The 1,051,073-nt window shown below is 42.6% G+C and overlaps 10 protein-coding genes across 63 annotated transcripts; 2 read left to right on the top strand and 8 right to left on the bottom strand.

Annotated features, from left to right (window-relative positions):
- Positions 1 to 5,078: 5,078 nt before the first annotated feature.
- HACD2 (3-hydroxyacyl-CoA dehydratase 2) lies at positions 5,079 to 25,741 on the bottom strand. Of its 2 annotated transcripts, XM_059852711.1 has the most exons (7): positions 25,578 to 25,741; positions 19,549 to 19,666; positions 19,248 to 19,266; positions 16,671 to 16,759; positions 10,631 to 10,752; positions 9,791 to 9,969; positions 5,079 to 9,101 (listed from the first exon to the last, which is right to left on the bottom strand). In XM_059852711.1, exons 1-7 carry the CDS (start codon positions 25,706 to 25,708, stop codon positions 9,019 to 9,021), a joined length of 741 nt encoding a protein of 246 aa, XP_059708694.1. In that variant the 5' UTR covers positions 25,709 to 25,741; the 3' UTR covers positions 5,079 to 9,018. The 2 variants fall into 2 exon arrangements, with proteins under 2 accessions (XP_059708694.1, XP_059708695.1); XM_059852712.1 differs by lacking the exons at positions 19,248 to 19,266; positions 25,578 to 25,741.
- Positions 25,742 to 28,505: 2,764 nt separating this feature from the next.
- On the bottom strand, positions 28,506 to 220,709 carry MYLK (myosin light chain kinase). Its single transcript, XM_059852710.1, has 32 exons — positions 220,491 to 220,709; positions 164,993 to 165,150; positions 143,852 to 144,059; positions 142,148 to 142,196; positions 139,481 to 139,646; positions 138,288 to 138,453; positions 135,417 to 135,453; positions 133,023 to 133,585; positions 131,191 to 131,394; positions 129,971 to 130,105; positions 123,925 to 124,077; positions 110,386 to 110,523; positions 109,548 to 109,745; positions 108,115 to 108,361; positions 100,412 to 100,492; positions 99,163 to 100,052; positions 89,560 to 89,676; positions 86,140 to 86,220; positions 75,098 to 75,148; positions 73,387 to 73,514; positions 69,857 to 70,010; positions 58,365 to 58,667; positions 54,739 to 54,774; positions 54,546 to 54,639; positions 53,372 to 53,575; positions 48,954 to 49,171; positions 43,464 to 43,587; positions 35,878 to 36,030; positions 34,762 to 34,885; positions 33,446 to 33,575; positions 32,464 to 32,583; positions 28,506 to 30,626 (listed from the first exon to the last, which is right to left on the bottom strand). The coding sequence occupies exons 1-32, from the start codon at positions 220,651 to 220,653 to the stop codon at positions 30,370 to 30,372; spliced, it is 5,850 nt and encodes a 1,949-aa protein (XP_059708693.1). The 5' UTR covers positions 220,654 to 220,709; the 3' UTR covers positions 28,506 to 30,369.
- Positions 220,710 to 243,045: 22,336 nt separating this feature from the next.
- On the bottom strand, positions 243,046 to 253,160 carry CCDC14 (coiled-coil domain containing 14). Of its 2 annotated transcripts, none has more exons than XM_059852709.1 (13): positions 253,106 to 253,160; positions 252,037 to 252,092; positions 251,504 to 251,567; positions 250,753 to 250,825; positions 250,519 to 250,659; positions 249,282 to 249,521; positions 249,098 to 249,192; positions 247,589 to 248,153; positions 246,916 to 247,057; positions 246,251 to 246,330; positions 245,596 to 245,814; positions 245,378 to 245,510; positions 243,046 to 244,242 (listed from the first exon to the last, which is right to left on the bottom strand). In XM_059852709.1, exons 1-13 carry the CDS (start codon positions 253,136 to 253,138, stop codon positions 243,267 to 243,269), a joined length of 2,817 nt encoding a protein of 938 aa, XP_059708692.1. In that variant the 5' UTR covers positions 253,139 to 253,160; the 3' UTR covers positions 243,046 to 243,266. The 2 variants fall into 2 exon arrangements, with proteins under 2 accessions (XP_059708692.1, XP_059708691.1); XM_059852708.1 differs by lacking the exon at positions 253,106 to 253,160 and adding an exon at positions 252,402 to 253,003.
- Positions 253,161 to 285,467: 32,307 nt separating this feature from the next.
- On the top strand, positions 285,468 to 766,711 carry KALRN (kalirin RhoGEF kinase). 12 transcript variants are annotated; one of them, XM_059852696.1, is made up of 60 exons: positions 285,468 to 285,681; positions 442,593 to 442,667; positions 452,422 to 452,536; positions 477,197 to 477,389; positions 480,896 to 481,408; positions 501,379 to 501,501; positions 508,293 to 508,484; positions 514,974 to 515,105; positions 519,244 to 519,474; positions 538,103 to 538,225; positions 557,903 to 558,094; positions 570,252 to 570,421; positions 575,356 to 575,530; positions 601,442 to 601,637; positions 607,207 to 607,373; positions 613,247 to 613,366; positions 616,004 to 616,222; positions 619,065 to 619,214; positions 620,088 to 620,202; positions 620,566 to 620,681; positions 621,253 to 621,375; positions 623,711 to 623,893; positions 624,951 to 625,069; positions 626,236 to 626,302; positions 626,908 to 627,017; positions 628,692 to 628,761; positions 630,427 to 630,516; positions 634,496 to 634,588; positions 634,907 to 635,018; positions 636,097 to 636,287; positions 636,695 to 636,796; positions 637,488 to 637,630; positions 638,773 to 638,875; positions 670,960 to 670,989; positions 672,560 to 672,806; positions 710,965 to 711,248; positions 712,031 to 712,132; positions 717,221 to 717,351; positions 720,939 to 721,005; positions 722,244 to 722,347; positions 723,993 to 724,062; positions 724,625 to 724,711; positions 725,497 to 725,589; positions 726,656 to 726,706; positions 727,021 to 727,098; positions 727,973 to 728,158; positions 731,165 to 731,336; positions 735,274 to 735,512; positions 736,376 to 736,623; positions 739,855 to 739,978; positions 741,332 to 741,391; positions 750,130 to 750,157; positions 750,598 to 750,769; positions 752,887 to 753,008; positions 754,115 to 754,246; positions 755,939 to 756,103; positions 756,971 to 757,049; positions 758,191 to 758,391; positions 759,274 to 759,412; positions 761,555 to 766,711. In XM_059852696.1, the coding sequence occupies exons 1-60, from the start codon at positions 285,609 to 285,611 to the stop codon at positions 762,098 to 762,100; spliced, it is 8,853 nt and encodes a 2,950-aa protein (XP_059708679.1). In that variant the 5' UTR covers positions 285,468 to 285,608; the 3' UTR covers positions 762,101 to 766,711. The 12 variants fall into 12 exon arrangements, with proteins under 12 accessions (XP_059708679.1, XP_059708680.1, XP_059708678.1 ...); XM_059852697.1 differs by having other exon boundaries at positions 285,472 to 285,681; positions 616,031 to 616,222; positions 712,028 to 712,132; XM_059852695.1 differs by having other exon boundaries at positions 285,472 to 285,681; positions 712,028 to 712,132.
- A 461-nt stretch (positions 766,712 to 767,172) lies between these two features.
- UMPS (uridine monophosphate synthetase) lies at positions 767,173 to 772,705 on the top strand. Its single transcript, XM_059852694.1, has 6 exons — positions 767,173 to 767,343; positions 767,566 to 767,719; positions 769,018 to 769,686; positions 770,366 to 770,541; positions 771,056 to 771,170; positions 771,943 to 772,705. Exons 1-6 carry the CDS (start codon positions 767,194 to 767,196, stop codon positions 772,122 to 772,124), a joined length of 1,446 nt encoding a protein of 481 aa, XP_059708677.1. The 5' UTR covers positions 767,173 to 767,193; the 3' UTR covers positions 772,125 to 772,705.
- Positions 772,706 to 788,482: 15,777 nt separating this feature from the next.
- Positions 788,483 to 845,515, bottom strand: ITGB5 (integrin subunit beta 5). Its single transcript, XM_059852693.1, has 15 exons — positions 845,374 to 845,515; positions 841,286 to 841,371; positions 834,166 to 834,370; positions 829,359 to 829,608; positions 825,812 to 825,980; positions 819,793 to 819,954; positions 818,264 to 818,359; positions 817,118 to 817,207; positions 813,415 to 813,549; positions 810,759 to 811,188; positions 795,321 to 795,543; positions 794,453 to 794,556; positions 790,874 to 790,990; positions 789,597 to 789,763; positions 788,483 to 789,068 (listed from the first exon to the last, which is right to left on the bottom strand). The coding sequence occupies exons 1-15, from the start codon at positions 845,477 to 845,479 to the stop codon at positions 788,973 to 788,975; spliced, it is 2,436 nt and encodes an 811-aa protein (XP_059708676.1). The 5' UTR covers positions 845,480 to 845,515; the 3' UTR covers positions 788,483 to 788,972.
- Positions 845,516 to 857,165: 11,650 nt separating this feature from the next.
- On the bottom strand, positions 857,166 to 888,943 carry MUC13 (mucin 13, cell surface associated). 33 transcript variants are annotated; one of them, XM_059852657.1, is made up of 28 exons: positions 888,786 to 888,943; positions 886,177 to 886,233; positions 885,475 to 885,537; positions 884,318 to 884,380; positions 883,233 to 883,295; positions 882,010 to 882,072; positions 880,838 to 880,900; positions 879,615 to 879,677; positions 878,345 to 878,407; positions 877,174 to 877,236; positions 875,998 to 876,060; positions 874,794 to 874,856; positions 873,617 to 873,679; positions 872,411 to 872,473; positions 871,235 to 871,297; positions 870,011 to 870,073; positions 869,544 to 869,606; positions 868,995 to 869,057; positions 868,358 to 868,477; positions 867,350 to 867,456; positions 865,702 to 865,760; positions 864,158 to 864,309; positions 862,734 to 862,859; positions 861,485 to 861,596; positions 860,381 to 860,418; positions 859,552 to 859,639; positions 859,118 to 859,322; positions 857,166 to 858,256 (listed from the first exon to the last, which is right to left on the bottom strand). In XM_059852657.1, the coding sequence occupies exons 1-28, from the start codon at positions 888,841 to 888,843 to the stop codon at positions 858,206 to 858,208; spliced, it is 2,181 nt and encodes a 726-aa protein (XP_059708640.1). In that variant the 5' UTR covers positions 888,844 to 888,943; the 3' UTR covers positions 857,166 to 858,205. The 33 variants fall into 33 exon arrangements, with proteins under 33 accessions (XP_059708640.1, XP_059708649.1, XP_059708646.1 ...); XM_059852666.1 differs by lacking the exon at positions 870,011 to 870,073; XM_059852663.1 differs by lacking the exon at positions 871,235 to 871,297.
- A 4,411-nt stretch (positions 888,944 to 893,354) lies between these two features.
- On the bottom strand, positions 893,355 to 946,645 carry HEG1 (heart development protein with EGF like domains 1). Of its 4 annotated transcripts, none has more exons than XM_059852652.1 (21): positions 946,431 to 946,645; positions 925,476 to 925,742; positions 924,238 to 924,465; positions 923,593 to 923,847; positions 922,143 to 922,451; positions 921,425 to 921,742; positions 920,581 to 920,898; positions 919,379 to 919,687; positions 918,135 to 918,689; positions 917,467 to 917,799; positions 915,130 to 916,488; positions 914,120 to 914,239; positions 912,409 to 912,503; positions 911,541 to 911,599; positions 910,940 to 911,100; positions 909,114 to 909,248; positions 904,369 to 904,411; positions 904,229 to 904,266; positions 903,656 to 903,743; positions 902,033 to 902,207; positions 893,355 to 900,489 (listed from the first exon to the last, which is right to left on the bottom strand). In XM_059852652.1, the coding sequence occupies exons 1-21, from the start codon at positions 946,459 to 946,461 to the stop codon at positions 900,340 to 900,342; spliced, it is 5,346 nt and encodes a 1,781-aa protein (XP_059708635.1). In that variant the 5' UTR covers positions 946,462 to 946,645; the 3' UTR covers positions 893,355 to 900,339. The 4 variants fall into 4 exon arrangements, with proteins under 4 accessions (XP_059708635.1, XP_059708633.1, XP_059708634.1 ...); XM_059852650.1 differs by lacking the exon at positions 946,431 to 946,645 and adding an exon at positions 943,337 to 943,746; XM_059852651.1 differs by lacking the exon at positions 946,431 to 946,645 and adding an exon at positions 943,337 to 943,745 and having other exon boundaries at positions 918,135 to 918,686.
- A 5,120-nt stretch (positions 946,646 to 951,765) lies between these two features.
- SLC12A8 (solute carrier family 12 member 8) lies at positions 951,766 to 1,002,252 on the bottom strand. 3 transcript variants are annotated; one of them, XM_059852654.1, is made up of 14 exons: positions 1,002,157 to 1,002,252; positions 998,527 to 998,737; positions 997,612 to 997,758; positions 994,579 to 994,770; positions 992,020 to 992,251; positions 976,079 to 976,192; positions 969,172 to 969,259; positions 967,645 to 967,732; positions 964,337 to 964,483; positions 960,860 to 961,532; positions 959,919 to 960,016; positions 958,261 to 958,378; positions 955,839 to 955,899; positions 951,766 to 952,902 (listed from the first exon to the last, which is right to left on the bottom strand). In XM_059852654.1, the coding sequence occupies exons 2-14, from the start codon at positions 998,593 to 998,595 to the stop codon at positions 952,737 to 952,739; spliced, it is 2,193 nt and encodes a 730-aa protein (XP_059708637.1). In that variant the 5' UTR covers positions 998,596 to 998,737; positions 1,002,157 to 1,002,252; the 3' UTR covers positions 951,766 to 952,736. The 3 variants fall into 3 exon arrangements, with proteins under 3 accessions (XP_059708637.1, XP_059708638.1, XP_059708639.1); XM_059852655.1 differs by lacking the exons at positions 964,337 to 964,483; positions 1,002,157 to 1,002,252; XM_059852656.1 differs by lacking the exons at positions 997,612 to 997,758; positions 1,002,157 to 1,002,252.
- Positions 1,002,253 to 1,012,093: 9,841 nt separating this feature from the next.
- Positions 1,012,094 to 1,050,028, bottom strand: ZNF148 (zinc finger protein 148). 4 transcript variants are annotated; one of them, XM_059852647.1, is made up of 7 exons: positions 1,049,943 to 1,050,028; positions 1,029,051 to 1,029,396; positions 1,027,731 to 1,027,856; positions 1,024,562 to 1,024,685; positions 1,023,815 to 1,023,898; positions 1,017,834 to 1,017,952; positions 1,012,094 to 1,017,482 (listed from the first exon to the last, which is right to left on the bottom strand). In XM_059852647.1, the coding sequence occupies exons 2-7, from the start codon at positions 1,029,378 to 1,029,380 to the stop codon at positions 1,015,893 to 1,015,895; spliced, it is 2,373 nt and encodes a 790-aa protein (XP_059708630.1). In that variant the 5' UTR covers positions 1,029,381 to 1,029,396; positions 1,049,943 to 1,050,028; the 3' UTR covers positions 1,012,094 to 1,015,892. The 4 variants fall into 4 exon arrangements, with proteins under 4 accessions (XP_059708630.1, XP_059708628.1, XP_059708631.1 ...); XM_059852645.1 differs by lacking the exon at positions 1,049,943 to 1,050,028 and adding an exon at positions 1,049,251 to 1,049,473; XM_059852648.1 differs by lacking the exons at positions 1,023,815 to 1,023,898; positions 1,049,943 to 1,050,028 and adding an exon at positions 1,049,251 to 1,049,474.
- Positions 1,050,029 to 1,051,073: the final 1,045 nt, after the last annotated feature.

The raw sequence follows: 1,051,073 nt of genomic DNA, 5'->3' as shown, positions 1-1,051,073 counted from the left end.
TTGATGCCTAATCAATTTTAGGGTGTTTAAAAAAAAAAATTCAGCCAGAGGGGAAAAAAGTTTTGCCCTTGCAACTGGGGAAAACAAGTCTTCAACCAAAAGTTTGTAACTTTAGAAACAGGTAGATAAATACAAGGTGCTGAGTTTAAAGAGGGGTAAAGAAGCATTTGGAAGAGATTGTGCAGAAAATCTGTAACTTGTGAAAACAACAAGGATGTTAAGCTAAAAAGTGTCTCAGAAGCTAAGAGTAGCACCAACTAAAGGGGTACCTCACACAATGAGGACATAAAGATGTAAGATTCCACATGGATAGTAAAAATCTTTAATGCCCACTTCTAGCTGAAGATATTACTGGATGACATGGAACAGTAGTAGAACAAAGGCAACAAGCAGGATATTTTAATATTAAGGATACAGACCATAATACAGACAGCTTATCTACAGCTTTCCTTCTAACACGCAGTTTCTTCAAGCCCTGGCTCTCGTTTCTAATTCAGGAACCTCATGACAAATGGCAGTAAGATACAATGTTTGTCTCACCCAAAAAAGTTATGCATGAAAGCAAAACACTGCATATTCTGGGTGGCTGTGAAGTCATTTAAAAATGTCTAGCACTTAGTACAAGAACATTCAGGCAATCATACTTTGTTAATGAATTATACATAGAGAGGAGTTGCCTTTTTCTTTCACAACTAAGCCCAGCCATTTTCTGAAGGATGAGTGTAAAACTGAGGAGCTTCTGTATCTCAGTCCCAACATGGCTATGTACAAATTATGACCTTAATCAATACAAGTGTGCTTTGCATAGAAGTCCATATAAAATGAGAATATTTACTTTGTTCAGAGATCAACAAATACAAATATCACAATACTGTGTAGAAAAACAGATAAACTTCCTGTTCCTTATCCTGAAGGCTAATGTCGCACCTTCCAGTCCAGCCTAGCCTTCACAAATTTTACCTGTCCCATCATAAAAGCCTTTTTTTTTTTTTTTTTAATTCTTTATGGGTGGGGTATTTGGGCAAAAATCAATTCAGTACCTTTAATAATATCTTAATAAAATTCTGGATTAAAATTGAACCATGCCTCTTTTACATAAAAGTATTTATCTGGTTAAAATAATACCTAAATGGAAGTAAACACATGGAAGATTTAGGGAACACTTGCACAAAATCACTCAAATGATTTCACCTCCTCAAGAACCTTCAGGAAGCCATGAGGGAGTCAACAGAGATCTACTGTGGCAGATCTAAACTTCTTCAACATACAAGTTCACATAAACTCTGGTTTCACATGTAGTCTCATAATTTGTATAAAAACATTTTTTACTTTATTATCATTACAACAGGTGCAGTAGACAAACATTAGCATTCTTTCTTTCCATTATTTACTTTACATGGGGAATACCAACTAGATAGTGACTTCAGAACATCTGTGTCACATTTCACTCTTTGTGGTCTTCATGCACTCCAAGATTCATGGAAGCATTAAATCCAGAACGTTAGAATATCCAAAGCAGCCCTCTGAAACCAAGAGATAATCACACAGTCCAGCTTGAAGCCATGAAATACTCAAACTGAACAAGCTGCTGTTACAAATTCTCTTGCTCCACACCGCCCATCGCCCAATAATCTGATGATTCAAAATGAATAGAACCAGAAGTGAGAAAATAGTGAAAAAACAAAACCACAGTGACTTAAAAAATAAACAAAAAGCCCAACCCAAAACAATCTGACTCATTACTGACTTTTGGGTTTTTTAGGGATACACAAGAAGCCTAGCAAGACAAGGTGCTTATTCAATCACATTGATCAGTGTTTTCACAGCAGCACCCATATTTTACCCCAAATGTAGAATAAAATTTCCTGCATGCCCATGCTGTTTAGTCCAAGCAAATCTGGGGTACAGATCTCCATGCACACATTTGCAATACAAGAGGATTGCATCATGAAATTCACCATCATGCATGTAATTCATGTGGTCATTCCAGGGATTTCACACAATCCTGACTTTAAGAAGAAAACAGCCAAGGATTCCAGTTCTCGTTGCAGAATGTGAACACTGCAGCTCATTTGTTAACTGTAGCAGATTTACCTGCTCACCTTTGGATAGCAGCAAAGCAATGAACAGGACTGAAATGTCTGTACTGAGTGATGTGTCCTGGAGGCTGCATGAAGCTCAGAGCTCAACAGTAGGAGTTCTACATCTTTCTATAGGAGTTTTACATCTTTATGTCAGCAGTTTATTTCTTCAAAATTGGGTGTGCTGAGGCCTCATCTGCAGTTATGCATCAGCAGGAACCTGGAGCCCAGCAGGCCATGAATGCTTACATCTGTCCCTTGTCTGAACATACCTGTAAGCCTAAAGCAGGTTTCCACGCATTTTCTGACTTTTGAAGAACTCAGAATTTTCAGACTGCAGGGTTTGCTTCTGCTAAAGGGCTGTAACAGTATCAACTGTCTTACTTAGCAACTAGTTATTAAGTAACAGTATCCAGTCTTACCACCAAAACTAACCAGCAATGTCTGATTTTAAACTGCACATCCATTTTCTTGCTGATGCAAGACAGCTTTTTCCACTGTTTCAGTTTGCTAACAAAGTGCTTTGTTTACTTCATTTAAATTGCACCAAAAAGCTGGGTAAGGAAAATCATTTGATACTCTCAGACCAGCAACTTTCCCAGCAAAGGTTTATACATAGGAATGGAGGACAAAAACAAAGCACCTAACTCAGCGCATCCAGTTCCTTATAGTCTTGTAATAAACACCTGGAGGAAAATAAAACAAACTTCATGTCATCAGCACACTAGACTAAACATTGCAGCATCTCCATTAAGTGCTGCTGTTCTGTCTTAATAAACAAACAAAAAATCCCTCCCAAAACCCAAAACCAAACACCACCACCATCGCCCCAAAGAACAACAACTACTGCATTCCAAAGGGAACACAAAGAAAGTTTCATGTTTTGTCAATGCCCAAATATTCTTTGGGAAACACAGTGGTACAGCTCTGTAACCTCCAGTACCTCTCCTCTTCCATCTCATCATTTTATTGATGGTCATTAAGTAGAGACCAGTATCATTATCTTTTCTTATCCAGTAAGCGAAGAGGATGTATTTTACTCAAAGAAACCTTTAAATGGCAAACTAATTTCATAAAAGCCATCTATTGCCAGGCTGATTGGAGGGTCCTCCACTTCCTATATACTCTCCACAAGTGATGGTTTTTGTGGGCATGCTATGTACAGAAATGAGCAAAGTGCTGATATTTACATTGCCATCAACTTAAAACTGATGAAAAGGTACCTGAAATGCCTGTATCCCTTTATATGTATTCTTCAGATTATCTCATCCACTGTCCTGCCCAAGAGGCTGAATGTAATTACACAGGAGCTAAGATTCTGCAACTTCTGGTGTTCAAACTAGAAAATGCCAATGCTGAAGCTTTTCATGTACACTTGCTGCAAGTGGTTACAGCTCACAGAAGACTGTGCAGACTGACTGTAGCAGGAGAGTCAAAAACACAGGACAAAATGCAGTTCACTGCTCACAATTCAGCTGAATAAGCCTCTGCAAAAACTTCCACCAAAGAATTTCCCAATAATAAGATCCTCATGTAGTAACAGGTAATGTAAAATTTCTATGGGCAAACTGCACAGCATAAATTGAATCTAGAGAGAGGCAGCTGTGCCACATCAAAGAGAAAAACAAAACTCTGACAACACTAATGCCCAAGCTAACTTGTGAGGCCATAAAAAGGGCTTTAGGATCTTGCACATCTGTAAAGGAAAATATTATTCTGGAAATTAGTGATAAAGATTATTAAAAGAGTTACAAATTTTTAATCCACATTTGAAATTGCAACTACTTCAAAGGCAGCCTTCAGAAACCAACTAAGAAGCTTTATTAATTATCTTACTTCTGTAAATCTTCTGACAAATGTGGAAGAGTATTTGTTTAGGAGACAGGAAGCAGAATTTAAAAGGCACTTGATACTGAATGGAAGTTCCAGGCAGTTGGGTGGCTTGAATCAATCACTCCCAACTGTAGGAACACTCAGTTCACATCACATGAAACTGAATCACACATATTCACACCTTTTTATTTTATATTCAGCAGCCCAGCACAGATCCCTCCTCTCGTCCTATATCAAGAACTGCCAATGCTTTAAGATGAGCCTTACATATTATTGTGACATTAACTTGCTGACAACCACAGAATCCTTGTGCTTTTCAGATTCTTTACTGTTACCCTAGGGAACTAAAATTGTTTCCACACACACTGTTTTCAAAATGCAGAGAGGAAACACAAATAGCCAGTGATAGTTCCTGCAAGGCACAAACAGAGCTCAGCACCTCTCCACCACAGCATTTCTGAGTTTTTAATTACACAGCAGTGCTAAGTCACAGCCATCATGCGTAGGACATGTGCTGATGCTGGGCATGACAGCACCATTTCATCCCATCTCAGTCAACAAAAAAATCACTGTAGTTGTGCAATCTTATGACAAGCATATGCCTAGAATAATAGCACTCACTCTGCAGCTACCACTCAGTTCCTTTTAGAGGATTATAACTTGTTATTTATGGGCATTAATGTCATCTAGACAGTTTTTAAATCTCTCTCAGGAAGTGTTAAAAATGCTAAAAACGTTGCCGTGGTAGCAGACATATTATATTTAGTAAATGAACTCTGAAGTATTCTGTTGCATTAGTTAAGCATTCCACTATATTTATAAAACTCAATTTTGTTTTTGAAGGAAACCATCAGCATCCAGAGTACAGATAACAGCAGGAGAACAAAGAGCTCACACTCAATTGAGGATCCTTCAGGGAGTTCTGAGTGTTGACATAGTCAGTTCAAGGTGTTGTCATGAGCACTTCTTTTGGATGTGGAAAGCAGAGCACTAATAACAGTATGAAGTTTCTTATTTCTTTTGTCTGAACTCCACAGTTACCTATGCTAAAAAAACCTTGTAAATTAAAAGGTACACATTGTATACAGATGAATAAAAATACAGCTCTGACTCACACTTGCAAAGTATCTGCTTTTGTTCCTTAAACAGTAACAATACAACATATTTTGTTCAGAATTATTTTATTTGGATTATAGCAATTAGTATCACTGTTCAGTAGGCCAAATCCAGGCAGAGAGCACAGAATCAACTGCACAAGGCAACAACACGGACTAGTATTTTAGCATACAAACCATTTCACTGCTTTATCAAGTTGAAATATCTTTCAACCATGCATAAAAAATCTATGCTTAAGTCTTTCAGAGCTCCAGGTAATACCAGATTCCTAAATATACAAAAAATACATTTAACTTATAATAATCTTAGTGAATCAGACTTATAAAATTACAATTTTATTCTTCACAACATAGAAAAAAATACAAAAATGACTGTATATAGTTTTCACCCAAGTTTCACTGACATATACATCAAAATATATTAATTGATGTATACTCATGAAAATTTTGAGCTGAAAGATAAGTTTTAAAATGACACTGCAGATTGGTCCACACAAATGCCAACCTTCATAATGATAAGGAAAAAACCCTCTGATAAAAACATCACATTGTGAAAAATTACAATTAACCTGCACTGTAACCTGCATTCTTACTGTAATTTACAAATATGAACATTTCTACAATTCCAGTTGTAAACTACACTCTGGTGAAAACCTTGGTCTTTTGGAGGGTAGTGACTAACTCAGAGCTGGCATGGTAGAACAAAAAGTGCTGTCAACTGAACCAGTGCACACAACAGAGAGCACCAAAGCAGGGGGGGCCTGCTGGTTTGGAGAGGCTGAGAGAGAACATGCAAGCCAAGTAAACAGTCTGTGGGGAAAATAAACCCCTCTGCATTTGTGACACATACCAATCAAAGCTTCTGTTACAGAGCTCACAGAAACCAAATTTCAGTGACAGATGAGGGGAAACGTCTTCTTTTATGAGGAGCAGAAACCCCACATCTGTTAGCAAAATCAGTTTTAGGGAGCAACCCAAACAGGGCATCACACTATAGTTCTCTCTCAAGATCACCTTCCAGTGATTTCCATGGAAGATAAACTTGAAAAAGCACTGCAACATAAAGCACTGAATTTTTGTACGTAGGAACTGCACATTCAGATTTCAGAATATAATTTATAAATCAGCTTAGCTGGTAAGAATTCTTACTGATAAAGCAACTACTTTTTCTTTTGAAAGGAAAAGTAACTCCATTTTCTTTTAAAAGGCCACAGTTTATTTGCTTTTTCGTCATAAATTGATACTTTCAATTAAAGTAAATATTCCATATTAAAGCCTATTCAGCAAAGGTGCTGGTTGTAGAAGCTTTCTCCCTACTGGCAGCTTGCTCTGCTTTTCCATGGTGCCAGTGCTATCTGTTGTAGATCTGTACTGTATCTTTCTCATCAACAGAGCCAGGAGTTTGTTTCATGCAGGAATATTACACAGTCATTTTTTATCTCCAAACTGGACCAACAAATTTGAAACCAAATCTTTTACTTGGGTACAGAAATCAAATTAAGAAAAGTTCAGAGCTGAGCATTGACAATATCCAGTAACCTAAGTACATCAGGAAATCAGATCTTTTAGAGGACATCCTTCAGAAATATTGACATTAACTTCTTTAATAGCAAGTATGAGCAAAAGGAGATTTTTGTTCAGAGGTGGAAGTTCACACTGTCAAACAACAACTTCAGAATAATGTAACATTTCTCAGATCACTACAACAAAGCACATAACCTAATACAGAAATTAATGGAATTGTTGCATCTTTGAATCCAAAACCATTCTGAGGTTGCATATGGCCATAGTAACAGAATCACAGAATTGTTTGGGTTGGAAAAGACCTCTGAGTCCAGCCATCATCCTAACACTGCAAAACCCCAGTAAACCATGTCTATGCACCAATCTTCAGGTATTTTAAATACCTTCAAGGATGGTGACTCTAAGCTCCCTGGGGAGCTTGTTCCAATGCTAGACAATCCTTTCCATGAAGAAATTCTCGCTAATATCCCATCTAGACCTTCCTTGGCACAACAAGAGACAGTATGCTCTAGTCCTATTGCTGGTAACTTGGGAGAAAAGACCAACACCCAACTTGCTAAAACCTCCTGTGTTTTATAATCCAGTCAATAATTGGCTCCAAGATGTTGAAAATAGAATCAAAGATTTTTATTTTCTCTTGTCCTTCCTCTGCTTATAATAATCCTGTTTGTGTTGAAGAGGAAAGGCTCTATACAGTGAGAGCTAGGAAAATTCAGTCCTTTTGACGGAGCCAAAGAAAATTACTGAAAAATAACAAGTTTTTTTTTTTAATATTGCTCTGACAAGCATAAATCTGAATAACTGTATATAATAACTGTATATGATAACTGTAAATCCAGCTCTTCCCAACTGCTAGGACACAGAACCTGTGTCCCCAGTGCTTCCCAGCTGTGTCAAGGAAGAGCTGGGATGTGTCAAACACAACCAGGCCATGTCCAGGGGAGGTGCTGGCAGGCACAGCACGAGGCAGCACTGCAGGCAGCATGGGAGTGGTCACACCTCATCTCTGCACTGAATCATGACCAGAGGGAAGTCAGAGAGGCCCACATGGTCTTGTCTAGTGACTGACTGGATGCAGACAGGACTATTTGGCCATCAATTCCTAACAGAGCAAAGCCATAACCTACATTTCCTTTTGTCTCTGCTTAATTTCCCTTCCCCTTTTGTTCCCTTCATTCCCCACCCAGTTACTCCCAATCTGAAGTTTTTTCTAGGCTTGGGGCACCCTTCACACAGCACTAATGCTTTCTGCCTCACCACAAGCCTTTCTCAGCTCTTTCATTTTCCTTTTACCTTCCCAAGGAAAGGTAAAGCCCAGAGAAAGCAGGTAGGGAAATATAACTTCTTGTGATCTTCCACTCTTTCCAAAGAACAGATAAGGGTGGCTTGTCCTACATGCAAAGGCAGCATGTTACACAGGAGAATTTGCTCTGCAAGGAGCAGATTATGACTTTGCAACACTTCCAAGCTGAGTGCCTGGAACTGCCTTCTTGGATGTGCCAGAGTGATGACCTCAGTCACCTGAGAAAAGTCAGGCTAAAGAACAAGGCCCCCAAACACAGTAGACCAAGCAGACCTCAGCACTGAAAGATGAGTATCACAATGACTGGTGGTAATGAGAGAGATGGTAATTTATGGTAAAAAAGGGAGAACTGCACCTGTTTCTGGGTGAATTACCTCCTTATATTGTTTAGATTCATTACTGACACCACCACAGTATTACAGTTAGTATTATTTTTTTTTAATATGTAAAAAATATTCAGGGATGCAGTACTTGGGGTAGTTTTCATGTTTTGGATAAGAATTACAGCCTCTGAATTAATATTGGCATTTGAGTGATCAGCTTAAACAAGATCTTCTGAGAGCACACTCTGGTCAGACACTGTACTGGTTAAATTCCTAAAGAACCACATTCCCCTCATTTTCCGTAATTGGTTTCTTGTTCTTGTTCCCATCACCTTTAAATACACAACCTACCTTTCTAAATTCAAATACTTTGCTCAGATTACATTCTCTACTGAAGTCTCTGACATTATCCTGAAGTATTCCAGAGCATATTGTTTGCTTTCACAGCAATACATACAGTTTCTGGCATGCAGTCAAGCACTTAAAAAAAGGAGGTATCAGTAATATAATGCCAATTCAGGCATTTAGTGGGTACAACTTCATCACTCATACTGCAACCTTCAGGCATTTAGTAATAAATGAAAACCATTTAGCACATCATTTAAGGAAAAGGTTAACTGCCAAGCCATATAAAGTTTAAGTTTTCTGAAGCACTGCAAGCTGAAATTATTTCAATGTTTGACATCCTGGAATTTCACTGAAATCAGATTTATTAGTTATTCTTGCTAAATTACTGATCTTTTACCTCTGACTTATCTTGGTATACTCTTTACAAATGTGCTGGGTATTGAAAAACTGCAGCATTTTGATGTTTGAAAAGTTCTGAAAAAGAGTTGGAATTACTCTGCCTTCTTATGTTCTTCAGTGTGGGAGAGTACCTTTCGCCTCTGATGCAGCATGTGGAAATAGAGCTGAGGGAAGACTGAGGAGAAAACACACTCAAGTCAATAAAGTGTCAAGAGAGGCCTGCAAGATGCACAGTCAGTCACATGGTCACTGTCACCAATTCTCTATTAGAGGATGTGCTTATCCACTTTTTGCTTATCTATTGCCTTTTACACTCTGAAGAGATGAACTGATATTGTTCTTAGGCTTCAGGTACTATTAATTTTTCTGCTAGCAAAATCACACTTTTAATAAAATGAGAAATGCCTTATTTAACTCCAAACGTGGAAGCAGATGACAAAAGCTGCCATAACTGCATGCACACAATACAAAGAAAACAGACTGCAGGGCAGAAAAAGTCCTTCAAGAGAAATTTCCAGATCTGTTTGATTTTTTTGTAATTCTAGTGTCACTTTTTAAGACTCTAAGGCATTTTATACACATCAGTGCCTCTTTGATCTCTCTCTGTCCAGAGCTTTTTCTCCTTTTATTTCTAAAACTATGATAAACAGTATGTTTGCAAAACAACGAAGAAGGGGGTGGAAAACATACATATACAAACAGCAAAAGCTGAAATTTCCATGAGAAACCTTTGTGAGCTATGCAAAAATTAAACAAGGTCATCAGCAGGCTAAATTGGTTAGTTCTGTGTCTGCTAATCCCACAATGGTTTGCTTTTCCCAGTACAGCTGTTAATACTAAGAAACCAAAAAAACTCATACTTACTTGGAATGTAAGAGATCATGACCAGGATCAGGAATGTATAGTAGTCAAATGAAAAATTGTACTTGTTAGGTAAACTAATGGAATACAAGCCAGACTGCCTGACGAAGGGTAATGCAGCATATATTGTGAGTAATTCACCTGAGACTCCCATTGGATACAATACTATAAACAAAGTGTACCTAGAATGAAACACAGAAAGAATTACAAGTTATGACAAACTGACAAAATATTTGTTAAATGATATTACAGATATTCAAATTTTGAATTCTCCACTCAGTATTTATTTTTCTTAGATCTTATTTGATTAGAGCATGGCAAGGTATGAACATTATTGCAAGGTAAGTATTCCAATCAGCGATCATGTGGAAATATTTTAAGATTTTATCTGCCAATCTACAAATTATCTTTAAAACTATTCTCCACACATACACACCTTATTAATTTGATTTCTGAACTCTTTGGTAGAAGTCATTTTACTACTTATAATGGGGCCAAATATAGTTGATGTTAATCAATGAGCTTAAATATTATTTCAATAACAACCACTGCATTCAAGAATTACTGCTAAATGTCAGTTTACTTACTGTCCTCCCCTACTGTTACATATCAGTTTCTGACAATTATTTTGAGAATGAGTTCAGACAAATGACTCTTTCAGCTTGCAATGCAATAGACTTTTGTAACCTGAAAATCTGCTGGAAAGAAGCTCGGCAGTCACGTTCACAAACAGGGCAATTACCTGAATGCAGAATCTAATTTTTTGCACTGCAGCTACTTTACAAGATAAATATCCCTGTCAGATCAGTGCTGTAAGGCTGTAACTTTTATGATGCTACCGACCTGGCCCATTTGATGAGATAAGGGAGATGGTTTAACAAGCTAAAGGTGTAAAAAGAGTAACGGATTATCTCGGTGATTGTCCAGGCCACTACAAACAAGAGGACACTGTCTTCACTTTGTACCTGTGAGGATGGAAAAAAGGCTTCGTATGAGCTTGAGCATTGCCAGTTACTCACCAGACCCAAGAAAACCTCACAGAAATCAATTCCTGTGGGTTACTTTACTGCATCATTTTAGAGAACAGACTCCAAGAATGAGCTTAAAAGCAACATTAGTAACAGTAAAAAACCCTTCTTACCATGTTCTGTATTTTTCTAGTTGCTTAAGAATAGCTCTGCTTCATGATTGGGTAACTTCAGATCTCATATTCTGTGCAAAGTAAATTGGTACAAGAAATCCCTGAAATGCTGAGTATAGTTCTTAACTCTTCCCATTCCTATAGAGTACCAGCTTCTATTTCAGTCCTGTGACTGTCTCCTAGTGCAGAAAGAATGATCTAACACCTGATACTTGGTTTACACTTAATATTCTGATACTAGTTCATGGTGCCTCTGAGCAGAAGGACTGTTTTTCTTTTTCTGGTCAGAAACTGGGCCCTACTTTTGAGCAGCAGCAGCAGAACAGCTAACACCAGATCTCAGGCTGGGAGGAGAGAAGAACCATGGTCAGATTGTCTCACCTCAGGTAAGCTTGACAGGTACCTGATTCACTGTTCCTTGCTCCATTTTGTGCTTACTGTAACTAGCACAGTTCCTCTAATGTTACACTCAAGGCAGCATCACATTTCACTGCTTTACATCTCTTGGAGCTTTCATGTCACTCACACATCAGTGAAGCAGCTGTAACTCCCTCCACATTTCAACCCTGAGATCAGCTCAGCTGGTCTGAGCATGGTGCTAATAATGCCAAGGTTGTGGGCTTGATCCCTGGATGGGATCATTTAGGAGCTGGACTCAGTGATCCTTGTGGGTCCCTTTAAGCTCAAAACATTCTATAATAAACTGCCTTTTATCTGTGACATTTATAAGGTCAATCCTCAAAAGCATGTACTTTAAAATGAAGAGTTATATTTATTAGATTATGGAGCATCATTATGAGGTTCAAGTTCCTGATAGATCTCAAGTATATGTGGGGTCACATACCCACAGTACAAACTCCTGAGGGAGCAGACAGGATTTTAATTCAGCCTTCTCCCTCTCCCCTTGAACAGAATTCCCAGCTGTATGAGCACCCTAAGCCCAAATTCAGTGGACAGTGGGAATGAAAAGAGCTCAACCACATGGGCCCATATTTTCTCTTTTCCTCCAACTCTTGAAAAAAGGGAAGAGGAAATCAGGAGATGTGGGTGGTGCACTCTATTCATCTTGGACAAAGTACAAACCAACAGATAAAAAAAAAGGGTCAAGAATACATATATATATCTCTCTATATGGACAATCAGAATTTTCTTAATAGGAGGGGACTGATCATATACTTTTAGGTAAAAAAAAGGGATTTTTTTTTTTCCAAGGGAATTACCCAGAAAAAACTTTGTTACAGACTGCAAAACCCAGAAAAATGTGTACAGAAAACTTGAGCTATCCTGGAATGCAGAGCTGTTGGTAATCTGTATTGTGCTGTAAATCTGTATTTTGCAGTGTGTAACATTTCAGGTCACTTTCACTGCATTTTGCAGCAAAAAACCCTTATTCTTTTCCCACATTCTGATAATTTGTTTATATATTAATCTCCCTTACATCATCATAAAAGAGCAAAATTCAAAAATTATTTGAAGATTTTCAGAGAAGAGACCAAATCTATTTTTAGACATTGCTGCAGGATCCTAATCCTGTTTGAGGTCTGCTTTATAAGTTCTTAGTTCTCAACAGGGAAAAGTGAACAGATGCTGTTGCTCCAGAGGAACATGCTTGACAAGCACTCCAGAGCTGCATCTTCTGGCCAAATCAGGAGTAGCAGCTTTGTGATGAGTTCACCTAAACCTGTGAGTCCCAGGCTTCAACCTGTGCTTTAAATCCCACTTCTTTCCCTAGCTATGGAAACGGGAAAAATCAAAACCCAAGAGTTGGCAGCTTGAAGTAGCATCCAGGATATGAGCAAGGACAAGAAACTGGGACACCAACAGTGAATCATACACATGGAAGTAGAAAATTACAGCAGTTACAGTCCAGTTCTAACACATGACATCTCTAACACTGCCTCCAAGGTCTGGTCTCCCCCTCTCCTTTGTATTATAAGTTATTAAAAGTTCACACCATTATGAAACACATAATCCTGTTAGGTCAGTTAAGGAATCACTGATTGTGCCTTCATAGCTTGTGTTCCTATCTATGGGAAAAAAAAAAATTTCAGGAGTCTTACTCTTTTAGCCACTGCTAATGCTGCATTTGCATCATTGCTCCTCCAAGCTGAAGACAGAGCAAATACACAGCAGACCATTAATGAACCACTAAGGCCAATGCTCCCTGAGAATTCAATTCTTCTTCCACTACTTTTTTTCATGCCAGCCTTTCAAGGAAGTCTTAGACACAAGTCAAAACTTTATTTACACCTTATTTATCCAACTCTCTTAATAGGGGTCAATCAAACAACAGGCATAATTTTTTGGCAAGTGCTTCAAGCCAACATATCATCAAGGAGGGTCCTGAATTTATTTCAGCTTCTCTTAAATACTGTGAATAGCAAACAATGTTTGCTAAAATATAAAAGAAACCACTGTCTTTTAAGATGCAAAGATGAGAACTGGGAGTTGACAAACTAAAGCCTGAGAGGTTTTTAATGTTCTCCTTAAGATTGGAAAGGGAAATTTCTCTACATTAAGAGTAACAGTTTGACAAATTTGCAGAAATTTCAGCTAAACACATAATTAAGCAATCCAATGCAGAAGAGCAAAACCAGCAGCACTATGCAAGTGTAATGATGGAAAATATTGGAACAGCATGTTTATCTCCAAAGAGCTGGTTCTCTGGTGCAGTAATTAAAAAATAAAACATAAAATTCTGGGGAAAAAAAAGGAAACTTCACAGTAGGCACAAGGGGCCTGACAGACTATTGTGTTGTATGGTATTGCTTTAATTTTACATAGATGTAAAGCAATGATGAGTCAGGTTTTTCAACTGTACTCAGCCATTCAGACTTCTGACCCTTCCATCATGGACTTTTTACTACAACTTAGTCCTAAATATCATAAGTTAAGATGTTCTTCCCTCTTTTAAGTAAGTATGCTTTACTACTGATTGAAGATATCAATTCCCAACTGCAGATACTAGAGTCCCAATTACCAATTCTACATGCTTTAAACGTTTTCACAGCATCTCTTGCCTGCATGTTCTACCAAAGTTCCTCTAAATATATATTACACTAATTTGCAACCCATCAGTAACTGAGCCCAATGGGATAAGCAATAAATGCCTGCTGACACCATTTTTAAATTACCCATCAGAACTGGGTGCAGAATTATCTATCAGAATGGAACTCCATGAAGGCCTGCCATGATGTCACCAGATGATCTCACTGCTCACACAAATTCCAAAAGACATCTTTTGAGCTGAAGGGCACTTTCTGTTCTCCTATACCTGCATTCTCCCAGCTCTTTACACCAGGCTGTTTGTTCTCTGCCCTCCTTTGCAGGGGAAACAGTAAAATTCACTGAACTGGCTCCTTTCTGACATAATGGCCAGCACTGATGACGTGCCAGGCCCTCCTCCACAACACCAACAACTGCCCCTACAGTGCAGGTGAGGAGAATCTCAGTGTGCAGTGCTTTAACATTTGCCATGCTTTAACATTTATTGTGAATAACTTCAGATTGAGTTTAATAACACACCAGCACTGAAGTCCACAAAAAGCACAAACATGTTAGTCGCTAGAAGCATGCTTCAAATCACATCACATTTCTAGAAGTGTATCCTGACAGAAGGAGGGATGCAATACATATTTCTTCTTTTAGCTGTATTATATATGAAAACAGTCTGGAAAAGCAAGATACTGAACAAGTCTCATTCAAAAAGTTAAAGAGGAAAACTGCAGTTTACTTTGCAAGAACCTCATCATGCAACTGCATCGCTTACAAGTTCCATAAAGCTGTGAGAATTTAATCCTGGCCTTCACCATGGAGCTCACTTGTGCAGACAGCCCTTTAGAGAAAGTAGAACACTTGTGACACTTGCAAAAATCTCCCCAGGTGAGCCTGCAGGCTCCCTGGTTGGGGCAAGGGGAGGGGTCAGAACACAGCCTCTTATTTGATTTATTTCTCTAAGTCAGAGGTCAGAAACTCATCACAGGGTTCCTCATCCAAGCCATTCTTATACCCACTTCCTAAGACATTAAAAAAGTAACACATAATGCAGTCTCTTGCAAGAGTTTAACCAGAAGACCACACAAGTGTGGGGGAAAAAAATCTGCATGGAATATTGTTGAAGGAATCTTTGCTAAAAGTCAAATATTTGGCTACACTCATTGCTCCCATTTGATCAATTTTCTCTGGTGAGAATGTGGGCATAAGCATCAAAAAAAACCTAACCCACAATCACATTACACATTTTTCTTTGATGTCTAACAGACAACACATGGAATAATTCTAATCCTTCCAATCTAACCTTTAATATTTGGGTTACTTCAAAATCAGGAGACTATTCATAAAAACAGATTATCATTGTTTTTTAGGAAGCACCAGATATCCCAAAATCATACAGATAACAAGCAAAACTCCAAGAGTATTTATTTTAAAGTATTTTATATTTATATATAAAATCTAACATCTTGAGATTATGGCGCTTTTTTTTTGTTTGGTTGGGTTTTTTCTGTTTGTTTTTGGGTTTTTTGGGGTTTTTTGTTTTTGTTTTTTTGTTTGTTTGTTTTGAGTTTTTTTGTTTTGTTTTGTTCAAAACCTAGTACTTATTTCTGGTGAATTAACAGAGACCAGAGTACATTAATTTGCACCAACAGGGAACTCCATTAGAAAATAGGTTTTACTTTTATTGAGAAAAATAACATTCCTACACTTTAAGTAGCATGAAACTAAAGCTTCACATGAACGAGCATCACAATACCAGAAAGGACTGATCACTGCTAGGAACTACAGTGACTTTTGTTACTCTACATGTGCATGGATGCTCTGACAGCAGGTTTGGAGGAAGGAAGAGAAAGCAGCTTCCCTCAAGACTTTGTAATAAGACAAGTTCCATAAGGCATTTTCCATTCAAGTCACAAATAATCTTGTGCAAAAATTGACTGTCACTTGTTTCAGGCACCCATGCTGACACTGGTATCAAGACTAATTTCTTTTTTTCATGAGAAGAAAACCAGTAAGATTAGTTGGCTGAAGTTACAGCAGAGATGCAGCACATTTGGGCTACTACAAGGATTCAGATGACAGGAGTCAGTCACCATAACCTGTACCAATTAAAGCATGTCTAGATTTTAAAACAGCTGTCAGGAATAATCTTCAAAAAACACAGCTTCCAAAAGATTCTAAAGAGATCTGTATAAAGTACAGCACTATTGGGTGTGGTGAGCAGTGAGAAAAACCACTCAGCCCCCAAAATTTACCTATACTTGAAAATAAGAGAATTGAATGAAGGACAGAGAATTATCCTGGCAAGTGACAATGGAGAGCATGGAGGCAGTGCTGTGCACAAACAATTGAGAGGGAGTTTCAGATGCCACAGGAAGTGAACTACATATGCAGGAGGGCACTTAGATTTTGTTTTTAATGATGGCACTAGTGAGATGAACACTAGAAGGCTGCACCAAATGCTGTGCTCTGTTTTACACACTGGAAGCTGTTTAACTGTCAGCAAGGACTGCAGAATCTATCCAGGAGCTAGATGTCTTACAGGGACAGAATCAGACCTCACTCTGTTTGACTGTCAACAAAAGATGACATCAGATCTATTTTTATTTCTTTTGATCCACAGAAATTCATATGAACAATTTCCCAGGGTGGGATATAAACAGAAGACATTTTAAGGACAATCAGACAGCAATCAACACTTTTCAGCATGGATCAATAATTTTTCTATCAATCTGTAGCTTGACTTACCTCTTTTACACTATGTGTTACTGCCCATGTCAGGAAAACCCTCGACATCACTTGAAAAGCAGTCAGAACAACAGAAGAGGGAACAATGCCTGGAAGATATTTTGCAATTAGCAAATGTGCCTGATTAACAAGGTAGGAGGTAGAGGTGGAGAAATAAAATACAGCTAAACCAAAGTCCAGTCATTTTAAATTTCTGGAAGGAAAGCATTTAATTTTTTTTAAATTTGAAAATCTGAAGTCAGTCCTTCAGTGTGTTTATACAGTATAATGCAGTGCAATCCCCTGACAAGGCTTTCTGCATCAAAATGCAAACAAATGTAATTGATCTTGTTGCAATCACAGCACATTCCTCAATAAACAGAACAGCTCAATCAGATAATTTCAATCAAACACCTTCTGGTGTTAGTCTTTCAAATAATCCTGTTTGATTAAAATATCCAAGATACTCTTCATTACTGTGATTTAAAAAGTAAAGACAATAAATATGTTTTGCACTGCATATCCCAAAAAAACCCAGCCATCAAAAATCTTAAGAATTTTTCTGAAACACTGATCTAGCCCATATTTTGATAGATGAAAAGTTTGTAGTTTCTTCCTTGAAATACAACACAGAAGAAACCCCAAACCAGCCAAGCAACCAAAACAACCAACCCCACAACAAACAAACCCCAGGCAACAGCTGATGCACTGGCAGGTACAAAAGCAACTTGAAGATTTTCTCAAGGAAGCAGATATCACTGGTTCTTGCAGCAAGTTCTGAGGTGCCAACTGACCTGCCAGTAAAAGGACCCTACACAGCCAGGTCTGTCAGAGCAGGAATAGTTTTAGACTGGAGGATTACACAAAATTTCTAAACTTTGCATCCCAAAGTTTTATTTTCTTCTAACAGCAAAATGATAAAAGAGCAGGTGTAGCTCCTAAGATACAGTAAAAAGTGCTCATAAAGCTAATGCAAACCACAAGCAACACAACAGCCTCAGAAATATGTAGGGACCAAAGAGAAAAATGAAATAGGAAGAGAGAGTAAGAAAAGTCAAAAGCAAGTTTCAGTTGAATTATTTTAATTTCTTTGCTTGGCTTCTTTGAGAGGGAAAAGGATAAGCCTATAGACAGAGTTCTCTTCAGTTTTATAACATTGTCTTGGTCTCTGGGCTACATGTTACCTCCTTTCCAGGTACAGCTCTGCATTTTTTAAATCTCTACCATGTGTCAAAGTCCTGTTCTCAACCATGCTTCACTCAGACACTCCCCTATCAATCCTTGTATTTTGAAGGACTTGCCTCACAGATGCTAACATTTCAGATTCTACTGAAAAGATGTGGAGAGAAAAGTTATGCTGATACACACAGCCATCTGTCACACATAAGCTTTTCTACTGACAGAGAATTACAGCTCTAGTTAGAGCAATTAGTTCAGCAGGGGCAAAGGAATCTGCAAATTTCCTTTTTCTCCTTGCATAGGAACTTCTGCTACAGTCAGTAGGACTACAGCAGACAGCAGCAGTGCATCCAGCTGTGCAAACCCCCCTCACTTTATTTAGCTGACAAACACTTCCATTAACAGAAAAAAAATGTAATCCACAGCCATTTATAAGAAAACCAGTCTTTTGCAAAACAGTTTTGTTAGGGAAAGCAAAAAGAATAAAAACAGCATAAAATGTTGCCACTTTCTCCTAATGGCTCTCTCTAATATTAAATTGTGCAACATGGGCTAAATGGATCCACACCTCAAACCAACTGAGAAAACAGCAAAGCATTATGGATTTAGGATGGTAAAACCAGCATTTTATCTGCCAGGTCTTCTCTCCAGTGTACCAAGATTCAACTTTTCCTTCTTGCCACTTGGTAAATAAGACCTTAAATGGCACATTTTAATATTAATTTTTGACAAGTTTTTTTTTTTTTTTTAAGTATGGTTTATTCTTGTAAAAAACAGTAATTGAGATTTAGTAAAATTAAACAGCATTGGAAGGACTGCCTTGGCAGCACAGGCAAATAGATGATACAGTTTACTCTGAGAAGCCTTTACAATTATTTGAGGTGTATATGATCATTCATTTCTTGGGGTGATCTGTGCACAGTTTATGAACTGCCTTCTTAAGACATTTTCAGAGCAGCTGGATGATTCAGGAGGGTCAGAACCACTTCAGCAGTGACAGAACCAGACTGCCCTCTGCTGACACATTCCTAGCACCAGTTCTCCCAACACCTCACTTGGTTATTAAAACATCCCCCAGAACTCACTATGAACCTACAATCCAATAACCTCTCCATTATGTGGCTGTCTGGACAATGATGAAAAACAGCAAATTTGTAGTTGCAGCTTTAGGAACCTCAACACCATCTCACTCTTTAAGTAGTGACTAGTGAACATTCAGATAGGAGCTGAAGCACTGTTTAATTGTTTTGTGACTTTTCAAATTAGGGAGTAAAAAACTGGAATGTATTTCAAACAAAAATTAGGAAGTTTGCAAGAATTAAATTCAGCAATTCACAGACTGTAACATTTTTCTTGCTAATATATTGCTAAAAGTTCAGTCTTCTATAAAAATAGTAAACAGAAAATTTGCAAGCTTACCAAGTGCACAGTGCAGAATCTAGAACAAAAAGGAAAAATTCAAATCACTAACATCTCAGATTAAGCAATTCACACACATTTAGTTCTGTTACAAGTGCTTAAGATTCAGTATTTGCATTTCAATTATTAAGATTAATATTTAGCTCTGCTGTCCAAGCTAAAAGCAGACAGTAAAACTCCTTCTTGCTAAAAGGAAAAACTCAGCTTTTGTGTGAGCTGTGCAGCAGAATTAAAGTAAATGTAAGAAATACAACCCATTCATGCAAATATTAGTAAGGCCAGGGAATAGGACTGCACCCACCTCAAGCAAAGCTCCAGTTTGGAAGAATTTCAGGGGCTTTTCTATTGAATAGTAAAGGCTGTGGTAGCTGCCTTTAGCCAGATATGCCCGAACTAGACCAACTGCAATAACGAGCCACCTGAAAGACAGAAAATGGGAGACATTAAGCAAAGCATAAATAAAAAGAAATCTTTAATCCCTCTTTCAATACTTGAGAAAGCAACAGGCAGAACTGTCCTGAAATACACTAACTCTGCAACACTGGATATGTCAAATACTTACATCTTCTACAAAGATGTGAAAGTGAAAGATGATGCATTTTAAAAGCATTTTTCAGCACCAACACGGTACCAATATCTCTAATGTCTCCATTTATTTTTCAGGGAGCTCTAATTAATTAGTAATGGAATGTATTCATGGCAGATTGGCATCACATTTTTTCAGTTTAGGCAGAAAACCCCTGACAGCTAGTCAGAGACCTAGTACCAACTTACAGCAGTATGACATAAACAAGATTCAGAAGGTATTTATTTTAACATTTCAGTTCAGTTCAAAGTAAACCCCTAGACTCTATGAGAGGTCATCCAGCTTAGGTGGGAGCATATATATATGAGAAATAGTTATAGATAAATAACTTCAAGGAAACTGAGCCTGCTAAAGCCTTGAAGACAGCATGCCCATTCCCATCCCAGTTTTCCTTTTTAACCAACAAATATATCTGAGCCTATGTAAGTAGTGCCCATGTAACTGCAACTGTATGTGGACAATGTGACCTGTTAACCCTGCTGATTTTCCCTTCAGTTTACCTAAAAATTTTTCATCCTGGCTGATGAAGCTTCCACTAACTACCACAGCTGTGCAGAGCTGGTGCTTGCCCCCAACATGAGAAATTCTTCAGTCAGGTCCATGCCAAGCCACAAACCCAAGGTGAGTGGTCAACCCCGGTCAAACACTTTCTATTTGAAAACAGCGTCTAGAGTGAACTTCAGTTTCCAATTGCTTTTGGCAACAGGGGGAGAAGGGGTTGGTTGGTCAAGAAGAATCCTTAACAGGGGCTCCCAAACTTTTCACTGACAGGCTCAGCCTGGCTGTCTTACACCGAACTACTCTGAATGCCACCCAATTTTACCTCCATCTTCCTCCAAACCCCTTGTGCAAATCACTAAGTGTCTCTGCTAATTCACCTCAATGTGAGACATGTAGCTAGCCCACTGACTACACAATAGTTTTCACCCTTCAGAAAAAAGTGTAGAGCTGTGGTTTTGTAACAGGGATGATGAAGAAATTCCCTTTATTTGCAGCAGATTAGAATCTTACAAGTACCACATTAGCTTGGATATTGCAGAGTATGTGCACATATTATCCCAAATGTAATAACTGTTTGAAACACACAGCAAAGTTCAGATTTTTCAACAATAAATAACTCTGGCATCCAAGTCTGTGTTTGTAACAAAATCTGTTAGCAGAATTGAAAGAAAGCTAATTAATTTCTGCCTTAACTTCTGGAAGACATGCACCAAAGAAAAGCAGGGGGAGTGGGGAAGATAAATGGGAGAGAGAAACAAGCCCTCCCTTTTTACCAAGTGACAAGTTATTTCAGTTAAAGTCATCTTGTGAAATCAAAAGACAAACATTTGCCAAGTAATTGCTGTTTACAAAGAATAAATGATATTCATTTTGTGTTTGGACTTCAGTGTACAATACACCAGTAAGCACTACAGTATTGCTGATTCTCCCCTGTAACACCAACTGCTTCTTCTTCAGAACAGGAAATCAGAGCAGGTTGACACTGTACTCTTCTTACCTGTCAAGTTTCTCTGTTTTTCCTGATCTTCCATGTTTGTTGAGAAACTGCTGAATTGAGCAATTTCTCCAGTTGCACAAGATGCCAGTTCTTGGCTGTGCCTGCAAACCATTCTCACCTGAACAGAGTCAGGTGAATCCCACAGCTCCCAGAGGAGCTCCAGCCTTTTGCTCTGCTCCACCCTTGTGCTAGATATCACTGACTCCAGCAAGACTGTGCTTTCCATTCCATTTAGTATCCTTCAAAAAGCATTTGATACAGATCAGAGCATGAATCCATACGAAGTTAAAAGCTGAGCCTAGTTTGTGCTGAAGCTTTTAGTATCTCTGTCCTGCTTCTGTGATTCTTAAATAGTTCTCCATCCACTAGGACTAGACAAAATGGAACAGGAGAAGGTGAAACCAAGGAATATCAGCTGAAAATGGAACTTGACAAGAAGTTTAGAAGGGCAGCAAAAGGCACCACTGTCTCATGACAGCTCATTTCTCTGACCTATACACTGAACTCCATCTGGAGTTACACTTCATTAAATTACTGTTACCCTGTCTGTAAACTCCAAACTGGACATTTACCATTCTTTGATTAACCCAGAATAAGAAAAAATGGATATTGCATACACAGGGTTTTTTTAACTTTAATTTGGCCAGACTTGATAGACAAGCTTTGTGCTCAGGTCCTTAGGTAAACTCCTTTGGCTCTCTCACAGGTCATAAAAGGCATTCTCTTATGCAAAGTTTACTGAGGTTCTGTAACATTTATGCAAGAGAATACAGCAGAGCTCTGCAGTGAGTGCACCTGAACAGGAGAAGTGTACTTTGACTCTCAACCACCACTCATTGAAGACATGGACAATGAAACTCATAACCCAGAACACTCTCTGAGGCACACTGATTAATGCAAACCCTTGCAAATTCAAAAGCTATTACATTACCATCGACCCTGTTGAGTGAAATCCTTTTTAAATTCATTGTTTATACCACCACCAGCTACTTATACCCAGAAGTACTAGTCAGATACAGCACTTGACTAAAAATAAGAAACATAATCACCTTTTAAAGCAGCTTATCTAACATTTACACTCAGCTCTAACAGCATGCCCCATCTCCCCAACCAGCACTATTCAGTGATTTTGGTCAAGCACAGCTTTTAGGAAAAATAATTTCTATGCTGCATCTCTGCCTCCAGAAATGAGCTCCCCTTGTCAGGTCAGGCATGACTACACAGCTTCACACTGGGATGGGGAAAGAGTCTGCCTGAACACGAGAGAAGCAAGATGCAGAGATTTCTGCAGCTTAATGCTTTGAACCATAGGCAATAAAACCTGAGCAAGTACAGCTGAGAACCAACTGCAGTCCTGGTTATCCCCTGTTGTACCATGATTGTCCCATTTCTAAAAAAAAAAAAAAACCACCCAAAACATGAATCAAACAGTAAGTGCATGCACCTCCAGTCAGATCCACAGGCACACATGCTTTTTGTACTGTTTTCCTCTTGCAAAAACCACTGTATGGTTTTTTATGTGGGAATCCATACACTACATGCACTAACAGCATAAAACTAGAAATAAGATCTATTATTTTTGGAGTAAGTTGTGTTTTCTTTAGCTAAGCCAAGATAAATGCAAAGTAAATGCAGTAGCTATGCTGACATTTTTCAACTGTCACTTGATCTATTTTAAACAAAGTTAATAGTTAAGGCAACTATGGTTTTAAAACACTTACTTTTAGTACCTATTTACTGCACAACAATGTTGCTATGCGCTTCAGTTTATAAGCCTTTTGTAAACCAAACCAAATAAACCACTTCCAAAAAATCCCATGTGCTGTTAGAGCATCAGTTCAACACCTGGGCACCTTGAACTTTTTGTTTTTCTCTTTTCACAATTCTCTTTCTAAGGCAGTGCGGTTGGAGAAACTAAGTCCGAGCACTCTGACTGGCATGGGGTCAGTAAATAATCAGTGCCACCAGCTGTGTATCAATATTCCATCTTTTCATCTGAACAACTGAGCTTCTGTCAACCAACCCCAGAAAAACTACCTTTAAAAATGCTTCACAACAATAAGAAACAAACAGAGCTTTTTTCCTAAACTCAATCCTGTAGATTGTGGAATTTCAGCAGCGTCCAGGGGATGTGCAAACTCCTCACCCATTTGAAGAGGAATTAGCAGTGGGAGCCCTCGGTGACCTACCCCGAAATAAAAGTGAGAGACAATACAGAGATATGACCATGATCACAGAACTCATATGGTAACTCCCTTAACTTCAGAAATCATTTAATCACAATCCTCTCCAGAAAAAACCAGCTCATGTTAAAGCACCATAAATCACATCCCACCCAAGAGCGGAATTTTTTAAGAGATTTGATGTAAATCAAGAAAATGGGCAAAACTGTGATCAAGATTTATATGACAACAGAAAGCTAAATAGAGGTTTATTTTATTTATTTCTGAGCTTCCAGAGCTCGATTTTTTTTTATTTGTTCTTCTGAAGAACTAGAAATTTCCCATGCTCAGGAGCTTGCATGCCATGACAGAAAGTTCATGACCATAAAGAAAACTTTCCATTTTATACCACAGCTTCTCTCTCAGGTTTTTTATATCTTTTATAAACACAAGTGAAATGCATATGAGCAGCAAAATTAGCAGGGAAATGCTTTTATTTCTTAGAAATAAAAACAACAAAACTAAAAAGCTCTCCTGACTGCCTGCAATGTGTTGTGTTACTCATGTAATTATTTCTGAAACATCAGATTACTTAAATCAAACTGGTGGGTAATTATCCTTGCCCTCTGAGTGAAATACCCTGCAAATACCCTATGGAGCCATAAACCAGCTCAGTAACATTTCACAGCAACACAGCTGTTGGGTAATGGGTGTACCAAGCACCTCACAAGAAATGAGCTCTGCCAACTTCCCTACCTCTGATCCACACAAGTGTAAATATCTTGTAAGCTGAAACAGGATCAGCTGCCACTAGCAATGACTAGAGTCTTCATGTCCAATTGCCTTACTGAAGTGAATTGTATCTATATTAATTCTACAGTAACCTTCCTCCCAAACATGACACTACTGTGTTTGCTCAACTCCTCACCCACCTGGGTTTATCTAGTGGCATACACCATCAATTGGGATCCATTTTAAAGGCTCTTTTCTTCTCCCAACCAAATATCCTCAATCTTTCAAAAGACAGTTTTATTTTTATCTGGATTGTAATGAGATGTGACAACCACAATTAAAAAAAAAAAAGAAAAAAAAAGTCTCCTTTCTCTTGAGAGTCCCCAGTCGTCACTATTTTTAGTTTTGTACCTAAGGACACACCTGAGCAAGCACCAATAGGCCCCAGTCTGCATTACACCATGCAGGGCAAGGGCAGAGCACAAGCTGGTCCAGGAGCTCACATATCCCAAAAGCAGCTTCCAACCTCAAATTACAGAGCAGCTGAAGGGTTTATGGAGAAGTCTTGCAGGGCTCAAGATCTCTGCCTTAACTACTGCTGTGGACAAATTCCCTGTATTTAGGGTCACCTCTCTAGTGAAATCTGCTGGAATATACACCACAGACATGGTGATACAAGGAACCTACAGAAAGCTGGATGTGAGAACGGCTGCGGAGCAATGAACGTGTCAATGATAAAGCCCGGCAGCTCCCAGGGAACCCACACCCACAGCGCGCGGCTGTGCAGAGCCCGCTCCGGAGGGGCAGCCAGACAGGCCGAGCCGCGGGGCGGGCAGCGCTGAGGGCTCACCCGGGCCAGGAGCTCTGGGGCCCGGCAGGGGCCGCCAGGGACAGGCTCGGGGCACCCCCGGGCACTCAGCATGGGTTACGGTCAGAGCACGGCGAGGCCGGGACAGCGGGCAGGCAGCTGAGCCAGGACGCGCAGGAGCCGCTCTCCAGCACGAGGAGCGGCGAGCGAGGGCTCGGCTGTGCGCTTGAGCGTTACCCAAAGTGCGAGGCAGGGCCGCCGACAGCACGGGGGGCACGGGGCACAGCCCCGCGCCCGGCCCCGGGCGGTGCAGCCGCATGGGCTCGGGACGGACGGGAGCGCGGGCACGGCGGCGGGACAGGCCGCTGCTCTCGGCCCGGCGCCGCTCCCTGCGGCGCGGGGCAGCCGCCCTGCCCTGCCCTGCCCTCGCTGCCCTCGCTGCCCCGCCGGACCCCGCCGCGGCCGCAGCCCGGCCGAGCGCAGCCCCGCGCCCCGACGGCGGCCCCGGCCAGGGAGCCCCGGGAGCGGCCCTGCCCATCCTTACCCCGCCGTCATCACCACGTTGTAGATAACAAGGTAGCCCGTGGCCAGCGCGCCCGGGCCCTTCCTGCGCCGCGCCTGCTGCCCGCCGTAGCCGTTGTCCGCCCGGCTCCCGCCGCTCCCGGCCGCCGCCATCTCGCGGCTCCCGCGCCCCGCCCGCTGCCGGCGCTCGGCGGGCGCGGGGCGGGACTTCCCGCGCGCCGGGCGGGGACGGCTCCGCGCAGCCGCGGCAGCGCCCGCGCCCCCCGCACCGCGGGCGGGGCTGGCCCGGCCCGGCTTCGCCCGGCCCGGGAGCGGCGGCGGTACCGGCGGTCAGGGAGGTGCACCCGGCCGGGGATCAGCGGCCTGATCACTCGGTTTTCAGGGCTGGTTCAAAAGGCCCCTCTGCAGGGAGCAATAGGTGTGCCGTGTCCCTAGAGACGTTAACGGCGTTAGTTGGTACGGTTATTTCTGGAATATCTCGTAGGTTTTCATCACTTTTGTAATGGAGTTCAGAGGAGAGAAGACTGAGAGGCGATCTCCATTAATACACATAAATATCTTAAAGGCGGGTGCCAAGAGGATGCTGCTAGGCTTTTCGGTGGTGCTTAGCCACAGGACAGGGAGCAATGGCCATAAACTAACACAGGAAGTTTCACCTCCACATGAGGAAAAGTGTCTTTACAGTGAGGGTGGCAGAGCACTTGAATGGGCTGCCCAGCGCAGTCGTGGAGTTTCCCTCTCTAGAGACATTCCAAAGCCACCTAGACGCGTCCCTGTGTCACCTGCTCTGGTGACCCTGCCTGGGCAGGGGACTGGGCTGGACTGGGGGTGATCTCCAGAGTCTCTTCCCACCCTAACAATTCTGTGATGCTGTGTGAGTGAGAAGTTGTAACTTATTTCCTGCTGAAGCTCCCTACAAGAGCAAAAGCCTGGAAAGCATTACTTTCCCAGCAACAAACATTCTCACCAGGGCACACAGAACTGCCTTTCTGAACAGCCACAACAGAAGAATTTTTATGTCTTCTCCCCTGCAGAAATTGTAAACACATCGTGGAGTTACTTCTCCACTCCAATAAACATCTCTCGGTTTATTTCCCATGCATGTCGTGGTGCAGTCCCTTTATGAGCAAGTGCAGAATAACAGCCGAAGCCTCACTCCCCATCTCAGAAAATTCTGCTTCCGTGTGACTATTTTTGTGGCTTATAAATTCATGTGCGTGTCTCTTGCAGACAATAGGGCTCAGAAGGCAAAGATGACTTATGAGAATTCCATTTTCAAACAGCTATGTTTTAGTGCAATATTTCAATAAATGTAACAAATTTTAGAAAAACAAATCATTCATTATTCATGTATGCAAGTAAAAAAAAAAAAAAAAGGTCTCTGTTTGCAAAGTCTGACAGTCACTGCAGAGGAGAGGGGTGTGCAGTCCAGTGCTGTTTTCCTTGTCAGCAAAGGGAAGCAGGGACCCAGCGACTGCATGCCACACATGCAATTAGCAAAGGTCTCCTCATCAAGCAGAAATGTGCACACGATGCTTGGGAGGTTGGACAGGACGATCATTAAGTAAATTCCATTTCTGCAAATCCAGAAACATAAGTAGTGAAAAACAGCAGCCAGCCCCAAATTCTCCATTGTCTCTTGAGAAGACTGAATGTTACACAAAAGAAATTCAAGGAGAATTAAGTGGTCCACCTCAGGCAGTTCCTGTGTCTTGCACAACCTCTGCTATTGGGGTTTCAGCCCTATGACACCCCAAGACTGGACTTTTGCAAACATTATACAAGCAAGGGAAGGTTTATAGAAAGAGGTAATGCCTTTTATTAAACCACAGCTGGCAAAATGAGACAGGGTTTCAAGAAAATAAAATATCTTCCTTCAGTCGAAATAGAATTATATTCATCAAACAAAGCAAAAAATTCAAGGTCAAATACAGCTTGCAGCCAATTGCTCAGAGCTGAATCAGATGCATGTCACATAATTTTGAAAGTAGAGGTCATTGTTTCCTGCAGACTACAATGGATGTTAATAGGAAGCTAGAGGGAGATGGTAAATTCCTTGGGGCAAAATATATCCTTGGGGCAAAAGAAAAATAGGCAGTTTATAGCCTGTGGAACACAAAAGGACTAGTGAGAGAGGAGAGGGAAGGGAAGATCTGTGCAGGAACAGCAATTCTGACTGTGTGGGCTTTGATACCCAGTGCATCCACAGACCTTGCTGTGCCTGCAGAGCAGCCCAGCAGAGCCAGACCTTTTCCTGCTTCAGGCGTGTGCCTCCCTGCAGTAGGAAACCAGCAGTCACTGAACAAAGCCAGGTACATTCACAAGACAGTGGGGCACCCCTGCAAAGATGGCTGTTGGAAGGGCTGAGGATTTGCTCAAGAAGTATGTTGCTACAAGCAGGGTGTTTGCACAGTCTTTGCTTTAAGGAGACTCCGTGTGGTCCTGCATGGCCTGTGGTGATGTGCGCTGCATGTTAGCAGAAGTCTGAATAAAGGCAGCACAAGCAGATTTGTCCTCATCTCTTTTACAGTTTTTAGAAACATTGGTGTAAGTCACTATCTACATTGAGTCTTCCCTGATTTTTTTCTCTCTTCCTCCCAGTCTTTCAGAACTCTATGTTTCTCTACCATATGGGAGTTCCCAACTGTGAAACAAGCCCAGAGCCACCCTGGTGCCCCATCCACGTTCCCACTGGGGCCTGTGGTGACACTGGGGACGTGGCAGAGCACGAGGCCAGGAGTGCCAGCCCCAGGCTGTAGCTGGTGGCACTGGGGCAGAGCAGCCTCCACACAGCACCAGCCAGGGCAGGAGAAGGGCAGCAGCACCACAGACATCAGGGAGGCTCCAGTGTTGCCACCTCAGGGGTTTGTGTGGCCAGCAGCTCTGAAGGGCAGGAGGAGAGGCTTGGCCAAGGTGGGCGCGGTGACGCTGCGACAGAGCATACGAGGAGTGTGCTTTGTGGTAGTATTTATTTAGGATCCGTGAGTAACTACAGCCGTAGCAGTCTCATCTCTGCAATTCTGATGGTTTAACAAACAGGGAGAACAATAGCATATTTTTATTAAGGTACAAAATACACCCCGTTGTTGCCTAAAACATTTAAAAAAAAAGTGAGGAAAGCTCTGTATGCTCTAAATCAGATTCAAACCCTTTCTGTATAAGGAATTGTGGCAATACTGTGTTTAGTATAACAAGAGGTTTTTATCAATCGAAAAGAAAAGACATGCTGGCAATCTGAACTTAGCAACAAAGAGTAAAGCAGTTACAAACTGTCGTGTCACCCACATTAGTTGAGCTTTGAATGCAGAAGAGCAAATCATATGAAACACATACACAACTAGGTAATATCAAACAACCTAAGGTTGGTAATGTACACACCTGTATTAAAATACACTGACTACTTAATGGTGAGGATTTAAGGTAATGTCTTTTTTTTTAAAAGAGGTAACCTTTGAAATGCAAATGGTTGCACTTGCACACAAAAAGTGGAAAGGAAAAGAATCACTTTTGGAATGATACATAGATATAAGACACACTGGTTTTGGATTATGCATAATCACCTTGCAGCCTCTGATATTACCTCTGAACAACAACAAAAAAAAATCAAAAAGTGCCAATACTGTGAAAGGAAAGCAAAGTTACTAAGTCTGAGTGCGTTAACCATTTCTGAGAAAAAAATGGGGTTTGGATTTTTTTGTTTTGTTTTTCTGCGTTTTTAAAAAACGCAACAGCCTTACTGGTGCAGGTTCAAGACAAAAACAAGACAGTCAAGCTCATAAGGTAGAAATAGGTCCTATATAGGTTAAGATTCTTTGGAAATTGCTAAGAATAGAGGAGTTTGTAATCCAGGCTACTATCTTTTTGGCTACTCAAAAAATCTGTGGGAGTTTCCAGCTTATCATCAGTTGAAATCTGTTTTGCAATTGCCAAATAAATGCAAGTAAAACTTTAACTAACCTGGGATTCCATTCACAGATATGCACAGAGTAATCACTGATTGTGCAATAACCTGTTTTTTCACAGCAGCACATATATGAATCGTAAGTCTTCATCAGAGTGACCAGAAACACAGAAAATATTCTCAGTCTTTGTGTTTTCGTCTGTTTCTTAAGTAGGCAGCTGCAACTGCACTGAAGTGACAGGCTCCATAAGGGAAAGATGACAAAGTGGGATCAGCTAGCTAAAAGCAAGATCAGGAGTATCTCAGGAAACCACCTGGATGTTTAATGCTTGCCAGAAATACAAGGGCACTAACAGCTCACTGTCAGAGGCAGTGAAAATGTTTGAAGTTTGGTCTGTGAGACTCTGCTTATAGGAAACAAGAAATGAACCATGCCAATATACAAATTGCAATGCTGGCTGTGTCAAACCTTCCCTTAGAGAAGATGCAGCTCAGCCTATTCCTCAGGACTGGAGAGATTGACTGCATGTCTGGCCAACAATTCCTTTAAAGTAGATCTCGGGGAGCCAACTTAGCTGCGGTTTTGGCTGAGAAAAGTGATGGCAAAGAGCAATGAGCTCAGTAAATAGACTATTTTTCTTTAAGATGTTCAGAATACAACTTAGTTTGTGATTTTAAAAGTAGTCTGGGCAACTTAGTTGATGGCTTGCCTAAAGTCAATCCAATCATGCTAGCAACTTAAAAAGCCTGCTGGTTGGAAGTAATGCCCATACATAAAGCTAACAGGTATCAACTGATCATGCTGAAATAACAACCCCCCAAAGACCTACGTTTCACACAAGGTGCTTTTGATAACTTGGTTTTCTGAGCCTTATAAGGAGAGTCTTTAAATATATATTTTTTTAGCCTTGTTTCATTCTTCCTCCTCTTCGTCTTCTTCTCCTTCTCCCTCTCCTTCTTTTGCCATTGTTTCCACAAGGAGCTCTGCGGTGCACGTGGCTTCCCCAAGGCTGTTAACAGCTTTGCAGGTGTATTTGGCATCATCGTCCCCACACACTTCAGAAATAGTCAAAGAACAGTTCCCTTCCTCGTCGTAATCTATCTGGAAGTGACGGGACTCCTTGACAGGCTGATCATCCTTGAACCACATCACCTCAGGGTCAGGATAGCCTGCAAGAGCAGAGAGAGAACAGCGACTGCAATAAACGAGCATTAACTCAGCACTAATTACCTTGTGCTCTGATTCCTGTATGGGGACACGCCTTTGTGTATGTCGACAAGTATTTCATTGACTTCTATGGAAAATAAATGTAGATGATGTGAGGCTTTTTTACTTCACATTTACCTGAAACTATTTTTTCTGAATAGCAAAATTTTACAGAATAGCAAAAACTGCACGTGAGCACTGCAGTACTCGCTGGATTCCTCCTTCCAGTCCCTGAGCAGTGTCTGCAGACAGTTTGTTGTGTGCTGTAGCCATCAGCCAGCGGCGAACTCCTGACAGTGCATCTGAGGCTCACATTACATTGCAACTTCTCCGGAGACAACAGTTCCCAACACCGAGATTTAGAATTTCAAGGGTAAACTGTTTGGGGTTTACAATTTAATACCTTTCTCAGGTTGCTTTGCTGTGCTTATTCTGAATCTTCCTCCTCCTAATCTGCTCCTTAAAAGCCAGCCAGTCCCGTTGCACTCTCTTTTTCTTTATTTGTTAGGGTAAGTGAGGAAGTCTAAGAAAAGCATTTTGATTGTGCATCTCAACAGGAGTTTCAGAGCCTTTTGTGAAGCAAATGGCTCTGCTAAGCCTCGGAGCAGAGCAGCGCTGTACAACGCCTGCTGCAGAACAATCCCTTATACAGTACTCTTGGCTGCTGTAACAAATTGAAGGTTTGTGGTCTCAGCCAAGTTCTGGACTGGGAGGGGAGGATAACTCCCAGGGGAGGATGGCTCCCCACTGAGCAGAAATAAAGTGCAGGATTCCCTAACACACAGTGAACATTGCAGCAGTACACTGCAAATTTTGGAGCATCAGCCGTGGTACGTCCATTTGTTTTATTCCATGCAGTACTTGTGCGTGTACCCCCCACTCTGAGCATCCATCAGCAATAATAATCCATCCTCAAATCTCCACTGTGAGATAGGAAACCCAGGCAGGGAAGGATTGGGAGCAGAGAAACAAGCAGAGGGTCAACGAGGCAGTCTCTGATTTCCTCATTTTAAGATTATAAATTAACTTGTACACAGGCAGGATGGTACTGGCCCTACCTATTTTGTTTTCACAGCTCCTCTTTCCGAATTTCTAGTTTCCATTCTTAGCTGAGATACACAAGGTTCAGTCTCACTGCAGGAGAAGTGCCAGTGCTCTTGGCCTAACCATGCCCATGCCCCTTACATGTCTTCTCATTATACTTATACTTTGCATATTCCAGTCTGAGGTTTCTTTCCTGAACTCTTAAGTTAAAAAACCCCAAACAACAGAACAGTATTTTCTAGATATGACTTAAGTGACCAGCACAAGAATATTATCTTTCCTTCTTATGCATATACAGTTAGGGACTTGTTTGCCTTTAATGAAATGTATGCATGGCTTAAAGTTTTCTTGAGGTGACCTGAAACTGATCTGTCCTTTCAGACAACGGACCTCCTACTAATTCTTGGTGTCTGGCTGGCACTCTCTAAGAGTATACTATTGGAATTTATGCTTCTACTTTGCATCTTGCTCTTACTGCTCCCTCAAAAATCAAATTACAGTTCTCACTTGCTATTCTTAATTAGTGATTCATACATGGACTCCGGGAGACTTCTGTTCCATGGCAAGTACGGAACAAGCTCCAAATAATTTCTGTTATTGCAACACATTTGTGCTATTTGTGCAGATACTGGTAAAGCAAAATGGCACCAACTCAACAGTAATACAGAAGTAAAAATTGAAAAAGTAAAACAATTACCCAGTGCAGAAAGTTGATAAGGAAGGAGAGAAAAAAATAGATATGCTTATTCCAAGTACCTTCAATTTTGCAGTCAAATCTAGCAGCACTTCCTTCCACAACTTCCATGTCAAGGATTTTTTTAGTAAAATATGGCTTTACGTGGGGCCTTTCTTCAGCCACTTCTTCGAGGAAAGCATCTGGAGGAGAGCAAAGAGGTAGTGAGCAATTTTACAGGGCATGTTCACAAAAGATGTATTTTAGTTTTTAATTACCAGATGGTAATGAGAGCACCCTTTATTTCACTTAATTCTGTCAAACTAATGGGACAGCGAGGACGTTGCCTGCTTAGCTTTGTGCCAGTCTTTTGCAGCTGGAAAAGTATTCAGGCCATAAATAGAAAGAAATGGATGTGCAAGGCCACCATACTACAAATCCTCAGTATTTTTCCCTTGAATTTGTTTCTAACCAAAGCTGGACTTTTGCTAGTCAGAGGGATAAACAAGCTCCACTTTTATCAGGCCCACAGTCTATGGATTTGTCAAAATTGCTTGATTTTCAGCAGGGTCAAACATTTGTACCTCTGACTGTTACACACCACTAATTCACATTTCATCTGGGGACCTATGGGAGTAACGCAGACATTTCCTTAAATGCCCTGGCTGAGGAGCATGGTTAATGCAGGGTGTGTGCCATGGTAACAGCAAGTGTTAATACTTCATTGCTTGCTTGCTTGCATGAGAAGGCAATACATCACTGTCATCTTTGTCTAAACATGCATTCCCAAACCCAGAGAAAGTGCAGCTGTCAAATCTGCCTTAATTCTTTGGCTTTAAAAAGAAAAGAGTTTACTGCCTGTGCTTGTACTGTGACATTTTGAGTAGCAGGACAATATAAGGACAGTGAATTTTTGACAGATTTCTTTAAAAAATAGGAAGATAAAAAGAGAGAGAGAGACAGCACAGTAATATCCAACTCAATTGGTCTCTAGCAATTTGCTTAAAGTTTTAGTAGGACTGATTCAGAGACAGGTGAAAATATGGGACAGAAAAAATTCCTTACCTTCATTCTCTGCTTTGTCTGCATTTATAGGGCTTGTAGGTGAGCTCCCAGAGGCCTTCCTCCCACTCATACCAGAAATCATTGCCATGGATGACAGTCTTCCTATTGCTCGGACAGCATGGCCTGTTTTCTAAGACATAACAGAAAAGGCTTCTGATCAATCCAGTCCAACAGGCATGTGATTTTCTGCAACAATCGTGCTTCAGACAAATTATCTGGGATCTCTGCAAACCTCACTGGAATTGGTGGACAAGCTGCTTATATATAGCTCAGTTGTTCTAGGAGAGACAGAGCAGGCTGGACTGAATTACCAAATTTAGTTGCAGATATAAACTTCCCCTGATGAACTCATACCTAAATGAATGTCTCTGTTAGCTGCGGATAAAAAGCACTGTACGAGAGGAGGGCCAGCAGAGAAAGCCCTGTCCTGTGTAACTGGAACTGAACTCTGGTGGGGAACGCCTCTCCACAGCCTGCTGGGCTGGGCTGGGCTGAATTTCATCCAACATGGATAACGAGCTGATATGAAATGAATGAGAAAGCACCATCTGCATGATGGGAGCAGACCTCTGACAGGACCCAGGATCAACCATCAGGCTACTAAAATATGCTCAAACTATGAGGGCAGTAGTACAGACACTTGTATTGCATAAGCTTCTTCTTGAAGGAGCAGAATGCAAGAGGGAATATAAGGTAGACCTACACAAATTAGTATTTCGTAGGCTACTCAAAAGGACCTAGGATTTCACACAGCAACTCGTGTAGCTATCAGCGTGGCACAGATGGACCTGCTACTCCAGTTCCAGCATTAGGAAAAAAGAAGAGAGGGAGACTGAATATGTTACAGAAAACCAGTCTGATTGAATGCATGGGAAGCTGGGGAAGTTCCAACAAGACTGAACTCTTGGCTTAGTAGAATTTAACTGCCATAAATTAAGGTACCTTTAGGGACGCCGGGCAAGTTTTACCTGTACTGTTCAGGTTCGTTAAGAATTACACAATCCTCCAGCTCTCAGTGGCATGGAGAGGGCAGGGAAGGGAGAGAACCCCAGAAGAACAGAAAAAACCTATACTTGAGCTCATGCCTTTCAGTAGCCTGAAATGGATCATCCTGTGTAATCTATGTGCAGCTGTGCACCCTCCTTCTGCCCAGCTGTAGGAACCAGACCTGCTGCCCTGCATGCCCACCCTGGCCACGCTACAGCTTTCACCAGCAGCAGAAACCCCCTGATGTGATGTGTTCCCCAGAATCATAAACATTAAAAATAAAGAGGCTTGTTAGGCTATCCAGCCCAGTTCCACGTCTTCTTCATTACCTGCCATTTTCTTCTGGCCATATATTTCTTCATCCTATCTTTGGAAAGTTTTTTGGCTTCCATGTTTTTGGTATCTTTTTGCAGCCAGGGATGCTGAAGACATTGAGTACAATTTAAACGACTCCTGTTTTTGTATAAAAAGACCAGTCAGTGTTGCCAATAAAAAGAGAGGAACCTACCTGCTGTAACATTTTTTTTGTGCTCTCTTTGCTGGGAGCTGATTTTTCTGTTTCCTAAATTTAGCAACAAAGATCACATGGTTTTGCTTTCCCAGCCATTCTAACTTCTTAAACTCAATTTCACAATTTCTGTAGATCTTTTTGAGACAAAACGGTGCATTTTTAAGTGTTAATAAAACATTACAAAACAAAGCAGGAAAAGCTGTATGTTTTAGGCAAGGAACACATAGAGCAGAGCCACAATGGCAGTGATTCAGCTGCTTCATGCTGACAGAACCCTGTCCCAGATCTCCTTTCCTTCACTTACAGAGATTCCCCCATCCCACCACTTAATAGCCTCCTGAACATCTCACAGAACAGAAATGTCCAAATCTCTCGCCACCTATTCTTCACTTTGCTCAGGATGCACATGTAAATAACCCTCTGTCCTCCATCCATCCACTTGCAAACTCATTGGAAGAAGTATGTTTCCTTTCATTGGCTCGTTCAGGCACTTCTGCAAACAGAGCTTCCAACTCTGATTTTTTTTTTTTTCTTGCCCAATTACTACATTTATAGGGAAGCTGCCTACTCTTAAAAGTAGGCGACACAAGGCAGAACTGCAGCCCGTTCAGACAAGCCAAAACGTGTCACGCAGGAATGTGTGTCACGCAAGAGAGGGGGTCAGAGTGGCCACACAAAAGCCCCGGGGGCACCTCGCCCGAGGGGAGGGAAGAGCACAAAGAGCCGGCGATTGAAGCCAAAGCTCCATTCAGCCCCTGCACCCTGCGAGTGAAATCCAGAGCTGCAGACGCGGAGCCGGGCGGGCACGCACAGCTCCTTATAAAGTATGGCCAGAGGTGCTGCGGCCCTGGGGAGATGCACAGCGGGGGAACACGAATGGCAACTCCGGCTCACTGCAAACACACAAAGTGCAGAGAGTAAATCCAGCCTTTACTTCATGTCTTTCTTCAGTAGATTGCTGATAAAGTCCTTGGCATCGTCAGAGATTTCATCGAAAGCCTCATCATCGAAGTCCCACGTTGCCGAGGTGACATTGGCAAGGGTTTCGTTGTCGTTGTCTCCCATGAAAGGAGAGAGTCCGCTGACCCTGGGGACAGAGCAGACACAGACACAGAACAAACCATGTCAATTTGCAAATTACCAGAGGAGCGAGTTAAAATCCCGTGTGACATCTCCCATGCTCTGCACTTCTTTACAAATAAAAGCTTGCTTTAAAAATGAAATGAAATTTAAAAGGACTCAAAACTAAATACAGATAGTCTTACGGGAAGGAAACTGGAATTTTGCCAGCAAAACTGAAAGGCACTTTTTTCTAGTTTCCTTCTCTTTTCCCAAGACATTTTTGAGGAGAATTAGAATTAAGTGAAATTGGAGCAAAGTCGTTTATTAAATGACTTGTCTAGTTCTGCAAAACTAATACTTGATTCTTCACACCAAATTTGGTGGAATATCTTGTTTTCTCCCCTGACAATTCCTCAGAATCACAGAATTGTTAGGGTTGGAAGGGACTTCTGGAGATTATCTAGTTTCAGGGTGATTTTGCTGCCTTTACTGTCAAACCAAGGGGGGCTTTGTAAATTTTATTTCATTTACTCCTGCAGAGAGACCCCGAGAAGAAAGATGCATCATGAAATAATGAAATCTACAGGGCTATTTTGTAAACAAACCCACCCTGACTTATACAGACAGATAAAGCAATGCTTCATCACTGCAGGCTGTGGAGTTATGCAGATGCATGCACAAGTAATTTGGTCTTTATGTTCTCCATCAGTCACGATGATTCGTGAAATGGAAATAATGCTCTCCTATAACCTAAGTTGAGCTTCCAAGGCTTTTTATACAATATAACTGATAAATTGCCAGTGAAAGGCAATTACAGACCATCATGGTGTCATTTTTGCAGTCTCTTTCTCCAGTCGAGCATTATCCTTTATTACACTGTGCATCTGGATATTTTTGATGCCTGTATATATCAAACTTTCAGTAAAAACTTAGAGGTGAAAGGTTGCTTATTCCCTAGAACTACAAGTTATTCACTTTTCCAGGTCCTCCTGGCATGCAATTTACAGAATAACCTATTCTTCATGAATTTTTACAGACTTTATATTTCTCTGCACAATTGTGTTAACCAGTACTACTCCATTCTTTTAAATATAGAAAAATAACTCTAACTTAATAGGGTTTTGAAAACACTACATGGAAATAATACTATATGAATATCGTGGTGCCAGTGAATATCACAGAACAGACTGGTTAAAAAATGATTGGGGTCAAATAAAGTGAGCTATTAGATTAATGATAGAATGATTTCCTTCAAAGTTATTTTGCTTCTTTTTAGGCTCTTATTACATTCAAAATCTGATTTGTTCTCAAGCATTTTATTTTATAAGCAAAGCAGAAACGCACACTCTTTGAAGTCTCACACAGAGCAGACACTAAATCTTTTACCATTTCTGGAAGTTGTGTGCAGTACAGCAGACTCTAGAATCTTACGTGTGTACTTCAGAAGCTTCTTAGTAATAATACATGAGCTGAAGATGAAAGGTTTGTTTATTCTCAGGCAGAACAAGGTAAATCAGAACAGAATGTATTTGCTGTCTTACTTTCCATTATTTGTGGTGCGCTCAAATGCAGCATTGAATCCTGACTTTGTAAATGGGTGAGGTGGCATAAACTCATTTATGAAGATCTAACAGGACAAGTTACCAAAAGCTGAAAGATGAACGTACCAGAAATGCCCCCAACGAAGCCTTTTTACACCACTGCTCCCTGTGCTTGATGCTTGCTTTACTGGAGGAGAGAAGGTTTGTGCCTGGCAGGACAGCCCTGCAGAGCTGGCACAGCTGCAGCGCGGGCTCTGCTCTGCCCGCACCCCCTGCAGCCCTCACGGCCAGGAGGCATGGGAATCTCTGTCCTGGAATCACAGAGCATTCCTGCAGGGCCTTAAACCTACCTCCTCTCCAACATCTGAACATGTGCTCAGTTATGACAGTGTTCTGCATCATGTTGTAGCAAGTGAAAAAGTCTTGTGCAGACCACAGTTCTGATTTGGGGCTCCACATACTGACTGCTGGTTTGTCTCGGTTTTACCTTGTGTAAGAACAACAGTCTCAGCCAAGCCAGCAGCTCATACAATGACAGGTCTGTGAAGAAATTCCTTTAGCTCAGAAGAGAGGATGTACATTTTCTCTTCATCCAGTTAAGCTCCGTGCCCACACTCGGGCAGCTGGAGCAATAAAAATCGCATTTCCCTTCAATACTTGATCGAAGTATGCCAGGGGTGACCTCTGCACAGTATTACCACAAATAGTGCTGTGCAGCTCTTGCACCACATTGGATAAGATTTTGGCCTATTTCCAGAGGTTAAAGCTGCAGTAGTGAGAGATCATATGCAGACTAAAAATCCTGCTTTAGGTACGGGGACATTGCTTCGTGTGGAAACACCACTGTTCCGTGGTGCTGTAAGAGGCTGCACTTGTGCTGCATATCCCACGTAGCTTTTGAAGGGTGAGGAAAAATTAAAGCAGGTTAGAGAAGAAGGTTAGAGAAGGAAAAAAATTCTTTGGTTGTTGTTTTTGTTTTTGTGTGTGTGTATTGGGTTTTTTTAAAATTTAGAATTGTACAATTATCAGAATTATCTGATAAAATTTTAAATGCTATAGTAGGATTGTTCTATCCCATGCATTTGTTAAACTACCAGGTGGATCTCAGTTAAGCCTCTACTCACTTTGTCATTTCACTGTTCCACAGTGAAACAGTGCCCATTCAAACATTTCAATGAACCTATTTTCGTATTTCTGAATGTGCTGTTGCAGATTTACAAAGCTGAAATAATTTTCTCTCTCTACTGCAGTTTTACACTGTGAATCAGTTGCCTTGTTGTGGAAATACTTCTAAGGAGAACTGGATCCTTGTCTACAGTCAGAAAAAAACCAGCAACTAGTGCAGATTATAGCCAGCAATTTTTATCTCTAGCACAGATTTCACTGACTGAAGTCTTGGTTGTTCATTTCTTAATAGCCATTTAAAGTAATAATGGTCCAGCAACTCTTTTGACAGATAATGGAAACAATTTCTTTTTGGAATGCTGAAGTGATAAAGATGAGCTACTGCTCCAGAAAATTAACTCTGAGCTTACACTGTGAAATTACTCTTAGACAAGCAGCAGGCTGTTTACTGAAAACTTTTTCCAGTTACTTTACCAGGCATCTTCCTGGCATGTTAAGAACCATTTGTTTAGAAAGTCTTTTACTATTAGAAGTTTCCACTTCTAAATAAAGAAGAAATATATTTTATCCTCTAGGAGTTCCTTTACATTTATTGGTCTGTTCTAACAAACTCTGAGTGCAGACTTGGAAATGTTACAATGAAAAGGGCCCAATGTGGATGCAAATTTCATTGCATATGTAACAAACACCACGGCATTTGAACTGGAAATCTTTGCATTAAGACTCCCACTAATCCAGGGAAGATGGCTTTGCTGCTTGTCTAAAGGGTTAGGCTGTGAGCACTCCTCTGCAAGCAGCACTTGTAGCACCAGCTCCCTGGAACTGCTGGCACTTCTGATAAACCTGTGCAGGGCATCTCAAATAAGCATGTGAGGATGACACCTGCACCCTGGAGATCATGTAGAGAATTAATTCTTTCCCAAGTGAACTGCAGCAAATAAATAGTCTGAGGATACTTTGTCAGGGACACACATCCGTGGGACACAGCGCACACTGGTCCTCCCTGGAAGAAGCAGACCACTGAACCCATGTAAAGGAAGACAGCTCATTGCTGAAGTAAGGGTGTTATTGCTGTTCTCTTCTTATTTCACATGTCCAGTGGAAATGAGGAACCACAGTTTGCCAGTGCCACTGAACAAATAGAAGATTTTCTTTTGAGCGGTACAGTCTGACATTAAAGCCTTCCTAACTTGGTTTAAGGAAAGAACAAGGAGTGCTCTCCCATCTTTAATATAAAGAGGTATAGATTTTTAACATGACATAGAGCCTAGTGTAAGCCTTGCTTTATCCAGTTTCCAAGCCAGCACACCCAAAAGATGAATGATGCTCAAAGATCTTTCAACCAACCCGAACTGCCAAACAAGGGAGGGGGAACAGCAGTGATGAACGACACAATGGATAAAAAGGAAAGGGAATGTTTGAAGAATCAGGGTGTGTACTGTTAGGAAGGTGCTGAAGGGAAAGAGTATGCAGCAAGATCAAATATGATATTAAAACACAACCTAAGATAAAGTATATTAAAAAATATTAATTGACAGAAATCCACTATGCTGAAAAGATAAACTCAGCCTGGCACTGATAAAAGCAAGGAGACACATTGGAATGCAAGCAGGGGTTTGAATCAGCCACAGACAATTCCTCCCTGAAATTACTTGGATCCTTTGCTGCCAGAAGGAAAAGGGCAACCCACATTAAATGCCCATGCAGTGCTGAAACCTTAGACTGAAAATTGGTTTGAAACAAAAACTAGAAATTGTGTCAGATTACTAAATATTCAAAACAATGAATATCCAAATTGATCAACAGAAAAGAACTAGAAATAGAAAAAAAACCATGCAAATTCAGCAATGCCCAGAAGAATAAATGGAACAGAAAGAGCTGGAAAGAATTCAGGAGGTTTAATCTTCATTAGATACAGATTATTGTAAATGCAGAAAGAAACATTGAAATAGACATAAATGGAGATGATATACACAAGCTATAATATTTGTGGCCTGTTATTTCAAAGGCAATAGATCAACTTAAGTATGTGGAACAGTACTGTGATGCAGAACAGGACGGAGTACAAGATAAAAGTGGAAGATAAAAAACATGAGGTGGAGAATACAAACGGAAATTTAAGAAAGAACAAAGACAGATGAAGAGACAGGACTGAATAAGTTATCCGGGAAGATAAAAAGGATTTAATATGTAGTTTAGAAATGTGGAAAGGGAACCCATGAACTGTAGGATGGAATTAAATCAGTCTTGCCATAAGGAAGACAGATGCAGTATCCCAGCAGGGAGTGCAGTATCTGTACTTACATCTGCATAGCAGAGGGCTGGGGAGAGGTTTTGCTGCAGGGTTTTGGAGGAGTGCTGTCACTCTGCTTCCTACTTAAGATTACATCCCAACCGTTTATTCCTCTGCAGGGAAGACCCTTCACTCACAGAGATCACTTTAGCAGCTCTCTGCTAAAGCCAGTTTGTATTCATTGTTGTGCAGCACATCATGCACTTTCCATGGCAGTCACTTTCCAGGCAGGTGTTATGTCAAGTGAAGCTGTTGTGTGCTCCCTGCTGATTCCCTTGGGACAGAGGGTGGGCACAGCAGCTCTGGGCCATCAGCTGCCTCTAGCAGAGCTGCCCTTACGTCCAGTGCTCTCCTCTGCCTGCATGGCCCCACTCCCACGGCAGAGGAGAGGGGATGCACATGCCCAGGTGATGGATACAGTGATGGTGTATGAGACAGACACCAGGTGAGTGTGTCTTGCACTTCAGGCGCGAGATTTGGTAGTTCTGAGCTTACAATCAAAACGGGAAAGCAGAGCTGCAACTAAAGAGAGTTGCAGTTCTCACTGACTTTCATCTGCATTCTGTAATGATGATGTTCTTTTTGGATAATGGCTCATAGTTGTGAGTCTGTGAAAATAGCTGGGCTGTAAGAAAGTTAGGAGATTTGGAACAGTCTGGGGTGGAAACGTAAAGTCCAAGTGATGCCTCATGGGTCTTCCCTAACTTCTATTAACCTTATTCTTACGGCAAGAAAGACAAAAGCTGATTATCACCGCTAATCATTATTGTGGCAACAGCAATGCATCAAAATAAATATTTTTCACTGTGTTTGGGTAATGTAGATTTTCCCTCATGACAGGTTAAATGATTTTAAATATACCTTAGCAAACAAGTAATTTCACAACATATTTCTCAGGGCATATCCCATCAGCTGAATGAGTGTAACACGACCCAATCCCATCAGCTGAATGGTGCAGCATCCAAATACCCTTCTTGGCACAGAGAAACTGGGAAGAAGCAGACTGGTCTTTGGCAGGACAGCTCGCCTTTTCCCCACTGTTCCCTTCGCTTTGTCTCAGCCGAGGCCGCTGCTCCCCAGCAGCGCCGCCCTGCAGCGGCAGCCCTGGCTGCGTTCCCCGAACGCTCGGTGTAACCCCGAGCGGCCCCGAAGGGGAGCAGCTCCCCGAGATGCGCCGGGGGCCGGGCGGGCTGCAGGCGGCGCTGCAGCACCGAGCCATTCCCGGCGCCGCCCGCCCGCTCCCGTCCCGGAGCACGGGCGTTTGTCATCGCGCTGCTGCCTGGGTGGGCTGCCGGACTGCAGCTACGGAACCTTCCCAAGGAGCTTTCCAGATCTAGAAAGAAGTGCTTGGGAGTGAATGGAAAATTCAGAAGTCCTGTAAATAAACTGGCAGAGCGAAGCGACCCTGAAGCGTGGAGTACACTTCACATCTGAAACTGAAGATAACAGAAATATTCCGAGGCTTTGCTGGGAGCAAGAGGGAGTTGATGTGGTCGCTTTTGCATAGGCCAAGTAAGGAAATTGTGTTGCTTGGTTTGGGAATGAGAAGAGCATGAACAAGTGCAGGCTCATGAGAAAAGCAGGAGTAGAGAACAACTGAGTAAAAGTGAGGCAAACAACTGTGCTTTGCCAAGTCAAGGAGCAGGATAGCCGCTCTTTAACAAAGGCAGAAAGGCATTGAGAGGAGTCTTTTAAAAGAACCAATGCAAAGCAGATCGGCTACTGACTTACTGCTGAAGCTGGAACAAGGGAGAAGGACCATGCTCCAAACAAAGCCTCTCTTTTCACTTGTTTATATGGCATTGAATGTGTAAAATCACTGCTGGAAGAAAACCATTTGCTGGTCTAGGCATGGAGATACTATTTCCATATACATTTCTCTAGATTCACTGATGTTTATAAACATGCTGCATCAAATAATATATAAAAATCAAATCTAATACTGAAATATGTAACCAAGAGCTGCAGCCAACCATCTGCTAAAGTGTTTCCACGAGCTTAATCCATGTGCTTATAAAATGTATTTATACGGTGGCTTGTGCTTGATAATAAATAAAAATGCACTGTGAACAGATATGGCAATGCTGGGGTACTTCAGTGTGTCCCACGAGACCCCAACATTTCGCAAAAGTTTTCTCTCATGGAATAAAATAATGGGTATTACTGGTTATTAATGCATGCTCAAATATTTCTCCTAACATCTGGAAAGGAAAAGCAGTTCAAAGTTAATAATAAAACAGTCACGCTGTCTTTTTAAATGAGATGAAGCATTGCTCGTTTGTGATGTAAGAGATACAACACCAAATAGTTGAATTTCCAGAACTGCCAGTTCTGCAGTTTACCAGTTGCACCCTTAAAAGAACAGCAAAGTTTTATTAAACATGTTGGAGCTGCAATTTGCAACAAAAAAAAACTTCTGAAAACTTCAGAAGTTGATGAAAATTTTGTATGTTCAGCAACTGTCAGGATTTGTGAATTTAAGAATAGAAAAGTACTCACAAAATGTAGCAGATAACTCCTATACTCCACATATCTGTTTCATATCCAATAGGTTCATAGTTTATAACTTCTGGAGCCACAAACTCAGGTGTCCCAAAGAGAACTTTCAGAGAGCCTGCATTTTCTGTGAAGAATGAAAGAGAAAACCATTAACTGCTGCATGGAGATTTTAAAAAACCAGTTATTTCTCAGTAACTGGAAAACCAGATTTGTCCTAATATTTGAGGTTTTGTTAAAGATTTGTATCAGAAGAAATAAAAAATAAATGATGCCTGGATTGCTGTTTTCTTAGCTGATATATGTCTAGCAATAAAGAATTATTTATTAAGCATGCTCAAGCACACACAGCATTGTATAAGGCACATAAGAAGTTTCTGTTGCAAGGAGCTTCCACAAGACCAAATCTATGAAAAAGGAGAGCCATCAGTACTTAATTCGGATTTGTACGTCCTGAAGTAAAAAAGTGATTGAGCCTCCATCCCTTTAGCAGTTGCACAAGAGAACTGTAGCACTCCAGTGTAAAAAAACCCTACAGTTTTCATAAATTATTGAACATTTATCAAAACTTGGGGCTCTGCATGTTGTGGTAAAAAGAACCAGTCATGATAAAATTTTAACAGTAGAAAGAAACTATTTCAATACAATACATTTTCTTCTAGTGTAAACAGGAAAGAAAATCAATAGTGGTTTGCATGCCTCTTAAATTTGAAGTGAGGCCAACAGTAAAACAAAAGAAGGAGCAGATGATGTGCACCAGTCAGATCATTATCTCACAGGTAAAACTGGACTTGGGCATGCTCTCAAAACCAGGCTGCCTACAAGCACCCCTGTGGGCAAGGGGAAGCACAAATCACCAGCTGCTCCAAACTCCTGTTCAGCTGGTCTGTAGCACAGGTATTCTAGATTTGCTCTGCTTAAACATTCTGTGGATGCTTTTAACTTGATCTATAGTGAAGCTACTGCTTCCAATATGAACTGAAAGAATGAGGTCATGAGACATGTGAACTGGCTTGACATTCTTCTTGTGCTGACCCACCAGTATTGCCCTGCTGGAAAATACAGTGATGGAGGTAAGAGAAAAACCTGTTCATAACCAAGTGCTGCCAGATTATGCTGCCAGTGTGCAAGTGAGTGATGTGTCTACCCTCTAGCATAGTGTGAAACACAGAGTCATTAAGCTAAAAATTCTTAGGCAAGTCTCAGTGGGCTCATTTTTATCAATGCTTGTTCTAAACCTGATGGGAAGAAGAAAAGAATAAGCAAGGTCAGGAAAAAAGAAAACTAAGGAATAGTTTAGGTGTTGGAGGGAAAAAAAACCCACATCCCAGCAATAGAATTGTATTGTAAAAATATAAAAATGTCAGAATATAAGTTGTGTCTGGCTTGAAACAGACTTGTATTTAGGTTGAGAAACTCATGTCCAGTCTGCATGTCTGCCTGAACCATCAGTGTATGCCTTCAGTGAGATTCATTGCATTAGGTTTATCTTTTGTGCAAGAGCAGCAGCCAGATTAGGCACAGTAGAATGTCCTAGTGAGGAACCATTGCTCTCCCAAAGAGATTACCATCTAAACAAAACAGATATGGATGGGAAGGCTAACAGATGTAACACATTCCAGTCCTGCTCCTGTTAAGGTTACCAGGAGTACAGGGATTTGCAGCTCTGCAATCAAGAGAAAAGCTAGAAAATCCTCAAACAACAGCAAGTCAAAGTTTTGAAAAGTCTACAAAAGAAGCAACCTGTTCACAACATTGAATCTGAACAGAATATTTTTATTTACCAGAACTTAATTTATGAAGTTTTGCAACATAAATACTGATCCCAGTACAGACTCCACTCCCAAACTTAGCTCCATTAAAAGCTCTTAAGGCATTTCATGAAATGCAAACACTTGAGCTAGTGCTCTTTTGAGACCCCCAAATCCCCAACTTAGCAAATGAAATCTGAAACATCGATGGCTTTAATAACTTGCCTAATGATTGAACACCATGCTTGAGGCAACTTTGGAGCACAACCACAACAATTCACTTGAGCTTCGTCAGTTTCTCATTTCAAATGCTGTGACACCCTTTTTTGCTATGGTCAGGTATGGTTATAGTAAATTATTTGCAGAAACCTCATTTTCACACATTTTCTCTGTTCCCACCAATTTTAGAGACAGAAGCAGAGAGAAGGATGCCTGGGAGCAGCTGCAGGAAATTACCCAGATCCATGCAAATGCACCACCATCAAGACCCTTCTTATCTCTGACTGTCCTTTAAAAAGCACATTCAAAAAGTATTGCACAATATCCCTATAGTCACATAACCACATAACCAGAGTTTTCTTACTCCAAAACATATGATACGTTTTCTAACATGGCATCTAAAATAACTTAGCCTGAAAGCAGGGCAATGTGTTCTCCCCAGTGGCAATGAGGAGTCAGAGATCACCTTCCCTTCTGAAGTGCCAACAGGAAGCCTAAGATCCCATTTTCCCATCTGCCTTCACTTTAAAGTCAACACGAACATTTTTTTTTTCAAACTGTCCTTAAAAGAAATTACTGAAATTTATCACATTGAATCTATTTTCCAAAAGCTTCACTGTGATCATCTAAATCTCAGGCTCAGATTTTCACATCCAAGTTTGGAGGCTTTTCTGTGCACTGTGTAAACTACCATGAGCAACTGTGTATGCAAAAGGCTGGTGTATAAAATGTGCTGCCCACAGGTCAGAGAAATGTGGGGTTTTTTTGAAAACATGGCATTTGAGTGCAAGCATACAGTGTGAAACAACTGACACAGCATTTTCTGTGTATAAAAGAAAAAAGAAAGGAAAAGAGTAAGACCCTTTCTATGCAGAAATATGTCAAGTCTTTGCCCAGATGTTTACAAACGTAGTACACAAGTAAGATCTGTGTTTGGATATCCCTTAGTTCAGATAGAAAGCTGACAAGCTAGCTGGAAACTGTTGCTGACACTGTATATAATCAACTGATTAAAAAATATATCTTTACAGTACTCAAAAACCATTCTATTTCTCCTCAAGAAGTTTATCTTAAACAATTTTCTACATGTGTTCCTCAGCACACCAAAAAAGGTCAGGAAAATATCCCACTGCAGCTTTGGTATTTCCTGACAGTGCAAGGGAACTAATTAGCTGCAGGAGATGACTGCAGAAGGAGCTGATCCTAATATCTTTAACGCTGATCCAAAACCTGAATATTTAGAGGCACTAGTTTGCATTAGTTACAAAAAGTTAAATCTCAGAAGTTGAAGTGCAAAATCAGGCACTTCTCCCTTCAGCAATCCCTTGGCTGAGCAGTTTCTGCTCAGTCAGGTTCAGGTCTGTAGGATGAGGGCTCCAATCCCACATCTATCAATGTCAAAGTGAATTTGACAAGCAATTTCAAAGTCACAAAGCTTGAAGGAACACAAGGAGGAGGAATGTGCCCTCAGTGCACCACATAAGACAACTGGCCAGAAGCAGGCAGCAGTGAAGTGTTTCTAGCTAGTTTTGTTAGTAAATGAAACAGTAGAAGTTGCTTTCTGCTCTTGGAACTGAAATGTTACAACTGTTTTTTGCGATTAAAACAGTGCTTATGCTTGCTGAGCATTGAATGGAAAGGACCTTTCTCTTCCTAGGGAATGCCACCCACGATGGAGTTACCCAGAATGGCAGGCTGATGAATAGCAAATACCTACAATGGAACCTGGCAAGAATTAGCAGCATATTAAGCCAAATGAATGTACAGTACTGTAAAATCAGAATCAGCCTTAGTGCCCACAGCTGTCATCTTTCTACACTGAAAGAAGTTATCTGGAATTTAGAGATTTCCTACCTATGGCATGACTGGAGCAGCTCACAAGCTGCTGTCAGCCATGCCTGCACTGTGATGCCACAAGATTACCAGAAATTTGAGAAAGTGGTGGATGTGAACAGGATCTTCTGTTTGCTAAATGTGGGTTCAACTGTGGTCTGAAGTTAAAAAGGTAGCTGAAGAAGTTTCTATAAAAAGGCCATTCCATGTTTACTTTATATCTCTTGTTGATGAAATCTACTCAGTGCAGCAGTAAATGTACAGTTTTCAGGCTGACAGCTGGAACATCATGGGCTGAAATCTCTCCCACACCTCTCACACAAAAATACCAGCACTGGAACTTAGTTACAGTTCATCTGGTTCCTGAACAAGAACTAAATCAGTTCATGTTCCCAGAACAATACTGGCTCTGTATTGCTGAAGGAACAGAAATGGCAGTGATCTTGACCAAGATTCATTTAATACACTTTTGGAGCAGATCATCATCTAAAATTCTTCAAAGCAGACTTCTTTTCCCTTATTCATTCAACAAACCATTCCTAGTTTGTTTTAGTAAAACTATATTCTTGGGAATGCAGTAGTCTGTTACTTAAGTGTTAAAAGAAGTAGGATGAGCTGCATTTAGGCAGATAACAAAAGGTAGGTGGTAGTATTTCACTTGTACTCTCTCAAAAATCATTATTTACTTTTAAATAAGTATTTAAAATTTTTAAATTAATATGTTTTCAATGAGGGAAGGCAGCTGGATTTTTGCAATTCAAGCAAGAATCCAGCTGTGGACTCTGTTACATAGAGAGTAGGAATTCATATAAGTGGTCCCAATCAATTAATATCAGGAAAACCAGAAATCTCAGCTCTCCCAATGTAACAGGTTCAAAAACTATTTTTCTTCCTTCTAATTCCTGCAATGATTTTTATTTCTTTTGAGAAAATACAAGATAAAAAAAGATCAGTGTGGGGTGTTGGTATTGTTTAACACTGAAAATACAACTGAAGGGCTGCTTTTTAGAGCTGAACAATATGAAGACAAGAACCTCTGAAGGTCTTTGGCTTTCAAGCTGCAGATCATGTTGGAAGCTTAGACCAACATGAATGATAGAAAGCAGCTAAACAGCAGCGTAGGAAGAGGAAGGGCTTGTCAAATGCAATTTCCCCTTGATGCATTATTTTTAAGTGCTGCTATTACACAGCTCTTTACAGAATTCCTCTTATGTTTAACATGTATGACAATATCCTGCTGTTTAAGATAAGAAATGATAAAAATGACAGGAAAATGTAAAATTACTGTAATTATCTGCAAGGCTTCTAGACCATCGCCTTAATTTCTGCTGTTAAAAAAGTTTCAAGGATTTTTAGTATTCATGAAGTATTTAGCTAGAGAGTTAGTGCTTTATGGTACCAAATGTTAATATTTTTTAATATTAGTATTACTGTGTATTTTAGGTGGAACCAACAGGGATATCCTGCTGTGGAAACAGATAGATTCTGTACACCCCACTGCAAACTCCTCTTGAAGATGAGGTGCCCTACTCTCATTCTTGAATGTCTTCTTTGTCCCTTTTCTATTTTTTCCTAAACCCAGAAATATTTATAGGAAACATGCATGTACTCTCTATATAATAGGTAGCATGAATTACTGCTTGTCCTGCTCTTTTCCCCATGATACTGAAATAGGCAGAGAATTCATTACCTAATCTTCTTGCGAGACCAAAGTCAATGAGTTTGATGCTGGTACCAGTCTTGTTGACACACATAATATTTTCCGGCTTCAGATCCAAGTGGACAATACCCTGCTTATGAATGTATTGAACTCCTTCTGAAATCTGCTTCATGTATTTAATGCACTCTCTCTCTGTCAGTTCAAAGTCTTCATCAATGATCCGTTCAAACAGTTCTCCTCCAGAAACCCTATGAAAGACAGAATAAAAAGACTTCTGTAATGTTCATTTGGGGAATAATCAGGCTTTCTTTTCACAGCAATACAGAGAGCTCCAGCTCGCAGCAGTCACTTCAGGATGCAATCTGTGTTTTATAATGGCATTTGCCATAGACACAAGGGTCACGTGGGAAGAATCCCATCTTTGTGTGGTATAAATCAATAGATGTTTTCTGTTCTGAATCTGTGTTGCAGGTGAGGACTGTGAAACACCAATGTTGTTATTCCAGGCAGGAGGGGTTTACATCCTGCCTCTAGGACTGTGTCACCTGCAGCTGACAGTGGAGTGTGTGCTCTGTGACTGCCACCCTGCAGACACATGCTCATAGCACTGCTCCCAACTCTGAGCACACACTTCTCACTTTTCCCTTCCATCCTATGATCCAGCAGTGCACAAGTGCAGATAACATAATTTAGAAATTAAACTAAAATACATGGAATGGGTCCCAGGGAAAGAGGACAAAATTGCAAGCAGATGAGCAAAAATTCAGGAAGAAGAGAGATTGAGAGTGACTAAGGCTGAAGGAGGAAGAATTCTGATGGTATGGTTAACTGGAATGCAAAGCTCAAAGGGTAAATTACTGACCCAAGTGAGCTCAGAGGGAATTTCCTCCTCAGCCATGACAGGAGAAGGATATAACCCACAACACTTTCTGTGCTGGTATTTTTAGCTGAGCCCTGATCACACTCCTTGTAGGTCAATTCCATTTTAATGCTAATTTAGGATGTGAAATAATTGTCCTTTCCAGGGTACCTTCTCCTGGATTGAACTGCTCGTGCAACTGAAGTGGGACATTTTTAACCTAGATTTAATAAAGCATAATTTAAGTTGTGGCTTACTGGGTTTGGTAGGTTTTTTCGTTCTCTTTTTGTTTGAGTTTGTGTTTTGTTTTGTTCCTTTGGAATTTTTTTGTTGATTTTATTTTGTTTTTTAAATTTTGATTAATCACTCAATGGTTTATCTGCTTGCATCCAAAGATGGGAAATACTTTTTTCTTTCTGTGGGTGAATGACGCATAGAGAAAGGAGCACATAGTGAAGAGCAGCTTTGCTTTTAGAAATTAAACACACCATGGTCTTTATATGGTTTTATATTTTGCAGCGTTCGTGGTTATTGCCAAATGCAATTGCACATTGCAGTTACAGAAGGAAAACACGCAACTGAAAGGCAGCCTTGCCATGTTTGCAGGTTACCAGACCCATGATTATATCCCCCATGAACCAAACTGAATTTGAAACATCTGAAGTTCTGGATGCATTTCTTGCTTTGGCTATAAAATTTCAGAAAATATGTAATTAGAAAGGCTATTGCGGTTTCCTGTGAGTATGAAAATAGTAAGAAGAGCATCTGCTTGACAAACTGAGAGGTTATGTTGGATTAGAGCACATTTGTAACATAAAGCAATAGTATTGCCAAACCTGTTGAATAAACATGCAGAGGATCTAGTGTGTTGTTGCTTTGCTAAGACATTAACCAGTATGGGTGTTTATGAAAACATCTGCCGGCAAAATGTTTGTATGTGGAGTACTCTGCAACTCCAAATAATAATCATCCTCATACTAAAATGCACCAGTTGTTTCTGACTGTTCAACGCAGATAGTGACGACTTATTTGTACTATAAAAGTGCCACCCTTCTCAGATCCCTAAAGGGAACACTTTTCAGAAATTGTACCATTGTCTCAAGCCCCACTTTATAGTATATTTTTGTAAATAAACCACTGTTAATACACCTGCCCGCTGTTTTTACCATGGGAGCTCTCAACACCCTGGTAGCAATGGTACATTAACTGCAGTGCATTTATGGGATGAATACTCTTGCATTTATATCAGGAGCCAAATCCAGTTTGATTTTTGCCAGGTTAAGAAGGAGAATAAAATCAATGTGAACGAGGTTCTACACATACACAGGAGGAGAAGTTGGCTTTCTTCAGTCACAACTAGTTCAGAATCCAAATCCCTATTTGTTCTGGATTCTCCTCTTTTCAGTCTTCTCTACATGAGTCACATAGGAAAATATTCTTATCTATGGAATCACAGAATACTCATCTAAGGTTTTGGTCCAGTAGGAACAGTGAGAAGAATCTACCTTGGAGTTGCCCAGGCAAATACTCAACTGCATTTTTAAAAATCTACCTTAGAAAAAAATAAAAAACCCAATTAACTTGTACTAGATTAAATCACATCAAATGATAGACCCTAGTGCTGAAATTTTGCTCCAATAATCTTAATTTGCAATACAATAATCTCCCTCTGTTCTATGTCAAAATAAACTATCTGAAGTATATAAAACTTCAAGATACTTAGCCCCCAGTGCAGAATTAAAGTGACAACATGCTACTATTTTCAGATTTACTTATTCCACTGAGATTTTTACAGTGCAACCAATATGTTCCTATATTTGAAAAGGAAACGCCTGAGATTTGCATCTGACTTCCAGTAAATGTTAGATGGAATGGTTTCCAGGCAAGAGCATATCATTATAGTGTTTAATTTAAAAGTAATAATAAAAAAAACCTGATTTTATTTTGAATATGAAATCAAACCATATAAAATAGTGTAATAAGAAATATTAAAAGCAGAGAGTATGAAGTTTAAAAGGTTCCAGGAAAGGTATGGGAATAAAATTAAAATGAACAATTTAGAATAAATAACAGGAAGAAAAATCACAGGGTGCTTCTCATCAATTTGAGTAGAAAGGGAGTTCCTAAATGCCAGTCACTGCTAAAATCTGATTTAAAGCAGAGTGATTGCAAGTGAGCTTGATTTATTTGAAATCCATGCATTTAAACTCTGATGGAAATTAAACAAACAACTTGGATTGTAATAACTTTTAAAGCTATTTCCCACAATTTCTTTGATATGCAAAGAAATATTATTATAATTATAATTAATTATGAATTATTATTATAATTAATTGCTACAGCAGAAATGATCCCTTGGAGGATCTTTATCAATACAGGTGCAGCTGCTGGGCTGGGATTGTGTCAGCTGGGTAACATGACAGCAGAGAGGCTACCAAGTCACCTGACACGAGGTGCCACATGAGCTCCTCGCTGCCCAGACCTGCTCTGCTGCTGCTCCGCGCAGTGGAAATGTTGGGGGGGCTCAAAAACCAGGGAAGGTGTTCACCCCAAACTAAAACCACATCCTACTGAGGCTGGGTGACAAAACGACTTCAAATTTGATTGCAGTTTTCTACATTTTTAAAGAGTAAACCCCCTTTGCTGTCAGGGGGAACTAATGGAATGTAAAGCCATATGCTATTCCAGACTCTTTCTACATCTCCCTGTTTTCCATGAGGTCTGCCAGCTCTCAGTTCCAAGCTAAGTAGGGTTCCCTTCCCTCACCACCGGCAGTTTGCTCAACTGCTCAATTTAAAAATAAAAACACCTTCCTGCACATAAGTTCCAGGGCTGTAAAATCCCATCTCTGAAATATGCCAGTGCAGTAGTAGTTTGCACATAATCTAAGCAAGTGCCAAGGAAGCAAAATAGACATATAGTCTCTTTTTGACTCAAACAATTTATGTCTTACTTAGAACTTCCAGCCAGCAAAAAAAACCTGCTTGTCCTTGCATCAGAGAGCACATGAAGTCGATGTGGCAGCAGAACTGAAGTAACTTTTTGGGAAAAACTTCAGCACAGATCAGGATTTAATTTTCTTTTCAGCTGGTACTGCCACAAGTATGGGATTCACATTAAGCAGGTGCATTATGGATGATATAAATATTGCTCATGTTGGCTGTTATTGTTTGTGAAGACTGTTCACCACGTGTTTAGAACTGCCTAAAGTAAAAGAAGTTCTCATCTTAAACACATTTTAGGTTCTAAATGAAAGTCCAAAATGCAGCTAACTTTGTTCTCACCTCTCCCAAGTGGGCAATAAGAGTAAAGCTGCAAAACCCCACCACATGTACTTTAAGAAACAAGCAAACTAGACAGTAACAACTGTAGCAGATTTTGACTGATTTTAAAAATATGAACACAGATTCACTTACACAGTTTAAACAAATTGGATAAATAATTGGAAAAACTTGCAAGATCGGAAAACCATCCGGGCTCTGCAAATCCTGAAGGGTTTGACAGTCTTGTGTCTGTAAGTTGCTACTTTTGTACACACAATTATTTTCAACATTATTAACTTTGTCAGTGTGCTCTGCTTTATACTTACATTTCCAAAACCATAACGATGTTGGCTTTTTCTTCAAAGGCATCTACACATTGGACAAGTTTTGGATGATGTAGACAGTTCATGATGCTGATTTCTTCCCTTATATTTTCTTTTTCCTTAGCAGAATATGCTTTGAAAAATTTTCCTGCCCAAACTTTTCCATTCTTCTTTTCAACAAGCCTGAAGACTTGTCCAAATTTTCCCCTGAAAATATATAACTATTTCCATAAAATGTTTTTGCAATATATGGGCCACCACAAATAGCAACAATTTACTAAATATTCCAGCACAACCATTCCATTCTGAAATTAAAATGTTTTAGTATCAAGCATTATTCTATACTGATCTGCAAAAACTTTTGAATGAATACCATGTTTAGAGATACTCTGCCATTCCAGTTAACAAGTCTTATATAGGAGGGTTCAAAAATTGGGACTCCTACCAGGCTTTAATTCAGGTCTTTCTGCACACAGTTTTCTGTAGGTCATACACCTCTGAAGATGGGACACATCTCAGGTGCAGGATTTAGGTGAAATCAGAATCTGAATGCCCAAGGCTTCAGTACTATTGTTTCCCTTTGCTGTAATGTACAATTTTACCTCTGTGTTACACTTCCCAGGATTTGTTCATGGCAGCACAGAGGATTCCCTGGCCTTCAGCACCGATCACTGAAGGATTATCATGGCCTGCAGTTCACACCACCACGAGCTGGGGCCCTGAGAAACACAGCCAGGCTAATCACTGACCTTCTCTCAGCAATAGTATTAATGCTCTTGGGATTATGGCCGCTGTCAACCAAGATTCCAGCCCGTGGGCAGGATAATCCTATTACCACTAATGGATATAATGGAAATGCAAGTACACAACGTGTACCTCTTTTTTTCAGATAGCTTTTAGGACACTGAAAAATGAATGAATCCTCTAGTTTTGTTCATATGTGGGCTCCATTTGCCAGAAATACATGTAGTGCCTATTTAAAAATATCAGTTAATAGAAGCAAAGGATCTTTATGGAGTGGAAGCCAAAATACGTTGAAAACTATTTTTACTGCAATAAAGGAGCCCAAGTGGGAGTTGAAAGTGCAAGACAGTCAAAGAATAAATGCACATGATCTTCATAACTGGCTGGTAGCCTTGAAAATTGTGTGTCTTCAAAAGCACAGCCCAGTACTTACGATCCCAGTCTTTCTTCGATGTTGTAGACATCTGACACCTTCTGTTCAGTGTTGATCGTAACCGTCCGATATTCCACCTCTGTTTCTTTCTCCTCTACAAATAAGCATTAAGGACCATGATTATAAACCTCCAGAAAACATGAATGAAGGACACAAATTTGTATTTGTCCCGTTTAAAACATGCACTTCTTACCATCGTCAGATAGCTCTGCTTCATCCTCTTTAGGTTCTGTGATGAAAATAAAAAGATATTAATAGCTTTTTATATGGGATATGGCACTTATATAAGATATTCAAAGTGACATGGATTATTCAAAGTGACATGGACAACTGATAGACCCTATGGCAAAACAGCAAAAAGCAGTCAGGGAGTTTGTGATTAACTTCACAATTAAAATCTCTTCACCACTTCTTCATCACTATTCACTATCCAGTCACAATCTAGTCACCATTTCTGAATAAATCACATTCCTGTAGTTTGCAGTACTTTTCAATTATACCTGCCCATCAGCATACTGCATCAGTTCAAAGTAATCTAAGAAATACCTTTAGAATGCCTCAGGGAAATAGAAAACAAATTAAAAATATCAAAATCAATAACACTTCTTGTTTCATGACATTTTTTTCTTGGCTTTGATGTGCCTTTTTTGAATCGTGAATCCAAAAGTTAGGCAAGTATGTACATGAAAAGATTCCCTGCAAAGCATCCAGACAAACTTTTCAGACTCAAAATACTGAGAAAATCTGAACAGCATGCATTCCCCTAAGCATGGCTGAATTCTGTAATCATTGAGGTTCAAAAGGAGCCTCAGTTCTGCAGGCAGACTCAAAGACAGGGGAACCCAGTGACCTAAGTCAGAGTAAAAGCTGGCCTGAGTGTCCTGGTTTTAGTTTCTGATTTTCATGTACATTAACTGCCTGCAGCACTGCTTTTTGCCTGCAGGTATGACGGGAAAGGGGCTATAGCTGGGATGTTGTTATACATTACTAACACCACTTGGGCTTGCTCCTAAGACCTGTGGCTGTGACCACAGGTAATTTGAGAAACTGCAAAGTCTATTTGTTACATAATGACCTGTTAATTCTCCTGTAGCTGCTGAAGCTGCACTTTGCCATCATGGGATACAAGCCTAACCAAGGGATTTATACCCCCTGTGTCAGCAGATCTGTGTTATTAAATAATGCAGTACTCTGGGTGCTGTCAGGTGCTTCAGAGCACAGAGTTAGATGCAGAGGATGAGCAGAAAACAACAGAAATAAAGGGTGCAAGGGGAGCAGATATCTGGTCTGAGGCATCAGCCTTTCACGTCCTACACAAATGCTGCATCTGTGTGATGGTAGCAAAGCAAATCAAGTGGATAGAGTCTGTTGCTAAAGTCTTCCTCTCTTTTTTGTCTTGAATATGCAAGGGAGCTGCAACCCTTGCATACTCCACCACAGAAGAGTTGGTTTGCAGAGATCTACCAGAAGAGCAGGGAGGGAAGGGAGCCTTCCCCACCCAGGGTAGCTGCTCTCAGACCTTCCTCAGCTACAAACCAGTCCTACACAGAGCACATAACATTTTCCTCCCCTTTTAAGGGCTGTGTAAGGGAGCTGCTCTCAGCCAGGCTGCCAGTAGGTAATGTCTGCCAAATACTGCTTAGACAAGGAGTCAGTGCCCGGTTCTGCAGCACTGCATTGAAGCCACAGAACAGGAACAGTTTGGTCCACCAGTGGAAGCCTAAATTATCTAAGTGGTACATATCTGATCTTGGTAAGTGCTGAGCAGCTGTGCTAAAACCTTTCTCGGAAGTGAGTCAACAGTACCAAATTCTCCTCAAACATGGCAATGGCAATGCACGCTTTAATCTGTTGAGACTTACAACCTTATTTTAGTTTTCTTCAAATGCACTGTGAAAATTTAGCCATGCCTTTCTTCACTAAGATCATACTAACATTGCTAATATGTGCTGGCCACATCAGTATGAAAATCAGTAATCAGACTTCCTGGCAGCCTAGAAAATCCCTAGTTACTCATCTAAGTGTTCACAAAAGTGGCAGCTTAAAGTCCTGACTTTGACAGGTGCTGAACACATGCATTTTCCACTGCCTTTAATTAAAGCACCAGTTATATTCTTACACTTGAAAAATCACACTTTAAATGATTTGTTCTTTTTCCACACTATCTGCAATATCAAGAATTGAAATCAATAAGCCCTAGAATTGAGAACACAAAGACAACCTCCCCTCTCCTGCAAACAGAACATATTTTCTTTTTGCTCAAAACAACATTTTTGTTGCTTTTTTTTTTAATGTGTATTGCAAAGACTCATACACTTTCTAGCCTTTTGTACTAAATCTATGTAAGAAAATGCTCAGACTTAAAATGGAAAAATAACTTGTTTGCTTTGGTCCAGTATAGGTAGTGGTTGCTCTAGGAAAAACATAGAGAAGATTCAGGTCTCTAGCCCTAGAAGGTGTTTGTCCTGCAACTAAAGAAAGAGGGCATTAAAACACAGGGAATTTTATTATGAAGAGCCAATACCATCTAGCTTCCTTTCAATTTTATTGCTACTCCTAATGTTATTTTCCCCTCTTTGAAGAGAAGGTGCATCTTGATTTAGATTGGTTTTAAATCCTGCAAATAGAGGGAAGTGATTCCTCAGCATGCATCCAATTTAGCACTTGAAGAGAAATATGATTTACTTTTGTTTGAGAGGCTTACACAGTTGTGTGATGCTGCATCACTTTGCTATCATTTTGTCATCCTTTACCAATAAAAGATAACTTCACAAGGGTTATGTGGAATACTTCAAGCTCCAAAGCCCTGCACACATAAATGAAGAGGGAGAGATACAACACACAGTGCACTCCTCAAAGACAGGAAAAATGGTACAATTTGTTATTCCTGGTCTGGGCTTTTTGGTAAGGTGACTATCAAAGTAATCCTTGCACAGTAGGTAGATGGAGGTGTGCACAAAAATATGTAATCCCGTCCTGGTTTTGAAAAATAATGCTGAGATTTGTATGTTTCAAATTTTGTACCAGTTCCTGAATAATTTCTACAATGATCAAACTCTCCCTATTAGCCCTTTAAGAAGATCTTAAACAAAAATTAAGAAGTAAAAAATACAGAGAAATATTTTTAAAATTTCATGCAACTCTAACCAAAAACCCTAAAAAATATTTTGGCACCCATAATGCTGCAAAACCAACACGCTAAGTAGGACATGGGCTGGAATGTACTAGGGGACACAGGAGTGAGGTACACTATCATGCTGGGATTGAAAGCATGGGAAATACAGCTAGCTGCAAGGTGCCAGTTTATTTTCTGCTGCATATTCTGTGCTTGGCTAGCAGCAAGCACATTCATTATTTCCAAGAGCAAATTTGGAATAGTGTTTATGGTTGGTTTTTCCATGGTGTGTCCAGTATAAACTATAATGAATCCACTGGCATATTTCAGGTAAGCTACCAACCATCATTTTCCAACTGGGCATGGACTGAATGTGTAACATCTGTGAAAGGTTTAATTTCCCATTACCTGTGCACTGAACTGCAGAATTTGTTCAGCCAGCACTCATCCAGCAAGCCAGAATGAGAATTAGTGCTTGCTTTCACAAGGCAGGGATTTGGGATCCCTGAAGCCAAGTTTCCACACTGCAAGTATGCAAAATTGATGTGCTCAGACCCCCAAATGAAGTTTGTGAAGGACCTGATCACAGTTACAGCCACAGAGACACGTGGGAAGGAGGGTGGGCAGCTCTCTGGCCTTGCTAAGGAACTCTTGAGGAAGAGTTCAGTTGAATTGAGATGTTTTTTTATCTTGTAAGAACTTACCTTCTTGTTTCTCTCCAACCTTTACCAGCTCAGACTCTTGGCTGGGCTCGCTGATGCCGTAGACATTCGCAGCTCGCACGCGGAATTTGTACTCGCGGTCAGGCTGCAGGTCCTGCACGTTGAAGGAGGTGCTGCGGCAGGTGGTGAGGTCTGTCCATTTGTTGTCCACCGAGTTCCAGATCTCCACGGTGTAGGACTGCACGGCGCTGCCGCCGTCGTAGGAGGAGCCGTACCACGAGAGCGTGAGGGAGGAGCTCCGGATGTCCGACGCACAAGGAGTTCCGGCAGGTGGGTCTGGTTTATCTGCAAAAATGCACACAACGCACACCGTGAGGAGCAGACAGAACTTCAGCAGGGTATTCCCGGCCCTTCTCTTTCCATTCCATTGCTCTGCTTCACAGCTATCATTATAGAAACTGTGGAGACTAAAACCAGTCCTAGCTATGCCTGCAATCTCCCACAATGGTGCAAACCCCTTCTTGGTGATCTTCCTGGAGGATCACCCCTGTAACATTGCTGTGATGTGCTTTCTTCAGCTCCCTTCATCTGCTTCCACACTTCAGGGCCACTGCTCACCTTTCACAGCCTCAGAAAGTGCCACTCATCCAAGTACACCTGGGTAACAGAAATAGAGGAACCATTTTGCTGGCATGGAAACAAGGCCTTGAAGGGTGACAGGTTTATCTGCCAACAATTTAGTGAACAAATTCATCTATGTGCAGTTTTTGGAAATCTAGCGCACTTTTCGGGAAGAAGGAGTTCAATTTAGAATATATAATTTAAATAGTGAGATTTTTAAAATCTCATATGCATTTTGGAAATTGTTCAGGAAGTGGGAGATAGAAACTTCTGTATTTCCTCAGTAAGAGGATTGCTACTGAAGTCCTTATTTAGATGAGTAGAACCAGTATCAACAGAACCTGGTGTGCAGATGTGCAGCCAACTATGCAAACACCTGAGAAAATACAACAGCCTTGTAGTTAAATGACTTTTTCAAGATTTAGTCAAATTATTAATTATTGAAATTAATGTTCTTCTAAGACAGAAAAATTATGACTTTTAAAATAAATTGCTAGAAAATAACTGTGGAATTTAAGCACTTCAAAAGACTTTTAAAAGAAGAATAGCTTCTCTGGAAATAATCCTCTCAGAAATAATCTAGCAAAACCTACAAACTAATGATGATGTTGATGTGGATGAACTAGTCACCAAAGGTTGAAAGAGAAATCAAAGGATGGAATAAATGAGAGAAGAGGAAAACAAAAAAGATAGAAAGTGTGAGATGCTACAAACAGTGGTTACACGGAACATGGACTGATAAAATCCTGTCCCAATTTGCTTGTTCAAGCTGCTAACAGACATAATCACTTTCTCTGTAGGAAAGGCAGAGCTGACAAAGCAGCCAAAAAATACTGCCACTTTCTCGGCAATAAAAACATCCAAATGCTGGGGGAAGCTGTTGTAGACTTTGATCAAAGCCTCACTGTGACAGACTGTATCCCTCTATATTCAAATTATCATTCCTAGGAAAATTACTGAGCTGACAGAAATAGCCACAATTTGTCAGAAACATGCCTTTGGTTCTTGGACAGAGGAACCTCTCCTCTGACTCCTGTGGTTTAACTCATAGAGAAGGAAATTAGGACAGTCTAATCTGATCAAGATAGTTAAGTATCAGTTCACTGTTTTGAAGAGTGCAAATTTCATTGCCTAGTGACTTCCCTGAAAAAAAATTTTAGTTCAGTTGCGATGAAAAATCTATCTCCCTCCACAACTTAAACATATTAGAAGCTATATAAATAGAAATTTTCAAGTATGAGGGAAAACACTGAGAGGGAGGAAGGGAGGTGGACACTGAGTATGCCACTGCATTCAGTATGAGAACCCCCAGGTGGAAGAAAAACTGACTGCCAGAATCAAGATTATCTTTGTTCATTTTGGCAACACTTAAAACACCGTTCCACTAGGAGTCATCATTATACAGCACATGTTTTGTTAAACACATGTCAGAGACCACATGTCCTTAACCTCTGGAACAGCTTATTGTCCTGCTTAGTGGTCACATTTTACTCACCTCATTTTCTGGCAGAATGGAAGGGGCTACTAGCAAGCATGAATTTAAAGAGTAGATATATAATGAACTGAATCACAGAGGACTTACATGATTTGTCTAAGCTTAGAAAGAGAGATTGTAGCAAAGATGAGAACTGAGTCTTGATCTCCTGGTGCCCAAACAGCAGCACCCCTCTTCCCTGTACTGGTCCTGTCCCAGCCTCCCTGGAGTTGCAAGAAGTGAGGATTCAGTGCCCACATCATTTGCATATCAGCATGTTTGTACCATACCCATAGCAGCCATCAGAGAGCTGCTGGCATGGCACACATGGATTGGATGATTTTAGTCAGACAGTGGCAGCAGCATCTTCTTTTCACTGCAACTTGTTATCCATGCAGACCTTGCTGGGAATGATTCTCTGTCCTTCTCAAAATCTTTACAGGAGTGGAATATTCAGCCCTCTGTCTTGTTTTCCTCCTATGTAACCATCACTGCATCATTTCAAAATGCAGATAGACCTGGAGTAAGTAACAGCCAATTTATCCTACGTCCAAACAGAACAGAGCAGTTGCAGATAGCAGGAGGAAAATACTTTGAAGAAAAAGCCAAGCCAGTAGTCCATCACCTTACAGTGGCATCTGCTGAAGTTTTTCAAAGCACTGCAGATTCTCTGACATCTGCTATGCACACAGCCAGACCTGGATGTATGTGTTGCTTTAAAAATCAAGTGTTAGGTTGCTTTACTGCTGTGCACTGAATCGATATGGAGAAAGTGTTCAATGTTCCAGCATTTGCAGAGCACAGTAGCCTGCTTCCTGTGCAGGACATGAAAATACACTCTCATTGCTGACTTCCAACACACTTCTGTTTCCAAATGAAACTCTGGGCATGATTTATCAGTTTCCTAGGCCCCAGTTCCCTCAGTAAGCTCTCTTTCCATGACCCACCTAGAAAACTGGAGTCCCTCCGGCCTGCATGGTTTACAGAAGCAAGGCTTAGGTATGTGAGCACTGCAGAGAAAACATGCACGGCCAAGGGGATAGCAATGGCAAAGGAAATGCCACATGGCCTTAGACTAGTATCTGCTAGCCTTGGGAACATTTCTATATTCCTAAGACATTTTTCTCAATAGGCAGAGATGAAAACCTGCCACCTTGGCTGGACTCTACTGAGCCAGAAAGATGCATGTTTCTGTTTGAAGTCTATCATGTGCTGCTGCTTGCAGATCTGTTCAGTGTATAAATACTGTAGAAGCTGCTATGGGAGATCCTAAACAGGAATGAAAGCCTAATCTTTGCTCTTTTTTAATATGACAGATGTATATGTACCATTTTAACATGCTTAAAAATGACTTGATATCAGACTGGATGGTATTCTACAGCTCTGCACATTCAGAGAACCTGCAGATGGTCTCTCCATGTGTCTGTTTTCTTTCTCAATAGTTTATTCTATGGGGATTTTAAAGGTTACCCTGTATTCATCTGTCTGTATTGAAAGCTAGAATATTTTGCCAAACTACATTCCCTTCTGGAATATGAAATCTCTATCAGCACAATAAACTTCCAATAAAAACATCCCATGAGTTGAGAAGGAGTGGGGAAGACAAGCACAGTTTTCTCTTTTCTCCTTCTGTTTTAGTGTTTACTATACCATTCATGTCTCTGAGCTGCCTGTCTCCAATATTCCACTGCATGTCATGTGCAGTTTTTGACATGCACAATCATGTTTCATACTTAGGCTTGTATTATGAGGGCTTTACTTTGGCTTTAATGGACCACAATGTTCTTCCTCTTCTGGAACAATTCATAGCTAAATCCAATATGTGAACTAGAACAAAGGCAGGGCATCCAAAAATGCACTTGTGTACATTTCTATAGGAGAAGGAACTAATTTAAAATATTGAGCTCTAACTTCAATTTCACTGTTACACGCAACAAAAGAAAGCCACCATTAAGGTACCTTAACCATATGAAACTATGGGTACTCCAGCCTTGGCTACCTTACAGCACCCACATAACCCCTAAACAAGTCTTATGATATTCTAGATGATTCTGGTCAGACTGGCTGTATCCATACAGTCCTGCTGAACCTGGTCAGAATGCTACAAACTCCAATGCCTTTGCATGTAAATCTCTCTAGGAATATGAGTTGGGTTGCCCCAAGCTGGCTTCCAAGGCCTTGTGGCAGGCAAAGGAGCAGCTAATTTGGCCTCAAACCTGACTCAGGGACTGTTTGCACAGCAGCACAGAGGCTGCATTGAGTTGCTGACACCAGCAGCACAGAGGAAGCAGCAGGAGTGACTCCTGTGTGCTGTGAGACATAAGCCAAGCAGAGAGGAGTAAGAGGAGACTGGACGTGATGTGAAGGAGCTTTTTAGCCCTTTGTGCTCCAGCAAACCAGGCACAAATTAAAACCCCCTGCTTCTCAACAAAGGAAGGTGTAAATTACCACTACCCCAAAAGAAATGAGGTCAGATTCCAGTTTATTCTTTGTGGTACATATTCCTTAGGGCAAATGATAGTGTGATGAGTTGGCCCCACATGAAATGTTTAAGCCACTTTTAAGACCATACCAGCACTAAAACACACACTTGTTATTTACTCTCAAATTGAATTCAGCTGCACTCCTTCCTCAGATAAGTTCTCACAAATATTTTGGTAAACAGGCTTTGATATACAGCCTGAAGTAAACTTTAATTAATTTGTATTTGGGCACTCTGAGAAGCATAAAACATAAGCATGCTTGGCCTTTAAATCATTGCTGTTTATCAGACAAACTTGACTTGATGTGATTGCTTTTTTTCCAGTGCTGTATTGGTTAGAGCACGTTGCTAATAACACCATGTTTGTGGGTTCAATCCCTGTACAGGCCATTCACTTAAGGGTTGGACTTGATGATCCTTGTGGGTCCCTTCCAACTCAGAATATTCCGTGTTTCTGTGAAAATTCCTTTGCATAAGCAAAGGGACTTTCTCTCTTTCTGCAGTGGAGGCAAACCCACAGCTCATGCAGGACACCCACGTGACATGAGGCTATGCTATCTAGACCTCACTGCTTTCTCCACATGGCTCAGTTTACAGAGCCCTCAGAACACAAGAACCATTCCAAGAGACCAAAAAAGGCAGCAATCTCCCTTATCTAACTGAGTGCGGGGAAATGGAAATTGTTCTGCTACTTGCTGTGAGGGTCAGGCTGAGCCAAGGCGAGGCAATGGAGTTTGCTGTGCATTACAGCTCGCACGGCCCTGGCTCTTAAGCAGAGATATTGTTCCAGCAGAAAGCCTCTGAAAACTGAGAGGAGTATAAGCACACCCTCTGAAAAGTTCTTTTTCCCTTTCTTTTATGAACAGAGACAGCACTGAAGCAATGTCTCTGAAGTAGTTTTCTTTATCTGTTCTCAAAATTGGTTTGTTTTCTTTCTAAATCCAGTTATCATATTACTGTATAACACTATTATTAGCTATTGTGATATTTGTCTGCCAGATAAAGAACAGACAGAAAGAAACAATTTAATTCCATTCCACAAGCTGTTTAGCCAGGGAAGGTATTTAATATGCTGCAAAAGCCAGTTGAACACTGTCCATGCCGACAGCGCTGGCAAAGCTTTCATTTGAAATCCATCAGCAGGAGAAAAGCGAAACCATAAAAGGTCATAACTGAACTCGGCACTATTGCTGACAGGGCTCGGGGTCATGGCAGACCTCGCTGCTCTGCTTGGAAAACTATGCCCTGCAGCTCTTTTTCCAAGGGAGAGGAGAGCTACAAGTAGAGATATTGCCCCTTAACTCCTGCAACTAACGTACATCCTGTATGCTAGTGTACTACAGGTTTAGGATAAAGTTAAATTAAAAAATGCCTGCCTTTTCCTGCAAAACAACTCAAGAGAAACTGAAATGAACGTGAGTTTTCTCCTAACAAACAGCAGAGACAAGGACCCCATGGTAAAGATTTGTTAGTCCAGACTTTGTAATTTACACCTCCCCTGTAAAATACACTGCAGAATATTCTCACCAGATTGCTCCTCCTGACAACTCTGACAGAAAATGAAGTTATTTAAAAACTGCCCTTTTGACACCTGTGGATAAAGTAGCTCACCAAATACTGGTAGCCCAGAGCATCACTTTGTGCTCTTGGGGTAACTGAGGCATGGAAGTGTAAAATGACCTTGCCCAAGGACACACAGGAGAATGGAGCTGGGAACGAAACCAGAGCTCACCACTCCCACGCAAATGCCCTCAGCACAAGAACATCTCCTTCTGCCACAGGCCTAATGGAACAAACAAACATATAATGCATTCTCAGGAGCCTTTTTCTAAACCATCTGCTCCTGAGCCTAAATCAACAAGCTGTTCAGATTACTCATGTGCTGCATGTTAGGTATCTGCTTTGATAACTGATTGAATTAGAGCTCCCAAACCTGCCCACTGAAAGGCACAATAAATTTTAGGAGTCTCCCTAGTAGGAGTTTCAGTGGATTAGTCTTCACTGGAGTGAGTTTGGGTCTTAGGATGCATGCAGGAGTTGTGATTAATCATTTCTGAGTAACTAGGTGAAATATAGGAATTTTGTTGCAATTGTCAAGATATTTATTTTCTTCCTCAAAAACAAACTGAAGGTAAGCATCAGGAAAAAGCAACGATGCATGGAGTTCTACTGAAATTTCTCCTAACAGAAATGACATTGAAACTACATGGCCATTCAAGGGATAAACCAGGATTAGTGTGCCAGCGCTGATGCACAGAGCACAGTAAGCTGGTTTTCCTCTACACATTTTTGTCTTTCTCTGAAAATTTTGTTTTGGTATAGCTGGAGAGCCACTATGCATTAGTGGTAAGCTGACAGTGGAGGTAACTATAGTCTTGAACTACAACAGCAGCAACATAAAACATCTCTTTCTTAACCACCAGTGTAGTTGCCCTTTAAATATAAAACCAGTGACAAAAATACTCCAGCAATCCAGAGGAATTTGAAAGGTTGAAGGTTACAGAGTGAGTCCACCCACATATTCTTAAGAAATTCACTGCATTCTTGACCTGACTGTAAACAGGGAATCACATGGATACTGCAAGATATTATCTGATTCTTTTCAAAAAAAGAACTTCAGAATCATTCATATTTGCACTTCTGAGCTGCAATATTCAGTGTCAAAATGTCTATGGATGTCTCGCTTCACTGTCTGCTTCCCAGATGTCTGCACTTAACTTTTCCAGAGAGGGAGCACAGAACATTGACCACTGTGTCCTCTCTGTCTGAGTGGTGAGCACTGAGCCAGATGTCTCAGGATCTCCCACAATGCATTCACCGTGCTGAAAGTGTCACTGTGCACTGCTGGTTTGGCTACCATGTTTCCTTGTAACAGAGTTTCGAGGGAGAAAACAAATTCTAAGCTTGCATATATGTGACTTGTAGAAGCAGAACCAAGCCCTTCATAGCAGCAATTAATAATCCTACCATTACATTCAATGACTGTTATAGTTAGTGGTGATCAGACCTTGTTCTCAAGTAAAGTTGTATTTTCTCATTTGGGCTTGGAAAGACTGTGCTCACACATTCTGCTACAGGCACAGAAGTAACACCTTCCTCACAGCAAGTAACTTCCCCATCCCAAGACAAGTACGGAATGGAGCAGAGGAGGAGGTATTAGTGAATTCATGGTATACTACTTGCATGCCTCTGTGTGTATATATATATGTGTGTGTGTCCTTGAGTACTTCATTTATCACTTTCCAACAGCAGTGAAGGCTGCAAATCACAGTACATGCACCAGTGCTGAGAGTAATAAAAACACCCTAACTTTTGACTTTAGGCCTCTCTGGGTCTAATGACATTGCTCTTATTCTTTTGCATATATCTACCATAGAGCTTATTACCATGAAACTTACATACATGTGCATGTTTATGTACAATATATATACATAAATAGATATATGTATATAAACACAAAATACCACATCAGGAACAGTAAAGATCCCAAAGGATTTATAAAAGACAAACAAGATTGCTCAAAATTAGGCCCCAGTTAGGTAGTATGTGTGTTTCTAGTTCTGTCTTTAAAAAAACTAAAAGACAGCAATGATATACAAAGTATTCACTAACAACTGATCATCATAAAGCTCCTGAATAGTAGGTATGGAAATGTGAAGCAATAAGCCCAAAAGCATGTGGCAAATTTGTGGCATAGCTGCAGAACAGATTATTTCTCGAGTGCCAGACACCCTTGTTGAATTCTGTGTTATCCTTTGGACACTGTCATAGAACCCAGCTTTAGCCAGTAGGAAAACCAAGTTTCTTTTTCAAAGGTGGTTACAGACCTGGGGCTATCACACAGCTAAAATGTTCGGAATCATAATTTTGATAAATATATCAAATACATCCAATAAATGGCATAAAAGGAATGCATATTCCTTGTTGTCACTGTAAACTGAGGGCTCTACCTTGCCTAAATCAGTCATATTTTACACTAAGTTCATAACTGGCTCATTTAACAGCTTTGGCAACACACATCCACTTCCATCTGAGACACTGCCTGCTATAAATCAAGAGCTCAATCTCACATCAGGCTGTTTTGATTTTAGAGCAGAAACACGTTACAAAATCTCTCTAGAGAGATCAGTCAGCTAAGGAAATTGCTTATTTAAGAGAGCTGATCATAACAATAGAGAAGACCTCAACATGGACATTTTGGGACCAGTCAACCCTTTAAAAGAAGATATTGCTTAACTTGGATGTCTCACAGACTTGCAGGTCTCCCAGTTATTAGTGTTGTACAAAGTTACACAATGAATCACAAGGCTCAGTCCTTGTGGCTGAGGGCTCTGTGCTCAGGACCACGCCATAATTTAAAAAGTCTCCTCTAACTTGTTTATGTATCAGTGCATTTGCTGTGAGGACTGCACACAGCTCACACTGGAGGCTGAATGTAATGGACATTTTTGTTCATTGATATTCATTAAAGGAAATAAAAACCCATAGGATGAAGCTGGGCTTCTTTCAAGAACATCCTTTCCCATGACTCAAACAGCATCAAATCATAAATCATTTAAATGCTTTAGGAGTCAGTACCCTTGCACAGTTCAAGGAAGACTGTAGTTGAGGCCTGAGTCTGACAGTTAAATTTAAGACTTTGGGAGCTAAATTCAAAGGAATGCAGGGTATCTTTGTTTCCCTAAATGTCATTATTAAAAATAATTTCTACAAATTGTACTCAGATAGAGTTTGCAATCTAGGACTCAGAGTTCAAATCATAGCAGGATCATTTCTGATTTCAGTCCTGGCAGTTAAGCTCAATCCTTTGTCCTCTGATTGGAGGTTAAATCAATAATGTTATTTTTTTGTGAAGAATGGTCTTTGACAACTGCAAGTATAAAACCAAGATCCAGGATGATCTTAAATATCCTCAGGAAGGTCTTTAGAGCTACTGTTCAAAGCAGGATCAGGTATAAAGTCAGACCAGATTGTTCAGATGCTTATCCAGTCTGAACTTGATACCTCCAGGGATGTATCAAGCTTTGCTGGGCAACCTGCTCCTTGACATGTGTTACAGTCCAAATTTAATTTGAGAAATGTTTATTGGAGTCTTTCACATCAGAAACTTGCCCATCAGCATGAAGACTTTGAAACCTACATGGTTTAAAGAGGTAATAATAAATTAAAAGAGGTAGTAATTATTAATATTAAAGAAGTAATAATAATGAAATAAATACATATTTATTTCCATATTAATAATGAAATTAATATGGATTATATTTTAACAAATGTCTTTGATTTGCTAAAATTCAGAAGAGCCAAGCCTGTTAGCTAGTCCTTTGAGAAATGCAGCTCTGGGTCTGCTCAGACACGCTCCTCCAGAAAGCAAATGTTCTGTATTTGTAGTTTCAACACATTCAAGGCTCAGTTGTGCAGTGTGGTCAGGCACAGCGTTTTGAGCACACAACTCACACACATGGATGTGCCCTTTCTCAGTAGACTTACAGGGAGGCAGCTCACACAGAATTTAGAGACTAATTATAAAGGGCTGAGACAAACAGAGCTGATCTCTAGCACCAGGACTTTCTCCACCAATGCTTGTTATGAAAGTGGGGTCAGGGCAGGGACGGCAAGTTTCTTCCCAGTACTTGGGATGGAGCAGAGACAATGGACAGGCGGGAATTTAGGACTAAGGATGAGCTTTGGTAGGCTCAGAAATGCCAGGTTTTGCATATTCAGAGAAACACAGCTTCCCTATTTTGACTGACAGGCTTTAGAGAAAAGTACCTTCCAACTTCAGTGAACATTTGACACCTTTAAAGGTGCAAAGAGTGTGAAGGATTTTATCTCATAGTGAGATTCTAACCCCCTTCCTATAAGGAAGACATTTTTGCTCTCTTTTCCCACATTTTTGAGTGCCCAGATGGAAGAATCTGGCCTTAAAATGCATGTGCAGCAAGCTAGGAGGCCTTGTCACGCCTTTGGCAGTGCTGACATCAGCGAGATGTCTCACTGAAGAGCTTGGCAATTTTACAAGATGGAATTTATTCTTTTTAGTTGGAAACAGAGAGCTTGTCATCAGCCAAAACACATGGCAAATTCCTGCACATTGTAAGGATTCTTCACCCAACTCTCCCAAAAGCATCTCTGGGAATCCCACGGTTCTCTGGCACATTTCTTAGTGAAGAGCAAAGCAGGAGGCTGAGATGTAGCTTTATAAGGTTATAGAATTCAAAGACTTTCAAACCAATTAACTCCAAAGGATATAAACCAGTGACTTATATAATAATGAGTCAAGGCTCACACAGTAACAAGATAATAGGAAATGCTGGCCTTGTGCAGCTAAAAAAAAATCCATCTTGCCCAATAACCTGCTACAATTAGCTGCCTGCAGCAGTTGCCTAGGAAAGAGTGAAAAGGAGGGAAATAAAAAGTTTTATCTGCAAATAAACTGCAACTGTCTGCAGTCTGCATGTCTGTGCAGCTGTCCAGAGTCTGCTGCAACAAACCTGATGGCCTGGGAGTGTCACCTGACAAGGCTGCTTGAAGCTTTAAGATACCTGTGTAAAAGCCCACAGATGAAGGGCTCCAAAATATTGAAAACAGACTGTCTTTATTCACTGCTTTCTGTCCCTGTGAAACAATAGACCATGGTAGGAATTTAAAATGGAGAAATGAACTGTTTTTATCTAGTGGGGGGATTTCTTTTTAAGCAGGAGCTATTTTATCTATTTTATACCTTCATCACCATGGAATTAGGAATTTTTCCAAATAAACACAGTATAACCCTACAGATCTTACTTACAGTCCTTATTACAATGTCACTAGCCATTTTTTTAAATACTAGCTCTTATTTCAGTCTTCTTAATGTAACTGATTATTTTATTTAACCTGTTGCATATCATTATATAAAATGCAAATCTAGACTGATGTCTGAAAAATAAGTATATAAATAAAATATTAATTTGGACTTACCAACAACTGTGAGGTTGACTTGTGCTTGTCTGCTGCCAAGTTTGTTCTCTACAACTAGGGTGTAACATCCACAGTGCTCCTGCTTTGTTGATGATATTGTTAGCTTGCTGCTGTTTTCAGCATTCTCAATTTTAATATATTCATTTTCTTGAATCTGCCAAATTAAAAGAAAAATTATGTGATAGATTTCTTTGTATCTGAAAGAGCTCAAAGCACAATCCAATGTTATCATATGAGTGTTAGTTGCAGATAACTCTATTACAGAAGTATGTCCAGCTGATAAACTGTGTAATCCACACACATCATCTAGAAATGCAGTGGAACATTATAAGGGCTCCAGTCCTGCAAAGGCCACAGGGAGCACTGGTGTTCTGGAACCCCACTAAGGAACAGGAGTGTCACTTTTTAAGTTCTCTTTGACAGGCTGAAAGTGCAAACTGTGCAATTGCCAGAAGAGCAAAGTTTGGTCTCCCATATCTTAGAGAAGCCACAGTGGCACAAGGGCTTAGCCTCACTTCATTTGCCATCCCCCTCAGAAGCCCAATGTGCAGACCATCCACAGCTGGGACTGCTGCCCTCTTGTTTTAACCAGGTTCATTCTGTACTTCCACACAAACCAGGGTAGCAGTTTTTTGGGTTTGAACAACTGAGGACAATGTTGGATGAAATGGAGATACAACAGTACAGCTGTACAGAGAGACATTCAAAGAGCACATTGAGCTTTCCCATAGCATTTTAATTTTCTGGAGAAGCAAAAATCCAGATCTCTGCTGAATACCATAGGCATATTATAAGCTAGTTTTTAATTGAAATGGAGCTATCATAGCATAAATGGCCAAGGTGAATTAGATTTTAATCAGCATTAGCTTGAGACATGACAGTTCTTTAAAAACCTCATAATGCTACACTGCAATTACAGAAGCTGTACACTGTGTTCTTATGAAACAGACAACATAATGTCAATGCCCTTCTTCCTCCCACCACTTCCTTCTTAGATAAGTGACTCTTCCAAGCCATTCTCAGAATTTAATTAAAAATGAAGGCTATTTAGTTTGCCTTATCTTGTCCCATATATTCAGAGAAGAAGAAATCAAAAGTTGAAGAACAGGACTTTCCCTGCTCTTTCCTCAACTGAGACAAAACACATGCACTGCTATCTGTCCAAAAGTAACTTTAAAAAGATTTTTTTACAATAACTCAAATAGAAAGTTAGCAAATGGGATTACGTAGGGTTAAACTCTACTTAAAGTTGTTCCATACTTCTGAGATTCTAAACTGTTCCTTTATGCTTCACTAAAATTAGTCAAGGGGTGATACTAGAACTAGATCTGCATTATTCAGAGAAAGCCCAGAAAGGATACAGAGAAAGCCCTGAAGGGATGCAGAGAAATCCTTGAAAGGATGCAGAGACAGCCCTGAAAGGATGCTCAGTGGTTTGCAGTGGTTGTGGGGAACATGAGGTTGGATCTTTGGGATCCTGAAAGAAAGTCACTGGTTATAGTTGAGAAGCTTCAACAGCTGACAGTGTTCAGTGATGGAGTCAGCTGATGAAGCAGCTTTCCAAGGCTTTCCAAGGGTCTCTCCTCTTTAGCTCAGCACAGTTCCAGAATCCCTCTACTGCACTGCCATGGCATACAACAGTATGGGTCACAGATTCATGACATTCCCCTTCTACAAGCAAAAGATACTGTTTTGGAATACCCAAAAGAGAGAGAGAGGCCACTGAGACTCTCCTGCACCTGTGGGAATGTGAGGAAGAACCACGGAGAGGAAGCTGCAGCAAACAGCAGCAGGGCTGAAATCACAGCTCACCAATTGCTGGGTCAGCTCAAATAACAACTACAAATAACTCCCAGTAAACTGTCAAAACACTTGGCTGGTTTTCACTTTTAGGACTGGGAATGGAACAGAGTTGAAATCAACCAGAGTTATAGAAAAGGAAGAAATCCAAGTGTAAAACAATCTGTGATGAAGTGTAAGTGAAAAATAAAGCAAAATTATGGTGCAGCACAGGACACAGTAAGTGGCTCCCCTTTTAAATTAATAAATGAGAGACTGCTGCCCTCATTTGTTGTCCTACAGTGTTTGGTATCCTTCCTGAAGCTTTTTTTTTCTTTCGTACCTCATGCACCAGAATGAATAATTTAAAAAAATTTGTCATTTTAATTTATGATTTTGCAATACTTCACTCTGTCTCACAGTGGATAACTAAAGAAGAAAGTATAAAGATGGTAAAAATAGAATTTTACAAAGGAGAAAGTATCTTGAATCACAGGTTATGGATCTGATATGGCCAAAAGGAGCTGCTAGTCCCTGTTATCACACAGACCTTGCATATAAAAAAGGCCTTAAAATCTAGGTAAATAGGATTGTTGTATTCAACAATGAACTCAGAATTCTGCACAAACCAGAAACTCAGTTTTGAGGGGCACATTTTACCTAAATGCTAAGACAGAGCTTATCAAAATCCGAGCTCAGCTTCAGTGAATGTCACTGAAGCTTCTGAGACCTATTTTTTGTGGAAAACAGTGGTTAACGCCAGTCCTGAAGCTAAAGAAATTTAAGGAAATATAAGAGTTCAGGAAAAAACCTACCCTTTCCCCTAAAGTAAGAGGTCATTTGGAGTTAGCAAGGATGGACTCTGGAATACCCTTTGCACAAACAAACTGTTTTGAATTCTTTCAATTAAATGCTGACATGTCTGGATTTAGAGTCTAAACTTCCTTCTAGGAGGAGATGTTTTTATTTGTGTTCTATAGAGTGCATGACAAGTTCAGAACAAAATAAACAGAACAGCAGTTACAGCAGATATTTATATTTGCTCTGTCCTAGCGTGACACTTCATCTTCCAATCTGAACTTGCATATTGTGTTATTTGATTTAAACTGATTTTAAATAGTTTTGTTAAAGCAACTCTCTTTAGACACTGCCCTTATGGACATGTGATACAGTTTAAAGATATTATTCAAGTAAAAAGAACTTTAAAACTAGGGAGTGGGGGCACTCATGGCATGGATTTTTGTTGTGCCCTGTATGGTGACATTTGTGTTGCAAGACAATTCACTCAAGTTTTTTGTATGGTATTTTGCCCCTCTGACATAACTTTAGACCCAGCATCAACAAAGAAGAGGTCATTTTCAAAGGAGAGAAATGTCCCCTGCGACAGATACTTTTCAGATACCTGTATCTTTCCCATCACTTATCCTTTAATTCATGGTCTGACTTTTCACAAAGAAACTATCATTTGTTACAGGAGGAGACAGGCAGCAAAGGGTCTAAACTGTATCAAGAAAGATTTAGGTTTGGATTAGGAAAAAAATTCTAACGCTGTAGCTATATAAACACTGCAATAATTTGCCAATGGAGCTTGTGAAATCTTCATCAGTGAAATGTTTTCAGTGGAGGTGAGGAGAACATCTGCAGGAACCAGATGGACTTTGCCAGTTCCTCAGGAAGGGAGATAGTCATTGGTGTTCCTTTCCAGATCTGCTTTTTCAGTGGTTGTCAAAAGAGACCAGAAAACAATTTACCTGCTTACGGAATTTCATCCAGGTGCAAGTTATGGGTGCTGTTCCCACCACCTTGGCAAACAATTCCACTGATTCACCTGCACGGACTTTTCTGTCTTCTGGGAACTGAGTAATCTGAGGAGGAGCAGCTGAAGGGGGAAAAACATAAATTAAATAACCCTTTAAATGACCCTCAGTTTTCTTAAAATTCAAAACACATACACTTCTCAGCTCAACTGTTTCACAGCAGCATTTGAATTTCAGATTAGCAGTTACCTGTTGCTTGCAATGAAAAAAATTCCATGGATTTGGTAATTCTAGGGGAGTGAAGCAATAACAATTTACCCATCCAAAGTTTGCTTGTGCAAGACCAAGGTACAGACATCCAAAAGACAGAAACACTGGCACCTACCACCAATTCCAAATCTACAGTTTATGAAATTTTATGTGGATTTTTCAGAAAATCTTCTTTTTCTTTTGAACTATGCATATTTGAAGAATGGCTCCAGATACCTTCTTATCAATTTGCATGTGCTGAGGGGGTCTGCAAAGCTGCTCCCTGATGTCATCAACAGAATTCAGAAAATTTAAGACTCAAGATCTGCCTACAGTTATCTCAGCAGCCAGATAAACATTATGTGGCACAGAAACATCATGAGAGACAAGGAAGGAAATTGATGTCTTTCTCCATCACAATAAATTTTGCCATGAACAATGATGGGTCTTTTTTGTATCACAGTGCTTCTTTTAAACCTTGCAGTCCCATTCATTTCCCTCTGTTCATGAACCAGGCATTCCTCTTTCTGTTCCCTCTAACTGCCTGAGTATCAATAGATGGCAGAACATCTCCTGCTAGCAGTGCTCCTGCCTGGCTCTCAGCTGTGCTGCTGAGTGTCAGACCCCTGGTAGCTGCTAAGCAGAGGCCAGAAATATCATAGGCTGGACAACTCCAGGGTGAAACCTATACTGTTGCTTATAAAAGCAGCATGATAAAAAAATTATTCTTGTGTGTGTGTATTGAAGGGGGCAGAGTTGAGGACATATTGACAGAAATGGTAAGAGGCATTCCCTAAAATTACAATGACCTCGCAGCCAAATGAAACATTCTTTACAAAGCACAGGGCTACTGGGTATGAAAAAAGTGCTTTCTTTTCCTTTTCAAAGTAATTAAAACAAAGTGGGTTCCCCCCACTCTAGACTTGACCTTTTAAAAGTGTTTTTGTTTTGAAAATATCTGAAGGAAGCTAGGCTGAGGTGTATATCTGGCATAGAAAGCAGCTTGAACAGTTTAAAAGTCTGGTAAGTTTTAAGACACTGAAAAGAGGTTCCTATAGGGGAAATTTCCTTGTAATTTTAAATATGGATAGCTTTGCCTCAGAGACTGCAAACACACAAGCAGGTTACCATAATGCCAGTGATGAGGAAAAGCAGAATCTATCACCTTCTCTGTGGTAGCTACTCATACGGAGGATTCTGTGATACACAGAAAAAATTCTTTCACAGGAAGCCAAGGTTTGTTGTGGATATGCAAAAGGGCATCAGTTACACACTACTGACACTTTGTAGGATCTTGCTATAGTCCACCTGAGAGTAACTTCTTTGGATGCTCATAATTTAATTCTTAGCATAGTGTTAACAAGTTGGACTTACCTACCATTTAATCACACATGCAAACAAACTTAGTAGGCAACAGCTGCCCTGGTAAATGTGGGTGACACATGCAACAAATTACCTGCTTTTGGAGGAGTCTTCGGAGCTGGTTTCTTCTTCACTGTTGCTTCACCTAGTTAAAAACAAACAAACAAAACACCATGTGAATTCAAAGGTGAGCTCTGCAAGGAACCAGACTAACCACAAACATCCATAGCAATGCTTTGTTGGCACTTGAAAATATAATATGTTCTTCCAGCATATTAAACTAAAGAATTAAAAATACCTTTAAAAACCACCTTTATTATCCTGGATGATCCTCAGATTATTCAGAGTTGAAGATGAAACTTTTAATAGAATCAAAGAAATCTTCTACACTTCTCCCACAATCTGTCATCATCCATTCCTTACAGCAGTTTAACAGAGGAAAATACTGGGCCAAGACCCATGTCATAGTGAATTTCTGCTCAGATATCCAGCATAATCAATGCTGAATGATCTCAGTTAAAAGTAGAGTAGTTAACACCATATGCTGCTCCTCATACCACTTGTGAGCTCACAAAGAAACAGCTATACATCAAAAGTAAGTATTAGTACTACCCCTTTGCCTCACCCTCTTCCTTAAGCAGGGACAACTTTTTGCTATATTCTCAAAAGAAAATGTCATAGCTACAAAAATATGGCTTAGAACTTGAAATCTGGATCCATAAATTTTTGGAAGACACTGTTCTACAAATTGTGTAGGGTAAGTAGAAGAACTGTAGAGAAAATGGCTATTAACTATTTTTCACAAAACAAGAACTAGAGGCTACCCAATTAAATTACCAGACAGCAGGCATAAGAGAAACACCAAGTTAAATATAACATCCATAATCTACCCTCACAAACAAGTAATGTTTTACAATACAGAAACACAAACAGGTTCAAAAAGACAAATTCATAGGAGTTATGTATAGTGGTGGCCATTAAATGCACCAGTCTGGATGCCTTCAAACCACTGAATTCCAAAAGTGAAGGAGTTCATTCCTTTTACAGCACTCTCTTTTTGCCTGCTATTCTAAGCATCCTGGTCAGAGAATGGCCTCTGCTGTGAAAGAACATTTCTTATTTTCTTGTGCTCAACTAGGCAGCATGATTGAAGTAGTCTGGCTTCTAAGATGTTATTGTCTCCAACGGAAGCAGCATGTGCTAAGTGCTTTTGTGTATCTGGCAGACTATACAGACGTGCCTAGTGACAGTCATAACAGATGAAAAAGTTTTGAATTTTTTGGTCCATTATTTTATTTATTTATTTCAAATTAGAAAGACACTGAGCAGCAAAATATCCCCCGATTTCAGCAGACCAATAAAACCAGTTTTTTGATTTTAAGTCTTTTGGTTGCAGCAAACTACAAGCTGTGCATGATACCCTGGAACACATCATGTGATGCTCCATGAAACCCAGGAGCCATGAGCTGCAAAACCACTGTGGGAATCTAATGCTATGGAGCTCAAACAACAGACAGATTGATTTTCAGAGTAACTGGAGACAGTAGGTGGTGTGGTATAGGATGTGAAAAGACCAAACTACTTAAAAAATATCTAATGGTTTAGCTGTCAACAGCAGTGTTTATTCAGTTCATTCTGAAGAACTTCATGCAGGGAATACAGAAAAGTTTTTTCCACCTTCTTTCCATTTTTTAGTAATTTTCCCTAAAAGTATGCTTGGCTCTTGTATGTTCTGAATGGATTGATTTTGTAGCAACCAGAAACACAAAAATGGAGAGGTAGGATATTCTCACAGTACTTAGGGCTGAGACAAAAAAGAATAGCTGGATATTTCCCAAAGAAGCCTTTTTTTGACAAGTGCCAGCCCAACAGAGCCAGTTAAAGGTTTAGATAAGTACTTGTGACGTGTTTATCCTTGTATTACTGGACTACCAGGCTGTAAGCAAGGTATCTGTCCTTCCACATCTTCCATGGGGCCTTAACCCTCTTTAAACTGATGCCTTCAAAGAGCACAACTACTCATGAAAGGGACACATTACTTTTTGGGCCACTAACAGAGTGACATGTACCCTGGCTGCTGTGGTAAGTGACAGCAAATGTATTTCTACAGCCTCTTTCCTGCCTGAGTTGTACAAGCCAAGGCAGCAAGTGGTGTTTTCAGAGCAGCTTTCCTCTTTGTCGTGGTGTGGTCACACTCTGAGCTGAAACTCTTATTTCAGGTTGGAGCTATATTATGTGGATGAAACTATGTATATGATCAGGTGCCAGCTGGAAGGTCCATAGAGTCTGGCCTCTCATCTGCCCTTAAACATCCCTATTAATGGAAAGAACCCATTAGTTATTAATTAGATGCATAACCCCATGTAAACTCCCTCAGTTGCATGGTTTAGAAACACGTAAACATTTTTGTTTGTGTGCATGCTGTATTCAACATCAGACTCTCTGCTTTTCTCTAAACTGAGCAGAGCTGCAGTGGCTTTTAATAAAAGCTACAGTGACAGGAATTTGATTGCTTCCACACTCCATTAAGCCTGATATGAACAAAGAGCACCAAGGATGAAGAAAAAGCAGCATTTGTCAAGTGCCATCTTGGGCTGCAGACACTGTTGCTATTTTTCAGAAAAAAAGAGCAAATTCCTGAATCCAGCATGATTTTCACTCAAAGATCACTTCTTGGCCAACACTGTGTATTAACTGCAGTACCTTAGTTAATAGGCAAGGTGCATGCATACTGGAACAACTATGCTTAAGCCAGTTTAAAAGATTCTCACCTTAGTAAAGATTTCCATAGCAGCAAAGCAGAGAACATTAACTCATCACTTCTTTCAGCTAGGGCACTGCTTTTTATATGTAGGCACAATTTTTTTGGTTTAAATTATAGTTTTCACCCACCAAGACATTATATTCACTGAACTGAGGATATACAGACTGTCACTGGACTTCATCAAACCATGCAGATTGCCAAGGGTTGCTGGAAGGTCTGGCTGAATATCCTGTTTTGCAGACACAACTATCCCTGAGCAGAAATTAAAGGCTGGGGCAGGGTGGAAGGGGATGAGTACAAGGACAGGTCTCTGGCTCTATGTAGCTGGCTTCTTTGCCCAGTAGTGTACACCCCACTGTTCTTAGGTCTTCGTTAAAAATACCAGCTCATCTTATGCATCTCTTTGAAATGCAACTTTTCTTTTTTTCAAAGGCTGCAGGAAACAGTGGAAAAAAAATCCAGTAAGATTACTCAAAGTTGACAAGGTCAAATGATTGTTTTCATTAAAATATTTGAGCCTCTTGGAAATATTAGTTCAAGTCTGCTTCTGATGCATTTTTTTTTCCTTAAAGATGGTTTGTCTTTCTTTTGGTATTTACATTGAAATGGGCCAGTGCTGAAAATCAGCCTGGAAGTAAAAGGACTAATGAATCTGCCTTCTAGAAACAACATAAACATTACAAGGCAGGTTTGCCTCTTACAGAGCTTGTTTTTGAGTGGGGGGACATAAAGCAAAAAGAGGAAAGTCCCCACCCAGGCTGGTAGTTGCCAGACATTTGGTTGTGCTCTTCCCTTCCCTGATGGTGCAGTCGTGAGAGCAGATATGCTCAGAAGCCTCTGTCTTTCTTTTTTGCTTCCCTTTTTTGGAATTTTACTAAAAATAGGAATAGCCCTCCCCTGAAATGGCTCTCTGCACAACTTGCTTTCATAAAGCATGAAGGAAAACGCTTAGGATCTGAAAAAAACATCAGTACTCAAGATACTATTTCCAACCAATCCATAATTCCTGCTGTCTTCCTTAAGTCACATGCTTAAAATTATGTTCATGTCTTCTGTAGTGATGGATTTCAGCACCTGGTAAACAAGTACAGTTAATACCTAACTCCATTAGCATAAGGAACAAGACCTATCCCTGCCTCTGTCTGCTTGTGGAACAGCCTCATTTTAGCTCAGGAGAGAAGAAGGGTTAATGATATACCCTTACACTACAAGCACATAAAAAACCATTTTCTCCTCATGCAAAACATGTCAAGATTTCATCTTGAACTAAACTGGGTCTTCTTCAGGATTTTTAGAGTTCAAGAGAAACTGAAAAAAGAAGTCATGTCTGTAATGTGTCAGACACCGTGGTAAGAAGAATATTTACGGAAAATTTATGGAAAGCCCAGATTCAAGTATCTGCTCCTTCTTCCCCATCTCACTTGGATCCTTCAGGCTTGTGGAATGTGAGATCATGAGGTCTTTCTCTCCCCCATGTAAATGAATCCCAGTGTAACCTCCTTCAGACCCTTCGGGGTGTAGATATCCAGGTCTGAATCAAAAGTGACTGCTCTCTGCCAATCTTCACTCCTGCCTGCTTTGCCAGAAAGTGTGGAATGACTGAGAGCTAAAAGTAGAGAAAAAAATGAAACATTTGGCCTTGTGTTCAAAGTAGTCAATTATTCTGTTCTGTCCTTGCTACTGTCACAGACCTAGTTGATAGTACAAAAACTCATTACATATTTTAGCACAAACAAGATGAAACAGGAGACAAATGATTGCTACAGGTGTAGCAGAAAGTTTATTCATACATTAATGAACCTGTGCTAATTGCTAGAGAGGAAAATGACAAACACAATGCACTGAACACACAGTTTTCAGTAGCTTGAAAACTTCATCAAGGTTTGGAAGTTTAAACAGTTTCATTTCATTGCATGGCAGAGAGCAAATTTCCTATAGTGTTTCCAAATAACTGTTTAGTATCTAAATACAATAAACCAGAAAGCAACTCTGGTTTAAATTTGATGACAAGCAAAAATTAGAAAACTTAACTCCATGCAAGTCAGTTACTTGAGTTTGTGTGCTGCATAACGGTTTTTTAAAGCTTTTTTTTTAATTATAAACAACTGTCATTTTGTTGCAACATCCCATATTCAGTTTCTAAATCATGCAGAGATAGTCCTTTAATTGAGAAATATACAGCCTCTGCCTTCTGAAAACAAAAATAAAACCCAGGAAATACTCACTTTTGCAGTCACGAGAGAGCTAGGATATACCACCACACTCAGAGCTTTAATATGATCTGGTACACTGAAAATAACTCAGTATTTGAAAACAGCTCAGCTGAAGGAATAAACAATTCCATAGCAGTTTAGCAGCACCATTCTTGAGCAACTTCTACAATTAAAGCAAATCTGAGCAGCACAGAAGAGATCCAGTATCAGAGCTCACAAACAACCCAGGCCATGTAAAATGCTCCAAGAGCTCTGGTAGGAACAAGACAACAAGGTTAGTTTCTTAAGTTCAATTTTAACCTTTTTTATATCCTGGGAGAACATCTACAATTAGACACTAAAAGGCTGTGCCCAGGTGTGTAAAGGCAGGAGTCTAAGGTAGGTTACTACCCTGCTACCCACTCTGTTCCATAGGAAAACACTGCCAGGTCATCTGGACATTCAGGAGCTCCAAATGGTTTCAGTGGGAAAAGCTAGGTGCTATATGCTTTTGGACATTAATTAAGCCAATGGATTTAGTTCCCTGTTTTATAGAGAAGAAATCTAATGCTTCTATTTTATGCCTCAGATGTGCAATTTCTAGCCAATGACTTAACTGTAAATTAATGAAGCATGACACCTCTTCAGTTCTAGGCCACATTGCAAAAACTATTCCTTTTTCTCTCTGTAAGACAGTCAATAAACATTTCTGTCGTCTTCTGTCAACATACAGATATGTAGGATGGACTCCATGAAATACACGTGGAAAATACTGTTCCGTGCCAAGATTAACTCAGAAAATGTCAGTACAATGAGAACTGTAGAGTAACTTGGCAGGGGTTCAAAATACATGCCCAGCATTAGAGAAACAGTGCTGAACAGGGCACTAAGAAGAAGGGATTTGGACAACAAATTAGTGTTTCTCCATTGCTCATTTTATACTAAGTAACAGATTTATTTTTCATCTGTGGAAGCAACCAACCTTCAGAGTCATCAGGTTAAATCCTGCATTGCCTGTTTACCTCAGCCCAACTTGGCTGTCAGGCCTTGTGGCACAGCTATGCACCTTTGGACCCTCGAGCCTCAGGAATGAAGGCAGCACCTCTTATAATTTAGAGATTCAGAGAAATCCTATTTAGGTCTTAAAAACAGCTAATGGCAGTTTGATTTACATGGACTAAGAGCGGAATTTTCAGCTTAGGAAAAAAGATTAATTTTTCCTTGAAAAGTTTGGTTAGAGGCTTCTCTGACAATGTAATTCATATTGTTCCAACACACTAAGTACTTGCACTCACTGTGCAGAAAATGTCTTGGATCTCACAACAGCCAGGAGTAGAGCAGCATGAGCCTTCTGGGAAATGAATGGGACTGAGGGAACTGGCTTGGACAGCCTCATTGACCCTCAAGAGCATCTCAGACTATCCCAGCCACCAAAGAGGTCAGCAGCAGCCACAGAGCACAGCTGCTACCCACTGCCCACACTTCTGCAATTAAAAGAACATCTCTGACCAGAACAGTAACTTCCTTAGTAATTGAGTTCTTCCCTTAGAAAGTGGCACATTTTACACTTAGGGCAAAACAATCTGTCATGAAATGAAGATTTTGAAACATTTCATATTCATCTAAGCTGTGTTTCATATTATTTTCATAGAACAGAAATCAGTAGAAAACCTGAAGTGTTTACTGATTTAATTATATACTAACTAAATAGGACACATCAAGCTTAATGCTTTAATAACATTTTCTTAAAATGGTGCTTGCAGACTTGGATTCTCTGACAAGACTGTTTATTGAAGAGTAAATAACAGACCTGCATGCCAATCACTATGCCACTGACTCATAACTTTTTCATGGTGATTAACATTTAGAATTCTCCCTACTTTGGACAAGAATATAGTAACATAATAAGGGATCCTGTTTAGCATATTTACTTTAATGGTGCATTGTTCCAAAGATGTCACTGCTCAGCCTTGCATTCAAGTACCAATAATGTTAAAAATTCAGATCTGAGAAGGTGACAGTGAAACCTTCTGGAGGATTTGATCTGGATAGTGCCAGTGATGACATTTATTAGTAACCATCAGCAAGAGAATACAGCTACCTGTATTACAGCTGTATTATTATACAGCTACCTAGCCAAAAATGTGTTTGACATGAAATCAAATGTTCTATACAGTAGAACATTTGATTTAAATATAGAAAAGATTTCTATCAGAAGCTACCAAATACTGCTAAATAACTTGCAGGTGTGTAGAAAAAGTTGTTTTCTTTGATGCAATTTAATTTTAAATGAGTAGAAGAACTTACATTTGTGCAATCAAACTCTATGCTGGGTCAGCCCTTCAATGTATGTGGTCTAAATATGAAAACAGTGGGTTTAAGAAGTATTACTCAGATAAGGGAATCCGGGATATCCTGTCAGGTTTTCATAACAATAATTGCAACAGGTGATAATTGCAATTTCTAATATTTACTGGAAGTAGTGCTGTGAATTAGCCCTACAAAAACATTGGGAATTTCTTTCTGAACACTTCAATCCAATGCTTAGATTTATGAGCATTATTTTCGAAAGCATTAAAGTATTTTTTTTCTCTCAGTAGCCATAAGTGGGATACAGTTTCTTCCTACTAGAGTAAAGTTATGTTGCATGTTTCAGCCATAGTGAAGTTAAAAAAACAGAATATAACTGCTGTAATACTCCTTCATTAGCAAATCTTGAAAAAAGCCTTTGAAAAAAGTCCTTTTGGAAAGCTCATGTTTTATGTAAACTATTGTGATGCCACTTAAAAAAATCTGTACTATCCTCAATGCTGCATGCAAATTAATCCCGAGACTGAGGATCAAGAAATCTGGGTTCTAGACTTGCAAGCAAATCTGCCTTGTCTTGGGCTAATTCCTTCTATTTTGGTCCTTTGCTTAAGGACAACAAAATATTTGCAAGCGTGGAGTAGCAATATATTTTTTTTTAAAAAGGAATATTTATTTGTAAACATTCAAATCTTTATTTACTCCTAAAAATCTCAAGCAGAACTTTGATTTTTCCACAGTCTGTTGCGACAAAAACATTTATTTAATAAGCACTGAAGATTTTGCAAGTGGTTTTGGTAATTGAAATAAGCAATTCCCTTTAAGCTTAATTTGAAATAAGTTTTAATTTCAAAGGGAACTGGGTGCCTAAGTCCCTTCACAGCAGTTTCAAAGCTTTCTAGAGAAATGTTCAAGTGGTGAAATTTTTGGCTTAGTGCTTCTGCTACAGGGCTGTGTCAAGCCAGGAGGACCCTTACATTACCCACTGATTGTTCTGGCATGGCACACAGTGTGCAGAATGATAAATAATGAAAGGATCCAACTTTCCACTGCTTCTTTTAGAAGAAACACAACACTCTATTACTCTAACTCAGTAACATTTGACATCCACTGAGCAAAGATCCAAGTGACAAAGCCCAAGTCAGCGCAGTCAGTAAAGAATGAACCAGTTCCAGAGGTGCCCTTCCTCTCTTCTCCCTTTTATTTCACCCAGATTCAAAGGTGAATCTGTTTCTTACTCTCAGGAACAGTATTATTTATTCTATTTATCCTTAGAGGGTTGCATAATTATTACTAAATTCTGGTGACACAATATTAATTCTAAGCAAAATGAAATGCATTGTAAGTTTTGTAATTTGCCAGCATGGGAGCAATCTTTCTGCAGTAAACACTGCAAGCACCCATTCAGAGATGTTGTTCATCACGGAGTGACACACAGCTTCCTTCAAGATGTTCTTTTTCTACACCAGAATCCAGTATGCATTGCATATCAAAGGAAGCAATGGCACAAATTCTGCTTACTACTGGTTTTCTGTAGCTTACAAAGCCCAAGCTTCCAGAAATTAAATAATATTGTCAGAATGAGCAGCCAAATGACCTGAGTCAGCAGCTCACAGTGAGACAAATTCTACAGGTTAACATACTGACAACATTCACTCTTTTCCCCAGAAAGAAATGTATTGATCTTTGCTTTCAGGACCCTAAAGTTAATTACTTTCCTGAAAGTTTCTACTAAGGCAAAAAACCCAAGGATCACTTGTAATTTTTCTGAAGAGAGAAAAGGATGACATAGCTACTAACCATGAAATTTGACTTGCACTGCTTTACAGAATGTGGAAAATAGGGATCTTTTCCTTGAAAAGTATTTCTAAAAAGTACAGAGAATATATAGTCTGTCCTATAGAGTACATACTGCTGTGACTGAATTCACAACTCAAAATTCAGAATTTATTAATTAATAATGCTAATCACATTATGAGGAATTTTTATTCTCTCCTTCTTAACAACAATCTGTACACTCTACTTGCCTTTAGGGCTGTTGGTAACTTGATGTGGCAAACAAAGAAAAGATAAGAGTAGAAATATATCTCTTTATTAGACTGAGACACTTAATTCACAGTTATTCTCTACTACCGTTCTTTTCAATAAATATGCAGTAAAGACAGACAAACATCTGACTTATAAAGCCTATTCTCTCTCAGGTAAGGAACTTTACAGTCTCTGTATCTGATAAGAATTTATCAGTGTAGATTGGAACTGTGTAGTCCACTGGATCTGTTTTGTACATTTTGCCCCTGACAAACATACAAATAAAAACTTATTTCAGAACAAATATTCACATTCCTCAGAGACTCAGATGTTAAAAAACCACCTGTAAAATCTCTGCAGCCAAATCCTTTTAAAATTAAATATGTATTTTTCAAAACTTGTCCAAAAACTCTTTCAAAGCCCAGCTTCCTAACATTCTCTCTAGTCACCTTGATGTTTACTGTGCAGCAGGAAAGACGAGTTAAAGGTATTTTGGGAAAAAAGAGCTTATGAGAAGTTCAAGAACTTGAAATACTGAAATAATATGCCATGTAGAAAAACCATTTCCCATTATTTCAACTTATTTTCCCAATTATTTTGGCAGCCAGAGTTGGTAGCTTCTGTTTTGCTATCTATTTTAATTTCCACTAAAAGCTGTAATTGATAACACTGCTGGGAGGATCAGAGGAAATGTGTGTGTTTTGTGCATAGAAAACACAATTCAAAACACTGTTCTGTGGAGATTTAAACGGCTTAAAAATTTTCTTTTCTATCGATGTTCAATAACAAAATGATTGTTGTTAATTGTTATTATTTATGGCACTTGAAGCTCAGGTGCAGAGGTGGAGCATGTCAGTGTGACTCTTCCCACATCCCCAAAGAGAAGCTGGAGGGAGAGCTATAATGCTCAGCCAGCAACTCAGAAATAGCTGTAGCCCAGGGCATAGTTTTATGTAAGTCACATTTCCAGAAGCACAATTATTACCTGTAATCATCAATCACTATAAAACTGCTCTGAGTCCTGCTGAAAGCAGCTAAAAGTGTTCTTGCTGAAGACCAGATTAGAGATTATTTGTTTTTTATTTTTTGAGGGAGCTGGATAAAATGTTCCATATTTCCATTAAACCACGTCATTACATCTTTTTAGGAACTCACATGGTGGACCATTTTAGATAAACAATTTTCAAAGTCCAGTTTTGATTTAAGAGATATTTGTATCCCTTAATTTCATAAGTTGTACTGGTGTTAGGAATTCCTAAACTGACATTATTGTGCTTCCTTTACCATTTAAACTTTCTTCTCAACCAAATGCAGGTATGCTGAGTAGCAAACATGGGAATTTATAGCTAATTTATTATTTCTGAAAGGATTAGAAGCAAGTTAAGCATTTAGGCTTAAAACAAAGAATGCAAAATTTGCAAAACTGCTCTCCATGGTCATGCCAAAAAAGGACAGATAATTCTACAGGGCATTTCAGTCAAGATGCTTCGCTTACCAGTAGTAAAACTTCATATTGTCTACACAGGACACAGCACAAATTGAAGCAAGCTACTCGAGTATTTCTGTGCTCTTTGAGAGGCAGCCAAAAATAAATCTGTGTCACAAGTTTATTGCACCATTATGAAAAACAGAGAGCAGAGGGGCGAGGTCTGAACTCGCAGTTTGGGCTCTTACTTCTAATCCCCACATGGCAAAAACTCATTTCACATGACTTAAGTGCAAGGGCTAAAGAAACAGCACAGGCTTCTGATCCTATGTCTGCAAACAGAAGGGAATGACCACAGAATCCCAAAGCACTCTTTTGTTTCCACTGGAAACAAAGCAAACCAAATCACAGTCACTTACTCTCTGTTGGCAGCACTGGGGGAAGAGTGGTCTTAGGCTTCTTGGTCTTCTTCTCGGTAGGCTTTGAGGTCTTTGAGGCATCTGCAATCAAAACAAATAATAAAATAGAAATCCTATTTGAAAATCAATAATGAAAAAGCTGTCTAATAAAAGGTTTATTTTGGATCCTTCTGCAAAGTTAGAGGAAATTGCTGTCCTTTAGGGTTTTAAGAAGTATTTTCTGCAGAGATTTGCTGGAAATTTGCTGTCACATTCTGAAAGGAAGAGGGAGTAGAGAGGGAAAAACCCTCTACAAAAGCAGCTGCACTAAGAATCCAAGCCAAGTAAGCAGCTAGACAAGAGGTCCCATCTAAGCTGACAGGTATTTTAGCTGAACAGACCAAATATAATGGGCACAAAGCTGTGTCAGGCAGTGCAGAGAAAAGGGAAACAAAGCCATATCAAAACACAGTTTCATTCAAAAGAAATGATGTAAAGTAATTCTTCTGTTCATTTGTCTATGCAATCAATTCAGATTAACTCATTTTGAAGAGTAACATTTCTTCCATCTGTTTAAATCTTTACAAGAAGATATTCTTGGCCATTTGTTTATTCCTAAATAGAAAGAGAAAAAGGGACACCACAGGACTGAAATTGGTTGGATTCTACTATTTTCACAATTGCACAGCTCTTATCCAAAAACTGCTCATCACTGCAGGCTACACCAACAGCTAGGAGTCAATAAAGCTCCTTTCCATGTGTATCCCACATGAGATATAAATAAAAGGTGCAACTTTTTTTTAAGGTTATTCCAAGCTGAGCATGATCACAGGGCTGGAGCACCTCTCCTGTAACACAGGCTGAGAGAGCTGGGGCAGTTCAGCCTGAAGAGAAAAGGGCTTTGGGGAGACCTTAGAGCCCCTTCCAGTACCTAAACCAGCTCCAAGAGAGCTGGGAGGGACTTTTCACAAGGATCTGTAGGGCCACATCAAGCAGGAATGGCTTTAAGCTGAAGGAGGCAAATTTAGATTAGATATTGGGAAGAAATTCTTCTCTGTGAGAGTCATGAGGCTCTGGCACAGGTTGCCCAAAGAAGTTGTGGACTTCCCATCCATGGGGGTGTTAAAGGCCAGGCTGGATGGGGCTTTGAGCAACCTGATCTGTGGGAAGTAGTCCCTGGCCATGGTAGGGGTTGGAACAAAATGATCTTTAAGGTCCCTTCCAACACAAACTGTTCTAGGATTCTATGACCTAAAATGCAAATCCTAACAAGCTCTGCTTGCTACATTGTTTGATACTGACATTTATCTGTGGAAGAAAGAGTATGATTATAGATTATGATGTCAGCAATGGCTGTATCACATTACAGGCTTCAAATATCCAGCTTTCAGAATATTTGTGAGGGAGAGAGCTGTTAGCTACCATAGAAAAAGATGACATAAATGTTATGGAAACAGCTATTTTAGTCACCTTCTTCTAGATGCCAGTGTGTGAAAATTCATCCAAGTTTCCTTCCTAACAGAGGAAGCAAGAATCTCCTAGTAAATAATTCAGAGCAGAAAGCTGTGTGAGAGTTCAGACACTCAGATTCTACAGATCTGCCAACTGAAGTCAAGCATTTCTCCAATCCCAAGTCCCTGATGTCAAAAGAAATATAATGATTATGGTTACTTAGTCTAAAAATCAGCATTTGGGATCCTGACAGTGGACTGAAGAAGGGAGAAATCTGAACTCTTGTTTTAGATCACAATTCTAATTTAAAAATAACAGTCATCCCCTCTGCCAGTCTCAGACATGGGATATCAGATGGCATCTTTCCTAAATAGCTGGAGTCTGCTATGGTGCAAAAACCTCTTCTCAGTAGCATGCCAGTGGAGGATGAAAAAGGCAGAGGAGACAGCCAGCATGGAGGTAAGGAATGTGGTCACCCTGGTGCCCAACATGATGTGAGCAGTGAGCTCCTACAGCCGTGGCTGCCACCACCACAGAAAGCCAGGCAGCTGAGGTAATGTCATTCACATCACCAGGCCAGCAGCTCACAGCCTCCCAGGAACAAGACTTGGCAAGCCAAACTCTACCTGCAACCTCCTAGAGTATGCATTGTCCTGCAGGAAACTTGATGTGGGAAATAGGCCAAAGGAAGATTGAGGAAGAAAAGCAACTACTTGAAGGAGATCAGAAGACAGAGGAAAAACTCACAAATGACTGAGACATTTAAAAGTTGCTAGGGCAGCTCTAGAGAAATACTGTAGGCTAAGCTTTTGATGATCTCATCCTTCAACACTCGATCTGTGGTGGCTAAGGTGTTTCAGGGACTAGATTTTGCTTAAAGCCTATTATTTGAACTTCAGCACTGACAAAATGTATTACTTTAAATTACAGAACCATAAAAAATAGCTTATCAGATATCTAAGACAGATTACACTGTGACCATAGTATCACAGAAGGTACAGGTATATTAATTGTAATCAGTATTTAATCAATTTCTTTTCCAGTTACATGAAGACTGACCTTTAGTGAAAAGTTACAGAATCACAGTCTTACCTTGTGTCATGTAACATTAGGAAAAAAATAATAGTTCTCTTTTCTAGACCTCCTGCCACAAATACCACATCTGCAACACAGCAGTGAAGGTTCAGTACCCAAGTTCTGTTATTAGGCTTGTTGTCTAGTTTTGTGTTCATTTTAGATCACAATGAAAAGTATCACAGTATTCAGAAATAGGTTCACCAGAAGGTGAGTTGGTAAGAAGGACATTTGGTTACTTAAAGTCCCTTAAATAATTTAAACTTCATGGCAGCTTTATAAGTCTGTGTCACACAGCCTCATCTAGGCCCTGCCCAAGACCAAGACTAATGAACAAGAGTACAGTGTCATCAGCATGACCATGGCTGAAAACAAGTACCTCAGCCTGTAAATTGTCCATGGTCTAAGACTACGGAACACAAGGGTGGCTGAGTTGCTAATTTATTTTTTCTCACTTACACTAGATAATCAAACAACCAAACATCTGTGAATGCAAAGAACTGGGGAGCTGTAGAGTGAGAAATGTGCCACATGCAGTCCTGAGGCAGACTGACACCCAGACTCACTCAGGCCATTCTCACTGGCTCTCAAAGGATGCACACAGCTCAGAAACAAATCTTACAAGTTCAGCTAACTGCTCTAAAAACCTTCTAGAAATACAGTGGGTGGCAGAATACAGATTATTCCACTAAGAATCCAGAGCCCTTGGTTTTGTACTGCCTCTCTGCTCATGCTCCTTTATAGTAGACACTGAATAACCTATTGACCAAAAAGTGCAGAAGGGAAGGGAGTAGAGTTCTTTGTGTGTGTGTGTGTGTGTGTGTGTAAGTAGCCCCTAAAGGTCATTCTTGGGAAATAAGCTGGAAAGGAGGAAGTTCTAAGGAAGGGCTTTCATGTACCCAGCACAGTACTTACCTTCTACGACCACCTTGCAAGCACATTCAGCTTTCCCTGCTGGGTTCTCAGCTATGCACTTGTACTCGCCCCCATCTTCAGGCATGGCCTTCTCAATGGTCAGTGAGCAGAGTGTTCCTGTACAGAGGAGGGAGAGATCAAATGCAGGTTAGGCTGCAGCTCACAAAAACCTTAGTGCTAGTAAGGAGCAGAAGGTGTCAAATGAGCCAGTCCTTCATTACAGGTGATATTTTCTGCTAGAAAAAGCTGTCCCTAAAAATTCAACCTTACTGGAGTTTTATTAATGGTAAGTAAATCAAAAATTGAATCTTATTGCTTTTCCTAGGATACTCCAAGTAGTCCTTGCAGCCCTGAACTGGTCGCTAAAGGCAGAGAAGACCCAGAGCAGCATCGCTGCTGCTTTCTTGTCTTACAGCAGAGATCAGAAGTCCTCACTTGGGTGACTTTTTTCCAAAAGTGCTCATAGTATAGGACTGTAAATAAGAGGGTTACGGTCCAGTGCCCATCATCAATGTTTTGAGTCAGCCTTGTCTCTAGCACTCCTGTCATGTGTGTAGGAGCAGAACTTCAGCTCAGTGCCTAAGTGAAAAATGGAACTGAAAGACATTTTCTTTTTGCTTGAAGTGCCTAATGAATACTGCCTGTAAAACATCCATTAGAAAGTCCAATATATTAGTGGCAATCAAATTTATCACTGCAACAAATTAATTTCTTTCCAAACAAAACCATAAAATTTGACTTAATTGGGTTTGCAGACACAGGATGCGACATAAGCTTGTTATTTACCAAGGGAAGCTTGGTATGACCCAAGGGAAATACATTTCCTCTTAAAAATGAAAACTCTGTGAACCAAAATAGAAGTTGTTCCCAGTAGATGAAGGATGAGGAAGAAGAACATTGTCCCTTACTTTCACTTGCATTGACTGGAACAATGAAGTACTTTCCTCCCCAGGGTGAACCCCAATTAAAATGTTCCACACTTTCCCCTTCCAAATATCTCTCATTACGTGAAGGTGAAGTGTGGGCTTGCTTTCTCCTTCTTCATTGGAAAGCTGGGTCTGTTCCCTAAACACAGCCTGAGACCTTGTGTACTTCTGCCCATTGCTGTTGGCCTGTCCAGAACATCTCCACCCTCCACTTACCTCAGCTGCAGTAAAACCTTCCCCTTCCCTCTGTTTACCTTTTTCACAGTCATTCCTAATTCAAGAATTGAAGAGATGGATTTTTTTTTCAGATGCTTACCCTGTTTCCTGAGATGTAAGGAAATTTTCCAGCACCTTTCTCTCTGTGGTAACTGGAAGATTCCCAGAGTGCTCGACCCCAGGCTCCCCATCAAATGTAACCCCCGTGATGTGGGAGATGACACAGACACAGGTGATACAAGTCCATGAAAAGGACCTGCAAAAGAACTCCCCTCCATCTGAAGAAGTTTGGGAGTTTACTGGTTCTCTTTGGAGATGAAATCCATTTGGACATGGCAATTATGCTCTTGGCATTCAGATTTTTCTCTCATTTTAAACATGGATGTCATTATTCAAGAAAAATCTTATAAAAAACATTCAAATGGTTTCCAACAAATTTGGTTTGCCAAAAACACACATCCGTTAGAAGAAAATTATTTTTCCCATCTTTATAATCCTCCACAAAATCAAGAAGCTCTAAATAATGACTATTTTCCCCTGAGAAATGATGTGAAAACTGTCTCAGAAGAGGAGCACTGACCCCTCACTCACATGGGTTGTGCACAGCCAACCACAGGGTGAAAAGGAAATCCACATGCCCTCCCTGAGGCAATGCTTTTCCATGAGTCAGGCTGAAGCCAAAAATGTCACGAGCTGCAGTTCCATTCCAAATGGAGGAGAGACAGTAGAAAAATATTCTTGCAGGCATCTAGCAAATATAAATTCACATGTCTCTGCTGTTTAAAGAGACATTTGGAGAGCAGGCCAAAGATAACTTCCAGTCTAAGAATTTATATAAATCTATGCAACATGATTAGAAAAGACTGCACATTGAAACCTAAAGATGCTATTACAAAACTCATAAACTATGGAACAAATTCACATACATGTGAAGGAGACCACGGGCCACTTTACTGCAGGAAAGGAACCTCTAAGAATAACTGGGTCATTAAAGAACTGGAACAACGCAGAATTTACTTTAGCTTCTGCAGGAGTTTTCTACCTGCCCAAAAGCCCTTCCTCAGCTCACTGAAGACTAATGTGACACAGGGTCACTTCTCAGCACTCATTTAATGAAGTTATTTTGTGACAAAGAGGGTGAAGGAAAGCTGCTTTTTTTCAAGGGCCATTTTCTTTTTTCTCCTAACTCCCACCTCCCAGAAGAAATAATCTGCATCCTATTTTCCTCCACTTCTTCTTTCTCCCCAGGAACTCCACAGGAACAGCACATGCAAAACACATGGGGAATGCTGGGCTTCTTGCTGCCACCAGATACAATGGTAGCAACCCTCAATGGAGGAGTGAAGGGAAAATGAGATAATTTGGGTACTTTTCTTTATATAGCCATGAGTATTCATGAAACTGTGGACTACTAGGACTTGGTATTAAATTGGCCAATAGATCAGAAAGATAGAAATATTTGGCCAGGTTGGATCAGGAGTATAAGGGGAGGCTGAAGGAGCATGGCTGTCGAAACCTCATTCTCACAGAAAACCAGGAAAAAACCCCAAACCATTGAAACCCAGGCAAAACTTGATGAGATTTCATAAAGACAGGAAACTTCCCAACCAGGCCTATGTTCTGTGATCTAGAGCTACAGTCAATTCCCGGGGCTAGAAGGCCAAATGTCTTTCAATGAAGTATTTGGTATTTCCTCTGCAAACCCCATCATGACCTGAAACAAGCTTATTTTCTCAGAACTGCTAGAAAGCCCAGACTGGTTACTCCAGTTGGGTAGTCTGAAGTCCTGGCACTTCACAAATCCCAGTCAGCTAAAAATGCTTGCTATATATTTTGTCACCCCAACCCTCTCTTGTTTTTAGGCAGCAGGCCATGGATGATCCTTAAACACTGGCACAAAATGCAGGATTGGAATAAACATGAATAGTGGAATCTACCACTTAGACATTGGGATTGGTGCGGCTCTAGAAAAGACCTTAACAGCCACAGAAGCTGATACTTTACTGGAGACTCTCGTTTAGATGCACAGAGCCTTTCCCTTGAATTTTGAGCTATTAAAGGGTTCTCTGACTTACTCAAAAATAGTGCAAGACAGTTTAAAATATCTCTAGGCTTCTGCATTCTTTCCATGAAACTCCACAGAAAGTCAACCTCAGATATAAAACAAATACACAAACCAACAAAAAACAGCTCCTTAGTCCCATTCCCCACACTGGCACCCAGCTGGCCAACCTCCTGATTCCTGCCCATGATGCAGACTCAAGTTTATGGCTTTCTCATTTGTATCCCATGGTTTAAGAAAGTACTGTGGGATATTTAGGCAATATTAAACATTAAAAATTAAACATTATTCTGTGAGAAATTGTGCCTAGGAGATATAATAATTGTTTAAGGAACTCATTGGCTTATAGAGCTAATTTTCTAATAAATCTCAAATTGTCTGGGCAAGTTCAAACGTGTGCTAGGGTCACAGTCATGTTTAAAAATGAGAAGTGGATCGACCAGGAAAATACTGACTACAGTTACAATGACAACAGAAAAAAGAGTGAAAAAACCCACATGAATTTCAGAGTAGAAAAAATGTCAAATGTAATTACTGATAATTGATAGAGTTTTAAGGAAAACAATATAAGAAACCTGCTTTCATGATTCACAACATTCGACAAGCTGACAATAGGAAATCAACACTCAGTCTGTTTCTAGTGGATTTACTCTATGATCAGACTAGGACCCAAGTTATTAAATATTCTATGAGATGGAAGTACTAATAAATTAACTTTTATAAATTTACAGATGCTAGAAAGAATCTTGGAAAGGGAAAAGATAGCAGGGTAGTCGTCCTAAACAATCTCATTTACTTGCTAAGCTGAGTCCCATTCACTCAAAGAAAATGGAGCTTGAGATAGTGAAAAGAAAAGCTCTGATGGCAGCAAGGGATGCTGTATATTCAGGAGGTTTAAAGGTTTAATATAGAAATAACAAACATGAGTTCCAACACTGTGAAGCAGAAAGAGGACCAATAACCTCCAGTAAGGGCAGCAACAGGAAGGAAGGTGATCTTCTCACTGATGCTGATACCCACACATGATTCTGCTTCCTCTTTTCTGAATAGGATAACAAACTAACAGCAACTGGAGAGAAGGTACTGGAAAGAGAGCCAAACCAAAACAATCCCATGCTTCCAAGGGCTGGATGAAGTGCATCATAGAGAGAAAGTTAGTAAGAGCTTGACTTGTCAAGTTTCAAAAAAAAAAAGGAGAAAACTATCTTGGTTACAGAGTGAAAGCCTTTCTGTCAAGTTAGAAATAAGGCATTGTTTTGGTTCTTGATTTAATAACAAAACTCTTACTAGAATAGCTAGACTTTGCAATAAATTGCCAGTGGTTATAGGAAATAGCTCTCTTTTGCTGTATTTAAATCCACACTTCATGCACTTCCTGGAAGAGGATAGATTCAGACATAAATGACAATGCAGAGGGAAATGTGGCCTGTGACAAACATGGTATTGTGTCAGAACTGATGCTCAGATCATCTCCCCAACCTTAAACTTTCTGAAGAAGCTCTTGTAGGGTGCAAAATGCATCTACTTTCAGCAGTGCATAGAGTTGTGTTATACAGCAAATTCTTGCTCAAATTTAATTAAAAAGAAAACAAAAAACTCACAGCAGATCCTAGCTAGACTGCCAGAGGTAGACTTGCATGACTGGTAGGAAGATTTAGGAGTTAAGTCACAAGAAAGTTGTTAAGGCATTAGTGCTAATAAGATTACCAAATCTCTATGCTGCCAAGAAACTTGGGAAGAAAAAAATGCTGGCTTAGACAAAGCAAAACAAACTTTGGGCATTTTCTAAGCTACAGCATCACTGCTACCTGAGTCTATATTAGAAATTCCTCTTCCAGCTATATAGTCAGAGAGTACTAAATCTATCCAAAAAAAGCAGAGCAAGCTGACTTTAAAAATAGCAAATGTGTGAATTTAGACTTGTATTCACTTGTACACCTCAGTTTGCTAAGGATGCTGTGCACAACTGCCATCTCTGCCATCTCATAGAATGACTTTTGGAACCATGCAAGAACTTTCTCAGTGGATTTTCTGTCCAAGAGCAAGTCATACAGCAGGACAGTAGCACAGGGCACTGCTGGGCCAGTGCTATACAAATGTAAAACAAAATGGGTCCTGCTCTAAAGGGTTCACCCGTTGAGGAAAATTGTTCTACTCTGTCCTTATATGTCTAACTTCACTGCGATGTCTGCTAGAACCTTCTTAAAAACTTTTTTCCAAACAAAAAGCCCCCCATGACTTCAAGCAAAGAAGCCTCTCAATAAAGTGCCTCTTAACCATGCATCATCTACCCCATACTGGATGAATGTATAATGCTCCAATTTATGAGGGCCCTCTTTTTATTGTTAGCAACCACTTATTTTGATCTTTAATGGGCAAAAAGCACATTAATATCTTTCTCAGGAATGTAGATAATTGCACTCTGACAAGTTTAAAAGAAGAAAAATATAAAATCAAACCATTAATAAAGTTGTTCCACATCAGAAAAATAGTGCAAGAGCTCACTTCATCATAAAAATGATACATTAAGCAAAAAATCCTGCCAATCAACCAACACAGTACTATTTGGGGAAGTGTAAAAAGGAATGGAAGAAAAAGTGTACTGATGTTCATGATTTCAAAGGGAAAACAGTTGAAATGTAAAATGGAGGGAACATGACATGTTCTTAGCTATTGTTAGGATTGTGACATTCAAAATAATGCTGCCCAGATTCTGATTTCTAACTTAACCCTGGAATAATGAAATACACTACAAGCCCCAGATTAACTACCAGAAATCAGCCCAAATGCTGCATAAATATGCCTGAAGATGAAGGTCATTTTTGGAGCAGGGTTTAGCTTTTCTTTTGGCAAAGGCCTTACCAGTCAGAGACTATTCTGATGCTGGTGTTTGTACCCAGGCTTCTCCAATGGTACAGAAGCAGGGATAGCACTCTCCCTTCTCCTGCCCTCCAATGGCTAAACTGCATTGGGTGGGCAGATTAGTGTCAGTAAGGCTCTGCAAGCACAGAGGAGACCTGTGAACAGCATTGTTTCTAACTGGTAAAGGGCCTCAAGATCAGCTAGGACAAATATGCCAAGGAAAGTTATTTTCAGTGACAGACTACACATAGTTTTTACATAGTTTGCCTGTCCTGTGAACATGTTACAAACAAGTAAATTTCTAAGTTTAACCTTCCTGGCCAAATATGCCACTGATTAACCACATGTTCCTGAAACTGAATTTTATGTATTTATCTTCACAACATATTTGGCAACAGAAGATGAGCAAACTTCTGTCTCTTTTTGCCTTTTTTTTTCCTCTCTTCTGGGAATGACAGAGAGAAATAATTCAATTTCCAAAACAATTACATAGCATTCTGGAGGTTCATACATTACATACACTGACCAGTTTGTGGACAGTATTCCATACTAAGATGAGTTAGTAGTGCGGCTAAGAAGCAGATGGACATGCTTTACTCTAGATAAGGAATTTTCCAGTATCCAGCTCATTAAGAACATGTAAGCTATTGTGAAATACCTCTGGTGAATCTGGAAAAAAACCCCATGGTCACCACCAAACATCACAACAGCACTAAAGCAGTTGGTGAAATGGCTAAGAACAGATCTAGACTATTCTCTGCCATAGGGGATTTTGTAGCTGAACACGAGGAGGGGCAAGGTCATAGCAAAGTAATAAAAAAATGGCTTTGCAAGATATAAATTAAGTATGTCTGTTTGCTCTGAATTTCTCTTCTTCCCCATAGACTCAACCTTCTTCCAGGTGAGGATGACTCTAGGGCATTACCTCCAGGGCCCACTAAATGCTGCTCCAAGCTTTGACAAAGGCACTGCTGCTGAGGTACACCTGTGGGTGGGATGCTGCTGCATTTTCAGTGTTTGGGGCAGAGGATGGAAACTGGGACTTTGCCTTTGGCCTGCTGTGTGCTGCATCCAGTGTTATTGTTGCTCTCTGTGTTTAAAGCTGCTCCAAACACTATCTGTGAGACTAATCCATGCAGTTTCCCCATTGAACAGTATTTCCTGATACTGAATGAATTTTCTATTTCTCAGTTGTAGTCTGTTATTCCAGTCATTGCTTCTCCTCTCTTGGTTCCCTCAAGTAAGTATGTGTTCCTAATTAGGGAAACAGAGAAAACTGAATCTTTATGAAATCTTGAACTTAAAGTATCATGCATACCTAGTTAATTACTTAATAGTTGGCATGAAAGAATCTTATAGTGAGAGAACAGCAACACATTCTGCTCCAAGAGCCAAAGCTAGCAGGTACTGTCAGGAAAAAAACAAAACTGACCATCATGCAATGCACCCTCTCAGTGTACCAGAGGGTATGTAATAAGGTTTAAAAAAATAGTTCTAATCCTCATTCCCTGTCTTTCCATTAAAGGACAAAACTTAGAGCCCTGTGTAATATTTTTTTCCAAGAGCCTCTGCAAATACGTGCAGGAGAAAGCCTAACTTTGAGATACTGCTAACACTGACTCCTAAGAATGGCTCAAGTGCAACAGTGCAGGTACAAGTGGAACACAAGGACAGTGTCTTCACCCCCTGCAAGAAACTGTCCTGGAACAGTGGAGGACTGAGCTTTGATCCTGACCTCAGTGGAAAGCACTGTTAATGCCTGACACCCTGGAGTGCTGTGACAAGGAATGTTACCCAGCCCAGACAAGCTGGATGGGAGAAGCCTCCTGCCCTGCTCTGGCAGGTGGATGAGCATTTCTGGTCATCAGGATCACTTCACTGTAAACAGCTACCCTCGATTTGCAGCTCCACAGTACCATTTTATAGAGTGAATAAGAGTTGGGGGATTAAAATAGTCAATTACTCAGATTACTTCAGTGAAGAAAAAAACTTTCTGCAGCACCATAACACTAAAGCTTTGGGACATTAGGAGGCTCCACCATAGCTCAGAAGCTTTGGTACAGAGGTGCTGTCTACCTGATGTACTTTGAAAGGAGCCATGGAACTTTGGGATGCATAATTTCTTTTTCATTCTGAGTGACTCCAGGAAAAGCCTTGAAATCTTGCTTCCAGCATAAGGCTGGCTAAACTGACTGATTCTGTCAGTCCTTTATGTAAGAATGGCATTTCCACGGGTCAGTGTTTTCTCATGCACATGACACTTACTCTGTACAGTCCCCTTACGTGAAAATCAACATGTACTCACAAAAAAAACCCCAAAAACACATTATGCTACTTCAGACACAGGCCAGACACAATGCACCTGCTACCATTTGCCTTTCTCCATCTGCTTACTTTGGTATCTCCTTAATGCACTACTCAAGCACCCCAAGCCTCTTTGAAGACAATGCAATTTCTGACTGCATCCACTTCAGAAGAATGCCTGTGTTACTCTGCTTTGAACACTGCACAAGGATTCACTGGTTGTGCTGAACTGTTCTGCATAATAATTTGGTTCTCATTTGGTAACACTAAAAATAACCTGGATTAAATGAAGGAAGATTGAAAAGTAAGAGTGCAGACCCCTGTTTCAAGCTATAATTCTCACTGTGAACATGAACTTTTTTGCTACAATGTGCCAGAGGATATAATTCTCCAGATAATTTCCCCAGTGTTTCATGGAACACACATGAAGTAAAAAAGGGTTTTTTTGTGCTACCAATTTCCTTCCTTCCTATTTTTGTCCCAAGGAAAATATATTTTGTCTAGATACAACATTAACTTTCATGTAAAAGACAGTCTAGTGGGTTTGATCATCCAAAATGTGAAATATAAGGGAATCACTCAACTTGAAAATAGTAAGTATTCCCTCTAAGGACTTCTACCAAATTCTATACAGTTTTGAAGTTAGTTAAAAGTCACCAAACCAGTGGAGTTCAAATATTTCAGTGCTTGTAATGGCAACAGAAGCATCTGTGGTGGGGCTTTAAATACACTGGAATTCTATTCTCAACTCTGATCTTAACTTGTAGTTGTAGTGATTTCTTTCTATGACACAGCCCCTGTTTGCTTCTGTGTTTCTTATTGCAATAAAAAGCCTGAAATATTAAACACACAGAAGAATTCAATTAGAATTTGTAAACCAGCAATAATATTATTATGCTTTCAATGTTCTAAATCCTTAAAGATTAGTTTAAATAGGCATCATGTACCAGCTCCTTAAACAGCGTTAGCAATGTAAACAGCATTTAAAAATGCAAGAAGTTCAACTTTATAAAATTTACATCTGCAGGCTGTTAAAGGAGAATCTGCAAGAAATGTCAAACAATACTGTTCCTTGTGTACTCCACTGAAATAACAAGAAAGCTGCATCTGGAAACAGTTACTGGCACAGGACTTAAATAAATATTGTATTACCTTTAATGAACTAAATATTATTAATCAAGAGCCAGATATAATAGTGTGCCATCCAGCTGGCTTGTAATGCAATTAATTTACCTTCTTGGGAGATGACAATAGACTTTGATGATTTGATGGCTTTGCTGTCTAGAGTCCAGGTGACAGCTGCAGGGGGATCAGAGGAAATCCGACATTGTAAGACCAATTTTTCACCATCAGCCACTTGAGCATCCTGAAGCTTCTCTGTAAAGGAGGGTGCTGTTCCTTTGCTTGCTGGTGGTTTGCTTGCTGGTGCTTTGTTTTCAGCTTTTTTCCCAATTATTCCACCATCCACCACTGCACACCCACGTTCACAGTTTCTGTCATTCTTCTCCTCTTTCTTCACTGCTGGTTTGGCAACAGGGGCTTGAGAATTGGGGGTCGCATTCTGGGCTTCAGAGTTGGCACGAGCGTTTGGTGCAGGGGTGCCAGCGCTGCCATTCTCCGCAGGTGGCTTTTTCTTGGAGCCCAGCACAGACCTGAAATCTGTAACTGCAGGTTTAGGAGGTGGTGCCTTCTCTGGCAATGGGGTTTTTGGGGTGCCCTTCTTGGCCAGCACAGAGCGGAAGTCCACCTGCTGGGGAGCATGGACTTTCCTCTCCTCCTCTGACAAGGTCTTGGGTTTGACCTGCCGCTGCAGGTTTGCTCGGAAGTCCATTTGCTCGGCCGGGATTTCTTTCAGTTCCTCCTCAGAAAAACTTTTGGTGCTGACTTTCTTGCCTAAAATATCACGGAAATCGAGTTGTTCAGCTTCCTGCTGCCTCAGGCTCTCCTCTGTGTGCTCCCGAGTTTCCACTCGCCTCTTCAGCACGCCTCGGACGTCCTCCTGCTCTTCCTCAGCTACTCTGGTTACACTGCTGTTCTTTTTGAAGCCACTTGTTCTACCAAATGTTAGTTTACCATGATCTCCACCATCTCTTTGCTCTCCAGAGCTGGCTGATTCCCTCCCACTATGATCCGAAAAAGAAAAGAAAGAGAGAGCCAGGAAAGGGGCTGGTTTAAAAATGTCAGGGAACAATCTCAGAGCAGGAACAAAATGTGTTTATAGAAGGGGAGGTTGATTAGAGGAGCATACTCCATTAGTTTATTGCATCAATGATGACTTCAGGAGCCATATAAGGGCACAAACAAAAAAGATCTTCTCTACTCTGGCTTGGTACAATGTGCTTAGCTTGTATGATGAAAACAATTTGTTAGGTCACATTTGGGGATTAGGTTGAACAGCAGCCAGCCTGGGTCTGTAAGGGCAGGGAATTAACGGAGCAAAAAATAGAACCCACCCATGCAAGTCCCTGGGAAAAATACTCACTCTCTGAGCATTTCTGCTGTGGAAGCTGAACTCTCCCGCAGCATCAGAGACACCTGGCAGCTGCATTCTCCAACTTGGTTCCTGAAATATTTAAGTGAAATCAGAAAAACAGGGGTTTCTTCCTCTGTAACTGAGCTAAGTGATCGTGTGTTGCACTAAAGCAGCTCAAACCCAGTGTGGCATGCCCCTTTTCTATGCCCAGCATTGTGGGGACTGACTGAGTGGATTTGGTCCCCTTATATTTGGAGCCAAGCTATCTAAAATAGCTTTTACTGATCTGTTGCTATCTGCACTGGGAACAACATACTCCCTGAACAAAAATCAAAGCAATTTACAGAACGAAGCAGCTGCAAACAAACAAGTTAAAGGAAAATAAATACAAAAGCTGGAAAATCAAGACAGAGGAAAGGGATATTTTACAAAGCTGAAAATCTTTCCAACTCTGCCTACTGTTTATTTATTCAAACCCAAGCTCTTAAGTTTTCTAATGTTAAGATATTAAAAACAGGGTCTCATTTCCTTCCCTCTCCTCTGGCCCAACCAATCAGCAAAACCCATCTACATGGATTGCTCCAGCCTGTACATGTTTATATTAAAAAACATAAAAGTGTCACCATATATGGTGCTGAGTACTTATTCTTCCTTTTGCAGAGGAATACCACGGATGCCTTCTGGAAAGGGCTCCCATTAAAGAATTCATTTAAAGTGCTCCCCGCTCCCCTGCAGCTCCCCCCCTCCCACAGATATATATCATTCTTCCAGCCCCAAACAGCTCTTCTCTGCTTAACACTGGAGATGCCAAAAGCAAAATTTAACTCCCCCAGGGCAGCAGTTGTGTAACTATTGCCACCACTCCCCTGACTGCTATTAAAAAACCAGACTTGAACTGATTAAGGATTAGAAATACCTTTTATTAGTGAAAACACTTCTGTCCTTCCCAGTTTAGGTATAAGCTTGTAAATTATCTAGAAAGTCCTGGATTATTTATCTTTTTTGAGCAAAAATAATTTTTGCTACTGAAAACATTTCCTGGACATGAGCAAAACACATGTCTTGGAAGGGAGGAAGGCAAGAGAGGCAGGTTTTCCCAGCTGTGTTCTGCTTTGAACTTGCTAGATAAGAGAACCTTCAAGTCCACTTAGCCCTGAGGTTTAAAACATGGACTCAGGACTGCTAGCTTGCCATAAATATATTGTCTGGCCTGGTTTTTAAATAGAGCATGGAAATACTTTCCTAGATATGGTACTGTTTGGGTGAAAAACCCCCTATAATTTCACCCATTTTTAACTTGCAGCGAAGGCAAGATAATTATCACAGATAACAGAATCACAGATTCAGCATAAAACTTTGTCTTTATAAGAGCAATTAGTGCCATCACCTTCTCAGACAGATTTCCCTTGATTTCTATTGCTTTAGAAAAAGAAACAGTGGATCAGCATAACATGAAAACTACAAAGAAATTGGTCGGTTTGATCAAAGTATCTGGATTGTAAAGTAAAGGCCCTGCTGATAGAAACATATCTTAAGATCACTAACAACAAGAAACCAGAGGAATGTTTTAAACACTTTGACATCTATTAAGTCAGAATATGTACACTACGAACTGCTATTGAAGGACATGCACTGAAAGCCAATGGAAGGCAAGCCATGAGGACAGCACTGAAAGCCTCGTTTCCTTCAATGCAGAAAACTAGATAACATCTGAGTACCAAACAGAAACTGTCCAAAGAGCAGGAGAGGATCTGAGTCAATGCAGATCATGTTGAACTCAGCCCTGCACTGGAGACCTGCCATTCTTACTCACTCATATGTGTGGCCTCCATTTGGAAGCAAGAGAAATAGAAAGAAGCTAAGACAAATGGAAAGATGAATAAAAAGAATAGCACGTCACCTCCTCCCAACACACTGATTGGCATAAAATTATGGCAGGGTAGCAACATTGCTGAAAACCTGTTGTTTTCCTATAATGCATTTCAAACTTGCCCGTTTTGCTGCTATTGGAACTCCTGAGCTTTTTTCTCTGCTTCTCCAAAGTTTTTAAGGAAAGCAGACACACTCTGGAGCTGCTCATTCACCAGTTTTGCAGGGCTTTACAGGCTGCTGGTTTACCTGAAGAGCCCTCCTGTTCAGACTTAAAACCAATCCAAAGCTGACAAAGGACAAGCTATCCATGCTGAAGTATAGACAATTTGCTGAGTACATTAATGTTGAGGCAGCCCTGCTCAGCTTCTTTCATGACTGTTTGGTAAAAATATTTGTCCACAAGAATTGTGTCACCAGTGGGAGAGGTTGAAGTAACAGAGACAGCAGTGTCCCAGGAGAGGAGTCCAGGGCATACTGCATGTGGTCCTGACCACTGTGAAGAATGGTAGCATTTCTGCAGAACCCATTTCTGCAAGGCATCTTTCCCTCTGCAAATTCTTTGCATATGAGAAGAAGCAAATAAGGCAGGCAAAGTAAATCCTTCTAAAGTAAGCTATTTTTCACAGGGTTTGGAAAATAAAGGAGGGGGTAAGAAAGTAGGAGAGCATTTTGTTCTTTCTATTTTTAAAACCTTGGGAAGCACTTACAAATTATGGCAATAGTGGGACAGACAAGTACCTAGATGGAAAAATGATTCACAAGGTAGTTTTTTGATCTTAATGATGATTTCTGATTCATGTGAATGGCTGAAAAGCAGACTACTGGATAAAAACCTGTGTCTGTTCAAAAGTGTAGCCTGAAATCAAACTGATGATTTTAGGAGCAGGGAGAACAAACTCTTGTCTGAATCCAGTGACAGAGTCTAAAAAGGTGAAGTTAAAAACACCGACCCAGCTTGGAGATCACAGGATGGAAAAAGAGAAACAAGCCAAGAAAAATGAAGAAGGATTGGGTGATTTAGATACCAATTTCAATCAAGAATAATTCCAGAACCTTGGTAAATATTTTTTACATTTATACAATTTCAGAATCCAGGCAAGGCAAAGATGCATAGGGGCAGTCAGAAAAAAGAGAGCCTTGCAGTACATGGGCACATCTACAACATCTCTGCTGTTTTGAATCTTGGTAATAACAACATTACTTGTGCAGCTTCAGGTTCTCTGTGTTGGCATTTTGTCAACAAAACCCAGACAGATCTTAGTGGCTCTGTTATTGTGGAATAATGATAGACATGGATAAAACCTGTGCTTAGTAGCTTTGCTGTGAAGAAGTGCCTGGAAGTGTTGACTTTTGCAGGACTATTCTGTAGAATGCTCATGCACAGGACTTATCTTTAAAATGTCAAGGAATATTAATTAAAAAGCCCACCAAAAACAAATAAAACCCCAGCTGCAAAGCCTGAGGCAATTTTAAAAATAGCTCTGTGTCCTATTGTGGGATCAGTTTTCCCTGGAATGGCTTTTATGTTCAAAATATCTTGAAATACTAGTTTCTTGGCAGAACCTACTCAAATATTTTCACTGAACCTTAGATGAGACTTATTGTCTGCATGTCCCTAGGAAGCACTCCCTGGAGGAACAGGAAAAAAAGCAGTTGTAATTATACTGGGAGGATATACTGAAATTTCCTACCAGCCTACCAAGTGTGAAATAAATATTGCAGAGTGAATGACATTTTTTCAAGAATGAACTGAAAGGGGCGAAGAAGCTGATCCCTACTTATAGCTGGTGCTTCAGAGCAGGTAACTGCAAATCCTCAGAAAGAGGTTTTGAAACTTTTCTGTGAATAAAATGGAGAGATAGTCCAGACTCCATGAAGCTTTAGCCCAAAGAAAGCAACTAATCTACTGGATCGTGACTCTAGCTGGTATAAAGCAGAACAGCTCTAGTGGCTTCAAAGAGGATGCACTGATTTACCTCACTTGAGTGTTTTGCCAAAAGCTTTTTATACCTGAAAGAACAATATTTTTATTTGCATTTTACAGCACTAAGTGGGAGGATGGAACAAGAAGGAGTAATGGCTTTCTTCACTAAAAATAGACTATGTTTTAATAGGAGAAAACAAGGTTTGCAAACTGAATTTTACAGAAAGACAGTTCTATATTTACGGTTTAGACTAATGAAATGTAATCTTAGGAGTGCTTTTACATAACCTGAATTGCAGAGTATTCAAAGTACCACTGATTTATAAAATGAATGTTTTCCCCTGATTTTAAACAGATTATCAAAATATCTAAATCAATACTAATCAACACTAATCAAGCTTGTATGGAAGATGGAGTGTGGGAGAACACTTAATGTCTGAGAAGACAAAGGATAACAAAGCAGATGATTTGTTTAAGGAACTGCAGCACGATTTCTGAGGTGTCTCATGTTGATTGTATTGCTATAAAGATAAATGTTTTGCTCAAAAATCACAGTCTCTGTCCAGTTCTCACATTTATGATGCACACACTGAAAGAACACGGAAAACTCATATTGGGATAAGAGGATACCAGTGCCAGCATCACTGGAAGGATGCAAAGGGTAGCAGAGGAAATAGGTATCTTTGTTTCTATGAGTAAGGAAAAGGATTTTTATTTTCCATTTTAAGCATTTTAAAGGCTGAAAAATGTCCAAATTTCAATAGATGAACTGCAGAAGTGGGTGAATCTCTTTTAATTTTTATGCAGCACTATTCCTCAGAGTCTGAGACATAACAGGCTCAACGGAACATTATTAAGAAAGTTAAAATGAAAAATGTAAATGTAGAGGAATCATAGGCCTGTGTAAGTTTAAACACCCCCCCCCAGGAGGGGCTACACTGACTACTCTTCTAAAATCCAGACTTAGCAGTCTGCTAAATAGTAAAAGGCAAAGCAAAGATGTATTCTAAATAATGCTGAGGAATGGTAAGACAGAAAGCCAACGAGCAATCATGGATGGATCACACCGGGCTCCACATCCTTATCAGCTCACTCTAACTAAAGGAGAAAGAAGCAGCAAGAGTCAAACAGATCTTTTGTTAAACCCACATTTTTAAGACCAAAGTTTTAATTTGTGAGCAGCCAACACAACATTTGAATTGTGGAGGAATCAGGACAGAATTTAGAGCTTAAGAATAATGGAGAACAAAATGAGAAAATAATTAACACTAGTAGGAAACTGTGCCTGGACTAAATTAAGAGAGTTGGAGAAGAAGTGACTCCGTAAGAGCAGCTATGCAACCTGCTTCTAAAATTAATATGTGAAAAGGAGCTGCACATTTTAATTGAAATGAAAATGATTATGTTTAAAAATAGCCTACTGTCAACTTGGTAAACTCTTTAGTGAATTGACTTATGTTTTCCCAGTTATTCCATATTTGTTAATGGAGTTTATAGGAGTTTTTGAGAGAAAGACACAAAACACAGCTTGTTTCCTCTCAGATACTGTTAAAACAGTTTCTGAATATATAAACACTTCTTAATCAAGTATTCAAGACAAATGCAGCCAGTTCAACAGCTATTTAGCCAAGACTATTTAGTGCTGAAGATTACTGCAACTCTATTGCAAACCTGAAGTTACACAGCTGACTTTTGGCTCCTTGGATATGCCCAAGGCTGTTACCTCTTTGTTACTCATAGTACACCAGTGCCTAAAAACATATGACTTTCTGTTCTCTGAACATTAACTGGAATTTTACAAGTGAGAGCAGGGTAGAATGAGGCATCAGCATTCCCTCTGCTCTAACTGCAGCACAGCATTACTCATTATTGATTAGGAAAAGCCAGCATGTCTGCACTGATCTTTATGGGATCCTCAGTTATTTCGGCAGTGAAAAGATTAGGGAATAGCTGCAACTACCATGTAATCTGCTTTCTTGTTTTACAGCTACAACTTTACTTTTTCTCCTTCCCCCCAAAAATTCCTCTCATCTACTAATTGTCTGATATAATTTATTTTCTAAGTGTACATTCTAAAGTTATGATAATATCAGATTTCCACTTTGAAAAAAGGGTTCTAGTGATGAATTTGGCCTGAGTGATCACCGACTACACCTGATCAATACAGTCAACTTCCTACATCAGTCCCAACAAAACTCTCCACAAAGCTCTCTTGGCTCTCCTTTGTCCTCTTTCTTTCTTCCACCCCTGAAGTTTTGCTAAAATATCTCATTCTCTTTTCAGATCAAATGAAACAACCAGCACATCATAAGAGAAGATGCCCATGCCCAGGGCACACACACTGAGGTGTGGAAATGTACCAGCAGCAAGTAGCAATTCACACAGTTTCTGCTCTCTCCTGTCGAGGTTGGTGACCTGAATGAAATTGAGCTGGCATTTCTAATCCTGCCAGAGATACTGAATGGTAGAAACACCCCTGATCCCCGAAGAAAAAAAAAATTCAAGGATTTATGTAGACATGAGCTGCTCAAATGAGCATTATGAATGTCCCAGATGACCTGGGCCAATTGCAAAAAAGGCAACTCTGAAATGAGTCAGTTCACAGCTTATTGCAGACTACAAAGGGCCTAAATCTACTGAAGAGCTGATTTGCAAGAAGGTCATAGCACATGTGGCTCTACCTACATAAATGTTATTAATAAGACTCAAAATTAAGCATAAAAAACTTCCTTATAGGAAATCTTGATATTCAACAGCTATAATTTTCTAAAACGCCCTTTTCTGGTGAAAAATTAGTGCTTCATTTGACTTTAAATTCTAAAATATGCTAAAGCTAGTTTGTATCTGCCTGTGAAAGTCCATGAAAACTTAACTTCGAGCTAGGAAACATCTACATAGTGACATATGCATCATTTGGGCCACACTGGTTGGAAAAAAACCTATATCTATAAAAAATTAAACTCATTGTTTACAAGCCAAATAGGTTGAATTTATTAAGAAATCCCCTCCTTTCTTGCCTTAAGAAGATATGGGTAATTCATTTGCAAGTAGGCAAAGGACAATTTAGACTAGTACACCTGGACTAAAAAGTGAGTGTGTGGAGAAAACCAAATAATTTTCTTCCAGTGTAATGGACTCAAATGCCCATGATGATGAAGTAATTTTAATAAAGAAAGGCCCAAACACTAGTCAAATAAAGCAACTACATCTATGCACAGTAAATAGCACAGAATGATTTCCATTGCAGGTGTAAAGTGCTGTGGCATTTTCTACCAGGCAAGGATCCAGCAAATCTAACTCTTCATATAAAGCACAATTATTCTACCAGAATAAAATAAAATTAAATTAAAAACAACTCTTCCAGATTTTGTAGGAATGACAAGATGTTCAAAGCATCAAGGTGCCTTATTTCAAAGACAGATCAGCAAAAGGAGACTACAACTTACAAGATTCAGACATTTCAAACATGTCCAGGAAACACTTTTTCCCTTAAAGGTATGGATCTTGTGCAACTGCCATCCCTAGACAGCTTGTTCCCATGGTGAGAAGCATCCTTACAAATACCTAGAGAGATGCCAAATGCGATAAACAATAGCTCCAAAACTTAGGACATTGAGTGTGGTTTTCCTTTCTAGAAATTGCTTACCACATTGCTGCCACAAAGCTTTGTTTTACAGGATCACAAAAAGAAGCCATACTGCTTTGTCCTTTTTTTCTGACTCTTCTTGCGTTTCCTCTCTTCTCTTGGAGTTTTATTAGTTCTTTTTTATCCCTCAGAAATATTCTGTTCCTTTAGTACCCTAATATTCCACTTGAATAGGATGGGACTCCACTTCTTCGAGTGGGAATTTTAACTTGAGGGTAAATATAACTAATTGGTCAAAGGGAACAAACTTCTTTTTCACAGCCAACATACCTGAGCTGAATTTCATACTGCCCTGCATGACGAGACTGCACATTCCTCAAGACCAGTGTGAAGATATCTTCATTTTGCAGGATTTCACACGCTGTTCCTGGCATTATTTCCTTCCCATCTTTAAACCAGTGAACAGTGGGGAAAGGATCTCCAGCAATGGCACAGGATATCAGGACATTTTGCCCAGGAGCTGCTGTCACTGATCTTGGTTTGCTAATGAACCAGGGCTGAATACCATCCTGAGGTTCTGTAGTTTACAAACACAGTTTACAAGTCAGAAGAAAATGCCAAGCTTGAATGTCACCACTAAGCTAACTAATTTCAGGGAAGGCAATCACAGGCAAGGAAAGTTATTTTGAACATGCATGGTACAAGTTTTTAATCTGAAAAGAAGTCAGACTTTAATTTTGGAAGTAACTTGTGTTCGTACTAAAATTAATCATTTACTTGGCACTTTACTGGCTTGATCCACGTTTATATTAAGAGCACAACAAAGGGACTTTAAAGCTGCCCTAAAAGGAATCTTGGAGATTTGTCCTTAGAGAATGTGGGTAGGAATAGCTTTAAGGGCAAGTAACAGTACTAGGACTGCTGTGCAATTGAGAGCTCATGCAATAAATCATCATTAACAGTTGCATAAAATTGGATTTAATACAGAAGACTGACCCCAAGGCCAGATCTCAGGGGGGACTGAAGGAGAGAGGAAGGTCTGAATTCAGAGCAGACAGTGACAACAGACTTAACAGCTCTCTCAAACACTGCAGATAAGATATTCTACATTAAAAATAATAAAAGTCTCACAGTGATTTCCACTAATTCTCAGTAGTAGCTATGAGGAAATGTCAATATTCAGTAATACTAGAAGAAGTCTCTGTCAGAAAGGTAGCGTGTGTCCAGCCACAGGAAGTTTGTAGGTACTTGAGTGTTTGCTGTGGGGTTAACATCAAGTCAGAAGATTCAAAGCCAGATTTTTTGCAGGTCGTTCTCAGATTGCAGAAATCATGTCTTCCTCACCTGCAACCACTACAATGCTAACATTAAAGCCAGGATACCTAGCTCCTAGAAAGCTTTTTCAAAGACTAAGGGCTTCAATTAGAAACAAAAACATATAAAAAGGTTTTCTTTAATCCACAGTTAAGTAAGCCTGATAGTTGTAATCTAAAGCTGCATTTAGCAGAAGTTTTGCACTGTCCCTAGAAATAGGACTCAGGAATGCATTTTTGAAATAGTAACATAATGTTCCAGAGTGAAAAGATTTTTTTAAAGCTGCTTCTGCTCAATATCCTTTTTAATTCAGATGCAGAGACTGAGAATTTGAGCGTCCCTCACAACAAACCTTACAAACACTCATGTATTTTAAACATACATTCCTCCAGCACATTAGAATTATAATTTTCTTTCACCATTTTATAAGGTGAAGCGGAACTTTCTACCTTGAACTGTCAATGTAGCCTGTGTTTGACTTTCTCCTACTTCATTCCAGGCTTCACAGGTGTATTTGCCTGTGTCTTCAGGAAACACCTCCTGGATGTACAGACTGTACTCATTGCCTTTCTTCTCAAAGTGGAAATCTTCTGTCTCCTGGATTTCTTTCCCATTATGCAGCCAGATAATTTCAGGAGGTGGGTTAGCTAAAAATAAGCAAGCAAGAAAAATCTGAGACAGACACAAAACTCCACCATATCTCAATTAAAAAAAGGAACAAGTTTGGGGGTTTTTGCCACCTGATTCTGCAATTTCATCTTCAAAACATTCAGGAATTTCTATTATTAACTCTGTCAATGCCGTGAAATGTGAAACAGTCTGTATTATTACCATTAAAGTACAAATGAATTAGGGAAGTGTGCATAAAACATGAGCGGGAGAATGAGTTTTAGACACCACAGAGATGGTTATTAAGAGTTTCTGATACCAAAGTTCATACCAGGACTGCTCTTTCTGCAGCACTAATCTTACCCCAGCTGACAGGAACTCAATCTTTTTTGGTTCACAATAAAAGCTATTACAAGTCCACTTCAACAAGAGGACCCACATTAAACTTATATCATTATATCATTCCAGTTAAGAAACACTTCTACAGGTCTGAATATGTTAAAAATGGACAATGTTCAGCCACACTGAAGATCACATTCAACCAACCTAGCTTTTAAAAACTGGTTCCTAGAAGTATTATTTCTAAATGCAAAGACACCTGCTAAAAATATGAAAAAAACCACACACTTTGCAGCAGCATTTAAATTTTTCATGTAATACTGCTCTATAGCTACACACCTGATACCTCCACAGTCATTATCACTTGACTTCCATCCATTACTTTGAGGTCAGTCAGGCCCTGAAGGAAGATGGGTGCAAAAGTCTTGTTTAACTTTGCAGCCTGTGCACTCTCTGCCTTCTTGCTGCTCTTCTTTTCTGTGAAGTCAAAAAAAGAACAAAAGGGGTCTCTTACTGGAATTTTCATGACAAACTTTAAGTGACCTTAGGCTCAACATGATTTCAAGACAGTGGTTTTGCTTCAGCTCTCAGAAGGCAAAAATAACTGAAACCACCTAATATAGCTATTTTGCCTTGCCAGTATTCCAAGCAGAAAGACAAGAAATAGGTATGGAACTGTCTTCCTTCCAAGAATCCTTTTAAATCATTGTTAACAGGTATCAGAGAGTATCACTGAGAAATCACACTCATTTTTCCCCAAGAACACATGCTCAGGTGAAAAAAAAAAAAAGGCAAAGCAACCCAAAAACTTGTAACCAAAAATTCAGTGCCTGTAATCACTGCTAAATTAATCTGAAAACTCTAGGGGATGTTACAAGTTGCCATTGTTGTGATTGATGAGTTAGAAAGGCAAGCTCACTGCAGCACAGGATTTGTAACTCTGTAAGTAATTACAAACCATTTAGATTGTTATATGGGCAATATCCAATAGGTTTGAGGTCACCACAATCCTCTCCTGTACTTCACTTCAGCAATTGATTGATGATTGGAAAGACTGAAACCTGAGGTTATCAATATATATCAGAAAACTGTTGGATTAGGGCTTTTAAAATTTTTCTTTTGAGGCTGTACAATCAAATACTGAGGGAATTTAGAATTAAATAATCCACTCTTAAGTCTATCTGTGATATGCTGTTTCCACTAGCCACAGCCATTCAGAGCTATGAAACAAGACCATTTAACTGTGATCTATATGGCACACTGGACCAGGAGTCTACTCCTGCTCTAAAAACCTGAGCAAAGATACTTCTGAAGCCCAAACAGTGATCATGACCAAATATAAAAAGTCATAAATATTTATCAGTCCCTTGGATACACTTTTTGTTTGGTTTAGCTTGTTTTCAGACCTCTTACGTCTTGCCTTTAAAATTCCAGCCCTACGTTCTATCCACATATGAAAATGTTTTTATTTTGCTTATCCCTACCTTCAAAATTTTCAAAGGAATATCAATCACATCCAAAATAGTATTACAGAAAGTGCCAGGCTGGAGGAAAACCACAATTCATAAAATTAGTGATTAGAAAAAAAAAGACAGCAACTCACTGAGAAAGCCCACTGAACCTCCTGGAGGTAAAAAGTTAAGTTTGTACTGGGGTAATTTGAGCTCAACATAAATTTGGAAGCAGCCTGGAGGAAAAGTTTTCCCTCTTCGCTAGCAAAGCTTTTTCTAGCCAAAATCTTGTCTCACTGGCTCATGCTGCAGGTCTTTTCTTGGCACTGAGCAGGGAGACATTGATGCATGTGAGAATGGAAATACGGGACCTGAGTGAGACCCATTTGGATTGGAGCTATGGAAGCACAACTCTTAAGTGCCTGATTCTCCATCAGACTACACTGATCAGCCTTAGGGCTTCCCACAGCACCTGCTTGGAAGTGACTAATGCTGTACAGAAAATAGCCAAGAAGTTGGGGAAACTCATCTAGAGAAATAAACTCCTGTGGTTCACCATAGCCCTCTGTTTTGTAAAGGTTACTCAGAGAAACTGCTGTACTAAGCAATATCAGCATGTGCACCTTCAGTGCTCTTGCAGGAAATCCCTTTGTCCCTCAAAGGGAAACTCTGTGTCACAAAAGGCGGGGGAAAGGAATCGACATAATGAAAAAAAGGAGGAAAAGAAAGGAAGAAAAGGAAAAAAAAACCCAATAAAATAGTAAGACAGGCAAAAGGCATAGGAAAAAAAAAAAAGAATGAAAAGTATGGTTAAAAAAAGGTTCTTGTTATCCTTTTTACTGAAATAACTTATAACACTGCAAACCTAGAAGGCAGATATACAAGAAGAGGAAAGCAGGGAAAGAAAAACAAAAGCAGAGTTGTGGCTCTAGACCAACAAAGAAATCATGGCTAAAACAGCCAGTATTCTTACCCAAACATGTGTCATCAAGGATACAGCAAATATATGGCTAATAAGTCTGATTTCATGGCAACTTGAACAGGGTTTCTTCAAAACACAAGCTTTCCCCCCTACTCTAAAAATATAGAGTTTTAAAGGGGATCTCTAATCTTATGCTACTGTTGTTCAGAAGTGTATGTTAATCAGTAGCATTCTGTACCAACAATTTAATCAGAATATCACACAAATCATCAAGTATTTCTTGATTCAGCAGCAACAATTAAAAAGACTTTAGTTCTAACCCATAAATGCTATTTCATTAAGAAACCATGGAGTCTGATTTTTTTCCTTTACTTAAAATTTGATGTTATGGACTTCTAGGCTTAGAAATAATGAAAGTTATCTACTAACAATTTTAGTTTCTCACAGATGTTTTACACAAGACAATGCAGTCCATTTTAATTCTGTTATTTAGTCTAAAATCATTGCATTTTCCCAGAAGGGACTGGTACAATCATGCAGATGCCAAATTACAAAGCCTGAATGTTAACTATTTTCAAATTCTTCCAAAGCTTGTAAATGCTTTTAGTTGTTTATTTATGATAGCACTATGCAGTGACTCAGTGTTTGTCTGATGAATGCTTTAACATTTCACAATTTATTAAGTAATAGCAGTACTCTACATATAATATACCTAAGGGCTCCTTCAATTTTAGCCTTACAGGTCTTCTTTGGAAAAACAACAATAAAATCTATTTTGGAGTCAAAAGATGGGATGCTGATCATTTGAGATTAAGCAAATAACTCCTATTCCTATTTATGTTGAAAATATACTTCTTTTTGAAAACACCTGGCCTTATTTTGACACTAAAATATTGAAAGGAAAACCATACACAAAAAGCTAGAAACTGTTTGCATAAGGGTGGCTTCAAGTGCAACAATCATAGAAGTTCACATTCCCTGGCCACTGCTAGGTACTTGCTAGCTTCATACAAAAACAAAATCCATGACCTGGACCAGGAAAATAGTAGGGAAGCAGAAATGAAAACAGGACACAAATAAGAAAACTGCACAGAAAGTCCTGGCCAGGATTAGTGCTTGCTTTCCCTCATTCCTCCAAAGTCCCTTTAACCACATAAACTCTGCTGGGGTTCAAAATCCATATGCTCTCAGGGAGTGCTGGCTTCAAAGCCCAAAGCAGGAGGACAGGAGGAAAGGAAGAAGGCAGAGGCAAAGCTCCCAGCTGAGATACTGCAAGTCACTGTGCTTCTAGCTGCAACATCCTCCTTCGTAACACTGCAGGGTATTTCTGCTGCCAAAACTATGGACAATAAAAATACATCACATCTGGCACCAGAAAGGAAATCTGGAACCCAAGGAAAATTTTGTTTGACATTAACATAAAGGCATGACTTCATTATGTATCTATGCATCCTCAAGCTTATTCAGCTGGATGTGAAAAAAGAGGAGATCTGATCTCTGTCTATTATGTTAATGCTCTCTAATCACCTATAGCCATTTAATAGCTCCCTCATTACTCTTAATTCTTATTTCTCTCACATAGGAGTAGCTTCATCTCTAAGAATGAAAACAAAGAATATAAGAGTCAACACACAGTTACTAAAAATGTCTCTGTCAGTTAATTTTCTCTGTCCCTTTCCCTCCCTCAATCAGCCTCTACTGGCGCACTCAATTCCCTCCCCCCCATCATGCCAAGGCAGTTCATGGGGGACATCAGAGAGCTCTACCTACTGCTCCTACAGATGGGCTTGATAAAACACAGGTACATTTCAATGACTTCTTTTCAGATTTGTGTCTAGTTTACTTTATTGTAGCTTACAAAAGCTGCCTCCATTTTAGAACCACAGCTGCTGGTTTCACGCAGGTCAAATGCTGTAAGATAATACGGAAGAGAGCCATGGTTTTCTGAGAGGCATCTCACCGAGAACAATTTTTGCACAGAGCCTGGCACAATGTGTAAGCCCAGCTGGAGCCTTTCGAGTGGACAGAGATCTCTCTGTCATTTCAACGGGTTTTTGATAAGGTGTTACACAGGGTGATAGATTTAAAATCCATTGCAATGATCCCACTTACGTTTCCTGGTTTTTGCCTTTCCTCAGGCTTTAATAGGCATGAATGTTGGGAAACAGCAAGTAATAAGATGCACAACTCAGTGGGAAACACAGCCTGGGAGACCAGAAATAGTAAGCAAAGTATGTAAATGGTACTTTTTATACCCACATATATTTCCAACAAAGCAAAAGGAATACAGGCTTTTCCCACCACATTCCCTTACCCCTGAGGGTTCATTTTTTATTAGAAAGGCACTCTAATAAGCACTCAAATCTATGTTTAAAAAAGTCACTTACCGCATTAAATCCATAAAGATTAAGGAAAAATTAAATTCTTTCAATTTCTTAGGAAACACAAATTCTCAGCATATTCGGATGGCAATGGGAAAGGATATATTATCTTTGATGTAAAACTATTTCTACTAATCTCTTATTCTGTGCTCCATGATTTGTGTAATCAATAGTAAGATAATCTATCTACAGTGACTACATACAAATATGGATTATTTATTAACCTGTATTATTAGAAACTTAGAACAATAAAAATGTTCTTTTATTTGAATTTTCTCAATCCAGGTTTTAAAGAGTCCTCACATAAATTTAACCTCTGCATATCTGCAGACTGGAAGTTATTGCAAAAGGAGTCTTAATGTTAGCTGTGGGTCTAAACCAAAATAAACTTGAATTTTGTAAAGCCTTGACCTGGATCAGGACTTAGGACTTCAGAATATTTGTGAACAAATCTATATTGATAAGCAATGGTGAATTCTTGTGTTGAAGGTGCATATCTAATAGAAAAGGGGAAAATTCATGCTGCACTGAACAGTTAGCCTAGTACAAGTCAATTGCACAATACACCTGTACCAGTTAAAGGGCAATTAAGATAAATCTATATCCTTGAGAGAAGGAAAAAAAGAATCAATAATTGCACTGTGCCATTCCCATTCCCAAATTTGCTGCTGAAACCGAGGAATATCCATATGAGGATGCAAACTTTAAGGTTTCCAAAGACCAGACCTGGGTTTTACCTGGGCTGTAGTCAAACCAGTTAACATTTTATGGACATTTCATCTAGTCTAGGAAATTTTCTTGTTTATTTGCCTACCCTGATGTACTGAGGGCATTTTCATGTGTGCTGCAGAATGCTGACATCTCCTGTTGAAATATCAGGACTTCAGCATGCTGGGCACCGCACAGAATCACAGATAATTGAGTTTGGAAGGAGCTTCTGGAGATTGGCCTTTCCAGCCCCCAGCTCAAGCTGGGTCAGCTACAGCACAGCATTCACACACAGCTCCAGTGCAGCAACTCAGTGGCCAAGGCCAGGGTTACAACTGGTCACAAGTCAAGGACACGCAAAGAGTAGAGAGTTTGCTGCCTTATGTTCAGAGCACTGCAAAACCTCGCAGTGTTTAGTCTTACAAGAGGTTTAATTATACTGGAGGAATCTGTTTGCCAGCATTGTGAGGTTGACTGCCAAGCAATGCCTGCTCTGGGCCGTGCGGAAGGGCTGCCTCAGCAACATTTACCATTTATGGTGGTTAAATATCATTCTGGCTCAGAGGCCAATAACTCAACTGAGCTGAGGAGAATGCTTAACTCAAAAAGCTCTGTGTGAGCAGGCTCAGAGGGAGAAGCACCAGATTCCACTAAAACCACTCAAAACAAGACTTGGGTTTACACACAGATCTCAAGCTTGAAAAGAGTTTCACATCCTCAAATGTTTTTGGTGTAAACAAATCCAGCCATTACTAAATCTTAAGCTAACAATGCTATCTGTAAAGTTAAGAGATTTTATAAGGCAAAAAATTGATATGAAGACACACGTTTGTCTTTATGTGTCCTTGCCTCAGGCCTGAGGCATAAAATTTTCTACGAGCTTTTCAAAAATTCAAAACTTGATTTATAATAGCATAAAAATGTATCAGACCTTTGTGTTCCTGAGACATCTAGGAACATTTCTGCTTTATTAAAGATCTCAGGTTAGTGTGCCATTTTGCAAACTTAGGTCATGAGGACCAGGTGCTCAATGACCTAGCAGTGTTATTTACAAATTTACATCCCATTTTTTTTTTTTAAAGTTATAATCTGTTTTTTTTGTAAATGGAAGGTAAGATTTAAGAGCTGGAACAAGTTATAGGCTGCATGCTGCTCTTGCATGACACAGAAAAACTGTTAACCTAAGACTGATAATGCCCTAAGCCTGTACCAGTCAGGGTGATTGGGGATGTACAAAGGAGACCAAGTTCCACTTTATCTTGTCTGGAAATCTTTATTTTACTCTGGGCTAGGCTTCAAGCCCTATCCTGCAGCTCCATGTATGCTCCTTCTTTCCAGAGTCTTTCCTTTGTATGGGATACCACCAGGTCAGCATTTTAACCTCTTTTGCCAACTCAATTTGTTCTGAGTTGTTCTAGTGGAGCAGTGGAACAGACTCCCCAGGGAGGTGGTCACAGCACCAAGCCTCCCTGGGTTAAAAAGCCATGTGAACAAGGCTCTCAGGCACAAGGTGGGATTCCTGGGGTGTTTTGTGCAGGGCCAGGAGCTGGGTGTGATGATCCTGATGGGTTCCTTCCAGTTGCATCAGCACATTCTGTGATTCTGTGCAACTGAGATGCACCCCAGAAATTCCCCTATCAAAAGACTGCACCAGTAAGAATCATGATGTGGGTGAACAGTCAGAATAGAATAAACTGTCTCAGGTGAATGGGGTCTACAAGGATTATCTAGTCCAGCTGCCTGACCAGTTCAGACCAAAAGTTAAAGCCTGTTGTTTGGGACATTGTCCAAATATCTCTTAAACCCTGACAGGCTTGGGGCATTGATCAACTCTCTAGGAAGCCTGTTCCAGTGTTTGACCACCCTCTCAACAGATGATTCCTGATGTCCAGCCAGAACTTCTCCAGGCACAGCTTTCAACCATCCCTTGAGTCCAATTGTTGGATTTTAGAGAGAAGAGAACTGCATCCCCCTACCTCCCTCTCTGCTTCCCCTCCTCAGAAGAAAGCTCCAGAAGAGCACAGGGGTCAGATACAAAATGGATGTCTGGGTTCATAGCAGACCACTTTGCAGTCAGCAGACCAAATTCCTCCCTGACAGTCTCACTGGAAGCTTCTGCAGCCAAAGTGGTGTTTGCTTTTGCCTTCAGAACTGTCTGCCTTATTAATGACTTACCCTGTTTGCAAGTTATTTACATCAAGTAATTGCTCTTTTGTCACTGTCACAGACAGCAACTCCATGGAAGGCCTGAGAGCCTGTATACCTACCAAATACATTTATATGGCTGCTCTGCTGTCCACTGTAACAAATTCCCCAGCATCAGAGACCAGTCTAACAAGCAGAACTTCAGGAAAGGTGCCTCATGTACACTAGATCAAGCCAGGTCAGCTCCACAGTGAAAATAGGCATTCTACTGAGGTAGTTCTATTTCACCTTCACATGTATAGGCTCAATTTTTTTGTGACTGCCCAGGTAGATTTTAATTTAATTGCAGGGAGTCATGATGCATAGATATACCAGTTCCATTAGAGAAAAACCTGGGCTGTGCATGAGCTGAAATGCAATGGAAGCACAGTAACAACAGGCAGTCACATAAAGCATATGTGTCCCTGAAGATGCCACCAATCTAAAGAGTTACAGCCCCTTCAGCCTTTCCCTTCTCTGGCAAATCCACACTGGAAACAAAGTTAGTTATCCTGTGGTAATATTAAAACAGCTCAGCTCCTCTCTTGGGTGAGTAAAAGGATACTGTACTAAGAATGCTGTTAGGGAATCCCTCAAAGACAAATAAGACTCAGACTGAGAGCTAAGAAACCAAATCTGAAGCTAGACTAATATAAGTGGAAAAAAAAAAGAGAAAAAACACAACCACATTGTATTTCTGGGTCTAGTTGATGTCAAAAAGGTATTCTAAAGCAAGACCTGTTTGGCATTTAAGTCCATAAAAGATAAGGTAGCTGTAGTATGGATTTGCTTGTGGTTAGCTTTCTCTTCTTGATTAATTTGTACTAAAAATATTTTGAACCAAGACACTACCCTGGGGAAAAAAAAAAAAGAAAAAAGAAGACAGAGTCTGTGGTGTACGTGGCCCAACAGTCAAGCCTTCTTTAAAATGGAGCTGCAGAGAAGCACTTCCAGTAGCACACAGCTGTACAAGGTTCCTGCCCTCTTTTCTATTCCTCTGCTGCAAAGGAATGATAGATGCTTCCCTTAGGCAACTTCTGGAGAGTTTTAAAAATTAAGCTGATCCTGTGAGGTAGTTAGATGGCTGTTGGAGTTCCCATTAGCTAATCCTCATCAGCTGCTCTTGAAAACATTCTTTGGGATAACATCTCACCCCTGCTTTCAAAATTATGCAGGCATATATTCAGTAAACAGGTTTTATATGTATTTTGATGACTCCCAGTTTTCAGCTGAAACTTTGAGCACTATAGAATCTGGCAATTCAAGGTGGGACAGTTTGCCCTTTGACCAATGCAGGGCTGTTCCCTACTGTTATAATAATCATCTGTTTTCTGTTATTCTAGTACATAATAATTTAATGCTCACAGTATTTGATCCTGTGTCACAGTTGATTCAAGGGTTTTTTCATTTCTTTCTTGTCTTTTTATTATTTTTTTTCTGTCAGCATCTCACATTTTAATTTCATTTATAAGAAATGTAAATGCAATTTCTAACATTTAAATTTTTCCTATTCTGCATGCACTCATCCCTCATTTTTATCCAAATTTGGTTACCCTTTTTCTGAAAATGATTTATCATAAGAAACTGTCTTTGGAGTGCATTTTTTACATTGATGTCACATCTTCTATCATTAAGAGCTTTCACACATATTTTGCTTTTGCCTTTCAGTTTTTCTTTCTAGCTGGCATTCTGTTCCGCATTTGGTCTTGAGGTCCTGCAAGAAGGCAATTAGAAAAAAAATAACCCCAAACTAACTTAGAAGGGTTATAGCTATTGATGAACCATACAGAATGCTGGACTGAGATCTTTGGGGCACTCTTGAAAGCTTTGCAACAGAGTTTTTTTTGATGCTCATGACAGTTTACCTCTGACTTTTCAATACAGTAACAAAACCCCTCTCCCTTTCACTTAGTGCTCTGAAACCAATTCTTAAAAGACAAGTGGTCCCACCCAGCTACTGCTCTGGAATACCTTTTGGACATTTAATAGGACTAGACTGGCATATTTCGTGAAGTCATCTCTGGTCACTTATGCTTGAAATAAAGCAAAATGCTTTCAAATAAGCAGTGACTTGGATAAGCTGTCACAAACATTTCATCAGTGTTGGCAAGTAAGAGTTGTTCTTTGCTTACCTTTGGCAGAACTATGGATATCAGAGAAACAGAGCTGTGGCCTCCCAAAGAGAGGCTGCTTATTGCAGTGATAACCTTCTTTAAACGATTAATGTCTAAGAAGGCTCATTCTGAGTCAGAAAGAAAAACAACCCACGACCTGAAGAGAGCATTTCTCATGACTGAAGGAAAAGATTCCTACCTGAAAGGTTTTCTTCCACCTGGTTATATTTTATGGTCCCACTCACACCAGATGGAAGAGTGACAGGAACAAAACAAACTGTTTTTTCAGACAGCATCTCCCTTTGCTGCTCTGATAAACTGGTTGCAGCAGGGACTGTGGCAGGCTTTCAGGTGGCTCTAATCTGCTCGTGCAGTGACCAATGAATGACTACAGTAATCGGCTTGGAAGGGCTACAGGCTGCCCAACATAGACACTTATGCTGGGGAGGCTGCACTGGGAAAAAAAAAGCATGAACAGAAAGTGGTGGGGGAGAAAGGGGAACAGATGTGAGTCCAGGCAAATGCACTGCTGGCAGAGAAAGAGAAATGAGGTCAAGAGCTAATAAGCAGGAGCAGCTCTATCTGCTGAATAGTGTTTGCTTACAAAGAGTATTAGGCCTGTATTAAAAAAGAAAGAAAGAAACAAAAACCCAGAAGTGCAGAAAACAAGCATCAGCAGAATATGTGTCTGCAGAGCATTAGAGCCCACAGGAGCACTGTGGCTGCCAGCCTGCCCTGCTGCTCTCACTGCCCACACCTCATGTGCTCCATTTTAGAAACATCCAATGGTGCAGCTGCCTGGGGCAGGGGGGCTGCAGAAATCTCAAGGAGTGTGCAGTGGGTCAGGTATTTTGCTTGTCATTTACTGCAGAGTTGCAAGGCAGAGGACATTCTCCTAGGAGTCCCAGCAGGTGCTCTAGCTTGATACCATACCTAGAGAAAGCTGGACCAGGCAATCACCTACCCTTCTGACATGAAGAGTCTGTTTGCAAAATAAGAGAAGCTTCCCACATGCGGTATTGATGTGGTTTAGCACAACAGAGCCTACACTATTCCCACTCTCCCTGCAGTCCATAATCATGTGTAGCACACCCAGGTACTGGTGTGAGTGTCAGGTAATTAAATATCCCTTTGACACATTTTTTTCTACAGGTGGACCTGACCTGTAACTCCTTGTCAGTGATCAGTTAACTGTCAACCACATATCAGAGGGCTTATCTCAGGAATGAGGCAGACCTGAAGAACTGTCACCATTCCTGGGAGTTGGCCTTACCTTCCAACTATACCAGTTATTTCCTCCATCTGCCTTGCTTTTATACTCTGATTGTCACAGCCTCAGCAAAACAGTAACACCAACTCACTACACATGTGCATCCACAGTCAATTAACTTTTCCTCACCTCAGTCTCCTATTCATAAAAAACTGATTAAACTATTCAACCATCCTGATTAAAATTATTAATAAATTCACAATAAATAACTTTATAATTTATTCATAGCCTGATTAATAAACTCATAAATAAAACTGAGTATCTGCAACCCCCATCAGTGTATAATCACCATATATTTCAGGTGACCTGAATGTACTCTGGATATCCCTGTTAAGAGCTGGTTGGTTTGCTTGTTTTTTTAAGTAGGATGCCTGATGTATTTTAAAATGGCTTGTATACCTATTTTCATATCACAGAACAATAAGAAAATTGTAATATGAAATGTGAAAATATGAACATCAAATACAATAGCATGCATGTGCAATAACAAGAACAAATCAGTTAAGCACTTGTTGTTTAAAAAACTTTAAAAATAAAATCTGCATCAGCCCCAAAGCCTCCCAGATTTTGATTTTCCTGTGTGTAGAAAACAATGCATAATAAAAAAAAAAATCCTACAATTAGTAGCAAATGGTACCAGTTCAGGAATTTCTATAACTGAGTGTTTGAATAACACTGAACCATATTTCTCACCTCTCAGGCTTACATGCATTAGGCCAACTGATCTAGCATTTAGCCAGTGCTCCCCACTCACTGCGAGGTTCAGGTAGAAATAATTCTCATGGTGAAGACATTTGTTAAGGTGTTTTTTCCAGGGAGCCCTGCTGAGTCTCTGTAGTTCCTCTCTACCTGTGTGTCAGCTTTGAGAAACTGCTGACAGAGGGAGGACAGCTGTCAGGGCTCACCTCATCTACTTAGTCCTTTACAAGGCCAAAATCAGCTTCACCTCGATTAACTTAGTTTCTCCACAGACTACCTGATGGATCTACCCCAACTTGCTCAGCCTTCAGATCACTTACCTAAGTAGAGAGATCTGAAGTGATCTGAATATGGTAATTTCTCACTTTAAATAAGCAGAAGACTGATGAATTTGAATTTTTTTATGACTATTACATTTCTATATGCATCCCATCCATATGAAATGTGGGACTTTTTTTGATACAGTGCCAAAAGCCTCTTACAAACAACTGAGTACCTTCACCCTTTTCCATACAAAACTAAGGAGCAACACTGAGGTTGCCCAGTGCTAAACAGAATTTATCCTGCTCAAAAATAAGGAAGAAAAAGACAACCATAAATGAATCTGAGACTGATGACTTAGAAGGAAAGTTATGCAGGGCCCAATGCAAATCATGCTGAAACTACTGGAAAAAAATCCCATTCTTGTATTTAACTGGACTCGGAACAGTAACCCTTTATTGGGAAAAGGACCTTTAAAATGTTTCCTACAATAACTTCCTTTCAGCTGTTTTTCTTTCTGTCCCTCAGCAGTCTGTTGGACAGGCAGTGACAAACTGCTATAACTTTGGGGAAAAATCATTTTCAGGTGAAAAATACCAAATACAGGCTTGAGTGTAGAGGGAGGGAGAGTCTGAGGGAAGGGGATTGAAGAGAGAGGCAGGAGGCAATAATGTCCAGGCCGTTAAACAAAACACCTGAATAGACTGATGCCAGGTGAGATTGAAAGAATAAAGACCATGATATTGATGGATACTACCTAAACATTGAATTTATCCATGGAATTCTGTCACCTCTTGTCTTCATTTTGAATTCTTTTAGGATGTGTTTGTTGAAAGTCTAGTACAGAATTATGGCTTTCATGAACAAATCAATTCTGTCAAATCAGCACTTTGTCAGATTTCTGAGACAACAAGTCACCTCAATTGCTTACTACAATGTTCTTCTGGTACTTTCACTACCAAAACTCCACTTACTTAGACTTATCTATCAGTTAGCTGATAGATGCCTGTTCAGAATTCTATCTGATTAATCCTGGCAACAGAACAAGAATATTGGCATTTGCTATCACAGCTGCAGTCCCTGGCATTGGTTTCTGCTCTGTCTTTCACAAGAAAGGAGAAGCATCTGCCTCCTCCCTTTAACATTCTCTGATGGGTGATATTGGTTATACTGCAGTTATTTTTTTTCTTTCAGCTGTCCAGGTCCTTTCTTACACTGGTAAACCTTTTCCAGAACAGCCTCAATGCTCTCTACACTAAGCCCTTGGGAAGGTCAAAGCACCTATACCTTTTTCTGAAATGTGCTTATTACTTTACACTACACTTAAGTGTGGTGGTGTTCACAGGGGTCCCAGGACAAGGGAAGAGATGAGAATCTTGACTCCATGTTTCAGAAGGCTGATTTATTATTTTATGATATATATTATATTAAAAGGAAATGATATATTAAAACTATTCTAAATGGACAGAAGAAAGGATTTCATCAGAAGGCTAGCAAGGAATAGAAAGGAATGATAATAAAATCTTGTGACTGACCAGAGAGTCTGAGACAGCTGGACTGGCATCGGCCATTAATTAAAAACAACCACATGAGACCAATCACAGATGCACCTGTTGCATTCCACAGCAGCAGATAATTACTGTTTACATTTTGTTTCTGAGGTTTCACAGGAGAAAAAAACCCAGCAAAAGGATTTTTCAGAAAATATCATGGCAACACTTAAGCACTTAATTGCACACACCACCAAGTAGGAGAAGAGGTACCCAGCTGAAAAAAGCTTGGAAAAACATGGAATCCACTCACAACCACCTCTGTTAAGGATCCAAAGTAATTTTTTGTTAAAAAAGATTATATTATTGTAGTAATTACAATAGTCAGAGATATTCACCTTTGACTGTGACCTGAGCACTGCAAGATGCCTGTCCTGTGTTGTTTTCAGCCAGACAGGTATAAATGCCATCATCTTCTGGTAGGGCATCTTGGACAGTCAGTTTTGCAACTCCATCTTCAAAAGTGGAATGGGCATATTGAATTGGCTGGTCTGCAGATAGAAAGGAAAAGAACTGACTTAATACATCAGCCACAAATTTCAAAAGCACTTTAGTTTTCAGTGAAATCTGGATGCCTAAGACCAGCCAGCCCATGAAAGTGCAGAGCCAAATCCCACTCTGTGCACAGCCATGGCTCGCTAGTGACTACATCCAGCAGCATCCCAAGCACAAAGCACAGCATGGTTGTCAGACAAAGCTCACCACCAGATTCACTGTGTGCTACTTTGAGTAGCAGCAAAAGGATAAAAGTTCATTTTGGATTCTCTTTCAGGTGGATAAGATCAGAACCGTGTGTTTGCTTCAGACACGGTCTCCATCTAGTAATTTGCCTCAAACTAGATAAAATGCAGAGAAAGCTAGATGTGCAGAATCTCTTGGGCATAGAGAAGCACTTGAAGTCCTCCAAGGGGTATTATGTAGTGGAAAACATTCCAAGAGAGACAGTAAAAGCTGCAATGGAACAGAAAAGCTGATTTACAGAAGCAATCTACGCCACAGTATGCCCAGTAACAGAAGGGTGCAGTCTCATCTATGATGATGTGATTATTAAAGAAGTTCATTTTAAGAAACTGCTTCCTTGCATTGGTTTGACATGCTTAAATATTAGTATGGATGGCTTAAAGTTGTCTTGCTATTGTTTCAGGAACTGTCATGAGTGTCAGCCTTAACTTTCTGAAATGCTTCTGCAATCTGTTTTCCCAATATTAAATAGTTTCCACTACTGACTCATCTTTGGTTGCTTTCCCAGTATATGCAATACTTAAGCCAGCCTTATACCTGTGCATAAACATCATGCTGGAAATAGAAATCATGGTCATCTAAGAGAAGAGGATGAAACAGCAGAGAAATTGTGCAGGACTGATCAGAAGATGTCTGTTGCTCGGGAGTTTGTGGTCAAAAAAGATCAAAATTCATTTCATTGCCAAAATAATTTTAAAGGACACAGCTCTGGGGTTTTTATGAACAGTTCTGCACTATGAGCAGGATAAATTAAATGATGGGACAGATTTTTCTCTCATCTCTGATGTTCCAAGGAAGCCAACTCAGAAGGCAGTTGTTATCTGTGCACTATCTATATGCATATAGTTTCATTCTGAAATACAAACATATGCCAAAATCAGCATCATCCAATACCTGCACATGTTATAAAATGCAGTAGATAATATTCATCCTTTGCTTATAACCATCTGTTAAGTTAGTAAATTTTCAATTGCATGAAAAATTGGGGTAAATATTTAATCAACTACTCAGAAGAATTTTAGAATAAAATCTTTCCAACCTTTGTCACAGGTCACACATTCTTATTTTTGGCTCCTCTGAGCTCATTTTCACTCAGTCACACACAGACTGTTGGAACTATTACACTAAACCACAGCGTTTCTGCATGTGGGAATAGCACTACATTCAAATACGTACAGGCTGAGCTAAAGCCCAAGCAGACAAAGCTTTCTGTTAGAGGACAAGGGACACTGGACTGTCTTCCTAGTCCACCTATAGAATGTCTCACCTGACAGGGTCCTTGCCTGGCATTCTGACATTGAAGCTGTTAGTGGTGACAAATGATGCCATGATGCTGTACCAGAAACACACCCAGGATAAAAGCTGCACCATGAAAAGCAGAACAATGCATTTATATTTCTTTTGTAGGTAATCAGATGAATAGGGAAAGTGTTCTGCATGGAAAAGCAAAATGTGGACTCCTTTACCATGTCCTCAAATTTTGCCAGGGGTCTTTTTTACTTCAGCTCCCAACAAAACTGGCTATTTTTCAGCATTATTCAAAAAATAGTGAATTCACTAACAGAACAGACTTTTCATTAGACCCTAGAAAAAGAACACAAGCATATCAGCCCTTAGGAATAACCTGCAGCAAGACTCTAAGTTACATCCACAGTACTTATAGTTTGATGTAATAAAAACAACTCTCCCAGTAGTGAAATGTTCCCTTCTCCAGAGGCAGAACAGTCAAATCTCGAGGACAGCTTGGCAGCAGGAACAATAACAAAAAATACCTTCCTGCTGGCATGTTATGCCTGAAGAAAGGAAATTTTCCCCTGGCCCATTTGTTAAGAGCTTTCTGGACAAATCACAAAGCTATCCTCAAACCAAACACTACTGAGAATTGTTATGCTAAAGTCACAGTCATATTGTTCTTAAATTCAGCAGAAAGAGGTTCAATTAAACTTAAGGAGAAAGAAAACCCACAAAGAAAGCAAAATGCATAAAAAGTTACTTAAAACAGTCATACACTCCTTAGTCCTGCAATTGAAAAGGAAGTTAACTAGAAAGTATTTTAAAAAGATAAAGTAAATTGGAGTTACACACTGACGTATTGTCACAGAACTAAAACACAGGAATTTTACTTTCAGGGAAGTTGTCAGTAAATCTGAAAATTCAGAAAGAAACTTAAATAAAATGTAGAAGGAGAACAAAAAAACACCAGAAGGAGAAAAGAACCACCTTGAAAAAGTTGGGAAAAAAGGTTTAATGGCAGAGAAGAGTAAGAGCTCGGATGAAACTCTTAGTTCAGTGAGGTAGTTCTTATTTGTGGACTCTCTATGAATATGGAAAACTACTTATCCTTACAGATGGTAAGAAGTAATTACAGACAATGCAGAGTATACATCATCTATTTTTTGTCTCACTTGACCTGAAGGAGAGGTCAATCTGTCTAATGCTTGGAAAATATTTTGAATTGGTATGTAGTCACAGCTGGTAAATAGTCTTGGTATCTAAAGTAGTACTTGGATGTAACATTGTACAAGTTGTTGCAAGGCTTTCAGTTCTCAGGTGGTGTAGATTCCTTGGAAATTGGGGCAGGCAGACTGTTCAGTGTCCAGGGATGGCCATCCTGGGAGGGAGCAGGTTCTGCTGCCTTCCTTTTTTTTTTTTTCTTTTTTCTTTTTTGTTTCTCAAAGTAGCCTTTTGTTTCTGCTTTTTATGATTGATAACTTGGCCTTTGCATTCATTATTTCACCAAGATATACATTCTTTCTCTACTATTCTGCTCAAATTAATTCTGGTTTGTTATTATTGTCATGCTTGGAAGACAACTTGAATTTGATATTTTCTAGTGAACTTTACACATCCTGTTCCATGTGATTTTTATTTCTATGGAGTTCTGCAAAAGTGCTGTATTTTGAACAGTAGTGGGATTGCTCACAGCATATTGCTTTATCCTCTGTCCTAATAGAGTTCAGTTGTGAATATAAAAAGCTTTATATTGCAGACAGGGAAAGCAGATGCTAACAAACCTTTTTTTAAAACAGAATTGGTCTGCCTGCCTCCAGTTATATACTGTGAATATACTGTTTTCTTCATGGGGCCAGTTGATGAAAGGCTCCACCATGTCATTTTGCCAAAAACACTGTTATGTCTGCTTGGAGTAATATTTCACAACTTTCTCCTTTATTTGATCAGGGATATAAATATGAGGAGTTTGTAGTATCTAGCTAGGTGGTAGACAGGAAGGAAATGTTTGCATTCACGTGGATATCACAACAGCCTATTTGATCCTGAAGTAAAATAATAACCCTAGGAGCATACATGGAATTATCAACATTAAACAACTGTTTATAATCCTTTCACATTTGTATCAAAATGGTATATAAACAGTTATGTCTCACAATCCTATGCAAGACAGAAAAGCATTAAACTATAGTGATATATTTCAGCAGCCTGGAATGAAAGTCGTGTGCTTGGGTCCTCAGAGTAATATATGATGTGTCTAATTTTTATTATTATTAGAGTTTCTTGTGCTTCTGTTACACAGACTTGTCACTGTCTTTTGATTTAGGAGCAGAGTTAATGCATTGACTCTCACTTACAGAACCTTAATGGGCTGAAATCCAGCTAACTAAAAAACCCCCACCTACATTGTGATATTGAGCCAACTGCAGTTAGAAGCTTGGATGCAATGTAAACATGATTATACCTGAACAGGGCAGACATATGGATTCAGCGAGAAGAAAGGTCAGTGTAAAACAAACGACCTGAAAAAAGGCAGGAGGACACAGTGCATCACAGGAACATGTGGGTTATTTATGTCTAGGCTTTGTTTCTCAGGAGACAACAGTGTTCTGATTAGAACATGGCTAGATAAATGGAGACCATATATCTGTATCTGATGAGCTGTAAGTCATTTGAAAATCAACCCAAAGTCAGTCATCTGAGACAGGAAGAAGCTCTGTATGTGAGGATAACTGAATTTAACTACATCAGTCAATGTCTAAGGAAACACTAGGAGCAAGGGTACCTTGGAATATGAACATGAAATGACTGACTCAGAGCTGCTCCTGAGCTGCAAGACAATTCTTGAACTGCAACACAGAGATTCTACTCACATCTGCAAAGGAGGAACTTCAGCATAGCCTTCAGACAGAGAAACAAATGATGTCCAATGGGAGAGTGTCAGAACCTTTACTCACATGTTTTGTGTTATTAATAAAGCACTGGCCTTTGTATCCTGGACATGGAGTTTTTGGGAAGGGGAACAGCCCAGGCTGTGAGAACATGCCAATCTCAAGGTCACGGTTCATTTGCCCTGCCACCTTTTTCAGTTAGTCCATTTACTCTGAATAGCTAAAGGAAAACAGTGATCATGTGCAAATAATTAATTTTAAAATAATCCTGGAGCAAACATCTTTATGGCAAAGTATGCTACTCTTTGTTTATAACCACACACACACATACACACACACACACACACACACACAAACACACACACGATAGCCTGGGAGAGTCTGAAAAAAAAAAAATCAATTGCACTTCTGGAGTAAAAGAGGTGATCACGAGTTAAACTGAATACATTTTTCTAGTGTTTTACAGATATGGCTTTTAATAGAAAGAGTCCTTAGCCAAAACACGTAGTGCCTGGCTCACTGAAATAATTTGGAATAGAAGCAAAACACTGATTTTTGGGTCTAGCTCTGATATTAGGAGGCAGTTAAGGAAACTTGACTATTCAGCTGTGAAATCAGTGTAGGGTAGGAGATTATACAGTCTGATAAAAGTAAAAAATATTTTACTGGGTTTTTCAGTCAGCTTTAGGCAAAGGTTAGAATGTCAAGGAAGATATTCTAGTTGAGAAGAAACCAGAAGAGCTTTGATTTCAAGATCTTGGGAACAGAGCTGCTAACACCTATTAGGACCTACCCAGTTGATAGAAGGGTGGAATCAGGCATTGGTCTCCTCCCTACCTCTGAGTGAAATACTCAGACTGAAAAGCATAAACACATGTATTGAAAAATTAATGATGTTTAAATGATCACTTGCTTTCCTATCTCCACCTTAAGGTTGTTTGCATTGTACAGCTGGAATTGTTTACAGCTGGTCTGTGTGCTAATAATGCCAAGGTGGCAAGTTTGATCCCACGGGCCATTCACGTAAGAGTTGGACTTGATAATCCTTGTGGGTCCCATCCGTCTCAGAATATTCTGTGATTCTGTGATACTTTGCTTAGAACTGCAGGATTCTGTGGGATCATGATGCCAACCTTTTATGCTTCGAGCAGAAGCTCCTGCCAAAGGCAGGGGAAAAACACAGTATTTAGCACAGGGCAGCAGCACAGCCATGTGGCACAGCCCAGGTAACTCACCTGGCACAGGGATGTCCCCAGCAGCAGCCAAACCGTGTGACACAGCCCAGGTAACTCACCTGGCACAGGGATGTCCCCAGCAGCAGCAGCACAGCCGTGTGACACAGCCCAGGTAACGCACCTGGCACAGCCGTGTCACCAGCGCACCCTGCTGGACACTTCGCAGAACTGCGGCAGCACAGCCCCTGCTCACCTCAGGTGTCCCAGCGGGCTGTATTAGGGTGATTGAGCGCGCTTTGGGGTGTCAGGGCGTTCATGCAGGTGTTGCAGAGCAGGGGATTCCTTACCATTCAGAAGCCATGTGATGTGGGGCACAGGGACCCCTCCCACACAGCACTGCAGCACAAAGTCTTGCCCTTCACTCACAGTGCATCCTTTCAAGACACTGGAAAAGCACGGAGCAACCTCTTCAGCTTTAGGCCCTTGAAAAACAAAATTAAAACAATTCTTTTAACTTAAATTGATGAAATTAGTTTTACTAATTTACATAGAGCCATTTTCTAAATATGCTTAGATGACACAGCTGGACTAACCATGGTGAAATGTTTTATTGGGGGATAGAAATCATTTTGAGCAGTGGACTGGTATAGAGAAGTCATTCTTCTCTCATCTCCTAGGCAGGCATTGCCAGGCCTCAAGCTCTGTTTTAGGTGGTGATTTCCTATGCCATAATTCATCATTTGCAGCCCATCTCTAGAAATGTATGCAGCATATTAGCAGAAAGCTCAGCACAAAGAAGAAGATGGCTAATTCTCTGCTCTTGTTTGTCTTCTCACAGTGAGAAACAGTGTGACTTAAGGATGCAGTTTAGAGGTCTCTCATGAGACAGAAAGAAATTATCTTGGGTATCCTGGTTGAACTTCAGGCACAGTAAATGGAGAAAAATTTCATTAACATGAACATGGATCCAGAACGTAACTTAAAACCAGGTGAAAACATTACAACTGAGGACAGGATTTGCTAGAATCAACAAAAATTTCAAGCAGACCAGCAGGACACTGCCTGCAAGCTTAAAATAATTTGTGACTGGGACATGTTCTTGAATGTAGCAAATCATAATTCTCATTCATTCCCTTTTCTTCTTATTCACTCTACTGCACAGAATTGGCTTGTACTCAAAAAACATTTCAAATCTGGAGTGTAGAAATGCCAAGCAACTTCAAAAAAACTAAATTCAGAACAACAATAATAAACCCACTGACAGCCTGCATTAAATACAAGCATTAACAGGAAACCTGAGTAGAGAGAAGGCCTCCCTGTGTACAAACCATGTATTGAGATGGTTTTAGCTATACAAACAACAAAACCCACAATATGTCAGAAGGGAAACTGATGCACAAAGTGGCTTGCCAGCTATCACACACCACTTTACTCACAGAGGTAGGGCTCAGAATTAACCTAAACTGAGAAGTCAAACAAAAGTTATGTAGTAACCACCCTCTGACAGCTTAAAAAAAGCCCAGCCACAGTTTCCAAAGTGCAGATGAGCTCACAAGAACTTACTTACTTCTGACAGTTAACGACCAGCTGGTGGAACTCTGGCCTTTGGGGTTGGCAGCTGTACAGCTGTAAGATCCACTGTCTCTCAAGTTGGCTTTCTTTATCCATAGGCAATGAATTCCATCTTCCTCATATATTTGGACATCTTCTCCAGCTTTAATAGGTCGACCTTCTTTGAACCACTCCACATCTGGTTTTGGCTTCCCTGAAACTGGACAATCAGGCATTTGGACTTTTATCAACAGGTACTTGTAATTAGTGTTACTTAGTATATATTTAATTAGTATTATTTACCTTAGTATAAATTAGGTACACTTTACACATACATAATTATATAAACCTTAATGGGCAATACACAAAACTGTTGTCAGAAATGTTGATATTTCTGATACTCTGAAACTTCTCAGCCAGTCCATCTCTTAAAATAACAAATACTTGGTAACATGTAAAACCATATCTGGAAAAAAGCTTCTGGCTAAAAACTGTTACAAGTCACAGACAAAATGGATATGAAACTGAAACAGAGAAGGTTCTTTCCAAACACAAACTCTTCTTTACTCAGCACTGGCACAGGTTGCCCACAGACACTGTGGACTTTCCCTGCCCTGGAGATATTCAAAGGGCACCTTGATACAGTCCTGGACCTGCCTGAGGTGAGGCTGCATGAGCAGGGAGAAGGGCCAGTGAAAGCAATCCTGGCCACCATCTGCAGAGAAGATTCTCAGGAGACTTTCTCAGATTACTTATCAAAGGGATTAGGGATGTCCCACTGTGATTTCCCTGCAGACACCTTGCCTTGAATGTAAGAGTTTGTGCTTTGGGTCCAAAGCCAAACAAAAAGACATTTACTGGCTGCAATAAAAACTGGATGAACTCCTTGTTTCTCTATGATAGGGGTTGTATTTCCCTACCAATCAGGGTCATGAATTAGTTAAACCTTGCAAAGTGTGTGAGATACTCTAACAGAAAACAATTCATGTTTTTAGTAATATACCTGAAAAATAAACTGTTAAAAATGTGGCAGGATCTTTGGAATCTTTTCTCCACTCCAAACACTCTAGACTTGTGATAGAAACTATATTCTATACTCAAGGGGCAAGACTCATCAAGAAATTAAATACATTACCATGGTGTTGTGTGATTTTTTTTTTTTTTTTGCCTCTAGAGAAACAAAAAAACAATTTCTTTCTCATTTAAGTAAACACTTCGAAGTGTAAATGTTATTTAAAAAAAAAAAAGGAAAATGCTTCCAGATTATTTTCTAAAATTGCAATTAAATAAAAAAAGAGAAGTGCTCCAAATCTACTACCCAGATTCAGCAAAATGCAACTCTCATTACTCTTCTAAGAGGTTAAAACCCATTCATATTCTGTGGAGAAAACTATAAACCTCCCTTTTAATTCTTACTTTATCATTTCAGCTTTTAGGAAGCTCTGAGATCATGCTGACCAAATATGAGACATAGAAATAGATGCCACTAGGGAGAGAAAGTGACTGATTGCATTTTCTCCTCTGATTTTTTTGGCTCAAGGGCAGTGTCACTAATTACACTTCTGGAAAGTGTACCATCCATTTTCTCTCTTGCACACGCATATAAGAGGGTCTAAACTACCTCCTAGAAGGAGCAGCATTGGAAACCCCATGGACATCATGGCATAGGTTGGTTTGAAAATTTCACTAAGTGTTGTTGAAACAGCACTGAATTTTGCATCTGTTTCCAAAAGGCTTTAGGAGGAGAGCAACTTTCAAAGAACCAGGAATTGCTTTCCACTTCTACACATAGAAAGGGAACACCTTTCTGACTAAACCCAGGGGTTCCAATAATTTTCATCTCTTTACCTTTGCTCTTGAATTTAATTTCCTGGCCTTCTGATGCTTCCAGGCTCTGTGGATGGATCTCAAACTGAGGGGGAATTCCCAGGGGCTCCCTCTTCTCCTCCATGACAGCCCCCTGAGCTCCAGACCTGTTTTCTGCTTCTCTAGTCCTGGGACTGACGTGCCCTGTAGGAGGTGGAGTTTGTTGAGCTGACATCAGGAGCTGCACACCCCTTTTCCTGTTTTCACCCTGTCTGATAGAAGCGGCCTGGGATTCTGCCCTTGGTTCTGGTTGCAGTTTGACAGATTGTAGTGTGATGGTGCTTGAAGTTTTCTGCAAGACCTGAGGTCCCTTTTTTCCTTCTTTATGTTCTGTGTTGGTTTCTTGGTGCTGTCCTTGCTTACTTTCTTTGGCTTCTCTGGTGATGTAAAAGGACTCTTTCTTTGCTGGCACCCTGTCTTTGGTTTCAGCCATGAGTTCTGTGCTGCTGGATTTCAGCTCTTTAGCAATCCCATTGCTGGTTGCCTGTTTGAATTCTGAATTTTCAACAGCTTTAACAGCAAGTGTGGTTGGTTTTGATGGCATGCTGAAGGAAAATGAGAAGTTTGGAGATACATGACACTCTATAAAGACTCATTATTATCAGTAATGAAATAAATATATAAGCCCTCAGCAAGAAGATGAACTGATTAACCTTTAGATTCTTTCACACAGATCAAGAAGATGGGTCAAAGAGGTGAAGTGAAAAGCTTCATAAGATGAAATCAGGGCTCAGACACTATGTCAACTCAGAAATTTCTGGATATAACTCCACTGCTCAAGTTCTAACATGTTTTGTGAGTGAGACATTAACCTTGCATGCACTGCTTTAGATGGGAAGCAATTACATGAGATCTGAATGACCATGATGTAATACTACTTGATGCTTTAATAAATTGAGGTCATGTATAATATAGCTCAAAATGTCACATGAAATAATTCCCTAAAAGGAAATGAAAATGTAAATTGTGAAGTAATTTTACTATTTCTAATTATGGTGCCTTGTAATTCAGGTAATTTCAAAACAGGACTGATAGGAAACCAGACCAAAGGCTGGGGAGGAAGAAGGGGTGTTGGCACCTTAAAAACTTGACAGGATGTAACAATATCAGCAATGCAATTAGTAGGAAGAGTTTCTCAGAATTATGATTGATCTGCTGCTCAGTACTTTGGGGAACAAGAGTAGCTGACCAACTGGGGACTTAAATCTAAGTCTCCTTCATTGAAGGTGACTGCCTTGATCCCTAAGCTGTTGCTTGTAGAGCACAGTCTGTGTCTCACACATCCACAGAATTACTCCAAGGCAGAATTGGAACACATCTGAAATAAAGGCAGTAATTTCCAGCCCAGCTGTTTTGCTACACTTGGTGCCATTAATTTATTCTCTCAAGGAGACTTGGGATATTTACTGGGGTACTTTTTTCAGCTGGAGTTGGATGTACTGTTTGAGATTTGCAGTTACTTTTCAGGAAGTAAGACTTTTTCATTTTACAAAATATCTTTTTTTTGTGTGTGTGAATAAATGATGGAGGATGCAGAACTACTCTGGAGAACCACATGCATGGGGAGTTCTGCTTCTAGTGCTGCACAGTTTCATTTACACTAAACTTACTTTCAAGTATGTTCCTAAAAATCACACAGATCTGAAAAACAGAATAGCACAGCATTTTCAATTCCACTTTGCAGTTAGGACAGTATGAGCATGCCATTTAGAAATCTCATCCAGGGCATGTGAGAACAGATTAAACATCTCAACGACTATAGAGCAACTGGCCTTCATCAAAGTGTCTTACACAGACAGCCTTGAACTTTTCACTCCTGCATTTCCCATTAATGAAGAAAAGTAATTCTGTAAAATAATTTTAAAAATTATAGTAATTTAATTTTTGAAATCCCGATAAAAGCCTAAATACTAATTTTTTCTTTCTTGTTACTTCACCCCTACTTTTGTATGTATTTTCAGACAACAGCAAAGACCATGGCCATAGCATGTTTAGTGTATGACAGGAAAGAACAACTAGCTCAGTACTAGGTGCACTCAATGTTAACTCCAGAAATGACATTTGACCCTCAGGTACAATGTAGAATTTCTGCTCACATAGCTTGATTTTTTTAAAATTTTGCTTTCCTGAACCACACCAGAACTCTGTACTTCATAATGTTGCCACCAGTTCCACCAGCTATTTCCTATGAGTCTACCAGGACAGCTTAATCAGGCACAAGAGAGAATCTTATTCCAAGAAAACATTTTCTGACTTCCTAATATAGACTGACCCCCCAAAAAATTTATCAGTTTGTGAAGAAAGCACATGCATTAAATGTCAAAATCAGTGCACTGCAATTAAATAGTCAGAGAAAGTACTCCAGTAAAAACATACCAAGGTGGCTGAGTGTATATGTCGGTCTTATCCAGACCTGAAATATAAAAGAAGAAACAGGCAAATTATACACACAATACTATGCACAATTCCAAAAATCTGGAAGATTTTAGGCAAAAAATACACTTAAGAACCTTCACTCTTCAAATTTTCAATGCATTGAAGTCAAGATTGACTATCACCACACCTGGAATTGATATGGACAACAGGAAGCTGCTCAGCTGAAACACAAAGAGGTCTGGGTCCATTTTGTGTCATTGCTGCATCATGTTCTCACAACTCTGCAGAACTAAAGGTTCAGGGACCCCCCAAAAGCTCTGTGTTGGGGGAGAGATATATGGAAGAGTTTCCAACTGGGAAGCAGCTTATCAAATCTTATGGTAATTCCACAGAGTTTTTAGAGGTAGAGGAAGACAAGCTATCAGTCAGTCCTACACCTGAGCATGCTCACAGTGAAACATCAGCAGTCCTCTGGCTAAAACACAGAACCAAGCCAACAGGACTAAATCCTCACAAAACCTGGACCCACCTGTAAACATTTGCCAACCCATTTGCTGTGTAGCAATAATTATTATGATTCACATGAATAACTCAAAAGCTAATGCATCGCATTTCTTCTCTTTGCAACACCACCAGGAAAGCTGGGAACGTGGCTGAGCTATGGGGATATGCCAAGGTGCCTCATCAGCTGCATTGATAAATCTGAGCACATATTGACTCACAATCAGTCTCCTGGTTTGTAATCCTCCATAAATTCTCAAAAACCTTGACAGTGTTTGTTTCTCTTGGGGGCAGGATGAGATAAATAGTTGAGAGGAGAGAAATGCCATTCTAGGCCAAATACCAACCACATCACTGCATTACCCCCTAATTAAGATTTCAGCATGGAATTTGTTTTCTCCTGGTCAGATCAAAGCTGCACCTATGCTGTTGTCAGCTGTGAGACTAGAAACTACAGTAGGAAGACATGTAATTAATTTGCAAGATAACAAATTTTTTAAGTCATCAACAAGCACTTTATAAAAATCCTTTCAGAGTCTCTGCCTCAGGGAAAAGACAAAATCATGTGATGGATGATATCCTCGTTTCCACAGTGTTTTGTAAGCAAAAATTCACATCTAAATGCTTGCACTTGCTATGCCATTCAGAGTGACCAAAAGAATCTATTTACACACAAACAGAAGTTGAGGTGAGAGAGGGAAAAAACCTCATTGACCTAGTTTCAATACACCTGTCAAATAGTTACAGAAATATAGACACTAATATAAAACTGAAAAGACTGGATAAATGCAGAAAAGAAAGCTTTGTAACTACTGGCTGCAGACAAGACAATACCATGCAATCTTGTGTATTAAAAGAATATTTCCTCTTCCCTCTTCATCTTCCACTCAGGGAAAAAGTATAGCTATTGGATGAAAATATCTATATATGAGATTATATATCTTTGAAAGAACATGTAGTACTTCTGAGCCACTTGATTGTCTGCTAATATCTTGCAGCAACTCTGGCAACCTGATCTAATTGATAACGAAAGAAATAGGTATTATATATTGAGGTTTGGTAAGTGGAACCATCCAATTAATCAAGAGCATTGCAAAAGAGTGCCCTTTTTACTGACCTGCACTAATCCAAGAAAGAATGGATTATTCTGAGATGTGGTCAGCATCTGAAGCAAACATATACCACAAATGACTTTGTGACCCCAGTTCTGCATCATCTCTCAAGGCAGATGCAGCCATTACAGAACAGAAAGCTCACCACTCCAGGGAAAGCAATTAGGAATCGAGTTTTATGTTTGGATAAAAGGCTTATTGAAAGAAACAGGACTTTCTGTACAACCTCTGTTGAAGAGGCAAACTGTAGAGGCTTCTTCTACAATGGCTTCATCAGATTGGAACTTAAAAAGTACAGCTTTAATTTGCAGAAAGGTTAGCTGTGGTTGTGAGCATCCCAAATGTACATCCACTTGTTATTTATATTCTTGATACCTTATAGAATGACAGCATGGATGTGAAACTGAAAGTCTTGCAACAAAAAAGTCACTGCTGGGTGCACATTTAACCCATTGAGCTCATGACTGCAGCTGAAGCCAGCAGCTGTGGATTTAATTATTTAATTGGGCCCAGTGATTGCTTACCCACTGACTGATGAACTTCCTCTTTAGTGTGCTTGCTGAAGGCTGTATGATTTTGAGGATGATGCAACAGGTACCCTAAGAAGCATCAAACTGCAAAATGAGCTGTACATGATAATGCATGTATGAAATAGAACATTCTACTTATGCAAATGTATTTGTTTCCTTAACAAGCAGTGAAATAGGCTGGGTTGGGAGTAGAGAAGACTGAATTTTAATCTTAATAAGATGGGGTTTTTCCCTCTCTTATAATTAATTATAAGAAATAATTACGCTCTTTTACTTTACTTTCATAGTTCTACAAATATAAATAGAATTTTGCCTCCCATAAGGAAGTTGGTATAAATGTGCATCTGGTGCTAGTACTCAACAAATACAGAATTAATTACTGATTATAATGACAAGTGCCAGGTTCCATTTGCTGAAAATCAAATCAATGTTCAAAACATAGAAGTCAAAGTCACAGTAAAAGTGTTTTTAGTCACAGAAAAAGTGTTTTTAAAGAAATCTGTTACAAAACACTTGGATTGCCTTTTTTTCCCATTGAACCAACACAATTTTTACAGCTGTAGCATGTTCCAAGCTATCACAGCATCATTTAATGAACAGAGGGAGAAAGAGAGAAGAAGAAAATGGGAAGAAGTGAATGTTTCTTGTAAATATCAAGAACACAACGGAGACATTTTATCAGAATGTCTATGGCCCCTCTTCTCTCTCCTGCAAACTCTCTGCTGTACCTTGAACAGTGAGCTCTGCAGACACAGACGCCTTCCCAGCGCTGTTCACCACCGTGCAGGTGTAAATTCCCGAATCAGCAAGCTGAACATTTTGGACCTCCAAGAACTGGATGCCTGTTCTCTCATACATGTTGAAGCGCTCATTTTGCTGTAACTGAATATCACCCTGCAAATACCACAAGGCACCATGAGACAGTAGCTACTGTCAAGAGAAGGGGAGCAAGAATTTTTTAGTAAAACATTAGGTCAAACTGCCTTTTTCCTATCCTTTAGCCAAATTCCTTCTATGAATAATATTCATATGGTATAAACAAAACAATAAACTGTGCCCAAAATGCTGTAATTCATGTCTTCAGGAGACTTCCTTTTCCCTCTATTTTGCCATGTACTCATCTCAGTTGGGTTTCGGCCTTTCCCTGTTTATTATACACAGATTCCTAGAAATTGACATAGTAATTTCTGATTTATGAATCAGCACCTTGGTTTTGCAACATTTCTGACATGTCCTGGTAAATGTTTTTAGTCTGGGGAAGACTTTTATTTCTAACTTCATTTGCTACAATGTTTTCAAAGCAAATGTGAAGAGGGCAGAAAACCAAAGTACTTCCACAAACAAAAAACCCCCAAAAAACCCAAAACAAAACAAAATAAAAAACCTCTAACAAACAAACCAGAACACTGCAAGAGGCTGTGTTTGGAGATGTACCCTGACCTTCTTATATTACAGACAAGGGTAAGTCTGGAATAAAGCAGACAATGACTTGGAAGCATTTCCCTGTTCTCTGATGATTTTTTTGTTTTGTTTCTTTCCCCCCAAACCTGGAGCTATCAAGAGAAAATAGAAGCATTGATAAGAGTTCTGGTTTTTTCTGTTCACTATATATAAGGCATTACTCTGTTGAAGGGTGGAGGGGAGCAGGATGCCACGAGAGCAGTCATATATTTGCCCTTCCAAATCAAAGAAAGTAACTGTAATTCTCTAAAATACTGACAGTTTCAGTAAAAATGGCCCAATCAGTGTAATACCTAATTTCACCTGAAAGCTCTCTCCTTACAAAGAAAAAAATGTATTTGGAAATCTTCTTTATGCCCAAAGGGGACATCGGGACTTAAGACTTCAATGTGCATTTCATCCTTTCAAGTCACAAAATTTCGAAAGAGAAGGAAAACATAAACTTTTGGGGAAATCATACCTTAAACCATGTTACTTGAGGCTGAGGTCGTCCTGTTATTTTACACGAGAATTTGCCTGTTTGGCCTTCACGCACAACAACGCGGTTGGGTTTTGTAGCAAACTTGGGTGGACTTTCTCCCCAGATGCTTGGCCTCTGCTCCACAGATGGAACAGCAAGTCTTGCCCTGCAAATTCAATTGACATTCTGGTTTTACAGAAGAGCTGGAAGCTGTTATGGTTAGAGCACATGTCAGGAAGCATTTTAGACCTGTGGTCTGCCAGCAAGGGTATATCATTGGTGGTAACCTAGACCATAGTTGCAAGATATTTTTCTTGGCCATGGAAGAAATGGAAATGCTGGTGATGACTGCTCTTGACTACTCATGCAACTGTGTTATGTTATGCACCCTCATCTGGCATACACAGAACAGATCTTGAGGACCATTTTAGTTGTTCATAAGCAGAGCTGGGAAAACCAAAAGATAGGAAACACTGTATGCATTTAGTTTCCCCCATTTTCTGTTTTTTAGTTGCCTCCTAAGAGTTTATTTGTGCACACTTGTTTACTGTTTACAGGTTTTTATCATACAATTTGTTTCATTCTTGAGTGCAATTGACACAGTAATTTCTGATTTATGAATCAGCACCTTGGTTTTGCAACATTTCCGACATGTCCTGGTAAATATTTTTAGTCTGGGGAAGACTTTTATTTCTAACCTCATTTGCTACAATGTTTTCAAAGCAAATGTGAGGAGGGCAGAAAACCAAAGTACACCTGTCCCAGGTGAATTACTGTTAAGTGTAAATGCCAAGCTCTACTTACATGGCTGATACAGCTGGGAAATGACATGTGGGATGAAACTAAAATGGCATCAGGGACTGTAGTCCAAAACTGTAAACAGTTACATAACCATAAAACATAAAACATAAACAGCACTATAGCATGAAAAAACCCAAGAATGTGCAACTTCAGATCTGTTAATGTCAAAGGAAACACACTAACTCTTTGCTCTGAAGACTTGGTACAACAAAGACACATTAGCAGATGGCAGATGGTGAATTCTTTTCTTTTTAACGTTTAATTTCAAGCAAATGGAACCATTTTTAAGGCCTTCTTTTCCAGAAGGCCTTTTACCACATGCAAGTAAGATGTGTCAATACCTCACCACTTCTACCAGGTGTCAGATACTAACAGAGACCTCATCGCCTCAGTCCAAGCTGCTGCCAAGACATGGTGGTTGCCATATGGGCAGCTCCAGGTTTCTAAGCAAGAGATGACACCATAATGAAAGGATTTACATGGGCAGGAGGACCAGAAGAAGTATTGAGAGAAGGGTGATTGTAACATGCTACAATGAAAATCACTTCATCATATAATTAAATATCTGATAACTTTTAATATCATCTCCCTCATACTACCACTAAAGAGGAACATAAATGTGTACTAAAGTCTTTTAGTAACCATCTTTAGGTGGTGAGTCTATATTTATACATTTATACAGATAACAAATTAAAAGAAAATCAACTAGTAGCTGGCCTGCAGCTTTATGGCTGCTTCCTAGACACGAACAAATGCAAATTTGTAAGTTTTTTATTCTTCTCTCTTCTCTTACCATAGAATTATTAATACTGAAGAGGAGGAAAACACAGGAGCATGAAAAGTGAGGACAATCACTCTAGCTCTATGCAATACAATGGATTAGGATAGTGCTTTGTGAAGTCTGAGTATACAACAGCAACCTGAACTGTCCTTTCTTGTATTTATCCTGTGTGTATGTCTCTAGGTAATTTGCAATACAGAGTTTATCATGTAAAATCATGCATCCTGACTACTCAGTTTTACTTACCATTTTCAGTGTTGTAATCTGTTAATTTTAAAATTTAAAAAATAAACAATTTTCATATTAATGGTGAAATTAAATACTCCACTTTTAACCATCTGTATTTTAATCACTAACATAATCAGAACATGTGCTTTTGCCTACATCCAGAGTGACTCAGTGCCAGAGATAAAAGTCAGAGAAAATTCTGCTTAAATTCAAACTATTTATAAAGAAATTAATTCAGCTGTTGGAAGAATTAGGCCTGAGGCTTTCAAAACAGTGACATTCACATAATTGTAAATGCTTACTGAAGTGCAGAAAGTACAAGTAGGCTTTTATGTGCCAGCTTACATCACCCCATCAACTATTCTTGGTAAAGTTACTCAAACCAGAACAATTATTTCTTCTGGACTACAGTTTACCCACTGTGCTGCTTGGAAATATTTAAATTCTGTGTGCAAGAGTGCTGGTTTCTGTTGCTTTTATTTCTTACTGATGGCTCCTTAAGCAGTATTTGCCCTGGCTTTAAAAAGAGACTGTTGGCTCATGGAAGTTGTGGAGAAGGATTCTTGAATATCAGAGAACAGAGAAGAGGGTGCAAAATTACAGCAGAGGAGGGTGCAATATTTAGGCATCAGCAGGATGTTCTGTTTTCAGCCACACTAATTCTTCAGTCAGTATGCTGGTGCAGTAGCTGTGCATCTTCCTGATTGCCTCAACCACTCTGCTTAGCCAGCAGCTCTCACAGTAGCTACTCTGCTTGGGGTAAGTGGAGACTTTTAGAAAGAGTAATTTTACTTGTTTTCCTACCAAAATACACTTAAGTATCTGTTAAACAATATCCAAGCCAGTAGACTGCTTACCCAGAGGTTTTGGCACTGGATGGCAGGCTGTATTTCATCAAGGAGTTTCCTGTAAGCATAGGACAGAAAGACAGTTTTGTCAATTAGCTTATCACTAATTATCAATTAGTTTATCACTAATTATCAATTTTTATCACTAATTACCAAACTTTTGTCAATTATCACTAATTAGGGAACTAGTGATAAAAAGAGACTATGTAAATTTGCATTTCTCCAGGTTAGAAACATAAAGGAGGAATGCAATACCTGCAGTATAAGGTTATATCATCTGTAATTCAAAGTTAGGCTCTCCAGCTTCAAAACTGAGCATTAGCACAGTTGCTGTCTAATCCCCAGTCTCAGTTAACAATGCTGAAGATTATTCATGAAAAAATACTTTTTTGAACGAAACACTGTCTAACTTCTACAGTGCACCAGTAATTCAAATTAAGAAAGCAGGAGGTTTTCAGACTGTGAAAGAGTCTTTACTTGGCTGGGTTTTCAATCCTGCGCCAGCCCGAAGCACCTTGGCTGCGGATGCCACAGGAGCTGGTCCCTCGCTGCCGCAGGAGCCCAGCGCCATCTGCTGCACACAGAGCCCGGCCCGGGGACACCCGGAGCTGCAGCAGCTTGCACACAGCTCTGGGCTGGTAAAAACACCTGTTCTAGAGCCTAACAGAGCCCACATCACTGTCAGACAGGACAGCCATGCAGATGGAAACAATAGATCATGTTTCAGTCACTTGTTTTTCACAGCAGGCAGCCCCACGTGGTTATCTTTGCTAAGAACAGGAAAAAAAAAGCCCAAAAAACTTCTGTGCTTTGCTATCTTGATGGATATAGGGATTTTAGAACAAAGACCATATAATTCTTAAACTCTGAGAAATTCAGTCTATGGGTACTGCCCCGAAGTTGTTTTGAACTGCAGCAAAACCCAGGTCAGAAAAACTCATATGAAAATGACTTTTAAAAAATCCTCCACCTCCATGTAAATTGTCATTCATAAAATTGTCACAACTTAAAACAAGGGGAAAAATAAATACTTCACATAATTTTTACAACAATAATTGCAGTAGCAGTCATGTCAGATGTATGCATATTTCAGTATGTACTCTGAGTATAACAGAGTTTTTGACTCTGAATAAACCCAAATACTGATAGTTTCTGGACTGCTGCAGATTTTTTCTTTTCTTCAATACTACAAGACAAAGTTGTGACCTGAGAGGTTTTTATATTCAACAGGTCTCTGATATGACCAAATTGCAAGAGGAGAAGCAGTACAATTGATTTCAATCCTTCCCTGGCTTTGTGTCACTCTTTAAATTTTAAACTTGGCAGTTTGCAACTATCTAATATGCAGATGTGCTCTTAAAAATTCCTGGGTTTGATCCTGGCTGTTTCCTGTCTGACATTAAGCATGCAATTACAACCAGGCATGCAGCTTCGCAGTTTTTGTCCTGAGTGGTAATTTTCCATGAAAATTACAAAGTTTAGAACAAAGTCTTTAAAGCTAGGACTTTCGTTACCTGCACGTCATCACCCACACCTGAAACAGAACTCACACTTTAATTGTAGACATGTAGCTCCCTGCACTATGCAGTAAACGAACCTTACTCTTGCATCAATGAGAAGGCATGTCTTGTGATTTTAACCAGACTGTTTAGCACATCTTGCTCTTGTACTTAAATTATAATCACCAAAACAACAGTATAAGAGTCTTCTGACCTTCCACTGTCAGTTCCACGGTCACTTGACGAACCCCACCATCATTTGCAGCCTCACAGGTGTATTTGCCACCATCACCTTCCTGCACACCTTTGATGACCAAGCTGAACACACCCCGGATGCTGCGGTCCATGACAAAATGGTCTCCCTCTGGGACAGGATGCCCATTTCTGTACCATGTGATCTGTGGCTCAGGATAGCCTCTGACCTGGCAAGATGTGAGAGAGAGTGGAGAAAGAAGGTAAACTTAACAGATGATGATATCAGGAAGAAATGTTGGGCATTTAGCAATGCAGTGGAAAGTTCTTGACACATACTCTTTAATATGTCTGTTAAAGACATACTCTTTGCAAGCCAAATGGCAGAAGATAATGAAATGAAAAAAACTCTTGGCTAAGCCAAACTTAAAATCATGAGGCTAGTCAGGCAGATAGATACTCATGCAGAAAAATTTCCCTCTAGAATGGTTCCTCTGCAAAAACACAGTGAGAGTGCCAATGAAAAAAGGGCAGTAATGCTACTACACCTCTTTATAAGCAAGAGTGCAAGGCTGTTGGACCAAATACTTCTAGCATGGTTGCCAAGGATTGGGCTTATAATGTAAATCTGTACTCAGCCATCTAGTTTTCAAGTGTGCTGAGACATAAAGGCTCCTGACAATACACAGGCAAAAAAGGCAGACACATACCAAATTCTGTCTTGATCTTTAGAAGTAGAAGATAAGGAGCTGCAATTTGAGAAAGCATCAGTAAGGGCCATTCTCATGTTATTGCAGGAAAGGATTATGAGCACCTATATACAGTCACACAAACATACACCTAAACTTAAAGAGACTCCTGGTCTACCCAAAGAAAGAACTTACAGCAAAATGAACCAGTCCTGTTCTCATTAAATAACAACCATACTGGTATATCCCTGCCTCCTATGGCATTATGATACCTTCAGATTTACAGGCAAATCCTTGGCTGGTGTAACTGAGAACTGAGTTATTGATTTGAAATTGAGCTCTTGAAACTTGATGAGGATCTGTGACTTTCTTTTGAAAAAAAAAAAAAAATGGGAAAAGCAGACATACACCAGTTTCCACCAAATAAAAAAAAAACTACTCAGGCAAAGGTTCTTCCTCTGCTTAGTGAGAAATGCCATCCTCTTTGAGGGTCACTTTAGAATGTGTTAATTGTTAGCACGCTTGCCAAGTCATCATAACAACTGCTGATTGCAGTACTCCTTTCCTATCCCCCCTCAGGTATGTCAGCTCTCCATCTCCTGACTACTTTGATCCTTTGCCTACAAGCTATGAAGTAACTGAGTGAATCAAGATGAGCTGGAATGAGTAATAGTCATGGCTCTGTTTGCTCACTGGGAAAGAAGCAATTTTGCCTTCTGAACTACAAATCAAAATTTGGCATCCAAGCAGGAAGTCCCTTCAACCTCCAGGTGGGCAAAATACTGATGATCTGTGTTGAAGTGAAGAAGGCTTGGTTGTGGTTTGGGCAAATTCCTCCCAGCATTCTCCTCTCAGTTTCCAATTCTCATTTCAGCTCTGCTTTCTCTGACTGCGCAGCACTTCCTTTGCAAATTACAATATTTAGCCAACCACCCTTACCCATTCTTAGGCTCTCTTCTTTAAAAACCTTTCATTTTTAATCCAGCCCCACCTCACTCCAGCTGGGTTTCTCATCTGCTGCAGCTTAACCTACAGCTGTCAGAATTTTTCTCTTTCCTTTAAATCTTGGGATATCAGCTCAGACAAATTAATTTTGCCAACGATGTGGTGACGTCTTCTCCCTGGCATTACTTACTCAATATTTAGGGACATTAACATTTGCCATGAGCTGACTATGCTGAATAAACTGGAGAAACTTTCCACTTCTGGTATAACTTCTCAAATTCTTTTTGAGTCTATCTTTAACTAAACAGAAGCCATCTTCCATGAAGTACAAATTGTGGGATCCTGCACAATGGGGAGCTGATTTCTGTTTAAAAATGTCAAAGCATTTTTCTAAAGCTCTTCGTGGTCGTATCTTTTTCCAGTGCTTTCTGATAAACAACAGCTCCTTCTTGTCCCAGACTCCTCACCCTACTCCAGCATATTGATTTAGTGCTTACTCAGAGCACAAGCTCCAGGGCATATCTTTCTCAGCACATTTCAATTTCAGAAAAACGGAGTTGTGTAGCAGCAATATGAGATTGTTACAATACTCTAACTCTAGGTAGTTGATAATGTGCTCACTGTCACAGAAAGTGACTTGCACCAAAGAACTGTTTCTTACTATTAACTTGTCAATGCCGTCATATCTGTATTTTCATTCTGGATTAAGAAACCAGCAGAGAGAATAAGTGATTTACCCAAAGCCAGAGAGTATATTAGAATGGAGTTTCTAGTTCTCATTTTGGTTCACCTGGATATTAAAATTTACTTAAAATATTTGAGGCAAAATTGTTTTCACACCGATGTATCAAGTATCTACAGTACAGTAAAATGGAAGAGTAGCACTTCAATTGACGTGAAGACAGAAGCACCTTTTCAGTGGTTCTGTCTTCACATCACAGCCTCTTTACTAGCATTAGTCTAGCCACATCTGTTTACAGCTGCTGAGATTCTGGCCTGCAAAAGAAAGTCATCAATTACACATCACCTAATATATTTACTCTTTTTTTCCAGCTCATAATAATTTCTTCTGGTGATTTCATGGAATTCTTCAGTCCAGCTCCAAAGGCCTCAAGCATTAACCTTCCATCACTTGTAACAGGGAACAATTGGGGTCAAAACAATGGGAAATACTTGTCTTCCTTTTCAATTTTGTTTTACAATATTCTTAAGTCCCTCTTGGACCACACAAGGCCATTTTTAGCTGATCCTTCAAGCTCTGGTAGACCATTATGTATGTAATTCCAGTATCACATGGCTGAGGCTACATTAAGTATTTTCCCATTTCTCCTCTGTCTTTGTTTTTTACTTACTCTGTCTGCATTAACGCGTTCATCCACATCTCTATACTGAGGAAATGCCACACCAAAAGCTACAAACACAGACTATCAGCAGTCCATTTCCTTTCAAAAGGTTGAGTCATTCCCTTCCCAAACTATGACTCTTTTTTCTTGAATTTTTCGTCAAAAATGAAATAATGGGAAAGCAGAAGTTTACAGAATTGCTCTGTTGCAAGGATTTATTTCAGGTTTGGGTTTGGAATGTGTTTCAAACTGAGCCAGCCCTCTCTGAAACACATGACTATGCCATAAAAGTGTCAAGGATCCTTAAACAAATCACTGGTTACCAGATTTTGATCCTCATGGATCAATTCCAGAACTGCAGCAGGTTTTATATTCCTCCAAACCTTTCCAGAGCTCACTAAAAACATCTGCCTTGAATAAATCCACAGCAAAGAGAAATTTATCTGCTTATTTAATGCCCAGCAGCAGCATGCTATAACCCTTATCTACAACTTGGCCTGTGTGAGTATTGCCAGTCCCAGCAAGGCTGCAGCTTCTCTTTACCTGCCTAGAACAATAACAAGTGGAAAATTGACAGCAAGCAGCAAATAACCATTGTATTAGCACAAACACGAGTTTTGAGTTTTTGTCTGGACCCTTCAAGTACTTAGAGCCTTCCTGGAAAGGTTTGGTAAAGCAAAACAGTGCATCAAGAGCAAGAGGAAAGAGCTGTTTATGTACCAATTTAAAAAAAAACATAGGTTTGCCTACTTAAACATAGTTGCAGTAGCAGTTTAAGGCAATGGGATGTACCCTTTTGGCTTATGGTTTTAACTTCAAATTTCAAACTGCTGCTGGCTCCAGTGAGGTCAACAATGAACACAAACCCACAGCACCCAAAAAGAAGCAGCCATGAGTTACAATAAACCGAAGTGCAGGTGTGAGACATCCATGGGGTGTGTACTGTTACTGAATATTTTTCAGTTTGACAATAACATCTAAAGATGATTAGAAATGATGGCAAACATTACATGACATATTCCAGCACTACATCCATTGTACTGGCTGAGGTGTTCAGTGCTTGATGTTAAGGACTAGATAAATGTCCCATTTTGCAGTTTAAAGTCATACAAGCACAGAGATCAGGAAGAGGACAGCTATCAACAGGATTTACTGGCTTGCAAAATCTCCCTGGGCTACATCATATATAGACAGGCATATCAAAAGTCATACTTAGACTGGCAATGTACAACTCTTAAGTTGTATTCAAAATAACTCCCTTCATAGAGATGATTTCATATACTGAAGTATTAATTCACTAATGACTAAAATTCCTCTCAAGAGACAACCCTGCTCCCATGAAATCAGAATTTTAAAACATCCAGATTCTGTCAGCACACAGTGTTCAGTTGTGCTGCTATTTCTGTAGACTACCTTTGCCTTAATTCCCCAAAGTCCAGAATTAAGACCTATGTGTGTATAGTTCTCAACCACTGAATGAAAGAATCAGTTTTATTTGGGTGATTCAATACATCTAAAGAAAATAGATTTTGAATATACATTTGAAAGACAGATATGTTATCTATTCACATGCAGGTAGCATAGTTAGGACATTCACAGTTAGACTGTAATGCCTGGAAGCAGTAAAACAACACAAAGTGTGGATGACCTGGGTAACAATTCATAAATGAAGAATGGCAGTAATGAGAAATGCTAAATATTTTCTAATACATATATAGGTACCTGTAATGCAGAAGAGAATAAATTATTTCCCACATCCACAGTGGACTGGGCAAGCAATAAACTTTCAAAATAAATTAGTCAGTGGGTTGGTAGATGATTGCCAGCAGTCACCTCCTTTAAAGAAACAGCAGGTGTTTTGCTTATTTGGCTGCCTGCCTATCTTAACATTAAGGAACTGCAGAAATTGAGGAAAGCTTGAGAAAGTTTTGTAGCCTATTCTCTGTTCCATGCCCATCTTCAGCAGGAAACCAGTAATTTCTGGGATCTACATCTCAGAAAAGGCCTTAGAGATCAGAAGCTGCAAAGGAATAAAATGAGGATAGCCTCAGTCAAAGTTGACAGATGTTAGCACTGAGCTCCCAAACATGTGCTTGTAGCAGATCCTTAGAAGTCGCCACAAGGCGAAGTCAAGGGAGATGTGGAAAACTACTCAGAATGTCTGACAAAGTCTGACCTTTATTCTGCTGCCTGCAAACCTGGCAGAGCAAATACTCATTTCTAGCAGGGACTAAACTGCTTGCACTTTTTGCAAAAATTAGAGTAATAGGCCACTAGATAGTATCAAGAAAGCAGCAGAAGAAACACCATTAAATAGCATGACACATTTTGCAAGTGTAATTATAATCCAAAAAGTAAAGATACAGGAAAAAAATAACACACTTGAAATGTGGTAGACTGGATAGTGTTCCTCTTCTTCTACCTTTGTCTAGGTATCAGCAAAAATAAAATATTATTGCCTCTATTGCATATTAGATCTAGATCGGCTCATCTGAAGCTTATATGGTTGAAGGCTCTCATGTAGCCTCAAGAGATTAAATACTAAAGGTAGCAGCTGTTCTGTGGATATGGCTCATCCTAGGTCCTCCAAATAAAGAGGTGTTTCCCACAGTCATCAGAGGGCCAGAGCCCTCTCATTTGCTTGAATCAAGAGCCAATGGATTTTGACCCTGCACCTTGATCAAAAGACTTGTGAAGGGACCTTAGTAGAGGATGCTACATCACAGCACACTCTGTCCATGTAGACAGAGCTGTGTTTCTCTCAAACTAGAGAAAAAAGCTGCTTCTTGTTTTAGTATTTCATGCTGCTGTGAACTCTTAATTTCAGTCTTAGGAAAGAAGTACTATAAAACTGTTGAAACTACAACATGAATGTTGTAACTGTAGCCCACCTAATAGGTGCTATATTTTGATTTAGATTTAATTTTTACTGTTAGTGCAGGTGGGAAACATGGTTCTGGCCAATGCAGCTCTTTTTAAGTCTTATAACAAAGCTTCTGTTAGGCTCAAGCTGCAGTTTGCTTTAACAAATGAACAGCAGATGTTCTTGATAAAGGAAAGTGGACATGATACATTGTTAAGCTCCTTCTGAGACTTTAAACACACACAAACCATATCTCAAGAATAGTTTATCCATTTTAAAAGCTTGCTTCTAAAACAGAGAACTTGCCTGGCAAGGTTAAACATGAAAATGTTAAATATTTGGAGATTTAGCTATGACTTTGCAAACAAAGCGAAAAACCTCCCTCTTCTGCAGAACAGTCTAGAATCCACAGTTGTGTCATTAAAGCAAAAATGGAATACAGAGCAGGAGCAAACATGCTCACTTCAAAGCATTATCTCCTGTACACACAAGAAAAACCAATGGTCTTTCTGTAAACCTAGGACATGTTTTATTTTTCTACTTTGCCCTCACCAGTGCCAAATGGCATTTGATACTTTATAGTCCAAGCACCAAACACAAGATCCTCGTGCAGATGGCATCCCAAAAATTTTAGTTTTGACACTTGAAAAGTAGTTCTGCATAGTCTGTTTATTCAGTATCACACTATTCAGACCCTTTTTGCAGATTGCAAAGGTGCTGAATACTACACACACTACCACAGGTCTTTAGGGGAATCAGTTTTTATGGTGCTCAGCAGGGAAGAATTTATGACCCATCCATGGAAGACATGGTCTGCTAACTGAAAAGCAGACAGCAGCTGCACATAATTTCTTCTTCAATCTTCTACATTTGATCTTTTTTCTTTTTTTTTTTTTTTTTTAATTCAGCATCAAGAACTCCCAGAGGTGCACAGAGTATTTGCCTTATGCTCAATCACCAGATTATAACTGTTTGAAAAAAGCACTGCTATCCCAGGTACCATAACCTCAACAAGTCCATTTGTGTAATATTTTTTCTGAAGGACTCAAGTGGAATTTCAGAGTAGCACTGGGTGTCAAGCTACCTTGAGTTTATCCAAGTTCCAATTTATGCAGCTCTTAAGAGTATATTTAAGCCCTATTTATGTCTTTTGGAATTAATCACATGTACTGGTGCTTTTCCCAAATTAAATTTTATTTAATTTAAGGAATAAGTTTAACTGTACTGCTTTAAGGTAATGTTGTTACAGGAATCATCATACAACCACAAAATAACCTGAAACATCAGTCAGCTGAAATACAGAACTCTGCCATGATGGATTCTGCCCTTTCCTGTACAGAGAACATAAGGGAACACACTGTATAGTGGAACACGTCTGAGGAGCTGGGATGTCAATCAGCAACTGAATCAGGGGCTGTAAACCTCTGCTACACTAGTGGGGGCATTTTCAGACAGCTGTTGCTGTCTCAGACTGGCAGAGCTTTTCTGATGCAGCTTTCATAAATCATTCTGCCAGCAGCACCATCTGCCTTTTTACTCTTCCCACATTGTAGCCAGCTGACCTGCAGCAATTAGGTGTGTGATGAGAGTTTTACGCAAACCACCCATACAGTTCACGTGGACTTTTTTTTCTGTAAGTACAAGTTTTCTGAATTTAATGTGGGATTATAGGTAGACTGAATATCTATCCATCTTTAGATCTGTTTAATATTTGTATTTAGTCATTGTCTGATTTTTCCCACTTTTAAAAAGCCTTCCTCTGGCTGCTAAGTCAAAAGCAGATGCCATAAACCTTGGATAAAGTCTAGGAGAAAGCTTAGGCTATTTCCTCCAATGCCATCCAGATGCTGTCCTGGCACACAAAGATGACAAGGTCTCCATAAAGTGGTAAAATTCTGGCATTTTTCAAAGTAGGAGTGCACAGGAAATTGAGTTCTGTAGAAACTGAAGATAATTCCAGTCCAAAATAGGTGGCAGTAGCTGTCACTTGGGAAAGTGTAACTTTGACTTCATGGCTGAGGATCTGAGACATGGAGATTTTGCTAAACTCACACTTAAAGGAACTTAGATTTCAATAGTTAGTACCATTAGATGAAATAATCTGACCATATTTCTTCCTTGCCAACAAATTTGCTATTGGAGGAATCAATGCAAAGTTTGCAGATGCAGAACAGAGGGGCCACTGCTCTTCTTAGATGAACAATGACTGAATGTGTTTGTATTCAGAAACCAAAGTGTACAGCATTGAGTGAACAGTGAAGAGATCCAGACAGAATAAGTCCAGAGCCTTGGCAATGAAATAAATACCACACAAAACAGAGTTACAAGAGAAATAAAGCCACCACCACAGGAAAATGTGAGCAACATGATAAGAAATGACTCTGTCAGCTCTCAATAACTTCAGCACTGCCATACAGAATGGGCCAAGAAGATTCCAAAGGCAAGGGCCAGTACAAGAGCTCTCAACATAAGAGTGAAGATAAACTTTGCAGCCCTCTCTAGAGTGAAACTCTCATCAATTTTAGTGAAAGTTTTCCCTGGTTCTAAGTCTCTCTTTAGAGAAGAAAAGGCAAACTGAAAAGACAAAGCTTTCTTCCCATGCTCCAAATTTTAAGAAGTGTTAGATATTATGAGGTGCTGAATAGCTTAAAATCCTAAAAAATTGCTAAGAAATAGCTGACCTCTGTGCATGGTTAAGAGTCATTTAGGATTATGCGGTACAAATATAAGAGAGTTCAAAGGGAAAGAACTGTGGCTGTGGAATGGAAATAAGGCTCTTGCTAATTTTTCCACATAGTCCAGTGAGTCCATAAAATTGTCTCTCTTTCCCCATCCTTCTCTGAGTTTCCCTCTTTGGTGATTCTGAGTCAAGATGTCTATCAAACATTATTAGATAAAGCAGCTGCTTTATGTCAGTAACAGTGAATTTAGGAGCATGTCAGAAGTTTCCTGATAGGACTGGTGTTCATTTCACAGCAGCAGCAATCTTTGCTACAGGAAACAAGATTTTGAGGAATCAGACCAGAGTTTTGAAAAGCTGTCAGAACAGAAGTGGTTCATTGATTTCCAGTTCAGCAGGACAGCCTGATTTATGGTGTTTGCCACTAATTTTGTTCAAAAATGTTATGTGGCAGCACTAGAAGAAAGACTGAAATATAAAACAGTTTAACACAATAAAAATAAATTGTTGGGAAATTTTTCTCCCCTCTTCTCATCAAAAAAAGCTGAACTTTTAAGACTTGAATTTTTTACTTTAAATTTTCAATCCTTCATTCATCCTTTATCCAGAAATAATTTAGAAAGGTGGATAATGATTGTTTAGACAAAGTAGAAGCAGGAGGAAGCTCCCTGAGCAAGTACAAGATGAAATGAGCACCAACATTTTGCTCTGTCATTAGCAAAATGTGTGTGAGTCCCCACTTAGAAGAAGAACTGTAAACATTTAGCTGTTTTATCTCACAGAACTGATCACAGAATCCAGATGCTTTAAGCCACAGCCTGAGACTGCTGATACCACAGGAAAGCAGCACAATCAAACACCGTCAATTATTTTCATAACAACAATCCCTTCACAACTGCAACTTCCAACTGGGCTTGGAACTGGCAGACACTTTTTAAAGGTGGCAATTCACCTTGTTTCTTTTCTTTAACAAGCGAATGTTCACCATTTATTGCAATAAAACTTGCAAAAAAATGATTTCTCCTTTGCATATTATTTCTGGAAGACTGAAAGGGGGTTTTTTTGTTTTTTGTTTGCATTTTTACTTACTGATATAAAGTTTCTGTCTTAACAGGGCAAGAATTTATCTCATATGTCTCTGAATACTATGTAGGAGCTATGTCACTGACCAAACAATCTTCATACTTTCCTCGTTTGGGGATGCTGTTCTTAGCATGCTATCAACAGATGAGGAATCTCTACAAATTTACATAAGTGCACAACGTATGCATGACCTATTGTGAAAAATTATTGAGAAAAAATTGCTTTCTTTCTGTGCCCAAAACACACAGCCACTGGAAAATACGTTTGGAATTAAAAAATTTACAATTAAGCACAGCAATCCACTTCTGAAGCGTAAGGTGGTAACAAACACTATGTGCTTTAAATGAACATGCCCATACTTGATCAGTTTTCAAGCAGACAAGATTTTATTTCCTGCAATTTAGGAGTCTGGCCATGGCCACAGAAAACACTGAAACTGGATTTTGTTGCTGGGCTGCCTGCACAGTTAATGACTGTCTGCTGATGGTGACAAAGACTGCTGGAAAAGGCTGTGCTCTGGAGAAGCTATAGTAATTCTCCTCAGTTATGTGTTCTGCTTAGTTAGTGCTTCTTGGCAGGGCTGAGAAAGCACTGGGCATGAAGTGTCATTTGTTACAAACTTGACTAAAAGGTGATGTGCTTATGAAGAGATATAAAATGCAATGTTGGATCATGAAGATGTGAACACATCCTAAACAACTGGCATTTCCCATTGCACCATTTACTCCACCAAGTGCAACTTATTGCTAGGCCATAAATAATTAGGACCTCTGTACAAAATCCTCTGGAAAAACATAAACTGCTCATTAGCAACTGTCTGTGATTCTTTTACCCTGTAATAATCTGTGAAATTGATAAGCTTTCCTAACTTCACACATAATCTTTTAGTAACATCTTGGCAGAGGTAACTCAGATAGTACAAGGCACAAATGGCTGTGTTTAGAATAAAAATATAAACCAAGGGCTGAGCAACAACAGTTTAAAAGAAAAAAACCTCAAACTACTAACTGAAATACTAAGTATAAATTGCTGTGACCATAAATTTCTAGTTCAATAATTCAGGATAAATATTTATAGACATGCTGAGTTTAAGAGAATGTCTGTGGGCTCACCTCTCCTTTCTAATGCTTTCTCTCAAAACTAAAATTGCTGTGATCTTGGTAAGAGAAACACACATGAATTCAAAAGTAGCTGTTTAGGTTGTAGAAAAAGAGCTTACTCTGCATATGCTTTCAATAGAGTTCCACTTAACTGCAGTTGCTCCATTCGTACTGAGAGGTCTGAACAAGCCCAGCATCGTGTTTTCCATTAAACCTGTGGGTATGCAATAGTCTCCCAAGCAGACAAACCTTCTGTTCATTTGCACAGCCCAACAAACCAGCTTTGAGTCAAGGCTCTGAAGACCCAGTTCTGGCATTGTGATGCTCTGCATCCAACAGGAGGCACTAAGGTAGCTGAGATGTTTGCACCCATTGCACATCTTCATTTTCTCTTCCAAAATCAGAAGTTAGTTATCCCCCAAACATCTAGGATACTGGATGGGAATTCAACCTCTGGAAGACAGACATTCTGATCTGAATCCAGGTATGCATCTCTGTGTTTCTCTGTGTCATCTCGCACTAGACAATAAATCTCACCATGCCTTGGTGCCCCACAAAAATGTCAAGGGGATAACAATGATTATTTCCTCTGTTGTTCTGGCTAGAAAGACCATCAGAGAAGGATCCAACTCTACTCTGGCCTTTGTATGTGTTAAATACTAGGATTCCAGTTGAATGAGGCTGTTTAAGTGGTACCATGAAATGAGAAGAAATCAATACCATTTGCAATAGTTCTTTAATCTGTACTTCCAAGATTCTATCATAATTTTTCTTCCAGTGCTTTGGCTTTTAGAATAACTTTGTTTTGAAATATTTATATTTGCCTCCCTGCAGAGACAAACTGCTGAGTTATTCTTTTATAAAAGAACACCAGAATTTACATAGACAAAAAAAAAAAAAATCAACCTTAAGTATATTGAACTCTTGTTCCAGAGAGCTCACAGAACAGAAAAAAAATCTTTATTCACTGTTTGCCAGTATGGGAGTGTGATATAAATGAGTTAGATTTGAGATACAAGTTAGATTTCATACTGCCATGTGTGTGCAGGTGCTTTTACAAATCTTTTAGAAAACAAGTGTGCATTGCATTAATATTCTAAGCTTTGCAAAAGCAATTTAAATAATACATGCACCATAAATAAAGGCTTGCTTGTGTATTATGGGACATACTGAAGGAATGGTAAACTCTCAAGCCACACAGTTTTGATTTGACTCTATCATGCAGCTGGAGGAAAATTACCATTCTCATTCAATATGAGTTGAGAGAGCACAGAGCTGGATGAAGTAAGTTCAATATGCCATTGCCAACAGGCAAATAACCATGAGCAGAATTATTTAATTTGTCAGTCTTTGCCTCTCCCTTTTCTCTGGGCTCCATGTGCAGCTTTTTGTCATCTTTAAATGAAAAGTTGCAGTTGGAATGCAGTAAGACTTTTAATTAGTGTTTTGGTAAGCTCAGCTGTTGCATTTATAATAAATAGTATATTCCATAGAATAACATTTACCATAGAATTTTTTAAAATATGCAGACAAGCAGGGAAAACTCAGAAAAGATAAAATAACTTATTTTTCCATTTTGCCTCATTCTTCAAATGAATTACAAAGGTTTCCATCTAAGCAATAAAAAAATTGCAAAGCTGACTTTGAATTTGTACCAGTTTTGGCCACGGCATTTTCAGAAGACAAAGATTGCTTTGTTCTGTTTGACTACAGGTTTACAACAATGTACTTAGTTACAGAGAATAAAACTATCTCCACCATCAGAAAGCCTAGAATCTTAATTTTTTAAAAGAAAAATTTACAGGTTTTCACACTGTCTATTCCTAAAACTCTGAAAAAGAAAGGTGTAAGATCTATAGAATCTCATTGCAACATATTCTTAATGTGGGATGGCTAGCCTAGAGGCCAGGTTACTAACTTGTGAGTCAGACCTGATTTAGCTCCTACAGCCTACAGCCTGCCTGTTTGGTTCCCTAGAAGAATAAAGTCAACATATTTAGGTAGGTCACTCAAAGCCCTTATACTGGACTAGTCACCCCAGGGACAACCAGTCAGTGGAATGCCTTGATTTTCTGGCTCCAACCAGTGCAGAGCTTTGACATGTAACCTCTGACCCCAACAGGAGCAGCAGTGGCTCCCTCAGGACTAGCCCAACACTTCAACATCGCTCCCATTCCAAAGCTTATTTCCCCAACATAAGAGAAGAACACAAGAGATGTGCATTCATGTGGGATGCTGAATTATGGACTGGGATGACTTTTGGCTTAAGAATCATCATCAAGGCACATTTGTCCTCAGACACAAAACAATGAACTCTGAAAGCTTAGCTAGAAAAATGGATGCTCTTTCAGGCCCCTGCTGGAGATCCAGTAACCTCTAGTGACAAGATAATGTCTTACAGACTGAAGGTTAAAAACTGAACTGGAAACCTACAGAGGAACAATCTTGCCTCGCCTACTTTTGCTCCTGACTGTATCCTCCTTTGGGATCTTGACCCTGGTTCATACTTTGTCATGTCTGGGCACAGCAGTGCCCTGCTGGAGCAGAGCCTGAAGGACTGTGGCCAGTGCAGGGCTGTGGCCAGCTGGTGATGGCACTGGCCATGCATGGCTCCCCTCGGCTCCTGGCTCACACTCCTCTGGGGAACAGCCAGCCCTTGCTGCTCCCTGTCAGACAGACAGGTTTCTCCCCCTCATGAATGGGCTGAATTCACAGCAATGTAATTTTCTGTTCAGCATGCATTTAGATACTGGGGAGTCCAAATTTTACATGGTAAAATGTTATTTTGTCTGGTTTTGCCCAGTAGGTTTCCAAACTTCATACTATATCCATAAGTGAACACAGCCAAGAAACATGTCAAAAGCAGAAATTTTTAGCTTCGGAGTCGAGGTGCTAGAGTGAGCATGGACTGAGCAAAACCACAATGAGTAATGATGTGTTTTGATTATAAACCTTCTCCACATGTGGCCTTCTGCAGATTCTGAATGCATAATGCTTGCTGTCTATTAATGACTACTCTCTTTTCCCACAGGGACAAAGCAGAATTATATCAAAAAGTGTGACCTGGAGTCATTTGGTGCAAATTCTCAAGGACCCATTTACAGACAGTCAAAAGCACACTTTGCTATTTTATGTGAGGTTCTCATTGCTACATATGGCACTGAACCCTTCCCTGACCTTTCTGGTTTCATCAGCCAGATGCAGGCAAGGAGCTTGATGTTCAAACCTTGTTTATGATGGCAGAAAGCAAATATATTACTAGTTAGCCAAATGCACATCTGATGAAAACACTCTGTCCTACCTTTAGGGTGAGCTAGAAAAATAAAATTTAAAGCTTTCCAGCTAGAGATATATTTCTGGAAGAAAAAAAAAGAATCAACCAAAATATTTTTCCCCCCTTTTCATACCTCTCACATCAATATAGGCTATTGCAGCACAAGGAAAAGAAAATCAGCTACTCTCAGTTCTGTTACAGTTACTAGATCTTTTTTTAACTTTCAAACTTAATATGAGTGTGATAAGAGTCAAAGGCACAATTCCCTAAAAAATCAAGTTTAAAACATCATAATGCTAAGTTGTAGTCATGTTTCATGTACTGGTAAGAACGTTTATTTAAGTAAGAAAGCACAATGCTACATGATGAGTTTTATTGCCAGTGGAATCAACCACAACAAAGCCTTCTGCACTGACCCAGAGGAGCAAGGGAGACTAGTCTGGAAAAGATGATGATATTTTTCAAATTAAAAGCAGAACTGAAGAACTTAATGAGACATTGTTGAAATCTGAGACATTCACGATTAACCATCATGGGACAGAAAACCCAAGAAGAATTATAATGACTGGTTCTACTCTGACCTACATGGATTCAGTCTCTGGGCATCTCTTTGTTCAGCTGTTTAGGATATGCTGATCCTCTGTTTTTCTATTTGGAAATAGGTAGATTTGAGCTATTTCTTATTCAGATACATGTATATTATCAACTCTAAACAGTGGACTTTATGATTAGCCACGGCATTTAGTCCATCCTTATTTTTCTAAGAGACTGAACCTCTTTTACACCACCATATGTCTCCTTTTCCTCAGCAAATTTGTCAATACATCATTTAGAATTTGGGTTGTTTTTTTTTTTTAATTTCTGCTAAATGACTATAGAAAAAAAGCAAGTCCAGAAATCCCTGCTAATGAAGTAAATTTTCTCCATAGGGACATCCCTATGGATAAATTCTTATATGGACACTCTTTTCCTCTTTAGCTGACACAAAGCCATGCTTTCAAACAATACACTACAGTAGTGGGCGGTCACAAAAAGAAAAAGATACCTAAAATGTACTTGTCAGAGTCAACAGTTTATTTGTTCTATCAAAGCAAACCTGGGGCAGGTAGATGCAATGAAATCACACAGACTTTTACCGTCAGCTTTGTCATGTGATTTTAAATGCTTCCACCTAAAAATACAAAATATTTAGAACCACATTAAAGAAAAAGTAAAGAAGTAAAGAAAGTGGTGATCAAAAGCAGCACAAATATGTAGTTTGACTTCACCTAAAACAACACTGGTTTGAGTAGATACTACAGAAAATAATACCAGATTATTTTTAATTCCATATGTACATAAGTTATAGAGTTTTAAAAAACTTCTATTATTATTACCATCACAGTTAATATAATTTTTTTTTTATATTCCTTGAATTACAGCAATTCCTACCAAAACAATCAAAAACAGGGAGGCAATCTTTCTGGCACTGCATGGAGCAGAACTCCTGTCACCAGCTAGTGGTAGATAAGCAATTTAAGTGGGAAAGGAGAAAGAAAGCAAATAGAAAAATAAATGTGATTGGATCAAACAGCATATTTCTTCCACAGTTTGGAGGTGGTGGGTTACTGAACATATGCTCAATTATACAAAATAATAAAACCAGCCCTGAGAAAAGACAACTCAGAACAGGGATATATATGTATGTTCAGTGTTCCCCAGACATGGCCTCTTTCCTGTGTAGAAATTTTGTCTGGGTGGAATTTGAGGATATTCAGCATTGTCTAGGATTTCTGAACATCTGGCAGATTGAAAAAAAAAAAAACAAAAAACCTCTGCAAAAGGTCTGACCAAACTTTGCTGCCAAGTATCCAGAAATATGGGCTGTGGCCTCAGCACATGCACAGATCAGTTGCAGGGGACAGTGTTTTAAGTCCAGCACTACTGAGCATCATCACATGCTCTGCACACAGACTACACAAGGAATGCTAAAATATTTCTACCACGGAAACCCTGAGTATAGCTGTGATGGCCACAGGTGACAGGAAGACAGATGTGGAGAGACAGAAGTGGAGCTCATGGGTCACCACTCCTGCCTAAAACCTAGAAATTTCTTGAGCAGTAACTTGAACACCTACAATTTTTCTAAAGGATGTATCATTCACAAGGCAAGGAAAATGGGCATCAACACATGGGTGCTTGTGTCAGTTGATGAAAGGAAGTGTGTTTGAATAATTCTGGGTGTAGGTGACACTGTGTGGGGAAGTCCTTTTGACTGAATCCCACCTTAACCACTTCCCAGCAGAGCAACCACTTTCACTTTGGCCTCATGTAAAGCTGAGACTGTTTCCATATGCCAATACAGGGTTATAGAGTAAAATAGACCCAAATAAAACCATGCATGCATTACTCAGGAGAACATGTATGTGGTGAGTGAATATGATGGGAGGTCAACTACACCAAGGAAGAAGACACACCAGTAGAAGATACAAACAGAAAACAGCACACCATAAGCTGTTCGCAGTCATCCTTTGTGTTTATTTTTGTGTTTGTGGGGTTTTTTTTCTTCTATTTCAGCTGTCTATACCTCAATGTCTGCCTAACACAAAATGTCTAAGTAACTTCTCAGTGCACCACATTTTTCCCAAGAATGCTCCAGTGGTACATGGAAAGGAAGATCAAATAAAATCCACAGTCAAGTTGAGAACTTTTTCAATTCTTTCCCCTTCAAAACATGCCTCAGTGTTTCATATCAAGTTTCTGGGAATATCACAGTATCACAGATCAGCACAAGTCCTCTCACAGCACTCATTTCCATCAGACAACTGTCTCCCACGAAAACATGGGTCTCTCCTGAATTTCTTCCCTTATATGGCTCAGAACAGGCATCCCTCCAGAAAGCACAGATCCAAAGCCACTGGCAGCTTCATGCATTGAGCTGCCCAGTACATTTTGTAACAGCAAAGAGCTCAGGCCAACAGCAAGGGATGTTGTGCCATGTCATCATTCTCTGTCATTACATGGGCTCCTCTCAGATCCTGCCATCTGAAATCCAGGCATGTGGTGTAATTAAGGCATTTTTCTGGAGAGCCTGCTGACTTGAGGGTTGGAAATGACACACACAATGCTACCTTGAGACCAAATCTAAGGGAAGATACCAAAGGTTTTGCCATGCAAATTTTGTGCTATGCGTGTAAAACATGCCACAGTAAAAAAAAAAAAAAAAGGCTAAATTTAGTTTTAACGTTAGTGGGTAGTTGAAAGAATTTATAAATGCTGTGGGAGTGTTTAACAGTCTTCATTCTTGTAGAGCTTCCCTATTCTTCACCTCTTAACACACTGTAGAAATGGGTCTCCTCTCTATCCCAGAACAGATGGCAGAATCACTGCTGATCTTCCCACTGCCTTTTGTTTCTTACTGCCTGATCCCAATTAATTTCCTCAGGTGTGTTTCTCTAAACAGTACCTGTGCAACCACCAGCAGCAAAAGCAACTGTAAGTCATTGGATTTAACTGATTCAAACCGATTCAACAGCAGGGTGCTAGAAGAACAACCACAAGGGGTAGAATTTGACATTGACCTGGCTTGCCTTAAAATTTACCATGCAGCTCTCTTACCTGGAGGGTGATGGAAGGGGAAGGGCAGAACAGTATTCAATGGGCAGCAAAATGAATTTAATACCCCAACAGCTACTCAAACCATATGCTACACTGATAGCTCCCTGGGATTAGAATACCAGACTAGATTTAGTAGTTTGATATCTTGGTTCTGGCAATGGACCATATATGATGGCCCACATGAAGCAGAAAAACCACCCATACTGCACTGTTGCCAACTGTACAACGCTTTGTCCAAGGAGGAAAACTCTTTCCTGACCTCTAGGCAATGGGTTTGTGGTCTGTAGAACATTTGGCTGTTCCTTCCAAGCAGAGTTATAGCACAAGTATTTTTTCAGGCTCATAAAATTAATGACCATCGATACATGTGCAAATAAGGCAGGTTAAGTGCTTGCTGCAATCAAATGCACAAGTTAACATCCAGTGTTCAATACAATCGAGAAAGAAGTAGCTTAAAACCAAGCCTGGTAACATTTTGGCTTGCTCTTCTTTTCCAGGAGTGTCTTAAAGGTTCTGACAGATGAGCTAAAATGCCTTAACACAGGGCACGAGATTACTGCCTTGAGCTGCTCACCTCACACATGATGTGGCATTGAAGAACAGTTTATCAACCCAGTCCTAAAAAGTGGGGAACATACAACACAATGTCACAACTCTCTGGAGCGGTTTGCCTAAAAATCACCTCAGCAATTTATTGATGAACAACTGAGATGTTCCATCCAGCAGATCTTTGGGGAGTATCTAGTGAAAGTAACCTTGGCTTTGCCTTACTGTTTCCACTCTGTGGTCCAAGACAAAGTCATGCTCATACTCTTGAAAGATGATGATTTAAACTTCTATGCTGAGATGCCACTAGAAATATCTGCAGTCAGATATAAATAAAATTCCTGAAATTTTAGTAAGAAAATCAGGGTGGTAGTTGAAGGAACAGGAAAATGGTAAAAAAAAATCCTGTTAAAGGAAGACCCAGTTTCTTTCTACCTCAAATTTCCTACATTTATGGGCTATTTCTCAATTTCTGCAGTCTCTTTGATCTTGAATTGCCATTTCACACAACATATCTAATAATGCTGCTAGAAATAAAACCAACAACAAGTTTAATTCTGGGGCCCTCTCTTCCTTGCTCGCTTAATGAGAATACAGGGTCATCACAATATCAGATTTATATCCTGTCTTGGATTCTAAAAATATTTGTTCTTTCTGATAAGATCAATTCCACTGCAAAGAAACTCTTTGAAGAAAAGCTCCTGTCTAGCCATTTAAAAAACTTTTATTTTTCTTTAGCCTGAGTCTGGTTTAATATTTATACTGCAACAACATATCATAACATCTGTAGCCTAGATAGGTTTTCCAGGATAGAAAAACCTAAGTATGTTGAGTAGCTTCTATTACTAAATCTTAATAAATTGTTTTTGTTAAGATTGTCCTTCTGAACCTGTTTTTCCAAACAGGTCAACTGTCCTTCTGAACCTCTGAAATATTGAAGTGGCAGAAGAAGCAACATTGTATTACCCAGCTGAAGATGGAGCCAGATGTTAACAGCTCTGCAGGCTCCTGCAGCTGCTCAGCCACAGCACCTTTCAAAAGAGGCTTCTGTGTTTCCCCTCACTTTCCCCCTCTTACTACAGTAAGAGCACAAACAAAATACTAATGCTGTCACCCCTGTTTTAAGGATGGAAAATTAAAGGTTTTGGCCACACTCATATAGTGAATTGCCAGAAAAGATATTTAGATTTTTCATCAAGTAAGTCCAAGCCAGGACTTCAATCAAAGTTTTGTTCCTTCAAGGAAATTAAACTTGACAGTTTAATTAGTATTGAATTTGTGTATTTTTTTCCAAGCTACTAAAAAAATCCCTCAGACTTCACCCTTCCAGTTTTCAAAGGGGCTTTAAAAAGGGAATATGTATCCATGGAAAATTAACACTTTAAAACCAGATATAAAATAAATGCAAAGCAGTGATGGCACTCTAGCTTGTAGGTCATTACACTTTACAATTGTTTCCATTTGACTTAAATAATAAAAATTCTGCAGAGTGCAATAAAAACTGGAAATATCCCACTTGAGCTTTTAATTAGGAAACATGAGAACTATAAAACCAAATGTTAGCACATGCTTCAACTTTGATTTCACTGAATTGTTATTGCAGCATAGCCTGGAAGAACCAGTTGGAATTAGAATAGCATTGTACACAGGTGGCACATGGAGAAAGTAGAAACACACTGCCATTTTCCTACTGCATTTGCAACAAGGTGAAACAACGAGGGGAAGAAAAAAATAAGACATAAAGAGTAAGAACAGAAGTGCTCATGGGGACTGGCCAATGTCATACACACACAGCATTTCTGACTGCTGCCTTAAAATCACCTAAAAGTAAGTAAATTTGAAAAAAAAAATCTTGAAGGTTTGGTATAAAACTGTTCTTTGTTTTAAGCACTTTATTGAAATTTGCTTTGTATGAAAAATACCAACTTTTCTTCAGAAAGTCAAATCTAACAACAACTTCTGAGTTTTGCTTCAGCACTTCAATTTAATATACTCCAAAACCTGTTTTCCTACACAGTTCCTGTTGAAAAAAATCCCAGTTCCTGGCCTGGTCTTACATAAACAAATAAGATAAATATCAGATGCCCTCTACCGGCCCTGTGTTTAAGTTAGAGTTTCAGAAGTTAAGAATTTCCCAAATTCCTTCTAGCCCTTGCTTTTGTTACAGTAGGGTTGCAGTTTCCTGCCTGTGTCAGACGAGTCCCACCACTTCAAAGACTAAAAGTGCGGTCGGTTTGATGGTGCAGCTGTCAGCGTGCAATCAGAGTGTGACACGAACCAAAGGAAGCTGAAAGGACTGGGAGGGAAAGCTCATAGCTCCAGGAAAAAGAACTGGGTTAAGGGAGGAGAAAGGAAGGTAGCTAGAACAAAGGTGAGTATGTACCAGGATTGATACATGAAAAAATATGGATGCCAGGATGCACAATTCAATATCCCAAACTTGAGGGGAATGGGGGATACACACCCCACTACACAGCCTTTTAAAACCCTTTGAGTTAACAAGTTTTCCTGAACAAATCAATCTTTCCTCTGAAAATGCTCTTTTTTTCTTTTAAGTTAAGAACACGTATGGCAGGCAGTGCAGACACAGAACTACCACAACACTCATTGCAGATTCCTGCCTTCACTGCTAGGAAGGACATGCTGCAGCAGGGTTAGATTTGTGTCACACATGAAGCTTCATGAACGGGCAGATATTTGGGATTCAGGGATGTGAATGTGCAGTAGGAGAAAATATAGAATTGTAATAGGGGAACATGCTGACCAGAAACAGCCCTTGAAGCAGTTTCTCACTGATAATAACCTCAGTTCCCTGCATGCTCAACAAGGTTACACTTTGCAATGCTCAGGTTCTACAAATCTCTCCTCTACACAGAAACAGACCTGTAATGCTCCTCCCTCCCCAGAAGGGTAAATACTGGTGTATTCTTCTTGAGTAAAGGTCCCACACTGCAGAGGCAACTTCACTACTTTTGCAGCCCCCTGGTCAGCTTCAGGAGAGGGCAAAACCCAGTGCAGAAGCTCTCCATAGTCTGTTTCTTACCTTTCCCTCAAACCTGGCAGTGGCTCCCAGCTGCACCCGGATATTGCGAGGAGGAAGAGTAAATGCTGGTGCTTCAGCAGGGACAGGGGGGCTGAGTGTCAGGGAGGTTTTGGAGACTCGAGTAGATGTCACCAGTTTCACATCCCCCATGATGTGGACTGCAAAAGAGAAACAAGTGGTAATATGGAAATTATGATGTTTAATTACTTTTACGACAGAACCAGCTAGGAATCAGACCAGGAACAGGGGCTCTGTATGTGTGCTGTATTTGTGTACATGGCAGGATCTTAAGTCTAAGGTGGCAGGTACTATTTTCTGGGAGGGGAACTGAGACCCAGGAATGGTGCCTGTGCCCACAGTGCCTGTGGTCAGGGTCACAGTTTTGAGGTGAACTCAGCTTGAACTTTCAAGTCCCAGGCCAGAGCCTTAACCAAGAAGTCATCCTTTACAACTGCACTAAAAGGTAATAACTTATTTCAGGAGGATATTTTCATATCATGACTTTGATTTTCCTGGCCTGGAATACAACAAACTCAGTAAGTCTCAAAAGTGAGCCAGTGTTAAACAAGTACTTATGAAATAAAGAGAACTCTGTTTGCACTGGATTTAAGTTGCAAGCGGGAATGTGGAAAATCTGATTTTTCATACCAAGCTTTCAAGATCTTAAGAAATATCTGGATATCTCCCCGCAAAGTACTGCTAGTACAGAACAAATGCTTTTGCAGAAATTCAAAGTCTTTACTGCAAATCCTTCTTACAGCACATAGACTAGTAAAATAGCATGGAAACCAAAATTCATAATGCTACAAGAATGGCATTTTAGAGAACTATTTACAGTTATCTGCTTCAGAAGAAATTCTTCTGCTGAACAGTTCATATTTCCCAAAAAAAAAGCAAAAATTATTGTATTTTTTAAAAGTAAAATTTCATGGTTTTCAGGAAAAAATGTAGTAGCTGACCCTAGTACCTTGAATTCCTTGAATTTTCTATGTAAATTAGAAGACCAACTGTAAAATGCCTATTTAATAGACAAGTTTAACAAAGAAAAAACCTGAGAAATTACTCAGCCCACTAATAAGTCATGTTAAGCCAATGAAAATACTGGACTTCTGGTCTTAATCCTCTGCCATACACACCAATCTGTGATGGACTATGTATTTATTCATCTGATTCTGACAAAAGTTGCAATTAACAATATTTGACTAAACAGCGAAACTTCAATTTGAAAAGAGAAAAATCAATTAAACTAACGTCACATTATTCTTGACTGTATGAAGTATACTTTTTCTAGAACAGGCTGCAGTTATCTAGGGAGCAGGGGAACAGAAAACTCATTCATTTCCAACAGGACTTACACTCCAATGCCACATGTATACACCTGGAAACCCAGTCTGAGAATTTAGTTTTCCATAGAACATATCTGATATGTTCCATCAACAAACAAAAACACCTTCTCTAAGTTTATTCAAAACAGTTTAAGAGGGCAGCTTTTCTCATATTTCATCTGAGTTTTTTCCTCCCTCACAGTCAACTAAGAGAAAGAGGCACCTCCGGAAGGTGTTTTGGTCTAAGGTATGGGAGCCACAGAGCTTTGGGCTTCACAGTATGCACTTGTCAGGAACTACAGCTTAGAAGGCAAATCCTTCAAGATATTGGATAAATTATGCACACAGGTTTTCAAATAAAGCTTGGAATCTCCTTCCTCATTCATAAGAACACAGATGGTGTGGACTTAAGATTTCTTCTGGCATAGTGCTCTGTTAGCATTTCTGTATATCGACATCAAAACCCCCAGAAAATCCTCTAGTGTTTCCAGCATTTGAATTGCAGAGGTCAACACAGAAATGGGATAAAGATGATTTCCTAACCATGATGTACAGCTTCAAACTGAGAAATCGTGCCTTCATTTCCACAAGACAAACTTGCAGTGAATGTCTGTATTGACACACAGTCACTCGAGAGCACAGCATAACTCTCCTTTCCAGTATAAGCACCTCTTTAAAACACACACAGGAAAAAAAAAAAATCTTTGTACTTTAAAGAATTTTGTGAAATCACAATATCATCTAAATAAGAAAGAAAGTGATTGCACTTCCGAAGACACAAGATGAAATCAAAGCCTTGCTTCTCTTCTAACAAATGTACTTAGTACCTGAAGGGACAAACAATGAAAGTCTCTCACAGCTATAGTCACTGCAATAAACAACAATTTCCCTGAAAAAGAGGAAGAATTATTTGTTCAGCTAATTGTTCTTTCATTAATGACAAGGTTTCAAATTCAGTTCTCTGCTCAGCTAAAACCACAATTTACCCCAGTGGACTTTCGATCAACTACACAGCTGTAAACTGCTGCATACTGAGTCCATATCTGCCAGCACACTTCTAAAATTTATTTTTCCTTACAGACGAAGACCAAACTTTTTAAGTAATCAATCTTCAGTACTTCTTCACAAGTTCTTCTCCCCTCCCAATATGCACCTTTCCACAGCCTATAAATGCCAGTATTTGCAATATCTCCCTAGCTTTGAACTCTTAACTAACAAATCAGTCCACTACTAAAAACCTGCAATAAAATTTTCAGTAGTGACAATAATGTGCCAGGTATAATGTAGATGGTATGGAAATCTTTTCTTGTCAGGAGTTACTATAATGCAACACAATTTAAATCACAGTGAAGCTGCAATACAAACCATAAGAGGCCAGTAACAAAACATCTATCCCACACATCTGTACTGACTTTGCAGAATGTTTACATGACAAAACAACATCAGAGAAAGCATATGCCACATAAATGTTGTTTCAAAAATAATGTTGTAAGGGAAGTAAAACTGAAAACAAAGCTAAATCCAACAGCCAACACCCAGAATCCAATCCAAATGATGTTTACCCATGCAAAGAGCACTCCACTTTGGTCAGTGCCATTGCAACGCCTGAAAAGAGCAAGAGGGAAAATTACAGGTACTACAGCTGCTCACAGGACTTCTGTAGGGACAAAATGCTCAAGTGTCTGTACTTTGGTACAATGCACTGCTGTCACTGTCACAGGGTGACTGTGACATGGAAATTCACAGAAGTCAGGATCCAGGCACCAAGTACCTGAAACAGCTGGCACATGGCTGGAAAATACACAACACTCACCATCCACTCATCCTCCAAGCATCACTGGGCTCAGGTATGCACTGGACAAACAATACTGTGGATAAAGTCCAACTCCAACCTCTACACAAAATGAAATGGAAGAAAAAAAGAAAGAAAGAAAAAAAGAAACAGTGTAGAAGGAAGTAAAAAGAAAGAAAAAAAGAAACCCTGAACAATTAAGCTACCGTTGCTGGTCAAGTTACACTTGTATTGCATGTAGGTAAGGACAAAAACTATGGACAAATTGTTGTGTAGTATAGTGAGACTGTAAAGAATAAAGACATAGCTAGTCTTTTTCATAAGAACATCTTGCAAAGATTTAAGCTTTTTCTAAATAAAGTGTCTAAAAAGGATTGAATTTACAAATTAAATACTAGCTCAAATCAGCACAAGCAGTTTTCTAGCAACATAAGCCTCTAATTATCTACATTTATCAGTCTGACTTTAATTAACTATGGATGCTTTTAGTAAATAATTAGGAAGTATCCTTTTACAGCTTAGAGGATGTTTAACAATTCTGTTCCTAAACAAATAACTAATTCCATGTTGTGCAGCCTGGTGTTACTAGGGAACTACCATGTCCAAACATTTTAAAGAAATAATGTTCCAGAGAACAAATCTTGTTCAAGCTCTCAATTTGACAGACAGGAAGAAAGCACACACTTTAAAGGTATGAAATGTGCCTGATTTTTTTTTTTATTTTATTTAAGCAACTCCATAGAATAAGAATATACCTAAAATATTTTTCTTAGGTATTTCTTGCTTGCTCAAGCTTGCTCCTGAATAAGATTTCAAGGACACTACATCAACTCTCAACATGTCATCTCACATTCTGTGCACACCTACACTATATTCTTTAAACAAAACCAACTGTAACTGAAGTTGCAATGAAAACGTGGTATTAAAACACAGAAGAAAACCACCATGCAAATGTTGGTCTGTAGAGCAGTGATGTGGTTAGACAGCATTTCTAATCTGGATTTTTTTTTTTTTTTAATTCTTAATCCTCTCTAAAAAGCACATAAATCCATACAAATTCTCACAGTGTGCCCTCTAATCTTTCTAATACCAAAGCAGACTAATGCATTTCAAGCATTTTCTGCTGGGAACAAATCACTGTCACTCAATACTCTGCTCCCGAAAATAAACCCAAAAAAGCAAACACTAAGAAATCCATCTCATAGGTTTTTTCCTCCTCCACTTATTTTATAAAAGTAAATACTTACCATCAGCTTCCTACATAACCATTTAATTATACCAATTTCCTTTCACCAAGTCCTTCTTCCGAGGCAGGAGAAAAAAGAGTTGCAGAGAGTGCCTCTGTGTGTGTGTATGAGAGAGCAAGCTCAGGCAAGTGAGAGGAAACCAGAGCTGCCAGCGGAAAAACCTTTATTTGACTTACTGATATTGCAACTCTACACTAAGCAGCACATTTTCACTTGGTCCAGCTATTCTGCTCTTTTAGGCAGACTGGATTCAATAACCCCTGAACCATCTCTGAAATCTGGATACGAGCTAAAGGACAGACAGCCCTGGGGTTGGAGCATTTGTCTGCTGTTTGGGAGTCCTGGTTGAATTCCCTGCTCCATAATGGGCTGCCTGCATGACCTCAGGCGAGTCAGTAAGCCTCTCTTTTGCCATGGCTCCCATTTGTGAAGTAGGGATTATTGTACTTCCTTACCACAAAGAAGTGCTGTGAGGATAACTATATTAGAGGGTGGGAGCCAGGCTACAGTAAAGGACCACATAAATAGAACAACTAGCAAAAGGCACAAAATTACCATAAACTTACAGGAAGCTGGATCTCATTATACCTTTCTTTTTTTAAAATCAGTTGGGGGTCTTTTTTTAAAGCATATATTTTAAAACACTGGGTACAGTTTATTCCCTTACACAGATCACTGAACTCAGACTTTTGCCAGGGACTAAATGCTACCTATTATACTTCAAAATCTTCAGTATTTAAATTAAGGTTTTTTTTCTATTCTAAACCTGCTTAGTTTTCCCCTTCTCACACAGTTTATTTCCTTTCTTGCAGCTTCTTTTTTACCAAAGGACTAACATGCACAAGGACTGACATATGGTTGCCATATTTCTGCATAAATCTATAACTTAACACGTTCTCCCCTGAACTGCAGACATGAATTTTTGCATCCATATGACTTGTGCCTATCTTTTCAGTCTTGCCCTACAAGACCACACAAGGAAGCATCCTGCCTTCTGTCAGCTACTGATACTCAAGAACCAGCATGTAGGAAGAACAATAAACCATAAAGGATCAGCAAAGGTGATAAATTTATGTGTCATTTTAGTGGACAGGTAGAGGCTGGAAGCTGGAATAAGAAGCAGGGGACTTGGAATGCCAGCAGTCATAGCCATGCTGTTCTGAGCAGCTTCTCCTTCAGACACAGGAACTGTAACAGAAATTGGTCTCTATAGGAAAAGGATTATGATGCTACAAGTAGGACTAGTTTGAACAGGAAACAATATTAATACGAGTGAAATCAGTATTTTTCTTTCTTGAGGGGATAATAGGATACTGCCCACAAATCATTCTTTTTGTGATGTTCAGATCTTGGGCCTGTGCTCAGCTATTTGTAGGTCTTTCTAAGTGCTGTGGTTAAGCAGAACCTGAATATGTCCTCACACTATAGGAGTAAGAGAGATTTCCTATCAGTACGGACTTGACTAGGGTTCCTTCCTCTGTTGCCTCATCAATATGTTTCTTGTTCTCTACAAACCTGTCTCTAGAAAAGCCAGTTTGTCAAAAAAATGAAAAAAAATCAGGAATTTTCAACCCGGACTCTTAAATGTCCTATCTTTTTCCCAGTAAAATTTGATACTACTATTAGACATCACAGTAGGAACACAATGAGATGCCAAATCTTCATGCACAACTCCATGATCCAAGAGTTTTGCAAACTGAAATTCTGGCAAATGTGTGTAAAATCCTTGAGTATGTTCCCACAATATTTTGCATAACTGACCCACACAAAATGGGAATTACAGATCAAGTGGCAATTTGTGCTAAAGCTTAGACTCCGTAAAGTGACAGCAAAAATATTCCAAACTAAGTCACAATTTGATTTGTGACAATCATGTCACAGATTTTCCCAGAAGCAGGTTCTTCAAATCCTATAATTTCAGTGCCTTGAATTTCCCATTCAGCACATCAGCCATGAGGCTTTGCATTAGCACAAATCTTGCTCATGCACAGAAAAAGGAAAGAACAGGTTCAAACAGTTCCAGGTCTCATTTTAACAAAATACTATTGCAACCCCTATGTTCCATCCTGAAACAATAAAGTTTTCCAGGATGCTTCAAATACTGAAATACTGTCAAGCTCTCATTTAGCTGCATGTGAGATTCTGATAGGGTTTGAGCTATGAAATATAGAAGGAGCTTTCTGAAATGAAGTGAGGCCATTTTTTTAATGTAGCAATGTATGATATCTTCTAGGAGTTTGGCCTACAGTGTTAGAGATAAGAGATGTTCTGTGGCAGATTTCCTTTATTTTATGTCTTGTGTATCCTTCCAAGAAGTACAGCTATTCCTATGTACTTTTCCAAGTGATGTTCAACTGATTAGTTTTTGTTGAATATGCAAATCTCAACAGTGGCTACTGTAGAAGAATCTGTAGGTAGAAGTGGCTAATCTGGTGTGACTCAGAACAAACTTCATTACTAATATTCAGATGATAAGTGTCCAAAAGAGACTAAAATAAAGACTAAAATATTTTTGGTGGAGAGAGATGCAAGAAGCTGATCTACCTAATCAATAAACTTTTTGCTCTTACTATCCTTGCATAACTATTGCAGCATGAACTTTAAACTGAAATGGTTTCCATGGTACAATGGCATAGAAGGGTGAGGAGTTTCATCCTGATCTTGTATATCTTGAGATGATGCTAAGTGACATACATTTATTTAAAGCCAGGTTTATTAAAGGACAGCGATGGGAGTAAAAATCTTTGTTTATAAAACCCTATAAGAAAACAAACAAATGAAAATTCACCCATGTTCTTTTTAAGGAAAATCATGCCCTCCATACAAGTCTGTGCTGCTGAGGAAATATTCATGAGCAATGATGACTTTCTTCCAATTACAAACAGTTGTAAATGTCCTCTAATTTTTCTCAATTTATCAGTGCTATTTAGGATACTAAATAAAGATACCAGGCCCACTGGATCTGTACAAATATCTAACTTCACTTACTCTCAGTAGTTCATGTGGCTGCAATGGAATGTCCAACATGAGCCCTGATGTTTGCCCTTGAACAATTACACCTTAAAGATTTCTTGATAAATTAAAGCAGCTGCAAAGGGTATTTCAGGTACAAGGAAGGCTGCAGAAGTATAAAGAAAAGTGAGAAATAAGTGTGTACTGTTGATAACATAGAATCATCCTGATAAAAAACAGATATACTACATTATTCAATCATTCCATAACCACTGAGCATTAAACTTTAGGAAAGAGCACACCCATTACAAAGCAGCTGAACATGTCTTAAAAGAATGCAATGACATTTGAAGACTCAGGTTTAATTTGAAACATCAGATTAAGAAGCAGTAAATCAAGAGAGACCACAAGAAACAGCTTCTTTGCAGTCATTATCTTGGAAGAAATATGAGTAGCTAAATGTGACATGCATTGGGCAGGTTCAGTACAGCATCCATACCTAAGAACTGTTTTATAGCAGCAAATTGAAGCCAGAGGGAAACCCAGATGGCAAACGGGATGCAAGTTGGGCTTGTTCCTGATGATTCCAAAGGAGCTTCCTAAAGAAACACACTGGAAAGAGTAATTCAATCTCACTTCAAAACCTCCTACAATTCTAGCTAATAAGCAACAGTTAAAAAGGGAGGGGGAAGAAAAAGGCCAGATCTCCTGAAATGTTTTCAGTGTACTAAGCAGCAGGTCACTGCCACTAAAATTCTACTGGTTTTCCTTAAAGGATCATTTCTAGTACTCAATATATACCAAAACCCAAATACTTTGTCTAGAGAAGGTTTTGACTAAAAATCTCAATCTGAATTTCACCACTGACAGCGGGTCTCATAAAGGATCAAACTTCTAGTAACACCATTCATAGTCCTTAAAGAAGGATTTTCAGGATATGCAGAACATGCACTTAGAGTATCTGAAGGGAAATTGCACCAGGCCTCATCTTACCAATAAACCTTTGTGTTTAATTTGTGTCATGTATCTTGTGCTTGACAAGTACAGAATAACTGGTACAAGTTGGTGTTTATGATAGAAACACATATGTGACAAAAACCATCCAAAATTCAGGGACACTTCGGGGTGGGGGTATGACCTTGATCATTGAACAGCAGGACGCAGATTAGTAACCTGTTTTTTGCAGGAAGGAAAACAATTTTCCCAGTATTGTGCTGCCTTTCAGGACATATAGTGATGCAAGCAGCAGGGAAACCACTAGGAAGATACTCGTTCCAGGTCACCTTCTCACAGCAGGTGGAATTTGCACTGCTTCTCCACAACCTCTACGTGCCACCAAAGACTGAACACCACAGAACACCTGAGCATCATCTGGAAACCCAGATGAGAATGTATTTAAGAGGACTTGCATGAAACACTTGGAAAAGGGTCTCTTTAAACCATCCTGAAATGGAACTTGCAATGATAGAATAATTTTCAGTGCCAGAGGATGTGAAGCTTGTCAATACAAGCTAATAGCAGCATAAAGTTTCAAGTACAGAAGATAAATTTGCAACTACAGCTCTGGCTTCAGACCTTTATACTCAATATACACAAGTCCAACAATATTGCTTTGCTAGCATTTAAACAACACCTTCCATTCAAGACCCTAAGATGTAATTTTTTATATATTGACACTCATTATTCAGGAAGAAGAAAGATTCAGTGCTTCAATAATTTAGTCTAGGATTACAGAGCTGGGAGACTATAAAACAAAATGTAAAAACAAGATCCCAAAGAACCAAGGGCAGGTGAAAAAGAATTTGACTTCTTAAAAGAAAGAAAAGTCTTATTTTCTGTTTATTTGGTATGGTACTTCCTTCTAGCTGAGTGCAGGTTTCAGCAAGACTTCTAGCAGAGCTAACAAGTTTTATTCTGGTGCATATTAGCATGGGGCAAGTTTTGAGAGGTCTGCCTATCCTTTTATTTAAATAAAAAGTTTTTATGTAAAAGTCCTATTGTTGCGATGTCTTAGAGGTGGTGGAAGGTTTTGCTAAATCAGCATATTACAGTGAAATTTCTGTTGATTTCAGTTTTTTTTCAGGTTCCACATTTCAAACAGTTACCACATTAACTTTCCTTGATGCTGATGCTGCAGGTGGTCAACTGCTGTTGCCTATTTCCAAGCCAGCAGGGCCATAAAACTGCATGAAAGGTGAGTCATGGAAGATTAGTGGTTCATAAACCACAGAATATTTAGCCTCTAAATTTTGCTTTATCCTTTAGTTTCAAATATGTCCAGAACTCAAAAAAACAAAGACAGACCCAAGTTTGCCAAGTTCTAAACCATTAGGGAAAATGAACACATGTACTTTACTGGCTGAGGTGTGTGAACCCTGGGGTAACACTGGAAAGAAACCTGTTGACTTCAGCCAGAGATAGACAGGGCCATGGATAAACACCACTAAGTTTCAAATTATACTGCAAATACTTAATACTAAAGGAATTAGTTCTTCATTTGAAAGAGCCACCGGTCCTCCACGCTGAGATACTCTGCACGAGGCCAAATTCTGAGCTGCCTTCTACTCTATGAAGTCCCATTAACTGTCAGCAGAAATCCCAGAGCCTAAGCCCTCCTGCGGGTTTATTTTGTCTGGAAAGAGAAGTTTTTTTCATGCATGCAAACTAGCATACTCCAACAATCACTGGGTATACATCAATCCCTAACAATGTATATGTCACTGTAAAATAAAGAGAAAAAAGTTAGAACTTTGCACAAAAAGTTAGAAACTTGGTGTGACATGGGGCTATACAATGATAGTTCCTAAATTTTTCTACAGGGAAAACTTCAGGATAATACAATGTCTATCAGAGAGAACGGTTGGTTCACAACACCCACATTTCTCATCTGACACAGAACATCTTCCTGTGATCTTCTTCCCATTTGTATTCATAGGCAGATGGAAGTGAAACCTTTAAGAGTGTCATTCTAAGAGAGCTGTAACAGAGGTCAAGAAGATTAAGCACTCTTCTGGTGATGAAATGTGAACCCCTACATACATCCTTCAGGCTGGGGATTTCTTTTCCCCCTTACCTCTACCGTCCAGATTTCAGCAATGATGTAACCAAACAAGAGGAACTCCTAACACTGAAGCCATCTGTCTCTCTTCTCACAGGTAGTAAGGTTTCACATCCAGTGCTACCTGCTGCATTTCAAGCCTAAACCACCTCAGACTTCAGAAAAAACTGAACAAAAATGGCAGCATTTTTACAAATTCTTAAAGATAATAATTCTCCGTAAGGGCCCCACTAGGTGAAGTTAAGGTAGCAATTATTTTCAAACAATTAAAAGCTTGCTTCAAAGAAAATGAATACAAATTTAATCTCAATGTACATGGGAAATATGTGTGAAGTCATAAGCTTTTAATTGTACCATGGACAATTCAGACACGGGAAAAAGTTTAAATGATCAAGAATTTAAGAACTCCTGGAAGAGATTGCTCCAGGAGTCTGTGGAGTCTTCAGTGCTGGCAGTCATACAAATGTCTGTCAGGACTGACACATACACTTGATTAAGCCTTGGATATGGGAGAAGCTGGATGGCCTTCTCAAGCCCCTTCCAAGCCCATGACTCTGTGATTCATCTAACAGTTGATGTTAAATTTGAACTACAATATAGAACTTTCACATGCTGGATATGGGCCAGTAAAAGAACTCTTACTCTGTAGAGAACACTATAAATCTGAAAAAAAACAACTGCTATAAGGTGAAAAAAATCAGCCCATGAAAATGTCAACAATATCAATATATAAATCATTAACATTGCAGAGCTTAGTGAGAAGCAGTGAGACAGAAGGAATCTGGTTTAATCTTACTTAAGCATCAGTTTTCAAATCTCAACCAAATGTCCATTTCTCATAACAAGTGGAAACAGCTTTCATTTGAGACTGACGAGAGTGGGACATGCAGGCAGAGATATTAATGCCTTTAATGACGTTTCCACTTTCAAACATAAACTGCCCTGTTACTTTCAAACACCACACTGCATATAAAAGCCCTTTTAAATACTTTTTACTGGATTTGTAGAGAATTACAGTAAGTTACTTAGATCACATCACATTTCTTCAGCTGTGTTCTACAAAATCACACAACAGGAGTTCTTGAAGGTAAGAGTTTTAAAGTGCATAATAAAAGAAGATTAAAATGTGAATGAGTGGTTTGGAGTCTCTTCCCCCCATGTTTCCATGGGGCTTGTATGGACAGAAGAACGGTTGGATTGTCTGAAATCCAGGTTTGTCCTAACTGTCCTGCTTCCAGCTGGGAAACAAGGGCCTGTTTGCCTTCTTCTGCTTGAGGATTCATTAGAATGGCTCTTCTCATGAAATTTGGACCCCATCCAGTCCTTAGACCCTCTTTCCACACTGTATCTGTTCAATGAGCATATCAACATTTACTCTATCAGCAGGGAAAACCTGGTAGGAATAATGAAATCTTTCCATCAAGTCCTCCATGTTTTCCTAACCCTTTCTGAAAGGCCCCAATTCACCCAGACACAGCACTATGATGCTTTTGTGAAGATCTACAGAGACTTGATCTCATAAGTCACATCAACTTGTCTAACTAGTAACTGGCTCAGCTACCCTCAAAGGTAGGAGGTGATTACACTGCCAGACAGAGATGATCCCTAGCAACGATGGAACAGAGAAGAAAAGGGATAATTGAGATTAAAAACAAAAAAAATAAGAGACTAAGAAATAAAAATAAATCAACAGGAGATGAAAGAGAACTCGGAGGACACAAAAAGTTTCTAAGGAAGGGGAGGATTATGGTCACACAGGCAGAGAGAAAATAAGAAAAAAATACGACAGAGGCTGCCACAGACTAACCAATATTCAGATACACTGTCAGTATGGCTCAGAGTCATGATGGCTCAGTGTTTTAATACCACAGTTTTAACTAAAGAAAATTCAGGACATTTTTTCCCCTCCTCTTCCCCACATAAGAACAAACAGATGATCCAAGAATGAGTGAGGTTCATACAAACCCCTTTAGACAGAATTTTATCCACAAAGTTGGTTGTTGAGGAGTCATTCTCCACAACTCCCTCCTCCCCATTTCTCAGGCTTGTTGTTGGTAAAATGTTTTATATTTCTCCCTACCCAAGAGCCTTACTCAATCTGTCTACTTGCCAGTTTAGGGCAATTCTCCTTTTTATGACATCCCAAAAACTGCTCTGCATGCCAATACTGAAAGTGAGCAGGTCAGAAAGACATCAATTATCCAAGTGTTTACACAGATGTGAATAAAAATGCGCAACGTTGATATTAGAAACAGAGAAATTTATTCTTCACTTTTTTTTCTTTTTAAGATATAGCATTAAAGAAGATTCAAAAAAAGAACATATGGAAAAAGCTAGTTTTTCAAATAATGCTGATGCTTCACATCCCGTTACCTCTGTTGTACACTTCTTGCTTATACAAAAATTGATTGTGTTCACTCCATCCTTATTTTCCAGTTCGTTTTTCATGTAGTTTCCCACAGAGATTTTTTTCTTTAAAGACAAATTAGGAAAATCATCAGTTTACTCCCCCTTAAATTAGGTCCCACTTCAATACTGAGATATTTACACTTAGCAGATGAGCATATTAAAGCCTTGAGATTAAAATTTGACCTCTCTCTGTTAAATCTATTCTGGCAGCCAATTTCAGCCATGAGGATAAAGGGCAGAACCTGGCTGGATTCTGTGTTTTGTCCTTGGCCATGCATTTTATTCCATGAGAAGTACAGCAGAGGTGAGCAACAGGCAGAGTAATGTTGTCTCACTTCTGAAGTCAGTAGAAAGACTGCCAATGCCTCCAATGAGACCTGAAAATGGAACCAGGCAAGCTCTTCATTTACAAGCACTTGCCAGGAGAATTCTGTGAGCTCTTTAGAGAGCTCTACAGGCTCTGAAAACCAGTTTAGAACGGGGTACACTTTTAAACTCTGCAAAGAAGCTCCAAACCAGATGTGCCTGAGGGATTCAATTCATCAATTTAAAATGCAGAAGAAAGCCTCAGTTCCAGGTGTCCATGAACAAGAGGTCCTTAACCAATTTGGAAAGAAAGGAAATGGGAAAAATTATCCTTGATTAGTATTGATGAGATCAATAATATCAAAGTATTTTATAAATATTGGAGAGGAGGATTGAGAAAATATCAATAAAACCTATATCATTTTATACCAGGAACAACCAGAAGGTAACCCTATGAAATTGTCACAGAAAGTGTCAAAATAAAATGAAAGCTCTGAACCCACACAAGATCCTCCTTTACACAAAAAATATCTCAATGAACAAAGAAGGTAAGAGAGAAAGATAGAAAATCACTTTTCAGTGTTGCCTCAGATACAGCATGGAGACAATTCTAGCAAAAGGTGGTTTGGCCTATCACAGAAGGAAATTTTGTTCTCTCATGGAGATAATGAAAACAGTTTTTGTCCAATAACAGACAATTATATAGACAATTTATATCCAGAGCCTGTAAATAGGGAGGAGGAATTATTTCACTGAAAACTGCAAAGGTACACAAACAGAAAATTCATTGGTCTCACTGAGGAAATTCCTAGAATATTTGCATCTCGTGATACATATCCAAATCTGCTGATCCCAGAAAGTACTGGCTTCAGATTTAAAAGATGCCCCCAAAACTGTGTGCAAAATAACTTCTTGTTGAAAAACCTTTGAGTAAAAGCACTAATTAAGAGAAATAAAATACTTAAACACTCAGTTGTTTCAAAGCAAAAAAAAAAAAAAAAAAGGACTAAACTACATTACTACATTTAAAGGCATCAGAATGAGATGGGGTTTTTTAAAAACATCAGGCACAGTTTCTGAGGAATCTAGCTGTGATGTCAGAGGAATAAATATAAGACAATTAATAAAAAAAAAAGACTGTATGAATATATAGACTAGTTACATGCAACATGAAACAACTCCAAACCACCACAGCACTATTTTGACAAGTATCAGCAAATTCCAAACCCTCAGGAAGTATCTCTAAGATCCAAAGCACAGGAAGCTAAGGTGGCAGGAAAAGCACAGAGACCTGTCTGCATAGCAGGTTAGAGGTCTGCAGGGGAATCCCTGCTATGTAACATGACAGATCACAAGAAAAGAAGATTTCCCCTATTCCTCAAATACTGTTCCTACTTTTCCTGTAAGCACAACCACTTGGCTACTTTTTCCAGTGCCCATGAATCCCTCCTCCAACAACACAGAATCATTAAGGTTTGCAAAGACCTCCAAGATCATGTAGTCCAGCCTTTAAGCAAATATAATGCTTTTAAGATTACTTTTATGTTTTCATAAGGGAAAGGAATGTTTTAAGGTATGGCCTAGGATTTAAGTTAGTTTAAATCAGCTATTTTCAGAGGGCCACAGAAGTGAGCCAGCTTACACCAGCCAGGGATCTGGTAGCACATCTTTCTGTAAAAGTTTTGGCAGCTCAGTGTAAACCCATTAATCTTGAACTAAAGAACTACAGTTCTGTGAGATCTGCAATCACCATGACCCTGCAGTATTTATTCTGTTTCTTATCTGACAGGAAAAAGCAGCCTCCAGGAATCTGCCTGGTGAGGTATAGGGGACAATGCACAATTTCTGCCTCTGAGGCAGCACCCTTATATTTGGAATGACTCAGTTATCTGAGACCAGAGGGAGAGCAGAGAGTGTTTTCTACTTTAGATCAAATAGATGCTCCTGCTTTCAAATAGTGGAGATATTTCAAAGCATCTCTGTATTGCTTTAATAGATAACTTTTAAACAAAGAAACCCCAGCAAATCCTAGACAAAATCTAGTAATTTGAAGTGAGGATTGGAAACCCAAACTTCCAGATTTGTGAACTTGATTCCCAGTATTGTTGCTTATGTGTGGTTCTACAGCAAACATCTGAAAGATTCACCCCACAGATGACAAAGAGAACAGGTTTTCTAGGATTCTAAAGATGATATTACAAAGTATGCCCAGCAAGCATCAGTATTTTTAACATACACAAATTCATGAACACATAAGGAAAAGAATTCTCTTTTGAGAAGTCAGAGGGGAAAAAAATGGACAATTCCACTCAGGACAGCTACCAAAAAGACTTGCTACTGCCCTATTTTCTATTTTTAAGTTTCTGATGGGGAATGTCAGCAAGAACAAATAACAGGATGCAGCAGAATTCCAATTAAGAATTGGTTTGTTGGTTTAACAGACAAGAACAATTTTTCCAAGCACAATTATCTAAGATACCTGAAGCAATTATTAACCATTTATTACAAGGAGATAGTTGCTTCTGTGCTAGAAAAGACAGACACTGTCTGGATTTATTTGTGCTATGCCAGAAGAGACATCCAGAAGAAAATAAGAAGTTAACCAACCTTTACAGGTTTTTGATATCACAATTGGAAGTCCTTGGAACAAAGCTCAAATAAAGAACACAACTGCCTAATTTGAAGTAGTTTCTTGTAAGTCTAAAACTTTGGCGAGTTTCCTGAAGCTGGCAAACATTTCAGTTACCATTGCCATCCCTAATCACAACAAGTTTTTCCTTCCAGTATTGGCTTTTCTCTGAATTTGAAACCCAACCTTAATGCAAAACCACATCAAGCAGAACCAGGATAAAACAGATCCATGCTAAGCCTGAATGGGTAAAGCTGCAGAGATTCTTGCTGCTCTAGTCATAATAATAGCTTCAGCTTAAAACCTACTGGTCCATTTCAGCAAGTGGCTGCTTTTCTGCTTTGCCACACAAAGCCACATACAAGTGAAGCTAGCCTTCTCCTAGATTTTTTTTTAGTGTATGTTATCTGGGACACAGCAGCAGAGAATCTTAGAAGCTTGTAAAATGAATTAAGCAGACAAATGCACTGTGTTTGTTTTCAGTTCAATAGGAGGCTTTAATATTGAATACATATGAAGGATGAGGCACGCAAAATTGAACGAGCCTGGAGGCTTAAAGTGATATTAATTCCACTTGCAATCAACCATGTGGATCCAATGATCAAAGAGACTTGGAAGCAAGAAGGGAATAATGGAAGTATCAACACTCAGCAATATTCTATTGCCTTGGGGCAGTACAGGACCCAAACAGATGCCAGGAGAACAGCAGGGCTATCTCATATCAAGGGGAGACAGGAACTAAAGCCACACTGGATTTTCATGCACTAACAATCTTCAAGATGCTACTAGGAAAAGGTGCCAATTGTACTTCTACTCTTTTTGCTGTATAAGCTTAGGTAGTGCCCTGGTTTTGACTGGGATAGACTTAATTTTCTCTTAAACCATGTCACACCAAACCATGACAGAAACTTTCTATAACAAGCACTGCAAGTGTGACAAAACACAACTTTGAAGAGGTGGGAAACAAGCACCAAAACACAACTGTAGTTATTGAAAATTATCAGATAGGTCTTTAAGGAGACCAGAGATAGGCCTATGGACTAAACAAGTGTTAATTTTAGCAACAGCACTTGCCACAGGAGAGAAAATCTTGGTTTAAGCTATTTTAAAAAGTCTTCCCAGATCTAGCACATATATTTTGCATTATACAGAAGAAATAGTGAACTAAGCTAGAAATTAGCTGTTAAAAAATGGAAAAAAAACACCAAGATTAACATGGTTGCACTTTTGAATCAAAGTAATCATGAAAGCAAGGCCTCATATTATGAGGGCCTGAATTGTTCTCTACATTCTTGTAGCAAGACAGCTGAAGACCAATATATTAATTTTTCTTATTATATGCCAGGCCTTAGCTCTGTGAAAGAACAGACCCAATATTGGCAAGGGCTTCAAGTTTAAAACAAGTGGCCAAAACTTGACATGTAAGCAACAAGTTCATACTTAGATTCACTATTCAACCCGCCTCAAACTAAACTACGGTTGGGATTTCCCATTCAAGTCCTGTTGCAATGAATGGGAACGTTCCCCTGATTTAGAAGAATATGGATCATGCTTTTTGGCAAACTCCATCAGTTACAGTATTTCATTCCTCTGTGCAACACATCCATCCAGGAAAGTGGGAAGTATTCTCATAGGAACTAGACATTGTTGGAAGAGAATTTGATTAAATGCTCCTCCCCAAGTGTGCTTGTTTTGTTTTTTAAAATACCAATTGTTTTCAAGGACCAGAGGATTTGGACTTTGTTGTTCTTAAATATTTAATTTCTCTATCTTCCTGACATAAGCTTAAAAAACTGTTAGCAATAGCTTTCCTGATATCTTGCTACATTTTTAAAATAGTTTAAATTTACTTTGGGAAGATCCTATGGTACCTTATAAATCTCCCAGAGAGCAGAAAACGATTTTTGTGGGCTTTCTTTTTGCCAGATTTCCCCATGCTATGTGTATTTTAACTACTACTTTCTTTAGACTGAAGTGCTGCCTATGTTTTAACCCCTCTTATGCAGAGCTGCTGTGACTTCTGCATGAAGGACCCAAATTGCCAGAGCCTTAAATCATCTGTTACAGACAAAAAACCTTACACACCACTTAACTAATGTATGTCTGTTACTGTTCCAAAAATGTAGGACTTCCAGTGTTCAGAATAAGCTAAAAACAAGCTCCTCACAAAGTCATGTAGCATCAGGTAAAAAAAAAGGTGAATGATGAAAAAGAGATAAATGTCTATTACAGTTTTCTATCTGTGCTGTTACAAAGTTATTTCTTTCCCCATTCTTTGGAGATGGCTAAGTTGACTTTTAGCTATAAACTGCTGAAGGGTTTTTAAAAAAAATTTTACATCTTGGAAGAAAAAAAAAAATTGTATTGTTAATGATAAATACACCAAACAGATACATGCAAACCATATAGAATGTAGCAGTTTGAAAATACCAGCCATTTGTCCCTAATTCCAAGTCCTAGTTTGTGTCAGCTCCTTTCCTTAAGGAATTTGTTGCAAGATTTGTAGCCTTGCATATACATAAAACTCCTTGTTAATTTAGTGGGTCTGCTTACCAAAGTAATAGAAAGTTTGCAGACCTAGGTCAAAATGGAAATGAAGCAATAATCATGGAATAAGGGTAAAAAAATCTTAGTACAACTTTCAGTCAGAAGAAGCATGGTCCCGTGAAGCTTTTGGATATAATATTATTGGCATCTGACTAGAAGTGCTGTACTTTTCATTTGAGTTAAGCAAATATTGAGGAAAGTAAATGTTTTAATGGCAGTGATTGGTTCTAAACCTACAGGGCATGAGAAACATCACTGCAACACAGAATGGGGCACTGCTGACAGGTTTAGGGCTCAGGATCAGACATCCACTGAAATCTAGGCACATAAACATGGCTAAGTGAGACATCTGCTTCAAGTTACTCAGTTCATCCACAGGGTGACACTGGTTTGCATTGTTTACAAATAAATATAATAAATAATCAGGCAAATCTGTTGTTAGTTAAACCATTAGGAAAAATACACCCTTCAAAATGCCTCTTGCAGAAAGACATCTGTTAACTTGAACTCTCCAACCCAAATTGTTTACAGAATCCTTTATTTGGGTTTACCTTTTGTCTCTTTCCATTTCATTTTCTACTCTCACTGGTCACTTTATGAGTTATGTTTAAGAAGGAAACATGATTTCTAGCAACAAAGGACATCATAATTTTAGCCATATGCTCACCATTACACCAGAGACTCAACAATCAAAAATCATTTGAGCAGAAGAAGATTCGTTTTCAAAATACTTTGGAGACAAACTTACTCATCTATAAAGAAAACAGACAACTTGCTTGTACTACTACATATGTAGTACCAGAGAGTAATTTGCCTAAAAACCCAAACCTTTCTTTAAGGGAATCTGTGTAAGAAATCCAAAACGAGGGGTAGATTTGTGCTTCTCACGACAAGCAGTTTTCCCACTAGTGCATCTTCTACTATCATCTGCTTTCTGTAGTGTGCTTTTTCATTCTGATCCCATTGAGAAGAGAATTATCCATGGCACAGTGGAGCTTCTCTTGAGCTGAGCCAAGTGCAGAGCATTCAAGTCATGAGTATTACAGCCAAGAATATATATATATATATATTTATGTATCATAATTTATTTCACAGACTTTACTAGCACAAATCAATAAGGAAATGCAGCACACAAGAATGTCTTCCACTGTTTTAAAGGAAAACAATCAAAATCAGCCTCATAATATAAATTTTCCATCCAAACAAACTGTTTAACTTCCAAGTTCAAGTCAACTTTCTAAACTGGATTGATTCCTCTAGACACCCTAGTTAGGGCTGCATATCACCTGCTACAGTGTAAATATATGAAAAATCTCATTCACTGGGAAAGGATACCAAAGGAAAAAATAATATTTAACAACACCCTAAAAACAGCCAGGTGAACTTTATTCTAATAAGGGTACTGAATTAACAGTCTGGAAACTGGAGTATTTTCTTGATTGAAGACTCAAAGTCTTCTGGCAACGAGCAGTGCTGGCACCTTCCTGTGGTTAAGCTGGAGGTGTCAGCACCAGACTACACCTTTAACCTTCCTCTCCTAATGAGGGACTGTGCACATGAAGCAACATGTGATTAACACTTCTGTATCCCTCTAAACCCCCACATGTCAGGAATAAAGATGAAAATAAGAGGGGAAAAACACATACATCAAAAAAAAAAGACACAATTAAGCCAGTGTTGACAGCCCAGCACCAAAGCACCTCCTTTGCCGGTCAGATATTGCCAGTTCTTGGCACATCCTATGTTTTCACTCAGTAGGGACAGAGAAGGAGATATGTAACTTGAACTACTGAGTTCCTTCAGAATTCCAGGAGCTATCTTGACTTGCTTTTACTCAGTACAATTGCTATTTTGTTTCTTGTTGAAAATGCATATTTATCACTGCAATGCAAACCAGACACGTGAAACTACAAAGAAATCAGGATTTTACAGCTGATGGAGGATCACAATATCTGCATTTTATCGTATGTGGATCAAGAGACTGGCTCTGCAGTGAAATTATTGCAGCATGAGCAAGAAGAGAAAAAGGATTAAGCAATACCTGCCTATGACCAGTTTTTGTTTTGTTTGGTGCTCCTGACCTCTCGCTAGTGTCAAAACTTGGGGAAAAAAAAACCTTAAATAAACACCTAAAATCTTTAAATGCTGGAAAAATTTACCTACTTCTTTGAAATGAACATCTAATCAAAGAAAAAACAATTAACATCTTCTGCTCTTGTGAATTTTGGCTGCTCCATCTCTATTCATCACCCAATAATAGCAAAAATGGAAACTCATCACAAGCTTAATTAACAGCCCTTTAAAGGATTCAAGATCCAAATTGTACAGAATTTAAAAATTTACAAGAATGGAGCTACTGCCTTCAAGAGTTTTATACAGATGTTATTTAGAGGTCCAGGCACCCATGAACAGTGGAAAATACAATAACGAAAAATGTAATCACTGACATATCTTTAACCAGAAGAAGACTACACCAGATTCCATTTTTAATCATAAAAGGAAGGAAAAGAACATCAGACATTCCAGTAGTTTTAAAGCTGATGACTCTAATTTCCAAAAACCTTTTCATCTAGAATTTTCATGTTTTTTGTATTTAATGCTTGTAATGGTTCATTGCTTCACCTTTCATTGAGTATGTGCTCATATACATAATATAATCCTGTTTATCTGAAATTCTTTGGGGTTTTCTAAATCCACTTGAGAAGCAGACATTCATGAGAGGGAAATGGAAGGATTACTATGACTTACATCAGTTTTCTGAAAGTTATAGTTCTCTCAATGTAGTCTCTCAAAGGGAGTCTGTGTTCTTTTTTTATTGCATTGAAGGGGTATTTGGAGGGGGACCAGGCTGGGAAGGAAAGTCCAATCACATAAAATACAGTGAATTTCCCTTTAATCAGGATGTCAATTAATCAAAGATGTTAATTAATCTGGCAAAAATTTGTGCCACTGCTAGTACAGAAAGAATCTTGAACCCCTCCTGGTCTCCATGAGATTTTGAATACTTTTACTCTGAGAGGTATCTAGCAAAAAAACCAACCTAATTTGAAAACATGCAGTACTACTCCTTGCCTCTGGATATTTCCAAGAAACATACAAAAAGTCCACAAGAAGATTGAGGAAAAGAAACTGACAGCATCCATAGAAGAGAATTTGCCACCTTTCTTAAGATGATCTCTTCCCTAGACTACCCAAGAACTCCAATGCATCCTTCTTCCACATATACTCCCCACGGCAATCTATGAGCCTAAATGCTTCTCCACTGTGCCAATCACCAAACTATTCAATTTCTATGGGTCTGAGTGAAACCAATGCTTTTTCCAACCAAAACAAGTAAGACAATGTTTACAGCTTTCACCCAGGGTGATTTGTTGACTTTGGCATAAACAGTCTCATTAATCTTTTACTTGGAAAAAAGAATGTGTTCACATGAAAAGCACTAGCACAGGACAATTTTTCACTCAATGGTGGAAATACAGGGCTTTTACTCTTGGTAATTTTGCTTACTAAAACCTCATTGCTTTTCAGCTTTTTATCTCAAACTCAGATCTACACATTAATAATTAGATGTTATTTAGGCTTACCTGTAACTCATACAGTGGCAACCCTCTTTAAAAGATTTCAAATTAATACTAAATAAGTAATTCTCCTTGTGCAATACCATACACATTTTCATTATCAGTAGCTGACAACACAGCCAGTCTAAGGATAAAGACAGTTTATTCCTCTTTTGTGTTTCAGTTTGAGTCTGAGCTGAGAAGTGAGGCATTTTAAAAGATTGCCAGTTTTCCCCTAGCTCTGACAGAAGGAGACAGCCATCCTTCCTGTGGCTTGACACACCTACAGTAATACTACCCAGCTGCTCTTTGTGGCTCTCTTCAGTCAAATTACTATGATTGTTTCTAAAGGTCACCATTACAGTGGACAAAATAACCAAAATCACCCTTTGAAACTTGAGTTTTCCTTAAGTTTCTTTGGCATAGCAAACTAACACTTCCCCAAGCTTTCTTTGCTGCTTCTACACCAATCTCACACTTGGGCATGTCCTGGACAGACACACACACTTGTTCTCACTTAAAACATTTTTGACCAAAGTACATTCTCAAAAATTGCAGAAGTGGGATTAAAGCTTGAAAGATATGTCCTTGTCCTGTGTTCTGGCTGGCTGGCTACTCCAATTTTTCCGTGACATACCTAGTCATATATTCCAGTCATCCTAAGATGTCTCTAAAGGCATATTACTTTTTAAGGTTGTTGAACATTTTGGTATCTCAGCTCTACTGAAAATTAAAATCTCCTTTGCATTCCAGCCTCTGGGTCTAATTCTACCATCAGTAACTGTCTGTCCAGGTAGGTACAATTATAATCACAGTCATGTTCTTAAATTTTTTAAACATTAAAAGGACTGAGCTTTAGTCTCTGTCTTCACAGCATCATTCCAGACAAGGCATCATCCTTTTCTCTCTTTCCTGAATCATTTCCAAGTCCAGCCTCTGTGAATTGTAGCTACCAGAAGTGGATATGCTAAGTGTACCATTATCTCCCCTGTGTTGCAAAACTGTAACATCACCACCTCTGTTCTTCACCTTTCCTTCACTTCACTACATGTCCATTTGGGCTTAATCAGATCTCTTACATACAGCATCACAAAACCAAACCATATTTTCTTATTTTTCCAAAACTATTTTCCCAAATCATTGCCAAAGCTGCTTTCTCAAATGTAACATCCTGTTTAACGTCACCCACATTCCACTCCCCTATACATGATCTAACAAGTGACTATTATCAAACATAGGTCTGTCTTGCAATAAGATCCAGAACTGCACATATGCACTCCTTACCTTACTGGTTAGAAATCAAATATAAAAACAAAGAAAGAAGGAAAAGAAATCCCCAATTCCCTGCCCCACTGAGGCTCATATTCTGTCAACAAGTCCTTGGAATTCGGCACTCACCTAGAATCAGAACATGGCGTGCTGCAGTCAGGGTTCTGAAAGGAGGGAATTTCCCATAAGATTTCAGGAGACACAAAGGTCAGGAGGCAGTAAAGGGTTTGTATGTGTTGTATTGAAATGCTGATTCCAAACACAGTGTGGATAAAAGTATTGAATTTGATCCATTTCCAGTGACTCCTGGAAACAAACACTGGGTTTTTTAGTGATGTATTAACAGATGAACATCACCTCTGATGCAACTGATGCCAGTGATGGATTTATTTGGAGCCTTTAGCCTGCTAATCCCATTAGTGAAGGCACAGTTGATAGAAAAACCATCCCTAGAGATGTCGCTATTTTCTCTTCCAGAAATACTGAGAACAGGCAAGTAAATGAGTTAGGGATTTTCCACACATCATTCATACAAATCTTCCATTGCTTCATCTGCTGACAATCAGACAGGTAGCAAATATCACAAAATGGGAAAGACTACTGCATTGGGAAAAAGGAGAAGGGATTTTGCTAAAGCTGTTTTCTACTGCAAGACTCTTAAATGGAAACTTATTTGGCATCTCTGTTGGAGCTGAATTGGCAGAGTAAGATGGAAAGCAGCCCTGTATCTCATTACTGCCTCTGCTATCACGAGCTAGAAACCTTGGAAAAACAGGACCCTCTCTGTTTAGATACAGCTGTGCTGCTGCTGTACAGACTGTCTGGCTTTCTCCCTCCTCCTCAGTATGGATGACACCTGCAAAGAAAGGCTCTTTGTCTTTTCAAAGCTTTACCTACTACTGCTTATTTTGTACTTGTATCTATTGGTGATATCACATGTATTTCCTAAGAAACAATTACAGTGCCAGCAAGGTGGATAAAAAGCCACCACACATATATAATTAAGTGTTTTCAACCTAATTTCAGTTTAACTTGCTGTAGTAAGGATTTTCATTAATTACTTAAATGCCAACAGGTAATAGCTTTCTTAGACAACTGAAAATTGGTGCATAGGAAGAGCAATATTAAGAGCTACCCAATCTTCAGTGGAGACCAAACAAGACCTGGATTTAAGATGACCAGTAATTGGCAGGAAGAAGCAAGATATGTAGGAAAAGCTCTGCTTTCATGTCAGGCTTCCCCAGAAATAAAGGATGGTGGAAAAGGAGATCAAAAGCTGTGACCCACACTTGACTGAGTGAATTATTTCCAAATAGCTGCACTGATAAAAGAGACATGCCAGGCACTTTACCAGCACAGGAAAGGTGTTCTTACACCTCACATAAGCCTCATCAGGGCAGTACAGTATTCTACAGACATATCCAGGCCAGTTCAAAGCTAAAATAGCAACAAGAACACGTTAATCCACTGGACTAATTATCACTCTTGAGACCTAAGCTAATTTTTCCAGGTGTTTCTTTGCATAAGATGTATCAGCACAGAAAACAAAACTGTGGGCTCCCAATATTCTACCTTGCTCTTCTAGTTTACAGAACACATTTTCCATGCAAGAGCAGCAGAAATCTGAATTCCGTCATTACACTGTTTAAAGTCTGACAATGAAAAAACAACTTGGTTTAGCAGGCAGAACAATCAGCTACTAAGAAATGGAATAGCTGACCCTATTTCTAGATAAATCTATATAATTTCTTACTTTTTCTTCTTTTTATTTGTAGTTTATTCAGTGCAAAGGATCTGGGTGCTTTTACAGAGCTGAGCACAATGGCATCATAAGTGGTCTTTTTTCAGTGCAACAAAAATGCTACATTTTTTGTTTCTAGGCTCTCACAGTAGGTTAGGGCTGTGTCTCATACTTAAAGATGTCTGGAAAATGGAATACTAATATCCAGATTAACACAGAAGAATACAAAAATCATTCATTTAACACAAAGAATCACAGTGCCTTTGCACACTGTCTTTAAGTACTTATTTTACAGCTAACACTGGAAATTAGACCCCCACCATCCTCTTCTCTCACTAATAAACTGCGTGCTTTCTCTTAAAGTCACAGACACTCAAAGGGCACATTTGTTACAATTGTGCTGTATGTGCTCAGACAAAACTATCTCCAGTCAGATTGGCCTCTTTAGACACAGTGAGATCAAACAGCTCACAAAATCCTTTGATGGAAATTTAATTCTTTAAAAATATGCACAAGGTAATTGAAAACACATTTTATGATATTTCAGATTATAAACAGTAGATCTCTGGCTGGGTTGAACAAATAGCATTAAGCCTTTTTCTTCCTTCTGAAAAACCACAGTCCTTGGCAGCATAAGGCACTGATGTGTTTTCTGTACCAGCACAGGGAAGCCAGTGATTATAATGAAGAGCTTGTGTTAGAATGCAAATTGTACTCCAACAGAAGAAACTATCTGTAAACATCAGTTATTGTTCATTCAAAGCCATTTTGTGATATTAGCATGTTTTTCTAAGATCTAAGCATGAGGCCTGGGTTTATTAGATACCCCACCCCCTTTGCTTCCTTGCACAAATCTTCAGGAAAAAGCAAAAATAAATACCCTTTGCTCACAACCTCCAGTCTTATCACCAATTTTACACATCCTAGAACAGAGTAAAAATTCCAAGTCCACCTTTACTCACTTGCTATTTAAACCCCCTTGAATTCACAAGTACTGTGAAATTATGATGAAACAGATTTTTATGCACGCTTTATAAAAACAACAGTTACAAGGGGAGACACTGCTTTATCCATAAGTACAACTTCCACACACATGGAGGCCTGTTTGGCTCCACCACTAGTATTTTGTGCATTTGCTATATGAACAAGGAAGCCCTGAGTAGTAAATGCCACGGGGCTGGCTGTTCAAAACTTCAGCACTTCATGCTTGTCAGACCACTTCAACTTTGATTCTATTTTCTTCTGTCTTCTGGCAGCAAGGCAGAGCTGTTACATGTCTGTGTTAGGTGCCACAGAAATGTGTAAGAACATGACAACCAAGGTCTCTTTATTTCCTCTGAAGAAGACAGGATGTTAATGGGCTGGAGTGAGTAAGAACTTCTCTGGTAAAACTGTTTTAGAAAACAGTACCTCTGTCAGAGCTAAAGTATTTCATTCAGGATAGTGTGAAGGAAGTAATTTCTAATCAAAGAACAGAAGTGCAAAACCAATCTTACCCTAAAGGAATTGGAATCTAGGAGTGCACAGGCGTTCAGCGTCTGTGGAAGACTGCTTCAGACTCTACTGGAATTATTCACAGGCCACCTGTGTACCTCAGTCTTCATATGACTTCATGAATGGGAAGCATCTCAATGCATTTAAAAGGTCTTTTAGTAGTAAGAGTCTGTGTCTCCCCTTTCTCCTGTCCTCAAGGGAAAAGAGGTGGGGAGAATTCAGAACTGTCTGGGGTTCCTTCTTTGGAACAGAAGGAAAATCCTCGTGCTCAACACAACTCAGGCTCAATTTCAAAAGAGCATGTTGCTCTTCATTACCTGTTACATTTTTGATAGACTGCATAACCCAGCCCCTATACCTTCTCCTCAAACTACAAATTATACTCAGTCCTAAAAAGGAAACAGCTATGATTTCTATTTCCACAGATTTTATGTTTCATCTCAACTTCTTCCAAGTCAGTGGACCTTGACAAATACAGAAGTTTTTCTCCTGAGCTGGAACAACACAGATCAAGGAAGGTTCAAAAAGCAGACCAAGACTGTTGTAGCCTTTCACTCGGGTAAAATGTACCTTGCTTCAGCTTTCTCACTGCTGAAGTCACAAATTAGAAAGCAAAGGCAAACATTTGGTGAAACAATAGTACTCATCCTCTTCCTCTCTGCTCCCCCTTCTGTCTCTTTATATTGACAGAAGCCTCTTCATTGTGTGAGGGTTAAAGAGAAGCCCTTAAGGAAAACACCTCCCCCACCTCAGAAGTAGTTGATGTTTAAATATAGCTTCCTGGTTTGTTAGATTCACAAGAACACACACAATGTCAGAAAAATCTATGAATTTGAAATGTTAGGATATCATCCATGCTTTAAACCCTTGCTCTTGTTTTCCTTGGGTCACTGAAAGAATGTGCTGCCCTTTATACAAAAGAAATAAGAAGTTAATGGGTGAAGTCTATAGGGCCGCCCTCTTCCATAAATTCCTTTTAAGGGATTCTTCATCATAATTCATGTTTTGAAAAGTGCAACAATCCAAAGAGGACAGTGCAATCTAATAATAAATCAATCTTTAAAGTGAGAAGACACTCAAATTGTGCAGGAGGAATTGCAGTGCCATGTAAAGGGAGGCATCTGTGCCTAGGTAAAGCCCAGCACACAGTGGTGAGGCAAAGCTGAATGGGCTGCTTATTGTACTGCACCACACTCCCCGGGTGAAGTGAAAGTAGAGGAAAATGAAGTCTTTCCCTCTCACAACTAAAGCTAGAACAATGAAAATCACAGGGCAGCATTGACTTGTTAAACAGTTTCTACTGGCTCTATTTTAAAACTCTAAAGGCTTTGAAGTGGAGTTGTAAACTCAATTGATTTCAAACAAAAGGCTAATGTAATCCACTTTCAGCACCAGTACCATGCTGGCAGTGAATACACCCTTCTCAGTAATAGAAATTACTTATTAGTGTTTAAAGCAATTTATTTCAATGTTTTCAAGCCACTTAAGAAGCTGGATAGGAATGCTCTTGGCCGAATTCAGCCACACAGAAACAAAGCCAATATCTGGACCTGTTTTACTGGGGGACAGTGAGGCCTCCAGGAACACTAGCATTAATATCTGACACATGCATGTGTCCTTTCTGTCCCAAACTGCTTTCCAGGTATTGTAGTTTAACGTATGACTTGTTACACCCAGCCCTGGAGTGCAGCCATCTCTGAGGTGGGATGCAAAGATTTAGCTCTGCAAGATCAGCAGGATCTGATAGAGCAGTAGCAGACACTGCATCAGCTTATGGGGCTGGGCAGCTCTCAGATTCAGACACTGGAATATGGAAAGTTTGGAAATACTGGCCACCCTTTAAAAAATTTATAACACAAGCCATGAAAATGTGGCAACAAGATCAGAAGTCTGCAAGAACAGCCAAATGGAAAAAGATCTAGGCAGGAACTGATTAGAAGAACATGGGACAGACTGAAGGGAATTATCAGCTGTAGAAAGTCTAAGAAAAACAGGAACAAGTGGAACATAGAACAGGTCAAAAATTTTAAACGCTCCCAGTAAGTTTCACAGCATTTGGCCCCTTTATTTGGAAAGTATATGTGATACCCTGGGGAAAAGAATTACTCAAGTCAGAGTGAAACTAGGCAGATTTTAAAGTGATCTTGAGATAGTTTTAAATGTGCACAAGAAAGCTGCACTGCCTGGTTTCACTGAGGGTTTGAGGTTCTAACCAAAAGGTAGAATTTGTGTTAACAGATCCCCTGGGTTGGAAAAACCTCTAGAACAGTCCAGAAGGCCAGTGCTTGGCAGTGGGCACCCAGGATGATGAACCCAGGAGTGATTCAAACTTCCTGGGGTAACTGGAGTCTTGTTGAAGGCCCATTGACTAGAATTCTTGTTGTCCAGCAGATGTGTTCTGGCATAAATCTGCTCTTTGATCTTCCAGGACTCTTGGAAAAAATCTACCACATCATTAATGTCCATATAGATTTGGACAAGGAGAATCTGCCTTCAAGAAGTTTTTGTAAAAGGAGGGAGGGAGGACACAGCCTAAGAGGATTTTGCTATAACCAGTTATAAATATTTGAATTAACATTCCCACATTGTTGACAGTTTCCAATGTCTGTCTATCCTTGCTTCTGCAGAACTGACCTGCATGTTAATCCAAGAGCTCTTCTTCATGGACAAAGTAACTATGCTGAATGCCTTGCAAAGCTTTACTACTTTCCTCTTCTCCTTTCATATTATTTGACCTCATTCCAGACTTAAGAACTTTGAGACTATCAGTCTCTTCCTCAAATTAGGACACTGAAATCCTTTAACATAACAGCAATTCAAAAAATATCAATATCAATCTGTAATTAGAGGAATTCAGCCATGTTTGATACAGAGAAAGAGAAAGGAGATTTTTTAGATGCATCTCAACCTCTCAGAATAGTTTAGTTAAATAAACTTTATTTTATTAACTAGTTAATAATTTTAAAATAATTTTATTATTTCATTACTTCATTAATGGTTTATTTTAATAAACTTAATGTAAATATCCTCCATGTTTTCTATCTCAGACGAGCACAAAGCCATTTCTAATGTGAACGCCAACTACTCCTGAGTCAGGTTACACAGCAACAGCACTGTCCCTCTCAAATTAAACTTTTACTCCAAATGAGGTACAGAAATTATTCTTTACTTTTGTTACTAACAAAATATCACAGGCACATCCCTATCTCAAACTTCTCTTTACCAGGTGGGAAAAGTATGCCATCTCTCCAGCAGACCAGACAGCTAACAACCCCAAATCCAGCAAGCAGACAAAGCCTTTGTGCTGGCCAAGGACAAAAAATAATTTGGTGAGCATGAGACTTCCCACAGGCAAAAATGAAGTGTTATGACAAAGGTCTCTTTTTCCTATTTTTTACTCACTTCATATTTCCCATTGTTTGCTGCTGCTCATCACTAGCTAATGTTTGATTGAGCAGATGTTTGGGGCTGCACCTATACTCAAGAGCCAATGTTTAGCTCACCCTGAGCTGTTACTAGAGTGCCCAACACAGCACTACTCACCCTCATAACACACTCTTCTGTTTTTCTAGTTGCTGTGATGCACAGTGAAACAGTTAATGCTCACCTTTAAAGCTGTATCAGTGTCACTGGAATTAGCCATCCATTGAATGAATGAGAGGAATTCAGCACCTCAAGGCTTCTTTTTTCAGGCTACCTGCCAACTCAGGTGGCTGCAGCAGCAGCTGCTCTCTTTCAAACATCTCTCCACAACTCCCAAAACTAGAAATTTACTCATAGAAAATAGAGTATAACTGTGGTATCTGTCCAGTCCCCAAATTTTACCCAGTTTTTTTGTAGGGGTAGTCTGTCTCACTAGTTTAAAAGTCCTGTGTTTACCTACAGTTTTCATCAGGATAGCATTTTACAGCAAGGCAGCCTTCTTAGGAGGGCACAATCATTTTCTCTGCTCCCTAATGGCTAGCTTAGGGTTGCATACATTTACACCATATGTGAGCTGTATTTTAATGTGCATGGCCAGCGAGGAAAGCTGTCACCTCTCCACCCCCAGAGGAGTGTGAAAGCTGGACTACGACACAAACCACAAAAACAGGCAGTGGGCCAGATCCCAGAAAGCAACGCAATTCTCATTCCTAAGTACTTGCTGGTTTCCTATTGACTGCAGTGGGAAACTTCCAAGTTCCCGCTCCCAGTCTCTGGGACAGTAGCAAAAAAATACAGACTTTCTGAGCACAGCACTGCAGAGGTTAACAAACCTGCATGGCCCTGCAGCTTCACTGCTTCACACACCACTAATGGGACACTAGCATTGATCTGGAATTCCCTCCTGGCAGTTACAGATTTAAACAAGCAAACTTCAGAACAACCACATCTCAAAGGCATTTTGCTCATGTGAAATACAATTGTCTGTCACTAGTCAAGGGAGCTTTACAGAACTAACAGCTTACAGTATCACTTCCTTCAAATTCACAAACATGAACCAGAGCACCACACTTCCATCCCTTCCATGACAAAAGCAGGAAATTCCCCCCACCCATTATTTCAGGGGAGGAGTATTTAGAACCCAAAGTGGACAATCACAAATGTTAGCTGGAAAGAAGCATGGGTCCCAATTAGGCAAGCAACAGCTAAAGTACATGGATAACACCAGTAAATAACTTCAATAAACAGAAATGGAAAAGGCTTCCAAGATGATTAAAGCAACAGCAAGTGAAACAGAAGTGAATGTATAGATGCTACAGAAGAGATAAAACAGAATTGAGATCAGCATCTCACGAAGAAATCATTCTGATTAAATTGATAAGCCACACCGAATGGGTAACTGAGAAATTCCTGGATGAAGTTCTGGCAGACAGGGCTACTGAAAGCATTAATGTATGAAGAAAGGAGTAGAGAATAAATGATAGGATGTAGTTTGATCATTAAGTGCAACGTTACCAAAGTATCGTTGTCTGTAAATGAAGTCAGACAGCCAGAGATGCTGGACAGCAAGCCACAAAAATGCCCCAATGTCTCATTCTTATGCATATCATATCTCTAGTGACCATCAGTAGCACTTGCCTTGGGAAAGAACACAAAGCCAGAGTAAGCTTACAGCAATTCTTTCCCAAATACACCCTCCTGGATTTTGGCAGTCAGCAGTTTATGGACTTAAGAAGTCAGACCATCACGTTTCATAGTCCCTGAGTTTAACCTCTATTAATTTAACCTCTTCCTGAACCCAGTTTTTGACCTTCTTGACATTTTATTGTAGTGAGTTCCACAATCGATTTCACATGCCTTGTATTTAAAGAAAAAAAAAAAAATTAAATATTTATATAAGAAGATTTGTTTGAAGCTTGTTGTCTGAGTTTTACTGACTTCTCCCTTTATTCAAATGAAGCTATGTCTGATTATTCCTTGTTTACCCTCTCCACGTAATTTCTAGTTTTATTACATCCTTGGACTCCAACCAAGATTTTTTTCTCAAACTGGAGAGTCCTAGTTTACCCTGTGGTCCTATGGCTGTCATTCCATACCTGGGGAGTTTCTGCACATCTTTGAATCCACAGTTCTATCAAGCCTTTCTGAACCATAGTCAGAGCTGTGGATACAAGTTATGAAAATACCAGAATAATTGTTTCTGATTTATTCTGAACTTTGTTATTTGGCCATCCCTGGAACTGACAGTTTGATAGAGCTATTCTCAGCAATACCAAAGCCCCTTGCTCTACATAAGAATTTAAATTACATTGTTCATTACCATTTTGCATGCAGGTTCTCAAATCCCTAGTTGTATTTATTACTACAATACTTTCTGATAATCTGTCTAGAATTAACCCAGACACAAATCTCAGCACCACATCTCAGCAATGCTGTACATGTAGGCGAACATTCATTCCCATTCCATAAAGTTTTTCAAGAAGAAAGTTGGTTTGGGAATAAAACATACCATGAACTAGTCTCATATCATCCCTAACACTCAGAGGTATTTGACATATAGAGCAACAAAAAGCTTTTCTTGAGGCTTCTCAAGAAAAGGTGTGTGTTTGATTCCCACTCTTAGCACTCATGTTTCCCCCCCTTCTCCAAGAGCATGATATATGGATATAAACCAGTAGCCTCAATGCTTCACACACACACACCTCCCAAGTTAACAGAAAAGACGAAAACCAGCTGTATTCTAATTTGCCTGTGTTCTAAGCGATTCCCACATTTATCAATATTTCATCTAGCTTTTATTTGGCACCAACATTTTCCATATTACTTAAAGGGGAGACTACAGACAGGAGGGGAGAACATAAATAAAAATCCTGCACAAAGGAAAAGAAACCCTACTGCTGCCAGGTTTTACATTGGGACACTTGCTCTGCAAGATCATTCACTGCCTTTTATGATTTTTCTCTCTTGCAATAGGACTTCCAATAATTTTCTCATTTTGAATAATCAGAACAAGCAAATTAATATAGGTTCCTTTGAAAGTAGAAGAAAGCTTCTAATTCCCTAGTTTTTCAGGGTTAACTCAGAGAAATTGACCAGTTTTAAACTACTCCTAAAAACTAAATATATTTCAAAGGGTGCTTGGAAAAGATTGCTTTTTGCTCACCCACTGAGAGCTTCCGGGTTCTGCACATGCAGCAGCAGGTTCCAAAACAGCAGCTGGCTCAGGAAACTTCTAAGGTACCAAATCCACAGGTGGAGTGCTGCTTTCCTAGACAGCAAGCGAGAGAAAAATACTCCAGAGGCTCTTGGAGGGCAGCAGTATGGTTTTATCCTATGCAGCAAATCCACACACGCACTCACTCCATCGCAGAGGCACGGGCTCTGCCGGCTCCCTGGTAACCAGCTCTCTGTTTTGTTGACCAGACTGTTGGAAATCATTAGGGAAAGAAAAGCATGACTTGGCAGTAATGCCTTGGACTCAGAATACATGAGTTGTGCCACTATCAGTTTCTGCGAAAAGGGGTAACTAAGTGACCTTTGTTAAGGTACTTCATCTTTCCAGGACAGAGTTTCTGATTTTTTACTTCTAAAAGGATGAGACCTTTGCGTTTCTAAGTGCAAACTCCTCAGCCCAGGAGCTGTGTCTGCTGTTAGTGCTTAAAAAACAACACAAACTGAAGGACCTTGGATCTACACTTTAAGTATCAGCAGTTATCAATGACAACATTAACCTTCTCCTTCCTGTCCCCCTATCTCCTGTTTGCAATATTCTTACCCTTCCCTTTTTAATAACTCTAGCATTAACCCAAGCACAGAGAGATCTGGATCAGGACTGAAAATAAAATCACATTACATTCAAAAGGAACAGAATCCGGAGTTTGAATATCTTCCTGTCTTCCAAGATGCAACTTTTCAAAGGTCCCTCTCTACATGGTGTCTTAATAATAAATTTTAGGTTGAATTCCTGAAATTCTTTATTGAGGAGAATAAGAGAGGTAAGACAATATTATTTCCACGAACAGAAAGATTGTCACATCAGAAAAAACCCCACATATAAAAATATTATAAAAATGTACCATTCCTTGCTGAGATCCAGAACAGTGCAGAACTGGAATGGTAGAGACTGCTTCAGAAACTTTCCAGTAAATGAGCTGTCCACATTTATAAACTGATAACTGGAGTTTTGAGCAACCTGGTCCTGTAGAAGGTGTCCCTGGCCCTGGCAGGGGGTTTGGAATGAGATGATTTTTAAGGGCCCATCTAACCAAAACCAATCTATGACTCAATGAACTGGTGAACAGAGTTTACCAGTTTTGTGAGATGCTGTAAAAGGCCTTTCCCTTACTCAGGGATGAGGACGAAAGAAGGAAAACCAATAAGCAGGGAACATAATGGCTGAGTCCCAGGAAATGTTAGCTGGAAAGGATCTCTACACATCCCTAACCCAAAATCTTGCTTGAAACAGAACTTCCATTTCTGCCATTTCTGGGCAACAAATTTCACAGCTGCACTAAACTCAGAAGCTTCAATAGCAACGACTCAAACTGCAACCTGTGGACACTGCCCCTCATTCTTGCATCTGCCACTACCGAGAAAAGCTTGGGTGTTCCATAGTTGTAGTTCCTCTTCAAGTAATTGCAGGCTGTGAATTGACTGACAGCTCAGTAGCAAGACTAAATATGAAATCTTTGTAAATCCATCACTAGAGTAGGATACACTTAGCAATGAAATCTCTTAGAACAGGAAATAGTGAAACTGAAGAGTTAAATTTTCAGTTTCCTGGTAATTTACAGAATTCTAAATTAAATACAATAGCACAGAATAAAAGAATATCTTTCATTAAAAGCAGAGTTTAGTTAAAAGTGACATTTTCTTCCATGCTTTCTGAAGACAGATAACTTTTGCCCTGGTGGCTGTGATTTGCAGCTCTCAATTCCTCCCAGGAAATAAAACAAGAAATTTCAGTGTAAACTTTTTTCTCCCCTTTAATGTAGGAGTGGAAAAGGGAAAGAATTTAATGAGCATTATCCGCTCTGTTGGCATTCAGAGGGGCCATGATTGAGAGAAAAAACACCCTACGGAATATGTAAAAATGGATTTCATTACAAAACATAATTAGTTCCTGCAAAAATATCCATTTTTAATGAATTCTTTTCCAAGTTTAATGTCATCATCACAGTGTAAGTTACACATTCAAATCTATGCCATTACAGGACGTTTGTACTAGCCTGTTTCCTTAACCAAAACAAACACACAGTCTAACTAGAATAGTATGTGTAAAGTTAGTGTGTTCATGCCAAGACACTGCACTTTCACTGTTATTTGCTTTTCTTCCCTCTGCTTCTGAGTACCTTTGGGATGTGCCTTCATAAAGGAGCTATTGAATCAACATACAGAAAGTTAGTATTTTGCAATATGCATTCAAGTTACCTTAAAAGGTAAAATTTTGGGTCAACTAAAGGTAAAATTTTGGGTCAACAACTGATTTTGGGGGAAAATTTAATACATTTACCTCACTAAAGCCAAAACTCCTCCCTAGGTAATTCTCCCTAACTCTTAATGTCAAGAGTGCACAACATTCCCAATTCAATCTATTTGTGTTCTTGGATGAAAACAGGTTAATGACCAGATCCAGACTAGATGCAACTCCAATGACTCCATATGGTCTCAAACACTTTAAGAGTTGTCATGGTAATGATAAGCATGAGCTGATCCTTCCAAAGTACAAAGCTGCTCATGTCTGACTGAGATTTGTCTTAACCTGGCCATTCTCATAAAAATCAGCACTTCCATACTGCCACAGTCTTCTATGCAATGAAGTCAAGCTGCTGAAGACCCACAAAAAGTTTTTTCTACCATTTTTCTCCATAAATTTCTTTTACTAGGTTGTTTATCCAGCCCATACTAAAAAAGTTCAAGTCCATGAACTGCTGCAGTTTTAGTCAAAGATGGTGGGGTTTTTCAAGAAAATCATGGTTTAGACAGACATGACTGGTATGCTTTTAATCTTAAAATCTGCTATATACAGCTATAGCTTAAGGTGTTTGTGCTTATTTGCAGAGCCTGCTTAACTAAGAAAAATACACAGAATAGCAATTTTCAAAAGAAAAATGGAAGGAAGAACTCAAACACCACAATATTTGTTACATTAAACAGTTCTTTTCTAACCAGAGCTTTGCCTTCCATTTCAAAGGGAAAAACATCAATTAGGAAAACAAGGTGATGCTGATGCTGGGTGAATTTCCCAGTACAGGATGATCAGGACAATGGGCAACACAAAACATGAAATGTACCATGTTACTCTCACAAGGAGCTCACTTAGATTAGTGCACCTATTTATCAAAGGAGAATAAACAAAGACATAAAGGAACATGCATACTTTAATCCCACACTGGTGTAAACTCGTGTTTGCTACAGTAGGCAAGTAGGGGTGGAGGTGTCTATTTCTTTTCTCTAAACACTTGAACGCAATTTTTAACAATTATGACAGTCAATTTACAAAAGTAAAAATATCTGGAGAGGACATGCGAAATTCAGCAATCAGGAGATGGAAGGAAGCAGTAGTCTTTTAAGCCAACAGTTTGTCTGAGCCTTGCTTTCCCCTCACCACCTTTACCCCAAATCTAACTAACAGGGAAAAGCCTCAGACAATCAACAGGAGTATCCCACTGGCAGACAGATGTCTTCTATGGAGTTCATCTGCAATGGTATTCATGTCCCTCTAGGCCCCTGTTTGAACATTGTCACTATGGAAACAGATCTCTGATGCCCCGCACCTTATCAGGCCTTCTCTATTTAAATTCTTTTCTTGTGTTTTTAACAAAGCCATTCACTGAACCTCAACTAATCCAAGATTCTGTTAGTGGTGAGGTTTTTGCTTGGTGGGGCTTTTTTTTGCCTTCACTATCGTATCTCTTCCAAAAGGTTCTCTCTCCCACTAATGCCATCTGACAGGCTTTATTTGACTCACACCTCTTCAGTTACTGGCTCAAAAATATTATGGCTGCATTTATTGCCAAACAGATTCTGCAGTTTTTATTCCCCCATCCTGCCCCCCAGGGTACATAGTTTTCAATGAAAATTCCACTCATTCAACAGCAACTTTTTCATTTTGGTTTTAGCTGTTTAGAATCTGCCTGCATCTACATCAGATGCGCCTGTGAGTTCTCTCTAGAGCATTCCTAGGTTACAGGTATAAAGGGTTACATCTCTGTAATACCAACAGTTTATCAATTCCAGATGCATATGGAATCCAAAATCCTGTGTTTACAAATTCCAAATATTAGAATACTTTTGGGGAACAGAGACCAGGAGGGGAGCTGGGAAGCGTCAGTGTTACATTATGCAAATGAAAGAAGGCAAATCCGGGTTTGACCTCACTGCATCCAAATCTGGTGCACAGGCAAGAATCAGAGCAGTTCTTCTGCAAACCAGCAAATGTTAATCCTGCAAGTGCCCCTGCAGTAGTAACTGAAATTCATGCTATAGTTTTCCACCTAAATAGACAGGACACAAGCATTATTTACCTTTTGAGTTTTTAATATAGCCCATAACTGTAAATTAAAACAAGGCTCCAAGAGACATTTTAAGGGGATCTTCTGATACTTTCTAGTGTGAGGAGAGATGGAGTTTTATCAGTTTGCACAGAACTTCAGGGCAGAGATGAATGGGAGTCATAAAACAATTTTATTTTATTCATTTACTACCTTAGGTATTCTGGGCTGGCTGAGGAAGCAGAAGATATAGCCACACAGTAGCCTAACACATGCTGTGGCTCTCACAGTTCCCAAGGGGACTGGTATAAACACAGAGACAATTGCCACTAATTGTGGAAATGAGCTTCAAAGCCTCCTTATGGCTTCCACTGGGACAAAGCACCTGTGTCTGTGATAAGGCTTTACTAGAAGGTGAAACTGGAAGAAAGGACACACTTCAAACACTCCCCTTTATACATTTAACTGCATTATTTCTAAGCTTTAATTGAGCAAGCTTTCTGGTGGAAGCAGGGCAGCACAATTCACAGGCCATATTTACTGGAGCCAAGTTTCCATTTCAAATGGAAATAACTTTTAGGAACCTCATAGAAAACCGTAGTTGCTTTCATGTGTTGATTCTGCAGATGAGTATTTATTTTCTTTATTCTCTTCATAATATACCACCTAACAGCTTTTGAGAGGTGTAAAACATGAAAAATCACAGTAATGTACTTTAAGTAATATTTTGTACAGCTAATTTTGGTTTACTGAGGAACAAGTTTGAGGTACAGCCAAGGAGAGGACTAAACACACTGCTGATTTTCGGGAACTTAAAAGTTGAGATATAAAGTGAGGAATTAGGAAGAATTATGCTAATTTAACTTTTTGGCACAGCTCACTTTTCACTGGGTATAATCAGGGCATTTCCAGGGACCATGGGCATAATATCATCAGTGCTCCCACCTCCTCTTGCATAGACAGCAGAGAAGCATAGTGAGAAGTCAGTGATGCTTCTGGAGAGCAACAGCTCCACACCAAAATCTGCATCTTTCCAACCTAATTGGTTTAACTTCCATGTGTATATAACCTCCAGGTTCATTCTGTTTTTCATGGTAAACATTCCTCTTTTGAGTTTGAGCCCCACTCTTGCTAGCCACTGTTAACTGATATCACACCACCAAAACCAGACAGAAAAATGCTAAAATAATTCTGAGTACTGAGAGGATAGGATAACCAGAGGCATAACAGTCATAGGTGCAAAATGAACATACTCAGGTGAGAAACCAGAAGAACACTTCAAATATGGCAGAGAGCAGAATCCCTCTAAACAAAGAACCCTAACTTCACCTAATTGTCAGACTACGAAAGAGGTTGTAAGGCACAGCCATTGTAAATAAGTCTGGACAGGCCCACATGGGTCTCATTCACTGCAAGGATAGCGTTGGAATTGGAGAGGATACCGCATTATCCTCTCATTATTTTGTGCAGTTCTCTCTGAAACTACTGAAAGTTGTGCTTACATTTCTGAGGGCAGATCTGGGCAATTTGCCTTTAGCCTCATGCCACTGAATACACTTCCTTTTCTCCCTCCCTGCCCGCAACTTTAAGAATTACACTGGGAACATAAATCTCCATTTCAGATTTCCTTGGTTTAGATGGACCAAGCCATTTCCTGCCTCTCGCAAACATCTATAGCAATGAACCCAATTTATTTTCCTATGGAAGAAACTAGCCAATGACACTGATATCTATTTTCTGTCCACATTAATTCCATTTTTTAATCCAAACGAGTACAATAGTTGGGCTGCTTCTGTATTTTTCAGGCTACTGTGGGTCTTTGAAAGACAATTTAAGTGGTGAAATGAACACTGATTTTCCTCAAAAGCTTTCCCAAAAAAGCTTTACTGATCCTTCCACTACAAACTGATCACCAGGCAGTTGCCATTGATTATGGCATGGAAACATTTGGCTAGATACACACAAGACAAAAATCATACGTTAGGGATTTAGCCGGTTTAGAGCTATGGCAGAAAGAGCTGGCTTTCTCATGTTGTGTCTTGTACCCATCATTTCAAACTCCTATGGCGTTTTTGCTGATCTGACTGTAAAAAGAAGCAATGTAGAACTCAGGAGTGAAGCTGATGAAGGACAGGTCACAAACTGAATTTAAATGAAGTAGAAAAATGGAACTTAGCTAAAATCATGAGCCTCTACTAGCTACTCTGCACCATACCAGCCTAGAGGTAGGGTGCAGAAGCCCATGCTTAAAAAGAAACCACTGCTCCACAGTCTAGGAGAAAAAAATATATGCTGATTAAGAGAAAGAATAGGATTTGCAGCATTGTTATGTCAGCAGTAGTAGAATCAGCTACAAGTCCTCTTAGAAATGAGGAGGCATACTGCAATAGGAACCACATTGTCTCTAAAAAAATCTCAGAGAACATTATGAGCAAGTTGTCTCCAACATCTCAGATTTATAGCATGGCCTGGCTCAGAATCACTGCAATTTCAGAGCTTCCTCACAGAAAAAACTGTTATTAAGGCCTGAAACTCTGGCCAAGGCCTTTATTCTTATAGCAGTTTATTATCTTCCTCTCTTCTAGCCCAGGAAGTTCAACAGCACAACATCCTCCCTAAGCTGAATGTCAAAGTGTGTGCAATAACAGTTTAGAGCTACAGCATCCACCTCCATAAGCACTTTCTGTGCAAACCACTGGGGGCATGTGTGATCTCGAAGTCATCAAGACACATCTCATTCCACCTTAATCTCTTCTGACATTAAAAGAGATCACAGGTAAGAAGGAAGAAAATTGTGCCCTGGCAAGTCCCTAGGCAGTATCTGGCATTTATGTGTGTGAAACAGGAAAGCAACGAAGGTGCAGAAAGTAAAAAGTTCAGGGAAATTTCTATGTAAGCTCTGATGCACAACACAAATGGACAATACTGCCGGAGCAGGCAACAGCTTTTCCAGACAGTTGAACTGGTTAGAAGTGGTGAAACAGCACAGCTTGCAAATCCCACCAAAAAAAAGCAAATTTTCAGTTTATTGAATCTGTCTCTTTTCCCTTCAGGGAACTGAAACATTTTTCTAGGACTGAGAAGACTCAAATCCAAAGGCAGATTCACTGTGACACTCCAAGTCTCCCAGCTGATTCTTCTGCCCAACAAGTCTGCACTTTATATATTGATGTATGGAAGAAATCCTCATGTAAGAAAAAGGAGATTAGAGGTTAATCTTTGCTTTAACAATAAAAATAAGAGGCTACTTCACATTTCAGTCTCATGGGTTAAATGGAACCAGCTGTACATGTGGCCATCATGCACACAAAACACTGCCACTAAAAAAAAGCATTTCTTTGTGGGTCAGAAAAGTGGGTAGGACACTACAGTGCTGTCACAAAGGGGCAGCTCATTCAGTCTGACCCACTGGATACTGTCAGTAATTCAATTTAACCCTTTCTCATCTATATTGAGCCTGATCAGTGCTGCCTGATTGAAGCACAAAATACAGGAAGAAAATTCTAAGCAGTGGTGTTTCAGGAATTTTTAACAGCTGCTGCCTGCTTTATTGCTTGAACTCAATTCTCTGAATTAAATCCTGTGAAATCCAGTATTTTCCCCAAGAAACACGGCTGGGATTATCCCAGAGATTTCACATGCACAGGATACATGTAGCTTCAAAAGACAGCTTCCTGCTGACTGAAAGAGGAGCAGGTATTACAGGGCTCTTAAGTCTCTGCAAGCAATATAGACATCATACCCTTTTCCTGTATTAGTCTATAGACTCCAATAAATCTACAGAATTCAGCTTACCACAAGGCTACTGTTTTTCAGACCAACTGACCCAATGACTGGTATTTATTTGCTGAGACAAGCTCCATTAAAATAAAAAGTAAAATATCCACACTCTTCCTCCTCATCACCACAAAGATGACATCTTGTTGCCAATCTGCCTGCCAGGAAGCCATCTGGAAATAATATCAATACCACAATCTATAGGCATCCCTCCAATGCATTAATCAGGTCATTAGAGTTCAATACTGACAGCATCTTTAGGAACTGGAAAGGATAAAGCTGTGGTAATAAGGCACAGTGAAGATGGATCCCCAGGGCCTAGTTAGATCTTCTCCTCCTTTTTTCTTTAAAAAGCACACAGCATTAGCATTTTGTTCCCCAGTGTTTGGTTTAAATTTACCATTCTGGAGAACTTCTAAGCTCAAGCAAGGCCTCTCAGTTTGACGCACAAGCACATAATGGAAAATGTCTTCCACCTCACTCCTGTCCTTAAAAGGACATTGAAAAAGTCTGGAGAGAATTAAATGGGGCATGACAATGATTTGGAGACTCGGGAAAATAGATTTAAAAAACATAAATACATTCATATATGCATATTATAGCCAAAACCCCTACAAAGTTCAGTTTGAGAGGGTTACTAGCTTTCTTATCACACAGAGCAGTACCTTCAGAGGAAACCCAGAAGTACCAGATGCTAAAGTTATCTCAAACACATACCAAAACCCAGGGGCTGGAAACTGAAGCTGCAGACATCTAAAGCTGAAAATGCTTTGCTTCTACAGTATGAGGAAAGGAAACAACTCGGGAGGAAAAAATAGTAATAAAAAAAAAAAAAGGTATTACATGAGATTATGGTTGCCTATCTTTCCTCAAATAAGAAAAAACTCCACATGACTTTCTGAGGTATCTGTTTTAACAACGCCATTGAATATGGTATAAGATGAATGAAATGAAACACAATTTTGAAAAGCAGCAGAGTAAAAGCAGAAGTACAGTAAATCCTGAGATTAAAGAAACAAACATATCACAAATATTCAGTTTAATCCGTTCAGTACTGCTCCCTATTAGAAAAATTATATACATATCTATCTATCTGTAGATATATCACTGCACTAGAAGCAAGCAGCTGTTCATCATCTTGGACAAAACTCTTTAGAGGCAGTGACAAGGCTTTCCTCAGCGTTTGCACATCAAGCTGGCATAACAACTCCCAGTTAATTGCTGTACTGTGTAGCTCCAGCATACAAAAGGGAGCAGTCAATCCTTGTTCTGAGTTTAAGTTAAACAGAGCTATTCAAAATAACAGTATCAAATTCTGATACTGGACCTCAACTCAGGTTTTGTTTACACAAGTTGAGATTCAGTATTTGTGAGACAGTTCAAAACTTTTCATTTATCTAGTATGTTTTTTGGGTTTTTTTGTGGGTTTTTTGTTGTTTGTTGGGTGTTTTGGGGTTTTTTGTTTGTTTGTTTGTTCTGCTTCCAGAAGTATTTCTTTCTCATAAAAGGAACTTTGCAGGGCAGTTTTTCTACAAACCACATTCGAATGGCCTGATTTGAAGAAGTAAGTGAACTGTCATCTAGAAGGGGCAAGGTACAGGGAATCCATGTAAAAAGTTTAAAGTGTTAATTTTTCTGGCTACAAACTCCCAAAAGTTGCTTGTAGTAGCTTCATGTCTACTTTATAAGGACCTCAAAGCCTTCTTGATCAGCAGACAGAGTAGACCAGGTATGGATGATAAGTCATCAGAGTAAATGTGAAAACAGTTTCAGAAGTTGAATCTCTCATTTTGGAAGAAATTATTATTTTGGCTTGCCATTTAGCTAAGCACATATTTTTGAGCTAATTAATCCAGCTGAACCAATAGAACTAATATTAAATTTCAAGTAGGGGGGGAAAAGAATCGCACATTGGAGACTCACAGTGAATTAGGCTAAAGAATTCACCCCCAAAAGATTCTCCAGTGAGCTCCAGAAATTCTGCATGCAGTTTAAAGATAAGAGTTTAAATATTTGATAATACCTAAACACTCTCATGGGTCCATTTGCATTGCTAAGTAACTTTTCTAAGCTAAATCTAGGCTAAGTCTGCATTAAAGGTAATGCAAATATCTTCACTCACAAATTTTATTCAGTAACTTCCTAAACTGATTTTAGTTAGAATAAGACAACTTTGCATTCAGACATAAAAGCAGAAGATTCATCTTTCTTACCTTTTTTCAGGCTTTAGAGAAGTCCTTTCAAACTCCTTTCTCTCTGATACTTCTTTGTAAAGTGTTTTGAAATCTAGTGATGAAAGTATTAAGGACTATGAATTTGACCATACCATTCATGAAACAATCTAGTAGAGATCCTGCAAATAATCCAAATTAAGGAATGTATTGTACATTTAAAAATCAATTGAAAGCAATGAATTATTATCCTGTTGAAATGATTGATACCTAAATATCAGACAAGTGAAGTCTGGCTGCAGTAGCTATATAAAGCTACCAATCCAACTGCAAAGTAGATGGTCTCTAGATAACAATGAAAATCCTTCTGAAGCCTGGCAGTGAGAACAATGCCACAGCTAAAGCCTTCCAGAGAAGTCAAGGACCACAAAAGGTCCTGACAGCCACAGAAATTTCACTTGATAAGAAATCACTCAAGAGAATGGGCTAGTCATATACAGGACTGTAAGAAGTCTTCTGTATCATGAAGATCAGTTCGTCTCACGACAAGCCACTGTTTCACTTCACTTCCCTTGCATGTGTCACAATGAAGTGATGAGGCACAGGTTTTCACCACAGATGTTATTTTGGTCAGCTTTGATGAAGAAATTGCTCTGGACAATTTCACTTTTTTTTTTTTTTTTTTTCCCCAGTAACTATAGAAATATAGAACTCTGCTTCATTATTTAGCTCATCATAGGATGGGGAACTCCTGCAATTTATCAGTAAAGTCCTCGCCCAGAGAAAGCATATATATTTCCAACAGCTTTCTGGTCCTGGAAGAAATGTAGCAGGCTTGAATCCAAGAGTTTCAACAACAAAGCACAGACACATAGCTAGATTTGAAGCAAGATTGGTCCAGAACTTGCAGGTTAAGTAAAAGCTCAAACAGATGAACTCTGCAAATTTAGGTGTTTCCATTTACAGAATGTGAGACATTCTGCAATTAGCAGGGGACAGGGTGTGACACAGTGGTAAAAAAAAAAATAAATTAAAAAACCACAAAGACTTTAATCCTGTGGTCAGGGCAAAAAGAAGACAGTACCTATATTTATTCACCTACCTAGATATTGTTGATTAATATTAGCTTCAACTAGTCAAGCACTATTATTCAGCAATAATTTGTTTGCATATTCTGTTTCAGTGCTGGATTGCATCTGTACAAGCAGTCCTTCAAAGTGCATCTGTAGAGAGTAAACACCTGTACTCCTCCTTCAAATGCATACACATGTTTTATGGAATAAGGACAATCCTCCAGTAATTGCACAGGAATGAATATAAACACACTTGAGCTCTTGTAAACATGTCCACAGAGACTTCTCATATAACCACAGAGTTCTCCTTCAGGTTTTCTTTCATGTCTGCAAAACTGGAAAAGCAGGGCTCTCTTCCTGTTGGATGTTTCAAGTGCATGGGTTTTGAATTTTATATATAATTTAGTTCAGGATTTCAGAAGTGCAAAGTTTTCATCACCACTGCACATACTGTATGCATACAAAATGTAATAACATACCCAGCTTCATTAGCGCCAGACAGTTTCATACAAAGCTTGTGCCCTTCAGTTTTGATAGATGGCTTCCACAGAGTATTACAATATTAATAGGTGCTGTGCACACATAAGGATGTTTAGAAATACTCAGTACCAGCAAAAGAAAGGGATGATATAATATCATTTTTCTAGATCCAGCTCTCCAGTGGAAAAGAAACTTCCAAGTACAGGGACCATCCAAACCAGAGAAAGCTATAAAGGCTACTTATTAAGTAACACAAAGAACAGAGATGTAAGAGTCAAACAAAACCTATGTACAGTTATTTAATTTTAAAAAGGGGAATCATGTAAGGATGTGAAAAAAGAAGAAAGAAAAAAAAAGAGGACCCTCAAAAGGGAAAAGCAGTTCAAAAAGCAGGAAACTCAGGGAGAGTTAGGAGAGTATTGCAGGGCATAGGTCAGCTCATAGAAAATGGATTGCTTAAGCAAAGACAGGGGAGCCCATAAAACATGGCAAGTAAAATGTAAGCAGGAAATTAAAAGGGCTAAAAGACAATCCAAAAACTGCCTGCAAACAAAGATGACCGTGCTAGTAAACAGCTCTTGAAATACATCAAGGACAGGAAACTAGCTAGGAAAAGCAGTCCAGCTGCTGGATGACAAAGGTGTACAAAGCACAGATAGGGATGATACAGTTGTAGCAGAGAAGCTCAGGGAATTCTTTACATCAGCCTTTACTGATGAAATCTTTGGGGAGATTTCCACATCCAATGCACTCTATGTTGCAAATCTGGTAAAGGAACCAGACCAATCTGAAATAAAATCAGGAAATACCAGACCGAACAAGGAAGCTAGATGTTAATAAAGCACTGAGACAAAACAATTTTCACACACGTTCTGAAGAAACTCAAATATGAATTTACAGACCACTAGCCAAGGTATGTAAGCCAGAGCTACAGTGTCTCTGTGCTTGAGAATCATAAATCTTGCCTGCACAACTTCCAGCTGCAGGAAGGGCTGTGTAGGGAACCTGGAAACTGCAATCTGGCAAGTCTGAATTCATTGAAGTAGGAGAGTGAACATTAGAAAGAGCAGTGCTTCACAGGCTTTTTAAGATGGAGAAGATTCAGCAATGCAATTCCTGGGATCATTGCTAGGACTGGTGTTACTCAGCATGTTTATCAATAACAAAATTAAATGATTGAGGAAAATGTTGGCAGATAGGCTTTAGTGGATTTTAATTCCTCAAGGCAATATCAATTCTAAATATTCCTACTTGGAAGCCAGAGCCATCCTTGACAGTTCTCTGAAGCCCTCAGTTCAGTGTTCAATAGCAGTCAAAAAAAGCCAGCAACATCACTGGAATCCTCTGAAAAAGAGGAAGGCAGGACATTTCTCCTCACAGCCTGAGCAGTCCCACAACTTCAGTGCTGTGATCTGCTCTCCACAGACTAAGGAGGACATTACCAAGCTGTCAAAAAGGGCAGCCAGAGGAGATACTGAAAAGGCTGGGGATCCTCAGTTCAGAAAGAAGGCATATGTAGTGGATATGAGAAGGGATAACAAAAAACCCACAAGCTACTAAATGCACAACAGTTGTTTGCCCAACCCTACAAAAGAAGAACAAGGCAGTACTCATTTAAAGGCAACCAACTCATTTAAATAGAAAGGACATTTTATCCAGCAGGTTACAAGCTTCTGGAACTTTCTGTCACGCAAGACTCTGAAGGCAAAGGATGTTCATGGGTTCAAAAAGGGATTAAACAAACTCTAGTCAACAGGTCCATAAATAGACACTTAAACGAGTAAACAGGTACATATCCTCTAATATCCTTAACAGAAGAGCTGTGGAAACTGGAGATGTTTGGAGAGAAATGGATCTCAAGAAACTGCTGTTGGAAGTTCTCCTGTTAACTTGTCAGACACAACAGTGGGCTAACTGGAGCACTGAGGCAGTTCTAAAGTTATTCATTTTTAGAGTTCCCACAACTCACAACTTAGAGTTCCCACACATCACACTACTTCTTGAGGATAAGCAATGATCCCAACAAAACAGCAAGGTGATAGAAAGCAAACATATTCATTCCTCCTCATGACAGGGGTGAGAATGAGACAGGGACAGATATAACCAGCAAAGAAAAGGAAATTAGGCAATTTGGACCAGTTACAGATGCCAGAACTTCTCATGTAACACCCTTTCCCTAAAAACACCTTTAACATCTGTACACACAGTACAGTAAATAATTATTTTACCCACCCAATTTAATTGTTAATTCATCAAAGTTTCACTTTAGAAGCATTTTTTAAGTTAACACCATCTTTGAAGACAGTAAATAATTTATAGCTCTAAAAATGCAATCAGCAAGGCTGTATTTCCAGTCTTGTAAGTGAAATATAAGTTTGGACAATAAAAAAAAAAAAACCCTCACAAGAAATGCAATTACCGGAAGTTTGTTTTCAAGACAGTAAATCCTTTTTTTTGATGTTCAATTTATTTCATTATCTTGTTACTCATACAGTTTTAAAAAATATTTTTGTTTGTCCCTTCAGAGAAAAAAATTCTATGCTACACAGATAAACTAACCAAGTCTGACAAAGTCTCTTGTTCCTGTCTGTGACATAATCTGTCTCAAAACCTTACACTTGTAAGAAAACCAGCTAGAAAGGAACTAGCACAGGAAAGCTCACCACAGAAATCATGACAGGCATGAACAGACATGAAACATCACACATTTTTCTTCTCTGAAATTTAGTGAGTAGGCTTGTTACTACAGCCCCCTACCCCGATATCAATAGCCACACATTACTAATACAATATACCTGTATTATAGGTGTATGTGCATATAAAAAACCCACAGGACCCTGCAGTGCTGATCAGCAAGTTCAAAGGTTACCTCAGTTGTCCAGCAAAGTACAGTATAATATAAAATCAATGTTACAAGTACTAAAACTTATTTACACATATATGTTTGCTTTCACCCTCTGAGACAAAGCAAAAAGTAAAAAGTGGTACAGCATTTGCTGCTAGAGGATCCAACATTAAGTTTAAGGTCAATAGCACACAAGGAGAATGGAACAAGGCCCACACTATTTTACCTGAAGAATTATCTGACCATGTCTGACTGTCCTTGCTGGTGAGGTGTCTGCAAGTCCTTATTTTTGTAACCTCATTTTTTGGCTGTCACTGTGCTCCAGTCAGGAAGTGAGCCCCCACTTCTGCTCAGGCTAACCAGGGCCACATCAACATCCACAGCTATAGCTTGGAAATGCCTTGGAAAAGGAATATAACTGAGCTCTGTATCAGGGAAGAACTAAATAAATTGAATGGGAACTCAACACTTTATTGTAATCTGAGGTGAACTTGATAAAGGCACAATTTCAGGTAAAGTGAAGAGGCAATGCTTCTGCTGAGTTTAGAAGCATTTCAAGAAAACACACATGAAACTGACTTCTGCTCTGTACAGGATGGGATTATTTGATCAATAAGTATCCCAGTGCCCGTGTTCAGGCTGACTTCAGCACAAAACTTGAGCAAAATTCCCCATCAGTTGCAGCAAACCTTGGTCCCACAGGCCGGGGCTGAGGGAAAATGGTGGGAAGTGCTTTGAAGGCTGCATGGCGGGAGGTGAGGCCTGCACAGCACCGCTCCTGCCCCTCGCCGTGAGGGGACTCCCTCCTGGATACCCACTGCCATCCCACAGACACACCTTTAGGCACATCCCTGAGCAGGGCTGAGGGAGGGAATGCAAATCCTGCCCCTCCCTTGGGAATGCTGCAGCTCAAGACTTCCCAAACCCGCGGCCTCTTCCATTCAAATGTGCTCACTCTACTCACAACCACAGTCACTTTCACAGCATCATGAAAAACCGCTGTGCTGCAAAGGAACAGGAAAATGAGTAGGAAGAAGAAAGGGAAATGTAGGAGAAAATAAAACAAACCTTCTTTCACCACTCCCCTGTCTGTGAGAAAGAGGCAGCCAGAATGCACAGACTCACAGGCCAAGATCTCTTCTTAAAAAACCTGCAGGATACATGCTCAGATATTTGCCTGCCTCTTTATATAGAGTTCAGTTAGCACTAAATGCCTCCAGCTGGTTTCAAGTTACAGCCAGGGGAAGTAGTACCATAAAATTCCTCATAGCCACCCAAACCATTACTCTTGTATTTTTTTCCATGTGGGGTCATCACACCCCCCTCTGGAAAGCTTAGAGGTATGATATCTCTGCAGGCCTCTTCAGAGAGAGCCTGACAATGGTGTATTATGAGGCTTGTTGTAACATCCTTTCAAAATTCTTAAGGTCCAGTGGTTTAGAGAAGAGGGTCTTTTGTGTCTGCTGTCAGTTCCAGGAAGCTCCTGTCACTGGCATGGAGACTGCATATGGAAAAGAGCTGCTAAATAGACCAGTTAAAAGAATATAGGCCCAGTCTTGCTCCCACGTCACTGAAAACCATGAATGCTGCAACTCTGTTGAGGTCAGAGGAACTGCACTGCTGTGATGCTGGGGGTGAGACACCAGCTGTTGTTTCCAAGCCAGGGCTCCCTCTGTGATGTTCTCTCAGGCTCTGCCCATGATACACCCCCGAGGCCACCAGGACCACAATGTCAGCTCTGAAACAGCAGCAGCAGCCTGTGCTACACAGCCTAACCCACAACAGCTCTGCTGTAAACTTGCACAGAACAGAAGAGGTTTCTCACCTCCAAAACCAGGCTGGACTTGAACTAGCAATGAGTCACTAACGCTTTCAGACATGGAGCACTGACTTAATATCTTCTTCACCAAAGAAAATGAAAGCTTATGATCCTAAAAGGTCTGAGGTAAATAACCTAAATAATGCAGCACATTCTTGACAAATTTCTCTTTCCTGTGTATTTTAAACGCAGCTTGCTTATTGCTTTTGGTTTGTAACTTTCCTTTTGATACAATCAACAGTGTAAGAACATACAGTGTATGTCTGACCTGGACTTTGTGAGTGCTTCTTACAGAACATGCCCACATACTTTACTCTTTTCACCCAGTCAGACTTAATCTTTGTCCAGGAGAGATGGTCAGTATTTTGGTCCTGAGGGTTTTTTAAATTTTTTTTTAATGCCATTGATTCCAATTACATGACATAAAACATGTGAATGAAAAAACCCCTTTACTTCAGTATTTAACAAACTGCTTATACCATTATAGAGAATTAAAGGAATTATATATGTCTTCCATTTGGAGACAAACAACTTCTTAATAGTCAACACTGCCAAAAATATTAGGCAACCACATGCATTTTATAATGGGTTATTAAAGCAGACATCCTGGTTACTATTTGCACTGCACATTCACATAGTAAATTAAATTGTGACTGTCATTTAGAAGATACGGAAAATCTCACACCCCTGTCTCACCTTGTTTGCCTATTGTTTTGCACCGGAAATGTTCATCAGTTTATAGAATTTAGAGAAAGCAACATCACCTTGAAATCAAGTGCAACAATGCCCTGCTCGGAATACAGAGCTGGGAGCTCTAGTTCCTCTGGCCCATGCTGCCTGCAAAGCACAGCTCTCAGAGGCCTCTGCAGCAAACAGGAAACTTGCAGTATTTCCAGGCAGATAAGAAAAGCTAAAACTGGGATCCTTTCGTTATTTGGAATATCTCAGAGGGCCTGTGCCATACCGTGTCTCCCAAATCCTCTTTGTAAGAGTATTTGCAACTTGGTCCTTGGTCTCCCCATTACTCACTCATCCTTTAACATTTTGCTGAGGTTAACAATCAGGATAGTGATTTTTGCTGCTTAGCAGTGGCTCCCACTGAAAGCTGGATTACACTGGTTTAAACAGTATATAAAAGGCCTCTGGGTGAAACTACAGGCTTGGTGATCAGATTATTCTTCACTACACAGTTCCAGTATCCTTTTTGGGTACACTTCTTTTGTTCAGATATTATCCTGCCACTCTGCAAATACCTCCAATCACAGGATTGCTGAAGAATAACAGAAAAAAAGCAGTAAAACAACAACTCAGAATAATGACTTTAACCTGCAGTGCAATAATTAGAAATAAACTGCAGTGAGTGTGTGAAACAGCACACGCCATCACTCACTTTCCTAAGCCAGGATGTCTGTGGGCTCTCAGCAGTTTATCACATTTCACAAGAAGCAGCAGCAAGTGATGCATGGGACTGGCAAATAGAGCAAGTAATTTCTTCTCCCACAGGTTAGATCTTCTACTTTCACAGAGAATGTGTGGTCTGTTTGAACCCTTTTCTGATGAAGAAAATAACTGAAAACATCCCTCTGTGACAATTCTGTAGCCTGTGACACACTGGCTGCATCACAAGCCCTAACAATGTCTTTGGTACCATGGAACCTATGCATACAAAACAGCACTTCAGTCTGAAGAATTAATATGCTGTCAGCTGGTCGTGTTTTTGGCAAGTGAGTGAATTTAATCCAATTACAGCAAAGGTGATGAGGTCAAGCTGACTCCCAGTAAAGAATCACCAGAAAGACTATCCTCAAAACAGAAGACACTGCAGCTTGCTACTCATGCTGTAGTGAAGTTTAGCAATGCTCAGACTTGTTACAACAAAGGTAAGTGCCAAGAAACTGCTTAGTGCCAGCAAACAGAAGAGGAAAGGGATTCAGCAAGAATACACTTTGTAAAGCACACTGTAATCCTAAGCACTTAATTGCCTTTGGCAAGAGCTGCATCCCATTGCTCTCTCAGAAGTCGTTTTATCTGCAACTTGATGCTCACAGCTACAGGGATGAATGGAGTGGGGGAGGAGAAGGAACTGGGGGAGCTAGTGAGAGAACTACAGTTACCAGTCTGTTTTTGATGAACTTCCAAAGCAAAATATAAAAATTACTGGTATGTGCAAAGCCTGATCTGCATATCCGATGACTCTCAGAGAAGTAAATTAAACCAACTCTCCTCCAGGCCCTTTAAATCACCTACAGAGGCTGACAAATTTGTTGTAGAGCTACACACCTGTGTTTATACTTTAGCATTTGCATATGTCTAGCCTCACTTTCAGTCATTCTCACTGAACCCATATAGATCAGTGTGAATTTGAAGGTGTACCCAGTTTCTTTCTTTTCCCTGATTATAATGCAGCATTCACAAATATTTTACAATATGTTAACCCAAACTTATTTTTCCCACATAAATGGAAGACTTAAGAGTAAATAATGCACCAAGCCTCTTTAATTAAATAAGGAGTTTGGGGGAGGAGTTTCTGCAGACCCTTTTAAATCTTAAAGCCTGCCAACTGGATGAACAAAAGGTAGATTAGGCTCACATGATAAATCCCAGCAAACCTGAAAAGCCTTTGTTAATAAGTCACTAAGGGAATTTTTCTTTTTCCCCTAGAATTTCTGCTCACCAGAAGTGAGAGTTAAGATTATTCAAGCAGGTTTGGTTTCCAGCAGCATTAAATGGGTATATGCCTCATGGAGCTCTAATCTCCTCATTTCTATAGAGCTCAATTCTCCTTTCATTCCTACTAAAGCAGAACCAGTTATTCCTAGCTTTTATAGAAGGAGCAGCTGCTGAAAGTTCAGAGGCAAAAAAAGTTTGTGAAATTAGTTAAGATTCCCATGAAAACTAAACTGGAATTCTATACCAGCTTTAATAGCAACAACAACAACAGGAATATAAATGTATTTTCATTTCTCTTTGGCATTTCTTTCATATAGCAGGTTGTTAATGAGCCTTTTAAGTTTCCATTCATAAGTTAGTGTTCAGTAGCTTGTTCACAGAGCCAAATGACATGTCAGTCTGGCAATTAGTTTACTCTTCTGTCTGTAGAGAGGCTTAATGAAAACATTATTAGAGACAGACCTTGCTCTAGCACACTCCATAGACCCTGTACAATTGCTCAGAAAAGACAGATTTCAGCAAAACCCATCCTGTAAAAGACACAGATTTTAGTAACACCCAGACAATATGGATGGCATTTAAAGCTGTGCTAAATTTTAAAAAACCTCCAGAGTCCATCCTACCTGGAACCATCTGGCTTCACTGATGAATCCTTTTCAGCACTATAGATTAATCATATCTTCCCTGCATCCAGTGCTGAAATCCAAACAACATATGTAGCCCTAATGTACATAATGGAAGCGTTCCCATCAGTGGGATGAAGGCAGCTGTACAAAGCTTGCTAAGATCCTGTTTGGTGTAGTGGATGCCACAGGAAACGTTTAGAAAGTCTTCTGAAACAGGTGCAGCAAGGTGTTTCTAGAGCCTTGAGAGAAAGGATCCCCTAACCTTCCACAGGAGGTCATAAAAAAACCAGACTAATTTAGCATCAAAGAGAGAAGAGTGTGTAATCAGCAAAGGGAAGAAAAAAATTACCTTCCTTACTCCTAACTCATACCTGTGGAATAAAGTTTGGAAAAGCTATTGAGTACAGCTCTAAACACAGCTAAGGCAAACAACCACAGCATGTTTTATTATGTACTTGACAACTTTATGAATGAAAGGAGATGAGTCTGTCTGTAAAACCAGGATCACTTCCAGCCCATGCTCAGACCTGAATTCAAACGACCCAGAAGAGTCCAACAACCACAGGCTGTGGCTACCAATTCTCCGGAGCCTAACCAGAAACTTCAGCCATCTCCTTACATGGCTCTCAAACAGAGCTTCTGAGCACATTTTTGGATTTAGACATCCACAGCTTTAAGGCACAGCATTTGGAGCAGTTCTGAACATTATTTACATCTGCATTTTGTTTTAGGAGGGCTCTGAAAGCAATTTGTAGCTGTTGGTTTATAGTGTTTCTAAGTACAGTGAATTTGGCCTGCGTAAGGATATTGGTATGGCTTTTGATTGACTGTAAAAATCGGATCATCGCCCAGAGGAAGTCCTAATGAACTTAAAGGAGGAGCCAGGGAGAACAGAGAACACTAAACAGACCAAAAACTGGTGACAAATTATGCGCCTCTTACATTTAACCTAAGCCAATGGCAATACGTAATCTCAGCTCATTTCAGACTTTATAAATTCCCTTTCACATTATACAAGCAAAGCAACAGAACTTCACTGAATTATTTCCTTCATTCTCCTTTGCACCATGCAGCAGGGCAACTAAAGCTATGGAAACATGCTTGCAACAGAAGAGTATCTGATTTATAACTTTCTTTGCAGCAGACCTTTTAAGACTTCCCTACAAGACCAATAAAAATGGGGTCAGTGCCATTAACTGGTGTGAGCCTCCCACATTTATATAAAATTCTAGTTGTGATGTTTATTAAACCAGGCATTTCCTTTCTGCTCATGTCCATCTAAAAAGGTTAAATGCCAGTAATAGGTCACACACCAGCACAGGACATCCTGCCTATCATTCTAGTGGCCGGTCCTCTGGTAGCAAACATTCTTCTGCTACAACCAACAAAATCACTCCAGTAACTTCTGGAGTTAAAACATTTGTCCTGAATACAAATGAATAGCATTCATTTGTAAAAGGCTAAGATGGGTGTAATATTAGTGGACTATGAAAATGTGTTATCATGAGCACTTTGTTACAAACTGCAGAGCACACAGTAGCCAGCTACAGAAGAACAGTATCACTTAAGGAAACAGAAAATACTGGATATGTGCCTGATGAAAATTAAATGTCCAGTTATTAGTAAATATAATTTTGGTATAGAAACAGAAGGCTCCTAAAATGCTATCCTAGAACCCAGTTCCAGAAACATCTCATCAAACATATTGTTGCACAGGAAGACACATATCATATTCTGCAAATAGCAATACAAGTCATTAGTAAATAAAATAAAGATGTGTGCAGGAAGTAGCAAGCAGGAGAAAGATAATTATCTCGTAGGGATTTAAAATGAGAGAGAAATTACTATTTCTCTTACAGCTCCACTGACAGAAATGGCATTTCCTGCACTCCACAGAGAGGTAGCATAATTTTGTAGAGTCTTAGTGGGGAGCACACCTTCTGTATGTCATGTAACTCCACACTCACACCGCCCACCCCCCCCCCCCCCCCCAAAGGCTTGGAAACTCCTTAGAAGAAGGGTGTGGAATCAGGTATTTGCAATTATCCTCACAGCCATTCCCTTTGTAGGGAAAATAATGCAGCCTTCAAAACACTTTTGATTCCACTTCCTGACTCTAGGGGTATTCCTGTGGATTTACTTTGCAGAAGACAAGACTAGGGCAAAAAGTATCTTTAAAGTGTAAGAGGAAGGAAGGATCCCCTGTCTATTCATCCCTGGTCTCCAGCCCCTGCTAGTCTGCCATGCCACTCCCTTCCAGCCTGAGTGCAGGGAGCAGTGCCAGGCCAGAGTCCAGATGTGCACATACAGAAAAGAGGATTAAAAGGCAAAGAATCCCCAAAAATATATTTCTCCATAGCGTGAAGGCAGCCTGCAGAGAAGCGATTTCACCGCCTCTGCCAAGTTAATGATTTTAAACACTCATCTCCATCCCCCATCCTCATGCAGGACCTTTAAGTGGTGTCACCAGGATTTATCCTTCTCTGAGACTAAGCATGTTGTGCAACATGATACAAATTACTTTGAGAACAGCAGAAGTTAAAAAAAAATAAATCCCAGTACATGCATTTTGTCTGAAACCTTAAAGATGTAGATGTGTAGTGAAGGAATGTTGCTCCATGTGCCTCCACATATGCATCTCTATATTTGAAAGGTTCAGGACGCCAAGAGAGAGCCAGAGAGATTATCCTTACAGCCGAGCCTATAAATGCTTCATCTTAGAAATCCTTTGCTACCTGCCAGTAGAGAACAATAAAACTGTAAAAAATCATTCAAAAAAGATGACAAGTACTTACTACCAGGTTTGCTTGCTCTAGGATTAACGCACTCCGGGAGGGGAGTCGTAGGTGAGCCCTCCTCCCTGCCGGAGCCCAGCTGACGGTCTCGCCGGGGAAGGGACGGGAGCTGGGCTGAGACACCCGCAGGAATCCCGCGGCTCCGGTGCTCCAAGCCCGGCATGTGCGCGCAGCCCGCGCCGCTGGGCTGGCTCGCTGCAGCGCCGCTACCTCGTCTCTCCGGAGAAGCAGGTTTCCCTCTTTTCCTCCTCCTCCTCCTTCTCCGCCTACTTCACCTCCCCCTGCGGAGGATGCCGCGGTACCCCCCACCCGTGCCCGCCCACGGGCTTCTCTCCGCGTCCCGGGGCGCAGCCGGCAGGGAGAGTCCCACGGCTCTGGGGAGCGCTGCCGGAGCCGCCTGGCCCCGAGCTGCCCAGCCCTGGATCTGCGGCTCCGGCCGCAGCCCACCTGCTGCTCGGCTCGGCCGGGCCGGGCCGGGATGGGCTGGGCTGGGCTGCGCTGCGCTGCCCCGCTCACGACGGCAGCGGGGGAAGCGCGGAGCCCGCAGGGGAAGCGGTGCCCAGCGGCGATACCGCCTGCGGTGGGCGCGGCTGCCCTTCACTCCTTCCCGGTGGCGGCTCCCAAGGCAGCAGCCGGGGGTCCAGGGGCAACCCCTGGCGCACCAGGGCCAACGAAGGGAGGGGCCCGGTCGGCCCAGCCCAGCTCAGCTCCTGTGGAGGGCGGCTCGCCCAGGTGGGGCGGCTGCGGATGGGCAATGTCCAGACCTGGGTGCGAGGTGTATGAGGAGTGTGCAGGGATGCACATGGGTGCCATAAGAGCTGTGCGCTGCAGAGCCTGTGGGAATGTGAGAGTTATAGACCTTGTATCTATGGGATGCATGTATGGGAAGTGTAGAGGAATGTGCTTATGGGCTCTCATGGGATGGGAATGAAATACATATGGGAGATCTGTGTGTGTGTTCTGGAGGAATTGCATAGCTTGCATATAGGGGAGAGCACAGAGGATGTATGTCAAGGTTTGCATGGGACTGGGATAGGATGCCCCAGGGGTGTGTATGGGGAGTGTAGGGGTGCATGTGGAGCTGCAGCCCTGCCATGCAGTGCCCTGATGCCAGCCACAGGGCATTCTCTCAGGCATACAGGGGCCTCAGGGCTGTCCCTGCCTCGTCCACCCCCATGGGCCTGCCTAGGGCCCAAGCTCTGGCACATCTGCCTAGGGACATCCAAATCTGGGGCAAGGGATTTATTTTAATAAACCGTTTACAGTTAATTGTGTTAAGTGCTAAAGTAGTATAGAAAGAAGAGCAAATGGGAGATGGGGACAAATTGAATCCTATTCAACAATAAGACCTTAGAACTGCTGTTTTATAATGTGAAAACCCTGAATAGGACAGGTAGTATAATCACATACATTGAGAACTTAAAGCCTTTCTACGCTGATATTTTAACTTTGTTTTCATTTGCACATTTAAAAAACCCAATCAACTGCCTATTTGAAATGGACTTACAGCCATATCATAACACACATGGGGATAGACATACAAAAAGCCGAGGTTCTATGGATTAAGCTTTCCTTTTCTGTCCTCTGACGTTCTTCTGTGCTGCAGATTGCTGCTAGGTGTCTTAATACATGGTTCTGAACTGCTACAGGAAAAGTACAAGCTGTAGAAAACCTGCCTCATCTCCAGTCACTAAGATACATTTTAGGGTGATGGAGCAAACCACAGCCCAAGGTACAATTCTTTCTCTTTCCTCACTGTTTCATCCTAACAGCCATCAACTCAGAAAAATGAGGCCAAGATAAGCAAGTCATAGCAAAGCTGTTCTTGGCTGCAGTGATGCCAAGAGTTTTATATTTGCAGAGACCTCAATATCTTCCGTTTTGATTCTGAGGTGAATTTTTCTGCCATTGATAGAGCATGTGTCCTGCAGCCCGAGTAGGCTGTGCATGGAGGCAGTGCGGGCTGCTGCTTTTTCCTGGTGCATCATTCCTGGTACTGAGCTTCTGTGAAGGATAAGAGCAGTTTCCAGCATGAGTCCATGAAAAGTCATAGCCATCGCTTTTGGCTTTTTCAGGTGCAGTACAAAGGGAGTGCACTGAGGGAAATTGCTGCTAACTCATCAGGAGGAGGCAGTGTTAGTTTTCTTTTTCTTAATTCCTTTAGAGGAACAAGATGCTTTTGCTGTTTTAAAGGCTCTGAGACTTTGAAAATAGGTTAATAGAGACCTACTTATTTATTTGTTTATTTTTATTTTGACCAGAATCACTGAGAAGGGAATCCTAAAGAAAAGTTATTTTATTTTAAACCTCTCTTCCTCTTGGTTACATCCAGCCAGACTGATACTCCTGGGCTTTTCCCTTCTCACTGTATGGTTGTGGCAAATTCTGGATTGGCAAATGTTTTTTGCTTTATCCCAAATCAATCCCTGATCTTTGCTGACGTTCATGACTGTCTGTCTATAGTGGATTTCAGATGGCAGTGCATGAACACAGAGTTCCACAGCTACACACCCATCAGCACATGAGCTGTTAAAAGCAAGGTGTTTGTTGTATGAACCCTTGTTTTCTGCAGATAAATTATTATTGGGCATTAGAATACTGAAAATACATGAAAACCAAAGAGGCACACAGAGCCAGGGACAAGCTTGCTTCAGCCTTCTCCATGGTCTGACTGAAGACTGTACTGCCAACACCCTCTTAGAAGGAGTTTTCTTCTCAACATATTTTAACTATTAAGAAGATGCTGCTCTGCATCATGCTTATGCTTTTCTGTGCTGATTTCTAGCCTACACTTCATGAAACCTTTTTCTTGCAAATATTCTCATGTCTTACCAGTTGGGAATTGCTGCTCTAGACAATCTTGTAATAGAATCACCGTCTCTGCTTTCAATTTAAAATGATTGCTCAGGCCTTAAACACTCACAAAGAACAAGGCCCAGTGTTGCCAGTGAACCCACATCTGCCTTCAGCTGAGAGGGAGGAGTAGGAGACACTTGAATCTTGATGAAAGCCACTGAGCTCCATAAGGAGAGCAGACGGTGCCCCTGCTGGGTTTCAAGGGATTGACTCATTTTCAGCAGAGCTCATCTTTTTTCCTGTTTTGTTTTGCTGGGTTTTTTGTTGGGTTTTCTTTGTTGTTTTTTTTAATTGCACAAGTCAGATCAAGAAGGAAAAGAAAAAAACAAGTGAGGGATCTCCCCTCCTAGTAGAAACCAGAATGACATAACACTTAAGGTCCAATGACAGTTCATCCCCAGAGTCCTTTTGGGACCATTTGTCTTCTAGTTGGGCCTTTGTCCTCAGAGCCCTCTAGGATGCTGGAAGTCAATAGTTCCACTTCTTTAGATGCTGATCTTAAATCTGATCAAGCTCAAGATAATGAAAGTTAAGATATGACATTTAATGAATGCTGCTGGTTACAGTAATCCTGTGCATTCTGAACTGGCTGCTTGAGGGTTGTTTTTTAATTGTAAACATCCTCCATGCAGCTGCTCCAGGGACGTGTTTAGGAAACAGCGGCTGGCTGTGTTTAAAAGATTTCAACTCATCTTGACCTACATTTAGATTTTGTAGCTTACAAGCCACGGACTGTAACCAACAAAACCCTCAGAGAGCTTATATAGCTTCTGTAGGGCAGGGCACAGGAAATGAGTGAAGGATGAAGTTACCCAGCTGAAGCGTTAGGAAAAGTGAGTTACTGAAGCTGAACTACGGGGTTCAGATGATTATCAGGTGATTAGGAGAACAAGGAGCAGTACTGCATAGAGGGAGTAAATATAACCTCTCCTTTTGCCTTGTGCTTTCTTCCCCATTCATTCTTTCAGTGGAAATCTTTCTGTAAAATCCTTTAGGCTCCTTTCAAGATAAAGTTTGGGAGGTACCTAAACACCATTGAATTTTGATATGTGCTGCCTTCTCACTTACTCTTCTGCTCCAGGAATTGCTCAAGTTTAGGGCTTGCTCCTGATATGACCCCTAATTAATCAGGGAAACTGCTAGAATAAGATACTTAGGAATTAACTTTATTGGAAAGGAACACATTTGTCCATTTCCCAGAGCCCATTCTTTCTTTTCTTTCTGATACAAGAGCTTGTTTTGGTTTTTTTCAGAATGTAAGCACACATTTTAAAAGCAATGCAGTTTCTAGCCTCTTGAGATTAGAAGATAATCTTCTAAAAGTGAGCCTCTATAATATCTTCCCAAATCTGCAGGCAGACTAAATTATCATCCTCATCCTGCTTATGTCTTTGCTGATTGTGAACATAGAAAGCTTTAAAAGCCTGTGAGTTTCATGCTGCAAATAGAGATTGAGTATGTAAGGAGGGAGGAAGCCAAGTGAGACACAATAGTAGTAGTACTAACATTGACATACAACATTTAGGCCAGCATCAGTTTATTTGGTTCAGGAGAAAGAAAACTTGGTTAGATGTGCGAGCAAAAGACCACACAGGTAGTTCATGCCTGTCTGGTGACTTGTGCAGGTATCTGAGCCTTTATACTTCTATGTTTGATGGAAAGAGGCAACAGGGCTGTAAGCATTTGGCTGCTGGGGAAATTTCAGATTTGGAAACTCAGCAGCTGTTTTATCATCTTGTATTTAGAGGCTGGAACAAGATAAGCTAGTGAATAAACAAGGAAGATCTAGCAATTTGAGTGATTTTAATAGCACAACTAAATTGCACAACTTGTGTTTCAAGCTAACAGACTGTTCAGACTAGCAGACCAAATATTTGGTTGAACTACAAATATCCTGCATTTCTAAAGCCACAGGTGGTGGCAGAGAACCTCAGCTTTCATAAATTACAGCATCAAAACCAGTAACTACTTGTGACTGTTGCTGAATGAAGTCCCTCAGCAGGGTGCTATTGGTTATCATGTGGTAGATAAAGGGAGTGGTTCCTCAGTGTTGTGCAAATGGACGCAGAGAAACAGATTGACCCTCCAAATCAATTAGAATCACAGAACATCCTGAGCTGAAAGAGACCTACAGGTCTTCAAAGTCCAGCTCCTGGCCCTGCCCTGGACACCTCAAGAGTCACACCATGAGCCTAAGAGCACTTTCCAAACACTTCATTGGCTGGTGGTGTGACCACTGCTTTGGGGAGCTGTTCCAGTGCCCAGCCACCCTCTGGGTGAAGAGCCTTTTCCTAATATCCAACACAAACCTTCTTACGGTTTACTGTAAAGACAATGAACAGAAGGAAAATCTTCCCACTCTGCTCTGTGCACTTAGCTGTGTCCTTTCTCATGAAATGGGAACAGTGCCTGGGAATGGGGAAGATACAGCTTTTTGTCCTAAAGCTCTCACTTCAGCAGAGCTAAGTTCAAATTGACAGGGGGAATTTGAGATGCATCAGAGGCTGGGAAAATTTAGCAAATATGCCTATTACTGTTTCTACCAAAGCACAGTTATATTCTTCTCAATAATCTACAGTGGAGAGCTTCCATTACATCTGGAGTTAGTACCCATTGCTACGCATACAGAGACCAGCCAAGCCAGCTACAGAGTATAATTTACTTTTATTACAACCTTCAGTCTCTAATCTCATTTTCTAGCCTAAAGAAAGAAGCACTGGTCATGGCTACATGGCTACAGCATAATTACAGAGATGCACAGTATTCTTATTTTATTGTTCTTTTTTTTCCCCTTTTTAATGCAAAGCTAAAGAATGCAAATACCCCAACTCTTAGGAATGAAAGTGAAGAACAGTGTGATAGAAACAATGTCTTGCAAGTGTTATATAACACATATTTGTTGCTTCAAGAAGTAAACATGATAAATTGGGAGATATATTTGAAGTTTGCCTAATTCGTGGCAATAAAATTGTTGTTAGTTGACAAAGCTCAGATTAGGCAACTTCAACAGTTATGGGAGAGTAATGTAGCATTTGTAATTAAAAGCTTTTGCCAGGAAATCCTGTTCAGTTATCAACCAATACACAAACAGTAAAAATGCAAGAAGATATAGTTACCTGTGAATGCAGCACATACTTGACCATGCTCCAGTGCACATTTGGCATTTCCAACCTCCCACAGCAGGAGTTTCACACAAGTAGTTCACTATCTATATTTTGGGAGCCAACCCCAGTTATGCAGCAGATATACTCAGGCTTCTGAATTTATAGCCAGATGTCTATTTTCTATTTTCTTTTTTCACCTGCGGAGCAGGTGAAAATATGCAATTTATTGAGGGGAATGCTCCCCTCCAGGAGGAGAATGCAGGATTTCCCAGGCACTACCAAAACAACTGGATTTGCACATCATTCATCTATGGCACATGTACCTGCAGATACCACGTAGATGTAGCTAGTACAGTTTACAGATCTAGGAAGAGAGAAAATTAATACTTGTCCCCTTCCTTTTTTTTTTTCCCTGAAAGAGGAAAACATTCATTTTTACCAAATTTAATGAGAGAAACCAATCTGTCTTTATTTGTGCCCTAGCTGAAAGTATTGTCAGCAAATTCCATCTGGACTAAAAGCTTTAAGTCCCTGTGGTGGTGTCAGATTTCTCAGACTTTTAAGTTAAAAATGACTTTGAGCAGATTAACTAGCTGAGACTTGAAGATAAATCTGGCTTCTCTTAAAGAAATGTGTTTTACACACTGCTAAGTGTGCTTGGTTCCTCTTTTATTCAAAGGAAGTAAAGGAGTTTTGTGAAAAGAGCCTTCAATAGGGTCTTTTCCTTTTAAAACTGTGGAAGAGTTCCAGCCAGTCTGTAGCACTGGCTTGAACTTTGTTTTTCTCCAAAGCAAGAACCCTTTAGTTTTCAGTGGCTTCTACATTTTTTCCTCCTCCTTTTGTAAAATGTGCCAGTGAAGTCAAGTGGGTTGTATTAACATTTTTTCAAACATTCACACTTAGGACCAAAAAAGGAAATACTTAATAAATATAACCAGGAATATGTTGGAATGTTGATCTTCTGATGACCATAGGAATTTTCAGTCATAAGGTCTAATTAAGTATCCCAAGTTGGAAATGCTTCCAGTGACTGTTACATCTCCTTGTTATCTGGTCAAACATTTTAAAGTCAGCCCCAGTGGCTTCTATGCCAAAGTGATATTTTTAATGTGAATAAAACACATGCACAAGAAACTGCATTAAAATTCACCTAGGATAGTAATATTTTGGCCTCTCAAATCTTCTCTGAAAACTTCAATTTAACTTTATGCACGGGAGGATAACTGGCAATGAAGCAGCTCTGCAGTGGTATTTGTATGTGTTTATTTAGAACAAAAATTTTTAATCTAAGAAAAATTTGTCTGTGTGGCTTAGTACGGCAGTTTGGACCACCATTGCTGACATTCTTAAATTGTGATGGAGTGGGAAAAAAGGGAAATAAAGACATCACGTGAGACGGTTTTCCAAAACCAAATGTAACACTGTTACTCAAGAAAAAAACCATTTTTGCAAATATTAGATAAAGAAAACAAAAATTAAACACAGAGATAGAAAATGATTAATTAACCATTTCTGATTAGGAGCAGGAAAATTCCAGTAGTACTCAGATAGTCAGAGCTGCTTTGTATTAACTGCTAAAACCAAAAAGCATTTAAAGAGACAATCAGTGCCCCAAGGAGCATCTCCTCTACCCCGACAAGTCAGACAAAGGAAGCTCATTGTTTTAGAATTAGGGAACTGAGGCACAGAATAATTGTCTTGTCTGCAGCCAGTCTGTGGTAGGAGGGTAATTGAATGCAGATCTCCTCACCACATGCACATTCTCTATCTATATTCCAACTGGTCAGCTGAAACATCCTTTCATTAACTGCTCTGTCAACATACCAAGAATTACAGAAGACCAAGAACATTTCATATGCTTCAAATCCACTTCTGCCACCATGGCATTTAAAAGCATGTAGGGCAAACACTTACCACAGACACACTGAGTTCTCCAACCCAGAGAGCAGGTTGGAAAGTTACTGACTCCTCCCCCTGTGATATTCCCATTTTCATTCTATTTTTAACTCCAATTTCTTGATGCAGGATCAAGTTTTTATTTTAAAAAATTTGAAAAAAATGTCCAGCTTTCCTTTAGCTGGAAGGTGAAGCTTTATTTACTTTAAGCTAGGATCTGCCTTCTTACCATACCTTTCCTCACACAGTGAATGACATTTACCTGTCCAAACATGGTAAAACATGGTGCATCATCCACATGAAGATTGAGGCTGTCATAGCACTCCTAAAGGCAGTAAATGCAGTTCTCAGCTCTACCAACAACCAGCAGAAGCCAGGAATTAATCTTGTTTGTGTCAATGTAGTTTTTGGAGAAATCAAGTAAGAAAATAACTATAGGAAGGTTTTGGCACACCAAAGAAAGTTAGATCTGCCACTTAGCTGAGCTCATTGACTCCAGATAAAAGGGGCAATTCACAGTCCAACTCCACTTCTAGGCTGTGACGCAAGGGGGACAGAAGGTGATCCCCAAAGCAAAGTATTTTCTTTTACAGACCTGTGAAAATACCTCACCCAGTGGGGCTCCACAGGCCTCCTGCAGTACAAATAACCAACTGCCAAGTCAGGCCATTTGTTTTGCTAAACACAACCTTCTCCAAAGCATTTTTATGTTACACATTTGTGTATTTTTTTCATACACATCTTAACCTACTGGGAACCAGAAAGCACTTGGAGAACAAAGTGTGAAGGCCTCCATTTGCTCACAGGACAACTGAGCAACTATTTAAGAACTTTAGCACATGGGCCATGGTAGAAACAGCATTTCAAGTGTTTAAATGTAGAATAGTAATAAGATGTAAAAGCAATCGAGGACATTTTGGTCCTTCTCTTTGGTGGCTTCTCTTTCTTTGAAATATAGAAATTGTTTGATCTTTGCAAGACAAGGAGTTTTGTCAGCACAAGGGAAATTTTAACAAGTAGGAAAAAAATCTGTGATTCCTTAGAAGCCTGGGAATGCCAAATCAGTATTTGTTAGCCTCACAGCTATCACCTCAGCAGTGCCAAAGTTACTCTGTCAGTCAGGCTGCCCAACTCTTTCTTCATAGTGCAACATAGCTGAACCCTATTTCCTAAAATATTCCCCTGTTAAAGCTTGTGCCTGGAGCACTAGCTTAATGCCTGTTCCTTTTGAAGACTCAGCATTTGCTGGTGTCCAGGAACACATTCAGATTCTTTCAGGTCATGCTAGGACTCTGACTCCAATGTGTCCTGTGGCAGGGAGTTCCATAATCTACCCCTGTGCTGAGAAAATATATTTTCAATCAGTACTGGCTACTGCCTATCTGGTACCACTTATAAGAAAAAACAAAACAAAACAAAACAAAACAAAACAACCCAAACCCCAGAGGAATAATTTGTGCAAGGTTAAATTTTGTTTCTTAGAAAAATACCTTTTACCTTCCTTCATCTCCTCACCAAGGAAAGCTAAAAGATGCCTAGAATCTGGATGCAGGATGAGAACTAAATGAGTCAAGTTCTTGTTCCTATTTTGTGATTGCACAATAGTAAGTAAATTATAGTGGTTGTGTCCTTTATTAGTTTACTTACACAATGAATACATCCCCTGCTGCTGGCATCTTAGTGCACCAGAGGAGACCTGTCTCTAAAGTGCAACTTTAAAAAGTTTAATTGTTTGCCACAGCTCCCAGGCATGGAGTTATGATATTCCTTCAGGCAACCTGTCATGTAGAAGAGAGGAGACCCCATTTAACAGTGCCCTCTTGCGCCTGATGGAATAAACCAGGTCTGTAACTGGGGGCTTGGCTCCATGGGGGGTGTTGCATCCACAGGGTGCTTTGGAGAAAAGAACGTAGGGCAGCATTCAAGTGAGCAGTTCCATTTTGGAGAGAAAATGAATTTACTATACTCTAAATAAAATCGTTCCCTCTCTAGACAACTTCCAAAGCAGCAGCTACTGCTGGTGAGGCTCAACACCATCACCCTATACACAGCCAAATTCCCATTCCTAGAGTTAGACCTTCTCCTCCATCTCCAAAGCAAGGGCTGCCTTCTCTGCTAGGGAGGAACAGGACTCCCCAAGGAGAAGGAAAATAGATGGAAAGCAGCTGACTCTGTCTCATGTTCACCCTTGAACTAAGCACAGGATAACTTCAGAGTGTCCCTGAACTTTCAGGTTTAAAATGACAGGGTACAAAAGTGAGTACCAGTCCAGAGACACACATAGTACTGAAAAGAAATGCAACTCTTTTTTTCCCCCCTCCGATCTTTCTCTGCTCTTCTTCCTGGTCTCATTCCACAGGATCAGTGTAAAATACATTGTATCTGCTTGTACTCACAACACAGCTCTTCTAGCCCGGTGTCACTACAAATTACAGTTCCAGGGGCAGTCTCTTAATGCCAGTTATGCTCTTCCTTACACCTGTGCTAGGAAAAGAGTAATTTAAAAATAGATTGCCTTCCTTGCAGCAGAGACTCTGCAGACATCACAGTTGGCATCTCTTTTCTCTGCAGCCCTGCAGTGAGACATTGGGAATTCAAGTTATTTCTGATCAAAAGAACTTCTTTTTATGGGCTGCTTTATGCCCCTGAAGTCCCTAAATATTTTGGCAGCCAAATCCAGACAAGAACACTTGTAGAAAACTCTGTTTTAGCACAGCTTTGATGCAACTTGCTGTCTGCTCCAAGCAGTGCCAGCTCCACAGGCTGCCAGCCCCAGCCCCTGTGACTGATCCCCAGCCCAGCACCAGGAAACTCTGATCCCTTTCTCACTCTAGTGACAGTTCCTCCTGTGCACCACAAGGTGTGGTGCTGCTTTTTGACAGATGAGCAGACTAATTCCTTGGGCACCAGCCTAACTCAGGCTTCAGTTGCTGTTTGTATTTCTTGATCAACTACAATTTCAGATTCTAGGTGTTTGGGTTTTCATTTTTTTCCTGCAGAGGGGAAATTTGTAAGAGATCTTTACTGTATGAATAATCTCAGCCTACATGAGCATTCTTGCAGCAGGCCTTCAGGGCATTTACAACTTGTTCTCTTCTGTAGAACTTCTAATTTTCTTGAAACTTGTAGCAGGTCAATTATCTTATTCCCCTCCTTCTGTCACATTAGCTCAAAATCAGGCAATGACTTCAAAAGCTATTAAAGGGACACAGACAGATACCAGGATCATATAAGTCTCATTTCCTTAATAAAGTAAATTAACATTTCAGATGGTGTCTGGTTCTCATTGCTCACAGTCTAGACAAAACAGGCATACACAGGACAGACAGGACATTAGAGCTGAAATTTATTTTTATCTTTATTACATTTTCACAGAAAAGAAATTGCAAGTTGACAATAAGAATAATTTTACGTGGTTTCAGGGACAGCTCAAGAGAGTGACTACAGAAGTAGCAGCTGTTAATTTCTATGTTTCTAGATTTATTCCAGAAGAGGAAAATACTAATCAAAAGTCAGGAGTGTCTAAATGGAGCTCTCATTAGACGGGTACCCACTGCAGACTGGTTGTCAAAGCCATTTTGATTTTTGGAAGCAATCTCTAAACTGTTTTTTATGGATATCCATTCTTCCCACTGGTTCCAGATGAAGAGGAAGAAATTCATACAAAACCATTAAAAAGTAACTTACATATAAAAGTTGGAAATAGACATTAGGTGTATGTGTGGTGGCAGGACATGAACAGTAACCTACAAATTAATGCTGAATTTGAAATGGAAAAAGAAAGAGGAGAAAAGCAGACAAAAGGGTAGCTTTGAAGTACACTCCAATGTCACAGCTGAAGGACTCCATCATCAGAAATCAAAAGAGAATGTGGATGGATATTGCTTTATAAGTGCCTATAAAAACTGGATGTGCAGTAAGACAGCTGTAACAAGCTGAATGCTGTGAGTTAATCCATACTTTTCTCACAAGAGCACTGAAGCTAATCCATACTGGCATTAGACTCAGTAATTACTCAGTGCAGGTGCATACATTTGCTACGCCTGCAGCCAGCTTTGATGCTGCTCCAGCACAAGCTGTTAGCTGGGAAGGAGGGCAGCTGTGGGTCTGAATTTTGTACCTGGCATTCATTAAGACATCCAGTGGAAAGATCCCTGCCAGGACTCCACTCTGCTGAAAGCGTGCACTTGGTGGATTTTGTTTCTGGAAGTGCTTTGGACACAGAAAACTGTGACTAATTCTCTGTTATTCCACCGTAAGGATTAACAAAATATTAGAGTCTTTTAAAAATTATGTTGTGGCTGTAGGACTTTTTTGCCTCTATATGAGTACATGTATAACTATATGCAGGTATATGTGTGCCACTGTCTTTAGCATGAAGACAATATTTAGTCATTAAGCAGAGAACTATCTTTCCAAGCCTTGATCTGGGAAAAGGTGCCTCTGATCTCCAAAACAGACTAAGATGTCATTGCAATGCAGATGTCAACTCTGATTATTATTTTCAAAAACAGTTCCTTTGAATGAGCTTGAAATATTTTAAGATTGATGGCTGTGACAGCTCAAAAAGCTACATATGTTTCTGGTGAACTGCAGAATAAAGGAGTGGAGCAAAGCAGAACAGAAGTATAGCCCGCAGATTCTTCCAGCAAACTTTTCTAGCTTTTCTGCCATTGAAACACGTACAAACCACAGCTTGCTTACATCCCCAGATCTTTGGTGTCATTTCATCAGAATGGATGTTTCTGTTGGAGTATTGCAAAATGTCTACATTAAAGAAGAAGAAAACCAAGCCCTGAAAAGTGAGATCCAGGTGAACTATGGTAATATCTGGCTGTTTATCAGTATGCTTGCTGCAAGAGTTGAGAGTCAATGCTCCTTCCACACTCATTAACTCCTACAAAAGAAGTGTCTCTCAAACATTCCAATTCCCAATGCTTTCATATACATTACAAATAGTCAGTTGCAATTTTACCCCTTAAGGGAGAGGCTTCCTACCAGCTGTCTTTCTCTGCATACATGTAAGGTGGGAACCATGCTCACTTCAGTTGGAACACTGCATCCATTACTTCCTAAACAGCCAAGAGGCTGGGGTTACAAAGAACCAAAAAATAACTCCAAAACCCACCCCTAAAATAAACTTCAGAAAACCCCTCAGCCTATGTGTTTTCCAACCAGAGTTTTATTTTTGACTGGAGCTCTCTGACGTGTTTGCAGGTTGCATACATTGCTTTTATCCCAGAGTGTGGGTTCATTAGGAACAGAAACATGTCTCTCATGTGAGCTGGAGATGGGAAATTAGAGGCAGCCTTGTCACATCAAAGGGAAATGTTTTCACCACAGCTACGGTGCTCAAGAAACATTTTAATTTCTTTACCACAGTCTTACAATGTAATCTGATTTGGGCAGCTTTCTGTACCTCAACCTCCCTGCTTTTAAATAGAGGTTCTAATAATAATTAATTACACATATTCTTTGCCTGTTTGTACTAGACTTTCAGGACTTTTTCTCTATATATATCCCTCATCTTCTAAAACAGAATCTAGTTTGTAGTTTTTTAGCCTTTTAACAATAGAAATAATTATGTTGATTTCACATAAAAATGGCCATAATTAATTAACAGAATGAGCTAGAGTCTGAGACTCAGATCAGACTTCTATTCATCAGTAGAGGCATTCAAGTGCTAAATGATTTGCAATAAAACTTGTAATTAAAGCTCTAACAGCTTTTCTAGTGCAAAAGACTTTTTTCTCTGAGAACATTTCAAATAATTTGCTATTTCTAAAGAAAAGAGCACACAAATGAACTAGTTATTCATGGAACTATGGCTATAAGGTAATCTCATTAACGCAAATGTAATGATAATGAATTAATCAAAGAGATCTAAAAGCAGATCCTTAGCAAAAAAATGATATGCTTTCATTATAGTTTGAAAACAGCCTAAATAGGAACAGATTGTTGCAGACACACCTCTACCTGAGGCTTTTCTCTGGACAATGGCTGTAGGAAAGCCCCTTTCCTCTGTACACATAATCTTTGTCCGAGGTATCAGCTTTGTCCAGAATTAATTTGGCTTCAATACAGCCAAATGTTAGCAAATATTAGCATTTTAATGCATGTAACATAATCTGTTTTTAATGTGACTATGCATGTGTGCAGTCTAGAGAGAGGGTAATGAGGAAGGGACAGTAGGACTGTGAAGTTGTGCATTGTATCAAAGGTTGTCAAGGGCTTGACTGCCAGTACTGAACTATGGAATATCAACTGAAACTTCAAGGAAATTTATTTACAGCTGAGCAAACTGGAGGTGATGCCACTAGTCCCCAGAATGACTTTTACACTTTGATGAGAAATTATCCCATCTCCCATTATCCCAAATATGCCTTGGATTGAAGACACCCAAGGGCATTGTATCTGTACTGCTGTTTTAATTAAAGTTGATGTTTCCAAAGAAACGACATACCTTGTGCCTGCTAGAGCTAACTGGAATCCTTTGTAGGTTCAGGCATGCTTAAACTGAAAACAAAGGCATTTTAGCAAAAGATTTTTGGAAATAAAAGTGTAGAGGAAAAGCCTGAAAGTGATAGAATATAAATTGTGAAGATATCTAACTGGGAAGGTGGCCTTCAGGTGTTCCAGTGAATCAACCATCCTGGAAGTGGAAAGATGGACAATGACACCAGCCTGATGTCTGCTGCTGTCCATTGTGCAGAAGGTTTTTTCCTCTTTTATCTACAAAAGAGATTTTTTCCCTATTTCCTTTGATTGTCTCCATATCTCTCCCTCCTTTTCTCTCTTTCTTTATCTCTCACATCTGTTTTAGTCCCAGTCTGACTTTCACTGCCATTCATCGTCACTGTAATAAGTTGGGCCCTTTCCTTGAGAAATGAGGGAAGCAATGCTATTCCCAGATGTGTCTGTCTAATAGGATGGGCAGCACTATTTTACCTTGCACCTTTAGAGAACTCTTTGTGCTTCAATGACTCCAGATGGCCAGAGTTAACCAGGAGAGCTACAAAGCTCCAAAAGTCATATAACAAAGCAAGTTTTTGCTGTATGTATGTCTCACAAAACTTACAGACTTCACTGTGCCCTGAGCTCTTCAGGAGAACTGCACATCCAATGCAATGGTGCCAGCAGCAGGTCCAGCATTAGAGCTCAGTGGGGATAGAGAAATGCCTCAGTGGTGAAGGAGAAAGGCTGATAGCTTCAGCTGAATTTCCATGGAAATTTTTCCTCAGAGGTCCGGGCTGTCACAGTCACTGCTTCCACCTTCTACAGATATCTAGGGATTCTTTTAAGCTTTCACTGAAACATAGAAATTATTTTCAAGGAAAATAAATAGGACAAAACATGATTTCCTCCAAATGTGTTTGGTACATTCAAGGCTCAGGTAGGAGATTGCTGACAGAGTTCCACTGCCACACAAACAATATAATCACATATGGGAAAAGTGCTCATGAAAAATCCTGCTGAAAACTGCAGTGTTGCAAGAAGTTCAACAGAAATTCCTTGCCCAGCCTAATTAGAAAATGGGAAAATGGGAGCACAATGGGGGCAAAGAATATTGCAATTTATATGAGACTATAGCAATTTATTATCAATTATGGATGGAGTAGGAGGACCAGAATCAGCAAGCTTAACTAACACATCCTGTCAGCTACTTGCTTCTCTGTTAAATAGTTATAGATCTGACTCATCTAACAAATACAGGTCCTGATCCTAAAACTGAGATGCAGAGCTCCTTCACAGGCTTGGAGCTGAGGTACTTAGGCTGATTACAAGTACACAGACTTTTACAAGCATTCTTTGGGGAGCTTGGCTTGGAGGGACCCTGGAAGTTAGAGCTATGATTTATAATGAACTACCCACAGACATTCAGACTCCATTATGGTAAGAGTGTGTTTTCTCCAGTGGATAACTGAGGAAGAGTCTTATCCTGGTAAGGCTTGCACTGGAAGGAAGATGGGAGCAGACTCATATACAATGTGGTATTTGCAAGGAGAGATGTATGGCAGGAAGGAAATGGAAAGGCTTTAATATATAAGCATAAAACCACAAAGATTAGACCAAGAAATGCAAAACTGCTCCAGAGGAAAAGAGCACAGTCTGTCAGTGTTATTCAGTGTTATTCACAGAAGGAACACATTAATTGTAACCTTGACTCAATTGTCAATACTCACAAGAGGTGGATGAGAACAACAAGACTAGTTAATGTCCCCTAAAACTGCCAGAATAACTTCTTTAAAACCCTGAAAACCCACAAATATTAAATCCCTGGTGACTTGGCATACTGCACCGCCAGGCTGTCTGAGCACAGGCTGAGAATGATCAATTACAAGCCTTGTGACTCAAGTAATGAATCTTGTCGCGAGCCTGTTAAGTAAACTTCAAAAGGAGAAGGGCTCTTTTGCTAATTTTTGGAGCCCTGAACGATTTTTCAACAAAACCCAGGCACTTTAGAATGATTTTCATTTGCAGTCCTCCCAGGTGCTGGTAAAGGGGAAACCAGACTTTGGGTGCATTTTGTGTATTCCTGTTTAAAAGGTGAAAAAGCTGCTGCTCAGTTACTTCAGCAGAGGGGATCCAGCTGAAGAAGCCAACTGAGGGGAAATTTCTAGGCTTTTAGAAGTTGTTTCTGGAATTTAGGAGCAAAATGTTTCTAATTGTGGCTTCTGTGGGATGAAATGACTGATGAAACAGTGTATTTGGAAGATGTGGCCAAATCCAAAGCAACCACTTTCTGCAGCACGGCTGGATGACAACAGCTTTTGTTGTAGCCGAGTAAAGCAGTGGTTTAAAAATGCCCAGAGCTGTTTACAAAGGAGGAAAATCAGCTTCAGATAACTTTTAGAAATGGCCCCTTTTATAGTGTCACAGGCATGAAATGTAGATATCACCCAAGACCATGCCTGAAGACCCTTAAGCAAGAAGGGACCGAGTACCGCAGGCACAGGACTACACCCTGTCACTTTTGGAACCTTTGGTGGAAGTTTCCAAGAAGGCCATCAGAATAGATTTAGCAAACATTTCAGTAATTTAAAATATTAATGGTGAACATGTGTTGTAACTGCAGTTAATTAAGCGTTGATAAAAGACTCTGAGCATAAACAATTACACACTCCCTGGAATATTTCCTAAGCAGCACCAACAATAGCAGCTCTGCCGTGCACAGACTGAGGCAGCCTGCAGGAACGAGCAGTGCCTGAGTCTTCTCCGTGGCTTTGGGATGATGATTCCTGCTCTTGTTTCCAGAGCCAGCTGCTGGGAGAGAGCTCTGCTGCACTGACTGTGCTCTGAGCCCAGATCTTGGAGCAGGGGATGTTCTTAACCCTTTTGTAAGGATTAGGGCTGGATTATGACAGCAAAAGTGGAGTAAAGACAGCGATGGCACATGAGGAAGTGTTTGATGTGTGCTCACCCCACCCAGGGTATGAATGGGCAGGGCTGTGACTCCACACTCTGTACCCACACTGCTCACTGTTGTCTCACATGACATTGTGGTTGCAGGTGTGATTACCACTTGCAGAGGGAAGGGTGTTAGTGACTCTCAGAGGCTTCCCAACAGCACAGCAGTGTTTGCAGGACCCTGTTCAGGGTAGGAAGCTTAAACAGGCAGATGCCTATATTTGCTCAGCATATGTTACCCTGAGCAAACTGGATTGATGATGGATAGTTTTTTTAAAATAAAAATAGTGAGTGCTCTTGAAAAAGCTCACTTCAAAGTCTGATCTGAGCCTGTTGTTCCTCAGTCAATGACTGCTATTAAAGGAGTCACCTAAAATCTTGCTTCAGTACTCACAGGGTGGCTCCACTGCTCTCTCACACAGAGGGTCATGGTTTAAAAGATGGGCAAGGTGCCAACATTCCCAAGTGTTTGGGTGTCACAGAGGAAAGGTGAAAATCAGTAGTCCTTGAATGTCATGTTGTTGCCCAGGGGCCTGTGTGGAACATAAAAATGCCATGCTGAAAATTCTTTGAGTGGAAATGAAACTTTGGTTGGAGACAAGACTTGTGCTGGAGAGAGCTCAGTGTCATGGCGAACTGCTCTCTGCAGATTGGGAGGGAAGGGGGATGAAGGTTCAGGGACTATACAGGAACATCTTCCCAGTGTTGTCTGTCTGAAGCCTTGGGGAGTGGAGGAAAGTACTTGGCCCTGGTTTGCTTGTGTTTCTTGGAAAGGGGATGCTGGAGCAAGGCTGATGTTGGGATGATCTTACTACTGAGACTAACTATGGAAGAGAACTGGCATTCCCCAGGGAATAAAGAGAACCAGAAACTGATGATAAAGCTATTTATATTCTAGATTATGCCAAGAAAAATATTTTACACTTAGCTTAATATCATAATTGCAAGTCCAAAAACACTGCTTGCTTCTAAATACAGAATAGAATCTGGGAGGAGGCAGTAAGAAAATATATGTTTTGGCTTTATGATTGCAGCAGAGAAATAGCCAGAATTCATCATAGGCTTGGACTAAACCAGGAGTCTTTAAAGAAATAATACTTCTAAGTGGTCTTTAGACATTCAAATGCCTAAAGAGCCTATAAACCACATAATGTTAGCTGTAAGACAGATGGCCACTACATGTTGAGCTGTTTAAACTTCTCTTTTTGCTGTCAGTAAAGCACTGATTTTACACTGTCTTTGGAACACAGTGTAAAAACTTCAGTAATGGATATTCCCATGAATGCAAAAAGCAGATTTTCAGCATGTCCCCCTGCCTCTGAACTTGCAATACTACTGGTGTCACTTCATGACTGGGGATTGTTCCATGCCTGTGCACTGTGACTCCAGTCTTGTGTGGGACCAGGAGTACAATGAGAACTTTTGGATAACATTCTCTCCATTCAGTGCCCTGATAAACAGAAGATGTCTATGAAAGCATTGGGCTCTCAGTTCACCCTGGTGTTTGGTCTTCAAATAGTGAAACATTCACTGATGATGAATTTAGGTACGACCACAGGATCTGAATTTCATGGTTGAGGCATTTTGCTCACACAAAATTTCACCCCTGAAAAAGATCTCCATGTAACTGTGGCATTTCCACCAAGCCTTGAGAGGGAAAGCAGTGTGGACTGCCTACAGAGAGGCACATTTCCCTTACCTCACTGCAGTAAAAGGCAAAGAGATACAGTGAATATACTTCCTAAGACTGTTAACACAGAAGCAGTCCATTTTCAATCCATTTTCACAGATTAAGAGAAATCTGGAGACTAAAGAATCTATTTTCTTCTCTATCAAAAAGATTTCTCAGTAAAAACAAACCCAGCCTATGCTTATGCTGAAGAGAGACCTGAGCAACTTGAATACGAATCAAAGGCTGGGGGACAGTTCTCTTCAGGCTTCTGTCTGGTTACAGCTCAAATTGCAAGAACAGTCATGAAAGTGACAGTGACTCTTGATTTCACCTTAAGGCAGAGGTTAAAGTGAGCTCAGCAATAAGACCTCATCTCCTACTTGACCCCTCTGTAACCAAGGCTCTGCAGGCAAAAGCCCTGACTCGTGTAACTGAACACTCAGAATATCCCTACAGCTGGCTGGAGAACCACTTGAGATGGCCTGCCTGAGCTTAATAGGAAACAGGTAATTCGTGTGGGTAGTCTGATCTACCTAGGATCAGATTTAGCTTTAGAGCTAAATCTCTGTTTGGACTGAATTGTCTGTCATACCCACTTTAATATCTCAAATCAAACTTGACATTTTCATCTCTTCTGGTAAATTCTGGTGCTGTGGCAGGTGTGCAGACCTGTCCTGGCTGCCCAAACTTGAATAATCATCTACACTATTTGGGGACCACTGACATGACTAACCTATGACTTTATTTTTTTAACTTTTTTTTTTTTGGCCTTAGCCAGTTTCTCTGATCTAACAAAGGAAGTGTTTCTTTCCCTTCTAAGGAAAAAAAATTACCCTTGTTAGGAATGCCTGCATTAAGTCAGAGACTTAAGAAAGGTATTTGAGGTAACAGCAGCAATGCCTGGTTTGTTTGGGTTTTTTTGTTACACATTTTGTGAAATATTGAGGTCTAAAAACTCCCTTCGATAAGTAAGTGAATGATGTTGCCACTTGACCTCAACTGGTGTCCCAGGTAACTTATTAGCACACACAGATGCAGGCTTTACTTCAGCAAATAAGGCAGCTTTTGTTCCTTATGAAGTTTTTGATGGAATTGGACACAGTAGTAAGACAGCAATCCTTTGTGTTTGCAGGGAGCCATTACCATTCCCCAGTTCTTGGAATGGGACACTGGATTATAGGCACTCATTGCTCAAGACAGCAGAGCAGGGAATAATACGTGGGTTAAACTCAGGTACTCTGGAGTACTGCCCCATCTTTTCCATGTTCCACAAGAAAAAGGGTTCATAAAGGGAAAAGAGCTTGATGACATCTTTTTAGAGTTCCTTTTCTTTCCACATCACTGGAAAGCACAGATGTCAACTTCACAGAATATGATTTGTTAAAATGAAACGCTTGTAACTTCAGTGTTTACAAGAAAAACCGAGATGATGCTACATATCATAGAATGGTTTGGGCTGGAAGGGATGGAAAACACCCTCTAGTTCAACCCCCTGCCCTAGGCAGGGATGTGGTCCCTTACAGCAGGTTGTTCAAAGCCGAGAACAGCCTGTTCAGCCTGGCCTCAAACACTTCCAGGGATGGGGCAGTCACCACTTTTGGGGGGAACCTCCTCCATTGCCTCACCAGCCTCACAGTGAGAATTGTTTTAGAATATTAAATCATGATCACTGATGTTGCAGTTTGAGCTGTTCAAGTTAATCCATAGAACAGAAGAGGTGTTTCACAGCAGCTATTACTGAACACCTAACAGTGCACATTTATAATGCCCATATATGGGAAATTTTATATTTCATTAAGGTGCCATAACTCTGATTGACATACTGGAGTACAAAACAAAGGACCATTAAAAAAAAAAAGTCTCCTCCTTCCTGTCACTTCTTCTAAGCTTCTTCTCCTTGGAAGTTGGGGACATATTTCCAACCTGCTCCTATATCATTATGCCCAGGAGTGTTTTCCAGTAGTCACCTCCTGCTTTCATAGAACTGACTTTATAAGGCAAACAGGAAACAAATAAGATGGTGAAACATCTTCCCTCACTGTAAAAGTGAATGTAAATGCTGTCAATACAAAAGCAACATGCTTGGGCATCCTGACACCACAGCTGCCTTTAACATGCTGCAATTAGCTTTGGCCAGGAATACCCTCCTTCAAGTCTTGGGTGCAAGGAGAAAATTGAATGAGTTGTCTACTAGTGAATGTTCTTCCCATCTTTTTTCAGGTTTCTTGTGAGTTCTAAAGATTAGAATTTATTGTAGCTTGTCCTTAACCCACTCCATAATAATTGTTTAAATGTTGCTTAGCTTCTACACTGAAACTACTTGTAAATACTTAAATAAAACCTTTTCACTTTCATACCAACCTTATTTTGAATCTGAGCACGATGAGTGTGGAGAATACTGAGAAATCCAGGCCAAGCCTTAAAAGCATTCTAAATGACTGAAGTCACTATTTAGTCTAACTTTCCTTTTTCAAAGCAGGAGTGCCAGTTGGCATCTTCTGTAGTGTGCTCTCTTCATACCTTTGTATGACTCAGTTACCAGTAACAAAAATAATCAGAGCTGCTCCCCAGCACAATGCATGGACAGCATCCTAACTTCACACAAGCAGATGACCATGAGGGACTTTTCTCCTACATGGAAACATACAAGAAAAGAATGCCAGGAAGGACAACAATGTTCTCTAGGAAAAAAATAATAGGCAATTCTGCAGAAAAAGCAGTCTTAAATTCAGTTCTGTATACTGCTGTTCCTTTTCCAAAGATATTTTCCCTGAAAACAGCTCTGAAGCATTGCTGAGGGTATAAGAGGCACAGAATGGTAGCAATGGTATCTTCCTCCACCTGTAATTTAAACACTTGCATTATGCACATTCTTGAGACTGAGATGTGGTAAAGCCTGTCAGGGAGACCCACAGACTGGAATCATTCCCTGCTCCACTCCCATTCCTGTGAGAGCCAATTCAGGTGATTCAGTCAGACTCTCTGTATTAATGTACAAGAGATGTTTGACCCCTCAACAACTGTAGAATTTTCATGCCTTCCTCAGGCTGTATATTCTGGTGCTTTCCTAACTGTACTGGCTTGCCAACTTTCAGCCAAAGCCTCATTTGTCTCCTTTGTGTCAGCTCTGCTGCTCCTGTTCCTCAGCATCTTTCTGTTCTGTGTTTATCCACTGGTACTACATCCCCTTTTACTTTAGATAAAAGCAAACATTTGTAAAAGCATGCCCTTTAACAGGACTGTAGAAAGCAATGGAAGTTTGATGATCATTTTCTTGCCCTTGTCTGGATTCTCCACTTCATCAGCTTCCTTCAAGTACAGTGCAAAGAGAAAATAGTTTTAGTAGTGGTGTGTGAAAAGGGATTCCTTCATGTATTTCATAGGATATATCACACACTAAAAATCCCATAGTGATGGCTGTCTTTATTTTTGGAATAGCATAATCCTGACTTAGCAACTGTAACTCTCAGCACTGCTCTGTAACTTGCTCCTCCCTGGTCTCTACCTGTGGAACCTCTTGCTCATGTGCAGCACCTTACAACAGTTCTTGGGGAAGGGAAAAAAACCACAAGTAAACGAGTACATTTAATTTTGCAAGTAAAGCGTATAAAAGAAATAATTTAAAAAGCCATTTCTATTTAATATAAAAAGCCAGTTATTTCAAGTTGTACACATCAAGGGGAACAGCACCACAGCCTAATGAGGAACAAATTCTATCCATAATTGAGACAGCTAGGAATAAGCTGTTACATACAAATATACATCTCAATACCATATTTAATATGCTTCAGAAAAACTTAATTTATCCAAATAGCTGCAGCCCATTTTGCTTTCTCATACTCATTGTTTCCTAATGTTACTTTGCAGAGTCCTTTGTAACCTGGCTATGTTGGCATCCAGGGCTGCTAAGCTATTTTTAAAGTCCTCTTCATCTCGAGAAGTAAATGTTGAGAAAGAAGATGCACTCCAGTCAGACCTCCCTGAGAAATCATCAAATGAAATGCAGCTAAAATCAGCTGCTTTACTGCTTGTTTTCTGAGAAACCCCTGCTGGAAATGCCATCGATGCACAAGGGTATGGACTAGGCTGAGGCTGGTCTGGTTTATCCATGAAATCTTTTGCAGCCCCACTTGGAATGCCTCTTGGTCTCACTGGGACATTGTCTCCTTCTGGCTTTCCTTTACCCCCTGTGATTTCAAGAGTGTTTTCCACAGTCTTTTTCACACTGTGCCCACCATTTAATTTATCCAGTAGAGTTGGATCCTCACATGCATACTGCTGCACAGAGCTTGGGAGCTCACAGTGGTAATCCAGCCTCTGACAAGCCCCTCTGCTCTGGGGTGGCACACCACTTCTCCCAGAGACTGGCTGCTGTTTTTTAGAGGCACTACTAGTCAGTGGAATGTAAATTGTCTCATCTAACTTGGTTTGGTCATCTAGTAAAGTTCCAGAATCACTCCCTGTTTCTGCATCTTGCTTCAATGGAGCTGGTGGTCCTCTGTGAGCTAATGTTTGTTCTTCTGTGAATGTACTGTTAATTTTACTTCCTTCAGCAGCAAACTTGTCATAGGACAGACTTTGCATTTCTACTTCTCCAATTTTATTTGGGAATTGAAGATCCGGATCTATCAAAATATGATCCACTTCTAATGTTTTAAGGTAAGTCATTACTGAAGTACTCCCAGGAAACAGCTCAGGTTGCATCTGCTTTTCATGGTCTTCCAAACGAGACTTTGAGAGAGATTTCTCAGATTTGGGTCTAACACTGTCCCCTGTGAGGTCAGACAGAAGCTTGGCCATGCTGCCCTGCAAGGTTCTGTTAGGGTAAAATCAACCAAAAAGATTCAAAATCAGTCACCAAAAATAAATAGTTTAAAAATTTTCTATAGAAACAAACCAGTAGATTTATCAAGCTGTGGCAAAGTTGCAATGCACTTTCTAGATATTGTTATAAAATGCAGTACAAATGTGAACCAATTCCAAGTGTTTTTGAATTCTTCTTCAGCTCACTGTGGCTAAAAAGTAACAAAAATACCACAACCCAGTGAAGTTCTCCAGATTATTCCTGGTGTACCTGCTTTGAGCAGCACACAATGAAATAAATTGGTGCCAAGAAACTGCTACAAAGCAGATAGAAGCAGTCACCAAAATTACTAAGAAGGGTTTTCTGAATTATTCTTCCCATTGCATCTAAATTAAAAAAAAAAAATTCTTCTAACTTACTGCTCTGTCCATCAAAAGAGATGAACATTTAGATATTTATATTTGTCTCTAGCATACACACACACACACACACACACACACACACACACACACACACACACACACACACACACACGTGTAATGTGACATCATTCTACCACCACCTGGTGGTCAGCACAGCAGTCACAGAACTGTCTAAACTTCAACTGAAGCATTTGAAACGACTATTCAAAATATTCTGCTGTTCCAATCAGTCCCAACTAAAAATATAGCAGACAACAGTTTTGTTTCCTCAGCACAACATATCCAAAGCAATTGTAGATACACACCACTATCAGCTGCAAAAGCTATTTATATCTCCCAGCTTGCCACTATTTTCAGCATAAAAGAGCAAGATAAAATAAATTCACAGCAATAGCTCTTTTTGGCTAATAGATCCTTACAGACCTAATAGATCTGCTATTAGGAGTTAAGACTTCACATAAGTTATGGCAGATAGTATTTTACTTTACCACAGAATTCAAGTCACAGAGTATGACAAACTCTGTTTTAAAACAAAATTATAGCAGCATTGTAACAAAACAAACTGCAAAGAGAAGGTTTAGCTTATGTGATCTCTCACCACCAATATACTAAGACTACAATAATCCACAGGATGGAAAAAAACCCAAAAACCCCAAGGAATAAGAAAGATTTTTAAAAAAGAAAAATAATGTCAGGAAGTAAAAAAACCCCTTAGTCAATAATACCTGGTTAATTCCCTCAGTCTCTTAACTTCTGCATCACGCTGACATAATGTTATGCCCAAAATCTTATTTTCTTTCTCTGCGGCTTCCAGCTTAAACTGAAGGCTCTTCACAGTTCCTAACGCCTCTTCCACTTCTGAAATGCCAACAAGAACTTACACAATTACTTCTTTTGACTTTTAATATGCTAAACAAAGAATAACCAAATTGAAAACACGCACCAATCTTGAGCTTGGTGGAATGAATGTCATAATGCTGTTTGTTTTCTAGCAATTCTTCTTCTTTTTCTTGAATACCTTTTGCAAGATGTTTATTTTCTTCTTTCTGACTTTCTATTATTTTCAGTAGTTCTTCATTTTTAGCCTGCAGTGAATCAAGGCCTTTCTGCGACTCTTTCAATTGACTCTGGAGCATCACATTCAAGGACTGCAAAGAAACCACTACCAAAAGTAAAACATAAAATGTTTAAGTGTTTTGCGTGGTAGCTTGAATTTCTAAACCAAACTAAGTTTTTAAATTATCTTGGTAATATGAATTTTGGTAACAGATAGAAGGGTTGTGGTTTTTTTGCAACAAGCTAAAGCTCAAGCTTTCTTCTTAATGATTTAATCAGTCATCTTCATTTTCAGAGGCACATAAGCAAAAATAACCTGCTTGGCAGCTGAAGAGCCAAATCCTAGTCTGTGGCATCTAAAAAGGCCCAACAGTCCATGCAAATGCAGTTCCAGCATTAGACCCACTTAGTTCAGCTACCACTAAAGGCCACAACACATACAGACATATGAAACTATAGAGATATAAATTAAAAATTACATATCTATGGTAATAAAGCTTTTAAAAATATACCCCTATCAAGCAACATTATTGGTACTTTACATTCATAGTTGCAGCTCTGTCCAGATGTCTTCTCACTGCTTTCCTGTTCTCTAAGTTGCTGGTTTAATATTCTTAGTCTCCTAAATGTGAATTGTGAAAAAGCACAAATTCAGAAATATTAGAATAAACTCAAAAGGACTGCACTTTAAATTAGTTTCATGAGAAGTTGCTTTTGAGAATTAAATGTCAGGGAATATTTCAGAAACATAAAGAAGTCTTAATAACACATTTTTCTTACATTCTGGTACTTCTTCAACACAAAAGACTCTTTCCAAGTATCTGCAAAATACCCCTCTTTTGAAGTAAATGCTACCCAGTTAAGTGAAAACCCTCTAAATGAGAGACACTTTTGCTTTTGAGAACAAACTACAAAAAGAACATGAGCAGGCTAACTATCTTGTTAGTGCAGTTTTCAGAGTGATGCATTCACCCCACCCAGTCAAAGGCCCCATCATGAGGTAACTGATACTACTAAAATATCAAAGCTATGCTGTGTGTTAATTATGGCTTTTTAGAGTGTATGGCCTTACCAGCACACTTTCTAATTCACAAATATTGCACAGATAAGAAGGGAAGAGCCTTAACAAAGGCAACTTAAGCCAGAGCAGTTAGAGATGCTTTAGGTGCACGAGCAGTGAGGCCAGGCTCACTGAGGAGCTCCCCACCTGCGCAGCTGGGCATTCTCACTGCGCAGAGGCTGCAAAGCCAGAGCTATTTCAGCTTGGATATTTGTACTTCCCACCACAGCTGGGAGCAAGGATACCGAGTCTTCTACTTCACTCATCAACCTCAGCATTTCTGAGTCACCTGCAAGAAGTGAGGGAAGAAAGAGACTCCATAAACCTATGAATCTGTACTATAACTAATGTTTTACATGTGATTAAGCAATCTGCAAAGTGATTTAATAGTATCTGGAGGTTTTGCCCCCAAGAAAACTTCATCTGTAACTATATTTATATTTATGTAAAATTGTTGAGCTTGAATATGAAAACAATGCTTTACATCCTCAATAAAACACAACCCACCATCTTTCCAACCAGCCTAGGTTGCTGCTATTGCAATCTGTCTACACCAGGACCCTTCTCAGGGGAAAGCTCAGTACATGGAATAGCAACAATCTTTATCTTGCTGTCATGGTAAGATTAAAATATTATAAAAATAATGTAATACTTATCCAGAGTGAATCCTGAAGGTTTTACAGTTGTGAAAACCCACAGTAAGACGTCACATATCATCTGACACATACAACTTCCAGAAACTGAAGTTGCTCACTCCTTTAATCAAGCTCTTGTGTTATTTGTATGTAATAACTCTACTGCACAATGAAAATGTCCTCACCTTGATCTGTAACCAGTGCTCTGAGCTCACCCATAAGATACTTTACAGTCCTAACTTTATGGGCTGTTTCTTCCGGACTTTCTTTTCTAGATTTTAGAACCTTCTTCACACAACTTGTCTTACAGCTTGTATCTTTCACTGGAGACACATCAAGTACATCCAATTCATCTTCTTCACTGACCATGTCCTCACTGTGTTCCTCAGGAGTATCCTCCTCTGTGTCACATGAGCCATCATGTTTTGCAGGACAGTGATGATGGCCCCTCTGTTCAGTCCTGCCATTCAGCATTTCATGGGATTGTAACAGGGCTTGTATGCACCGCATCAAATCTGCTTCTTTTACCTGCTGCTCCTTGCTTGGGGCCATCTCTCTGGCACAAGATGTTGGGACCAATGCAGGCATTGAAGGGGTTGATGCTCCCAGTGTTGTACAGGGGAACACACCAGGAACAGCAGTTCCAGACTGTGTTTGTGCAGCAGCAACAGGAGCAGCAGAAAGCACTGGGCAAACCACAGGTCCTCCCATCTCTGGCACACATTCATTGGCACTGCCTACAGGAACTCCCTGCATAAAAGATATTCTAATTAAACAAAAAATTAACATGATTTTTAAATCTTTAGGAGAAAAATCCCAAACAGCACTATCCTTGTCTGACTCAATGAAATCTTGCTCATTCTTTGCGAATTATAAGAACAACTACAAATTAATAATTAAATAATTTTCCTGTATAATAAGAAGGACTTAAAATGTAAATCTGATTTAGATTACCTTTAATGTTATTGGCAACATTAAAGCACAGTTCTTTTACAGCAGTTCTGTAATGAAAACCCTCAGCAGTTTCTTGAATCCAAGCAGAACAGGAAAGAAAACAAATATAAAGAATAACACTGTAACCTTTCAATATTTTAAGTAGATGAATTTTTTAAAAGTCAAGGTCATCACTAGGTATACATGGACTGCCTGCAGATGGAAGGTAAATCTACAGTCTTACAGATTCAAGGTAGATTTAAGCCCTTTGCCATATTTCCTGAGGTGGCTGCTGGTATTCTCCATCATCTCTATTCTATACCCTGAAATACACAGGCATTTTAACCCATGTGACTCTAAGATAATACAGCATGTCTGAAGAAATAATTGCCTTGATCACTGGCAGGGAAAGCTCCATATGATATATGAGTTCTTCTGTCAGGAGTTGCTTAATGATCCTAGTGTACATTACTGAGAATGCAATTAACAGTAATCAATAATTTCCGCACTTTCAATGTTTGCTGTCCTTTACAGAATTCCCCAGGCAGAAGCAAGCAGCCAGCTGAAATGCCTCTAATTTCATTTTTTGGTGTCTACATAAAATGAGTTTTGAATATCAGTGTTTTGTCTGTGCATCACTACAGTTTGAAATACGCAAATTTTTTTAAGGGAAATTATTAGGAAAACTGACACAAGGACATGTATAAATAAGCAGGCAGTGCTAATTCAATGTTTATTGATAGAATCAAACTTTTACTTACTGACTGAGTGGATAAGGGATTAGCTGAATGCTGCAGGGACAGTGCTGATGTGGAGGTAGGTAACTGACAATTCAAAGCTGTAACATTTTGACGTCCTAAAAGAAAACAACACTTATAGATCAAGGCAACGTGGGCAAAACTCATGCAGTTAAATAGTCAACTCTACATTAGCAGTTCCACTAACCCTGGTTTGAGGTAGGAGAAGGAGTTACAGTAGGAATTTCACTGCTCTTCTGTGGGGGTTGGCCAGTTATCAGAGACATCTGAGTTTGCACACGCTCATACATTTTCTGATACGCCCCAGGAGAGTGTTCACTGCAAGGCACATGAACTGATTGAACCACCTCATTCTGTGCTGCACTTGAAAGTTCCTTCTCAGCAGAAAGTGTGGTAGATGAGGCAACTTTTCTATTTGATATTGGCACTGCAGAAAAAGAAAGAACAAAATAATCCAGCTGAAGTTGCCTGTCTTCTTGATCTACACAAACCCATTGTATTGTCTGGCAGATTCTGGAAGGCTCCCTTGAGAACAGAAACAAAGATCCTATGGCCCAGGATATGTCAGATTTCGATTCACCAGCAAATGAATCCATCAATTTTTTCTACCAGATAGAGCAACTTAAACCAGTTGGAAAGGGCAGCTGTCCTTGAAGGAAGCACAGAGACTTAATCCTACAGAAGGCCAGTTCCAAAACAATTCTTGAAATCTCTGCTTGGGTATAATTAAAACTGTAATTTTACAGTGCTGGTCAGATATCAGCTACATGCTCACTTCCTACAGTTCCCAGTGGACATTCTGCTACACACCTGTCTATAGGCCCCACTCACCTACTGGATTAGACACTGCACAGGAGAAACAGAGTGCAGAGAGGCAGAAATGATAATGAATGAAATATTTCCCCTGGGAGCAAGTCAGCTGACAGCACTCCATCCACCTTTCTATTCAGTGCTTTGGCCACTAAACCATTTGAGGTCTTGTCATTCCTAGCTACATTTCCCTGTTTCCACAAATCCTTCTTTGAGAAAAGCCTGGCTGGACACTGAACTTCAGACCAGTTTCTAGGTGTGGATCCTAAACTGAGTCCAAGGACTGCAATGATTCCCTGTCCAAGAGAAACAGGGAAAGGGTATTACCATTATCCTCCACACTTCCTACCAGATAAACCTGATGATGTTGATACTTGTAAACACATTCAGCTTTCATGTACCTGAAGTTCAAACACCTGTGAATTTCAGTAATTGTTTAGTAAACATTTAAGGTTTCTAAAAGGAAATAATACATCCTTTTGTGGAACCAACCCAGGATCAACCTGTAACAAATGGCAACAATTATGTGAAGCCTTGCTGAATCTCACTAAGCTGAGGAGTCTTTCAAGGTTGCTTGAACAAAAAAAAAAAGAAGCCTAAGAAAGCCCACTTACCAATTTCTTTTTGGACAGGGGCAGGAGTAATGATTCTTTTTAACCCTTTCTTCTTGGAAGTATTTCCTTTGGTCAGCAAAGGCTTGGAAGTAAATTTAATAGTATTTGTTTTCCCAGGTTGTTTATGGACAGTCTCCCTTCCTAGTATTAATTGAAAGAAAAAATGGTCAACAAAACAAATCAGGAGAGTATTACAAAACTAAAAACGTAACTTGTGTTTTCTATAGGTACAACCTGTAGCTTCCTTTTGTAAGATATTCTTCAGTAAAGCTGCACAATGGTCAAGTCCATTATGAATAGTATCAACCTGCACAAAGAGCACTGCAGTCAGTAAATGAGTAGCACTGTTTCTTTCAGTAAACCAAGATGCTCTTCTAGAGGTGAGTGTACCCCAATCTGCCACCTGATAAAGAACAACTCATAACCAAAACAGATATATAACTTCCCATGTACTACTTTGCAATTACATGGAAGTCTGCAAACACATACAATCTGCAAAATAACTAAATTGTGCTGTTGCACTCCTGTCCATTTGCTCAATTTGAGGTTAATTACATGCATGTTTTTTATTCTTATTTCCATGAACATTTAAACAATGAAGCCTTCTTGTATTTTGGAGACAACTGGCTCTAGACTACACAAAACCAGTAATGCAGCACTGACTGTGCTACTCTCTTTCCAGCACAAAAAACTAACAAGAGCAGCTGCTCTTCTGTGAGGGCCAGCCCTTGTCCATAAGCAGCTTATTTGTGTTTGCAAAATGTATCCTGTGCCTTGAGGAGATCTGTCAGAGCCAAACTCACTGCACACAATGTCCATTTGCTCCTATCTGCAAGATGCAGTACTCTTGCTCGCCTTGCAGGAGCAATTTCAGGTTCAGATGAAAATTAATTAGGATCTAAATTAATCTGGCTTTCTTCTGTTACTCAAGGTATTCCAATTTCCCTTCTCTTTAGATAACAGTGCTAAAAAGCCATTTAATTACCTGATTGGCAGATACATTGGAACAAAATTCTACATCAGAGTGACATCCTTTCTTTAAGCCAAACCTGAAAAAGTGAAATTCACTGTTTATACCACCTCCTTAATGGGAAACAAAGTAAAAAACCACTTACTTTCATTCAATAATAGCAAGAAAAAGAAAATTATTTCTTCATGAAACAAAATAACTTCCTATTTCTGAAAACTTTGCATCCGCAAAATTGTAAAGCAGATAATAACAATTTATGTCAAAGAAGAATTCAGTCTCTACTCAACAGTCTTCTCTACAGCTAGTAATTATATAAATTCAGTCTTTTTATAAATAAAATATGAAGAGTGAAATCTGTATTTTTATATGCAAAAATTTCTATTCAGTTTGTGCCTGTCTGTTCAAGGGCTACTTAGAACCTTTCAGTTCAAAATGTTTTATATATACACACAAGGATTTCTTGTTCAATTGAGGTATGACAATTGTAAGGCTCCCAAATGCTGATATATACACTCAATTTAAAACAGTATTAGTGAATAAGTTCTTACTGATTTCTTCCATTTGTTAGTTTAGTTGCTCCTGACAGCCTTCCAGAAGACAGAGCCTGTTGATTACAGAAATACACCTTGATTTTCATAAAGTATTTTCACAACACTTGAAGACTACTATTGCCCACCAATTCCAAGAACTTTTTGAAAGGTGGATCAGTCCAAGGGACGTTACAGCTCTCAAGGCAAGGGTGCAACTGCTGCCAGTAGAGCCTGAGACTTGTGGGCTTCATTTCACAAAATATGCCTTGACAGCAAGATGCTTAATTAATTTCCACAGCATTCTACAGACACAACCACTCAAAGACTCCCCAAACGTGCTACAAACGTGTTTCAAATGGAAACCATGCTTGATAAATGCAGACCTGAACTGTGGGGACTTGAAGAATCATCTCTGGCCAAAGCACACAGCAGAGAAACACAATCACAGTCACAGAACCACAGCATGGGTGAGGCTGGAAGGGACACAGTGGCTCAAGCAGGGCCATCCCAGAGCACACTGCCACAGCTCTACATCCTGACCTGTTCCTGAGCATCTCCAGGAAGGGAGACTCCACATCCTCTCTGGATAAACTATTCTTCCTCGTGTTCGGGTGGAACTCCCTGTGCATCGGTTTCTGCCCACTGCCTCGTGTCCTACTGCTCGGCCCCACCGAGCAGAGCCGGGCTCCACCCTCCCACACCCCCTTCAGCCATTCATACACTTTGGTGAGGTCCGCTCCCAGCCATCTCTTCTCGAGGCTGAACACACAGCCCCTTCAGCCTTTCTTCTTCAGGGAGATGCCCCAGACCTCACTGATCCTCGCTGCCTTCCGCTGGAGCCACCCAAGGAGCTCTCGGGCAGAGAGACAGGCCCAGAACCGCCCGCAGCGCCGCAGGACCTCTGTCAGGTGGCTGCGGTACAAGCCGGGCTCGGCCTCGGAAGGCCCGACCTCGCGCAGCAGTCGTTATGCGCACGGCGGGGGGGATCCCCCGACGCCCCCCCATCCCCCCCGAGCACCCCCGGGCTCTGGCGAGGAGGCCCCGAACGAGAACCGCGCCCCGCCAGCTCCCCCCGGCCCTCACGCACCTTGCGGGGCCGCGCAGTCCCTCGCGCAGCCATGGCCCGGCCCGGCCCCGCCCACTCATGCACCGCCCCCAGCAACGCCGGCCAATCACCACCCGGTCCGTCCGCGAGGGGGCGGGGCTAAGGACCCCGCCTCGCGGCGCGCCGGCGGGCTCGGGCGCGGGAAGGGGAAGGAGATGAGCTAGGCAGCGCGGCCGGGGATTGGCGGAGAGCGGGAGCGGAGTGAAAGGGCGGGGCTAAGCGGGCCGTGAGGGGCGGTGCGCGCCCGGCCCCGCCCCGCCGCTCCCTGAGGGAACGCCCCTGCGGAGCCGGCAGCTGTCGGCAGGGCAATGCTCCCTAGGCGCAGAGGCGCCGTACGCTCATGAAACAAGCGGAAAACCGAGCCCTGCAGGTGAGTGGTCACAGAGTCACAGAATTAGTCGGGTTGGAAAAGACCTCCCTGCTCATCACGTCCAGCCTGTGAGCGAACACCACCATGTCAGCCAGGCCCTGGCACTCAATGCCGCCTCCAGCCTTTCCTTAAACACTTCTAGGGTCCGCTGCTCCACTCCTCCACTACATCCCTGGGTAGCCCGTTGCGATGTCTAATCACCCTTTCAGTGAAGAAATACCTCCTCATGTCCCACCTGAATCACCACTGACGCAGCTCTGCTCTATGTGCTGTGAAAAACACGTTCAGTCTCCTGTGAAAATTTAAAAAGTTTGAAAAAGGACAATAGGTGAAAAAGATAAAGCAAAGATTATTACTGCCGGGTGCATCTTGGCACTCAGCCAAGAGCACACTGTTATATTCGGAGATGCCCCTTAAATATTTTTCCCTTACATCAACCTGTTGCATATTCATAGAGCCTTATGCATAGTAAACTTTCCCCCAAACTAGTTTACATGTTCCAAGAATTGCTTAGCATATCTCCTCCTTGGATCCACCTTTCTAGAGCACGTGTATTCCTTGGTTTTGGTTTTAATCCTTTTTAAACATCACCTTCAGTTTTGGCCCCAGGCAACACCGTCTTCTGATGGTGTGTGCTGATAGTTGGCATATTTGTAGCTGGTGTCCTAATCCTATGTTCATTGGACGTTATCCATCCAAGCAGGCATTTTAACACAAGCATACTTATATCAGCTATTTCACTACTATGTCTAAGCTTAATTAACAACAGAAATAAAAACAATATCCTTATAACAAAGTTACTTTAACACCATACATGTAGAATCCATTTAAATATTTGTGAAAAGCCAATATTATAATATGTATCTATAGCAGTCCTCTTGTCCTACCTGGCCCCCCTGGGCCTGCCTGTGCTGCAGGGGCACAAGGTAAAGCAGGCTGACTGGGAAAGGAGCTGCTGGGTCATGGTGTGCAGGCTGTATCCATCTGTTCTTGGTCCTGCACGCTTGTTAAACCTTCTGTGGCATTCCCAGAGAACACCTGTGTGCGTGGATCATCAGGGTGGTGCCTCAAGCTCCACACTCACAAACACACACGATGTTTATCACTGGCATATCAGTATTCTGCATGTCCTTGCTTTTATTAGCTGAAGAAATAGACCTTGTGAACACACAGAATTGGAAGCAATTACATTTACTCAGGCTGAAAATGTGGTTGCATTACTATGCTATTAAGGCTACTATAGCAGAAGTGTGTATAAATATTCAACATCTCTGCTCTCCCAATGTGTAAATTGTGTTGTTATTACCATGTTAACATTTATGCTGAAACTATGACAAACTTGAATTAAAAATATGTTGTGAATATATTTATCATCCTGTCAAGAAAAACCCCAAACAAAAAGTAAAAGAGAAAGGTTTTCTGGCAGGAATTTGGAGACTTCTTCAATTCTTCTCATTGAAAATTAAAAATTATAGGATCACTGTAATAGAACAACTGAAGGAAAGAATATAAACTAGAAAGATAAAAGAGAAAGATGAAAAAAGCTCAAAAAGATGTATGGCAACTACCAAATTAGAGCCAGAGCCATTGGCATACTTTCTTTTTAAGGTAGTTGCTGGAAGTTTATGGATCAATTCTTACTCAACTGATAGGCATGGGTACAGTATTTAAATAAGGAAGAATTAGTCCAAGGTGTTTAGCAACAGGTAATGTATAAAAACCAATCCGCCCTCAATCCCATCCTTTGGTTTGAAGACACACAGATCAGCCAGCACTTCATTTTTTTCATGTGAAGGAAAATGAATACAGAAAGCAATCAGGGCCCATTCTTGCCAACTGAACCGTTGTGAAACTACAGGCAAGATTGCCTCATAAATAATTTTTAAAAATGCAACCACAAGGATTAAAAATTGCATAAATAATTAAAATTCTCATGGTCGCAGAGCTCCAGGTTGTCACTCTTTAAAGACAAGAACAAGCTGTTATGAGACTCATGGTAGAACTGCAAGGGTTTGCAGCAGTGTGTGCTGAGCTCAGACTCACCCAGCAGAAGATGGATACTTCTTCTGACTGACACTGGCTTTCTTTATTGAAACAGTGTGGGGAACCAGTGAATATCTCTGGACCTCTCTGGTTGTTATGGTAAAACTGAATTAATAAAAAGAGATTATTTTTTGTCTAACATACTGAAATGCTTCAAAGCCGTGAGCTGCATTCATATATAATATTTTATTGTTACTTTTATTTATAATCAAGATATCTTTCAGAAAGAAAAGTTAATTCCATTTAGTGAAACCATTTTTATCTTTTCCTCCTGTTTGACAGATAACTAACATTCCTCAAACAATTCCAGGACATGGTTTTGGATATGGCTGAGGCCTTTGTGAAAAAACTGACAATCTTCCAGGTTTCACCCCTGTTTGGTGTAGAAATAATGCTAATGTCAATCAGAAAAGAAGAAAAAAAGCTGGCAAATGTGAGATAAATAAAAGCATAGTATATGTGGAAGAAAAGACTCAAATGATTAGCCAAGGAAGAGCTGCCTGAATTATGAATAATTAAAACATACATGTGGTTGTATTTGCAATCTTAATGCTTGAGGTGCTGTCCATATTGCATGAAGCATCACTGAAAATAACAAAAAGCTTGTTCTTACCCTAAATTATTTACAGAGTGAGTTGAAACACCAGGGTCTTACAGAAAACTCAGTACAAGACTGATGTGTTTAATAATGATGAAGAAATACACACAGAACACAAAGTTTTGAGGAGCAGAGATCTTTGAGGGAACAATTCTCAAATAAAGTAAATCAATGCTTCTTTGTTGCAGGAAGGAGAGAAAGGGAAGAAAATGAAGCTAATAAATGTGAGAGAAGACACTCATCAATCAATCAATCAATCAATCAGTCAATCAGGTAGGTCTTTTCCAATACTTACCGAGGAAAACCAAGGAAAGTTCACACTCAGTGTAAGTCTGAAGTCTCTTGCTACCACTACTAACAAGTTCTAGTGAAGTAATTAAATACTAACCTAAGCATGATTGAGCCCTAGAACAACTAATGTTAAACTTTTCTCTGAGCTTTCAAAAGAGTTGGGTGGTCTTAACAAGGGAGCATTTCACAAAATAAGGAACTTTTTATAAGACAAGTAGGCCAAGACTACCAGTCATTATTGTTTGAGATTATTTTGGTAGTTCTCCAAGTCCCTCTAAGTGTAGAATTAGGGAATTAAGCTACAACTTGGCTAACAGAAAGCAAATTAACAGATTTTTGTTTATCCACCTGTTCTTCCAGCTACAGAGAGCCAACAGAAAAGAGCCGGTGGATAGCAATGAATATGTAGCTAAGAAAGCAACCTATAGAAAACAGATTTTTTCTTTGTCAAATTCAGGCTTAAGGGATGCCGTGACTACAGTAAAATATGATTAGAGGAAGCAGAAGTTTAATAGAGAATTGTTTCAGTTGGACAGGTAGAGATATAATGAGGAGGTAAAGATTGATATTTTATGGACCCTAGAACTGAGGTGCAATTGTAAAAGAGGCTTCAAAATTATCTACACTAGATTTTCAATGTCTCACTCTAATTTCAACCATGCATAGTGACAGCTACAGCAGGATTTGCTCCAATAGAGACATGTGATCTCAGTGGTTCACAAAGCCTGCCACCACATTTTTATTTTCTGATGTCTTTGGAATGATTGTGTCTATAAATTATTGATTTCTTCTTCATAGCATGTAAATATAGAGGGGAAAAAGTCTTGGCTTTGGACTGTCTGCCCTCATTTAAGTGAAGGATTTTATGTAAAACTCATTAAATGCTCTTCATCCTGAGAAGTTCTCACCAGGATGAGATCAGAAGGGTGTTGAGTTATGACTTGCAGGAGACGTCAGTAAGAGTCGAGCTGTTATGGCCTTTCTGAGCTGATGACGGTGTCACACGCAGAATGCTCCAACAGCCGGTGACACTGTGCTGACACAGAACTGGTGCAGGAGGCTTGACTTCCACGAGATGGCGGCACAGGCCCATGAAAATTCGCTCTGCGCTGAACCTAGAAGGGACTTGGAATTTCCATGCGAAATTTCCAGGCACATCTTGGGTTAGGCAATACTAGGAGAATCCCACTGGTATTTCGTAGAATTTTTGTCACAACTTGTCTTTTCAGGCAATCTTACTGACAATAGTAATGTTTTATTAGTGGAGGTGTGTGAAAATAGTAATTTTTACCTAAAGCACTTTATTTATTGCTCTACTAAATATAAAATCTACTCTGACATCAAACTGATCTTTAAAACCGCACAGACAACTTTCACAGTATGCAAGTTTAATAGGAGATCTAGAATCTGATGGGTTTAGGGGAAAAACAAACTAACAACAGATTAATATCTCAGATATTAATTTCATTCTAAGTTATGAAAAGAAATGAAGCAATAGAGGAACAATAAATAAAATATCTGAACAGAATTGTCTCTAATTAGAGCATTTCTTCAAATTTCCCATGAGGCAAGTTTTGGAACTAGCAGTGAGAGTATTGAGGTCAAAGGTCAATGAAGTTTGTCCCCCCAAGGTTAAACCCTGTAACTTTTATTGTTTTACGAGAAAATTCATAGATAAAGAAGTTATAATATCTGAGAGACTTAAAAATAATATACTTGTTTTGCAAACAGCCAGCAGAGCTTTAACCACCAATTTCTGCTTGAAGATTTAAGTTCCATTTGAGCTGTACCAGACCATTCGGATGATCTCAAGGGCTCCTTCCAAGCTGAATGGTTCTGTGATTCTGATTCAAAACTTTTTTCTTCTAATTTTTTTTTTCCTTGACATCCACTTTTGATTATCTCAGTGTAATCTATTGCCTTGCTCACATCCATGGCCTAACCTCATCTGAATTAAAGTTTTTTGTCTGAGAAATAAAGCTGGCTATACAGATATTAAAGCAGTGCTATGACCAGTGCTCTGTTAATCCTCCTCGTGATCACACATAGAAATTATGGGACTTTATATGTAAATGTGTACTCAGCTGGGCTAAATTGGATGAGTGAGAAGTCCTTTCTTAAGATCAGCAGTGAAGCAATCACACCAATACCTCTACCTAGTCACATCAGCACTGTAACCTAGTTGTTTTCCACTGATAACAGAAATTCACAAATCCATTTTCCTCTCTCTGTTGAATAGTTTAAAGGATTGAAAAAGTCACACATTTAAGTGCTCTGAGAAGTATGTAGGTACTTTTCTGAATCCATACTGAAACCCATGACTGTACTTCCTGTGTTGTCAGCATTAAGTGATAAGCTTTTAAATTCTGGTTTCTTGAGGAAATGTGAGAAGACTGCAATTTGCTTTCCATATGTATTGACTATCAATTGCCATTAGATCCAAACCCAGTATCTGCCCTTTGGTTTTCTTAGTAACTGAAAACACATGTTGTGGTACTGACTTCCCCTCATGTTCTTGGGTTTCTTTGACAGAGACTGCCTGAATATGAGGTAGTGTGGAAAGATGCTGATGTTTCCTTTGACACAAGAAGTTTGTTCCACTCTTCTTCATTAGCCATACAAAATCAGAGTGAGTGAGGAATAGCAAGACAGAACCAGGATATTGGTTCAGCAATCAGTCCTGGCTGCTGAGTGATGCTGGAAACAAGGGAAATGTTATGTGATCACGCTTACAGCCCTGCAGGAACAGCTGTAGAAAACTGTTACATGAAGCCTACAGCTTTGTCCCTGTCTCTCCAGCTGTCTTCCCTAATGCTTAATTTGTTGTCAATTGTCTGGAAAGAAAAAAGCTATTACAAATATTCTTGCCTCATTGATCCTTGAAAGAAGATAGTCAAAGTAATTCCCTCATTCCTAAAAAAAGATTTCCTCCTGACTTTTAGTGGTTACCTGGTTAAAACCTTGATCTCCTTTTTCAATATAAACATCAACACAAAATCACAATATACAGCATATTCATTCAGGACAACATGGAAGTATGAATAAATTTTCAACTCTGAGCAGGTTATACACCAGGCTTAAAAACTTCAGCCACTCAGTTCTTTCAGTAGTGTCCGATATTCCTTGCACTCTCAGATAAGTCTTCTGGGAGATTAAGTGCCTCCTACTTGTGAGCCAGTTCAGCTACAGGCAATACATCTCTCCCTTCCATCTGGGGATAAACACAAATTAAAAATGCATCGCAGGAAAAATGCATCCTATTTGCCTCCATTTAGAGGAGGAAAAGATTTCTGTAATCCAATACCATCCCCCAAAATAATTGTATTTGGCTTGACCTAGGCTTTTCTTTTCAAGATGTGTTGTGATATGTGGGGAGCATCAGTGACATCAGAGACTAATTTGGTGCCCAAAGTACATATTTGTTGGGTACATTTAAAAATATTATAGCAAAAATACTCCATAAATAAAGTAGGATGATAAAGTGGAAGCACATAAATGATTATAAGTCATAAAAATACAGGTAAAATTAACAGTGTGAGTGCAGAAAATAGCTAGTTCTGTAACATCTGGAAGGATGTTAATTTTGCAGGAGTGTGGCCTGGCTATAATTTTATATTTGTTACTGGACATTTAGTCATGCATATTCTTTCTTTGGCAATGGGGATATGACTTGGAGGAGCAAGTGATCTGAGTATGAAAACCAGAAATCTTCAGGGCCAGAGGAAGCACAGCTGAAGAAATAATCTACCTTCCACTGTATAGAAACAGCTAATAGATCAGTATTCACCATCTCTATATTATCCATGTAGAATATTTATGGACATACAGGTGGAAGCAAATCATCCAAACTAAAAATGTAGTCAGTGTTAACACTATTACTGTAGAATAAGAAGCTTATGGATGTAAATTGTCAATGTGAAACATATTTGCCCCAGCAGTGGGGAAGATATGTCTTGCTTTTTGATTTGAGACCTTTAGAGCTCTGGTGTGATGTCTTTTCATTCCGTCCAAAGCATCCTTCCTGATGTCTGGGGAGCATCACTGTGGGCCACAGCAGTTGTACAATACAGAGATTCAGATCTCTGGCATCAAAGTTGAGATGTCAAAACAAAAAGGCAAGCCTAGAGGTCACCAGGTCTCTTCTTCTGCCACAAGGCTGGATCAGAGATGTCTCTGCCCATCCTGCCAGGAGCCTGCTCTTGAAGACCTCCAGCCTTTCCATGTGGCATTCCATGTCCTGCAGCCCTGAGGGCATCAGTGGCCCTAATGGTTCTGCCCAGCCATCCTTGGAAGAGCCCTCATGCCTGCCCTTGGGCCAGGGACTTTTACTTCAGCCCAGCCCAGGGTAGTCAGTCCCTGCCCCAGCAATGCCGTAGGGTGCCAGGCTCAAGCCACAGCCAGGCCTTGCTTGGCCATGTGCATTCCTGATCCCAGTCTGCTGGCTGGCTCTTGGCTTGGCCTTGCATCTGCTGCATCACCAGAATAATGCTGTCTTGAGCTGTCTTGAGCTGCCTCCCCTGGCCTGCCCTGATTCCTTGCTCAGGGCAGTGGGATGGGCCCTGGGTGGGAGTCTCTGCCCTGCCAGTTGTGGAACTGGAGGTGGCTCCTGGCATCCACCACTGAGGGAGCAGCTGGCCCTTGTGCACTTGGAGCTACCATCCTCCTGAGCAATCTGTTGCAATGCTTCACTGTGAAAAAGTTTATCCTGTGCCTGTCTTAAATCTTCCCTGATGGATTCAAACTTACTGTTTTATTTTATATTCTTCCTGAACTTGGAGGGCATAAATTCCCTTTCTTCTTTGCAGCAGTGTTTTGAAGATTTGAGGGTAATTGCTATGTTGTCGTTGTAGTCCATTTTCTGTGCTAAACATCCTGAAATTGCTCAATACTGCTTATGTGTTGTGTTTCATAAACTTTAGTTACTCTCATCTGAAAACTTCAGTTGATACGCATCTTTCTTGAAATATAATGCCCAAAATGGGACAAAAACACTTCAGCTGAGACTTACCAATGCTAAGAATAACAGGAGGATTACATCATCTGTCTATAAATGTTACCCCTGTTTATATTTCTTAGTACAATGTTTTTCTCTTTTGCAACAGCAGAGTGTTGTCAACTAATGCTGAACTTGAATTTCATGATAGTCCTCAAAACTTTCTGCAATAGCATAAGAAATCCAGTTATTCTTTATGTTGTCTATATTGCTGCTGAATTCTGAATCACTGTAGAATGCTGTACATTCCTGTATTAAACAGCTACCTTTTTTCCACAAGGCTTTTCTGATTTGTTAAAATATGTTAAGGGAAGTTTTAATCTGGGTTTCATTCTCTAGGTCCTCAGGATTTGAAACTGCTTCCTTTAATCTACTGACATGTAGCAGCCAAAACACAATTCATATATCAAATATTTTCCCTTCCTATCAGAAGAGTATTAATAATACAAACATTTCAATTACCATTTTGGTTCAATGTTAGCATCACAGTACGATGAATCAGTTTTGTCAGAAGATGCTAATGAGAAAAATTCAGTGTATTACACTTTCTACACTGCTTGGTTATTCCAGGTTAGGCTTGCTGCTGCAGTGGATTGGCTTCAGAACATGGCAGTGGGGTGATGAGGAAACAGATTCACTGCAAACCTGGTCATTAAATGTACACACCTTGGTTATGTAATTTACATACACATGTAAATTCAATAGTATTTTTGTAGGTTTGATAAATTCCCTGATGTATTGGAAAAAAAGAAAGGTACCAGACTTCTCTGCCTGTGAAAATTATGACCTTTGATTATCTTTCTAGGAAATTAGATAAGACCTAGGCCAGATACCACTGTCCATTTAAAATGGAGTCTCAGCTGGGCCCTATACAATTGATGTAAATCCATACAAGTCCCTATTAATCAATACATTTACCTGAGCTGGGAAGCTGACCTGTATTCTTGGTTTAGTCACTGGGAGCCTTCTGAATCTGAGCTTATCAGAGCTCCAAATATTTTTTACTCCTTTTGGACCTTAGCCTCAAACATTTGAAATTATTAGGGAATTTGCTATTTATTTAATAGGAGGCATGTGATTATTTCCTTTATAAACCACATAATAGTGCTGAAAATGTATCATTATCTGCTCCTTGAAACAATAAGGAAATTACTAAAAATAAGCATGTGTTAGATGTTAGTCTAGTTAGCACTGGGACTCCATCAAAGGATGCAAGTAATGGCTTGAAGGCAAAGTGTTGTCTTCACCTTAAATTATTCAGTAGAATTAAATAGCATTAAATCATCAATATCATCATCATCTTCACCTTAATTATCTTCTCTGAGAAAAGCAATTATTGAAGTAAAATAGACTTTAGTCACAGGAAAGCATTTATTCTCTAAGCACAGGTTCTCCTAAGCTGTTTTATGGGATGGGAATTATCCTTCAGTTTTTCTCATCCAGCTCCATCACAGTCTTTACCTGGAAACTCTGGTTTTGATCTTCAATATCTCAGTATATTTCAGCTCAATCTCTCAAGCAATCATTTTTACTCCCACTTGTGGAACAGCCATACAAATCCTTCAGTGATCTCCTGCCCATCATACTTTCTGAAATATTTGGGCAAATAATTAAAAAAATATTTCTCAGGATCTGTGTAGTATCTCTTTTATGTAAAAAAAACAAAATTAAAAAGTAAAAATCTCTGCCTACTATTTTGCCCAGCCTGGTAATGAAAGTGACTGGAGATCTTTTACTATTTGATGACTCTTTGTTGTCTTATGAGAAATTAATTCAGTGGTCTCACTCTGCTTGCTAGTGAATATGTTAGCATAATTTGTGACTCCCACAGCAGAAAAGGCTGAAAATATAAAGACTTGAGAACAGTTTTTTCCTTTTCTAATAGAAATTATTGTGGATTACCCCTGAGGGATTATCCCTGGCTATCCTTAAGAAGGGAGGCAAGAAATGAATGTTTATAATTTCCCTATATGTAGCCATAGCCAAGGGAAACAATAGCCTTGCACACCAGCCCTACATATATTGTGTGCTCTTGGACCTCAGCAGGGCGCAGTACGTATGCAGGTGAAGGGTTTGAATGCTGAATACATTCTGAAATTCACATATTCGTGTTCTCATGTCAAGGATGCATCTTTCATCAAGCCTGGGAGGTCAAAATCTATTATTTACTGTAAGTTCTTTGTTTGATCTTGGTTTTTCGACATCCAATCTGACAATCCAAGGACAGCAAAATTAAGTAGGGTATGTCTTTCAGGCAGCAAATTTTTCATTCCCTAATTCTCTGGCACAGGTGGGATGACACAGGAATGGCATGTGGCCATGGCTGAAGCAAAGTGTGCTGTCACTCATCCTAAATGACCCCTGAGCCTTTCCAGCCACCTGCTGCTCTGACACTTGGCAGGAAAACAAAACCATATGACCTGGTTGCTGAATTTCCTTACTTCATGGCCCCTAGGCTTACATGAGTGGCAGGAGGAAGCCTGTTCATCACCGTGTATTTGGATCCCATCAGTCATTCCTCCACTCTGGTTCTCCTGTAAACTCCATGCTTCAAAGAGAAACAGAAAATAAAGCAGTCAGGGCAGTTTTCTCTCTTCTCTCTTCATGATCCAGCCAGCATCCAGCAGAGAAGCTGCTGTACAGCTGCAGCAACAGGGAAGGAACACTGGATTGTCCAGCCTTGGATGTATCATGCAGCTTCTTCCATGCTTACTGGAGAAGAGGAAGAAGAGGTATTATGGGACGGGTTGCCAGCTGCAGCAGTAGCAACTGATCGCATCAAAAGCCTCAATATTTTCAACTCTTCAGCAAATACAAATTTTCTAAAGTCAAATTGGCACCATAGGAACTACAGGCCATCAGCAGGTAAAGGCACAGTCCCTAACATGCTGGTGTATAAACATGTTTGCTTTCTGGCCTTGGCTTTGAAAGTTTGGAATCAAAGAATGAAGGGTCGCTGGCATATGGAAGAAGGAGATTCATTGAACAAGCTGTGAGTAAAAGATGACATTCACACCAGTTCTGTGAATCCAACTCACACTTGCAACCTCTCCCTGCCCTTCAGTCTCTCCTTTCTTCTGCTGTCTATGGATTTCTCACTCCCCACATCTGTATCCCTCTGCATCAGGAAGGAGACTGCAGCATACTATTGCATCTGTCCAGATGTTTCCAGGAACAGAAAAGACCCATGTTCAGGCTATGTGACAAAGGCCACTGGCAAATGTTACATTCCTGACTCCTTTTCTCTTATTGTGCATCCTGGTCAATCCCCTGCCCACCACCAAAACCTGCCATTTTGGATAAACATCTCCTGTTTTGGTCTATTTTAACCAGTCTATTTTGGCATTGCTAATGTAAAGAGACCAGAGAGTTGCAAAGAGCAGTACCTAATGAAAGATGGAGGTGCTGTGTACATCTGTACATAATTTTACCAAATACCAAAATTAGCAAAATATTTAAAGCATCTGAATTTTGCTTTGACTTTTAATTCCTTTGGTTCTTTACCCTATAACTGGAACTCTCCTAATACTGCATCAGTATACGCTGAAGTGGAAAGTCCAAATCCATTTTATAGAATCCATACTGAAAATAAGAAAATAAGATTAAAGATGAAGTTTTTGACTTCTGGGCTTTATCAGTCTCTAGGAAAAAAAATTACATTTTCAGCTGCAGAGGAACTGGGCAGCCAGAGCACATAAATGAAGTAAGATGAAAGCAATTGAGAAAGGAGGGGGTGAATGAGGCAAAAAAGCATGGAGGAGGTATGAAAGGGTCAGATGGCTTACTTCGAAAGTAAAAAAAAAGGATCAAAGGGTAGAAAGCCAAGTAGCAGAAGAAAGAATTATAATTTTAAACAAACTAGAATAGAAGAGTCTTCATGGTGGATGGTTGGAAAAGGAAACTGAAAGGTACTAAACCAAAAAATTATAGTAAGATAGAACTTGTGGGGGAAACAACAGAGAAGAGCAAATAAAAGTGTCTGCTAAATGGAGAAGCATTCTGTCATTTGCATCAAGGGATGGTGGCATAAGAACAGTAATAGCTTCAGCTGTTCAGGGAGAGGTGTTGGAAATCCTTTTGCAGTGGTGCAAAGAGAAATGTATTTTCCATATTACATTCAGCCGAGGCACTTCAGCAAGCTGGTGGAAGCAATTAGCACAGCTGATTGGTGCAGCATTCTTTGGATACTGGTCTGCTAGGCCCCATTTTTGCCAACACATGATACTTACAAACATTCCTTTTAAAGCATTAAGTAACAAATCAAGAAACTAATGAGACACTTATAAATATGATCCTGCTTTTAAGGACAGGTCTGGTAGCAGAGGCTGAATAATGATCTTCATGTGGGAATGGAGTGACCTTCAGGAAGGTTATCAGGTGGGAATCGGAGAAAATAAGAATGACTTTTCTCATTTTCTGGCTCTAGTTTTTTTCTGTGTCAGCTTTTGTTGCAGTCTGTGTAGGTGGTAGAGAGATTTGAGCTCTTTATCATTGGAGCCTGCAGTGGAATCCATAATTTCCTTAGATTCTCTGTGGATTTATGCTGAAAATGAGGCAGCAAAATAACTTGCTATGCATATGTTTTCTTTTGCTTACGCCTTTTTTTGCCTACTGTATTTTTTAGAGTTATTTCTCTGTTTCCTACTATGTGGCAATCTTTTGTGAGGGTTTTATCCTCACATTGTGAGGATAAGAAATGATCAAGATTTTTAGCACCTCTTCTAGATTTGGCTTGAGCCAAAAACACAGTAAAGCAACATAGGGTTGTCCTCCCTCAAATTTCTATGATGGAAAAAAGATAGACAGAAAAGTCAGGAATAGACACAGTGTTTTCCTTGGAGATGGAGAAAAGAAAGATGGTGTCAAGAGAGAAAATGTATTGTTTTAAAAACCTCTTTTCACTAAATCATAATTACTGGTGAGATTCTAGCCTGGTTTCAATAAACAGAATAACAATATTAACATTTGCAGTTTTAGTGACATTAATGAAAAATGGCAGAACACCTCCAGCTCACCCTTTCTCCTTACATTTTTGTCCACTAACAAGGGAAATATGTGAAATGTGATACATCAGCAGCAAATATACTGAAATCAAATAGCATTAAAATGGAAGGAATTGGTGTGCATATGCAGGAGGTGTTATCCCCTTCCAGTGATAATTCTAATGATTTTTACCTGATGGGCATCTCAACAGATTGTCTTCTGATCTATGGAAGACTTGTACATGCATGTGTGTGTGTAGCACAAAGGAAGTCAAAGAACAATATCACAAACCCCAAAAAGTGAATTGAAAAAAAAACCTGAATCAATCTCACAAAAATAATAAGCAGACAAAATATTTAATGGACATACATTAGCAGACTTAAAAAAAAAAGGTCCATTGCCTTGCAAAGAACCTCTAAACTTTCTCCTTTTGACCCCTTTTTGTGCTCACCTCCATTTGTCATGGACCTGTCTCAAATCATGAGGTCACCTATTGCAGATGCATTAATGAACAAGAGTTCTGAAATGGGTCCTGCTTAAACAGCATTAGGGGTAAAAAAAGGTACATGGAAACTTGTCTCATTTTGTAGTGAGCTATTGCTGCTGTAGCAACTTTCTCTAGCATGTTGATGTAGGTGGGTGGTAAGTGAGGCTGAGCATGGAAAAGCAAAGGCTTCTCATCACCTTCTGCGTGAGAGGGAGCAGTAGCTGGTGAGTTTTAGCCCAACTGGAAGTGCTCTGCAGGAGTAATCTGTGGTTTACCCTTGCTGCATCAATGACACCTTTGGTGCTGGCATCTTGCAATCAGGGCTTAAGCCTGAGACCTTACCCCACAGGTTTTGTGTACTGGGCATGACAGTTTGCAAATAGGATATGGTGTTTTCAACTCCCTGCTTTACAGTGGATTTTTCTGAAGCTCAGTGTCTCTACTGCCCCACATTTTGCCCAGTATGATTCTTTCTTGCTCAGTTTCAAAACTCTACAGTTCTGCAGCCAAGACAGAATTTTCTTGCCCTTCCATGCTGAGGGAGGAAAGAATTTCTGGGACAATGGAGAGGACAAGTGGGGTTAAATTGCCATTTTGTCAGTTTTCCAAATTAGCCACAGGGCCCAATTTAGTAAATGTCATTGTAAATGAACAAATTAGACTGACATCGTTCAGACTGATTCAGACAAATTAGACTGACATCATGTTGTTTTAATGTAAATAAGGTTCAGAAAGACTCTGGAGCTTTTCTTTGATAAATAAGAAGAAATGCAATATGACTGCAAACTTTTCAGTGAAAATAAAACAAAACCTTGCCTTTTGTGTTCTTGAGGAGTATTGTAATGAAAGTGCTGATTTGGGCACCTGTCCTAAATCCTTTAAGTTCAGAAAGCCTATCTCCTTCTTTTGCCTAAACAAGATGAAATCAAATACCTAAATTACAATTCCCTGGAAAAAAAGAGTAGGGCTTGGAATGAGGCACAAAAGAAGAGGTAGACCAAGATGGTGCTTGGGATGCCACAAGTTGCGGTAGGGCCAGTGGGAGATGGAGGCAGTGCTGGGAAAGGAGCCCTGGGGTGCCCTGGAACAGAGCTGGTGTAGCAGCAGAGAGAAAAACCACCTCAGTGGCCTTCAGTACCAGCAAGGGAAGAGGCTGGAGTCTAATAGTGACTTAATTATCCGACAGCTCTTGCTGTATAGCAGCAGTTGGCTAATCAGGAAGGCTGCTAAATCACAGCTTTACTGTAGAGAAAGAGCTGATGTATTTGAACACACAGTGAAACTAGAGAATCGTGTAATTATGTTGTTACAAAGCAGTACTTCTTTTGTTTGCCCTGTGTTATGTATCACTTTTTTATTTTGGATCATTGGAAAATGAGAGCCTGATTTCTCTTCTGGTCCTGGAAACATTCCTGCCCAAAGACCCTTTGTGTGAGTCCATCCCCAAGGGTCTGAGATGGGCTCCTCCCATCACCTACTGACCCTGGCAAAAGAAGCAGCCTCTTCTACTTCTTCTGTGAAGCAGCTTTTGCTGTACAAATAACAACATAATGACCATGGGAGGAAATGAGTTGGCAGTGAAAGTTGGAAGGAAACTACTGTTGATTAGTTTAGCAGCCAGAGCCTGTTTTTTCACCTTTTGCTTTGATAAAAGTGTTTGGATTCCTTATACCAAATAGAAGCATTATAAAGACAAGTTGTCAGTAGCATAACTCTGCCCACACCATGCAAGCACCATTTATTACATATATGGGGGAAAGCTGTGAAAACATAGGTAATCTGCATATCCACCAGTTATGTACTGTGAGTTGAGTCTTCATCAAGCCTTTAAAGGAGCATCTCCTAAGGGAAAAGCAAGGGAAGCAAGTATATGATGTCAATGAGGGATAAATTCTATATTGATTGAATTGGATTAGTTACTTTAGTTTTACCTAGAGTCTATGAAAAGCTAGTAAAAATGTAAGCTTTGGATCAGGTTAACTGAAGGGTAACAAAACCATTAAAAGACACAGCCTTGATACACCATAACATATATTAATTAAACCGGTCATAATCACCAAATCAGAGTCCTGAGCTTTACTCACACAACTGACCTGGAGATTTCTTTTCTTGTCACCAGAAGCTTCTTTGTGCCTGGAAATGCATTAAAATTACTGTTAGAGAATTATTTCTGGGTGATGAAAGGCTGTTGGTACCTCCCTAGCTGGCTGCAAACCAAACAGCAAATGTAGGATTCTGTCTTGCCACAGCATTGCAGTTTTGCAGCTGGGATAATCAAACCTTAAAGTATAAGTACAGCAAATAATAGAGCAAAACATTCTACATTTTAAATGAGATGGAATTACTGGTAAAAAACAGATATATTTCAGGGAATATATACCTCTTTTTAGGGAAAAGTATTTCAAACGTCTAAAGGAAAAATTCTGCACCCAAAATCATATTTGCTACTTCCCACTTACACCTGGTAAACTAATAAAAGCTATTCCTTGCCTTTGCACACCATATCTCTTTTTGTGATAGCAGTGTGATTTAAGATGCAGGATCTTTGTAATTTATCCTTTTTAGTTCCGCTCATCTTCGGTGATGTGGAGCAGCTGGAGTGGCCTGTTGCTGCTCGCCTCTAATCTACCATAGAATAAATGCCAGGTGAGTTAATAAATTACAGTTGGAGTGAAGTTTTAGTAAAAGCTCATTGTTTTCTATCTGTTCTGTCCTTTGTGCCCCAACACAAAGCAAGGAACAGCTGTAGAGTTTTGGTAAAAGCTTGAAGTGGGAGGTGCATTAAGGTAGTGAAAAGCCACTTTGGCATTATATCTCACTTTTATTTTTTCTTGTCTTTAGATAAGGAATAATCAAAGTGGAAAGAGGGTACATGTAAAGAAGGAATTTCCTTCTTGTATTTTATTGTGTGTTTTCTCTTTACTTGAAATAAATGGCTTTTGTTAATTCAGTTGGTGGTTAAACACCTAGAACTTTCAAGTTTAATTTAAGACAATAATCCTTGTGTCTGAAAACAAACACACCTGAATATCAAATCTTTCTAGTCAGGTTATGAAAAGAGTTTAGAAGTAAAAGTTTTGTAAGTAGTTCCAGACTTGGCCAAGTCTTTCTTTCATACCAAAACTCCCTTTATTCTCTGTGAATGCTTTTTACTTTAGCATATTCTGAAATGCACAACTTTTATTTTGTGACTTATTTCTTTCCTCCTCTAAAATGAAAAGGCTTGGTGGAAGGGGAAAAAAAACCCCATCACAATTGTACATGCTCATTAATCCCTGTGATTCCAATTATACTCAGGCCAGGATAATTGTAGCTTGATCTCAAGGTTGGCTATACAGGTCTCATTGAATTTTAAAATATGTTTCTGACAAATGGTTTAAATTAGATTCAAGTGATGGTGCTGCTATTTTGGGTATTTGTCCATGAAGATTCAAAAGAAAAAAAGGTCCTTTTGAACTTGAAAAGAAGTTTTTCTCACTAGAAAAAGCTGTCCTAAGAGTGGTCAGTGACACGATAATGTCAAATTCAGCAATTCTTAGAAGTGATGTTGACTTTGTGTTCTCTTTTATTAGCCCTGAAATCATAGGCTAATGACTCATATTCATAGATTTGAAACTAATGCAGGTTTATAGGGCTTCGAGCACAAAGAGCCATATGCTTCCCCAAGCAGGGAGCCCAGAGTGAACAAGACACTTGGAAGACACTCCCCAAAGTGCCTGACACTGCCTTCTGGCACAAAAGAAAAAAAATCTCTTATGTTTAAATAGTCACGATTTCAGATCCTTGTGGGCTGCAGAGCACAGGGAGCTGATCCATCACTCAGTGAAATCAGTGAGGACTTTACTATTGATTTTAATCAGTGGTAAGTCAAGAGGAGGTGCTTTGTCCAAGCTGAAGAGTGGAGATTGTGTTAAAACTAATCAGTTGAGGAACTTTATCCTACAGAATTCAGATCAGCAGAAAATGGAAGTTATCTCATTCCTTCCTGTAAAGTATTTTAGAGAAAGAATAGAAGGGAAATATTTAGATGGGAAGTTTGGAGGTGCATGAATCTTTTCTGTCCTGGTCTTAGAAGTCTTTATTGAAGATTCTGCTGCCTATGTACACACCAACCAAGTCCAGGAATTATGTTCTGGTATTTGCCTGCCATCAGCCCCTCCTTGGCTGGGCTCCCTTTGCTGCTGATTGCTTCGAGCTGTAACAGAGACTGAGAAAGAGAGAAGGCAATTTCATATTTCCTCCAAGCAGGAATCTTGCACTAAAAATCTAGTGGTTATACTCTCATTCTCCGTTACTGTAATATTGCAGAAAAGATAGAAGAAGCAAGAAGCTTTTTTTAAAAATTACGAATCTCTGGTTGCAAAGGAATAAAGCCTCTGAAAGAGCAATTTGGTGCTAAGACAACTCCTCTCTGTCCTCTGCTCAATAGCAATCTAATTTTAGATGGTTTGGATAAAATTATGTTTGGCCTCTTTGGCCTTTGACAGAGAATCAGAGTTTGTTTGAAGACTTTTTGGGTGAGACCAGCACCTCGGCACTGATCCCGTTCCGATGCTGAGCTGAGAAATGAGGCAGTTCTGGTAACGGAAGGCTTGTGTGATTCAATAATCTGCTTTCCCATACTTGTATAATTCAGCCCGGTAAATCTCCTCATGAATCACCTTCTTGTTTATTTTCCACTCTCCCTGATTAATTTGCTGATTTCCTCAGTGCTGATGTTTATAATGGGAGGCTGTTCAGAAGGTCAAAATGCCTCTCACTGGGCACTTATTTCTTTTTTTCATTTGCCGCTAGGAAGCAAAAGTGTGATCAGTGGCAGAAAGGTTTCCTCATGTGTTTAGTTTTTAAGTTAAAACCTACAGATACCTTGCTGGTTTCTTGTATAGTGAAAAAACAAACAAAAAGAATCATATTCCTTTGAATATGATTTCTATTGCATTGCTTGGAAACGTAATAATTTGGCTAAGTCATCCTGAAAGCATGTTTTTTGTTGATTTTTTTTTTATTAGTTGAAGTATTTTTAATGACATGGACTGTATTGTATCACCTGTAATAAGAAATCATGAATATTTACAGTAGAGGGAGCAATAGCCCCATTACTGCACTATTTCTCGTTGGCTGTAGGTTGTGTTATAGCTTTATATAGCAGATGTATAGAAAAACAACAATTATGGAGATGTAATGATGTGTTCTTTTCTGTAGTAAAGTTTCCCTCATGATTCGTATTAACTATTGAACTAGTACTTTCCTTTTAAAAAGCAGAAAATTATGCTTATGGAATTGTCTCACCATAAGCTGGATGAGTGCAGCAGCGATACTATTTCAACCTGAAAGAGATTTCCTTTTTCAATTGCTACCTTAAAATTATGCTCTTATCAGAAAAATTTAAATTCTAATCAGCATATTTAGCACTTGGTTTTTTGGTTTGCTTTTTTTTTTTTTTTTTTTTTTTTTTTTTGAAACTTGCTGAATGCTTTAAAACCTCTGAGTGTTTTGTGCTACCTGTGGTTAACAAGAACCTTCTGGTGTTGCTATGGAAATTGTGAGGTTACAGAATGCACATGCTGGATCCTCTCCACGCTCAAATGGGAGTGGAAGAGGTGATGGTGGTTCAGTCTCTTTGATCAACTGCACTTCCCTGAAGTAGGAGACAGTCAGAAAAATGAGAAAATTATTTGGGTAAAGTCATCTTAATGCAGGACGTGTCTTTAAGACCTCTCTCTATTCAATGCCATGAGCCATACAGGCTATTTCCAGTATCAGCCTTCCCAGATCGGACTTTTAACTGCAGGTCAAATAAAAATCAATGCCATTACTGGGCAGCCCATTTTCACTAATCCTTTGGGTGGTCACTTGAGAAAGATTTCTCCATTGTACAATGTATTTCCTTCAACTGAAGAGACTCTTGAAAAGGAGGAGGATGATGAGCTTGGCACTGATGTGTCAGCTGAAGCTTTTGTGTGAGGCTGCAGTGGCTGCACATCAGTGTGGGGTTTGTGTTAGTGCCTCTCCAGATGCGCAAGTCTGGATGATGTAGCCAAGAACTGAAATGTGCCTAAATGCTGGTCTGGATTCCAGCTTCTGCCCCATCTTTACTTCTGCGCAATTACAAGAAGGATATTTATCTTATATGGTTGGGATTTTTTTGAGAGATTGGCTCCTGCAACATGTGGTGTCTTATGAAGGACAGAGATGTGACTTATCATGGGAAGTGGTTCAGGCTGGAGCATTAATATTAGGTGACAATGGAAAAGTAAGGAATTTGAGCTGAAAGAAAAAGAAAACTTGATTTTTTTGACATAAAATGGAAGAAAATAAAGTCAGCAAATCAGGAATATTCTTATAGGGAAATTCTGAAATTTGGAAGACTGTTTTTCTTAAAATGTAGTACTTTGGTTGAGACTTCCTAGTGAGTTCTGGTGTTCAGTCTACAAACTCTTCCAAACAAGGCACTGTCTGCAAGTACAGTCTAAATAGTATGAGGAAAGATAAGATCTGGTCTTAGCATGTTCTCCAGACATTATAGTAAAAATGAGACTTTTTAGGGAAAAAAATGAGGAATAGAGCTTTCTTCTTGTGGTCACTGACAATGAGTAAACAAAGATATCAAGAGTGTTGTCTTTATGAAACCATTCCTCTTACCAGAAATATACTTACAGTCTCTTTGGAAGGTGATCAGTGGAAGGGTGGAAAAAGAAGGCTTGTGGCTCAGATGATGCTCTTGCCATTCAAGATCAACTGTCAAAACATTGTCATTTATTGTCACTGACTCATTTAAAAAGCTGAATCACTAATGCATAAATGGCTCTTGTTCATAACATGATTTAAATGGAATGCCTCTGATTTAGTTCAGTTTAATTTGGACATCATGCCATCTTTGCAGAATTGTGTTAGTGTCACTTCCATTTTCCTCTTGAAGGTTGCTCATCAACAATTCACAGCGTCACCCTTTCAGTTCACTTTGGCAGCCCAGTGTTTCCTCCATGTGTGCGCACTGAGAGTTTCATTCTAATAGACACACAGAATGGTTTGGGTATCGTGACAGAACCATGGAAACATTGTTTTGTCTCTGTAACAGTGTTATAATACATCACAATGTCTTGAAGCAATTAGTATTATAATAGTATGTTACAAAGTGTATCCGATGTGTGCCTAGCAGACTGTGCTGTAGCTTTTGTTTGGTTTGTACTGAAGTTTGTTTTGGAGGCCTCCAAAGAGTGGTAGTTTGTTATAAATGTTTACACAATAATTAGCATTTGGGTACATTTCAGCAAAAAAACCCCAATCTTCCTACCTTGACATAAGTAATTGCCTTTTTCTGTGTTAACTCAGAAAGAATTGACATATTAAAGCTATTTTTAACCACAAGGTTGACAATTTATGAACCAATTAACTCTCCACTTTTCAATAGCACTCCTTGAGCATGTCAGAACACTGTAAACTAGAACAAGGGTTCCTTGCCACTCTTGTGAAGAAAATAGTATCACTATACCCATTTTACAGATGTCTAAAAGAGAGGCACAGAAATGTGAATTGCTTGAGGTTGCTTTGCAGACCCATAGTAGAATTGTTAGAAGATCCAGAGATTCCTGTGTATACTGAGAATGTGTGTGCATGCACACACACACACACACACACACACACACACACACACACTCGTGTGTGCAAACCACCCAGAGCCATCAAGTCCTTCTACTTACTGCAGACAACTCTGTCACACAATTCTTGAGTTTTAGTGATCAAGTTCCAACTCTGTTTTTTATTCAGATACTTTAATTAAGGTTATATAGCAAAAGTTGGGAAAATGAGATTTCTAAAACCATGGGTAGAAAATTGCCAATTGCAAGGAAATAGAAAGCACTGCCCTAAAGAATCAGAAACTACAAATAAGAGTCAAACTCTGCTGTTGTTCCCTGTTTGAAATAAGGCTAATGACAATTTTTCTTCATCTGAGAGTATTCCCAAAATGAGTAAGGAAGTGACAGCCCTGGAACTTGAACTGACTTCTATGACAATTATACTGGACTCTAAAGAAGTGTCTTTGCTTGTGGGGTGAACTAAAAGCAACATCTGTTGGGTAGGCTCAGAGGGAGGTTTCTGTGACCTTTTCATGGATTGGTTTCTTCAAGACTGACAAAGTTTTGCAGAGGGAGATTCCTGTTAGGTTGAAAGTTCAGAGCAGATTCTGAGTCAGTAGCTCCTCTGCCTGATGTTAGTGTCTAAAAATGTCCACCTACACTATTATGGACAAAACCATAGCACAGCAGGGAGACAGCTCCATGCCTTGGAAAAGTGTGGCAGATGTAGTCATTTCTTTAGGGATTTTTGAAATTATTTTCATTATAATTTCTTTGGCACTAAACATCTACAGAACTGTAGTGAGAATGGAGTGCCTAAGTCTACCAGGCTCTTGTCATAATCCCAGCATGGTGATGCTTTCCTTCTCTCCTCTTTTCTATTTCACTAATCTCCCTCTCCCCACCTGGGTTTGCAGGAGATGGAAGAGCTCCTAGAAGGAAGGTGAATGTGTCAGCAAGCAGTTTATGGTGCTCTTCCTGGGAAATGACAAATTCAGCTATTGCTGGTGTAGTGGGGATGTTCAGCTCCCTTGCACTAGAGGGGTTGAAAGCTTTAGACTCTGTTTTAAGTGGCTGCTGTTTTGTTAGCATATCATAAACCACAGAAACTGTTATTGGGCCTGGAACAATAAAGTATTGTGTCCTTAGTGGACATGGGAAGCCCATCAAGCTTTTGTTTTCTTTGAGGACGTATGTTGGAGTATTTTTCTTTGTCTGATGCTTTCATGGTTGTGTTTCTTGCACCACTGAATGTATCACAGCAAAATCCAATTCAATCTTAAGAACAATCACTTTGTAGTTTGGAGAGTATACCTTTCAATACACACCAAAAAGATCTAGAAGATTAATTGAATAATGAGGTGGTGAAACCAAGCAAGAAAGTATGGAGGACTGGGAGAATGTCTCGAAGGATTTAATAAATTGGATGATTGGGCAATATGATGGCAAATGAAATTCACAGAAGATAAACACAAAACAATGCATTGGGGGAAATAATTGAAGCTGCTCCTGTGCACTCATGTATTCAGAATTAACTGCGACTTCTCAAGTGTAAGAACTTGATGTTATTGAGGGTAGTGCAAGGTCCAAGAACTGATGCAGAAGGAATACTAAAGGACATTCTGGGCCACATTAATACAAGGCAGAAGAATAATTTTCTGAACAACCCACTTTACTGAAAGCATGTAGAATGCAAGCATGTTGATTTTTAATTCAAGTAAGAAATTGCTCCCAATTAAACTTCCTAGGATTCGTTTTGGTTACGTAATCTAAATGTATGATGAGTTGTTCTGATAGTAGTATTTGAACCTGAGATTTTCAGCAATAAAAATATCTTACAGTGATTCAACTGAAAGGCATTTGGATGAAACATGGTCTTTTTGATGCTTGGCTTTTAATTTCACCAGACCAGGGACATTACTTGAGTCCCACAATTAGTCAATAATAGGCATAGGACACTCATGTACCCTACTGATGAAAACTAAATTCTGCTATTGGGCCAGATACAAGGCATAGAAAAAGTATTCAGTCCAATAAGTTAGATGAGAGACAAGATGATAGTCATTGGTCAATAAAGAAAAGTATTTAGTAGAGAACATTAATCTTCATTGCCAAAACTAGTTTTGTTTTCCCATATTTTAGAAAAATACATATATTAAAAAAAGAAGTGTGTGTATGACTTTTCATTGACTGTGGGAGAATCAGCACAAGTACGCTTGTGTACCCACACATATATGAAAGGAACGGGAAGGATGGCCTTGGCAAGAGATTAAAATAAAAGGATTGAAATGTCATTACAGATAAACAAATATGAATTCATGAATTCCAAATTATATTTGATTGTGTAAATGATAATAATGACTATATTGTTTTTTTCTGTTGCCTAGGAAAACTGCATATGTTTGCAATATTGACATTTGAATCTTAAATTCATGTTGTGCTGCTCGATTTTATAACTGATGAAGAGATGCATCTTTGAAATAAAAGCTCCTGGCAGAGCTTAAAATCAGTTATTCTTTTGCACTTGCAGAACATCAGACATTGAGCAGGGGTGGCTGGGTTTTGAGTGTCACTCCTATGAGCAAAGGGAGCAATGTGGCTGTTGCTCAGAGTGTGCTGGAATAGAGGAGAAGACAGAAGCTGTGAGGGGAATATGTGTTCTTGGGCACTGAAGTGTCCTGCTAAAGCTCTCTACCATCTGCCATAAATGGGAATATGGAAATCACCTCTATGTATAAGATCCACTAGGGCTTCTTGTAGGAGTAAAATTCACCCCAAAGTTGTGTGTTGTTCAGCTGTAGATCTAAGAGTATTTCACTGAACCATAATGAATTTAGCCTTTACCTGAAGGCAGGAGTATACTACAGCCCTGTTGCAGATAGGTTAATAATTATTTAGAAGGGTAATTATTCTCTGGAATGTCACAGTTCACAGCATAAAGAAACCTTGTATTTGAATCTAAGAATCCTTACTCCTAATCTTTGTTTCTAATATGTATTTTTTGTTGGCTCTTGGTAGCCAGATGGCCTGTGGCCTATAGCTCAGACTTCTGGCAGCTCTGGAGCATGAGCTGTCTCATGCTGGCTATGAAATAAGGCAGGCTAGAATAGCATAGCATAGAATTGGTCTCTTCCAGATGTTCACCAGAGCACAGGGAAGAGCTGACATGACACAATCAAGGAAAGGAAGATGGTTGGTTCTTGTGTACAATTTCTAGATTCATTATATCAGTCAGTGATACAGAGCACTTCTTTTTAGCAGATATCAGTGTTTCTAAACAGATCCAGATGACCACAGAGGGTTTACCCTTTGAAGGAAGGCAGTACTTCAGCTCCAGCAGCTGTGAGGCATTATGTTTTCAAAGATACTCAGAATCATGTGTGGTCCTAAAGAATTTATAGCACAGCTTTCGTGGAGGTCAATTTTGATACCAGCTTCTATCAGATTGACAGATGGGGCTGTAGAAACACCTACCTTGAAGGCAGCTCTTCTGCTGAAAGTATGTCAGTCTTACCTGCTGTTATATAAATGACCTCCCTCTCAGAGCAAGTGTCACAGTGGTTTGGAACATATTGTTTTGAAAATAGTATCTGCAGACACTGTCTAGCCCCTTCTGCAGAACAGTATCATCTGTGACTTCCCATCTGGTTCCTAATTTTGTCTCCTTCTAAGCTGTCAGCACACCAGATCCTCACACTTCTGTATGAGTCTTGGCCCCATCAGCACTGGAACTAAAAATACAGATATCAAAGTGGCAATATGTATCGAAAACTCGAATTATACAGAGGTTCTTTCTTGAATGTTCTGCCACTGAAGCATCTCTTCTAGGGTGAAAAACATTAATTCTGGCAATTGTTGGAATGGGCACAAACCTCATCAGGAATCTTCAGTATACCATATGTACATTATCATCCCTGACTCTCTAGGTCTCCTTGGGAGCCATAGGAATCCATCCCTGACTTTTTAATGCATGAGAAATATAAGATACTCTGAGCTAGATATGGTGGCAGTAGAGGCCTACTTTTAAAGTTCAGAGCTAAGCTGGGGTTTGAACTGAGATCTGAAGTACCACTGCAGGTAGGTGAGTACCAGGTCCGGAGTCACTGTGGAGAGGGAAGGAAGGCTAGTCCTCAGCCCCTCACCCCCCAGGAGTTCTGGGAAGCACAAGGATGGGGCTGTGTGGGCACATCTTCCTCCTTATCTACTTACAAGTTTTTGGTTGCAGTCACATGTGGTTTTCCTGTATGCCCAGTATCCCAACACCTCCCCTCCATCACACTTGCCTGATGCAAGCAATACTGGGAGAAAGCTGGAGCTACTCTCCATCCTTGTGAATCTCTGTTTATAGGCAGCAGGGAAAGAAGACTTGCTATTAGTAGAAAAGAAAAAGAAAAAAGATAATAAATGAAGGAGAACATCTAGAACCTTTCCAGCTGAAGCTGCAAATGAGGCTGAAAATATATCTGGGGAAAATGGCAGAAGTAGAAGTGTGCTCAGCAAGGTTCTTAAAGCCCTCTGCAGAGAAGTGAAGACTTGAGAGCAGGGGGACACTGAGTAACTGAGCCCTACTCCTGGTGTCAGGAGGAGTGATGGCTGCCTCTGAGATGTGGCTGCAAGAACTGCTGTGTGTCTGTGAGGAGTGTGAGGGAAAACTCAAAGTCACTGAATGACTCCAGTGCATCAGATTTGATCTCAGAAATCATTGCTTATTATTGCTTATTACTTATTGCTGCCTTCAAAAACACAATTCTTTTTAAACCCCTCCCTCCCCCCTAAAAACAAAACAAAAAACCCACCAAAGCAACAAACCAAATCTAAACTGCCTCAAAAAATACCACTGAGGGGAATCTTCTGACAGTTCCTTGGGTAAGGATTTGTAGATAAGACTTGTTACATGAGCAATACTGGGATGTTTGCTTAATAGCAAAATAAAGTTTATTTTATTAAATTTAATAATTTGAATAATTAATGGAAAAAACATTCCCCTTAGTGGGTGGAGTCTGGTATGAACATCACAATATACATTTTCAGTGTTACAGCTCTTGCAAAGCACTAGATAAACAGCTGCCAGTTACAGGGGTTGCTGGCAGGATTTTCAAGGACTGTACTTTGTAGTATGGAGTTCTAGGGGATTTTGAAACGTTGTCACCTGATTCAATAGGAATGCATGACTCATTTGATGTGTTAGCTGATTAATTTTAAGTTTATTCGGGCTTTTGAGGAGAATCCAAAGATTAAACATTATGGCACATTTACAGAGCCAAACTTTAGTTTTCTAATTTTGTGGGGAAAAAAACCCAAACCAGGCTCACATTGTTTTTGTTTTTGCATACACCACTACTAGTTTTATCACAGCAAGAAACTTCTTTCTCACACTAATTTATACTGGTGAAATGGAAAACAGGTTAGTATTTATGTCCAACCATGTGTGAAATTAGTATCCTACAAGTGCATTGAAATGAATGCTTGTGGTAATAAAGTAGTAGTCACTGTTTAATTTTAATGCATGCTTCACTTTAAAATTGGTTTTCTGAATAGCTACTATGTACATTTACATTCTTCCCCAAAACACTTCAATTTTTAATACCTCCTTTTTCTGGTCTGGTTCTGTAACTCTTTCTGCACTGGTCAAAACTTGCCTGGGAGATTACTTGGAATTTAGGAGCTACTGGTAAATAAGTACTACTCAGTATCACTAAGAATCTGGCAGAACTTCAGAATCAGGATTAAAAGTTTGCAGGAAACTCAGAATAAAATGTTCCAGCTTAACAGTGCTTAAGACTGATATTCTTTATGTACATAAAAATACAGGGTACACTTGGCCAGCACAAGATTTACTTTTCAAGCCTGATGTAGCAAATGGAGCCTGGCTGAGGAATACCACTTTTGTGTTTAGATTTATTTATTTCATTAGTTAACAGAATCTGTGATCCACTAGCACTTATTAGCAACTTTTTTAAGAAATTAATCCAGATAAGTTACCAAGGAGAAAAGAATTTTCAGTCACTGTTGGCTCTTCTAGATTCATGTCTGTAAGCTTAGCTAAGACTTGTGTCTTCTTCTTGGATGCATCAGCTGTTCTGCTTGTTGCTAATTCAGTCTAAACTTCTGTGGCCAGAGAGGCAAATGGGGTTCTGGAACTTATGGAGGAGACACATTTGTCTGACTGATGATACTAGTAAACCTTTGCACTGCCACCATGATAAAAATACTCTATATTCTGTAAATTGTTTTGCTAATTGCTATTGCTTTCTTCTGAGTGATGTTTCTGTAGAGAAGTGATTATTGCTCAGCTTTCTGTCCAAGTTTGGGTAAATTGGAATTTGTTCCAGCTCTGAAAGCAGGAGACTAGATGGTAACAGAGCAGCCATTCCCCCTTCAGCTGTTATCCAGAGGGGGAATATAAAAAGAGTAGGGATGATACTGGGACAGGGACTTTGGCATGGTATTAGAACTTGCTCTATGCCTGCCCATACAGCTGTTCCACATCTGAGCAAACAGATGTGAGCTAAGCCACATGTGTGAGTATGAATGTGGGTGCTGCAAAGCCAACCTTGATGTGTGCATGCTGTCTGTTGAGCCAGAAATAATCTTTGGCGTATATATGGGCGTTTGAGTTTAAGCACATGAAGCTTGTCTTCAGCCTCCTCCATCCAGCCCTGGAGGCTTCTCTGAACACCCTGTTTCCAGGAACTTGCAGATTTTCCCTTGCAGGATCCCTGATAGTCTAGAATACAGATGGAAATTTCCACCCCACTGTGCCTGGTACCATATAAGAGCGTAGTAATTTTAAGTCTAATACCTAGACATAGGCCTAAACAGGTGTGAGAAATTCTTCTCACATACCCAGAATGTAGCTGTAAATAACTTATTAACAAGGCAGCCTTAGGTGCTTTTAAGACTTAGATTTTCCTGCTCTGCTATTTAGGTTTCCTCTTGATTCAACTCCTAAAACCCTCTTTATTTAGACTTTGCTGTGTCACTGAATGGGAGGGACTTCTGCACAAGCAACAGTCTCTGCAGCACTTTACAGACTGCAGCTCATCTGCTGAGTCTGGCAGATTGGTTTTTCTCCCTGTCCCTTTTGAATGACAGCTCTTGACCCATGTACTGTCTCTTGTAGCACTGGACTCTTGAGCCTCTGTGCAGGACCCACCTTTGCACATGGCTTCTCAGAGTTCTCCTCTGATTCCAGCAGTGCAGCTGTCCTGGAGCCATCAAATATATGTCTGCTGTCTTGGAAAGATGAATTTTACTTATTTCTTGTTCACATTGTTCTCCCTCCTCCCATCCTGGAGCATGCAAACTCATGAGATTTAGGTAAAAAATGTTTCATCTCAGATACCACCTATTGCCATCCCATTGGAAAACTTGACTGTAGCAAAGGCCTTAAATCAAAAGCCTGTGTGACACTTTCTGATCTTTGAGCAACTTTAGGGGCTGTCAAAAAGAAAAACAGTCATACCTAGTTAAATGAAGTTGTTTGGTAAGGATTGAGGTATTTGTCAAGTAGAGCCATGCAAAAGATTAAAGCAATGTCTGTCAGTGAAACTACTGTATTTTGGCTTATGTAATTCTACAGGGTTTTTTTCCATGTTTTGCTTTTCAAGGAAACTGTAGGTGCCTTCAGCATTATATCTAAAAAGGGAATTATACATTGCAGATAGTATTTCATTTTATATTTAACAGCTCTTCTTTGAACAACAAAATCTGTAAACTCATTGCTGGGACTTGAACTGAAGTCATGGTGGTTCCTAGTTGTTAATGATATTTTACAGTGACAGCCCTGTTCTGCTTGCAGTGTTAAGAAAAACAGTAGTGTCTGGGTTTCCATTAAATTTTACTGATATTGGACGCAGTACTGCCTGTCCTGCATTGCCATAGTGTGGGCATATGAGAGGTGTGTGCAAAATGTGACAGCAGGACTGCTGCTTCAATGATAAAGCCATGAAAACAGTGAATAAATTGGGGTGGGCTTACCTGGCCAGTGGAGCTGCAAGCAGAGAAGAACAAACTTGCTGTGTCTTACAGAGCAGAGATGAGCAAGAAAAAGGTGTGGCTAAGTCTTAATAGACTTTAATATAAAATGCCTCCAAACACTTTTATTCTTTAAAAAGTGGAAATTCCCTTTTGTTTTAAATTATGAGAGATTTGGGACCATACATATTGCAATGAAGGTTTTCTATGAACAATTTTTTTTTTTAGAAGATACTGGTATTTTATATGGATAAATGTGAGTATTTTCCCTGGTTTAATCATTAACCAGGAATCTGTGTAGGTATTGGGATGGCAGGTAAGCTAAATTACCTGCTCTGCCTGCCCTCTGCATTTTCTAACACCTTTGATTGGAGGTTATACAGACAAATGTACTTTCTGTAGTCTATATAACTCCTACAACTGATGCTGTAGAACACATCTGCAGGGCCTAAGGAAAGCGGAATATAACTTTCTCTGCTATTGACAAAAATAATTCCCTTTGGATGATGCTAAACCTTCCTTGCTTATGCATAACTCCTGTCTAGCTTCTAAGGATGTTCCAGAATGCTTTAACTCTAAAATCAAACAGGTTGTACTAAATCCTGAGTTCATTCGAAGCTTCATGAGGAAACCACAATCTTCCCAGCTGCCAAGCTCACACTCCTGAAAGTATCTGTATGTAAGATTCCTGGAGAGCAAATTTGCTTTGTGTTTGTGAATATTCAGAAATGAGATCTTGAGATGGGATCCAAAATGGTGCAGCTTGTTTAAGCCTGTAAGAGGAAAAGCTTTTCTACACTGTGCTGTGATGTGGAAGGGGTAAATTGTCACTGAAGAAAGTCTGGTGCTTGAAAGACTGATTTTCCTCATGACCTTCTACTGTGGTAGTGCCCTACTGCTGGCACACCTGATATGGAGGTGCTTCTGGCATCCTGGTAGTCCTAAGGAGAGGAGTCAGGGGCTGCACAGGGGTCTGTAATGAGCTTTGGCAGCCTGGATGTAGACTTTTAGAAATTACCTTTTTTAATCCATAAACATAAAAAGATAAATGGCTTCAGTTAAAACCAGACGGAGGAAGCCACGGGAAATGGCACTACATGAGATATCATGAGGGAAGAAATGAAGAAATGAAATACTAGGTGGATCTCTGTAGGATGTTTGCTCTTATTTCTGAGTCCCTGGGCACGACATATTCTGTTTCAATTGGAGTAGTAAACAGTAAGGTCAGAGGAGATGTGACTGGGATCTCTGTTCTCATCCTACCTGATCAATGTGACTGGGATCTCTGTACTCATCTTGCCTGGTCAATACCATTTTGACAGTTAAATTTGTGCAGGAAAATTTTTCCCTTATGTTCTCTTGAGATCAGGTGGAGGAAATCCATGCTCCTCTGGCATCTAAAATAATCTGGGCTGAAACAGAAAATGTTCTGCTAACCCCAATTGCTAAACTACCTGCAGATTGAGAACTGATCCAAACAATGTCACTTACAACCAGTTGGCTCTGACACTTCTGCTAGACAAGGTATTTTTTTCCTTAAATGCACTAGACTGATACCTCTTTTGAAGTGCTCCAGTGCATACCTTCATGCTGGAGGTTTGGAGAGGTTTTGTCCTTAAGTCCCTTAAACATCAGAGATTTTCAGTGGCAAATGAGTGATGATTATGCATTACCCCTAAAGGATAAAGGCAGTGAGGCCACGGGAATGTTCTGGCTAAAAGACTGCTGTTCTTGAGAGTGATGGATGGGATTTTGCAGCAAGAATGGGTTATCCAAGGGTAATACAGCCAGAGGGGTCATCACACCAACAGTTGCTTTTTCTTTCTAATGGTAGAGGAAGCAAAGATGAACAACTGTGAGATGTGAGAGTAGCATTCCTGTTTTACAGTGGTGGTTAGGTGAAAAAGCAACATTTTTCCTTAAGCTCATTTAGAGCTGTTATGCGATCATAGAAGAATGAGGAGCTGGGGAAACTTCAAATAGGTGAACAGGAAAAGAAAGTGCCCAAATGGCAAACATCTGTCTTCGTCTATATCTGCCTGTCTGTGCTTGAAATCTTGATAGCTGGGCTCAGGGAAGTATATCTAACTCGGTGGCTAACAAACAAGTATTCCTCACAGTACTCCTTTTGAGACAATTATTGTCCCAAATCACAAATATTGGAGCTACAGTAGAGAATTCAAAATCATTTAGCGAGCAGAATCAATGTCTGAGCTGGGACCAGGATCTTGACTTTGGATCTTTCCAAACTCCTTTCTGGCTCTCTAGTCACAGAGGACTGTAAAGAATAAAATATGAAGGCATACCTGCAACAACGTGCAGTTTCGCTGATCGTTTCCAAAGCAATCATGCCCAACAGCTCCTGAACATAAAAAAAAACCCTAACCCCTCCACCCAACCCCAAAACAAAGAACAATTTTTTGTGTCCGTATAACCACATCAGCGTTCACTTTCGGCCCCCGAGTACCTGCCCGTCCAACAGCCGAGCGCCGCGCCGTGCCCCCGCGGCTGTTCATCAGAGGGGCGGCATGGCAGCGGTGCAGCCCGGGGATGCACAGCGATACGCCTGCGAAGCGTACAGGGGTAGGGAATAAAACAAAAATTCCCTGCGGACTCCCGCTGGGCGTCCGTGCCCGCACCTGTGCCCGGCGCGCCCCGCCCGGAGCGGCCGCGCCCCGCAGAGGGGCTGCCCCGGCGGCGGGGGGCGCCGCAGCCTCCCCGGCCGGCGCCCGGCCTGGCTCAGGAAGTGCCGGCAGGGAAGCGGCGGGGGCGGCCGCCGGGGGCCGGGCCGGGCTGTCACCGCGGCGAGGGGCAGCGGCGGCGGCGGGGGGAGCGGAGAGGAGCGGAGCAGAGCAGGTCGGAACAATAGCGGGTGGAGGGGAGGGGGCCGGCGGCGGCGGGGCTCGGCACCGGCACCCCGCCCCGGCCGCACCGCCCAGCGCAGCCCGGGGGCAGCGCAGCCCAGCCCCGGGGCAGCCGCCCCGCAGGCACCGCGGAAGGGATGATCCGAAAGGAGCTCAGCTAGGCTCGCAGCTGAACGCGCCTCCATCCCTCCCTCCCTCCTCTTCTCCCTCCCTCTTTTTTTCTCTCTCTCTCTCGGCTCTCCTCCTCCCTAACTCACTGGATATTACCAGCCGCCGGGCTCGCCGCCGCCTCTCCCCCAGCCATGAATCCCGCCGAAGGGGCGGCGGAGGAAGGCGCTGTCCCTGACTCCGAGGTGGATGCTTTCTTCCGAACAGGTAGGGGAGCCGCGGGGAAGGGGCCAGGGCAGCGCCGGGCCCTGCCTCCGCCGCGGGATGCGGGGCTGGCGGCTGCGGCGCGGGCACCGCCAGTAGCGGAGCCGCGGGGAGGGGAGAAGAGGGGATGGAGGGGGTCCCCGCCTGCCTCCTCGCTTTGTCCGCCGCAGCCGTTCGGTGCGCCCGTGGCCCCGTCGCCCTTCCCACCCCTGGGAGGATGCTACCGCAGGGCTGCGCTCCCACCGCCTCGGGAGAGGACCGGCCAGGCCCCCGCCCCAAGCAGGCACAAAAGCCCCGCGGGGATGGCCGGGGAGAACTGTCGCGTTGTCACCCCCGCGGTAAGCAGCGCCGGCTGGGCGCCGGCTGGGCCCCGCCGGGCCCCCGCCCCGGGCGGCGGCGGCCACTCGGGTACCGGCTGGTATTTGGAAGAGGAGCTGGCTGCCTGCCCCGCTCCAGCCGGGCGAAGCGCTGGGCGCTACCCCTGCCGCCCTCGGGTGGGCAGTGAGTGAGCGCAGAGGCGCCCTGGGCAGCGCTCGCCCGCAGCCCCGCTGCCGGCCGGGGATGCTGACCGCGCGGAGACGGCTCGCTAAGTAGCTCAGGGCTGGGTGAGAGCCCTGTCTTTCACTCTCCCGATTCAGAGGATGCTGAAGTCCAGCCAAAGTGTAGCTGGACTACAACAGAGCTTAGGGAGCCTTCGCTAATGAAACAGTGGTTAAGTAAATTTTGTGGGCAATAGCTATGTGCTGTGGTCCCAGCTGCAGCACTCCTTTGTGAGGTGGTGTTTGTGTGGGAGCCCCCAGCTCTGAAACATGGCTTTACACAGGATGATCATCTCCGCTGAAGCAACTTGTGGTCTGCATGACACACCCCCCTCTTCTCCCTTGCTCCCTCCCCCATCAAAATCTTAAGAAAGTTTATTATAGTCTTGCTAGATTTTTAATTAAAAATTCTAAAGGATTAAGTACTTGTTTCATAAGGGGATTGACCCTTTTGGGCTAGGACTGACACTGCCACAGCTGTTTGTCAAGACTGCTTTTCAGCTGTTTTCCTTCTTCTACCTGCTCATTAGCTACACACAATGCTTTGAGCTCCAGTTACAAAAAAGCGATTATGTAATCACCAAAACTTTAAAGAAGTAAAATCCTGATGGCCTGCAGCAGCTCCCTGCTATGGTAGACTACACCCCATTTATGTGAAAACCCTTTGATCTAGAGGATAAGTATAATAAGGTCTGGCTGTGTGTATCTTATGATCCACAGGTCATTAAGCCATAGGATATTTGCCTGTTGATAGCCTACCTGGTTACAAGATAATTTCCTAAGTCTCAACAATGACAGATTTGTTAGAAAAAAGAAAAGAAAAACAACCCACCAATTTTCCTTTTAAAAGGAATGTGTTAATTAAGGTTCCTCCCTACCTTTTCACTCTCTCCCCTCCTTCACCCAAAGCTGAATCATTTCTCTGTGACACTGCCTTCTCAACGTAAGCACGTTACCAGAATTTAATTTGGAGAAGTCAAATCTGTCTAGCTTATATAAAAAAGTATTCCTAAATAAGGGGAAAACACAGGGAGCCATGTGGCTAGACATTTCTCCCAAGCTGCCTCCTTCACCTTAAATTTCACCTGTAGATCTGTGAACACACTTGTAACCTGCATTATACATTTAGCCCAGAGATTTCAGAGTCTCCTAACACTTCTTCTTGAGGAAACAAAACAACAGGAACCTGGGCTTAGGAGAGGTGCCTAGGTCCTATCCTTGCACTAAAACATGTATGCATAGGCCATCCTTGATGGTTGTCTGCTTCACCTTAAGCTTCAACAAGGAAGATCTTGTTTCTGCATCATTACATAGCATCTTGTGTCCAAAATGATGATGTAGAAAAAATAAAAACAACAACCCAGACTATTAGTAATCAATTTTGTCTCTCTGCTGGCAAGATCCCTGAGAAATGGGAAAAGCACCAGCACAGATATGACTTGTGTGAAATGAGAGTGTTCGTTCTCTGAGTTGTGGCCCTTTTACTTGTGGGTTTGTGCCCTGCTGTTGTGCTATGTAAAGTTGGCTTCAGTGGATGGTGGAGAGAGAACAGCTGATGAGGGGCTTGGGAGAACTATCATAGCCAGGATAGAGCTGACTCCCACACCTCTCAGGCTGACAATAGTGATCCTGTCTGAATAACGACTATGAGATGGGGTCTGATGTGTAATAGCTACAGAGACCTGCACTGACTTAGCATTCTTTTTCCCTTGATACTAGATTTTTTTGTTTCTATACCTTGTCCTGATTTGTGGTCTGGATTTGTAAAGCATAACCATTGTCTAACATGCTCACATCAAATAAAAAACGAGTGTATATGGTTTAGAGATTAGCTGCTCTGATAACCCAAGCTTATATGGAACAGCCTAAACTCTTCCCAAATTCACAGTTACCACATGGAAAAGCATGAACTCATCATTTGTTAAAAAAACAGAGTCGAAACAACTAAACCTCTCTCCGAGGCTTTTAGCAACCAGCTGGGCTCTGCACTGAGCCGGGAAGATCGATAGGCTGCTCCCTGGTACCAGCAGAGGAGGCTGACGCTGGGAGTGGCGCCGCTCACAGAGCAGCTCCCGAAGCAACACCCAAACACTCGAGGTACCCGTCCTTTATCAGCGGGGACACCTGAGACAGCAGGTTTCTGAGCTGTACCTGGAAAGGCGAAATGAAGAAATTAACATGAAGTAATAAAGGAACGTCTGTTCTGGTGCTTACACTGATGAGAACTAGGAATAACTTGTAAGAAAAGGGTGGATATAACAACTGTGTCGTTGATGCTGGCAATCAGTTAAAACCTCCCTGGAGTCAGGCAGGAAAGGGACTATTCCAATTTTCATCATCTGATATATGCAGTAAGAAATTCAGGAATACTCTTTTAGAGAATCAATCCCATGTAATTGGGATAAAAATTAGCAGGCAGAGGGACATGAAGGGCAGAAATTACTATTGCTGTCTCCATCTCTGATTTCTAGGATAACACCATCTGCTGAATTGTAGCCGCAATTTCTGCATGATGTCTATCTCTTCTGTTTGAGTAAAAACCCCAATCTATGCCTAGGTATGCCTTACCAAGTTTCTTAAGTCTGGTTTGTTTTTGGTTTTTTTTGACAGGTAAAATATGACCAGGTTCTCTGGAATTCTTAATAGTCTGTATTAAATGTGTACTGAAACTTTTTTATTGTGTGGAACAGAATCCAAATACTTACAGTTTCAAACATATACTAAGTCACTTTTAAAGTGTACAAATAGATATCCCTTGAATACAGACACACAGAGAAAGCTTTAGCTTCCTGCTTAAGCTGCAGTAATTTCTGCAGTGTGTTTTGGATACAGGGGTGACCAAATTTTAAATATTTATAGAGGTCAGTGACAGAACAATTTAGCAAACTACTAATTACTAGCAGAAATAGTCATCAATATTTCTCATGCACTAGCAGGTACTGTTTTATTTTCTAATTTATTTTTTTGGCACTTAAGCATAACATTGATTATGTCTGATATGAAGATGCCAACTTTGTCATTGATACTTGCTGTGAGTTGAAAATTGACGTTATTCCATCTCCTTTGGATGAGATGAATTATTCTGTTTGCTCTTTTCAGCCAGCTATACTTCTAGAGTTGTTCATTTGTGCACAAGTGACTGGCAGTTCTGCTGTTAAATAACTTTAAAATGATTGGCATTGATCAGGCTGTTTGATCAAAAGATGTGCTTGAAATGATGTCAGCAGAGAAGTGCTCCTTGAGGTTGATGGACTCAAGTGTCTCCTTGTAGAGCAGGAAAATTGATTCAATTGAGTTGTCACTGGGGTGAGGTGTTTGTGTGATGCCTGGCTTCCTTACCTTGAGTCTTTATAATTCATAAGGCCTGGTCTGGTAATATGTGCTGTTAAAGAAGGCTCCATTGCAGAAAAGACTGTCAGGTCTGTCCTACCATTTGGAAAGCTCTTGTGTTCTTTGAGGTGTTGCTTTTAATCAAAATCTGTACCATGCTCTGGAGGCTTTGACCTCTGACCCTGTCAGGAATAAGAATTTTGTTGTTTTCTTTCTTTATTGTCTAACGTAGGTGGTTTTTATTTTTTCATGTGATTGACATGGGGGTGGAGTTGCTGTTTTACTACAGGTGGGAACCCAGGTCCCCCCAAACCTCCCCAGTGCATGGGGAAGGCTGTGTGGTTCTGCCCTGTGGTTGTCCCATCTCCTCCACCTCAGACTCAGGCAGATCTGCTACTTCAGGAATTTTCAGGTAGACATGGAAGAGGACACATAGGTGACTCAAGAGGTCTTAGTGGGAATGACTGTCCTCTTCCCTCTCTTGCCATGCAGATGCTGCCAAGAAATGGGGCAGAAACTGCTGGATTGTGGGGTCTTGTGTTTAAAAAGAAGACCCATTTTTGTCTGATGCTGGAAGGGAGCAATTTAAATGAATGATTTATGTTCAGAAGAGCATTTCTTTCCCATACTGCTTCCTTCCTTCTCACGCAGAAGTATGTACAGGGCAACAGGAATAATATCTGATAGTTATTTACAATGTGTTTATTCTGGATGAGATTGCATTGTGGTACAGGCCAGTAGGAAGATACTTATTCTATTTGATATTAATTCAATTAATGTTGAACATCATTACTTCCAGAGTTGCCTACACTGTGTTTTTGGGTTGAAACTCTGAAAGAAGAAAAGTGTAATCCTGTAGTCATCACAAAAGAGGAACCCTCCTGGTGCTTGTGGAGACCCTTTTACATGTGGACTTAGATGGTTGTGTGAGTCTTGGAATGATGAGTGGCTTGGATACAAGGGAGCATCTAAGCTGGCCAGGCAAATATAACTATCACTCTTTCCTACCACCTGCCTCCCATACTGTATTTTATCAAGTCTCTTAATAATAATCTGCTGGGGAAACATGGGGTTTGAAAAATGGGAGCGGCTTTGATGGGTTTGGTAGGTTTTCTTTGCTGTAATTTCCAGGCACACCCCCACGTTAAGAGCCTTTTAGGGAGTCCTCTGGCTGCACAGGTGCTCTGGGCCTCTTGAAGGTTGGGAATGAAGTATTCTGTTGTTTCAGCTGCTGTGACCTTATGGTCTCTGGAAAGGCTGATTATGGATGTAGAGCAGCTTTATTGCTCCATGGTGACATGTACCATACAGTACCCAGTGGTATTTTAAGTACTTCATAGTTACATCAAAGAAAATACTTAGGGAGTATTAGGCCTTATAAACCCATAGTGCTGTGCCTTTTACAGCTGGAACTTAAAGTCATGAAACGACTTAGAGGTATTTGTGCTTTTGTTTGATTTGGACTGGTGTCCTGCTTTTAATATTTCTTTGGATAAACAACTCCCGTTTTACAGCCTTGCATGGCTCACACACCCTGTGTTTAACTGAAGGGACTCTGCCACTTGGGGAATTTTGCCTAGAGAATCTGGCAAGAATAACAGGGAATATTCCAATACATGTTTTACAAAAGAGAGCTGAATATGAAAAGAGAAGTCAAATATGATTGTCTGAATGGAGAGCCTTAAAGTGTAAAGGACTGTAAAAAAAAGAAGTCATAATATTTTGAATTATTTCTTTCCCACTTGCTTCTAGGATGGATTGTGTTACTGCTGTACAGATCCAGAGAACTTCAGAGGAATTGCTTGGGAGTTTGCATAGATGTAACTGAAAACAGAACTTGGCCCAGGCATTGCAATGGCAATCATAAATCTAGGTTTAAGTCAGTCACCTGTGTGATATGTGGCCTGCAGTGTGTTGAAGTGGGATTTAGAGCATTTCGTGCTAGGAATGGAGTAACATTTCAGCAAAGTATCTAAGTTTTCATGTCGTATTTCATGTTTGATTCAGAATGATCCTGGTGTTTGAATCCAGGGCAAAGACTTTCCTCTGTTTATAAGTCATTGTGAAAGTCATTAACCTGTGTGATTACTGTGGATTCACATTAGTTTCAGCTGTTTTTCATTTATTTGAATTTGAACTATTTAGAGAACATTCTAAGTGATATTTTGAAACTATGTATGTTCACTGCTGAAGTGGTAAATATCATTTAAAACATTTGTTGAAGTTTAAGTAATTTGTGTTGCGTAATCTAGGGCTTAGATGATAATTCTGTTTCTGCTTTTAAATATAAATATTCATTTTGTTTGCTCATTTTCATTAACGAATGCCTGGAATAAGTTGTGGTTTATTGGGGTTCTTTGTCTCTTATCAATGTATGGCTCTCTTACTAAAATCTAGGAGCGTTTTTTGTTTCTTTCAAGCTGCACAAAATGAAAACATTCAGGTACATAGGTCTAATTTGTTACATTTCAACTTCAAGGCAACAAATTACCTTTAAAACTAAAAATGAAATTCCTTTTTTAATAACCCTAATTATATGAACCAGCATTTCAGTTTCACTGATGGAACAAAACTACCATAATTAGGCAGACTGTAGTTTTTGGTGTAAGGTCACATCATGCTTTGCTGAGAATAATAAGAGGAAATGATCTTCAATTTAACATCTTGGTGACTGGCAGACCAGCTGCTCTGGTCATTTCTTTTAGTGAAGGGGCCTTGAGAAAAAGGGTGAATGTATGTTGTTTGTGAGAGAAATTGAATTAACCTTGTTATGTAATTAGTACCCATGTAGACACGGTGGAGTTTTCAAGTTTTTAAAATACTTTTTTTGGGTGGCAGTGGGGGAGAGTAGTTTGAGTGTGTGGAATTGGCTGTGCTGAAGTGGTAGAAGACACGCCTTATCTTTAAAATGATAATAATAATAAAAACATAAGGAAAGATTTGACTCTAAGATGTTGCTCTCTTCTGGGGATTGTGACCCTTTCTTTGCCAGGTGACTCCTTGGTGAAGCAGTAAAGGCAGCAGGTCAGGCATACTCCAGTGCAACAAAAGGGCAGTAGTTGGTTTGTTACCTGAAATCAGAAAATATCTATCTCTCTCTATATGTATATATCTCAAAAAGTGCTTTGTATAGGCTCCCCGGTAATATCGGTGCTGCTGGCATCGTTCCTGGCTCCTGGAGCGGACCCTGGTGCTCCCGCTGTTTTAGTGGCAACTGGCAGCCTACTTTGGGAGCAGCACCGTCAGCAGGAAACAATAGTGTCTGATTCTTGTTTGTCAGCAGGGACAATAGCCCCGCTGATGGGCTGCGGCGCAGGAGAGGGGGCTTCCTTTGTGTGGCAGTGCGGGCATGGCAGATGGCTAATTGGACATGATAAACCACGGGGGCAATGGGGGAGAAAAAGGAGATCTGCAGAGATTAGCGGCTTGTATCCCCCACACTACGGAAAAAAAATGTATTTTAAAGATGTCATCAACTTTAGTGCTTTGCCATGAATATGTAATTCAGTAATGAAGGAGGAGGACATCCTAACTAAAGTATTACCTCGGTTGATATGAAGCCTGCTTTATTAGCTGGGAGCAAATCCTGTTACTGTGTGGGAAGGTAGGTGAATGCATGGTCCCCAAAGGTGCTGGCATGGCACTTAAGAAAATTAGCAGTGCATATTTTTCATTGGTCTTGTAAGTCAATGTCAGACTGTTGTGCCAAACAGCATCCAAGCTGAACACAAAGAGCTTTACCAGCTGTGTATGTTGGGAGTGGAAAGTTATGATCTACCATAGCTTGACTTAATAAGAAGAGATGTTCCTCAGTGTTGGAGCACTGAAAAGCCAAGCTGGTTATCAAAGATGGAATTTATTTATTTAAATATATTTTCTTGGTTTTATTAGATTATGTGCTACGAAGGCAAAGCCTGAGACCCTTGCGCAAACGAACTTTTGCTTATTTAAAAGAGTTTAGTGAAAATCAGAGCTAAAGCCTTGGTTCCGATTTGATTCCTAGAAGTTGGACACCTGTCCTATAAGGAAAGGCTGAGAGAGCTGGAGAAGGCTCAGAAAAGGACCAGTTGCAATAAGTACAGGAAGCATAATTTTTAAAGTAAAAGAGACTAAGTTCAGAATAGAGATAAGGAAGATTTTTTTCATGATGAGGATGATAAAACTCTCAAATTGTTTGCCCAGAGAAGTAGTGGATGCTCCCTCCCTGGAAGCCTAGATGGGACTCTGAGTAACTTGTCCCATCAGTGGAAGATGTCCCTGCTTGTGGCAGGGGTGTTGAACTAGATGACCTTTAAAGGGCCCTTTCAATCCAAACTGTTCTCTTATTCTAAAGTTTCCCAGGTAGTTTTTGGTATGAGATGTGTAGGCGTAGCTGATGGTTTCAGCGGTTTCAGGCTGTGGATTGTGAGCCTAAAGCTATGTCCACAGCCTGGCAGCAGAAATCAGAAGTTCCCCCTAATAATTAGATTAGTCCTTTTTTTCCTCTTGCTGCCCCCTCCCTCTCCCCAGCCAGTTAAACAACTTTGGTAGTAACTCCACAGATGAGCTATAGGAAGTAAGGCTGGAAGGGGGGGGTCACAAGTGTTTGGTGGCTGCTGCAGTGAGCAGCAGTCAAGTCATTGCTGGCTGTAATCCCCTGTTCTGTAAAACGGTATCAAGTGTCTAGAATACTTTGCTATTTTAGTGTCTCCCATAATAATAATGTTATGGCATATAACAGATACATTTAAATTGTAGTAAAAATAAATCTGCGAGAGGTTAAAAATAATAGCTAGCAAGAAATATGCACTTCTCTGTGGAAGCAGATTTACTTTCTGTGGAAATATCTGGACTGTGTTTCTTTTCAACTGTTTACTACTGTCTTTTCCCATGGGACAAGTTTAGTGGAGACTCCAGATGAAAACTTTCAGCGAATTGCCTTTCGTTTTCAGCAGGCCATTCAAGTGCTGTACCTGTCAGTCTGCACAGCTTTTGAAGCTGTAGGTGCTTTAGAATATTCAAAAGATTGTGAGTGAATGCAATAAAACTTCCAGTTGGGTTGTCCTCCTGTAGGACCTACGATATTGTCATAGTGCTATGATGGTTCTCCACCAGGGTTTATTATTTGTATTGCTGACTCAGCCACTGATTAGCTCCTTCTGAAGCAGATCCTGCATGAACACTGAACAAAAAGATGATCCTTGCCATTGAGTGCTTATGACAAAAGCTGTCAAGTAAACTGCGATTTCATTTAACCAAAGAGTCATGTTTTGCTTTTGTTTTTAAACATGTCTGAAGGACAAGTCTGAGGAGTTACAGAGTCAAGCACTGGGTGCAGAGCCGAAGAAAAGGATGAGAATAAGATACAAGCAGAAAGATAGGGAAGAAATGAGAAAACTGTTGGGAAAGCATGGAAGAATGTCATTAAGTTACCTAACAGAGCACTTCAGAACTGGAGGGCACTTGGCTGAGAAAGGGATCACAGCCTGCATCCTCCATGGAAGGGAAGCAGATGTTGTCAGTATGGGAAAGGTCAGAAGCCAGAGGAAATCACAGGAATGAGACAATAAGAGGTTTGATTGGAGTTGTAGCTTTTGGGATATAGAAAGCCAAAGGTAGGTTTTCTGGCACACTAGAGAAAAAACAGCAAGATTGCCTGGGTACATAGTGAAAGGAAGAAACAGGCAAATCCTGTGTATGTTCCATGCTCAGACTGGGTAAGGCAGCCATAAGAGCTATGACAAAGCACAGGAAAAGTAGCAAGGTTTTCTCTTCTAGATGTCCCTCACCATTGAAGACTGCTATTATCACACTGCAGTCTTTTAATAGTGGTGCACCAGATGCCTGCCTTGCTTTGATGCTGTGAAGAGAAGGCATTTCCATATGAAGTGAAGACACAGAGCCAAAATCCTTGTGTGTTCTGCTTCATGTTTAATGCCTCTTGTTCACAGAAACATGTCATGGAGAGCCAGACTCCTAGGATCTGACTGCCACTCTGTTTGCAGCAATTTAACTTTCCTGCTCTGCTTTTTTGTGCCGAGGCAGAGAGTTCAGGAGTGATGCTAATTGAGTCAGTCTGAAGCATTCAGATAAATTTAGTCTGAAGGAGAAACTCAGGCCTACCGGGTAAATAGTAATGATCTTGTGAGCTTGAAGGACTTAGATCTAAGGTGTGTGAATCTCCTGTTAACAGCTTGCTCCTATTCAACTCAGTCCTGCTCCAAAGTGTGCTGGACTGTTAAATAGGCCAGCTATCTCATACATATTTCTGCTAGTCTGTAATCTGTCTGCTGCTTCAGGTTATTTGTCAAATCCCTAATGAGACTGTCTTGAACTATTTGAGCCAGGAGAAAGTTTTTTAGAGTGTCTTGGTTTAGAACACCTCTGATGCTAAAACTGGAGGGGAAACCCTGTTGATTGGAAGAGCTTAAATCAATTGAAACTGATCCATGTGGTAATGGGAGTTTGTAAAAATAACACTTCCCAGCATGTAAGTCCTTATAATAGGAAAAGATTTTTTTTTTTTAAAGCTGATTGTCTTCATCATTGAGCTGTGCAGTAAGGTGTTACTGGAAGCTTAGATGTGGTTTTTGTAATTTGGATTGATTTCAGTGTTTGTTCCAGCTTCAGCTCCATGATGTTTCAGCCTGGGGGCCTTATGAAGCTCATTTGCAATAGTTCAAACCCAATGACTGGTAGGTTCTTTCTCAAGCAGACAAAGGGCAAGTTTCTACAACATCCACCTTCAAAATCAAGAAGTGTTTGACATACAGCAGGGTGAACAGTAATTTCTTTGCTTGGCTCAGCCATCCTCAGCTCCTCTTGGTGTGCAGTGATAATGGAGATAACAGTAAATAGAAATAATACACAGAATTAGTACGGCATTTCAGAACATTGTTTTGAGTTTTGCAGTCTTTGTGTAAAATAGGGAGGTTTCATCTACCGAAAGGGGAAAATCAGCCACAAAGCTGCAGTAAGTGGTTCTTGAGATTGTATGGGATTGGTACCTATGTTCTTGAGAAACTCATGTCTTGGTCGTGGAGCAAACCCTTACAAAGCACCCTGAAGGCTTCACCTTCTCTTGGCAGGGCATAGGCCAGGAAAAGCACACCAATTCCTTTTTACTGCAGGATTTTCAAAAGCTCATGCTGAAGTGACAGGTGAAATCAGAGAGACATGCAAACTCTCATCTCTTCTTGAACCATTTGGTATGGGGTCCTGTATAAGGATGCAGGTGACCTACTTCAGGCAGGTTGTACTTCTTGCCTTAGTCCTGGAAATGAGATTAACACACCTTAACTATGTCCACGCCAAGAAGACAAATGGTCTTAAGATTTTTATGACACTTGGCCCTATTTTTAAATATACCTAGGTCAGAGCCACAGCCGGTATAAGAAATGGCCCAATGCCAGTGACAGCAGAGGAGCTACAGTAACTGACACAGGCAGAAATTTTGACCTGTGTTCAGCCAACAGACTTGTGTGGGGATAGGCCAAAGAAGACTGGTAGCGGAGTAAGGATATTTCCAGTTTAATGTGTTAAAATATCCGCAGGATTTTGCTCATCTCTGTGGTACACAAATGCTGACAGAAGAAGGCACTTGGGCTCTGGGTTCATTCTGCTCACTGTTTGGTGAGGTCCCTGTGCCTTTTGATAATGAGTGTGCTGCTGTGAAAGTTACATCTGTTAAATACTAAATGTAAGAGAAGTGTAATGACATATTATTAAAAAGTTCCACCTGCCTAGGAATGCTGTGCTTTTTAGCCCAGGCTTGCTAATACATTCTATATTTCCCAGAGATCTCTCCATGAAGAGAGTGCTGTCAGGAGCCATTTACAGCTCTCATCCTCCTTTGTGATTGTTTAGAAGTACCAGGTTCCTTTTTGCTGCAGAGTTACCCACTCTACAATAGAGTTTGCCACTAGGAAAGTGTCCCATGAGCATGTTTGTTAGCTGGGGCACAGGAAGGTACCTCCTGACTGCTTCCACACAGCCAAATTTAATGGAGCTATCAAAGTATATGATTTCCTTTTCTTGGTCTCATTTTTCCTTGTACGTTTTCCTCTTGGACTATATCTAGCAAATGTAGAACATCTGTGTTACTATTCCAAATGTTTGCTTAACATGGCACTGTCCAGGGCAGAAAAAATACCTGTGGCCTTCTGAAGAGCACTGATTGATTGCACATCCCACCTATGTTTGCCCAGTAATGTTCTCTGTGTAACATATGAATGAGACAACTGCAGAGGCTTCTAATCAGGTGCTACTCTAAAGAGTAATTTTCACACTGACCAACAAAAAGTCACATTTTCCTTTGGGAATATATAGACAAAGGAAAGTTTTCTCTGTGGAAGTTATCTTTAGGGACAGAAGCTGAGGGAGGTATAGCACAGGCAGTGATCACCAGTCTGAGGCCTGTAGAGATTTGTGTAGGAGCTCTATTCCCCCCTGTAAATATCTCTAGTGGGTTGATCTTGGCTGGTGTCCATCAAGCCACTCTGTCACTCTCCTCTTCAGGCTAGGGGGAAGAATATAAGATGGGAAAAAAGCCTCATGGATCAAGATAAAGGCAGCTTGATAAAGAAAAAGCAAAGTTTGTATGCGGAAGCAAAGGGAAACCAAACGTTTTAATGTCTACTTCCCTTGAGCAGGCAACATACAGCCAGTTCCTGGGAAGCAGGCCTTCAGTGTGCATAAGGGTTGCTTGAGAAGATAAGAGTCTTAAATAACAAATGACCCCCTCCCCTCCTTTCTCTTAGCTTTTATTGCTGAGCAGACATGATACACTATAGAATATCCCCTTGATTTGTTTGGGTCTGCTGTCCTGGGTATGTCCCTTCTCAAGCCTGCTGGTGAGGGAGGGAATGTGAGAGAGACAGTGTTGGTCCTGTGAGCACTGCTCAGCAGTAGCAAAAACACCGATGTGTTATCAGCACCTTTCTAGCTACCAGTGCAAAGCACAGCACTTTGAGGGCTGCCATGAGCTGGCAGTGTGCCAGGTAGCCAAGGAGATCGGTGGCATCCTGGCTTGTATCAGAAATAGCATGGCCAGCTGTAGGTGCACATTTTGTGGTCATTGGGAGTGGGGCTGTGGTGAGACTCATCCCCAGTGGGTACAGCTGTGAAGAGCAGGTGAACAGCACTGAAGGTAATGAGCCAAGGAGTGCCCAGGTGCGCTGACCAACCACCAAAGGGAACAGAGGGCACACGGGTGCAATGCATGAACATGAGGGGTATAAAAGGTTGGGCTAAAGAACAAGAAGGGCAGACACTTGAAGTCTTCTGAAGTGGTCTGGTGTTACTCTGTATGGGTTGAAGCCTTCTGAAATTGTGTGATGATACTTTGTGTATCATGGCCATCTCAATTGTTACATATGCTGTGGCAGCCAGGAGGACCAGGGACCTGATTAATGTCCTGTACTTCATATTGGTGAGGCGCCTTGAATCCTGTGTTGTTTTGTGCTCCTCAAGACAAGAAGTAGCAAACCCATGCTTCGGCTTTGTTTTCTAGATGTCTCCAATCCAAATGGGCCTCCAGTTACTTCCACTGAATGAGAGAGTGCTGTGGGGGAAGTCTATCACTCCTTTTCTGTTGTTCTGCTCCAGGGAAGTGCAGTGACCTCTGTTTGCACATGAAGTGGGTGAAGGTCAAATGATTAAGACAGAGACTTTATACAGGTTAAACTGAAAATCTTGAAACTAATAGGGCAGCATGGAGGGCAGACTAAAAGTGCAAACAGGACTAAAGTTGTGGTGGTTTCTAATTTTTTTTTTTTGGGGGGGGGGGATGTTTAGATCTAACATGCAGCTATGTTAGCAGCTGCAGGTAATGACTTCTGGAGACATCTCCTCTCTTGGCTGCCTTTTTACTCTTCCACTCTCTGTCCATATTTTCCCTGAGAAGTGTTCCAAGAACTGCATTTAAACCTCCCTAGACATTACTTTTCCTTTTGGTGTGAGGACACCTTGCAAACAGTGGCTCAGGCAGGAGCCTGAAGCAGTTAGATTACTGAGGAAACCAACTGTAGCAATCTATTTTTAAAAGGTTATTTTGATGAATTGGATTTTATGACCTGATCTGAACTGGTGTTGAGCACCCACGTATTATGTTGTTGCAGCCTGCACCCACAGGAGTGTCCATGTGTGCTATCCTGCCACTGCAATCCTATTTGCTTGATGCATCAGGCAGTGCCAAATTATTCTCTCCGTTCTCAGTCCTACTTTTCCTGTGTGCCAGTAGTGGAAAGTTGCAGATCTTTTGCTGAGGAAAATAAAACTTGTTACATTGCAGTTCCTTGGCCGTCCTGTTTCCCTTCAAGCACTGGCAGTCGGGGGTTGGGTCTGTCATCTTCTATGAAACATTATTATGCCTATTTTGACTAGTTTGAAAAAAGTATTTTAAAATCCTCTATGACCAAAGATTTTATGCAAGAATTTACATAAGATTCATCCTTAATTTTGTTATAGAGTTACAGGTACTATATTAAGACCTTAAAACACCAAACATCCAGATCTCTCAACTACAGTGAATGATATTTGAAGAACCTTGATCCAGAAAGCCAGGGACTCTTGCAGCATCAGTACCTGATGCCTTGTCTGGAACAGGTCCTTGCAAAGCTGCTTTAAACATCAGTGGCACAGGAGCTTTACAGTGGGATTTTGGCGGGTACCAGCTTGTACTTCCTTGTAGGAGGCATTCAGCATGTAGGAGTGAATATAAACCTTGTATTCAGTCTCTTGAAACTGTCTCAGTATTTCTGTTGTATAATTCTACGCAATATTGCAATTGTGCCGAAGTAACTTGAGTTGATTCTCAATCCAGGAACAAATGGAAAGCTGTAATGGATGGCCTTGGATTAGGTATTGATGCTCAAGAAAGCTAAGTGACACACTTTTACACATGGATAAGTAAATGAATATGTTAATTTGTAAGTTTAGAACTTGTCATGGAGGTTTTTATCATACCAAAGTCCTGCTGAGACTCTGCTGACAAACGGGATTTTTAGATAGAAAGCCTCCATGGATGAGTAGGTGCTAATGGCTCTGTTGTTGGCACCCATCCATTTGAGCCCCTAAGTGGCACTTAGCTATAAGAAGTGCACTCCTTCTGAAGTTAAGGCTCGAGGTTCACCGTTTTGAAGCTGTTGGTGCAAATAAGGCATTCCCTGAGCAATTTCTGGAAAGGAAGACTGCATTTCTTTGTCTTGCCCAAATTCCTCTTGGGGTAGCTATATTCTACTCTTTCCCACATTTCTACTCTGATTGTGCTTTGCAGTGTTGGTGTGCATGAGTAGTTGCTGAATTTGACGGCAAGCATTGCTGCGTTTTCGAGAGGTGATTTGTAGGTGTGACTCTTTCATAGGGCTTCAGTGTGAAGATCATATTTTTAGCACCTCTGCTTCTCTTTGCTCAATGTCCCTTGCTTGAGTCAAGGTAAAATAAACACAGTCTCTGGCAGCTGTGTCAGGAACAGCACATGCAGACACCGTGTCCAGGCACCCCATCCTTCCCGGCTGCTACCAGAGCTGTCCGGGAACACACGGGCTTCCCCTGCGTCACGCCCCAGCCTCTGTGCCTAAAGGAAACCTCCTTGGATCTTCAGCTCTTCCTGTCCAGCTGCACGTGGGTCCAGCACGTCACAGCTCATTGTTTCACATCTCAAAGTGTGCTGCGCTCTGCAGCACGAGAGGAGCTGGAAAATGTTATTTTACTCTGATGTTATTGTTGTTGAAGAACTCAATAAATGGTTAAACGCCATGTGTTGGTCAGACAGAGCTTTCCTACTTATGCTGATTGATAAGAGGCTTGTGAGAGAAAACCTGCTATGAAAAGAAGGGGAAAGGTAGGCACTAATTTTCTCCAGCATCCCAAATCAACGACAGCTTTTTCTGGTGCTGACTGGAATTGAATTTCCAATATCTCAGCTCTCTCCTGCTGTTTTGTGTGTCATGTTCTTATAGGGTTAAATTAGGATGCAGCAGCCAAGTTGCAAGCTCTTCTGACAAGAGCTCTTGAGCTTCGGCATCTGTAACTTCCCTGAGGCTCCCCAAGGAAAAGTCTGGTATGCTTTATCTGACAGACAGCTCGATTGATACTTCTAAAGATTTACTTACCTGGCGTCAGGTGCAGCCAGAAATGTTCACCCTAAAGTTGTGGGTATCCCCAAGTTCCATTTACAAGAATTCTGTTACATTTGCAATAGAAATGCCTCAGCAGTAAGGCAGTAAGTGGGCATAAAGTGCGAAGGAGTGCAGCATCCCTGTAAGGTGAAACAGTTGTACCTTTGTGGATGGGAGCCATCATTTGCAGAGGGGAATCCAGGCTTCTAATTTTATTAATCTCATTTCTGATCTATGCCAGACCAGAAGGTTCCTCAGTTATTCATGTTCATCTTAAATATCAGTTATCCCCTTGCTGTGAAAGCAGATCCATTGCAGAACAAGGATTTTTTTTTTTTGCCTTAGAGTAATCCTAAGAGAAAAGATTGCTGCTGTGAAAAGTAAAGCTCTTGGTGCTCTTGTTCTGTGTTCCTCTTGTCATCATTAAAGCTTCTTGTGTTAGACCGTGAGCAGCCCACATCATCACCGGCTTTCCCTGCTGCTGGAGCCTGCAGTGAGACAGTAATCCTGAATTTACCATCACAGTGTCTTCACATACAGTGTGATTTTACAAATCTAATATTTTGTTTCTCTGCAGGAACAAGAGCAACAACAAGCCAGCTAAACAGCAGTGTTAGCAGAAGTAAGCAAGTATTGTGCCATCTGACAGTGCTGGACAAACAGCAAGCCAATTTTTGCTGTGTAATGCCAAGGTTGTAGATAGGTTTAGAGGATAATGTAAAATTCTGTACATGAAGACCCTAATTCTTCTCTGGCCTGCTGGATGACACTAGGCAATTAGTGTTGCTTTGTGCCTCAGTTTCCCTCTGAGAGTTGGGTAATTGGCTGTGAACAAAAAGCTCTGTAAAATAATAGCACTTAAAGCAGTGCATATAACAGTTACAAACACAGAACCCTGTCATCATCTCCACTCCATAAATGTGAGGAACTGAGGCAGAAAATGGTTTGCCAAAAGCTATTGATGTAGCTGGGGCAAGAGTCCTCATTAGACCTCTGGAGCTGGGGGCTGCCTGCCCAGCCTGCAGGATTTGTGCTGCTCGTGGCCCTCCTGCCCCTGCCACCGAGCACTGCAGCCTTGGGGGAATGCACAGGACTTCAGTGTGGGCAACAAATTTAGGCCCATTCCTTTCACTCTTTCTGCTGAGTGAATTGGAAAAGTAATGAAATGGTTTTTATCTAGGAAAAAGGTTTGAGAGCCCTCTGATTTTAACAGTCATCTGCTAAATAGTACAAAGTATATGGGACAGCATTGTCCTAATTAGTTTTCTGTCAAAAATTAACAGCCCTTGAGTTCAGTAGGAATAGATTTAGGCCAATATAGTGTCTTTGAAAAATTCACAGGACTTTTTGAATGTGAGTTTGAAGCTTCAACATCATGGAAGCTCCTCTGAGCAGAGCTTTACTCTTCATATAAAACATCCTCCCACTTTAAAAGCCTGCGTCTTAGTGTAATTTGAATCCATCTTACTTTAGGGTATATATTTAGTATCCAGCTGATTTTTTCCCTCTAAAGTTCTTGGATAGCAAGTCCACTAGGAAATCTCAGCATTGCCAAACCATTTCAAGACATTTGGAACTTCAATTACCTGCTGAACTCTTAAAAAGTAATTTGGTAATGAAAGTAGTGAATGCATTCTGCAGTGTTTAAGGATTGCTTACAGAGATAAAATGGTTTTGGCTGTAGGTCAGATAAATACTTTTATGATGAAGCATATGTGCAAACAGTTTTTCTGCTTTTTTTTAGAATGATTCTGAAGAGTCTAATCCTTCAGAATATCCCCCCAAAAAATTTGGATTACTTGAACTTGTGTTCTTAAATGAAGAGAAACATTTAGTGTTTTGCACCTAAGGAACATCTTTCATCTTCATGTATTTTACAAAGCCAAATATTTTCAGTTTAACCAAACTTGTGTGAAACAAGAAAATGTAATTTCCCATTTTCAAGCTATGTTAGCCAGCAGCAGGACATGATCTGACTCTCAAGTCAGGCTGGTAGCAGAGATTGCTGGAAGATGATATGGTATTGCATGCCAAGGTGAGAAACTTGGGTAACAGATTTTTGGAGTCTTGCTATGTTTGACATTGGCTCAAATGTGATCGTGGTCACAAATCTGCTTCCTCTTGTGGGCGAACAAAAGAAGGGTGCAAAACTGTTTGTCTCCCACTCTGGGTTGCAGATTATGTTTGCATATGAATCCTTTATGCATTCTGTCCGTGCCTAGGAAGCTGGACAAGGGCTCTGGTGTGTGTAACCACAGCCAGCAGAGAGGAAGAGAAAGATCTGAACTACCTTGTTACCATCCAGGTAACACAGAGTTTTTCTTGTGGGAGAGGAACTTCTCAGCTCTTCTAGTGTGCTTCCATTTTAAAATTCACATTTCTGGAGTTGGGTGGCTGAAATAAATACCCACATAGCTCTAGTCTGAGAGGTGATTGAATTACTGTGGGATGCCTGTCTTGGTGTGTGGCTCTGTAGTATTAACAAGTTTATCCAAAAATGAACAATTTAGTTGAAAGATGAAGACCATTAGTACCAGAATTGGGGGGGGGGGGGGGTGGGGGGGGGGGGGGTGGTGGGGGGGAGGGTGGTGGGCAAAGGAGAGGGAGGTTAAATTGTGATAATGGAATCTGAAGCTGAATTTCTGAGTTTCCTGTGAATCATATCCTAACTTTTTACACTCCATAGTTTATCTGGGACACTGATGTAGCCTCATTTGCCATTTTTTTCCTGAACCACAGCATCTACAGCTGTGGCCAGATGTGCTACTTGGCTTGCAGCTGAGCTGGGTTCAAAGGCTTTGAACCCAAGCCAGGTTTAAAGTGCCTGGGCACTGTCCCCACTTCTGGGGGTTGGTGTCTGCAAGCGTAGCTGAAAATGTAGTCCTTCTCTAACCTAAATCAGTCAAAATGATCTGGGTTAAAGAAAACCCTCCATGCTTTTAAATAGAAAGCCAACCTGGATAATTTTGACACAACCGGGTTAGGGAGAGACTGCGTGCAGATATAGTGACAGATTGGAGGGGCAGAACCCAGCTCTGCTGCAGCTGAACCCTGACTGGGACCACAGACCAAGTAACACTGCTCTGTGAGAGCTCAGCTGCCCTGACTTTTGTCTTCTGCAATAGTCTTGTTTGTAGGAAATCATGGAATAGGTTAATTGAGAGAAATGCAGCTGGTGTTTCACAGTTTTAGCCTCTGATGGCCAGTTTGCTGCCTGATGCCATCTATTGTAGATGTATGTCCCTGCCTAAGGGCCTGCTAATGGCTAGGTTTTCCCTATAGGCAGTTTAGAGCAACTTTCAGGTTCTGCTAAACTTGCTTTCCCAGGTGCTTGCTTTCCTGGGCTGTAAGGAAGCTACTACCCAGGCAGTATTTTCTGTATAACATCAGTAATTTTCAGATATTTATGTACATGAGTGACACGCATGTAATCTTGACACAAGAGATACTCTGTGGGTTTTCTCAGCATTCTAAGCATGCTGATAAAAGGCAGATACAGCAAGACTTTCTATAGAAACTGAATGAAAACATTTGAGATTTTAGTTCACAAAGGATAGTATGAAAATCTCTTGGGCAAGTTTGTAAGTGTGTGTGTGTTTGACATTGGACTTGACAGTGATCCCATTGATTTCTCCTGGGCTCAGACTCAATTACTTTGGCTTAACATCAGTGCATTTGAGAGTAGAGTTAGGCCTGCTGAAAGTATGGATGCTCTTTCTTTCCTCTTGGGGAATCTTTTGGCAGTGGTTATGCAGGTCATGTCCACATGCTATGACCTGTCTGCACAACCAGCCACCACTCTGTCACTTGGCTTTAGATATTTCAGATACCTTCAGCTATGAAAAATCATTTTCTCACCCTGTCTTCTCTCCCCAGGAAATAGAATCCCCTTGTTCCCATAGCACACACACTGGATGCTGTGGTCCAGCTCCTCACCAGGGCATTGTGGTTTTGCCACCATGTGACTTGTTTTCTTTCAGTTTCTGGTGGAGACAACAATAGGAGACTCCTGGTTTTATGTGTAGACTCATTCAGGAGAGTTGAGCATCCATATAAACAAATAGAGGGAGCCCTGGTGCAGTGAGGTGTGTGGTGCATGGCGGTGAAGAGAGATGGCTGGGCCACTGGATGGGTGCTCCCCAAACACCAAGGCCCACATGAGTGACTACTTCAGTAGTCCCATCTGGTGCATGTTGCAGGTGTGTTGATGATGACTTCTGACAGCTTTATGTCCTGTAGCCCTCAAGCTTGGGACAACCAGAAAGAAAAGACTTTCCCTTGTCGGCGATTATTTCCGAATGCATTCACAGCGCAACGCGGTGCTTCCTCCAGCTGTCTGAGGCGAAGGCTTGACCTCTCCTTTTTTCACCTCCTTTGACATTTACTCATAATAAACAGGTCTAGAGTTTTAGAATGTTTTTCTGGGTCATTGAAAGCATTGTATGCTTGTCCTTCAAAGAACAAACACAACATCTTTCATCTCAGCCCATTAGCTTGTTTTAGTCTTTTAAACGCTGTCATTTTGGGGCCTCAAGGGGAAGCTGTATGAGGTGTTTGGACAATACTCTCAGGCACATGGTGTGACTCTTGGGGATGGTGCTGTGCAGGGCTGGGGGATGGCCTTGATGATCCTTATGGGTCTGTCCCATCTCAGCTTATTCTGTGGTTCTGTCAATAGGCATTATTCATATGGGAGAAATGAATTGATTCATACTGGAAGCACACTTCCTCATGGACACACTCCCACAGGGCTCTAGCATAAGGCAAAGGCCATGAGTCCATCCCAGAGGGTCAGCTCCTGTGCTGTGCAATCTCTCAAGGGCGTGAGGTACAAAATCCAACAGCAGTACTTGCATACCTGTGGGGCTGAGCTGTCCCAAAACAGTCTGACCTCAGGTGGTTGCATCTGGCAAATCTACAATTTCTCTTGTGTTATGAGCATGTGCTCCCAGCTCTCCGGTCTCCTGTTTGCAGTGCTATGTGCAGAAACAAGTCTACATGCAGCCTACAGGCTGTCTCCAGCATTTTGGAAACCTCTTTGCATGAATGGTTTATCTGCACATCTGGAAATGAGCTTGATTGACACAAAAACACGGGAAAAGCTGCATCCCAGATGCTTTTGCTATGCTTTGGTAGTGTTTTCTGTGAATACTTGGCATTTATAGCATTGTCTGGTCTCCTTCAAATCATATACCTGCCTGGAGGCTAGGACCCTGTGAGCTCATGGCTTGAGCTGGAATTGGCTACCTTCAGCCTTAAACACTACTCTTCTGCAACAACTGTCTTTTATTTGTAGAATTTCAGTCCAATTTCATGGTATGCAGGCTGTTTCACTTACCATTTCTCATGCTTTTTCCATGCCATCTCTGCCTCTCAGTGCAATGGTCTCCACATAATAATGTCCTGAAAATTTTGGTGGTAACAATTAAAATGTCCATGTATGATGATGATTTGAGGAGAAATCTCTTCAGCTTTTCTTGGAAAAAAAAAAAAAAAAAAGAAAATCAGATAATTTGACCTGTTTGGACAAAAACACTAGTAACTGAAAAATTTTGTTTGAAAATTACATAGAATATTAGAATACAAATTATTAGCTAGTAAGTACTGTACATTTTCCAACAAAAACATTGCATTATCTCTAAGAGCATGGGGCACTTTGGTTATTTTTCTGAGTCAAAGACATATTTCATAGTGAAAAGAAAGTTTTGCTGAAAACTTGTTCAGCCCTGCTCCTCTGACTATTTCCTTAAGCACCTCCTAAAAAGCCATTGTTTGCCTCCCCAGTAAACTACCATGTTTTAATTCTTGTTCAAAATGATGTCCAATAACATATTAACAAACAAACAAGCAGGCAAGCCTGTGACTTGCATGTGCCAGAGATAATGGAGCTGTCAGCTGTGTTCGTGCCATGGTGATTGATGGGTGCTCTGATGGAGTGGCCTCTTCCTTCTCTTTCTGTCTTGTCTGCATGTTAATGTCTCTACTCACTGAATAATGATTCACTTTAATACAGATTTGTCTTATTTTTGTTTCTGAACACTGGCAGGGCCAGGATTATGTCTATGTTTCTCTGAAGCACCTTTCATGCTTCTGGCCAGGAGGAATTTTACCTGGAGATTAGAATGTCCTTGTTTTATGGGAGCACCAACCAGTAAAACAGTGCCATGTGATATTTCAGTGAATCTGCAGATTTGGCACCAGGGGTAGATGAGGTCATTGTCTTGGATTGCAGGGCTATGCCTGGTATAGGTGGTTTCACTGTGACAGAGATGTTTGTTTGAGGGCAGGAGGGGCATACAACGGGATGTTGGGGAGCTTCTTGTGGGGACACTCCTGAAAGCAGAGTGCAGAGAGAGAGATCTGTGCCTATCTTGCTCTTTTGTCTCCTGAGCCAACTCATGATGACCAGTGTGGACACAACCAGTGCAGCTGTATGTGGTTTCCTTGGGGATGTGCTGCTGAGTTATACCTTACATGATGGATTCAGTTGACTTTACACTTTCTGTATGAGTATCTGAAGCTCATGTTAACCATCAGAAGCAATGTTTCACTGTATGGACATGATTCATTGTGGAAAGTTATCCATAAGAGTGGTTTATTTTTACCCATGAACCACATATCTCAAATATACAGATTGCCAGTATTTTGTAGAAATTTTAAATACAATAGGTCTCAATGAATTTTAAATCTTTGAGTGTTTCTGTTAATAGTTTGGAAAACAGTTAAGAAAGCTTAAACATCAATCCCCTTCCACCCCTCCCCACCTTTCCCCCAGACCAACCCTAATTCTTTACAGCTTCCTAGAAGAAGGTTGCAACATGGGGATCAGTCTCTTCTCCTAAGTAACATGTGATAGTACAAGAAGGAATGGCCTCAAGTTGTATTGGGGACATTTAGATTGGATATTAGGGAAAATTTTGTCAATGAAAGGGTTGTCAAGCATTGGAACAGGCCACCCAGGAAAGTTGTGGAGTTATCCTTAGAAGTGTTTAAGATGTGTGGATTTGGCACTTAGGGACGTGGTTTTGTCGTGGCCTTGGCAGTGCTGGGTTAATGGTTGGGCTCGATCTTTGGGCTCTTTCTCAACTTAAATAACTCTATGATTTTAGGATTTCAAGAGCTCTTTCTTGTCACAAACATGGTCCAGATCACTCTTTATTCACTTCTCGGTGGAATGAGGCAGACAGGCTCCCTGCTGCAATGCATCTCCTGTTTGTCCTACTTGATATTCCTGTCTCTAATATAGCCATTTACAGTAGGGCCAGCTCAGCACATTATTAAATTTACAAGCCCTTGGTTACATTGTTAGTAAGAATAAATATTTTAAAAGACAAGGGCAATTTAGAGATCCTGGGTTAGGTGTAGCAATTTAAGCAGGAAAAGTCAATTGATACTGTGAATAGCATGGGCCAAGACTAGAGATCTAATAGTACGGAAGGAAGGGGGCTCCAGGGACATCTGCCACCCATGTGTATGGAACACTGCAAAAGACCTTAAGATATTTGCATCAGCTACTGCTGTGTGATTCCAGTGTGTGAGGAGGGCACATGAGAAGTAGGAAAGGCAAGATTCTCACTACCACAACGTAGTACACCCCAAAATTTTTTTAATTCTAAAAAAAAAATTTTTTTGGGAGTATGGTGGGTCAAGGTGGTCCCAGGGCTGCTGTCTTGTGTAGGATGCTTGGAAATCATTAGACCTTTAGGGTAAGTAATTCTTTCAAGATTGCAAATACCCTCTCCCTCCCATTTACTTCAAAGATAAGTCTTGGAATAAAAGAAAATTCCCTGTTTCTGTTGACAAATATTGCAGAATACAGTGTGAATATATAGTGTATGTGTGGGAAAGCAGCAATTTGCATTGTAGCGGCAGTCAATTTTCATGCTATTTGGAAGTCAAAAAGTATCACAGTTCCAGAAGGACAGCAGAGGCTGCAGTTTGCAAGCTCTGCTTCCTCCTGCTCTCATGTGGTATTTATCCACCAAACTGTGCAGAGGGCTGTTAGCCACCAAGGCTCTTGGGGATTTATCTCCCAGGCTGGCTTTGTTTCACTAAGGGGGTATGGAGCTTTCATCCCTTCATCAAGCTACTCTGGAGAGGTTTAGTGTTGTGAATATGCCAGTGCATGGTACAGCTGTCATAGTCCTGCTGCTCAAGCAGAAATTTATGGCAAGGAAAGACAGATACATGTGGTGTTGGGTTAAGAGACTGACAGATTTGCTGTCATGTCTCATAGCAGTTTAGGTGAGATAAAGCTGTTTTTTATTTATTTTATTTTGTCATAGAGTGCAAAGCTTGAGCAGAAATAAGGGATATTGACAGTAAAGGGAGCCTATTTTTCCTATTGGTGTAAATGTGGAATTTCTCTACTGATTAGAGATGATTTAAAAAATCATCTCAGCTAAGTGATTCAGAGGAAAAGGATGAGGTACAAGGCAGGGACAAGCACAAGCTCCAGCATTCTGGGGATAGAGTCCCAATTCTCACTTGTGGCAATGTGAGTGGTGCTCACCTGCAATGGGTTATCACAATTTTATTGAAATTGTTTTCATGTGTGAATTGTTGTCTTCCCTCCAGCAGCTGTCGAAACCCTCCCTTGGGTAACTTCTCAGAGCAGTTTGATCCTCATGCAGGAGGCCACACGAGCCTGGGCCCCCTGAGAGGTTGTTGCACACGGCTGCTCACATGGGAAGATGTGCTACACCACATGAAAATGAAGCAATTAGGGAAAAACCTGGAAACTAGGTTTTAAGCCAAGATTTTGAATAGTTATTACCAACTTCTTAAATTTTCTGGCTCCTGTTGGTAGTTCTTGAAAAGGAGTTTAGGAACTGGGGCTAGTCCATGTGCTTTTTGTAGCATTTGATTTTGTTGGTTTTTTTTGCTGTTAGTATTTATGTTTTGAGACCATATATGTGCCTGCTTGTGTCAGAAGCTGTTGCCTTAAGCAAGCTAAGTAATGAAATAAAGGTCAGGGGGTTTCCTTCTCTGTGCCTTCACAGTAGGTCTGCATGCCCATAACCTGTCCACTGAATGTGATTTAGGATGTCTAAGAGGAAAAGGATATTTTCCTGTATATATGAGTGTATTTCTGTCTCTGAAGTAAAATGTGAAGAATTAAAAGGAAAAAATTCATTCATTATGTAATTTCCTCCCCCACTTACTCTATTTCCTTTGAAAAAATGTAATCCCTGTGACACTTGGATGTTCCAGTTGATTTGTTTTAAAAATTTTGCAGGTGATTCCAAATACTTTCTACTTCCTTAGTGGAAAATCAGTTTCTAGAGACTTCTTGGCTAATGTCTTTTTTTTTTTTTCTTCCTACATCATGGTCACACTCTTGTCTAATTTATTGTCCAGCTCTTTAGAAAAACAAATGAATCTAGGAAAACTGGGTTTATTTGCTCTGTGCCTGGTTTTGACTTGTCACATGGCCATGACCAGAACCATAGAGAGAACATTGACCTGGTTGTGACTTAAAGTACCAGAAAATGTGTATGTATCCTTCAGGCTGGGGTGACTCCTCTGGGATTGCTTAGAAGAGCTGGCAATAGATACAGCCAGGTCGACTATGGGCATGACTTACAGGGGCACATTGGAACACCTTGGCTTTAGTGCAGGTCCTGCATTTACCAGGTTGCCAGGTTGGCACCATGTATTGCTGTGAGATGTCTTTTGAAACATTTAACTTCATTCTGGAGAATTGCTGCCAGATGTTTGGGGTTTTTTTTCCCTTACATATCTCTTGATATCCCAACAACTAAGCTGCTCTGTGTACAGATATAAAATAATACTGCTTTTCTGATAGTCATCTAAAAAAGAAACTCATTGTCTTGGTCCAAGATAGATGTCCTAAAAAGGAAAAAATATAACCTTCATGATTGCTTCGAAAATCTTGACATTTGCTCCATTTTTTATTGAATGGATTTCTTAATTGCTTTGCCCACAGAGAAACCAGAAATTGAATGACTGCAATGCTTGCTTCTTTTTATTATTGGTATAGTTTTGGTACTCACAAAGAAATATTGTTATTGGGAAAATAAGCTTGAGTTGTTTTTTTTTCCTTTTCACCTCTGTATTTATCAAGCTCTTTTGTTTAAAACCTAATACGAAAATGTGTTCAGTATCTTCTGGTGCCTTTGGTTCAATCCAGCATCAGCATATATTGTGCCTTGGGTAAAGTATTTTGTTCTTAGTTTTCTGAAAGTTAACATGTGCTTTACCTGGAGTATGTAATTTATGGTTATCTATTATCCTTTAGACCAGCTGGAGTTGGTAACAACTGAACACCTTTAAGTAAAATATGAAACCTTGTTTGCTCATTCACTAAGCTGCTGAAATGTACAGATGCTGAAAAAAAAAATCACAGTATTGCTGAGCCTGTAGTAACTAATATTCCAAGTATCACTAGTTCATTAAACAAAACTACAAACAAGCAAGCAAAAGTCCCCACTAGCCCTATTGGCTACCCAAAGCAGCTCAGTTGTTACATGTATCAAATGTGCAATTTGTAAGCAACACAAAAGGCTCTTGTCTTCTCCATCATTGTGCAAATGAGTTTTGATAGGAGAGCTTTAGGGGATGCTAATGCTAAAAGTTCCAACTGCAGCTCCTAATATGAGACATATAAGTACATTTTGGACTTGGATATCAATTGAGACTGCATTTTGGAAAAGAGCCATAACACAGCTATTTTGAGCACTTGCTCAAGACTGTATCCAAGGTGTTGGCTGTAGCTTTGAGTCTCTGAGTTGCAGCTCAGCTCATACTGGTGTTTACCTGGAGCATCCTTACACCCATGCTGGGGGCTGGACCTATGAAAAGCAGTCTGTGGTGGTGCTCATGCAGCACAAACAACGAGGTAGTTTTGTCTGTTCTGAACAAGCCAAAAGATAGAAATACTTCTGTTCTGATTCATTAAAAATGGCTTGTTGGAGCTTCCACACCAAATAAGGCTGTGGCAACAACAAAAGGTCAATTTTTCTGTGACTTGCTGTCCATGGTTGCTTTTAGTGTTTATTTTGGTGATCAGGTGCTGTGATAGAGCAGTTCACTTAATGTCTCAGACATGCAGCCTAGAGCCGAGAAAATCTGAGAAGGAAAAATATGTTTTCCCTAAACAGTGTAATTAGGAACTTAGAATGATACTGCTCTGGCAGTGATGTGTCTCAGACCCTTTTTTGTTCCCCCCACTTTGCTCTTCTTGGGGTGAATTCACAAATAGTAAATTGTCAATGGTGTAGGAAGTTTTCACACTTTAAAGAAGCAAGAAGCAATACCTTTGTAGGTTTTTATAATGCTAGTTAGAATTCAGGTTCCTGACACCTCTAGTTAGCTATTTTCAGTAATCCTCCTTTTAGTAAAGTCAGTGAGAGCTTTGCCACTGCCTTTGGTAAGCTTAGGTGATTCTGCAGCAGACAGAAACAGAGATTCAGTGATTCACTGAAAAAGCAGGTCTGTTCCAACCACCAAAAATTCCCCTTTTCTCTAGTCCCTGATCCTTTCTTTCATTACTTTTCTAGCAGACATTAAAAGCAGTAGTATAGCAGCAGTATTGAGGCTTGCTTAAATTCACATCTGTCTGCTGACGTAGCAAAGCTCTGTGCCCTGCTATCTGCAAGTTTTCCCCAAATTATAAAGTGTGCACACACAGAGAGGCTTCCCTCTGCCTCTCCCCGGTGCCATCTGGGTTTTGTGTATCTGTGTGTGAAGTGGGGGGTTTTATGTGGCCTCCCTGTTGCTGCCTGCTCCTGGTGCATGTGGCCTGAGCTCAGTCACACATGGCATGGGTTGGGTGCTGTGAGCCACAGCCCCTCAGCTCTGCGGCTTTTGCCAGGAAAGGGAAAGCTCAGTGTGGCTCTGCTCCATCCAGGATCAACACAGCCTTAGCTGGTGCTGGACTGCCCTCCAGACCTGGATCCTCCCAAACAGTGTGGCTGCTGTTGGGAAGGCAGCTGAAATGTTTGAACTCTTCATGTTTTGTGCTCCTACATCTACTCTGCCCTTTATACCATTCCATCCACTGCACTTTATTCACAGTTGTGCCCCTACAAAACAGCCTATGACAGTTTACTTGGGCTGACTAATTGCTCCTGTCTCTAATTTTGTCTTCATACCGAGTCACACAGTGCTTTTTAAATGAATTGAGGACCAAAAAATAAAGCAGAATGTTACAAGAGGCCATTCTCTGTGTATGAAACAAGGGACTGCTGGTCTGTTCCTCTCATCAGATCTGCAGTGTTGCTCATCCTCCAGAGTGCCAGGGCTGAAAAAGTCTGTTCTTGCTCTGCAATGCTTTCTCTCTTTGCTGATCCGTGCTGGACTAGGAGGCTATGGAAGGGAAGCTAGAATTTAAATTTTAAATCACATTCCTACAAAGTGATGATATGGAAATATGGAAATGATATTTATTTGGTGGTTGTTCTTTGTTGACTATAGCCTTTTAATGTTTTTTTGTGGATTGTTTCTCTTGGGTTTGGTTGGGGGTTTTTTGGTTGTTGTTTTTGTTTATTCTTCTTACCAATAAAACCCAGTCCTGTTTTTTTTCAAATTCTTTAATCTCCAGTCATGCTTTCTTTGAAGCAGAGTGTGACCCAAACTGGACTGCAAAGGCTACTCTTGCACAAGCTGCAAGGAGACCACATGTGGTCCCAAACCTCATCTTAATTGAGATCATGAGATCTCACTTTACCCCATACCATCCTGAACTGCAAGATTTACATTAAAGCTGATAAGAGAAATTTATTTCACTGGATTTCCTGCTTTGAAAGGAACTGCTGATTTTACTTACACGGTTTGCCATTGCTGAAATTGTGAGAGAAGCTGGACCTTTCCCAGGGTCCCAGTTGTGCAGCCTGCCAGCTCTGCCTGCCACCGTGAGGTTGGCAGTGCCCTCTTGGGAGGGATGTAGTGCCAGGGCATGCAAACCGCTGTGGGGCCGAGGATCCTGGCATCACAGGATCTGTGGCTCAGGAGCAGGCTGCCAAGCCACTAGGGCCCCATTTTTCTTTTGGAAGAAAACCAGGTTTTTAAATACTAAAATGCTGCATTAGGCAATAGTCTTTTTCTTCCCAGCTCTTGTTGTTCCTGACCCAGAAGGAAGAGAACCATCACAAATCCCCCTCTCTCAACAGTTAACTATTCCTTGGATGTTTCCTATTTAAGTGTTTTTAAATGTGGTCCTCAGATCCTGACAGAAGGACATACAGCCCAGACAGCATGAGAGAAGTTCGTTTAGTCTGAAATAAACTCAATGAAAACTTCCTTGGTTATTCCCAGAAAAATTTCTGCAAAAGTTACCAAGACTGCTTTTTCAGTTTTTAGGATCTGCTATGGTTATTAAACTGCTGCTGTCTCCCATTTAGGAAACTGAGTGGAATATGTAATACAAACATTCACTTTATGTGTGCAGGCTTATCAGGTACAGCTGAAAGAGGAAGGCTTTGGGCTGGCATTGCCTTCCATTGCAGAAGTGTTTACTACCAGCCCAACAGGAGCCAGAACTGCAATCAGCCGTAGGTACAGATACAGGAACACTCATTAAAACAGGGTGAAAATTATATATTGATTAAAAGTTTTGTCATACCCAGGAATGTGACAGATGGTTGATTTGTAGTCAGGGAAAGGTTATTGGCTCTCAATTGTTTATTTATTTCAGCAATTCAAAGATACTCAGTTACAAGACCTGGGGAATACTGCAGTGATTAATAAGTTGACAAAGAAAAGAGGTGATGCTGTGCATGTCCTGTGACGGAGACACCACGGAGCCCTGGCGAGTTAATTCACAGAACAGCTGTGAGATGTGGGGGATTATTAGCATCTCTGTTTTACAGATGGCACCAAAGTATGGAGAGTTGGATGCAATGGTAGGATTTGACAGTGGTTGAGAGAACAGAAATGGATCCAATTTTCTCCTCCATTTGGAGGGTATGACTGAGGTTCTGAAATTCCATTTAAAGCCATTGTTTTCATCCTTCCCTCAGTTTTCTGGGATAATTGATTATTGTGATCCCTCAATCTCCACAGGACTCCCCTAACTTTTCTTTATTTTTATTTGTTGTCGTGTAGTGAGTTTCTCTGAATCCTGGGTATCCTTTCTAACACTGACAGTTTCAGAGGGTGATTTTTTTAACAGCTGAAGATTACCTACATGTCTAAGCAGCTTGTGAATTAAGAACTCTTCAAAATTTTTTGAAAGGGCTGAAATTCTCCAGGTTGTAGTTCGAGATTTCTCTTTTAGGCATTGCTGGATTTCTCATTCACCATTGCACTGGTGCATAATTTGAAAAGCAAGGCAAGAGGGGTACGCAGTTTGTTGTTTTTCTATGTGTGTGATAAACTTAATACCCCTGTTTGTCAGCTCCCAGCTTCAATTTTATAATTTGGAATTAGTCAAAGTACGGTTTGTTCAGCATCCTCATTAGGTTTTTATGTTTATAACTGCTGATTTAAACAGATTCAGCTTACAAAGGGCATCAGAAATCTTCAAAGAGATTTTACCGGAGGTCCAAGACAACATGGTTCTTCTAATTGTATCATAAATTCAGTAGGGACATTGCACTGCTGGTTTCATGCTAAAAATATTATTTGTATGCAACAAAAGAGACACTTCTATTTGCACATCTGTCTGTTTATGTAGAGTACAGTTGTTTTCTCAGGATATTTCCTACCTGCAAACTAATAATAAAACAAACAAACAACTTGCAAAATAGGCTGAGAAATTGAATTTCTCTAAAAATGTAGGGAATGCCAGGCCAGCTTGTGTGTGTACTAGATGGTGATACTAGGTGATGTAGAGGTCTAGATGGCAGTGTATAAGATCATAAAAACGACATAAAACAAAGCCACTCTTCTGATCATAATTTTGGAGAGATTGTTTTGCCCAGAGAATAGGTTTCATAGCACTTTCTTGGTGCTTGGAAGCTGGTAGCTAAAAGCAAGAGATGAAGACTGGAAGTGAAATTCCAGTATTTTGGTCTAATTTTAGTTGTGGAGGCACATTTTGATGAATTTAGAAAATGGAGATTTCTTGCTGAGTAAACCCAGGCTCTTCAGCGCTGTGTTTTATTCTGTTTCAGCATTGCTCATCTACAGTGAACCCTCTTTTATCAGTAAAGTAGTGACTGATAAATTAGAGCCACATTTACTGCTCTGGGGATTAAAATCCCACAACAGCACAAAGCTGAAAGGAGTGTGCTTTCAATGGATATGTGTATCTAAGTAGGCAAAAGAAGCTTTCTGTCATCCTAGAATTGATACAAACCAGCTTAGTCACATTGAGGCATCACTACAAGAAGTACAAACCCCATTTTGAATGCACATCTTTGCTATGTTGGGAGGTACAAAGGTCAAGTTAACTGAAGGAGGTCATGAGGTGATACAGAAAAGATACAGTAGGAGAAAAATAATTGAAAACAGGTAACTTTTCCCCATACACTTCATAAGTGGGGAGAGAAGGATGGAGTAATGTCAGTAATACACAGTCGAAGTTGCTGTGCCTGAGGTCTGTCCATACAGTGTTCTGTTGAAGCACATGGGTTAAAAACCAAACTAAAACAACACAACCCCTTCTCTCACCAACTTTTTAACCAGTTCAATCAGATTAATTTGTATTGTGTTTGGAAATTACAGGGTTTAGCAACAAAAAGTCCTTTTTGTGCTGACTTTTCCTTATTTTGGTGTTATAATTGAAAACAGAGATGTAGCCCAAGAAGGATGTGACAGAGTTCTCTGGCTGATTTGTGAATGTGGAGCTGTTTATCAGGTCTTGCATCTTCTGAGTAGGAAAGTCTTTGTCATGTGCCTGTGAACATCCCAAAGATGTGGTGTTCACCCAGGCATTATTTAAACCAGACAGTGGATCCTAGGAGGAATTCTCTAAACCTGACAATTTCCCTGTTTTCTGGGAAAGCTCAACAAACTCTTTTTGAGTCTTAGTGACATTTGAAGGCAACCCTCAGAGTGCTACCTGCACTGGAAGAAAGCAAGGGATGTTACAGGTGCTGGCATCTCAGGGAAGGCAGAGCAGCATCTGAAGTGCATTGCTTGATGATGACTTTGACACACTGCATAATTGACAGGCCCCAGTAGGCATCTTTTGAAAATTGGTTCTTTCAGTAGTTATTTTGTATAAAGGTATAAACAGGGTTTGCTTGTCTGGATTTTACATGTGTTTCTCATAAACTCCATGTGCAGGTATCTAAGGAACAGTTTACAACTTAGCAATATGTGAGAATGGAAAATATTATTTTTTGTTGTAAGCATTATTGGCTGGATGACTGAAGTTTCTCATAAAACATCCAGTGCTTCTGAGGTGCCTCTTTCCCTGAGGAGCTTCCATGCTTGGAAGGGGATATATCTTATGGTTCAGGACTGACTGCATCCCACACTCTGTAGGAATTTCAAATTTCCACAGAAACTTGAATGCAGTATGTCATTCAAGCTAGACAACTTTTGGCCTTCTGAAAGTTTTCAGCATACACAGCCTGGGTCTGATCCTGCTCTTACTAAGGCTAATGGGAGCTTTGCCAACTCCTTTTTACCAACTAAATAGGAGTAGGAAAGAATCTGTCACAAGCTGTGCCTATCTGAGCTGATTATTTTGCACAAATCAAGGTCTTTGTTTTTTTGTTTTGTTGTGGTTTTGAATTTCTTTTCTCGTTGCCATGGTTTTCATTATTATTTTTATAATATATTTTCATTATTATTTGACTGAGCTTAAGTATGCTGTGCACTGTACTAGCAGGTACCTGGAGAGGAAGCTTGCCCCAAAGAGCTTGTAATGTAAATAGGAAGATAAGGGAAAGCTGGCAGGCAAAGAAAGAGATCTGTGCAGAAGGGACACAGCTTCTTGGAGTGGCAGGCAAGGATGAGGAGTGCAGCCAAGCCTCTTTGGTCCAGGTTCAGTGCTCCCAAGCACACTATTCTGTTCTGTGCTGGACTAATTTTGGATCAATTCTGATGGGATTGAAGGAATTTTCAAATTGATTTCAGCTGGAGCACTATCTGCCCCTTGCAATTGAAGGGCAGAAGGAGAAGGGATAGACTTTTGTGTATTGGGGAATTACAGTGCCTGTTATCATGGGGAATAGCAGCCACACACAGCATTTCTCTTTGGCTTATCTGCTCCCATGAATAACCATTTACCTTCTCAGGAAAGTTGTCCTGATACTGAGTGATTAAGTGTGCTGCATGGTGGAGTGCTAATAAGGGAAACACAGTTAATTGTTGTTTTTCCTATTGGTGTTTCAGAAATGCCCAAGATCCTTGTTAAAAGAGGAGTGAAGTAGGTTTTGTGGAATTAAAATGCACCCTCTGGACAGTCAAACACCTTATAGGTGTTTTCATTTTCATTTCTTTATTCATCAGCTTCTGTTGGAGAGAAGGAAATGTGTATTTTTATTTGGTTCATTGTTAGTGAGAGTTCCTTAATTTTATCAACTGCTGTGATTTTATTAATTTCATTCCTGTACTTGGATTTATTCTCTCTACAGCTCTATGGTTTCCGTGTCACAGAATCATAGGATGGTTTGGGTTGGAAGGGACCTTAAAGACCATCTCATTCCAACCCCCTGCCGTGGGCAGAGACACCTTCCACTATCCCAGGTTGCTCAAAGCCCCATCCATCCCTGCCTTGAACACTTTCAGGGATGGAGCATCCACAACTTCCCTGGGCAACCTGTTTCCATGCCTCACCACCCTTACAGTGAAGAATTTCTTCCTACTATCTAATCTAAACCTACTCTCCCTTTAAAGCCATTCATCTTCAGAAAAGGAGATTTCTGTTGTTTCACAGGAGCTGGTTTATTCCTTGGAACAGTCCTTCATAAGTTCTGGATTTATCCCAACTAATTCATCTAGTCTCTTCTGGGCAATATGCCATTTTTTTTTTTTTGACTACAGGATAAACATGGTATCTGTTTAGCACAGAAGAACATTAATTTACCTGTGAAAAAAGACAACTTTGCCCACACAGGTATTTATTTAAAATATATTTGAATCAAAGTTTATGCCAGGATAAAAATTGTCTTCTGTGTTCCAAGGTACATTTTTTGTGCTAAATTTTGAGTGAAATTAATTCACTTTTGCAATAAGAAATACTACAACCAAATCTGCTCCTTCCCTGTAGGAAAAGCCACCAACATGTACAACATGACAAATTGGCATTTGCTGTTATGAGCTTTCTTTGTATGTGATACTATTTGAGAAATGGAATGCTATGGTGCATTGAAGGGCTGTGTTGTAAAAATGCATATGCACGGGGGGTAAAAATTAAGGTTGCCTGGGCAACCTTAATTCTGGAATTTCCTGATTTTTGAATGCTATTTTGTGCAACCTTCTCATTGCCTCGGAGTGGTGTTTGCACTGAGTTCTATTTATATGCACATGGTATAAACAAAAATAAATGTTTTGTAATGTTAGTCATGGATTTCATCTGGTTATTTGTTCTTGATTTCATGCAGGAGTTATTTTGTCTTTTGAGTTTTAACAGTTAATATTCAAAGCAAAAGGTTATGGAATTTGTCTTTACTGTACTGAAGTCAGCTCTTTCCAGCTGAGTCTGGCCATGTAGGGGTGAATCAGAAAAGAATTTTGCTCAAGTGATTTCTATTTTGCTTTGGTACTTTGCTCCCTGTTTTGCAGTAGTTCTGGATGCAGCTTTTCAGTGAGCAATATGTTTCTCCTACAGTTTCATTTTACTAGAGAGATCAGGATGGAAAACATAACATCCAATCAAAGTAATGTAATCTCCGAGGGAAAAGTTTCTTCAGCTTGCTATGAGTAGAAATTATGTTTCTTTTTAGCAGGTCTCCTGGATCAAGCTGTTTAGGGCTTCTAGAAGGGAGTGACTGCATCCAAATGGATTCTCTCCAAAGTAAAATGTTCTTTTTTTCTTTTTTTTTTGGCTGTGCTTTTAATAGCAAAAGTCGTTTTAGCTCTCATCAATTTCTAAAAAGATAGAAGAATGAAGTTCACTAAATCATCTGAAAATATAGCTGATAACTAATCATAAATATCAAACCAAGGAAACAAGGACTGGAATGTAACCTATGATGTATGGGGACCTCGAGGAAACAATGATGAATGAAGTGTTTTATTGAAGCTAGGAGCAGGAAGGAAGCAGGTGGGTAGAGCTAGCTCTAAATCAGATAGCAGTAAATATGGTCCTGGTTATTTTTAATATTTTATCTCTGATTCTTCTAATGTTAGGGAAAGTATTTTGGTTTCCTGAGGTTTGGTAATTGAACAGTGAGACAAATGTTCATGTTTGCAGTCAAGACTGATGCTGAGATCAGAGTTGCAAGATAATTAAGGGAAGAACCTGGTCATTAATTAATTCCTCTTGACCATTAAACTCAGTAAATTTCATTGCCCTTTGGAACATGAGGAATGAGAGCAGGTTAACGCCTTACAAAGGGGTGCTGGGGTGCAGTGCTGGGGTAACACCTCCATCACTGAGTTAATGGCTTTCAGCAGCCCTGTGTCCAACCCACTAAAACTGATCTATTTCTAAAAATGTTTGCTTGTACTGTGATTTAAAATTCACATTCCTTCCCAGCACATCATATGATTTTCTAGCAGGGGTAGAGTGAGTAAAAGTGCTCAGGACACTCCCAATATCAGCTGTTTTAATCTAAGTACAAGTAAGGAGTGGTTCGATGTCCTTCAGACCTGCTTTCCAGGCTGGAACATGCTGTTCCTTTTTCCCATCCTGAGCTTTACTATATGCTTTGGGCCAAATTGCTGAAGTAAACACCCAGAGTTCCATTTGAGTTTATAGAATCCCAGACAGGTCTTCCTCCCAGTGGGGGCTGGGGGAAGGCAGGGAGTCTTTTATCATAACTTCCCCAAATCTGAGCACTGTAATCACAGTGAGTTTGAAGTTTAAGAGACACTTAAAATAAATCACTATGATAGAATATGAAATGCACAATTAATCAATCTTCATACTAATGTCCTGCAATAATGTTAAATGTGTGGTTAAGGAATTTTAGTGGTTGTGATCCTAGAGTGCAAGCAAATGATTATGAGGCACATTTGAGTTATTTCTTCTTCTGGTATCTTGTAAGGCAAGGACAATTCCTGCAAGACAGAGTAATTGAATCCTTGATTCAATTTTCAAAATGAAATTCAACCTAAATATTGATTTGTTCAGAGTACTGTAACAGTGAGATCATGCAATGACTTGCAGCATTTTGTGCCAGCTTCTGTTTCCATCAAGATCACTGGGAACTTTGTCACTGACTTCCTTGGAAGCAGCTCTGAGCTGTTCACGTGTACTTGTCATGCAAGCACTCCCACTTAGCAAGGCCTGAAGATAAACTGGTCTTGGAGGTGATGGTTCATCACTCAGAAAGCCATTGGGGAGAAATGTGAATTTTTTGATGTGAGGTTTTCAGTCACTTCCTGGACTATTTAGAGCCTCAATGCCATGTGGCTGTCATTGCTGAGCTCCTGTATCCATCACAGCTCTTCTGACCAAAGGCCCTTGCACAGATGCACCTCTACCAGAGCAGCTGTGCTCACCCTGCCCTGGAAAAGACTAGCAAAAATCTGTCAAGCAGTTTTACCTTTCTTACTTAAAAACGTTGCATCCACAGCCTGATCAGCACAGTTGTCCTGTTTAATTGTATTGATGTGAAACCCTTGCAACTGCACAGCTCTGTGAGCTGGATGAAAGACCTTAGCACATCCCTGGCAGACACAGTGGCAAAATTATGTGGGTATTTTGACACTTCCTTTGTGCTGCTCTAAGCCTTCCTTGTTTCCTTTCCTTCAGGCCATGACTTTCCCAGTGATCAAGATATAATTCTTTGTAAAGAAGTGACATCGACTGGTCTTGCCCTGGAGATCTGCTCACTGCACATAGTGAAAGTCAGGTTTTGGGAGTTTGTTACTTTGCTCTACAAGTCCAGCCAAAAATCCTGAAAGTTTCCCTTGTTTCTGCACTATTGGAACTACTGGTACCTGCATTTATCTTGCAAAGCCACCTGTATAAACTTATTGTCTTCAAATTATGCTCCCAGTGACACATGTACAACCCCAGAAAGGAAATGGTGTTGGCCAGATGACACGGGAGACATGAGTAATGGATTTACACAGCACTGGACCTGAAAGGATTTGTATTGTTACTGATGATTCATGAGCCAGAAAACAAAAAGAATTTGACTTTCAACTTGAGGTGAAGTTTGCAGTGGTGCTGCTTTGCTTTCAACCTCAGTGTCATTTGGTAGTGGTTTCAGCAGCTGTACAAGCTGGGTAGTCCTGTTGTACAGAGTCACAGTGCAAGGCTGACTGACACTGCACAGAGAAGATTGCAATCCTGAACAACAGCAAAGCTCTCTCTAAAAACCCAACAGTCCTCTGATGAGGAGAACAAAACTTATTTCTTTTTCACCCCACCATGAAAATATGTGATGGAATCTGAAAGCCAGGAATTATTTCCATCTCCTAATTCACAACTTTTAGATCAACATCATAGTATGTCATGTTGGAAAATTAATAGCTTCAAGCTGAGTTTTGTCACAACTTCCACAAGTTGGCCTTTACAGCCCAGGAAAAGCACAGACAGTGCTGGTTAAATTGTTCTCCTAGGCAAGTCTTCTGGTTTATTTACTTCAGCAGTGTTTAGTTACTAAATATAATTTTAGGGCCTAAATTTTCACTGTTAACACTTGGATTTACTCTGTTGTAGTTCATTTGAAGCCAGCAATGCCACATTGTCATAAGAATGAAGTAAAAGGGAAATCTCTCACTTCAATCTAAAGAGTTATCGGGTGCTAACAGTTACAAGGAGAAAGGGCCAATATTTTCAGCACAGCATTTTAAAAAACATAGACATTTAAATCCATATATGGACATGTCTTTAGCACATGCCTACTTTCAGACATGCTGAATCTCTGCAGTCCTTGTTGGCATAAACAGAAATCGAGATGTTTGTTACTAATGCTTGTGGAAGGCTTTGGGTCTGCTTTGCACATGTGCATGCCCAGCACTGGAGCATCCAGGACTTAGAGCCAGATGTTGAGCTCCCAGCTCTCTGGGATGGGTGGGCTTGCCATTCTCTCTCTTTTTGATGGACTTCCTGTACCAGCTTTCAAAATTTGTGAGCAAATGAACTAGTTTGAAAGCACAGAAGACTATGACAAGACTTTCTTCAAGTCTCAGCAGTGCTTTCCCTTGTCATCTAGGTTCTATCTAACAGACCCCAAGATCAGAGCCAGCGTGAGCTAATGCTGAACAGGATGAGATGCACCTTTTTCTGAAATAAGTAGCTTCTCTTGCCTCTTGAGTGTCCTCAGCCTCAGGAACAGCAGACAAGAACCATTATTCAAACATGGCTTGCCACAGAGATGCAGTCACTAAGCTTCCAGACTGGCTACAAGTTGGTTCAGTTGAGCAATTTCATAGAAGGCTGATGCAATTATTTCTTTTTTTTTTTCTTGTAAGGGAAGAAAAAATTCATATTCTTTGGATTTGGAAGGTAAATGATCCTCACTACAGTATTTCCCAAACTACCATGTAATCCAAATAAGTCTGGATTTGACTGAACTCCTGTAAGAGGCTTAGTGATATCTGAGCTATTGTTTTAACTTAATGCTGTCTGCTGGGTTGATTACACCTCGTGTTGTAATGCTCAGAGGTTTGTTTTGCGTGTTAAATTGTGGATGAAGAAGGTGAGATTCCTTTCATCTCTTCTAGAAATTAACAAGTCCAGCAATTGCTCATTTAACAATTAACAGTTTGTGGTGTGTCTCACTGCAAAGGCTTTCCAGGTTGTATTCCCAATTTGCACTTCTGATCAAGGATCTGTATGATTTTGGTGGAGCTGTGCATAAGGCATGATGACATTTTGGATGTTTCACTTCTTTTTTTTAAGAGCCTCTCTCAATGGGGGTCAAATTCCTCACTTTCACTGCTGCAAATTTACTGCAAAAACTATGCAGTATAACACATCCATGCTTTCTCTTGTAATGGATGAGATTTACTGGCATAATGTTCCTTGTTTTTTCTTGGCTAGCAGTATGATTTGCTGAATGATTACCTGTAGCTGCCAGACCTGAATTACATGACTGCTTGCACCTTGTGAAGATAAAAACATGACAAAGGATCAGTCAAAATGTCGACTGTGAAGCTATTGTCAGTAAACCATAACTGTCAAAGGGTGTAATATTAATGGCAAAAGAATAACTCTGTCATGTAGTAATGAAACTTTTTCCCAAGACTTTACCATCAACTAGCAGCATCAGGAGAATGTTACAGATTGGCATCATTATAACTGCAGTGCTCAAGTCTTGCTCCCACTCAGATGTAAACTTCCAAATTCACAGCATAACGATGGAGTTATTAAACACTGAGCCAGATTGTGTCCTAGTTGTTACCTTTGTGAATGTGTTCTGATGAAGAGGCGATTTTGGGGGAGCCAAGCACCCCTCTAGTCACAGGGCAGCAAATGCACATGCCTAGTGCCTGTGCAGGGCTTCCAGCATCAGCTGTGTGTCCTGCTCTATGCCAGTTCTGTCACTGAGATGCTGGATGGAAAGGAGAGACAGTTGGGCATCATGAGGGCTTGAGGATTACAGTGTTTAATTATAACATCATCTGGCCAGGAGAGGGTTGAAAGCAGTTTGGCAATTTAAACTGAAAACCAAAGACACTCTGGGGAAAGAGGTGAAATTGATTCCCTCTTGTCATACATGTGTCTTGTCTGATATTTTAGTGACATTTACAGTGATTAAATAGAGAGGATCTGTAAATCTATGATTTAAGGTTTTTTAAAAATTTTATTTAAAAAAAAGCTGTTAGGGATTGGGAAGAAAGCTTTTATCATCTCTTTAATCAGCTGGGGAAGACTTGGTACTACACCAGCTCATGAGAGTCTGGCCTCATGGCATCTCTTTTCCTGAAGTAATAACTGTTACCTATATCATGTATAATTTGAACTAACAGAAAAAGTATTGCACACTGGGGAATTGCTCTCTCCAGCCTCACTTCTTTTTGTCATTTGTATGAATAATGCTGTGTCACGTGTTAGCATAATATACTTCCCAGGTCCTTGCCTTATTTTGAAGCATCAGCTTGAGCTTTCTTTTCCCCTTCCTTTATAATTTCAGTGCTGTTGCATTCCTAGTGTTTCAGACCAATCCTAGGTAAGCTAATGAACCCAGGCTAAGTAATAATTCTGGTAATTTTATTTACTCATCATTTGGTGACACCAAAAGCCTTAGAGAGGGTCTGAGATATTTCCCAGGTCCTATAAAGGTGCCTGGCATCCAGATTTGAGAATGTATTTAAGTGCCAAAATTTTTTTTTTTTTTAATGCTCTTAGCTCCCTACAGAAATGAGTAAGAATTAAGGGTCTAGATGCATCAGAAAATTAGAATTTTATTTTCCACTTATTTCAGTAGCCAGAACCTGATAAATAAAGGCTTACTAAGCCAGGCAGTGAACATGAAGTAGATTGTCTGGATGCAGGTTGTGGAGTGAGTGCTGTAGCTTTGTAAGTATTTTGATAGCTGTCCATGAGTAAACCCTTAAATTAATGAGTCACGTGTCAAAATGCCATCTGAAATCTGTGCTCTGCTGCATTAACTGCTGCAGCTGAGGTGTGCAGTGGCCTGGTATCAGAGGGACAGCACACCAAGTTGTGCTTATGTTTATCAGGTACTTCCAGAAGTTTTAGGGCTTTTCTTGCCAAATCATAACCCCTACACCTGGACACTAGTGCTGTTATAGCTCCAATAAACACATATGGAGCTATTTCCCAATTGGCAACAGCAGCCTATTTTTATTTGATGGCACTTGAGTCCTAAGTGGGGAACATGCTATTAATAATAATTTACTAAAAATATTTTGTAGTGAATTTATCATTAATGCAAAATGTATTTTTCTATTTTTAGAGTGTCTTCTCTGATTGCTCATTAAATACTGGTGGATATGGGGGCAATGGCCTATGTAGAAACTTGGAACCCGTGATAACAATTTTTTCTGTGATGACTTTGAAGCTGTTACATTAGAAACTTAATGCTGGTTTACCTTCCCCTGGCTTTCATGGAAATTTCAGCCTGCATCCCTCCTGAGCTGGGAGTGGAGATGTGGTCTGCACACAAAACTGATGTTTAATATTGACAAGCAGGCCTGAGCTGCAAATGAAATTAAGAAACCTTACCAAATCTCTATTGATGTTTTTCAGTCCTAATAAACATTTGAATACAATTTTTCAGAGTGCTGATGGGAGGCACTGAGATGGAGCCAGCCTACAGCCTGACACCTTTGAAGGGAAATAATTACCAAGTGCACTCAGTGAAGTAGGCTGGTACCCAAATGCAGTCAGTTCAGTGGTTAAGGAGGCCAGTGCAGTTAGATACTGAATCTCTTCTGTGTCTGAAGTGTAAATTAACCCACAGTAACTCTCAGATAGGTTCCTGTGCTGCCATCAGGTGCCTCTCAAAGCCTGGTGATAGTTCTGGTGCCATCAGAGCAGGGCAGTGGTAGCCACACCAGTCAAGGATACCTGGGGCAGCCTCTTCAAGCACAGCCTCAAACGTGCAGCCTGGTCATGTTGGCAGGAGAAGCAGACTTGTAAGGTCCTGCATCACTGCTGTGTGCACTAAATTTAGAGGGTCCCTGTGTCATTATGAATAGTTTCGTTATTTGTAGGCAAAGGAGAATCATTCTGGAGACCTCTCCTTTCTACAGATATTGTTTTTCATTAGTATCTAAAAGATTATTTGTACTTCTCAACCTGAACATGGGGCTAAAGTGATAACTGCTCTTACGCTTGCAAAATACTTCAACCAGAAAGAGGAAATGTCTGAATTTGTATAGTCCAGTTTTGAAAAAACATTGGCTTTCCCTTTATAAGAAGAAATATTTTGTGTTGAAGGAGAAATGAAAAACATTCCCAGACATGGGTAAGTCTCTTACATAAGCCATCCTTTCTTTTCAGATGCCCAGCAGTAAATGATGCAAATGAAAAAGATACAGTGCGGGGAGTACTATTTCAGTGTAATCTTCCACCTCATGACTGATGCCTGAATGATTTTATTATAAGAACAACATGGTTTGGGGCACAGTGTCAGAAAGTCAGTTCTTGCCTGGAGCACACATTAGAACCTCAGTAACCCCTCCATTGCCAATTGTCCAGAGAAATCCCTCTCCCATATACTGTAAAACTTTTTCTGTGCTGAATACTACCACTGAATTTCAAACACAAACCCACTAAAGAGGCAAAGGCTGTCATGTGGACTGGCTTTTCAGTGGCATTACTAAACAAGCTGTAACATGTGGATTTCTTCCTGTTAGTGTAAATCAGTGTTAGGATGCAGTGTTTATAGTGTGACTAGATGTTACCAGCTTGTCACCAAAAGACTTTGCCACTGTCACTTGCTTCAGGAAAAGATGCTCCTTGGGAGGGTGCTGTGATAAGGAAGAGCATGCAGGGTGGGCTGTAGCAGTGGTTTATAGAACTGCTTGTGTGAGGAGGTAGAAGGGTACTGCCCAGGTGACTTGGGTTTCAGCTTTCCCCAGGAAGAGATTTTACTTTGTAGAAGAGTGAGCTGTGTTGGTACTGTAGGAACAATTTGCCTGCATCAGGAAGAAAATACAATCCCAGAGAGCATGTGGAGAGATAAATGAGCATCAGTGAGATTTGCCTTTTGTAGACACACCCCAGGCAAACTGTCATTCCTTAGTATGTGCTTTCCTGCAGGGTCTGCACCAAGCCTGTTTTGGGAGAAGAACTTCCCATCTTGACCCATGAGTGCCAGTCATATTTAGTAATAAAATTAATGTTTGTTGTGTGGGCTGTCCATAACATATCTTACTTCCAGGCCAGTGCAGAAGTGCTGTGCTGAATTACAGACTCCTCCAGAGTGCCAAATGGGTGTAACTTGAGGAATTAACAACCTTCCTAGGACAACAGTCACCTGCAGCAGCTTGGGCAGCCTGTACTGCTGCCTGCTTGGGACATGGAGATGTTGGCCTGAATTCTCTCAGCCGTTGCTCATCATTTTATTTCTGATGTTCAGCTGTCTGGAGTGGATGTTGTATTTACTTTGTGTATGGTGGTGGCCAACTCAAGTTTGGTTGAAAGCTCCTGCTGCTGCAAACAATGTTACAAACAATAGTAAAAAGCAAAAGAGATTCTGCTGGGAGAAGTGCAGCCTGTGCCACTGGCCTGGAGCAGCAGGGATGGGGAACCTGCTCTTCCATCTGTTTGGGTTGTGTGGACCCTCAAGAGGAGAGCAGCCTTCTGCACTCAACACCATTGCACTGGTCCTTGTTTTCTGAGAATCAAATAGGCCCCAGGGTGCCTGGGATGAGAGAAGCAGCAGGAGCATGACCAGGAGCAGGAAGGGTTTAGTTGGAATATGAGGAAAGGAGAAGGGTTTACCTTGCCTCACCAGCTTGTGAGTTCAGCTGCAGTGGAGCAGCTGCTGCAAAGCCGAGGGCTTTGGGTGCTGAGGAGCTGGGGAGTTCAATGATTATTTAGTGGCTGTTTTCTGATTTGTATCCCTGCTTACCTGGCTGTGCTAGCTAACAAAAAACATGATGTTTTCTTGTGTGTAAGCATGTTTCCTCCAAAATCATGTTTTCTTTCCCTTTCCACCCTCCACCTCTCTCTAGTGCACAGCCCCAGGCAGCAATTGATTCCCTGAGCCTCGGAGATGAATCTCCCAGCACTTTTCAGATTCTGCACTTTTGGACCTCACATTAAAATCTTTGCTCTTGGCTGACTATGTAGGGTGCAGCACATTTCCCAAGTCTGAGGGCATGTTGCATGACAAGGAAGCATTGAAGTGAAGGAAATAGTTTTCCTGCCCAACACATAATTAAACAAGAGAATTCATTGTCACAGGAGGTTTTAGGGCTCAAAATTATAAATGCATTCACAGGGGAATTAAAAGAACTCCAGCAAAAAAAAAAAAAAAAATTTGCAAAACAATTTAATTAGAGTTTTTCTCAGAGAAGACTGAAAACTGTTTGCTGGAAGAGCATCCTGGGGAGTTATCACTTGTCAGGTGTCTGGGTTTTATACCCCCTTCTGTGAGGTTCCTCTGGTTATATCAGTCTTTCCTATGGTCAGCCTTGGGCTGAACAAGTGCAGGGCTCCAGCACGGATGTTCACAGGATGATGAATCCTTCATGCTTTAATTATTTATTTTCTTGTGGTAGGTATGAGGCTAAAAATCAAAGAGTTAGTAGGATAAAAAAAGGTGAGATGTGCATGTAGATTCTCACTGGTCTCTAGAGATCAGCACAGTTACTTGCTTTCTCAAAAAGCAAGTAACTTCTGGGACCCATGAGCACAAATGCTGGGGATGTGGATGCTGTGTTCCTGCTCATGGCTCCTGGTGTGTCTGGTGCAAACTGAGCTTTGAAGATGGTATAGAAGCAATTTTTTTCTGCCTTGACTCACTGTATGAGTATTTCTTGGCAAATTAATCTAAGCAGCAACACATTTGAGAAAATCTGTTTGAGTTATCTGTGAAGAAAATTAGACACTTTGGCAGGTGAATTTGTTACTCTGAAACTTTTGCTCTCATTTTGGGCTAGATAGGTTTATTTTTATAGTTGATATTGTTTATGTACCTATTTAAGTGTCATTGTGCCTTATTGAACTCTAAATGTGGCACCTATAGTAATGTGTACAGAGTCAATGTGTTTTATTTTTTTTATCAAACATGGGAAAATACTGACGCATAAACATAGTGCAATCTTGATTTCTTTTACAACTTCTTTAAGTACTTAACAACTGCAAAACCCCAACTTCAAACACTTCCTGCAACTACTTAGGGATTCATTTGAATGAAGATAATTCAAATGTTGGCATGTAACTATGAGTTGGGTTTAAAAAAAAAAAATCTTTGCAAAATGAAAGGATTTAATTTTTTTTCCTAATAAAAACAAACAGCTGGGTCTCCCATATGGTATTCTCTTGTAAAATATTTACATTTGAAAGGCGCCTAGACTCTTTGCAGTAGAATATAATTTAAACAATGAGCCCCAAAAACTTCTATTGTTGTTGGTTCTGATTGCAAAGGTTTTTAGTGTGTACCTTCTTCCTTCTGAACCTTCTGTGCTCAGCATTAGGCTGAGTCTTAGTGTTGGAAGATTTGCCATGTTGAGTAACTCAGTGTTTCCTTTTCTGAAGAAATAATAATAACGTTTATCAAAACTCAACCTGATACATGTCAAAGGGTGTGGGAGAAGCAAGATGTTGTGGAGGTATTGGGGGGAAAATGATAGAAGGAATGAACTATTAGTACATGAAGTTCTTAACAGTTCACTACTCTGAACTGCAGGAAAGTTGGCAGTAGGAGAGTGTCCCTGGAAGCACCATCTCTCTCTGGTTAGTGGAAGCAGTTTCCTTGGCTGTATGGCTGCCAGAGTCTGTCTTTTTTACCCTACTGCAAGTATAAATGTTAACTTTCCAGCTGGAATTGCTCTGTTTGCTTTCACAGTGAAAACAGAACTAACTATTCTGGTAATGTTATTAAAAAATATTTGTCATGTCTTGCTGCCTGTAATTATGTTTAAACATCCCAAACTGAATAGCAACATTCAAACTCAGCTGAAGTATTTGATTAGACTCAGTTAATAGTTACTAATGCCTGTGCATCTTGTATGTAGGACTCCAGGGAGAGAATAGGGGAATTAATGGCAAGCTTATTTGGAAAGCAGTGAATGACTGAAGAGCTGTGAAGTCTTGAACCTTGTCCTGTCAATGGAACAGGGCAGGGAGGCTTGTGCCAGGCCTGTTTCAGGAAGCAAGAGACCTGATTTTACCCGATTAAGGCTAGATCTTGATAGAAAACCTGTTTTTATGTCTGATGAACGCAAGGTTGATGGGAGTTGTGTTTTTCTTGCCCTTTTTTTTTTATTTTTAAAAAAGTTTCTGTTTTGTCTCAAGCCCACAGCAATCTTTGCTGGCTGTGTTTGTTGCTGATGTTATGCCCTGCAGAGCAGCAGTAACCTCAGTCTGGATGTTTCAGCAGCCATCTCTGATTACAGCTGGTTCCTGCTGCAGGACACATCACCTGAGTTCGTTAGACACCCAAGGTAGCTTTCTAAGGCCTTCTCTCTTGGGGAGCTGTATCACTTGTAACACCAGCAGTGCTACTAAAGCAATCCATCACTCCCTAAGGTAGCTGCAGATTGGATAGTTAAAGGTGCTTTTCCCTGAAAAGGTTGCTGCTCAGGGGAAATTCTGTCTGCATGGACAGGGGTGAGCACTGTAATCATCCTGTGATGCCATAGCAGAGCTTACTCTGTGAGGCTGCCTTTATAGCTGTATTGGTATAAAATCCCACCCCTGACCAGCAGTTGCTCCTGGAGGAACACTGGGTTCAGACCTGGCTTTGGTAATTAGAGAAATCCATGCAGTTTTCCTTTTCATTTTATGTCACTCCAGTTTACCAAAGCCCCTTGGTGTAAGCTTCCCTGCAGTCCATGAGGATGTAGAATTGTATTATGAAGGAAGGTGTTTTACCTTGTCATGACATCCTGAAAAATCAGTTTTCAGCAAAAATTTGTCCTTTCTCCTGGTTTTTTTTTTTTCCCTGTACTTCCCATTCTGAGTGCATACTCTCCTAGTTGTAGGAAAAGAGTATTTTCCTATTGAATTATTTATCAGCTCAGTCCAGTGCATGTTGTTTCTCAGGAATAAATATGAACTCCTAACAGGAAGATAGATTTTACTTTTTTGGCAGTAGCCACAAGATGGTCAAAAAAAAGCTGCATCTTTTTATTATATGCAATACTTGGACTTCAGGAATATATTATATTCAGAAATAAAGTGTTACCAGCACTTTGAGAAAAGCCATGAGACTAAAGAATGCTTGTTCTTGTTTCTTAAAAAAAAAAGATTTTAAAGGTAATGTCGATGATACATCTGATGTTTGAGATAAACTTGTTATTGGGGTGTGAAGCAGCATGCTGGTCTGTTGTTTGCTGTTTTGAATGGAGGAATTCAAAGTTTTGGATTTATAAATGCATTTTTTTTCTTTATTTGAAGAAGAGAATCTGAGTAAATCAGATTACAAGAGCAGATAATCTCATTGCGAAACTGATAGTTTCCTTGAGTAAATCTGGGTGATTCATTTCTGACACAAGTGCTAGAAACTAGTGACCATTTTAAAAGCAACACAGGAAAGGAAATTCTATTTTATACTGGAAAGGAAAGCACCTGGCATGGTTACATTGAATTCAGAGACCTACATCATCCGTCCATGTTTTTGGACAGGTCTGGAGGAGCTGGCAGGAAGATAATAGCAAGTGCAAAGGGTGCTGCTTACAGCAAAAAAACCCAAAGCAAGGTTTTAACCCCTTGCTGGCTGCTGCTTTCTCCTTGGCCATGTGTAGCCCTGGAACAGCTGTCAGCAGCTCTGAGCGCAGCAGGCTCAGCGCGCACAAAGGCTCAGCGACACGGAGGTTATGACCTAATGTTAATGGTGCTGCCATTTATTGTGTGCCTGCCATGGGACTTCCCCTGCTTTGTCTAGGGTCCTGCCTCATATTCTCTTTAAAAGGCTTCCTTGCAAAAGGAAGAATTATGAAATCAAACTTTCTCTTTTATTGTAGCAGCTTGTGTTTACTCTTGACGTGCTTGCTCAGAAAAGCTATTTTTGTCACCGCTGGGGAGAGGACAGTAGGTTCTTGCATGTCCCGTTTAATCAGAGTTTCAAATGGTTGTTTTCTAAGGGACAAAAAAAAATCAGGTCAACAGTCAAGGGATCTTTTTATGTTGATGGTGACAGTTTTTATTCTGCAGGAGTTATAATCTAGATGAGAGAGGCAAAAATACTCGAGGACAGATATCTGGCTCTGTAGAGTAAAAATGTTAAGTGTTGCTGCAAGGCTGAATGTAAGCCTTTTTCACTCGAGTGCTTTACTGTAGCAGTGCAATTTTGCACCATAGATTTTCCCTTGTGAAGTCTGTGCACATCTACTTTAAAACTCAGTGTAGTTTGTTGCTCCCTACCAATTGGATGGTGGGAGGCATTAATTTATTACATGCTTGGGGGATGTCTGTGGTATTTTCCCAAAATATTGTGAATGAATACAGCAGATCAACGACGATTAGTGATGGTAATAGTAACAATTAAAAAAATTAGTCCTTAGATATCTATCGTTCTATCTTTCTATCTTTGTATTTGTCTAAATAGAAGATCTCTTATCTGCAATAAGAGATAAGTCAAATTCCAAAAGGGCAGCAAGGATGAAGCATTGATCTCCAGTTCCAAGAGCACAAGCCCTCTGCTTGCAGCATCTGTTCACATTTGTCTGGGGTTATTAGCTTATAGTTGACCCGTAGTACATGTTTGGGCAGCCCTTTTTGGGACAGTGAAGGGCAGCAGTGCTCACACATGCTGGCCAATTCATTATAATTAATTTTGCAGACTGGGAAATCTAGAAGAGCAAAGGTTGATAAAGCACAGGATAATCAGAGCTCCAAAATTCAGTAAAATACTATTTAGTTATAACTGTGCCCAGGGGATACCTAGGGGAAAAGCAGATTATAGATACATCATGGCAGAGACAGTGCTGTACAGTCCTGTCCAGAATTATTCCCAATGTTTTCATTCAAGTATGCAGTTAAACTTGCCCTTTGGTTAGTCAGATTTAATTTGAGATTCGAGTGCCAGAATGAGTAATGTATATTTCAGGTTCTTGTATCTTTTGTTTCTAGCTGGTGCCTAAATCTGAGATACCTGAAATAACTATGTGCTTGTTAAAATCTTTGATAGGTTTTCATTGAGAAAAATGATAAATGGATGGGCAGGAACAGGAAGCATTTAAATTCTTTGAACATAAATGCCTCATGTGGCAGTAGAAACAGAATAGAGGCTCTTTGCCAAATGCCTGGGACAGACACAGGGCCCTGAGCACCCCCACGTACTTGTGATGCCAGCGCTCAGCCACATGGTGAAATTCTAGCTCACCAACTTTGTTTCATTACTTGGAGAATCTGTTTCAAATTTACTTACATAAAAATCCCACAAGCTATTAAACATGGCTCATTATCAAGTTTAGAGGATATCTGTAATAGATATTTCTCAAACTTGCAGGTAATGGAGGGTACACTTTGGAGAGTTACCTAAAATGACCCTTTGCATGTTTAAATCATTTTCTCCCACCACTGCAAAATGAATTATAACAATATTTTAAAGGAAATTTAAAGGAAACACATATTGATGAAGAGACTCCTGGGATCCTTTAGTTGTGGTTCAGAATTGTCACAAGGATGATGCTCTCAAGTGTCTGATATTTCACAGCTGGATGCTGCATAGAAAGACCCCTGTGTTTTATCTCACCAGAGGCACATGAGAGCCCAGTGCTTCAGACAGGTGACACTGGTGTGGCTCATTGTTCATCATCAACAGATCACCTTTGGAAATGCAGCTTGCCAAAGTTGGGAGCATGTCGTGTGCAAAACAAATCATGGAAAATATGGACCTCGAGAGGTTGCCCTTGCCCAGTTTATCCCCTACTTCATGATGGAAACAGTGACTCTTGCATTTTACCTGGCAGCTTGGCACTCTTGCAGTGGCATCTGTTCCAGCACTTCATTAATGCACTGTTTGTAAATGTTTTTTCCTAAAACTTTATCTCATTTGCAGAAATTTAAAAAGGAATCTGAAGTTTGAAGCTACCTTTTTATGATTTTTTTTTTTAAAAACCGTTTGTGTGTCTTTCCATAGTCCTCACTGATGAAATAACTCCAGCTCTTTCAGTCTTTCCCAGGAGTTTTTGTGCTCTGGACCCCTGCACATGTGTATCTCGGGGCGGGGGCTGGGGGGGTGGTTTTTTGTGTTTTTTTTTTTTTTTTTTTTTTTTTTTGGCCAGTGTCAAAGTTAGAGTGTGTTTTCAAACAGTTAATTGAGTAAAATAGAAGGCAAAACTAAGAATTAACATTTCATTGTTCAACTAATTCAGCTTGTTCCAGGTGGCCCAATGCCAATTTAAGGACTTTCTTGTAACTCTGATGCAAGTGATTGAGATGGTTTAATTTCCCAAATGCATTTTCTCTTTATTCTCTTCTGCTTCATTCTATAGTATCTACTTGCTGCTAGTTTTCAGGTGGAATTTTTGGGTAACTGAGAACAAAACGAAGAGATCCAGCACAAGGCAGTGGAAATTTACTGACTGCTCTGCTCCATCCCAGCTACACACTGATTTATCTCTTTCTTCATCTGCAAGCCAGCTACCCTCTCTACTTTCTAACTCTGATTCAGGCCTCTTTGCTGTTGTTGCAGTAGTCTGGGTCATAAGAAAACTTCTCTTGAGTTTCCTTGCTATTCTAAGATTGTTGAAATTGTATCTTAGCTTTTTCTATGTGTTGAAAATCAAAAAATTCTGCCACAGAAATAACCTGGACTTAATTTTTTTGTGTTTTGTGAATGTAAATCTTGACTGGCTGTTTGCTGACCCTAGCCAGCCTCATGGCTGTAAATGAGAACAGAATATGGTCCTGCTTCTTTATAGAAAAAAAAAAAAGAAAACCCACATAGTTTAGACTTTCAGTGATATAATCTTTTGGTTGCTGATCTGTCCAATGGTTTTCAAATTCAAATTATGATTTCCAAAAAGTTACTCATAAGGCATCTGCTGAAGGATTTTTGGCCTAAGCAGTTTGGCAAAGTGCTGGTTTTATGGGATCTGTATCAGGGTTCTTGACTGTTAGTGCCTCTACTGACTTACCATTCCTATGCTGATTTGCAGCTCTGAGTTGTGGTTACCTGCAGTAATAACCTTTCCACTGAACAAATGGCCCAGATTCAGCACTGGAGTTGCAGGGAGGTTGCAAATCAGGGCCACATGTATAGACTTAATATTTGCAGGAATATGGATTGAAGGCTCTTTTCTGTCAGGGGAAGCAGCCAAACAGGATGGAGTCCTGTGGAAGCCAAAAGTTGGGGTTGTGCAGTGAAAATGCTCGAGTTGCAGTCATGCTGAGATGGCTGGAAGGAACAGCTCTTACCTAAGCTGGCAACAAGATTATGAACAAAACCATCTCACAAAGCACAGCCCTTGAGGAGGGAGGCAGCAACCATAGCAGTTGTTCAAGCCTCTGAGTGAAATAACCTCCTGTGAAAGCTGCATGTTTTTTTCAAGTATTCTTGTTTTGTAGCAAAATGTGAGAGAAATTTTCATTAACCTAATACTATAAAATAAATTTCTTTCATATTTGTGTGCAGGGAAAAAAAAAAGAATAAAAAGCACTGAACTTTCCCAAACTCAGAGCAGTGTGTCTTGGGATGATGAAATGGATGATGGAGACCATCATGACTGTCCTCTCTTTTGCAAGTCTAGTAGCCACATGGTGCAGTGTGGTGACAACAGGCATTTCCTGGCTGGGCCTATAATTCTTAGAACAAAATATTTTTGCATGCTTTAAATACGTTGAGATATGAATGTCCTCTTTTTATAGCTGAAGGAAACCATCTCTCTGACCAATCTATTTTGTTCACTTACTAGCTGTGCTCAGCACTTTCCAATCCACAGTCATGTAAGGGACAGAGAATAGTTAGCTTGGACTTTCAGTCTTGAAAAATACATCTTGTGGAGTGGATTGAATGTTGTTCCTGCATTTGGAGCTCAGGACACTTAGAAATGCTGCAGAATCCTCAGCTGGTACATGCTGCTACATATACAGTAGTAAATAATATGTAAGAGGGAATAAATCTGCACCTTAGAGATAGTTGGTGTGAAGGACCTGATGGCTGCCAGTGTATTTCAACTGTTGCACTTTGGACCGGCCCCAAGGATGCCCAGAGCATCCAGCTGTGGGGTGTGTGTGTCAGTCATTTGAGCATCATCCAAAGAGATGCTCTTTGGCTCTCCAGAAGCCCCCTTGGCAGCACAAATCAAAGCTGCTGGGAGATTGCTTCAGAAGTGTGTTCTGGACCTGTGCTGTGGTGCTGAGGTAGCTGTACCTGCTCTCACCCTTGTGAGGTGAGGGGCCAGCTTTTCACTCCTTTTCCTCTAATCAGTGATAATTACTACTGTGGCTCTGAAGGATGAATGCACATCCAAAAATCTCCTTCTTTGCATTTCTTCCTCCATGTGACACATTTGTCTCTGGCAGCATGTGTAAAGCTCCTGTAAAGCAGGGGCAGTAAAGCCCCTCCTGCTGTCCCTGGGGGCTTGGCTGTGCCTCTCAGCCAGGCAAAGAGCAGGCACCCAGCTTTCCTGCCTGGCTTCCTCCACCTCCCTCTCTCCCAATGAGTTGTGTGCACACATCAGCACTGCTCCCACTCAAGTGGTTGCTATTTTGGAAAAGAGCAGAGAGGATATCAGCCCCTGTATGGAGCACTTACTGGAAGTGCCTCACTGACTCACAGCAATTACTGGGGTATCTGAGGTTAAGGGAGTGATGAGTAATTGAGGTCTTTTTCACTTCAGGGATGCCAGATCCTGTCTTCTTGTGCACCCAATGGAGAGAAGTAATTTGCAAGCCTTCAGTAAAAATATATAATAGATGGAGTATTTTTTTTTTACCTCAACAATACTAGCAGTGTCTCTAAAACATCCCTTTGCATTGATTGGAGGTGTCAGCAAGGGCAGAGAGTGTTGCACACTGCATCCTCTATGAGAAGAGTGAAGGGCTTTGCTCTCTACCAGACCTGCAGAAATTGTTTAGAGACCTGACCTTTTCCTGCATAGCCCCTCTGAAATTTGTTGTATCACATAGAACACAGAGTTGTGCCTAAATAAGATTCTTGCTGATAATTTTCCAAGAGTGCTCTGTGCCTCTTCTTTATCAACTGGTGAGCCACATTCCTGGCAGACTAATGATTGATGCCTGATAGCAGACATTCCTGGGAATACAAATCCCCACACTGCTGTGTTATGCATTCATAAGGCAATTATAAAAATGGAGGTGATCTTGCTGAGCATATAATTTGGATGCTGAATAATCTGTACTCAAAGTAGTATCAGTGCTGAGTGAGGGAAGTGTTTTCCATACCTGAACATGTAGATCTTTGAGCAGACAATACAGCCCAGCAACTCTGGTAGCTAAAGCTTGTCAGGACTGTGCACCCACAGTCCAAGTCCACTTAGTGCAGTTGCAGAAATGCTTAACAATTATCTGCCACTATATATTCCTATGGATTATTGCAATTCCATCAGATGCACCAGATGGTTGCTCCTTCTTTTCTTTTTAGACTCAGTGTAGTTTTCCATGGGCTTTTCCATGTGTCTGTAAAATTCAGAGGAGTTTGGCTGTCATTAGTCTCTTGCCTGCCTTCCATCACCAACTTTGCTCTCCTTTGTCATGATGCCTGCTGTGCCATCTCCTCCTGGAGATGCCTGCCACAAGGGACTGGAGCTGCAGCCCATACACATTTGATTCTTGAACTAAAAATACAGAGATGTCATTCCAGTCATTTCTACCCCGAGGCCAGACAGGCTTGTGGGGTTTTTTATCATGTAATGAAATGCTTCCAGTGACACCGTATAAATGAAGAATAATAACTTATGCATCATGTGGAAGTGAATTCAAAACTGAAATATAATTAAAATTGCTTTTAAAGAAGAAAAAATCATACTGCATTAAAAATAAGGAAAATTCCTTTTTAAATACTCACTTTTCTGAACAATGTTGGGTTTTAGCCTGATTCATTGAAGTAATGAGAGCTTCCAAAGATCAGTGTTTTGTCTAAAAAATATTGTCTTCCAGTTATATAGACCATATGCAACCAGAATGGATGAGACCTTTCAGGGGAGAACAAGTTTTGGTATCACTATTTAAAAGCTAGACAAAAAAAGAAAGCTTTGTATGAAAAAATCCCTTCATCCTAGGCTCTGGACAGAGGAGATGTGGGACTGAAGAATGGCTTGTAGGGTCACAGCTTCATTCTCTCTTCTCCTTGGGATCAAGGCAAAGTGACTCATGGCAGCTCCTGGTTTTTGTTGCTTTACAGGGCTCTGTAAAGTGGGGGTCACAAGGCAAACTTCCTTGGCATCACACTTCCCAAATCTTCCAGAACCTGGAGAGTGTCTTCTGTCACAGTCATAAGGCTTCAGATCTTAACCCAGAAATGAGCCAAATCAAAGTATCTTTTATTTGGTGGTTCCTGGCTATGCAGGATGGATTTCTGACCCTGTGTTTTTGGGATTAAACCAGGAACTCATCATGGCCCTTGGGTTTTCCTCAACCCAAGCAGGGCACCAGGGCACTGACCCTGGGCAGACCCAGTTTTCTGCACCAGTGCCTATTCAGTCAAAGCCTGGTAATTGTGCAGCCAATTAGTCTTTGTTGTGAGCATCTGTGACAAAATACACTTTGTTTTAATAACAATCATTATTTGAAAAGCCACTAAAAATTAAAACAGATGCAGCCATTATGTAGCTGCTTACATTTGTGTGGCTCTACCGGCTTTCTTCAGTCATGAGTGAAATTGTAGCTTGTTCAGGGAATATGACAGACCCCTAAATATGGAGATCAGGCAAAATATTTTCACCCGGCTGCCTTCACACAGAGGAGCTCACACACGCCTGAGCTCCCAGTGGCTCAGGGTGAGACAACGAGCTGACAGATTTCTGAATTCAAAATAAATTCAAGTCAGCCTCAAAAGGCAGGGATGGGAGGGAAGCCTGTCTCACTCTCTCTGTCCCTCTTCAATAGTGTAAGTGTTAGCTTTTGGTAAAGCTCCAAATTAAAACATAATTTTCAGGTTGTAGTTTTTTAAGAATTTTGTGCTTTTGAAAAATATTATCCCAGGAACTCAAGAAAATATCTTGCCTCCACCCTAAGTAGTGGGAATGCATTTTCTGGTAATTATAGTACCAGCAATTACTGTTCTTACACTCTTCAGAAACTCTGAAATATTTCTCAAGGTAAAATCCATAAGAAAAAAAAATGCATCAGCTGAATGGTATAGAAAATACTGTTTGAAAAATGTCTAAGTCATGGCTAAGAAGACAACATTGTCTTGTCACAAAGCCTGGGATGATATTCTTCCATTTTCTTAACATGCTTATTACCAGGTAACAGTGCAGTGGTTAGGTATCATTATATCTGCTGTGAGAATGAATGGGGACTTGCTGAAAGTTTTCACTGTACCATTGCCTGAAGAATATGAGACCAGGAAAGGAGTTAAGTAAGAAAGGTAGTTTAGTACATACCACACTTGCTTTTTCCCTATTGGCCCCTGTTTTCCCAAAGTCCCCTTCCTTTTGCTGCACAATCCATGCCATGAGCTCATATGAACAGCAAAATCTCTGCTCTTCATTTGCTAAAGGGAAAAACAACGGGATTCTCTTGTTTTTCTAAACTTCATCCCTCACATCAGAGCCTTCTTCAGAAACTGCTCTTCCTCCTCTGTTCCCACTAACTCCCCTTTTCTGACAGTTCTATGAAGTTACAGCTGTCAGTAACAGCTTCACGGGGAGCACCAGGATAGGTGAAACCAGAGAAACCCCCATTGTGATCTTTAGCTTCCCTCATTTTCCTTTCTTGGTATTTCCTGCTGTGCCATGAATCCAGTAGTGGCCAGTTAAGTAATTAACTGAGAATTTCCATTAAAATCAGAGGGATGAGCAGTGCCAGCAAGACCTACTCACTTGAGGAAGAACTAAGGCATGACACTGGAATTGCAAGTCAGATCTCCTTAGGCGCCTATAGGCTTTATTTCCACTTTGTTATTTTTGTAAGGCTTAATGAAAGTTGGTGATATCAGGGAGATTGAGAAGGTGACACTGCCAGGCAAATGTGAGTACTGAATTTGTGGTGTCTAGCAGCAGAACAAGGAGCTGATGTGATGGGATTGGTTCCAGGGTGTGCCAAGGTCTGCCTGAAAGGGCTCCTGGCTGGGCTGCCCAGTTCAGGGACTCATCAGCCTTTTGTGCGGGATTTTTGCAGTGGAAAAGCAGCTTTTCAGTTGCTGTTCCAGTGGATGTCAGTGCCTAAATCATGACATTTAGTAATTAAAACCCCCAAAATCCAATAGATAAAGAGATGCAGAGGGTGCGTAACTTTGGAAAGTTGATTAGAGACAGTAGAAAATGTGTTGTATTAGAAGACCTTAAAAGTGAATCATGCTGACCTTTAAATAAATAATTGATCCTCACGATAATTTTTTAGAGGAAGTTGCTGAGTAGAAACTTTATTCCCCATTTTTCAAGTGGTAGTCCGGGATGTAGTCATGTTAGTGCACTCCTCCAAAAGGCAGATGGTTTCAGAAGGAGATTAAGAGAACAGGAATTCCTGGCTCTTGGCCCTGTGTTCAGACCATTTGTCCTAGCAGAGAAGAGAAAACCACAACACACCAGGCACTTGGTTGGAGTACACTCCATTAAAGAGAATGCGAGACTTTTAAATTCAGCTCTGTTTCAACAAGGTGCTTTCAGCTTGCACCTTATGTTGTGTGATTTATGCAATGACTTCACATGTTTTCCATGGGGTTACTCACACTTAATGTTATTTGTTTGCTGAATCAGGGCCTAAATCAGATCTTCTTTTAAAACTTCCTAGTTAATTAGTGATCTCATATTATCTTGTGCCCAGAGCAGTTTCCAAACTGGCATTTTAGAACCTGTGGGTACAGTTAGCTTAAAATAATCAAAATAAATGTTAGATTTGGAATGCTAGTCCTATCCAAATTGCATATTAACTAAAAATACTGTTTGCATAAGCAGTACTGAATGCAGATAATATTAAAGAACTGAAGCAGCCCAAGTGTGCAACTTAGGAAATGTTGGAAATCCGGAAGAAGAGGGAGTGAACAAGAAAGCTATTGGCATATTAAAGAACAAGTCACTGATATCTGTCAGATGTGGGACACAAGACTTTGTAGTAACTGGGGACCAGTATATCTGTCCAGCTGTTGTAACTTGGCTTAAACTTACAGTCAATTTTTCAGCTGAAGTAGAGGCATAAGATAATGGAGGAAGAGTGGTAATGAGTTTGTAGTACGTGACAGAAAGTCTGTGTTCAGTTCTTGTCCTTGCTATAAAAGTCCTGTTGGACCGTGGGCAAATCTCTATAAAGTTTTGTGGGCCTCAGGTCTCTGTTTTCTGCTTCATGTTTCATTTACCCATTGGTTGCATATCCAGAGTTTGGGCTGTCCAGAACAGAGTCCAATGTCAAAAAGCTGAAAAAGTTTTAATACTGCCGCTGGTATTTCCATATCCCAAGATCTAAACACATAATTTCCATCTAAACAAGCTTATTTTAGATATAAAGAACCATGGCAATGGATAACCATGAGACCTACAAACAAATCTTCCCTGAGGGCAGAACTTTTAGAAACGTAAAGATGTTGTCCAATGCATACACAAAAGAAAAATCATCTGTTTTACAACTCCACACATGATACGAATTACTTTTACCATGTAATATTCACTTCAATAATAATGACATTTCATGCTTAAAAACATTTTGAACAAGACCAAAGGGCGTATTGATCACACTTAAATCCTGTGAAGGAGCATACACAGTTTGAGTGGTGGTCTCGATGAGGCCCTCGGTGAGATAAAGCCATGGAGCACTGTGTCCAGCCCTGCAGCCCTGAGCAGTGCAGGTCATCAGCAAGTGCTCCCAGCTCCTGCTGGTTCCACTTCAGCATCTCTTAGGGAAACAGCATCGCTTCTTGTGGGACAACATTAATACAAAAGGAATGAAGCCAGCAGAGTAATCGATTTTTTTTTCCCAAATGAATAAAAATGACAGAACATTGTAGTTCATATAATTTTATGACTTGATTATTGTAAATTGCAGGATGATTTTTTTTGTGTTAGAAGCACCTACATTATTAACCAGATGCCCAGTGTGCTAAAACTGTATAGTTCTGTAGGACATCTGACTTGCATATCTTCTTCCCTGGTCCCTGTGTAGCAAGATTGAACCAATGTACTGTTGTTTGGGCTTACCTCAAAATGTAAAGAAAAATGGGCCCTTGTCATTTGTGAGATTTCCCATCTCAACTTTATTTAATTTTTTTTGAAGAAGACCTAGCCTATGAAAGTAAATAATCCCAAACAAACCTTAGAAGCACCACAGAGTAAGTTCAAAGGAAATGGTTAAAGAATGAAAGCCATCTTGTAATAATTGTAATATTTTTTTATATAACTATAAAATTATATTTGTTTGCTTGATGTTGGTGCTGTCATAATACTGTTGTGCATTAACACAGAAAGCATGAGGTTGTGTTTAAAATACATCTTTATCACTCAGCATTTCAGCTTCAGTGCGATGTAGCTTCCAAATCAATCAGGAAGTATGGAAAAATTTACTCACTGGGTAGAATTAATCAATTATTTGAACTGCAGTAGAAGTCTGTGTTTTAATCTTTATACTATCAGTAGTTCTTTGTGTTGGAGTAAGATGACATTTTATGATCTGTTAAAGTTGTTTGCATTTTTGACACAGACACATGGCATTACTAAGGTTAAATGAAAAGAACCAGAAGGAATTAAATATAAGATTATTTAAGGTGGAGAAAAAATGTTCTTAATATATGCAAAATGACAGCCACCCATCACTCATAGTCAGAAGCTGAAAGAGATGGACTTTTTTGTTTAAGTCCTTGCAGATTATCCTGGAGCTGTCCCAGAAGTCTCTTTATCAAAAGAAACAAAATGTGTTGTAAATCTTGCACCACTTTTCAGCTTTAAACATTGCAAAGGTATAGAGAAGGAATTTCCTTATAGTCAGCCTACCTCAGCCTTTTTGGTTGTTGAAGCTTTACAAGTGATTTCTGAAGGAAAGCCTGACCAACAAAGAACTCTGAATGGTTCCTTTTCTTCTTATCCAGCCAACCTGTAGATGATCCCAGTGCTACCAGGTCATGAATATACATTCAGCCCTGGGAATAAACACCAAAAAACCATTGCATAATGCATAAGGCACCACTAAAACTCTTGAATGCCAGTGAATCACAAGATTTTTTTTTTTACTAGTACATGAATAGCTGTTTCTGGGGGTTGCAATACTGGGGCTGTAGTTTTGTGGTAAGCAGTTCTCACTGATGCAGAATCTAAAATGTGATTTGCAGCTAGAACTGGAAAAATTAGTCTTTGGCATTTATACCTGTATATTAATCTGGACATGCAGATACCTAATTTGTAAATTCATTCAAATACAAAACCAGCTAAATGATATCTCCAGAAGAAACTGGTGATGTAAAAAGGTGCATAATAATATTCCCAAAAAAATATAGGAATAAACTACATGCCTGGTAAATACAGCTTGAAATTGTAGGTCTTCAGGCTTTGCCTGAAAGTCTGTTGAAGTTGATGGAATGATTCTCCTTGCATTACCTAGGGCACGCTTTTGACTGCAAGTATATGCCAACATTTCAGAAGCATATGAATAATTGTCAAAGCAGCACATGAAAATACAGCCAACAGTCTGAAAAGGTGTTGAACAGGTTAATTAAGGGGAATCCTTTACAGATTCTCTATGTTATGTTACAGTGCTGGGAGTTTGGAGATAATAGTAGGTGAGGTGTAATTAAAGGACTTTCCAATTTAGTGCACCAGAGTTTGAGGTCTGCGTGGTACATTATCAATCACTTAGCCTGGATTTTATTACATGCCCTGTACAGCTCAACAGCTTCTGAAGAATGCTAATGTAAATGCTGTGCAAATGAAGACTACAGTATTGATTTGATGTATATCCTATTCAATTTGAAAACAGAGAGCAACATTAGCCTTTGGTCTTTCTCCTGGATTCCTGTAGCCAATACATGGCCCCAACTATGAAGCAGTCATTGAAATCAACAGTGTCATGGACAGAACAAGTATGGGGTCCATGGTGCTGCATCCCAAAGGTCTTCCTGACTTTCAGGAGATCAGTACTCCATTCTGCTGGCATTAACGTGGGGGAAAAAATCCTATTTCCGGTTAAACACATGTAAACCAATTGACATCAGTCAGGCTAAAGGGAATTTAACTACATGGGGGGGAATTAAGCAGGCAGAGCTTGGCAAAAAAGTGAAAATTATATAAGAAATAACAAGTTTTGATCTTGGGAATAACTGATCAAGCCTTGTCGGCATTTGATGGATAATTTGCTGATAAATATCAGTCCTCTTTTTCTCCTGTATAAAGATTGGTATGGTGACTTGAGAATTTTTTTTTTTTTTTGTTGGTCACAAAAGAATTCTTCCCTCAACTGGATTGGACAGTACTTTGCTGAACTGTTTGTACCAGGGAAGCTCCCTCACACAGGTAATGTTCAGATGCCAGTGCATTTGAACAGTGAAAAATATATCTATGTTATAGGAGTGGCTCCAACCAGATAATCATAACTCATGTACAGATCCTTCTCTTGCATTTAAGTGCTCTCAGGTATCACTAAGGAAATGAAGAAGGTTGTTGCCTGTAGTTACAGAAGGTCTTCTTCTGTTCCATCATGAGCTGTTCTGACCAAAAGAGGGAGATTTTCAGCATTTCCATTAATGAATAAGGGGTTTGGAAACCTGTAAGTCTTTCCGGGCAATGTTTGCTGCTGCCTTGTAGTGTGCATAGGAGCACTTGAAGAGGATTGTACCAAGTAAAAAAAGGCTTAGTGTGGAATTCTAAGTGATTTACATGCAATAAGATACAGGAGGTCTTGAGCAAGGAGTCAGTGTTGAATAACTTAATAGTCTGTGGGAAATGCAGCCAAACAGCTTTAAGGTGCTTTAGGGGAGCTAGGGAGGTTGTGGGCAATTGAAAGGGTTGGGAGGTTTTAATCATTGAGAGATGTGGGTGGGAATGTCTTCACCAGTCACTGCTGACCATGAAAGCTCCTTCCTGCAGCCCTTAGGCAAGGCTTTGCTTGCCTGAAGTAGCTGTATAATCACACCCAAAACATCCCATCCGTGTTAATGTCTGGCAGATCATTTCACAAAACAGCTGTTGATTATAAATGTGTAAGCATATTTGCCCTCCCAAAAACTCAGCGTTGTTATTGGCTGGTGGTTAGGAGCTTATATCTTGTGTTGCCCAGAAGAGACAAAATGTATTTACATTTCAGCACAGAGAAAAATTATATGGGGATGGTTTGGTAAGCATTTATAGACAGGCTAACAGCTCCCATCAAGAGCCACATAAAAAGCCTGTTTCTTGGCATGGCCCACACAGTTATGTTTGATGAACCTGAAAATGTTTTGTACAGAGAGACCTTGCAATGTTTTGTCTAATTGTCACAAAACACTAATGATATATCCAAGTTGCTGTTGTTTTCCAGAATATAGTTGTAATAATGAACAAGAAATAAAATCTTCCCAGCAGAATGATGTAATATGTTTAAATATGTAAACTTTATAAGTGGCTCTCCAAATGACTTGAAGGAAGCCTATAAAAAGCAACCGAACATTACCTTTGCTTTCCATGTAGAAAAGTGTGCTCGGGGTGGTCACCAGTGCCCGTGGGACAGCCCTGGCTGGTGCCTAGGTGCAGAGTTGGTGCATAATCTCCATTTCTCTAAGGTAGGGACTGTGGCAGCTGATGGCTCTGGGGTGTCTGTCCAGTCACAGCCTGGCTGAGCGGGTGATGGATGTTCCTGAACAGCAGTTCAGTGCTGGAGAGAGCCCCAAGGCTGAAATCATTTATTTATGCACGCAGTGTCCTGCACACAGCAGCGCAGCCCGGCCCTGCATGGGGAAGCACCCAAGGCTGCCTGCATGGGAGCAGCTGTCCTGGGCATCCCAGCAACTTCTGACATGGATGTGTGCCTGGAGAAATTGTCCAAAGGCCACTAAAGCTCCTTCCACACACCTGTGGTGCCTGGGTCAAACTGGGAGGACTCTTGCTGGGGGTCCCTCTGATGGGTGACTGAGCCACAGCCGTGCTTCCAGCTGCCCAAGCACCTGAAAGGGTGGCTTCCAAAATGCAGGAGATTTCCATATCAGTAATGGCTGCAGTGGGCATGTAAGTGAATGGCATGGGAGGTGTCTCCAAAGGAGAACAAAAAGTAAGTAAGACTTGGGAAGCATGTCTAGAAGTCTAGGAAGCATGGATGCTATAGTACAACCTTATGGCAGCACAGGGATTTTGCTTCCAGGAGACATTGGATAGACTTGAACTGGTGACATGGAAGTGATGGAGCATGGGTTCCTAAGCCTGGATTTGTCCACTCCACCTCAAGAACTGCTGTAATATATATTACGTTTGTGGTAACTGTTCCAGTTTCCTCAGCAAAGAATTTCCTAAGGCAGGGACAGAATGACAGAACAGTTAATTTATGGATTGCTTTTTTCCTTTGTCCAGTCCATATTCTGGTTTTCTGGAAAGAAAGATTGGGCTGGATTATCAAACTGCCACTGATGCTATCAGGGGTGATGATTTAGGATTTAATTATATTCACCCAATAGGAAGTGATGGACAATGCTGTTTCTGGCAATCCTCACCCACCAGCTCTTAAAGGAGCCAGTCACAATTTCACATGATCAGGATTTCTTGTTGTTGTCTCAGAAAGCAATTAAAAGTTTAATTAAAATCAGCACTTTCTTTATTGGCTACAACTGCATATATCCTAAAATGATCAGACATGAGTCTGCAGCCCTTGGAATTGTGAATAGTGAACAGTTGCCAAAGGTTGAAATGAAGGAAAGTGTTGGCATGCATTTAAAACCCATATAAATGCTAAATTAAATCTTTTAGATTGGATAATAATCTCCATATTTATTTAAAACTATTTTAAGTATATCTGTCTCAAAATAAAGCAGAGAGGCAAAGGGAACGACATATACTTTAGACAGAACAACATTACTCATCAGACTTAACTTCAATGATTGCAAGACTTTTAAAACACTCTCTGTGCAGTACTGTAATGTAGAACATATTTTCAGATGAATATTTAGGACAAATAGAGTCATTTGCTACAAGTCCAGGATTAAGCCTCCAAGAATGAGCTTTTTGGAGGCGCTGGGATGACACCATGATGGGGAAAAGCTGATGACTTTTTGTATAGCTCTCTTCTCCTCCCCATTACTGGAGTCCTGACTTAAAGTTCAGTAGATGACAAAGTTTGTTCAGTTTTTAAGACTGTAATAGATTTTTTTTGAATTCATATTTCTTCTATTTTAATTTAGCTCCTTAATTTAAGAATGTTTTGGCATATATTATGGGCAAAGAGACTTGTTCAGGAGAAACATTGGTGTGAGGAGGGAGGGAACTATACCAGCATGGCGTGGATCTAGGTGAGTGCAGTTGTACAGATTTAAATGAATGTGAATATGTCAGAAAGCTTCCCCTATTTTGCTCATTAAAGGTTAAAACACAGGCTCATTAGCTAACTTCTTGAAGGTGTAGAGTCAAGGGATGTTTGCATTCAAGAAGTGTCAGGCTGTCATCAAAATGGGGGAAAGAATCATGGATAATATAAAAAAGGGAATTTTATTTTAGTGTCCCTTCTGTTTCACATCCTTGAGTCTGACAGTCTCACCATGCCTGCAGGAGAGGAGTGTCCTTCACTTTCTAACAGAATCTGAGTGTTACACAATGGATCTCACCCAGGATGTTGTAAGAGCCCTTACAGTCCTGGTATTTCAAGCTGCAGGATCCTAAGTGTTTGCCTTGTTTGTTATGGGTTGTTTTTTTTAATGCAGAAAGGAAACCTCAGAAATTTGCATAATTAATAATACTAAACAGCCAGTGTGCAGTAAAAATAACATTAGATCTTGGTGTAAGTGTAGCCACAGAGCTGCTCTTGCTGGTAACAGCTTCATGTGTGGCTGCTCCACCAGGTTATGTCTGCCAAGAGCCCAACTGACTGTTCTGCAGTCTGTATGTACATAGAGACTGTTGCTGTGGACAGAGGTGTTATTAAAAAGGCACAGAAATTATGTTTTCTGGTTTTTCCGTCCCAGCTGGAAAATGCCCTCCCAATGCCCATTGCAGAAGTTGGGTGAGAAGTCAGAGGTGAGGTGAGGAAAGAGTTTCCATTTTCTTTTCTATACATGAGTGCCCTGCTTGGGGCTAGTGATTGATTACAGCACAAGAGTTCTGTTTTCTCCATGTTAGAAGGTAATTTTTTGCATTAAATAAGTGCCTTGATAACACGGGACTAAGACCAGATCTCCTGTCACTGAGAAATGCATTCTTTAAGTGTAGCCATCCTTCTGGCCTGCTTTTGTTAATTATTGTTATAAACAGTCCTAAACAGGCCAAAAACCTAATCTCTCAGAAATGGGAAAATAGCAACGGTTCCTTTGGTCAGTGATATGTAGGAAAAAGCAATGCATCAGGAAGTTTACTCCCAGAGAAGTCTTGCAAGTGAGCTTCAGGCAAAGAGTTTGGTTAAGCATAAACTTGATAAGCATCAATAGTGTCCTGGTAAAAACAGTAGTTGTAACAGAATAAGATGCCCAGTAATGGAAAGCTTCAAAACAATCTGAAGTGCTCTTTGCTAATAGTTGTGAATGTACCTTCTCATCTTCCTGTCAGCAAAAGGTATCACCAGGCACAAGGTTGCTTAAGGGTGCAAGGTTTCTTCTTCCTTTCTGGCATATGATAGGGATCATTTGATCAACTTAGTCAGCTGGGAGCCTTAGACAATGTTGTGAACCTCAGGCTTTCAAAAACTGTGGATTGAGTTTACCAATGCCTTCAAAATTAGATTTGCAAGATGTCTTTCCTAACTTTTTGTATATGTATCCTGGACTTTAGGTTCTGAGGATCTTTTCTTTTTAAAGTTTACATTGATAACCAAGTTTCAAGGGAAGTGTCAGGAGGCTTGTGGTAAAATCAGGAGCAATCCAATCTCTGGTTTACAGTATGTTAAGTCTGTTAGGAATAGTTGTGGAGAACTGAAGTTTTAGATCATATTCTCATATGTGTAATATATGTACTTCCAGATGTGACACAAATGGGACTTGTTGATATTCATCCAACACAATGCACTGATCATATGCAGTAACATTTCACAGATTTTACAGAGATAAAATTTTGGAGTTTGGAAACAAATTAGTCTGGCTTATTTGAAGACATTTAAATAGACACTCTGGGAACCTGCAGATCTGTGGGTGTTTTCCATTTCTTGTAAGATCTCCAAAGCTAAATTAGAGCAAAAGGCATCATTAAAAGGCCACACAACTGCCACAATTCTATCTCATCAACCTGTAATTAGAAATAGTTCCCACCGATTTGCCTCACTGACCTCCAATGGAGGCAAATGAGCGATTATTTGGCACTGTGTTGCAAATTGTCCTGTGTGTATCTGGATGTATATTGACTTTTTTATTCTTTCCGCTTTGTGTCTTTGTTTTTGGGGAATCACCAGTTGGTAGTATTTTCCTAAAAGTTATAAAAATAGGAGAGACAAAACTTTGAAAGTGAAGAGGGAATGTGTTGGCAGAAAAAATCCATTTGAAGCCACTGGAGAATTCCGACTGTCACTTGAAATGACTGTTGTGGGGGGAGATAATATAAAGGCCTGGATTTTTAAATGTGATTAAGATAAACAAGCAGTGTTTCTTATCCTTGAGCTGGTTACAATCTAATCCAAGCAGCTCAGTGTAAAAGTGCATTTTTGGCCTTAATTGATATTTTTAATAATGTCAGTGCACAGTCTGGAACGATCACATTTTGCTTTGACAGCATAAAGCATTGTGTAAGTTTTCATCCGTACCACTGAACTATAAACATTGCCTGAGCCAGCCCAGCAGAGCTTGAACGTTTGAACTGGAGCCGGCCTGCCTCGAGCACGGGAAGGAGCCACTTTTCTTGCCGAGAGCAGTTGTCAATGGTGGTTTGGGGGGACACCAGCAGGGGCCACTTGCAAGAATTTTAGATTTTATGGGTCTGATTCCATAAACTGCCTAGCCCTGAACTCTCATGGAGCAGAAGAAGTTGTGTGTGTGTGTGAGAGAGCCCGGTAGGACTTGACCCCAAGATAGTTTTAGGTTAACTGCCTGTTTGTGGTACAATTTCAGTATTAACAGGGAAGAGAGAAATTCCTTAAGCACCCTTGGATGCTAAAGCCCCTGCACAATGGCCATCATGATATATCTTTCCTGGTTATTTGCTTTAAGGGTGTTAAATCCATCTTAGTTCTTTGTAATCCTGAGACTGAAGTTGTTGTTGGAATTCCTATCTGTGAGCAATGTATCTCTATAGTGTTGGGTTATCCCTTCTGGCCCTGGAGAGTGCTTACCTCCAGCCAAACAGGACTTTTGCCAGAAGACTTCTCCCTTACTCAGTGCCATGTTTCCCTGTGCTTGGAGGGGCAGCAACAAGAGAAAGTATCTTTCAGAAAACATTAATCCTTATTTATTATATCCATGGTGCAAATCAAGGCTTTGTCTGCCTGTTGCTGGCCCCAGGATGTGGGTAGCAGATGTGGCTGGGGAAGCTGTTTTGGGTGCTAAGAACCATCCAGACTCTTTTACCCAAAAGCTTTGGGTAGCAGAGCATTGCCTCCAAAGAGTGAGCCTCTCTGCTCTGGACCTGGCTAAAATGATGCTGCTATAGGTTATAATATAGCATATTACAGAGAGATTTTTAGGCCTTCTGCAACAATTTCCATTACTTGAATTCAACACTTCCATTAGTAATCTCAGCTTCTGCTCTGTCCCCAAACCCAGGAGCAGAGATGGTGAAAACTACACCTTTTACAAGCAGCAGTTATGGTTTGATTTAGGGATGAGTGGAAAAAAACTCACTATAAAGCAATAACAAAAGCAACAAACAAAACAGGAAGGGAAGATAAAGTAATTTTCTATTTGCTTTTGAATTTAGAAAAAAAACCCAATTCATAATGCTATAACCCCATATCAGTTTTATCTTACTCAACTCATTTTGTTTATTTGGAGCAGGAAAAGTTTGCCTTTGTATTCACTCAAACTAACTCTTTTTTTATTTCAATGTACACAGTGTTGAAGGGGTATGGGATAATGTTGGTGAGAGCCAAACACCACATGGAAACACTGCAGGGTCCCTACACCAGCATTCAGTGAGGGCCAGGCTCTGAGCCACATAGGACATTCATAGCTTCCACAAAAGTCATTTAAAGTTCTGCCGTCCAGTACCTTCCACCTCTCTTGCTTTGCCTTTTGAATCTGTTTGCAGCCTATCTGTCTTCATCCTTGTAAAATAAATGTCTCAAAACTCCTCTTTGTTTTCAGAAGCATGAGATCATTGTTTTTGATGGTTAAGGGTTTCAAAAGAGAAAGAACACACTCATTTGCTTCATGCTTTAGTTTGTTTACAGAAATAAGCAATGACATTCTTTTTGTTATTTCTACTTCATCTGAAAGCTGTATCTCTTCTTTACTGTCTTTAGCGGCCTAAAATTATAAATAGAATTTTAAAGTTTGTTTGCCTGTGGGAAGATAAAACTTGGGAGAAGTTGGCTGTGCAATCTTCAGACCAAACCTGCAGCACTGAATGACAGAGCTGAGAGAAAGTGTTGGTGAGCAGAGGGAATGCAAGTAAGGCACTGTAGAGGATGGAAAACCAAAATGGGTTAAGTGTCAAAGCTGCTGCTCATGAGAGTAAATGGAAAATAAGATGTGGAAATGGTGAACCTCTGTTTTCATCTTGACCCAAAGAGCTGACACTGATACAACAGAACACATCCATTTGTGTCCAAGGCTGGTCTGTACAGGAGAGAGCATTTGGCTGTTACCAGCTTGTCTCCTTGCAACCTTTTCTGACTCTGTGAGAGGAGAAGATCTGAGTCATGATTGGCTCATCATGAGAAGACTTGTAGGTCTGAGTCCTGAGTGAGCTGGGATTTTAAGAAAATGAAGAGTTTATATGTGTTTGCATCCAGGGACTGCTACTGTTGATGACCTCTTTTTACCTCTTTCCAATGCTGTAAAGCAAAGGGATGCTCTGAGTTTTGTCTTGTTTCATCGCTCTCGGTGTTCAAGTGCTTCACTGAATTTAAAATGTAAAGTCAGGAATCTCTCTGGACCAATTCCTCCTTGCTCAGCTGTGTACAGAGTAAGACAAAGAAAAATTGGTACTATCATGTGAAACATGGTGTCTGTGCTGACTGTGCATCACCAGCCAGCTGGCTCTTCAGAAAGGATTTCAGTCCCCTCTGAAACCTGTGAAACACTTCACAAGTTCACACAACCTCAGTAGCCAGATCTTGCCAAGGTTGGCTGGAATCCACACCACCCTGTATGTGGGTAGTTCAACATGCCAGACTACTGAACAGTGTATTTGGAGCTGGTTGATGATTTTGTATTTATCAACTCAGTCTTGTCTGATGGTAGTTATTCACATCCTCTTTATGTATCACTGTCAAATAACAGATTTACCTCTCCTTAGTGTCCATGACACACATCTGCTCTGGGATGAGAAGCACAGACACCTGAACACAAACATACAGTGTGTTGTCCAGCTAAAACCTGTCTCTTCATGTGATATTCCTGTGTCCATCTTGTTATCTTCCATGCTAATGAAAAACTCATTAGGGTAAAGTTGGTGCTGATGCAGAGATGAGTGGCAACATGACTAAGATGTAGGCTGCACAAGACTTAATCCATTGCACCAGATGCTGGTTATTTCTTGCATTTTCCCTCCATCCATTTCTTGCAATTTCTCTCCATCCTTTTATGCACTCTCTGTCTCACCAAATACATGTGGAGTGGCTGTTTTGGAAGAAGGAGCTCACATAAATATTCAAGGCATTCTCACCAGCAGCAGAAAGGGCTCAGTTGTGAGCACTTACCTGGCAAGGTAGGAAAGGATTTCAGTTTGGCTCATTGACATCTTCTGTCTCTGTCCAAAGCACAGAGCCAAGGTGTTTTGAGCCTGCCAGTAGAGAAGTCAGGCCTCCCAACAAGATCACCAGAAGTTCTGTTTTAGAAATGATCTGGTTTTGCTTCCTGCAAAGATAAGAGTTTAAAATATTCAATAAAGAAATGTGCGTCTTCCAGGGCCCATAACTCAATTTTGATGGGACTTCTGAGACAAATTTCACAACTGTCGTCATTCTTTCCATTCCTCTCAGAGGTGAATAGAAGAGCTACAAAGCTTAAACAGCAGGGCTCCATTCCAGTCTTTTGTGTGCATATATCACACAGAGACCTCACAGATCTCTATCAAAAGTGATCTCAGAATTCTATCCAAATTGGCCAATATATCCATCAATATTCTTTTGAGAACTTAATGGAAAAGCTGAATTTACAGGACATTTGAGTACAGTGGATTTTATACAGACATGCATTTTATATCCACTCCTTGGCTTTTGCCACCTGCTGCAACAATAATAATTAAAAAAAGCATATCTATGTCAGCATAAGGTATCTTAGCCCAGCTCAAGTTGCATTTTGGAGACATTCTTTTCACCAGACAGCTTGTGGCACACGTAGAGCTCTGCACGGGCTGTTCAGAGGAGCAGCACCTCCCAGGATGAGTGCCTGGCACTTCCAGGGTGCTCTTAACTGCAAAGTCCGTGGTCTGTCTGGAGTGGGTTTTTCATTCCTCATTGTCCTCTTTTGGTGACAGCTGCAAAGAAATGATGACAAGAACTGTTAAAAGTTAAAATATGTCTTTGTGATGTATCAAATTAACACTTGGTTATGAATTTTGGGGGTTGGGGTGTTCTGTTTTTTCTTTTTATTCCCCTCAAGAGATCTATCAGAGGAGTATGCTTGTTTAATACCTTTCAACTATAATGTGTGATAAAAATGAAGATCGTGTTCTTGGCTCAGAACCAGCTATGGTAAACTTCAACCATGTGTATGTGCATGAGGAAAAAAAAAAGAAATTGTAAGAGAATGTCTTACAGGAGATAACTAGAAGCTGTTTTGGTCACAGCACAGTAACCCTTTTGCTTCAGACAGAACTGTTGGAGGCTGGTAAAGGATAGTTGATTGTAGACAGTGACACTGAAGATACTGAAAACAACCAGCCAGTGGATAACTTCTTTGTTCATGGTGATGCACTTCCCTACATCAGTTGCTTAGAGTGAGTTGTCTGATAAGAGCTCTGTTCACTGTTTGAATGAGAAGTGGGTGTATTTAATTTGTGTCATCAGAGGTTAGATAATGCTAAGTCAAGGCAACTGTGCCGACAGATGGGAATGCTTAGTCACAACCAGCTCCTGGAGCCTGTAAAATCTAAGATTTATAAGGACCAGTACATTTGTTTTCTTATAAATGATAAAGGAGAAAGAGACCCTCTACAGAAACATTGATTAAATCTTATTTTCTCTCCTAATGCCCTAAAGTTATCTGATCCTTTATGAGAACTTGTGTTTACTTATCCTATTTAATTTATTGAAATACTTTAAGCCTTTCAAGTTATCCACAGGTAGTACAGAAAAACTGATAGAAGTGTATGCTTCAGCAGCAAAACTTTCTTATTTTACTGAGGTTTGGAGGAGAAATAGATGCTGACACCAAAAGAAAACCCCACTGGTATGGCAGACGCATTCATGGCAATTAGTCAAGGAGCTATCAGTGGGAATCCTTACATTTCTGTTATCTGTGACATCTTGAGATTATCCTTTCTCAAAGTACAATAAACTTCAGGAGGCAAAGAATGCTACAAAGAAATTCCAGCTATGAAACAGTGTTTCTTCAGTTTTATTGTAAGGAGAACATAGGGACTTCTAAGAGCATGGAGACTAATAAAGATCAGACCAATAATCTCTAGATGAGCAAATTTCTGTACTAAAAAAAAAAAAATTAATATTCTTTTGCTTTTTTAGGTGTCTTTTTATTTATTTTGTCTCTGCTTATTGAGATGGAAGTGCATGTGAAACATGTTACAAAAGCAGTGGTGCTATTTTACTTCAGGATGTTACATTTGTCCCCTTGTTTTCAGTCTGTTGGGTGGAACAGTTTCATAGCATGCCTTGTTTGCAGCAGATATTGGGAAATGGACGTTTCTATTAGCTTTTATATCTACTTCTTTTCCTTAATGATTGCAATGCTCTCCATTGAAATTCACTGTAAAATGAACTTGTTCTTAGTGGAAATAGAATTTCACCTAATGTGTTGCAGAAAGGTCTAATCATGTAGCCTGGTAAGACACACCATGAATACATTGACGCAAGGAGGGGGTTCATAAGGACAGCCTCATAGAGCCATTGTCAATTTGGGTCAGAATTTGAACAATTTGAACAATTTTGAACTTATATCTTCCCTCCCAAAAGCCACAGGAAAGTTTCAAGGCCAAATGATTTGTCATGAAAAACTGCGTCTGGCTCAGGGACTGGAGTCTGGGCTTCACTGAGTCAGGGTTGTTTAGGGGTCATGAGAGCAAAGTGAAAATATCGTCCATTGGTGGACATTTTCAGGGGAGCAGGAGTGGAAGGGAATTTGTCTATGGGGAGGGGGAATTTGCTGGAGAAGAGAGAAGGGAAGCAAGTGACAGAATTGCAGGTGGAAAAAAAGAGTTTATCTATGGGCTTTGTGGGCTCCTTTGAAGATGCATTTAGGAGTTAGCATTGTAAAAGCTGTAAGGGTTGGTGGTTACCTGCGTGTCACTTGGCATATGCACAGGCTGGGGTGGAGCACTGTATCCAGAGGGTCTGTGAGCAAAGAACTTGTTCTTTGTTGCTGTTCTCTGAACACTCTGCTGCCAACCAGAATGGTATTTGTGTTCATTCCTCAGCTTACTCTTTTGCAATCTCAATGAAGAAAAAGTTCAAGCAAGAGCTGTGTATTCAACTCCATGCAAAAGCCACTGTGGCCTTGGATCTTTCCTCCCTCTTCAGATGTTGCTGGGGATGCATTCTTTCAAATGCTGATATTGTGTTGCTTCCAGACTGAGCCATTTTAGGATTGTGGTTAAATATCATATTGTTGAAATTACTGCTGTTGATATTAAATTGGCTGAATGGTGACTCTTGCTTGGGGTTACCACAAGAATAAATTCTTTCTTTAATGACTGCTTTCAGGTTCAGTGCCACTAACATTGTGCAGCAAATCTATTCTGAATGTGCTTAACTAAACTTCTTGGCAATAACAGATGTGTGGCTTCCACTGGTGTACACAAAACAGAACTTGCAGAATTTCTTTGTTTCGGGAAATCTGGATTCTTGAAATCAAAGGGGTGAACTGAAAGTTTATAATTGATTTATATATGTTTTAATTCTTGCTCTGTGAAAATATTGTACTGTCTCTTAGGTGAGATATCTTTAGATTTATATCCAGTACTATTGACAAGATGTCTCTTAGAACATGACATCTGAGTATGGTGTCACATGCTATTTCAATACTCAATGGAGTATTTTTCCTGCATTTTATATTAATTTAAAACCTGCTAGCACCAGCAAAGAACCCCTAAAAAGTAGTAATTCTCTGCCAAAGTAAGCTTGGAGACACACAGTGGATAGAGCATGAGAAATGCAATGCTCTGAATGCTCTGCTGTACTATATCTCATTTCCTAGCTAGAAGCAACATTTCCATCTTGGTTCTTCTGGTTGTGCTCCCTCGTGTGTGTGAATGTGCTGTTTATTTGTTAAGCACTCATAATATTCTCAAGGCTGTATGAGATGCAAATATTACAGCAGTCCTTTCCTCAGATATTTCACAACTTAGAAAATACAAAAATAAAATGTGCACCTGAGTCGGGACACTGAGAAGTCACTCAGCCTAACCTAAGGGGAGAGAGCAGCCCTATAAAAAAATGCGTACATGAAATGTGTGTTCTGATTTTGAAAAAAATAAGGTTTTTGGAGATGCCAGTGTAAATGAGGAACAGTGTCTGGGTGATGGGAGAAGTGTTGGATTTTTCTTTGATAGCAGCTGCAGAGCGTGAGGCAGGGAGGCAGACTGGGACAGGAGAGGTGGCACCTGTAAATGCAGTTTCTCATGCACATGAACTGAAAGCCAAAGTGGTAGGTGGGCAGCTCACAGTGGGCTGGTGGGAAACCCTCTGGAGATGCCCAAGCTTGAGTGTCCTTGATATGGTGGGTGGGGGGGAGACCATGGCTGAGCCCCAGGACAGGGTGGCCATGGCCAGGACTGGGTGTCTGCCTTGGGCAGTTCTTTGAGTGTAACTCAGGGTCCTCTGAGGGGATTTGCAGCCTGGCACCTTCCAGTGAGAGGCCCTCTCTTATAAACAGAGAAAGGTTGGGTTGGAGAGATTACAAAGCTGAAAGTGGTTTATTTTTATGATAACTTTGTGACTGTTGTTTACATGGCTGATACATAAACTCTCTCCTATCTCTCTCCTCACTTTCGTGCCATCTCCTGCAGTCTGCAGTGTCTAAGTAGCACTAGTTATGTTTATTTAAAGAAACTTTTATGTTCTGTCCCTCATACAGCTTACTTCAAATTTCTCCTTTCTTACTTGAACCATTACTTCTGGGTCCTATAGGGACAATGTGGGAGTCACTGTCTTAATAGATCCTTCTGCAGGCTAACAAAGAGCGGTTGCCTAACCAGGAGGGACTCAACATACTCTGTGCATGTAGAGCAATTTCAGGGTGTTCTCTTAGTAGAGGAGATTTCTTCACAACAAAGGCACTTCCAGAAGAGTTCACTGTGCATTAAAAAGTGTCAGATTTTTATTTATAATGTGAAACTGAGTAATTTTCTGCCTTTGTTAACCTGTAAATGTGCAATTGCCAGAGGTCTAACGAAATCAAAAAAGCTGAGGCCTCTCTGATAATGACAATCAGTTCCTAGCTTTAACTTAAGAAAAAGAAACATGATAGTATTATGAGCAAAGCCATTATTAACTGTGTAAGTCTTTGTAACTAATTTTATGCCTTCTCTAAACATTCTTTTTGCCTTGGTCATTTTCACTATAAATCTCTTCTGCAACGCCATGGGTTTAAATTTTTAAAATCGAATGTAATTAATGTATAAATAAGTTCATTTGTCTTGCAAACAATGCTTGGAATTCTGACTAGGCAACTAAACAGATCTTTTAATTCTTTTGTTATTACTAGACGACCAAGCACTGTCAAGAACCATCATCCCTAGTGATGGATCTGGTATCAATTGCTAGACAGAGATCTTCTGAAAGTTTAAGTTTTCAGTTGTTTATATAGGTCTTAGTTAGCTAATCACAAAGCATAATCAGCTCAGCTGAACCTCTGGCATGTTTAGAAATACCTGGGATGAGATGTGCAAACTGTGATATCTATACAGAACAGAAGATGTAGAAAAGGCTTTGCAAAACATTTTGATAAGCAGCTGAACAAATTTACTTTGTTCCCTAGCCCAGTTTCTGAAAAACCACCACATTGTGGTGATTGAGATATACTGACAGTTCTCTGAGTAATTTTTGAGCCCAGTGGGAAAAAACTGAGTATGAATTGAGTTATATCATTATTAGACTGTAGAGAAGTCCTATTGTAAAGGGTGATTCTGAAAGCTGTGCTGTAGAGAAGGCTTTGGATCAAAATACATCTTACACTCTAGGGAACTCCTCCACAAGACAGAAACCCGTAAGAAATGGGCATTGTTAATGCCAGTGTTGATTGTGTTTCATTAGAGCATGAGGCTGGGAAGCAGTAAATCTTTCAGTTGGTTGGGGTTTTTTTTTCCTGACTCTGACCTTGACTTGCTTTTACTGTTTGGGTAATTTTTTTTTTTACCATCTTAGGTAATCTTTAAAAGGATTAAAATGCTTTGCTCTCTGTTCTGCTCTGAGTGGTAACACTGTGCTTTACCTAGAGAAATGGCATTTAGCCCTTGTGTCATCCAGATCTACTTTTCCCTACACTGATATATTCTCATTAATGGGGACATTTCTGGAAACTCTTATTCAGCCACAGGAGCAGGGCACTGTTACAGAACTTGCATACCTACACATGATTTCACCCTTCAAGAAGCTTGATCTAGCATCAGCATAAGGCTGTTTCAGAGATTGGAGGGGCAAAAAAATGCTCTTCTGTGACACCATATTATTTCTAGGGAAGCACAAACAGTGTTAAGGTGAGGATGAAATCATTCCAAGTCAAATCAGTGAAAGCTTTGCCAATTGCTTTGGAAAAACCAAGCCTTTAACAAAATGATTAATTAATGAGAAAAAATCCTCTCCAGGAAACTCCAGAAGCACACTTTCTACCTTGAAAGTTCAAACTCAGTTTATGCTTTGATGAAAACAAGAAAATGTTGAAGAGTTCAGAGTCAACTGGAAATCAACAAAGTATAAGCCTCTCCCTGGCTATGCTTCTCATCCCCATTTCAGGCTGTTAACCTGATAGGAACTCATTGATAAGAGCATTAAAAACTTATTGATAAATTGTTGAGAGAAGCTGTGCAAACAGATGGGTCTGGGAAGACTTCTTTCCCAGCTGCAAATCAGTTTGCAGATACTTTCCAGCTTTCTGAGCAACCAATCTGAAAAGCTATTTACTTTCAGACATATCAGGTTGGAGTTCTAGCAGCTGGAGCTGAGTGAATAATTACTTCAATTAAAATACATTCAGCAAGAGGTCAGTGAATATTTTGTGTAACAACATACCTAGTACTTAGCAGCTTAAATGTGTGCAGATTTTTCAGCTGTGCATATATACACAGTGTCACTTTGGGCCAGTTGTAAGAAGCTCAGGAGAGCAGCCCAGAGGTCTGGTTTTTACTGCCCTGCTGTCTGGTGGTTGTGCTGGGCTGTGGGGCTGGAGGTGGAATGGGGGAGCAGCAGCCACAGGGGACGTGCTGCCCTGCCTGGGTCAGGACTCAGAGAAAACCTCTGCTGGTCTTGGGCTTGGAGTGCAGCCTGGCTGACACTCGAGACATGGTGTATGAGCACTGAACATGCAGATGGGCTCTTCTCTGTTGTTATTATTGTGCAATAACTGCACAAAAATGCTATTAAGCTAAACATGAAATTAATTGAACATAATATGGAACAGACCCATGAACTGACTCCATGGTCTGTCTGAGATGCCGTGGTCTGGTATCCACAAATACTGATTTATTTCTAGGTCTTGTAACCCATTTTAGTTGTGACAGGTAGTTAAGGCACCTGGCAGGGTGTTCAGAGAATAGAATGTCCTAACTCCTTGATGACCTTCTTGTCCTATTTGTGAAGTGGAGATATTAATTCTACCCATCAAAAGACCGTGGAAAATATTCTTAATTTAGAAGCATTTTCCTTTCCTCTTTTTTTAGCCTTTCCATATGTACATCTGTATCTGAAAAATCTTCACTCCTTTCCCCCTTTTTGTCTTTCATTTAAATGGTTCAAATACATTGACCCTTCACCAACTGAAGGGCAGGTGAGTGCTGCCCAGGTAAGGGATCCAAGCCTGAACTGCAGAAGTGCATCAAGTTCTCAATAGGACATCAGGGCATTGGCTGTGTGACCAAGAGTGGATCACACCACCGAGCTTTGCTGCTGTGTGCTGGGTTAAGTAGGGAACTGCGGGTCAGGGTTGACTGTTATAATGAGTGCACAACTTTTTAAAGGAAAACATTTTACTCAGCCATCTGAGGCTTAGCAATTGAGTTTATTTGGCCTTTTCCCCCCTGTTTCTTTCTTCTTCTTCTTTTTTTTTTTTCTATTCTGGAACAAAATCCTCTTTGATACAAAGATAGTGACACATGGAGAACTGACATAGGTCTTCCTAGAATCAAACATATGGTTGGTCATGCTCTTTATATAGGCTTTCTCATCTGAATATTTTTTCTAAAACTGGCAGTAGTTAGACCCTGTGATGCAGTCAGATGCCTGGTAAACTATGTAAATTAAGTTTTTTAAAATCTCATTTTAGATTTTGTTTTCTATACTTGGATTTTTTTTATGGCAGTTTCTGCATCACTTTCACAATTTCAATTTCACTGTAGCAATAGTGATTATAATTTACAGTAGTTTTCTAGTTCTTCTCCTTTAGCAGTCTTCTGTTTGCAGATCCCTTTTGTAACATCACTGAATGAAGAACTTGGGGTCAGCTGCTGTAGCTCATTAACCTAAATTCCTTCAGACTTGCTGCCTTCCAGAGACAAGTCCCACTTTCCTGTGCCCTTTGTTTCTTGTATCATTTTTCACCTTGCTTTACAAAAATACACAGTTTTGGCAGGGATTCCCAAGCAACCCAGATTGCTGCTGTCCTGCACTCTGCTGCTTTACCAGGCCTTGTATCAATCAGCCGTTACAGTAGTAGCAAAGTTTCTTTTACCCCCTGAACACTGGTGAAAATATTCAGTGGCAGCAATAATAATAATAATAATAATAATAATAATAATAATAATAATAATAATAATAATAATAATAATATTTCCTGAAAAAAAAACCTCTGCACACATCCATCCTTCATGTGCGGTTTGAGATCTCAGGCAGGTCTGAGTTAATTTAATACATACTTCATTGGTAAGCTATCACACTAATTTTTAATATCGGTGTTGCACCATACTAATTTTAAAATTTTATCAATAGATAAGTGCACTGTGCCAATAAAACCAGACTTAAGCAGCCACATTTTGCTGGCTCATTAAAGTATCAAGTCAGGTCTATTTGACAGGATTTTTCAGTGATTGAAGTATGCACTGAGGTATTGACTATATTCATCTTTATGAATTGCATTTTGTATTAACTTTTATATTCATCTCCCTGTGGTTGATTTCAGACTCTATAGTTTATAGTTGTCCTAAGTCTGTGCTTGTACTTTTTCAATGCTGGCACAGCATTATTCTGCTAAAGATTTTTCCCTGGCTTAATTTGCAGGCCAAACTTCTTAGCTGGATTTAGGACCTTTGAGGTTTGTTGCTTTTTGGTTCTGCTTTTCTTTTCCATAGATTCTGCCGGAAAATGTGTTCAGGTTTTGATTACCTGGAGAGGAGTTAATCATCTTTGCATGATGAGAATTCATTGCCCCATTTCTCTCAGGGCACGGTGCTTTTTTTCCCTGGTAACAATTCAACTTCTGGCATCTAGCAAAAAGGGTTCACATAATTGCTAAGATTATAATTGCTGTGATTTCTTTTTCTATAGAAGTTTATATAAAAGTCTAAAGTGTTCAGAAATATAGCTGAGGAAGAATAATTTACTGTAGGAAGTAGATGAGCACTCTGCTCTTACAGAATGCTCAGATCTAAAATGAAAGTTCAACTTGGCTTCTGGACAGCATGCTGTGTAGTTTTCCCTTTAAAGACTTTTTCTCCTTTTTGCTGTGAAACCCTTTCATATAGGGCTTTTCTTCCTTGTGAAGATCTCCTGCTGGTTAATGTCAGCAGATACACCCACGGCTGCTCAGGAGGGAGATGTCAGAAAGGCGTCCTGCCGGCTTTGGATTCCCGAGGCAAGCTGGGCGCCCTGCTCAGGGAAGGGAAAGAAGCTGAATGCTGCCTCATGCAGCAGTCAGTAATTTTCCCTGGTTAAAATGAAGCTTTAAATACAAAGCCCTGTACTCCCTCCCCCACAAGCCTAATCAAAATACTTATTTCTTTTGTTTAAAAAGCATAAACCACTATCATTTCATGTACTTGTGCATGGCATAAACTGAAGCGACCTACTTTTTCTTTATAAAGGCCTCTGTTATTGTGACCTGTATTATATTTTCTTTTTGCTATTTGAACTTTTAGTCTTTGATGTTATTGTGATCTGTAGCAGCATGGCCAGTAACTTGTGTTTCCTCCTGTCCTGCTGTATCCTGTCCTATCTGACATATGTGTACTGTGCTCACCATATCCAGAGCTGACTGTCCTCCAGTGGTGCATTAGGCAAACTGAAGAGCTGAAACACATGACAGCACTACCACAGCTGAAATAATTACTGTGCTTTAGTGGCTAACTGACAAGTACTAACACACAGTACTTCTAAGCTCAGTGTAAGATGATATAATGAAATAAGTACAGAAGCCTGGATGTCTCTGTTAAACAAAGGCGCTCATAAGGGCTACTGGGATGATAAAAAAAATAGAAAAGCTATATATATAAGTACCCGTTGAAAAAAAATACTCAATATGTGGTTGTTTATTTCTATGAAATAACAAAGACTGAGGGGAGATAAGGGTTTTATTCCTGTAGATAAAGGGTGAGATAATTTATTATACCACCACTAAAAGAGACTGAACTTCATGTTATGGTCAAATGCAGAATTTCAAGTCCAGTTAGTAGATGGAAATTTTCTAAGAGTTTTCTAGGAAACAGAAGTTTAAACTTCATCATAATTTGTGAGATTATTGTGAGCTTCTTCTAAGGTCCAGATAGATCCTTTCAAGTCATGACCATTGTCTGGTGGACTGGATCAGATGTCTTGGGATAATTTAGTTTCCTGTGACTTGTGAGGATCATGTGAATACTTTCACGGATAGCCAAAAGGAGAAGATGCAGGGTCCTGTGAGGCTACGTATGCACCAGGTATGGCACTGTGTGGCTGGAATGGTGTCACAACATTGTTGCTATCAACCTGTACAAAAAAGTGGGAGACTGTGGAAACCTGTTGGCTAGCTGTTACCTCAGGGAAAGGCAAATTCTGGATTTTGTCCAGTCCTCATGGGACTGGTCCTCCCATTCCTATGCTGCTGGACCCTGCATCCAGAAACTTGAACTTCAGTGAGTGTGACTGGTGTGGCTCAGCAAAGGCTGTGGTTGTGGCAGGTCCTCTTGTACCGCTTCAATCCCTACAGCTCCTACACCAAATAAATACATACCTACTTTACAAGTTTACGAGTTGCAGAGTCTTTCTGCATATCACTATCGCCACTGGGAAGACAGAAAAAACAGGCATGAAATTTCCAGTGAGAGCAGCTTTACAGTGAATTTAATTGTCATACAGTTGATCATCTCCATTCCCCCCAGTGTTTTCTGACTGATCAGTAATTTGATAGATTCAGGATGATCCTGAAAATATGTGTGGAAGACTTTTTGTCTTTTATTTTGTTTTGTTCAAAGAGAAAGAATTAATACCCTTCCCGCTGAACTCAATTCTGTTGCAACTTAGTTTTTATGCCGCATCTTACCACTTGACAGGCAAAATATGTTTGTGTAAGAACTGGCTTATTAAAGCAGGATAGCCCAATAAACCCATTAAATCCCAGTAATATCCTTGCCTAACAAAAAACCAAATCCCATGCAAGTGTCCTTGTTTATTGTTCCAGAATACATAAAAGTTGTGCCAGCCAGTGATGGGAAACAAATTCTTATTTTTCTTTTTATATTTAACTTTTTAGTTTGTGGGTAAAACAAAAGCGGAAAAATTCAGCTCTGTGGAAAGAAATGCCATCCAGCCTCAGCCCATGTGGAGGTACAGGCCAGATGTCTGAATGCTGTCTGTACCTATCCTGGATGTCTGTGGGTGGGTAATTTCAGGCCAGAGCTGATCCAAATTGTTGGGTGCCTAATAGTTGGATACTGACCACAAACATTCAGTCACATTTGGATGGCTGTTGTTTGTGTTATTCTGAGTGTAGGTGTTTCTTTTTGTTTTGTCCTACTGCCAGGACTTTGCCTTTTTATGAACATCTCAGGTGAGGGGGAGGAAGGGTTGTTGAGTGCGGCAGGCCAGCAGCAATTCCATTGCTTGGAGTAGTCTCAAGCTGTTCAGAGAGAATAACCTTCCTTTGTCCTTATTAAATGCTAATAGCACATTGGCTTTTGAAAACCTTTCTTTGCTCAGGTACTTGGCTGATATCTGTGAATCGTGGTATTTTATGGAGGTGGGCTGAATATTTTAGTAGCTGCAGACTACTGTGTTCCCATAGCAATGGAGAAACCTTAGTGCCTTGTACAGGCACTTGCATGATTCACAGCTAGGAAAGGCAATCAAGGGAGAATGGTGGTAAAACCTACACAGGCCTAGTTCTTTGGGACAGTTTGTTGTGTCTGCTCCTTGCTGAGGAAGAAATGCTGATGTAGCAGTACTGGATGAGTTGATCAAATGATGCTGAAAAGGAAGACATCTGATATGATTTCACATATTGGGATGACAGTGTTCACCTGGATATGTGTTCAGTGCTGTGGTTGTCCTGTCCACAGTTGACAACAGGCAGGGTTGTAATGGGGTTGTCCTATTTGTCTACCTACCACACCTTTCTTGAGGAGAAGGAATTTGAGATCAGCATTCTCCTGGTAGTGCCATTCTTCACTCAACCTTCCTTTTATTCAATGCAGAGTAAAGAATCTGTGCACTGTGAATACCCAGGCACTGAGCTTTGAGCAAACAACTGCATGATGGTTTTGCCAGCTTTCAGGAGCAGCCAAATTTGGGAGAGGGCTTGACAGACTTAATTGAGAGAGAAGTATCTGAATATATTTTCTGTCTAATAATCTTCTATTATTTTTAGTTTTTTTGCTTGATCAAACACAGAACTAGAGAAATAAGAAAAAAGAGAATCTGGATTGTATAGCCAGATTGTCTTCTCAAACACTGATCTTTACAGACACTCCTGTGCAGGCTGGAGAGCCACTCAAACTTCTCCCATAACAGGCTCTGTCTCTTAGGGATTAGAGGTTGCAGCATATCAGCTGGGTTTGGTGGTGAAAGGGTTTGCTTGGACAAGGACATTGGGGACTGGATGCCATCCAGTGCTTGGGTGCAGGTTAGGGAGATTGTGCCCAATCAGTAATACAGTGGGGCTGTGCCAGGATACATTCCTTGAGCCAGCCAGGCAAAAGCAACCATGGGTTTGCCTTTACAAATGTGCAAGGAGGAGCTTCAACTGCTTGTAGACAGCACATCCTTGAGAGTGCTGTTTTAGTGACCCTCCAGACCTGATGTGAAAACAAGGCTCAGAAATGCCCCTTGGATAGTCAAACAAAGGAAGGCACAGCATATTAAACAGTTGTTTAATTAGTAGGGAGGGACATTCTGACATCCTCTCTGGAAGCTGTAGTCAGCTAAATTGAAAGAGGAAAGATTGGTGAAGCTTCAGCCATCAGGGTTATGGCATCTGCAGCTGCTTACCAGTGGATCTTGGAAGTTCTTAATTACCTGCAATATTTCAATAAAGATTTAATAGCTTTCTGAAGTAAATGATCTAAGGTGACCACAGCATGTAGCTCTATTTCCAAGAACTGTTAAGGAATTATCTGCAGCGGGTGTGAGTGGTGGATCTAAATCCCTGTGCTTGTGATTAGTCTCTTCTTGCTTCAGAACACAGGTACTCATGCTTTGATTATTTCTGCATGTACCTAAGCAGGGAAATTAAAGGGGTTGACAAGGCAGTGGAATAACACCAATTTTTTACTTTGTATTTTCAGGCTTAAAGAATCCTCAGGATGAGTTTCAAAACACTTTTTGTCTCAGGCTTATTTATTTCATATGTCTCAACTAATGAATAAAAAGCATGCTGAAGTAAAGTTCCTTGATTAAGGACATACAGGAGGCCAGTGACATTACTGAGACTGGAAACATACCATGATTTTTTATTATAATTTTTTCTAGGACTGAGGCAAGCCCATAGCATCTGTACTGGTATATTCTGTTCAGTTAAATTAGCTCAGTTATACTGATACTTGGTCTGGTGATCTGGAGAATTAGAGTTCTCTGTCCATTGCTAAAAAATAATGGGGGGGGGGGAAAGCAAGACAAGCCTCATTCATTTTTCATCCCATTCCTAGGCTGAAAGAAGGGTTTAGCTCATGAATTTAAATAACTGTTAGCAGATACTCTTATGTGGCTGGCCGAAAGAACCTTGAGAGAAGTTATAGTAAAAGCAGATGAGACACATTGAATATTTTTCACTACATATAACTTTTGACCATCTATGCAGGTCTGCTGATAGATTCTGGCAAAGACAGTCCAACAGAATAATAATGTGCTTGCCATTTTTGTACTTAATGATGTGATATTCCCTCTATCAAATTAGCTGAGGTGAAATTTGAAGCACTTTCACAGGCTGCCCATTATGTTTCTAAACAAAGAAAAATGAACAATTGTGCCTTTTTACTACCTTAATTAATAAACTGCAACACAATGGTAATATAGTGCCTTTCATGTCTGGGCTTTAGAACACATAACCTTTTCAGTTATTCCAGAGGAAGAGTATTAAAGGCGAGTACCATGTAACTCAGTGAATCAAACAGTGCTAGAGTTGACAACAAAGTTCCTCAAGTTCAGCTCCATGTACAAGCAGCTGTCAGCTACCAATAATCAACACTTCCAATCATGACTTGTGGCTTCTGTTTGATGATATGAGTAATGACAGTGACATGCATAACTGGAGCTCATTTTTAGAGTTTGAGCCATAAACAGTTTTAAGAGCAAGTCTTATTAAATGTCTCTCAATATCACCTGCTAGTTTTAAACATTCAGATCTGTTTTCATATAAATGTTGCTGATCTCTTTGTCTTCTCAAGAAAATAACATGTACTTTTAGGCTGATTGCTGAGAGAAGCCAACCTGTCATAATCATTCCCTCTAGCAGAAAGAATATGTTGTTATCTGAAATATCAGGGGGAAGAAGTTTAGCTTTTTGAAGAATTTGATCTAAATTTTGAAATATATCAAAGATCACAGTAATTTAGCAGAGCTTACCTGAACTTTATGAAAGTTCTCCTTTAATGTTCCCTCTACCAAACTTCTGCTTCTGAAGGTATTTGAGATGTCTGAGAACTTGAATTCTCTTGTAGCAGAAACCTCTCTTGATTTAGCCCATGAGCAACAGCTGTGAAGATCAACAGCTCACTGGTAAAAGGAATACATTATATTGGCGGGATTTTTTATCAAGAAAGGAAAAAAATGGTTTTAGAATTAAACTAGGAGGTTAATAATGCATTTCTGCTGTATTTGTAAAATTTCCTATGAGCTTATGCATAGCTTTGTATAGAGAGATTGGTGTAATTCTTAACCCAAGTGAATATTAGAATAAATATTTAATCAAACCACTTAAAATGTGAATCATAGAGTGAAACATAAATCTCATGTAAAAACTAAATTATTTCTTATTATTATTATTATTTCTTACTCTGAATTTTGATGCAATATTTATTGACTAGGTCAAGTTGAATAATTTAGACTAGCATGGTTGGATTTCCTAGAGTTGTATGTACTTTGCCTGCTGTTTACCCAGCAATCCTCTCACAGACATACCTTGTTTGCCATCTTTCCTCCAGGAACAAGAGAAATTATAAATCTCCCAGTATATTTGATTTCTGTATCATGAACTTACAAGGAGTAAAACTAAAAGCAGAGGCATTGTCAATAGGCTGCTCAGTAACAAAAGGGGAGGGAAGAAACCCAGCTGTAATCCATTGAAATATTTTTTGTCTCAAGTATCTCTTCAGCAGGTTGGTTCTGTTTTTATAGGCTGGCTGTGCAATGAGCAGCATCAGTGGTATAAACCAATGCACACTCGCATTGTTAATAGACCAGACTTTCAGAATAAGCATTTCAGGAGACTGAGTTGTCCCCAAGCCACCTGTAAGAGAAACAGTTTGAGTGTCTGATGTGTGCTGGAGCAGAGGTTCCTCTGCAGCCCATGATGTGGACTGTGGTGAGGCAGTTGTGCCCCTGGGACACACTGCAGCAGGGGGATGTCCAAAGGAGGCTGAGACCCCATGGGAAGCTGGTTCTGGAGCAGAATCCTGGCAGGACTTGTAGACCTGCAGGTGACCTGCACCGAAGCAGTCAGTTCCTGAAGGACTGCATCCCATGGAAGAGACTCATACTGGGGCAGTTCACAGGAGACTGCCATGGGAGAGAGCCCACATTGGTGCAGGGGAGGAGTGTGAGGAGTCTTCCCACTGGGGAGGAAGGAGCAGCAGAGACACGTGATGATGTGACCACAGCCCCCATTCCCCATGCCCCTGCACTGCTGAGGGGAGGAAGGAAAGAAATTAGGAGTGAAGTTGAACCCTGGAAGAAGGAAGGGATGAGGGAAAAGTGTTTTAAGATTTAAAGTTATTTCTCATTATCCTGTTCTAATCTGATTGATAATAAAGATTGCACTCATTTCCCCAAGTCAAATATTTTTTGCCTGTGGTGGTAATTTGAGTGATCTGTCCCTGGCCTTGTCTTGACCCATGAGTTGTTCATGATCTTTTCTGTTCCCTGTGTATTTGAGGAGAGGAGCAATAGAGTGGCTTTGTTGGGCACATGGTGTCCAGTCAGGGTCCGTCCACCACAGGACCTCAGAACATCAGCTTTTGATTGGCAAAGTAAATCTGTGCTTTATGTAGCACAAACATATAGAGCAGCAGTGACCACAGAACAATGAAATCTGTCTCTTGTCATTGAATTATAAATAATACCTAACATATGTATGCAATTATGACCAGGATTACATACACACACACAGAGAACCAAGTGAGAGCTGTAACATGCTTAAAGAACCAGCAAGATCTTTCCAATCTTGTAGGAATTATGTGACAGCATGTTCATTTTACAAATATGTTCCTAATGCACCAATTTCTGCTCCTGGTAAGTTACTGTTGTCTTACCTCTTATCTTGGCAGCTGTTTAACCTGGAGATCTTTAGTTACATTTCCTTGGGAAGACTTAGGATGGAGGCCCAAGCTTCAAGGCCAGGCTGTCATCAGATGCCCTGCTCTACATATCCCACTGAACAAAATGCTGACTGTGGCAAGGGTGGGCAAGTGAAAAAGTGGAAGAGGAAAAAAACTTGTTGAGAATGTAACAGAAATGGTAGCAGATCTGTGGTTTTACAAGTGGTTTCTTCACTTATGACCAATTACTGTGTAGTTTACTGGTCCTAAATTTGCAACACCTGTACCAATCTCACATCTCTGTTGCTGCAGTAAGTGTCAGATGCACTGGAGAAAATCCAATGGCCCAACAGAGAGACAAGGAATTTGTCTCATTTGATATCAGTTGAGCTGCTTATTACAGCTATTATTGCTGGTACTTATCCCTTACACCATGAATATCTCTCTTGTTTAAGCAAAAGAGAAAGTACATTAGTTTTCTCTTCTACCTTTTGGAATAGAATTCAGTTGGTATTTAGTTGTTTTGAGAGAGAATAACTTGTAATTCTTCTGTTTAGAAAGGTCTCTCCCTACTTCATGAGTCCAGACACATCCTGCTGAGAAGTATCTTGTTCTCTCTGACATCCTGCTTGTCTTGCCGATGCCCCTGGTGTGAGCTGCTGGTCAAGGAACAACAGCTGCACAAGGAACATGAGAAAGAATGGAGTCTCCTACTCCTGTTGATTTGGAAAACTGATCAGGTCCTTGCATGCTTTAACTCTGAGTACTTCTGCACCAAACCCACTAATGTTTGCAGTTGTTAATTATAGAAAATCAATTATTTGTTTGCATTTTTGGTCGTGATCATGCAAAACAGAACAAAAGAATGATTACCTTAGATTTCCTACCAGGATAAGGCAGACAATTTTCCTCTGCAGCTTAGCTGGAGCTCATTAGGGATTAATGAAAATTATAATACAGTATCTTGTTTAAATCATTAAGTAACTTTATCCAGTTTTGTAGAAGAAAATATTGTCAGATTATCTGCCTACTTTGATGTAGAAACTTTTCCTTGGGTAAAGCTTTTTCCATTGAAGTCTATTCATGTCGTTTTTATTATTTTATTGTTTTCACACGTGGACCCTATTATCAGCTTAGGAATGAAATGGTTCTTCTATATTCCTTTCAATAGAGAGTTCAATGAAAATATTATTAATCTTTCTGGAGTATTTATTCAGCATTACAAGTAGCATATCTGTGGCGTCAGTGTTAATGATTTTGTGCAGAAGGAATGACATCTCTCTGTTGACCCTAAAGCACTGTGGGTTTGCCAAGTATTATTTTTTAGCACAGACGTCTACTACTGGTTGCTGTGGTTCCATGGAAGAGTATATTAGCTGCAACATTGATTTTTCTTATGCTCTTACATAGACAGAAAAAAAATGTGTTTGCTACAATTCATTTGAAGGGGAATTAAGCAAGGTTTGTGCATTCTTCTAGCCCCTGCTCACAGGGAAATTTGGGTCCTGCCTTTGTAGGTGATACTAAGGTGGTAGCACAAAAAAGGGTAGATTTTTAAAAAGCCATGGGGTAATGAGCTACAAGTGAAACTTATTAAGCCTGTGCTCAGTATGTGCCTTATTCTACTGGAAACTGGGGTGGAAAAGATAAAAAAGTTGACCTTTCCTAGAAAAAGTAAAAGTTGCACTCCAAAGTGTAGGGTGGTAGCTGATGCAGTACCCTGGTTAGGACCTGACCCCTGCCCATAGTGGAGGATGCCAGAGAAATAATTGTATTTGTGTTCTCTGAGTGGATCAATTCTGTAGCTGTATGAGGCATGACAGGTCCCCAGTGCTGCACTTTAACTCTTGTCACACCGTTAGGCCTGGATCTGTCTCCCTAGTTTATTTTTAGAAGTGATTTGGCAGAGAGAGAAGTGCCGAGACTTGCCCTTTCCCTGTGGAGGCATTTCCCTTTCCCTCTGATTAATCCTTTAGCTGCCACATTCTTGTTTGTCTGTCTCTAATCTATTCTACCTCTGGAGGCATTTCTACTGCTCTCATTACTGTGGTATGTGAGCACTTTGTGCAGTGAGCTGAAGAGCAGAGTCACATACAAAACCCCCCAGCAGGGTCCTGCACCATATTCTGCTTCTCTTTTTTCAGGGAGGTGCTGGGGGTGGGGAAACTGTTGAGTTTGCCATTCCCTTTCTGTACCTTCTGTATCTGGCCCTGGGTGGTTATTGCTTCCTGTGGTTCCTGTCCCACCACCATGTGCTGGAGGACTTCCAGTATGGGGGCTTCCACTGGGACCTCTGGGTCCAACACACTGAAATGAGATCAACTGTAGTGGGGCTACTGCAGTTCTGCCCAGATAATACCCTTGAGTTACAAACCAGGATATCCCCCACCAGCAATAGCATGTGTTCTGCTTTGGACTGTTTCAGAGTGGTGTGATTTTTAAAGTCTTATTTCTTTTAGAGTAATTTGTGCTCTGGACTACTCCCTTTCCAGCTTGGATAGCAACCTGTGAGCTGTAACACTTCTTCTACAAGCAGATCTTTATCTTTTCCCTCTCATGAGCTGATATGATCCTTTAATTGCAGTGCCATCTGCCCATGCCAGGGTTTAGTCACAAGGCCTGAGTGTGTGTTTTGTGTCATACAAATACCTGGAGGAAGGTGGGTTTTGTCCTGTTCCTTGGTGCAGAGGTGAATTGCTGCCAGATACACAGAAGGGCAAAGAGCTGTGCACAGAAAAGTAGAAGCACAACCAGCCCACACACTTGGTGGCAACTTGGCATGTCAGGGACACTGTTTTCTGTATCATATCCATAGTGTTAGGGGAAAAAAAGACAGGCTGAAAAGTGCCTGGATCTCTAGAAGATGCAATGCCCTATGCTGACAACCCATTGTTTGTGGTGCTGCTGAGGTGCCTGTCTTATTCCCAGCTCCATTCCCTGCACAGAATTGCAAAGAAATATACCTGTCTGTGGTGGTTCAAACACTCTGGTAACTGCTGAGTGTAACTCCCTCCTTCTGGCAAGGGAACCCTGCGAGGTGGAAAACTTCTGTTTTCAGCAGTGATGGAGAGAATAAGAGGTACTCGTTCTCCATCTGCTGAGCACTTAAATTGTTATTCCTTCATGCTTTCCCCACCTTTCAAACATAAAATTGGCAGAAACAAATGAAGCTGTAAAATAACAGCTCTGAATTAAAGCTTAATTGTGCCAAGTGCTGTTAAAAAGAGCATTGCCCTCAGTACGCTCTTAACACTTCAGCTGTTACGGCTGCTGGGAGGAGAGGAAAGTTGTTCATTTTTACCTGCCTGGATACTGTGGGGTTAACAGACCCCACGCTAGGACAGTCAGTGTTAAAATCATTGTCTGGAACAAGTGGAAATCCGACAACAAATGCAGCTGAGCAGCATCAGTTAATAGCTTGGCTCTTAATAGCTAGATGTAGGGGATTGCCAGTGAAAATACCCAGAAATGGGCAGGGCACTGCTTAGAAAGAAAACCTAGTAGGAGCAAGCACAGTGCTGCCGGGAAGGGGGTGGGATTTTTACAAGAGTCATCATAGACTGATGTGGGTGTCACGTCTCTTGGACTAGACTAAGTGAGCAGTGTAATGCTGACCTATCATAAACATTTGTTTAAAGTCTTCCAGGAGACTCACCCAGCCCAGGCAGGGGGCCCGGTGCATTAGCTGACTGTCAAGAAAGCTACTTGGTATTCACAGGCAGGTAGCAGCCTGTCTGAAAATCTGCCAGATTTTCTCTTTAATTATCTATGAGGGACGTGTCACCATTAGGACTGTTTCCTATTTTGCATTCTTTGAGGAAACACAAGAACAGGCTCCCTCTGCCAATGACAGGGAAATTCAAGGATGCCTGGGAAGAGTGGCTTTGCTGGGGCTGCAGCTCTGTTAGGGTTGGTCAGAAAAATTTGGCAGAGACCACACTTTGTGTATTGAAGCTGAAATACTTTGTGTAACTGGTCTCAGGGATGATTTCTAAAGGAATTATTTGGGAACCAATGTAGACTGTAATTACTTCTGAAAAGAAGGACAAATGTCTCCATTAGACCTCTCACATTTTCTATCTTGAAACAGATATTTTGACTATACTGGTTTTCCTGTAAAATTTGAAAAAGATTTTTAGTTGAATGATGAACTCTACCAAAAGAAAATAAATTGTCCTTTGTTCAGGCCTAGGTTGTGTCAGGGCAAGGAGATTCATAGGCCAGCACATCTGAGAACTTAAAAAGCCATCTTACATTTTTAGTCAGTAACAGGATGCACACCCTGTGTTCTGCAGGCTGAAAAATGTCTTTGAAGAGCCACGCAATTTTCTCTAAGATCGAGCTTGTATTTTACCTTTCCTTTCATTATTTATTCTTGGTTTTCTCTGTGGTGAGGAAAACTGGTTGCTCAGAGCAATAATCTCAAGCCTGTGCATGTCAGATGTGTGATTAATTGGCTGGAGTGGGAAGGGTGGCTCATTTAGATGATTAGTTTGGTGATGGTGGTGTGGTGAGCCAGCTGACCAGCTAAATGCAGCCACCTGATGATCCCAGAGCAAGACTGGATTATAGTAACAGCAGGTTATAGGTTTATTTGGAACTTGATGGAAATATTAGACAACAGAATAATATGAACATATCTAGTAATCAACATTCTGAATTATTTAGAAATTCAAATTAAAGGACTTAGACTGTATGCTGTCAAGAAGCAGTAACATCCAGGGGATTCAATCTAGAAGAGCAGAGCTCAAATTGCAGCTCCACTGCTTACACAGTGGACAATGCTAGGAAAACAGTTTTTCTTACCTTTTTTCAAAGGTGTCTGTGTTCTTTGGGTGCAGAAGCCAATGTGCTGTCCCAGAGCCAGGGACTGGCTGGTGCAAATGCTTAGGGCTTGCCACTGCTGGGAATTTGTCATGGTCATCGTCATATTTGACCAGAGGACATTAAAGAACTCAGAGTCATGGATGTCTTTTGGAGTCTGTGGCAATGGACATATGTAGAGCTGGAATGGCAGTCAAGGCTTCAGCATCTTTGAATATCTCATAAAAGTACTGAGGAAAATGGAAAATTAAATGGAGAAAATGGCCTCAAGGATTTTGGGGCACTAAAGCAAGTAGAAGCATGAAATCTCCAGAATTTACAGTGGTCCAGCCTCAAATGCCTCTGGAAATGAATGGGAAATAGAATATTTAGTTAGCTATTAGGGCAATCAAGGCTCCTGGTGTACCCTTTCCTTCAGAAAGAAGTGTTAGGAAGCAGTCCTTGGCTCAAGAAATGTATCTTTAGAATGAATTTTTTAAGTCAGAAAGGAAAAAATAAAGAAGCTTTATGGACATTTAGAGAAACTTAGGCTGAGAGCTGGTCGAGATACAAAGCAACCACTACTCTATCCTTTCTCTGCAACTTCATATTGATATTATTGGAAAAATACATTAGCAGATGTGCACTTTTCTGCGGAGAGTGCAAGTTGCAATAATTAAGAGAGAGATGATGTATTATTTAAGAGTAATTTGCAATTAGTGTTCCTAAGTGCTCTGCTCTATCATTGGTTTCTTCTCTCTGTCTTGATCAAATGCAGCTGGATAACCTGTAAATTAAAAATGATGGAAAAATCACTGTGAGTACAGCTCTGGCTCTCTGGACTGAAAAGAGCTGGAAGAGAAATTGCTAGTTGCTACTCTGGTAGCAGAGGACAGGTGGCAGAGGGGTGGTGGTGGTGGGACCCTGGGGCACTCTGGGCATGGGAGATTTGGGAGTAAGCTGAGGTCTGGGACTTTTCAGCCAGTCCAAGGCGGAGATGGGAGGGAGAGGATTTGCATCTTCCCACGGGACCACATTTATGCAAATACTTCTTTCCTTGGGGTGGGATCTCTGCACAGTAGGAAAAGCAGAACTTTGCTGTCAAACCTCCTGGTTGTTTGCTGGAGGAGAAATCCAAGTCTCAGTCCTGCCTTTGGAAAATATGCCTGCTCCAGACTTTATGGATGCACTGGAAAAGTAATTATGCTTCACATGCCCCGTGACGATTGGGCAAATGTTGATAGTTTAATTATTTCTCAGAAAGTGTTGAAAAATTAATGTCTCATTCAGTGTCCATGCTTCTCCATGGACACTGGATGAGAAGTTTAAATGCTTTGAGGCCAAGGAAAAGTTCTTTACTCTCTTAGAAGTTCTTTCTCTACATAGGCATGAGGCAGCACATTGCCACTGTCACATAATGCCAAATGAACAAGTTTCTCAAGTTCTTTGTCACCTTCTTGTGTTGACACATTTAACTTTCCCTTGGCAGATTTATCCATGCAGTGGCTACGGCAGAGAATGATCAAATATAATTTATTATTTCAGACATTTCCTCACTGCTCATGGCTTTAGTAATGTGGTTGGAATATAAAAGTGTTCAACCTGTAATGTCAGTGCAAAGAATTAAATATTTATCATATGCCAGGGTGTGACTTGGGACTGATTAACATGTACATTTGCATACAGGAGCATTAGGAAACCCCACAAAGTGGATCATTCCTTTCTAAAAATACATGCAGAAACATGTTTTGTTTTCAAATTTTCAGATATATGTGTTTAAAAGAAGCCTAAAGAACTGTGATTGACATGATCCATGTAATTCTGCTGGCTTCAATGTCTGATTATGCTACGTATCCCGTAGGGCAGCTGTCTCAAAGGCTTTCTGTCTATCTATGACTGTCAATCTCTAGGGTTTCTGAATCAGCAGCAGTTTTAATTTGAGCTGGTGTCACTGGGAGCACCCAGTCTTTCAGCCACCAGAGTAATGGTTAATTTGCATGGTTGGAAGCAGTCACATAGCAGCAGCTTCACAAATTCTAGTTTATCAGCCAAAACATGCTAATCTGCTGTTTGTGTGCTCTTAGATTGGTGGTTAATACCTCTGTGAAACAGCTGCAGATATCCCCCATGCACGTTTTCAGCCAGTGTATTTTATTTCAGTACTAAAATGGGCTTCAGGTGCTCACATACTTACTGCAACTCAGAGGATGGGCAGTCAGCTGCTGAGCTGTAATAGCTCAATCATTTTTGGTTATGGGAATATGCCTGTGCTTTCTGGTTTTATTAAGAGTTTGATTTTTTTGTTACAGGCCAAACCTGACTTGGCAGTGGCAAGCTGGAAATGCTTTTAAGTGGTTTTCAAAACCCAGCAGATCAATTTCAGTATTTTAAAGTGGTTTCTATTTGTTGTCACCAGTGCTACCTGGCCATTTAAGCTGAGCTTTCTAGGAGCTCATTTCTTCCATCTGGGCAAATGAAATTGCTTACCTAATCTAGAAAACCAGGAGGATTTTAAACTTTTATTCACTAAGAGGGCATTTCAATCTCTCCTGTGTTTAGGCTGGCAGTTTGTGAGATACCCACATAGGAGTTGGAGGCCTGTTTGTTTAGGTTTTTTTTAAGCTGAGTCTATTCAGGTGTTTGACGTTGGTCTGCCTTGTAGAGCTTATGCTGAATCCTCCTGTGAACCTGGCAGTTCTCTTGCAGAGATCCCACCTTCCTGCTGGAGGTTATAGCTCATGGAAGACATGTTTGTTCTATAGCTCTCAAACATCTTTCCCTCTCCAAAAAGATAGGAAAAGCTGTCTTTGATTCCACAGAGCTCTACTGATGTTGAGGGAAATACAGAGTGGAACTGAGCTAACTTATGGATATTGCAGTATCTACCTTGCCATCAAGTTTAACAGAAAACTTTGGCTTTCAAAAGCCTCTTGCATTTAATGGAAGAATTTCAATTGGAGTCCCTCCATCATAGCTGTGCTCCTGATAATAACAGTTTCCAATATATTTGAAGCAGTCAGCATGGCTCCAGATATTTAAAAATCCTAACTAGTCAGATTGCCGAAGTATTTTTTAATATTCTTAATATTCTCTTTCAGTTTCTTGTCTCCTGGGAGAGGAATGGGTACCAGAGTGGGTACTCAGAAGAGTGAGTAATCCTAGGCCCATTGAAGCACCTTATATGATCTTATTTTCTGTTTTACCAACAATATTGGTTCTAGGTGGTGACCTTTTTCTTTTTAAAAACTCATTTCAACCAGAGTTGTGAGGTTTATTTTTGCAAGTGTAAATGTCTGATACATAAATATTTCTGGTTTCTTTTGTCTTTTAAGTGTTCAGACCACCGATGTGATAGGATGCTGGGAATTTAGTTATTAACAATAGATATAATGATGATATTCTGAGGATTAGATTAGATTCAAGGTACAGCCCACAATGCTTATTCTGTTTCTGACTTAGAAAATTCAGACATGAATTTTCTTAGAAAATTCAGAATGAAAATGAGAGACAAACCTGAAAGAAAATTATCATTTGTATGAGCTATCCCGATGCACGATAGGGTAGGACATTGTTGAATCAGCTGGTTTTAGATGCCAGGTACCAATCCTGTGGTGTTGATGAAATTCCATAAAAAGGAAAAATTGAAAGAAATGGAAAAGAATAAAACATGAACCAAGAGTTGAAGTATTTTATGAAACACATGCTAAATCTCCCTACTTTAGGACGGGTGGCCTACAATGGAACAGAGCACTGGGCCAAAAAGAATAAATCTTACTCTAAATCAGTGAGACAATTTTATGCACAGCATGAATTTAGAAAGGGGAGGAAAGGAGGAGGCCATAAGACAAAGGAACAAAAAGAGGTAGAATATGTCTGCAAGAGAATGCAGTTGTAAAAGGAAAGGAAAATTGACACAATATGAACAAAATATGATGAACTCTCTTTTTTGTTCTATGGCACTTTGTCTTCTCTGTCAAAGCTTATTCTGCCATTACCTCACTCATTTGCTGAGTACTAACCTGTGCTTCCCTGGGTCATTTGCTGTTCCCAAGAACTTTATACCCATTCAGATCACCTGGAGGCTTGATTTTGCCTTACTTCGGTGACAGGGGGTTTAGTCCTGATTTATATTGTTCTAATCATATAAAAATCACACACTTCATTGGTAACACTCAGCATTTCTTCAGGGTTTATCATTCATTGAGCACTCTGTGACAATAAATAATGATCACGTCCAGCACATGGCAGATGATTAAAACAACCAAGGAAAGCAGAGAGCACTTGCATGTTTTGCCAGTGATCACATAGTATGGTGGGGAACACAACCCAGATCTCCTGATGCCTTGCCTATGAGATCATGCTGCCTCCCTAAATAAAATTAAAATGGAGTTCTGTCGTAAAAAAGGAATGACTTTGCTCTGATACCAGTCTTAGTGAGATCAGCAGTGGGCCTCCACAGTGTTACTGCTGGGTTCACTGGGAGCACTATTAGACTCCCTTAATAACTGGAGAAGAAAATGTCCAAGCTTTGGTTTCAATCTATACGCAAAATGCTATAGAACATGCAGCAGGAGTGCTCCTATAGGTGAAAAAAACAATCATTCACCTCACAGTTTACAGAGCAAATCAAGTATGTGCTATATCCATCCAATCTGTAACTGAAAAAACCCACTGTTCTTTTCCCTAAGGTGGCAATGTCTCCAGTTAATCTGTGATTTTCTGAGACTCATGTGTCTTCCATGGAATGCATGTGTATCCCACTACCCTTCTCCCTCTTTTTCTACTCCATTCTGGTTGGGAAATGTGTTTTTAATATTGTGAATCAGAGACTGTGTTTCCACACTACCAGCACCACAGGAAATTCAGCTCTTTCTAATAATAAAAAAAGACTTAGGGATTTCAATTGGAAGGGAGTTCAGGACAAGTGCAGTGTGCAGTGTTCCACCACAGGGATGTGAAGATGTGGGAGCTGGGCAGCAGTGGGAAGTCTTCCCATTGGGAAGAGCTGTGGCTGGTGGAAAACACAGTGCAGCAGGGAAAATACAAAGCAGTCCCAGGGTATGAAGCAGTTGGGATGGCTGCTCAGGCCAGTTTGCTCTATGGCAGAGATTCACGGAGACATGAAGATGCCAGCACCACACTGTTGAAGGACACTGAGTTTAAAGCTTCCCAGTGAAAATTATAAATTTGGGGCTGTGTATTCCAAGGTGAATGATATATCCTGTGCCCAAAACCATTTATGCCTTTGTTTCCCCATATGAAAAAAGGCAGAGAAAAAAAAAGATGTTAGTGTTTCACTATTTGCAGGTGTACCATTTATCTGGTTTTCCCTGAAAGTATACACTTTTTCCTCTTGGATATTTTCTCCCCCTCTTAAGAAGTGTTTTGTTTCAAAAGGTCTGGATAAGTGGTCATAATGGTCATAGCAGATGTTTAGGCCACCTTGGTGCACATTTGTTTATTTGTGGTGGTTCAGTTGAGCCCTGTGTGGCCCACAGATCCTGAACACCTGAGGCAGAAAAGTTCTCCTTACAGAGAACAGGGAGTCTCTGCTCCATGGTGCAGACAGGACCCCAGTTCTGCTCCTGTTCTGCTCATCTTGTCCTTGTGTGTAGCCTTGGCTAATTGTAGAGGCATGAGGGGGATTGAGGGTTTGTCAGGCAACCTGACCCAAGCTATCTGCTGATGACTTCTGCAGTAAAGCTCTCTGATGTCAATGCAAATGTGTGGGTGCCCTGAATTAAGATGCAATTTGCTGGGAAATAGTAAAGTTAGGGGCAGTGGAGCCTAAGTACATGAAGATAAAGTAGTCTGTGATAAATGACAGGGCAAAGGTGTAATGCTACTACAGTGAAATAGAGCCTGGGTTTACACCTTTCAAAAATATGGCTGTGATTCATCTTCATGGGTCAAGGCTTGTTTGTGATCCAGTAGAGGAATGTGTAGGAATCTGACCATAATGTATCTTAATATTGTACAATTTCCTTGTAATACTGAATTCCTGTGGTGGTGTGAAGTGATTATTGTACTTTCATGTGCTTTTCCACAGCTGTGCAAGGTCAGGCATCCCTTGAAATACTTCTGTCACAATAACATGTTGAATGTGTGGCAAGTCATATCTGTAGTGGTGCTCTGCAATGACTGACCATTTTCTTGTAAAAGGTTTTAAAGGACATATTCAATTTGTATGCTTTATGGCATTAAAATATCTTGATTGCTTTAAAACAACACAATAGAAGCAAAAAGCAACTTGAAGTTGGTATGGAGTTCTGCCCTTCCTTTGCTTCGGTACTTCAAGTTTATACACAAAAGAAATACTGGGTTGCCATGGTAACTACTTTTTCACAGGTTCCCCCTGTGTAACATGCTGTAAATCTTTCTTATGTGCTGATGGCCAGAGATAAGGAGGTAAAATCTAGGCTCAGAGTTTGATGTATGGAAAGGAAAGTATAAAGTGTGCTCATGTGGAAGTAATTCAAGCAGTGCAAAGCACACAAATGTGCCAGTCTATCAGTGCATCTCTCTCTATTTTAATTAGTATTCCTCTCTTGGGGAATACCTGCTTCATCAAGTTCTCTGTATTTACAGGCCATCCAGTAGAACTGAAATTGTAATGTTATAGCTCTGTCATGTGGCTCATGGTTTTCTTAATAAACATTGCAGCCACCTATTTCTTAATGGGATTTGCTCAAAGCAGACTGACAAACAGAATTTGTGATGACCTCTGTGGAAAATCATTATTGCCTTGCAAGGCAGTTAGTGTCCCATAAATCAGTAAGATTATAACTCTTGCACTCTTCACAAAACACAGCTCCTGGCTCCTCTGTTGCCCTGCCAGGCTCACACATTTGTGCTGAGGAAAATGCCTGCACTGGGCTAATCTTCCATTGCACCAGCATATTTTCTAAGTGTTTCAGTCCTGTTGAACATGTAGTTTGTAGTCAGTATCTAAATCTTACTAAGGAAAAGCTTTAAATTGCAGAGAAATGAGTGTCAAAACTGCAAACATGTCTTGGTCATTTTTGGTAGTGAGAGTGCAGCACAATTCTGGCATAAGCAGTTTCTGCCTTTTTAACAACTTTCAGACCAAAGAGAGGCAGCAAACATAAATTTTAAGATAGAAATAGAGGGGTGTCAGAACTTCCCAAAAAGCATACAGAGGTGCAGCAATGTAGTGGGGAGCAGAGGGGAGCTGAGCACTGGGTCTGTCTGGCTGCAAGGTATTGCCAGGTTTGTCCTCAGTGCAGGATTTTGTACATGTTAATGATTTTGAATGAGACAAAAAACTGAACTTCCCAAATGTCTCCTGGTGATTATAACCTTGTTATGTGCTGCAGGGTAAAAACTCTGGAGTGAGGGTAAAGCAGGGTAGAAACTCTGGAGTGAGAATCTTTTGAGTGCAAAATATGAAATGATTTGTACCAGATTTCAATGATATCCTGGGTGCATACAGAGAAATACGCAAAAAACCCAGTCCTTGGTCACACAGTGTTGTGGTGCTACTCTTACAGGTATTTGAGAACTTTATATTCTTGAGTTTCTCAAGCTCACCTCATCTTTTCACCCTTTTTCCTTTGTGGAGAATGTGTTCCTGGTGAAACACAGGAACACATGGGATACAGTACATTAAAACATGAATAACTCTGCTTCTCTGCAACAGGTAGATCAAAACAACCCAGAATTTCCAACAAAAACCTGGCTTGCAGCCCCGTTTCTTTTTTTACTGGTGGAATGAAAGCCCAAGGAGAACTGTGATAGCAAATGCATGTAGATGTTTATCTTAATCTCTCTCTTAACAGATACTAAAAGGCAGTTTTGCTAGAACTCTGAATCTTGATCTGTGCTTCACTGGGTTGGCAAAAATTGAGATCTGACACCTGAAATACTGGTTTCAAGGGCTGTCCCATGCTCCTCTGATGATCTGCAGCACTACAGCACTACACTGGTTTTCACCAGTGAAATTCTTTTTGCTAGACAGTAAACTTAGTTGAGGAAATTACCCCTATCATAATTATGTTAAAAGTGTTGTGGCTAATTGTAAATATCCATATTGTGTTTAGTTATCCTGGAACTCAGGAGCAGCTCAGACAAAAGCCCAAGATTCAGATTCTACTTACTTAAGGAAAAACGTTGGACAGTGTCTGATTTTGTTTGCATTGATTGCTTTATCCATTAAGCTTACATCTAGGGAAGCTTTTGGGAACGGTATCAGCCTGTAGGTAGTCAGCATAAAGAGCTGCTGGCAGGATGCTGTGCTTATTACCAGCCATGCTATGGATGGGGGCATCAATTGCCAGGAAAGTATTGAATGGTGAGACAAAAGGCTGACCTTGTAATGGGCAGCGTTAGGGGCTTGTTATGGACCATTTCCTGGATGAACCAGGCACTTTGGCACCGGCCTGCCCACACGAGAAACTAAAGTGCCTGAGAATCAGAGCCTGCCTTGGCTCTTGGGCTATTCTGGCACAGGGCAGAGCCACTTGCTGAGATCTCCTGTGAGCTTCTGTGTGTAAAAGGACGGAGCTGCAGCCCTCACTAGACACCAGAAGTTTGATCCTTAAATAAGGGTCAGAGGTAAACAACAACAACAACAACAACAATAATAATAATAATAATAATGTGTCTTTTAGGGGATAAGGTTGCAAAATGGCAGAGCAAAGGCAGTTTGGCTATTAAAGACCTTTATAAGTTTCTTGGGTGCTGAGTGTTTTAAACTTTCCATGAATCAGGAGTCCCAAATGATTTAATTGGTTCCAAAGCACAGAAAGCTGTGCTAAGTCCCAGTCATTCAATGTGTTAAAGCATAACGTGGGTTTCCTGAATTACCTCGTTTTCTTCCATTGAACGCAGGACCTGGAGAGGAGACAGTGGGACTTAGCACTTTCCCTGATGTTAAGTTGGGACTTGGCCAGAGTATACATCCAGAGGAGTGGGAAAAATTTCCCAGACATGATGGTTTAGATGTGCCCATGTAAACACTGTCTGCTTTTCCTGATTTATTTGACAATGTCACCTGGATAAACTTTTATAATGCTAAGCAGTACCTTTGAAACTCCATCTCCTGCAGGGAATACTCACATCCCACTTTTATGCATTTGATCCGAGTACTTCAATCACCAGCTTAGGTGATCTGTATGAACTCACTGGAGTCTCCAGTGGCAATTCAGAGCCTCTAAGTATCAAATTAGAAACAACTTCTAAAGGGAGGATTTTTTTACATGTCTTTTTCTAAAACTGAAACAATCCAATAATGCTCCTTAAGTGCATTGTAGGAGTCTTATAAGAACTCATTCAGTGACTGTTTTGAGAGACCTTAAACAAAAAAGATAAAAAACATCTTCAGTCTTACTGTGGCTGACTCTATTGCATCCAGATAGAGGATAATTCTGGTTAACTATCTCTCAGCAAGAAGACTGGTGGTTAGATGTTAGAGGGAGCAAAGCACGAGGTAAAATTAATATCAGAGATGATGAGAATATTTATTTAAACATGTGCAACAGAGTAGAGATGATACTAATTTTGTAATGGTTGCATTAAGGTGTGTGGAAGCAAGGCTTTTTTCTGCTTGAGGTCACTCTGTTTCTGTACTGAGAGTTGAAATCTCACACAACTTCAGGCCAGCTTGAAAAGTTTTTTGAAGCACTGAATATCTTTTCAGCCTGGTTTTCATACAGCGCATGGCACAGTGAAACTCTTCTGTGGAAAGGGATTATGTGTTGTTACTGGGCACGTTATACGTGTGCTTCTTGGCTAAAATGTTTCCTCTTGATTGAACTACTTGAAGAAGTTTCAAATGCATCCATGTTTTTATTAGCAAGATAACTAAATCCTGTTTGCAAGCAGAAGGCAGCCTCTCCTGTTGTTGTGTTCTTTTAATGCATCAATAAAAAAATAGATTTTTTTTTTCTAGAGTACTTGTTTTTCTTGCACTGAAGTTCTCTCATACTGTCATTTCTTCAAAATGGAAAAAACAAGTTTGTTTGGTGGTTTTCCGTGGTGCTATCATCAAATCGTAAACATAAAAAAGGATACCACAGAAATGGAATGGAAATAATGTAATGAATAATATTTAAGGATTTATCATATATCTGCCTTATTACTGTGTGTCTGCCTTTTTCTTTTCTGACTGAAATTTATGGCAGATTACAAAAACTAGAAAGTTTTTCTTCTTTCTCCACATTCTAGAAAGCTCTATGTCAGGCAAAACATATAGGCACATGGACAAAACTGTTAGTGAATTAGCATCGTAAATGATTTTAAAGACCCCATCAGGAGACAAAGATGAAATAGTAAATTAGGAAATTGTTTCTTTATATGTAAATTACCTACCAGATTCCATCAAAAAAAGGCTTTATCCCAAAAAATTATATGCCCATATCCTTGTATAACCAAAGCATGTAACATAACCTTTCCTTTCAACTCTTGTGATTAAGTGTAAGCTCATTGTATTTTTTGATGTATCCATAATTGATCGAGATTACAACAGTGTGACAGTAATTCGTCTTTAGGAAAGTTGCTTTGCATTAATCATACTTGGTTGTGGGGAGAAGTGTGGGTGTGACTTTTCAATTTAAGCAGCCACAGAGAAAAACACTTAATGATTTTCTTCAAGTAAGTTAATGTTTTGAAAATTATTTTCATTTGAAAGCAAACAATCTTGAGATCTGGGTTTGAAAAGGAGGAGCGATCCTTTATTTTTACTCTGATTTAATGTTCCACTCTCTTCCTTGGCATTTTTCTTGTGCTAAAAAAATTAATTAACTTAATTGAGTTCATTTGGAAGTAGTAACAGAAGGATGACAGATGCGTTTGTTGACCCTTTCCCTAATGAGGGAGCATTGTGTCATTCAGTAGCTGCCCAGTGCTGTGCATGCATGGAAGGAGTACAGCAGTGGTCCCACTCCCTCTGCCACTTAATGAGCAGAAAACGTCCCCCCACTTCATTACCAGTCTGCAGTAAAACTGCAAAGATGCTCCTGCTGGTTCCCCGCTGGGGGTAGCAAGGCCACCTCTCTGGTGCCCATTTGGGGCCTTCCTTGGCCGTGTCCAGACTGAAGAACTTTTAGTAGGACAAAACTCCTTGGAAGAAACAACCAAGATGAAAAATGAAGATGTTTCCATCTGGAGGCAGGAGGAGGATGCTCGTCCCTCTGTGCCCCTGCCATCTCTGAGCAGCCAGCATTGGCTTTGTGCTGTAGGCCCTCCAGTCCTGTCCTTCTCTGACTGTGGGTATTTACAGCTGCCAGCTCTTCCTCAGGCTTTTCTGTGTATTTGCATGCCAGTGTCTGTGCTGGCTCCTGATTTTTGTTTGAACTTCCATGTGCAACTGCTCTGGGAAAAGTAGTGCATCTGAGTAACAAACATCATCTGGGACAGGAGGCTCCCTCAGAAGGATCAGCCAGTGTGAAGTTTTTACTTTATGCTGGGATCCTGAAGGGAAGCTGCACACAGAAGCCTTAAATAATCTCTCAGGAATTTACTCTTTTTGCTTACATGGATCATCCTTTTAAAAAAAAAAACATTTCACTTATTTTTAAAGCTGAACTGAGATCACTGTTGTGGTTTTCTTTTTTGTTTTTTTGGGGTTTTTTTGGTTTTATTTTTTTGGGTTTGGTCTTTTTTGTGGGTTTTTTGGTGGGTTTTTTTTTGTTTGTTTGTTTTGTTTTTTTCTTTCCCTATCTAATCAGACATCTAAGGAGACATCCCAGAAGTCAAGAATGGGTGCAGGGGAGTTGGGGGCTTATCCTTTGTGGCATCCCCCCTTTCCCCCTCGGGTTCAGGCTTCCTCTCCCCCAGCTGCAGATGAGGGTTGGGGCAGCAGTACAGGCTCGGGTGAAGACAAATCCGCTCCCACATCAAGCCTCCCACGAAGCTCCAGAGGTCCAAATTTGTCTCATCATTTACGATTTCAGCCTGGATGTTGAAAACATCTGCTAACCTGTCCACAGACATGAAAAAAAAGGGATTTATGTATCGTAGTCAACTTGATTTAGAGGGGTAAGAGTTATTGCAAGACAAGGAGGTATCGGCTGTTCCTCGCACAGCCAGAACCACCACATGGCCGCCGTGACTGTTTCTGGCAAGCGCGGCTGAAGCTCACTAATGTGCGTGTTTCCTGTGAAACACGAGGGATGAGCCATGAAACAGGCCAAGCAGCTCTCCAGGAGCAAGGCACGCTTGGCTTTCCTCACTGCTGAGCCCTGTTCCCCTGGGGTTCTTTGGCTCCTGAGGCTCTGGTTTACCACATCTCCCCTGTGCAGCAAAACACAGACACACATGCTCAAAGTTAAACCTACTCCTAAGACTTATATAACTCATTAAACACAAGCATATGCTTTTAAATGCTCTCCTGGGTGACACCTTCAGAGCACATGCCAGCAAACACATATTTAATTTCATGCCTTTGGTGAAATGTTGATTTTGTTTTATTTATTTTTGTGCCTAGTGAGAAGGAAAACTTCTTTTCATTTTTCGGCAACTTTCTTTATTGAGAGTGTTGAAAACCTGGACTCCACACCATCAGTGAGAAGCTTTGCTACCTACTAAATCTAATTACCTCCCCCTGTGGTTTTAAAAAAAATCAATGGTCATTTCTAAATGAGTGTGCTATATAATAAATTAAATTATTTTAACAACAGCTTGTATCTTTAATATATGGCTGCAAGATAAGATGTTTTAGCGATTGGGCATGATGTGTAGAAGAAGAAGCAACATTCCCCGTGCCCAGAGTATAACTTTGACAAAAACAAGCAGTAGCATTTATTCATTAAGAGAAGAACTGTGTATTCCTGCAAATGAGATGCCACCATACAGCCCCAGCTCAGCAGAAAACATCCTGGCTTTGCTCAGCTGTTGCATAAGCATGGCTTTGCTGGAGCAAGGCAGGATTTTGGGGAGATGTCTTGTACATTTTTCCTCCTAGTGAACACCACTGTCCCCCTTGTTGAGGTGTGCAGTTTCCCTATTTAGATTGGGCTGATCATTACAGACTTAGTTCAGCAAAGCTTTTGAGCATTTTCTCACCTTCAGCAGGAAGTTCATGAGCATGCTTTAATGCTTGTGGGTATAGGAGGATACAGCATGGCTAAATGAAGGTGGTATAGAAGGTAATCTTATCCCCCAATGAGTTGCAGCTGGACCAATTACTAAAGATTAGAAACAGGCCTGCTCTTAATAGGCCACACCTGTAGCCAATAAGGACAATGGTATAAAAGAGTGGCTTGGTGGGATCTGGAGTCACATGACTGCTGCAAGGACCAGGAACAGTTAGTGCTTGGAGGAGCTGCCTGCGAGAAACATCTGAACATCGAGGAGGTATGGAGCTCTGGCTATATGAAATCCTTGCACTATAATGATGTTAGAACTTATGGTATATAAGACAGCATGTGGGGCCATTGCTGCCCTTCTGATTTGGAGCAAAGTCAAAATAACACTGAAGCAGGACTAGAACTACTGCATTTCAGATGAGTCCAGGTTTTCCTGTTGCTTAGGTAAAGCTCTTAAATTTTTACAGGTGACAAGTTTGTACCAGTAGAGCTTTTAGTTTGGCATCTCCATAGGGAAAGATGAAATGCTTCTACTTTTCTAAAAGTTCTCCTACCCTAGTGAGATTTTTACCTTTATCTTTTTAAATAATGCCTTCCAGGTGTGGAAGGGAAACCCCCTTTCATTGTTTGACCTGAATGTGCAAATGGTTGGTGAACCATAAATGGACCTGTTTCAAAGTATTGTCCCCAGAAGGTTTTTTGAGAAAAGTGAAGGACCAGACAACATACTTCTATTATTTTTTAAATGGTTAAGAGTGAACCATGAAGCTGTAAGCAGGTTTACTTTAGAGCAGGAAACTTCTTGGAAGCTTTCTCCAATGGTGTGATAAGAAAACCCTTGGAAAAGTGTTGCTTCACTGTGGACAAGCAGGGTGAAGGCTGGCTGGGGGGGTGGCAGGATATTAGAGGAAGAGCATTTTTTAGAACTGTACATAGGCCTAATAGAGGGAGACAGCTTTTGGAAAATGTGTGCTGCTGGAAACTGGGCTCATGCCAACAGCTGATCACTGCAGATGCAAAATCCAGAACTGAAAGGGTTTGATGGTGTGGAACCCTGTGGCACAGCTCTGCTCAGCCTCACCAGCTGGTGAGGCAGCAGGGCAGATGTGCTGGGAGGCTGGAGACTCCCAGGCCTCCAGCAGCTGGGGCCTGTCTGCACATGGGACAGCTCCCCCCAGGGCTGTCTGCTTGGGACTGACTACTGCAGCCTGTGGTAGAAGGGGAAGATCTCTCAAGGTCTCATTGCATTTATTAAAACAGTGTAAATCATGAAGGTTCTGGTGGGTTTGTTTTGCAGGTGTGCTGGTAGGGGGCTGTTCAGGTGCAAAGCTTCAAACTGAAGCAGTGTTACAACTCTCCTACTTGTTTTTTGCCATGCCAAAATGAGAACTATATGGTGGCCACAATGTCTTAAAATCTATACTGAGACAAATGCATGCAGTTGCATATATTAATCTCTTTTGGAAACAGGAGGGAATTCTTCTTGCTCATCTTTAAAGGTCATTGTCCGTAATCTGTCTAATAACAAAATATTAATTAGAGTAACTGGTATAATCCTCGTTTATCCCTGACAGTCTGCTAAAGCCTGCATAACCCTGCAGGCTTGCTGCCAAATTTTAGCGAGTGCAAAAGATGCCTCGGATTTGTGGTCATGGTCGTTTCTTGTGCTGTAAGTAAATGAAATGATCAAAATGCACAAGCAGCATCTGACATTAATTGCATGAAATACAGTTCTGCTGAGAGTTAAACAAAAGAGAAATTCACTGCTGGAGACTCCTTGTCTTTAAGATTGATGCTATGTGGGACAACAGCCTTAAAATTCATTATTTAAAGTTCATTGGAGGCTGCTGACAGGGGAGGCCGCCTTGGTGAAAAGAACTCTTCATCTGGGATTTCCTAGTTTCCTAAATAGGGCTGGGCTTTAGAGAAGAAGTGTTAATAATGGTTAGACCTTTTGGGTTTTCCTTATGTTCTCTGTAATGCCCCGGAAATCTGTGCTGCTGCCCCATGTTCTCAGATTCAGAAATATGGTGGTGCAGGTATAGGCAGGTGCTTAGTGCACTCTGTTTAAAAAATGACATTTCCATTCCTGTTTGGAAGCAAAAGCACCGTGAGGCTTATTAGAGCTCAATTAACATAATATATTGCAGTTACTACTCTCAGAATGATACCAGACATCCCCCTCGGAGGGGGTAAATTGAATCCTGATAACTGGCATTTAAACAAAACTGGAAACCAGCACTTAATAATAGACAGAAAAATACAGAATGTAATTGTTCTTCTTCTGAGTTCAGCTGAGTCTGGTTGCAGGTGAAGAATTAACCATAGACTTCCATCCTTTCTTAAGAAAAATAAAAGAAAACCCTAGTCTGAAATAATCCTTGCACTTGATGGATGACATGGTTTGCTGTCAGTATAGAACTTAGAGAGGAGGAAGGTTTTACAGTTCTCAGCTTAGCACTTGATAGACATTTATGGACTTTATCAGACATTTCTTCCCAGGCCCTGCTCTCATTTTCCTAAAGGACAAAGATAATAATTTTTTCAGTCTGCTGCAATCTCCCAGACCTCTTAATATGGTCCTTTACTCTTAACACAGGGGATAAAAAAGTGAGTTCCAGCTAAAGCCTTACACAGAATTGTCTGTGTCCTCTGTAACATGATGGGAGAAAAATCAGTGTTGAATTGGTGCCTCAGAAACAAAAATCCAATGGCTTTTATGTTGCCCACAAATCAATATGATTTTCAGGTTTCTGAACAAAGCTTTGAGTTATTTTGGTGTTGTAACAAACAGTTTATGTGAAAATCTTTTCCTCTAAATATCTGTTTTTATCATGATCCCCAAACGGTGATCTTTTAAAGAAAATCATTATTAAAGATACAGGGAGTTTGAGGACATTAAAGTGAATTGCATTTAGTCAGCTCCTCCTCATGCCTAAAAGAGAGGCTGCCATGGCAAGCTGCCAAAACTGTGTCCATACATTGGTGTGCTTCATGGATTTAGCTCAGTGGAGCAAAAACTTAAATTGGGAAAGATCTATCACAGAGTGGTTGGATGGGACATTCTCCCCTTGCTTCACCCAACTCTGTCTATCCATGACACAGAGTGCTGCTAAGAACATTCAAGGCATTTCTGGAGAACAATCCTTGATTTAAAATGTAGTCCCTGCTAGAAAGTGTCAGCTGGAAAATTTGTCAGTTGGAAAAGAAAGCTGAGTTTCAAGACCTGTTAAAGATGTGGGGATCTATGAAAAAAATGGTTATGGGTCTGAGGGTATTTATTTATTTTCATTACATGTAAAACACAGCTAAAATAATTTGCTGGGATTATTCATGTGTAACCTGAAGTAATTATGACAAAGAGCTGGCAGGCAGGAGCTGCCTTCATGAGCCACTGGTGTTCACACTCTGCACCACACATTTTTCCACTCTTTCTGCCCACACTCACATCCAGCAGGTTGCTTGAGGCCATTTTTACATCCTTTAAAGCTCTCTTAAACATATGATTAAGTACTTTAGTCAATAGAAATCTTTGCTGTTTTGGGGCAGTCAGTGCCATGTCAGGCTTCCTTGTGGAGCTGCTGCCTTTGCCCCATGCTCAGGGCTGGATGCCCTCAGCAGAGCCCATCCCCTTGGCTGTGCAGCAGCACAGGGTGTGAAGGCTTGATTGCTGTTTGTTAAGTGATCTGAAATCCGTGGAAGGAAGTTGTCACGGGAAGGCAACATATTGCAAAATATGTCTGTTCTGATGTACCTGTTAATCAGTTCTGGGATCCCTTGGAGATGGGAAGTGTTGCATAAATGTGAAATTTCAATTATTTCATGTAGCATTACTCATGCAAAGGTACTGCAGACTCCCTTCTATCTGATTAACATCTCTGCTGGTTAATTTCAGGTATGTTTAAATATTTTTATTGGACAAATTGAAACTACAAACAAAACCTAATTTGTAGTTTTATATTGATGGTAAGACTCCATTATTATTTTTTATGTAACTTAATGCAGATTATGTGCATGTATTAATTATGAATAAAACTGTACAATGGAATGGGTCATGAGTGGCCAGTATTTCAGTGATTAAAATAACAAAGCACAGTGGAAAGAAACATAAATAAATCGAGACCCGTTTTTAATTAATATCAGCCTCCTTTGAAACATCTCATGCAGGTCTGAGAGTGGTGCTGCCTATGTCCATTGCAGTTTAATAGCCTCCTTTGTGTGGTTCCAATTTGCATGAGATTTACTTGGGAATTGATTCTTCTCCAGCCCTGCTAGCTGCTATTTTGGGAAGACAAAAGGGACCAAGTATGGTGCTGTAGCTCAAGCACAGGGCAGGATTTCAAGAGCTGCACCCCAACAGGCTTTTTGTGTGGCTGTCAGGATGCTTTGTTTTCCTGAGCTGCTCCAGTTCAACTGCTGAGTTTGTGAGCTTTCTGTCTTACAGAGTAGAAGTAATAATAATAGTTCAATTATTATTTCTAAAAATAGAAATAATAGAAATTCTGATTTTTGTTGGACCTCAGGCATTTAATAATCTCTTAATGATTTATGCAAGTTCTGAAGATGGGGAATTGAAGCTTCTTTGTAGCAGGTGAAGCCCAGGTGTCTGTATGAGCTGCTCAGTCCTGGTCTGGCTCTCTTCTGCTACAAGGAGCAGGGCAGTGCCTCAGCCCAGCTGGGGCAGATCTTTCCCTATCTGGAACCCAGCTGCTTCCCCAGGGTCCTGCAGGAAGGGTTTGAAGTGTGCCGGGCAGGAGGCAAGGGCGTATAAGGGACCTGGAGTTTCAAGGAGGGTGTGATTGTGTATTTCTCTTATTGCAGTGCAACCACACCTCCTTATTGGGCAGGCTCAAGGAAAGGCTGTGACACAGAGAAATCATCACTGAATGATGCCCATGGCCTTTCCAGTGCCAAGGTGTTGGGATTTGGAGTGAGCAAAGAGGGCTTTGAGCCACCCACGGCCGCTCTGCCCCATTGGCTGTTTGCTATAGCATGGGCATAGCATGGTTTTGCATCAGGTGACCTTATTCAAGTGGCTCCTCATGGGCAGCTCATTGCTTTTATTTCCACAGGGACTGTAGTCTTGTAGGTTGTGCCTGTATAACACTGGCTGAAACTCATTCCTTGTGTAGGTGTGACCATGGCTGGGTGTGCAACAACCTGACAAACCTGTGAAGTTGTACTGATACAGTAATGTCAAGGGCAGCATTCAACAGATCAAAAGTGGGAAATACAGGTTTCACCATAGCTCTTGGCATCTCTGGTGAGTTTGCAGATAAGGGTTCCAAGCAGTGTTGTCACTAAAGTGATTTTTGGGATATAGGGACCTATTTAGTAGCATCAGCACAAAAAAGAAGCTACAAGTTTGAAGCTACTGAAAAGGTAAAATCTAAATAAACAGAAAGAAAGAAAAACTGAGGGTGTTGTGACAGGGTTTTTATGCAGTCTTCAACGTAGAAACATATAACTGTAGCACCATCTGAGTCTCTAAGAGAGGCCAATCCTGCATGGTCCAGATTCTTGTAGGAAGCAGAACGTCGGTGGGAGCTGACATGACAGAGCTCCTGGCAGGATGAGACCAGGAGCTGGCATGCTTCACAAGTGGCTCTTTTTGCTGTTAGCAACCAGCTCTTCTTTGACGAGTCGCAAAATGAAATGAGTGATGTGCTTTTTTGGTTCAAGGAGTTTTAAAATGTGATGGAGAACTGCCAGGATAGGAGCAGCACTCCTCCCTTATCTTTGCTTTTGATGTGCAGCAAAGATGAAGGCATTGCCTTGAAATAGTCTCCTGCACTGGGCAAACAGGAGAAGAGGAAAGGGAAGAAAAATCCTGGCAAAAGGACCGTGGCAAAAACTGTGTGCAGAATAGGCTCTGTAAAATGTGTCACGATAGGAAATCAATTTTGAATTACGCTATGTGACGCATACTGTATTTTCCATCCTTCATTGTAATGAGCAAGCACATCCTTACGTAATTATGACTTTTTAAGAGATTGCCTTTGGCTGAATTTATTGCCAGACCGATCTATCCCATGGCATTTAAACTTCACGATGCTACGAAATGTGCAAGCTGGCTGAAACGGCAGGAGGATGCTTGTAAAACTTCATGCCAGTGAGGGCCATCTTTCTTCTGCTCTTGTGCCTCATTGATTTCTTGCAGTGGGTGAAAACCAACAGAAATTTGTGCCACAGATCCCTTGCAGGAGCTGAGTTTTGCTCCCCTCTTGTTCTGCTACAACAGCAGCAACACTGGTGCAACAGGATTTTCCTTAGCACTGAGATCCTCTGTCCATGTATCAAGTCCTGCAAGGAAGGCTGAATAGCTGGCATGGCTGAACATGCAAAGGTGATGACAATCATTGGAATAACTCTGCACAGATTAGTAAGTGAGGCTTATGCTATCTCTGTGGAAATCCCCAGACAGTTTAGATGTGACTGGTTGCAAGCTGTTGGCATGCAATATCTGCAGTTTCACATTCTTCCACAAGACATTTGGGCACATTTTCCAGTGTTGCCTCTGGGTTGAGACACAACAGAGGCCCTGACTGAACCTATTGTGATCAAAGGGGAAGGGAGACACTCAACTTCCGTGCACGTTTGCTTCCTCAGCCTTGCGGGAGAGGATGCAGGCACAGATGTAGGTTATGATGGTGGCTTTTGGCATGTGGGCAGCCTTCCATTCCAAAAGCCAATGGATGGATGGATTTAAGTTCATGGAAGCCAGATGTTGCATGCAGATACTTTTCTGAGGCTGGATTTGAACTAGACCACTGTGGAAGAAGCACTGTGCTGGCTGATTGCTGCTTCCCAGCAGGCAAACAAATGTACTTCCAGTGGCAGTTATACTGAACTGTCCTCTTCATCCTAGAGTGTATTCATAATTGACAAGACAAGATGAGATTTTCACATTTTCTGTATTTTTCTTGCTAAGTTTCTTTCTACAAGTGGTGTGGTGAAATCCCCCTTTCCTTTTCACAAACTGGATTACTATTTAATGAATATGGACTACCTCTCAGCTTGGAAGACATTTTCAGCAATGCTCAAAGTGAAACTCAGTGATTTATTTACTCCTAGAAATCACTAACTATCCAAAATTCACCCAGGAATGTCAGAATTCTTGTCACAGAGTTATGTTGTAGCCCTGCTCAGCTGCATGAAATGCCATTTCACTAAAAACCAGAAGAACTGAGGACCCAGTTCCTGTTTTTAATTCACCGTTTAAAAAAAAAAAAAAGATAACTTAAACTAGAAAAGAACTGGGTTTGGTTTTCCATTTTGAAATCTAAACTGAACTTGGTTGGATTGTTCACTGTGTTTGCAAATTCTATGAAAAATGTTGATATTTGTTCTGCCTTGTCCATTGAAATGAGGAGGTATCTCCTGGATCTGAGATGGATGAGAGATCCCCAGCACAGAGCCTTGTCCTGACAGGCCTACAGAAGCCTTTCAACATAAATATTCTCTGCAGCCCTGCTTCACTGGCTCTTTAAGGGTTACTTCCTTCATGTTGAGAAGGTCAAAACACCATAAGGAAATTGAACATAACTTCTTGACATTTGAGATTGTGAATTTTCCTTTCGAATTAGAGCAGTAAATTTGCAAGTTAGTAAGAATAAAACTGAATCCTTCAGATGGTTTGGTGGGGGGGGGGCAACTCTAATTAAATCCTCCAGGTTGAGCAGTCCTCGCTCATCTGGTTTGATTTTGATGAGCTGTCTGAGCTGGTGTGTACAGAAGTGTGCTGCTGTTTGTTTTGTTTCCCAAAGCACAACTGCTCGAATCCCCCAGTGACAGCAGCAGACCTGGATGCTCTCAGCTGTGGCAGATTGATTGTGTTGCTGCTACCCCCAGAGTCACTGGCTGTTTGCACAGCACGGAGGGATGGATATATGTCACCCTAGAAATGCACTGAGCTGAAGCTCCCCAGCAGTGGAGCCTGGGGCTTAAGTGCAGATCTGGTTTGCACCTGAACTCTTCCTGTTCTCATCATTCTACCTGTCTCTTCCTCTCCTTTGCCTTGTCTCAGCTGTCCCAGAGGGCTGTAGGGTTTGTGTTTGCAAGGTGATGGGGGCAGGACTTTGGTTTATTTGCACACAGAGGCTGTGCAGGGCTGCTCTTTCCACCCTGCATGCTGTGATCTCTGGATGGGGAAGGAGAGCCATGACCAAAAGCCAGCATCTCTGTGTGTGTTCACAAGATATAGCAAGAAGTAATTCCCATACTGCAGCATAGGGCTAATTAAGCACCATCTTACTGAGAAAGCCACTGAACTTGGACTTGGGAGTGCATCTGGGCCAACAAGTTGAACGTGGTTCAGACCATTTTCTAGCAGTGAGGACATCTGGCATGGGGCTGATACCATGGTTTAGCTTCCAGAGCAGGGTGGCTACATGAAAATTGCTCATTGATAATAGTACATAGCCTGTGCTACCCTGCTAGGAAATCGTTTAGGAACAGACCAAGCTAAAATCCTGCCAGGCACCATTTATACAACAGGAGAGAGCATGGCCTTCCCACCTACATTCAGTTTACTCATCAAATGCAACCTGTGTTGTCACAGTTTGAAGAAGTGGCCATCTATTCCAGCTCTGGAGGAGGGAAGAGCTGCTCCTCAACTCATACAGACTTCAGGAAGCCAAGCTTTCCCAGAAGATCCTGCAAGATGGGCAGGGAGAGCACATTGTCTAAAGAGTATCTGGGAGTTGTGGTTAGACCAGTCTGACTGGGATGGAAAGAGCTGCACCAATGCAGAGTAGCACAGTTATTTTATTAGAATTTTCCCAGGGAAGCATGGAATGGTCAGTGAGAGTGTCTGGAAGCAGAAATAGGCTGTTTGATCTGCTAGTGTAAACAAGCAGTAAATCTAAAGCCAAATTCAGATCTGGTTTGCAACATATAATCTGCCTTGGCTTAACGAGGGTTAATGAGGTCTAACCCTGGGCTGGTAATGGGCCCTGAGAGGTTCCTTCCCATCTGTGTAACAGACCATGGATTCTGCCTCGCTCACTCATAATTATTTCGACAACAGCTCTGGGTCCAGAGCCAGGAGATCTATTTGTTCTACATAACAGAACAACTGTCCAATTTATGTGTGCTTTACAGTGCTATTTTTGTTAACCCTGGACTTATCCAATCAGTCTCTTCTAATTCCAGTTTCTGTAGGTATTTTCAGTACAATTGCATTGCATATACAAATATGGAAGCATTTCTCATATCACTACTGTTTCCTTTATGGGATTCCCCCAGATTTTGGGTGGGTTTGTTATCCATTCCTACATGGTAATCTAGCTCAGAGTCACTTCATCCACTAGCCCTTACCAGGTCTTTGGTGTGTGTTTGAGCAAAGCAGAGTGTCTTCCTGGCTCCTGGTCTAATGTAGGAACCTATGGAACAAGTATTGAATTATATATTTTCCAAGAATTACTTCTGTCTACTTTCTTGTGTGGTGTCACATCTTCCAAGATTTTAATGACTTTTTGTTTCCTTTTTAAAGACAAATATTTCCTTTCCTTTTACATGCTTCATGCAGCTTTTCAGAAACACGCAGGGGAGTTTGAAACACCAGCTGTTTCCTTTCAAGATCTCTTTGAAGATCCCTGGGCCATGTACTCCTTATTCAGCTCCCAGGTAGCTGCAGGGTCCATGCTTCATGTAGACAGCAAGGGAACAATTTCCAGCCTCTCAGTCTCACCCAAGAGTACCTGGGGCTGACTTGTCTCTCACTTGTGGCAACTTGGACATCCCGGTCCTACCATGGTGAAAGCACGTGACATCTGTGTGACTGTCAGTGATAAAAATCCCTGTTTCTCAGTCCCTGTGAGGTGTGCCTCCATGTTAAAGAGCAGCAAGGCAAGATATGAGCAAAGTGAGAAAATGCATTCATATGCAATTTGCAGGCAGAATTTGGACAAAAATTACACAGGAGAGGTGGAAATTATCACAGCTGGTCTTTTTAAGAATAATGGGCTACAGCAGATAAAATGTGCTCAGCCTCCAAGGAGTTTAAAAACACCTGCTGAGAGCAGCCACTGAAGAAATGTAGGAGTGGTAATGCTGGACTTGATCCTGGAAACATTCCACTGTAGTCAGGGGAAAACTCTTAAGTGGTTGCTAGGATAAAGTCCTGACTGGCCCCTGGTGCATTTCTGGGCATGGTAATAACCCCTGCACTTGGGGTTATTACCAGGCTGCTGAAGCTTTCCCCATAAGCACTACTCCCATCTCCATGGCAAAAACATGTCTGGTGTTCCCACTACATTGATGCTGCCCTTGCCTGGTCTCAGCCCACCATCCTGAGATGACTGATCCCACAGAGGTGGCCATCCTTCCTTAGCAGCTCAGTGCCAAAATCTTCATACAGCCGAGAGTGTGGAGATGTGTTTGAAGCTGAGAAGTGGTAATTTTGTTGGCCCATGAAGGGACTGGTTCTGTCTATTTCTCTGTGAGTCTCAGAGAAAGGATTTAAGGTGCTCTGCCTAGCTCTGCAGCTCAGCCACCAATGCCATCCTGGCATCAGAACTCTGTGAACTTCTGGGCATCACAGAGGCTGGTGCTGTCTGTGTCCATGCTTATTATCCATCCCCACACAGTGCAGGAACTTTCCCCCCTGAATGCTACTCCATCATGAAGATTATTAGCACCAGGTGTAAAAGTAAATCCGAGTTAAGAGATATTTGTTCTAATGATGCATTCATAGCATTGCTTTTGTTGCTCTCAACAATGGTAATCACATGGGTTTCTGGAAGACCCTGCAGCTAAGAGATAACCATGGCCTTTCTGTTGCAAATATGCCTGTGGGTAACTTTTTATGTATATGCAGCCTCATTAAGCCATCTGTAGAGAATTAGACTGCTCACTGCATAATTGTTTGCAGGAACAGGAACTGGGTTCATCGCCTTTCTAACAAAAATTGTATATCTGTCTAGAGAATGATGACTTCATCTTAATTTGCATCAAGGCAGTGGTAATGAAGTAGGCTTGATGAAAATGAAAAGCAGACTATGAGAACCTGGCATCAGAAGTGAACTACTGATAGCATAGTCTCATTTTCAGTTCATTTTGAGACTGTGCTGTGCTAGTGCTGGGAAAGTGTCAGCTCCTTACTTATATCCTGAGAACATCCATCTTTTAAATATCTATATACCAATATTGATGCTGTGTTCTCTCTGCTTACAATCTTATATACATGCACTCTCTTTAAAAAAACCCAAAGAAATATTTATTAGAATTTTCATATTTTTCTTTTATTTTGAAAAAGGACAGCCTTTTACTTGAACTTTTGACTATGCTAGATTGAGATGGTTTCATCCCAGCTTTTCCTCTCTGATGCTGCAGTTTGTTCATGGCATAAATAGGATTCTGCACCTTCCCTTCTCCTACTCTGTGTGTATTTAGAGATTGTCTTGTCCTTGGGAAGCTTTACCTCCTCAGGTTCCAAGTTAATGCAAGCAGAGGTTGCGAAAGGACGGGATAGCATGTCCCTCATCCCTGGTTTTGTTCTGCTACAGACAAACCTCTAGCTGTGAGCCTGCTGGAAAGCAAAGCTTCTTGCTGTGCTGGTGCCAGATGGCCAGGCAATGCACAGTGCACTTGGGTGTCTGCTGAGTGTCATGCACCCAAAGTTTGGGATCTTGTGTTAGTCAGCACAGGGGTTTGAAATGTGTTCATGGTGGTTACACCATCAGCTTTTGCCTAAACTGTTGAAAATCTTTCTTCATGCTTTTTTCCCAAAGCGTTCCCCCTCTAAAGAAGAGCGTATGGTGCTATTTAGCCAAAATATGTTGGTTTGCTACGAATGGCAAAACTCTGCACTGAGGAAACTCAAAGGCAACCAGGGATCTCAGCTCTCTGAAGGTGTTGTGGGTGGGATTGATAGATCCTATTTCAGAAGTTTACAACATTTACACCTTCATTTGGGCTAATAATGAACCTCTTTGTTGTTAATTTTGAGACGTAGACACTTTTAGAGAGTGATGCATTCCATTTCTTTTTAGATGTCTTTCAAATGAGATTAATTCTCCCCTATATTGTGCAATTTCTCTGTTATCTCTTTTGATTCTGTTTTAAGCCATTTGCAGCCCATGGAGCAAAACCACCAAATGTTGGCCTCTCCAGCTGTCTTCCAGCACTGTGCTGCAAAGGGAGAGTTTGCACCCGGCCCAACCCATGCAAAGTGAAGGATCAGCAGGAACCAGGGAGTTAGAAATGCTCCAAAGTGTTCTTTCCTGAAAAAACAGAGATTGAAACACACAACTGAAGGTATTCCTGAGCCCACACAGCACTCTAGGGATTTACTTCTTTCTGTGCAGGATGTCTTTGCAACCTGTTCTATTTCTCTTACTTTTCTTCTGCTTTTTTTGACTGGGAAACATCATTGACTTGGAAGGGAGCAGTGAGAGATGCAGCAATCCTCACTCCACCACTCTCCGTGCTGTTGGCAGCTGAAAGCTACTTGAGGTGGAAACTTCCTCACTTGCATTTTGCCCCCCCCCCAAAAGCCATATCTTACAGACGGGGAAGCAGATACTGCAGATATGGTTTATTTCATACCATGCTCTTGTGAGGCAGACATGGACTGAAGTGGAAGCACACAAATCAGCCAGTGCCATTAGGGGTCCTTAATAAATATTAAGTGTGTGCTTTCTGCTAAGAAGGTGTCTGGTGAGCAGAGTGCACACTGGCAGCTGTGCACAAATTAAGCTTTTCCATTTGCTGAGCTCATGCATGGCCACAAAATTACATGGGGAGAGGAGATGCACCAAAGTGGGCAGATAAAGTCATCACGTAATGGAGTCCATCCAGTCTCTGTAATTAACATCAGAAGTGTCTTTTTTTTTTTTTTTTTATCTTTTTACAAGTGAGACTTGGTCTGGTTTAGTAAACTTTAGGATATGATGATTTGCCAAAGTATATAGTTTATACCAAATCTGGCAGTTTTGCCAGCAAGAGAATACCTTATACTGAAACAGAAGCAATTATATAGCTTCAAATTTCTTTCTCCTATTTGCAACTTTTAGGCTTTAATCACTTAGAAAATAGTGAACAATTTTATTCTTATTTACTAAGTTACTTTTCCTTCATAGTATATACCAAACTTGCTAAGAATGGAAATTGGATTTCAGTTAAAATGCAGAGAACCTGCACTGTGAAATTGCCTTAGTATTAGTTAAGTAAATCTACTTTTGCTGGATGAAGATGTTTGGGGTTTTTTAGTAATCCAAATATACTTGTACTTTTAAAGGTTTAAAATACTACTTTTATGTAATAAAGTAGACTGACTATTTTTGGTCAGCCTTCCAAATTATTAGATACCGGTTTTCCACTCTCACTTCTTTTTGATGTAACAGCAAGGGAAAACAAATGTTTCTGTTGTGGATTTTTTTTTTTTCCCCCCTAATACTCAGTCCTTCTCTTGTTGCTGGGTGAACTGATTGCACTGCTTGTACTCAACTAAAATTAAATATAAACCTAAGTTAAATGGATTGTTTCATTGAGACAGTAAATGTTTGCAAGGGTGGCCCAACCAGGCCTCTGTGATACATAAAGCAGTATCAAAAGGAAATAGAAATACAAGATTTTATTTTCCAGACCTTGAAATGTTGAAGTTTTCTGTAAAACTGTAGTTAACCAAATGCATAACTCAGTCAATCCTAGATTGAGCTATTGATTGTTATTGATTCCCAGTCCTATTCTTGATCTAAAATGGACAATCATTGATTTTAGAATGCTACATAACAAATTAAACAAGGTGAATTTCTGTTTTGTGTTCAGAAATATTCACTGAGATCTAGATAAACGAATAATCATGTGATTTTGGAGTTGGATATAAGTAGAAACTTAGAGATTTTATTGTTGCCAAACATAGCTGATGATATTTTAATACAGAATTCTTATTATTTATCTTCATGGTTTGTAAAGCTAAGCATTGTTTATACATTGGAAGTCAAACAAAAAATAAGTATTTTATAAGCAGAAGAAAAAAGACATGTAAATATATTGGGTTGGATTTAGTTGAGCGAGGTTATTAAATTATTCAGTTCTTCATGTGATATTTAGATAAATAAAGTCTCATTTTCCACTATGCAGCTGATCTCATTAAAGGGAAAAAACCCTTTAATGTTTAAACCATCTTCTAATTCTGAGCAAATCCCTAAGAATGTTCTAAGGAGAGAGAATTCTTAAATCGCTGGATTTTGTATCCTAATTAAATCTCTTGACAGCTCTCTGCATTATGTGCAGCAGTGGCTCAGTGCAATATAGGAGGTGGAGTTCAGCTTTTCATCATTCTCCCTTTTTGCAAAATAAGGCTGATATTTCCTTTTTTGTTCTGTGTACTGAGGAGGCCCATTTCCGGGTGATCCAAGTTCAGCTGCTCCTTGGAGCTGTCTGTTTTCTGGGTTTTCTCCTTGGCTGGGAAAGGGGGACTGTCCAGAGGAGGGGTAGATGTTTCTTGTAGTGCAACAAATTAGGAGGAGGAGTGGATCTCTTTCTGAAATTGTCTTAAGAATGAAGTATGGGATTTGACTGATAGATTTTAAACCATAAATGGATTAATTAGAGTGTGACTGAGATCATGTATTAAAAAGGAGCAAGCTAATTAAGTCTGAGCAGTACTCCAAATGCCTTTTGTACTGATGACTGGAGATCAAAGGCTAGAGCAAATTTTTTAAGATTGTATTTCTTTAAGTGAATAAATGAGCCTTACTAAGGGTGGGCATCCTTTCAGTCAATCCAGGCATATTTTCTACCTGGTTGATATGCTTAGAAGTGCCTGATTTTTAATTGATGCTTGGCTATTCAGATATATTGTGCTCCCATGCATTATGGCAGAATAGATTTCTACTTTTGCATTTTGATGCCTTATTTAAGAGGAAAAATTTTTCTTTTATGCTTTGGGCTCAATTGTCAGAGATTCTGGAAATTTTATTAAGGATGGGCTGTAGCTGCACCAATCCAGGAATTGCACATGCCCTGGTGAGTCCAGCCAGGTATTCTCTTATACTCTGTCCTGTGTTGCTGCTGCCTGCTCCTCTTGCTTTCTGTGGCTACAGATACACAGCCAGATTTGGGGTTTGTGAATATTTTTGGAGCCAGGTTATCGTCGTCTTGTTATGGATTCAAGGCAACAGTAATAAACAACAAAAAGCATCTCCTGTGATGTGCTGAATGCCAACTCTGAGCCTGGAAATCGGGAAAATAAGGGAAGTCAGCTCAATACGGAGGAGTCCTGAATGTCAGTGAGGATTAGTGGTCTAAGTGGTACCATAATTTTTCTTTAACATTCCATTGCTGTAGTTTAAATAGAAATTACAATTTCCCTGAGCAGAACAAGCCAAACCCAGATAAATCCTGTAAATCCTTGTGGAAGTCAAGAGATAGTTGGAAGGCAGAAGGGCAGGTGTACACCTCACTGAAAACTTTGGCATTTCCACATACATGTGATTTTGATGTAAATTTTCTGTGTTAAAGTTGAGGGAATTTTTTTCTTCTAGACAAGGAAAAGGCAAGGGTGGGGGGGGGCTACTAATTTTCAACTGCTCCCTTCTAAACTGAAAGCTATGTCCATGTGAATTTTTAAAAAAAAAGAGTAGGTTTTTGCCACTTGTAGGGGTGGCATTGACCAAATCAGGTCTTGAGGTCCCTGGTTCTGCTTTTCACAAGGTTTTCTTAGAAGTGACCCAACCATTCAGAGGTACACCATTGAATTCATGAGGCTTATCCCTTTTCCTGTCCTGTGGTTCAGCTCCAAAATTTAAAGGATTTTTTGGGACAGCGAGAGTCACTGATTGATGCCCAGGTGAATGTGCAGAGTCTCCTGCTGAGGGTGTTGAGAAGCTGGGCAGTAGATCAGGTTTGTAAGATATTACTCCTGACAATCTTATCAGTCAGATTCAGCCTGATGTGCCAAGACTTGTGAATGGGATTGGAGGAGGATTTATTGTCCTCCTGCCCCAGATGGCCTGAGGTGGAGGGCGCTCTGTAGTCTGTAGATTGTTTGCAACATCAGTGATGCTTCCCATGCATCACAGCACAAACTGCTTCAGTCTGTAATGCTGTTAGAGAAATAGCACCTTTTCATGACAGTAAACGTCACTTGATGGATACTCCAAAGCAGGTTTTATTGACCTTTGTGTCTTTTTATATTTTCTGATTTGTTTTTTTTTTTTTTTTGTGTAATCCATTGTAGAATGGTACAATTTCAGAAATGAGAGTAGCTGCTACCTGAAGGCTTGAAAGCATCTCCTGTTGCCAGGTTTGACCAAAAACATAGGAAAACAGGAAATAGCTAGTTCCTCTGCATTTTCCTTCTGTGTGAAAAATGAGTTGATGTTTGTTACCTTTCAGTCCTCTGCACTGGTTTAAGCCAAGGAGGATCTGTCTTTGCAGATGGGTGCTCTGCAAGCACCTCTTTCTTTCTGCAGTTTAAATTGGAGCACCCAGCAACTGCTTGCAGATCATGACAGTGGTATTTCGACACTGTAGAGCCTGTGGCACAGTGGCTTTTGATCCTACTCAAGAGCAGAGGGGACCTTTGAGTCTCCAAATCAATAACAGAACTCTTGGACTTGGGAAAAAAATCCCTAAATACATCAAGGACAGATCTCTGTACAAAGAAGTGTAAATATTACCTTGTGTCTTGCCAAATCCACTTAAAGAGCTTTCCTAGATCTGCAAGCACTTACTATTTGGAAGACAGATGACTATCAGCCAGTGTTCAAGCCATATCTGCTGTTTGCAGGGCCTAACTAAATAAGATGATGCCTCTCAAACAGTTTCATTTGCAAATAAAAACTCTTCAAAAGCATATTATGGACAAAAGAAGAATTCTGTGGACAGGGAGATGGGATATATTATGTCTTTTCATAGAAATTTAAACTGGGTTATTTGGCAGGGCACAGCATGCATACAACTGGCTGTTTTATGGAGCCCTAATACTGTATGTAACAGAAACAAATCAAGTGCTATTAGATAAAAATGTTATCATCTTCATTATTGTCACAGCAGCAGCCAGTTCAGATTCTGTGAAACAACACTGGAGTCATTCTCCAAGCACACAAAGGCAGGTAGGTGGCAAAAAGCTGCTTGCTCCTCAGCTGCTTGTCACATCCTGAGGAATAAGTGTACAGGAAAGCCTTGTATTCAGGTACAAAGTACAAACAAATCCATTGCGAAATTGGGATGGTAGCTCCACTGCAGAGACATTAAGTGAAAGTGCACTGGGGACTTTGAAGTTTTCAGGAGTTACAGTGGAAAACACATTTCATCTGCTGTGTAAGAGCACAGCATTACTTACCCCCTGGAATCAGCCATATCCCTCACAACACCTTAACCAGGTGACAGCCCAACAGGGCCATGCCATGCATGCACTGTGACCTGGACAAACAAACAACATATGGCATCCAGGAAGCCAGAGCAACACACAGTGAGGCCACATCTTGCCGAAAGTTGTGTATCTCACAGATCTGGATGGCAAAGCAAAAAGTGTTTCCAAGAAGTGTCTATTTCAGCTCTTGTACTGCTTTTGTATAGGCTGCTAATCTGACAGGTTTATATCATCCACATCTATAGATGTGTATCACTCTGTTTGTCTAGGTATGGATGGTATAAACACTTACATACACATACATGCTCAGTTCTCTCTCTCTGCCTTTCACAACTCTTTGACTTTTGCAAGTGGGCTGAGCAATGCATATATAACACCAGTTATGTTTTTTTGTATTTTTTACTTGTTATCTGGATGAGTTTCTAAGCAGTGCTCTCACTGCTGTCTTGGAGCAGTGCTGGTGACTGAGAGATTGTTTTAACAAGATAGGAGCAAAAATCTGAGTCTGATCTGTGTACCAAGTAGTCAAAGTCATTTGAGATTATCGAATGGAAGATGTGGTGCTTAATGCAGAGCATTCAGGTATGGCTTCTGAAGCCCTGAGCCTTTATTGAGGTTTTCAGCCTACTAACTGAATTTAGGGTGCAGAATATTTCTTGGTCTTTGATATGCAGCCACACACAGGCAGAAGGAAACAAACAGATTTAGCCTGTCTCTCTTCTCAAGGCTGCCACACAAATTAGGGTGCCCTAATTATGCAAAAATTACACCTGCAAAAGACATTCCTCATTTGAAATCTAGCCCTGTCTGAAATGCAAGACAGAAAGGAAATCTGTTTTTTCAGTGAATTGGGAAAATGTGGAACTTAAGTTAGAAGAACTGCTTGTATGTGTGCTACTGCTGTTCATCTCTCACAGGAATAAAATTTAATATGAATGTTTATTATTACCTCATAAAGACAAGCAGCATTTTAGAGCAGAAAATATCTTTGATTGATTGTTTCTCCACATTGGAATGAAATCCCAGTGAAAACAATAACATGTTTAAGGAGTCCTTTGGGAAGCAGAGGATGATGAGGCTGGAAAGCCTTGTGCAGTTTCACACTGGACTGTAAATAAGCTCACACCTCTCTTCTGTCTCTTCCTGTCTCTATCCACCTGGGATGTTTATTTTTAGGACACTACCTGTATTTATATTACTGTCTCTGGAACTAGAAGCTGTTCTTGTATTAACAGGATTTACTTTTGAAACTTTTTGAAGCTATGGACATTAAAAATATTGTCCTGTTCCTTTCTAGAGTTAATTGGATGTTAAACCCCCAATGTATTTCACATCTTCAACTGCTTATAGAACAGGTATAGGGTATTATGAGTGATGTATGTGTGCTGGGGAAGTTTTGCAGCTGAGAGGGAAGCACAGGTAAGTGGATCCTGCTCCAGAGGCATGTAGGCTGCAGGGCCTGTGTCCACTTCTCCTTATGTATGCATTGCTCACAGTGAGGTTCTTGTGGGGTATTTGTGATGGCAAACCCCACAGTGGCTGTACTTCTCTGTCCCTCTGCTTGTAAGACTTGAACATGGATCACTTTGAAGATTAAAGGGTAACTTAGTTGATTCTAATGGACACTCTCTTCCCCATCCTTCATCTCTTCAAATCACTTTGAGGTCTCCAAATGAAAAGTGCTAAAAAGGTGAACAGTATTTTCCCTTCTGAATATAAAATAATGTCCTTATTTTTCTTCGTGATTTGAAGGGTTTCTGTACAGTGGTTTCTGTACCACTTGACAGAACAGCATCATAATCTCTCCCTGTTTATACAGAAATATAGGCAATTTGATTAAAAACCCCTCAACAAACACAAATAACTTTTACCATTAGTCATCAAAGGTGTTAATAAATAGAGCACATAGATATTACATTGATTATCTGCTTCAAGTAATACAGCTTCAGCAAGATAAGCTTCATTCTAAGGATTGACCTGTCTCTCTGTTGAAATTTTTATGGAATTACAGCATGCCAATCATTACATGGGGGAAGCAGCTTAAATTACCTGGAGGTGTAAGGTTTAGGGGGGGAAAAAAGCAACCTCATTGCTGCAAGATTCGATGCTCAAAAGAAAGAAATCTCTCTCTCCCCTGCCAAACACAAAACCACTTATAAAAGGAGAAAATTTAATTAAAAGATTGAACTTGGAGGCAGCAGCTGAATCAGATTTATAGTCTGAAGATCTAGGACATTCCTGCATCTCTTCCATCTGGATCACTTATTTTTTTAGGAAAGGAATTTTTCTGCTGTAGATGGTTTACTATTATACAACTCACATTTATGAAATGACTGAAATGGAAGTGGTAAAGAAACCCAACTTAAAAACCCCAAATAAGGAAATACCCCAGAAACAGTTTAGAGCAGGGAGGTGTCTTGTCCCAGCCAGTGCTGAAGGTCAACTTTGGTTTTGATGTTTTCCCTTGTGTCTTGCTACATTCTCATGTGAGGTCACTTTTCTGTTCAGCCCCTCAGAGATGTCTATCTGTCAGCAAATCCCTGTGGTGTAGAAGCTGGAGATGAAAATCTAGGAAGTCCTGTCCTTTGCAGAATGTTGTTCTTTGGTATAGTTATAATTTGCTACTTGATTTATGTTTGAACTTTATGTTTATGTGTAAGTGGCCTTAGTGCTGAAGATGAAAGTAATTTGAAAGTGCTGTCTTTCAAGGTGTTAAGCATCCTTGTGTCTATTACAAAGTCAGTGGGAGTTGATAGCACTAATCACCTCACAGGAAGTGGTTACCATCCCTGAGGGTTGGAGCTGTAGATTACAAAGTCCCTCGGGGAAGGAGTCTGTCATGATTTATTTGTCTTTGAATCTCTGGAGTCCCCTGTGGTGCTGTATAAATAACAACACCCTTCTGGAAATGCCATTTGTGCAGCCTTGCTAACTGACCCACTTATCTTAAACATCTCAAACATCTTAGACTTCTTTCCTACTGTTATTCTTGAGGGTGCAATGTTTGTACTCTCAGGAAGCTGAGCAGGGAGTGCTGGTGGAGATTTGGGACCCCCAGCCCAGCAGCCTCCCCTCCAGCACCTCACTGTGAAGTGCCACAAGCCCAGAGGCTTCCCCTGCCCTGGGAGCACTGACAAGTGCCTTAATGACAAATGCCTCACTTGTCATTAAAAGTTTAGTGGAAACTAGTTTATCAAAGATGTGACCTGCAAACATTGACAAGAACAAAGAATTTTAGGACAGTCTTTCAAATGTCTCAGACTGAGATGGTGGGGGAGATTTGTGGCTTGTTTTCTCCCTGTCCTCATTAATAGGATAGCAGTGGCTGGTTGGGGTGCCTCGTGCAGGATGCACTCCCATGCCTGTGTTATGGCATTGAGGTGATCACTTGCCCTCCACCACTCAACACTGCTGTGTGCTGCCTCTGGATTTGTCAGCTTGGTTTGAAAGGCAGAGCAGATCAGCTCACCCTCCCCTGGACACCCTGCCTGCAGCCTGTGCTGCAGTGTCACTGTCACCCCTCGATGATGTAGGTGTTGGATCTCTCAGAGAAGATTCTCTGTGTGATGCACATGAGGTGCATCACTGCTCGTTTCCAGGAGCCTGATCAAGCAGATGTGTCCCCAAGTGGGAGCATGTGAGACCCACTGTCTAGACTAAGCAGAGAGGAGAAAAAAAAGGATAAAATCTGACATCTGTTTGGTGTCAGATGCCCCCCTTATCCTACAGCTCTGCACGCTGACTGAATTACAGATTTACTGCAGAGATTGAAGGCTCTCCCTTTTAACACAGCCCAATTGATGCAGGTTTAGAGGGCTAATTTGCTAGTTCCTCTGGAGAGAAAGGTCATATACTCCTTTGCTTGTAACAAGTGATTCCAGTGATTACAAAAGCTCTCAGAGCAGTGTTGTTGGGCCTTCAGCACTGGGAGTGTGCAGGCTGGTGAGGCAGGACACCAGCTCTTGTAGCAACTCAGGTGTGTGTCTGTGAAATTACATATGATGATGTGTCTTTGGAGTCTGAATTCCTGTACTGACTCTAGTGGGGCAGGGGAGGAATTCAGGCTCAGCTCTCTGCAGCTGGAGATGACCACGTGCCCACAGTAAAGGGGGGAATGTCACCACACAGCCCAGGCACCCAGAGCGCTGTCATCAGAGCAAACCTGCGTGCTGCTCGCCGCCCTCAGCTCAGGACAGGGCTGGCTTGTGCCTTGTGGCACTGAGTGCAGCTACTCAGGAAGCAGCTTTTCACTCCATTGCAGACATTCTGAATTCCCCAGTTAGAGCTTTCCCAGACTTGGCTAATTCAAAGTTTTGATTTTACACTCTGCTGTCATTTCTTGCATGGGAATGGGGAGGCTGAGCCTAAGTCCTCTTTCCTTCTAGACATACTAGCCCCACCATTTCAGCAATGGTGAGAGCTCTACAAAAGCTTTTATACATGGATTGCAAGGGGATTTCTCCACACTAAAATGCTTTCTGATCAATAATTATCAAGGTCAGCTATTACTCTGTAGAAGTTTCAAACCTACTTGTAAATTAGGAATTTTTTAGGGATGCAGTCCTGAAAGTACTGCAAATCAGGTGTGTACAATCCTCTGGCAGAAAAAGCTTCCTGTCTAATTCAGAAATACTTACATCTGTTTTTCTGTTGTTTTGCAGTTCTTTTTTTTCACCTCCTTATTACATGCTCATCACCAATGAAGAGAAGGAGAATCTGAAATCCAAAGTTCACTTCTGTGGTCAAATAATTTGTTGTCTCATGTGAAGGAGTTTTGCTGCTGAATGTATTATCTGCTGTGGGAGACAGAGCTGACAGGCCCTGGGCTGGGAATTTGACTGTTAAATCCCACCGACAAGGCTGTTGATGACTTTGACAGATAGCACAGCTTTTGTTTTGTGGCTCTGCTTCACATTCAGATTTTCTTAACCTCATAATATTGAGGTCTTCTCATGAGGAGATGCTCTGACAAGTTGAAATATTATTTCAGTGGTTGCCCGCCAAATACACCTCTTATCCAAATTAAATTCTTTTGAACTTCTCTGTAATTATGCAATGAGGCAAGGAGGCCTGTGAGCTGCACAGTGAGGGTTGGAGCTGTCTTGGGGACATGTCTGTTGATGGACCAGCCTCTTGCTGGGGTTTTTCAGAGCCTTTTCTCTAATGTTAATCAGCAAGGATGTCAGGACCACACAGAAGCTGTGGGACACCCCAAGGTCAGGGTGCATCAAAAGGTGATGTGATATCTAAGGTGTAAATGCAGAAAAAGGGCTCAGGGATAAACTGTTGTGGGTTGTACACATTCTTTTACTTGCTGAAGAGCCCTGAATAGCAGGGCTGCATTTGTGGGTGGGTTCATCCCTGGATTTTGGAGACACTTCTTCCCCAGGAGCCTGGCAGCCAGACCCAGCACAAAGCTTCCTCTCCCCACATGGCCATTTCATTGAGGTTCATCTCTCCCTGTGACATTACTTCCCAAGTAGCTCACAGCCTCCTCAGGTCATTATTTTGTGTTGGGTTTTGGAGGAAAGCAAAAAAGGCTTCTTTTTAATTTCACTCTGTGTATGTGTGTGTGTATGTGTAATTCAAATGTGATAAGTGCTGAGTTTTATTTAGGAGTCACTTGTGCCAGTGAATGAATTAGAGTTGTGGTGATGCAGCTGATTTATGTGCAGAAAAATTCATAGCAATATCCAGGGCAAAGATTGGTGCTTCCAGGTAGAAAAGGATCCCATGCAGGGATTTACATCCCCAGCCAACTTTGGTGCAGGGCTGCACATCCAGACAGGGGCTCAGTGGAATCTTTCCTTCCTCTCCTTCTGGTAAAGTGTCAGCCCCTTGTGCTGCAAAGCCAGATGGCAGACTTGATGGCTCCTTGGCGAAGCTGCTTCCCTTATGATGTGATCTCTCTCCTTCTGTGGGCCAGATCCTCAGCTGGGACAAATCACAACAGCTCCCCTGGGTTTCACTGCAGCAATGTGAAATTACAGCTGCTGACTCCAGCTGCTGAGGATCCAGCCGGTACCAAACAAAGAGCCCAATGAAAACCTTAGCCCATTGAGATGGCTGCCAAAAATTCAGATGAGCAGCTGTAGACCCAAAAGCAAATCTAGGCTGTGATGTCATTGCTCATCATTGTGCCACTGAACCAGTGCTTTAAACCTGATGCTGCAATAAATACCGTGAAAGTGCTGGCTACACCTGCACATATCCACGTCCAAACCCAGGGACTCAAAAGGCTGCACAGACATACCTGAGGTCAAAATCTGGCACTTCCCTTTCCACCTCGTGCTTTTTCTGCCTACGGTTGGCTTCCTTTGACAAGTGCCAGGTGGCTCTTTGCCTTTTGTCTGGCTTGGGTTTGGTGAGAATCACTTTACCCCCACACTGCTGGTGGACAGCCATTACAATGTGTTTATTCTTGTTGAACTGGTGAAACACTCAGCTGGGAGAAAAGCCTGCCAGTCAGTTTGGTAGGAATGGGGATGTTTCTCATGTTGTGCCATTTCTGATGTAAAATTTGTGAGTTTCCTCACACCTGCAGGAGAGGCCCTGGGGTACAGCTTTGTGCAGGGTTTTGGAAGATGCCCACCAAGCTGTGAATGAAGGACTGCAGTGGATTTCAGCACGGCTTCAGTCCCAAAGCATGCAGGGTTTCTGGCAGCAAGTTTCTTCCAGCATCACACTTTATATATATACATAAATGTATATATATTGGATCTCACTTATTCATGAGTGTTTTTCTTTTACAGGAAGGAGGAGATGCATAGAAAGGAAATGTAATGGCTGCATGTAGGAAAAATGTTACTTTCTTTGGCTTTAAAAGTTGAGTTCATACAAACCACAGGAATATTCGTCCTCCCAGTGGGAGAATCAGGTTTTGTCTGGGTATCATGTCATCTGTCCACATTAGTTTTGGATCCAGGAGAAATTATTAAAAGTGATTGAAAAATCAGGCTTTGAAACAGTTGGTATGGAAGTGTGAAACCTGTCTATCACCTTCCATCAAAGAAGTCTTGGCACCTTTCTCACCATCTGACAATTCTCCTCACTCTGCTTCTGTAAAACAGAAATTCTGGCTGCTTGTGGTAGGGGAATGCAGCCTAGTGGATACCAGCAGATATTCTGTGTTCACCATGTGACCTGTTGGTAAGCAGCCTTGATAAATTAATCCTTTTAAAAGATAATTAAGGAGACGGGAGGCACTGTGCCTGGCAAAACATGTTGGTATTCTGGGATATGGACTATAAGAAGGCTTTTTCTGCTTTTTGTAAAGCAGGTACTTTCTGCTCTCCATCAGTGACCTGTTTGATTTTTTTTTTCTGCTGTCACTGGCGATTCTTTCTTGATCAATATCCTGCATCATCATCTAGTCAGATTTCCTTTCAACTATTTGCTTTCCAGCATTATGCCCTTTCTCTTCTGTTCTCAGAAGTAAGTGATTGACCTATTTTCTAATTTCTTTGTGGTTTTGCATCAGTCTTTTTATCAGCAGGCTGAGGTGTCACTCACTAATCTAGGAGAACAGCCCTGTCCCAAAGTAGCATAGCTGTATTCCTAAGTGCCTTTTGAGTTTAAAACTAAATCTATAGCCTTCTCCTGCTTCTCCCACCAAGAGAGGGCAGTTTCCAAGCTGGGACTGCAGTCACAAATGCAGGGCCACTGCAGGATCAGTGTACACAGCCAGTTTGACTATGGGAATGGGTTAGAGGCTGGGACTCGGAGCTTTCGATTGCTCAGCTCACAGGCAGCTGAGTGATTGCAAGATGGGAGCAGCAAATTTGGGCTTGGTGCTGACACAGCCTTTCAATAACTGGGTCATGGGTGCAGAACACCTCATATGCAATAATATGTGCACAGCTTTATGTACAGTAAGGAAAATTAGCCCACATATTACTTTTCCTCCTTCCTGCTAAGTTACTGCATATCTGCACTGTCTTCTGCACTTTCTTATTGACTCTATAGAAGGTACCTGAGTGCTGAAAACTAATTCAGCATGATTGGCTTATTCATTCTGGACCTGTCCTCATTGTCACCTCTCTACAGGAAAAAAAAAATAGGTCTGTTCACCTTGACACCCCTCCTGTGAATGTGTATCACTTTTTATTCAAGTTACTGCCAATAACTTTTCCCAGTGCTTAGGCCAGGCTCAGGGAGCCTAATGTTCCTCACTCTCTGTCCTGAACATGAGCTTGCCTGGTCTCTCATCTGCTCCTCATGGGGAGTTAAAGGGTTTCCTCCATAGAGGTTCTTCAGGCTCTTGCTCCTGACTTGCTGATCCTCCCAACCTCTCCAGAGCATTGTTTGATTTTAATTGTTCTTATTCCTTTTTTTTCGGTCATTTGACATACTTGCATGTTGCTTAGCATTTCATTAATTTTTCATTTTCTGCCCCCGGGAAATTTCTCTCCAATTTTGGCATGTTTCCCTCATTCTCCCTGCAGAACACTTTAGTCAAAGAAATCATTTAGTTTCCTAGTAATATCCGCCTCATCTGTCATCAAGAGATAAAATTACTAAAACAATGAAGAAAAGGTTAAAAAAAAGCTGGACGTGTCCAACTGCCAGATTACAGATCCTTGCAGTGAAATACTGGTTGTGTGTGTATTTTCCCTGTATGCCTTCCGTTTGCCTCCTGCCTACTCCCTCCCATGTGCTGAAACTACTTGGTTTGATCTGAGCCATCTTTCTTGCTTAAAAAACAGGGTGGAAACCTCTCCTGAAAGCATCATTTACTGATGGGACAGCTGAAAGGTTTTTGGAGATGTGTCTTTGTTGACTGTCGTTAAAGGAATTGTAGAGGGGTTTGTAGCACCAGAAGTTTTATTGGGATGCTTGTGAGTGGAATGGTCAGCTTTTGCCTTCTCAAAGCATGCAGGAAATGCTCAAAACATTGGGTAGACAGAGCCAAAAGTGAGCAGAAGTGGGTTCTGCTTAGCAGAGAAGAGGAAGTTCTTGGCTTATTATTATTCATATTGTAAATGAAAGTGGTTTTCCTGGCCAGCAGATTGTGCACAGCACAATTATTATTATTAGTGCTGAGGAGAAGGATCTGCAAGTGCATTATATCCAATTTATAGCCAATTTCTGCGAGTACAGAAACTCCTTTGGACAGCAGTGGCTCACACAGGTGTGACAGATGTAGTGAATGACCAATGTCTTCTTCCAGTTGGCCTTCTGGATCCTGAGGCTGCAGATGTTAACAGGATGTGATCCCTCATGGAGCTGGGCATGAGAGGAGAGTGCCAGAGCCAGGCTCTGTCCTCTGCTGGGTGGTGAAAACCCAGAGCTCTTGGGGCAGTTAAACCAGACTGACAGTCACATTGCTCAGATGTGGTCTCTCCTAACTGCAGATTAGTTGAAGGTCTTTTAATCTCCACAGACCTTCAGGCCTCTGCAAATTACCTTGCTGGTTTTTAACAACAAAGTGTTAAATCCCACATTAGTAAAATTGAATAAAATGTTGTCTGAGTCATCTAAAATTTGTACTGGGGAGCTCTTGTTCAACAGGATGAGACTATCTGTATGTTTCAAACAGCTGTCAGGCTGAAGCTTGCTTTTATCCCAGATGTGTGAATTTCCAGCAATGTTATTAACTGGATTGTTCATCCTCAATGCTGTATGGAATTCCTTCCTGCTATTGCCATTGAAGGGAACAAAAGAAGAAAGAAAAGGCTGGGTGGCGTGGGGTGGGTGTTGCAAGGTGTCTTCTGCTTTCCTAGAGTGATTATAGCATAAATCTTCTGACAAAGCCACACTCTGCAAATCAGTGGGTGCATTTCATGTGATAAAGGGAAAAATGTAAAAGGCCTCAAATTATGTGTCAGTTTGGAGAATTATGCTTTGGGCTTCTGGTAATTTTGGTGGTTATTTTAAAGGTGGAATCCTAAAAGTATAGAAATGTGTGATGGCTTCATGACATGTTAGTACCAGCCAAAGCCACCGAGTCATCACTAGCCAATAGGGAAAATGCATTTTTCAAGCCTTGACAGAAAATATCTGTGTGTTTTACATTTGGGCTGCAGTTCACTTTGAACTCTTCGAAGACCTCAACTGTGCTCCTCTGGGTTTGGATTTTTGCTTTTAAAATGTGACAAGGAACTCTTCCTGCTGAAAAAAGGCCATGGCCCTGCCCTTATGGTGCATTGATGTTCATATTGTTTAAGCATATGCAGAGCAGAGAAATATCCCCAAATCATGACCTTTATTTACAGAGTAAGTAAATAATTGGCAACCATTGAGTTTATATCATGAAGTCAGAAATAAGACTTTTGTCCAGTCATTGGTTGTCCAGAAAATGGAAAATGTGTGTGGTCTGTCCTTTACGGCCCATGGCCATACTCTGTTATGATTTTGCCAGAAGAATCAGTCTTTTTAAAATGTGTGTTTTTTCCAAACTTCTATGGGAGCAGTCCTAGACCACTTGCTATTCCATAATTTAGGTTAGTAAAACACTGTAAGTTTGCTTTTTTCATTTTAACTTGATGACCTGTGATGAACAAAAATTGAGTGAGCTATTCCAGTTTATTTCCCATGTGCATTTTAATTCTGCATCCAATGCAGGTTGCTCCATCAATTTATATTTTTCTTAGATCAAGAGTTGATATTTAATTTTTCCAGATATCTCAGCTGTTTTAAATTTGCTCTGCTAAATGTCCACTAAAGCATCAGGATGGCAGTTAGTGAGCACTTGAAAGTCTGTTTTATGAAAAATTTTGGCATTACAAAATTTGTTTTCTTTCAAAACATGAATAAAACCAACCTTGTTTGAATTTCCCATTAGAAAAGAATTTGCAAAGTTAGAGGTGAAATACATCTTTCCATCATCATTAAAAAGTGTGAGAGAGCTCAAAAAGACTACAGTAATCAAACCTCATCATTGGCAGCACATAGGGAACTCTACTACTTTCTGAAAGATGAGACAAGTAAAGGGATTGAACAGAATTTTAAATCCATCTCCATGGCCTGTTATTGCTGTTGATTCATTGCATTTATCTTCAGAGCTCATCAAGACCTGCTCATTGTCCCTACAAATGATAAGGACAGGGACCTCTGTCTCTCTCTTTTTCTTGTGTTTAAATGTACAACTCCAGTGATCTTTAGTATACATCACTAGCAGAAAACATGTGTCTCCTTTTACATTTTTATTCAGACGAGTGGGGATTCTAAGGTGACATTTCTGGTAGTCTCTAATGAGCAGCTTTATAACATGTGCTTGCATATGTATCCTCTAGTATAAAATCTCAACATCATGCTGGGGTGCCACATGACTTCACACTGTAAAATGTCATTAGTGTCTTGTATGTTAACGGCCCTAATTGTTTTCAGTGATCTGTCCTGGATTGTTAGCTGCGGACACCAGCTTCTAACAGGAGATGTTGCACTAATTGCCCAGTTTTCACAGATTGGCTAAACCTTTGGCCTTTTGAAGTTTGTGTGTGTGTAATCTTTGTTAAAGGCATGCAGATGATGAATGGAGCATTCAGCTGTGCTGGCATCCTCCAACAGTGACTATGGACCTCAGTGGTTCCTACCACTGAGTTCCTGGGAAGAGACAGCCAGCTGTTAATGACCCTGGCTGCACACTCTTTTATGTTCAGAAGCTCCCTGAATAAAAAGACACTACAGAACCTCACAGTTTATAATTTGTGTGAGAGCTTGTTTAGCTTTGAATTATTTGGAACTTTGCTTCTTGGAATCTGGGATCACATTATACAAACACACTTCAGCCATAAATTCTGCAGACTTGCAAAAGTGGTTACAAAAACCAATGCTCTGAAGTGGTGAAAGCCCTTCTTTGGTGCTTTGAATGGTGTCTCACTTATTTGCAACTAGTGAAATTCAACTATAAAAATTCTTTCCTTAATGAAAGGAACTTCTGTAGCAAATAATCCTGACATCTGTAAAGCAATCCAGAATAACAGCCATCTTGAAAGTAACGTGACTTACAAATTTAATGGCAAAAGGAGATTTTGTCCAGAAGACCAGGAAAAACAATTTAGGGGACAGTAAACATTCCTCTTGCTGAGCAGCTACCAAATCTCTCTGCTGCCTGGTTCAGCAGTTCCCTGTCCCATGATAATTTTGTCCTGCTATATGAACCTGATTTGAGGTCCCCTGAGCCAGGTGTGTAGTGGTGATTTCCTCGTGCACACTGTCACTCTATGCTGCTCTGTGCTGACAGATAGCAAAGCTGACAGGAGATGCTGGGACCTTGGGAGAACCCTCCTCAAATTGCTGTCTTGGGGTCAAGGAATGCTAGAAGCTGGGACTGTGGAGGGAAGGAGCCCAACAGGTAAGCACATTGTACTGGACAGCATCTGCAAACACAAGCCGGATGAGCCAAGGTTCAGGGAACTCTTTTGTTTTTAAAGTAATAGGCAAAAAATGTTTGGTTTTGGCAGAAATTTGGATTAAATTCCATTTCCATAAGCCTGTGTTAAAAGAGAAATTGTAACTCCCTCATACTTGTCACATAGATTTTTACTTTCCAAAGAAACAAAATATTAATAGATTCAGAAAGTGTAAGACCTTGAAGTGCTTGTGTTTTGATTTATGGCTTCTAAGAGCAAAGGAAGCAATACTGTGTGAACAAATTATTCGGAAACCAGAAAAGGCTAGGAGGCAGGGGAGAGGGGGAAACAGGAGGCCACTAAAGAAATTTGCCTGAAGAGGCACCTAAAGCGATTCCTGTTTCCCAGTGGAGAGCTGGGGTAAATTGTGCAGCGCTGAAATGTGACTGATCCCATCCCAGATGTATATTCAACAATGCAGAAATGGAGAGCAGAAAGGTTGTTAAATGTGGGGGAAGGGAGAATGTTTGGGTTTTTTGTGGGGAGAGGAATTTTTTGTGTGCTGTGCTGCTCTTGCAGCAGTGGGAATTAGGAGGCTGCCTGGTACCACAGCAGCTCTATTGAGGACTCCCTTCTGAAGCAGTGCTTTAGCATTCATGATACATAGACTGAACTGCTGACAGTCCATTCAGCAGGGCAAGTGAAAAGGACAAAACTGCCCTGTGTTCTGCTCATCTGCACTGCTTTCTGGTTTAAACTAGTAGAAAATCTCTGCTCCAACAGCAAAGGAAACTGATCTCTTACTAGCAGTAGATTAGGCAAGCCTTGGTTGTATCTGATATTCTGGCTGCTGAAGTGTGGGGTGGGATGCCAGAATATTCTGCTTTCAGAATTGCAGGTTGAAAGAGTTTGTCATTTGATAATCCAATCTATACAATTCTCTTTAATCTCTTTTCCTAGTGGAGTCATTAAATACACAGGAGTGTTTGGCAGAGGAGTGATGGAGTGTGATATATCTTATTTTGGGAACTTTCTTTTTTAATAACAATGAGCTTTTTTTCCACCCATCACTTTTATGACTGACACAGGAGATGTAGTAAAACTCCTGTTCAGAAGAAGTGTTAGGTCAGCCTGCAGCATTTCCTACATACACAAACAGCTAACAGCATTGTCTGGGTAAACCTCTCAGATTTACAGCCAAGTGCTTGTTTGAACTTCCTAAGCATGTTGAAAGATTGATCTTAATGTAAACAGGACCTGCTTCCCGAACTGACAATAGCACCTTACTTTAGTGGGAGCAGAAGGAGGATGCACAGGGGATCCAGCGGGCTGTTTCTGATACAACACTGAGATGAAATTCTTTCAGTGGAAGCAGATGTTTTGAGGGTTTGTATTTTCAAATTTCCCTTCTGAAACCTCCTAAGAAAAAGCAAGGTTTAGAGCATGCTCATTGCTTCTCTTCTTGAAATCTCTACTCCTTAAGGGGTGTCTTGCAGTTGCTAAGAAACTAGGTTCCCCAAATGGACATCTCTTTGAAAATCCTGGTTTATTGTCAGAAGTATTTGGGATATTTCAAAGAAGGCAAAAAATACTGTATACTTCTATCTTTTGTTTTGGTGGTTTTTGTTTTTGGTTTTTTTTTTTTTTTTTGGGGGGGGGGATAGGGTTTTTGTGTTTTGGTTTGGTTTTTTTGGTGGGGGGTGCTTGGAATGTGTGTGTAGGGTTTTTTATTTGTTTGGGGGTTTTGTTATTTTTTGTCATTTTTGGCTTGCTGCTGTGGGCAAGAACAAAAAGAACCATCTTTTCTCATAGAGACACCTGACTTGAGAAATTTGGCAGATGAAAGGATGTTCATCATCCCTGGGCTTAGGAGGATGCTGCTTTTATAATACGAGAAAATTGGTCCATGTACACAGAGCCAGCATAACACAATCCCACCTCACTCAGGTCCCTTTTCCAAGCCTTCATGGCTAATACAGGTGAGGGAGGACCATGGGGACAGAATAAGGAGCACATTTATCCTGAAGCCATGTCCAGCTTTAGCTGTTCAGGCTCTGATTTTTCACTGCCCTATGTATCTTCATGTCAGATCCAAACTCTTGCAGAGAATAGGCTCCAGGAAGAATTTCCAGATGGTGAAGTTGTTGTTGTGGTTACTGTGGCAAGGTGACAAAGAGGCTGACTCAAATGGGGCCAGCTTGGGCATCAGTGAATGCTTGAGCAGGCTGGGGCACACATTTCTCTTTCCTAGAAGATAGGTAATGGCTCTGCCAAGCTCTTTAATGTGGTAGCTTATCAAGTGCATTTATAACTGCTTGATGATCTGTACATTCCACTGCTCTTTGACATGAAGACATCCTCTTGTGAGCTGCCTTCAAAATCCTTCTCTGCCTCTCCAGCAAAGTGAAAAGCCATCGTCATCCTTTACAGTAACATGGTTTTGTGTTCTTCCCTGGGAAAACAGCCATCATTTGAGCCTACACCAGTCTCTAGCTTGCTCCATTTTTTTGTTTAAAGACGTATTATCTTCAAAAATAGAAATCAAGGTTCAACTTTTCTGACTAATACACTCCACTCTACCACCTGGTCCTGAATCCACAGTGATTCTGTGTAAAGATTTCCCATCTCTTACAGTGGGCGTTTCATGCATGGATAGTATGAACTGGCTTGGCCTTGTAATGATACGTTTGCTGGCAGTGTGTTATTTAGCTGCTAGTTATCTTTGTGTACTGTGGAGAAATTCAGGCAAGATTTGCTACTTGGTAAACAGGAAAGCAGGGTGGGAACCAAAGTCTTTATGCGTGTCAATTCCTTTAGGTTTTTTCTACAACAGATATCTTCTGTTGAAGAAAACAGTGTCTGACAGGAGAAAAATGGGAACAAAATGATCTTGGATTTTCAGCTTGGAAAGAAATTGCATAATGCTTTTATTTCAGATTCTGAATTTGAATATTATCTTGTCTGGAAAGGTTTGATGAGGTTTTACTGCCAAATATCAGGATTGTCTTATCAACCCCACACCTTGTCTTCTGATCACCATGGAAAAATGGATCATTCAGGGCTGTTTTATGTTCAAAAAGACAGTTTATAACTTGAGCAAGTTGGCCTGAAGTAAAGAATTATGGCTTGGATGTCTGTCTTCCTCATCTGCATAAATTTACAATATCTATTTGAACTGGCACTGATTAATAGTCTTTCAAATAGCACAGAGCATTTAATTGAAGAGGACTGACAATATGCAAGGAATAATAGGCTGTGAAAGGAATGAGGTTACATAGCTAGATGTTTTCTTTTTGTTTTTAATTTGCCTTTGAGCCTAAGTTAAATTTCTTTTTCTGTGTATAACTACTGCTTACAGATAAGTAGTAGTTATTGATCTTGTTTGAAATGATTTCTTTTTTTCATAAAGGGTCCAAATCATTCTGGAAAAAGAGGCTCAGGCCCAGTGCAGAAGTCACACTGTGCCTGGACTGTTGGTCTGTAACAATGTGTCTGCTTCAGACTCATGGACTCCTTCTATCTGCCTCAAACTCAGGGATTCCTCCCCTGGTTTCCAGATCTCCTGGCTATTCTGGTTTCTTCTCTTTATTTTTCCTTTCTGTTTATAAAAACACCTTCCACAGTTGTATCATCTGAGGATGCCCACTGGCTGTTGGGTGTCTCTCATACCAATATGGACATAGGTCCTGCCCATGCATCCAGAGAAAGTGTGCTGTGAATTTTCTGTTTCCTGTGAGTTGGGTATTGAGGCACAGCTGTAAATGACAGCCCAGGAAACCAAGCGGTAAGTTACTAGGCTGTTTCTAAGCAGGTAGAAGGGGGAAAGAAAAGAAAGGACACTCTTGTTTAACAAATTATTCTGAAGCTTTTCCTCATCATCTTAATTATTAGTTCCTCACTATTTCCTTCCATAAGTAATTATGAAGTAGAACAGTCATAAATTATAACTTAATTTGCCCCAATTAATGTTGAACAATCAGTACAGTTTGCAGAATTGAGTGATTCAACTGCACTAATGGATTGTGGTGAAAATTGGTTTCTGTCATGTTATATAATGCGCTGTTATTGTCTTTAGCTCAGCCCATGAGATGCTAAAAAATCTCTTGTTTGCTTGGAAGCTGGAGTCTGTCTCAGATTGCCAAGCAAATTACGTGGGTTTTCTCCTCAATGCTGTTACCAGGAACCCTGACAAAGTCCAAACCAGGAAATGGCTGGATTTCTTATTCAAGGGTTATCTTTATGGCAAAAAACCAGTATGAACTCATTACAGATAAGTGTATTTGCTATATCCATTTTTAAGATCACGGTCTTGCGTATTAATTTTTAAGACTACCAATTTCCCAATGGTTTGACTGAGATCTGCAAAGGCCATTGATAAGAGTTTATTTCCTGTCATGGGACTAGACTCTGGTTCCAAATACCATCCTACAGCTTTATGTGCATCGGATCATTGTCTATTTAGAAGACAGGATAAAAAAAATCCGTATAAAATGTACTTCTTTTAACTTGTGCCGCATTGAAACTTTCTTCTCTGGACTTTTAATAATGCAAATTAGCAGGATAATATTTTCATTTAAAAATGAGTCTTCCTGTCTCCCTTTCTCTTTTTCTTTAAAATTCATTGTCCTCATTTTCACTTATTATCTGTCTGTTCTTACCCCATTTCACTTTCATCTGGAAAGGCCTGGCAGTTCTGAGCTATCATACAATCTTTTTCTTTTAGAAAAGTCCTAGATATTGCTTGAAGTTCTTAGAAATTCCAGCTGGGCTAAAGGAAGATTATAGGATATTTAGCTTTCCCTGTTTTCAAGAAATAATTTGTATCTGTGACTTGAATAAATATGTATTCAGCCTGAAGAAATTATAAGCATTGTCTCCCAGATGACACCAGTTCTCTAACAGGAAGCTTCTAGAAAGACATTTGGCTCCAGCCTTAAGAGATTGGAGATGAGCACATCTCTTTATGACTTCTTGAATGCCTTTCAGCACAAGTCCCCTCATAACAAGATCCAGCTCTTGGCCTAAAAAGGCCTTGGAAAGGTCTTGGAACTAGGCCTTCTATGCCAGAAGAGCACGTGGCTGGGACCCACTGTAATGGAGATGCATATGAGACCTTGGATGTATCTCCTGTCTGGAGGAACAGATTTGAGTCACAGCTACCACTCCTGCTTTCCCTCACAGGACAGCAGGCTGAAGGACAAAGACTGTGGGTGAGCGTCCATAGTGAGGCAGAGTCCCCAGTGCAAAGGACAGCTGCTTTATTGCAAAAACAGGGCCTTTTTAGGCAGTTAGCCCATTAACAGTTTTTAGGCAGTTAGCCCATTAACAGTTACCTAGTTTTAAAACAGAACAAATGTAATTCAACCAACCACCATACTCCACGATGTGAACACGCAATCATTGCATAACTTGTTTTTCTACCTCTAATTCAGCAGAGTCACTTTCCCATAGTCCTTTTCTACTTTGCTGAAGTAACAGGCCTGAGCCATGATTTTACAAGGCCTTCCTTTTGTAAGGTTTTTTTCTATATGCAGCAAAAGATAACCTAGTCATTCATAGCATCAGCTAACAGTTCTGCCCATTGCTATTTTTTCCTCATTTTTGTTATGCATTTCTTTTTCATTTCTTTAGCCACATTATTGGTTAGTTTACCCAATGTACAGTCACAGACTCCATAAACCAGATATTCCAGAGCAGGAAGCTATGGTGCCTCTGAGTCTTCTCTTCAGCTTTTGGTCCAGATGTGATTCTCTGGCTCAAAGACTGGGAGCAGGGGGAGTCTTTCTGAAGCTCTCTGGTTTTTAGCCACACATGAAACATTTCTGACTGCCAGCTCTCTCTTCTCGTCCTGCTTAGCACCTCACATGTAACCATGTGGGACAAGCGTTTTAAGTGAGAGATAATTTGGCATCAGTTCTGGTTCACCTGACAAACAACCGATTACTCCAGATTTCAGTGTGTAGGTTTTCCTACTGAGGACCAAATTTTCATCCTCATTTCACTGTATATGCCACACTGAGTTGGGACATATATCTTAAAAGCTGAAGGTGATGGGTTTGGTGACCAAGTGTTCCTGCTTTGCAAAAACCGTTTTACAAAAGACTTGTGCTTGTTGCCCCACACTGCAGTTCTTCTCTGCAACTGTATTGGCAGCCTTCAAGCTTGTAGATGGAGGAGTTATGTGCTCCGGTATCCAGGCAATTGGATGTGTGGCTTCATGCTTTATTTTCAAATCTGCAAACTTTGGTACTCAGAAATTTTGTGCAGAATTTGTCAGATACAAGGAAGACATGAGGAGGAATAGATTTGAGCTAACACCCACTCTGTGCTTAAATGCCTCTTTTACCAGTGAGACTCTGTACTTTCTGAGGATTACCACTTGCTGTGGTGGGAATTTCAGATCTAATGAAATGTTTGAAAGCTCAGAAGATTGAGAATGTGTAAACACGCTTCTGAGACAGCCACCTTTTTGAAGTGTTTAGTAGAAACACCCATAAACATCTGCAGCATGGAGGATAAGCAAGTGCCTGGTTGAGTCCTGGTCTGTGTCAGGGGAGGCCAGGCAGTGCATGGCAGAGCGCTCTGTGCAAGGGACAAGGGTTTATCCCTGCCTGTGATAACCCCCTGCGTGACCCCAGAGAGTGACTTGGCTTTCCCATGCCTCTCTCCCTTCACCCACTCAGTAGATTTGCCTTACTGTTCTCCATGGTGGCTGCTCCAGAATAGGAGCAACCCTACTCAGATGTGTGTGTTGAAAGTTCAGGGATGACTCAGACAAGCTGGTTTTCTTTCTGAATTTCTGAATGCAGTATTTGCCACTCTGATTTCTTGCTTCCTTCACTAAATATTTGCACTGAGTGCTGGGTTGCAACTGAAGGTCTTCACTGGGTCGGAACAGGGCAGTGGGGCAGCTGGGAGTAGCTCTCTCTGACCACCATGTGCTGGAAATATACTTGGCTTGCACTGATGGTAAATTAGATTACACCCAGTGAAGTTCAAGCCATCAGCAGACTAATTGCTCAAGACTTCACTTGGCAGCAGTGCTAATGTGTGGCACTTTAATATTTTCTCACTTTTTTAGAATGGACATTTTCTTTCGAGAACAGCTTTATATCTTTGCTTTCTGCCTTTTGACTTCCCTCTGAGCAAACCATACAGAAAAAACACCTACTTAGTACTGATGGTAAGAAATTTTCTTGGCCAGTGGAAAGACAAGATGCTGCTTCCAGGCTCTGTGGCTGCTCTTGGGAGGCAAGGAAACACACTGTCCCCAGCATATGGGTGAACCAAGATGCTGCAAGACTGAACTATTTGCTTGTGATCGCAAGTTATGTCAGTGGCCAGGATTAAAAACCAAATGTCTCTGGCTTACCCTGAGAATCATTATCCTTCCTCATCTTGGGACCACCAAGAAAAATGTCAGAGCTTCCTGGAGACGAGAGCTGGCACAGCAAGACCCCAGGCAGAGCTGCATGGCACTGGGGGAAGATTTCACATATTGGGCCACCTGCAGCTTTTTTCTGCCTCACTGTGACATGGGTTATGTTCTTCACAGGCTTTCGGAGAGGGTACACTGAGGAAGGGAAGGCTGTTTCCTTCCAAGGAGTAAAATGCAAGTGCAGATTCAGTGTTAATTTCTCAAGAGTGTTCTGAAACGAGCCCCAAAAATGGACTTGCACTGATGTCTGGGTATTTTCATCATCTGCTACTTTTTTGCAGGATAACAGTTAAATGAATGGTTAGAAACATCCCATGTTTATAAGGCAGTAACTGTTTCTTTGGCTAAATTAATTTATAAGCAACTTTGAGTAAGATCTACATCCTGAGGCTTTTATCCAATGGATTGTCCATGATGGCTTTATTGCCAGATTAATATAGCGTACCTCTGTGTTACTCTTAGCAGACAGATATATGGTCTTTTTTTTCCTCATCCTAAAATAATTTAATAAGGGAAAGATAAAAAATGAAATAGGCTTTCAGTATCAATTTAATCTGGAAAGGGCTTTCAATATCAATTTAGTCTGCAGCTATCAGAAGTACTGTGCCCTAGCCGTAGCTGTGTACTCCTTCCTTATATCCCTGGAGGCTCTGCATTGTTGCTAGTGTGCCTAAATACTGCTTTCATACTTCAGTCATAGTGGTTTGCTTTTACATTTAACTCAGTTCTGAATTTTCTGGATTTTTTGGTGTTTTTTTTTTTTTTTTTTTTTTGGTGTCTGGAATAATTGCAACTTCTCACCAAATGCTGCTTTTGCTTTCATATATCTGAATTTACTCAACTTAGATTCCAATTAAATGTTATTTTTTCATGAAAATTCAAGTAACTATTCAACACTCTGTACTGTAAATGACAAGGCAAATCCATTTCTTCCTATAAAGAATTAAAATAATTTGCCTAGAGACCATGATGAAAGTTGCATAGAAGTGTCAAAGGGTGGTTTCAGTGAGGTAAATCCATAATTCTCTGAATGTTGTCAAGTGCTGCTCCTGTCTGCATCAACATAACAAAGGACAGGGTTTAATCTGAAGTCTAAAGCCACTGGTATTGTGAGGGCTCAATTTTCCCTCCAGCCCCAAGCATTTCATTGTCTGCCCTCCTTCCATGCCATCTGTACAAGGTCCTTTTCCTGACATGGAGCAGCCTGTATCTCTTCAGGGCTGGGTTCAGCTTGGAGCACTGGGGGAGAAGCTGAGCTCTCAGCCTGCAAGCAGAAACGCTGTGCTACCGGTGGGGAACTATTTGCATTCTCAGATGAGGATGACTCAAATAGCACATGCTGTGACTGCTGCTGGGAAGATATCATCTGGAGGACGGAGTGAGCCACAAGTACACCCATTCCTTCTCACTGTGCTTGTTTCAGAGTCCCTTTGGCAGTTTATGAAAGCAAGTCAGCAGTGGCTTGTTGCAGGAGCAGCAGCCTTGCCTCGTGTGACTGTGAGCTTCTAAAATCTGCAGGCAGATTTCATCATCATGGACAAGACCTTGGCTGGGGCTGTCTGGGAAAGGACTGGCAATTGCCTGGCACTAAAATGTTGGGTGATTGATGGGACTCCTTGGCAGTGAGTATGTCCTAAGCAGCCCAGTTAGCATTTGATGCTGCACTTGCTTAGCTTACACCTGAATACATAAAGAGATCCGGAGAACAGAATTACATCTCTCAGCACCATAACAGCCATAATTGGCCTGATGTTACATTGATCACAGCGCTCCTTAATGATGAAAGCCAGGCGCGCTGCTTTCCAAATCAACAATTTTACACTTAGCTAAAAATGTTAGCATTTGGATTTAATTAAACACCCTTGCTCCTCCTTGTTGGAGGGAGATAGCAAAGGGAGGAAATGGCCTGGCAGGACTGCCCTTGCAAGCGGGCACCTCTGGCTTATGAAACCAGCACGGAAAGGCTGGGTGTGTTACACTGGCTAATGTTTTGGAACGTTCCTCAGAACTCACTAACTCGGTACATCTGCAAATGCTGGCCATGTTCCCAGCCTTTATTTTCAGCCCACTTCTCCTGTAAGCTCTTATGCATTTTCTCTTTGGTTGCTATCAGACATTGTCCTTAACTCCCTAAGGCACAAGGATGGAGGAGGCGAAGCGCAGATCCGGATGGGGTGGTCAGCGTTCATGCACCTGTACATGAAGGAAAGCTTTGTGACAACTGGGTAACAGAGCCAATGTTCCCTCAGTTTGCCCTCCATGAATCTGTGTTTCACAAATGTCTCAAAGCTAATTCTTCTGCAAACCCTTTGCAAGGCTCGAGGTAACACTGGGATCCACAGAGCAGCCCTATGGGTATAATATATGTTTGACTGGTGGCATCCAAAACCGTTTGGCACAGGAGCCCAGAGAAAAGAGCTGAATATATTGGGGGATGAAATGAGGAGAAGTCAAGGCATGGCTGAAATTTTTTGCTGTAGGGAACTCTTGGAGGATGTGACAAAGAGTTAGAGCATATGTATGTCAGCATGGTAGAAAGCTAATCTGCTTCTCAGTCCCTAGAACATCTTGTTTCTTTCAGGTGCAACCTGTCAGAGTTGCCATGAGGGAAACCTGCTAACCCCTACAACACTGGGGTTTACGACAGACAGCTGAGCAATGGTTAAGTTACGTGTGAGCACATGGGTCTCTGTAAGCAAATTGGCCATGTCTGTAATGCAGTAATTTGTAGCTGTCAAATAGTTAATGTCGACTCAGCCTGTGGACTCATAAATCTTAGTTTAACATGCGATTCTTCTCCGACGCGTGTCTATATAAAAATAACACCTTCCTACAGAAATGATCTTCTATCTATGTGTAATCACATGCAAATCTGATTAATTTGCTGACTAAATTAAGGGGAACAGTTTTGAAAAATGTGTGTCTAAAGTTAGGTACATACTATTTATGTACCTAAATATGCAGTAAAATTTTAAGTGGTACTTAAGTCTTGTCACTTTGAATTGCCCTTGGAGTAGCTTTTAAAATCAGGTTACCTTTCTAGAGCCCTGGAGTGCAGAATTAGATAAGTGGGTTTGAAAATATTGTCTTCATTTTTATTCCTTATTATCTCTGTTGAAGCTGGAAGTACACAGCTGCTCCAGGAGCAGGCGAGCAGATTTCTTTTTCATTCCTCTTGCAACTGTACAAGCCAAAAAAATGACAACTTAACTTCAAGATCCCAGCATGAGTTTGTAGACCTGGTAGTTGGAAAAACAAACTAAACATGTTTTTTACTTGCAAACTGACTGCATTTGATCTGGAAATCATTGAGATGCAATAAACATGAACTCCATGATTCTGTTTTTATGGAGTCAGTTTTCCGAGTTAGAACCACACGTAACAAAACAATCATTACAGTTGAATGGCAAGGCTTATGAAAAGGACTGGATTGAAAACAGTGATGACAGAAGCCTTCTGTTTATCCCTGGAACAGCAGTGACAGTGGTAGTGTAAGCTACATCACACTGTTCCCCAAATGGTTGACACCCAAGGGACTGACTTGTGTAATGGCATCAAGTGCATTATTTTGCTGGATTTCTATCTGTGGTGGGTGCTCCTGAGCTAGTGGTGCTGTAAAGTGGTTGCAGAGCCACTGACAGGTACTGGTGACTTAGGGCACTTCACCTTACTGACATTTTAATAGCTGTGCTATTGCGAAATACTTTTTGGAAGCAAAGGGGTGAGGAGATAGCTCAGCTGCTATTGCTTGCTTGGTCTCCACAGACAAGCTCACTGCTGTTCTCTTGATTGTTGCTGGTTGTGCAGAGCTTGGACTTTTTTCCCTCCCTATCTTTTTATGCTGACATCTGTCTGTTGGACATCAAAGGGCAATCTTTCAAAGCCAGAAAGTTGTATGACTTAGGGAACACTTAAGTGATGATCTGCAGAAATGCGGGTGAGCTCGCTCTTGGAAGAGGCATTCTGCTGTCATGATGCATTAAAACAGCTCTTTGTATTTGGGCAATAACAAAGATTCATTTGAAAGTACTAGCTATCATCAGGGCTTGACCTCTTCAGAAAGTATTCTTTAGTCAGGGTTTTAAAGTGGATTTGGAGAGATAATTGTTCTTGTCCCCGGGTAGAACCTGGGCAATTTATGTGCTCAGCTGACTTGCCACTTTGGCTTCAATGGATATTTATTCCATGAAGTGCGTGGTTGTGCTGTTTGGCAGAGGGGATGATGGTAATGGGCAGATCAGATACGTGCAGACAGAGATACTGCTCAGGGTGATACATCCTTAATTGTCAGAAGTCTTATAGCAGGCAGTGTACTCAGTACTGTCGCACTTCAGTGCAGGGGATGATGACATTGTTTATTTATCTTTGTTTTTTTCTCTGTGTGTGAGTTCACAAAAAATTTGCCAAAAGCTTCATTTGATGGCCATGAAAAGATTTTTTTGTATCATTTAAGCCAGTATAGCACTCAGAAAATTGAATTTTGTACATCTCCTGCCTGGTAACTTTCTTTCTCTAATATTTCAATATGCATTTTTTGTTCCCAAGATGTCATTATTGCTTTATCCTCCAGCTTTCATTAGTAGCCAGTGTCATGTATGTCAGCTTTCTGGAGTTGCTATAAATGGATATCACAACATTTGATAGGGCTTCCTAGGAAAAGTGAGAGGGGAGTAGATGTATTTCCAGAGGCTGAATTCCCATCAGATCACAAGATGCAAGTAGGCATTATCAAGAAAATATTTTTCTGGACCTCTCAGTCCCAAGTAATATCTGACAACTCTGATATTGGGCCAAATCCTGCAGTGGGATTCACTGAGTAAGAGATAAACCAGAGATCTGTGGAATCATGAAGATTTTCATGCTATGTTGCTCAGGAGAAAAAGCTCTGGATGGAATGTCATAGCTACTTTTCCAGTGCAGTTTTATAAATATCAGGTTTATAAAAGGCTAATATAAATGCCCTGTATCAAATGCATGGCCATGACACCTGCACTCTGCCATCAGTCAGCTCCCATGAAATATGGGAAACGACATTATGCGTCTGGTTGTGTCCCACCATAGCTGGCTCTAGTCACTTGAAGCTCTTTGGGGTAAAACTGCTCTCTGTGATGTGTTTGTGCATCCCTACCAGTGCTGCTGACTGCAGCCAAGACAAAGCTGCAGGATGCAGACGTAAGAGATGGTGAGGGCATCAGCACAACCACTCATGACTGACACATGCATGTTGCACCAGCTGGTGGTGGCAGAGGGGTGGAAACAAATCTTCTTAACGTGCACCTGCTAATATAAATTAATTATTATAGTAATGAAGCCAAAGCATGATGAGCCTGTTCTCTCCAGTCCATCTTTCACTCTGCTTTTCTTTGTAAGCAGGCAGAAAAACATCACTGCATTTCTTTCTTTTCCTTTGTGCAGTTAGTTTGCTATTTCTGATTTGTCATTGCTCCTAATGTTTCACTGACTTCTGATTGTGACTTGTTTATTCAAAGCAGTATAAAGTGCCTAAGAGTTATTGAAGAACTAACATAATGAACAAGTCATTCCAGCAGCAGAGCTGGAGCTTGCAGGAAAAGGTCATGGAAACCCTGGCCTGAGTTGTAGGTTGGAAATGCATACATGGTCTGTACTTCTATCAGCAAAGCTGGAAGCTAAATATAGGAAGGTGTGTGGTTGCATGTTTGTGAGGGAGAGCAAGGATGCCTGGTGTGAGATGTTTATGCAGGATGAATTCCTGGCTGGGGAAAAATATAAAAATTGGTTATTAAAATTGCAGCCAAAGGAGTGAAAACTCACCTGAAGTAGCAAATGTGGGGGAAACTTTTTTCTCCTCATATCTTATTTACTGAAGGTATTAAATGTCCTTTGGTTGACTTTGCTTGGTTTAGATTGGGGTCTGCTCCACAATGTTATACTCGAGGGAGACTCAACAGCCACCTGCAGCAAGGCTGCAATAGGTCATCTTAGATCAAAATATAATTTCCTTATCTTTAAAAACCTATCTAATAAACTTGGTGGACTGTTACTGACATGTTGAATGTGACAATTTCCTCCTACCTAGAAATGCTGTTTTTTGCAGGGCATGCTGCTCAGTGAAACCACCAACCAGTAAAATCCGTTCAGAAGGGAAAATGTGTGTGGGAAAAGGATTTTATAATTCAATCTGTGAAATTAAAATATCACTGCCAATATATTGCACTTCTGTCACCTCCATTGAAAGAAAAAAATGCAACCTGGCAGTGGGCTGGAAAGGGGCCCCAGACTATTTCCCTGTGTTTCAGGGAGGAGTTAGATGGTCATCTGGCTCCAGCTGTCCGGGATCTATAGAACAGCAGCTTGTACCCTCTGGAGATCAGTCAGATCTTATTAACCTGTAGCCAGTTATTTGTGTAGCTCTGAGCTCCCCCTTAGTAAAAAGAAGGCAATTTGCTGAATTTAGGTGCTAATCTTTTTGCCTGTTCCATAAAGAAAGGTATGTTTGGGATGGAGAAAATATTCCTGGTAACTCTGGTATCCAAAATCCCAGTCCAATGGGTTTAATGGTGGGTTTGGGAGTACTGGGTTAACAGTTGGACTTGATGATTTTAAAGGCCTTTTCCAACTTCAGTGGTTCTATGATTCTGTGATAGATAAGATAAACTTGAATGCATACCACCTGTGTTTAAAACCTGCCCAGTGGCTTTTTGTAACTCTTCCTTCTGGTGAGTTACATCATTTCAGCAAATTTAAGGGCTGCTTGTCCAGAAAGAGATCCAGACGGCTCACGAGACTTTAATCCCAGTCATCTCTTTATAGGTATCCTTAGCTGGAACAAATTAAAGGAAAGTTGCATTTTCAGCCTATTGGTGATCCTTTTCAATTCATCATTACAATAACATCACAGGTTTTTTAGCACACAAATGTCAAGGCTCTTACAGCACTAAGTCTTAGGGCTATAAAAATTTATACTAGCATGCTAAATAGATTTGGGCATAAGGGGCCATACTGGCATCAGGGAGCAGCTGAAAATATGAGTAGGCTAACATTAGATTAAACAGAGGCAGGCAGTAATTTAATTGGCATTTATACATTGAGAGAAGGAAAAAGGAGTAAGTTAAAAAAAGAAATGCGGCTAGGAAGCTTTTGGAAATCAGGGAGGTAATTTGCTTTCCAAAATGATTCACAGCATCTCATGTTAGCTAATTAACAAAACAGCAGGTTTGTGAATTTAACTGCAGTGGGGTTAGGGCTCCGTGGGCTCAGTTCTCATCCAGGCATTCCCTGGGGTCTGTTCAGCCCCCTCAGTGCTTTTGCTCTGCTCTTTGGCATCTGGGGGAGCCTGGCCTCTTTCAGAGGGCAGAGTTACAAGTGGCTGCATTCTGAGATAGGAGCCAGATGAGGGTGAAAGGGGCAGGTGGAGAGGCAGGAGATTATCCATTGACTGGCATGACTCAGCCATCCATAAAATGATTTTCATTAATGTTTAATGTGTGTCAAAAATGTCAGCATCCGTAAGAGGCAGATAAATTATTTAGTCCTGCGAGTGTCTTGCCTTCCCCTCCCACTGATGTATGTAAAATGTTTGCCCTGGTTTTGTTTGGATGTGGGATGCTGGTGGGGGAGTTAAGGGATTGCTCTTACACCCAGAATGTTTCCTGGCCAGAGCCTCGGAGGAGCTGCTGCTGCTGCTGCTTCGCAGTTCAGCTTGGTCAGAGAGGTGTGGGCAATCTGAAGCCAGCTGTCAGTGGGTTGTGCACAGGCCCTGTTGATGGGCTGGCATTGGTTGTGGATTGGTTTGCAGAGGAGCAGACCCTGTAATAAAGACAGAAGAGTGGGGTGTGACAGGAGGTCCTGCTCCCCAGAAGGAGGCAGCTCTTGGAGTAGCCCAGCATGACAGTGCACCTGTGAGCCTTTCCCTGGCTCCTGATGGAGCTGCCTGATGTGCCCCCAAGCTCTGCCTGTTGTCAGCTGGAGTGCTTTCTGCTGCTCTTCTTGCAGCTTTGGTTTTGCTGGGATAGTCCGGAGATGCATTACCCAGAGACCTGCAACTGCCCTGTTTGGATGAACTGTGTCCTGCTCAGGGGTGGGAGCAGCCTCTGTGATCCCACCAGGGCTTTGGCTACTCTCCCTGTACCCCTCTGCAGGGACGGTTCCTACTTTTGCCTGCCCAGCGTCAAGAGCTTAGGGCTTGGATCTTGCTTTATCCCTAGCCAGGGAATTCATGCACAAGAAGGGAAAACTCCCCTTTGAATTGCAGATTTAGGTTTTCTTTTATTCCCTTTTTTTTTTCTTTTTTTTTTTTTTTTTTTTTTTTAATCAGCTTCCTAGGATGACACAATAGCTGCGAGCTGAAATCGTAAGCCCTGGCAGAAAGAAAGAGGGTCCAAAGGAGATGAGCAAAGGCAGAAATGTATCCGGTCAGAAGGGGTTTGAGGCGACGTGAGACAGGGGAAATGTAAGCCTAATTAATTGTGAGGTGCTGGTTTGTGAATGTTGAATGAACCACAGTCAAATATGACTGATTTCAAACCCACTGTGACATTCATATTTGACACAACCATCCTTCCTGGACAGGGATTTTTCTGAAGGCAGTGACAACTTTGTGAGTCTGTTTGGATAGGGGATGTTGAACTCTGTCAGAAAAATTAAAAAGAGAAAATGTGGAGTGTTTTTAAACATGGCGGGGGGAAATGCAATTGCCTTGTTTTTTTAGGATGTATTTTTCTTTTTTAGGGCAGTCAAGGCTTTGGGACAAGGATTTCAATTGGCCTCTAATTGAAGTTGCTTTCTTAGTGTCTGGCATGAAATCCCCCTGAGAGGCAGATGTTTGCAAAGCACACTTGGGGCACTGGCATATGGTTCCTTTGTATGGCTGGTGTTTCAGCAAAGTGCCTCCTCAATGTTGTACATAATTAGATATTTTATTTTATTTTTTTGTCCTGGAGAACTTACTGATGGCTGGGGACCTCCAGGATGTGAGTAGGAGGCTTTCTGGGATATGGGTGGAAAACCCTAAGCACGTCACTGCTGTGTCACAGGTGCTGGCAGATGCCCTTTTGCAGCTTTTTTGGAAAAGCCTGCTGACTAAACCAGTGCCAGTTAAAGAATATTATTCTAATTTACAGAATTTAATAGAGGATGGGACCTAGGGTACCCAGCCTCTACAGCTTCAAAGAGGGCCTGCATCCTTCATGCAGGAATCCATCAGCAGTTCTAAACTTTTTATGGGATTATAAAATTCTGAGGAATGTTTCCATAAGAAACCCAATTGTAATTGAGAGGGGAGTGAAATGAAAAGAAAATATTCATGCACACTTGGCCTAGGTAGGAACCATGGCCGTGTTTAAAATGTGACTTCAGATTACAAATGGCCCATAGCTGTTTCTTAACACCATAAAAAACTGTTGCATCTGGGTGGTCACTGATGTGCAGAGCAATCTGTAGATGGCAAGAAATTTAACCACTAAAATCTCAAGGTGCTAAATATACTTATTTCCCTCTAGGGCAGCACATCTATCCCTTGTACACTTAAGAAATAAAACACAGGATTTTGTGTCAGATGATCTAATTTTTCCAGTTCTCTTAACGTCTCCCATTCCTTCCCAGAAAGTTGTTTCTGTGATCACTGGAGTCTGTCTTTCCTACTGTCGATGCCTCATTTTTGCCTGTCTATAAAAGTGCACTGCAACAGTTCCTTGCCTCAGAGAACTCTGAGAGGTTTTTTCAGGCAAAATTAATTCATGTTTGAAAGGTGCTTTTGAGGTCTGTGAACCTGACTGTGCTTTACTAATGTGGGCAGTCATTATTTCCGTTCTGTAGAGAGGGAAACCAAGATCTGGCACAGTTAAAACGTCTTGTTCAAAATCATAAAGCAATTTAGGAGCAGAACCACAAATAAAGCCAAGTCTTTTGACTAGCAGTCAGATGTGCTGTCCACAGGGCTACCTGTAATGTCTAATTATTTTTCTAAGTGTAAGAACTGAAAGATCTCAGCCTGATTCCAAAGTCCTGATGCAAATGAAAAGGAAATGTGCAAAAGATTGACTCAAGGCCATTGCGTTCTCTTGGCATCTCTACTAGTGTATGTTTAAAATGAAATGAGTAAAATCCCCCATGGATGAAGTTGAAGCAGAACCTCCACTGCAGATTGTGCATAAATTCAGTGTCCTTGTGATGCTTTGAATGGTTTTATGCCACATGAAAAGGCAAAGCCTGGCTGATGGCTTAGGTGGGATGCACAGGGCAGGATGTTTTGGGCTTCAGATGCTGAACATGGCTTATTAGAGGCACACGTGCACGCAGGCTAATGAATTTGCATGCTTGCTGCAAGCCGCGCTATCTTCCTTGAGGCCTTGCCTACTCTTTGGCTTGGTTTCAAGCTGAGGCTACTGTTTAAATGTGTGGACATTCAAAGGCTGTGCTGGGAGGCTCAGTGCTGCCAAGTACCCCGTGGAAGGAATAACAATCTCAGCAATTAGCAAGGGCCCCCGAACCCCAGTCCTGCCTCTCTCGGTGTTGGGGGCAGGGGAAGGAAGGGGCTGTGCTGGCAGGGGCTGTCCCTGTGAAGGGATTTGAGCAGTGAGAAATCAGAGGGACCCTCCTGTTGGTGTAGAGGGGGGGAAAAACAGCCAGACCTCTGACATACACTGGCAAAACTTGGAAAGGGAAGTATCCTTTAGTACTGCCACCCCATAGATGGATATTTCAGCAAGCAGGAGTGGTGTATAATTAATAAAAAGAAGGACAGTAAGAAGAAACATGGATAAAATAATATTAGTTTTGGACTGAGCCTAACTATTACATATAAGCCCAACATTCATCTTTTAATTTTAGAATAAATGCAGCAATGTAATGCATGTGACTTTGGTCTCAGCTGGGATGGCATGTGGTGCAGTGGGGTTAATCTTTTGTGCAGACTATCTGTTTGGTGTCCAAGGTTCTTGCAGCTTTTGAAGCTATGGCAGGGATCTGTATGTCAGTGTGCACACTGGATCTGGTGGCTGGAGAAAGCAAACATAGGAGCATGGAGGGGCACAGCCACTGTCCTTACCCCCGGGCTGCAGTGCTAACCCAACCTGCCTTTCACCCTGTCCCTGCCACACTCCAGTCTGCAGTCCTAAATGCTTCCTGTGAGACCAGGTATTACCTTTGATTGGTTATTAAGGAGAAGTATATAGTTCTGGGTTAGTCTTCAGTAATAATTGGTAATAATATTTACAGCTTAATTTTGTGGTTTTTTTCTCTGGTGCTGTCTTTAGATTCAATTGAATTTAATCCTTCCTTCCTTCCTCTGTGAAATCAAAGCCTGCTCTTCTGCTGCCTGCAGTGGGGAAGGATGGCAGGAGAGCCTTGCAGGCTCCTGGGGAGTTCAGGGCACCAAAATGCTCTTTCTTTCCATCAGGGATCAGGCTGTTGTCCACAGAGGAGCGATTGGCAGATGCAGAGTGTCCAGCCTCATTTATCTCTGACAGATGGTGCTAAAATACTAGTCCAGAGCACATGTTGCTTCTATTCAACCAAATGCTTGTGCCATGCTGTGGCCTCTCTGCCTTTGAACCAATGAGCCTCAGCCAGCAAAATCCCAGAGGCAAAGGCCCCAGCAGCCTTTGACTAAGCCCCTCTGTGTGGCTTGTGAAAAAGCAGAGAAATCAAACTGGGAAGGCTCACAGCCGTGCAGGGACAGACAATAGCCTGCAGGAAGGGGAGGAAGGGGTTAAAGGGAGTTTAACACACACACAAAGTAAATATTTGAGGCATAAATGCAGAAAGAAAGAATAACGGAGAGAGAAGGGCAGGAGGAGGAAACCAGAAGTGTAAAGAGAAGAAAAAGGAGGATTATATTCTGCTGGAAAACAAAGGGATGTTTGTATGAGAAAAGCATTTGGGAAATGAGGGTTCAGCTCTGCACAAACTTTCTGTCTGACACTGGACAAGTCAATCTCTCTGTGTCTCAATTTGCAAAGGCTACAGTGGGAATACTAAAGTCTCCTTTGTTCTGCCTCTCTCTGCTCACATCAGACGTCCCTTCTGTTTGTGTGCTGTAGAAAGCCAAGATGCTACAGTACTGCAAAGACAAATAAATTCCACTGAGACTTGGAGGGGGGTGGGGAAATAAAAAGGTAGGAAGGCAATAGACTATGATAAACCTGGGAGATAAATGCCCCAAAAACTGTGATGTGGGGGTATAGAAATACAAGAGAGGCCTTTGCTGGGGGAAGAAGAAATATGGACCAGATTAATCCTACTGTTGCATCCTGGACTCCAGTGGAGTTCCTCGAGGGATGGGTTTAGCCCAAGAAGTTCAGTTTTGTTTGGTTAAAGAAACTTTATGCCAAAGTTTTTAAATAGTCAAATCTGTTCTGAGAACTATGAGAATGTGGGCTGCCTTTCCTGAAACATTGCATGGGACTTGGGATGAACAACTCTCACTGAAGGCATCAGGAGCCAAGTGATTAAGCCCCATGCAGTGCTCTGACAGGAGGCCTTCTTCTTGCCTACGCATACTTTTTTTAAGTATAGAAAGTATTTCCATATTTCCAGCAGCTGATCTTTATTTGAAGCCAAGAGCTGCATTTTTCAGATTAGAACTGAAGCTTTTCTAGGAAAAGCCACTCCGGAGCAGACCATTGATCCATCTAGCCCATGACGGTGTCTCCAGCAGAGACCCTGCACTCTGCTTTGAGAAAGAAATGCTAAAGCTCACAGGGTTCTCTCTGGGGACAATTTATTTTTCACTCCAAGAGTTAGATCTTGGCTTTCACTTCAAAGTCTGCAGACTTACATTCTTTCCAAAACTCTTGCTTATTTTATTAATCTTTACAGTTCTCTGGAGATGTTTGTTGTTTGCTGATCTCCAACCTGTTCAGGAAGCTCCTTGAGCTGCTGACCTCTCTGTCCTTCGGCAGGGAGCTCTCCAGGCCAGTTGGGGCATTTGTGCAAGGGAAAAACAAATTTTCTCAATTTCAAGATTTCTGCATTTACTGTGGAAGCATGCTTTAAGCTTCTCAGCTCATCCATCTGGCTGCTCATTACAGCATCTCATCTAAAACTGTGAGCTGCTTCTGCCACCCAGGGAATCCCTGCTAGGAGATGTTCTGTGCACGTGTGATGCTGCTCTGCCCTGAAATGTGAATCAGCCATGCTGAGGATCCACTCTGAATTCTTCAGTGCTTCCAAGAACATGTAATGCTGTCAGCTGCTCAGGCTGGCATGGTGTGCTTTCTTCTTGGGTCACTCTTGGGAGTAATAAAAGTTTGTGGCCAATCATAGTGTCCCTTAGCACACTAAGCCAGGATGTGATGAAGGTGTGAGGGGCTGCAGGGTGACCAGGTCACAGCACCATGCTCTCTGTGCCTCTCTTTTGGTAAAGAGGTGATTGCAGTGCTCGAATGTCTTGGCAGACCATGCAGGTAGAAAGCAAGAGGGGCTCTGTTGTGTAGTGCCACGTTTATGAGGATGGGGAACCAGCAAAACAATGCATGGACAATGGCAGGATGGCTCAGCCTGCCCTTCCTTCATCCCTCTGTCAGTCTGTGTCCATCTGCTGCAGAAGAGCTGTCTGAGAGGAGCAGCAGAGAGGTGGAGGGCAGGCTACAAAGCCTTTGTGTGCATGGGGCTCTGCAGCAAATTGAGATGGTGCTCTGCAGACATGGCCTTGGATCCAGCACGCAAACAAACAAAACAAATATATTAGAAACAGCTGGGGAAGAGGATGAAAATGAGCATCATTAGGGATATGCTTATAATAACTTATGAACTGGGGAATGCATCATTGCTATGCTGGCCCCTCCTGGAGACAGATTGGCTGTTGCTTTTGGAGTTTTTATTAGAGCCATTGGTTTTCCCATTTATGCATTCCTTGCCCCAGAACTTGCTGGAAACCTGACAGCATGCTCTGCGATGTAGCCTCCAATGCAGGAATTTTGTCAGGAACTGGAGCAGCCTCTGGAAGCACTGGCCGTGGCTGCATCTGTGGGTCACGAGGTGCACTTTAAGTACTGTGCATTGCTTTAGGCACTGATCTGCCTTTCGGAGCTTCCTTCTTCATCCCGAGGGAAGTTTGGCAGCTCTCGGGACTTTTTGTTTATTCTGGTTGTAGGACAGGCTCACAGTTTTTTAATTCATTCATCATTTACCTTGGAGTGTGTCTGATCTGTCCTGGGCGATACTGAGAAAGGGGAAGGTACCTGCTGCAGCACTGTCCCCACTCAAATCTTTCCTGGCCTCTCCTGTGCCCAGTCCGGTCATTAGGGCTGTTACCAGAGAGCCCCTTGCCTGCCCTGCTATAGCTCAGGAGATGACCATCTTTTAAAGTCATACCTTTTTCTCCTGGTCTCCATGTATTTCCCCTGTGAAATGCAGTCCTTCCTTGCAGGAGAGTGTCTGAAACTGACCTTCAGCCCTCAGTATGGTGGCTACTTGCTAAGTCCTTATGGTGTGCTTTACATACACCCACTGGCTTTTTTTACCAGTGCTCACAAAGATTTCAGTTGTACACTGTCTGCTGCACAGTTGGGTGCCCAAGAACTGACTTTGCCATTTTCCTGACAAATTTAACAAATACTGGGGAAAACTCAACTTGCACTGACACTGCAGATCTTGCAGCTGGATAAATTTGGTCCTGTACTCCACTTGAGTGTCTTCAAACCCTTGTGATGTCTCACACATTGGCTGTTCCCATTTGCTTCATGGTTGGATGAGATGCTTATATACAAAGCTTCTTAAATTCCAAATGATGCCTGTGGCTGAGCATTTCCTACCTTTGATGTGAGAACTAGCCACAGCCTGTGATCTGAGGGGTTATTCTTGTTAAGAGGATAAGTTAACAGCAAAGTCTCCTGTATTTAACACAGAGTGCACAAAGTCCTGTTTACTTGAACACAGAAAGAATTCAGCAATCAGGGCTTGTTTCCCTGGTCCCAAAACACTTTATTGACACAATGCACACTTTAGGCATCCTCTGGGACTCTGCTGCAGTGCCTGTTCAAAATGTAGTTGCGCTGGTCTTGGCCTTGCATTGAATTACCTCACTACTTTGAGTGCTAGTTTTCACTAGCTTAAGGCTTAGCTGGGGAGCTTACACATCTCCTGGGGCTGAGTGTCACAGAGGTGACACCTGAGAGCAAGTGGGGACACAGAGAGGTACCTGTAGCCTTTGGTCACCAGGGAGGGACATATTTACATGTACAAGACAGCCTTGTTGCACAATCTGACTGTGACTGGCAAAAATCAGTAACTTAACCATAATAATGCTTAACACTTGTAGATCAGCTGCAGGTGAAAATAGATGTTTTGGTCTTCTTCCTGTCTGTTCCAAATGTCTGCATGGATTGAACCACTTTGCCTTTGCAGGCTGGTACGTTGGCAGCAAAAGATGACAATGTAAAGGGGGAGCTTTTATCCCCAGTCCCACTTTCACACCCAACTGGTCAGGTACCATCTGCTGTGTTCAGCAAGGGGGGTGTGATGGCTGCAGCAATGTTACCCAGATTCTAGAAAACTGCTTAGTGAGAAGACTTTCTTACCCTGGCACCATCTCAGAAGAGTGGTGGTTACTGCCTGCCTGTGAAAGGCAGAAAGTGAGAATACAGGGTTTCAGATGTGTTATATTCTTTGGTGAGCTGGAACAAATCTAAGGCCATATGGAAGATCACTTGTCATGGTGGCTTTTATTTACTACCCAGTGATGGATGAGTTATTTTTCAGGGGAACTGCAGAGGTGTCCTTCAAACCCACCTTTTCTGGGAATGGCGGTGTCTGGCTTGCTTTGGGACGATCCCTTACTGCTGGCCTTTTGCAGAGCAGAGGGATGGAGCCTGAAACTGGGCAGTTCTGTTCCCAAGAGAGTAAAAGAATGTGATTTCTTGGGTGAATATTTAGGATACATGAAGTAATTTGGCACTTCAGGGAAAGCAAATGGCCTGTGCAGATATGCTTCATGTGTAATCATACAGCATGAATTCCCTGAGAATGTGCTGGGGCTTCAAACCACTTGTGAGGAGTGTGTCCTCCCTCTGAGTGTGATCCTACCTCGAACCATTGCATTCCAGCTGTGCTATGCACAGCAGAAAGGGGTAAAGGGGAAAAGCTCTTTTTAGGCCAGCCCCTGTGCAAATCTGTCTCAAAGGCTGATGCTAAATGGATGTGTATGTGCTATAATGTTCCCTGCAATTTTGCCTGGCTATGTTCAGAACAGTGAAGGAAGAAGGCTCCTGGCTTGCTCTACAAGATGGGGATCTCCCAGGTGATAGTACTGTGGAAAAGGCAGCAGGGATTAATCTGGTTACTTGGTGGGAAATTGTAGGTACACATTTGTGGTCATTGGGAGTGGGGCTGTGGTGAGCCTCATCCCCAGTGGGTACAGCTGTGAGAAGCAGGTGAGCAGCACTGAAGGTAATGAGCCATGGAGTGCCCAGGTGCACTGACCAACCACCAAAGGAAACAGAGGGCACACGGGTGCAATGCATGAACATGAGGGGTATAAAAGGTTGGGCTAAAGAACAAGAAGGGCCTATTCTTGAAGTCTTCTGAAATGGTCTGATGTTACTCTAAATGGGTTGACGCCTTCTGAAATTGTGTGATGATATTCTGTGTATTGTGGCTGTCTCAACCGTGATGTATGCTATGACTGAAAATTTGTTAACCTTTCAGAACTTCTGAATGATAGAGCAGTGAGCTGATTCTCTGTATTTAATTTTTTAAACAAATATATCTCTATTGATGTTAATGTTTATTCAGCAGTCATTTGGACCTCTTTCTTGGTGCTTTTATGTAATTTATAGCCTTTCTCCAGTCTGGTTTTGAGAAGCATGGCATGTCCATGAAACTGGGAGCAAGAACATGCTCTCTTTTAATGTGACTTTCCTGTTTTTCTGTTTTGCAGGTTCTTTTCGAAATGACGGTTTAAAAGCTGCTGATGTCCTTCCTATACTGAAGGAGAAAGTGGCCTTTGTGTCAGGTGAGCACATCTTTACTTGATCCCTCCAGCTCATCCTGACCACTGTCTACCACATCCTGGAACTTATGATGCTGCAGAATCTCAAGGGACTGGTTTCATGTTTGAACTTGGTAGTACCTAAATTAGCTCTTCTGCTAAGAAAAGGGCTGTATGTTCACCAGGACTATCCAGTAATACTCAGAGCATGAGAAACTGGTCCATGTTCATTTTCTTCATATCTTGAGGCAAGGGTAAATGAGCAGCACAGGTAGGATGTAAGACAGCTGCTTAGGTCCAGTCCAGACGTGGGTTGTCTCAGCATGAAGGACAATTCAGGGATCCTGCCTTTGGTTCAAGGTCAGTGAATAGCATTCAATTCCTGTATGTAGGAAGCACTCAGGCCTATAAATCACTGGTGTTCCATTTACAGTCCCAATCAGCTTGCAGTTAAAAGTACCATTGATGCTGCATTTACATAATAACTCAGATGCTCAAACTTCTCCTACCATTCTGTACAAAGATTTACAGCCTTCATTCAGAAGACAATCTCAAGGATCTGGGGGTGGATGAGGACTAGACAATATGGAAGAGGCTTTGAGAATAGCTTGGATGATATTGCTTCTGGTGTGAATTACAACTTGTCAGTGAGAGGGGGAAGAGAAAGTCTGAAGCAATCAGAATCTTGCATGAAATCACTCAAATTGGCAGCATAAACCCAGGGTATTTCCAGTAGCAGCATTTCTGATGATTACAAACCATTCAGGCTGCTTGCAATGAAAAAACCTCCATCAAGAACAGCCAGCTCCTCTTGTTTGCAGTCTTTGCTTATATGCTTCGTCTCCACAGTAATGCTGGCTGCAGAAGGGAGGAGGTTGCACCAAGGCTGTTTGGTGCCTGGACTCTTCCTCCCTGGCTCTCTCTGCAGGAGTTGAGCCCCCAGTCCCATAAGGATGGGGTTCATCACTGTGCTGAGCCATGGATGTGTCATCCAGGCAAGAAAAACTTTCCCCTCTACTCATACCTGCTGTGAGATGCCTTCCCATATTTTAACAGTTACTCTGCAGATCACAAGTCCAGCTGTGACTTGGGGAAACAATTTGAGGATCTATAAGTACTGACTAAACTTTTAGAAATTACATGAAAATACAAGAGTTTGAGGGAAGCTTCTGAAACACTAGAAGTCTTTTGTGAAAACCCAAGACTATTCCCACAGTACTAACATGCAGGAGCACTTTATCTTGCACTGCAAGAATGCTGGATGCTGCTGAATGTCCTGAAATGTTTTACATGGTTGGCTTTCACTGCTCCAAAGAGGGGAGCATAGTAATAAAACCACAGCATACCTGCACACTTGTTTGAGACACGAAAGCTGGACCGGGTGCTCTGGGGAAGTGAAGGGGAGGAATTTGTGCAGGGACTGTACTGCAATTTAGTTCTTGGCTCCTGCTGATGCTTTGCATGGAAATGATTGTGGGATCATTTGGTAATTCATGGAATATTTATTAATGACAACCTGTCTGAATTGTTTATGTAGCCCCTTCCACTGATGGTGCCTGTGTTCAGCTCTGAGCCAGAGGGTCTCACATCAAATCATCAGCTTGTTAGACACTGTCCTGTGCCAAGCCTGCCTTGTGGAGGGGGGTGTTAAATAAGCAGTGCCAGCACAATCCCCCAGGCTTTCACACCATGATCCGCTGCAGGCAGGGTACAGCTTGCTCCATATAGACTCACCAGCCTCCAGACTTAGATCTGCTCAAAATGTGCTGTTCCTGACACAGCTAGAGGTCCTAGGATTTACACCTCCTCTTCATGGTCTCCAAATGCAATGACTACGGGCAGCAGGTTCCTTTGCAGGCAGAGCACTTTGAGTTGCCGGTGTTCACTGCAGTAGCCCCAGCATCCCCTTCCAGCCCACAATGTAAGTACTGCCCAATGTTCCCCAGGACTCTTGTAATAAAGCAGATTAAGAAATTGATTTCAACATTTCAGCTGATGACTAGGTTCTTTTTAATTAAAAAATGGAATAATTTCTTAGAGTAGTCTTTAAGCACAGAAGAAAATTTTTGGCAAAAAAGAAAAATCAAATACCTGGATTTTTCCAAGATCAACAAAAAAAAAAAGTTCTGTAGTTAGCACAGAGTCTGGGAGCACATTGTGTTTTAACCACGCTTCCTTGAGGAACAGGAGAGTTTTATTGAATCTTCTTCAGAGTTTAATACTACAGTTAATTTTAACGATAACAGTACAGTAAAGTTGTCAAGGAGATTCTCCTTACAGCAGCAGAATTTATCAGCACACACAAAAACTCTCAGCTGAACATGTCAGTTACAGAGGTTATTGCTTTTCTCGTCATCTGTGGCTTACCAGCTTGTTTTTCTGTGATTCAATAGGAAAATTGCAGAGAACACACAAGGCCCTTCAGGCAGGGGCTACACTTTGCTTTGTGTTCCAGTGTGGTGGATGCTCCACACCCGGACCCTGCAAAGCAAAAGGGCAGAACAGGCAGACAAGACAGAGCAGCTGCTGCCTGCTCCAGAGCAGGCACAACAGGACCTGTCTGCACAGCCGTGTCATCTCAGAGGAGCACTCAGGCCCTCACAAGTGCACTTAATTTCAGAGTTGACATACAGATCTGTCTGGGCATGGATTCATCCAGCCTAACTGCTGTCTGAGGCTCTGTGCCTGGCACTTCCCCTCAGCTGAGCCAGCAGCAGGCACTGGGCTCTGCATCTGCCTCCCTGCACTGCAGGAAAGTTGAGGGGTGGTGGATAATAGCAGGACTTTTTCCTGGAACTGGTTCTTGGTTTCTTCCAGTGATCTCATCTATGAGCTAGACTGAACCTGAACAAAGTTCACATGTGTGTCTAAAGAATACCTGAAAATCCCATTCCATAGCTCCTATGCAGAGCAATGGACTGGGCAGTTGTGGGTGAGGCGCATCCCAGCCATGGCTGATTGCTTCTGTTGCTGACCTCCTGGAAGCAGATTAAGCAGGGGGAGGTTTTGGTCACCTGCTTGTTGTCTAAATTCTAATAAAATCTTGGCTTTGCCTGGGTGGTTCAGTGTGTTGCTTCCAGCAATGGAATGGCTTTGGGAGCCATTAGGGAATGAGTTGCAAGCCAGAAACTGATTTTTGTATTCTAAGAGGGAGATGAATGCTGAGGAGAAGAAATAAAACAGGTTTTAGATTATTTTAGGTGCTTTTTTCAGTGAGAGGTGGTGAAATATTTTGGAAACTGGGCTTATAGTCTTTCTTGGGAAACAGACACTGTTTTAGAAGAGTGGTGTAAATTGGGGCGTTGTTCAGCTGCTTGATTATATTTATGGTAGATTTTCTATTGATCAAGGCAGTATGGAACGAAGTATATGAACTTTCAGGAAGGGGAAGGCAATTTGTTACCATGTTACCTTCCCATGCATGGAAATTTTCATGCAGTTAGGCTATAAAAAGCTTGGTAGTTAACTGATGTCATGGGTCTTGCTGAAAGCATTTCCCCACATCCCACCCAGAAGAGTTTCTCAGGATCCTTCCCGGTATTTCCGCTCCCTGGAGGGCTCGGAAGAGCGGTGGCGCGTGGGCTCCTGCTGTCACCCAGGTACTGTCTGCTCATCTGCCGAGGCAGGAGTACAAAGGAGGAGGCTGGCCAGGTTTCTGAGAGCGTGGTTGAGCACAGAGGAATCAGCAGCAGAAGGGTGTAATAAACTGGTGAGCTGCTGCAGCTGTGACAAGCAGAGCTCCCAGCTTGTGTCTGCAAAGCCAGGAGGGTTTCCTGTGGGCTTTGGGCACCAAAAGGGCACAGAGCAGGGAGAAGTGGCTGCACTAACAGCTCAGCCACCTCCATCCTTTGATAGTCCACAGCCCCCAACCCCACATCTCGGGTGGAGCCTTATGTTCTGGGTCACAGCAACATCTGAACATGACTGAGAGCCTTAAGGAAAAGTGGAGATTTCCTGAAAGGTCTTTCAGAGAAGCAATTTCACTGTAAATAGATCTAAAGAAAGGACAGCTTTACAATTAGGTTCTACCAAATTGAGGCCAGCAGCATTAATGAAAGAGGAAAGCTCAGAGAATAAGACTCTGACCTTCCCAAGGACACCACAGGTCACTTAGTGCCAGAGATCCCACATGTGGAGGTGCATGTTTTTTCTTTTTCTGCAGTAGATGCACTTCACTCTGAGAAAGGGTTAAAATGAGACTCCCAGTGCTTCTGGGAACTGAAAGAGTTCACATCCTGGTTTCAGGAGTTCACAAATGCTGATTTGTGGATGCTGGAATTTGTATTGGGTTGGGAATAAAATTAACCAAAATATTGAATTTTTAGGCGATGTAAACATTTTGTATTTGCACAAAAAGTTTTGATTTAAAATAAAAGTTTAAATTCTCCTTTTCCTCTGGAATGGAAGTTTCAAATGAAATATCAACAATTCTTCTATATTTTGTTGCAGAAAAATATCTTCCTTTTCATACCATTCCCTGGTGTAGTTTGAAATCAACAGAGTTCAAAAAAGGGAAATCTGCTGTTAGAAAAACATGGCATTCCTTGACTATTTCTCCACGCTTGTCTCAAATGAGGAAGAGAGAGTGTGTTATCAGGGTGAATCTGTCCTCTCTTTGTTTCTCCTTATTCTGTACAGCTTCCAGCCCTGTGCCCTGGGGTGTGGGTTTGGAGTCTGTCTGTACCACTATAAACAGTGACTGCCATTGCCATGTGCTGTGGCTTATTGGCCAGTATACATTTAAAATTAAAGAATTATCCCAAAATACTTGCATAAAGCAGTGAAAATTAATTACAAGACACAATAGCTTGTCTCTTCAAATCCATGCAGTGGCTTTGGGTGATTGCAGAACAAATCTAGTTGATAGGAGAAGGGATCACTGAGTGGCTGCTCTGGGCATCCCATCTAGAGTGTTTGACTTGCTCTGCCAGGAGATCCTCTGGTGAGAACAATTAGCCTTGCTTTCAGAGTCATTAACTCTAAGTGTAATGTCATGAAAGTTTGCCATTAGAATTTGATTTGGGGAATTGACTCTGAGACATAGATGCTACAACGAGCAGCACTGTGGATGATCAGGCCCTGATGATTGCACTAGAACTGTGTTAATTGCCTTGTTGTGGGAGCTTAAATTTCCATCACTTGTACTAGAATCACCTGATTGGAACCAGTGGAACTGGAGGGTGGTCACACAGCTAATCCTGTGTATGACCCTTGCAACAAATTAGTCTGTCTTGAAGTTGCAGGAGTTTTAGTACAGAAGTCTGCTCACAGTAAGTCCAGTAGCAAGCAGACTCCCAGAGCTCAGCTGTGACAGAGAAAGGAATGTTATTTTAAGACTCTGGATACCAATTCCTTGATACTTTCCTTTCCTAGGAAGTCTGTCAATTAGATTTAGAAATCCAGTGTGTATTGTTTATCACTGTATTGAAGCGCCTGACATCAGCTGAGCTCCGTCTGTCTCCGGGCTCTCTTCGTTATAATTCATTTTTTCACCATATTTTGGACTGAAATACCTGATGAGGATTATTTCAGCTCCTCTGGAAACTCACTTATGGTCTCAGCAGAGTTTCAGCATCAAGATAGATCAGCTTATGATCTGCAAGGTCAGATGAAGTGGTGCGTTCACTTGAACTGCAGTAGACATCTGAACAGGGGCCAGAGACACCGTGTGCTGCTCCTGTTTCCGCTGCTGCTGTGCTGCAGGATGTTAGACAAGGTTCTTGGGAACCTTTACATGTGTGGACATTTGCCTGTGTCTCTGGCTAGTCCTGGTGAATTAATGCTTATGGAGAGAGGGCAAAAGGAAGCAGAGGGTTTGAAACCTTTAACTGTGGATCTCTGCAAGCAGGTAGGGATCGAAGTGGAAGGGCTGATAGAACTGGAGAGATGCAGCTTAAAAACAGAGCTTGATAAAATCATTATCTGCTGTATACAAGTCTGCATTACCGGAAACTAATGATTTCCTGTCCTCAACAGGACTACACATAGCTGGAATTTCAGTTTATTGTGTATTAATAGGGATGGCTTTGCCTCAGGACACAGATTTTGAAATTGGTAAAGCCTGTATGCAGAGTTCACATCACTAACACTTTGGGATGGCCAGCTTGGCTTAGCTGTGGGCACTTGGGACCACTGTAGGCAGAAATATTTGGGCTCACCACTAAGAGATGTTCAGACAGCTGCCAGAACAGGGATCCTGTCACTGGAGTCTCTTTCCTCTTGGTTGTAGGCTTGACTGGAAAAGTGGTCATCAGAAGGCCACTATCTGTGTTGCCTATCTGCATGCCGGTTTCTGAACTTTCTTTAAAGTTTCCTTTTAGTGTGGTGTGCATCACAATGCCTTGTGCCATCACTGCAATGTCCCCTGGATGATTTGTGGAGGAAGAATTATGTGATCTTACTTCTGGGAATAAACCCTGAATTTACCCATGGGTTCTTATTGGATAGAAGAAAGGGAGATGGGAAGAACTGGCAAAGAGGCCACTGACAGGAAAGGCTATCAACAAAGGATTTTGTAGGAGAAATGCAAGGCATACATGGCTAAATATTTGTTCTCAGTGTACTCTTGTGCCCTGAAGAGCATGTGTTTTTCTAACTCTTTTTTTCCAGAGCACTAATAACCAGACCATCTGTTTGCCTCTCTAAATCAGAGCAAAGCTCATGAAAACCCAACTTGAAAAACAGTAAGAAATTATCAGCTGTTTGTTTTAGCATTTAATAACTGTAATTAGCAAACCTAATGACATGTTTGATTATTTCATCACTGTTCTTTGAGTCCAGGGGGAGGCAGGAGATGGGACTTATTGATTAGAGCAATTGAGACTCCTGGCTTCCTTCTAGTTTTTATTGTCTTTTTAAACAATGTGCTGAGCAGCTATCTGAAGACTGTGCATGTACAATTGGTGTAGAGATCATGGCTGACTTGGGGCAGGATTTGGCTCCCTGAGTGGATTAGTAACAAGCAGAGTCTCAAGCACTGTGAAGCTCCAACACAGTGGATCAAGTCAGAAAACCTCATTTCTTCTCCTGGTTCTTCAAGTGACTCACTGTGGTATCTGGGCTGAACTTCTTCCCCTCTTAGTACTTTAATATTCCCTTCAGTAAAAAGATAATAATAACGAAAAGGAATGGTATAGACAGACTCCCTGCACAGCCAGTGCCAGGAGGTTTTTTTCTCTTTTATTGTGTGTTGCTACTTCTTAGCAAGCTCCATTAGAGGAGATGAGCATCCTTATGTAGGCATGTTCGATGGTGGCAATATCCCCTTCAGTATTCCTAGAAAAGCAGAGATTTTGAGTTACAAAATGTAACAAAACCTCTGCATATTATCAGTATTTAAGAGAGTAAACCACAGTTACTGAACTCTGCAAGTCTGATGGTGAACTAAACATACAGTGTTTAATAGTTTGGTTTAGAAGAAATCTGATGTTTCTTTATACAGGCTCCTGATAAAATTGTAAATTATGTAGGCATTCATAAAAATTAGTGATTTCTCAGTAACTAGGATTGCATGGACTTGAAGGAAGCAATTGCAGGATTCTAATACATATGATGTATTTGTAATAACTTCACTCTATTGCTCAAAGCCTAGAGCTGCACTTTTATCACAAATGAGAAACATTTGTTTCTAAACTTAGCATGTCTTGGTATTTTACCCAAGTCTCCTTGTTTCTGTGCACTGTAAGACTAGAAGGAATCAGTCTGGGTGCTTATTTATCCTTCCATCATCCAGAAATGTCCAACTGGGTCAGCATGTAACCTTCCTCCTCCAATGAGAATTAACCCATTTTCTCTGGTCTGTCCTGGTAACTTCTGACCCTGTGCCTGAGCCTTATTTATCCTGCTCCCCTGAGGACAGTTTAGATGAACTGTTGAGGGATAGTTTTTATCCTGAAGCAAAGACAGGACAGGAATGTTCTGGATCCTATTTTCTTTTCTGTAGCTGAAATCTTTGGGTTGCTGTTACTGAAAGGATCAAGAATTTTCTGACTTAATGTTTTCAGCCTACCAGAATTTGCACAGGTTTCTATTTATTTATTTTGTAGAGCTCACTTTGGTGGAATGGTAGGTGTTAAAGGAGTCCCTCCCCAGAAACAATTTTTGGTTTACGAAGCCAAGGTGAATGGGCAGCGTCGGAGTGATTAGTGCTGCTGGGCTGTGGGAAGCTCATGGCCCTTTCCAGGTGTTTCATATCCTCAGAGAGGATTATAAATTCGGGCTTGGACGTCTTCTGATCTCAAATCTTAGTGCTTTTCCACGTTGTACAAATATTTAAATTATTGTGAATGAAGGAGAGGGAGCCTGAATGAGTAGCGGGTAGCGTGTTCTTCTGGGATGCAGTTCAAGTTGAGGTCTCTGCTTCAGCAAATATCTGGAAGCTTTTGAAAACCTTGGTTACATCTAGATATGATGGGAAATGTTTCAAAACCTTGAAAAGCCTCTTGTGTTGAAAAAGTATTTCCCTCCAGCTTTAGTTACTTGTATTGATTTGCCATTCTATAGGCTGGCTTGCTTTTCTTTCTTTTCTTGTTGGACACATATCATGCATGATATAATGGTTTGGCATTGATGTGAGGTTTGAAATAATCTCAACAAAGGGAAAATGTACTTAAAATGAGGAATCTTTTTTTCATAAAAAGGTCTGAAGATGAGTTATTTCCTTGTAAATGGAATCCTTTTTTACACTATGTCCCCACTTTCATGCTATGTAACAGAGGCATGGATCTGCCAAGGTGGCACTGAATTCCAGTGGCCCTTCCTCACCTTCATGGTGAAAAGCCAAAGGCAATTAGAAAGCACAGAGATTTTGGTGGAGATTAGGCAGGACAGTTTTTGTACTCCATATGTACTCCTGTCTGCATGAGGGCTCAAAATAAAGATGACATCTGTTGTTTGCCTCTCCATTTGTATCCCTGGACAAATCAGACACAACCTGGCTCCAATGGAGACTTGCACAATGTCACCCCTCAGGTGCATTGCATCCGCTGAAAACCATGGGTGCCAGTGGCATTTCTATTTGTATAGATGAAGTTTGTGTAAGAAACTGTCTTGTACAGGCAGCAGTGCTGTATAAAACTCTTCAGACAGACCTTAGCAATTAAAAATTATCTGTATTTTAAGTAAAAGTATATATAGTAACAAGAATGTGGCATTAGCAGAGACTGCAGGTGTCCCAAGTTCTTAATGAGAGATCACAGCATGCATCAGTGCCAAAGAGGTTCATGTCCTTGTGCAGCTTTTTCTTGTTGGCCAAGTAAATTAGCTCAGAAAGCACATGGGTTTCCTTTCTCAGAAGTGATATTTCTGTTAAAGGGATTATACTTTCCATTGAGAAGTGCAAACTCATGTGCATTTTTGCAGCTTGTTTGCAAGGTCCTTGCAGTTCTGTACTAGCTTTTTGAGCTCTAGTTTAGCTGTAACTTTTCCCTAGAAAAAAAGTGCAAACATGTATCTAACAACACAATTCCTGGAAGAAATCCTGAGATAATATGTAAAGAAAGAACTAAACATTGAATGAGGTACTAGATTTCAGTTTCACTCTTCTTAAACTTCATTTACAGGAGAGAATAAAATAAGATGTTGCAAAATAGATTATATTTGCCCCTGTATTTGTGGTTGTACAGTTCAGGGTAGAGTTATCAATTAGGCAAGTCTGAAAGCTACAACGGGTGTGCAGACTCTTAAATGTGCTGTAATTTATATTTATCAATTCAGTGCACGTAGTTTTTTTGATGTGTGCTTCCTGTCTGATTTTCTAACAATCCTTTATTTTCCACAGGTGGCCGTGATAAACGAGGTGGTCCGGTCTTGACCTTCCCAGCCCGCAGCAATCATGACAGAATAAGGCAGGAAGACCTTCGTAAACTTGTGACTTATTTGGCCAGCGTGCCAAGGTAAAGCTAGAAAGAAAACACTCAAAGCTTAGGGTGGATGGGTGGGTGGGGAGCTTGTTCTTGGCAGTTGCTGATTTCCAAGTATTAACATTTAGTACCTTGAGTTCTTGGGGCGGAGGAACAAAAGTGTTCCCTTCCTCCTCCTGTGTGCGCTCCGGTGGTTTTTATGGCACACGAGGCAATGCAGGAGCCCCAGCGTGGAGGCAGCGGGAGCAAACCTGAGCTTCAGGCTCCTCCCAGCCTCGAGGAGCAGCTCTCATTCTCCATGTTTCTGTGCAACTCTTTTAAAGGAGTGCAAAGGCAGGAATGCTTAGAGGTCTGCAGTTAAATATAGCAAGCTGGAGAGAGCCTGCTGTCTGTTGTTGCTTTTTAATACCTTGTGGGAGGTTTGGGAGAACTGGGGTAGGGGGGTATAGTTGCTGTGGAGGAGAGAGTGCCTGTACAAGAAGGCAGGTCTTCCTGCTCCAGTTCTTTCTAGAAATTTCTCCAGGCTGGGGAAGGAACATGGGTGGACCAAAGAGGGAGCTTTCAAAGAAAGGCATTTCAAATTGTTCTGAATGTAAACCACCACCTTTCCCCGCATTAGTCTCTGTGGCTCTCTTCCAACAAGCAAGTCTCCATCCTTTTCCCAGGGATGCTGTAAGAAAAGGTGTGTTGCCAGAGCATATTTATTTTTTCAAGCCTTGGGAGATCGTTATAGGGCTCAGTGCCCAGGGAGGTATTTCTGATCCAGCCTCAGAGAGTGAGCCTACATATGCCCTCATCCAGCTTCCTTTTCCTATTTTTAAGCTTGTCAAATATCCTTGCCCAAAACCCTCAGCTTTTGAGGTGAGTGTTATCCCAGGGTAGGTCAGGGACTGAGAAGGGATGTTCAGGGCTGCAGGAACACATCCTGAGCAACCAGGAGCTCCTTCTCTTTTAAACCCCTGGAACATGAGCTGTTAAACAATGCTAATGTTTTGGCAAAGAGCGTTAAGTTAAGACATGAAGGGCAGAGGGGTTGGCTGCATCTGGAGGTCAGGAGGTAAGGGTCTTGGAAATGCACTCTGTTCCTTAAACATGCAATGTGCAGAGGACAAAGGTTGTGTTTGGTATGGAAGAGAGCTAAGGGCTCTTTGGAGACTTAATCATTTGGCTGCAGAGTGAGTAGCAGATGCAGCCATGTGCACCAGATCTGCCAGTGCTTCTTTCCTGGACATCATAAGTCCTCTGGTGGTGCACTTTTTGCTCTGTTGAACTTCTGGTCATCAAGGTTTTGCTAATAAGTGAGTCTGTTTGTTTTTCCCCACCCCTCTCTCATTTCGTCCTCTAGCCAGCTCCATTTTCAACCATGTTGTGAGAGACATCACAGACATGCTGTAGAGCTGGGGGAACAGTAGGTCACTCCCTGGGAGTGTGTGTCCCAGAGCTTCGCAATTCCCCCTCAGCTGCTGCAGTAATTAATCTGGTCCCCTACGTTTTATCATTTTTTGCATGGTGAAGATATGGAGATTCAAATATGAAGATTTGGCATTGCTCTGGGTTCCAAGAAAAATGACCTTCTAACTTGTCAACCTTTTCTGTTAATTGCTCTTCCCTCATGGAGGTGGCAGTAATAGAAAGATGCATCCTTTCTGTTCCCCACTGTCACACAACTGAATCAATTAGCTCAGTCTTTGATGCTGCTTTTAGTTGACTCACTCTGGATCAGTGCAGCAGTGATTTTTCTGTGATGATGCAGAACCTGGGGTCAGAGCTATGTGAAGGAACCAATACAAGACCTGGCTGCCTGTGTCCCTAGAAACACTAAAAACCATTCTCCTCCTGGTGGTCACTACAAAGCCTTCTTCTGTCCTGGTGTGTAAAGCCTTTGGAGGGTGTCTCTCTAGTTATACCAGAGAACATCCTTTCCTCTGTGCAATCTCCTGTCATGAAAATGTATCCAGCAGTGAGGGACTGGCTACGCATGGAGCACTTTCACTGGCTTCCCAAGGGTCCTTGCAGATTGGACCTCTGGAGGTATTAACTGGAGTACTGTCTCCTTCTTGGGATGATTGCACATTGAGAAGTGTGGAACAGAAAGCAGCAAGAGTGATCAGAGGTCTTGAAAATGTGGCCTGTCAAGGAAGGATTAAAAGGGTAGAGGTTGTTCAGTCTAGAGAGTGAAAAGCACATGAAAGCATGTTGTGATGCTGCAAAAGGAAAGGGTTTGTAGAGCAAAGACAAATGTGTTACACCAAAGCAAGTAAAGATTATGCTAGATATGAGGAAAAGTTTTCTAATGGATTCCCATTAGCACTATAAGACATCCATTTTTTTTCTTAAATCCTTCTGTTGCTGTATAGACAAGCCTCTGGCATTGATATAAATGTTACGGAGAGGGTATGGTAAATCAGGAGGTTATGTCTCCCAGTTCTTCCTGGTCCTGTTTTGTCTGGTGCAACAGCTGTGAACTTGCTGCTTTAGGAGGGAAATGTGACCACAAACTTCATGGGTTTGGCACATGGGATTGTATAACCTGTGTGGTGTAAAGAAACACTGAAAACTCATTTTCCCTAAACATTTTGTTCACTTTAACAAGGGCAAGCAGCAGATCTTTCAAACTTATTTATGTTTTGGAAACAAATATATGGAAGGAACAGTTGGAATTCCTATCACTAGCTCTCAGTTCATGTTTATTCCAAGATGAGTGCTGTAGTTACTAACTACATCAGCCATCCACCAAAATAAACAATTTTATTAGCAGAAACTCTGAACAGGATGTCAGAAGAAACTGCTTGAATGTTGAGTGCTAAAAGGAGAAGAGTTTTCTGTGCTAGCTGAAAAAGTAGAAATTCTTTAGGAAAAAACGACTGTAATTTATCATATTGACACCAGGATAATAATTCTTTCTTTATTCCTGGTGCATTGGTTTCTGAGTGAGACAGATTGCTCTCCACATTGATACTATCTGTCACTTAACCCTTGTTTTATATCTTAATGGAGGGGGCAGAGGTGGTGCAGTGCTGGGAGCTTGGAGCAGGTATGAGATTGGTGATGAAATGTGATGATAGATTAGGGTAAGTGAAACCAGGGTCTTGCTAGCAGTTTTCAAAATTTCTGATTCAGCTTTCTGCAGTTCCTTCTTCAAAACCAGAATAATAATGTGGGCTTTCTGAAAGCAGCTATGTGTGCTTGAGTTAGAGCAGAATAGTGAGGGCTTTCATGCAGCTGGGAGGCACAGTCAGGCAGGTGCCTGCAGGCAGTGGGGTTTCCTGTGTGGTTGAGGATTACTGCCTGGGGGTGAAGATCTAGGAACACAGCTTGTTTCTATCCCGAAATGGTAACCTTTCAGTCCACAGTGCCTGGGGTAATTTAAGGCTCCTGGAAGGTTCAAAAGTCTGATCCTGCAGTTTTGAGTAGGAGGAGGAGGTTGTGAGTGGGTATCTGACACTGTGAACTAATGCAGCCCTGGTTCGGTGTCCTACGTTGGCTCTTTCAGGCACATCACAAGGTCCTTTTCTCTAAGCAGTTCCACTGTAATTAGTTACTAAGGAACGAAGACACTATTCATTGCATGTAAAGATAATTCCATGGATGCCAAGTTGCTACCACTCTGCCATTTTCTGCTTGGTTTACATTTGCACTAATGCTTTCTGGGTAGGCGAAGCTGTATTTCTTGTGACTCAGGATAGCTTCTATTTACATGCAAATTTAAATGGATGCAGTGTTTAGAAATTTGGAGGGCGTGACTGAATCTAGGATAAAATGGTGTTTATGATCAGGGGAGCTGAGGGAGAATTTTCTGGCCTTGCTGAAGATTTTATATTTTAACACCAGCGCAGTGCCATCTATTCCAGTAAACTGAGCTTTGATTTATGTGTGTGTAAATGAAACTAGCAGCAGGCCAATCTCCTCTGCGAGCCCTTTGGAATTACGAATTAAGTTATGCGTAGGCTATAGGAGGATAAAAAGGAGACAGAATATTATTAGGCTGAGTTATCTCCTCGCATGGTGAAGCAATACGATGAAGGAAATGTTCTCTGTCAGCTAGAGTGAACCTTCCGGCTGAACACATCAATCTGTTCTGGAGCCAAGATAAGCAATCTTCTGTGCTCTCTGCAGAGGGGAAACCCGAGATGCCTCAGGGGCCCGTGTTTTTAAAGACATCTACTTTTTATTTGTGCTCTGTTCAAAAAGCTGCTCAAATGTTTCCCTGTTCTGGGGGACATCCAGGGCGTGACAGCAGCAAAGTGTTTCCAAGGGCCAGCCCTGTGTGTTTGAACAGCTCCTCAGAGCTGCCCAAGCTGGAGGAGAGATGCTAGGAGCAGTAAAACAACTGAAGTGCCCCTAATAATTAGTTGAATGACAGGGGCTTTGTAAAATTAGAAGAACAATACAGGGGATGGCAGAATGTAGCAATACTCACCCACACTTGGATTTATTTTAAGCTCTTCTCTGGTGACCTGTGCTACTGTGTATATTAGCTCCTCTGGCCGGGAGTAGTGTGAAACTCATTTTGTTGATTGATAGGAATTAAACCCTAGAGCTCTGCTTTCTGTTATGTGATCTTAGCATAGAAGGAGCTTTTGAAGACTTTTTCTTTTTTTTTCTCCTGGAGGCTATTGTAGATCTACGAAAATAGGCATCTATTTCAAAAATAACACCAGGGACATCATACCAATTTTAGTAACTAAATATCTGGTGCCATCGATAAGATAGTTATTCCACCATACACTTGTTTCAAAATACAGCAGTAAAAACTGCAGTGAAGCTAATGAGCCTAAAGGAGATGTAATATTTTCTTCAGATATAATTTAACAAATAATGGTAAGGTATTTTGGAGAAATAGAAGTAGAGGTAGATTAGAAGTAGATAACTGACCTGAGTGCTGGTGAATTTGAGAGTGTTTTGCTGCTCTGTGGCTAGTTCAAATCCAGCCTCTACCATACGTAGTATTTGTGTTTTATGTTTTTATCACTTTGTTAGGAATTGAGGGATTTCTGTTGAAATATTGGTGCTCTTACTTTGTCCTACTGAAAGGCTTCAGAGCTTACTGCTGTGTGTTGCTTCCTGTGTCCCATTACTGACCACCTCTGGGCCAAGTTACACGTTCACTGCTTGTTGGAAATCAGCACTTCAGAAGAGGATCTCTGATCTCCATCCAGCTGTGTTAATAACCTGTTGAGGCATTTTATTCCTGGGTGAGTGGACAGTGGCTATAATTGATGTTGAAACTCTGCAGCAAGTGTCTACAGCTGCAACCTTGGAAACTCCCATTTACCAGAAGCTGCTAGAAAATGTGGACTTCTTAGAAGTGCAGAGAGAGTGGCAAGAGCTGTCAGAGCCTGGAGAGCAGGAGTTATGAGAAAAGACTGAAGGTGTTGGGGATGCTTAAGTTAGAGAAGGAAAGTAAAGTGATCTGTTAAAATACACTCTGCAAGCCCGAGCTAAAGTAAACAATTTAGTCTCAGTGTACATGGAAAATGGGACAAAAAGAAGGTGATTAAAATCACAGATTGAAGAACTGGAACAGGTTTCTGTATCCTCCCCATCTTGGAGACCCTGTTAGGAGGCATGTCAGGAGAGACCCAGGTCTTGCCACTTCTGTCTTGCCACAGAGGCATGAAAACAACAGTCACTCCAGCTTTTGTGATACTGTTTTGTATAAAGATGTGGGTTTTTAAAATAGATACACAATTTCCTATGCTTGTTTTTAAAGCAGCCCAAACCTAAGGAAAATGGGAGGGCTGTGGTATCTGGTTCCAAATTATTTCCTGCTTTCGTTGCCTGTTGCTGTTTTTCTGGCTAGCATAAGGTCCCATCTTGCACAGCTCTGGACCTGAAGCAGATGTCCTCCTTTTCTCTGCCCTCTGTGGGAGCTGAGAGTGCTCTCTGAGTAGTTCCAGCCTGGTTACCTGCTGAGCCCTGTTCTGCTGTCCAGCTCCATAACAGTGCAAGTGTTTTCAGACTGGTTTGGTGATGAGCAGCACAAAGAGCATGATACACAGCTTTGCAGTTGATGTACTGTGAATTGCACAGCTCGTGTATCCCTTTCCCTCTAAAGACTAATAAAAGGCAGAGTAAGCTGGGCTCTGCATCTCACTTTTACCACTAATCATTGATATGGGTCTAACAGAAGTCTCTGTTTATTGTGAAATAGAAGAAATGAGATTAACTTAATATTGAAATAATCTTATGAAGTTTTCATTATCTTGTTTCCGAATTGAAATAAATAATGTAAAGGTTGATGTTCTTACAAGAGTGAATTCCTTATTTAAAGTAAATTCCTTAAAGTACTTCCAAAGAGATTTGCAAAGTATTTTGTAAGTTGTTTATCTTGTATCCAAACATTTTGTACTGTTTTGGAAGACCTGAAAATCTCTTACTGTTTTTTTCCCCACGAAGTTCTACAATATTTCTTTATTCTTAAGTATAGCTTGCTCCATTTAATTATATTTTAATTGTATTCCAATAAATAATTGAAGTTACTGATTGCCACATGCAGAGAAACTGGGATTTCAACTTGTCATTGTGTTCTTAAGCATTGTATTCAACACTCAACATCTGCTTAATTTTAGGCTATAAATCTGCAATTGAAAACAGTTAATATGAATGAATCCCTCATTTATTATGTCTGAATTATTTCCAAGGCAATTGTTCTGTTTTACAGTGTAGGGGAGGGAGTTCAGTTTTCTCTTACTGCCAATCTCATGCTGAGATTTCAAAGTCATGTTGGGTTCTTTCTGGTTCATCTAACATCTCCAACACAAATTCAATGGGTTAATAATTTGAAGATTTGGGATTGCAGAGGATTACAGGCAAAGTTTAGCATAGAAGGGAAAGCCCAGGTCTGGAAGAGAATTTGCCTTTGCTGGCCCTGGCTGTTTCCTTGGCTGTTTTCCAGCCAAGTGGGAGCTCACTTGTACCTTCTTCAGTGGAGTCACTGGCTAGGGCTTGTGGAGGGCACATGTCCAATGGAATTAAAGGTCACTGTTTTACTTTTGTGTTCCCCCCAGGCAGCAAAGTAAGCATCTCTACCCAGTTCAGGTCCAATGCCTTTTGGTTTTACTGGTCCGGCCTTTTTTGGTTCAGCCCTGTCCTCTCAGCTGCAGAGTGCTTCTCCTCCCCACAGGCAGTGCATTCAGGCTGCAAGCTCAGAGCAGCCAGAAGGATGGCAGTGAGTGGGTTCCTTCTCACAGCCCCCATCTGCCCGTGTCCTCTGTACTGAAAATAGCCAAAAGGTGCTGCTGCCCAGCCACAGCTCTGCAGTGCCACCACACCTGGCTTCTCTCTTTCTTACTGGGAGAAGAGCCACTGGAGGGCTGTTAAAACCCTCTGAGCAAAGTCAGAGCTGCCTCCTAGATGGGTGGTGATTCCATGCTGTTGGTATCACCTCAGTCCTCTCAAAGTTTGGTGGCCTTTGCCAAGGGTCTGAGCTTTGCTAAGGCCCTGAGAAAACCTCAGCTATCTCCTCAGGTGCTGCTCAGCTGCCCTGCAGGGGCTGTGGGGTGCTGATTGTGGCTCTCTCACACAAGATGGTGCCCATCCTGTGCAGCCACTCCCTGTGTTGCTGTATTTCTGTTAGCAATGTTGTGCATCTTACCTCACTGCATTTCCAACAGAGGATTCTGGCTGGGAAGGATTCTGCTTGGATTTCTCCAAATCTGGATCAAAGAGCAAAACAACCCCTGCTATGCAACCACTGCTGGTTGTCCACCATGGCCTAGTGCCACCCAGCGGTGCTGGCAGGGTCTGGGGCCTGATCCCATCCCCTGAGTTGTCTCACGTAGAGCTGTGCTGCACACTCTGCTTTTGAGCTCTGTCCAGGCCCTCAGTCTGGGGATTAGATCAGCATTGTTCCTCCTCCTAAATGGCTTTTGCATGTTGGTTGTACCAACATCTGCTGCCTGGAAGAAGGAGCTGAGGTGATGGAGAAAAGGCAGTAACTTGTAAACTAGGTTATATTCTGCACCCATTCACTGGTGAGGGAGCTGGCGGGCACCACAGCCTGCTGTAAATTTTATGCAGAGCATCATTTTCTCCATCCTCTTCCTCAGTGGCTCTCTGAGAAGTGTTTTGTGAGTCTCTGCAGCACACCTCCCCATGCTGCCATCCCTGGCCTTGGCCACATTAGTCCTGGTGTAAAGCTCTTGCATGTTCCTCATGGGCCTTTTAACCATCAGACCTGTGGCTCCACAATGCTCCAAGAGATCCAGGCAGCAGTGACTAGCAGAATTCCTTGGAGAAGGCAGGCGTGTGCTAATGTGAGCAGTAATTCAGAGAAGCTAAAATTAGCAGACAGAGAGGTTTTGTGGGAGCGTCTCGCTGGCAGCAGGGCTGGCACAGGCTGTGCGCAGTTCCCTCCTGAAGCTGTCAGCAGCCGTCAGTGGAACATGCAGCAGTTCAGCCACTCCTGAATTTTCTTTTAGGTGATCTCTTTCCTACAGTTTTTGCAGAGACTGTAAAATAGTTTTTGTCTCATTCCACTCTGGATGCTTGTGTTCCTCATCAGTAACTCCAGTATGTGCTATATCCTTTTCACTATTAGAAATTATGATTTGGAAGTGGCTTATGCCATCTCTTCATGGATGTCATTAGAAGCAGAAAAAACAACTGCTGTGTTTTGCAGTCTGCTTTGTAATGGGCATATTGTTCAAGGTATTTCAATGTCAGTGGAAAGACTCCCTTGGAGGATGGATGAGACCTTTACTGTGTGCCAAAGTGAAGCAAGTAATGGGAGACACAGGAGTGAAGTTGTCTCAGCCTAGACAGGCTGATCCGTATCCTCACTGGATGCATGGAGATGTTGGGGATGCTGCTCCAAAGTCTGGGTTCCCCAGTGCACAGCTGGGGTAGGACTGAGAATATGTTTTCAGGAATATAATTTTAGCCATATCTCCAAATGAATAACAAAAAGCTGATGCTATCATGCTGTCTGTCAGTCACTGTTAAACCAAGTCTGTCAGAGAAAATGCTCAAGAACATTACATTTCTACAAATTTAATGAGAATAGACAGCTGCATCAAGGAAAGAGACCTAATTAGTGTCCACAGAGAGGAGAAGGTGGTTTGAACTCAGCCCTTCTCAGAGACTAGAGGTGTGTCTAGGTATTCCTAGATTATGTAAGAGGCACATTTGTTTTTAACCATTAGAGGGTCAATGTGCAAACCACTACCAAGGGTTTGGCAGTTCCCATGCTCATAAAAGCACATGTTAGTTTATGGTATGAGAAAATTTGATCATATTGAAATAGATCAATGACCAGTTAATGGTAACATGTGGGATTGAGCATGCTGATGTTCTTATAGCATGGAAAGTATGGCTTGAGACTGGCAAGACTTGTCTCAGAGGTTAGGTTGCTCAGTTCCCTGCTATTTGCAAAGGGAATTGGTATCCAAGTTGGGTAGACAGTTGTAAATCTCATCAATGGTTTCTTCTCATTTTCCACAAGGTGTTCCTAACCAAGTCTGCGGTGGTTTATGCCTTCCTTGTGGATCCTGGCACTGCCTCAGAGTTCCCTGTGGATCCTGCAGTACTGCATGCAGCAGAACATAATTGTAACTCTATGGTGTGCGACTCCTGGGCTACTTAGATTAAGAGAAAAAAAATAAGAGAAAAAATTCTTTAATGCAAAGTAAAATCATAAATAAGAGAAATAATTCCAGACTCTCTCCTTTCCCCCTAGGAAAAGGCAGCAAAGTGTAATTCAGACATGCTTTTGGCTTGGCAAACGTTGTCTGGTCAGCAACGTGTGCCACAGTGTATTTTTCTGCTATTAACAGGGGAGGATTGGTTTCCCTGACTGTGTACACAGGGCTTTATTTTATGTCTAACTTTAAAGAGAAACCTTAGTCTCTAGAGAATTTTCCAGTGATGTAATATTTTAGAAAGATCCTTTGTGGTACTTCACCAACAAGGCAGAGCACCAAAACAGCTTTCCCTTGTCCTGCAACTGTTTTCAGGGAAATCTTCCACCTCTTAAACATGCCCACACTACTGTGCAAACAAGAGAAAGTAGGAACCTGCTGTAAGCTTAATGCCATATTTACAAGGGACATCTTTGCTGAATGGTCCTTTTGGTTAGATTTAGTGAATAGACATTGTAGTAGAGCATGGGCTTTGTAGAATAATTGCATCTCTCTCCAAAAATCATAGCAGCAATTCATCTCCAGCCAGATCAGTCTGCTTTCATATGCCTTTCCTGTCCCTTTCCCGTTTCACATGGGAATACAAGAAGAATTGATAGTCTCTAATATTAATGCTGTATTATTAGAAAACTTTCACTAGAAGGATAAGTTAAGTTTTATAGTTTGTTTATTTATTTGAGGGTCTGCCAAGCCAGATGCTTGTGCTATGGATGTTGTCATTGAGGATTAAATAAATACTACTTTTTGAAGTTTAGTTCGAAAGAATTACTAATTAAAAGTTATTTTTGCATGGTAAGCCTTATTAAACTGATATTAAACCGTATTAACTGATATTTTACATCTTGAAGATAGAAAACCCTAAGTGGGTTTTTTATAGATATGCTGCCTGAGGCAGAAGTAGACATCCCTGATTAGACCCCTGATTTCTGGGAAGCAGGGTCTTAAAGCTGCCTTTCCCAATCCTGAATTGGGAGTACTCTGTAGGAAATTGGCCATGTACTATGTTGCCTGATCTTAGAACGTGCACTTGGAAAAACCTGTCTCATTATGAAATGTACCATTTCACCATGCAGCAGTTCAAGGGAGTGGAAGAAGAATTTAAGGGAGAACAGTAATTGCAAAGGTATCTGATTAACTAATGGGTGATCTTGCACATAGGAAGCATGGCTTGTTAATAAACTATTAGTCTAAGAATGATTCAAATAGGCAATTGTTCTTTTTCCTAAACACCTCTTTTTTTCTTTTGTTCTTAAGACAGAACTAAACTCTTACAACACTGATTAATGACATCCAATTTTGCGGTTATGTCCCCTTATTTCTCCATTTGTCTCTTTCTACAACATTTGTAATTTAGTTCAGAAACTGCATCTGGAGAAGCAAACATTTCTGGGATCACAGATTAGTTAAGATTTTGCTCCCCACTGGAGATTTGTGGGCAGGAACTGCAATTCCATTCCAAAATCTAATTAAAAATCAGGTACATAGGAAAGTAGTGACAAATCTTACCCATAAGAAGAATGTCTGGGAGCTCTGCTTTTTAATGAACTGTTAGACTAGGAATCAAATACACAAGCAGTATGTGCAGGTTTTTTAGGGTTTTATTCTTCTCTCTTCACAAGTCAAACCTCAACTGTTACATCATTCCACACTTACCAGGCTTACTGGAAATCTCAGTTTCTCTTCACTTTCCATAACAGCCACCCTAATGATTTTGCAGTGTCGGATCATAAACTGTAGATGACATGGAAATAGGGTCAGCTAAAAGGATTTCCTGGGATTTTCATTTGGGAATGAATTCTGTAGGACACTTCACCACAGTAGTTTTAGGGACTGTTAAATTGTATCTGTGTGCATTAGCATCAGCAGCACTTACCTGATGACTTATTGGGCACTACTAATAATGAAAAGAAGACATAAATTTTTGTTAGGTAAAATCCACTCAATACCTTTGAGAAAGAGGCCATTTGAGAATCCACCTACTCTAACTTGGACACTAGATTTAGAAATGTTCATCTTAGCAAATAAGATGCTAGTTGTCCTCATTATATATTTTTTACATTCCCAGGGGCACTTGGAAAAGTAAACCAGAAATGTTTGAATAATGTACAGAACTTTGAGCAACATAAATCAAATTAATGTATTGGTTACAATACCTATGCAAGTCTGTCTTGGTGTCCCTTTCTGGGCTTTTGAAATTAGTGACAAGTCAGTATTTTCAGAAGCTGAAGTCCATTTTGTGCTCACATTGCTCTTTTAGAGGCAACTGACTTTTTAATTGTTTCTACAATGAAAGCATATTTTTCCTTTTTTTTTGTGGGAAGATACAGATGCACAAGGAATTTTTAACTGTGTCCATGCTGCCTTGAAAAGATGCCAGAAGTCAAATGTATATTTAGGGATTCTGTTAAAAGTCTAATTCCTATACCTGTGAACATTTTTTTGGCAGATAGCTTTTTGTGTCTTTGCTTTCTTTTTTGTATTTCTTGTTCTCTTGGCCAAGGACTGAGGTCCTTTTCAGAGGAAATTGTCATAGACCTTCTGGGGCATTATTTGTTCTTTGTCAAAGTCCAGTTTTGTTTTTGAGTGAAATACTCTAAAGCATAATATTAGACCCTGTTTTATTTAACACCTGATGACTCATGGAAAATTTCTTTAAAATCCTTCACAAGATGTTACATTTTAAGATGATACAACAGGTTATGTTAGCATTTTTATAATGTAGGTTTGTTTTTTTAGTGTTAAAATTGAATGTTTCCAATGCTGGGACACTTTCTGTTCTACATCACATAGGTTCAAATATTGGTCAAGTTCTAAAAGCTAATGATAAACTTTTTTAGGTGGATAGGGCAGGGAGAAGATCAAAGAAATCATTATCACCAGATGATGTAACAGGATTTTTGGGGTGGATTTTAAGGTAGTTGGAAGCAAATTAATATATGAGGTAATTTTATGAGTTAGCCTCAATTGATTTATCAAACCATTAGCTCTTCCTACCTTTGATGTGTGCCTCCTGTGAAAATTACAGGATTCCCCTGTTGGTTCTTCCAGGCTACAGCTGACTTCAACAGAATCTGAATGAACTTGAAATATATATCTGCTCTGCAAACACAATCAGGCAACAAATGAATGTCAAGACAACAGACTAGAGAGGATTTCTAGGCAGCCATTACCAAGCTTTCAGACTTTTCCATAAGTCTTATACACCCTAAGACAGAATAAAGATTTTTATTCATTGTGTAAGTAGCCAGGGGCATAAGAAGGAAATCATCAAGGTGGAAACATGCATTCACCATGTCTGCTCTTAGTCCCAAATGAAAGAAAGCTATCAATACTTTTTCAGGCTAACACATTAATTTAGTACAATAGTTTGGAAACTGATGCAAGAGGTCAACCAAAGCAGTAAAAGGCCTGCCTAGCCTGGAGGCTTCTACTTTCTGTGTCCTTTTGCTAATTCTTGTTTAAATCCTGTGATCTTCCTCCAGAAAAGCAGTCAAGTGTGATCATGTGTCCATCCACATCCAGCAAGTGCTTCATGCACCATCTTAATTGCTTAATCAGGCTCCTTCTATTGTGAGGCAACCATACAAACAGAAACCAGATGGAAGATATTTTTATCAGGCGGGCCATAGGACTAAAGAAACATGGTCACTGAACATTGCTGTCCTTAAAAACCCCAGGATTGGGATACAACTGCATCCATGCATCCTCCCCACCATGTGGTAATTCAGGCAGCAGCCACTGTCATAAACTCAGACTCAATCTTACCTCCCCTTTCAGATACCAACATCCTGAGCTTGCTTAAGGGTCATAAGCACACACTGACTATTATTTTAGAAGAGTGTATATAAAAGAAGGTTCAGACAGTTATTTACATTTGGAATCAGGATTTTGGTTGGTTTTTTTTTCCTTTGAATCATTAATTTTGTGGATGATTTTAGCAGTTTGCATAGCATAACCCCCATAAGAGACAAGTGCAGTATTCTTTTTGTTTTCAAGTGGTAGGAAAAAAAAGTCTGAGTGTATTTGAGCTGTTTTCTCTGCTGTTTGTCAAGCCTGTTTTAGCAAAAGAGGTTTTAACTTGTTCTCCTTATTTTTATGTTATAAAGCACTTAAAATTATGCATTAAGCTAATGCTCTGGTGGGTTCTACATCAAATCCCCAGTAATTTTGCTTTTGCAGTCTTTTCCACTAGAGGCTTTGAGTTTGATTATGCTGTGATCACTGTTTTTACTCCACACAATACAAGAGGAGCAAAATCCTTGATTCTAATTGCAGGCATGTTTATTTAGCCAGGCACTTGCCCAGTCTTAATTGACAACCTGAATTGTGCAGCATGGTCATCAAAATGGGCAAGAGCTTTTGTGAATACCTCATGGCTTTGACAAACATCTGCAGGTTTGGTGGCAAAATTAGCAGTAGTGAAATAGTTAAGAATTCTTGTATTTAGGCTGCCAGAACTGGGTTTTCAGTTAGCACTCCAATAAGATGGAAAATGCAACTTCCTGTTCTAGTCTCATTGTTTCTTCCACTGGCTGCAGACTCAGCAAGACAAATGTACATTAGTTTATGTTGTCAGGGCTATCTTTGCAAGCAGATGGGCTAGAAATCTAATTTAAAAACCCAAAAGCTTTGATTCTGGCAAAAAATTAGAAAAGTCTGTAGGACAACTCTAAATCCTCTGAATTAAATGGATGTTCTATGTCAATGCCATTCTCTTGTCACACTTATAAATAAAATATGAAGGGGTCTACTTTCACATAGACCCATAAATGGGCTCATTTGTGAGTTTAATAAAGCATGTGTATTCAGTGCAATTAGATAAGCATATGTATAGAGCAATAAATGATTCCTATATAAAATCAGCACATGTGTAACAGAGAATATATCCCAGCCTGGATAAATAAGCACATGGTTAGATTATTAACTGATCTCTTTTAAGCTTTTCAAAATTAACTCTGAAGTGGCCACAACTATTTGTAATTTTTCTGCAATTGTGGATCTTCCCTGTGTCTGAAGATATGGTAGATACAATATATTCAATGGAAGAATGCAGTGGCTTCAACAAAGAGAAGTGTGGTATCATGCACAAGAAGGGGGTGCAGTGAGGTTCACCTGACTCAGTCTCATCCCTTGGGCTACAGTGCTCCAGCCAGGTGTAAAAAAAATGCATAACTTGTGAAGCTATAATTGCAAGGAAAATAGCTACATATATTTGTGTTATCTCAGTATCAGGGACTTGCATTCCATAGGCTTTTCTTAAATTGGGGGATGTGTCCAATGGGAGGCTAGGGGTTTGCAGAGCAGCTGTGAAATGGGTTCTGTTGGTCCTCATTAGTTGTTTCTGGCAGAGAGGGGAAGGGGTAGCTATGGTTGTTCAACTTGTTACAGAAACCCACCACATTGAGCCCATTTCTGCACTGGATGTTATACTGGCATTAGTTTAACTCACAGGTAGGAAACCCATTAGTCTGGTGGAATAGATGTGGCCTGTTGTGTGTTTGATGTGCCTGTTCCAGGCCAAATGAGTGGCTCAGTATTGGGCCAATATCCTTAGGTGCAGTATTTCAAGAATCTGCTCTCTCTGATTTTCATTACTGTGGGCTTGCTGACATCTACAATAAATTGTAAGTTCTCTGACTAACAGATTCCTATCATTACTAACCTGGCATATGTTAATTTGTCAATATAATTTTCAGGTCTGTCAGCAGGAAAAGCACCACCTAGGGTATGTAGTTCCTGAGATTAATAGGTTGATGATCATTCACATGTGGCACTTGTAGATGGATTTGCCAGTGAAGTTTCATTGTGCTTTTGATAGAGAACCAATATAGCTAATAAGGAAAAGGGAGCAGGCAGTTGAAACTGGGCAATTACTTTTCAGAGCACTTATCTGAACCTGCTTTAGCTGATAAAAGAGTTCCTCTCATTTTTCCAGTTATCAGTGACTGATAGGCAGAGGTACTGATGGAGAACTGAAATTATTTGCAATCGTGCTGAAAGTTCAGGATTGTAAGGGAAGCAACATTAAAACTGCACTGCTGTGACAGTAAAGTGTGAGTTCCCATAAGTGTGGGACAGTGCCTGGCATGATGGATGGTAAACCTGAGGAGACCACACATGGCACCTGAGGAGCTCAGTCTCCTGCAAAGATGAGAGTATCTGAGGCTGGAGAAATACCTCAAGTGATCTTGGGAAGACACTCAGAGAATGTAGTTTGCATATTTATTGCCAGGGTTTTGACTGTTGGATTCATTTTTGCTTTCCAGAAGCTTTTTAGATTCAGCTTTCTCACTCAGGGTGTCAGTGGTGTCTTTTGGGTCTTCTACTACCTTTGAAATACTGAGTTATCAACCTCTTTGTGCTCAGCCAGCTCCAGAGATTTTGATCTCCCCCACATTTATGTCTCCACATGTAAAAAGGGATGATACATCCAATAGCTTCATTGGCATGGCTTTGCCCCTCTTGCTAGACACAGTGAGAGAGCCTGCCTTTTCTAGGAGGCAGATTCAGAATAAGTTGGATGTGAGCTAGAGGTTTTGGAGCTGGGTTGGGAATAACTCATCAGTTTTCCCTGTCTCCTGAGGACTCTGTAAAAAGGACTTTTTCCACTCTCAATGCCATCATGGTTTTTTGAAAGAATGAGTGAAGTTTGCTGTATGAATGAATACACAAAAATTGATTTTGAAGTGTATTTTACAACATAGATTGATTTTGTAGCTTCAGAGCAAGTCCTTCTGGATGTATTACAACAGGCAGTCTTCACCCAGCCTGGCATGGCAGGAAGCATCTATCTGATATGTGGACTATTTTAGGTAAATCATTGTGCCTACAAAGACCTGCTTTGTTTGTGTACGGGTGGAGCTCAAAAAGAAAAAAAAAGAGTACCACTCATTTATTAATCATGGTCAGTCCTCAGTGTCCAGCCCAGGGAAAAAAGAGGCATCAGCTTTTTAATTGTGCAATTCTAAAGAGAACCGAAATTCTTGTAGAGTATCTGAGCAGACCCATGGACCATGGAGATTTTCTGCGTTTCAACCATGCCTCCTGCCAGATGCACTAGAATCCAGTGTTTGCTCTTATGTCTGTGGATTCTGGCAAAAATCCTGTAAGTCTTAAGGAATAGTTATGCCATTTTTGCTTGGAAGACAAAGTGCAAAGCGAATCTCATGCTGAACTCTGCACTGCAAATGGGCAGAAGCTAAGATAGTTGTGGAAGAATCTGCTATTTTGAAGTGCAGGTTTTTAAGTGAGGAAAAATCCAAAAGATTTAGAAATTTCCTACAAACATACCTCTAAAATGTTACATCAGTCAAAATATTTTGATAAAATTCAAAGTTTTTGTCCTTTTTTTTTTTGAGTAGACTGATCAAAAAAAAGGAAAAAAAATCATCTGAAAAGGTAAACCAGAATATTTTGCTCTTATAAAAGCCTTTTTTCAGTTTAAAATTCAGTAATACTTTCATGAGAACCTGCACTCATCATGAAATATCTTACTTTGAATTGATGTGTAGCATCTCATCTTTTCTCCCTAGTTCCTTATTTTAATTACAATTCCTCAGTAAATGGGTGTGCATTGCTCTCCTTCACTGCCAGGAGCAGGGTAAGGGAACTGACGAGTGCTTACTGCAAGAGATGTCAGTACTATGCAGAAAAAGTGATTTTACCATCTTTGAAGAGGTTTTTTTTCCTCTTGTCATCTCTGAGCTCAGTCGAGCTCTGGATCAAATGTGCAAGTCCCAGAGTGGTTATACCTGCCTGCATCAGGAAGGAATTTGGCATGGTGTCTGCCTGTGGACATTACTGGATTTTACCAGGTGCTGCTGTTAACTGTCTAGACCTACATTAATCATTCTTTGCATGAGCTGAACATGTTTGCAGGCTTCTTTATGCTGTAAAGGTCTTTCCCCAATGGGTTTCTCTGCCTCCCACAACGTGTTTCAAGGAAATGTATGTATTTGCAATCTGGAGCCTTTCCACTCTGGGGTGACTGTTTTATGGCACTGACTGGAATTCCTGGAGCTGTTCACCCTGCACCATTCTCTCCCTTGTTAAGTCACTGATGTTGAGAACTGATAGATGAGGATGCCATGTCTGAGAGCCCAAGCACTCATTGCCCAGATGAAGTATCCCTTTCCTCATGTGAAAATCTGGCAGTGCTGACCACAGACTAAACTTCACAGTGGTGGCATGTGAAACAACCTTTAGGGTCTCCTTGCTTGAACTGTGAAAAAAACTCATAGTACAGGCAGAAAGATCCATTTATTTTCTGAATCTTAATAGTTTGGCTGTGCTTAGCACAGCTTTATATATTTATTTTTCCTCTGGAATCCAGTGGATTTGAGTCTTCAAACTTACTTCCAATAGCCTCTGCTCCTCCAAACCTTTTCAGGAATGGCGTGCTTCTATTTCAAAACAACCCTAATATTTATTTTTTCCAGCAAATGTCAATAACATATAATTTTCATTTGGTAAAGCATTTTTGTTTTGTTTCTGCTAAATCATCTCAAATGCAAGACTTTAAATGCTCAAGAGAGAGTTGAATGGTACTTACTGTTCAAATATTTCTTTGTTGTAGTAACAAATCTTTAAATGTAGCCCTGCTTTAACAAAAACAAAGCCCTGATTAATTTCATATTTATCTCAGCAGCTGTTTCAAGGAAGACCTGCCAGATATTGATCCAAATATAGCAGACATGCAGCAACAAGAGGGGAACAGGGTAAATGGGTTTAGATGAAGGCATCATTTACCAGCAGAAACTTAACAGGAATGTGAAAAATTATAGCATTTGTCCTCCAGATTTGGCTTTAACAGCTGCGATCATGCATTTTTTTGGACACAGCTGTGTTTTATATCTTTGCTATTTGAAGGAAGACAGGAAGCTTCTCAAATAGTGTTTATTTGCTCAATTAAATAGGAGGCCAAATGCCTGCAGAGCTTTGGGTCCCAATTCTGCTCTGGATTGTAACAATGCAGATCAGGATTTTTACCTGGGTCTAAGAGAGCTCAATGCAGCCCTGCTAAACCCTGACAGAGATGCCAGTGGGACCTGCTCCTCTCAGAATGATCCCCAGGCTCTCATGGAATCATGGTTACATATTGGAAAAGCTTTTCTTATACCTAGGTGGTGTTTGTTCTTCCTGTTCTTACATCATTTTACAACAGAATTGCTTGGAGTTCAGAGCCATTTTTCTTAGATGTAAAAACTGAATACCAAAATGAGTTACTTGCTTGAGAATATCAGGAGAACCCATCTGGCACCAGTTAGCTCCTGCTGCAGTATATGGGATTTTTCTTCCTTTCTGTTCCCTTCCTGTTGTCTTGGGGCCAGAGGCAGGGGTTGAATGTGGATGTTGTGCAGCCCACACATCTGCATTCTTTTGCCATGCACAGACACACCTCATGTCCCCTAAGAACAGTGGCTGGAAACCAGAGACAGGAGGTTTGTCTTTGCCTGGACCTCACTGGCTCCAAGTCTTTTTACAACATGTCACTGAAATTTCTCTAGATCACTGCTTTATGTCCAGCTCCAGCCACTGTGAAACTGGCTTTGATTTCTTTCTTTCTCTCTCTTTTTAAAAAAGAAAAGTGACAATGATCCAGTGCTGAAAGAGAATAAACAAATTTAGGTCACAGTAAGGAAGAATGGATTAATTGGAAGTGGACTCTGGGTGGCTGTTTCTTTTCTAATTGTAAAAAAGCATTGTGAAACCAAGTTCAAAAATGTAAGAAGGAAAATCTAGGATGATGATTGTCCACCTACAGTCTTTTAGGTAGCTGAAGTTCTCTGGTGGGAGCTTGCATCCAGAGTGATGGTGCTCTTGGGTTGTGCATCACTAAGTTCCTCCCCTGGTGTCTAATATAGCAGCACAGAAGGGAGATGTGAGGATTAGGAGTCACGAGTGTCCCAGGATCTTCGAAAAGACAGTCTGTCTCATGCTGCTGAGCAGCCACTGTCACTGGGGATGTGGGTGACAGCTCAGACTGACAGCACAGGAGCACATTTCTTAACTGGGATAATTAGCAAGGTACCATTTGCTGAGAAGTATTAAATAGAGCAAAGGATTTTAATAAATAATTCTGGTTCAGGAGTGCTTGGCAAACAGGTCTACTAAAAATTGCTTTATCTAGTCCTTTAAATGTACTAGAAAGTTATATATTACATTATAAATTATAAATACAGGTACTGACTGTTTCTGTTGTCAAGGTGAACTTCAGGCTCAACGTGGTGATATGAAATCAATGAATGAAAGTCTGTAAGTGATGCTGATTATAAACCTCTCTGTCTAGTTTTATTTCCAAGCTGAGTAAATAAACCACACACAAAATGAACAAAAATTTCCAACTAATCAAAAATATTAACACATAAATCACGAAGTGATCCTTGGTGCATTTTGATATGGAAGCTAGGCAGCAGGGTTAGTAAGTTCTCATATGAAATGTCCCTCCCCCTTTTCCACCCTCAGCTTGTGAACCAATTGGCTGACTACAGCCACATTTATCAAAGGAAGGGTGATCTCAAAAATAATTAATTTCCTGCAGATTTTGCTCTTATGTATTGATGCCTGAAGAGCTACTTGTTATTCTGACAGTGTCTCCTGACAAGGTTATGCTGACCTGCCTTAAAAGAGACCTTGCTCTCCCTGTTAACAAATCATATTTAGAACGAGATGCTGGACATGTCAGATCTGGGCTTTTAGTGGTCCAACAGGAATGCTAAATGTGCTGCTTCATCATTAACTCATGACTGCAAAATGGGAATGGAGATATTATGTTATTTCAGCTAATAAGTGCTGAAGCTTCCAAATGCCAGAAGCTTGGGCCAAACCATAAGGGTGAAAAATACACATAATCAATAGGTATCCGAAAGATTAATCAGAAAGCATGAAGTCCTTAAATTCATTTGGTACCCAGTGACCCAGCTCTTGCCAAAGAAAATACAATTTAGAGCGCGCCTGAATTAAAGAGGAAATTTGAGAAAATAACTGTATGAAAGTACCCTAGAAACCAAAATAGAGGCATTTGTTTTTACAAAATTATCACATCTGCTTCTGAGTTTCAGTTGTATGCTCTTTTTTTTTAAATTGAGATCATAAGTATTATTTTCACAAATACTCTTGGGTATTTTTATTAGACTTAGATGATGTTCTTTGCTTAAAAGCACTGGAGCAACTGAAATGACTTATCAACTATCAAATAATTTCTGCTCACCATTGCAAATCTAGTCCAGATGAGCACAGCCAAAAGGCTGATGGATTGTCCAAATGCCTTGATTTGAGTGTTTTTTCCAGTTTCTGGTCAAATATCAATACCGGAAAAAATTAAGCAGCACAATCAACATTAATTGCCATACTAAAGTGGTTACTTGTGGGTAATAGATATGTGTATTGATGTATCATCTTGGGAGCCAGGAATAAGGCATGTCTTGCTTGGGAAATGTGGAGGAAGCTTGATTGCTACTGATGCTTCTCCCGATCAATTGCTAAATTGGGAAGGGTTTGAGCTGTTGCTTTTAAGCAATAAAGTTAATAAGCATGGCTGGTCCATTCAAAAGGAACCTTGCATCATTTCCTCAATCCATGCTGAGCTAACTGAAGAAAAATGACTGACTGTCAGAGATGACAGATTATCCCAGATTGCCTCACCAGAGTTTATCAGAGCTTCATTATGTCTAGGCCAACTTTTTTAGGATGCTGTCAATAGCTGGAAATATTTGGATATTACAACTTTTTTTTTTTTTTTAAATAAATTGCCCCACAGGTATGTTAGTCTTTTGTGCTTTCACATCCGTGTTCTGTTTTGGTTTTGCAGACCATTATTACTCATTATTTTTAATTCCCTGGATTTGCATTTATGGTTTCCTGAAAAGTAATTTATTGGAATTTATTCCAGGCAGCTGAAGACTGTAGTATGAATATAGGTAGCTGAAGACCTCCAGCAAGGCAGGCTCCTTAAACAAACACAGCATGGCAGATGGTCCCTGTCCTGAAGAGGTTACACTCTAGATAGTTTTCTTATCTCACAAGCCTTTCTTTGAGATATTAGTACCTTATTAGAATCTGGCTACCTGTTTGTGCAGGGTAAGTGCTCTCTAAGGCATCCTCTCTGCAGCAAGCTCTGCAAGTGAAAGTAGAAATTATGAGCAGGCAGCTTTCTGTCTTGCAACAGTTTAAACACCATTAAATAATAGCTTTTGACAAGCAGGTTTAGAAATCAAGTGCTAATTTTCTGCAAAAAGTCAGAGCAATGTGGAGTTATCCCTGTTCTGGGGGAATCAAATTATGTAGATGAGACTTAAGACCCACAGATCTTGTTACAGGTTAGTACCATTCATCACATTAAAGAAAAAATTTGCAAGCAGAATTACTTCTGCAAGAATGTCACCAACACTCTTGAAATAGAGTTGGATTTTCTCAAAATGATAAATACTATCCATTTGTATGTTTCCTCCACTACAATTGAAAAGGGGCATCCACTTTAGCACTTTATATTTCATACAGGACTTTACATGCCCATGTGATGAATGAAGTAGGGAAATTGTCTTTAAATTAAAGAGCATTGTTTAGAGTTCTGTGTAAGAGTGCTTACATGTTGATGTGTTTTGAGCATAAAAATTCTGTGATTATTCTTCTTCCTTTCCTCCCTTTCCACCCCTCTTTCCCATCAGTTTCATACTTGAAAAAACTACTAAGCTTGTTGGAAATTTGTTCTAGTTACAAGGATTGTGGATAGTGCTGGTAGTGAATAACTGCTTGTTCCAGGGAAAGAATCAGAAAGCATTCCCAGCCTGGGAATGGTCCTCAGGATCAGTGACCATTCTCCTGTGTCCACCAGAAAAATCTGGGGAATCATTGCTATTTCTTCTTCTACTGAAAACCTTCTGTGAAGTCTCCAGAGGCAGGACAGTAGGAGTTTGGGCGGTTTTGGAGCATTTTTGTACACGCACACGCTTAGGCATCATGTGCTGATGGGAGTGGGTGGCAGTACTGCCTGCTCCCTGCACTGCTTCTCTGCACCACACAGGCCTGGAGAGGCTGCAAGCCTTCAGCAGACAGACTCCAGCCTGTATTGACATTTCTTGGTTCCCTGTCTGGAATATCTGTTTTCATGCAGGCTCAACTTCTAGTCCTGGTGGTATATAATCAAGGGTGCCAAAAGTATCACACTGCCTTGCTCTACAGCTAGAGTTTGCTTTTGCATCTGTTTGTGTCTAAGACTTCAGGTTCATAAACAAAAAACTTCAGTCTTCTAGGACCTTCCTGTTCTGCTTACTGAAACAGGTTGTATCCTTAAGTATTAACTTATTGTTTTACATCAGATTAGGTAAGTTGTCAGGTTGGCAGTGGGGAGGGGAGTTGGAATGAAGCTGATACTCTTTATGCCTTGCTGTGGTTGCCATGAATGGTGGTGATGTATTTATTTATTTATCTCAGAAAAGACAGATTGCATTTACCTGTTACTTGTTCTCTCTTGGGGCTCTCCATGTGTCTGTATGGCTCCTGCATCTCTTTGTCAAGTGTTTGAAGAAATCCTTGGGAAAGTGTATTCAGGATAACAGGGATCAGTGATTTGGCAGAAGTTCCTGAAGGATCCTTTAAAGCTTTGCAAGAAAAAAAGAGGAAAAATAACACAAAACACAAACCCCTTTCTATTCATTGCTTTCTGATTTGCTTCCTTCTCTCAACTCTTGTTCCAAAAGGCAAGAGGTGGTAGCACCCCCAACAAAGCTTCTTTTACAGCCTTTTTTTGGCATTAGTTATGAAAGGATCAGATGTCTGACCTTTCAGCAGTAGGTAAAAGGAGAATAAAAATATCTGTATTCCTGGCAGTGTTTTTCTTTGCACTGGCTGTTGTATGCAGTGTGCTCTGGATGTGCCAGTAATGTTAAGGCAGAGGACCAAGCTTGTTGTCTCTGAGTGCTCCTGCCTGGCACTATGTTGAGACTGTTCACATTAGCAAACTCTCAAAATGCATCCATCCAGTGTGCCTCCTCTGAAGTATATTCCTGTCCTTGTTCCAGCCCAGAAACTTAGTTATAAGCTTTATAGAGCTGTTTTCCATTGAATATGTAGGAGATGGATCTTATTATCAGAAAGAGTGTTTTAAGATGTTAAAGAGGTAGAGCGCAGTGAAAATCCTCCTGTGTGTTTGCATTGGGAATATTTCTTTGGAGTCTTAACAGTTTTACAATTTCTACATTATACCCATACCTCTTTTTCTGAGGATTAATACTACTATGTCCCTTGAAAAGTTATGCTGAAAGCTGTACAGACTTGACTTGACATGTCTTTTTGTTCTTTCTCCTCTCTCCTTGTGAAGAAAAAGAAGAGATGTGATTGCAAGGGAATGCTGTGCTGTTGTTGGGCCCCATGCATTGCCAGTGACCAGGCCAGGTAGCTGCCTTAGACTTCTGAGAAGGGAGGAGCATGGGCTGGGGGAAAAGTCTGACTGCAGATTGAAAAAGGTCCTTCAGCATTTGTAAGATCAGTCATGAGGGAAAAGGGCCCCAATGATAACAGTGTACATGCTGAGTCACAAGGGCCTTCCTGACAGGGAGTAATTGCAAGGCATTTTTCTGGACATGACACTTTTCTGGAAGCTAAACTTTTTAAAGGGGCCTCTAAAAATGAAGGCACCCAAATTTAAAAGTGGCTGGTAATGCTAAGGCACAGGACCCTGCTTGTTGACTTTGGTTGGGTTCAATATGTTGAAAGCAGAATCCATTGTATGTACACATAAAGAGCTTCTATACAGATGCATTTGATTCTGTTTCCAATTGTGTGAAAGTATTTATGCTTTTTAGTGAATATTTGAATTAGATGTGTTTGTAAAATTAGAGATTAAACTGTAATCTAGAGACTTGCATTTCATGTAAATTACATTATCATCAATTCAATATGGCCTTTCTTATAGCCTTTAAACTGTACTATCTCTTGTCTTTTATGTTAATCATTCCTTGCTTTGCTCTGAAGCACCAAACACCAGCAACAGAAGCCAAGTCTCACTGTGGCTGCCCACAATATTAATTATCATGATGTGCTTTTATTCCTGCAGTGAAGATGTTTGCAAACGAGGATTCACTGTTATTATCGATATGCGGGGATCCAAATGGGATTTGATCAAGCCTCTCCTAAAAACCCTTCAAGAAGCCTTTCCTGCTGAGATTCATGTTGCCCTGATTATAAAACCTGATAATTTTTGGCAGAAGCAGAAAACAAACTTCGGCAGTTCCAAGTTCATCTTTGAGGTGAGAGCCATGTAGAAATGAATTGTGAAGCATCATTTCTGATAAGAGCTTTTCTTCAGGTAAAAAACCCCTGTGATTGAGAACAAGAAATATATCTGAGGGCAGAAGTGGGCTGATGCCCTGGCATCAGGTTGTTTTCTGAGCACACTGTTGAAATGAGTTGCATGTTTCATCCCAGAGGTTCACACAGTCCATTTTGCTGAGGGTTTTTTTTCCTTTGGTATTTATTTTTGTGATGTTGCATTAAGTCTTTCCTTTGTTTCTCATAGAAAAAAACCCCAAAAAACCTACAACACCAAATCCGTCAAAATGCTAAAGATACAGTTTTCTAGATGCAAATATATGAGTTTGTTAGTTTACCTCTACCCAACTTCCACTAGTGGCTGTTTTTCTATAAAAGATATTTGCAAAATTTTCACCTCTTTCATTTCATTGAAATTACAGTTCAGGGATAGCATTAGCAACTTGTGTGAAGGATAAGGTGCCTCAGGCATGTCCTTTGAGGAGTAACCAGTATATAACTACTGCATAATTAAGGGGAATTTTGTTGTCGATGAAGACGAACCAGCTGTCTTCTCTGTAGCACTTCAGTTTTCTGTGAATTTCAACTTCTTGCCCAAAAAGAAGCTGAAATTCGGGTGCATGAAGTGCTCATACGTTAATCATGCCATGCCATGACTTAGTCATTGTGTTGTTTTTTCATCATTCACTGAGAAACACTTATATTGTTGGCTGTTTTACCAATCCATTAATTCAGAGAGACACGGAGATTTTGCATCTCTGGAATGCAGAAGAGAATTTGGCTATAGCTCTCAATGTTTGCTGAAATGGAAGACTGTATCTAAGTATATATTTAAGTTTTGTTGAAGTCAGTGTGATATAAATGTGTCCTTATTTTCCACCTGTTCTTGGAAGGATCCTTGAATTGGTGTAGGGAATTAGATTGGTGTTACTCATTAACACAATTTTTCATTGTTATTTTAAGTGCTTGTAAATTTTCACCCCTGTTTCACAAAATCCAGTCAACTCATAAATTTTGCTTTGATTAAATAAGTCTTTACACTCCTTGGTACCTTTGAAGACAGATAAAGTCACAGAGTTCAAGTATGTATTTTTGCAAGGTTTGTTTGGTTTTAAAATTAATAAATACCTTCTGGAGGCTTGACATATATTTTTATTATATGGAGTTGTTGTGATGATAGCAAAGAGTAAACTGTGACCAAGTTATGCTTCATGTTTACAGCTCTGAGTCTGTATTGTTTAAAAAGCTCTGGATTTGTTTGCTGTGCATGCTGGAACTCATTAAGGGGATTTTCATTTTGTGTGTGTTATCAGTGCCTTTGAATCTTAGTCTGTCTGCAGGGCTGTTCACATGGGTGTCCAGTTCACAAAGTTTTGGGCTGGAGGAGGAGAGTCAGTGCTTTCACTGTGTATTGGACCACCTGCAGACACTCAGAATCATAGAATGGTTTGAGTCCTTCAATTCCATGATTCAAACAAAGCTGTGGTCCACCCTGCAATACACACACCACAGTCAAGGAACTTCTATTGAAAGGATTCTTTTAAGGCCAGATTTCTCTTTTGAGCTAAAGGAAGCATTATGTGTGTGCCAGGGCACTGTGGGACCCTTAGTGGATGCTGATGAGCTGGAATTTGGGGAGTGAGATTTTGGCACAGTGTTTTTGTGTCACAGTCCAGAGTGAAGCATGTACATAGATCTTCACCCAAAGAGAGAGAGAAAAGTGCTTGTTTGATGTATGTGGATTCCAAAGTTTTCTGTCACTTTGAGGAATGGACCAGGCACCTTATTTAGCATTAAGTCAGAGGTGCCTTCAAGATTATTTTCCTTCTCCTGCTGAAAGAGGCTAAACAGTGGACAGCACTTCTAAAATTGATTTCAAAAAGAAGGATGAGCAATGCCTAGGAAACAGTAAGCACCTATCTGCCTCTCTAAAACTGTTTTCATTAGAGTTTGAAGAACTACATAAAAAATCAAACCTGAATAAAGAAAATTTCTGTTGAATTTGAGAAATGAAAGCCTTTCTACTGTCTCATAATGTCAAATTCTCTGCATGATTAATGTTTCCATTAGCCTGACAGACTGCAGGGGAATGCCCAAGTGCTAGCCACGAAGAGAAGTATTTCCCTTACAGGCAGTTAAACTCTAAGCTGAATTAGCTCCAAGGTTTCAGTGTCCAGGTCAGGAGATATTAAAGTTTCAAAATGCTCTGAAGTGACATACTTCCCTTCCCAATGCTTGTTTGCTCCTCCCACTGTCCTCCCTTTTCTTCAAAGCAAGGAATATTGCAAGAACATTTTAAAATATTTTTTCTCCTGAACTTAAGTTCAATACAGTCTCAATTTCAATACATTGCAGAATGCCTGATATTTTTGGATGGATACAAACTGGAAGAAAAAGCCTATTATTAACCTTTAACTAGTGGCTAGCCTACTATTTTGGACATAATTTAGGATTATGGTCAGGATTTTTGGTGTTTTTCTTTGTAGATGACTTCTACGAGAGTGCTGTGATTATTGGGTGCCTCCATTTCTGAAGAGCACAAGCTCTGACATTCTTTAGAGGCCTGATCTTTAGGGGATAGATGTGCAGTCACTGATGAAGAGAAAAGCCTTTAAGGGCTGCCAGCTTGGGTGTTAACATGAGAGCACTGAAAATCTCTAGTTACATATGAAACCCTATGCTCCTAATTTCAGAAAGAAGTATTTTGTCTAAAACAAATGGGAAATCTATCAGTTGCTTTGTCCTTAAACTGTAATCTGCTTTCCAGACACCCAGTGCTTTTCTCTATCACCAGTTACTGAGTCTGAATGAATTAAAACCATTTCTCATTGATTGTGTATGATTCGTGAGCAGTACTTTCTATTGGCAATAAATTCTAGTTGTTAATACTTCAGTGACATTTCACTTTCACATTGATTTTAGCTTAATTACATTAGAAAGTGCTAATATGAAAGAGTGGCAAAAAGCCAACTGGAATCATTTGGAATAAGAAACTCGACTGTTAAGGCAGTTTGCAATACCTGCTTCAGTTCATACACCTGAAACTTTTGCTTCTGTGTAACTGCTAGTGTGGTGTAACACAAGTAGCAGAATGCCTGCAATGCCAGGTACCCATTTAGTGAACAACCATGTCCAGATATCCAAAAGCTGCAGTAAGAAGTCTTCAGTGTCCAACTGGGCTGAGGAAATCTCTGGCAGAAACATTTTCACTACATGTTTTTGATAGTCAGGCCAGATGAAAAAGATAGGCATTATTCCAGTGTATATCGCATCTTTTAATAACTAACTGACTAAATACCATTAGAAGAAATTTTTTCTGTCCAATTAATGTATTAAAATTAAGCACAGTCCTTGACATCCTTTACAATGTTCCTTCAGTTATGGATTGATGAGGAAAATACTCGCTCCATGCTGTTTATGGGTTGTGCTGTTAATTCTGATTGGATGGTCCCTGATTTAAATGCTGTCCTTTTCCCTTCCTTAGACAAGTATGGTGTCTGTGGAAGGCCTGGCAAAGCTTGTGGATCCTTCTCAACTGACAGATGAGTTTGAAGGGTCCTTGGATTACAACCACGATGAATGGATAGAGCTGCGTGTCTCCTTGGAAGAGTTTTTCAACAGTGCCATCCATTTGTTATCGAGGCTGGAGGATCTCCAGGAAATGTTGGCTAGGAAGGAGTTTCCAGTTGATGTTGAGGGCTCAAGAAGGCTGATTGATGAGCACACACAGCTTAAGAAAAAAGTGATTAAAGCTCCTGTGGAAGAACTGGATCGTGAGGGCCAGAGGTTATTACAATGCATAAGATCCAGTGATGGTTTTTCTGGTAGGAACTGCATTCCTGGAAGTGCAGATTTTCAAAGTCTTGTGCCAAAGATCACCAGCCTTTTAGACAAGCTGCATTCTACCCGGCAACACTTGCATCAGATGTGGCATGTCCGCAAGTTGAAACTGGACCAGTGCTTTCAGCTCCGGCTTTTTGAGCAAGATGCGGAGAAGGTAGGGAGTAATCTGTTCCTTTTCTCATGCTTTAAACAAGACTCTATTGCAAGGGTGACCATTTTTTCTATAAGTGCTAACATGAGGTGTTCATCACCAGTGTACATTTCGTGTTGCCAGCAGATACACTTCATGTGACTCGTAAACCAAATTCACCCAAACTGTTGGATGTAGCAGGCATGGTAATATCCAAGAGTAATTTTTCTGTGTTGCTTTTGGTGAAAGTTAATCTGCTTTTCTGTCATATAATGAGTATATTTGGTAGACATTAGCACAAGAATCTGGCTTTTTTTTTCAAGCTTCTTTTACTAAGCTTATGAATATATTTATCTACTTGTCACAGCACTGAAATAAGAATGTCTTTGTAGTTCGATTCACTGTGATTATTGTTTGCACTTCTTGGAGTCTGTGGGAAATTTCAAGTATGGGTTTCAGGGAATTTACTTTAGAAAACTGTGTAGCACTAAAGCCTTGGCTTTCTTAATGCAGTGCTTGGCACCTTGTTAGGTGATTTTGTGATAAGTCTTTGTGGCACATTTAAAATTCCAGGCCACAGAGGTGGGTTATTCTCAGTGGAAGGTACTGAGCTCTCAGACTTGTGTCTATCTAGTCTGTATATCTGTCAAAAGCACCAATCTCTGAATCTTCTCAACTTAATGTATTACCCAGTTGTTTCACTAATGTGTCTGCCTGGATGGACCCAGGAGGAGTTGCAGAAGAAAAGCAGACTCATGAGCAGGGGGATCTCATGAGGATGGTTTTTTTAATCAGCTACTAGTTTGTGCTCCTCTGTGATGTTTTAAAATAGCACTTTGTCGAAACAAACTTAATCATCAGTAGTGCAGAACAAGATACTTGACATTGGTTTTCAATGCATTTGCTAAATATTTCTAAGACTTGCTAGGCCTGAAAAAGCTCCATCATTGTATAATCAATCCTCCTGTTGGGAAAACCTTGAATTCAGATGAGTCCCTCTAAAATAAGAGTTACTGCAGAACCGCTCAAGGATGCCTAAGAGCAAAGTTCTTATTCCAAATGCTACAACAGTAGCATTCTCCCTGTTCCTTCTGTGTCATATGCTATAAGGAGGACACTCACTTCTGTCCTTCCCAGCAGTGGCTGTACTTTGGTCAGTGCATCACTTTGGATTTTCAGTTTCTTTGGGATTATTCAGATGACCACTGCTTATTAATATAATTTTATAAATTATTATTATTTTTCAATAATATTACTAGTTGTTTATTATTATTGTTATTATTATTATTATGGAAGTATTTATTATAATTAATAATTTTAAACGCTGAAAGGCTCTCAGTTAAAGTTCAAGTTTGAGAAGGCCTTGTTGTCAAGCACTGTTCTGTGGCATTGAAGAAAATCTCCAGGGAGTTTCCTTTCTACCTCCTGCACAGGCATGAAAGAATAGTGTGATATAAGTCTAGGCAATGTGACAGCAAAGCTCTTTGCATGTGTTGTTCTGTGATTGGTATGTGTAAGGTCTAGGCAAGTCAGAAAATACATGAAACTTTTGAGATGAAGGAAGAAGCAGTGAGAATGTGGTTTCAGCCTTTGTCACACTGGCTGCTTTGAGCAATTCCAGTTTGACAAAACCAGGATTCTGCTCTTCTCTTCTTTGTCTGCCTCACATTAACTAAACAAATAATCAGCTTCTCCCTGCTCAGGCTTTACTTGCCTTTTCTTGACTTCTACATTTTCTTAAAGAATATAAAGTATTTTCTTGTTTTATATTCCCAAATCTGTGCTTTTAATCTTCTTAGTTTGTGAGTCCCTAAAATTCTTCCCAGAAGGGTTTCAGACCCTTTAACATCACATTTCTCACGTGTAGACTGATGTAAAACATTGATGTGCTTTTCTCTTCTGTAGCTGCCTTTCACAGGTCTCTTTGAAGCAGTCTCACCACCTCAGACTGGAAAGTACTTGTTTGATAAAATGTCCAGAGCTAAATCCAGCCTGAGTGCTGCCTCCACTGTAGAAATAGCCACCAATGTGTATTGAATTTTAGAGTTTCCTGGTACCTCATTTTTTCAGTTGCATTCTGCTCAGGTATGGTAGCAGAGCCCAGTGACTCCTCATCTCCTGGAGAGAGACATAGCTCTTTTTGTGTAACCTGGACATGTAATTTAGTTCTATTCAAATGATAACTCTAATAACCTGTGAAAGCTCAAACTCCAAGATAAAATTCTGAACATAAACAAGGTTTCAGCACCTTTTAAAATATCTCTCTATATTCATTGGATGATATTTTAGGAAAAATGTTCTAATAAGAAGAAAATGGACAAGGACTTTCATTTTTTGGACATCTCTGATTTCAAAAATTTCAGGTGTCCTCATTGCCTGAAAAGTTCTTAAAAATGGGATGGGGGGAAAAAAAAGGGACACAAGGACTAAAACACACAGTATTTTAAGGAAGGTTAATTTTTGAACCCTTTGGTAATAAAGTACCCCAGATTTTAAAAGCAAATCAATTTACTTTTCTTCCTCCTAGAGATCCCCTGCATTGGAACATTTAGAAATGGCAGTCACTGCCTGGACACACAAAATATTTAAATTACAGGCATTACAACTTACAGAAGTCTGTATAGTTGTGTGCTGAAAAACTCATATTATTGCCAAAATAAACAGAGGGGGTGGCAGTCAGAGCCTGGGCTTCTCCCAGTTGAATCGGTGAGAGAGAGCAGGGCTTTCTGTAGAGAAACTCTGTCCCCATTCAGGCCTTTAGGGTTTTACTTTCCTGTGCTGGGACCAAAAGAAAGGAAAAGTGGGGCTATCACATAGGCACAAGCAGTGCACTGAGATTGAATCTCCAGATGGAGACTGGAAGCTCCTTGAAGCTCAAGTCAGAAGGCAGGTCAGCCATGTGGGGAGCTTTGGCAGAGGGGTGTGAGGAAGTTCACATGCTGTGCAGTGCTGACTGTAATGATCTGCTGATAAATAACACATTTCAGCTGCTGGCAAAGCCCTGACCCTCACTGTTCAACAAATTTATTCCTCACCAGCTAATGGAGAAATACATATGTACAGGTATATATAATTTTGAAACTAGAACTGAGGCTTTAATGTGTTTTACTGGGTAACAGGGAAAATATTTTTAGTCACCAGTAACATTTAAAAATGTGTTCCAGTCTAAATTGAATATTGTTTGAAACAAAAACCCCACAATCAACGTAGATCCAAGTATTAGAACTATCTGAGAAATGATAATTGGTTGGTGGAAATCTGGACAAGGAGAAGAATTCAGTCAGGAGTCCACATGTTTTACACTTGAATAAATACCAAAAAAAGACAAAAAATTATACTTACACTCTGTACTTTCCAGCTTTTCTGGAAATCATTTGTAACTGGCACCCAATTTGACTTTTGTAAGAATTTCCACATCATTCTGTATTGGTTCCACACCAGTTTGACTACCCCAACATGGATGTGAATGAAAACCATCTATCATGATGTAATCAGCGTTGTCCATGTTAAGTATAAACAATACAGTCACCAGCTGGACTGAGCTGAGGGTCTGCACTGTAAGCTGCTCACAGCAGAGTGAGGAGCTGCTCTAACACTGGGGGGGTCAGCCCCAACGGGAGGCAGAGGGGGCTTGGCGTGTTCTCTCTGTCCTCACCTCCCCTTCTGCTTCCTGACTTCCCACGCAGTCCACTACACAAAGGAGAACTCCCAAAGATGGAGTTAGAAATGCCACAAGTGAATTTCATTGGAAGCTTGCGGTGCAGAAACATTTTATTTGGATCAGGCCGGCTTTGTAGAAAGTCTAGTGGCAAACCACAGGCCACATCTAGTCTTCAAGGAGCAGTGAAGTAGCAGGCTTACAGTTAAAACCATCAGCCCCGTGTAAACCAAGGCTTTCCTTTGAAAAAACACAGCTCTGCCAGTGATTTTCCCTGTGGAGCAGGCGATTGGAAGCTGTGCAGGCTGCTGGGGCTGCCCTGGTGCTGCTGCTCTGCGGGTGTCTGCAGGGGGAGGGAGCAGAAAGCATGGATAACTTGCAGCTCCTACTCCACAGCAGCTGTAGCTCCCATTTCCCAGGTGATGTGACCAGCCTGGAACAACAGAAAGAGTTTACTGAGTGGAAGAGTGATGGGAATGTGATTAACAATGCAAAGTTCATGGATAGGAGTCAGGTTTGGAGGGGGGTATAAGCAAATGGTTAAGAGGAATAGGGTGCAGTAACCGTTACAGCAGTTCTCCTGCATCCCTGTGCAAGTGTGAGCAGTGAAACCATGGCACTGAGCAGGCACTGCCTTCCTCCCTTCTCACACCCACCTCTGGCCCCTTCCTCAGGCAGGTCCATTTGAATAAGGGAACTGGTGTGTTATTCTACTGAGTAGGTGCTATTAAACTCAGACCCTACAGAGTGAAATAAATAATGTGACATTGGGTTTCTCAAGGAAGAAAGTCACAGATATATCAGCTGTACTTGACTCTTGTCCTGTGTACAGTTGCAATTCCTAATGAAAGTATTGGGAAGACTCCTGTTAATTGTCAGCAGAAGTGTGCACATTATACCCATTAGCTACAGGTGTACCCATTCTGAAGTGCCAGATGGAATTTAGGAGTTCCTAGTTTAGAACGTCAGTTAACACCAGGCAGAGTTAGTCTAGAAAAATACAGAGAAGCTCTAGCTCAACAGCAAAGTCAGTGGGAGACAGGAATATCCAATAATGTATAGTCCAAGTATTTGAACCATGCTCATACTGATTTTGGAGTCTTACACCTGCCAAGGGTTCATGTTCCTCAGCAGGGAGGAATGTTCTGCAAGCTACTCTTTGTCTAAAAAAATATAAGGTGGCTTTGGTGGATAATAGAATACAAAAATGTGGAAATTCATGATGTGGTTCAGGTGGGAAAAGATGGCATTAAAGAGGAAACACTGATATCTTGATGTTTGAGAGAAAGGAAACCATCAGTACATTTGTGATTATATGCCATCCACTTCAACTGTTTTGTACATTACTTCCCCACATTGCATTTGAAAATTTTGATGCTGTATGTTCTGTAATAAAATGCATTACAAAACTGATGATATGATCCTTCTTGCTAATAGGAGGCAGTTTGTTTTATTACAGGCCATTAAGTAGAGCCATTGTAGCTGCCCTTTTAGTCAAGGGAAGCATTTCCTAGAAACGGGTCCTAGCTGACTTTCTGGAAAAGCAGTATAAGAAAGATTAAAAACCAACTTTGCTTCCTTTTACATTCCACATCACCTCTAAGTTTTCTTCTTTTAGCAGTGTCAAAAGACCCTTGAAGTGATGCATAAAGCAAATGTACAGAGTTTTCCTTTTTGCAACATGTCATATTAACCCTTAAGGACTTGCATAATTCCACCAGGCACAGCACCTGGGAAAGGCTTCTCTGACAGATAAAATCCACTTAGTGAAGGACCATTTCCTCTCTCTTATTTCACTGCTGGAAGCACTTGGTTTCTTTGATCTGTGCTATGTGCCATATATACAATCACCTCAAAGATTTCATGTGAATTATTGGCTTACAATTACTGTGAGGGGGATGTGTCCCAGGGAGTGAGAATGGGAAGCCAATGAGGAGAGCTCTGAGAAGGTGGCAGAGGAACCTTTCATATGTGAAATGAATAAAAAATGAAGGAGTTCTGGGGAGGTGGTTAATTAGGACTGGGGAAGAGGCAGGAAGTACATTAAGAGGGGACAGAACCACAGTCAAGATTAATAATGAGAGCACATCTGAAGTACGTATGCCCCGTGTGCTGTTTGACTATGAAGGGATTTGTTACTGAGTGAATAGTATTTAGCAGTTAACAGTAATAATCATACAGGCATAATAATAATGGATTAGACATGGATTTTTGTATAGGATTTAGATTTCATTTAAGTTATGTGAACACTGAATTGGTGTGCAGAACTCAGCATGCTCTGGATTTTCCATCTAAGTACTTACACCATGAATATCAGAACAGCACAGTGAGTGAGCATTGCAATAAGGAGCTTTCCTGGAGATTCTGAGCATGGGAGATGTTGTTAGACCTGAGGTAAGCTCCGTAAGACTTCTGCCATAAAAGGATTCAATAAGCTTAGTATTAGGTATTTGACTGAGGGTCTAAGTGAGACTCATTTAAGCATGTTTCTGTCATCCTTAGACTATTTCAAATGTCTTTGCAGAGAAAGGTTAGGGCCTTGGGGTACAGATTCTGCCTGGGAATACTGGCTGTCATGTTTTTGAACATCCACGTCTTTGCAGAGAGCTTTATAAGAAGAGTGACCAAGAATTTACTGCTAAGCAAAAAGGAAATCTCTTACCCATAATTCCAGAAAAAGAGTTCTCAGAGGACCAAACTGCAAGTAGTACCTATCCCTCTCAGCCCAAAGCAGCTGCTTCTCCCTTCAGGTGAAACAACTCAGTTTCAGATTAGTTTTAGCTGTAGCCCTGATCTAGTTGCATTTTGATGCTCGAGGTCTCCCTGAGTTGTCTGCTAAAAAGACAGAAGCCAGGTCTTGTAAAGCAGAAAGAGTTTCAGCTGCTATTGAAATCTGTGAGAGACTCAAGGTCTCTATCAGAGCTCCCAGTGACAGCACTGAGTGATCTGGGGCAGTGTGGCATTCCCTGGAACCAGCTACTGGCTGTGGCTCCAGCCCTGCTGGTGGCAGGGCCAGCCATGGCCACCACTTATGGTAAGGAGACCACATCTCCACCTGTCCATGCTGGTGTCCCCATCCCAGGATTCCAGTTATGTTAGTTCACATTTTCAACATTTGCTGCGGCTTGCAATACTTATATATTACTTATATATACTTATATATAAATAATGAGCTTTGAAACCAATTCCTGACACAAATGGTTCTTATTTTTATTAGATAGAATAAATATACAGATCTCTACATTTATGGATCTGGAATAGACCTTGCTCAAGAGTCTTTGAATTTAGTCAAAATACTTTAAGTTGCCTTGACATCTTTGTCTTTTTTCATGCAATGTACTCTTGAACAGAGCACGTAGTGTCTGTTCTCTCCTGAAACCTTGTTTCCAAATCTGGCATCTTCTCTCCCATGCTGCCAATGACAAATGCTTTATTTTATCATCTGAAGTTTCCCTTAGCATATGGTGCCTTTTTTTGCTATAGAGATTCTCACTAGACAACTGTTCATAAAATCAGGCTTGGGATGGCAGTGTTGGGAAGGAAAGTCAGCTATCAGCTGAAATAAGCTGCCATGTGAATAGAAGGTTATCATGTCATCCCATGCTTTGTACTTAAGCCCACTCTGAAACCAAAACAGCAGAGGGCAGGGCCCATGTTCAACTTGAAGTGTTTGCTCTGACACACGATTTCTAATGCAGGCAGAATACAGAAAATAAGTGCAGATAGGTCCCTAAATTGTTGGAGTGGCAGACACCATTTTACAGTATCAGATCATAAAATGTTGAAAAGATGATTACATAGGTGATATGGAAAGGAGGCTTGAATTGAGACTGAGCTGGTGCATAAACAATAAATACTTGAGTGTATGTTTGTATGACATCTAGCACAGTGAGGTCATGAATCTGACTGGGATATTGGTTGTTTCCAACAAAGAAATGCAGATTTTCAGTTGAGAATGGCCCTTGGACATGTAAGGGTATAAAAACATTCCTATGGAACACCTATGGATATCCACAGAGGATTTGGGTTGCTTTGGCATATACTGGGAATATTCTGCTTCACTTAAGCTGTTTTGAGCAATAACTCTTCTGATAGCATCAAGGACAGACAAAAGACCAACACAGGAAGTTCATATCAAAGGGGGAAACTGTACATCTATTCTTAGAAATCTGTGTATTTCCCCAGATGAACCTATGCCAGTTCTAATCACTTGTATTTAATTACTTCACACTTCTTAGAACAAAGGAGGCTCTAATAAACAGGTGAGAATGGAAAGCATGTAGCAATAACTCTATTGTAGAAGGTTTTAATTAACTTTCAGCATTTATTCAAATGTGTTCTTTATCATGTTTTTTTGCTGAAGCATTTTAAAATAATTGAATTTTTGCTACTGCGTACTGCTGTTTTTTCTTGAAGCACCTCAGTACTCGCTCTCATAGGTAAGCCACTATGAGGTGTTCTAATTCAGCTGTACAGTTCTGTTCTGTTCTAATGCAACAGTACAACGTTCTGAATGTATCTTTACTGATATTTTTTGGAACCACAGTGGTGGCAAAACAGGTTCATAGATTTCCCCTATTACTTGGGTTTACCTGGTCTCAGATTTATTTTTTTTTAAACAAACCAAATAAAAGAACAAAGTTTGCCTAGAAGCAGAAAAAACATTATAACAAAGGGTGGTTGTGCACGGAGCCTGTGTTGACAGTTCGTTGTAATGCTGTGAGCTTAGATGTCATGTGCTAAAGAGATTTCATAGTGGAATCTGCACCTTCCCTTTTGGAAGGCTCTGAGAGTGGCAGCTAAACTGTGTCAAATCTGCCATTTCCATCACCTAGTCATGGGCACCAAAGAATCCTTGGGGAACTCTGGGGGCAAATCTGCAGCATCTTTAACAATAAATTACTTGCAAACCCCTTCATCTTTAAGAGAAGGATGAATCCTGCCTAGCCTGCATCTCTCAGTTCAGCACCTGCATGCTGGCACTTGCTGTCTTTGCAGGCTGCAGTTCTGAATGAAAGATGCAGCAAGCTGACATCTGCTCTCTTTAATCGGAAGTCACTTTCTGACAGGTTGCTAACGCCATCCGCAATTTGTTGCTCCCAATCTAAAGTGAAGAGTTGTCGGAGCGGGAAGTGATCCTGGTGGGCTCTGTGGGAAGCATTCATTACTTTGACCACTTCTGGTCACATTTAATAAGATCCTGTTCTTGGTACCTGTAGGGGGAAAAAAAAATACTAGATTTTTGCAAGATCAGGAGATCATTATAGATGTTTTTAACTTTCCTCAAAGCACAAAGAGAGCTTATTTCTGCTAATTGGACTGCAAAAGAAAAAAGTTCTCCTTATTAATGATGCTCCAAAGGAGCTTGCAGCTTCTCCACCGTGTCAAGCTTGTATCCTGCTACTTTCCTATTTATCAGTCAAGACCGGGGGGGTCTTCCCTTGTGTGCCAATAGCATTGTGAACATTGCTTTTCCGCCTTTCCATCCATCAGTAGAAAGCTTGGGGACAAAGCTAATAACCACAGGACAAATTCACAAGTACACACCAAATGCTTTGTGCTGCTCCTACAACTTCAAGCCCCATTTTGCCATCTGGTTTGAGGAAGTGTGGGATTGCCTTGCCTGCTGAGCAGTGCAATACAGGGATCAGGGTAAATGTATATATATCAGAAATTCTTTTCATTGTGGCTGTGATTCTAGTGGTGAATGTCACCTTCCATTGCTTTAACCATCATTTCTTTCTCTGTGACAAAGGGGCAGGATGCTTTTGTAGCCTCCTGTTGACATTTCTGTTTCTCCTGCAACAAGTCTGCTGCTGGTTCAACAGCTCTGAGAGTACAAACTTTCTTCCTTAACACTTCCATGACCTGAGTTCAGGCTCCAGAAGCAAAGAACACAAGAATCTTCTGAAGGGATTTTTACTAATTTTTCAGATGTGGACACCTGTCTATCAGGAAGGGCAGTCATCTGCTGGACACTGATTTCTGTAGAGATGGATTGGCACTGGAGCAGCAAAATTTAAGTGCAAAGGATGTATAGTTCAAAGCTAGAAATTGGGAATTAAAAACCACGGGGGTTAACTGCCTTGCCTCCTGTCGCACAGGAAGCCTGTCCTGCAGTGGGAGTCCCGATCTGATGTGTAAAATAAACATCTCAGTGCTTCCCTTCTTTCTCCATTGATTCATTCTGCCTTGTGCTGCCAATTCCGGTGGGTTTTTTTTCTTTTATTGGCAGATAAACACGTTGCCTCCACAGCACTTGGAACTGAACCTGATCTTTTCGATGGGAATGTAAAAACACTAACAATGCCTCACTCCGCTGCTGCAGCTCGGGGTGAGGAAGAGTTGCGCGTTTCCTTCATGCTGAGCGTGCCCTGTAGCACAGTTACAGCATCTGGGGCCGCGCTGTCCCACTGGCACTGGAGCATCCAGCACAACTCGTGACCTCTCAGTGCAAGGGCACTGCCCGAGCCATGGCATAGTTCCTGCTCTGTCTCCAGGCTCCGGCAGCAGCCGCCTCGCTGCCCGTCCGCCCCTGCCCGTGAGGAAGCGGCTCCGCAGCGGCTGCGGCTGGAGCTGGAACATGGTGTGCTCTGCTATTTGTAGTTTCCTGCTGCCGACACGGGATACGCAGTTACTATTCCTCCTGCTTCCTCCTTCAACATTAGAATGGGTCCAAAAATAATTGAAGGCAGTATGTTCTGATGGAATATTTTTGCATTTGCAGAAATTTCCTCCTTCTTTTGCTTGCCAATTTTGATAGGGAGCATTTTGAGACTGTTTCAGCATCTCTGACTTGGCACCACTGGGAGGCACAGGAATGCTCCCCTAATCAGTATGGCACAAAATTGAGTTTGGGCACCTGAATACAGACTTAAAACTCATTTTTAAGGATTATTATAGCATCTTTTAACCGCAAAGTTCTTTAGCTTTCGCCAATAAAGATGAGAAGACCCAAATGCTCTAGAGGGTAACAAAGCCCACACATCTAGAAAAAGATGAGAAAGCTGGGTTATTTTAAATTTATTGCTTTGATCCTCAAAAAGGTTAGGTGGCAAGAGACCACCTGTCAGGAAATAATGTAATTAAGCTTTACATGAGGTTCACAGACTTATTGTGCAGCATCTTTCAGATGTAGTGATGTGATTATTTCTAAATTAATGTCTTCCTGGCCTGGCTGAAATGCTTTCAATGGCCCACACTTGGCAGGGCTTGGGGTCTGAAAAGTGTGTCTTAAATTCCCCTTCATATCTATTTATAGAGAGCAGATAAAGGTGGGTGTACAGCAGAGAGGTTGTCTTCTGTGGAGCTGGTGAGGATTGAAGAGGAAAAACCAGGAGCATGGTCTGTGGATAATTCCAGAAGTATCAGTGTAATTTTAAACCAGGTGGCTCTGACTTTTCTTCTTACAAATCATGCACATTGCAGAGAAAGTAATTCAGAAATATTTTCTTGAGCCCTCATGTCTTGCAAGACTCCTCTGTATTATTTGGCACCAGAGTCCTGGATGCCTCATGTCCTGCACAGGTGCTGAGGAGGTGTCACAGACAAAACAGTCTTGAATTCGGGAATTTTGCTCAGTTTAAAGCTTATGAACACAAACTTCTGATCTTGATCTGGGTGTTGAAAGGAAAAAGCAGGACACACTGCCATAAACACCTACTTTTCACAGGCTTAAATTTCCCTCATTTGTGTCTTGGTTTATACCCAGTCCATCAAAAGTCTTTTTTGGTGGGCTGGTGGCCAGCGGAGCATGTCAGGGATAATATTCACATAAGTTTCTTTTTGCTGCTATTACAGGTATTCTCTGATTCTTATTTTTTTTTCTGCTATTGTTCTTTAGAGTTCCTGCTCTGACATGGGCCACTTGTCCCTGAGGTGTGTCCCCATAGTGTGTCTCCAGCACAGTGTCCCTCAGCACCCATAATGTCCCTCAGCAACCCTCATTTTCTTTTCCTGACACTTTGTGTCCAGGTGTTATCTGTCTGATGGATGCTCTGGCAGCATGGTCAGGTGCTGGCATGTGGTGGTTCTCCCTGATGGGGCCTCCCCTGGTGCCAAAGTTGGTAGGAAATGGGTGGTGGCAGCTCAGGACCCTCTGAAGGCCACCTTGTGAGATCCAGGGGCACTGCTGAGGGGGCAGTCAGGTGTTTAAAGCTGTGGTTGCACCCAGCTGCATCTCTGGACCTCAGACACATGTGGGTTTGGTAGAGGAAATGCCACAATTCTGGTACAAACCAGCAAACATCATCTGTCTGGCTGGTTTGTTCTTAGTGGCAGCTATTTGGAGTGGCTGTGATGTTACACATTCAGCCAGGAATAGAGCCAGGGTCTATAACAAAGTCACCAAACTCCTACAGCATTTTCAACTGAATGAAAATTTCTTCTGAAAACTGGAAGGAAGATCCACATCCCGGGGGGAAATTTTCGTAATTTACACTGTGTTTTCCATTCATGTGGCTGTTTTCTGTTTATATCTTTTAGTATTACATTTCCTATCCAACCAATGAATTAATTTCCACCTAGACATCAAGCAGTTCTCTGTAGATGATCTGTGCCCAGAAAAGGCCATTTCCATTTTAAGGAACAGAGATCCTTTCCAGGAATGCCTTAGTGTTTGATGTTACTAAGTGTGGTGGAAAGGTGCAGCATCTCAAAAAGCAAGCAAACAATTCAGATGTATAAAACATGCCCAGACGTCATTAGTTGTATTTATATGTTCAGGATCTGTAATTTTCTCCCACCTTCAACAATAAAACTCCTACTTCTCTGTAGGAATCACATGCATTACTTTGTGCATGGCTGTGGCTTGATATGTGTCAGGAAAAAATACACAGATCTCTTACTCTGGCATTTAGTGGGAACATTCAGTGTGAGTATGTTGGAAGTGGTGCTCTGCTATAAATACAAAGCTATTTGTCACGTCACACATCTCACTAATTTTCTAGTGGGTTGACAGTTGGGCCCATTGTCTGGAATAATTTAATGTGCTGTAGCCTTACTTACTGTACTCTGTGAATCATATACACAGATATTCATAATGGAAAAACTGTGTTCATACAGCATTGAGGTTTACACAAATACAGCTGTGGGTCTGAATCTTCAGCTGGTGTAAATTGGCCTCATTGGAATGACACCAATTTATCCTGGCCGTGGACTGCACAGAACACATGTGAAAGGGAAAGATCTGGCAGAAGTATTGGCTTGTCCGTCACCATCTGTAAACACGAGACAAACACAAAAACAAACACAATGTTGCATTTAGGCCCTGGCTTAGCAAAGCATTTAGATGTATGCAGAGTTCTATTTTAAGGCTACAAGTGCTTTGATTTAATTAAGGCTGTATTTATAAAGTGGCAACAGGAATTACAGCAGATTGGAGGGTTTTCTTATTGAAATAATTTTCATAAAATTTGTTGATTCATGAAAAAAAAATTAGATGTGCTATCAAAGTTTTCTTTAAGTCCAAAATTTATTCTGGAGCCAGTACCATCTTACCTCAGCACAGCCCTTTTCCTGGTGACTGTGGAGTTATTCAGCCCACTGTAAGGGCCCTGTGGGCACTGGTGGACATTAATGACCAACCTCACTGCCAGCTTTGCCACAGCCCTGCTCTGCCTGGCCACAGCCCCTGCTGAGCCAGACACTGATCCATCCACTCATTTTGTGGCATGACCTGGTACCTCCCTCATTGCTGTGGACCTGGGGCTGCATCTGAGCCTGGTTACCCTCACTGGGCCTGATCCTGGCCTGCTGGTTGACTTCATAGTTTAAGCTTGGACTTGTCGTGTCACCAGAACTTGTGCAATGTCCTCTTGCTTAAGTCTCGTTGCTGTCAGTTGTAAAAATCAGGGGCTGTGTGACAGGCTCTGGTTAATGACCCCCCTGTTCTACCTACTGAGTCTTTATTTCTGACTCCTTATCCCTTTGGGACCAGCTTGCCTGGACAGCCAGCATCAGTCCTCTGTTCTGCTGAATTTAGGTCAGAGGCTTGACTGGAGGGATTTTTCTGTATTCCAAGTAGAAGTCCTGATTCTTCAGACTGCTGGCATTTCCCATGTGCTCCTTCAGAGAGGTGTTGCACTTCTGTTGGCCTTTCCCAGACATTTAGGTGACCTAGACATATGGCTGGTTCCAATTTAGCTGTAGTTTTGATTCTAGTCTGGAGACACTGGGGGAGTTTCTTGATTGTCTCCTATAAAGTTAGCTCACATGCAAATTTTTCCTGGATCATGCCCTTGCATGTCAGTAGACTGTGTGTGTACCACAAATCTGTTGCTCAGTGTTCTTTTTGTTCAAATGCTGGCTAAATTCAATTGCAAAAGATGTGAGAAATATGCCTTGATTTTTGTTTAATTGAGTTGTTGAGAATACTTGAACTCCCTTAATGAGATGGGAATAGACCTTGTAGCTGGAAACTTTGTAAACCTCAAGAGAGGGACTCTGGCAGTTACTGTTGTGTGTGTGTTATTGTTTATATTGTGGAAATACGTGAAAATGAACTTGCTTAGCTGTAGATGCTCTCAGAGTGGAACTTTCCACTTTCTGCTGTAGATTATTCAGTTTAACACTGGCTGGACAGTTTTGAAAATACAAAATGCACATGGACTCTTTAGTGGACCTCTCTTTAATAAGCCATGTATGCTTACTCTAGCATTTCCCAGCCTGTGAATCATGGATATTAAGTTCCTTAGCGGTTGATACAGGTATTTGATAAAACAGATTTATTCTTTGAAGACCTTAAGTGGCTACAGTGCTTGCCTTGAAAAAAATTATGGGGTCCACAGATTGGAAGAGATCTAACGGGGATTTCATCTGGCATATAATTACTGATCTTCCCTCTACACAACTACAGGCAAGACATTCTTTTAGATTAACATTTTTTGTCTCTTTGTTAGCAGCATATGGAGGCATATTGTGAGAATGCATTTATGGCTACCTGGATTTCAAAACCCTATCTTGTATTTTCCCTAAGTGCTCTTGAACTTGCTTTTATTCAGAACATCACCCGAGTTGTGCTTGTCAGAGCAAATCACATAAACACTACTGGTCTTTGTCAGTATTTGTGCAGGGAACTACCAAGAGAAAAGATAGTGAGGCAAAGCAGAAGGTACTGACGTTGATCCAGCAGCTGTTGCCCTCCCATTTTTGTATCTCCTTTTCTAGAACTGATGCCAGAAGCACTGCACAAGTTATCCTGAATGATGTCAGCTGGAGTATTTCCAAAAAAGAAATAAAATCAACATTTCACAAAGTCCTTAGGGTTAGTCCTTAGAATCTCAGTTGGGATTGAAAGATATCCGTGAACTAAAACAAGCGCAGAGAAAGACTGTGTATCTTAAGAAGCTTCAAAAGAGCTAGGCTGTAGTAAAACAAACAGCACAAGAGACAGTGATCCCACCTGGTCCACAGTGGAAAAGGTTTAACACCTGGGAGAACTTTTTTAACTTGTATGGAAATGCAGACCTAAGAGAAAATGTGTATAAACTGGACATGAGCCTTGTGTAGATCAGAGAGAATGTGAAGAGCTCAGTAACAGGAGCAGAAAGTTTTTGGAATTGCTCGTCATAGGAGGAGCTGGGCTGTAGCACTTCACTAGCTTTCAGGTGGAGCTTCATCCCTTTATGAAAGGAAATTTTATCCTGTGGTTGGCTGCCAAAAGCAGGGATTGGACTTGACCCGAACGTCCCTTTGGAACCGTTTTCTTTATATGTACCCTATATTGTTCCTCAAGATTACATGGCTATAATGGTTATCATTCTGCCCTTAATTAACCATATGAGCTTGATATTTATGGCTCAGAACTTAGAGAGAAGATGATCTGCTACAAGCCAGTTCATAATTAATTCCAGCCCTAGTATAGTGTTCAATAGATTTGGGATTTTTTGTTTGCAGCATTTATAAACATTTTCATTAATAAATATGTTCAGTTTACTGGCTGCCAAGGCCATGAGGACTGTAATCCTCCCATCAATACCACTGGCATGGTGTGTGCTGCCAGCCATGTGCTGGGCACGTCAACCTGTGGTGCTCTGCACCACTGTGTTCAGAATCCAGTGCTAATGCTCCTCAGCAAGCACTGACAAAATCCAGAGAGCAGAGGTTTTTATCTGAAATTATGTTATAAATCTCATTTTAGCTGATGTAGAGCTGGACTGTGCACAGCCTGCATACATGCTGTTCCATATCCGGGTGTTTCTTGTCTGTTCTCAAACAGCTGTTCTCACCCTGTACTCACTGGCCTGCCAGATGTTACAAATCCAGGGAAAATATGGAGTCACATTCTCCCTCTGTAGGACTTACTCATGACCAGCTTGAGACCTGCTGTTTGGTCTAACACTTAACCTGGATTTTCTAGTAACTCATCAACTATGATGACAAAACATGAGGTTAAGAACTTGTTGTTGCCAGCAGGACTGATGCTGGAGATGTGATCTGATACCCTAATCTAGAGTGAAGTTGCCTCACAGACCACATCTATAATAATTACTGGTGCATATATGACCACTAGTGACAGTGAGGCTAGATTCTTAAAAATGCATAAGAGACTCTTTGGATCATTCTTAGTTCTTCTGACTCTCATAAAAGACTAATTTCTTTAATTAAACGTAGCACTTCACATTCTTCAGCACATGCATTCAATTTTCTTTATGTATTCTTAGAAACAGGACTACAAGAGATAATCACACTGAAAGTTTATCTTTTTTTTTTTTAAGTGTGCTTAACCCCTCCCCCTGCTTCTCAGTCACTGGAAAACTCCTAAGTACTTAACTGGTCTGCAGATTATCTACAGCAATGTGGAGAAGTGCCAGTCTGGGAGACACTGAGGACAGTTGGTTCATGTATTTTTAGTGATGTAATGTCCAATCTTAGTTATTCTGTGCTGCTGTTTAGTGTGAATTCATGACTGCAGGAGTGATTAGAAGGCTTGAGAGCAGAATTATTTCACTGGCAGTCAGTGTGGCTCCAACTAAGAAGTAAGTCACAGGAATAATTAAAGATCCATTCATTTCGTGATAATCACTAGACTAGGTTTGTTAAGAGAGTCTTTTTCATGGATGGGATGAGATCAATTGATACAGTGCTGCATGGCAATGTTAGAGTGACACAGAAAATCTGTTTGCTGAGACACTGTCTGGCTTAAACTGATCTCACGGGGCACATTCTCCACTCTTTCATATTTATTGTATTAAAAACTCATTCCTTTGTCAGGGAAACTGACTTGTCAAAGTATCTTGAACATTTTTCCAGGAGCCCACATTAGCCCCTTGAAACTGGGGCAGTCCTTGCAGGGTTGAGAGGAACAGCAATTGTTGGGTCATTGCCATGTTCACATCCGTAATGGTGCATTTTAATTAAACAAACGAGGCAGCACACTCGCTTCAGGAACACAGGAAGCATCAGAGTTTCTCATGTGGAAAACAGGTTTCACTTGAAAGCTTTCAGGAAACATTGCTGGTAATAGGGGCCAGGCCAGACAATGCTGACAAACCTTCATATCAAAACCTCCTGGCCGCGCGTTGCAAACTCTCACGGCACCATCACAACTCACATTTCATCTGGCACTTTCAGAGTCTCAACTTGGAGGCACATTATTATGAGAAAATTGTTTAAGACCATTTAAGAGTTTTTGGTCAAAGAAAAAAGTTTGAAAACACAATCCATTGTATCTCAAAAGTAAATAAGATCCCATTTTTAGGTGTTTATTTGATTCATTGTTAAGGAAATCTGACCTGGGGTACTGTGTAATAATTACATATCTCATCATTGAGTTCTATTGCTCAGTGTTGCTCAAAATTCTTGAAGGACATCCTTTAAACTGTTGTTGTTGTATTTCAGCTGATTTAACAAGACAAAAAAAAAGGCAAATAATCTCTTAAACTTCCTTTCTTTTTCTTAATAGTTTATTATTTTACATTAAAAGGGAGAAGCATGATTTAACTTAAGCTAGGTTCTCATCCTGCAATAACTGTATAGATTAGATAAAGGAAATGCTCCCTATCCACAGAACAATAGATTACTTGTTTAAATTACTTGTCTTTAAAAGATCCTGATTTGGCTTTGCTGAGCGTAAAATATTAAATTTACTGTTTATTTTTAGTGGATTGCTGCCAATTTTCTTTTCCCTGTCTTTAGATTGTTTAAAACATAAAAATGTTCTCATCAAACATATATCTACTTACAAGAAATCTCTGTTGGTCTATCCACAGAGACATAAAATCTTGCTGTTAGGACTTGAACTTGGCTGTTATGGAATTTTCCTTTCCTTTTTTACCTTTATGTTTTTCCTGTCCTTTTTTTTTTTCCTTTAAGCCCACAAGTATGGCAAATTATGTTATGCTAATGTTGCTTATTACATCTTCATAAAGTGAGAAAAAGGAATCAGATGAGAAAGCTTTAATGTCTCTTCAGGTGTTGTAGGTAGTTTCATTCTGTTTAATTGGCAGTAAAGTTTGAAAACTCTGACCTCATCCTTGTGAAAAATTTGTTACTTATATTTCCTGAAAAAATGGTGATAGGCCTGATCAGCTCCATTGGTAGAAAGCATCCGTGTCATTGATATTACTTTAGACTTGCATCTTTGTAACTTGAACCAAATTTGTCTTTTAGGACTATTTATCAACAGAAAATACAAGGCTGATGTAGACTCTCTAACTGCAAGTGTATTTTCATAAATAAAAGATTAAGAACTCAGGCATATGTGACAGTTTCTTGGGGACTAGGTCAGTGTGGTGTGTCTGGTGACACTTGGAATGTTTATTTTTCTTTTGTTGAAAGGGATAGGCAGTGTTATTTTTGCAAATCCCCTCTGTACAGCAGAGCCCTCCCAACTGGATTGAGTGCTCAGCATGAAATGCAGTTTTTCCTGCAGGAATTTTAGGTGACCCGTGCAGGGCCTTTGCTCTCCTCCCAGGAGCCCCAACTCCACAGGGAATGGGGAACTGACCCTGAGCAACTACAGCAACAGAGCAGTGGGCTCTGAGTGTTCTTCAGCTGTCACAGGTCAAAAGTTGCTATGCAGGGCTAAAGAACAAACCAGCTTTTTATTGGAGGATATGTAAATGATATAACAAAGATCTGGACTGATATTTGACCCTAAGGTGGTTACTTAGAAGCTGCATCACTGCCTTTTTACCTTAAAACTCTTAAACTTTTTACACTTAAAACACTTTCTCCAAGACTGTCTAAGACCAGGGACTGCACTGACCTGACTGCGCAGCCTCCATAATTAGTTTTTCTTTTTTATAATGAATTGTTGAGTTAATTAGGTTTTGTGATGATGATGATGATGATGATGATGATGATGATGAAAGAGTCCTTATTAATGGACAGTTCCCCAGGTTACTGTGATGGAGATAAGAAAACATGGTTTTAAAGGGATTCTGCAAAAAAAAATATTTGCAGAAAAGATCTGAGATTGCAATTGCCTGCAGAGCTGCAGTCAGGAGTAAAGAATGAAAAGTTCTCACTTTGAATGCATTTAGTCTCTAGCACAACACAGAACAAGCTAAAACATAAATGCACTATCTCTTAGCTGACTTGTGACAGCTTATAATGAATGAATGGGCTGCAGATTGAAATGTCACACTGATGTGCTTCTGAATAAGAAATGAGTTTCATCAGCTTTATTCAATATATTTCTATCTGTGTCTGAAGTACTGAACAATCCATTTTGCTTGGGAATACATTTGGAAGTGGAAAAGTTGAAATGTGTGCTCTCTATAGATATTAATAAAATTCTTTTTTTCTTTTTTTCTCTTCATTCCCAAAAATAGTAAATGCCAGACAGGCTGGATTCTGACTTTGAACTTGGAAAGATCTAGGAAATAAAAGTGTAGGAAATCAGCTGGCTATTTGAATGTAATATCTGGAAACTTTATATATAGATAAAAAAGAAAGGGGTTTGAGAAAATTGCACCACTAATATTTATTGAATTTTTGGTCCATTTGTGAATCAAAAGTACTTTATCAACTGCTAGATCTTTAGTCAATGAAGCAATCCCTGATTACAGTTCCCTCTGCTGACATTTTTCTATATATGAAATTCCCATTACTTATAGGACAAGACTGTGGGATCAAGCTTATTGAATAAGATGTTTAATAAATTATTTTTCCTGACCTATCATTCTGTTAATAGTGAAATTTGGTGATAACTTCAACGCTTCCATTGCTCAGCAACAGTTAATTTTATTAAGGATCATAGGTGAGATGATTTTGGCTGTGTTGCATACACATCTATCTCAGAAGAGGATTTTTATATTTTGTACTCTCTTATTGTTTCCCTCCTTGTCTAACTCTGTCTTTTTTCCCCTCTTTCTTGTGTGAACCCTTACAGATGTTTGACTGGATCAGCCACAACAAAGAGTTGTTCCTGCAGAGTCACACAGAGATCGGTGTGAGCTACCAGCACGCCCTGGACCTGCAGACACAGCACAACCACTTTGCCATGAATTCCATGGTGAGTTGAGGGCACTGTGAGCAGCACAGGAGGGAGGAGAGGGCCAGCACAGGAGGCCTCCTCCAGTGCTCAGGGAGTGAGGGACCTGTGAGAGGCGATGTAAGGAAGGTCAGGATGGCTGTGGCAGCAGAGTGTTGCTGCCACAACATCATACATCAGCCAGACACTGATGTATGGTAACTTCCTTGACTTAAGAGCAGCTCAGTCCTGTGGAGTTTGTTTGCATTTTGGAGAGCAAATACAATATTTTTTAACTTTTCGACATTTCTTTGACTGGGAATTAATGAGAGCTGTAGGATGCACTTTAATAATTTATACTTCTTCGTCCACAGAGGGTGGAGGTATACACCTTAAATATAAGGTACTTTTCAAAACCTCGAAAAGGAGACACTAATCAAGCTGTCACTTGTGGCCACAGTGGGATTTTGCCTTTTTCAGTTAATTGGTCAGAACTTTTGAATCCAACTCAATTTACCTTTCTTTTTCAAAAAAAGAAAACCATCATTATACTTTTATTAGTACTTTGATAATTTTCTTATTCTTTCCAGACATAAGGTTATTTGTCCTGGAAACTGCCCTGCTTTCAGCGCAGAAATGAGGACAGGATGTATTGATGTTTTGATCATTGCAGTGGGATGGCAAAATACATGTATACCCCCTGCTGCAACTGTGCAGTGCAGAGATGAGCCCTCTCTGAACACTGCCAACTACAGCAAAGCTTGCTCAGAGTGAAGCACTCCAGCAGGTGAAGCCTCCTCCTGCTGTGCAGGGTCAGGCTGCAGCTGCAAGGGGCTGACACCTCAGAGGTGGTAAGTTGGTGCTGTGAGGCACTGGAGAGCCCCACCTGCTCTGCTGCCCAGGGCAAGGCACTGGAGAGCAGCTGTCTGAAATGGGAAAAAGAGATCCCAACTACCCAAGGAACTGAAAGACCCCACACTGCTTTCATCAGGTTACAGGCATTAACCCTGGGGTTCTGGCCAAATTCCAGGCCAGGTAATTAACTTCTCTGACCTGAATTCCACAGGCCACTTCCAGCTAGCTAGCTATTCCCCACTTCCAGCACTGTGCCTCACTAGGGCATTGCATAACAGTGGGAGATGAGAAATGTTTGTAATGCCTATTAATGTGTTTATTGTGGTTCTATCAGAGCAGAGCACTGAAAACCAGGCTCTAGGCACCTGATAGTTAAACTTGCCCTCACAGTGCCATCTAGCAAAGTCCAGGATAACACTGCTTCCATATAACACTGCTGCTCTCAGAGTCCCAATAAGTAAATGTGTCCTGAAGGTGAGTGCATTAGAATTCATTTGACATGAAAAATATGCAAATTCAGTCATGATTCTTCAGAAATTCCATTAGAAGAGTCAGGCTTGAGGATCTCCCTTTATCCTTTTTTGTGCTAATAATATAACAAAATATGGTAATGTAAAATAATGTTGTCTAGTATTATTTTCTTAAAATAACTGGGAGTTAGGCTTGGAAAGAGATCATTGCTGTTAACAGAAAATTAATGATTTTGGTAGAAATTTGATATGTAATTTAGCTGGATCGTTTTACATGCAATACATCAGCAACTGTTGGATTGAGAATAGCTTAGCTGTTTATTACTCAGAAGTGTGAGTAATAAAATAATGAAATCTTGAGGCACTTTTTTTGGTTGTGGGGCTTGGGCTTTTTTATTGTATTGAATTTTGGTTTTTTTTTTTAATACATTAAAATCAGTATCTGTTGGAGATCTGGAGGAGGACAAAGTAGCTAAAGATGGCTGCATGTTTAGCAGGGGAAAAGCCTACAAACTTCAGTGAAAGCTGGATCAGATCTTGGGTCTCTAAGGTGTTTTGTTTTGGTTGTGTTTGTTTTTCATGTTTTTTGTCTTTACACTGTGCCTACTGTCCTTTAAGCCTGGCATAACTAATTATAATTAAAATACAGTCTTCGGTTCCTCTAGAAAATGCACATCCTAATGTTTGCTGGGTCATGCCTTTTGTTGCATGATCTTCCTGCGCATCTCCATAGGCATGCTGTGACCAAAGCTCCCTTTTGGAAAAACAATTTGCTACTCTGTTTGTTACAATAATTCTTCCTTCTAAATGATCAATGTGGGATGTGGGAAATCATATATTTGAGGTAATAAACAGTGGTGTGCTATTTTTCTTTCAAATAAGGAGCATAGATTATTTTTTTTCCCCGTGATTCAAGGCGGTGCTTGTTTTCAGTTTCAAAATAAATTGTTACTCTTTATCACAGCTGTATAATGTTGATACTGAAGCAATAATACTATTCACAAAGATGAATATTTAACTCAGACCTTTTTCAAGCAATATCAGTAATCCAATAAATTCACTGGAAAACCAATCCTCAGTGTTCCAGTATGGCACAAAGCATACTGGGTGTAGCTCTGACTTGGATAGCTGGTGTACATGCCAATTGTTCTGACTAAAGTTATTTGTGTTTCCCTTGCCTGGACTTTTTTATACCTGGATCTGATAACTTCCCTAAATTATGAGTTCTTGCTTTCTGCACACAAAAATGAGAGTATTCAGTGCTGCTGCCTGTCCTGTTGTCAGGGCCTTACCTGACACCACACAGAGATCCATGCTGTCCTAAATCACAATATATTTCTAACACGTTACAATTATCATGTAAAGGCTAATAATATCTGTTGAAAATTCCCAATATCTTACTTCAATGAATGGTATTTTTCTGTATGTAGGCTGAGCTAAAATGCCATCCAATATTACACAGGCTACATGTAATTGGTCTTGTTATAGAAACTTAAAGGTCTTAAAGATGTCTCATGAGGGTTTTTTTGTCACTGAAATATTTTGCTTTGGATTTATGCATTAGGCTCATTTCACATATAGTTTCTAAAGTCTTGGTAGCACAGTGTAAAGTATATTTTTGTAATTTTATTTGAAAGAAAAACCCTTCAGCAATCAAATTTCACTTTCAGTTAATCTGCAGAACCCTTCTCTTGTAGCCTACCTTTGCTGCTTGCCATCACAGTATCTCAACTAGTCCACTAGGAAATGAGATGAACACTCCAAATTCCTTGTGGATTTAGTGCTTTCCACTACTCATTTTTCTTTTGTGAGTGTCAGGCATTCTTTTTACAAGTGAGTCACAAGAAAGTGTTGTCCCAGCCAGGCTTGGAGGGTTTAATTAAGAGGGGAGGTCTCCCAGCATGCCCACGAGGTGATCAGGGATGAATGACTGTATTTCCCTGAGGGAGATCATTCCACAGTTGCAGCTCCACCTCTGTCAGTGCTCATTGCTGGCACTGAGGGCTCTGATCTGGGGAGGGACCTGGACATGCACAGTGTTTGCTGTGGGACAGCTGTGTCACCCACCAGGGACCAGAATCAGGGTCTTGGCTGGGCCACAGAAATGGGCTGAGTTGGTGGACAAACAGGGGAATGGGAGCTTACAAGGCACTGCTCAAGCCTTTTGACAACTGTAACAGAAACTCTTGCCCATCATGATATCCATGTACATGTGGGGAAATTTTTGTTTTGTTTTCCAGCCCAGCGATTTTTAGAAGGCAAAAATCCCCCTTTTTGGACTAAAGTTTCAAAGTTAAAATAATGAACTATGTCAAAGTTATGGAACGTTGCTGTGTTTGAATAAGATGTTACAGAAGAAGTTTAGATTTCCTGTAGAAAAAGGTTTTTTTCATCCTGATTTTGATGAAATATTGCAAATAAAAAATTAACATGAGAAGTGCCTTTGAAAAGTGTGCAAGTACATGTGAAATAAATTTTGTTCAATGCTGAAAGGTATTTATTAGCTAAAATTTCAGTGCATCCTAGTGTCATGACTACAGAATGTCAACTGAAGTGTTTTTACTTCTAGACATTAATATATTGTTTCCTCATTTTTTGACCTATTGTGCTCTTATATTGCTATAAATGAGTGATCCCTGAGTGGTCCTCTTCGGGGACCCCTCTCAGGTTTGAAAGAAAGATGAGGGTAGGTTAAATTTAAAGTGAAACTTTCCATGCACCTACTATTGTGAATTTTCCAAGTCTAAAGGAAAAATAAAGTCACAGACATTAGTTGCTGTATTGAATTTATTTCCTGTTAAGATTGAAAGATCTATATAATAGTGACACAGAAGAAATCTCAATTCACTCAGTTTATAGAAGTGAACACACCAGAGGGAAAGGAAAATTTAACTTTGTGAAATGTCAACAGATGAATTTCGTCAGCACAGATTTTCCATTTTACTTCAGGACGTTACACATTGGCAGATGAAGATGAAAGAAAAAAACCTGGCTTACAATGTTTGTTCTTCTTCAAGGTGGAAAAGAAATGTCTTGCATTTTGTGGATTGTGGTCAGTTAAATGTTGGGGTTTTCCCTGAAATTAAATTATGGATTGCCTTGAGGCCAAACTGCATTTTACTTCAATCTGTAACAGCAATACAGAAGAGCCCATCACAGGTGATACTGCACTTGGGTGCATTTTTTGCTCAGATATGAGCAGGAGAAGCTCAGGAGTCTCTGTTTTCTGAGCCTTCTCCACTTGGTGCACGAGGAATGGAGGTTTGAGCTGGTGATTCCCAAACTGCTTCTTGCTTCCTGCTGAAAAAGCTATGGAGTTAGTGGGTTGGTGCCCTTCCATGAAAAATTCTCATATAGGAAAGAGACATTTTCATCCTTATCCCTGTATAAAAATACAACAGACATAACAATATATAAATCTATCTGACTTAAGAACTAGACTCTCAGAACATCTGCTGCAGTTCAACTAAACTTTCCCTTGCCCTCCTGCTGGTTAACACAGCTGTGCACTGGAGCCATTGGGAACCACAGAATTCACAGTTGTTCCCTCCATGCCCATAGCCTTGCAGTGGCTGAGATAAATACAAAATAAAAATAAATAAACAACATCAGGATGAGAACAACCATTTTCTATAGGATATCGAAACTTCTTCAGGAACTTTTTCTTCAAACACAGCAATGTTCCATGACTTTGGCACAACTCATCTAAGTTTTAGCACCTGTAGTGATGCTGCACTACTTTCCACCAAAAGGATTGACCTGAAATGTTGCAAAATTATCTTGGCTGAGGTTTTACTCCTGAAGGATTTCTGGGAAAAAGGCTTAAACATTTAGTAGGATTTCCAGTTTCTAACCTAGAGGGACACAGAGAAATGTTGGACTGTGGCTGGTGGTCAAAATTTCAAATCATACTGTCTTTTTTTAGTATACTTTAAGCTCCAGAACAGTTTTGATTGGTTTCTCTAGTTGTAGTGAAAAAAGATGGCTATTTCTTAAAAATCAATCTAATAATTTTGAGCCAAATCCAATTTTTAAGAAAAGGCTTTGTGATAAGAGGAAAAAACAAGGTTGAAGGTTGGATATTGCTGTAGATCTATGTTATTTATGTGACAGTTGTCACAGTCATGGTACTGCCAGGGAGAATTGAGTGGCTCAAAGGGCTGGAGCCCAATCTTTTTCCCCTTTAGCACCTAGAGTTATGATGAATGCACTTCATAGTTATCCCACACACTTTGCAGACATACTTTGCCCTGCTTTACAACTTAGTTTGGACCTGTGCCTACCTTGGCAGTGCTCTGTTGCATTTCATGTTTGGATTGGCAGATACCTTTCCACGTTTTGCTCCCACTCACTCTGATGGAGATCCTGCTCCAACAAACACTTCCATCTCTGATTTATTATTTGTCCATGAGTAATGCTGCTAAAATCATCAGGGCTGTGTCTGTCCTTGTGCCTGAGGGTCTTACAGATTCTACTCCCAGAAAGTTCGAAAGCCCTTTGGAAATATTTTAGAAAGACAAGAAAGCAGCAGTAAGTCAACATTAGCAAAACATCTCAAATTTTGAGATGTTCCTTTCCTCTGGTGAGGAGGAAAGAGAAAGGAAAAGTGCTTACATCAAGTGACTTTCCAGGAATCTGCAGGACAGCTGTCATTTGTCTTGTGATGGTGCATCAGTGTGGGACACTGTCATGATGGCTGTTTATTTTCAGCTTACATTCCTATGCAGAATGGGGGTATTGTAATGCAATTACATTGCTGTCTGAGGTTCAGTTTGAGAAAAAACTCTTCTTCCACTTCTTCAAGGCTGAATAAAAACAATAATGGAAAATTCTTATGAAAGAACAGAAAATATAACCCTTTTAGAGGCTTTTGAATCCTTCTAAATGCAGAATAGAATTGAATAATATCTCTGCTGGAGAACAGCTTAAAATAGCCTGCAGAAAAGATAACATTTTAACTGAACACCATAATGTAATAGACATTTCTATGGAAACACTTCTATTTCTATAGGATAGCCTTATGAGCTCTTTTAAATTCTGTAAGACTTTTCCATTTGTTGACACTACATGTCTATAAAGGATTATCAGACAGTTCTCAAAGGGCACAAAGCAAACCTTTTACTTATGAATATGTGGATATAGCATCCAGAAATATGAATTAATGCAACAAAAATATCAGGAATAATATAGAAGCAATGAGTACACCCTAACAGGTGAGTGAGTAGCTGAAGTATGGCAAATTAGTTTTACATAAATAAAATCAAGGAGAGAGGGGGAGATAAAAGTGTTAGATAATAGCATAGATGTACAGAAAGAATCCAGAGGGATGTGTTTTTAGAGTAGAAGGTATTCTGCCTACTATTCACACATATTGAAGCAGGTGGTTGATTGCTCTCATTGAACTGCTTGGCTTTACTCCAACTGGTGGTGCTTGGAATGTGTAATGAATGCAGAGGGTGGTCACAGTTCTTCCTTCTCTTTATTGATGTGTGCTTTTTTAATTTTCAGAACGCCTATGTCAACATCAATCGAATCATGTCTGTGGCGTCGAGGCTCTCCGAGGCAGGCCACTATGCTTCCCAGCAAATCAAACAAATATCCAGCCAGCTGGATCAGGAGTGGAAGAGTTTTGCTGCAGCTCTGGATGAGCGCAGCACCATCTTAGCCATGTCTGCTGTCTTCCACCAGAAAGCTGAGCAGGTGAGTGGCTTTGGGGAGAGGCAGAATGGTTCTCTGCTGCCTCAATAAAATGATGCTGCAGTTACTGCTTGATGGGTTCTGGATTATGTGTAGTGAGGCTGAGAGCTTTGTTCTTGAGGGCTCAGTGTCCCAAAAACAAACAGTAATATTTTCACCCTAAAAACGTCCCATGTCCTCTGGTGGGTAAGACATCTTTTCACTTTATTAATGAGGAAGAATCTGATCATAACTGAAGTACACTGGTGCATTAACAAACTGTTTTATTTCTAATATTTCATTAGTGCTAGGAATAATTTCAGGATTATTATGGTCAGGAAAACAGTATCTGCACTCATGTATATGTGCTATGTGCAGAGGAACATTACACACATGACATAGGTGTAGACCAGCATGCAATTTCTAGGAGCCAAAGAAGATTATTGTTTAATGAATATTATGGAATTAATTCCAACACTTAGAGTGCTCTCCATAGCCCCAGACTTTGTTAGAGCTCACTGAGCAGAGATTTCAGAGACAGCTGTGAACATCAAAGAAAATTTTCCATACCCCTGAACTCTATTTTGTGTCTTTAACAACTACTAGAACGGTTCCATAGCTCATAGCTAGAATAAAGATTTAAAATGTCTCTGAATAAACCTTGTGCTTTTTTTTTCATCTAAGCCAGGTTCACCTAATGATGATCCTTCAACATCGATGATATGTTGATTACATTCATTTTCCAGTGACAAACACTGCTTTGGGGCTCTCTTCAGTGTTGTTGTATGCTTGTTTTTCCAAGTAGTTAATACCAAAGCTACTAAGTGGGTGTGCTTGATATTTATAAAATAACCCATACTTGAAGCATCTGAAGAAGAAATTGTAAGAGCAAAGAAGGAAACAGTGTCTGTTAAGCCAAAATATATGTGTAGAAAAGGTTATCTTAAAGAGTAAAGATTTTACCCATTGTTTGTTTCTGACTGTAAAATTACAATGGATTTTTCTTTATTCTGTGCTTCTTATTGACAACAGGCAATAGCATAGAGCAATTACTCACCCTACTGGGCACTTACTCGTGTAAGCACACTCAGTGCTTTTGATGGGACTGATAATCTAAGAAGATGCCCAGTACAAAACCTTTCATCTCCTTACAATGGGCACTGTAGTGATTAGGTGTAATCTTCATGTTAATAATTGGTCAATCATCATATATTTATAAAGGAAAATCAAAGAATGAATAAATATGCAGTCTGTAGTCACAGTGAAAATGTTAGTGTTTATTAATGAATTAGATAGTTTTTGTTTGCTTGGTATGTTTGGGGTAGTTTTTACCACTTTGTTCTTTTTTTCCTTTTTTTTTTTTTTTTTTATAAATGAGTGACTCCCAGTTTTTCTGAAGTGTCAGTCTTGTTTTCTGTCTCTGAGGTGCTGTTGAGGTGTTGTGCAGCATGAAAGGTAATAAACCAGAAAACTATACTGACCTGCCTGGCACCTCTTCCCAATAAACTGAAGTTTGTGCTGTCTGACAGGAGCCAATCTCTCTTTATTAGCAGATGGGAAAATCTGCTAGTTGTGCCAGCAGTTGCTCCTCGCTTGCAGTAAGAGAAAACTCAGTGGAAGAGAAATGCTGAAGTGAAACCTGTGAACTCAGCCACAAAAATGAAATGTGGGTGTCACTGTGTCCATGAGCCAGGACTAAAATTTCATCCCTGCCTTAGTAACTCTGGCATAAAACAATGCCTTGAGCTAATAATTTGGTCATTTAACCTCTGTATAGTATAAATAGTGAGGTGTTTGAGATTTGGTCTGTAACTAAGTCTGTTGTCTATCAAATATTCATTCCAAATGTGACTCTTTATTAGTTGGCATCAGCCAGGGTTTTTTTTTAAACTCAAATCAGGGCTTCATTATTTTACAATAAATAGGGCTTACTGTCAAATAGGGCTTTATTGTGAAGCAAAGATACAGATAAACCCACTGTTTCCTCTGTTGCAGATCAAATCTATTTTTGCTCCCTTTGTTCTCTCAGTAAGGGTAATCTTGTTGCAGATGCAGCCGTTTCTCCCAGAGTGTATCCCTGCTTCCCTCTCATGGATCTCTGGTGCAGATTGTCATTCCTTCTCTGGTGCAATAAGCTGCTGCAGTCTCTTTGTTCATCCCTTCTTGATTGTGATGCCAACAGGAAGCCAGTCTTCTAGGACCATAATCTTTCAGCCTCTGGCCCACCCCAGCCTGCAAGGGAGTTGTTGGCTGGGGACACAGATTTATAAAATATCTATAATATGCAACCTGAGCAGGAAGAACCTTGTTTTTTCAAGGTCTCTTCCTAAAGACCCCACACAGAAAACTGCACAGAATGCAATTTGTCTGGTTTGAAAGGATGAAAGGCTAAGTCAACCCTGCTGGGAATTGAACCTCACATCTGTCTTCATGTGCCTCAGAATCACAGTGCTTTCCTGGCTTTTATTGCAGATACATGTGGCATGTATGAATGGGACTCAGCTGAATTAATTCCTGGATGCTTTATTTAATTCTTTTCCTATTTTTTTTTTTAAGTGGATGCGCACATACTTGTCCTTCTTAAATTTTAAAGCACAACTAGTACGTACTAAACCATCATCAAGAAAACAGAAAAAAAAAAGAAAAAATAGAAGAAAAGAAAGAAAACAGACAAACCTTGCCAACTACTTAGCCTCTAGCTAGGCAGTCTTCAACACAAGTGTCTGATCAAAAGCCAGTAGACTGCACTCAAAACAACCATTTTGTCCAGGTCAAGGTACAACTCAACAGATTCAGTGGAGGTGTTTCCCAAATGTCCTTCATTCCACCTACTACAAATCTCTAAACTCTGTGGTGTTTTTTCCTTCTTTCCTATTTTTTTTTTTTTATTTCACCTCCTTTTCTCATGCTAACATGGAGGTGTTCTACAGCAAAAGAGAATCTGCTTCTCTGGGTTTATGTATACTGAAGCTCTTCAAAGTGTCAGGAGGATGTAAACAACATGTCTTATCTCACTGAGATTTCAAGAGAACTTGCTGATTTACTCCAGATGAGCTTCCAGCTCGCCAACCGCCACATGGGGGAAGCACCCACACAGGTGTCCTCCCCATTTTGGATGTAATCTCTAAATGGGCTAAAGTGTTCATAAGATGTTCACTCTACAGGTCCTGTCAGAATGAACAAATTAATGTTTTGAATGAGCCAGGAGATCTCAACCTATTAATTCTGGCTCAGAGTCTACCCTCAGAAGTGTGTGAGCAGAATTACTGTTTAAGGTAGTAGGTGTTAAGTGCACACACTAGATATTTATGCTGATTCTCAGAAAAGGGACCCTTGACCGTTTCATGTTACTTTACTCCCCAACTAGGAAGATTCCTGTTCTCATCTCTCAGCTCTGCCTGCATCTCTCTAAGCACATCTTCAACTCCCTTGTATGAGGCAAGGAAATGAAAAAAGAGAAAAAGAAAAGAAAAAAGAAAGCCAGTTAATATTGATAAGATTCAGGGTTAAGACCAAGATATACAGGGAAATTCCAGAAACAGCATCAGGAAAAATACAAGTAATTTCATATAAAAAATTGAAAAATTCAGGGTAGCAAGAGGTATTAAAGAGTCACTGAGGAAAGTGGCTTCATGGCTGTCTTCCCATCCTTCCCCATAGCCATTCTGGCATGAAAGCACACTAGAATTTTGTTTTAGATTTTCTGGGTTCTGGTGAACCACCCTGGTTATCCTGCAGCTTCTACACAGAAGCAAACAGTGAGCAAGGACTGGGCAAAAAATCTAGAGTACAAAATGTCGGAGCTGTGTTTTGGAGCAACCACCTGGTACAGCAGAGCAGTCCCTGAGGAAAATTTGTAAGAAGTCTGAAAATCCTTTATTACCTGTTAGAATTTGCATACAGAATTTGCAACTCAGGTTGAGAATTAGGAGTAAGTGTAGGTCATCATTTTAAAGATGTTTTTGGACTGGATCAGAGATACAAAGGTACTGTAGGGACTTCTTTCATTTTTGAGAGACATTCTTCCTAATCTTTCCTAAATCCTTGTAAAGCATGGACAATTATTTTAGTCTGTCATTTCAAATCATATTTAAGGTGTTTTTATGTTCCCAATAGGGGATATTCTAGTCAATAGACTAATTACAAATGTAAGCATTTCATTTAAATGGTATTGAGTTCTAGTAGACAGTAATGACTCCTGTTCCAAACTAGCAGTTAGTAATTAACAATTTTAAATGTAGGTTTTTGCAGCTCAGTTAAATGGTGATTTTGTGTTGTGATAAGAATTTGCTTGTAGCATGAAGGATTACATATAATTTTTTTTTTGTCTGCCACAGTGTGTGACAAATAATAAAAATTAACAAAGCTGCTCTTTTGAAAATATCAAATCAATAGTGCTATGGCCTGAACTAACACTTTGCAACAATCCCTGAAAAAACCCTATTTGCACTTTTTTGCATGACTCTGCACACACAGCACAGACCGCTCTGCACTCTTTCAGAATATCAAACTCTGACAAGCTGCATCTCTTTAAACTTTTTAAAACAGATGATGTCAACTGCTCTTGCTAGTGGCAGAAGCAAAATTAACAAATTGTGACATTGTCTATAGACAAAAGATAGATGCAGAGCAGCAAGGTGGACATGTGCAGTGGATCTTCCTGAGACTTCTTCCATGTACTGTGCAAATCACAGTCTGGAGATGTGACAAGAGATGAGTAACGTGACTGTAAGAGCTTTTACTGAAATGGGTAGAATTCAGCAGTTTTGATAAGAACCATAACAGTGTGATTCCAGCTGCAGGAGCACTCGTCTGTGGGGTGTAAAGGTCTTTTGTTCACTGTTTTGACCAAGAGGTTCATGGAACAGCTCCAAAAGGGATTGATCCCAGTCCTGTGCTCTTAAACGGCATCAGAAATCATGTGAATTCCATTGCTTTGGCACAAAATGTGATGACTTCAGCTTTATGCAGGGACGTTTGGGGATTTCATCTGAACAGACTCAACAGATCATAAGTCAAACCAGTGCAGGAGAGCTTGCCATCCTTGCCTCTAGTTTTCTAGAAAGCACAGTCGTCACTGGTAGATTTGTACTTTGTAGACATGAACTCTTAGGAATTCAGCTTTTGTCACAAATTTTTGTGCACAGAAGTGTTCACAGTGCAAACACTTTGGAGCCTTTATTACACAGCAGCATGGTGAATAGCTTTACACTACCTATAAAAAAGGGTGCTGATGCCAGAGTTGAATTGGAATTCTTTGCTTTGAATCTCACAGCCCTTCACACTGTGAGTGCTTAACTAACAAGCCACAGGTGAACACTTCAGGAGGTGACAAAGCTGTGATCCTGGGCTGGTTTTGTGGCATTACACATTTGTCCTGCAGGGCACTACATCTGTTATATAATTAGCTATTCTTTTTTATAAATAGCCCAAGGTGTGGCAGGCTGGTTTAACAGAAAGATGGAGGAAGAGAAAGCATTAATGAGAAATAATGAGGTGGCATTAGGCAGCTCATATGGACAAAATATGAACATGTCAGCTGTGTCATTGAACCAAGCTCTGCTTAAAAGAAAAACAGGGTGGGAGTCTTAGAGACTAAATTCCTCTTTTCTTTTACAGAGCAGGCAGCACCCAGGAGAGCTTCCTCCAGTTTGTTCTGCCAAAGTGCATCAGCACTGCTCTGGAGGCCTTTAGAGTAGAAAAATATTTTTTCCACCCAAAGTGTTCAGTTTCTGGCTGGCTGTTAAGGCTTCCAACCAAGGTGCTAAACCATATCAATTGCAATGGCAATGCTTTTTTTTTTTCCCTCCCTCTTAATGGACATCTGCCCACCAGGAACTGGACTGAGACCAGCAGCTCATTTTGTGCTGGCTGCTTAGCAGCCATCAGATGGCAATGACATCTGATCACTGCTGACCTGGGCCAGAAGCACATGTGACACAGGGGCTTAAAGCCTTGGCATCTTAATAGTAACCCCACCAAGCTGGACCTGGGATGGAGCTCCTTGAATGCAGACTGTTTGCCTTTCACTGAAAGGAATGTCAGCAGTGATTTTCAATGGGAGTTTTCTCATGTGAGTAGTTTTAAGGACAGGTAAATGAGGGAAGACAGACAGATGAGACAATGCCAAATGCAGCTGGAGCTGTCACTGTGCCCTTTTGTGCTTCACACTGGTGTTTTTTCTCTAAACATGTTGCAGCCTCCCTTTTGCAGTGTTGTAGCCTCCCTGATGGTGTGCAAAGGCTTTTAGAATGGGTGTTTGCTGAACCTGCTTAAATAAGCATTTATTTTTAATCCAGAAGAAACAGAAAACATTCATTTAGATCTAGGCATCCTTTGAGTACTGAGGAGGTGACAGGAATGTGCCTTTCCAAGGTGCCCAAAAGAACTCCTTTGTAACTTCTGTGTTCTCCTCAGTCATTGCTGCAGTTGTGTGTGGCACCCTGCAAAGTTTTCTAGTGTTGATGAGGTGTTTTGTGTCACTGTTGCTCATTGTTCCTGGAATTGTTTCAGTTCCTTTCAGGTGTGGATGCCTGGTGCAAAATGTGCAGTGATGGAGGCCTCCCCTCAGAAATGCAAGACCTGGAACTGGCCATCCACCATCACCAGACCCTCTATGAGCAAGTGACCCAGGCCTACACAGAGGTATGTGCTTCCCACAGCAAATGTGAGTGTCTGCTAAGTGATAACAGACACATGGCTGCATTTAAGAGCTTAGCTTTTCTAAATGAGGTAGGATTTCCTTTCCATTCCTGCAACTCTTTGGAAGATAGAGTCAGACCCAATCCCAGGCTGTAGTACATGACTTCCCAGCAATTTGCTTTATGGGAAGAACCAAAGGACAAATCTGAAATCATACAGAAATGAAGTCTAGAACCAGTGTTGGCACCCCAAAGAAGATGCATTTCTCTGTCTCTGCTGAACTGGGAACCCCTTTTTGCCACCAGCACTTTTACTCCTTTTGCTTTCCTTCTGTGGATGAGTCCTGGCTCTAGCACAGGTATGCTAATGGCTCAAGGGATGCCAAAGGCTTTTTCCTTCAATGTACAAAGAGATGCAAAGTCCAAATTGCAACAAATGCTTAAATGCTGCTTTACTTAGAATCTAGAATCATTTAGGCTGAAAAAGACCCTTAAAATCCTGAGTCCAGCTACTGAGCTAAAACTATCATCTACCACTAAATCCTGTCCCTAAGCACCATCTCAGATGTATTTGTATATACTGTTGTAAAATATCTCCGACCTAAATAGGGTATGTGCTTTTTTCCTTTAAAAGAGGATGCCAAGAATGCTGAGACAAATTCTCTGGAATTTTGTCAAAAAAACCCACATGAAGTTCTTGCATTTTTCCCCATTCAGGCTACAGCATAAAGTAAAAGCTACTGACAAAAAGACAGTTTCCCTGTGCTGTGCTGGAGTGTCTCTCTGGCTGTGAAGGGATTTTGCTTCTTGCAGGGTTTTCCAAGCTGGACTGGAGGACTGTGGTAGTGTTTGCTGTACTTAGAAAGTTACCATATGCATATGTATGTATATATGTATATATATATGTATCTCACACTTGCTCATACCTTGCTCTCATCATCATAGAGGAATGATATATTTCCTCTAAACCCCATTTTTTTTCCCTAGTGCAAACTGTACATGTTTCACAGATGGCACCATTAGTCTTGTCACTTCCAAGGCTCTGGAGGTCTTCCTGGGGATATATATATCCTCAGGATATAACGGATATCTGCAGATTTTCACTTTTTCCCTATCCTTGTATAGACCAGCCATGGGATGATTCCACTAGCCCAACAAAATCTACCCTTTGGTTCACCCAAGGTTACATAACTTCTATCAGAAGCATTTGCATTCTGCCCATCCTTTCCTTGCCACAAAGCCAGGAATATCAACAAGTGCTAGGAGTGTGTGTGCGTTTTGTGCCAGGGGGTGAGCTAAACTTTCCCAGAGTCCAGCAGCAGTTTGCTTTGACAAATGCAACACTGGATCTTACACCTTACTGGGATTGCAAGTCATGGGGTGTGGGTCTATTCAGCTTAGGACTTTTGCAATACTTTAAAATATGTTGTAAATAAGGTGTAAGTGAAGTGATGTGACTAACCTGGGTTGTTTTGCTTGTCTCCTTGCACAATCCCTGAAAAATTCAAAAAGATTCACATGAAAAAAGTTTTGTTGATTTATTTTTGCAGTTATGAGGAGAAGATGGAAATGAATGAAAGAGCACAGTAGGTGGCTTCTCCAATTGTGAGGCTGTTCCTTTCTGAAATCTGCTCATTGGGGAACTCTGAGAGCACAGAACTTCTGAGCTATTGATTGGGAATGCAATAATAGTCACAGTTTTGGAAAACAGACTTTTTAAGCTGAAGAATTTCAGAGCTGCAGATGATATGAAACCCTGGAGTATCTATGTTATCCTTGAGAATACTGAGTACCACTGGTTGCCTGATGGTCACCATGCTCCTTTTCATTTGTTTAGTCCAGTATGATGGGACAGGGATGTTAATTGGAGAGCAGAATACTTCTTATAGCCTCTGATTTGTATTAATGATTATTAACAGGACAACACAGTGACTTCAGATCTGGTGGTTTATCTCTGTCTGTCCAGAGAATAACCAGGAGGTTATCCCCATTAGGGAAAAATCCTAACTTGTGACCTCTGAGGCTTTTTAGACAGACAACAGAATCAAATTGCCATGTAACAGATGAAAACCTACATCCCATAGAAGAGAAAGGAGTAAGAAACAATGCAGAAATGTAGCTATTAATAGGTCTGTATTACAGCACAAACTTTGCAAGAAAGTTTTCCTGAGTAAAACATGTGTGTTATATTTTCTGTGCAATCACATCTCTTGCTGCTAAACTTTTGAACCTTTATTTTTAATCCCAGTTCTGCTGTGATTGTAGCAGTGTAAATCAGCAGGGGCTCTATTAAAACCACTGGAACACCACCCAGGGAGTGATTCAAACCACCTCTAAGCCCAAATCCCAGTAACAGAAACAGTGAATTACACAGTGGATTTAGCCAGTGCAAAGAGTGAGTTTCTGGTCTAATAATCTGCACCCACATGTGTCCATGGCCTTGGTTTCCTGTTCCCAGCAATTAAGTAGTTGCTGCTTGTCTTCCCACAGATAAAATAGGATGTAGTGTGCCTTATCTTCTTCCTCTGGAAGCTGCTTCTTCCTGACTAGCAGCTAATGCCATCTCCATAATCTTGCCAAGGTAACACCTGTGCCTCAATGTTTCCTCCCAAAATCTCCATCATATCACCACAACAACTAGGGTGTTGTTCCCTCTGTGACCCTAAAAGGCTCCAGCATGTGCAAACTATTCCAGCTGATCTTCAGCAGCAACTGAAATTGAGTTTGGGAAGCCACTCCCTTTGTACTCTCCAGTTATTTCCCGATCTAGTTCCAAATTACCTTGAATACTTAAAAAAAACCCCAAACATTTTCCTAAGGCCACCAAATAATCATAAATATGATGAGATTTGACTCCAGTTTTTGCCAGTATGCATCTCAAAAGGTCTCTTGGCTTCTCTGAAAATGCACTGGACACACAGTGCTACCCCAGACCAGGATGTGGCATGGCTTGCCAAAAGACACAGGTTTGGGCATTAAAAGGGTATTTGCTACATTTGAATAAGCAACTTATAATACAGGAATAAATGAGACATGGAAATCCTGGAGATGTGTTTTAGCTTTGACTGATAATATTCAAAATTTGAACTGGATGAAAACCATTCATTACCCTATTTTCTGTCAGGATCGGTGATTGTGATTGCTTACAAATGCACTTCTCAGGAAAACTTGTCATTTTCACTGCAGTTTGTTTCAGAGGGAAAAGCAAAAAGTAGGCTGGCAAAGGAGAGGGATTCTAATAGTCTCCTCATTTACCATTTCTGTTGAACAAAATGTTTTAATTTTGCAATCTGGAACTGAAAAGTTGTTTTAAAAAGCCATTTTTCGAGAATCAGTGCATGCACACATTTTTTAGCAGAAATCTGGTTTTTATGGTTAAATTTGTCATTTTGCCCCTGCAATATGAAAATGGTCCAGGAAGGTTCCAGAAAAAAAAAATCTGACATTAAAAACCCAGGCATTCTGATTTTTTTTTTTTTTAATGCCCAAATGCCTTTGCATCTGTAAATATCTTTTAATATGCTTGAAAAAGGTTACATGTGTGCAGAGGGCTTTGTATTTCCCAGCAAACTTTGTAGTCTATTGAAAACTGAGACCATAGGTCCCTCTGAGCTGTTCCTGGGGAAGAAAAGAAACAGTCATATACCAATTTATTTTTCACTGGCACTGAATGAAATACAGAATGGAATGTCACACTTCTCAATGTATAGACATACTTAGTAATCCTACAAAGAAAGGACTCTCCCTTATTATACAGAATATGAATGACTCTGCCATCTGCGGTTTTCTTAAAATGCCACCTCCTCACAAAGATAGGCCTGCTCTTGCAAATGCCACCTGTCACTAAGCAGTGTGTGTCAGGAATTTTCAGTGCCCGAGTGTCACAATGGAATAAAACCCTGGGATCTCTGTGTGCAGCCCCAGCAGTGCTCCTGCTGAGTGACACAGCAGGGCCACTAGGAAGCAAAGGCAAGTGCTGCATGTGTAAGTACGAGTCAAAAAGAGATGTTATGAGCTCTTTCTTCCTTTTTGACTGAAATAAGAAAAACACACAGCAGAAAAAGAATGAGCTAGGCTGTTCTCTGTCAGCTGGCAGATATTTAAGTACCAGTGCAGTGAAGCAGACCTATTTCTTCATTCAGGTGAGCCAGGATGGAAAAGCCTTGCTGGATGTCCTACAGCGTCCCTTGAGTCCTGGGAATTCTGAATCCCTCACTGCTACTGCAAACTACTCCAAGGCTGTTCACCAGGTGCTGGATGTGGTACATGAGGTCCTGCATCACCAGCGGCGCCTAGAAAGCATCTGGCAACACAGAAAGGTCCGGCTACATCAAAGGCTGCAGCTCTGTGTTTTCCAGCAGGATGTTCAACAGGTAATAGCCCTACTAAAGAGATAAAAAATGACCCTTTATTTGCAGCCATAAAGGTTAGTGACTCATCCAGAGGCTGGTGCCATAAGCAAGATTTCACACACAGCTCTAGAATTCTGCTAAAATCCTAATGCATCTTTTGGTATCTCTTGGTTTCATGTTGGAAGTCATCAATCAGTCCATTGAATATTGATCAGTCCATTCCCTGGAAGAATGTGACACTGTTTTCATATTAATTTGTCACAAGTGAGCAATTAGCTATAGGCACTCTACTGTTCCTGAAAAAGTGATGCTTAATAGAAACAATAATTTCTAGTGTAAAAAGCAATTGAACTGTGGTGTGTTTCACCTTTCAGTGTGGAAACAACATAAACTGACAGTTTAGTGTTTACATGGTCTTTGCACTATTACCACTAATGGAATCCACATAGCCATTCTATGAGTTTGCTGGCTCCAGTGAAGTGCACACCCCAATGCTCAGAGCCCTCCTCACAGAAATACAGTTTATACAGCACAGGCTTGTCTCAGAGAACCTCAGCTCCAGGTGGATAACTTTTCTCTCCCAGAGGAGTCCATGTGAGTGCTAGCACAGGGGTGTGAGTGACAGTAAGTATGAGATGCCATGTTTGTAGCTGCCAACTATGCAGGCACAATCCACAGATGTTCCAGGGCTCTGCTCATTCAGGGTGGTGTGGTTTGCTTAAGGGCCCTGTTATAGTCCAAAGCAGATGTTGGGAGCAATATGGTACTTGCTTTAAATGAAGAGGCTGAATGCTCTAATCATGTTTATGGAGCATTCTAATGTCCCTGGGGTTCTTTATGCCACTGCCTTCCTCCAAGTGAAAAATGAGGCAGAGATGGAGCAACAAAGCTGTCCACATGCAAAACAGACATGAACCAACAAGGAGAGGAGACAGGCAACTTATTCAATGTGCAAATCTGTGGTGCTGTTAGTGCCATAACTGGAGTGCACCAGCAAAGACAGAACTGTAGCTGTAAATGTTCTTTGCAAATATTTGTGACTATTTCTTTGGCAGTCTTCAAAAGTTTGCCAGTATTTCTACCTACTTAGGTTTTCTTCTAAAACCACAAAAATATTCATGAGATATATATAATTAAAACTAGGACTGAATGTAACAGATGCTTAATTTAAGCAACTTTTCTTTCATTATGTGTCAGCAAACATATACTGCATGGTAATGAAATTTATAAGCTATATATTAAACAGAGCATGTATTTGGTATTCAGTTAGAATATTTTCAGCAAATGATATGAAGTTAATACAGGTTTTGGGCTAAAATCTGAAAAATCAAGTGTTTTTTAAATTCTGATGGTTTTCTACTTTTTCTACTTGTGGTATTAAACATCAATAAGAATCTTAGGTATTCTTCATTCCCTAGGGTGATTTCCACTTTTATTCATTCTTTCTAAACTGAAACTTTCTTTCTACATCTTCTGAATTCAGTAGAGGTGTTTATGAGGTTCATTCATGAAATCAATTCAGACTTTTACTTCCCACACATGCAAGGCAATGAAGCTGTGCCACTGGTTTTCAAAAGGAGCAGGTCTTTGTATGTACTGTGGCTTTTGGTGAGAGAAAAAGAAACAGGCAGTAAGAGTCTCTGGAGCACAATCACTTGAGAGAGCATTACTCTGTGTGAGTTCTGTTGGCAGCAGTCTTTCCAAATTTTTCTCTTAATGGGTAGTTATTATCTGGGAAGCAACAACTTAATGACAGACATGCTTCCATCCTAGCACACACTGGAGGCATCTCTTTGTCCTGCTTAGAAAGTAGAGAGGAAGAGATGAATCATTCTGTTCACTAAACATCTGTACTATTCAAGATAAATGCTTTGTAACTCATAAATGAAATTATCAGCTAAACAGAAATATGAATTGTAGATTCTGTGAGGAGGAGGAAGATATCTGGGTATGTTGATGGGGGCTTTTTTTGAAACTAATCACCTCCTGTATATCTGTCATGCAATTCCTATTATGGTTACTTTGTTCAATACCCATCAGTTGGTAGATGAAGCTGTCTACCTGTATATTGTCACTGATCATAAGCAACAGTTATCTCTAATAATTTCTTGCCTTGTCAAAATTTAATAACCTCAAACTGAGTTCCTCCTAGTTCAAGTCTAAATTGAAAAGATGTGGGAGAGGAAATCCTGACAAGAGAGCCCTGAGTTTATTGTACTTCTCTGTCTTCTAAACGCATAATGATACAGCATAGTTTCTCTGAGGAAGATATTCCTCTCCCACAGCTCAGAATTAAACAGTTTCTCACAGGTGCAGTTTTCCTGTCAGGATATGCTGTGGCTCACCCTCTCCAGCTGTTGCCCAGTGCAGTAAAAGTTCTGGTGGAAGATGACCTCTGTGGCAGAGCTTGCACTCCTTCCCTTGTTCATCCATGCCTTTCTTGTTGTGTCACCTGTTGTGCATCAATCTTGTCTCACACGTGGATGCTCATAGGTACAGGTTTTGTTGTGTTGCATGTTTTAATGAAGAGTGCAAGATTATTTTGCATCTTCTCAGTCTGCTACCAACAACATTAATAGATTTTGGTAAAGACATCTCCCAGAAGAGACTCTTATGGACCCTGAGAGACCAGTAATTGCTTTTCTAACTATTCTGGTTAGTCTTGTCAGAGGGATTGAATATTTGGACATGGAATATCAAGAGATAATAGAGAAGTCTTGCAGAACTGATTAGCTGGATGCAGGCTTTGTGTAAGCCAAGTGTGTGCCATTTGAACTGCATTTGAGAGTTAAACTGTGTTCAACAGGGCTTGTTCATATAATTTCTGGTTATCTAGAAATTCATTTGGAAGGCAAGACTGCCTGCTGTATGCACTAATGGCATGTCAGGGCTGTGTTCTCAGAGGTTCACACTGTCAAGGAAATACCTCTGATTCTAGCTGGGTTTCAGCATGAACTGCAAAAAATCCCTACAGTTACAGCATAATTGAAATACACATTGTGCTGTATAAAAATACAGCATAAACACTGTGGATTGTCAAGTTACAATATTAATGTAAGAAATGTTAAGCTATAAAATATCAGTAGAAATAATCACTAGCTCACACCATCAGACATTTTACAAGACTATTTGCTACTACATCTATGTATTAATACAATTACATCCATTTGCACATGTGAACCAAGATAAATAATGGTGTGCTGAGGATGCTGAGTTATGAATATATAGTGTTTTAAAGAAGGAAAGAAAATAAATGGTGTGAAACTGCATTTGCAGCCTTCCCAGGAAATAGAGCACCATTCACACAACAGCAACAGCAGTTAAGAAAATTTGTGAGCTGCCATGAGGTTCAACACAGGCAGGAACTGACAAGAAACTCTTTTAACACCAAAAGTATTTAGGATCATTATAAAAATGTTGGGTTGCTGAGTGTGTAAAATACTTCATTGCTTCAGTTGTTTTTTAGAAGTTCTCTGGTTTCAGATAGGGAAGAACTGCACTGTTTGATCCTTTTACAACATAGCTGTGGGAGGAGGTGCTGAGATTTCTGTCATGCAAGGGAGAAGAAAAATCCCTTTGACTTTCATGCCATTATTTTGTAGTGGCTGCAGATGCATTGGCCCATTTTTGGTACCTTTTCCCTTTTGCTCCTCTTTGCTCTGGGTCTTCCCCTTCTGCAGACCCCTTCTGGGTCTTCCCCTTATTTACCATCCCATTAACACCATTTCTATTTCTGTTGAGATTCGAAACTGTTCTCATATTTTCTCACATTCCCACTGCTTTGCACTGTGAGGTCCCGATTTATCCTCCCAGCCTCTTTGTGCATCTCTCTACTCTAACGTGTTCCCTTTGCCTCATGAACAGTAACACCATGAAACAGCAAGGGCAGCAAAAATCTTGTAGCATGTAATATTATCAAACAGCCTTAGAAAGAGCTGAAGTAAGTTTATAAGGCTGTTCTTCACCCCATTGCCTCCCCATCGTCTTTGTTTCACATGGGCAAGACTTTCATCTGAATTCTCCACTCTAAACTCATTCATGTGACGCACACCTGTTAAAGTAGAAGAAAGGAGACCCATTTGATGCATTATTGAAATGGTCTGGACAAACCTTGAACTTGGTACTTTAGCACACTTTCATGTCAGAATAGTCACTGATACTCTCATTCTGCAGCCTTCATTGCTTCTCATGGAAATGCTCGGTCTTTCCATCATTTCCACCTACATGCCAACACGGCCTGGCAGAGGCAGCCTGTTTCTCCACAGACTCATGATTAGCTGAAGAACTCTGCTGGTGCTACTTTCCTCTTGATTCACTTTGGTTGGGATGTCTGCCTGTAAATGAAGAGTGGAAGAATAGGTGGATGTAGAGGTACTGTGTGCTGGTGGTTTCTTGGCTCTGAACACTGTTGAGTTAGCTGTGGTAGCTCTGCATGGCAGAATGGAGCAGATGAAGACCTTATGGCAGATGAAGACCAGTGGTGAACAGCAAGATGACACTGAAAAACATTTACTGGTGAGAGGGTAGGCGGTGCTAAGAAAGCTGGAGCTGTTGCCTTTCCCGCTGCAGTGATGTCTCAAATCCTCTTGGTTACTGAGAAGGTCAAGCTAGACTAGTGTCAGGTTCATCTGATTTCTTTAAATTTGGGATTTGCCTTCTGTTGGCTTCATGCCCAGATACATTAAGGGACATAGTTTTGGTTTCCTTACGTTGTTATCTGCCTTCTGGTGATGGATAAAAAGGCCATGTGGCCATTCTGATATCATTACATTTAACAGCTGCCATTGCTGTTGGAGACTGCAGAGTATTGAAGAGAAAAGGCTGTCTCTCTTCATAACCAAGCACTTTAACTTGTAATGTGTCTGGCTTTTACTGGCAGAGAAAACAGATCAGGGCATGATCCTGACATCATTTGTATGGAAAAATGTCCTGCCAACATCTGTCTGTCTCCATGCACTATCTGAGAATGCTGAGCACTCCATGTGATCCATGTGATCTATGTAGTCCATTTGCAGAAGAATGCTTGCATGTTTGAGTTTATGTTTCGTTTAGCACTCACATAAGATTTTAGAGGATTAAGTCTGTGTATTACTCCCCCATTTGCCTATGTACACTTGGTTGTTTTGGTCCCTTCAAGGTAGTGAAGAGTTGTCCATCATTCTGTAGTTTTCCAACTTGTCATAGTTTGTTTCAAAGACAAAGGAAATGAAAGGAAATAAAAGAATATATCTGCTTTTATGCTTTGTTTACAAGAATACCTTCACTGGGTCTTGTAAAACTAGAGATTGATTCATAAACAATTGCTAAGGAAGAGAAAATAACATTATATTTAAGTCAAGATTATAATTACTACCAGATGATTTCAGCCACATCATCCTGCAAGAATACATCACATGCTCCGTGTGCCATCTGAACAGATTTAGCCTGTAAATAGCTCCCACTGTCAGTCATTAATTAAAACATTACAATTCAAAGCATCCTAGAGAATTTTCACAGCTCCTTTGGTAAATTGATGTGGTCATGAGATGCATTTAATGTTTGTCACTTAGATGTTTACATTTTCAGAGTATTACTGCTGTACTTTCTCTGAGCTTAGAAGGTGTGTGTGGCCTTACTGACCATAAGTGATAGTAGAGTTTCTAATTATGGTTGTATTGCTCCCCAAAAATAATGAAAAAGGAATCACTACTGGTAAAACTTCTTGGCAACCTTCTTCCAATGGGATACAATAGGAGAGAAAACAACCTTTTGTTATCCATGGCTAAGAGATAAATACCTTTGTTCTCACAAACCTGTCCTTCCAGCACTGGTGATGCCCTTGGTTTATTATCTGAATGAATATCTCACCAGACAATTCTGATAGAACACCATACAACTTTTACCTACACAGCTGTAAAGGACCAACTTAATACTACGTGCACGTGTTTCCAGACCCACATCTCTAACACCTCTGATGTAGCAGTTCTCTGCTTTATTATTTATGCAATAAAGGATGTACAATTGTAGTAAAAGGGTTTTTTGTTTACTTCCATCCACATAACAGACCGTGCAATTAAACATTTTGTCAATTGCTTTTTCACAGCAATTTTCATTCCATTCCTCTTGTTCCTGCCAAAGGAATGGGAACATTTTCAGACAATGTGAGTGTGAGCCCAGGCATTGAAGGGATCTGTGGCCCCACTCATCTTCTGAAGAGGTCTTATAAGTAGCCAGTGCTGGAAGTAAAGTGGTGGTTTATTTGTGCTGATTAGTATCCTGCAAATCTAGTGAAAATGGCCACTTAAATAACAAGCATTGCTGAGTGATTTAGTTGCTTGTTTTGATCTGTTAAAAAAGGACTGTCATTCCTTAATTTGAACCCACAGTGGCATGGGATTATGCAGGAGTTTCATCCATAACTGTGGATGTGTCTGTAAGCTCTAGTGGAGACAGAGTATAGAGTAGGAGCACCCTGCGCAGCTACACAGCCCCTGGTACTCCTTGACCAGATTGTGTTGGATTTGCTGCACAAGGAACCACATGAGGAAGAAGAATATTGCAGACATATTTCTTCAGTTTCTGGTGATTTCATAGGGATGTTTCTCTAGCTCCTTTAGCTTGCAAAGACTTGGAGCATTTATTGGCAGTGTGGTCAGGGTTGTGCAACACTAACAGGACAGGGTTCTTGAAAAAAGAGCACAACTTAAAGAAGTAATGAGCACTTTTCCTCTTTATCAATAACTCTGTCTTAGAAATCCTCCCTTTGAAGGACCACAGCAGAGTTTCCTGAGGGAAGGTGCATCATGTGGCATGTTGCTATTTGGGCAAGTTCAAACAGTGGCTGATGGTATAGAGGCAGGCTCTGTCTTTCTGTCCAGGCAGAATCCGGGACATTTGCACCCTCTAACCTCTCATCACTTATGGTAAAAGAACACTTCAGATGTCTGAAGCTATCAGCCTAAAAAGTAAATTGCTTTACTTACTTCAAACTCACATAAGAGAAAGGGAGCTCTGTTCTTAATGTCTGACAATGCTCTTAAGTTTAGACCAGTATTATCTTGTATTATTTTTGTGCCAAAATTCTTCACAAAGAACTATAGGTTTAAATTCTTATTTAAAGATGTTTATTCTGGAAGTCCTTTAGAGGTTGCTGATTAACAATACACTATCCTCTTCATAATTTGACTTAAAATGTAACTTGAAATTATCTGGAAACAACCATTGTCTCATTCTTCCTTTACACAGTTATTAAGACAAGCAGACCATTGTTCTTTGTGCTCCTCAAGAGTCACTGATGAAAATATAATAATGATCACTTTTTAATTTATACCCAGAGCAGTAGTGCAAGGGATATCCAACTCCAGGGACCAGATTCAGTTACCAACTGAAGTTTACTTAGCACTGATGTATGAGCAGTGCAAGAACACTTTGATGAGCTTCACAGCTGTCTTGGGAGATAAGATCTGAGGAAATCTGAACGAGCCAGCTTGATCTCTGAACCTATTGAAGTGAGAAGAGGAACAGAAAAAAATTCCTTTGTCTGTCAAAAAGTGTTTTTCTTGTTTAGAGCACTGTCTGTCCTTCAAGACCTAGTTCCTCTTAGGTGGTCTGTTTTGCTCCTTCTTAAATGGCAAATGTTTGGGTTGTTAGGCTAAGAAGCTCTCATGGGAACCCTCAGAAATCATACTGACTCATTGAGGATTTGGGTCTGTCTTTCAGTGGATGAAGAGGAAGCAAGTCATAGCATAGAGAGATGGAGAAGGCAATATAAAGATGCAGTTCCTTCTCTGTAGGCAGGTGTAATGATCCATGGTCTGTATTTATCCTGCCTGTCTTTAGAAGCATAACTGAATCATCCAAGTCAGGAGCCTAAGGCAGAGTTTCCTTTTACAGTCAATGGAGAGACACTGGCATCACCTGAGAATGACTCTCATTGTACCCTGGATACTTCCCTCTCTTACTCCAGACTGTCAGGGAAATAATGATAATGTTGGCTCTTCAGACAAGACCTTCATTTCACTACCTAATGTTGGGTGGGATTTGTTAGGATGCAGGAGCCCAAATCCTGTGTGATGCCATTCTGCTGGGCATTCAGTGCTTTCCTGATCCCAGATTTGCTTTGCAGCATTCTGCAGGGAAGTCAGTCCTCAGCAAACTGCTAAAATTTGATGTAACATTTAAACAGAATTTGTAGTCATTATGTATCCTGTCCTCATTATCTATTTCTGTCCCAGGATTGTTTGCATGTCAGGATTCCTGAAGATATCATGTGTAGTTTATTGTTTCTGAAAGGCATTGTTGGCTCCTAGTGTCATGGCAAAGGAGGAGAGAGAATTAGGCTTGTCTGTTACTGATTAGCCCTACAAAAATAGAAGGGTTGCAGTGGTAAAGAAAGAGAAATAAAATAGAGTTTTCTCCAGCTATATGTATATTTTTTGAAAGCAATTGCTAGAATGAGTAATTGTCATAAGGACGTGGAGAAAAAATAAGGTCTTTGAGTAGATGTACACTGAAATGCCAGAAAACTTTCTGCCCTGTAACTTTAAGAAGTAACAAAAATAGTAGTGTTTCTTGCTTATTAAGGTTTATTTAATTTCAGGATTATGGGTTTTCTAAAAGGTTGATGTTGAGCAACCTGCCAAAGGTCACTTCAAGCTTCATGACTAGAACTTTTCATGTCAGGATGTCTGAACCCTGCTCTAAACCAACAAAGTCACTGTTACTCCAGTTTTACCCCTTATGGAAAGATCTTATAGGATTTATTGGGACTATCTAAAAATTAAATAAAGGTATGTTATGCTAAGAAATAAATATGCTATTTTAGGCCCTGGTTTAGGAGTCCAAAATAGTCATTCTTTTCTACTCCATTTGTTTCCCTTGATCTTTCCTTTCAATTATCTCCACATTGGCCTCACAGCTTTTTCATGGTCCTGTCACTCAGAGTGATCAATCCTCTTTCATATTGCTTTTGACTGATGGCCAACAAAAGGTATTTTCATTGATGTGAGAAAAAAACCTTGCCAGACAACAAAGAGCATAATGAAAGCTAGTTGCTAATGTACAACTCTAACACTTTTCCCTGTGTTTTCCTCCATGGAGCAGCTGCTCAGCCAGCTGGTTACATTCCCCTCTGTAATGAATTACACTCATGGTTTGAGATTATTTGTCTTGCTGGGTAGCAAGAGCCAACTAAGGCTGAACTGCTCTGGCACCATGACCTGTCTCTGCCCAGGGCTCCTCTCCATTCCAGTCATTCCAGTTAGTTCTGCTCATCCTCACAGCTCTGCCTTGCTCCATGCCACAGACTGCCTTCCCTGGCTGTGCTGGGCAGCAGCTCTTTGCTCTGGTAGCATCTCCTGTGGGCTGGGCCTGGTTCTGCTTGCTGCCTTACCAAACCAGCTTGACTGAAGAGTTCTGGTATTTCTTTCCATGGAAGAGAGGTTGTGCACTATTTTGAACTAAATGCAGAGTTTTATCTCACAGGAAACTTTTAGGCAACTTCTTTTGTTTCATATTCCTCACAGGGAACTCTTAGACAAAGCTTCTTGCTTGTTTTTAGAAGCTGTAACCTGGATTGTAGTTCTGGAAGCTATTGCCTAGGCTGGGGTAACCCTTCAGGCACATTTAGACAGAGCTGCTTGGCTCCAACTCCTGTATACTTTTACAGCTATAAACTTCTTTTATGTTACACTGTGGTTCCCTTTAACAAAAATGTCTTTCAAATGTGAGAATATGCAAACCAAACACATTTCAGGTCTATCCATTGGTCTTTCACCTTTCCACTCCCTTTGTTTTGAAAGCTCTTGACTTGGTTTTTTCCCCTGCCTTTTGTATTTTTTTAGATGGAACGTGTATTGAGGGATGGAGAAAATTACTTTTATTTTTGGCTTCAGCAACATATAAAACATTCTGACCTTCAGATGGTTCCCTTCCCAAATAAGGAAGAAAAGTTGTGGGGGGGAGGGAAACCACAAAATGAAACTTTTTTATTATTATTATTTTCCCTGTTTCTCCAACAAAAGTAACTTTAAACAATCAAAATGTATTTTGGATATGGTTCCTGCTTGCTTATCTCCTCAGGTTTTCGAAGTCCATGGGGTGTTAGGAAACAAAAAGAGAAGGAGGTTCAGGATGAGGGGATGCTGTAGCCATCAAACTGGAAGAAAAATAAGAAAGGAAGTTTTTCACAGAAAATTTCGGTTTGGGGAAAATTGAGTTTTCCTTTAAAAAGGTGCTCAAGGAAAGTCCCCAAATACTTCTGCCCTTCATTCTTCTCATGAGTATCACTCCTGGAATAATTTAAGTGTCTCCTCTTTTCTCTGAACAGCTCAAGGTTGTTTCTTGCTGAAAAGGGCTTTCATAAGTCTGAGTAATAATAATTATTTGGGGAATTAATAAACCTTCAAGTGCATGTGGTCACAGCAGAGTCTGAGCATTGTTAAAGATATTTCTAATAATTAAGATATTGTTTTATCTGTTGGTTCTAAAGAGCTGTAGAAATCCCCTATGTAAGGGCACATGAGGAAGAAACTGGGCCAGACATTGGGCATCCTCAGGTGTTTCTCTTCTGGGGAACTTTGAAGCTTAAGCTAAAGTGGTGGAAACAGAAGAAAATGAAATGGAGATTTGCTTGAGAAGAAAATCAAGAGCTTTTCAGGTCGCCTTGCTTCAATGCTTACTCTGTCAGGACAATGTTCTTCCCATCCTCTTGAGCTGTGAGAGACCTGTGACATTCTTTCAGGAAACTCTGATTATGTCCAAGCAAACTGCCCAGATGGGGGGAGCCAGAGCAAAGCAGAGCTGGCCACAGCCATGTCTGACCCAGCAGCTGATTCTGGAAAAATGATGTGAAAGGAGAAATATGGGACAAGAAAGTGAGACCTGGGAAAAAATGTCTTGGTCTCAGAAGGAGCAAAATCACTGTTCTAACTAGAGCTATGGACAGCAACAACTAAAAGTGTCTATATGCTCTAAGAAGGAAGATGTTTCTGAATTTTACCATTGGTCATAGTCTGACAGACTTGATTAATTGTATTGCTAATGCATTACCCTGCAGCCAAGTGCCAGGTATGATTCCTGAGAGCTGCAGAAAAGACTCACAAATAGCAACCCAGCAGCATAACTGCAAAAGAAATAATTTACCTGTCAGCCTGGAGGAGCTTCATGCAGAGCACAGCAGCATCTTTCTATGCTGATGCAGAGCACATTTTCTGTGTCTTGTGCAGAAGGAACATGCACAAATGTGGTTATTTATAGCTTCTCCACCTACACTCAGCTTTGAAATTTTGTCTAAATGAAGTTTAACATTTAAAGAATACAACAAGGTTTTTAACATGAAGATATGTTTTTCCTTTTCTTGAGTTCCTTAAAAAACAATAATCTGGGAACATTGTAACAATCCAGACAGTCTTCTTAAGGAAGAAACATTAGTTCTTCATTTGTCCGTCTATTGTTCTCTTACTTGGAATGTTTTTAGAGAGGCAGTTGCCAAATTTTATGAAGTAAAATATTTAATCAAGAAATGAAAGATAATGGGTACATTTGATGAATGTGAACTTTACCAAAGCAAAGCAATGTTAAAGTTGAAAGAAGTTCCTTCTCAGGGTAAGAGAGGCATGTGGTGTATGTTCCCATTCCCTTTTAGGGAGCTCACATCCCAAATGATGGCATTTAGTGAAGGAGCAGGCTGGGGCTGCATGCCCTCAGGCAATGCCCAGAGGAAAGGGACGAGCCTTGCTCTCAAAATGCCCAGCCTACACCCAGCCAGCCCTGCCAGAGCCCAGAACTGAACGTGCTGTTTCCAAGAGAGACGTAACTAAATCCCACATTTTGCTAATTACTAGAGCTGGGGCCAATTCTTTCCTTTACAAGAAGGTGGATGGGACCAGAACACATTGTATTCTCACTCTTCTCCAAACTCCTATCCGTTTCAAACCATCATGATACTTTTATAGATGTGAAGAACTGTGCAAGTACATAGGAGCCATCTGCAGAAAGCAGACACAAGGTTATTTTTGCCATACAAGCCAGTGGAGAGGTAAGGAGTTCAGCTGGAGCAGCTCTGTGGGAGCAGTGTGTCCCTCACCATCTCATCAGAGGAGCAGCCGTGCTGCCCATGGCGGGTGGCATATCTGGGTGAATCAGGGATACTCAGATGAGTAACTGGGACTATTGCCTAGGTCTGTAGTCTACAATAACATGAAAATTCTTGGAGATGGGTGGGGAATGGCAAGGAAATGCTGCAGCAAGTCCCCATGAACTTCTGAGCCTCTGCTAGGGAAGTTGTGAACAGTCTCGTTGATGTGCAGTCCATTGCTTGGGGAGATATTTAAGATGTCTTTACTTAGTCATCCTGTTAGTCTGCAGCCCTTTCATAACCAGTTTCCATATTTTTGCAACAGAAACTTCTAAGAAGGGGGTTGCTGGGGGAGTTGTTATTCTGTAGTGTTTTCCACTGCAGAAGCTGTTGATGATCAAGCATCCTGCTGCAGGGACTGTCTTCTCTGGATAAACTCCTACAAACCTGTTTCCAGATGGGCTTGTAGGATATCTGTGGGTGCTAGAAGCAGTGAGAAGTGTGAATAAAACTATATGCATGTATTTTTGCACATCTAGGACGTGCTGACAGTCCTCTGGACTCACATGTCTCAGTAGCTGTATGGTTTACTCAGATGTGTCCAGCAGTGTCAGCTGTGCTTTGTGAGGCTGCCCCCACTGCAAAGAACAGATCATGGATGTTCTGTTTTGACAAACTAGTGGGGCTTTAAACTACAAAGGTTAGATTTTTATTGTTCCAATGAAAAATTGTGCAGACGTGAAACTTTCACAGAATGTCCAGGAAGCTCATAAAAACACCTACAATCTGACTTCATTGGGACTTCTTTTTTTGGTTGAATTTAGACAAGGGAATAAAGGAAATTTAAAAAAAAAATGTTTTAATTGGCTCTGCATTTAATTCCCCTCGTTAATTTAGTTGCAATATGCAGCAAAATACTGATAGGTCTGTAAGGTTGTTTTTCCCTCCAAGGGTAAATGGGACTGTATGTTTTTTCTTTTCAAAAGACCTCTTTAATTATGTCGTGGTATTTGGAATAGCTACAATTAGAGAGCAAAAGCAGGGAATGATTAAAAACTCCTACTTAATAGCAGCTGTATTAGTTCTCTGGATTTTCAAAGAGACCCAGGCACAGTTGAGTCTACACAGACAACATGGAGCAGTTGTGCTGAAAAGGAAAGGCAAAATGGTGATAAAATTTTTTAACTGACTTTAGGGAATGTTGTCTGTTGTAGTATTTTAAGAGAACTCTTTCTTGAGAAAGGATTGAAGTATCTAAGTTCATCCTTCTTGTCCAGTCTTCAGACTATGTTAATGATTGTATCTCTGTTCACTCAATTCCACTTTAAAACAAACAAAAAACCCAAAAAACCCCTCTGAAACCTCAGATTGCTTGTCTGTTGATAGTGGACAACACCATGTCTTAAGACAGTTTGAAATTAGTGACTCTTATTACTTAGAGTCTGAGCTGAATTAAATACAGAAGAACTTGGTAGGCTGGCTATATTATTTTCTGAAGATGAATTAGTCATTGCTGCATGGGCAGATCAAGCTATGGTATTTCAGGATTTATAGGTATACATTCAGCAATTAGGCATTTGTACCTGAGTGGTTTTGGAGCAGCTTGCACCTGATTTTAAAGCTCTGCCTTTCAATGGATTGCCTCTTCCCTTTTATACAGCTGCCACCACATTGCTTATTATTTATAATATTTCAGTATGTTCCTAGAATCCCCAACCAAATTTGGAACCACATAGAGGCTGCAAAAACTTGAAGTGGAAGGCAGCTTTCCACTTTCTCTGTCAGTCTTCCTTTTTTCAATTGCAAATGTGATTAATGTCATTTTAGAAAAGTGAATGGAGGCAGGGATGTTGAGTCATTTGCTCAACTGCCATGCTGGGCATTGAACCAAATCACTCCAATTCCAGTCTACTTTTGATATGAAATCCTTGTTGCTTTCTACCTTTTTCTTGAAACTCTTTCATGATTTGACATATTTGACCAAAGGCAGTGAGCAGAGAAAAGCCCTGTTCCCTCCCAGAGCTGCATCAGCAGGGCTGTACCTGGCCATGGGGACTGCTCCAACCTGTGCACTGCAACCTGTGAAATACACATGTTCACACATTGCTACATGGAAAATAGAACATGGTGATGACATGTGTGTCCAGAGGCTGAGATCCTGCTGGATGCACAGTTAGTTCCTGCCTCTTAACTTGACACATGTGGGGTCTTTGATCCATGTTTGCTGAAGGCAATTGAAATTTCACTGTGGCTTTTGGTGGGAACAAGATCTGAGTTTTAGAGTCAGATATAGATGCCTCTGGAAATAAAAATAATTTTGTGGAAGCCAAAGTTGATATTTCTGGTTTAAACATGAGGTGTGATCCCCTTCTTTAAAAGGTTTTGTAACAATATTTTATTGTGCCACCAACATAAATTAATAATGAAGAAGCGAAAAAGGGAGTTTTTATTAGGAAACAGAAACCACAGATGAGAATGGCTGAGTTTTGTTTTGGGTTCTATTATAAACCATTAATAATAGCAGGAAAAGCCAGAGGATAAGTTCCTTTGTATTTCAGTGTATTTTCTCAGCTAGACCTTTACTTGACATTACCCTGCTGTGACAGGGCCAGGGATAATAGGGAAAAGGAATCTATTTTCAGCAATGATTTGAAACACAAAAAGAAACTGATTTAAATCAGACTATGTGTGCATTTTATTCATTACAGAGGATTAGTATTTCTTAAGTCTCCTTGAGTTGTTGTGAGCTAGGGGGGATTTTTCATTCTGTTTTTCTTCTGATTCTCTGTGTTTGTTCTGCCTTCCCTGGTGCTGTTGCTGACACCAAGTTCTCCTCTAGGGCCTGGTAGCAGGCCAGAGGTTGGGCTGGCCATGCCGTCCTGCACAGAACAGCATTATCCACTAGATGGAATTCCAATGGATAGAAGCTGTCAATCCCACACTGGCTGCTGCCTCTCCTCACAGTCAGTGGTCTCCCTGGCAAATGTGCCAAGTATCTCTTAAGGGCACTTTTGCCTCCCAATAAAGGAGTGGTTTGTGGGTGACCTGAGAGCACATCTTTTTTGAACTTTGTCACTCATAAATGCATATATGATGTGTAGCTTCTAGTTCTGCTAGAAGAAAATGAAGTATCAAGAGATTCTGTCTTGTATTTGCAAAATCTGGTACATCCACTAAATATTACTAACTAGGCTTGTACAGTTTTGAAGGGCTTTCACAGAAAAGATTGGATTTTGTTGCTGCGCAGTGGAACAAAGCATTTGTAATAAGCTTTGGATGTAAAGTATGATCTGAAACATGAACCTTTGAAATGCATTTCTTGGTTACAAAAAGCAGGCTTGGCAAAGGCAGAGCTTCTGGAATAGGAGTTTCAGACATGCAGGGCCTTCGATCTACTGAGTATTCATAACAGAAGCTACAGGAAAGTAAAGATATTATTCTTGTGAATTTTGAAGTGCCTTATGAATTTCTAATATCTCACCAGAATTTAGTTAGCCCATAGTGCCTCAGGAGCAAGCAAGAAAGCGCTCATAGTGGCACCTTGATACTGCCTGGCTTCCTTTCACCACACAATTTTAGGGGCTTTGTCCATGTGTTTAAGGTTAGGCAATGCTTCTGCACCTATTTGAAATGGGGCCTCATTTAAAGCTGAATAAATTAGGTGGAATTGCTCTGGAATTTATTACAACTCTGTTACCAAAGAGTTAAACTAACCTCTTTGAGTTATACCAGGTTTGTACTGTTTTGAGATCAAGATCTGACTCTTAAATGCTGGAAGTGTAAAATGGTATAATTTATTTTCAGTTTTCAGAATACCCTCATTTTAAGAGTCACTATGGCAGCAACAGGGTAACAAAGATTAATGATTCCCTTGGCCAAGGCACTTCAGTGGGTCACTGAGTCAGGAGCAGTGGAGCTGTTGGACATGGCCTGGGTCAAATGCAGAAGTCAGGGTGCTGTGTCACCCCTGGTACCACGCGCTGCGTCCCAGTCACCAGCTCACCCTTCTCATCTCTTCCTGTTGCACGAGGGCAGGGGTCAGTGACTGCTGAGTTTGGGCACCCCTCAGTGTTCAGGCTGCCTGGGAAAGTGTGGAGTCACCATCCCTGGAAGTATTCAAAAGACATGCAGAATCTTAGGGACCTGGTTTAATGGTGGGCTTGGCAGTGCTGGGTTGGAGTTAATGATCTTCCAAGTTCTTTTCCAACTTTAATGAAACTTTGATTCTTCCAAAGTCATTCTTATTTCATCTTCATTCATTTCTGCTAAAAGAAATACAGTTTAAAAGCTGTGAAAATACAGAAGTTTTTCAACTAACTTCAAGGGCAGATATAGTTCCTTAAAGTAATGGATTTACTATTCCTTTGACATTTTGTGTTCATGTAAAATGGGTGCAGATCAAGAGGATTTGCTGGGAAAGAATTGGTTCCCAAGGAGATTTTGATTTAAATTGGATAAAGTTATGAAATGTTTCTTAATTTTCACATTTTCTGATTAGGAAAGATACCTACAGAAAGAGAGACTTCATTTTCAAAGTGCTGCTTGAAATGTCTGTTTTCCCTTTTAAAATGGAGTCCTGTTGCTTTTATTTTATTATTTAAAAATTAAATTAACTTTTTAAAAGTTTTTAAAAGGCTTGACCTTAACTGCACTAATGTGATCATCTTGCCATATTCCCATCATACAAATTAGCCGAGAGGAAGAGCAATTGTCATCCCAGAACTTTGCTAAATTATTGCCTGATTGCTTCTTCAACCTTTTCTCTCTCAAACTATTCTTCCATCTCTTTGTTCCCATGTTTTCCTATGGTATCCCATACAAACTATCAGCATCCCCTGCCAGTGGACTCCCAAGTGTGTTTTTCCCTGGCCCTTCCTGGCCAGGATTTGTTTTGCCAGTTTAATTGTGCTGTAGGCAGGAGTTTGATCCTCAGCAAAAAGGAGTGTGGAAAGGGCTCTGGAAGTGGCTCTCTTCAAATACCTCCTTCCCAATGCGCTGCTCAGATGAAACCTGTCTGAATTGCCATTGCTATTATTTTAACAGTTACATTATTTTAACAGTACAGATCATTCTACAGGGACAGTTAGGGCTATTCTTCCTCCAGGTAACATTTTGAATCTTGTGGTTACCCAGCCATATAATGACAGTAATAGCTGGCACTGTCAGCGTGTTGCAGCTGTACTGAGTTTTATTTCATTTTCTCCATGACCTGGGTTTGCTGCTTATTTTGTTGGGTGTGTAATTGTGCCCTTAAGGAGATAAGGAGACAGGACATGCACATCGTAATAGAAAATAATGTTTCCATCAATGTTGATCTTAAACTAGTGAAATAAAAATAATTTTAAAAAAGGAGATATTAACATATTATAGCTACCTCAGTGAACAGAAACAGCTTTTAACAGAGCAGAATAGTTCTTTTCATTCCAAAGGACTCATGAGTTACAGTCCTTTCCTAGCTAGAATAAAATACAGCTTGGCAATAAAGGACAATTAGGAAATCTGAAGATTTAATTTAGAAAACACTCTTAACTGCAGTTGTAATGGCATCTTCAAGCTTCTTAAGTTTTTAAGGGGTAATTAAATTATTTCAACTAAGTCACTGTAACTTTAATGTCTACCTGTATCTCAGGATGTTAATTTTTTGCAGTAGAGTAAATTACACAGTCCATGCTCTCAATTAAAATGTTAAATGTTTATCTTGAATTATTACACAGTTATTCTAGTTCTAAAGACTTTTCCTTTCTTCAGGGTAAGGGAGAGTTTCTCCAAATATGCTGACACATAGATGTTTACAAGTGCTGGTTATTTCAGCTTTGACTGGGACCTTTCAGAGTTCTTCTTCCATTTGCCACAGACTGCTAAATATTTCTCATTGTTTGCATGGCAGATTAAGTGCTTTTTGTCCACACAGATTTATATTTATTCTGTTACTTTATTCACTCTGTTATTCCATAGCTCAGCTTTTTAAAGTGCCAACTTTCTTGTCTTTTATGATGGAAACAAAAATGTGTTATTTCTCTATGCTTGCAGATTATTGTGAGCTTATTATATCCAAGTGCATTATATACAGAAAAATATATTATCTTTATTAGCATCTTAGTAAATGCTGAGGATTCTTTTGTTAATTAGGCCTATCAGGTTATCAGAGCCTCATAACAAGATCTGGTCTTTTGTCAATTTCCTGGGACAACTCAGAATGAGTTTCACACTGAGATGTGAAATCAGCTGTTGCTGTCTTGCAGTTTACACAAGCTCATCAGAGGAGGGTACTTCTGGTAAAAGATTTCAGATTTCTGATTCCCTTTCCCCAAAAGTCATCTATGTGAAAGTAAATATTTAATATCTGCCAGGCTCCAATAACTAAGCTAGACTTCAAAATAAATTGAATAACAAAAATTCAATAAATCTAATTTAGCAGTAGCATCCGTGAGCATTTATCTTCTCTCCAGTTAGAATGGATTTTGACAGAGCTGCTTGTGTTCACCCATAGCCAGCCCAAGGCATTCCTCTGCAGCTGTTCCATCCTCACCCTCACAGGGTTTCTCTGTGCTTCTGAGGTAGGAGAGGTAACTGGATGTTCTTCTTTTCTGACAGGTCCTGGACTGGATTGAAAATCACGGGGAAGCTTTTCTGAGCAAACACACGGGAGTGGGGAAGTCTCTGCACAGAGCACGTGCACTGCAGAAAAGACACGATGATTTTGAAGAGGTAGCACAGGTAAGAGTCTGAACCAGACACATCTGCTGGCTTGATTTTTGTTGCTCCTTTTGCATATTCAGAAAAAGCTATTACTTTTTTGGTGACACACACTTTAGCTGCTCTATTCAATGATTTGGAGCTGCCCCAGATCCTGTCTCCAAGGTCTGGAGGTCAGCATGCACACTGCAGGATTTACAGTCAGAAAATCACCACACTGGGTTGATGAAAGGTCTCAAAGCCCATGAGAAATCAGAAGCAGCTTACAGGAAAGTAGCACTTTCTGTTGGGACATAGAAGAGAATGGTTATGAGTGAGAGTGAACGAAAAATCAATCCTAACTCCTAGGTGGAGACTGAGGGCCTTGAGCATAAGGTGGGGAGCAGCTGTCAATTAGCAGGGGAAACATCAGAGTTTGAAGTAAGGACGAGTACGCTTCCCATCCTTCAGTGCATTGTGTGGAAGGGATTTTTTGGTTTGGACTAAGAGGCAGTAACTACAGGTAGAAATTATTATTGTTATTATTATTAATTTAACTCTTAGAACACTGTAAGCAAGATTTTTCCAGGGATTTCTAGAAAACTGAAATATTCCAACTATTCCTCAAAGTGGAGTCATAGTAGATGTTCAAGCATACATGCTGTCCTTATTTATAGAATTTTAAATAAAGAGGACCTTTTGTAAGTTCTTCCATGGATTGAATAGATTTTTTTTCCCCTAAGTATCCATGGTCAGATATTACAGTCTCAGCTCTGACTGTCAGATCATGCTACACCATTTTGGGGTAACTGATAATCCACCACTTAGGATCTACTGTCTGTAACTGATAATCTGTAAAGGTACTTCTCCTTTGGGAGTTTTGGATAAATTCCTGATTGATCCATGTAAAGCAGAATGTATCAGATGCTTTGTCCCCCTGATACACACAGGGCAGATTATTGCTCAAATGTTTCAATGTGGCATAATATAAAAAATTTACTAGACTTTAGTTTTGGTTTTCTGCAAAACATTTCCCATGTGCTGGCCTAGTTTAGTTTAAGATATTTCCAGTAACAGGGACATGCCTCTTTCACTGTTTCCTCAGGGAAAATATTTCACTACCTGATGGCAGCTACTGATGAGATTTTTTTTTCTCTTCTCTCTCATATTGCATTTATATTTTTCTCAATCTCTTTCTTTATTATTATTATTCCCTTGTTTATATCCCTGTAGTCTTATTTATCTCCCTTAAGGGGATAAATACCAGGAAATGGGATGAATTAACAATCCTGAAATATCTATAGAATGTTGTCATATTTTCTCATATGTGCTTCTTAACCATGTCCAACATATTTAATTCTACTAATATTATTCTTATTCTCCAATCCCTTGAAAATCTTTTCCTATCTATGTTGTTGGAAATTTAAATTACCAACATCCTTCTTTTCATTAGATGTTCAGCTCTTGATGGAACATCCCATTGCTTGGCTTGCTAATGAATTTCAGTGTTACCATTCATCTGTGATGGGAAATCCCTACATACCTTTCAAAAATCTCACAGCCTGAAAACAACAGTTCTGCATTGGTGGGTTTCTAAAATTTCATGGAACCACCTGTGGAATTCAGCTTTCTGGTAATAGGCTTGAATTTCTAAAAACTTAAATTTCTGCAAATTTATTAAAATGGATTTTAGGCTGGAGGTTGCAAAGCATGGTTCTACCAGGCCTCATCCAGAAGCACAAATTAGTGTTAGTTTTAATACTAAAATCAATATTAGGGTCCTTTCCAGAGTGAGTGCTAGAGTCTGCTGTTATTGGATGCTATACTGGGCTAGCAAATGAAAATTAGGATCATGTAATATACAGGAGCTGAAACGAGGTTATTTCATGTCTTTTGTGTCACTAATATTTTCTCTCCTCTGATACATTATCTTCATAATTCTCATTACATCTCACATTTTCTGGATCATAGTTAGCATTTTTTTCTACCTCCTCTCTGAGTACTTTTTAACTAGAGATGTAGGAAACAAATTAAGAACAGGTGAGAAGAGACAGAAAAATTACTGAGTCCTGACAATAGAGATGAGAGCAGGCCATGTAACTGTCTGCACATGGAAATAACAGCTTATTAAGGCTTGCTCTGTGGGATGATGGAATTGGGAGATCCATCCCCTCATCAGGGTTGAGGAACATTACAGTGTGCAGTTGGCACCTGTAGGTACTAGGGTAAGTCAGAATATAATTACTTTGCTGAAAAGTTTTCTAACCTCCCTGTTAGGCCTCCTGCTCTACCACTTCAGCACATCTCTCTGAGCATAATTTCAGACACATTTCCTTTCACTTCCCAAGGCCAAATTCAGAGCAAATGAATCTTGTTCACTAGGTGACCACATGTGTTCAAGTGAAGGTGGGTGTTTCAAAGGGGGATGCAGAGGAAAGAAAAAAGTGGTTATAGAACCTTTTGGGTTCCGCTAAATCTGGCTCCTTTACAGCTGATGGGTAGAATCACTGAGCAGCTCATTGCTCTGCCTGGACTGTTGTGAACATGAAATTTATGGTGCATGCTAATTACAAATAATTGACACAAATTGAACCTGGTCCCTTCCCAACAGCTTTGACAGGAACACTTTGCTCTGGTGCAGCTACATGAGAATATCTTTGCTAATTTATGAGGCCTGTGCAGTGGGACACAGGAATGTGGTGCTGGCAAATGGACATGGGGACACACAGTGAGGGGAAGTGAAAGGAATCTCAGGCTTTATCTGAGCTCAAGGACTTGAAAATACAACAGTCTTTGCTTTGGACAGAGTAATAAATAGTGAGGGTAAGAGGAGAGCCCATAAATTTATCACACCTGGAATTCTCTTCCAGAAGCTTCTAGTGGGGTTGATTTTACAGCTGGGAATAAATCTTCTCTCTACTTTGAATATGACCAATTTTTATTCTTCCGAACTCCCTTCTTGATGCTTAACACTTTACAGTTGGTTGGAAATTAACTTTAAGTTTAAATATTTGTTATTTTTTTCAAGCTAGCAAACACCTTTGCAATGGCTAGGGTGGATAACTGGCACGACTTTTTCCCAGTATAACCATTAAATAAAGCAGATATGCCACCATCCTAAAAAAGCTGTTGAGTTTGCCCATTCCCCTCATCAGGATGTTAATTACTAGCTTTAATAGTAATACAAATGGTTATGATTGTTTTTCTTAAAAAAACCAAATTTTATATATATATATATAAAGTGTTTTTCTGACACACTTGGTGAGCTTGACAATATAAGCAGTAGTATTTCCTATTGGCAGTTCTCTGATAAAAGTGCTTAGCCTGCCATACAGTATAAATTTATTCTCAAAAATCCACTTTCTTTGGCTCTGACATATTTGTTCTTATCTCTTGCTGTTTCAGGAGGGCATATGCAAAGGTCAGGCTAGAAGCAATTTTCCGGAGTCTTCCTGACATTTTTAACAGGGGGCAAACATTCGTAGTTTTGCCTTACTGTGTGTAAACTGGAGTCTTGTGTCTGGCATTGCTGTGCTGAGAAATGCTCTGATTGACTGACCTGCCATGGCACTAGACTGAGAGGTGGAACATTCTCCCTCTATGTCTGATTAGAAACTGCAGATTGATAAATCTGGGTGTGATGATTCAATCAGGCATGGCCCAAATAGATCACATTCCTGCATACAGCTGTGCTCAGAAAATGTCAGTGATTTTACAGCACTGTGTTGTGGGCAATACGAAATGTAATTTGGGATCTCTTTCTCTCATAACTGCTGTTTAGACAAAGCTCTGGCAATTTTTCTGACTGTATTTATGCTACATGGAACGCACAGATGGCAAATGTTTGAATTTGGATTAAAAAGCCTGAGCTCCTGGGAGGGAGGTTGTTACCTTGTGCGTACCTGCAACTGTTTCCCAGTCAGTGCCGGTACCGTTCGCAGGCTGCCTCTATGGAAGTGCCAACCTCGCACAGCACTGTGCCTGCCCTGATGTTTTGTAGCCAGGCATTATCAAGACATGGCCAAAGGAATTGCTCTGGATGTAGCTACAGTGTTCCAATGATGGCCTCTTTGCTTGACTGGAATGATTTTTTGCAAATCAGATGACTGTAGTCCAGCCAGTTACGGTTGCAAAACAAAAGATAATTTCCTTTTAGGCTCTGTAACTTTTCCTTATTCAGTCCTTTTATCCTGAGAACAGCATGCCTTCCAGCTGGAAAAGTCTCCCAACATTTCAGCACTATCTAGCTGAACTGCACATGTTGGAAGTGCTTCTCCTGTTCCCAGTACCCTTTTCCTCTCTTCCAGCAGTCCCAGCAATCAGAGGTTAAGGTGGCCTTCTCAGCATCCTCCCCTGCTCACAGAGAGCCTTGCTGCTCAGAATTAGGAAATGTCATAGGAAGCTGCTCTGATAATCCCTGGCATTCTGCTGCCACAGGTCTGAGTGGTTTTGTGAATAGTCTGAAAGGAGCATTTCTGTAGCCTCTTTGCCTTTTACGAGCTTTTCCCTCGGACGTGCAGTTAGGATTTCCAGTGGTTCACGTTTCTCCCCGTTTCGGCCGGGAACCAGTGCGTATTTCCACCTGCAGATGGCACTCGCAATGCGCTGGAGAGCCTGGAGCCCTAATGGCAAACAGAGCCGGTGTTTCTCATCCAAGCTGACCAAACATTGTCTCGCAGTGAAATGAAACAGAAGTGGAAGCTGGCTCACTCCCTGTCCCATGGTGTTCTCCCACCCCTGCCAAAACCCACGTTGTTCAAGGTCACCCAGAAAAACAAACCCCTAATATTTTATTTTTTTAAATGCGAAGCTGGGCGGTCCATGGTTTAAGTCAAGGTGATGCTTGTCATCTGTGTTTATGGGATAAGCTGCTCTCAGATCTTTGGAGCTGTTCTCAAGGCTCTTGGGCCACATTAAGCTCACAGCTACAACTGGGTTTGCTTTTAGTACCTCTGTGTGTTTGTGTGCATGCAATACTTGGTGTGTTTTTCATGGTAATCCGAAGGCACTGATGTTTACGAGGTCAAATATCACAACAAAGTTCATGTTCTGAACAGCCTTGGCTCAAAATGTGTGGGGCTGTCCCTTCTTATCAAACACAGTAAGAAGGTTGACTGGAGGCTGAGTGTGGCCATCAGAGTTCATGGGGTTTGTCCAGTGCAGCAGCTCTTGGTTCAGGCCTTGTGTTCAGAACAGATTTGATGTAGGTACAAGACTGGATCCTCTATTCCCAACTTTGAAAGCTTTATGGGATCCATTTTGCCAAGGCATAAATGCAGTGCAGGGGACTCTTCTTGAATTATTGCAAAGAAGAAGAGCCAGACAAAATGTGAGAAAAATGCTGGACTTTGCACTCTGGCATTTGGGAAGCCATTCAAAAGTTCTTGGGTGTCTGTGTTTGCCTTCCTCCAAGCCAGCTTTGGAAGATGATGATTAAACACCTGATCACTGGCTTTGTACCATCAAAGTTAACCTTTGTGTACATGCACAGTTCCTTTAAGATTCAGTTCTTCCTTTTATTCATCTAAGGGAGGTAAATGGATTTTCTGCAAGTGAAGGCTTTTGGCAGAGACCTTGAAAGCCAAAGGCCTGAATCAGCTATTAGAAATCAAAGCTCTGATGATGTTCTTCATCTAAGAAGCAATTTGTTCTCCAATATTCCTTTCTAGAGTACTCCCTTCCTCCACCGTGCTGTTCCTAAAATACTGACAATTCAGAGTTTTTGAAAAGCCCTTGCAGATGAAAAGAACTTTAGGTGTGAATATGTTGAAAAAATACAGTTACATTGTTTGTCATGTGAAATATCCAGAGGATCCAGTAAGAAATTTTGCAGGTAAAAATAGTATTCTGTGACCTCTCAGTCCCACATAGTTTTACTTGAACTGCTTTAAAACTGTGTGTGGTAATGGAATAGTCAGGCCAAAGCTGAATTGCAAACAGCTACTTGTTTGGCCTTCAGGATAAAAACCTAGAGCTTTCCCATACAAATTCCAGCTCTGTTGGATGTCGTTGTTCTAAAGTTTGGCATGAAGTTCACTACTGATGTAAACCAGCTAGGAATAAATTAAGAGTCCATGTTGATAATGAGCACTTAGGAAGCATTGTCCTAGGGTGGTTTTTAAATTTTATTTTGTTTCACTTTTTACAATTTTACAACCTATCTGGCTGTTGAAAGGAGTATCCTGCTGGGCACACTGGGGTTTTTTCCCTTTGGGTTGAGTGACTAAAATCCTATGAAGGGTGAAATATTAAGCCAAAACAGGGAGAAGCAGACAATTAAACCTGGTGAGAAATCTGCTCAAAGTTAGCAATAATAACTGTACTTTCAGTAATAACAAATCTTTTTTAAAATAACAAAAGCATGAGACAGGCAACAAAAAATCAGTCCTACTCTTATTTTAATCATCCTTTACATGGCCATTAGCAAGTTCTGAAGCTATAACCTGCATTTTCCTGTTCACTTAATTTATGTAAATGTATTCACTTCTAGACAAAGAGAAAAAAATGCCCACTGGCAGCAGATTACTCAGGCCTTTGTACCGTGGTGCAGGAGCTCCAGAACTCTTGGTTTCTCCTCCTGGCTGGCATCAGGCTGCATCTGGCAGTGACAGACAGCAGAGAGCAGTGGAACTGCCAAAACATGGGCTCTGTGGAGGTTACCTAGGGCCTGCTGGATCCAGAAGCTTCTAACAGCATAACCAGGGCCCAGGTAGTTTATCAGGGGAGCCATGGTACAGCTGGGCATGAAGCCTCTGCGTGACTCAGGACCGATCTGCAGTGCCAGAGCAGAACTGAAATGGGTCTGCACAGCCTGGGCCAGCAGCCAGAAAGGCTGGGAGGGTTGGACAGATTGCCTGGGTCAGATGTGAGGCTGTGGGGACTTGTCTGCCAGAGCTAAGTCAGAAGCAGGGCATGTGAGACATGTTTTTCCTGAGGAGGTGTGAAGGGAGGACTGTTCAGAGCACGTGGTGGATCTCAGTCCCGTGGAGACTCTGGCAGCAGCAGCCTGGCAAATCTTGTGGAAGCAATGGAATTGAATTGGTGGCCAGTGGTACCCCATGATCCATTGGTAGTGGGAAACCTCTTTTTACAAAAGCTCTATAATGGCAGAGAGGACTTCCTGGCAGTTGTGTGATGGGCTCTATCTATTATGCCATGTCTTTGAGTCTGCATTTCAGTGTATTTCTCATCCAGCTCAAGGTGATTTTCTTTCCTATTTCTTCTCTGCCAAAATCACTTGACAGCTGGATCTTTTCATTAAGCCTCCTGCAGCATGATTCACAATCTAAATGCTCCCTGTAAAATCATAAGTCTTGGCAACACAGTGCATTTTTTTACAATTGCCAGGAGCTAGCTTCCTATCACCAGTTTATTTGGGTAGGTTTATTTTTTGTCTTTAAAATATCATCCCTTAATTCCCTGTAAATGCATAATGCTGTTTCCCGTGGCAGAAAAGGAGACAATGAAGCTATTTAAGAAATATATATTTTTAATTCTGGAGGTTCTGGAAAAGAGAATTTCTATTGTGTGGTGAATTCTGAGATTTTGAACTAACTTATTTTTGAATCAGAAGAAAGCCACAGTTTCCTAAAGAAGATAAATCCTGGAATTTGTTTTTTTAAAGCTCAAAAGTTCTTAAAGAGAACACCAGAAAATTATAGCACTGATATGCTATACTTATATAAAACAAGTACTATAAATATATTCAATATGGTACTGATTTATCAACTGAATAAACTTAGAGCTGAAACAAAAGGTATTTCCCTCTGACAATTTTGGTGAAATATACCCACTTAAAAAAACCACTGCTGTTCTGACTGACCTGTCTGTGTTGATGAAAATCATCATCATCTAAAGGCTTTTAAAACTTTCTGGTAATTTTTCTTTGTGCTCTTCTTATTGGCAGGTCAGTGGGTTATCAAACTGTACCTTATTGATTCCAGAAGATTAATTGCAGCAATGTCCAAGTCTCATTTGTAATGATGGTGGACTGGTACTCTTCAATTTCTTGTAGCTATTGATAATGGGAAGGCTCAAGGGGACAGGAGTGACACTGTGAATTGTATCAGCATTTTTACTTTGTGATTCTGTTCTAGTGCAGTAGAAGGAGCTGCCCCAGGCTGTGCTGCTGCCTCTGGGCCAGCCAGTGATGGCTTTAGGAGAATGGCACAAGTGGTTATGACACTGCTGCCAATCACAAATGTGCTGCTTTGCAGGCACTGGTAAAGAGGAAATTTAATGTAGATTACTCCAATATTGGGGATTTGTATGCAGTAACAGAACAAAACAATTTTCAAGGACAGATTTTAAGTATTTGTTATCATTGTGCAAATTTTCTGGAAATAGACAGAGTTCCATTGATCACTCTGCTGCACCAGATTTAGAACACAATCACACTTCCAATTTCAGATACATTGCTTATAATTAACTTGTTCTGAAGAGTGGAGTATCCAGAGAAGCTGCTTGGCAGTGAGATTGTGCCTCTCTTACTTCATTATCATGGATCCCTGATTATCCAGATGAAGGATATTCTCTTAGTCCCTCATCAGGTGTTTGAATTGTCTAAAAACTACACTTGCATTATGAGGCTATTGCAGAGGTTTTATACTGATTATATATAAATTGAAAGTATTCAACCATATTTTTATTGCATATAAACCTATTTTTAAAATTTACTTTCCTGGGATAGTGTTCAGGTCTCAATTTCCCCTGTATAAAGATAGGGCAACCTCAGTGGATTTACAGAGTACTTTTGGAATTACATGTGTGAATAGGGACAAAAATCCTAATGTGCATATAAATAATTCACTTGTTGATTCAGTGCTTGTAAGCCAGCCATTAATATTGCCCTCCATAGCTGTGGTCTGTGAGGTCTGGTTTAGCATAACCAAATCCCAAAGAAGCCCTGCTTTGTGTCACTGTGGAAATGGCTTCTGGTTTGAGGCATTCAGGCACCTTTGTTTAGTGTCTGGTTCAGAGCACCACCACATGCAGAAACACAGAGCTCTCTCCTCCTTTGCTGAGCTGGGGAGAGAAATTCTAAGGTTTACATGAGAAAAGCAGGCAGAATCAGCCTTCTCCTGCCTCTACATTTGAAATGAAGTTTATTTGGAGAGAAAGAAATTGCAGAATTTGCAAGAAGTCAGGAACTGAGACAAGAGGTGTCTCTGAACTGTCAGTGAGTGTGTGCACACGTGTTAGTTTGGCATGACTGCCTGTTTTAGTATGCAGCTGATAGAATGGAAACCACTGCAGAACAATAGCACTGGCTCCTATGAACACACAGCTCTCATTTTTATCAGGGTGTTTTGTCCAATACATGAGATTTTGTCAGTGCTGTTTTTTTCTGTGCAGCATAGGTGAGTCTTTGTCACATTGGTGAGATCCACAGCTTTGCAGCAAGCAGAGAGCTGAGCCTGCTGTTGCCTCCTCTGGAATAATGTCAAGGCTCAGTTCAGAAGTGCACAGTGTAAAAGGGTGGCTGTGACCCCTTAGGATCAGGGAATGGGATGTGCAGCCCTGATGTTAAATGTGTCTGCTGAGTGGGTGCACTGTGGGGTGGAATGAAGGGTATTCCTGCTTGGGGAGGAGAGATAGCTGAGAGCACTGGGGTTTGGCTTCTGGCTCCTGGGTATTTTGCCAGTGGCCAAGATTGACAACCAGAGCTTGGATTTGTCAATGGCCACATACCAAAGTTGAGTGCAGGAAGGACTGGAAACCTGCAGTGCTCCACGGTGGGGAAGGGTCTGGTACTATCTGAGTCTTTTTTTCTGTTGTCTTCTTGGGTTTGTTTTAGGCTTAAAACAGACCTAATTAAAATCTCTTAAAAATCAAAGGTGTCTTTTGGGGTTTGTTTTAGGCTTAAAATAGACCTAATTGAAACCTCTTAAAAATCAAAGGTAGGTGTTTGCTCCCACCAAAAGAGGTGGCTCAGATAAATACTACCTATCAGGAATGCATTCAGATCATTTGTCCTTTGGAAAAAAATAACCTTTTCTGACTCAAAGTGGAGAGCTGCTCCTCCCAGTTCCAGGCCCCTTCCCAAAGGATTCAGTTTTATCTGTGCCACAGCACAGCCCCTCAGTGCACACTGAGTGCTGGGCACTGCTCAGGCTCCACTGCTCTGTCATGCACTGGAAACCAGACCGGAGGGAAGCAGCCCCACAGCATGGCCAGGGCTGTGCAGCCATGCTGAAATGCCAGTCATCTCTCCTGAGTGTGCTTCCCTTGGGGTGGGGAATTGGGTCACTAGGTCATTTAACCATTCGAATTTAGGTTTTTTGTAGGCACATGTAAATGTGGGACAGGGGAAGCAGAATCTGATTTGTGTGCTAACATCGGGATGTGAAAAAAGGAGATTATTTTGGAATGAGAATGCTGGGAGGAATGGGACTTGCTGTTTGGACCTGCTGGACATGACTCCAGGGTGGGGTTTGGCAAAGGTACAGCAGGTAGAGAGAGATCAAAAGACAACTCAAAGAGAATTTCTCTGATCTTTGCTTTTGTCCCATGTCATGGCCAGTCTTATCCTTTGGGGGATGATTTGGGATTTTTGAAGGGAATTGGATAGGGAGAAGGAAGGACTCAGCAACACTAAATAAAGAATAGACTAGAAAGCTGTTGGGATTTTTTTAATAGTAAAAAATATGGCAGATGTTGACTATAGAGGCAGGATCTCATATGCCTGCAATATTCATGGAGATCTACTACTTGCCAGAAACCAGTATGTTTTATAGCATGAAAATTTCTGGTGGGAATGCCTCTGTACCAGATCTCTCACTGTAAGTCGTTATTAAGATATATTTATCTCAGATCATGTGTGGCCCCCTAATAAGAGCCAGAAATAAAAGCATGATATCTTTCTAAATCTTTATTTTGCTTATGGATAAGCTGAACTGAATTTCATTCACACAGTAGAACACATTTTTATAGTGCACCCCAGATGAGTGCTTTCTGGCCAGCATGAAAAATGTTAGTTCCTGTCTGGAACTTTTCTAAAGTCTAGGAATAAGTCTAGCATAAAATAAATAAAATGGTCTGTTATTTCTAGGTTAGTGAAACCTCCTTCCACTTTTCCTCAATATAAGTATGCAGTACTCCCTAGATGTTGCAGGAGATTTTAATCTTTTGAAGTTTGAGGGAAGACAAAGCCTTTAGTCCATCCTGCTTTGGTGGCACCTCCGAAGAACTAATTTGATGGGCAAGCCATACAGACAGTTCACATGTCAGGGAAGTAACGGTGGTGAAAAATTGGTTTATAAATCTAGTAGGATTCAGATAATGGTTTCTACTCATTTGAAACAAATTCCAATGTGTAAGCCATGACAAAGAGATGAATTAATGTTGACAGTGAAGAGATTCTGAATCCAAAGGGACTGTCTTGCTGACCTGCTCCTAAAGATGCTCAGCTAGAACAAGGAGGTGAAGTAAAAAGTTACTTCAATTTTAATTGAAGCTGGGGGAGGCTGTTTTATTGTTGTAGATAGCAGAGGGGCATTCTCCATGCAATTATCTGAGGTCCGGAGAGCAGGGAGATGGGGACGAATGTTATCTGAGTGGTGGGCAGGTGATGTGTTTCTTGTTGGCAGAGTATGTTGAGAAAACTCCTTTTGCCAAATGGAAATACCCAAATTGTGAACAGAAGTGTTGGTGTTTTATTCTAATTGTATGTTTGTTTCTGGCAGGCAGTGTATTGAATTGTGAGGTTTATTCTGGAAATAAATTGATTTTTTTTTTTTAAAGTGATGAATTTTTAAGTGATTCTTTGCTAGAAGTTAAATTTAACAGGGCAAATTGGAGGGACCCAGGAGAACCAAGGGGTTCCCTCTGAATCTCAAGGGAGTATAGACAGTGCTAGGAGATGGCACCACAAGATGTGATGTTCTCACTGAGAGCATTTTATTATTCCTGCACCACTCCCACTTGGGCTGGTACACGGGAGCTGATGCACTGCAGCCTGTCAGGGAGGAAACCTGTATTACAAAGGAGCAGCAGCAAAAATTTAATTAAATCTTTGCATCTTTCCTCAGGTAGCAGCAGTGCACTGACCGTGCTAAAATGATGTGGCGTATCTTCCTCTGTATTTTTTCTGCCAGCAATCAGTTTCCTTGTCAGAGGTGGCCTTTCACTTATGGCAAAAAAAAAAAAAATTGCTGCAAATCTGGAGGTCCTGTGATGCATTAGTGGTACACTTAATTTTTTGCAGCAGCCTGTGTTGCGTTTTTGTCATCTATTACCAGACAAAAAGAATGATTGTTATGTGATTTATATGCAGCACTGCATCGTGTTCAATGTTCAGCTGTGTATGAATTCTTAAGCTGAAAGATCAGGTGAATGTGGGTTAAAGATTTGCCAAGTTTTCTTCTTTTAAACATTATCTCATTCTGTGAACAGTTCCATGCCACTCCAAATGAGCTTCAGGAAAGGTGTTATAGCCTAACTTCATATTAATGGAAATAAGAGCATAGCTGAGTCAGAGTAGTGGTTGTGGAAGAAATGGAGAGGAAATGCTTTGCTGTCTTATTTAAAGTAGGTTTTATAAAAATATAGGCACAGAATTCACATTCTCACAAGTTTATTTCTGCTTTTGTTTTCAAGGCAACCATGATGCCAATTGTATTTGGTGCTGGCTTTTACCAGTGCTGCTGTCAGTCCAGAGTCTTTTATTACTATTGTTGCAGTGTCTTTGAAATCTCCAAACCATGACCATGATATTAAACCCAGAATGCCTGGAGTTATTTCAATTCCAGAGACCAACCAGACTTGATAAAGCTGTCATGATTGCACTCATGTCTGTAGGGCTCAGGAAAGATGTGATCTGAGCTTTTGGGACAGAAAACAATACCATGCCCTCCTGGATTGCTGCTCACCTTGGAGCTGCTCCATGTTTATTTCTCCACCTGCCTTCCCTTTTGCCCCCATCATAAAGAAGTTGTGAAGCTTTGCTGTGAACCACCTGGGTTTTCTGATGATATTAATCATTTAAGAAGCTTTCAAAAGGAGCTGCATTTCACTCCTGTCAGTCTGCCTTCTTGTGCTCCCTTGTCATTTCCACAAAAGAAAATGCTTTCCTCATTTTTGCTGAATTTCAAAGGCTCACTTACCATACAGTCACTTGAGCAGCTCTCAGTTGTACACTCTGCAAGTTACTCAGTTATGAAATTGGGCAGTGATAATTCTGTTTTAGTGGTACACTCACTGTGCTGGATAACACCAAGCAGTATGACTTTGGTTTCATGTTTGGCACCACAACTACTGTTTTGTTGTCTTCATTGTCCTTCTTTCCTTTCTTCTGCTCACTTTCACATTCCTGTTCCTGTACAAGGGTGTTCCCAAGTTAAAGGACCAAGCTATCTTCATGTATATTACCAAGGATACAATACTAGAATAAAATCTAGCCAATAATCATCAATTTAAAATATCTTTCCTAATTCTTATAGATCCTTGTAAAGACCATAAAATATTGGAACAGCAGTATTTCATAATTGCATTTTCATATTCTGTTTGGATATGCTTTTACCAGAAGATCAGTAAGGTGGCAGAAAATAAAAACTGAAATATCCTTATAAACACAAAATGGGCCTACATGTAATTTGCTTTCCCAGCTGTCCACCTCTCTTGGTCTCAGGATGACACTGAAGATGGTTGAGAAGTGGAGATCTTTGCCAAATAAGCTTTTGTTCTTTGTGTACTTGTACTATGTACACCTATGTGTCCTTATATACTTATTAATATTGGATGAGATGTGTGATTTTAAATGTAATTTGAACCATTGTTTCACTATATATTTCACTGGCATTTCATTGAATAATGGTTGTGATCACACTGGAGTTAATTAGCATGATTGTGGTAATGGGAGTGTTTTCTACTTGATGTATGAGTGCACTACTGATTGAGATGAACAATTGGTGGGATGAATTACACCATAGCCAACATTTTTTTTTAAATCTAAAGTAAGCACTCAGTATGAAATACCACAAAGCAGAATTCTTTTAGCTAATGTATTCCCAGCTATTAATTCTAATCTTGCTTATTTATTAGTTTGAAGGTATGAGGTAGCTTTTAATCAATTTGTCTGGCATTTCAGCAGTTCATGTAATGTGTAAGTGTCACCCTTTTAAATTCAAATAATAAATTCACCTTGGTTTGTGTGTGAAGCCTGAGGGAAAATCATAAATAAAAGTAACAATACACAGAAAAATATCTGGTCCTTCATCCTTCACAATGGTCAGTGAGGATTCTGGGCCGTATCCACCTTGTAATTCCTGGGAATATTTCATATCTAATAAATACTGAAAAATGCCATATGTTTGTATTTAAAACATATATATTAAACCATAATATATTATATATAATATTTTATACAATTCACTGAAATAATAGAATTACTGGAGGTGTAAAGAAGTCATTAATATCAGCATAATATCAGTGCAAGGAGAACTGGGGTCAAATTGTGACAAGGAAAACTAAAGATGAATTGCCATGTTTAAGGAAGAACAGTCTGAGGAAGAAGGTGCTGATGGAAATTTCATTAGCTTGGATATTTTTTTAAAAGATCTGAAGAAGTTTCCATTCTAGTTTATAGTGGGAAACAATCCTGTACTGACAGAGTGAGGGGCTGCATTACCTCAGAGAGATACTCTGCCTGTAACTTCTGTAACTGTAATTCCTGGTAAGTCTGTTCTGAATTACAACCACAGAGTACAAGTAAGAATATAAGTCTTGATTTGATTAGGTACAATTCAAATGGAATAAAATCACAACTTATATTAGATCATCATATGCACTTAGCCTTTGCCCTTCTTAAGGGAGGAGGAATTTTGACAAAGATGGATGCTTTGTTAAAACCCAGATTTATTTATCAAAGAAATGTTTCAGTGTGGTCACTTATTTTAGCTTTAGAATATCAAGTTACTAAAGATGTAATTCTTCACAAAGGCCTGACTGTGAGATCACTTAACCTCAACAAATACTGGAGCTAATTTTAATGAAGTAGCTTGAGCAAAGAATCTGATAGCAGTAACTGAGCTTTATAATTAAGGATAACAACAGTTTATAGGGCTTGACAAGAACTGCAGAATCAGCTCTGTAATCACAGTTTTGCCAAAGTGAATCATGCTGTAGTTTCATTGGTCACGAGTTCTACTTGCTGTCTATGCACAGAACAGGTACCAATCATCCAGAGTTCTATTTTTAGCCCTTTGCCATTTTTTTCTCTCCTGTGATCTTGGGAAGATGGTTAGAAGGCTGACCCAGTTCTCCCTGAAGTCAGTAAAATCCTTTTTACTGTTTTCAGTAAGAGATGGATCAGGCTTTGAACTTTGTCTCGACATCCCACGTTCCCAGCAGGAGTGCTGATACAGACATTTCATCTTTGGTACTGGAGAGTCCCAACTCTCAAGAACACAAGGGAGATATCATATCAGAGAAAGCCTAATAAGTCTCCTAAACTTCAGCCTGCAGGCATAATGAGGGATTCACATCACTAGTCTTTAGTCAAGAATATCAGGTCTAAGCTAGTCCTCCTTCTCTCTCTAGCTGGTACTTCCTGGCCTCCAGAGATGCCTTCTCTTCCATGCCTTTTTCATGGTAAAACCCAGGTGACAAAGCTCTCTGAATCAATACAGATTGAATCAATACAAGGAACCTTTGCCTGGAACTGCCTTGCACAGCCCCAGAACTTGGTCAATAGAGACTACCTCATCCCCCTTATCTCAACATCTACTTGGGAAGTGAGCTCTGGGGTATGTAGTTTGTGTTTAATGGGATCATGTACCTCATCACCTGCCCAGTTCCCTCCTCCATGTTTCTCCTGATGTTTACAACAAACATCTTTCTCTGGCTGGTGGGAATGGCTCACTACACTTGGGAGAACTTGGAGACAGTTACCATGAAAATCCCTCAAATAAAATAAACAGCTGTAAAAGAGTGTGCAGGGGCAGATTGTTCTGGAAAAAAATTGTCCAGATTAAGGGCATGAACTTTGTCCTAGACTATCACTAGACACAGCTCTTTTCAATGTAATCAGCCTTAAAACATGCAGCAACAAACTACTTACATGTGCAATTCCTAGAAGTAGATAAAAATTACATGGAATAATTTTCTGTAAATGCACGTGGGCTAAAACCAAAATGCTGTGCTAAACTGATTGATACCTTAAAAATGTGAGGAAGTTCACAAAGATACATATAGATAGATATATATATTTCTTTGTGTTTGCAGGTTTCATGATTGAAATAGGTCATTATGCAAAGATTGGTCTACAAATATTATTAAGAGATATAAAGTGGAAGTTGGTTTTGTGCATGAAATGGTGCAGAAGTGTGGAATGCCAGTCAGCATTCACCAAGAATTTCAAGGGTTTGCACATGACAGTTCTCTCATGGGTTAAGACAACATTAAGAAAAAATGCCACACAATCCTAAAACTTCAGAAAGTGCATTATTTTATAACTCATGGATTTTTTTTTTTCTTGTCAGATCTCAGAAGGGCTGGGAATCTGAGCTAACCTCTTTTGGATGGGATGGTGGGACAAGGAGGCATTTCATGCTTTTCTTCATTGCAGAACTTAATTCTCTCTTGGGTTCTCACCTTGCCTGACCCAGGGTTATGTCACACCAAAAAAGTAGAAAGTGCTTCAAACAAATTAATAAAATAAGGATCTGTACTCCAAAGAGCTTATTAACAAGAGAGCAAGCTTAGGATGAAAATGTAGGGAGCAGGGAAGCAGTGCAGCATTATAGCACCAATGAGAATGAAGCTCTCAGCTTCAACAGCACTTTGGTTCAATGCTTGTACAGCAATAGATGTACATGAAAATACTTGATATTAGTAACAACATCTGGTATGATTTATGTGCATTTTAAGCAAACAAACAGAAGAGAAGTAGAGCAAGCCCTCAGCAAATGAGTAACCTCTGGCTTATTTGGCCTGTGCTGTGTGTACATCTCGGCAGCTGACGAGGGAGGACAGTCCTTTCGTGAGCACATCAGCCTCAGGAGTTCAAGGAGAGGGTGGATAGCTCCAAATGTGGCTGCTTATCTGAAATGTATCTAAATCTCTTAAATCTGCAACAGTGAGCTGGAAATCTCTCAGCACCAGGCCTTCCTTCTAGAATGGCAGGAATATAACCATTAGTTGTTTCTCCTGTCATAAACTGCACCTGTTTTAAAATCCAGACACTTTCCTGTGACCTCAGTGGACAAAGATAGAAAAAGAGGTGAAGAAAAATGTCTCCATACTCAAAATGCACTGTGTTCAAGCCTTTTGTGCATGACACATTTATGCAAACACATCCAAAATAAGGAATGCATTCTTCAGGGAAGCATCCCTGTATGCTGACAGTGCCTGTCATAGCCCAGGGAAAAGACAGAGTGTGGCTCCTTCCACACCCCATCAGCTTTCCTGAAGAAAATCTCCTTTGCCTTTGGAAAACCTTCTGCAATGCAGAGGGGCTGCTACATCCTTTTTTGTCTGTGCAGTGAGGCCAGAGGCTCTGTTGAGGCCAGTCTGCATTCTTTCTCCCCCAGAGTCTAGGATCCAGCCTACCTGCTTTTCACCAGTGTATTTACATCTGCTCATTGTATCTGTGAACTCATCTCATCTGCAGGTAACTCGACAGCACATGTTGGAGTCAGTAAACTGTGTGGCTTTCAGCAGAGCTGGACCTAAATGTCTCAGGGACAAATGCAGCAAATCTGGGTCCATACTGTATTTCAACAAAACTGTTTTGGGCCCCAAATCTGTGCCACAGGGAGAGAGAGAAGGCACTTACAGATACACAAAATAATACATATAAAAGCAGGAACAGTCTTGTGCTCAGGGAGCTGGCCTCGTGTGTGAGTTGTAGTGGTAATGTGTGAAAAACACTGGTGTGGACTAGACTTTGAAAAAATTGTGCTAGCTTTGGCATCTACTCCAAATGCAATTGGAAGGGGATCATTCAGAAAGGATACTGTTAAGTGAAACTGGACCCTAATTCAGATGACATTAAATGGAACATTTTTTACAAACTCTCAGCTAAAGAGGTTTCCAAAAAATTATTATTAAAACATAACATTTTGCTGCTGTTAACAGCCTAACCATTATAGCAGTAGCCTGAAAGTGAGGGAATAAAAATTTACTATTGGTAACAAAACTGTCTCAAGTATTTTCTTCACAGTCCAAAAGGAGAAATCAAATACTGAATATTTATAGTCAGCCCTCAGAAACTGGGAAAATGAACAGTGAATGAGATGTTTTCTTTTTGCTTTTTTTATAACTGGAAATATTTTACTCCATTAAACACTCAGAGGTCAGTGCTCCATCTCTGTACTGAACATTTTCTCAAACAATAACTGTTGACTGCAGCAGGACATTATCTAAGCAGGAACAAAATGGCTTGATCCATGGCTTTTATTTTTGACAGTGTTCATGTAATGCTCAGAAATATGGGTGTGTCCACACTGTTAGAGGTATTTTGTTTATGTGCATCAAGTTAATGCATTTTAAACTGAGGAGGATTTTGACAAGGAAGGTGCTACAATTATACTATTGAAGCAGAGGTTAAAATTCCCAGTGAGAGTAGTCTCAAGCCAATGCCAAGCAGTTCCAAAGATCTAGCCCAGTAATGGAAACACCCTGAAGCTGATATCTTTGTCTCTCCTTATTTTTGTTAAGTGTGGAATACCAAAGAGCTATTGGCCTCATCTTGAGTGAAGAAAGCTTTTATATGACAGCAAGGGCTGGCTCTGTTTAGTTTGCCTACGCTGACTAAGGCATAGCTCTATGGTTCTGGAGAAGATGGCTGCACTCACTTTCCATTTTTCCTGTTATTCATGAGACTCTCTGCTGAATTAGTTGAGTGGTGTTTTCCAGAGATGTGAAAAAAAGAGAGAAAGGATGGGCAGGTAGCTTGAAACCTGAGGCAAGTTGGATGGATTTCCCCTCTCTTACTTGACAGTCTGGCATGTCTTGGGTACATTAATTTGCTTCTGGGTTCTTCTGTTCCCTCTCTGTGAAGTAGGAGTCCTACTCCTCATATTATAAAGACTTGGCTGTGGGGTAAATGTATTCAGGATAGTGCAGTGTTCAAATTCTTGTGTAATGCAGGGTAGGTACCTGCCCTGGGCAAACTGGAACTGAGCATTACATACTGGCAGCTGCAAGCAAATCACATGGACTCAGTCCATCTAGAAATGGGATGCAGAACAGTAGACAAGAGAAAAAAAAATAGAAGGAGCTTGAAGACATGGTCTGTCTCACAAAAGCCAGTGAAAGGAAAATATTTCTTGGGGCTGGGACATCTCTGGCTACCATGAATACACACTGTAATGTGAGAGCAGCTGGGAGGCCAGTGCAGTGAGCTGGTGGCTGAGTGTCACGTGAGGCACTGGAGCTTTCTGAGCTGGTGAGACCCACTTGCTTCATGCCATTATCTTTGAGAAATTGCAGGGAACTTGGAAATAAACAAATGGGAAGTCCTGTTGCTGTGCCTGGCAGGATTGGGTTGAGGTGGAGTGTTTGAAATAAGAAATAATTTCATGTGTACTCAGGCATTAGTCTGTGTGGCTTTATATAGTCTCCTTTCACAAATGGCAATGCCACTAAGAAATATTGTGATTGTTTTAAAACTCTGGTAATCACTTGCTTTCATGCCTTAAGGATAAACAGCCTCTTTCAGGGGTTTACTTGCCACAGTTGTATTACTCATACTGTGTTTCTTGCTTTGTTTGCTGGTAGAATACATACACCAATGCAGACAAGCTCTTGGAGGCTGCAGAGCAGTTGGCTCAGACTGGGGAATGTGACCCTGAAGAGATCTATAAAGCAGCCCGGCATCTGGAAGTTCGGATTCAGGACTTTGTCCGGAGGGTGGAACAGAGGAAACTTCTCTTGGACATGTCAGTCTCCTTCCATACCCACACCAAAGAGGTAAGAGGTGCACGAGGGAATTTTGCTGTGTATTGTTGAGTGCTGCAAGAGGCTGTCTCTGAAAACTCAAATCACAGAGAAAAGGCATTTTCACCACACAGGGCTGATATTATCCAGTTCATTTCATGCGTATGAGTAACTGTTGTAAAAAGGAAATAAAATGTGAATGAAACATATGAATGTTTCAGGTACACTGAAATATAGCAACACCATCTCTAGTGGTGCTTAATCACAACTAGAATGTATTGTTAGAAAGCAAGAATTCTCTTGTAAGAACGTGAGTTGGTATTAACACTTTAACTGCAAATATGCCAGCAGCATGATCCTCTGAGGATTCCATTTAAATGTACTTTTAATTAATGCATCCAATATCATTATGTGTTACTAGAAATCTTACATTGTTTAATGAGGCAGGCTTGACTTTTCAAGACAACTGTTAAAGAAAAAAACAGCCACATATTGATGCAGTGAATCAGTGAGGACCTGAATAAATGCTGTTTAGTGTAATTGAAAAATATCCAGAGATAAGACTGACTTGCCAGAGGAGATACAGTGGACAGGACATCAAATGGGAGGCCACTGGGGATGTAATTAAAGCATACTTCACATTTTCTGCAGTCCAAAGGCCATTCAGTGGTGAGTGACTTTTAAAGATAGGGTTTCTGCTGAGAGAGGTGGAATTTGTCAGTATGGTTGTTTTCATGCTCTGCAGCATCTGTTTGTGAAAACACACTTGATCAGTAAGATACTCTGAGAATGTGAAAGCTTTGCCTCTGCTTGTTGATTTCCATGTTACAAACAAGTTGCATGTATCAGGCTTCAGGATGTTGGGGAGCCCCTGAAGCATGCATACATTTATTCATATGTGTATGGAAGATGGAGTTTACAGTTATAGCTGTTGGTACATTAAGGTTTTTCTTTTACATCCTGCTTCTGCAATATACCAAAATAGAGTAAACTCTCAGCTTGTGGATAATGCTGTTCTTCCCAGAGTTGCTCAAACACTTGCAGCTATGCTGGTTTGCCACTGGGAAAACTTAATTGGTTATTTCCTCTGTAAAAATTATTTCATAACAGTTTCCTGCTGTGATTAACCTTGATTCACCTATGCAGGTGATGATTAGTAAAAAAAAGACAGTTAGTGGTATTGTGTAGCCTAATTTGGATTTGGGAAATAAAGCCTCCCTGTATGAAGGAATTGGGATTGCAGTGCATTACACTCCTGTTCTTCTTCGACAAGAAGGGACTTTGCCTGCTCTACACACCTGGTTTTAATGAGCTCTGTTTTGGTGAATAAAAATGCAGATGTATTAAAATTAACATTTTTAAAAGAGTATTTTAAAAACTAGTCTTCTATGCTAGCATCAATGCTGTTCTCTAGATGTTAAAGGTAAATGCTAAGTATTTGCCTCATTAATGTTTTCCTGTGAGACAGATTGGTTCTGTGATGTGTTTTTGGAAAGTTCAGTAATTAATTCCCGTCATTTTTAAGGAGATCCAGAGTGGACAGACTCTGGGTGCCTCTCTTCTATAAAAGTCCCTTCCAACCCAAACTATTCTATGATTCATGTTGTATTAATCTATTGAGACACAACTGGTGAAAGGATAAATTAAGTAGAAAGAATTGGTCTTACTGACACTTTTTTTTTTTTGGAAATATTCCAAAGATCTTCCTGCAATGAACATGTTTCTACTGACAGTCTTCCTAGCACGGATTGTGTGAGTTATGAATTTCTGATGTGGATGAGTTCATTGACAGTGTGGATGAGTTCATTGATGGTGAACTTCTCACTCCTTCACCTGTACTCTGCCCACCTCTTCATCTCCACATGCAACTGCTCAAATTCTCACAACCTGAGAAACTTTTAACTGCTCCTACCTTTTTTCTCTTGTCAAACAAATGTTTCCTTTTGCAGTCAGTCTTCCTGTATTTTCTTCAGGACAATAGGTAGTGTTGAATTAGGGAGTCATTTAAATGTAGACATCCCTATGGGTAATGTAAGTTCAGAGTGGCTTTTTTATACTACAGTAGACTTGAATCACTGCTTATTTCATGTGAAAGCATTAAAGAGTGTCCCTTCTGCTAAACACTGACTCATACAGCTGAAGGAATATCAAAAATGCAGTCAATTAAGCATAAGAATAATTTTGATGGGTTTTTAAAGTGACCTTATTGAACAATACATACAATAGGCTGAAATGAGGACTTTTTGGTGTGGTAATAACACTTTAGAGGCATAAATTGGAAGCATTGCTTTAACTAATTGTTCACTCTTGAATAATGTAGGTGTCCTATTGCCATGCCTATAAACAAGATTTTGTGTGTCCCACTGTTCTATAGCATTCCTTATGCTTTTCTAGTTTACAGTCAATATTTTTGTACCCTTTTGCACCAAGGCATTTCTGATGGTGTGAATAAATACCAGTTGATGAAGGTTAGTTGTGCTGGAAAGTTTTATTGTTCCCCCCTGGTACCATGGGAATCGAATCCAATTATCTGTATGGCAGGGTAAAGTTATAAATTATTATCACTGGCATAAATGCATTCAACAGACTCATACCTGAATAATTTCTCTCAGGACTAAGAGTAATTGAATTTAGGTTCTTTCTTCAAATCTGAACCAATTATTGTCAGGATTGTCGGATCTTGCACTTTTATCACAAATCTCATGATAGTTGATGTTTTCTGTGAACTTTTGGCTTTAGGATCAAATGATGATAGAGGATTCTTGGCTGGCATTTGATTTTGTTTAAAAGAGAATATTTTTTTGAGCTTCCTGAAGAAGAGGTTGCAGATGTCATAAAATCACACCCTGAAGACTCAAAACCCTCAAGGACAAAAGAAAATCATCATGCAATTCATTGTCTGCATCTTAATATTTTAGTGTCTCACAGTTTTATACTTAAGGTTCTGCAGTGTACTTTATATTTCCAAGTATTAAAATGTAGACAGGAAAGAGCACTGTGACCACTTCTATATCATTAAAAATTTTTAAATCCTCTTGCATAGTTAAGGTTGTGTTACTTGTGTTACTACCTAAGTTAGATTGTGTTACTGGTATTGGCTGGTGATGCAAGTGCTAACTGAAGAATGAGAAGGAACTTCACTGAATTTAGATCCATTTATAGCATATGGTCCTTAACTAAACTGCAAAACAGTTCTGCAATTTTTTCATAGTTCTTTGGGGTGGAAAAGCATGTCTTACCACCTCTAGGTTTCTCACTTCTGAATGGGCCTGAGATTACCAGTTCTGTGTTGAATCCAGCATGAAAAAAACAGAGAGGCAGAGAATTGTGTTTTCAGATCATGTGTCCTGTGCTTTGTTGTTGTTTAGTGGGTCAGAAGAGCAGGAGGACGAGGTGCTCAGGGCAGGCACTTCCATGTGGAACCTGCCATGCCTACCTGGCCCACAGAATGGGGGATGAGTATGCTCAGAAAATATTTAATGTTGAGAAAAAGGAACTGCCAGATTCCTAACAGGTTACTATGAACATGTGCAAGCTGGAACTTGGCAGAGGTCTTCTGAGTGACCAAATTTGGGAAGATGTTCACATGAATGACATAATGTGTATTCTTGACATCAAGGCTAAGCCCTGCAAAATTTCAAACCCTTGCTTAAAATCATGGAGGGTCTGGAGCATCTCATTTGAACAGAAATAAAACTAACACAGGCAAATTACCTTTCCTATCCCTTTCTCTCATTCTGGCCCTTTCACCTCAAAATTCATCAGGTTCAGCCTTAGGCAGACACCTGGTATGGAAAGTTTCACTCTGAAAATCTTGTCTGATAAGGCCATGAGAAAGTGAGAGCTAAGTCCTGGACCATTAAGTGTCAGATAGCTTCCTGTATTATAACCTGTCTTATTTGTGGTCAGCAGGTCACCTTGGTCACCCCACAGACATCAGTGGGGTTACTCAGCTGGGTAATGGAGTGGGGCTGCCCTGTCAGGAATGGTAACAGTGTGGTATTGCAGGCACTGCTAACTTAATTTTGCTTGATAACCAAGACCTGTGAAATTAAATTTTCTCTGCTTGAGTTGAATATTGTGATTAGAGGATTATTTCAGTGTAGATCACTAATTCTGACAGGGCTTGTTCTTCACTCTGAGGCAGAGCTGCTGGGACACAGGGAGCAGAAAGCTCAGGGGACTGAGGTCAGCTGCTATTGACTCCCATCAGAAGAGTTGACAGAATGTATCAAAGTTAATCATGGAGCAAACATGACAGTTGTTCTGGGATATATCCTGTAATCCTGTCACTCACTGTGAATTGACACAGGAATCAAAGTTAATGTTACTGAACTTAAACATTTGTTTTTTGACTTTTACTGCTAATATTGACTTTCCAGAGCAATCGCCCTCTAGATAATAAAGATTTGTGATGCAGGGGATGTTCAGTTTAGCAACTCCACTTGCTGGCAACTTCTGGAAGTTCTGAAAAGGTCTTGTTCTCTGAACATGTGTTTGTCTTACACGCTGCTCCTGTCCTGAACAACACTTCTGTTCCTTTTTCCATATTGTGTCCAGATTAAAAAAAAAAAAAAGAAAAGGAAAGCATAAAACATTAAAATGACCCAAACTGGCTCACTGCACATAAAATATTCACTGAGTGGCCCATTCACACCCCAGAATTTTCTATGTTAGAATGAAGCACGATGTGTCTTGTTCAAAAGCTAGAAATTTTGTCCTTCACTAGGATTATATGAACAGCTGAAATAGATGCACAACAGCATGCAAAATCCAACTTTGAAAATAGCTGCCCCTCTTCTCACAGCAGGGCTGTGAAACATCAAACCTTAGACCTATGCCTCCTATTAGTATGAACATGATTTTTGCTGGGAGCTGAATCTGTGTGCTGGTGGTGCTAAATGGATGGTTGGACTCAGTGATCTTAAAGGTCTTTTTCAACTTTAATGATTCTGTGATTCTGTGATTCTAAGTAAAAGCTGTTTTGTTGTGTTTGCTTGGTATTTTTAAGAAGTACTCAGTTTCTAAATATTCTCCTACTCCCATCAGAGGTGAATTTGCAGGCAGAAATTATAGGATGTGGTAGAAGTGACCTGCCAGAGGTGCCCATACAGTAACACATGTCCTGTCCCTTGCCTGGGTGGCAGATTCCTTGGAGAAGGCAGATCACCTGTCAGCTTAGCATTCTGATAATTATAGCTGTGGAAAGGGCTCTTCTGGTGTAAAATGTGTTATTTTTGTGTGAGCTATATCAAAGTACACTCTGGGTTATCAGCAATCAATTACCATGAAGCAATAAAATAAAAGCAAATCCCCCTACAGCTCCAGAGGGTAGGCTGTGGCCTGGACCAAAATGCCAGGTCATTAACTTTGGTGGTGTTTTTTGCAGAGCTAAATCTTGTCTGTAAAGCTACCAAAGATCTGGGACTGAGGATTTAGGACAGCTGGGGTGGTACAGTGTGCCCTTCTTTCCTGTCCATTTGTTGCCCACAAGCAAGTTCTTTTCATGAAGGATTAAGTAGCTAGGAAAGAAAAGAGCTGTGGTATTCTGGCAGCACATCCTGCTCTTGAGCAGGGGAGTTTGGAGCACAGCCAGGCCACTACTGAATAAAATTCTGCCATCTGTGATGGCAAAAGATTGGTAAAAGAGACAGAATCAAAGTAATGAGAATTAAATGCTTGTAAATTGAGCCACATAAACCAAATGTCAGGAAGTCAAACCTGTGCATGGAAGAGAAGTTCTTTCCATCCTTCCACTATGTGCTAGCCAAAGGATTCCTGTAGACTTCATTTAAGTTCATACTTTGTTATTCACGTTTTTCAGGCCATTCACCAGCATTCTTACAGACCAATGGCTCCCCTCAAATATTTTCCTTGGCTTTTGAGGCCCTTGCATGTGTTGTGCATGTTGTGGAAATGTGAGCCTGTATGCCTCACTCTCCAGATAACAGCAGTTTGTGCTAAAAGGAAGTTTTATGAGCATCTTTAAATAAGATGTGCCAACTTTCATAAAGCATTCTTTTATTAGCCACATTTCTGAACATTCTGATTTCCTGAAGCTGAGGAAGATGAGCTTCTCCCAGTTCCAGTGTGTGGGTTTCAGAGCTATGTACAAGGGCAAGAGAGTGGGCAGCCAGCAATAATCTGTGTACTGAGTAAATCTTTATCAAAGCCATACAGGTACACTCCTGTAATTCACTCATCACTCAAAAGACACATTATTTCTTTCACCTGAAGTACATCTATGCACTGGAGTCTATTTAACTACTTGAAAACGGTGTCAGTGGAGTGGCTCAAGTCAGTGGATCCAGCCAGACAGACTGATTAAAGAAAAGTCATGTAGTTTTTTCAGTCCTTAGCAAGTGTCAGAATGATTCAGAATTGTCAGGAATTATTTCTTTCTGTGATTCTCAGGGCACAGTGCACAAAGTTACACCAAAGGCTCAAAGCAGCAGATCTGGGTAGGACTGCAAGTGACAGATACAGCCAGTCACTGGATGGAAAAAGCACAGAGGGAAGAGGTGCTGCAGCTTCCATTTGAGAAGTGATGTTTAGAACCAATGAGCAATATACAGGAAAATGTGAGGGTACCTGTGTTTATTTTAGTAGATTGCTGCATTTGTACTGTGGGAAGCTTGCCCTGCACCAAATTATCCTGTGTCACACTGCTGTAAAACTGAGTAAATCTTCCAATGTGGGAAGAACTTTTCTAAGCTGGTGTGATCAAGTGCAGAATTTGATTATTACAGTTACTGCAGTTAATTACAACAAGATTCCTAATCACAAATAACATACTAAAATTATATTAGAAGAGGAATGTGTTTTTACAATTCATGATGGTGGCAGAAGAAGCATAGACCATGTACATTTTATTCTTCATTTTTAAATTAATTTTCTCTTCTAGATCAAAAAGTCCCTGAATTACATTTACATGACCTTGGACTGAGGATCTACACACTCCCTGATGTAAGCCTAGCTACCCAAATCATGTTTGCCTTGAGAGGAGATTATTTTGTGCTATATCAATCTGGTCCATGCAGGACTTGGAAAAAGCATCAGATGTTTAGGCAGTGCAAATCCTTTTGCCATAGGCAAGGTTACTAATTAAAAAGCATGATCATACAGAAGCACCAGATGCAACCCAACCAAGGATAAATGTCAAGAAATTGGCAAGGAAAAGGAAAAAAGCAAGAAAGAGGTTAGGGAGAGATCAGTTTTCTCACAAAATGTTCCCTTCCCACTTGTCATTTCTTCCCAATCAGTTTGGTGGTATCTGACAACATTAGGTCTTGCAGCAGGGAGTCTCATGAGTTGTGTCTTATTGTGGAGGTGGTGGAATTTCCTACATAGTGTCTGGGCACATCCAATCCTGTCACCTTTTATTAGGTGTGCTGCCATTATGTGCCACTTTGCTGGTGGCATGAGGTCACTTTGCAGCTCATCATTACAGACCTTGTTTTCTGTGTTTCTGTTGACGTTTTCTTGAGAGCTTGAATGTGACTTTGGACAATGTTGCTGAAATATTCTTCCAGTTTACAGCAACTCTCAGTTCTTTTAACAGAAACAGAACTGGATGCATTCTAACTGTGACTAAATACCAGTTGATGAAGGTTAATTGTGCTGGAAAGTTTTATTTTCAACACCATGTTGGTGTGGAGACAATTTCCTAAAGACTGTACAGTCAAGCTGGATGCACAACAGCATTTGAACAGATGCCTTAACACAAGTGCAGACTGAAGTTCTGCCATAAATTAACTTAACTTGGGACCTGTGTGACTTCCTAGTGCATATCATGACAAAGCTAAATATTATTACAAGCCACAGAATTGGCTTGTAAAAGCCTGGCATAGTAGCAGAGGGAAATAAGGTTGATGGACATCTCTCTCTGGAGCAGTTCTGCTTCGGAGGGTTTTGGGGGGTCGTTTTCAGCCTGCCCTTGGTTTTCTGAACATTACAATTCATGGAGTGGCAGCAGGGTCCCTGCATGTCACTGAATTCTTCTGCATTCTGCTCTAGTCTCCATTGCTGTGATGAATGTTCTCTTCCTGAGTTGTCATGAGCATCCTTTTGGGGCCTGCCCTGCAATACACGATGCTTCTCTGACATAGTAAAGGGGCAGAACATACACCCTGGGAAGTTGCTTGTTTCCATTAACATCCTTGTTTTGAAGACTACCAAAAATGCTGTACAACAGTAAATCTCCTGGATTGAACTGGTTCTTTGCACTGCTCCCATAACTCAGTGCTTTTAAACTGCCTTTGAGGGGATTATAACTCATCTCTGTCATTTACAAATAGCAGCATAAAAGCATTGGATGTTTAATAGTTATTCCAATCCTGCAGGCAAGATTTTCTTAGCAATCTCTTTAGGTTTTAGATTTTGTTTAAAGTGGTTCCTTTTTCTAAGTAAAAAGCATTAATTTTAGGTAACAAGCACAGGTGTCCTTCAGACCTCAAGTTAAGTGGTCTCACTAATTGAGTAAAATGAAGGCTATTACATCAGATGAAGTAGCTGGGAATAAAGAGCTGTATTGTCTCTTGGATGGAGGAAAACTACCTGTGTTTCATATACAAGAAAGATGCAAAAGTTGTTGTCAAAACACATGAGGGCACCAGATGCTCTTCCAAAAGAAAGGAGAGGTGTCATTCTTCTTTCCCACTGTTCTAGTAATCAGAGGAGAATTAGTTGTCTTGTGTAAAGCCTTGATAAAATAAAGCTTCAGTTGTGGAGCTACTATGAACCTTTGGCATTAATGGCTTAGGGATAGGTGGTATTTACCCGAGACTTCTCGTGGCTAACAACTGTGACATTTTTACATGTAGTTTGCATGAGTCAGATGTGAGTCAGATCTCTCATAGACTGAATTCAGGTGTTGCCACTAATGCATCAGGTTCTCCATACCAAATTAATCACCCCAAAGCATAGATCAGTTAAAGGAAGAACAAAACTTACTTCTGTGATACTTCTGTATTGCTTCCTAGGATTCTGTATTTTTTTTTTAGTACCTGTTAAGTAACATAATGCAGAGGTTATCTCCTTTTCTGGACACATGCATGACTGGCAAACTTAGTGAAAGTCCCAACAGGTGGATGTGGAAATTCTGCCTCTGTATTTGGAATATTTGCATATATCTACATACATCCCCTGTATGGGATCACATGGTGCCTTAGTAATACTTTGAAGTATGTATGGGAATGGGACAAGTACTCACAAATTTTGTTCAGGCTAGGAATAAAAGTCAATTTCTGCAAATATGAAATAAAAGTTGTGCTGTGCAATATGTCAGATTTTAATGGGAACAGTTTATTTGGTCTAAGCTACCTAGCTTAGAGTAGGTCACAGCATGGACTGCAAATGCACAAGGTATCCAGTGATTTGAGGCTTTTAGAGTCAGGATTTTTTTAATCGGTCAAATACTTGCATTGGGATGAAACATCAGGCCCTAAGAGGGACTGATTTTCCTGAGCAGTGACAATCAGGATGTGATTTCTGTTTTATGATTACCAGCTGTTCTGACTGTAGTGTTGCAGTGACATGGAATTGGTCTTTTCATTCCTGTGGCATTCACAAGTGGGCATGGTAGCAATTTATTTCATGTGCTAATAATTGTAGCACATAACCTAGGAGGTTTTGGAATCAGATTCCTATTGTGAATTTTTCCTGAAAGATCTTCCTAATCTTATTAATATTGACTGATTCTTTGTATTAGGGTTTTTCAGGGATCTAAAGGATTAAAGGCCTCTGAGTCAAGGATGACCTAGATTCTGATAGATTTTATGTGCAAATCCTTATAGACAGAGGTCATTAATGGAAACATCTGAAGCTAATATGAGTTAATATGTTTGAGTGCTCTCTGAAATTAGTGAGTGTTTTGGTTCCAGGTGAGTACAATACAGTTTATGTTTTAGGTATTTTGAAACTGATTTAAAAGCCTACTCAAAAAGTGGAGTAAGATCTTAAATGTCCAATGCTCCTTCTGAAAAGTTGGGTTCTGGAGACACTTTAGAGCACAGGATTTTCCTCTGAAGGTTGGAAACTTTCTCCTCTGCCCTAACAAAATAATTTGAAGAAAACAGCAGATTCCTAACAATGAAAAAAAGTCCTGATTTCACTTTCATTTTTATAAAGAAATTTACTGAGCTTTTTTAAGTTGAAAAAGGAACTAAGAATTACAAGAAGTTTAAAAACTACTGGCTTTCCCACCTCATAAAAGAAGGATGATTTATATACATAGCTATATTTCTGTATTTACAAAGTGCTCTATTATTTGAAGATCTGAGAAGCAGAAGTAATATTCCTAAACAACCTGTTCCTTGTCTATTTTGGTCCAGCTGCCCTTACTTTTTGAGTGGGTGTAGGGATTGGATCAAAACCAGGAAAATTCTCAATATAATTAACATATAAAGGCACTAATGGCACTTTATGGTAGCTTCCCAAAGTTCAGCACATGGACCTCGGACTACAACTGAAATGAGCCCTCTATTTGGCTCATTAAATATGTTTTCATTTTTTCACTTATTTCTCATGCCTATTCACTTACATTTGTTTCTTTGATTAATAGTTCCTGTATTATACTACACCTTTTTCCTAAGAATGTGAAAATATGTAAATATCCCAAGCAAAGACATTCTGTTTCAGGCGAGTAGTTAGGCAGGCCATTTTCATTATAATATTTATAATTAAACAGAGTCATTTACCCAAAATATTCAAAGCTGACTCTGAGAAACCTACAAGTAAGGCATATGTTGTAATGCTTGTTTTTGTAAGTCTCTCAAGCAAGGACTCAGTAGCAGAGGTGGGGCCAGAGCAAAAGACAGTGGGCTCTCCCTTTTCTGGTATCATGAGTGTGCTGGGACAGCCTCTAGTTTTGGTCATTTTGATTTGGGCCAGGGTAATATCCTTGAAGTCTGTAGCATGTGTATAGTGTAGCACTTAGTGACTGGCCTTAGGTGTGGGTCCTGGCTGTGAGAAACTTTGGCAGATGGAGCTTTAGACATCCCCCTCCTCCTCTCGTTTAATGTGGACGTGCAGAATTCACAGTCTCAGAGGAAATGCTGCAGGATGGGGATCCAGCGCAGCTCGTTTTGAACACAGACATTTTCACCAGCTCTTTGCCACCCACACACAATGTCCTCTGCTTCATGTTCACCCCGAGGTCCCTGCCGGACAAAGCTCTGCAGACCCTGGGACAGCGGGAGGAGCCGCTCCACATCCTTTGGCATTTCCCAGTTTGCTGGTGTTTCCCACTCTGGGACTTCGCTGCCACCTCCAGCGCATACCAGCAAAATGTGGGTTAATGGGGCAGGCGTGGCACAGCGAAGTCTCTGGTGGAGTCATTAGGGTGTGCTGGCTGGCTGCCAGCTCGGTGGGTGCAATTTTACACTCACTTTTCAGCACAAGCTTAAAGGGGAATCCTCTGGTCGCTTTAAGCCTTACATCCAGCGAGAGGCTGCTGGGGCATTCCTGCCCCTGTCCAGACCTCGGATGAACAGCTGGCTGGAAATTCTCATCTGAGCACTGGCAGTGATTTGTTGCTGTGATTGTGGCTTTCAAACTGGTAGTCAGAACTATTCAAAACTAATGGATCTTCGTGGGGTCGATTAGTGATATTGCTGTCTCCTATGTTTGGATTTTCCCAGAGTTAAAGTGCAGACTCTGAGTGCATTTTGAGGAGGGGTTTAAGTGCTGGAAACAAAAAAGGAACCCCAAAACCTCAATCCCTGGGAAGGCATAGCTGAGCAGGCACAGTTAGACTTCAATCACTACTGTACACACACACCAAAGATTGTAGGTCTGTTTTGCAACAGGCTTCAGCTGCGTGTGAAATTAATAGCAGCTGATAGTGCTCAGTTCCTGAAAGGGTTAGGTTATCACAGCTGTAGGAGATTTTAGTTTGTTACTAGTATAAAGAGTTAATCAGAATAAAATAATTAGTTATTGCTGTATAATAAACAGAAATTGAATTGTGGGGTTTTTTTTTTAACTACCTGATATTTTAGTTATCTTATTTTCTTGCTTCTTGCTTTAAATGGAATTAATAACAAATGCATCTTTTTGGGTTTGCAAATTTTGGGTCAGTTTTCCTGTGAAACATGAAGCCTGAGTTGATGCCTATTGATCTGGAATTAGAGAGCAAAAGGGTTAAATCTCAATCCTTCTCTGATTTATATTTCCCTCCCCTTCTTCCCAGCTGTGGACATGGATGGAAGATCTGCAGAAGGAGCTCTTAGAGGATGTCTGTGCTGATTCTGTGGATGCAGTTCAGGAGCTTATCAAGCAGTTTCAGCAGCAGCAAACAGCCACCCTGGATGCTACCCTCAATGTTATTAAAGAAGGGGAAGATCTAATCCAGCAGCTCAGGTAAGCATCCACCTGGGGCACAGGTGTTGAGAAATCTGATGCATGCTGTGCTTTAGGGGTGCCTAAATAGGGAATTGTAAGCTAGGATCAGTTGGGAGAGTTTGTAATTCTTTGCTTATTTATAATTCTTCAGATCCTTTGAGTGTTTTATTGAAATTACAGGGAGTGATTTGTGTGGACTGATTAGAGTAGTCTGTGGATCAGCATTGGTTTCCTGTTTGACTGAGAGATTATTTATAGGCACTGGGAAGTGAATGAAACCAAATGTGTTTGAAGTGAATATTTTTAGCTGGTATTTATAGAAGATTTTTAAATGGTTGTGAACTGAGGCCTCGTGATTTATATGGTTATTCCCGATGTAGGGTAAGTGTGTTCCTCTTAATAAAATACACACGTGTCTAACGGTCTTCACTGTTTCATTTTGCATGCAGCACCCTTCTATTTATCTTTGTCTATGTGGGGTTTATTCATAGTGTCAAAGAGGCTCTTTCACTGCTGGTTCTTCTACTAGCACTATGAATTAAACCAGCTCATTTTTGCCTAATTTAAAATACATGAAGAGGCTAGTCCCAAGAATTTGGGGGGGTGGGGGAAGGGGAAGGTTGGGGTTTTTGTTTGCTGTTTGATGGTTTGGTTTTTTTCTTTCTTAATCTGCAAGTATTCTGCAAGTATTGTCAAATGAATTTTTGCAGAGTAAGCTTATATAGAATTTGTAATTGTGAAATCTCTCTCATTTGTTGTTAATGTGGTTTTTCTGTGCCTTTAGCTTTGTTGACAGAAGTGAAGTTTTCCTGCCTTTTAGGACTATTGCTGGGCACTGAACCAAGTCCAATACATCACTTATTATTTAGATCTTTGTATTGTTACAGGTTGCCCTTACCCACATGTACATAGTGTGCATGTTCTGTATACATTACAATATGCAGATATCCCAGGTTTTATGCATCTCACCAGACAGTCCAAGAGTGACATCATCTTCCTCACCCTGAGCTTTCCTAATCCGATGCCTTTACTTCTCATCTGAGATGTGCAGAAAACCATGAGCCATGATAGGAACCTGAGGAGAAAAGCCCAAGAAGCTCTGGAGTACAGTAGACAGTGAGGGCTCTGGTGGAGTTCTGCCCTTAAGAGCCCTCCTGGAGTCCTTACGCATTTTCCTACTGCCATATGCTGAGCTTTCCTCTCAGCTTTTCCCTGTCATCCTGGATGCAGAGTTTTCTCTGCTGGGTCAGAAAAAAAAAAAAATAATGAGGGATTTGAAAGGATTGCTCTAGATTGTCATTCAGCCCTGGGCCAGAGAGCTCATGGAGATTCCTACCCTTGCTGTGTGTGACTTGCCAACACCACAGGGGAGGGAGAGGGACTGGAGTTGTGGTATTGCTTGCCAGTTTTAGAGTTGGAGAGGAAGGATCAGGAGTAGATATTCTATCCTTCTATTCATCTTTGCTGATGAGATCAGTAGGATAAAAACATGCTGGGTTTGATAAGTGAGCTGCCAGAGGGGAAGGGGTTTTAGCTGAGAATGTGTGTATGGCCAGCTGCAGCAGGGCAGTCAAAGGTCTGCATGGTAACTTACTTTTGTGTAAAGAAATTGTTTGCAAAGTTTAGGGAATTTCTGTGAGATCAAAAAAATGGCAGTAAAATTGGGGGCTAAAATTTTTTTTATTATTCTTCCTACCTCTTGGAATGGCATCACTTCAGTGTGAACAATCATGAAGTAGAGCCTGAAAGGGACCCTGTACAAGGCCATCAGGAGGAGTTGGAGTGTTTTTGGGGGTTGCAGAAAGTCTCAGCATTGAAAGAGTCCTGGTTCTGGGCTTGGCCTAAAGGATTTTTGCCTGTACCTGAATCAGAAGGGAAGTGTGGAGAGTGGCCAGGGTAATACCTGGAGCCGAGAAGTCAGTGGAGCATGGGAAAGAGGTGAACTGCAAGGTGGTGTGTGGGACTTCAGCTTTTTCTTAATGTGAACATAGTCAATTCTTAGCTTCACTCTTGGAAAAGTGACAGTGGCCTCAGCTTTGAGAGTTTTTTTAATCGCTGTCATGCACCAATGTTTGCAAAGTATCAAGGCAGGTTTTGTGGCAGCTGTGTTTAACAAAGAAAAGTTGGGTTTGGGGTCTGGTTTGTTCTCTGAGCAGTGAGCAAGTGGAACAAGGTGAACATATTTGTGCAAAGGGATCCCCTGGTCCTGATGGAGTTAATACCAAACATTTGAACACACAAAAGTTTGCAGTGCTGAGCTGTCAAGATGAGCTGGTTCAAGTCTTGGATTTGAGCACTCTGACTAACTGCAAAGCTTGTAATGTGATCCTGGACTCTTTCAAAGCAGAACAGTGTGGAAAAAAATCCCAATGAAGCTGCCTCTGTGTGTGCCCACTCTTACCAGCTTTCATTGCTGCTGGCAGTGGTAAAGAACACACAGATAAAGGAAAAACTAGAATTGCTACAGTCTTTCCTTAACACAGGATTGCATTTCAGTGTGGATCACCTTGTCCCTGCCATGAGGAATAGATGAAGACTGCAAATGCTACAACAATGAAAAGCATGAAATACACTGCTCTTATCAAACATGTCATAACACAGGTTAAAAGCAATAAAATTACTGGAGCTTTGGAAAGTTTTACATTTCTTGTTCTTATCTTTGAGAGAACAGATTTTGGTTGAGAGAAGATCATATGTGTAATAGCACTCTGTTTCCTCCAGATAGGCAATGAAAAGCTCAGCTGCCTGAACTAAATACCATGCCTGGGACTGCACTTCACACAAGGTCTTCAGGACCTCAGTGACTCCATCAGGAGGCCAAACCTATCAGGAATAAAACAGGCCTGCCTAGAAACTCTGTGCATGTCATGGTTCACATAGGAAACACTTTTCTCTCTTCCTTATCAGTGCTTTATTGAGTTGGTTGTTGTTCTCAGTAGTCAACACAAAGCAAACCTTTTGAACTGCAGTTCCAATGGTGCTGCTGGGGGCAACATTTCTGGTCATCTGTGAAAGACAAAACAATGACTTGCTCCAGTGAGATGTGAAAAGCAGGAATGTAAAAAAAAAAAGCCATTGAAGAGCTAGGTGTCCTGCCTTTTTTGCAGCAGTTCAGCATATAAGCCTTAGATAACAGATATTTCTCATTGAGTTTTCTCCCAGTGAAAGCACTGAGAGTGGTTTTAGGAGCACAGTGTTCATTTTAAACAAAGTCAGCAGCAATGTACTGAGTCCGATTTTATGTTACCCAGAGATTATTTAGGGTTTTTTTCCAATAATTTCTTTGAATTTTAAAGCTCTAATCCATAGGCTTTCAAAGATTAGTAAGGATCTTATATTTATGCTTTCCCAGAGTTTCTCATCACCACACAGAACAAGAAATATTGTGACAGACGCATGCAACCTCAGAAATGTTTTTTTCTGTAGGGAGATCTTTCTCAGACCAGACTAGCTAGAGGTTGTCAATGCCTTATCCAAGGAGACTTAAAAAACCCATCAGAGTACTACTCTTAAACTTTTGTATTGCATCAGTCACTGAAATCCAAGTGTGGCTTGATTTGAAGAGCGAAATGTTTAATGAAAAAGAATTTCTAAAACTAAATGTGCCTCTAGATCCCGTGAGAGATTATTCAACACCGGTCTTGAATAATTCATTGAGTAATTTAGATAATATATGAATAGTAATAATCCTGCATCTGAGTGAAGACTTATTTCGTGTCCTTTTATAGAAGACAGGTGCTGACTGAGGGAAGCAGAACTTGATTGGATGCAGCCTCAGATTAAGCTGTAGTTTGAAAATCTCTAGTTATTTTAATTCCTCCTTCCTCTGTGCAGCTCTAATGTGGAGGCAGAGACCCTGTGATCACCATGAATGTGAAAACAGACAGACAGAGTGGGGCAGAAACCATAATATCTAGAGAGAGAAATTTCAGTGTAATATTCCCATATAAGCAAGGGAAATCAGTAGAACTTACATCTAAATCTTGTTTTAGCCAAAGTTTTAAAGCCAAGATTAAATTTTGGCTTCAGAGTTTCCTTTCTGGCCCTTCTGAATGTTGAGGGGCCTTGTGTGGGGCGTTTGATGATAAATTTCAGTTCTTTATGTCTGCAAATGGTATTTATCTGTAAAACAGTCACTGAAAAAAAAGAAAATTGCTGAAGACATAGCAGACTATAGGTGAGCCTATTAATATACATGAGAGCACAAACAGGAAAGGAACCATCAGGGCTTTCCTCTGCCCATGCTAAGCTTTCAGGTACAGCAATTCTCCCTTGGTCCTGGCCCGCAAGTAAAGGGTTTGCTCCCTTCTGCTGCCTGTAAATGGAGCAGTATCTGGCCTGTCACGTTCACATCTCCTTTCACTTCCCCCAGTGAAAAGACAAGTCAGGATTTCTCTTGCAGTTTCAGAAAGGTATGCTGGGGACTTTTTGCACTGTATTCTGTATCCATTGCTGTACTGTGTTATCCAGAGGATACCAGGTCATCACTAGCCATTGGTCTAAAACACTCATAATTCTGATTCAATTAGTCTGTAAGTAATAGGGCAAATGCAGGAAATTAACTTGTAAAGGTCCAGGAGGCTGAATAGCATCTCAGTTGATGTAAGTATAGTCAGGAGCCAGTGACCCTGTAGCATTAAAGGTGATTGCCAGCCAGTCTCCTCAAGAGAGCCCTTGAGACTAATGTACATCTCCTCCCCCGCCCCTCCCAAGTGTGTAAGGTCACAGTGTCCACCACACAAGAAAGGATGATCTCCCTGCTCAAACTTTGTGCCTAGCTCAGGAGCTGCCGGATTTCAGGGAGTAGAGGAGATGAGTGTTGCACACACCTTCCCTCAGCCCTCTGTGCTTGGCTTTGCTCCTCAGCAGCACACAGAATCACAGATGTGTAGTTCTTGCTCTTTTGCCTGCCTCAAAGCTCAGCTCCAACCCTGTCCTCTGTCTTGCCACAGGGACTCTGCTGTTTCCAACAACAAGACCCCCCACAACAGCTCCATCAGCCACATTGAATCTGTCCTTCAGCAGCTCGACGAGGCCCAGGTACAGATGGAAGAGCTCTTCCATGAGAGGAAGATTAAGCTAGACATTTTCCTTCAGCTCCGGATTTTTGAGCAGTACACCATTGAGGTAAGAGCTGGATGCATGACCTGGCTGGGGGGAGTTGTGGGGGAGAGAGAGAGTGAGAACATGTGAACATACCCTGTGAGGGTACATCTTGGGTTCTGCTCAGGTGTCCAGTGAGGGGAGAGAGAGTTACAGCTGTGCTTTAATTCAGACTGTTGGACCTAAAGCAGGCTTTAGGGTAAAGTGCCAGAATGCACTGGAAGAGGTGCATGGTGCTTCCCTGACTATGCTGGGAATCTGCCTGCTTTGCAGAGAAGCTTTATGAGATGCCTGTTATAACTCTCTGTTGACAGGAGTCACTCAGGGATTTGAAGTTCTGTAAAACTTATTAGTGAGGTTTGTCTCTTCAGATACAAACAGATACACGCCTGTCTCTAAGCCACAGAGTGAAAAAAACATGTTATGCATTAAAGGAAAGGGTATTTAAAAGGTGGGCTTTTTAGACACTGCAGTGGATTTATTTAAAAAGGAAAAAAGTGTCCCTTAAAAAATTAAAGGGATGTTTTTATGTCCTTTTGAAAAAAAAAAGGCTCTTTCAGTTCTGTTTTGTACTTTTGTTTTGGAGTCAGAAGCACTGGATGGAAAATATTGGGGTATACTTGGAGTGAGAAATTTTGAAGATATTCCAGCCAATCTCAGTAATTAGTTTCTGTAGTTCTGATAGGAGATGAAAAAAGAACAAAATGTGTATTAACTTGTACACAGAGTCTGTGAGACTGATGTCAGTGCTTGTGTCCTTTATGGGGTGTGTTCCTCCTGCTGTATCCCCCTGGTGCTTGTTCAGTTCAGAGAGCACCTGTAAGTGTTTGAGGATGATACATTCCTGGAGGTATTGTTTGTAAATTTGTAGGTTTATTTATTATTTATTTATTACTTGTAAATCTGTATGTAGTCTGGAGGTGGGTGCTGGTAACTGGGAGGTTTAGAATGCTGTGTTACATTTTGTGTTTAAGACATGACATGATGAATTACAGTGGAATAGAAGGCAGGAAGCAGGTGTCCAGTTTCCTAAAAGGTGTCCTGTTCTATTGCTGAATGCCAGACATAGGAATCCGTGAGGAGTATCTGAGCTTCTCTGCTGTGACTGCACAGTGAGGTATTCCACTGCAGTCTGTCCTACAGTGCTTGTTAATTATGGAAATTAGAATAGTTTCATTTCCTTACCAGTTATGTGCAGCCTCCTTGCTGTTGAGAGGCAGTATTCTTTGTATTTGGGTATAAATATATAAATGTATCTATTTCATGTCAGATACTGCTCTTTCAGCAGAGTATGTTATCTCCTATATTTAAATAGAAGATACTTTTTATACATGTTGGTGGGGCAGATGCTGAATAATTGAGAGTTTTACTTTAAAGATGTAAATGGGTGTGAATGCTGTACTTGAACAGCATAATACCCATAAATGTCGTCTGTGGTTTCAAAAAAGAAGGAGACAACCTATATGTGCCTCTAGAGCACCCAAATGTGTTGTAGACAGTATGTGCTGAACCCATGTGAGTTACTCATTAAGGTCTCAGCCTATTTCACTGCAGATTCATGTCTGAACCTATAATTGTTCTGATTTAAGTAAAAGTATTTTTTAAAAATTAAAACAAATCACTGTTCTCAATTTTTTTTTTCTTTTGTAAATAGTCTTTCAATCAAAGAGTGTCACTACCAGGCATTACTTTACTGATGGGGCAACCAAGGCATCAGGAGGGAATGTGACTTACATTATTCCCCTCACATGGGATACCAATATGGAGATATTTTGTGGTTACCTTTGATTTGTTTCTGCATGGATCTTCCTTCTGTATATTCACAGAATGGAGTGGCTGTGATGCATTAAGATACTTAAAATTGGAAATGTGCTTCAGAGTCTTCTAAAATCAGATTAGCAAGAAAGGATTTTAAAGAAAATCACCATTACTTGTCACTGTAGATTTGCTATTTTTTGTTATCATATGAACATCTGAATTCTCTCTGCAAGATTAGTATTACAGGGAAATCTGAGAGCATGCTTCATAGAGTCTATGGGCAGATGATTTTATTTAGAAAGCTCCCTCTCTTGGAAAAATATTTTTTATTTTAGAATAAGTATGGCAATTCCTACTGAAAACACAGTGAAAAACTTACCCAGGTCAGTATCTTAAATTCTCTAAGTACAGTTTAGTGCTTAAACAAGAAAGGCAGTTTGATGGATAGTAAAACAAAGGCAGTTTGATATAAAATGTTCAATAACACATGTATGCTATGCATTTCAAACAGCTGAATTGGCTCAAATTGACACAGTAATGGTGCTTAGAAAGTAGATTGCAGTCAGTTGCCTCAGCTGTATAATGAAGATTCCAATTCAGTAGGAAACTGTTACAAGAATGAACAGAATTATCTCATGCCATTGTTGAGAAACAAAAAGATTTTTTCATCACCATAATTTAAAAGCATGTAGTAGTTCTGATGGTTGACTATTCCAAGCTATTGAGGAAAAAAGATGTTGATGTTTAAAACAGGAAATTAAGTATTTTTTTCTACTAAAGACAAGTAGCTTGAGCTATGAGATGTATTTAGGTTTTAATTTTCCATAATAGCCTAGATCCTCCATAGATTAGGAATTGTGAAATAATGTGTACCAGTATGATTGATTGTCAAATTAATTTTTCCTTTTCTAGTCTAGATAAGCCCCCTTCCATCTGTCCAAAGAGCAGTGCCATATTGAACACATCCTTAATGAAAGACCTGTACCTGCTGCAGCTGTGTTAATCCTTCCTGCACTCACACAAACTGCCTGCAAAACCTGGGTCCTCCTCCCAAACTGGAACACCTTTTTCCTCATTGCCACTTCTGCCTTGTCAAGCACCCAGTTTCCCATTTTCCCCCATCAGTTGTGTGTTCTTGGGTCTTCTGGTTCTTGTGCTCCGGGGAATCCCTTGACATGAGGACCCTTCCCTGGCATCTCTCTAGTGGAAGCTGGAGGGATGCAGCTGTGGGAGCCCATCTGCTTCCAATAGCTTTAGGGAAGGCTGCACTTTAGAGTTCAGCCTCAGAAAACATCTCATGTTTTCTCTTTCCATACAGTTTTGGTACTGAACATTTCCAATTCTGTTAATTTTCCCTTCGTCTCTCTCCCCTTTCTAATTAATAGGGTAAACAAAGTAGTTGGATTTTTAAAAATTAACAAATGGCAAATGAGTGATTTGCCTTTTTGTTTTGCTTAGGAAGTGTCTATCTTTTGTTCTCTGGAACCTACCCTGCTTTGACTGTTCTCCACAAATACTGAAATTTGTGCCATTGATCACATAACCCATTCCTCTGGCACTCCTTCCTAAACTGCCCATCTGTTTTGTAGCCCTCCTGGTTTTTGAGCTTTTCTATAATCTTTGCATCCTGACAGAGGTTTGGAGTTCAGACAAACTTTAAGATTAATGATTACTGTGCAATCAAAGCTTATTTCGATCTATTTAGGCATTAATGATCTTGTACTTCAGTGAAATCTGTCAACTGTTGTTGCATTTTGTCTTCAGGAAAAATACTTTCCTTTTAAGAGAAGCCACCTGCCTCTTTCTTTGGCAGGGTAGACCAGCTGTGTTCATTTAGGACTTTTAAGCCTCACAGGGAGCTTTTGTGTTGCACTGGACTCATGGCAGGCTTGGCAGATATGAATTTGGGTACAAACACACAGGATCATAGCACGTCCTGCCTGCTCTTTCTTTCCTTAATCTCATTATATTGACTGATATTTGCACTCTGGGTTCTTGGGGTAAGTTATGAAATCCAAGCTATGGCAACACCTGAACACAGACATAACAAAAACATGAGAGACTCTGGCTGTCCCTATGGAAGCTGTTCTGCCCTAAGTTTTACCACACAAGGTGATGGAAGCTGTTCTGCCCTAAGTTTTAACACACAAGGTGACAGCCCATCATTTATTTATGAAATGTGTCCAACTCTGATGCCTGATAGGTTTGATTCTTTTACCAAGTCCCTGCACATTTCAAAACAACATGGGATCCCATGGGATTATACGGTTGCTCTTTCTCTATGCTAGAGACTCAACTTAGTTTGTGCAGCCAGCCAGGTAACTTGGGAAGTTTCATGGAATCTGAATGTGGGAGCTGATCTGCTGCCACAGAATCGGGAAGAGGGCTGGAGGGGTGAGGGATGGCAGACATCAGCAGCTGTGCTGACGTCACACATTTTACATACAAACCACAGGCATGCTCCAGACTGATATCCTCAAGAGGACCTGTCAAGTATGCTTTGTCCCTTGCTTCAGGAATGCCACAAGATGGCGGCCTCATGGGCTTGTTCCTCCGAGGCAGCCCTAGGCCAGGGCTGCTTTTCATGCCTGGTGCTAGGGTTAGGGTTATGCCTAGGGTTAGCGTCTCGGAAACCACAAAGCCCAGAGCTCCAGGCACACTGCAGCCATGAAAGGCATGCCAAGTATTGAGCAAAACTGCCCCAAGATGCCCGCCTCGAGGGCTTTTTCCTTGAAGGCAGCCCTAGGTCAGGGCTGCTTTTCCTGCCTGGGGCTAGGGTTAGGGTTACGCCTAGGGTTAGCGTCTCAGAAACCACAAAGCCCAGAGCTCCAGGCACACTGCAGCCATGAAAGGCATCCCAAGGGAAGCACAAAACTGCCCCAAGATGCCCGCCTCCACTGCTTTTTCCTTGGAGGCAGCCCTAGGTCAGGGCTACTTTTCCTGCCTGGGGCTAGGGTTAGGGTTACGCCTAGGGTTAGCGTCTCAGAAACCACAAAGCCCAGAGCTCCAGGCACACTGCAGCCGCGAAAGGCATCCCAAGGACTGCGCAAAACTGCCCCAAGATGCCCGCCTCCACGGCTTTTTCCTTGGAGGCAGCCCTAGGCCAGGGCTGCTTTTCATGCCTGGGGCTAGGGTTAGGGTTACGCCTAGGGTTAGCATCTCGGAAACCACAAAGCCCAGAGCTCCAGGCACACAGCAGCCGAGAAAGGCATGCCAAGGGGAGTGCAAAACTGCCCCAAGATGCCCACCTCCACGGCTTTTTCCTTGAAGGAAGCCATGGGTCAGGGCTGGTTTTCCTGCCTGGGGCTAGGGTTAGGGTTACGCCTAGGGTTAGCGTCTCAGAAACCACAAAGCCCAGAGCTCCAGGCACACTGCAGCCATGAAAGGCATGCCAAGTACTGAGCAAAACTGCCCCAAGATGCCCGCCTCCACGGCTTTTTCCTGGGAGGCAGCCCTAGGCCAGGGCTGCTTTTCCTGCCTGGGGCTAGGGTTAGGGTTACGCCTAGGGTTAGCATCTGGGAAACCACAAAGCCCAGAGCTCCAGGCACACTGCAGCCGCGAAAGGCATGCCAAGGGGAGCGCAAAACTGCCCCAAGATGCCCGCCTCCACGGCTTTTTCCTGGGAGGCAGCCCTAGGCCAGGGCTGCTTTTCCTGCCTGGTGCTAGGGTTAGGGTTACGCCTAGGGTTAGCATCTCGGAAACCACAAATCCCAGAGCTCCAGGCACACTGCAGCCGCGAAAGGCATCCCAAGCACTGCGCAAAACTTCCCCAAGATGCCCGCCTCGAGGACTTTTTCCTTGGAGGCAGCCCTAGGTCAGGGCTGCTTTTCCTGCCTGGGGCTAGGGTTAGGGTTACACCTAGGGTTAGCGTCTCAGAAACCACAAAGCGCAGAGCTCCAGGCACACTGCAGCCGCGAAAGGCATCCCAAGGACTGCGCAAAACTGCCCCAAGATGCCCGCCTCCACGGCTTTTTCCTGGGAGGCAGCCCTAGGCCAGGGCTACTTTTCCTGCCTGGTGCTAGGGTTAGGGTTACGCCTAGGGTTAGCGTCTCAGAAACCACAAAGCCCAGAGCTCCAGGCACACTGCAGCTGCGAAAGGCATGCCAAGGGAAGTGCAAAACTGCCCCAAGATGACCGCCTCCACGGCTTTTTCCTGGGAGGCAGCCCTAGGCGAGGGCTGCTTTTCCTGCCTGGTGCTAGGGTTAGGGTTACGCCTAGGGTTAGCGTCTCAGAAACCACAAAGCGCAGAGCTCCAGGCACACTGCAGCCGCGAAAGGCATCCCAAGGACTGCGCAAAACTGCGCCAAGGTGCCCGCCTCCACGGCTTTTTCCTTGGAGGCAGCCCTAGGCCAGGGCTGCTTTTCCTGCCTGGTGCTAGGGTTAGGGTTACGCCTAGGGTTAGCGTCTCAGAAACCACAAAGCCCAGAGCTCCAGGCACACTGCAGCCGGGAAAGGCATCCCAAGGGAAGCGCAAAACTGCCCCAAGATGCCCGCCTCGAGGATTTTTTCCTTGGAGGCAGCCCTAGGTCAGGGCTACTTTTCCTGCCTGGTGCTAGGGTTAGGGTTACGCCTAGGGTTAGCGTCTCAGAAACCACAAAGCCCAGAGCTCCAGGCACACTGCAGCCGGGAAAGGCATCCCAAGGACTGCGCAAAACTGCCATAAGATGCCCGCCTCCACGGCTTTTTCCTGGGAGGCAGCCCTAGGCCAGGGCTGCTTTTCCTGCCTGGTGCTAGGGTTAGGGTTACGCCTAGGGTTAGCATCTCGGAAACCACAAAGCCCAGAGCTCCAGGAACACCGCAGCCGCGAAAGGCATCCCAAGCACTGCGCAAAACTGCCCCAAGATGCCCGCCTCGAGGACTTTTTCCTTGGAGGCAGCCCTAGGCCAGGGCTGCTTTTCCTGCCTGGGGCTAGGGTTAGGGTTACACCTAGGGTTAGCGTCTCAGAAACCACAAAGCGCAGAGCTCCAGGCACACTGCAGCCGCGAAAGGCATCCCAAGGACTGCGCAAAACTGCCCCAAGATGCCCGCCTCCACTGCTTTTTCCTGGGAGGCAGCCCTAGGCCAGGGCTGCTTTTCCTGCCTGGTGCTAGGGTTAGGGTTATGCCTAGGGTTAGCATCTCGGAAACCACAAAGCCCAGACCTCTAGGCACACTGCAGCCGCGAAAGGCATCCCAAGGGGAGCGCAAAACTGCCCCAAGATGCCTGCCTCGAGGACTTTTTCCTGGGAGGCAGCCCTAGGTCAGGGCTACTTTTCCTGCCTGGGGCTAGGGTTAGGGTTACGCCTAGGGTTAGCGTCTCAGAAACCACAAAGCCCAGAGCTCCAGGCACACTGCAGCCGCGAAAGGCATCCCAAGGACTGCGCAAAACTGCCCCAAGTTGCGCGCCTCCACGGCTTTTTCCTTGGAGGCAGCCCTAGGCCAGGGCTGCTTTTCCTGCCTGGTGCTAGGGTTAGGGTTATGCCTAGGCTTAGCGTCTCAGAAACCACAAAGCCCAGAGCTCTAGGCACACTGCAGCCGCGAAAGGCATGCCAAGGGGAGTGCAAAACTGCCCCAAGATGCCCACCTCCACGGCTTTTTCCTTGGAGGCAGCCCTAGGTCAGGGCTACTTTTCCTGCCTGGTGCTAGGGTTAGGGTTACGCCTAGGGTTAGCGTCTCAGAAACCACAAAGCCCAGAGCTCCAGGCACACTGCAGCCGCGAAAGGCATCCCAAGGGGAGCGCAAAACTGCCCCAAGATGCCCGCCTCCACGACTTTTTCCTTGGAGGCAGCCCTAGGCCCGGGCTGCTTTTCCTGCCTGGTGCTAGGGTTAGGGTTACGCCTAGGGTTAGCGTCTCAGAAACCACAAAGCGCAGAGCTCCAGGCACACTGCAGCCGCGAAAGGCATCCCAAGGACTGCGCAAAACTGCGCCAAGGTGCCCGCCTCCACGGCTTTTTCCTTGGAGGCAGCCCTAGGCCAGGGCTGCTTTTCCTGCCTGGTGCTAGGGTTAGGGTTACGCCTAGGGTTAGCGTCTCAGAAACCACAAAGCCCAGAGCTCCAGGCACACTGCAGCCGCGAAAGGCATCCCAAGGGAAGCGCAAAACTGCCCCAAGATGCCCGCCTCGAGGATTTTTTCCTTGGAGGCAGCCCTAGGTCAGGGCTGCTTTTCCTGCCTGAGGCTAGGGTTAGGGTTACGCCTAGGGTTAGCGTCTCAGAAACCACAAAGCCCAGAGCTCCAGGCACACTGCAGCCGGGAAAGGCATCCCAAGGACTGCGCAAAACTGCCATAAGATGCCCGCCTCCACGGCTTTTTCCTGGGAGGCAGCCCTAGGCCAGGGCTGCTTTTCCTGCCTGGTGCTAGGGTTAGGGTTACGCCTAGGGTTAGCATCTCGGAAACCACAAAGCCCAGAGCTCCAGGAACACCGCAGCCGCGAAAGGCATCCCAAGCACTGCGCAAAACTGCCCCAAGATGCCCGCCTCGAGGACTTTTTCCTTGGAGGCAGCCCTAGGCCAGGGCTGCTTTTCCTGCCTGGGGCTAGGGTTAGGGTTACACCTAGGGTTAGCGTCTCAGAAACCACAAAGCGCAGAGCTCCAGGCACACTGCAGCCGCGAAAGGCATCCCAAGGACTGCGCAAAACTGCCCCAAGATGCCCGCCTCCACTGCTTTTTCCTGGGAGGCAGCCCTAGGCCAGGGCTGCTTTTCCTGCCTGGTGCTAGGGTTAGGGTTATGCCTAGGGTTAGCATCTCGGAAACCACAAAGCCCAGACCTCTAGGCACACTGCAGCCGCGAAAGGCATCCCAAGGGGAGCGCAAAACTGCCCCAAGATGCCTGCCTCGAGGACTTTTTCCTGGGAGGCAGCCCTAGGTCAGGGCTACTTTTCCTGCCTGGGGCTAGGGTTAGGGTTACGCCTAGGGTTAGCGTCTCAGAAACCACAAAGCCCAGAGCTCCAGGCACACTGCAGCCGCGAAAGGCATCCCAAGGACTGCGCAAAACTGCCCCAAGTTGCGCGCCTCCACGGCTTTTTCCTTGGAGGCAGCCCTAGGCCAGGGCTGCTTTTCCTGCCTGGTGCTAGGGTTAGGGTTATGCCTAGGCTTAGCGTCTCAGAAACCACAAAGCCCAGAGCTCTAGGCACACTGCAGCCGCGAAAGGCATGCCAAGGGGAGTGCAAAACTGCCCCAAGATGCCCACCTCCACGGCTTTTTCCTTGGAGGCAGCCCTAGGTCAGGGCTACTTTTCCTGCCTGGTGCTAGGGTTAGGGTTACGCCTAGGGTTAGCGTCTCAGAAACCACAAAGCCCAGAGCTCCAGGCACACTGCAGCCGCGAAAGGCATCCCAAGGGGAGCGCAAAACTGCCCCAAGATGCCCGCCTCCACGACTTTTTCCTTGGAGGCAGCCCTAGGCCCGGGCTGCTTTTCCTGCCTGGGGCTAGGGTTAGGGTTACGCCTAGGGTTAGCATCTCGGAAACCACAAAGCCCAGAGCTCCAGGCACACTGCAGCCGCGAAAGGCATGCCAAGGGGAGCGCAAAACTGCCCCAAGATGCCCGCCTCCATGGCTTTTTCCTGGGAGGCAGCCCTAGGTCAGGGCTACTTTTCCTGCCTGGTGCTAGGGTTAGGGTTACGCCTAGGGTTAGCATCTCGGAAACCACAAAGCCCAGAGCTCCAGGCACACTGCAGCCGGGAAAGGCATCCCAAGGACTGCGCAAAACTGCCCCAAGATGCCCGCCTCCACGGCTTTTTCCTGGGAGGCAGCCCTAGGCCAGGGCTGCTTTTCCTGCCTGGTGCTAGGGTTAGGGTTATGCCTAGGGTTAGCGTCTCGGAAACCTCAAAGCCCAGAGCTGTAGGCACACTGCAGCCGCGAAAGGCATGCCAAGGGGAGCGCAAAACTGCCCCAAGATGCCCGCCTCCACGACTTTTTCCTTGGAGGCAGCCCTAGGCCAGGGCTGCTTTTCCTGCCTGGGGCTAGGGTTAGGGTTACGCCTAGGGTTAGCGTCTCGGAAAACACAAAGCCCAGAGCTCCAGGCACACTGCAGCCGCGAAAGGCATCCCAAGGACTGCGCAAAACTGCCCCAAGATGCCTGCCTCCACGGCTTTTTCCTGGGAGGCAGCCCTAGGCCAGGGCTACTTTTCCTGCCTGGTGCTAGGGTTAGGGTTACGCCTAGGGTTAGCATCTCGGAAACCACAAAGCCCAGAGCTCCAGGCACACTGCAGCCGCGAAAGGCATCCCAAGGACTGCGCAAAACTGCCCCAAGATGCCCGCCTCCACGGCTTTTTCCTTGGAGGCAGCCCTAGGCCAGGGCTGCTTTTCCTGCCTGGTGCTAGGGTTAGGGTTACGCCTAGGGTTAGCGTCTCAGAAACCACAAAGCGCAGAGCTCCAGGCACACTGCAGCCGCGAAAGGCATCCCAAGGACTGCGCAAAACTGCCCCAAGATGTCCGCCTCCATGGCTTTTTCCTGGGAGGCAGCCCTAGGCCAGGGCTGCTTTTCCTGCCTGGTGCTAGGGTTAGGGTTACGCCTAGGGTTAGCATCTCGGAAACCACAAAGCCCAGAGCTCCAGGCACACCGCAGCCGCGAAAGGCATCCCAAACACTGCGCAAAACTGCCCCAAGATGCCCGCCTCGAGGACTTTTTCCTTGGAGGCAGCCCTAGGCCAGGGCTGCTTTTCCTGCCTGGGGCTAGGGTTAGGGTTACACCTAGGGTTAGCGTCTCAGAAACCACAAAGCGCAGAGCTCCAGGCACACTGCAGCCGCGAAAGGCATCCCAAGGACTGCGCAAAACTGCCCCAAGATGCCCGCCTCCACTGCTTTTTCCTTGGAGGCAGCCCTAGGCCAGGGCTGCTTTTCCTGCCTGGTGCTAGGGTTAGGGTTATGCCTAGGGTTAGCGTCTCAGATACCACAAAGCCCAGACCTCTAGGCACACTGCAGCCGCGAAAGGCATGCCAAGGGGAGCGCAAAACTGCCCCAAGATGCCCGCCTCCACGACTTTTTCCTGGGAGGCAGCCCTAGGTCAGGGCTGCTTTTCCTGCCTGGGGCTAGGGTTAGGGTTACGCCTAGGGTTAGCGTCTCAGAAACCACAAAGCCCAGAGCTCCAGGCACACTGCAGCCGCGAAAGGCATGCCAAGGGAAGCGCAAAACTGCCCCAAGATGCCTGCCTCGAGGACTTTTTCCTTGGAGGCAGCCCTAGGTCAGGGCTACTTTTCCTGCCTGGGGCTAGGGTTAGGGTTACGCCTAGGGTTAGCGTCTCAGAAACCACAAAGCGCAGAGCTCCAGGCACACTGCAGCCGCGAAAGGCATCCCAAGGACTGCGCAAAACTGCCCCAAGTTGCGCGCCTCCACGGCTTTTTCCTTGGAGGCAGCCCTAGGCCAGGGCTGCTTTTCCTGCCTGGTGCTAGGGTTAGGGTTATGCCTAGGGTTAGCGTCTCGGAAACCACAAAGCCCAGAGCTCTAGGCACACTGCAGCCGCGAAAGGCATGCCAAGGGGAGCGCAAAACTGCCCCAAGATGCCCGCCTCCACGACTTTTTCCTTGGAGGCAGCCCTAGGCCAGGGCTGCTTTTCCTGCCTGGTGCTAGGGTTAGGGTTACGCCTAGGGTTAGCGTCTCAGAAACCACAAAGCCCAGAGCTCCAGGCACACTGCAGCCGCGAAAGGCATCCCAAGGACTGCGCAAAACTGCCCCAAGATGCGCGCCTCCACGGCTTTTTCCTTGGAGGCAGCCCTAGGCCAGGGCTGCTTTTCCTGCCTGGTGCTAGGGTTAGGGTTACGCCTAGGGTTAGCGTCTCAGAAACCACAAAGCCCAGAGCTCTAGTCACACTGCAGCCGCGAAAGGCATGCCAAGGGGAGTGCAAAACTGCCCCAAGATGCCCACCTCCACGGCTTTTTCCTTGGAGGCACCCCTAGGGCAGGGCTACTTTTCCTGCCTGGTGCTAGGGTTAGGGTTATGCCTAGGGTTAGCGTCTCAGAAACCACAAAGCCCAGAGCTCCAGGCACACTGCAGCCGCGAAAGGCATCCCAAGGACTGCGCAAAACTGCCCCAAGATGCCCGCCTCTACAGCTTTTTCCTGGGAGGCAGCCATAGGCCAGGGCTACTTTTCCTGCCTGGGGCTAGGGTTAGGGTTACGCCTAGGGTTAGCATCTCGGAAACCACAAAGCCCAGAGCTCCAGGCACACTGCAGCCGCGAAAGGCATCCCAAGGGGAGCGCAAAACTGCCCCAAGATGCCCGCCTCCATGGCTTTTTCCTGGGAGGCAGCCCTAGGTCAGGGCTACTTTTCCTGCCTGGTGCTAGGGTTAGGGTTACGCCTAGGGTTAGCATCTCGGAAACCACAAAGCCCAGAGCTCCAGGCACACTGCAGCCGCGAAAGGCATCCCAAGGACTGCGCAAAACTGCCCCAAGATGCGCGCCTCCACGGCTTTTTCCTTGGAGGCAGCCCTAGGCCAGGGCTGCTTTTCCTGCCTGGGGCTAGGGTTACGGTTACGCCTAGGGTTAGCGTCTCAGAAACCACAAAGCGCAGAGCTCCAGGCACACTGCAGCCGCGAAAGGCATGCCAAGGACTGCGCAAAACTGCCCCAAGATGCCCGCCTCCATGGCTTTTTCCTGGGAGGCAGCCCTAGGCCAGGGCTGCTTTTCCTGCCTGGTGCTAGGTTTAGGGTTACGCCTAGGGTTAGCGTCTCAGAAACCACAAAGCCCAGAGCTCTAGGCACACTGCAGCCGCGAAAGCCATGCCAAGGGAAGCGCAAAACTGCCCCAAGATGCCCGCCTCCACGACTTTTTCCTTGGAGGCAGCCCTAGGCCAGGGCTGCTTTTCCTGCCTGGGGCTAGGGTTAGGGTTACGCCTAGGGTTAGCGTCTCAGAAACCACAAAGCCCAGAGCTCCAGGCACACTGCAGCCGCGAAAGGCATGCCAAGGGGAGCGCAAAACTGCCCCAAGATGCCTGCCTCGAGGACTTTTTCCTTGGAGGCAGCCCGAGGTCAGGGCTACTTTTCCTGCCTGGGGCTAGGGTTAGGGTTACGCCTAGGGTTAGCGTCTCAGAAACCACAAAGCCCAGAGCTCCAGGCACACTGCAGCCGCGAAAGGCATCCCAAGGACTGCGCAAAACTGCCCCAAGATGCCCGCCTCCACGGCTTTTTCCTTGGAGGCAGCCCTAGGCCAGGGCTGCTTTTCCTGCCTGGTGCTAGGGTTAGGGTTACGCCTAGGGTTAGTGTCTCAGAAACCACAAAGCGCAGAGCTCCAGGCACACTGCAGCCGCGAAAGGCATCCCAAGCACTGCGCAAAACTGCCCCAAGATGCCCGCCTCCATGGCTTTTTCCTTGGAGGCAGCCCTAGGTCAGGGCTACTTTTCCTGCCTGGTGCTAGGGTTAGGGTTACGCCTAGGGTTAGCATCTCAGAAACCACAAAGCCCAGAGCTCCAGGCACACTGCAGCCGCGAAAGGCATGCCAAGGGGAGCGCAAAACTGCCCCAAGATGCCCGCCTCGAGGATTTTTTCCTTGGAGGCAGCCCTAGGCCAGGACTACTTTTCCTGCCTGGGGCTAGGGTTAGGGTTACGCCTAGGGTTAGCATCTCGGAAACGACAAAGCCCAGAGCTCCAGGCACACTGCAGCCGCGAAAGGCATCCCAAGGACAGCGCAAAACTGCCCCAAGATGCCCGCCTCGAGGACTTTTTCCGTGGAGGCAGCCCTAGGCCAGGGCTGCTTTTCCTGCCTGGGGCTAGGGTTAGGGTTACACCTAGGGTTAGCGTCTCAGAAACCACAAAGCGCAGAGCTCCAGGCACACTGCAGCCGCGAAAGGCATGCCAAGGGAAGCGCAAAACTGCCCCAAGATGCCCGCCTCCACGACTTTTTCCTGGGAGGCAGCCCTAGGTCAGGGCTGCTTTTCCTGCCTGGGGCTAGGGTTAGGGTTACGCCTAGGGTTAGCGTCTCAGAAACCACAAAGCCCAGAGCTCCAGGCACACTGCAGCCGCGAAAGGCATGCCAAGGACTGCGCAAAACTGCCCCAAGATGCCTGCCTCGAGGACTTTTTCCTGGGAGGCAGCCCTAGGTCAGGGCTACTTTTCCTGCCTGGGGCTAGGGTTAGGGTTACGCCTAGGGTTAGCGTCTCAGAAACCACAAAGCCCAGAGCTCCAGGCACACTGCAGCCGCGAAAGGCATCCCAAGGACTGCGCAAAACTGCCCCAAGATGCGCGCCTCCACGGCTTTTTCCTTGGAGGCAGCCCTAGGCCAGGGCTGCTTTTCCTGCCTGGTGCTAGGGTTAGGGTTATGCCTAGGGTTAGCGTCTCGGAAACCACAAAGCCCAGAGCTCCAGGCACACTGCAGCCGCGAAAGGCATGCCAAGGGGAGCGCAAAACTGCCCCAAGATGCCCGCCTCCACGACTTTTTCCTTGGAGGCAGCCCTAGGCCAGGGCTGCTTTTCCTGCCTGGGGCTAGGGTTAGGGTTACGCCTAGGGTTAGCGTCTCAGAAACCACAATGCCCAGAGCTCCAGGCACACTGCAGCCGCGAAAGGCATCCCAAGGACTGCGCAAAACTGCCCCAAGATGCCCGCCTCCACGGCTTTTTCCTGGGAGGCAGCCCTAGGCCAGGGCTGCTTTTCCTGCCTGGTGCTAGGGTTAGGGTTATGCCTAGGGTTAGCGTCTCAGAAACCACAAAGCCCAGAGCTCTAGGTACACTGCAGCCGCGAAAGGCATGCCAAGGGGAGCGCAAAACTGCCCCAAGATGCCTGCCTCCATGGCTTTTTCCTGGGAGGCAGCCCTAGGTCAGGGCTACTTTTCCTGCCTGGTGCTAGGGTTAGGGTTACGCCTAGGGTTAGCATCTCGGAAACCACAAAGCCCAGAGCTCCAGGCACACTGCAGCCGCGAAAGGCATGCCAAGGGGAGCGCAAAACTGCCCCAAGATGCCCGCCTCGAGGATTTTTTCCTTGGAGGCAGCCCTAGGCCAGGGCTGCTTTTCCTGCCTGGGGCTAGGGTTAGGGTTACGCCTAGGGTTAGCGTCTCAGAAACCACAAAGCCCAGAGCTCCAGGCACACTGCAGCCGGGAAAGGCATCCCAAGGACTGCGCAAAACAGCCCCAAGATGCCCGCCTCCACGGCTTTTTCCTGGGAGGCAGCCCTAGGCCAGGGCTGCTTTTCCTGCCTGTAGCTAGGGTTAGGGTTACGCCTAGGGTTAGTGTCTCAGAAACCACAAAGCCCAGAGCTCCAGGCACACTGCAGCCGCGAAAGGCATGCCAAGGGGAGTGCAAAACTGCCCCAAGATGCCCGCCTCCATGGCTTTTTCCTGGGAGGCAGCCCTAAGCCAGGGCTGCTTTTCCTGCCTGGGGCTAGGGTTAGGGTTACGCCTAGGGTTAGCGTCTCAGAAACCACAAAGCCCAGAGCTCCAGGCACACTGCAGCCGCGAAAGGCATGCCAAGGAGAGCGCAAAACTGCCCCAAGATGCCTGCCTCGAGGACTTTTTCCTTGGAGGCAGCCCGAGGTCAGGGCTACTTTTCCTGCCTGGGGCTAGGGTTAGGGTTACGCCTAGGGTTAGCGTCTCAGAAACCACAAAGCCCAGAGCTCCAGGCCCACTGCAGCCGCGAAAGGCATCCCAAGGACTGCGCAAAACTGCCCCAAGATGCCCGCCTCCACGGCTTTTTCCTGGGAGGCAGCCATAGGCCAGGGCTACTTTTCCTGCCTGGGGCAAGGGTTAGGGTTACGCCTAGGGTTAGCATCTCGGAAACCACAAAGCCCAGAGCTCCAGGCACACTGCAGCCGCGAAAGGCATCCCAAGGGGAGCGCAAAACTGCCCCAAGATGCCCGCCTCCATGGCTTTTTCCTGGGAGGCAGCCCTAGGTCAGGGCTACTTTTCCTGCCTGGTGCTAGGGTTAGGGTTACGCCTAGGGTTAGCATCTCGGAAACCACAAAGCCCAGAGCTCCAGGCACACTGCAGCCGCGAAAGGCATCCCAAGGACTGCGCAAAACTGCCCCAAGATGCGCGCCTCCACGGCTTTTTCCTTGGAGGCAGCCCTAGGCCAGGGCTGCTTTTCCTGCCTGGGGCTAGGGTTACGGTTACGCCTAGGGTTAGCGTCTCAGAAACCACAAAGCCCAGAGCTCCAGGCACACTGCAGCCGCGAAAGGCATGCCAAGCACTGCGCAAAACTGCCCCAAGATGCCCGCCTCCATGGCTTTTTCCTGGGAGGCAGCCCTAGGCCAGGGCTGCTTTTCCTGCCTGGGGCTAGGGTTAGGGTTACGCCTAGGGTTAGCGTCTCAGAAACCACAAAGCCCAGAGCTCCAGGCACACTGCAGCCGCGAAAGGCATGCCAAGGGGAGCGCAAAACTGCCCCAAGATGCCTGCCTCGAGGACTTTTTCCTTGGAGGCAGCCCGAGGTCAGGGCTACTTTTCCTGCCTGGGGCTAGGGTTAGGGTTACGCCTAGGGTTAGCGTCTCAGAAACCACAAAGCCCAGAGCTCCAGGCACACTGCAGCCGCGAAAGGCATCCCAAGCACTGCGCAAAACTGCCCCAAGATGCCCGCCTCCATGGCTTTTTCCTTGGAGGCAGCCCTAGGTCAGGGCTACTTTTCCTGCCTGGTGCTAGGGTTAGGGTTACGCCTAGGGTTAGCATCTCAGAAACCACAAAGCCCAGAGCTCCAGGCACACTGCAGCCGCGAAAGGCATGCCAAGGGGAGCGCAAAACTGCCCCAAGATGCCCGCCTCGAGGATTTTTTCCTTGGAGGCAGCCCTAGGCCAGGGCTACTTTTTCTGCCTGGGGCTAGGGTTAGGGTTACGCCTAGGGTTAGCATCTCGGAAACGACAAAGCCCAGAGCTCCAGGCACACTGCAGCCGCGAAAGGCATCCCAAGGACTGCGCAAAACTGCCCCAAGATGCCCGCCTCCATGGCATTTTCCTTGGAGGCAGCCCTAGGCCAGGGCTGCTTTTCCTGCCTGGGGCTAGGGTTAGGGTTACGCCTAGGGTTAGCATCTCAGAAACCACAAAGCCCAGAGCTCCAGGCACACTGCAGCCGCTAAAGGCATCCCAAGGGGAGCGCAAAACTGCCCCAAGATGCCCGCCTCCATGGCTTTTTCCTTGGAGGCAGCCCTAGGTCAGGGCTACTTTTCCTGCCTGGTGCTAGGGTTAGGGTTACGCCTAGGGTTAGCATCTCGGAAACCACAAAGCCCAGAGCTCCAGGCACACTGCAGCCGCGAAAGGCATGCCAAGGGGAGCGCAAAACTGCCCCAAGATGCCCGCCTCGAGGATTTTTTCCTTGGAGGCAGCCCTAGGTCAGGGCTGCTTTTCCTGCCTGGTGCTAGGGTTAGGGTTACGCCTAGGGTTAGCGTCTCAGAAACCACAAAGCCCAGAGCTCCAGGCACACTGCAGCCGGGAAAGGCATCCCAAGGACTGCGCAAAACTGCCCCAAGATGCCCGCCTCCACGGCTTTTTCCTGGGAGGCAGCCCTAGGCCAGGGCTGCTTTTCCTGCCTCGTGCTAGGGTTAGGGTTACGCCTAGGGTTAGCATCTCGGAAACCACAAAGCCCAGAGCTCCAGGCACACTGCAGCCGCGAAAGGCATCCCAAGCACTGCGCAAAACTGCCCCAAGATGCCCGCCTCGAGGATTTTTTCCTTGGAGGCAGCCCTAGGTCAGGGCTGCTTTTCCTGCCTGGGGCTAGGGTTAGGGTTACGCCTAGGGTTAGCGTCTCAGAAACCACAAAGCGCAGAGCTCCAGGCACACTGCAGCCGGGCAAGGCATGCCAAGCACTGCCCAAAACTGCCCCAAGATGCCCGCCTCCACGGCTTTTTCCTGGGAGGCAGCCCTAGGCCAGGGCTGCTTTTCCTGCCTGGGGCTAGGGTTAGGGTTACGCCTAGGGTTAGCGTCTCAGAAACCACAAAGCCCAGAGCTCCAGGCACACTGCAGCCGCAAAAGGCATGCCAAGGGGAGTGCAAAACTGCCCCAAGATGCCCGCCTCCACGGCTTTTTCCTGGGAGGCAGCCCTAGGCCATGGCTACTTTTCCTGCCTGGTGCTAGGGTTAGGGTTACGCCTAGGGTTAGCGTCTCAGAAACCACAAAGCCCAGAGCTCCAGGCACACTGCAGCCGCGAAAGGCATCCCAAGGACTGCGCAAAACTGCCCCAAGATGCCCGCCTCCACGGCATTTTCCTTGGAGGCAGCCCTAGGCCAGGGCTGCTTTTCCTGCCTGGGGCTAGGGTTAGGGTTACACCTAGGGTTAGTGTCTCAGAAACCACAAAGCCCAGAGCTCCAGGCACACTGCAGCCGCGAAAGGCATGCCAAGGGGAGCGCAAAACTGCCCCAAGATGCCTGCCTCCACGGCATTTTCCTTGGAGGCAGCCCTAGGCCAGGGCTGCTTTTCCTGCCTGTGGCTAGGGTTAGGGTTACGCCTAGGGTTAGCATCTCGGAAACCACAAAGCCCAGAGCTCCAGGCACACTGCAGCCGCGAAAGGCATGCCAAGGGAAGCGCAAAACTGCCCCAAGATGCCCGCCTCGAGGATTTTTTCCTTGGAGGCAGCCCTAGGTCAGGGCTGCTTTTCCTGCCTGGGGCTAGGGTTAGGGTTACGCCTAGGGTTAGCGTCTCAGAAACCACAAAGCCCAGAGCTCCAGGCACACTGCAGCCGGGAAAGGCATCCCAAGCACTGCGCAAAACTGCCCCATGATGCCCGCCTCCACGGCTTTTTCCTGGGAGGCAGCCCTAGGCCAGGGCTGCTTTTCCTGCCTGGTGCTAGGGTTAGGGTTACGCCTAGGGTTAGCATCTCGGAAACCACAAATCCCAGAGCTCCAGGCACACTGCAGCCGCGAAAGGCATCCCAAGCACTGCGCAAAACTGCCCCAAGATGCCCGCCTCGAGGACTTTTTCCTTGGAGGCAGCCCTAGGTCAGGGCTGCTTTTCCTGCCTGGGGCTAGGGTTAGGGTTACGCCTAGGGTTAGCGTCTCAGAAGCCACAAAGCCCAGAGCTCCAGGCACACTGCAGCCGCGAAAGGCATGCCAAGGGGAGCGCAAAACTGCCCCAAGATGCCCGCCTCCACGGCTTTTTCCTGGGAGGCAGCCCTAGGTCAGGGCTACTTTTCCTACCTGGGGCTAGGGTTAGGGTTACGCCTAGGGTTAGCGTCTCAGAAACCACAATGCCCAGAGCTCCAGGCACACTGCAGCCGCGAAAGGCATCCCAAGGACTGCGCAAAACTGCCCCAAGATGCGCGCCTCCACGGCTTTTTCCTTGGAGGCAGCCCTAGGCCAGGGCTGCTTTTCCTGCCTGGTGCTAGGGTTAGGGTTATGCCTAGGGTTAGCGTCTCAGAAGCCACAAAGCCCAGAGCTCCAGGCACACTGCAGCCGCGAAAGGCATGCCAAGGGGAGCGCAAAACTGCCCCAAGATGCCCGCCTCCACGGCTTTTTCCTGGGAGGCAGCCCTAGGTCAGGGCTACTTTTCCTACCTGGGGCTAGGGTTAGGGTTACGCCTAGGGTTAGCGTCTCAGAAACCACAATGCCCAGAGCTCCAGGCACACTGCAGCCGCGAAAGGCATCCCAAGGACTGCGCAAAACTGCCCCAAGATGCGCACCTCCACGGCTTTTTCCTTGGAGGCAGCCCTAGGCCAGGGCTGCTTTTCCTGCCTGGTGCTAGGGTTAGGGTTATGCCTAGGGTTAGCGTCTCAGAAACCACAAAGCCCAGAGCTCCAGGCACACTGCAGCCGCGAAAGGCATGCCAAGAGGAGCGCAAAACTGCCCCAAGATGCCCGCCTCCATGGCTTTTTCCTGGGAGGCAGCCCTAAGCCAGGGCTACTTTTCCTGCCTGGTGCTAGGGTTAGGGTTACGCCTAGGGTTAGCATCTCGGAAACCACAAAGCCCAGAGCTCCAGGCACACTGCAGCCGTGAAAGGCATCCCAAGGACTGCGCAAAACTGCCCCAAGATGCCCGCCTCCACGGCTTTTTCCTGGGAGGCAGCCCTAGGCCTCGTCTTCTTTTCCTGCCTGATGTTACTGGTCGGTTTCATCTTTTTGGTTAATTTACCATTATTTGAGTGAATTCAAATTTACTGCAAAATGGTGTGTAAATATGTAGGAACTAAATGTTAAAGTGTACTGAATGCCAACCCCTAAAAAAATACTTTCATGCCTCGTCTTTCTGTATATTTTTCCCTTTAACCTTTTGTAGAGGGAATATCAAATTTTCCTGTAGACCTCTGCAGAATGCTATTACTGAGAACAGGAATGATCTCAGCCAGTACATGTCCTGCAATATTTATTGGTTGCCTCCAAGAAAACCTTCCAGACCTTTAGGTATACCGTCTGTGGTCATTCGGAGTGGGGCTGCAGCGCAGCCTCATCCCCAGTTGGTGCAGCTGTGAGAAGCAGGTGAGCAGCACTGAAAGCAAGGAGCCATGGAGTTCCCAGGTGCACTGACCAACCACCAAAGGGAACAGAGGGCACACAGGTGCAATGCATGAACATGAGGGGATAAAAGGCTATGCTAAAGTACCAGAAGGGCAGATGCTTGCAGCTTTCTGAAGTGATGTGTGGTTACTCTGTGTGGGCAAGTGCCTAAAGCTTCTGAAGTTGTGTGGTGATACTCTGTGTATTGAGGCTGTCTCAACTCTGACATGTGCTGTGACACTTCTCTCATTCCTGTAAGTATCCAATTCATTCTCTTGTGTGTATTTTTTCTTTTCCTACATTGTGAAATGCTCAACAGTACCTGTTATCTGTAGTCTTAGAGTGATGTGATTCCTACACCAGGACACTCCTGAGAGGAATTAAGGGACTTCCCACTGCACAGTATAAATTGGGCCTTGTAGGCTGTTTGTTATATTTCAAAAAAACCCATGATCACTAAAATCTTCCCCTGGTGGATATGTAGTTTTCCCCCTTTCAATTTCTTTGGCTCCATTTCACCTGCTAATTAAATTTTTCAGTCTTGATTTCTCTTGCTGCCTCTTCTGGCTGTTCACAGCAATCCCTGAGCATGATTTTAGGAGGAAACAGGAGCCAGCTTTCACAGCAGCTCATTTCACTGTTATTTACCACTCATTTGAGCAGCTCATTCCAGGTTTGTAACACTAGCTGTACCTTTCAAGAGTATTAGCTGCTTGCATGAAGGTACAAGATGCTTTGTAGCCCCCTCACTGACTAAGAGCTAGCTCTCAGATGTGAAAATAATTGTTGCAGAGCTTTTGTGATAGATTTGAAAGAAATTTCCACCTTTTCTGTTCATAAGATGGGATCCTATACTGTTTCATGCTTAGTGAGTTTTTGTTTCTCTTTTGCATCTATACTGAGTTTTCCAACTGCATATCACTTCATTTTAAGGAAAAGAATGCTCTAAGCTGTTCTGGGCACCCTGTGTTGTGGAGCTGAATCCCATTGTTGCTCCAGATATTTTTGGGATTCAAAGGACTCAAAAGCACTGGAGCAGAATCATCACTGTGACAGTCCTTTCACACTTCAGTGGCTTGGGTCCCCACTAAGCCAGTGTGGCATCTCTGTCTGTTGTCAAAAAAATGGGGTGACAGTGTTGTCATTTTGCACAGCATCAGCCAAAACCAAGGCCTGAGAAAGAGGAACAGCAAACTTTCTGCTCATATGATCTGTAGAAATGACAGCTCCACTTACCCTTTCCCATCTCAGTCTGCTCCTAGACCCACTTACACTGTCACATCCAGTCCTCTGCTCCTTCAGCCTGCTCTGAATGCTCTTACCCTTGGCATTCCTGTTGCCCAATCTCTGGTGAGTGCCTTAGAGATCTGGTCTTACCAATTCTATTATATCTCCTCACTTTCTGCACTCACAGACATTCCTTCTGCATCCAGGATGTGGAATTTTTTTTTATTCCTTCCTGGATCAAATCTTACCTCTCATCTCATCCATCCCCTGTGTTAATCCCAGCTGTATGGCTGTCACCTTTTTTCTCTTGAATTGAGGTAGATCTCATCTTCAGTGCAGATCTGCTCTGTGCCTGTGTGACTGTTCTTCTGGTCCTGGCTCATCCCCATGCTCTACCCACTCTTCTCACCTTTGCTTCTCTTCCTACTTGCACCACCATTTTTGTTCCAGCCTGCCTCCTACATTTGCTTACTCTTCCCAGGCATCTTTACTCTTTTTCAGATCCCTCTCAAGCCCACTCGCTTTGTGTTGATGGCTTGTGCTCCCAGGATAGAATTTTCTTCCCTCCTCCTCATATGCCCTTCCTCAGCCCATACTTCAGAATATCAGCTTCTCTGTGATTCATTCTCCATATAGCATTCATCTTCTTTCACTTGATTCCTCACTTCCCTCTCCACCTCCTTCAACTGGCAAACAAAATTTTCTGGTTGCCATTAAACATGACTTTGGATGTTGAACACTGAATTAAGGCCAAACAAGCAGCTTTCAAGCATCCTTTTGTAGAAAATCTCATTATCAGCACCATAAAAAATATATATACTTAAGGATTTAGACAAGAAATTATTGGAGATGTACAATTGCCTGCACAGCAGCTGCTGCAGCTCTGGCAGGCTCTTTGGCCTAATTCACAAGCAAGCTGCAATGTAGGCATGAGATGCCTGGGCTGCTCCTGTTGTCATCATTACTGCTGCTGCTGCCTTTCACCTGTGTACTCCTCTCTACAGCTGTCATTATTCTCCAGGACTGAAGAACATGTCCCTCTGCATTTGCTCATGTTTCCTGCTGATGTTGCAACATGGCAAATCCAGGAGGCAGCCAATGCAGCAGTATTGCAGGAGTGGGAATTTGGATATATTAAGTCGCTGCTTTAGGAGGATTCCTGCCTAAAAGCTTTGTGGTCTAGACTGTGGTCACTGTGTCTGCACGAACACAGACCTGGCTGCCATGGTCTATTATAGAGCCCACACAAACCCAGCATTTACTCACATGCTTCCTCCCTTTCTCTGATAAGGATATCTCAGATATCTCACTTTGTAGAGTGGGTTCACTGCCAGCATTGCTGCTCCTCCCATTCTCATGGCAGCAGGAGCATCTGTTTCAGGTGAAGAATGACAACATGGGCTTCCTAGGCTCATTGGAATCAACAGCTTTGTCATGGCTTTCTCCCATCAGTACTCCTGGGTTGTTTGATCTTCCTTTAATAATAGAGATCTGTTTCTTGGCCACTGACCTCATATGACCCATAGAAAAGGAGGGTGGCTCCTTCCAAGGAGCTGAAATGTGGCTGACAATGAGTCACATGCAACTTTCCTTGAAACAGTGTGGGAACCAGGGGTTAAGGCTGTTCCTCTGCTAGTGTAGACCTTGCACTCCTGCTCTTGCTGCTCTCAGGACCTTTCTGCTTTGGTAAAATTGCTTTCTCAAGCACAGCAGAACAGAGCAGAACTCCAGTCTTCTATTACAGCAGGGCTTCCCTTCTCTCACTGCATGTGGGGGGTGCTGAGGTCTATTTAGAATCACTAACACTGGTAAATAAAGTGAATAAAATAAGAAGTACTATCAGTTTTTCCCACCAAAACACATGAACAGGATAAATTAATCAGCAATTCTTCTTTGTCAAAAGGGAATAAAACACGTTCATGGCCAAGTGACCCTCATTTACGAGAGAATTCCTGACAGAGGCCCAGTGCAATTGGATCTTGCCACAGCTTAGGGGATAGGACACTTCTGTTTAATGCAGCCCAAGTTTTATCAGAGATATCAAGGCCTGACTCATCTGTGAAAGCATCTGTTTTTTAGACTTCAAAAGTATTTGGCTGTAGTTATTAGAGCTCCCTAATTCCATCTCCCTCAAGAAAAAGAAATCAGTTTCCCTATACCTAAATCAAACCAGTACATTCAGACTCTGGCACTATTTCCAAATGGTTCTGTTTGAAGTACAGAAAATGCTGGGATTTTGAGACATTGTCTGTACAGAGAGAAAAGGAAATGTCCTAATGAGATATGCAAAGCAGCATGGTCTCTGGAACAGGGTGCTAGATTGGGATTCAGAAAACCTGGGTTGTTATCACAGCCCTGCTATTGCTTCTTGCCTTAGTGTGCTTTAGATTCCCTGCTAGCCATCTGTTTGTTACTCAGAGCAATGTACCCAGCCTTCCTGTACCCACTTAGCCTGAGAAATTTGGTGGTGTTCCACCTCTTGCTGTGCCTGATTTCTTCTTCTCTTCCCCTGACCCAGCACAGGGGATGAGTGTCACTCCTTTACCAGCCCTCACTCAAAGGCTACTTCCCTGTGCTGGTGGCTGTGCTCTTGGCCTGGCAGAGCTGGCACTCACTCTGACAGCTTTGTTACTGCTGGACATGTCCTGCTGTCCAGAGCTGCTCAGGTGCAGGCTTAGCCTCTGTTCCTGGCCCTGACAATGTGACATGGAGCACCGTGGGCTGCTGGCCTTGCACCCTGCATTGTTTATCAGCTTGCATCCCCACTGCCTGTACCATCCTTTTCTCCTTAGCTCGATCTGGGGAGTGTGGATAATGGGGCAAAACCCATTTTAGCTCCATTGTCCACAAGCAATAAAAGCAATAGTGGTCAGTGTACCTTCTGCAGCCAAGTGGAGAAGTTACCAATAGAGTTCTGATTCACTTATGTCATGTGCTTTGCCATAGAAAGAGCAGAAAGGAACTGAACATTAACACTGAACATTTGCATTTAACAACTGAACATTTCCATTGAACTTTGTGTTACTGTCATGGCTGTAGGAACCTGTGCTCACTCTGAATGAAATCTGTTGTTTGTAGTTTTAAATGAGGTCAAGATCACCTCAGTTCTAATTACTGTTAGCTGAGCATCTGCCCCTAAATGTAAATGTATCTGGTAAAATTCTTTTCCACCATCAACTTTGGACATTTTCCCCTAACTGTTAAATCTGCCAATAAGTCTCCTCAGTCCATGGACTCCTGCTGGGATATGTGAATGAATCAGAGGCTGCTGGAACCAGGAATGGGGGCAAAGACAGTGGAGAGATAGCTATTATTTAAAGGTAATTGAGTGGAATGGGCAAAGGAACAAGTTGAAGAAAAATAGAAACCCCTCAGGATATCCACGCTCTGCCTTCTCTTCTGCAGATGCGTCCCAGGTTCTTCACTGAGTAAGTCTGCTTTTCTGCTTCTCTCAAAAAAGAGCCTAAAACATGCACTTTTTCCTTCTAGTGCAAAACTCTGTGCTTTTGTCCATTCTACTGTGAGAAGGGCTGAGAACTGGTCCATTTGGGTCCTCTTCCTAAGTCTGTGCTGCATATAATGTATGTTTTCTGGAAAGGAAAGCTGAATGGAAAATTCTGAATCTTGGTTCCCTAGGAGGTTAAACATCTCACTGCACAGAGGTCCTGAAGAGCATTTTTAGTGAGAAGCAGAGAACTTTTCACTGCATCATAGTATGTACAAGTGGGAATGTAGATATCTACTTTTAGCTCTCCTGAATTTAGCTATGAGGAATTGACCTATTAATCAGAATTAAGGCATTTATTTAATAATTTTCAATCCTTCTAAGACTTGTATTCTGCGCTGTACAACTTAATTCCCATTTCCCTTGTCGTCCCCCCCCCCTTCATTGTCACTAGCACAATTCCCTCTTTTTTGCCTGCAGCAGCAGAACCTAGGTTGAGGTGAGACTGGGCTGCTTAGCTGGAGACTAGATCTTGCTTTAATTGCACAGGCAAAACTGGAGGACTGTGATACCAGCTGGCTTCTGTGGAGAAAGATGTAAAATGCAGAAGATTAAATAAATGGACTGCCAAAATTATCAGCCTGTGTGTCTCAATTAGGAAGCAGAGAAAGCAAAGAAGATTTTGCATGTTCCCAGGAGTTACTGGCAGGTCTTTGGTTACAGCCGGGTTTTATTTGTGACTCTGCAGATGATTAACCTAAACCTTGAGTGTGATGTTTCTGTGTTGTGCATTACATCTGTGATATGTAACATATAATGTGTTGCAAAATGAATGTTTTAGAAATGTTCAGGCCATTTTGGGATTGTGTGGTTGCAGCGTGTTTTGTAATTCTGGAAGCATTATTTTTTAATTTAATTTGAATATATTCAGAAACATTTGTTCTACCATCAAGGAGAATATAGTGTGTATTCTCTTCCAGTGTCATTTGGAATATGTAAAGGAAAAGGAAGGTGACAGTATTTGTTGGACTGATAATCTTTTCATGGATCCTCACCTAAGAAAAATGTGAAGTACCACCATTAAGTGGACAGGATCTAGAGTTTGAAGGTTTCTGGATCAGAATCAAAATGCAAAGTATTTTCTGATCCAAACATTGTTTGAGAGTAAGATATTTCATTGATCCTGTGTCTGTCTTTGTCCATGAAGGTTACAGCAGAGCTAGATGCTTGGAATGAAGATCTGCTGAGACAAATGAATGATTTCAACACTGAGGATCTGACTCTGGCTGAGCAGCGATTGCAGCGTCACACTGAGCGGAAACTGGCCATGAACAACATGACCTTTGAAGTCATCCAGCAAGGGCAAGACTTGCACCAATACATCATGGAGGTCCAGGCTTCAGGTGAGAAGAACAATTTGATCTCTATTTTACATGAAAAAAAACCCAAAACAAAAACAAGAAAAAGCCCAAACCCCCAAAATGTATAGCAAGCCAAAATACCACATTACATATCAAATAAGCTTTTAACATAAGTGTAGGCAATACCTGTCTCTTCACTCCCAAAACTGTTCCACAAGTTTTGAGAATTCTGATTCAGGATTTTATGTAAAAACCTGCTGTTTCTTTAAGACTGAAACTCATTGAGGAAATGAAGCCGAATTTCAAGTTTCATTCAGAAAGTTTCACAGCTGCAGGATGGAGTGTGTGATTGACTCCAAATTGGATGGAGAGGGGAGGGCATGACAAGCTCCTTGTCCTTGCTCCAGCTCAGAAACAAGCACTGAAGTCAAGAGCTACAGATCCTTGAGCTGGGCAATCAAACCTCGGGTCTAGATGCATTCTAGTGGTTCCAGATTCCTAAGCTTGTCAATCTTACTGCAGACTGACTCTAGTGAGAGTCAAACTGACCAGATGGGCTGGCTTCATTCTCTGCAGACTCAAGTACCTTTTCCCTGTTCCCCATTTCAGGGTGCAGACATGCCCAAGGGAGTAAGGGGAGAAAGAATCTAGTTATCTTAGAGTCCTCTGGGAAAGAATCCAAATACGAGAGCCTTCAAACCAGTAATGAAATGGAACTCTTGTTTCCAGCCAGTTCTACTTGGAATTGTTTTGTGAAAAAAGGGAATATGATAAACCATACTGGAATTCTCCTTTTCAGAGTGCACTTAAGGGTAGCAACTTAGGTGTAAAAAAGCCCTTTGAGATGTGCTCTTTAATTAAAGTCTTGATTCATTTTGGTAGGGATGCTGTCTGATTTTACTCTGCTTCTCAGCATAAGAGAATTTCTAATGCATCCTAGGAGTCAAAATTTTTGTTTCCTTGGATTTTGCATCTGGAAAAGGAATAACATAATTCAGATTAATCACTGCATAAAGCCCAGAAGTGAATGCTACTTGTGTAGTGCTTTAACCTTCTAAAACGTTTGGAAAAATTGCAAAGCAAGAGCAGTTCCTCTTCTTTCCCTCGTTTGAAATAGAAAGGATTTTATGGTATTATTCTTTGGCAAACATTTTACCTCTAGGCACCTACCTTCAGAACAATCTGGCAGTATCCAGCCTGATTTGGCAGGCTGCACTCAACAGAGGCTTGAGGACTGCTTCAAGAGGATGTTGTGAACTAGATAATCTGGTGCATTCTGTGAGCCTCCCTGAGATCTGCCCACACGATGCCTGGCCCTGTGCTTCAGCCTCCCTGCTTTCTGAGTTAGGAAACTCCTCCTAAGACATTGGTTAAGATGTTTGTGCTTTGTCTGTTTGTTTTTTCATCCTGAAGGAATCCACGGGAGGTAAAGAATATGATCCAGAACAGAGCACAGTTAGGAGCCTCAGTGACTGAGTTTTAGAAAATAAAAAATAAATTCTGTGTTTGTCAAGAAGTTACAAACAACTTCTTTTGGATTGCTGACAAAAGGTTAGCAACTCAATGAATTGACTTGTAAAATGTTTTTGTAAGATTCTCTGAGGCCACTTTCTATGAAGCATATCTAATAAAAATCCACTGCTCTCAAAAGCAGGGAAGCAGAAGTCTTGTGGGGATGTAGAGTAACTATAGTAAATCAAAGGTAATGGCCATGTCTAGTATGCATGGAATGCTAAATCCTGGGAGAATGGAAAAATAAGGGAGAAAGGTAGTACTTGGAAGCCTACTGCTTCTTACTTCAGTAAAGAACAGTTCTACTTCATAAAATGTGATTGAATTTTACTCCCTTTTCTGGAATCCTTTATCATTACCATTCAGGGTATAGGGTAGGGAGGATTGTTTTTTAACTGCCAGAGCTGAAAACTTGCAGAAGTTCTGGGAAATCAGCTGCTATTGCTGCTTTCTATTGTACACTGTCACCACTGCTACAATCAAAACTCAGCTGTAGCCACAGAAGATAGAACCAGAAAAAGTGTGATTTTCCAGAGTCATTCTACCTAACCAGCCACACTTAATTACCAAGTTCCTTCCCTTCCCTGTAAGTCTCTTTGAGCTTTATTCTTTTCAACATGCCACTCAGGAGACTGACTTGATTTTGATCACTCTCTCATTTGTCTTGGAGGTCTTTAAGCCATCAAGTCTGTCAGATAAAATTACATCCACATACTGCCATTTATGATGTCTTTTTCACTTGGAAGTCTTGAGGAAGTAGAAAAAGAAGGTTTTAGATATTCAGCCATGATTTTTGGAGCACTGACCCTTAGCAGGCTGTGGAGTGTCTGGCAATCCCTGTGAACATTCTTATGTTGGTACAATAAATCCAGTGGTTCTGTGATGCACCAGGTCAGACTCTGTGGATATTGAGGCCATCAGCACAATCAGGCTTCTCTGCAAGCCCAGTATTTCCAAAGTTCCATCCAGCTCAGGGTTATGTTCCTGTGATTCCTTCCAATGCTCCAGCGTGTGGGAGTGAGCCTGGATTAGACTGTTTTCTCCATCAGATTAATTATTTTTAAAAGAAATATTTAGTTTTCTTAGGGAGTAGGTAAGATCAGGAAGTCAGGTTGCATTTCCTGAAATTTTGCAGTATTTGCAAATCGTTGCTAAAATCTGAGTCAATCAGGAAACATATTTGTATCTAGAGAATATTATAGTAATATTTGCAACAAGACTGAAGTTTCTAATGAGCCAGCCCTTTTTTTTTTTCAAGGAACCTATCTGCTATTTTCCTGTTTGATTTTACCTCTACTGCTGATAGCAAAGCTAAATATGTAGGTAAATACTCTCAGAAATGGTTATTGATTTTTCTGGATGCCTAACTCAATACATTGAAGGAGCCTGGTGTTTCCAAAAGTGATAACTTGGACACTTCTGAGAAATCCATTTCCCACAGAAAGTTTAGGATAATTCTTCAGGAGTAATTCAGCACCTGGGCCCAAGCTGTGATGATGACATGCTCAGGTAATTTATTAGCATATGCACCTTAGTTAGTCTGATTCTAGGCATTAGAAGCAGTTACACTCTAATAGCTGGTTAATTGATTGTGCAAATTTATTTGATTAATAAAGTCCATTTGCACTGTCAATATCATTGTGATAATGAGCCCCCAGTTGGGGGTCTCTAATGGTTTACAGAGCTCCTTTTAATATCTTAGACAAATTGCTTCTAAGTCAAACCTGAAATACACTGTAGAGCTGAAGCTGGGGATATTTATTCAGTACCTGCCTCATATGTGTGAGATTCAAAGTCCTTTTGCTTCCTGGTCATCAGGCTAATATTGTTCACCTCTTTTCCAAGTGTTGCATTGCTTAAAAGGAAGCAGAAATCTATTTCATTTGCTTTGTGATGTCCTTTATAGTTAATTATAACTGTAGTTTATATTGCAAAGAAGAGAATATAAACTCTGCTATCACAGGCTCTTAATATTTCAGCATAAAGCAGATTTGAAGCAGTTTCAGAACAGTTTTGTACAGGTTAAAAAGCACTACCCCTTCCCTAGGCTGAGTTGTATCTCACACTGCAAGCAGTTCAGGTGTCACTAATGTATGTTTTGTAGAATGCCAGTTTGTGTGGCTCAGTACTCTTTCCTGTAAGATTTTAAAAATATATTTTCAATTCAATATCACTCACTTGACATCTGCTGCAGTGTTTGAGGCAGTAGATGAAAATGGCAACCAAGTTCATTTTATCAGAAAGTCAGCTGTGCTTTTCTAGCTGTCAAAACACAATGTAAAGATAATATGTATGAAATTATTCAGGAAACAAGGCTTTCTATTTTGCCAGCCAATACCTGAGAAGAAAAAGCGCTCTCACCGCATGTGCTGGCACCGCAGAATAAATCTGCGTGACATGTGACAAGCAGGAAAGGGCAGATCATTCATCATGGGGAGCACACACTGCCCTTGGATGGCATCCCAGGCAGTTCCCTGGTTGCTGCTGATGAGTTAGCACGATCAGAGCTGCACCAGCTGAGTGTGCGGGAGGGAAAGCTGTGCATTTAATATCCAAGAGGTGTGGTGAAGTCAAGCATACAAAAAGCCATCATGTCCTCGGGATACTGAACCATATGCAGGCTAATTGCAGCAACAATGCCTGGTGTCTGGCAGTTGAAAAGAACTTCACTCCCAAGAATAGAAACATATATTAAATTTCCAGTTTTAAATGGGAAGCCAGGGGCCATTCCACTTTATTTGGTAATGAAGGAACTGTTTTGTTTTGGCTGGGAAAGGGAATAAGCCAATCATTTGCATTCCCATGTGCTTTTTCTGATAAAACCAGAAACCAGGAAAAGGGATAGGGTTAGTAATAAGGTCGTATTTATTTTGTGTGCTGTACTGTGTAGATACCGCTGAATGAAAGTCATGAGTCTCTGAGGAGGATAAAGAGGGAGGTAAAGACAACTTTCTAAATGGTTTTCAAAATATGTCCAAGACTTTTTTCAGCAACTTCTAATTAACACATTTCTTTATTAATGCTGTATTATTTTGTTAAATCAAATAGCTTTGGTGGAAAGTGCAGTGTTTTCTCAGCATTATTGCAATCATATTATTCCTATGTTAGGATCCTTATCCTTCCTGCTTTGAGGCCAATGGCAAAATTCCAGTAGACCTTCATAAGGGAAGGGTCTTTATTAGTTTGCAATCCCAGGGACTGCAGTAACATGGGATGACATCATATTTCCTCCAGGCCAAACCCTCCAGTTGCACTGGTGGGCAAACCCAGCATCGCAATCTCATCAGTGGCACCCAGAAGGAAGGTGTGAAGCTCTGCATTATATTTCATGTAAACACTGCACACAAGGCTCACAGTGTCAGAAAAACATTCGGGAGGTAGGAAGGGCCTCAGGAAGTCTCTGTTTCAATCTCCAGATCGAGTCAGGGCCATGAAATCAGACCAGGCTTTTGAGGGGTTAGCAAGTTCATGTAGGATGCAAGGGAGGGGGATGTGCTACTAAGACACTCTTTCTGTCTGCTGTGTGAGGATTGGACAAAAGTCAGTCTGTGGAATAATTCTGAATGAACTAAAGTCTGATTTAAACTAAATCATTGTTGATGTTCCTCCACAAGCATCCAGATAGAAAAAGGTTTTCTCTGTGGAGCTCCCTGCACTACTGTAGATCTATTAGACTTTTCTATTTTCTTCCTTCTCTCTTTTTTCTTCTAGTTTTTTCTTTTTTTTTTTTAACATGCATTTCTAAAGCATAAGTTATTTAATTACCCTAAAAAACGGAGGATTTTTCTGTCTTTTTTAAAATTTGATGTTCATGCAAGTTTTTGAGCAAGACTGTGCTTAAGTCAGTCCGACTGGCCAGATGCTGATGAGTCAGATGAGCAATGACCACCAGAGAAACACCACTTTGTAGAAAAATGTAGTGATGAAGATTAGGGAGCTGTGAAAGCCAAATATTACACTTGAGAAAGTTAAGTGAGAAAGAATTACTCAGACAGTTGCAAATCAATGTGTTAAATGGCAAAGAATTTTAAAGCTTCCAGTTAGGCAAAATTGAAATTTCGAGTAAGTGCAACAATCTCTCTCTCTCTGCATGTTACAGGCATTGAGCTGATCTGTGAAAAAGACATTGATCTTGCAACCCAGGTTCAAGAACTGCTGGAATTCCTTCACGAGAAACAGCATGAGCTGGAGATGAATGCTGACCAAACTCACAAGAGGTTAGAGCAGTGCCTACAGCTCAGGCACCTCCAGGCTGAGGTCAAGCAGGTGAGAGGTTTTAACCACACATGAGGGTCTTGAGGGGGTTTTCAGCCATTACAAGCTAAGCCAGTGTCTGCCAAGGGACAAACCTTTAGGTGGGCAGTCTAAATCCCCCTTTCCTCAGGAGCAGTTGATTTGCTGGCAGGGTACAGAATGGCCCTTTGCCAATAAGAAGGGGCTCTGCTCTCCCAGGTGTGCCTGGTTTTGGCTTCATGAGTAGTTATGGGAATTCTGTGCAGAACTGACCACGTCGCTTCTCAACTGGAGAAACGGCCTCAGACTCCAAGTGTTCTGGGAGTCACAAATCAAATCTATTTGATTTGTGACCTAGATTTAAGCTGAGGTGGAAAACAGGCCCAAAGCAAAGAAAACTGAGCTGGGAGGCCTAAGTATGACATTATGGCAGTTTCACCTTTTCATTTCTTGCTATACATCTGTTGTCTTGCAGGAATCTTTAACGTCTTCTAGTGATTTAAAAAATTCTGTCAGTGGCCTCTAGATCCCAGGACTTGTTCAGACCTCTTAGTATTATTACACTGTTTTCTTTCAGATTTCATCCTAGCATAGGCAGTCATGTTCTGCCTCCCTTGGTTTTCCCTAATATTTAATTTGTACGCCTTGTGTTTCTTTGTTTTCCTTTGCTGCACAGGATAACATTACACTTCCTGCTTCCTAGCCCATAGGAGGCTTCACACTCTAGTGTATGTCTGTCTTTTTATTGAATGTTCTTGATTTCATCAGGAAAATCAGGAATGTTTTTCCAGCCATCTGGAATATTCAGTTTTCAGTTTTACTGTACAAATAGGTGGGTTGGGGGGTGGTGTTGGGACAAGTGTCCAAATACTACAAGGTGTTCATGAGAGATATCTGCTCATTTGTTTGCTTAAACACATACACACACTCTCTGAATTCTCAGTACATATGATCATAAATATTCACTTCTGAAAACAGAATAACTGAGTGATGCTTTATCTGAATTGCTTTATCATTGCCAGCAAAAAAAAATCCTTTACTCTCAGTAAACTGGCAGCACTAACAGCAGTGTATACATTTTCTTTCAAAGTCCACTTTGATGTGAATATTTTTCAACTCTACCTAAAAGTAGCATAGAACTCTCCTAATTTTTATTTTTAAAATATGGTCATTTTGCATTTTTTATTATTGAAGACCAGCTCCTCATGAAATTCTGGAGCTCTGTAGACTGCTTGGCTGTACTCTGGAAAAAAAAAGAAAACAAACTAAGCAAAACCCAGAAACACTTTGTGATATTTATAACAACCATCTTAACATGATTATGAACCTTATACTTTGTTTTTTTAATAGGTTCCTGAAGTTTCTTAGCTTAGCTAAGCCTGGAGGTGTATGTGATAGATATGTGGTAAAGCAGGGCCATTTTAACTAAGGACAGAAAGCAGAGAGGAGTTACATGTGTAGCAGAAAGGCTAAAGGTGCAGGTTGCCCACTTGTCTGGGAAGAAGTGCAGTCAGCCCTGTGGCTGCTCCTGCAGCCATTCAGTGGCAGTGCAGCACTTTCTGCAGTTACCTGATGTTATTTGCCTTATTATCAAATATCTGCTGGTCCTTAACTATTTTACAACTGAAATCTACCCAAAGGAAGTGGTTATAGGCCAGAGCTAATACTGTGAGAGAACAGCTGCCTTCAATTAGTATTTCCTTAACAGAGCTGGGACCATCAGAGCCTTTGTTATTGTGTGACCTCCCAGCAAACCAGTAGTGAAAAAACATTTTATTTGTTCAGCTGAATACTAAGAGCCCCTTTGCTTGTTAACCTATAAATTACCAGAGCTACAATCTCCCTTAGAAAGAGGCAAGGTAAAATATTTCTGTCTTATCTATTAGGTTTCCTGTAGATGAGTCATATTCCCAATCATTTAGTGAAATTGGGAAATGTATTGATTTTGGCTTGTAGTTCATCTCCAGTCTGGTCCAGGTTTCCTTCACTTTCAGTTTAGTGCTTCTGAGATGATGGATGATCTCATTACCAAACTGCTCTTTCTCTTGTGAATGAGTTGAGATGTGGTTGTTGCAAGACACCTCCTGTAGCTGTGTTAAGTTCTGCTGACAGAGTAAAATTGGTCAAAGCTGCTACATGTACATGTGTTTGCATTTTGATATAATGGCTCATGGAAATAAAAAGTCTTTAAACTGTCTCTATCTATTTAAGTTTCATTTACCAGAGATTTCTGCTTTATATCATATGCACCAAGGGTTTGAATGCCAAGACAATGAATTGAAGTTTGGGGCCATTAAAGTGGAACAATTCCAAATGAGATGTTTTGTGAACTGCTTTAGAGTGGAACTAGTAAAGATCAGTAATTCACGAGGTCTTTGTTATTAATAAAAATTCTGCCCAAGCCTGATTTTCCCTCATTTGGATCCTACTCATTTCTGACAGAAATGATAGAGCTTGGACTGCTAACATAAAAGTAATAGCAGAATAGATCTGTGGAGATCAGTTTAAAAAAACAATCTCTAATTCTGTGCCTGCAGCTGTTTGGCTCCCCTATTCCCTTAATTTATCTTTGTATGGTTTAGACTTTTTTTAAAAATAAGTTTTGAACTTGACCTAATTTACTCCAAGATATCCTCAAGGTGTCCCACTGCACTTGCTTTGCTGGTTGTTTTGAAGTATATTTAATCCTTTTGATGTGCTTGTTATCCATCTAATTTTGCTGTTTGGCATTAGATTTGCTTCAAAATATATATATATATATATGCCCAAAAGATGATGGGAAGTAGTCATTTGAGAGACACTGAATATATTTGTTTTTTCCTAATCTAATGTCAAATAGCTCCTGGAAAACAGATGAAGTTTTAAACATGGTTAAAATTACCAGAAGCTGTCCTTGATGGTTGGGTCTGTTAGTAAAAGTTTCTGAAGGAAGCTGCAAAGGGTCTGGAGGTGATTGTTTTCTCCTCTAAACTTAAAAATCTTTTCTTATCTGACTGAACAAGTATCCATAGCAAGGCCCTAAGTCTTTTTTAGAAACATGAAGAAACAGCTTTAGAAACATTCTGACTAAACTGAGCAGTAGACAAAAGCACTGCGTGGCACAGAGCTCTCATTTCTTAAGGATGGCTGCACAAAGGGTGCCTCAATCTTTATTTTTCCTGTAGAGTCTGACTCCTTGCTCAGTGAAGATGGCAGAGTTCCAGGGAAGAAATTAGGGGTTTTAGAAGAATTTGGTACTATTATTTAATTACAGAGAATCCCTGTACAGGAGCATAGCCTCTCTAAAGCAAATTGGAGTCAAAGGTGGGAGTTGTTTCAGAGTTCTGGTGGTTGCCCTGTTAAACAACCCATGCCTTGAAGTAAAACTGTTCTCCAGTGACAAGTGGCTTTTATATAAGATCCCATAAAATTGTTTCTGCTTCTCTGTTATAAAAAAATTCTTAGGATGTATAAGAAAGTCTTTGAAGATTTATTTCACTCCAGAATTATTTAGGCATTGCTTCTACAAAGCTGATAAAATCTGTAATTTGTAGAAAATATCTTTTTAAAGATGTCTTTTAGGGTTGGCCTGTCTGCAAGTTGCAAAATAATGGTGGAACTATTAGTGCAGGAAATAATCATAGAAGTGCTTTGTTCCTGTATTAGGAACTTTTCTATATATTTTAATGAAAAGGTATTGAGCACTGTATGAGTGGAAGTCACTTTGTGAGCAGGTCTTGTAAACCAGACACAAATGTATAAATGCCCCCTTCCAGCCAGTTCTAAACCAGGGACACAAGGAATGTCTCTGCAGGGGTTTTGAATTTTGACTTCAGAAGCTTTGGTTGTGCAACTGAATTTTTTTTTTCTTTACTGTATGTAAACACAAGTAAGAGAGAAACATTACTATGAAAATAGCTGATGCAAATCCCAGATGGGCCTCCAACACTGAAGTGCCAGACTTGTCAAAGTGGACAGGAGTCACTGTGCAAATGCTTCCAAGCAAAATTTGCTAGTGCTTGGGTGCTCCTTGGGCCTGGAAAAGGGGATGTAGGAACCAGAATGGGTGTCCAGCCCCACACTCTGGGGGAATGAGAGCTGCTCAGGGGTGGCAGCAGCCTTGGTCAGGAGTGGTGCTGGCAGCATTGCTGGCACATGGAGTCCACCAGTCCACCTGAACTGCTTTCCCCTGGATAATTTGAGCCTGCAAGACTCTTGAACAGAGGGATGAATATGTATTGTTAACACAAGAGGAAACCTGGCAGACTGGTTGTGTGGTCCTGCTTCATAATCAGATTGCTTTGTTGTAAGGCTGAGTTTATATATATTTTCTCTATTTAGAGGCTCAAATATTCATGTGAAATCTGTGTCAAACTGTCTGTGGCAGTTTTTGAAAACCTCAGCTGAAATGAAAGATGTTCCACAGAGGAAAAAACATGCTGCATTTTTAGCATACACACTCAATATTTTCTACATTCCAAATAGTCCAGTGCTGGGTGCATTGCAGTATGTAAAACATGAAAGCATGTCTTGCCTCATGTCCTCAATTCAGGCCTTTCCCAGGTACAGTGATCCTTTGGTTAACTTCTGAGTTTGGTACCATGGAGTTGGTAATAATGCAGGGTTCAAGTCTGATGGGTTGTAAAAAATGCCAGACAATACAATTTCCACATCTTAACTCAGCTGCTTTTCCTTTAAATGTGTGATGCATTTACCACAGGAACAATTACACCTGCTGATGAAAGAGAAACAAATGAAATTAAATCTTCCACACTGTTGTACTGAGCAGAATGTAATTTTCTACAAATTAGGGTCAGCTACATGTATAGATGTCTCCCTTTTTTCTCTTAGGGAAAACTAATTTTTTACCCTACAGGGAACTGAATGGGACTAACTAGGGTGATGCTTGATGTAGGGATGAAAAACAAAGCAATAAAAAAATCCCTGTTTCTCCCAGGCAATTAATGGATCCCTTGTAGAAAATGATAGTACAGAAGGGAAATTGCTATGTAGACTATTGCAGCAAAGTCAATTTTGGAAATCATGAGCCAAATTCAGGGTAGTGATTGAGCAGTCAGGATTTCCTGGGGATCTGTGAATTGGACTCAGCAACTTTCTGGCTTTACTGGACTAATATGACACCTTCACAGGTAGAAAAAAAGGCTTTGAGACAGCACAGGAAAGAACTTGCATGTGTGTTCTGGGTGCTAATTTCCTAAACACGTGTCCTAAAATAGCAGAAAATGTTGCTGCTTAAATGAGTGAGTACAAGCTTGATGGATTAATTATGTACATTTAGGATGTGATTCTGCAGTCATTACAGCATGGATTGCATGTCTACAAATAATTTTAACATGTCTGAAGTAAAGCCTCTTGATTAAACACAAAATGCAAGATTTGACATTTTTTCCTAGCTGTGTGCAGGTGGAAACTCTTACTGCATCTTAACTCCATGCCAAATGAATCCAACTGTGTCCTCTCCCTCCTCCCCCCTAAGCTCAGACTTTTGTGTGAAAGACACACAGGCAAGTGAAACAGAAAGGTGTTGCAACATCTATGATTCCTGTCAGAAATTTGAAAATATGTTTAAATTCAAATCTCCCTCATTATGCTTTGTGTTTTTGCCTTGGGGTGTTTGCATAAGGGCACATTCATGTTTGTGATCAAACCTTGAAAATGAGTGTTCTTTGCTATCCAAATATCCATGTAAAGGGAGTTGAATTCTTCAAGCAATAACTTTTTCAATAAGATCTTTGCCTCTCAAAACTGTGTGCCATTAAGACCTTATGCCAGGATTTCTTTCTGTTCACAGAAAAGCTTTCTTTCTGCTCACACTTGTTCAGGCAGGCTGAAGCATTTTCTGACAGGTGACTGCATAAACCCTGGCACTGCAGGCACCTTTTGGTGAGCACATCCTTTGTTTGCAGGTGCTTGGCTGGATCAGGAACGGAGAGTCGATGCTCAACGCCAGCCTGGTCAATGCCAGCTCCCTCTCAGAGGCTGAGCAGCTCCAGCGGGAGCACGAGCAGTTTCAGCTGGCAATAGAGGTAACAACTTCTCTTTGTTTCTCCCTCCCAGGTGAACAGCACACAAAAGGTTATCTCATGGGCATCAATCATTGCTTTCTTGAAGGAAGGGGAGGAGTAGAGGCTTTAGAGAATCAACTTATCATTAATCTCGTAATGTAGCCAGCAGCTAATAGTGAAACAAATTATTTATCACCTGCAGCTAATTCTTCTGCTGCCAGATATCAGCTTTGCCATTCATGAAAATGACACTCAGGCATCTCCTGATAATTTCCTTGATAAAAAAATTAAGATTAAAATTCATAAAGTGATCTGAAATGGGAAAAGTTTGTCAAGTCAGTTTCTTTCCACATCCACAGTCTGGAGGTCATTCCATTCATTTGTGAATATTTTTTTACCGGATAATGGTCTCACGCTAAATAATCTTTCATTCAGCTTTCCTTTCATGAACCCCAGAAAAGAAACTCATTCCAACTCTCATCCTCAAACAATTTTGATAAAGAAGCAAGAGGGGCAATTTTTAAGAATTGACTCCTAAACTGCTTTTTCCCCTTCTTGCTGTGGAGTAACAACATATCTTTGACCTGGCCCTTGGGAACTGACTGTGAGCCAGCCCATTTGCCTCACTCATGGGGCCAGGAGGAAGAGCCCCTGCTCTGAGCAACTTTTCTTTGAATGAGAAGGTAGTGAAGGGCTAAGATCTGCCCTGAGCAGGGCAGTAAAAGATTGGGCTCAGTGCTTCATATTAGGCTCAGTGCTTCATATATCTCTATTATTGTGAGCAAACTCTCACAGGTTGTGCTCATGTCAGTTGCTAGAAAGAGGTTGCTTTCTAGCATTATTTTTTCCTGTTCCAGCTTAAAAGGTGTGTGTGCTTCCCAGATTATATTCATTGTTAGGTTTTTACAGAGAAAATAACAGCTGAAAAATACCCTTATACTTGAAAACTAAACCAAACTTTGAATTCTGCAAGTATGGAGATTTGAAGAGATGCTTGACTGGGGATGGGAGGTGGGGGGAAGAGGAAGGGATGTCTCCTGGTAAACTAGAAGTTAGTCAATATACATTACAGTGATGGTAATAATTCTAGAGTTTAAATCTCAGCTAATGACTTATTTTGATCCAGCTCTGCTCAGAGTAATGAAGGAGCAGCTGTTGCAGCTCCTAAAGGAAAAGGAAGAAGTTTTTTATCAATTCTGTATGAGCTGGCTGGTACCAAGCTGTGCTGACCACATCTTGGCTGCCGCAGCCACCACCAGACAGCAGTGGGGAACAAGACACCCACTGGCTGAGTTATCACAGCTTCTGACACTGGGGAAGTGCTTGCATTTGGTGGTGAATGCAAATTGCAGAGGGAGAAGAGGGTTACACCATACTAAGGGGAAAATAAGTTTTCAAAAAGAAAAAACAGATTAAATATTTAAAGTATTTCAAGCTCAGTATGGGGAAGAGATCAGCAAAGCACACAAGGCAGACTGTTCTCTAAAAGCATTCTAGATGTGGAATTGATTTTCAGTTGAAATCATTCAAAGTCTATTTCAAACAAGTATTACAATTCTAACATCAGTAAAACAGCTGGATATTAAATTTAACCAGTTGTTCTTAAACATCTTCCTAAGTTTCTGCCAAGCATTAATCCTTTTTTTCCTCCTAATAGCTTTCTCTACATTACATTATTCATCAGTGTATTGCCAGATGATTTGAAGCTTTTTTCCAGGTTCATGGCTTAGATCATAAAACTATCACATGAGAATTTGTCAGCAGCAGTTACAAATGGGACATAGCACAGAGGAGTCTGAGAGATTTTAGGGCTTCTGTTCAGAAGATTAAAATCAAATACCTGACTTAACCATGTCTGAGCAGTTACTCAGGAGGCTGGGAAGGGACGGGGGCTGTTTTAGCAGCCCAAAAAGGAAGACATAGCCACCACTTGGTAACTGAGAGGAGCTGGTGTAGGCTGAGGAATGGGGCAGATGACTCAGTCCTGCCTGTAAAGTGGCTACTGAGTAAACTGGGATGGTGGAGAGAATGGTTTGACTCTCCCCAGCTCTGACCTTAAAGGTAGGAGCAGAAGTCTAATCTCCAGTATGAGTGAACTGACTTTCAGAAATGCATCTTGTAGGGGCTGCTACTTGTTATAAAGTTCATGCCCTTTAGTAAGACATCCTATTTTCTGGGATTGATGTTTTGAACAACTGCACAAGTAAAGCTGCTGATGCCAGGTAAACTGCCTGGCAAGAGCTGAGTTGGGGTGATTAGGCCCATAGTTTGCCAGCTGTTTAGGGTTGGCTTTTGGGCTGCAGATTGTGTGGGATGCAGTCAGCACTGAGGCTGGGTGAGAGCTCAGTGAGAGCTGCCTGCACCAGGCAGTCAGAATGGACCCCTGGGAGCCCCACCCCATGTTACTGCTCAAGGGGGAGTAGCTGACCAGTGGAGCCAACCCATCTTAGCAGTGCTTACATGTTCCAAGCTTTATTAACATGTTGCAAGTGTGTGTGAATAACTGAAACTAAAATGCTTTGCAGAAAGTGACTGTTAACTGAAGATAACTCTGAAAATATTTCACTCTCTCACATCCCCATGCTCACGCCTCGTTTCACCTTTCTACCATACATCTGGCACATCTGTACAACCTCTCTTTCCTCCCCTCATATACAGTCCCTCTTTCATGCCACTTCCTTACAGAAGACACACCAGAGTGCCCTGCAGGTCCAGCAGAAGGCTGAAGTGTTGCTGCAGGCTGGACATTATGATGCTGATGCCATCAGAGAATGTGCTGAGAAGGTGGCCCTGCACTGGCAGCAGCTGATGCTGAAGATGGAGGACAGGCTCAAACTCGTCAATGCCTCCGTGGCCTTTTATAAAACCTCTGAGCAGGTGAGCTGGACGGGGCCATTTCTGAGCCATAGTAAACCAAGTCTGAACAGTAAAAATTCTTTCTTTGACAAGTATTGCAGCACAAAAAAATGTAACCCACTCACCCCTCAAAAAAAGACAAAAAGGAGCAGCAAGCAGCTTGTAATAACTTTCATCTCAGTTTTCAGTGTAGAAAAGTAATTCTTGAAGGTGCTGTTTTTGTTGGGTTTTCTTCAATTTTCCCCTTTCAAACAGGAATAGTTTTTGAAATCCCACCACTTTTGTTTCAAGTTCTCATGATAGCTAATTTTGAGGAATATAAATCTGTTTTTCCTTGAGAACTGCTTGCAATTAATTAATAATTACTTTGTGAGCCAATATTTTCACTAGTACTTAAATATCACTATGCCAAAAAAGATGCCAAGATTTGAAGGGATTTCTCTCAAATCCACCTGCAACACACATAATTACAGCAGGAGCCCATTATATGCTATCCCAACTCTACTTCATTCCAGGTGTTCATGAATTGCAAAACACATTCCAGTTGGCTGCTGGCACGGTGGGATTATTCATCCCTTGCACAAGCAGGTGCCCTTTATACTGTAGTCAGTGGGAGTTAGTGTCACAGTGTGGCTACTCGAGCAGCCTTGCCTGATGTCATTTACTGCAGCCAGGCAGTTGCTGTTAGCAGGGACACTGCAGGAACCTGTGGTTTTACACAAAAGGCAGCAGTGATTGCCAGGACATTTTCTATTGTTGTTGCCACACAGTTGATCCTCAATTAGAGAACCAGACATAGGAAGATTTTTAACACAACTAGATATGTCATTAGGGAAAGAGTGTACTTTTCCTTAACTTGGAGGCTGGAGATGATCCTTGGGCTGCTTTTTGGTGTCATTTGTTCAATGTATTTTTAAGACTGTTTAAGAGGAATGCATTCCTTATAACTAATGTATTTCACTGTGAAGAGTTTCAAACAGATTTACAGTCCCTGATTCATTCAAGATCAAAATGAATTACTGCTGATGGAGGAGTGTGAGAAATGAAAACTGTTAGGGGATTCATTAGAGCTTTAGACAGTTAAATGTACTGGCCAAAATATGCATTGGCAGTAATTTATCAGTTCAGTCTCTCTTCCTGTTTCCAAGTCTCAGACAAGCCCACTGCAGTGCCCACCAGTTCATTCATTGGTTGTGTCTATTCAGCAAACGTGCAGGGCAAAGATCACTCAGTCTTTGAATGCTCATGAACTCATGCTGCAAGCCTGTCATCTTCTCTTGGGCTGCACAGCTGATCTGCAGTCCTTAAGGGTCTGCTCTGTGACTGCCTGACAGTGGAGTGAATCATTTACTGGGTCCTGAATTCTCTGAGAATCCAGAAAAAGGAGCTAAAAGAACAGAGAGTATCACATGCAGCCAAACTTTTTCATGCCTGTCTTCCCCAAGTATATTATGTTCTTGAAGTTAGTGGTGAAGCCCTGGATTTCAAATAGCCCAGTTTTCCTCTGACTTCATTGACAGCCCATGTTATACTCACTTCTCTCATCACCTTAACAGAAAGGCAATCTTTGCATGTGCAGGGACAGTTCTTCCTGGAAATATGTGAATCCCAGGTAGTCCATTTATTTTCATTTTTTAAATCACTCAAGTTCAATAGAATGTCAAGGTTTTCAAGAAGTGAAATGGAAATGCTTTTCAGTGCTTACATGACACATGAAGCATTTGCTCTCCACTAAATGTTTGAGGGTGAATGCTGGTTTGCATCCAAGCAAGAAGATAATTTTAGATTGCCAAGTGCATAAGATCCTTGCATAATGCATAGTGCATAAGCCTGGCAGCAGGATCAGTTATCAGCTCACCTTAACTCCCCAGTTTTAAAGTGGACTTCAAAGTGCTTTTAATCAGATTTACATGAAAATGGCCTGTGATAGCGAGGATGATGGGGGAGTAATTCTGGAGTTTCCTCCAGACTGAGCTCTTAACAATGTGGGCTCTCCTGATTTATAACTGTGCTCATATTAAAGCTGCAAGAGTGAGCAAGAAAAGGATGGACATTGCTACCTGGATCCCAGCAGTAAGTGACTGGGTCATCTCAGCAGTGGAGTCTGTAGGAAGAGTCCTTTGGGAAAGAAGAAGGAAGTTCCAAATGTCCTGGAAAACTTTTGCTGTGTCTGCATAGGCCACTGAGAATATTCTCAGGATCTGCAATATAAAAACTCAGCCTGAGGCAACTGCCTAATTTCCAGGCTCTCTTGATTTATTTACCTCAAGTCCACTGTTCCACTATTCTACCAAGATAGAACATGTGTGTGTGAGCCCTGTGCAGTGGAGCACCTGCATCCACCTAGATTGTGACTCTGGTTTAAAGTCTATTGGTTTCCATCAGCCTTTAAAAAAGCTGTATAGGGAGCAACTAAAATATAGCTGAAGAGAATTAATTCCAGCTTCAGACTTTGTTTCAGGAAGGTATTTAAGCATGTGCTTTTCCTTAACTATGTGTTAAGTCCCTTGACTTCAGTAGGATTTAAACACATTCTAGAATAGGGATTGTTTCCTGAATGATCAGCTGGGGCTGGACTGACTCCTGCCTTGACTCAACCTTTTGTGCTTCCTCCCATTATTCATTAGAAGAGAAGAATGATTTATCAGCCTTGAACCAGATAAATTGTATCCCAAACAGTAAAGATCCCTAGGGGTAAGAAAAACACCTTGATCACTCTGTCTAGGGCCTGTTTTATAACCAGTTACCCCCATGCTGTGCCCCATGGTACATAAATGAAGTGCCATTGGTCACAGACTTTTACTGAATTTTTCCTCCTGGTAATGATTGTGGACAACTGAGTTGTGCTGTGGGCATGTTTCAGGTGTGCAGCGTGTTAGAGAGTCTGGAGCAGGAATACAGACGGGATGAAGACTGGTGTGGAGGCCGAGATAAACTTGGGCCAGCAGCTGAGATAGACCATGTCATCCCTCTCATCAGCAAACATCTGGAACAGAAGGAGGCTTTTCTCAAGGTCTAATTTTAGTTCTCTAATAAATTAGGAAAACTTTCCATTAAGTAGACAATTTGGAGCAGTGTTGGTAAGATTGAGAGGATGCTCTGATGTGTAATTCCAGTTCGGCTACTGGCTGGCTTTATAAACCCTAGGCCAGTATTACTTTATTGTAGCAGGGGTAATGAGCATTATTATCAATACATATCTCAGAGAGATGTCATCAAGACCAATTAGGTGGTGTTTGCACTTGGGGGATGTTAGTTGTTGTGCTGGTTCAAAGTTCAGTTCTTAAAATTGCACTATAAATGACAGGCATTACATATCATTTTGGTGTTGGCTTGTAAAAACCATCCAACATTTCAGATTTTGTCCTCCAAGCCAATAACTGAAGAACTAATAATAACTGAAGCAATTTTGTCTCTGCAAGGCAGCACCAAGATGGAGACAGAAATTTCTTCCTGCCTTCCAGGTGTTGCTTTGGAAGAAACAGGGCTGACAAGTGAACTGTCAGCCAGCCTCCTACCTGCCACTAAAACTGATACACAACATGAAACTACACTTGCAGTTAAGGCTTAAGAAATTATGCCTCTAGATTTGGACAGGTTTTGAAACAATGACTACTTTTCTTGAGAGATGGGTTGGATTTGGTTAGACAGAAAATGTGTGAGGTACCAGTTCTCAACAAGCAGTTGTTTAATTACTGTCATTAATCTGGCTTCATATATAAAATGAGCCACTATATTAAATATCACTCATAGGTCTGTGAGACCGTTAGTTTATTAGCTGAGTTTATTGACTCTTAGCTGAAGTTCTCATCTTCCCAGAAGGAGAACTTCTTGCTTTCTTTGCTCATCTTTACTGACTCTCTTTGGTGGGGGCTGTTCTTCCTAGGCCTGTACCCTGGCACGGAGGAACGCCGAGGTGTTCCTCAAGTACATCCACAGGAACAACGTCAGCATGCCCGGCGTGGCCAGCCACACCAGAGGGCCCGAGCAGCAGGTCAAAGGTTGGTGCAGAGACAGCACTGAAGGTCTGCTTTGCCTCCCCCTCTGCAGGGGGATCCTCCTGAAGTCTGTGAATGTGCTCAGAAGGCAAAGTCTGTTCTAGCATCGTTTCCTTTACCACATCACTCTGCAACTGTGCTCGCTTTGTGGTGGTTTCTTGTGTATGCGGTTTGGGGGTTTGGCTTTGGGGTTTTTTTTTTAGCGGCGACTTTGAATCAATGCCTGTTTTTAGGAAGTGCGATTTTGGGCTCTCTGCTTTTGGGAACAAGGTCCAGGCAAAGTGATGAAATTCATCATTTTATAGCTTATTTCTGTATGCTCTCAAGGAATCCCTACTCATGGAGATGTTTTCCTTTGCCCTGCAGCCATTCTGAGCGAGCTGTTGCAGAGGGAGAACCGGGTCCTTCACTTCTGGACCCTGAAGAAGAGAAGATTAGATCAGTGCCAGCAATATGTTGTCTTTGAGCGCAGTGCCAAGCAGGTAATGTGAAAACCCCACCTCGTCCTTCTCTCATGGCACTGTGTAAAATCTCCTGTATCCATATAATGCCTCTGTGTGGGGCTCCTGTTGCAATCTCAAGTTGTGTTTAAACACTGTAACTTCTGAAAACATGGCAAATACAGATTTTAAAACAACTTAAGACAATTCCAAAACCCAACAACGAGATTCACTATTTTTGTCATCTCAGATTAATTTCTGTATTTCTTCATTTGTTTGAAAATAAATATAAGAGCAAACTTGTTTTATTGAGCTATTTCTGAATGAGAAAACTGCTTTCCCTGCAGATCTATCTGTATGTAGGTGGAATTCCCTACACTCCTTTTTGCCCTAGGAAACACAGAGTACCATTCTGTATCCTTTCCCACCTGCTTTCATTATTTTATTCTTTTTATGTGTTCCTAGAAAGTGTTTTAGTATACAGGGTATAAAGTCCAAATGTATTTGATATTCTTTGTTTGGCAGGGATTTTTTTTTTTTTTTACAGAGGATTAATTCTTGAAATAAAAAACTGTTTGTTTTGTTTTTCCTTTGGTGTTTTTGACTTTCACAGGCCTTAGACTGGATCCAAGAAACAGGAGAATATTATCTCTCCACTCACAACTCCACAGGGGAATCAGCAGAAGAAACTCAGGAACTCCTGAAGGAATATGGGGAATTCAGAGTACCTGCCAAAGTAAACAGTGACTTTAATCTAATTATGCTATCTGCTTTAGTCTGTATTTATAGTCTTGTGTCAATGCCTCAAATCTCTGTAATAATATTCCCTTGATTTTATAGTTGCCCTCTAAAAGCCCTAGCCCTGAAGATAAATGATTTTTGAGAAGTTTTAGCAAGACATAGCAATGAAAAGGAGGTTTTCTCCACCTTGGTTATAGAAAGTTTCTGTTCTGATCAGAAGGAAGAGAAAGTCCATTTGCATACAAAGTTCACAGCAATTTAATAAGACATTCCATCCTCAAGCAATCATTCCAGAATGGCATAGAGTGACTAATTGATCTGAACACATCCAAGGTCACCATGGACTCCTGGTCTCTTTCTCCTGTCTTTAAAACCACCATTTGTGTCACGAATTCCAGCTGGGTTGATCACAGATGATCATTTAGCTCATTAGAAATAATCTGCTGATCCCAACAAAGTACTTTAAATAGATGAGTCTTTAAACTCTGGGGTGAACATTTTTGAATACAAAACTGCATTACCAAGAATATATTAATTTATATGGAGCAGTTCTGGGAAGTCTAGTAGGGTTCACACAGGAATGGTGATTGGATCTGCTTCAGACAAATTAATTCAAACCATAGGTAGTTCATAGACAGTGAATCCACAGGGGTATTAAGAGTCTCTGATAAGGATGTAAATTGCCAAGTTGGACTGCAGGAAGACCATGGCTTTGGTATTATGTAGCTGCATTTCACTGTGTCCTGAAATTGATCTTCTGTAATCCTTAAATTCCCCCTTAGGCTGTCTATGCTTGTATGGGTTTGATTCACAGGCTTTGTGGTGTTCTTGTCCCCTTCTTTTAGCTTAGCTTGCATGTTTCTGAAAATGTGAGATAGCTAGCAGTGGATGGAAGGTAATTTCTTCAGACAGGACACATATGAAATTCTTTTAACTACTTCTGAATTCTAACCACCCATAATTAGTCCACCTGAAATTACATTCTGGTTCATAACTTAATTTTTATCAGAATAATCCAAATTCATAATGAAGTTTCCAAACCATTTTGACTCTTGATTTAGCCTAGGATTGAATTTTAGACCTTGTTTGTTATCAACCATTACTGCCTGTTTCTTTCACTGACACATCTAAGTCTTGCTCCCTCGGGCTGTCCTACTGCTCCTGCTGCTAATGCAGAATATTTTCTCTGCCATGTGCAATCTGGTAAATGCATGTCATTCCCAGACTGATGTTATTCTCAAATTAAGCTGTAGCTGAAAGCTTTCCTGATCCCAGTAACTTTCTGGCCAAACCAACCTAGTTTGAAATGCAAAATCAGCAGTAGCTTTTGGGAATTAATCATCCTTTAAATATGACAGAAGTTAGATTTTTACATCTTCATACCTAGCCTTGCTTAGGTACTCATTTAATTTGTTAGGGTGATGTCTAATTCAGCTGTTAATCTATTGTAGTGGTGGAATTTCTTGAATTTAGTTTTGTGTTTGAAATCTGCTGGATGTTTTCTGTCTGACATGCATTTGTCCATTTGTGGTCAGATCACTGATAATGCCAAGTGCCTGACAGTGTGTCTTGCTTCAGGCATGGGGGAACATCCTCTCTGTCTTTGACCACAGGCTTGCCAGTGCCTCATTTCCTGGGATAGGTTTGGAATCAGAGCTAGAGTTTATAACCAGTTCCTTTGTGCCAGTTTTGACTAAGGGGCAGTTAGAGCCTAAGTGGAATAGAAAAGACCTCTGGAAGATTTGGGGGCTCAGTGTCTGCTTTGGAGTTCAGGCCTCTTTTAGCTGGTAATGTTCTAACTGGACCTAAAATACCAATGGAGGATTTTATAGTAGGCCATGAATTTGAATTAAAATTCTGTTTGTTTTTGAAACAGACAAGTAATGACTCAAAATCACTTCCTGGGCTGATATATGGTGTATTAATGACCTTCCTACACAGGTCTAGATCCACCAGATATAGAGTCAGAGTAACTTGTTGTATTGTATGAGGTGTGATTTTAAAATCTTGTCTGCTACTCCAGGGCTCACCAAAAATAAGCTCTTGCTTATGGGAAGGAGGCATGTGTAACTTCCAACATGTTTTATGTGTTTGTGTCTGCAGGGTTTCAAAAACTTGACTTTCTATCTTCTTCAGCTTCATAAGTGTCCTTATAAAAATGTCATTTCTTTCATGTTTTACTGAAAGTTTGAAGTGTCTGATTCTGTATAAGATGAAATGCAGACACTCTTAAATGATGTATAAAAATTGTGAACTTCTTTTGACTGCTTTGTGAGTTAAAAGCAAAGGAAATAATAATAAAACATAACCAAGGACCATATTTTGGGCAGCAAACAAAGGAGAAAGTGAAGCTCCTCATCCAGCTGGCTGACAGCTTTGTAGAAAAAGGACACATACACGCCACAGAAATTAGGAAGTGGGTCACCACCGTAGACAAGCGCTACCGGGACTTCTCTCTCAGGATGGGGAAATACCGTTACTCCCTGGAAAAAGCCCTTGGAATCAACCCAGAGGTACTGTAAGACCCTGTCCTGTTGGGGGTTTATACCAGGGTCACAGAGGAAGGGAAGCCTGCAGAATGAATGCTGTTGGTTTTTGTGTGCCCATTAGAAACACTGAAAACTCAGCCAGCCTACCTGGCCATGGCCAGAACTGCTTCTGGAGAAAAAGGGTTCAAGGGTTTTGCTGTGGTTGGTCAGTGATGTGAGGCAGATGAAGATCAGAAAGATTTTCTAAACAAATGTTTGCACCATTTTTCTGGAGACCATCCAGCTTTCAGGAGGAAAGGGGGAGAAAACACGTCTAAATTGAATTGAGTCTGTGTTAATTTTGGCATAAACCGTAAATCCTGTTCCCACACCATTATTTTGCATCCAATTCAAACTTTGACTCTCAAGTTTTTATTCTCTTATCCTTTAACTAATGTGAACAATTGAACCCCAACCTCATCTCTGAATTCTTTTAGGTGAAGTAGATCATAAGAAGCAAAAACTAGGATTTCCTGCTATTCCCTGGCCAAAGTATTAAGGGAGTGTGCCAGAAGGAGAAACACTTAAAAACCTTTCAGTCAATGACTCTTTGGAATTAAGTATCAGGAAAAAGGAATAAATTCCTTCACACTTTCATGATACTTTAAGTGCACTGTTCCTTGTAGGGTCTCTGGTTTACACAGAGTTCTAACCACAGCCTGGAAAGGTATCCCATGGTAAATGGCCACTCAAAATTGTCTCTGCATGGTGCTCTACTTTATCAGACTGTTTTTTATGAAGTTCCATACTAGACAACTAATTTAGATATGAAGGTGTAAGGTAATTTAGACCTTTTTATCAGTATTGGTTCCTAGTTAGGAGAAACACTGAAGATTACAATGAATATAATTTCTGGGTTTTTAAGATTTCTCTCTCAGCTTTTTATCTCTTCTCAAAGTACTTCTACTTCTCTCTAAGTTTCCTTCTTTTTGATATTATCTTATTTTGTCCCTTTTTACCTCTTTGATCTCATGAACATGCTGCACTTTGCACAACTGTAGGATTACAATGAAGTGAAACTCTGTACTTTTTTTTTCCCTAGGATAACAAAGACCTAGAACTAGATATCATCCCAGCAAGTCTTTCAGACCGAGAGGTAAAGCTGAGAGATGCAAATCATGAAGTCAATGAAGAAAAAAGGAAGTCAGCCAGAAAGAAAGAGTATGTTCCCAAACACTCTGTCTGCATGGCACATTATCTGCTAAAGAATAATTCTGTGATATTTGCATCACCAGAACTGACTGACAGTCCTGTAACTCATTCCAGCTGCAGAGCTATTGAGATAAGTCTGCAGGTGTAGGGCAGAAGTTATTTCTTGTAGGCTGGAGAATTTCATAACATAAAGGCTGAATTTCTTTTGGTTTTAATCAGAAGTTAGAAAGGAAAAGCAGTGAGTCAAGCATTTGGATTAACCCTGGTGTTGTGGAGTTGCTAATTTCTTTCTGCTTGTATGTAAAAATTGAGCAGGAAAAAATACAGAGCATCTTTAGGTGTCTAAATATTATCTAAACATCAGTGACCCAAGAGTTCACTTGAAGTTTAGGTTCAAATTTCAGCGAGTGTAAGACTGAGAGAACTGGAAATAGTTCATATTAGAGGAAATAGCTGAGAAGTGCTTGTTGCACTTAGATCCATGAACAGTCCATTTTCACAGTATTCTGTTGTAATTTTTTGTGTAAGAATAATTTCTCAGCCCTCTGAAATTGTCACAGGTCATGATTGATAAGAAACCACTTCCGTATACTTTAGGAAATATTACACTTGGTCTGCCTGTGACAAATTTCGGGAATTTCAACTTTGAGGGGCCCAGCCTCAGGCTCTACAGAAGCCACTATTGCATTTCACAGCATTTGGATTTTTTCTGCTCAGATACCAAGCTGCTGAAGTCTCTTCAAAGTAGTGGTGTCTCCCAAATCCATCTGTGTTGCCTCTGAAGGTAGAGTTTTAGGGTGACTTCCTACTGACTGTCAGCAAAGGGGCAAATGATGGTGAATCACAGTTCCTTAATCCTGGGGGAAAAAAAATTCTGAGAACCAGCTGATAGTTAAGGATGGGCATGTAGGTGGTAAATCCCATGGACTCAGGGTTGCAGGAATACAACTTAATAGGATTTTGTGCAGAACAGATATTTGGAATATAACTCTACAAGGGACTGGAATATGAAGTGCTGTTTTGGTCATGGACCTGAAAGGTGCAAAGTAAGGCAGCTGAATGTCTAGGGTGGAAATACCCTTATTCTTTAAGACAACAGGAGGATGTTTTGTTTTCTGTTCATTGTAGAAATGCTTATAATGTCCAAACCACCTAAAATACTCCTTTTATTCCAGATTCATTATGGCTGAGCTGCTGCAGACAGAAAAAGCTTATGTCAGGGATTTACATGAATGTTTGGAGGTAAGTTATGGCCCAGGAGCTCTCCAGTATTTCCTGGAAGCACATGTTGTCCTCTGCAGGCTGTGCACCTTGATTCATGGAGCTTTTCCTAAAGATTCAAATCTGTTCCTTTGAATCATCTCATCCTAGAGAAACTTCTGGATTTGCACAGTCAAATACCTTACCTTGCTGTACAGCAGGGTGTTCTTAAAGTGGATGGTGATATCCAAGGCAAAAACTAGAGTGTAATTCAGTGAAATCTGTCAGCTTTCACATCCCTGCCTCCTGACAGAGATTTTCGTGTATCTAATGCTACTGAAGTGGCAAATCTGGTTTATCTTTCAGCTGTTTCTGCCTGCAGTTTTTGGACACCATCAGGTGGACAGCAAAGACAGGTGTTGTTGGCACGTTTCTGCTTTTTCCTCAGACAACTTCAAAGCATCAGCACTTTGAATTTCTCTAGAGAGCTTTCTGTAACACTGGAAATGTTTTTTTTTTTTAGCTTGTTTGTTTAATCTCAAAATACAAAGTTCCTGTTCAGCCTGTGCCTTTGGCAATAAAACAGGGAGATCTATTCTTTTCCACTGCATTTATTCACAAAATTAAGAGTTTCTGGTGTTTTCCAGACTTACCTTTGGGAAATGACAAGTGGAGTAGAAGAAATACCAGCTGGGATCCTTAATAAAGAACACATCATCTTTGGCAATATTCAGGAGATATATGACTTCCATAACAAGTAGGTTTTCTTAGCAGTTCTGTTAATGTTTAGGCACTTGTGCATCTCTGTGGTGCCTGCAGAGAGCCCCTACAGCACAGTGCACATCTGAGTGTAAAGTAATTGATTTTGCAAAATAGTTTTTGATTTCTGTTTTGTTTCTTTTACAAAAATTAATTGGAACTTAGTTCAAAACTTCACCTTCAGCTGATTAACAATGTTAAAGTCATATTATACCAATGTTTTGCAGGCTGATACATGCTTTCCATTTTATAGCACAAGATCTAGTCTGGACACTTGCCTGTCAAAAATATGATCTTGGAAAACACAAAGGGGAAAAAAAGTGAAATTCTTGGCATAAGCTGGGTTAATAAGTAGCTTTCTGCCACTTCTTGGAGACTTTCTGTATTTAATCTGTAACTAGCAGTACTCCATCTTGTTATGATAAGACTGTGTACCAGATCAGCTTAGAGGGCATTGTTTCCATGGTATAATATCAATGAAACAACAGTTATAAACTTTACATTTAGGGGTGCTGGATCCAACAAGTTCGGTCTGAATTCCAAATCTGTCTTCAGGTCAGAAGACAGATTTGGAATTCAAAGCAAATCAGAGAATCCTTCTCTGTTCGAGTTCTGGGACACTTCAAGTGCTTCAGTCAGATAAATATGCCATCCCATAAATACAGCCCAGCAGACCATGCCATATGCAGGCTTTTGTGCAAGCAGCTTCAAAGCATCTCAGGATAGTAGCCTGATTGGCTTCCCACTTGCCCTTTCTCTGTGGTGCTATATTTTTGTTCTGGTGACCCTGACTGATGCCATCTGATTGCCCTCCTCTTTCAGTTTGCACTGTTCCCAGCTGCCATCCCTCCAGCCCTCAGTCATGTCCTACACCTTCCCACTGCTGTCATTTCTCTTTTCTCTGACCCCTCCTCCTGCAGCCTGCTGTTTCTATGTAATCTTTTTTCCTCTACTTTCAAGCAATGCTAAAATAAATTTCCCCTGTCGCCTCCACCAGTGTCCTCCCCAGCCTCCTCCTTTGGTGGGTGATCTTAAGGCATCCTCCAGCCTGATTCAGAACCCATGTCCAAGGAAGGGCAGCAAAGCTGGTGAATGGTCCAGAAAACATGTTCTAGGAGAACATAGACCATGTTCTAGCTGAAGAAACTGTTTCACGTTCTTCTTTCCACCCGGGCATTGTGCAGGGCTCTATCTGCAAACAGGCTTCTCTTGCAGTACAAGCTGTTCAGAGAGAGTTGATTAAAAAAAATCTGTATTTTGAAAGTTTACTACTTACCTATGAAATGCTGAGCTTGTTTAAGTTGTTGTCCTTTGCCCAGAGTGCTGAGCTGGGTGTTGGGAACCTGACAGCTTTGGGCTTCCCTTGTTGTTCTTTGTGTGAACCACTACACAAGAACTCTCTGAAGATCTGTGTTCAGGTAGAACAGTCCTGAGCACACTGACTCCCTGCTAGGGATTGCTTCTTTTTTCCTTTCTGCTGGAGTTAGGCATGACTGTACTCACAAAACAAAGCACACCTTGGCAAGGGACACTCTTCCTGCTAGCTGGACACTTGGGTAGTCCCATAATCAAGATACAAGTATTGATCCTTAGCTCTGATTGACTCATTGGTTATCCTGCATCTCCTGCGTATTTGACTGGAACTAATTACATTGGTGTCTTCTTTTTTCAGCATTTTTCTAAAGGAGCTGGAGAAATATGAACAACTGCCTGAGGATGTGGGCCACTGCTTTGTCACCTGGGTAATGAGGCCGCTGCTTCTCATAATTTATTCAAATTAATTCCTCCAGCACAGAGGGGAACAAGCTGGGAATAGGTGCAAGGGCTATGTCCCCAGTGATAAATGAGATTAGGAGCTAGTCTGGAACTACAACTGCTTTGTCCTTCACAGGCCCAGGGGGAAAGTTTCTTCCCTTCTCCTCAGCAATTGTGTGAAGGCTTTCCAGAGCCTCTCTCCTTGTCCTGTACCAACCACACAGCTTTTATTACCTCTGCTGGTTTCTGTTTAGCACAACTTCATCAAACCAAACCTGGTTTTATGTGACATTCACTTCTCTGTGAAAGGCCCTGGGAGGACAGACATTTAAAATCTTAATATACCTTCCTTAAAGAATTTTAGTCATGCCATGAGAACTCCACAAAGGCATGAAGAATATTTTATTGACTTTTTTCCTCCAGAAATTAGTGTCAAATTTCTGAGCCACTGTGCTCATTCATTCCATTATGCAATGCCAGCATAATTTCCAACAGGACTTTGAATTCTTGGTGCAGAGAGTCTTTGTGAGCGTAGGAGGCTCTGGGAATTGGCTACAGTAATTTATCTGTATGAAATCTGTTCTCTTTTCAAAATATTTACCAGTCAAGTCAGCCATCTTTGTGTTTTGTCTGATTGTTTTATTCATATATCAAAGCTAGGAATTAGTATTTTAAGAGTAAAGATGGAATATTATCACTTACGCAGAAAATGACGTGTTTAGATGATTTCAGATGGGTTTTCAATTTAAAAACATGTCACAAGTCTTGATGAAATGGATTCAGAAATATTGTTTACAAAGAACAGGTTACCTGTTCAGGAAAGATGAATGCATTTATGCATCATTCTCTGCGAAATCTTCATGATACTTTAAGATACTGCTGCATCATCTCAACAAAGGTACATGTCCAGAGCTGGGTGTGTGGTCACAGATGTACATACAAAGCTGCCTGCACAATTGCAGGATCCTGTTGTTTAGATACCTGGGAAAAAAAAAAAAAAAATACAATAGCAATAAAAGGAAAACATCCTCCTCTTTTATTTACCTCCCTCTTCTTGAGACCAGAGTACATTAATAAGAGGTGAGAGTGCACAGATGCTTTTAATTTCTGCTTAAAAGTAAACAAATTAGGAAATAAAATGTAAAACAACATAAAATTTGAGCCATTGAAGTTTGAACCAAAGTAGGAAAGGCAAGTCTGGGCCAAGTGTCACAAATTTCAAATAAAAAATGTTGGCTTGTGCCAGTTTAGACTAGGTGAGTCACTTGCCCAGTTTCTAGACTGGCTTTATCTTCAAGTAGGTGGTAGAGTCAACAACTCATGACTGAGTTTTGAGACCCTCAAATGCTTGTGTAACATTCATAGAGCTGTTAGGAATTATTTTACAGCTGGATTAAAATTTTAGGCCTTCCCTCTGTGATATTTGTTAAAGAAAGCCTCCCACAGCCCTCAGAACTGCTCAAGTAAGGTATGAAGCTTAAAGTCTTCTGCTCTAATTTACAGTTCTTGTGCTGCTTGGTGGCAGGGTGGGGGTGGTGGTGGGTGTGTGGGAGAGAGTTGTCACCTGTATTTATCCTGGTGTGCCTTAATAAAAACCTGTGGGAGCAGAGAAATAGCTTATCTTGCTTTTCCCTTGATGTTTGTTTTCACAGGCAGATAAATTTCAGATGTATGTCACCTACTGCAAAAACAAGCCTGACTCCAGCCAGCTCATCCTGGAACATGCAGGGACTTTCTTTGATGTAAGCAGCATTGCTGTTTTCCTTCCACACACCTGGTGCAGCTCTGGGCTTTTTTACACTCGAGCTATGGGTTCCTTTCTGTGCCTGGGCATTTGGGTTTTTCATTCCACTGCAAATATCACGTGCTGTGGGAACTGATGGGCTGTGGTGTGGTGTGTGCTGAGGTGTGGAGACACATTCTTATGGGAACCTTTGGGCATTTTTCAGATCTAATCCTTTCTAAAGATCTGGTTTACATGTAATCTCTGTTTCTGAGTTAGTGGTAAAATGAAAATCTCAGGTTCCACTATATATCATGACCTGAAATCCCTAAATCTAAAATGAGCTCCTAGCCTCCTGTTCTGCAAATTCCACCTAGCCTATTCCAGATTTACTTCATTGTGCTAATAAAGAACTCCACAGACTCCAATTTAGATTATTCCCCATACAAGTGCTACAGCCAGTGATAAATGTTTTTAGGCTCCAATTCCAATTTTTTAAGCTGAGAAAAAATCAAGTACCTTTTTGAGTACCTTTAAACCAAGTTCTTCCTCTTATTTAACCATTGAAAGTTGCAAATGTAACAGATCAGCAGGATCCAAGCTGTGCTGGAGTTGGCAGCTGACAGAAACCAGCTCCTCTGGAGTTTGCACATGCCAATGGTTACAGCATTTCAGTCTCACTCGACAGTGAATGGTCTCTCAAGAGCCCCAGGGAAAGTGATGAGGGCCTTTTCCTTTTGCCTCGTTACCGAATGGTCCGAAAGTCCAGTGGAGCTGGAAGGGGTTTTCCAGGAGGTGGCGCTTGAGCCTGTGGAATGGCTTATACAATGGTTTATACTGGTTTATAGGCTGTTTGCACAGGTTAAAAGCTTTTCCACTGCAGCTCTCTGCAGGGGCTGGAAAGCTGCCTGATATTGCTCAGTAGTGAATATTCGTGTGTCAGCAGCTGCAGTTTTGCCAGGGGGAGGTGTTTGCCTCCCATGGGTGCTGGGCCATCACCCAGTGATGAAAAAGAGAAAGCTAAGTCTCCCCCCAAAAAATCCTCAAGGAGGCACTCAGTGTGAGTGACTAAGGTAATGCAAAGTACCTGTGGATCCTTCTTACCTTGATCTTGGAGTGGCAGTAGTTCAGGGGCAGGACAGCCTGGCACAAGGAATACAGAGAGAATAGTTGGTTCTTTTTTTCCAGGCAGAACCTGGAATTTCCCAAAACCCTGATGATGAGAGTGAATTATCTAGAATAACACCCCTTAGTAAGAACCCTGCTTGAAAATCAGAAGTGTTCCTCAAATTTCATAAGCTTTCATAGAAAACCACCTCTGAGATAAAAACAAGCAGTCCCAGTAATCTGTTTGAACCCTTCAAGCCCATGGGAAACTTGCAGCTACAGGGCTCACTGTAAGGGTTAAGTGATTAGGAGAAGGAGCAAAGACAGGTGACCTATTTCATTTGAAACCATGAAGAGAATTCTGAGCAGTGCTGAGAGCTGGGCTGTTCTCAGGCTGTAAGTGAAGCCATGTATGTAGAGAAAAGCAATATATTTTATTGAACCAGTTGAGACAGGTGGAAAACAATGCACAAACTCTGAGCTGTGAAACGTGCCTAGTTTATCCTACAGCATTGGTCTAATAAAGCATAAAGATTAACATCTTCCCTCCCTACAAATGGTGCTTTGCTTATAAAATTCAGAAGTTGTTGGTATGGTTGTATTAGCTGGAAATTGCACAGGGAATGAGAATAGTGTGTTTATTCTGACTTCATTGCAGTAGACTTATTAATTTCACTCTTTCAGTTTTTGTGTCTGTCTTGTTCATCATTACTTAAAACTGTGTTCTTTATTCAGTAGTTTGAATGATAAATGATGCTTGTCATGTTTAGCAAACTTTAATATTTGTAATACCATATACTTTAGGCTAGTAAGGTATATTTTTGATTACCAACATATGTTAGGTATCAACTTCAATTGATAGAACCAGCGTGCTACTGAAGTAATCAAGTTGATTTTAGTGTCTTTAGTCAAGCAAGTTTTGACCTTTGGACAGAGTTTGGTTGAGACATGTACATGCTTCTGCTGTTTGGAATACTTTTTTTGATTTGAATCCTGGAAAAGATGTGGTTTTATATTCAAGAAGCCACAGGGCACTTTTGATTTGCATGACCAGCATGGAACAAGGTAAAGCTCAGAGACTTTGGGAGCATTGCAGAGCATAGTGTTTCTGAATGGAGAAGGGTTCTTGGACAGTTTCTCTGCTGAGGCAGAATGTCCCTTAGGAAATGAGCAGAGGCACAAACAGGATCTTACTCCAACACTTCAGGGACCAGAGGGAGGAGCTGCAGGGAGAATGTCCCTTCCCAGTGCTGGTCAAATGTCACTCCCCCAGCCAGCTGTGTCTCTGCACAGTCTGACCAGGGAGTGTCCTGGCTGAGCAAGGAGTGCCCAAAGGGGAGCATCTTGCTGAGAGCATGCCCTGCTGTTCAGAGCTGGGGGGAAGGAGCAGGGCTAATTTTGTTACTTGGATCCTACAAAAACAAGTGTGCTTTGCAGCTCCAGGAAGTTCACAGACGTGGCCGAGGTCTTGCTGGCTCCTGCAGTTGTGAATTGAGTCTCAGCCATGTGCTCTGCAGACACAGTTCCTCTGTGAAGTCAGCTATGACTCAGCTTCATGCAAACTCCATTAACCCCCAAAGAGAGCCCCTTCCCTTTGGGGTGTTCTTCATAGCACCAGAGCTCTTTAAAAAAAAACAAACAAAAAAAAAAAAGAAAAAAAAAAAACAAAAACCAAAAGCAGAAAAAAATCAACCAAACAAAAAAAACCCCACCAAAAGCAAACAAAAAAACCCAAAAACCCCTCACTTTCCCACTTTTCTAGTGAAAGAAACCAACACACAAACGAAAAATCTGTTGGCACATTGCATGAAAAGTGGATGCTTTTGCATCCCAGCATTAAGACAAACACTGGAGCTAAAAAGAAGAAGTAACCTCCCTAGTATTCAGCAGAAAATCAGATTGTATACAAAAGGAAAATCTCTGTTCTTGACAGCTCTTCTCCCTTAACCTTCCATAACTTCTTCACTGTACAGTGTCAAATTTACAATCCAGTAGCTGGAGAAAAGTCCCATTCCACTCTTCCATTTGCTTCTTTGGGAATCAAGGATTTCCAGGTGGCCAGGAACAAGGCAAGGCATGTCCAGGGCCTGGCAGAGACAGAGGGTTTCCAATCTCTTCTATGTCAGCAGAGAACCTGCCCCTTTAGGGCATGAGTTTGGAGTCTTTTAGATTGCTAAATATGTTCATTAGGGTCCTATAGGATTTTCAGGAGCTCCCAACTCCCCCTGGGACAGTTGTGGGGAGGCAGCTGGGCCCTTGGCAGCCCTCAGCAGGTCTGTGATGTCTCCAGCAATTCGTGAGCACATCACAGTGATCAGCCAAGACATTTTGCTTGAGGTTCAGCTGATGAAACAGTGCTGTTAGAGGTATCATGAGGGGATATCTCTCCTGGCCCCCAGGTGCCACCTCAGAGCAGAGCAGGTCTGTCAGCACTGTGTCAGACCTGTTGTTCCCATGTGGATATTTCAGCTACCCCAGGGCTCTCAAATGGGACTCAATGCCTATGTTTAGACAGCTAAATTACACCTTACTCATGCAATTTAATTTAATGTCACTTCATTTTAATTGAATGTTAAGACTCTGCTTTCAGCCTTTATAGCTAGGGGAAACCAGATGACATGACAGGTAAGTCATACTTAAGCCAAGGCCTGTTTACTCAGCAGAGCTTTAGCTTGACTTGCAGAGGGACTGTGCAGTTTAAGTGGCCTTGGGGGGACTCTGCTGTTTATTGCCAGCCTCACTGAAACCACATTCATGTAATGTGAGCCTAAAGAGGTTTAAAAATCTAAACATAGAATGCAGGGATGCGGCACTAAATTTAGTTAAGGGTGGTTCTGTCTGGCAAGGGTTAACAGTTTTCCATGGCTGACTGCTGTTTTTATCCCTTCTAGGAAATCCAGCAAAGACACGGGCTGGCCAACTCCATCTCTTCTTATTTAATCAAGCCTGTCCAGAGGATCACAAAATACCAACTCCTGCTGAAGGTACCTCAGTGAGCTGCACAGATCAGCTCATGCAGAGCAAGTTCACAGGTTCATGAGTTACCTTCTGCTTAAGGGAGCTGCTTCATGACCTATAAGCATAAGTTCCCAGAAATCTTCCAAGGGCACAGTCTCCCTTGAGAGCACCCTGTTTTATCTTTATAGCTGTTCCTATTTGACCCCCACTATTTGTGAGTGGGGTTTGCTGCAGCTCAGCTTTCTCCTGTCTCTGAAGCAGCTTGCAGGGAGCAGGTGGCACAGCTGGGTGTGAAGGCAGCACGTGGATCAGAGTTTGTTTATGGTGTCTGCATTGCTCCGTAGGAACTGCTGACCTGCTGTGAGGAGGGCAAAGGGGAGCTGAAGGATGGTCTGGAAGTGATGCTCAGTGTCCCAAAGAAGGCCAACGATGCAATGCACGTCAGCATGCTGGAAGGTGGGCAGGGACCTGCTGGGAAATGGTTTAGTGTTGTTAGTAACTTGGGGTGGAAGTTAGTAGTGGTTGACTGTAGCAATACTGTTTTTCCATCATTTAGGTACCTCCTGGCTCCTTTCTGATATTTCTCCAAAAGTCTTGAAAGAATAAAGCTGGCTAGGAAGTTTGGGGGAGGGGATGTATTGATCTGTATCTTTTGTGTGTGTGTGTATATATATATATATATATATATGTACATATGTGTATGTATGCATATATATATGCAATGTATGTGTACATATATATATTTAGCTAAAACATTCCTTCTCCATTAAACAAAAAAATCCCCTCCTGAAACAGTATCAGTTTAGCTGCTGACAGCTGTAAAAATTATTGGATGAAAACATTTCATAATAATGTTTCAACATTTCAAAAGTTCTGGTTTTCTGAGACAAAACAGCTTGTGTTTAAAAATGTTAGCATAGTTATGCCAACGATTTTTAAAAAAAGCACTAAAATAATATTTTAAAACTACAGGAAAAAAAGTTTGATTGGCACAAAGCGAAGTCTTTTATTGGCTTATTATTGTGTGGAGTATTTCTGAAATGTACAAATTTTATTCTGGACTGAGATGCTTTATTGTGTCTCACACATTTTCTTGGCCTGGGAAAATAATTTCCAGCCTGGCTTGAGGAAAACCAAGAAGCAAGCAGAATACTAAAACAAGTGAAAAAAGGAACTAGTGCCTGTAGTTGGGCAGTACAATCAGCTCAGGTGATTAAAATTGCAGGAGGGCAAACTGAATTTGTAATGAAGTGCATAGGATTTCTTGCAATGCAGTTCTGTGTACAGTAACCAGCACTGAAACCTTCACAATATTATTTTTGAGTAATTATTACAAGACTTCAGCAGCAGCCTCATTTAGCACATATGATGTATTTGACCTCTGATGAAGTAATTACATTGCTGCAGTAGAAAAACAAAATGAAAAATATGATCACTGGGGCAAAGACCCTTTTATTTCATGTCTTGACTTTGGTGTTTCTATGAATTGCTTGTCTCAATAATAAATACAAGTGATTGTGTTTTGTGGTTTTAGGGTTTGATGAGAACCTTGATGTCCAGGGAGAGCTGATTCTTCAGGATTCCTTCCAAGTGTGGGATCCCAAGTCTCTCATTCGGAAAGGCCGTGAGAGGCATTTGTTTCTCTTTGAAATCTCTTTGGTGTTTAGCAAAGAGATCAAAGATTCTTCAGGACACACAAAATATGTTTACAAGAACAAGTTACTGGTAGGTGTGGCTGCAAAGAAAATATTCTGGGTGTTGTGTTTCTTGTAGGTAGAAGTGGTGTTTGGAGGCTCACGTGTCCCCTGCTGGGGTGGGGATACTTTTGCCCCTGGAAGGGCTGGCCCTGAGTCCTGCAGGACTCACCTGGAAGTCAGCCTGCAGTGAGTCTGGAGAGGTTCAAGGTAGTGAGATGTGAAGGGTGGGGGGAAATGCAAACAGGATCACTCCAGCCATTCGCTTCCCTGCCACCCCAGAGCTTTTCTGTTCCTTTCTGTTCCTTTTATCAATGGGATAAAATCCCGTTCCCCTACCCATCCCAGCCTCCTCACTTCTTCCTACAAGTCCAAAGTTTTCTGGACTCATGAAGCTTCATATATATGAAATCTTTCATCATCTCTCCTCCACACTAGACCTCAGAACTGGGAGTGACTGAACATGTTGAAGGAGATCCCTGCAAATTTGCTTTGTGGTCTGGACGAACACCATCCTCAGACAATAAAACAGTGCTGAAAGTAAGTCTTTTCTGTTTGTTTTCTGTGTCTTTAGCACTTCTAGTTCAGGCCTTGGGAGCCCTGAATGAAAGGTCAGTTTCTTCCCTCCTCATATTCACATGGCTTCCCTCTCTGCCTGTGGGGTCATACCTGCAGCAGGAGCAGCTGAGCTCTAAGGCCTCAGCAGCAACTGGGGCAGTTGTGCAGCCTTGCTGGAGTTGCATCTCCTGTTGCAGCCTGGGTTGAAGCAGCTGCTCACTGACACAGGGCAGGTCTCAGGGTGTTTGGCTGGGAGGTGTAATTCTCTTAGTCCTTTGCCACTGGGCTTATCAACAACCAACCTCTTCCACAGACCTCCAGAGCTAACAGCCTGTTCTGTCAAGGGAGTCTCTGCTGAAGAATCCATGTTATAGTGTTTTGTCTAAGGAATCCCCAGCTGTGCACTGATAACCTGTTTCCCCTCTGCAGAGCATGCTGTATTGCTAGCATTAAATGTATTTATCCAGAGCTTAGCTGCTTTATTGTTGCTTGCCAAGTAGGTCTGGTCAGAAAACTCTCAGTTCCCTGGGGTTACCAGGGACTCCAGCAGCTGCTGCAGTGCAGCAGAGAGGACAAACAGCTAATCATGACATTCATCAGCTGGCCATGTCTCCTCTACACAGGAGGTGAGAACATGATAAAACCTCTATCTTTCTGCCTTGTGAAACTTTAGGCATCCAGCATTGAAACGAAACAGGAATGGATCAAAAATATCCGGGAAGTTATTCAAGAAAGGATCATTCATCTGAAAGGAGCTCTGAAAGAGCCCATTCAGCTCCCCAAGACACCAGCAAAGCAGAGAAACAACAGCAGAAGGTAACTTCAGTCATTCCCCACAACATGAAATCACTAGTGTGTTCTCAACCCACAGCAATGTGGTGTCTGTGGACTTTTTACTGGTTTTTACTGTAGTCAAAGCTGTTTTCATTGTCTTTGCTTTTTTTATGTTGTCTTGGCAAAAGTAGCTAGAAATCTTTTTTATGATATACATACAAAGAGTTTTCATTTTATGCTCCAAGTATAGAGAGAAACAGTAAAAATTCTTCAGAGTCCAAGGTTATAGTTCTTTCCTAAAGTACTTTTTACTTCTTCACATTTGAGCGAAACCAGATTTTTTTCCTTGTTTGGCATGTTTAATTGTTTGGCAATCAAAATCATAGTTGATCCTAACAATATATTGAAGAGTATATAGTGAATAATCTGTATTTCATCATCTAATACAAACTTGTTTCAGCCTGTCAAGTAATATTAAATATTTTTGTCAACTTGTTCGATCCTGGATTAAATAGAAATCATAGAAAATGAATTGTTCTTTTTCTGTTGTGGTGTTCCCAAAAGCCACCTGTAATTTGAGCATCTTCATTTCCTCATCAATTCTTATCCCTCTTTTACTTCAGGCTGTGTCATAGAGATGTCCAAAGCATAAATAACCAAGTTACCCAGGAGACCTGTAGCATAGCAGAGATCCAGACATTTCCTCTAAGAACATGCTCCAACACAAAAGTTTTCTAGTACAGAATAGAGAGATATTTTTTCTTTGTCCTTAAGTATATATTTTGTATTATTTAATTATTTACTTTGAAAGACCAATAAACATTCATGATACTTTTATCTGTACAGTCAAAGGGAAGAAAATGTGCTAGCAGCCTCAGTGAGGTAAATAGGTAGAGCTCTATACTGTCTTTATATTTGAATAGCATCTTTATGGCTTAGTATTAAATTCCCCAAGAAATTTAAACAAATGTAGTGATTATGTGCAAATCCAAATCCTGTGGCTGAGGGTGACATCATTCCAAATTGCAAGAGCTCTATAGCATCATGGGCTGCCTCAGAAGGGTAATTTTAGCACAATCCAGCTCTGTCCTGCTGGCTCGGCACTTCTCAGTTCCACCTCTCACGCTGTGCTCACTGGTGGTGTGTTAAGGAATGTCATTGTTTGCCAATCACCTCTCTTGCAGAGATGGAATAGATGATGCAGACAGCCAAGGGGATGGCAGCAGTCAACCTGACACCATTTCCATTGCCTCCAGGACATCACAGAACACAGTGGACAGTGATAAGGTAGGACTGAAATGTGAAAATGCTTGGCAGGTAATTGCCCCCAGAAGAATGTAAGTGAAAAGCAGAATAGAAGGCAAAAGAAGGCAACCGGTCTTCTACTGAGTGAGCTGAAACTTGTATTCCCCTTTGCTAGGTTATTAAAACCCAGTCTGTTTCTGTGTGCTTGTCAGTACTGCTCTTCTACACAGTAACATTTCTGTTACTGCTGCTTGTTTGTGGTTAATACACAGAGGTTCAATTGGCTCTGAAGGAAGAGCCCAGAGCAACCTTTTCTTGCCTAGTAAATCTGTCCTGGGAGATCCAGCTTTGGAACGAGCTAACAGCTGCTTATGTCACATATTTCCCTCTGAGCTGCAATCAGTTGTTTGTTGGAGGGAATGCAGGTACTTAGACAACAATTAATGCAGCAACACTGGGATCCTGGCTGGTATCTTGAGAGCCTGGGAGACTTCCCATTTCCAGAGACTGTGATTCTGGACCCTCTCCTCAGAGGCATATGCTGGAGCATATGGATGGCCCTGAGACACTCTAGGGTCTGTTGGAAAGCTGCACACTGTCAGCACTTACATACTTGTCATTTTACTTGTCAGACAATCTGAGTCCAGATCCCCAGCTCCACTAGGATGCCTCACTTGAATTTGTCACCCTGATACCTTCAGCTGTGCTCTTCCACTGAATTAGCAGGTGATTGTAGGAGAAAATGGGCAGTTAATAATTCCCTTCACTACACTGATGGGGTTTGTCATATCCCCTGAGAGAATGCCCATATTCTCTTCATGTATTGTTTTGGAATCACATGTAACTTGAAAAAAGCTGAATTCTCCCACGCCTTTATGGATTTACATATTTGTCAGGGCTTTAATTATGCTGCCACTCAGACAAGGTAGAAGGGTGTCTTCACAAAATCAAAGTCCAAGCTATGGTTGTAAAGTTCACAGGTAAGGTTCAGTGCAGACACTGTTTTGAAAGCTGGACTCAGAAATATAAGTTAATTGCAAAAAAATTACCTTTGTAAGACCGTCTGTTGTATTTATCTCGAATGCATGTCCCCGTGATTTAACTTTTTTGTCCAATAATGTGCATTGGAAAAGTACTAAGCCTCACAATCTAAAGGCCACTGTAATATATGCAAATACTTTGCCCGATGTCTGAGAAGTCTTCAATCCACATGGACTTGTCTTACTTTCTGTGTTTTTCACATTTATCATCCCTGCTAAAAGGCCCTGACTTAGTGCAGTACCTGAGCTCATGCTTAATTTTAAGCACTCGCCTAAGCTTTGCTCGTTCCCCCAGCCCGTTGTGTTGGTTGCATGAATTCTGGCCATGTCTAGGTAAGATGCTCCATGTTGCATGCTGCAGCTGCATACAAGGGCTATGGTGCCAACACAGGCTGTGTACCCTGAAAGACAGCCCAGCGTGGCAGGAGTTGGTTTAAGGATGAAAGACTGGAAACATTTATAGGAATTTCTATCCAGAACCTTGTCTGAACTGAACAGCAAATGAGTATGAGATAAACTGAGTAAAGATTGTACAGGGAAAGGGATGTGTCATGGTTTTAACTTTTTTTGACTTGCTGACTTAAGGCTGTGTGGTTTTGTGTCCTGTTATACATTGAATGAATAGAAACAAATTTGAGTGTACCTTAGCTAAGGCTAAAGGTTGCTTGTATGTGTTTTGTTGAACCTGAGGTAGCAGTGTATCATCCTTAACTAGAGAGGCAGCTCGTGCTGAACTGTTTCCTTGTTGTCTCTGATGCTAATGCCAGAGTACTGTGTAGAATTCAGCTCCTAGATTGCTGCATTATCATGTCTTTGCTTCAAGGAGAATGAACTCCCTGCATCTCTTTATAGTTCTTTTTTTCTGCACAGTGTTACCCAGATTAGTGGTAGATGAAGCTGAGCTGCCTTGCCTGCTGCTGAATTGGCAGAGTCACACCCGTGCTCAGTGTCCGCTCAGACATTGGGCTGACCTGCTGTGCAGGGACTGCCCTCTCAGCAGATCCAAAGCTCTGAAAGGACTCCTAATGGTGACATTTTACCACATGGGATTTTTTCCTTCAGTGTGTAGTTGAGTTTTTCTTCTAGGAGGGTCGGAATGAAATGTGATTGGCCTGGGAGGTTTTATATTCTCACATGAACAGGTGCTAGTTATCAGCACTGGAAGGCAGGGCCATATCATGCTCTCCACGCATGTTTTCTTGGCAGAGCTGACAGTTCATGGCACACATGCTATAGTTCACATAGCATACATGCTATAGTTAACTCCTGTGGGGCTGATGGCAGCTCCAGTGGGTACAGGGTTCAGCAATCAGGGGTTTCCTGCCTATTTAACTCCAGCATAGTCAGCAGACTTATTCCCATGAATTCAGATTCGAGACTAGAAGCTTTTTGCATCTGCAGCCTCCATGGGTGGCTTATCTTTGTGCTCCAGTGAGCTCTCCATCCAGAGAAGTCAATGGAAAGAGCTCCTGCCTTTAGAACTGGCTGTTCAGAGCAGCTTCATCTGCAAACCCATGTCAAGAGCTTTGCACTGCCAGCAGCATGCCAGGATGGCAGCAGATTCATCCTGCCTTGGGACCATCTACGTATTAACTCCATGCCAGAGGCAATTCTCAAGTAACATGTAAGAGTTGATATTACTATGTGAAGCCAAAAAATTCAAAGATTTATCTGACACACTTTGTCCTTTCCCTAAACCTTGCTATTATGCCTGAGGATTGCCTAACACATTAGTCGTATGTTCAGACAAGAATGTCAAACAACATTTTAGACAAAGAAAATCACAGCTCCTCAAAGATTCTCAATTTCAAGTAGCACTTCTGCTTAACAACACTCCTCATGCCTCAAGTCATATGTGTTTCTTTCAACTTATTTGTGAGTCAACTCCTCCTGAGTTATAAGTAGCAATTTCTGTTTTCTCTCACCATGGCACAGCCCTGGAGCTAAGCTTTACTTTTGCATTTCAAACTCCTAAAAAGACAAAAAGGTTTTTTGTTGTTAAGTGGGAATGAAATAGCCTTACTGTAAATTCAGCAGGGATTTGTCTTCTCTCAAGACATGTGAAAGTGGCATTTATCAGGGGGATCCTTTGGCACAGAGGATAGAGCACTTTGACTGGGGGCTGAGTCCTGGTTCTGCTCTGTCACTCACATGTTGGATGCCATCACAAAGTACATTTGATGGCACATGACCCTTTCCTTTTTTCCCTTGCTTGGATGAGAAATTTACAGGGGGAGACACAAATTCATGTAAACATTACATTAGTACATTAATTACAGCATTGTCCTCTGTTGTCCCAGCGCACAATGCAGGGCTGAATTCAGACCTGGTTTTGTAGCCTTTATGGTGGCAAACTCTGCTTTGAAAATACTCAGTAATGTGCCTGAGTCCAGAAGTGTTATTAAGCCTTTAAGTATTCAGACTTTCCTGACTGCAGGCAGTGGTCAGGTGATTATATATAAAGACTCTCCTGATTTTAAAAAAATTAAATAAAATAATGTCCTGGTCTGTTTAAATATCTGATTAAGTAGCTTCTTACATCTAGATATGAGTATTTGATATCTTTACTTTCTTTGGGCTTTTCTCTGTCAAAAATATGAAAATCAATTATCTGCAGGCTCAAACATTTCATTTTCATGAAATACTGTGTAGTAAAAACACAGACTTCAACTAAGTTCTGCACCTTTGTGAAATGAAAGAAGGAGAGAACATATAAAATGTTTCTTTTCCCATTTGCAATCTATGACTCCTTTATATGCAATCTATAATCTAAAATACTTTATACACAGGAAAATAATTACTTGAATTGTCATTTGGATTGTGTAAGTTTTATATAGAAGGGGGAAAATGGGTTGATGACCCAGACTCAGTGCTAAAGAATCAATAGATAATGAATACTATTACAGTAATTGCAATTCCCATTGAGCATCCAGGTCAGGTCCTAGGTAACCCACTACACAAAACTTCTTCATCCTTTTCCAAAAGGCAAAGGAGACAGCTTTTGTTCTGTACAGTAAGCCCTCTTCAGCTTGCTATCTAAAATCCTCTCCTTAGAGAGAAATCCTTGCCCTATTCACAGCAGACAGGATTTCAGTCTTTATATTTGGATTCAAAGCAGTGGGGAATTGCATAAAGGAAATGTTACATGCAGGGCATTCTCATTTGTTAAGCCCACTGAGCTGCTGGCTTGTGAAACAGCCGTTTCTGGTGATACTGGTCCAGCTTCCAATGGCCTCCTTTTTGTTGGCTTTTGCAGAATACTGAGGAGAGCAGTTCTCATTTCCTTCTGTTGTTTTTGGATGTGGAAAAAGGCTCTGAAATGTGAAATGAAAACGTTTTACTCTCTAAAAATAAATCTACATTACACACTTTTATCTTTTCCATTAGATGCTATACTCAGCTCATCTTTCAGCATCCATGAGACTGAGATCTTGACCTCTTCCACATTGGTGGCATTATATAAAATCTGGGAATAATCACTCTTCTAATTGAAGGTAATTTGTACAAGAGGGGAGATTTTAGAATTCAGGCTTATTGGAACAAGCCACTTGGGGCAAATTCTCTTTTCTTGAGAAGCTTCTAATCAAGGTAAAACAGCTTTGATGTTGTTGCTGAAGCAGGAATCGCTCACTCACTGCCCGAGAGCTCTGTGTCACGTGCAGGAGACACATCTCTACTGCAGTGCTGGGGGAATATCAAGGGACAGGGGGTGTTGGCCCCCAGCAGTGCTTGTGTATGGCCAAAACATGTGTCACCATGGCCTGGAGTCTGTGCAGCACCTGAGCAGTGGGACTGACCTGAACAGCAAACACCTGTCAGTGGGAAAATCTCCCTGCCAGTGGTTAGTGGGTGCTGTGTGTGGCAGCTGATGGGAAGGAAGCTGAAAGGTGCAATGCAAACTCTGTGGCAGAGCCAAGGGAGAGCAGGATCAGGGGAATATGGAGTGGGTGGTGAAGCAGGAAGTCACTTAAATACAGAATCAGGAGTATTTAGAAGTCCTCCTGTTTTCTGGAGCACTGTGGTAGGTGCCATCAACTTATCTGCCAGGCATTGACCTGAAGAGGTTTCTTCCTCCAAGCAAGAGATTTTACTCTCAGTAAATTGGATTAGATTAAACAACTGTGAGTTTCTAAAGAGGAAAGGAAGGGATTGATTTGGTCTCATTTTTGTAAGTACTGTTGTGGTTATTCTGCCACTGTCCCAGCAGAATATGCCAGAATTCACTGTACTGTCTGGAGTGCTGCTTCCCTGCAGTGATTTATGGGACCACAAGTGATTTATGGGACCACAAGTAAAATTAAATTTATGTAACAGAAAATGACTGCTGACTGTTAAGTGAATTTTTCCTCTGAAGGTATGATAAAGAGCAGTGAATTATGGCCCCAGAGGATGAATTTCTATTGCTTGGATGCTGCCTAGCATGAGAGCAGTTCTCACACTGAGTTCCTACTGCCCTCACCTGTGGAAAAGAGAAAACATGATAGTGATCAAAGGAAAAACTGACATAAACCATTTTGGCATTTTAATTACCCTGCTTGAGAGCTCACTAGCTATAGGTGGTTAACTCTTTTGAAGATACTGTCATGTAGTAGCAAAATGTTTATCTTACCAGGAAATAAATTGTTCAGCCAGGAGCTGACATCTCTCTGTTTCTCTAATGATAATTTCTTAACATTTCCTTGGGCTTTGGGAGGCTGCCTCTCAGTTCTGGCTCTGAATCTTGGTTAGGACCCCTGTAAATTCAGCTCTTCTATGAGAAAAATATACAAATATATGTATCTTTTTTCACTGTGAATGGTTCCCTGAAACTGAAGTCATTGAAGTGACATTTGGCGTTGATAAAATGAGACTGGTTTATCTCTGCTGGCAATGCCTGATTTGGCATGAACTTGCCTTTCTAATCTTTGATGTTCAATAATATTACTGTGGCACTTTTATTTTTTTTCTCTCTTTCCTAAGTATAAGTAAGGACTTTGCCTTTTCTTCCTGTATTTCTTATCAGGAATGCAGCAGTGCCAACATCATGAAATGTTCCAGCTTTTGATTTGCAGAGCTCTGCTTGTCTCTCTAAATTTGATGCTTTTCAGTCTTTTGGAAAATTAACTTGAGGCTCTTGGAGTGAAATATAACACACTCAAACAGGCAGGGTACAAACTACATTTTTAGAGTTCCAAATGAAGGAAATCTGGACTGAAGTGCCACACCTAATTTGAATTGTGCAAACTTTCATGGGCACTCCCAGAAAACTCTGAAGCTCAGAGGGATACAAACAATTACAACCATTCTTTGCTCAGTGTTGGGCCCATGCTCTACCTTGGTGTAACAATCTCTGCCCTGGGGACTTGGCTGGTAGGTCTCACAATGCCTTTACTTGTCTGTACACGGGGCACTGTGGCTTGGAGCTGTACAGGAATTTACCCACCTGCCATCTGCAGGCAGTGCAGCTCTTTTGTTAGTGATGTATAATGCATGTAGCAAAGAATCTCCAGCTCAGGTTTTAATACTGGTTCTGCCTACAGCACAGATCTCCTAGGACAATTCTGGGGCCTTTGGCACTTTTTTCCCTGTGAATTTTGACAAAATGGACTTTGGTCTTCACTGGACTGGTATCAGATCTCTGATGCGCTGATGGACACATTCCCCAGAGAGGTGCAAGGCACACAGTTGAAGTTTGTATAATAATATAATCTTAGTTCATGAGTATCCTAAATCCACTGCAAATATGACATCTCTCAGTCACAAGGCACTTCTGAAGCACATGTGAATCTGCTTAGGCAGGATGGCTGTAATTTTAAAATGTACAGAATATGGTGGAGAGTGCTGCCCTTTAAAAGATGGCTGGAAAACTCAGCTGTGGACAACACTGTGGTCTTACATGACAGGAAATAAGCTCCATATCAATCAATCTATATTACTATTCAAACAACAAAAAAAGATTTTGATGCCTTCTGTGAAGAAAGAGGATGTTTAAGTTAGGGGGATGTTTAAGTGAATGAGTTTGATGCAATCAAAACAGACTATGAAGGAAGGAAGTACAGTAAAATCTCTGTCTTTATTTCAAAGACATGACCAGCCCCAGTGATTTTAAAATAGAAGGATTAAGATAAATTATTGATTTGCACAGATGAGTTAAAGGATATTCTGTTTTTCAGCTCTGCAGAGAGACCAGCTGTTGTTTGACTTTTATAAATGTGCTGCGATTTTCAAAGAATCAGATGTCAAAGCTTTGTTGCCAATTATCTTGCATTAGAAATTGAGTTGCATTTCAGGTGGGGGAGGAGTTTCTGTCTCTGAACTGGTCTTTGATTGGGGAAAAGTTCAAATTGATTCATGTTAGTCAAAATTAGTATTTTTTCCAGCAAAAATGGTTAGACAAAAGCATATGTATTTGAAGAGATCAAGTGATTGAGTGCCTTCCTCCTCTATATCTGCTAATGTAAGTCATTAAAGGCCATTTCCTATTATTGCTTATCAAAACTAACACTGTGTTCCTTCCCCTTCTCCTCGTGAGCAATTCCTTTTCACCTTTGACCTTGCACCTCATGCACAGCAGAGGATGCCAGTCCTGGAGTGACACTGCTGAGGTGATTCCTCACCTTGGGCTGCCACAGACTGACCTGCACTATCACCTCTAACAGGGGTGCAAGCACCTCTCCAGACCCCCTTCCCAAAAATCTGACACCACTCTGGAAACCAGCCTGCTCAGGACATAAAAGGGACACTCCTGCCTCAGCCTTGTGCTGGTGTTCCAAATTAGTCTGTTGATTAAAGGGGCAAAATATTAATTAAAAGTGGATAGATTATGAGGTCCTGTCCAAATGAGGACAGAAATAGAATAGGAATAGTCCATCAGTATTCTGGGGTTGTCTCTGTATCCATTCTTGGGCCACTAGATCATCTAAAGTACTTGGCATAGAAAGAAAGGAGCAAACAGTATTCAGAACTTGTTTTTAAAAAGGGTATTTTTATTTTTTTTAATTTCATCTCAAGTTTGACTTTCTATGTTGTCATTAAGCAAGAAGTTGTTCCTCATCTCAATCTGATTGTTCTCCTCCTGTTCTTCAAAGAGCTTGAGTTCATGTTTATTTTTCCTGTGCTGTTTTGAGTTGTTTCTGGGGTTTCATTCTGGTGATTACAGTGTGTTTGTTTAATTTGGATGTACAATATAAAATATATCCCTCTGGAGGAACAATATGTTTTCTTTTTGGCATAGGTTTTTTTTTCATTTTAGAACTCATCATTCGTGTGTGGTTAATGCTTACTAGAGATGCCAGGTTTGTTCAAGAAACTTAGAAAACCTTGGAACAAGATGGTTCCAGCTATAAAGGGCACATGGGGATAACACAGAGTAACTGTCTAGAAATGAAGAAAATTTAAGTGAGATCAGAACTTAGTGTTAGGAGCTGACCTTTGAACAACACTAAACTTCATTGATTAAGGACATTAGAGGACACTGGAGATCATTCAAGTTTGAAGTTAATATTAGCAAGAGGTTTGATATTGGAAAAAAAAAAAACTGTGTATGAAGGTGGGTGACTAAAGGAAACAGTTCCAAATTCCTTTTTTCTTCATATCAAGGCAATCAAGTCAGGAAAATACAGTTCACAAACAATACTTATAAGAACACCTTTAATTCAGTCATGTAGCAGCTTTTAGGTGGGTGTTCAGAAATTCTGCTGAAGGGTCTCTGCTTTTATTAAGTGTTCATCTGCAGCAGCAGCCATTGCCACCTTGCATCACTTCTGAGTGATGTGAGTGTGTGCTGGTGGCTTTATCCAGATTTGGCTGACTCTTGGGATGGTGAATTCATCCTTTCCTGGGGAGTCATCAAGACTGTGTGTCTCCAGAGCTCATCAGTTCTTGAGAAAATTTCACAGCCCACCATCTCAGCTCATACTTCTCCTCTGTTCACCTTGCTGTCTGCTGGTAAATGTTTCTCCATCCAAACATGTAGATAAAACTTTATAAAACTCATTGATGCATTCTCCTGTGGCATGGCCCTCATATAAGGTGGAATGCCTGATTATGGGCAGCCAGATCGCGAGATAATTGATTTTAACTCTTTAGCTTTAGTCTTTGTGTGTTGCCTGGTTGAGCACAGCTGTGACCATGAAGTATCAGAAGCACAGAGATACTGGACTGGGAGGCAATAGAAGGAGGCATGGGACATGGAGGGCAAGCCACAGGGAAGCACAGAGCTGGCAAAGTAGCTGAGGGAGGTGAAAGCTGGAACTGGAAACGGTCCATGTGAGGGGACTGGAGGAAGTAATCACACCACTGGATTTATCATGATTTTGTCTTCTCCTTCCCCTTAAATCCCAGTAAAGGATTCTTTCTTCTTAACACCCCTAGGTCAAGTAGGTAGGAAAAGGCTTTGAGTTACGGGAAGGGCTATTCTGGTTTCTTCTGCTTGTCCACAAACTCATGGCCTTTTCAGTGATCTGAGGCAGTATTTATTCTGGAGCCAAGTATTTTTGCTGCAGGCTGCCCCAGAAGGCACCTCCCTGCCTTGGATTCAGCATTCTCCCCACCTTGTAAACCACATGCATGCCTTGCTACTGGCAGCTAACAGAAGGGAGAGAGGCATCCAAAGCTCCCCCCCAAGCCTCTGTGTCCAGAATCCAAGTGCTGTGGTTATCCAGATCAGCTTTATTTTTCTGTTTGTGTCTTGCATTAATTTAAAACCTACTAACAATCCAAATCAAACTCTCCTTTCTCAAATGTGTGCAGGCAAGAAACAGAGGAGTGTGAAACACGGCACAACTCCACAAGCCCTTTTCTGCCTGGGTTAATTTTTCCTGACACTACAGCGTCCCTTCCTGACCATGGTTGCAAACAAACAATTATTGAAAGCACAAGGCTGGACCACACATGCATGTTTTCCACTGGCATGGAGAAAAGCTGTGGGTTGATTGCTGATTTATTTTCACAAGAGTCAGCTGGGTTTGTTCTTATGTCTTTAGAGCACCATCTCTCAAGGTGCTGATCCTTCTCAGCTTGCAGGAAGAATTGAGGGTGGGAGCCAGCTGTGCCCCACAGGTCCTGGGCCTCAGTTGGCATTATTACTAGAAGTTCTCCAGTGTTGATATTTACTGCATGATCCTGAGCAGTCAATAGGAAAGGACAGCAGGAGTCTACCCAGCAGAAGAAGCACTTAGCCAAGCCATGGGATTTTCCTTTAAAACTCAAGTCATTAAACCATCAGTTAGAAGTGTGACATTTATACAGAGAAAAGAAGGGAAATTGAAATGCACACAGAGAAACTTCAGCTTTCTGGCTTGCTGCAGATAATGCAGTGAGAGCTGATTTTTGTATGAATTTAAGTGATTGTACTTAGAAATGTCAGGGCCGTGTTCTCTACCCATCACTACCTCTCAAATGGGCAGAATGGCATTTGGCTGACTGGTCTTTGCCTTCACATCCTGGACACATCCTGGACAGTGCCCTACTGTGCAGGCTTCCAGTGCCAGCCGGGGCAGTTTAAAGGCTGATGGCCCCCTGAACCTCCCCAGCAGCAGATCCAGCCTTGCCCAGCTCTGTACTGGATTAAACAGCTGTGACTGCAGGAACAGGCTGGGGACTGAGGTTCTTGAACAAGCTGGCTTTTGTTGCAATGGCTGAGAAGACTATGGCAGCATCCCCATCCCTCTGCCTCTCAGATATAACAGAGGTGTAAACCAGGCCTCCAGGGGTTGTTTTTGTGGGTTGCCTTTTGAAATCTCTGAGGATTCACATTCTTTCCTAGGTCCTGGCCTCAGTGCAGTTATTTTGCAGAAACTCCTTCCAGCTCTGAAGTTCTGCTGCCCTCCCTGGGAACTGAACCTTTGGTACCTTTTTACCTTTATGAAACCTCTCTCCTTCAGACTTCTGGGAGAGAAATTTGAGGACTGAGAAGGGACTTTAAAAATCAACCCTTTCTCAGGCTTATTGAGTTCCTGCCTTATGACCTTCTCTTTGTGTGATGCCTATGTGTTATTTATGAGCACTTGCCTGCTCATTTCCACAAAAAAAAAAAATTGTTGAGGCTGAAGTGCAATTAGTTATGTGGCACTGCAAAGGGCGAAAAAGGGGATGGTGAGTGTGCACTTGTACTGGGTTAGGCAGATGCTAAGGTCAGTTATGGTCACAAAAGGTAAGTCTTTTGAAGAATGCAAAGTAAACAGGGTGATATGTAAATCAGTTTTATTTCAAGTCAAGGAAAGCACCTCACTGTCCACCAGGTATGTGGCTCTGGGCCTCTCACAGATCCACATCACATCCAGCCTTTCAGGATCAGCTGCTCAGGGTTTTGCTTCACTAGGAGCAGGATTTGCCTCCAGCCTTGGAACAAATCACTTTGCCTGTGAGGGGGGAGATAAAAGAATAAGATAGTTAAGTAAGAGCTGGGCTGAAGCGGATGTCTCTTAAACAAATATACAACTTATTTTCCATCTGCTGGTTCCCAAGTCCTTGCCCTCTGTGAGAGACAAAGAGCAGCACTGCTGCATTTCAGGAGAACCAGGATGTGCTCCCCAGGTACAGATCTGAAAGGTGACCACTTGCATCCACAAACCTGGCATTTTTGCTGATAAGGGCAATACAGTAACTGCTGAAATTAATCCTAATGAATGAGACTATTCCTCTGCTTTTCTTAATGTTATAACTGATTAATTCCCCAAAGAACTCTTCTGGGCATCCCATCCCTATGTAAAGACTATGGCTAAGTGGCTTAATAGGATAAGTGCTTTATAAAACAGCTCTGTAATATTTTAGATGTCTCTTTTCATTTCAGTAACAAGCATAAGGGAGGCTAATGTCCCAGTATACAGGGATTTGCAATCACCATTATTGGGGATAATTCCCCTCATGGGAAACAATAAAAAAATACCATTAAAGAGCTAGAACACTTTTCTAACTTTGCATTTTTGTCACAACAGATTGTGTCTCTCCTGCTAAATTTCTTAGTGCTCTAGAGGAGAAAATAAATCTGGCAAAGAGAAACAACTTTAATTGTAAAGATAAACTCATGATGGGGCACAGTAAGGGTTTCCGAGTTTCCCAATACAGCATCTGTATGATTGAGGGAAATGAAATAAAATCATGGTAGCTATTAGCAGTTCAGTGAGTTTTAAATGAGCCTTGAATGATGGCAGAATTAAGAAGAGTTTTTGCCATTTTCACATTATCATCACTAACAGAAGGGGTCTCACTTGCTGTTGTATTTTGATGGTAAATCCTGTCCTAACAACCATGCTGACAAGCTGCAAGAGAGCAACTGACTTGAATTGCATGAGAGGTCTGTCTCATATTCTGTATCCATCTTAGATCTGGTTTTCATGTCTTTAAAATATGCAGCAATGGAGATTAATACATTGGTTTGATTTTTAATGAGTGAACCTTGGATCTGAAGTTTTGCTGCGAACTCTTTTATTTAAATGCTTTCATATTTATGGCGCCATGCTTAGAATGTTATGCATAGCATTATCTGGCTATTAACTCTTGTGACAAGATGGGTTTTAGGATTAAATAAATTGTGAGCATTCCTTTTAAATTGCTGGAGCTAAAGGGGTTAGGAGTGTAGGAGTGTTAGATTACCCAGCTGCAGTCATTCCCCCGGCACAGCCTTCTGATATGTTACAGGGGTTCTGGGGGCTGAGTAGGAGGAAAGAAGTCACTGGAAGCAGCTTGGATTGCACAGCCTTGACTCACCACACAGGGTAGGTGACCAAGCTCTTTCATGAGCAGCAGGCAGAGAGAGGGAATGGCAGCCTCAATTTAGCACAATATAAGCTCCATGCTGGGCATTTAGTTACTGTCCTTAGAAATCAGTCAGATTTGAACCTTTTGTGCTTGGTTGTGATTGCTATGCTGCATTTTTTTTCTTTGCCTACCATTATGAGCTGATGCAATGTGCTAAAGCAAGTGATTATTCCAGGAACTGTTTGAGGGTCAGCATGTTTCCATTGTGTGACTGGTCCCAGTGATTTTTTTGGTGCAGAAAAAAGACAGTTTCTCTTTTCTTCAACTGCAATATAACAAATACAGAATTCTCTCCTGTTAGAAGTGTTGTGTTGGAATGCACATATGAGCTGTCTGCATTCAGCTGCCTATCCCACCTGTGCATTCCCACCTCCACTTTTGGAAACCAATTCCAGGCCAAACCCTGTCTCTTTTAAGCACATGAGAACTGACTTTAGTGGGGCCTGTATCTGTGTCCTTCTCAAGCAGGTTATTGCTTTGAAACAAGAGAATGTTATGAGCCTCCTATTGGCTTTGAGCCCACACTAGTCTTTTAGTCAAGCAAGGAAGAGTCATGTTTTTAGACCCAAAGATTAAACATTTCCATCCTGCTGTCACACCTGTTTCCTTTGAGGAGTGCTGGCTGCATGAAGAGCTGCTACCATGTACAGTCAGCTGTGCCTTGGAACAAGCCATCCTCTGTACACCTTCCCAGCTTCCGCTAAAGTGCGTTCTTGGCTGATTCACTCTTTGCAAACAAACTCTTGACTAGGTGATCATTTCCTTACCTGTTACTCATATTCATGTGTTATTCCCCTGCCTGCTGCATAGTGTGCAGTGGTTTATTCCATCTTCAGTTTTTTAAAGAAAAAATGAAGTTTCCTATCTTTCATTTTAATGTACATCTAGATCCAACCCCAGTGTTACCAGGAACTTTGTTCACTGATGCTGGTTAGTTGAGGAATTGTTTTTGTCCCACCATCTAATTTTAATTCCAGCCAGTGTTCTGGCTGGATAACTGGCCCAGTTATTCAGGTTAGCATGTCTCAGTTGTATCAGACAAAGGTTTTATAGGTTGCATAGGTTTTATCTTATTACATTGACTTCAAATACAGCAGAAATTAATGTCAACTTGAATGTCACTGTTGGGTGAGGCTTTCATGTTAATGGAATGGGAAAGGAACAGGAAAAGGGAAGACAATAAAGAATGAGTTGCTCTGTTCCAAAGAAATGAAATCAGGAGGTATGACCTTTAGTAGGAAAGAACTAGCAGGAGAAGGAATCACATGAACCTGTCTCTTATGTCAGTGGACAAATTGGGCATGTTTCAGCACCAGGGGTAATGGGAACAAATGATACTGTGATTGTCTTGGCTTGAGCAGTAGTGTCATTGGTCTGATCTTGCCTGTGAAATGGAGAGCACGGGGTGCTTGTGAAAGCCCTTTGGTCTGATTGCTGAGGTTGTTATTTTGCAAAAATCAGAAACACTGTCAGGCAGTGTGCCTGGATAGCAGGAGGTGGGAATGAGGCATGCTGCCTCAAGTGGGAGAATGGGAACAGCAATAAAGGGGCTGGGATGGGGAATAAACAGGAAGTGAGGCATGTGTTACAGCCCCAAGCCATGGCTGGGTGTTCCAGACTTCGGACCTGATGGGATCAGATCCATGCCCCATTGGGACTGGTTGTGTCCAGGTGGCATATTGGGTCTTGCTTTTCTGAGAGGAGACTGGTGAGGGCAGCCCATGGCAAAGGGCCTGGTGGGACCCAGTTGTTGGCTGCATCTGAGGAGGAATCTGACACTCTCCAAAGATACCAAGGAGTCTGTTGGCTGAGATTCCTTCTCTAGGAATGAGACAGCATCGATTAAAGGTGTTCTTGGTGCTGGTGTGCTAATGTCTTTCACAGATGAGTAGGAGAAATGGCTGGAAATACTGCCTTTTGGAGTAGGCTCCTTGCAAGCAAATTACAGACTGTGAGTAACGAATGCATTTGACAGCAGAGTTTTTGATTTTACAACATATTCATAACACCTTGGAGCACTTAGTACCTTGTTAACCCAATTAGTATACTCTGAAACTGCCAAGGCAATCTGAACAGCTGTTAATCACACGCCAAACTATCCAAGATCACACTTTGTTCTTACTGCAGAGGCAGCCAGGAGTGGATTGGGAAAGAAACAGCTTTAAACGTTGAAATGCACAGACAACTGGTTACAGTAAAACCAAATAATACTGAATCAGAAATTAATACAATAAAACAAGCCATCACACCATAGACTGGCCTGCCCCATTGGCATTTTAGGAACTATAGTAATGTGTGAGTGGAAGTTGCTTATCCTGGAGCTATGAAAAGAGCTCTACATGGTTTGTGTTGAGCAATACTGATGGTACCACTCCAGCCTGGAGGCTCTGCAGGTGTTTTCTAGCATGGCCCAGAAAAAGGAGCACAACTGCAGCCTGCAAGCAATCAGACATGCACCTACACCTGATTTAATGTCCTGGCATTGAGCAACTGCAGATTATACCCACCCTGAGTCATTTCCAGTCTCTGGGGTTCAGGGCTGACATTAAAGTGCAGTTCAGCTCTCAGGAACAGGTGATCCTTGATCTCTGTTGCAAGACAGCTTTTAAAGCTGTAAATGTAATGGGACAGTTTGGTCCTGTCCAGGAGGAACAGGACAAGGGAATGTCTATTAGGGAGCTGCTTTCCAAATCTGTTCAAGTTTCCATAGCAGGGTCTCTTATGCTACAAGAATATCTAAGCTACAGCAGCAAAGCTGGTATGGTTTCTACTGACATAGTAATGGCTGTGTTCCTGCATGAGATATAAATAATACAAAAGATCCTGAGAAACTTTCAGAAATTGTATTTAACCTAAAATAAAAACCATAAGAGGATTCTTGTCAGATATTCCACCTCACCTGTCAGCTGATAAAAACATTACAGTTTTCAAAATCTGCTGTCTCATTTGTAGTTAATAGCACTGAATTGCAAACCTGGTATATTTTCTCTAGGAATAACAGTGAAATGACAAATAAAGAGCATGAGTTAATGATGTATTAAACCCTGTTCATGTAAGTAATCCAAGTTAGCACCTTTTTATAGAAAATAAAATTAAGCTAGTTTGATATTTTTATGAGTTTATAATTCAGGTAATAGAGGAAATAGTGATAGACTTTTGTAGGCATTTGATTTGGGCCATGTGATATTTTTATTAACTGAGAAGAACAATAGAAAATAAACATGTGATGTATTAAATGATGGAAACCTGGCTAGTTGACAGCTACAGATAAAATAGAATTATTATAGGGCAGGCAATTTTGTAGAGAAATCCTGGAGAGACTTATCCTTACCTTTATGATAGGAGAAATTTTTTAACCTGGTTTTATAAGAAAGCAACATTTTCTTTCATGTTTTCCACATCTGTTTGTGCTCTGTCCTCTGACAACTTTTATACCCATTGAACAAATTTTAAGCAACTTGGCAGAAACTTCTAAACTCAAAAATCATTTCTGTGAAAATCCACATAAGGCTAGGGAGAGCAAGCATCAATTTGCTCTAATTAGAAGAAATGCAGTAGTATGAACACATGTATTTATGGACACACACATTACAAGACACTACACATGGCTGAGAGACCTCATAGATGCTTGACCCTCAGGAGAGGCTTCCACTGTAGCTGGAGACTGTCCACACAGCCCAGCTCTGTGGGAAGCTGGCCTGTGCTGGGTCTGCTCCTTAGGGACTGCTAGTTATGCATGAGAAGCCAAAAAAATTAAAAGTATGTCACTAATGCCTGCAGCTGGATGAGCAGTCAGGAGCAAAAAGAACAGGCTGCTGATACAAATAGCTTGGCTGGCTTTCCATAGGTAAACAGGAGCAGTCCTCAAAACTGCAGATCTCACTGTCATGGAGGGAAGGACAGCAGTCCTCTTTTAGGCTCAGGGGCCAGTAGTGGTGTTCAGGAGCCCAGCACTGAGGTGGCCTTTCTCTTGCTAGAAATGTGCTAATCCAAAAAGCATGTTTCTTGCAAAAAATAACCATTAGTTAAATGCAAGCTTGTACTCAGTCTCATGAAAATATGACTGGCACTATCCCTGTTTCTGTGACTCAGAAGATATAGGAGAGTGGAGTCATCCAAGTTAAACATTGGACAAGAAAGAGAGATGGAGTTAGAACAAAGATCATCTATGTCCCAGGCCTTCTGCTAGGTTTTTTTAACTTCCATATCTGTATGTTCCTATTTTTAAGTGGCAAGCCAATCCATGTGAACATAAAGGCAGCACCTTTCTTAGATGCAGGTTTGTAACAGCTTGGGGCACTCAGCACTCCTGAGACACAATTATGCTCTGCTCCGTCACTAAGGCTTTTGGATTTTTAATTATTTTGAAAACACATTTGTAGCAGCATATACAAGAGCAACAGGGTAATAATAACAATAAAGCTATGTTGTGTTTTTGGTATAAACTCTTTGGTTTGGAGTTTACGATTTATGTGTTCTGGAACTGGATTCTTGCCTTATAAAATAATGCAGCAGCCTTTTCTCATTTAGTTAGCCATCCATTTTTATTAGTGTGCTCTATACAATGCCTGCAATAATATTATAAAGGTGCACAAGGTTCATTATTTCACAACAATTGACTAGCCAAGACCATTATTATTTTTATAACAGCCAGGCTTTCTATTGAAATACAGTTTGGATTATAACCTTTTTTTCCTCTTCCCTCTTTCTCTTTTCTCTACCCAAAGCTGAGATGTGCAATTGTTCCTTTTCAGATTGCTTTTCCACTCCCCTACAAAACATGTCGTTTTCTGTGAAATGGATGGATTATAATGGGAACAGATCAGTGATAATGCATTGCTGGAATACAGCTATCCCCAAGAGAGCTTATAATAATATCCAGTCTTCCTAAGCTTCAAAATCTGCAGTTTGGACAGCCTATAGTTCTAATATAGAATCTACCTCTGAATTTTCCCTGCAGTTAAAATTCTTTGATGCTCAAATATTGTTTGGGTTCTGCCCTTTCTGTCACATTGCCATGGCAACAGCCTTGCATAAAATCCTATGCTCAGACAATACAGCCCCTGCTTTATAGAGGGGCTTCAGGCTCAGAAAAGTTGAAATTGTTCAGAGAGATTACTGAAGATTAATGACTGTGCTTTGAGCACTGCAGAGCATATTTCTGAAAATCATGGTAATTAAATAAAAACTACATGCAGGTGGTGTGTTCTCCAAGTCAGGAGTGTTGACACCTGCTGGGAGTGGTGGAGTTACAGTAAATCTGCAGTAAAAACACCTGGGGGTCATCTTCCAGCACGTAGTTTCTTCATGCTAATTAGCTATGGTGTGTAATTAGCTGTGGTGATTTTCCTTCACCCATTCTCAGGCTGTAAATGGAACACCCTGACCAGGGTTCCCCACTGGGGCTGGCACAGGTTGGTGTGTCCCAGGCTGGTGCTGTGTGCTGGGCTCCCTCAGCCCAGTGGGCCCCTTGAGGAGGCCAAAGCTCTGGTTCCTGCCACTGGCCTGTCATAATTCTGTGGGCACATTAGTGTTGTAAGGAAGATGAAAACAGCTGCAAATTGCTTGTGCTGAGCCATAAACCCAGACGTGCTTCACGAGCCCATTAAGCACATGCCCTTGATGTTAAGCATATGCTGAGCTCTGCTCAACAGAAACAGAGTTTGGTTAAGTATATGTTTTTAAGTCTGGTTTGAAGGTCTTTTAGAGTTGTGAACCACAGTGGGACAATGAATTAAATATGTTGATTAGATTTGCAAAGGTGTTAGCTATTTTCATGTTCAGCAGTAACATCTTTAATAATACATGCCATGTTAGTTGTAAGCAGCCGTCATGCAGCAGGATTTAAAATAATCTTAATGGGAATCAAGGTATTTTGTCTTCCCCAAAAACAATAGAACAGTCTTGGTTTATACTTTGCCTCCCCCCAAAGGTGAGCAGTTCTCCTTGGGATAGCCTCCAGAAGCACATCTGTTTGATGTGCAGTATATTACAACCTCATGTTACTAAAACACGTGTACTAGGAAAAGCCTAGCTTAGAAAAAATCTTGTGTATTCTAAGGGGATACAAATATTAACTCAAACCAGATGCATAAAAGCTAGGGACATCTTTGTTCACTACAGCAGGTCTTTCAAAACCTGTTTCAGATCTTATGTTTGCCATATAAGATCTCTGTTTGCAAACATTGAGAAACCTGCAAGTATGGGAATTAATGAAAAATCTTTAAGTCTCAAGCAAAGAAGAAATGCATGCAGTCTGAAAGGGAACAATAATTCATTTTGAGATCTAAACTTGTTTTTAAATTAGCTGTTTGTATGTTAACTTCCTCCATTCAGAAGCTTAGCCATCTGTGTCAGTGAACTAGTTAGCCTTTGGCTGAAGTCTGATCATGGTAGGAACAAGAGGCAGGGGAATCAGTAGCCCTAGGGGATCCACAGGGACTGTTTCCACAGGGTTGAGTTTAGCATCAATCTCACTACTTAAACAAAGGGTGCCTTTGCATTGCTGCACAGGGTAGGAACCCTGCTGGGACCAGCATGGCAGAAAGGCTGGGGGGGTTGCACAGCTGTTGGGAAGTGTATTTTATTGCTCCCTGGAGATTGTTTGGGTTCATTTCCATATCCAGGACATGATCCTCTGTGAGGACTGCTGGGTTGTCCCTTGATGCTTTGAGAATAGTAATGATGATAATAAATAAAATTGTATCACCAAATTTGCTAACCTGATGTTCATGGCCACAATAGTCCATTGTTCTCCTGTTTGTGCTGAGCTGCAGATTTTGTAGCAAAAACCTAAGAAGCATTCAGGCAGCTGGGCCAGCCTTTCCACTGGGGTTATTTCATGTCAACTGCTGCAAATTAGACACCTATAAAATTTATAATGTGTGGGTGTCTTGTGCACAGAAATTTAGCTTCCTCAGTATTTACAGAACATAAAACAGTCCTCCTTGTTTAAGGCTAGGATGAACATTTCTGTCACATTAAGAAAGGCAACCTTATTTCATTCTGCAGCTGCTATTTAAATTCTAGAAGATCTTTTTTAATCCTAGGCAAAGTTCAAAAGAAGATTGTTCAAACATCTGCTAAATATTATGGGTCATGCCTGCTAGTAGAGGCAATAAATTATAGCCAAGAAGAGAATCAAATGTCTTAATAATGTTTTTAGTTCGTTACTTGAAGTTTGTCCTCTTTCTGTGTTATCTGTTCTCTTTTTGAGCATGGTAGTCAGCATGCCTACAAAGAAGGTTGTGCTGTGGGTGAGGTGGTTGGGATTGCAATGGGATGAGGGTGACACCCTCTAGTTTAAGTTAGGGGAAAAACAACAAACAAGTTGGTTTCTCTATTTCAGAGCAGAGGGAAATCTAAATCAATCACAGAAGCCCACACTCTGTGCTGTGTGCCAAAAACAAGATGGGTGGGTCTAGCAGAATATGGGAGAGAGGGCATTTCAATTTCCTCCAAAGAGGAGATAACAGATCAGCTTTCTAGTTTGTCATGGAAACCTTTTGTCAACCCAGTAACAATGACGTCAGGGTGGCAGTGGCACAGAGACTGGGTTAGTTAATGTAGCACACACCTGTTGAACTGCCAGAGGGAAAGGTATGTTGGCTTTTACATTTTCTGTCCCTGATTCTAAACAACTTTGGTGAAGGTTTAAAAAGTGTTATTTTCAAGTCCCAAGGTAATTTTTGTGGGCTGTAGCAAATTTTGACCATGAGCAGGTGGTGCTGGAGCTTTCACTCACTGAGAAATCCTGCTAAAAGGCATTTGCTCAAGCAGTGCCATTCATTCCCTCCTGGTTTGGGGATCCTTTTTGAGGGTGAGGAGAGCAGACTTGTACTTCAAAAGAACAGCACCAGATTCCTTCAGTGTTTTTGCTTTGCTTGGGAGTAAAGGCTCTGCTGGTGTTTACCAAAGGAGCTGTTTAGAAACATTTCTATAAAAAGAGAACCCCAAATTTACTATGCCAGATCTATAGCTTTAGATGTATAGCATTACACTGTAGCCCATTTTTGGAATGACCATTCTCCTGCCTGTTTCTCTGGTGGGTGCTGTGCTTTTATGTTTAGTGTGGTTGATTGGCTACTTTTTCTTTTGTAAAGAGAGATTAGGTCACTTTTTTGCTTCCTTCAGCATTGCCTGTGTGACTACCTTCCCAGTTTTAGTAATCAAAAAATGCTTTACCAATTCCTTAGAAATAAGCTTACTTCTTCTAATGAAAGAAGTATTTAAACAGGGAGAGCAGACCATCTTTTCTCCACTATTCACATTTACCAGCAAAATCATAGAAATTGTGTTTGCAGGAGACTTTGAATCAGTTAAAGTGTTGCCCTGTGTCAACAGCTGATGCAGGTTTTGTTACTATGGCTAGAACATGAATTTACATTAGTTGCATTTCTTATCTATGGTAACACATGATAATTCTCCTAAAGTGTGCCCTTGTTATTGCTAACAAGTATGCATGATACAGAATATTTCCTATTATATAGCTTGAGAGAGGAGAAGCAGACCTGTTATAGGGATGATGAGTCAAATTATATCGGGTTGCAAAGCAGAATTAGGGCTGAGAAAAAGAATGGCATAAAATGACATAAAGTGATCAGAAAAGGAAATGCAGTCAACCAGTTGTACAATTAGAACCCAGCTGTATGTAATGGTGCCAGTGAGTGGTGGCAAGGAACTGTCTGGGATTATAATTGTCCAAATAGGCAATATTGATGACCCATGGTATCTTAATGGAGATGGATGATGTCAAATGGCTGTCAAATTTCAAGGAGGTAGAAAAACTAAAACTGGGCAATAAACAGTGTTTTCTGTAGAAGATGAAATTGTCCTTCATATGAAAGAAATAAGGTTTAGCTACATTAGTATTGTTGCCATTGTGGTGCGTGTAAATTCTCTGGAGATATCTGTGAAGAACTATAATTCTCTTTGGCTTCAGTTTGGAAAATGTTGTACATTCATCTATATTTTTTCTTTACACTCATTACTGGTGATTTCAGCCTAACAGAAAGGTATTTCATGTGATCTAAAGTCTCTGTAGTATCATTCAATTTTATTTGTGACTTTCTCACTGGAAGGCTAGAAAAAGGTATTACAGACATTTTGAAATAAGAATCTTCCTATGTTCTCACTCCTTCTGATGGATTGCCTGACCCCCAGGGAAGGGGCCAGTCTCAGACACTGGCATGTCTTCTGGTGCCACCTCTCAGCCTCTTGCAGGAGGAGCAGCAGGAGCAGGGCAGTGGGAAAGGCTGTCCTTGGGGAGCCCAGGACCCTCTCAGCTCGGGAAGGGAGGAAGGAGATTGTTGCTGCTGCAGCTGGGCAGGGCAGTGCTGTGCCAGTGACCAAACCCCTCTGTCTGCCTGCCAAGAGTGTGCCTGCCTCTGAATCCTGGGTCCCCTGAGTTTTCTCCCTGTTTTCTGCAGGGCCTTTTCAGACTCTTTTCAAACTCTCTTTGTTTTTTCTTTTCCCATGCCTCAATGGTGCATATTACTGACAAAAATACCTTTGATACAGGAGAGAGGCAAATTCATTTATCTGCACCTTGGATCAATCCAGGCATTAGTTATGATACAGTGCAGAGCAGTGTGATAAAGGGTCCCTTTTTTGCTGGAGGGACAGAAAAGGACCCAGAAAGAAGAGGAGGAAGCAGTGCAGGCTAAGTACATGCCCTTAACAGGGTCACTGCTTACTAAGGCCTTGTGAATTCTGAGAAGGAAAGATGATTTACATTGGGTTTTCATGGTTTTCTTGCAGAAATTTGTCATTGGAAGAGCCGCCACCTCATAACCATATTGTTAGGTGTGGTGATGCAACAATAAATTCCTATTTCATGCAGTAAAGGCTAATTCATTCTCTTCTACTTCAAGCCTCTATTCCCTCCACTTAGGACTCATTCTGGCAAACAGAGCATTTCAGCAGTTTCTTCTTTGGAATGGGTGGGGATTCATGAGGTTTGAACACACAGCTCTGCTACTGTATTGCCTGCAATAGAGGAAATTGCTTACTTATTATTTATCTTTCTTATTTTATGAAAGGAAACAGATGTTTATGACAAAAGTCTTCCAGCAGAGATGAAGTAATACTGAATTCATAGAACAGAATTTGTTAAGGGAGTGTAATTCTGTGACTGAAAAAGGAAATATTCAGCTGAGGAAGTGCTCTATTGGCTATTCAGGTTAAGTAGGTGGGGTAATACCATGTTAATGGCTACAGGCACAAGCATGGCAGGCAGGCTGTCAATGTAAGAGTGATAAGAAGTGGAGTTAAAGCAAGAGCAACAAAGGTTAAGAGGTTTTTTTCCTTAATTTTAAGATTCCCCAGTATGCAGCTTGAGAACCTGATCTCAAAGTGATTTAAAGTTGTGTAAGGGAATTGCTCAGTTTCATTACAAGGTTGTTTATCAGCCTGGCTGATTATCACTATGGCTATTCACCACTTTCCTTTGCCTAGCCCCAGGTCCCTGTGTTGCTGTCCACCCTCCATCACTGCAGTCCAGTGCTCCCACAGCCCTGGTCCTTGCCAGTGCCTCTGTCCCTCCATGCATGGGCTCCTCTTGGCCATCCCTCCTGAACCTAGGATGCCACAAAATCCCTTACTATTCAATCTGAAATAAACTAATTCAGAGCCACTGTCAAATGCAATGGATTCACTGTCTTTCTGAGAGAGAATTTCTAATAGTTTATCTTTTTTCCCAGTTACTAGCAAATAATTAAATGTGGTTCCCCCAAGTACATATCTTTATATCTGCCAATTAAGGATAAGATGGAGATTTAGTCGAGGATTTGCAAAATAAACCCAAAGGAAGCAGTGTCCAATTTACACTGAATTTCACTGACTTCAGGCTCTGTCCCTTCCCAGCAGCAGCTCTGTGACTGAGCTGCCCTGGATGTGTCCTCCCCATGGTTTGGCACACACTGGATATGCTATTGACAGACATTAGGTGTACTTGGATCTCAGGCTGAAGATGTTACACTCACCTACCAAAATCTTTTGTTTCTCCTGGACACTCTTGCATTACACACTGTCAAATACCCTGAGGATGTTTTAAGCTCGGGTCATATCACCTTCCTCTGCATGCACTGAGCACAAAAAGAGAAATGGGGTTTTAGGGAAGAAAAGAGCACATGTATAAGTGTTGTGGATTAACACAGATCTCTCTCTATGAAAATTGAGGTTTCCATATTGGCTGAATTGAGTGTAGGAAGAACAGAAATGAATGTATTCATCCGGGAACAATTTACAAGTAACAGTGATTGCACAAGCCAGAGCATTTTATTGGAAGTGTCTTCAGGGAAAGAAATTAAGCAGGGGCTGGGAATTTGCTTATCAATAGACCTTATTATTCTGCTCAACCTTTGATAAATGAACCTAGCAAGTTCTTTCAGATTCCTCTCAATATTATACTTGTTTGTGCTGAATTTCATTGATTCATATTTAGCTCTCCCTGATAATATGACATGACAGAGAATGTAAACGACAGAGTCAATGAGCATTTCTATTCAGTTGAAACAAAGCAAGTGAGATCAACTATCAAACTCTTTGGATTTACATTCTTTGAAATAGAATTTATTACCTTGTTAGAAACTAAAACAAAACACGTACTTTAAAAAAAAAAAAAGTATTCAACCATTTATTGTTATTGGAGTTAAAAAAGAAAATTTCATGGAAGGAGTGTCCTTTGAGCATGCTTCAGTCAACTCTGTCAAACAGACTGGCCAAAAATTACAAAATTCAAAACCTGCAGCTGCTGGTTCCTTTGGGAGTCACATTACAGTAGTACAAGCAACAGTCTCTCATTTTAGGAGGGAAGCATATGACTGCAGCCAAAGGCCTTTCAATGCTATTTTAGGTAAGCTGATCTTTATAAAGGCCATTGTAATCTCTGGTGCTGCTCAGGTTTTAGGCAATATTTTCATTTCATAATACTGTTTCTGTGTCCACTGAAACATCTGCTTTGACGTGCCAGGCTCGATCGTGCACGCTGTTACATCACTTGGCAAATGAGGTCACCTCAAGTAAATGGCAGTATTATGGAAAAGGGAGTGAAAACCCCAGGGTTTAACTGTTGGGACCCATCATTGGCTGAAGATCCTGCAGCAATGCTGGAAAGGCTCAGGGGGTGCAGTGGACAAGGCAAGCAGTAGGGAGGACTCAAACTCAAGTGATCATCTCTCCCAAGTTCTTTTTTCCTCAGTGCCAAACAGCATCTGAGGGTATTGCTATGCAGCAGTTTTGCAAACTCTCCCACTCACAGTTGTCTTTGCTTCAAGCAGAGTTCACCCCTGCAGTCTATCTGCAGCAGCAGTGGCCTGGTTTTATGTGATGATGAATGGGAAGATTGAGCTGAAGCAGATCATCAGAATGCCCTCAGCCATCACACATTCTTTCAGCCTGAAGCCTGTCTGGCACCCAGCGCCTTCTATCAGTCATTTGGTAACATCCATGGTTTTTCTAGTGTGTACTACATCCCTCTGAAAATTCACTGTCTTCAGTGTGACACTTGCAAGGGGAAAAGGGGCAGGAAAATATGCCAGCCAGAGCCAGGTCTTTAGTGGCCTGGAGATGAACACCACTCACTGTCACCATTCCCCACAATGTGTTTTCTGTATTCACATCTACATTCCCCTTTATGTTCTAGTAAACCAACCTAGTACTGAAAATCATGCAAAGCAGCTTGTCCAAATCCACCTTTGAATCAATTTTGGGCCTAAGGCCCTGATTTATAGTAATGGGACCTAGGGACCAATAATAAGAAAAAAAAATAGCAGCTATTAAATCTGTAAAGAGGAAATGACTTGGAAACAGAGAGGGATGCCAAGCTGGTCTCTCCAGCAATGGCAGAGGGGAGTCAGGCTTACAGGACCATATGGCTTAGACATAGTTTAAATAATCTCCTCCAATTAAAAACAAAACCCGTTTTATGTCAAACATCTGTTCTGTGAATGCATCAATTTAGGCAAAAAGAACATCAGAGGATATTGTAAATACTTTGTCATGGTTATGGTTTCTCTATGCAGATCCCCACCCATTTTGAGGGGGTTAATATCCCTGAAGGAGGGGTGCTGTGGTTTCCTGTGATGCTACCAGGCATGAGGGCAGGCTTTTGTGTTTCTGTGTGCTGGGCTCCCCATCCCTGCTGCCTTCAGATATCCAGCATTCATTGCAGGGGAGGGGGGATGTTTTAGGAGAGTCCAGAGCACCTGGGACAGCTCAGTGAAGGTCAGCAGAGGGTCTGCTGGACATGGCTGTCCCTGGAGAGGATATCTGTCAAATGTAATCAGTCTTATTTGTGTCTAAACCACAGTGGTACTTGGTTACTAAATCCTGATTCCTGCATGCTGGCAGAGGTGAGGAAGGGAATATAAGATTATCCATTTTCTACCTTCAAGCCCTCACTTCTTATAGCAGGACCAGGAAAACATAGCTTTGAAGCAATCCACAACTTCTTGTCTTGGAAGTGTCTACTTTTTACTTGACAGGGGGAGGGAGATCTCTTGGGTATGATTGAAATGATATCACTTTTCATAAGACCATTAGAAGTATAACTGTGCAGACAGAAATGTACCCATTTAAAAATAATTATCCAGATTATAAAGGAAATATAATCTGGGGATATACACATTAAGCAAATCTGGTCTAGTGTACAAAGTGAGATTTACTTTGTTCTAAAGCATTCTTCGGTGGCCTTATTGTGCTTTTTTTTTTTTTTTTTTCTGTTGTATCATTTGTTTCCTTCCCAAGAGAGCCATCTGAGATTTTTTCCTCTGGTTATTGTGAACCCTTGTTCACAGTTCTTCAGGTAACTGTTTCCTTTTGGTGTAATTGAAAAGCTGAGGTGGTTAATTAAGGACCTAATTATTTCCTGATGTTGATATCGGGGAATCTGTAGGTTCCTTGCAGAGACACAAATAGTGGGGATCATACTTAGCTGGGAGCACTGTGGAAGAAAGAAGGTTTCTGGAAGATTTTTTTGGTCTTCCTTCTCAAAATTCTGCTCAGGGCAGAATGCCCCACTCAGATAAAGACAGATGTTCATGTAACCCACCTTTTGCACGGGCTCATTTTCTAATCCCTTTTGTTTCTAAAGCTTCCATCAGACTCAAATCCTCCTTTTCCCCCAGTACCACGTCTGTGATGCCAGCAGCTGGGTTTCTATTTTAAACTCATCAGCTGTGAAAGAAGACTTTTTACTGTGCACACTTGTCTCTGCTGCTTAAACCTGGAGGTGTTTCCCAAAGTTCCTGACCAGAATACATGATCAGGTTTTGTGTACTTGCTAGGAGTGTCCCAGAAGTTGGTGTCTGATGAATCATCTGTGACTGGAACTCTTGATCCCTTGTTCAAAATGGTGCCAAACATGAAAGAAAGCAGCTAGTCAGTTCCCTGATTTCAGTCTACTCTTGCATTTTTCTTAACCCTGCGTTGCTTTAGAACATCTTGTGGCTGCAAAAGACAGCAGGTAGGGCTTACCTTGGAGGGTTTCAGCCATCTGCCTTGCTCAGCCTCCAAAACCAAAGGGTTTTGGAGCCAGATGTGCTGGCTGTGTGTCACTGAGGAACACAAATGATATCTGCTCCATTTTGTGCTTCTCAAGGGAAGGGAAAAGAATGGAATTTGGGTACCAGCTCTCTGAGCCAAATGCCATGAGGAAACCCTCAGATCAAACACAGGCATGCTCTGGTTCAATTTGTTGCGTGAAACAAAGTGGATCTGGTTGTCTTTATCTTCAAAAGCATTTTTTATAGCTAGAAACGCTGTTTCATTTGGATCAACTTTAGTCTTACTTTCTGGAAAAAAGGCTCCAGAAATAATTCAGACAGCTCCATTCAAGCTGTTCTGCAGATGTCAGCATGTGCCAGAGTCCAAAATCCAGCAGAGTCAGGATATGGCCGTCTAGTAGGAACTCCAGCAAGAGATGCTGGAAAGGTATGTGCTATTTGAGACCATAACACCAGATTTCCTTTCCTTTAGCATATTTATATGTCCCACATGCCACTTGTCTATTCTTCCTGCTGTGGAACAACTTGCTGTGCTTATATTTATAATGCTGCACACCCAGATGCCTCTGTTATCTCCTTGTTGAGAGGAGCAAAGATGGTACATTTGGCCCATTGGACACCACCATTATCCCAGCCATGTGTTTGATTAATTGCCTAAATATAAACAGACCTTCCCTTGAAGCTCTGATCCTCTCTGTTCAGTCAGACAAAGCAGAAAGAGTGGGAAGCACCAACTCCATCTTCATGAAAGATGGGTAGAGGGGACTGAGGACTGAGAAGGACCCAGATGAGTCAGGCATTTTCCACTGAATTTTCAACTCAGAGCTGTTCAGTCCAGAGCAATGCTACTGACTGTAGCAGGTCATTCCTGGTTAGCCCATAGCTCCTGAAATACAGGCTGTCTCCACAGAAACAGCCCTGAACTACCTGGCATCAGGCTGGATGCAACAAAGCATCCACCAGCATTGCCAGAGCTCAGCATCCTTTAGAGCTGAGAGGCTTCAGAGTGAGAAACATGGGTGACTCAGAGTTCACACTCCAAACAGAGCCTGTTAAAGAGTAAAAAAACTAAAGCAATTCTCTAGCCCTGAGATTCCTCAAAGGCTTTTTCTGAATTTGATCTCTCACTCTCTAACCAGTAAAAAGAAAAAGAAAAGAAAATCTCTATGAAATTACAGAAATTTTCACAATGAACTCCGTGGGGGATAAGATTTCTCATGTCCATCCCCCAGCTAAATTGACAGCTCCTGGATTTATTTTAGTGCAGACAGAACCAACATCTAAGTGGTTTTATTCACTTTTTTTAATCTCTTGATAAGAATGCAAATCCCATTCTTGCTCCTACTGCCTCTCTCACCCTCTTGAAATAGGCTGTTTATGGTGACTAGATGCTTCTATTCAAAACTGGCTTTCATCCAGAACCAGACAGGCAGAAAGCCTAAAAGCAACAGAAAACAGCAATTTATATTAGGCCATAGTGCTGCAGCACACAAAATGCTTTGTTTAAAGTAGCCGAGCTCTGTGTCCTCTTGAACAGATGTAAATAACCAGCTCGTGTGGGTTTCCACAGCAGAGTTGGCATATTTCAAAACAATTACACAGACTTCAGACACCCACCTCCAAATACCTGCTCCCCCTGTTGGAAAGCAAACCATGCCTACTTCACTTTCACCTGGAGTGGATTTAGTACTACTTAAGATCTATTTTAGGGATTTATTTGAGGGCAGGAAGGACAGCCTGTGACCTGGTAGGTGTTTTCCATCTGCACTTTGATGATGAATTTGCCTCTGGTGCTCAGCCTTGCTTCCTCTGGCTGCTGCTTTGTGGCTGAAAATGAAGCAGGTGCACAGTGACCATGCACACACACTGTGACTCAGGATGGACAATCCCATGGTCACCCTGCCTGCTGGTCACTGGAGCTGGGCTGGCTCCTGCTCTTGGAGCAGCCTGGACAGCCCCACAGCAGGAGGTGACCGTGCCTGGGATCATTTTGGTTGTTTGTATTTCACTCTCCTGCAGCCGACAGCACTGGGGTGGGTGCTCCCAGGAGCAGGAAGGCTCTGTGGGTGACAGAGCTCATTCCCCAGAGTCAGTGTCTGCCATAAACTGCTCCCATCAATGCTCTGAGGTTTGTGAGCAGCATCCTGCAGCAGAGAGGGGAGTTCCTGAGGGCTGTGCCTGGGTCCATGCCCACACTGGTGAATGGGCAGGGCTCCCCTCTAGCTCAGATTTGATCACTAGATTAAAATAATCTGATGAAAGTATTTACACACTGGATGCACAGTGATGTTTTTAGCCCAGGAACTCGTGGAGGCAGAGGATGGGAAATGGTTTGCTGATGGCAGGCACTGTGGAGACAGGCTGGGGCTCCTGCCAGCTTCTCTCAGGACATACAGCCACTCCAGACAGCTTGGGGCCCTCTTGCTTCCTCATTACATTTTGCTATTTGCTTCTACCATTTCCTTTTCTTCCTGATTTTAAGGCTGTTGCTTGCTGTGTAATTTGTTAGATCCGTCCCTGTGTCAGATCTTTCAGTTATGCCTTGTGCTCTGCAAAGGCATGTTGCATTGTTATTTTTACTTTAATGTGTCTCATTGTGCCATATACAGATTAGATGCTGTCTGGGCTCTAAATGTATCCAGTCAGTGGCTTTAATGGTGGTTTTAATCACAGGAATAAGAAAAGTGAACATTTTATGTTAAAATGTGAAGCCATTTACCTGTGAATTTCAACCCCAAGGGCATTCTCTATTTTCTTTCCAAAACAAATGCAATATGTGTGAGAAACCAGCAGTCCATCTGTATTCCTATTTCCACGCTCCAGCATAGAGGGAAGCATGATATACTTCTCTGAAGTTGGAAAATTGTTCTCTAAAAACAAATTAAGTAACTAACTAACAGCTTGAGTGATCACTTTGCAGGTGAAATAATTTCTGTCATTGGGAATCAGATGTATTTGCATTATTCCTCAGTGGCTTACAAGTTGTATGTATAATAGTATAACATTAGTTTTCCAGAGAGATTACTTTGCTGTGGGTTAATTTAGTAAGAAAATGTTCTTTGTGGTGTGGTGATATGTAAGACATGGAACAGGCCTGGGAAATACTTGGAAGCCCTTGGGCAACAGGAAGGGTTCTGTTCTTTAGAGCTGGCACCTAAAAATGATCTGTTCCTTTTCTGTTCTTTGGAAATGGCACCTAAAAATGATCTATGGGCCCTCCCTGATCTAACTGCTTATACCTACCACCTGCACCTACCTGTAAAAGGGAAACTGCTTAATTCCACCTGCCAAAGGGGAGCTCTTTCCCTGGAAATGTGTTAATTTAGCACTGGCTCCAGCCAGTCAGTTGGAGCATGTGGAAGCCCTGGTCCACATTTCCATGCAGTGGATCCTGGAGCAGCAGTTGATATCAATTCATTTGCCTTCAGGGATATTCAGGCCTCCAGGGAGCTGAGGGAAGCAAGCTCCCTCCCTCACACACCAAGGGTATGGTCTGAAGTTGGGAGGGCAAGAATCTTGTCTGCTGAGGCAGAACTTGATCACACCAGGTGCCCAGGAGCTCCTCCAGGGGATGATCACTTCCTGTTCTCATTATATTAAATTGCTGTTATAATGAACCAAAGAAAACAGGCACACAGAGCTGGAAGGTACCTGAGGCTCATGGAGCACACCTGCCTCCTCTGGGACATTTACAGGTGTTGCCCAAATTGAAGCACCTGTTTGTGTCCCAGCTGTTTAGTTCTTTTGGAAAGGGTGACAAGGCCTGCCATAAACTGATGTTTGGTCAGCTGCCCCTCAGCCCCCAGAGAGGAGGGCAGGCAGCTGCTTAGGGCAGCACTTCCCAGGCTGATGCTCCCTGGGAAGTGCCTTGTTTGTCCCAGACTTTCCCAGGTGTCCTCTTGACCAGGCCCTTTTCCCTGGAATATTCCCAGCCTGTTTCACCTTTCCTGCTTAAGCAATAAAAATGACTTCTTTTTCAAAATTCAATCTGAACCATTTAAAGGCAATTTTTTTAATATTCTGGAACATCCTCTGCCCATATCATTGAGAGCAATGAGTCTGGGGATGCTGTCTGAACCAGCTCCTTCATGCCCAGGCACTGCACCTCACCTCGTTCTTAGATAAGCACCTCGGAGATAAGCAAGAGTTAATTCTTTAAAGCAAATTCAGTTGCTGTGTGGTGGTGAACACGGACACCTAGTGGTGCTCAGGGACAGGGCATGAATGCTCTAAACAGCTCTGGGGGAGAGAAGCTGATAGAGCAGAGTATTTGTTCACATTTTCCCCTAAAAGAAGGAGAGATTTTATTATTTTCAGAAAAGATATTGTAGATAGCATAATTTCTGGGACAGAAAGTTTGCTTAGCATGGAATAGTGGAAGAATTAGGAGAAATCCATCACCTTTGGTAAGATATGTCTGTATATTTAGCAAGAAGTAATCAGTTTTTTTCTTCCTGTCTTAAATATCCCACACCATTCCCAAACATGTACTATATTGTGTCAGGAAGAGTTTCTACTCTTCAAATTAGTCCATAGCAAAGAAACCTCAGCAAATATTATAGCAGTATCTCTTTCTTACCATCCCTGTGGATGTCTGTTCTCCAGTTATGGGGAGATTGTCAGCATGATGAGTGGTGGGTTTGCTGATAAGCTGTCCAAGTAGGTGCTACACTGACCTCCTGTGCACTTCCATCAGTGCACTGAGCTCTGTCTGCCAGGATTAATGCCAGCACTTTGTCTGAAAGGCCTCAAACAGCTGCCATGGTTTGTTTTGTCTGTTTGTTTCTATTTACTTACAAATAATCTTTCAGAGAAATATTTCCTTCTTCTTCCCCAAATCTAGCATTTCGTCTACGGCAGAGACACAGGACAGGTGAGAACCAGTCCTTGTCCACTGACCCCTTTCTGTAACTGTGAATATCACCCTGTGAGTGGGATTTCTTTCACATCTGCATTGGACACAAAAACCTCTGTGCCACTGAGTGGGGAGACAGGCTGTTCCCAGGGGAGTGTGTTTGGGGGCTCTTTGGGCTGAGAGAAGGGATTCTGAGATTGTACCAGCTCAAGGGTGAACTCTCTAGAGAGGCATGTGCTCTCCTCAAGGGCTCCCCCATTCAAGCTGAGAAGGAGCCCCCAGTTTTTACTGATTCCACAGTTACTGCGCATCTGTCAAGGTTTCTTCCAATTCAGTTGGGTTTACAAGTAATTTATTTAAAATTATTGTATAATATCCTTGGTTTTAGCTTCATATCCTAAGAAAATAAACTTTATAGTATTATACTTGTTTACTACCCTCATCTTAACAACTTTTGAATCAAATCAGTGAACTAATTTCTGTCGAAATTTCTATCAAATTTGACACTGGAAAAAGGACCCCAAAGATGCCTGCATACCTCAGGGAAGCATGCAGCACACAGGACAAAGAAAGAGGGTCCCTAACAATAGGCAGGCAGCAAGAAATCCACATTGCAGAGCATTAAGAAAGATTCCTCAGGCCAGAAAAACTTAGATTCATTCTCACACCTTTTTAGACATGCAGGGATCCAACCCTGAGATCTGATTCCATTAAAGAAACCCCAAGCTTTGTTAAGAACAAAACTGTACAATCACTTATTTATGTGCACACAAGTGCTCATATTCCCAGTCCCTGGCTATACAGAGACTGTGATTACACAGACCACTGTTGTCCTTCAAGAGTCACAGCCCAGGGTGTGAGGCTGAAGGAAAGCAGCAGTTCCAGCACTCAGTACGGAAGTAAAATGTTACATTTATTCCTAGGTACAAATCCTGAAAGTCAGCATATAATCAATCACTCTGTGTTTATATATTTACACCTCTGGGTTCCATCAGAGAGCATGGGAGGAGCTTTTCTGGACTGCCCCATCAGGATTTTACTCTCCCAAGAGGTCCCTAGAGCAGCTTTGGGAAGATGAGGGTACGTTTCTTGTCTTCCAAGAAAAGAGAAGCTGTTTCCTCACTGCACTGGTGGCCAGTGGGAATGTGCCTCACTTATGCTGTAGAGGGATGAGCTGGAATTTGTCACACCATGAAGCACAGCACTGAGACATCCTGGGCTATTGCCAAGCTGGAAAGTGACCCCTGAAAATTAAAGCAACAAAAAAAACCCCCAGGGTTTCTTATGGACACTCACAGCTAGAAGATTCACAGCTCAAAAACTCCCCCACAGCTAGCATTCAAAAGGTTACTGGGTGGGTAGCTTTGGTGTCTCACTTCAGCTCAGCAAAATCAATAAGAAGTAAAGGAAACCAGGGGCACAACGTGTTGAACTTTGACAAAACAAATTATTAACTTGGCTTCTAACAACACAAATCCTGTCTTTGCCAGTGTAAATATGATGCACAGATGATTGCTTTCATCCTACCCTCGCTAACGTCTATTCCTTTTCTTTTTTTTTTTTTCTTTTCCCTGTTGAACCTGGGCAGTTGTCTGGAGGGTGTGAACTAACTGTGGTGCTCCAGGACTTTACAGCGGGCCACAGCAGCGAGCTGAGCATTCAGGTGGGGCAGACAGTGGAGCTGCTGGAGAGGCCCAGCGAGAGGCCAGGCTGGTGTCTGGTGCGGACCACGGAGCGGAGCCCGCCGCAGGAGGGTCTGGTCCCCAGCAGCGCTCTCTGCATCTCCCATTCCCGCAGCAGTGTGGAGATGGATTGCTTCTTCCCCTCAGGAAAAGGTAGGCAACAGCCCGGCTGGTTTGAGATTGTTTTTGGGTTTTCCCTTTTGTATCATGTAAGTGCAAAGCTGCTTGGGCTGCTCCTGCAGTCAGTGGGTAAAAGGCTGTTCAGTCCTTGGTGAGTTTTGTTCCCAGGTCCCTGTGAACAGGCACAGCACCAGCCTGACTCCATGTCCATGAATCAGTGTTTGTACATGTGCGTCTTCTGCTATGTGGTAATCATTGTCTTGAGATTCTGGATAAAAATAAGACTTTTAAACAACAGAGGGACTGTTTTCAGTGCCTAAAGGCCTAGAATGAGGGAAAGCCATGCTGTCTGTACACCCAGGATGCCCCAAATTGTGGATATGTTATTTTATGATTGCCATAGTGCACACTAGTTCATGTTCTTTAGTATATCCTTGTCTGTAAATGCAAAGAGGCCACCAGTGAGTACTGGTACACTCTGCTACCTCGTGAACTGGAGACATTGTGTGTAATGGCACAGTACAATGGGGAAAGAATCCTTAACAATCAATGTGGAACAAAACACATCTCTGGTATTATCCTGAGAGCTTGGGCTTCACTCACAACAAATGGTGAATACTGTTTGTCTCTGTGGTGTCTGTGGCCTCTTTGGTTGATGTTCTGTTCTGAGCAACGTGTGTCCCACATACAGCATCCATGCAACCAGGCTTAGGAGATGCTCCAGTCTGATAGACCAGGATTGGTTCAGGTCAGTGTGGCCAGAGCAGGTCTTCTTTTGGCTATGGCCCCACTTCTGGCCAGGCACAACACAAGTAATGTCCAGGGAGGAAAGGTTCCTATCATCCCACTCCCAACTGGAAGCCAGCAACCTGAACTGTCTTTTAAATTCTTTTTCCACTCAGCATTAAGAGAAATAAAATATGATCCATTGTTGCTTGAGCAAGTTAGGCTTGGTGGTTTTGTTTGTTTGGAGAAAAAGCACTGAAATTGAGCTGTAGTTTGTCCTCACTCCCTGCCTGCACTCCCGCTGCGGAGGCTGGGAGTGGGACACACGCCCAGGACAGAGCACTGCTGTAGGGCCAGAGTCTGCTCTCAGACTTTTCCTGCAAGAGGATCTGATCCAAACCCAGGGCACAAGAGCTCAAATCCTTCAGATTTGATCCCCTCTGCTGTCAGCTCTGTCTGCAGTGTGAGCTCCAAACTCCTCATGCACTTCTCAGACCCTGTGGCCCTCAGCTGAGAAGTGCTGCAGTTGCCTGCATGCAAATTATCTGTGACAACAGAAAGGTAAAGCTGAAAACCAGCCTGGTCTGCATAAGAGCAGTCACTGGCTGGCATGACTCACAGGAAGCTGGGGACGTGTCTGCTGTGTGCATGGTCCAGCAGCTGGGCTGGTGTCTCTGCTCAAGGGCACTGTGAAACACCAGCCAAACCTCATTTGAGACTGTCAGGTTGTAGAGCTTTTCCTTAAATGAAATAAAACTTCAACATTGCAAGAGTAGGCTGTGAAAAGGGAAGCAGGGATGAAGACAGGGTGGTGCAGAGGCTGAAGGCTGCCAGGGGACATGGAGACTCTGCTTTTGGCATGATTGTGAGCTTCAGGGCACAACTGCACCATGGGCAGGGCAGGATGGGCACGGTGCTGGGCTGTGCCTGGTGGAGCAGCGCCCACTGATAGCTGGAAGCCACCAGGCTGTGCCAGCAGAGAACCAAGGCTTTGCTGGCACACTCTGCCTTGCCTGCCTGTGGGCAGGTTTTCTCACCTAACTCTCTGCCACTGCTCCCGGGCTGGAGCTGCCTCTTGGCCCAGCATCTCTGAGCAAGTGAGTCTGGGGCAGGCTGGCTCCAGCCATGTGTTCATGGCCTTTATTTCCTTTACATCTCTGTCCCCCTTGGCCTCAGTTTTCTTCCTGCACATACCAAAGCTGTATCAGGGAGCCTCAGAATTAATGGGATCTCCAGAAGTGCAGCTAGAAATAATAAAAATAACCACTCAGTCCACAATTTTGGCCAGTGTACAGCAAATAGGCTCTGTGTCTAATCAGTTCTCCCTCTATTAGGAAAACAGGAAATTGTTTAAACTGAAAGAACAGATGCTGGGAATAAAGAAAGAGGGGTAAGCTTACAGAGGAAAATGCAGTAGCTGCTGAAAGAGCCTGCTGGTCTCATGAGGTGCTGTAAAGATTAGCATGACAAATGGTTTCTAACTATTCAGCGTTGTGCCCTTCTCTACTTCCAGTAGCTTTAGGCACTGGTTGCATGCAGAATCCCTTGGTCCAGGCTTCCGCAATTTCTTGCCTTTCTCTACAACCCAGAATAAAACCTAGCACATCTTAGATCAACATTAATGATGCTCCTGGTCTGCTTCAAGTATGTAAACATACACAGTTGCAGAAAAGCAGGTTAATAGCTGAATTTTGCTTGCAATTACCAAGGCACATAATTCTTTGCTTTTACAAGCACAAGTAATTTTAAGAACAGAAAGTACCTGTACTCAAAACTTAACATTTCTAATAATAGTATTTACCATCTATTTTAGAAATATACAGAGTTTTGCCAAGTATCAAAACATAGTTACATCTTCATTGGCAGAAATGGCAAATAACTCTGTTTAGTCCTATTATAAGTAATGGTGGAGGATAAATGTAAATCATGGCTCATAGAAGCTACCTATTGCCCTTAAAATGAAAGATTAAAGAAAGTAATATGTCAGCCAACATCTGAATAAATGAAGGCTTGAATGATTTGGTGATGATGATCCTCATCAAGCCTTTCTGAACAGTCTAACTGAAAGCCACTAGAAATGCAAAACCAAACTTCACAACTGAACACGTGCTCTGTCTGGCTCCCATTCTTTTACACTATTCCTTTGAAAATCAGTGGTGAATTAACATAAAATATTGCAAAACAAAAGACTTGGTGTGAATATAACAGAACACACCCAGAAGAGAACACTTCCTACCTTTTTCTTTTGTAATGAAATATCTGTACAGATCTCTCTTGTTGATGATTAAGAGTGCAGAGACTTTAAGGACTGGTCTCCCAGCCTTCCGTCTGACTCCTGGCTGTGTTCCTTTGGAGGATACACATTTGATTTTTTCATGACCTGACTGCAGCTCAGAGCACAAGTATCCTCCTGCCTGTCCTTCCTTTTTGATGATCTGACAGTGTTTGCAATTACCCCCTCTAAAAAGGCAAGCAGGTTTCTGGGATTAACCTTTTGCAAGTGATATACAGATGATTGAGTAAAAGGAATTTGTCTGCAGTCTCTGTTACTGGACTCCAGAATTTGCAGGATGGGGTTTTTTTCTGACTAGTATTCCTAGGAAGGAAAAAGAAAGATCTCTGGTACTAGAAATGAAGCTCTCTTTGAACTATCCCACATTAATATATACAGGAAAGCTGTGACTTTTATTTCTGTCTCTTTTATCCTATAATTGAGCTCTAAGGTATTAAGCTATAAATTTCAAATTGAGAGAGAAATCCAATTTAATGACCTACATTAAGCCCACTGAGTCAAGCATATTCCTGGTGGCAACCTGTTAACTTTGAGTGATTTCAAATTTGAATTTGGCCCATGAAAGAATTGGATGAAATCTTGGTCTTAAAAGTCATTGTCTGATGACCCTTTACACAGGCTTTTTTCTTGTAACATCAAGCACATGGGGTAACAAAGAGTAACAGAGGTTAGTTCTTGCAGTAATTTTAAGCAACCTCCATCACAAAAAGAAAAAGAGGATATTAAAAAAGAGATAAGGTTTCATGGCATTTGTTTTGGGTTGATGATACATGAGAGGAAGGTCCTGTTCAGGCCCCAAAGCAGATCCTGCCCACAGGACACTTGTGTCTGGTGCATATCTCTGGAGGAGATGAGGAATATATCTTTTAAGATGCTGTGCAAACATCTTGCTGTGCAGGCTGAAGTCCACTTAACAGTAGGGTGGCAGTGGTTGGTCCTTGTACCAGACCAAACTGAGAAATAGTTGGATTTTTTCCAGAGGAAGAGGAAACAAAGACCTTGCAAGGTGCATGTTAGCACGGTGACCATCTTGCCTGTCTTTCCCAGATGGGTCACTTTGCCCAGGAGTCACTGGCAGAGCACCAGGCTTTGGGCAGGAGGGATGAGAGTTTTGGTGCTGCACCAGTCACTGCTGTTCACGTGCTTGGGGGTCACCTACAGCCTGAGAGAGCCTGGTAGGTGCCTTGGAAGGCTGGGCTGGCACAGCAGGAAGCAGAATAAGGATATAACCAGGCTGGTGAGAAGAGTGGTATCAATCAAAGAGATCACATTTTGGTAATTTCTTCATGAGGGAAAGAGCAGGTCATTTAATGCATTGGTGTGCAAAGCTGGTGATGCTGATCCAGCTCTTGCTGTGTTTGAAAGACTCTTTCCTCCAGCTCCTGATCTCAGAAGAATCATCTGTGTAGGGAAAAGCATAATTGTTTCTTCCCACATCTCTGTTTTTTAAGAACATCCTGGGTTTTAGTGCAGGAAAGGAGTCTAGGCTGCTTTTGTTATATCCCTGTTCCTGTTGAGCTTTAAATTGTGATCTGCATTAGCTCAAGCATTCTCTCAGTTGTGTTTTAAACAATCTCTGCTGCGAACATATTCCATGGTAATGGCTGCTGATGTCCCAGGGGAGCTGTGTGAGGACAATTCAGAAGTTTTAGTGCGCTGCATCAAACCTTTATTTGTCCTTGTGGAGGCTGAGAAACTGGTTTTGGTTTTGAGAGTCTCAATGAAGAGGGGTCGATTAAAATGTTTGTAAGGCTCTGAACTAAAGGAAACATTTCATTAACAGTTGATTTAACTGGTACATAAGCTGGTCATGGGGTTCCTATTAAACAAACAATGTTCAGGCTCCCATTGTCAATATTAATATGCAATATTTAAATTTAAAAAAACCCAAACCCTCACTTCTGCTCCTGATACAGATCCAACAAGGGTGTTCAGAGTCAAAATTTTATAGTATAGGCTGTCTTTCAAGTGAGCTCACATGAACCCCTTCTGCTGGCATTAAGTGCCTCATGGCATCCTTGTTAAAAGTTCAAGACATGGCTTACATAGAAAAATCACTTCAGAAAATGTTCATTTTCATTCCTTTTCAGTTGCAATAGTCACTGTAACAAGTCAGTCACGAGTGTGGTGGCACATGGCAGCTCTCTGGGCTGGCACCAAGGTCTGCCACAGCCCAGCTCAGGGCTGCTGCTCTGCCTCAGTATCCAAGTATGGCTCCATGCAGCTGTGAAAGGAGCAGGAAAATAAAGATGAAAGAATTCAAAACCACTTTGCTATTTCAGTCACGTCACCCTTCGCCTTATTTTTTCTCTGCTGGCTTTCCCTCCTCTCATCAAACAAAGTCTGTCTGCCTTCACTTTGATGGCCCTTCACAGTTCTCCCCATCATCTTGCTCCTTTCTACCTCAGTGGGCAGTGTCTGCCACAGTGCTGGAGAGCTGCTGCTGCCTGACTCCCCTCCCTACTGCTGTACTTTGATCCCACACTTCTGTGCTTTCTCCTGCTTCACAATCACCCTGCAGAAGAACTCAGGCACCCGTAAAGTGTCCATCCTTGGAGTTATCCATGCTCGTACCTTCTCCTGGGCACAGTTATCTTGAAAGTCATAAAAAATGAACAAATATGTAGCAAGATGGGTGATGAGATGTGATTTTTGTTGTGTCTAAGGGGTAAGCCAAGCCAAGGCTGAGAGGATGAGCCATATCTGTGTATGGGTATTCCTGTCACTATGCCTGTAGCCCTACCAGGGCTTTTACCTGTCAGGTACATCAAGAAAACAAAACTAAACTGACAAATCCTTGGGATATACGTGTCCTCCCCTACAAGTCACAGACACAGCTCATATGCAGGCTGTGGGAGCCCTGCTTTCAAGGTGCAGATAGTGTGCAGGCTGTTCCATGGTTTGTGAATAGCCCTGTTTCACTGATGTGGTATTTCTGTTTCATTATTTTTTTATTTTCAGTATGGCATCACTAAATAGTAACACTTACATTCAGCCATGGGGACACACCAGGTACCAGTAGAGTCACTTATATTTATTGCTTCAACTTCTTTCAGCTACAGTTATCTAGTCAAAACAAAAGGCCTCCAGTACTCTACCTGGAACTTTATTTTTATGGAAAAGGACAATTTTGATGAATGCTTTGATAAAACAGGAAAGGCTATTTTGGGGGAAGTCGCTTTGCTTTTGTACAGTGGATTTTTATTATTTTAAACACAAGATTCTTTGTTTAAAAGAGAGAAGGCCTGCAAATTTTCTTGTTTACTTTGCTTTTGCTTCCCCTTCTGACAGGGGCTGGGTAAAATTTATCCACATAGTCGCTGTCAGCTTAACCCCAAATTTCACAGTACAGTGTCTATGCTGTTTTTATCACTGAAAAAAAGAGAAATAGAGGGAATTTAAAATGCTGTGGACCACTGAGACTCACCAAGAGCACCAAAGGGTTCAGTATTTGGTCTGCTAAGGAAACTGCAAGGAAACTCAGTCGTGGTATCCCTCTCTGTGTCAGGCTCAGGAGTGCAGTTCCTTGCACAGCCCCTGAGGAGGATCAGGGTCATAAATTCTCCTGGTTCTCCTGCCTGGTTTCCTAGTCTGCTTTCCTGGGGCCAGCCCATGTTTTTCAGGGCCAGGTTCAGCCAACCAAGATATATCCCTTTTGCTATCCTGCAGAGAAGTGAGAACTTCCCTCCCCAGCTGCAGCTCATGAAGGGGAGGTCCCAGCTGGCCCCTGGCTGCTCAGGTGATGGGTGAGTGGGTGGCCACAGCCCTCTCCTGGCCCCACAAGCCATCTGAGAGAGGATGGTCTGAGAGGACTTCAGCTGAGCATACATGCTGACAAACAAGACTGCATCAATCCTTTTTTTTCCCAGCTTGTTTTCAAACACATCCTGGAAAAGGAAACTTTAATTTTTATTGCTCACTTATTGATATCCCAGCTGCTGGGAAACCACAAAGACCAAAGACTGTTCTACTAAGTAAATATTAGACTTGTAATTAATTGAGATAGTTTTCTAGAGCAATGTGGGCTATGCAGCATCCCATTCAGCCTGGGGAAGAGCAGAGGCATCTTCCTGACTCTAAACCAGTCCCCAGCTCTTCAGCGATCCCAGCATGTGTCTGTTCATAGAATGGCAGAGCTCAGCCTTCCCTTGTGTTAGCAGGATCAGAGCAGAGAGAGGGGCCTTTGAAGCACCACAAGTGGTGCTCACAGGGGCTGAGCAGTGCTTGTTGTAGTGAGAAAAGACTCAGCTCTCCTGCTGTGGTACTCAGGGTCTAGAGATCATGTGATGGATTATCCAAAAAAAAGCAGGCAGTTCTGTTTGTACCATGAGGTTTTACACAGCTCTGACCCAAAGGGAGCAGCCAGAGCATCCCCACACCTCTGCCCCACCAGTGAAAAATGAGCACCCAGAAGGTATAAAAACAGCTCCTTGGGTAAAGTCTATTTCCTCTGTATTTTGTCAAGTGTCTTAAAATACAGTAGGGTGGGGGGGGAGGTGGCTGTGCAGCACTTGGCCCATGGAGCTGACAGGAAGGTCATCCTCAAAGATCAGCAGGAGCATGTGCATGACTTGTGTCTTGTGTTTCCTCTGAGCACAAACTAAATTTAGCATTTTCACAGATGGACATTGAACCATAATCCATCTAGGACTGCAGGGTGAAAAGTGGGATGGGAGCTGTTTGCCTGGGATTTTTGCTGTGTAACCAGCTTCAGTGAACCACCACTTATTGAGTTCCTCAGGGTTTTCTGCTTTGCTCAATATTGTGTAACTTACTGCCTGATCCTTTTCCCTGAAATTTTAAAAGTTTAAGCACGAAGGAAAAGTAAACTGCTAGTTCTGGGTTCAGACATCCCTACTAACTTAATGCCAAACTGTGGATGTACTTTCCAACAGCACCATCACAAAGATTGAACCTAGAATTACTGGTTCTTGCAAGAGTTGCAGTAAGACAAATACTAATGACTGATGATTTTGGGTTCCCCAAAAAGTTGCCTCCCCACTCTTTCAGCTTCCAGACAGTTAAAGGCATTAATCCTAAATGTGGTATTTGTACCCTGCAAGGTCTGTATACTGCTGGGCTGATCCTTCTGTTGCTAATCTTAAACAACTATTTTATGAGCATGTTTTGAAGTTAACTAGTTCTGCTAAAAATCCCGTTTCCCTGACTGGTCTGAGCTGGAAATAGGCAAACCGTGATGTAAAGCACATGTGTATTAAATAATGTATTTCCAATAACAGAAATTATGTTTCTGTGTATCTGCTTCAGCACACTGCACAGATTTGATATATTGATCCTGACACAAGAAGCCGGATTTTCCTGTCATATATGCAAGCATTTTGCCATAGCACTTTTTCCCAGGTTACACATTTTGCAAAAGAGCCTGAAACAATGTCAAATTTGCTTAGTTCAGATTAATCCCAAATTTCATAAAGTAGAGTTAATGTTATTGCAACTATGATGGTCTAAAAGTCTAGAACAGGAGGTCATTTACATAAATGCCAGTGTATCTTTTCCCATTCATATTAGCTGGTCTCATAAAGAATATTATTTCTTTATAAAAATGTCATCTTTAAGTCCAGAACTGTACTTTACTTTTCTTGAAGGCAGAGTCCATATTTGACTGCATTTTCCTTAAATCTGTTTAAATAAGTCTCTCACAATCTAGAACAGGAAAACAGATGTTAAACGATTCTTGTCCTTGAATGTCCTAAGTATTTATTAGAAGGTGCTACTTTACATTTGTATCATATATTCTTCATATGCATTGAACATTCATTGATTCTGCAGAACTGCAATGCAGTTGAATAAGTTGGGTTTTTTCTTCGCAGAGTTTGCAAAATGCAAATTAAATTTTCCACAGCATAGAGATAATTGCTTGCATATTGCAGGAAAGATTGGGATGGCCTCCAGCCTCACTATATGTGTGCCTTCCAAGAAAAACAGTAGTCATACACTATCCAACACTTCACAGATAAAGCAGCCCTGACTTCTCCTCAGCAAGACAATTTGCAGCTCATGAGTATTGGTGACTCCCGTTTTCATTAAGTGAACCTCAAGTTCCATTTTTCTCACTGATAACATTTGCCTGATGCCAAGTGACAGGTTTTTTAATTGCCCTTTGCTTTTTCAAGCCAAAAAGATTACAAGTTCAACAGTAGCAACCAGTGATCATATTTCAAGGGCATTTTTCTCTTTCCTAGACTAGGGAGGAATACCAAAATATTTGAAGTCAAGATACACTTCTAAAAGGTATTTTTAGGTCTTTGTACAGTTCAGTTTTACTTCTTTATTTTCTAGAGAAAATAAAGAGCTGGGTACAGTCTCAAAGAAGACTATTTTCTTTAGATTTCATGTATCTTCAGGATTTTAAGTTAATAGCTGCATTTTGCCAAGGAACATACATCCAGTTTCTTTGGAAATCTGTGGGAATTGCATTTAGCTACCAGAGAGCAGATTCTGGCTTTAAGAACCAAATAGCATTCTTCAGAAAAGCACCAAAGAACTTATTAACTCTGCAGGACTCCTACTCAGTGAAATAAGAACATTCTTCCTTTCACTGACTAGAAAAGTCAAATTAGGTTTCATGCAGAGTGAAGAATTGGGGTGCTCTTGGTGCCAATCTGACCTGTGAGAAACCTTAATGAAAAAAGCTTTGTGCATGGATGGCTGGTGAAGGTAGTTCAGGCTTTACACCCTGTAACTCTCATGGCCATTGCACATCTGTCCAGACAGATCTGCTGTGGTTGTGCTGTGCACACACAGTGCAGCTCCACAGGACAACTGCTGGGACACAGCCTTCACCTGGCAGCTCAACACATTCTGCAATGTTCAATCTGCTGCAGCTTTTCATTATTCCAAAGATGTGCCTTTCTGCACATAAAAATGCAAAAATGCTCATTCCTCTCCCATCAGCTTCTGATTGCCATCATAAAATGGGACATGCAGGCACAACAGAGACAGGGCTCAGCTCAGCAGCACCAGGGGCTGGTGCTTCTCTCAGCTAAGCAGAAGGTTGTCAGCCAGCTGGAAGTACCCATTTTGTCTCACACCAGGAGGCTGAACCTCCCTGAGCATGAGGAATGTGTCCTGTGCCTACCTGAGCAGCCAGGATCTAGCAGAGCAGTGGGATCCCCCAGACCAGCAGACAGCACAGCAGTGCAGGTGATACCACAGCCATACAGCTTGAGGCTTTTGCAGTGAAATCTGAGCAATGCTGACAGGAGAACGAAGGCAGATCAAGGAACCAATCTGGGCTAAAACAAAGCTTTTTTTCCGCACTAGGTTAATTTTAACCTGGATCCACTTGCAGGTCAGATTCACTGTGAGGCTGCACAAACATTTCTGTTGGCACAGGGGAAGCAGCAGGAAGGAGCAGGCACCTGGGAGAGACAGTAAAGGCACCAAAGGGATTTGGCAGGACTATTGGCTCTTGACAACTCAAAGTGCTCATGGAACTATCATGTAATGTGGAACTGTTACATGCCAAGAGACTGCCTGAACATAGGAATTAAAAAGTACTCCATGGCATCATGTACTGGTCCCTCTTGCAGAAAGACCTAGAGGATTTTCTGTCTTGTGGTGACTGGAAATTCCAGTGTGTAGAAATCCAGCTTTTGGCAATGTCTGATGGTACCAAGCAGAAGGGGAATTTCCAGAGTTTTCAGTGCTAGACTGGCATTCCCAGGAGCAGCATTTCAGAACTGAACATCAGCAGAAATCCTGTCTGTCAGAGAGCTAACATCCTCAAAATATCCTAACTGCTGGTACATGGACACCAAAGAACATGTGGAGCAGAGGTGCTCCACACTGAAAAAAGAAGGGTTGTTTTCTAGCCAGTCATTCCACCAGCTGATAAAAATAGCTTTAAAACTACTTTTTTTTTTCAATTCTCTGCACAGCAGGCTGCTTGTTATGTGTGCCCTTGTTATTTATACCCACCATAAGTTTCAATAGCAGCTTTACAGATTCTTTTATGCTTGTCTTAGATCTGGTGTTGTAAATCAGAAAGCTTTGCCATCTTAAACATTGCCTGGTAAGAACTCCTCTGCGTTCTTTTTACTTTAGAATAAAAGGGAAGTGGAAAATACACTTAATGCAGTAATTTGGCCCAAATAAATATAAGCTTTTACAATACTGACATTGAATTTTATTTTAATTTGAATGCAATTCCTCCAGATGGGAAAAAAAGAGAAAATTTCCCGCCCTAAGCAGCAAACTGTCTGTGCCAGTTTTTAAATTTTTCTTTTAGCTTGCCTTAAACCCCATTTGTGTTGGGTACTGGGTGGGGAAAGGAGATGAACAGAACTTGCAATTTTCTGCAGAACACGCCTCGCCCAGATTATCCCAGGAAAACAGTCTGAATGGTCTTCCGTTAAACAAACAAACCAAAACAGGTAACAACCTCCTCTAAAGAAAGAGAAATAGCATTTAAAGGAAAATCAGCTGTGGCTTCTACCATCCAAACAGAACAACCTCAGGCAAGTTGGGACAAGCAGGCTAGGAATATTTTTGTTACAGTTAGTTTGTAGTTGCTAGAACAACTCACCTTTGTCATGCCCCGGCGGGCGAGGCTCCTGTTTGTCTTGGGAAGCAGACTATGATGGGCTGAGAGAGGCTCCTGATTTCCCCACCGAGGGCCAACACAGTAAAACAGGAGCCAAACCATGTCCAAAAGGCAGCACTTTAATGCCTCTTGACTTCGGTCATTGGGTATTGCCGTAACTCCCAAAGATAGGTCTCTGTTCTAATGGAGATAAGTGCTTCAGGAAACCAACACAAACCTGCTTTAAATTTTTATTTCACTCTTTTCTGCTGAAGGGCTGGGGTTTATTCTGACCAGTAGCTCGTTCAGGATGTGCTCACCATCCAGCACAGCTCCCCAGCAGCCAATGGATACTGTACCAACACAGAGTGGTCTGTGGTTTCGCTTACGGGGCCTCCCAGGTCAGACTGGTTTGTGAGGAGAGGCTCTTTGCTGCAGCCTCATCTGAGCAAAACTCATCTGGTGGTTCTGCTGGCAGGTCAGAGAAGTCTTCTCTGCTCACACAAGACCTCGTTGAAGTGGTAGAGCCAATCAAGGGGCAGGTGAGCCTACAGCCAGATCAGGGAGGACGGTCGGGGGGCTGTACTTTACACCAGCTTGTAACTGTTTTCTCACTGTCAGCAAAGGGTCACTGCTTAGGAAGGAGCTGTATATATAGGAGAATTGGTCCTGTGCCCAGGAAACCAGAGGATCTGGACAGTGTAGAAATCTGTTCTGAGATCTCTGAGATGCAAAGTTAGGCTGGAGGTTGAAGGGGCAAATGTGTTCTGCAGGTGTGTTCTGCTCCAAAAGCAGGTGAAACTATCCTGGGCTGTACCTGCCTTGAGTATTTGGGTGGCAAATCTAAATTCTCTTGAAACAGACTGAATCATATGAAAGCAAATATGTGTACCTTATTCTGTAGTCTACTCTACAGTCATCCACCTTTACTTGATGCTCTTTATAGGACACTTTCAGGAGTAAGTCTCCAAGCAACTTCTCTCCTTCTGTAGATCTTCCTTCTTCCTAGAATGCAGAGAAAGAGAAAAGATGGGTTGTAAATAAGGAAAGAAAGGCTGGTGTCAGTGGGGGGCTTGGATGTTTGGGAGAGGTGGATGAGCAGTGTGTAAAGGTGAGGTCCATCACAGCAGAGCACATGGGTCTGGCTGTGGCCTTTGGCTTTACAGTAGAGCTGGTGTGCCAGGATGCTGTTAGGTCATGGCAACTCTTCTAAGCTGCCATAAATCCACCTCATGCTGACATCCACAGCAGAGAGATAAGGATGATATATCCTAACATTTGCTGAACATATGCCTACATTGCAGTTCAGCATGGAGGTTGTGCTGGACTGTCTATATTTCTTCTTAATTTGTTTGGTTTAGCTGGTTGAGAATGTTCCCCTTTTTTGCCTACCACTGTGCTGAACTGAGGAGCCAAAAACCTCTCCTTGGAGTTGGGCTCTCTTGCACCAGGATGGAATATGACTCCATTTATTTATTTATTTTTAATTTATTTTATCTGTTTTAGTACCCAATAAACTTGTTGTTTTTTCCAACTGGCACGACAAGGCTCTGGCTATTTTTAAAGAATGTGGTTCATTTGATTTAATCTAATGAATGTTTAGTGCTGTTGAAAATAGCTGGAGTCAGAGCCAAGAATAATGTACTGAAATGTGCTGGTTGAGCAAGGACTGCTTCACTCTGCCAATCTGTTTCCCTCCAGTTGTTCAGATTTACCTGATTTTGCAAGTAGCATTTGCAGGCAAGATGTATTGATCAAGGTGCTTTTTAATACTGATTACAAAGACCAATAGTGCCAGAGACATATTTTGTCACACTCATTTCAAGACACAGCTAACAGTGACAGCTCTTCTTGTTGATCAGTGTAGGATGTCTAATCTCTGTTTCAGACCACTTTAAAGGGAATGTGAAATGCTGATATCCTTTTATTTCACATAGGAAAATTGAGGCATGAAATGGTAATTTTTTTTCCCCTAAAGTCACCCAGAAAGCAAGTTACAGAATGAGTAATGAAACCAGCATCTACTGGGCTCCTGAAGCTGCAGTATGAGTCCTGATTTCTCCATGAACTGAAGCAAGACCATAATCCGAAAACAAGCTCTGCTAAGTCCTGGTGGTTTGCACTGGTTTTCAGAACATCCATGTTTACTGTCCTGCCTGCACCCTCTGAATTGCTCTGTAGAGGTACCTAAATGTCCCTAATAACAAAACTTAAATTTCATGCCTGTCTTTGCACTATCTGAATTTGACACTTCAAGGCACCAAATATTTAAATTATGTTTTTAAAACTGTACAAATCCATCTTCCTTTTGCCGTCCATCAGTTATTTCTGTTAGAGAGCTGGTTTGCAATTCCTCCCTAAGAAAGGAGTAGCTAATACTTAAGCTTCATTGGATTAAAAAAATAAATCAACCATGGTACATCTTATTCCGTGATAGTGATGTCCATAGGGATGGATTTTCTGCAGAGATCACTTTACACCCTAAAGCACAATGTAGGATTGACTTGCATAAGTAATGAACAGATGCTCCTGACAGCTATTACATTATTCATCTCCCTGTGCATGTGATGGGGAGAAGGAAACAGCACCTGTTACTATGGGAGGAGTATTGTCCCTGCTGTTCTGCATTACAGACCTCCAGGGCAATCTGGGCAGGCGTGTTTCACTGCATTCGTGTTGACCCAAAATGAAGCCATGCCAGTTTACATCCCCTTGTCATTTTGTCCTTTGTCTCCCTCAGATAGGTCCCTCAGTGCATAAATTAAGAAAATAAAGTTGCTGCTGAAGGTGTGAGGGAGCACTGAAAGCAGTGAAAAAATTTGTTTTCCATCTTCCACCCCAAATTTTTCTCAGGAAGGCTGGGTAAAACTATTAGAACTTATTTCCCCTCTACAACAACAGTACTTTTTACAGACTATCTCAGATTTCATATGAAAGTAATTCATATGCCTGGGGAATTTCTAAAGGAGTATTTAAGAGCAGGCAGAAGTATTTTCCTTGTCATCCTGACACTGGATTGAGATGACTTCCTGTTCATCATCAGTGTTGGGCAGGGCAGCACACATGGTCCATGGAGCAGGCACACTGCTAATAGACTTAGCTTCAGATGCAGCCAGCCAGGGCCATAAAATTTTCTTGTTCACTCTACTGCAGGTAATGATTGGAGCATTTGGAGTGTGTTTCCAGGAGATGTTTCCTTAAAGAACTCCTGTGACTCAGTCTTCCAGTAAAAAGGGAGTTTATAGCAAAGAGGGAGCGTGCCTTTTTACGCAGGCAGATAGTGATAAGACAAGGGGGAATGGTTTAAAGTAAAAAAGGAGATATTTAAGTTAGATGTTGGGAAGAAATTCTTTGCTGTGATGGTGGTGAGGCATGGGAACAGATTGCCTGGACATATTGTGGCTGCCAAGTGTTCAAGCCCAGGTTGGATGGGACTTTGAGCAACCTGATCAAGTGTAAGGTGCCCCTCCCCAAGGCAGCAGGGCTGGAATAAGATGACCTTTAAGGTCCCTTCCAACCCAAACCATTCTATGACTCTATTCTTTGACTCAGGCATAGGTTAGAGCAGGGGCAGGGATCTTTTCTTTCTCAGGTGACATACTGATAATTCAGGGACCACAGTAACACATAAATTCATCCTGCCCAATAATCTTCTAGTCCCAGACAAGCAGCTCCTTGCCCTTCACCTCGGGCAAGTGGGCTGTACAGATTTCCATCCCCCACACAATGTCTGCAATATTTCTACATCCCAAAGGCTAAATTCCCTTCTTGAAGCTAAAGAATCAGTGCAGTTGGCAGCATATTGCCAATTTGCTGCTGCTGACAGATGTTTTTCCCAGCTAGGGCTAGAGCTCAACTAGACTGCCCACAGTATGTCTCTTCCTCTTCTTTATAGGAGCTAATTGATATGGTGTGGTTATTAAGGATATGGCTTTCAGCCTTGTTTTGTGAAATATTTATTCTATGTATCATTCATCAGTGAGTATGTGTGGATGTTCATGTTTCTAAAGAGCAGCTTTATAGAGATCATCTTCACAACACTGCTGGAGCTGTAGACTGGGGAGGGGCAGAGCTTGCTTCCTCCCACAATAATTACTTCAATTCTGTTTTAATTAGGGAAGGAGGTTTTTTAAAGACCTGAAATTGCACCTTAATTATGTTTTAAAGTTTGGCTGCAATTTCAAGAGCTGCAACCTTGCTTCCCAACCCACCTCACTGTCTCAGACTCCACGTCCATGTGCTGGTTTAGTGAACTTCATTCCCTGGCAGGGTTATTGTGGTGCCTTTGCTGGCACACTCTCCATGTTTTTCCATCACTCTGACTCTCAGCTGAGGGCTCCAATCAGCTCTGTTCCTCCCTGCCTCCCCAAGCTCCCCCCAGGATGCCAGGCTTACACAGAATCACAGAACATGCTGAGCTGGAAGAGACCCACAAGGCTCCTCAGGGTGGACAACTCTTCCAGGAGTCGTGGGAATTTAGAGGTGGAATGCTAGAGGTGAACAGCTTAGGCTGTTTCCTGGTTTCTTAAATGAGGAGTGTTAAAAGTTTTTTTAAGATGATTTTTAAACCAACCAAGAGCTGGGATCTGGCAAACCAGGCTCTGTGTATGGCCTGCTTCTGCCTCAGGTCCTGTATTGCACATCTGGGCAGATGCCACATGAGCAGGGAAATGCCAGTGAAGACCTTACCCCTTTTCTGCTTGCACAAAGTAGACTGAGATCAGGTGGCGGCAGCCAGCCCGTGGGGTAAGAGGTGGGCATGCTGGTCAAGGGGGGGTTAGAAAAGAGAGATGTAGTTCAAAGTAGAAAGCAGAGAAGGGAGGAGCTGCCTCCTCAGAAGAGCCCTGCTGCAAGTTTCCTGAATCACTCAGAGGACCTGAGTTGAGCTGCTGCCTGGAGAGCCATGGCAGGGACAAACACAGAAAGAAGAGGTGCAGAAAATGAGGGTGTCCCAGCTGGTCCCCAGCCCACCTTTTCCTTCTCTGGCTGCAGCTGTGGTTTCTGCTTCACGTGTGACATATTATCTCCCTACTACAGGCACAAGAGCCCCGAGTGCACCCTGGAGACATTCCCTTGCAGCTCTCAGATAGGCAAAGACCCAAGTCAAAGAAAGACACAACACACAGCAAATGGGAAACGGTTACAGACCCTTTGTTCTCATGTACTAAAAACACCTTGGTGCTCAAGGGCATTGGCAAGAAAATGTGCATGCTTCAGGCCTTTTACAAGTGTGACAAGGTTGGTGGTGCTTCCAGCGAGGCTGTAGTCAAAGAACAGTTTCTGCAGAGCAGCCAGAAGTGAAGCAGGAAGGTTTCATATTTGCCAGTGTGGTGGAGGGAGTTTCTCCTTGGTCGCTCTCCTGGCACCAGGTACTGGGGTCTTCCTGCCAGGAGTCCTTCAGGGTCTTCACGATCCCACCCAAAGGTTACATGGAATCACTCAGTCCAGGCCTGCCCCTGGACAAGAGCACCCTGAGGTGGGTTTGTGAGCACTCTGCCACAGCCCCAACCCTCCCCTCCTGTCCAGAAATGTCCTTTGTCCCCCTGGGAGTGGCACTTACCCCAAAGCCATTGCCAAAAACCATAGTCCAGATCAGCAGCACAGTAGAGCTGTGCCTGCTTGGGCAGAAGCCCTGGCACACAGTGGCACCAAGCATGGCACATCTCCCCTCTGCTCTTCCCTCTCATACCTATGTCGGCCTGGGGGAAGTAGCTTGTTGAGTTTGTTCAGCTTTTGATGCAAGAGTGCAAAACTATGATGCTGTTGCTCTGGAATCCTGCCCAACCTCTCCTACCAGCTGCCTCCAGCAAGGTTTGGGATGTTTATGGCACCTCCAATTTTCTGTGCTTTAGGTGGGAAATCCTAACACAACAGGCTGGCACCTTCCACAGCAAGCTGTGCCTCTGGATCTCGAGTGTCTCGGTCCGTGTGTCAGAAGGGTAGGCATTCCCTCTGCAGTGCTTCAGGCAGCTCTGCTGCTGCAGGAAGCAGAGAGAACCCCTGGGAGCACCGCCGGCTGGGCAGTATTTTCAGCCAGTTGTAAAGAGTTTTAGCTGTCAGATGCTTAAGTTAAGGAATGGCACTGGGGGCGGGGAGGGAAGCCAAGAACACTGAGAAGTTTAAAAAAACCCCACGGCAATACAAGTTTTGCCTTTTAAAGGCTTTGGTGGAACCCCCCATCCGCAACGTATCAGAGCTTTAGCAAACTTCCTCCCGGGCACTTTTTATTTCTCGCTCCCGACCTCGGATACCGCAGTTCTGCATTTCTCCCTCCCGAAAACTCTTTTTTTGTTTCCTTCCAGGCGGCGGCGGAGCCCGGTGTGGCCGCAGCCCCCCCCGCCCCGGCCGGGCCGGGCGCGCTCCGCCCCCGCCGCCCCCGCCGCAGGCGCCGCCCCCGGAGGAGCGCGCCCGGCTCGGGGGGACAGCGGCTGCCGGCTCTGCCGCGGCCAGCGGCTCTGCCGCGCTGCTCGCCTGCCGACAGCTAGCTTTCTTACTTCTTTTTCTGTAGGGCCTTTTCTGTTATTATTATTATTTCTTTGGTTGTTTCTCTCAAGCGGGCCGGTGGCTCCTTGCCATGAGCAGCCCGAAGGCAGCATGAAAGCGGGCAGGCGCGGCTATCCCGCCCGCTCCGGTGCAGGATGGCTCCTGGCGAAGTGCTGCTGCTGCTCCTGCACAGGTCGGTGGGGCCCGCGTGTGGGGAGCCTGGCCCGGGGGGCTGCGGGGGATCGGGGGCTCCGCGGTGTCCTGCAGGGCAGCGTCCCTCCGCCGGCTGCCTCGGGGACAGCGGGGGGCAGCGGGGGACAGCGGTGTCCCCTGCCCCGGGGCCAGCGAGGGACAGCGGTGTCCCCGGCCTCGGGGCCAGCGAGGGACAGCGATGTCCCCGGCCTCGGGGACTGCGAGGGACAGCGGTGTCCCCGGCCTCTGGGACTGCGAGGGACAGCGGTGCCCTCGGGCCCGGGGACAGCGGGGAACAGCGGCGGGTGAGCCGGTAACGGGCACCGAGAGCGAGAGGGCAGGAGCTGATACAGTTTTACAGTGTGTATACATATATATATATACAGTTTTACAGTATAGTTTTACATTTTAGCGTTGCTCGTAGAAAACTGTCTGCGACTGTAGGGTCAATAGGGCAGGGAGAAATATTTGCTTGAATGATTTTTTTTTTTCCCCCCCTCTTTCCTTTCTGGTCTTTCTTGGGCTCCAGTACGAGCAAAAAGCTTTGAGAACATCTGTTTCTCACAGTTCACAAATCTCTGAATGGTGATGGGGGAAGGTCTGGGGAAGCTGGCTGAGCTGAAATGCTGAGAGAGATGTGGGAAAGCCAGGGCAGCTGGAGTGCCTTGTAAAAATAAAATCAAAATCTGGTTTTTATGTGGAGCAGCACAGCTCAGATGCATTGACTGAAGGTTTCTCAGCCTATAGGCTTTATGCTGTGATATGGCTCTTGGACTTGTTCTGGATAATGTGAGGTTTTTCAAAGATCTGCTTGTGGTATCTCAATGTTTCCTGTTCTCTGAATGGCCAAGGAAAATGTCTTGAACAAAACTTGGCTTTTGTTTTGTGCCTTTTTTTTTTTTTTCCTCAATAACTAAAACTTTCACATGCAGTCTTTTGGTAACTCTGGAACCCAAGTAAAGAGCAGATAAAGATGCCATTGAGGATGGGTGGGCCTGCTGGTTTCTTGAGGCACACGTTTGCAGTGCAGGAGCCCTCTTTCCCCAGTTACTGAATTAGTCACACGTGGTGACAGCAGCAAACTAGTTGGTGATGGAGTTTGCCACTGCTTCTAAGATGTGATCTGCTTTAGCCTGGGGAGAACTCAAGACTCACAACCTCATGCCGAGGAAGTGATTCTTGAGGTCAATGCACAGCACCCCGCTGTTTTGCAGCCTTTAAGAAGGAACATGCAATCTCGTTGTAGGGGTAGGGCTGCCTGCAGAAAGCTTGTGGTACTAAACCACTGGGAAAGCCAAGTCTCTTGGACAGCCCATGCTTTAATGTGTTGGCCCATGCAGCAGGCTGGAGCAGTATTCAAGCTCTCTGACAGACCTCTGGTCTTGAAAATGTTGATTCTAAGGGATTAAAATCTCCCTGCTGCCTGTCCTGCCTACAGAGGTCTCTAGAAGGGGGAAGGGGAAACAGCTGGCTCTTCTCTCTCCAGTTGAAATGTTAACTGTGTTTGCAGTTCTAGTTTGCTGGGTTGGTAACAAAAGGTGTTTTGTGAAACAGATTGATTTACTTCTTTCTTATCCTTGGATGTAAACTTTGGGCAAAAAGTTCTAAAAGGCTGTCTGTCATGCTGTGTTTATTATAGAAAACCAGAGATGGTGGAAATACTCCCTGATTTAAGCAAGTACCAAACCTGGCATTGGAGAAGGGATTCAGGTGCCCCAGATGTGCCTTTGTTGGCAACTTCCCCCACTGAGCTTGGAGATGTTTTCATGTGGAACCAGAGCTCTGAAGCTCTAACTTCATGTATTCTGTGTTGTCAGTGATCACCTGGGGGGCACACTGTTCATCCGAGGGCTCCTCACTGATCCCAGTCTTGCAGTGCAAATAGGTGAATGTAGTTTGTATTAAAGATGGGTGTGAAGCATCTCAGAGCTGTTCTCAGTGCTGTCCCATAGGTGACCTTACCTTTTTCTTTGGAAATTTGACTCTCCTTTTTCCTGGTGCCAGTGCCTGATGTGTCTTGATCTTTTGCAACAGCTCATTAGGTTTTGGTGTGTGAACAAGAATTGTCCAGTGAGAGAAATAGGGAAAATGAGCCTGCATTCTGTGTCAGACACAGGTTTTGTGCTCAAATAGTTGGTACGAGCTGCAGCATTGCTTTCCATGGAGCTTGGAAGTGATGGAGATGCTTGATCTCCTAAATAGCAGCAATAACGCAGAGCTGAAAAAAACCCAAACCCAAGGTCCCCTGTGTATCATGAAATACGTAAGTTTTGTGTAACTGGGCATTTCTCTGAAGGATTTTGACAGATGACTCAAACTCTTTTGCATTAGTATTCCACTGTCTATTGCAGCAGTAGAGATGCTGCTTTTTGCTTGTTTCTCCTGGTGAGTTTCTGATCTTGTTGGCTTTGCCCATGTACAGAGCAGTTGGGATCCATCCAGGGAAAGCCAGTGACAATAGCATTTGCAATTTTGCTCTTACCCTGATAGTTGCTTGCAGGAACTAAATAAGGACTACTTCTCTGTTCTGCAGTATAGAGATATGAATCCTAATATAGGAGTGCCTCAGAGCAAGAGTCTGTCACTTGCTTTCAGCCATAAAAAGGGGTAAGTGAGGAGCAGCACACTTGCAGAGCCTTTAGGACAGAGGCCTTACTAAGCCAAGCGTGTGCAAGCAAGGCTTTTTGCTGCATCTCCTAAATGCAGAAGTGCAAAGTGACCTAGTGTAACAGAATGCTTCTTAATGCTGCAAAACTGTCCCTGGTAAGAGGGTTCAAATTCTGATGGTCTTCTCATAGCTAGAAAGTCATTGAACTCTCCTTAGAAATCAGCCCCACATTTGCAATTGAATATACAGTTTGGTTTTTTTACATGAAGTCTATCTCTTCAGTGATCTGTGTGGCTCAGATTAGAAATTATTTTTAAAGGGAAAAGAGGGAAAATAAAGAGATGGGAGGGATTCCCTCTTTGTGAAATGTCTTTTCTAAAGCAAATGGGCAGCTGCATGCCTTGGGTGTGAGAAGATCCAAACATTGCTGCCTTTAAGCACAGAGCCAAATCCAGTGTGTGAGTGCCATTCCTCTGCCCTACCTTCTGCACAGGGCTCTGAGGCTGGTCAGAGAGTGGGAACATGGACATTGGGTGAGACTAAATTCCAGGCTCTGATGCACAGGGAGCTGTGAAGATTGCCAGTGCCTCAGATTTAACCTGGAAATTAAATTCTGTGTGCTGCCTTAAACCCAGGGCCTTATTTAAAGGACATTTTTTGCAGTAGTTCAGCTCATTCAATTCTAGCCCAAACTGGAGCATGCTGGGATCTCACTGCCCTAAGGGACACCAGGAGGGTGGAAAGCACAAACAAGGTGTAGGAGATGCTTTTCTTTGAGCACAAGGAGACAGATGTTCCCATCTGCTGGACTTGAGCTGGCTGTGAGTGTACCAGGTACAGACAAAGAAAAGTGTCTGTGGTTGAAGGTAATCAATTGCCAGAAAAACTTTAGAGTTCAGATGGGTAACACTTTGCTGCAGTGTGGCTTCAAGTGAGAAAATAGTATGCTTTCTATGTGAGGGTAGCCAGAAACCAGGAGGAGGATTTAAAAGGATGCACTGTGTTTGCTTTGATAAAAAAGACATCCTCTGCCTCCTTGAGCAGTTGTTCTTCTGAGTAGGCTGTTGGTTGTATGCAAACTTCTGATTTCAGAACAAAAGAAACTTAATCTGAATGTCAGACCTTAAAAACCTTAAATCTCAGTGTGTCAAAGTTGAAAGGTTGAGTGGGTTTCTGTTTGTGCTAAGCTCCTATTAAAGCTCTTATTTTAAGTTCTCTGTCCCTCCAGCTGGTCTTATCTCCTACATTTTGGTCTTCTTTCTGCAATTTTCTGGTTTACTGTCTTCTTTTTCTTTCTCTCCTTCCTTCCTTCCTTTCCCTCTTCTTGCCTAAATCTTCGATTTGTTACTGGATTTTTGCTGTAAAATGAACAAAGAAAGCTTGGCTTGACAGAGTGGTGGTGACTTCTGTGCAGTGTAGGGGGCTCAGCCAACCACCCTGCACATCTTTGCTAGCTGGGCAGAAACAGAGCCTTAACTGGAAGTTAAGAAAACCAGCATCATCACAAGGGCTGTCAACAGCACATTAATAAAAGTTATTTCTTCATTAGGTAAAAAGTGAGATCTGATGGTGCTTTTTATAGAAGGTGCTGACACTGTTACAGGGAGCTGCAGAGCTTTGCTAAGAGAACTGGTACCTTTGTGCTGAGTGGTAGCAAGGGAGTGATCTGCAGCAATATATTCAAGCCCATAACATTTCCTAATTTGAACATATTTTATTTAGTGCTTCGGGCTGAGCCCTCGTTGCACTGTGTAAAGCATAATGGAATGCATGGCCAAAGCAGCTCTGTCAAAATTGAGGCAGAGGAGAAAACAATAGCAAAATAAAGGGTGTCAACCAAAACTTGCTTAGCTTCCTGGTCCTTCTTGAATGAGAAATATGAGGAAACTCTTAGGTTTCCCAAATAAACTCCTTGGGTGATGTCCATCTGTTGCTCATTAGTTGTATCTCAGCAAAGTTAAGAGGATCAAGTGTACTGGTCCTCTGTAGGCAGTCTCCTTCCCTCTCATGCCAGAGTTGAGCTCTGCTCTTTGTCCTGGCAAATTCATGAGCAAATGGCTGTGGAGAGGTTTGCAAGAGTTGTTGTTATTTCCTTCCAGTTCTATTAAGAGAAAACTGGTTAGCCCATGACAGGAACATCTCTTCCAAGTCCTGTGTTTTCCCACCTCTGCAGGCTGAGTCAGGAGTCAGAATAGGTCATAGCAGAGAGTTATTGGAAGGGACAAAAGAGTTGATGAAAATGCTGCTCAGTTGAGCAAGCAGGATTAACGTGACAAGGTGAATACTGTTAGAAAAAAAAAAAAAAAAAAAAAAAAAACACCAACACTCTTTTTGTTGGTGTGAAACTGCTTTCTCACACCTGCTCTACACCTTCCTGACACATAGTCCTCAGTTAAGCATGTCCCAAAAGCATGACTGACAGTCCCCATGCCAGTCTTTTGTGGTAAATATTCTGAACCTCACTAATCTGAACATCGTAGCATTTGTGTGGCAATGACACATAGGAGGAGTTCAGGAGAAATCCTGGGGCTGATGAGTAACCTCTGAGTATGGACAGTCAAAGGAGAAGCATGGCCACTGCTCTGCTGGCAGGCTGGGGGAACAGTGAGTTCCTTGTAGGATTACTTTGTGTTGTAAAATCTTACCTGTTTGCAGGAGGGCTTCTTGAGGGTAGGAACCTTGTTCACAGATACAGCAGGCCACATTTTCAGTGGGTCTGTATTACTGTCAAAAAGAAACTGTCCAAGAGCACGGAATGTTTGAGCTTTTCAGAAGTGCTGGTTGCTGCACATGTGCTTGCTGCTCTCATCCACCACCAGCCCTTTCTGTAAATCGAGTGTTTATCATGTCAGTGCCAGTGTTGGGATGCTTTAGGAACTTTCTCTCAGTTTCCAAGATCCAGGCAATAACAGGGTTATTATTTTCTCTCTTGAAAGTTACATGCACTGCTAGGCTGCTATAACTCTCCTGATAAAAGCTGGCTCCTCAACCTCTGGCTTCATGTCTCCCTGTTGTGACTGATCTTGCAGCCTCTTTACATGTGGTTATATACAAGATGCAACAGAAGTGATAGAGAAAATAAACTTTCAGATATTAATTCATATGTGAAAAAGAGGTAGCAAGAGCTTCTGTAAACATCACCTTTCAGTTACTGGTCTGGGTGTGCATACGTGGTGGGGACCCTTATTATTCTGATTGCTATGTTGTTTTCAACTTTTATAAATTTGTCCAGCTGTAAGGAAACATGGGATTTGCTTTTATGCAGGCAAAGCTCCAAAACTTCCCCTTTACTCAGAGGAGCATATAAGAACCCACAAGGCTTTATTCATCTTGTCAAAAACCTGAAGAAAGGAGACTTTATTCTTAGGAAAAGAGAACAGATAATTGTGAAAAATATAGCTTGGGTAACTCTCCCTGCTCAGTGTGAAGACGTGGGGTAATTAAGCATGCTGTTTTCCTATAAAATAAGTGCCAGATAGATGTATTGTTCAGGAATTCAATGCACGGATGCTGAAATAAAATCTCTTCATTTTGAAGTGAAACAAAAAGGGCAGTTATTTCACATGACCCCAGAAGGATTCTGTTTGGGTTTTTTTCCCAAACTGTTATGTTTCAGCACACACCTTGTTAAAACTTTTGTGTGTGTTAGGAAAACTAATCTATCATTTCAAACTTAAAGCCTTCCAAACTTCCAAAGTTTTCATTCTAAAAATAGCATCAAGATACTTCTCAAGCACACCAGAACACTGTTACATTTCAGTCTAATTTTTGTCTGTTAACAGGCTTTATGAAAGCATTTTCATATTTGGCAAAAGCTGCAATTTCTTTTCAAAAGAGAGGAATTGGTTGGGCAGTTAGTGATTACAGCAGGGATCTACAGATCCTGTGGTTTTCAGTTCAGTAAGGAAATCCAGTTTTCTGCCAGTTTAGCCACTGCATCAGTTGCTATTGCAGAAGAGTTCAATTGCTAATATTGTGTCACACAATTCTGTGTCATGTGAAGTTACTTTTTAATATAACTATAGAAGCACATCTGGATGTTTTCTTAAAAAAGTGCATATATCACAAGTAGGACTTCAAGAATCATTAGAAAACAATGAGATTATCTCTAATGAGATAAGCTTGAAATCATCTCCCTTGACCATTCTTTGCCACTGGAAAACCACAAAACAAAAATTAATGCATTTGCCCTTAGTTCCTGTTATTTGTTGTGGCTGTTTGTGCTGAAACACAAACCAGTCCTTGGGTTAAAGGTAGTTAAAGCATCCCATTCGGTCCCCTGTTGAGTTTGACCTGCCTTGCATTCCTTCAGTCCTGGACCAGCCCCACAGTGCTCACCCCAGCAGGCTGAGAACTTGAGAATCACACACATCACCTGGACTCCCTTCATATAATTAGGGCAAAATATGAAAATGTCTCCATTGAAGTTCTAATGAGATGAAAAATAGAACCTGCAAGCTGAATTACAGCAGATAATAATAGAACAGCCATAGGGGTTCTTCTCTTTGATGGGGAGAAGTCCATTATATACACTTCAGTTTATGTGTTTGTCATTTATTTTTTTTATAATGTAGCACACAAAAAATTGTGTTGCAGGAGTTCTTGACTGGATTTTGCTCCCTGACCTCCCAGTACTTCCCAGTGGTTGTGGGTTCTTCTTTACTGTACAGAAACCGTGGCTGCTTTTGGGAAATGGAAAAAGTGTGTCTCAGGTTTTGTGTGTTGCCACATGATGAATCAGTAATTGCTATCCTGTTGCACTTATTGCACCCCAGTGCACTTGGCTGTCCCATGTGGTACAGCCATTGCTAGTCCTGGGACAGCTCAACAGCTTTGAAATCTTGGATCCCCTGCACAATGATATTCCAGGCTGTGAAGTTCCTTAAGGGAGTGAAGCCTGGGAGCCAGACCTGCTGGGAACCCATTAGCAAACATCATCCTGAGGAACCAGTAGGTGGTTTCTTATGGAGAATATCTTTTGTATTGGAAGCAAGTCAAACATGGAAATTGAAAGTTGCTGTGTACAGGAAAGCACAAGTACAGTCTATGTGTGAGTTTTGAGCAAAGATCTCATGTTCACTTTCATAAAAAAAGATTGAAGTAAACATTTGGGAAAGTGATGGACTGTGATAATAAGAGCCTGAATTTAGTGACTGTGGAGGTGTCTGCCATTTTCTGAGAATTTTTCCATGTTCATTTTTCACATGGAGCAGGCACAAAAGAAAGCTGGGAGTGGCACATCCCCAGCTACAGGTAAATCTTCTGAGGACACTTTTTCATGCAGTTGAGGCTTGCTGACAATTACAGCTACAGACTGTAGCAGCCAACGACCTCTTAGACTCTCTTGGGTTTTTTCCTCATCCCATCATAAGGAGCATGCAGCTTTGGTGTGCAGAGGTTTCTCACATCCTCGAGACATGTGGTACAGCCATAGCCTCTCTGAAAACACTTTACAGCTCAGTCAGCACTTAGAACCTTCCTTGAGGTCATGTAGGAAACCAGTGACCAACTGAGCATCAGATCATCAGCAGTTGGAGCTTCCAGATTCATACTGACCAGTTGATACCAGCCTCTCTGTGGGCCTGCGTGTCCTGGGGAGCACATCATGCATGTACCCCAGATCACCTCATTCCAGGCTGATTGTGGCCAGAGCAGCAGTTCCTGCTCCCGCAGTGTGTGTCCCTGCTCGTGGACTGCAGTCCTGAATGAATGCAGTCTGTCCATGCTGAGCACCCCCGATGAACAAGGCTCCAGCTCTCTGCTGCCTCAGGAGCGTGAGCCAAGGCAGGCCCTGGGAAGTGTTGCACAACCCGTATAATGTCACCGCCTGCTGAATAAATACACTTTTGAGGACTCTTTTGAAGAGATGTTGCTTAATTAATCCTGCAGGGGGTATAATATGTATATTTTTGAAATCCAGTTTTAGCATCGTGCAATTAGCTTTTATGGCCTAGGGATTCTGATTTAAGACATTCTTTAGTTACTAATGGTAATCTGTTTTAATTAGAAATGCAAATGTATTTTAGATCCAAATGTGTCTGAGTGGTACAATGTAAAATGATGATTCACAGTGAATACCATTGAAGTGCCTCGAGTCTGGTATTCTTTGTACCTTCTACAGTTTGAACTCTGAGGATCAACACAATGTTCAAGCATCACTCTCAGCTGAAGCATGTGGAGGCTGAATAGATTTCTTTAGGAAATGAAATAAATATTAATCAACAGGGATTCTTTCTGGGATGGCAGCAGGAAAATTGTAGCTTTAGGCAAGGAGGAGTGAAATGCTTTGAATGTTAGCAGTAACTTCAGCTCCTCATTAGCAGAGCACAGCTCCTGCCAGGGTGCAGGTGCTGAGCAGAGGGCAGCATCTTAGTTGACTTTGTCTTAGTATCAGAGAAATTACCCAGGCTTGAGCGTTCCAGGCTGCTCATGGCAGGGCAGTAGCTGCTCAGAGCTGTGTTGCTGTAAAATTTAATCTGGCAGTGCGGCTAAGACAAGCCTACAGCAAGGCAAGATCCAGATAAACATTGAAAGGCTAATGTTTGCTGAATATTCCCTGTAGTCACTTGTCCTGGAGATACTAAACTGTCAGGCAGGTGATGTCTGTGATCAGACATCTTAAGATGCAGTAACAAGTCACCTGTATTCAACAAAGCCTTTGTAGAATCAAAGAGCCTCTGCTACTAATCCTTGCTGTTGTGTTCAAGTGTTTCTTTTTCCTGCTTCCTTTGAAAGATGGAGCCAAAAGAAAGTAACCACCCAGCAATAGAGAAGATGGCTTTTGTAATGAAAGTTTATTAGACATGTTGCTTGGTAGACCATTTTTCCAGCTGTTTGTGATGAGACTCGGTGATGCAGAAGGGAATGAAGCACTTTATGCAGGGCACCCCTCCACATCTCTGCAAAGCTGGATGTAGGGAGGCTGCTGGTAAGGAGCAATGATGTAGGCACCATAAAAGCTGAGGGTGGCTCTGTGTGGCCCTTCAGAAGTCACAATCATTCAGTTCCTTAGGACTAGCCTGAGTGGAAAGGCTGGTGTCTGGGTCAAGGCACTGGCACAGCTTCAGAGGGCTGAGACCTCGGCAGGGTGCTGCAGAGAGCCAGCTCTCCTGTTCCCATGTAGCAGATGCTCTCTGAGACTTCAAGTTCCTGTCCATCTTTCTTGCTGACGCAGATAGAGTGTAGTAGTGACTTTGTCACCTGAAATTTGATAAACTTGTTGACTGGCATCACGGGGAAGCTTCCTCACAGAGCTGCTCCCTGCCGAGCTGTCAAACGGAAAACCAAGACACAGATTGTGTGAGCCTGTTATATGGGACAGCAAGTGGTGTTCTGGTTTTGCTGCTTAAGCTGAATGAATTAAAGCTACCCACAAGCCTAACTGATAGTCTTGAGTGTGCAGTTAAAAGTCTCCGAGCTGCTTAGCCATCTCCCTGTGCTGTGTTCAAAGAGCAAAGTGTCCCAAGCACCAGCAGTTCTTATCTGTGTGTTTTATTTCCAAACCGCTGTTCGCATTGACTTCATTCATTCCTTCTCTTAACTCATCCCAATCAGTACCTTTGCTGTGAGCTTGTATTTCCTGCTGGCATTTCTGGAGGACGAGGGTGTGGAGGAAGCTGCTTTGGGCACCAGCCCTGGAGGCTGCAGCTGCAGTGTGTCTGTTGTCAAACACCCCAACCCCGTTGTTCTTGGTGGTTTCGTGGTGTCCGCTCCTGCCCTGCGCCACTGGCAACTTATTCTTATTCCGTTCTTTTCTTTTCAGGGGCTGTCAGAGCCTGAATAATTTAAGAGTGAACAAATGAGAGACGTTCATGGAGGACTCTGTTCTTACCTAGGCACAAATTGACAAGCATGTAGATTGCCTTGGGTTTCCACTGCACCTACCACAACTTTGCTAAGAGAAAAGTCCCCTTTCCTAGACATCTGTGTCACTCTTGCTTAGTAAAGTTATTCAAGATCAGCGCCTTTGGAATTGGTTGGTAAATGGACAAAGACTTTCTCTTTGCCCGGAGCTCCTCACAGCCTCCAAGTACCAAAGAGAACTCCACAGCACTAGAAAGCAAGAGGCAGCTGCTGAATGTTGGAAGCTACTGCATTTGGCAAAAGAAGCTGATGCAAAGATGCACACAGTTGTGTTTGTTTGTTCTGCTTGTTTTCTGTGCTTTCCGAGCCTTCTGTGTGCCTGGAAAGTTTAATAACCAATCCCTTCTTTCTCAACGTGCAGTTTTTCTTCCTATCCCAAAAAGCTTTGGGTTCTGTTCTTGCTTTTTTTTTTATTTTTCCAATTCCAAGTTTGTCACTGATACTCTTCTGTTGTTTCCGTGGAGAATTGTTTGGGTACATAGCCACAGCTTCCTTTGAGATAGGGAGACCTAAATATGATACCCAAACATCATTGTCTTCCCTCCTCTCCCCCCATTTAGCAGAGTCGTCCACCTTGTCACAGAGGTTGCTGACTTCAAGTATAAGGCAGAGTTGACCTTAGCAATGATGTCATTTAACTGAGAAATTACTTCAAAATTCTTACAGTAGCTCAATTTGGAAGCTGCTGAATGAAGCTGACCTTTGACACTTGACAAAAGAATAAGGCTTGTGTTTTACTAACAGCTGCTTGGAAACCATGTGTAATAAAGTTTGTTTTTGTGCCCAACATCCAGGATAAAAGATGGCATTTGCTGACTCTGGTACCCTTACGCTCCCAGAAGAGCAGAACTGCTTTGATCCAAGTTAAAAAGTCTGCTTCTATGTGGGTGTCTAAGCATTTCACAGTTCCTTATGCTAAAAGTAACAGTGTGCTTGCAAAGGCCAGCAAATGCTGCTCTTGTTCAGCTTCAAACACATTACATTTTCCTCCTTGTCATCCCATATAGCTTTTCATAAAGTTTCAGGGTTAAAACTTTTTTTATGGAACATGCAAAAATCTCCCATCAAAATATATCAAGGGGGATTTTTGCTTTGTGTTTGAGGCTTTGTTATTTTTGCTGCTAGCGACACTTATTCCGGAAACTTCAGGGTTGGAGATTATTTTATTTTTGTCACAGAATGAGGACAGTGTAAATACAAAATGTAAAGTAGAACTGAGAGAAGTGCTTCAACAAGTTGTTTCACTACATTGAAATAAATGTTGATTTGTTCAAAAAAAAAAAAAAAAGCATGCCCTTTCTGGATCTTGTTAGTCTTGACTTTTTATTTCCTTTCTTTGCTGAAGAAATGCGTGCCTCTTGACTTCAGCAATGTGCTCAGCCAGCTGTCAGGCATTACGGGAGGGCTGCTCCAACGTGCACTCCCAGCAGATGTGTTGGACTTGCTGTCACTGTGCTCAGGGCTGGCCTGGGACCTGTGCTGGGCACAAACTCGAGTCAAGGGAATGGGTGAATGAAATTGAGTGCGCACAGATACTGCATCTGGCCTCCAACTCTGCTGTGTGGAGCAACTGCTTTATTTCTGAGCTTTTCCACGCCTTTTTATGCAGTAAAAGCCTGTTCTAAAAAGATGTTGCTTCGAGGTTCCCCTGAAGGTCTGTTACTGCCCTGCCTTGCCTCATGTCTCACAGTGGTTTAGGATAGGAGCTGGCTAGGAGTATCTCACCAACAGGTTGGCGGATTCTCTCTGAATATTTGTCCTTTTATTCTTACTGTGAATTCACAGTAGCTTATGTGAGGGCTTAGAGGGGACTCTGAAGCAGGATGAATTAGGCTGGTACATGGAGACAAAAAGGCTCAAACCTCCAGCCAGAGAAGTTGTAGCTACCCATAACAGTTTTAAGCTGTCCTATGGAAACCCATTGCAGAGCAGGACACTCAGAGGGAAGGACCTCAGGTGTTCCAGCTGCTCTTCAAGCCCTTGGTGCCATGAGGCTGAGTTTGCTGAGGGTCTCTTCGGAGGCACAAGCACATGTTCTGCCTTCATGTTTAGCCTTTTGCTTCAGCAGCAGCTCCTGAGTTAAACTGGGTTTCCTTTCTAGAGGGAACGAGACCCTGCCCTATATTCACCTGAGGACTCATCTTGTTCTCCCTGTGGTCACCTCTGATAAAAGCCTAGATCCACATGGAGCAGCAGATACAATAGAGAACTTGTGCATTTGTTCCTCTCACTAGGCACTCTTGGACAGTACTGAAGTCATGTTTTATTTCAGCAGGCTCTCTCTCTCTGTGCCTTCCCCTTGTGCTGTTTCTGTCCCTGGAGACCCAGCTCACTCATTCAGCACGCTCTCAGGATTTCAGTAACTTTTCTTGCAAGGTCTCTGGGGACCATGCGCCTCTGTGCTATTTCTCCAGGCTTTTGGTTTTATCTCACTCTTTGAAACTTTCCCAGAACTGCAGTGACTTTTCTCTGACCTCCAGGAACTGCAGCTCTTGAGCCCTGACACTCCGACTGGCACAACGAAGACCTGGAGACTACTTTGGGATGTCAGCTTTTCCAGCACATGTTGGATGGAAGCTGCATCTGAGCAACACCAGCTAAAAATAAAAGCTATTCAACTGAAGCTAATGGCAGGTTGCCACAAGTTATTGCTCATTAAAGTGAATTGACAGATGCTTAACTTCAGCTAATCATTCCCTGCTGCGAGATCGGCCTGGTATGAAACGTACTCAGATGTGGGAAGGGGATTCACAATAACTAAATTTAGCTGAGGGTATAATTTCCTTGGACTCCCTCTGTAGTTAATGGAAAGAGCGAGGCTCCTACGGGGTGTGTCCCACTCTGCAGCGCCCTGGGGCAGAGCGTGCACAGCTCCTTGACTGCCGAGAGCAGGAGATGAAGCTGCTGCCTGCCACAGAAATGAGTGGCTCCAAGTGACAGTGTTTACTCACCCCAGCTGGGTGAGTGCTTGTTTTCCCCACATTAGGTTTCAACCCGAAGTAATGATCAGAAAGCTGAATATTGAAGCCAACAGGTTGGTGACTGTTTCCCAAAGACAAAACTGATATGCAAAATCCCCCTGGAGCATCCCCTGCTTTGCCATGTGGTTAAAGGGAATTCTGCAGGTCATTCTCTATCTCAAAGCAGCTCTTCTTACATATTTCCGAGAAATGCCAGCTATTCAATAGCAAATGTTGTGTGATTAATTTAGATTCTAGTCCTTTTTTTTCCCCTGTTCCTTGGAAGTTAGTCATGTTTGCATGCTTGGCAATGAAACAGAAAGTCAGATTTTGAGGTTTTACATTACAGTAATCAGAAAGTTTGTCCAATATGTCTGCTGCTTCCTCTATTGGACTAGAAACTTTTTATAAAATATTTAACTCCATACCATTATTCTTGAGTTTGGACCAAAGTAATTTCATCCATGTAAGTGGAGTTGTGAGAGTCCTGCCAGATTGATTTGTACCTTTTGATGCTACTTCCAGCTTGAAGCTTCAAATGATAAACAGAAAATTCAATTAAACCTTTTCAATTTGTTCATTTCCAGGAGATTATGAATTTAGGGAGAGCATTTGAATCTCTGAACAAAATCTGCATTTAGATTTCAGTGGTGTAGTTTGAACATGTTTGTAGCCTCTGGTGTGAAGTTCTTTCCTACATGGTCCCATCTCTTTTTTAGCTCGGGCTGGAGCACAGGGCAGGTCTGTGGCTGGACACGTGTGGAGTTGCTGAGCAGAGCTGGGAGCGGATGGAAGTCTCCAGGGCACGTTTTGCAATTCCATTGCGAAATTTTAATGTATTTCTAATCTAAAGGGCTTTTCAAGCCTGTTGTCCTCTGTCTTTGTCTGACATGGCCACTGAAAATTTGCACTAGAGCCTTTTTCAGAGGATGTATCTGAGGGTACATCCTCTGAAAAAGGATGCATCCTGAGGAGACAACTTACCTGTTTACATTGGAAGTTGTAAGATACATTATTTACACTGTTAACACCTAGTGTTTTTACTAAAGGAGTAGCTGTAAAGTGACTTTATATTATCCGAATGCTGTTGCCTCCCAAACTTTTGCTAATCCATACCAGGTTTTACAGGCAGAATGGGCTCTAACAGTAAAACCAGGACTAGTACTGTCATCTGCCTAAGCCACAAAGTTTTGTAAGCCTGACTCGTGCCAATAAAAATGTTTCACTGAGCATGTTTTGGACATTTAATACAAAAGCACAGAAGAGACCAAAGGAGCAGTGTTCATACCTCATTCTTCCACCTTTGCATCCATCAGGTAAAGCTTTAGTCCCAAATCCCTTGAGCAAATCCAAGGGGACTCTCAAAGCAGCATTTCCCAAGGGAGAGTATAAAGCTTCAAGGGGCTGAGAACTGTGAACTGGAACCTGTGCAGCCTGGATAATCATGGAGGTGCTCTTGGAAAGGGCAGGAGAAGGTGCATTTTGATGGTTTAGATGGTTCTTTAGTGTTTGGTGTGAAATACTAACATAGAGGCTTTGTTTGTGCCCAGGATGAGTCTAGACGATTCCTGCTTTCTAAGATTTTTTGGGATGGAGATTTCCGTTCTTTAGGAAATTTACTTTAGTATAGACTGAGTTAGTCTTTTACCCACACCTGATTAAATTCTGTCTTTGTCACAAGTGGTGACAGGAACCACTGAATGTGGAAAATGGGCTCTGTTTAGCACAGCAGAGCTGATTTACGTGTTCATCAGTCAGATTGTCATTATTGGCTTTCATTCACAACTGGCATTATCTCTATGAAGTAAAAATTGTTGATTTAAATGCACATGCTAGTAGGACTTCAGAGTTCCCATTCTGGTTCATTTTCTTTGACTTTTGTGGAAAAATCCTTTTCTCTCAGGCTGTGTTTTTCTGGGATGTAAATGGAACCATAGGTAAATCAGAAAAGGATTCACCTCACTTAAAGCAAGATGTGCCCTACTCTAGCGGCCTGTTTTTATAGCTATATTCTGTAGTATCTTCTGTTTATGGGCACATACTTCTTTCCTATCCTTTATGATCTGTCATTATTACGTATCAAATAGACTTCACTGACGTTTTCTTCTGAGTTGCTCTGAGAAGCCTTTTCCTTTCCCTGTTAGAGATGTGAGGTCCTACAAAGGAGTCTGGTGCTGCCTGAGCCTGATCAGACAAACCTCCCCTCCCATGTGTGCTCTGGGGAACAGGGAGGTAAAAATAAAATGCCTTGTATTTATGTTCCAACAGGAATTCCTACTGGCTCAAGTGAGATTACTGTGCCTCTAAAACCAGGTCTATGAGATTTTCATTTTTCTTTTCACCCAAGGTTGCACAGAACTGGAACTTTCTATTTTTCAAGTACAAGAGCTGTGCTTTTACAGATGTTTGTTCATTTGACCAACAATAACAAACATTTCATGGCTGCAGTGGTGCAGAAGCTCTGAATGTTAAAGCCCTTTGGTCTGGCTGAGTATCTCTCACAGTCCTCTTGCCAGAAGTTTCTTGGAGGTTTGCTTAGGAGTGTTTTGGAAACCATCATTTCTTCTGTCTGAATGAATGGTTTGGCCAGGAAATCAATCTAGCCACACGAGTCTGCTGACCTCCCTACACCCTTTTTGCTTCACCAAATACCTTTTTTTAGACGTGTGTCCCGGGACATTGGTGGGAGGACAGCTCCTCAGCAGACCTGCTGCAGTGTGGGACAGCCGCCGCTCCACTGGTGCTCGCGGGCGGCAGCAGCTGCCTCGCTTATCACACAGTGAGCTGCTGCATCTTTCCCAAAAGCTCGCTGGCTTTTCTTAAACAAACAGTGTCTAAAGAGCTCTGATAATGCAGTTTGCAAAGCACATATGTGCTAGTGCTTTGCAAGAAGAGCGCGGTAATGTGTCCTCCTCTTCCGCTCGATCCACCTGGTGTCTGGGTCTCGGGCCAGTATCGGGTGTCATGATTAATGTGTTTGTGGCCATTTGTGCCGCAGAACAGAGCTCACGTGGCTGAGGAGGTTGTCTGCAAGGTCTTTCCTGGCAGATTTTTTTTTCTGTTTCTTTCTTTCATTTTGTGAGCTCTGCTCTTCCTTGAGCTCCAGTTGTGCCTCTGCAACCATGTTGATGTGACCTGCTTTATGTGCAAAGGAGATCGTTCTCAGCAGGGCTGGCAAACTGCTAATGTGACTTGCTCACAAATGTATCCAAATTTGCAGTTCCTTTAAAAAAGAAAAAAAAAGGTTATGAATATAACCTCGGTGTGGCTTTTGGATAAGGCATGTTTTTGGTAGCAGTGGGAATTGGGATGGTGAGATGGAAGTGCTTTGTACCAGTGTAGGGTATGGGCAGAGATAAGTCACCCACCGTCGAATGGCTCTCATGGTGGCTGGGGAGAAGGGAAATTCATGCCAGCCTTTCTCTCCCATCTCTCTTCCTGTTTAGCCAGCAGAGACTGCCTTACCAGGCAAAATAAAGCCATGTTTCCAGTCTTGGGTTGCATGGGCCAGGCAAAGCATGGGCTCTGTCCCAGATGCCTTACCGTGCTCAGCCAGGGCAGTTCAGCTAACAAGGGGAAAGAAGGGAACTTCACATCTGACAGGATTGTATGGCATGACCAGCATGCAGTAACCCTTTGGTTAACAGCCTTTTTCGTCACCAAAGGCATGACCTTGAGCAGGAAAATCCAGACCCTTTTTCAGGTGGGATCATTGGACAGTGTTAACAACCTTCCTCTGGAAACCTGTGGGTTGGCTTCTGTTATGGCTGGAGACTCTGAAACTCTGATGTTCAGTCTGCAGAGGGTTCCTGGCTCTGGGTATCAAAATTGTTACAAGCAGGCAGGGTGGGCTGTGGGCCAGCTTGGGACTGGGAATGGTTCTGCCCACATGCTGCCTTCCTGGGAGTGACAGGATTACTGACCATCACTTCCCCAGGACAGCTGAGCAGAGTGCCATGGCAGGAGATGTGCTGTATGTCTGTCTGTGCCCCAGCTGTGGCTGTGCTGCTGGGCCAAGGAGAGGGAGGCAGCAAGGCTGGGGCCTGACCCTGCCTGGGGGGTAAAACCTGGGGTGTTTCCTGCTGGGAAGAGAGGTCCCTGCCCCTTCACAGGCATCAGGGTTCCTGGACTTGGCCCTGCCTTGAGCCCGCTGGGCTGAGATAGGATTGGCATCGCAGTAACAAACTCTTGGGGTTGTCTCAGTTAAATTAGAAATTTAACTTTTGATAAGGGAAGGGAGGCTAACTTTAGGTCCAGTTGCTGTGGACTGGAGGTGGAGGTTGGATTGTGTTACTTACAAGGTGTAGTAAAAACCTCTCTGAACATCAGCTGAGATGGGGCGAGATCAGCTCATCCTTGGCTCTCCTCTACCTCCCACTGAGCCCAGTTCCCAGCAAAGGCAGCAACTCTGTGATACAGCTGCTCCCCCCAAATCATCCCTCAAGTGGCAGCCCCACAGATCAATCACTTACAGCGTTTCTCCTTCTGACTGCAGCCCAGCTCCCTTTGCAGCAGGAATTCCCGTAGTTCATCCTCCTGCAGCAGCAGCAGTAGGAGCACGGGCACCTCAGGGGACCAAGCAAAGTCCCTTGGCCAAGAACCCTCCAGCTTTCCCCACTGCCTGTGGGGCTTTCAGTGCTGCCAGGGCCACGAGGGCACTTGGAAAATCAAGCCCACCATGGTGAAACCCTGCATTTGCTGACGCAAGGCCACTGATAAACTCTCAGAGCATCACGTGGAGCCTGCAGGGAGAGCTATCCAAAGCCTATTGAGTGGAAGATAAGCTGGCCCCTGACAAACATTATCTGTCACTCGTTGATTTAGCGCTACCTCATGTACATGAAATAACATCAGCAGGAGCTGGCTAAACCCCAGGCCTTTTGGAGATAAGACTGCTACTTTGCCCTTACAGAGGAATGCCAGAAAATCTCTAGCAGCTCCACCTGGGATCAGCTGCACCTGGAACCTGTCCTCCTCTCAGTTCCTCTTGCACTCAGTCTTTTTGTCAAAAAACAGATGATTGAGATTTTCTTCTTGTCTGGGAAGTGAACTTTGACTTTCTCTAGCTTGTTAAAATTATTTCTGTCTCTTCCAAAATTTAACCTTTGACCTCAGGTATGTAATGACTCACCAGTTTAAATTCTGACTGATGCTGTGTATGGCTATAAAAGATTCTGACTCTCATGGTCTGCATTGTGCAAGCTACAGACAAGGCAGGATGCAATCTCTGCTCTGTCCACAGACAGCTGCAAGCAGCAGCTCTGCCCAGAGGGGATATGATCACTTCATGCAGGTAGCAGGAACTGGCTTCTAAAACAATAGAGGTGGTGGTTCTCTGCAAGAGTAGCTCTCCCTCAGCATGTGTGCAGCCCAGCATCTCTAGTGGTATTTATTGCTGAACTGAGAATATCTGGGTGCAGCAGTCTATTTTCATGTGTTGTAACTTGGGTTTTTGGTTTCTGCTGGGACAGATAAAAGATTCAGAGATAACAATGTAAGAATGTTTAATCACATCAGTTGGCTCTTTCTGATGTATAGCCTGAGATGTTTCTTATAGGAGTATGACAGTGTCTGAATTTTGTAAAAAAACCTTCATCTTGAACTGTGTGGGATTAAACATCTCAGACTCTGATAGGAAGGGGAGGGAGTTGCCTTAACATGGTTTCAGAAAGTTGAAAGTAGGGCACTTATTCCTGAAGGGCAATTGGGAAATCTTTGAGCAACTTGTTTGTTTTGGTTTTAAAGCCTTACTGACATTGGCACGTCATTGGTCTGTTGCATTTGGGGGGAGAAAGGAAGGTTGCAGCCCTTTCTAAGGTGCCAGTCTGAACATGTGTATCGGTAACTGAGGTTGGATGCAGTTCAGCAGAACCTCCTGCTTCCATATAATGAAACTATTTTTTAATTTTAAACCTTATTGAGTTTCCTTTGGTTTGAACAGTTTGTCATCTTTTGTAATTGCTCATTCCAGTTTCTTAGTTCTAGTGAATTTGTGAACTCTTCTGACAGATTGCTTTCAGAGGCAGAGGAGATAATTTTAAGGTGCTTCAAAGTTAATAAGTAGTCTAACTAAATCATGTCATTGGGGTCGGGAAACAGCTGAGAAACAATTACGGAACCTGACAATGTGTTGGTGGCTGTCAGGTCTCCTGTAGTAGATCTCCTTTTTGTGCTTATTTTCTTTCTAGCAATTCACAATGAAATTGTGGGAAGAAGCTGAGAAATTCAGCACTTAGCATGAAAATCAGGCTTCCATAAAAAAACCTGAATAAAACCCTGCATATAAAAAACTCGGCTGTCTGCGATCTTTCATAAGGACAGATAGTGTGGTAGGAAATGAGAGAGGCGTGTGAGATTGTGGGAAATGCCCATTGCAGGGCATATTCCTCTCTCTGGTGTGCAATAAAGTTTGCATAAAGTCCATAGGTCACGAAGCCCTTCCCCAAGGCAGGCAGTGCTCTCGGTGCCGCGGGAGCAGAGGGCTGCTGGGATGAGGTCTCACCTGCGCCGTTTCCTTGCAGACGCGTATTCGGTCTCTGCCAACGACAACGGGGGCAAGTCTGACTCGGTGGCCAACTTACAGCCTCAGCCATCCCTCAACTCCATCCAGAGCTCCCCGGGCCCCAAGCGCTCGACCAACACCCTGAAGAAATGGTTGACCAGTCCCGTGCGCCGCCTGAACAGCGGCAAGACCGAGAGCCACATCAAGAAACAGAAGAAGGTGCGAGATGGCAGGAAGAGCTTTGACCTTGGCTCACCAAAGACTGGAGATGAAACCACTCCTCAGGGAGACAGTGCAGATGAGGTGTGTGTTGGTGTTTGTTATGGGAAATACCATCTCCTCCGTGGGGTGTGAGTCATGCTGGAGTAAATGCAGTTCCCTTAGGGTCTGGAGGGAACAGCGAATCATGCATGAAGCTGCATTGTTGCAAACAGCTTTATGATCCAAAGAGCAATGGAATATATAAGGAATAGTGCTTCACAGTTTGCATATATTATTGTCCTTTGATGAGCCTTTTTAACAGCCTATTAGAAAGCTGCCATGAACAGAAATTAAGTTATTCTTGAGCAGCTGTTATCGCTTTTTGCTGAGGTTCATATCACCTTTATGCTACTGTGGCAGTGTAATTCCTTAATGAAAGAAAATGCTCTGAGAAATAGCCAGAGAATAGTTTCTGTTAAATCTGCTATTTCGCTGTACCTGCAGCTTTTCTGCAGGCATGTTCTCCACCAGAATGGCTCTTTTCTGATAAAGTGAATGAGGAATTAAAAGCCAAAAATGCAGAAGGTACTAACTGAACACAAATAAGAGGAGCACATTTTAAAAACTGTACATCAAACAGTTTTTATGTAAATGAAAAAACTACTGTCAGCACACAGGCAGATGTAGTTGCCTTAGCTGTATGAATGACCTATAAACTGTATTTCTGTAAGCCTTAGAATTCACCAGGATTAACCAGCAAAACCTTATGTCTTTACTGCTTCTCTTCCATTACCTGCAATTCCCTCTATCCAACACAATATTGAACTGAAAAGATAAAAGAATCCTGTCCCTGTTTCTAATTGTATTTAACTTTTCTTCAGAAGAGCAAGAAGGGCTGGGGAGAAGATGAAGCAGATGAAGAGTCTCACACACCTCTTCCTCCTCCTATGAAGATTTTTGACAATGATCCAACCCAAGATGATATGGTAAGGCCTCCCTTACTCTACAATTTTTCTGTTGGAGTGCATTTCTTGCATAGCTGTATCACAGTGGTTTCATAGTGGTCCTCTGGTATCAAGGGCCTAGACTTGGGGTTATAAGAGTCTCCTGTGTACAAATCATAATCTAATACCTTTTTCCAAGTGAATTTACAAACAGTGCTAGATAACCAATTTAGCCCTGGCATCCCATTTCATGGCAGGTCGATGGTGTGCCTGTGCTGTGTGTGGGCAGAAACTCCCTCCAGATCGATAATTTGTGTTTGCTACATCTGTTTGAAAAGTGCTGCTGGTGTCTGGCTGTAGCAGTGGAAGTGGTGTTTGGTGGCACCATGCTGGTGGTGATAGTTCTCTGACATTAAGTCAGGATTTGCTGTGGTAACTGGCCCCGTGGCTTGCAGAGTTCTGTGTTGGACTCGGGGTGAGAACCTGTGAATATGGCTGAGACAGTGATTTGCATTCACAGCCAGTTCTGTCTGTACATGTCCCCCCACCCTTTCCTGGTGCTGTCATCTCCTTTGTAGAAAACCATCCTCCTGTTTTTCAGTTTCCTGCTTTCCTGCTGGCATCTGTTTTTAGCACTGCCACTTCTGTATTGCTGTCCTCTGATTGTAATTGCTGCAGGCAAAGAGGCAAGGATAGGAGAGATTAATAAATTGTCACGAAAGAAAAACCAAAACAACCCAGAATGTTCTTGGGGAAGGTTCAAGCAGAAGTTTGGAAGTACAGAGAGAGGAGGATGTAAATATTTCTGGGACTCAAGGAGCAGAGTGATGGAGTAAAGGATTTGGGGGCTTGCTGCTAATCTGTCAGGAAATGTTATGACATTGTGGTGGCAGCAGGAGCAGAAGGAAGCAGCTGGAGCTGTGGACTCCTGCCCTTGGAGTGCTCTGTGTGCTCATGGCTCTCTGGCGAGGGGCAGAGGCGAAAGGTCGGCAGAGCAGAGCCCTGGTGGATCCATGCCCAGCACAACTGCTCCTGGCTTGCTCCCCATGGTGTTCAGCTAAATGTTTGGGGCTTAGTTTGCTTTTTGGTTTTGGGGAGATGATTTTATTTTGGTGGGTTTTTTTTTTTTTTTTAAGAAAAACAGAAGTGCTGCATCTCAGGTCACTGTTTTTGGTGTCCAACATGCCATGTGGTTTCAGTATTTCTTAAATATGCTTCTGACAGCATAAATGTCAAGGAACTGAGCTGTTTTCTGCTTCAGATGTCTGAGCTTTACAGAGTGTTTTGGCATCCTTTTTCTTCACCCACTCCTAAAACAGAAAATTAGATAGAGCAAGATGCATCTGAAACCCCTTTTTTTGCCTCTTGTTTTTCTTGCCCTATTCAACCTTTTCTCAAAGGGGTAAAAAAATTAAGCCCATAGGGTCCTGCATTTTCTGTCACAGGAGCACCATATTAGCAATGTTTGAGCCATGCTGGAGCTGAAAGCTCTTTAATGGTGTTAATTTGAGCACAGTTGCCTGCTCATGTCCTCCCTCTGTGCTTGCAGGCATGGCCTTAGGCTGGACCAGCAGCAGCAGTGAGGGGCAGTAGCTGTGGGAGGTAGGAGATGTCTGCATGGATGGGAGGTGACACTTTTCCCTGAGTCCATCTGCCAGACAGCAGCCATTGTGCCTCATTGCTCCTGGACGCTCTCATGAAGACACATTGTGAGATCTTTTCATATTAGAAATTCATAATTTGTTTCCTGAAGAATAGAAATACTGTATTTCTATTTTCCCCACTCAGAGCAGACTCTTGTTGATCACAGAAGTTTTATTTAACCCTGGAAATCTTGTAGACAGCAAATGTTTTCATGCTTCCTTCAGAATCCTGCAGTTATTTACTTTTCAGAGATGTTGAGCAATTTCAGTTAAAATAAGTGACAGCAACAGCTGTTTAGTGCCTCCAAAAATTGGACTCCTCCTGCTAGAATGGCTATGTTCAGCACTTATCATCAAAGTATTTGTCCAGCATCTCTTCAAAGTCCTTATTTTCAGTCTTTTTTTTTTCCTAGACAATCCATCTGCATTGCAGGTGAAACAGGCAGGCTGAGTTTTTACATTAGTATGAGATTCCTTCATTACCGGCCTAATTCCTCAATTACAGCCTGATTACCTGTAGTTTTTGTTGTTGTTGCAATTAGAACTGTTGATTAGATGTATCATTTGTGAAAGACAACTTGATGAGTAGCAGTATGTTCATGTTTCTGTTCTGCTACAAGGCTTCTGGTTAGGATTAATCTCCTTTGCTTTTTTTTTTTTTTTTTCCTTGTACTGGGCATGTGTCACTCAACAGGAGCAGCTCCCCAAAGGGCTGCTGAAAAAGGGTGGCCAGCTGCCTAATTCCTGCCATCCCCTTTCCCCATCTCCCTCCCCAGCACTGCTGAATCTCAGATGCGTGTTCGCTGGCACCTGCACTGTGACTTCACTGAAATAGCTGCCCTCCACAATGCTTTCATTAAGCAGCTGAGGGATGAATAAGCTTCTTCATAATTTATAAAAATTGAGCCATGCTTTAGTCTGTGTCAGCCTGACGACAAAAGGAGGTTGTCCAAGGGCTTGTAGTTTTAGTCAGTGCTTGTGTTGCCATCAGAAGAAATGTACATGCAGGTGAGCTAATAAATCCCAATTCCCATAGCTATCAAGTGGGTTTGGATGTTCAGACTGAGGTTTCTTAGGACAGCAGTCAAGGGGTGATTTTGCCCTTGTGCAGCAAAAATCTTAAACTAAAACAGAGTTTTTCTGCCCTCCTGTGCCAGGTACCCAGGAGAGGTGGGGCGTGTAGGGGTGTTTTGTCTCCAGTGATTGCAGAGAGGGTACAGAAGAGTTTTAGATGACTGAAGTTGCATGAGTGAGAGATGTCATCTTAAGTTCGTTTGGAGTTGCAATTGATCTGTGAGGAAAGGATGGGGGATGATTTGTTCCCCCCTGCCTCCCTCCCCTACTGCCTGAAATGCTGTGTGTACCTTGTGCTTAACTGCTTTTATCAAATATGCATGTATGGGGGAGGGCGTAATTTCTTACATTTGCAGTAAGAAAATCAATTTTCTGGAGCCTGTAAGACTGTAGATGGCCTTAGAAGGAGGAACCAACTTTTAAGAGAATTGTTACCTGTTTGTACATGAACTTCAGTTCTTTGATGCTGTTCCCTGGTTCCAGTCTTGGAGCTGCTGCAGGGAGATTTTCAGCCAGAAGTGGATGGCAATCCCATGCTTGTCTGGCACAGCAGCACTTGCTCACCTGACCTGCATGTGCCCCTCTCACCCTCCAGCTCCCCTTCCACGTTCCTTCTCCTGTCTCAGAAGCTTCTTCACTGACCGCCTGGTTTCCTTCTCCCTTCTCATCCTGCTAACTTGCTTTTCCTTTGCCACCTGGTGTCTTGCAGTCCTCTTCTTTGCTAGCTGCTCGACAGAGCTCCTCCGATGTCCCAACTGCCGCGGATCTTGTCAGTGCAATAGAAAAGTTGGTCAAAACTAAGCTGGTAAGTTTAGTGTTGTGAAAACTGTGTACACAACAGGCCCAATGTGACTCCAAGGAAGGGCTTTAAAGGCTACCTCTCGTTCTGGTTTCCTTGCTTTCTACCTTCATCTGCTCTGCTTTTATTAACCCTTTGTGCTCTGCTTCTCAGTAGTATCCAATATTCTGCTCCCCTATGAGATGAAGCCTACATCTCACATAGGCTCTGCGCTGCATAGTCAAAAGTCACTTCTGGAGTGGGCTTTGCAGAGCATGAGCTACTGTACTCTACAATTTCTGGGGTCTTGTTAGTATTCAAATATTTTACACAGTGGGATGTTTTGTTTGTTTTAAAGCGTGTTCTGAGGCACAGGGGTTTTACTACCCATCGTGAATTTGTTTGGTGTTCTGGTTTCGATGAAAAGACTCTAAAGAGTAGAACTGCTTGAAGTATCACAGCTGTGCTTTAATTTTACAAAGATTCATGTGTCACTTTTAATCTACCTTGTCAACTCTTTCTTGCAGGGAGTGGAATAAGCAATAAAAATGCTCTGGGATTAATTTGTTCAAAAATTTCATATCGTGTGTTCTCACTGTCTGATCCCCGTGTCTGGTGGACAAGGAGTAAATCCTGTGTCATGTCTTGGCTCCTTTTAAGTTTTCCCAGTGCAGTTCAAAACTGTTAATATCAAAGCTACACCTTTTTCTACATATCCTAGGACCTCTAAAATTAGCTAAATGCTTTCTCTGAACAAGTTCAACATAATTAACAAGCAGGGATATGATGAGTCTACAAAGGTTCATTTTCTTACATCTACTGGAATGATGAAGAGAGTAAAAAAAAAATCTAAAAATCCCCACAGTGATCATTAAATTAGTGCAACTCTGAGCAAGCATCTTTACCTAGTGAATCATTTCTGAAGACTTTGGTATTTTCTCAGTTTGAGATGTTGGTACATGAAAGAGTCAGTGTTTACAACGTATTTGATAAGGCATGAGTGGTAAAGGAGCTCCTTGTGGCATGGGAAACCAAGAAGGCTATTCCCAGAAAATTCACTTAAAATAGTTTTATTCCATTGAGGGACAAACAAACTGAAAAGTATTTCATTAATCCAGTCATACATATTTTTTTGATGATATTTTATTTTCTCTCCCCCACATGCAGTCTATTAGACTATTACAACTACTTTCAAGGGATTTGGGGCAAACATTAATTATTGTAGAACCTTACTAGGTGCCCATCTATTTCTATTTCATGTTTTATTTTACTACAAGAATCCCCCATTCAGCTTTTGGCAGAGGAGCTTTTAACCACATGTAGCCTAACAGTGGTGCTGATTGAGACATCAGGATTTTTCCAGGTGGATTTGAAATAACTTGGAAGAAGTTTTTTTTTTTTTTTCAGATCTACTGGAACATCTTTTTCCACCTTATAACAAGAGGATGACAACTCCACTTTAAGGCTTTTTTTGTGGGGTCCTACATCAACCTAAAACTAGTTTGGTTGTGTTTTATGAAATTCTGCAGGAGAGTATTTCTGAATACTTTGTAGTGTTGGCTGCTGAACTGACTTGAATACTGATGCTGAAGTTCAAGGAGAATGTTTATTCTGTTGTTCTTTGGGGTTTTTTAGACCCTTGAAGGAGGATCTTACCGAGGAGGCTTAAAAGATGCCACTGGCTGCTTAAATGAAGGAATGACGCCTTCAACTCCCCCACGAAACCTTGAAGAGGAACAAAAAGCCAAAGCAATGAGAGGCAGGATGTAAGTTGTGTTACTGGTTCTTTCCAGAATATGTACCCCAGGAGGACACACAGCAGCACTCCAGGAGTACTTTGTAGTCAGTGAATGACCATGGAACTGAGAGTAAAACTGTGTTCTGCTTGATTCCTGGTTTTCTTAACCTGTAAAAACACCTCATAAAAGCACTTCCACACACAGTAAATTCATCATCATTCTAAAATGTACAGCTTTTACACCAGATAGCAAATATCTATTGCTGTAAAAGCCTCTGAAGTGCTCAATGGGTATTACTGAGATGTTTGCATTGGTAATTACAGCATTGCCAGAGGTGAAGTCAGCTCTCAGAGGGGGGATATGTGGTTGACCTTATTAGCTACCTTTGAGAAACAGAAAAATCCCTCTAGGATTTTTTGAAAGATATATTTTTTGCCCTCATTATTAGCAAAGGAAGGGACAGGATTCAGATGCATCTGGCGTGGAAACACACCACTGCAAAGAAAGTTCCATTTGGGAAACCCTCATGCTCATGGTAATGGGAGAAAAAAGAAGTGGTGACAGCTCATGAAAGTTATTTTTTAAAATTAGCTATGCACCCCTTTAAATGTAAGAAAAATAATGCTTCTTCCTTCAAGGCCTATAATGATTAAAGCTTTTCTTAAATGTGTGTTCAGCTGAAGAACACAGAGAAGTTGAGCAATAGGATCAAGAATTATATGAAAGAAAGCTGAGGTGGCTGTTTTCTTTGTATCACCTCTTACACTAACAACAGTAACTGCAATGATCTAATGAAATGGTAGATTGAGGGGAAAAGTAATGTTCCATACAGCTCTCATGGGAGTCTAGGAAGGTGAGAGGAGGAAGAAGAGCACCCCATTTGGGAGAGGTGCCAAGTCAGGGAGAACGAGGAGGTGGTTAAGAGTAGAAGATGAAGTAGGAGCAAAGTGTCACAGGTCTGTGAAAGCCATCATTTGCTCCTGCAGTTTGTTGCAGGAAGCCAGAGAAGGGATATAGTGAGAAGCTGGAGCAACTCCCAGCAGCAAAGACATGACAGTCCTAGATGTGTTTCTCAATGGCAGAAGTTTTCTACAAGGCAGCTGTCAGCCTTCCTGCAGGGAACCTCTGCCCATGGCTGTCTCCTAGAGGCTCCTCAGTATAGCAGGATCTGGAGTTCCTCTGGTAGCAATTCATTAATTAGGTGGCTGGCAGCTAACTGCAGGTTGCAGTTTTAGTGCCGAGACCTCTGCCACTGTGAGCTCAGCTACAGGAACACTTCTGGCAGGGGGCTGGCAGCCTATTATGTGCAATTAGTAGCTGCCAGAATTCCTGAACACCAGGATGTTTAGGAGCACCAGCTAGTGGCTTTCAGCACAAGACATCTGTCTCCCCTCCAGCTCCTTTGTGTCTGTGTTCTGTGTCCCTGCAGCTTGCTGGGTTTAATTCCACAGTCATGTGAAGCAGCTGATCTCCCAGCTCGATCTATGACCCTCCAATCCCCACAAAACAGCAGCTGAACCCTTGTACAGGCATGGGCAGCAATGTCCTCTGTTCCTGGCAGCACATCCATGCCAGCAGTTAGCCCTGCTGTGAGGAAGCTCCTTATTCCATTGATTGCTGCATTTCTGTGAAGAGTAGGACAATAGTCTTTTTCAGTGTCATTGTTCAGTATAGGTCTAATACAGAGTTTCCAAGATATCCAGCTATTCAGACTCAGTCAGAAATCCTGTTCATGTCAGTTTAAATGCAGCTGTGTAGTCAATACCTGCTGGTGACCAGGGCACTTTGCAAATAGCTCCCTGCCCTTGCTCCCTGTTATCAGAGCAGGAGACGAGTGAACTTGAATTTTTGCCTACATGCAACTTAGAAACCTTATATTTGGGAGTACCTCTAAGGTGCTGTGTCAGGTAGGCTTCAGAGAAGGAGTAGAGATGGTCAAGGCTGATTTTCCTGCTTGGTAGGAAGAAAGGAGCAGAGGGAACCCTGGTGCTGAATTTAAAGTAAGCAGTGGAGGTGCAGACCCTGAATCATAGTAGTGGTGTGAATTGGCAGGTTTTGTCTGTTCACCAGAAACGTGGTTGCTGCATTGATTTTTAATAAACACACACCTGCCTGCATGTCCTGCAGTGTTATGTTCTACAAGTACCTGCTGCTTCATTTTTAGAACAGAGCTTGGCAGGGTGGATCCTTGCAGTAACCTTGTAGGTGGGAGAGGTTCTCCCATTCCCTGTGCAGCTCTCTGTGCCTGTTGGGAGCAATGCAAACAGAGGTGGTGCCAGCTGCAAGGCCCCTCCTGGCCTTCCTCTCTGAGCAGAGGGGACTGTGGAGCCTGTCCCAAGGGCACGGTGGGTCAGGCAGCCCCAGGGGCTGTGCAGCACACGCCTGCTCGGGCCATGTGCTCTGGGAAAGAGCAGCCTCCTGCCTTTTGGCTCACACGTGTTTGCTGCCCGGGCACAACTTGGCACAGTGCTCTGGAGAGCACAAGGGTCTGGTGTGGCTGCTGCCAGCCCTGCCTGCTGCCAAGGGGGCTGGATTTCACTCTCAAACCAACAAGAAGCTGTTTGACTTTTTTCTGCCACATGGAAAAATTATTGCCTCTGCTTTGTCTGAGCAAGGGACACGTTGCAAGCGAGCAGGAACAGGGTTTATTTCCTCAGTAGCCTCTCCTGAGTAAGTCTCTCCTGCAATGCCAGTTGTCTTTTTCCTCTCCAGGCTTTATCTTAGCACTGTTAGCCCTCAGCCCTGTCCCTTCAAGTGGGTCAGTCTGGTGTTTGATGTGGACAGAGCAATATCAGACATGAAAGCACTCCTCTATCTTGTTAGCCTTGTTACTGCCATAGCAAACTTGAGGACAGATGGAGTCTATTTGTCATATGCCAAATCTATGTATTGGCATAATTGAGAGTCAAACTGTCTGCAGCAAGCTGCAACTTTTTAAAATTATCCTCAAAAGAACATTATGTGATTAGTCAGTTTGAGTTACAAAGGCGAGGCTTTTTTTTAGCTTGCTGTTGTTTGCATGCACCAGGCCTTCATCAGATGACTCCCCTACCTGGGGTTATTAGCTCTGAAGTCAGAGTTAAAACATTTGACACCCACACATAGATTACCTGCTCCAAAAGATTAAGCTCTTAGCTGTGACAGGAGAGGGGATTCCTTTTCCAAGTGTTTAAAACTTCCAAACTGATACTTAATTGATGAATCTTGGGTGAAGCCAGATGGACTGGGACAATGAAGCCACTCCTGCTTGCTGAAAAATGGGTCAGGACACGTGTCCATCATTCTCAGGGGAGCTGTGTAGGGGATGGGGAGAGGAGATCAGGGAGGGGTAGTGTAAGGTACAGGCAGCTGTTTGTGCTGCTGCTCTTGCACCATCCTGGGACATGGGGGGGAAGAGGGATAGCAGGAAAGAATGGTTAAGAGATTTGAAACTACTCTGACCTGACATGTGATGTTTTTGTCTGTTACATTCCACTGAGCTCTGAGTGAAGGGTGAATTGTGTTATGTGATCTGGATGATGATGGGGTTTTATGGTGAGCTCGTATGTGGTAAAGGAGCAAATGGTAACATCAAGAATTATGGTCAAATACTTGTGTGTTCTGTTTTAATTTAGGTTTGTCTTAAATGAGCTGGTGCAGACTGAAAAAGACTACGTCAAAGACTTGGGAATTGTTGTGGAGGTGAGCTGAAGCAAACCCTGCTATGCAAAATGTTTTCCCACTAAAAAGCACCATGCTGACAAGTGACAACAAAAAATACAGCAGGAGAAACAAACTGCTTTATTTTGCAGTCTGCTTCCATGGTCCCCTTCTCATGTTGACAGAAACAAGAAGAAATGCCTTTGGAAACTATTTTTGTTTCCATCTAGCAAATGTTGTATTTTAGGTTCAATTCCAGTGTGCAGAGGTTTTTCTTGGCTACCCTACTTGTGACAAACTCTTTTTGCTGTAATGCAGCTTTGGAGGCATGGGTGGAAAATTAACTTATGACCCTACCACTTATTTCATGTTTTTGTTCCCATCATATTGGGTAATGGTAACACATGCTTTCCTTGAATTTGCACCTGGACTTATGTCCTCTGAGTACCTTTCCAGAAGCTGGGCCTGGAACTGTGTTGAGGTACGTGTGTGTCCTGTAGATTATTGTTTTGCAAAAAAAGCCTGAAATAAAAGAGAGTTTGAGGGTTTTTTGCATTAAAAACAGTCTTTTTTAAGTTTCAACTTGCAAAGATTTGGCTGATCCCTAGGGATCACCTGTCACATCTAACTCAGTGCAGGGTTCAGTTTTTTTCCCAGCAAGAACTCAGAACTGGAGACATGTGATTCACTAGTGGCATTCACTAGTCCAGAGAGAATTTCAACAGCTTCCAAACTTGAAAACATTTGTGTTATGTATGCACCACTGGCAAACCTGACAGGGCTGTCATGCTCCAAAGACTTACAAAGAAACTCCCAGGAGGTGTGAGAAATCCTGGTCTTGTGACTCTAAACTTACTGCTTGGTTTTGTGCTCCCACAAGATACTCATGGTGATGAATGGAAGAACTTTATAGTCTATAGACTGTATAGACTCTACAAAGTCTGATTTCCTCCTCTTACCAGAGAAGCCAAGAGCTCAAAAAACTACTTTAACTTTTATCTTACAATTGCACTTGTCACTTCAATTACATTTAATAATGTTTTGTGTAAGTGTTGCAGATAGTCTAAACAGATCCTTTAAAGTTTTCTTTTAAGCAAACTGTGTAATTTAAAGTATCTACTTAGGTTTCTGGCTTGAAATTATTTGAAAGCTATTTTAAGCATTTTCAGTGTAAAAAATCCTGGCGTTAAACTTTTGCATCTTCAAAAAAGAAAAAGAGTGTAATTGTGCTCCCCCTTCAAATGAATCCTTTGCTGAATCAGTGATCCTTAATCCTAAAGGGCTTCATGAAGAGGATGGAAGAAAAAGGAGTTTCTGAAGATATGAAAGGGAAAGACAAGATTGTATTTGGCAATATTCACCAAATCTATGACTGGCACAAAGAGTAAGTTTTTGGTTTAGTTCCTCTTTAAGATGTGTCTCAGCAATATCTTCACATGCAGCTGATGGGATCACGAAGGCTGACCATGCCAGTGGTGTTTGGCTAGGAGGATGATAAAAAGCAAATTGTTTCAAGGTCCTTCTCACCTGAAAGCCCTAGCATGCTTTGGCCGAGTTGATGCTTTTAGCTCCGAGTTGGGAACTGCATTCCTTAGAAGCAGATTTTGAAAAGCTGCTGGAAACACAAACCCTGGGCCATTTCCCATGTAACTTTGTGAAAAATATCTTTCTTATGGACAATATGGTCATCATTTCAATTCTGCCACTCATAAATTCTCTGCAGCTCCAACCAACTAAACTTTCAGCATGAATATACAGACTTGAACAATGGGCATTGGGCTGGATCTTCCTTCAGCTTTGGACATTTCCCTCACCTAGGAAGCACAGTATCCTTGCTGTCATGTGTCCCCCCATAGGTGTTTATCCCATGGTCTGTGCCTGTCCTTATGTTCTGACAGATGACCTTGTGGGCACAAGCTAAAAAATGTCAGAGAAAGCTTCATTTTATGTGAAGTTGAAACCAGAAAATGGAATGTGTTTATTAGTGCCATTCCTTGAGTAAATGTGAGGATAGGAGTTTTCTGTAACACAAATGGAAAGATTCCCTATTTTTAGCTCTGTATATCTGGGTCAAGAAGTCTATTTAAATGCAGATGAATGTAGCATTTATAGAGGATTGGGTTATGGAAGCAGCTGTATCTAATGGTAGCAATGGAGATTTTTAATTGGGACATCTGTCCAATTTGCATCATTTTTTGAAGTTCTGGGATTTCTTGGGATCAAAAAGCATGTCCTCTCACAAAATCTGGCTACTGTTGTAAATCAGTGGAGTCATTTGAGACTGAAATCCTGAAATGAAAAAGAGGAAGATCATGGACAGGATGATTGTCTGGATTTGCCTACCAGACAGAAAAATCTAGCAATGTTTCTGAAGTTTTCAGCTCACTTTGAGGCATCCCAGAATATTCTTGATAAGGGCATTTGAGCTAGAATGAATGACCTCCCTGAAGCTGCAAGTCAAGATGGAGATGGTGTTTATTAATTACTGTGACTATTGTGAATTAGATACTGCAATTTATTATGAAATTAAAACCAGTGGGAAATAGAGCATACCATAACTCCACCAGAAAATCATGTTAATTCATTTATTCAGGTGGAAACATAGAGCAGTCTCTTTCATGTTGACCAGTACTCCAAATCTGCTCATGCAACTGAGAACTCCTGGTAAAACGGGAGTTTTCGTAAGTTGAGTTTTCACAAGCATTTTGGTATATGGGAGGGTTTTACTTTGGGAGTTCTCAGTGAAGGAGAGCAACTCTTGCAATTAGATAGTGATCAGCACTTTCTGAAAGTTGAAACCACTCTCATGGGAAAGAAGAGCAGACAGTTTGCAAGACAAGACCTCCACATTTCACAGCTCTCATCTAACGATTTAGAAATCCCACCATTAAGGGGTAAAGCCAAGCTTACCTTTTAATTTATTACTGAATTCTGGAGTTAAAATGCCACTGTTACATCAGAAGGATGACTGGTTTGCTGCTGGGATGACCTAAAGAAGTCTTCTGAAGTGTTCCTCTCCTTTCTTTTAGCTTTTTCCTGGGTGAACTGGAAAAATGTCTTCAAGAACCTGAGCGTTTAGCACAGCTCTTTATTAAGCATGTAAGTTTTACTTTGTTTCCTATATCTACTACAATTGTCTTTTAGGGTGTAATGGCTCCTTTTCAAAAACATCTGTTTGTGCCGACTCCATTCTTTTACTGAATTTAAACACAAAGTTTCCCTATAGTTACACATTTTCATTGGGCAGCTGGATTGCACTAAGGCATTAATCGTTGTCTTCTTGCAGACAACTTACTTGGGGGGCAAAATTGATATGGTCAAGGACATCTGCCAAAATACAATTACAGCAGGTACTTGCCAACTGCTACAATTTACATGTTCCTGTGATGTTAGCCAAAGCATAACTCTAGAGGAGCTTTGAGACCTGTCAGTGTGGGTGTAACATCTCTCACTGGCCACAACCCTGAAAGCTCCCCTTGCCTAGGTGCAGATGTGAACAGAAGCAGTTACTGATTTTCTTTCGTGCTTTAGCAAACTAAATCTTTGATTAAACCACAAATAAGGAAGACCAAGGAGAATATCACAGCAACTTTCTGCCGGCTTTTAATGCCAGAAGGGTAGCCAGTATCTCACAAGGCTGCTGTGCCTCTTGCCTTCACAGGAGCGGCGATTGCACATGTATGTGGTGTATTGCCAAAACAAGCCCCGCTCTGAGTATATAGTAGCTGAGTATGAAACGTACTTTGAGGTAAGCACAGCTCAGTGTACATTGTTACTGCTTACAGCTCTGAGTCCAGGTCAAGGAGACTGTTCTGTAACCTTTGGGGTTTGTCTAAAACAAACTCCTGAGGATTTTCATATTGCACGTGGTGCTGAGGTCTCTGCCATACAGAGAAAGTGTTATTATTTACTGCTTTCAAATTCTCATATTGTGAATTTCTAATAAATATTTAATTCAGTACTAACTGTGTGTGGCCCTCAGAGTACCACAAATGCACTAATTTCTGTTCCAAGTAAAACAAGGCTTTTAAACCAGTAGTGTGCAAACAACAGGGGAGGTAAAAGCTGTTGGAGTTGGGTGGTGCCTCTCATAAATCCCCAGTAACTCTGTCTGTTTCGAGAAGTCTTTGGGACTAGACACATTTCGATAGTAATGTGAAAGAAGCTTGTTTAACAAGGGAAAGATGTTTCCTTTCACCCCAGAGCGGGAGGTTGTTCTGCAGGGCTCGCTGGAGAGCTAATCCCCACGGCAGTGGGAAGGGTGACCCTCAGTCCTTGCTGGGCTGCTGGCTCAGCTCAGAGCAGGAGGGATCCTGAGCTTCCCAGCGCCTCCCAGCTCGGTCACAGCTTCTACCCAGGCCTTGCCTAAATAGGGTATGCCAGATTTTTAAATCCTCAGAAATTCCCTCTTGCAAACAAAAGATTAAGAACAGACCAACTTTCAGTGGAAATAAGTCTCTGCTGAGACATTTTATCATGTTGTCTGTCTTACTCTGTGATTGTTTGCAATTGTTCTTAATCCTCTTTTTTTAGGAGGTTCAGCAGGAAATAAGCCAACGGCTGACCATCAGTGACTTTTTGATTAAACCCATTCAAAGAATAACTAAATATCAGCTTCTTCTCAAGGTGAGTGAAAAAATAGAGTTTGGATTTAACTCTGTCTGCATGTTGCACTAGATGCAGTTATTTTAAATCAGCCTTAGACTTAACTGAGGAATAAATATATCAAATTAGAAGAAAAGAGGTCTGCTCTCTGGGCATGCAGTGACAGAGACCTGTGGAAAGTGTCCAGAGAGCAGGAGGCCACATCTGTGTGAGCGGTTTGTAATTTAGGATCAGATTTTTTTTTTTTAATTTTCTTTTGAATTTTTTTTATGGAAGAGTACGCTTCAAATAGGACTTTTCTTCCTCTGAAGTTTCAGAGCAAACTTTCAATTTTTTTTTAAATTGGAACAAAGATTCACAAGTGTACTGCTAAAGTCTGTCTTAGGTGCTGAATGGCATGCTTCTAGGAAATGCTATAGCCTCCACTTCTGAATATCTGCCTTCAAATTAGCTGAAGAAACGTATTTTCAGAATATTCTGTTGTGTTAAAATTTGGGGAGCTCACCACAATTTTTTTCCCAAGGAGCCTGACCACTCTGGTTTATGCTGACTTATCCATAATGATGGTTACTCAGCACTTTGGAAAATTCATCCCAAGAGGTCTGAAGCCAATATCTAAAATGAGGCATGTCTGAACCCACCCTGAATTCTCCAGCAGCACTGGGGCTCTGAGCTGGTTTCTCCTCTTTATGAACTAGACCCCAGCAGGCTGCCATCAGCCCAGGTTTGGGAACTGCACACTAGCAAAGGCACAGCAGTGTGTTCCCCAAAATGCCAAAAGGAAAAGAAAAATCTTCATGTGTGTGTTTGTGTGGTCTTGTGGCTTAAGACAGGGACCAAATAAGCAATCCCAAGGTCTAACCCCAGCTTTGCTTTTTTTTCTGTGATCTTCTCAACAGCCATCCACACCCCTGTTCCATATTTCTAAAGTGGTTATGATGTTCAGCAATCTCTGAAGATGAATTTATTAATATTAGCAAATTATTTCTCAAGTCACATGCTGAATATGCTTTTTCCTTTTCAAACTGGTGCCTTTTGTTCTGTCTTTCCTGAAGTGCCTTAATGCAAACCTTTCTGCTTTCTCCAGGACTTCCTGAGGTACAGTGAAAAAGCTGGTCTGGAGTGCTCCGAGATAGAGGTACATTTTCATGCCCTGGACAATAGGACTAATGGGACTCTGTGTGGAGAAATGAAAACCCCAGTATTCCTTTGACAATAGCTGAAGATCCTGCTGTTATTCTAAATGTGGTATTTCTCTTAGCTTAAATCAGAGCTAAAAGATGATGGTGCAGTCCTGCATTTTCATCCTGTACCAATGACTTTTAGATATCTATTCATCAGGGCCTTGCCATAAGCACAGCAATCCTGCTATTGAACTTCATTATTTGACACTGTGCTTTCAGGAGCCCTCTGGTTCTCTTGTAATAATGCAACATCCCTTTTCCTCAACAGAAAGCAGTTGAATTAATGTGCCTTGTACCAAAACGTTGCAATGACATGATGAACCTGGGTCGGCTCCAAGGCTTTGAGGTATGCATTTGCATTCTTCTTAGAATAATAACTAGGCAAGGAAAATTACTTTCTCTTTCTATGAGTGTCTCTACAATCTACCCAAGCTACTTATCTAGGGCTTGTTCTTCTGCAGTGCTGAGCTCTGTGCTTTGGTGAGGTTTCAAAGGTGGGGGAGTGACACACTCTAAACTTGTGACAATTCATATTGTTTCTTCAAAATGTGAGGTCTGTAAAAGCTTCTGGAAGCTTTAATGAGACTTATTATATCTATTACCAGAGCAAAAGAAGTGATGAACCAACCTGCCCTGCTTATTAGTAAGGTCACCTGGCATTATTAACACTTTAACAGCTCCTGCCGAATTCAGCAACATCCAAGAGGAGACTTGGGAGTTACAACCCCACAGGGTACAGCTTGTGGCTTGTAAATAAGCCAGGGTAGGCTTTGGGGAGAGGTCCTATCTCCAAAATGAACTAAGATTTGTCTTAATGTCTTATGCACTGCAAACAGTTAGGTCCTGGCCTTTGCACATTCAGAGGTTTGTGTCAGTGACTGCTGGCTTAGGACATAATGGAGAGCTCTTGGCTGGAGCCCTGCAGGAACATAATGGGAACAGGATTTGGAATGAAGTGTACAAAACTGTCTGCTTGAGACCTCTTGCTTTTGGTTTTATGTATTCGGTGGCAATGAGAGCAAGGAAAACCTCTGTTGTTTGTCTTCAGCTGAGGTCATGATTTACAGGATTGCTGCTTTGGCAACTCAGAGGGGATGTGATATGTCTCACATGAATGCAGGACTGCCTGGAAAATTTGGGCTGCATGAAATAGAGCATATCACCTTGTGGGATCACAGTGGGTGAGAGTTTGTAATGTTGGTGCCTTGTCTGCTTCCCAGGGCAAACTGACAGCTCAAGGCAAGCTGCTGCAGCAGGACACCTTCTACGTGACGGAGCAGGATTCCGGGGTGCAGTCTCGACCCAAGGAGCGCAGGGTGTTTCTCTTTGAGCAAATAGTTATCTTCAGTGAACTCCTTAGAAAAGGATCTCTGACACCAGGCTACATGTTCAAGAAGAGCATAAAGGTAAGAAATGCAGAGGGAAAAGCATACTCCTCTGATGATCATGTAAGGTTCAGTCTGTCATAGGGGACAGCAACGTGCAGAAAACATTTGCATTTACCTTTCAGTGGATCAGAAGCTATTTAAGACCATCTCTAAGTAAACCATGGGTGTCTAAATTTATTGGGTAATTTTTACAAGGAACACAGCCAGGGCAGATCCTCTGTCATTCATAGCTCTGAATTAGCAAATATTGCTACAAAACCTGCAGTAGTCAAAGGACATTTACAATAGTTGCTTTTTATGCATGATTATAAAAGGTAAATGAAGGTACAGTATCCAAAACAGTCATTCTAGGCCAAACTATAAGTCAATACTAAGCCTTTAATACAATATTTCTGGAAATACTCTCCCTAATTTGGGTGAGGGCTCTTAGTACAGATTTGGATGTTGCAAGAATGTTTCAAAGACAAATAAAACCACACATAATTCCAAAAATACAGCTGTGAGGAATTACAAAACCAGATAAACTATAAAGAGAGTTTTGAGAAATTAATTTTGGTTTTAAATAATCTGTCCAGAATATAGGGCTGGCGCTAAAAGTAAAAGCTGAAAGTAACCAGTGGAAATACTTCTTTGTTTAACAAATGCAAAGTTGACCTGTTAAATGGTCAGTGAAAGTGAATGAGTGCTGCACATCTCCTGGTAGAACAGCCTTTGCTGTGCCTGCAGAAAAAGCAAAATCATTGATTCATTTGAATTTCTGGCTCGTTCAAAGCTAAGAAACCAGTCTAGCATTGATTTCTTTTCAAAGACACAGGGTAAGAGACATGGGGGAATGCATTGTGTTTGCTCTAAGTTTTAAATGGTGGATTAATATGAAATAGAAGAGAACACTACCAGCTGAAACAATGCATATTAACATATATAACTAAACAAATTTACAGTAAACAGCATATTTACTGAAATGAGGTTTTCTTCTTGGCTGATGGAAACAGCAGCATTTACTGAAAAGCCTATATCCATTTGCAAGTCAGTGTATTTTATAGTTTTCAACCAAATAATAGGCTATAAAGGGAAAACCCAAAGTGTACAAATAAACAATCATCTTCATTTAGATGATCAGCTTTGATTTTATTTTTGCTGATTTAAATCACATTAAAATTGGAGATGGAAATAGTATGAATCATTTTTACTTCAGTTTATTGTATATATAACAATGAGGCTTTTATCTGCAGGAAACAATTCCTGAATTGTATATTGTAGATAAAGAGAGAAAAATAAATCTCTCCTAATGTCAATAAAATTAGCTTGCCTCAAGGGTATGAGTTGCTTTTCTAGTTAGACAGCCTACGAAAGGAATTCTGTTCCCACTGCCTGAGTTTTAAATTTTTGTATGATAATTTTCCAGCCCCTTTTCTTCTGCTTGGCAAACAGCCCATTCTCCTGTTGAGTGTCTAGTGCAAGTGTGGGATCCCCTGTGGTCCATGCATGTCTTCCCCACCTCAGCATGGAGTCTGTGGGCCAGCAGCTCTCACACCCTCTCTCCCTGCCCCCACCAGAGCTTCTCAGTAGTTTTGCATTTGTCTGTTTCCCAGAGGGAAGAGCTGTGGCTCTCAGTGGAGCAGGCTCTTCCCCTGCCTCCCTGGGCCCTGAGCATCCCCACCTCGCAGCGGGGCCTCCACCTGAGCCAGCACCACAGATCCCATTTCTTTCCTCTGTCACAGCCACAGAGCAAAGAGTGCATATGACTTCAATTGCAGCTGTTCTGGTCTGTCAGCAAGATGGGACTCCCAGATACTGTTCTCCAAGGTCTGTCACATTTAAACTGTGACAGAAGCTTCAGCATCTTGTCCTGCATTAGCGAAGAATCCTTTTTTACACAATCAGGTCCTCAGTGTTGAGAAACGGCACATCTCCTCTCAGATACTGCTCAGTTGGATACCTTTCAGGCTCTCTCCCTGAGACACAAATAGGAGGTTAGGGGACTCTACACATCTTTTACCTGGAGTCATACCAGGATTGGTTTGGCTGTCAACCAGAGGAAAATGAGCTCAGATCAGGAGCAAGAGCACTGTCCAGGCTCACCTGTTTGCCCTCGTCCTTTCCATGTCCTCATGTCAGGGAAGTTCCTGCTTATCACTGAACTTCACAGGGACCCTCAGGAGCAAAGGAAGATGCTAATTCCATCTTGAAGTTTGAATGCTGGACAATATTTCAATGTGGAGTGGATGTCCATACCTTGACAGATACTCAGAGCAATTAGAGATGGATTTCTTCTAGGAGACATTACTGCCTTAGTCTTCAGAGCTGTCTGCTTTTGAAGACACTCCCTCTCTTGTTTTTTTGGGAGGCTGTGCCAACTTATTCTTGTTTACTACTCTAAGTATCTCAGGAAAAGCTAAAGTTTTGAGTACACTTAAAACAGAAGCCTCCGAAGGGCAGGACAGCAGCCAAAATTCCCATCCATATATTTCCAGAAAGAGTATCTGTGACTACAGTCAAGTGAAATGATTACACACAGATGACTCTAATCTGCTAGAAATAAGATCTGTTGGAGCATCACGGGAGAATTGCTCTTTTTTTCATTATATCTCTGTGCACAGTCTATTCCATTTTTAAAATGCTCTAATGACTGAGACTTTCTTATCAGAGGACAAGAAATATAAACAGTTATTTAAATTGGAGGAATGACAGACTTTATTAACATATTAATAGGAGCATTTTTGTTCTATTTATGGGTTTCAGTAAATTTAAAGCACATCAGTCAGGTTCTGTGTTACTTAAAATAGAAGTTGTAATTCAAGACAAGGTGGGTGGATGTCTGGTACATCTGTCAGAGCTTTATTAAGCACCATATTTAAGATTTAGATTTATCTGGGTATATCTAGATGAGACAAATTCTTCTTATTACGATCTAACAGTTTATTATGGCACTTAATTATTTTCAGGAACATTTCACAATAGTTTTGATTCTTGTATAACGTTAGCTTGTGCTCCCTGTAAAATGCTTACCTTGGCTTGTTTCAGATGAACTACCTTATCATTGAAGAAAATGTGGACAATGATCCCTGCAAGTTTGCTCTAATGAGCCGGGAAACATCAGAGAGAGTCATTTTGCAGGCAGCTAATCCAGAAATTAAACAAGCTTGGGTACAGGACATCAACCAGGTCCTGGAAACACAACGGGATTTCCTAAATGGTACGTACATGGTCTTTGTTCTGTTTCCCAAACTGCAATGCTGAATGGGATTTAGAATCTTCATGTCCTTGTTTCCTCTGTGAGAAAATTACTGAGCCACTTCTGCATGTGTCACTTGGGCTCATGTTCCTCAGGTCCCTCCGTGGGTGGTGCTTTTGTTGGTGGTACTTTTATACTGGGGCTTGCAGGGCTCTGTCACCTGTTGCTTTCCATTGTACAGCAAGATTTTAAATCTGAAGCCATCTCTAGATCATGATGAAGCCAGGTTACCACTGTGTCTACACAGCATCTCTCATTTACTCAGAGCAAGGTTTATCCCCAGGAGCCTCCTGTTTGACATCACTGTGTGCTACCAGCTGAGGATGTGAGGTGGGACGAAGGCTGCCCCACCATGCACCCCCTACAGGTCCCAGCTCTGCAGGGCTGCAGCAGCTTTCAATTAAAAAAAAATCAAAACAAAGGAAAGAGCAAGGAAACAAGGGCAAGGGCATGTTTCTCCTAGGAGCCATGGGAGCTGTGCATGAAAAGGGGCCTTTCCAAAGTATCAGCTTTGCTGTAGAAATAAATCTGAGGTGGTCTGAAATAATATTTCAAAGATAAGTTTCAAAAAAAAATCTGTCAAAAACCAGGCACACACACACACACAATCAACAAAAGTGTGTAATTTGAAAATACAGAGGAATCAAATTCAGTTAACAATTTTAGCTTATTCCTGCTCCTGAGTGGATGAGGGTAAGAGAAGGGAACAGGACTAGACAAAGAATCTAAAAATAGTATCTCTTTTGTTTGTTTGGAAGCAACAAAGTACCTTGGATGCCTCCAAGATTGCTTTGCACTATTCATTTCAAAACAGCTTATTTTATAGAGCTTATATTCAAGTTCTATATTTAATAGCTTAATACATGTTCAATAATAAAGACATATTTGCTTGAATCAAGATGTTTGGACTTGGCACAATATGTTAGGTTTTGTGGTTTTTTGGGGGCAGGGTTTGTTATTTGGTTTTGTGGATTTTTTTGCCACAAAATGGGAAGAGGCTCTTTCAGTTCACATCAAAGCAAAGGTCCCCTTCTCTTCAATGTGGAGGTTTTAAAATTTTTAATTCAGCCTAATTTTACTTTTCAGAAGTTAACTAGGAAGGGGTTATATGCAAAAGTTGTTTGTGACAGTTCAGAATCTATGGCCAGGCTGAGAAGGGAAATATATTTCACCCATGATGCCATAACTTGATACTGGGTTTTTGTGACCTGGAATAGAAACGGCCTCATACACCCACGACAAAATGATTCCTTAAATACACTGGTGAGATGAAGAGTCTAAGTGCTCCAGTTTGACCAGCTGGTACCAAAACTTCATGGGTTTATGACAGTGCAGTTTGCTTTGGAATTACTGGAATAAAAATAAGTTCCACTAACAGTTAGCTGCAGACTTTTTTTTTTTAAAGCCTTGGGAGAGCTCTGCAGGCACTAATGCAGGGCTTTCCTGTCCCTTCCATATCTTTCTTGCTTGTTCTTTTTATTTTTTAAATATTCCATCTTATCTTCACAGGACTTACTGCCCTGTGAGCCTCTCTTTCTACTGAGACATCTCCATAGCCCCTATTCAGCCTATCTTCTGTGAGGCCAGCAAGCAATTTGATGGGCTAGGAACATAATCATCACTATCTCTAAAGCAAAAGTAAAAATAGATTTCTGTTAAAACACAAGCTTAAGGATTTACCTTAAAACTGTAAATATGATCCAAGAAAATGATACTGTATCTAGTAGAGCCTGTCCAGTCCAGAATATTTTAAGTGGCTTTTAGAATGTAATCTTATTGAGGCTGACTGATCTTTAGCTTTGTGTTTCATTAAAGCAGATGTTTTATGTCCTTAAAGTCATATTAAATCCACACTGAGCCAATGCTGTGTAAACTTAATAACAAAATATTCCCCTTGAGTTCTTGCCCAAGCTGTCTCTGATTTTTCTCTCTTCACCAGGGGAGTCCTAAAGAGTAGGGGCTATGTACAAAGCAAGGGATTTGCATCCAAAATTCATTAATGTAAAAGTGTTAAATTCAAGTTTTTAATATTTTTCCACAGAAAAGTAAAAGCTGCTAAACTTGATAAGCGGGCTGTGCATCAAATGATGGGCTGTTGTGACTGTTCTTTAGGAAGCAAGTGTAACAAAAGTCTGTCACTGCTGGACATGTTTCATAAGGAGAATTCCATCCATCTCTACCTTCTTTTAATCATGTTTTGTGGGGGGAATTTGAGAGAGAAAGAGAGAACATGCAAGCAGATGGACACTGACTTTTGCCAGAAGCTTCTAAGAATACTGACAGATGTTTAACAGGAGGCTGGAAGCCAGGCATCACTGTGATAGTTCGTGGTGGAATGAGCAGTCAGACATGGACACTCAGCTAAATACCCTTTAAAAGTACTGAGTACAGTAGGTTGTTTCAGGATAGATTGAGAAGTATCCATTCTGATCTTACTGCTAACTACCTTGCAGCCTTATTTACTGTATACAGGAGAAAAATGTCACTGTTAAAATCATTGTCAAAGTTCTCCCCAGCCTTCCTTGCCCTCTGTGGCTGGTCTGCAGCAGGACCAAACCATTTTCAGCTGCAGCTGAGGTAAGCAAGTGAAACTGGCAGTCACCGTGGCATAAATACAGCCTGCTTTTGTGACAAGGGTCAGGTTTTAGGGACAAGTAATCTTCCAGATTGCTACAGATCTGTGTCTGTGTCCTTTTGAAGATAATGGTGATCTGGCATCCTCCTTGATTGATTTTTTTCCACTCATTTGTTCTTTAGTGATTTCTTGAGTTGGTCCTGCCTTTCTCTGGAAGGGGAATGCTAGAGAGTGTGCTGTATGGTGCTGAGCTTTTCTGTTTTTCTTTCCTTTTTATTTTGTTGGGAAAGACATTCCTTCTGTTGTGGTTCCCTGGTGGGGCTGATGCTGTGACATTATGTCCTCTGTCTGCCTCTTGCTAGACTAGTCTCTCTGCATTCCAGTAGGTTTAGTCTGATGCATGTACACAGTATTAACTGACTATAAATCATCTGTTAAAGCCCCATGACATGCAAAAAACCAAGCCCAAAGGTCTGGGGCTGGTAGCCTGAGCCCAGCAAATCTTCTCACTGTGAATCCCAGCCCTGATCCCTCCTCCTCCAAACATAACAGATTATTTATTTCTTTGTGGTTGGGAATTTTTGTCCTTCCATTTCCCAGTGCCAGCTCTCTCCATGACTATAAAATCTACTCTCATAAGCAGACTTTATTTTTTATGGCTTATGAAGCTGTTTAGTGTTGCCTGTTGGGTGTTTTCTGGAGAGGTTTGGACTGCTGAGATGAATATCTTGGTGCCATCTATACTTCCTGACTTGCTGGCCAGTTCCAGCAGTTTCCTTGAACCAAAGCAGTTCATGTAGAAAGCTCATTGAGAGCCAAGTTGCAGTGATTCACGTCTGAAGAGTATTTAATAGTCACACTTTATTGGCAAGATGCAAATGAGACTTAGAGGTCCTGACCTGTGTTTTCTGATGTTAGCAAAAATCTCTGCAAATGTGCTGTGCACCTCTTAGTCAGGCTTTCATTTATTTTGACTACAGGATGTGATTAATTTGTGCTGTTTCAAAGAAAATGAATGCAATTATGTATGCTATAAATGGCAAACATTTTAGCCTACTCACTGTGTAGGTTAGAGAAGCTGTTCTTCACATCAGCATGGAGTGCTGTGTTCAGTACGTGCACAGCACGAAGTGAAGTGTGAAGTGCTTGTGTCCTGTCTGGCCGTCAACACGCCATGTGCTTCCATGGGCGGCATCTCCTGTTCCTGTTTGGTTTGCAGCGTTTGAGTCTGTGGTGTTTGAACCATCCCACCTGTTGGAACACCTCTGCAGCCCCTGGCCAGGCTGTTGGGAGCAGGTGGCTGACTCCTGTTCTCTCTTGCAGCGCTGCAGTCGCCCATCGAGTACCAACGCAAGGAGAACAGCTCGGCGGTGCTGCGGCCCCAGGCCGGCCGGGTCCCCCAGCCCAACACCAGGCCCCATTCTTCTATTCCAGTAGGGTCTGAGAAGCCTCTGAAGGCTACAAGCCGTAACCCATCTCTCCCACCCCTGAAGATACCTACCTCCAATGGCAGCACAGGGTATGAGCACTCACAACCCGGAGACAAGTATGAACAAAGCAAGGTACTGAGCTCATCTAATAAAACATGATCTCACAGCCCATTTCTTGTGCCACAGGTGATCCATGATGTTATCTTTAATTAGCAGCTAACCGGGTCAACAGGAATCGACATACTGAAGCAATGGGGTAACATGTGATTTGGGATTCAACAGCTCATGCAAAAGCCCTGGCATCCACATGGATGACACTTCATCTGGGAAACAGAGACAGAGCCTGACCCTTAAGCACTGATCTCGATGTCTTTCAGGGCACTGTGCTTGCAGATCTGGTGACTTAGATATCCATTTCCAGTTCTGGCAGAAGTAATATTCAGGCTTCTCTGATAGCCATTAACCATCTATTCCTGAAAAAGTCTGTGGTAGGGAAGAGCTTAGACCTTTTCCCACGTAACAGCTCGCAGGGTGCCAGCTAAAGGTAAAATTGGGGTACCGGTGTGCTGCACACAACCCACCAAAGAGTCAGTGGCCACCAACCGTGTTTGGACCCTGCTGCTGTCTGAGGTTGACCAAAGCCACTTTCCATCTGACCTATATTTAACTGTGAGTATTCACTCAGCTTCATTTGTCTTTCTCCCCGTTTGGCTCAGCACAGACCATTCATCTGTGACACCCCCACAGATAAGAACACCTCGGGACACAGTCATTAGCAGCTTTGAAGTCTGATGTGAAATAGGAGACTGGTTTGTATTAGGTTACTGCCACCTTTCAGATCTTTAAAATCTTTTTCTGCCAATGTGAACTTCCAAGTGTTTTGTGTCCTTTTCCCTGGTCTGGTTAGGCTGGACATGAAGTAGTGGGACTGCTGCCAGAAAGGGCAGGTTCCTCCGTGCCAGCCGCTCACCGGTTTGTGTTGTGTCCGTTTGCAGACTGATTTGGGAGGGTGCAATGGGACCTCTTCCATGGTGGTGATTAAAGATTACTATGCACTGAAGGAGGATGAGATCTGTGTGAATCAAGGAGAGGTGGTTCAGATCCTTGCTATCAACCAGCAGAACATGTTCCTGGTGTACCAGCCTGCAAATGACCACTCTCCAGCTGCTGAAGGATGGATCCCTGGCAGTATCTTGGCTCCCCTCCCTAAATCCACTACAGATAATAGCGATGGAAGCATCAAGTAAGTGCCCTATTGGCTTCGCTGGGAGCACTATTTGGATTTTTTGAGGAAAATAAAATAAATGAATAAAAATAAACAAACCCAAATGGTAGGGAAATCCTGCTGATTTTTATCTACAGTGCCATTGGAACAAGCTGAGTGGTCAATCCGCAGCGTCGGGCAGCCATGGTGGATAGCTCGGGTTTTGCTTATTTTCATTTTGTGGGATTTTGTTTATACTTTGGAGAGAAATAAAACCATAGGCGGTTAAAGATATGCTTTACGTGACACCATTTTACACCAACATGGACCTGCTTGGACTGGACTTCTATTTATGTTGTATTAAGTTACTAATCTATATATTGGTCATAACAGCATCTAGATTAAAAAAAAAAACAAACACAAAAATCCAGGCTCTGTGTTGAACTGAGGTTTGCTTCTCAAGGAGGAGAGATTTTGTTGTCTATGGCAATTTCCTTGTACAGCTTGTATCTTCTTTTTTTTTTCATTTGTTTTGGGTTTTTTTTCTGTTTGCAGTAACTTTTGTAATATATTTTTTTGTTTGCAAGACCCCCATCCAAGTACATTCCTGTAAAAAGTATTTTGCACTATTTAAAAAAAAAAAAGAAACAAACTCACATTGATGAAGTCAGGTTGTGCAATATAATGAATAGTCGCAATGTTCATCATTGTACCTGTAATGTAACTAATTTTAAATGTACTATTTTAAATATGTAAAATAAATTTTCACTATGAGCATGTTTTAATGAGGTAAAAGAATTAGTTTGACCCTTTTTTTTTGTTTGATTTTGTTTTGTTTTAATTTTAATTTTGTTTATAATATTTTGTTGCTTATTTAACAAATGTGTGGATATATATTTTTCTTTTCTGATTTTTAGAAATTTGTCAGTCTGAAATGACTAATGCAAGGAAGTGGTTTTTTGGTATTAAATACAGAAGGTACAACCCTCTTTTCAGTAATACCTGTTGATTTCTTTTAACATCTAAAATGACTAGATGGTAATGCATGATGTATGCTACAAATTGTGTTACCTTACACAAATACCTCGAGGCACAGAATTGAACACAAGGAAAGATTTTGTGACAGATTCACTAAAAATAATAACTTGATCTCTGCTGCTGTTTCAGTTAAGAGAAATGATGACTTTACCTGTCAGTCAGTAATGAATGCTACCTGGAATTGCATGTTAAGCCAGAGGAATTGCTTGGCACATCTCTTTCACATCTGCCACGGCCATTCCCAGGTTCCTCTCTAGCCACAATTTGCAACCACGTGCCCTTAGAATCATCCACGGTACCAGACTCCTGGTGAAGAGTGATTTCATGGCAGCTGTACAGTAAAATTCTGCATCAGATTCTGTAGGCAGATGAATTGTGGCCAGGAAGGTGTAACAAAATTGAAAGACACATGAATTGTACTTCTTTCTTCCTCACTGCAGTGAAATTTAAAGTCCTAAATGATGTTTTTGAGAATCAAACAGCTAAAACAACCCTGAAGACAAAAAGATGCTTGAATAATAGGAGTCCTATGAGTAAAAAACAACCTGGAGCTGTGCTATCTTCAACTCTATCTGGCCTGGCAGATCACAGTGACTATTTAGTTTAAGTAATAAAGCTGTTTCTTCTGTGACAAATACTGTACACAAAATATACTGTCGATCCAGCAGTGTTGGCACCATGAATTGTTCAACTATAGTCATTATATAGCTCAGGGAGCCCCATCTGCCACGTTCTTGCTTCTTATATATCCTAAAGGAAAACAACAGTCCTGAAGTGTTGGATAACTTCCCCTGCCGTGCAGTTCACATTTGGACCTTGTCCAGAAACACCCAAATACCAGTCAGCACTGAGTGCCTGTCTGAGCCATGCAGGGTGCTCTGGTGCTCCCTGTGCTCAGACACAACTGCCCTTACAGGCTGAGTTAGTGCAGACTCTTATCCTGGTTGCGAAAACAGTTGTCATGACCCAGTTCAGTCTTGTGGCTGTGGCAGGGTTTGCTTGTTCTTTAACAGAGCTGTTGTACAGCCCCCATCAGGTGCTGAGGGAAAAGCAGGAGGCGCGTAGGAGGCAGCCGCAGTGTTCATGGGGGAGCGTCGGCTGTGTGGGGCATCCTTGGGGTCCTGCCTTGCTAACATACTGCGTTTTATTGGCATCACAGGTGATCCCTGGATTTCATACAACTTCCTTTGTAAAATGTATCAAGGTACTGTAGACGTGACATGTGCCAAACATTGGGCTTAAACATGCAAATCAAATTTGCATGACTTAAAGGTGGGCAGATGCTTTGAACCTGGATCCCAGCTCATCACACTGCTGTTTTGAGAGCTTTATGCTTTGGACAACATACCCTTCCCTAAATTCCCCCCCAACCTGTCCACTATTTTAACCAAATGAAACCCATATCAAGAACTGTTTTGATTTTTTCTTATGTCTGCTTTGATATGCAATTCTCTTGTCAACACAGCATTGCTCTTACAAAGGTTGATATTGGTCTTTTTTTATTTTTTTCTAAGAATGAGTTTGTAGGAACAGTACTGAAGGGTAAAAAACTTACTGGAAATGGTGCCTGCTGTAATGCTACCCAAAACCCATGTCTGACCGATGTTCTCTTTAACTGAATTGGCAAAGTCAAATGGGAAATTCTTGGTCTTGAGAGACACAGCAGAGCTTGTCATTCTAGGAAATTACTTATCTCTTGAAAAATTAATAACCAGTTCCTATTTATTGAGCTGTCTGTGTTCTGAGCAGCACGTAGTGAGCAAAAACTTGAATTTCTTAATTTTTTAAAGTTTATTATACTGAGTAATCTATTAGGACCATCCTTACATATTTATATTTGTTACACTACTTTCAACCAATGAGACTAAGGACCAAGTTCGTCTTTTAAATGTAGCAAAATTAAAATAAATTTCTATTTGTGGCAATGCAAGACAAAGTCCCTGAAACCAGATGACCAAGTTTGAGTTGCCTGTGCTTTCATCATGGACATTTTTTTCCTGCTCCATGCATTTAAACAGCAAGTGTGGCACAACATCTGCTTTGCAGAACTCTTTGGTTTGGTTTTTAACTTCAGCTCTCATTGCTGAGATTGAGACAGGCATATTGCCTGCCAGTGGCTTTCACCTTCTAGGGAATTGCAGTATTTGCAAATGTGGATGCTGGTTCCCCTTTCCAAAACCTTTCTTCCTGCTATGATTTGCCATTTGATTGCTGCGTTTTTTGGTACAACAGGAAGTCATGTTCATGGCATACCCTGCGCATGAGAAAGCGGGCGGAAAAGGAGAGCAGTGGCAAAAATGAAGCCAATGGGCCTCGTAAATCCAAGGATATTCTGGGGAGCAAAGTCTCTGTTAAAGTGAGTAAGGCCAACTGAAAGCTCTGTGCTGCTCTCCTGCTTCCCATCCTTTCCACCCCCTGTAGCATCCTCTCCTGAGAGATGGAGGGGGTGGCAATTTTGAGTTTGGGTTTTGGTTTTTTTTGTTGTTTTGGTTTGGTTTTTTTTTTCAACTTCAGTTATCTTTTTTTTTGGTCCTATTTTGTAGTATCCATTTTAGCAGGATTTTTGCATGCAAGATAAAATGCAGTCTTTGTTTTTTGTTTTCTTTTTCCTGGCATCCCACATGCAAGTAAGTAATCCTCATTAAGAAACCCAACTATATACATGGTTAAATAACTTAAAACTGGGACACTAGTGATTTACTGACCTCTGATCTGCTTCATCAGAGCAGCTGCAGCAGTGAGAAAGCCACTGGGTGAACCAGTGGCCTTGCTGATGAGTGTTTTCTAGGTCAGTATTTCACTAGATGTTAAGATAAGGGGTTCCCAGTCTGGGGATTCTTAAGGCTTTTGGTCGAGGGAGATGGTCTCAATGACCTTTTTCTTTCCATGTTATCAGACAGGGCAGAGATGCTGACTCTGTCTTGCCAGGAGAAGGTCTCGTGTGTGTGTGTGTGTGTGTGTGTGTGTGTGTGTGTGTGTGTCTCTGTGTGTCTGTTTGTCTGCGTCTCTCTCTCTTTCTCTGAGATCTCCCAGTATGGAAAAGTTTGAGAACTGTGGGGTTAAGCTCCATCTTCTGCTCTGGGTGCCTGACTACTGTGCTCCAACTCAGAGGATCCTCCCCTATAAACCGACCATGAGGCCTGCTCAGGACTAATCTGGGGCTTTCCCTCCCAACAGAGGCAAGCAAACACTTGTTGTGATTTTGACACAACCAAAGCCCAGCCTTGATGCAGGAAAGCACTTGAGCATGTCCTTTGGATCCACCCCTCTCCAGGAGAGTCCATGATGAAGTGTTTTCCTTTGCAGAGGCTTTCTGCCTTAGAAGCCTGGTGCAATAGCCCTGGCATGTGCAAAGGGAGGAGCCCTGACACTGCATCCCGGGCACCCTCGCACCCTCCGGATGAGGAAGGACTGGGTCCGAGGGAAGCGCTGCTCCAGCATGGTGGCACAGTTCTTCCTCCTCTTGCTTCCTCCTTGTTTTCACTACCTGAATGAATTGCAGAATCACTGCTGCTTCTCTGGCAAAAGCATGTCTTTACCTTTGCTTCCCTTTTTTTGTTGTCAGTTTGTTTTCTGTTTGTGTTTCAGGAGCATTTTCCCTACCGTTACCCATTTCCGCGCTGCTCACAACTGTGCTGCTCTGCCCTGACTAACCAATCTCTTTTCTAATCTCTTGTTCTCTTTCTTCCTCTTCATGCTGCCAAACAAGGAGACAAACAGCTCAGAGGAATCAGAGTGTGATGACCTTGACCCCAATACTAGTATGGAGGTAGAGACAATCATCCTTGTAATTATTTTTTCCCAAAAACATGTGTCTGTTTTAAAATGCCTTTGCTGCAAGGGGAGTTGGTGGGTCTGTATTGCTTGCAGACGTGTGTGCCAATTTAGTGTGTCACAAAAAGTGTCAATTCCAGTTTTGCCAAGCCTTGAACTGGAGTTTGGCCTTCTTTTCTAGTGGGAGCAGTGGAGGGAGCTCAGTAACAAGCTCCTACTGAGCTGGAGGCTCACAGTCTCTGCTTCCCACCTGAAACCTCATTCCAACAATAATGCAAGTGTGTCAGCTGCTGATAATTGTAGCATCTTTCTATATTAAAAACACCTTTTGCCCTGGCAATATACACTTGAGCTGCCAGTCAGGGCAAATGTTGTTGTACCACAACCAGCATTGTGTCTAGAAAATCAGAAAAGACAACATTTCCCTTTTCTCTTAGCAGAGTGGGAATTGCATTTCTGTCAAGGTACTGAAGGAGAGTGGTAAAACCAGGTGTGTGAATGTACCTGTATCTCAGGGAAGGCTGATGCAGATTGGTGGACCCAAATTATGCTACATTATGCCACTGTTTTTCCATTGTGAAACCACCAGTTCTAGTGAAGTGCCGTGCTGAGAGCCTGAGAGAGCTTAAAATCATTAAGAGTTACGTGTCTGATTCTCCTCAGTTAAAATCTAGCAGGATCCTTTTTTTTTTTTTTTCCTCCTGTTTATAGTGACCACACAAAGCATTTCTATACATTTTTCCAAGGCTGGAAAAGATTACTGTTGAAACAGGCAAGGACATGGTTCAGAGAGATGGTGATTTTGTGGTGATGACAGGACAGGTCACTGGAGAACAGAGATATCTGTGTCCTAGCAGATCTCCCGGATGCTGTCAGCCAGGCTGCACTATAAACATCCTGCAAAAGAAAGCTGATCTTTCTCCTGAAGGGAAAATAAAAAGAGAGAGAAGTGTATTGAGGTGCACCACCTAGGCAGTTAACCTGCTTTTATTTAAGAAAGCTTGCTTTTATTTTAATTGTGTTGGGATGTATACAAAAGGAAAGCTTTTGACCCAGCTGACATCCTGGAGATTGAATGGTCCTCACCTCTAAAGCTGCATTATTCTCAGGAGTGTGTTTACATTTTCAAAGAGTGTGTGTATTTGTTATAAGGCAGTGCCCATTATTACACAGAAGTCTGTGTAATTTAAATTCAAAATTGTCCTGTGGACCAACAGGTGGCTGAAACAAGGGTGATTGTGCAGAGCTGGATGAAAATCACTGTTCTTTTGCAGAGGATTTCTGTGTTTTGACTTTGTTCAACAGGAGGAAAACCAGATGGTTTAGAATTTCCAGTGGGAGGTGTCTGAATCCTTGCCTTGTCAGCATTTCTAATCTTTCTGATGGTTTGATTTGGGTTTTTACCATGGTACAGTCTACTGTTCTGAAGTTCAGGAGAAAAAAAGCCTTTCTACATAAATCAGAAGACACCAATGTGAAGTCTCAGCTATGGTATCAGTCTGCTATTGGGGGAGTAACTGTGTGCCTTCTGTGTGACTGCTTACACTCAGAAAGCCCCATCCTGCATCTCCCAGGTCACTTACTGGAGGTGACGGTGCCACTGCACTGCAGTCCCCACCAGAAGCCACAGTCTTCCTCATGGCTTGGAAAGCTCAAGTTTGCTTCTGGCAAAGCTCTCTGGGGCCAAGCAAATATTTAAAACAGCAGAGAAAGAGAAAATAAGAGAACAATTGTGGGGTGACTTACTAAGGTCACACTGCCCTGCAAGGAGCAGCACAGCTCTTGCTTTGTGCTGGTTTTAGTACATCTGCAGGATTGAGTGTGGTCATCTTGTTGGTCTGGCTAAGAAGTACTGGGGGGAATGGATTGCTGATACCCAGTATAAACTAAATAAAGTCATCTGGAGGGAGCAGTGCAAGGGCAGGCTCATAAAATGCTGGTGAAACCCTGGAAGAGGCCATGGGGAAGCCTGGTCGGTAAAGGTCTGAGGTATTCACTACTCTCCCTTTCCCTTCATTATGAGTGTTTTGATTCTCCTTTCCAAACATGTTACAATAAATGGGCTACATTACAGCCTGGGAGACCAAAGCCTTTGCTCATTAAATGAGAGGCCAAACAAGCTAATTCCAACACCAGAGCCTGATTCAGGGCTTCATTGACCTTCTAGGCCTTGTATGCTGGGCTTAGATAACTTAGACAGCTGTGCTACCCCTCCAGCCCAACCTGTGTGTGCAGTGAACATCTGCATCTCACCTGGTTTGCTTTCCCTGCTCTGTGTGGAATGTCCACTGATGAGTTCCCAGGGCAGCTGGGGACAACGTGACAGCCCAAGGAGAGGGAACACCTTGTCCTCACAGCTGGCCAGGCTTGTGAGGGGTTTTACAGATGCTGGGAGTGGTGACAGCAGAGCTGTGTCGTGGCCAGCAACACCCAGAGGTGCCTTTCCTGTGTCATTAAGGTGGAGTCATCACTACAGCCTGGTAATAACAGGGCCAGTCACCTGGCTTCTCATGTGGGACTGTCACCCCTGGCGTCCCTCCTCTTCCCATCGTGCATGAGAACGTGCACCCAGTGCTAGAACAGAGAGAGCAGTCTCTACATGCAAAGCAGACATATTAATTACCTGGAAATGTGGGTGCAATTTATCTCCACCCTACTTCCTGCACAAGAGATCAGAAAGCTGGTCACAGTGCCCATGGAGTCTCACAGCTACTGTGGTCTTTCAGATCTGGCTTTGCTTGCTATTTACCACAGTGGATTCCATTCAGTAGATTCCAGGTTTCTGGAAGCACTTTGCCTTTGTTTCAAGGGAACACAAAGACAGAAAGAAATATGGAAAACATATATTGTGAGAGCAGGAAACAAATTCTGGGTGACTGTTTAAAAGAGCTAAAATTCCACTCCTGGGTTTTTGTTCACACAGGCCTTGGAGAATTTCCTATTCATTGTAGCTTTGACTAGAAATAGCATCTCTTGGTGACTGTTTTTTTCCCTCTTTGTTTATTAATATATAATGAAAGTGCATAAAGATGGAAATGAAGTTTGATTTCTTTTCCCCCTAGTTTTCTGCTTTGTGCTGTAGTTTCATAAAACAGAGGGCACAAACTCACTCATTAAGTATGTGAGTGTAGGAGCAGCACTTAAGGGCCACATGTAGCCACGTGAGTAACAGGAGTAACCTGCACTTAAGGATCATCAGAGACTCTTTCCACATGTCTGTAGTAACTGCACAGGCACAGGCAACTCCACTTCTGGGAAGATGTATGCCCTTGTGAATCAGTATCCACACCCAAGTCTGGGGTCCTGGACAATGACACAACCAATTGTCCTACAGTTCTGTGTTGTAACATCTCATGGGGTTGCAGAATTGCTGAAGGGGTCACAAGGCAGCTGTGCAGATGCCATCAGGGTGCCTCTCTTGTCAAAGGGAATGTTCTTCCAGCAGTCAGAAGAGCTAAACCTCGCTAAATCCAGCAGCAGCCCCTCCCAGCTTTGGGGTGGACCTCAGGCGCAGGGTTCTGACATGGCTCCAGACGTTTTGCACAACTCCAGCTGCAGTGTTAAAAGTGCTGTTGGTGACACAAGTCTGTCACTGAGCTCTGGTGTTTGTTCCAATGTTTCTGCTGTGCAAAGCAGAGAGGAAGCCCAAGTCACTGGAAGTGCCATCGTTAGATTAGTGAGCCGAGCTGTTGCCAAGGTACGTACGCTGGGTTTCTTAATCTGTTTTTTTCAGTTGTGACATTTTAGCACGTCAAGAACTACTCAGAGACACTTAGACCAAGATAAGCACTAGGAAATATGCACTGTGGAAGAAATATATTGTGTTAGCACTCCCATAGTCCACGTGGTTGAGTAAGTAATGTTTTGGTGAATACAGCACTCGCTCCATTTAGCTCAGGCCAAGAATTCCCAAGTGCTTTATGCCTTCACCCCCTTCCTGAGGTTGTCCACCTCTCTCTTGGCAAAATCTTCTTACAAGAAAGCCTTTCCTGGCCTGTTACCACAGTGTGGATTCCCACAATCCTGGGAATTTCCCTGGGTTTCCCTGGAGTAGCCCCCATGGGCAAACCTGCTGTCCTGCTGCCCGGAGTGGCCAGGGCTTGCTGAGGCAGACCAGGAAGGTGGCTCATCTGGTGTGACATAGCCTGAGCCAGCAGCACAGACATGGGGGATTAGCTTTTGGAAAAGCAAGTAATGACCTACTTCATCTTCAGGAAGGTGTAGGGTGCTACAACAAAGTCCCACAGGTTCAGCCATGGAAGCTACCAGCCATTAGGGCCAAGCAGCAAGAACATGAGGCAAGAGGGCTTCTGCTCTGCACAGATGCAGTACAGCATCCTTTGTGCCTTCCCCATTAGTCCCAAAGGCAGCTGAGCCCATCCAGGCTGGTGCCAGAGGGCATTCCCCATCCCTGACAAAAGGCTGATGTCATGGGATGCTTCATCAATGCTGTTTTAAATTTTCTCTTTGGTAGCCTTTGTCCATCTGTGGTGGAATCCTATCTGCTCATTTTAGCAAGAAATGTCTCTAGTTAATTTGTTTATTTTTTGATGGAGGGGAGGCTGGTGACACTGTGAGTCTGTCACCCTGAAGGTCTCAAATTGACCTAGCCAGAGATGGGTGGTAGTTATTTTCCTAAAAATTAGAGTTCACCTAGTTTCTCTCTAATTAATTTAATTTTTTTCAGAAAATCTTAAGTTTTGGTTTTGAGTGCGGTAGCAAGGAACATGCTACTGACTCTGCTACCAGTATGAGCAAATGTGTCAGTATTGTGTTTTAACTCAGTGACCAAGAGGTGCCATGAAAATGGTTTACAAAATGCTCAGCTGCTTGTCTTGGAGTAAACATGCCCTCTGCTGTTTAGGTGAAGCACCGACTTTGTTACGGTGGGTTTGGTTTGCAGACTATTCTTATGCTTTGGGGAAAAAGTAATATCCTCACTCCTGGTTTTGATATATTCCCTTATAATGGGATTGAAACATGGCACTGGAAAAATCTGGGCATCTGCTGGGCTCTTCTGTGCACTGGTGTGTTTGGGCTGGGTGTAATCCCTGCAAGGAAGTGGGGTAGGCATGGCAAGGACACCCCTGCACTGGAGAAGCAAACCCTGGCCAAGGTGAGAACCCTCTCAGGCGGCTGAGCTGTGTTTGCAGAGCATTTTGGGACTGGCCACTGGCGTGGCAGGATGGCTTCTCCCTCCCCACCAGATAAAGCATGTGTGCACAAGTGAAAGATAAGATTGTGCCAAGAATTAGGGCAGCTAGAGTCACTTTGCAAATGGGCTTTGCAGCTACTGATGCAGATGCCTTTCTATCTTTATAACAGAAGCTTAACAGAGAGTTTCTGGAGAGGCCCCCATGCTACTTTTCTAAAGCTTGACTGTTAAGTTACACTTAATTGACCTAGATGTAAGTCACTTAGATCCCTGCAGGTCCCCAAAGGCATTCAAGTGTGTGCCTTATGTGCCTTTCTTGCTCTGAGCCCTGAAACAGCACAGGCTGGAAGGGGGAGAAGCAAGATCTATTTCTGGCTTTTTATTGAATAGCTCTGACCTGCTGTCCCATTCCTTTATCTCACCCCCCTCCCTCCAGCTGCCTGGCTTTGCCTGGTAAGTGTTAGACCCCACATTACTTGAGCAGAGGCCATTTCATGTTCTGCCTTTTGTTACCTTGCATAGGATTTCCATTTTCAGCTATCAGCATATGGGAAACAAACTCTCCTGGTCACAGAGGGGAGAAAATTTAACCTGCTCTGGGCCATGCAACAGGTATTTCATCCATTTAACAAAAAAAAAAATGTACCTCATCTCAATTAAAATTGTTTCAAGGCAAAAGAGCACATCTGTGTTTCTTACACGCAGTGCAAACTGAGTTTGATCCCCTTAGGGTTTGTGTTTGCATGGTGTGGACTGACTCTGAAGATGGAGTGAGAAGTTCTTCTGTTGGGTGGTTCCATCCCCATGAGTTTGTCCTCTCACAGCCAGACTGGCAGCCACACTGGTGCAGAGGTTTGTGCTGGGATTTCTTCAGGTTGCCCTTGTCAGCATGAGACCCTGGGCCACCTTCCCTGCTCATGGCTACTGTGGCCACAGGTGCTCAGCTGAGGGCTGGGCTGTGAGATCCTCATTCAGAGATCCTGCTGCAGAAGGAGTGGGCAAGTGTATCCATGAGGGGATCCAACCCTGGCACTAGCAGGAGGCTGTGTGGAGAAGCAGCACATGAGCTCCCATCCTCTGAGGGCGGTGAGGACACACTCTGGAGCTCCCCTTCTGCACCCCCAGGGATTACAAACCTATTTGGAAAATGAGGACATTTTCTCCAAAGGTCTTGCACTTTATCTAGAAGGACTCTATGGAGGCTGCCACCTCCTGCCATCCAGCCATAGCCCAGGAACCTGGCCAGCCTGCAGGCAGAGGCAGCAGAACCCCAAGGCCTGGAAGCAGATGGGTGAACCACCGAGCCAGCCCCTGGATGCAGATCTGGCTGTGAACCTTTGCTTTCCCATTTCTGCCCTTCTCACCCCATCATCTGACACCCTCCTTCAAAGCAGAAGAAATCCCATTCTCTAATAAGGTGCTGTATTAAATCACTTAAATGTTCTCATGCAGACAGACTTTTATTTTTGTCTAAGCTTGCAGCAGGCTAAAGCTGTGCTGTGGCTGTGGGGGTGTTGTTAGGTACCATTTGATTAATTAACAAATGACGTTTTGAGAAAGAAAATGTAAATTTTACCCACAGACTCTTCCAATAGTATGTTGCAGTGATAATTTTCTTTCTGCTATTCCCATGGTGAGGCAATGAAAAAAAAAAATTGCTAAGGCAATTATTATAAATTACTGTACCTTGGAAGTCACTAGAAATGTAAAATCATTTATTTATAGGGATATCTATTACATTCATCATTGTAGTTGCATCTTCTAATGAATCCTTTAGGGTAATAAAATTAATATAAAGTGTTAACTAGTGTTTCTTTCTCCTGATCTCTAATCCTACAGGGAGGGAGATCAGTGAATAATAAGGGAATTTAGTGCATGCTGCAGGGAAGGAAGGGGAGAACTTTGGAGAAAGGATATTGCAGTTAAGGCAAACACCACAAAAATGAAGATGTATGTGCAAATGAGCCAATGCCTGGGGTTACTCAGCTGAAAAGTAGATGGTGTCTGTGAGTGAAAGTGGCAAGCAATGGTTATCCACAAAACAACTTTTTCTTCCTTTGCTGTGTTGTGTGAGAGATACAACTTAATGGCAATGATCCATCTCTTTTTTTTTCACCTGCACAGACAGGACAGAGGATGTTTTCTATCCAGTACTCCATTGTGCCACAATTTCTTCCTGTCTGCAGGGTCCAGGGGCTGTGTGTGGGTCCTGGAGCTGCTCCCCACACGCCTGGGCTGGCAGGTCCATGTGCTGTGGCAGTGCCCAGCTGCACCCTTCAGAGGGACTTTGTGCATTCATGTTATGTGTGATTCATTTGGGCTTCGTGGTGGTGGTAGGGGAAAGCAGACCCTGAGGTCTCAGTGCTGGTACCAGAGCTTTGCCTGGAGCTGCAAAGAAAGGCTGTGAAAGCAAAATGAACCTGAATGTGCCCAAATGCCTCCTTGAATGGCACCCTGAGCCATTGACCTTGGAAAACTATATATAAAGGCAAAATGTAAATATAAATCTTGAAGATGTATCTACTTTATTTTGAAGGGTTATTGTTTCTGTTTTGTGGCCTGGTTTCTGAGCTTCTGCAAAAACCTCCTATCAGCTTTGGCAGGACATGAATTAGGTCACTGCTTCATTGGCATCTTCCAAAATAACTCTGAAATAAATAGCAACAGAAATATTTAAGGTGAGATAAACCACATTGGTGTTTATGGTTGAACATGAAACTGCTTGAACATGAAATTATTAGATTGAATAACAAGGCCTTATGAGATTATTAAAACAATTAATGAGGCTAAAACCTCTATACCATTGTACAGCACAATGTAGTTAGGATCGATTCTGTAAGAACTCAGGGGCATTGTCTTTGCTTTTTCCACCTTTGCTTCCAGAGTTACATTGGCACATAGAGACCACAGAGTAACAGTAGCTTTTCAAGTCTTTGCTAACTTGGACAATTAACTAGTGAGATAAAATAATTCCTAGCTGTCCAAACCTAGTTTCAAGCTGGAAGTTTCCACAGTCCAATGAAATGAGTGAATTTTCACTCATAGTAATAGACCAAGAATTGTTGCAGGACTGATGCTTGACAGTGGGCAAAATGCAGTATTTATGGTCTGCACTTTACCTTTTTTCTCCTGAAGCTCAGCACAAGTTAAAAGACATTTCTTCAGACCTGGTTAGTGGCCAGAGTGCTAGTGACATGCCCCAGGTGTGTGCTGACTGTAGGTGCTGTGTGACACAGGTCTGGGGCCAGGCACAGGGGGTGCACAAACCACCTCTGGAAGAGTCAATTACTTCATCATTATCAAATAGACAAAGAGGAAGCATGTCCACCCTCCTCAGCCATGGTGCTGTGCCTGTTACCTTTGATTTTTCAGGGTTCAAGAAGCCATAGCTTTCTTTTACTTTCCCATGCGTGTTGCCACTAGAGCTTGCTGCACCTGCAGGTTGTTAGAAGGTGCCACTTGTTACCACTGCAGGACTTCTGCAGTTCTGGTCAGAGTCACCATGGTACCTTGTGAAAACAGATGCCTCTTTGTCACTGTCTAGGAAATAAATGCTTGTATCTCTTTGTATTTTTCAGATAATCAACCCCAATTTCATCCAAGAAGGTGAGTTGAGGACAGCTGTGCTGCAGTTGTGATTTACTTGGTGCCACAGCATGCTCTTCACCTAGCAGCATTTGCAGCAAAGGCAGCTCTCTGCTGTTCAGTCCCCAGACAAAGCAGGCTTCCTGCTGGCTGCTGGGCTCAGACAGCCTGGGGCCACAGGCCAGGCTGAAGCCCCCAAACCTGCCCTCTCACAATCTCATCCACCTGCCAGAGCACAGGGCTGGGGGATGGATGCTCCACTCCACCTCCTTCTCTGAGCTACAGACAGCTGGATTTTACTGGAGGGTAGTTTCAAGGACACAATCCAAGGACTCCCAGCTGCTTGGGACCCAGATCCCCTAGTTCATCCTGGAATGTATTCTCTAGCCTTCTATGACTCTAGACATCCTCACTTGAAGATTAACAGAGGTGTTTGTGTGTCCCCATGGTTTTTGTTACAGTGGCTCCAGAGTTTCTTGTGCCATTAGTGGACATCACCTGCCTGCTTGGGGACACAGTGATGCTGCAGTGCAAAGTCTGTGGGCGACCCAAACCAACTATAACCTGGAAAGGACCAGACCAAAACATTCTTGACAATGACAACAGCACGGCCACTTACACTGTGTCATCCTGGTAAGGTCCTGCCTGTGGATCCCAGCATAGCTGGTTCTGATGGTTGTGTTACCCTCAAATATGGCACCAGCCTGCCTACAAAACTCATTAGGATTAAGTTAATTAAGTGTGGCATGGCACGTCAGCACATCATTGTGGCAAACATTGGCTGGAAAGGGTCAGGCTTTAGGGCTGGGGTAGCTGCATGTGTTTCCCATGCTGGTGTAGGGTATATCCACAAAGTGCTGCTGGCAGACTTGGGCTTGCTCCCATTGACTTCCCGAGCCAGCTGCAAGCCAGAAGCCAGAATGTTTACAACCCATTAGTCTGGCTAGCGTTGCCTCTGCTGGGGCTTCTCTGCTTGAGTTTGATGCCTTGATCTCCCTTGGGAGTCAAGCAGAGCAAGCCCTCACCAGCTTGCAATACCCCTGTCACTGGGCATTTTCTCATCTTATTGGCAGTGGTGGGGTTGCAGTTTTCCTGAGCCTTTCCTCAGCTATTCCTAAAAAAGCCCAGATGTGCTCTGGGAAGGCTACATCTGGCTTGGACAGAAAGATTCTTGTCATAATGTTCCTGGCTTGGCTAGCAGAGAGGAAAACTGTCTTTACAACTGGGAAGATTCAGAAAGATCTGGAGTTGAATTCAGGTCAGGTAACAGCCCGCTGCTGGATGCTCATCTGCAGCTTATATAAGAAATTTGGGCCAAACTGCAGTGGAAATCTCCAGGAGGCAATCTTTCATTTCAACTTTTCAGCATTTCTGGCACAGGCTGAAATGAATCCAGGGAGTACAAAGTCACTGAAAGTGAAAAAAGAACAGTAAGAGAGAAGGGATTTTACATGTCCAATAAAAAAAAAAAAAACCTTACATCTGATCAAGAGCTTCCTTCAGAGACCATTGGCTTGTGCAGCTGCCCCAGAGCATCCAAAATTGTCTTTAGCTATTGCTCAGTAGATCTCCTAGTGCCTTATCTTCAGCCTCTGTCTGGGCTTGGAATGGGGGGATATTTCCATACAGGGTTCTGGTTTTCATCACAGTCCTCTTCCTGTTGTCTCCCTGTGCACTATGAGCACTTGTATTGTCTTGTTACTCAAATAATCTTTCCAGTGAAGACACTGCCTGCCAAGCAGAGGCCCAGCAGATGAGTGGCTCTTACAAATCTTGCTGGCACTAGTGTGTGGGTTTCAGGGAGAGGGGATATTTCTGTCCTGTTTTAAACCAGCACTGTCAGACCAGCAGAAGCTGCAGAGTCCAGACAGTTATCCCAGGAACCATGTCCATCTGCAGTACCTGACAGATCAAGCATTCAAGAACTAGCCTAGTTTTGCCATCAAGGGAACTTATTGTTGGCCCTAAGCTGGGTCTCCAGTTACACAAGCAAAATCCTATAATTCAGGCCAGCTCCCTCAAATTGCATATTGGAGACTGAAGTGTGCAAACAGCAGTGACTGTGAACAGACCTGCTATAAATTCATGAGACTGCACAGAGCTGTTTATTTTCTCAGATTGGCCCAAAGACTGAGTGTGTCTCACAAAGCCAGTGCTGTGCTCTTTATCCCTGGCTGCTATGACATATTCAGTCTTCCAGCTGGGGCCCTGACAGCAGTGTCAGATCAATGGCACATGCTCCAGGGGCCTGAAGCTCCCTGGAAATGTCACCCTGTGCTGTGACTGCTTCCTGCATCTGTGGGAAGCCCAGTTTGTCTGGTGTGTGTTGGACTTCACTGCAGAGGCACAGCAGCTTACCATATCCCATGATAGGAAAGATCTTCATGGGTAAATCTTTCCAGATATATCAAGTCTAAGCATCCAGCTCTGGACAGGCACGGGCAATGTTTAACTCCTGGACTGCCTGCTGCTTGAGTGATCCTTCACATCTCTTCATTGACCACAACAGACATGAGGATTTGCCTGGCAGGCACTTTGGACCCAAGGTTTGCTCAAAGGTTTCATTAACAGACAGACCCTGACATTTGAAGGGGTTGTACTTGGGCATCAAATTGACAGAGGGATGTTCCTTCAAATGAGTTAACAGGATTTGTGTGCACGTCAGTTTGCAGTGAGGCAGGACAGGAGCTGTATAAAAACCATTAGCAGGTGAAGCAGTGTTTTATAACTTGGGCTTCCTGTATCCACAGTGACTCAGGAGAGCTCACCTTGAAGATCTGCAACCTGATGCCTCAGGACAGCGGCATCTACACCTGTGTGGCAACCAATGAACACGGAACCGCATCAACCTCTGCAACCATCAAAGTCCAAGGTAGCACATCTGACCTTAACACACGCGATTTTCCCTCTGTGTGGTCCCTTGGGGGCTGGCAGCACACAGGAACAGCTCATGCAGAAGCAGCCAGATGTCGAGCTGAGCCAGGTGAATTGAGATGTTTAAGTCATACCACCATTCCTCAGCCACAATTCCCACTGATGGCTGAAGGCTTTGCATACTCCTTGTGCTTGATTAAGTCATCTGACCATAAACATCACATTTGGGAAATGAAAATGCACTGGCACGGGTTCAGCTCCTGCATCCTGCTCCTAGTGCTGCTTCCAGGAGCTCAGGAAGGTCAGCCAGGGGAAGCTCAGCTCCCTTGGGCAGCCAAGTCCCTGGGGGAATGATGCCCCAACTAACTGCAGGAAGGTCTGGGCTTCAGATTCTGCCTGGAATGGGAGGAACTGGGATCCAGTCACACTGATGTTCTGCCTCCCCTTCTCTTCAGGGGACAAAGGAGATGAGAGTAAGGTTTAGCCTGGGTGAAACTGTTCTTCAGGGATTCCACTTGCAGACATATCTCCAAGCGTGAACTCTCAGCACTGTAATTAGTGACCCATCTAACTGGAATGAATATGAAATGATGAGTTGATGCTCATTGCCTCCAGCTCTGAGAAGGGATTTGTTAGCACTAGAGATGAGGTGCCAGCTGTGTTGAAGGGGATGGTCCAGAGATGAATGTCTAACTGGAGAGTTACAGATGCAGCAATGTCACAAGCATTTAAAAGTTGATTTATTTGGTCTCACAAACCACTCTGGAGATCCAATTTCCCCAATTTATTCAAGCAAGTCAGTGGCTGCACTAACTACTCCTGTGCTGAAGGGAGCCCTAAGCAAAGCACAGAAGGATTACTGGTCATTTGTCAGTCTGGTCCCAAGCACACAAAGCACCCTACACACAGAAGAATCCTGAATACCTTGCTTGTGTCATCTCTGGGCATTCAATGGTAGCTGACTCCTCACCTGCTGCTTAGTTAAGACCCTCTACAAGGTGCAGCTGTCCTCTGGTGATCTGAAACACCTGAATACATCTTCAGACTAAAGCACTAGCACTTATTGATGTGATGCTGGATTTGGTATTGTTTCCTCTTCCCAAGGTGTGCCAGCTGCCCCAAACCGCCCCATTGCTCAGGAGAGAAGCTGCACCTCTGTGATCCTGCGCTGGCTACCCCCAACCAGTACAGGCAATTGCACCATTTCAGGCTACACAGTGGAGTACAGAGAAGAAGGTAAGTGTGTGAGCTGTGCTTGCTGGCTGTGAGACTGAGAACAAGGTAGGTTTCCTTTATGACACAACAGGTCCCAAAAGCATTCTTGTCACCACTGGTGTGCCACTAATTGTAGCTTACAGATCTCAAAGTCTAAGGCAGAAAGAAGCCCTTCTATCATCCAGTCCAGCCTCTCATATATTACAGACCTGTTTCTTCTGGTCCCTTACAACAAGTAGAGTGTGCTAAGCTAAAACATATCCATCACTAAGGCATCTTTTTATCATTTGCATTTTACCACCATTCTTTCTGGTGGGTGCTTCCCAGAAATGCAAAACCAAATCAAACTCATTATTTTTTTGATCTGGATAAAGTTGCAGATCCCTGCATACTTTTCAAGCTCAGCTCTGAAAACCATTTTTTCTTAAATCCAACCATCCATTTCACCTGAAGAATTAGCTAGATATTAAATGCACTGTTTTCCCAATATGCACAGGCATATCCTCTTAAAAAGGACATTTGAAATGATTCACAACCCTTTTTGCATTCTTCCTGAAAAGGTGTGAGGGTCCCTGGGCAGTAAACCTTGCCTTAGGCATATGGCCTCTGTTTTTCTCCCTTCATCCTTCAAAAAATCCTACCCCATTTTAGTAAGTGTGCAAACCTAATCACTCATCATATTAATGCCTTCTCCTAGTGAGTATTTTATCTTGACCCTCACTGTGCCATCAGTGACTGGAATTTTTGTAAAAGAATAAAAGCTCCTTTATTAAGAACAACCACCAAAATAAACATTAAAAAAACCCTACCCTCCCACTTCAAAGGTAAAACTGACTCTTATAAAACTAATCATGGCCTTGTGAAACCGGGAAATCAGAATCTGTCCACAGGACACATAAAACAATTGTGTCTTGTTAAATAACGTAGGGGTAAAATGCCCTGAACTTATTAAATAAGATAAAATTTTATGTATTCCTGAAGAAATCTTCATCTGGGACAGGGCTCTATGTTCCAGGGGTCCTTTTCTGTTCCCTAATCCTGTACAGATGAGTAAGTACTGATCCTTTGGTTGTCACAGGTTAGGCAGTGGTTGGGTTTGATAGGAGATGAAACACCTGACAGAGTCACACATTTCTTTACTGCAGTTCTGCTCACCTGCAAGCTGCCTGTGTTAAGTGTCAGAAAGCTGGTTCTCCTCCTGCAGCTGCAGCTTTCACTGTAGCCACCACATCTTCATCTGCAAAAGCATTGGGATTGCACTGACACCCTGTCTCAGTTTTATCTCCCCTGCCCCTGGTTTTGGGGTTTTTTGCAGTATTTCTGCTACTGCTTCTTTCATAACAGAATTGTCATCAAACCAGCCCTCCCTTTCTATCTCATCATACTGCCCTGAGACATCACTTGTAGATCACAGCCACAGCTACAGTGCTGGAGAGATCAGCTTGTCCCTGGGCTGAGCTTTTTCTGTCATTATCCTGAGTCAACTGAGGGGCATTTCCTTCTTTTCTCATTTGGCCAGATGGGAAGGTGGCTGCAACACAAAATAGCTTCTTGTGATCCATTTCTGGTTTAACAGTCTGCTGTAACACTCTTCAAAACCCTGTAGATTTTACCCTCCCAGGGTACTGCGTAAGCTGGGCAGAGAAAGCCTCAGCCCTGAGCTCACACAGCAAGTGCTTCCCTCAGCTCCCCTTCTCTCCCTCTGTCCAACAGGCTCGCAGGTCTGGGAGCAGTCAGTAGCCTCAACTTTGGACACGTACCTGGTCATTGAGGACCTGTCCCCAGGCTGCCAGTACCAGTTCCGAGTGAGTGCCAGCAACCCCTGGGGGATCAGCTTGCCCAGCGAGCCATCCGAGTTCGTGCGGCTCCCGGAGTACGGTGAGTGCGCGCTGCAGGGAGGGGCTGAGGCACAGAGGAACCCACCTGTGCTCTGGGTGGTTTGTTTTGATGGGTCCTGATAAAAGCAGGGATCCTGGACCAACTAGGGATGTAAGAAAAAGCCTGGGAAATGCTCAGAGCTAGCTGCTGGCCCCAGAAAGGATTTTCTTGTCTTCACCTCCATCCAGGCTCAGAGCCTGCCTCTGCCACAGAGGCTATTGAAGATTCTGAGCAGGTCCCTGCTTTCTATCCCAAACTATTTCTTGTCTTTATCTCTGCCCAGTGGGCTCCATGTCCTGGCTGGTGTCTGTCCTGCCTTTTCAGCAATGTTAGCAACAGCTGCAGCTTCTGCTGGGCAGCCCAGCTGGGGGCTGCAATTCCACTTGCTAAATCTCCCTCCTTGAGCAATGCAGCTGGAATGGGAATGCTGTGATGGAGGCAAGTCCCAACACTCAGTGTTGCAGGAATTTGGGGCACAGCTCACTCTAAGTGCTGTGAGTAGAGCCCACTTTTCCCCCTGTTTTAGCAGCCCTGGTGTGCAGCTAGATTTGTGACTGGCTTGGACAGCTGGTGCTGGAAAGGAGCAAGAGCTCACACAACATCACTCCACCCCCATCTCTGTGGGCCTTTTCAGCCCAAAACTGCAAGGACAGATTTGTGTCCCCCTTATCCACACCCTCCCCTAGGGAGCTCTGGCATTTAGTGGTCCAACTCACTGGAGCTGTGCCTGAGCAGGATGAAACTGGACTCCTAGTGGTAATGTTTCCTGTCTTAGTAATAAAGTCTCACACAACTTTCAAATATGCTGTTTATAGTCCACAGCAAACTGTCTTTATACCTTCTTGAGTGTTCTTTGTTCTCTCAAAGACTCTGCTGCCGATGGTGCCACTATTTCATGGAAGGAAAACTTTGACCTTGCCTATGCAGAGCTGCATGAGATTGGGAGGTAATACTAACCCTGCTTATCACTGCAATAAAACACTCAAACAAAGGCTTGAAGCTTTTTCCTTGGTGAAGAGTTTAGGTTACATTTGTAGTTAGCTTGAAAACTGCTGCTCTTGTCAAAGAGCATTGCATATCAGATACTGGTGAAAATACTGAATAAATTATGTTTTTCAAGGTAAGTTCTGATTTGAGAATTGCAGACTGGCAAACTGGTGAGCAATTAGGCAGCCAGCTCTCTGGCAGTTGGTATCTTCTCTGTCATCTCTGATTTGAGGTCCTTTTTTGAAGTCATGATGATTTACTGGTTCTGGGTAAGCTTAACCTCAAAGACTGAGTTTGCCAAAACACTTGGGCATGTGTTATGACTGACTTATCTTTGCTGATTGGGAGGGTGAGTTGAACAGAGCCTAAATAGGAGCTGCACATGTGGTCAGGCCTTTGTGCTCTCCACAGATAACAGATAAGGGGCATGCAAATAATTCTGGCTAATGCAATTATTTCTTCAGCTCAGATGTCAGAGACAATTCTGGGGCTGAAAGGACAGGAGTCCCTTCAGTTCTGTAGAAAACTGGGATGTATTACTAAGAGCTCAAGTTCAGCACATGGTTTCACTGGGTAGTTTTACTTTCAGGAATTGTACTATGGTCTGTAGGAGTTTCCTAAATGCTGACAGCTTTTTTCCTGATTTCTTACTGTGTGTCTGAAAAAATAAGACAAAATGTTAGGTCAGTGATTATTCAACATGGGTTTCCTTTTAGTTGTTTGAGAAGGTTTGGTCTCTTAATAAAGCAGCTGGAGAGGGAAACCCACAGCTAAAATAAAAGGAGATAGAACCTGTAAAAGTGGCAGCAAATTGAACCCAGGGGAGGTTGTTAGAGGATATCAGTGTGGCTGCACAAAGCAAAGTGACACCGTTTGCTCTCAGTGTTTGCGAATCCCCAAAGAATCTCTACACCCAGGGTAAGAGATGGAGGGCCTTTGCTGGAAAAGGTTATGAACAACTTGTTAAATCTGATGCCTTGTGAAATATTAATGTGATGAATCAAAAAAAACACTTCGAAAATCACTCTGTTATTGTGCTAAAAACTAGGCATGATTTATTCATTAAGCACCTCATTATTTTGTTTTCTTTATAATTTCAGAGGTCGATTCTCCATAGTAAAGAAATGTGTCCACAAAGCCACCCGGAAAGATGTTGCTGTGAAATTCATTAGTAAAAAAATGAAAAAGAAAGAGCAGGCAGCACATGAAGCAGCTTTGTTACAACACTTACAGCATCCTCAGTACATCACTATCCACGATACCTACGAGTCTCCGACTTCTTACATCTTAGTTTTGGAACTGTAAGTACACGGAGCTTGGATTTAAGTGTCTGGGTAGGAATCACAGCCCTATTAAAGCCAAGCATAAAGATCACCCTGAGTTCAGCAGGATCAAGATTTTATGGATTGAGATGTCAAATGAAATAGCCATTTTCTGCAGAGTTTCCACTGCCTTTTCTTTATAGGAAGTAAGATTGAGAGGGACAAATAAAACTGCTGTCTGCTTGGATGAAGCTTGGGTAATTTGTGCCACTGAAAAGCATCAAACTGCCTACTCGGGCAGTTTTGTCCACTTTTTACATTTGAGTAAAGGTGTTTCAAAAATCAAAGCCTTCATCATTCCAATGCTTTTTGGTGAAAAGACCTGTGTAGCAGCCATGCCTGTCCCATAAGAAGAAACAGCAACCAAACTCCAAAATGCTTTGCTACGGTATATCCAAAAAAGTATATTTGGGCTATTTCATTGTTTGTTTGTACAGAAAAATAAACTAGGTGGAAAACTTTTATTGGGTTAGTTTTCCCACAGAAAATATTACCAGCTGAAAATGTCAATGATTTTTTTTCTGCAATTATGTAACCAGCTCTATAAATAAATAGATGGATCCAAATAATTAAGAAGCTCTGTTTCTGTTTCTGTCTATTGAATCTATCCTTAAGCAAATGAGTTTACTTTAATATTGTTGCTAAATTTGTCAAGGACTGGAGATAACAATTGAGGATTAATCATTCTACCACTTCCATGGCCTGCAGTATCTTGAGATATCATTAAATACTCAGATCTTGCATTTTATTTTCCTCCCTTTTTTAGGTCACAAAGTTTCTGTTGCAATTTTGTTTTCAGATATTAACTGTTCCTAGAGATGCCATGTGATGTTTCATGCACAGGGTTTGGTTTGTTTGCAGGATGGATGATGGTCGTCTCCTAGATTATCTGATGAACCACGATGAACTTATGGAGGAGAAGGTGGCCTTCTATATAAGAGACACAATGGAAGCCTTGCAGTATCTCCACAACTGCAGAGTGGCTCACTTGGATATAAAGGTAGGAACAAATGAGAATGATGCTGTTCTTCTGTGCCCTGGAACAGAGAGTTCCCAGCTGTACACACAGGGAGGAGGTGCAGCCCGTACCCCACGGAGATGATCACTAAATGGTTGATCAGAGAAAGGAGTTACTGACCTGCAGCACCAGATCTCTGCCTTCAGACAAGAAATGCACCTTTTTCCTTAATTCCCTGGTTTGTTCTCAAGGGCTTTCTGGATTTAATGATGGGGAAGGAGGATGTCAGGGAGGATGTCAGAGAGTGAGATGTCACTAGCACCTGTCTGAAGGGAAACTATGAATAATTCTATGGAGTTTGGTTTGGGCTCACACTGTATCTCCTCAGCCACCAACTTTCCAGAGCAGAGCTGGCTTGTGCCAGGCTGGCAGGGGCAAAGGAAAAGGAAAGCAGAACACTACATTGTGCTGGACAGCCTGAGAGGGGAACTGGGTGGGAAATACTCTCAGGGAAGGGTTCAGAGGAAGAGCAAAGGACAAGTTGCACTATGGAGAAGAAATTGGGGTATTCTCTAACGTCACACTCAGACTAGTACAGCTTGTACCTGCTTTTGTGAGCACACATGGCAGGAGGCACTGTACTGTCCTGAATTTGGCATTGTACTCCTCTCCTCCCCAGCATCCCAGTTACCTTGGATGACAGAGAATTTGCCATTGAAATTGTGATCAAGTGTTTCAAGTTTTGTGATCTGCAACATTGATTCTGGTTGCCAGGGATATCAGATAATCTATAACACTTTGTAGGCTTAAATGACAATTAAAAATGGGGAATGATGAATGGATTTAATTTTCTTATATAGTGGACAATCCAGCTTCAGGGAGATTTAGTCTCATCTCTCTAAGTCCCAGGCATGTCAGATGAAGTGATACTTTCATTCTTCTGCTGCCTCTACCCCTACAATTCCATTTGTACAGGACCTTATATAAGAATTAGACACAAAAGGCTAAATCATCTTGGTCTCTTTCTATGCAATTGTTTGTATTTTTTGCTCTATTTATATGACCTGTCAAAAAGTAAGCATTACTGAGGTAAGAAACTGCAATGAATTCTCTGTTTGATCATAAACAAAGCAACAAGGTGGGAAGCTAATTTTCTGTGACCTATCTGCAGTTCCCCTGAATGAGGGATGCTAAATAAAGCATGTTCTGTTGCTAAGTGGGAAGCAGGAGATGCACTGGTAGTGACAGTAGACCTGTCCATGGACTGTGTTGTCCCAGGATCCTGCTCAGTTGATTTTGTCAATAGAGAAGAGCAAGTGGAGAGACTGGAACAGCCATGTAGTTAACTTTGCTTTATATATATATATATATTTTTTTTTTTATATATATATATATATGCAATGAGGCAGCAGTAAAATATGCAATATGCATGAAGATAAGGGAGAGAAAAAAAGATCTAGAAGGGTGCAAGAAGTAAATTCAGAAATCATCTCAGAGCAAACAAAGGAAGGATAATCCATGTTAAGTCCCCAGAAGAGTGTGTATAGGCAATGCTCAGTATCTCTGACTGAGAGAGAGACCTTAAATACTGAGAGCTGCTAAAACAGAGAGAAAACCAGTTGGGATTAAATGGAATTTTACTCTGTCTTAGAAAGCATGACTGTGTCCTGGTGTATGTAGGGGAGCTCCATGTCAATTGACAGCAACAGTAATGGCACACATCAGTCCCTCCCAGGGTAGTGGGTGCAAAATTAAACATTTACTTCATGAGGAACATTTCTGCTGCAAGTTATGCATACTTAGCCAGCTGTCATCTGAACAAATGGAATCTAAATAAACTGATCAGATATATATAAGTCTTATTAAAATTTAAAAATCTGTCAGTGCTCTTAATCTGCAGAGATTCGTTTGGGAAAATAAACTGTGAGTATTTGGGACAAAATGCAAAATCCCAGTGTCCTGCCCTAGTGCGAAGGAGGATCTTGTCATTGCGACTGCAGCATTGATCTTAATTTAGAGCAAACAGCAGCTGAGCTGGTTCCTTATCATTCAGTCTCCTGATCTCTCCCTTGCACCTGTGAATAAATGCAAGTTTTGATTAGCTATTAAGCCTACATGAATCCTACACATTTTATTTGCCAAAATATACTTACAATTAAGTTTATTTCATTGTCTTTTCAACAGCCAGAAAATCTGCTCATTGATTTGAGAATCCCAGTGCCTCGTGTCAAGATCATTGATTTGGAAGATGCGGTCCAGATCACAGGTCATTACCATGTCCACCACCTCCTTGGAAACCCGGAGTTTGCAGCCCCTGAAGTTATCCAAGGCCTTCCTGTCTCCCTGAGCACGGATATCTGGAGCATTGGGGTCCTCACCTACGTCATGTTAAGTGGTGTCTCTCCATTCCTGGATGAAAGCAAAGAGGAGACTTGTATCAATGTGTGTAGAGTGGATTTCAGCTTCCCACACGAGTACTTCTCCGATGTGAGCCACGCCGCCAGGGATTTCATCAACGTTATCCTACAGGAAGATTTCAGGAGAAGGCCAACAGCAGCCACTTGTTTACAGCATCCGTGGCTGCAGCCACACAATGGCAGCTATTCCAAGATCCCACTGGATACCTCCCGCTTGGCGTCCTTCATCGAGCGCCGCAGGCACCAGTACGACGTGCACCCGGTGCCCAGCGTCAAGAGCTTCCTGTTGAGCAGGATGAGCCCGGGCACGTAGTGCCTCCATCCATGGGATCCTACGCTGCTGGTCCTGAGCCCTGTGCCGGGAGCGCTGCCGGGAGCGCACGGATCCGTCTGTACATATCCCATATCGGTGTTTGCATTTCACCAACTGCAGGGTGGGAATCACTGCAGACGTGGCAATGGGACCAAGGCGAAGGGGGTGACAGCAGCGGGGACACGCTCGCTCTCTCGGGGCACGTGAGGGACACATCCATTGCCAAAAAAGGACTGCAGGAAGCAAACACCAACTGGGAGTGAGAGCCAAAATTGCAGTTGCCTTAATCTTTGTGAGGCAGCCTTATAAGAAATCCTCTTGATCTTGCTGAACTGGATTCAAAATGTACAAAAGACTAGAAGTAGGATAGTGGGGGGAGTGAGACCAGCCTGACCTTAGCACATACTGCAGAACTGGACCGGTCAGTTTTTGCTGAAATCATTGCAAGCCTGCTCCAGGTTATCTGTCAGATCTCTCACGCCCCATATGCCCAGGTCTGCCATGATTTCAGTGGGGACTTTGCCTGCATAGGACATGCAAGATCAGGCTCCAGTCACTGCTGGATCAGCTCCCATGGTGGCGTGGCTTAGGTACACTCGTGTAGCGTGGTAGTGCTCAGACCAAAATCCTCCATTAAGCCCCTCCTTGGGCTTTCTGCTGTGTTAAGTCAACGTGCAGCACCTTTCAGAGCTACGGTTAAGGCATTTTATTCACTGGAGCATACAGCTGGTTCTGATTAAGCACAATGGGACTATGGTGGGTTTTTTAAAAGCATTTTATACACATTGTACAGAAATCTTTTGCAAAACCTGTGCATTGAGAAAAAGCAGAGTCCAATTTTTGCAGTATCTGTAAACTAGATGACGATGGTGATGAAGACAATTTTTTCTATCACAGGTTTTCAGTATACATATATTGTATCATAGATATAAATATATATAAATATAAAGGATCCTGTTCCATTTCTAGCTTCAGAATTGCTTGGCCCAAAGTCCATCTAAGCCTTTCAGAGTGCAGTAGGAGTGGTGAGTTCATTCTTGTGCTTACAGCTTGAAAATCGTTTTCAGTGTTTAAAGCATGTCATTTGTTTCTTTTCCAAACTTGTAAATATTTCTCAGCCACCATTAGCACCTCATAACCAAATCATTCATGAGGATATTTTTATGTCTAAAGCCTAGTTTGTAATTAAAAAATAATATTCACAATTAAAACATTTCTCTCTTGCAAGCCAAGTTGCAACATCATCATATTGATGTTACAGTGACGGAGCCAGCCTTAAGTGTAACCAACATAGGGAGTCTGCAGTGACAAATCAGCAGTTTGTAGGTTGGCCAAATCTTCCTTTCCAGAAATGGGACTGGAAGGGAAAACCATCTGGGCTTCCCCATCCTACTGCCACATCACAAAGCTCTACAGCCTTGTGGGGTTACAATCAAAGAGATTTTTTTTCCCCTGGCATGTGGGGACTTTGTCTTGGTGCTGAGTACCATTTGTGTGTCTGTAATGGGAAATGGCAGTTGTTACCAAAGGTTTTCCTAAGGAAAAGGGCTTGATCTGACCACGTGTGCTCATACAGACTCTCTGGTAAGGGGGAGAGTCAAATCTCATTTACCATCTGAGTAACTGCACTGTGAGCCAGCAGGAGCAAGCGCTGTCTCTGCCAGTGGGTGGTGGAGATACCCTGCAAGTACTGTTAAATTCTCAGGGCTCTGTTAGCCCTTTTTTGATCCACCTCCAAGCTCCCTTTCACAGCAGGGAGGAGACCTGGCCCTTCTCTTTGTGCTTGCTCTATCACTACACCAGAGTGGTCTGAATTTTGTTAGTGGAGAAGAGGCACAGCAAAAACCCTCAGTGCTTGACACTGAGTGTGTGCAACAAAGAACAGCCCTTGAGATAGGGAAGCCATAGGGAGAAGGGTGAGCCCAGGCACCTCAGCAGAGTCAGCAGCAGTTCTGCGAGAGATCTCATACAGGGAGGGAGTGTGGAAAGGTTTGAAAGAGACAAATGTTCACAGAAGGTTAAGCTTTTTGAAAATCATCTAGAACCTATCTCAGTTTCTCTCTAGAGCAGCAGCTGATTTTCTAAGCAATCTAGCAGCACCTCTTAGATAAAGACCAGACTCTCATCCTGAGCAACAGTGCAAAATATGCAATTTCTTAGCAACTGAATACAGGCAGCAGTCAAGGGGGGGTCTCTAATTACCACCAGCCTCAGGTACTTTCTCACTACAGGACTGTCTGTAATTCTTCCTATTTGTCAAAGCTGGCTCTTTGTGCTGTGATTGTGCTGCCCTTAAAAAAATGTTTGTGGAAGTGTGGTCTGTAAAACCCACAGTTTTTATTAGGCCCATGGGTACAGTCTGAACCACAGGCTTTCTGCTTGGCATTAATACAAACAAATTCTCATGTATCACATGAAATTTCGAGTTATTTAGCATTTTGTTTTCTTACATCCTGCATTCATATGTCAAACTACAACAGCAGCCCCTTTGAATGCACAGGGGAAAAAAGCTGGACCGTTTAAGGTAATATTTAAGCCTCTCACTGCTATCAAATAACAGAAAAGAAAACCCAAAAGGCTGAAAGAGAGATGATATATGATTAGGTACTGGTGCTCAAATTCAAAAAAGACTCCTTGTTGAGAGAGCTGGGAGTGCTGAATTCTGAAGATGTTGAATGTTCTGGAGTTACTTTCTTTTGTGGTTTTGCTTTTTCCATATTCATGTTAGAACACCTCTTCCTGTGTTACCAAGATGGCTTGAAAGTGTGGTTGTAGCTGCACCCTTTAGCTTCTCCAGCAGCTTCCAACCATCCAGGATGACCAATAGGAATACTGACCACAGTGCACCACAAGCTCTGTGTGCAGTGGCACTGTGCACACAGCCACTGCCATCAGACATCTCCACAGTGCTCTTACCCTGCTCTGACATCAAAATGTGGCTCACAGTGTCCCCAGGTGCTGGGTGACAGGAGGGCAGCAGCAAAGGTGCTGGTGACACAGAGCCCAGAGGACATGGTGACATGGGAGGCTCCTTAAGATAGCTTAATTTAATGAATGTGCAATGAGAAGTTAACTCACCTCTCTCTCTGCTCCACGTGGAGCAGCCAGGCCAGGGCAGGAATTCTGCTGGCCAGTGGAAACTGTCAGCCCCCATCAGGCGTTGCTGCCCTGGGGGAGGCCCACATACTCCCAGGCTGCCAAACCCCCTGTGCATGGTCCTGTTGGGGTGACACACAGCCAGCCCAGGGCCATAGACTTCAGTATTTTAAAGCAATCCAGGCTTTAAAATTTATAATATGTCTCTCTCTTCTCAGTGATGCCAACAAGTTTCATTTAGTCTTACTGCCTTTTCTTTTTAAAAGACTATGGATTGGGTTTTTTCAGTAACGTGTATCTTTTTACTTCTAAGTTAATGCTGAGACGAAGTCTGTGCCCTCAACTGCCTGAGGCTGTGGCTTCAGTGGAGTTCATTGGCATTTCTGACAATGCTATTAGGCCTGCACTACAAATACTGTGCATAAAGGCTGAATGCAGAACCACACTTTATAACCTGACTATATATAACCTATTTTAATGCCCTTGCCATGAGGGGACTGTGTCAAGTAACCTAGGATAATATAAACTTCAGAGACAGATGTAAAGGCTTCTCTGTGCACATAAAGGTCTAGCAGAAAGCTTACATGTACAGGGGCTCACCACCTGTTTTTGTTCTTGTTCCTTTCCCAGCAGAGGTGGATTCTCCTCTAACACAGGGCGTGGGTTTATTTTTGGGCTCATTCACTCATGTCCCATCAGAAAATGGTGCTTTCCCAAGGAAACCAAGTCAAATCCCATTTTACTAGGCTGACTGCACACTGCCATCAAGTGATGTACTCTTGTTCTGGGATCTGTATAGTGCTGAGTGTTTCCATAGCGTCAGGATGCTGAATGTTTGCTGTAACTGTAGTCTTTATTATGGAGCTAGTGAAAAACCAACATCCTCTCTACTCAAGCCATATCTCACCTTCATGTCCAACTTCTGATGCTGGTGCTTTTACTTCTCTTTCAACCAAACTGTTCAACACTGCTCTGCCACTGAGGTCAATTTGCTGATAACTTTTGAAAAGCAAATGGAATAGCAAATGCAAAAAAAAAAAAAAAAAAAAAACCAATCTCAGACTTATTCACCGAGATAAGAGCAAACAGTTGGAACATAGTGATGCTTTTCAATCCTAGCAACAATCCACCGAAGGAGGGAAAAAGAAACAGTATTGCTAACAGCTCAGCATTTTCAAGGTGCAAAGTAATTCCACAGCCTTAATTATTTCAGTGTATTGCTGGTCTGCCTTAAATGTATCTTCAGTTTTATTGCAGATTTCATTTTGTATGCACACAATGTTGGTTTGTAAAGGCAGGTTTGTAAATATTTCCTTTGTAAGTCTAATCACTCATGTGTACTGTCGTGAGGTGACTACTTGCTGTCCCATGTTGTTGTTACTATACTGCAATATATATGGTCATCTACAGATGTAGCTTCAACCTGTACATCTCCTGTCCTTGCATTCCCATAAATAGAGTATACTAAAGACTCCGTTTCTGGGCTTTTTTGATTAAATAAAATTATTCAGAGAAGACCGAGTCAGTCTTATTTCACATATGTGGCATCTTTCTGAGTGAGGCCTTGCAGACTCAGGGCTGGCTAAGGGCTTTATTCAACTCATGTTTTCGGGGGGATCTCTCAGGGACCCAGCCCGCGGGACTGTCACCCTGGCTGCATCCACCGAGCGGCCTTTGGGAATCACCCGGAGAGGCCCTCGGGTCACACCAAACCCTCTGCACCGGCGGCTTCTGCTTCCCGGGGAATGGGATGACGAGAGAACGGGGAATCGTGGAGGGGAGAGCGGGCCTCAGGGAGCACGGCCGGGATGGCGCAGAGGGGTTCCCGACGCAGGGAGGGGACGCGGGACAGGCACACGGACACCGGGACGGCGCAGTTGGGGCTCCTGCCCAGAGGGAGGGGACGCGGGACGGCCCCACCGCCTCCCGTGTGTCACACGGTGTCCCCGCCCCGCGCCCCTCCCGCTCCGCATCATCTTCGTGCGCCGGGCCCGGCCATGGCGGCGGGGCCCGCGGGGGCCGTGGCGGCGGCGCTGAGCGGGGCGGGCGCGTTGCGCTTCGGGCACTTCGTGCTGAAGAGCGGCCGCTCCTCCCCCGTGTACATCGACCTGCGTAGCCTCGTGTCCTACCCGCGCCTCCTCCGGCAGGTGCGGCCCGGGAGTCCCGGGACCCGCCCGGGCCCCGCGTGTGTCCGGGTGGCGGGTCCCTCACGGCCCGGGGCAGCGGGGGCGGCAGCGCTGCCGCTCCTCCCCAGGGCCGGGACCCCGCAGGGTCGGCTCTCGGGTCGTGTCAAGCAGAGGGGTTTTCATTGATTTAGTCACGTTCGCTCCAGCCTGGCTCTTAAAAAAGCGTTTGGTTTTCCCTTCCAGGTGGCAGGACTCCTTTTCCAGGCGGCCCAGGATGCGGGGCTGCAGTACGACTGTGTGTGCGGCGTTCCGTACACGGCGCTGCCGCTCGCCACCATCATCTGCTCGGAAAATCAGGTTCCCATGCTCATACGGAGGAAGGAGGGAAAAGACTACGGTAAAGCCTTCAAATCAAGAGTTTGCAATTTTCCGTGCTTGGGAAATGACTTTATATAATCTGTGGTTCTTTTGTAAGGCACAGCATCTCCCTTCCAGTTTAAGGTTACCATTGCAATTTAAGAAGGAGGCCCTTTCCCCCTAAAGCAAACCTCCCAGAGCATTCCAGCCTGACCAGCCTCTTCCGACTGGTTGCTGTTTAGCCTGCAGCTTTAGTCCTGCTGTAGGAGATTTGGAGACTCTTGAAGGGTGTTTTTTGATTCTTTGGTTGTATTTGTGAGAGTTTTTTTATTTTCTGTACCATTTTTTTTATCCTTGTTACCCTTGCTTTGGTACTGGGTTAGTGGCCTCATCCAGAAATGAGGATTCTCAGATTCTCCAGTATGCTGAGACCAGAGTTACGTTTTGCTCTCAAACAGAGCTTTTTGCATAGTGACACCAAAAGGAACCTTTCTAGTCTCTTCTTCTTGTATTTCTCAAACCCCTTTTTCTTTCCTTATGTTGTGGTCCTGTAATCAGTGAGCCAGGTGAGCAGCACTCCCTTTTCTACTCAGTGAACCATTTATTTGATTGTGATAAAGGATGTGGGAGAGCAGATTGAAGCATTAACCTGCCATATAACTGGATTTCTACACATCCTCTTCCAACTGTGTGTAATTAGAAAGGGCACTTGTCAAATCTAAAAGCTGCTCCTGTGTCAGGCAGTGGGACAGCCATGAAAATATTTGCTGTTCCTTCTTGTGAAGCACAAGCCAGTTGTGACAGCGATTAACTGCTCCTGGGAAAGCCAGGCATCCCTTTGTCGTTGCCCCAGGAGGCCTTTCATGGATGTGTGCCTGTTGTTAGTTAGGACAAAGGCACTTGAGGCTTTACTGCTTCTGATTGTTCTAACAGGCATATCAAGCACACAGTGCTGCCTGTGGAAAACTGGGGACATGCTGAAGAGCGCCAATAACTTGGCTGCCTTAAAGATGTTTTAAATAACAAGAGAATAATTTTGTAAGTCTGAGCTTTCAAGTCATGACAGTACTAAACTTCTGAAGTTATCTTATTCAAACATTTGAATCTGTGCTATTAACAGTGTGTCAGTTTTGTAATGGAATACACCTTCTGGAAACATGAAGTAGTATTTTATCAGCTTGGAGAAGTAACAGTCTTTATGAACTGAATTACAGATCAGTGAGTGAGCTGTGGTAAGAACTGTGATAAATAGTATCATCTAATAAAGTTTTGATTAAGGTTTTCTTGGGTTGTCCAACCTTTCTTAATTTGGTGGAGTGTTTGCTTTTTATTTTTCAGGTACTAAGCGGATGGTAGAAGGCACCATTAATCCAGGAGAGACATGCCTGATCATTGAGGATGTGGTTACAAGTGGATCCAGTGTACTGGAAACTGCAGAAGCTCTTCAGAAAGAAGGATTAAAAGTCACAGATGCCATAGTGCTGTTGGACAGGGAGCAGGGTGGGAAGGCCAGGCTAGAGGAACATGGAATTCGCCTGCACTCCGTGTGCACCTTGTCTGGGGTGCTGGAGATTCTCCAGCAGCAGGGAGAAGTGGCTGCTGAGATGGTTGAAAAGGTGAAGAAATTCATAGAGGGAAATGTGTTTGAGGCAGTGGCTCAGAATGGTGCTGCTCCTGTGAAGAGATTCTGCAAGGAGCTGAGCTTCAGCGCTCGTGCCCAGCTGCCAGGGGTGCATCCTATTGCAGCCAGGCTTCTCATGCTCATGGAAAAGAAGCAAACAAACTTGTGCCTTTCTGCTGATGTCACCAGCCCCAAGGAGCTGCTGCAGCTAGCTGCCACCCTGGGCCCCAGCATCTGTATCCTGAAGACTCATATAGACATCCTGAATGATTTCACCCAAGAGGTAGTAAAGGAGTTGAGAACACTCGCAGATCAACATGAATTCTTGATTTTTGAAGACAGGAAATTTGCAGATATTGGAAACACAGTGAAACACCAGTATGAAGGTGATTATCATCAAGCTGGATTTACTATAACTTTGCTTCTGGTGTGTGTAACTGCAGTACTGGCACAGGTTGCCAGGAGACAGCATGGAGTCTCTAGCCTTGGGAAATGCTCAAGGGGATAAGACCTTGAGCAGTCTGACCTAGCATTGAAGTTAATCCTGCTGAGAGGGCATGACCTCCTGAGGTCCCTTCCAACCTCAACTTTTTTATGAATCTGTGGCTGTGCTCAGTAAGTACTTCTGAGTTGTGTGCCATGAGAAACTGCTGCCTGCTGTTACTGTACTGCTTGTGTGCCCAGCATGGCTTTCTTTTGATACTCCATCTGCAGCTGTAGAACTGCTGTTCTCTTTTCCTGATCCTTATGTCCCATATGATCTGTGTGCTATCAGGGAAGAAAAGCACCTGTGACAGCAGATTTCTGGGCTACCATAAATGTCTCAGTAAATATTAAAGGTGAGACACTAACAAGTGTTTGTGAAAAGTAAACTGAGAGATTACGCTTGGTGGTTAGGCAGCTGTCAGAACTGTCTGATGAGACTGAACTTGTAACAGTCAAGCTTCAGCAGTAAAACTGTCTTTTAAATATGTGAGTGATAAGGTGTGCAGCTTGTCTAACTTGTGCTTCCTGTTTAAGACCTTTCTGAGGACTCTTTGCCTGTCTTCCTGCCCGTGTTCTCAGGTGGCGTGTTCAGGATTGCATCCTGGGCGGACATCGTCAATGCCCACGTGGTTCCAGGCCCTGGAGTTGTGAAGGGTCTGAAGGAAGTGGGTCTTCCTCTCCAGCGTGGCTGTCTCCTGGTTGCAGAGATGAGTTCCCAAGGGTCCCTTGCAATGGGTGAATACACAAAAGCTGCAGTAAGTGGGCAGTCTTGTGTCGGGTTAAAAGCTTGTGAAGTGTCACAGGGAGATTTTATGTGTTTCTAATATTTGCACTTCCAAAAGTCCCTCCAGCTCTAACTATTACAGGTGTTTGTTTTTTCCTTGAAGACTCAGGAATGTGACTGTGTGGTGTTTAAAGGTTACAGCTGTAGGCCAGTGATGTAAGGTGGTCAGAGTTCACACTTGGAATTCTAGTACGCATCATGTTTTCTATTAGCACTCTCCCCTTTTTTTTTTTTTTTATTTCTTTCTTTAAGCAGTGCATTTCTAATTAGTTTAGATCCATTTTCAGTATTATTTATAACATAGAAAGAAACATAATATTCACTTTTCTGCCAGAGGGAAGGAGTGACTTTACATTGGGAAAGCAAGAGGTGTTTCATACCCCTGCTTCACACAGCTTAAAGTGTCAGAGGGTGGATGAGAAACAGATTGCTAGGCCAGCTGAGTTTTAATTATATCATTTTAATTGTTCACTGATTTTTTTCAGGTACAGATGGCTGAAGACAACTCAGATTTCGTTTTTGGATTCATATGTGGATCTAGAGTTAGTAATAAACCAGAATTTCTTCACTTAACCCCAGGAGTGCAGCTGCAAACTGGAGGTAACTTTTTCTGAAATATTTTTAGTCTGTTTGTAAGTACAGAAGTGATCTAGTCTCCAGTGAAAAAGTAGCTTCTGAAGAGGGTTTGGGTGATGGTTCTCAGCTGGGAGGAGTCTGTTTCCCACTAAGGGCTGTCTCCCATATTTCTCGATATGCTGGTCCCTTTCTTGGGGGCTCTGGAAGGCAGTGAGCAGGCTTACAACCTTCTTTTCCTGTTTTGAGGTCTCTGCATACCATAAAGCATATTCTTGAAAACATGTAAAATGTCTTCAGATATGTGTTAGATGTAAAACTAGTAGTAAAAAATATATAACAAATAGAGAAGTCCAGCTGAAACACTGGGTATTGATATAGATGCAGTATCAGTGAATGGAAAGTCTTGTGACTTTGCTGACTGAAGAGGTTATCTTTAAAGCAGATAAAGGAGATACGTTTCTCTGCAATACTTAATTTTTATGAGATCTAAACTGAAATCACAAGCTTTTATATTAATATATGGGGGTTTTGCCTGCTTTAAGAAAGCTAAGGCTTATTTTGTGGTGCTTCTTCGAGTAACTGTTCTTCTATAATAATTGCTAAACCATGGGGAAGGAAGATGCTGGCTGTCACATTTGGTCTGTGTTTTTTGGTTGGCCATGCAATTTCTAGTTCTGTTTGTGGATTATTAGGATGAAAGCTGGGACAGGGGACCTGTTTTGTGTTCCAGCACGTCCCTGAAGGTTTTTAGTACATGCAGTTTTGTACAAAAAAAGAAATGGTGTCTGTATTTCAGGTGATAACCTTGGACAGAAGTACCTGAGCCCCAAGGAGGTTATTGGTGAAAAAGGCTCAGATATCATTATTGTGGGACGGGGCATCTTGGCAGCTTCAGACCGTCTCCAAGAAGCAGAGAAGTACAGGAAGGCAGCGTGGGAGAGCTACGTGAGCAGGCTTGGTGCTCCTGCAGAAGACTGAAAACCACACACTGTCCTAGCCAGTAAGCAAAGCTGATGGAGCTGCACCCTCATGAGGGGTCCAGTTAAATATGTGGACACTTCAGCCTGTAGAAAACTGCCCTTTTGGAGAAAAATCTATTACAACGTTGTTTTAATAGTACACACGGAGGTCAAATTGTACTTGGCATTGTTGTTTTTGATATTTGAATGTAAGAACCCAGAACTTTGTGCCCAATTTCTAGTCTTAGTGGGATTTCTTGTTTGAAAAACATTGCACAAAACACTCCAAGGGTATTTTTTGGCTGTTGTTGCCTTCGTCTCTTTTCCCCACCTCAAATTCTTTCTGGCTGTGGAAATGGTATTTAGTTACATTCTTAATAAACTTCACCTGCACACTTGTTGTGCTGCCCCACCTTCACAGGTTTATTCAGCTCTCCTGTTTCCAAGGAGCAAATGCAGGTTTTAATGCTACACTGCAATTGAATTATGTGCTGTTTAATAAATACCTTTTTTGCTACCATTTTCCTTTTCACTGGCTCTATATGTCTTTGTTCTGTGACAGAAGTATAATAAAAAGTCATTCTGGTGTGTCTGACTGCAGGAGTTGCTCATGATTCTGTTTACAGAATTTGTCAGAGCAGTTAGTTGTGCACTTAATTACAATGGAGCTGTTGATTAATATGAAATAAAAATATACTTTATTAGACTTCTTTTGACAATAGCTGGAATACTTGCAGGCTCTACTTTCCACTGTACATGGTACATAAGGAGAAATAGAAAAATCTTGCATGCTTGGTTTTGATTATAAAGTATGGAATAACTTTAAGTGTATCTAGCATGTATGTGGTGCCTATAGCAATGAAAATTTTCTTGAGCAAGAAGTCAAAAACATGGTGATGCAGTTCTGGACTGTTGCTGTTCCAGAGCACACAGAAAGCTGGGTCCTTTTGTTAATACACTTAGGTCTAGACTAGGAACAACTGCATTTAGTGAGGGTTTTGCCATTAGTGCTGGACTCTTCACCAAGTCTTTGGAAACAGGAGATCGGAGCAGGATTTTTTTGATTGGTTTAACTTATGCAGGATTTCTAAAACCAAGGGACACAGATTAGGATCTGAGGGCTTTGCTTTAGGCCTCCTATTTTAGTGATTAAGTGCTCTTCCATGATTCAGCTGCTTGTGGGGCTTAAGATGTTGTGGACAGAATGTTAGAACGTTGTGTGTGTTTTTTTCCTTAGGGCTACCAATTGCTTCAGTAGGATTAAGTATCATAATTCACACCTGGAGAGTTCCACCCTGTGGAAGATGGAACTGGTTGATTATGAGGTATCCTATTCAGACACCCTGCAACAGTCAGTGGGATATTTCACATCAACTTGTAAGATGTTTCAGTCCTTCAGAGTGAACACAGGAATTTTTTTGCTGTCTCTGTATCTCATGGCCTTGAGTCCTGCAGCAGAAACGAGACTTTCTCACTTAAACCTTTCTGCAGAAAATGACCTTTTCCACCAGAGGGAGCTGAGACTCCATTTTTGGGGAGCGTTGACGTTCTGCCTTTTTTACAGTGTCGAATAATTTCCAGGTCTAGATAATCCTCAGAATGAAAATCTGTCTGGTTTTTAATATGTTACACCAGTGCTGTTGGGTATTTAAAACAATTAACTGTCATTGAACATTTAAAGCAGCATTCTGAAGCTCATTTAAAACAATGGTTTATCAGAAAGCTGCCTCAGGCTGAAGCTCAGCACAGTGTGTTGTTGTGTGCTCACTGTTACAGCACAAGCAGAATTTCATGAGTTCAGTATTTTCCACTAACTGCTGAATCGTGTTTAAGCATGTGGCTGACAGCCATGGAGCTAAATCCCTGAGCAGGCTCTTTGGAGAGCGAGTTTATCAGGCCTCTTGCTTAAAAAATAGCAACTGGATTTGGCAAGATGGATGTGATCTAATATCCAGTCACTTTTAGAGGGTTCGTGCAACTTGCTTTCATCACAAAGCGAGTTCTGAGGAATGGATCAATTGGGAAACTTCATTTCACAGTCCTTCTTTGTGCCCTCCAGAAAGAGCTGTGTTCTGGCACTTCATGTGACACCACTGCTGCAAACATTTCAATTAGTAAAACAAAAACGTGTTACCTCCTATATGCATTCTTCTGTCAGAATGATTATAGTAAACAAGTGTGTGCACTTCCTTTGAGGCACCTGAAAGTGATTAAAAATCCATTTCAAATTAAGAACAAATGTTAATTTCCTTGCTTGCTCCTGCTGCTTGCATTCATCACACAGTCCCTGCTGTTGGTCCCAACTGTTCCTAACATGGGAACTAGGTCACAATTTACAAAACTCATTTGCATCATAATATATGAATCTGAAACTCTTGCAGTTCATTCTGTGATCTGATTGAGCCTGTGGTATAGGCATAAGGCTATATTTAAATTTCTTAATTTAATGTTAACTGGCTGCAGGCATTTATATGAAATTGTGATCTTTACTCATTCTGGAGTATGGTTTATAACAAAATGAAACACTCTTTTCATAATGAAATAAAATTGTGACCAAGTGCTTGCAGCAAAAAGCTGCATGGCTTGCTGCTATTTCTGAGCAGCAGTTCCTGAGAACTGTGAGACCAGCACAAGCTGGAACCACTAAGGAATTGTTACGTAGCTGTTGATATTTGTGTGCAAAGTCCACTCTGTGTCTTGGAGGTTGTGGGTATCTGTGTCAAGAGAACCCAGCCAGGGCACTTAAATCAGTATAACTGCATAAATACAGTGCATTACTCAGACTTAAAATTCTTACAAAATCTTGATAAACCCACTGCTAACTTAAAACCAGCCGAGTTAAACCAGCATCATCCTTAAAGTATTATTTGTATGTCACAGTATCAACACTGCTTGATTATTGGTTAACTGACAGGTTATATTATAGTTTCCATAGCCTAGTCTATGAAAATTTATTTGAAACTTAATCCCAGAAAAATAACTGAATCACTTCCCTTGAAGTTTATGTGGAAAGCCTGTTGCTGTGGATTTTTTTAGTAAGAGACACAAACATTGCGTTTAGAGAATAGCACCAAAGGAATGTGAAACACCCAGAGGAAGTTTGTTTTCAAATCTGACTTTTGGAGGTCACTGTCTCAGGGAATGGTCTGTTTTGGAAGACACGTGATTGGGCTGTGGGCTAGACATGCTGGATGGTTTGTTTGTTTGTTTGTTTGATTGATTGTTTGTAACCATGCTGGTGGATCTCGGTCAGTCTGTACCACAGTGACAAGTACAGCTTTGAATGCTGCAAGAGATTAAAACTGGGTTGGCTTTGTCCTCAGTCTTGGTTCTCTGTTCCTACATGACCCATGAGGCCTCTGAGCATTTTCTCATAAGCTGATGTGAGCCACAGTCCGGCTGTGAACGTGCAGGGCTGTAGGTGGAGGCTGGCCAGGACAAAGGACAGGGGGAAGCCTGAGCAAGGCTGTAACTGTGCATGAGGTGGTGGTATGTCATAGGCTGTGTAAACTGAAATACAGACTTGATGCTAGTATTGATTGCAGCCGCTGTGGAAATCCCTGTTTGCTTTCTGGTAGCAATTTGTAGTAACTTGTAGAGTAGATCTGCTTGTTTTGCCAACTGTAACTATACTTGCCTTGATAGTAGTAAACTGTAATGAATAAGAGAAAATAGGTAATAAATCCTCTGCGTCCTTGTGCATGACAGAGTCAGGCATACTACAAACAGCTGCAATCTTTGCATACTCATAAGCCAAGTAATCCTTCTGGGTTGTGACTCTGTGATAAACAGGTCGTGGATGCTTGAGAGAAGGCAGTAGAAAAGCAGTGAAAATGGCAAGATGCTTGTAGAAAACCCCTCTATGGGACAGGGGTAAGGTGTCTAAGAATTGGTTGAATTTGGAAAGGCTGCAAAGTGAGTTTCAGAGGTGACAGGACACTCAAATGCAAAGCAGGGAATAGCAAGGGGCCCTTCATCGGGCTTCTCACAGAGGTGTCAGCTGTAGGTGCTTTGTTTGGCACTGCTAGGCAGGAACTGGCAGCTTTGCAGCAAGCTAAGGAAGCAGAAGTGTGAGCAGTTCCCTTTGAATCCCATGGCTTCATTACAAACCAATTAGTTAAAAACTACCCTCAGCCATCTGGACCTATGGCACTTACAGCAAAAGCCTCTGTGCCTGGTCTAAGAGCAGATCACTGAAAATATATATACTGAAAATGGAAAATGAGGAGGAGGCTTTAATTCTGGCAGTGAGTCTTCCTCCCCTTCTTCATTGCCCAAGCTTTGTCCAAATAATGCAGCCTCCTTGTACCCTGACATTAAAACTTCCCAGGGGCTCCTCCTGGCTCCTGCTGGAGAGGAAGGTCCCCCTGCCACCCAGGGTCACAATGACTTCTAGGAATTTTCCTGCTGAGCAGCTATGGCAGTTGTCCATGCAGGACAGCCAAAAGCCTCCTGAGGACTGGGTGGGATGGGTGGTACCAGCTGGGGGCTGAAGCAGTGATTCTTCATCAGGCTGAGGCTGACAGATATTCCTGACAAAAAGAATATTTCTCCTAAACACTGATGCAGAAGCCAGAATGAAAATCTTCTCCCTATTATCATCCATAATAAATGTTTCTGGAAAAATGCTGGGAGTGTGGGGCTGTCTCCTTCCCCCTCCCTGTTGTGGTCTTGGTGGATGCTCTGCCTGGACAATGAAGCTGACTGCTCAGGATTTCCTTAAGGAACAGAGGCAACACCCTGGGACATGATGGTTGTTCCAGCAACAGCAGCAGAGAAACTAAAATTCTTGCAAAATACAGCATCCAGAGAGACCAAAAAAACCTGGCCTTAATGTTCTGGCACAAAATGTGGCACTGAAACACCACAGTGGCCTGGAAGGGCTGGAAAATTGACAGTCCTTAGGGGAGGCAACAAGGACAGGGAAGCACTCCCAAATGGAAGGTTGGGTCAGGGTCATCCAGAGGCTTAAGGGAGCTCAGAGTAGTAAGAATAAGGGACAAAATGCTTGAAATGCAATAGATCTGACACAAAGTGGTCCCCTGCAAACAGAAACAGTAGTCTGGCTAAAGGAGATGCCCATGGTCACCTTGCAGAGACTGTGGGATAGGCATGATGGGGGGGACACCAGCACACTGCAGGCAGGGAACGAGCCACCTCCCCTCCTCAGGAAGGTGCTGAGCACAATGAGGTCTTACCTCAGCCTCATTTTCTCTAAACTAGATAAACCTGGAGTCTTCTGGATCCATTCAAGGACCTTAACATCCTTCTTATGTAGTGGGGCCCAGCACTTCACACAGTATATGATTCAATTGCATTTAGTCCTCATTACTGAAATCCATTCTTACCAATGCTTGCAACTCAAACTTCACAGTTAAACCACCTTTATAACAACACAGAAATTTATGCATTCTCATTAACTACTGTCCCCTGTCCTTTAACAGACAGTTATAACTCTCAGGTCTCCACTCCTCCAGATGCCATACTGATTTGGCAAGTTGGCATGAACTGAAACAACATCGTGAGTTTTTTTATAACTTACATTATGCACACCATGCCTTGTCACTATGTTATTGCTTATTCCTTATTTCAAGGATGGAATAGTGATCACATTGTACAATTTATGAATATAATTTCTCAAACAGGCAACAAATTGGATTGTTGGCATTCCTTACACCACCCTTGATCATTAGATGCCAAATTTTGAGGCTCAGCAGAACCTGTCTGTGAAGGATCTTGGTATCAACATAATTTGGCATACTTACTCTCCAATACACCAAATTATCAAAACCAACAACCTTTAAAGCACATTCATATGTTAAGGCCCCATAGTCCATTATAATGCCCAAGGATACAGATTCAATTTGGGTGAGGAAGACAAGCAACTGTAATTACACTTCGTGTTACAATCACACCCAAGTGTGGTTTCAGTGTAAATGGGACAGAGCACAAGCTTGTATTGATTCTGGAAACCTCATGGACCTGAAATAATGAATCAGCAAATACAAACAAAAGAGGTTTTAATGGACTCTGGCATCTTACATGGAATGTTAGTAACATGAATTGTCAAAGATATGTAATCTCACCGGTCCTAATTCTACATGCTGCTGTCTACAGGGTTGGCTTAGTACTAATGGTAATTGGGACGTCTATGACCCAAGCAACACAATTGGCTGTATAGATCATAACCTCGATTGCGCACTCTGATTATAATGAAATTGATTTTTTTTTTTCTAATCCGTGTTTTTCTAATTCATTCTACAAACATGACAATGACTGTGGGTGAAGCTGGTGGCCAACTTTTTAACCCCTGGATGGTTCTGGTTTTGTGGCACTAAGAGATTACCACCACAGAGGAGAGACACTTGTACCACAGCACATCTTGCTCCTTAGGCATTCCCATCTCATCTGGCATTTAACTTTCAACACAACCATTACCCTGTAGGTAATCAAGGCAGAGTGTTTAACATTGTACTAACAGGTCCATGAGGTTTCCAGAATCAATACAAGCTTGTGTTCTGTCCCATTTACATCATCATTTATTGACTGTGCCAGATGAAAATAGAAGTCAGCAGCACCTACTGGCTGCTCCAAGTGCTGGTGTCCTATGCCTGGTTTTTTCTTTGAGGTATAAAAAGGACTTACTTTTTACCCCAAACGGAGCCTCTTTCTCTGATGCATCCCAGTGTGCACAAATCCTTGTTCCCAGTGGTATTTCCTTGGCAGAGCAGACCCTCACTGGGGATGCCAGGCTGTGATGCAGCAAGGGTTGACCTTGGCTGGGTGCCAGTGCCCACTGAGCCCTTCTATTTCTCCCCTTCCCAGCAGGACATGGGAGAGATTAAAATGGAATACAACTCATAGTTTGAGATAAGGCAGTTTACTAAAGCATAAAAACAGACAAGCAAAAATTTGCATGTGCGTAAACAAAGGGAAAAAGTCAATCTCTACTTCCCATCAGCGAGTGATGTTCAGGCACTTCCCGGGAAGGAGGGCTTCAGAACAGATAGTGGTGGTTCCAGAGGGCAAACACTGCAGAGTAACAAATGCCCCCCTGATCCTCCTCCCTCCCTGAGCTTTTATAGCTGAGCTGACATCATATGGTATGGAATATCTTTTTGGTTAATTTGGGTCAGCTGGCCTGGTTGTGTGCCCTCCCAGGATCTTGCCCACTCCCAGCCCCTTGATGGGGGGGATATTAGAAGGACGGGTCTGCTCAGAAATTGCCAAAGTACTGGTGTGTCAGCAACACCTTTCTAGCTCCCACTGCAAAGCCCAGCACTGTGAGGGCTGCTAAGGGAAAATGAACTCTATCTCAGTCCAGTCTCAGACCCCTTATTCCATGCACTCTCCTCATTCCATACCATTTGCGTCATTCTCAGATCCCACATAATTTATATATTCTCCAACTGTTCCACTGCATTTATTTTTCATTACTGGGATGCCTTCTTGCCCACACATACAACTTAAACTACATGCTTAAACCATCTCTATATCAAACATACATTTTTATTAACCACTATCCCCTGTCCTTTCAATTAAGATATTATTTTTCCATATCATGGGCTTCTTTCATCCCTCCAGATCCATGACTTGGGCTCCATTCCATCAGGATGAGTGATCAAGACAGAAGCAGCACACTTGATTGTTGGATATTGACACCAGCCTGGCTCTGGTTGTTGTTGCATTCTTCTTGCTCCTTGCAAAATTCATTCTTCATCAGTTCATGTCATTTCTGCTACTTCCTGCAACATACAACTCACACCACAGATTATTTTCCCCCCAAGGTTAAATCTCCTTGAGGTACACATCAGGTCTCCCCATCCTTCTTCATCACCCACCACATACAGCCAGGTCCTTGGGCAAAGACAATCCCACGAATGGGCTTGCCTTTTCCCATGGCAGGAGAAATCCACACTGACTTTCCCACTTCCCTGTGTGTGCAGGGACCTTATTTCCTCCCACAGTGTGTAGGGGTTTCATTTGGGCAGGACCAGGGTGGTTACCAGATCCCCTAGGTTGACTAGCCAAGTGGCCTCTGCTAAATTTGCATCCCAGGGCTTCCATGGCCCATTACCTTACACTCTTTACATAGTTTTCAGCAGTCCATTATACCTTTCTATCTTCCCAGAGGCCTGTGGGTAATAAGGGATGTGATATATCCACTCAATGTCATGTTTCTTTGCCCAAGAGTTTATGGGTTTATTTTTAAAGTGAACTCCAGTGTCTGATTCAATCCTCTCTGTAGTACCACGTTGCCACAAAATCTGTCCCTCAAGGCCTGGGATCTCAAGGTCTCTCAAGCAGTGGCAGTGTTTTACAGGGTATTTTTCAGCCAGCCGTTGTTGCCTCTACCATGGTGAGGATGAAACTCTAGCCTTGGTGTGTTCATGGCAACAGCCCAATATAGTCAATTTTCCAGGCCTCACTGGAACCCCAGCCACCGCCCTCTCTTCCAAGGAGACTCCACTTGTGTGGCTCCTTGATTGCAGCACATTTCACATTCATGTATAACCTGTGTGGCACCTCTTGGCTGCCTTTGACTGCAGCTCATATTGAATTTCCAACATGTCAGGTACAGCAGCACTCACAGGCATATCATTCAGGCCCCAGCAGTCCACTGTCAGAGTCCATTCCCCATCAGACTCACACTGGCCAAAGCAGGTCCTGCTGAGCATTCCTTGGTCTCCAAGGACTAATGGGTGGGGGCTTCATGGATGGGGGTTGCAGAGCCTTGGTTGGTGAGATATTGCTGCTGCTGCACAGTCCTGGTAGCAATTGGTACTTGCTGGTCTTCATTCAACCTGCAGCAATCCTACAATGAAGGGATCTTCTGAGAGGCCAGGCAGGGTGGTTAACTCTTTGATCTTCTCTGTATTCACTGTAGCTACACTAAAAAGCCCATGGATATCCTCTTGGATCCTTGAAGTATCTAGCTGATGCCAAGGATACAAGGGGCCTCTGAGCCAGTCACAGCCAGAGCCAGTATCCTTCCCACTTGTTCCCTGTTAAGCTCACCTTAGCCTCTAACACAGAAAACTCCTGGCATCCCTGTCACTCCAAAGATCCAGATGGATTCTGCACTCCAGTGCATTTATGGCATCAATGTACAATGTATCTACTAAAGCTTTGCATGTCTGTGGATCTGATGTGCCAGGCCATCGAACCCACACAGTCCAGTATGCCTGGTCATCCCTTTCCTCCTCCTGGCCAGAGGCAGAGACCCTCTATTCCTGTTCCTGGTCAGAGTATTCACTATCTGACCTTTGCGATGCCAGATCAGAAGTCCCCTCATCAGGGTGAAAGGAAGTGATTTTAGCTCTTTTATGTCTGGGAAATCGCTGATTGCCTTCTTGTCTCTCTGTGGCAACTACACTGGCAGTCTTCTTGGGTGACCCTTTAACAGCCTTCTTCCCTCTCAGTTCACGGACACGGGCTTCCAGCTTAAAGGTGGGCTCACCTACCCACTTCCTCATGTCCTCCCCCTGGTCACGCAGGAAGAACCAGAGCTCCCCACGGGGCCTGCGCTTGGGGCTTCCCTTCCCTCTCACTGGGGAAGGAGAGGACCGATCTCTTGGGCTGCCCCTAAAAGCTGGGCTGCTGGCTTGTAGGGACGAGGAAGTGCCCAGAGTTTCTTCTACATTTCGGAGCCAGGAGGAAGCCATCTCCACAGTTGGTGTATCCATTTGCGGGTGGTACAGTGATACCAAGCTGCTGGAATATGATGCAGGGGCGCTTTGAACCACCTTCCTCCACATGGCCATTGTGCAAGGGGCATCCTCTGGATCTTCAGGGACCCTGTCAATTTTTAGATCGCTGTAGACGATTTCCAGCACTGCTAATTCTCTCAAGTACTGGATACCTTCATCTGCAGTGGTCCATTTCCCTGGGGAGTTCACCAGATCTTCCTTAAATGGGTATCTTGCCCTCACGCTTGAGAGGAGCCGTCTCCAGAGGCTGCAAATTGCTCCTTCTTTTCCAATTCCTCTTTCAATTTCCCGATCTTTAGCAAGGGATCCCAGCTGCTGGGCTTCATGACCTTCTAACTGCTGTCTGCCAGCCCCATTGTCCCAGCACCGGAGCAGCCAGGCAGAGATCGGCTCACCGGGCTGCCGGCTGTAATCTTTGCGCAGGTCTCGGAGTTCTGATGAGGTCAGGGACCGAGTCACTTCGGTTTCCTGTTTGATTTGCTTCACTCCTTTTGATTTCTTTGTTGAAGGACCCGCCTCTTGATCCAACCCCTCCTTTCCTACTATTACTTCCCCTTCTTCCTCCTCTTCTTCTTCCTCCCTTACTAATCGATGGAAAGGAGCTGTAACTTGCCTTGTCCATTTTTTTGCTTTCACTTCTAGGGCAGTTACTGTAGCTGCTGTGGTTTGAGTCCCTGACTCAGCCATAGTGTCCTCAAATGCAGTTTGGGTTCCTGCCTCAACTACAGTCCTCTGAGAGTACTGAACAGTGGCTCGATAGGCACAGGCCAGGCCCCAGTACAGGGCACGAAGCTGCTGGTGTTCAGTGGGGTGGGCAAGGCACCCTTCTATCAGCTGATGGGTCAGTTTGTCAGGGTTGATTACCTGTTCAGGTGTAAAGTCCCAGGAAATGGGAGGTGAAAACCGCCCTAGGAACCTGCCCAAATCCTTCCATGCACCTTGCCACCCAGGAACTGGATGCCTCGGAACATCTTTCAATATCTCCTCACCTAAAGTTTGTTTTCTCCTACCCCAGGATAATGCCAGATTACATGAACTCCACAGAATGCCAACAGTATTAGCCAATATTATTAAGAGTATTAAATGGCTTACATAAGGATGAGCAAAGACCATGGGAGCCTGCATTATAAAAACATTCACATCAATTACTGTCCCCAGAACATAGCTCCCCACACACAACAAGGCCATCAGTGTAAGAGCAAAGCACAGAGCCATTGTTTTTGTTAACATGTTCCCAAACTCAGCAAAATAAAGAGATAAGCAGTGCAGCTGACAAACTCAGTGTCCTGCACAAAAGCTTGCTACTCTATAACTATGATTTACTTTTTACTACAGCATGCAATACAGATATATATATCTATGTCTATATATATATATATAAAACTGCCTTTATCTCACCCCACTATTGGGCACAAAAAAGGACTGTAGTGTGTTGACCTTGGCCAGGCATCAGGTGCCCACTGAGCCTCTCTATTGCTCCTCTTCCCAGCAGGACACAGGAGAGAATAAGATGGAAAACAACTTGTAGGTTGAGATAAGGCAGTTTACTAAAGCATAAAAATAGACAAGCAAAAGTTTCCATGTGCATAAATGAAGGGAAAAAGTCAATCTCTACTTCCCATCAGCAAGAGATGTTCAGGCACTTCCCGGGAAGCAGGGCTGCAGCACGCGTGGTGGTGGCTCCAGAGGGCAAACACTGCAGAGTAACAAATGCCTCCCTGATCCTCCTCCCTCCCTGAGCTGACATCATACAGTATGGAATATCCCTTTGGCTAATTTGGGTCAGCTGGCCTGGTTGTGTGCCCTCCCAGGATCTTGCCCACTCCAAGCCCAATGATGGGGGGGGGGAATGTTAGAGGGACAGGTCTGCTCAGCAGTAGCCAAAGCACTGGTGTTTTATCAACACCTTTTCCACTGCAAAGCCCAGCACTGCTAAGGGAAAATGAACTCCATCTCAGTCAGACCCAATACATTGTCCAAGTAAGACTTCACCCATTGTCAGCTGGCCCCATTGCTGGGATGGTTTTGACAAGCACTTGGTACCAGCAACAATGTATATAACATTTTATATATGTATGTATGTATTTATAACATTTTACATATGTACATGTACATACACACACACACACACATTTATGTATATATATGCACACACACACATATATACAGGCATGCACATAATCACAGAATCATTTAGGTTGGAAAAGATCTTCAGAATCACTGAGTATGTATTTTTAGTCTGTGCTGCCATCCAGTAACCCTAGGAGCTGAACACACAAAAGGAGGGTTGCTGCCTTTCTGAGCACACTGTCTGTTGTTCAAATATCTCCAAAGTGAACCATGAGTTCTTCACTCCAAGTAAGCAAGGGTTACATTAGAATCATAAAACAATAGAACCATTTAGGTTGGAGAAAACTCTTATGCTCCTTGAATCCCAGTGTTACCCCAGCACTGACAAGTCCACCAGTAAACCACATCCCAAAGTACTACATCTACTTGCCTTTTAAACACCTCCAGGTTTGTTGACTCCACCACTTCCCTGGGCATCCTCTTACAATGCTTGACAACCCTTTCAGTAAAAACATTTTTCCTAATATCCAATCTAAGCCTCCCCTGGTACAACTTGAAGCCATTTCCTCTTGTCCTAAATAATAATTACTGGTAAGTATTTTTGCTGCTTTACTAGTGGTAATTTTATGGTGACTTGTAAAATTTAAATATAGACTTGCAACTAATATTTATTAATGCTAATATTGATTTCTGCTACTGTTGAAATATATATTTGCTTAAATTGGTTTTGGCTAGGATAGAGTTAATTTTTTTTCAGAGCAGCTAGCACAATTCAGATTTTTGCTGGAAACAGTGTTGATACTACAGAGATGTTTTAGTTACAGCTGAGCAGAGCTTACACAGCTTCAAGGCCTTTTCTGCTCCTCCCCCCACCCCACCAGTGAGGATGCTGGGGGTGCACAAGGAGTTGGGAGGGGACACAGCCAGGACAGGTGAGCCCCACTGACCACAGGGATATCCCAGAGCATCATGCTCAGCACACAGAACTGGGGGAAGAAGAAGGAAGGGGGGCACCTTCACAGTCACAGCGCTTGTCTCCCCAAGTCACTGCCAGGCATGAAGGAGCTCAGTTTTCCTGGGACTGGCTGAACACCTGCCAGCCAGACTCTGAAGGAGTGAATTCCTTGTTTCGCTTTGCTTGCATGCAGCTGAGGCTTTACTTATGGGACTGTCTTTATCTTGACCCACGTTTTCTCACTTTTTTACTCTTCTGATTCTCTCCCCTATCCCGCTGTGGCAGAGTGGCTGTGTGGGGCTGAGTTGTCAGCTGGGGTTAAACCACGACAGCCTTACAGTAGTTACTCATAGCATAGATATACTTGTTTTGCTAATCACCAGTATGCTTGCCGTGATAGTGGTGACTTGTATTAAAATGCAATGAAGTAAATTAGGAAATAAAGCCTCCACGTCCTTGTGCACGACAGGGTCCTGCAAGCCCATGGTTGCAACCTTTGCCCCCACACAGACTGGGTGATCCTGGGTCAGGCAGCTGAGTGGACAAGTTTCTGATCTGGCTGCATCCAGTAGACACCAGCAGAAACTAGTGGGCATGCAGAAAGGGACAGGATGAAATAAACTCCTGCGTCTCTACTGTATAGTTGTGACCTTTGCAAGCTGGCAGTGGAGAGGAGAACAACAGCCAATTCCAATTCCTGTGTTCAGGTATGGAGATGGTGCTGGGATATGCTGCTGGGCTGCAGATGCAGTGAGTTACCTCACTGTGGCATTTCCTGCAGGCAGCTTAGTGATCCTTTTTTCAACACTGTAGCTCCTTGGCTTTCCACTTGGCCGGAGAAACGCAAGGTTAAATAAGCTCAAGAGTGTGGAGCATTCATCTTCCAGAGCCTGGGCTTTGCCTTCAGCTGCTGAGCACCTTCTTAGTCCACTGTAAATGGCAATGAGGATGCAGGCAGGCATGCCTCACTTGGGCTTGTGTAACAGAGAACAGTTTCACTGCACCTCCACAATTAACAAAACAAATCATGCTGCCACTGGCCTTGACCTTTCCCAAGGAATGGTGCTGTCTCCTCCCCCAGGCCAACAGCACAGGGAAAAGGCACTGGTGAGCCCCAGCTCCAGCAACCCTGCAGCAGCAGCAGCCCTCAGCTGTGGCTGGGGAAACAGGAGGAGATGATGTTGCAAGGGCATCCGGATTCCAAGTTGGCTAGACAAGCACTGACATTTTTCCATCACATCTGACCCGTTGATGCCTTCTGCTGGAGCTTGCATTCAGGAATGCTAGCTGTGGTCAGGCTGCATGTATTTACAGACACAAATAAACTGCTGCTGACTGAAATACACCGCTCCCATGACTGTGCTTGGCACTACTCTTGCAAGGGTAAAGGCGGATCTGCTTACCCAGTAACACAAAGCCTTAGCAGTGCTTCCTTACTTTTTTTAAAAATGCAACTTTGTGGAAAAGCTGAATTTGGGGGCCTGCTCTGCACTGCCAGGTGCAGCATCACAGGCAGCACTGACAGCATCAACGCCATTAATTTATTTTTGTATACTGGCTTAGTATCCTTAGTGCCACTGGCTCGTGGCACCCTTCCCTTGCTTATTTGGTGCACACTGCTCCCTGCCTACTCTGGAGACCAGTCTGCTTAACAGCTGAGCTGTCTCCCTGGGCAGGGGAAGGAGGGCACTTGCAGTCCCACCCCCAAGCCTTTTCTCTGCTTTTTCCACTCTCCCTGCCCAAACCAACCCTTAGCAATGAGTCAAATCTTGGCTCCCTGCAACTGCCTGGGTTGCCCAGTCTCTCAGCCCTAGCCCAGTGTTGTGGGAAATGCCACAGCACAAAGGTAATCTGCAAGAGTGCAAGGGAAAGGGTGGCAGGGGGGCACCCTTTCAGAGTGCAAAGGGGTGGATTTGTTTTTAAACTGCTTGGTCCCTCACAAATTAACTGAAGCAGAAGTGTATTCACAGCACTTGCTGCTTTGGGTAGCAAAGCTGGTTTAAAGCATTCCTGCCCTTCCTTTTCCTGGGCTTTCCTTCCTGCTCCCCCTTTCTGTGCCTGGGGCAGTATGACTTGTGTGAGGCAGCCATGTGAACCAAGCTAAAACTTGCTCTGTCTCCTTGTGATGATTATTTTCTGACTGCTTTTTATTTTTTGTGTCAGTGATGAAATCTGTCTTGCCATCTTGGCACATGGCAGTGGGATGATCACAAACCCCAAATTTACCCGAAGGATGCTCCTTCCCAGGTGGCAGGGTTAGAAATGCAATTTCTCAGCCTGCAAACTTTAGCCTGGACTTCATTATCGTGTAGGAGATGCAGAGCTCTGAAGAGCTGCCCCTGTGCAGTACTCAGGCCTGTCCTGCTGCTTGTGGTGCTGCAGGGAGGAGGCAGCACAGCCTCCAGCCCACCCATGGTGGCTTACACTAATGCAGCATTTAACCAGAGCCTGCCCCTGCACTTGTTTTCAGGGTGGATCTGTGCACCCTCCTCCCCTGACAGGGCAGACTTAGTGGAATGAAGTGGGAAGACAGCATAAAGTTAATTTGCTTGAGGTTTTGAGTTTTTTACCCCACCTGATCAGCACCGATGCCACCAAGGCGCCACTTGCTGCCCTCCTAAAAATGCCAGTTCTGAGATATTTTTAGTGTGGTCTGCTGCATTTCTTCAGTGCTGCTTGTAGGTGGAGGGGGGCCATAAAGTTCTTGAAGGAGAGCTGTTTTTACTGAACAAATAAGAGCTTCTGTTTATAGAGGCAAAAACACATTAAAAAAATAAATCCGGAAGGATGGGCCCATGGCCCTTTTCCAATGAGAAGAGCAAGTCAAAACAATGAACACCATTTGTTTTTGCTTTTCCCTGGCAAGCTTCCTTCAGCTGACTATTGCATGATCTGTTCAGGATGAAGAGACAAGAAAAAAAGAAATTTAAAAAAAGAAGAGAAAAAAAAATCCAGGCAGTAGCAATTGCTCCAGCTTCTCTCTCCTGCAGCGGCTGCAGCCCCATCTGTGTGGGTTTAAAGCTGCAGCTGTCAGCAGGGAAACCCAAACCCCAGCTCCAGAGGAAAACAGACAGGGCTGGGGGAATAGTTTGGGGGGAAAAAAAAAAAAAAAGGCAAAAAACCAAAGCAAAATATATGTCGTGAAGCAACAACACTGGCCTTTATCCAGCTCCCTTTCCAAAAGCTCAGGGCTCCCCTGCTTTTCCAGCTGGGCTCCACGGGACCCCACAGCAACAGCACTCTGGTAAAAAGTCAGAAGTCTGGATGAGCTGCTGTGCGCTCTCAGCTGCCCTCCTGCAGCCACCCAGGCTGGACACCTACTTGCACACCATAGGAAATGGGTGTTTATATTAGCTTCCTCAGACTGAACTCCCTTTTCCTTGGGCTCCCACCAGTTCCAATCTGTTTAACGGCACTGGCTCAGATCAGGAGCTCCCTGCCCTGGGTCAACACCAGTGTATTAAATCAACACAACTTCTGTGGCAGTCTCTACAGCTCCAGCTCCATGTTTTATGGCCATGCTTTGACTGATAAGGCTCTATTAATAAATCCATCAGGTAGCACCACTGCTGCTGGCAGGAAGAGCAAACCCCAGTTTTGGTGGGGGTCTCAGCAAAGAAACAATCCACTCTATTCACAGGATCATATATGCACAACTGTTTTATTTCGGGGTTTATATAAAAAAAATTCCTAAAGACTGCAGAGTTTTTTATCCTAATTTCTTACACATATGGTTCCAAGACCCTGTTTTCAAGCTAATTCCCCCCTAACGACTTGTGATGGAGTGGGTTCCCCTGATTTTTGACCTAGTCACCTTTTCTAACAGGATATGTCTAAAGCTGCAATATGGCACTTGGTTCACTTAGTTGGCAGGTTTAATACATCTGGAAAGCTGGGATATGGAGATGCACACGGCTCAGAGTCCATCAACACAGGCAGGGACCCTGCCCTCACATCTGTGCCTCCAGAATGAACCAGACCTTTCTCCTTACTGTGCAAATAACAGGCTTTGGTCATCGACCAGTCCCGTCGTAAGGGATTCTCGCCCCTGAAGAGAATCCCATCTTCAAGTGGGGAAGCAGCCCGGCCATTCAAGCAATTGTCCACGGCAGCGCCAGGCACTGAGACCCCTTCAGTCAACTGTACCATTGTAAGACTTGTTGAGCTTGTTGAACGTGAACTCTACGTTATGCGTGGAAATTGGCTTTCGGTAGAGAGGATTGGATGCCTTTGGAGAGAGGAGCAGACAAAATGAACAAAGATGAGGAACAAAGTCTGTGCCATGATAAAAACATACCAATTAATTTGGTGACAGTGCTATGTTTGGCTTTGAGTGAACTGAATGTTCAGATCCAAAGGCAGTGTTGTTTACCCAGAGTTGGTCCATCAGACCCACCTTCCATCCTGCCTGCAGGCAGAGGCACTGCCCTCCAATGCTGAACATCCCCCCTCAAAGCCTCCTAGAAGGGCTCCCTCACAGACTTGACCAATGCAGCTGCCACCACAGTCTCTCCTACCTCCTTCAGCCTCCAGCTCTGCTTGGAAATAGATGATGAGACCAAAGGCTGGGTATAATTTTGCAAAGCATTTATAACTTGCCTAGGAGAAGGCAGTGCAAGATGCTGGACCCTGAAGGCACCACAGGGCACAGAAACCTGCACCCCTCGTTCCTGCCACCCTTTTCCATCACTGCAGAGCTGTTTGCTGCCACTGCATCCCAAGAGCCCCTCCAGCAGTACCCCCACCAAAGGCTCACCATTTCATATCTGGCGCGAGAACGTTCGCTCTGGAATCGGTCGAACTCCCGCCTGTCGTGAATGGTGACGAGCAGCTTCCAGAGTGCCAGCAGGATGATGCCAATCAGCACCACGCTGCCAATCACTGCCAGCACGATGGTCACAGCACTGGGGGCTGAGCTGCAGGCTGGCAGAGAGGCAGAAAAGCTAATTAGCTCTGGTGTGAGTGTATCCCGGGTCAGGTAATAGCTTGGACAGCAGCCACAGAGCAAGTGACCTCAGGCAGCACTAGCAGCAGTGGCTAAATTTGAAAAAGCAACAGTCGCCTCTGAAATTGAACTGATTTTTTTTTTTCATTAAAAAAATTCTTGGCTAGAGGCAGGTCAAAGGGACATCTCTCATGGATGTCACCAGAGCTGGGACGTCATGTAGTAGGGCTGCACTGCCACTGTCCAACACTGAAACAGGGTTTTAATGCCAGCTGACCCATGTGGGACACAGAGTGTTAAGGTGCCTCTGGCAAAAGCCAGCTCAGCTTCTCCCACACAGAGACAGGTGATCACTAAGGACTTTATATAAGGACATTAACTGTCAGCTAATCAGCTGGTCTTTCAATTAAGTGCAAGCTGCAGCACAATTGAAATAGAACATGAGGAATCTCAGTCTTTCCCATATTGGCCTGTGCCTCAGAGGACCAGAGCAAATCACAGGAAGCTACTGGCTGAACACTCGCCAGCTTGTCCTGCAACACCACAAGAGGTTTTCTTTGAGCAACTGCATTGCATGTGATTAAAATAATGCTGGGAAGCACAGCTGTCTGCACAGCCTGTGGAGGGGAGTAGGGACACGCAGCCCTTACACTGCCTGGATCAGAACTCCTTGGCAATGTGGAAATCCTTAGGTGGTGTAGGGCTTTCCCAATGTCCTAACTTAACCAGCAACTGCACCAAGTGTCCTCTTCTGATGTTTTTGCTCACAGGGACTTTATCTCCAAATCAAGCATACTTCTTGCTACTTAAATAGGCTCCAGTTAATTCAGCCTCCTAAAGCTCTTCAGCAACTTGTTGGCAATGCTGATGGCTCAGGTGCAACATTTACTCTCACAGTTCTTTTTTACTAAGTTGGGAGAATTTGGGGCTGGATTTCATCACGGTAAAACAAGTCAGTCTAAATCACCCTGGTTTATTTGCTCACACATGCAGCCAGCCTTTCTGCAGCCCACCAGGCTCCCCAGCAGGTCATCACCTCTCCTGAGGCTGACAGTGCTGTCAAAAAAGAAACCCAAGGGAGGGCCAACCTGGCTCCTTGAGGACGGTGAGGTTGGATTTCCCACTGGGAAGCTCCAAGTAGGTGAACTTCATGACGCAGTTGTTCACTGGGTAGGCACAGAGGATCGCATTGGGGTCATCTGTTTCTGGAACCAGATGCAAGAATCACAGGATTTTGTAGAAGTTTTTATACATTAAAAAAAATCCTAAACATTGCAGAACTTTTGTACCATAATTTTTCAAAGAAATGCTTCCAACACCCTCTATTTTTTAATGTAATTCCCACCCAACAACCTTTAATGGTGAGGGTTCCTTGATTCTGAGCTAGTCACCCGTCTAATAGGCTATGTCTGAAGCTGCAATACAGCACTTGGTTGACTTAGCTGGCAGCTTCAGTATTAGGAATTAGCACAGCTCTCCCCTGCAAGATAAGCAGAGCTTTCCAGGGATGCCTGGGAGCAGAGGAATGGGGAGTAAGCCTGGAAAGCAGCACAGCTTGATCACAACTCGTACAAATTGTAACTGAGCAGTGTCCAGATTTACTGCTTGAGAAAATGTGGCACTCGGCAAACATTGCATAGCAAACAGACTCAACCTCACATGCACACACACTCTTCCTTCATGCAAGTCTGCTTCTGCAATAAATGCCATTTTCTTCTTAATTTGCTAAATTTCTTGGAAGAGTGAAAGGTGAAGGGAAAACAAGGGGCACTGACTCAGACAGAGCCAGCAGCAGCAGCCCATGGCCAGCTTGTGCTCCAGCTATACCGAATGGCTCCAGCTCCGGAAACGGCTGAGAAGTTTGATTTCAAAGAGTGAGAGAGAAAAAGAAAATGGGAAGGCGAAGAGGGAGGGAGAGAGGGAGGGAGGGAGGGGGAAGGGAGGAGTTGGTTGCAAGGATGATGTGTAGATATGCGAGTTGCAAGAAATGAGAGGACTTTATTCCCAGAGCCACGCGAGCGCTGTGTGTTTGTGTCTGGCGCACCATAGCACCAGACAGAGCCTGGTCACTGTCAGTGCTGCCTGAGGAAGGCTGCTTCACAGAAGCAATTTAAGACTGAGCAAAGCCATCACCTAAGGTTTGCAGATCTAGCTTAAGGGGTGATTTCAGCAGAGCCACTGCCCTGCACAGCCACAGCTTGTTCAATGCCCCCATTGCAGGGACAGTGACTGGAGGGAGCTGGGGAAGCATCTCTGGCTGTGACAGGAGCACACCTCTGCAAGCCTACAAGGGCTGAGATTTTCATGGGACAGGAATTTGGGGACCCAGGGCTGTTGGCTAGCAAAGATATGCATGACCTTCTCTTAGGCACCTCAAAATAGCTTTCCACAGCTCTTGTATCCATGCCTGTCATGCTGAAAAATGATTGCATTAATGGCCACTGCTATGCCAGCCCCTTAGCTCTCTCCTGTCTGTTTGTTTTTCCTTTCAATGACTTTGACCTGCATCCCATTAAAAGATTAATACCCTCCATTTCAACAACTGAGCTCAGATGCAGCTGCCCCTCTGGTGAGTCCTGACACGTTCCTGGTGTGGACAAACCTCAGCTGTTCCTACCCTGGGACAGGAAAACCTCCTCTATCTACACAGTGGTAGCAAAACATGATCTGGAAAAGTGCTGATTGTTACAAAGCAAAGTACTAATTAGAGTACTATAAATAATATTTCCATCTTTCTTGACTAATGCCCTTTTGAGTTAAGCAGCAAATCTTAGTTCCTGTGGTCTAGCTGCTTTCACTCCCATCCTTGCACCATCATTTCAGTACAAGATACATGGATTAAAGTCTCAACAGTAATGATTTCTGTTGATCTTCACTAGTTTTCAGAGATCACATGTCAACAGAGAGAGAGGTGTGAGGGCTCCACTGAGTTTTCAGGTGCACTGATGTGTGCTGCTGCCAGGTTCAGCTCGGAGCAGGACCTGTCATGCTCCTCTCATGCTGAAAGCTCCTCTCTGGAATTACCAGGAATGCAAAGGAATGCAGAGCCAAAGGAGATCCTGCATAATCCAAAGCAAGTCATACAAGCCTCCCATGAGGCAGCCTTCTGGCTCATAAGTCCAGTTACAGAGGCCTCTGCTCTACAAAGCTTTGAAGCCCTGACTGCATCATATCCAGAGTCAAAAGGCAGCTGGGATGCTCAAGGCTGTGTTCATTGCAATTTGATATTTAAGAAGGTCCTATCTTCCTCTGCCAGGACAATAAAGACCCGTGTATTCTGTGACAAATATCAGCATTCTGCCTTTCAGCAGGGACTTGTAATATGTGCTAAATTATACAAAGGAACTTGAAAACTAGGATTTGACCAAGTCTGCCTGTGAAGAAGTCCATAAGAACTTTCTTTAGGAATATTTTGCTTTACCTCTTTCTCTAGCAGCTCAGATCTCCAAGCTACAAAGTGCCTTGAGCTCCCAAGATCTCAGCACTATGTGCAATCTGACTGCAATAGTTCAACAGAAGCATAAGCAAAATTCCCAAAAATGTCTTAAAGCAGTAATCTGGCTGTTTTTTCTCTGAAAGCCATGCAGGGCACTGGCAAACTACAGCCCAGCCTCACCTTCCAGGGAGCATACAGAACAAAAGCTGACCTTGGCATAATACACTAACCAGGCAGGAGGAATGAGCTTTGATTCCCAATATTTGCTGGCCAGACAGGCATTAGAAAGGAGCTTTGTGTGTTTTGAACTTCCAAATCTCTCACAGGGTGCTGGTGCAGGTGCACTGCATGATGAATGGACAGAATGAGAGCAAGTGTCCCCAAGGGAAGGGTAGGAAACTCCACTGGTCATAATTTAAAAGTGGGGCACTGGATGTGAGAGGAGTCAATGGGAAAACCATCACCTGCAGACAGCTGAGGAGGAAGTGAGTGAAAAGCTGAGCAACGTGCAGGAGTCCCACCTCTATAAACTAAGGAAGAGGAAGAAATGCCAGATGCAGGCAGTAACTTATCCCTGCTTGATATCCATCCCTCCCTCCAAGAGATATTGCTAAGGCCAAGGTCAGGATTGTGATTAAATCTGTTACAAGTCTGGATCCCTCTACTGCCCTAAACAGCAACCAGGGACTCCCAGAACATATCTTGAAAAGAGGGGGGAGAAAGTCATCTGCTGAGGATGCACATGGGAGGTGACCTCTAGAAGAGGACACAAAGGGCAGGAGATTGCCAGGGGGACTTGTAGCAGTCAGTTCCACCAAAGCAGAACTCATTTTCAAAACAGCTTTGCTTTCTTTTACCAGCTCACTTCTTTCAAGAGAAAATTAGAAAATGTCTTTTCTTGGGTGACACTTTGTCTTTTTGCACTCTCTCACAACTCCTCCCATCTGTCTCTGTCAGGACCTCACCTGACTCGCTTTGCTCCCTGCACTGGCAGTAGTGGCTAGATGTTATTTGAAATCAAGGAGTTTTTTACTTCAGTATGGATTATAGCCCAGAGAGAGCATCACACATACCACACATACACATATTCATACTACCTACACACACACATTTCTAAATACCAAGTGCTCCCTGAAGCTTTCTTTACAGATATATCTTAGTCTGGTTAAGAAGAGTTCAATGCCACAGTCACCAGCTCCCACCACCTGCAGTCCTGATGCTGCCAACTTACCAAGAACATCCACAGTGGAGATGATCTCATCCTTGCAGTGCTTTTGGCAGGTTTGGTTATCAGCCAGTCTTCCTGAGTTAAACAGCTTGCATTCAATACAATCCCTGCAGGAACACACACAGAGGGGAAGATTAAGCACACGTCAGAAACTGCATGAACTCAGGGATTCAGCCCTTGGGAAGGGACTCCCTGGGTGCTGGTCTGGAGGCGGCACATCTGCACCATAAGGGAGGAGCAGCTTCAGGGCCAGGCATCTCCATCACAAGGATGGATTTATTCTAGGATTAAATGTAAGTGCAAAGCAGCTTGTAGAATTCAATGAAAGTGCAAAGGATTCCATGAAAGTGCAAAGCAGCTTGTAGGTTTGGGGTCTGTTTGCCCTTTGGATATCAGGAGCTGCATGTCAGCTACTGCAAAATCCATCCTGCCTGAGATCAAGGCAGGCAGCCCTACTGCTCTGTGCTAATTTGAGGCTGATGCCTGGGGCACCTTCACCACTGTGAGGCAGGGGCAGTGATTCTGATTCCAGTCCTCCCCTCCTCTGCAGCTCACAGCTCTCTGCACCCAGACATCTGCAGCTCAGAGTGCAGCAAAACTGGGGTTGCCAGCCCTTCCTGCAGAATGAGACAGCACTGGAAATGAGCAGGGACATGAATCTCCATGAGCACTAGGGCAACAAGACTTGTTGCTGCTTTACCTGGGATACTCTCAGGGTACTTAGTGTGGGCTCCTAGCAGCAGCAGGTTTGCTTGGGGCTGATCACACATTTAACAAAGGAGAAGTAATTGCTTAGCTGAAAAGCCTCCCAAGAACCAAAGAGCTGCCCATCCCACCAGCGAGAAATCCCTCCTGAACTGCCTGTGGGTACCTTTTAGTGCTACAGACACCTGGGCAGGTGGGACACTTCTCACAGGTCTCTCCGAAAGCCCCTGGCTCTGTGCACTGACACTTGCCGCAGACGCAGGCGCCCCGGCCGCTGCACATCTGCCCGTCGCTGGAAACGCAGCTGTCCGTCTCCGTGGAGCAGTTGCAGTTGTCCCCAATGTAGCCGGCGTGGCACTTGCACTCCCCGCAGTGACACTCCCCGTGACCTGAGGGGGAGAGCAGGGGAGAGGTATCAGCAGAATTCCAATGGCCAGCACTGGGTGCTGTGGTTGGGAGGGACCAGCAGCCCAGCAGGAAGAGCTGCCAGAGAGACCTTACTTGGCAGGGCAACAAACAGATGATGGGAAACACCTAAATATCAAATTAATATCAACATTCAGCAGCAAAAATTATCCACTCATTTCTCTTCCAGCTTCCCTCTAGAGTTGCTCAAGACAAATGGGTACTTCCCCCTTCCTATTTTTGTATGAAATAATCTCTTCTTTCTCTGTCTACATCAAGAGATATTAAGATGGGAATGGAATACTTCTCCCTTGCTGGTTTTGAGCCCAGAGCTTAGCAGCAAAAAGCCTAGCAGGTTGCCCACTTCCTAAAGTATTTCCTTCCCCTTCTTCTTAACAGTTTTACTTAAGAAGCTCTCTTGAAAGCTTGAAAAAAATTATATCAACAAGCACAATTTCCTGTGCCCAAACAAGACCTCTGTGTCCCAGCCAGAGCCACAAAGGTTGCTGGGACCAGATGAGTCCCCCCCCAGGGAGTAGGTCAGGGCAGCTCACAGCAAAAATGGATGGAGAAACCAACCCAGTAAGGGTTCTCCTGCACTGAAGCATCCCCTTGGAGCTATAGGGCTTAGTGAAGGGTGAGAAAGTCAACAGGCTCCAAGGCTGTCAGTAAGTGGATTGGCTGTCCACTGAGCAGCTGGCTTCAGGGAGGCAGGCATCCATCTGCTGGGGACTGCTCGAATTCTTCCCGGCCAGTCTCTAGGAGAAGGGATGCCTTTACAGGCATAGTTTATAGAGCTGAAGGGTTTGTACACAAAGCTCATCAGCAACCTAATTACAGTTCAGCTTTTCCACTAGAAAGAGCCTCGAGCACCCCAGACATGATAAATTATACACACGCTCCTTTCATCGACACAAACCCGTGGATCTCCCTGCCTCTCCCACTGTGCCAAGATTACCAGAGGCTGTGGATTGCCAAGCTACATTCCCTGCCAAAAGTCACAGGAGCACCTTCTGTTTTACTAGGCATCTCATATATCCCAGCACATCACAAGTTGTCCTTCTACAGCCTCCTCTGCACTCCCATCATTTGCTTTGGAGCCAGCCTGCATATTCAAACATTACTGGACAAAGGAGATTATCTTTACCAGATCTCTAGAGGTGATCTCCTTCTGTGCCTACATCTGATGGAGATTAAAATCCCTTGCTCTGCTTGCCTTCAAAACGACAGCCTTGCTCTTTCCTTTCCTCAGACAGAAAGCTCTGGGTTTGAGCCCATGGGCTCAGCTACATCCACAGCTGCTGCTGTTTGGAGGGCAGCTGCAGACTGGGAGACTCCCAGGACGATCACTTCACAAGCAAACCAAATGGGTGTCTGGCTTTTATTCACAATTAATTCAGGTGATTGGGCTCTCACACACAGCAGGTTTGGTGCCTCCATGGCAATGGAAGTGTCCAAATTAGCTATAAACTGTGGTTTTGATAAATGGCACTATTTCAAGGAATTCAAAGCAGCTGGCAATTAGTAAATGTGCTCAGGCTTGAATTTGAACTGTGAGGGCCAAGAGAAGCAAGCTGATGGTATTCATATCAGCCCTCAGTTCTCCTAGGACCCCACAGAATGCAGCACAAGATGTGAGTCCAGAGGAAATCTGCCTCTGGACCACAAAATGGTTCTGTTTTTAAAGGCATCAGTGCTAGGTCACAGGAGGCTAGAAAGACTGCACATCCCTTCCAGCCCCTGGCAGGCTGGAGGTGCAGCCTGAAATTACTGTCCTGGGGAAGGGAAATGGTCATTTGCAAATAATGCATCCTGTTAAACCACTGTGATTGAAAAACTTAAGAAACAACATCTTAAAGGATGTGGTTTTGTTTATTGACAGAGATGAAGAAAAAGCTATTCTGTATGAGGGTGACTAAGTGTGGGGTGCGAGCTTAAAATGTCAAAACACGTTGACATGTGTTTCCTGCCTTGGCCACACTGGCTTAGTGTTCAAGAAGTCACTGGCTGAAGCTCATCATGGTCAATGTGCCAAGAGCAGGAATTTCCATCTTGACCTTCAATGGCAAAGATGTCACAGTCTCCACTGCTTACATCAGACTGAAAGAGTGCAAGCACCATGAACTACACTTCTGGTGCCATCCATCCCCCACACAGCCTGAAGACTGGAGAAACTCAGTGAATGAGAAACATTTGTTTTTCATATGGCCACAATAAGAGTTGTCCCACTTCTCAACATCCACCTGGAGCACCAGAGGTGGGAATACACTCCATCCTCTCGCTTGGGACACAAACTGAGAGGAGTCCCAAGGCGATGTGGTAGCAAGGCTTTTGGTGACAGTGACCCAGAGCTGTGGTTTGCAGTGTTACCCAGTACTCACATGTTGCAGCACAGTGTGCTGCTTGTTCCCAGTCCCAGCTCTCTCTCCCACAGTCACACACAGTGCTGATGTGGCTGAGCAGTGTCTGCGTCATCGTGTCTGCAGGAAACCTTCCACCACCGTGCCCATGATGAACCCAGTTTCACTTCCCAGTTTCAATTCCACGGCAATGTGTCCTCAAGGAGGGTGTGTTTCAAGACACCTCTGCACCAGCAGCAGTCTCGTGGTGCAGGACATCACCCTGGACACTTTAACCCCCTTGAACCCTTTGAGTTTGTACATTCTCTGTTAAAGCTGGTTTGTGAAGCCAAAATACATGAATTATGTTCTCCAAACATAATAAGAGATGTTTTCTTCTGTTCCCATATTCAAAATGAGACAAGCTTAAAAGTTTAAAGATCCAGTTCTAACTAGGAAATGAAATGCTCCCCCTGAATTTGATAACATTCTTTCCAGTTAGCTCCTGACCTTCAGAGCCACGCTAACATAAAACACATGTCAGGAGGCTGCAGAAACCTGCTGGGAGGGTGTGCAGAGGAAAGCAATGCTTCTGTGGGGGGAGAGCAGTCCCCAGACTGAGCTTTACTAGTCTGGGATCCATCTGGGCAGGAGCCATGGGGTGCACTACTCCCAAGGACCCCACCAGAGTGGGCCGAGACTCACAGCCCAGCTGGTGCTTCCATCTCTCCCCATCCCAAAGCACATCCCCATCCCACTGCTGTGCTCTGGCTGGGCTGCACATCTCACTGTCACTCAGGCAGCTTTTCCCAGGACATCCATCCATCCTCATTTCACCCCAGCTGCCCCCCTGGATGGCAGCCACAGCCCAAATCCTCCCTGCTCCCAGCATGGCACCACACAAACCCAGCTTGGCACCCCCACAGCAGTGCTGTTCTCGTTGTTCCCAAGCAGGGTCATTCCCAAATCAGGACAGCCGCTTCTGGCAGAAGCTTCCTGCCTCTGACCCTGATTTCATCCCAGCCTTCCTGACAGCAGGCTGTGACCCTGCTTGGCAGGACAGCCCGTCTGCCCTCCGCGATAACTGCGCCTTTTCGGAACTGCACCAAGAGGTGTGAAACTCAGCGCACTAAAAGCTCTGTCACTGGGGCTTTGCATAGAAGGTGGTTCTCCTAAAGCCTCCTACTTCTGGGGGTGACAAAATCATGCAAAAAATACCAGCTTTCTTCTGAAAGAAAAAACATGATCCTAGTTTTTATGGAGAGGTGGAAAAGGTTTGAAAACAAGCCTCTCCAACACTCCTTTCTTCCCCATCTTCTAGAACATTAAACTCATGTGCCTAACATACAAGAAAAACAAGTCAGGATTTTTAAGCCAGTTTAGTGGTTTCTGAGCACTCAGGAGGAGAAACATCATACTGTATTTTACTCCCATTAAATCAAGCCATTTATTTTTGGGCCTCTGTGCTCACATCCAGACTTTAGGTCACAATCTCCAAAGGCCGTGCTTTTGTCATTTTTGGTTACTTGAACAACTAGTCTGAAACAGAAAAAAAAAAAACACAGGAAAAACAACTAAGATAAATAAGTTATGGCAAGCAATTTCCAAATTCTCCAGCGTCATCCCTTCAACAAGCCCTGGCTACTTCTTCACCCAGTGAGCCCCAGTGAAGAAAGGGTCCACAATCATGGATCAAAAACATCTGCTTGTGAGAGAAGTCAAACCCTACAAACACAGGGCACTGCTTGAGCACACTTTTGTACCAGACCAGCCAATCTCTCAGCAAAAGTGCTCAGTGTCTGGGGGAGAGGCTCTGTAAACAGCACATTTTGAGTGGGAGGAAGAAGGGCAGCAGAAAAGGCTTGGAACACTTAGGAAACATAGGGCTTTTCATTTGGGAAAGGACTAGGGTAAGACACAGTGCCTGCCCAGGCAAATAAATCATCAACTTCCCCAGTAATTTCATTCCATGGCTCAAAGCAGGCAGTGCTGCACATCAAGAGACCAGGCCAGACAGCCTGCCCACGGCACAGCTCAGGCCCAGGACACTGCCAGATGGTCAGCACCCATAGGGACTTGGAGAGAGCTCCAGAAATTTTAAACAGTGGGGATGGGTTTAGGATCCACCCCCTGGGTCATGCCAGTCCAGCACAAGGGTGGAAAACAAGGGTGGCAGGTTGGCAGGAGCATCCCCAACCCCGGCAGCCCACTGAGCATAACAACCTCCTTGTGCTAAGGAGGCTACTACATAAACACAGACAGACAAATGTCAAGGGCCCAAGGTTTCTGTGTAACCTGAAATTCATCCAACTGCCTCCACTCACACCAGGAGAAAGCTTGCCCACACTCATTTATCCACGACGCAACACTGAAGCAGCAAAACAAACACTAAGAGGTTAGTAAGAAGTAAATAGTGCTTTTCTGAATGTTATTTACCAGACACCATGGATCTGTGCATCTTCCCATTGCAATGGATGTTCATATCCTGAAGCATACGGGTTTAACCAAGATTTCAGTCCCAGCACCCAGCCCACCAATCACCAAAAACAGCACTGGAGGTGCAGACTACTGAAACCAAAGGTGAAGGAATAAATGCAGGCTTGAGCTGCTAATTTAGCCATGGGTACCACAAGTCCCATCACCAGCTGGACATTACTGCCAGCATCCCCCACAGTGCAGCACTGCCATTACAAAAAACCCCCTCAGCACTCCAGTTTCTCCTCACTTGGGAATTTCTGGGTTCAGTGAGAACTGGACAAGGAAGACATGGGTTTGGAAACTGCTGTTTCACGAAGGCAGCTGAAAGCTATCCGGGGCAGGCGGATTTCCTGTGGCAGCCCTGGCCAGCCTTTCCTCATTTTCCTTCCCTCTGCTAAAGAAGTGAAGCTGAAATGCAACCACGAGATACAGTTGATGATCCATCAGAAAGCCAAAATGGGCAGTGAGAAGTCATTTCCTGAAAGAGATCTAAAGCTGCATTTCTTAAAATAAAGCCTTCCTCTTTTTCTTTTTTTCCAAGTAAGCTGAGCACTGCACAAATCCTTGACTTCTACTCACATTAGCTCCTCAGCCAAGCCTGCCACATGTGGCCTTTTGGATGGAGACCCAGAGCTGGGAATTGGAGCTGGTCCTGCTGCTAACTCTGTTACTGATGCAGGGAGAGCTATGGGGCAAGAGCTGGTGCCAGATCCTCCCAGCGGCACAGAGCTTTATCCTGAGTGGGGGCAGTGGCATGGATGTGCTCTTCTCCTTTGAGCCATGGGCCCAAATACCATCCCACCACTGTGGGCTCGAGCTCATCCTTGGCTTTGTTACCCCCTTAGTACCTGACATGGAAAGCACTGTAGGAACTGCCAACAATTCATATTATTCCTTAAGCACGATCAGAAGGAGATGGTGTGCGTGAATCCTCTGCGGTTTTTGCCCCTACTATATCTCCCTCCAAACCTCCAAACCAAGAAGGGCCACTTTCCCTTCCTATCATCCTCCATCTGTCACATGCAGGTGTTCATTGGGTCTCCTATGGTGCAAGCTCACTTAAGCTCCATGGTTTTGTAACAGATTTCTCCCTTAACAAAGTACCTGGAAAAAGTCAGAATATCACTCAAAGTAAGACAAGGGAAAAAAAAAAGGAGAAAGAATGAACACACAGGGTGTGCTGCACTTCCCTTTCAGGTCAATTACGTAAGCTCAATTTTTTAAATGAAACTGAGCAAAAATCACAGGTTGTCAGTGCATGTCATCAAGAAGCACAGAGACCCAGAATTCCACTCACCTGCTGGTCTGAGGCTTTCAGCCTTTAAGCCCCAAATACAACATTCATTTCCAAATGTGCATTTCTGTCAATGACTATCACCAGAGAGACCAAATTCAGACACCAAACTCACGGAGATGCTGGCCAGTAGAGCATTTAAAGTGAGTTTGTTCTAAGACCATCTAAGCTTTATTTTCTGAGCTCATCTTGGGGTTTTTTGCGCTTTCTATGGGGTTTTTAGCCGTGGGAGAGGGCAGCTGCACAGGACACGGCATTTGGGTATGTGCATGAATCTTCAGATGACCTCTGGTTGCAACCCACACGTTGTGCCACTTTAAGAGCAGAGCCCCAAAGACAGAGCTCTGGCTCCCATAAAGATGTCAAAGACATCACTCCTGTATTCTTTAATTCTGCCCGGGCATTTAATGGCTCATTAGCATTGCATTCACACTTGCTAAAGGTCCGCTAGGGGACAAGGAGAAACTGCAGTGAAAGGAGGCAGGAACAGGAGCGCTCTGTGCAGGCTGGCCCTCAAGGAGCTGCTGCCAGATCTGGGGAGAGCTGCAAGGCTTGGACAGCAGTAAGAGCCTGGGCAGGGAGAAAAGAGGGGTAACAAAGGGCAGCATTGCCCTTTCGTGCCAGGAATAGAGACTGAGAGAGCAGTACTCCATACACTGGGGAGAGAATGTCCAACCTAGTTGCTGTTTCAGTGAAATGCCAACACAAAGCCCTGGTGTGAGCAAGGTGGGGCAGGCAGGGTATGCCTGCTGCCAGGAACACCAAGGAACAAAAGGAATAACCGCAGCACTGAGAACTAACACAAATGGAATAATCATTTGTGCTCTTGTGAAAAATCCATGCAAAGATCATCAAATATCTCAAGTTGGAAGGGACCCATTAGGACCACAGAGTCCAACTCCACAATAATCAATAATATTTACCAGGTTACAATGTAACACTAATGCCTGGTGGTGTAATAACAAATACTGCAGTTAACTGCTGTGAAAGAAATCTAGAGGAGCATATCCACAGAGCACAGAGCATTCCAGCTAAGAACCATCCACCTGCACTGACCTGCAGCCACCTCTGACCTGAAGCATAGCATGGGGGTCGTTAGCAGTGCAATTAGAGAGGGGACCAGGCATTTTTAAATTGCAGCCACAAGCACTGGCCATGCTTTCACAGGTCACAGCCAGCAGAAAAGGGTCACCCCATGCTGTTTGTCCCAGCCCAGAGGCCATTTGAACTTTGGGATGTTCAGTCTTTTGAACAGGCATGGAGCAGGATGGGGAGGCACATGCTCTCGGAGGACAGGGGCACATGACTCAATATTAAACTGAAAAGAGAAGAGAAACCAGGTTAAAGGGGGAAAAATAAATTCTGAGAGGAAAAAGAAGAAGAGAGAGATTGGGGAAGGATGGAAATAATGCCCTGGGAGGAAGCAGTTTCCGGAGCCACCCAAGGACTGGAGGAGATGTGAGTAAACACATGCACTGAGTCAGCCCCATGCTCCCCCAAAAGGCCATGGAGGATCTGTGTACCAGACTTCATGAAGATGAAATTTGGAATGTAAACACCTCCCACGTGGCTCTCAGCCCCTCTCTGCATTAAGACTAGGAGCCACAGCTCCTGGAGATGAGCACACCCAGACCACCACAGGACATCCTGCTGAGTTTGGTCCTGGCTAATGCTCAGGAGCCCTTTGACTACAGGTTAATATCAAACACTTCTACAGAGGAATGCTACTGCCAGCCAGCCACTCACACAGTCCTAGCGTGGAATCTCTCTACAGCCTTTCAAACCATCTGGGAGCTCAGGGCTGGATGTCTCTGCCCTCAAATAGCCTTCCCTGCACAGGAGGTGCCACCCAGGCACAGTGAGGACATGATGCAAGCACAGAGCACTGCAGGCTGCCCACAGCCTTAGGTGAGCATGTCCCAGCCATGTCCCTGTAGTGTCTGCTCCTCTTCACACTGTGTGAAGAGCAGACTTTCTTAATGACACTCCACACTAAAGGCTGAGAGGTTTCAAATGTTGCTCTCAGAGCCCACTGCTGTCTGGCAGAGCATGGCCAGACCCAAGGCACCACGGGAAGCAGCCCAGGTTGACCGCAGGGCTCAGACACAAGCTCTTGTTGCCAGAACAAGGCCTAAAAACCAACATCCCACATGTGTCAGCCAGCAGCAGGAGCCTCCGCATCTCCTTCCTCACCTGTGGAAATGTTTTCTAAATCACTGCTTGAGCAATAACATTCTGCTTCTCCAAAATGTTGCAACACCACGGCAGCCCCACACTCTACAGGAGGGCAAGCAGGAATACCAACAGTTCAACAGCTGACCTAAGAAAAAGTCTGGTTTATAGAAACACACATTAAAAAAAAATTAGGCATTTTTCTGGGTTTGGGACTTAGACATTGCCAAATGACACTGGTCACACAGCCAAAGAGCATTTGCAGGGAGCTTGTAAGCAGGGCAAGAGTGGCATCAGTCTGAGCAGGATGAAGGTGGATTCTGTCGACTGCTCTTCCCCACCACAGTCCTCAGCTCTGCCTGCTCCAGCTGACCTGGTCCTTGCTTTTTTTTTTTAAGCTGACCCACTGGATTGGAATAAATGGAACTGACCTAAACCTTCCATTTCTTTACAGCAATCCATGTGATGAGAGCCAGAAGAACAGCTTTGAAGTTTAACCTCAGAAAAGGAAGAGGACAGCAGAGGTGCCCCATTTGATTTGTTCCTTATTAAATGTTTGTAGTCTATTCTTACTGGAGGCAAACTGTTTCAAGTGGAGGAGGGTGTAAGTTGGAGAGGAGATGCCCACTCAGCAGTGACACCAGGAACAGGTGCTCTGGCCTCAGTTCCTCACAGCTATGGGACACAGCAAGTCAGAGGTTTATTTTTCCTTCTTATTCAGGGGGATTATTTTGTTTTATCAATTTTTTCTCTGGCTTGCAGACATGTCAGGACAGGACCCTTGGCTGATTAGTTCCTGCAGGTGATAAAAGCAAAGGCCAAATAGGAATGCACCAAGGAGAAAGGTCTTTAGGGAGCTGGAAGATAAACATGCAGTCTGAGTTTTGACCACATTGTAAATGAGAGTTGCTACAGCAGTGCCATCTCCTTCTTGTCTGTTCTGGGCATAAGGTCCCCTGGGCTCTGCAAGGGCCACTGTAGGCAAGAGACCTCAGGGTGCCTGAAATCAGGTTTGTGGGCTGCCAAGGGCACCCTGTGCCCCATAGAGTGTGACAACATACACAGACTGCTGTGTCTTCCAGCCCAGACTCCTCCTACCCTGCTCTTTTGGGGGGAAGAGGGGCATTTGCAGTGCTACAACACCCTAATGATACAGGGTTTTGTTCCAGAGGACTTTACTCGGTTCTGCTCACCCCAAACCACTCTCCCATGCCCTGCACCCGGACAGCACCCGCAGCCACTGACCCCTGTGCCCCCAACCTGCTGCTAATGACTGGGACTACTCACAAAGCAACTGGTACTGTGAGGTTACAGCACAGTGACCCAAGTTGACACTGCATCCTCTGTCACCAAAATAAGCCTCAAATATGCTGGGAGATGTGTGCTCCCCATCCTCCTCTCAACATGGGAAGCACAGAGGGATTGACCTGCAGGGCAGCTGCCCAAGAGGGAGCTGCATCTCCCTGCAGCTGCCTGGCTCAAAGCTGCACTAGCACTCAGCAACAGCCAAAGGATTATTTTTAACTTCCATATCTATATTGTCCTTTTGTCTCTCCCCTTCAGGTTCTCTTTTAGTAAGTAATGCTCAGAAAAACCTGCAGATAACAAGACTTGACGTGACTTAAAAGGAAACATTGCAGATGTAGTTTAGGCTCTGTTCCCCCTCTTCCTTCTTCCACAGGCCACCCTCTTCCCTTCTGGCAGGGGTACATTTGTCAAAAGCCACCCCACCTGCAGCACAGCCACAGACACTGGGCACAAAGGAAGCTCTCCTTCCTCCCCAAACCACACTCAAACATCACCTGCACCTCAGAGATTAACAAATCAAATACTACCCACTTCTTTCTTAACAGTGGCTTCTGGTAAAAATTTAGGCATTAGGAATGAAAATAATTAAGATCAAAAATAAAATGCTGTTGTGTGTCTGGAAGATGTAGATCACCTTTATTCTCACATCTGAGCTTTCAGATGCACACCAGCATCCTCCATCCAAGAGGCAGTTATTATTGCCACCCAGGATGGTAGCTTTATTCACCACTGGGTAGGTGAATAGTAAATACAAAAGTCCATGTGGAAGGAAGTCTATTTCTAGATGTTGTGTCCATGGGCACAGTGATTTGTATAGTAACAGATCAAATCCAAATCCCCAGGGTGGAGATACCAATGGGGGAATCAAACTCAAGTGCCACTCTCAAAGCATGGAGCTCTAATGCAGGACCAGAAACCAGGGCACTGGCACTGAGCCATCATCCCACTGGCTGTCAAATGCCTTGTGGACAGGGTACAGTGAAAACAAATTGCAAAAGCATGACTGAGGTTTCTAATTTGAGGGGTGTTAAAACAAAACAAAACAAAACAAAAAAGCCTTATCTCCCTGGGCCTTAGAACAGGCTAAAACCTCCCTGAGCTTCCCTATTTGCTAAAACCAAGAGAGGAAGCATTCAGAAGTAAATACTGAGGACTTGAATGAGCTCAGCAGTTTATGTAGTGGTTTCAGCAGGGCAGCTGGAGCAGCATCGTGCATCAGCCTGGCTACTCTCTGCAAAATAAACCCCCAATTTTCAATGAGCTGTCTCTTCCCACATCCCATCTCAGAAGTGATTCTGACACATGCATGTACTTGCAGATGTGAAACCCGATGCTCCACTGCTGATCTGAGTTTTCTGTGTCACTGGAAGCCCTGTGCTGGTAAGGGAGGCCAGACCAGCTCCTGTGCTCCAAGGCATCCCCATCATGCTATGTTTCAGCCAGCCATGACTTCTAGTCACCTTAACCAGTTCAGGTGCTCACAGCTGCTCACAAGCTAGAGAGACTAGCTTCATTTACAGATGCAAAACTGTTTATAAATCTGATTTACTGTCCAATTCTAAAAAAAATGAAAAGAAACTTGATCCCCCAAAGGTGGACCACCATCAGCAGCTGCCATGTTGCTCAGGCAGTATGGATTTTTGGGATGAGATCTTTTATGTTTTAGGGGGAGGAATGGCTGCAGCATGACAAGTGCTCTTCTGCAATTAGTGATATGCCTGTGCACAACCAGAGTCCTGAGCTAAAGAGCACACAAATGACACTCACACAGGGAGCTGGGGAACAATGGTGGTGGCAAGGGAAATTTCTTTAGAGACCCATATGATGCCATATTACTCTGTGTCCCCCCCATCCAAGAAAAAATAGGTCTGGAGCAACAGAAACTAATGAAGCTTGGCCTCCAACAAGCCAGTCTTTCTTCATTAGAGGCAAGTGTGTGATGCCCTTACTGGGGCCCCTTCTCCCTCCTGCCACCTTGTTTTATGGGACCTTCAGGAATGCAATTAGGGCAGAGATGTTTCCTCCTTTGTCAAACTGCCTGGCAGGCAGCCAAGGAGTTCAAAAGCCTGTGGGCTGTGCAGGCAGCTGCCCCTTCCCCAGCCCAGCTGCAGGCAGGAGGGATTTCTGCCCCTCTCCCACATTTCAGAGTAGAGGGGACAGAGTGTTGTGTCAAAGATCTCAATGCAAAAAGGCAACCTCTGCACCCAAAGAAAAACTGGGAGTAAAGCATTTGAGGATTTGGGAAGCCTCTGCCTGCTTTGTCAGAGCACAGTGCTGCAGATAACCCAGGTGCATTTCTTTTGTAAGAACAGAACACTTATGTAACCCATTCCCTATGGCCCCTCCAAAAGCTGGATTAATGGCTTGAAAGAGCTACTCCAGAGCTGTTACCTGGACTTGGGGAGCAGCAGAACAAATGTCACTTATTAGTGACTAAGTGACATTGATTCTGAGTTGGATGCAACTTGAATTAACATTTACTCTACATTACAAATTACTCCCTTTTCCCACTTCCCTCACAGATGCAGGAGGTATGTAAAACCTCCCACTAAGAGGAATTAAAGGAATTAAATCTTGCTGGTTCTTTAGATTCTTTCTCACCCAAAATCTGCTTCTCTACCTCATGAGGGGGACTACAGAAGGACTGGAGCCATAGGCAGCACTGTCTGCAGGCATCTCTACTCTCAAATGCTGACAAAAATGAGGCTCCAATATTTATAAATGGACCCAGGGATTAATTTTTTTTCCTAGTCAAAGGACCAAATGCCAAGAGACAAGAAACAAGTTCATTTCAGAGTATTTCAACCCCACTTGGCTTCTGCTGGGAATATAGGATGCCTGAGCATAACATGCCACCCATCCCTGTGCCATGGCAGTGACTCAGTGGGGACAGTTTTACTACAGATCACAGAAGGAAGAAATGCCTGAACAGATTGGTGATGGGCTCATGCCACAGCCATGTAAGTGCAAGCAGTTTGCCTGAGTGGATTTTTACTTCTCAGCTCAGGAAACTGTGCTCTCCTCCTGGAGCTCCCCAGAACCTCAGCTCAGGTTGGACTGCTGTTTTCTCCTTGGCTCTGTCTGGGAAGGGCACTCCAGGTTCATGGTATCAACCTTGTTCAACAGCTGGGGCAGGTGTAAGTGCATTTGATGGAGGACACCACAGCCTGTGTGCTAAACCTGAGGCTGGGCTCCACTGTTCAAAGCACAGTCAATCATCAGAAATGAACTGAGAGGCAGTGACAGCCTTCCATGCAACCAGAGGATTCAAAGAGTATAAATAAAACCCTTGACAGCAGTGATGAGTTTCCCTCATGGGTCTAAGCCAAGAAACTCCCAATCAAGGACAGACAATAATCTGCAGCAAAATGACAGCTCCATACACTCTGCTTTTTTGGTTTGTGCTTTAGCTAAAACATGCACTCCCCTTGTACTCTCCCAGAGAGTGACAGGCACAGGGATGACAGAGCCTTACAGGGACAGACACTGTGCCCAGGAAAAGACAGAGTGAGGGCAGGGTGTTATTTCACCCCGGCAGGAACAAAACCAGCAACCAGCCATCACAGCAACTGCCCTGAGAATCAACCTGCTCCCAAGGCATCACCCAAACTCTTCTGGCTTCCAAGTCTACTTGTGCTGGTGGACAGATGTTCAGGGCTGAGCTAAACACCTGGTCTTTTCTAAGAAGATCCCAGCTGTAGGGGAGAGAGTGTGGTCTGCTGGAAGCCCCCAACAATGTTTGTGTAGCAGAGGGCTGTTTGTTAGAGGCAGCTCTGGGCATAGCCCTGCCATGCAAGCTTGTGGTGGGCTGGGAAATCCCAAGCCTCTTGGCCTGACAAAACTGCCTCAAAATGTTATGTCACTGGCACAGTGCTTGCTACAATTCATTTTTAGCCATGCCAGACTCCATCCTATCCCTCAAGCAAAGAGCTTGCTTAGCCTTAGCCTACCCTTTGTTTTCTTTCATAGCTATAAAAAGGACTTTTAAATTACTTTAAAAAAATTCAGCAAATCCCAAACCAGCTATGATGTGCTTCCCAGCACCAGACATCCTCCACAGGGACAGAGGCAAGCAGGTGCAACAGAAGATACATAACTTGCTTTCCTGTGGAGAAGCAGAGCTCTAGCCCTCCTGCTGGAAAGGAAATTTGAGCAGAGGTGTGTCCTCTTGCAGCAACAGCTACACCAGTAACTTACAACCTTTCTTTATAGCATTGATGCCCTGCTTGCTTTTAAATATACTCCTTTGGGTGGGATGATGCTATCAAAGCAATGGGCTCTTCTGGGGAACTCCCAGGCAGTAGTGCTCCTAATTACTTCACAATTGAGTTTAATTTTTCCCCCTGTCCACCTTCAAACACTTTTTTTGTGCTTGCTCACCCACCTTTCCACTCATGCATCAGCAGGGAGAGCCTCACAGACCCCCCATGTCTGGGCAGTCACTGTCAGGGTGGAACTGCCCTTTCCCACTGGATTTCAGCAGGGATCTCCAGGGCAATTCCAAACCCAGAGTATTGCCTGCCTCATCTTCAGCAGTGACAAAATCCCTAGCCAGGCTACAGGAAAATTAACACAAACATCCTCCATCTGCCTAACACCACAATCACCTCAAACAGTCAGAAACTTGCAACCAAAGCTTATTGCCCCACTCTGAAATATGCAGGGCAAGATAAACAGCAGTGGAAAAAACACAACTTCCCTGGAGAAAACACAAAAGTATCTATTTTTTCCAAGCTTACACTTGTTTGGAATTTTTGTTCAAGGTTTTCAGCTCTGGAAATATTTTACTTGCTTGAAAGCAGGCAAATTTTAAAGAACAGCCCTTTGCCCTGATCCAACTGAGGGAATTATGTCTGAGGGCTAATCCAGGCAATTATGTTCAAGGTAAATTATTTGACCTTGGACTGATGAGGTTTTAAAACCATTTTAGCAAACACAGCTAAATAACTCGTCTACCTTTGTTTAAGCAAAGCTGACTGGCTACAGCTTTTCCAGTGAACGACTTCTTTTCCCAGTGGGAGAAAAATCCATACATAAAACAGCTTTAGGAATCTTTAATACAGCTTTTCTCTAATAAGTAACAGCCTGAAACACAATCTTTCCTTTCACCTGTGACGCACCAGGGGATTACACCAAATACTTCATCTTTAAAAGAAGATTGTTTCTGCCTAGGCAGGGAAGGATGGCACACAAAGGAAAAATCCAACCTATGACAACACCAAAAAAGCCTCAGGGGATTCATGCCAGTGCTGGTTTACTCTTTCCTGGGGAAATACCTCAGAGTGCAAGAGATGTACTTGGTTACATCAAAATAACAACACCAAAGCCAAGACTCTGCTCATCTCCGTGGGACACAGGCAGCAGACAAACCTGCAGGGAGACAGCCTTCGACTCCAATGCTGGAAACCCTGTTCTGATGAGGATAATGCAATTTTTGCTCATAACTGTGGATGCCTCTAAACCTCTCCCTCGTCGTTCCCACAAGGAAAAGAAAGGGAGCACAGACTCCTCCAGAAACAGGGCAGATTCCCTGCACACTCCAGCCCCGTTTCGGGGCAGCTTTCGCACCGCCACGACGCGGAGGGCCCAAGGGAGGGAAGGCTCCTACCTGAGCAGAGGACTCCCTTGTACCTGGCGCAGGAGAAGTCGTCGCACTCGCAGAAGGGCCCGTAGATGTTGCCGAACTCGCTCTCGTAGCACTGGCACTGGTTGCAGCTGCACTCGCCCCTGCCGCTGCACAGGGGCTTGCCCTCGGCCTCGCGGCACAGCGCGTGGTGCAGCTCGCCCATGGCGCCCTCCTGGCACTCGCAGCGGGCCCCCAGGTAGCCGGGCTCGCACTCGCACAGCCCGCAGGCGTAGGTGCCGTTGCCGCTGCACTTGCCGCTGGCGGGCGCGGCCCGGCCGGTGCAGCCGCACTGGCAGCTGTAGCTCACGGCCACCTCCAGCGTGTCCCGGAAGCCGGCCGGCTTGATGGTGAAGCTGTGGGACGCGTCCTCGGCGGGGCAGCTCCGCGCCTCCACAGCCACCTCGAAGGAAACCTGGGGGGAGATGGAAGGTGACGGGCACGGCCCCAAAGTAGCTGCCAGCGGTGCTCCCCGGCAGGGAAGAGCAAAAGTGCTGGGGAACGTCCATGGAGCAATTCCACACAACGGGGCCCAGCTCGGTGTGTCAGAGCTTCGCTTGCACATCCAGCAAGGGCACCTGCAGCTCAATGCACCAACATCTGCCGGTCCCGTGAGGGGCTGGGCATCCGAAGCACTTTAAAACTCTCTGCTGTCAGCCATCCACAGCAATTTTCCCCATCAGGCACCACTGGTTTCTGTGAAGTGGGAAGGAACCTGCCTATTCCCGTGAAACAAACAGGTCAAAACTCTAGCAAATAACCCAGTTTTCATGCTATTAAAAATAGAAAACTCTCTCAAAACAAGATCTAACCAGCACAGCAAAGAACCCAAGGAGCCTGCAAGATCATGGATTTCGAAGGTTTTATGGGACTCCTGATTTGCATGAGGAAATGTGTATCAGCCCCACAGTCCCAAGCTTTTGGCATGCTGCTCACAGGCCATTTTGAATGGATGCTTCTATCAAGCCTGGCTTCAGAAGGGTTCTGCACATCATTAAATGGTTATACATCACACCCCTGCTTGTTTTATGTTGCTACAATCCAGTGTCAGGGATTTTCTCCTTGAGAAAACCAAGACCATACTTTGGTTGCTTGCTTAGCCCCTGATTTAATGCTGCTCTTTGTTAGGGCTGGTCAGCACTGCCCAGAGCTGCCAGTTAGCAAGGAGGATTAACCTTATTCCAAGGAAATGAGACCCTTTCCTAGGCCTCAGGAAGGAATGCTTTCTCTCTGGGGACATCTGGGGGTCACCTCAAGCTCTCACTGACTTCATGGTCCCACAGGTCAAGGGGTGATGTGCAGATGAAGACACAGCAGCCTTCCCTGATAGGGGAGCTGCACCCCCAGGAAACCTCCCTTGACCCCTCCCATTCCCAAGGCCTGAAGCAATTAGGATAGAAGCTCAAATTACAGAGGAGGAGATCAGAAAGCAAGCTAAAGGGATCAGGGTAATCCTGCTCCCTTTCACCCGCTGACACCCACAGCCCCAGGACTAAGCCCTGGCAGATTAGGGTTCAGTGCCAGCATGATCTTCTTTGGGGAAACTTCCTTAGCAGGAGTCAAATCTCCTGAAAGCAGTGGGGCAGAAAGCAGCGGAAAAGAGGGAGTAGAGGTACATGACCCCACAGTCCTGTAGCATCTCTGCCTGTGCAGGCACCTTGACACTCAGGGTGCCCCTAAAATGGAGTAGTGCCAGCTCCCTGCTGCACTCATGGCCAGACCCTTTATGACACAAGCTGCAGCAGCTGGAGCCATCCCCCTGCTCCTGCTGAAGCGGGGAGCCCAGGATCAACCACCAAATTGACTCTGCTTCCTTGGGGGTTCAAGTTTTGCTGTAGGAACAAGGAGCTACAGGGATTGCTTTTACCTACCTATCCAAGACCCAGTAAATTCAGTTTAAAAAGCAAGGCCATTTCCCTGTTTAACATCTCACATGATCCTTATTTGGTGGGGTAAAACTCCAGCTACTGTTGACTCTTTCAAACTATTTTTATATGTCACGGCACTGAGAGCCCTGAGGCATGTTTGCAGAGTCACTCTTCTCAAATAAGGCAATGAGGCTGCTAATGAACCTACACCCCTAGCCGCAGACAGCGAAAGTCTGAAGAAAGGGAGGAGATTCCCCACCGACCTGAGCCCTCCTGCCCTAGCCCTGCAGCCCAGCAACTCATTTATCTGCATCAACACTCAATTTAAACAAGCAAAGCTTAGCTTCACTGCCTTTTAAAAAGCACAGGATGGATTATGCCATGTTAATATTTATTTCAGTCTGTGCTGCCATCCTATAACCTGGGAACTAAACACAGAGAAGGAGGGTTGCTGCCCATGGAATTTCACAGGTGAGAGTGTAATGTGAATACCTGTGAATAAGGGAAAAAGCCCATTTTTGACTATTGCATCCTGCTGCCTTTAGGCAAGGATTTTTAGTTCAGCACTGTAGACAAGATGCTTTCCCTCTTTCCTCAGAGTTCACCTTGGACTGACCTGCACCACCCAGAACTACTTCTAGCAGGGCCACACTCTGTGGTTTTCTATATCATCATGAGGAAAGCAGAGGAAAATGAGCAAAACTGTGTTTTATTGCCCAGGACTACTCAGGTGAAAGAGCCTCTCCAGGGAACAGATTAAAAGGCAGACTCACCGTATCTCCAATTTTGAGGTCCCCACACTTCCTGAGCCCAGGATAGGACAATCCATCCTGGCATGTGGCTGTGAAGGTCAGGCCAATGTCCTCAGGGCTGTCCCAGACTGTGAGCTCCACCTTGGACCGAATACTCTGGAAACACAATGGGAAAGCAAACCATCAATCGCCCAAAGACAGAAGGGTTTCTTCTGCTTTAGTCTCTTCTCTTGCAGTTTCAGAGGGTGGGTAGGACATCTCTGCACCTGTATGAAAACAAATCCCCCCTGCACACACACACATTGACATTTGAGTTTGACTCAAGCAGCCCAGAAGAGTTCTGATGTCCACAACTAGATTCACAGGGAGCTGCCTGCCACCTCTGCAGGGTGTAATGGACACTGCAGCCAGCTCTGGAAACACACGGGTGCACAAGACAAAGGCCACAAACAGAGTATCTCTGAACTGAAGGTCAGAGTTTTCTGTGCACATCTGCACCTTCTCCTCCCCATAACCCAGCTCCTGAGCAAAGTGCAAAGCCTGATTCTCCACTGGCAGCTGTCCTACAATGTCTGTTGTGCAGCACAGAGAAGATGTGAAACTGCACTAACTCTGTCCTGCTTTCTTCATTTCACCCAACTGGTCAGAAAAATGTATGTCTCCCTCTTACACGAAAAAGCTGAACAAAAACCACCCTTTCTTAAGTGTTAGCTGGAAACAGCACCATGGGAAAAAATTAATGAAAAATCTCTTTCTAGGAAAAAAACTTTTCAAAGTGAAGAGCATTTTCCATCTGTGAGGTTTTGGTGTGCTTCTACCTCTTTCTTCTTCTCAAATCTCTGCCCTGCTGCATACACAGACTTTTAAAGTCACAACAAAATGAAGATTATAAATATTAATTCGGAATGACATTGTTTTGTTTAATTCTTCCAATGGCTGGAACTGATTTTCATACCAGTGGTGTCCAAAAACGACAAAGTTTTTCAAAATGGAGCTTTTTGTACAAATATGCTTATTATCCAAAGCCAGCTTCCAGCTCCATCCCTCTTCCCCTTGTCCTCAGCCCTCACCAAAGAGGCCAGATTAAGGAAAAGGGCTAATTCAGACCTCTTGCCAGTACATGTGATGACAAAATCAGGGTTCACATGCCAGCAAAGAGCCAATGCTTCTAGAAATGGACAGGAAATAAATGAGTTTTGGCCGGATCAATCTAAACAGTCCTTGAGGAAAGAAAGGAATATTTCCCATCTCTCTACTGGAACAGAGAAGCTGTTCATGGGGTAGCAACTGGGACCACATGGAGCATCCATTTCCTGTGGGCTGAACACTGCATGTGCCAATTACCAATTAATCTAGGGATGCTGCTCTGCCCAATTCATCCTGTAGAAATTAGCTGCTACACTGATATGATCCCCTGTCTTCTTTCCCAGAGCATCCCATCAGTAGCCTGGCAGAAAACAGGACACCGGGCCAAGCCTCAGTATGCCTTGCACAGGCTCATCCTATGTTCCTACACAGATGCCAAATCCTCTTATTAGCCCTGTATAGTCCTGCTGTTACCCTAAATGCAGTGCCATTATTATCAGCCCCTTGGCACTGTACACACCGCTGCCTTCTGACAACACCACAGCCACCACAGAGGGCAACTGGTGACTGCAACAAGAAACATTCCCAGGACCTGCCTGGATTTGGTTTAGGAAAGCGCTTCTTAAACCAGCATCCCATTTTCCCTCATCAGTCCAAACCCAGCCCTGTGTCTGGGCACAGCCTCCCATGAGCTTTTCCATCTCCCAGATATCTTGAGATCTGGGGGAAGGGCAGGGAGAAAGCAGTCCCTGTTCTCTTTTGCTTCACACCTGGTGGGATGAGGGAGAGGGGACAGCATACTGGGCAGATGAAAAGGGAGATGGAAGATGAAGAGATGAGGAAAAGCTGTCTTGAGGGTAACATAAGCCCTGAGCAAGTCTGCTGTGTGCATCAGTGAGGGGAAGCAGATGAGAGAGGATCAGAGATGGAGAAAACACTGAAGGGAAGGGAGAAGGCAGTCCCTGTTTGCAGATGAAGGATTTCTCCAGGCTCAGACTTTCCTTTGCACAGGAAATGAAAAAAGGTTCACTCCCATTTGGGAAACAGAATTTTAGCCATCTCCTTCAGTGAGAATTTCCTCCATCATTTCAGGAAAAAAACAAAGCTACCAAGAGGAGACAGGCTGAGCAGGTGCCAGGTTTCCAGTGGCCCCAGGCTGACCATGGCCCAGGCGGGAGCTGCCAGCTCCTCACAGCACTCCTGGGGGTCCCAGCCACACCCATCACCAGCTGAACAGGCAAGAGCCCCAGCAATCAGCCAACCCACAGAGCTCATTCCATGGGGCACCTTGGTCAAGCATCCAAATGGTTTCCAGGCAGATGTGCTGGAAAGCTCACAAGCAAAGAGAAAAAGGGAGCAGTGGTGCAGCCACAGGGTTCCCAATGGTTTTCATCAGCTTGTATTGATCTGCAAAGGCTTGAGGGGTGGTGAAGTGGAGGCATGGATACATCTTACAGCTGCATAAATAAGGCAAAGGGAGGTTTCCACCTGATGGCACTGAGGCCACATGAAAAGTCAATGTGGAATAAATATTAATTTCTTTCTCCCCAGCCAAGCATCTCAGCCACAAGACCTCCTACCTCAAGGGGACAAACTGGGACAACTGGGCTTTTGATTAGCAGTATCTCCTGGGCCTCATTAGCAGCATTAATCATTCATTGCCTTCCTCAGAAGGTGAAGCTTTGGGAAGCACTTCCCAAGGGCATAACCAAATGCTGCTTTAACTGCAGGGAGCTGGAGGAAAGGAAGAAAGAACTTTACATAAAGCACACCACAACCCCACATAGATTCTGAATGGATAAACTCCTCCAAATAAGTTCTTATTGACTCCCTGAACTAATGAACATAGTACCAAGAAGAGCTTGCAGCCATCAAAAGCTGTGCCCACAGGTCCCATGCATGAACAACTCCACCTGAGGGCTGACCTGTTATGGGATCACATCTCCATGCCCAACATCCAGCAATATCCTTGCAGGATCATGAGCACCTGACCCATAAGAATTCAGGGTGAAGCAAACACAATGTTGACACTAACTATGCTATGAACATGCAATTTAGCTGCTTCTAATTGATCTGCTCCCCTGATCTCCATGGAGATGGACACCATCAGGTCAGCAGTACAACTCCAAGTCCCTTGCTGTCACTGTGCCAGGGCAGGCTGCACTGGCAGTGCCACAAAGGCAGGGCTCCTTTGGGAGCACGGTGATACTCATAGGGTGTTGAAAACCAGTGTGGGCTGCACGGAGAGCAGTGCAAGGATGTGACCTTATCTGGACCTGGTCCCATCCTTGAGAGGCCTCTGAACATCAGATAACAAAGAAATAATCTATTTTACCTACTGGTAAGGTGCTCTGAGAGAGATCTGTTTTAGATGGGGACTGTGTTTTGTGGGTAATTCTGCACACAAGAGACACAAGGTGAAATTTCTGCTGTTCCACAGGCTCTCTTGGGTATCCATGCTTCTCATCCTCCTCCCACACCTTGTTTCCCTCCCCAGGGTGGACATCCAAGCTCCAGCAGTGTGGAGAGGACAGGAGAGGGAGGCAGCCAAGCCGGGTGGAGCTCACTGTGGGGAGCTGAGCTGGCCAAGCTCTTATCCCCTCTCACTTCAGCAGCTGTGGTATTAAAATGCACTTACGTTGTAGGCTTTGACAATCAGCTCAATGATATTCTTGGAATCTTTGTGCAAAATCTCCACTGTTGTTCCAGGGATCAAAGTGGTAAAGTTCTTATTAAAAAAAAAAAAAAAGAGAAAAATTAAAATGTTGAGGTGCAGAGAGAAAAGCAGAGGATGAGGAGAGATTGACCCCATGCCAGGGACACAGGCCACACACACTGCCCCATCACCCAGTGGTGTACATGGTATATTTTGGCTCCAGTTAATGTGGAGCTTTCAGAAGTAAAGCATTGCTAATGAAGCATGTAAAATATTAAACAAAGCTCACGGCCACGGGTCAGGAACAAACATACCTGGCTCTGCTGCTGGGGGGGGGGGCAAGACCCAGCCACCATGCACTCGGGAAAGCTGGCACGGCAGGGAGGGAGGGGCGGCTGTCCCGACTTCCCTCCCAACCCTGAGCATCCCCAGGAGAGGGGGTGGAGAGCGAGCTCAGCCCTCCCACTCCCCATGGGCAAACAGCAGCATCCCCACCATAGCAACAGGGCTGCTTGTTCCTGCTTGAGCCTCGAGGGCCTCGGCAGAGGTTTCCAAAAGCAACCCCGCCTGAAACACCACCCCTGCATCCTGAGAGCAGCAAAACCCCACAGGGCAGCTCTAGACACGGGTTGGTCTTTGTGCCTTGGGTCAACTTTCCTTTTGAAGGGAAGAGCAGGAATGGCAGGAGAGTTCAAATTGTGTGTGGCACATTGGGGCCCTGGACTCCGTGATGGAAAAACACAGCTGGGCAGAAACGCTGCGTGCGATTAGGTAATGGGATTAAGTCACTGCAGAATGGGCTGAGCAGGTTTCTGCTCTCTGGCACGCTGCACGCTGGCAGCCGTCCGAACATCCCGATTAACATGGGCTCTATTTTAGCTCTTCACATGCTCACTAACACACATATATCTGTTTGCTCTAAGAAGCTTTAGGGCTTTCTGCTGAAAGGACCGGAAGGGCTGAGCCTTGCCTGCCTGCACTGGGCAGCCTGTGGCCACATGCATGCACCCTTATCACTGCACACACGTGTTTGCCACTGCACACACATGTTTGCAGCTGCCTCCACTCCCCAGGGCCTCAAGAGGCATTTCAGTCTCCTCCCAGCTCAGGCAACTCGGCAGCACTTACCTTGTAGAGGATGTAATGACTTTTTGTAACAGCAAAAATCAGGTGGATGTTGTTTTCAGCAAGTTTCTCCCCAAGAAGTGCCAGGGAAGGATAATCCTAGGGGGAAAAAAACAGACAGAAACAAAGACTAATTTCATTGCTCTTCACTTCCCAATAGCAAAATTCATTCCAGACACATGGCGTGTTTTGTTGTGGGATGAAGTCCCTGATGTACCAGCACAAACCCAACTGAAGTAGTAGAAATCTGTTAAATATTTCTACAGCACTGCTCACTAAAATGATGACTGACAACACCACTAGCCACAGCAATACCCAAAACACAGGGTTATTTCTTTCCACTTCCTGTTTTGCCATCAGCACATGCACATGTGCTAAATGGCTGCTACCTCAAGGGATGTGAGGTAAGGGAGATCCAGAACTATAGAAAGTGGAAATATAGCAATTTTTTTTCTACCAAAGCAGAAACATCCATTGCCTGTTCTTTCTGCATACTGGGACCATAAAGAGATTACAATAAGCTCTTTAATTCTGCAGATATCCCAGGCAGAGAGGATGGCAGGGAGACACTGCTCTAGCAACAAAATAACAAACCAGGGCTCAGTTTCTAGAGACCAGCTTGAGTTCAAAACTCCGGCTTGCTTCTGAAGTGCTGTGTTTGGAAAAAACCATCTCATTTGCTTGAAGACTGGAGGGCTGATTGAGAGCCTCTGAGATTCAAACATGGAAAAGCCAAGGCAGCATCCCCATGCCATCCCCTCAGCATTTACTCCACATAAGGGAGCTAGTTTGGGAACTGTGCTCCCTTACATATACATCCACTTGGTAGGACTGCACAGAGGGTTCCACTGTAGAGCTCAGCTTCTGACCTTAACACAGCCACCCAGATTCCCTTCCCCTCACAGGGTGACATTCAGGATCAAAAATCACAATTAGTGCATGTGATCTGCTGAATAAAGCAGAAGGATGGGATAATGAAGCGGCAGGTAAGTGCTCATTCATCCCAGAAGCTTCCTCCATTGAGTTCAACTTTTAAAAAGGGCTAGTTTGCCTGTTTATTACTAACACTTATGTTAGTGTTGTGCTCAAAGGCTATGAATAAAAGCAGCATTCTCTTGTACTTGCTAGTGTAGTCACATCAAGGTAGATACACCCTTCTCAGGAAGAGTCCTCTGGACAGTCCCCAGACTCCACGCTCCTCAGACATATTTTAGAAAAGGGATGACATATTCTGTTTCCTCTACACTTTGCAGGAAAAACGTAATGCTCTTCAGGACACCAAGTTACTTCTCCATCCCTTGCAATGAGCTTTGAAGGAACTCACTAAGTCACTAACTCATTTTTGACCATCACGGAAGCATTCACTATGGGGGAATGCCCAAAGGAAGAGCAAATTTTATTTGCAAACTGCAGAAGCTGGGTTAAACCAGGCACTGCATTTGCCAAAAGCTGCTGGAGTAGGGTTGGCTGGTCTCCAGAGAGGTCCGCCAGCCCTCGAGGTCTCTGAGGGCTGGGCCCCGTGCCCCACTCACCAGCTGGCTGGACGCGCTGTACTCGTTGGCTTCATTCAGGTGGCACTGGCCATCGTGGGGCTGCACCAGCCCCCCCAGCTTCCCATCCAGGGCTATGTGGGGCACATCATCCGTGGTGAAGACCAGCAGGTGAGATGCCTCCTTACGCCAGCCGATCTTCTCCTGGGGAAAGCAAACCCTGTGAGACAGCAGCCTGCCCCTGCCAAGCCCACGCTTCACCTCTCACCCTGCACATGGTCCCAGCCACGTGCCTGGCCAGCAGCAGACCCATTAGCATTAATTAGGAGAGTACCATGCTCCTGTCCACCCATCCCTGGAACGAAAACAAAATGTCAGGAGCCCATCCAGCATTTCCCAGCATCTCCTTCCAACACATTAATTTAAAAGGCATGAGGAGGTATGTGGACTGTCCACCAGACCTTCTCTGCCCAGATCCAAGAGTAAGAATTTCAGCTGCTTTTATAGCCAAAGGAGACCTGCCAATTTCCTCCACACACATTTAATCTGACCTTGTTTCCTCAGCTCTGTGGAGCGGCCAATGCAAGAGCTGCAATATCCCCGCTCAGCATTTTCATTGCTGCCCAGCCATAAAGGCTGTTTCTGAGCTGTGATGGACAAAGTGAGGTCCCTGCCTGAGGCGACGGGCTTTGGTGCAACCACACTCATGCCCAGGCAGTCTGCCCTGATCCCCTTCTCCTGGAAGCCATGGTGCCTCTGCTATTTCATTGTACAACTCTACACATGCCCCAGGCAGCTCTGTCCCCCTGCACAACGGCCCAGGAGAGCAGGGGTACACACACAGCCAGAGCAGAGCAAGGACCTTTGGCATTGGTGCTGGCACTAATCCCACACAACCACTCTGCACAGTGCTGCTCTGAGAAACTTCTGTCTATTTAAAAGCATGATAATGTCAGGACATGCTGTAGTGGTCCCTACGAAAGCGCTGAGGCGTCAAGCACTGCACACGAAGTGTCCTCTGACCCCTCCTTGGTCCCTCTGTGCAAGGACCAAACATTATCACTGTCTTTGCACAAAGAGAGATGCAAGGACAGAATTTTTTCAAGTAAAGGGATAAGATCTCGATGACAAACATTTCCCTCCCATGGAGCTTCCCCAGGTTTCCGCATTCTCATCAGCCCTGGAAGCAGATCTGTGGTTATAACAGCACACTGAAGCACTTTGTTGCAATGGAAGTGGAAGGAAACAGAGGTGCCCAAAGGAAATTTTTGCAAACCACTGTGCTGCAGCAAACCCCCTCAGTGGCTGCTTCTGCTGCCAGGTCACTGCCAAGCTGGGTGAGAAGGGGTCTTGCTGCTGACCATGGCAGGGAGATCCTGCCATGGCACAAACTGGAGGCAGAAAGTCCCATTGTCCAGAGCTTCCCCTTGGGCTGCCACGCTGACCATCTGCCAGCAAAGACACTGCCCACACCTTCCCTGCCCACACACTTCCAGCATCCCTCTCCCTCCAGAACCTGGCTCAGAGTACCACCACACAAATCCTTTGGGAAAGCACAAGGGAAAAGCTGGGCACTGATGGGAACATGGTGCCGGTGGAGATAACCAACTCCTTCAGAGTTACTGCTCAGTTTATTTAGCAAAACCCAAACTCTGCCCTGTTTACAGGAAGGTGCTGGCCCTTCCTATGGAAAGCAGTGGCGTGGGCAGGGCAGGAGGGCAGAGCAGGCAGAAGGGTGTAGAATCACATGTGCCAGCGCAATTTTCGCCTCCAAATGTGAGTCATAGCCCAAAGCCTGCTGATCCTTCCAATAAATATAACTCTTGCTTCAGGGACATTATTCCAGAGTAGATTCATTTTCATCCTAATTACAGAAGGTTTATTTTCTTTATTGACATTTTAAAGACCCCCATGATGCATATAAGGCCATAGGAAGAAATTTTTGGCAACACACATCCTTTACCATGCACCAGCACATTACAGTCCAGCTCAGGAAGCAATGAATACTTTTTGCTCTGGGAAGCAAGATTCATTCCTCTGAAGTTACCCCACTGGACAAAAGGCTAAAACCTCATGCCAAAATGTAACTTCTTAAGAACTCAACCCAAAAGTGATTACAGCTCTAATAATGCAAGAGGCAGTTTTCAGTCTACTCAGCCACCAGACAGAAGCCCATCCAATTCACTTTTCTTTGAGTATCCAAAGCTGATTTATTTTTAAATTATTAAGGCCAAGAAACTCCCTAAGAGATTAGAAGGATTAATCTGAGTTTCATTTCCTTAGAAGCGTGCTGCACACAAAGAACAGGAGCTGTGTTCAAGCAGCAGTTACAGAGTCACTTCAGGGGTGCTGCTGCTGGTCACCTGCCTGCTAAGCCCACCTTTAAATCATGGCTAAGAATTCCTTTGCAGACAAACTCTGCATGAGTCCAACACAATTTCCCTCATAAACAATATCAAAACTGCTGTGGCTGCTCAGCTCAGGAACTCACTCCCAAAAAGCAATGAGCACCCACAGTCTCAGAGCCAATATCCAGGCACTGAAAGTATGTGATGCCTCAGAGCATCAAACCAGGGTGCCTTGGATGGGCTGGCTGAGCCAGTGCTGATCCCACACCAACAAAAGCTGTAGACCTATGAAAAAAGCCCCTCAAGGAGGCTGGCATGCCAAGGAGCATCTCACACTGCCTCTGCCAGTGGCCTCAAGGCACTGGAAAATACAGCTCTTCAGCATGCAGTTTCCACTGAGAAACCCAGAGCAGCACTCTGCTCCGCTTAAAGCAAATAACCAAGGAGAATTTCATTTATTTTTATTGGACTGGGATTGCTGAACAAAAAAACCTGCACTAATGCCTACCCTCTCATCTGGTTTTTGATCCTTATGGGATAAGAAGGATTTTTAAAGCAGGGGTGGGACTGGACCCAAAGCAGAGTAACATGTTTCCACAGGGCTTGGGGTGCTATGGATCCTGCCCCTACTCCTACAACCAGTTGCAGTTGCCTTCTGTACCCCAAAAAAACAGCTTCTCTCTCCATACACCAATAGTGACTGGCAAAACTGCCACAGCTGCCTCAGCACAGCTCTCCAAATACCATTGAAAAAGCAGCAAAGCCTGTATTTCCGTGCCTGAAAAAATACCTGCATTTATACTTTGGGCACTGAATAAAAGCCATTCAATTGCCAAGGCTCAGTTGCCAGGAGACCCCCATGGATTCATCAATTTGTCTAAAACCTCACCAGTTTTTCAGGTGCAGACCTTCTTGGAAGCAAGAAACAGATACAGGTGCAAGGCAAGTATGCCTTAGGGATCAAAAGCCAAAACCTCCTTCACTTGGTATTGCTCTGAAAGGCAACTCAGTGTCTCCCAGATGCCTTGGCTATCTCCAACTACCAGTGTCTAGCAAACACCAATCAAAACCATTTCAAAAGATGCTTTATTTTCCAAACTAGCATTATCTCCTCACTTCATCTCAGCATATAAGATCTGAAACTTATATGCCACCAAGCCATATGAGGCTTGCACTTGGAGAATGGCAAAAAACCAAAATACTGCAAGTGGAAAATGTAATTATGGAAGGCTGATTAATATTCCTGGCATACTATTTTAGCATCAGAATAAAGGCTTATTGTCTCTGGCTCTTTCATTGCCTCGAGAATAACATTTACCATATCTTCATCTTTCAGAAAGGAGCCAAACCCTGGGCCTGCTCCTTAGTCTCTGTTAGCTGTACAAACCTTCCCCATTCCTTGGGTTGAAGACCAGGCCAAAACATTACTTGACTGCTACAGATCCCTTAGGCAGCTCATGCAGAAGAAATGCTTGCTATGCATTCCAGTGTAAAAACATCTAGTTGACACAGGAGGTATTGTTTCTGACACCTCAGAAGGGGAGGAGAAGGCCTTGTTTAGACACCATGGCTTGGAGACTGCGAGGCTCTGCTGTGCTGTGACCCCCTCTCCCCTTGATGCTGAGCACAAAGTGCTTCAAGGGGAACATGCTGCCTGTCCCCAAGGCAGGGGACTTTCTAAGGTGATAACTACCCTGGAAAAAGCTGGAGCATGCCAGTGAGATGCAATGGGGTGCCACAGCAGTGATGAGGAAACCCACCTCAGAAGTCACCAAGGTACCCTTGTGCTGCTCTCCTTGCATGGGAGGGGGAATAGGTCCTGAGTTAACAGAAATTACTGTCTGTTTCTAGGGTTTTCATCCCCATGACACTCTATTAGCCACTGCAGGATGACAAACTCCATGCCAAGAACATCCTTGTCAGCAAGCTGCACTTCTCTGCCATCCCAGATGTCTGCAACCCTCACCTATCTCAGTGGTGTTGAGTCTCACCACAGCCCACAGCCACTGACCAGTCTGGGCCTTTGCTTGGGGACCACAAGGGAAATTAAGCAATAAGTTCCCATTTTGACTATGGGACCAAACATCCTGATGTCGATCAGCTGCCTTGAAATTTTGCCTTTTTTAACTCTGGACAGACAGAATCTTTGCTGCTCATGGCTGTGATGAGAGGCAGCTGCTCTGCCAGAGCAAGGCACTGCCAATGCAGCATGAGTCATGGCACAGCCAGTTCTCCTGCCTTGCACACCAGGCCCATAGACTTCCTTTCCCACACCCAAGCTCCAGTAATTAATTAACTGCTGTGGCTGCAGAAATTTGCTGTCATGACCTGCCACATCATGCCAGTCACTCATGTATACATGCTCACCTTTGCTCACCCTTCCTTGAGGGCGCTCATTCCTGAATTTAGATGGTACCAGCATCTAAATTCATCTTCTAAATTTAGAAGGGACCAGGCTGTGCATTAAGAAGGACAGTTAAAGATTTTAGTCCTTAACAACAATCTGAGACTGCCACAAATTCAGAGGAAATATCTTGCAGGTCTCCTGCCTTTCACCAGCACTTCAGAAATGAGCCCTTGTGATACACACTGAAGTACTGTTGCACCATAGGGAAATATTTGCCTGTTTTTGCAGTAACTTCATGGAAGGGAGTGCAAAAACCCACATGGTGAATGGCACAACTGACTCACCATCCTGAGCCATCCCTGCTCTAACTTTGGGAGCCACCTCTCCAAAACTGAGAAGCACTTTATATCCAGACAGTTATTGGGAGCAGCACTGTAGCTGTGCCAACAACAATATCTGTGGGAAGATGCCCCAATGGGGCAGGTTCAGTCCTGCTAAGATCATGAAGCACAGCAAAGCCAGCCCAGGCAAGGAAAGGTCTGGCTTCCCACATGGCTGCAATCCATTGCTCCCACAGACCATTGCTATGTCCCAGCTCCCGTAATTCACACCCAGAAGAAAACATGCCCAACTAAAAGGACTAAGCTAGACTGAAGCAAATACAAAAAAAATTGCAGCAATAGGGGAAAAAGCAAATAGAACCAGTCCTGATAAGCAGGGAAGCTCAGGCTCAGAGTGGAGCAAACACTTTCATTCATGACAAAGGGATATGGAGCAACCCAACTACTTGTTCCAGAAAGATCTTCAAGCAATCTCCAAAAACCCTAGGGACATGGCTAACATGGCACCAAGCTAATGAACTCTGCTCCAGTTCTGCTGACAAAGAGAGAGAGAGAAGGCTATCAGCACCCAGAGGTGAGATCATACCTACACACACAAAGAAGGAGGGTATGAGCAGCAGGAACCAGCTCCAACCCTCAACACAGATCTACTGCTGCAAGATGTATTTGACACACCCTTGATAAACACATTGAGCTGATGTGCAGTACTGCTGCACACAAGTGTATGTGACTCTGGAAGGATTCTGTCCCAGGTGCTCAGCACCAAGAGGTCTAATTGTGTAATGAAATCTCAGCCCTAAATTTGCATTTGCAAAAGCTCCATTTTTATCCCTTAAAACTAAAACTTTTTTTCCTATGCCTGTTTATCTACAGAAGCACATAAAAACAAAAGCCTCTACTTTTAAAAGCATTTTTCAGTTTCTCCAAGAAAAATTCAGTAGTTACTTCCATGAAATGGGAATCTGAAGCTTTGCCTTGGCTCAAGAACAGAGCAGAAGAAACCTCCAGAAATCTGAGCAACTCACCTTGCACACAGCAGCCTGCAGAATGGCATCGAAGCCGCCCTCTGGAGCATCTCGGTTGCGGGAAACTTTCTGTTTCTGGACCTCTTCGTTGAAACGGTCGACTTTATCCGTCAGGGACAGGAGGTGGCGGAAGCCAAAGGATGGGACACAGCTGGGGAACAGCTTGTAACTGTGGGAAGAACAGAGGACTGGTCAGCTGGGAGGAACCACACCCGCAGCCAAGAACTGCAGAAGCTCACAGCTCTACCAGGTTGGTCTCTAAGGTTTTGTTCAGAGGGTTGGAATACTTTCGCAATGCTTTGTATTTTGGACACTTCAACTTCTGGCTACTTCTCTACAGAATCCTACAGTAGAGCCCATATTTTTTTTCCTCTCGAGGGCTTTCAGAAGCTAAAGTTTCCAGGGATCCCACCAGGACTGAACATCTCTTTCCAAGAACCATGTGAGTGGAGACTGAGCACCAGCCCACCCTGGGCCATGCAGCTCTGCAGTTTCAGCACTCAAAGTGGTTTTCACCGGGAATCTGCAGCCAAGAATGCGACCCAGTGATAGGGAGGCTGCAATCTGGCAGATCCACCCTCCCCAGCAGCCCAGGAGGGCCATGGGAGCTGTGTCCCACACCTGCAGAGCCTGTGGGCTGGCGTCAAAGGGCAGGAGCATCACTGCCAAGAACTAGCTTTCCCCTCTTCTGCAGTACAGATTTTCACTGTGTCATCCAGTTTTCTTGCCAGTATGAACCACTCTACACCTACTGCACATCACCAAGCACCTGGCAAGTGCCCAGTATGAGATGGAGTAATAACCAACACCAGCTCAAGCTTCCTCCCACTCTCCCTGCAAGCTGCTGAGCAAACACCATCTCTGCTTCCCAGGGTGCCACCTGAGCAGAAAGGTGGGAGAGGCACCCTAAGGCAGAGAAATGTCTTGGCAGGCTACCAGGAAACCTTTTTTTTCCCATATCAAAATCATGAGAAGGCAGTTTTGGTGCTCACCTGGAGAGCTGAGCAGAACAGCTCCTTTGGCATGGGAAATCAGTGAGTGTGTGCAGGAGAGAGGGATGGGAAGGGTTAAGAAGAAATGTGTTTAAAAAGGAGTTGGCCTGGCACTAATTCACTCTTATCTTTAAGCATATAACCCTGAGTACAATTAAGAGCTTCTGCTGACATATGACCCACTATGGTTAAGTTGCAAGAGGCTTTTTACACAAAGGAGTATTTAAAATTTACCATCACTGAGAACTCAAATTCCTCACAAGGAACCCCAAAGCAGGGATTTCCATACAAACACACACAACCCCCCCGTAACTGCGGGACAGGTCTCATTGCCCTGGGCTTGGCTGGCAATTAGAGCCATCCCTTTTGAGCCATGATCCACGTCCAGACTTGCATCACGCTCACACCCAGGGCAAGGCAAGGAGTCTGCCATGTCTGAAACCTCTCACTGCATGGTCCCAGCAAGCTGCCCTCGGCCCATCAGGATGCTGAGTCAGGAGCAGAGGTGATGAAGAAGACAAGGGAAACAGGCTGCACCCCACCCAGACTTGCAAGTCAGTCACCACCACAAGGAAGAGGAGAGGAGAGCCTGGACCAGGCGCAAAAAGCACCCACTGCAGCTCATGTTTACTTGATGCTTTTCTTAGATGCTGAATGGTTTGTTTTGACACCAGGAATAGCTGCAAACAAAACCACACCTGACAACCCACCTCGCTGCCCCAGGGACACATGGCAGCAGCCAGAGCCCCCATACAGAGTAGGCTGGGGAAGGAGATTCCATCAGAGAGCAGGGAGCCAGCATCCCTGGTTTGGATGAAGAGAAGACACATGGAGACACATGGCAACTGGAGGGGAGCACCTACCAGATGAGCTGCCATGGGCAATCCTTCCTAAATGTTTTCCCAAGACCAGGCTGGCTTAAAGTAACAAACAGAAAGAAAAGCAACCACCTGGGTAAAGCCAAAGGAGCACACAGATAGCCTGATCATGGGAGAAGCTGAGGTGACAGCTCTGGATGTTCTTGATAAAAGGTCATTGGAAGTTTCAGGTACACCTTTGTTGCTGAGTTGTCCAGTTCCATCCTCTCCTCCTGCTGCACTCATCTCCTCCGGCATGTTTCACTCTGTTTCACTCAGCAAAAGCCATGTCACTCCAATTAAATCACACACCAGCCAAAGTTTCCAAGATTTCTCCAGCTGGACCATGTCCCCAGCCTGAGGGCAGGTGTCAGAGACTGAGGAGGACAGAGATGACAGAGGATCCCTCAGAGGCTATGCCAAATCTCTGGGAGAGGCACTATGAAGAGTGTGGAGTGCAATGCCACCATGGCAGAGACACCTTCCTGGCTCAGTGTGGTCACTTTTGCCTCATGATTAAAGCAAGAGTTTTCAGTGTTAAAATCCATTTGACTTTCCACTTTGGACAGAACTGGTGAAAAGCAAATACAGACAGTTTTTGTCTGGTCAACAAGCAAAGTGCAGTGAGATGCCAATGCTTGGTCAGAGCCAAAAGCTGGCCTAGAAACTCACAGCTGATGCAAGCTGTCTTTATCTGCCTCACATGAGGCAGAGCATGCACAGAGCTTGGCACCCATGCATGAGGTGATCTTACAATGTAAGTATCCACAAATGGCTCAAATGAAAGGGTTCTCCTCACTGCCCTTACGTGACTAGGAAGCACCCACTGATGGATGAGGTGAAAATGGGGACTACAAAGGTGTCAGTGGTGACACTCTCCCAGGAGGCCACTTGCTGCTGTATCCATCCTTCAGTGCCAACACCCAAACCCATCTGAGCCTGAACACCCTTCCCTACACCCAATTTCGCTCTGGCATAATCCTCAATTCAATGGACTTGATCCCAACTCTGGTGGTTAAAAGGCAAACAAAAAGACACTTGCAAAGAGACAAGCAAAAAAAAAAGGAAATAAAGGCATGAAGGCTCTGATATCACCACAAAGTAAACCACATCATTTGTGTCTTTTGTAACTACCAGTTTGCTTTCCTTCCACAGCAATGAAGATGAAAAAACCCTCCTGCCACTGTAAAAACACTCTACAAAAACTCATTAATCAGCACTATAGGCCATAGCAAATCTCAGTTCCTCCAAACACTTTTGTTAAGAAGAAGTTACATTGCCTTGGTCTCCTTATCTGTAAAATGCAGACAAAAAGCTTAATTGATTTACTCAATGCCAAGCTATGACTCAGAGCTAGGATCAGAAATCAGGAATTTCTGGCTCTGGCTCCTTTTCCTTAAAGGCTGTAAAAAAGTCTGCTATGTCTGCATCCTTTTCAGGTACTTAAAAATAGCTTCAGGCTCCCTGGTACAACAGTTTCCCATGTCTAGATGCAGAGATCTCCCAACAGCAACAGCAAAATTAGAAGCTGTCCTATTTTGAATTTCTCAAGTATCACAGTGACAACCAGGCCCATCATTATTCCCAAAAGCCAGGGCTGAAGTGTGGTTCATTATTTACAGCAAAAGGCACATGAAGACTGCAGTCAGGCTCCGTGCAAACACAGACCCTGCCCCTCCAGGTGCAGCCACCACTTACCCAATGCAGGGATTGTTTTGGTATCTTGGCGCCGTGTAGGAGAAAGGAGAAATGTTTTTGTCCACGAAGGAGCCAAAGCCCAGACGGAAGTTGCTGGTGAGCTTTCTCATCTCCTCAGCCAGCTTGGTCCCCAGGTTGCGGATGTTGTCCAGGTCGTCGTTCATGGACAGGGACAGGTCCATCAGGTAGTAGAGGTCCACGGGATAGTCCTCCACCTGCCGCACCTGCACTCGGAACGAGGTCCGGTCACCTGCACACGCACAAACCGTGGGCATGGTGAGCAGCAAACTCCCAGCACACACAAAAATCCAGATCACACTTTTTTTTTTTCCTTGCAGAGCAGAGAGATCACTTTTCAAAAGAAAAGGGTGAGGGCAATAAGCTTTTCCAAATACATCCCTTAGGACTCACAGGAAAACAGGTATTGACTTTGGGTCCTCTTAAGCTATGTAGCATATTGGCTGGGCTGGCAAGAAAAAGACACGGAGTGCTTGTCTCTATTTTAGCTCTTCAGAGGTATCAGAGAGGGTCTTTCCAACTCATCTGAGAGAACATCTAAGGGAGGGACACATGAAAAACACTGTTGCCCAGTGTGCAGTCCAGGGATGTTTTCTTAGAAAACAGGAAAGAAAAGTGTGAACCTTAAACAGATATTTCAGGGACTACTGCAACAGGGACCCTGCCCACACTTACTTAAGTACATTCTCAAAGAAAACCAGGAGCAGTCCAAGAAGTCCTGCACAAAAGAGAGCAGGAGGTAGAGCAGAAGAAGGAAGAGGATCAGAAAAAAATAGCCAGTATGAAGTGAATGCAAGATGTCCTCTGAGCTGTGCAGGGAAGTCAAGGGGAAGCAGACACAGAAGAAACACCTTTGAAAAGGAGCTCCCCCCAAAAATGGAGTTGGAGAAATCAGAGCAAAAGGGAAGTGAAAAAGAAAGTTGTTAGGGTCACCCAGGGAAGCACTGAGGCAGAGGTGAAACTTCCCAAAGTGATGAGCACAAGGGAAGGAGCTGACAGGGCTGAGTCACAGGTTGTGCAGATGTGAAGAGAAGCAGAGGAAAGCCTGCCCCTGACCTTCTCCTTTGCCACACTGGTTTTCAGAGATACCCTCTGGAAGGGGGGGCCAGGGAAGGCCACCACAGGTAACACCTACCCCTCAGAAAAGCTGAGGTGGCTTCAAAGTGAACTCAGCTTCACACCAGATGGACCTTGGTGAAGCCAGACAGCAGGTGGCAAAAGTTTGCCTTTCACTTTGCTAAGTGGGGGGGAGGTGTAAATAAAACCACACACCCCAACCTCACAAGCCAGGCTTTGGAGATCCCATGTTCCCAGCTTCCAAATTAGCCCCTTTTCCAGTTCACTGGGGTCTCAGCCCTGTGAAAGGATCCAGGGAATTGGATCATTTCAAAACTAAGCTCCCAGTTCTGCCCTCTCCCAGCCCTTTGAGGGCAAGGCTGAACTTGGGGCAGTGGCAGGTTCTACAAAACACTTGTGACTTCCCCTCTTCTACCCCAGAAATGGAACTCACATTTTTTTTGTATTGTGAAAACATTTCCCTGACTGCTTTATTGTTCTCCTCCATATGCACAGCAGCACAGCTGCTCCCACTTACTTCCAGACCAACAGCAGCAACAGCATCCCAAAACTGCCGTGCTGGCAATGCACAGCACAAGGGGCTCTGCAGCCTTGGTGCCAGAGCCCTGCCTGGCACCTGGGGTCAGGCTGCACCAAGCCAGAGCTTCTCAAACCTTCAAACAACACCCTCCTTCTCCTTCAGCATTTCCCTGCAATCTGCTGCAACCCCACCTGGAAAAGGCAGGGCTGCAGGAGGCACCATGTGCAAACATGAACGTGTAGATATTGCCCAGCTGTAGGCAGCAAGAAGCTCATGCCTTAAATATTCCTCCTTCCTCCTTACTCTCCCCAGCTTTCTTGTCCAGCAGGAGCAGGACAGGGCACAAGGCTGGGATGTGGAGTGCAGCAGGTGCTCCAGGTGGGCCGCACGTTATACTTGGCATGCATTTTGGTGGGGGAGCAAAGAACAACACAACTCATGTAGCACAAAAACTTAGCACTGATTGCAGGGTAAAAGACTGTGATTGCAAGCTTGACTTTATTCAGTGCTGCAAAAATGTGTTTAAATCTGGGAAAATTCTTTCCCATGCCCATATTTTTAATTCCTACATATTTTTCCCACTCAAAAAGGGGATGTGTCCTCCGTATTTTGCAATGTTTTCATTTCCAAAAACACTGCTCTTCCTGCCAGAAAGGGTATTTGGGATGCTGTGATCAAACGTGCTTCTCTTAATAGTTACGAATTTATTAGTCCCTGAGAAGCACCAAAACCAACAGGATCCTGTGGCTGGTTCTTCTTTCATTCCTAACTGCACAAACCAATTATGTCAGAGAAAATATCACTAATGTATGTAGATGTAAGTGCAAAAGAATTTATTATTCTCTATGGACAGTATTACTCTCACACTTCTACGGATAATCCAGCCCCCTCCTTCTTCATGTACTGTTGCCACCATCCTCTCCTTAGGGCTTTTACTGAAAAGTTTTAAACTCAGAGCTTAATTCAGAAATTTTTCTTAGATACCATCATGCAGAAGCAGTGCAAAAATTGGAAAAATTGATTTTGATCAATTTAAGAACATAAACTCAACAATCATGCTTATCCAGCTTATTCCTGCCTGGTGAGGCTTATGGCTTATGAGCAACACAGCTGCATCTATTCATTTTTTAAGTCTGTTTACACAATTGCTATTTTTTTTAACTAGGACATGCTGCTTTATAGCTGGGCTTAAGATTAAAAAGCAATATTATAAAAACTGAATGCTCCATCCAACAGCTTCAATTTAAAGACATCAATTTAAGGCCTTTGGAGTTTAGCTGAGGACACAGATTTGGGGATGTGACTTCTGCCACAGGATGATGAGATCAAACTGCCTGGATGGGAATAGCAAACAATTGACAATCCACTCCCTTCTGCTTCTGCTTAGTGGTCTAAGAATAAAAGATCACCATTGCCACAGACCGCCACCACGTGAACTCGTCTTTGAAACAGGACACCCCTCCTGCCCAAAATTAAATCAACGTTGTCTCCTTTTTGTCTTCACAGGGTGAATCCTGTTCTCCCAAGATCAAGGAATAATGGATGATTTAAACTGGCCCTGCTAATGCAAGAGTTTAAGAAGTGATCAGCTTGAAGGTGAAGTGTTGCCCAACATCAAAAAGAGAAGAAAAATGGGAGATACTATCACAAACATCTAGGTTTGTCCCTCCTCCTGCAATGACTGTGATGGCTCTGCAAGTGGAGTACAGGGAGAGGAGTTCACTGGCTCAGAGAGGGAATTGCTGCAGGGGTCCTCAGGGTGATTCCTGCAGCTCAGCCCAGACCTGGAGGGCTTCTCCATCACAAAGAACTGAGGATGGCCATGAGTGTGGTCCCCACAAGGGTGGGCAGAAGCAGCACACCAGCCCTGTGCAGCCCAAGGCTTCCAAAAGCCAGACCCCAGCAGGCCACAGGGAGATGGATCCCCACACCCTGCCACTGACTGGAGCAGTGGACACTGGATGGGCAAAACTGCTGGGGACTGGCAAAGAGAATTTGCTGAGCACTGGGCACTATGTGTGCAGGATGCACAGGAGATGAGATGTGGAAGCTGAGCCAGACCTTTCTGTCAGGAATTGCTTCAAGAAACAGCAGTAATAACAACTCCCTTTTGCTCCCTTTTTTAACACAACATTCAGTGGCAGAAGCCATGCATCCAGATGTATGAACTGCAGTGACTGCTCTCAGGTATCTGATTTTAAGGTTTGAAGCAAATTATTTTAGATTTGAGGGTCTGACCAATGACAGCTGAGGAAGTTAATTGAAAAACATGACAACTTCTAACTTACACAGCTAAAACAAATACTCTTGCAGCAACTGGTAGGCTCTGGGGGAGCACTGATAGCATAAGCACGAGCTCAAACCCCTGTTTTTCTTTAGCAAAACATCAATATTTCTTCTTTTCTGTATGCTCATGAGAGCTGTCACAAAACTGTAAGCCTTAGAAACCCACACCAATCACTTAAAATGAATCAAGCTTTTATATTTGCTTCTTATCTTTGCAATAAAGAGCTTTTTTCCTTCTTCAGAAATGTCAGCTGCCAAATTTTTTCAAGAATTCTAAACCCACATTAAAGCCTCCCCCCACCATGCAAAAACTTTTGATAACAAGCATGCTCGCATAGCTCGGATGAGCTGTTCCCTTCTAATTTTTAATTAAAAGGAAGAGATTGAAGAAAAGTGATGGCTCAGGAGAATGAAAGAGGGGCCTGGCTACAGTCCAAGGCCTGAGTCACAAGTTCAAATCTCCATCTTCTGCCTTGATCCCATAGCTCTTTTGCATACCGACAGAAAACAGATATGTGGGTTTGTTTCCAATTTATGGAAGGACTCGGTTTAGAGTCATGCCCTGTCAGCTTAGCGGAGGAACCAAAGTTATTTTAACTCCTTCTACACAGTGATTCCATTTTGAAGCCAAGCAGGTTCCTCCTAAATACATGCAGGTGTTAAAACCATTACTGGTAGAAGTTGTGGGTGGGCTTTGACTGACTTTGCCCAACAGCGGTGTCCTCTCATGGAGGACATGTGCCCCAGCTCCAAACCTGTTTGTGACTCACCACCAAAGTTCAAAGGTATGGAAGGGGCCAGCAGTCACCTGCTTTAGTGGGCTACAAGGCCACAAACCACAGCGTGCTCTTGGCACATCCTGGCCACCCCTTCCCCCCCCACCCCACGGAGCTGCTGGGGACTCACCAGGACGAAGATTCAAGGCGACCTTCTGAGGAGTGATCTGTGTGACATCCAGGTGGCTCTGGCCAGAGCCCTTGCTGCTCAGAGGGACGTTCCTCACCACGCTGATGCTGCTGCTGGGGTTCTCGATGGCTCCGGCGCAGCCGTTTGCAACCAGGTTCTGCAGGAAGTCACACCGGGATGTGATGGACTTTGTGCTGCTGAAATCCTGGGGGGTGAAGAAGGGACAAAAAGGAAGTGGAGGGGAATGCATCAATCCCACAGCAGGGGCTTTGTTTTGACATGCTGGTATCTAACAACTATGACAAGGAGAAGCTGGTGTCCTTTGTGGTGACGGTACTTGGAAGGAGCCTGCACTGAGCCTTGAGCCTTTCAAAAGGATCAACCAAAAAAGGAAGCTCTGTGTGGATTTGAACACTGAGTTTGCTCACAGAGCACTGAAACAGAAACCTAAGCCTGTGTTTTCAGCCTAGCCACAGCAGCAGCACCTGTTCCCAGCCTGACCACAAGACAGCAAAGCAAAGCACTTGGTTTGCTGCAGGCACAGTCCATTGCCATCCCTATTATTTTATGCGCATGCATGGTCTCAAAGGAGAATTGCAGAAGACAGAAGAAAGAACAAGGAAGTGGCACTGAGGGAAGCAGGACAAACCCACCAACCCAAAGAGGGCCAAGTAAAGATGTGAAGCTGAAGACAGGCTGGGTGGCTCCCTCTTCCCTGGGTGAGACACCGCATGTCCCCACACAAGCACAGTGTGGGGAATAAGGGAGGTGGGAGAAACTTCATGGGAGCTGGTGAAAACGCAGACTGTGCCCACCACAGAGAGTCAGGCACAGGCAGCAAGGTGCAGGCAGAGGCCCACTGCCAAAGGATGGCCAGGAGGCTCCCAACACCCATCCCAGAGCTCCAGCCCTTGCTGTGAGCCCCGTGCGTGGCGCACAAAGCAGCCTTGTGCAGGGCAGCGCTCAGGAACAGCCGGGAACACAATGCACCCTTTTGCAAGAGCCTGTTTGTTAGAATGCCTTTTTTTTTCTCCCCAAAAGTGCCAAAGGGAGCAAGTCACATGCCCAAAACTTACTGGATTTTCAACAGTCGATTCCTACTTACTTCTGCACTACAACAATAGAGACAACCCTCTTCAGCTCCAGGGCTGAGGGACTAATGTGACATGAAATAATTCAGAGAAGATGCTTGCAGCCATGCCAGCCCCTCCTTCAGCAGCTCAGCCAAAACCAGTGTGGGGCTGAATAAACCTCACTTACTGCTGAAACTCCAGCATGGCAAAGGACAGGAGAGACATCAAGGAGGGAGAGGCTCCTGACAGATCCACATGGGGTGATCTCCAGGGGTCCCTCAAGGACAAGCTTGGATACAGGGCCCTGGGACACAGGCAGAGGCTTCCAGCTGCATTTTTCTCACTACAAGGTCCCAATGCTATTTGAAAAATGAGAGATTTGCATTCCAGCATCCAGCAGCAGGGTCCAGCCAAGAAACCGACGACGGCACATCAGATGGATACGAACACAAATTTCTTGGAACGCGTCGTGTAAACAGATGAACTTCCAAAAAAGGAGGACTGGGACTATTTAAATCATCTCCAGCATGACAAAATAAAAATCAGAGTCCCTCACAAAACTGGAAACAACGCCCAGCCTTTCAGAGCTGCACATTTCAGGCAGCCTTGGAGAAAAGTTTCTCTCAGATATGGTTTTACCTGAAACCAGCAAAAAGCTGGTGGGGTCCAGGTGCTCCCCTGGGCCTACCCACCCAGCAGCAGGGGGAGATGCTCTCCTACTGTCACAGTACCCAGACCACAGCTGCAGGTGAACACCTCTGCCAGCTCATTTCTGCTACCACCTGTTAGAAAGGAGACTCAAAAAGTGCTGCAAAAAGCAATAAAAACAGTCCAGGAGCACAGCTATGAACTTGTAGTTACTCTTGAGTAACTAACATTGGAGAGAAGCATCCAAATGGGGCAATATTTAGGGCTGCTCACATAACTGCAGCTTCTCTCAGGTGTTTCCAAGCCTTCCCAGGGTCTGCTCCAAAGATTCCAAGGGAAGTCTGGGAGGTCAGGGGGAAGCCCCTACACAGCTCTTAGGTCAGCAGTACCTTTGCACTCCTCCAGGTTCCCCTTGCTTGATCCAGCTATTTTCTCTAAACTTTCTTCTAAAATGGGTCCAGAGGACTTGCCAAAGGGCAGCAATTGCTAACCTGCAGCTCCAGTCAAATCCAGCTATTTTCTTGTCCTGTGAAAAGCCATATTACCTGAGGTGGAAGAAAATATCCACCCTCAGGGTTGCAAATGCCTGAGGGGAGGGTGGTGCAGCTCAGCACCTAGGGGTGCAGGACTGACCCCTACTTCATCTTGATTTCTTACCCAGGCAGAGTAACACTGAGCAGGAGGGTGACAGTGGCCTTGGGAAAGTCCCAGCAATCACCACTGAACCCTGCAAACAAACACCCAAGCTGCACCCAAAGGTCAAAACCCAAAGCCAAAACTGGGGATACCAGGTACCATCCAACTCTAGTGCAAAGTTTTCTGTGACAGAGAAAATCAAGGCTCATTGGGGTTCAGTAAAGGGAAAAAGGGTGAGCAGACCTGGGGAATAAAGGACATTGGACAGGTCCAGACAGCTCCTGAGAAACCACAGCAAAAGGCAGCCCCACAGCAGCTCAGACACAACATGATGGCTCAAACCCCAATCTTCCCCAGGCAGAGAACACCCTGGGGTCAGTGAAGCAATTCAGTGTGCCCTCACATCTGCCAATTGTCTGCCTGCAGGCCTGCTTGGGCAAGAAATGCAGCAGATGCCCCTCACAAGGGGGAACCACCCCAACCTTTGCTTTGTGCCACAGAGGAGCACTCTGGAAGATCCCTAGCCCCTGTCAGTCACTCTGGCTGCTCCAGCTCCCCCAGTCGGTGCTCAGAAGCTCACAAAGGCAAATGCACACAGGCAGGCAGGATGAATGGAGACAACAGTGTGACAATTACATGCTCATCAGTTTGACAGTTTTAAGACAAATTGCTCGGTTCATGCTATAAAAATGGAGAATAGCACTCACTGTATCTAATATCTAATTCCTGACTAGGCATGTCCCTACCATTCAGCCCATCCTGTTCTCTTTTGATGAATCTCAATCATTTTTTGCTTTAATCAATCCAGTTCTGCCTTAATTCAGTGTGAAACATGTCTGCTTTCTCCATTAAAAACAAAACAAAACAACAAAACCTTGACATGCTCCCTTTAGGAACAACCTCGATTTTCTTTCCTCATTCTCTAGGCATACATTTCTGAGATGGAAGAGAATGGGGTAAAAGCACCTGCTGGAAAACAGAGAGTGCCACTGTGGAAATTTCAGTTCACTTATTCAAAAAGGACATTTCAGTTTAAGTAATGTGTATCTCTGGTTTCCATGTACACACATAAATGCATCCACATAGGTAATGGACAGATGAACACAGTTCATCCACCTAACAAACACATCCAACAAACAAGAGGAGCCTCTGCACACTGTACACTGCTCCCCAAAGCAGAAAAAAAGAAAACATAATGGTGACATTTCCCCCCCATACTGGTACTCCCAAATGCTCTTTTGAAGAGCTTCACCTCCTGCAATCACCCCAGGAAGGTTTATCACAATTAAAACCCCCACCTTTCTATGATACCTGCCCTGGCAGCTCAGAGGACAGCACTGAAGCCACTTCCTGAGCTCCCTGTTCTCCCCAGCAAACCCAAGAAGTCCTGCTCAGCCTGGGCAACCAGGTGTCACTGCAAAAAATTCCACAAGCATCCTCTGGTCCCACACAGGGGAACCAGGCTGCCACAGAGATACAGCAACCCCACAGGCCAGTGTGCAGCTTCCAGTCAGAATATTTTACCAGCACCATGCCAGCAGTTTCTCATCATTCCCAGCTTCTCCTAGACCCTGCAGATTCCTCAGTTCCAGCGTGGATGGACAGGCTGCAGCAGTCTCCATCACACCAAGAGTCATTCTCCCTCAGAGAGCCCTGTTTCAAGGCATGCTCAGGTGATGGTTAAGGCCACATATTCACACCTCCTCTTCTAAGTGCCACTGAAATCACCACCTTTGAGGCTTGCCTTTCAAGGTATTCTTCCACAAGCCAACAGAGTCGATGCCTGCTCCCAAATTTCCGAGAGCCCAAAGACCTGTGGTTAGCTCAGCAGCATCTGGAGGCTCTAGGGGCGCTGCACATCAGAAGCTGCTATCATCAGCTCATCCATCAGCATCCCTTTGGATGGGAACAGAGATGCTGAGCACAAGCAGAAGTGAAAAGAAGTCCAACCAAGGCAGGGGACGTGATGCACCCTGTACCAACAGGTTAGGAGGTGGCAGTCATAAAATGAGAGCACCTTGTCTGCTCTGCTGTAAGATCTATCTGTACACATCCCCTTACCCTCACAATTCAGGGCAATGTAAATTCAGGAAACCTTATCCCTCCTGGGAAACTACTGGGTTAGAGCTCACAAAGAAACTGGTATGATGGTACCACCAAGTGATATACAGGAAGATCAATTATACATATAACTTACATATAACTATAGAATGCAATTTTATATATATATAGCTATACAATGTGTGTGTATATATATATATATATATATATATATATATTTATAAAAACCATATAACAGACATCTCTAAACATACTGTATACATTATATATAGAATTATACTACATGTACTGATAGACTTCTACTCTATATATATATATATATATATATATATATATATATATACTTCCTGACAAAATTATTAATTTCTGCTTGCAAAGCCGATAAAAGCTGACCCAATTTGCTCACAAACCTGTAAAGTAAATGCAAAGGGAGCACAAAATACACACAAATCAGCTGACTGAGGTTCTACCATAACACAGCTGCCATCTGTGGAACACACTCCAATATCCACCCCTTATATTTAAAGAGCAGCAGAGCTATAAAATTTGACTGGCATATATGCAACCAGGAAACATAGACAGCAAACTGCAGCTAATGGAAAATGCTAAGGAAAACACATTAAGAGCTATTTAATAAATTTAATAAACCTGACTAGGCTGCAGCAGAAGGGAAGGGGAATAAGGTGGTGAAATGACTATGAAAAGAAGGCGGATATTATAGAGTTTATAATATTACTTTAAAACTTTCTGAAGTTGAAAAACTCCAGGTATCGTTGAAATCCCATTACCTCACCTGATGATCTCAGCTAAAGAGAAATAATTAGTTTCAAACAGTACATTCTAAAAAAAAAAAAAAAAGAAATACAGAATTAGGATAAGAACTTGCTAAGTTTTAGCATGTAGCATGTAATAGGAACAGCAGCTTTTGAACACATGGCTCTTGGCACAAAACACCTTGAACTGTACATTTTTAAATAGCTTCTGCAGGCTAAAGGTCAGGAAGTATTACAGGACTTCCCTGTAAACACCCATCTTCCTCCTTGGCCCTTCCATTCCAGTCAGGAATTTTCTTTTTTTTTCAGTAACTACCCTGTTTGCATGATAAGAGTCAGGCTGCCAGTCCCATTAGTACAATTAGTGGTCACAGTGACCACCAGATAAACATTTCCACTAGCAGCATTCTGCAGAAAGTTGTCTTTTGATGCCAAGTAAGGGAAAAAAAAAAAAAAGAAAAGCACAAACTATTGGGTACCCATAGCTTACTAGCCAGCGTTCCTGGATCCAATCTCACCACCACAGATTAGCTGGCTGGAAGAGGAGCTCTTACAGCTGTTTACAAGATGTCTCAGAAGCAAGATCTATTGCTTTACCCTTTCCCTTCTGCTCACGAATTGCCTGGCTGGAAAAAACAACCCAGGAAAGCTGTGACACTGTCAGGCAGTGTGGTGTTTGCAGCATTACAGGGTTTTCACTGCAGAGCTGCAGCTGTGCTTTACCAGTGAAAAATCCACTGAAACAGACACAGTGGCTGGGGCACCTCCCCAGGACCCAGCCAAACCAGAGGGACTGGAAGCCACCTTCATCCCACATCCATCTCCAACCCCAACCCCATCCTCTGCCCTGGAGCTGGCAGTTGCCCCAGGCAGGCCTGGCAGCAGGAGGGAGGGGAATAGCAGAGGGGACAGAGCCTGCAGCCTCAGCTCAGCAACACCAGCTGCAGCTGGAAGGTGAAGTGAGTGCTCAGAAGGGGACAGGGACAGCCACACTAGAGGAATAATGGTCAGCAGGGAACAGAAGATCACCACCACAGGCCATGCCCATTGAGAGGTTCAAGATCATCTACTGCTCTGGGGTTCTCCCATCCCAAAACTGGCTCCTGACACAGCAGCTGTGCCAGTCTATTTTTCAGATTTTCCCATGCATCTGAAAATATACATACTTCTCTCCTGAACACCTAGGACAGGCACTAAGCAGACAATTGCCTTCTGTGCATCAAACATTATTAGGGCTTTCACACCCCTTGTCCTTCAGAAATTGTAAGTCTGCTTGATAAGACATATATTGGATTATATATATAGACCTAAACTCATGAGCAGCCCTAGGGAGCAGGGGGAGGTACCTGCAATTGCTCACAAACAAAGAGGTGCAGTTGAATTATGGGTGAGCACCTTCAGCACCAGCACAAGGATGTATTTTCCCTCTGAAGTGCTCAGTTACTCTGTGAAACTCATGGCACTGATGCCAGAAGCATGGGTCACACCCCCAAAATGACACAATAGATTCAGAAAGGAGAATTATCTTTGTTACAAAGAGCCCATGCCAGGCCACATGACAAGGGACTCGTAGCAGGACACTAGCCAGGGCTTGGGGTTCTTTGGGGAGAGAGCTTTGGAGCAAGGCTCCCTGCAACACAGAGCCCATGCAGGGACCCAGCACCCACCAAAAACAAGAAGTTAATTGAAGGGACAGAAGGACTGAAGGAACAGTGCTGCTCTGTGAGGGAGTCAAAGTGGGGTCAGAGACTTATTTCCTATGATGTCAAGGAGCTGAGGAGTCCCATATACCCGAAATACACTCAGCACGGAACATCCTCTGCCCTCACTCACCTCTTGTGGCACCAGTCAGGAACAGGCAAGGTGAGAAAAGAGCTCCCTTCCAGCACTACAAAAAGCATGAAAGTCAAATGAGGTGTGCCCACCTACCTCCTTGGAGCACCAGGCACACTTGGGATGGATGAGGAGACACTCTTCACAGGACGTGGCGCTTCCACTGGTGCACAGATTGAGACCTTCAGCAAGAGAGAACAGTGTGGGCTGAATGGTCATTCCACTCTAAAATAGCACTTAGGGGGTTTCTGAGACATTCTTAATGCTAAACACACTGTAAATTCAAACAAGACTAAATAATCTCCCAGGAGCCTAAAAGGCAGAAGAAGCTGTAAATCTCTCTTCACCTGTAAGGAGGTCTTGTTTTCTTTTCCCTCCCTAACGTAAATGAAAAGGACAGAAACTTGCTTTGAACCTCTTGAAACTTGCTGAGAACCTCTAAAAAATTACTGAATCTGGTGATTTTTCTTTACTCCATTTCAATGGTGTCTGGTTAATCATAGAGTCTAGCTACTCATATGCCTAATCAAAGACTCCCATTGCTCTGGGCAGAAGGCAATAACTGTTTGACCACTCTGAAACACAGAGCTGGCTGTCCAAAAGCCCTGAGATGCTGACTTTTAAAGACACATCTTTAGGCATATCTTCTTATTTTTTCTAGCTGAATACATGGGGAGGGCCTCTCCCCATAATTTTCATATTAAAGCACTCTTGAAACATACTTATCTCCCCTTCCCACACAGGTGATTCTCACAGTGGACTCACGTTGTAGTACATTATTTTTATTTTACTGCAAGAGACATTTCCACAGGATATCCAGGTTAAGCCTTGCAGTGTGTTTGCACAGGGACATGTCCAAGGCAGCAGGGGTGGAAGGGCACCAAGGGCTCTCCCTGCCTCTGATCCCAGCAGGGGCAGCAGCCAGGCTGATGCTCTTTGCTCCTGGGTTGTTGGTGTCCGGCAGCACAAGGGGTCCCAAGCAGGTTTCACTTAAAAAATCCACAATTTGCACTTTGGGCTTTAAAATGAAGTGGAACCACACAAATAAAGCCAAAGTAGACTGGTATGGGCTCTGAATGCAGCAGCTTGTTCAAGCATGCCTGTGGCTATGAATGTGCCCTTCCATGCCATTGATGGCCCAGCTCCCCCGGGTGCAGCTATTAACTTCCACTGTCAATAAATGATTAAAGAAATCTTCAACCAAGGTTTCAGCACAGAGGCTGCACACTCCAAATGAAATGCCTCAGGCTTGAACTCCCAATCTTTTTTTTTTTTCCGACCCAAATGTCAATAAAGGCATTGTCAGGCCTCTATTTTCAGCCAGTTGAATCTGCAGATACCAGGGCACCACGCTGCTGCTGGGTGTAACCTGCAGATTCCACAGAGTTGCCAATAGCTGCTGAAGAGTCCCATGAAGTTTTCTCCTGACCTAAGAACTTTCTGCCACGAGAGCTTTGGAAGAAGGATTTTTGCTGTATCCCATATGAATATTGTACCAAGAAATGGAAAGCAGTGGCTGCTTGGGTCGCTCCCATAAGGGGCTGAGCTGTGAGCACAGGAAGCAGTGAATCAAGCTGGACAGCTGGAGGAAAACCTGGCATGCCCTGGACTAAAAACAAAAAGAGGATAAGTAGGTCCTGTCAGTCATTACAGAGGCCTGGCCGTGCCAGAGCCCTGCACTGACGGGTCTCTGCTGCCCGCAAGGTGGTTAACTCTAACCCCAGAGAGCCAAGCCCTGCACTCTCTCTATGGCTCTCATTCAAACAGGCTCCTTGGGCCCATTCATACCAAACAACAGCCTTCTTAAGAGTGTGGGCTTTTTTTTCCTCTGGCTGTTACCACATCCCCAGGCGTTTCATTCCTTTTTTGCATTCCGAAGTTATATTCCAGCTCCTGGACACTACAAGAGCTCAAAACATAAATTAGTAGTATAAAGCAAAATGTAACTTGTTCAACTGAGTTAAAATTTAGACAGTAACTAACACTTGCATTTGCAAACCCTACAACATGGCCCAAAGCCTCTCCTTGGGAGCTGCTGCTGCTCTGGCAGCTGTGCACAGGGTAACCCAGCAAAAATAATGGGCTTTATATAGCAAATACTTGCATTCATACCCTGGCTACGCAGGCCTGGCTCTCCCACAGCTTCACTCGCCCATCCGCATGGAAATAGTTACCTCCATTCCTGACTGCTGGGTTTTTGAGAGTTTACTTAGTCACAGTAATAGCTGAATGAAAACCAAGGTCTCCTCCTTCCACTGCGTGCCGTGACCAAAGCAGCCCACGCTCCTGTGGCCAGCCATGGGGTGACATTCCTCCTGGTGGCAGCTTTTGAAGTTTCCAAGTATGCTTTTCTTTCCACTGTGCAGCAACACTAAACCATTTCCAGCATTGTTGTGAAAACAGAGCTTTGTGAAGCCCTCCAATTTTAGACTGAAACCTGAGCTTTTTGAGTTGGAGTAGAAACACGCAGGATTTTCCAGATGCAAGTCTTTGCTGTGCTTGGTTGAGTGCAGTCTTTCCCAAATCCAGCAGAGGAAGGACCTGATGATGCTCATGCCAGTCCAGATCCTTGCAGATGCTGGGGCAAGTCACCCACTGAGACTGGAAGGAACTCAGTCTGCTCTTTGGACTGTGATACAGGTAATGAAACCCCTCCTGAAAAATCAACTGAAGTTCTTATAATGGGGAAAATTCCATCCAGGGTTTAGCTGGGATTACTCTGGAGGTAAATAATCCACTCCCTGGGTTGCTGAGCTGCACTGCCCACATACAGCCCTTCATACTGATGCCACTGAGTCCTAAGCCCTGCACCCTACTTATTTTGCACAGTAGTGTCCAGCAAGCACAAAGAACATCTCCAAATTACATCTTTCCCTTGGATTGTGCTGCAGGAGAGCCCAAAAAAGTGGAAGATGACAGTGTATCCCACTAGACAGCGGAGATTTTAATACATCAAACTACAGATGCAGAGCAAGATAGGAAACTCTGATGAAAGGTACTCATCAAATTTACTCATAAAGATGCTCCAGGCAATCAGACCTCATTTTAAACCTGTTCTGCAAGAAATCCTAGTTTGGGCAGCTCCTCAAACGGAGGTGAATGTACTGGCTTGCTTAGGGAAGACAGAGAAAAAAAAAAGTGATGCACTTTATACAGCTAAGCATGAAAAGGGAGCATTTTATCTGAGTTTGCAATAGGCATTCCAAGAGACCTGAGATGGTCTGCTGCAATACTGAACCATCAATTTCATGGATTAGGCACATACACACAAAAAAAAAAAAAAAAAAAAAGAAAACTTCTGAGCTTTTGCAATTATGTGCCACAGCACTCGGCAAGATGAGTCTCTTCCTAAGATTACTCATTAAAATATCAAGCACTTAGATTAAGTACTGGAATGGTGGATTTAGGCATTTTTTGGGGTTCCTTCTTGTAAAAACGTTTCCCCAAATGCTCAGAAAGAAGGGAAACCCTATTTCCACTACTGCTAGAGCAGAGTTACTAACTGCAATGCAGTTCACGTGTGCATGGGGAAACTGGGAGCATCCCCAGGGGGGATAAGGACCTCTCTCTGGGTGCCACGGTTCAAGGTGCAAGTGAGGAACGATACAAGGTGAGAGGCGTGGAGACCGGTGACCGACAGGGCGACAGCTTGAGTGCGGCTTTCTGCTGCTACTCCTCATCCCATCGATTATCACACCGCGCTCAGACAAACGTCCCGGGAAGTGCTTACCCTGAACAGAAGTGGCTACAGCCGCTCCCATTAGGAATATACATAGAGCGAGGGGTATAAACAGCAGTCCCGTGCTTTTTAAGGCGAAAGTGCAACACCCGGCGGATGCGGTCCGTGCCCCGCAGCGCTGCCGGAGCGCGGGTCCCCGCCATCCGCAACCGGGGGCACGGCGGGAGGGGGCCGGGGCCAGCGCCGTGCCGGTGCCGCGGGGATGCGCGGAGAGCCCCGGCAGTGGCCACCCCGGGCACGGGGACAGCGGGGACAGCGGGGACCCGCGTCCCGCCGGCTGCGGACGCACGGCAAAGCGGGCGCCGGGGGAGGCACCGGGAAGAGGGGCGAGAGGAGCGGAGAACACAGCCGGTAACACAGAGCACCGAGGCGGGTCTGGGGGACAAGCCGCCTTCCGGAGCGGCGCTCGCAGGGCCCGGGGCGGCGGGAGCGGAGCGGCCCTTACCTCTGCCGGGCTGCAGCGGGGCGGCCAGGAGGAGGAGGCGGAGGAGGAGGAGCGGGGGGGGCCGGCGGGCGGCGGCGGGGGCCGGCAGCCCCCCTCGGCGGGGCATGGTGCGGCGGCCGGGGCGGCCGGGCTGCCCTTCCCGGCCGGGCCCTCCCCGCCGCCTTTTGTGCGGCCGCGGCGGCGGCGGCGGGAGGAGGAGGCGGGGGCGGCGCCGCGGAGCTGCCCGGGGACGGCGGGACGGGACGGGACGGGACGGCGTGCGGGTGCCCCTGTCCGTGCGCCTCTCCGTCTGTCCGTGGGTCTGTGCGTGTGTCTGTCCCGCTCCCCAGGGTGCGCTGCCGCCTCCCCGCCCCGCCGCCCCACGCAGGGAGGCGTAGCCCCGTCCGGAGCGGGACCAGCGGGCACGGCCGGGCCCACGGACACGGGACACGGGACACGGGACACGGGACACAGACACGGACAGGCTGCCTCTGCGGATGCACATGTAGCCTCCCGGACAGGCGCAGGCAGACACGCACGGCGTGCGCAGACACACGGACACGGGCACGCACACAGATGCACCCGCAGGCACACGAGGAATGCGCGCCCTCCTCTCCGCTCGCAGCAGGGCTTGCACTCATTCCCCACGGGTCAGTGCCTGCACTTACGTGGCGTTTTTCCCGCTTCAGGGATTTTCTCTGTGCAAACAGACTGTGTCCATTTACTGAAGGGCTCTTTGAGCCATGGCACCCGGGCAGCGCTGCACTCACGGTCTGACGGCTTCTTGGCACGGTCCACGCCCCCACCGCCTGGGACATCAACACTTCGGATCGAAAGGAAGCATCGGATTTATGATCGTGTTTGAGTTGCTGGAGAGCTTTCTGTATTCTGCTTTAAAAGTAAATCATAAATCATCCCTAGAGCTGATCATTGGTTTCAAAAGCAGTTTATAGTAACAGGTAACTTACTCGTGACCTGCAGACCTTCATGACACCTTCATGTCTGCTAGATCTCACCATCAGATTTTGTTTAAAACACGTGTTGTGTTGTTGTTCTCAGACAGAAGTGATTAACTGTAATGCCACCTTCCAAAATTCTCCCTTACTTGCATTGATTTCCAACTCTGCTTTCACAAAACCTTGTTGATTTCTTCAACCTCTTCATACCCCTGGGAGAAACCAGATTTGGATTTAAAGTGATTATTTGTTGTTTTAGGAAATTCACACCTACAAAAGTTGTAACATTTTAACTGTCCCAGGGCTGCTAAATCAAAACAAGTCCTGGGGTGGCTGTGGGAGCATCGCAACCCTACTGCTCGCAACCAGTGCAAAAATATGATTAAATGCCTCACCAAAACCTCTGCCATGGTAGGAACGTGGTTTGTGGGACAGGCAGTAACCTACAAGCTGCCCTGAAGCTGTTGGCTGTGTGAGGGGAAAGGAGCAGCATCAGAACTCCTTGTAATCCCAAAAACATGGGGTGCATGCTGTCACCCTTTATTAAAAATAAAATTAATACTGGCCATGTTGGGACTGACCTGGACATGCAGGTTGTGGTGCGTGGGGACTTCAAAGCAGGTTGTTCCTCTGTGGAATATTTTTAATATTCCTGTGGGGAAAAAAAAAAAAAAAAAAAAAAAAGAAAAAAAAAAAAAAAAAAGGAAGTGAAATGCAGATCTGCAGATCCTGCACTAGCAGGAGATAAAGTACCCAATAAGAGCATTACTGCCCAGAGAAGCCTTGTGTAGACCTCGAAGTCCCTTCTTGGATCTTCTGTCCATGCCCAAGTACCCTAAGACGCAACTGCAACTACAATTATCCATGGATAGACTCATGTTTGAGAGCTTTAAACTATTCCTGGCTGCAGGAGCAGGGAGACATCTCTCATCCCTGTGTCCTGCCATGCTGCCCCGGGAGCACTGGGTGGAGGAGCAGATGCCCAGGGGCAAGTGGCAAATGAGCAAGAGGGAAATATGAAAAGCAGGGCCATGGGGTAAAGAAACTACGTGGAGGGAAGGGAACCACGTTCTGAGACTCAACTGTGGCATCTTGAGGGGCAGAGAAGAGGCCTTGAGGAGGCAAGCAGTACTTTCAGAAGGAATGTGTTGCAGCAGGACCAGAGCCAGGCGAGGCGTAGGAGCTCCCAGTCCCTGGTTATATTTAGCTGGGCTCAGCTGAGGCCGAGCTCGCTCTTTCTGCAGGCGCCTGTGGCACTGGCACAGGCACCTGGTGCTCGCTGTGCCCAGGCTGTCCTCATCCCACAGCCCCCTTGAGAAACCCCTGAAAGGAGGGGGAAGGTCAGGAGCTGCTGTTGTGCACTTTTTGAGCAGTAAGATTTTGTTGATGCTCAACATCTGCTATCAGTCATCATGTTTTTCAAGCCAGATCCTTTGAAGGTCCTGCAGAGTCACAGGTGGTTTATCCTATCCCAGTATAGCACCACTGACCAACAGACCACTGTGTGGTGTGTACAGGAAAAGACCCCAGGAGCCACAAGGGAGGAAGTGCTGTGGCTTCCCTAATGAGAAGAATGTTCACACCCTTCTCTGAAGCTGGTGCTGTGCTCCCACCCCACATGCAGCAGCAAAAGAGGATGTAACTGCACAAATGGCCAAACAAGCATCTGTAACACCAAGAGGGGGGGCTCATGGTGAGCATGAGATGGGCAGCTCAGTTCCAGAGAAAGCAGGCAGCCTTGTTTCCCTGAGCTTGGCCACAACCAAGAAGTGTGGTATGAGCAGGGGTAATGTGTGGCCCGAAATGAGATCCACAGAGAAGCTGTTGGTATAAAACCTTCCTGCCTGCAGGTGACAATGGGCCCTGGTTGTTTTTCTGGAGTCAAGGATGGGGTAGCAGTAGATGCCTTAAAAAAAGATTTCCTTCATTAAAATGTAACACCACACAAAACCAGATAGCCCCTTCCTCTTCCTCCTAGGATTCCCTTGTTCTGAATAAGGGATTAAGAAAAAAGGCTTTCAATGCCCATGTCTTAACAAGATTATTACTCAGTAGAAGATGAGTTTGAGGCAGCACCAAGGTTTTGGGAAGAGAATTGAAAAAAGGGCTCTGTCTCCTGGGATTGTGAAAGGATGACCTACAACAAAGTCTCCCTTGATCTCCAGGAGCAGCCACCACCACAGCCTGGGTCTTTTCTCTCTTGACCATCATATCTCCTGTCTACAAAATGCCATTCTTGAGGATCACATAGTCCATGAGGCTCAGGCTGCTTCAAGTATTTACCTGCCACAGCCCATAAATACTTGCCAAGGCCCTTGAACTTGGGTTTTCAGTATCATTGCAGTTTTTCTGTAACAGAGAGAGGAAAATCCCTATTTGGAAAGGCCTGATCTTTATGTTCATTTTCTTATCACTTACACTTTAACCTGTGGTTAAAGCAGGACATAGACCCAGGGTATCTGACCTGGGTATGGATTTGAAAGTGATGTAATTATAAGTTGATTCTCTGTCTCTTTTATGATCAGTTAAAACAAATAAAATCCTTTATCTAAGATACTTCAGGTGTTCTACAGATAGGTTTTCATTGTCCTATTTTCCTTGGGGCAGGAAGGGTGGATAAAAGCATCTGAGTCACATCTAGATGTCTGCCAGGCACTAAAGAGGTTCTGGATTTTCAGTGGTGATTCCTTCTCTCTGCACCAGCCTGAGCCACTCCCAGGCCCTTGCACAAAGCCACAGCCTGTTGCAGGGTGAAACTCCACTTCTGCCCTAGTGTTTCACAAAATATAACCACTCTCCAGGAGCAAAATCCTGGGCCATCCCTGACCTTCTCCCATTTCCAGACTCTGTGGCATAAGTCTAGGTTTGCTGCCTCCTAGCAGCTCCAACTGGGAGAAACATCATCTGTCTGGATGTAACTCATTACAGCCACATTATTGGGCATACCTCATTCAACCACATATTTGCAGTAAGTTCAGGATCCCAGGCACAGCTCTCTAGTGTGCAAGAAAGACCAGCTAAGACATCTAAGATTGCCTGCTTCCAGAAGTCAAATGGCTGGATGGGGAACCCAGGTGCAGCCTGGTTTCAGGCACCACGGGTGCACAGCAGGTCCAGAACATCCCTCAGTCCTTTGGTCCAAGCAACTCTCCATGCAACAAAGGATGGCCAAATTGGAAGGCCATCTTTGTTTTTGTCTCCATGCAACAAAGGATGGCCAGGTGGTGAAAAGAGTGGACTGATTTATGGTTTTAATGAAAAGGAGTTTTAGGTGAGCTAGGGCCAAACTGGGGTGTAGGATCAGGGATGTGAAATAAAAGACAAACTCACTTGAACCTTGGAAACCTCCACCATGTTAAAACAGTCCTTGTATTAGGAAAACACTTCATTTTCCTTTCCAGGTCCTCACCATGCTGTTTGCTGTTCCTCCTGGCTGTGCCATGATGGGAAATAGGGGATAGGGGAGCAGAGGCACAAGCTGTGGGCACTCTGCAGCTTTGCCATCCCCATGCTGCCTCCTCCCACAAGTGAGCCCACAGACCAGGCTGCTGGGGCTTTCGCTTCCATGGAAAAAGTTTGTCTCCTTCTTTTTCCAAGGAAGCTGTAAAAAAAATACAATTCACACAAAATGCTTGCTAGTAATAAGGCAGCTACCACATGCCAAAAATTACAATAATAAATTTAATCCTATTTCTATTCTCTGGCTAAAGATGCAGCACATGTTGCTGCTGCCTGCTATAAAAATAGCTATTTTTACCATCTAAGGATGATAAAAATACCTCTGTTCTCAGATACTCAAGAGCAACACCACTCCCAAACAACCCCTGATCTGCTGAAGAGCAGCATTGCAACACTTCTGGGAAGCAGAGAATGGCATCCAAAGTGGTTTTGCCAAGTTTTGACCCTCTAATAGATGAAAAAAGGCAGAGCTCAGAATAAATCTCTGTGCTAGTCCATGCCTGAAGCTGCTGGGCTGGAAAGTGAGGGAGGTACAAGGGGGAGACTTTCCTCTGTGGTACATGAAATTGAGACAGGGATGATGAAGCCAAACTTGAAGCCAACTTGGCCAAACCTGGCTAAGTTTTGGTGTGCCTACAGCCCCTGGAGCAGGCTGGGAGGCCCTTGGCTGCCTGAGAGGCTGTCTACAGGAGAGGCTCACTGGTGTGCTGAACTGAAAAGGGTGATGGATATCTCCAGGCATGAACCATCCCAAAAAATATGCCCCAATCCCCAGAGTTAAGTAATGCGCCATCAGAGGGACAGGAGTGCACTAGGCAGGGACACAGGAGAGGGTTAAAAATTCGCAGCTCCATGGAAAGCTGTCTGTGTATCTATTAATGGTTAGCCCCAAGGAAAGCGAGCTCGGGAAAAGGTTTTGCCTCTGGTGCGCCTTACCCTGCAACTGCAAAGAGCCAGCCCCACCTTGTGGCCAGGGGTTCTGCTCGGTGGCGGAGAGGAGCGAGAGGGAGGAGGGTGTGACAGCCCCCAAGTCCGTCCTCACCACCCTGCACGGCGAGTTGGAAAACATTCTGTCTTCCTGCACATCTCGCCCCACATAAACCGGCCCCACTTTGGTTAGCACGCCGGGAGAGCCGCAAAAGCCAGGAGAAAATGCTGGATGCATCTGGCAGGGGGGTTCAGAGAAATGGAGAGCCCAGAGAGATTTCTCTGTATGCCTGCATATAGGAGGGAGCATCGTTAAACACAATCGAAAATGTCAGCGGGCAGAGCCAGCTAGGCTTGGCTCCACTCAAATCTCTGGCAAAATTCCCACTGAATGGACTAAAAGTTCCTGTCTTAAGCACCTTGACGAGCACAGTACTCTGGAGGTACTAGAGGGTTTCCAAGGAATTCACCTGGATCTGTGCAGTGTGGACCTCACAATGCTCCATGCAGCTCTTCAAATCACAGCTGACACCTGGCTATTTAATCACCACCTGAAATAAATCACTGCACTCCGGTTTTTTGCTTATTTTTCTGGCAAGTGGGTTTTGCCCAGCATGAGCTTGCTGCAGAATCTGTTCACACCAATCTTGGAAGGACAAAACAGTTGAGAAATGCTAAAGAGCCTACAAGGAAAGACCTTGCTTTGAAAAAAAAATAATAATGTGCACATGTTGTAACACAAGTGCAGCACAAGCCCTGTTTCAGTTATAGGAATGATATACAGGCCCAGGTCCACAATTCCTCCCCAGAGACCCCCATTCCCATTAATGTCAGTACAAGTTAGGCACTGAAATACCTGCCTGGACTTGACCCCTGTTTCTCACCAATTTAAACATTCCTCTGCTTGAGAGGGGATTAAGAACCTTAGCACTATAATGACCTCTTGAATTCATTGACTGTTCCAGATATGAAACATTTCTTCTTTTAACTTTTGGCTGGTTTACCCTATAAAAGATCTCCATGGATAAAAAAACTTGAGAAAAAGCCTTTTTTTTTTCCCCCCAAAGTCTCATTTATGCAGCAGAATTTCTTTCCCCAGCTACATACAGACATCTCTGACTAAAGGAGGGACAAGATTCCCTAATCTTAACCAGGCTCATGTCTTTTAGCATGGAACAGGCAGCAGTGCCACCGGTGAGGGTCAAGGGGAGCTCTCTCAGCAGGGCTGGGGGCTTTCCTTGCCCTCCCACCCACCAAGACGTGATGGATGTTACTGTGGGAAGATGTTAATATCACATTTGAAAACTGGCTGCCAAAAAATGACCAAACAGGGAAACCAACCAAAAAACACAAACCAAAAAAAAACCACAACCACCAAAAAAACCCCCACAAACAAACAAAAAAAAACCACCCCAAACAAACTAAAACAAAAAAAGAAAATGCTTGTCTGCCATAGATGCCCACCTAAAGCAATGTTGGGTCCGTCCACAGATCTTGCTGGAGTCCTGAGCAATATTTTTTTCATTTCTTATTTTTCTCAGTACCCAATTTTCCTTTTCCTTTATCTGACCCTGCAAGTCTCCAAGTTCCCCTGGGGAAATCTCTGCCATCTTTGGGCCACCAGCTGGACAGATGTTTTCTCTCTGCTCTCCTTGGTGTCACCCACTGTAGTGGGTGCTCTCAGGGACACTGCCTAGGGCTTGGAGACAGTGTCCAGGGGATTGGGAACAGTGGGAAGCAGGTGAGGCATAGCTCCTTTATAAGATGTTTTACTTCCACCAGGAGAGGGAGAGTGGGAGCTGTTGGTCTCAGTTTGCTTCTCCTGGAGAGGAATAGACTTTGCTCTCCAGAGGTGGCTCATTGGAGCCTGTGTGTGAAAGACAGCACTTTCCAGACTCCAAAGCAAGAAGTATTTGCATTTTTTCAGTTATCTGCTTGTGAAACTTTCCTTTTGCTTCTTTTATGAGGCTGTTTCTACCTAACCAGCAGAGCCCCATGCACAGCACCTTACCCTGCCTCTCTTTTGTGAACAGCCTGGCCATAATTGGGGTATATAAAATCCACTATGTTCATATGCCACAGGCATCACCTTTCTGCCCATGCTGCTGTTGAATGAAGCAGGTCAGTGCATTCAGAAGCTGAGAATTGTCCCTCTGGTCCAGGATGTCCATCCCATCCCAGACTGGTCCAGCAAGTGCAACAGGACAGACTGTCTGGGACCCCAGCTTTTTTTACAGCCCCTTTCTCCAGCACCTCCACTTTCTCATCCTTTTGTTAGGGGGTACATCTCTCAAGAATGCATTTGCATCCCTGAATTTCCCTAATCTCCTTTTGAACCTGCAGATACAGCATCCACAGCATCCTGTGACACCAAGTTCACCAACTGTGCCTGTAGTTCTTTTTCTGTTTGCTTTACACTGACCTTCTCTAGCATTGTGCACCCCCAGATTCTGGTGGGTGTTTGGCTGCCACTCTGAGTCAGAGGCTTTGGAAACCCTTTAATGATGGCTCTGCACCTCAGTGAGTCTGCAGGGTGTGCCTGGGAATGCAGCTGGGTACCACAGCCCCCACACCTGCACCACTGGGATGTGCTGCTCCTTTGGGTCCCCAGGACCAGTGCCTGGTCCCAGTCACTTTAACAACCACTTTTTGTTTGACCTCATCCCTCCTCTTACCTCAGAGAAAGTGATTTCCCTTACTCTTCCTTTACTCTGTTATCTCTTGACTCTGTGTTGCCCTTCTCCTTCCAATTGCTCCAGCTCTTCCAGCACTGCAGACTGGCAGACATGGGGAACTCCCAACAGCTTCAGCTGTGAAAGCAGCCACAAAGTTATCACTGACTTTCTCTGCTTCATCATCATCCCCATCTGCCCTTCTATACCCTTGTAGTCAGCATTCCCACTGATTTCCTTGCTGCCTTTGTGGCTTTGGTATATTTAAAGAGCCTTTTATCAGCAGCTAGAGCATCCTTGGAAAGGCAATTTGCAGATCTTATTTTTAGCCCTGTTTCTTTCCTGTTTAATTGTGACCTGACATGTTTTATGGGTTTCTTTGTTCTTAGACCACTTTGAGCTTTTAGTGTTGGGTTTGGGGATTTTTTTTTTTGGCAAGTTGCTATTAGAATCAATGTTTTCAGCCCACACCCCAAAACCTGGAGAGGTCAATTTAATGCTGCTGGGAACCCTTAGTAAGCAAAGCTGCTCCATCTCCCCCCACCAACACAAGACACATGGAATTGAAACAGAGAGCATTACTGGGCTAAAACTAAAAGGCTGAAGGATGGGAAATTTGGATAAAATAGCAACTGATGACTTTGCAGTTGCCAAACTTGACAAATGACAGCCCTCCTCTCACAGGAGTGACAGAAGAGGCAGGGCTAGGCTGGCCTGGGTATAGATTGTGGTTTATTGAACCACAAATTACCATCAGGATCCTCTGTCTCTGGGTTGTACCAAGGTCCAGTCACCTTCCTGAGCCTGGGCTGAAGTTAAGGTGGTCTCTCCTAAACCAGGAACAGTCATGTTCACCAGGACACCTGCCTGAATCCCTTCAACCCTCACCTGAGTTTCCCCACTGTCCACACCAGGAGTTTCTGTTGGGAAGCCATTAGCCATTCCTACCAAGGAGGTGAAAACCTCTTGCCAGAGGAGAGGCTCATTTTCCCTTAGGCCTGTCCCTCCTGTTGGAGAAGTGCTGTCATTCACCTTGAAAACAGCCAGCCATCAAACTCAAGGTGCACAAGAAGTGACAGTCAAGCCCCTTGGTCTGCAGTGGCATCTTACCCTCTTTGTTCACTTTTGCTTGTTTATGCCTCCAGCTTGGCACATCACATGCAGGACCTGCATAGAAACAGTCTCCTAGAGGAAACAAGGGCTGACTTCCTCCAACAGGCAACCAGAAAAAAGGCCAAGTGCTTCCTGCTTTCAGGCCTGAAAGGTGCTGCTTTCACCTGCAAGTCTGGATGCTGGGCTTTGCTGGGGAATGTGTGGATGCAGAGGTTTAGCTCTCAGTTTTGAGGCTGGTTTCACGTGTGAGCAGTGCTAACAGCAGCAGGCCTGATCAGCCCACCCATTCCTACCCTGCCATCCCATTACATTCCTGAGCTGCAGTTCCTCCAAGGCAGCTGCCCAGGCCCAGGTTCTTACCCCACTGCCACCCACTGCACCTACCATGCTTCTTCCCTCCCATCCCACCTTGCTGGAATATGCTTGGGTATATCTAAATAATATGACTGAAGCTATCCCAAAATTCCCAAGCAAGTATATGTTGTAACCAGGCAAACCTCTGTCCCAGCTTCTTTAGCACACTCTGTGCAGATGTGCCAAGCAATTACACTCTCCAGAGTGACTTTTGGTCTAGGATGAAAGTTGGTGGCAGATTTGAGTGGCAGCCTCTTCCCACCTCTTCTGTGGGTTATGGGCCAGCAGGACACACTGCACCTCAAGGGAGAAAATGGATAGGAGAACCCAGGATGAAAAATGAGTTGTGGCAGATCCCTGGAGCCTCTGAGCCTGCCTGCAGGCATGTCCACACTCACACTGACAGTGAGGACCCAACTCAGCTCCTTTCCTATGCCTACTTGGGTTTTGAAGGATGTGCAGCTGAAACAAAGCATGAGTCAAGAGGCAGCACTCATAAAACTCAATAAAGAGCTATTTTCCATGATGACATTTTCCAGAATAGTCACACATTGCTAATAGACAAACAGAAGTGAAATATCTGGGAGTTTGCCCTTTCGGTACAGAATTCCAGTCCAGATAAAAGGACTGTAACAGCCTTTGAAATGCTAAAAAGGAGCAGGCTCACAGTGGTATCTGATTGCCCCTCCCCAGCACAGGCTAAATGAGAACTGGTAGCGGTTGCAGAAATTAGCTTTGAATTAGAGCAATGAAAATTCCTCTGCAGTTAAATGATGCACACACCTGACTGGTTTTGCTGGTTTTATTACCAGTGATAGCACATGTCGGGATATCACACCCTCAATAAAGTTTTACAGCATTAAAGTCTCATTCAGCATTCAGCTGCATTTCCAACCTCTGTTGCTTTGCAAAAGAATAGGAGATAACACTTAAAGGCCTTTCCACATGCCTCCATAGCAGGTTACTATTAGATGTATTTTATGCATGGAGCCAGGCAATTTACCTCAGTGGAAGACCATGATGACCAAAGATTGAGAGGAGGAGGTAGCCAAGCCAAAGTAGCCAGCTGAATAAAGCTGAGCTTCATGACTTTGGGCCAGTTTCTGCCTTTATCCCATCCATTTTCCAGCATCTCACCACATGCAAAGTTCCCCTGAGTGGAGTCTGCGTGGGGTTCACATGGTGCTGCAGACACCAGAACCTTTCCTGCTGCTGAAAAGTTAGAGAAAAGGAGGAAAGAAAATGTCTGAGCTGAAGGATTAGAAGCTGGGAGCATCTCCTTCACCCAGGTTATTGTGGAGACACACAGGGCTCAAAGAAAAAGAAGGGGGCAGCAGCAAGTTGGGGGGGGGGGGGAGGGAGGCACACATTAAATTATTGGGGGAGGGATCTGGTCCAGCTTTTCTAGCTGGAGGAAAAATGAGTCTCTGCCTCTTGTGATAAGTGTAGCCACCATGCCTTGCTTTGCTCCTCGCAGGACAGTACTCTCAGAAGAAAAGTCAAGAAAATAAGAGCAAATCCCTCCCCATCCTCTGAGCAAGGTATGATGAGCAGTTAAATGCAGCTAGCCCTGCTCCCATGGAGTCGTGCTGGGCGTGCAGAGATGCACACAGATGGTGGGCTTGGCTGAGGCCACCAGAACCTGGTCTCCTACAGCCCCTGCCAATGGCAGACACTGTGCAGGCAGGTGACAGCAGCAAAGGGAATAGGAGTGAACTGGAAGAAACAATGAAACCTCAGGAAAAGAACAGAGAGAAAATGGCACATTTTCTCACCAGTCTGAGAAACCAGGGCCTACCTCCTTTTGCTACAGAAGCCACACGAGAAAGATCAGGACTATTTAGGTCCCAGCTTTCAATCCCTTAACTGGCTAGTGGGAGCTGGTTTTGATCATGGAGAGACTGGAAACAAAGATCTGCATGGACACCCTGGTAATCTCAGCAGCCACATACAGTGTTCTCTACCACTGACCCCCAAACTTGTCCTTTAAGCTGAAAGACACCTCTTTTCATCTGGGCCAGGAACAGCTCCCATCACACAGAGCAGCTTGTCCAGCATTTTCAAAGGAGATCCAGCTGCACTGACTACACAGTTCCCACCAAAATCAACCACTGAATATTGGTGCCAGTCTCACAACAACAAACATTTTAACTTCATTAATACTTAATAACATTTCTGAACATTTCACTTCTGAGTGAAACCCGGGTGCTGAAACTAAGTCTGTGCACACTTGTGTCTAAATCCTGCATAGATTCTAACATAAAAAAGTCTCTGGAGTTTAAAAAAAAATAAAAACACTTAAATCACTGGGAGGAACATAAGAAAACCTTGGTACTGAGAAAAAATAATGTTTAATAGGAAAAGTTAATCTGCATATATAAAAACCAAAACACAAAATACAACAGAATTAAATGATTATTTAAATGATTGTAATCTATAAATATATGTACATATGTGTGCATATAAGTATTTCGTATAAATATAATGTTAATGCCAGTCAACAGATAATGCACACTCAGTAAAATACAGTAAAATATAAATTCTTTTACAGACAGATTTATTGACTGTATGTAAGAAATTTTTTAAAAACCCAAACACCAAGCTTATTATCATTCAAACATAAAGACTGCAGAAGAAAGAAAAATGCTAACACTTTCCACAAGAGCTAAAAATGTAAAATCAATGCAGTTTTGCAAGATGAAGAAGAATAGTGTTTGTTTGGAGATACTGTATCTTGCCATTGTATTGGGAAAGAAGGCTGTGGAAAAGGTCAGACAAGTGCCATTGTCTCTCACAACCCATGTCAGCAGGGATCTGAACAGAATGCTTCAGATGGGAAATACTGAGGGGTTGAGGAGGGTGAAAAAACCTGTATCTAATACAGTAAATTGAAACAGGTCAGATTCTCAAGAAAAACAGTTTTCACCTGCCCAAAGCCGTAGTTCAAATGAAGTGAGCACAAATCCAAGTGAAGCTCTGGGTTACTGATGTTTTTCAGCATCACACACATTGCCTGGACCATCTTCCAGAAGAACTGAAAACCAGCAGGGTTAAAATCCTGGTATCTTGTGTACACTCACGCTCTTGCCAATGTGCTGGCCTCTTTGAAGAAGTCTAATGTTTATTGGAGCACACCAGTTCTTTTAAAGAAGTCCTCTTCTTCTCCCTACTCCCTAACATTTTCCCCTTATTTCAAAGTTGTCCATGATCTCTTTCAAGCAGGAATCTTCCTCTAGACAATCTTGAGAGAATCTGGGGTTAAGGTCCTTGTTGTCTCTTCTGCTGAAGTAACTGCATTGGTGAGAGGCTGTGAAACTCTTTGCTCTGACCCAGGGCTGTGGTGCTCATCCATCCTTCTACTGCTCTGGTCACTCAATATCTGCTCTGTGTCCTAAAGCCCGTGGGCTCCCGTGATACTTCATACTAAATAGAATTTTCAGACAAGAAAAGAAGAGAAATAAGGACTCAAAAAGGTCATCAAGTCTAACATATGAATGGCCCATACAGGGTTTGATCCCACAACCTTGGTGTTATTAACCCAAACTGAGCTAATCTCAAGCCTCTGCTTCCTCTGTGGCTCCCTTGCCAGAATTCAAGGATGAATCAGGCTTTTTGTTTTTGGAACATACCTTCCACATAATGACACACCTCTGCTGACCAGGCTCTCCTGGGCCTGTTCTGTACTATTCATGGCACTTCACACCTTTCCCCTCTGCAATGCTGCAGCAGCTGCAGGTGCTCTTGCTGTGAACCAAGCAGCAGCAGCCAGGCAGGAGGACACAACCCCCTGGGCATCAGTCCCAGCTTAAACTGACTGTGAATCTTGCATGAGGCTGCAGCTGGGAGGTGCCACTGCAGCACCTGTTGACTCTACAGCAGCATAAACAAAGCTCAGGTGGTAGCAGCCTGTGATGTTTGCAGGCACACCTGTGCTGAGGGATGAGTTTGGCTGGTGCAGACGAATATCCTATGACACAGCAGACCACTGGGCAGCCAAGCTCTTCTTTGGCCCTTGCCTTTCACACATCCCTCCTGTGGCTCAAGGATGACTGCTAGAGCTTTAGAAAGGTCTTCATGAGTGCTGATCTCTGCCTTGAGGAAAATGTCTGTATTAAGAATTTTTTTTTCAGCTGCAGCTACAGTTGTTTGGGTGCCTTTATATCATTTTGGCCTTTGAGACCAAGGGAGGAGGTACAGAGGGGGGCTGAGGTTCCAACAATGTCTGTAGCCCACAGTGCTACTGTTCAGGAATTGCATTCCCACAGGGCTATGTGAAACACTTACCAAATCATCATAATCCCTCTCTGGAAAACGATCTCTGTTTGTGGAACGCATCTCATAGGGGTTGTTGGGCTGATATCCTGGGTTTCCATGGCCAGAGGTGGTCTGGACCCTGGGGAATATGCTTGGTCTGTCATCAGAGGTGTTCATGTCAGAATACCCTGACTTGATCAGGCTCCTCTTCTCTGGATTTTGTTTGTGCTTTGCTCTTCAGAGGAGATGAAAGAACAAAGGAGATTTTAAAGGACTGTTTCATGTGCCTTACTTATTAAGTCCAACTTTGAGATTTGTCCACTCCAACCTTGTTTTGAATGCTCAGCCCCATTCTAAAGCATGCAACAGATTTTTATAGCGTGGAGGTTTTTTAGCTAGTGCAAAACCTTTATTTTGACCACACAGCAAAGCAGTTTCTATTTAACTGTAAGAAATATTCTTACCTGACTGAAATAACAGAGACTGCTATCAATAAACTCAGGATAATGGCTCCGAGCACTGTGCCCACTATTATAAGGATGAGTTCACTGTCTGGGGGGAAAAACAGCAAAAAAGAAATGTGTCAACTGATAACTCAGAGTGAATACTGAAAAATTGGAAGGGAAGGGAAGGGAAGGGAAGGGAAGGGAAGGGAAGGGAAGGGAAGGGAAGGGAAGGGAAGGGAAGGGAAGGGAAGGGAAGGGAAGGGAAGGGAAGGGAAGGGAAGGGAAGGGAAGGGAAGGGAAGGGAAGGGAAGGGAAGGGAAGGGAAGGGAAGGGAAGGGAAGGGAAGGGAAGGGAAGGGAAGGGAAGGGAAGGGAAGGGAAGGGAAGGGAAGGGAAGGGAAGGGAAGGGAAGGGAAGGGAAGGGAAGGGATTTATTTTCAGACTCCTGCTGCTTACAACATTTTGTGGACACAGAAAGATGTAAATTAAGGATCTGCATTAAAGACCATCTCTAATGGGTGGCTGTTTTGACTCCAGCTCTGGGTCCTAATGCTATGCACTGAATGAGTTATAGGTGAGGGACAGGAACAACTGGGAGGATGTAGGGGTTGTTTAAGCTAGTATTGATGCTAAACTATGTAGTTAGGTGTCAAAAAGGCTCTTCCCATGCCTTAGGCACATAAGACAACAGAGAAATCTCACTTTTTTTTCCCCTAACACAGTCCTTCTATAAATGAAGAATAGTAACCTAATCTGTCTGAAATAACTTTTTTGTTATTTCAGACAGATTAAGCATTATTAGGTATTTTTCAAGACCATAATTAAAAATCAGAAATTCTTATACTTACTGTCAGTGCATTCCTCCCCAGAGTAGCCCACTGAACAACTAGAAGAGAGAAAAAAAAAAAAGGGGAAAGAAAGAAAGAAAATATGATCTTTAGGGTCCCATTTAATCCAAACCATTCTATGGTCACAAAACAATAGAATATTTCCCCCTTTTGTCAGCAATTTCTCCACAAAGTGTGCTCATTGCAGGTTTCCTCTTTAACCCTATCTTACTGTTTCTTTCATTGAAGTGAAACAATCTGAGATTTTCAGAGTGATTGGTGATCTTGGCACTTAAAGTTTCGGTTTCTCAGTCTGAAAAATGTTAAAAAGACCTAATTTTGCTAAAGAACTAAACCCTGCACCTCTGAGCCACTTAGAATTGCCATGCAATGTCATTAACAAAAGCCTCAGTTTAAGGTCTATAAGGACAGGCAACTCTAACTTCCTCTCATAGTAGTTTCTTATATTTAAAAGATATCGACTTTATGGTAAGAAATGTTCAATTTGCAGCACTAATAACTACAAAAAGAGCTGAATTAATGGATATGGAGAGTGAGCCTCTCTGGTTATCCACAAGGGCAGAGCACAACCAGTCACTCACTTGGCCTCACCAGCAAACACCCTTGTTCTGTTCTGATCCTGAGCTGACGGAAATATTTTCAGAGAGAAAACCAAGCAGGAATTGAGATCTGAAAGTTATTGGGAAACAGTCCCCACTGATAGCAGTGCAAACATTGCAGGGACTGGAGGCACGTCTTGCTCCAATGTCTGTTGCTTACTAAACACTTCAGCAGAGCAGCTCCCATGGCTCAGCCACGCTGTCAGAGCAGTTTGTGTTGATGTGGTGAAGTACTTTGTCCTCTTCACTGACTCAGGGGTGACCTTGGGTCTCCTGCCTCTCCTCCAAGGTGTTATGAGTGCACACAAAAGATTAATGCCAAGGAGTGAAAACGCCACAGCTTGTGACACCACAGCTTGTGACACCCCTTGCTCCCCCCTTGGGCAGCTCTCTGATTCACACAGCTGCAGCCTGTTCTTCTGGGCTCAGCTGGCCCTGTGACAGATGTTCTTCTCCCCTACCTTCACCTACAGCAAAGGAGGGCAATAAAAAGCTGAGTACTCACGCCACGCATTCCCCAGCCTCAGTTTTAAAGTTAATCATACATTTGCATGTTGGACCCTCTTCTTCTTGTACACAGTACTTGTGGTTTTCTGCAGAGCAGTTTTTGCTGCAAACTGTATTTTCAGGGAGAAAAACATAAGTGAATTGCAGATAGGAGATTGTTTTATTGCTCTGGAAACACACACCCACCCCTCTACTGTGCTTTAAAGCATCAGAATGGCTTTTTTAGGACTGTAACCATGTAAAGCAAAAACTGAAATATAAAATCACAAAATTAGAAGTAAACAGGCTGTGCTCAAAACCACCCAACTTCATCAACAAGCAAATCTGGCTAGGCTGCATCGTCCATAGGCAAGCAATGGCCTGAGGTTTGATCTCACAGCAGATTTGTATGGCAAACTGTATCAGTTTTAGTCAGGCATGGGACCACAAAGGCCTACACTGGATCACATCTCACTGGGATTTATTGTAGCCAGCTTTCATAACTTTATCTTGGATTTTTGAATTATTTTTTGTTTTTCTTAAAATCTTATATTAGACTTTTTTTTTTACTTTTGTAGTGTGAAAAGTAGTTTTTTTTTTTTTTTTTTTTACTTCTGTAGTTTTAGTTTCCATAAGAAGAAAAGAAGATATTTCTAAGAAAATTAGGTACATCACAGGGCTTTGGAGGGTAGCTAAAATATAAACAGAGCACTCACTAAAAGACTCAAAACAAGAAACTAAACAAAACCCTAACAACTAACAGTTCCCAAAAATGACAGAAATCATTCTTCTCACAGAAGCCTGTCTAAATCCAGGTAATGCAAACCTGGAATTATGAACAAGAGAGAGAGCCTTAACAGGTTAATGTAGTGCATCATGAGACTTCCAGTTCTGTCAGCTCCCTTCAAGTAAATGTAGAATTTATTCCCAAAATATGTCCAAGCAGAGAAGTCTGTGAGTTTAGGATTTCATTTGTTCCATCCTTTACCTGTTTAGGTTTCAGTTCTTACCAGGAGTCTAACAGTGCATTTAAGGATTTGCCTACTTACTGGTTTCAGTGATGATTTTATCAAGTTTTAATTATTTATTCTGCTGGAATACAATTATAGATGTGTTTAAAGTGAAACATGAGGATATGTTTCTATGGCTTTCTTAACAGGATGTATATTTCCTGATTTTTAGAGGCCAGCACATTTCTCAAAAAGGGATGGAGACAGGGAATGAGCAGATCAGTCTTTCAGGGACAGATAAAGCAGCAAGGTTCTTACCTGAACAAGAACGATCATCCCATTGTGTCTTTTCTAAACCAGGTTTGCAATTGCATTCTGGAAACTCTTGCCCTTCACACACTGTGGTTTTAAGATCACATTCATAAACATCACAATGGCTTGCCACTTTAAAAGAGAAACAGGGAGCAAAGTTGAATACCCTTTCATAGAAAGCAGTGCACTTGCCCAGTAAATAATAAACCAATTATTTCATAATTCTAAATAGAAAAAAATTATGACTCCTCTTCTTGGGAAAACAATATTGCAGACTTTCACACCAGCCCTTTTTTCCTCCTTGCTCTTTAACAGTTGAGGTCCTGTTTCCATCACATCTTCTGACCTTCTGTTTCTCAGCCTCCTTTAACTATCTCCAAACCTTCCTGGCTCCAGCCCATGAAAAGAAACATTCTTCCTGTAAGTTCATTTTCTGAAAACTAACTTTTTGACTCACCTTAAAAAAAAAAAAACCAAACCAAAAAACAAAACAAAACAAAACAAAAAAAACCTACAGAGAAAAATCATAACTATTCTCCTAGTTTTTTCCACAACTGAGCTGTGAGACCCAGATCCCATGCAGTTCTGGAGAGATATAAATGTTTATGGGCATGCAGCTCATTTCACGAGCAGCATCAGTATCCTGTTTGCCCAGTGTGTTGCTCTTTAGATCCAAGTCCTTGTGGTGGGAATGGTTCAAAGACCTCAGGGCATGGCATGCTCTAGAGGGCCGTGTCTGCAGTGGTGCCTTGGGAGCTCTCAGTGGTTTTCTATTTCCTTCTCACAGCTGAGGAGACAGTCACCTTCAGACAACAAACTCAGGCTTTAAGCCATGAAACTGACTTTTCATTATTAGCTATGCCTTTTAAAACAGCTGATTTCAAAATAGGAACTTTTATTTAAAAAAAAAAAAATCCTGATTTTAATTAGGAACTCTTTCTCCCAGTATTACACCTTTAATAATGCAAGACTACTGCTTTAGATCAACAAATCCCTTAGCTCAGTAGCTAATCAGTGAGGCCTCATTTCAATTACCATGGCTTATCATGGGAGAGGTCTAAAGAGAGTTTCACCCTATTTTGCCAGTCAAAAACTGGCTTATTCTCAGAAGCATAATATATATCTGTATATATTTTATCCTGATTTTTCCCACTTCTTAACACTCAGCAGGTTAAAACCCCCATGCCATTGCTTACCAGGGAAAAATATTTTCCTTTTCTTCTTTACACAGGGAGTAGGAAGCCTTAATAAGACAAAACAGACTAGCACTGAATTGTTGACTTGTCAAAATTACCCAAGATTGAACATTCAGCTCCTTAAAATCAACAAAGCTAATGATTTGATGGGCTCCTATGCCCACAGAAATCTTCCAACCAGGTTTTAAAAATCTCTGTTTCTGCTGATTGCTTCCCTAGCAAGGAGTTACATACCCTCATAAGAATTGACAAAGGACTGGTCACTCTTGATTGCATTTTGTACTGCAGTGTTAACTGTAGCTGTAGTTTCATTGGAGTTCTCTTTGAACAGGTTTGTCACTGTTACATTCAGTCCTGGAGCAGAATTTCTGTTTTGAGTCGGACGTCTGAAAAGGAAAGATGGGACCATTTTAAAGTTTCACATATTCCATATGGATAGCTAGCCAGCAAAGCTAGCTAGATGCAAGCTAGATGCAAAAAGGAGAGAAAATTTCTGCCAAATCTCCCTCTCTCCCCCAGAACTACCTTCTTTCTTCCCATAAAGTAGGTAGTTGTCAAGAGACCTGAAAATGAGTGTAAGTCTTGCTCAGGAATACATTAACAGCCATCTTTCCAGTAGGTCCAGGTGCAAATAGGTAGCTGCTAGATTTAATGATAACAGCACTGCTCCTTTGTGTGCTTTTGATAGACAACTGGCATTTTCTAGCTGGCTTAACCTCAAACCAGCTGCAGTGTGGAGAACCTCATCTCTTCGACCCTAACTTTCACATTCTTCCATCAGCCTGTGGTGTTATCCAGGCATAATGTGGGGAACCCACCCTGAAGGGTGGTGAAGATAATTCAGGTGTGACCACCATGAATGCAGAAGGGGCTGTTTGCCATGTAGAGGTATCTGTGCAGGCTACACACCATAAGGGTTGGGTTCAGCTCACAGCAACCTCCCTGGTGTGAGGTGGAGAGAAAGAAGCAGACTTCCCTGTTCTTCAGCTAAACCTCCTGCTCCCAGGATATGCACACAAATATCCTTTGGTGGCAGACTGCTGCAGTTCCTTGAGGTGTTACTGTGCCCCACACCACAGCTGCTCTGCTGGAAGTTACTGCCCCCACAACTCTGTTAGAACAACATTCTGCCTACCTGCTTAATCCCTGGAGTGCCCTGAAAGGGTTTGACACTGTGTGCTAGCATGCCAGGTTTTGCTTGATAGGGGTTAGAAAACACAGAGAAGCTGGCAGAGCTCTGGGGTCAGTAAGTTGTAACAGATGGGGATGGGAAAAAAGAGACATCTCACAGGGTCTACCTAGACCAGCAAGGGACCCATGCCCAGAGCTACACCACAACCCATTCAGTAGCATCTTTGCTCAACCTGCCATCCAGAGACACCAACAAATGCACAATGAAATACATTTTATTGCTATGCCTTCTGTAACAAGGGTTTTCAAATTAAACTGGGACTCCAAGATGGGTAGCACTGCCAATGGTCACAGGAACTCAGAGTTAACTGTTAGAATTTCAGACATATCACAGGGACTGCTAGCTACAGCACAGTGTTGTATCCTACATGGTTCTAGAAGCAGGACATACGGTGTGGAGCTGCCTCAGCCTGCCCATTTCACAGAAACACTGGGGTAAAAATGGGGCCAGCATCCCTGCTTTATGGGGAAGCATTCTGAGCTGAACTCATCCCATATCTTTTATTGAACTGAGAACTTCACAGGAAACAGACTAAAATGAGTTTTGTGGAAGTGTGTACTGTGCAAAAAACAACCGGCAAACTTACTGAATTTTCATGATGACAGTTTCTACATAGCCTGGTAGATCTTTGAAGGCCTTCCTAAACTGCAAAAAAGAAAGAAATTGCAGTTCAAGGCAAGTAGAAACATAGACCAAAATCACATGAACCACTGAGGCTTCAGCAGTAAACTTTTTATACAGAGTATGCTACTATAGGCACAAATAAAGGAAAATCCACCAGGCAAGGTTTTGCAGAAGAGGAACAGTGGGGTAGTGCTGTAGAATATGGATGGGAGGGCAGTGGAGGGATGGAGAATGAATGTCAGGCTGGATTAACTGGCTGATAGCTACAGATCACCCTTTGCAAACTCTTTGCTTAGGAGGGTGTCTCCACAGCACCAATCTGAGTACAAGTTGGGGGAAGAGGCAGAAGTTGACCTCCTCACAGATGGCACATGTCCCTGAGAGGCAGTGAAGTGGGATCATCAGGGTCAATCTTGTGGGAGGAAGCACTGACGAAAGCATTGGGAGCTGAACAGGATCAGAAGAAACGTCACTGCTCTCCCTCATCCCATGTGAAGCAGGGAACAACCAGGGGAGGCAACTGCCTTCAACTGCCACCAAAGCAGGAGGCACCATGAGAAGAGGATAAGATGTCTAATTCAACTGGAATGAAAGATTAACTCTCTCTCTTTCTTTATAATAAAATTCAAATTATTTTCTATGCTATTTTCACGTTTGCATTCTATTTAGTATTTTAGTCTACATAGGATGCTTTTCTGTAGCCATATCATGAAAAAAATGCTGGACAAAAAAAAAATTGAGAAAATTTTTTAACATTCTGGAGGAACAACTTTTGGCCACTTTCTGAGACAATATTCATAGTAAGCAATATAATAATATGCAGAAAATGATAACCATTTTTGATCATTCCTGATAAATATTGTGAATATTTTTTAATCAGATATCTGGTAGAGTTGCATATATATTTTTCCTTACTGCCAGAAAGAGAAGTAAGCAAATCCACTTGTTTCAACATGGCTGTATGAATTAAACTGATCATCTTATTTCTCCAGGAAATCTATTACCAGATTTCATGTATAATCATAGAATTATAAATAATGTGCAGTATCCATTTCACTAAAAACACTAAAATACTAATACTGGCAGACTTATGGAAGAGGGTTATTATTCAGTATTTAGACACAGCTGGACTGCAATTTGGAAAAGTTTGTGCTGTGTGGAACCAATAATTTTCTTTAAAAAAAATTAAGGCTGTTCATTTTTACTCATACCACTGAGTATTATTGAGCCTTCAGCAAACAGCAGAAATCAGAAACTCTGTAGGCTGGAAAACTTCACTCAGCCCCATTGTTTCTGGAGAGGGAATGGTCAAAGATGCAGAGAAATTTATGTGAGAACTCCCCAGACCAGAACAGAAGTGGTACTAAAAATGCAGATATTACTTCAGGGATTCCCTTCACTTCAGCAAGAGCCATGCATGCGTTCATCTGAGGGCAAAGTTCAAGTCTTTTATAAATAGGCCTAAACTAATGTGAAGCATTCTTTGGAAGAAGTAGATCTCTTGTAGAGAGAAACTTTTCTAAGCCCCACATTAAAGAGAGTGTCCTCTCTGTCTGCATGACATCCAGTATAGCTTTAAATATATGGGGGAAAAAACCAGTGTCACTCACAAATGCTGATACATTGCTGGAAAGTTCTTGATACTCTGTGGAATTTACAATTTCAAGATTATCACTGTAAGATATGTTCACTGCAATGGTGGCTGGGAATACTTCCCCTGGAATGAGAACAGAGAGTGTAAATTAGAAAGCATTCAAGAAACCCCAGTTTCACCTTAGATGTCTCCAGCTTTTAGGGATGGGGAAATACAATGCAGAAAATAAATCAGTGCTATTTTTCATACACGGTAGGCATCAGCAGAGGATAAATCAAAGCAGTCATGATGGGGGATGTACTTTGGCTGCCAGGGAAGAAGGCAGGATCCTGGGCCCCACCAATCTGTCCTGTTTATGAAACTGAGTAACATTAAACTGTCAGCATGGCCTGAAGCTACAAGACTTTTTGCAAGGTGTTACAGAATTTAGTGAGAAAAAATGTATATCAAGTACTCCAAATCTGCAGCTATTAAGCAGCTAATGTGGTTCACTGTGGTTTACAGAGAAAGTAATTCAGAATCAACCTACTTCTTAAGCCTCACAAGTAAATTTGAGAATCCTGTCTGCTGATCCTTAAATAAGAAGCCCTATTTTTTCACATGCTTGGCCTTCAAAAGCATTTCAGAGATGCATTTCCACAGGACTCTGATGAGTGTTTAGCAATGGGGAAAATCAATCTGGTTGTTCACAAGTTTGCTCCTTTTTAAATCATTGCTATTAATATCAATGTCAGGTTTACACTTGCTTTTTTTTTTTTCTGCTTTTCACTCATTTTAATCTCCTGCACCCCTGACAGAGAATTCCCCTTCTTTTCCTAGAACATTAACCTCCTTGGCTGTCACTGTTTTGCAAGATTGCAATCTAGGTCATTGTAGGAGTGGCTGCCTGCAAAGCAAGAAATCACTCAGCAGTCACTTTCCCAGACTGATTGTGTTTTCAATTATAACATGACAACAAGCTGTATGGGAAGCAAAATTCACCTGAGCAGGTAACTAAAAGCATTGATGCCCTTCTGCAACTCACCTTTGTAACAATTCTCATTGCTGTAGTAGTATCCATATTTGCACACACAGGTATAATTGCTTTGTAAGGAAATACATGTAGCTGAACTTCTTCCACAAGGATCTCCATGGCAAAAGTCCACTAATACCAAGATGAAACATATTGACATTAGGGTTTCTGTGAATTTCTGCAATAGCCAGTTCATACATAAGTCATTCATACATTGAGTAGTTCATATGTACTTCTAGTAAGGGAATCTACCAGATATGTTTTAGAGGGTATAGATGCAATTGCAGAGCATACATCTATATATCTGGCTTCTTTAGTGTACAGTAACTGTTTTCCCTACACAGCCCAGCAGGATATCACAGTGGGGACACAGTATGGCCTGGGAACCTCTTTGCAGGGATCCTCTTCTATCCCTGGCTGCTGAAGGAGGCAAAGGCACCTAGCATGAAAAAAGCAGCCTCCTCCAATCCTCCCCAAGGAGGATATTCATGGCCACCATCTGGTCAGCACTGTCTCTTCTGGAAGAGGGGTATGGGAAACCCAAGGCAGGGGGAACTCCTTCCAGTCTGAGGGGGATAAAGAGCTCCCGGGGATTTGGTTACTCCAAGCTGTCCCTAGAAAATGCTGCATGAGCATTTTTGCCTTTTACCTGTAGGTGCTGAGGTTGGCATCTCTGTTGCATCAGGATCTGTTCCATTTGCAGTACTGTTATCTGAAAAAGGGAAGAGAAGTGACATGGCAGCGCTGCCTACCAATGTCTGTTCAAAAAGCCTTCTCAGCTCAAAAAGCACCAAGCTGGGAGTGGAGGATGACAGGCACCGTCTGCCCCGTGGTGCCCAGACATGGCCCCTGGCCCTTCCACACTAGGGGGTGCCCCAGATCCCTCCCTGCCCAGGGTGTGCACCAGAATTCCCTCCTCCCAGGCCAGTGCAAGAGGCAAGGGCACCAAGCGAGAAAAGAGCAGCCTGCCCTAATCTTCCCCAACATATTTCCTTTACAACAAAGACCAGGAGGGAAAGATGGAAGAGCAGAAGTTTTTCAAGGTCATACTCTGGGTAACTTTCTCTCCAGTGGGAAAAGAACTCAGGGAAACCAAGGCAGGGGAACTCCATCCTGCTTAGGTATCTGCACCAATCACTGGAACCTGGTTATTGCAAGCTGGCCCCAGAAAGGGAAGCGTGAAAACTTTTCTACTTACCTGAAGGTGCTGAGGGTGTCACTGTTGGTGACTCAGTACCTGTTGCATTACCAGTACTGTTTCCTGAAAAAGGGCAGAGAAGACACATGACAGCAGTGCCCAGCATTGAGGGTACAAAAAGCCTTGAGCCATTCTGTGTTCTTTCTCCCACAGTCCTTAGCATGGAACCCCTTGATCCTTGCAATACCACCCACTGACACAGGAGGCAAAGGCACCAACTATGGAAAGAGCAGCCTGCCCTAATATTCCCCAACATATTTCCTATACAACAAAGACCAGCAGGGAAAGATGGAAAAATGGAAGATTTTTCAAGACCATGATCTGGGAAACATTGTCTCCCACGGAAAAGAACTCAGAGAAGCCCAGGCAGGGGAATTCCTCCATGCTTGGGTATGTGCAGTGCTCCCTGGAATCAGGTTACTGCAAGCCGTCCCCAGAAAGGGAAGCCTGAAAGCTTTTCTGCTTACCTGAAGGTTCTGGGGACGGCACCACTGATGGCTCAGGAGCTGTTCCATTATCAGTACTGTTTCCTGAAAAAGCGAAGAGAAGAGACATGGCAGCACTGCCCAGCACTGACTGTACAAAAAGCCTTGGGGAATTCTACACTATTTCTCTCAGAGCCCTTCTCTCACACCCTGCTCTTGGACTCCTCCTTACCAGTAGCAGATCTGTACCCTCCCTGCCTTTCTCCTCCAGGTGACTAGTGCTGAGTTCTAGGCTCCTGCAGCAGCACTGGCTCTCAGAGCAGGCTCTGAGGAATGCCAGGCACGAGCACACAGCCTCTGCACTCAGCACTGCCAGAGCATCCTGTAAAACTCCATCTATACTCTTCCAGAGCACTGGAAGAATGACTGCCTTTGCTAACACACACTCTTCTGCTGGAAGAGATTTCGAGAGCAGGCTATTTCTATCCCAGGAATGCTTCTTCTCCTACATCCTCATCAGAAGGATGTAGCACAAGAAGCAGTATCTAGACCCATCACGCTGGGCACAGGCTGCACATCTGCACTGCCCCGTGGTGGCCTTTGGCACAGGTCCATGTGCCTGGAAGCCAGAGGCACAAAGTCATTCCCAAAGCTCGGCCATCATGATGGGAAGGTGGCCGGCTGGCAGGAGGGATGTGCTTGTGCAAGCCCACCATGGAGGAAGAGCTGAGGGACTGAGGAAGCTGCTCCTCTTCAGGGTGATCCCAGCAGGAGCTCTAACCCTTTTGGTTTGGGCTCACCAGAATCAAGCTGGGAGTGGAGGATGACAGGCACTCCCTGCCCCATGGTGCCCAGCCATGTCCCCTGGCCCCTCCCTGCTGGGCTGTGCCCCAGATCCCTCCGAGCCCATGCTCCAACAGCCTCAGGAAGAACTCCTGTCAGGACCTTCGGCACCCTTGGCATGGACCACCCTGTACTCTGCCATCCCACCCATGAGCACTGGAGGCAAAGGCAGCAAGCATGGAATGAGCAGCCTGCCTCAATCTTCCCCAACACATTTGCTTTACTACAAAGACCAGCAGGGAGAGATGGAAGAGTGGATGTCTTTCAAGGTCATGGTCTGCATAACATTGCCTCCCATGGTAAAAAGCTCAGAGAAACCCAGGCAGGGGAACACCTCCCTGCTTGGCTATCTGCAGTGATCACTGGAACCTGGTTACTGCAAGCTGTCCCCAGAAGGGGAAGCCTGAAGGCTTTTCTCCTTACCTGAAGGTTCTGGGGCTGGTACCACTGGTGCCTCAGGAGCTGTTCCATTATCAGTACTGTTTCCTGAAATGGGGAAGGGAAGAGACATGGCAGCAATGCCTCTTCAAAAGACCTTGAGCAATTCTGTGTTCTTTCAACCACAGTCCTTCTCTCACACCCTGCAGTGGGACTCCTCCTTACCAGTAGCAGATCTATACCCTCCCTGTCTTTCCCCTCCAACTCCTGAGTTGTAAGCTTCCTGCAGCAGCACTGGCTCTCAGAGCAGGCTCTGAGGCATCCAAGGCACAAGCACAGAGACTCTGCACTCAGCACTGCCAGAGCATCCTGTAAAACTCCATCTATATGCTTCCAGAGCAGTGGAAGAATGACTGTCTTTGCTAGCACACACCCCTGTGCTGGAACAGATTCCTCTGGACATTGACAGCAATGTCCAGAGTCAAACACTTCTATTTCAGGAAGGTTTCTTCTCCTTTATCCACATCACCAGTATCTAGACCCATCAGACTAAATTCAGCCTGCATATCTGCACTGCCCCGTGGTGGCCTTTGGCACAGGTTCATGTGCCTGGAAGCCAGAGGCACAAACACATTCAAAGTGATTGGCCATCGTGATGGGAAGGTGGCCGGCTGGCAGGAGGGATGTGCTTGTGCAAGCCCCCCATGGAGGAAGAGCTGAGGGATTGAGGAAGCTGCTCCTCTCCCCAGGTGATCCCAGCAGGAGCTTTGTTACCTCTGGTTTGGACTCACCAGCATCAAGCTGGGAGTGGAGGATGACAGGCACTCCCTGCTGGGCTGTGACCCAGATCTCTCCCTGCCCATGCTCCAACAGCCTCAGGAAGAACTCCCGGCAGGACGTTGGGCACCCCTTGGCATGGGTCACCCTGTACTCTGCCATCCCACCCATGAGCACTGGAGGCAAAGGCAGCAAGCATGGAATGAGCAGCCTGCCCTATCTTCCCCAAAATATTTGATTTAAAACAAAGATCAGCAGGGACAGATGGAAGAGTGGAAGATTTTTCAAGATCATGCTCTGGGTAACATTTTCTTCAGTGGGAAAAGAACTCAGAGAAACCCAGGCAGGGGAATTCCTCCATGCTTGGGTATCTGCAGTGCTCCCTGGAACCTGGTTACTGCAAGCTGTCCCCAGAAGGGGAAGCCTGAAAGCTTTTCTGCTTACCTGAAGGTTCTGGGGCTGGTACCACAGGTGGCTCAGGAGCTGTTCCATTATCAGTACTGTTTCCTGAAATGGAGAAGAGAAGAGACATGGCACCAGGCCGAGCACTGCCTCTTCAAAACGCCTTGAGCCATTCTCTATCCTTTCAACCACAGTCCTTCTCTCACACCCTGCTCTTGGACTCCTCCTTACCAGTAGCAGGTCTGTTCCCTTCCTGCCTTTCTCCTCCAGGTGACTAGTGCTGAGTTCTAGGCTCCTGCAGCAGCACTGGCTCTCAGAGCAGGCTCTGAGGCATCCAAGGCACAAGCACAGAGACTCTGCACTCAGCACTGCCAGAGCATCCTGTAAAACTCCATCTACAATTTTCCAGAGCACTGGAAGAAGGACAGCCTTTGCTAGCACACACACTTCTGCTGGAACAGATTTCAAGAGCAGGCTATTTCTATCCCAGGAATGCTTCTTCTCCTACATCCTCCTCAGCAGTATCTAGACCCATCATGCCTGGCAAAGCCTGAAAACCTGCACTCCCCCATGGTGGCCTTTGGCACAGGTCCATGTGCCTGGAAGCCAGAGGCACAAAGTCATTCCCAAAGCTCGGCCATCATGATGGGAAGGTGGCCGGCTGGCAGGAGGGATGTGCTTGTGCAAGCCCACCATGGAGGAAGAGCTGAGGGACTGAGGAAGCTGCTCCACTCCTCAGGGTGATCCCAGCAGGAGCTCTAACCCTTTTGGTTTGGGCTCACCAGAATCAAGCTGGGAGTGGAGGATGACAGGCACTCCCTGCCCCATGGTGCCCAGCCATGTCCCCTGGCCCCTCCCTGCTGGGCTGTGCCCCAGATCCCTCCGAGCCCATGCTCCAACAGCCTCAGGAAGAACTCCTGTCAGGACCTTCGGCACCCTTGGCATGGACCACCCTGTACTCTGCCATCCCACCCATGAGCACTGGAGGCAAAGGCAGCAAGCATGGAATGAGCAGCCTGCCTCAATCTTCCCCAACACATTTGCTTTACTACAAAGACCAGCAGGGAGAGATGGAAGAGTGGATGTCTTTCAAGGTCATGGTCTGCATAACATTGCCTCCCATGGTAAAAAGCTCAGAGAAACCCAGGCAGGGGAACACCTCCCTGCTTGGCTATCTGCAGTGATCGCTGGAACCTGGTTACTGCAAGCTGCCCCCAGAAGGGGAAGCCTGAAAGCTTTTCTCCTTACCTGAAGGTTCTGGGGCTGGTACCACTGGTGCCTCAGGAGCTGTTCCATTATCAGTACTGTTTCCTGAAATGGGGAAGGGAAGAGACATGGCAGCAATGCCTCTTCAAAAGACCTTGAGCAATTCTGTGTTCTTTCAACCACAGTCCTTCTCTCACACCCTGCAATGGGACTCCTCCTTACCAGTAGCAGATCTATACCCTCCCTGTCTTTCCCCTCCAGCTCCTGAGTTGTAAGCTTCCTGCAGCAGCACTGGCTCTCAGAGCAGGCTCTGAGGCATCCAAGGCACAAGCACAGAGACTCTGCACTCAGCACTGCCAGAGCATCCTGTAAAACTCCATCTATATGCTTCCAGAGCAGTGGAAGAATGACTGCCTTTGCTAGCACAAACTCCTGTGCTGGAACAGATTCCTCTGGACATTGCTGTCAATGTCCAGAGTCAAACACTTCTATTTCAGGAAGGTTTCTTCTCCTTTATCCACATCACCAGTATCTAGACCCATCAGACTAAATTCAGCCTGCATATCTGCACTGCCCCGTGGTGGCCTTTGGCACAGGTTCATGTGCCTGGAAGCCAGAGGCACAAACACATTCAAAGTGATTGGCCATCGTGATGGGAAGGTGGCCGGCTGGCAGGAGGGATGTGCTTGTGCAAGCCCACCATGGAGGAAGAGCTGAGGGATTGAGGAAGCTGCTCCTCTCCTCAGGGTGATCCCAGCAGGAGCTTTGTTACCTCTGGTTTGGACTCACCAGCATCAAGCTGGGAGTGGAGGATGACAGGCACTCCCTGCTGGGCTGTGACCCAGATCCCTCCCTGCCCATGCTCCAACAGCCTCAGGAAGAACTCCCGGCAGGACGTTGGGCACCCCTTGGCATGGGTCACCCTGTACTCTGCCATCCCACCCATGAGCACTGGAGGCAAAGGCAGCAAGCATGGAATGAGCAGCCTGCCCTATCTTCCCCAAAATATTTGATTTAAAACAAAGATCAGCAGGGACAGATGGAAGAGTGGAAGATTTTTCAAGATCATGCTCTGGGTAACATTTTCTTCAGTGGGAAAAGAACTCAGAGAAACCCAGGCAGGGGAATTCCTCCATGCTTGGGTATCTGCAGTGCTCCCTGGAATCAGGTTACTGCAAGCTGTCCCCAGAAGGGGAAGCCTAAAAGCTTTTCTGCTTACCTGAAGGTTCTGGGGCTGGTACCACAGGTGGCTCAGGAGCTGTTCCATTATCAGTACTGTTTCCTGAAATGGAGAAGAGAAGAGACATGGCACCAGGCCGAGCACTGCCTCTTCAAAAAGCCTTGAGCAATTCTGTGTTCTTTCAACCACAGTCCTTCTCTCACACCCTGCTCTTGGACTCCTCCTTACCAGTAGCAGGTCTGTTCCCTTCCTGCCTTTCTCCTCCAGGTGACTAGTGCTGAGTTCTAGGCTCCTGCAGCAGCACTGGCTCTCAGAGCAGGCTCTGAGGAATGCCAGGCATGAGCACACAGCCTCTGCACTCAGCACTGCCAGAGCATCCTGTAAAACTCCATCTATACTCTTCCAGAGCACTGGAAGAATGACTGCCTTTGCTAACACACACTCTTCTGCTGGAACAGATTTCAAGAGCAGGCTATTTCTATCCCAGGAATGCTTCTTCTCCTGCATCCTCGTCAGCAGAATGTAGGCCCATCATGCCTGGCACAGCTTGAAAACCTGCACTCCCCCATGGTGGCCTTTGGCACAGGTCCATGTGCCTGGAAGCCAGAGGCACAAAGTCATTCCCAAAGCTCGGCCATCATGATGGGAAGGTGGCCGGCTGGCAGGAGGGATGTGCTTGTGCAAGCCCACCATGGAGGAAGAGCTGAGGGACTGAGGAAGCTGCTCCTCTTCAGGGTGATCCCAGCAGGAGCTGTAACCCTTTTGGTTTGGGCTCACCAGAATCAAGCTGGGAGTGGAGGATGACAGGCACTCCCTGCCCCATGGTGCCCAGCCATGTCCCCTGGCCCCTCCCTGCTGGGCTGTGCCCCAGATCCCTCCGAGCCCATGCTCCAACAGCCTCAGGAAGAACTCCTGTCAGGACCTTCGGCACCCTTGGCATGGACCACCCTGTACTCTGCCATCCCACCCATGAGCACTGGAGGCAAAGGCAGCAAGCATGGAATGAGCAGCCTGCCTCAATCTTCCCCAACACATTTGCTTTACTACAAAGACCAGCAGGGAGAGATGGAAGAGTGGATGTCTTTCAAGGTCATGGTCTGCATAACATTGCCTCCCATGGTAAAAAGCTCAGAGAAACCCAGGCAGGGGAACACCTCCCTGCTTGGCTATCTGCAGTGATCACTGGAACCTGGTTACTGCAAGCTGTCCCCAGAAGGGGAAGCCTGAAGGCTTTTCTCCTTACCTGAAGGTTCTGGGGCTGGTACCACTGGTGCCTCAGGAGCTGTTCCATTATCAGTACTGTTTCCTGAAATGGGGAAGGGAAGAGACATGGCAGCAATGCCTCTTCAAAAGACCTTGAGCAATTCTGTGTTCTTTCAACCACAGTCCTTCTCTCACACCCTGCAGTGGGACTCCTCCTTACCAGTAGCAGATCTATACCCTCCCTGCCTTTCCCCTCCAACTCCTGAGTTGTAAGCTTCCTGCAGCAGCACTGGCTCTCAGAGCAGGCTCTGAGGCATCCAAGGCACAAGCACAGAGACTCTGCACTCAGCACTGCCAGAGCATCCTGTAAAACTCCATCTATATGCTTCCAGAGCAGTGGAAGAATGACTGTCTTTGCTAGCACACACCCCTGTGCTGGAACAGATTCCTCTGGACATTGACAGCAATGTCCAGAGTCAAACACTTCTATTTCAGGAAGGTTTCTTCTCCTTTATCCACATCACCAGTATCTAGACCCATCAGACTAAATTCAGCCTGCATATCTGCACTGCCCCGTGGTGGCCTTTGGCACAGGTTCATGTGCCTGGAAGCCAGAGGCACAAACACATTCAAAGTGATTGGCCATCGTGATGGGAAGGTGGCCGGCTGGCAGGAGGGATGTGCTTGTGCAAGCCCCCCATGGAGGAAGAGCTGAGGGATTGAGGAAGCTGCTCCTCTCCCCAGGTGATCCCAGCAGGAGCTTTGTTACCTCTGGTTTGGACTCACCAGCATCAAGCTGGGAGTGGAGGATGACAGGCACTCCCTGCTGGGCTGTGACCCAGATCTCTCCCTGCCCATGCTCCAACAGCCTCAGGAAGAACTCCCGGCAGGACGTTGGGCACCCCTTGGCATGGGTCACCCTGTACTCTGCCATCCCACCCATGAGCACTGGAGGCAAAGGCAGCAAGCATGGAATGAGCAGCCTGCCCTATCTTCCCCAAAATATTTGATTTAAAACAAAGATCAGCAGGGACAGATGGAAGAGTGGAAGATTTTTCAAGATCATGCTCTGGGTAACATTTTCTTCAGTGGGAAAAGAACTCAGAGAAACCCAGGCAGGGGAATTCCTCCATGCTTGGGTATCTGCAGTGCTCCCTGGAACCTGGTTACTGCAAGCTGTCCCCAGAAGGGGAAGCCTGAAAGCTTTTCTGCTTACCTGAAGGTTCTGGGGCTGGTACCACAGGTGGCTCAGGAGCTGTTCCATTATCAGTACTGTTTCCTGAAATGGAGAAGAGAAGAGACATGGCACCAGGCCGAGCACTGCCTCTTCAAAAAGCCTTGAGCCATTCTCTATCCTTTCAACCACAGTCCTTCTCTCACACCCTGCTCTTGGACTCCTCCTTACCAGTAGCAGGTCTGTTCCCTTCCTGCCTTTCTCCTCCAGGTGACTAGTGCTGAGTTCTAGGCTCCTGCAGCAGCACTGGCTCTCAGAGCAGGCTCTGAGGCATCCAAGGCACAAGCACAGAGACTCTGCACTCAGCACTGCCAGAGCATCCTGTAAAACTCCATCTACAATTTTCCAGAGCACTGGAAGAAGGACAGCCTTTGCTAGCACACACACTTCTGCTGGAACAGATTTCAAGAGCAGGCTATTTCTATCCCAGGAATGCTTCTTCTCCTACATCCTCCTCAGCAGTATCTAGACCCATCATGCCTGGCAAAGCCTGAAAACCTGCACTCCCCCATGGTGGCCTTTGGCACAGGTCCATGTGCCTGGAAGCCAGAGGCACAAAGTCATTCCCAAAGCTCGGCCATCATGATGGGAAGGTGGCCGGCTGGCAGGAGGGATGTGCTTGTGCAAGCCCACCATGGAGGAAGAGCTGAGGGACTGAGGAAGCTGCTCCACTCCTCAGGGTGATCCCAGCAGGAGCTCTAACCCTCTTGGTTTGGGCTCACCAGAATCAAGCTGGGAGTCGAGGATGACAGGCACTCCCTGCTGGGCTGTGCCCCAGATCCCTCCCTGCCCATGCTCCAACAGCCTCAGGAAGAACTCCCGGCAGGACATTGGGCACCCCTTGGCATGGATCACCCTGTACTCTGCCATCCCACCCATGAGCACTGGAGGCAAAGGCAGCAAGCATGGAATGAGCAGCCTGCCCTAATCTTCCCCAACACATTTGCTTTTCAGCAAAGACCAGCAGGGAGAGATGGAAGAGTGGAAAATTTTGCAAGGTCATGGTCTGGGTAACTGTGTCTCCAGTGAAACAAGAAATCAGGGAAACCCAGGCAGGGGAACACCTCCATGCTTGGCTATCTGCAGTGATCACTGGAACCTGGTTACTGCAAGCTGTCCCCAGAAGGGGAAGCCTGAAGGCTTTTCTCCTTACCTGAAGGTTCTGGGGCTGGTACCACTGGTGCCTCAGGAGCTGTTCCATTATCAGTACTGTTTCCTGAAATGGGGAAGGGAAGAGACATGGCAGCAATGCCTCTTCAAAAGACCTTGAGCAATTCTGTGTTCTTTCAACCACAGTCCTTCTCTCACACCCTGCAGTGGGACACCTCCTTACCAGCAGCAGATCTATACCCTCCCTGTCTTTCCCCTCCAGCTCCTGAGTTGTAAGCTTCCTGCAGCAGCACTGGCTCTCAGAGCAGGCTCTGAGGCATCCAAGGCACAAGCACAGAGACTCTGCACTCAGCACTGCCAGAGCATCCTGTAAAACTCCATCTATATGCTTCCAGAGCAGTGGAAGAATGACTGCCTTTGCTAGCACAAACTCCTGTGCTGGAACAGATTCCTCTGGACATTGCTGTCAATGTCCAGAGTCAAACACTTCCAGAGCAGTGGAAGAATGACTGCCTTTGCTAGCACAAACTCCTGTGCTGGAACAGATTCCTCTGGACATTGCTGTCAATGTCCAGAGTCAAACATTCCAGGAAGGTTTCTTCTCCTGCGTCCTCATCACCAGTATCTAGACCCATCAGACTAAATACAGCCTGCATATCTGCACTGCCCCGTGGTGGCCTTTGCCACAGGTCCATGTGCCTGGAAGCCAGAGGCACAAACACATTCAAAATGATTGGCCATCGTGATGGGAAGGTGGCCGGCTGGCAGGAGGGATGTGCTTGTGCAAGCCCACCATGGAGGAAGAGCTGAGGGATTGAGGAAGCTGCTCCTCTCCTCAGGATGATCCCAGCAGGAGCTTTGTTACCTCTGGTTTGGGCTTACCACCATCAAGCTGGGAGTGGAAGATGACAGGCACTCCCTGCTGGGCTGTGCCCCAGATCCCTCCTTGCCCTTGCTCCAACAGTTTCAGGAACAAATCCGTGCCGGACCTTTGGCACCCCTTGGCATGGACCACCCTGTACCCAGCAGTCCCACCCACGAGCACTGGAGGCAAAGGCAGCAAGCATGGAATGAGCAGCCTGCCCTATCTTCCCCAACACATTTGCTTTACTACAAAGACCAGCAGGGAGAGATGGAAGAGTGGAAGATTTTTCAAGATCATGCTCTGGGTAACTTTGTCTCCAGTGGGAGAAGAACTCAGGGAAATCCAAGCAATGGGAACCCCTCCATGCTTGGGTATCTGCAGTGCTCCCTGGAACCTGGTTACTGCAAGCTGTCCCCAGAAGGGGAAGCCCGAAAGCTTTTCTGCTTACCTGAAGGTTCTGGGGCTGGTACCACAGGTGGCTCAGGAGCTGTTCCATTACCAGTACTGTTTCCTGAAATGGAGAAGAGAAGAGACATGGCACCAGGCCGAGCACTGCCTCTTCAAAAAGCCTTGAGCAATTCTGTGTTCTTTCAACCACAGTCCTTCTCTCACACCCTGCTCTTGGACTCCTCCTTACCAGTAGCAGATCTGTACCCTCCCTGCCTTTCTCCTCCAGGTGACTAGTGCTGAGTTCTAGGCTCCTGCAGCAGCACTGGCTCTCAGAGCAGGCTCTGAGGAATGCCAGGCACGAGCACACAGCCTCTGCACTCAGCACTGCCAGAGCATCCTGTAAAACTCCATCTATACTCTTCCAGAGCACTGGAAGAATGACTGCCTTTGCTAACACACACTCTTCTGCTGGAAGAGATTTCGAGAGCAGGCTATTTCTATCCCAGGAATGCTTCTTCTCCTACATCCTCATCAGAAGGATGTAGCACAAGAAGCAGTATCTAGACCCATCACGCTGGGCACAGGCTGCACATCTGCACTGCCCCATGGTGGCCTTTGGCACAGGTCCATGTGCCTGGAAGCCAGAGGCACAAAGTCATTCCCAAAGCTCGGCCATCATGATGGGAAGGTGGCCGGCTGGCAGGAGGGATGTGCTTGTGCAAGCCCACCATGGAGGAAGAGCTGAGGGACTGAGGAAGCTGCTCCTCTTCAGGGTGATCCCAGCAGGAGCTCTAACCCTTTTGGTTTGGGCTCACCAGAATCAAGCTGGGAGTGGAGGATGACAGGCACTCCCTGCCCCATGGTGCCCAGCCATGTCCCCTGGCCCCTCCCTGCTGGGCTGTGCCCCAGATCCCTCCGAGCCCATGCTCCAACAGCCTCAGGAAGAACTCCTGTCAGGACCTTCGGCACCCTTGGCATGGACCACCCTGTACTCTGCCATCCCACCCATGAGCACTGGAGGCAAAGGCAGCAAGCATGGAATGAGCAGCCTGCCTCAATCTTCCCCAACACATTTGCTTTACTACAAAGACCAGCAGGGAGAGATGGAAGAGTGGATGTCTTTCAAGGTCATGGTCTGCATAACATTGCCTCCCATGGTAAAAAGCTCAGAGAAACCCAGGCAGGGGAACACCTCCCTGCTTGGCTATCTGCAGTGATCGCTGGAACCTGGTTACTGCAAGCTGCCCCCAGAAGGGGAAGCCTGAAAGCTTTTCTCCTTACCTGAAGGTTCTGGGGCTGGTACCACTGGTGCCTCAGGAGCTGTTCCATTATCAGTACTGTTTCCTGAAATGGGGAAGGGAAGAGACATGGCAGCAATGCCTCTTCAAAAGACCTTGAGCAATTCTGTGTTCTTTCAACCACAGTCCTTCTCTCACACCCTGCAATGGGACTCCTCCTTACCAGTAGCAGATCTATACCCTCCCTGTCTTTCCCCTCCAGCTCCTGAGTTGTAAGCTTCCTGCAGCAGCACTGGCTCTCAGAGCAGGCTCTGAGGCATCCAAGGCACAAGCACAGAGACTCTGCACTCAGCACTGCCAGAGCATCCTGTAAAACTCCATCTATATGCTTCCAGAGCAGTGGAAGAATGACTGCCTTTGCTAGCACAAACTCCTGTGCTGGAACAGATTCCTCTGGACATTGCTGTCAATGTCCAGAGTCAAACATTCCAGGAAGGTTTCTTCTCCTGCGTCCTCATCACCAGTATCTAGACCCATCAGACTAAATACAGCCTGCATATCTGCACTGCCCCGTGGTGGCCTTTGCCACAGGTCCATGTGCCTGGAAGCCAGAGGCACAAACACATTCAAAATGATTGGCCATCGTGATGGGAAGGTGGCCGGCTGGCAGGAGGGATGTGCTTGTGCAAGCCCACCATGGAGGAAGAGCTGAGGGATTGAGGAAGCTGCTCCTCTCCTCAGGATGATCCCAGCAGGAGCTTTGTTACCTCTGGTTTGGGCTTACCACCATCAAGCTGGGAGTGGAAGATGACAGGCACTCCCTGCTGGGCTGTGCCCCAGATCCCTCCTTGCCCTTGCTCCAACAGTTTCAGGAACAAATCCGTGCCGGACCTTTGGCACCCCTTGGCATGGACCACCCTGTACCCAGCAGTCCCACCCACGAGCACTGGAGGCAAAGGCAGCAAGCATGGAATGAGCAGCCTGCCCTATCTTCCCCAACACATTTGCTTTACTACAAAGACCAGCAGGGAGAGATGGAAGAGTGGAAGATTTTTCAAGATCATGCTCTGGGTAACTTTGTCTCCAGTGGGAGAAGAACTCAGGGAAATCCAAGCAATGGGAACCCCTCCATGCTTGGGTATCTGCAGTGCTCCCTGGAACCTGGTTACTGCAAGCTGTCCCCAGAAGGGGAAGCCCGAAAGCTTTTCTGCTTACCTGAAGGTTCTGGGGCTGGTACCACAGGTGGCTCAGGAGCTGTTCCATTACCAGTACTGTTTCCTGAAATGGAGAAGAGAAGAGACATGGCACCAGGCCGAGCACTGCCTCTTCAAAAAGCCTTGAGCAATTCTGTGTTCTTTCAACCACAGTCCTTCTCTCACACCCTGCTCTTGGACTCCTCCTTACCAGTAGCAGATCTGTACCCTCCCTGCCTTTCTCCTCCAGGTGACTAGTGCTGAGTTCTAGGCTCCTGCAGCAGCACTGGCTCTCAGAGCAGGCTCTGAGGAATGCCAGGCACGAGCACACAGCCTCTGCACTCAGCACTGCCAGAGCATCCTGTAAAACTCCATCTATACTCTTCCAGAGCACTGGAAGAATGACTGCCTTTGCTAACACACACTCTTCTGCTGGAAGAGATTTCGAGAGCAGGCTATTTCTATCCCAGGAATGCTTCTTCTCCTACATCCTCATCAGAAGGATGTAGCACAAGAAGCAGTATCTAGACCCATCACGCTGGGCACAGGCTGCACATCTGCACTGCCCCATGGTGGCCTTTGGCACAGGTCCATGTGCCTGGAAGCCAGAGGCACAAAGTCATTCCCAAAGCTCGGCCATCATGATGGGAAGGTGGCCGGCTGGCAGGAGGGATGTGCTTGTGCAAGCCCACCATGGAGGAAGAGCTGAGGGACTGAGGAAGCTGCTCCTCTTCAGGGTGATCCCAGCAGGAGCTCTAACCCTTTTGGTTTGGGCTCACCAGAATCAAGCTGGGAGTGGAGGATGACAGGCACTCCCTGCCCCATGGTGCCCAGCCATGTCCCCTGGCCCCTCCCTGCTGGGCTGTGCCCCAGATCCCTCCGAGCCCATGCTCCAACAGCCTCAGGAAGAACTCCTGTCAGGACCTTCGGCACCCTTGGCATGGACCACCCTGTACTCTGCCATCCCACCCATGAGCACTGGAGGCAAAGGCAGCAAGCATGGAATGAGCAGCCTGCCTCAATCTTCCCCAACACATTTGCTTTACTACAAAGACCAGCAGGGAGAGATGGAAGAGTGGATGTCTTTCAAGGTCATGGTCTGCATAACATTGCCTCCCATGGTAAAAAGCTCAGAGAAACCCAGGCAGGGGAACACCTCCCTGCTTGGCTATCTGCAGTGATCGCTGGAACCTGGTTACTGCAAGCTGCCCCCAGAAGGGGAAGCCTGAAAGCTTTTCTCCTTACCTGAAGGTTCTGGGGCTGGTACCACTGGTGCCTCAGGAGCTGTTCCATTATCAGTACTGTTTCCTGAAATGGGGAAGGGAAGAGACATGGCAGCAATGCCTCTTCAAAAGACCTTGAGCAATTCTGTGTTCTTTCAACCACAGTCCTTCTCTCACACCCTGCAATGGGACTCCTCCTTACCAGTAGCAGATCTATACCCTCCCTGTCTTTCCCCTCCAGCTCCTGAGTTGTAAGCTTCCTGCAGCAGCACTGGCTCTCAGAGCAGGCTCTGAGGCATCCAAGGCACAAGCACAGAGACTCTGCACTCAGCACTGCCAGAGCATCCTGTAAAACTCCATCTATACTCTTCCAGAGCACTGGAAGAATGACTGCCTTTGCTAACACACACTCTTCTACTGGAACAGATTTCGAGAGCAGGCTATTTCTATCCCAGGAATGCTTCTTCTCCTGCATCCTCATCAGCAGTATCTAGACCCATCATGCCTGGCACAGCCTGAAAACCTGCACTCCCCCATGGTGGCTTTTGGTACAGGTTCAGGTGGCTGGAAGCCAGAGGCACAAAGTCATTCCCAAAGCTCGGCCATCACAATGGGAATGTGATTCTGGAGATGCTGGGCACATCCTGCCCCTGCATCAAGCTGGGAGTGGAGGATGACAGGCACGGTCTGCCCCATGGTGCCCAGTGATGGCCCCTGGCCTCTCCCTGCTGGGCTGTACCCCGGATCCCTCCCTGCCCATGCTCCAACAGCCTCAGGAACAGCTCCCTGCAGGGCCTTGGGCATCTCTTGGCATGGATCACCCTGTACTCTGCAGTCCCACCCACGAGCACTGGAGGCAAAGGCAGCAAGCGTGGAATGAGCAGCCTGTCCTAATCTTCCCCAATACATTTGCTTTGCATCAAAGACCAGCTGGGAAAGATGGAAGAGTGGAACATTTTTCATGATCATGCTCTGGGTAACTTTGTGTTCAGTGGGAAAATACTTAGAGAAACCCAGGTAGGGGAACTCCTTCTTTCTTGGCTATCTGCAGTGCTCCCTGGAACCTGTTACTCCAAGAAGTGGAAGCCTGAAATCTTTTCTCCTTACCTGAAGGTTCTGAGGGTTTCTCCTCTGGTCCTTCAGGATCTCTTTCATTATCAGCACCCTTTTCTGTATAAGAGAAAAGAAGAAGCATGGCAGCAGGGCCTAGCATTGACTGTTCAAAAAGCCTTGGGGAATTCTGTGTTTATAGAACAAGAGCTGAGGTGGTAAGTGCTGTGGATCCTTGTGGGGCTGGGCAGTCAAAGCCCTGAGGAATCTTGCCCAGCCTCTTGGCTCTTCCTGTCTGAGATGCCTGTGTCATCCCATGTCCCCAGTGGCAAGACTTGAGCATGTCCCTGAGAGGCAGTGGATGGCCCAGAGCCCAGCTGTGCTCCCTGGCTGCAGTGTTCTCAGCCACAGGCACACAGGTGTCTCTATGCAGCAAAGATCCCTTTGCCTGCCCAAGGAAGCACACAGCAGCCAGAGCAATTCAGGGGATGCCATCAGACTGGGCACAGCCTGCGCCTCTCCACTCCCCCATGGTGGCCTTTGGCACAGGTCCATGTGCCTGGAAGCCAGAGGCACAAAGTCTTTCCCAAAGCTCGGCCATCGTGATGGGGAGGTGGCCGGCTGGCAGGAGGGATGTTCCTGTGCAAGCCCGCCATGGAGGAAGAGCTGAGGGACTGAGGAAGCTGCTCCTCTCCTCAGGGTGATCCCAGCAGGAGCTTGACCCTTCGGGTTTGGGCTCCCCAGCATCAAGCTGGGAGTGGAGGATGACAGGCACGGCCTGCCCCGTGGTGCCCAGCCAGGGCCCCTGGCCTCTCCCTGCTGGGTGTGCCCCAGATCCCTCCCTGCCCATGCTCCAACAGCCTCAGGAACAACTCCCTGCAGGACCTGGCTAATAGGCTTGCCTTGGGCTTCCCTTTGCATGGATCACCTTGTACCCAGGCCTGCTGCGAGAGGCAAAGACACCAAGTGTGAAAAGAGCACCTTCCTCAAATCTTCCCCAATACATTTGCTTTATAACAAAGACCAGCTGGGAAAGATGGAAGAGTGGAAGTTATTCACAGCCAGGATCTGGGTAACTTTGTCTCCAGTGGGAGAAGAACTCAGAGAAACCCAGTCAAGGGAACTCCATCCTCCTTGGGTATCTGCAGTGCTCCTTGGAACCTTGTTACTGCAAGCTGTCCCAGAAGGGGAAGCCTGAAGGCTTTTCTCCTTACCTGTATGTTCTGAGGTTGGCATCTCTGGTGGCTCAGGAGCTGTTTCATTATCAGCACTGTTTCCTGAAAAGGGGAAGAGAAGAGACATGGCAGCGTGGCCTAACATTGTCTGTTCAAAAAGCCTTGGGCAGTTCTGTGTGTGTAGGACAAGTGGTGAGCAGGGAAGTGTTTTGGATCCTTGTGAGGCTGAGCAGTCAAAGCCCTGAGCACCCCCTCCCAGCCTCTTGGCTCCCCCTGGCTCAGATCCCTGTGCCACCTGATGTGTCCATGACCCCTTGTCCCCCTAGGGCAGCGCTTGAACACAAGGCCCTCACACTCACTGCAGTGTCTCCTGCTTCACAGCCACTGCTGTGTCAGCCAAAGCTGTGACTTCCAGTGGCAACCAGCCTCAGTCACAGGTCCCTGCAGGATCTGGTTACAGGATTCCCCTGGGCATCTCTACAGGGATCCCCTTCTATCCAGGCCTGATGCAGGAGGCAAAGGTGCCAAGCACTAAAAGAGCCACCTCCTCAACTATTCCCCAGTGCTTCCTCCTTGCAGCAAAGAGCAGCAGGGAAAAATGGACTTGTGGAGGGTATTCACAGCCTTGATCTGAGCACATTTGTCTCCCCTGGGAGAGGAATTCAGGGAAACTTCTGTGGGGGCTGCATAATTCCCTGGGACTGTTCGCCAAAGGGGCTGCCTGAGGGCTTTGCTCCTTACCTGAAGTTATTGAGCTCGTTGTCACTGCTGTGTCAGCAGGTGTTGCAGCAGTGGCTTCTGATGGAGGGAAAAGAAAAGAGATAGCAGCACTAGGGAACTCTTTGCACACAGGACAGTTGTTGAGTAAACAGGTCTGGGAGGACCTGTGTGTGTGGCTGAGCAGCCACACCTCTGGGCAGCCTTACCCTGCCTTTTGTCAGCCCCAGGCCTTGTGCTGGGCTGTAACAGATTCCTGGGGACATTGACAGCTGGCTATTTCTATTCCAGGAATGCTTCTTCTGCTACAGCATCATCTGGACCATCAAGACATTCTTTCCCTGGATTGCAGCTCTATGCATTTCTGACAGTTTACATTACTTTTTTCTTTTTTATTCCTTCCCTGTCATCATTATTTCTGAATAAAGGGAACCTTGAGTGATATCAGCCAATTGGTGAAAATACTTCCTCAAATTTTGGTTTCAGCCTTTGTTATTGCTTTTATTCTTCCAAAATGTTCTAGTTATTTGTTTTTAAGTTGTTGGGTTTTGCTTTATTTAACCTGTCATTCTCAACTCTTGATAAAAGGAATGAGTTCAGGTTTGAGGGGTTTGTTTGTTTTGTTTTTCATAGATGTAAGAAGAACAAATAACAAACCAACCTTGCTGATAAATGTGTGATACTGACAAATGGCCAGTTTGCATCATTAATCAGAATTAGTTAATTATTATTATTAACTATTATTAATTAATCATTAATTGACAAGTAAAGAATAAGCTTATTTACTCTGCATGAAGGCTGCTGCAAGCATAATTTTATCTAAAGCATTAAAAGCATGCAGCTGAAAGACCAACATATTTGTGGCTAAAATCCATGTCACTATCACAGTCTGCACATCCCAGCAGACATTTGAAAAATAGACCCCACTTTTCTAGAGCTTTATAGGGCTTTGAAAATCCAAAGTGAGGAAAATCTTCTACACATTTTTTCTGATTGAAAATGTATCTCACATAGAAAAGGCTCATGCAAAATACAAGTAATCCATTAGCCTCCTCTAGGTGAAGGAAAACACGAGCAATTGTGGCAGTTCCCTGCCAGGTCTCTTGCCTTCACTGGTCATTGAGTTCTATAAACAGCATTATTTGTTCCCCAGTTAGTATAAATGGGTATTTTTCCTATAACCGTGATAATATGAATCTCTGCTGGCCACAGGCAATGGATGTTGGAACAGCAACTTGTTGCAGAGCTAGCTTTTCTTACAGCTGCTAGAGCTGGGAGGCTCTGGCTAGCCATCGTCCAGGAGTGCCCTTTGGACTCAGGAAGAACAACATCCATGGTGCCAGCAGAGTGCATGAGCTGCAATTGAACCTTCTGGATGGACTTGACAAAGGTAAGCTGAGCAAAGGTGGCTGATTTATGGCTCTGTGTGCCTAGATCTAACCTTCTATGTATGGAAACAGGATGTGTAAATGGGCTTGGGCATTAGCACTGTGATAAAGAAATGGATGTTACCACCAAGCATATACAATAGCAGAGACATCTGGCTGCTGAGTATGGCAGGGCCTTTGCCAGTTCTATTTAAATGGACACATCCTGCAAAGCTTTTACAGTGTTTGCTTAGAATGAAAAAGGTTTCTGGGCAGATCTATCCTGATGCAAAGTCAGATCAAGTGCAAAACGGGTATTGCTTTCAGTAAGTCTTAGCACAAGAATGTTCACATCTTGCTATTGCCTACAAGCCTCCAACCAGGAAACCAACCAACAGACAATCTTGACAACTTCTATGCTTATGATTTACAGCTGAAAATTGGTCTGTAGCACACTGTGGATGTTGCTGGAAATACATCAGTTCATTCACAGTAGGCAACAGAGACCCACAACCATCTGCTGCCAGTTGCAAGCTTAACAGGTCTTAATTCGGCTGATAACTCTGCAATTTTATCTTTGTATTAACTAGGAGTTCCTGTCCTCTCACAGCTTCAAGCTGCTACAAAACTCTGCATAGAGATGCTTTACTTCTGCTAATGTCTTCACCCCCTTATACCTCTCGCTGAGTATCAGGAAAAGGCAAGTTTAGCTGTAGGCTCTGGCCCACAACTACCAACTTTGGCACAAAGCCAGAAAATGTACTAAGTGGCTTAAGGAATGACACCTTTAGTTTGAACAGACTATGGTGCAACCCTCTTGAAAGCTGGTGGTGATGTTTCCATTAATTTATTTCAAAAGGAAAGAACAAAAGCTCAGTGAGCCGGCTCAGAGGGAGCTGCTTTCCAGACTGGTTGGTTAAGGAGCCTCTGGCCAAAAGGGTACTGGGGTGGAACAGTTGCACCTTTTGTTATGACTGTAACACAGCTTGAATTACCTGGGTTTAGTATGAAAGTCCTGAAAACTGCTCTTGGAATTTGGCTGAATTAGGTTAATCATAAGCACCAGTGATTTTCCATTGTTCTGCTAACAAGGAAAGCCGTTGGCTTACAGTGACATCTTTCATCATTAATTAATCAAAATCTAGACATGCTGAATTGTGTATCACAACTGGCTTCTCAACAGCTGCTGAAAGTACTAGAAAATCCATTCACTGCCACACAATAGCTGCCTTGATAAATCACAAAACAGAAGATAGTGGTTCTTACCTTTCAAAAGGCTCAGCACCAGGCCGAGCCACACAGCGAAGAACACAGAGCGTCTCATTGCCACTTCTGGTGCTGCTGCCACTTGCTGCTAAGCCTCAGAGAAAGTGCCTTTCTCTTCTGGCGTCAGCTCATTTAAGGTCCCAGGCACAGGTAAAGAGCTCAGCCCTGAGCTGACGTCATGGTGGCAAGTGGCAAATGAAAAATTCAAGCGGTGTTTTTCTTCCTCCTCAGGCTGGGAGGAGATTTCTGGACCTGCAGCGTTCTTCTTTTAAGTCATAAATACTTGCGATATGTTGACACAAGGAAGTTACTGCTAAATAAGCTGACATGGGAACTGACAGTGCACCAGCTATCCCCTGCCAGCTTTCCATACCAACACCTTCCACGCAAATTAAATGAAGAGTGCAGTATAATCTGTTCTTAAAGTGGAAGAGGTGACCCTGTGCCAAGGCATGCTAATTATGCACTTGGAAAAGAGTACCTGGGATCCACATGCTCACTTCCCATGCAATAAATTACCAGTACAGACGAGCTTCATTCCTCAAAGTCCAATTATTTTTTCTCATAAGCAAAATCTTATGCTAAAGCACTTCTTACTGCTTAACAGGTTAAAAAGAAAGAGAAAACATCTGCACCTTTGACATCAAAGAAACAGGACTGACATTGGCCCTTCTGACAGTTATCATGGCTGTTTTGTTTGCTGCCCTCTTATGTGTGTTGCAGGCTCACTAAAGTAGTGGTCAAAAAGGATGAGCAGGCAGGACAGCTGTTTTTGTCTTTACCTGAGTGGCAGCCTCCCTTTCTTGAGGCAAAGTGTATTTTTGCCAGAGAGACATTTGTAACCAGGGAATGTCAGGCTGGAGCAGAAAGCCTGCAGTAGATCTAGAGATGACAAAAAGCCCAGAAAGCCATTAAACAGGTAACCCTGCTGTGACACGTGAAAAATAGATTGGAGACTGAGACTTTTTAACCTTGTACTCAAGGAAGCTTCTGAAATGGCCAGTGAGAGACCAAGATGAGAAAAAAGGTCTCTGTGGGCAGGAGCTGGTTATCCCAAAGTCTCTTACTTCTAGCTGCCTCCCCTTCCCAAGTTTTCCATTGTTTGTTCTGCTTTGTGCTCCAGTAAAATGCACTGCTTGAGGTCAGCTGGGCCAGATCTGTGATTTCCAGTTCCTCCTTTTCAGGCTAGGGTGCAATTTCTCTCATTTTGAAGGTCTGAGTGACTCTGTATCCTGCCACAACTGCCAGTAAAGTCTTTCTCTGAAATAAACACAGCTTATGCCATCCTTACCAGACAAAAGAAGGACAAACAACCCACCAGTGTATCCCCTGCAATGCCACTTCTAATGGCTGTGGTCCTGGTCTGTCTCCTCTGGCAGACCCCACTGCCAGCAACACAGGCAGGTTGTGAACACAGGTTGTGAACACACTACTGAATGCCACGTAACAGCTCAGGGTAGTAAATGCCTCTCCCTTTGTCTGCTTTTGTTTGATCTTCTGTTTTAAGAACAAGAAATGCAGTCTTGGGTAATCTCCTATTTTGAGAGGGTGTATCTCCTTGAATGAAGGAAGGTGAGAGAGACCAGAAGTATTACTCAAAGTCATTCCTGAGCATAGGGTTTTCTTAAACTTTTAACTTGCACTGAACCAGGAAACACTGCTGGCTTACTGACAGCAAAAACGGTTGTGTGCCTCTCTGCTGGCACAAGGAATGAGCAGCCTTGTCCCTCTGTGAACGTGCTCAGGATGCTGAGCCTGAAATGTGGGGGTTTTGCCTGTGCCTTCCTTTGTATCTCTGTCCCTGAAGTCCCTCCAGCGTGACCTGCTCCCCACACCTACCCCTAGTCCCCACAGTGATCCCCTGGCAGCCCCCCTCTCCCTCTGTCTGCTCCTTCAGGCCATGCTGGATTCAGCTCCTGCCCTGCTGCTGCTCTCTCCCATGCCCATTGCCCATCAGATCACTCAGTTCCTCCAGGCCCCTCCCTAAAACTGCTTTGCCAGGAAGCTGACAGAATAAGAGAAGGAAATGCCTGGGAAACATTTGGCCCCAGTGCCCTGTGCCTACCTGCTTGGCCAGTGTCCAGCCTCCACCTCAGGCCACCACCACCCTCCCAGCTTCAGGGGGACATCCAAAAACTAATCCCAAAGTCTTGTCAGAATAACAAATTTCAGTGCTGTGAGCCCCAGACCCAGCAGGTGCTTCAGGTGGGAGTGGGTGTGCAGAGGAGGACAAACCTGGCTGTTGGAGAGTGGCACAGCTTTATGTCACCCATCCTCTGGCAATGTCCATCTCCCAGATTTACACTCCAATTTTCCAATGCTGCCTCAAGGTGCAGCTAGATTAATCCAGGTCTCAAAATCTCCCTGTTGGCTGTGAAGCAAGTGCATGGGACCAAAATAACTTCTCAGGGCACTATAGAAAACGAGGGCCAGGTCTTCAGCAGGTTTAAATGGTGCAGCTTTCCTGCCTACACTAGAGACTACTGGTTGAGTGTGCAGTCCTGCACCTTAGAACTGTTCTCTACAGTGAATGCACATCAGGAGCTGGTGTGTTACCTATATTTATAAATTTTACTTCCATTCCTGCCTGGTTGTTTACCTTTATTACGATCACAGTTTTGGCAATGTGAGTCATTTGCAATGCAAAAGGCCCCAGCTCCTCCAGGAAGTAATGCCCTGAACAGACATATATCTTCACAGACTAGCAGATTTCATCTCTGCGTGCCCTTCCCTGCCCATTTGTGACACACCAGTGGTCACAACAGGCTCTCTCCAGGAAGGAAAGTGATAGGCTCTATGTGCCCATTGCTTGGTGATTTGTGGGGGAATTAATTATAGAGATATGGTGGTTTAGGAGGACAGACACAGAGAATTAACCAAAGAGGAAAACTGATACCAGTGAAACTGCACTTACTAATTAAGTCATTAAGCACAATAAAAAGTTGACTGTTAGTCCAGACAGACTCACACAGCCACAGGAGTTGTGATGTCCTGCAAGGAACTACAGAGAAAACTTCCTTTGCAGAAATAACTCAATAACTTTCCAGAGGCTGTAAAATCAAACTGTTGTGTGTCAAAACTCGGATATGACAATCAAGAACACTGAACATTATTATGAAATTAAAAATATGCTATGTTTAGTAACAGTAGCTGCTCTATTATATCAATACTTTTTTATGGCAGGAAAAAGAAATACCAAAAGTAAAGGGCCTTATCTATCTAGTAGAAAGTGCATGTAATCAAGAGGCAATCATGCTGTCAGAAGAGAAAGTAGGAAAAATTGTCTTTTACAGTTCTTTATGTGCATCAGCTCACTACTTTTTTCCTGCATATTTTTCAATCCTTTTTCTTGCTAGATTCCTCTATATTTTGTTATTTCATGTAAATTTGGTTCCTCCACTATATATGACATATATAAGTAGAAATACATGTTTTAATTAGCTAAAAGTTAAAAAAAAAGCTTCAGCAGTCTAAATCAAAGCTTTAGCTATGGATACAGATTCATATATAATCAGGAGAAGCAGATATTCTTTGACTTCTTTTCAGGTGGTTCCCAAGAGTTTGAGGGCACACACGAGGGATGCATTCAGTGGTCTCAGAGGCACTGACGTGCAAATCTGAAGTGGGCAGGGCTGTTAAATCATAACCCCAAAGACCTTTGACTTAGTCCCATGGAAATGTTGTGACCTGTGGTTTTACACTGCCAGTTTCCTGAAAGATACCAACCTCACACAGAAAGTAGAACAACATGAGACAGTCATGGTAAGTGGTCTCTTACCATGGGGTGAGGTGCTCTCTGTGGGTGTGTGTCTCTTTTCATGGCTACCGTGAGAGCCAGATCATGTGTTCAAACTGTGTTCACCTAACTTTTCATAGAACAGATGAATCCCACCTTAGTCCCATCTGATTTCTGTCACAGCTGTACTGCTCTGGAGCAATACTGAAAAAATTGCCCCAAATGAACCTACCTGCCATTGCTCCAGATGCTCTTCCAAGTCATGCCTCTTCTCAGCAGCCTGAGCTGGACTTGGTGATCCTCTGGATTCAAGGTGCCCTCCTTCTTCCTTTGAGGGACACTCAGCTGGGCATTCTTCACTGTCCTTGGTGGTTTTTTCTGGGACAGGACTGATCTCATGGTGGTCAGGTCCAGTCCTTTGCCCTTGCAAACAGTCCTGCTGCATTCACCTCTCCTGAGGTTTTCCTCCCCTCCAAAATGCACTCACACACGTAAACACACAACTTTACCAGTTCCAGCAAAAATTAAACTGAGGAAAAATTTAAATTAGACTGAGTTGCTTGGTGCCACCAAGATAAATGTATCAGAACTCAACTTGTACTTCAGCTGAGCAGAATTTTGTTTGCACAACTAACAGAACATACCCATTTCCTCTTTGCTTTTCAATTTAGTTATTCAATCAGGAAGCACCATCAGAAGAACAAAAGCAATTTCTTTTCTACGCAGCTTCTTATTTTCTGGATTAGATGTATAATAATAATTAAAACCACCTAAAAATTGCATATGTTTCCCCTTACAGGCAAAGCTAAAGACAATAAAAAAGCAGGAACATATTAATATTCATTGTTTTATTGTATCCTTTTAATGATACTGACTAGAACGCCAGATTTAATAATATTGGATGCAGGTATAAAAATAATCCAATCCTTAAAAATTATATTTTGCTACTACAGTACTGTATAATTAGTGGAGGCTGAAAATATGATACAACTTTAAATAATACTGGTTTGGAGAACATCCTCAGAACCCCAGAGACTTGGAAGCAAACATTCAGAGATAGAGGGAAGGGAGTGGAGCAATGTCAAGAACATAAAGCAGTTTACATTCCGGTTTTAAAGAAGCACAAACAAAGGCTGAAAATTTATCTTTTGGAAGAGAGTCCACAAAAGGTGAGCTTTACTACTGCAATTCTAAAAGCTGCTTAAATAAATCATTATGATTTTACACACCAAGTTTCACCTTTGACTAGGAGAAAGTCCTGTAGAATTTAATGGGTTTAAAGCAAATGATTGAGTTTAACAGAATTTCCTTTAAAAAATGAAGGTAATAAATATTTATCCTGTTGAGCTTCTTTGTTTTTCTTTAAAGCAAACCCATCCTAACAGATTTTATTGAAGACCTTTTATGTCCAGAAAATTCTATAGCTGTATTCAAGAGAAGTGATCAACATTTACAGTATTCCACAGGACTTTTCCATACAGGATTTTGCTGACCTGGGGGCTGCCTGCTGCAGTCATTAACCCAAGTAGGACTCCCATCTCTTCTAGCATTTCATTGAAATAGAGACTGAGCAATTTAGCATTTCAATACCACTTTGGAGGAACATCAGGTACCCCTGCTAGGTGTTCCCTCAACAAGGATATTATGCAACACAGACTAGACACAGAAAAGGTGTCATCCCACACATGATCTCACAGTACTGAAGTCACACTTCTGCAAAATAAGTAAGCATTTTTTGTTTTTTTTTTTTAATTTTGGTACTTCTTACTCCTTCGTGAATTTCTCTCCTGCTTTTCAATTTCAGCAGCTCAAGGGAATGAAGAATTAAATGTACATTGAAAAGGTCCCAAGCTCTTACTAGCATAGGACATACCCCTTCTGAAAATACGAGATCTTGCTTAATTTCTAAAGGGACAGGCAAGAGTGATCTGCAGAGCAGCTGATATGTGTGACAGCAGGAAGCATCTCTACATCCCTAGATATTACATGATAAGAAAAAGGCTGGTTGACCAGTAAAACAACTACAAAAAATTCACATTCAGTCTTCCCAGGAAACTGTTTCCAGCCTCAAAGCTGTTTTGTTCATTCTCACATAACACAGGTCCTGCTACAGTCATAAGTAAGCTTAAAAAAAAAAAATAGACACAACAGGGAAAGGCAGGAACAGTATCACAGAAATAGGCAGACAGAGCCATGGGAAAGCATGTACTACATGCAGGTGACCCTGGTGGTGGAGTAATTCAGGCCTAAAAAAAACTTCTTTACAGTCCATGGGAGAGTTACCCCAGTCACTGTAGGGATGCTGGATTACATCCTTTGTGTGTAAAGAGGAAAAAACATTAGTCAGCATAGGAAGAGCATTTAACTAAAATGCATCCGTTCTTGTTAATTTAAGGAAGAAAGCTAAAGATTACTATTGGGGAATGAAAATTCCAGCTGGATTTGGAAGGGATATGGCCATTGACCAGCATCAGAGACAAGTCCTGGGAAAGCAACTCAGCATATCTGCAGCAGTGTCCAAACCCACTCTGTGCTCACTCAGGTCCCAGCAAACAACCTGTACAAGTACTGGCACAAACAATTTCACAATGATAAATAACTCTCTCTAACTGCAATTTATTGCTGTTTTTAAAGCCTTTTACTACCCTGCAGCATGGAGGCAGATAACTTTCATAAAGCAGTTCATGAGCAGTAACTCAGTACATGAAGTGCCAGTGGGTCTTACCGGAAAAGCCACAAGAGCAATGAGATTCATTGCTGCTGTAAAACCTAACACTTCCAGTGTGGAGGAAAACCTGGCCCACTTTTTCCACTTATAGCCTAATTCAGTGCTGGGAGGTTTCAACAATGTGAAAAAACAAGCCTGATTTTCCCAGTGCAGCCTGAAGGACTGGCCAGGGCAAGCAGCAGGACACAGGAAGACTATATGTTCAAGAAGCCTTCTGAAAGATTCCTCAAATCTGTGTTTTGCTGATCAGTTCACTGGGACTGCCTCTCCTATGCTGACTGTCAAAGGTATTTTTGTGGGTAAGGCATTTTGCCAGTATAACTGGCAGAGCACCATAGCAGCAAACACATGCCTCTCACAGTTTTTCCTGTCAAGCAACAGAATTAGCATTTTTTCCCCCAAATTTAATTAAAAATACACCCACACAACTGCCCATGGGTCATTGCTGACTGCTCCCCTCACTTTCCACAGCAGCCAGGAGCAGTAGCAGATTTATGAGCAGTGTTGGTGTAGTTTTTCTTCCTTTCCCCGCATCTGGCTGAACCACTTGCATTCTCCATACCAAAGACATGCCACTTCCCTCCTATCCTCTAACATAGTGGAGAGTGATTCCCCTTAGCAAAAAGACCCAATGTGCTCAAAATTTTCAATTTGGGGTAGCTAGAAGTAATCTAAAAGAGAGATGAGATGCATGTATTTAGACATCCTACAGGGAGTTAGGTTGTGAACAGAGAAGCATTTGATTTTGAAAGTGGGCTTGAGAGTATATAGACACCCTTCTTATACCCAAGAGGAGTAACTGGCCCCACTCCACTGCCAAAGGGAGCTTTGTTCATGGCAGACACAGAGAGGATCCTGGTGACAGCTTTACACAGAGACAACCTGCGCTGAAATACTGCCCACATCCCTGCTGTGGCTGGGCGAGTCCGTACTGCTGGGTGAGGCAGTGAACACTGCAGTAAAATAACCACCATAAGCTGTGACACAACACAGTGCTCTGCACCCACCCCTTTGTCCCAGTGGAGCTGGGAGCGGGTGGTGCCTGGCTGAAGACAGGAGTACTGCAGCACAGCTTGCAGCTGGGCTGGTGGAGGAGACCCAAGGGCTGAATCACCCCAGGCTACCTCTGTCACCTTCCCAAAAGCTTCCTGGAACACTCTGGGGGAAAGCACCTGCACTTATCTGGGCACTGACTCCTTCTGCCTGAACTCCTCTCTTGCCTGCTGGGCAGGGCCTCCTAAGATACCCAGAGAAGGTGTGGCAAGCCAGGAGAGACCCTTTTCCCCCTCCTCCTAGGCACTTTGTATTGTCTCTGAGACTCCTTTCTACCCAAACAGAAGGTCAGGCTGTGATGGATAAACCCTCATAAGAAATGCCCCAATGTTTACCTGCATTGGCAGAGAAAAAAATTCTGTGCAATAATACTCTTTCAGAAAATTCCAAGTTTTGCAGTTCTCACTCAGAAAATCCTGCTGGATTTACTAAGACTCTTTCTATGCAGATACAATTCTAGAAGAATTTGAAGACCATTAAGGTATTAAAATTATTACTTGCAAACTTTGTGTGCTCTCACTAGAAATAGTCCTATCTCAATTCCACTCAAATCCCTTGCAATTTGCAATGTGCTGGGAGATACAGACCAGAAGTTTTGTTCATATACTCTTTGTGCAGAAGGACTGATCTGCAATTGTGAGTTGGTGTGCCATACTTTGTCCTTTGTACCTGACACGCAGAAGTTCATCTCCTAGTCTTTGAACTAACCAAGCAGTTATACACCTTAGCCTACAATCATAGGCCTAAATGCTTCTCCACCTGAGGAAATGCTGGCACATGGGCAGATCATGGGGTTCTCATAATTTCTGGGACACCTCCTTATCACAAACTGCTTTACTGACAAAAGGGACCAAGTCCAGTGCTTGTCTATAGGCTTTGGATTTAGATTTAGCATGAATTGCATCTTCGTCTTTTCTTCTGTAACAAAAACATAGCTCTGCTCCATACCAGGGGAAAGGCAATCCTTTCTGTCCTGGATGAAAACTGTGATCAGGGTGGCAGAGAACACCTAATTGTTGTGCTTTACCTCTTGTAATATTTTGGACACTGTAAGCAGAGCTTTCCCTAAATACAGTTCCTTAGGCAGCTGTACTTCTCATGAGCATCCATTCCTTTCCCCTACAGCTGAGATGAGCTGTACACTACCAGCTGCAAGGCTGATTATGGATCAGACAGGTGTGAAGCTGCAGGCATTTTCACCAAAAGTTCATGTAAGTGCAAAGGGTACTGCCCTAGGTGTCCATAAAGCTCTGTTTCTCTGCAAGCTCACACTGCTGCTTCTACATAGAAGACAAGAGCTGAGGCATAAAAAATAAACTGTGTTTGTGTGATATGGTGTACTGAACTGTGCCTTCTCAGGCACATCTGTGGCACCTTTCCTGTCTTGAAGTTTTGAGAAAACAGAAGCAACTGAAACCAGGGACCAACAGAAACCTCTAGGCCAACACAGCTTATAATTGCCTGTTGCTGTCTCACTTCCCTCTGGATACCTGTTACTGACCTTTGGTAGGGAACACAACAGCCTTTGAAGCGCTTGGAAAGGATCTGGGAACTCACACCATCTGTAGGATGCAAGTACCTCCTTCCTGATGGAGAGCTCCTCAACACCCCAGGTTTGCCTCCAGTGAGTAGCCACACAACACACAAGCATCTGAACTGGGGTTAGGCACTTTGGGGGATGCACCCCATTATCCTCAGTGCTCCAGTGAGCTGAGCTACCTAATGAACTCAGCTGTAGGCATGTGTCTTTTAAAGCATGGTGGGGGAGAAGGGAATATCAGCTTATGTACACACTACAGATATGGTGAGTTAGTGATGAACGAACTGTGCTGTTATCCTTATACAAGCAGCCACCTTGAATTAAAAGCACATTCCCATTCAAGAGGAGAAACTGCATCTGGACCTTGTATCTAAACAGGCTTTGGATGACTCAGATTAACAGTGCAGTAAAGATAAGTGGTAAATATACTTCATGATATTTCGTTATATTTCCCGCATGTCAGCTGGGGCAATCACCAGCACAAATGCAGGCTGTTGGAGAATAGAAACTAGCCCTGAGGACTTGGGGTGTTGGTTGGTGAGAAGCTCAACATGACCCAGCAATGTGCTCTCACAGCCCAGAAAGCCAATTGTGTCCTGGGCAGCACCAGAACTAGGGTGGGGAGGGGATTCTCTCCCTCTGCTCTGCTCTCCTGAGACCCCACCTGCAGTGCTGTGTTCAGTGGTCCCATCAGAAGAAATGAGGCCAGAGGAGGCCACAAAGGTGGTCAGAGGCTGGAGCACCTCTCCTATGAAGACAGTCTGAGAAAGTTGGAGCTGTTCAGCCTGGAGAAGAGTAGGCTCCAAGGAGACCTTAGAGCACCTTCCAGTAACTAAAGGAGGCCTACAAGAAAGCTGGAGAGGGACTTTAACAAGGGCATGTAGGGATAGGACAAGGGAAATTATTTTAAAGCAAAGAAGGCAGATTTAGATTAGTTACAAGAAAGAAATTCTTCACTCTGAGAATGGTGAGGCACTGAAACAGGTTGCCCAGAGAAGTTACCCAATCCCTGCAAGTGTTCAAAGCCAGGTTGGATGGGGCTTTGAGAAACCTGGTCTAGTGGAAGGTGTCCCTGCTGCTTATTCCAAAGGAGTTGGAAAAAAATTATCTGTAAGATCCCTTCCAAGCCAATCCCTTCCAAGCCCATTCCAGGGTTCTGTGATTAGTAAGATCTCTTTCCTCACTCACTTTAGGTCAGAATACAGTCCATGAGTTTCAACCTGATCTTTGGTGAGAAATGCAATAACTTACAATCTTCAGCTTCTGCTAATATGAACGAACATACCTGGGTGAGGAAACTTGCCTGGTCTGAATCACTCGAAACTAGGATGGAAGAAAGAAAAACACTTCAACATAAGTGATCTTTGCTATGCTAGGATTGCAAGCATCATGTTTTTCTCTTCCTTAAATGCAACTGACTGCAGTAAGCCCTCTTTTCCAATGCACAGAAAGTCTCCACAGCACCTACAAATTCAAGGTGGACTCTGGAGGTTTGAAAACATATCCCACCTTCAGTGCCCAGAATTCAGGTACCTCTGCCCAACCAAGGCTACAGTATTATTACTCCTACACAGATTCCTCATAAAAAGCATTCTGAATTCACAGCTCATCTTCTTCTTCCCTGTGAGGAATTATTTCATATTGTACTGCTCTGTCTACAGGCATTTAAATCCTTGCAGGAAACAGAGCCCCAAAGGATCCCACATGGAAGCACCATGATGGCATGCAGTGGCATCACTTCTGAACAATATTGGTTGACAAAACAACAACATTCCCTATATACAGAAGGTTTTCAAAGCAGCAGAGAGGAACAACTGTGCCTTTTTTCTGTTAAAATTGCAGTGCTGTGACTAACCTTCCTGCACTCCTTGGAGACAATCAACCCACGAATTCAGCCAATATTGCCAGACACCTGGCTTTGGCAAGGACCCAGAAATCTGGAGAACTTCTCCCAGTACGAAGGTGAGGGCCAGAACACAAGCCAGCTTCCCTGTCATGGACAAAGCCAAGAGCAAGGCAGTGATCTAAAAGGGAGTGGACAAACTTGCCTGACCAAAAGCAATTGCACAGTGAATCTTTGCATGAAGGCTGGCTAGGAAGACAAGCACAGTCAACAGTGAACGAGATCTGTAAACAAGACACTCCCTAGTGGTATTCAATGCAGAGTGCTGGGCACAGTTCATCTGCCTGTACTGATCCATGCTTGCACAAGTAGCGCAAAGAGTGAAGAATGAATAAGGAGTACATGTGTTAGCTTCCCACTGGGTCTTCTAGTGATGTGCTTCTTGAGCCATTCCCTCCTCTTCCTCCTCCTCTCTGATGCTCAGCAACTGTGATCGTCCCTCAGGGCAGCAATGCTCAGCATGAAGTTCAAAGTCCTTCCTATTAAATGGGAAGAGTAAGATTGATGTGGCCTCAACTACCCAGGAGACAGATTGTACCTGGGAATTAAGGGCCACACAACTGTGTCAATCTTCCACTCCCTCTCCACTCCTTGCTAGAAATAGTCTCTTCTTCTGGTTTCATCACTAATGAAGGATGGATTGTATTGTCCAGGGTAGATGCACGAATGTCGAGATCCAGGCAAACCAGTGTAGGGAGGGTAAAGTCCATTTCTTTCCAGTTCAGGATTTCTCAGTCCAGTTGGCTGTATTAGCAAAAACAAAAAAAGAAATTAAATAAAAAAATAATTTTATTCTCACACTCAAATCCTTCTTCAGGCACAGCCTTACCACATTTCTTTGCTGTTGGTTCAGTAGCTAGAGGGAACAATGGGATCTCTAATGATCTCTATAATCTAGAACGATTTTTGCTGTATTGCCTGAAGGGATTATTATGATGAAATCTAATTTCAACATCTGGCCAATGAACAGACTTGAAGCTTACCTGACACTGCCAACTGTGGTCTAAGTACACAGTTAAATTTTAATTTAAAAACAAAATCTACTGCTGAGCTCAGGTATTGAAACAACTCTCATTAAAAGGATATCGTCCCAGAGCCATCCTTAAAGGAGACAACTATAGAAAATCAAAGGTAGTCTCGTGCTTTGAGTATTACCTGGGCACTTCTATCCCCATTTACCATAGGTACCTCCTCTCCCAACACAGGCCCTTGAATTATATGTCAAATACAAAACCATCTGACTTTCCTTTTATCTCCCCTTCTTGTAACTAAATAAGACTCCTGGGGACGCTTGGTGGAGGAACACTGATGTCTAAGATCAAGTCTGTACAATCCTTTCACCCAGTGAATAACATGAAGCCTCTTGGTTTAATTTGTTACAGAGCAGATCCATGCAAAACCCTCATCACCTACTGCTTGCTATAAAGTTTCCATTTCTAGTTCCCAGCATAATGAGAGTCTTTATTTAGTCTAAAAAATTAGGAAATGCATTTTCATTTCAAATATCTCATTCTTAGTGGAAGCATGAAGAATTGTTTTAAATTTGCTCACTGAAAAACTTAAAATACAAGCCAGGAAAATAGTAATGCTCTCTGCTCTGGAAAGCAAGGAGACCAGAATGCGTGATTTGGGTGAAATCCTGCAACTTTCACTCTCATGAGTAACCCACACACACCTTACGTACATGTTGCTGAAAATGAGTGACAGATGATACAGCAGCACCACAGCTCTGGATACAGCCATTAGCAGATGGTACCAACCATGACATAACTTGTGCTTGTGTCTTTCTGTGCCCTACACAGCCTATTACTCCTTAATTCCTCAGAGCTGAAGGGATGCTCCTTATGTACCCTGGAGAGGGAAGGAGTGGAGGAAAAGAGGGGTCCTCAGTAACCAGCATCTTCCTATTCTGGGGTAAAGTTCCCCAGACAGGTTTCAACCTTCCGCTTCATTGGTGAGAGTGGACAGAAGAAAACTCCTCACAGGGAACCCTAGCAGTTTATCCAAAACCTTTAACTGCCCTTCTCTAGTCTAGGATTGGGATTTTAGGCATTTTTACCAAACTATTCCTAGACATTTCCTCATCCTTCTTCCTAATGACATTTCTTTGTAATATTCACCACAGGTAATAGCTAGAGCCCATAGGACTCCTAAAATGCCTTGCTATGGGAGACATTTGCTTTGCCCTTTTATCTTGCAGGAAAGGGATCTGCACTTCCAAAAATAAAGGAATATCTCTTTCCTGTATGAGGCACAAAGGGTTAAAAGTTAATCTATGGATAGATACCGAATAATACACATCTGTCATCTGCAACAGGTTCTTGGTGCTTCCATTCTCCTGCATCTCGATGGTCTCTCTGCCCCACTCCTGTGCCCGGGGATTCTTCGGATATTCAGCATAAGGTGACATCTGGAAATCCCCACTCTTGAAAATCAGTTTACTTATGTCATTTTTATTCTTCCTGTTTATAAAAGAATGAGGGAAAGTGAAAACTTACAACTTATCCTGCTGTCTTGCATACACTTCTGACATGATCTCAGGAGAGATCATTACTTGATGTTACGAATCTTGACTGGGCACAAAGATCACCTCTGAAGGACTATAGTCCAGGCACCTGCTCTGAAGCCAAGTCAGATATGAAATCAGATCATGCAATTCAGGGCATTATCTGGAGGGATTTGGAATCTCCAAAGTTACATGGCAACCTCCCTGAGGAACCTGTTCCACTGCCTTACTGCTCCCTTGGTGAAAGAATTTTTCCCTACATTCAGTTTGAATCCCTCCTCTTCCAGCTTGTTCCAGCTATGTCTGTTGTCTCTTAAAAACATGTGTGTTCATCTACGTCAATGAAAAAATCATGGAAATTGAGGAAGAAAAATATATAGGAGCCCCCATGCTATTAACTATAGCACTTGTAGGCATTATGTTAATTCCTAAGAAGGAAGACCTGCAAGGAGCTGGTTTGAGTGACACCAAATGTCCCTCCAGGACTATAATGGTTAATGAGTGGACTTTGGTGACACCTCCAGTTCAAAGCAGAGTATCCTCCAGGAAGTTACATAAGCTGCCCAAGGCCAGGGCTCATGAGAAGATCAGTCCACCCCTGTGGAGATCTGCAGTCTGGGCCACCTCATCTTCTGGCTGGGGCTTGCTGGCACCCCGCTGGCTGAAAATATGGGGTAACAGGGGCACAGCCAAACCACTGCCACATCTGTATTACTGACAAATCCAGTTGCCAACTTTATCAGAGAGCTTTGAAATCCTAGATTTGGGGACTGGAAGAGCGGGAGAGGGTGTTACTGCAAGGCATCCCTTTTCAGATTACATAGATCAAGAAATAGAGCTTCCTAGGCAAGCACATCTTGTCCAAAGCCACCTGCTGGTATGGGAACGAGGTGTGTGTGTGAGTTTGTGTGTGAGAGGGAGAGACACACAGAGCGAGAGCACATGCAGGACTTGTCCATAAAGGTGAATGAAAATAGCCTTAAATACACTCAAACACCACTTCAGCAACAGCAAGTAACCTCTCCTGTGGCCTAAACTGCTCCTTTCTACTTAGCTTGCACTTTTAGAGTCTGCTTCCTGGCTTCAGAGCCTTACAGCTCTGCATGGGAAGGACTCTTCTGCCTCTCCATCCTTAGAGGACATGATTTCCAGGTGTACCTTTAAGAGACACCCAGTCCATTGTTTAGCCTGGCTGCTGGGGAAAAGAAAAATTTAAAAATTCTCCAAATAAAAGCTCAGTGTGATACTTCAGTATCTCAGATTAACCCGCTTGCTTAGCCTATGTTTTCACCTATGTTTTGTTCCTTAGCTATGCTATGTTTAAGTCCTTCAGAGCTCACACGGGGAGCTCTGGGTGTGGTGCAAACCAGGGGGGGATTGATCCGGGCTGGCAGCGGTACCTACCGACAGCAGGTGACAATCAGTGCTATGCCCATGATCAGCAGCAGTCCCCCTCCCGCAGCTGCAATCACCACCGTGATGAGCTGATAGGCTGCAGACAGGAGAGACAGAGGCTGAGAAACAGCAGTGTGGTTTTAAACCCCAGTGTAACATATCCCCTGTCCACATGCAAAGGGATTGGCTGTTTATTTCCCACCTTCCCCCCTTCCTGTAAGCAATATAGCCTTAAGTTTTCAAGTGAAATAGAAACAAGTTCTTGTTTCCCTAAGGAATAGATTGCCTTCACTGGTAGATCTGAATAATCCAAATGGATTCACCTTCAAATATCTTCCTTCAAGAATGCCCACTATATGTGCTATCCTGGGAAAGGAGATCTCCTTTCCTTAGATGACATTAAGCCAGCTTTGTAAAAGAAGGCCCACAAAATGACTTTTAACAGAAAATGAAGGAACAAAAAGAACTGAAAAAAGTAGCATGTACCTACTGCACTTTAAACACAGTCACTTGCAATTATTTGTTTCAAATCTCCTATTTCTGACACTGTAGAAAATGAAAGAAATGAAATTTGGTACTCACGGTTTCCACAGTTGAATCCACCCAAGCCAAAGGGGCAGCTGGGAACAGAGAACAACAGGGAGTTTCAGCAGCTCAGTTGTGCCAACAGGTCACCAGAGCAAGGATGGTGGGGTGGGAGGAGGGCAGAACAGTCACCATACCTCACACACGTCTCGTTTTCCAGCTTATATCCATCTTCACAGGCTGAAACCAGAGAGAAGGGCCGTGAGCACCGCGCAGTGGAGCCGGCAGGGATTTCCCAGCGCCGCTCCCAGGGCAGCCTCGCCCGCACCGCCCCCGGTCCGACCGCGCCGCGGCTGCACCGCGGGAGCGCCGTGCGCTCGGACGGGCGGCCGGATGTGCTCTGGCTTGGGGAAAACATCGTGCACTTCAGGTGAATAAGGTAAATTATACCTCCTGCTGACTTTAATGGAACCATTTCAGGGCTACCAAGCACAGCCACTTTGGAGCCTGGTACAGGGAGGGCGGCTGGCAATGTCATTCCCAGCAGAGCTCCTTGCCCAAATGAAAACTCACTGCACACTTGTACTGCTTCACACAAAATAGCAATGTAAAAAATGTGCAAGTGCCTCCAGTTTTCATTTTGAAAGCCCACTTAAACTATGCTACTGCAGCATTGGTGCATGTTATTAATTTCATTTAAATGTTAGTACTGCAACAAGTAATTATGCAAACACAGGGTGTTTGCCTATCTGAAGTGGGATGCTAATGTTTTTCTGGTTTTTTTCTCATGTCACCTTTTTTTTTTTGATTTTTCAAATTTGCAGCTAAATCAAATTTTGAGGTATCATATTTTACTATACAATAGAAAATGAATTTATTAAGTCTAGATAATCCAGAAAACTGCTATGTGCAAAACGTTGGTAAAAAACTGGAACTATCACTTCAAAATAAAATCATTTCCATGCTTATGGACAGCTATCCTGAGGAAATTATCTGAGGAAATTATACTACCCTTCTGATGAACAGCAAAGGGGATGATACATAGGACACACAACTATAAGGTTCAAACTACTGATAAGATCACAGCTTTTCTCAGCAACAGTCCCACCAGAGCTCTGGCAGATCTGCTGCCTTTCACAGAGGCAGTGAAGGTGGACACTGAAAGGCCTGGGCAGGAATGACACAGACAGAGTCACTTTTGACAAGCCAGAGCTAGCACAGGCAGCGGCCCTTGGGGATGTGCAAGACATCACCCAAGGGTCTGGAAACCCCCTGTAGCACATTTCATGGGGAACTGTTCAACAAAAACAAAAATGCTCATGGATTTCTCCCCCATTAAACACTTTTGCTTAAAACAAAATTTCCCTAAATTTAATTTCAGTTTCAAATCACATAGCTGGACTGGAGCTACATTTTAAAGAAACACCCAAGACTGATTTTAATATTTTCAGTGACAGACAATCAACCACAGCACTGGGTCAGGAGCTCACAAAGTTAATTTTCCTCAGCCATTAAAAACATTCACCTTCTTTCTGGTCTGAATTACCCCAGTGTCAAATTCCAGACTTTGGATGTTTACTTATTAGATTGGAAAAGGTTATATGATCAGATTTCTCCTTCTCACCACCAAATCGCTCCTTTATCTTTACTAAAGCCAAGGTCACTGAGATCTTTGAGTCTCCCTAATTATTGCAGCTTTTCTCTGAACGCTCACAGGTTCTCTTTGACCCTTTTGATTTCTAATTCCCAGAAATAGATGTTGCAAGCCCAGGGATAACAGAATTTCCCTAAATCCTCAGGATGTGTGGACACAGAAGACTGCTGCACTCACATCACTTCCGTGGCTGTAGACACAGACTTGCTGTAGCAAATGGCACCAGTGATGGTGGGGGGGCTGATGCCCACAATGCCTGGTCTTGCACACCTTTCTTTGATCTATGTGGCCCCACTACTCCTTCACCACCTCCCCATTCAATTTATTTTTCCAGAGCTGGGGATGGGGAAGGTGAAGCTCATTATACAGCCCCCCTGCTGCATCACACTGTGATGCTTTTTGTACTAGATATATTTTCCTCCCTCTAAGATGATTTCTTTGAAGTAAAGGAATAGAGCAGAGGTAACTGTGAAAGAGTTAAGAGCCCCAGTCAGCAAACAGCCAGGGTAAGGATAGTAAATCCCAAAGAATCCTTGCCTGGCTCATTCATCTCACTGGGGCATTAGCTAAAGGGGACTGGATGGGTTGCTCCTTTCACTTGCTAACAAATGCAGACTGAAAACATTATGGAGTGAACATTCCACCACAGGACTGGGCAGTAACAAAATGTGCAGTGGAAGGGAGGGAGGAAGGGAAGCATCACCTCACAGCTCACTGGAGGTGCCTTCTCTAACAAGCACAGCAGCTCAGTGTATCCCAGCTCCAGCCCACCACCTGCATGTTGGGAAGGCTGCAGGAGCAGGCAGACAGGTGCTGGAGCCCACCCTAAGCTCAGCAATGTGTGTGAGGCACGTCCACCTTGAGCAGTGTCAGAGCTGGAGCTGTGCCATGGGCAGAAGCAGCCCTGGGACCTCGGTGGCACACAGCTCTCAGGTCAGGAGGATATAGGAGCAGAAAAGAGGAAAAGCAAGATCCTGAATATGCATTTCTCTGTCTTACTTAACAACTTGGTGCTTATGTATTTTCCTCTCCTCCCTGTGTCTTTTCCTGCCGTTTTGCTTTCTCCTTTGGCATCTTTGCTGCTCCTTTGAACAAATTCCCAGGAGAGCTCTCACTGTCACACTCACTTGGCAAGATTCCAAACACAAGCAGGGAACAGAGGAAAGGCCTAAGTGTCAGGGGCCAAGCAAAGCTGTTGAGTTGTGCTCTTCAGCCTAGGATTCCTTTGCCTTCCCAAAAGACACTCAGGGGTCTCTTTGGAAACCTGTTTTGCTGCTCCTTGCTTCACTCCAGAAACACTCTGTACTGGTAAAAATAGCATGCCCTTGAAAGGCTGGCACATTGGGTTTGCTGCTCTGGTACTGAAATAGCCCTGAAGATACTGAGAAGGCTGAAAATCAGCAGCAACTCAGAGACACTGAAGAGCACAGCAAAAGGTACCCTGGCCAACATGCTGGACCTCCTGTGGCTCAGAGACCCAACCCTTCCCTGGCCCATGGCATGCTTTCCCAAGCATGTCCCTGAGGACAGATGCTGCAAGGAGGACAGAACAAATCCAGTGGGTCAGGGCAGCCAATTCTCCCAGCCTTCCCACGGGGGAGACCGGACAGGGCAGCACAATAGCCATTTCCCCCTTTGCAAATACTATAATTGGAGCTACTACACCACCTTTTCACAGCCCACAATGAGGGCTGGATGCTCACGAGACCTTGGTTCCTGTTTAGGCACTAAAAGGGCAGAGGTTTTCAAAGAGGCTGGTATATTGTATGCTATATTTATCAGCAAAATAGCCCTAAATATCAGAATGGGACCCATAGCTTGGCTTTTGGAAAAGCCTTTAAAAATCCCAACCACCTGGCTTGCCCAGATGGGCACAAGTGATAATGAAAATCTGGCACCTTGTCAGAGAGTGGCACCATGCAGTCAGTGCTGCCCTCATGCCTCTGCACTGCAGCCCAAATCCAGCAGCAGCCCTGTCCCTCAGACACTCTCAGGGTGATCAATAAGATGTTTCCTACTGACAGCAGTGAGATGAAGGTGGCATTTAGGCCTCACTATTTACAGATAAGGTTTTCATATTTTCTACAGCAAACTAGTTTCGTAAGTATGGAGTAGTCACACATACAAGGTCTTAGATCCCTTATCCCACTGCAACCTCACACCCAAGTGCCTCACAGTCTTTCAGGTATTTATCTTCACTGCTTGGCAAAAGACGTGAACAAGACAAATGGAGTAACTTTCCCTGCGTCCCCACTGTCCATGATGGAACAAGAATTGGGTAAAAATCTCTCAAGTTTCAGCTCAGCTCCTCACTCACTACATAAGCCCCTCTCTCACTCTCTGGTTGGTGGAGATGCTCAATATTTCCCAAAAGAAATCCTTCCTCCAACATACAAGATGAGGGGAAGAGAGGAAAACACAAAGGGAAAGGTTTTGTCACAAAGGAGCCACAGAGTGAAGGAGAGGCAGGGCCACGACCTGGCAAGCAGAGATGTCCATCTCTGAGCTGTCCCTCCCAGAGCCTGTAGCACATGAGTTATTTCCAGACACATTTTTCTCACTTTCAGATTTGGAACTGACAAAACATCTCCGCCTATTTCAAGAGCAACCCAGCAGGCAGTGCCAGAAGCAATATATTACCACTACTGCAAATGTTATTGATATGTCATCAGAAAAGCCTTACAGCAACCACAAACTAAGGAATGGACACCCTGATCCTCCAGAAGTCATTTTGAACACTGGCATGTAAAGACTTTGTTAAAAATGCAGCAAAACCAGATTTGTTGATCTGAGGAGTAGCTAAAAAATAACACAATCTTTAAGCTTAAAATTTCTATTTGGAACCCACGTGAAAAATAAATTCATAATCATTTTCAGATAAAAATTTTTAAAATACTGATGATACATTAATATCAGATTTTGAGTTTAAAGCACTTTCCCTAAGTTCACTGAGAGTTCAGACAAAATCAAAACAGGCAGAGACACACGTCATCTCTGCTCTGTGCCACTGAACTGGAGCCCAAAGCAGTCAGGCCCCTTTCTCCCTCTCCTCAATCACTGTGACTCACAGCATGCTCCAGAAAGAGATAATATTATTCCTAGAGAGACACTGTGTCTTCAGTGTCTGCTGAAAAGACCCCTTACTAAATGAAAGAAACTTGAGCTGCTAATATTTATTCATAATATTGAGGGTTATGCGTGCACAGCACTACATTCACAGACTCATTTCCACTGGAACAAAAACTTTGAGGAGAATTCAGGCAAAGCACACCACATAAAGAACAATACCTCTGCAGGAGTGGTCCATCTTGTTGTATTTGAAGTACCCACTTTTGCACTGGCAGAGAGCAACCCCATCAAAGTCGGTGCATTCTGAAGTTTCCTTGTCACATTCAGGGTCCTTCTGTCTGCACAGGCTGCCAGCTGTTGGGAAGAGGTGGCCAACATCAGCATGGTTCTCTCTGAACCCACCATTATGCACATTTGCTTTCCCTGGGCATCCCATTCAGCTGATGTGCTGCCTTTTTTTTTTTTTTTTTTTTTTTTAGTAATATTTGTTCCATTAGGAGGGAGTCAACATTACCCTATGTCACCATTTCTTGTGTATCTACCATCACTTGTGCAGGCAAATAGAGGGGGTGAATAATAAATGTTTCAGTTCAGAAGCAGAAGGGGAAATGAAAAAGAGAAATCTGGTTTGGCTCAAGCTCAAACACATTCATCCCCTGACAAAGTTCAACAAATCAATATTTAAGTTTATATCAAGCAAAACATTACACCAAACCAATTCTTTTCCATTTCAGTATTAAGCACTGGATTTTTCCATTTTTCAAACAAAAAATTTGTACTTTCATTTACATTACTTTGAAGCAGTGTTTTAATTTAGAAAGTCAGACTTGTTAGAATGAGCATTCAGCAAAACTGTGGATAAATGATGGAAATTGTGACATCAAATTTACATTTTTACTGGGAAGTCAGACTAAATGGAATTAATAAATGTTTGTGAGAAATAGGATTTTATGGAAAATATATCACTTGTTTGACACTCTCCTTTTATAAACCTTTCCTTGCTAGATCAATTTTTTTTTATCTGACATGTTTTCTTTGAGGTACTTACACAAGGATATAATTTGTTTCTTACTCTGCTTATTTCAAGTTAGAAGTTGACTTTACAGAAGGTATCAGATAATGGGTAGGTATAATCCAAGCAGGTTTACCCAAATAATTTAAAGCAAACCATGGGCAGAGTATGGCTGTAAAATACAGTACATTGCAATAAAAGCACACACTGAACTTGTCCTCTGCATGTTTACTTTGCCAAAATGATACAGGGAGTTTCCCACTAAAGCCAGGCTAAGCGTTGCCACCCTTCATCCTCCTCGAGGCCAAACCTTAAAGCCTTGAACCCAAAAGTCACAAAACAGCACATGCAGCAGTTTCCTTGCAGGAATCTCTCACAGATAAATCTCCTCCATCACTCCCTCAGGAGGTGAGAGCTGGGAGATGCCAGGGCACAGCATTGGGGCCCACCTGGAGAAGGTCACCCACAACACTGGTGTCCTTCTCCACTTCTCTCTGAGCTGTATCCACACTGCCCTTGGGCAGATGGAGGATTCAGTACAAAAATCACAATTCTCACTAATTGTGAACCATTTTAAAACCTGCAACACTGAAACTGGGCAGGCAGGAGAGCAGGGCTTGCCATGCAGCCTCCAGCAGCTCTAATGGAGCTCACCAGCAGGGCTTTGTCTCTTGGCTTTCACACCATTTCCCTGGCTCCTGGCCGCGCGCGTGAAATTAACACTTACGGGTTTTTGATCTGGCTGGCCCCAGTGTCACATCCCAGAGATGAAAGGCTGCCCTACAATGTCTCAAATCCTGTGCTGCACAATATTTTCACAGAGAGGCAGATTTCTCACACATGTGGCAAAGATAAGGCTTGGTATCTGCATCCCTTTTGTACTGGGAGGTTCTTAAGATGACTCCCATTTAAGTAAGATAAAAAGATACAGAGGGATTTTTCCAAATGACAAAATGTTGTCCCCCTTTTTTAAAGGGAGCCAAATAAAACATCCCTTTCCCCTTCTGCCACAGTCCTTCCAGATGCTATTTACCTCTGTGGAGTGATTTCAGGCTTGAAATGAACTGGCAGGCTTCAGTGGGGGATTTGCAAGCTCGAATGTAGCTTTTCACACTGCTGATAACATCGAAGAAAGTCACATTGGATGCAAAAGAGAACGTGGATTGCACTGAAACATGCACAAAATTTGCCTCCCTAACAAAAAAAAAAAAACAAAAACAAAACAAAACAGCCCTGAGTATCACAGGTCAGTTTGATGTCATCATTAGCACCTTATACATAGGACTGCTATTAACACAAGAGATGCTTATCACAGACACAGCACTACATGCATTGTAACAGACCTTAAAACCAGGACTAACCAATACCCAGAGAGGAGAATATGGAGTTGGAAGGGATGCTGGTAGCTCACTTTGGAACCAGACATAAATCCCTCCTGGGCAGCCCATCCCCAAGCTGCTCAGGACAGGAGGAAAGTACCAGGTGAGCCTGGCAGGCATTCCTCATGCCCTGTACCACTGCCAGGCTTGATGGCATCAGGCCCAGCACTGACTCAAAATGGAGAGTGTGGCTCTCAAGCTGAAGATCCCAAACACTCAAGTTTCTCATTCTTCCCCTGGCAGCCTTAGCCTTACCTGCTTGCCTTAACTGTGGAGTGGTGGTATCCTGGCAAGCCTGACAGCGATGCATTGAGCTACAAGGAGGGAGAGAGCAGCTGTTAGTGCCCCAGGGCAAGATGGAAGGAGGCAGCCCCATGGGATGTAGCATGGGACAGTCCTCCTGGGTCACTGACAGCATCCCCTGTGTTTCCCAGGGATGCCTGCTGAGACCAAGGGGGCTCTAGAGCATCCCAGAGGTTCATCTGCTCTATAAGAGAGATGCACTGCCCTGTTGTCAGTAAGGAGGGGACAAAGTCACCATTGCACAGCCTTGGACAAGAACAAAGCCCCAGGGATTTTGACATGAGCATCTGCCCATAGCCCTGCTGTGTAATGACCGCAAAGGTCAGGGGTGAGCCAGATGTCAGCAGGGAGAGAGCCCTGTGCAAGGCCAGCCTCAAAGCAGCACCCTTGGAGACTGCAGATCTTCCCTGACCCTGGATCTGTGCAGTTGTTTGTATTTACTCCCCAGCACAAGCTGTGCAGGCAGCATCACAGTGACTCCACCCAGCACCTCCTTCCTCTGGCAGCATCTCCAAATCCATCTCCAAAGAGCTGGAATGAAGTGCACCCATCCCAGCAACCACTAACAGGATGAACTTCTGCATGCAGTGATCTGGATAAGAACTGCACAGGGATGTGTAGATGATCCCCAGCCCACAGGTTTTTTTGGAGCTCTTGATAGCAGAGCCTTTGGGGAAGCCAACAGCCCGTCCAGCACTGGCTCTCAACTGACCAAAAGCCACATGGCTAAAACTGAATGGCTGGGAAATGTGACAATCATAAGAGGAGTGAAGGAGACTTGTCCCATCAGCATTGCAAAAGTCCCAGCAAGGACACTCACCACCTCCAGGATCTCCCTCTCGACATGGAAGAGCTCTGTGTACTTCCCATGGGTGGTATTAAGTTTCAGGGGAACCTGGCCAATAAATATTCTCACTAAAAAGTAGAATAAGACAAGTTAGTTGGAACATATCTCTGTGCCACGTGTAGATGTGGTTTCATCTGCCTTACATGAGAGGCTGTTTGCATGAAAAATCCCTTTACAAGGCATACAGAAAACTCAGATCTGAGAGTCACTGCCCCAGTAAAGCAAAGTCACAGCCTTGGGTTTTTTTTCCCAAGGGCTGCTGCAATGTTCCCACAGTCCCAGTCAAATTCCAGAGCCCAGTGCTGCTGAACAGACAGCATTTCACTTCAGTGTTCATACATTTCATGCAGAAGCACAGAACAACTTAAATAGATCCCTGAACACAGAGAGAAGGGTAAATTCAGTAAGAAGATAGTGTCAGGTACCAAAACTATTTATGATAGTTGGGGGTCAGATTATGTCAAATCTCTTACGCTTCCCTGCAATGGAAGGAAATCAAATCAGCAAGTCAAAACAAAGCACTGTAGAAAGGATATTTTTATTTTTCAAACTGCTGGAGAGAATGAGCAATAACATTTGAAAAGAGGTCCAAAAGATGCATTTTTCTGTGCTTAGATTCATATTTGATTCATAGCAGCAGAATGCAATAATCTGAGTTGTCCAGACTTGCAGAGATAATACCCCTAAATCTTGTATTAAGTGTCATGAGATACTCAGTGGAACTGAGAACTCAGAATTCCAGCTTTATGTTCCATCAGAAAAACAAATACAGTTGCAGATAACATTATAAAGTCTCCAATTCTTTCCCATTTTTTTCCCATCCACTGAACCTATCTTCACCACAAATTGTATATCAGACATCTCTAATGTAACAACTCCAAACAAAAAATATGAAGAGAATCACCTTCACAGTGTTTATATAATCTGTCCATACTCCAGTTCAAGGCATAATCAAAACAAGACTCTAAATTAGAAGCTGACATATTCCAACTTGAAGAAATGTTCCAAAACACTCTTCAGGGACACCTCACCCATGTTTCCTTAGCAAAATTTCTATGCCTCTAATCCTTTTGATTAAGGGTCAAAAGAAAATCTATGAAAACAATTTCCCCTTTACAATGGAATATTGTAAGTCCTTGAGACTGAGAGTCCTCTAATAGACAGGAAGGGGTCAGAACCTGAGTTCCAGTTAATAACTGTGCTGCTCAAAAAATGCTAAGGTATGAAAGCAGACCTTGATCTTACAAAGACTTTCACCACGGCTGCTTAACTTTGCACACATGGCTGATCCCACTGCAGCCAGGTTACACAACAGCCCCACTCACTCCTCCCAAGCCAAGTGCCTTCATCAGAGTTTGCAGGGCTGATAAGCTGCCGAATGCTTTTTGGGAGTTTTAAAACACATCAGGAACAGAAGGGGCACATCTGTCCTTACTAACCAGCCTGAGCCCACTGCTCCATTGCTGCATTGTTAAGAAGAACTCAGATATCTCTGCCTGCTCCCCAGGCAGCCCAACACAACAGGCATTAGACACCACACTTGTATAAACACTAAAAGGCTCTGATAAAAGAGATGGTTGGAAGGAACATTAAGGTCCTGAACTAGTTTGAGCCTAAGTCAATTTATTTTAGAAGATTAAAGATAATTATTTCCATTCCTGTTTTTTCACTTTTGTTTTCTTACCTAAATTGCACTTTCCTTTTTCCAGCTCATATCCAAGAGGACACGTACAGATATAGGAGCCATGGGTGTTGTTGCAGGTGGCCAGCGCAGGACAAGGGTTGGAAAGACATTTATCCACCTCTATAAAAGTAAAAAAACCCCAACAAAACAGATTATACTTACAGAATCATAAAAATCATCAGCTGTTGGGCTAAAAGAGATGAACATGGCTCCCCATCTGTCACTCCTTGAGCATTATCAGATGCTTCATCGCATCATTTGCACTTACTATTTATGCTGTTCATAATTATTCTGTTGGAACTGAAAGAATAAATATAAACCACTTGAATATTCATTCAAAAGCCCTTGAGGTCTAGCATGGATCCATGTTAATATGAACAGCCAAGTGATCTATTGCACTGCTCATCAGAAGATCTCAAGGTTTTTTCCAAAGACAAATAACCCAACAGTTTATGCAAGAGAAGACCAAAAAAGGAACCTCAACAGCCCAAGTTAGACATGTGGGCATGGGCTGCTTCACCCAAGTCCTGCCCTTTTCATCCAAGCCCTGTTTCTCTGCTCCAAAGGCAGTGCTTGAGCACTGATCCAGTCTGTAGGTTACCCAGTAATGGTGGAGGCAGCCCTGGCTGCAATTAACTTCTTCTCCAGAGCTCCTCCATGCCAGCCTGAGGATGATCAGAGCAGTGATTCCTGCCTGTGCCACCACTCCCAGTGCCCTTCCTGCTGGGTCAGAAAGAGCTTGAGGAGCAGACACCACTGTGATAAGACGGTGTCTCAGGGGATTAAAGATCAAAGTGCTCACCCTTATTTCACCCATTCAACTTGATTGCTAAACCCTTAGCTTAAAAAAACAACACAGAGACGAGTTATTGCCCTCCAGCCCTGCTGACAACAGCCTTGTCATACATGCATGCACACACAGCTCTTTGAAAACTCCTGAAGTGGGACCCAGGCATTCCTGCCCGCTTGTTCCTGGCCCCACCACTGGTGAGAGCCACTGCACACATTACCTGTAGCTGGAGCTGACGTTCTCAGCCCAACTGTGCTGCTTGGCAGAGAAGCAGTGGTTGGTTTGGTAGCAGCCAAAGTCGTTGCAATGCTCCCAGTGGTCTTGGTGGTTGGAGGTGCTTCAGAAGGACTTGTAACGGGGATGTTTTCCTCAGTGACTTTACCAGGCTTTGCAGTGGTGGGACCCATGGCTTCTGTGCTTTTACCAGTGGTATAACTGCGCTTAGTGGCAGTGGGTGTCTGGGTCCTGTGGTCTTGCATGGTGCTGGCCTCACCTGGGGTGGGCCGGTGACCGGACGGTGTTGTCAGCACAGGAGGTTTCACCGTGGTCACTGCCACTGTGGGGACAATGCTGCTGTGATTTGTTACACTTGGTGAGGGACTAAGGGGTGCATCTGTTGGACCAGCCTGTGGAGCAACACTGGCTGTGGTGAGCAGCGGTGTTGCCTTCCCAAAGCTGTCCCCTTGGGTGGTGGCATCTCTGGGCGAGGCAGTCTCTGTTACTGTCACGGGAGCGGACACGGACACGACACGTCCACCAAGCAGCTCCATGGGTTCTGTAGGGAGAGGTGACCTGGTGGGAGTGAAGGAGGTGCTTTTTTGGGGCTGGCGTGTGACACTGGGCTTGTTGGTCTCTCTGGGTGAGCTCCTGGCTGTGGCAGCTGTGGAGGGCACCTGCCTGACCGTAGCCAGAGTGGTGCTTGCTTGATCGCTCTCACTGGACTGCGAGATGGATGAGGGTGATGAAAACACAGACAATAAAGATGCTAATGAGTAAGATGGGGAGGGCAAGGAGGAAGTGGGCAAGGAGGACGGCAAAGCCTGCAGAGGGGGTGAAGATGCCATCACAGAGGGCGAGCGTGGCTCAGGTGATTCTGACAGTGTAAACAGATGAGTTGGTGGTGGTGTTGATGACAGCAAGTGCTGCAGTGATGACAGTGAGTAAGAGGCTGAAAATGTTGAGGAAGACAGAGATGAGCTGTCAGCGGTCAACAACTCAGAGGCAGTGTTGAACAGAGTTGTATTTTCTATGCTGCCTGTAGAAGCAGACATTGATGGTTTGGAAGGGTGCACCAGCAACGGCTCCGTAGATGGCTCAACAAAACTGCTACTGTTTGATGTATTGGTCTGCCTGTCATGAGCCACGGATGATTGTGAGGCATCAAAAGGGCTGGAAATTTCAGAAAAAAAGGTGGAACTTTCTGAGGAGTCAGCAGAGGTGCTGCTGTTGGAGATAGACAGGAGGGTCCTTTCTCCTCCTCTGGTGTATGTGGTTGAAATGTATGTGCCGTCTGTGTGAGAGACCGAGGTCCTTTTCTCAGGATCACTGCTACTGACTGGCTGATGGCTACCTGAAAAGTCTGGAGTAAAAGGACAAAAAATATTAGAAAGACAGAGTAATATGAAAGCATTTTGATGTCATATTAAAACTGCTTGCTAAATAAGATGTTCTTCTCTGTGAACTTGTCCATGATTTTCTAAGAATTTCAAGCACCATTCAAGCATGATTATAGGATTAGAAGCCTTATGCACACCTTAATTGATTGTAAAATTATGAACTCTGACAGACACAAGAGTCCCATGAAATGTGTAGGTTTCCAAATCACTGTTCTTCACATATTGCTCTCCTAAAGTGATATTGTTTTCCGTAGTATTTGTGGCAAGCTAAGCAGGAAAACCCAACTGTTCTCTTCATCACTCATAATTTACAAAACTCATATCCTCTCCCTCTTATCCTCCATTCCCATCTACAGAATATCCATCTTGTTCAGCCAATTTGTTTTTAGACACAATGAACTTCATGCCTCTGCAGGATGAAATTATTACATTATGGTAATTTGCAGCATATCATGAACCCAGTGATTCAAAACTTTGCAGCCAGAAAAACCTAAATGCACATCAGCATGCAAAAAGTTCAGATTATTAAGCACAAAAGGTGCAAGTCAATCTTATAGTGCCAATTTCAGGATGACTAGCTAAGTTCAACCAACTTTAAAAAAAAATTTAAATTGTATTGAAGATTTGTTTTAACTCTACAAATGACTTAGGTCATCATGAAACACTTCTGAAAGCATCACCCAAAAGAAATCAGTTGGGGTGCAAAAAAATAAAAAAAAAAAAAAATGCAGCCATCGAAACAGGAGAGTTTATGGCTCCACTTCTGGAATAGTTTCCCATCTGTGTGGGGTCTGGTTTTGAGTCCTTTGATGGAAACATCCCCCTGAGTGAACCCACAGGTGGTACTGAATGTAGAATGAATGAGAACCTTATGTACAACATGGCAAAAAACAGACAATGTGAATTCCCCCCAAATGTACACCAAAAAAACATCAACTTACTTGTGAGATCATTTTGGAAAGAAGAATAAGTGGGTATCTTGGCAGAAGGTACAAACACCGTCTCTGTCGCAAAGCCCGTGAAACCCCCGCTGCTGGTGGAGGTGTTGGCTGTCCTGCCCTGCCCCACCAATGCTGGCTCAGATGGCCCTGGAGAGCTGGAAGCTCCAGCATGGGAAGAAGAGCTCTCCATGCCACTGGCCAGAGTGCCATCTGTCAGCATGCTCTCCTCAGCGCCCGCAGACGTGGGTGAACTGTACATGGGATCCGTGATGGGGCTGGACATCCTCTTCTCAGCACCTGAGCTGCTTAGGGAGCGATGGCTGCTGCCAATAGCTGGAAAAGGATTGAAAAGCAGGAGTCTGACAGGACTGTCCAAATACTGAGGAATCAGTACCATTAGAGTCAAAATGGTTTGTTTATGTTATTTGTAATTGTCACCCCAACCCAGACAGGCAGTTGATGTGTCCTACAGAAACAAGCAACATGTCTCAAGAATGAGACCCTTCTTGTTAAGCATCAGCAGCTGCAGATATACAACACCACAGGGCAGAACCACAACCACTTATAAATGCTGCCCGTGACACCTGCAACAGCTGTGTCATACCAATACTACAGAGAAGGGCAGGGAGAGGCAGTCAAACACTACCCCAGAGTTTAGAAAAACTCACTGGAAGGTTCAGCAGCAGCTGAGAAGTAGGTGAAGACCTTGGATGAAAGGGTGACCTTGGGCTCTGAGGACCCTGCTTGGCCAGATGGCACATGTCTCTCTGGAGGCCATGCCGTGGAGAGTGGGACAGGGCCGGTGTGGGTGTCCCCAGCTGTGTCCAGCTGAGATGTGAGGCTTTCTGCTTTTGTGCTCCACATGCTGCGGCCACCTGGGGCTTGAGGTGTCCCCTCCTTGTGGACGAAGAGTGTGGCTGAAGGTGAAGGCACTGAAACGCTGGGAGAGAATGCAGGCAGCAGCTTTGTTGGAAGCTCAGTGAGTCCTGCCCCACTCTGTGAAACCTGACTCTGGGTCCCAGGCTCTGCTGCTGGTGAGGACAGCAGGACCGTGTCCAGGGTGCTGGTGTGAGGGGGAGAGGGAGCAGAGCTCCCTGTGGCACTGGAAGCTCCATGGGTGTCCAACACAAGCACTGTGCTGCTCTCCTCCTTGGTGGCAGTTCTCACCACACTGGGTGTGCTGGTGAGAGGCAGGTGTCCTCCCGTTGCTGAGGTCTTGTCTGCTGAGAGAGAGCAAAGCAAAATGATTTATGCACCCTAAACTATAAATAAGCAGGTGCTCTCTCTTCCATCACCAGCCTCAGGCTGAGGACACAGAGAGAACGTGGCAGAAAATCCAATCCTGCAGAAAATGCTAACTGTGAAGGCACAGCTCTTTCCTGTGCTAGGAGGAGCTGCTGACAGCAGGACACCCTGGAGAGGGCACTAGGAACAAGGTATGTCAGCACTTTTGGGTTTGCTTCCCTCCAGTGATGCTCCCAGTGCCACAGGCCTGACCTGGGCACCAGACACCCACACTGTCACCTCTGCACCCACAATGAGTGAGGGGGAGGTCACACAGCACCCAAATCCCTGGTACTTGAAAGAAAGCATAGCAGGTTTGTATGGATCAGTAAATACTGCCTTTGCCCCCCAGGGTGGGAATCAGGAAGGACTGCTGCTGCTTCTACTGGTATAAACACAGCCAGTGGGGCAGTCTTGTAATAGTGCTGTCCCTGAAAACACAGCAAATCTTGACACTGCTCTGGCAGTAAGGCTGGCTTTTCCTGGTGCCTAAATGTAAGAAACAGATACAGCATTTTTCTCTGGAAGTTGAAATTTTCATCCATAAATCCAATGCCATCATGAAGCATGATCTAGCATGCCCTCCCTCCCCATGCAGGCGGGTGTCTGATGGGTGGTCAGAGCTCACCTGGGGAAGTGCTGTCTGGAGCAGATGGTGAGCCTGTGAGCAATGGGTTCACAAAAGACAGGGTGGTACCTCTGCTGCCACCACCACGGGCTCCCAAAGAAGACTGGGAATGGCCTGGAATGCTGATGTCTTCAGTACCAGGGGTGGAAACCTCTGTTGTTTGGGCCAGGGTGGTGCTGGCTGGCAGAGACCTTAACGTCCTCCCTCCACCCTTGGTGCCTGCTGTGGAAATGGAGGTGCTGGTGGTGAGGAAATTGTTTCTTCTCTCTGTTGACACGACACTGAATGACACATGGCTGCTTCCAGTAGCTAAAATGTGATAAAGAAACAATTTACATTTTTACACATATGGAACTATAAATAAAAATGAGCTTTCTTCCAATAGCACCCAGAGGCAGCAAGTACAGTACACAAACACAAGTAGAAAATATGAGATGATGTCAATTTCCAAAGACGTAAATCCTCCCTACAAAAATTTGTCTTCTAAAAAACAGTGTGACGCTGACAAAAGTGCTATTAGATAAAAACTGTTGAAATACTAATGCTGTGCACTTGATTTCACCATTATGTGCCTGAGTGCACTCCATGCTGCTTGAACAAATACCATGACGACCCAGAAAAGCCTGGAAATCAGTTCAGACAAGGCACTACCCTGAGCAGTGTGAAGGTCTTGGAGAAGTCTGAGGGAACAGGATCAGGGGGATCAGACCCCTTCAGAACCACAGAGGGGACTAAGACCAAACAGCAACATGAAGGACCTCGGAGACCACATTCAATGTTGCCTTAAATTTGTTGAGCTGGTTCAAATTCTAGGAAGCAGCATGGTCCCAGTAGTAGGACAGAAGGTAGGAACTGAAGTCTGATCCCTGGGACCACAGGGACATGATCTAATCCTCACTTGTTTAATTCTCTTGTCTGTAACATGGAGATAGCAACTGAAGACAGTAAAAAAAGGACTATGATTTGAAAGTTAATTATTTTTCTTGGCATAATGAAACTTTCCACACGTGTCCTTTCTGTAAAAAATCTAAAGCACATTTTTTTGGTCAAGAAAGAGCTGAATAATTTCAGACACAAAATCACACTACATCCTTCCAAACAGTATATTCTACATAGCAGGAAAGAGTCAGGCAGTTGCAAGCTCAGGAAGTCCTCCTCTGGCTTGTAAGAAAAATGAAATTTCAATTCTAACATGAGCTCACCTGGGGAAGGACCTTCCAAAGGAGAGCCAGAGTGTGTTAGGGGAGAGCCTGCCACCTCAGTGAAATCTGTCATTCCTGTGGACCCCTGAGCTCTGGAGGTCTCTCTCCCAGAAGATGTGGACAAGGATTGGGTTGTGCCCAAGGTCCTGTACATGGCACTGCTGGACGTGGAGCCCTTGGCTGCTGCCCAGGGGCTGCTGCCCGAGGCAGACCTGGGTGGCCTCCCCCCACTGCTGGATGTGGCTGAAATGGGAGTGCTGGAGGCAGAGGAAGTGAGGGAGGTTTTCTCTGCCACTGGTTGATGGCTGCTTCTGACACCTAGGGCACAATAAAACCAGGTTTGATTCGTGCATACAGAGCTATACATGCAACTGTGTGCTCAGCACCCACTTCTACACTGCCCATTGAGAAACTGAAGGGGTTTCTCTAAGAAGAGATGAATCTCTTCAGTACAGGCACATGTGCTTTACAAAAACCCATGGAAAATCTCAAACCCACATCCTACAGACCAGCCTTCATGGCAGATATAGCACCAGTTGACAGCTGCAAAACCCCAGCAAGTGTCTCTGGCAGGGAAAGTGTGTGCATGTATTCCTTAGCAATGCTCTTCCCAGGACAGGAGTTTCATTAGTAATGAGGCCATCAATATTTTCCACTTTTTTACCCAAAAACTGAGCTCCACTCTCCCCGTTCCCACCCACCTCACTGCCAGCTCAGTGCAGCCAGTAACAAAAACATCCATGTATCCAATAATGACTGATGACCATATCTGAAGAAAAACAGCACAGGGATGAGAAATCTCATCGAGCCCCAAGGCAGACAGCTTTCAGACTAACAAATGTACCTCGGAAAGGACCTTCAGAGGCAGAGAGGGAGCTTGTGAGCAAAGGAGTCCCAGCAGGGCCTGCGAGATCGGTGGCTTCCCGTGAGCTGTTGGGATGATGTGTCCCAGTCCTCAAGGAAGAGGAGGTCCTGCCCAAGGAGCTTGTGGGGTTGCTGCTGGTGGCAGAGTCCCTTGTCACTCCAGCTGTGTGGCCATCTTCTGGGGACATCAGCGTCCCCACTGCCATGCTGGACGTGTCAGCAGCCTGGATGTCCAAGTGCACTGTCACCTCCTCTGCACCTGGGATGATCTTGGGGAGTTCATAATTACTGCTAGAAGCTGAAAAAGGAGAAGAGAAAGACAAAATTGCATAAACATAAATAAAAACTGCTGGGTAGGTTTCCTCCCACTGTCAGTAGATGTAGACAATGTATGTGTGAATACTCAATACGGAAATATTTAATACTGGGAAATCATTAGGACAGGGGAAAAGTGGTCTCTAAATAGGAACTACTGAAGTTATTGCTTGCAAAATTCAACTGGAAGTTTTCAAAGAAAATCTGTCCTCCCCTTCCAACAAGAATAATATTTATCCATACTTTCATTTCTGTGAAATGTTTTTAAATGTACAGAATGTGCCAAATACAATATCATTCCTCCTTTCTTTAAAATAAAAAGGATATATTTTGTTAAAAAAGAGTCTTTAAATAAGAGTTTTGAGCTATCTATCAAAACTCACTTGTGGAAGCACTTCCTGAAAGGGAGGGCAAGCCTGAGAGCAATGGGTCTGTGACACCTCTGCCTCCATCACTCTGGGCACCCACAGACACGCCCGGGGTCTGGCTCTGGGCTGAAGAGCTGGTGATTTCAGTCCCAGAGGTGGAAATCTCTGCCATGGTGACCAGCCTGGTGCTGGCTGGCAGAGACCTTAAGGTCGTCCCTCCACCCTTGGCAGCTGTTGTAGAAATGGAGGTGCTGGTGGTGGGGAAATCCGAACCGAACCTCTCCGCAGCCGAGCTGTTGGATGGCTGGTAGCTGCTTCCAACGCCTACAGTACAATAAAAAAATCGATTTATACACATGAAATTATAAACAGATGGATCCATTTTCTTCCCAGATGCTTACAGTGCACATACAGACACTAAGCACAGGAAGTGTTCAATCTGGACAAAGTGCTCCTCTGGTCAGGCAGGTCTCCCCTCACCACAGGAAGACCTCACACAAAACCCAGAGCTTGCTGCCAGGCTTTGTGAGAGTGGCATGGCCCAGACAGCAGGAAACCCCACAGGACAAGGATTTTGCCTTTAAATCCCACCTTTGCTCTAATATTGCTAGAAATAGGCTCAGGCTTTTTTCTTTTTTTTTCTTTTTTTTTTCTTTTTTTTTCTTTTTTTTGTGGCTTGAGCACAGCATCAAACAGCAAAGGGAGGAAGCCCAAGCACAGCCACATTCCCATATGAGCCTGCAGCTCACTACACATCCCAGGGCCCAGCACTGTCCTTCAGACACTGGGTCTCAGGTTTCCTGCAGCCCCAGTGGTGCTCCCAACAGCTGTATCAGTGTGAGAACCTGGGAAATGTGTCTGCTCCTGAAAAGCCCTAGACATAGGATAAGGATTCAGCAACACTCAGGTTTTTAGTATTCATGTGGAGCTGGGCAAAGTCTCTGGTTTTGGGAGCTCCAGAAGCTGGCTGCTGCAGAGCAAGCAAGGGTAAGCCATGGAGCCCAGGGATCTCAGGTTTGCTGCCCTGAGCAAGTTGTTAAGCACATCTCACCCTGCCTAGCTGAGGGCAAACCCACCCGTGTGGCCTCAAGTGTGGGTTCCCAACCTCCCACCCCACCTTGTCACCACTTGGGCACAGGTCAGACAGGGCTCAGAGCTGCCCTTGCTCTGCAGCTGGCACTGGCCCAGTGAAGATATTTCACAGCTGCAGACATCCACCCTGCAGAAAACACTGTGATAACATCCAAAGAACTTCATTTTTTTTAAGTGGAAAATGCTGGGGGGGGGGTTGGATCAAATTATTTTTTTCCATTGCTTTTTCCTGCTTTCAGCAGGGAATTTCAGCTAACCATCCAAATAATAAAAAACAGAGCGCATGCAAAACAGAGCATCTCCTCTGCCTCAAGCAAGCAAATACCATAAAATGGCTTTTGAAAGCTATGAAACAAAGGCCAGCAAAGCTCACCTCCGAAGGCCTTGTCCGTGGGAGGTGATGCAGTCAGCAAAGGGCTGGGCAAGTTCCCTGTGACACCCCTGGGGTGTAGCATGATGTGCTCGGCACCAGTCTGGGTACTTGAGGCTTGGGAGGAGGCCTGGGGCTGTCCCAGGGAGCCAGGGAGGGCAGAGCTGGGGCTGCTCCCCGAGGGGCTGGCTGAAGCAGCTGCAGTGCCCAGCTCTGTGCCCACCCAGCTGCTCACGGGTTGAGAGAGGCTGTCAGTGCCTGCAAGGCAACAGGAGAAAGCAGATGAGAACCCAGAGATGGGCTCAGCTGCCTGCTGAGCCATTCCACACTGCCACCCTTCCTCTGCCCCTCAGCCTCCTGTCTGCACTGTGCCTACGGGAACTTTGGGTCTGGAAGCTGCACGAAGTAGTTCATAATTCTGAATACTGGGAAAAGCCACATGGATTCCTCTCTCCATCCTTGTGCATAAAGCAAGCCAGTACACTGCCCTGAGTGCACAGTGAGGATGGAGAGCTGAGTCCACAAAGCTCTACAGTACAGGAGAACCAGGCTTAACCAATGCTGGCTGCTCTGGGGAACAGCATTCACCTTGTTCCCAGGTGCTGGAACACTTTCCCAGTGTTCCTAGGCTGAACTGGGATGGCTCACCTGGGTGAAGAGGTTCTGAAGATGAAGGTTGCAGCACTGTCCTCATGGTGTTAAACACTGACACGTTCCAGACCCCATGGTGCCCTCCCTGTGTCCCCTCAGCCAAATCAGTGCTGATGGCTTCTGAGCCCAGTGGTGTCCCCGCAGCAGCTGCAGGGGTGCTGGGAGCAGCCAGAGCCCTCTTGCCTCTCCCCAGCCAGCCTGCAGCATGGTGATGGCTTCCAGGGTCTGGAAAGCAACAGGGAGAGGGTCATGTTCACCTGGAAAAGTTCTTCTGTCTCAGCTGGGTGGCAGCAGTGTCAGCTGCAGTGGTACCCAGCCCTACCATATGCAACAGGAAGGGTCACAGCTGCATCCCTCATGTTTCCTCTGTTTAACAGAGCACAGTTGAACTGCAGGAGGGATTGGTGGGAACAGAAGGTTTCTGTCACCAAAAAATAATGACATTTTAAATATTGTCTTCATTTGAGCATGGCAAAAGAAAGAGATTTTTTTAGAGACATTAAAAATGCAGAAGGCAGTAAGGAGCTGGTGCCAGAAGAGCCCACAGCTGGCAGCCTGGGTATGCCAGCTCCACATTCTAGTCCCTAAGCAGAAAAAATCAAGGAATCAAAAAAATTAAAGAAAACCTCTATGCTTATATCTTATTTCAGCTGGGGATATTAAGAAAAAAACTGAAGTGGGGAACAAGGCAATCAGCACAGCTTTGTCTTGCTGCTGTGAGAAACAGGCCTTGATTTAAGTTCATATTTAAAAGAGTACATTGGTTTACTTATGACTGAAGATGATGAACAAGCCCAAAAGTAAGCGCTCACTTGCAGGATTTCCATGTAAGGACCTCAGCCACAAATTGTCATCACAGCTGGTCAGGTATCCTTAAGCTGAGTTCTTACAACGTAGGATGGGCTTGCAGTGGGGTTCAGTTCCTGATGGGAGAAGCTGTGGTGACACCCAGGGGTCTCAGCTCTTTGCACAGCCCCTGAGCTCAGTGGATGGGCAGGACTCCCTGGGTACTGCTGAGTAAAAAACAGTGGCAGCTCCTGAGAATCATCTGCGTTGTAATGTTAAAAAACAAAGCCCAGCTTTCCTGACATTGGATTTCTCCAATCCTGACACTGGATTTCTCTCAAAAATCTGCATTTCTAGCTGTGAGGCAGCAATACTTCCTAACCCACTGGCTATGCTCAGTCCATGGGCTGGGAACAGCTAACAGGGACTCCCACATCCATAAAACTCACCAGGAGGATGGCTGTGGGTGAGCAGGTGGGTCACTGTCCCAGCAGATGGGTTCTCTGGGGATCCTGCTCCTGGAGGGGTGACATCCCCATCACTGGCAGGGGGCCCAGTGTGCCCTGTGACCCTGCTTGCAGCTGGCACTGCCCCGTGCCTGGCAGGCAGTGGTGCCCACTCCCTGCTCCCAGCCAGCATCGTCACCAACTCCACAGGAGCACCAGCAGTCCTTATCTCTGGGCTTGAACTTCTCTCCTGATGGCTGCTTTCAATGACTGAAAGGAAAGACAAGAAAAAAAACTTAGATCACATCAGCACTGATGTGCAGGCTCAGCTCACTGCAGGAACACCAAGGCCAGGCTCTGAGCTCATTTACTTACACTAGAGAAAAATTTTGCATAATCAAAACACAGACATGAAATTTATTATTGGATTTGCACCAGTGGAAACTAGATTGGTCTGTGGGACAAAATACAAAAAACCACCACTGTGCAAAAGACTAATTCAATTCAGCACCCTCAGGATTTTTTTGTGTTAGAAGAAATAAATTTGAATGGAGCAAAAAGAAAGTCTTAAACAAATAACTGATGGAAATACTCGCAGTGTAGGGCCCATGGCAGGAATGTGAAGGTCTCCAGAGCTGACAGCCCAGCACAGCCCCATTCTGAATGCAAGATGGGAAGGAAGAGGGCCCCATAGCTCTTCCCCTCTCTCCACTTGGCCAGTGCTTGCTGGACACCTGATCGCAAATCCCATCACCTGCAGAGAGCTGGCAGGGAGCTGGCTGAGAACTGCAGGGCACCCAGGATGGTCAGTGTAACCCACCCAGCCACAGTGCAGCACTGGGGACAGAGGAGATCAATGTATGGTGTGGATTACATGGCCCACCCAGGAGCCAAAGCACCCTGAGGTGATGAGGTATTTTAGCACTTCTAACATTAATGTCTACCAGAATATGAGAAACAAGATGGAGAAGAAGATTGTGCATGAGTGGTGGTCTGGGGAATCAGGGTTTTCAGCTTATGGAAATGAAAAATCTTCACAGGACTGTGAGGATTTCACTGCATATCAGTTCACACAAAGCCCACAACAAGCTTTGAAGTCAAAAGCAAGTCCACATCTGAAAGGGCAAGGTCCCCGTTTTGTCCACCTCCCTTACAACAAAACGCAGTCTCTGTTAAGTGCATGGCATCCACAGGCAGCAGATAAAGGCAGTCAGTCTCTGCCCAAAAGCTCTGATTTTGAAGGTCAAACCTCTTCTGGGCCTCCAAACATTTTCTGTAAGAAAATCGTGTGTCCAAGACAAACACCTATGGGGCACCTCCTCCTTGTCTTGTATGTCTTCCTTGGAGTTGCTGTACCTGTCACAACAGCGGTGGCAATTTCAGAAGTGGTGTCCTCTCTACATCTGCAATACCTTCAGTGGGAACTCACCAAGAAACAGAGGGCTAGGTAGGACAGTCTGTATTTCATCCTGGGAGTCTAAGCCCCCTGTGGGCCAAGGAGACAGGAGCTGTGGTGGAGCAGAGCCCCCAGGGTAGCATTACTGGCAGCCTCACTGTGGCTGCAAGGCCGAGCAGCCACTGCCTCCCAGAGCCCACTGTGAGCCACCGCCTGTCTCATGGGACAAGCTCCTGGTCCTCACCAGCTGGACAAGGGGATGGGAAGTGGCAGGGGATGTTTGCTGTGTTCATTTCCAAGCCAATACCCAGCCTGTAATTGAAGCCCACAAGTCCATTTATAGCAGCCCCAAAAAACGTGGCTGTGCTGGAGGGCAGTGCACTGAATTTCTCTCCATCCCCCTCTCACTGAAAGCTTTCAGCTGTGCAGCCAATGCTGACTGGAAAGCCTGTGGCCAGCTTTGCTGCACAGAGAGAAGGCAAAGCAGCAGATGCTTAAAGAAGCCCTTAGGATATGAGGATAGAGAGAGGGAAATCTGCTTTCTCAAGTTGCCAACTCATTTGTCAACAAGGGCTCTGGACAGACAGGCTAAAATATACAGCAGCACACTGCAGCAGGCATTTCATTGCCACTTCTTAAAAAGTAACCCTGGAAATGCCAGCAAGCAATGCCTTCAGCTATGTTCCTTGATTGAATGAGACCAGTTCAAAAGTAAAACACTGCTGTTTGCTTATCTGGTGGTTGTTTGCCCTGCAAATCCACCTCAGAGCGTTCTCTATCTTCTTTTGGCTCTGCAGAGATGCTGGGAATAAACTGAAGCAAAGCCCTTCCCCATATTGTGGGTGCCAGCAAACCTGGCTTTGAGTGCAGCCAGGCAGTGGAGGGGCTGAATAAGAAGGTATTATTTACACAGGCTTTTTAGAGTCATCTGGCATTTTTAACCTTGCCCTGCAAGGTATACCAGGTCCTGATGCAGGGAGGAAAACCTTGTGCTAGCACAGGCTCAACTCCCTAAATCAGTGGGTGCAGAGCACAAGCTACACTGGAAAATTCAACCCACAGCATGTAGTAAGGAAGCCCCAAAAAAAAAAAGTGTTGTTCAACAAAATAGACATGAAATCTCACATTCATCAAGCCTACCAGAGGTGCAAGATAAAACCACAATATCCTCTTTGATTTGCTTGCAGAAATTAAGACTTCAAAGACAACCCTGCTCTGGAGCAGACAGACCAGATCAAACTTCTCCCAAAAAATTCCCCATGGGACCATCTGGCTTCCCCTGATGCATTAAAGGCTTGAAGCAGAGTGGCCCTTTAGCGGAGGTACTGATCTGTCACTAACAATTCCGTCACATCCTAAGCTGCCAACAGCTTTGCACGGTTTAACTCCACATAACACAGCCACTGAGAAATACTTGAGTTCCAGCACAAAACCCTGCCACCCACTGGATTGGTGTTTTCCTTCCCAGTGAAAACTAGCACTGATGCTCACCAGACAGGTCGAGGCTCGAAGTCACATTTTCTTTGCAAGCATAACAAGTCCGTGGCTTGCTGTGAGCCGAGTTACACAGCTCAGCCAGGACAAACAGATCAAGTTCCAGCTGATTTCTCAAGGCTTTGGGCTTGCCCCTGGCAGCCCAGTTGGATACCTACCTTGTGAGACTTCTGAAAAATCTCTTTTGGGCCAACAATCTTGTGTCTCCATCCATGACACAGGCATTGCCCTGTTTCAGAGGCAGCTGGCTGCTACCAAGGCAGTGTTTAGGTGATGCTCACAACTCAACCATGGGTCAGCACAACACCAAAAAAGCACAATAATGCAAGTTTTCTGCAGTAACTGTGATCACACACAGACACCTTAGGACAGGCAGGGAGGAGGGATGTATCCTGCTGATGTCAGGAGAGCAGCATCCCCACAGGCAGCATTTGTCAGGAGATTGCAGCCAGCCAAGGCATGCCACAAGCTATCCCAGCCCCACTGCTCCCCTGAAGATGGGATTTTTTCCCCTCATGGGGAAGAAAAATTCTTTCTTCACGGGGGACCACAAATTTAATCTGAGTTCGCACAGAAGGAAAGCCAAGAGCAGTTGACTGGCTGTCCAGAGCAGCCCTTCACCCGAAGCAGTCCCTTGTCGGGAGGGTGGGCATTCCCTGGGGAGCGTTCCCGCTGGGATGGGAATGGACTCGCCCATGGAGCCGTTGTTCTGCCAGGGCTGCGGGCCGCCCCGGGAGCATCCCGTGCCGAGCGGAGCGCCCGCGCAGGCTCCTCCCGAGGACAGGCAGCTATAATTATAAACCCCACATCTGTTAGCGTTGCATAACCTCAACATCATCCGAGGCTCGCGGAGGGGAGAAAAAACTCATCTCGACTTCGAAAACTCCTCGCTGGCCGTAGGAAGAGGTTAGGAAGAAAGGCGGGCAGCGCGGGAGAAGAAGCGGGGAGCAGAGCCGGGGCCGGGGGCGGCTCCGGTCCCCGCCGGGGCCGGGCTCTGCGCTCTGCGCTCTGTTTTGAACGGCTGCTGCGGATGTCGGGATCATGGGTGGAGGCCGGTTAGGAGCCAAGCGAGTTTGTGCGAACAAAAGCTAAAGCCCTAAATCTGGACCGTCCAGGGCTCTCTGGGATTTTCAATTTCCTTCCTTGTTCTTGCTCTGAAAGAAGAAGTTCAAGGCGGGGGGGTGAGCAGGGGGGGGCTGAAATGGAGGTTAAAAAAAATTTCATACTTGAGATGGGTCAATTGAGAGTAAACACGCTGATAACACTGCTCGGGGAAAGTCCCTCGTGTGCACTAAGTGCAGGGAAAATGCAAGAGGTTTTTAACCACATGCAGTCAGCCCTGTTCTGCTATTTTTTTAATATCAATACAAGGATTTATTCTGTCTGGATTAAGAAAGGTGGCAAGAGAGGGTGTATGGGGAAGAAAGGAAGAGGTGCAGAAGCCTTGCCAGAGCCTCTCACCCTTTTGTGTGGGTTGGTTTGGATGCAGTACCCTATAGACACATCCCCTTGCTCTGGCTCTTCTGCTCCTCCTCCTCCTCGCCCCACTGGCCCCCAGGCAGAGCAGGACAGCAATTCACAGGACCTTCAGTCATTTTAACCATAATAGGAAGGATTTATGCAGGCAACAAAGATGCCTAGAGCTTTAATATGTCAGCTCAAGAAAAGTGATGGGTGTTTAATGCCAGAAGCAGCCCCTGCAAGCTGTGAATGCCAAGGTCCACATGGCTAATGCCCGCCTGGCCACTTCCAGCCATGAGTGCCCACAGGGCTGGGACATCAGCATCATCCTCAGACACTCCAGTGCCACGCCACAGCACCTTGCTTGCAGTTCTGCTCTGCGACACAAAACCACTCTGCCCTTCCATACCACCTCCCCTCTAGCACCTGTAAAACCTCAGAGGATGCTAAAGGCCATTTTTGCTTCCTACACCTTTTTTCACCATCCCAGAGCCTGATGCTCAGAGATGCCATTAGGCGCAAAAAAAAAAAGGGATCCAATTACTGCTCTTAAAAGCGGTACCTTAAAGCAAGGAAACAGGTTCTCCAAAATAAAGAGCACACAGAAATCTGTGATCCTTGCCAAAAGCACAGGATATATGCATATGGAGAGCCCACAACTGGGATAAAACCTGCACAGTGCAGGGACAGGATATTGCTCTGCTTATCAAGAGGTTTACAGCCTCTTAGTTTTGGTGTCCTAAACATTTCCCTGGGGAGGTGCAGGCTCCCAGATCACCTGCTCAAGCCCATGAAATCCTAAGCTTCTTACTTATCTTTCTTGGGCAGTTTGGTTCAATCCACAGATCCCTGAGACCACACGGATCCATAGGACCACCTGTGCTGCCTGAAAACCACCAGCCCGTGGCTCAGGGCAGCTCCTCAAACCTCTTTTCATAGACTTTTGTTTTTAAACAGCTTTCAGCAACTGAATTAAAAAGAAAAAAAAAAAAAGTCCTGCTTTATCATCAAGTCTTTGAAAAACACATTTATATAAAATTCCATTTCCAACAGGGATAAGCTATGACTTACCATACTGCTAAAAAAACCATCACCATGCTGAGGCTACAGTAAAATCTCAATCCATCCATCCATCCAGCAGAGACTGAACCTCCAGTGTCCCAGGCCCTGTGTCCTGACAGCCTTTCTTGAGCAGAAAGCCAAACCCAGCCATACTTTCTTGCTTGACAGCTCATTTCTATTCTGCCCTGGAAGAGTCCCTCCAGCGCTAACGTGGGAAAAGCCCCTGCAGGCCCAGAGCAGAGCAAAGGCAGCCCCAGAAGCACTTACCAAAGGGATTTCTTTTCTACTGTTTTTAGTCAACATCAGTAAAAACAAGCCAAAATAAATCTCCCTAACTGCCCAGCTCTCTGAGCACTCCCACCTCCTCTCCATCCCCTTTCCTGCAACCCTGCAATGCTGAAATGTCCCCAGCTACCCTGCCTGCACCATAGATCCCAAATGCTAAATCCCAGTATCAGCAAATTCACTTCTAAAACCCCCCAGTCTTTTCTATAATATCCTGCAGAAGTATTACAGAAAATATCACCCACACATTGCTTCTCCTTCCTTTTTCTGAGGTTTTTAAAGCCCCCTGGAAGCTTTTCTAGTTGGGAAGGCAATGTTGCCCTCACCAGCACTCATGAGGCCAGAGCAAAAGCCACACAGGGACCCAGCCTGGTGTCATTTTAACTTCTGCTCCCATCCAAGGGCAGTGCTACTGGAGACTATCAGACGGCTTGGGGAGGAAGTCTCCTGGCAGGACTCCACCAAAGTGGAGTTGCTAGGTCACTGGAACAATAAAAAGGCAAGAAAAAAACATCCTGGCTGCAAAAAAGATGGGGGGGGGGGGAGAGAAAAATCCATGGTGGTGTGTACAGTTCTGGTGAAGTGCTAAGAAACGGGCTGGTGAGGCTGTAGGGAGCAGGACCAGGCTGCTGTCAGCTTCTGCGAGCACACAGCTTCATTTCTAATATGGCTCTTTCTCCAGACCTCTCACACAAATACTTCCAGAAACCTGGAATTTGTCTGCAAGGTTTGCAGCTTGGGAAAATCTCACAGGGATCATTATTTCCAGGGCAGCAAGTTCACTCTGCTGTGGAGACATTCACTGCACTTTGCCTGGGCACCACAACCCACTGGATGGCTTTCACCCACAGCAGCTGCCCAGGCTCATTGGAGCTGGCAATGCAGGAAACCTGCCCCCCAGCAGGGTTTTGGTGATAAGGGCTGAGCATCTCTCCGAGGGGCTGAGCACTGCACAGACCTGGGGCTTGGACTCCCCTGTAAGGAAAGGTGCAAGAGGCTTAGGACCTGCAGGATGAAATTTTGCTGTCTGGAAAGTCTAATTTCCCGGCCAGAAGGGAGCATTAGCTCATTCTGTGTGACCTCATGATAACCAAAGCCATCCCATGAAGCTTATTTACTCCCAATATAAGTTCAGTGACTTGTATTTGACTTAAACAGATCTTGCAGGGGAAAGAAACACCCAAACTATTCGTATTTGTAATTGCCTGAGTTTTTACTCAAAATCACAAGGACTGTGGGCTGAAGCACAGATTTTTCTTCACAAAATCTCAATGGCTATCAAAAAGTAATGCCAGGCAGTGGCAAAAGACATCTACCCCAGGGGCTGAGGACCCAGCCTTTTGCAGACCCAGGTGAAAACAAGATTGTGTTTTCACATCCCACTCTGGAAACAAAACCACAAGTCCCTGCTCCAAAGTGGTCTGAGTCCAGGACCTGCTTCCCACACACAGGAAGGGACAATAAATACTGGGAAGATGGAGGAAGGAGTAGGAAAAGGTGCTGCAATGCTGAGAGGTGAGGCTGGGAGCAGCCAGGGGCTGCCATGAGTCCCTGGGGGCCAAGCCATGCTGCTCACTGACGCAGGTGGGCTTTGGTCCAGGTGTCTTGACCAGAGCCTCACTCCAGCAATGTACTTAAGAGCTCCCCAGGGAACTATTCCCCGTGCTTAACATTAGGCCAAAGAGCTTAGCTGGCTGGCAGTCACTCCAGGGATGATGACCAGCCTGGGAATTGAGCAACTTCTCAAGGGCATTGTGGGGATGAGAAGGATAAGGAGCCCTCTTGGATGCCGGAAAATCATCAGACTGCCAAGTGGTAGGTGCCATTTGGTGACACAAGGCTCAGTGGATTCTTCCCTCCATGTAAACCAGCAAAATGCAACCCCATCCCAAGGGAAAATTGAAGGTAGCCCAAGGCTTACACCCAGCTGAAGGCAGGATGCAAGGCCACAATGTCATGGCAGCGGGAACCATGGATGCTCTCGTGGCTCCTACCCTTCATCAAGGGGCAGTGAGACTTGTGAAGGGATGGAGAAAAAGGCAAACAGGTAAAAAATAAACAAAGCAGCTTAAAGAGAACTGAATCCCCAGAAGAGACAAGGGCCCCCACTTCCCTTCCCCCATCTGCTGCCAAAGGATGATGATCTAAATCGCGTTTCCTAGATCACACCGCGCCGATCTGCTGCCGGAAGCAGCAGTGGCAGCTCAGGATGGTGCCAGCCCTCTTTCTTCCAGGGGATGAGCCAGGTCTTTCCCCTCTGAAAGCAGAGGAGCAGCACTGCCCAGGGGCAGCTGGAACAGAGGCCCTGCCCAACAGCCACCGCCGTGCCACTGCCTCTGCAGCCACACGTTTCCTTTCCGAGAATGGGGAAAGGGATTTGCCACTTCCAGTGCCTCTCTGCACATGTTTCAGGGAGGTTGAAAAATAGACACCTTCTTTCAGATGTAGGCAGCAGTGGGAATGGGTGCTGGAGAAGGGCAGTGCTGGGCTGTCACCCTCTGAGCTGTCACTGAGGGCTCAGAGGGAGTCGTGGTCAGGTCACATCCTACCTCGATGCATACGGGCATGGGGTGGTGAGCAAGGCAGTGCAGAAGACTGAAAGGACAGAAATCTGTGCCCAAAACCCACCTGCCCACACAAAGACATATTAACCAGCACAGAGCCACCACACATCCACTACCTTGGCACATCCATGCCATCAAGTGACCACCAACTTGAGTCTCAACCCAGCATGTGACACAGCTTATCCAACACCCTACACTCTCCAGGTGTACCAGCACTTTGCAGGACAGGATGATGAGGATCTCCAACTGCATGCTGGGGACTGTCCTCAGAGGCCACAAAATTGCTGTTATTCCCATTCCTCAATTTAAAAGCCTCCTGGTTCATTTAGCTTTCTTCATGCATCACATTTGCTACCTGTTTCCTAAGAAGAGACCATCTTCATGATTTTCTGCATTCTCTGATTATGTTTCCCTCCTAAGAAACATCCTTTCAAAGGGCCTTTATCTGCAGGGTTGGCTGATGGTCTAATACTGCATCCCCATTCTGCACTTGCTGAAAGAGCTGATAATGTCCTAAAAAGAATTAACATTTAGATGTTAGTCCTGTAACCAAATCTGAATCAAACAATGATGACTGTTCAAATGTCTAAAGCTACTCAGGGGTATTTTCATTTAAGCCCTACCAAGCTTGTACCAGGGATGAGGAGGTTTCTAAAGATGCCTTTGTGAGTACCAGCCACTGAAACCCTTCTCCTTGTTCCTCCAGACACAGATACAATTATACCCAGCTCCAGCACAAAGATAAAGGCTGAATTACAAGAGCAGCATTATGCTCCACAATCAGGGTCCTTGATTCCAATTGACAAGGAGCTCTAATCATGCGCAGTTGGTCTGTGGATGCTTCCACTCCTAGAAATCATTCCCATCACAGGAGAGAAATTAGTTCAATAGACAGGGTTACCTTTTGCATTTCCTCCCCAAACTGCTAAATTACCTTGTCAGTTTGGGAGATCTTACAAGTAATGCAGGGTCAGACCTGGCCAACACTTGTCTGGGATATTTCTTTGCAGAAGGTTTAACTACCAGCTGCTACAGTTTCCCTGATAAGAAAGTGTTTTCTTACCTATAGTGGCATGGATGTAGCAGGACAGTTATTCAGAGATGCAGTGAAACCCTTCTCATTTAAAAAAAAGTGGTATCTTTATCTACTATTCTGGGTGATCCCAGAAGATAGGGAGGGGATATACAGAGATCCCTTGGGAAATGTCTTGAAATCTCTTACAGACCTGCCTTTTGCTTTTATAGAGCACTCAAAACCAAAGCCAAATGAAAAACCCCTCAAATATCCAAACTCCCACATTAACTCCCCAATTTATGCATACTCCAGAAAGTGCTGTCCTCCCCCCAAAAGAGATCCTGACACCCTGGGTGGGTGGGCAGCAGAACCCTCCTCCTAGGCTATCAGAGAAGGTATCTTTGGACAATATATTGAAGCCAAACTTAGTGTGATTCATCCCTGCTTCAGCAAAGTTCACCAGAGCGTGATGTTTCACATCAGTCCTCAGGGCTTAAGAGATTTTCCACAAGAGGAAGGGTGTTAACACCAGCATCCTAACAAGCAGTGACGTGAATAATTGTGCTCCATAGATCTAAATTCCTCTTGTCACTCCAGATGCAGAAGTGCCTTTTAGCATGCTCTTCAAGGAAAAAGAGAGCCCACCTTTGCTACCAGTAACCAAAGAAGCCTGTCCATCAGTCCAAAATGCCTGCACAGGGTTTCTTCTATGCTCTGGAGATTTCACAGGAATCTAAGGGTGGTTCTGGTAGCAGAAATTACCACAGTGTCTGCCTGGTTATAGAGGCGAGAGGTCAGACTGATCCTGTAACAGCCTTCAAAACCTCTGCCATCACAGCCTGCTGAAAAATGCTGAGAAAAACGCCCTAAATGTGTGTGTGCAACTCGACGTCTTCTGGGAAATGCAGCCTGGGCTGTACCCCTGGGACAACAGCTAACCCTGCTGACTTAACCCTTTGTGCACAGTCTGCATGCCTTTCTATAAACCACTTAAAATTCCTCCTCGCTCTTTCCCACTGACTTTATCTCAGAGTTAAAAAGAAAAGGTTATTTTCTCCCAAACTTCAGTGGCCAGAGCCTTTTTGCCATCAAACTGCCGTGTAAAAGGTCCCTCAAACATCTCCATGTTTGCCTTGGCAAAAGAACTGCAAAGGTCACGGCACTTCCAGAGGACTTTTTCCAAGCACCAGATTGGAAGCCCAAGATGGGGTGTCCACAGTGCAAGGCAAAAGGAAGGACCTGCAGCATTTGGTCACAGTGCAAGGGAGATGATCACCCTCAGCCAGAGCACGGTCAGAATGCTGCACAGCTCCCAGCTCCATGGCCATGCAAAGGGTGACAAGGCAGATGGAGCTTGTTTTTCCCAGTGGAGAGGCAATCCACCAAGGTCAAGGTGCTTGCACAAGGTATTCAAACAGCTGGACAGAGAACAACTGGGTTTGCCCTCGGCATTCCTGCTGTGCTCCCTCTCTTCCCCTAGCAGAGCAGGACAGTGCAGAGGGCTGCACTTCTCCTGCAGATGCAGTGGCAGAGCCCTGCCAAGCAGGGGTGTCTGAAACAACCCTTCTGTCTGGACACAAAAGCTTCTGGAGACCAGCTTTGAGCTAGTGGTATTTTTAAATAAACCCAACCTGGGCTTCCTCTGTGACTCCTAGCTTTGCAGCTAATAGTTTCCAGGCTTTTTTATCTACCACCTCAACAGCCAGATGCTCTTTTTCTACCCCTTTAAGTGATTCTCCTGTAATGACAACTCCAGGAGTTGGGGTTTTAGGGAAAGACAGCCAAATCTTAGGAGGCTCTTGACACAGATCCTGACTTTTGGCAGCAGTGCTCCCTCGCCCACAGCTGAGATGCTGACTGCAGCTTGGGAGATGCTTAAGTAACCAACAGCAAACCTATTTATCAAATGACTCCAAGTCAAGGGCACAGCCGATGCAAAAGCAGATATAACCCTCCTCAACAGCCCTGCCTGCACAGAGGACAGGCAACTGGAAATAGCTCCATCCCAAGCCACAGAGGGATGGGGGAAGCAGCATGGGAGCAGCAACAGTCTGTAGGTTATTACACCCTGTTTCTGCCTTTTGGGCACTTTTTAAATGATATTTTTTATATCTCACACATTTCATACTGGTTTCTGAAAGGATGAAGCTCCTTAGACAGCTTTGTTTGTTCTCATACATTAAAACAAACTAGCCTGGAAGGCAGAGACCTCTAACACAGCAGGTTCCCACAGGTTTTGTGAAGACCAGCACTTTAGTAGAGAAGGCTCCAGTGAGTGCCCAGCTTGGGAGCTGCTGCACCCAGACCAAGGGGGCTCCCCTTCACTCAGTCCATGCCCTGGCCCTGGGATCTGCACACACTCAGCACCCACAGAGCCCAAGATAAGCCATAGTACACACCAATGCCACACATCCTGTAGCAAGCAGAAGAGAACAAACCACAGGCTTTTGAGCCTAGTGAGTAGAAACCTTGCATCATTTTACCTTCCTCCAGCTGATCCCTGTGCTCAGCCTGGCTCTGCCTGTCCCTTCTCCAAGTCTTCATGACCACAAGTGGCCATCACCCTCTCCAGCACCCAGATGAGACAAAAAACAAATTGACGGCAAATAAGGGATATAACCCAAGGTCCTAAAATCTGTATTATATACCTCACAGTACTCAGATCCTACAAGAGGTTCTCATTTTATATAGGAGCTGGTTCCTATCCCCTTTTTCCCCTGTTCTGTCCAGAGCACTTCAGTAAACCAGGTCTGACAGCAGCAATACTACAGCACAGGCAACAGCTACACTAACAGCTTGGAGGAGCTAAAGTTTACAGAGCTTCCTTTACTCAAGGGAACTGCATTTTTCTAAGATTATATTATTACTTGGGCTGGTTTCTCAGTAATGCAACATCATTTCCCTTTTGGGTGGGAAAATTCTCTCCTTGTCCTCAGATGTGAATGATTTCAGCCTGAAAGGATGAACGCAGACTCTGCATGAACTGTGCCCCTTGCTGAAGCAGCAGGATGCTATATATATATAACAGCTGGGCATTAAAAAATATATGGTGATGGGTGCACACACATCAGCTGCATGTATGCAGAAAACAGTGAGTAACAAGAGGTGCCAGATGTGACAAAACCATTTCCTCCTGAGAGGCACTCACAGACTTCACTCTTTCACCACGCCTGTGCTTGTAGCCCTCTTGCATCTCCTCTGGATGAATATCCCAGCAAATGAACCTCTCATATTTACAGAAACAGCAAATTACAATGCAAATGTTGCAAAACCTGCTCAAAAAAATAAAAATTTGAATTTGTAATCAGGTCTGCTGCCACTGAAAATTGGATTCTGCCTTCTGTGTTCAGCCATTCAGGAAAGAGAAAAAGCCTATTGTATGACCTACATCTTCAATTGAATGTAAATAACAGGGCCTGTGGTTGGGGTATTCAGGCCTCATGACACGCTACAGACTATGGATTTTTACATTGAGCATTTCCAAGGGAATATTCTGAACTACCAACCTTTGATTCACTTGGAGCACCTTCTGACACTCCAGCTGGTCAAACTACCCCAGTGCTGCTTTGCACCATTTCAAAAGCAGATAGATACCAAAACAAGTGCCAGGATCTGGCCCTGCCTCTTTCCATAGGAGCTCTGTGCATATCTGAGAGGATCAGCCCAGGTTTCAGCAGTGCTGTTTGGCTGCCTAGAAATATCCTGACACCCTCAGACTCCTCATCCCTCCATACCAGAGAAAACCTTTTGATACTATGTGAGGAAGGAAAGCCAGAATCCAGAGGGTTTACACTGACTATCTACAAGCTATCCAGCTCCAGACAATTTCTCTGGGGGTATTTCACGGGTTGCAGCCCTGCCTGGAGCACCCCAGGTGGCTGGAATGGCACAGAGAAAGACAGAAAGACAGTATTTCTGTGCTGCAAAAAGAAAGCAGGCTCAGCCACAGCTGAACCTTGCCACTCTGTAGCTATCCTTATTTTGGAAATGGCACACAGCTCCCATGGATGGGGAACCCACAGTGCCAGCCAGGAGGTTCCTCTGGCAGCAGCTCCAGAAGTGCTGTGGACGTTGGTGGTGCCTTAATCTCTGCATCACATCACTGAAGCACTATGGCTGTACTGACAGGTTTCATTGGCTTGATTAGCTTGTTATTTGAAATAGTTCTGTATTCTGCCGGGGTTATTTTGTTAGCATGGATGAATGCTTCATTAAAACCAACACAACCAGACTGATGCTACAAAGTTTCATGTTTTACATTTTGGGTGAACAGCTATGGTCAGCAGCATCCATTCATTTTCACTATGACCACCAAAACTAACAGCCTTTCTAACCTGGCATCATAACCCTTCTGTTAAATGAGCAAAATCCTCTGCCACCTCTGAGAGATGTGATGGTGATGGAGTCAGTCTCAGCAGCTCTGACATGCTCCCTGCAGATGAGCAGGATGGGGAGAATGGAGGGAGGGTGGAGCACACACAACAGCTTGAGAGTTCAGTCATGGAGAGTTTCTGACTGGCGGCCCAAAAATTGGTATCTGTAAGAGCAGGTGAAGGAAAAAAGTTGTCCCAGAAACTCCACACTCCTCTCAACAGATCAGTATCTGCAACTTCTGATACTGAAAAGAATATCTGCTAAGGAATGCACCCACACACCAGCAAGGCTGGCACCAGCCCTTGCAAAGGTGGCAGCAACAGCCCACCTCTCTTGTCCCCCCAGCCACGAGAAAAACAGACAGCAAATTAAATTATCCCTCCGAAGTGGTGGTGGCTGCTGGAGCAGAACATGCTGCCAACAGCTGCTGAATGGGCACAGGCTGGCACTGGTGGTTTGGGACTGGGAGATGAGACTTTGGGGGAGCCCAGCAATGGGCAGCTCTCCCCTTGCCCACTGCCTGCTCACATCTCCGCAGGCGCGGTCACTGCGCATGGCGGTGTCAGTCAATACTCATCACTGCGTGCTCCCTGCCAGCCAGGTCACACAGCTATCCCTCAGACTACTCATTTAGCACCTAAATATCACATCAAGGGCTTCCACAAATTGATGTGAACCCAGCTGCTTGGTGGATGACCCCTGCTACCTTCCAGTGCTTGAGATGGGGAACGGGCAGGAAAGCTGATCTCCAATCTTCCTCCGTTTCTGAAATGCTTTTCTTCCTTCTCTTTTCTTTTTTTGCTTTAAATTATGTACCCCAAAGGAGCAGAGCTATATCGATACAACCCCGGGGAGTTCATGTTCACAGTCCACCAACCAAATCCACTTAGAGCTCAGAGAGGAGCAGCAAAGATGCCCGAGGCAGGAAAACCCTGCAGCCTTTTGATAGCAATGCAGAGGCACAGGAGGCAATTCTTCCTTGTCCCTGCACCACAGTGGGAGGAAGCATCCTTCCTGCACCACCCACAGTCACCTGAAACTGCATCAAAGCTAGAGAGCAGCATCTTACACCTCTCTGCATCAGTGTGGCTGCAGGGAGAGCTGGGCTTTGCCCCCAGGAGCCACAAAATACGCACTGCAAAATGTGAGGCACATTTGGAGGCAATACCATACCTTTGTGCAGACAAACATCCTCAGCATCTTCCTTCCTTGCTCCTAACTTTGCTTCTTCCTCACACAGAAAGTTTCAGACATAAAGTTAAAAATATACATAAATAAATACAGACTGTTTACCCCTTCTAAGAGTTTTGGAAAGTTTCTCCCAGCAGCCAGCCTAAATCTCTGCTGCAACCAAAGCTGGTTCCTTCTCAGGCAATTTCACACCTCATTGCCAGGGCTCCTACCAGGGAAGCCGAATGGAAAGGTGGCACCTGCCATGGGAGAGAGGGAATAGGGACAGGAGGACAGACACAGATGGCAGAAAAGCAGATCAGCTTCTCAGGGAAATCCCATTGCCAGCGGCTCTGTGCTGTGCTGGGCACCCTGGCAGGGTACCTGTGTGGGCAGAAGTAGCAGGAAAAGGGACGTGGCAGGAACAGGGAGACCCCAGCCATAGTGACTTTGTCAGAGGCTCAGTATTACCTCTGCTGTCCCTGTGGTGTCACTGGAATTATTCCCATTTCACAGATGGAAACCTGAAATACCGAGACCTGCAGGAGGACAGGGCTTGTTACCAAACCCTGACCTGACCCAGGCTGGTGGCAGACAGTGCCCTTCAGCTCACTCAGTGCCCACGTGAAGTAGCTGCCAGAAGAGTATTCACTGAGGGATTTGCTAATGCTTTAACTTTACTGTCACCAGCTTTCTTGCTTAGCTTTCTTGCTTCCTACTTCACCTATTTTTTTTTCCTCTTTGGGTTCAGACCGTATTATAAACACAGGCTAAAGCCATCTGTCCTCATCTCTCAGCAGACAAGTCCACAGAGGGTCTGGCAGGGAGGGTGGCAGATGCAGGCTGAGGCACAAGCCGGCCAGGAAGGCAGTGAGGCTGTGAGGGCAGCCCTGCTCCCTTGCCCCACGCTTTGTGAGAGACTCAAAAGCCCCATTTCTACACCCACTGCCTCACCATCTGCTCACTAAGCCCTGCCTGAGAAAGGGCTTCTGCCACCCAGCCCCAGACTGTTGCAAAGGGAGATGTAATCTTCATTTCCTGGTAGTGCCAGGGTGATGGGCTCACAAGAAATGGTCCTCCTGCGTCAAGCAAGTGTTTTCAAAGGTGGGAAATGCCTCCGAGGGGCAGGAGCAGTGGTGATACAAACAGGGATTGCTCAGGAGTCTGCAGCTCAACCTGAGGGTGATTCAGGAGATCCCCCAGCCTGCTCCTGTAACACCAGACAATTCCCTTGACTGAAAGGCATAGAGCTGGCGCTAACAGCGAGTGAATCGCAGCTGTCAAGACCCAGGGTAATTCATGATGCTGTTTGCTGGGGAGCGAGCTACTGCTGGGCTATTTATCACTCCTTCACTGCATGCCCTGCTCCTTCTGGCTCTGGCTGACATAATTCACAAGCACCTGTAGCTGCTGAGCACAGGCTACACGGAGCAAAGCCTTCACCCCCAAGCCGGCCAGCCAGGCACTGGTGGGCTGACAAACGGCTTTTCCAGCATGTGGACAGATAGTCCGAGCTTTTCAGACTCTTAACAAAGGAAATGCATTCCTCTACTGACTCTCAGGAGTCATCAAGGTCACAGGAAAAGATGCCAGACTGAAAGCTGAGATGAAATTAAATATTTTTTTCTGTCCACTGAGGAATCTGCACAGCTTTCAACAAATAATAGGTGGGCAGTTTGCTGGCAAGTTGCAGATTTTATCTTCACAAGGTTGGTAGCAGGTAAGACAGCATTATTCTCTCCCAGTTTGGAGGGCAAACTGATACTTGGAGGGGCACAAAGAAGTAGCTGAGCTGGGAATAGACCCAAATCTCCTTCATTTCCATGCAGTATCCTAGTCACAAAGCTGCTCTCACAAGCACTGCTAGTTAGGAGATTTCTAATCCACTGTAGGCTACATTCCAACTGATATCCCTAGCTATACATTGGTCTAGTGTGGATACATCCTACAAAGGCATGCCTTGGGTTTGTGAAGAAAATGAAAATGCTATAAATGTACTTTGTCACATTTCCTGAAATTTTAAAGCTCCATGCAACTAAACTTAACCACAAGTTTCAAAGCACAATGTTCTCTCCTCATCAGAAATTAAATGATAAAATTTGACAGTCCAGCTCAGGCAGGCAATGAATCCTAAAACCCACTTAAAACCTACGCAGGATTAATTTGACATATTGGATTCCTTATACCACCTGCAGACACTCAGTGCTTTCCAAACTCATTGAGAATTAGTCATCCTTAGAGCTATGTGCCTTCTTTGGTGAGTAAGTGAGCCAGTTTACTAAATGACACTTGAAACATCCCTGCTTATTCTGGGAAAAATAAGATTTATCCTGTGCTAAAACCAAATTCAGCACAATCCGTAAAGCACAAAACTAGGCATTGCTTGTGATAATAGCACTGTAGATGTGGCATGCAAGGAAAAATTTGACGCTATACGTGACTAATCTGACAGTCTGTAGGCGACTAGAAAAAGAGGGTATTTACAGAGAGCTGATAGCATCTGTCCCCACACCTGATAGGGGTCAGTACCTAAGGAGAGATGAGAGCGTTGCTGGAGACAAGCAGGAGGCAACCCAGACCCTGAAGACCACCTACAGGAGCCCCCCGTTTCCCACCTGGACGGGTAGACACATGTGCACAGTACTCCTGGTGCCCCCCAAAACCTTTCTCAAGTTCCTCGGTGAAGTTTTCACCACTCGCCTTCCAGTCAGTCCACACAGCTACAACGTGTTTACACTTTCCCACCCACCATTCCCATCCCAAACCTTCACCCACTGAAGCAGCTGCCTGTAGCACGATGAGCTGGGCAAGGTTAAAAAGGAAAAGGAATTGGGGGGGGGAGTGTTACCCTTCTCAGCTGAATCAGCTCTGGGTGCTGTCGGGATGCTCAGCAGCCCACACCGCGATGCCGTGGGGAGAGCGCGGGGTCCCACGCCACGGGAGACCCGCACGATGCGGACCCCGCGCACTCTCCGGCCGCCGCCGGGAGGAAATCCCGTCCCTACCCTTCTGCCCATGCCCATCCCCATCGCGGGGCACTCACCCGGGCTGCCGGCGTGTCCCGCGGCGGGAAGCGAGGGAGGGCGGCCGAGACGGTTTCGGGACGGAGGAGGAGGAGGGGGAGGTGGAGGAAGACGCCGTGGAGAAGCGAGGGGCAGCGACCCGGCCGGTGGGACCGGGACCAGCCCCAAGCCCAGCAGCAGCAGCAGGGTGCAGGCTGCCGGCATGGCGCTGGGGGTGGATGGAAGGGGAGCCGGGGGGGGGCTGGGGGGTGGTTGTTCACATACCCGGAGCGGGGCAATGAATAACCACGTAAATAGCGATTTTTAATGAATTCCCCGTGCCCCCCCCCCCTCGGGGCGGCGTCTTAAAAGTGCGGGGTGCCCATAGCGGAGGGGGTGAGGGGGGGGCCCGGCCAGCAGCGGCAGCAGCCTGCGGCCAAGTGCCGGCGCCCGAAAGTAAAAGGGCAGGCGGCGGAGGCTCCTCCTCGAGCCTGACATCACCCAGCCGCGGCTCGGCTCGGCTCGGCATGGCCCGACTCCCCACGGCCCCCCCCACCCCGGCCCGGCCCGGCCCCCAGCGGCCGCCCCCTCCCGCCCCGCGCAGCCGTCGGGCCGCCCGCTCCCTCACCCGGCTCGCCGCGGCATCACCAGGAGTATTAGCAGTAGTAGTAGTAATAATAACAATAACAGTTCTTACTTCTACTTTATTTTTCCTGCTGCACCTCCCAGCCGCGCCGGGCGAGCGTGACCCCCCTGCCCACCGCCGCGGCCGTCGCGGTGAAACGGCCCGGTTCGGCTCCGCGGTGAAACGGCCCGGTTCGGCTCCGCGGTGAAACGGCCCGGTTCGGCTCCGCGGTGAAACGGCCCGGTTCGGCTCCGCGGTGAAACGCGGGCAGCGGCACCCGGCGGGCACGGCCGGGTCACCCCCCCCCCCCCGCTCCCGCACTGCACAGCCCCGGACTTAAATCCCATCGAAATCGAGTCCTTGACAAATAACTTCAGCTCTTTTCTTGGTTTTAAAGCTGACTCCCTTTTGAACGCCAGCAGCAGCGTTTGAGGGTACAGTTTCTGGCAGTGGCGAATTTCCCAGGCCGGGTTGTACGGGAGGCAAAGGATTTCCCTTCATTGTTCTGAAATTCCCCTTCATAATTTCACGCTCCTAGTTCTGGGAGAGAGCACGCCGCAGAGCATTGGTTGGGCTTTGCCGGGGCTACCGGGTTTAGGGTCCCCCTGAGCTCTCCCTCTCCAGGGAGCACAAACCGGTCCTGGCCAACCTCTCCCCTCAAGTCTCTCCTGGGCCCTACACTTTTCCCTCGAGCTGCTTCAGAATCAGACAATTTCCACAAGCCAAGCAGAGCCCGACCTTCCGAAGGGGATGGTGGCTGGTGACAACTCACTGCGTCCGGACGGCTGCAGCCTCGAACAACCCCGGGGTCCGGTCCCCAGCCCCCCGCTGCCGCCTTCGCTCTTCACCAAAAGCAGAAGTAGGTGGCTGACGCACACGAACTCTCCTGGAAGCCTCTTTCCACCCAAGAGGTGGCACTGATGAGCCCACACCAGCCCGCTAAGGGCCTTGGCTTTACCCCAGAGGACTCGCTCTCCTCTGCCCCTGGGCTTTTCTCTCCATGGGCGAATGTGTTTCCCTCACCTTCCCACACTTCACCATGAAGCACACTGAGAAATCCTCATTCTGGTACTTGAATAATCATGAATGAAAGCCCTGGGAAAGGCCACCTCTGAGGCACCCCTCTATCAATCCATACTCTAGTCTACTCCCTACAGCTTTTGCCATCTTCTTGCTTCAAATTTGCCTAAACCCAAGGAACAAGTCAAGGCTGGTCAGTTTTGAACATGAAGCACAAACCAATCATGATTATGCTTTAGTCATGCAGGTAAGCACCCCAGTCCTGGCAAATGGAGTGACCCAGAAGCCACAGGCAACACCAAGGTGCCTGATCTAAAGAGGACATTTTTAGGCCTCTTCATTCTGTGTCCAGGTATTTGCACATTCTGTATGGAATAGATGTGCAAAACAAAGCTTCTGTCTTGATATGACAGAGAGATCAATGCACAGCTAAGGCTCAGGGGAAGAGCTGTGAAGTATTTTGATACTTTGGGAGATGGCACAGATAGTGCAATGCAGCAGCTCAAACACTTGGGGATATCTTTCTACATGAAATGCACGACTCCACGCTACCAATTCCTAAGACAGAAAGTAATAAATATGATTATTTAGAAAGTTTTGTTAGTCCCTGGAAAGAAACACTTGCCAGCCAGCAAATCTGAGACTTTTAACTGTGCAATACAGGTAAGGCAGCCAGGCCACAGAAACCTCTCTGAGACCAAGGATGCATCCTCAGGGCTGCAGGGGCCAAATGAAAGCCAAACTTTGCCCAGACATGAAATGGATGCTCTCCTGTCCACTCACTCTCATGCCTGAAGGCCCTAGTACTGTGTCTAGAGCTCACACCCCTTCCCCTGCCTTTTCCCAGAGACTTCTCTAACATCTAAGCCACACAGCAGCTCCCCACTCTTACTGCATCCTTCCAAGCTGTAAATCCAACAAGCAGGAAGCATAGTATCAAATGCTTTTCCAAAAGGCTCTCAATAAATTCTTCCTACTGTTTCACTCAACAGGCCCATGGAGAGCCATAGCAGACACAGGCAAATGCAAACCAAACACTTCTGCAGGAGCAGCCCATGTGGAATGGTATCGAATGGCTCCGTCGCCGTGGTGCCCCCATAGCACGGCCCACCCTGCAGTGCCACTAGCCAGGAAAGCAGGGAAGGCTGGATTAACCCCCTCTGGGTGTGGGGGAAGGGGGTAGCTGATGTCCTCCCAAAATCTGCCATTAAACCTGCCTGACCTGCTGCATTTCTGAAGCAGACAGGGCACTTGTGACCACGACAGGGTGACCATGAGGAGCGTGTGCCCGAGTGCAGGGCCAGCAGCAGGAAACGCCAGCCAGAGGGCCCCGTGCTGCCCTTGGGTGAGCCACATCCTGGCAGGGCTTAGTATAGCTGGGACAGGAATGCCACTGCAGCCTCTGAAGCCCATGGCAGAGGTGAGCTGCCTTCAGCAGCCCCAGCAAAGCGCTCACAGGTGTGAACCCGTGGGCCTAAACCAGTACTCACCATCAGAAAATAATCTCCCTGCTCCCTCCATCGTGGCTCCATGAGCAGCATATTATTTACAAGCACCTGGAAAGGAAACACCAACATTCAGGCAGTTTCAGACTTCCTAAATGCAGTCCCTTCCCCCACAGGTGACTGATTTGTCAAGGTTTAGTGCCTGTAAATTTAAAGCTACTGTGTTTTCCTGCCATCTTATTTTTTATTCCTACCTTCAGGGTTTCGTAAGGAATATAAAGAGTCAATTTATGACTGATATTTTTGAGCTCCAGTTTCAACAGCCATGTGAAAATAAAAGAGAAAAAAACCTCAGTTTGTTGGTTTTTATTCAAAAAATACTCTTTTACCCCTTGGAGCTGCAGAGGACAGTGTGGAGGGGATATCAACCCTGCCACCCATGTGATGAGTTTGACACCCTCCTTGGGGGCTGGGAAAGAAGCTTCAGTGGTGGGAGAAGGAAGAACTGCAGCAGGATGAAGGTGGCTGTGTGGAGCACAAGCTCTCAGTGAAGGCCACCAGCACTTGGCTTTTCCCCATGTGGTGCTGGAGCTGTTTATCCCCATGGCACAACTGCACAGCATCCTGCTGATGCTGCTCCCAGGGCAGCTCCAGGCTGAGGGCTGCTCCCCATCCTGCTTGTAATAGGAGATTTAAATGCATGAAATCATGTCTGAGGAGCCAGATGGGGCAGGCAAAGCCTGATGGCGAGTAATGCCACAGCATCCTCCTGAAAGGGGCTGTGACCTCAAACGCCTCCCCAAACCATGTACAGAACACATTTAGTACTTCCATCTGAAAGCAAGCAGCACACTCCACACACAGCAAAGGAGTTAAAAACAAACAAACAAACAACCTCACCAACACAGGAAGCTTCTAACAAAGCTATATATAAAGCATGATTGATATTGATTAATTGAAAACTGCCCATCACCTTGTTTTGGGGGAGGAAAAACAGAGTGTGTTTTTATTTCACCCTGATTTCCATTTTCCAGGTTGAGGGGCTAGAGATGTGACAAAATTTGCTGGTTTCTACATTGTTTTGGTCTGAAATCCCAAAAAACCACGAGAATCTCTGCATAAGAGGCATCTCTGTAGCACTTTGGGAGGATTATAGTGACCAGTCCCTTCCCTCTGATTCCATAGGAGCCTTTCACAGCACAGCCAATGTCATGAAACTCCTGCAGCTCCCTTGAAACTCATCCCAGATCTGTCCAAAACTTGGATCAGGCTCATAAACCTCAGACAAGTTTTAAGCTGATGATGAATTAAGGTACGAAGTGAATATTTTCTCCTCCTGGAATTTGTTATTAAAAGCCCTGAGTTTCCAAAGTGGACAAATAGTTCCTAACTGAGTAATTAATTACCTTCACATCTCCTCTTGATGCCGCAAGCCATCCATTAATGGACACCACTCATCCAAAAGGCACTTAATACGTGACCATTATTCCTGAAATTTTGGGGATGGTGGTATTTTATTGATTTATTTTAACAAAAACTGCTTGCCTCATACCTCCATTGGAAGCAGCTTGTTCCAGGTATTTGACATTTGGAGGTCAGGATGAATATGGGTCTTGTGATCTCTCTTCATCCCTCACAGAAAAATGCACAACTTGAAATGATGTTGCATTTTGAATCCTGTCACTGGAAAAAAAAAAAAAAATCCCTCCTTTTCTGGGGGAAAAAAATAAACCAGCCATCCAAATCTATCGGGGAAGAAGCAATTCTAAATTTCTTATTTATTTCTTTCAGGACCTTTTTCCTCCAGCTCTGGTTTGGAGCACACCCAGGTATTCTGGAGCTGAGCTAAACACTTCAGAGCAGTGCTCTTAGATCTGGAAGGAAGCCTCCAGTGAAATTTAGAAGGGACACTTGGATCCAATAAAGTTACAGGTGTGCTCTTCTGTCACTAAGTTTCTGGGAGCACCCATGGTTCTGTTTGCTCTTGCATAAGGAGGGCAAATCCCAGGTATTGGGGGATATGAGCATAAAAATCCTGTGAAAAAAGCCACGAAGAGCAGAAGGCAGAGAGGAAAGGAGCCTCTTCTGTGCCGTATGGGCTTTAAAGTGATTTATTTTTAGCCTGCAGTTTGCTGCTAGAGCCTCTCATCCGTAGCTTTTAAGGCTGTTACCGCTGAGGTCTCACCTTGTCTTGGGTTTAAGGGATGCTGTGCCAAATCTGGGTTGCAGCAAGACACCACTGCAGAACATAACAAGTGTGTTATATTCCACTTTCATACAGAGCTAACAAATTTATAGGTTGTCTACAAAATCTCCTCTCTTTTATCCCTGTAATTACCTTCTCTAAAATTTCCCCAGGCAAGGGCAATAATTCAAATAACTTCCATTTCCCACTAACCTAAATGTTAATCCTAGGCTGGCTCTTGTGCTTCAGCAAATCTCTTCTGACCTTGCAGGTGTAAGTATGATGCTGTTTAAGAAACTCTGCCTGTCTCAATCTAAATCTGAGCCACATGGGTGAGAGCAAACCACCTCATAAGGCACAGAAAGCCCCCTGTGCCTTAATTCAGCCATGCACACAAGCATCATTTCATACTGTCACCCTTCTTTGCTGTTTCAACGCTGTGGTCACAACTCTCTGCTGTGAAGAAGTGCCCATGGCAGGTGTGTGATATTTTGGCCACCATACACAGCAATAATCATCAAAGGAAACTCAAGGCTCATCAAGAGAAGCCAAGAGGAGAGTGAAAAGTAAGACAAGTTTCAGCTAAGATATGGATTTAATGAGCTTGATTCTCCCTGTGCAGACTCCTAATGGGACACAGATCCAGGTGGATGACAATTTATACCAAGTGAGAAACTGTCTCTTAATGTCAATATCACAACAAAACCTCACTTTTCTTCTGCCCATTCTTAGTCCTGACTATTTGTGCTGGAACTTTTTTGAGGCAGAAAATTCTAATTTCTGGACCCGCTTAGTGCTAAGGGATCATAAATGCAGCATGAGCTTCCAGGCAGTACTGCAAGGCAAGTAATAAAATATTTATCCCCACCCACCTTCTGTGCTTGTATGCTCTGCAAAGGAAACCATCAAAGTAGGGCCACCAGTTTAGAGCTGGAGCCTTCAAAAGAAACCAAACTGTGCACCATACCCACATCTCTCTCAGAAACAAATGTTTTCACACCTTGACCCATTGCAGAACATTTTCATTTCTTGCATACTACTACTACTACTACTAATAATAATAATAATAATAATAACTAAAAAATCTAATTTCAAACCAAAAGGAAAATAATTATAGATGATAAAAAAGCTCACTTGGCTAAAAAAACAGTAAGGCCTTTCCATAATTACATTAGCCAAGCTGCAACCTTGATATACAACGAGGCATCTGATGCTCAGAGCTGGGCCCCAAACTCACTTCAGGGAACCTGAAGCTTCATGAAATCCCCAGCATGTGGAGGCTCAGCTGGGCTGTAAGGGGATGAAAGCAGCACATTTCCATTCACAGGAGCTGTCCCCACCCACATTTCTTCCCTTCAGCCACTAAATGTGATGATCAATTCCTGCCCACCTAATTTCACCCATTTTTTTTTAGAGAGCAACTAAAGCTACAACCATTTTTGAAGTGACACCATGGTCTTTAGCTGTACAACTGCTTGCTTGCTTTCGTTCCTGCTGGAAAAGTTTCCTTGGTGTAAAGCCCTGCGTTCTTGTAGTGTCTCATGGGGTCTCCAATGCTACCCAGACTGCAGGATTACTGGTGCTAAAACAAGGCCTCCTGCCACTCTCACCATTAACTACACCAGAGCTAATGCTCCAGGCAAGATCAGCATGTCCCTTTCCAAGCATTACCCAGGAAGGTTGTTGTACTCTTAACCTGTAGTGCAGCAAGGATTGTGTCATGCATTTCTCCCTGCAGCTACAAGGGAAGGAGCAGGTGCCTGTGCTTACCAGGTGATGGAAGGAGCTGCTTCCTGCTGTGGTGGTGGTGATGTCAGTGAAGGCAGTGGTAGAGTTTCTCCAGCAGCAGGACATGGAGCCCCCAGAAACTCCTGGAACAGTGTGCTCTGCAGAACATTCCCTCCACTGCCAGGTCTCAAAAGCAGCAACAGCCATCCAGGACCGATGCCAGGACCGCAGCTGCCTTTCTCCAGACACACCAAGGCACACCCCATCCCTGCACCCAGAGCCCTCCAGATGTCCACTCCCCAGGCCCCTGCATGGCACCGCACAGTGCCTTTCCCTGGCAGCCAGCAGAGGCTTGACCAGCACACAAACACAACTAGAATGTTTCCAGAGGATGCTCAGGTGCAAAGGGCTGCTGGGCGGTGGTGGCAGGAGAAGGGGACAGCTGCTGCACACTCAGCTGAAAGAAAAGCTGGGACCTCCTCCCAGTACTACAAGAGCCCATCACATCCCAGTTTTGGGGACAAGCAGGGGCCACAGTGTTGAAGAAGCAAACACTCTCCACCAAATCATCTGGTTTCAACCAGTGCAACTCCTCAGCGAGTGAGATACACAGCCAAGGACCTTCCCCACCCTCCCTCTCTGGATCTCCTAACTCATGTCTTATTTTAAGAAGGGAATTAAATTGTTTAGTATCCAACAAAGAAGCTACCTAGGAATTTCTGCCTCTTAATCTCTTCATGCCGTGCTCTGGTGTTTTCTTTTGTTCAAGCTACAGGGAAATGTGGGGCTAAGCAATCCTTGGCTTGGGAGAAAAGGGACCACACCTGTGACTGGACTCTGTGAAATACAAGGTTTTACAGTAATGGCATTATGGTCAGGTATGAAACTGCAACACAGCGCCAAGCAGCTGGCCAGCAGTGGGGCAGCACCAAGGAGCGTTTGAAGTTTACACAACAGGGGCATCTGCCGAGGTTAAGGATGCTACAAGGACAGGGAGGGCTCTCTGGAGCCATTGGCCCCAGGAAAAGCTTCAACATGGGCCCAAAATCCACACAGCAGATTCAGATTCCTTGGAAACCAGCAGCAAGAGGCAGGCAGGAAGGAATCCTGGAAAGGTATTTCCAACATTGGGTGACTGATTTGAGGCGGGTCAGAGCAGGTCACACAAACACAACTTTCCTCTTGCCTCTGTTGAGATAATTAAAGGTAAAAGCACTTAGTCAAAGACCTGCAACCTTGAAAAATGAATACACTTTCTGCAGTGCGCCAAGGTGGCTCTTTTCTCTATGTCAGCAGAAAGCCTCCTGTGCCTCCCTCTGTAAGAAAAAGGGAAGAGCCAAAGCTGCAGCTGGCCAGGCCATGGGATGGGACTCCCCTCACCCAGCAACACCAGTGGAACACCCAGCAACACCAAGTTGAAAGGTGCTCAAAGGCACTGAGAGTGCCCACAGAAAGGATGGAGAGGAGTTCCTGGTGTCTCAGGCTTTTATTGCACAGAAGGAGAAATAAATAATCTAAAGGCTGAAATTATCAGAGATGAAACAAAGTGAAAGGCAGTGATTTCCCCCTCCTCATAATGTCAGAACTGATGTGTGGTGCTGGGGGTAAACTTATTTTGCTAAAGCAATTCTGAACCATCTGTCCCTTCAGCCAGGAGATGTTTTAAGTGGGCCCAGCTATTTCATCAGGTCTCAGCTCTCACATCAGAAAGGATGTGGGAAATAACTATGAAGGGCTTCTAAGACATAATTTCACAGTTTTACAGAAGAGGTCATTATCCTGCATTACTGCACTTGAATGTGCGATTTCAGTTGTGAATATACTTCATAATCTTCTCATACTTGCCCCTGATTCTGGCCTATTGTCTAATGTCTTAAAATACTTTCTAAGACCTTGGTAATTGAAATGCTGAGGTAGAAAATTACTGTATTACAAGCAGGGAAATTCGTGCCTAGAGGAGAAGTGAATTGACCTGGAAGGTCGCATCCATCTGTGGCACAGCTGGGAGTGGGGCACTGGCTCCTGCTGCCAACGTCACTGCTTCCAGGCAGAGTGTCCCCAGTCACCCAGAGGACATCTGAAATGGGGTGTTGCAAGCTTTTAGAGCAGCAACCTTTTTTAGAACCCAATAGGGCTTATAATTGAATTCCTTAAAAGGGTTATACTGTCTTCAGTAACTCATCACTTCCCAGACTGGCCCTTTCATTTCCATTTTCTCCCCTCAGTTTGGGTAAGGTTTGAAGCCCAGCAATGCTGTAGTTTGCATAAACAAACAAGCCTCAAATACATAAATAGCAATTCACATCCTTTGTGTGTACATTCAAGTATTTCAAAAGGCACCCGTTGCAGCCATTAGCACTTCTAAATGCTTTTTGAAGTGATGGATTGATTTTTTTTTTTTTTTTTTTTTGGGGGGGGGTTGTGTGTGTGTGTGTCCTTCACTGGAACTGGCTCCCAAATTCCTCTCTGCTGATGAGCGAGGACTGGTGGTAGCGGTCCCGTGAGGCGAAGTCTGCGTTCTCCTCGGTGAGCTGCCTGGTCTCCATGCCAACTGTTGCAAAGGATGGTGTCACCACGATCTGCTCCTTGGGAGTTGGCCTTCTCCTGCAAACAGAGCAGCAGAGGTGCCTGCATCACCCCTTGTTTGTTATCCATTCCCAGCCGTGCTCTCGGCTGTGCCGGCAAGGCAGGGGGATTCCAGAAGAGGATAAATCTTTCCCAGCGCCTCTTGGAGGCACAGAGTTAACCTGAGAGCATTTTTCTTAGAAGGCACAAAAGAAATGTTCTCCCTTTCCCCAAATATACACTACAAAATAAACATTTTTGTAACAAATGGGTTTCCTCTTTGGATTTTGGCTATGTCAACACCTTCCACACCGAGCAAGAGAAGGAGCACAAACCATTTCTAAAGAAAAATATCCTTTTTATGGTTTCCTAAGCAATAAAAAAATAATTGTAATAATTTTTGTAACTTTTTATATAAAACAGGAGATTTTCCTGCAATCTCTTCATCCCAGAAGCTGATTTTAAGAAAACCTTATTGGCATTTTTAAATCGAAACTGTAAGACAAATATAGCACTGACTAAGACCTCATCAAGCACCTAAGAGCCTTAGAGGTGTCAAGAACCCTTGGCTGCCTCCAACTCCTTTGCAACTTAATGGGACTTATTATTTTTCTCCAATTCATTAAAATATCTTGACTGGATTTCAGGAAAACAGGGCTCAGAAAAAAACCTCTAAATTACTTCAATGCAATTTTTTGCAGCACAACATAGATGGGCTTCAAAATGACCCGACTCCCAAGCAGAGCCCAAGGTGTCTTTGTGCCAGTAAGAGCAGGAGCCCTGGCACTAGGAAAAGGTGACCAAGCTGGCTGGCTGACCCAGACATTGCACTCTTTGAGAGGAGAAAACCAGGATCAGTTTCTACCTTGGGCACTCACCAGATCTCCCCTCAGCCTTTCTTGGCAGGGCTTTGCTCATTGATTGCACTGACCAAAGAACCAAGGACTTTTTTGGTCTGGTAATCCAAAGATAAAATCCCCCTGTGACAGCAGCACCTCTCCATTCCACATGTGGTCATTCTCCATGAAGCCCCACAACTCAACCAGACTCCCACAGGGATTTCTGGCAACGGGCAGGAGACACAACTGAGATGCACCAAAGGACAACGGGGAGGAAAATGCTGTTCTGTCATCAAAGAAGCACCGAGCTAAAATGACCAGCCATAAATCTGCCTGGGGTGGGAGCAGACAGAGCTGCCCAGGGTATGAAGCAGCAGGGTCTGGCTCACTGTGCCATGAGTAATTCTGGCAGCATTTCAGCATGGCCCCACTTATCCTGTTCCCAGTCTTTACTCCTCACCTCTGGCTTGGGCTCGTGTCACCAGTTCCAGCAGATGTTGTGCAAGGGGATAGGGGACAGTCCCTTACTCAGAATGAGATATGCAGAAAACACATGTGGTGGTGCATCCCACTGCCCCTGCCCCTCAGGCTGCACTGTGATCTGGGAAATGCTTGTTAGGCTCAGCCTTGACAAACAGCACCTGGGCTCAGCTCCTCCTGAGCTTATCAGAAACGCTGTCTGCTCCAGGGAACTAATGCTGACAGCTCCTGGTTTTCAATTAATATCCTTGGAAACTTATTTTTCTTGCATGAGTAACTATCCAAGTGGAACAACCTTTTTGTAATAGAGCATTCAAAGAAAGTTACCAACAAAAATTGTGGCCAGGATGGAAAATTACTATGACCAAGCCAACTCTCTTGCTAGAGTGTAAGCAGCAGTGCAGAGTGAGACCCTTTGAGCTCTCCTGGCCCACAGTGGGATGAGACCAGCCCCTCCCTCTGAGTGGGGCCTCTCAGAGCAGTGAGCTCCCAAGTGTGCTTTACTTGGAGGACCATCACCAAGTGTAGATGACAGAGCCTGTGCTGATTCTCCCACTCTTCAAATTTCAACCCTTTACCTGATGAGAAGATGCAAAGGCATCATAAGAATCTTTTGTTAAATGGTTTAAACTAAGGTATAAATTAAGTGCTGTTATGTCTAAGGCCTACCAAGGGGTCTCAGAGAGATCCCTCACCCCTGGCTTCTCTCCCCAGCCATGCCTGCACACCAAAAGCTTGTGGTCATGTTATAGGAGCTGTGGGCAGAGACAGGACCTGGCAAGGCTGACCAATGTGCTTAATTGCCTGGACCTTCAATTATTTTGAAGGAGCCAGGAAATTGGCAGATATAATGCATGGCAACTCGTGTTGCACAGTCCTCACTACAGCGTTCACTCACTCCAGCAAAAAAGAAACCCAACAGACTGAGAAACACAAAGCCCACTGCTCAGAGGCAGAGGTGCTCATAAGCTGCTACAGGAAACCCAATGTGATTGATTAATAATTAATAGCATCAAATAAGTTTAACAAAACTAGTTAATAACCAACCAAAAAAAAACCCCTCAAGGTCTTCTAGTAATCCAAACCCCAAGACAATGCTACTGCAGTCCCATGTAAACTCAGTACTGAATGGTTCCTTCACCAAAGGCCCTGTTTATCATATTTGCCCCAAAGATGTTGCAGTTCCCCTGGCCCAGATTTCCTCTCAGAAACCTGAACACAGCTGCCATGTGTGCCTGTTCCATCACTACCAGAGGAATTTGCTTTCAGTGAATGATGGGTGGAAGAGAAGGAGTCTCCAATTTCTCATTTCCTTGCAGATTTCCCAGTTCAACCTGAGCCATAGATTTTGAGCACAGAACCTTTGGGCTAAGATAAAGCTTCAGGCACCAAGATACAGTTATCAGCTGACATTCCCACACACAAAGCAGAGGAAACTCCTGCTTCCCCACATACACAGCCAACCATATGCCAGGCTAATGGGAGCAAGCAGCCCTTTTTACAATTAAGCAAGAATAACCCTGAGTATGCAAGAAAGGGCAGAAAGACTGCTTAAGGAAATAAGCAAGTCAATTCTTCCAGCCCTCTCTGTGCTCATTAGTGGGTCATGGGAACAATGAGCAGTGGGCTGGTCACTGCCAAGTGACTGGTACCAACCTGCATGAAGAGATCAAAACCGACTTAATCCAGCCAAAGAAACTGAAATTTGCTGCTGCTCCTATGGAGAAAAGGCACAAGAAGTCAGTATGCTGCTAATTCTCTCATAATAGCATTACACCACTGAATTTTTTGCATAAAATCTCAAACCAGCACACTTTGGTAACCTGCAGTACCCAAAGATTTTGTGATAGTGAGAACATTCCTGCAGTCTTCCTACATGCTGTGGCTTTTAAACAGCTGTCCAGGTATGAACCCAAATTTCCTATGGAGAACAGCTATGCATTCCCAGCCTGACAGCTTGTTAAACCCCAGCAAAGCTTGAGCAAAGCACAGACAGCCACCATGCTGCCTTTTACTCCCTGGACTGCAAAAACCATTCCCACTGCAGGGATGGGGAGACAGGAGGAGCCATTCAACCAACCTCATCCAGGGTGGCTGTGGTCTCACCACTCACTTCCTCTTGTCTGACCCCACAGAGAGCTGGCTAAGCTTATTACACCAACACTGATTTCTTTTCTGATTTCTCAGTAGAGTTAGCTTCCTGCACTGGGTCCCTGTAGGGGCAGGGAAGTGCCAGAGCTGGAAGCAAAAGCAGCAGGAGAAGTGTATGGTGAGGGACAGGGAGAGCCAAGCCCTGTCAGTGCCTGCTGGATTTGGCTTAGGCTGCTGGGGAGGAAGAGAGAGAAGGGATGTGTCAGCTACAGGGCATTTCTCCTCCCAAGGTCTTCATCTAGCCCCTAATCCAGAGCTTCTCTCAGGCCAGTGTCTCCCAGCCTTTCCAGCCAGAAGGGCTGTTTGATCCTTTGAAGAACAAACTCACAGATCATCAGAGCCTTGTGACCACAAAATAACATTCCCAAGCAAAAATCAGGCTGAATTTTGAGCATTCACTTCTAACATTTTCAATGCCATGCATTGTTTCACTGTATGCATGAGAATGCACGTGCAAAAGAAACCAAGAAAAAAAATGTCGAATCATGCTGCTGTTTCTCAGATCAGCTTCCAAAACCCTCGACACACTGACAGAGAAATTCTTACTAAAGTAATTTTTGATAAATATTTCAAAAGCAGATTACAGAGATAAATTACAGTGAGTATACAAAGGCAAAAAAGACTCCAACACCTGAAAACATTATTTGTGTTTTGTTTGATATACGGGGGCCATAAACAACTTGATTTAAACTTATATATATTTCAAAAGATACAAATTAGCAGCTACTATCCACAATCTCAGCTCTTTTCTACTATCCCCTACAGATACATAGAAAGGAAATCACTCAAGAGTAGAAAAAGAACAGCTGAGCAATGTTTGGAAGGTGGTGATTAGTTTTTGGTTTCTCATCATGTGCATTTCTGAAATCTAGTACATACTTGCCTACTGTCTAATAATCTTTCACCTAAATAAACCCAGCAGCTATTTCTGCACGTATTGCATATGAACTCTTGATTTTTCTCATCCTGGACAAAAAACTGCACATCCAGGCATGCACTCAGCTATGCACCTCACACACCTGCCGATGGATGGATGGGTGGGTGGATGGATGGATGGATGGATGGATGGATGGATGGATGGATGGATGGATGGATGGATGGATGGATGGATGGATGGATGGGTGGGTGGATGGGTGGATGGGTGGATGGGTGGATGGATGGATGGATGGATGGATGGATGGATGGATGGATGGATGGATGGATGGATGGATGGATGGATGGATGGATGGACGGACGGACTGACTCATGGGCAGGTGAGGATGCCCACACCATGTCCCTTCAGAGACACAGAGCACTGCAAACTCCCCCACTGGCCTTGCCAAGGAGCTGTGGCTCTCATGAGCTGCTTGCTGAATGTGCTTCACTGTTTAATTTGGAACTTGTTTAAGCCGATCATGTGCACAGATCTCTCTAATGCCCTCTGCCTTAAAGTATTTTCCCAGATTATGTTCCCAACATATTCAACGTGTTTAGCTCTGGAATCAAAAGGCTCTCTTGTTCCACAGCTATGAATGCTGAGATTTGATGAGACACTTATCATAATTCTCATTTTCCTTAAACTTCCCTCAGGTGGGTTTAGATTGATTTGGTTTAATAAACCTTATTTATGGCAGATTTTTCTCATTTCTGGGATAGATTTACAAAATGCCACCCCTATCAAATCTTAGTATCTGGTTTTTCCATTTGAAGCGTGATATAATAAAGCAACAAGCACTACGTTCAAACTATCACACCAATGCTACTGTTAGAATCTAACAGAAAATTAAAGACTCAGAGAGAAAATGTATTAAAATACCAATGAAACAAATTGTCATCATTTGCTGTGTCACCCACATATTAAACACAAGAGTCTCAATTCCTAATTAAGTTAAATTAAAATTTAATGAATTTTTAAGCAGGTTTAATAATACAGAGAAAAAAAACTCACCAAGAGGGAGTCCTGGGCTGACTTGGCCAATGTAGAAATACAGGATAACTGCTGCTCCCAGGCTGACCAGGGTGTAGATCCACTGAATGACAAACATTATGATGAGGGACACAATTGCCTGTTGGAAAGATACAGTTTGGGGTTACCCCAGAGTCTGGGAGGTAAGACCATGTGGACAGCCAAAGCTCAGGTTTCCATGTTACAGGGAGCCTTGTTTGGTCTCACTTAAAAGGAGGGAGAGCACAGGTTAACAGTGTCCCCTTCAGCAGCACCGAGGTAGCTCCAGCTACCCTGAGTCCCAGGGGCAGTGTGGGTCTCTGCCTGGGCTTCTCCAAGAGAAGTATCCAGAGGCTCATCATCTCAGAAGGAGATTTGGCTCAAGTTGCATACAAACAGGGGCAGAGGTAGCACCTCCATGGGAGATGGAGTGTGGAACAGCAAGGGGCAGCACACAAAGAAAGAGCAAAAATGGTCCCAACTGACACAAGTGGAGCTCAAAGAGAGAGGGCAGAGGGGAGAGGAGTCAGGATGAGTAAACACATCCAATTTTTGCTCTTGTGATTTTATTTTGCATTGTCAATCCCATCCCAGCTCTGTTGCAACCTCCTCCCAAGCCTGATAATTGACAGGAAACCAAGTTTGCTTTAATGAGCACATCTATCATCTCCATAAGCAAATTCCCCCGCAAAGGGAGAGAGCTGATGGCTCTGCCATGACATGCACTTGGGAGCCACAACAGAAACAAGCCCAGAGATGGCATCAGCACACAACCTCCTCAAGATGCCATCCTAAAGAGGGGCCACCACTCCCAGCCCACCCCTGGTGCCCAGTGAGACCCCTCACCAGGAGCTGGCTGCTGGCAGCAGCAGTGGTGAATTTGAAAAGCAGGTGTCCAACTCCATCTGAGGATTAAACTAACGGGGTTTGTTGGGTTGTTTGAGTGGGTTTGTTACATTTTATGCACAGCCATAAAATCCTCATCCATGCAGCAAAGCCATATGGCTCATTCATTATGCATATCTGACCCTTTCCTTGTCATCTGCCCAATAATCCATCTTCCCAAGATAAATTTAAGTGTCTTAAACTTCTCAGCAATTTGAGGCAGAAACTATTTAAAAGTTATTTAACGTAACATGCTGTAGGAATGCTCTCCTTTCCTCCCTCAAAAGATGGAGTTTCATAGCTGGGCTGCTGGTATCAGGAAGTCAGCTCTAACGAAACCCCACCCCAAGCTTGCAGAATCTGGCCCATTAATAAAAGCAATACAGCTTTGAAGATGGTGTCTCTGTTCATTACACAGCAAGAAAAAAACAGACTGGCACACACAAGAGGGACACTGATTATTTTTTTTCCCCATGCATCCATGCATCTTTAAAGACCTAAGACTTTTAATTTGTACTTTTGAGTTGTACTTTGGAGCTTGTTTGTTTGTTTAGGGTTTTTCCTGTTGTTATTTTATTTAATATGCCATTGGGCTTTCCCTGAATTTGAACTGCTGGATTCGTGGTACCTTGATTATTTAGTTCAGGTGACCTGGAATACAAGAATGAAAAGCCATTATTTAAGGTGCTGGAGTACTTACACTGCAGTATGTGAAGAATGTCCTTCTGTTTTCTACTAAAACAAAACACTGCTCAAAATAAAAGAAAATTACTTACACCAGCAAAGGAAATCCAGTGACTGAAAAATCTGGAGTAGAAGGTTTCTGGTATTTGGTGAATTCCCAGTTCTGGATTTTGTTGTTTTATAGATGATTCTAAATAAAATTAAAAAAAATTAGAAAGGAGCTATAATGTGGGGTTTTTTTTCTCTACTTTATATTACCAGATTCCAGGAATCAAAGCAAAAATTCTAGCTGGAAGCTGGGTATGACAGAGTTAAACTAAAACCTCCAAAATTAAAACTGAAAAAAGTGCAAGGAAAAAACCAAAAAGGTGTCAGCTCTGCTATTAAGTCCATTTGAAGGCTGCATCTATCTCTGCCTCAGTTTCACAATTTGTGAAATAAGAAAAATTATACTTTTCTCTCTCAGAAGGGCTTAGGAAGTTTAACTGACTAATGCTGATGAAACCCTACAGCTCTGGGAATGACAAACTCCACACACACGTGCTGTATCAAATACCCACATCACCAACAAATTCAGATCTTCACCTATGGATGATGAGTTGAAGACTCCACCTATGTTGTGGGGACCACTGCACTAAGACAGCCTGACTTTTAGAGTCACAGGGCTTCAACCATCCTACCCCACACCAGGATGAACTAAATCCCAAGATACACCTAAACCCTTTTTAATGTACAGCATTCAGCATGCCTGTGAAGAATTATGAGTATATCGTAAACAACCCCACACTAAATTTAGTCCTGCCTGCTTTCCTGTGATTAATCTTCTGTAGGAAATTGCATTGGAACTTCTCCTGTGATGCATTGCAATGAACTCTACCCTCACCTGGAATAAATGATATTATTGCCATGAATCACTGAATGACAGCCCCATATAAAGCTCGTTTCATGCCTGCCTTCAGGAAAGCACAGGGAGGACCAAGGTTATAAACAATTTCCTCTGAACAGGGAGATGTCCATCTCCTACAGCCCTTACCTTCTCCTCCTGGGCCAGGGAGCCTCATCACTTCACTGCAGGGCTCTTCCCTCTGCTCCAGCCTCCTGGGTATGTGCTGGGCATCCGCAGGGGGTGATGAGCCCAGACCTGCATCCCACTGACCACCCTGCTCATCCATGTCCTGCTGCCTGCCATAGGGCTCCATGGTCTCATCCCAGCTGTTCTGAGCCAGGGGAGCATCGTGGTGGAGATCCAGGAGAAAGCTGTCTTGTAATGTCTGCTTGGCTGGCTTCTTCACCTTCTTTTGCTTGCCCTTTTGGGTTAAATTCTCAACCCCTTCTTTTCTGCAAGTACTTGGCTCACTAAAAAATGGTTTAAAAAGCTGGTCCATGTCTTTTTTGAATTCCAGCAAGGTGCCATTTGATCTGCTTTGAATTACCCCATCTGCTGCACGGCTGGGGGGCTTGTTGAAAATTAAAGGCTGGGAAGAGTCAGCAGGTCTAGCAGTTCCCATCTGGGTCTCCTCAGGTTTCTGCTGAATGTTGTAGCTCAAGGACAGTGAGAAATAGGAATAGTCCACGGCAATATATGTCAGCATGAAGTTGATGGTGACTATGGGAGCAAGAACATTCACTTGCCCAATGAAGACAAAAGCCATGGTGATGAGACTTGTTAAGCAAATCGCAGCCACTGGAGTCTTGTTGGGACCTTTCTAGTTCATAAATAAAACAAAATTATGTTTAAATTAATAACCATGAACCTTGCCATGAGGATTCCCCACTTGCTCAGCTGCTCCATGTGGTTACCTGGGCTGTCTGCAGTACCCCCCTAGTCATGAAATACATGCCTGTGCAAACAGAGGCTCACAGGCCTAATAAATTAAAGAACAGACTGGAAGCCAAAAGCTGTGGAGCTCCCACTTCATCCCTAAGCCTTATTCAAGCTTTGTCTTTGGTAAATTCATCCGCTCTCACTCATATCTCCATGATAAAACAATGTCATTAAAGCAGCAATAAACCTTCAGAGAGATTTGTGGGGCTTATGGGAAGTCTGGCAATAAAACGTGTTAATTAGAGTTAACTGTTCATCTCTAATTATTCTACAGGACTCTGCATCACTGCCTACCCAAAAGGCTCCCTCATGCTGTCCTTGGAAAAGCTCTGCATGAAGCAGTGCCACCTGCACATCTGCAGCTCCTGGCCCTGCCCTGCCAGGCAGCCAAGCTGAACCCGTGGTCTGCTGAGCCTCTGCAGGTGGGGTTCCCTTCCTTCCATCCACCCCAGCAGCAGGTGGAAAGCAGCACTGAGGCTGGGCAGGTGGGGAGGCTGGGGTGGCAGTCAGCCCCAGCAACCCCAGGCATGTGTCAGGAGGGCAGGAGAAACATTGCCTGCTCCTGTCCTTTGGGACTGCATGAAGGCAGGGAAAGGAGAAGGAAAAGAGGCACAAAACAAAGAGCATTGGGAGTGGGAATCCCTGAGCCTTCAGCTCAGGAACTTTAATCCCAGGTCAAACATACCCTCCCTTGGACCAGGCACCATCTTGCCATTTTACCACCTGACAAGCCTGTGCAAGCTGTAAAGACTTTGCTTCAAAATATCTAATAAGATATGTTACAAAGCATCTTAAGTTTTCACTTAACTGCATTTACTTCTTTAATAAATATACTGCTCAAATGGAAACTATTTTTGTTTCTTCCACTCTTATTTATTAATAGAAAAGAGGACAAGTTCTGGACCATTACATCTTTTCAGAATGAACAAAAATACATCTCAGGGCCAAAGGAACACAGATCTCAGAAAGCATCTTCAGTATCAGAAAGATGTACTGAGATGGGGAACAGATGGGAGGATCTCAGGATGCAACTGCCTTGGATTTAACTCCACAGAAAACATTTGTGTCCTTCCCATCAGCTGGGGTTATGGTGACCACACCACCTTCTTCAACCATGAAAAAGAAGAACTGATGTGGAGTAGATTAATAAAGACAAATTAAATGTATTTACTCTCCATAAACCAAATCTAAACAATTTCCAATGTGGCAGAGAAATGGAAGGGGGAAAAGTGATCTGCCTTTGATTTCTCACCTCTTTTTGAGCCCTTCTCATCAAGGCACTCTGCTTGGAGTTCAGAGCAGAAAATTTGACAGAAAGACAGAAAATTATCAGAGAAGAGAGGGAATAGGAGAATTTCATAAGGGTTGCCAAGTAGAGAACAGCTTATTCTGAGATCACCTGAAAACTGCCTTCAGGAGCTGGAAGTTTTTGCAGTCATTACTGTTCCTGATTTCCCTACAATTATTACTATTACTTTTGATATTATTATAACTTCTAGTTTAGAAAACTGCTTTGAGAAACATAAAACAACAGAGAGAAAATTATGTTATTTATAAAATATTTAAATACTTTTAAACATTCATAAATATCAATACTGAAAAATATTTTTCTGTACTTTTAAGCCACTCTGAAGGAGCAAAGCATCATAAGGCTTTTCCAGACACTCTGTACAGATAGTTAGGTACTGCAGATTATTGAGAGTGATGGAATTATTTTCTCCCTATTCAGAAAAAGGGAAAATCACGTATGGATGTATAGTCCAAGACTACAGAGTCCTTGGTGACTGACATCAGTAGAATGACTCGTGCATAAAGACTATTCACGAAGCAAGGAAAAAGCTTCTTGTCATATTCCAAGCAAGACTTTGTTTCAATGCATATCTAAAGCTTAGAAGACCCCTAACTTAACCTTTCAAATCTATTCTTTGTTTTTATTTAATAGTGTCCCAAAGGCACCATATCTTCCAAAGAAGTGTCCTCTTCTCCACAGACTGAATCCATAGCAGCACAGCTGGTCACGCACTCAGCTCTGAGCTTACCACAAAGGATAGGAACAGGCCAAAGAAAATGTCCAGGAAAGAAGAATAAGAAAGAAAACAGATACAAGGTAAAGAGACAGTTACCATCTATTTCACCAAGTGCTGGGACAAAAGCTTCAAGCTTCTGCCCTGGGCAGGAGGGCAGAGGAGAGGGAGGTGCTTCGGTCGGTCATGGCTGGGATCAGCACCAGCTCGGACAAGGTGTTTGAAAAAAGCCCCACAGGCAAAGTTATATCAGAAGTGCCTGTCCTGCTGGGCACATCTTGAAGAAGTGGGAGGGGACTGATGGCAGCCTGGAAAGGCTGTGTGTGCATGGGGGCAGGGCAGAGAGCCCCAGGCCAGGGCGCACGGGTGGGTGAGTGAGGTGCCGGCACTGCACAGTGCCAAACCTCGTGGGAGGGCTCAGAGAGGAGGCAGCGCACACAGGGGACAGGCAGGGAAAGGACCACAGACAGTTGGATGTTTGGTTTTTTCATAAAACCACCCATTTCCTGACTTTTCTGCCCATGCATGGGATACCAGAGCCTGAGATTTCCCCTCCTTGTATTTCATGCATCCCCCATCTCACTCCACAGACACATAGAAATCTTGGCTTCTTAAGCTCAGGTGAAGGTTTGGCAGCAATCCTGCAGAAAGGTTGACTAACCCCACATCCAAGGAAGGCAAGCATGGGGATCACATTCTCCTGGGCAATGCACTGCAGGATCCTGGGTGCTCCGTACAGCCCTCCCATGCAGGAGGCCAGGGATGAGATGTACAGCCCTAGCAAAAACAAAAACCCCACCAAGGATACCTGGAGGAAACAGAAAGAATGCAAAGTTCATCATGTTATGCCTTAAAGACACCCAAGCAATCTTAAATACATGTATTTTAACAGATCACATATATTTTCTAATGTTGTTAAATGAACAGAGCAAGCCCTGGGAAAGCAGCAATTTAATTGGTCTGTGGTATAAAGTACAAGCAATTAATACAGGAAAATTATCCCATAAAAGTAATTTAATACTGAACATCCTGTACCGACAGAACCATTTTACAAGCTCATATCCAAGGAATTCTTTGTCACTTGGAGCAAGTGCAGCAAAGCAGCAGCTATTAGACTCCCCTTAAGTAACTGGAAGTGAGTTTATTTCAGGCAAGATCACTTATATACAGAGCACATCATACAGGAAAAGCTGCCCAGGCTTCCCACCATCCAAAACAGGAAGACAAACCCCTGTGTCTCAGAGGGGAAAACCAATCCTGAAGGAAAACCCACAGTAAAACCAAATCAAAATTGCCACTTAAGTAAATGGCATCTCAAAAAACACGCTCCAAAGGATGTAATACAATGACCTTATTTTCCTGTCTTCAATGAGAAAAGAATTTCCTTTGGCCAGCATGAAACATTAAAAAGAAAAAATTTAAAGTCGTAGTGCTAACAAGACTGGTTTTAGAACTGTATTTTGAAGCACCCTTTCAAGCTGGGAGCATCTCCTTCAGGCGTGAGGGGAAAGGGAGCAGAACTCCTGGTCTGTCACACAGAAGTGAGCACTGGGGTCCCCCTAAGCAGGTCCCCACTGTTGAGAGCTGCAAGCACAGAAAGTGTATCTAAAAAACCCCACCCAAATACACAAAACCCCCCAATATAAACATTGTGCAAGAAAGCTTTGAAATGGGAGTGGTCTTGGCACTGCACTGTAAGGACCTGGACAGAAAAAATTAGGAAAACAAGGTCTAGGGTCACCTGAGACACCCCCAGGTCCTGCAAGACCACAGAGGTCTTACAGCCAGCAGCCAGGCACAGAGAATGGCAAGACATGGGGGTAACTCCAGCACAAAGGCCAGGCAGAGAGAAAAACCTCACATTTTGGTCCAAATCCAACATGCCCATACTCCTCTGAAGCAAGTGCTGGAGGTACAGGCAAATATCTGGGGCAGAGGATGTCACCAAATGCGGGTCCCCTGCATCCCACATGACATTTGCTCCCACCCCTCCTTCCATGGAAAAGAGGGTCTAAACGAGCACAGGTCCTCCCTGCTTCTGCCCCCATTGAAGTCAGGTGGCACATGCTTTATTAGGAAGAATTACAAAAATTTACATGGTTAAAGATGATCCAAGCTACATCTGACTTTGTTTTTTTGTCTATGAAATCTGCAGGCAGCAAAAAGGAGATTGGGTAAAAAGCCTTAAAAATCTTGCTGTTGGGGAAGACATGTAAAATTAAAGTCATAATCCAGAGCTGTTCAAACTTCCTAGCAAAACATTTCCCCATGAAAATCCACTTGGCCTCGTGAATAGTATCTTGTGGGACAGAAGGAACCTGAGGCAAAGATGAGCAGATACCAGCTCTCATTAGCCCAACAGGCAGACACTCATGGGGGAATCCTCCCTTCCCTCTCCTCTAATCCTACCCTGCTCCGAGAAATACTCGGAAGAAACAAACACTTGTGCCAGACATCATATATTATTTTAGCTGCCAAAAATGCTTGCATTTAAATGTGCTACTTGACATTCAAATCAGGGTTAGAGGGGAAGAGTCCCTTTCACCAAGGCTGATGAAAGGTTTTGCTAGGAGTTTTGAACATAGAGAGTGTGAATACATTGCAAGGAATTGGCAGTTGGAGCTCATTAGAAGTGAAATTACTGAATCTCATTTTTATGATTAAAGAGCCAAACAAATACTATAACAGAGAAAAGCAGCCAAGCACTTGTTCACCTGTGATAGAAAGGGAGAGTTTGGAGGAGTAATGATCTTTCCCCCCTTCCTCTCTTCAAAGTCATTAAAATCTAAAGCATCTTGTAATAATTCAAAGAAGAAACATGAATATTGCACCATTTGTTTGTTCCATATTACGGGAAAGAAAATTGAATTTACTTTTCTGGAGGGGGGTGTTTTCTTGTTTATTTTTTGTATTTGACAGTATTGAATATCTTCTCATTCATTATTAGGAGATTTTTCATTTTCCCCCTGAGGGTTCTGAAGTTAAAACACAGCTTTAACAATCTCTTTCTCTTCAGCAGATTCATTTAAAGCTGATTCTTTTGGATACTGCACTTTTTGCCCATTAAGTCATTGACATACAAAGAGGTTGCCTTAGAGAAGGCAGGTTCATTCTTTTTTTGCCTGAAACAGTGGTGGATTTTTTTACCTCAGCAGGTAGTGGCAGAGCCCTACCAATAATTGGGAGTTTATTTTGGGGGGGGGGGTGGGGTGGAAATGTTTAGAGCTGGAAGAAGTTTAGAGTTAAGAAACAAAGACCAGAGTTTCAAATTGATATTTTAGACTAAAACCATGTCACAGATCAAGCTACTTAAACTTCTCAACTTCAGATGAATCACATAAAAAAGTGTCAAATACAGTCAACCCATGATTTTGGATAATACCTAATAACAGAAAATTAGCCCTTCCATATCCCATCCAAAGAAAGACAATGGCACACACCAAAATCTCTTGCTCTCTTCTTAGAGGTCTGCAGTGGTAAGGTTCATTGTGTGTTACACTACAACCCAACTTGTGTAAATACTCAGTGTGGAACTGTGGAATGCCTTGAGTTTAACAATCCAATTGCTCCCCCTGCAATTACAGCCCTGTGGATATGGAAATGTGAGCTTCGCTTCACTGAGTCAAGATAAGCAGGGGGGTTCTTCAGAGATTTCAACTTGGTCTAAGCTTTCACCAGCGAGAAAGGATACATGGAATGAAATACAGCATTTATCATTAAACCACATTACCATACTTTAGCTCTTCAAGCTATTATTGCTGGGTGGCAGTGCCAAGGTTTGGCATTACAGGATGTGCTGGTGAATGCAAGGCCATTCAAACCAACTGTACGCTGGGATTTGCAACAGGGAAATCCCCCTGAACTTTAATGAGGGATGCGTACCCAAGTTCCTTAGGCTTTTGAAAAGCTCAGGCATTCAGTGAGGCAGATGGCAACCTGAAAGCAGCATTACACCAAACCACGAGTTACCTTCTCTGCTATCATGAAGTCATAGCGGAGTGACTGACGGGTACAAATGGCTCCCAGCAAGAAAACAAAGACAATGTACAGAAACCACCTGAAAACAACAAAAATAAACCAATTTCTTCACAGCAAGACAAGGCCATAGAGAATCCTGCTACTAGGAGAGCAAGGAGACAGTCAAATGCTCACAGGTTGGGTTTTCAGTCACTCTGCATGGTTCTTGAATGATTTCGCTTCAGGGATAAATTTGACACCAACCCTGAGGGGAAGCTGCCCCCACTCCTTAGGTGTGCTGGGGGGAAATATCCCAGTCCTAGGGACAGACTTTTTAGTAGGGCCTGCAGCAAAATGCCAGGGGGTAATGGTGTGAACTAAGAGGGTCAATTCAGACTAGCTGTAAAAAACAAATTTTCTACAATAAGGGTGGTAAAACATGGGAATAGGCTGCCCCAAGAGGTGGTGGATGCCCCATCTTTGGAAACATTCAAGGTCAGGATGGACCTTGATGGAGCAATCTGATCTGGGTGAAGAAGTTCCTGCTCATTGCAGGGAGTTGGGTCAGGATGGCCTTTAAAGGTCCCTTCCAGCCCAAACTGTTCTGTGATTCTGTGGCTCTGCAGGTACACAGGTCCCTTCATCTGGCAGCAACATTAACAGCACAGCCACCCTGCTCTGCAGCCTCAGCCAGATCTTCTTTTGGAGCTCTGGCCTTTCCATACTCAGGCTGGGGGATAATTTTATCTGTAAGGCCCAGACAGCAGAGAAGGGAATGACCACAGCCTTGGACAGTTGGATTCATGTGGTACTTCTGCGTCCTGTGGAATCCCCCGTCTTAAAACAAGCACCAGTTCCAGCAGGAATGCCTCCAAATTGTGAAGAATCTTCCTTCCTGACTGAACATTGGTACACAATTAAAAGAAATAATTTCAAAGGCAATTTAGATGGCAATAAAAGCAGGCAGGAAAACCTACTGAGGCCTTTTTTTTTAATAAGCAGCAGTGGAAAGCTCTCCTGGAAAGCAGCATTTCCTTGGGAAGTGCACGACTTGATGATGCAGGGCCTCTGTTTCCCCTGTCTTGCAGGTGGGTAGGTTTCACCTCTCTTGGCCTCATTTGCCCAGCAATAAAAATTACAAAATTTTGATACTTCTTTTCTATTTATATAGAAAAAAAACACAAGGGGGAGGAGCAATAACCCCACCCCCCCCTTGAAATCTACAGCAGTGAATGACAAAATCATCCCCCCTCAAGCCTTGGAGAACTCTGCATTCACTCTGGGACAGCCAGGCTGCAGCAGCACAAGCACCCAGCACCAGCACAGATCCCACCCAGCAGTGGGAGGACTGAGTACATCCTCACTAGCAAACATCTCCAGCCCACCCAGAGTATGTGGTGGTAATGGATGACAATTGGAATGAGAGCCACACTTTAATTTTCCAGATGGCTGAGTAATATAAGTCTGATGGGAATATGAAATGGATTGGTCACACTCAGGGCAGTCTCCAGAGCAAATTTTCCCCAATCAATGACTTACGAGGTGCCAATAGCAGCCAGAGACCCCAGAGGGATGTTGGAAGAAGGCTTCTGGAGATCTCCACTCATATTGAACCCAGCCATCACACCTGTAGTTTGCAGACACAAGTGCAATTTAAGTTATAGCATATATAATACACATTGCAATATGTAATATAATTTAATCAATCAGTTCATTGGTCATTTCAGAGCAGTAACTATATCACTTCATTGCACTGCCACACAGACAAATATTGGCTCCCATCAATTGCTTGGTAAAAAAATGTTCATGACTTTAACAGAAGCAAGTCACCACTAACATGTCAAAGAAGCCTCTGTCTGGTTTGAACAATGCTGAGGGGGAAGCAGTATGTGAACAAAACCCATCTTATCTTCATACAAACCTAACAGGAGACAATGCTGCCCAGCTGTTGAAAAGAGAAATGCCACTGTTCATCTGGGCAGCACATGCAGCAGGTGGCACAACCCCCAGTCCAGATCCATTACAGGTCCCTGCATTCACAGGGGACAGCCACTGCTACAAAACAGAATGTCCTGTCCATATTAAATGATGATCACATTAGCAGAGGGAATGACAGGGCTCTCGGCACGTAGGTGGCACCTTCCAGCCAAGGGATCTGCTTTGGAAGTAGGCATTATCTCTGCCTTGCAGATAGGAAAACAGAAACACTGAGAGGGCAAGTGATTGTCCCAGTGTCACGTAGAAAACACATGCTAGGACTAAGAATAAAATACCGAACTGTTATTTTAGGCCAGAGTACAGGGTATTATACAATCAGGGACAGTCCTTAGCCTAAAAAATTACCATCTAAAGAGCAAGAGAGGGAAACAGGATGAATCAGAGGATTGGAGCCTCTACATTAAGACTAGAAAGCCAAGGTACAGATTGGTTAAGGGGCTTTGTCCATAGCTGAAGGAGGAGTCATACCAGACTTGTCGAGAAAACAGAGATTCCCTTGTCACATTATGCCAAAAGTTTTCTTAGAAGACTTCAAGTATGTGCTATAAATAAAAAATCTATGGTTTAGAATCCTGATGAAAATCTGGACAATTTGAAAGCAGGACCAAATGCTTTAGGATGCTAACTTCTGCCCATCACTGTTCCCCCCTGGGATGTCAAACTAATGTCTCCATAAGGACACGTGGGCCAGGAGCCAGCCAGAAGTGCTGATGGCACAGTCCCTGGGGCCAGGGTGAGATCACCACAGAACAATGGGAAGGAGAATGCCAGCCCCATGGCACTCACAGCATCTGGCAGCCCCTGCAGTAGGAACTGACCACACGCCAGTCCACCGTGGCTGCCAAGCCCAGCAGTCAATCCTCGTGTTCAGAGGGCATAGGAATGACAAAGTCAGTCTCTGCAGCTGCAAATCTAAGTGACTAGAGCTCTAAATCAGCAACAGCCCATTGCATTTTAAAGCTCAGACACGGATTGCTGCTTGGAAGGGTTTATCCCCCAAGATGAAGGATAGACAAGAGCCATGGGACCAATCTCAGGGTAAAGGGGACAAACCCAATCTGCCAGATGGCAGGGAATAGGATGGCCTCCCTATTCCCTACAGACCTTGGCCTTTGATGGGCTGTCAGCAATGGCTGGGTTGCTAATCATGGAACACAAACTCTGCTCCGCTCTGTCCCAGGCGCTGCTGTGCATCTTCATAGCACCATCTCCACATCTGCTCAAAGGGAATTGTAACACCTCCTCTCCTCACTGCTCTGCCATGAGGACAGCATACAAATGAGCACAAGGCACTCTCCTGCTGCCAAACACATCCAGGGCTTTATTTATTTATTTATTTATTTATTATTAATGCTTTTTCCTTGATCATCTCTTTTATTCCCCCTTGATCAGTCCACTCACCAGCCATCTTTTCCTGTCATCTCCACCATGGAGCCAGAGCCCTGGTGACCGTTCCCTGGTCCCCACAGAATCCTGGCATTCCTCAACTCCTGGAAGAGCTTTTCCTCCAAATTCAGACCAGATTTGAATCCTTGACACCATACTGAAAGCATTACAAATCAAGTTCTTAATTTTCTCCTGGAAGACTATTTTGTGGATATACTTCTGAACAGCACAGCTGAAAGCCTGTCAGCTGCTCTGGTTTTCTCTAGATAAAGATTCCGTGCAATGTGCAAGCCCTGCTCCTTTCAAACAGTTACACAACAGGCTTAGCTAGAGGTAAGAAAAGTTAGGAAGGCAGAAGTCCATGGAAACGGTCACAAATATGCTAAATAAATTCTCTATGAAGCACTCTTTGATGACATGCTACTTTGCAATTCAGAGACAAAGCAGAAAACAGAATTCTCTGAATTTTTCTTCCAAAGGGAGCAAACTATTGTCAGAAGGACAGCTGTTAATCTCATGTGCTTCTTGGCCAAGTCTCTCAAACATCTGGCACCACCTTTAAATCTTCCAGCTTGAGTCACCTCTTCCTCATCCAAACTCCTGCCTCAGCAAAGCACTGGGGAAACACCAAAATGGCATTTTCTGGACTGAACATAAAAAAGTTGAAGACGTGAGTCATCGGCAGAGCGATGACTGCACAGCCTGGGCTGCCTCACTGCCTCCCTCCCACAGACCCACGCACGCTCGGGAGCAGCCAGGAGATGACTTCCCAGAGCCCACATAAAGAGGATCTAGAGGCTGGTGACTGACCTCCTGCCCGGCAGTGACCAGGGGTCACACCCAGGCCACTGCACACCACTAGCTTCTGTCAGGGCTCCCAGGAGGTCACCAGTTTCATGGGTTGTGCAGCCAAAGGTCAAGGCCACCACAGAGGGAAGCAACTCAGATACTCTCAGCCCCTCAGGCCAAAGCCATCTCCTCTGTGCTGCAATTATGACTGTGACATGACCAGTGCAAAGGTGTGGACAATCTGGTAGTACAGATGTATGGTCAATGCCAGAGCCACCTCTCCATCACCAGCAGCCTTTTAAACCCTTTGAGTTAACAAGTTTTCCTGAACAAATCAGTCTTTCCTCTGAAAATGCTCTTTTTTCTTTCAAGTTAAGAACACATGTGGCAGGCAGTGCAGATACAGAACTACCACAACACTCGTTGCAGATTCCTTCTGCATGTCCTTCCTAGCAGTCAAGGTAGGAAGAAATTGGGATGTTCCTTCCTTCAGACACAGGCCTATCCCTAGGGAAATGGCCAATCCCTTCTGAACTCAAGCAATCGTATCTGCAGATTCTCCATGGAGAAAATTATCCACCTCTCTGTTTCAATGAGATAGCAGGCTGGATTTTCCACACTGGCTATTATCTTAGAGAGCAGCAGATAGTGACAAAGCTTCTGGACAAAGAAGCATGAAAGCACAGTCAACCCAGCCAGGAAATTATGGCTGAGACAGTCTGTACGTTGCTGCTATTCCCAGTGTAATCTGGTCCTGGGCATCATCCAGGGGGTGGATGTGTGCATGAGGGGACCACCTACATTGTGTGTCAGGCACAGCCACCACCCCACCAGCCATGGTTTATAGCTGCAGATATGATCACTCTTGCAAACTTCCAGTGCATTTTTCAGTGAACATACTATGAAATATAAAAGGTGGGTTTTTTCCTTCACCCAGGAGGTGAAGAATGGAAAATCTTAGATAAGGCTCGCAGCTAATTCTTTTTAAGGGCCAACTTCTCCACTGATGTAAGCTGGCACCTTGCCATAGACTTCAATGGAGTTGTGCCAGTTTACATCATCTGATAACTTAGCCCAAAACTTTTAAATCTATTTGCTGTCATTTTGCAAGTGCCAGATATGGTTTATTTCAGAACTGGTTTCTGTGCAGTGATATTTTCCACTAACGCTGCTTCAAATGACATCTTACTTTCTTGTATCACAAGACAACACACTTCTTTCATTAGACAGAAAACCTTGGGGATTTAGTAGAAAAACATTTTTTGCACAACAGAAAGAGCATTTATCTTAATTTTAAAATGCACTGACGGCTGCATGGCTGCTGCTGGGAGCTGGCTGTGGGCAGGCTGCCCCTGAGACTCCCTCCCTGTTGAAAAGGCCTGGCTGGGTGGGTATCCAAGTGCTCACAGCACAGCAGCAAAATGTGTGCACTGAGAAGGTATTTACAAACATGCAGAAGAACAGCTGGCTAATGCACAGCACCTCTACAGGGGCATGTTCACATCCTCCACAGCTATATTTCAGTCTTTGGACTGAAGCCAGCAATTCCCAGTCTGCTGTGCCCATGCTCTCCCATTTAGGCCAGGTCTAGATGTATGTTTTGGATCCCTTGGCTACTTCCCTATGATTAAATGAAAAACTTGGGGTAATTAGGCCAGCTGCACTGAACATCCAGCTGAAATGGTTTTAACAGCTATTGCACAGGTAGCAAACAGCGCAGCCTCTGCTTAGCAGTGCTCAACCATAAAACTGGGGTAACTTCACTTGCATTGCTGCAGTCATACCAGTAAAACACAGAGAAAGCAACCTGACCTGGAGCAAAACACCCCGAGGAGGATGCTCCTAGAAAGCAGCATGATGCTACTGGTCTGCAAAAGGCTGGGATTACCATCCTATGCCTGTCAGTTGAAGCATGTCCCCAGCTGCCTGTTTGGTCCTGGCAAGGGTCTCTCCACAGGCCCTTCTCCCCCTTCCACCTGTGGGTCTCCCCACAGCTCCTCCTCCCTCCAAAGAGGGGAAGTGGCTGCCCCTCTTTGCTGTTACAGCTACCAGTCTGCATTTCAGACATTTCTGCTTCACTGCCATGTCTGGTGGAAATGGGCAACTTACAGCCACTTTTCAGTATATCCCAGAGACCAAACTCAAACTGTTGAATTCAGATAGCCATCTCAGAGACAGAGGAAGAAGCCTATCCTGAAGAGATCAAAATAGTTTCACTTCAAAGAGGAACATTTCATCTCAAAAGGCCCAAACAATTTGTTTCACAATTTCCGAAATATTCTTTTTTAAAAACTGTGTTATCAAAATAGCATCTTGGATTTCAAGCTAGCACATGCTACAAATTAAAAATAGTAAACACAACATTTTATAATTAAAGATAAACAGAACATTGCTGTGGGTCAAAGAGCTTTTTCAAACTGGCTGAAAGTAACCCCTCAGAACTAAACAGCATATTGAAACCAAATTTCCATTGTATCTTAAGGCAAAGGATTTTGCTTCCAGTGCTTCAACCAGGTCCCTGTGGGGGTTCCAGCAGAGGTGGATGCCACTGAGGTTGGTGGTGGGGAGGACCACAGGCTGGAGGGGACAGCCTGGGAGCAATGCTAGCCTGTCCCTGTCACTCCTCAGTGCCACTTGCTCCCTCTCTGCATCACGCTGCCTCCCTGAAGCAGCAGCACTGGCAGCAGAGAAGTCTTGACTCCCATCCTAGGAATTTCTTAATCAGACACAAACATAGCCCTGCATTTTATGAGGCTCCTGAACTCCACAGTGCTCCAAACAGCAGTGACAGGAGTGATAGTGATGTTATATGGTACCACTGGCACTGCTACTCTGAAGGAATAATTTAAATCCAGTAAATAACCAAGCAATTAAAAAGAACACATGAAAAAGCTGTGCTAACAACCAAAGTAATTATACATCGTCCCAAACTGTATTTTCAGAGGATGTTTGACATTACTACTGGTATTACTACCGCTAACTAAACAGAGCAACAGCCTGCCAGGGCTTTAAACAAATTGTATCTATTAGCTTTGGCATTCTTCCTAGCAGCCAAGCATTAGCAGTGACAAAAAATCATTTAATATGGCTAATCACGGTCATTTTCTGCACAGTTTTGTCATAACTGTTCCTTCTTCTATAACCAAGGAACCAGAAAACAACCTGCTTTCCTACACCAGTTACAGAGCTCATAGGAAAGTTTTTTTTTCTCTTGGGGACTCACTTGGGCCAATCAAAAATGACAACAGAAAAGAGAGCAGAAGACATCTCCGTGGTGCCAATAGTTCAGGAAGGTGAGTTTTCCAGGAGGAAATCTAGAGAGCTAATAGCTAACCTGATAAGGAGGGAGAGAGGATCTCAAAGACAAATTTGAAGTCCTACACTAGGTGCACCTGACAAAGTGACTTCTGCTACCCAACCATTCCTCCAGTCCCCTCTGTTTCACAAAACACTTTCATTTGTCTCCCTGTACCGCAGCAATTCTGCAACTTCCAGTGAGTTGCTTAGAGCTGATCCTCTGAAAATTCATTCTGTAATCCAAGGATTCATCACTATGGAAACTGCTTATAATCAGTACTTTTTATAGCTTAAAACACCCAGCACCAACAAAAGGTATTGTAACTTCAGCTGATAGTTACTGCATTCCCACTGGAGATTGTCAGCTCTGGAAAGGGGACATGCATCTTCCTGGTAATTTAAGGGAATGGATGATATGAAGGTACCTAATTAGGCTCATAAATATGAACTCTGCTGACATATAAGGATGAACCTGTGACACCACGCAGTGAGTGGTGGGCCCATCATGGGCACTGGCATCAGCCCAGCTCAGCCCCCTGCTAAGGTAAGGGTGGAGAGACAGTCCTCCTGTGCTCTTCCCACTCTCCCAGTGCTCTAAAGTCATAAGGCTCATCTGATTTGATAAATCATGGTCAGTTCTTTTAGATAGGCTTGATACCTTCTGCCCTGACAGCATTGGCCAAGATCAGTGCCTGAGCCTTGTCCTTGGCATGGGAGGACTTACAGGACCACATCAACCCACAGAGTTCACCAACAGTTTCTCACCACAGAGACAGAAAAGCACATTCAAGTGAACAAGACAGGAGTGCAAAAAATTTGAGATGCTGGAGGGAAGCCTGAACATTTGAATTGACCACCTGGGTCTGCTATGGCCAAATGCAGTCCTGCTCACAGCCCAGAGGAGCTCCCCTTGCTTCTGCTCATCTCTGAGATGTTCCTGTGGAGGAAAAAAGGATGAGATAAAACTTAACTGTACCTGTAGCAGCTGGGAAAAACACTCCAAAAACAGTGAAGAAGGACTCCCCCTGGCTGTAGTCTGGCAGGGTGTTGTTGAACATCAGCTCTTGGGAGTAGCCGACGAAGCCGTGCTCTGTGGAGACATGGAGGGCGAGAGGAGAGCCCCAGGAACCACCAGGGCTGCAGGAACCCCCCCAGCTGCTCTCAGCGACCACCTCCCTCTAAACACATGCACCTGCAGGGCCTGCCTCCAAGGGCCACCTGAAAGGATGAACATCGACTCACATGGTGGGGGAGAAGGCAGAAAGCAGGGCTGCCACTCCTGCCCCGTCTTTCTAAGGTCACACACACACAAGTTTTGCTTTCCAAACAAGTTTTACAGAAGATAGGGGAGGGGGAAAGCGATGGGTGGGATACCAATGTCATTCACCTGGTTTACTGGGTATGTAATGGAGGATCCTACTCCCCCACTGCACCCTTGAAGGATGGCTGGAATCCTTCCACAGACCTCAATTTGTTAGGAAGGGTTAAGCCTGACAACTGGCATTGCAAAGCATTAATTAGGAAAGGTTTTTGATGCTTATAGACAGAAAAGATAGATAACTCACAAAAGCAGGTTAAGGAATTAATGCATGTGACTATTAAATAATAATTTCATTTTTAACAGGCAAAACTGCTTTTTGATGGAGTATCTTAATCTGTGGAAACTTCTCCTCCCTGTCAGTAACCCAAGTGCTTATGCCAGCTGGGGGTGGAAGGTGAGCAAAGTCGGTTCCTTTTTTCTCCTGCCACTACAATCTATTTCCACAAGACATGTGACTCCAATAACTTGAATTTTCTCATTAGCAGGCAGGATGTTGTTTATGGCCGCACAGGGTGATGGCCAGAAATTAAAAAAAGGCTCCATCAAAGCTGTCCCATGCCTCAAAGACAACATTAATGATGTTTGGACAATAGATTAGACCAGAACATTAAATCAGACCTCTGAGCACAAGACATATCCATTTAAAGTCTCAGAATATAACTAACCACAGAGCTTTGAAGTTTTCACAGAAAACCCCACAGATAATCAAAAGTTTCCTACTACATCTGCATTCATTGTGTTGCCCAAACATGGATGGAAACACACTGATAGAAGAGGTCTCCTGCTGCTAGGCTTTGTAAAAGCACTAGCTCTCTTCACTAGGAACAAGCCCCAGATGAGATTTACAGGGAACAAGCTCAGGGCAACACACTGACCTCTGGACCTCACAGATGTCTGCAGAAAGTGCAGTTTCTGGAGAAATAGAGGGGGAATTTTTGTAGGCTGTATGTTTCTATAAGTCCAGAACTTCTGGACTTATATATGGCTTCAACCAGAATTGATGCTCATGACAGCACAGCCCATGGCCTGTCTGCAGAGGTCCCACCAAACTGCTCAAGGAAAATGTTGGTCCTTGGCCAAGGGATTTTTCACCAAGTATGTGCTTCTCAGAGAAATGTTAATTTTCATTTGAAAAGTGAACAAAATACTCATCTCATGCCATGAAGTTCTGCAGACCTTCTCCAACCAGAGCTTTGAAGCAGCAGCATCAAATACATCTATGCCACTTGATAAAAGTTTGCCCCACTGATTCATAAAAATCTCCTGTGAAGTGAACTCTAGCCTCTCTTGACAATTTATTCTCACATATTCCTACCATTCAGGTTTTCCCTAATCATGAATTGTCCTTTTCATACCACTTGCCCAGTTTGTGGAGGCCATCTGAAATCCTGGCCCTCTCTGCCAGGCTGCTGCAAGCTCTTCCCAGCTGGGGTTCACCTTCAGAGTGAATCTGCACATTCCCTTTTCCTTCCTCCAGGAAGTTAAGAAAAATGCCAAATAACATCAAACCAAAACCAGACTGTTGCAGAACCTCACCAGGCACAGCATCCTGCTTTGCAAGTAAACCATCTCCAACTGGGGTCTTCCAATGGTGTTTTGGGGCTATATAATCCAAATAAGGCACTTTGGGTGCCTTCTGTTTCCTTCCTCGTACAAAAGGCCAAGTGTACAGACCAGTGAACAACCAGGCTACATTTTCTGTGGTACCATTTTGGCCATATTATGGCCCCACACTGACCACGAGGCCCATGAGCCCAGTGTCTGACCTGCACCTGGTTGCATCTGAGCCCTATCAACCTTGAGAAATTAAATGATCCCCTAGTGCTCCATTAATTTGTATGTTGTTCCCTTTCCTACTTTATTCCCCTCAATGGAAATCCTCAGTGGAAGAGACAATAGCCCAAAGCCATGGCAGATGTCACTGGCACCACAGAAAACAACAGCCATGGATTTGTTGAAAGAGCCACAGGATGTGCCTACAACGCTATCCCACTTCTGCTTCCTCTCCTCACAGCTCTGGCAGGTGAGAGGCCATTCCACATTTCCCCTGTACACAGAAACCAGGAACCTTCTTGACTAATCAAAGAGAAGTTCATCCAAATGTTAGTTGTCATTGCACCCTCATTTCTCATTCAACCACCCTCCTATGAAGCAAACCTCACGTCCCTTTTGATCAGACTAGGATCTGCAGTCACCATCAATTTAGGGGCACACGAGCATGGGGCTGAGGACATCATGCTGGGAGCACCTCCTGCCTGCCCACGTGCCTGTGGCCAGTGCAAGACATCCGTGACCTTTCAGCTTATTAATATTAATGCCACTAATTGTAGCTGACAGGGCAATTGGGCTGAAAATCATCCAAAACAAAACAGGAATCAGCAGCTGAGACAGATCGGTGAAACCAACAGAGCCCTCGGTCAGTTGTTTGCAGAGTCAATTATCCACATCCCATGGAAAGTGCACTTCAAAAGGACGAGCTTCGGAAGGAGGAGGGAAGGAAATGCAATAGGGTCTATATTTGGCACTCTGATCTTCAAACGAGGCATTTATACATTTTTTCTGTAAAGAGATCTTTTTCTGCTTTCTCTTTTTCAAACCAGATTGCTCCCTCCTTGTTCATTACAAAATATTTGTCTGAAAAATTTTGCTCTCAATCAATTTATGCAACCCCACAGTCTCTAAATCCTGCCTTTAATGATGCTTCTCTCAGCTGGCTTGCAGAGGGTTGGAGCTGAAGCGCTATAAACAATCTTCCCTGTGTCATGCTAGAAGAAAAGAATCCAGTTCCTTCTCTGTGCCATGTCAGCCTTATGGGAAAGGCACAATAAAGAGCTGTAACAAATAATTTTCATCATTAGATACTGAATAAGTAGAAAGCAAATAATGCATTTCTCAAGTGGTTGAGCTGATCTAAATAAACAATAGGGAAAAAAATTACTTAGAGCAATATCTGAGCTATTCCTGTGATTCTTCACAAATCAAGTCCTTCCAGTTGCTCTTACTAAAATGATGTAACAAACAGTAAAAACCACCTAACAAGTTTGAAATGGAAGAGCTTTCAGGACCAGCATCTTCCATTCACCTGTGCAGGGGGACCACAGGAGGTTGTACACCAGCCCAATGTAGCCAGAGGAGGAGGAGGAAGATGGTCACAACTCTGATGTCTTTCTATCCATCACAGAAGCCTGGGAGGAGGCACCAGCTTTCATCTTCTTGCCACTGCTACATCCCCTCTCTTCCCCAGCAGGTTTGGGCTTTTCTTGTACTTTCCCCCACCTCTCACCCTGTGGAAGAGCATGAAAGCAGGAGGCTTTTGGCACTCAGGACCCCCCTTATGAGGGCAGCCCCTCCATGGAGCCCAGAATGGGAACTCAAAGAGGTTGGAGAAGGGGCTCAAGGAGAAGCTGTGGTTACACAGGGTCAGGCCATTATGCAACAGCACTGAGCACGGCGGCGCTGCCAAGTTCCAGGCAACCTGGAGCTCATTACAGATTAGTTAAGCCTTGGCCAAATTCAATAAGCTTGTTCACAAGCTTAAGGTTAAGTAAAGCCTGGCACCGAGGCAGGGGCTAAATAGTGCAAAAATGGAAAACCACCTTAAGAAACAGCTCCCTGAAGACAGTCCCATATTGCACTCTGCTTGTGATTAGAGATTTTAATTACAAAGGTGAATGGTGAAGGCTTGAAATGGTGAGGTTTTTTTTCTTTTCCAAAATAAGTGAGCCCACACATTCCCTCCTGGAAGGTACTTGCCGAGATTTGCTTTCAGGGGAACAGCTGGAAGTGTTTGTCTTACAGCACATTTCCCAGGTCTGACCTCAGCATTTTCAGGATCCTGTGTGATGTGTAAGACACGGAGTGCCAAAGAATAATTATATATCCCTGGCATAATTTTCTCTGCTCTCTATCTTTTTCCCATTTCTTCTTCCACCACTAAACCCTTCTGGCATAAGTTCTGAATTCCAGCTGTTTGCCTTGGATGCCAGTCCAAGCACACACCCAGAACAAGGTCCTGGTGGGTGCTGCAGATATCCAGGCACACCACTGTGGAGAAAACAGGAATGGTCCTCACAGCCTGGCCCCACCGTGCCATCCTCATCTGAACACACACCTCTGCATAAGATAAAGTTCCACTCCTCACCAAGCACATGCTTACATTTTCCTCCTCCAAACTCTTAGCTGAGGGCAAGGTTCAAGCCCAGAACTTCCAAGCTGTTGATTTCCCCATGGGTAAGTCAAGCCCCGTCAGGCTGGTAACTCTCAGAGGCTGTGGTCTATCAGGTGACTGTTGGGTGTCCTAAACCAAATAAATTCCTACATAGGCTGGAGTGCTCTACAGCAGGGAAGGAGTGAAATTCTCCCCCCAAAAGCCCCTGAAATACAAATTCTTCTCCTGCCTGCAGAATAAGCTCACCCATAGTCTGGTGGTGACCAAACTCCCCCAAACACACATACAACCCACAGCTTATCACATGAGAGCAGCATATTCACTTGTCAAAGGAAAGTTAGGCATGTCTGGCTTAAATGAAGTAAAATTTGGATGCCAAAGCACTACCAGCAATAGTTTTTTCAGCATCTCAGTGAGCAATTGCAGATACACAGGGTTCACCATCCACACAGGAACTGTGGATGTGCAGAGATGGGTGCAAAGCCATGAATGGTGCCCACACCCCAAGGACTTCATCTCTCCGTTCTCCCCACTCCCCCATGCAAACTCTGAAATTTAACTTCAGGCAACAAACAGCACAGGATCATTTGATGCAACAGCTCTGAAAGATGCTGTGCATCAGCACTGCCACGTTCTGGGTGGCTCTGGATCTCCTCAGTGATGTGCTGGATGTGCCAGAAAATGACATGGGTCCAGCTGACCACAGCCACAGCCCTGCAGTGCCACACAGCACACCCAGCAATGGGCACTGAAAATGGCATAATCAAAGAGGCATGAAGAGGGCACCATGGTCACAAATAACACCTGAATCACCTTTCCCAACAGAATGAAAAATAAACCAATCAAAGCAGTGCAGTCACAGGCCTCCACATCCCTCCATGCACACACCTGGCTTCCTGTGTTTGGGCTCATTTAACACCAGCATTAACAATCACATTCACAAGTTTTCCAAGGCTGGCCTGTTTCTGTAGCCATGCCTTTACAACTACCCAGCTCCAGATCCCAAGGTCCTCACAATATTTTTTTCCCAGGCAAGTCCAACACCACCACTGCTGATCCCAGGCACTGCCCTACAGCTGCCAGCCTGGTACAGGTCAGGTGCAGGCAGAAATGTATGAGAAAAACGGGGAAAGTTTGGGAAGGAAAACAGGCAGAGGACAGCTGGAGGTGGAGAGAGGACAGTGTGGTGGTTTTCTCATGCTGCCAGTCCACTGCTCAGCTTGCTGTGGGCTGACACTCAACCTGCAGGATGCACGAAGAGATTTTCACCAGAAAGTCCCAGTTCTCCAAGAGAATGGTGAGGGAACTGATGAGTCATGGAAGCAGAGGGCGTTGGGCAGCAGAGCTGTGCTGACAAGAGCAGAGAATAAACATGACCTTTGCTGAACTTGTACAGGAATACAAAAATGTTTTAACACCTTCCAGGACATCTCCTGCTTCACCTTTGGATAGACAGGTTTTGGCTGGAAGACTCAGAAGAAACAGAAGGAGAAGAGCTGCAGGAGAGCAGAGCTTGAGGAGATGGGGCAAACTGGTGAGATTGATGCTCCTGTCTGCTGTCAGCTACTGCTGTCAGCTACTGCTGGACTCACCCACCCAGGGGACCACACCAAACCCAGGTTGCCTTATTCTGCAGCTCCAGTGCAACACCTGTGCCATATGAGTCAGCATGCAGCACTGTGCACGTGTCCTGCAAGCCAGGAGCACATGAGCTCCACGTTGGACTTGTGGGCAGCAGCACAGCTCCATAGCTGGAGAGGGGCATGTGCAGCCCAGACAGAGAAGAGCAAACACAGCATCATTCCCTCTCCATATGTCACAAATGATGTCATGACTTTGCTTCATCTCAGTTCTCAGGACCACATCCTGCCTGCAGGCAGCTCCCACAGTCTCGGTATTTCTGCTTTTAGGATCTCACACTGGGCAAGGGAAAAAAATAGAGAGGAATTTTTGTATTGAACACATGCAGGTCAATGATTATGCAGACATAAAAATTATGCAATTAACACATCAGCATGTGGCCACACTGACAGTGCAGAAAGGCTGCAGAGCATCTGCCTGAGCTGCCAGGGCACTGAGAGATGCAGGATGTAGGATCTCCTCAGCTCCTGCTCTACCCCACCCCACCCCATGTTGCTGTTGGCAGCCCTTAGCAGAAAGGATTGGGAGAGGAGGTAAGAATGCAAAGAGACTCCATTCCCTCTGTTATTTCATCCCTGAATGCCAGTTAAACACATTAATGGTCAAAAGGGCTCAGAGTGACCACAGACCCCAAGCCCCAGGGAGCAGAAGCAAAAGCAGCACCTCTGCCACTGCTGTGACCCCACAATGTCTCAGAACCATGCCAGCTGAAAATTGCCACAGGCAGCATTGCCCCACACCTCACAGCAAGTCAAAAGGGCCAAAGCAAAGCTGAGCAGCAAGAGGCAGCCCAGGGTGGAGAGAGAAGCTTGTTGCTATTTTTCCACTTGTGAACAAATAAGCTCCTATTTTATCATTAGCACTGGGGAGGTTGTTTCATGAATCAGGACAAACACCACACTTACGTTTCAAATTCGTCAGAGCTGCAAGTAGCAAAAAATAGACAGGTTTTAGTGGGAAAAGAGTTTGGCAAGAGGGTGGTGGGGGAAAAGGATTAGAGCAAATTTAAAGGAAGCAGGGAAGGAGTTGCCTTGCCCAATACTTTCTCTGCACCCACAATAAAGCCGGCAAACCTAAAAAGAGAGAGTATGTACAGTCTGTAATTGAAGGAGCGAAAGCCACAGTTAAAACAATCTAAAAAGGCCAAGCCCTGAGAAAGGCAACTGGAATCCCTTATCTTTTGATGGAAAAGAATGTGCTCCCTGAGATTAATGACGTGTTTACCCGAAAGGAAATCGCCGCCCTTCTGAAGCAGCGAGTGTTTGTTCCTCCCGAGTCCCTGTTTTCTGCTCCAGAGCTGATCTCCCAAACCTCCTGTTTAAAGTCAACACACAATGCGGCTTCCTGCTGCTGGGGGCTCCGGGGGATCCCACCATTAACCCTCTCCCAAAAACCAGCCTCCGCCGCACCTGCGCATCCCCACCAACACGGCAGGGACAATCCCGGGGTGTTTGGATGTCCCTGAGGGCAGGAGCAGCACCGGGACGAGAGTCCCGCTGCAGGGCTGTGAATCACCCCCGGGCATAAACACGGCTCAGCCGAGCAGACAAATGAGCAAGCGGGGATGCTGACAGCGCTGTCGAGGGAAAGCACTCTGGGCCACCTCTTCTCAAATTGCTCAGGGGTTCGGCAGCGCGTCCTGCAGGTCAGCCTGCTGCAGGATGCTTCTTGGAAAGAGGCTTGACATCAGCCAGTGCAATGCTCTGCTGTGTTAGAGGAGGCTTGGGGGGACGTGGGATCTCTGCTCTGAATACCCTCAGGCGAGCAAGAAAAACTGGAGCAGAAGCGCCAGAGCCGATCTGTTTGAGGAAACCCAAAGAAAAAAGCGTCATCATCCCTTTACTTATCCTTTTTGGTAACTGCACCCCCCGTTTCCTCGTGGAGCATCCCAGCCATGAGAGCCATCAGATCATGAGCACCTCCTCTCCCTGAAGGCAATGGACCTGCAGCACTGGGTTCTAGCCAACAGCTAAAAATAGCATAAAAGGCAGAATAAACAAAGGGAGCTGCTTAAATCTGTCTCCGATGTTTGTCTTTAGCTAATGGAGCAATTTTCATGTGCAGGATGCTGTCACCTCTCTCAGATCAGGAGACAGCCTACACTCCCCCCAAGCTCCCCCCAGCCACACCACATCTCCTGCAGGACTGGACAGGCTGGGAGGAAATGCTAATTTCTGCCCAACTGCCCTGCGCCTGCTTTATCTCTGCCTCAGCTTCTGGGGAAAGTGGAAAACCACTAACATACACAAGAGCACACTCTGAGCCTGCACAGACAGCTCCTCATCACAAAAGCACTGCTTAAATAAAGGAAAACTTAGCATCTTTGGCACTTACTCTATCTTTGGCACTTACTTTGTCTCTACAGGTTGGTGGGGCCAGAAAATGAACATTTTCTGCAGTTAGAAACTCTGAAATTCTGGTTAGGAGGGGAAAAAAATATTTTCACACAGGTGTTTCAACTTTTTTAATTCTTCTTATGTTTTGCATTATTTAATGCTAAGAACTAGACTTGCTGTAATATATAAATCCTTCCCTTACTGTTTGATTTCTTTGATGTGGTATTTTCAGCCTGCCTTATTCTGTGGTATTCAAAGCAGCTGGCAAAAATTATTTTATTCATTGCAAAGAGGACAAGAAGTACCGTGTCCCTTGCTCCATCCTTCTTCCAGGAAAATAGTTTTCATCAGTGGGGTACCATTATCAATTACAGAATGGTATTTCTTGGAAGGCATGCCCAGAGTGCCCAGCTGTGGGAGGCTCTGAAGAACTTCTCCAGTGAAAAGGCCCAGGCTCTAGAGATCAGAATTTAGGCTGAGTCAAGGCACAACAATTGGAGGAAAATGAGTGGCAGTTCAGTGGTGATGACACACATCCTTTGGACTTTGGAGTGACCTCCCCTCCATCTCAGAGCTGCTCCGTGTATTGTTTGGGACAAAGCCCAATCCATCCTGATCAAATCCCTTTCTTTCAAAGGAAAGATGATACAACTTAATCCACCAGATCCTGCCATGAGCCTTCTGCCATCTTCATGACTACAGCATCCCATGCTCCCAGCTTCCCATAATAAATTATGGATATATTATCCATATGACAGAGGTACTTCAAAAGAAAACTATTCCTTTTGTTGACTTTTTAATTTTGTGTCTAAAAGGATAGTTTGTTTTTATTTTTGGAAGGTTTTTATTATCTCTATATGCAACACACACAGAGCTACAGCCTTAAGTCTGGCTTCAGAATGCAAATCAAACCAAACAGCATTTGATTTTGGAAAGGTTAAGCAAGATGTTGTCACCTAAAAGGATTTTTTGTTTGCTTGTTTGAAACTATTAATTTAATTAATGTAATTTAATTAATTTAATTCTGTGTACGTCATAGAATACATTTTCCCTAAAAAAATCAATTTTTCAATGGATAATTTTCCCCCTTTGAGTGAAAAAGAAAACCAGAAAGAACCACTGAGCCACCATCCAGGTTAGTGAAGGTACAACCAGGATAAAATCCCTAACTTACAGACAAAAAAGGCCAAAAATTGTTAACACAAGCCAGGAGAGTGGATGAACAGCAGATAAGGACCTATTTCCCAAACAAAGTTTTCTATTTAGCCTAGGAGAGGAATGCAAACTAGAAGTAAAGTGGCTGGAGGAAGAATCTCATATCTAGAAGTTATCTTAATAAATAAAATCCCTAAATAAGGAAAGCTGATTCAGGGCACAGCTGAACTGTGATTGGAATTAAACACTGGGGGAATGAGAAAAAGAAGAGGCAAAATATCTCCATCATTTGAAAACTATTATATGGTGGCACCAAAAAAAAGAGAAAAAAATTCAGTACAATTAAATAAAGCTGTCCCATCCAAACACAGCAATGAGGAGAGAGGGAGAACTTGTGGGAGGATATAGATCTTCCTCAAACCAGTCAGTTTTGTTAGTTCTGTAGAATTAAACAAGTTGCTGCTGAAGGAGAGCCTGCACAGGAGGTTTTATGGGAGGGATGGATGGGCAAAGCCCACAGAAAGGCAGAGTCTAGCAGGGAGCAAAGCCAGCCAAGGTATTTCAGGATTTATTTACAAGTTCTAGGAAGATGAGCTTAGCATTGCTTCCCAGGGAAAGAGTGAAGCAATTAAAGGTTAAATCAATGTGTACAAAACCTCCTGTGTACATCAGGAACTCTGTTACCTACTGAGCAAGTTTAAACCTATAACAACCTCAGCAAGCCCTCTCCTGGCTCCAGGAATGGGCCTGGCCCAGCCAGTACAGGACAGCACCATTCAGTGTCACATCTTAGGGTCTCAGGGGAGGCCAGGGCTCTGCTCATCCTCAGCAGCTCGTGGCACAGGGCTGCTCACTCCCATGGCTGCTCAGATGGAGCTGCCCAGAAAAGACTGAAGAGCACCAGAGATCTTCCAAGCAAGGTGGTTCAATGCAAAAAGGAAGGACAACAGATTGTGCCAAGCCCTCAAGAGACCCAAAACAGTGGGTTTAGGCTGCAGGAAGAGGAGATAAACCTGGCATAGCTGTGACTAGAGCAGGGTAGCAGGGTACCCCAAGGATGCAGCAAAAGATCCACCACTGGAAATTTTTAGGAGCAGTTTGGATGCGCGCGGCATCCATGCCCAGCGCAGCCCAGTAGGCGCAGGAGGGCGGGACCCGCAGACCCTGAGCCCTCCTCCCCTCTTTACCCACCTCCTGGGAGATGCCTCTGGGCGGTGGCTCGGGAATCCCGCCTGGGCTCGGCAGAGCAGGGACACAGCGATGCCAGCGCCAGCCCCGGGGTGCAGCAGCTGTGCTGACACCTGAACATCTGCAGCAATCGAGACTGCTGCTCCTCAACGCGGTCCTACTGCTGGATGTCCTCCAGCAGGAAAACACCGTGAAAACCTACCTACAAACAGGGCTGCATCTCAAGCTAACTGCTTTGGTTTTTTTTCTTCTAAATAAACTGCTTTAAATACCTACTTCAGAGAACCTGGACGAAGTGGTGTAGCTTTCCTCTCACTATCTAAATAAGGCCTCTAACAATGTTATCACTTTCCAAAACACATCTGTCCCGCAGCTCCTAGCCCAGACAACTGGCAGGTAACCAGTTAATAAATGTCTTCGCCAGACTGTTGAATAGGCTGGCCCCGACTCAAGAGTGATGTCAGGGCCATTCAATGCACTATAATTGGAAAAACCTGGGAAAAGCAATCCCATGTTTTTTAATAAATAAAGAGTGTATTAGCAGCCTCCTGCCTTTATTCACCACGGTGTGTACCTTGTTCAGTAGCAAAGTGGGATTTTATTTTTTTTTCTGCTGCCGCTTGCACAGTGATTTCTACTTGGGATTTGATGCCAGTTCCCAGATGTGTCTCAGGCCAGGAAGTCAGCAATCAGCCTGGATAAAGCCTCTGGGATTTGCTGCAGACCATCTTTTGACACACACATCCTTCCTGCACCCTCTCTTATGATATTGGGGCACACCCCTTGTGCCCAAAAATAAAATAAAACAACCCAGAGCCGAGCAGAAGCCCCTGACTGGGATGCTTTGATCACTTTCATATTCAATCTCTGGGAATATTTTTAATTAATTCAGTCCATCGAAGCCCCAGAGGCAGCATTTGAGGCATCTTTACAACACCAGAGTGTCTATATACATAAATCACTTCAACAATTGCAGGTTCCCTGTCTGCTGGAGCAGCTCCAGGCAAAACTCATCTCCCACAAATCCTCACCAGTGGTACCCACAGGACAGCATCAGCTCCCCAGCTTGGCCATAGAACATTGGAGGGATATGAATCCTCCAAAGCACTTGTCCTCAGAGGAATACATGAAGATGATAAATGAGTTTTCCGGGCTCTGTGTGAGCAGCTTAGGGAAGCTGAAACCCAAGCGGGTGACATGAAGGATGTGGTTTGCATGGAAAATAATCCCAAGCAGAGGCACCCTGACAGCAATATGCCTTTCAAACCTCCCTGCATCCCTGAGAAAGGAACTACCCAGATTTCCCAGCCTGAGGAGAGGGGTTTAGCCCCACACAGCCAAGCTCCACGCTCACCCCAGCCACGTGGTACCATCTACTGCAGAGCCGGGGAATCCCAGCCCAAGGGGACACAATTACTGAATTACTAACAAGATCATTTATTTCTCACTCCCACCAGGCATTTAAGAGGCTGTTGTTGGGCCTCTTGTGCTTCCTTTCATCTCCCCATCAAAGCACAACTAAATTAACACCAGCCCTCCTCCCGGTGGTGCCCCCCCCCCGAGCTCCCACAGCCGCTCTGCTTTCACAGGGCACCTGGGAGCCACTGCCAAAACAGGAAGGCAGGCGCCTAATTGAAAGGGAGTATTTGGGAGTCACCCTACACAAAAATTAGCAGAGATATGCTAGGAAAATAAAATAGTGGGCATTAACGGACGGCTTATCTTCTTTTTTCCGTGACTCTAGAGTTCAGGATGTGAAAAGGCCAAAAAAGTTTCACATACTGTTCTGAGAAACTGGTCAGGGAGAGGAGCATCCTCTCCTCTGCTTTCACTGCTCCTCCCAAAATAACTCAGGTTGATGCTGAGGTATGGACCTCCATCATTAAAATACAGACACACACAAGCCAAAACAACCCTGCATTGCTGCTAGGAAAATTTGTAGCTAGTGCTGGGTGTTGGTGATGGGTTGAAAAGTCGAGCACTGACTGATTTCAATTCACCTGTGTTTGGTTTGCTGAAAACACTAACCTGTGCCTAGGGAGAAAGGGAATAGGGATGTCTCCTGTGTGAAGGAAGGAGCACGGGGGTCTCTGTTCCTGGAGGGGGGACTGAACTGTAAGCTGAGTGGCCAGAGGCAGCTCAAGGAGGCTGGCTCTCAGAACAGGGAGCCCCTCTCCTCGCTACCCACCCTTGGCAGAGATCCCAGCCTGGGACTGTGACCAAGCCCCAGGGGAAGTGCCAGCTGAAGCCAAGGGAGGATTTAGGATTAACTCCAAAAAATCAGCTAGTCCCACCCCACCCTACAGGCAGCCTGTAGAAAGGACCAAAAGCCCTGGGGGCCAGGCAGAGGGACAGGGTAGCATGGCAGCAAGCAGGCTGGCAGGCCCAGAGGGGCCAGTAGTGTCTGAACAAGTGACCCAGAGCACTCCCTGTCTGCTGGAGGCACTCAGCTCCTCCAGTCCCAGCTCCTGGCTGCAGGAGCCCAGCTGGCTCTTGGAGCAGGAGCAAGCCACAGCAAGAGAGAGGGAAAAAAAAAGGAGAAAGAGCAGCAGGAAGCCCTGCTGAGAAGCCCCCTTTTGTGTAAACATGCTCCGTCCTCAGACTAAAAATAAAGGCAAACCACAGGAAGGGAGTGAGTGCTTGGACAATATCCGATTTGGTGTGTGCCTGGGTGTGAGCTGCGGGAATGGGGAGAAGAGCAGGGGACTCCACCCAGCCCAGCCACACAAAGGCAGCCCGTTAAGACCTTCAAGATGGACAGGCATTCCTGGAGATTATTTAAATTCGAGCAACTGCTGCTTGGCAGATGTGCAGTCCCTTCGTGTGTTCACAGCACTTGGAAATGTTAAGTGAGGGAAAAGGCTGCCATGGCAGAAAGGCAGGATGGCTGCACAGGGCCCATTTTACAGGGTCAGAGACTGAGACCCAAGGCTGTGAACTGAAACCCCATAAACCTGCCATAAAACAAGGACATGACCCAGACAAGCTGTCAGCTACAATCCAGCTCACAGCTCCAGCCTCAAAACCACCTCTCCCTGCATGCTGCCTTTGCATCTCAGCTCCTGCTGCAGCCACAGAACCAAACTGAAAGCAACTGCACACTGCTGAGGGCTGATCAGTGGAGAGCCCACCCCAAAGGGGTCTCAAATGCTTCCCCTGGTGCTGGGCTTCGGGGCACTGCACCCTGCCATTGTCATCAGCTGCCTCTGGAGGCTGGAGCTGCAGCACCACCTGCGTGTCCCACCTGCAGGCTCCTCGCAGGAGGGATGCTTTGCTGGTGGGTGCGATCCCAAGAGACAGGCATCCACCCATCCATCCACCCATCCATCCGTCCATCCATCCCTGCGGCACAGAAAGCGACGGCACGGCGTGAGGAGGCTCCTCGGAGCCCAGCGCTCACCCTCGGTGCTGACACACCACTCAGAGGCCTTCTGGGGAAATGCAGCGCTTGGGAGGATCCCCCGGCCCGGGCTGGAGGGAAACAGCACTGGCACAGGGTCTGTGGAAGCAGCCCGCGGCTGTCCCTCCCTGCCAGCTGTGCCGCTGTCCCACCCCAGGGCAGCTGCTCCGGGCCGCTGGCAGGGCTTGGGTCCGGCTCCATCAGCCCGGTTCCTCTCAGGCACTGGAAGCCCTCCTCTCTTTAGTCAGCCTTGGCTGAACTGCAGCATCTGCGATGCTCAGCCGCCTCCCTTCCCGTCCTGTCTCTATTTTCTTTCCCGTCCCGTCTCTATTTTCAGAAGAAAATGACGGTGCTCGGCAGTGGAGGAAATCAAAGACAACTGCGGTGGCCTCCACTTGGGCATGTTTCCTGCTGACGTTTGTATTCCTTTAATTCTTGCCTCCTGGTCCTGTGTTCACTTTCCTACTACCTGGTCTCGCCTCAAGTATTCATTTTTCTCTACTATTAGGAAGGTCTACTAGGAGCACAACAAAAATCCAACACACTCCCCCCAGCCTCGTTTCCTCCAGAAAACAACTTCCTATGGAACACAGCTGTTTGGGGCAGGTCACTTGCTTTCTCTGCAAAAGACACCACAGCAACACAACTGTCCCTGCTTTGTTCTCATTTACAAGTATTGCTGAAACTTTCACAGGCTCTCATTTGGGGCATTTCCTAAATGCTAAATATAAAGTGTAAATGCCTTTCCATGAGGCTCTGTCTGGCAAGGGAGCAGCTGCTTCTGTCCCCACAGCAGCAGCACAAAATAAAACAGCAGCACGAATGACACTTGTGCCATCGGTGCTACGAGTGCCCACATGACACCTCCTGCTACCCAGCCCAGCTGCCAATGAAAACTGAAGATCTTTCCCTAAACTCACTTTAGCAGGTCACTTGCCACCCCCCAAGGTGCTGCTGGACACAGAGGAAGCCAAGAAAAAGGTGACACCTTCTGTTTACTCAGCTAATTGCACTTCATTATCGCCCTGAAATGTGTTAGCAAACAGACAGAAGAAAGGGAACAGGACTTAGTGTGAGCAGGGCTGCAGGAGGGAGCCCTGAACCTCCCCCTTGCCTGAGCTGAAGCTGTCCCTGCAGGCTGAACTCAGTCTGGGAAAAGTCAGCAGGAGAACTCCCACTCACGGGTCCTTGAAACCCCAGCAGTCACCTGCCCCCACCCAGCTCCCTGCTGGCCCCCCCAGCACAGCCCTGGCCAGCACACCCAGCAGAGTGCACAGCACAGCACAGCCTGGTCTAAGGGACCTCAGAGGTGTCCAGACAAGATCCCCACAGCTCAAATTCTCAATCCTCCTTTTTCACAGGCACAGTGCTGAGTCAGGCAGCAGAAGGCTACAGAGAACACTGCAGACACAGATCCTCTCTGCTGTCAGAAAACCTCCAAGTGAAACATAACAGGAGCACAAATTGAGAGCTCAGTCCCTGGGGTTAAACACCTAAATTAATAAGGCAGCTTCAGTCATGCTCTGGAAACACTCCTTGTAAAATTACGGGTTGTCTCTAAAAGACCAGTACCAAAGGACAGGGGACACATCTGGAAGCCCTGAGCCCTACCACTGTCCAAGTGAGTGTCACTTCACCAACACAGCTAAGAAGAAAACCCCAGGAACTAATACCTGCTGACCCCCATGCAATGAACCCCCAGTTTTACCTGGATCAAGATGTGTAAAGGACCCAATGACAAAGTCCAGTGTGGAGACAGCCAGCAGGAAGAGCAGCAGGAGCTGGAGCCTGATGATCCACTTCACCCCAGCCAAATTGATTCCCAGGAGGCCGAGCAGGACGGCCAGGGAGATGCCACGCACTGCCCAGATGTTGCTGAGGCTCAGGACACCTGCAATGGACTCTGCAAAGCCAGTGATGTACATGGCACCTGCAACACACTGAGGGACACAGCTCTGTGAGTGCCCCGTGGAGGAAAAGGGATGATCCCATCCACAGCCCCATGCCAGGCTGTGGGGGCTCTGTTCAGACAGACAGACAGACAGACATTGGCTGTCACAGTACAACCTTTAATGCGACTGCCACACTGCCACTGCCAAGGCAGCTGAGCTCCTGCCCAGGCAGACAGGGAAGGCTGGGTTCCACTGTAACATCCACCCTCTATCAACACTCCAGGAGAAACCACGCTGGCTTCTCTGAGAGAAAAAAGGATGAGCCAATTTCTGTTTCTTCCCCTCTTCTGTTTCTCTGGAGGAAAGGGTCCCAGCTCAACACCTGCCCGAAGAGCAGCAGTTTGTTTCCCCCTTCCCTGCCTCCTGGGGGTTATTTTTAACTTGGTGTTTAGTTTGGATGCAAACTCTGATGTTTCATGGGCTCCCCATCTCTCTGCTGGAATGGAGCCTGCCCTTTGGAGGAGAGCACGTTGTGTGAGCCATGCCTCCCTGGGCTCCCAGGAAAGCTGCCTGTTTGCCTTGCAGCAGGACAGGACACACACTCCGTGGCTGAGAGCCTGCAGAACAGGACATCTGCAGCACAGACTCAAACACCACTGCAGCACAACAACCCAAAACACCAGGAGGTTTCGCTCCAGAAATTCCCACTCGCTGACATTCCAGCAACAGCCCTTCCAGTGCATGGCATCCCTGGAAAACCAGGTCAGGGCAGACAACTGCATTTGATATGGTTGGTATGCCCTTGGGTCCTGCAACCCCAGTGCACAGCTGAGCGATGTGCAGCTCCCACACGACTGGAAGGGACAAAGGACAGCAAGAGCAGAGCCCCCACTCACTGCAGATCCCCCACCAGGGACCGACCCAGCACTGCTCCACTGAGGGTGCTCAGGACAACCTGGCCCACACCCAGGAGCTGCAGGCTTGGTGAGGTTTTCAGCAAGGCTGAGGGCATGCAGATGTTCAGAGTCGAGCACCTACAACTTGGGGATCCTGGACGATTCCCTTCCATCACAGGCAGACACCTAGATCAGAGGAGCTGCACCCTGAGAGTCTTCTTCCTCTGCAGCCCACTGCCAGCCATTCCCCACTCGCCCCGTGAGAGCAGGGAACAGGGAGTACTCCCCTTCTGGCAGCAGCTGCCTTATGGCAGAGGTTACAGCTCTCCTGAGCATCCTGTAGCAGAGGATCAGCCTGCAGCTGGTGCAGGGCACGTTGGGCAGAAAGCACAGCTGAGAAAGGAAAGGCATCAGCAGCTTTTGGGAGCAGCCAAAGCAATTTAAAGTGAGCTGCCAGCTCCCAGCCCCTGTGCAGCCCCTGTGCACACAGGATGCCAAGCCAGGGGCCAGGGCTGCTGCAGCCCAGCTTTTACGACCCTCAGGACAGGCTGCAACCTGATTGCTTTCCCAGATGGGGTCCTCTCAGAGAGCAAGAGTGGAAAATCTGACAGGAAGGATTCTCATGTGTGGCCCATTTCCATATCTTGGCTTGTGACTGGGTTCAGTTCGTGTTTTATGGACACTTGCTTTTAATCTGGAGTGAAAGGAGAAGAGGGGATTATTTTTGGTTTGGGGGCTGTTCAGGGGTTTTGGAGATTGCTGTAAGCCAGTCAGTTAAAAACAAACCTCCATAAAAATGCTTCTCTGCTCACCACATTTTATACTGTTCATAACATCTTTATGGGGGGAGAGGGTTAAGTTACTGCAGGTTTAAGTGATTATTTTCCATTCTTTTTGTAGACTACTTGTGTATTTTTGTGCCTCACCACCCCAACAGCTCCTTAGGATCTTTCAAAAAATCCAGAACTGTGATTTTTGAAGTCAATTAGCTGTGGCCCTTACCCCTGCCCAGCTCTCCTCCCACACCAGCTCCACTTCTGCTGGCTCCCACAGAGAAGCAGCCAAGGCTTGCCCGATCCCTAAGGGCACATGGAGCATGCCAAGGCCAACCTGCCAGTCCACAGCCACTCACTGAGCTTTGCTTGGCCACCCTGGCCTCTCCTGCTTTGTTTTATTTCAATCTCCCACCAGCAAGGGCATGTCCTGGCAATGGGGGTAATTTGGGATGGGAGTTCAAGTCCTGCACGGCTTGTCCAGACACTCAGCTCCTCCACCAGGATGCCCCATGCCAGGCAGCACAGTGCCATGCACAGGCTTGCTCCTGGGGAGCAGCGAGGGCTGAGTGCTCCCTATGATGCTCTCCCATGCTGCATTACCCAGATTTTACTTGAAACATTACTTTCTGCAGCAGGACAGCATAAGATTAATATCTGCATTGCAAAGTTTCTAAATTTTCTTTGAGTAACTTTATAAAATTACCTGGCCAAAAATGTAAAGGAGGCCAATGGTGCCCCCTACTTGACCTCCAAGGACAGTAGAAATCATGGAGTAGACTCCTCCACTTCCAATGCTGCACTTCTCACACACCCCAATTCCAGACAAGACTGTCACCAGGGCAACCAGAATGACAAAGGACACCAGAAACATGCCCATAACAATGCCAGTGTTTCCCTGGAATGAAAAAAAAAAAAAATCAAATAAAGATTAATTCACACCAATCTGCTGGGACAGAATAAGAAGCTACCACTTCCAGTCACTAGTGAACTATGGATCTGGAGTCATTACAGATTAAAAGAAACACACACAGACACCCCTACTTGTCTAATTAACGTAATTGATTGCCAAATTTAGAGCCTTTATTAGCGCCCCTTTGATGAGAACCTGTCTTGTCCTTGAGCCTGGGGCTGGGCAGACCTTTGCATGAGCAGGTTCTGCTCTGTCAATGGGCTCCTCCATGAATCACTGATTTTGTCCACTGGTTTAAAAGGAATGAGGTCAAACAATGATTCAGCCACCACAGTCAGGGGATCACTGCCTGTCTGCATGGTTTAGAATGACATGACTGAAAAAAAACCCCAGAACACTTTCATAACAAAAAGCAGTTTCAAAATTGAACCCCTGGGATTTGCAACGACTGATTTATTAACAGCATCAAGTTTGCATTTTAATTTTTCAGAACATTTACCTTTGAAAGCTCTGATCCCTGCAAACAATGAGATGCCAAAGAACAAAACCCCAAAGGCAAGGCAGCGTGGAAGATAAATAATGCTCTCACAAAGCAGCGAGTGCCGGCCCTTATCCGCGGGGCGCGCTCAGAGGGGCAGGTGGCTCTCGCCCTGCCTGGGCTCTGGAGACTTTTCTGCACAGGATTCAGCCCCACAACCCTTCCTGCCTGGGGCAGAGCGAGGGCTCCAGGAGGAGCTGCTGCACCTGCCACTGTGTGGCAAAGAGAAGAAGTCTCTGAACAAACACAGCTGCAGGTCCCCGTTGGCAAATTTAAATGCCGGCACAACCCCTTTCTTTGGAGGGGTTCAGTTTGCCATTTAGGGTCAGATTTTCAGAAAGAAAAGGTGCTTGGTGCCTCCAAAAGGATTTAAGAACTCTTCTGAGCTCAGGACCTTCCCACTCACTTGCGCATGGCTGTAATTTATTTTCCAGGGTCAGGAGTTTTCCCCGGTGCTCCAGCCCACCTTCCCCTGCTGACAAATCACTCAGGCCAGTGCACAGCAACCAGAAGGCTCCTCCAGTGCCCAGTGCTTTGTTAACACCTGGCTTCCCTTCCTTTTACTCCTGTTCCAGGCCATGTCCATATCCCCTCTTTCCAGCCTTGCTCCAGCAATGCTCATCTCTGAGGTCATGCTAGCCATGATGTAGTTTTTATCACCGTTGCATCCCTGCTCTGGGGTTGGTTGAAATCCCAGATTCTTTTTCCTTTTCTCTTTTTTTTTTGGGAAAAAACAGAAACATATCCAGGATGTTGGTATCATCATAAAATCCCATTTTGGTTCAGCATCCTGCTGCCTTTGACAGGGGTGTTATCTGGTCAGTGGGGAACAGAGCCAAGGATTGCTATAAACACAGCTGTGGTTGGGTCAGCACCACAGCCCACCCAAACCCCATACTTCTTTTTAAAAGGACAATTGCTCTTTTTCTTCAGCTGCTTACCCCAGGTTAAATGGTTAATAAACATTATATGCTTCAGTTAAAAAAAAAAAAAAAAAAAAAAAAAAAAAAAAAAAAAAGCAAACATATGCAAACATTCACTTAGCCTTGGGCTTTTCCAGAGAGGTGGTGCCAGGCTGTGGCAGCTGTTAATGGGCAATCCAATGGTTCCTACAGAATAAAGGGTTAACACTAAGACCGAGGGGGAATGCTGGACTCACAGCAACAATAGGAAGCAGAGAAAGTGGGAAGAAAAAGCCCCCATTAAGCACTGATGCTTATTTATGCATGCATGCTGGAAGGGGTTAGTGCAGCAGCAATCCCTGTTGAACATTTCAGCAAGATTAGGTCCCCTGGAACTGCAAAGCTTCACCAGCCCCAGCTCCAGCTCTGGAAATTTATAGCAAAAGCCTGACTCTGGGAATAGCTTGACATCTGACTGTCCTCTGCCAGGGGAGCTCTCTGCCAACCCGGACTTCTCCTCCCTTCCCTTTCATGCTAGCTTCCAGCTGGTTCTGTTTTTCTTTCATTTACTGGCTTTGTTTATATTTGTGTTTGCTCCAGAAGTAACTTGCTTTCAAAAAGGAGATGTGGAGGAAATAAAATCAGAAGGAAAAGGAAGCTAAAAAATCATCTCAATTTCTCCACCACAACAACTGCAGCTCCCATCAACACCTCCAGCAAAGCAATTTTCAGTGCAGAGTGCAAGTGTCTTCCTGCTCCTTTTGGAAGGTGTCCACCATGCCTGTGACAAGATCTCTGCCTGAAGCTCAAATCCCATCCATCTCTGGGGAAGCTTTTCTTCTTCTAAGGGGAAATTTTGAGGCATAACACAATATTTTGCATCAGGAAGGGACGGTATGCCAGGCTCTGACCCTCAGAGATACTATTTAGGACCCAGCAGGGGAAGATCCTTTGATAGCAATGACAATTTCACCTGACTGAGGATTCCCCATTCAAAAAATCAGGACCCCCAACACTGGCATGTTTGGAAGAGACCTCCTTCAGTGGTGTTGGGAAGATGGCTGAGTGGCTGTAACTACTTTACCTGGAAAAGTGCTAATTTCTCCTCAACAATACGACACAAGGGTGTCCCTGTTCGTTGTCAAGGTTGGTTGTTGTGTTTTCCTTTCTCTTTCTGAAAGCTAAGGTAGGAAACCACTCACAAAGATCACTTCAGCTGCACATTTTAGTGGAACTTTTTGAAAAGCTACAAAATACCAGAGGGCATGAGCAACATTAAAATGAAGAGCATTGAATCCAAAACCCTTGGGTGGTGATGGATACAAGGCAAGGGAGGGCAGAGGAAAATATCTTTTCAAACATTCAACCAAGTCAGCACTTGCTCACCACAAGCCATCCCGTCCTCAGGAAAAGAACCACTCCAAAAATGTTGATCATGCAGGAGGTGAAGACCCCATCCCACGTTCCAAAAAGCACTGGCTCCCATACAAACAGCTGGATCTTCCACCAGGGCTTGGTCTGTGTTTGAGATACCTAGAGAAAAGCAAAGCCTGGGGTTTACCTCTCATGTTTTATGGGCAGGCTGCACAAGGGGTGCCACAGCCAGCCACCAACAGGGGGATGGACACCAACAGCTGCTGAGACACTCCTTTGCTGCAAGCTGTCCCTAAGATAAGGGGCTGTCAGGCTGTTGGGGTGCCTGGGCCCTGAAAGAGATGGCTCCTACAATGCCCTGTTGATATTCTTGTAGGATAAGCAGCAACAGAGCCCTACTGAGCCTCAGTGAATTAACCCCAAAGCATGAACCAAAAACACCATTCAAGGGTCCTTCACAGAGCCTGCAGCTACACACTGTGCTTCTCCTCCTGTCCCTTCCAAACACTCCACCAAGGCAAGAAGGGTTCTCAGCGCATGGCAGAAGTCCCTTAGAGGATATGACAAACCAGCTGGGACCAACAGAGTAGGTTAAGACGGCTTTCCCATCACAGCCATATCTGATCAGGACCCTTTGCTTCTCAAGGAGACATGGGGCTCTGGATATTGGGGCATGGTGATTTTCCAGAGTTGCTGGAACCAAGATCTGAAACTCCAGGGAAACTGCGGTTTTCCTATGAACTGCTTCCTCTTGCCCTCTGGAAATCGAGTCTCCTCTTTCCCTTTCTAAGTCACACATCTCAGATATACACAGCAAAACAAAGGGCAGTTCTGTTACTTCAGTCCTGTTCCCTTGCACAGAGGTGACCAGGAGTGCAGAGGCCATGGAGATTGCAATTTGGGAAAGGAGATGGCTGTGTGACATACCTGCTGTGCTTCCTCATGGAAGAGCTCCTGGACGTATCCCTCACTGCGGGCACCACTGCGGCTGAGCATCGTCTCCTGGGCGCTGCCTGCCCAAAGCACAGCTCTAGCACAGCCACAGGCCAAGCTGCTCCGGGTGGGAGCTCAGCTCAGTCCAGTTCCTGCAGGGCTGGCTCCTCCGTTGTAGAAGATTCATGGTTTTATCCCAGCCTTACTGTGAAAGCAGGAAAGATGAAAGACACGACTGCTGCTTTCTTAGTCTGCCAAAGCACAAGGCCATTGTCCACACAGTCAACAGCAGCTTGTGGCAGATACTGAACCAGAGGGACACAGCAAGCAAAGAGCAAGGCTCCCCCAGCACAGGCTCCACTATCAGCCACACATTTAACAGCCCTCGGTAGTCTTTTCCAAACCTGACCCCAGCATCCTGTAGCACTGGCTCCACAGCTCCACAGTGCTGTCTGCAAAATGCATTTCCTCTTGTTGGTTTTAAATCTGGTGCCTGGTAATGTCATTGCATGCTCCCGTGCTCCAGTGACATGGGACACATGGATTATTCACTTCCCAGCACCACTCATCACTTCACAGCCTTGACCACGTCTGCTTCAGCTGTACCTTTTCCAGACCAAGGTCCTGCCTTGGATTCAGTGTATTCAGTTACCCACAGTCTCCCACACCAGTGTCAAGAGAGACCTTTTGGCTATTCCTCAGTGCAGCCAGAGGGGAGCAAGACTTGTTCCACAAATGTGGAGAGGGCAGCTTGTCTGGATCATTGGCTCTCCTGGGGCAGGTAATTTGCTGGCCAGCTGAGCCCACATGCTTACAAGAACCAACCATGATCACACAAGGTTTGTACCAAGGACTGGACACCTTACCTGAGACCAGACACCAAACTAATCACAGGGCAGGAATCCAACAGAAATGTGCTTTGCCTATTGCACAGAGACATAGAGAAACTACTTTGTGTCCCTCGGGATTTCTGCACCAGGGTCTGAATGCCTTTCACCATCCTGCCCTTACTACTCTACTTTGAAATAGCCAGTATTAAATAACCAAAGCAGATGCTGCTCCACCACAGTGTTTCAGTTGCAGCTGGGGTAAAATGGCCAGCACAGGAGGTTTCTCTCTGCCCTGCCCACATGGCCAGTTAAGCAGCACAAAAGCCATGAGATTTCACGATGCCCTGCTGCTGCTCCCACATTTCTTGAAGCAAATAACCCTTCACAATATCACAAATGGTTGCTGTTACAGGGAGACTGGGGCTTCAAGCAGGGCAAAAGCAGCAGGAGCAGATGAACTCTAAAGAAACAAAGCTCATGGGTTTGGTTTTTTTCAAATAGCCACAGTAATAAAAAATGGAAGAAATTACACAACGTGAAACAAGATTACAATTGAAGAGCCATATTCTCCTGAGAATCCCTAGTGCAGTCCTTCCTTTACTTTCACTCAGTAAAGCATTCACTGAGGTCACACAACCCAGTGTGCCACAGCAGTCCCATCTAGATGTGGAGAAAGGGGAGGCTGCAGCTCTGCAGCCCTCTGCTCTCCAAAACCACCGCAAGGGAGTCAGAAGGAGATGTCTCCAACCCCTTACAGTAGCTCAGGGCTGAAGTGACTTGTTCAGTGTGTCTGCTGTGTGACATTACATGGATAGGTGTGATGCACCCATATTACCCACCTGAAAGTTGCAAAACGCTAAAAGAAGGGCTGCACACATGGATTTTTAAACCTGAAGCACACCTAGCAAGAAATTTTACCTGCTTAGACATTTAAATCCCCTTATCTCACCATTTCCTTCCTTTTTCTTGTCTTTAAAACCCTTCTCCTGCCCTGTGCTGTAGAGCCCTTTCTGATCAGCTACTGCTCACCTTGCTAGAAGATCTTCCTCCTCCACAATCCCAGGAAATTGCCTCTGCACTACTGCTCCTCTGTGGCATTTCCAACTGCCTAAAAATCTCATTACCCAATTCTGTAATTATTTACATCCCACCACAACTCCTGGATCCATTGGTCCCTGCAAGGTAGCCAAGGCAAACACGGGAGGGGGTGCAAAGCACAGGAGTGGGAGCTGAACACACTCACAGTCACATCCCTATCCATGGACACACAAGTAGCTCTGCAATTTAGGGTCTGTGAGTGGAAAGTCCTTGGGCCAGGTGCCCTCCTCTTGCCCCATGCAGCACTCTACAAGCACAGGGATGTTTTTGGGTGCTATTTTGTATTTAGTCACCAACCCTGAGGAAGCTTTTTCTGCTACACACACCAGCAGGATGAATAAACTAAACAGACTCAATTTTCCTCTAATATAAGTGAGCCTCTAACTTGAAAGTAAATTGCTGTTATTTTTCCTAAAGTTTCTGCCAAATACACTAGCTAGTCTATAAATTAAAGACAAACGTCTGTTTTAATCTTTCCATACCATTTAGCACTCAAGAGAGCAGAAGAGCATTAGCAAACCTCGCAGAAACATTACAAAGGCTCATCTCCTTTTCCTGCAACACTTCTATATTTAATTGCAAAACCAGATTCCTGTCGATTAAATTTCTGTGCCCTCCATATCCTTTCAAAGCACTATTTTATGAATCATCACATTAAAGCTGCTTCTGAGCTAAGCGTCGCTGCTCTGAGCTACTCAACAGCTGGCTGATTTTGAAGAGGAAAGGTTAACGCCTTCCCAAGCACAACTGCGTGTGGTCCCACGACCTCCGAAGCCTCCGTCCTCGCCAGAGGAGGTGCTCCTAAAGCCTCCCCTCCCAAGGGACACAGAAGCCAGCAGCATTTTAGTTTTAATCAGTCCCTTCAACTCCTCTCCGGGTCAAGTTCTTAAAAACACCTAATTTAGGAGTCTTTTAGGAAAGCGGAATTAAAGGGAAATGAAGCAGCCATCAGCGCAACAAAGGTAACGCCACGCAGAGCGGCGCTTGGCTATTCCCAGTTACTCATTTACTGCCCCGGCCAGGACAATTACCGAGCTCGTTTTGTTTTCCCATATCTCCGCAGAGCGACGGAGGCTGCGGAGCACCAGACGTGGGAAACGAGCCCGGACTCTCCCCACTAATTCAGTTTTCCCATGTGGCCGGAGAGCTTCAGTCTGGCAGAGGCCACGGCGTTACCAACACCTGGGGGCTGCGGCCACGGCCGCACCGGGCTGCCCACCCGGCCCGGGCAGCGCTCCGACCTCCCCGTTCCCTCTTCCCTCTGTTTTGTCCTTTATAAAACTCTTTTTCTCTCAAATTTTCCATTTTCTCCATCTTTTTTTTTTTCTTTTTGTTTCCCTGTTTTTGCTTTTTTCTCTTCTATTTCCTTTATTCTGGTTTTCTTTTACCTTTCTTTTTTTTTTTTTTTTTAACTTCCTCCCCACGTCCTTTTTTATGAGTCTTTCTTTTTTCTTTTACTTTTTTTGGGGGGGAGCTCTTTCCCACCATTTACTTCGCCCCCACCATGGTTTTAATTTTTTAGCTTTCCTCTCCCCCATTACCTCCCTCCCTCCGCCGCCTCCTCCCCGACCGAGCCGCGCGGCACCGCAGGGAGCGGCGGGCAGAGCCGAGCCAAGCCAAGCCCGGCGCCACCGGCGCGGTCCCCGCGGCTCAGGCCGGTCCCCCACCCCGGCTCGGCGGTGCCGACCCCACTCACCTGGCGGCTCCCGGACCCTCCCTCCCTCCTTCCCGCCGGCTCCCGCGGCGCCGCCTCCCGCCGGGGCGGCCCCGGGCGCTGCCACGTCTGCCCGGGCACCGCGCCCGCCCCCGCGGCGGCACCGGCACCTGCCCGGCTCGGGCCGGACCCAGCCGTGCCCGGGACACGCCGGCTCCGGGAGCGCCGAGACCCCGCAGCGCCGAGCGTGGGGAACAGAAATCATCAGGGGCTGGGAGCAGATTGCCCCTCAATCTGCAGTTCTCGGGAGTCTGAGAAAACAAGTGAATAAATAAGCAGATTCATAGCTGCTTGAGGAAACGATGGCCACGGGGAAAGGGGGCTCTGATTCCGTACAGGAGCGGCTGCAGCGATGTTTCAATAGGAACTCGATCCAGTCGAACTTCCCAGCCCTGTGACCCTGCACAGGCAAAGCTCCACCTGAATTAAAGGCAGGAATTTTGGACAGTCTCAATATAAAGAGGATCATATCTAGAGCCAGCCACTCTTCCTCAGAGTTTGTGTAGCACACTTTGATTTAATTTACTTCCAAAATAGGTTAGAGCCATTTTAATTTTCAAAAAGGATCCATATGAGACATTAATGTAATCCAGTGAACCTGTTTTGATTTTCCTGCTGAGCCAAAGTGCGAGCAAGCCTCTACTCTTGAATAAAACCACTCACTCTGTGAGTGGCAGAGAAGGGAAGCGAGAGTTCAGAGAAGACAGGTGACTTCTCAAAGGAGGATGAAGCCTGAGGAAACCACAGAATGTCTGGGGTTCAAAGGGACCTTAAAGATCATCTGATTCCAACTGCCCTGCTTTGGGCAGACACTTTTCAGCCGGTTGCTCAAAGCCCTGTCCAACCTGACCTTGAACACTTCCAGGGATGGGGCATCCACACAGCTTCTCCGGGCAACCTGTCCCAGTGCCTCACCACCCTCACAGTAAGGAATTTCTTCCCAGTATCTAACCTAAACCTGTTCTCTTTCCATTTGAAGCAATTCCCCTTTGTCCTGTGACTACATGCTCTTGCAGTGTTCCCTTTAAGCTCCCTTCAGGCGCTGGAAGGCTGCAATTAGGTCACCCCTAAGTGTCTTTTCCAAGCTGAACAATCCCAATCCTTTGGATAGCTCCCTGGATATCCTGTTCCTGGAATATCTGGAAGCTCCCCTCCACTCCCTTCTTTCTACACTCTACAGCTACGAGGGAACAGGTTCAGCCAGATTCCCCCATCATGAGGGCCAGTGAAAAATCTGAAGTAAGTCTCTTGAATTTGTTGCAGCACTGGTGAAGAGTCACTAATTCCCAGAGGACCAAGCCCTGTAGCCTGCCCGCAGGCACTTCCGTGCCCTTCCACACACATGTGCACACCTGGCAAGTGCTAAAGGGCCAGCTGCTACTGCCACTTGCCACTGCTGAACACTCCTTTGGGAAATCCTGCCTCTGCACTGGGAAGAACCACAGGAGAAAACCAGTAAAAGGTGTTTTTTTCAAGGACTGACACATTAAAATCACCAAGCACTGCTAAGAAACACTTTCAGGAATGTTCGGTGTTAATCTCTGTCTGTTCCTATTTTAGTCATGGCAATTTTCAACACTCTCCTGCTTGTCAAGAGCCCTCCTTCAGCAGGGCTGTGTGCCTTTCAGAACCAGTGTCTTCATGTAAGTCTTAGTCCATACCACTTTAAGGGCTTCCAAGAAAACTATCATAAATTGAGAAAGTTTTCTAAAAGCCCTAATTAAAATTCTCATTATGCTACCTTAGCTCTACAGGGAATAAATGGAGAGAAAACTGAAACTAAGAGTTAAAATTGTTTTCTCAAAGTCTAAATCTCAAGTGTTTTCAGGGCTAGCAAAGGACACTGTGAATTCCACAGACCTGCTGGAATCCTCTCCCTCAAGTTACAAAGGTCCTGGGTAGATGGAGCCATCCAAAGCCTGGCAGACCCACACACTGGACATCCTGAGCCATGATTTAAGAAGACTTTTGATGGTCCATGTGGTGTCACTGACTGGAAATTGCTCCAGGGAATGGACTCTGGAAATGGATTTAAGAGAGTGAAGAGGGTGACAAAAGGCTGTGTGGGACAGAACAGGTATGGGAACAATAGAGGCGTCAAAGATGCAAACAGAGCCTCCAGAAAGAGGGAAAGGAAACAGCAGTGCAGAGTTCAATCAGCAAGAGATGAGAATTTGAAACACCCCCAAGTCTGAGCCATCCTGTGAAATGTGGAAAGGATTGATTCTTAATAGGATGAATATTAATTGTCACCTACCTCATCATCATCTTCAGCTGCCAGACATACACATAACACAATGTGCAATTTCCATATACACACACAGCACAAACTGTGAGTTCAGCTACTCAGTTTAGCTAGTCACATCACTTAATGACCTACAAACCCTAGACTGACTTGGGCTGTGCCCCATAGAGAATGTTCTCAGTCTAAATTAAGAGACAATATTCTTCAAGTTCACTCACAGCTGCAAACTGTAAAATACTTTGCCTTTAAAACAGATTTTTACCTGGTGATATTCAGCGTGTATAATAGCAGTTATCAACATAATACTGGAGCATCACTACAAACAACATTCTTGTTTCAGTTCCTTAAAATGGATTTTCAGGCAACAGCTCTGTGAGAGCCAATACTGCAAAGTACATTTGCACACCTGCTGTGGGGACTCACACTGTCCTTATGGCTCATTTTCAAGTAGCTGCAACATCCATCACTCTAGCTACGTGTTTCACTAGGAGTTTTATCAATCATCCTGTTCTCCTCCTCTAAGGGAACAGAGGTAGTCCTAAAGAAAATCCCCCTTTCAGAGTCCTGGTTTGCAGGAAAAGACCACTTTGTCCCACTGACACCCTTGCACTTGCTTATGTCTTTCTGAGCTGTATCTTTCTTAGGCTGTTCTGGCTACATTAGCTTTTTAACAAAGACGATTTCAGGAACTGGCAAAGAGAGCTGGAAGAAAACACAGGACTTGAGAGAAAACAAACAGGTCATCCTTTCAGCTTCTGATGCCATCCTCTGTTTTGCTGTTGCACCTCACTGCATGATCGAGATCACCTCGCAATTACCCTGAACATTCCCAGCACTTGCAGCTCTGCTTGATCCTCTCTCGTGGCTCAGTTTATCCTGTGACAAGACTGATTAGGGATGTGCTGCTCCTGAAGAGCTTTCAGAGTTTAATACTTACACATTTTGAACAGTCATTATTCACAATACAACAGAGAAGTATTTCTTTATAATTTACACACCTAAAGCATCCTTTTGGTTTCATTTGGTTTCATTTCAAAAGATCCTTTTGGTTTCACTTGGGCCAGGCCTTTGATCTAACAAAAGCTGTTACTTCTGCCTTTGTGAAATGGCACTAATGATCGAATCTGACAGTGAAAACAAAGATTTTATGTGAATAAAAGTGAAAATTAACATGTTCAGTGGTACTACTTGTCTTTCCATAGCTGCTGAGAAGGTATCACCTCCTCTAAATGAAGGCAGCTGCATACAAGCTACTGCCAAGGCACTGATCCATCTAAAAAGATGTCAGCACAAAGCCTGGTCTGGGCCTAGGCACCACATTTCTAGCCAAGAGGACTGGAAGACACAGCCACAGGCGCACTGAAATCACACCAACAGCAATCACACAGTAACATGTCTTGGCTGTCCTGTGGCAGACAGGCAGAGCTGCCCAGGGAGATGAACTCCAAGTGGAAAAAACAACAGTGACCTGTACACCCAGCAAACATCCAGAAGCGAGTTTAAATAATGGAGGTAGAAACTGGATTCTGTGATTTCTGCATGATGTGCACGGCTGCTGACACAGTAAAAGTGACATAGACTGGCTGGACTGCAAAAGACCCGCACACTCATTTTAAAATGGAACCTCACCAAATCATCCTATTTTATCTCTGCCAGTGGCTAGTACACATATGCATTTGAAGCAGATGGCACAGCAGGGATGTCAGGAACCTGAAGACCAGCCCTGGTGTGAAAGGGAAGAGCACTGCAGGGGAGGCAACTTACCTGAGCAACCAGGGCAGGGCTGTTGGCTTCGAAAGGGCAGCACAAATGGGCTCCTTTTAAACCCCTGTTCCAGTGAACAGCTCTCTTCTTTAAACTTCATGTCTTGACAACTAAAGCAGACAGAAAAGCAAACAATATTCTATGGAAGACTATCTTCTGTTGATTTGGCAAGTGCAATGCAGAAGATAATCAACAAACAGGATACTTTCTGAGATGGCCTCTCCTTAAGATAACACACCTCCAAATCTCCTAACTTCTATAAACTGCTGTCTGTCCTGAAGCCACAAGATAGTTTACACTGTGCACTGCAAGAAAAATATTAATTGCGAAGAGATATTTTTAATGCCTCTAAATAAACAAATAACCAATTATTTTAATAGAAAAATGCTTATTTCTCCTAGCAAAAACTAAAAGCAAGCTAATTTAAACGGGCTATTTTTCTCCTTCAACACAAAATATAGGTTCTGATAATTCTTTTCAATATCAAAATGTTGAAAAGTATCTTTTCAGTATCACTTTACTCTTTGACAGTATCAATCATAAAAGTCAATAGGCAGATGTGATCAGTTTTGATTTCCTATTTCCACCATATAATTAAAACAAATGAAAATCAGTATAACCAATGTAAGGGAAAATAAAGACAAGCAGGGTGGCTGAGTACACAGACACTATGTCATCAGGCACGTTGCAGAGTCAGAGTGCACCCACAACTTAAAACTACCAAACATGAAACCATTAAAAGCAGTTATTAAGCTGGCTGGATGAGGTTGATAAGGTATTTTAAATAGGGAATACTGTAACTTGCAGACTGGAGAAAGACTGAAACCAAGTCCTATCCAGTGCTAGAGCTGTGTTCACACCCTGCTCTAGGGGTACACAAAGCAGTGCCTCCCATGGCTCAGAGGGACTGAGCAGGGGCATCTCCTATGGCCACTTTCAGTCTGTGCTGCTGCAGTCAGTGACACCCTGGGCTGTGCGTGGCCACTGCTGCCAGGGCTGCTGGCCCTGGGTAAGACACGAGAGCAAACCTGAGTGCCCTTCTCTGCCACGGCCAGATTCTGCTGAGCCAACCTCCTCAGCAGGCTGCAGCTGAGGCTGGATGAGAAGCTCCTCTCACACAGCCACTGCTGCCCAGAGGAGGTTCCCGAGGTGGCCAGTGGATGCCCAGGCAGTGGCCCTGCTGCACCCACCAGGTGAGGGGCTGGTGACATCCCAGACCCACCAGCTCTTCCTGCCACGCTCATCTGATCACAGCTCCAGTCTTCACACACTGCTTCACTACAGTTCTTTTCTCTTTGAAAGGTATTGTGCCACTTTTAATACCTTCTTACATAAAACTTGGTTTTTTACATGAAGTAAAATCAGCACAGCCAAGCATTCCACAAAAATCAAGTATTTACCAAAAAGGACCCTACCAAAAGATTCAGGGAAACATTCATGCCTGATACACACAAACAAATAAAGAGGAAAAAACAGAATTACCAGTAATTAATGCTACCAGGCATATTTATGGTTTTTTAGGTGCATAAATGCTGTTATCCTCAATATTTTTTTTAAATATTTGCTTTAACAATGGAAAAATCTATATAACAAATACTCCATATACTACATGTACTACAAAATGCTGTGGTGCACACACGGCATATTTTTATCCAGCAGACTGGAAATCTTGAGTAATTGAGTGCACCCTTCTTACAACTGAGATAAAAACAAAGTCCTGATTCTCATGTACATGAGGAGCTGTTGGCACTGAACAAACTCACTCCAGTGCAAACAAAAATCACAAAAGGAAAGCTGCTCTAACACTAGGTGTTTCTATTAAAGTGGTTTCAGTGCACTCTTCTCAGACAACAAGGATTGGAGTTAAGGTCAGATATTCTGTTTTCTATAATCAAAGGAGGCAATGAGATCCAAAGGAGAAGAAAACCCAAATAAGTTCTGTGTGTTTCAAATCAAATAGTTAAATATTTCATTTAATTGTTGAAAAGTATCCACTTCAGCTCTTGCACAACAATATGTATCTTTACATGCCTTCATCTGTCTCATTAAGAAAGCAGATTTTGTTCGAAATTATCTAACATGAAAAATACTGCTAAGTCTATTCATAAAACAGTATTCTATATTTTTATTTTTCAAACAGCAAGTGACCACATTTAAAATGCATCATTTGCAAATATAAATTATCAAACTATTAGTTTAATTAAAAATAAAGCAAAAACATAACTTCCCTTAGTATCACAATACATAGAAGGGTATTATAAACCCAAAAAAGACTAAGTTAACCATAAGAAAACAATAATGTCAAAAGTGATGAAACTCATTAAGTCACTTAATGAATAAATCAGTCTAAGAATACAATACCATTCACCATGATTATGTAAAAAAAAAAAAAAAAGCAAACTTTCATTGTATTATACAGATAAAACAATCCAATCCTTCATGCCACATTTTGTAAACCATGATATAAATTACACTCACAGTCAAATGAACAGGAAGAGTAACTCCCAAAATATTTTAAGTTGCTTTTAGGGCAGAAATAAAGGCAGAAATAGAATCATTTAAAATATATCAAGTTTAACCAAAAAAAATTCATTTGGTCAAGCCTGCTATCCAAATAGTTTTGTTCCCTGCAAAACTATTTTTGTCTTTTTGTGAGTTATGAAATTTAAATGTTTCTTTTACATATTAAATGTAAGTCATGTGTTGAGCTACATTAAATCCTTTTATACTTTTATCATTTTGGCCTTAAGACCCAAACATCTTCCATGGACCTACACACACACTCTCACACACACACACACACACACACACACACACACACTCTTCTTGGTATCAGGAAATTCCTCATTTCACAGCAATAATGAAAGACTCATACTGATTTCTGTCAGAAACATAAGGAATATGTAAATTCATACTTTCCAGGTTCCTATAAAACCATCTCTCACCTATATACACATACTCCAAGCAATGGAATTCAGGCTATGGTCTTTTGTCTGATAATAAAGGGACGGAATAGATGTTGTAGGATAAAGAAATACTGTATAATGATCGAAATAAACCTATTATCCTAAATTTATCTATACAAATTATCATTTTTTATTAACTGAAATACAAAGAAGGCATATGGACTCCAGGAAAATAGCACTATATCAGAAATTCACTGTAACAGTGTTTCACTATATATATCATCAGGTTTTTCATAAGACAATTTCTTCTGTACACTAGATTTTGTACTAATTTCTCTGTCTTCAAATTCATTACACTTTCAGATCCAATTCAGCACTATATAGTATGCCTTCAAAATAAAAGGAAGTCACTTGCTTTATTGAATACCAAGTTCCCTTCCAGACAGTATTTAAAGAAAGACAAGACTACACAGACAAAGTCCAGTATAATTCATTTCTGACAATGAAAATTTCAACCCCTCATACTGTTGCAAAATTCCTCCTACTGAAATGTCTACAATAATAATAATTATAATAATAATTATAATAATAAAAAGCATACATTACATATAAAAGATACCAGTGTACTAAAAGTGACAGAAGTGGACTAGCAAATCCTTCAAAGCACGTATTATATAAATGACTAGCATTTAAAAACATTTCTTTTTCTATAAAATGTAGGTCATATACATTTATAAATTGGGGGGGAGGTTCTAAAGCAGTGATGACTGTTCAAACTGATATGCTGCTCTGTACAGTCTAATACCTACTCAATTCAAACTATAAGTTTGACATCTAGTTTATCAGAATAAACCCATCTCATCATCTCATAGCTCATAATTTGAAAAATATGCAACTCAAAGGAAGAGGTGGCTCAAAAGTTCACTGTTTATCTGCATATGAAATAAGAAGAGAACTATTCCTTTCTATGGGTGGCCCAAGCCTCATCAGTTCTTAAAAGACTCATCAGGACTTAAAAGACTCCAAATTTATGTAGAGGAACTGGCAGGAATCAGCACAGAAGCAGAATAGTATCTCTGATCCTTTAGAGACACAGCTATTCAACCTCAGCAGTCTTCCTCGTCTCGCAGAAGTGCAGCCAAGCCATTCATTTCTCACTCAAAGTGGACGAAGCCATAGAGCTAAAGACTGTCCTCTCTGTGACCGAAATTGTGCTCTGTAAACAATGGTTTATATTCCAGCAGGAGGACATCTGAATTTATTTATAAAAAAATGATTAAGAATATTCATTAACTCAAACAAGGCTATTAACTCCCAAAGGTATTTTTGGAACTTATCCTTATGCTACTTGTCAAGTTAGCACTGTCATGTATTATTGCTTACAAACAGTACATCATCATATGCCTTCTAACAGAGCAGTACTGTGATCAGTTCATATTTACAGGCTTTTCTGTTTGTTTTTAAACAAGCTATAAAAACATTACATACTTTACAGACAATACAAATACTCAAGTCAAACAAATGGAATGCATAACAATAAGAAACGTCATAAAGGAAGACTGACATAAGTCCTTGATTGTCAAGACACATTTATATTTATATATAAACTCTAGCTGTGCAGAATCAAAGATTCAATCATAGGTACATCCTTATTTGATAAATCATATTTACAGCATGATATTGCATAAAAAAATAAAATAATGTTGTTTACACAATATTACCTTTCCATCCATTGGATTAAGGAAAGCAAGAAACAACTCTTAGAAATGTTTGCTTGCCTCAGTTTGTGTTTCCTACCAAAAGATGTAATTTTAAAAAGGAAACAGAAGATTTTGTATATTGAGTAGAGCAAAAGCGACTATAAATTTATTTCCCTGACACAAAGCAAATTGAACTTGAACAGAAGTTAAAATTTCAAATTATAAGACATGTCTTTTCAAAAGCAGTAATACTTTCTTAGTGCTTGTCCTTTGCAAAGTGAGTTTCAGCTAAATGCATTACATGCCTAACATAAACATGCATTACCCTAAGTCCAATGAACTTTCAAAGTTACAAGGTTCATTTTAGTAAGACATTTAACTCTAGGAAACTGTAAAATTATTCATTTGCTTCAGTACCAACCATGTAATTTGAAAGTTCACATGTGTACTGGTACCAACTGCATAAACACATTTCTGCCTGTTAACATTTCCAAACGGATTCCCAGGAGCATTAGGATTTTCCCTGTGATTTGTAATGGTATTAAAGCAAGCAAACAAAGAATAAAAATCAAAGCTCTCAAAGCCAAGAAAATTTAGTTAGCAAATATACATACATAATGTAGTCCAATGCTGCAAAATTCAGAGTTAATTCATCCAAATATTCTGGTTCATTTCAAATAGTTACTAGACATGATACAAATTCTATAAAAATATCCTGATCAAGCGTGGAATACAACGTATCTGTTCAGGAGGAAAGTTTTCAGAGGAGAACACGAATACTTTGGAATAAACTCCAAAAGTTACAGCAGAACCCCAATAATTTGCAGCAATGCCTTAGAAACCCTTTACAAATTACAATTTTGAAAACAGTGAAGAGGCAGGCAAGAAAAGCAAGGATGTCACATCACAAAAAGTACTTTGTTAATTTATTTTGACAACTGCAATTTAGTTTTCAATACTCCTTCTACCTCCTAGTATACTAATAGAGATGCTGTAGTATACTTGGGTGAAGTAGTACAGTATTATTGTGTGAGACCTTGCTACAGTACTTTTTAGACCATTGCAGAGAGGTGGGAAAGGACCATGAGGGATGTAGAAACCTGTCAGATGCTCTGTTTAGAGGTCAGTGAATTAGCAAGATTTTACTGTACTTCTCAATTAACAATTAAAAGCTCCCATCATTCAAAAAAACCCAACAAGTACAATATAAAAATAATACAAGTGTTATTTCACATGAATACTTTCTTGTCCTATTTTTTTCTTGAAATACAATTTTCCTAAAGACAACACTAGGAGACACAAGATCATAAACATGGTTCTTTTATCATCCAATTTAAATTGTTTATGTCGTTATTCGTAAACCAACATACAGTAATACACATGGTTAATCCTTCTCCCCAAAACTTGTCATTTATGATTAATGCATTCTCAAATCAAATGAAGAAAATGTAAATGCCTATTAGTATACCATTACAAGCTGATTCCTTCATTGTCTGTTATATTAATGGCAAAATATATCAAAAGATTCATGCTAAAAGGGACACTGTCAAGTAATTTAGGACCAAAATATGGCCTATTAATAAGTGCATGTGTGTGTATATATATATATATATGTATTTTGTATATATATATATATATATATATATATATATATGTAGAAAGAGAGAGCTTGGTAATAAATGTCATCAATTTCTTCTTTTTCAAAATTATCATTGCGCTATCACTAGTAGATATCCCCAAAAATTCCACCTTACACACACACACATATCTGGTGCTCACATGACCTTTTGGTAGGAAGGGCTGCTGTTAGCTCAGGGGAATCTCCATGCTCACCCCAGCCTTATACTGACAGCATAAGAACAGAACAGACAACCAAAGCTGCTTTTTTCCACACATACACAGAAAACTAACAAAAATGACCAGATCAACATGAAGAGTGTGCATCTGCAGCAGATTAAAAGCAGCAAAACATGAGCAGTGAAAAACATTATTAAATAATGCCATTATTAAACAAGCAAGAGCTTTTTACAGAGCTAAACCTCCCAGGACTACATAAACACTTTTTCCAGGATAGAAAGGGATGTACTCAGGAAATCACAGCAGTACATTTGGCTAACTCCTCCAGTGCAGAAAGCTTCAAGCATCAGCAGATCAGCTACTCACACCACTTTAATTGTACACGTGTACACGTGGAAGAACCCTACAAGACAGCCCCTGTGGCTTAGGGGACTTCATAGCCTGTCCTAAGGCACAGAGTGCAGCTGGAATGGCTCAGCAGCAGGCTAGGGAATGAGCTGGGATGGAAGGAACAGCAGTTCCTCTGGTGATCCCCGTTTGGCTGCAGGGAAGAGCAGGTTCCTTCAGTCTGTGCAGCAGCCTGCTCCCTCACACACCCTCAGAGTGATTCCCAAGTGTGACAGTGGCATGGCAGAGCCACTCCCTCCGAGTCCTCAATCACAATCTCACACCAGAGTGTCAATGCAGCAACTTTTTTTAAATAAAGCTGAGTCAGTCCCCTCAGGGAGAAGGAGGCTTCATTCCTCTTACCTCTCTATGGGCCCACAGCAGTGCAGTAACACAGTAATAACCCAGCCTTTTTTTTCTTTTTTTTTTTCTCTTTTGTTCCTTGCTATATTTAACAAATAGTACAATTGCCATCTCCTTGCAAGATCAGGGCATAGGAACAAAAGTGCCAACACAGTATTATTCAGGCACCACAAGCTAGGATGTCATGGAAATGGACACTGAAAACAAAGTATGCCTTACAAGAGGTGGTTTCCTGGGATATAGGGACCCTTTAGTTATTTCTGTGCAACACACAATGGAAAGTCAAAAAACCAAACTGACCATAAAGGAAAAAAAAAAACAGAGAGACCACAAATCAGTTTAAAAATATTCTTTCAAAGAAATTTCTTTACAAGTATCATTAATAATCCATAAGGAATTTACTCTTCTCCCTTGATGCCCACTCTTTTCAAGTCGTGGCCAAATATTCAGACAAAATTACTGGTAAGTCATAGCATGCTGAAATGCCTTACTGTATTACACACAGGGTCAACAAATCAAAAAAGCCTGCTTTCTTATACAAAAGTATGAAGAAATTAGTTTATATAAACTGTATTCTTGCCAATAGAAGAAGTAGGCTATGGATAATAAATGCCCTTTGTCCCTCAACGGTACCAAGTGAAGTTAGTTCTGTATTAGTGCTCCCATAAGGGAAAAGACAAAGTGGGATCAGTTTCCTGGTAATGAAAATTCAGAAAAATATTGCTACTGCTTTGGTAAGAGGTGGGAACTGTTCTAGGTCCTGCTCAAGTCCTTTCTTAAAAGACAGGATATATTTTAGCCCCTTGAGATGCAGCCTTTTCTCCTACCTGATGGCTTTATCTGAGACACACTAGCTAGCAACAGTGCTGTAAAAACCTGGATGAAATCCTATTTTAAAAACCACCATATACACACCTACCTATATGTGTATGTGTGTGTGTATGTGTGTGTGTGTGTGTGTGTGTGTGTGTGTGTTTTTCCCTGGTTAATCAGCCTACATGAGGCTTAAACTGCCTTGAACTACCAGACAGTGTCCCTTTAGGGAAGGTGCAATAGAATGAACATACAGTTCAAAAATCTGGAACTTGTTAACTTAAACTACACAATAGTTAGGCTACTCAAATCTTACCACCTTAAAAATGCACACAGAACTACTTATCGTACCATACTGTATACTTCAAGACAAAGTACTATTCAAAAAAACATATTCATGGTACAGGGATAAACTTTGCAGTTTATTTATACTGTGAAATGCAATGAAAACTTCTGATCACTCTCCTAGGCTGGAAAAAGAAATCCCGCTCACTAGCATCATTCACCAGTTTGCATTGGTAAAATTGTAGTGACTTTTACTAAGCAAACACTAAAAAATAGGGAATTTGAATGCCCACTTCTTCAGCTTTCAGGGATACTTCAATAAAATTAATAATTGGAATTGTCAAAATTCTAGACAGAGAATTAAAACAGTTTTTACAGAAGCTAAAAATACCCAATCTCAAGTATACGGAAAAGAATTACTGGAGCTGCTGTATGAGATGAAAATGATGCAACCGTATCAAACCTAAACATCTAAAAATGGTTTTATTTTTTGAGAAATCAAAAACTATAAAGTTGGCTAAGTGCTCTATGTTAATCGTTATGAGTATGTAGGGTAAGGTACAATTAAGCTTTTAAATCTTGGAATACACTGTTTGTGTAAGCATTTTGCAATTGGGAATGTCATCTACAGAGTATTTTAACTAAAACTTCAAAATCTTGGTTTCTGCATATGAAAAAGTCATTAAAAAGTTACATCTAGATTCAGCTGTACAAAGAAATACACATTACTTCTGGAATGAAGTAAAGGCTTTAGCAGTTAGGCATTTTGCTTAAAAAAGTGTTTAAAGTATTTTAAATTAATTAGACTTTTAAATAGTAGAGTTAGTCTATCAGAATTCACTTTCTTTCCCTCCAAACACAACTCGAGGTAATGCAAAGGAGAAATAAAGGGCACATGGTCTAAAATTATTTTTGAGAGAGACTGAAGATTTTTCTAGGAATTGCTTTCTTTTAAAGCATATTTGTTTGACTTCCAAAACTTACTTGTTTATTCTGTGTGTTTAGTACACGTTGATTCCCTGCTGAAGAGCAACAACTATGCTGACAAGCTTAGAAATGACATTGTGAATAGTATCAGACAAAAAACTGTCCTCCCAAAGCATACAAGGAAACCAGCAAGGAAACAATCATGGGGGAAAGTCTTACCTGGGGATTTTGTTTATTTTGAAATTTCATAGAAGGTAAAATATTTTCTGGATTCAAACAAGTGAATAATAAACTGCCTTTGATAGGGGCACCAACATCAGGCAGTTCAATGACTGATGGCTAAAGAACAAATTTTTTTAAAAAAGAAAAAAAGAAAAAAAGAAAAAAGAAGCAGTTATTGGTCTTGCTAATATCAGCTTACTTCTGTTTTAACATAGCGCTCTTAAAAGCTGTACAGAACTCCATCTTATACAGAGCAACCCCCTTTTGACAAATGTGTTCTAAAGTGCCAGTATTATTTACAAAAATTTCTTAGCCAAAAGTCTGGCCCGTTGTGGCATCAGGTGAAGAAGTCATCCCAGCTCTGCTATCATTTACATTCACCAAGGGAAATTCTGGGAAATCAGCACTTGTCCCTGGTCCCCGAAGGTTCACCTGTCCATTGGCAGTGCTAAACTGAGAGGATATTCCAGCTCTTGCCCCATGGTACTGAGCTCTAAAGGGCTGCTCAAAGGAGCTAATTTGATATGCCTGATGAACAGACTGTGCCTCTGCTTTCTTCTGAGAAGTTACTTGATCCAAGAAGTCCTGTGTAGAGGAGGAAGAAGAATGATTTGCCTCATCACCTGAAAAGGGAAAAGGGTGCTGAGAATCACCAACCATTAGTCCAAAGTGAGACTTGTCTGGAGTTGTTCTTAATGGAGAGTTCATTCCCGACCGAAAGCTATTGACGGGTATAGATGTGTAGACCTTCTCCATGGAAGGAAATGCTGGCTGGGTTGTAAGTGTCTGGTTATCAGTCACAAAATTAAGGCTCGGGTTGTTCAAATAGGCATCATTTTGGCTAGTTCTGTCCAAAGCTTGCTGTAAAAACTTTGAATATTCTTGTAACATACTAGCTTTATCTGATGAGGAAGCTTGAGAGCTTGTTCCAACCGTCTCAGATGGGGTCACCTCAGATACTTCAGCGGAATTGATGGATATACTAGAGGTCACTTCTGTGTCAGCCACGCTGAAAGAGATCTCATGCTGTCCATTAGCCTTGTGTGAATAATGATCTAAAAGAGTTTGCAGTACCTCATCTGGAATGACATTTTTGTCATGGTTACCTTTAATTTCAACATTCAGTGCCTGTGTGTCCAGTATTGAGGCTGTAGCAGTTTCATCAATGACACTGGCCACAGCTGCCTGCGTTACTGAAGGTTGAGATGCTATGGTACTTACATTCAAGGCATATTCTCGACTGTTGTTACTAGCTGCTTGTAGATACCTCTTTTTCTTCAAAAACTGCATTGCATCATCATAATTAGTGCTGCTGTGTACAGGTTTACTGGGCCCTTCCTGTAATGTGTCGACTTGATCAATGTCAGCATTACCTTCAGAGTCCAGTAAACTTTGCTTATCCACAAGATCGAAGGCATACTTGGAAACCTTGCTGTCTTCATATGTAGATAAAGGTGAAATGGTTTGACTTTGCTCAAGTGGCTGCTTTAGACTCCTCTTGTTGACCTTTTTGAGAACAAGCTTAGGTGGGTGTATTTCTCCAGAATTTGCTTCCTCTAAGTGCGATCCACCGACCGAAGAATGTGGCATCTCAACAGCATATTCCGCTACCATATATTCATCTTTTACTTTAGTACTAGAAGAGTACAAAGGCAAATAGTCATTTTTGTCCTTCTTGTGTTCTGATTTATCTGAACTTTCCTTATCCCCAGATTTTGTTTTCTCTGTTTTCTGCCTTTTCTTCTTTGGCAAGGAGCTGTCTTTCAGAGGCGTAGAGAAACCAGAATCTTCCTCTGATGGCAAAAAGCCAACTTTGGTGGCACTTCTGTTGGGTTTCTTCTCGCGGTTCTCATGGCACATACGTTTGTGTTTCAGCACGCGATCAGTCCTGGAGAAATACTGGAAAAGATTATGGTGCTGATTAATACTATTATCATTATTATCATTATTATTATTATTTTGCAAAAAGAAATGTGTTAGCAGAAAGAAAAGAAGCCTTTCATTCTAAAGAATTTACTTGATGATTCACCCACTTGACCAATTTCTAATGAAGTGCCAAACAAGAGTATACAGTCAATAAAATCAACCACAGCCAGCTGTGACTCTGCACCACCAAGATAGCCCATCTGGACCGAAAAAACATTCATTATATATTTATTTGGATAAAATGGAGAAAGCCCATCTGCAATACTGAGGAATTGACTGGTGTTTTGGCTTTCAAGCACAGAAGATTTCACCAAGTCATCTTACCTGCAAACAATATTCACACTGGTAAGGCTTCTCTCCACTGTGAGTTCTTTTGTGCCTTTCCATGTGATACTTCTGAATAAACCTCATACCACATTCATCACAACGAAATGGCTTTTCACCTGATAAAAAACACATAGCAATATTAATCTAAAAGAATAAATCAACATTTTTCCATAAAATTACCAGACCAAATACTACATTCTCTATTAGAAACAGTAAGAGGATTTAGTCTATTGCTACTGAAAAACAACACAGGGCTTGCTTATATCACTATTTTTTCAATACTCAGTTGCTGATGCCTCAAATCACTTTAAGCTTTTATGCTAAAAAAACCCCACCTTTAAAACGAAATCCTTACTCCTCTTTCTAATGCAGGTGCACATATGTCTTACACCTAACAAATTAAGAACTGCAAAGATGGTCTTCCTGAATTGTTGCTACGGCATGCATTTTTTAGGGCAGACAACTGTATAAAAATACCTCAAGCCTCTCACCAAGTCATTACCTCAAACCCATCCCTACTAAGAGAGAATTAATGCATATCCGAACTTCAACTATAACATTTTGGAGGGTGCTTTCTATTTTTCCATATTTTTTCCCTTATTTGCATGTGGAATGGAGAGAACTGCTTTGAAAAAGTCCTTCTATTTTCGTTGAAACCCAATTTTGTTTTCTAAGAACTAACTTAATTTTTTTTTTAAATTAAGTCAAAACCCAAGAAACCTCTGTAGCAGAACCAGCAGTTGCCAACTTACAGGTTTCTCATTTTGATTGTTTTGTTAGCTAGTTTTGGTTTCTGGGGTTTTTTTCTTTACCTTCAGGAAATACTCGTTCAGACAATGTGCACTGCCCTGAATTCATCTTCAGTTCCCCTTATTTTTCCTCACAAAGAAACCCTGTAACAATACTTTCTGAGCAGGGAGTAACTATTTTTATTTCTTTTAACTTTTGCCTTACATCTTCCCTCTGATATTTTTTCCTAGTTTCTCTGACAAAACGTAAAAATTTCAAATGCATTGTAAAGTTAGTTCTGCTTTTATAGAAGTTCACTATTATTTACTAGAACTCACCCTGAACAACAGTGATCTCTCCTCTTAGTATTTACTATGAAATCTTTTGGACCGACATAGAGGTCAGGGATTATCTTGGCAGCATCTGTCAAGACCCTCTTTGTTCTGGGAACTGCACTGCACTGATTTTTGGGATATGAACTATTTATGTCCTGTTTCAGAAATATGCAGACTATTGCTATTTTCTGAAGTAGTTTTATTCTTACTAATTATATTATGAACTGTTGAATTACCAACAATTAATTGTTAAAGTTTAAAACCTTAAATTAATAGATTTAATTATTTAAAATGTTGACAGAGTTTGTATTTTCCATTTAGAGTAGAGACATTTACCCACATCCTTCTACAAAGGGGAATACAGTACCTGAAAATAAGGTTCCAGTATTTACAGAGACTAGAATGGAAAATATCTGGATCACCCACACATGTGCTCCTAGTCAGATCACTAATGCCCAGTTTCAACTTCCTTAACTCCAAGCAATTTCTAAATCTCTCTTTTTTAAGCCTATGTCCTATTTCGAATTATTAATTCTTACCTCTCCATGTGGCTTCTCAGCCAATCCCTTTCTCAGATGAAATTATATCAATTTATTCTCTCCTAAATCAAATTATCTCCTCTCCTCAGATCTCTCAGCTTCTATCAGTTCTTTTTCTACAGGCTCACAACCCCAGCACTCTACATCTCTTCTTTCACTTGACTTAGAGAACATTACCATTTCTTGCTTATTAATAAGCAAGAAATAAAATAAAATAAAATAAAAATTTTGCACTTTTTTCAACATCCCTTGTAAGTTATAAACACGTATCATTCCCTCTCATCCTGCCTATAGGCAAATCCTCCTCTCTGGCCCATTTCTTCACTTTCAAACTCCAGGTTCATTCTTAATGTTCTCTTTATTTGTTTGGCACCCTCAAAATCACAGTGCCTTACTCCCAACAAGCCTGTTCAGACTTTCTGAATCAAATACCAACCCTTGCCTTCCACTTTCAGGATGCTGAGGCAGGACATTTAGACCTCATTGCTCTTGTTTCATACATGGGAACTCTTCCATTCCTGAAGACTACTACTTAGTCCTTGCTACCTACTGTTTTCTTTCCCTTTGCTCCACTATTCTACTTTGTGGGTTTTTTAAATTGCACCTTCAAACAACTCTCCTTAATTGTTTCAAAGCTTGCTTTCATACTACCTTAGATTTATTTTAGAGAATGGAGTGGCTGTTTAGGTTGAAAACTATCCTGAGCCTTAAAGCAAGAGAGCTGAGTCCTGTTCTGGCCTTGAACAGCCCTCTAAGGAGCCATCCTGCAATCCCAGGAAATGCAGAACGCTTCATTAACACACTTACCTGCAGCCTTACACTCATTTCTGTAAGTGAATGCACACAGAGTTCCTTAACATTTTCCTGTTCAAGCTGACTACTTGCTGGCAGAAGACTCCACAGCTACCTATCCCCATTTCAAGGCTTAAACAGGGCCAAACAGGGGCCTGTGGATTTTAGGTGGATTACAGTCACCAGCTATTTTGGAGACTTTCAGGGCACAGACAAATGCACTGCTGGCCATGCCTTAACAGGGAGAAGAATTTGGGGACACTGCCCTGGAGTTAACTCAGCACAGTACAGAAAATAGTATTTTTCAGTAGAATTCCAGAACACTCTGAAAGTAAGATTAAGAAAACCTTTGTGAAACTGACACCATATTTAATTTTGGCTTTAATCTTCATATGGAAGATAATTTTAGGAAAAGATTAAAAATTAATATGAAGATAGGCTTCCAATAATAATTTCATCCTAGCAGAAGCCTAAAATTTCAGATGCCTTCTGCAATTTTGTTGTACTTTTCAGACAGGATCTATTGCAAATGGAGGAGACCATTAATAACAGCCTTTTGATATTGCAGGGAGAATCCAGGACGCATTTTTCTGAAACGTCTTGGTTATTGGGAAATAATCAGATGTATAAAAAACCCTCAAAATTTAAAAACACAATACAACAATTAATGCATTATTTATGAAAACAGCTCATGTGTTGTGCCTGTGTTTGCAATCTATTAAAGTCAAGCAACAGAACTATTCATCCAGTGTAGTACAAATATTATGTGTATGAAGGCTGTAACAATTATAAAGCCAGGCATTTTGAAGGCTAAACAGACAAAAGCAAATACTAAAAGAAGGCTATAAAAAAGCAGCATGACTGAATAAGAAGGCACTTGAATTGTTAGCCCCAATGGTGCTTTATTTTTTTAATGTAATCTTAGTTTTTGTGTTTAAAATGGAAAGTAGGGTGGCTTACACAACTAGGACACATGAATGCACGAGTGGGTAAGGTATAAAGAAACATCTCTAAGCAAAAAGTAAGCAGACATATTTGAAAGGAAAAAAAAAAAAAAGAACATTCAGCATCTTCTCCAACCTCGTAAACTGAAAATATTTGCATACCAGTGACTCTTCCCTCTCTTACAACTAAAATAGCAATTTTCTGTATCATTAGGGACAAGTTTAGCAGCAGGGTTCCAACACTGCTGTCCTCCTCTACATACAATTATAAGCAAATTTTGTATTAATGCAATGTCTGCTTTTAGATGCAACTGTTTAATTATTTACACAGAGTAAGGCTGTTCATTGATTGCTTCCTAACTCCCTCACAACACTTCCTTTGAAGGAGTGGTTCAGAGAACTAAAGTCAAATCAGACTGGAAATAGCTGGAGCACCTGTAAATTGGGGGCTTGTAAAAGGCATAAAACAGGGCTTCTACCTCTTACTATTCTCTTTGATTGGTTTAAAATAAACTAGGAAATTTGATAAAAATCTTTAAAAGAGTAAGAGCTTTCCTGTTCCACATCAGCATTTTGAACACTGTCCAAAAGCTGGTGCTAAAAGTGGTCATTCATGGAGATAAAAATGCAAAATAAAAAAGGATTGAATAAAGAATCTTTTTTTTTTTTTAAAGGGTATGAATAATACAAACAGACCTTTACTTGCATCAAAGTAAAACACAGACCCACTGCTCACCTTCTCATTAGAGAATCAAGCTGAAAATTCAGTTTTTCTGGATGGGTTTAGTTATGTAGCCCTGAACAACAGAGTGACTACACTAACAGCTAAGGGCCAGTAGTGAGCACTGTCATTATAGAGGTGAAAGCACAGACAGGCATGCAGAGTGCCAATTAGCTATACTATAACCAGGTGAAGCCAAAAATTAAACTCTAGTTAAATTCTTGTTAACTGAACGGCCTTCAGAAAAAATTCTGCCACTCCTGGAAGCTGAGTTTTAAATGTTTTCTCCTAATCATTACTAGCATGATTCAACAATTTAAACCATCTTCTATTTTCTGAGAAACAACCAAACTATAGCTCAGGATGTGAGGAAAGGAGGAAACACAGTTATCTAAAAAAAGTCAGATATGGTTAATTAGTTAAATGGTACCTTTTTCTCTGCTAAACAAAGACTAGCATATGTAAGAGCTGGCATAAAAACCTACAATCCCACCACATCCACCCCCCTCCCTCCAAAGCTTACAATCAACACAGATCTCTCATTAGAGCTAGAAGCTAAATTTTAAAAGATAATTAAATCAATTTATAAAATATTTGCAGTCAAGTGTTAATTAACTATATTGCCCAGACTCTTATTTTCAAAGCCACGTACAGGGAATAATCCTCATTTGAAAAAAAAAAAGAAAAATCTTCTAAAAAATGTGAAGACTGCTCTTAAATTTTTGCCTTTTTGGGGGGGAGCTGGAGGGCAGATAGATGGAAGAGACTGAATGAGCATTCTTTTCAGAATAAGTATCTACACAAAGTGGAGGCAGCATGGTTCACCAATTCAGAGCCAGAGGAAAGACTAGAAGCAGAACAAAGACACGGGACAGAAGAATGGAAGACTCTTCTGTGGCTGACTGGCTGAAGGAAACCTACTTAGTCTGGACTCATGGCAACCTAGGATACAAAAATCCCATAAACAACAGGGCATTTGTGCATGTAACTCCCTGTACACTGCTCTGAAAATTCATTTTGCAGAGTTTTTTCTCCCTCTCAACCCTTACACATGCACACACTGCACTGCGTGTTAGTAGCTTTCATATCCATTTAAATGCTACAGCCAAGAAACACTGTGCACATTCACCAGCTCTGCTTTTCTGAAAAAGAGGCTGAGAAATTGGCATCTAGTCCAAAAGGGACCATATTACAAAATATTTAAAGAGGGATTGAAAGGCCATGCACCAAAATGCCAAAAACCCAATGAAACCAAACCTGTTAAAGAATGTGGTTCTGTGTGGTGCAACAAGGTAAAAAAAAATAAACATATATAAACTTTAACTTGCTTTGGTTTAAAGCTTTGGGCCTTATTTGACCTATACTGCATATTTTTAAACTAAGACTCTTCTTTTTAGAACAGTTCTGAATTAAACCTAAAAGAAAAAAAAAAGTGAAAAGAAAAGCTGATACTAATACCTTTGGGGTTAGGCATTTTGGCCATTTTAGTCCTGGCACTTTTCCATCAAATTCAAATACAAACAAACAGACAAACAAACAAATAAATCTATGGAAATGTAATTTGGAAGTCCCCCGTGTCTGAATTAACTCGATACAACAAAAGACAGAACTGCTTAACGAACTTTGACTTTTATGAATGCACAAACTTCAGGATTTGCTGCTCTGGGGTTATTTATAGAAAACTACTTTCAGATCCGCTTACTGGACTTCATACTCATTTTACAGCCGAAGGAAAGTGGAACAAGTTGAAAGCAAAAAACTAATTTCTTTTAAAAAGCTTTATAACTTTGTAACATGTGTTAAATTAAAACAAACTACGACAGGGTTTTTGGCTGCATATTTATTACCAGAAACCTTGCCTGAGTGGGGAAACAGTTTTTAAGCACGCCAGTAAAGATACTCAAGGCACTATACTCACCAGTATGAATCTTCTCATGCCTCTGTAGCAGGTACTTCTGTATGAAACGCATGTCGCACTGACTGCACTGAAATGGTTTTTCACCTTGAACAATATAATTCCACATCCATAAGTTAATAACTACACACTGTTGTTTCTGATAACTATTTTCGAGGAATATTAAAATGTCTATTAAAAACACCAGCATCTGAGCGAATTCCAAAAATACCCTGATACCAAAAAACATTTGCCTTACTAGGTACATGAACTGCAGAGTTCTCTCCATGATCCTAAGAGTCACATTAAGACTAGCACGGAAGAGTGATCTGGAATGGCTGTAATTTCCTCAAGTGCAAGATCAATCAGGATGCTGGCATAGACTGCATTCAGGATACTGGCAAGCTATTACAACAGTAAGTACCTTTTTCACTTCTCCAAACACAGAGATACCTCATCAGGCAAATAAGCAGCTGCAGCACATTTTACAAAGGGGTCAATTTTTGGCACTTAGGCTACAAGTCAACCCATTACTTTCTGATAAAGAAAGAAAAGAAACCTTGTAAACAGTTAGCTCTTCAGTTTATTAAATATATGTTGATTTTTTTTTTCTGATATTCTTTTGACACTTTGGTGCATGGAATCTCTAAGCTTAGATGCCAAGTTAGCTACACTCTTAAAACTGAAATTCGCATAGAGCTGAAAACATTTTTAACATAAGTAAACAACTCTTTATATAGTAGAAAAGACAAATTTGAAGTCAAGCAGTACCTGTATGAATGAAGACATGTCTCTGTAAATGGTAGTTGGTTCTAAAGGCAGCATTGCAATGCTCACAAACATGAGATTTGTGGGTTTTCAGACCAAGTGATCCATCCTCATTTATTGTAAGGATCTATTTTAAAAAGAGTAAAATTTGTTCTCACACTACCCTCTAAAGATGTCTTATTAACTACAAAAAAAAAAAAACATTAATTTTTTTCGATGCAGAAAATGTAAATATTTCAGGTAAAACAAAGCTAATTTCTACGAAACTATGCGTTAAGCTTCTAATACACATTTCCAATTGCAGTCCAATCCAACTTGTGTCTCGTTGTGCATTAAGAGATATTTCAACAGGACGGAGACAAAGGCACCTCATGGAAAATCAGCTTAGAGCTTCCCTAGGCACAGCTGAGTCACTTTATACACTATTGTTTATTTTGTCCGTCTGTTGGAAAGGATGCAAAGTAATCAAACCACTCCTGGGCACTAAACCATGGACGATCATATTTTAAAGAAAAAGCGAACAGTTAAATTCTTTATATCAAATCATAACTCTAAATGTTCACTAAAAGTCATTAAAGCTTAACCAGAATAGTCATATATATTATCTACATCTGTATAAAACCAGTAGTCTCAAAGGTAAAATTATATCTTAAAAACCAAAATCCCAAAGCCAAACAACCAAGAGAACAGTATTATTCTTCTCCCCTTTCAGGTTTTTTTACTCAATAAAGTATTGCTCACTTAATATACCTACTAAAGCATCTCCTTGATGACTTCAACTTGCCACACTCAATTGCTCTGCTGTCAAACAAAGCCACTATTTTCATATAAAAATAAAAAATCTTAAATTTTAAAAATGCACCACATCTACTTTATTCAATAAAGCTAATCACAGGTTTTCTCTAATTCGACAAAAAAGAATAAAAATAGAAAACTAAATCAAAACCCAAAATCTCTACTATCTCTGGCAAGAGAATAAGAAAATCAGTAAACAAATTACATTAATAAAATCTTGCTTAACTGCAAACACAACTATAAAGAAGAGCTTAAGGAACCTTAAATAATACAGTTTAGTCCCTTGTTATTAAGAAAAATAAAAGTATGCTGGGAAAACACATCTGCAGTTTGATTAGCTAGAGCGTTTTAGGTTTTATGATAATGACAGTGATGAGAAAGAAAGTCAATAACTGAAACAGTATCTCTGAAATAGCAAATACTGTAGGATCTACTTAATTTTTAATTCTCCTGCATCAAAACAAGAGTGAAAGTCTCAGACTAACAAATTCTTGTGCATTCACTCTGAAGGACAAGCACATTCATACGTTTGTAAGATTGATGTGTTACAGCTCCAGTCACAGAGAGAGACAATTGTAAAGACTCTGCTCTGTACCATTATCCAGCTGATGAAGCCAACTGCGTCTTTAAAACAAATTTAAATGCATGTTATGAGATGCTTTTCATATATTATATTGAAATTTTAAAATACTTGTGCAGAAAATACACTTAATTTCATGGTTATCCTAAACCTGGGCTTTTCTACTTAATCTACCACCTCTTAAATGATGAGAGTTAGCTTTGTCAGAGCAGCTTCCCTAACCAAAGCAACAAAAAAGCTTGTGCGTGTGAGTGTGTGCGCGTGCGTGTGTGTCCGTGTGTGCACGTGTGTGTGTCTGCGTGGGAGAGGGAACAGGAGACAGGAGTCATGATACCTGATGACTTCTTCCTTACCTGACCACTGCATTGATATACAACAGAATTTAGAACGTTTCAGAATGTTAACTGACTTCCACTTGTCAGAGTTCCAGCTGCTTGTTTGGATGGAAAATCAACCCCACTACTCTGGAAATACTGAAACTGCAGCAGGTTCTCACCTAGGTCAGTCCTTCAGCTTTTTTCTACTCTGCCTTTCTACTCTGACAGGTCTGAAAAGGGGGAAGAGAGACTGAAAAAGAACCTGTTTAACAATTCTCCTGATCATTTTTCAATCTTTTGTCATCTCAAAAGACTAATCCTGGCAGACTGGGAGATAAAAAGGAAGCATGCAAGTACACGTCTGTAGAAAGAGGGGCACACGCCTCTTCTACCTTGCCATGTTTCCATGGAAGTGATCTCTGGATGTACTCAACCTAGATCTCCTTTTTCTCTCAAAGGGAGAAGTGAGAAAAAAATGCACAGCATTTGGAACTTGCTTCCACACCCAATCTGAAGCAATTTCTCAGCTTTCCAAGAATACTACAGGTGCAACCTTATTTGACAGTGCTTTGAGGAGGACTGGAAGGTCCTGCTCCCAGGGCAACAAAAAGGAGGTTTGGGAGATTTTCTTTGTATTACAGTGAGTTTTTCTTTAATGTACAAACAGTCTGGGCTGATTTCTGAGTAGGCTTATTTTAATACTGCTGTGTGATAACATATAACTGATTTACTTCTATCAGAGCAGCCTGAATATGTTCTATTTTAAGTCTGAAGATTAATACTGATTTGGGGAATTACTTGAAGATGTAACACTGCTACCTCATGAGGCGAAATGATTCTGGTTTTATCTGAAGTGCTTCTCAACAGAAGAAAATTGTTTTCAGACATACAAGGATACATAGTCCTCATGAATGGATCTACAAAACAAATTTTTAAGTAACAAACCAGCAGCCAGAGTAAGAACCTTTTGATATAAATAAATACATATATGAAGATGATTATGACCACAGGAATTTTCCCTACCAGTAAATTATTTTATATATATTAGTAAGCTTTTTAGAATTTTCAAAACTACCATTTTAGTTTTTTTTTTTTAAACTTTTCACTACTATGCATGAAGCATATAAAATTATCAGGCTCACAGAAAAGCACAACTATTATTAGATAGATACAGAGTAATGATTTATAAATGGTCTACAAAGCTACTGACTCATAATTTAAAAAAAAAATATTTGGAGAGAGAACTGCCTGGAGAGACAGATGTTAAAATATGTCAAGAGTTCATGTTGCTAAAAGGAGTTCAAAGAAAAACACTGTTATATCAGTTTTGTTTTGGGTCTCTGGTGAACTTCAGAACTGCATCTTTACTGAGCAAACAAACAATTTCCAGCCTAACTAGTTCAAATGCTAATGAAATTAGTCATAGTCAACCAAATCTTCAGGTCCTTTTAATCTTGGTTTTGCCAAATCAATGTCTTACTTTTGCTGGTGAACGCTGTTTTCTTTTCTTCTTTTTCTGCAAATCTACTGGCTCTCGTATTTGTTTTTTGTCTCGTTTCTGTTGTTCAGATGCATCAGTAAAGGTAATTTCTTGCTTTACACTGATCTGTTAAGATACCAAGTGCCAGTTTCAGGTAAGGTTCTCACTACAGAAAAGCAATTTTTCAATTTTAGAAGATGACAAACTGCTGAAACAGAAAACCTTTTCCTAAGGGAATTATCTTCTGGCTTCACTCTTTCAGAAATTTAAGTGAAAGAATTAATATGTATCTTAAATAAAAAGGGCACAGTTAATTTCCTCAGTAACATTTTGATGTATCCTTTCATTCATCTCCCAAGGTCTTTTTTCCTGACCTGTGGTGATTTTGAGATCAGTTCATATATTAAAATCACTTCCATCTGTAAAACCATTCAGTTTTTCATACCTATTTTACTTTAGTCCGTGCTGTTGTCAATATAAGATTTAACGGAATAGTTTATTATATATTTAATACAGAAGAATTCTTAAGAAAAAAAAAAACAGTTCCAATGATGTTTTTGACAAAAAAAAAATTTAAAAATCTTGATCTAATGTGAACTTTAATGAAGACCATGATACTCTTACATTTTTCTAACACCTGAGCCACCTCATCTACAGCTAACAGAGTAGTGTTTTAACAGTGCTGTGTTTCTGAAGATTATTCTTTGTATGTAAGGCTATCTACTTTTATAGTCCTGGTGATTGTCCTTTATGTTTGAAGGGTAACAGTGATGGTGTGCTGCATTACAGACAGATGCTCTATTTTCAAAGGGAAGTCATCTCTGTGCTCTCTGGGAAAGCCAAGGTATACCTTCTATGAAATTCGTGGAGGGGCATATTTATGGTCATGTATGAAGTGTCACAGTCCAACCTGCAGTGTGAATGCAATTGCTAAGCGTCCACATACCTTAAAAACAGACAAGATGCTTCCTATAGCAAAAGCAACTAAACAGTACTATGAACAGCATAAACAGTATGCACCTTCTAATAACACTATTTATTCCGCTTTGTAGTTACCCCTGAACATTAAATATCCTTAAAGGAGCACATTTTAACACTTTACTTCTATGGTAACAGCCTGCTTATAAAATATTTATAAAACAGATACTTAAAGATTATACTTAATTGGCAAAATTTATCCACAGCCAGAGGCAAATGACATAAATATTTTGATAATCAAAATCCAAACAAGCAATTAATAGATTCTTGCCAGAGTAGGATTAGACTACCAGATCAAGCTTCCTAGTAATCTCTCCAATATTTCACAAAGAAATTGCTTACAGGGACATTAACAGCATACTGCAGCCCTTGAGGAAGTCTATCTTGTGCATCCATTTCATCATCATTTTTTACCGTCTCCTCATGGACCATGAGTTCATCATGTGAAATCATCTCTTGCTGTCGAAGTTCACTTTCCTGTAACACTTCATCTGTTGCAAGAATTTCTTGGTGCGGCATAGTCCGATCTTGAAGCACTGCCTCTTGCCGTTCTCTCGATACTCCAGACTGGTCAGATACTGCACCCATCCCTACCATAGCCCTGGATGACTGCATCTGGTCTATGCCACCACATTTAAGAAATAATCCTCCCAGCTTGTCTTCAATGTTCATTCTTAAGTGCAATTACCTACAAAGAAAGTTTTAATAGTAAACATCTACAATTGGTGCGCTTGCTTAAATTTTTTTACTTAAAAACATTTTATAAGAACTCAAGTCAGTACTCAACAAACACACATGCAGTCCTCAAATTGATACTGAGTAAGAACCAAAAGCTGGATATCTTCAAGGAATGTCAAAAGACTCTCCTTTTGCACATCTGTGTGCACATAACTGAACACTTTCAAATAAAAGGTTTCAAATTATGCTCCTGACTTCGGCAAAAGTATGGTAATTAAATGAAGGCTAATTCCTCCTTCTCATTCCTTAGAAAACATTTAAATTTTTTCCTGTATGCCCTCTTTGCTCTGCTCTCTTTTTCCACTTTGACTGTCTTTTACAAACACCTCTTTCATATTGGTCCTGTTCTCCCTACTTCCTTGTCCTTCCAGCACCCTTCCACTGCGGTTACCCCGGGGCATTGCTGCTCCTGGAACATCTTAATATCCACAAGTGAGAGAAAACTGGGCTGCATCCAAAGCAGCAGTTGAGGGAGGTGATTCTGCCCCTCCACTCCACTCTCCTGTGACCCCACCTGCAGTGTTACATCCAGCTCTGGGGCCACAACATAAGAAGGATGTGGATATGCTGGAGCAAGTCTAGGGGAGGAAAGGAAAATTATCAAAGGGCTAGAACATCTCTGCTATGCCAACAGGATGAGAGAAAAAGGCGGCTCTGGGGAGACAGACCTTATTGCAGCCTTTCATTACTTAAAAAGGAGCTTTTAAGGTGGAGAAAACTTTGGCAGAACCTGTTGCAAGAGGACAACAGGTAATGGTTTAGAATAGAGAGATGGTCACTTTAGACTAGATAGATGGTCAATTTAGACTAGATACAAGGAAGAATTTTGTTACAATGAGGGTGCTGAAACACTGGCACAAGATTCCCAGAGATGTGGTGTATACCCCATTCAGGAAAACATTCAAGGCCAGGTTGGATGGGACTGAGCAAACTGATGTAAGTGATTTTCTGCTCATTGCTGGGGGTTGGACTGGATGGCCTTTAAAGGTCCCTTCCAAACCAAACTATTCTGTGATTCTATGAAAATGCAACTTTGTAGCTAAATCTATACATCAAATAAAGACCATAGAGAGATCAAAGCTGTTCATAAAAGACATTCACAGTGAGCAGGAGCATTAGTGAGGAAATATAAATTCCAAACATGAAAAGCAATACAAATCACAATATTCCAACAAGTATCATGACATTATTAATTAGTTTTTAGCACAGAGCAGGAGGCTTTTGTGAAGCTGGAAGTGGCAGCACCTTCTCATTCTACTAATCAATATATATTCAAGATAGTTCTAGGACTCTTCTCCTTGGCACACTGGATGTCCAGTCAGAGCAGTCAGTCTCCTTCACCCTATTCCCCAGGCCCATAATCCCTACTACCCGCTCCTCAGTGCTCCTTGAGACAGACACACCAACAGAGAGACAGACAGACATCCTTCCTCCATGCCTCTATGGTCCCACAGCCAGAGAGCAGAGGCAATACACACACAGGCCACAGCAGACACAGGGGTAGGAGCAGAGGCACAGGGGAGTTGGACAGCACACAGCAAGCCCAGCCAAAGCACCGGACGGGACCTTGGGCAGCATCACAACAGCAGCAGCACCCTTGCCTTTGATGCATTCAGAGTTAGGATACAGGTGTGATGTGGGTACATTGCTATACATCAGCTTCAAATTCCATCTCCCTGAGAGTGCAGCATGGAGAAAGGATCCAGCTCCATTCAAGTCTCAAGTCAGAGGCTATGCTGCCTTCCCTGCAGCTCACAATGACTACTCATAACCAAAGAAATCAGGTCTCTCTACAGGTTATGTCCACAGAAATCAGCAGGGCCATCACAGCAGAATTCCACCACAACAGCCCTCTGCCAGTCTAACAGGCTGCCAACATGCAAAAACACTCCCTCAAACAAATGCACATCAAGTGTCTAAACTTCCATTATTCAGTTTCATCCATTTGATCACTTTCTAAATAATTTTCTTCTCTGGGAATATATTTCAAAAACTCTCAGTGTATCTAAACATTGGTGAAGTTTTCTTTTATATCAAACTACATCGAGTTTACAAAATAAACAGTGGTTTCTTTTTGGGTGAGATCCTAGATTACTTGGTAGGAATGGAACCACCAGCTGAAAGAGCTGAAAACTCTCATGAGTTTCTCCTACATTGTCCTTTGTTTCAAATATTACTATTGGCTCTTAAGATTCTGAAAGTAAAATTAACTCAATGTCTTAAAAAAAAAAAAAAAAAAGAACAGAACAACAACCTCACCACACACCACAACAAATAAAGTAAAAAGCCATTTCACACATCCTGATGGCAAGTCATGTCTTACAACTCAAAAGTGAAAGAACATTTGTCCCTATTCTGTACCGTGAGAGGTTCTAAACTTCCGAATACATCATAGAAAGGCTGACAGCCAGGATGGTCTGACCTCTCTCAGTTTCAAATACTTAAGAAGCACACCAAAGGAAGAAGCTTTTCAGGCAAATACCTTTTTTATTATTTTTAGTAAGCCTTGCTCTGCTGCAAATCAGGAGGACAGAGTCACCAAGCTAAATGTCTTTATATATGACAGTGTCATCAATCTTTTTAGCATTCTTCCTTCCTACATAACAAGTCCATTTTAGGGACCAAAATGACAGGAGAAGAACATGGAAAAATTCTGTTCAGCACATTTATGCTTTTTTGTTCTCCTGCAATTCTAACATAAGTTTGAAATCATGCTTTTGATTTTCACAGTATCTGTCTTCAAATACAGACAATTTCGTAATGCCTTGAGTGAGCTCAGGTAGTGCTATGTGACAAATTGACTCTCCAATTAATCCATTTAGAGCAGAGAATGAGATGTCTTCCAGGGAAAATGCAGGTCTGGTATGCCATAGAGCCACTTGCAGACATTATATAATCCATGAGGTATTTTTCAGATGTAACTGGGAAACCAAACTGATAGTTTCTCAGCAATAACACAAACAAACAAACAAACAAAACCTGGCACAGCACTAAGGCTGTATTCTTCCCACCAATGCAGATCTCCCAGAGGTCTTGCAATAACATCATAAAAGAAGAAAGTAAGGATTAATTTATCATCTTTTTGGTTTGGAATATCCTGTGCCAAGTGAGAAAGGTAAAATATAAGTGAAATTCTTAAGATTTGGTAAAAGATGGTGCTAAAGACCTAGGGCTGAGACTGGTTCTTTTGGTAGAGCATTCTAAATATCTAGCTTGAAAGACAGACTTCAAGGAAAATAAAAGAGATGTATCTACTAATTTCAGCCTTTATCTGAACTCAATCCATACTCAGGGTACATCTCACACAGACTGTCACTCACTGCGCTTTTGTTCCACACTACAGAAATACAACAGCATCAGGTCACTGCAGAGTCTCCAACGGAATGACATGAACAGGTATGAGAACACAAGAACTCAAGATGCTGAAACACATTCAAGGGAGAACAAACAGCATCAAGTGTGAGAACATGGTGGCCCTAATCTGTCTGCTCAGGCCACTGGCAAGAACAGCACAGAAGGCTGTTCTCCATGAAGGATGATATTGCCACATCACTCTGAAATTAGGTAGGAATTGCAGAAATCCTGGATTTAAAGCTACTTCCTGGCAGGAAGTTAGAAAGGCTAAGAAGCTGAGTTAACCACACAGAAGAGCCTGTTGCTCTCACCAACAGGGGCAGGAAGACTCCTGACATGCCAAACCTTGGGACAGGTGGTGAGATACAGCAGCTTCCCAGAGGACAGGCCAGCTGTGGGCTGGTATTCAAGGGTCTAGCTGGCTCCCGCAGTTGCAACGGATATGGAAACAGTTTCTTTCTCACCCTGACTAGCAGGTTTAGCAGAGTCATGCAACTGAAAGCCCTCAAGTTGTCTTCCAGCCATGATCTTGAGTCATATCAGAAGTGGTGCAGTAAATGCACTGCTTATTAATCAGGCTTTCAAACACCTGGCTTTTCAAAGAAAAATAGTGAGAACTCAGTGTTAGGCTGCATATGAGAAGTGATGAAAAACAATGTCAGTTACATGACTTGTAGGTGATGTTTTAAAACAAAGAGGTAATGTTTTAAAACAAAGAACCACAAACAAAAACAGGCTATTAATCCAAGCAAGAAGCATCCCAAATGCAATTAATTCAGTAAAACACTTGTAATTTGTCAAGTGACACCTTTCGGCTCACATAAAAGGAATCCTATCATTTAAACTGAAGATGAGACGCGTTCTTGGAAGAATGACAGTGTGATAAAGAAATGTAAGTTAAAAGCATTCAAACAAGAGCACTTTACCAATTTGCAAAGATTAAATACATTTTTAAGTGCAAGATGCATTTGTAAAATAAAGATCAACTTACTTAGAGATTATCTCTAGGGAAGCTACAAAAATGCAAACCACATACACACACACAAGCAAATTTCTTGGCATAAGACATCATTATCCCTATTGCAGAGATGTTTTTCATGGAATTTCAAGAGTTCTATTAAGCTTCACCAAGTAGTATCTTGATTTTTCTTAGAGTATGTAGTTCCTCTGTAAACTGACAGAAAAAGAGCTGTCAACAAAACCTTTAAAGAATACGTTTTGCTTGATAGAGGTTCTCCATACATTTACTGTAGGCAAAGCACCTTACAAGAGACATCTACAGGCAGAGTTCCCTGGGAGGAGAGAGAGAAAGGGAAAGGACTGCCCAGAAGACATCTCACAGGACCCTGCCAGCACCTTCTCTTTTCACAGGGTGCTCCCCAGCTGCCTGCAGCACATCCCCAGCCAGTGAAGCACATCGCTTCACTCAGAAACCGCTGCTTCGCCAGAGCCTCCGGCTGCACTTCACAACTATTCATTTCAGGAGCCCTGACATCAGCTTTTCCAAAGAGATCTGCACTGAGCTGGAGAGCTGAGCAGTAAAGACAATATTCCTAATTAAAGAAATAACCACTTAAATGAAAACATGCTGCATGAAAAGCATGACAACATTTCAATTCAGAATCAAAAATAAAAATACCATCAAGAGAAAACATTAATTGATTCAAAAAGTCTGCTGGGGTGGTGGCTGCTATGAGGTGGATGTGAACAGAGACCCTAAAGGAAAGCAGCAAAATTTGTAAGCCATCAGAGTTCAACACCTGGTCCAGCTCTTGTTCTCCACTTTGATTAATGGTAAGGGTTATTCCATCTTTTTGATTAAGGTAAGGGTTATTCTCCCTTCTTTTCTTAAGCATGAAGTAAGGCATTATTTAATTTAATGAGCAAGTATCCAGAGATACTAATTGGGTTCACTTTAAAAATAAAATCCATATGTGCAGAAACATGAATTCTGTATGATTTAAAAGACTATTTATGACAGAGGAGAAAAGAAAACATATTTAAGGATTAACAGCAGGGACAAAAAATAAAAATCATCTGCAGTTTAGTATCTATTTGTAGAACAGAATTAATGTTTTTGCTTTTCCTTTTGAAGTAATATGGACTTTTTGTATTTGTAAACATTGTCCTGCGAAAAGCCTTTTTTGTTCCAGAACTTCCACTACTCCTTTCAAGTGTTAAAAAGCAGGATTAGCTGCTTTCTATATCCATAACCCACTCCACCCTGTCTCCTATACTATCTTCTCCCTACTTTTGCAAGGCAAAAAGGAAGGAAAGAAGGCTAAGGAAAACATGAAAGGAAAGTTGTTAAAATATAACTATTCTTCTAGCTTAAACCTGAGCTCCTTCTGAAGGACTGTAGCAAAGACTTGAGACAGAAATATGACTTTCACTATAGCAATAAGCTCTCTTTGACCATGTTTTCTAAGATAAAACCCAAACACAAGAGTCAGGATGCACAACAGCAATTCTAACTTGCCTTTAGCAATGTGATACTGTCCTGATGAAAACTACCTCCAAGATTCCTCTCACAAAAGCTGACACTGTGCTCAGCCCAAGGTATTAAATGGTTTCAGGGTAACCTTACACTGGGAGTAGCCTCATGACATTATTTTAGCTCCACATTTTGGGAAGTGTGTTTTCATTAAAGACAAGGCAAAATCCCTGATGAGCAAATAAATATCTGAAGCTACAGAACATGTACCTGAGCACTCCTCCCACATCCTTCTTCAAGAGCTTTTGGAAGAAGGAGTACATGCAGAGCTCAAACTACAAAACATAAAAAGGTTACTTGTGCAAAATGCACCCAGAATAAACATTACAAAAGGCAAGCTGGGGAAACACCTCAGTTTCTTAGGGCTCATCTCTATGGTCATGTTATAATTAATTGTGCTAAACTGTAAGCTTAAATTAATATAGTGTACTATTATCTATAAAACTCCCTAAATAAACACTCTTGTTCTAGTACAGAATTTTTTCCTTCCCTGTTTAGTGAAATAGTGTAATTCACTTTGGAAAGGTTTATTCTGAATTTAAAAGTCAACCCCTTTACAATTAGAGCAGTTTACTGGCATGATTAGTAAAACCTTTCTAAATAGCCAAACTTCTACAAAATCAACTACAGCTAATAAATGTCCCATTCCAGTGGGACTTTTGGTGTGTTTTTAATTACCCAACTCTCAATGATACTGCAAGAAACAATCCAACAGAGGGGGTACCTGCCCAAAGAGGAGTGTCCTGCCCCTCTCCCCCCTCAGATCTCCTTGTAGCCTACTTTGGGTTGAGCACAGCATTCTGCAGCTGAGAAGGGAGCTGGACAAAAACATTCCCACAGAAAAGCCCTGAGGTTTCGTTTGGATCAGTGGGACAGAGCAGGTGGCGGATACATAGGGGAGATGGGCAGTGAGGAAGCAGGAGCAGGGAACAGGACAGTTTCTCCCAGGAGTGGTCAGTGGTTGGATCAGATCAGAGTGCATTGTGAAACTGCTCCACAAAGGCCATGTGCACACACAGAGGAACACCTCAGAGCTGCCACCCACACATACCCAAAGGCTACGCCAAATTCAGACCACAGAAAAATGGCTATCTACATTCTCAAATGCTTTACTCCTGAAATGAAGTATAAAAGTCTCCAATGATTCTACAATTCCTGATGCTAATGAAGAAAGAGATAGCAACAGGGCTTAATAGCATATTTGAAATTACTAATGTTTAAGCATTTCCATGAATGAAACCATCACCAATGCAAGCCCCTCCAAAAGGAAGAGAAAAATTAGAACTGAACAGGTTCCTAACATCCATTTTAAATCCCTATCAAACCATGAAAAATGCTGACTATTCTCATCACATCAGAAAATATACTTAGTTGCACTATTAAAATATGGATATAGTCCAAAACAAAAGGAAACACAGCTAGCTTTCACAATATCAAAGGCTCAATTTTTACCATACCGCAGAAGCCTAGAGAGCAAAGAATAATACCCTACTTAATGGTTCTAAATAAAGAACATTAAATAAAATTCTCTCTTATCCCTACTCAGAAAAATAACACTCAGCTAAAAGAACGATTTTTAAATTAACACACAAGGATTTTTAAGAATCAATTAGAATGTGTTGACTTGCAAAAAGAAAGCAATCAAACATAAATCATCATGAAAAGGTTAACAGATCATAAAATCAACACATTCTAAAAGGTAACATATGATACACTCTTATGACTTGTTGCACAGTTATTTCTGAGTGCTCCATCTTGCTGAACACATGCCAGTGCAGGGCCTGACTCCACCAAGATTTACACTCATACTGAGCTGTGAATAGTCCTATTACAATCAACAGGATTACTCACAGAAAATCTCCTTATCATGCATAAAATTATCCATGTGTGAAAATCTTTGTCACCTTTCTTATCCTGAAATCTGTATTCCATCATCACCAGCATAACCATAATTTAATATCAAATATGCATATGGAAAAGCTTGTGATGCTGTATTTAAAAAGACACAGTTCCATGTCAAAATCCACAGGGGTATTACCAGTGTCACAAACATACTTTAAATAGTCCAAAAATCACTGGCAATGCTACTTTTTATCTGGGAAAAAAAAAAAAAAGCCACTGGTTTTGTAGCATTTAATCATAAACTACTAGAAAATAGTTATTTTTCAGAATTTATCTGAGAATTTTTCCCACTGGATAGTTAACCTCAGCAGAACACTGCAGGATTTCTGTCTTTGCACCATGAAACTTGGACACTCAAAAGTGCTCACTCTGGGGACTTCTGGTGACATTTATATTGAGGAAAACAAACACTACACATAACTAAGTCTACCTAGCATCTTCTAAGTAGCATTTTACAACGTCAGTTCAACTGGTGAAAATTTTGTGAAATTTCATCTATCTCACGCATGCCCCAAGCTGAAACTTTAAAAAATATTTCAGATAGCGTGTCAAATGGTTTTTCATTTGATTTTGACAACAGTGCAGTTCTATCACAAAGCTGAGCCAATCCAACAGCTAGGGTCATTGAAAGGGGCAATCCCTCCTCCTAACTCTGAGAGTCCACCCTATCATTGGTGCCTACTCTAATGCTCAGATTTTTAAAAATGTGGGGTTTTTTCACAAGTCCTTAAACTCCTTGGGCCTCACAACTTCTTTACTATCTGCAAGTATCCCTGAAGCATCTCTACTCACCACAAGCACTATGCTGCTGCTGCTTTACAGAAGATGACAACTGCTGTTGCTCTCAAATTGGCCCAAGCACCAAAGGCCTGTATATGTGTGTGCATTTGTTCCTTCTTCTTGGTGGGTAAAAAATTGGCTGGATGACTGCACTCAGAGTTGTGGTCAATGGCTCAGTGTCCAAGTGGAGACCAGTGACAAGTGGGATTCATCAGGGCTTGGTAGTGGGACTGGTGCTGCTTAGCATGTGTGTCAGGGACATGGACAATGGGATTGAGGGCACCCTCAGCAAGCTCCCAAAGACACCAAGTGGTGGATGCCCTGGCGGGAAGGGATGCCATCCAGAGGGACCCTGACAGGTTGGAGAGATGGACCTGTGTGAACTTCATGAAGTTCAACAAGGTTAAGTGTAAGATCCTGCAAGTGAGACAGGACAATCCCAAGCACAAACACTGGTACTGTACATTTTTTAAATACAAATATCATAAATATATGTGCATGTGTGTATATATATATATATATATATACACATACATACATATGTGGTTTTCTACAGCACACTGGATAGAATACTCCACAAAAATATGTGAAACTAGTCAGACAGATTATAAGATCCTCGCTCTGTTTGTTACAAGTGCCAAAACATGCATGAGTCACAGAGCGCAAGAAAAGAAAGCTGAGACCATTTAGGCAGTTGAACCCTACCCTGCAAAATAGGATCAAGCCCTTACAAAACTTTTTTTTTAAATAGATGATCAATAATTATATTTGGCACATTTTCTGGCTGCTTATTCTGACACATTTGGGTCAGATTTACCCAAAATGCTGAGTACTCACGGCTGCAATTACGTCACTTACAGCACTACTTTAAAAATACAAAGATGAATGCAATGCTGCTATTTTAATTTTAAAAAAAGCTCTTAAAGAGCTCAATGGATATCCACACCAAACACAAATTTTCATCTTGCTCACAGGCACCAATTCTCCAGCCATAAAATAAGAAATATCCATTTCCTCTCCCTGAGGCATAGTAAAATACTTGTAACAACAAGCAATATTCAATATAGGTCACAAGGGTGAACTAATCAGTTTGTGGTGCTCTTGTTCCTGCAGCCTGAGGGGAAAAGGCAGCACACCTCAGATGGAAAGGTAAACCTGCACCAATGACTGAGAAAACTGCTGTGAGAAGTTAGGTAAGAGGGGTCTAGCTCCCCAGGACCTAACTAAAGCCCAACCAGCAGGTTTCCAACTAACATGGAGCAGCCACTTTGGAGTAGAATCATTAGAGGATGGGGCACACCAATGTGGGACTGCCATCAAGAAAAGGTAAGCATGACAGTAAGACTTTGAAAAGAGAAATATTGTTTACCACCATGATGTAACAAAACTACTAGAGATTTGACTTCTTTTTGCAGCTCTGCCCCTGCTTTTGGGGCAAATCTGTTATTTTGGCAAATCATTCACCATCCCATCTTTCTTCTTCCTGTCTCTAAATCAAGTGCAATGATCTACCTAGGATTCAGATGTAAAGCGAGCAACAGACATTATCTCTGAGGGCCTCAAAAGCCTACTGATAACTATTACAGAAATTTCACAAAGAAAGATATTAATTCTGCCTTCAGAGCAGGATTAAGCAGAGCACAATAAGAGAACACATGTTACACAAAAAGAAGAAAGCAAAGTACAGAGTAGCAGCTTATCCAATTCATGGACATTCAAAAAGGTAGGGGCCTTGGGGTTCACATATCATTAAATAATATGGCATAATATTAAGATACAATATATTTATAATATAAAGAGGATGGTAAAATTAAGTGGCATGGGTAAAGCTCAATGCTGCAATTTTAAGGCTTGCATACTTGACTTGCACCTAAAATTGCTCTTTTAAAACCGTGCTTTTCCTGTAATATCTTTACTTCAGCTTCAATATTTCCTAAAAGGCCATCTACATGTACTAAAGAAAAACAGTAATTACAGAAAAATTCAAGGCAATTACTTAATACGTCCACACAGATTAAATAACATTGGACAATCAGCTAACAGAAGTATAACCAAGAAGGTTTTGCTCAAAAAACCTGGAAGTTAGCTGCAAAGGCCATCTTAGAGATTCTGGAAGACATTCCTCATTTACATACATGAAAGAACATGGAAAACTTTCAGGAAAAAAGAACAACACTATTCTAAACCATAGGTGAGAAGGCCATGAATAACAACAACACAGATCTTACAGAGCCCAGGTGATATTTCTAAATCTTACTTCAGCACTCGACGTTATTTCAACACAGGCTCTCAGGTTGTGAAATCAATGCAAGTATTTCAGAATACAGGAACCATTCTCCTAAGTTCCAATTTCAACTTTAGCACATCACCAGGCAAGGAGCAGGCATTTTTTCCCTAACTTCATTTCAGGATAAGATTACATTCTGTGTAACATCTCAAAACAAATTCTACAAAATGTGCTTGGCTCTCTCTGCATCAACTTTCCACCAAGCAAGGAACATCTCATCTCATCTCATTCTTTTCTCATCTCATTCTTGTGCAGAGGAAGCACTGTCATACCTCAGTGTAACTTCATTTTTAATTTCAGCTGTGTTTCAAACACACCCTTCATCTATCTACACATGGAAGAGAAACTCAAACAATCCAGTTAATCCAAAACATGACAGAATGAATACCTCTCGAGCAAAAGATTCACACCAGACAGACCAAGCAAATCCTATGCTTTCTGTACTGCTTTTCAAATACCACAGTGTTACCTTCAGGGGCCAAAAATGTGGGCCAGCAGACCTGAAAGAGCCTAAAGCTCAAAGACACAGATCTCCACTCACTACTCCACTCTTCAAGCCCTATAGGTTTATCCTACCTATATTAAAAAAAAAAAAAAAAAAAAGGGCATTTTAGCAACCTAACTATTCCACAAGGCTAATACACCTGGCAACTAAAAATTAAATATCTACTTCACATTTCCTAACATAAACACAAGGCAACATACATGTAATATAGTCAATGGGAAAAAAAAGCCCATATAAGAATCTCATCAGGTAAGAAAAAGAATCACAGAATGCTCATGACATTTCCATAAAGCATTTGGACCCTTCAGAGATGGCAGCTCAGGAATATAAAACCAGTGCAGTGACAATGATTTAGGTATCACCAGAAGCAAGATCTCAACCTGTACACCCTGGTGGTAGCCCTTTCTTTCCTTTAAAGCATGATAAAAATCAAGGAGCAGAGGATGTTGTGATGCTACATTAAGGAGAGCACTGACCAACACAGAGCCAGAAAAAGAAAATCTATCACTGCTCTTCAAATATTCAAGCAGTTACAAACTGGGCATCAAGGAGCAATTTTCATCAGTGGGATCAGGGGTTGCTGTGGCCTAAACAGCTCTCTGTTATAGCATCAGAACAGTACCAAGCACCTTCATCAGGAATAAACAGAAGATTCAGCACATAAACTGACATGTGTTAGTATTTAAAGATAGTATGAAATCAGCCAGAGGAGGAAGGAGTAGAAACAAACTCTAAAATCATGGAAATGAACAATCAGGTCACTTTCTCGAAACCCCTCTTGGAACACAAGCATGTTACAGCCCATGTACATTTGCCAAGACAACAAAGGAGGTTTATTTAAGAGTATACTCATCTCCAGTTAGGATTTTTTTTTCCACACTGTTGCAACAAATCCACCACCTCCCTACTGCTAACCAACACTTGTGGTCAGATTAAATCAACTAAGAACTATTCCTATCCCACTTACATAAAATTCCAGAATTGTAAATAAGCCTCTTTTAATTCATTTTTAATCTCAGTGACCCTCACTTCAAAAGAAAAAAAAAGGCAAATCAAGTATTAAATCCAGTGTGCTTCTGCAATGTATCCTCTTCAAAAGACTATCCATAACCTCAGCAAGAACTTCCAGGTAACTCTTTCCCTTGATACTTCAAAAACGGTATGAACAAGGAATCCCACTGACTTCTACCACATACCCCAAGGTGATTTTTCCTCATTACAGTTTTAAATTTCTCAAACAATTTTCAGGCACTTAGGCCCATTTTCAGATTGAGGCAAGCCAAAACATGAGATGTCTAGAAACTATGTTATAAGAGCAATAATAACACAGATATCCTGGCCCATTAGCTAACACTGAAAATAATCCAAAAAATAAAACACAGACTTCTCAGGATTGTGCCCTCTTGAATAAAAAGGTTGTGGAAATTGGATTCTACCTCAATGACTTTGGTGCCCTGCAGCTAATTCTCCCTAATTAAGTCCTAGAATACACTAAAACAGAAATTCAGAATGATTAAAAGATATGATACATGTTTATAACAACTCCTGTAATTACTAGGAATAAAAATCTTGAAGGTTCTTGATGCCATTAACTCACAGACCAATAATTAAGGGCTACCATTCCAAACAGGTCTGAAATTTTTGAGAACTCATAGTCAAATAACTTCATGATGAGGCCAAGTCATAGCAAAACACATTCCATATAATCCATATTATTAAGCAAGCAGGAAACCAATATGTAAAGCCAGAAAATATTCTGACAGGATTCGGATGAAGGAAAAATTCAGCATATTTTGCCTTTATGGACTGCTTTCCAGATACTGGTTCCTCATCCACCCATGTTGAGGTCTCACACTGATGCAGCTGCACTCACCCAGGTTTCCTCAATGCAAAGATGTGTTCCACAGGTAACAGGGCAACAATTTGTAACAGAATCCTAGAATGGTTTGGCTCTATGGGGACCTTAAAGATCACCAAGTTCCAATCCCCCTGCCATGGGCAGGGACACCTTCCACTAGACCAGGTTGCTCAGGGCCCCATCCAGCCTGGCCTTGAATACTTGACAGGGATGGGGCATCCACAGCTTCTCTGAGCAACCTCTTCCAGAGTCTCACTACCCTCACAGTCAAGAATTTCTTCCTAATAGCTGCTCTAAATCTACCCTGTTTCAGCTCATTACCCCTTGCCCTAACACTACCTGTCCAAGTACCCAAGATAGAAGCACCAGAGCCAAGACTTCTCTGCTGAACTTGTGTCCAACAAAATGTGGGAAATTAAGAGTTGCCCAATATTACAGCAAATTTTAGGATATAAGTACAACAAATTCCAGTTTTTCTGCACGTGCAGCCACACTCTCATCACCAGCACAACTGCAGAAAGCCCCCTGCCTGTCCTGTGACCTACAAGGAATGTAATCCAGGGGTGACACAAAGGCACACTAGACAGTAAAATGCGAGATCATGCAAAGAATTGACAGATTAAGTTTTCTGTCAGTTTGTCCTTTTACATCGCTGTTCCTTGGAAAGTGACAGTAAACTCACACTTAAAGCTGCACTACATTTGATCCAATATAGTGTATGTAACACTGATTCCTAACAGGCACCAGCTGAACATGCCTGGTTTGCATGATCTACTTTTAACTGTCAGATTCAGACAACAAGCCCACTGGTTTTGTCTACAAATTGCCACCTACTTCACATCTTCCAGCAAAATACTGTGACAACTGGATGATCATCCTCTGTGTGCTCCTCTTCTATAAATTCTATTTTAATTCCCCTCTCAGTAACTTAATTTTATCATTGGTGATCATAAAAAACACATTTCAAATACATAAAAATTCTCTTATACGAGTCATTTAAATAAGACAACTTCATCATCTCTACCAGGAAAAAACAACACTAAAGTCAAGTAGCTTTTCCTTACTTCATTATACCCCATAACAATACAAGCTTTCCTGCTCCTCAGAACACAATCACGTAACTTTGACATCTTTTTGCTGACTCAGAGAAAAATTCATCACAAAATATAACTGTCAGATTCACCAGTGACAGAGGAAGCTCCTGAGAACCACAGCCTAATAAAGCTTTCCTTCTTGAAGGATGAAAGCGGTCTTTCCCATATGAAAGATTCATTTTTATTTGATATTGTTAAAGCAATATTCACTCAGGGCACCTTCACACTAGCCTTTATTTTCAAGAAAACCAGTTATAGGGTCAAAACAGAAGTTGAAAACCAATATTTCATGGGCATGTCTGGAAATCAGCAAGTGATTTTGGTAAAATAATTGTATCACATGTTGGTACCCTGAGGATTAACCACCTCCTTCTGCAGTTCATCTACAGTGGTCAATACAAACATTTTCTTCAAAGTAAGCAGTGCAGGATTACTTTAGCAAAAAGGAGTTGGTTGAGTTTACCAATATATCATTAAGAACTTCTTTGCTAAAAGAAACTTTACAGACAGAAAAGAGAACATGACTTAAATGTATGTATATAGTTACTGTTGCATCAAGAACGGCTCAGTGTCATCCATCTCACACGTATTTTGTTTGATAGAGACTGACATGCAACAGAGACCTATGTTAGAAACCACTGTGTGTATGTGGTCAAAACCAGAGGAGAATCATGCCTCAGGAGATGATAATTTCCTTCAGAGTACTCCTATTTGAGACACTCTGAAATCATCCACTGAATCTGGAAATTCTGACTGTTATAATGCCTACAGACTAAAAAAATCATCCATGGATCCTGTGAAATGTATTTATTTCTTGGCTTACATACTCACTTTGCTCTCTCTTCCCTGCCTTTACAAAACTGAAGAATGTCTGCATTGCAATTCTAAAGATCACTTGTTGAAAGCAAGCCTGGAGAGTTTTCAGTACCCACGGAAACCTGCAGAAACCCAGTGTATTTAGAAACTGCTTCCTTGCTTTGCCCCTTCCCAGTGACATCCCAGGCACTGAAACACATGCTTGTTGTTTGGCAAAATAAACTTCACTTTATGATGAACATTCCTCATTCTCCAGGACTAGAGCTTTAGGCCAGACAGCATCATAAACACATGCTACTAGGGTCTTGCATATCTGCATGCACACAAGCTTTTTAGGAGCATTATCACCATTTCCTTGATTCAAATACAATCCTAACAACAGAAAAAGAAAAATCTGACAAATTTTCAGGGCTATCACTTAGCAGTTAATATTCAGAGAATGTAACAAGTTGGGTTTTCCCTCTTCTTAAATACTGCTGGTGATCATGTAACTATGACACATCTGCACAGCATCAGTATTTCTCACTTCAACTCTTGCACGAAGGTAACGTGACCTGGTCATGATGTTACTGGCATTGTAAACCTCTCTAATGAAGTCTTTTACATCCATGGTGGGGTGTGTAAGTAACAAAAGTTCATAGACCCTTTATGGGAAATTATTACAAAAACATTTAAGACAGTTGTACAAGTTTTTATGAATGGGCATCTTTTACCCTTGCAGACGCAGCTGCCATTTGAAACTATTTTAGAGCAGAAGGCTCTATCAGTCACATAGCTGAGCTCACACAGATATCACAACAGCCTTACACATGAGTAATATCACATGCTATATCAAGAAATTGGTTTATGGACATTTTATAGGCACCTTGATTTTGGTTTTGGTTTTTATGTTGGATTTTTTTGTTTTTTCCAGTGCAAAAGATCTAGACAGTTTATATTTGATAGGCTGTTCATAAATTATAGTCTACTGCTGTTTGCAGGTTGGAACTTCTTCCCACACAGATTTCATTTTATCATCAGACTGTTTAATTCTGCGCTTATAAAAATGTCATCCTAGTCATAAGGGAAGAATTAGACAGCACTGTCTTAAGATTTTCTGCACATACCGTGACAAGATGCAGATACTGTGATACTAATATGCCAGCAGAGTATATCAGTTCCAGGATCAGGCCAATACACATGCTGTTATTGAGCTATGGCTTGCTGCTTTCAAAAGGGCAATGAAATAATAAAATAATATAACCTAGTAATACATTAACTACATTACAGTATTCACAGTGCTATCCCTTGATATCATAGCCTGGAATACATTAACACACTGATAATATCCTAAGAGTACATTAAAAATTATTTTGGAGGAAAAGCAGTACCAGCTTCTATATTATCTCCCAAAATAACATTCTGACAGTGTGAAAGAAGTTATCAGGACATTCTAACCCTTCTGCATGTTGTGGATTGCACAGTCTTTCTAAAAGACAGCGAATTTCCCCTTGGGACACACTTAGAATCAAGTTTTGTGAGAACATATTATAGGTTTTTTCCAAGTATTTTATCCAAGATGATGAATTATATACAAAAAAATATCTCTATATGGAGTCAGGGGAAGATAATTTAATCACATATAATATTTGAATACGCACATATGTTATTGTATTTTAATTTGTACAATAAATTGTAAGTTAAATAGTTTAAAATTTTATCACTTGTGTAGTTTATGGAATTACTGCTGATGTATAAAACATTCTGTTCTATGTAGATTAAAAAATGTATATTTAAAATGTATATAGAGAACCAGCTAATGAGCTAAACAGATGGGGTTGTGTATTTAACTTCACTGGAAAGTATTGAAATAAAGTAACTAACAGCATTTGTGTAAATGAAAATAAATCTCATGAAAATCTGAATGGATTTTCCTTTGTTAGACAGAAATTTGGGCTTGGCATATAACTACATATTATAGCCAATGGCTGTGGCTTGCTGACACGTCTTGTCAATAGCTATGTCTCAGCTGTTAAGTTTGTACATTTAACTCAATACTAGTACAAGGGTTTCTGCACAGATACCAATTTACAGAACTGAAAACAGAAAAAAAATCATGAATCTCAGTACTTGAAGAAATATAATTTTCCCAAAAGTATTTCTTTCAAAAAAACCCTAAACAAATTAAAGTGGAACTTAATTACAGCGTTGATCCTCTACATAAGCTCTGCAACCTGATAGAAGCAGACACCCATGCCTGGTTACATCCATGGAGCCTTTGTGGGACCACTTTTGTCTTTAAACACTCAGTTATGCAGATCAGACTGCAGGCTGAAGGCTTGAATCTATTTCATCATAAATGATGCTGGTTTGAAAGGCAGCTATCATTAAACAGCCAGGCAAAGGCAGAGGAAGTACTTATTTTAAATAAAACCTATCTATTTCTCTGTTAGATCCATTTAAGAGACTTTAAAGTAAAAAATATTTCCACTGGTGCTTACTTTTCAATGCTTGTGCCATTTATTTAACATATAAGACATGTTGAGTTTGGACAAGAAAGCTGGATGCTTCATTCCATATTTAGGGTAACAGCAGTATCTTCATTTACAAAAGAGATTACCAGTGGTACTATTTCTTATTTAACTTCCAGTATTTCACAGAGAAAAATGTATTTTATATTAGACCCAAAATTAAATCAAACTCAATCCCAAATTATGCTAAACACTTAAAGGGGTTTTGATAGATTAAGGCCCACTCCATCAAGCTGCTCCCTACAGACAGGTCTCCATTTGTAAGAGCCCACACAGCAATCCTCCCTGGAGGAAGACACTACAGAGATTCCAGTCACAAAAAACCACAAATGTCTTGCAGCAGACACAAAAACCAAACCCACCATGTTTCTCCCCAAATCACTAGAATACAAACACTTCCTCCCCACTGGTACATGTTTAAATGTTCAACCTAAACCCATCTACTAACAACTGATACCCTGAGCTCCACTATTTGCAAATCTATTTTACTGAATCTGTGGTGCAGAGAACACATCTAGAAGTGAGATAAACTCTTTAAGATGAACCATCACCATATTTCACTAGAGTAATATATCATTAGCATTCTGATAGTTCAACTCAAACTTTACTGGTACACAGAAATTCTCAGAGGGAAGTACAAACTTCCAACCTCAATGGTTTTACACCAACTGTCTTTAGAACATCCCCATGCTCCACAGTGCTTTAAATCCTCATACAAATAAACTTGTACACACTGAACTCAGAGGGGAAACCACCTTTTGAAAAACTACAAAACAATATTCCCAAAGTATATATTTCTTCAAGTGAACAATTCAGCCTGCAACATAACTTTTCACATTCTGAATAATTCTTCTCCCTTTTTTAAAAAATCACTGCGGTTGTCAAGTAGCTACTTACCCACTTAATAGCTTGATTTCATGATCCATTATATTAGGGGTTTTTCCATGAACAGAATATGTTTGCAATACAGTAGGCATGAAGCACACATGGACAAGACAGAGTAACAGAAGCATAGATTACATACACATCTGTTCTCTCAGGTCTCAGCCTGAGGAGCGAAGACAGAAGGACACATGCACACAGCAGCCTAAATGAAAGAGATCATCCTCATCTTTTTCAGCTCTCTATATTTATATCAGCTCACTGACTTAAGTACAGGTATACTTGAGGAAGAGGGGCATGCAGACATCCAGAAAAAAATACAAAGAAAACACTTTTGGAAACTGAACACACACATACATTCAGTTGTGTATTCATGAGGAAAGGCCATGACAACAGTTTTCAGGAAACTGCAACTGAAATTGAATTTTGTTTTCCTAAATTACTGCAACAAGAGCAGGCTTTGCTGGTCTCTCCTATGAATGTGTCTGTACCAAGAGCCTGCAGATCCCACGAGATCCACAGGAAAGCAGGCCTCACATGCTCCAGAGCTTCCGGTGCAGCCAAAACTCCTGCAGATGACAGCTGTCACTGGACACTGCACAAACCCAAACACTGCAAGTGAATACTGAAAAACTAACATGGCCTGAAGGTATGCAAACTTCTCACACAGCAGGATAGATGTTAAGTCTCAATCAAACCACTGGATTATCTGGACTGATTTTGAGAACAGTATTAGAACAGCTGCAAAAATTGATGCAGGGTAGTACTGGTTTTCCACTTCTTCCATTCACAAGGCATATTGACCAAACTCATGGAGAATGGCAACAAAATTTATACCACTTACAATAATGAAATTGCATATGGGCATTCCAAAATGTGAAGCATGATGGGTCAGCCCATGTATATATTCCTAGCAAGCTTGTAAAGTACTACTGATATTTGCAAATACGTACAGAAATAAACAAAGCTACTGAGATCCTATTCAAAAGAAAAAACACAGTCCTCTGTCATTTGTCCTGTCCAGAGGCAAAGATGCTGCTCATCAGGACTGACATCTCTCCCATCTACAACTTCTTGGACCAGAATGTCACGTGTATGCAGACAGAGATAGGTCATGCTCCAAGCAGACTTTCAAAGCAAGACTAAAGTTGTGATCACTGGATTGCACACATCCACTTTTTTTTAAAATCATTCTGCAAAACCTCTCACAGCTACCCTAAACAGTTTACAAAAACAAAGTGATCAGAGAGATGATTTATGTTTGCAACATAAATGTCTTCCCTTTCCATGAGCCAGCTTAATGCAGACGTTGCTGCACTCACCCCAGCTGAGGTTTGGCAGGAATCGGGGGAGGAATGATGTTGATGAGTGAAAGTGTTTGAAGCCCAACTAATTTCTCTTCAACTCCTACTGGTCCCCCCTGCTCTCCCAAGCCACTTCCAGCCTGGCACTTGTTAGCAGCTCCCGACGCTGGGGAAAAGAGGTGCCGTGCAAAAGCTTCCTCCGAGCAGCTGAGAGGAGACTCTGAGAAGGTTATGCAGAAATAAAACCAAACGAAATGACTGTTCGCAGGTCGGCACGCTTCACCTATCTTACACCGGGAACAATGGAGAGGCGGGCAGCGGGAGGATACGGCCCGGGAGGACGGGGCCGGCGGGACGCGCTGTCCGTCCGTCCGTCCGTCAGCTCTTTGTCCGTCTGTCAGGCAGCCCCGCTGGCCCCATCCCCGCCGCCCCGGTGCGGCCTGCGCGGCCCCGCGGCTCCCGGCCGGGGGAGCGGACGGAGCGGGAGCAGCGGGAGCAGCGGGCGGAGGGCGCCCGCCGCCTCTTCATCCCCCGCTCCCCGCCGGCCTCTCCGCGCCGGGGCCAAGCGCGGCCCATGCGGGACGCACCGCGCCGCGGCCCCCCCTTCCCTTCCTTCCCTCCTTCCCCTCCCTGTCCTCCTCCTCCTCCCGCCCTCCCTCCGCGCACCGAACGGCCCCGACCGGCCCCGGCTCGCTCCCGCCGGCACTTACCGGCCGCAGAGCTGCGAGGAGAAGGCGGCCGGGCCGGGCCGGGCCGGGGCGCGGCGGCGGCGGCGGCTCAGAGCGGCCGTGCCGCGGCCCCGGGCATGGCGGGGGCGGCGGGGCGCGGGCAAGGGGGGCCGGCGGGGCGGCGGCGGCGGCGGGGGGAGCCCGGGGGGAGCGGCGGCGGCGGCGGCGGCGGCTCCTTCCTGCTGCTCCGCCGAGCGTCCGCGGGCGGTGACAGCGACACCCGGCCAGAGCGCCGCGCGCGCGCTGCACCACGGGAAACGCGCCCGGAGGACCGGCGGGACGGGAGGAGGAGGAGGAGGATGGCGATGACGGCGATGGGGAAGCGAGACGGGAGCCGGGAGCCGCGCCGGGGCTGCGGCTGCTGCCGGGGCGGGCGGTGCCGGGTTACGCGCGGGTCAGGAGGCCGCCGCGGCCGTGGGAGCGCTGCCCGCGCCGGCCCCGAGCGGAGGCGGGGCGGGAGAGACCCTTCGGGCATCGGCCCCGGCGTGGGGCGGCCCCCCGTGCCCCTCGGTGTCGGGCCGGCGGCTTAATGCGCAGCAGGGCCTCCCGGAGGAGAGAAGGCCGGAGCGGCCGCGGTCGGCGTCAGGGAGAAGGCTCAACTATTGCCGAATTGTTGTGGTGGGAAGGGACCTCTGGAGATCAACCCGTCCAACCCCCCGCCCAGGCAGGGTCAGCTGGAGCAGGTGGCACAGGAACGCGTCCAGGTGGGTTTGGAATGTCTCCAAAGAGGGAGATTCCATTACCTCCCTGGGCAGCCTGTTCCAGGGCTCTGCCGCCCTCACTGTAAAGAAGTAAAGCCTGATGTGGTTCCCCACTCGTGATGCATCTCTGGGGTGAGGCCCCACTGCAGACTGCCAGTGCCATTACACACGTGGTGTCCCTCGGACTCTCAGGGCCTTCAAATCCATCTGAAAGTCCCAGCATGAGTTTTTTGCACTGTAATCCCCATTATCGTGATGTTTACCATGACCCTGCACAATAAACTATTTGGAGAACCACTAGAGGCCAAATCTTAAAACCCAACACCTTCCTTGGGCTAGCTCTCCACCCAAACTGGCTACACCTTTGCAGCCTGGGCTGTGGCACGGTGTCACTTGTACCTCTCAACTTCAC

Source organism: Haemorhous mexicanus, chromosome 8, assembly GCF_027477595.1.
Source record: "Haemorhous mexicanus isolate bHaeMex1 chromosome 8, bHaeMex1.pri, whole genome shotgun sequence".
In the NCBI taxonomy this organism is placed as follows: Eukaryota; Metazoa; Chordata; class Aves; order Passeriformes; family Fringillidae; genus Haemorhous; species Haemorhous mexicanus.
The sequence above is the reverse complement of the archived record's forward strand: the minus strand, read 5'-3'. Positions and strand labels throughout refer to the sequence as shown.

What these genes read in the sequence shown, in the direction of transcription:
- HACD2 (XM_059852711.1), bottom strand. Translation starts at nt 25,708, where the DNA reads ATGGCGGCGGCCGGGAGCGGCGGGAGCCGGGCGGACAACGGCTACGGC. An exon ending in AACGTGGTGATGACGGCGGG is followed by an intron (nt 19,667 to 25,577) that starts GTAAGGATGGGC and finishes TCTGTCTTTCAG; the next exon opens with GTGGCTCGTTATTGCAGTTG. An exon ending in CATGATCTCTTACATTCCAA is followed by an intron (nt 9,102 to 9,790) that starts GTAAGTATGAGT and finishes TTTTCTCCTCAG; the next exon opens with TCTTCCCTCAGCTCTATTTC.
- MYLK (XM_059852710.1), bottom strand. Translation starts at nt 220,653, where the DNA reads ATGCCGGGCTTGGAGCACCGGAGCCGCGGGATTCCTGCGGGTGTCTCA. An exon ending in TGGCCAGAAGAAAATGGCAG is followed by an intron (nt 33,576 to 34,761) that starts GTAATGAAGAAG and finishes GTTATGTCTTAG; the next exon opens with AAAACAGGCCATGCTGTCCG. An exon ending in AGACAAAGCAGAGAATGAAG is followed by an intron (nt 32,584 to 33,445) that starts GTAAGGAATTTT and finishes GCTCTCCTCCAG; the next exon opens with ATGCTTTCCTCGAAGAAGTG.
- CCDC14 (XM_059852708.1), bottom strand. Translation starts at nt 252,647, where the DNA reads ATGCACAGGGAGTTCCACCCGAACACGAGGAAGAATAGTTTATCCAGA. An exon ending in TTCTCCTACCTCAAACCAGG is followed by an intron (nt 249,193 to 249,281) that starts GTTAGTGGAACT and finishes GTTTTCTTTTAG; the next exon opens with GACGTCAAAATGTTACAGCT. An exon ending in GAGAATGCCCAGCTGCGCAG is followed by an intron (nt 246,331 to 246,915) that starts GTGGGGAGCTCC and finishes ATTCACATTTAG; the next exon opens with GAGACTAAGAATATTAAACC.
- KALRN (XM_059852695.1), top strand. Translation starts at nt 285,609, where the DNA reads ATGAATCCCGCCGAAGGGGCGGCGGAGGAAGGCGCTGTCCCTGACTCC. An exon ending in AGGGAGACAGTGCAGATGAG is followed by an intron (nt 711,249 to 712,027) that starts GTGTGTGTTGGT and finishes ACTTTTCTTCAG; the next exon opens with AAGAGCAAGAAGGGCTGGGG. An exon ending in CCCCAATTTCATCCAAGAAG is followed by an intron (nt 750,158 to 750,597) that starts GTGAGTTGAGGA and finishes TTTTTGTTACAG; the next exon opens with TGGCTCCAGAGTTTCTTGTG.
- UMPS (XM_059852694.1), top strand. Translation starts at nt 767,194, where the DNA reads ATGGCGGCGGGGCCCGCGGGGGCCGTGGCGGCGGCGCTGAGCGGGGCG. An exon ending in GAAGGAGGGAAAAGACTACG is followed by an intron (nt 767,720 to 769,017) that starts GTAAAGCCTTCA and finishes TTTATTTTTCAG; the next exon opens with GTACTAAGCGGATGGTAGAA. An exon ending in AGTGAAACACCAGTATGAAG is followed by an intron (nt 769,687 to 770,365) that starts GTGATTATCATC and finishes CCGTGTTCTCAG; the next exon opens with GTGGCGTGTTCAGGATTGCA.
- ITGB5 (XM_059852693.1), bottom strand. Translation starts at nt 845,479, where the DNA reads ATGCCCCGCCGAGGGGGGCTGCCGGCCCCCGCCGCCGCCCGCCGGCCC. An exon ending in GTGCCTGGTGCTCCAAGGAG is followed by an intron (nt 834,371 to 841,285) that starts GTAGGTGGGCAC and finishes TTCACCCCCCAG; the next exon opens with GATTTCAGCAGCACAAAGTC. An exon ending in ACCTCAAAATTGGAGATACG is followed by an intron (nt 811,189 to 813,414) that starts GTGAGTCTGCCT and finishes ATCTCCCCCCAG; the next exon opens with GTTTCCTTCGAGGTGGCTGT.
- MUC13 (XM_059852657.1), bottom strand. Translation starts at nt 888,843, where the DNA reads ATGAGACGCTCTGTGTTCTTCGCTGTGTGGCTCGGCCTGGTGCTGAGC. An exon ending in ACCAGCCCCAGAACCTTCAG is followed by an intron (nt 874,857 to 875,997) that starts GTAAGGAGAAAA and finishes TCTCCATTTCAG; the next exon opens with GAAACAGTACTGATAATGGA. An exon ending in GACACCCTCAGCACCTTCAG is followed by an intron (nt 869,058 to 869,543) that starts GTAAGTAGAAAA and finishes TCCCTTTTTCAG; the next exon opens with ATAACAGTACTGCAAATGGA.
- HEG1 (XM_059852650.1), bottom strand. Translation starts at nt 943,520, where the DNA reads ATGCCGGCAGCCTGCACCCTGCTGCTGCTGCTGGGCTTGGGGCTGGTC. An exon ending in TTCAGAACCTCTTCACCCAG is followed by an intron (nt 923,848 to 924,237) that starts GTGAGCCATCCC and finishes GTTGCCTTGCAG; the next exon opens with GCACTGACAGCCTCTCTCAA. An exon ending in TGACAGATGTGTATTATTCG is followed by an intron (nt 900,490 to 902,032) that starts GTATCTATCCAT and finishes TTGCTAATACAG; the next exon opens with CCAACTGGACTGAGAAATCC.
- SLC12A8 (XM_059852654.1), bottom strand. Translation starts at nt 998,595, where the DNA reads ATGCTCAGCCGCAGTGGTGCCCGCAGTGAGGGATACGTCCAGGAGCTC. An exon ending in ACTTCATGATAGCAGAGAAG is followed by an intron (nt 964,484 to 967,644) that starts GTAACTCGTGGT and finishes TGTTTCCTCCAG; the next exon opens with GTATCCTTGGTGGGGTTTTT. An exon ending in GTTTTGATCTCTTCATGCAG is followed by an intron (nt 952,903 to 955,838) that starts GTTGGTACCAGT and finishes CTCTGTTTGCAG; the next exon opens with GAGAAGGCCAACTCCCAAGG.
- ZNF148 (XM_059852647.1), bottom strand. Translation starts at nt 1,029,380, where the DNA reads ATGAACATTGAAGACAAGCTGGGAGGATTATTTCTTAAATGTGGTGGC. An exon ending in AACAGCGTTCACCAGCAAAA is followed by an intron (nt 1,024,686 to 1,027,730) that starts GTAAGACATTGA and finishes TTTTTAAAATAG; the next exon opens with ATCCTTACAATAAATGAGGA. An exon ending in ACATGTCTTCATTCATACAG is followed by an intron (nt 1,023,899 to 1,024,561) that starts GTACTGCTTGAC and finishes ATATTGTTCAAG; the next exon opens with GTGAAAAACCATTTCAGTGC.